Source organism: Papio anubis, chromosome 6 (genome assembly GCF_008728515.1).
Source record: "Papio anubis isolate 15944 chromosome 6, Panubis1.0, whole genome shotgun sequence".
Classification (NCBI taxonomy): domain Eukaryota; kingdom Metazoa; phylum Chordata; class Mammalia; order Primates; family Cercopithecidae; genus Papio; species Papio anubis.
In genome coordinates, this window is record NC_044981.1 from 84,289,883 (window position 1) to 85,127,976 (window position 838,094).

General features: G+C 42.8%; 11 protein-coding genes, 3 long non-coding RNA genes, 1 other non-coding gene and 5 pseudogenes across 50 annotated transcripts; 11 read left to right on the top strand and 9 right to left on the bottom strand.

Moving 5' to 3' along the window:
• Window positions 1-1,435: 1,435 nt before the first annotated feature.
• Window positions 1,436-21,128, bottom strand: SRSF12 (serine and arginine rich splicing factor 12). 3 transcript variants are annotated; one of them, XM_009205647.4, is made up of 5 exons: window positions 20,958-21,128; window positions 10,254-10,358; window positions 8,531-8,634; window positions 8,223-8,364; window positions 1,436-1,976 (listed from the first exon to the last, which is right to left on the bottom strand). In XM_009205647.4, the coding sequence occupies exons 1-5, from the start codon at window positions 21,020-21,022 to the stop codon at window positions 1,607-1,609; spliced, it is 786 nt and encodes a 261-aa protein (XP_009203911.1). In that variant the 5' UTR covers window positions 21,023-21,128; the 3' UTR covers window positions 1,436-1,606. The 3 variants fall into 3 exon arrangements, with proteins under 3 accessions (XP_009203911.1, XP_009203913.1, XP_009203912.1); XM_009205649.3 differs by lacking the exon at window positions 10,254-10,358 and adding an exon at window positions 9,787-9,897 and having other exon boundaries at window positions 8,531-8,642; window positions 20,958-21,029; XM_009205648.4 differs by lacking the exon at window positions 20,958-21,128 and adding an exon at window positions 20,512-20,648.
• An 87-nt stretch (window positions 21,129-21,215) lies between these two features.
• LOC103883849 lies at window positions 21,216-33,825 on the top strand. The gene is made up of 4 exons (XR_646218.2): window positions 21,216-21,307; window positions 24,395-24,579; window positions 31,245-31,451; window positions 33,432-33,825. It is a non-coding gene; the product is annotated as an uncharacterized LOC103883849 (long non-coding RNA).
• A 1,347-nt stretch (window positions 33,826-35,172) lies between these two features.
• Window positions 35,173-56,845, top strand: PM20D2 (peptidase M20 domain containing 2). Its single transcript, XM_003897892.4, has 7 exons — window positions 35,173-39,502; window positions 42,147-42,295; window positions 46,892-47,034; window positions 48,618-48,772; window positions 52,213-52,348; window positions 56,015-56,122; window positions 56,337-56,845. Exons 1-7 carry the CDS (start codon window positions 39,038-39,040, stop codon window positions 56,489-56,491), a joined length of 1,311 nt encoding a protein of 436 aa, XP_003897941.1. The 5' UTR covers window positions 35,173-39,037; the 3' UTR covers window positions 56,492-56,845.
• A 15,545-nt stretch (window positions 56,846-72,390) lies between these two features.
• On the bottom strand, window positions 72,391-113,703 carry GABRR1 (gamma-aminobutyric acid type A receptor rho1 subunit). The gene is made up of 10 exons (XM_031667311.1): window positions 112,164-113,703; window positions 97,761-97,811; window positions 95,787-95,893; window positions 94,071-94,138; window positions 92,760-92,983; window positions 84,665-84,747; window positions 80,224-80,364; window positions 76,815-76,967; window positions 75,201-75,397; window positions 72,391-73,974 (listed from the first exon to the last, which is right to left on the bottom strand). Exons 1-10 carry the CDS (start codon window positions 112,283-112,285, stop codon window positions 73,681-73,683), a joined length of 1,440 nt encoding a protein of 479 aa, XP_031523171.1. The 5' UTR covers window positions 112,286-113,703; the 3' UTR covers window positions 72,391-73,680.
• A 39,038-nt stretch (window positions 113,704-152,741) lies between these two features.
• GABRR2 (gamma-aminobutyric acid type A receptor rho2 subunit) lies at window positions 152,742-212,144 on the bottom strand. The gene is made up of 9 exons (XM_009205651.3): window positions 210,965-212,144; window positions 195,565-195,671; window positions 168,610-168,677; window positions 165,971-166,194; window positions 164,955-165,037; window positions 164,620-164,760; window positions 162,566-162,718; window positions 161,413-161,609; window positions 152,742-154,720 (listed from the first exon to the last, which is right to left on the bottom strand). The coding sequence occupies exons 1-9, from the start codon at window positions 211,150-211,152 to the stop codon at window positions 154,409-154,411; spliced, it is 1,473 nt and encodes a 490-aa protein (XP_009203915.3). The 5' UTR covers window positions 211,153-212,144; the 3' UTR covers window positions 152,742-154,408.
• LOC101005582 lies at window positions 197,337-199,268 on the top strand (annotated as a pseudogene).
• Window positions 212,145-232,519: 20,375 nt separating the features above from the next.
• UBE2J1 (ubiquitin conjugating enzyme E2 J1) lies at window positions 232,520-253,940 on the bottom strand. Of its 3 annotated transcripts, none has more exons than XM_003897902.3 (8): window positions 253,590-253,940; window positions 244,852-244,925; window positions 243,524-243,655; window positions 241,342-241,426; window positions 241,085-241,190; window positions 238,227-238,356; window positions 236,048-236,167; window positions 232,520-232,867 (listed from the first exon to the last, which is right to left on the bottom strand). In XM_003897902.3, the coding sequence occupies exons 1-8, from the start codon at window positions 253,618-253,620 to the stop codon at window positions 232,589-232,591; spliced, it is 957 nt and encodes a 318-aa protein (XP_003897951.1). In that variant the 5' UTR covers window positions 253,621-253,940; the 3' UTR covers window positions 232,520-232,588. The 3 variants fall into 3 exon arrangements, with proteins under 3 accessions (XP_003897951.1, XP_021793287.1, XP_021793288.1); XM_021937596.2 differs by lacking the exon at window positions 232,520-232,867 and adding an exon at window positions 232,874-234,577; XM_021937595.2 differs by lacking the exon at window positions 236,048-236,167.
• Window positions 253,941-266,073: 12,133 nt separating this feature from the next.
• Window positions 266,074-310,839, bottom strand: RRAGD (Ras related GTP binding D). 3 transcript variants are annotated; one of them, XM_003897901.4, is made up of 7 exons: window positions 310,210-310,839; window positions 290,318-290,613; window positions 282,385-282,584; window positions 281,461-281,575; window positions 279,871-280,013; window positions 273,753-273,901; window positions 266,074-269,265 (listed from the first exon to the last, which is right to left on the bottom strand). In XM_003897901.4, the coding sequence occupies exons 1-7, from the start codon at window positions 310,355-310,357 to the stop codon at window positions 269,114-269,116; spliced, it is 1,203 nt and encodes a 400-aa protein (XP_003897950.1). In that variant the 5' UTR covers window positions 310,358-310,839; the 3' UTR covers window positions 266,074-269,113. The 3 variants fall into 3 exon arrangements, with proteins under 3 accessions (XP_003897950.1, XP_009203916.2, XP_017813592.1); XM_009205652.4 differs by lacking the exon at window positions 310,210-310,839 and adding an exon at window positions 309,522-309,868; XM_017958103.3 differs by lacking the exons at window positions 273,753-273,901; window positions 310,210-310,839 and adding an exon at window positions 309,522-309,879.
• Window positions 310,840-331,444: 20,605 nt separating this feature from the next.
• On the top strand, window positions 331,445-535,616 carry ANKRD6 (ankyrin repeat domain 6). Of its 15 annotated transcripts, none has more exons than XM_009205657.4 (18): window positions 331,460-331,661; window positions 467,475-467,737; window positions 496,381-496,479; window positions 498,860-498,879; window positions 498,961-499,198; window positions 503,787-503,885; window positions 506,757-506,855; window positions 513,048-513,146; window positions 514,541-514,639; window positions 517,312-517,410; window positions 518,704-518,781; window positions 522,648-522,752; window positions 524,118-524,252; window positions 524,578-524,763; window positions 525,226-525,378; window positions 529,018-529,131; window positions 530,550-530,676; window positions 531,871-535,616. In XM_009205657.4, the coding sequence occupies exons 2-18, from the start codon at window positions 467,618-467,620 to the stop codon at window positions 532,440-532,442; spliced, it is 2,442 nt and encodes an 813-aa protein (XP_009203921.2). In that variant the 5' UTR covers window positions 331,460-331,661; window positions 467,475-467,617; the 3' UTR covers window positions 532,443-535,616. The 15 variants fall into 15 exon arrangements, with proteins under 15 accessions (XP_003897953.2, XP_009203921.2, XP_003897954.2 ...); XM_017958104.3 differs by lacking the exon at window positions 331,460-331,661 and adding an exon at window positions 417,985-419,909; XM_009205656.4 differs by lacking the exon at window positions 331,460-331,661 and adding an exon at window positions 421,587-423,868.
• LOC116275331 lies at window positions 410,463-412,108 on the bottom strand (annotated as a pseudogene). The gene has a single exon (XR_004184347.1). The product of XR_004184347.1 is annotated as a histone deacetylase 3 pseudogene (transcript).
• On the bottom strand, window positions 461,802-467,612 carry LOC103883850. Its single transcript, XR_646219.3, has 5 exons — window positions 467,531-467,612; window positions 465,876-465,988; window positions 464,372-464,455; window positions 462,110-462,152; window positions 461,802-461,881 (listed from the first exon to the last, which is right to left on the bottom strand). It is a non-coding gene; the product is annotated as an uncharacterized LOC103883850 (long non-coding RNA).
• A 4,101-nt stretch (window positions 535,617-539,717) lies between the features above and the next one.
• On the bottom strand, window positions 539,718-543,336 carry LYRM2 (LYR motif containing 2). Of its 2 annotated transcripts, none has more exons than XM_003897906.4 (3): window positions 541,305-543,336; window positions 540,380-540,520; window positions 539,718-540,011 (listed from the first exon to the last, which is right to left on the bottom strand). In XM_003897906.4, exons 1-3 carry the CDS (start codon window positions 541,347-541,349, stop codon window positions 539,931-539,933), a joined length of 267 nt encoding a protein of 88 aa, XP_003897955.1. In that variant the 5' UTR covers window positions 541,350-543,336; the 3' UTR covers window positions 539,718-539,930. The 2 variants fall into 2 exon arrangements, with proteins under 2 accessions (XP_003897955.1, XP_021793289.1); XM_021937597.2 differs by lacking the exon at window positions 541,305-543,336 and adding an exon at window positions 541,035-541,283.
• Window positions 543,337-545,417: 2,081 nt separating this feature from the next.
• MDN1 (midasin AAA ATPase 1) lies at window positions 545,418-729,918 on the bottom strand. Of its 2 annotated transcripts, none has more exons than XM_031667313.1 (102): window positions 729,577-729,918; window positions 714,041-714,267; window positions 704,290-704,514; window positions 703,825-703,932; window positions 703,480-703,672; window positions 699,898-700,140; window positions 699,519-699,650; window positions 693,858-693,961; window positions 690,678-690,792; window positions 686,404-686,597; window positions 685,228-685,309; window positions 681,279-681,374; window positions 679,302-679,414; window positions 677,274-677,422; window positions 676,281-676,341; window positions 666,035-666,246; window positions 665,354-665,457; window positions 662,268-662,412; window positions 661,693-661,789; window positions 660,016-660,129; window positions 657,879-658,026; window positions 657,308-657,418; window positions 654,940-655,091; window positions 653,545-653,723; window positions 652,742-652,950; window positions 652,425-652,571; window positions 650,576-650,717; window positions 648,818-648,952; window positions 648,599-648,737; window positions 646,925-647,063; window positions 646,499-646,629; window positions 643,693-643,837; window positions 641,768-641,897; window positions 635,790-636,008; window positions 633,930-634,127; window positions 631,988-632,196; window positions 630,587-630,709; window positions 627,989-628,186; window positions 626,320-626,427; window positions 625,771-625,959; window positions 622,647-622,736; window positions 622,278-622,541; window positions 621,872-622,133; window positions 620,159-620,318; window positions 619,174-619,290; window positions 618,056-618,264; window positions 616,971-617,119; window positions 616,404-616,615; window positions 615,865-616,085; window positions 614,522-614,635; window positions 612,352-612,484; window positions 611,219-611,334; window positions 609,930-610,063; window positions 605,440-605,597; window positions 605,094-605,214; window positions 603,861-604,071; window positions 603,275-603,506; window positions 602,836-602,962; window positions 602,108-602,278; window positions 599,607-599,821; window positions 598,851-599,238; window positions 597,215-597,324; window positions 595,573-596,278; window positions 593,780-593,941; window positions 592,976-593,249; window positions 591,664-591,899; window positions 591,170-591,265; window positions 590,435-590,529; window positions 589,993-590,114; window positions 588,940-589,086; window positions 588,008-588,117; window positions 586,977-587,050; window positions 586,286-586,484; window positions 583,748-583,910; window positions 581,749-581,895; window positions 580,750-580,876; window positions 579,267-579,372; window positions 578,631-578,746; window positions 577,270-577,755; window positions 576,433-576,659; window positions 575,738-575,902; window positions 575,394-575,554; window positions 574,121-574,282; window positions 571,236-571,373; window positions 567,749-567,890; window positions 566,044-566,219; window positions 565,338-565,490; window positions 564,693-564,840; window positions 561,897-562,213; window positions 561,496-561,660; window positions 559,674-559,775; window positions 558,764-558,968; window positions 557,576-557,746; window positions 556,133-556,296; window positions 555,348-555,437; window positions 553,332-553,447; window positions 552,617-552,791; window positions 550,868-550,941; window positions 550,644-550,758; window positions 549,153-549,216; window positions 547,645-547,787; window positions 545,418-546,825 (listed from the first exon to the last, which is right to left on the bottom strand). In XM_031667313.1, the coding sequence occupies exons 1-102, from the start codon at window positions 729,676-729,678 to the stop codon at window positions 546,637-546,639; spliced, it is 16,809 nt and encodes a 5,602-aa protein (XP_031523173.1). In that variant the 5' UTR covers window positions 729,679-729,918; the 3' UTR covers window positions 545,418-546,636. The 2 variants fall into 2 exon arrangements, with proteins under 2 accessions (XP_031523173.1, XP_031523172.1); XM_031667312.1 differs by having other exon boundaries at window positions 575,394-575,557; window positions 729,577-729,917.
• On the top strand, window positions 577,752-580,018 carry LOC116275332. Its single transcript, XR_004184350.1, has 2 exons — window positions 577,752-578,343; window positions 578,563-580,018. It is a non-coding gene; the product is annotated as an uncharacterized LOC116275332 (long non-coding RNA).
• On the top strand, window positions 724,640-725,727 carry LOC103883851 (annotated as a pseudogene).
• Window positions 729,919-733,541: 3,623 nt separating the features above from the next.
• On the top strand, window positions 733,542-733,645 carry LOC116275592. The gene has a single exon (XR_004184707.1). It is a non-coding gene; the product is annotated as a small nucleolar RNA U13 (small nucleolar RNA).
• A 7,803-nt stretch (window positions 733,646-741,448) lies between these two features.
• CASP8AP2 (caspase 8 associated protein 2) lies at window positions 741,449-788,175 on the top strand. Of its 13 annotated transcripts, none has more exons than XR_004184353.1 (12): window positions 741,514-741,614; window positions 758,964-759,046; window positions 764,652-764,717; window positions 765,460-765,528; window positions 767,116-767,216; window positions 767,759-767,833; window positions 769,351-769,466; window positions 774,272-776,520; window positions 777,831-780,966; window positions 782,985-783,084; window positions 785,086-785,406; window positions 787,544-788,175. XR_004184353.1 is itself a non-coding variant. In XM_021937610.2 (11 exons), the coding sequence occupies exons 2-11, from the start codon at window positions 758,992-758,994 to the stop codon at window positions 787,545-787,547; spliced, it is 5,958 nt and encodes a 1,985-aa protein (XP_021793302.2). In that variant the 5' UTR covers window positions 741,515-741,614; window positions 758,964-758,991; the 3' UTR covers window positions 787,548-788,175. The 13 variants fall into 13 exon arrangements, 5 of the variants coding, with proteins under 5 accessions (XP_021793292.2, XP_021793293.2, XP_021793302.2 ...); XR_004184352.1 differs by lacking the exon at window positions 741,514-741,614 and adding an exon at window positions 741,636-741,747; XR_004184354.1 differs by lacking the exon at window positions 741,514-741,614 and adding an exon at window positions 741,811-742,017.
• A 1,962-nt stretch (window positions 788,176-790,137) lies between these two features.
• On the top strand, window positions 790,138-791,329 carry LOC110743100 (annotated as a pseudogene).
• An 8,028-nt stretch (window positions 791,330-799,357) lies between these two features.
• On the top strand, window positions 799,358-800,467 carry LOC101011065 (annotated as a pseudogene).
• A 5,209-nt stretch (window positions 800,468-805,676) lies between these two features.
• On the top strand, window positions 805,677-809,963 carry GJA10 (gap junction protein alpha 10). Its single transcript, XM_021937612.2, has one exon. It carries the CDS (start codon window positions 806,897-806,899, stop codon window positions 808,526-808,528), a length of 1,632 nt encoding a protein of 543 aa, XP_021793304.2. The 5' UTR covers window positions 805,677-806,896; the 3' UTR covers window positions 808,529-809,963.
• Window positions 809,964-838,094: the final 28,131 nt, after the last annotated feature.

An 838,094-nucleotide genomic window follows, 5' to 3' on the forward strand; every position in this document is an offset into this window, starting at 1 on the left:
GTTGTGGTTTTGAAATAAATTTTGCTATGATTAGAGAAAATCTATTCAGAAAGTAAAATATACATTAATTTATGGCACTTGTCCAAATATTACCAGCATACAAATTATTGTGTAAAGTTGTTTCTTACATATGGGATCTAATAAGCAAAGAAAAATGGAATTTGTATTCAAAACAAATAGAAGCAACACTGGCTCCTATATACTAAAAATATAAGACAGATTTTTTTCTTAAATACTCTGGATACAAATACTAACTATATGTGTTGAGAACTTTTAAGTTTTCATAAGTCGCAAAGTATACAAGTAGAGTTCTATAAATATATCCCCTATAATAATCATATGCAAAATCATTCTATCACAAATACTACCAAAATCCTTTGAAAAACATAAACTACAACACATTTTCAAAGAAATTATTAGTTATAACAACTACAAAAGCAATAAATATCAACAAAGTTATTTGGCTGTCAGAAATGAAGGGCAGTATAATGTAAAATTCAAATAATACGAAATTGTTTTTTGAAGATGTAGTCTTGAGTTTCTTCTTCTTTTTTTTAAGTTTTAGAGACAGGGTTTCACCATGTTGCCCAGGCTGGTCTCAAACTCCTGGCCTCAAGCAGTCCGCCCGCCTCAACCTCCCAAAGTGCTGGGATTACAGGAGTGAACCACCACACTTGGCCAAGTTTCTTAACACAAGGTACTAAACACTCTTTCAAAAATAGTAAGACTTATTCTATATCATTTAAAGTTGAGCAAGAACTCTAAAAAGAAAAAATTAACAGCAGATGAAAAGTAGGTATGTGGAAATAATGGTATGAAATATGATTTTATACAAAATGTACCACTCTTCAAATGTGTAAGGCTTAAAATGAATATTTTTGGATTGTGAGTGTTGCTCAGCCTAATTTTTAAAGAATTAGTCTCAAACCATTCAAAATCCAGTATTTCTCAAAAGTTTTGATATTACTAATGTGGACATGGTACAGGATGCAATTTCATGTCAACTTACCTATACTGTTCTACCCAATAAAATTATAACCTTTGAGCTTAGGAGAGAATGTATCTTTTGAATGTTTGATCTCTATATAAATTCTACTTTTTGGAACGTCAGAATTTTGTAATATGAACTAATATCCACCAGGAATTGGCCCAAGTTTAAACAGAAGACACAAAAGAGACATAGGTGTCAAACAGCTTAAGTCTGCTCTATGCAATTATACAGTCATAGTTACTTTTTACATGAAAGTGCTTTAAAGTCAAAAATATTTGTGTAAAAGGTATTATTAATAGTACTAATCAATTCTATCCAAGTAGAAGTTTAAAAATTAGTTCGTTTACTCATTTCCCTTGAAAAGTACCCTTCTGCCACAATGTAAATAAAAAATGGTCCATAAAATGGTGACATTAGACAAATCATAATTTGTAGCACAGGCCCTTTAAATGGAGACCAAATTTTTATTAATCCAAAGCTAGAGATTTTATTTCTTCCATATGCCCAAAGTAATATCAACTCGCATTTTCTGTATGCCTTAAAGAATTTTTATTTAACATAATGAGAGTTTAATAACTTATATTAAAGACTGCGTGGTGCTCTTTCTGTTGCTGTTCACCAACTGTTTTTATGACGGTAACTTCGAGATCTGGAATGTGACCGAAAATGAGAATGCTTTGCTGTTTGTACTTTAGTTTCAGAATTGGTATACCCTTTGGGAGATTTACACGGGGATCTTGCTATTGAGTCAGAATGTCTTCCATGTGATCTTGATTTTGTTCCTGAGCTAGTCTGCTTTTGAGGTGAACTTGACTGTGATTTTCCTATTGACTTGGACCTTTTTTGTAAGGACTTGGACCTTGACCGTCCTCTAGAGCCAAAATTCCTTCTTGGAGTTCTTGACTGCCTTGCTGAGGTAGACCGCCTTGGTAATGATTTGGAACGAGATTTAGACTGGCTATAAGAAAATCGCCTGTGTCGAGACCTGCAAACATCCATAATGTTAGAGCATATATTTCACACAAAATAAGAGATCAGGAAAGAACACTTTGAGGAACTTACATACTTTACATAACATTAGTTATATTTTTACTAGATAAGCTAAAAAATTTCTCATTTTATTATGCATGCTTTTGGTTCAAACATAAGTAACAAGTTTGTAATATTTGTTATACTAGAATACATAGCCAAAAATTTTTACTTTGCTAGACGTATATTATAGGGATCAGTTCTGAAGAATGCACTGCATATTTAGTCTGGGTTATACAGCTCTTAAAAGGTACAAAAATCTGAAGAAAAAAAGATTAAAAAATCAATTACTTACAGTTCAAATAATGCTTATAAAAATAAAAATCTAGATGCAGGACTTTTGGGTCCTGCCATGACAGAACAGCTTGTATTAGACTAATCTTCCCGTATAAAACAGCCATATATATATAACATATATATATTTTTTTGAGACGGAGTTTCGCTTTTGTTGCCCAGGCTAGAGTGCAATGGCACGATCGCAGCTCACCACAACCTCCGCCTCCCAGGTTTGAGCAATTCTCTCTCAGCCTCTGGAGTAGCTGGGATTACAGGCATGTGCCACCACACCCAGCTAATTTTGTATTTTTAGTAGAGATGGGGGTCAGGCTGGTCTCGAACTCCTGACCTCAGGTGATCCCCCTGCCTCGGCCTCCTAAAGTGCTAGGATTACAGGTGTGAGCCACCATGCCTGGCCGAAAACAGCTATATTGAAAAGCTACACAACACTTATAAAACAACTGTTCAAAGGCACTGGAGGATAATCAATACAAGCAGGAAGAACCTGAGGGATTACAAGCCTTGGCTCTTATTACTAAGACAATTTTTCATTAGCCGGGCATGGTGGCGGGCACCTGTTGTCCCAGCTACTCGGGATGCTGAAGCAGGAGAATGGCAGAACCCAGGAGGCGGAGGTTGCAGTGAGCCGAGATCACACCACTGCACTCCAGCCTGGGTGACAGAGCGAGACTCCGTCTGATAAATAAATAAATAAATACATAAATAAATAAAACCATTTTTCAAATGACAGCATGCAGGAGTTGAGCCCAACCAGAAAATGGCTTTTTGACTAAGCTGAAGAGAGAAAAGTTAGAATTCAGGGCTACCAAAATGGGTGGGATATGAGAGGCAAAAACTCTAGAGATGAGTGAATTAGAGATCAAAAAGTACCTCTAAAATTTGCCTACAAATTCTCCTTAAATCACTGGCCATCTTCTAAGTTGTGTGTGTATGGGAAGAGATTCCAAGGGGCCAGCAAAAAACTGGAATTCAGAAATTCAAGAAATGAGCTGAAATTTTTTTCAGACACATGGTGCTGGGGAGAGAGATTAGAGTCCAAACTCCCAAAAGGTCAATGAGGAACATTAGGCAACAACCCAGAAGGGCTACATTCTAGAGGCAAGGGCCATGCCCTAGGAATAAATACAAAGCCAAAACGAGCAGCTTTAACAACGCCCAAAACCAAGCCTTAAGATCAAAGTGATCCGCCAGTACTCTGCCTGCTAGAAAAAAAAAACTATCTTTGGAGAATGATAATGTCATGCAGAGCCTCTACAATTTTTTGTCCATGTCCAACATGCTATTTTAAAAAATTATGAGGCATGTAAAAAAAAACAGGCAAGAATAACTAAAAACTAAGGAAAATGAAAGGCAAAAGAATCATTCCCAAAGTGATTTGGATATTGGCATCATCAAACAGGAATTTAAAAAATTACTATGAATAATATGTTCAAGAAAATAAGAGGAAAAGACAAAACAGATAAAAAGATAGTTTCAGTGGAAAACTAGAATCTATAAAAAGAAACAAATAGACATTTAAAACTAAAAATATATGATATCTGAAATTAAAATGTCATTAGATGGTCTTAACAGCAATCTGGATTGGATATAGCAGAAGAAATAATGAACTAGGCTGGGTTCAGTGGCTCACGCCTGTAATCTCACTTTGGGAGGCCAAGGCAAGTGGATCACCTGAGGTCAGGAGTTCAAGAGCAGCCTGACTAACACGGTGAAACCCCATCTCTACTAAAAATACAAAAATTAGCTGGCCGTGGTGGCGCATGCCTGTAATCCCAGCTACTTGGGAGGCTGAGGCAGGAGAATCACTTGAACCTGGGAGGCAGAAGTTGCAGTGAGCCGAGATCGCACCATTGCACTCCAACCTGGGCAACGAGAGAAAACCTCCAAGTCAAAGAAAAGAAAAGAAAAGAAATAGTTAACTAAAATATCATTAGAAAAACATCCTACTGAAATACAATGCAACAAAAGGAATTTTAAGAAATCCACAGAAGAACACAACAGATGTATAGCATACAGTCACACAGGCAAGAGGAAAGACTGAGTAAGGTAGAAGCAATATTTGAAGAGATAATGGCATAGAATTTTACAAAACTAACAAAAAGCATTAACTCACAATTTCAAAAAGCTCAATAAACCCACGTAGACAAAGAAAACTACACTAGGCACATCACAGTGAAACTGATGAAAACCAAAGTCAAAGAAAAATCTGAAAACTGGCGGGGTACAGTGGCTCATGCCTGTAATCCCAGCACTTTGGGAGACTGAGGCGGGCGGATCACCTGAGGTCAGGAGTTCCAGACCAGCCTGGCCAACATGCAGAAGCTCCGCCTCTACTAAAAATATAAAAATTAGCTGGGTGTGGTAGTGGGAGGCTGAGGCAGGAGAATCGCTTGAATCTGGGAGGCGGAGGTTGCAGTGAGGCAAGATTGTGCCACTGCACTCCAGCCCCGGTGACAGACTGACACTGTCTCAAAAAAAAAAAAAAAATCTGAAAACCTTGCCAGAGAATGAAAGACAAATTACCTTCAAAGGAGCAATCATAAGACTGACAACTGACTATGGATATCAGAAAAACAATGGAATGACATTTTTAAAGAGAAAAATAAAATCACTGCCAATACAGAATTCGATCCTCAACAAAAATATTTCTCACAAACGAGTATTAAAGATGTTTTCAGACAAAAGCTGAGAGAATTCACTATCAGCAGATGCATACTACAAGAAATACTAAATATTCACTGCCCTGGTACTTCCTGGTGAGCTGAAAGAGGAAAAAAAGAAATACTAAATATTTTTTAGACTGAAGAAAAATGATACTAGATAGTAACATTGAACTAGATGAAGAAATTTAAAAAGCTTTCTTTGGAAAATGATAACACCATGCAGAGCCTCTTTAATTTTTTGTTTTGTTTGTTTCTGAGACAGAGCCTTGCTCTGTCACTCAAGCTGGAGTGCAGTGGGGCAAGCATGGTTCACTGCAACCTCTGTCTCCCGGGTTCAAGCGATTCTCCTGCCTCAACCTCCCAAGTAGCTGGGATTACAGGCACATGCCACCATACCTGGCCAATTTTTGTACTTTTCGCAGAGACGGGGTTTCGCCATGTTGGCCAGGCTTGTCTGACCTCAAGCGATCCACCTGCCTCAGCCTCCCAAAGTGCTGCGATGACAGGCATGAGCCACTGCACCTGGCCTCTCTTGAATTTTTTATTATATATTTATACTGAAAATATACTGATGTAGAATATATTCTGGAATAAATTCACAGTCTTTTAGAAATTAAATTTCATTCATTTTGTAGACGGCTGTAGGAAGCAAAATGAAGAAAATGTCCTTGAAAAAAAATCCTAACATAGTAAAAGAAGGATGCTATAATATATTTGGACTAAAGAAAAGGGAGTTGAGGAGCAATTTTGACATTGTTAGGAACATTTAGAGTTCTAACATACACATTCCTTGATATAAAGTTAACAAAGATTTATGGAATACCTTTTTTTTACATTCATTCATTCATTCATTCATTCATTCATTTATTGTGAGACACAGTCTTCCTCTCTTGCCCAGGTTGGAGTGTGGTGATGCAATCATGGCTCACTGCAGCCTTGACCTACTGGGCTCAAGGAGTCCTCACACCTCAGTCCACCCTCTCTCTCCCTCCCTCCCAGTAGCTGGAACAGGTGTGTGCCACCATACCCGGCTAATTTTTTTTAGTTTGTTTTGTAGACATGGGGGTCTCATTATGTTGCCCAGGCTGGTCTCTTGAATTCCTGGACTGATCTTACCCTGGCCTCCCAGAGTGCTGGGATCACAGGTGTGAGCCACTGCAGCTGGCCATAATACAATTTTTAAAGTGAGAAAAACTGGGGTCAGGGAGGTTAAGCAATGGTCTTATAACAAGTACAAAGCAGAATAGCATTGTCCTGAAAGATGTGGTCCTTCTATCCCTGATACTCCATAATGACTTGAGACAGTCAAGTATTATACTTTACTTCTACTAGAAGGCAGAAAATGATGTGAATATTCACCTTATTTAAATCGAGCAAGAGAAAAAAAACTGGTTCACTAAGGCTGTAATGCATTTAGAAAAATCAATTTAAATTATTTATTTTTTATTTTTTTTTTTGAGACAGAGTCTTGCTTTGTCACCCAGGCTGGAGAGCAGTGGAGCAATCTCAGCTCACTGAAACCTCCGCCTCCCAGGTTCAAGCGATTCTCCTGCCTCAGCCTCCCAAGTAGCTGGGATTACAGGTGTGTGCCACCACACCTAACTAAGTTTTGTATTTTTAGTATACACAGGGTTTTGCCATGTTGGCCAAACTAGTCTCGAACTCCTGACCTCAGGTGATCTGCCTGCCGTGGCCTCCCAAAGTGCTGGGATTACAGGCATGAGCCACTGTGCCGACGCTGAATTTTTAGTAGAGAGAGGATTTCAACATATTGCTCAGGATGGTCTTGAACTCCTGACCTCAAGTAATCCACCCACCTTGGCCTCCCAAAGTGCTGGGATTCAGGCATGAGCCACCATGCCTGGTTCATATAATTAATTTCTGTTGTGATAAACTGGCTAGCAAAATAAATAACTTGAAAATACCTTTTCCCCTCCCCCCAAATTACTATTTAATATGTCTTCTTCAAAATATCTTTTCCCCTCCCCCAAAATTACTATTTAATATGTCTTCTTCAATACTTGGAATTTATTCTTGATAACTTATCTTTTATAAGTACATTGATTTACATTAACTTTAGTCAATCACCTTTCACAAGCGATTTTATTATATTTCTTTTTTTTTTTTGTAGAGATGGGGTCTCACCATGTTGGCCAGGCTAGTCTCAAACTCCTGGCCTCAAGTGATGCTCTCACCTCAGCCTCCCAAAGTGCTGAGAATACTGCACCTGTACGTTTTATTCTATTTCTTCCACATTTAAACATTTTTAAAGTTAAAGATAACAAACTGTTGGGCACATTTAGGAAAATTTTATTTATCTAAAACTTATCACCTTGTTTTTTTTTTTTTGAGACAGAGTCTCGCTCTGTTGCTCAGGCTGGAGTGCAGTGGTGTGATCTCGACTCACTGCAACCTCCGCCTCCCAGGTTCAAAAGATTCTCCTGCCTCAGCCTCCTGAGTAGCTGGGGTTATAGGCGTGTGGCTACCACACCCAGCTAATTTTTGTATTTTTAGTAGAGACAGGGTTTCATCATGTTGTTCGGTTTGGTCTTGAACTCCTGACTTCGTGATCTGCCTGCCTCACCCTCCCAAAGTGCTGGGATCACAAGTGTGAGCCACCGCACCCGGCTGAGTATGTATTTTTTTTTACTTTTTGTTTTCTGCTCACTATATATTATCTTCTCATGTAAAAAGATAAAGTTAAGTCTGTAACTTTAACATAAGAATTAATCCCATAAACCCAAGTTAAATAACAATATATGATAAATAGAGAAGAGTGTTATCTTTTAACAAAAATTGATTATGTTCATACATTAAGCAAAATGACTCAGCTGGACTGTTTATAAAAACTTTAAAATATTTCCCAGGCTGGGAACAGCGGCTCATACCTGTAATCCTAGCATTTTGGGAGGCTGAGGTGGAAGGATTACTTGAGCCAAGGAATTTAAGACCAGCCTGGGCAACATAGCGAGACCTGCGATCTCTACAAAAAATAAAAAAATTAGCCCGGTGTGGTGGTGCACACCTGCACCACAGCAGGTAGTACCTGCTACTTGGGGTGCTGGAACATAAAGAAAATTGCTTGAGTCTGGGAGGTCAAGGCTATAGTGGGCCATGATCGCGCACCACTGCACTCCGGCCTGGGAAACAGTAAGACCCTATCAAAAAACATATATATTTATATATATTTCCTAGAAAAAGTAGAAAATGAAGTTTTTGGTCCTCTTGTATTTTGTACTCACTCTTTAAGGCTGTCTGACCGCCTCCTATTTCTTCCCCATGAAGAACTTCTACTTCGAGTTCTTCTTTGGCTGGGGCTTCTTGATCTCCTGTGATCACTTGGAGAACAAGGATGACGTTCTTTTGATTTCATTTGGCCTGGTGCTGGAACATAAACAACAAGACTTATGACATAATTTGTTACCTAAACACCACAGTAACAAACACTCAACTAGTAATCATTTACTGAAAGAATTTTAAATTAGAAAATGAGTCATCACTGAAACTCATTCTGCTGAATAAATAAAATCTGGCATTCAGTCACACTTACTTTTGCGATCACCTTGTGCAAACTGTATTTCAATTTGACGGCCACATACCCACTTTCTATTGAGGTTATAAAGAGCGTCTTCAGCATCTCGAACATCTTCAAATATGACTAGCTGTTAAGGACACTTTGAACATGAGATATCAAGTAAACATATTTTAAAAATATTATTTACATATGAAATGAAATTAATATGAAAATCTAGTTCAAGTTATTAAGCTCACATCTTCAATATAATATGAATAATCAGAAAAAAAAAACTTTCACTTTTTCTCATGAAAACAAATGACCCATTATGATTTAGAGGAGTGAGTCTAAAAATAAAAAGAACAAAACAAATATGTAACTGTACTTTTAGTGTCTACAATAGTGTGGCTGCAGTATGTATGTATAATTTGAAAACAAGAAAACCAAAAAAAAAAGTCCAAATTTGGCTAGCATTATAAAATTACAAACTGTTTAGGACTCACTCCCTTCTTTCAGATAAAGGATCCATCAGGTTTTTCACTGAATATCAGCATGAAGAAGCCTTTATTCTGAAATTAAAATTACTCTTTCATTACTTTTAAATTCGACATTTAAGAGACATTACTTATAAACAAAATTGCACATATACAAGTGAGTTAAAACAAAAAACTGATTTAGTCCTTTCAAAATGGTATCTACTCTTGAACCTACCACTTCAAACATTTATTTTGTTTTTGTTTTTTGAGATGGAGTTTCCCTCATCACCCAGGCTGGAGTGCAATGGTGTGATCTCAGCTCACTGCAACCTCTGCCTCCCAGGTTCAAGAGATTCTCCTGCCTCAGCCTCCCAAGTAGCTGGGATTGCAGGTACCCACCACCACACCCTGCTAATTTTTGTATTTTTAATAGAGACGGGGTTTCGCCATGTTGGTCAGGCTGGTCTCAAACTCCTGACCTGAGGGGATCCACCCACCTCAGCCTCCCCAAATGCTGGGATTACAGGTGTGAGCCACCACACCCGGCCAAACATTTATGTTTTTACTACTTGGGATATAAATATAAAAGAAACATAAGAACAATCTGTAAATATCTGGAATTACATATACTGGTTTGTAATATCCCACTGAACTTCCTTACGTATATGAATTATATAATATTAAATCTAACTATAATGGAAATTAGCTATATAAAAATAAATAACTTTTTTTAGGAGGTTGTTCACTGGTTTAATTAAAAAAATAACAAACAGAAAAAGCTCAAGATACGCAATATAAAATGAGACTGGCAATTACCTCAATGTCACTTGATCTTGAACCTTGACCTTTACTCTTTAAGGCTTGCAAGATGGACTTTACAAGAGACGCAGAACCAACAAAATCAGACTTGGCTTTGACTCTGGAACTCTGAGTAAATGTAGGAAAGCCGAAGTCTCAACCTGGTGTTGGCTTTGTCTTTTGCTTGATAAAGACTTCCCCTCTTCCAGGTCTTTATATCTGTGTCCACCCTCCCTCTTTACTCCTTGATGCTTGAACTTTAGGTGCCTTTTGTCTCGCCTGCTGGGTTTATGCTTGGATTCTAGCTAACAAGTTGGTTCAAACTGGGGGGTGCTTGCCAGCTACTGTGGACTGCTTTAGATCTTCTGAGATAAAGAAATAAACACATTTAATTAGGCAATATTAATCTCGTAACATATGCTACTGAATACATATACGTATAAGCACGCATATACAGTATTTCACATGCACACAATAAAGGATATTGAACATAAGCAAATCCTCTTGGGCGGCGAGTGTAGAAGTCAAGTGGAATGTAAACGTCTACTATAGGGCCATATCGACCAAACTCACGGCGCAAGTCCTCAGGCCTGAAGTGTTTTAGAAATAAGGCAAAGAAATATGAATAGCTGGATTAAAATATTTTGCCTACAGAAATCCTCTTGAAACCTTCAAAAGAAAGAACATCATCTAGACCAGCATTACCTATAATTGTTTTTTGTAAGAATCATGCAGGTTTTGAAAGAAAGGGAAAAAAAGGAAAAAAAAATTCTCAGGCCAGGCGAAGTGGCTCACACCTGTAATCCCAGCACTTTGGGGGACCAAGGTATGTGGATCACTTGAACCCAGGAGTTCAAGACCAGCCTGGGCAACATGGTGAAATCCTATCTCTACAAAAAAATACAAAAATCAGCCAGGTGTGGTAGCATGTGCCTGTAGTCCCAGCTACTCGGGAGGCTGAGGTGGGAGAATCACCTGAGCGTGAGGAGGTTGAAGCTGCAGTGAGCCAAGATCACACCACTGCACTCCATCCATCCTGGGTGGCAGTGAGACCCTGTCTTTAAAAAAAAAAAAAAGAAAGAAAACACCAAAAAACCTCCCCAGATTCTCACACCTCTCTTAGAGGTTCTGATTCAGGAAGTCTGGATTAGAGGCTGGAAATCTGTATCTTTACAAGCACTCTAGGTGGTTGTTACACTTAATTTCCAGAAACACTGACCCAGGATATCCACCTCGGAAAGTTATTATAAGATCTAATAAGTAATTGTTGCACTAAGAACACATTCATTTTGCCTCACTTTAATTTCATGTTTATGTTAATCTTGTTTTCAGATAGCAAGCATTAGATTCTAAAGAAGTCCTAAAATTATTTATCAGGGTTTAAAGAAAAATGGATGTTTTAATATTAAACATAAAACAAAGTAACTACTGTATTCCCAAATTTGATAGGTATTTCGAGCCTGCTATATGCCTTCTAGTGTGATTAGGAACTTCAGAAGGGATACCAAAAAAAATTAAATAGCATGATATTCATCTTCATGGAGCTACAATTTAACTGAAGAGACAAAATATTTAGCAATAATAGCTAACAGTTACAGTGCATTTATATATTAGCCACTGTTCACCTTACAACCACTTAATTCTTACAACTTCCCTGTGGTTATTTACAGATGATATAGACAAATTACGGGTGATACAGACAGATTTCAGGTTATTTACAGGTGATACAGGCAGATTACAGGTGACACAGACAGATTAACCCTTCTAAGGTCACTGAGCCAGCAAGTGACAGAGCTAGAAATCAAATTTTCAGTCTCACACTGGTGCATCTTAACCACTATACCCTACTGCTTCATGGTGCTATCATAGGGATTCAGCATCAAGCTATGATCATACAATGTGGCTCGGGAGAAATAAAGATTCAAAGATGACTAAGAAGCTTTGAACTTGGACAAATGGAAAAAAGATGGTGTCAGTGACAAAAACTAGAAGAGAGCTAGATCAAAGAGGAAGAAAAGAGGCAAAAGCAACTTTCAGGTTTAGAAATGCAAAATTTGAGGTGATGGTAGAACATCGATAAGAGTTCTATAAGCAACAGAAAATTGTGATTATATGCATTATATTAATTAGTGTGTATTAACATAATTATTAGAAGCCAGTGATTAAGGCTAGAGATGGGGATCTAGAAATTATTACATATAAGACTCAACAAAAATTGACTAAGCATCTGCTATATGCCAGTAGCTCAGTCAATATTATGACATACTTTTATTTCATTTAATACTAATAGAACATGTTTGTTTTTACTATTAGTTTTTGAGGACAGTGACAACGTCTTTTTCTTTCACTTATTCAGAATTCAGCAAATACTTATTGAGCATCTACTATGTGCCAGGCTCTAGGAATATGAGAAACAAGAAAAACACAATTCCTGCTCCCACTGACCATGGAGTGGTATAAAGGGTCTCGACCTCTCCTGAGTCCTGTAATCATCTGTGAAGGGATGTTACAGACATAGGCACTCCAACCTGATGCATTAACTCTGGACCTAATTAGTATTTTCCTTAGTGAGGCCCAGTTATGTTTTATTTTTTCAGGATTTCATAGGCAATTCTGAGACTGAAGGTTGAGAATCACTGCTAAAGTAGGTGTCTTCACCAGCGTATCTCTGTACCTAATGTAGCTGCTGGGCACACGGTAGGTACTCAATACACATTTGCCTATCAATGAATAAAGAATACATTACTGTTACCATTTAAGAGTTAAGGAGACTGAAGGTGAGAGAAGTTACCTTGCCCAGCGATCTACACAGCCAGTAGCAGAGCTAGGATTCAAATGAAGGTCTTCTAAGACAACAAATCCCATCAACCAAATGTAGTGGCTAAGAGGAAACGGACCACAGATAATATAAAGGAGGAGGCTGGAGCACTGTGTGCCAAAGAGGTCTGGAGTCCTGGAAGCCAAGGGTGATGGGAGTTGGATGGAACAGGTCTTTTCAAAAGAGCCAATTCCCATTCACTGTCTTCACTCCCTCACCTGTTAGCTGTTGTTTTGTTTTCATTTATTTTTGTACTTTTGGTATGATCTACTTCAACATTCAAAAAAGTACAGAGAATAATAAACACCGATGTATCTACCAACAAGATTTATTTTCTGGCCGGGCCAGCTGCCTCACGCCTGTAATCCCAGCACTTTAGGAAGCCGAGGCGGGCGGGTCAGGAGACCGAGAACATCCTGGCTAACACGGTGAAACACCGTCTCTACTAAGAATACAAAAAATTAGCCGGGCGTGGTGGTGGGCACCTGTAGTCCCAGCTACTCGGGAGGCTGAGGCAGGAGAAAGGCGTGAACCCGGGAGGCGGAGCTTGCAGTGAGCTGAGATCGCGTCACTGCACTCCAGCCTGGGTGACAGAGCAAGGCTTTGTCTCAAAAAAAAAAAAAAAAAAAAAAAAAAAAAATTATTTTCTCAGTATTTGACATACTTGCCATGATTTTCAGTATTTTTTAAAGAAATATTACATCCTTCTGTTACCAATGGAGGGTCTTGACTATGAGTCCTCCAGGTTCTTGGCATTTTTAATGAAGAATTGGACAAAATGCACAAAGCAATGAAAAAATGAAGCAATGAAAGCCAGATATACTGAAATGAAAAGATACTCCACAGAGTAGGAGCAGGCTCAAGCAAGCGGCTCAAGTGCATCAGTTACAGAACTTTCTAGGGTTTAAATACCCTCTAAGGTTTTCCATTGGTTACTTGGTTACACCCTATGTAAATGAAGACTTGGCCCACCACCAGTCTGGTGGAGGGAGGCGACCAATCAGAGGCTGAAGCAAAGCTACAAAGTTACACATGAAGACTTGGCCTGGGACCAGTCTGATTGGTTGCAGGAGGGGACCAGTCAGAGGTACTTTCCATTTTTTATCTGTAATACAACGCAAAGGGAGTAGCCTCTGATCCTTTTGTTACTTGGGTGTAGAGAGGTGGAGTTCTCCTTTTGATTCCGTTCTAGGAAGTCAGTGTGAATCAGCCTTAGGTTCCCTGCCTCCAGACCCTATTCTCCTGTTTCAGTATCACTAGCAGAGAAATTGGTAGGCTGGAGGGTATGCCTATCTCAGCTTCACTACATGTTCTTCAGAGTGGCCCAACCAACTTACATTTCCAAAAACATGTGTTAGAATTCCCACTGTTGCCCAGGCATGGCGGCTGACACCTGCAATACCAGCAGTTTGGGAGGCCAAGGTGGGAGAACTGCTTGAGCACAGGCGTTCAAGATCAGCCTGAGCAACATAGTGAGACCCCATCTCTACAAAAAAATTTTAAAAAATTAGCTGGGCGTGGTGGCTATAATCCCAGCTACTCAGGAGGCTGAGGAAGAAGGATGACTTGAGCTCAGGAGTTTGAGACTGCAGTGAGCTATGATCATGCCACTGCACTCTGGTCTGGGAGACAGGGTGAGACCTGTTTTGTCTTTTTTTTTTTGGAGATGGAGTCTTGCTTTGTCACCCAGGCTGGAGTGCTGTGGCGCAATCTCGGCTCACTGCAGCCTCAACCTCCCAAGTAGCTGGGATTACAGGCATGTGCCACCACACCCAGTTCATTCTATTATTAGTAGAGATGGGATTTTGTTATGTTGGCTTTTAAAATTCCTCTTGAAAATATGTTGTAGTTTTTGGTGCACAGCGTTCTGCATGTTTTTTGTTAACTGTTTTCCTAAGTATGCCTTTTGATGCTATGGTAAATGCAATTTTTAAATTGTCATTGTTTTCAATTGTTTGCTGTTAATATACAGAAATAAAGGTTTTGTAAATTTACCTTATATCCTCATAACTTACTAAACTTACTAGTTCTAGCAGTTTTTTTGTTCATTCCCTAGTATTTTCTATGTAAACAAATACATCACCTAAGAATGGTTACTTATATCTTTCCAATTTTTGTATTTTATATCTTTTTCTTGCCTTGTTGCACTGGTTAGGACCTGCAATAAAATGTTGGAGGTTGTAAGAGTGGCATTCTTTTCTTGTTCCTGATTCTACAAGGAAAGCATTGTCTTTCATCATTAAGTATGATGTTAGCCATGTTTTCTATAGATGACATTCATTATGTTAAGAAGTTCTCTTCTATTCCTAGTTTGCTCACACTTTCTGTTTTTTTTGTTTTTGTTTTTGGAGACAGGGTCTCAGATCTCACTCTGTCACCTAGACTGGAGTTCCATTAATACACTATATTTGACATTAAAAAATTATTCCTTTATACACTACAAAAGCAAAGATATTATTTTTCCTAAGCCACATCTTGTTTCACCAGTGAAAAGAAACACAACACAAATTTTAAAACTTATGTATTTTGATACCAAGTCTCACTCTGTTGCCCAGGCTGGAGTGCAAGGGCGTGATCTTGGCTCATTGCAACCTCCTCCTCCCCGGTTCAAGAGATTCTCGTGACTCAGCCTGCCTGGGATCCTCAGGTGAACCGCCCACCTCGGCCTCCTAAAAGTCCTGGAATTACAGGCATGAGCCACCTCTCCCAGCCTAAAACTTATTTTTAAAATTTCTTCAGTTCTTGTGTTCAATTTCATTTCTGTCAAATTTTACACTAATTCACAAAGCCTTTTAGTGTCTTCTGCTTTTAATTTTCTAAAAATTGATTTTGTTTTAAAACATTCCTAGTAAATAAAATTTGAAAAATATTTGAAAAAAGAGGAAAATTAAGTCCTACTGTCCAAATGAATTTCTTTCTAGTCTCATTTTCTTTTCTTTCTTTCTTTTTTTTTAGAGACAGGGTCTTACTCTGTTGCCCAGGCTGCAGTGCAGTGGTGCAATCATAGCTTGCTCTAACCTTGAACTCCAGTACCTAGGACTACAGGTACACATCACCATGCCCGGCTAACTTTTTTTTTGTAGAGATGAGGTCTTGCTATGTTGCCCAGGCTGGCCTTGAACTCCTGTCCTGAAGGGATCCTCCTGCCTTGGCCTCCCAAAGCACTGGGATTACAAGCATAAGCCACTGAGCCTAGCCCTAGTCTCATTTTCCATATATAGTTTTTCCTTTTTTCATTTTTTAATATAGTTATGCACCACATAACAATGTTTCAGTCAATGATGAACCATATATATCATAGTGGCCCCATAATCTTATAACAAAGCTGTCCTAGACAGGTGTACCTTTTAAAAAATCTCATACACCATATTTTTAGTGTCTTTTCTATGTTTAGATACATGTAGGTAAATGTCTTACAATTGCCTACAGTATTCAGTATTGTAACATGCTATACAGGTATGTAGCCTAGAAGCAACAGGCCTTACCACATAGCCTAGGTGTGTAGCTGGCTTTACTATGTAGTAGGTTTGGGTTTGTACAACAACAGTATCACTAAATGGATTTGTCAAAACCTGTCTCTGTCCTTAACTGATGCATGACTGTAATTGAAATCATGCTGTGTATATAATTTTACATATGTTTTATTTAACATTTTACCCCAATGATTTTTTTTTTTTTTTTTTTGAGACACAATTTCACTTTGTCACCCAGGCTGGAGTGCACTGGCCAGTATTGGCTCACTGCAACCTCTGCCTCCCAGGTTCAAGCGATTCTTCTGCCTCAGCCTCCCTAGTAGCAGGGACTACAGGCAAGTGCCACCACGCCCAGCTAATTTTTGTATTTTTAGTAGACACAGGGTTTCACCATATTGGCCAGGCTGGTCTCGAACTCCTGACCTCGTGATCTGCCCACCTCGGCCTCCCAAAGTGCTGGGATTACAGGTGTGAGCCACCACGCCTGGCCCAATTTTTTCTATTAATAGTAGAGATGGCATTTCACTATGTTTGCCAGGCTCGTCTCGAACTCCTGACCTCAAGTGATCCAGGCGCCTCAGCCTCCCAAAGTGCTGGGATTATAGATGTGAGCCACTGTGCCAGGCCCCAAAGATTCTGTTTATAAGCATACTAAATGTTAAAGGCTATTTATTTAATTATTTTTGAGACAGAGTCTCACTCTCACCCTTGGAGTGCAGTAGTGCAATCTTGACTCACTGCAGCCTTGACCACCTGGGCTCAGGTGATCCTCCTATGTCAGCCTCTCAAGTAGTTTGACGACATGTGCGCACTACCACACCTGGCTAATTTTTTAATTTTTTGGTGAGACAGGGTTTTGCCATGTTTCCCTGGCTGGTTTCAAACTCCTGAGCTTAAGTGATCCACCCGCCTCAGCCTCCAAAAGTGCTGGGATTACAGGCATGAGCCACTGTGCCCTACCTTTAAAGCTAATTTAAAACGTGTTTACATGTCACATTGCTAACTTATACTGTATACCACTTTGTACTAAAAAGTTAATATGATTACATGTGATGATTCTAACTTCATATCATCACTCACCTGCTATTCGATCTTAGGCAAAATACTTAACCTAAACGTTGGTTTCTCATCTGTAAAATGGGGTTAATAAAGAACATATGGCCAGGCACAGTGGTTCACGCCTGTAATCCCAGCGCTATGGGAGGCCGAGGTGGGCAGATTATCTGACGTCGAGAGTTCGAGACAAGCCTGGCCAACATGATGAAATCCCGTCTCTACTAAAAATACAAAAATTAGCCAGGCATGGTGACACACGTCTATAATCCTGGCTACTCGGGAGGCTAGGGCAGGAGAATTGCTTGAGCCCAGGAGGTGGAGGTTGCAGTGAGCCGAGACTGTGCCACTGCACTCCAGCCTGGCTGACAGAGCAAAACTCTGTCTCAAAACAAAACAAAACAAAACAAAAAAAACACCATACATTATAGGGTTACTGCGAAAATTTAATATATGTAAGGTTTTTAGTATGGCACCTAGTACACAGTGAGTATTCAACAAATGTTACAGATTATTTCATTCATGCAATATAATCTTGTAGATTTTGATTGTATGCCAGTGGCAGAGCTAAAAAAAAAAAAAAAGTGAAAAAATGGAAAAGGAAATCTGTAAATCTCAACTATCAGTCTCAATCACTCATTGGTGAATGAAGTACATAGATCAGAGATCAGGTGTCACCTGCAGATGTGTTTTATTTGGCCCACACGACATTTAAACATTTAAAACAATGTGTATAAACATGAAATTGCCAATACTTTACTGCTTTTATTTTTTATTTTTAGTTTTTGAGACAGAGTCTTACCCAGGCTGGAGTGCAATGGTACGATCTCGGCTCACTGCAACCTCCACCTCCCAGGTTCAAGCGATTCTCCTGCCTCAGCCTCCAGTAGCTGGGATTGCAGGTGTGCACCACCACGCTCAGCGAATTTTTTGTATCTTTAGTAGAGCCTCAGTCTCCCGAGTAGCTGGGATTGCAGGCGTGCACCACCACGCTCAGCGAATTTTTTGTATCTTTAGTAGAGACGGGGTTTTACCATGTTGGCCAGACTGGTCTTGAACTCCTAAACTCGTGATCCACCCGCCTCAGCCTCCCAAAGTGCTGGGATTACAGTGTGAGCCACCGTGCCCGGCCACAGCTTTTATTTTTTTAAACTTTCTAAAGGTCTCTCTGCTCCAGGCTGGAGTGCAGTGGTGTGATCATAGTTCACTGTAACCTTGACCTCCCAGGCTCAAGTGAGCCTCTAACCTCAGCTTTCCCAGTAATTGGGATTACAGGTGTCATACACCAGGCTATATTTTACAGCTTTATTTATTTTTTCAGACGGAGTCTCACTCTGTTGCTCTGGCTGGAGTGCAGTGGCCTGATCTTGGCTCACTGCCAACCTCCACCTCTGGCGTTCAAGCAATTCTCGTGCCTCAGTCTCCTGAGTAGCTGGGATTACAGATGCCAGCCACCATGCCTGGCTAATTTTTGTATTTTAGCAGAGATGAGGTTTCACCAGGTAGGCCAGGCTGGTCTCGAACCCCTGGCTTCAAGTGATTCGCCCACCTCAGTCGCCTAAAGTGCTGGGATTACAGGTGTGAGCCATCGCGCCCAGCCTTATATTTTACAGCTTTCAAATCTACAAATGGGATTTTCTTTCTTTTTTTTTTTTTTTGAGACGGAGTCCTCGCTCTGTCTCCCAGGCTGGAGTGCAGCGGCGCAATCTCGGCTCACTGCAAGCTCCACCTCCCCGGTTCACACTTCTCCTGCCTCAGCCTTCCAAGCAGCTGGTAATACAGGCGCCCGCCACCACGCCTGGCTAATGTTTTGTATTTTTAGTACAGACAGGGTTTCACCGTGCTAACCAGGATGGTTTCCGTCTCCTGACCTCATGATCCCCCCGCCTCAGCCTCCCAAAGTGCTGGGATTACAGGCGTGAGCCACCGCACGCGGCCACGAATGGGATTTCCATATGATTCAACTTAATGCTAACATCTAAAGACTGAGTTTATACATACAAAATCCAGATTTCTGATTTCTCTTTAAAACTAGGAAGATATGTTAACAGTAAGTCCAGATGTCTACATGGCAGCTGTCAGCTGGAGCCGAGGCAGATGCTGCTCCTTTTAGATGGCATATTTCCTTTTCTATTTGCTATTCTATTTCTATTTGATAGTCCACACCATCCTACTGTGCCTTATAACCTGGCAGCCTCACTCGTTTATATTACCCTGGCTGGCCCCTGTGAACCATTAGAATTGGAAACCTCTGATTTTTCTATAGACACCCTGAAAAGGCTTGATGCTTATTCCGTTTTCAAGTTGTCTGTTCAACTGCGAAGTTTTTAAATTCTGCCCAAATCATGAATTTTGTTCGTGTTTTCTATGTAATATATTGATAAACAGGCTGAGAGAAGAAATGTAAACAAGGCACCTTTTAGATGTTAACTAAGATATATTAATCACAGCATATAGTTGTGATACGTGTACTTGAGGTGATCAAATAAAAAATACTTGGCCGGGCACAGTGGCTCACGCCTGTAATCTCAGCGCTTTGGGAGGCCGAGGTGTGCGGATCACTTGAGGTCAGGAGTTGGAGACCAGACTGGCCAACATGACGGAACCTCGTCACTACTAAAAATACAAAAATTAGCCGTGTGTGGTGGCATATGCCTGTAATCCCATCTACTTGGGAGGCTGAGGCAGGAGAATCGCTTGAACCCAGGAGGCAGAGGTTGCAGCGAACCAAGATGGGGCCATTGCACTCCAGCCTGGGGGACAAGAGCGAGACTTCGTCTAAAATAAAATAAAATAAAAAAATAACTAAAAAATAAAAAATACGTAACATTTATTTACTTCTCAAAGGTAAATTATAATACTTATCTCAGATGACTATGGAGTCAAGAGCTCCATATATCTGTACCTGTCTAGTCAGTCCCAGGTAAATCACTACAACGCTTAGCTTCCGCTCTCCCTTATATACAATAAAACAGTACTGCATAGGTAGAAAGGTTGAGGGAAGTAAATGAAGTAAGCCCAGTGAAATGAAAATGTCTATTAGCACAGTTCCCTCTCCCCTGCCCCCAATTTCTCCAGCTCCATTAAGGAAGGAAGTGCTATATGAAGAAGTCATTCCTTAATATGTGTTCAGACACTCTGTAGACAGAATTCTCCAAAGACGGGTAGGGCATCAGGATCAACCAGGTGAGTCTACCCTCAAGCCATTAAAAAGGGTGTTAATACTAGACTCAGAACTTTAAAAGAAAAACGCACCGATCTCATTCATTGAAGTTATTTTTTGTGTGCAGAATAAAATTGTGTGAATAAAATGCAAGCAGCACCGTCTGTAAGTAGACCACAACCGGGGGAAAGAAACTGTAAGGCCCGAGTACGCATTATGGTACACTACGTTCTCACCAGCTCCAATTCCTCTTCATCTAGGAGGGTTGGACGCGCGGTTTTATCAGGGCACGGCGACAAAGGGGCTGAAACGCGGGCACTCGCTGGAGCGCAAACCCTCCCGGCTCGAAGCGGGGAGAGATCGGGGCTCCGGAGAGGAGCGCCCCGTGCCCCACGGCCCGCCGGCTGCGGCGCTGAGGCGCGGAAAGCGGCGCGGGCCCGGCAAGCGATGTGCGCAGCGCCGGGGCTGAAAGCTGGCCGAGAGGGCGGAGGCGCGAGTCCCGCCCAGGCCGCGGAATAGTCCGCGGGCTCACACCTCCCCCGGGGAGGCGCCTCCGCCGGCAGCGCAGCCTAGGCCCGCGGGGAGGCTCCGCGCAGCCCCGCCGGGCCTCGGCCGGGCTCCGCGGCGCGGCCGTTACCCCGCCCCTCCTCCGAGCCCCCAACCTGCAGCCGCGGCCGTTCACCTGGTGGCATCCGCGACGTTCCTGATGAACAGGGAGGTGTTGGGGGGCCTCGTGTAGCGAGACATGACCGCTTCCTCCGTTCCCTCCGGGTGTGCCAGCGGCCGCTAGTCTCGCTCAGTCTCCCGCTACCGCCGCTGCCGCCACAGGAGCTCCGCCGGCCCCCGGCGCGACCCCCACCCCTCGGCCTCAGCCCCGCCAGCGCGCAGCCGCAGAGGCCGGCGCAGAGGGGGCGCAGCGCGGCGCCAGCCTGGACGCACGGGCCGGGGGCGGGGGCGGGGCCGGCGCGGCCCGGGGACCGCGGGAATCCCGAAGACAGGAGCGTGGCCGTTCCGAGGCCCTGTGGGATCCGGGTATGGAGGGTCCTGGAGTGCGACGGGATTTGGGGAGGGGGCGGCGGGGGCTAGTGTATGTCAGGAGGGCGGAAGCCAGAGGGGGCTTGGGGCCGCGGCGGGGACATCGGGGTTTAGAGGACCCAGAGGTGGTGGCGGGGCTGCGGCTGGGCGGAGGTGGGGGCGGTAAGAGCCGCGTTCAACCGCGCCCCCGCCCAACCCCCTGGGCTCTCAGCGCATCGTCCTCAGCCCAGGACTTTGGCAGTTGGTAGGCCTCCTGCCCCTTTGGTCTTGAGCTTTCAGCTTTCCAACTGTGAGGTCTCGGTTTTGTTCGGATTTGTTTTTTAATAGAGACGGGGTCTCGCTGTGTTGCCTAGGTGGTCTCGAACTCCTGGGCTCAAGCCTCTCCTGCCTTGGCCTCCCAAAGTGCTGGGATTACAGGTGTGAGCCACCGCGCCTGGCCTGTTGGATTTTTAAGTATTACATGATTCTTCATCCTTTATTCACTTGGGACATAACACTCAGCTGTGAGTACATTCATTCAAATGTTTATTGAGCGTCTACTATGTACCAGGCACTTAGCGTGGGATATAGCAATGAACAAACACGTCAAGCCCCGCCCTCAGAGCTTACTTTCTAGAGAGGTGGACAAACGAATGTACAAATGAATACATGATGTAGGAGACAGCAGTTAAAATGCGGGGACAATTAAGCAAAATTTAAATTACCCTCTCCCCATTCCCCCAAAATGTTGTAGCCCATTCCCTTCTAGTTAGACTCTTGTGTTCGCTTTGCTCCTGTGGCCTGCAGGCACAGCCTGTTACTCAGGGCTGGGACTGTAACCAGGCAACTCCTGAGTGTGAAGAGTACCCCTTTTCGCTCTCTGAAGTGGTAGGCTTTGAAGAATACATGTCACGGTCACCCTTCTAGCTCACAGCCCTCCCAGAGGCTGTGGAGGTTCCTCAGTCTGCAGCTGTACTGGAACGGTGGCTGTTCTTTCATTCAGAAGGGATTGCTTTGGCACTGCAGGCACAGGGCTAGACTGGCATCGTGCCTATTCCCCTGCAGCTTAGAATTCGGTAAGGAGGCAGAATCTAACAGTCACACTGGTAAAGATACAGACTATGATACAGGGCTATGAAAAGAATTATATGCTGCTGAGAGCGGGCATTGTGGGATGATGAGCAAGGCTAGAGGGTCACTTATGTTCCCTGAGCAAGTCTTGAAGAGATGGGTAAATAATGGAGAAGAGTAATTAGTGCAGTGGAACAGCACGTGCAAAGGCTTTGAGGCAATATAGTAAACGAGGCAAAACAGAAGCATGAAGCTGGAGAAGAGTTGGAAAATGAGGCTGGAGAGCAGGCTGGGTTCATAATACAAAAGCTTAGAATGCTCACCATGTATTAGTTTGCTAGGGCTGCCGTAACAAAGCACCACAAATTTGGTGGCCTGAAACCACAGAAATTTATTCTCTTGTACTTCAGGGGCCAGAAGTCTGAAATCCAGGTGTCTGCAGGGCCATAGTCTCTCTGAAGGCACTCGAGGGGAATCCTCTGTTTCTTCTAGTCCCTGGTGGCCACACGCATTTTTTGGCTGTGGATACATAGATCCAGTCTCCACCTCTGTCTTCACATGGTCTCCTCTCTCTCTCTCTTTCTCTGTCTCTATTTTAGATGGAGTCTATGTTGCCTAGGCTGATTTCAAACTCTTAGACTCAAGTGATCCTCCTGCCTTGGCCTCCCAAAGTTGAGATTACAGGTGTGAGCCACTGTATTAATCCGTTTTCACACTGCTGATAAAGACACACCTCAGACTGGGGAGACCTCACAATCATGGCATAGGGCAAAAGGCACATCTTACATGGCGGCAGACAAGAGAGAATGAGAGTCAAGTGAAAGGGGTTTGCCTTATGAAACCATCAGATCTCATGACACTTACTCACTACTGGGAGAACAGTATGGGGAACTGCCCCCACAATTCAGTTATCTCCCTCTAGGTCCCTCCCACAACATGTGGGAATTATGGGAGCTACAATTCAAGATGAAATTTGGGTGGGGACAGAGCCAAATAATACTAGCCATCTATCCTATGCTGTTCTATCTCTTATAAGGACATTTGTCATTGGATTTAGGGTCCACTTGGTTAATTCAGAATGATCTTATCTTGAAATCCTCACTTACACCTGCAAAGATTCTTTTTCCAGATAAGGATACATACCTGGTGATAGGATTTGGACATGTATTTTTGGGGGCCACCATTCAACCCACTACATTGACTTTGCAAATAAAAGAAACTTGACCAAAGAAAAGAAACTTGACCTGGCAGGTAGTCACAATTACTCATCCCTGACATATTGTTAAGTGGAGAAAAATCAATTCATGAGACATGTGAACGATTAACCTATTTAGTTAAAAATATATTGGCCAGGCATGGTGACTCATGCCTGTATCCTGGTGCTGTGGGAGGCCAAGTTGGGAAGATCGATCGAAGCTAGAAGTTTGTGACTAGCTGGGCAACATAAGAGAGTCTCCCCATCTCTATAGAAAATTAAAAAAAAAAAAAATTAGCCAACCATGGTGGCACATACCTGTAATCCTAGCTGCTCAGGTGGCTGAGGCAGGATGATTGCTTGAGCCCAGGAGTTGGAGGCTGCAGTGAGCTATGTTTGTGCCAGTGCACTGCATTCCAGCCTGAGTGACAGAGCAAGACCCTGTCTCTAAATAAATAAATAAATTTATCTGTGTGTTCATGTATAAATAGAATTTTTCCAGGTATAGGTATTATACTCAGATGCTTGCTTTCTTCTTACTTTTTAGTATTGTCAGATTTTTTAAAAATGCTTTTTATAAATATAGAAAAAAACCACAAAGCTCTTTACAGTTTGAAAAAAGCTTTTGTAGGAGTATCCAAAAATACTTAGCATGCATGTATGGATGGGGGGTGTTTTTTCTGTTCCCTTTTGATAGAAGTACCTGAGGAAAGGGTCTTCAACTGTGTAAGGAGTTTCTCTTAGCAACTTGAACTTAAAAAGTAGCTGAAATTGATATAAAATAAGTTGTGGAACCATAATTATTTATATTACATAAAAACGTATGTTCTTTTTTCCAGATATGATTTGAAACAGCTAGCGTAAAGCGCAAGAAAGCTGTTTTCTGGTTGGAAGGCCTAAGGAGAGAACACTGTCGGGCATGGCCAACTAAGGAATGTTACAGTCAGCTTGGCCAGTGTCTTGCCCTGGTCCTTAAACCAGTTGAGATGAGTAACTGATGAAGCTGTATTTTGTCTTCCCTTTGGTAGGTTAGGGTACTTGAAGAGGTAGGGGAAAGGCTTAGGTCAAAAGTAAACACCCTGCCTGTCCCTGGATTCACAAACATATTCATATTTACCCCATGTCCTAAAACTTAGGTGCCATTTAACAAAAGTATTGCTTTATTGAATCATTGCTTTAAGGCACCAAATGGTACCTTCCAGACGTAGGACAGTTAATGTTTTTCCTAAATTGCCAGAGGATTCCCAAGGAGTATACCACTGGCAAATCTGACAACTGTTCCTATGACAAAAGCCTCCTTTTTACATGAGAGTTTCACATATTGTTCTTCGAAGTAACTGTTACTTCCATTACTTTTTATTTAATACATTTAAAAAATTATGATCAATTTAATGCTTCTTAACTTTTCTTCTAAGAGAGACTTTGATTTGAAAATATTTTAGGAAAATCTGTGTCATTTCTCATTTAGATATCATAATCTGACTTTTCAAAAGTAAATACATTTTAAACTTTTTCATTGAAATCACAGTTTCATAAAGAGTATTGCAAGAAAAATTCAGAATCTTTTTTCAGTTTTACAAGTCTTTAAAATTAGTAGTCTGTGTTGTATTTAAAATAGAGTCATATGTGAATTTATTTATAATGTTTGGGTGTTTACTCCTGAATCCTGTCTGTGGGGAAATTGCTGATATGACAATAACTTACTGTCATTTAGAATCTAAACACTTAGGACTTTCCTCTTATCTCTATCTAAGTGCACACAGTCTGAGCTGGCTCTTACATTCTTTTTGTCTCTTAGAAGCATCTATTCTAAATGGTACAGGAGAAGCACAAAGCTCTCAATATCATCAGTAGATTTGTGGGAGAAGAGTTTGAATGTAGAAGATTACTGTTTCTGGATTATTAGTAAAGTTCACAATTCAAGGCTGTCGCTATTTCTTTCTAATTACCATGGATAAGCAAGAAGTTGAGGCAGGTTTACAAGGTTGAGCAATACATACGATATTTGTTATTCTAAAGCAATCTGATAGAGTATGTGGTTGAATAAGCTTTTCTTCCATTTCTTAAATGGCTCAGAATGGGCTAATTATCAGGTCTAATCAAGGAGTCAAATAGTAAAAGACTGATTAATATTTTAACAAGATTAAACAATAAATCTGATTAATATCTTAATCAGATTAACTAGTTTTGTTTATTACTGTCATAGTGGATAACTAGAACTAATTGAAAATTAAATTGTATTTAGGTAGGTATTATTGTCTTGAAATTTGTGTGATTAAAAAGTACATTGAAGAAACAGTGTCAGGATTAATGAAGTCAACAGAGAATATCATTTTATGTTGTGAACTCACTCTCCAACAGATGGTGCTAGCTTTCCTCTAGTGAGAGCTGCCATAGCCTATCCTTTCTTAAAACAAACCATGACAAGATGAAGAGTGATGTGGGGATTTGTATAGAACACATTGTAAATATTTTTCTATTATCTATGTACTTTGGTTTATAAGACATCATCATTCCACACAATCAGTTGGAGAATCTATGATTGTATCCTCTTATGAATTTGATCTCTTCTGCTATAGCCGTAAGAAATCATGTTTTTAAAAAGGTCATTTATAGGATAATAATGTAACTAGGAGGGATCAAGCTTTTTCAGAAAAATCAACTTAGAAGAAGGCCTGTCACTTTTCCTGTATATTCCCTAAAATGATATTGGGTATTGAAAATGCTGGGGGGGTGTTTTTTCCTAATTAATTTGCCATGTGTTTAGTCTTGATCTATTGTATGTGAAGCATGGTGCTAGGAACTGGGGATGAAAATAGAAGTTATGCTCTCTAATTCTCAAGGACCTAGTCCATTGTTTCCCAGACTTAAGTTGTTTTCATCCATCCTTTGAGATTTTTGCCATAATGATGTACTTCTTTACCGTAATATGTTTACTTTAAATTAGCTCACTTTTATTTAAAAAGAAAGCTGTATCACCAATACTAATTTTAAAAGTTTTATAGACAGAAGGAGAGCCAGGCATAGTTGCTCATGCCTGTAATCCCAGTGCTTTGGGAGGCCGAGACAGGAGGATTGCATAAGGGCAGGAGTTTGAGACTAGTCTGGGCAACATATGAAACCTCATCTCTAATAAAAATAAAAACAAATTAGCTGGGCATGGTGGTGTGTGCCTGTAGTCCCAGCTACTCAGGAGGCTGGAGCACAAGAATCTCATGAACCCAGGAGGTGGAGGTTGCAGTGAGCCGAGATCATGCCACTGCACTCCAGCCTAGGCAACAGCGAGACTGTCTCAAAAAAAAAAAAAAAAAAAATTTTTTTTTAGACAGAAGGAGAGCTGGGCACAGTGGCTCACACCTGTAATCCCAGTGCTTTGGGAGGCTGAGGCAGGATGATTGCTTGAGGCCAGGAGTTCAAGACTAGTCTGGGCAAGCATATAACTGGAGCGTGCCTGGAGTCCCAGCTACTCTGGAGGCTGAGGTGGGAGGATCACTTGAGCCCAGGAGGTTGAGACTGCAGTGAGCTGTGTTCGTGCCACCGCACTCTAGCCTGAGCAATAGAGCAAGATCCTGTCTCAAAATAATATTAATAATAATAATAATAATAAAACAGAAACCAAACAAAATCATGTTGGAAATTCCAGTCGATTACTTTTGTCTACACAGGCTCCAAGCCTGCTCTCTCTTAGAAAAGGAAAATTAATGACTCAATATAGAGATGTTGAAGACATACTGGCACAAAACTAAAACTTTCTCCCTAATGTAAATATGAAAAGGGCCTAGTCTGGGCCAGGCGCAGTGGCTCATGCCTGTAATCTCAGCACTTTGGGAGGCTGAGGTGGGCAGATCACCTGAGGTTAGGAGTTCAAGACCAGCCTGACCGATATGGAGAAACCCTGTCTCTACTAAAAATACAGTATTAGCCAGGTGTGGTGGCGCATGCCTGTAATCCCAGCTACTCGGGAGGGTGAGGCAGGAGATGCTTTTGAACCTGGGAGGTGGAGGTTGCAGTGAGCCAAGATCGCACCATTGCACTCCAGCCTGGGCGTGCCAAGAGCAAAACTCCGTCTCAAAAAAAAAGAAAAGGGCCTAGTCTGGGCAACATACGAAACGTCATCTCTAATAAAAATAAAAACAAATTATCTTGTGGTGTGTGCCTGTAGTTTTAACTCTCACAATATGCAATTCCACATTTAATGTCTCATCAGTGTAACATATAAAACTAAATAGTACCACCACTGGTGAGTATCTTTAACTTTTGAGAGACATTCTTGCTAGAGATAGACATGGATGTAAATAAGTCATTATAATATGGTTTCATTAGTGTCACATAAAGGTATTTCAGAGTAGTATGGAGGATATAATGGAAACAGATTAGTTCTCTGTGGGGCGGGGAGTACTAGAAGTTATTTTCGAGGAGATCAGTGTTTGAGCTATTTATTGAATTAAATTCACCCAGGAATAGAAAAAGCAAGTGAACTTGATGAGCAAAGGGACATTTGTGGTGAGAGTAGTGTAGTGTTGCTGAACTAGGAGAGAAGAAAGGAAGAATGCTAAAGAGATTGGAATGGAGATTTAGAGTGAAAGTTTTTGTTGTTGTTGTTTTTCAATCCAGGGTCTTGCTTTGTTGCCCAGTCTGGAGCGCAGTGGTGTAGTCATGGCTCACTGCAGCCCCAACCTCCTGGGCTCAAGCAATCCTCCCACTTCAGCTTCCCAAGTTGCTGGTACTACAAGTATGTACCACCATGCCCTGCTAATTTTTAAATTTTTTGTAGAGGTAGGTCTTGCTATGTTTCCAGGCTGGTCTCAAACTCCTGGCCTCAAGTGATCCTCCTGCCTCAGCCTTCCAAAATGCTGGGGTTACAGGTATGAGTCACTGTACCTGGCCCCATCAAGATTTTTTAAGCAGGAGGTTAAGATCAGATTTGTGTTTAATAAGTATATTCTGACAAAAATGTGGAGGATGAATTGGAACAGTAGAGACTGGTACAAGCAGATCAGTTAAAGAGGTCTTGCGTGTGATATATTTTCTCTTTTAAAAAGTATTTCTCAGCCGGGTGCAGTGGCTCATGCCTGTAATCTCAGAACTTTGGGAGGCTGAGGCGGGTGGATCATCTGAGGTCGAGAGTTCAAGACCAGCCTGATCAAAACGGTGAAACCCCGTCTCTCCTAAAAATACAAAAAATTAGCCAGGCGTGGTGGCGGGTGCCTGTAATCCCAGCTACTCGGGAGGCTGAGGCAGGAGAATCCCTTGAACCCAGGAGATGGACGTTGCAGTAAGCCAAGGTCACACCATTGCACTCTAACCTGGGCAGCAAGAGCAAAACTCTGTCTCAAAAAATATATATATATATTTCTCAACTGGGCATGGTGGCTCATGCCTGTATTCCCAGCATGTTGGGAGGCCCGGAAGGGAGGATCACTTGAGGTCAGGAGTTTGAGACCAGCCTGGCCAACAAGGCAAAACCCCATCTCTAGTAAAAATACAAAAATTAGTTGGGCATTGGGGTAGGTGCCTGTAGCCCCAGCTACTTGAGAGGCTGAGACAGGAGAATCACTTGAACCTGGGAGGTGGAGGTTGCAGTGAGCTGAGATCACGCCACTGCAATCCAGCCTGGGCGACAGGGTAAGACTCTGTCTCAAAAAAAAAAAAAAAAAAAAGTAAAGTATTTCTTGGCTGGGGCATGGTGTCTCATGCCTATAGTATCAGCACTTTCGGAGGCCAAGGCAGGAGGATGGCTTGAAAATTGGAGACCAACCTGGGCAACAAAGTGAGTCCCTGTCTCTACAAAAAATTAAAAAGTTAGCCAGGTGTGGTGACACGCATCTGTAGTCCCAACTACTGGGGAGGCAGAGGTGGGAGGATCACTTGAGCTTGTGAAGTTAAGACTGCAGTGAGCCATGGTTGTGCCATGGCATTCTAGGCTGAGGGACATAGAAAGACCGGTCTTAAAAAAAAAAAAGGTCGGGCGTGGTGGCTCATGCCTGTAATCCTAGCACTTTGGGAGACCGAGGCAGGTGGATCACGAGGTCAGGAGTTCAAGACCAGCCAAGATGGTGAAACCCCATCTCTACTAAAGATACAAAAATTAGCTGGGGATGGTGCCAGGCACCTGTAATCCCAGCTACTCCGGTGGCTGAGGCAGAGAATTGCTTGAACTTGGGAAGTGGAGGTTGCAGTGAGCCGAGATCGCGCCACTGCCCTCCAGCCTGGATGACAGAATGAGACTCCATCTTAAAAAAAAAAAAAAAAAAAGTAGTTCTTAGCGTTGTCCACTGAAAAGGCTTAGAAACAATGACCAGCCCAGTATCATCTGGCACCCCTTAGGGCCCAGACCATAATCCCTAAATATAATTTCGTCTTAAAATAGACAATGACTTTTTGAAAGTGTGGCTGATTCCATGTTTGAGGGAAAAATGTATAGGATGAGCCTAAAATACCTTGTTGTATCAGAAAAAAGTTATCAAAAGCTTCTGGGGTCATGTGAAAAGGATTCCAAAGACCATCCTGGCTAGAGATAAGACAATTTGAGTAGCAATAAGAACAATAACTGCAATGAATTAAAACATATCAAATATTTTTAAGTGCACAAGTTCATAATTATACTAAAAAACAACCTTAATTGGTCACCTTTGGATCCTAACTTTCCTGTATAAATTTATTCCTCAGGGTAACCCAAATGGTTGATGAATGAAGTTTTGTTTTACTTTGTTTTTCTAAAAGTATTCCAGACAATAAAATAAAGAAGAGATGATAGAATTATAATGTCACAATTTTGCAACCCCTAATGAAGTAATGGGTCTAGACAATGGCCATAAATGACTTCTAAATTAATACAAAGAGAAATATCCAGACATATTATGCTCTTCTGAAGGAAGTTCACATCAGTACCTGTGAAATCCTCTTTTTTTCTTTTTTTTTGAGACAGAGTCACTCTCTTGCGACTCTCTTGCCCAGGCTGGAGTGCAGTGGTGTGATCTCAGCTCACTGCAACCACTGCCTCCGGGTTCAAGCAATTCTCCTGCCTCAGCCTCCCAAGTAGCTTGGATTACAGGCATGTGCCACCAAGCCTGGATAATTTTGTATTTTTGGTAGAGATGGAGTTTTACCATGCTGCCCAGGCTGGTCTTGAACTCATGACCTCAGGCGATCCACCCGTCTCGGCCTCCTAAAGTGCTGGGATTACAGGCCTGAGCCACTGCACCTAGCTGAAATGCTCTTCCAAAAACACTGAGTTATTATTTTATTATTTTATTGCAGACTTAATTTTTAAAATAAATATTTAGACCAGACTACAGCAATGTAAAAATTTCACAGCTGCATACTGTTTCCTTATTCCCCCTCTTTTCTTTTCTCTTTCCTTCAGACACATTCATTGTTCATTTCCTTTGATAGTTTCTCTATTACTCTAAAATTAATTTATGTGGTATAGGTCTCTTCTAATGGTAAATATAAACCATTGGACATTCCAATTTTAAAACTAATTTTAGGCCTTTTATTCACACTTTCAATATAATTTTGGTTCACTTCCATTCAACAGCACACACTGTTGTACAATTAATTTTGTCTTGTACTAACCCTTGGTATTTAGTGCTATGGTCAAATCTGGCGTTTCAAGATTTTTTTTTTTTTTTAATTTTTGCATTTGTTGTAGAGACAAGGTCTCACTATATTTCCTATATTTCCCAGGCTGGTCTTAAACTCCTAAGCTCAAGCCATTCTCCTGCCTTGGCCTCCCTAAGTGTTGGGATTACAGGCGTGAGACACTGCACCCAGCATCAAACTTTCAAAGCAACATGATAGATCTATATTATATGTCTTCATGGTTGCAGACCTCTGCATGATCAAGTGTTTCTGGAGAAAGAAATTGGACCGCTTGCCAACACCACCACTCGGGTACAATTATAAGCTAATTTTAGACAAGAAAAGAAATGAGAGCATTAGTTGCTGCCACTTGGTATGAATTAGACAATGAAGAAAGTATTTATTTCTCTGAAATGGTAATAAAAATGGCATTCTAGGTTTTTAGAAATTTTCCAGGTGAGGTTTCTAAAAAACAAACAAACAAAAAGATTAAAACAAAACAAAACAAAACAAAAAATTGACCAGCTATCACATTTGCCTGAAAAAAATTGAATTAAATATCTCTATCAGGCCTGGCATGGTGGCTTACTTTGGGAGGCCAAAGTGCTAATCACAAAGGCGGGCAGATCACTTGAAGTCAAGAGGTCGAGGCCATCCTGGCCAAGATGGCGAAACCCGTCTCTAATAAAAATACACAAATTAGCTGGGTGTAGTGGTGCACTCCTGTAGTCCCAACTATTTGGGAGGCTGAGGTGGGAGAATTGCTGGAACCTGGGAGGCAAACGTTGCAGTGAGCAGAGATGGCACCACTGCACTCCAGCCTGAGTGACAGAGTGAGACCATGTCTTGGAAAAATAAATAAACATAAATAAATATCTCTATCATAGTTCATCTTGAACAAACTTTTCCCCTAAGCCAAATTAATTTATAACAAAGGAAGCTAATTTTAGTAAAGTCAGGTAGCCTACAATAATAGCAATGATGAAATTTTTGTTAGTTGACTTAGAAAACTTAATATTAGAGGAAATAGGACTGTAAAATGAAGCTTTTGAGAAACCTTTTAATCTTCGGTTTTTTAGAGACCGAGTCTCACTGTGTTGCCCAGGCTGGAGTGCAGTGGCACAATCATTGCTTACCAAACTCCTGGGCTCAGTTGATCCTCCCTAATAGATAGGACTACAGGCACATGCCACCATGACCAGCTAGTTTTAAATTTTTGTGTGTGAGAAGATAGGGTCTTGCTATGTTTCTCAGACTGGTCTCAAATTCCTGGCCTCAGGCGATCTTTCTGCCTAGGCCTCCAAAAGCGCCATGATTACAGCCCTGTGCCATCACACCCAGCTAATTTTTTATATTCTTTTGTAGAGGTAAAGTCTCATGTTGGCCAGGCTGGTCTGTGCACGAACTCCTAGGCTCAAGCCATTCTCCTGCCTCAGCCTCCTAAAGTGCTGGGATTATAGGTGAGAGCCACCCTTATGACCTTATTTCACTTTAATTACCTCCCTAAAGTCCTACTGCCAAATACAGTCACATTGGAGGTTAGCACTTGGACCTGTAGTTCCAGCTACTCTGGAGGCTGAGGTGGGAGGATTGCTTAAGCCTGGGAGGTTGAGTCAGCAATGACCTGTGATCACGCCCCTGCACTCTGGCCCACGTGGCAGAGCAACACCCTGACTCAAATAAATAAATAAGGTGATAAGGGTAGAGCCCCAGCTGGAGTGGCTGTTGGGTATACATAGGCAGGAAAGGAGATGAGTCAGTTGCCAGAGGGAGAGAGGTTTTGGGGAAAAAGAGAAATGCTTAAAGCATTTTAAGGAAAGTTTACAGTGCAAGGTATGATATAATGCTTTATTTCCCTTCAGAGCATTCAGTAAAATCTATAATAACCATCCGTGGTCTGGATTTGAATTTAATGCCTCAAGTCTGGCCTAAAGATAAAAATGGAGCAAACAGAGTATCTGCAAAAGGGCCCCAGCCATAAACAGATTACATTTGTTACACAAACCTGAGCATATGTACATGCAGAGACAGAGAGCTGGGACTACAGGCACACACCACCATACCCAGCTAATTTTTTTTTGTTAACTTTTTTGTAGAGACGGGGCGGGTGGTCTCACCATGTTGCTCAGGCTGGTCTTGAACCCCTGAGCTCAAGCAATCCTCTTGCCTTGGCCTCCTAATGTGCTGGGATTATAGGCATGAAGCACCAGTCCTGGCCTATTTACTAATTTTTGAACACACATATTTATTCATGACTTCTTATCACATTTTTAATAAAATTTATTCCCATAGAACACCTTGAGGATTGTAAACCTGTCACCATCTATACCTGCCATCCATTCCTGCTAGCATCTTTGAAATATGTAGCAACAAAATGACCAGGAAGTTTACGAAGTGAATCCTTAGTAAAGGTAATTATTAACCATGGTATGTACACGGTCAAAGTGAACACATTGCTTGAGGGATCAATGTAGGAATCTCTTCAAGGACTTTCAAAGCACTGCACTGGGCCCAAGCTGTAGATGTTGTATAGAGGACCAGGGGCAGTCAAAGTTCTCGACCCATTTTCCTAAGCCATAACGGTAGGAGAGAAATGTTCTTGTTTACCACAAGCTGGGTTACATCTTTGCAGTGTTGTTTTGTACACACTGGGGAATCAGGGCAAAGGAAAAGCCTGTCCTCTCAGAACCTCCCTGTCCTCATTTCCAGGAATAGCGATGGAGAACAGAGCAGCTAATCTCACTGCCAAGAGAAGGAAAGCCAAAGGGAGCCTCAAGTCATCAGGTACCAGGACATTCAGGGCTTTAAAGTTGCTGCCTTCACTTTGTGGGCCATTTGAAGAAATCTGTACAGAACTTGAAAACGAGTTGTAATAGAATCTTGCCCAGCAGAAGCAAGGGTCTGCCAGGCATTTTTGCTCATTCCCTTTTTGTTTTCCAGGGTTGCTTCCTCAGCTTACATTTTCCCCTTTCAACTCACTCCCTGGATGGTTTAATTCCCATCTGGGTATACCATTACTTATACTAGCTATGTAGAAATGCACTTTCCTTGGTGCTCTGCTGGTCTCCTCCTGGACAGCTGCATCCACCTCCTCTCCACGTGTCTAATGCACATCCATCAACTTGCCCCTCACTCTCTTACTGCCCCTATTTTGTTTCATGGCTTTACCATTCACTCAGCTGTTAAATTGAGAAACTTCAGTTCTCTTTCCCCCTTTCTCTGTAGCACCTTCTTCACCTAAACAAACATTCAGTGAGGCATTAAGTCTGGCCACTTCTGCCCATGGAATGTTTCTGGAATCCTTGGACTTTGCAAGAGACTTTTATTTATTTTTAATTTTTTAAATTATTTTTTAAAGACAGAGTCTCACTCTGTCACCCAGGCTGGAGTGCAGTGACACAATCTTGGCTCGCTGCAACCTCCACCTCCCAGGTTCAAGTGATTCTCCTGCCTTAGCCTACTGAGTAGCTGGGATTACAGGCGTCTGCCCCACGCCCAGCTAATTTGTGTGTTTTTAGTAGAGAAGGGGTTTTACCATTTTGGCCAGGCTGGTCTCAAACTCCTGACCTCAAGTGATCCGCCCACCTCGGCCTCCCAAAGTGCTGGGATTACAAGCGTGAGCCACCCCTTGTGGCCTGCAAAAGCTTTCAACTTATCTCAGACCTAGGTCTGTTTCCAATTCATCTTCCACATAGTCATCAATTATTCTTATAGAACAAATTTCTGATCTTATCTCTCTCCTGCTTAATAACATCCAATAGTTCACTCATCGTCTAAGTTGTATTTTATTTTACTTTGAGACAAGGTCTTACTGTGTTGCCCAGCCTGGAGTGCAGTGGTGTAATTATGCTCACTGCAGCTTTGACCTCCTGGGCTCAAGCGATCCTCCAACCTCAGCCTCCAGAGTAGCTGGGACCACAAGTGTGTGCCAGCATGCTTGGCTTATTTACTTTATTATTTTATTTTCTTTTGTTTTTTGTAGAGTCAGGGTCTCCCTATGTTGTCCAGGCTGGTTTTGAACCCCTGGGCTCAAGCTATCCTCCCACCTTGGCCTCTCAAAGTGCTGGGATTACAGGCATGAGCCACCAAAACCAGCATAAAGTTGTAATTCCTTAGCAATGTGTTGTACACTTCCTCTATGTCCCTTCATCCCCAATCAAATTCACCTTTCTGCTCACCTACTCTCTTAGTTGTCTGCTTTCTGCCATATGACAACCAGCTCTTCCAACACCTTAGCCCAGATTGATTTTACATGTGCTATCCAGTGCATGTTACGTGTTTATTTCAGCTAGAGAGGTTTCTGGAGTTAACCAAGTTTGCATGTGTGTCTGGGGATGCTTAGGAGAATGTTGTAGATGACCAGTATACTACAGTGACACTGTGATTTGCTTCTTCTCCATGCTGGTAGCAGCAGTCCCCAAATCGTGCAGTGGCCAGCATTTTATTCAGGAGAAAATTGCTGTAGTTCCAAGTATTGTTAAACTGAAAAGATGTAGGCTGGATTTACATGTACTTTTGGAAATATTGTATATTTTGAAGGTATTATAAGTTTGATTTTTTTTTTTTTTTTTTTGGTGAAATATCTGCACTCTCTCCATGGATCAAATCATTTTTGCACTTTTTATTCCTTACCCCCACAATTGGTTTGTTTGCTTTTCATTCCTGAAAGCCTGCACTGAAGGTCTCTGGTACTTGTATTTACTTTTTCTCTACCTTTAATTTTCTTCATTTTATTTTTCATTCCATTCCTTTTTCTATGTTTTCAAAAACATCTTTTTTTTTCTCATTTAGCTCATACTTTGCCATGAGCTTGTGCTTTGCTATGTTGGGGATTTTATTATTTCTATCTTAATTCAAAGAATATAAACCATACAAAAGCCTGCTGCCTTGTCAAAAGGAGTTCTGAATCTGAAGCCCAAAATAATATCCAGTATAGTCTTGTACAATTTGGCTGTATTTCAGACATGAATAATATTGCTTTTCCAGGGTAAAGGAAATTTTTGATCTACTCTTTCTACCAAAGCACTCATTTCTCATGAATGTCCTGTTCTCAAAGTTACTGAGTCAGTTGTGATGACAGCTGGTTTTCTAAGCAGCCAGGAAAGAAGAGGAATCTTTATATATTTTTTCGCCTTTTTTTCTCATCAGGAGCCAAGACAGGATATTTATATACTTTAAAACCAGTCCTCAAGAGAGAACTATCTCTACTCTCACCCCCCAAAAAAGGTTTTTTTTTTATATATATATACACACACACACACACATATATCTATACACACACACACACACACACACACATCTTAATAATAAATTCTAAATTCTGGATATTGTGTTGTTTCCTTAGATCCAGCACCAGCTAAAGGAAAGGAGCTTGTATAAATGTTTTTGTTTCTAATAAAAATATCCAGGTTCCTTACCAGTAGCACATAGATAGGGTAGACGGTTGTATGAATATTGTGGGTACAAATGAAAGTAATAGTAAGAATTTATGAGCTGACCAGATTCAAGAAGGCCACATGTCCAACTCCATCAGCTTCCAGAAGCAATTCTTCCTGCCCCCAGCTCCACATAAAGGACTGAGACGTCTAGGAAGAAGCTAACAATGTCTATTGGTAGTCAGTGTAGTTTAGTGGTTAATTGCTGCCATTACTCAATTAGTTTATTAGATTCAAGAAGAAGAATCAGCCAACAAATACTCATTAACATGGAGGAAACGCTGACCATAAGATGTTAGGTGCTGGGGAATGCAGTGGGAAAACAAAAGAGTTTAAAGGCTGGAGGGGAAGATAAACGGTCAGCAAGTTTTCAGAGTTTATCAGATAAATGAATTCAAGAGTGCGAAATACCATGGGCAAGAAATACAAGGTGTCAACAGTAGAAACTGCATACATACATGCCTGTGGGCATGTATACCCACCACCCACATATATACACAAGGAACAGAACTTGAAATGAATCTGTCTTTCCTCCACCTCAAGTGGCAGCTTTGTTAATTCCTGCAAAGCAATATAAATAGCAGCTTCTCTATGAAATTATATGCATCCGTTTTCTGTTGCTGTTTATTGATGCCTGAGGAGGGCAAACATGGGTTCTACTGATGTCAGCAGGCAGAGTTGCTGCAGTAAAATTTATTCAAAATGAGTGATTGTTGTGGGTTCTGATTTGAATAGATAAGCTGTAGATGCATTTATGAATTTGCATGTCTGTTTACATAAGCAATAGACCATGGTGGCTGAAAGTCCACCACTAGAGGCCGACTCTGGCTTCTGTTCTACAGTGGGTCCACTAGTTACTAGCTCTATAACCTTGGATATACATCTGTAAAGTGAAGATAAATAACCACATTAACAACCTCATAGTTTGCTATGAGGATTAAATGAGTTAACACATGCTAAGCCCTTGGAACAGTGCAGTGCCTGGCACAGAGTAATTGCTCTACAAATGTCATATTGCTTTTGCTCTCCAATCCCCCCGCCTTTTTTTTTAGCTAACTAACTGAGCAGGATAATATTGAATATCGTGGATACAGGGGAAATTTTAGTCAGCAGAATACCAGAGAAAGATTTATTAAGTATCACCAAGGGGGCCCAGGAATTTAATAACACATTTGTTGTTTTTAGAGCTGAGTTTTTGTTAGAGTGTTAACTGAGAAAGAAAGTGTTTTCAGACGCAAATGGAATGTGACATTTACTCTGGTATTATTAGCATATAGAGTAGTAAAAACAGTAGTTGATAGTCTTCCTGCATGTTAGCTTCCTTTAGACTTATTTTCAAAATATACATTTGGTTTATCACAACATATTGTGTCCCACTTAACATAGTTGAGACAAATTAAGGAAAGATGATAGGGTATGAAGAGCTGATATAAGTTTTTAATATGTGGAAAACCTCAGAATATAAACATCTACAGTGTTATTGATAGGCATATTGTCAACAACAGTTTTTCAGACTTTGTGCTTCACTCTGGAGAAAAACAAGAGCATCACATCTTGAATTTTTTTCATTGGGTAATTAAAAAACCCAGTTATAATGTAACACCAGCTGAACATATCATGTTAGTGGAGTTCAGCATCAATTAAAATTATTAACGAAACCCGTCATATGTTCCTTTTCAAAGCTGTTCAAGACAACTGTCCAAATCAACAAAACAGTATGAATATTTATTACCATAAATCTTTTAACTCTTTGGTTTTAACTCATTTCAAATTTTTAGTTCTACTCTATTCAAATAAATTATTATATAATAGCTAATACATACCAACAGCTTACTGCATAATCTAGCTGCTGTTCCAGACAGTAACTAATGAGAAAACTGTAGAGAGTAGCTGCAGCTTTTAGTAATACAACCTCAAGAAGAAAGTGGGGGCAGTACCGAAACTTACGTATAGTACCGTCCTTAGTACAGCATTGACACTGATGGCCTCCTTCAGGAAATACAAACCTGGTGAGGTTTTTAATTACTAATGCTAGAGAGTGGCGTTTTTCCGAGGACTGTGTTCCACTTGGTCTGTCTCTGATGGCTATTAACTAATAAAACCGTTCTCATTCTGCTGCTGTGGGAAGTAAGCAACAACGGAAAAGTAAGCGATAATCTTAGAGCATAACTCAGAAGGCCAGAGCAGCCAAGGAGGTGGTAGAGTCCCGAGCCCCGCCTTCTCCACAGCCCCCCCAAAACTCCACGGCGGGGCAGAGCGCCTGGCAGGGTGCCAGCGGCCGCCAGCGTTTCCCGCGGGGCGCCGGGGGCGGCCCCAGGACTGGAGGCGGCGCCTCGGGAGCTGTGTGGCGGGCGGGCGTGCTCCGCCGGGGTCTTGGAGGCCGCTGGGCGCGTGCGCGGGCGGTTGCTACCTGCAGCCGAGCGAGGGTGCGAGAGGGCACCGAGAGCAGCTGGCTCGAGCAGCATGAGGCCAGGAGTGGAGCGGTCCGTGGAAGGGGGCGCATGCGATGGCCGCTCCGAGCTGGAGCTAGTGAAGCTGCGCGCGGCGGAGTGCATCGACGAGGCGGCCGAGCGGCTGGGGGCCCTGAGTCGCGCGATCTGGAGCCAGCCCGAGCTGGCCTACGAGGAGCACCATGCCCACCGCGTGCTGACGCACTTCTTTGAGCGGGAGCCGCCAGCCGCCTCCTGGGCAGTGCAGCCGCATTACCAGCTGCCCACGGCCTTCCGCGCTGAGTGGGAGCCGCCGGAGGCCCGGGCGCCGAGCGCCGCGCCGCGCCCGCTGCACCTGGGCTTCCTCTGCGAGTACGACGCGCTGCCTGGCATCGGCCACGCCTGCGGCCACAACCTCATCGCCGAGGTCGGGGCGGCGGCCGCGCTGGGCGTGAGGGGGGCCCTGGAGGGCCTCCCCAGGCCGCCTCCACCCGTGAAGGTGAGGTGGGGCCCGGGTGCGGGACCCCATCCGACTGCCCGGGAAGAGCGGGACCCTGGTGCGTCCCGCGCGTCTCGGTGCCCTTCCGCCCGTGGCAGGTGTGTGCGGGACCGCGGTAAACCTGCGGGCCTCGCCTCTGCGCAGGAGCAGAGCTGAACCCCCAGTCAAAGTCGGTTCGCGTTGCCGACCTAGCAACATCTTGCAGATTATTGTTTCCTCCTCTCTAGTTGTAAACAGCTCTGCTGAGTTGTTCCCTTAGGAAAGAACTTACACCCAAGCCTGGTGTTTGTTACGGGTTATTTTTGGTAACTGAGAAGCCACCGCAATTTGCTGACAAGGTTGTGCCATCAATCCCAGGAGGAAATAACTTTTTGTAGGGAATCGTACGGCCCTTTTTTATTCGTCTCCAAATTTTTTGTTTGTGGCAGTCCTGGGAAATGTTGTGATCCAAGTCATTGGTATTTGGATAGGAATTTTCAGTCGCTAAACCACCAAACCCCTAGAAGTATACAAATAAAGGGGAAGTGAATGAGCATTATACATAGATGCTTAATACATCCTTAAGTCTTAATTTTTCTTTTGTCTTACGATTTTAAGAAATATCTCATCTTTTTAAACGGGGAAATGTCGTTTATGTTTTTCGTAGGGCAAGTTTAATCCTGTGTTACTCTGTTTTTCCAGATGGTATATTCTACACTGTGAGCTAAGATTCAGTCGTCATTCAGGTTAAGGGGAAAACAAATGTTTTATTTTCATACTCTTTAGCTCATTTTCCCCAGTGTCAGTAACCTTCCTCTTTTATCCTAACACTACATCTTTTGTGGCTTTTTCACTTTAGTTGCCTTCTCTTTTCTGTCTGTGGGGGCTCGTTTTTGTATTTGTTAGATTTTTGTTGGGGTTGGGGGGAGCATCCTTTGCCATGTCACAAAATACTGGAAAGATTTCACTTCAACCACGTTTCTGAAAGGTTCTGAGTAGTCAGCGAGAGGCATATCGTATTTAATGAGTTAAGGGTTAAGAATGAAGAGCTGTGGGCGGATCAGTTGAGGTCTGGAGTTCGAGACCCGCCTGGCCACCATGGTGAAACCCCTGTCTCTACTAAAATACAACAACAACAAATAACTGGGCGTGGTGGCTCACGCCTGTAATCCCAGCTACTCGGGAGGCTGAGGCAGGAGAATCGCTTGAACCCAGGAGGCAGAGGTTGCAGTGAGCCGATATCGCGCCACTGCAGTCCAGCCTCGGCGACAAAGCGAGACTCCTTCTAAAAAAAAAAAAAAAAAAAAAAAAGAGGAGCAGCTTCATGTCAGAGTTTGAGCACTGTGGAACCGCTAGAACCACCAAAAAAAGCTAGACTTTGGGAAATTGTAATACACTTTTTTTTTTTTTTTGGAGACAGTCTCATTCTGTCGTCCAGGCCAAGTGCAGTGGTGCTATCTCGGCTCACCACAACCTCTACCTCCCGGGTTCAAGCAATCCTCGTGCCTCAGCCTCCTGAGCTGGGATTACAGGTGCGTGCCACCACGCCCAGCTAATTTTTGCCTTTTTTAGTAGAGACTGGATTTAGCCATGTTGGCCAGGCTGGTATCGAACTCAGACCTCAGGTAATCCGCCCACCTTGGCCTCCCAAAGTGCTAGGATTACAGGCATGAGTCACCGCTCCCAGCCCACACTTCTAATTTCAAATGGTTGTTCTCAGTTTTAGCAAGGTTAAGTTTTTAATTATCTGAAAGTGGAATTTAAGTTGATTTCCTTTCCAAGCCAAGACTTTTTTCCAACTTGTTTCATTGTGTTCTTATACATGATCTTGAAAATATATTAGTTGTTTATTTTGATTTTTAAAATTGTTTGAAGAAGTTAAATATCAAAGTAAAATGTTTATTCTGTAAAGTTCTCTTTTGTTTAATTAGGTGTTTGGTGACCAATAAATCTGCCTGGTTGAACTGGTGGAATCGAATTAGTAAGTTTGTGTAATAGTTGGCTGTTTCTAACTATGGCATTAAGACTTGTTTAATGTTCTTCATAAAGGATTAATGAGTTAACAGTTTTAAAGTAGGTAGCCCAGTAAAGAATCAGAGTTGAGGCCAGAAGGTCAGGACATCTAATCCTAATTCTGCTTGAAGACTTGCTCTGTGACCTGGGGCAAGACACTTCACTCAATTCCTCAAAAACACCCCCTGTAAAATGATGATAGAGATCGCCCACCTACCTCACAGGGTTGTTGTGAGGATAAGTAGCGAGTTACCAGAAAGTTCCTGACCTATAAAGTACTTAAGAATAATTATATACATACACTAAAAGGCTTAGTCGAGAGGAAGCTTTATGAAACAAATCCTAACAAATTTGGAGGAACTAAACTTACAGTATTTTTTTTTATCTTTGCCGTCAGTTGACTTGTAAAATTGGGAAAAGCTTTTTATAGTGTCTTTAATACATACTTTGCACCAAGTTGGTATAACAGTGTACATTTTGTGATTAATTTAGCACCATTTTTTGATGCCCACTGCGTAAGCGTCATAGAACAAAACCTCTCAATAGGTTAAGGACTTTAATGTAGATTGTGAATACATATGCACGTGAACCTGTTTGATGTTTTCCTATGAGGATTTTGTTGTTTTTCCCTGACATGAGTATTTCTTTCTAGGTAATTGTCCTGGGAACCCCTGCAGAAGAAGATGGTGGTGGCAAAATTGATTTAATTGAAGCAGGGGCTTTTACAAATCTTGATGTTGTTTTTATGGCCCATCCATCACAAGAGAATGCTGCTTATCTACCAGATATGGCTGAACATGAGTAAGTAATCAAGTTGAAGATAAACTTCTTAGGGGAACACAGGCTATAGAATACTTTTATGTCTAAACCAGAGATGAAGACTCATTTGTACATTTAAGAAGTAAATTGAAAGACAATAACAAGATGTCTTGATCTATGGAGTGACATTTGGCAAGCCTCTTTTAATTGAGATTCATTATGGTGTTCATAATTGGAGTATTAAAGTAGTAGCACTTAGAAACCATAGGAATAACAAACATGTTGACAAGTTCTCTTTTGAACTGTCCATAGTCTGGTGTCTGGAAAACATCTGTCCTTTGATATAAAATTGTCTTTGCAACTGAATAGATTTGCAAGAGATCGTTCTATTAGATATGGGAAGAAAACACCCTTCTCCATTTTATTTACTTTAATTTGAGTTCTTTGCAAAGAGGATAAATTATGTCCTGAGAGAGAATATGGAACATGAGTAGCTGTGATTTTTGTGGAACTTCTCATTCTGTGCTTTTCTGATTTGTCTGGTACTGAATCCTTTTATTTGTCTGTCTTTATGTTGAAGAACTCACTTTTTAGTACCTAGGAGCATAGATCATTGAAGTGGTTTGGATTTTTTATACCAGAAATTTCAACCATAGTAGTAACCATAGTATATCGGGGGAAAATCCCACCCCCGATATTTATCATGGGTTCTTTTCTATTTCCTAGGCGTCTCAGATGGTTTGAGAAATAAAGGGAAAGAGCACAAGAGAGAGAAATTTAAAGCTGGGTGTCCACTCGGAGAGCCGTAAAACCAGCAAGTTTTTATTAGCGATTTTCAAAAGGGGAGGGATTGCATGAATAGGGTGTGGGTCACAGAGATCACATACTTCACAAGGTAATAAAATATCACAAAGCAAGAGGAGGCAGGGCGAGATCACAGGACCACAGGATGGGGCAAAATTAAACTTGCTAATGAAGTTTCGGGCACACATTGCCATTGATAACATCTTATCAGGAAACAGGGTTTGAGAGCAGACAACCTGTGTGACCAAAATTTATTAGGCGGGAGTCTCCTCATCCTAATAATCCTGGGAGCACTATAGGAGACCAGGGCTTATTTCATCCCTTTCTGCCACCTTAAGGGGGCCGTCTATAGGCCTACCCTCAGGGCGCATTCTCTTTCTCAGGGATGTTCCTTGCTGAGAAAAAGAATTCAGCGATATTTTTCCTATTTGCCTTTGAAAGAAGAGAAATATAGCTCTGTTCCGTCTGGCTCACCGGTGGCCAGAAGTCTTATCTCTCTTGTTACCTGAACATTGCTGTTACCCTGTTCTTTTTTCAAGATGCCCAGATTTCATATTGTTCAAACACACATGCTCTACAAACAATTTGTGCAGTTGATGCAATCATCACAGGGTCCTGAGGTGACATTCATCCTCCTCAGCTTACAAAGATGACAGGATTAAGAAATTAAAGACAGGCGTAGGAAATCACAAGGGTATTGATTGGGGAAGTGATGAGTGTCCATGAAATCTTCACAATTTATGTTCAGAGATTGCAGTAAAGACAGGTGTAAGAAATTATAAAAGTGTTAATTTGGGGAACTAATAAGTGTCCATGAAATCTTCACAATTTATGTTCTTCTATCACGGCTTCAGCCAGTCCCTCCGTTCTGGGTCCCTGACTTCCCGCAGCAATAGTAGTTAATGGTCCAGGCACAAGGAGCCACTGCTTAGCTGCTTCAGCAAAACCGTGTGTTTTCCTCAGAAGTAGCTGGTACCTAAGGATTGATGGCAGAACCATCACAGCAGTGCTTCTAGATTGTACCCAGGTATCCCACCTCTTAGCACCTTACCAGGCCCTGTTTTCAATCATTTTAACTATTAGGATATCTTCCTTCTTATCACTGGGAATTGGTACTGTGACAGTAGGAGGAATCTTTGAACTTTGGTTTCAAGGATAGTGGTAAACTAGTCCATCTCTAGAAAACAATGGGATTAGAAATTTCTGCCCTTGCCTTTCACTAGAAGGGGCCTGCATATGCAGGCAGGCTCTGCAGCTCATTACCCTTCTGGGACTTAGGGTTAGGCGTCGTGGTCTTGGTTCTGAAGTTAGCGCACTTGACCCCAGGCCTCCTTTTAGTGTCTGCCTTCTTAGCTTTCTCATTGATCATCTCTCTCTTTTTTTTTTTTTTTTTTTTTTTTGAGACTGAGTCTCATTCAGTTGCTCAGATTGGAGTGCGGTGGCGCGATCTTGGCTCACTGCAACCTCTGCATCCCAGGTTCAAGTGATTCTCCTTCCTCAGCCTCCTGAGTAGCTAGGATTACAGGCATGCACCATGGCGCCCAGCTGATTTTTATACTTTTAGTAGAGACGGGGTTTCACCATGTTGGCCAGGCTGGTCTTGAACTCCTAACCTCAAGTGATCCACCCACCTCAGCCACCCATAGTGCTGGGGTTACAGGCATGAGTCATCACACCTGGTCTTCTTTGGTCATCTTTTAAGATAGAAAAGAGAGGTGAGGCGCAATGGCTCACTCCTGAGGTTAGGAGTACGAGACTAGCCTGGCCAACTTGGCAAAACCCCATCTCTACTAAAAATACAGAAATTAGCTGGGCATGGTGGTGGGCGCCTGTAATCCCAGCTACTCGGGAGGCTGAGGCAGGAGAATTGCTTGAACCAGGGAGGCAGAGGTTGCAGTGAGCCGAGATTGCGCCGCTGCACTCCAGCCTGGCTGCCCGACAAGTGAAACTCCACCTCAAAAAAAAAGAACAAGATCAAGAATTCCTTTTTTTTTTTTTTTAATTACTAATCCGCTTTTCTTAAAAATTCTTTTTTTTTTTTTTTTTTCAAGAGAGTCTCGTTTTGTCACCCAGGCTGGAGTACAGTGGCACAATCTCAGCTCACTGCAACCTCTGCCACTGGGTTCAAGGGATTCTCCTGCCTCAGCCTCCCATGGAGCTGGGATTACAGGTGAGCACCACCATACCCAGCTAATTTTTGTATTTTTAGTAGAGACAGGGTCACTATGTTGGCCAGGCTGATCTTGAACTCCTGACCTCAAGTGAGCCACCCGCCATGGCCACCCAAAGTGTTGGAATTACAGGCATGAGCCACCATGCCCGACCAAAAATTTCTAATGAATAAGATAAAGCAATCCTGCTGACCACCTTTCCCAAATCCAGTCGTTTTTCTAGAGGTATGTATCCTTTTCAGAGTGTTTTTGGTGTACTTATGGGACATAAATAGAATCCTGTGTAAATTAAATTGTGAAAGAAGGTTTTCCTCAAGTATTCCACTCAATATATTGTTCTGGCTTTTTAAAATTAAATAGTATGCTTGAAAATAATTCCATATAATCCTTTTTGTTTTTGTAATGTTTATCACCAGTTGTGATAAAATTCCAGTTTTGCCAGGCCAGGTGGCTCACACCTGTAATCACAGCACTTAGGGAGGTCAAGGCAGGAGAGTCTCTTGAGCCCAGGAGTTCATGACCAGCCTGGGGAACATAGTGAGACCCTGTCTCTACAAAAAAATAAAAAATTAACTGGGCATGGAGCACTCCTGTGGTCTCAGCTATTCATCTGTGGGAGGCTGAGGCAGAGGAGGATTGCTTGAACTTGGGAGGTTGAGACTGCAGTGAGCTGTGATCGCGCCACTGCACTCCAGCCGGGGTGACAGCGCAAGATGAGTATCCAAAAAAAAATTCATTTCAAGGTCATGGTGATAAGATATATATCAAGGAAATAACAATGCAGTATCCTGAAATCTAATACATGTTTGATATTTTTACTTGATTTTTGTCCTGCTAATAAAATGTCTGGAATCAGTTAAGAAGTATCGTAAGCATTCTAAGGACTCCTGAATCTAACCCATTAAAATAAGTCCAGATTGGTTTTTTAATCATCTAAATGTGGGTACTATTAATCAGGCTTAAAAAGTGTTATCTAGGCAAGTCAATCACAGAGCTTTATAAGTAACTGTTCAACACGCAATCCTTTCTCTAATCTTGTTTTTTTTTTTTTATTGTATTAGAGCAGTTAGACTGGTGTGAGAACTATTTGTAAGTGGAGTAACAATTTATAAAAACGTAAAATATTAGTGATATAGGCATTTTGGAACATTAATAAAATATCAGATACTGCTTTAATACTAGGGTATCTTGTGAGAACATTGAATATAATCTGATTTTCAGAGGTTGTCTTAACCCACTTCAAATAGTAACTCCTTTCTGTCTTTCCTGACCTTCCACCTCTTCGGACAGAATTTCTGATTTTTTGCAGACTTTTGATACAGAATCATCACAATGCTGTGTACAAACATACAGGATCCATTTTTTTTTTATTTTGGTAATTTCAGCACCTGATACCATATTGCATGTTTGTTTGAATTAAATTGTGTATACATTTAATCTGTTCTCTTTTTCTCTCTTTTTTGGGAATGCTTTCTTTGTGTCAAGCACTATGTTACCTAATAATAAACTATATCTAACGTAAATAAATTGTAGTGTTATTACTACAAATAATTTGCACATCGAAAGTCCAGCAATGTGAATTAATTTTGAATAGTAGTTGGGTAATTCTGACTACTTTAGCAATAATAAGAAAAGTAATTTCAGATGATTTTTTATTTCCTAGTGTGACTGTGAAATACTATGGAAAAGCATCTCATTCTGCTGCTTATCCCTGGGAAGGATTAAATGCATTAGATGCTGCTGTCCTGGCCTATAACAATCTGTCTGTGTTCAGACAGCAAATGAAACCAACCTGGAGAGTTCATGGTATGAATGTCAAATACCTTCTATAATAGATGGTGCTTACTAGAGTTCAGTGCAGTATAATTATTTAATATTCAATTTTTAAAAGTTTGGAAATATTTTTGTACTTCATATGAATATTCTGATTTTTAAGCATATTTTCAGAAATTAATGTGACAGGATACTAAGATGTTTGTCTATATATGGGTAGAAAGACAGTTTCGATTATTGTACATAAATGGAATGTCATCTTTGTGTATCAAAGATAAAGGTTTTATGTAAGGAACTGTGTTCTTTCAGTGGGTGTTTGAAAATTGGATCTTGATTTTCCAGTTGTCCTCATTATTTCTTAATGATAACCAAATTTTATCACTTCCTCAATTAAAAAAATGTATAGTAACTGCTAGTTTTATTTAAGTGCTGTTAGTCCTGAGTAATATCTTTTTTTGAGTGTTTTTTTGTTTTTGAGACAGTCTTGCTCTATTGCCCAGGCTGGAGTGCAGTGGTGCAATCTCGGCTCACAGCAACTTCCACTTCCTGGGTTCAAGTGATCCTCCTGCTTCAGCCTCCCAGTTAGCTGGGATTACAGGCAGGCGAGCACCACCACACCCAGCTAATATTTGTATTTTTTGCAGAGATGGGGTCTTGCTATGTTGGCCAGGCTGGTCTCAAACTCCTGGCCTCAAGTGATCTGCCCACCTCAGCCTCCCAAAGTACTGGGATTATAGGTGTGAGCCACCAAGCCTGGTTCTGAATAGTGTCTTTTAAAATTATACATATGTCACCATAATATAAATGCAGTCATAAAGTACTGTCTTGGAGGCACACTTTTGTTTTTTAATTTATTTCCTTATGATTTAGGAAATTGTTATATTTTGATATCTATTCTTTACCTGATTTTGCCATAGCCTGAGGTCAATTTGTAATTGTACTTTTACCAGTTTTCCTGCCTTAGTTTCTTTAAAAGGAACAAACAGGAATGTGTAGAAATATTTTTTTAAAGTAGGTCATATGACATTGGATTTTTCGTATCTATTTTAGTTATGACTTCAAATGAATAAATCTTAATACTTTATAATTCTAAATAAATGCATTTGTTTTGACAGTTGATAATACTTAGTGATCTTTGACCTGCATTGGTTTTTTTCTTGGCATGAAAATTATTTTTCTAGAGCTAAATGCCATTTAAAATGTTCATGGGATTCCTGAGGTAGGAGGGTAATTATAGGACCTCATACCGTTGTGGAGGTATGGTAGAATCTTTTCCAGAAAGCTTAAGATGTTACTAAGTTTTTTTGTGTGTGTGTGGTTATGTAATTTTTAAGTTTCATTATAGTCTGTAACATAATTTTTTAACATTATATAAATTCCTTTGAATGAAGTACATATGGGTAATTATTTTTTTCTTATCAGTCAAAAAATATCACCCTATGTACAGAAATTTCAGTTGTACAACGTATCAAAATCTTTGATTGGTATATTGGTGGAGCTAGTAAGTTTAAATTATTTTTCTTTATGAATATATTGGCTGAAAAACTTAATGGGTGTATTTAAGCTTAAATAAATGGTCACCAAGCTTAATTCTAGTAATTTGGTTCTTTTTATAGGTATAATAAAAAATGGTGGTATAAAACCCAATATCATTCCCTCTTATTCTGAATTAATCTATTACTTCCGTGCACCTTCAATGAAAGAACTTCAAGTTTTGACCAAAAAGGCAGAAGATTGCTTCAGAGCTGCAGCTTTGGCTTCAGGGTGCACAGTAAGAACTTTTAAAACTTAATCTAAGTTACAATCAGAGGTATATATGTGGGCTAGCGCTGTTAGATTGAAACCTAACTTGACTCTCTTATTTGGTGACATGTTGAATATGCAGAATTTGTTGGCTGAATAGTTAATGTGAAAGTCTTTAATTTTTACATGTTTCACTCCTCAGTGCCTGCAACAGGGAAGATGACAGGTCATCTTACTTATATAGTAATTAGAATAATTCTGATACTTCTGTGCTAGAATCCCTGACTTTTTACAAGTTAATATTCTTCCTTGTTGGCAGTTATACTTTTAGAATTGCTCTATGTAGTTTCTATAAAGGAAACTTTGTGGCAAAATCAGCAAAAACTTTTTTTTTTTGGAGGGGGAGCAGGGTCTTGCTCTGTTGCCCAGGCTGGAGTGTGGTGGCACGATCTTGGCTCACTACAACCTCTGCCTTCCAGGCTCAAGCAATCCTCTCACCTCTGCCTCCCACCTCAGCCCGCTGAGTAGCTGGGACTACAAGCATGCACCACCACACCCGGCTCATTTTTGGTATCTTTTTGTGGAGACAGGGTCTCACCATGTTGCCCAGGCTGGTCTCAAACTCCTGAGCTCAAGCGATCCACCCACCTCAGCCTTCTAAAGTACTGGGATTATAGGCATGAAACACCTCGCCCAGCCAGTGAAAGCTATTTTTGAAGTTAGGATGTATATAGTAGTGATATAAATACTATGGCTTGCTGGAATGGAAGATAAAATAGACACGTAAGTTAGTTAAGAGGTTTTATTGATTTGTTTTGTTTGTTTGTTTTTGAGACAGAGTCTTGCTCTGTTGCCCAGGCTGGAGTGCAGTGGTGCGATTTTGGCTCAACGCAACCTCTGCCTCCTGGGTTCAAGCGATTCTCATGCCGCAGCCTCCCAAGTAGCTGGGACTATAGGCGAGTGCCACCATACCCAGCTAATTTTTTTTTTTTTTTTTTTTTTGAGATGGAGTCTCACCCCGGCCCAGGCTGGAGTGCAGTGGCGTGATCTCGGCTCACTGCAACCTCTGCCTTGCAGGTTCAAGCAATTCTCCTGCCTCAGCCTCTTGAGTAGCTGGGATTACAGGCACGTGCCTCCACACCCGGCTATTTTTTTGTATCTTTAGTAGAGACGAGGTTTCCCCATGTTGACCAGGCTGGTCTCGAACTCCTGACCTCGTGATCCACCCGCCTCAACCTCCCAAAGTGCTGGGATTACAGGTGTGAGCTACCACGCCAACTGATTTTGAACCATAAAGTTAGCAGTATTTAAATACCATTCATGTACTGCATAAAGTGGAGTGAGTTTTAGAATTATACAAGATAAGAATCTTGCCCTGGAGGGAGCCTGTTTAGGTCTAGTTGGAGAAACAGGATCTTGACCCATAACTCTCAGCCTAGCTGATTCTGTAACCTTTAGAAATGTTTAGTGTCTTTGGCCCTCCATTTTCTTGCTTGAAAAATGGAGATAATAACAGTCTATCTTAGGGTTCTTGTGAGAATTAAATGAGATAATGTTTCTGAAGGGTTTAGAGCCCAGCCTTCATTTGTATTACCTTATTTTTTTCCGTTCTTATTAGTCTAGAGATGTATGATTAATTCATGTAGTAGCAGTATCTCACAGTAGCAGTAATTCTCAGAAAGCATATGTTACGTGTCCTGAAAGTAGTATGGAATGCGTCATGAGGATCAGAGGTGGGAAAGAGTGGTCTGGGGCAGTTAACCTTGGAGCAAGGTTTTGTGGAAGACTGCAGACCTGAATTAAGTTTTGAAGGGTGAACGTACTTTCAGATATGCATGGGAAGGACAGAGACTGACAGTTCTTAGGGAATATAGTCAGCAAAGATAAGAATATAAAAGCTTACGTTGTGTTGTAGTGAATAGATAAACATGTGGACAGATGTAGGAACAAAGATGTATTCTCATTTGCGACTAGAGAAGATGGGTATAGATTTAGTGAATGAAAACTATGAAGTGTCCATAGCCTAGACAGTAAAAACTAAATATTTATTCCCTTATTTATTTATAATTATAAATATTTATTTGTGAAATACATATGCATGTGAACTATTATCATTAGGCAATATCTCAAGGCATACAGTATTCCCTTATGGTAAGGTTTGTTGTTACTGGATTTGAATCTATATTTAATTTAATTTAATTTATTTTTAAAGTTTTTTGTAGAGATAGGATCTCCCTATGTTGCCCAGACTGGTCTCAAAACTCCTGGGTTCAAGTGATCCCCCTGCCTCCCAAAGTTCTGGGATTGCAGGTGTGAGCCACCTTGCCTGGCCTGAATCTATATTTTAAATAATCTTTTAGTAGTTTCTTACATTTGGCTGACTTGTAAGGTCTGATTCAGTTGTCATAGTTTCTACCATAGATGTTGCTAAAAGAAATGTCATCTCTGCCATTTTATGATTGGCTTTTGCTAATATTGGTGTTATCTTTAGTTTGAGGGAATATTGCCAGTTTTCATTTAATCAAAACTGAATCTGTAAATCTACTTAACTGAGCACATAAAAGCTGCTTCTGTATCTTTATATACTGAAATTAATAAATGAGGACTGTTGTCAACCCTTCCTCATTGCAAATCTTCTACGTTTCCCTCAGAGTGCTTTTCTACCTCTCACACGAGGCAGTGATGTCAGTGTCAGTTTGCATATTGAATATTAGGAAAGCTTAATTTCTTTTTTTTGGAGACTGAATCCTAGAGCAGTGTTCCTCAGAGTGTGGTTTTTGGGTCACCTATGTCAGAATGTCTTGGAGGGTGCTGGTTAAAATAAAAATTAGGTTGGTCGCAGTGGCTCACGCCTGTAATCCCAGGACTTTGGGAGGCCGAGGCGGGCAGATCACCTGAAGTCAGGAGTTCGAGACCAGCCTGGCCAACATGGCGAAACCCCATCTCTACTAAAATACAAAAACAATTAACTGGGCTTGGTGGCTGGTGCCTGTAATCCCAGCTACTTGGGAGGCTAAGGCAGGAGAATCACTTGAACCTGGGAGGTGGAGATTGCAGTGAACTGAGATCACACCACTGCACTCCAGCCTGGGCAACAGAGTGAGACTCCATCTCAAAAATAAAATAAATAAAAATTAATAAAAATTTCTGGGCCCTCCTTACACCCTATCTAGGTGACTAAAGTTGACACTCGCTAGCTAGTACAGAGCTTGGTGACATTGTGGGGTTTAGTGTATATGTAATATAAAAGAGTTAGAGGCCTAGGAGCTCTCGTTATAGAAAATACATCTTCTTTTTTTTCTTTTCTTTTTTTCTTTTTTAAGGCAAGAGATTTGAGAGTGTTTATATCTGGAAGGGAAAGTATCTTATCTTAAAACCTCTTCTTATTAGAGAACAATCACTGGTTTGAAAATTAGATAGTGAATTTGAGTTTTTTATTTCAAAGTTTGTTTTGCAATTTTTTATTAGGTGGAAATTAAAAGTGGAGCACATGATTATTACAATGTCCTTCCCAATAAGAGCCTATGGAAAGCCTATATGGAAAATGGAAGAAAACTAGGAATAGAATTCATTTCAGAAGATACAATGTTGAATGGCCCTTCAGGTAATTAAGTTCTTTTTTTAATATATTGAGCTATTTGAGGAAGAGAAATACCGTCTTTGGTTAAATTGGTTTTATTTAATGGTTTGGGAGGTAGGGAGGTACTGCTGACATTTTTAATATTTTCACAAACTTTATGATTAGGAGAAAGAAACTAATGGACTCTTAAGTGAGTGTAGAATGTCAAACGAGCCAATTTGATTTTAGAAATAGTCAACCTACATTTTAGTCTATATTCTAAATATTTTCTAATGTTTAAGTTTCTTTAGTTTTAATTGTTAAGTAAGTGGCTAAGGTGGGATATAGAATTTTAATTCATTCTCAGTCATCACTATAAGCAAGTTACTAAGTACTTAGTTATCTGGGGCATTCTCAGTTTCTGAGGAGCAACAGACAACTAGAATTGAAATAAGCATATTTGGGGTTATGTTAGTTTTTTTTCCTTTTAAAAGCATATTATTACTAACACATTTGCAAGTTAGAGGTGTATCTTCTGTTTTAAAAATAGATGTTGATGAAGTAGGCCCAAAAGGACTTGGTGGTGAAATGGGGTGTCATTGTCTTTCATTAAGATAAGGAGTTCAAGAGAAAGAGCAGGTTAGGGTAAGAGGGGGTTGTTATAAACTAGTATGTTAAACTTGAGGTGCTTATAGTATTTCTAAGTGGAGCTGTTCAGTACCTGTTAAATTTAGAACCCAAAAAGATGTCTAGTTTGGAGATTTAGGAGTTGTCCATATATGAAAGGTAATAGAAGATGTTGACGAGGTTGCCCAAATACATAAAGGAAGAAGATTCCCAGAGATCAGACATTGGTAGTCAACAGTCAACAGAGTGAAAGCCAGACAATCAGGAGAGAGGAGAAGGAGAGTCATGGAAGCCAAGGGAGAACAAAACTTACCGAAGAGAAAGAGGTGTAAACATATTAGGTGCCATAGAGACTAAATAGGATGAGTATGGTCTAGTGTCCGCTGGATTCTAGTAATTAGAAATTCACAAATTGTCTGGAAGAAAATAGTACAAGACCAGTGGTACCAGATGCTGGGTCTCACTTCTCTACCCAGTGCATTGACTGGTGAGATAGTGGAAGTAGCAAAGGAAGACTATTCTTTTTCAAGAGAGTTAGCTTTCAAGAAAAATAGAGTGGATACAAGCCTGAGGGAAATATGGAAAATAAAATAGTTTTTGTTTTTTGTTTTTTTTTTTTTGAGACGGAGTCTCACTCTGTCGCCCAGGCTGGAGTGCAGTGGCGTGATCTCAGCTCACTACAAGCTTTGCCTCCCAGGTTCACGCCATTCTCCTGCCTCAGCCTCCCGAGTAGCTGGGACTACAGGCACCCGACACCACGCCTGGCTAGTTTTATTTTTTTTATTTTTAGTAGAGACGCGGTTTAACTGTGTTAGCCAGGATGGTCTCGATCTCCTGACCTCGTGATCTGCCCTCCTCGGCCTCCCAAAGTGCTGGGATTACAGGCGTGAGCCACTGTGCCTGGCCACGAAAATAGTTTTTAAGGGAAGATACTTGAGAAGTAGATGTACTGTTTAGGAAGAAGGTCAGGGAGTTCAGAGACTTTCCCTTTAGGAAGTAGCACACAGTGAGCATTGAGCTGGCAGGGCTGAGGGATTGAGAGAGAATTGCCACTGAGAGGAGTTGGCCAGGGACATCAGAGTTTCATGTTTTCTTTTGTTTCTGGACAGCATGAGAGCTCAGCTCAGCATTGAAGATCATGAATTTGTTGTTAAGGCAGTCTTCATGGTTCTCTTCTTTTACCCTAGCAGGTTTCTGCAGTCTAGCTAAAGAAGGGAAGACACACGGACAGCCCTACCCTGGGTTTGGGTTTTATATAATGGACAAATCAGTAGGATAAAGTGGCTGTGACTTTGGTATGATTTATAGGCTCTAGGGTCTAGCTCCACAAGTAAGATCTTAAAATAGGCAACAGGCTTTTTTTTGTCCATCCTATTTTGTTTTGTTTCGTTTTCACACTCAGACTGTTTAGACTCTTTAAACACCAGAGAGGCTTTTTCCGTCCTGTTCACTGATGTCCCATCACTGTGCATCCTCAGTGTCTGGAGCCGTTTCTGGCACAGTTAAGTGCTTAGTGAATATTTTCTGAAGCAGTACTTTTATAGAGGCTACTATGCCTCAAAGTCTGGCCTCAGTCTGCATTTGCCACATAACTAGCAGCTGTGAGACTATCAGCATGTTATTTAATACCCATAAGCCTTGGTTTCTTCATATTTAAAATGGAAACTGTTCTAAATGTTAATGAGAATACATACAAAGCACTGAGGATTGTGTTTGGAATGTAGTATTCCAGATAAATGTTAGCTACTCTTTGTTACATATTCCTTTATTCTCTTACCACTCACTGTGTAGTCTAACTTTGCCTGCATGGTGTTTGACATGTAATAAACATTCAGTAAATATCCATTGAGTGAACATAAGGCTTTGTTTTTACTGTGATTTCTTCAGCAAGAGTCTGTGTGTCAATCCTGTGAGAAGCTAGATGCACAGTCATTTCAAATACTATTTCTTGCTGTATACAGCCTCATAATCTAGTTTCTGAGATAAGCATGAACCAAATCATCCAATACATGGAAAATTAAAGAGTACTGTAAAGGACAGCAATACATCTCTGAGAGCCTGTCCTAGAGGAATTTCACTTTATGGGGAGGTGAAGTAAGTAAAGCTTTGCTGAGAAAATGATGCTTAAGTTGGAATTTGAAGGTTAAGTAAGAGTTACAGGGATGATGCAGGGATAGCATGTGACGGTCCTGTGACGGGGAGAGCATAGTGAGTGTCTAGAGTGGCTGGGGCATCAAGGGTAGTGGGAACGTGGTATGAGATCAGGTTGGAAAGGTAAATGAAGATTGAAAAAAAAAATCAGCAAATAGAGTAGATGCTGCTAGACCAATTAGGAAACTTTTAGTTCTGGCAAGAGATAATGATCGCATAGACTGGAGACAGGTGTTGGTGATGGTGATGCAAAGAGAGTTAGGATTCTGAGATATTTGGCAGATACTGTTGATAGGTGGGGTGGAGGTGGAAGAGGAGAAAGATCATGAGTTTAATTTTAGATATGTTAAGTTTGATCTACCTTGAAGACATCCAAGAGAAGATACCAGGCTGGCAACTGGATGTATGAGCATGGAATTTAGAAGAGACTGGGAAGAGATTTGAGTTGGTGATTATTTGAAGCAATACATATGGACAAAATCTTGAGAAAGAATATACAGTGAGAAGAGAAAGGGGCCTGGAATGGAGTCTCCTATAACTAATATTTCATCGTCAGGTAGAGGGGGCTGTATCCCCAAGAGAGACAGAAGAAGGGGCCATCAGAGAGGCAGAAGGGAAACCATGCAAGTGCTGTGTCACAGAAGAGAAGAAAGGGAGTAAGTGACAGTGTGGAGTGCTGCGTAAGAGGGCCGGTAAAAGCCTTGAGACCAGGCAAGGACAGGTTTGCAGTGACCTTCGTGAGAGATGTGACTGATGCAGGGGAGTGTGTGGCGGACTCAGTGGAAGGTGAGCCCATGAAAACACGAGCATATGGACAACTCTCCAAGAAGCTCACTTCTCTGGGTCTCTTCTAACAGGGACTGTGACTTCATAACTCAAGAATACTTAACCACATATACTTAAATAGACTTTTTTTCCTTTGTGTGTTCCAAGGATCTACGGATTTTGGAAATGTTACTTTTGTGGTTCCTGGAATTCATCCATATTTTCACATTGGATCTAATGCCTTGAATCACACTGAACAGTACACTGAAGCTGCTGGTAAGTGTTGTTGTATGTGACCTTTTTGGCACACGCACTCTTCTGTAGTAGCTGCCTTTCTGTTTAACCTACTGTTTCACTACATAACATCACCTCAGTGAATACTGCACTGTGGGGGGCAGTTGGAGAGCCAGTTGAGATACGGATAGCTAATCTGTGAAATTAAATACAGTTTAAATAAGTAAGAACGTATTTTATTTTCTCTACCTTTTAGGGTCACAGGAAGCTCAGTTCTACACTTTGCGGACGGCCAAAGCCCTGGCAATGACAGCACTGGATGTTATTTTTAAACCAGAGTTACTGGAAAGAATCAGAGAGGACTTTAAACTGAAACTTCAAGAAGAACAGTTTGTAAATGCAGTAGAATAGAAGGAAGACTTAGGGACCGCTTATAAATCAAGAAGATGTGATGATTTTTTTTCTTTTAATCTCTTTTAATGAAGGCATGCTTGTTTTTTAATCTTAAAGGAGTCAAATTCTTTTTACCTGATAAGTGAGGACAGGGTGTGGAGAAAACATATTACCTCATATCTGAAGTGAAAATTTTTGCAAATCTGTACTCGATGGGATTATGATATTACAGGAGCTGGTGTGTGATGCCATTTCTTTTCTTTCCCCCGCAACCACTCACCTTCACAGTAGTGATACCATTTCTTAAACTACCTGGAGGATACATGGCATCATTTTAATAAAATATTTTAATAAATCTTTTTATAAGCCTTACATGTTGTCTGTATTTTTAAAAGCTTAAGAGATTTCAAACCTTGTATTCAGAATTGACACCTATGAGAGTGTTTTGTGGTATAGGGTGGTAAACTTGTTCTCTAATCGTATATTATTCCTCTACCAGATTGTATATTTGAAGCCAGTATCTTTCTTTTTTTTTTTTTAAGACAGAGTCTCGCTCTGTTGCCTAGGCTGAAGTATAGTAACATGATCTCGCCTCACTGCAACCTCTGCCTCCCAGGTTCAAGTGATTGTCTTGCCTCAGCCTCCCGAGTAGCTGGGATTACAGGTGTGTGGCGCCATGCCCAGCTAATTTTTGTATTTTCAGTAGAGACGGCATTTCACCATGTTGGCCAGGCTAGTCTTGAACTCCTGACCTCAGGTGATGCACCCGCCTTGGCCTCCTGAAGTGCTGGGATTACAGGCATGAGCCACCACACCCGGCCTGCCAGTGTCTTTTTAATACACACGTGTGTTGGTATTTTTAAATTGTTACAGTGTCTAGCATATTGCTTACTCTGAATATTCAGTACTTTTTGAATAAGCAAATATTGCTTCCTTGCTTGGAATCATCAAAGTTTAAAGTAGCTTCGTGGATGGACCATGATCCTAAGATGAGTTTTAATTGTGATTATAGTCATCTCTTGTACAGCCTGGAGAAGAAAAGATATACTTACTACTTTGCTTTGGGTACACACAAGAAAACCTCTTTTTTTTTTCGAGACGGAGTCTCGCGCTGTGTCACCCAGGCTGGAGTGCAGTGGCGCGATCTCGGCTCACTGCAAGCTCCGCCTCCCAGGTTCATGCCATTCTCCTGCCTCAGCCTCCGAGTAGCTGGGACTACAGGCGCCCGCCACCACGCCCGGCTAGTTTTTTGTGTTTTTAGTAGAGACGGGGTTTCACCATGTTAGCCAGGATGGTCTCGATCTCCTGACCTCGTGATCCACCTGCCTCGGCCTCCCAAAGTGCTGGGATTACAGGCGTGAGCCACCGCGCCCGGCCTAAGAAAACCTCTTTTTAAAAAAACTTTTTATTTTTTTACATAATAGAGACAGGGGCTCACTATATCTTCCAGGCTGGTCTCAAACTCCTGGGCTCAAGCAATCCTCCTGTCTTGGCCTCCCAAAGTGTTGGGATTTCAGGTATGAGACACCACACCTGCCCATTTTTGTTTTGTTTTTTAATGGGCAGGTTCTTACTCTGTTTCCCAGGCTAGAGTGCAGTGGTGTAATCACAGCGCACTGCAGCCTCGAACTCCTGGAGTCAAGCAGTCCTCCCACCTCAACCTCTTAAAGCACTGGGATTACAGGCTTGAGGCACTGCACCTGGCCCTGACTCATTTTTTAAAAAGGTTAGGCTGACTTAGTGCAAAGTTTAAAATTATACGATTCTTAAAATGCGGAATTAGTTTCTAACCTAAACTAGAGGTATAGGTGGACCTGCTTAAGATATCTTTTGTTTTTATGGAACATTTTTATTACACGCCTTTACAGTTTTTCATTGTTCATGCCCTGTACTGAAACCTTTTTCTCAAATACCAACTCTTGGCTGTGTTGAATTTATAGACTTTAAAAGATATTATCTAAATTAATGGTTTAAATATACAAATTAAGAATATTTTCTTTTTAGTGGTAATTTTAAAAGCGGGCCTTAATATGGGACCTGCTTTTAAAATAAAATAATTATGTGGTACTATGAATTACTAAATTGCTATATACCATGTAATAGTGAGTATAGCTAATATTTAGTATGCCTTTTAAAAATTTTGGACTGCCTTTCAGTTTTAACAAATTCTCCACATTATGTGAACTACTCAAGAAATTTTCCCTTTTTAATTGTCTCTATAACACTCATAAGAGCTAGGGCATTAGGATAAACTAGAATATTTTATGTTTATGAATACTTGTATACACTTAAAAGTGTTTTGATCTCCACAATTTCCCAAAGGAATGTTTATTTATTAAGAGTTGTGTTGATATTTTAACTGTTACAATTTCAGCAGTTGAGTTCAGTGAACGTTGGTTGAGGAGTGCATATTTCTAAGCACTGGGTGTAAGAAGGAAAGACACTGCAAGAAGAAGAACTAAGATTAACATAATTTCTTTGGTTTTTCTATTGCTTGTTATGTAAAAACTGGGTGGCAGTTCAGAAGGAAGATTGTTGTAACAGAAGAGTGACAACCAAGAATTTTTTGATCATTAAATCAGATTTTGTAAACAGTGGCAGGAACATGGACTTAAAACAAGGCTTGCTTATTTGGTTTTGTCAAAATTTTATGAAAATATGTGATATATATTTATACTAAAACTATATAATCCTTAGATTTAGAAAAGCAATCAGTTAATGTCTTTAGCACACTAAAGCAGTATTAAACACAGGTACAAGTTGGAAATTGTAGAAAACTGAAAGAAAACAAAAGACAAAATGTGTGTGGTAGGGAATTAAAGAGTTTAAGATATTATGTAAAATTACGTGTATTTTCTTCTCTTTTACATAAATCATTTGTGAAAAGTGTGCTCAACTTTTTTACAAGAGTGATATTAATTAGGATTTGTTTTTCAATATAATTTGGAGACCCTTGGTTATCCAAATAAAAATGATGAGTCTCTGTGCCTGTTAAAAAAAAAAAAAAAAAAGAAAAGACACTGTGTGTGCCCCAGAAAGCTTGTGGTGGGTAGTAAGTTCTCACGAGATTTATTCATCTGAGCAACGCTGGGACTGAGGGAACATCTGAAAGCTACCATCTTGAAAATTTTTGAGGAAGTGTTTCTGAAATATTTAAAAATACTTCAGTCACTTTAGTCATTTTGAACAGCAGAAATTGATGCAAAAAGTTTTTTTTTTAAGGATGATTGTCTAATTTTGTAATATGTTCTTTTTTAAAAACCTGTCTGATGGTGTTTTATACATTTCTAACTTTTTACCTGAATTACCTCTTTAGTCTTTTGGAAAATATCCTACATAAGACTAACCTTTAAAACTATCAGATTTTTGTTGTAAGATAAATGTTATCTTTGTACTAGATAGCAACCCTTTATAAGGTTGTAAGGTATGATAAACTGCTTCTTTATTACATACTTCATAGCAAGCATTTTGCAGTCCAATTATATAGTTGAGGATGGTGTATTTTGGTATATATGAAAATATTTTCAAGTAAGCAGTCTACTACCATCAGATTATAAGCTTTTTTGTAATATTTTAATAGGTACATAAAATATGTATGAAAAATCTATAATAAACATGTTTATGTGATAGCAATTGTCTTGCTTTTTTAATGACATGAAGATATATATGAAGATAAAGCACAATTACCCAAATCCATTGTGATACACTATACTTTTTCTTATGCATCAGTATCATAGATGTTGACTTGCTTTTCTATTATGTGTCATATATTTTAAAAGAACAATTAAGTTCTTTTGTTGAAAAATGAATGTTTCACTAGTCTCAGAAGCTAAAAAATTGCAGTGCAAATTGTACATGACAGGAGGTAAATACAGAGTTATAGTATTGAGTCCTTTTTTAAAAAAAGTTTCCACCTTCAATACAGAGTAATTCCATGTAATAACACAAATGCAATGGAACAGGTTTTTAGATCCTGGTTAAAGTATAAGTGCCTCATATGAGAAAAGTCACAAATGTCCATGTTTCTTTGTTTAAACTGGTTTTTTATTTTTATTCTTACTTTTGGAGACAGTGTCTCGCTGTCAACCAGGCTGGAGTACAGTCAGTGTTGTGATCACGGCCCACTGCAGCCTCACCTTCTAGGCTCAAGCAATCCTCCTGCCTCAGCCTCCTGAGTAGCTGGAACTATAGGCATGTGCCCAGCTAATTTTTAAACTTTTTATACAGATGGGATCTCAAACTCCTGAGCTCAAGCGATCCTCCTGCTTTGGCCTCCCAAAAGACTAGGATTAGGGCATGAGCCACTGAACCCAGCCTTAGACTGGCTTTCAAAATAGAGCCCAAATCTGTTCTTTTTTTAAAAGAGATTAATATGTAAGATTAGCTTTTGTTAGTTCAATAGATCAAAGCACCTAACCACCTTATAAAAGAAACCTCAGAAATATAAAATAGAGATTATCAGGTCAGGGTCTTAAGTGGACAATAATCTTGTTGAGGTCAGAGACAGTAGACATTGCCTCCCTGGACGAACAGTCGCCTTTGGGAGTTTGAATTTTTTTTCTGTTTGTTGTGTTGTTGGTCACTGACAACATATTTAGCTCAAGAGAATGGAAAAGAGTTAAAAACCTGCATCTTTTCCATTTGCATTTATTTAAGATAAACCAAAGCTTCTAAATTGACTCACTGGTTATTGCCTGAAATGATAAGGATTCAGGATTAACAGTAGCCTCATGGCATGTCATCTGGTCTGACACTTTCCTTGAAGAAAGTGTTAGAGTACGGAACCTTAAAGAGTTTGATTAGAAGCTGAGTAAAAATCCTTGAGTATAAATAGTTAAGAGTTTGCTCATTGGGCCGGGCACGGTGGCTCACACCTGTAATCGGCACTTTGGGAGGCTGAGGTGGGTGGATCACCTGAGGTCAGGAGTTTGAGACCACCTGGCCAACATGGTGAAACCCCGTTTCTAGTAAAAAAATACACAAATTAGCTGGGTGTGGTGGTGGGCACCTGTAATCTCAGCTACTCGGGAGGCTGAGGCAGGAGAATTGCTGGAATCCAGGTGGCAGAGGTTGCAGTGAGCCGAGATCGCGCCATTGCACCCCTGCCCGGGCTGACAACAGCGAGACTCCGTCTCAATGAATGAATGAATGAATGAATGAATGAATGAAAGTTTGCTCATTGCCTGAGAGCACGATAGGATGCCAGGAAGAAGTGAACTCAGATGCAGTTGAAACCTAACGCTTTAAACTAATATCCGAGTCCCGTTATCTCTGAACGTTGTGTGGTGGTAAATGATTGTGGAGCCATGGCGTTCTTCAGATATGGAGCAGTAACTCACAGCAGCTATTTGCTGTGTTTGCCATAGTTTTTGAAGGCTTATAGGTGGGTTGTGTGTTCTTTAAGAAAAGGTCCCTTGTAAAAATATATAAGAATAGTTTATAGTAGAAAATCCGGGCTGGGCGCGGTGGCTCACGCCTGTAATCCCAGAACTTTGGGAGGCCAAGGTGGGCGGATCACCTTTGGTCAGGAGTTTGAGACCAGCTTGGCCAACAGGCTGAAGCCCTGTCTCTACTAAAAATACAAAAATTAGCCAGGCGTAGTGGTGCAGTAGTCCCAGCTACTTAGGAGGCTGAGGCAGGAGAATCTCTTAAACCTGGGAGACAGAGGTTGCAGTGAGCCGAGATTGTGCCACTGCACTCCAGCCTGGGTGACAGAGCAAGACTCCATCTCAAAAAGAAGAAATCCCAGGCAGAAAGAGATTACAACCATGATTAAGCATTTTCTCCAAGCAGATTTGAGTCTGTTTCCCAGCTTCTGATGTTGCCACTACCCCCCCGCCCCACCTATCCTCTGGTACTTTCCTTTTTTATAATGTTTCTTATTTTTTGTTTGTTTATTTTGAGAAAGGGTCTCACTAGGTCACCTGGGCTGGAGTGCTGTGGCATAAGCAGGGCTCAGTGCAGCTTCAACCTCCTGGGCTCGAGTGATCCTCCCACCTCAGCCTCTGGAGTAGCTGGGGCTCCAGGTGTGCACTACCACACCTGGCTAATTTTTAAACAAATTTTGTAGAGATAGGGATCTTACGATATTGCCCAGGCTGGTCTCGAACTCCTGGGCTCAAGCAGTCCTCCTGCCTCAGCCTCCCAAAGTGCTGGGATTTCAGATGTGAGCCACTGTGCCTGGCCCCCTCTGCATTTTCTAAATTCTCCCGGCCTGAAGTTCCACTGATGATGATGAGCCCTGGAATTTGAGGTCAATAATCCTGCAGCTGAATGTCAGAGGAGTCTAATGTTTTAACAGAATAATTTTAATAATATAATTACATCATTTAAATCAAGTAGCTGATAATGTAATCGCCCAATGGGTTCTCCTTGCCCACTGCCCAGATAGAGCTGATTCATCAAGATGGGAGTTGCAATAGAGAAATAGTTTAATTTACACAGAGCTAGACTAAACAGGTGAACAGAGATTTAATACTCACATTAGCCTCCCTACAAATCTGGAGACTGGGGTTTTTTAAGGCTGATTTGGCAGGTTGCGGGGGTCAGGGAAGTGAGTGCTGATTGGTCAGGTCGGAGATGCTATCACAGTGGGGCCCGAGTGGGTTCTTGCTGAATCCTGTTCCTGGGTGGGATCACAGAGCTGGTTGAGCCAGATTATGGGTCTGGGTGGCTCCGGCTGGTGCATCAGAGTGAGGCTCTGGAGAATACCTCAAGCACTGATCTTAGGTTTTGCTATAGTGATGTTATCCCTAGGAACAATTAGGGAGGTTCAGGATCTTGTGGCCTCTGGTTACAGTGACTCCTAAACCATAATTTCTAAACTTGTGGCTAATTGGTTAGTCTTAACAAAGGCAGCCTGGTCCTCAGGCAAGAAGGGGGTTTGTTTGGGAAAGGGTTGTTATCTTTGTTTCAAAGTTAAACTTATTTATTTTTTTTTTTTTTTGAGACAGAGTCTCGCTCTGTGGCCCAGGCTGGAGTGCAGTGGCCGGATCTCAGCTCACTGCAAGCTCCGCCTCCTGGGTTTACGCCATTCTCCCGCCTCAGCATCCCAAGTAGATGGGACTACAGGCGCCCGCTACCTCGCCCAGCTAGTTTTTTGTATTTTTTAAGTAGAGACGGGGTTTCACCGTGTTAGCCAGGCTGGTCTCGATCTGCTGACCTCGTGATCCGCCCTCCTTGGCCTCCCAAAGTGCTGGGATTACAGGCTTGAGCCACCGCGCCCGGCCCAAAGTTAAACTTTTAAGTTCCTCCCAAAGTTAGTCCGGCCTACACCCAGGAATGAACAAGGGCAGTTTGGAGGGTAGAAGCAAGATGAAGTCAGTTTGGTCAGATCTCTTTCACTGTCATAATTTTCTCACTTACAATTCTTGCAAAGATGATTTCAATAACACAATCCAGGGAAGTGGGACTTTGTTTTTTTTTTAGATTCAGGGGGTACATATGCTTGTTACACAGGTATTACAGGTAACATACATACATGTATACATGCGATACATACTACCTACAATGTCCAATGGACATTGTATCCAATAGGTAACTTTTCAACTGTCACCCTCCTCCCTCCCCACCCCACTTTTGGAGTTCCCAGAGTCTATTGTCTCATCTTTATGTCCATGTGTACCTTTTGTTTAGCTCCTACTTGTAAGTGAGAACACGAGATACTTATTTTCTGTTTATGTGTTCTGTTTCTGTGAGGATAATGGCCTCCAGCTCCATCCATGTTGCTGCAGAGGACATGATTTCATTCTTTTTTATGGCTGTGAGAAGTCCAATCTTACGAATAAAGCAATAGTCCAGCAAGAAGTAAAGAAAAGTAGTGTATTGCTTAGAAAGAGCAGCTGTCTGAAATCTTTCCAGTGAGCCCCAGCTGCACTTCATTTTATTTCCTGCCTGTGAGATTCCCCTGTATTCTATTTCTTTCTTAGGCTAGTTTGAGTGGGTTACTGTTCATAAAATCAAATGTCACTAAGGTATAGTTTCATACCCTTTCCTGATTTTTTTAAGTCTTAAAAAGCTAGGGACCTAGAGTTGTACTACCGTGATATAATAAAGAAAATTGATCTCAAATCAACCTCATTCTATATGCTCATTGTTAATGTGAGGAAATAGTCTGTGATAGGAATATAAGGAGTATTCATCACAATTTTATTTTTTCTTTCAATACTAGGGAAAAGATTCAATATCCATAGTGTGGAATTATTATAATGGCTGCAAAATGTGGAGAGTTTTTAGTAGAAAAATGATAATGCTATGTTTTGGAAAAGAAAAAATTCAATCTTTTCTGCCTTCTAAAACTTGATGAACTTTACAGGTTACCCCACTGCCAAAAAAAAGGAAAAAAAAAAAATCAACACTTAAATCCCAGGTAACTCAGATTCATACTCCATCAGAATTAAAAAAAAAAAAAAACTAACTGAGCTTTGTGGTACAGGAATATTTTAAAGAAATATTCCTGAACAAACATTCTTCCTATTTTGAAGAGGCAACTGTGTTCTTTAAAGCTGGGCTTCTGCCCGGCACAGTGGCTCACGCCTATAATCCCAGCACTTTGGGAGGCCAAGACAGGGGGATCATCTGAGGTCAGGAGTTTGAGACCAGCCTGGCCAACATAGTGAAACCCCATCTATACTAAAAAATACAAAAATTAGCTGGGCGTGGTAGCACGCACCTGTAATCTCAGCTACTCAGGGGCCTGAGACAGAAGAATCGCTTGAACCCAGAAGGTGGAGGTTGCAATGAGCCAAGATGGTACCACTGCACTACAACCTGGGTGACAGAACAAGACTCTGTCTCAAGAAAAATTAAAATTAAAAATTAAGAAGAAAAAAACCAGCACTTTGGGAGGCCGAGGCGGGCGGATCGTGAGGTCAGGAGATCGAGACCACAGTGAAACCCCGTCTCTACTAAAAATACAAAAAATTAGCCGGGCGTGGTGGCGGGCGCCTGTAGTCCCAGCTACTCGGGAGGCTGAGGCAGGAGAATGGCGTGAACCCGGGAGGCGGAGCTTGCAGTGAGCCAAGATCGCGCCACTATACTCCAGCCTGGGCGACAGAGCTAGACTCCGTCTCAAAAAAAAAAAAAAAGAAGACAAAAAAAAAAAAAGCTTGGCGTTTGAAGGTGCAGACCCTAGGGGGATAGTTTACCAATTTCTTTGAGATCAACAGATAAGCTATAGTTCTTAACACAGTGCTTAGCACATATAATAAATGCTCAGTGGCTGGGCGCGGTGGCTCACGCCTGTAATCCTAGCACTTTGGGAGGCCGAGGCAGGTGGATCACGAGGTCAAGAGATAGAGACCATCCTGGCTAACAGGGTGAAACCCCATCTCTACTAAATACAAAAAATCAGCCAGGCGTGGTGGTGGGCACCTGTAGTCCCCGCTACTTGGGAGGCTGAGGCAGGAGAATGTCGTGAACCCGGGAGGCGGAGCTTGCAGTGAGCTGAGATCACACCACTGCACTCCAGCCTGGGCTACAAAGTGAGACTCCGTCTCAAAAAAACAAAACCAAAAACAAAAACAAACAAAAAAATCACTCAGTATGGAATAATTTGTTGAATATACAGATGCAACATTCATCACTTTCTGTGAATGACAAAGGTGTATGGTTATGAGAATCTAGTTTACAGCTTTGCTAACTTGAATGTGTATATGACTTTACTGGGGATCTTGTTAAACTACAGGTTCTAACAGAGTAGGTCTGGGATGGGGCCTGAGAGTCTGATTCCCTGACATGTTCCAAGGTGATGCCAGTCTTGCTCTGGGGATACTATGAGTTACAAGAACCTAATTGTATTTATCTCAGTTAAAAATAGATGCATTGAGGCCGGGCGTGGTGGCTCGTGCCTGTAATCCCAGCACTTTGGGAGGCCGAGGCAGGTGGATCACTTGAGGTCAGGAGTTCAAGACCAGCCTGGCCAACATGGTGAAACCCCCATCTCTACTAAAAATAAAAAAATTAGCCAGGCATAATGGCAGGTGCCTATAATCCCAGCTACTTGGGAGGCTGAGGCAGGAGAATCACTTGAACCCAGGAGGCAGAGGATGCAGTAAGCCAAGATAATGCCATTGCACTCCAGCCTGGGTGACAGAGCAAGACTCCATCTCAAAAAAAAAAAGGTGCAGTAATTACCCAAAAGTGGAAATCCAACTTGAGGAATGCCATGGTAATTAAATTGTGTTATGGAAAAATATTACAAAATGGGAAAATAGTTCTAATGCTGTACCTTAAGTTTTTAGGTAAATCTACCCAATATATATGAGTATAATCATACCGTATATCATAACTAAAGACCATTTTGCAAAGACTGTTAACTATTTGGGATGGCAAAGCCAGCAACTTTATAGCTAGGTTCATATTAAGTTGTAATTACAGTGTTTTGGAGACAAGCCAGAACATTAAAATTGATTTTAAAATAAGGATAGTTATGTGCAGAGGCATAACATGAGAAACGGTACCAATTTCGGGTGAAGACTGAGAAATTTTCAAAGATTTTTTCTTCTCTCATCATGCTTGATCTGTTTCTCTGCACATGTCATTAACTGGGCAATATAAAGTTGATTGCTTTCCAATAGAAAGTCTAAGAGGGCCGGGCACAGTGGCTCACGCCTGTAATCCCAGCACTTTGGGAGGCCGAGGCAGGCAGACCACCTGAGGTCAGGAGTTCGAGACCAGCCTGGCCAACATGGTGAAACCCTGTCTCTACTTAAAAAAAACCCAAAAATTAGCTGAGTATGATGGCAGGGACCTGTAATCCCAGCTACTCAAGAGGCTGAGGCAGAAGAATCGCTTGAACTCGGGAGTAGGAGGTTTCAGTGAGCCGAGATCGCACCATTGTACTCCAGTCTGAGGGACAAGAGCGAGACTTTGTCTAAAAAAAAAAAAAAAGAAGAAGAAGACGAAAGTCTAAGAGAAAAAACCCACTGGAAAATTACAAATGGAATCCTGTTATAACATGCCGGAATGAGATTTAAAACTTGGCCTTTGAACAACAGAAATCTTGGCACTGCAGCCAGTAAAAATTCCTAAAGCAACTTCTACCTCTTTAATTCTCAAATAATTCCACTCACCTCTCACCCTGCAACTAATGTCTTTTTCTTTAGAATCTATCATTTTTAGGAACAGTGTTTTGGAATGACATTCATCTAGGTACATTGCAACAAAAAATTAAATTTGAGGTTATGTTTTTTATTTGTTGCTGGACTTTTTTTCTTGCTCCAGTGGATTTTCATCAGTGTTAGTGACCACTTTTAGAAATGCCAATTAAAATTTTAAGCCATGAAAATGGTGGGAATTTGAGAGGATTTACTTTTTGCACCTCTTTATGGCATGTGGTTCCCTGTCTTATGTTTGCTTATTTTTACTAATTGATTGATTGATTGATTTTGAGACAAGGACTTGCTTGTTGCCCAGGCTGGAGTGCAGTGGCGTCATCTCAGGTCACTGCAACCTCCACCTCCTGGGCTCAAGTGATTCTCCCACCAGTGCACCCCACCACACTCAGCTAATTTTTTTTTAAGTTTTTTTTTTTTTTTTTGGTGGAGATGAGGCTCACTATATTGCCCAGGCTGGTCTCAGACTCCCAGGCTCAAGCCATCCTTGCACCTCAGCCTCCCGACATGCTGGGATCACAGATATGAGCCACTGTGCCCAGCTGTCCTGTTTTATTTTTAGTTTTCAAAACAAATTAGATTTTTAAAACGTTTAAAGGACTTTTGTTTATTGGAGAATCACAAAGTTTAGATAGGTACATGAGGGTTCAGTCTACAAAATGCCAAAGCAATTATTCAACTCAGCATACCAGTCAAACTGTCTAACATTGTATAGACTTAAAACATATTGCCTAAATTTTTATCTGTCAGTCAGTGGGATTGTGTTTAACTCCATTTGGACTGAAATGGAAGTTTTTCACTTTTTGTTTTGTCCTGCTAACTAGATTTTAAATTTCCTATTTTAAAAAATTTCCTTAATTACTTTCACAATATTTTATTTATTTTTTTAGAGACAGGGTTTTGCTCTGTCGCCCTGCCTGGAGTGCAGTGGTGTGATCACGGCTCAATGCAGCCTTGACCTCCTGGGCTCAAGTAGTCCTCCTGCCTCAGTGTCCAAAGTAGCTGGGACTACAGGCATGTGCCCCCATGCCCGGCTGAAGCTAATTTTTTTATTCTTTGTAGAGACAGGGTCTCACAGTATTGTCCAGTCTGGTCTTGAACTCCTGGACTCAAGTGATCCTCCCACCTCCGCCTCCCAAAGTGCTGGGATTGCAGGTGGGAGCCACTGTGCCCGGCTAAAATTATACTGTTTTAAACAGAGTATTGAAGCTTGCAAATCAAGAAAAATGAAAAAAACACTTCCCTATTTTCCACTCCCCATTATAGATATAAGGTATAGTTGTGTGGTTGAACACTTCATATAAGTTAACCTCACTTAGCCATGGCTTTGATTCTCAAAGAGATTCCATTATCTTCATTCAGTTCTCATGGCCAAGGCCTCCCTGCCAGCCAAGTAGCCTACAAATGCCTGTATTTCATCACAATAGGCACCGAGTGTGTACAGAGCTATAAATGCTACTTGAAGAAACCCACTAAACTCACCAATAAGGATCTGTTCATTGTTTTTGAAGTAAACTAGAGGGCTTTCGTAAAATACTCTGGTCTCAAGAAAAGTAAGGATGTTTCCTTCTACACAAATACTAATACTTGAAATAATTGAAAGGAAATAGATTGAAATTAAATTTAGAATATGGAATTGAAAACACATCCACTTATTTTAAGAGTTGTGATAATACTGAAGTGAGCTAAATGGTTTTACTTTTAACATTGTTGACGTGTGCATTGGAGAATGTACTTTCTTATTACTGCAGGTACTGAAATTTCCCATACATAGCAAGCCCTGAAATTCAGTTGTAGCAATTTTCTTGATAACGTCAAAATGAAATTGTTCTTTCTATACATGGATTATTGTGATTGTTATTTTAGCCACACACGGTACTGGGCTCCATGGTTCTGAAGGAGGAGATGCAGGCACAGGACTGGGTTATGTCAGGGACTCTCCATGTTCAAAAAACTCATCATACAAATAGCTGATGGACTGACATTTTAAAAAATAAAACAAGCTGAACCTTCACCACAGATAGTTTGAGAAGCTCTGGTCTAAAATGTTTCCTACAATGTAATAGGTGCTCTGTATTACTTGACGAATATATGAATAAATGAATGAATTAATTAAAATATACCAATGATTAGTTAAAATATTTCCTTATAGCAATGTTTATGTATTGTGTATGACAGTTTGGTTGTCCAGTATTTATTATCTGTAATAAGGTGAATGAACGTTGAGTCAAGAGTCTTTCACTTAAGGCTGGGCACGATGACTCACGCCTGTGATCCCAGCACTTTGGGAGGCTGAAGCGGGCATATCACGTGAGGTCAGGAGTTCGAGACCAGCGTGGCCAACATGATGAAACCCCATGTCTACTAAAAATACAAAAAAAAAAAAAAATTAGCCAAGCATGGTGGCAGGCGCCTATAATCGCAGCTACTCAGGAGGCTGAGGCAGGAGAATTGCTTGAACCCGGGAGGCGGAGGTTGCAGTGAGCTGAGATTGTACCACTGCACTCCAGCCTGGGTGACAGAGCAACACTCTGTCTCAAAAAAAAAAAAAGTGTCTTTCACTTATTAACCATGTTATCTGCATGTTGTTCCATCAGCCTCTATTGGCTTTTAGAATTTCCTCATTCAGGTTCAAATGAAACAGAATGTGGAAGTATTTTTTGTAAAACTGGATTTACAAATGTGAGGTTTCATTGTCACTAAAATATAAGCCATTTTTTATTCTAAGATCTAGCATCACCACCCTTCCCTATAAAGTATGAATTATGAAGGCAACTAGAGAAGAGCGAAACTCCAGTTCTCTACTGCCTAACCCCTCTGCACATCTGGATGATGCCCACACTGTATCACAGCGATAAAAATCCTTCAGAATCCTACAGCGCCTTCTGAATACCAGGCAGAGAATACATTATGTTTGATATGGTTTTAGTCAAATATATTTTAACTCTTTAAAAATTAATTATTCAAGCCAGGCACAGTGGCTCATGCCTGTAATTCCAGCACTTTGGGAGGCCGAGGCAGAGAAAGATTGCTTGAGGTCAGGAATTTTACTTGAGACCAGACTGGGCAATATAGTGAGATTTTGTCTCTTCAAAAAATTTTAAAAATTAAAAAAATATATTCAATATAGCCACATGGTATCTGCCCATTAACCAGACAATATTATTAACCAAATCTTCCTATTCATGCCAGTAAAATGTATTAAGTACTATAGATGCTCAGATATATTATATGGTTTTCTCCAAACTTATCCTTCAAAAAAGAGGGAGTTGCTTTATATTTGGGTCCTTACTAAGTCATGCTACAGAGCTCTCTGTCAATTACATAACTTTGACAGAAAAAGTAATGCCTTAAAAAAACACATTAGCATGGAAATTATTCAATTAATGCTAGTTTTAGATACTCAAAGTGGTCACCGGGAATTGCTAGAAAAGATAGCAAAGACATTTAACATGAATTTAATCACTGATTCCTCACAATCACTGGTGTGACTATCAATGTAAATAAGTCTTTTAAATCTCACTTTAAAAAACAATGCTGTATGTGATTATGTCGTAAAAATCATCAAGAATAAACATCTAAAAGATGCATTATACTATTAAGCAAATTGACAGTTTCCATTGGCATCTGTTATTGAATGAACTGGGTCTCCCTATGGCCCCCAAATTCATATATTGAAGCCCTAACTCCCAACATAGCTGTATTTGAAGATAGGCCTTTACAAAGGTTTAATTACAAAGGTTTAACCTTTACAAAGGTTAAATCAGGTCATTAGCATGGGCTCTATTCCAATATGACCACTGTCTTTATAAGAAGAAGAAATTAGGACACACACATATACAGAGGAAAGGCCATGTGAAGACACAGTGAGAAAACAGTCATCTACAAGCCAGGGAGAGAGGCTTCCAGGGAAACCAAGCCTGCCAACACCTTGGTCTTGGACTTCAGCCTCCAAAACTATGAGAAAATAAATTTCTGTTGTTTAAGCCACCCAGTCTGTGGTACTTCGCTATGGCAACTTTAGCACACTGATAGAGTATCCCATAGGCTGCTTCAAATGGTGGAGTATCCCGTACAAACAGACGGAAGTTCAGATGGTGTGCCCTCGATACATTCCAGCTGACTCACAGTGGCCCTAGTGATCATGAGGAAGAAGACAGCAGCAAAGATGTCTGTAAAGAGTTTGATTGCAATTGTTCTATAAAATAATCATGGAAATAAGCAGTGTTTTTAAAATAATATTTTTAAATATCAAAAGTTAACATTTAGGGCTAGGTGCGATGGCTCACGCCTATAATCCCAGCACTTTGGGAAGCTGAGGTGGGAGGACTGATTGAGCTCAGGAGTTTGAGACCAGCCTGAGCGATATAATGAGACCTTGTCTTTACAAAAACTTTAAAAAATTAGCTGAGTGTGGTGGAACACGCCTGTAGCCCAGCTATGCAGGAGGCTGAGGTGGGAGAACCACTTGAGCCTGGGAGGTAGAGGTTGCAGTGAGCTGAGATGGCACCACTGCACTCCAGCCTGGGTGACAGAGTGAGACCCTGTCTCAAAAAAGTAAAATGAGAATACAATATTTAAAGAGTTAAAATTTAACTATTTTATCTAAATCCCTTTAAGTTTATTCAAGTTTGCCAAAAGCTTTCTTTTGGTGAGTTTTCATTGGAGATAATGGGAGATTACATTATAATTAGGGTTTAGGCAAACAGGCTTTTTCAAATTAGTATACAGTCCTGCAATGTAGAAATATAATATTTAGTACTGGTGATGAGTCAAATTAACTTTGAAATGAAAATGACATTATTGTGTATATAATTCACTTTATTAAAGTGAGTTTCAAATAAAACAAATGCTGTTTGGGTAAGTTTGGTGGGGGTTGATCTATATAGTAGATATATAATATAAATAACTGTTTTTCAATGATACATCAAATTAGAACCCTCTCCTTTACCCCATGCCCTGACATCAGTTGCCATTGGGCCATCCTTTTGCCTGGTATCTGGGCCATCCTTTTGCCATTGGGACATCCTTTTGCCTGGTGGTCTAGGTGATGGCAGTTTTCTGGTTCATAGAAAATGCTGGCATTTCGAGTATAAATGCAGATGTCCAGTGACGTCTTCCCATTTATTTTGCTTTCTGATGTTCTTTTTCTCTTAAGAAACCGTGTATTTCTCATTCTAATGAGTTACAAGTAGTCCCAAATAATGTATTTCCTTGAAATGTTTATGCAGAAGAAATCATTCTCTACCCAAGTTCCTCACTGAAGACATCATATCACTGAGAAAGGACTTCTCTTTGAACAAGGACATGCTCCAAGAAGAAGATACACAAAGTGGTGATTATATAAAAAGGGAACATTTAAACACAAATTTTCTAGCCTAGTTACCTCTATGACACAACAGACAAAATGCATGTGTGTACTCTTATCTTCAAAGTTTCCCTACCAGGGAAACTTTTACCAAAATCAGAAGCAATTGCACCAATCTAAAGAGTTTTTCTTGTGAGGGAGTAAAACTTGTGAACCACAGCATATAAAGAAAAATAATGTGAATATTATCATTGCCTTTTATTAAAATAAACATGCAGAGGCAGAGTTGCATACAAAATAGGTAATAGGTTATAAACTGAAGCATGAGTTTCTGTCAAAGTGAGGATTTAGGTGCGTGTGAATTTCATGCAAATGGCCTTTAGGTGCTTCCAAGTCCACCTAGCCTGAAGAATGTAATGACACTCGATGAAAATAAATTATTCATGTGAATAGCATCAAGGGTCTAATGGGTGGAACTAAATGTGCCCACAACACTGGTAGTGTGCTTTTCCAGGGGATCTGGGTAACAACTAACATCAATCACTACAGAGTCATAATCCTGCAGCACCTAATATAATGCTGTATATTCAATAGATGGTTAATAAGTACAAATTAAACCAGTAAGTGTCTTGTCAATGTAGCTTTGCAAAACTGCAGAAGGGATAGTGAAAACATGGGTGGGTCCTGGGACTTTTTTTTAACCATACCCTTAAATTCTTTTTCATTATACAGTTATTTCTGTAGTGCATGCCATGGAAATGTGAAATTTATAGAATTACAAACATCTAGGAGAAAATAGACCAGTATATTAAATTGAATAAAATGTATGCCGCTGGAAAGATGATCCTGGAGTATTTATCAATGGCGTGGGTGTCGATTCTCATGCTCACGTAGCTGCTTCTCTGACTTTTCCTCTGTGGGGAGCTCCTCTCTGAGGCCAGGGTCAGCTGCACCATCATCCTGTCAGGCTTCTCTCCATTCTCTGGCATGTAGTTGTCCAGGTCGTTCACCTCCCCGTCACTGTAGTTGCCATCCAGCATCACAGTGCGGGGCGGAGGTAATCCACTGGTGCAGGGAAGCTGCAAACACAGCAAACACACTGGGGTGTGAGCTCAGCATCACCTCTCAGAAGCCCTTCAAAAGGAACTGCATAGTGGAGGGTGTTACCTTTTTCTGGTTTCTGGTATTCCCAGTTTGGGAAGAGGGTAAGTATCTTTTTTTTTTTTTTTTTTTTTTTTTTTTTTTGAGACTTGAGTTTCGCTCTCATTGCCCAGGCTGGAGTGCAATGGCACAATCAATCTCAGCTCACTGCAACCTCTGCCTCCGGGGTTCAAGCGATTCTCCTGCCTCCGCCTCCCAAGTAGCTAGGATTACAGACACGCACCACCACGCCAGGCGGATTTTTTGTACTTTTAGTAGAGACGGGGTTTCATCATGTTGGCCAGGCTGGTCTCAAACTCCTGCTCTCAGGTGATCCACCCACCTCAGCCTCCCAAAGTGCTGGGATTACAGGCGTGAGTCACTGAGCCCAGCCTGGTATCCATTTTTGCTGATCTAAAATCTGCATACTGACTCTTAGGAAATATCACAATGCCATACCAAAGACCAAGAAGAATGCCATGATTCATAGATCACCCTGTTCTCCATGAGATCATAAGCTGTTATGAGCCCTTGATGAAAATGTTTACAGATCACATTATTACAAGTGTGTGCATGAACATGTGCATTTGCCATGGGGATGGGGATTGGCATTGTGGGGATAGATTACTGCAATATGGTTAGAGTTTGCTGGGGGAGATAACCCCTGAGCTGCACACTGCAGGAGGAAAGGAGAGTCAGGTGGGAGGGAAGATAACCTGGGGAAAGGTGGAGGATGCATGAGGTTACATATGAAAAAAGATTTCCTAGAATGAGAAAGTTCTTCCCTGGACAATTCTTTTATTACACCTTTATGTTCATAAATAATTTGTTCCACCATGTTAAATTGTCATTTATTTTTCTCCTGGGATTCCCTCACTAAACTATGAACAACACCAAGAAGTTCCCTAACGCTTAACTAAGACATGGTCCAAGTATGTGGTAAGCGCAAAATAAATGTTTCAATGAATGAAAGATGTCACCCAAAGTAAATTTCATAATGACTTGAAATACACCAATTTGTTTGCTCTTCACAACAACCCTGTGAAGTAGGCACAGGAGAGGGTTTCATGACCCTGCTTTACAGGGGAGGTCTGCCCTGCCTGAGGTTCCAGAACTAGATCAGGCTCCATCCTGACCAGACACTATAAGCGCATGGCAAAGTCACCTTCTCCCGCAGCTTCTGTTCCTTCCTCTCCTGCACGGTGGTCAGGTAGTTGACAGCCGCGTACTCCAGCACTGAGAGGAAAACGAACACAAAGCTGACCCAGAGGTAGATGTCCACGGCCTTGATGTAGGAGACACGTGGCATGGAGGCGTTCACACCCGTGATGATGGTGGACATTGTCAGCACCGTTGTGATACCTGCAAGCACAAGAATGAGAAACAAGTGTTTGCTTGCCTTTCAACAAACACGGGATGGTTTCATGCCTCTGCTCATTTGTCCCTGCTGCTCCCTCAACCTAGAATGTTGCCATCCCTGCTCCACTGTCTAGCAAACACCTACACATCTTTCAAGATTTAGCTTTTCATGAAGCTTTTCCTGTTCCTCTCCCCCTGCATCCCTACCCTTTCACCCCTCTGCGTACCCTGTGTATTCATCATAGCATCTGTGTCACTATTCTTCTGCAAAGAACCCTAGACATTTTGACATTAAAACATTTGTTTCAATTCAAGTTTTACAAAATAAGAGGTTGCATGTATGAACAGGTATATATGTTTCTTATAACTACTGCTCCATCAAGGGGAAAAAGCCCATAAGGTTTATTTTAATATCATGTCCTGGCTCTTGGTGTGCAGTCCTGTTGTCCCGGGCCTGTGTTGACAGCTGCCAGGGCACCCCCAGCAGCCACCACCATGCTGGACCTAGCTGCCCATTCAGCATTGTTCACTTGAGGATTCATGGGTCAATTTCACTAAGGATGACAATATTAACTTCATTTATAGGAAACAGATTTTAAAACTAGAGTGTTTATCTATTTAGCACAGTAACTGTTCAAGCTATGGAACAACTGTTAGAGGACAAGGCATCTGTCCATGGAAATTTGCCCAGGATTTCAAATTAAGCTCAGAACATTTGTTTGGCAAACATCAAATCACAGGGGATTGGGGTCATCTTAAGGGCCAGCTCCAATCCAGTTTCACTAAAACCTGGTGGGTCGCATTCTCCCCTGCAGCCCCTGAACTGTCTGAGCAATGGTGGTGTGTATAAATGGGTACAATACTTAAGGTGAGAAAAAGAGCTGATGGCAAATAGCCATAAGTGGAATGCTTATAGAGAAAGGATTCTCAGACTTGAGTGCATAGAATAATTACTGGGAAAACCTGTAAAAAATGCAGGTTCCTGATCCTCCCTCAGAGATTCTCATTCTATAGATGCAGATGAGACCCAGGACCCTTCGTTTTTAACAATTTCCCACAAAGATTCTATCACAAAGAGCCCTTGAGCTACCATTTGAGAAACACTGTTATAGGACATGATTCATTTTGTAGGTGAGCAAAGAAGGCACCTAAAGACCAGGCTCACCCACCCTGGAACATGGCTTTGACAAGACTAAAGGGGGTCTGTTTGGATGGGCACCTGCAGAGTCCTGGAAAGCATTTTGCTACATAGATTCCTAATTATGGGATTTTACCTATAAATAAATAACTCTTGAGTTTTTCCAAGTCATAACGCCAAAAGGGGTTCAGAATCAATTTGAAAAGAATGGTTTTATCTGGAAGGAATTGTTAATACCTATATTTGCAGATGCTTGGAATATGCACTTGAGATATTCCTTACCTAAGGGGACTCTGGCAGGCACAGCTCTGCGGTCGATCCAGAAGGACACCCAGGACAGCATGACCATTAGGGTGGCGGGGAAATAAGTTTGGAGCAAGAAGAAGAAGATATGGCGACGCAACGTGAAGTTAATGTACAGACGGTTGTACCAGCCTGGGGGACACAGGAATAAAAGACAGTACACATCATGGCTCCTTCATAAAACACATTTTATTCAGGAAATCGTAAGTGCCTTAGACACTCCAATGGACTCTTGGACCATGTCTTTATAAGGTGAAAGTGAGAGAAATCATGGAACAAAGTGATTATACAGCAACACATACCACCTGGGTGCATCTGTTTCGAGAAACCTTTGGCCCTTGTCCTATTTACAAAGGGAACCCCTTGAAAAGATCATTTAAATTTTTTTCTTTTTTTAAGACAGGGTCTCGCTCTGTCACCAGGCTGGAGTGCAGTGGTGCAATCTTGGCTCACAGCAGCCTCGAACTCCTGGGTGCAAGCAATCCTCCCACCTCAGCCTCCCAAGTAGCTGGTACCACTACACCGAATGAATTTTTAAATTTTTCTGGTAGAGACTGGGTCTTGCTATGTTCACCAGGCTGGTCTTGAACTCCCGGCTTCGAGTGATCCACCCACTTCAGCCTCCCAAAATGCTGACATTACAGGTATGAACCACCATCATGCCTGGGTCATTTAAACTCCTGTTACTCCCATTACCTGGTCTAGGGTTCAGCAACCTCACTATCACCTGGGAGCTTGTTATAAATGCAGATACCTGGGCCCCAACCCAAACCTACTTAATTGGACGTCCATTGAACAGTATTCTCGGCTAGGCGCGGTGGCTCATGCCTGTAATCCCAGCACTTTGGGAGGCCGAGGTGGGAGGATCACTTGAGCTCAGGAGTTCGAGTTTACAGTGAGCTATGATCGCCCCACTGCACTCCAGCTTGAGCCACAGAGTGAGACCCTGTCTCTATTAGGAAAAAAACAAATATGTATATGTGTATATATATATATGTATATGTATATTTATTATTTGTTCATAATTCATATGCACGTCAAAGTTTGAGAAGCACTGATTTAAACAATCTCTTTAGATTCCTTAAAGGGAGAAATGTGCTTTAAGTTAAAAAAGAAAGTTACATACAACATTGTATTTAGGAACACAGTGAACAATCACAGGTCCAGCTACATTTTAGCTCTTCTTTTGTATCCTTACAAGGAAAACATATGCATGGAGGAGTTGAAGAGAAAGGGAGGATGATGGGAAAAAAAAGGAAAAGGCCTTATATGCATGAGATGCCTAGGACTGAAAATAAAATGGATGGGGACTTGGCAATATGAACTTGGAAACTTGGCATCCCGGGTCATTATAATGCATGGGACACGCCTCTGGTTACCAGCAAGCTACTGCAGAGGGATTGGCAGAATGCTGAGGGTCAAAAGAACAGGGTTCCCCCAAGGAACCAATACTTTTGGGGTGATGGATACAGGAGATAATATGTGCTGGGTTGCAGTGCTATGTTGGTTCTCCCTCTTACAGATTAGAAAGACCATGGGGTATTTAAAAAGAATGTGTTTCCCTGTGCAGTCAGTTGCGCAAATTTTAGCCATAGAAACTGCATGAAGATTTGAGCAAAATCATCCTGAAAGGTGACTGGTCAAAAAAGAGGCAAGAAGCACAATTCACAGTTACAAAGATATGGAATCAACCTGAGTGTCCATCAACAGATGAATGGATAAAGAGAATATGGTATATACACACCATGGAATACCACTCTCCCATAAAAAAAAAGATGAAATAATGTCTTTTGCAGTAACTTAGATGGAACTGGAGGCCATTATTCTAGGTGAAATAACTCAGGAATTGAAAAGCAGATACCACATGTTCTTACTCATAAGTGGGAGGTAAGCTATGGGAACATAAAGGCATACAGAGTGGTATAGTGGACACTGGAGACTCAGAAGCGGGGAGGGTGGGAGGAGAGTGATGGATGAAAAACTACCTATTGGGTACAATGTACACCACTCAGGTGACAGATGTACTAAAATCCTAGACTTCAGCCGGGCACAGTGGTTCACACCTGTAATCCCAGCACTTTGGGAGGCCAAGGCGGGCAACTCATTTGAGGTCAAAAGTTCGAGACCAGCCTGGCCAACATGGTGAAACCCCATCCCTACTAAAAATATAAAAATTAGCCAGCCTTGATAGTGGGTGCCTGTAATCCCAGCTACTTGGGAGGCTGAGGCAGGAGAATTGCTTGAACCCGGGAGGCAGAGGTTGCAGTGAGTCCAGACCTGGCCATTGCACTCCAGCCCGGGCAACAGAGTGAGACTCCGTTTCAAAACAAAACAAAACAAAACAAAACAATCCTAGACTTCACCACTATACAATTCATTGATGTAATCAAAACCCACTAGTATTCCCATTAGTATCCCTAAAACTATTTAATTTTTTTTTTTTTTTAAAGGCAAGAAATGGAGCGAGTTAACCTCAGCTATTTAGTGCAGGCAAACTCCCAGTAGAGAGATCACAGAGCATGCCCTCAGGCAACAGGAGAGGGTGAGCCTGTCCCCACCCTTGATTCAAAAAGGAACAACTGGGTCCACAGGGGACTGCACTGAGACTTAGAAGGGAGTCACCAGGAGGGGCTGTGCAAGCAGCACAGCAAGAGCAGACTGGTCAAGAGTGGAGTGACCCCACGGGGCTGGCTGGAGCAGCGAGAACGTAAATTGAAAACAACAGACCTGAATTATACTTGTTTCTTGCTGTCAAGGAGGGGGCTCAGATCGGCATATCATGGCTGAGATGCCTACTAAGCTGGCAATGCGATTGTCTCAAATAAACCCGCTCGCGCGGCTTATGTTTTCAGTCCTTACTAATTTTTTAGGTTATTACTCTGATGCATTGGTGGTATCAAAAAAATCACTTCCACCCACTGCTTGCTACCTATTAGATTTCACTTAGGATTTCTGTCTTTAGTTTCTTTTCTTTTCTTTTCTTTTTTGAGACAGGGTCTCACTCTGTCGCCCAGGCTGGAGTGCAGTGGCGTGATCTCGGCTCACTGTACCCTCGAACTCCAGGGCTCAAGGGATCTCCCACCTTAGCCTTCTGGGTAGCTGGAACTACAGGTATGTGCCACCATGCTTGGCTAATTTTTGTATTTTTAGTAGAGACTGAGTTTCGCCATGTTGGCCAGGCTGGTCTTGAACTCCTAAGCTCAAGCGATGCATCCACCTTGGCCTCCCAAAGTGCTGGGACATGAGCCACTGCACCCTGCCTCTGTCTTTAGTTTCAAATATAAGTGACACTGCTCAATTGATGACCAATTCAAACCTTTCCTGTAATAGAGGGCGAACCTCTGAGACCAAGCTGAAGCCGCCCTCTCAGCCCCCACCCCACACTTACCTGTGCTGCTGTAGAAAGCCAGTTTGGTGGTAGTGTGGAATTCTTGAATGAGGAACTGGGAGAGTGAGATCCGTTCATCTGTCTTTAAGGAGTCGTTGCCTTTTTTCCAGTACAGCATGAGGTCATCTTCTGTATAGGCATCTGAAAAGACAGGGGCCAGCGTCAGACATAAGGTGGTGGCAAGACAGGATGGTCTGTGGGGCTACGTGGAAGCTGTGCCCTGACCTCCCACACTGATACTGGGATTGTGATATGATAGTTTGAAAAACAAACCACAGTCTAAATAAAGCAAAACAATATCCAAAAAGACAAATTTAATTATCTCCACTCTTCCAAAAGTCATCAGAGCAAAGTTCTCAAGCCCAAATGCTCATACTTCCTGCAAAAGGTTCACCCTACAATTCGGCCTGCCATTTATTAGGTTCAATCAAATGAAATTGCTATTTTTGTAAGTTAGAAATAGTTAAATATTGGCAAAATTTCACATGGCTCAGCCTTACAAACAGGGAGTAATTTAGCCTTTTCCTTTCTTCTTTCAAAGTGTGGCGACTCATCAATTGATGGCAAGTATCTGTAAACACTATCAGGTAATAAAGGCTGCATTTTAGCAAGAAAAGACCCACAAAGATATGGGAGTGGAACAAGTCCCTCCTCTGTAGGACTCCAGTTACTCCTACTCAGGGTAAAGTCGAAGTGACTCCATGATCATCACCCTTTCTGGTGCTACCATTTCCCCTTCCCTCACCTGCTTCCGGTGACCTCCAAGTGAACAAACCTACCTCCAGCCTGAGCATAACTGAGGAAAAGCCGCATGGCACTGCCAGTCCAGTCTGCTCAAGTGTAAACAATTCCTTCCAGGACTCCCTGGCACTATTTTATTCCTGTTTTCTAACACTTGACCTGTGTGATGGTCAGTTTCATGAGTCAACTCGGCTTGGCTGTGGTACCCAATTATGCAATCAAACAGTAATCTGTAACAGTGTTTTGCTGGTGTGACTAACATCTACAACCAGTGGACTTTAAAGGGGATTTTCCTGGATAATCTGGGTGGGCCTGATTCCATCAGGTGAAAGGCCTTAGGGGCAGAGCTGAGGCTTCCTGGAAGAAGAAATCCCACCTGTGGACTGTGGCATCCGCTCCTGCCCCAGAGCGCCCCTCCTGCACTCCCGATGGCCTGCCCCGCAGATGTGGGACTCTTAGCCAGCACCCACAATCCCGCTAGCCACTTCCGTGCAATAAATCTCTACTCTGTATATCCTACTGGTTCTGTTTATTTGGTGGAGCCATGACCGATACAACCTGAAAAAAGGCTACATTCCAGATGGAGGCAGAAGCTGCCCAGGCATAGTGGGGAAAACTAAGTTCTGGAGACAATGAACTCAGTATTTCAGTCTGGCTCTACCACCGAGCTCTGTCCCTCCTTTGTAAAATGATGACAACCTGCTCATCAGGCTCTTGTGAGGGTTGCATGACAAGGCAGAGGTAAAGCCATTGTGCAATAAGCAGCCACTCCCTTGGTCCTGGGTTTTATTACACCCTTTCCCCACATCCAATGCCCTAGGCAGCTGTCCCTTTGGCCCCAGTGGTGTGTGATGTCAACATCCCTGCACTCCTTGGTCCCAGGTGATTGGAGCCAGGGGACAAACACCTGATCCACTGCCACAAGCCCAGGCTGGCTTACAAAGTGCCCTGGACCAGTGAGAACCCTCACTCGGGCTTTGACACTGCCAGGGAGTGCCAGCGTTCAGGGGGAGTGTAGGAGTCACAAGGGTGTCCCCTGTGCTGTCAGAGAAAGTGTTTTGGCAGGGAGGAGAAAGGAGCGGACATGTAGAGGGACAGAGATGCATGTGGATATGGATCATTTTACACAGCTTCAGCCTGGCTCTTTCTGTGGCCTGGTTTCTGGGGTGTGTGTGTGTGTGTGTGTGTGTTGTGTTAAAATACACATAACATAAAATTTACCATCTTAACCTTTAGTGTAACTTCAGTGGTATTGCACTACATTCTTAGTGTTGTATTTATGATGCATGATAAATATAATGAAAATTATACTACATGAAAATTACTACATAAATACAACCATTCTTATGGTTGGACATACCATTTGCCAATGTATATTCTCCCATTCGTGGGTTGCATTTACTCTGTTGATAATGTTTTGATGCACAGCATTTTTAAATTTTCATGTAGTATTTATGTTGTACTACATTACCACATAAATACAACCATTATGATGGTCATACCACCATCCATCTCTAGAACTCTTTTCATCTTCCCAAACTGAAGCTCCATACCCATTTAACAATAACCCCTCATCCCTGTTTCCCCTCCCCCCAGCCTCTGGCAACCACCATTCTACTTTCTGTCTCTATAATTTTGACTCTGCTAAGTACCTCTTAAAAGTGAAATCATACAGTATTTGTCTTTTGCGATTGGCGGATTTCACTTAGCACACTGCCCTCAAGTTTCATTCGTGCTGTAGCATGTATCGGAAACCCTTGTGTTTTAAGGCTGAACACTCTTCCACTGTATGCAGATACCACATTCTGTGTATCCATTCATCCAGTGATGGACACTTGGGTTGTTTTCATGTTTTAGCAATTGTGAATAAAACTGCTATAAATATGAGTATACAAGTTCCTTTTCAAGACCCTGCTTTCAATTATTTTGGTTATATACCCAGAAATGGATTTGTTGGATCATATGTTCTTAATTTTTTTTTTTTTTTTTTGAGACAGGGCTCTTGCTTTCTCACCCAGGCTGGAGTGCAGTGGTACAATCATAGCTCACTGCAGGCTCAGGCTCTTGGGCTCCAGTGATTCTCCTGCTTCAGCCTCCCGAGTAGCTGGGACCACAGGTACCAGCCACCATGCCCGGCACATTTTTGTATTTTTTGTAGAGACAGAGTCTTACTATGTTCCCCGGGCTGGTCTTCAACTTCTGGACTCAAGTGATCCTCTAACCCCAGCCACCCACAGTGCTGGGATTACAGGTGTGAGCAACCGTGCCCAGCCATTGTTTTAATTTTTTGAGGAGCTGTTTTCCCCAGTGGCTGCACCATTATACATTACTACCCACAAAGCATAAGGGTTCTAATTTATTCACATCCTCCTCAGCATTGTTTTCTGTTTTGTTGACAGTATTCATCCCAGTAAATGTAACTCATTGTAGTTTTTGTTTGCATTTTCCTAATGATTAGCGATGTTGAACATCTTTTCATGTGCTTCTTGGCCATTTGTATACCTTCTTTGGAGAAATGTCTATTCAAGTCTTTTGTCCATTTTTTTAAAGCAGATTGTTTTGTTGTTGTTGTTGAGTTTTAGTTGTTCTCTTTATATTCCGGATATCAATCTTAATCAGATAGATGATTTATCAATATATTCTCCCATTTGTGGGTTGTCTTTTTACTCTGTTGATAATGTCGATGCTCAAAATTAACAATTTTCATGTAGTCCAATTTGCGTATTTTTTCTTTTGTCACCTGCGCCTATGGTGTCACAGGGCCTGGTTTCTAGCTTTTCCAGGATGTCTGTGTGTGTGCAAGCTTCCTGAAGTCGCTTGTTGTGCTTGAGAATCTCATCCACCACACGAACTCGCAGTGGCAGTTCCCTAGGGCAACTGTTGTCAAACTTGTTTTGGCCAGGAAATCCTTTCTTCAGCAGAAATTACATTCAGAAGAGCAATAAAACATATCAAAAATGAGCTCTCTGGATGAACTCGTGTGTGTGTGTGTCTGTGTGTGTGTGTGTGTCTGTGTGTGTGTGTGTGTCTGTGTGTGTGTGTGTGTGTGTGTGTGTGTGTTGGGCAAAGGGCCTGGAAGGAGACCCACATTCGCTTATCCCTCTCCTTCCCCTCCCCAAGCAGTTACCCTGACTCAATAGAACAAAGTTTAAAACCATTGCCACAGGGCATTAAAAAGGCCAGTTATGGCGATGAAGATTTTAGTTTCAAATTTGTTCCTGATATTTAAAATTACCCTAGACCTAGCTTCAATCTAACACATTACTTTAAAAGTATAGTCATGAAGGCTGGGCGCAGTGGCTCACGCCTGTAATCCCAGCACTTTGGGAGGCCAAGGCAGGTGGATCACAAGGTCAGCCATTCGAGACCAGCCTGGCCAATATAGTGAAACTCCGTCTCTACCAAAAATACAAAAAATTAGCCAGGTGTGGTGGCAGACACCTGTAATCCCAGCTCCTCGGGGGGCTGAGGCAGGAGAATCACTTGAACCTGGGAGGCAGAGGTTGCAGTGAGCAGAGAGACCACACCACTGCATTCCTGCCCAGGGGACAGTGTGAGACTCAGACTCAAAAAAAAAAAAAAAAAAAAAAAAAAAGTCTACTCATGAATAAGGAACACACACTGTTCCTGCAGCTGAGAGTTAGAGGTGTCGAGAATTATCAGGAGCTGTGTGCTGATGCCTGGGCACAAGTCTACTCACAGCTTTCAATTTCAAGAGAGCACGTTTGTGTGTCCAAGGGAAATCGGCTGAAGTCCATGTTGCACATTGCAGTTACTGTAACCCTAGGGCGAAAAAGACAAAATTGATTTATTCAGAGCCTGCAAAAGACAAGTGCAAAATGATAAAACAAACAGAAAAGCCTCTGCTTCCTTCCAATATCATAAATGCCTCTTCTCATACTTCATAAGCAATGTGTCAGGGTTTAGATAAGTAGCTTAAGAGAGATACCCTCACTGGAGTACTCTTTGGCATTTATGTTTAACCCAAGGGTCAGTGTGAGGCAAATAGAATGTCTCTGCTAACTCTTATCACATTCAAGCATTTTAAAGAAGCAATGGTCTCAATCAATATAATAATGTGAAATAAAAACTTACATGATGTGGTTTCTTAAAAGAAGCCCTAGGAGCATATGTTGTTCTCCCGTTTCAGATAAATTCCAGGTCTTTTGCTCTTTTATTGATTTTATTGATATTCAATATCGTATACAATACGGTGTACACTTACCCCAGTTGCCAAGCCTGGCACTTTTTCTTTAACAATGTTGATATTTTTATATTGATAATAGTATAGTGGACATATGTGTTGTTAGTGGATAATTCCTTGGAGATCAAAGTAATGGAAAAACACTGAAAGGTCTTATTGTGTTAACAGGCAAGCACTTGCTGACATTGAGTGATTTTATTTCAGAGTTTACGCTGGGAAAGAGGCTTCTGCATCAAAAGCCAAACACATACAGATCATTCTTCACAGGTGAAAAGGCTCCTATCCAGTGGGAAATTTCGCAGCAGGACACGATTAACTCTTCTTCGCTGGTGCCGAGTGGACTACTTTTCCTTCGACCACGCAATATTTGTTATGTAAAAGTTGTGGAAATTATATGAATAATTCATGGTCAAAAAGAAAAATCACTTTTAATTTAAATGGAAATTTCAAGGAAAAGAGCATTCTTGAAATGGAATTTTTCAAACATTTGCCTCATTTTTTCCCACTGCTTTGAGGATGGAATGGTTGTATTCTATCTATGAGGCATTTTTGATTGCCAGCAGCTGGGTGGTCTTATGTCTCCCGGAAATCCTGATAAACAGGGAATGTTAGAGTGCAGGGGTCGAGGTGGGGGTCAGGCTGGCAGCTGACTCAGATGTCTCATGGATGGGTTTCCATTTCTGTGGGTACATCATCGCATAACGATGCCCAATGGCATCATCAACATGAAATAAGCTAAGAACTAACTTCAGGGACACTTGGAGCTAACTTTAGGGACATAGAATGCCCAATGAAGGAAATGTTTTGCTACGAACAAGGGGACTGAATACTCCTTCTCTTTCTGTTAGTTGGTACAGGAATAGCTGTTTTCAGATTTACAGACATAATCAGAATGGGTCTTCCCACCCTGAGTTGATGCTTCTCTCCATATAACCTATACATAAAACAACTATTTGTGATGTAATCAAAGCCCATGTTTATTGTCATTTCCACAAATCCCTTTAAAGGATTCATTGGAGGGGCTCTTCCCTGCCCTGGATGGAAACTTGGCAGGTCCCGTGGCTCTTCTGTTCACTCTCATGTAATAGTCAAAACCCTCTTAAGTTACAAACAACACCTTAATTCAGAAATTAAGAGTTTTGGTTTGAGGTATTCATTAGCTTCAAAGTTCATTCAAATGAAGACTTCTGCTGTCCCTCCTCAGCTAAGATAAAAAGTTGGCATTTGACGGGTGTAGTGGCAGGTGCCTGTAGTCCCAGCTACTCAGGAGGCTGAGGCAGGAAAATTACTTGAACCTGGGAGGCAGTGGTTGCAGCGAGCCAAGATCGCACCACTGCACTCCAGCCTGGGCGACAGAGCGAGACTCCATCGAAAAAATAAAAAAATAAAAAAACAAGTTGGCATTTGAGCGATCAGTTTCTGCCCATCTCCGATCTCCTCCCGCACAGGTGGAAGTGCAAGGAGACAGGGAGGTGGGCGCAGGGTAGTTCTGTGGCTGGGCAGTTTCCTGCTCTCTGGGCCTGCTACCTGGTGGAAGCTGATACTTTTTTCCTGGCTTCCTCACTCCCACGACTGTGTGCCTCCACACTGCAGGCTTCTGTTCTCCAGCTCTTGGTTCACCCACCGTCCTCTCCACGTACACTCACAGATAAGTACAGGCTGATCCCACTGCAGCAAAAACTTCTGACTCTGCCCCCAGGGTGGTTAGACAGCTCTTCTCTCCCACCTAACTGCACAGTGTCCCAAACTGCAGGCACACACACACCAAACTTTCTGAGCGGTCCCAGTGAAGGCCCACTCACGGCAGGCCCACAGTGCTCTCCCGGGAAAATTTCATAAATCTTTCCTTTCTCCCGCTGTCATTGACTCCTCTTCTTCTTTTTTCGTTTTTCTTTCTTTCTTTCTTTTTTTTTTTTTTTACAGTGTCGCTCTGTCTCCCAGGCTGGAGTGCAGTGGTGTGATCTTAGCTCACTGCAACCTCCACCTCCCTGGTTCAAACAATTCTCCAGCCTCAGCCTCCAGAGTAGCTGGGACTACAGACATGTGCCACCATGCCTGGCTAATTTTTGTATTTTTAGTAGAGATGGGATCTCACCATGTTGGCCAGGCTGGTCTCAAACTCCTGACTTCAGATGATCCACCTGCCTCAGCCTTCCAAAGGGCTGGGATTACGGCCTGAGCCACCACGCCCGGCCTCACTGACTCTTTTATATCTTGAAGTTGACTAGGGATTCAAAAGTCATGGAACTGGTTTTTCAATATTACCTTAGTAATATTTACCAAGCATAACAGAGCATCTTACTTGTGGATTTCGGTTTTTATTGTATGCTGATGCCTAGGAAACTGTTCTCATCATCCTATTATCTGTGGCTCCCTGCTCCTCCTCCCACTGCACTGCTGCATTCCTCATTTGCGTACTAAGATTGGGTTCTGTGCCTGTCTCCTCCACTAGCCTGCAGTCCTGGGAAGGACAGTGACCTCTATTCCTGTCTTTATGTCCCCAGAGCTTGATCTAGAACCTGGCATGGCTTCATTCGTACAACTCCGCAGGCCACCGTGGCACCCAGGAGGCTGTTAATAAGAATCTGGTGGAGTAATCAATGAGTGAATGAAGTGAGGAGATGGTTAATTAGATGTATTTTAGGAGCTGGCCAGTGGCTGACAGAGCTGACATATTTTCCTTAAAATAAATTCCAAAGTGGTGGTCTTCAGTAACTCAGATCTCTTTTTTTTTTTTCATTTAAATTGAACAAACTCATAACTCTATTTGCAATGAGAAATTAACTCATCTGTTTTCAGGCACAGAGAGGGAAAGGAGGTGTTCTCCTGGTGGGTGAGGCTCACTGAGGATTTTTTATTCTGAACATACAAAAGATGTTCTACTCCCTTCTTGCACTCACATCCAGTGGTGCACCGGACTAGACTTCTATAGGCTTTCGGGAGCTGATTGCTAGATTTTTAGGAAGCTTGTGAGCCAGTTGTTAAACACAGTCACTATTAAACATTAAAATTAAATGTCACATTAAAAAACATAAATAATAGCTTCCAGTTCCAAAATCGTGGCATAGAGGCAAGCTGCTTCACTCCCCACCACCGAAAACCAAAAACAAATATATCACGCTAAGATTTTCACCAGCAACAACCCAGAGCTCAAGGATGAGGATGAGACAGTTCCCTGGGCCACAGAGAAGTAGAAAAACTGAGATGACAGTAGGAGAACTGGACTTACACATCCCTGATGCTCCTCTCTCCCATTCTACCTGCCACCAAATGCATGGAAAATCTCCCCCCAACTCATGACTTCTACACTGGAAAAAGTGAAATTGAGGTGATCAGTCAGATTCCCTACCTTCTTGGGTTCCCTGGCAGGAGATTTCTCCTTAGCTTAACCAACGGGAAGCATCATGATTGCCTGAAGGGTGAAATAGCCCTGAGAACAGGCAGAGACAAAGGGGAGGCAGGACTACCACCCTCATCCTGGAAATTATGCTCTGTAACCTGACCAAAGGAGTTGCCAAATCAGAGTGGTTGTTCAGTAGTACTGTAGGAAGAACATTCTGTAGGTCCCGTGGGCACGAACTCCTAGCCAGACTTCCCACACTGCTGGGATAATCCCCTCGGGACCTCCCCGATTTGGGACTGGTAGTGCACAGACAGACAGGTTACTGGAGTGAGGCGAACCTGGGCTTAAGGTGCCACCTAGAGCTGAAAAGGAGGCAGCAACCTAGTAACAGATTCACTAAACAAATATAGTCAATAAAAAACAAAACTAACTGGACAGAGAAAACTGGAATAAATAACTAATCCTTCAATGCAAAGACGTAGATGTATACCAACAAGAAACAACAGCAAACAGGGAATTAGGACCTCCCCCAAAGGGGATCCTAACAAGACCATGATTTGTAATCTCTCTGACCAAGAATCCAAAATAGCAATTTTAAGGAAATGCAGTGATATCCAAAATAACATAAAAAAGCAATTCAGAAATTTATCAGAGAAATTTAACAAAAAGATTGAAATAACAACAACAAAAATCGAACAGAAATGTGGGAACTGTGAAATACATTTGCTGAACTGACGAACTCTTTAGAGGCTCTCAACAGCAGAACGAACCAAGCAGAGGAAAGAATCTGTGAGCTAGAAGACTGGCTATTTGAAAATATAGTCAGAGGAGAAAAAATGAAGAAAGAATAAAAAATAACAAAGGCTGCCTATAAGATATGGAAAATTACCTCAAAGGACCAAATCTAAGAATTGTTGGTGTTCAAGACAGAGCTGAGCAAGAGCAAGGGGTGGAAAGCTTATTCAAAGGAATAATAACAGGAAACTTTCCAAAACTCAAGAAAGAGATAAATATACAGGTATAGGAAAGTCTGAGGACACCAAACAGAATCAATGCAAATAAGACTACCTCCAGGCATATAGTAATCCCTCTGAAAGGTCAAGAACAAAGAGAAGATCCTAAAAGCAGCAAGATAAATAAGGCAAATAACACATTAAAAAGCTCCAATTTAGGCCGGGCGCAGTGGCTCAAGCCTGTAATCCCAGCACTTTGGGAGGCCGAGATAGGAAGATCACGAGGTCAGGAGATCGAGACCATCCTGGCGAACACAGTGAAACCCTGTCTCTACTTAAAAAAATACAAAAAACTAGCCAGGCGAGGTGGCAGGTGCCTGTAGTCCCAGCTACTTGGGAGGCTGAGACATGAGAATGGCATAAACCTGGGAGGCAGAGCTTGCAGTGAGCTGAGATCCAGCCACAGCACTCCAGCCTGAGCGACAGAGCGAGACTCCGTCTCAACAAAAAAAAAAAAAAAAAAAAAAGCTCCAATTTGGGCCGGGCACAGTGGCTCATGCTTGTAATCCTAGCACTTTGGGAGGCTGAGGAGGGCAGGTTGCCTGAGCTCAGGAGTTTAAGACCAGCCTGGTCTTAAAACCTCGTCTCTACTAAAATACAAAAAAATTAGCTAGGGGTGGTGGTATGCACCTGTAGTCCCAGCTACTTGACAGGCTGAGGCAGGAGAATAACTTGAACCTGAGAGGTAGAGGTTGCAGTGAGACGAGATTGCACCACTGCACTCCAGCCCAGGGGACAGAGTGAGACTCCATCTCCAAAAAAAAAAAAAAAAAAAAAGAGCTCCCATTTGTCTGACAACAGGCTTCCCAGTGGAAATTATGCCGACCAGGAGGAAGTAGAACATTTTCAAAGTGCTCAAAGAAAAAACACTGTCATCCAAGAATATTATATCCAGCAAAATTATCCTTTGCATGTAAAGGAGAGATAGTCTTTTTCCAGACAAACAAAAGCTGAGAGAATTCACTATTACCAGATTTATCTTGTAAAAACAACAGTAAAAAATACTCATCACTTCCTAATTATTTAACTACATTTTATTATTATCTATATTCTTGAAGCCATTTACACTTATTGCATCTGTATGGTAGAAATACTGCATAATGGTGTGCTGCCATGAATTTCTTCCTAATTCTGCATTTAGCGACATCAGGTTGGGAGCCTGAAATCAGCCAGGATGGGAGTATTTACACTACAGAAATCAGCAAACACTATAAATCAGGGCTTGATTTATTGTTTTGCGGATTGTCTAGACTTAAGGCAGATTAAGCCTAAAAGGGTGTTATGCCTATTACCATTACATTGCGAGTAGTACAAAATATTGAGGACATATTTCAATATTTGAAAGCTATCATCCAATTCAGCAAAGAACTTGCTTTTTCTTTGATGAATGAGTAAAGTTCCTATATAGTTCTTCACTGTTTCACTTTTGTCTTATTAATGAAAAAGAAAATATCAACCAACATTCATCAGATCTATATTCATTTGTTGATGATAGAATTATAAAAAACTTACAGTGGTTTTTCCAAGAACTAGGAAATCATGCTTAAGTTATAAATACATAGAATTTATAATAAAGAGCATTATACATCCTTTATGTCAGTGATGTTTATAATAAACTTATATACACATAGATATGCATACTTTCCCCCCAGGTAACCAATTGTTAAACATTTACTGGCATACCAATGGTCACATATGTTATGGTCTAGTACTCTGTAGCCCTGGTGATGCCATTGAGTTGTGTTGTTGTGTTGGTAGTTTCTGACCCTTAAGATTCCTTGAAAACCTGTCTCAGTGTGCCAGGTGTGGTGGCTCTCACCTGTAATCCCAGCACTTTGGGAGGCCAATGTGGGAGGACAGCTTGAGCTCACGAGTTCAAGACTAGCCTGAGCCAATATAGGGACATTCTGTCTTTACAAAAATAACTTTTTAAAAAATTATCTGGGCATAGTGGCACATGCCTTTGGTCCCAGCCATTTGGGAGACTGAGGTCAGATTATTGCTTGGGCCTGAGAGGTTGAGGCTGCAGTAAGCCATGATTATGCCACCGCACTCCAGCCTGGGCAACAGAGCAAAACTCTGTAAATAAAAGAAGAAAAGAAAGAAAGAAAAGAATGAAAAAGAAAGAAAACCTGCTTCAGAAATGAGGACTTCAGGGAGAACCAGCTCAACATGGCTTGGGGAAGGGGTTGCACATCCTGCATCCGCCTGAGTACTTCTTATGGGAGGAAGCATTTTAAGCCTTAAAGATGAAAACCCCATAACCCCACTCTGTGTCAGGTACCTAATTACTTAGGTTCCAGGCCAGAATGAGTATGGAGGGATCATCATAAATATTCCTTTGGGGAATGGGGACAGAAAGTCAGCTTCAACATTGCAATCTCTGACTCTATAGATCTATAGGTCTACTGTGCAACTATCCATGAACCTTCTACTTATACACTGATGTGTGGATTCATCTTTACCATTCATCAACATGGAAGCCAAAGCAAAGTCCGTGAAACTGGAATGCACCATCCACACAGCAAAATAGGAGCAGACCACAGCAAGTGACCACATGCCTTCTCTGTGAAGGCCTGCTGCTCATCTCCACATGCCTAGAGTACCATGAGTTTCTAAAGCTCCTGTGCAGCCTGAAAACCACACTGTGGAGCTGGGTTTAAGGAAAGCTTCCTCAGGCCAGCGTTTAATGAGCAATTAAATGTTTTTAAAGTGTCTGAACTGGTAAGAAGATTTTATTTATTATATTTAAAACGTGATGTTCGGAATGGCACGTCAAGTCATAAAGTAGCCGGGGGTCCCCATAGTTTCTCAAGTAGGACACTGTGGAGAGAAAGGACAGAAAACATGCCTGTGGTGGCCAGATGAAGCAAAAGAACGTTTTTTAAACAAAAGTTCTAAAATGTTCCTGAAAAACGGGAATCAGAGAGATTGTAGGAGGTAAGTCCTTGAGAACACACTATCTATTTCTCTGACTCCTACTAGAGAAAAAAACTTGTTTGTTATTGAAAGATAACATATAGAATAGTATCAGCTTGAGAAATTGCCCCAAATGTATTTTCAAGACTAATTCTTTAAAAGTTCTACTCACATATAAAGTTAGTTTTCCTTGATGTTGAGAAGCTGGCAGCTACTGAAAGGTTAGAAAGTAGACATTCAGAGCCAAAAACCCAAACTGCTGTTGTGAAACCAATGCTTTTCTTGGTTAATATGAACAATCTGCTTTTCTTCCTACCTGAGACTGTAGAGCACTTTCCCGTCGGGCTGGACCCGCAACATGACGTTGTCTGTGGTGGTGTCATGGATGAAGGAGCGTTTGGAGTGCACGAAAAACATGTCAGGGACCCAGATCTTCTTGACCAGCCTGCCATCAAATGTCATGCTGAGGTTGTTGGTGCTTGGAAAAGACAGCCTCTCGTCCTTCCAGTAGTGCCTCAGGTAGAGTGTCATCGTAAAGTCCTGGGGCAGAGGGGCAGAGAGGGAACCCCAGACACACACAAACCCACTGAAGTGTGGATTCTGTAGCCCCTGTGGAGCCTCACTTAGCTGGGGAATGAAACCGAGCCAAGGGAGGTCTTGCTTCTAGTCCCCGGAGTTTGCTGCAGTAGGAGGAAAAGAATGCTGCAATGGCGGGGAACTCAGTGAGAAGCCTGGAGCAGACAGTGTGAGCGTGCCTGGCCCTGCCTCAAGCCACTGGCATTCGCTCTACACTTGAGGGGCTGCTACTGCCACCATGTGTGACTCAAGCCACAAGTGCCAGAAAGTTAATGTCTGCAAACAGCACTCAACCAGAGAGAAGGCGGTGGATAAATACCCCAGCTCCTGCACCCCTGAGTCAGGATAACCCTGAAGTGTGTTCTTCGCTGACTCCCAGAGTACTCCAGTGGCACTGAGTTCTGTGGTTCTATAACTGAGTTCTACACCAGTTCCAAAGTAACTGGTTTGATAGCACAGCCGTCTTTGCTTCCTTTTACTCCTCTCTTCCCCACTTTGTCCTGGTGTTTCCCAGGATCACCTCCCAAATAAACTGCTTATACTTATGCTTGTGACTGCTTGTCTCAGGTCTGCTTCTTGGGGGACCCAAACTAAGCTAGGTCCCTAAAACGTCCTGTAAGTCAAGGAGTTAGAGAATGTTGCACTTTTTATCTGAACCCACCAAAAAGTGGGGAGAAAAGGACACTCTTTTGCTTCTTTTGCATTTCCACAGCCATGTACAGAATCCACAGATATAAGATGTGTTTAACTACTTGGCAGCTGCAAACTTGGGCCCTGCTGCTCACATTTGAGAACATTTGTCCAGAAAATGCATCCCAGTGGCAAGAGCCTGACCACTGGAGTGGGAAAAGCCAAGCTTGTTATCTGGCTCTGTTTCATACCAATTGGGTGGCTTTGGGCAAATCTTCTTGAGCCATCTGTAAAAGGAGTGTGGGGATTCCCACCACCCAGGTCAGTTGTGAGACTAAGTGAATTCAGGTGCGTGGAGCTCCTGGCCCTGGACAGGCTTTGTGAATCCCCCTGCCACGGCCCTGGTCAGAGAAGCACTTACCATGTCAACCTCTGAGATGCTATCCAAACTCTCCACCTGCACATCCACACCAACAGGAATGGCAGGGCCTGGGGACAGAGCATGATAAGAGCATTCACTGTTTTTACTTGAAATTTTACTATGGAGGAAATAGGCAAAAGAAACATTTCCCCTGGAACCTCAACGTCATGTCAGATTTGGAGGTTTGGTCATGCCAACCTGAAGTCAAACCAGAGACAAAAGCATGGAACCATAGGCTGGCTTTCTGAAATATTCCAACAAAAGTTTGAAAGCATCCTTTCTTGGTTATATATGCTCATGTGAAGGTATGATGAAGACCTAGGTCAAAGGCTGGGTCTGATCTAAGAGTAACTGACTTCTTAGCATGAGGTCACCCACATTATTCCCTATATTTGCCTTCTAGTTTTGCACCTCTTTCACTCTCGAAGCCAGTGTCTCTTGTCTGGCCATGAGAAAGGCATTGTTTGGTAATAGGCACTCAGAACCAAAGTCATATTCAGGTCATTAGCCAAACCCACAGATCTGCATCTTTGCAACGTGATGAAGTGGCCTTAAAACATTAGATTTTTTGTTATTTCTGGGCCTTACGGACTCAATATTGATAAAGAGTAAGGAAGATAATGAAGGGAATCAATTCCTGCCCCCTTTCTTCCTTGCTCTCGGGATGAAGGGCAGGCATGGAGCACACTGAATCATTATAGAGTATTAAAAAGGTGGGTTTGAATTCAACAATGGTGGATTATGGACTGGATAGAGACTCTCTTCTACAGCCTATTTATTCTTTGGATAAAAGTGACCGGAAGAAATAAATGGCAAGATAATTATTTCTTTTTTTTGGAGACAGAGTCTCATTCTGTTGCCCAGGCTGGAGTGCAGTGGTGTGATCTCAGTTCACTGCAACCTCCGCCTCCTGGGGTCAAGCGATTCTCCTGCCTCAGCCTCTTGAATAGCTGGGACTACAGGTGCACGCCACCACAGCTCTGTATTTTTAGTAGAGACATGGTTTTACCATGTTGCCCAGGCTGGTCTCGAACTCCTGAGTTCAGGCAATCTGCCCGCCTCAGCCAGGGCAGATGAAATCCCAAAGTGTTAGGATTTCAGGTGTGTTCCACCATGCCCGGCTGAGAAAGATTTCTAAAATATTTTTTTTCAGGAAAATAAACCCATAAGGATGAAAACCTCTTGCCATTAAGAAGGCTGAAACCCAGCAGCTGCAGGCTAAGCTTCATAGGGCTTTGCTATTCTTCTGCACTAAATCATTATTCTCTCAAGCTATTTTCATTTAATTAAAATGAGCAGATCACATTCTGCCCTAAGATATGTACCCTGAACTCTATCTGCCAGCTCCCAGATGACAACAAATTTAGTCCAAGGTTGTTATTTCCAGGTATTTTTAGGAGGCTGTATTGGGCTGCAGCTGCCCTGTGTTCCCCTGCCCTTCCTACAGCCAGCTGCTGGCCTCCCTCGTTGTGAGCCATCCTAGAGGGGCAGCAGCCACCCAGCAGCAGATGCCTCCTCAGACTCTGTTCAGCAGAACCCAGGGCGGGGCAAGGCAGATGCTCAGAACGTACTGTGGGCTCGATGTCTTGTCCACCAAGCACAACCGAGGCAGACTGGGTCAGGGGAGAGCAAAGCTGTGCTGTACCTTAGCTGATTTCCTGCCCACAGACTGAGGACCAGAAGAAAGAGCGCACCCCGAGAGCACACATCCCATACCTCCGAAGCCAGGCCTCATGCTGAAATCATGGTCGTCTATCCTCAGAAGCTGTTCCGACTTTGTCAGAGGCGATTTGGTGATGTCAGGGCTTCGTCTCAGAATTGGGCTGCCAAGGGGGAAGAAACCAGTGAGATCATATATTCCAACCAAGACAAATAAAAAGTAACTCGCATTCTGACTTGATCTTGATAGGTGTGATGGGGTATGCTATTTCTTCTTTTAAGCTATCCCCTCTTCCTTTCTCCATCTTTCTGGATAAATGAACTGACCCAGAAGGTCCAAGACATTGACTTTGACCGTGACTGTGGAGCTTTAAAAATACTGATGCCCAGGCCCCACCTCAGAGATGCTGATTTGGACTGTCTGGAAATAGGGCCTGAAAAATTGGTCTTTTTAAAGTTTCCCAGATGATTTTAATGTGTAACCAACACATTAAATCGCTGGTTTAGTCTTGTTATTAATCGCTGGTTCTAGTCTTGTTATTAATAGCCCAAATTCCCTTAAAGTGTCTCAGCCTTTTGAGGGGTTTTGAGCTGGAGGGGAGAGCAAGTGAGTATGGTCCGAGCCTGGTCCCCTGATCTCTGTTGGCCCACTGTGGAGGGAGCAGGACCTTGCCCTGGAGGGAAATGCTGACCTTCCCGTCTGCATGGAAGGCGGCTACTCCTGCTGCTGCTTCTGAACTGCACCTGGGGTCATTTGTATTTATTTTCTCTTTTTCTCTATTGGTAACATACTTTTAGCATTTGAAAATTTTTTAGAAGAAATGTAGTGAAGACTCAGCCTCCCACTTCTGCCTCCACCCGCCCCAGCCCTCAGCCACAGGTGTTTCACTTTTTTTTTTTTTTTTTGAGACAGAGTCTCACTGTGTCACTCAGGCTGGAGTGCAGTGGTATGATCTCAGCTCACTGCAACCTCCACCTCCCAGGTTCAAGTGATTCTCATGCCTCAGTTTCCCAAGTGGCTGGGATTACAGGTGCTTGCCACCATGCGCAGCTAAGTTTTATATTTTTAGTAGAGACAGGGGATTTGCCATGTTGGACAGGTTGGTCTTGAATTCCTGGCCTCAAGTGATCCACCCACCTCAGCCTCCCAAAGTGTTGGAATTACAGGCATGAACCACCGCACCTGGCCAGGTGTTTCTCTTACTGGTTTCTTGTCTATCTGAGCAGAGTTTCTTGTATACAAGTATATACAGATATATATTCCTAGTTATTCCCTCTTTATTTTATATTTTTATTTACTTATTTATTTTTGGAGACAGGGTCTTGCTCTGTCACCCAAGCTGGAGTGCAGTGACCTATCATGAGCTCACTTCAGCCTCAAACTCCAGGGCTCGAGTGATCCTGGACTCAAGTGATCCTCCCATCTCAACCTCCCAAGTAGCTGGGACTACAGGTACATGCAACTGAGTCCAGTTAATTTTAAAATTTTCTGTAGAGACAGGGCTCCCACTATGCTGCCAGGCTAGCCTCAAAGCCCTGGCCTGCAGGCAATCCTCCCACCTAGACCTCCCAAAGTGCTGGGATTATAGGTGTGAGACACCACACCCAACCTGGAAGTACTTCTCAAACTAGAAAGTGGTACACAAATGGGAGGAGCCATTGCCATTTCTGAACCCACCAGGAAGTGTCCTTCTAAAGTGAGGAATTACCGTGCTGGCAGCAAAGGAGGTGGCCCAGGGAAAGAATTGGAACCAGCGAGCTGCTTACAAATATAAGAGAGGAAGCCGGGTTTGTCAAGAGAAGGAACACCAGCTCCCATTGCCACGGACATCCTCTCTCACCAGCTTGATCCAGGAGCCAGCCCCCCACCCCCTGCTGCCGTCTCCTTTCAGGCTCCGCTTCCTCTGGTCCCCATCCTCCAGTTTCTGATCCTTGGTGAGGGGTCGGGGAGGGGCTCTGCTGAAAATCACTGCGGTTGAGGTTCAGGGAAGAAACATCTGCAAAACAGTGTGCATGTGCTTATGGTCATACCTGATTTGCTTGTGGGCATCTTCATGTACTTCTCGTCTTTGTCTTTGAGGCCTACTATGAACAAAAAAAGTAAAGGCATTGTAGAGACAGTCTAGTTACTCAAATCAACCAAGCACCCCTCTCCCTCCAGATTTGCTTCAAATCTAACCAGAATAAAATGTGAAAGAAGGAGAAAAACTACAAAGCTTCAGTGCATTCATTTAGCCTCTTCTTGAGCATTTTCCAAGTACCTACAGAAGAAACTGGAGGATTCATTACTCAGAAGGTCTAATTTGAAGAGGTCCGACCTAAAATAATCTTCCCCACTGGTCTACCCAGGTCTGAAATGGACGCCATTCTCTTAGAAGGCTCTTAAGGATGTATACATTTTAACTTTGATCCACCATAAAACCATCATTATGGAGAGTAACACATTTGCTAAGTGAACTGCATCACTTGAGCATCCTCGTTCTTTGGCTCATGATTTCAGCCAAATGGGCACTGACAGGAGATGAGAGAGGAGGAGGAGGAAGAAAGAGGTCAGGGTATTTATTCCTCATTCTCTCCTGGCTTTGATGCCAGGGACTAGCAATGCCTGTGTTACTCTGTGATTGCAGATAATCACAGTATCTTCAATAAACTCCAATAATAATATTTCCCCTTCTAGTCAAGGGGTAGTCCTGGCTTCCTGCTATTCCTAGTCCTTGGGGGCATCAACACGCCTGACTGGATCCCTGAACTCTGCCCACATCTCTTTGAATTGTTCTTTTATTTAATTATCATGAGTTAAGCCCTTTTGAAGGCAATGCTGTTTTCTGCCAGGACTCAACTGATGCACAGGGACACATCAGGACAGATGCACAGGGATTATGTCATCTGTAGAAAATGGAGCAGAGACAGGTGTGCGCTCTGCAGGCGTGGGCAGAGTTAAGACCGGGGAGTGGCATGCGCTCCGGGCAATGGGCCATCACAGTTGATGGGCAGCATGAGGCCGAAGGACACCGGGGACAGAGTTCTCTTCGCATTCAGTCCCTTGCACGGTGCTGGACCCCGGTGGACCCTCAATACCTATTAGTTGAATGAAGGAAGGAATCAGCCCCTTAGATGGGCACTTAAGAAGGGAGACAGGAGGGAATGAAAGAGGAGGTTGGAATGGAAAAAAGCTTAGCCCAGCTCTTACTTTGGCTTTGGGCCAGCCTGAAATGGAACCAGACGCTGACGAAAGGAGTTTTGTCAAATTCTGAGATGCCACTGCCTTTGCTTTCCTGAAGCCTGGATTCTAGCCAAGAGAAGACGGATGAATAGGATATAGTTATGGTCTTTTTCATTATTGTTTAATATTATTAAATAACTTTTTTCCTGTTTACATGCCCATGTAAAAAAATTTAGAAAATAGATTAATCATAAAGGAGAAGATGAATATAACTCAGAAGTAACCTCTGCCATTCTGCATCTGTATCTCTTATAATTCTTGGAGAATTACACTGTTTGAAACTTTCTTTTAAACTCAAATTATAATAGATCATGGAATATTTTTTGCATCATTGGCATCTTTTCGCTATCTGAGGGTATGATTATTAGTATTGAAATGATGTATTACACAAAACAAGTAATAGGAAAATCTGACACTGCTTGAGCACTTCCTATGTGTGAGTTATATGCTAACTCCTATTACATGTGTTAACTCAGGTTATTCCTCAAAACAACCCTAGGAGGTAGGCCTCATCATTATCCCCATTTTATATGCAGGAAACTGAGACGCAAAGACTTTTAATAACTCGTAAAAGTGAAGGAGCCAGAAGTCAGAGCCAGGGGTTCTGGCTCCAGGGTTAAAAGTAAGACTGGTCATAGCATCACGTTGGAAGATTTGCCTCCCACTGCCAGGAAATTGGCTTAGATGTGGAAGGTCTGAGCTTATCGTCTCCTCATATACAAGTTAACATCGACCTTGCACAAAGTAGGTGCATGATAAATATTTATTGAATGAGCCCCAGGAGGTTATGAAGAAAGGATAGGCATGTACCAAGTTAAGATGATACAGGATGACATTAGAGACAGCTTTTTGAACTGAACATACGGTGTACATTTGTTGAACACCCATTTTTATTTTGGATAAAATGACAAAATTCCAACCTATGAGACTTCTTGATGTCTGCTTGTTCTAGTTCTTAGTCTGTGCGTGGATGTTTTCCCAAGAGGTGTCAGAACTTTCTCAGGGGTGAGTTGGAGCAGGGATGGGGGTTTGTGATGAGGGAGCTCTGCTGGAAGGCTCATTCAGCTAATGGCCGGGCATCTGATAAATTACACTTCACCTTGCTGACTGTTTCACCTGACAAGATAGAGAACTTAATTTTTATAAAGAAGCAGAAATCGGCTAATGAAAATGATCTTCCTTTCTCAGCATTTGTAAAAGCCAAGAAAAGAAGTCCTTGTATGTAGTGCAAAACACCCAGATGTTGTCCTTGGCACACCCCCACCCCGCACACCCCCCCAATCCCCACCCATCTCTCAATCCTCCTCCAGAGCCACTGAGAACAACAGGGTACATCCAGTTCTAGCTCCACTTCTTAGATATGTACCTGCTCATAGGGGTCCATTTTTCTGATGTGCATAAAGGCCCTGAAAGACCAACTGGGGCCTTGCCCACAGCAGTCAGGTGGCCAGTCCTGGCTGACTTCCTTCTCAACGTCCCCCACCCTGCCCCGGCTGTCTTGCCCTCTCCATGCCCACCCTGCTGCCTTCGGTGTCATTACTTAGCATATGGGAGGCAGCAGGCTTTCCTGCCTCTGGTCTTCTCCTTCTCTAATCCAACCATCCCACCAATACCATGGAATGAAAATCACAATTATGTCACTTCCCCTCTTAAAACCCTTCATCCTCAAAGTAAAATCTGTGGAAGTTGGGCATATAAGGCCCATAATAAGGCTCCTACTCACTTTCCCACTCTCAGCTCCCACTCTGCCCCCAACTTCTTGCTGTTGTCAATTACATCTCTATGCTTTGCTCCCGATGTCCCAACTGTCTGGAATGCCCTTCCCATTAGTCTTCACACCCTTTGTTATCCAGACAGCTCCATGCATTCCCAGATAAAATACCACCTCCTCCTGAAAGCATTCTTGAGTTTTTCTCCTTCCCACTGAATTCAGTGCTTCTCTCCTTTACATGCTTTCATCAGAATGTGCACACTGTGCTGTTGTGGTGATAGGCCTTCTGACCATCCCACTCATTTCACCGTGGGATCAATAGATGAGAGACTCTATTTTTTTTCTTTTCTTTTGAAACAAGATCTCTCTCTGTTGCCCAAGGCTGGAGTACAGTGGTGCAATTATAGCTCACTGCAGCCTCAACCTCCTAGGTTAAAGCAATTCTCCTGCCTTAGCCTCCCAAGTAGCTGGGACCACAGGTGTGTGACATCATGCCCAGCTAATTAAAAAAAAAAAGAAAATTGTAGTGAAGGGGTCTCACTATGTTGCCCAAGCTGGTCTCCACATCCTAGGTTCAAGGGATCCTCCTGCCTCAAACTCACACAGTGCTGGGATTATAGTTGTGAGCCACCATGCCTGGCCTCTATGTTACACATCTCTGTAAACCCTTAGCAGTGTGCAGAATTGACTTTACAAGGACAGGTACAAAATATGGAAGGAGAAGCACAAACTCAAGGGTGTATTCCACAGAATTGAAGGGACCCATAAAAATGAGTCAAGGGAGGCCAGAGTCTAAATGAGACACAAGAGACATGGTAAAGACAAGCAGAATTCTTTCCAGTTGCATCCTGAGCTAGGAGAGTCAGTAGAAGGAAGTATACCACTTGGAGAAGATGAAGCAAGATTTCATTTTGGTTTTTTTTTTTTTTTTTTTTTTGAAGACAGGGTCTCACTCTGTTGCCCAGGCTACCATGCAGTGGCACAAGCTCAGCTCACTGCAGCCTTGACCTCCTGAGCTCAAGCTATCCTCTCACCTCAGCCTCCTGAGTAACTGGGATTACAGGCATTTGCCACCACGCCAAGCTAAGTTTTGTATTTTTTGCGGAGTCGGGGTTTTGCCATGTTGCCCAGGCTGGTCTTGAACCCCCGAGCTCAAGTGATCTGCCCGCCTCAGCCTCCCAAATGCTGGGATTACAAGTGTGAGCCACCGCGCCTGGCAGAGATGAGGCAATGTTAATAAACAATTACAATAAGGCTGAGATTCTGCTAACAGAATCCAATTTTACTTTGCTATTCTCCATCAAAGAGAGTGGTCTTCAAATCGGGAAGAGAGAAAAGAATTATTTGCTACCAGAATAGTGGACATGTAGCACACAACCATCTAAGGCTCAGCCCTGATTACACATTGGAATCACCTGAGGAGCTTAAAAATCCCAGGCCACAGAGCAGACCAATTAAATCAGAACCTCTAAGAGTGGGAGCCAGTCATCGATAGTTTTCAAATCTCATGTGATTCCAATGTTCAACCAAAGTTGTGATTTCTAATTTTAAAAATGGAGCTCTTTTGCACAGCTCTCTGAGGCCGTGACCTGGTACAATAGGAGGACAGCAGGCAGTCAGGAAGCCAGCACACTGCCTTGAACCCGTTTTGCTTACTGGTGGGAGACGGCAAGTTGCTTCTCTCCGGGTCTGTTTCCTCAGCTGTGAAGTAAGGGTTTAGGCAATGAGATGGCTTCGAAACCTTTCAAGTTCATTCCAGAAGGCAGCAGGCTCCCTGAGATGTGAGAGGCGCTTCACTGCTCTAGTCCTGTTGGCTGAAGGCGATGCTAGAAAGGTAGGTCCCCTGCCAGAGCTGCACCAATAGGGGTCTGGGTTCCACACAGACCCACTAGCACTGGGGGTGTGTGTGTGTTTAACTTTCATTAATTTAATGAGCATGCACTCATCATGTTATTTATATTACATTTCTTGAATTGTTATAGGGGCTGTGCATTCTTCCACATAATGAGTTGACCATTTTGTATTTTTCCTTGGCTGTAAATATTAAATAGTTCATTTCCTTTGATTCCTTCCTAAGTGGGTTTTTGGTAACCACTACTGTGCTTTTCAAATCATGTTCTCTAAAATGTGTGAGGGTTAATTTTATGGGTCAACTTGGTTAGACCATGGTACTGGTTCTGGTCAAACATCAGTCTAAATGTTACTGTGACGATATTTTTAAAAGAGGTGATTAACAGTTAGATCAGCGGACTTTAAGTAAAGCAGATTACCCTCCATCATGTGGGGAGCCCCCATCCAGTCAGCTGCGGGCCTTCAGAGAAAAGACTAAGGTTTCTCGAAGAAGAAGGAATTTGCTTCCAGACTGCCTTCCTACTCAAGACAGCAACACGCCAGCTTCTGCCAGAACTTCCAGCCTGCGAGTCTGCCCTGCAGATCTCAGACTTGGCAGTCCCCACAAATGTGTGATCCAGACAGAGAAAGGCATAAGGATGTGGATGTGGACAGCCTATTGGTTCTCTTCCTCTGGAGATCCCTGACGGATAGAGTGTGAACACTCCTTGACCTCTCAGGCCTGCACATCTGAGGGAGATCTGAGCTGTTGCCTGCAGCCAAAGGGCCGCGAGGGCTGTCTGGGGTGGGGGTACCAACCCAGCTTTAACCTGTCAGCTTCTGTCCAGTCTCAGGGTATTTGATCAAGCTGTCTTGCCACCATTACTGACTTCTGTTCCCACCAACTTGGGCCCCTAACACACAGACAGCCCTGGCCTGCTACTGCCTTGCCACAGAGTAAAAAGAACACATCAAGAATATGTTTGTCTAACTGCTTCTTAGATAAGATCTCAGCCTATAGTCCAAGTTGTGGACTTCAATAAAAAAATCTCAGCCTAGATCATCCCTTTTCTCCCCTTGTACATATGTCTGAATTCCTATGCCTGGGAATACCATATGCCTTCTCACTTGAAGATGCCAGGTTACTTTATTTATTTATTTATTTATTTATTTATTTATTTTTAATTTAAAGCTCTGAATTTTGCCCACCTATTTTCTTTATTAGAATTCTCAGATTGTATTATTCCCATTTCTTATAGAATGTAGATTTCTAACTTGTAGATATCTATTTGACCCCAATGCCAACATTTTAGACTCTTGTTAATGCCTTTAGAGTGAAATCCCCATAGCCAATTAAATGTCTCAGTGCTTAAAAACAGAAACAAAACAAACAAAAACAAGTGTTTGTCAAGGGGACAGCCTGCAATGCATTTCAGAATGTGAAATTGTGGATGGAACATCTCTACCTCGCTTCACCTCCCGCCCTCTCGCCTGGGGAGTAGAGCAGAGACCAGGCCTTCAACAGAGGTTAGTCAAGACTCACGAAGTCTTCTCAATGCTATCACCGCAATCCCAAGAGCCACCACTGCTTGTTTGAGGTTAGATTTATTTGATGAGGCAGCTTACGGTATTGGAAGGAGTGCAGACTTGGCATCAGTCAGACTTCAGTGTGAATCCCAGGGGAGCCACAAACTAGCCGTTAACCTTGGGCAGTGACACCTTTGATCTTTCTGTGTCTCAGTTTCCTATAAAATGGGGGGAATAATACTAACTTTACTGGCATGCTGTAAGAATTAAGCAAGAAAATGTTAATTTGAACCACAGGAAATGGCTGACATTCAACTGTTTGTGACATACAAAAACATTTTTACTTGGTTCAACCTGAGTTTTATGTCCATCAATATAACTTTCTTTCGTTTTCTGATGGCGAGAGGAGAGCACCAGAGTAGAAACGTGGGGTCTGTGGGGTTTTGCGTGTATGTTATGTGACTATGGCACAAGTTTGTGTACCTTTTTGAGCCTTGCTTTTTTCTTCTTTAAAGTGAGGGGGTTTCTAAGGTCCTTGAAGGTCTGACATTCTGCAGATTTTTTTTTTTTTTTTTTTTTTTTTTGAGATAGGTCTTACTCTGTCACCCAGGCTGGAATGCAGTGTCACAATCTCAGCTCACAGAAGCCTCGACTTCCCAGGTTCAAGTGATCCTCCCACCTCAGCCTCCCGAGTAGCTAGGACCACAGGTGTGTGCCACCACACCTGGGTACTTTTGCTTGTTTTTATAGAAATGGGGCCTCACTATGTTCCCTAGGCTGGTCTCGAACTCCTGGGATCAAGCAATCCTCCTCACTTGGCCTCCCAAAGTGCTGGGATTACAGGTGTGAGCCATCATGCCCAGCCTTCTGCAAAATTTTTGATTTTTGTATTCACAAAAATGGTCTGACTAAGGTCTATCTCCCCCACTAGACTGTCAGCACCTCGAGGGGAGGAGCAGGTCTTTTCTGCTTCCCATTGCCTCCCAAGCCATGGGCACAGTGCCTGGAGTATAGTGCCCTCAATACATATTTGTTGAATGAATGAATGAAGTACAGGAAATAGCAAGGGTCAGGATTCACTCATTTATTCATGCCCAACATTTCATGAACATTCACCATTGTTCTTGATTGTGGGGAAACAAGGATAAATGCACCCTCAAGGGGCTCACGGTCTAGAAGCAGAGACAAATGAGATAAAAAAGGCAATGCTGAGTGATTAGTCCTTAGACAGAAGAGTGGTGGAGAGCTGCAGAAGCTCAGAAGTAAGCCACCTAATTGAGACTTGAGAGGCAGAGGGTGAGGGAGGGCCACGGAAGGCTTCTCAGAGGAGGTGACACCTCTGCTAAATATTGGAGGGAGAAAAAACGGGTCAGAGAAATAAGAAAGAGAATGGCGTTGTGAGCATGGGAGCAGAAGGTGCAGAGGCCTTAGGAGACTGCAAGGAGGAGGGGCAGGTCGTAATCAGCAGGGAGACAAGGACCAGGCAGCACAAAGTGGGGACTCAAAAGTTCAAGCAAACTTTCTGGGGAGCAGAGGGACAAGACAAAGAGAATGCTACTAGCTTCAGAGAAAATCAAATTTTAAGGCGTTTAGGGCAATCAGTCGCTAATCCCACAGCTTTCTGTTTGTCACGCATGACAGGGATTTGACAGCAACACCTCATGCCACATTGTTGCCACCCCTGGCCTGTCTTCATCCTTTGAAACCTCCAAAGTCCCTCCTACCCTAAAGCTCTCCTGTCTTCCTCTTTCACCTTCATCCCGTCTCAGTCTTTCAGTTCACACCAAGTTTCTTGTAAATACTGTCTATATTCACTCCATTTTCTCTTCTCCTCTCCTCAACCCACTGACATCTGTCTCTTTGTGGGATGACCATTAATGACATGTAGCTACCATATCTAGGGCTCACTTCTCAGTCCTCTAACTAGTTGATTTTGACCTTGGAGTGATCTGACGACTCCCTCCTTCTTAAAACCCTTGACACCTCGCCAGAACCCCTTCCTAGTCAGAAAGCCTCTGATGGCACAGTCTGCATCTCACTGAGTGATTGGTGAAGAGCTCACTGCCCAATGTAGTGCCTGCCCTGTAATAAGCACTTGGTAACTGTGGAAAAAATGTGCCTCTTAACATCCGCAACACCTCTGTGTTCCAGTTCTATACCCATTTCTCTGGTCACTCATTTCCAGTTTCCGTCGTTGAGTCCCCTTCCTTTATCTTCTCCTCAAATGCTGCTCTTCCCCAAGGTCTGTCCTTGATCCGGTCCTTATTTCATGCCACATGCTATCTCTGGCCACCTCATCCATTGCCACCTATGGGGACTCTCTTTAAATCTAATTCTCCAAGCCCAGTTTCCTTCTTGAGCTGCAGACTTACATCCCTTCCTGCTGACTGGACAGCTTTCTCTTGGTATCTTGCAAGCACATCTAGGTCCATATGTTCATACCAAACTCACCACCTTCATCCCCAAACCTACTCCTCTGCCTGCTCTCCTTCCTAGCACCACCATCTACTCAGTCGTACAATCCAAATACCTGCTGAACATTCACCCTAAACTTCTCTCTTATCCTGAAGCCAATCAGATTCTGACCATTCTAGCTCCTTGAAATCTCTCATATTCATTCCTCCCCCATCCCCATCCTGTTCTTTCCACTATGAATGAGCTTTGCACCAGCTCTTACCTGGCCTCAGACTCTGGTCATAGACTCTGGATTACTTTCTCTCTTTCCCCTCTAGCCCCCTTCCTGATGTTCCATCATGCTGCTGAGCAAGGAAGCATCCTCTCTCTGAAATGGAAATCTGCTGAGACCACTCAGCTCCTCTTTACCTTCAGAATAAATGTGAATTCTTTAGCACGACAAAGAATGCGTGATAATGTACTTCCAGCTTCTGGTAGGATCAGTTTGCCCTCCCACAGCCTGAGCTGGCATTGTCCAGGGGCCTGTAGTGTAGGCAGCTTATGTTTCCATTCTTCCAGGGAAGAGAGGAGGAGAGGACAGACAGTAAGTTTTGGGTTTTGTTTTGTTTTGTTTTGTTTTGTTTCCGAGACAGAGTCAGATGGGCCCAGGCTGGAGTGCAGTAGCATGATCACGGCTCACTGCAGCCTTGACATCCCAGTCTCAAGCCATTCTCCCACTTCAGCTTCTTGAGTAGCTGGGACTACAGGCACATCTCACCATGCCCAGCTACTTTTTTTGTACTTTTTATAGAAACGGGGTCTCACTTTGTTCCCCAGGCTGGTCTTGAACTTCTGGGCTCAAGTTATCCTCATGTCTCAGTCTTCCAAAGTGTTGGGATTACAGGCATGAACCACCATGCCCGACCTGAGACAGTAAGTTTTGATTTATTCTAGAAACATTGCCCAGTGCCCTGGCATTCTGATCTTGATTCTGCATGATTGGTGAAGATGGGTCCTATCTGGATATGCCTCCCATGGAGATTCTGGGAAAACATGAATTATTTGCTGGGGTGGAGACTATAGTGAGGTAGGTAAGGTGCATAGGGAGTAAAATGTTAAGAGCCAGTCACTCTCTGGGGCATGTAAGCACCTCCTTCAGTTTTGCACCCTAGGCACCTCACTAGACTCACCTTCTGGTGTGCCCATGTTTACCTAAGCTATTTTATTAGCATGACCATGTGAAGAAGCCTGGATACAAATTACCAGCAGGTTATGGATTTAGAGTCTGGATGAAATTCAGTAAGCCCTTTAAAAGTTTAGGCTACATAGAAATGAAGTTTAACCTGGCTGGTGGGGTATAAGTTGGGTCCACCTAATATTCTGGAAAGAAATTTGCCCACATGTATCTGGAGCGTTCAATGTTTTTGTTCCATTTGATCCATACCACTTCAAGGAGTCTATCCTAATTAAATAATTATGTATGTGAACAACTCTTCTTATATACAAAGACGTACAAACAGATTATTTGTAATAACAAAGAGGAAGCAACCAAATGTCTGTAAATAGAGAAAAACACTTAAATGGTAGCACACTGTGCATTAATTTACATATTTGCATTATTATGCAGCCAATCAAATGATAATTCTATTGACTTTTAAAATAAGTAAACATGCAGACAATATTATATTAAATACAATAAGGTTATAAAACTATATGTATAGCATAATTCCAAACTACTTAGTATTCAGTATATGCTTACCAAAAAAGACAAGAAGAAAATACACAAAAATGTTAACAAGGTTACTTCTGGGTTTGGAGATTACAGGCAATTCTTGGATGTTTTAAAATTTTTTTTCTCTTTTTTTTGGTAAATTTAAATAATAGTTATATGTGTCTTTCATAACTAAAGAAATGAAAGTTTTTAAAAGTAAAATTACAAAGAAATTTTATTTCACTCTCTAAGATCAGTAACAAGACTCACTCTCACCACTTCTATTCAACCATAGTACCAGAAGTCCTTGCCAAAGCAGTTAGACAAGAGAAAGAAAGAAAAGGCATAGAAATAGGAAAGAAAGAAGTGAAATTGTTGCTGTCTGCTGATGACATGATCTTATACATAGAAAACCCTAAAGACTTCACCAAGAAAACTGTCAGAACTAATGAACAAATACAAGAAAGTTGCAGATTCAATTCAACATGCAAAAATCAGAAGTGTTTCTATACACTAGCAACAAACTATCTAAAAAAAGAAATTTTAAAAATCCAATATACAGTGGTTACAAAAAAAAGACTAACTAATAAACTTAACTGAGGAAGTGAAAAATTTGTACAATGAAAACTGTAAAACACCAGTGAAAGAAATTAAAGGAGACACAAATAAATGGAAAGGTATGTTCATGGGTTGAAAGAATTGATATTGTTAAAATGTCCATACTCCCAAAGTGATCCGCAGATTCAATGCAATCCCTGTCAAAACTCCAAGTCATTTTTCATAAACATAAAAAAAACCCTGAAATTCATATGGTACCACAAAAGATCCCAAATAGCCAAAATGATCTTGAGCAAAAAAAACAAAGCTAGAGGCATCACACTACCTGATTTCAAGCTATATTACAAAGCTATAGTAATTAAAACATCATGTAACTGGAATATGGACGAACACATTAACCAGTGAAACAGAAGAGAGAGCCTAATAATAAACCCATACATTTACAATCAATTGATTTTCAACAAAGGTCCTAAAAACACACAATGGAAAAAAAAAGTCTCTCCAATAAATATGTTGAGAAAACTGGATAACCGCACGCAGAAGAATGAAATCGGACCTTCTATCTCACACCATATACAAGAATCAACTCAAAATGGATTAAAGACTTAAGTGTAAGACCTGAAACTGTAAAACTGATAGAGGAAAACATAGGAGAAAAGTTACACAATATTGGTCTAGGGAGTGACTTTTTTGCATTTGACTCCAAAAGCTTGGGCAACAAAAGCAAATAGACAAATGAGATTACATCAAACTAAAAAGTTTCTGCACAGCAGAATAAATAACTAATGCGGTGAAGAGACAATCTGTAGATTGGAAGAAAATATTTGTAAGGCATACACATCTGATAAGGGGTTCATATCTAAAATATAGAAGAAAAACAACTCAGTAGCAAGAAAACGAGTAACCTGATTAAAAATGGGCAAAGGACTTGAATAGACATTTTTCAAAACAAGGCATACAAGTGGCCAACAGATATATGAAAAAATGCTCAACATCATTAGTCATTAGGGAAATGCAAATCTGAACCACAATAAGATATCATCTCACACCAGTCAGAATAGCTATTATCAAAAAGATGGCCAGGCATGGTGGCTCATGCCTGTAATCCTGGCACTTTTGGAGGCCAAGGTGGGAGAATCACTTGAAGCCAGGAGCTTGAGACCAGCCTGGGCAACATAGTGAGACCCTGCCTATAGAAAAAAAATTTTTAAATTAGCCAGGTATTCATAAATTAATGAAACCATTATAATCCAGCCTAGGTAACAGGGCAAGACCCTGTCTCTAAAACAAACAAAAAACAAAACAAACTTAAAAATATGAACAATAACGAGAATTGGCGAAGATGTGGAGAAAAGAAAACTCTTGTAACACCGTTGGTGGAAATGTAAATTAGCACAGCCTTTATGGAAAACTAGACGGAGGTTCCCTAAAAACTAAAAACAGAATTACCATATGATCCAGCAATTCCATGTCCAGGTACATATCCAAAGGACTTAAAATCAGTTTGTTGAAGAGATATCTGCACTCTCATTTTCATTGCAACATTATTCACAATAGCCAAGTTATAGAAACAACCTAAGTGTCCATCAATGGATGAATGGATAAAGAGAATGTGGTATACAATGCAATACTATTCAACCTTAGAAAAAGAAATTCTGTCATTTGCAACAGCATGGATAAACCTGGAGGACATTAGGCTTAATGAAATAAGCCAAGCATCAAAGACAAATACCATATAATCTCATTTGTATGTGAAATCTAAAACAATAGAAATCATATTAACAGAGAGCAGAATGATGGTTACCAGAGGCTGGGAGATTGAGGGTATGAGATGTTGGCCAAGAGGTAGTTTCAGTTAGACAGGAGGAATAGTTTTTTGAGACATATTGCACAGCAGGGTGACCATAGTTAAAAATAGTGTATTGTATATTACAGAAGTGCTGAGTAAATTTCAAATGTTCTCACCACAAAAAAATAGTAAGTATTTGTGGTAATGGATACATTAATTAAACTTAATCATTCCACATTGCATGTATATATCCTTACATCATTTTGTATGTACCCCATTAATATATACAATCATAATTTGTCAATTAAAATATAAATGTTTAAAATAAATTATTTAAAAGAAAGTCTATTTCACTCTCTTAGACTTCTTAATCACCGATATTTGTGAATAGGTTGCCACTCTAACTCTGACTTGGGAAAAGTTTTTGATGAAGACCAACAGAGTTTGTTGTTGTTGTGGCTTTTAATCCCTATAAGCACATTTGGATCAAATAATCTCTATGGCTGTACCACTCCACAAGTTCCAGTGTTTGCCCAAGCACCTTCTGACTCTGATGGTAATAGGGCACAGTGGCCTCCCTTAGTATCCCAGGGCTCACCATGACCACTGGATATTTCAGCTCCTAGTTTTGCGATGTTGTTAAGAACAGCTTGAAACAATGCTGTGAGCTACAGCTGGCTGTCTGGGAGCCCATGTGAGGAGGGCTCCCTCCAGCCCCAGAGGGAGGACACTGAGGCGCTAGACACACAGCCCTCCTCCTAACCCCAAACTCCCAAAAGCTAGATTTCTTTTCATATTCACTGATCTCTCAGACTATTTATATTTACACTCAAAGAAAGGTGAAGTTCAATTTGAAGCTAAGGCTAATAAAGGACCAAGGATCAACAATGCCCTACTGTCTCCATTTCCTCATCAGTACAAAGAGAGCACTGGATTAGGTTGTCTCCAAGTCTCCTGTATTATTGACTGATGCGGGGCAAGCAGGTGTGCATCCCAGATAGACATTGCCAGTGCTGCCATCGGAATGGCCCAGGCTAGGCCGAGTGCTAACGGGCTGGTGGGGAACCTGGTTTCCTGTCTAAGCTCCCTCTGCAAGTGCTGGCAGACAGGGCAGCATGCACCTTTGGTGTTGACCACAGGCAAACACTTGCCTGCAGGCACCTCCGTCCATGGCCCTCCCAGTTTACAGGTAGTGGACCATCTAATAATGATCCTTCTAGTCATACAGCTTGGAGAAAGCTGTTTTCTTTTAAAATATTAAAAAGTGATTCACAAATCTAACAGAAATAATTACAGCAGAATCATTCCCATGAAATATAGGTCCCATTAGTAATTTGAAAATTCACAGATTTGTTCTAACCCTAGGACACAGACAGCAAATAATTGCCCTTGATTTTTTTTTTAATGTGCATATATTCTATTTTCCAGAACCTACCTTTCACCTGGGACAATTCATAAGGAATTTTAAAATATGCACTGATAAAATAATCTAATCTAGCATCATTTAAAAAGAAAACGTAATTCTAACCTTCTAAAAGCAGGGCAGCAGGAGAACAAAGGGAAAGGGAAGAAAAAGGCATCTACACAAAACACCATATGCTGGAAATGATGCTCAATTTCTAGAACAATACTGTAAGCTCACTTTGCGCACCCTCTTTTCCTAAATCCTCTATCCGTAAATGTCCACTCACCTGCCTTTCTTAGACATCTCGTGGACTTCTCTTCCAGGCCAGTGCACTCTGCTTTCAGTGGCCAAAACCCATCCCCACCACAAAAGAAAGATGCCAAATTTCATATTTGGGACAGTCAACATGGGTTTCCAAATTCAAACAGCTCTCTCCAGAAACAGCAAAAAGGAAAATGTTGTTCTTTTTCTCTCTTTAAGACATTATTGGTCTGTTCATTATTAGAAGGATGTTTACTCATGCAAAAAAAATCAACCCACAGGATGCAATCTGGAGAGCAGGAGAAAGCAATTTCCACTAAACCTATAAATCCTCCTACGTCAGATGTCAGGGATTTTCTGAACTGAGGTTGAATTCCTGTGTCCCAGTGGAACAATTATTTTGGCCAGTCTAAATTAGTTCATCATCAAATGTGGTAAAAATGTTGGTGAAAGTCTTACTTTCTGGTGCATTGAATAAAAGGAAAGTAAAAATGGACCAAAGCAGTTTCCAAAAGGAATAAGGCCAGAGGTGCAGAACTGCTTTCTATGTTCACATTAATGAGCTCCTCCCTGGATCTATTTTAAGCTTACAGCCATTATTATTTGCTTTAGCTGAGGGCTGGATTTGAACAGCTCCCTGCCCCCACTTCCTGTGGCTGAATGCCTGAAACCCCAGGGCCTGGTACCTGCGTGGGCTGTCTATATGGCTGAGATTGAGAGGGCAACTGGGGAAGAGGCTTTTTTGTCTTTGTTTGGCACAGAAATAAGTAAATTTCCTTGTCAGTTGCATTATTCTTATCATGAACCTCACTGCACTTTCCACATTTCAAAAATACCAGTAATAAATTAATTTTAGCCTCAAGTCTGTGTTATTTATAGATAGTTTTTCTTTTGCTTTGATGCTTACTTCAAGACTCTGCTATAATCTACAGGCCAGAGTTTGTGTCTTCATCAAAAGACAGTCTCAAAGCCTCGTGGAAGAGACTGTTCTAGGTACTCCAAACTATTATCTCTTCAAAGCTGAGCTGATATGGTTTTGATAACTTTCAGACTGTACCGGTAAACTGAGTCAGGATTCCCAGAACTCTATAGCTGAAAAGCAGTTTCACACAACTGCTAACCCAAGATACAACAGAATGAGAATTAATCACACAGGACTGAACGAATTGATGAGAGAAATTTTGTTGGGGTTATTTGAAATGTACTTGTTTTAAGGTTCTGTTTCCAGATCGTAAGAAGCTTTGTCTTTCTCTTCTTATGTTATCTGTAATTCACAATAAGTTTTTAAATTCTGCTTTGATAAACCAAAATGAAGTATTCTTGAATGATATATGATTCTCACTGACACGATTCTCCTTGTTTGAATTCAGAAACTTACCCAGTCTCTTAACATTTCTTGGCAATATAGTTGTTTGCATAGGTTTAGTAAGAATCTGTCCTCCCTTTTGCCAAAATACAACTGGAAGTGAGAGGTGACAACGTGCTAGCAGCCCTTGTTCTCGATGCCTCCTCGGCCTCAGCATCCACTCTGGGGGCGCTTGAGGAGCCCTTCAGCCTGCCACAGCACTGTGGGAGCCCCTCTCTGGGCTGGCTGAGGCTGGAGTCACCTCCCTCTGCTTGTGGGGAGGTGTGGAGGGAGAGGCGCGGGCAGGAACCCGGGCTGTGCCAGACGCTGGCGGGCCAGCGCAAGTTCCAGAGGGTGCGGTCGCGGGCTGGCTGGTGCCGCTGGCCCAGGGCAGTGAGGCACTTAGCACCCAGACCAGCAGCTGCAGAGAGTGCTGGCGGGCCAGTACTGCACTGGAGTTCTCGCCAGGCCTCAGCTGCCTCCCTGCAGGGCAGGGCTGGGGACCTGCAGCCCCCCATGTCCAAGTAACCCCCTCCCTGTGGTGGATTTCTGCACGGCCCAAGGCTCCCAGACGGGCGCTGCCCCCTGCTCCATGGCGCCCAGTCCCATCAACCACCCATGGGCTGAGGAGTGCAGGCAGGGCTCGGGACTGGCGGGCAGCTCTGCCTGCAGCCCCCCTGTGAGATTCACTAGGTGAAGCCAGCTGGGCTCCTGAGTCTAGTGGGGACTTGGAGAACTTTTATGTCTAGCTAAGGGATCGTAAACACACCAATCAGCACTCTGTTCCTAGCTCAGGGTTTGTAAATACACCAATCTGTACTCTGTGTCTAGCTCAAGGTTTGTAAATACACCAATTGGTACTCCGTATCTAGCTAACCTGGTGGGGACTTGGAGAACTTCTCCATCTAGCACTCTGCGTCTAGCTCAAGGATTGTAAACGCACCAATCAGCACTCTGTCAAAACGGACCAATCAGCTCTCTGTAAAATGGACCAATCAGCTCTCTGTAAAATGGACCAATCAGCAGGATGTGGGTAGGGTCAGATAAGGGAATAAAAGCAGGTTGCCCCAGCTATAAGTGGCAACCCACTGGGGTCCCCTTCCACGCTGGTGGAAGCTATGTTCTTTCACTCTTTGCAATAAATCTTGCTGCTGCTCACTCTTTGGGTCCACGTTGCCTTTAAAAGCTGTTAACACTCACCGTGAAGGTCTGCAGCTTCTCTCCTGTTAGCGAGACTACAAACCAACCAGAAGGAAGAAGCTCCAGACACAGCTAAATGTCTGAAGGAACAAACTCCGGACACACCATCTTTAAGAACTGTAACACTCACCGTGAGGGTCCGTGGCTTCATTCTTGAAGTCAGCAAGACCAAGAACCCACCCATTCCGGATACATTTTGGCGACCACAAAGGGACTATTGCCTATCCCCAAGTGCTGACACTTTCGCCTATTGTGGTGAGACTTTCACCTATCACCAAGCAGTGGGACATTGACTATCACCGAGTGGTGAGCACCAACGGACCCCTTTCGCTTGCTATTCTGGCCTATTTTTCCTTAGAATTTGTAGGCTAAATACCGGGTACTTGTTGGCCAGTTAAAAGCGACTAGCGCGGCCACCGGACTTAAGACAAGGGTGTCAGGCTTTTTGGGAAAGGGCTCTCTAACAACCCCCGACCCTTTGGAGTTGGGAGCGTTGGTTTGCCCAGAACCAGATTCCGCTTTTGCTGTACTTCTGGGCTGAGCTGAGGGTCGACTGAGAGGAAAGTCATGCAGCTCCAGGGTCCTGACAAGTTGATTGACCCTGCGGCCATGAGCAGAACTTTCAAAGGCATGTCACCCAAGTGAGACTCGCCCATCTATTCTATCTACTCTGACCCTTGCCCCTGGGTCCTAATGCCTGCCAGACAAACTTCCTCTTGCCTCTCTTCTCTGAGGTTAGTCCCGCTTCTAAAAATCGCTCCCTGGCTCTGGTGGTTTTCTAGTTTCTCCTGTAAGAATGACTTCTAATATGAACTCCAAGACTCTGTTACCTTCTTTAGGCACCCAGACTCACCAATCAGAAAGACAGTTTTTGCCCAAAGCCCTGTCATAGCAGGGACTACCTGGAATTTCAGGATCCCTGCTCAGACTAACAGGCCTAACAAAAGCTATTCCTGAAAGCTAGGATATGGGGAGCCTCAGCAATTGTATCCTTCCTGTTCATGTAAGTGAGGACAAAAGGTGTCACTATTCCAACCCTGGAAATCCCTTCCCTCCCTCAGGGTATGGCCCTCCACCTCAGTTTTGGGGTGTAACATCTTTATAGGACAGGGGTAAAGTCCTAATGCTAACAGAAGAATGCTTAGGACTCTAACAGGTTTTCAAGAATGCATCAATAAGGGCCACTAAATTCGATTTTTCTCAATCCGGTTCTCCATGTGGTCTGGGTGGACAGGCAAGGGTACAGGGTTTCGAGAATGCATTGGTAAGGGCCACTAAATCCGACCTTCCTTGGTCCTCCATGTGGTCTGGGGGAAAAACTAGTGTTTCTGCTGCTGTGTCGGTGAGTGCAACTATTCTGATCAGCAGAGTCCAGGGACCATTGCAGGTTCTTGAGCAGGGGTTGTTTCTGCTGCTGCATCCGTGAGCGCAACTATTCTGATCAGCAGGGTCCGGGGACCATTGCAGATTCTTGGGAAGGGGGAGAAACAAAACAAACTGAAATCGCAGGCGGTTTTGTCTTTCAGATGGCAAACACTCAGGCATCAACAGGCTCACCCTTGAAATGCATCCTAAGCCATTGGGACCAATTTGACCCACAAACCCTGAAAAAGAGGTGGCTCATTTTTTCTGCCCTATGGCTTGGCTGCAATATTCTCTCTCTGATGGGGAAAAATGGCCACCTGAGGGAAGTACAAATTATAATACTATCCTGAGGCTTGACCTTTTTTGTAAGTGGGAAGGCAAATGGAGTGAAATACCTTATGTCCAAGCTTTCTTTTCATTGAGGGAGAATACACAACTATGCAAAGCTTACAATTTACATCCCCCGGGAGGACCTCTCAGCTTACCCCCATATCCTAGCCTCTCTATAACTCCACTTCCTGTTAGTGATAATTCTCTTCTACTCTCCCCTGACCAGAAGGAAATAAGCAAAGAAATCTCCAAAGGACCACAAAAACCCCCAGGCTATTGGTTATGTCCCCTTCAAACCGTAGGGGGAGGGGAATTTGGCCCAACCTGGCTACCTGTCGCCTTCTCCCTCTCTGATTTAAAGCAGATCAAGGCGGACCTAGGGAAGTTTTCAGATGATCCTGATAGGTGTGTAGATGTCCTACAGGGTCTAGGGCAAACCTTGAACCTCACTTGGAGAGATGTCATGCTACTGTTAGATCAAACCCTGGCCTTTAATGAAAAGAATGCAGCTTTGGCTGCAGCCCGAGAGTTTGGAGATACCTGGTATCTCAGTCAAGTAAATGATAGAATGACAGCCGAAGAAAGGGACAAGTTCCCTACCGGTCAGCAAGCCATCCCCAGTATGGATCCCCACTGGGACCTTGACTCAGATCATGGAGACTGGAGTCATAAACATCTGTTGACCTGTGTTCTAGAAGGACTAAGGAGAATTAGGAAGAAGCCCATGAATTATTCAGTGATGTCCACCATAACCCAGGGAAAGGAAGAAAATCCTTCTGCCTTCCTCGAGCGGCTACGGGAGGCCTTAAGAAAATATACTCCCCTGTCACCTGAATCACTTGAGGGTCAATTGATTCTAAAAGATAAGTTTTATTACCCAGTCAGCCGCAGATATCAGGAGAAAGCTCCAAAAGCAAGCGCTGCGCCCTGAACAAAATTTGGGGCATTATTAAACCTGACAACCTCGGTGTTCTATAATAGGGACCAAGAGAAACAGGCCCAAAAGGAAAAGCGAGATCAGAGAAAGGCCACAGCCTTAGTCATGGCCCTCAGACAAACAAACCTTGGTGGTTCAGAGAGGATAGAAAATGGAGCAGGCCAATCACCCAGTAAGCTTTGTTATCAGTGTGGTTTACTAGGACACTTTAAAAAAGACTATCCAATGAGAAACAAACTGCCCCTCATCCATGTCCACTATGCTGAGGCAATCACTGGAAGGTGCACTGCCCCAGACGACAAAGGTTCTCTGGGTCAGAAACCCCCAACCAGATGATCCAACAACAGGACTGAGGGTGCCCGAGGCAAGCGCCAGCTCATGTCATCACCCTTACTGAGCCCCGGGTATGCTTAACCATTGAGGGCAAGGAAATTGACTTTCTCCTGGACACTGGTGCGGCCTTCTTAATGTTAATCTCCTGTCCTGGACGACTGTCCTCAAGGTCTGTTACCATCCGAGGAATCCTGGGACAGCCTGTAACCAGGTATTTCTCCCACCTCCTCAGTTGTAATTGGGAGACTTTGCTCTTTTCACATGCCCTTGTTATGCCTGAGAGTCCCACACCCTTATGGGGAGGGATATATTAGCCAAGGCTGGAACTATTATCTACATGAATATGGGGAACAAGTTACCCATTTGTTGTCCCCTACTTGAGGAGGGAATCAACCCTGAAGTGTAGGCATTGGAAGGATAATTTGGAAGGGCAAAAAATGCCCACCCAGTCCAAATCAGTTTAAAAGAACCCACCACTTTTCCTTATCAAAGGCAATATCCCTTAAGGCCTGAAGCTCATAAAGGATTACAGGATATTGTTAAACATTTAAAAGCTCAAGGTTTAGTAAGGAAATGCAGCAGTCCCTGCAACACCCCAATTCTAGAAGTACAAAAACCGAATGATCAGTGGACTAGTGCAAGATCTTAGACTCATCGATGAGCCAGTAATTCCTCTATATCCAGTTGTACCCAACACCTATACCTTGCTCTCTCAAATACCAGAGGCAGCAGAATGGTTCACTGTTCTGGACCTCAAAGATGTCTTTTTCTGTATTCCCCTGCACTCTGACTCTCAGTTTCTTTTTGCCTTTGAGGATCCCACAGAACACACGTCCCAACTTACATGGATGGTCTTGCCCCAAGGGTTTAGGGATAGCCCTCATCTGTTTGGTCATTCACCGGCCCAAGATCTAGGCCACTTCTCAATTCCAGGCACTCTGGTCCTTCAGTATGTGGATGATTTACTTTTGGCTACCAGTTCGGAAGCCTCATGCCAGCAGGCTACTCTAGATTTCTTGAACTTTCTAGCTAATCAAGGATACAAGGTGTCTAGGTCGAAGGCCCAGCTTTGCCTACAGCAGGTCAAATATCTAGGCCTAATCTTAGTCAGGGGGACCAGGGCCCTCAGCAAGGAACGAATACAGCCTATACTGACTTATCTTTGCCCTAAGACATTAAAACAGTTGTGAGGGTTCCTTGGAATTACCGGCTTTTGCCGACTATGGATCCCCAGATACAGCAATATAGCCAGGCCCCTCTATACTCTAATCAAGGAAACACAGAAGGCAAATACTCATCTAGTAGAATGGGAACCAGAGGCAGAAACAGCCTTCAAAACTTTAAAGCAAGCCCTAGTACAAGCTCCAGCTTTAAGCCTTCCCACAGGACAAAACTTTTCTCTGTATGTCACAGAGAGAGCAGGTATAGCTCTTGGAGTCCTTACTTAGACTCGTGGGACAACCCCACAACCAGTGGCATACCTAAGTAAGGAAATTGATGCAGTAGCAAAAGGCTGGCCTCACTGTTTACGGGTAGTTGTGGCAGTGGCTGTCTTAGTGTCAGAGGCTATCAAGATAATACAAGGAAAGGATCTCACTGTCTGGACTACTTATGATGTAAATGGCACACTAGGTGCCAAAGGAAGTTTATGGCTATCAGACAACCACCTGCTTAGATACCAGGCGCTACTCCTTGAGGGACCGGTGCTTCAAATGCGTACATACGTGGCCCTCAACCCTGCCACTTTTCTCCCAGAGGATGGGGAACCAATCGAGCATGACTGCCACCAAATTATAGTCCAGACTTATGCCACCCGCGATGATCTCTTAGAAGTCCCCTTAGCTAATCCTGACCTTAACCTATATACCGATGGAAGTTCATTTGTGAAGAATGGGATATGAAGGGCATGTTATGCCATAGTTAGTGATATAACTGTACTTGAAAGTAAGCCTCTTCCCCCAGGGACCAGTGCCAAGTTAGCAGAACTAGTGGCACTTACCTGAGCCTTGGAACTGGGAAAGGGAAAAAGAATAAATGTGTATACAGATAGCAAGTATGCTTATCTAATGCTACATGCCCATGCTGCAATATGGAAAGAAAGGGAGTTCCTAACCTCTGGGGGAACCCCCATTAAATACCACAAGAAAATTACAGAGTTATTGCACACAGTGCAAAAACCCAAGGAGGTGGCAGTCTTACACTGCCAAAGCCATCAAAATGGGAAGGAGAGGGGATAACAGCAGCATAAGCAGCTGGCAGAGGCAGGGAAAGACCAGCAAGAAGGAAACAGAGGAAGAGACAAAGAGTCAGAGAGAAAGAGAGACAAAGGAGAAGTCGAAGAGAAAGAAAGAGATATGGAAGTAGTAAAGAAAAAGCAATGTACCTTATTCCTTTAAAAGCCCCCAGGGTAAATTTCTAAATGTCTACCCAGCCAAGGCATGTTCTTCTTATGTGGAATGTCGGCCTGTATCTGCCTTCCCAGTAACTGGACTGGCACCTGCATCTTAGTCTTTCTAAGTCCCAATATTAATAGTGCCCAAGGAAATCAGAACTTATCAGTACCCCTCAAAGCTCAAGTCTGTGAACACAGAGCCATACAACTAATACCCCTACTTATAGGGTTAGGAATGGCTGCTGCTGCTACAGGAACTGGAATATCTGGTTTATCTACTTCATTATCCTACTGCCACACACTCTCAAAGGATTTCTCAGACAGTTTGCAAGAAATAACAAAATCTATCCTTACTTTACAATCCCAAATAGACTCTTTAGCAGCAGTGACTCTCCAAAACTGTCAAGGCCTAGACCTCCTCACTGCTGAGAAAGGAGGACTCTGCACCTTCTCAGGGGAAGAGTGTGGTTTTTACACTAACCAGTCAGGGATAGTATGAGACGCCGCTCGGCATTTACAGGAAAATGCTTCTGAAATCAGACAACACCTTTCAAACTCTTATACCAACCTCTGGAGTTGGGCAACATGGCTTCTCCCCTTTCTAGGCCCCATGGCAGCCATCTTGCTGTTACTCATCTTTGGGGTCTGTATCTTTAACTTTCTTGTCAAATGTGTTTCCTCTAGAATCAAGGCCATCAAGCTACAGATGGTCTTACAAATGGAACCCCAAACAAGCTCAACTAACAACTTCTACCAAGGACCACTGGACCAACCCACTGGCACTTTCACTGGCCTAGAGAACTCCCCTCTGGAGGACACCACAACTGCAGGGCCCCTTCATCACCCCATCCTGCAGAAAGTAACTAGAGCGGTCATCAGCCAAATTCCCAACAGCAGTTGGGGTGTCCTGTTTAGAGGGGGGATTGAGAGGTGACAACATGCTAGCAGCCCTCGTTCTCAGTGCCTCCTCGGCCTTGGCGTCCACTCTGGTGGTGCTTGAGGAGCCCTTCAGCCTGCCACAGCACTGTGGGAGCCCCTCTCTGGGCTGGCTGAGGCTGGAGCTGCCTCCCTCTGCTTGCAAGGAGGTGTGGAGGGAGAGGCACGGGTGGGAACCGGGGCTGCGCATGGTGCTAATGGGGCCAGCACGAGTTCTGGCAGGTGCGGGCGCTGGCGTGGGCTTGGCGGCCCCGCACACGGAGCGGCTGGCTGGTGCCGCTGGCCCAGGGCAGTGAGGGGCTTAGCACCCGGGCCAGCAGCTGCAGAGGGTGCCAGTGTGCCGGCACTGTGCTCGAGTTCTCACCAGGCCTCAGCTGCCTCCCCACAGGGCAGGCTCGGAGCCTGCAGCCTGCCACGTCCGAGCCCTCCATTTCAGTGGGCTCCCACAGGGCTCGAGCTGCCCCCTGTTCCATGGCGCCCGGTCCCATCGACTGCCGGAGGGCTGAGGAGTGCAGGCACAGCTCGGGACTGGCGGGCAACTCTGCCTGCAGCCCTGGTGCAGGATCCACTTGGCGAAGTCAGCTGGGTTCCTGAGTCTAGTGGGGACTTGGAGAACTTTTATGTCTAGCTAAGGATCATAAACACACCAATCAGCACTCTGTGTCTAGCTCAAGGTTTGTAAATACACCAATCAGTACTCTGTGTCTAGCTCAAGATTTGTAAATACACCAATCAGTACTCTGTGTCTAGCTCAAGGTTTGTAAATACACCAATTGGTACTCTGTATCTATCTAATCTGGTGGAGACTTGGAGAACTTCTCCATCTAGCACTCTGTGTCAAGCTCAAGGATTGTAAACATACCAATCAGCACTATGTCAAAACGGACCAATCAGCTTTCTGTAAAATGGACCAATCAGCTCTCTGTAAAATAGACCAATCAGCTGTCTGTAAAATGGACCAATCAGCAGGATGTGGGTGGAGTCAGATAAGGGAATAAAAGCAGGCTGCCCGGGCTTGCAGTGGCAACCCGCTGGGGTCCCCTTGCAAACTGGTGGAAGGTTTGTTCTTTCACTCTTTGCAATAAATCTTACTGCTGCTCACTCTTAGGGTCCACGCTGCCTGTAAGAGCTGTAACACTCACCGCAAAGGTCTGCAGCTTCACCCCTATCAGCGAGACCACAAACCCACCAGAAGGAAGAAGCTCCAGAAGCATCTGAATGTCTGAAGGAACAAACTCCGGACACACTATTTTTAAAAACTGTAACCCTAACCGCAAGTGTCCGCAGCTTCATTCTTGAAGTCAGCAAGACCAAGAACCCACCAATTCCGGACACAGAAGCATCAGTTATGCAACGAAAGCCTTGCCTTAAATGCCCTATTTGAGAATAATGTTAATTTAGTGAAGTGTGACAAGCCATTTTAAGGAATAAAGGTTGGCTGTACTTACAGAACCAATGCCTACAATGTCCTCTCAGGAAAACTGACGTAGGTCCAGTTTATAGTGTCCAGTCTTGCAGTTAGTAAGGAAAGTCACTTCCAGGCAAGTACTTAGGGGTATTTTTCTGAAACCTCTAGAAGAAAGGAATTCACTCAAATCTATAGGTACTGCAGGTAAAATTTGGTGGAGTTTCTTCGGCTTGGTCTCCTAATTTTAGCAGGATAGAAAATAATAGACATGGCCAGGCATGGTGGCTCACGCCTGTAATCCTAGCTCTTTGGGAGGCCAGGGTTGGAAGATCACCTGAGGTCAGGAGTTCGAGACCAGCCTGGCCAACATGATGAAACCCTGTCCCTACTAAAAATACAAAAATTAGCCAGATGGGGTGGCATATGCCTGTAATCCCAGCTACTCAGGAGGCTGACACAGGAGAATCGCTTGAACCTGGGAGGTGGAGGTTGCAGAGAGCCAAGATCGCACCACTGCACTCCAGTCTGGGCAACAAAGAGTGAAACTCCGTCCCCAAAAAAGAAAAGAATAGACACTTTTAGAAGTCCAATCTAAGATGCCTTATGATAACTTCTAGGCAGAAGCTAATTTGGAATCATTCAACACTGTATGACTCTAGGTTTTGTAAAGCAAACTTCAAAGGAGGCCTCTATGATGCATAACTCTCTTGATGCACTGTAGAAGTAGTTAGCCACACCTAAGGAGCCCAGCCTTTTTTTGTGATCAAGAATAATCTTTAGAATTATATATGATAACAAGGAGAGGGAAGATGGTCAGGAAAAATTGTCAAACTTTGAAATGAGCAAAATAGATTACTGGGTGTTCTTTCAATAGAATGCTGAGCCTTGTCCAGCGAGACCTCCAGGGATTGTCTGATCCTATAGGGATGTATGCCTTTGATTGTCTTTAGGCTATTTTACAATTCTCTAATAGTAGATGTTAACACGTAGAAAACTGATAGTAACGCATCTCTTTCCTGTCCATAACTATGCAAATTATTCCTTTTGTGCTGTGGAGAGTATAAATCTCTATAAATCAAGTCCTTATTTGAACCAGTTGTAACATCTTACTGGTCCCTTAACTAAATGAGTTAAATAAAATCTTCAATGTCTGTTCATTTAAAGTTAGGTGAGAGTCATGATTATATCCTCTTATATGAATCATCCTTTAATGTACTTTCAATTAATAGATGTCGAAAACATTCAACATATAGAAATAAAGGCAGAATATGTGATGTCTCCCGAGGTCAACGTAAGCTAAGCATGGTTAGATACTTAAGTTGTAGTGACTTGCTGATTTAAAGACCAAATTGTCTAAAGGGAGATATTCTGGGGCTGAGTATATCAAAATGAACAGTACAATAAGGCATTAAATTGGGGAGGTGGAAAGGACATGGCTCCGAATGCCTAGATTGGAAAATATATTTCTTTCTTGTTTAGAGGATCCTGGGCTAGCTCCAGGAGCCAGGATCCTGGGCATAACCAAAGAGAGCAAACCAGAAGGCCTCAAACACGCATTTCCTACCCTCTCTTAGCTAAGCAGAGAGCTGGTTCAGCAGGTCTCCAGTTAGCTTGATGGCAGGACAGGTGGTACCAGCTGCTGAGCATTTGCAACAAGGCCACTTCCTCCACCCGGAAGTTCCTATGGCAGAACCTTGAGGGGAGGGGCCCTGTCTTAGAGCCCTTTCTGCTTTGGGCTCGAGCCAACCATGCATCCCTCTTACTGCTATCATGAGAGCTCAGAAAGCCATGACATTTCGCTACTTTGCTGCTTGTAAATGTTCTTAATCAACGTTATTTCCCACTAACAACATGTGGCTCTAATGCGGAGAGTATCTGTGCTCTCTTTATAGGACAAGGATGTAGGAGGGATCTGTAAAGAGGCCTGAGAGAACCAGTTAGGGCTGGCATCAGAGCATATTAAGGATCCAGATTGACTTACTGAACTATAACACTTCCAGACCAATTTTTAAAAATACCTTTTTTTTTTGAGACAGAGTTTTGTTCTTGTTGCCCAGGCTGGAGTGCAATGGCACGATCTCAGCTTACCACAAACTCTTCCCCCCCAGGTTCAACCGATTCTCCTGCCTCAGCCTCCCAAGTAGCTGGGATTACAGGCATGCGCCACTAGGCCTGGCTAATTTTGTAATTTTAGTAGAGATGGGATTTCTCCGTGTTGGTCAGGCTGGTCTCCAACTCCCGACCTCAGGTGATCCGCCTGCCTCGGCCTCCCAAATTGCTGGAATTACAGGCGTGAGCCACCGCACCTGGCCAAAAACACTATTTTTTGACAAAACTCTTCTTTTCCTTTATTGAGTATACCAGCCTTCTCTCTCTTATCACTCTCCTTTTTATTCCTCAGCCATCATGGCCTTCCCTGCAGCAATGCAGGGTCTCCAGGGCAATAATTTCATCAGCAGAGGAAGGACCAGGCAGTACTTAACTCCAGCTTATATTCTTATGGCCATCCAATGTCCCCTTGCCCCAAGCCCTCAGAGCCAACCCAACACCACACACAAGGCACTCACTGACTGATGGGTGAACTGCAGGCAGCACACCGAGCTGCTCCAGACAGTGGCTGCAGGTGCTCATCAGCTGTTTGCACGTGCTCCCTGCAGCACATTTTCTAGCCACAGTCAACCCTCTGCATCCATGGGCTTTACATCTGTAGATTCAACCAAGTACAGATCAAAAATATCTGGGGATAGAAAAACAATTAAAGAACACAAATTCAAAAAACTAATATAGTATAACAACTAGTTCCTAGTATTTACATTGTATTAGATATTAGAAGTAATCTCGAGATTATTTCAGATATACAAGAGAATGTGCAAAGGTTATATGCAAATACTACCCCATTTTATGAAAGGACTTAAGCATCTATGGATTTTGGAATCCTTGGGGTCCTGGAACCAATCCCCTTGGTACTGAGGGATGACTGCACAAGTGCACCAATTTTGCTTCTGGCTCTGAGCTCAGTGCCTAAACACAATCTCCCAGCGTTGGACTGGTCCTTTCCAGGTGGGGGATAAGGGACAATTAAAAAGGCAAAGGAAAGGAATTTGATGAAACAATGACCCGAAGAGCCATTTTTCAGTTCCTGATGCAGCTGCTTCTTTACTCACTATATTGCCAAGCCTACAATTTAAGCTGCTTGTAATGGAACCATGGAAAGATCAATAAAAAGATAGAATAGCATTTCTTTGTCATGGAACAGCTTAGAGGTGAGTGGTCCAGGCTGATGGGAATCTCCTCCAGGACGAAGTGCCCTTTGTCTTGTTGCCCTTTCTCAGGGTGTGGTCTTTGTGTACCTGGTTAAAGTTGGGCTGCCGGTAGGCAGAGAAGACATGAAAGGCAAGCAATTTCTGTTTAGGCAAGTGACATAGGAGCTGCACTCATCACTTCAATTCACATTTCATTGGCAAGAAACTTGGCCTCGTAGTCACTCCTAACTGTGAGGAGTCCAAGAAATGTAGTCTCTCGATGAGTCATCTTGTACCTAGCTAAAATTATATCACGATGAAAACAAAGAATAAATTTGGGGGAACAGTCAGCAATGTGCTGAACTCTCCAATTTTTCTTCCCATCCCAAGAGTCAAGTAGCAGTGACTTGGATCCCAAATTCGATTCCTGTCAACCCACTTTGCGGGGCTCCTTTTCCCCTTGGCCCACTGCATATCTGGAGCCAAACACTCAGATTAGTCAGAACATCCAAATAAAACAAAGAGGGGACAAAACATTAGTCAGACCATTAATGTCAGTCCCGTCGGGAAGGCTGTGGTATTTATAGGGTGCTTCCAAAGGAACCACCCCCGTTCTGCATCTGCTCGTTTAATTCAGGTCAGATTCCTTGATCTCGACGTTTTTTAATGCCCATCTGTAATGTGCTCTTTTTGTCATTTCCCTGTCTCTCCTTCCCTGCTGAGTTACCAATGCCATAAACCAGCTGGTGCTGGTGTCACTCTGAAAGCACTTTACTTATTAATTACGATGATGACAATAGGCTTTTTGGAGACTGCCCACCATCTATACTGAAATTTTCATGATTGATGAGAAATCTAGATGGACAGGAAGCCTCAATTAGCTTTAGTTAAATTTTTTTTACACTCTAAGTTTTGTGGTCTGAACACACCCAGCCCAGCCTTCCACAATGGCTCCAACCACAACTGTGGTGCCAAGAATCAATAGACCATTAAACTATGACCTTTTGATAGCAGAGCCTTAATTTTATCCATATGTATTATTTTGTCATCACAAGCATCATCACAAACTTGATGTCTGACAGTGGGTAAAAATCAATGTCCTTGTCTAGATTTTTAAAAAATTGTTCATAGGTTTTTGGGGAACAGGTGGTATTTGGTTACATGAGTAAGTTCTTTAGTGGTAATTTGTGGGATTTCAGTGCACCCATCACCCAAACAATATACACTGAACCCAATTTGTAGTCTTTTTATCCCTCACCTCCCTCCCACCCTTTCCCCGAGTCCTCTAAGTCCATTGTGAAATTCTTATGTCTTTGCATCCTCATAGCTTAGCTCCCACTTATGAGCGAGAATATACAATGTTTGGTTTTCCATTCCTGAGTTACTTCACTTAGAATAATATTCTCCAGATCCATCCAGGTTGCTCTGAATGCCGTTAATTCATTCCTTTTTAGGGCTGAGTAGTATTCCATTGTATATATATATGCCACAGTTTCTTTATCCACTCACTGATTATTGGGCATTTGGGCTGGTTTCACATTTTTGCAACTGCTAATTGCGCTGCTATAAACATGTGTGCACAAGTGTCTTTTTCATTTAATGACTTCTTTTCCTCTGGATAGATATTCAGTAGCAGGATTGCTGGATCAAATGGTAGTTCTACTTTTAGTTCTCTAAGGAATCTCCACACTGTTTTCCATAGTGGTTGTACTAATTTACATTCCCACCAGCAGTGTAGAAGTGTTTCCTTTTCACTGCATCCACACCAATATCTATGAATTTTGTTTGTTGGTTTGTTTTGTTTTAATTTGTTTTTGTTTTTGTTTTTTTGTTTTTTTTTTTTTTTTTATGGCCATTCTTGCAGGAGTAAAGTGGTATTGCATTGTGGGGTTTTGGGGTTTTTTTGAGACAGAGGTCTTGCTCTGTCACCAGGCTGGAGTGCAATGGCGCCATCTTAGCTCACTGCAACCTCTGCCTCCTGGGTTCAAGCCATTCTCCTGCCTCAGCCTCTCGAGTAGCTGGGACTACAGGCATGTGCCACCATGCCCAGCAACGTTTTGTATGTTTAGTAGAGATGGGGTTTCACCATGTTGGCCAGATGGTCTTGATCTCTTGACCTCGTGATCTGCCTGCCTCGGCCTCCCAAAGTGCTGGGATTACAGGCATGAGCCACCACGCCTGGCCGCCAGGGTTTTTGTTTGTTTTGTTTTGTTTTTTGAGATGGAGTCTTGCTCTGTCATGCAGGCTGGAGTGCAGTGGCATGATCTTGGCTCACTGCAACCTCAGCCTCCTGAGTTCAAGCAATTCTCCTACCTTAGCCTCCCAAGTAGTAGCTGGGATTACAGGTATGCATTATCATGCCCAGCTAATTTTTGTATTTTTAGTAGAGACAGGGTTTCACCATGTTAGCCAGGCTGGTCTCAAACTCCTAACCTCAGGTGATCTGCCTGCCTTGGCCTCCCAAAGTGCTGGGATTACAGGTGTGAGCCACCATGCCCTGCCCACATTGTGGTTTTGATTTGCATTTCCCTGATCATTAGTGATGTTGAGCATTTTTTCATATGTTTGTTGGCCATTTGTATATCTTCTTTTGAGAATTGTCTATTTCTGTCTTTAGCCCACTGTTTGATGGAATTTTTTTTCTTGTAATTTGTTTGAGTTCGTTGTAGATTCTGGATATTAGTCCTTTGTCTGATGTATAGATTGTGAAGATTTTCTCCCACTCTGTGGGTTGTCTGTTTACTCTGCTGAGTGTTCCTTTTGCTGTGCAGAAGCTCTTTATTTTAAGTCCCACCTGTTTATCTTTGTTTTTGTCACATTTGCTTTTGGGTTCTTGGTCATGAAGTCTTTGCCTGAGCCAATATGTAGAAGAGTTTTTCCGATGTTTTCTTCTAGAATTTTTTTTTTCCCCAAGACAGAGTCTTGCTCTGTCACCCAGGCTGGAGTGCAGTGGCGTTATCTTGGCTTACTGCAACCTCCACCTCCCGAGTTCAAGCGATTCTCCTGCCTCAGCCTCCTGAGTAGCTGGGATTACAGACACCCAACACCACACCCAGCTAATTTTTGTATTTTTAGTACAGATGGAGTTTCACCATGTCGGCCAGGCTAGTCTTGAACTCCTGACCTCATGATCCACGGGCCTCAGCCTCCCAAAGTGTTGGGATTATAGGCGAGAGCCACCACGCCCAGCCATCTTCTAGAATTTTCAGTTTCAGGTCTTTAAGTCCCTGATACATTTTGAGTTGATTTTTGTGTAAGGTGAGAGATGAGGATCCAGTTTCATTCTCTTGCATGTGACTTGCCAATTATCCCAGCACCATTTGTTGGATAAGATGTCCTTTCCCCACTTTATGTTTTTGTTTGTTTTTCAAAGATCAGTTGGCTATAAGTATTTGGGTTTATTTCTGGGTTCTCTATTCTGTTTCATTGGTCTACGTGCCTATTTTTATACTAGGACCATGCTGTTTTGGTGACTATGGTCTTATAATAATGTAGTTTGAAGTCAGGTAATGTGATGCCTCCAGATATGTTCTTTTTGCTTGGTCTTGCTTTGCACATGTGGGCTCCTATTTGGTTCCATATGAATTTTAGGATTGGTTTTTCTAGTTCTGTGAAGAATGATGGTGGTATTTTGATGGGATTTGCATTGAATTTGTAGATTGCTTTTGGCAGTATGGTCATTTTCACAATATTGATTCTACCCATCAATCAGCATGGGTTGTATTTCCGTTTGTTTGTACTGTCTATGATTTCTTTCAGTAGTGTTTTGTAGTTTGCCTTGTAGAGGTCTTTCACCTCCTTGGTTAAGTATATTCCTAAGTATTTTATTTTATTTTACTTTATTTTATTTTATTTTATTTTATTTTATTTTATTTTATTTTATTGCAGCTATTGTAAAAGGGGTTGAGTTCTTGATTTGATTCTCAGCTTGGTCGCTGTTGGTGTATAGCAGAGCTACTGATTTGTGCACATTAATTTTGTATCCTGAAACTTTGCTGAATTCACTTACCAGTTTTAGGAGCCTTTGGAGGAGTCTTTAGGGTTTTCTAGGTATACGATCATATCATCAGCAAACAGTGACAGTTTGACTTCCTCTTTACCGATTTGGATACCCTTTATTTCTTTCTCTTGTCTGATTGCTCTGGCTAGGACTTCCAGTACTATGTTGAATAGAAGTGGTGAGAGTGGGTATCCTTGTCTTGTTCCAGTTCTCAGAGGAATGCTTTCAACTTTTCCCCCATTCAGTATTTTGTTAGCTGTGGGTTTGTCATATATGGCTTTTATTACATTGAGGTATGTCCCTTGTATGCTGATTTTGCTGAGGGTTTTAATCATAAAGCGATGCTAGATTTTGTCAAGTGCTTTTTCTGCATCTATTGAGATGATCTTGTGATTTTGTTTTTAATTCTATTTATGTGGTGTATGACATTTATTGAGTTGCATATGTTAAACCATCCCTGCATCCCTGGTATGATACCCACTTGTTTATGGTGGATTATCTTTTTGATATGCTGTTAGATTTGGTTAGCTAGTATTTTGTTAAGGATATTTGCATTTATGTTCATCAGGGACATTGGTGTGTAGTTTTCTTTTTTGTTATGTCCTTTCCTGGTTTTGATATTAGGGTGATACTAGCTTCATAGAATGATTTAGGGATTATTCCCTCTTTCTCTATCTTGTGGAGTAGTGTCAATAGGATTGGTACCAATTCTTCTTTGAATGTCTGGTAGAATTCAGCTGTGAATCCGTTTGGACCTGGACTTTTTTTTTTTGCTGGTATTTTTTTAAATTATCATTTCAATCCCCCTTCTTGTTATTGGTCTGTTCAGGGTTTCTAATTCTTCCAGATTTAAGCTAGGAGGGTTGTATCTTTCCAGGAATTTGTATGTCTCCTCTAGGTTTTCTAGTTTATGAATGTAAAGGTATTCATAGTAGCCTTGAATGATGTTTTGTGTTTCTGTGGTATCAGTTGTAATATCTCCCATTTCATTTCTAATTGAGCTTATTTGGATCTTCTCTCTTCTTTTCTTGGTTAATCTGGCTAATGGTCTATCAATTTTATTTATCTTGTCAAAGAATCAGCTTTTTGTTTCATTTATCTTTTGTATTTTTGTTTCCATTTCATTCAGTTCTGCTCTGATTTTGGTTATTTCTTTTCTTCTGCTGGGTTTGGGTTTGGTTTGTTCTTGTTTCTCTAATTCCTTGAGGGTGATTAAAGTGTCTATTTGTGCTCTTTCTGACTCTTTGATGTAGGCATTTAGGCTGTGAAGTTTCCTCTTACCACTGCCTTTGCTGTATCCCAGAGGTTTTAATAGGTTGTGTCACTATTATCATTCAGTTCAAAGAGTTTTAAATTTCCATTTTGATTTCCTTGTTGACCCAATGATCATTCAGGAGCAGGTTATTTAATTTCCATGTATTTGCATGGTTTTGAAGGTTCCTTTTGAAGTTGATTTCCAATTTTATTCCACTGTAGTCTGACAGAGTACTTGATATAATTTCAATTTTCTTAAATTTGTTGAAAGTTGCTTTGTGATCTCTCATATAGTCTATCTTGGAGAATGTTTCATGTGCTGATGAATAGAATGTATATTATGCAGTCGTTGGGTAGAATGTTCTGTAAATATCCATTAAGCCCATTTGTTCTAGGATATGGTTTAAATCTATTGTTTCTTTGTTGAAGTCCCCCACTATTATTGTGTTGCTGTCTATCTCATTTCTTAGGTCTAGTAGTAATTGTTCTATAAATTTGGGAGCTCCAGTGTTAGGTGCATATATATTTAGAATTGTGATATTTTCTTGTTGGACAAGGCTGTTTATCATTATGTGATGTCCCTCTTTGTCTTTTTTAACTGCTGTTGCTTTAAAGTTTGTTTTGTCTGATATAAGAATAGCTACTCCTGCTTGCTTTTGATGTGAATTTGCATGAAATATCTTTTTACACCCCTTTACCTTAAGTATATATGAGTCCTTATGTGTTAAGTGAGGCTTTTTTTTTTTTTTTTTTTTTTTTTTTTTGAGACGGAGTCTCACTCTGTCATCCAGGCTGTAGTGGAGTGCAGTAGCACGATCTCAGTTCACTGCAACATCTGCCTCCTGGGTTCAAGCGATTCTCCTGCCTCAGCCTCCTGAGTAGCTGGGATTACAGGTGCCTGCCACTACACTGGCTAATTTTTGTATTTTTAGAAGAGATGAGGTTTCACCATGTTGGTCAGACTGGTCTCAAACTCCTGGCCTGTGATCCACCCACCTCGGCCTCCAAAGTGTTGGGATTAAGGCATGAGCACGTGAGGCTCTTGTAGGCAGCAAATACTTGGTTGATGAAGTTTTATCCATTCTGCAATTCTGTATCTTTTAAATGGAGCCTTTAGGCCATTTATATTCAGTTAGTATTGACATGTGAGCTGCTATTTTATTCATTGTGCTATTTGTTGCCTGAATACCTTGGTTTATTTATTTTTATATTTATTGTATTTTTGTTTTACAAGTCCTGTGAGATTCATGCTTTAAAGAGGTTCTGTTTTGATGTGTTTCCAGGATTTGTTTCAATATTTAGAGCTCCTTTTAGCAGTTCTTATAGTGCTGGCTTGGTAGTGGTGAATTCTCTCAGCATTTGTTTGTCTGAAAAAGACTGTCTCTTTCCTTCATTTATGAAGCTTAGTTTCACTGGATACAAAAATTCTTGGCTGATAATTGTTTTGTTTAAGGAGGCTGAAGCTAGGGCCCCAATCCATTCTAGCTTGTAGAGTTTTTGCTGAGAAATCTTCTGTTAATCTGATAGGCTTTGCTTTATAGGTTACCTGGTGCTTCTGCCTCACAGCTCTTAAGATTCTTTCCCTCATCTTGACTTTAGACAATCTAATGACTGTGTGCCTCTGCAATGATCTTTCTGTGATGAATTTCCTAGGTGTTCTTGAACTTCTTGTATTTGGATGTCTAGATCTATAGCAAGGCCAGGGAAGTTCTCCTCAATTATTTCCCCAAATATGTTCTCAAAACTTTTAGATTTCTCTTTATCCTCAGGAATGTCAATTATTCTCAGATTTGGTCATTTAACATAATCCCAAGCTTCTTGGAGGCCTTTGTTCATTTTTAAACATTTTTTTTGCTTTGTCTTCATTGGATTGGGTTATTTCGAAAACATTGTCTTTGAGCTCTGACGTTCTTTCTTCTGCTTGTTCAATTCTATTGCTGAGGCTCTCCAGGGCATTTCTCTAAGTGTGTCCTTTATTTCCTGAAGTTGTGATTTTTTTTATTTGTGCTATCCACTTCACTGAAGATTTCTCCCCTCATATTTTGTATCATCCTTTTGATTTTCTTAAGTTGGACTTCACCTTTCTCTGGTGCCTCCTTGATTAGCTTAATAATCAACCTTCTGAATTCTTTTTCTGGCAATTCAGGGATTTCTTCTTGTTTTGGATCCTCCCCTATACTGCCATAGCTAATGCTCTCTTGAAAGTTCCACCTCCTGGCAGGAGGCCAACCAGCACAAAACTACAACTACAACTAAGGACTCTCAGAGTCCATTTCACTCCCCTGCCACCTTCAATGGAGCAGGTTCTGGTATCCATGGCTGAGAGACCTGGTGGGCTAGTGTGATTTTTTTTTAGGGGGGTGTTAAAGAACCTTGTTTTGTCATATTACCAGAATTGTTTTTCTGGTTCCTTCTTATTTTGGTAGCCTCTGTCAAAGGAAGATTTGAGGCTCAAGACTGCTGTTCAGATTCTTTTGTCCCACGGGGTGCTCCTTTGATGTAGCACTCTCCCCCTTTTCCTAGGGATGTGGCTTCCTGAGAGCAGAACTGTAGTGATTGTTATTCTCTTCTGAATCTATCCACCCAGCAGGGCTACCAGGCTCTGGGCTGGTACTGGGAGTGTCTGCACAGAGTCCTGTGATGCTTCAGGTCTCTCAGCCATGGATACCAGAACCTGCTCCATTGGAGGTGGCAGGGGAGTGAAATGGACTCTGAGAGTCCTTAGTTGTAGCTGTAGTTTTGTGCTGGTTGGCCTCCTGCCAGGAGGTGGAACTTTCAAGAGAGCATTAGCTATGGCAGTATAGGGGAGGATCAGGTGATGGGTGAGGCCCTGGAACTCCCGAGAGAATATAACCTTTGTCGTTGGCTTCCAGGGTGGGAGGGAAGGCCCATCGGGAAGGGTAGGGTTAGGCATGTCTGAGCTCAGACTCTCCTTGGATGTGGCTTGCTGTGGGAGATGGGGGTGTGGTTCCCAGGTCAATGGAGTTATGTTCTCAGGAGGATTATGGCTGCCTCTGCTGTGTCATGCAGGTTGTCAGGGAAGCAGGGGAAAGCCGGCAGTTATAGGCCTCACCCAGCTCCTGTGCAACCCAAAAGGCTGGTCTCACTCCCACCATGCCCCTACTCCAACAGCACCGAGTTTGTTTCTAGGAAATGGGTGAGCAGGGCTGAGAACTTGCCCCAGGGTACAAGTCTCCTGGCTGAGAAAGCAAACAGGGCTTTCATGCCTCCCTGCCTGTGGAGTCTGCACACCGGATTTATGCCCTCCCCCAAGTTCTGGCCAGGAAACTTCATGTTTGGTTGGAATTGTTATAAAGTTCAGCAGGAGTTTTCCTTCTCCCTGTGGTATTTTCCCAGTTCCTCTGGCAGTCCTCCCCAAGGACACCTGTGAGACAAGGCAGAAATGGCTTCCCTGGGACCCAGAGAGCCCACAGGGCTTTTCCTACTGCTTCCTCTAACCTTGTATTTTGCTTGGCTCCCTAAATTGTCTCAGCTCCAGATAAAGTCAAATCCTTCTTCTGTGATCTGGACCTTCAGGTTCCCCAGTGAGGTTGTGTGTTTGTGGGTGGACAATTCCCCTTTCCCATTTTCTCAGTATGGGCACTTGCCGTATTTGGGATCTCTCCTAGGTCTTGCAAGAGCAATCCACTTCCTTCAAAGGGTCCGTGGATTCTCTCAGCTTTACTGGTATATTCTTGCAGTAGATCTTGGAGCAAAATTTCACAGTGCAAGTCTCCACAGGCTGCTCTGTCTGTCCAAGTGAGAGCTGCAATGTGATCCTGCCTCCTATCCACCATTTTCTTCCAGATATCTTCCATGTCTAGATTTTTTTCTTTTCTTTTTTTTTTTTTTTTTTTTTTGCATGTGGCAGTCCACTTATTCCAGCACCATTTGTTGGAAAAAAGCCTATCCTTTCTCCACTGAATTGCCTTTGATCCTTTATCAAAGATCAGTTGAATATATTTGTGTCTATTTCTAGGTTCTCTATTTCCTTCTCCCTGTGGTATTTTCCCAGTTCCTTTGGCAGCCCTCCCCAAGGACCCCTGTGAGACAAGGCAGAAATGGCTATTGATCTATTGTCTACTCTTTCACCAATACTACACTGTCTTAATTCTTAATTACTGTATTTTTTTTTTTTTTTTAAGACAGAGTCTCGCTCTGTCACCCAGGCTGGAGTGCAGTGGCCGGATCTCGGCTCACTGCAAGCTCCGCCTCCCGGGTTCACGCCATTCTCCTGCCTCAGCCTCCCGAGTAGCTGGGACTACAGGCGCCCGCCACCTCGCCCGGCTAGTTTTTTGTATTTTTTAGTAGAGATGGGGTTTCACCGTGTTAGCCAGGATGGTCTCGATCTCCTGACCTCGTGATCCACCCGTCTCAGCCTCCCAAAGTGCTGGGATTACAGGCTTGAGCCACCACGCCCGGCCAATTACTGTATTTTTTAACAAGTCTTTAAGTTGAGTAGTGTATGTAGTCCAATTTTGTTCTTCTTCGTTGATATTGTATTGGCCATTCTATTTTTTTGTTTCTGTACAAATGTTAGAATCTGTCAATATTCACAAAGTAACTCACTGAGACTTTGATTGGAATTGCAATGAATCTATAGATAAAGTTGGGAAGAACTGACATCTTAAAAATATTGAGTCTTTCTATCCATAAAAATTCAACATCTCTCCATTTATTTAGACTTTTTTATTTATTTTGCTACACAAATAAGTGAATTAATAAATACTGCCACTAAGACTTCATGTTTGGAATTATTTGTGTAATGTTAAGAGCCTGAGTCACACCATAGAATTTTCATATTTTCAATATTCTCTTCTAATGAATAAAGATGCCAGCTTAACATTTTTGAGCACCTACCTCCAATAGATAACTTGAATAAGTCTACTTCTCCAACTATGTTGCCACCACTCTCATCCAACCCCCATCAACTGCTCCCCTTGACCACTGCAATAGCTTCCTAAAAGCTTCAACTCCAAGTCCACCCTTTTTTATTTATTTATTTTTATGTTTTGAGGCAGAGTCCAGGCTGGAGTGCAGTGGTGTGATCACCGCTCACTGCAGCCTCGATCTCCTGGGCTTAAGCAATTCTCCCACTTCAGCCTCCTGAGTAGCCGGGACTACAAGCATGCACCTTCATGCCCAGCTAATTTGTTATATTTTTTGTAGAAACAGGGTCTCCCTATGTTGCCCAAGTTGGTCTTGAATTCCTAGTCTCAAGCAATCCTCCCACTTTGACCTCTCAAAGTGCTAGGATTACAGACGTGAGCCACCGCACCTGGCCACCAAATCCACCCTTGATCCCAGCGCCAGTTATCCACTTATTTGCTCTTATCCTCAAGCCCAGCTTTCTTTGCCCTACTGTACAATACTTGAGCTGACTCTGTAAACCACATTTCTACTTTGCCAGTCAATACAATGCATTTTTTTTAAGTGGCAGGAAGGGGCACAGTGTGCAGCTATTTCCTGTGGTGTTCTTCAAAGCAGCTGAGGTCCTTATGGTTCCAGCAAGCAGCCCCCTGCAAATTTCTTCTTCCCCACAGTGGTGAATAGCGTGTTCCTGCAGGAGTCACACCTTCTCATCAGAGCATTGATCACAGACCTTGCAGGACCTCCTCTAGATTTCCAAGTTCCTTCCTTGTTCTTCTCTCAGCCCTAGAGGTGTTCTCTGCAGTTGCTCCCTCTTCTACACCTTTTAAAAGTTATCCACCTTGTGCATAGTTTACAACTCCTTCTATCAAGTGTTCCCTGTTGAAGTCACTCCATTGGTTTCTGCCTCTCCACTAGATCTTGACTAGGCTCCCTGTTTTATTCTCCCCAAAATGCACTCTTTATTTTACTCTCCAGAGAGTAGCCAGAGTAGATTATTTTTTAATTTGGGTCTCACTGATTAAGAGAATGAAAAATAGGCCCTAAGATGCATCAATCTCCATTCCCTGGTGATACATTTCTGTGGTTTCCCAATGCACTCGGAATAAAAGCTGAACTCTATCTTAGCCTCAAGGCCTCTACCCAACTTCCCAAATTTATCTGACTTTCTTTTCCTATCTCACAGTACTCCAGACACTGTGCTAGATGTGATGGTTTCCTGCTGGGATTGTTGGTTTAATGTGTCAACTTGGCTAGGTCATAGTACCCAGTTATTTAATCAAACACTAACCTAGATCTAGCTGTGAAGGTATTGTGTAGATGTGGTTAGCATCTACAATCAGTTGACTTTAGGTAGGAGGAGATTACCCTCAATTATGTGTGTGGGCCTTAGCCAATCAGTTCGAAAGCCTTAAACGCAACAAAACTGAGGTTTCCTGGGAGAGGAAATTCTGCCTTTAGACTACAACAACAACCCAAGAGTTGTAGCCTACTGGCCTGGACTGCAAATTTCACACTTGCCAGCCCCTATAATCACATAAGCAATTCCTTGAAATAAATAAGCAAATGAAGTAGGATATATAGTACATATAATGTATATGATTTTATATACATATATATGCATACAACCTACATATGATACTATACCTGGGCACCTCAAACTAGCCCTAGGGGCCTGCCTGGAGCTCTGCTCCCCACTTTGCTGGCCTGGCTTTGCTCATTCTTTAAATCTCAACCAAAGCTCTCCCTGACTGTTCTACCTAAGTAGATTTTACATCTGTTATTTGCTGTCACTTCAACTTGTTCTTTTCCTTTGAGGCATGTCTAAGTACTCTTTTATTGTTGATCTCCCCAATATTTTAATAATCAATGAGACATATTTATTTTACTCACCACTTAGAACCTTACCTGGCTTACAGTAGGTGTTCAATAAATATTTAATGAATGAATAAATTAACCTATCAAATGCCTAAAGCTTTTATTTCCTAAAAAGGAAATGCATAAATACATTTAATTTTTTTTCTGAATTTAATTCTGAAGTATTTTCAAAATATAGAAAACAATTTCAGATGTCCATATATTCATACATTTTAGGAAAAACTTCAACAAGGGTTGAAATAAAAAGTATTTCTGATTGTCATTGATTTAATTTTTAAAAACCCAATACCATAATTGCCCCAATTTTTCTCACCTTGAAAAGTTTATCTAAACCCAAACCGTTATGTGAAACTCATGTCCTCCATAAAATAACCTCTCCTGACCACAGTAGCTCACTGGGAGCTCTCTTTGTCCATGTACCAGTGGCATTTATTCTGTACCACATGACTTTAGGGTTTAATTATCTGCTGCCTAAAATGGTTGGCTACTGTTTCACATATACCTTGTTAGTCCTCTTTCTCAAAGGACAATCTAAATGGCATCACTGTATCTTATTCATCTTTTTATTACAGTCAGCATCCAGCATAACACTTTGTACACTATTGGATGAAAAATTACATTTCTTTTTGAGTTCTTATTTCTCACCATTTTTTGTTTTTGAGATGGAGTTTCGCTATTGTTACCCAGGCTGGAGTGCAATGGTACGATTTCGGCTTTCGGCTCACTGCAACCTCCATCTCCTGGGTTCAAGCGATTCTCTTGCCTCAGCCTCCCAAGTAGCTGGGATTACAGGTGCCCGCCACCACACTCGGCTAATTTTTTTGTATTTTTAGTAGAGACGGGGTTTCACCACGTTGGCCAGGCTAGTCTTGAACTCCTGACGTCGGGTGATATACCCTCCTTGGCCTCCCAAAGTGCTGGGATTACAGGCGTGAGCCACCGCACCGGGCCTATTTTTCATTGTTGATCAAATAATAAACGTCTTCTGCTTAAAGGCCTGGCTCAAAAAACCCACAAATAATAAATGTCTTACAACTACTCAGATCAATTATCTGGTAATTCTCTGAGCAATCCATTAAATACTTGACCAAAATCCTTCTTAGGAAGTTGGGCACTTTAGTCTCCTTCCAGTGAGGCAACCCTACTTCTTACTTTTGCTAGCTCTTTCCACCAGGAGCCATAAGTGGTTTTTAAAATGCAGTCTCCAGTTTAAATCAGAAAGAATATATAACATGCCTTGACTGCTGTTTCCAAATGCCCTGATGGCTCTTGTGATCAATAGACACAAACTCATTTTGGAAGCATAGCTGAATTTGTGATGGTCTTCAGCCATGTATTTTCTCCACAAAGGGACATTAAAATCATGACTACTCATGATTTGATGGAAAAAGGAAGGAAGGAAGGAAGGAAGGAAGGAAGGAAGGAAGGAAGGAAGAAGGCAGGCTGGCTGGCTCTTCATATTACAAACCTTTAAATTAAAATGCATATATCCTGTGGGAAAGTGCAGTCCTGTCTCCCTCTGCTGGAATCACAGTAAAATTGTTTAAGGCAACCTCTTCTTCATTTCCAAGCCTGCCTTTGATTGAAATCCATAGGCTTCTAGGCTCAAATACAGACTCACAAGAAGTCCCTAGGCTTCTTTTTGATCAAATTCGATCTGCTTGTCAGGTTTCAGGGAAGTCACTAGGGGCAGATGTGGTGGTGAAAAGAGGAAATGCCGTGAGATCAATTAGGCTTAAAGCTACGGTGGCAGTGAGGAACCCTTCATGGGGGCTGCTAGGATGGAAGAGGTATATGGAAATGGGGTCCCCTCAGCATGTTGTCTGAGGACTGAATACAAAATGCAAGGACTTCTTTTGTTTTTCCTCCCAGCAAATCCAGCTGCCTCGGAATAATAATAGTTTGCAATTGAATGGTGCTTTGGCATTTACAAAGCATTTTCACGTCGGTGATTTCATTTGGCCCCAAGAACAAGCCCTTGAAGTAGTCATAGCAGGTTACTACCTCCAGTTCCTTGAGGAAGCACCTGAGGCCCAGAATCATAAAGTCATTTGCCCCAGGACGCATGATTAATAGATAGGAAAACCTGTGCTTTTGATCCCAGGCCTGGGCTTTCTTGTGAGCTCTGTCCTCTCCTGCCCCTTCCTGAAATGGCTGATCTGTAAAATGATTTTATTTGTGACACATTCTTCTTATTTACCATATTGTCCAACAAGACATTTTGATGACAACTCAGATCTTTTAGTTAATTAATTCCAGATTCTTCCCTGCTAATTAGAGGAGCTTATTCACTGGAATGAAATAGAGGCTTGGGGGGATGACAAGAATAAATTCGTTAAACGAGAAGCCACATTAGGAACTGTCAACTCTTGAAGAAAAGAAAGAGTGTGATTTAATTTTAAGATAAAATACACAACACACTTAAATTGAACTCATGGGTAAAGATACAACAGGAAAGAACAACATAACACAACGTAAGTTGTGTGATTTAATGTATTACTATTTAACTTTTTCCAGCATGTGGTTGTCTTGACTCACAGAGTAACTTTGATGGCATGTAATTTCTTAAAATAAGTTAATATAAATTCCACTCTCTTTTAATCTATTGAAAAATGAAAACAAAACAATAAGCTTCAGAGTGTTTTCATTCATCTTCATTTTTTTTTTCAGATTATTTGGTTCTTTGCTTTAAGGGAAAGAGAAAACACAGGCTCTTTATGAACGAGTGGAACTAGTTTTTGTGGATTTCTGCCCTGTGAGGCTTAGGGCTAGGCTTTCCCTAGGTTACGCTTTCCCTAGGGGCATCTGAGTCACCGTGAATCTTCCTCCATAACCTGGGCCCAGGAGAACATCCAGGGCAGCTTGGATGTGAGTATAAATCACAGGTCTGCAGGGGCTGCAGCTGATCATTGGTGACATCAACTTACCCTAGGCATCTTTCAGAATCATGACTATTTCAGGTGGGAGAGATGTTGGGGCTCCCCTAAGTTAATCTACCTCATTTACCAACAGAAAACTCATTTGCATGGGTTATTCATCCAAATGTTGTTTGCTTTTCCCAAGTGGCTATAAAGTTGTAGGAGCTTCTTGTTTTTTATTAGTAGCATTTAGGTACAACTGGTAATTTCCTGTCCCTTTCAGTCAATGCTGGAGATGGAGCCAGCCGATCTCTAGTGATGTGATCTTTGGGGCTGTGACTTCTGCTTCTAATTGTTCTGTAGAAAATGCTAAAGTTGGCAATGCAGGTGGTTTTCTCAGTTGGTTCTTCTTGAGTTGAATATTCAGTAGTTTCCGGAGTTGCTGAGTGAAATTTCACCTAATTTAGAATTTCCACAGCTCATGCTCTGAAACCTCAGTAATCGGGACACGCAACTTTTAGAAAACCAAAATTATTTTGCTTAAAAAATGTTTTGCTTTCTGGTCAATTTACAGGTGTTAACTAGTGGTCCCTAGTTGTTTTAAAATAGAAAAGAAAGAAATAGTGCTCTCTCTATCCCCACGTGTCCCCACCCAGTCATGCAAGGTACCTCTCCAGCCTGGTTACCATAGCCTCTCAGGCAAAAGGAGGCAAAGCCTGAGGCACCAGAGAAGTCTATAAGGAGCAAGGCCAAACCGTCCAGGTGGTGAGGACGGAGATTGACCTTGGATGTGGGAATGCTTCCTTCTTAGCAATCAAAGCCAAAGGGCATTTCCCACCTCAGCTGGTCACCATGTTGCACGTCCTGGGAAAGACAGCCTCATACAGGAGCTCATGAGATCTGCTCTATCAGGTTGGTGGTTCTAGTTGTCCCATAAATACGAAGATTGTTATAGTGTGCACGAAGCATATGGCTTACCCAACCGTCTCATTACAAACCTCTAGAAGACCAAAATGGAAAATCATTAACATTTTAGGCAAAGTTTCAGCATCTTCTGTTATGTCTAATGGGTAACACTCCAAAGAATTTGAAGATAGCAACCCTCCCACGAGTAAGCAAAGGCTGTGGATGGAGAGAGTTACTATAACGTAGGGATGCTACTCAGAGGTATGACAACGTCTTCTTAGAAAGACAGACAGCACAATAGTAGCAGCTCAGACTCCAGCCAGTTCTGTGTTCAAATCCTAGCTTGACGATTTATAACTGTGTGGACTCTGGGAGGCAAACCTGTCCACGCCTCAAGTTCTTCATTGTGAAACTAGAATGATAGCAATAATACTTACTCCTTAAGGAGGTAAACAAGCTAATAAATGTAAAATGCTTAGAATCATGCATTATATGGGTAAAATGTTTGCAGTGGGCTGAATGTTTGTGTCTGCCCCCAACCAAATTCTAGGCTGAAACCCAAATTCTCAATGTAATGGTATTTGGAGGCAGGGCCCTTTGGGAGGTGATTACGTCACGAGGATGGAGTCCTCACAGGTGGGATTGATGTCCTTATAAGAAGAGACATGAGAGAGATGATCTATCTCCACTTGCCTCCAAGTGAGGATATTGCTAACCAAGAAGAGAGCTTTCACCATACACTGAATCAGCCAGGGCCTTGATTTTGGACTCTCCACCCTCCAGGACTATGAGAAACAAGTGTTCATTGTTTAAGCCACCCAGTTGATGGTATTCTGTTATAGCAGCCTGAACAGACTAAGATGAAGTTCTACAACAGTTGCTCAAGGGAAAACTGTGTGAATTTACCATAGACAACACCACCACTTTGCACTTATACAGGACTTTAAGCTGACCGGCGCATTCCCATGCATTCACTCATTTGCTTCTCACAACAACCCTGTGAGTTAGGCAAGGTAGGAGTCAGCACTTCCATTTTATACATAAGGAAACAGAGTCCAGGAATTTTCTCCACTTGCAAAATGCCAGAGGACACTGAACATTCACCTAGGAGCAACTGTTCAAACAAATCAGAAATGAATTCTCAAACCAAGCCTGGTTTCTTCAGCCTGGACTGCAACTGGTGGATAATTCCTGAGGATTATTCCGGTCGCCCAGGCTTGATGCAGCAGCTCGATCCCCAGCTCACTGCAAGCTCCCACCTCGGTTTACTATCTCTCCCTGCCTCATTCTGAGAAGTTGATCTGGCTTCGCTTGCACTGGCCTGGCTAGTTTTTTGTATTTTTCTTAGTAGAGACGGGTTTCCACCCGTGGTTAGCTGCTTGTGATGGTCTCCCCATCTCTCGACCTTGATCCTCACTTCCTGCCTCGGCCTCCCAAAGTGCTAAGTGATGGCTTGAGCTAACATACCGCCGTAGATAACTTTAAAAAACTGCATGAAGTTGTATTTTTTTGCTTCATCTTGGCAACTTCTTCCACAAATTCTTCACTCGAACCTCACAAAGGCTCTAGTTGTATATTCACCACCCCTGAGCTTCATTCACAAGTAACTATCTTTCATGAGCATGTTTCTGTGCTAAGACATGCACAACTCACATAACGCCTTCAGGATTTTATAAGATTAAATGTATGCCTGACTTAGGTATGACACCAAAAGCACAATCAACCAAAGAAACAGCAGATAAGCTGGACTTTACTGAAATTTAAAATTTTGCTGCTTCAACAGACACCATTAAGAAAGTGAAAAGACAACCAACTGACTCGGAGAAAATATTTACAAAACATATATCTGATAAATACCTGATAATTGTGTCTAGAATACATAAAGAACCCCTATAACCCAATAATTAAAGACAACCAAACTTAAAAATGGGCAATCCGAATAGACATTTCTCCAAAGAAAATATACAAACAGCCAATAAACTTATGAGAAGATGCTCAACATCATTAACAATCAGGGAAATGCAAATTGAAACCACAATGAGATACCACTTCACACCCATTAGGGTGGCTAAAATAAAAGACAGACAGTAGTAAGTGTTGATGAATATTCAGAGAAATTGGAAGCCTCATTAATTGCTTGTTGAAATGTAAAATGGTGCCCACACTTTAGCAAACAGTCTGTTTGTTCCTCAAGAAGTTAAATACAGAGTTACCATATAACCCAGCAATTCCACTCTTAGGTTTATTCCCAGGAGAAATGAAAAAATATGTCTGCACAAAAAACATGTACACAAATGTTCATGGCAGCATGATTCATAATAGCCAAAAATGAAAACAAACCAAATGTCATAAAAAACGTGGTATATTCATACAATGGAATATTATTTGGCAATTAAAAAGGAATAAGATATTGATACCTGCTACAACATGGATGAACCTTGAAAACTTACACAATGTAAAATAAATCAGTCACAAAAGACCATACATTGAATGATTCCATTTATATGAAGCGTACCAAATAGGCAAATTTATAGAAACAGAAAGTAATTTAATGGTTACTTAAGGCTAGGGGAGGGTAGGAATGTGGAAATTGGGGTGATGGTGAAAGGACAGGGGGTTTCTTTTTGGGGTGATGAAAATATCCTAAAATTGATTGCAGTAATGGTTACATGACTCTGTGAGTATATTAAAAATCATTGAATTGTACACTTTAGATAAGCAAATTGTATGGTATGTGAATTATATGTCAATAAAATGCTTTCTTAAAAAAAATTCACCAACCTAGTTAATACCTAATAATTCTGCTCCTACATACATACCAGGAGAAATGAGAGCATATGTTTACACAAACTCTTGTACACAAATATTTGTAGAAGCTTTATTTATAAATAAATTTATTATTTTAAAATCATTTTAAATAATTTATTATAAGAAGATTTATTTCTCCAAACTGGAAACAACCCAAATGTCCATCAACAGAAGAATGGATAAAGAAATTCTGCTTATTCATACAATGGAATACTGCTCAGCAGCAAATCGAAATGAGCTCCTGATACGTGCAACAACATGAATTAATCTAAAAAATGCTATGTGGAGTGAATACAAGCCAGACATGAAAGAGTACATACCTCATGATTCCATTTATATGAACTTTTAGAAATTATAAAACCAATGTAATGGTGATGGATCTCAGAACAGTAGTTGCAAAGTAAGGGAAGGTTATTATAAGGATTAATCTGGGGCATGGAAGACCTTCATGAGGTGCCAACAATGTTCTATCTCTGTAGATTGTGGGCCAATGGGTACACACATTTGTCAAAACGAATGGAAATATACACTTAAGATCATGCATTTTAATGCATGCGAATCATACCTCGATAAAAGTTGTCAGTTGTCGATAGTTATACAGTTATCTGGTAATAGTTTATGAAAAGGTAACTTTCCCAGAACACAGATATAACTACACATTCTTTAGATGCCCATATTCATGTGGCATGTGCACATGATGTGCAATAGACAGGGGCAGAATAGTATTGTGGAAAACGAAAGATGTCATTATTCGTGGACACTATGGTCTTAAGATAAGCAGTAACTTGAATCCCAGGTGTACAAATGGCCCAGATTACTGACTCATGTAGTCACACATTATTATTCACAATGTTGTTTTTAAATGCTGTCTTATTTCTTATATTATTTTATTATTAAGAAGGAACATCCAGAAAATTAAACTAGCTGTTTATCTCACTCGGAATTTTTTTTTTTTTTTTTTTTTTTGAGACAGAATCTCACTCTGTCACCCAGGCTAGAGTGCAGTGGCATGATCTTGGCTGATGGTAACCTCTGCCTCCCAGGTTCAAGCGATTCTCCAGCCTCAGCCTCCTGAGTAGCTGGGATTACAGGTGTGTGCCACCACGCCCAGCTAATTTTTTGTATTTTTAGTAGAGATAGGGTTTCACCATGTTGGTCAGACTGATCTGGAACTCCTGACCTCAGGTGATCCGCCTGCCTCTGCTTCCCAAAGTGCTGGGATTCCAGGCATGAGCCACCATGCCTGGCCCTCATCTGTTCTTTTGGTGAAAATGTCAAGGGTAAAATGCAAACTGAGTTTTCTTGGGAAGAATTTCATATATTCTGAAATCACACCTTCCCACAGTTTCAGTGTTCAAATTTTTGTTTTGGAAATGACAGTGGGCCAGTGGCTCATGCCTGTAATCCCAGCAATTTGGGAGGCCGAGGGGGGATGGATCACTTGAGGTCAGGAGTTTGAGACCATCTTGGCCAACATGGTGAAACCTCATTTCTACTAAAAATACAAAAATAAGCCAGGTGTGGTGGCTCATGCCTGTAATCCTGTAATCCCAGTTACTCGGGAGGCTGAGGCAGGAGAATTGCTTGAATTCGGGAGGCGGAGGTTGCAGTGAGTGGAGATCTTGCCACCGCACTCCAGCCTCGGTGACAGAGTGAGACTCCTTCTCAAAGAAAAAAATAAAATGGCAGTGATAATACATGGAAGCAATATTTTGGGTTTTGGATGGTTTTAAATATTTTCATTTGGCAAAGTTAAAACTTAGCAATGCTCTTCCCCTCTTGGGAACATGGCAACACTCTTCTCCTCCTTCCTCACTTTCCTCCCCTCTCCTCTCTTTCTTCTACTTCATTTTTCTTCAGGGGCCAGACACTGGGCTGAGTATTTTAGTTTTTGTTTTGTTTTGTTTTGTTTTGTTTTGTTTTTTAGAGATAGAATCTTTCTCTGTCACCCAAGCTGGAATGCAATGGTGTAATCACGGCTCACTGCAGCCTTCAACTTTTGGGCTCAAGCAATCCCCCCGCCTCAGCCTCCCAGACAGCTGGGACTACAGGTGCGTGACACCATGCCCAGCTAATTTTAAAATATTTTTTGTAGAGACAGGGTCTCACTATGTTGCTTGGGCTCAAGTGATCCTCCCTCCTTAGGCTCCCAAAGTGTTGGGATTACAGGCATGAGCCATTATACCCAGCCTGGTCTGAGTAGACACACTGGCTCACTCACTTCTCACATCCACTTTGAGAGGCCAGAATTATGTACACACACACACACACACATACACACACACACACATTTTTTTTTTTTCACCTAGAGAAACTAAAACTCAGAAAGAGTGAATGGCTCATGGCCACAGAGCTAGCAAAGTGCATCCTCTGAATCTCCAGGCTCCTGCCCCCACACTGAACATGAATGAGATACTTCAGTAGCTAACAATAAATGACACAATGTAAGTAAGCATCCAGCACAGTACCTAATGCCTCATGGGCGAGAAGAGTTCACTCATTTCTTCCATAAATATTTCCTGAGCATCTATCATGTGCCAAGCACTGTTGTGGAACCTAAATTACAGCAATTGAAGAAATGGACAAAAATCCTTGCTCTCGGGGAACTTACCTTCTAGGGCTTCTTATTACATCCATGGTTACATTCTCTGCGGGCAACCTCCCCTCCTGCACCCTTTCTGCTCACAGGAGGATGAGAAACGTCTGTGGCTAGGTGCCACTCTACAGCCTCTCCAATGCCATGACAGAGCAGACACCAGGAAAGAGTTGGAGATGTGGAGGCAGCAACTGCCAACTTCCTAGCGGAGGTGGAACAGGGGCGCTATCTTAGGGAAAGTAAAAGAAGAGGCAGGTGAAGGCTGGAGGCCAGAAGAGGGCTGGCAACCAGAGGCCCAGCATCCAGGGCTGGAAGCTTCTTCCAAGCAGCTCAGGCAAATCCAGCTCTGTGGGTGCTTGTCTGACCCTCCCACCCCTGATTCCCATTCCTGCAGCCAGGAGGTCAGATGCCTTCTGGAATGATCTGAAAGGACATTGGTAGAAGAAGACTAAAACCTCCCTTGGGCCATTTTTTTTTTCTGGAACTCCATAGCTTTCTTAAAGGAAACTGTGAAAAGTGAAAAGGACTTGAGGACAGAAGCCCCAGTTCCAGCCCTGGCCCTGGAACTCAGCCCCTTTACCTCTTCTCTCTCTGTAAACCCTTCTTCACTGGGTTCCTGGAAGAACTAAAGTACTGGGTTCCTGGAACAGCACCTGCTCATAGTAGGCTCTGTATTCTTTGTTGGGCTGGTTGACTGGCTCCCTCTCTTGCCCCCACGCACTGTGTTCCTTCTTATTCTTCTGTCTCCCACCCATTCCCCCAGAGTAGACCTTAAAGCCCCTCCAGAGAACCCCTTGTTCCCAGGAAACAGTTTAGAAACCACGTCCAGACAATACTCTCCCAGAGAAATTTATTTCAGACTTTAGTACCAGCCTTTATTTTTTTTAGACCCAGGGTCTCACTCTGTCACTCAGGCTGGGGTGCAGTGGCACAATCGTAGCTCTCAGCAGCGTCAACCTTCTGGGTCCAAGCAACCCTCCCACCCACTTCAGCCTCCTGAGTAGCTACGATTATGGGTGCGCGCCACCACACCCAACTAATTTTTAAATTGTTTTGTAGAGGAGTCTTGTTACATTGCTCAGGCTGGTCTCGAACTCCAGGGCTCAAGTGATCCCCGCTTAACAGCCTTTTAAAAATAGTGTCATTTAAAAAGAGAGAGAGTTGAGACCACAATAAAATCAGAATGGGGCTGGGCTTAGGCACTGATACTTTTTCAAAAGTTCCCCAGGTGACTCACATACAGCCAGCCTGGGAACCATTGTTCAAGTAGAATAATCACAGCATAAAGGAAGGCCTCAATGCACAAAATGCTTTGGGACCACAGATGAGATAATAATAAATTCTGCCTTGGGAGGGAAATGTGAGTCAGGATGCCACAGACAGGAGGTGACACATCTGAGTTTCACTTCAAATGATGAGAAGGGGCTCTGGGGCCTTGTTACTTAAACTGTGGTCCGCAGACCAGCAGCACCAACATCTCTTGGGTGCTTGTTAGAAATGCATAATCCAGGGTCCCCTCCCAAAACTACTGGATCAAAATCTGCATTTTATGAAGATATCCAAGTTATTCATATGCACATTAAAATTTGAGCCATACTGGGCTAAATGGACACGGTGGAGAAGAGCATCCACCACCATTAACCTGGTCAGTTTAGATTAAACAACGGTGTGCTACAGCCAAGGTTTTTTTTTCAATTTAGCTTTTAAAATAAATCTGAAACCTAATGTTATCGATGGCTGGCCCAAATGTCATTTTTTAAATGCCATCTGAAGGTCAGAGGGTCAGGACTGAGTGCTTGATCCAATCTGCTAATGGGGAATGTTCTTATGCTGCAGATGTGGGCAGGCTCCAGATGGCTCTGGAGGCTGGGCAGGCTGGGCCATGAGACCCTCCTAGCACAGAACTTAACTCTCCATGAGAACAGTCCAGCACACTTGTCCTCAGACACATGCAGGGCACACAGCCTTCTTTACTGGTACCATTTCCTAGTGATTGGTGGGAGTGGGAAGTCAGCTGCTTCCAAACCGGTGCTAATCCTCTAGGCCACAGCCGTCCATTCCTTTGCAATGGAATGAAAAAGGCAAGATGTTTCCAATGGTGGTGGTGGCGTGAGCTGTGGATTCTCCTTGTGCGCTAATTAAATGAATAGTGCCTTTTAACAGCGTCAGTGCTGGAAACCCATAATGCCTCTGCCCTGGCTGCCCTGAATATGTGCATGTCATGTCTCTCAAAGCCAGCTTCCGGCCTCAAGGAGCTAAACCAGGATGTCCTGGTATAACTCCAAGTTCTCACCTGAGTGTAGAGATAACCATGTAGATGTGTTTCAGCATAACCCAGATTTTCTGTCTGCTCTTTCTAACCACTTCTCTGCCCATCTAAGTGGGAAATGAATCACCTTTTTTCCTGAAAATACTATGAGAAATGGATTCTTTCATGCAAGGTCCACCTACCTAGACATGTTGAATACAGTTATGGAAGGCCCTACAGCTTAGCAGGTATGGAGTACGGGAAAGTCCTTCCTACCACAGCAGGGCTGATGTAAGAACTGAATTAGGAACCACACATCTGGCGTTTAGCATGGTGCTGAGCAGAGGATGCACTCTATACTTGGCCATTTACCTCATATGGCCACTTTAATGGCTATTCTCTTATCTTCTGTGACAACTAGATCTGATGATCCAGTTATAAATACTGTTCTTGTGCCACTCCCCCAAATTTCAGTGTAATAGTTCAGGGAACCAACCACTGAGAACACAGCTCTTATTCAGGCTGGGTATGCTATCATGTTATGTTTTAAGCCTTTAAAAATACAAGAATCTGTAATAGTCTTTCCATAATAAGTAACGTAATTCTCTGAACGTGTTTCCTTCTACCTTCCTAAATCACTGTGATTGAGACAACCAAGGATGGCTGTCTACCTGGTGTTTGTGGCCACCAAGCCTCCTGCCTACACCTTGCCACATCTGTTCAGTCTTTACCCTTCTCGTGTTTATGGTTATTATTTGCTCCCAGCCCCACCCTCCTCCTGTTGAGAAACTCCCTCCTCCCAGCTTCTACCACAATCTTCCTCCCACCTAAATATATACTCCTGAGCTCTTGTCCACAGACCTGCTGTCTACTGCTTCTTCTCCTTCAGGAGTTTTGTCCATTTTCATAGCTTCATTCAGCATATCTAGGATATGGTTCCAAATCTTTATCTCCCTCTCAGTCTTACACCAACATTTACTACTTTTTATTTCACATTTCTAGTTCCTTGTGAAACTCAAACTCCTCATCCTTCATGCATGCCAGCTCTTTCTCCTAGCTTTCCAGTCTCTGTGAACATCAGCACATAGACTGTGGCCCTCATACATTACTGAACTTAGCATGAACTTTCTCCACTATTCTTAATGTTATTTTCCTTCTTCACTGGTTTCCTCAAACTAAGCAGCCTTTTATTTTTCAAATTCATGGCCTCCCTTTAACAGATGCTTGCAAAAAGGTGGAACCAAATAAAAGTGTTTTTGAAGAGTTCTAGCTTTCTCAACTTACACACGTCACAGAACTCTGATCACCTTCAACATACATGGCCCAGCCCAGACCAGTCAAATTCATTCCCCAGGTTTATTCTAAGTGGAATAAACATAGAAAGACCCTTGACACTGGGTAATTGAACTAGAAAACTGTGGGCCTAAGACCATCAAGGCCCCTCCACCCACCCACCCACACCAGGTGGAGGAAACTTGTCTGCAGTGGGTGAGAATGAAGACAGACAGAGTGTTGGATGGAGACATGACCCTGAAGGGACATGCTGAAACCCAATTCCAGACCCTTAAGTCCCCAGAGCTTCCCTGCTTCCTTCAAATTCCCTGTTGTTCAATGAGCCCCTAGAGTATCCTTCCAATATATCTTCTTTTCGCTTGTACCATTTTTAGTTGAATTTCTGTCACTGGCAACTAAAATGGTTGAAAAATACACCAGTTTATATTCTGATGGCAAATTAATTGATTTTCCAAAAGATATAACTTCCCTGCCCAAAGCCCTTTTTGCCCCAACTTACTTTTCCTATCTTATGTCTTTTGTACATTCTGTAGAGTATCTATTCACTGACCCCTGAACATACCTGAGCTTTCCTTCTTCCACGTTATCATCCCTTCCTTCCCTTTTCTGGTACTCAAAGCTGTGTTTATTCATCACTCAATATTTATCAGAAAACACTCCTCAAATTCTGTGATCTTTCCCTCCTTTGAACCACACCCATTAGAGTGTAAGCTTCCTAATGACTGAAGAGTGTTCCCCATTCATTTCTTTACCGGTCACCACCATCTCTCACCTCAGCACAAGACCTTGAGGACAAATGCTAAATAAATATTGGCTCCTTGGTGTCAATGAAGTATGTCCAATCACCAGTTTTTGTATAAAACCCATTTCTTTTATTGTAACATTAACATTTTTTCAGTTTCATATTGGTGAAATCAGGATTCATATTATAATCATTGGCATTCCAGAATTTGATTATTAGTATTTTTTCTCAGTACATAAAATATGGGTGCATCTTACATTTCACGATGTCAGTGAAGTAAAGTATCATTCATGCATTCCTGATAACGATTGTGTCTGCTTCTCTGTCTTGCCTCCAGGGTGAATCATCCCCTGTTCTATTTCCATAGTTCCTGTTTTCTACTCCTACTGATGTTTTCTCCAGTTTACCTCTTTAAATTTCCTACTTTTCTCAAGTAGTGTCAGACTATTATACTGTAATAAGGCGATGCTAAATACAATGGTGTCATTGTATCATGGCCCCGCATGATAAAACACTGTTTATGATTCTAAATATGTCTGCTATAGAATTAACTCCAGTTTAACACAGAAGCTAGCAAAAATAAATGTTTATTTGTTTTAATTTGTGAACAGAGTCATAATCATGAAAACAATGCACTCAGAAGTGGAGTAGTGTTGGAATTAAATAAGTCTTACAACCAAAGCAATATGATATATTTAATGACAGTAAAATTATCATTCTTTGAGCAGCACTGTGGCTTGGGAGAGTCTGTAGAGATAAAAGGTTTCTGGCTGGGTGCAGTGGCTCATGCCTGTAATCCCAGCACTTTGGGAGGCTGAGAAAGGCGGATCACCTGAGGTCGAGAGTTCAAGACCAGCCTGACCAACATGGAGAAACCCCATCTCTACTAAAAAATAAAAAAATTAGCCAGGCATGGTGGCGCATGCCTGTAATCCTAGCTACTCAGGGGCTGAGGCAGGAGAATCGCTTGAACCCGGGAGGCAGAGGTTGCTGTAAGCCAAAATAAAGCCATTGCACTCCATCCTGGACAACAAGAGTGAAACTCTGTCTCAGAAAAAAAAAAAAAAAAAAGATTTCTAAACTAGTCCAGATGCCCTGTACCACCCAATTACCCATGTTTATGCACCTTTGTTCTTCATTGGTCCATGAGGCTAGTGGTCTTGGTCTAGTGGTCTAGTGGTCTTGGGTCCAGCAACTCCATAGTGGGGAAGCTGTCCTCATAAGCACCGGCATGGTGGGGACCTGCCTTGATCTCTAGTGCTGCGGAAAAAGCCAGTCTCTCACCTCCTCTTCCCACAGCCTAGGATCCTGCCAAAATGAATGACTTGCCCACAGACCCTATTCTCTGCAATGGCAAACCTTCCTGTTCTCCCATGCATCCGCTTAGGCTGGTCTCTTGGCTGGTAGGGCTTCCTGGTCTTTAGGTCTGCCCAGCCCAATGCAGCAGCTACTAGCAGCTGTGCTTACTGAGCCCACTTGAGTGTGGATGGTATAACCAAGGAACTGAGTTTTCAATTTTATTGAACTTCAACTAATCTAAATAATAATTGTTATTACTTTAGCGATAGGGTCTTGCTCGTTCACTCAGGCTGGACTGCAGTGGCTTGATCACAGCTCACGGTAGCCTGGAACTCCTGGGCTCAAGCGATTGTCCCGCCTTAGCCTCCTGTGTAGCTAGAACCCCAGGCACATACCACCACACCCAGTTAATATTTTTAACTAATTTAAATTTAAATAGGCATGTGGCTAGTGGCTACCATATTAGACAGCCCAGATCTAGGATGTATTCTGTCCCATTTCTTCTTCTTAAAATCCTGACCTTCAAGGGGCATCTCAGGGCTGCTTTCTCCATGAGGTCCGTCTTCCTGGTGGGACTGTTTTTCCTCCCTTGGAATTCCCATCTCACACTGAACTCTTACTGAGGCACTAAACACTCTTAACCTTATATTATAGATATTTGTGTGGCATTTCCTCTACTAGTTCCTTCTCTGAGAGCTTTGACTACTCTTATTCTTAATTTAGACCCCACTGTACCTAGTGCAGAGATACTTTAAAATGTTTTTGCCTGAATATATAACAGTAACACCGCAATTAACATTAACAATAAGGAATTGACAAGAGTTGCTGTGTAGTAAAGGACTAACCTTGCCCCAAAAAAGGTTTGAGCCTTGGTCCCAGCTCCTGGGAGGCAACCTCTGTGCCCTTGGAATGTCCTGTGAGATAGAAGGGTCTTTGTCTACTGGGGCCTTGGGCCACACCAGGTAATCTATGCCAACAATGTGATTTATGATAGGTGCCCTGGACCTCAAGGTACCGGCTCAACCTCTGGAGGGGCAAAAGACTAAAGTCAGCCATGTGGGCAATCAGCCATAAATCCATGACCGACCCCAGTAAAAAAAACTGTACACCGTGGTGAGCTTGGGTGAGTTTCCCTGGCTGGCAATACTCCATGCACATTGCTACGCATCATTGCTGGGCAAAATTAGCTCTATCTGTGTAACTTCACTGGAGGAGGACAGTTGAAAGTTCTGGACCTGGCGTCTCCCAGACCCTGCCTTATATGCTAAAGAGTAAAAGCAACAACAAACAGAATGGGTCTATGGCGTAAATGGGGTTGAAAGAGGGGAAAGAGCAGAAGTACATCATGCCACATGTAGAATGAGCACAGCTTAGAGAAGATCTCTAAGGAAAGAGACTCTATTTTTTCATTTCCACAGTACCTGATGCAGAGTGGGACCTCGATATTTAAAGAATGGTTGAATGGATGGCTAAATGAATAATCTCCTCTAATATTGCAAAATCCTGTGGGTTGCCATACTCCCACAGGCAAATCATTTCCTGTCTGGGATCTGAGCTCTTTTCCCTTCTAGGTAGGCACTTAATCCAGTTGTATAGGTTCATGGGGTTTTTTTGTTCCTAATTTCCTATCTCCTATCCAGAATGCCCCTAACCTTGCACTTCGGTTCTTCCTTTTCCCTCCACAGCTGAATCCTAGGCATCCTGAGGGTCTAAGAATGTCTAGGAGGCATTTGAGTCCTTATTTATAGGAGGGGAGTTCTTGTTAACTAGTTCACACACAAGAACAGAAGGTCCCAGAGAGACGTGAAGTGTGACATGAGACATAGCATGAACAAGGAGTAGCCCCACGAGGTCTGGGGTCAGGGTAGCTGGAGGGCTCCTGGGCTCCTCTGAGAGATGAGTGCTGCTCAGGGTGGTCCAGTAGCTGCTGCTCTGTCTGGTGAGGGGCGTGTGGTCAACAAGTCCACCTGTCAATGACTGGCCAGGCCCCCTTGATGTCTATGCCCTCTTCTAGGAACAGCCTTGGAACCCCTAGGAAAACACTGACCAATAAATTAAGTTGAAAAAAATGTAGGAGGCAGGGAATATCAACCTAGAGTATTTGTCAATGGCATGGGTGTTCTGGAAGATACGAAAACCCATCTGGCCCTTCAGAAGCCCCTTCTTTCTGGCAGCGTTGGCGTCACCACTCAGGCCCAGGTGGACCACTATTTTGTCTTGCCTTTCTTCTTCCGTTAGGATATGGCTTCTGGGATACCCAGCCAGGCTGTTGGCCTCAGACTCACTGTAGCTTCCATCCAGCATCATGGTTTTCGAATGAAGCATTCCACACATGCCCGGGAACTATGGGCAGCAAGCACAAAGAACATCATTAAGCCTTGTGAGGTGGGCAGAGGAGGGAGCCTGGCCCAAAAGCAAAGCCACATTGCTACTCAGAACCACAGAAAGACAGAACTAGAAAGATCTCCAGAGATTACTTAGTCCAACGATCCTCTACCCTGGTTGCATATTAGAATCATCTGCACAGCTCTTTAAACTGGCCGTGCCTGGGCTGTACTTTAGAGCAATTAATTTAAAATTCCCAGGTGATTCTACTGTGTAGCCAGAATCAAGAATCACTGATCTCGTCCAAATCCCTCAATTGTAGAGGCAAAACCTAAGACCTAGAGAGCTATACGATTCTGAGACCACACAGCTGGTGTCAGAGCAGGACTTGAAATCCACATAGTCTGATTCTAGCTGCAGGACTCCACCTTTCTGTGCATGAATCAAAAGATGACTAGGAGCCAGGCGCAGTGGCTCATGCCTACAATCTCAGTGCTTTGAGAGGTCAAGGCAGGAGGATTGCTTAAGGCCAGGATTTCAAGACCAGCCTGGGCAACATAGTGAGACTCCTCCTCTACAAAAAAAAAAAAAAAAAATTTTTTTTAATTAGCCAGGCATGGTGGCATCCACCTGTAGTCCTAGCCACTCAGGAGGCTGAGGCAGGAGGATCATTTGAGCTCAAGAGGTCAAGGCTTCAGTGAGCAGTGATCATGCCACTGCATTCCAGCCTGGGTGACAGAGCAAAACCCCGTCTCTTTTTTTAAAAAAGAAAGAAAAAGATGATGCGGTAGAAGAGTGTCCTTATCTTAAAAAGTTACATTTAAGAATCAAGGGTCATGGTATCTGCAATGTATTTTTAGACAGTTCAACTGCACCAACAGATACATGTTTATATGGAGAAAATGTACATTCATTCAGAAAATGAATGCATAATCCATTTTCTCCATATAAGCATGTATCTGTTGGTGCAGTTTTTGCCACACAAAAATGGAAAAATGTTAGCAATGTTGGATCTCGGTGCTGGGTACCTGAATGTACATGACCCTATTCTTTTAATAGTTTCTGCAAGTATGAAAGTGTTCATAAGACATTCTAAGTGGGAGGAAAGGAAATGGTTTCGCTTGACTTCTCCCCATAGTTTAGTCAGTAGAGAGTGGGCTTCCACTGGTGCCTGGATGCTTGGTGTTGACCAAGGGCAGGAGCCCCACTTGACACAGCCAATTGGCGTTGATTTGAGTATGTTCCTGACCTGGCTCTCAGCCCTTCAGTGCCTCTGGTTTTCCATCTAGGAAAGTGAAATAATGAAGTTTCACAACCTGCCTCTTATTGTTATGGATCTTGAAACTCTCAGATGAATATCATAAAACTTTAGAATGCAAAAATAGATGAATGATTTTATGCAGAATTAGAATTATTTGAAGTATTCTTATCCTTGAAGAAATTGTTTGTGGTTTGGGGGGCTATTTTTTTTCATCAGGCATGATTGTTTCATTATTATTTGCTGTGTCTTTGTTCCATCAGTAACAAATCTTTTTTTTTTTTTTTTTTTTTTTTTTTTTTTTTTTTTGAGACAGAGTCTCACTCTATCTCCCTGTCTGGAGTACAGTGGCTTGATCTCAGCTCACTGCAACTTCCACCTCCTGGGTTCAAGCGATTCTCCTGCCTCAGCCTCCTGAGTAGCTAGGATTACAGGTGCCTGCCACCATGCCTAGCTAATTTTTGTATTTTTAATAGAGACAGGCTTTCATCATGTTGGCCAGGCTGATCTCAAACTCCTGACTTCAAATGATCTGCCTGCCTTGGCCTCCCAAAGTGCTGGGATTACAGGCATTAGCCACTGCGCCCGGCCAACAATTCTTGAATAATTAACATAGACTCGTAGATATAAGGGAATTAGGGATAAAAGGTCAGTAAGAGGTCATCTCTCTCTCTTTTTTTTTTGTTTTTTAGATGGGGTCCTGCTTTATTATTACCCAGGCTGGAGTGCAGTAATGCCATCTCGGCTCACTGCAGCCTCCACCTCCTGGGCTCAAGGGATCCTCCCACCTTGACCTCCTGAGTAGCTGGGGCTACAGGCACTTGCCACCATACCCAGCTCATTTTTGTATTTTTTGTAAGATAGGGTTTTGCCAAGTTGCCCTGGCTGGTCTCAAACTCCTGGGTTCAAGGGATCCACCTGCCTTGGCCTCCCAAAGTGCTGGGATTATAGGCGTGCACCACCATGCCCAGCCCTATTCAGCTCTTTGTATTTAGGTATAATCACACCCAAACTGATAAAATTGTGTGATATTATCATGGGGGGTTATTTATTTATTTAAGGCACGGGTCTTTACTTCTCCTTGCTCTAAACTGAAAATCTTTCTGCTAAAATGAAATAGACTTTTCTCCTACGATTTTGAGTTCAAATCAGGAAATGCCAAAAATTCCGATAAATCCCTGTTTTCCAGATTGGCCCGTTTCTAAGAAAGAGGAAGTGGCTCCTGGCATGTCAGACAAGGTCTGGCTAATCAGCCAAAGTACTGGAGCAGCTGAGGGGAGGCAGGCCCTGGGCTCCCGCGTGCTCCCACCTGCACTTGTCTGCCATTCAAACCAGGGGTGGGCCTATTGGGTCCCAGGCAGCTTTTCCCCTTACAGAGTGGAAATCACACTTCAGTGAGCATCAGAAGCACCTGGGAGCTTGCTTAAAATGTTGATTCCAGGGTGCCATCCTCGGAGATTCTGAATCAGTAGACCTAGGGTGTGGTCTGCTGCAGGAAGTCAGGGACTCCGAACGGAGGGACCAGCTGGAGCCACGGCAAAGGAACATAAATTGTGAAGATTTCTTCTTCATATGGACATTTATCCATTCCCAAATAATACTTTTATAATTTCTTATGCCTGTCTTTAATCTCTTAATCCTGTTATCTTCGTAAGCTGAGGATGTACATCACCTCAGGACCACTATGATAATTGTGTTAACTGTATGAATTGATTGTAATTCAACCTACGTTGAAATGTTGGGGGTGGGTTCCGCCAGTAGTGGTCTCGGGAATCTGTTTTTTGAGAACCTGTCTCAAACCCGGGAATCTATTTTTAGCAGACTCAGGAGGTGATTCCAGGGCAGGTACTCCATGGCTTCCACTTAGGAACCTCAGCTCTATTGGGAACCATTTCAATGACCAGGAATATTAGTTTCTCTGTGAGGCAGCAGATGGTGCCTTCTCACCTCTGTCTGCTCTCCAGCAACTGTGCTTCTTGGTCTTAAACCCTACAGTTGACAACAGCAGAGTACGAGCTCTCACCTCCTGGATGTCTGTTCTCACACAGACAGAGGGGGAGACTTAGGGGCCCGAGGCCCTCTCCACAGATGACTTCCTCGTCTCTTTAAACAAAGTCATACAATGGCTGGCAAAGATCAGGACCTGATATGGAAACAGGGCAAGTTGTGCTAGTGAACTGTTAGTTTGTGAGCCCCTGTTTGTCAGATGAAGCCTTTGCTATTTTTTTCAACTGCTTTATACAGGAAAGTCTAATGATTTATAAATCAAAGTGTTTAAATATGGTCCAAAGGCCTGTGATAATGATCAGTGTACAAATTACCTAAGTTTAAACTTCAGAAAGTAAATTTTCTGAAGTAAACAAAGTTTGACTAGAGCTTTAAAAATAAGCAACCTAGTATAGTATATTTGGAGATGTAAACTAAAAATAAAGTTCTAAGCCCCCAGACTGACTGAACTGACCCCCGTCTTGGTCAAGGGGACCCCAGAGAAACCTTAAAAACTGAGTTCCCAGTCATGACAGGACAAGAGGCCAGACACACCTTGTTATTCCTCCTCCTTTTGGGGTTTAGATACAACTGACCAGCGTTAATGTTGACATAGAGATCATAAGACAGAACAGATTCTTTATGGCCCTAAGATACCAAATTACGAACAGTACCTAAGGCCGTTCTAGGACCACAGTGAAGTCACACACCCCTGCGCTTAGAGAATATACTGTGTGCTGCCACAAGGTTTTTCTTTTTCTCTTTCAACTACACAAGCACTGGTCTCGAGATAAATGACGCTAAAACAATGTGAGGCTGGCGCGGTGGTTCACGCCTGTAATCCCAGCACTCTGGGAGGCCAAGGGGGCAGACAGCTTTGACTCCAGAAGTTTGAAACCAGTCTCAGCAACATGGCAAAATCCCATCTCTTTTAGAAATATAAAAACTAGCTGGACGTGGTGGCGCATGCCTATGGTCCCAGTTACTTGGGAGGCTGAGGTGGGAGGACAGCATGAGCCCGGGAGATGGAGGGCAGTTAGCAACCACTGCATTCCAGCCTGGGTGACACAGCCAGACCCTGTCTTAAAAAAAAAAAAAAAAAAATTGCAGCTCACCGACCATCAGACACTGAGTAACCAACCCCTGGCCCCTATTCCACCAGCCATAACTATAGCTTTGACTGGACAAGAGAGTGATTTTAGTAACCTTCTCTTGATAAGACCATCAATTCTGGACCAGTCCTGGTCAGTTTACAGAGGCTGTTCACTTGAGTGCCTTTGTGTCCCTTTTGCATATAGAGTCTAACTGTAATACATTGAACTGTTAAGTCTCCACCCCAGGGTGAACATGGGTTGTATGTTACATGCACATTTGTTCAATAGGCATGTGTCAGGACTACCTTCAAAAATATTCACAAATCTTCCTATAGCCTATTGAATATGTATATTTAGCCATATTCAGCATAAAGCTCCTACTCCAACACCTCCTCCTTCAAAGTGCCTGTGTCCAGGTCTTTACAGGAAGTTGCACTCCCCAGCCTGCAGGATGGCCACCTTGCAGACTGGAATCCTTTGTGAGAAATAAAGTCTCCTTTTTCAAATTTATAAATTCTTGATTTTTTTAAGTGAACAGAAACAAAGTGGAAATACTTGACAGGTATAATGCAGGTGTTCAAAGATAATTTTTGAAAAGGCAACATACTCTCTTTTCCTGAAATGTAAAGGTCCCATTGACCAAAATGTCATTACATGGCAAAAATAAATTATTTTAATTCTAAAAGCTCCCTTATGCTAAAAGGCTAATGGCCACTCAGTTGTGCATAAATGTGAGATTTTCATGTCCCTTTATCTCCACAGCTTTTAGATGAACACCCATTTTGATTAGTGCAATGATTGACCATGATCAGGGAGCAAGTCAGCATTATTATTATTTACGATTAGGTTGGTGCAAAAGTCATTGCAGTTTATGTCATTCCTTTTGCACAGACCTAACACTAAAATGAACAGGAGTCTGACTATGAACGAAAGACTGCCTCCCTGTGCCAAAGGCTCATGAGCATGGCTTAGTGAAATCTCCCAGTTGTATTCTATCTCATAGTTTGCAGTTGACCCTTGAACAACATAGGTTTGAACTGTGGAGATTCACTTAGATTTTCTTCCACCTCTGCCACCCCAGACACAGTAAGACCAATCCCTCTCTTTCGTCCTCCTCCTCAGCCTACTCAGAGTGAAGATGACCAGGATGAAGCCCCTATGACCATCCACTTCCACTTCATGAATTATAAAAATATTTTCTCTTCCTTATGATTTTGATAACATTTTCTCTCTAGCTTACTTTATTGTAAGAATATAGTTTATAATACATATAACATACAAAATAGGTGTTAATCGACTATTTATCTTATCAGTAAGGCTTCCAGTCAACATGAGGCCATTAGTAGTTAAGTTTTGGAGGAGCCAAAAGTTATACTTGGATTTTCTACTGCACAAGGGGTCAGCCCCCCAACCCTGCCTTGTTCAAGGATCAACTGTAGTATAGTATAGTACAGTACAGTATAGATAGTATAGTATTTATTTTTTTATTTTGTTTTTTTGAGATGGAGTCTTGCTCTGTCACCCAGGCTGGACTGCAGTGGTGCAATTTCAGCTCATGGCAACCTCCACCTCCCTGGTTCAAGGGATTCTCCTGCCTCAGCCTCCCGAGTAGCTGGGATTACAGGTATGCACCACCATGCTCGGCTAATTTTTGTCTTTTTAGTAGAGACGGGGTTTCACCATGTTGGCCAGGCTGGTGTTGAACTCCTGACCTCAAGTGATCTGCCCACCTCGGCCTCCCAAAGTGCTGGGATTATAGGCGTGAGCCACCGTGCCAGGCCGATAATATAGTATTTCCAACTTCTTTCTGCATCCACACATAGAAGTTTTTTTCTTTTAAAGAAATATATATAAAATATTTAGCTTTAGTCCTTACTGTGGCTGAATTTTCACTGGGCACTGATAAATAAAGGTGGTTTTTTGTTCTAGAATTCTCCCTTCTCTGGTCATAAGACAGGGAGGCATTGTCCCTAGACATGTTCAGTAACAACAGTGAGAGTTTGTTTGTCTAGATCCTGACGTATGTGAAAGATCAAAACAACTTTCACATACATTATCTCATGTGACTCTTACAGTAGAGGTGAGGGTTCTGTAATTTCCCTTTGACAGATGAGAAAACTGAGGCTCAGCATAGGTGGCAAAGTTGAGTCTAAGACCCAAGCCTTCCTGTTCCTAGTCTTTGTCCAAAGAACTTCGTCTTTCTGGAATCCTTTGGGGTAGAAGCCAGAACCTATTCTAAAACAAGATCCTCCTCCTTTTGCACAAACATCTCCTTCTTCTACATGCAACCCCTGCCCCTGCCCCCTGCCCAGCCAACGTTCATTTTCACCCAGTAGCATGGACTTAGACAAGGGCGGAAGAAGCCCTCTCACCTTCTCCCGCAGCTTCCGTTCCTTGCGCTCCTGCACGGTGGTCAAGTAGTTGACGGCCGCGTACTCCAGCACCGAGAGGAACACGAACACAAAGCTGACCCAGAGGTAGATGTCCACGGCCTTGACGTAGGAAACACGCGGCATGGAGGCATTCACGCCCGTGATGATGGTGGTCATGGTCAGCACCGTCGTGATACCTGCAACACCTGGCCTTAGTTGGGCTGCTGACAGAGGTCTAGAACTGCCCCCACATCTCACTAAGTCACGATTACTCTGTATCTCTTAAACCACGTGAGAAAGTACCAGGTGTGTTTCTGCCTCGGAGAGGGGCAAGGATCTGCCCCACCAGCAGCCAGGCCTATTCTCCCCAGAGCCAACCCGCTGCTTGTCTCATTATCCTTCAGGCACCTGAAAGACTGCGTTTCTGTGATGTGGCCGACAAGGAGAGGACCTGTTCTCATGTGGAATTAAAGACAGCGACTAAAGGACACCTCTGTAGGAATGTTCCCAGACTTCAAGGAATAGGCACATTCTCCATCATCTAAAGTACCTGAAGACTGTGGAAATTCCCAGAGGCCCATCATGCAGGATTCTTCTTCACTCTCTCTTGCTGCTTAAACCCTCACCTTTCTCAAAGCCCCACCTAATGTTGTCTAAATTTACAATGACATGTTGTAAACTCTCTCTGGAATTCAGGGTCTGTAAAAGGCTAAACCACAGCTCCAGGGAACGTGGCCCTCCTTTTCCCAGAAATCTCATATTCTGTGCCCTGCTTCCAAGCCCTCAGTCTGTCTAAACAAGGCCAGCAAATGAAGTTTTTGTATTTACAGAAGGAATTGTTGGCATTTGCAGAATCATCTTATTTATCTAAATACTGAGCTCTGATACTACCAGTTGTCGACGTCTATACCCCAAATCTTTCTGAAGTGTTGCAGTCACAGTTGATGTTGTTTTAGCTCCCTCTGGCTCTCACAATGTGGAGGAAACTGAGGCCAGCATCTAGATGGTAAAGGCAAGAAGCAGGAGAAGTTGCTCCTTCTGACTCTAATAGCTCATCAGTTAAGAACTCTAAATAATGATTTTTACTTTTTGTAAACATAGTGATAAGTTGAAAAAAATAACCACCCTACCACATCTTATGAAATGCTTTTACCCAGTGAAACTCTGGCAGGCACAGCTCTGCGGTCGATCCAGAAGGACACCCAGGACAGCATGACCATCAGAGTGGCGGGGAAATATGTTTGGAGCAAGAAGAAGAAGATGTGGCGACGCAATGTGAAGTTGATGTACAGACGGTTGTACCAGCCTGGGGGACACAGGAAGAAGCCAGTGAGGTTCCATCTGAGAGGTAAAAGCAAACTGTATCCCTGGGAACCCGTCTTTCACTGACATGGCCCTCATCAGCAACAGAAAGTCGAAATTAATGATCAGTTGGCTTAACATAATACCTTTCTTTTCCAAAATCTAAGCACTTCCTCGTATATATAAATATCTTGCCAATATCTAGTACATTTACTATCTCAGTTGGTATTACCTAACTTCTCTTCACAGTATTTTGGGAAAGGGTAGAACTAAACAGAAGGGAAGTTTTAGTCATTTGGGTTTTTGTTTGTTTGTTTTTGAGACAGGGTCTTGCTCTGTAGCCCAGGCTGGAGTACAGTGGCACACTCACAGCTCACTGCAGCCTCAACCTCCCAAGCTCAAGCGATCCTCCCACCTCAGCTTTCTGAGTAGCTGGAACTACAGGTGCGTGCCACCATGCTCAGCTAATTTTTTTTTTTTTTTGTATTTTTTTGTAGAGACGGGTTTCGCCATGTTGCCTAGGCTATAGTTGTTTGTTCTGTATTTGTAATTTCCAAATTACAACCATATTTCTTGAGTGACTTGCTGCTCAAGAGCATGAGAGGTTGGAATAGTTCTATTTTGTTGAGGCCAGTACCACTGAGGCAGGAGCTGGGGGAGCTAGGCTCTGGTCACTGTCACCTTTGTTGTGAAATTGTCACCTTTATTGTAAGACCCTAACCCTTTACCATGCAAACTCCACATCTGTCACAGAAAGAAATAGGCTGTTCACATGATTCTAAAGTCTGACATTTGGGACATGAGGAAATGAGACTCTTAGAGGCTTTTCCAAAGCCTTAGCTAGAGTCAGTTGCACTTGTTTCAACGCAGGCCTCCAATGCCCAGGCTAGTGTACAGTTCACTGGCACTAAGTATATTATTCACAATATAGTACAACCATCACCACTATTCATTGCCAGAACTTGTTCATCATCCCACATAGAAACTCATCACCCATTAAACAATAACTCTCCATTCCCCCTCCCGTGAGTTCCTGGGAGCCTTTATTCTATTTCTCTCTCCTTATTTTTTTGAATAGAGACAGGGTCTTGCTCTATTGCCCAGGGTGGAGTGCAATGGCACAATCATAGCTCACTGCAGCCTCAAACTCCTGGGCTCAAGCAATCCTCCCTACTCAGCCTCCTGAGTAGCTAGAACCAGGGGCATGTGTCACCATGCCTGGCTAATTTTTTTTTTTTTTTTTTTTGAGACAGAGTATCACTCTGTCCCTGAGGTTGGAGTGCAGTGGCGTGATCTCAGCTCACTGCAACCTTCGCCTCCTGGATTCAAGCAATTCTCCTGTCTCAGCCTCCCAAGTAGCTGGGATTATAGGGGCGTGCCACCATGCTCAGCTAATTTTTGTATTTTTAGTAGAGATGGGGTTTTGCCATGTTGGCAAGGCTGGTCTCGAACTCGTGGTAGGCAGAAGCCAGAACGTATTCTAGGCTACATTATTTTAATAATCAAAATTTAGGCTGAGCATGATGGCGCATGCCTGCAGTCCCAGCACTTTGGGAGGCCGAGGTAGGAGGATTGCTTGAGTCCAGGAGTTCGAGACCAGCTTGGGCAACATAGTAAGACCTCATGTCTACAAAAAAAAAAAATTGGCTGGGCATGGTGGCACGTGCCTGTAGGCCCAGCTAATCAGGAGGCTGACGTGGGAGGATCACTTGAGCCTGGGAGGTTGAGGCTGCAGTGAACCATGATCTCGCCACTGCACTCCAGCTTGGGAGACAGAGTGAGACCTTGTCTCAAAACAAAAAACAAAACACACACAAAACATATTTTCCTTGGGGTTAAGGCTGAAGAAGAATTCAAATGTGCTTTCTTGCACATTTGAATCAGATTGTGGCAAAAGATAGCTACCAGTGCTACTGTAGAAGGCCAGTCTGGAAGTCGTGTGAAATTTCTGAATCAGAAACTGAGACAAGGAGATCTTCTCGTCTGTTTTTAGGGATTCATCCCCATTCTTCCAGTACAGCATCAGATCTTCATCTGTATAGGCATCTTTGGGAAGAGGAAAACAAGTTAATGTGACTCGTTTGCTTCTGATGCAGGGTGAAGTAACAGGGAAATCCCATGCCAGTCCAGAGGTAAATAGGTCTTAACGCTGGCAGGCAGGGCTCAGCCTCATGATTACTAAAATGGCACCAAGATCAGAGAGGAAAGAAGGCAAAGGAATTAGGAATGCTGATACTTACAGCTCTCCAGCTCCAAAGAACAGGTCTGGGAGTCCAGGGGAAAGTGGCTGAAGTCCATGTTGCACATGGCAGTGACCGTAATCCTAGACAACCCAGAGTCACATATTGGCTTGTGCAGTGAATTATTGGCTCCTACATATGCCCAGAGCAAGAAGGCACAGTACACCACCGAGCAGCTGCCTCCTCACATCTGCTGCAGAAGCTTGGAAACATAGTTATCTGAGTTATAGAACCTTAACTTCTAGAGTTTTGTCGTCTGTAGTAGAGGATTAGTGCTCTGCCAGATCCCTGTTACTGGGCTGGTGCGCCCCTTCCCCAGCCACTGGCGGTGCTGGCTGCTAATGGCTCTCTCCCGTGCCTCTCTCTGGGCTTTGCCCTCAGCCAGCAGGGCCACCTCCTCAGGAGACACCTGGGAGGCCCCCTACTCAACTTCCACCCAAGGCCAGAAGTGTCTAGTATCCGCATTGCATTCTGGTGAACTGTACAAGCAGACCAGGGGGATGTGGGACAACAAGCTTCATCAGTGACAAGTAGGAAAAAAGCATTTTTTTAAAAAGATGTGTAACATGACTGCTTACATGACTCCCCGTACTCCAGAAGCCAGTCTGCAATAGCCCTCAATACACAGTAGCTATTTTTTGAGGGGGGATGGGGGGACGCTTTTTTTTAATCTTTTTTTTTTTTTTTAAAGGCTATTTTTAAAAAAATCTTTATTACCAATCAACTAGAATGACATGCTCTCAGGGAACAGAAGGTACAGCATGTGGAAGGTCATTGTCTCATTCAGGCCAAAGTAGTCTTCTCACCCAAGCTTAAGACCCCCAGTGATGGGGAAGTCATCCCCTGCTGGGGTGGCCATGTCATGTTTAGATAGTTCTGACATCTAAGCATCAGAAGGCTCCTCCCATCCAGGAACCCACAGACCCAACCACAGTGACAGTCTTCAGGGCCAAAGGGCCTGACCACACATACTGGAATGGCATTGGACAAAGGAACAGTGGCTCCCGGACAGCTACCTCATGCTGTACAGCACGTGTCCATCCGGGAACACCCTCAGCATGATGTTGTCAGTGGTGGTGTCATGAGTGAACGACCTTTTGGAGTGAACAAAGAAGACATCAGGGACCCAGATCTTCTTCACCAGCCGGCCATCGAAGGTCATGCTCTTGTTGCTGGCGCTGGAGAAAGCTAGCCTCTCATCCTTCCAGTAATGCCGCAGGTACAGGGTCATCGTGAAGTCCTGTGGGAGCCGGGGTGAGACCAGACACAAATGGTTTAGAAAGTTTTCTTCCTTACAATCAACCCATCATCCACTACTGTGATGGACATCTCAGGCTCAGCCTCCAGGTTCAGAGGTGACAGTTCTGCAGCCCTGTGGTATGCTGGCACTGTGCAGCTGGAAAGAGAATGGCCCATTTTTATGCATCATGCACTTGGAGCCCAGGAGACTGAGCACCCAGCCCCTCAGGCTTTGCAAATGAAAACTGTGGCTGTGCTCGCAGCCTGGCCTGGCAGCCAGTGGGGAAGGATTTCTCCAAAGTTCTGCTCTCTCTCACTTAGACCTCTCCACACATGGTTCCTTACCCACTGGCTAACCATTCCATTTCAGCTTAGTGGCCACTTCCAGAAACCTGGATAGTCGAAGTCCCTCTTAGGAGGATTCTTGCCATTAGGCTTGTAAGATTCTTGAAGGAAAAATTGTGTCTTGCCCACCATTGCATCCCCATTCACTGTAGAATTTAGTGCCTGGGAAAGCACGTAGTAGACGCTTAATAAATATTTGCTGGTTGAAAGATCGGGGAGATAAATGGATGAGGGGCTGGGCAGCTGCATACCTACTATAATTTCTGCCTGAAATCTTATCCTGTTCAAAAATGTCTCCTTGCCTGCATGATTGATTCCTTAAGAGTTTGGTCCTCCCCATAGCCAGAGCTGACACAGGTGCAAATGGAAAAATAACTGCCCAGAAGATCCTCTTCTGGGTGGAGAAAGGCTGGAAAGAGTGCATGGTTGTGGTGGGCCCAGAGGGAGCCCCGGGAAGAGAGGAAAGAATGAGCGAGCACTGGGATAGTGCATGCATGAGAGTCTGTCCCTAGACTGATCCTGGCTCCCAGCGCATCAGTAGCCGCCAGGAACTCCCCTTCCACGCACAAGGAGAGCAGCCAATACATGAGTAGGAAGAAACCAGCCAAATACCCCTTCTGGTTATTTCCCTTCTAGGTCACAGAGCTGAAGAGCAGGCTCTGAGGGCCATCGCCCGGGGGAAGTGCAGATTCACAAACACCAGCTGTGTATGGCTACCTTGGATATTACCTACCTACTGCTGGAGTCCACCTGCCTTCCCACGGGTTTGTGGTTGCTCTGTGAGAGGCAGGTCATTCTAGATACCTCTCCCTGAGATCCTGAGCCACACAGGACAAAAGTCTTTGCACTCAGCACAGACATCTGGGTTGATTCAGTCTAGGGCAGCCAGGCTGTCCTAGACACAGCTGGTTCTGGAACTGGGCTCAGCTGTTGGATATCCAAAGAGGCTGGCAATGTACAATCTAGCATCTTGGAAACTGTCATACCTGCACCTTTCACACCTGGGCCCCATATTTTACCAGGTGCTGGAGCTATGGGGGGTGCACAACCTCAGTATCAATCATATCAGCTCTGCCGGGCTGGGTCGATTAGGAGCCAGGGGAGTTCCCACTCTTCAAGGGCAGATGACAGCATTGCAAGTGGGATGCAGTGCTGGAAAGTGGAGCCTCCCCGACTTTTATTTATTCCACACATTTTCAGGGCCCCCGGGGGGCCACACTGGACTAGACTTGGAGATATTGGGGTAAAGAAAAACACGAGTCCCTGCATTCATGGAGCTTATAGTCAAGCACGGAAGACAACCAATATGCAAGCAAAACCCCCAAATAAATATATAGCACAATTATAAATGATGATGTAGGCTATGAAGAAGAAACAGAAATTCTTTAGATCAGGAAGTCAGGAAAGCCTCTTTGATGAAGTCTCATTTTAGCTAAGGCCTGAAGGATAAGAAGGAGATAGCTGTGGGGAGGGCCAGAGCTGGAGCATGCTCAAGATTCCTGAGGCAGAAGAAAGAGAAGTTTGCAAACTGAAAGAGAGGCAGACAGAAGAAGGAAGAGAGGAGGCTGGGGCCCTGGGGCGGGGGGTGCACCCCTCCACTGGGAGCCCTGCAGGACACCCAGGCCTGTGGTGGTAGAATGGGGGTAGACGTGGAGTGGGGGGCACTGCCGCAGAGTGAGTTGGGGAACTGCACCTGCAGCAGGAACTGAACATCAGAAAGCTGCAAAATTTCAGCTTGAAACTGTCCACCTCCAGTACCCCTCCAGGTGTGGTTCGCCTGGTCACGTGCATTATTTGCAGCGTGTTGAAAATGCAAAGTCTCACTCCCAGAGATTCTGAATCAGGAAGTGTGAAATGGGGCCCAGGAACCCACATTTAACCAACTCCTCAGGTTATTTTTGCCCACGCAGCTTGAGAATGCCCGCTCTAGATTTTACCGCTCCAGGGCTGACTTCCAAGTGCCCATTTTATCACCTCCAGCTCCCGCTCTGCCCACACGGGCACAGCCGGCACCACCGAGGCCCATCACACTACAGACTCTCACGCTGTCTCACTGGAGGCCGCTGCATACCATGTCCACCTCGGAGATGCTGTCCAGGCTCTCCACCTGCACGTCCACGCCCACTGGGATGGCAGGGCCTGCAGAGGAGCAGAGACAGCTGGTTAAGGCACCTTCCTCTCTACCTCTGGGCTGGGAACAGCCCCCGTTGGCTTCCCCCGGGGAGCCAGGACTGGAGCAGGCTAGGGCAGAGGTTTAGAATTCTATGAGGATTTCTTGCTAGTTCCTGACGTGTTGGGTGTCTGAGCTCTCTCCACGAGGTCAGCAACTGTGCCTGCCTTACGTGCCATCCCTGGTCAGGCTGGATGTGTAATCCATGCTTATTGGATGAATCGATGAGCTGATCATTACTTTTTACATCCCAGGGCTGTCTCTGTAGGGTAGATGTAATAATGTTGCTCTAGTGCCTGACCGGAGACACTGGTCATTGGGCCTCCTGTGACGACTGAAAAAGAGAATGAGGCCTAAGAGCCTCCAACTCTGGGCTGGGCACCTGCATGCCCTGGTCTGGATTCATTCAGTCATTCAGGATCTACCTACGCAGACCCTGACATATAGCTGGGGTCCAGCCTTCTAGAGGCCTTCAACCCAGGGTGAGACAAGATCTTCTCTGTGCAATGTCACATCACAGCAAAGGACAATGAAACCTTGTCAGGCCATGTCAGATTAGAAGTATGAGAAAACCCAGCACAGAAACTAGCACTGAACTTCATCTGGCCTACGGCAAGATTTCCAAAACTGAGTTTGTCTGTGGGGTCCTGTCCTTTTCCTTGAGCTGGGTGGTGGTTACGTGGATAAGTTCACCTTAGGAGAATGTAGTGAGTGATACACTTATAATGGGTGCACTTATCTGTGTGTATGTTTTGCTTTAGTAAAATGTTTTTTGGATTTTAGTATTTTTTTAAACTTAGAAAGGGAAAAACCAACAGCCTGCATCTGTCAGTCATATTAATGAATGCCATTACGCTTGAAGTCAGGTGCAGCTGGGCTGGGCCTCAGGGGGAGTGGGCATTGTCCAGAGGCCAGCCTAGCTGTACATGGATCCTCTTGAGCCCTGACCAGGGAACACGGGACCAGGACGTTCTGATCCACTGTGGTCTGGGCGGGGAGAACCTTAGGGGGACTCGGTGAGTCTGAGTCCTGAGGCATGAGCAGAGTTGGAAGGGGCTGAGACTTTGGCCATGGGCAGGGAAGGAGGATCAGAGATTCTCACATGGCGTATGTAGGAACTAGAAAGCCCAATCCTCAGTTCTAGCCCAAATGCAGGGTAGAGGTCCTCTTGGAAGTAGTCCAGGGCAGGGGATGGCCTCACTGACTCCCCCACAGCTCCACATAGGCCTGCAAACACTTGAAATCCCACCGTTCAAGGTTTCCTGTTTTGGCTGAGCCTGACAGAATGGAAGTATTTTATTCATTACTGGTGAGGTTGGGTGACTATTTTCTGTTTCTTAAACGTGAAAGAAAGTAAGTGCAGTGCTTTAATTTTTCCCTCTCAGATAAATCAGGGTATAAGTTGAACGTTCTATTTTTCTATGTTCCTCAGATGATAGCTAAGATCAGGGCCCATGAGAAATCTTTGCTCTGACAGTCATCCGTATTCTCTTTTTTTTTTTTTTGAGACAGAGTCTCGCTCTATTGCCCAGGCTGGAGTGCAGTGGCACAATCTCGGCTCACTGCAACCTCTGCGTCCCAGGTTCAAGCAATTCACCTGCCTCAGCCTCCTGAGTGGCTGGAATTACAGGCGCCCACCACCACACCTGGCTAATTTTTTGTATTTTGAGTAGAGGCCAGGGTTTCACCATGTTGGCCAGGCTGGTCTCGAACTCCTGACCACAGGTGATCTGCCCGCCTCGGCCTCCCAAAGTGCTGGGATTATAGGCGTGAACCACCATACCCATCTGCATTCTCTTTTTATTCCAGGCTCCGGAAGTGCTTTGAGGGTGCCAGAAATGGGATGGCCCCTGTGGGAGGAAGCCCCTCCTCAGGGCTTACCAATTGCCTGTTTTTCTCCCCTGAGGGACTTGCAACCCGAGGGAGGGTGTGTGGGCAGCCTGGACAGAGCTGTCTCCTAGTACCTGGATCCCACTCCCTGCTAGAGGTTTCCAACACCGTTCATTCCCTCATCTTGGGGACCCTTCATTAGTCTGAGGTGTTCAAATGGCCCGGAGTGGCACTTTAAATTCCGGGGTAGCACAGCCTCCTGTGGAAGATGTACAGTAGTCTCCCCTGCTTTCTCTAAAGTGCCAGGTGACCTGCTGGATACAGCAGTCCCAAGAGCCGCAGGGAAGAAACAATATAGCAATGGCCCTCTTGGATTCATGTTCCAGTGGCCTGGTTTTCAGATAATGCGCACAGTGTTTGACCAGGAGCTACTTTTGGCTCAGGCATTTTCCAGATAAAATGTCAGCTGGCCTGGCATTAGTTACTGTGTCTGTTCTCAGGGCCTGGCTTGCTCTTCAGAGCTCCAGTGCGCTTTTAAGGAGAAATTTGGTAAAAACCGCAAGGGAGGCATCAGTGCTCTGGAGGTATTGCCCACGCGGAGTGCAGGTCAAGGTTTCAGGCGCCCCGGGTTGTTGGAGGAAAACAATCTGTCTATTCAGGAGGTCGCAAAGCCACATTCAGGGAAACTCGCACCTCAAGTTTGAGCAGAGACCAAAGGCTCTGCCCTCCTTGGTCTGAGCACTGCCTTTGACCTGCCCCACTGCCTGGCTCTCCAGATCTCCACTTTGTGGCCCTTCCTAACCTAGGTTTGGGAGAAATTCTTGCAGATTACTGGTCTTTCTCCTTCTTCCATGAACAATTTTATGTTTTGAGTGGGGCTGAGTCCTAACCAGTCCTATTTAAAAGGAAAGTAGTCTCCTTAAACTAACGAGGTTTGGCCCCTTAACACTGCTGTAGGGTTTTCTGCTTTAAGAGAGGGGCTGGGCTGGGTGCAGTGGCTCACACCTGTAATCCCAGCACTTTGGGAAGCCAAGGTGGGTGGATCATCTGAACCTAGGAGTTCAAGAGCAGCCTCAATAACACAGCAAAACCCCATCTCTACAGAAAATACAAAAATTAGTTGGGCATGGTAGCATGCATGCACCTGTAGTCCCAGCTACTCAGGAGACGGAGGTGGGAGAATTGCTTGAGCCACGGAGGTCCAGGCTTCAGTAAACTGTGAGCATGTGCCACTGCACTCCAGCATGGGCAACGGAGTGAGACCCTGTCTGTAAATAAATAATTAAAAAATAATAATAATGAGGGATCTGGTAACGCAAAGAGTCTTCTCTTTGGGATTTCTCTTCTCTGGTGAGATTTCAGGCAGTGTAGCCAGTTAGGTGACAAATTCAAGGCACCATTAGGGAAATACATGCTAGCCAAGGGCTCTTTTTGGTTCCTAACTTTCCGCCTTAATTTTTCTTTGCATGGTCGTGGAAAGCACACGTTAGGGATTTATCACATCCAGCAAAACATTGAAAAAGGTAATAAAACATGTCCAAATCAGGTTCACTCCAGGAATGCAAAACTGGTTTTAACACTAGAAAATCAATCAAGGAGTTCCAGTAATAGCAAGCTAAGTAATTCACACTAACATTTCTATTGAAAATTTAAAAATTGGACAAAAATATAAAAACTTACTTTGTTTTCTTTTCTTTTTTTTTTTTTTTTAAAGACTAATCTCGCTCTGTCACCCAGGCTGGAATGCAGGGGCATGATCTCGGCTCACTGCAACCTCCACCTCCTGGGTTCAAGTGATTCTCATGCCTCAGCCTCCCAAGTAGCTGGGATTACAGGTGTGCACCACCGCCCCCAGCTAATTCTTATAGTTTTAGTAGAGATGGAATTTCACTGTGTTGGCCAGGCTGGTCTCAAACTCCTGGCCTCAAGTGATCCGCTCGCCTCAGCCTCCCAAAGTGCTGGGATTATAGACGTGAACCAATGTGCCACAAGAAAAACTTACTTTTGAAGGCATCAAAGTTAACAAAACAGGCCAGGATTGGGGGTCTGGGGGAAGCAGAGTTCCAAAGGGATGGCCCAGTATTTGGATCTACTTCTCCTGAGGCGTTTGCCGACTCAGGAGGGGAATTGAGAGGCAGAGAGATGCTTTTGATGACTTCAAGGGGCTGTGGGACAGGATTAGGGTCCAAGTGCTCACTTAGTGGAGCTTTGTATTTCATACATTGTACATCCCAAAGACTGCATTCTAGAAATGAAGGTGGACCAGAGTAAATAAACCTTTGTAGGGTTTGCAGCTTAAATTATGTCAGTCACTGAACACGGATTAAAGCTCTCTGGCGTGGTAGTCCCCTCAACCTGCCACCAGGCACCTGGCAGTAATAAATATAAATTATAAATCATTATTTATATTATATAAATTGTAAATTATTATTTATATTATTATATAAATAAATTCGTAAGCAAAAATAAGCAGGTACATCAGAAAATAAGGCATACACAATAACCAGCAGGAAAATAAAGAATATAAACAGATCCATAGGGGTCTTTGGATACTGAAATAAGATAGACTTTAAAATATCGAAGTTTACTATGTACAAAGAGATTTTTAAACATTAAGATTGAGAGTTTCTGCATAAAACTAGAAAACTATAAAACAGAATCAATATAAATTTCCACATTAACAGACTACAAGAGAAAAATTCTTTACCTCAATAATTGCAGAAAAAGCACTTGTTAAAATCAGTACCTATTTATGATTTTTTAAAAAATGAATAGAAGGGAATTTTCTCAATGTGATGAAGGAGAGCTACCAAAAAATCTACATTAAATACCATCTTTAATAGTAAAATGTTGTAAGATTTCCTTTGAAATTGTAAATGAGACAAGAATGCCATTGAGGCCACTACCATTGTCCTGAAGGTTTTAGCCAGTTCTATAGGAAAAGAAAAAAAAAGTTATGACAATTGGAAAGTTATGACATTATTTGCATGTTGTATGATTGAGTATATAAACTTTAAAAATCAGCAGATAAACCATTAGACTGATGAAAGAGTTTAACAAGATTGTTAAATATAGAGTCAGTATATAAAAATCAATTACATTTCTCTATACCAGCAGAGTTTAAAAAATGATTTTTTTAAAGTATCTATCATTTGTGAAAGCATCAAAAGTACCTAGAAATAAGCACATAGAAATAAGTCTGTGAAACTATCTGATGTTCTCCATGTAGAAAACTATGAAACATTATTGAGAGAAATTAAAGCAGATCTAAATAAATGAAGAAATATATCATGTTCATGTATTGGAATATTCACTATTTGACATGATTAGGCTCTCTGTCCCCACCTAAATCTCATCTTTAATTGTAATCCTCATTATCCCCATCATCCCCACTTGTCAGACCAGGTGGAGGTAATTGAATCACGGGGGTGGTTTCCCCCACACTGTTCTCATGATAGTGAGTGAGTCTCTCAAGATCTGATGGTTTTATAAGGGGCTCTTCCCCACTTTGCTCAGCACTTCTCCTTCCTGCTGCCTTGTGAAGAAGGTGCCTTGCTTCTCCTTCACCTTCTGCCCTGACTGTAAGTTTCCTGAGGCTTCCCCAGCTGTGCTGTGAGTCAATTAAACCTCTTTCCTTTATAAATTTCCCAGTCTCAGGCAGTTCTTTGTAGCAGTGTGAGAATAGACTAATATACTATGTAATACAAATAACTGACAAAGAGCTAATATACAGAATATATAAATAACTCCTAAGAGTTCCGTTAAAAACAAGTCAAATAACCTAGTACAAAAACAAGCAAGATATTTGAATAGGCATTTCACAAAAGAGAAAATTAACAACAAACATATTTGGGTGATGGGTACACTAGAAGCCCAATGACCACCATTACATATATATTTATCAAACACACACATGTATCTGCTGAATCTAGAATCTAAAAAAAATAAGAAAATAATTACTACTACCACAACAACAAAAATGATAAACATCTGAAAAGGTGTTCAACCTCATTAGTAGCTCCATTAAAACCACAATAAGGTATTCTTACCATATACTAACAAAGGTGGCTCAAATGAAAGGGTGACTACCCCAAGTGTTGGCAAGGATATGGGGCAACATATCAAACACTGCCAATGGTGGGGGACAGGCGTGCAAATTGGTACCACTACCTTAGAATGCATTACCTAGCAAAATGGAAGCTATGTACACCCCATGACCCAGGGACTCCACTTCTAGAAATGTATGTGAATGTGCACGAGAAGACATACACAAAAATATTCACAAAGCATTCTTTGTAATAGCTAAAAGCTGGAAATCTTCCAAATGTCTGTCTCTAGTATAGGATACATTGTGGTATATTCATACAATGGAATTTCATAGTTACATGTAATAACATAAGAGATTTTCATCTTATGGATGAATATGTACTGTATGCTTTCATTTATATAAAATTCCAAAACATACAAAGCTAAATTATGGGGTTGAAGATTACATATGTTGGCGATGAAAGCCTAAAAAGTCAAGGAAGTGATGGCCAAAAGGTAACTGACTGGAAGGGCATATGGAGAGGTGATGGATTTCTGAGGAATAGAAATATTATTTTTCTTGATCTGAATGATGGTCACCGGGGTGTTTATTTTAAGGTATTTCACTGTACATTTGTTTAACGTCCTTTTCTCAATGTGTATTATAGCTCAAAGTTTAAAAAATAGTAAAGAAAAATAACACCTATTAATATTTTGAGAAACCGGTATTTGGAAACAGTAGCTTAAAAGCTCGTCTGAGAAGGTGAGGCTGAGGGGCTTGAGTCTCAAATCTAGGCAAACTGACTAGGGTCTCAACTTCAACTCCACGTTTCTTCTAGGGGGCTTTTCCTGAGCCCCTGGGTAAGGTCGTGGGGTCCCCACAGTGTCCCATTCTTCTCCTAGTATAACATTCACCTGCTTCCTACATCAACTTTCAGGGAGAGCAACTGTCTTTCTGCTTTGTCAGCCTCCAAAATCTGCACTCAAGGAAACACCAGAACCCCCCACTCCCACCCACCCCCACTAGTGTGGGGCAGGGAGGTTGGCATATTAATAGAGACCAAGATCTAAGGTCAAATGGCACAAAGTTCCTCTGAGGTGTGGGAGGAAGAAGAGGAAGGGTGGTGTTGATGGCTTTGTGGTCCCACAGGCAGGTCATTCACCAACCCGGACTCAGGAAACGGGCCCCTGAATTCCCTACTCCAGGCTTCCCCAACCAGCTCTCCAGTGGTTGAGGGGCCTCTGTTTGCTGTGGCCCACAGCATGGGCCAATACCAAGAATGACCAATACCAAGAAGTGGACGATAAGCCCGAGAAACCGCCATGCCCTGTGCATGGGCCGCAAGACAAAGCCGGCCTCGCGAGCAGAGTGGAGCCGTCTCTCTGTCCCTCGGATCCCTGGCCTGGCCCTGCATCCCCTCTCTGGCTGTCCTTCATGCCACCCACAGCCGCTCCTGACAGTCTGCTTGTGTTTGTGCTCTGTTGTCCACCATCATCCCCGCGTTGAGACTGTCTGTGTGAGGCAGGCGGGGGGGAGCCCTGTGTCCATGGAGTCCCTGAGGACCGGTGCAGGGATTCTGCGAACACCCTGAAACTGCATATAAAAGTGTGCATGCGTGTGTGTGTGTGTGCATGCATGCATGCATGCGGTGTGTGTGCATGCATGCAGGTGTGTGTGTGTGCATGCATGTGGGTATGTGCTCACGCTGGTGTATGTGTGAGAGGCAGATATTTTTAATTACTCTTTTGGGAAACAGACTTTCAAAGGACTGTGATTCAAAAAACTTTTTTTTTTTTTTGGTTTATTTTTAGAGACAAGGTCTTGTTCTGTCACCCGGGCGGAGTGCAGTGGCAAGATCATAACTCACTATAACCTGGAACTTCTGGCCTTAAGGGATGCTCCCTCCTCAGGCTCCCCAAACACTGGGATTACAGGTGTGAGCCACTATGCCAGCTGCAAAAAATTAAAAAAAAAAAAATCCCCACTGACACACTGCCTGTATCTGAATTTTGTCACCATCATTTCTTAGTAGTGTGACTTTGTACATACATAATTTCTCTTTCCCTCATTTTCCTCATCTCTAAAATAGGTATAATAATTATGCCAACTTCATATGGTAATCAGGCTATCATTAGGATTAAATGTGCTCATCCATGTAAAGCCCATGGAAAGGTTTGGCATATAAGATGTTCTCCATAAATAGTTACATTGTCTGGCCGTGGTGGCTCACGCCTGTAATCCCAGCACGTTGGGAGGCTGAGGCAGGTGGGGCACCTGAAGCCAAGAGTTCAAGACCAGGCTGGCCAACATGGCAAAATCCCATCTCTACTAAAAATAAAAGAATTAGCCAGGTGTGGGGGTGCATGTCTGTAATCTCAGCTACTTGGAGGCTGAGGTAGGAGAATCACTTGAACCCGGGAAGTGGAGGTTGCAGGGAGCCAAGATCGCGCCACTGTATTCCAGCCTGAATGACAGAGATATAGTCTAAAAAATAATATATATATACACACACACACACACACACATATACACACATAGTTATATTAACATTGTCATTATTATTATGGCCTATAAGTAAGAGCCTGAGGCTCTGACTCCTCATTATACTTCCCTTAGCACTCACAGAGCAGACAGTATGGTCTGAAGGGGGCTGAATACGCATTGGAGGAAGGAATGACTCTGCCAACCTCTTAGCACTGGTGTCTATGTCACTGAGGGCCACACTCTGCAAATCCGATTTCCTAAGGAGATCACAGGCACCAAAGATGGGCTGCCTGCCATGCCAGCATATTGCCCACTGTCTCTAGACTCCACAGGCCCTAACAAGGGTCCTGAACTGTCTCCCGGCCCTGGGCTCCAAAGCTGCTGTCATGGATGAATGCGGTTTTGCTCAGCTCCAGCAGAGTGGCGGAAATAAAGCATTCCAACCTGTGCCATGGAATAAAAGGTGGAAGCCAGCAGCAGAAAAACCTGTGAGCCACACTTGAAGAAAAGTTGGTTATTGTCAGCGATGCATGCTCCCAGTTATTACGGAGAATTTTTTGCAAACTTTTTCTAAAGTTCTGGATTGTCAGTCAAGGAGAACTTGCCACATTACAGTGAAACAAGAATACAGCAAGGATTTGCCCAAGGAAATGCTGTGGTCAGTAAATTCTTCAGGCTCTCTCACAAGGCTTCGCCCTAGGATGAAATTTTGTCAAACTTGTAAAATGAATTTAAGCAAAAATAAATAAATAATAAAGATTTTTCACTATTTCTCTGAATTTGATATTTTAAGTGTCACAATATTTAAAGAAATAGATCCATATCAGAGATGAATTTGAATAAGACCTTCCATGTGTCAGTGCTTCCTAGGGTCCACGTGCCTGCACTGACACTTGAGTGGTTCATACCTGTCCTGTCTGTGTCCACTAGACCAAGCCCTGAGCGGACCGCAATTCACAATATGGAGAGGCACAGGCCGCAGTTCCTTCCTCCAGGAGCTTAAAATCCATGGAGAGGGGCAACTGGCTGTGTTTCAGGACACATCACAGAAGTGAAAAAGAAGTATTCATAATATGATCCAGAGGAAGGATCAGTGAAGTCCAACAAAAGGCATTGGAGAACATTTCACACAAGAGACAGCTTTGCTGAATTTAGGCCACAGGAACTGGAGAAAGCATCACCAGCGGGGCTGCATTTGGGTTGGACTTTGAAGCGCTAGTTACTTCTAACAGGGAGCGGGAGGAAGAAGGGCACTTCGGGTTGTGTGATGAGCATAAGTGTAGTGCGGTAAGTAGATCATTCCCCCACACTTCTCAGATGTGCACGTTTTTTTAAAGGTAGTTTCTTTGATCCTTCTCACAAGCCCTTTTGCCTGTTAAGTGTGGAAAAGTTGTAATAAACAGCAGCTCAGTGTAGTCCAGGTTTGTTGTTCGTTTTTGTTTTCGTTTCTTTGAGACCGAGTCTCACTCTGTAGCCCAGGCTGGAGTGCAGTGGCGCGATCTCTGCTCACTGCAAGCTCCGCCTCCCGGGTTCACGCCATTCTCCTGCCTCAGCCTCCCAAGTAGCTGGGACTACAGGCGCCCGCCACCGTGCCCAGCTAATTTTTTGTATTTTTAGTAGCGACGGGGTTTCACTGTGGTCTCGATCTCCTGACCTCCTGATCCGCCCGCCTCGGCCTTCCAAAGTGCTGGGATTACAGGCGTGAGCTACCGCGCCCAGCCTAGTCCAGGTTTTAAAGTGTTTCAGATTTCCTCCCACCATAGATGACCTGTGGCACAGAGGAAAATGGGGGCCTTGAATCCTTGCTTGCTGGCTGGTCTCTGCCACTAAGTGCTCGTGTGGACTGGTGTCTGCTGAGGTACAATGAATCTCCTCTGTCTTTTGGCAAATCCATGGTCCTCTGGCCTCCAGCAGGGAAATCCTCTCACGCCAGGGCCTCTGGGTCCAGACCAAAGCCTATGTTGGTGTGCTGTCCATCTCAGAACCTGCCTCTGCTTACTGCACACTGAGCACTCATGGACTTCAGACGGCTGTCATGCCCCTCTCTGACCCGGTGGGGACAGTCATTCAGCTTCAACTCCTCTGTCCAGTCACCTGCCTCCATCACGACTGCATCACTACTCCTTCCTCCTACTCAGTGTAGCAGCAAACGCTTGCATATGTGCACACACACTCGCACATACATAGACACTCTCTCACACACACATGCGACCTCCCCATGCAAGGCCCAGGCAGTGAGCCACCAGCCCCCCTCCTCCACCACACCCACAGAGTTCTTGGGCTCTCTCACACACTGATCTTGCCCTCCAGGGGGAAACAAGGATACATGCATTTGACCTCTATGCATACCCATCTGTCTTCTCCTCCTGCAGCGCCCCCGGGTTGGGCTTGCCATGCCCTCTTCCTGTTCGTTAGGAATTCCTCTTCAGGCACCCAGGCATTCCATCTCACATTTCTGCGTTGATGGCAGAAGTGGTGTTTTATCTTCACAGTGAAAAAACCCAATGTACTAAGTTGACATGGCTCTTGCTATGAGAGTCCATTACTATTTAGACTAGAGGTTTCTGACAATGAAGACACATTGCTTCAATATCCACCATTATCCTTGTCACTATGAAATGACATGAAGGTGCGACTGTGTTTGGGGAGTTGGGAGCAAAATATATAGGAGTAGCATAGAGCATGTAAAAGTTTGTTGTTTGGGAGAAAGTGTGGCAAGGTAAACTGGGATGGGATCCTGGAAAGGCCTTCTATCCAACAGCAGCCCAAGCCCCCCACCAGGCCCACAGAGGCAGCCCAAAGTGGGGCTTCCCACAAGGTCAACCTGCCCAGCTCAGCAGGCTTCGCACTGAAGTGGAGGGTGGAGTTGTCTGCTAGCCAGTCTCCCCCTTCCAGATCCTCACTTCCCCAGCCCCTCCCAGAGTCCTCCCATTCCCACAATACTGCGCAGCTCCGTGTTCTTGACTTCAGGCAGACACCTGGAACTGGTGACTATGGTGCTGACCCCATCCTGTGTGCTGCACACATGGTCACACTCACTAGTGAGGACGGACTCCTCAAAGCCCAGAGACTTTCGTGATTCAACTTGTCATGATTCAGCTTTCTGAGGCTCACTTATCTGATGGGTGTAAAGTTCTTTCTCAGTGTTTTATTTCTCTAATTACCAATGAGTCTGATCATTTTTATGTTTCTGGTCCAGGATTTCGTCTTCTGTGAATTGCCCATTTCTATTCTTTGCACACTTTTCTACTGGATTTTAATTTTTTTTTGCTTGTTGTAAGGAGATTTTAGTTTGCCAAGGATTCTTGTCATCAATAGGTGTTCTTTATCAAGAGCCTTTTCCATGTCTATTTAGAGAATCTTTTGATTTTCAAAATTAGAGATGCACAAAATTTAAAACATGACATATTTACATATGACTTGTGATAGCAAAATAGTAGAAACAATTTAAATGTCCTTCAATAAGACATTTGGCAAATAAAGTATGATAGATCCATACAATGGAATAATAAGCAACCATTAAAAATATGAAGAAGTTGTTTATGAGCTGATAGATTCCCAAGATATAGTGCTAAGTAAAAAAAACAAAATGGACAGAAGGGTATGTATATTACAATAACAACAAGAGCATGTATAGCTATACAAGAGTACGTATAGCACAATTGTCTAGAAAGTGGGGTGGGAAGGATATATATGCATATTTCATATGCATAAAATAGCTTTGGAAGGACATGAAAAAGATTTTTGTAGGCATCTAGAAAAACAGAAGGGATGATTCCCCTGGCTCTGCATGAGCCAAGTACATCCAGGAGAACAGCGTTTGGAACCAAGAGCTGCCTGTGAATAGCACAGGCCCAGAGAGAAGTGTGCAGGGTGGGCACGTGCACGATCACACTATATTAGAGTCTATTGAAGGGCATGCATTATTGATGTTGTAAAAATTAAAAACTTTCGGAAAACAGTCTTCAGCTATTTGAAGGATAGTCATGTGGAAGAGAGACTTTTTCTGAATAGCACCATAATTACGGCTCTCAAGTTCGTGTACATAGAGCCTCAAAGAGACAGATTGGCCCTCAGAATGATGCAAACTCTCCGATGGTCCCACCACTCCAAAGATGGTTGGGGTTGTTTCAAGAGAGGGTCACATGCTGTATGATTTCATTTACATGAAGTTCAAGAGTAAGCAAAACTAATCCATGGAGACAGAGATCAGAAAAATGGTTACCCTTGGGAAGTACCAAGGGTACCTTGGGAGGGGCTGTGAGGGAGCCTTCTGGGAACTGGAAAGTTCTGTATCTCGATCTGCATAGTGTTTTCAAGGGTAACTGTTTACATATGTAAAAATTCAAGCTATACACTTAAGACTTGTGCACTTTACATATATATGTTGGTAGTAGGCAGAATAATGCCCCAGAGATTTGTACATACTCACCACCAGAACCTGGGGACGTGTGCGGTTGCAGGCAAAAGAGAACTAAGAACATGTGCAGATAATTAAGGTTGCGAATCAGCTGACCTTACAATGGGGAGAGCAGCCTGAAGTACCCAGGTGGGCCCAATGTAATCACAAGTATCCTTAAATGTGGAAGAGAGAGGCAGAAGGGGTCAGAGTGATGCCTTGTTTAAATAACTTAGCCCACTGTTGCTGGCTTTGACCACAGAGAAAGGGGAGCCAAGAGCCACAGAATGTGGACGGCCTCTAGAACCCACGAAGTGCAAGAGAATGGATGCTGCCTAGAACCTCCAGAAATGAACACGGCCCTGATGACGCCTTGCTTCTAACCCAGCGAGACCCATTCCGGACTTCTGAACCACAGAACTGTAAGGTAATACATCTGTGTTGTTTGTGTTGTCTCCACATTTGTGATACATTGTTCTAAAACTTAGAGGAAAGTAATACAATGTTGTACCTCCCAAAAATTTTTTAGGAGAGTGTCTGAGGTGGACTAGGGAGCGTGCTGGAACAGTTTACCCCTGCATAAACTATAAAGAATATGTTGATGGACTACCTCAGTGCAACACTCAGAGTTCCCTGTCCACAGCCGACTTCCCAGGCACACAGCCCTGTATCCCTCTCCTCTGTGAAAACAACAGGTTTGCCTGTGAGCAGCCTTGCCCTTTTCCACTGACTCTAGGCTTCATTGTGTGGGGAAACATTTCAGATATTCTTCATCCCTGAGACGGGGAGAGGGACTCTGGATGAAGGAGGTGCCTTCTGCCCTGCCTCTGTGAGGTTGGAAAACATCCAGTCCCCAGCAGCACCTAGGCTTCTCCCCATGGGATAGCCCGGGAGTGGCCAGACTGGGCCCAGCTGCCCTGGCATTGCTGGCGCAGGGGAATTGTTGTTACTGGGGGTTATATGGCTTGACTTTGCATTTCCTGCATGTTCCTTTCCTCGAGGGCTTCTTGCAAAGTTTGAGTTAATTTGAAATGTTGGCAATGACTCTTTTTCCCTTGGTGGGGGTAATCGAACGTTTCAGTTTAAAAATAGGCCTGACTTTTCTCATGGTGAGGGCTGGCTCCGAAACAGGTGATGAGCACCAGGTGTGAGCATGCGATTGAGGGCGGAGGTGGGCGAGGCTGCCCTCCATCTGTGGCTCCCCCCTCCAGAGCAGCACCACCATCACCCAAGCACTTAGAGATGCAAATTCTTCGGCCACCCCCAAGGCCTGATGAATCAGACACTGTGGGGATGTGTTCAGGGGTCTGGGTTTAAGGTAGCCTGGTGGGTGATGCTGATCCACACTCAAGTTGAGAACCCCTGAATGACTGACCTCGAAGGAGACATCCAGGAGTGAGAATACAATTTGCTGTGTCCTGGTGGCCGATTCCCTTTTGCTGTCGGACTTCCACCATCCCATCTGGACCAGCTGTGTGTATCTCCCACCGGTGTGCCTCCTCCTTCCCCACTGCACTTGCTGAGTGGCAGAGACTTTTCCTAGGCCTTGGCCTCTTTGACCTCTCTCCGTGGTGTGCCCTGCTGGAAACTCCCTCCCTCTGGGGTATCTGTGACACAGCTCTCCCCCCACTCCTCCTCTCCCTCCCAAGGGCCTTGGGCCCTTTCTCTTCTCTGCAGATACTCAGCTCCCTACCCGCCGCCCCAAACAACCAACTCTCACCCTAAAACCAATGACAGTCTTCCTCCTGGGCCTATCTCTGACTCAACTCCTATTGCCTAAATGTTTTGCAATGCCTACAAGAGATCTCCAGGGAATATCTGGCCAATTTCTTAAATTTGACCTATCTAAATATTGCATGATCACACTTAGACGTGGAATCTAAAATAGTCAAATTCACAGAAGCAGAGAGTAGAACAGTGGTTGCCAGGGACTGGAGGATGAAGAAAATGAGGAGATACTGATTAAAGTGTACAAGTTTCAGTTATGCAAGGTGAGCAAGTTCTGGTGATCCAATGTACAGCAATGTGACTGTAATTAACAACACTGTATTGAGTAGTTGGGATTTGCTAAGAGGGTAGACCTTAAGTATTCTCATCACAAAAGAAAATGGTAACTATGTGAGGTGATACATTTATTAGCATTTTTGTGGTGATGATTTTATAATATATATGCATATCAAGGCATCAAGTTGTGTACCTTAAATATATACAATTTTTACTTGTTAATTATACCTCAAAGCAGAAAACAAAATGAAAAAAAAACTATGACAGACCTGTCTAGTGGGACCCAGCCCTGCCCCACTGCCCAGCAGCCCTGTCCTTCAGAAGCATAGCAACCTCGATGGTCACCTCCACTGGGATGGGGTCATTAAGTACCAGGCAGAGGAAGGAGACTGCCACGAGGGTGGGTGGCTGCAGAGGAGGGGCTGTGTGGGACACAGGGCAGGGAGGGAAGTTTAATTTTAATGGAAGGAGCAAGTAGGAGCGCGTCATGGTGTCAGGTTAGGGCTTGTGTTCCAGAGGGAAGCTGGGGAAGGGTCAGAGGCGTCCCCTCCTTCAAGGGCAGAAGCCCCTGGGAAGAAGCCCGAGGGAGCCCCAGAAGGCCAGCTTCTCTCCAGCTCCTGTACCCCATCCCATTTCTCCTAAAATGTAGCAGTGAAACGCTAACCTCATCCAGGGTGGGGAAGGCGGGGAGGCAGAGCCAGGGAGTCCAAGAAGCAGCTCAGAAAGGAGGCTGCTGCCCCAAAGTGAGCCAGTGCCATTGCTCTGAGTCAGCTCCGTGAGCCTTGGTGGGGCCAGAGGAGCGGCAAGCGGGGCCCTGCTGACCAGGCTCCTATGACTTGGAAGTCCAGGGGTCAAACTTCCTCTAGGGAAGAGGCCACAGAATAAAGCACCAGGAGAGTCAAGGGAGTACGAGGGTCTCTGCTCACAATCTGGGCACTCCAAATGCAGCACACTTGGGTGCTAAAGTAGCCAGCGAGGTAGAAGTTGTGTGACAGAATGACCCTAGAAAGTTCCTTCAGAAGGCATCACATTGGAGACAGTCCGCTGGAGAAGCAACCAGGTGGAAACCTAAGAAGCAGTGCAAGTCTTTGCCCTAAGGTCCTCAGGGAGCCATGAGCTGTGTCAAGAAGGCACAGGCCACTGGCTCCTCAGGAGCAGGGCCCATGTCTTTGTCATGTTTTTGTCTGGAGCCTTTGCAGTGCTGCGTGCACCCCCATCCCCATCGCCGCCTCGCACACACTGGCTGCGCTGGCCGGGCTACAGTAAGTGCTTCCAGTGGACATCTGAGTCCATTCTCACAATGGCTGCTAAGGTGGGTGCGATATCACCCCCATTCCACACGTGACAATTTGAGGATTAGAAGGTGACTGAGTCCCCAGCTAGAGGGAGGCATAGCCATGAGCTGTCCCCAGTGGTCTATGTCCAGAGCCCTGCGCTTAATCACTGCCCTGTGTTATGCAGAACATTCTTAATAAATACAAATATTGTTTACTGAGAACTTCCTATATGCCATGTACTGTGCTAGAGATGTCACACACATTACTCACTTAACTCTTAGAACTCCCCTCTGCAGGAGGTACTATTATTATCCCTACTTTATGAGGCAATTAAGGAACAGAGAGGCTCAAGAATATGCCTGAGGCCACACAGTGAGAGACAGAGCTGAGATTTGGACTTTCCAGGGTAGTATTGCCTCCATGTGATGGTTTTCAAACATCTCTGCAAATTCTTTAACACTCCTAGCAAGAGAAGAGGTTTAGTTCCCCTCCCCTTGAACCTAGGTGGAACTTGGTAATCAATTTGATGAACAGAATTTAGCAGGAATGATGATGGCTGCAAACTTCCATATGCTGGTTTCTCTTCAGCTGCCATGGAGATCACAGAGAAACCAGAGAGGGGAGGACCAATGGGGAAAAGCACTGGGATGGGGGGCGGGGCAGAGACAAAAAAGGGAGGGTTAGAGGGGATCAGAGAAAGGGGAACCAGAGAATGGAAAAGGAGGAAACCAGTGAGAGAGAGCAGGGGGGATGATGCCAGGATGCCTGAGGAGTCCCAGCTTTGCGGTCTTCCCAGCCCAGGTAGCAGACGCAAGCATGAAACCACCTTCGAGAGGACCCCATCAGCTGCCACCATCTGACTACAACTGCATGACAGCCCCAGTAAGAATGGCACAGCTGAGCCCAGTCAATCCAATTTGTGAGCAAATAAATAAATGCCTGTTATTTTAAGTCACTGTCTTAGGGTGGCTTATTATGCAGGAGTAGATAACCAGAAACCCAGTGTCCATGTTTTTTTATTTTTATTTTCAGAGACAGCATCTTACTCTGTTGCCCAGGCTGGAGTACAGATAGCTCGCTGCAAGTCTTGAACTCCTGAGCTCAAGTGACCCTCCCACCTCAACCTCCCAAGTGGCTAGGACGGCAGGTGTGCACCACCAAGCTCAGCTAATTTTTAAAAATTATTTTTTTGTAAATAATACAGGTCTCACTGTGTTGCCCAGGCTGGTTTCAAATTCCAGCTTCAAGCGATCCTCCCGCCTCAGTCTCCCAAAGTGTTGGGATTACAGGTATAAGACACCGTGCCCAGCTAATGTTTTCAATCACACTATGAACAAACTAATTAATCAATAAGTGAATGAAAGAATGAATCAATGATGTCAAAGGAAAAAGTCATATACTGAGTTCAAAACAGCTGAGAGATGCTTCATGTAAGAGAAAAGAGATTAAGCTGGGCTGTAGGCATGGTGAGTCCATCAGAAGAAGCAAGACCATGCAGTGGGATGCTGTGAACAAATGCTCACAGGCAGAAGAAGCACAGATGTTCAGGGCCAGAGAGCATGCTAGGAGAGAAGAAGCCTTGTCTGGGAGGAGAGAGGAAGTGAGCAGAGGAGGCAGTGGGCCAGGCTGAGGAGAGGCGTTGCATCCTATAGAACAGGGGAAGCCCTGAAGCTTCAGAGGGAGCAGTGCTGAGGAAGGGGTGTTTGGAAAGTGAACCTGCCTAGGAGATATGGCAGAGCCAGAGGTGATGCTGGAAGATTAAGGCCATGGTGTTGGGGGATGGCAATATTTTCAACTTTATCATTATCATTCCCTAAAGAGAGAATTTAATTTGAATTTGAATTAATTACGATTTAAATTAAATACTAAGGATGAGATTTTGTCAGAGAGGGTGCAGCTAGGATTCCTTCACCCTCCAAGATCATGTGGAGAACATGGGTGTAAGGGATGGGGGCCACGCCAAAGCGGGGGAAGAAGGGGCAGATCTGAATTACAGTCTGACGGACGGATTGATATAACTTGATGGATCTGGAAGGGGAAGGGTGAGGAGGAGGGCAAAATCAACAAGGGCTTTGTCTTAGTTCATTCTGTGTTGCTATAAGAGAATACCTGAGGCTGAGTAATTTATAAAGAAGTACATTTAGCTTATGATTCTGGTGGCCAGAAAGTCCAAGAGCATGGCACCCACATCTGTTTGACTTCTGGTGAGGGCCTCGTGCCGCGTCACAACATAGCAGAGAAGCAGAAGGGGAAGTGGGTGTGTGCATGGACCAAGGCACAACCTTGCTTTATAACAACCTGCTCTTATGGGAACTCTTTCATTCGTGAGAGAAATAATCCAGTCTCTTGAGAGTGAGAACTCACTCGACTCATTACCAAGAGAAAAAACAGTGCCAAATGGAGCTCCATGGCCCAAACACCTCCCATGAGGCCCGTCAGCATTTTAGAGACCCTGTCTCTAAAAACAAACTGTAAAATGATGTATACCCCCATCCTGCTGTTTTGACAAATACACCTTCCTATCAGCTGAGAATGGCTCAGTCCAGCTTCAGAACTTGCAGACTCCACGGAATTACAGGCTGCTGTGTGGCAGCACAGGGAGACTGGGCCCAGTGCATGAGCTGTCTTTGTTCTTTTCCTGCCACAGCAGGTCCCTGCACAGGGAAGAACCTCTGTGCATGCATGTGGTCACCCTGTCCACGTATTTAAGCCATTCACACCCCTTGAAACAGCCATCCCCGGCCGCCTCTCAGGACCAGGGGTTGGCACAGGCAATGCAGCAGTGCCCTCAGGGGCTTGCCTGGAGGAGAGGCATACACAGGCCCTGGAGGCAGGCTCGGACTGTGTAGACAGTGATCCTGGGGCCCAGTGCCCAAGTGTGGCCGGCAAGGGCAGGAACAGCAGGTGGGCAATCTCCCCTGGGCCCCACAGACTCAACACTCTCAGCCGTGTGTGTGGCCCGAGCAGGGCCCCTCTTGCCTGGGTCTGAGGCTGCCACTGACAACAGGTCCTTGCCCTCCACCTCCTGCTTTGTTCTGCCAATGAAGATTCCAGTCAGTATCAGAAGGCAGGAGGTATTGGAAGGAAGGAGGAGGATGAGGGGAATGGCTTCTCCTGCATCACTGTTGGCCCAGCCATGGGCTGTGTCCTCCTTTTGAAGGCCACAGCTCCCATCGGGCAGCTTTTTCTGACAGCTACAGCTCTTTTCCAGGCTCAGGTAACTGCTTCCTCCTCTCACGCTCAGGCCCAGCCTGGCAATGGCTCCACAGTCTTCGCAGCCTCTTGAGTTTTGCCACAGCTGCTAGTTTCCCTTGACCCTGCCCATGCCTCTGTAAATGCACCTTCACTAGGCTCTCTTCAATGACCCCTTGGAGCATGCCGGCTGCTTCCTGTTACTATATCCTTTCACCATTGCTTTTCCTCAGTGTTCTATCTCGGTGAATGGCCTCACCCAGGTCACACACTCAGGAGGTGCCCCAGGTTCCTCTGATTCTGTGGGATACCAAGACCTGGCTCTCTTCCCTCCTTAGCATCTCTCAGGTCCCTCCACTTTTTTCTGTGGTCTTAGCTCAGCCCCTCATCAGCTGTAGCCTGGATCATCCCTGAAGGGCCCAGCCCGTGCCCTGCATCCATCCTCAGCCCCTCTAGCCTCCTCCATGCAGGCCCACAGTAAGCTTCCTAAAGCCCAAGACGCATCCTGTTGCTCCTCAGCTTAGGCTGTGCTGCCAAGAGTCTGAACTCAGCAAAGCCCTCCCAGAGCAGCGCTGCCCATTGCTCCAGCCTTCTCTTGGTACGCCCCCGCCCTGCACTCCCTCCTGTCTACACACGCATACACTAGACATAATCCAGCACGTGGACCTGTTCCTGCCCCCTGACACTGCACCGCTTCCTGCTCCGGGGTGTATCCTTCCTGTCTTCTTACCGCTGGTGCTCACCCACTGGGTGTCCTTCCAGACTCACTGCAAGTGTCACCGCCTGGATGCAAGCTTCTGTGGTCTCCTCTCTGGGCAGAACTGACCATTCCCTCCTTTCTCCTACTCCATCGGTAGAGACACCCAACATCACTTCTGTCATACTTGATAGCACTTCATCATTTATCTGTTTCCCCCCAGTAGACCATCAGCTTCTTGAGAACAATATTTCATTTTGTGCAAAGTAATTTAATGTAAAAACAGTTCCAATAGTACGAACTTCCCAGGCAAGGGCAGCTCTTCCCCAGGGCCGCCCTTCCCTTGTGCCCCTGATCAGAACCCGCTGCGCACCCCAACAGCTTCCCAGCCTTTTCTTCCCAGTGGTCCTCACAATTTGACATCTCCACATGAGGATTTCATTAAACTGGTCTTCCAACTAAAGCATAAACTCCAAGGACTGTGTCTGTCTTGCTCCCTACTGGGTCCATAGGGCAAGGACTGCCCAACACATAGGAGCAGCTCAAAAAATACATATGTGTCTTATGAACAAAACCATTTTGGTTGGAGAATCTGACCTTTGTTGTCTCCATTTTTTTCTGGCCATTTTGATGAGCTCCTTGGATATATTTCAAAAGATTCAATGATGACACTATATCCCTTCTGTACCTCCCATCTATGCAGTTTGAATTAAAAATCAGCATTGTGGTGGTGGAAGTGTAAAATGGTGCAGCCACTGTGGAAAACAGCATGGTGGCTTCTCAAAAAAACAAATATATATATGCTCATCTATTGCTATATGATCTAGCAATCCCACTTCTGGGTATGTTTCCAAAAGAATCAAAAGTAGAGCCTTGAACAGATATTTGCACATCCATGTTCATAGCAGCACTATTCACAATAGCCAAAAGGAAGAAACAACACAAACGTCAATCAACAGATAAATGGATACACAAAATGTGGTAGACATATCCAGTGGAATATTCAGCCTTTAAAAAAAGGAAATTCTGTCACATGCTACAACATGTACCTTGAAGACAGTATGCTAGATGAAGTATGCCAGTCATAAAAGCCACGCCAAAGTAGTATAATCCCTATATGAAGTAGTTAGAATAGTCAATTATGGAGACAGAAAGTTGAATGGTGGTTGCCAGGGGCTGGAGGGGTGAGAAAGAAATAGGGAATTCTCGTTTGATGAATATAGAGTTTCTGTTTGGAAAGATGAAAAACGTTCTGGAGATGGATGCTGGTGATAGTTTGTGTAACGATGTGAATATACTTAATGCCACTGAACTGTGCACTCAAAAATGGTCAGAAGGGTCAATTTTATATTATGTATTTCACCACAATTTTAAAAATGAAATTTAAAAGAAAATCAGGGCTGGGCACAGTGGCTCACGCTCATAAGGCAGGCAGATCACTTGAGCCCAGGAGTTCGAGACCAACCTGGGCAACATGGTGAAAACCTCTCTCTACACAAAATGTAAGAAATTAGCCAGGCATGTTGGTGCACGCCTGTAGCCCCAGCTACTCAGGAGGCTGAGGTGGAAGGATCGCCTGAGCCTGGACAGTTGAGGCTGCAGTAAGCTCTGATCCTGCCACTGCACTCCAGACTGGGCAACAGAGCGAGATCCTGTCCATATAAATAAAATAAAATAAAATCAGAATTGCAGCATTTCTCCTAACAAAAGGAGGAGAAACCCTGTGCCCCTGGAGGTTCTAACCAGGGCACACTACCTAATCAAACAGCTGGTTGCTTAGACAAGGTATTTTTGTTTCAACTGATCCATGGGATTATTAGGAAGCTGACAGATTTTTAATCTTTTCTCTTTCCATACTAAAAAGGTCACCCAAGGGGTATCTAGTCCTAAGCTGATTCTTCTCTATCAACTACTTTTAATTTTTAAACAAATATTTTGTTTAAAAACTTGGTGTTTGAGTCCCACCCCCGGAGATTCTGATTTAATTGGTCTGGGGTATAGACTGAGCATGACAACTTTTTGTTGTTGTTTTTGAGCCAGAGTCTCACTCAGTTGCCCAGGCTGGAGCAGTTGAGCCCAGTGGTGCAATCTTGGCTCACTGCAACCTCCACCTCCTGAGTTCAAGCAATTCTCATGCCTCAGCCACGCGAGTAGCTGGGACTACAGGCATGTGCCACCACACCAGGCTAATTTTTGTATTTTTAATAGAGATGGGTTTTCACCATTTTGGCCAGGTTGGTCTCAAACTCCTAGCCTCAAGTGATCCACCCACCTCAACCTCCCAAAGAGCTGGGATTACAGGTGTGAGCCACCACACCCAGCCTCTATTACCTACTTTTAAACACCATTCCACAGGAAGCCCCTCTTAGAGAAATAAGATGGGAATGAGGAGGTAGTCCACAACCGTATTGAGGCTATTGAGGGACATCATTGCTCAAATGACCTGCTTAGTGTGGTGCATGCTACTGGAAGGGGGTGTTAGGCTGGGCCCGCACTTTGGGTGGGTTGGGCAGTTTCTGCTTCTAACTAGAAGCCTGTCAGGGGCTGCTTCCAGGGAATGAGACACCTTCTATCACCTGCACAGAGTCACCTATGTGCTGTCTGTGCAGCCTCCTTTCTCACAGAGACCTGCCCATGAGGCGCTGAGTGAAATGAGGACACCCAGGAGCATCTGCAGGGAAGGTTTCTTGTCTCTAAGCCATCTTCAGATGCTCCCATAGGGTACAGGTTATAAAGATCATTGTTCCTGCAATCATCCCATCTTGCCTGACTGGCCAGAACTCTGGGTGTCATGGGCTCATGGAGGCAGGGAGCCCTGGTACCTCACTATGTGCTCTCCTCCTCCCATTTCATCCAAGTGACATCTGGGCATCCAGGAAAGCCCTGCAGGAGATCAGAAGGGCCCAGAGGACCAACTGCCATGGGGAGGAGGCTGGAAGGAAGGAGGAGTGGCCCCCACCTATGCTGTGTGGCTGAGATCTTGACTTCTATGGAAGGTGATGCCTCTTTCCTTAGCAGCTCCCCCAAAGTCAGAGCCCTGCCCAGGGTCAGAAGCTTACCCAGGCAGGGGCAGGGAGCAGTCCTGACCCTCCACACTCTGGAGGGCCCCACAGAAGGGCCCAGAAGATGCAGTGGTCAAACCGCAAGAAGTCCAGCAAAAGTCCGCTGGAACTGGCTTGAGGAAGGAGCAGCCTGATGGGGACTGTGGTGTGTTGCAGCATTTCTGCTCAGAGTCAGGGTTTCTGGGAACATGGCAGGATTTCATCTGCCATTCCTGAGAGCTAGCTCCTGGTGGGAGCATTTTCCTAAGGCTTTCGGTTTTGCAGCTGATGTCACAAAAGAAACCTAAGTTCTGCTTCTGGCTGTTCTGTGGCTGTCACCTAACTCCTGGGACCCCAGGCTCTTCTTCTACATACTGAAGGTACTGACCAGGTGATGGCCCAGGCTCCTGATAGCATCACCAGCCTTGGGTAAAAAGGTACAACATGTTGTTCGGAATAGCACCCACACCCAGTACACACCCACAAAAGACCACACTGAGGCACGGCCACTTTATGACTTTTGAGGACCCTGGGCACTTTTACTTCATGGGCCTCTTCCTCTATAAAAAAAAAAAATCAAAAAAACATATTTTACAATTGTGTTGGTTTAATGATGAATATATTAATAGTATATATTAAAACAACTTCTGCTTAAAAGTATGTTTTTCTTATTTTAAGATAAAGCAAAAACATTTTGTTGTGGGCCCTAGGCAGTGTGCTTATGCCACCTAATGGGTATGTCAGCTCTGCCTCGAGACATGCAAGTAGGAGACAAGAAAGGGACCCAGCTTGCGGGGGGCGGGGGGTCCAATCTCAGCTGACCTGGGACATTTACTTTACCTCTCTGCCTCAGTTTCCTCATCTGGGTACAATAATAGTATCTACTTCATAGAATTGATGAGAGGATTAAAATAAGATTATATATATGTGTAACTTGATTAGAATGGTGTCTGGCACACAAAAAAACTCACTATGAAAGTGGTAGTTGTGGCTGGGCATGGTGGCACATGCCTGTAATCCCAGCACTTTGTTTTTCTTATTTTAAGATAAAGCAAAAACATTTTGTTGTGGGCCCCAGGCACACAACTTCCTGGGTCCAGCTACTCAGGAGGCTGAGGTGGAAGGATCACCTGAGCCCGGACAGTTGAGGCTGCAGTAAGCTCTGATCCTGCCACTGCACTCCAGACTGGGCAACAGAGCGACACCCTGTCTCAAATAAATAAAATAAAATGAATAAAAATCAGAATTGCAGCATTTCTCCTAACAAAAGGAGGAGAAACCCTGTGCCCCTGGAGGTTCTAACCAGAGCACACTACCTAATCAGGACACAAAATAGCTCCTCTGTCATTTTTATAGAGGAATTGGCCCATGAAGGCAGAGGTGCCCAGGATCCTCAAAAATCCTAGCACGGCCCTGCCTCTGCACTATTTTGGCACGTGTGTGTGTGTCTGGGTGTGGGAGGCTGAGGTGGGTGGATCACTTGAGGTCAGGAGTTCAAGACCAGCCTGGCCAACATCGTGAAACCCTGTCTCTACTAAAAATACAAAAAAATTAGCCAGGCATGGTGGCACATGCCTGCAATCCCAGCTATTCAGGAGGCTGAGGGAGGAGAATCACTTGAACCTGAGAGGCAGAGGTTGCAGTGAGCTGAGATTGCGCCACTGCACTCCAACCTGGGCGACAAAGTAAAACTCTGTCTCCAAAAAAAAAAAAAAAAGTGGTAGTTGTCGTGCATGTTATTGTTGGTTATTGTGATTCCTAGCCACTGTACCCCTCTGTACTCTCAACTGTTGCTGTGCAAGAAAAGTGGAGCTTTCCGCTTTTGGGGACGGCTTGCTCAGACTTCCTGGAGCAGATGCAGCTATTTTAAAGCTGCTTATTAGTATAACTTTATTTTTGTAGAATTCCTTGGCAAGCTTGCCCATGACAAACCCCTGAGGAAACCCAAGAGCTACCAGAAATATGGTGGCCTCTTCTTGACCTTCCGTGGGCGTCAATCAGGTTGCGGTTGGGAGGGAGATGAGTCACAGGCCTGTAATCTGCCACCTGCTTTTCTCCTTCTGCTTAGCAGGTGTCAGAGCTCAGGGAATTTAGTGGGAGGCTTTGAGGCCTTTTAAAATGCACAGGCCTCTGGGATAAATTAATTTCTTAATCCCTTAACAGTCACACAAGAGGAAGATCTGACAGCTGGGTTTTTCAGAGGGGACAGGAACAAATGTCTGTCAGGGGCTTTACATACATTATCATGTTTAATCTGGACAAGAACCCCATATGTGGGGATTACTCTCCCCATTTTATAAACAAACAAATGGAGGCTCAAAGGATTGATGACCTGCTGGGGGTCACTGCCACTCCTTTTTTACTGCCCCAGAACGATGGGACCTACTAGAGGATCAAGGGCAGAGAAAAAGCAGAAAGGAAAGCCAGCCCGCCTGGGTTTGTCTTGGCAAAGGTTCATCAGCTGAAATTCTTGGGGCCTCAGTTTCCCCAAGAGGAGAGGAAAGTTGGCCCAGGGATCTCATACATTCTGCTACTCTTACCCCACTCTCTGCCTAGTCAGAGCAGATGACTAACTCCTTTCCCAGCTGCTACGGCCTGAATGTTTATGTCCCTGCCAAATGCGTATGTTCCTATCCTAACCCACAATGGGATGGTACTAGGAAGTGGGCCCTTTGGAAGGTGATGAGACCCTAGGGGTGGAGCCCTCACCAGTGGGATTAGTGCTGTTATAAAAAAGGCCCCAGGCTGGGCGCAGTGGCTCATGCCTATAATCCAGCACTTTGGGAGGTCGAGGCGGTTGGATCAGGAGATCGAGACCATCCTGGCTAACATGGTGAAACCCGTCTCTACTAAAAATACAAAAAAATTAGCCGGGCGTGGTGGTGGGTGCCTGTAGTCCCAGCTACTCGGGAGGCTGAGGCAGGAGAATGGCATGAACCCGGGAGGCGGAGCTTGCAGTGAGCGGAGGAGATGGCGCCACTGCACTCCAGCCTGGGTGACAAAGTGAGACTGTCTCAAAGAAAAAAAAAAGGCCCCAGAGAACTGCCTTGCCCCACCCACTATGTGAGGTTACAGTGAGAAGGCACCGTCTATGAACAGATGAACAGAAAGTGGGACCTCACCACACATGGAACCTGTCGGCACTTTGATCTTACTTCCGGCCTCTGGAACCATGAGAAATACGTTTCCATTGTCTATAAGCCGCCCAGCCTATGGCGTTTTGTGTGAAAGCCAGAACTAAGACATTTCCCCCCTTCTCCGTAGCATTTCTCTAGTTCCTGGGAAGGACAGTCACTGGCCATGCCTCCCCTCCCTGACCCCAAGAGTAGCAGAGCACCTTTGGGGGCAGTTGTGCGAGGAGTCTTTGTAATGAGTTGTTGCTGCTTTGGAAAACATGTGACTCCATCAAAACAGTAAACTCCCAGCTAGTCATGGCCACAAAGTTTCAATGCCTTGTTTGGAATTCCACCCACACCCAGACACACACACATGTGCCAAAATAGTGCAGAGGCAGGGCCATGCTAGGGCTTTTGAGGATCCTGGGCACCTCTGCCTTCATGGGCCTCTTCCTCTATAAAAATGACAGAGGAGCTATTTTGTGTCCTGATTCCCTTGCCTGCTCCTATTTTTGTAGGACAAAAAAGTTGGCAGCCACAGGGCCCATCTCCTTTGTGAATGTGAATGGCTTAGTCACTGGCCGGCCGTCTTTAGTCAACGGCCCTCTCCACCACTTCCTGCTCTTTTCTCCTTGGGAAAATTAGGGACTCAGGAAGTGGAGTCAGGTTTATCTGAGTGGGAAAATTGCAGCGTCTGAGGGAGGGCTGTGCCAGAGGGAGCCAGAGAGGGCAGCACCTCACATCCCTGGGGCAAACATCCCTCCTGGCACAAAGGATGGACATTCCTACCTCCGAAGGCGGGCCTCATGCTGAAGTCATGCTCGTCCACTCTGAGAAGTTGCTGAGGCTTTCCCTTCCGGATCTTGGTCACATCAAAGTTCTTCTTATATAAGTGACTGCGAAGACAAGCAAGAAACTATTTTCCATCGGCTCATCAATGCATTGAGTGAGATGATTTGGGCGATTACTCCCTGCAAGATCTACCTGTTAGGCACCTTTTCTCCATTCTCCTTCTTGGCCCAAGGGAGGAGGAAGGCTGAAGGACCCTCCACGCATACCCCAGATCCTCACAGGTAGACTGACCTGAGGATCAGGTTTTTCCAGAGCCTTCCGAAAGTGGTTGCCCTCCTGGGCAGGACAGCATTCTACCTTGGTAAAGCCTATAATTGGATGAAAATGGTTGGATTGGCTGCTAGCTAGATTAATAAAGAAGAAAACAGAGAACATCAAAATAAACACAGTTAAAAATGACAAAGGAAGCTGGGTGCAGAGGCTCACCCTGTAATCCCAGCACTTTGGGAAACTGAAGTGGGTGGATTGTTTGAGGTCAGGAGTTTGAGACCAGCCTAGCCAACATGGTGAAACCCCATCTCTACTAAAAATACAAAAATTAGCTGGGCATGGTGGCACGCACCTGTAGTCCCAGCTACTCGGAAGGCTAGGGCACAAGAATCACTTGAACCAAGGAGGTGGAGGTTGCAGTGAGTGGAGGTTGTGCCACCTGGGCAATAGAGTGAGGCTCTGTGGCAAAAAAAAAAAAAAAACGGGATGTTACCACTGACCCCACAGAAATACAAATAACCATCAGAGACTACCATGGACAACTCTATGTACACAAACTAGAAAACCTAGAAGAGATGGATAAATTCCTGAACACATACATATCCCACACCAGATATTGAACCAGGAAGAAATTGATTCCCTGAATAGACCAATAATGAGCTCCGAAGTTGAATCAATAATGAATAGCCTACCAACCAAAAAAAAAACAAAAAAAACAGGACCTGATGTATTCACAGCCAAATTCTACCAGATGTACAAAGAGGAGCTGGTACCATTCCTATTAAAACTGTTCCAAAAAATTGAGGAGGCAGGACTCCTCCCCAGTTCACTCTATGAGGCCAGCATCATCCTGATACCAAAACCTGGCAGAGACACACACACACAAAAGAAAGCTTTAGGCCACTATCATTGATGAACATTGAGGCAAACAATCCTCAACAAAGTATTTGCAAACCAAATCCAGCAGCCCATGAAAAAGTGAATCCACCACGATCAAGTAGGCTTCAAGCCCAGGATACAAGGTTGATTTAACATACGCAAATCAATAAATGTGATTCATCACATAAAACTAAAGACAAAGCCACATTATTATCTCAATGTATGCACAAAAGGCTTTCGATAAAGTTCAACACTCCTTCATATTAAAAACTCTCAATAAACTAGGTATTAAAGAAACATACTTCAAAATAGTAAGAGACATCTATGACAAACCCATGGCCAACATCATACTAGATGGGCAAATGCTGGAAACATTCCCCTTGAAAACCAGCGCAAGACAAGGGTGCCCTCTCTCACCACTCCTATTCAACATAGTATTGTAAGTCCTGACCAGGGCAATCAAGAAAGAGAACAAAATGAAGGACATCCAAATAGGAAGAGAGGAAGTCAAACAATCCTTATTTGCAGATGATGTGATTCTATATCTAGAAAACCCCACAGTTTTGGCCCAAAAACTCCATCAGCTGATAAACAACTTCAGCAAAGTTTTGGGATACAAAACCAATGTAAAAAATCACTAGCATTCCTACACACCAACAATGGTCAAGCCTAGAGCCAAATCAGGGGTGAAATCCCATTCATGATTGCCACAAAAAGAATAAAATGCCTAGGAATACAGCTAACCAGGGAGGTGAAAGATCTCTACAATGAGAATTGCAAAGCACCACTCAAAGAAATCAGAGATGTCAGCAGCCAGCCCAGCCCCCATGCCCGTCTGCAGCCACGTGCCAGACGCGCCCAGCATGAGGGAGATCGTGCACATTCAGGGCGGCCAGTGCGGCTACTAGATCGGGGCCAAGTTCTGGGAAGTCATCAGTGATGAGCATGGCATAGACCCCAGCAGCAACTACGTGGGGGACTTGGACTTGCAGCTGGAGCGGATCAGCATCTACTACAATGAGGCCTCTTCTCACAAGTATGTGCCTCAGGCCATTCTGGTCGACCTGGAGGCCGGGACCATGGACAATGTCCGCTCGGGGCCTTTTGGACATTTTTTCAGGCCTGATAATTTCATCTTTGGTCAGAGTGGGGCCGGCAACAACTGGGCCAGGGGTCACTACACGGAGGGTGCAGAGCTGGTGGATTCCGTCCTGGATGTGCGGAAGGAGTGTGAGAACTGCGACTGTCTGTAGGGTTTCCAGCTGACCCACTCGCTGGCTGAGGGCACAGCCTTGGGCATGGGCATGCTACTCATCAGCAAGGTGCATGAGGAGTATCCCGACCGCATCATGAACACCTTCAGCGTAGTTCCCTCGCCCAAGGTGTCAGACACGGTGGTGGAGCCCTACAACCCCACGCTGTCCATCCACCAGCTGGTGGAGAATACAGGTGAGACCTACCGCATAGACAAGGAGGTTCTCTACGACATCTGCGTCTGCACCCTCAGGCTGGCCACGCCCACCTATGGGGACCTCTGCCACCTAGTGTTGGCCACCATGAGCGGGATCACCACCTCCTTGCGCTTCCCGGGCCAGCTCAACAAGGACCTGCACAAGCGGGTGGTGAACATGGTGCCCTTCCCCCACCTGCACTTCTTCATGCCCAGCATGAAGCCCGGGCAGCCAGCAGTACCGGGCCCTGACCCTGTCCGAGCTCATCCAGCAGATGTTTAACACCGAGAACATGATGACTGCCTGCGACCAGTACCACGGCTGCTACCTGACAGTGGCCACCGTGTTCCGGGGCCGCATGTCCATGAAGGAGGTGGACGAGTAGATGCTATCCATCCAGAGCAAGAACAGCAGCTACTTTGTGAGTGGATCCCCAACAACATGAAGGTGGACGTGTGCGACATCCCGCCCCCCAGCCTCAAGATGTCCTCCACCCTCATCGGCAACAGCACAGGCATCCAGGAACTGCTCAGGCATCTCGGAGCAGTTCACGGCCATGTTCCGGGCAAGGCCTTCCTACACTGGTATATGAGCGAGGGCATGGATGAGATGGAGATCACCGAGGCCGAGAGCAACGTGAATGACCTGGTGTCCAAGTACCAGCAGTACCAGGACGCCACCGCCGAGGAGGAGGGTGAGATGTCTGAAGATGAAGAGGAGGAATTGGAGGCCCAGGGCCCCAAGTGAAGCTGTTTGCAGCTGGAGTGAGGGGCAGGTGGCAGCCAGAGCCAAGGCCAGCAGTGTCTGACCTCCAGAGCCATCTTGCTGTGGACAGTGTCCCCAGCTTTCCCCCACCAGCTTGTCACTCACCTAGGGCTCCCTTGCCACCCTCCTGCAGTATTTACACCCATCCTCCCCACCTAGGACACATGTGTGTTGCTCCTGTCTCTGTCTTATTGCAGCTCCAGGCCTGACATTTTATGGATTTGTTTTTTACTGATTTGTGTTTATATTTTCAGGGATACTTAATAAATCTATTGCTGTTAGAGAAAAAAAAAAAATCAGACATGACACAAAGAAATGAAAATACGTTTCATGCTCATGGATAGGAAGACTCAATATCATTAAAACGGCCATACTGCCTAAAACTATTTATAGATTCAATGCTATTTCTATCAAACTACCGATGATATTCTTCACAGAACTAGAAAAACAATTTAAAAATTAATACGGAATCAAAAAGCCTGAATAGCCAAAGTAATCTTAAGGGGAAAACAAACAAACAAACAAACAAACCAAAGCTGGAGGCATCACATTACCTGACTTCAAACTATACAACAAGGCTATGGTAACCCAAACAGCATGGTACTGGTACAAAAACAAGCACATAGACCAAAGGAACAGAATAGAGAGCCCACAAATAAGGCTACACACCACAGCCATCTGATCTTATGCAAAGCCAACAAAAATAAGCAATAAGGCGAGGACTCCTCATTCAATACATGGTGTTATGAGAACTGGCTAGCCATATGCAGAAGATTGAAATGGGACCTGGTTTTTACACCATATACAAAAATCAACTCAAGATGGATTAAATACTGAAGTATAAAACTCAAAACTATAAAAATGCTGGAAGACAACCTAGGCAATACCATTCTGGACATAGGAAGTGGGAAACATTTCATGATGAAGACACTAAAAGCAACTGCAGCAAAACCAAAAATTGACAAATGGGATCTTATTAAGAGCTTCTGCACAACAAAATAAAGTAACAACATAGTAAATAGACACCCTACAGAATGGGAGAAAATATTTACAAGCTATGCATCTGACAAAGATCTAATATCCAGCATCTATAAGGAACTTAAATTTACAAGAAAAAACAAACCCCATTAAAAAGTGGGCAAAAAGCAGGCACAGTGGCTCATGCCTATAATTCCAGCACTTTGAGAGCCTGAGGCAGGAGAATCACTTTGAGAGGATGAGGCAGGCGGATCACTTGATGTCAGGAGTTCAAGACCAGCCTGGCCAACATGGTGAAACCCCGTCTCTGCTAAACAAAAGTTAACTGGGTGTGGTGGTGTGTGCCTGTAATCCCAGCTATTTGGGATGCTGAAGCACAAGAATCACTTGAACCTGGGAGGCAGAGGTTGCAGTGAGCCAAGATCATGCCACTACACTCCAGCCTAGATGGGAGCGAGACTCCATCTCAAAAAAAGAAAAAAAGTGGGCAAAGGACATGAACAGATGCTTTTCAAAAGAAGACATATACACTCGGCCAAAAAGCATATGAAAAAATGCTCAATAACACTGATCATTAGAGAAGTGCAAATCAAAACCACAATGAGATACCATCTCACACCAGTCAGAATCACTATTATTAAAAAGTCAAAAAATAACAGATTCTGGTGAGGTTACAGAGAAAAGAGAATGTTTATACACTGTTGGTGGGAATATAAATTAGTTCAACCATTGTGGCAAGCAGTGTTGTGATTCCTCAAAAAGCTAAAAACAGAACTAGCATTCTACCCAGCAATCCCATTACTGGACATATAACTAAAGGGATATAAATTGTTTTCCCATAAAGACACATGCATGTTCATTGCAATACTATTCACAATAGCAAAGACATGGAATCAACCTAAATGCTCATCAGTGACAGATTAAATAGACAATGTGATATGGCCAGGCATGGTGGCTCACACCTGTAATCCCAGCACTTTGGGAGGTCAAGGCAGGTGGATCACAGGCGTTCAAGACTAGCCTGGCCAACATGGCAAAACCCTGTCTCTACTAAAACTACAGAAATTAACTGGACATGGTAGCGTACGTCTGTAATCCCAGCTCCTCTGGAGGCTGAGGCATAAGAATCGCTTGAACCTGAGAGGTGGAGGTTGCAGTGTGCTAAAATTGTGCCATTGCACTCCAGTCTGGGTGACAGAGTAAGACTCTGTCTCCAGAAAAAAAAAAAAAGAAAAAGAAAAAGAAAATGTAATACACATACACCATGAAATACTCTGCAGCCATAAAAAAGAATTTGATCTGCTGGGTGTGGTGGCTCACACCTGTAATCCCAGCACTTTGGGAGGCCAAGGCAGGCAGATCATTTGAGCCCAGGAGTTCAAGGCCAGACTGAGCAACATGGTGCCACACCCAGCTACTTGGGAGGCTGAGTTAGGAGAATCACTTGAGCCCAGGAGGGAGGTAAGGGCTGCAGTGAGCCATGATCATGCCACTGCTTTCCAGCCTAGGTGACAAAGACCCTGACACACACACACACACACACACAAAAGCATGAGATTATGTCCTTTAGCTGGAACATGGATGGAACTGGATGGAGGCCATTATTCTAAGCAAACTAACACAGGAACCGAAAATCAAATACCACATGTATTCTTACTTCTGAGTGGGAGCTAAGTGATGAAAACACATGGACACAAAGAGGGGAACCAAAGACACCGGGGCCTACTTGAGTGTGGAGGGTGGGAGGAGGGAAAGGGTCAGAAAAAATGTTGAGTACAGGGCTTAGTACCTGGGTGTCAAAATAATCTGTACAACAAACCCCTGTGACATGGGTTTACCTCTATACCAAGTCTGCGTATATACCCTGAGCCTAAAATAGAAGTTTAAAAAATGAGAATCTCACTCAGGATAAGTAAATAAATAAATAAATTTGTGATGAGAAAAAAAGAAAAAGAAAATGATTGTGTTGAGTAGTGGAAGATCATGATTTTTTTTTAATTTCTTAACCGAGTGCAGTGATTCACATCTGTATTCCTACCACTTTCGAAGGCCCAGGCAGGAGAATGGCTTGAGCCCAGGAATTTGAGACCAGCCTGGGCAACATAGCAAGACCACATCTCTTTAAAAAAAAACAAAAACAAAAACAAAAACCTATAATTAGCCAAGTGTGATGGCATACTCCTCTGGTCCCAGCAAATTGAGAGGCTTCGACAGAAGGATCACTTGAGCCTGGGAGATTGAGGTTGCAGTGAACATTCCAGCCTGAGTAACAGAGTGAGACCCTGTGTTTAAAAAAAAAAAAAAAAAATTCTCATGATGTTCTAAGAATGGTTTTGTGATAAATATACTTCTAAGACAAATATAGTCAAAAATTTTAAATGCTGGTTGTATCTTTGCTAAATTTGATGCTCCTTACTTCAGCCCAGGTCTACAGAACCCACCCTGGGACAAAGCCTCCGTCCTTAGAAAGACAATTCACAGCCAGTGGAGGACAGAGTTGCCCCAACCACCCAGCTAGGTGGTGCACCCAGAGCTGGAGTCCAGGACACAGGTCAGTCCTTCCTCTAAATCAGGCAATGGTGAAGGAGCGATTCTCTCTTCTTTTTTCACACTCACTCTTCCAGATGATTTTTTTTGTTTTTTGTTTTTTGTTTTTTTTACCACAACTACACACTAAAGCAGTCAGATCCAAAATGTTCTAAGGCAAATGTCTACTGACAGTTATTACTAAAAAAAAAAGAGAGAGAGAGAGAGAGAAAAGGAAAGAAGGAAGGAGCAAAAAAGAAAAAAGATGGAAAGAAGTAAAAAGGAGGAAGAGAAGGAACCTTCACACAGCCAGGCTAATCCACAGTACCTTACCCGTTCCTCTTATAGGCTTTTGGTTTGTGCCTGGCACTTAAGTTACTTTGTGTACGTGTCTCACTTAGCCTTTTAAGAGCGTTAGGCTAGGGTTTGTCTCTGTGTCCATTGTACTTAGTGCAATGCCTGGCATGTAGCAGGCACTCAATAAAAGGTAGCAACATGACCACACAACTTCTAGGAGAAATTTAAACCAATTCCATTCTAGTACATTTGGTCAACATCATCTGTAACCCAGATGCTTCTCAGCCTTAACCACACTTTAGAATCATCTCAAGGGGCTTTTAAAAACCCTGATGCCCAGGCTGTACCCCAGACCAGTAAAATTCACCTCTCTGGGGTGAATTCCCCAGCTATTCCCATGTAATCAAGGCTGAGAATCACGGTCACTCCAAACTTAGCATTTTTAGATCTTGCAATACCTTAATGATAATAAACTCTATGTGGTTTTGTGTTTTGTTGGCTAGACCTATGATTCTCAAACTTAGCTACAGATTGTAATCACCTGGGGAGATATTAAAACCAATGATGCCTAAATCCCACCCCTAGAGATTTGAATTTGACTGGTTGGGAGGGAGGTCTCAGCACTGGAAATTTGTTAAAGCTCCTGGGTGATTCCAAGGTAGAGCAACATTTGAGAACCACTGGGATAAGCCTTAATCCAATGCTTTTGGCGGCATCCCGAGAGCTGCCCAGGGCACCTGTCGGTGCTGACAACTTAGTAGTAGCAAGTAAGGAACTGCTAATTCACCCGCTGAAGAAACCAGAGCCCTCAGGGCCTATAACTCTGTTGTGTACAGCATATTGAAGGTTTTTAGAAATCAATGGAGATTTGGTTTTGAGTGTTTGTTGTTTATTTACATACACCTCTATTTTCCTCCCTGTTCTTGTCATACTTCACTTTTTTTTTTTTTTTTTTTTTTGAGATGGAGTCTTGCTCTGTCGGTAGACTGGAGTTCAATGGTGTGATCTCGGTTCACTGCAACCTTCGCCTCCTGGGTTCAAGTGATTCTCCTACCTCAGCCTTCTGAGTAGCTGGAATTACAGGCACCAGCCACCACACCCAGCTAATTTTTGTATTTTTAGTAGAGACGGGGCTTCACCATGTTGGTCAGGCTAGGCTCAAACTCCTGCCCTCAGGTGATCTACCTGCCTTGGCCTCCCAAAGTGCTGGGGTTACAGGCGTGAGCCACCACGCTTGGCCTTCATTCACTTTTGAGAGCAACAGGTGTGTTTCCTGTTTAAACTCCGTAAGAGGAAAGCGATGGTTTCCTTTCTTGAGGTTCTGATCTTGGAGGCATCCTCTTATGAAATCCTTAAGTTTCATTCCTCACCGGCTCTGCACAGATAGCATAATTCAATGGGAGGTCTAAAGCTGCACTGATCAATAAAGTAGCCACTAGACACATATGGCTGTTTCAATTAATGAAAGCTAAATAAATGACTATTTGGTTTTTCAGTTACATTAGCCAAACATATGTGTTCAATAACCCCATGCAGTTGGTTGTTACTGTACTGGACAGGGCAGCTATATAACCTTTCCATTACCTCAGTGTAGTGTGATAATAAAAAAATATTAAAGTAAATAAATAACATTTCCATAATCACCAAAAGTTTTATTATTTGGTGCTATTATAAAAGTTAGCCTGCCCACCCCAGATTCCCCTATAAGTCAGGATTTTCAGCCCTACTTTACAGCCGTACTCCTGACACTCACTGCCCCAGACCTCCCAGTCATTTCCCCACTCCCATGAGGGCTCAGGAACCACCTGCTTCTCCTTCTCTCCATTTAGTTCCTCCCATCTACCTTGAGGATGTCAACATCCACACAGACAGTTGTCCCACACCCTGGTCACACAGTTCCCCAATTCCTAGACTCAAATTGATTTGTGCAACATATTTTTATAGAGCACCTACTCTGTGCAGACACACGTTTCTATAGAGCACCTACTCTGTGCAGACACTGCCCAAGCCATGGGGAGGGCATATATTCACGGTCCTCACGGGGCTTCCGACCTAGTCGAGGAGGTGGATGATAAATCATGTGACACAGTAGGGTAAGGAATAGAGAGCTATGGGTTGGAATGGAGGGCTGTTTAGATGAGGTGACTGGTGATTCTTCTGAGTCCTGGAGGGAGGGAGGGAGTCATGAGAGGACCTGAAGGAAGTAATTCTGAGAAAACAGCAGAGCAAATGTCCTGAGGAGAGCCTGACTTGCATGAGGACAGCCTCCCATTTGGCAGCCATCTCACCCAGCCACTCACATCTGCTTTCCAAACTCACCCACCCTCTCGTCCTTCCACCCTGCTGCTGCCTTCCACGTTGTCCCGCCCTATTTGCACATCCTCCAGATGTGTAGGTGGTGAGGTAACGGAGGCTCAGCAGAAGTGCCTAATTCCCCTTCTCACAGAGCCCTTTGAACCCTGCCCTCATGTCCCCTCCCCACAGCTTCCTCAGCTTCTCCCCCTTTCATGGCTCATTCCCATCAGTATTCAAACTGGATTCTAGGTTCTTCCACCTGGAATTACAACTAAACAGAAAACCCATCTAAACTCCACATCTTCCTCTAACTCTCAATTCACGCAAACTGCATTGAAAGTGATGGCAATATACGTGTGTTGGTTATATTATTTAAACATTTCCTTTTTAAAAAAATGTTTAACACTTTTATTTTTTTAGAGCAATTTTAAGTTTGCAGCATAATTGAACAGAAGGTACAGAGTTTCCATATGCCCCCTGCCCCTAAACATGCATGGCCTCCCCACTGTCAGCTTTCCCCACGGGGCGGTGCATTTGTTACAACTGATAATCCTGCATTGACACAGCATTAGCATTAGCACCCATGCTGCCACTCCTGCTGCTGCTTCTTATTATCATCATCATTATTAGAGACAGGGTCTTGCTCTGTCACCCAGGCTGGAGTGCAGTGGTACAATTGTAGCTCACTGCAGCCTCAAACTCCTGGGCTCAAGTGATCCTCCCACCTCAGCCTCCTGAGCAGCTGGGATTAACAGGCACACGCCACCATGCCTGACTAATTTTTTTTTTTTTTTTTGTAGAGACAGGGTCTCACTATGTTACTCTTGGCCTCAAGAGATCTTCTTGCTGCAGCCTCCCAAACTGCTGGGATTACAGGCGTAAGGCACCACCCTCAGCCTAGTGTTGATATTCTCTGGGTTTGGACAAATGTATAAGGATATATATCCACCATTATGGTATCATATAGAATAGTTTCATTGCCCTAAAAATCCTCACTGTTCCACCTAAAAAAAAATTCTTTCCTCCCTCGGTAAATAATTAACTCTTCCAAATAGCCATCTTCCACAGGCTGCTGGTGCTGCCTCACTCCAAGCCCTTTTGCCTATTTATGCCCAACCCCTGATCCTGCAGGTGCTCTTGCTGAGGTCTGGCTTCTCCGCAGCTGCAGACATGAAGGTCCATGCTTCTGCCAGAAACTGTATTTCAGGACAAGGTACTCTGGTTTTCCTCCTACCTCTCTGACAGGCGCTTCTCCATGGCAGTGTGCCCCTATTCTTCAGCCCATCCCTTAAATGTCAGTGTCCCCAGGACCTTGTCCCAGCCATCTTCTCTCTCTACCCTCTCTTTGGCAGACCCACCTAAGCTGATGGCTTAAATTGTCATCAACATGCTGATATTCTTAAATCCCTACCCTCTACTCTCAACCTTTATATCTGACTGCCTAACTCAACATCCCTAATTGGCATCTGATCCTATAGGCATCTGAACTCAGATATAATTCAGATCCTATAGGCATCTGAACTCAATGCATGCATAGTTTGGTTTGGGCCGCACTCAGTTTGAAGTGGCATAGGTTGAAGAATGAATGAGCATTAGATGAGAAGCGGGATGGGGTGGGGGGTGTGGTGGGAATGAATGAAGAGAATGAAGCGGCAGGGACAAGCAGAGGCCAGACCGGGCAGAGCCTTGAGAGTCATGTTAAGAATTCTGTCTTTATCCAAAGGCAATGGGAAGACAGTAAAGGGTGTTAGGCAGATGGAAGAGGAAACTATGATAAGATTTGCTTTTAGACAAGCCCATTATAGCTTCACAGGTCAAAGAGGAAAGTCCAATTTAACTTCCTCCCTTATGGCTGAAATATGGGACCTCCGTCCAGCCCCCTTAAGCCATGTGTAGTCATGGTCGGGTGCTGCCAAGGAGCTTTCAGCACACTGATCTCTTCCTCAAGCCTTGCCTCCAGGAGTCAAGTGGGGCCAGGCCTGGGTCTCTGGGCAGTGTCTGTGTGAGGGGCCATGTACAGACGCCCCATGAAAGACGCTCCCGGAAGACAGATGAAGAGCTCAGCCCGAGGGCTTAGCAGATCATAGACATTAAACCGTAAGTGCAGTCGGCTCACTGCCCCTCTGACTCACAGGGAGTAAATCCCTCCTGGTCAGCACAGTTTCCACATCCATTTAGGGAAAGGCTTAGGGGAGCAGAAGTCCCAGAATGCCACCACCCCAACAAGAGAGAGATTTAAATCCCACTGCCATTGAGGGCCCAGAGTTTTTTTAAGAGATCAAGCCACTAAGATCTGAGCCTTGGGCAATTTGCGAGAGCCATATGTTCTCCATTCATCCTTTCACGGGAGATGGCCCACACAGTCTCGGCCCTCAGACCCTAGACTCCTTCCTGAGCCCCCATCCACCCATGGCAGGACAGCCAGGACCTTCATGGAACCTCAAACCCGGCCTTCGGGTGAGGGGTGAGGGAAGAAGAAAAATGGATCCAATATGCCTTTGGAAGCAGGGTTAGTGTCATCACGTTGTGATTTTTTGGCAATAACAGCAACCAGGATAACCAGGTGTTCGTGGATGCCCCTTCTCCCCGTGCAGGCCCTGAACTGCAGGACATTAGGCTGACCTCACCCCATCTTCACATACCCGTGGGGAAGGGCTCATCGCCCCGCTTTTCAGCTGGAGAAGCTGAGGTTCAGAGACAGCAGGAAACATGGCCACATGGCTAGACGGCGGCAGAACCAGGGTCTGAACCTGATTTTCCTGAATTCCCAACTCCTTTTCCTTTGCCCAGACCCGCAGCAGTAGATGAGGGTCACAGTGTGGCTGGAAAGCAAAGCTACTCCTGCATCCAGCGGAACAGAACCACAATGCAGACCCAGGAAGGATGGCCGAGGTAGAGGTACTGAGGAGGCAGCAGATGGGGAAGGAAGCTACAGAGCGGGCTCCAGGTTGAGACCTGCAGGGGCCTGACAGTGCTGTCCAGGGCACAGTCCAGAGTCTGGTTTATCCTTCAGCTCTCAAGGGAGAAGGGCCTCCCCTGGCAAGAAAGAATGGCAATCGTGTGGTCAGGAGGCCAACTTTGGCAGCAGGCCAGGAGGAGTAGGAATAAAGTTGGGAGGCTCAGAGCTGGGAGAGCAGAACAAAACCAACAACAGCCAAGAGGAAACAGACTCGCTCTGCAGCCATTTAGTGCATAGAGACACAAAGCAGCAGAAAACAGGGACTGGTCTTTGTAAAAGCAGCTGCTGGGCAGAATCATTGTTCTGTGTGCATGCCTTGGCCGGGGTGAAACAGGGAAGGCTTCCAGGTTCAAAGAGGTCTTCACAGTGTGCATGTGTGAGGGTGACCATATGCATAGTGTGTGCCCTTGAAGCCACACATGCGGTACGTGGTATGTGTGTGAGTGTGACTGTGTATGAGAGTTTGTATGTGAACAGAACTTCTAAGAAAAGTCGCTGTCCTAAAGAGATATAGCACTCTAAGACTGTAATCAGAAACAGTCAGGTCATTTTATTCTTATTTGTTGGTATAGCTTGACCCCTGCGTGTCAATAATGAAAGTAATTTGGAAAAATAAATTGTCAGAGGCTTGGCTGAAATGTTCACAGGGAGGCGTTGCCCCATTGACCGTCTGACCATGTGTGTACTCTCATGGATGCAGAAAGGCCCAGAACCACATCCCCTGTCCTTTTCCCCAGCCTCAGTTCAATAAATATTTTACTTCCTTGTAATGTATGTGTTCATCTTTTTCCACTTTAACACCTCATGGGCTGGATTTCAACAAAGTCTCCTCCCCGCTAAGAGTCAGAGCCAGCTGTGCCCAGGCTCATGCAGGGGTCTGGGAATGAGACTGTGGACTTCTGAGGAAAAGTGACAGAGGTGCCGCCACAGCCCAAGCTGCCGAGTGGGGTCCCTGGGTACCCCCAAGGAACTTGTGCTGAACCCCAGTTCTTACAGAATAGACAGTTCTGAACAGATTTTCCTCCAGTCTAAGTAAATGAGGAACCTACATTCTAGTGTTGGGAAGCCACTAGCAGGCCGTGTGACTTACTCATGCCCCTGAGCCGTTTCAGCATCTGTCAAATGAGTTGATTTGGGCAATTTCCCAGTGTGTCCATGGAGTAGGAATCCTACAAGACAGTCCAAAAAACTGGATTTTTTAGTTGTTTCTGAGAAGTGCTGCATACTTTATCCCTCTCTTCAAGATTCTCACAGTGCCTATTTGCATAACAAAAGTTCTAAAAGTTCTGCTGTAAAGACATCTGTTGAAAATGGTCTAAACCAGGGTTTTCCAAGTTTTGGTGACCCTGGAACCCCATTTCACTCAACAGCCGTTCACGTTTCCCAAAATTAGAGTTCAGGGCACTTGCTGGCCCAGAAGACATCTGAGGCTCCTTCCAGTTTAACAGCCTATGGTTCTGGTAACACAACCCACATGGGTTGTTCAGAGCAGGGCCTCTTTCGCATTGTTCTGGAGGGTTCTGATCTGTTTGCCTTCCACTGAGTAGGACTAGGCCCCAGAGAGAGTAATTATAGGCTGGGTGTGGTGGTTCATACCTGCAATCCTAGCACTTTGGGAGGCCAAGGTGGGTGGATCACTTGAGGTCAGGAGTTTGAGACCAACCTGGCCATCATGGCGAAACCCTGTCTCTACTAAAAATACAAAAATTAGCCAGGCATGGTGGTACACGCCTGTAATCCCAGCTACTCTGGAGGCTGAGGCAGGAGAACCACTTGAACCCGGGAGGTGCAGGTTGCAGTGAGCCAAGATTGTGCCACTGCACTCCAGCCTGGGTGACAGAGAGTCCATCTCAAAAAACAAACAAACACAAGAGAGTAATTACCTCTCCCAGAGCAGCAGTTGCCACTGGGATACTGGAAGTAGAGGCTGTAACTCTTATTTATATTCAGGGGTTTTTTTTTTTTTCCCTAAAAACAAGAAATCAATTAAACTTTAACATACATTTTTATAACAGCACATGTATATGATTTGTAAGTAAATATGCATGTATTAGAGATACAGTTTCAAAAACTTGTCATTGACAGCAGTGCATGATCAAAAATGTTTGGGGATCACTGACCTAGAAAATGTGCCTCAAGATATTAATTTATATTCAAAATCACTAGTTTATCTGATGCTTAGTAGAATGGAAAATAAATGTGTAACATGCCACACATGGTGTTTATATCTTAGCTGCTTGTTCTTTTCTTATCTCCATGTCTAACAGTCCTTATGTCTACTTCGTGCCTGGAGTATGATGCTTTGTATGTCAATTCAAAATAAACTTACAAAGGAACTTAGATTTGTAATGTAATGATTTTGAATGCAGATCCTGGGCCACTATTTCTTGGGAATGTCTCCATTACATCATGAAATTGCATTCACTGTGGTCCACACATATATTTCTGATAATTAAGCAAATTTCTGAACACCTCTTCTAAGATTCAAAACAGTAAAATGAAACCCAATATTATTATAAAGTTATTCTCTGGCAAATAATTTAAGGAAGATAACTCATATGCATTTTTTTCTTAATAGTTCAGGCTACGTTCCTATATACAGTTCTCCCCGAAATACATGAGTGTAATTATTTAGCAGGTCACCGGTTGTAACCCTGAGAAACAAAGCAGCACAATGTGATTTGTACAAAGAATGATTTTACCCACTATGTCTCCAACTATTTATATCTGCCTCAAATTAAAATACTTTGGCTGAACACAAGCATCCAAATGGAAGGCTCACCGCAGTCAAGTTCTGCTCTCAGTGCTGGTGACACATAGAGTATATGTGCCCAGTGAGAGGCTGCGTTCAGCGAAGTAGCTGGGTTCTCATAGGGTGATATCAAAATAGGACCTGTAGCCCCTGGGGAGCCGTCCCACTGTGCCACTGCTGCTGCTACTATGCAGGGTAACCTCCCTCCTTTCCCACCCACTTTACCTTGGCTTGGGCATTTCCACCTGCCCTGTCCATCGCTTCCTCTTGGGCTTTCTGCTCTCCACAAGAACCATCAGGCAAAACAAGAACAAAATGAGTCTTGTAAAATAAGGCATTTTGTGGATGTCTGTGAGGCAAAAAGCTGCTTTCCAGTAGCCTGTGGCAGAGCAAATCGCCCCCGGCTTGACCATTGATCCGTCTGCTGCCTCCTGACGGGTTGCTCAGAGGGGCTGTGAGGGCAAGGCTGGCCAGGCTGGTTGTCCCAATTTACTATTTGATACTGATGCCCCACTCACCCCCTCCACTCCAGGCTGTGACACAAGCACCAAGCTTTGCCCTCCCTGCTGATTAGTGATTGGCCATTAGTCAAGAAGTTTGTCCTGTCATGAAATTCTGCTTCCGCTGAATCCTAGAATAGCTTTGGCTAAAGCTGTTATATAAAAAAATAAATCTCTTGAACATGCCAGCTTTGTGCTGAGATTATTGGTCCATCTTCTGACTGCATAAAACCAGTCTGTCCCATCCACCAGAGGGTCAGCTCGGATTCCAAGTAGATTTGCAGAGAGGACTTGGTGGACGTTTAGATGGGTACATAAATGTGTTCAGGAAATGCTGAGTAAACATGAATGACCTGTTTCCTTAGGGTTGATTTATTTATGGAGCTAAGAGAATATGCTTTGCCTATGAGCACGGCTACTTCCTTTCTCACAAATACAGATCAACTTTTTCTAGTGAAAACATCAAAGCATAAAATACATTTTTAGTTTGAAGGATGGCATCAATCAAATAATTCATGATTATGTAAGCTTTTCTTCCTACTATGAGCATTAAATTGACTTTGGACTTTAACCCTAAAATGTATAAAATCAATCATAAATTAGGCTTGATTCCTATCCTGGGATATGGAATTAAGCACATTAGAATTGTAGAGATACATTGCTTGCTATGTCCTGGCAATGGAAAATTTCATGGTAAAAACATAGGGAGATGAGGATGGAGATCAGGAGGTGGGATAGCCGTAAGTGAAACAGAATTGGGATTTTAGTGTGTATAAAAGAATCAAAAGAAGCTCTTTGATTCCTGTAAGCAAAGTGAGATGGCATGATAACTTTATTTTATATATTTTTTTATTATACTTTAAGTTCTAGGGTACATGTGCACAACGTGCAGGTTTGTTACATATGTATACATGTGCCATATTGGTGTGCTGCACCCATTAACTTGTCATTTACATTAGGCATATCTCCTAATGCTATCCCTCCCCCTCCCCCACTCCCCACAATAGGACCCGGTGTGTGATGTTCCCCTTCCTGTGTCCAAGTGATCTCATAGTTCAGTTCCCACCTATGAGTGAGAACATGCGGTATTTGGTTTTCTGTTCTTGCAATAGTTTGCTCAGAATGATGGTTTCCAGCTGCATCCATGTCCCTACAAAGGACACGAACTCATCCTTTTTTATGGCTGCATAGTATTCCATGGTGTATATGTGCCACATTTTCTTAATCCAGTCTGTCACTGATGGACATTTGGGTTGATTCCAAGTGTTTGCTATTGTGAATAGTGCCACAACAAACATACGTGTGCATGTGTCTTTATAGCAGCATGACTTGTAATCCTTTGGGTATATCCCCAGTAATGGGATGACTGGGTCAAATGGTATTTCTAGCTCTAGATCCCTGAGGGATCGCCACACTGTTTTCCACAATGGTTGAACTAGTTTACAGTCCCACCAACAGGGTAAGAGTGTTCCTATTTCTCCACATCCTCTCCAGCACCTGTTGTTTCCTGATTTTTTAATGATTGCCATTGTAACTGGTGTGAGATGGTATCTCATTGTGGTTTTGATTTGCATTTCTCTGAAAGTGAGTGATGATGAGCATTTTTTCATGTGTCTGTTGGCTGTATGAATGTCTTCTTTTGAGAAGTATCTGTTCATATCCTTTGCCCACTTTTTGATGGGGTTGTTTGTTTTTTTCTTGTAAATTTGATTGAGTTATTTATAGGTTCTGGATATTAGCCCTTTGTCAGATGAGTAGATTGCAAAAACTTTCTCCCATTCTGTGGGTTGCCTGTTCACTCTTATGGTAGTTTCTTTTGCTGTGCAGAAGCTCTTTAGTTTAATTAGATCCCATTTGTCAATTTTGGCTTTTGTTGCCATTGCTTTTGGTGTTTTAGACATGAAGTCCTTGCCCATGCCTATGTCCTGAATGGTATTACCTAGGTTTTCTTCTAGGGTTTTTATGGTATTAGGTCTAACATTTAAGTCTCTAATCCATCTTGAATTAATTTTCGTATAAGGAGTAAGGAAAGGATCCAGTTTCAGCTTTCTACTTATGGCTAGCCAATTTTCCCAGCACCATTTATTAAATAGGGAATCCTTTCCCCATTTCTTGTTTTTCTCAGGTTTGTCAAAGATCAGATGGCTGTAGATGTGTGGTATTATTTCTGAGGGCTCTGTTCTGTTCCATTGGTCTATATCTCTGTTTTGGTACCAGTACCATGCTGTTTTTGTTACTATAGCCTTGTAGTATAGTTTGAAGTCAGGTAGCCTGATGCCTCCAGCTTTGTTCTTTTGGCTTTGTATTGTCTTGGCAATGTGGGATCTTTTTTGGTTCCATATGAACTTTAAAGCAGTTTTTTTCCAATTCTGTGAAGAAAGTCATTGGTAGCTTAATGGGAATGGCACTGAATCTATAAATTACCTTGGGCAGTATGGCCATTTTCACAATATTGATTCTTCCTATCCATGAGCATGGAATGTTCTTCCATTTGTTTGTGTCCTCTTTTATTTCACTGAGCAGTGGTTTGTAGTTCTCCTTGAAGAGGTCCTTTACATCCCTTGTAAGCTGGATTCCTAGGTATTTATTCTCTTTGAAGCTATTGTGAATGGGAGTTCATTCATGATTTGGCTGTCTGTCTGTTACTGGTGTATAAGAATGCTTGTGATTTTTGCACATTGATTTTGTATCCTGAGACTTTGCTGAAGTTACTTATCAGATTAAGGAGATTTGGGGCTGAGACAATGGGGTTTTCTAAATATACAATCATGTCACCTGCAAACAGGGACAATTTGACTTCTTCTTTTCCTAACTGAATACCCTTGATTTCTTTCTCTTGCCTGATTGCCCTAGCCAGAACTTCCAACACTATGTTGAATAGGAGTGGTGAGAGAGGGCATCCCTGTCTTGTGCCAGTTTTCAAAGAGAATGCTTCCAGTTTTTGCCCATTCAGTATGATATTGGCTGTGGGTTTGTCATAAATAGCTCTTATTATTTTGAGATACATTCCATCGATACTGAATTTATTGAGAGTTTTTAGCATGAAGGGCTGTTGAATTTTGTCAAACGCCTTTTCTGCATCTATTGAGATAATCATGTGGTTTTTGTCTTTGGTTCTGTTTATATGCTGGATTACATTTATTGATTTGCATATGTTGAACCAGCCTTGCATCCCAGGGATGAAACCCACTTGATCATGGTGGATAAGCTTTTTGCTGTGCTGCTGGATTTGGTTTGCCAATATTTTATTGAGGATTTTTGCGTCGATGTTCATCAGGGATATTGGTCTAAAATTCTCTTTTTTTGTTGTATCTCTGTCAGGCTTTGGTATCAGGATGATGCTGACTTGTAAAATGAGTTAGGGAGGATTCCCTCTTTTTCTATTGATTGGAATAATTTCAGAAGGAATGGTACCAGCTCCTCCTTGTACCTCTGTGAATTCGTCTGTGAATCCATCTAGTCCTGGACTTTTTTTGGTTGGTAGGCTATTAATTATTGCCTCAATTTCAGAGCCTGCTATTGGTCTATTCAGGGATTCAACTTCTTCCTGGTTTAGTCTTGGGAGAGTGTAAGTGTCCAGGAAATTATCCATTTCTTCTAGGTTTTCTAGTTTATTTGCATAGAGGTGTTTATAGTATTCTCTTATAGTAGTTTGTATTTCTGTGGGGTCGGTGGTGATATTCCCTTTATCATTTTTTATTGCGTCTATTTGATTCTTCTCTTGATTTTTCTCTCTTTTCTTCTTTATTAGTCTTGCTAGCAGTCTATCAATTTTGTTGATCTTTTCAAAAAACCAGCTCCTGGATTCATTGATTTTTTTGGAGGGTTTTTTGTGTTTCTATCTCCTTCAGTTCTGCTCTGATCTTAGTTATTTCTTGCCTTCTGCTAGCTTTTGAATGTGTTTGCTCTTGCTTCTGTAGTTCTTTTAATTGTGATGTTGGGGTGTCAATTTTAGATCTTTCCTGCTTTCTCTTGTGGGCATTTAGTGCTATAAATTTCCCTCTAGACACTGCTTTAAATATGTCCCAGAGATTCTGAACAAAGATATGTTGTATCTTTGTTCTCATTAGTTTCAAAGAACATCTTTATTTCTGCCTTCATTTCGTTATGTACCCAGTAGTCATTCAGGAGCAGGTTGTTCAGTTTCCATGTAGTTGAGCAGTTTTGATTGAATTTCTCAGTCCTGAGTTCTAGTTTGATTGCACTGTGGTCTGAGAGACAATTTGATATAATTTCTGTTCTTTTACATTTGCTGAGGAGTGCTTTACTTCCAACTATGTGGTCAATTTTGGAATAAGTGCAATGTGGTGCTGAGAAGAATGTATATTCTGTTGATTTGGGGTGGAGAGTTCTGTAGATGTCTATTAGGTCTGCTTGGTGTAGAGTTGAGTTCAATTCTTGGATATCCTTGTTAACTTTCTGTCTCGTTGATCTGTCTAATGTTGACAGTGTGGTGTTAAAGTCTCCCATTATTATTGTATGGGAGTCTAAGTCTCCTTGTAAGTCTCCAAGACTTGCTTTATGAATCTTATGAATCTGAGTGCTCCTGTATTGGGTGCATATATATTTAGGATAGTTAGCTCTTCCTGATGCATTGATCCCTTTACCATTATGTAATGGCCTTCTGTGTCTCTTTTGATCTTTGATGGTTTAAAGTCTGTTTTATCAGAGATTGGGATTGCAACCGCTGTTTTTTTCTTGTTTTCCATTTGCTTGGTAGATCTTCCTCCATCCCTTTATTTTGAGCCTATGTGTGTCTCTGCGTGTGAGATGGGTCTCCTGAATACAGAAAACTGATGGGTCTTGACTCTTTCTCAGATTTGCCAGTCTGTGTCTTTTAATTGGACCATTTAGTCCATTTATATTTAAGGTTAATATTGTTATGTGTGAACTTGATCCTGTCATTATGATATTAGCTGTTTATTTTGCTCGCTAGTTGATGCAGTTTCTTCCTAGCATCGATGGACTTTACATTTTGACATGTTTTTGCAGTGGCTGGTACCTGTTGTTCCTTTCCATGCTTAGTGCTTCCTTCAGGATCTCTTGTCGGGCAGGCCTGGTGGTGACAAAATCTCTAAGCATTTGCTTGTCTGTAAAGGATTTTATTTCTCCTTCACTTATGAAACTTAGTTTGGCTGGATATGAAATTCTGGGTTGAAAATTCTTCTCTTTAAGAATGTTGAATATTGGCCCCCACTCTCTTCTGGCTTGGAGAGTTTCTGCCGAGAGACCTGCTGTTCGTCTGATGGGCTTCCCTTTGTGGGTAACCCGACTTTTCTCTCTGGCTGCCCTTAACATTTTTTCCTTCATTTCAACTTTGGTGAATCTGACAATTATGTGTCTTGGAGTTGCTATTCTCGAGGAGTATCTTTGTGGCATTCTCTGTATTTCCTGAATTTGAATGTTGGCCTGCCTGGCTAGGTTGGGGAAGTTCTCCTGGATGATATCCCTGCAGAGTGTTTTCCAACTTGGTTCCATTTTCCCTGTCACTTTCAGGCACACCAATCAGACATAGATTTGGTCTTTTCACATAATCCCATATTTCTTGGAGGCTTTGTTCATTTCTTTTTCCAGTGAGTGTTGCTGTCTGATTCTTGCTCTGGAAGCTTCGTCTCAGAGGTGTACCCCACCGTGTGAGGTGTCGGTCTGCACCTAGTGGGGGATATCTCTCAGTTAGGCTACTCAGGGGTCAGGGACTCACTTGAGCAGGCAGTCTGTCCGTTCTCAGATCTCAACCTCCCTGCTGGAAGATCCATGGCTCTCTTCAAAGCTATCAGACAGGGGCATTTACCTCTGCTGAGGTTTCTGCTGCTTTTTGTTTAGCTATGCCCTGTCCCCAGAGGAGGAGTCTACAGAGGTAGGCCAGCCTCCTTGAGCTGTGGTGGACTCCACCCAACTGGAGCTTCCCAGCCGCTTTGTTTACCTACTTAAACCTCAGTGATGGCGGGCGCCCCTCCCCCAGCCTCGCTGACGCCTTGCAGTTAGATCTCAGACTGCTGTGCTAGCAATGAGGGAGGCTCCCTGGGCGTGGGACCCTCTGGGCCAGGTGTGGGATATAGTCTCCTGGTGTGCCATTTGCTAAGACTCTTGGTAAAACACTGTATTAGGGTGGGAGTTACCCGATTTTCCAGGTGTTGTGTGTCTCAATTTCATTTGGCTAGGAAAAGGAATTCCCTTCCCGCTTGCACTTCCCAGGTGAGGCAATGCCTCGCTCTGCTTCCACTCTCGCTGGTCGGGCTGCACCCACGGACCAGCGCCAACTGTCCGACATGCCCTAGTGAGATGAACCCCATACCTCAGTTGAAAATGCAGAAATTACCCGTCTTCTGTGTCGCTCACGCTGGGAGCTGGAGGCTGGAGCGGTTCCTATTCGGCCATCTTGGGCATGCCCCCAATCCACTTTATTTTTGAAAGGATTCCTAATTGGGATCAGTTGGATCAGGGAACTTATGATGACAAAAGAGGATAAGGTCCTGCTCTGAGGGAAGGGAAGAAGGGAGAAGAGAAAGGAAGACAGCAGAGTGAGATACTCAAGTTAGTTCTAAGGTAGCATACGTTTGGTGCCTGTGCAGATAGAGTAGAAGGTGAGAGAGAGAAAAGTCAACAATAATATCAAGAATTCTCTGGTGGCTCACACTTGTAATCCCAGCACTTTGGGAGGCCAAGGCAGGTAGATTACCTGAGGTCAGGAGTTCAAGACCAGCATGGCCAACGTGGTGAAACCCCATCTCTACTAAAAATACAAAAATTAACCAGGTGTGGTGGTATGTGCCTGTTAATCCCAGCTATTCAGGAGGCTGAGGCAGGAGAATCACTTGAATCTAGGAGGTGGAGGCTGCAGTTAGCTGAGATCATGCCACTGCACTCCAGCCTGGGTGACAGAGCAAGACTGTCTCCAAAAAAAAAAAAAAAAAAAAAAAAACGAAGCTAGAGCATGAGCCTGGAGTTCAGGAGACAGTCTAGCTAGTTCTATTTCTAGACTACATAAATAGATCTGGAGCCGTAGAGACCAAGTGAAAATTTTCCCTTTGCCCCATGAAGGATCACTGAAAAATCAACTGACAAAAGGAAGATTAATAGGAGAAAAGGCATACAGATTTATTAACATGCATGGGGGAAAATCACATTATGATTACCCAATTACCCAGCATGGTACAGACGTTTATATACCCTTTTTCATAAGGAAGAGATGGGGGATGTAGACAATTCTTTTGAGGGACAGTAAATCATTAGGGAGGATGAATGGACCCAGGAGGAAAGTGAGGGGTGGAACTGCACAGGAACGAAAGTTGTCTTATACAGCTAAAGTCCAACAGGTAATCTCTTAAAGCTGCCCTCAGAAGACTAAACGAAAAGTCTGTCTAGGTGCAGTGAAGACTCCCAGTCTCTTCTCTTCTCAGATGGTTGATCTTTCCTGGTTATTTTGTGAGATCCCTAGGGACGGGGTCTTAAGTGCATTTAAACGTTCTTAGATAGGGAAATTCCAGAGAGTCCCTTCCAATTCTTTGTGAAAGAAGAGCAGAGAGCCTGAACAATCAGTAGGTTAATAAAGAAATTAAGACAGAAATTTAAAATTTTTTTGAAATGAAAAAAAGTACAGCATACCAAAGCCTGTGGGATACAACAAAAGCAATGCTAAGAGAGAAGTTTATAGTATTCAATGCCCACAAAGTAGAAAGATCACAAATTAATAACCCCCTATGGCACCTCAAGGAACAGGAAAAATAAGAAGAACCCTGAGTTAGCAGGATAAAAGGAATAACATAGATCAGAGCAGAACTAAATGAAATAGAGACCAATAAAATGATACAAAGAATCAACAAAACTAAAAGTTGTTGTTTTGAAAACATAAAGAAAATTGACAAACCACTAGCTAGACCAGGAAAAGAAGAGAGAAGCTCCAGATAAACACAATCAAAAATGAAAAGGGAGACACTACAAGTGATACCACAGAAATACAAAAGATCATCAGAGTCTGTTATGAACAGCTTTATGCTCACAAACTAGAAAACCTAGAGGAAATGAATATATTTCTGGAAACACACAATCTCCTGAGATTGAACCAGGAAGAAATAGACCTCCTGAACAGACCAATATCAAGTAGCAAGATTGAATCAGTAATTAAAAAAAAAACTCCTAAAAACAAAAATAGCCCAGGACCAGATGGATTTGCAGACAAATTCTACCAAACATACAAAGAACTAAAACCAATCCTCCTGAAACTATTCCAAAAAATCAAGGAGGAGGGAATTCTTCCTAACTCATTCTATGGGACCAGTATCACCTGGATACCAAAACCAGACAAGGACACAACAACAACAACAAAAACTACAGACCAATATTCCTGATGAATATAGATGCAGAAAATCCTCAACAAAATACTAGCAAATTGAAAACAACAGCACATCAAAAAGTTTATACACCATAATGAAGTAGGATTTATCCCAAGGATTCAAGGATGGTTGAACATACACAAATCAATAAATATGATACATCACATAAACAGAATTAAGGAAAAAAACTATGTGGTCATCTCAATAGATGCAGAGAAAGTGTTTGATAAAATTCAGCATCCCTTCATGATAAAAATTCTCAACAAACTAGGCATAGAAGGAAGATACCTCAACATAATAAAGTGCATATATGACAAACCCACAGCCAACATCATACTTAATGGGGGAAAGTTGAAAACCTTCTAAGAAACTGGAAGAAGACAAGGATGCCCACTTTCACCACTCTTATTCAATATAGTGCTGGAAGTCCTCACCAGACCAATCAGGCAAGATAAAGAATTTAAAAAATTCTAAATTGGAAAAGAGAAAGTCAAATTATCCATGTTTGCCGATGATATGATCTTGTATCTGGAAAACCCTAAAAACTCCACAAAATCCAACCATGGAGGATGATGAAAAATTTAAAAAGACTCCACAAAAGCCTTCTTAGATTTGATAAATGAATTTTGTAAAGTTTCAGAATACAAAATTAATATACAGAAGTCAGTAGTGTTCATACACATCAGGAAAGATCTAGCCAAGGACCAAATCAAGAAGGTAATCTCATTTACAACAGCTAAAAAAAATAAAATAAAATACCTAGGAATATATTTAACCAAGGAGGTGAAAGATCTCTTTAAGAACTACGAAACACTGATGAAAGAAATCCTAGATGACACAAACAAAAATGAAAAAACATCCCATGCTCATGGATTGGCAGGATCAATATCGTTGAAATGGCCATGCTGCCCAAAGCAATCTACAGATTCAATGCATACCCTATCAAATTACTGAAATCATTTTTCACTGAATTAGAAAAAAAAATTCTAAAATTCACATGGAACCGAAAAGAGCTGGAATAGCCAAACCAATCCTAAGCAAAAAGAACAAAACTGGAGGTTTTACCTGACTTCAAATTATACTAAAAGCCTGTGGTAACCAAAGCAGCATAATACTGATATAAAAATCAACACATAGAACAATGGAACAGAATATACAATCCAGAAATAGAGCCACATACCTACAACCAACTGATCTTTGACCAAACCAACAAAAATATACACTAGGGAAATGACACTCTTTTCAATAAATGGTGCTGGGAAAACTGGATAGCCATATGCAGAAGAATGAAACTAGACACATACCTTGCAGTATACAAAAATTAACTCAAGATGGATTAAATACCTAAATATAAAACCTGAAACTATAAAAATCTAGAAGAAAACCTAGGAAAAACTCTTCTGGACATTGGCCTGGGCAAATAATTTATGCCCAAGTCCTCAAAAGCCAATGCAACAAAACCAAAAGTAGACAAACGGAGCCTAACTAAACTAAAACGCTGCCTGCACAGCAAAAGAAACAATCAACAGAGTAAAGAGATGACCTACAAAGTAAGAAAAAATATTTGCAAACTATGCATCAAAGGGCTAATATTCAGAATCTGCAAATAACAACCACAATAAAAACAAGTAACTCCATTAAAAAGTGAGCAAAGGACAAGAACATTTTTCAAATGAAGACACACAAGCAGCCAACAATCATGTAAAATGCTCAACATCACTAACCATCAGAGAAATGCAAATTAAAACCACAATGAGGTACTATTTTGCACTAGTCAGAATGGCTATTATTATAAAGTCTAAAAAAAAGATGTTCACAAGAATGCAGAGAAAAGGGAATACTTACACACTGTTGGTGGGAATGTGAATTAGTACAACCTCTATGGAAAACAGAATGGATAGTTCTCAAAGAACTAAAAATAGAACAACAATTCAGCCATCCTACTACTGGGTATATACCCAAAAGATATCAAAAAGATACCTGCACTCATATGTAACAGAACAGGAGCTTCACCATCTTGTACAAACACCACCATTTTAAGTTTCCCTTGATTAAAAAACAAAATAAAACAAAACTGCCTAAATCCAGCCCCAAAACATCAGCCTAATGGCTGTCAGAATAACCAGAAACATTCCAATCCCTAAGATAAACCCACTCCAACCAGAAACATGCCAACCCAGCGACAGCTTCCCCTCTAACCAGAGACATTACAACCCTGCAGTAACCTTTCCCTCACATAGAAACATTCTGAACCCACGATAAGCCCCCCTCTTCCTAAACCCTTAAATATCCTTAGTCTGTAAAAGAGAACACTCCTGACCAAAAATTGGCCAGAAGCCCCTCTCAGGTTTATTCTCCAAAACAAACCTGTCTTTGACTGTTGAGCCACTTTTCGTGTTTCTTTCCTTTTTCTTTAACTCTAATATGTTTTCACTGCACTATTTATGATAGCAAAGATAAGAGACTGATGTGCTGCCTCCTGCACTAAGGAGGCAACTTCCATAGCAAAGCTACAGAATCAACCTGTCCATCAACAAAGGATAGGATAAAAAATATATATATGGTATCTATGCCATGGGATGCTACTCAGACATGAAGAAAAATGAAATCACATCTTTTGCAGTGGCATGGATAGAACTGGAGGCCACGATCCTAAATGAAATAACTTAGAAACAGAAAGTTAAATACTGCATGTTGTATAAGTGGGAGCTAAACAATGGGTATACGTAGACATACCAAATAGAATAATAGACACTGGAGACTTCAAAAGGTGGAAGGGTGGAAGGGGGATGAGGGTTGAAAAATTACCTATTGGAGGTCAGGCATGGTGGCTCATGCCTGTAATCCAGCACTTTGGGAAGCCTAGGTGGGTGAATCACCTGAAGTCAGGAGTTTGAGACCAGCCTGGCCAATACGGTGAAATGCCATCACTATAATAAATATAAATAAATACAAATACAAAAAATTAGCCAGGCATGGTGGCATGCACCTGTAGTCCCAGCTACTTGGGAGGCTGAGGCAGGAGAATCCCTTGAGCCCAGGAGGCGGAGGTTGCAGTGAGCCGAGACTGCGCCATCGCACTCCAGCCTGGGCAACGAGAAACATTCTGTCTCAAAAACAAACGAAAAACAGAAAAATTACCTATTAGGTACAATGTTCACTATTTGGGTGATGGGTACACTGAAGTCCCAGATGTCACCACTAAGCAATACATAAGCATGTAAGAAATCTGCACTTGTACCCTCTAAATATATAAAGATAAAAGTGTTTTTAAAAAGAGGAGCAAACAGACAGGGATATAGGAGAAAGGTCAGAGAGACCTTGCTTTTGAGACTTATTTCTGAGGCCTTTCAATTTTCAAAGCACGCAACATGCTGAATCATTTTCTGCCTCCAACAGAGGCATTAGAGTATGGCATGTCAACTTAAAATCATGAGACTGATACATTTGGAAAGGAGAGATTTATTTCTTATAAAGAGTTGTAACCTGCAGGCTGGGAAACAAAGCCTCAGGCTGAGACAGAAAGTAGGCACTTCTAGGGAGGGAGTACGTTATGGGAATTTTATACTTGAAGATTGGCTAGGCATGCATATTTATCAGGATATGAGGAGCTATGAATATTTATGAGAGGACATCACAGGTGAATAGCAAATATGTATGTCACATATGTCCCATTTTCATGTTAAGGTGGAGACTTAATATTAAAATGCAGCAAAATTAGTCTCTATACCTCAAAACGTGAAACAGAAGACACAGAAGTACCTTGTGTGCAGCCTTCATGGACAGAACTGCAGAACCAGTCTGCAGTTAGTGGTCACTTATCAGGAAGGAATGCCTTGTCAGTTATCATGTGGAAACTGCAGGAGGGGAGGGAAGTTCCCCTGCAGCGTTAGGCAATTGGCTAAAGTCAGCAAAGGAGTGTCTTGTGTTCTTTGTCTTTCTAAGTCTGGTTTCTGTTTAACTCTTAGGAAAGTCTGGCGAGTGTTAGTGAGGAAGGGGGTTCAGTGAGGCATGACTGACCTTCCCATGGCTGGGAGATGTAGTTTTTAAAGTTTTTCTGGGGTCACCTTGGCCAAGAGGGGTTCATTCAATTGGGCACTTAGGATTTTTCTTTAATTTTATTTCAATAGCTTTGGGGGTACAAGTGGTTTTTTGTTACATGGATGAATTATATAGTGATAGATTCTGAGATTTTGGTGCACCTGTCACCTGAGTAGTTTTTTATCCCTAGTCCCCTTCCCAACCTTCCCTTTCTAAGTCTCTTCTAAGTCCATTATATCACTCTGTATGCCTTTGGGTACTCACAGTTTAGCTTCCACTTATAAATGAGAACATATAGTTTTATACACCAACAACAAGCAAGCTGAAAATCAAATCAAGAACTCAATCCTTTTTACAACAACTGCAAAAAATAAAATAAAATAAAATACCTAGGAATATACTTAACCAAGGTGGTGAAAGATCTCCACAAGGAGAACTAAAAAACACTGCTGCAAGAAATCATAGATGATACAAATGGCACACAACGCATGCTCATGGATTGGAAGAATCAATATTTAAGTCTTTGCACAGAATCTTGGAGAATCTTCACTCTTAAAGGATGGATGGAGCAGCCAGAACAAAAGCATAGAAATGTCAACCTAAAATAATGATGAGACTGCCAAAGCAATCTACAGATTCAATCCAATTCTCATCAAAATACCAACATCATTTTTCACAGAATTAGAAAAAGCTATCCTCAAATTCATATGAAACCCAAAAAGAGCCCAAATATCCAAAGCAATCTTAAGCAAAAGAAACAAATCTGGAGGCATCACATTACCGGACTTCAAGTTATACTACAAGGCTGTACTTACCGAAAAGCATGGTACTGGCATAAAATTAGGCATGCAGACTAACGGAACAAAATAGGGAACACAGAAATAAAGCCACATACATACAGCCAACTGGTCTTTGACAAAGCAAACAAAAACAAGTTGGGGAATGGACACCCTATTTAATAGATGGTGCTGGGAAAACTGGCAAGTCACATCTAGAAGAATGAAACTGGATCCTCATCTCTCACCTTATACAAAAATCAACTCAAGATGGATCAAAGACTTAAATCTAAGACCTGAAGCCATAAAAATTCTAGAAGGTAGCATTAGAAAAACTCTTATAGACATTGGCCTAGGCAAAGAATTCATGACTAAGACCCGAAAATGATTTTATTTTTATTTCACAGGTGGTAGTTTAGCTATAGGAAAGGATGAAATCTTCAGGGACGTAGAAGAGGTCAAAGTTCAAGCACAGAATCTTGGAGAATCTTCACTCTTAAAGGATGGATGGAGCAGCCAGAACAAAAGCATAGAAATGTCAATCTAAAATCATGAAAAAACTCAGGATCCAATTAGAGTTCATTCAAGTGCAAAGTGTGAGGATGGCCATCAGGGAAGCAGAGCTACACCCAAGAATGGTGATCAATTGCACAAAGTGTGGGAAAAAATGAGGATTGTTTATACAAATCAAAACAAAAGAAAACAAAACAAAATAGTGGTGCTGAATAGAATTATGTTTCCCATACAAAAGCTCACCTGTAATATTTGATTGGCTGCTATTGATTATACTCTGAGAGGGTTGCTTAACATTCTATTGCAAAGAGGTAACAATCACAAGAGTCTCCATTTCCAATGTCATTTAGCCTAGGTTTGAATGAAGAATGAGGTGTCTGGTTGGCATGTAACATTTCAACACAAAGGTCAGGAAATAATGGTCATGTACCAGAGAGGAAAAACAGCCATGTGCTGTGAGTCAGTTTCCAGGGCTTAACTTTTCCCCGTGGCTTAATAAATCTAGGAGGTCCTAACATTTTATTTTCTTCTTACAAAAGAACTAGAAAAGAAGTTGACTATGAAAACCAAAGAAGGAGCTTCAAAGAGGAAGGTGGTCAACATGCAGTGCTGTGAAGAGGTCAAGCAAGGTGAAGGCAGAAAATAGGTTACTGGATCTGGCAACCAACACATCATTCCTGGCTTCCGTAACTGCAGTTTCACTTGTGAAATGCGGCAGGAAGCCAAATTACAATGGGTTAAGTAGGTACTGGAGGCTGGGAGTAATTCATTACAGGGACTAATTCAGTGGTTCCCAAATCTGACCGTGCCTCAGAATTATCGAGGGAATTTGTTTAAAAGTCCTACTCCTCCTGAAGACTTAGTAGTGGGAGGCATGAGGCCTATTAAAGTTCTTTTCCATAGATTTTGTTCAAAGGATCTTTCTTTTCCTTACTTCCATTTGGAATAAGCTTATAAAGGACTGGCTGGAACCCTAGGATTGTGCCTGGATGTGTAATCACCCAAGTTCTCCTTGCGCACTGTCCAAACAGAGCCAATTTATCAAGACAGGGGAACTGGAATAAAGAGTTTAAATCATGCAAAGTTGGCTGTATGGAAGACTGGAGTTTTATTATTACTCAAATCAGTCTCCCGGAAAACTCATAAGGGATTGTGGCTTTTAAAGATAGTTTGGTGGATAGAGGGCTTGTTTTGGAAAAGGGCCATTACTGTCTTTGTTTCAAAGTTAAACTATAAACTAAGTTCCTCCCAAAGTTAGTTTAGCCTATGCCCAGGAATGAACAAGGGTAGCTGGGAGGTCAGAAGCAAGATAGAGTCAGGTCAGATCTCTTTCACTGTCATAATTTTTTCAGTTATAATTTTTGTAAAGGCAGCATAAGATGTTGGTTTTCAATAAACATTTGTTTTCTTGCATGTAGACAACTATAGGTCCTACCAATTTTTTACTTTAAAGCCCTTTTATCCGTAGTTTTATCAATAGTTCAATTGTTGTAATTATAGTCAGGAGAAAACCATTGTTGGATGGTATAATTTTTTTTTCTGAAATCACAACTTTATTGAAATATCATTCACATACCATAAACTCACCCCTTTAATGTGTGGCTTTTGGAATATTGGAATATTCAGTTATGCAGCTCCCCTAAAAGAAGACTCATACCCATTAGAAGTCATTACCCTTTCCCATTCCCTTCAGCCTCTGGCAACCAACACTAGTTTCTGTCTCTATGGATTTGTCAATTCTGGACATTTTATGTAAATGGAATGATATAATATGCAGCCTTTTGTAACTGATTTCACTCAGCATAATGTTGCCAGGGTTCATCAATGAAGCCTATATCATCATTTCATTCCTTTTTATGGCCATAATATTCCATTGTATAGATATAACATATTGTTTGTCCATCAGCTGGGCATTTGAGTTTCTGCTTTTGGGCTATCAAAAATAATGCCGCTATGAATATCTGTGTACAAGTTTGTGTGTAAATGTTTTCATTCCTTTTGGATATTATATGTGGCAGTGAAATTGCTGGGTCATATGGTCACTTTATGTTTAACTTTTTGAGGAACTGCCAAATTGTTTTTCAAACTGGCTGCACCATTTTACCTTCCCACCAGCAACGTATGCGAGTTTCAGTGTCTCCATATCCTCATCAACACTTGCTATCTGGCTTTTTTGTTCTGACCATCCTTGTGAGTGTAAACTGGAAACACTGTGGTTTTGATGTGCATTTCCCTAATGACTAAGGATGTTGAGCTTCCTTTCAGGTGCTTATTGGGCATTTGGATATCTTCTTTATAGAAATGTCTATTCAAATTATTTGCCATTTTAAAATCAGGTTATTTCCTTTTTATTACTGAATTGTAATTATTTAGATATTTCAGATACAAGTCCCTTATTAGATACGTGATCTGCAAATATCTTCTCCCATTCTGTGTTGTCTTTTCACCCTCTTAATGGTGTTGAGACACAAGAGTTTTTTATTTTGATGAAATATAATTTTTGGTTGCATGTGTGTGTTTTAAGAGATAGGATCTTTCTCTGTGGCCCAGGCTGGAGTTCAGTGGTGCTATCACAGCCCACTGTGACCTTGAACTCCTGGGTTCAAACAGTCCTCCCACCTCTACCTCCTGCATAGCTAGGGCTACAGGCTAATTAAAAAAAAAAATTTGTAGACACAGGGTCTTGCTATGTTGCTAAGGCTGGTTTCAAACTCCCAGCCTCAAGTGATCCTCCATCTCCCAAAATGCTGAGATTCTAGGCATGAGCCACCATGCCAGACCTGCTTGTGCTTTTGATATCATATTTAAGAAACCACTGCATATCCCATTGTCATGTTTACTAAGTTTCCAAGAACTTTATAGTTTTAACTCTTACATTTAAGCCTTCGATCCATTTTGAGTTAATTTTCTTATATGGTGTGAGGTAGTAGATGGTATAACTTTATTTGCTCATTTTTCTCAGGGCAGGGTATAGCCCCAGTGGATCAAGGTCAGAGCTGTGGGAAGGCCCCAGAGGCGTTTGCTGAGGTCTGATTATGCCAGAAACCTACATGGGACTCTAGTCACACACAGCCTTGTGCTTTATGTTAAGGGTTTGGCCCTATATAAGAGCAACAGGAGAGAAGGGATCAGGTCTGTATATTGAAAACTCTGGCTGCAATGTAAGGAATGGAGTGAGACTAGAGACCTGTTAGGAAGTTACTGCACCAATTTGGAGGAGTTAATAGCTAAATAGGGTAGTGCCTAGTTTGGGAAGTGGAGAGATGTGAGAGAAATATTCCAGGAGGTAGAATGGATGAGAGACAAGACTGGATGACGTAAAGAATACAACCTTTGGTCAAAAACAGGGTATGAGTAAAGTCACTGGTTTTATTGAGCAGCTCAAACTAGTTCTGAAGGCAACTGTTCAAAAGGTGTTCCCAACAGTTTTGAGCAATGCACAGCCTCCCATAAAACCTTAAAAAGTACATCTGTTAATGTGCACATTAGTCTTTGTTAGTCAAGTTCACTAAATGCATTAACCTTACATATACTTTCAATTAAAGAAAAACACAGAGGCTTTGAAGGGGTGGCCTACCCCTCCACACCTGTGGGCGTTTCTCATTAGGTGGAATGAGAGACTTGAGAAAAGAAATGAGACACAAAGTATGGAGAAAGAAAAAGTGGGCCCAGGGGACCGGCGCTCAGCATACAGAGGACCCACGCCGGCACCAGTCTCTGAGTTCCCTTAGTATTTACTGATAATTATCTTTACCATCTTAAAGAAAAGGAAGTGGCAGGATAATAGGATCATTATAGGGAGAAAGTCAGCAGTAAGACATATGAAGTTCTCTGTGACATGAATAAGTTTAAGGAAAAGTGCTGTGCCTTGATATGCATATGTAAACATCTCCATAAACCTTTTTAGTGCATAAAGAGCAGCATTGCGGCTAGCAAGTCCCACCTTTCACCCTAAGGCGGTTTTCTCCTTTCTCCGTAAACAGGACATACAATCAGGTTTTATACCGAGATGTTCCATTGCCCAGATGGACAGATGCTTTTCTCTATCTCAACTGCCAACAACCGCCAAGAGGCCTTCTTTCCTCTTGTACTAGTCCTCCTCAGCACAGACCCTTCACGGGTGTCAGGCTGGGGACAATCAGGTCTTTCCCTTCCCACAAGGCCATATTTCAGCCGATCACATGGGGAGAAACCTTGGACAATACCTAGCTTTCCTAGGCAGAGGTCCCTGCGACCTTTGGCAGTGTGCATGTCCTTGGGTACTTGAGATTAAGAGAATGGTGATGACTATTAACCAGCAAGCTGCCTTCAGGCACTTGTTTAACAAAGCACACCCTGCACAGCCCAAAATCCTTTAAACCTTGAGTCACCACAGCACATGTCTCTTGCAAGGACAAGGTTGGGGGTAGGGTCACAGATTAACAGCATCTCAAATACAGAACAAAATGGAGTCTCTTATGTCTACTTCTTTCCATATAGACACAGTAGCAGTCTGATCTTTCTTTCTTTTCCCCACAATGCTTTTCAGTATTTTGGCCTAGGTTTTTGTTCGAATGAGTCCAAATGCGCGAGGTTTACTTGTTTTCTGATTCTGATCTATAAAAATGGGTGGTCTCAAGAGACCAAAAAGTTTATTCATAGCCAAAAATGACAAAAGGAGTTCTTATTCTCCTGAAATAGGAAATTTTGTATTCCCATAGTCAAAACAGTAAACAATTTTTGAAATTAAAGTTGAGAATCTTGAAATTCATTTATTTCAGTAGAATAAAACAATAAGCAGCATGAAAACATAAAGTGCTACATAAAAGTCCCATATTACATAAATTTTGAAAAGTTCATTGGCTTAAACAGTTACAGGTGAAACAGATTACGTATTTTTTTTTCAAGCATGCTAGTTTAATTACCTTGATATCTCATCATGTGCTATGTTGGTCAAAGAAAATGTCATGAGTTATCTAGATCTGAGGATTAAAGTAAGGAGGAGCCCTCAGCCTTTACTTACCAGAATATACATCCAGTTTTAGCTGTATGCTGGAATTAAGGAGTTAAAGTAGGACTTTAAAGATAATAGTTTTATGAAGAGGCCTTTCAGTGGGGCTTGGACAAAAAGGGCCCCAAAGACCAATTTTGCTCATTAACCTCACGCTGGGGGTCAGATTGACAACTTAAGAGTTTTTAGGTAGCATATGTGAGGTAAAAGGGAAGAAGAAAATGGTGCCCCTTTCAGATGGTGCTTCAGGTGCTAAAAAATATCCCAACACAAACAAGCAGGTGGCTAGCTGACAGGTGAGGGAAGAGATGCAAGTCAGATAGCAAAGGATCTGCATGATGCAAAATCTTCTTGGCTTTTTATTTAACTTAGCAGTGAATGCAGCAGGATTGGCTTAAAGTATAGGTACACCCCATGGAAATGTGCAACAAGATCACATCGATCCAGAGGCTGGCTCAAGTTTGAGGGGAAATGGAGGGAAGACTGTTCCTAGCACACAATCTCAGCAGGGGTTGAGGTCGTGGGGATTTCTTTCTTCTCCTATGACGCTACCTGGTTTTCCCAGCTGGGTCGGTGACTTCTTGCTAGGAGACCACTGAGCACTGAACCAAGGTTTCTAATATGTTTCAAATCAAGACTTTAGAATGTATTTTCTTACGGCAATAAAGTTATAAAATGGTAACCTATGATTTTCCTCATATAATGAGATCTTCATAAAGTCCTTGAGCTTTTTAGACTTTAACAAATTCAGCTACAGATATAAAAAATAATATGTAAACACTTTTAAAATGAAAATTTATTAAAGTTTAAGACAATTCTGTATTATATAATAGTGTACAATATGTTCTTAGTTTAAATGTAGAAATAAAGGAAAGTTGTCTCTCAGATGAAAACAGAAATTGTGTCTGACAGTTAATAGAACGAAAGTTCCATAAACAGGAGTAAAAATTAAATTTGCCTTTAAAATGATTTTTAAAATTATTTCTCTTGTCCATAATTTCACTTAGTTAAAACCACATAAGGACTTTATGAATACCCTCCCCTATACTATTCAAGATATACATATGGGCTAACTTTCGTGGACTGATCTAGAACCTAAATACCATTTCCAATATTGTCTGACTTGTAAAAAACTTAACTTACAAATAACACTTTTGGAGCATAACCTATTTGAAAGCTTGGAACTACCTGTATTTAAAAATTAAGTCTTCATTAACAACACCCTCAAGAGTGCCCTCAGTGCTGCGAACTGAACATGCTGAAGGCAACGTTTTTCTGTGATTATATGGTCTCACCAGCCATTGTGATGATAATATTATCTACTTGTGGAGCTAGCTAGAACTAAGTTATATATTGATTTTTCCACTGAAAATTCCTTCCTGGGCTCTGACTAGGTGGACAATTCTAAGTAAAGGTTTTTCTAACTTCTATCAGTTACTTGGGCCCTGAGGTTTTCTATTAAAATAGTACACGAAATATTTCAATATTATGCATATTCCTGGAATAATTAAAATTTATACTGATTATAAAGCTAGGCATATAATACATCCCCAAAGACATACATTTCAAAGCAGAGCAAACATTCAAATCTTAAGATCCCCCCATTTAACTTCTGGAAGAAAATCAAGCATCTCCTGGCTTGGGCCCTTTCTTCCTTAAAACAAAAATCTATGGAAGACTGTTTTATTTCTTTTTAAACTTGTGGGTATGGCAGCAGGGGGCAGGGAGCAGTGATGATAACAGCATATCAAAGTGGTTACAAAGTACTCCCTCTTCAAGTAGCATCCAGTGACAAAGATGTGATCTCATTTCCTCATAAATGTTTGACTGAAATAAAATTATTTTCACTGAAGAATGTTTAGGACACAAAGTCACAGAATGAGCAATCCCTAAAAACATCTCCTATAAATGACTTTTTTTTTTTTTTTTTTTTTTTGAGGCGGAGTCTCGCTCTGTCGCCCAGGCTGGAGTGCAGTGGCCGGATCTCGGCTCACTGCAAGCTCCGCCTCCCGGATTTACGCCATTCTCCTGCCTCAGCCTCCTGAGTAGCTGGGACTACAGGCGCCCGCCACCTCGCCGGGCTAGTTTTTTGTATTTTTTAGTAGAGACGGGGTTTCACTGTGTTAGCCAGGATGGTCTCGATCTCCTGACCTCGTGATCCGCCCGTCTCGGCCTCCCAAAGTGCTGGGATTACAGGCTTGAGCCACCGCGCCCGGCCTATAAATGACATTTTAAGGAAGCTACTTGAGGAGTTTTGCTTTCCCTTTTTAACCCTTCTATCCCTATACATTCTACATACGTAGAAACAGTGTACTCAATAAGTGGTATTGAGTAACTAGTAATACTCACTGGAACTTAAAACATCATCTTTTATCCAAAAATTTCAAAGAGCTATATAGGAAAGTATTACAAATTTACATAAAAAGAAGGTGAAGCATGAGAAAAAACAAGTTATTTCCCTGCAAAGCAGATCAAATAGTGAGACAAGGAACTTTGACTTCCGGTCCCTTTAAGCAGGACATAACTGCTAGACATAGTATGAATGTCTAGATATATTTATACTAAACTTATAAGGATCAAAAAAGGAATGAAGGGTAAATACAAAATAACTTTTTTGTAAACAATTCTTAGATTATACCCAATGCAGAATGTTTAATGAAGCAGTTGAGTCACAGCTCTTAAGTCACAAAACAATATTATAACTCAAAGTCAAATATGTATTCATTGGCCAGATATATTCGTCGGAATATAAGAGCTGCCAATGCCAAAGTCAGGATGACAATCAGTACAGCTGATCCGCCATGATCAGTGTGGGTGTCTCTTGGCTGGCGGCCCTGGATTCCATCTGGTGAAGTAGAAGACCTTCTCTGACTCTGCTGCTGGGCCCGGCGCTGTCGAGGGCTCATGGAGGTATTCTTAGCTACAGGTTGGGTAGGTTGATGAAAGGATGCTGCCGAGGAATTCTGGACTCCATACTAGGAAATTTTAAGAAACTTTGTTTGAAACTGGCAAATAAGTTTGTAAATATACTTGTTATCTATCCAAGAATACACAGAATCTCAGAGGACAACATATGACTAAGGGCAACACTACCAAGAATGATTGTTACTAATAATATATCCCTTGGGGGGCATCTACATTTAGGTTCAAAAAAAAGTCATAACTTAGGACAGCTTTTTGACCTTTTAATAGTTTTATTAATATATTTAGAAAAACAATCTCTTAAAACATTGACTGTAGATGATATTTTAACACATACACTTAATGAAAATATTTATATACATATAATGTTTTAATTTAATTAAAAATGTCAGATGCCTTTTGTCTCTATTTTTTTTAATCTTTTTTTTTTTTTTTTTAAGAGATGGGATCTTGTTGCATTGCCCAGGCAGGTCTTGAACTCCTGGGATCAAGCGATCCTCCTGCCTTGGCCTCCCAAAGTGCTGGGATTATAGACGTGAACCAATGTGCCCAGCCTCAGATGCCTTTTGGATGGTATATCACTGACTAAAAATCAAGTGCCTTGATATTATAAAATTCTAAATTGTTTCCTATTTAAAACAATCATACAGCACTTAGGGAAGTTGAGGCAGGAGCCCAGGCATTTGAGACCAGTCTGGCCAACATAGTGAGACACTATCTCTACAGAAAAATTTTAAAACTTAGCCAGACGTGGTCATGCCCACCTGTGGTCCTAGTTACTTGGGAGGCTGAGGGAAGAGGATCACTTGAGCTCAGGAGGTTGAGGCTTCAGTGAGCTATGATCACATGCCTGCACTCCAGCCTGAGCAACAGAGCGAGACTCTCTCTTAAAAAAAAAAAAAAAAAAAATCACATTCTTAGTTGTCCCTAGTGATACATATTTTTATATATATAAATTTTTCTATAATAACCTAGAATAACCAGCATGTGTGAGGGAAGTTTTGCTTTTTAATATAAAAAGAAATGGCTTATTCAGAACCTTGATCCCTGCCCTGGGAAAAGGAAAAAACCTGACAGACTGCAAAAACAAAACTGCCATCAGTGTTTTTCCCATTTCTACATTTCCCATTGCTTTTTGATGCTAAAATATCTGCATCAAAAAGCAACAGATGGCCTGATATTATCTGCTGTATTTAGAGTTTTGGCAATCTCTTGCCTCTCCTCAAGGCTAACAACAACAACAAAAAATCATAGCTTATCCGGGATTTGATGTATAACATCTCAATTAATTTATATTACACTTAATGTAAAATAACCACCCTTAGCCAAACCAGGTTTCAGTTACTTTCATAGTGGTCAAATTATATAATCATACTCTGAGAGAGTTTATATGTATATAAAGTTTTAAATAATTAAAAACTTAACTTGCAATTATAGACAATTTATTGCTTGTTGGTATTTTAACCAAAAATGGTCTCAATTAATGACCTATGTCTATGAACAAGAATTCTAAGTTTTATGTATTAAATCAAAATGAGAAATACTACTATAATAACATCATTATTTGTACACTCTAATTTACTTAAACTTCTTGATTTACTTAATTGTATTCCTAGCATTTTTTAAAAGTACCAATCCTAAGATTCATTCATTCAGTCAACAAATAAACACTGACAATCTACTATATAGAAGGCACTAAGCCAGGCACTGGGGATACAGTGGAGAAGTTGAAAGAGACCCCTGATCTTCACAGAACTTGCATTCTGGGAAGAGAGACAGACAATAAATAATTACAAAGTAAATTACAACTGGAATAAGTATAACTGGAATATGTAACAAGGGAACATAACATAGATTGAAAATACACAAAAGATTTAAATACATCACAAACATTAGCAGGCTGTCCTAAAAGGTGAAAAAAGATTACCACCTTCCTTTTTGTAATAGACTGCTTCTATTTAAAAAAAAAAAAAAAAAAAAACCTATGAAATAAAAAGTAATTAGAAAGCTTTTTAAATATTTTGAACTAAAACATATTGACTTTAAAATTAATTCATTATTTTCCCCTGCGATTCATAAAATTACACTGGGATCACATAAAAACGATTTAAACTCATCCCGACACACTTTTTTCTCAGACCTCCATCTTCAGTCCCCCTAGACTACTACCCTGTTCTTCTTCAACCAACTTTTCTCTGCCCAGCTTATTCTCTGAACAGAAGAGAGTCACTCAAGTCTATTCAGTCCCACTTTATGTAAGTTATCTGCTGGGTAAAGGGCAAATCTATATTTGCCCAACTTCTATTTCAATTTTCCCTCACCCTTTAAAGTCTTCAATAAACTGGAGAAACAACAACAAAAAAGATGTGACTACTTAACCAAACAATCTGTTACCAAAAAGACTTCAAAAGACAGTTCATCTTTTAAATATAGGAAGGAAAATCATTTTTTCCCATAATCCTAATTCTTTGGCACCAATCCGGTCATATTTTTTAAATCACTCTCTGATCACCTAGGCCAACCGATTTCTTAGACAACAGGCACAACTAACAACACCCATAGCATTCATTCTCTTATTCAACAATTATTTACTGGACACTTACTATATATGAGGTAGCATTGTCCAACAGAATTTTGTGATGATAATAATGTTTATGTCTACACTGTCCAGTGTGGTACCCATTAGCCACATGTGGCTACGGAGCACTTGAAATGTGGTTAGTGTGACTGAGGAACTGAATTTTAAATTTTACTTGATTTTGATTCATTTAAATTTAAACGTAGACAGCTGCATGTGGCTGGTGGCTACTGTGTTGGACAGAGCAAGTCTAAAGCAAATTTTTGGCTCTAGGACTTTATTAAGTCAGTATCTTAATGCAGCTGAACAATCCTGCCAAAAATAGTGTCTATTCAGAAAGTGGCTAACATATGGATATTTTGTTTTATTCAGAGTCTAACACTATATTAAAATTAACTTTTCAGACAATCATAGAATTCTGGAGGGATAAGACAAAAATTATTTAATCCAGCCTCATTTAATAAAAAAAGAAAACTGAGGCCAGAAAGCATGAACTACTTGCTCAACATAATATAATTCATTAGAGCTGATGAGTTAGAATCCAGTTGTTAAGAGAACCAAATTTTTCAGATATTTGATCTAGTATCTTCTCCTCCTATTGCAAACAATGATAATGATAGAGACATACATATATATTGAAAGATAAGAGCCATACCGATGTACTGGCCGTAGCACCCTGGAATGTTGTAGGTATATCATCTTGTAAATCAGTTAGTGAAAAAGAGTGGTTTAAGTCTGACTCAGAAATAGTCTTTCCAGATGAATTGACTTCTGCCTATAAACAAGATAGGCCCAAGAGCAATGTTACAACAGGAAACATACACAATCTACAACCTGCTAAATCCCCTCTGTTGGATTTAATTGCTAGTTTAACATCTATTATCAGGCAGTTAAGCACTGAGCACTCTTGTGTCCAACACTGTACTAGGTATCATAGGAAGAAGCATGAACAACACCTGTTCTCAAGATGCCGTTACTTGATAAGGGACAAAACTAACACCCATGGTTCACAGTCCACAATGCTAAAAAGCTCTCAAAACTCAAGGTTTTCTTGGTAATTTTTAGGCAAAGCCTGATATGAGCTGATGTAAAGCTATGAATAGTCTTTATCCCACATTAGTGTAAACATTAATCCCACATTAATGTAATATTCTCAGATTTGCTGAGGAAATCCTAATGGATTTGATTATGAGGTGCTGCCCCAGATCACATGGCAGGTTAGTTAATATATGGTATACTAAGATCTTTTCTTAAGTCTGAAAAATTCTCATGTACAAAACACATTTGGTCCTGAGATTTTTCAGAAGCAATTTCAAGTGTAATAGGAATCCTCAAAAGGAAGAAAGTAAACATGTTCTGAGCTACTCCTCCTCCAGGCACTACAATAGAAGAGAAGGGAACTGGTCCTGGAAAGACAGACAGTCCATAGAGAAGTGGACAGGGTGGAGGAGAGAGCATGCTGCTTAATGCAGGTTGACATTTCTGTCTCTGAAGCTAATTAAATTCCAGGAGGATTAAATACTTAATACTTTATATATGTATGTATGTATGTATCTATATTTTTTTCAGACAGAGTCTCGCTCTGTCACCAGGTGGGAGTGCAGTGGCACCATCTTGGCTCACTGCAACCTCCGCCTCCTGGCTTCAAGCGATTCTCCTGCCTTAGCCTCCCAAGTAGCTGGGATTACCGTCATGCACCACCACACCCAGCTAATTTTTTGTATTTTTAGTAGAGACAGGGTTTCACTGTGTTAGCCTGGATGGTCTCAATCCCTGACCCTGTGATCTGCCTGCCTCGGCTTCCCAAAGTGCTGGGATTACAGGCGTGAGCCACCACACCCAGCCAATATTTTCAATAATTAAATATTTAATACTCAAAGTATTAAAATACTATATAATCCTATGGTTGGGTAAAACATATACAGAAAAAAGGGATATATGGGAGGGATGCCAAATTAACAGTAGCTATTTCTTGAGGGTGGGATTATGAATGTCATTTTCTTTTTCTTTTTCTTTTTTTGTTTTTTTGAGACGGAGTTTCACTCTTGTTGCCCAGGCTTGAGTGCAATGGCGCGATCTCGGCTCACTGCAACCTCTGCCTCCCAAGTTCAAGCAATTCTTCTGCCTCAGCCTCCCAAGTAGCTGGGATTACAGGCATGCACCATGACGTCCAGCTAATTTTGTATTTTTAGTAGAGATGGGGTTTCTCCATGTTGAGGCTGGTCTCGAACTCCTGTCCTCAGGTGATCCGCCCACCTCGGCCTCCCAAAGTGCTGGGATTACAGGGGTTAGCCACCATGCCCAGCCATCATTTTCTTCTTATCTATATTTTCTGTAATAATAGCTAGAATTTATTAAGCACCAGGGACAGTTCTGAATGCAACCCATGTATTACATATATTAATTCAATCCTCACAACAATCCTATGATATAGGTACCATTATTATTTATAGATAAGAAAAAGGCACAAAGTGAGTGGTTAATTAATACGTCTGACATCATACTACTACTAAGCAACAGAGCTGGGATTTGAACCCTGGCATTGTATACCAGAGTTCAAGTTTTACTCACTATGCTATAAAGCTTTCATGAATGTAGTTAGGAATTCTGTAATAAGAAAAAACTTCCATGCCAGTATTAAAACATTTCATGTACCCTATACATATATACACCTACTATGTAACCACAGAAATTAAAAATAAAAAAATATGAAAAAAGAAAAACATTTGCAAATGTTATATTGTAATAGAACTGCATTGCTTTCCTTTCTATGCAGAATACAGCAGTAAACAAAAGGGCTACAAGATTAGAATTTATTTAAGAATTTATAGTACCTTAAAACTGATTTGCCTAGCCAGTTCTTTGGCTTCTTGGTCAGCTTGGCTCAAATCGCTTCCAGATTTTAAAGGCAACAGGACATCCTTCATGGCAGAGCCACATCCTTCACAACAGAAATCTTGTGATCTGGTAGAAAACAATTTTTTAAATGAAAATAAATCAAATAGTTAAATGTTTAATTTCCTCTTACTGAGACACTCAAATGCTGAATCATTAAACTTAAAAGAAAGGAACACTGGAAAATTCCACATCACATTTATCCACATGCTATGAATTAGACAATTAATGTAATAATTATAGTCCTGAGACAAGTAAATCTTAGGCTGGCTTTAAAAAAATCCAGGGCTCAGATCCTATTTTTTCCAATAACTATCTAAAGAAAAATAAGTTTTACATCTATACAATGAGAAAATTGTCTATTATACAGTCCTTGAGATCACATATAACAAAACTATTTTAAGGCTGTGAAAAAAAGTCCTTTAACAAGATCAAATTATGTTAGCAGAAATACATATAAAGCAGTAAAGAAACTAATTAAACATAGAATTTACAGATATTTCTAGAAAAAAAAAAACCCTCACAAATAGAGTATAACTTGAAAGACTTGGGAGAACTTGCAGAAATTCCAAAGACTTAATTTATTACTGATTATATATTAAGTAGAGACTCAGGATATGTCTGTTAACTAGACTATTTTCTAAAATATATTTCTCTTTCCATTTTTCCCTTTGTATTCTAGATATAGTCAAAACTTCCTTGACGTTTACAAGAGTCATATGAGGATATGAATTACTGAAAGTAAACATGCATCATATATAAAAATATATATTGTTACATTGTTGAACTTCTTTTTAAAAAATTGTTTTTCATAGTACTTCTAGTTCTATTAATTAAAAAACCTTAGGTCTTAAAGAACATACTATTTAAAATTATGAAATATTATATAAACAAAATATATGTAAAAGTAGCAATAATTTAGTTTTTCTGTTTGTTTGTTTGTTTGAGACAGGGTCTCCTCGTTCTATCACCCAGGCTGGAGTGCAGTGGTGCAATCATGGCTTGCTGCAGCCTCAACCTCCCAGACTCCAATAATCCTCCCACCTCAGCCTCTTCAGCCTCCCAAATAGCTAGGAACACAGGTGTGTGCCACCACGCCCAGCTAATTTTTTTTTTTTGTAGAGACAGTGTCTCCCTATGTTGTACAGACTGGTCTGGAACTCCTAGGCTCAAGTGATCCTCCTGCCTCGACTTCCCAAAGTGCTGGGATTACAAACATGAGCCACTGTGCCCAGCCTAATTTAGTATTTATTGATGAGTATTTCTTGTTTTTCCAGAAGTGGCACTGTTGTCCACACGCCTTTGAGAATTGGTTATATGCAAATTATTTGCTTCAAAATGTATTCACTTTTAACTGAGTCAGATGAAACTTAAGGAGAGTGTTTATTTTGAATGTTTAGTTTATCTACAGTGGTAGCACACTACCTTGGTTGAATAAAAAATCTCTTTGTTTTTTTTTTGAGACAAGGTCTCAACTCTGTCCCCCAGGCTTGAGTGCAGTGGCATAATCATGGCTCACTGCAGTCTCAACCTCCCCAGGTCAAGCAGTCCTTCCACCTCAGTCTTCCAAGTAGCTGAGACTACTGGCACGCGCCACCACGCCCAGCTAATTTTTGTATTTTCTTGTAGAGATGGGGTTTCACCATGTTACCCAGGCTGGTCTCAAACTCCTGAACTCAAGCAATCCACCTGTCTTGGCCTCCCAAAGTGCTGGGATTACAAGTGTCAGCCACCATACCCAGCCCAAAACAATTTTTTAAAAGGTTTCTATTATAGACTGAGCATCTAGAATATATAGTGAGAAGCCTAGAAGAACAAGAACTCCAGTTTTGTTTTTTTTTTTTAATCTTGCACATGAAATCAAATGGATAAAAGCATCTAAATTGAATGAAAACAAATACTATGTATTCAAAGTACATAGTGTAATCTATCAAGAGTTGTACAAATAAAGTACATCCCCAGAGTTTGGAAATAAGATTTAAAAAGAAAAGTTGCTTATAAGACCAAGAAGTCTACCAAATCTTCCAGATGCTAAAATCTAACTATTTGATTTAGCGAATATCTGCGGAGGGCCTACTCTGGAGTGAGCTAGGGTAAAATATGCTATAATTTAATTAGCATAATATGTCTGAAGGGTGGTAGGCAGCAGACTCCAGAGCAGAAAAATTATCAACATCAAAAATTAGGTATCAGCGCTACTCAAAGAGGGGCTACTCTGAACGGAAGGACTGATCTTGGTTATATAGACAAAAATACACCTGCACCTGAAAAAAAACAGAGAAGGCATCACTTCTCTGTTTGTGATTGCCCCTGGGCAATCACAACTTGATAAAGAAAATCTCTTTTGCTTTATTCCAGATCACTTATTAAGCACCTGCTATGAGCTAGATGCAAAGATGGATAAAGTGGATTCCCTCCCGGCCCTCAAGGGGTTTGTAATCTTGTGGAAAGCTACAAATATTTGCTCTGGTTCTTTTCCATCTGTAATTCCATATGAGTGGAAACAAATTACTGGTATTGTTTTCCAGGAGAATATATCTCCCACTGTATTAAAAAAAATAGTGAAATAGTATCAACTACTTTTTAAGACTAGATAGCATTAAATAAATTACTTAGATTCTGGTCACTCCAAGGAAATTATTACAACTGAATTTCTAAAAGAGCAAAACTGAGATAAGATCCTGTAGCTACAGTCGCTCAGAAAGTAAGTCACATAGTAAGAGGCAGGCCCTACCTCCTAATAGCCATTACCATGAATACCATTCAGACCTCAACAAGAATGAAATGCAAAACTTACTTTTTGGCAAGTGCTCTTCTTTCCTCAGGAGTGTAATCTAGAGAACCTATGGCTCCCTCTCCTTTTGTTGGCATAAACCCAATGATGGCTAATAATGCTGTCCTTACTGAAATAAAAAAGTAAATATCAATCTAAATTGCTTTGTAAAAGCAACTGGGTTTATTCTGGAAAAAGAAAAAAAAGAGAGTATTATACTTCATAACTATGAATTGACTGAAGTTATAAGAGATTTATATTCACTATAAATTAACACTTACTACTCCACGAAGGCTGCCAAGTTTCAGGATGATGTCCTGAGATGCTCAAACAGATTTTCTTGCCCACTTCAAATCGTCCATTAGCCTGAGGAATAAACAATACATCTAGAAAATTAAATACATGTGTTTAATGTTTATACTTTCTAAGTAAAAATATACTATTTATATATAATAATTTTAGAAATTATCTTAAAAAGATTTTTTAAAAAAATGTAACCTCTAATGGGGCACAGATTTTTTTTGTCCTTATAGACTTCAAAAATACTTGTTGGATGCTGAATAATAAAAGCTGTTTTTAGAAGGTGTTTTACAGCACCTTTTGAAACTGAGTTGCACAACTGAAATCTAAATAATTAACACATAAAGTTTTACAGGCCAGCGAAGTGGCTCACGCTTGTAATCCCAGCACTCTGGGAGGCTGAGGCGGGAGGATCACTTCAGGCCAGGAGTTCAAGACCAGTTTGAGCAACCTAGTGAGACACTGTTTACAAAAAAAAGAAAAAAAAAAAAGAACGAAAATTAGCCAGGAGTGGTGGCGTGTGCCTCTAGTCCTACCTACTTGGGAGGCTAAGACAGGAAGACTCCTTGAGCCCAGGAGTTCAAGGCCACAGTGAACCATGACTGCATTGCTGCATGCCAGCCTAGGTGACAGTGTGAGACCCTGTCCCCAAGAAAAGAAAAGAAAAAAAAAAAAAAGAAGAAGAAGAGAGGAGTATCAGCTAATACTTGTTAAGCAGCTTCTATATGTCAGGTACTTTATGGTGTGATTACAATTACCAAACACAAAATTCATTTTGACTGATGAGAAAACTGAATTTTAAAGACATTATGTAACCCACCCATAGTGTAATGGAAAGAGCACCAGTCAGAATCTAGGCCTACTGGCTCTTAAACAAATGCTCTCTCTGTTATACAAAATGGAGGTAAAAGCAGCATTAATTTGGTATTTATTGACGAATACCTGTTGTTTCACCATTTGCTACTCCATGTGGGTCAGATGTTTAACTTAGATAGAACAGGATGAAGACTGAGAAGAAGCAGTGAGATTTCTCAAACTAATCTCTGAGACTGGTGTAGTTTCATGTTTCAACAGGGCACTATGTGTGGAAGGTGGACTGCAGCAGGCTACACTAGAGAAAGGATGCCTTGGAGGTTACCAAAGAGAAAAATAGGCACAGCTTAAAGTGGTAACAGATACAGGGAAAGGTTTTTGTGTTTGTTTTTGCTTCTTTCAAGGTTAGGGGATAATTAAACATAGTTAAAATTAAAGGAAATGAGAGAAGAAAAGCGTAACAATTAAAGAGGAATTAGATCAATAGTTTTCCTTGGCCGGGTATGATGGTGACTAGCACTTTGGGAGGCTGAGACGGGAGGATTGCCTGAGGCCAGTAGTTCAAGACCAATGAGACCATGTCTCTACCAAAAAGCTTTTTAATTAGCTGGGCACAGTGGCATGTGCCTATAGTCCCAGCTACTCAGGAGGCTGAGGTGGGAGGATTGCTTGAGCCCAGGAGTTTGAGGCTACAGTGAGCTACGATTGGGCCACTGCACTCCAGCCTGGGCAACAGAGCAAGACCGTGTCTCTAAAAAAAAAAAAAGTTTTCCTTCACATGAAGAAAAGACATGTAAAGTTGGAGAGAAAGAGAGAAATTCTGAGATATAAATAGTAATAATAGTGCTAACACTTATTGAATACTCTGTGTCAGACTCTATTCTAAGAGCTATACAATAAGATATTGATACTTTTCATCCCACATAAACTCAGTGAGGTAGGTATCATTATTCTCTTCGTAAAGATGAGAAAACTGAGGAAGAGAGTGTAAGAAAGGTGGGAAGTTGAAAGAGACAATGTGATTACAAGGCACAATAACATTAGCTAACCTTTAGTGAGTACTTATGAAGTGCCAGATGTGTATGCCCAGCGCTTTGCATATATTAATTCATTGAATCCTAACAACCATGATGTGACATTTATGCATTCAGTTGTATCATTTTTACTTCTCGGATGCATCAGCTTCCTAGGAATTATTTTGGAGGAAAAAAATTGTAGTCCCAGGGCCTGGACCCCAAAAGCAAAATTATACTGTTCTAATATTTCTTAATGAAAATGATTTGCTTACTATATTTTGCACCTACCAGGAAGAGTTAAGTCATGAGCATTCTAAAAATCCAAAATTCTTACCGTTAGGAGAATAATGCTTGGTGGTTTCATGGGATACTCTGGTGGCAGTACTATCCGCCCATGATAAACTCCTCCATCAAAATCGGAGTCTGGAGGCCCTCTAACCGTGAAGTGCCATTCAAAAAGGTTATCCTGAACAAAAACAATAATCCACAAGGAATTAATAATATTAAAAAGTTTGATCATTTTATCTGAGTATCAGAAATATTACCAAGCAAGAAAAACTAAATGCTTTATATTATTGCTAGTATAGTTTCTAATGTATGAGATGTCTTGAGAATGTAAGTGATAAATTAAATTTATAAGTGAAAGCTACTTAATCTAGCTTTCATGTTCCATTGAGCTAAAATCTTTTATAATAAACACATTAAAAATTTCTGAGTGTTATATATTCATAACTTACAGGTTTAAATTAGAAATTAATCCTTAAAAGAATAGCAAATTATTATAATTATATAATCAAAAAATTACCATGTTTGGGTTATTTTAACAAATCTTTAAAAATTAATCCTTATAGATACCTAAGAGCTTATTTATAAAATGGTAATATTAATATATTTAATGTCATCTTACAGTTAACATGTACTTTTCAGTATACAAAATACTTGCACTTAAGTTACATTTTTATTCCCACTGTTACCATGAAAACCTGCCTGAGTATATTTAAATGCCCTCCTTTTACAATGAGAAGACTGAGAGAGGTAGAGATGCTTGTACAAAAAGCCTTGAGTAGCTACGGAGACCCATCAAGAGGCTTGCAAACTGTAAAGTATCTGGGGTTCTTTCCACCTTCCCTCCCTCAGACTCAAGATCTAACCTCGGCTGGGTGCAGTGGCTCACACCTGTAATCCCAGCACTCTGGGAAGCCAAGGTGGGCAGATCACGAGGTCAGGAGTTCCAGACCAGCCTGATCAACATGGTGAAACCCCATCTCTACTAAAAACACAAAAATTACCCAAGCGTGGTGGCATGCGCCTGTAATCCCAGCTACTCAGGAGGCTGAGGCAGGAGAATTGCTTGAACCCGGAAGGCAGAGGTTGCAGTGGACCGAGGTCACGTCACTGCACTCCAGTCTGGGCAACAGAGCAAGACTCCATATCCAAAAAAAAAAAAGATCTAACCTCAACTTAGCATCTGAGACCCATTTTATAAAGACCACAAAATCTGTTTCTTCTAAAGTGGCTAATGAAATATTCAGGAAATACGGTGAATAAAATGTCAAACTACATCACACACATCTGTAATGACTCAAAGCAATGAAAAGCAATTTTAAAGGATTTGTTTTAAATATTAAAATCCATATGAAGAACATGGAGATAGAAACTAACCTCTAAAGGTTGCGCATGGTAATGATCTGTTGGATCTTTCAATTCTGCCGCTTCTTTCATTAAACGCTTAACAGCTAAAATAAAATTCATAAAATAGAGATATTTAAAATATACTTTTCTGAATGATTAACACAGACTTACAAGCCTAATGAAAAATGTGTAGAGAACTAGTGCAAATGAGCATATGGCAAAGGTTTAATTATAAGATGATGGGAATAAATAGAGGGGGAGAGGAAGGAAATAGTTGCTAGGCATTAACACTTTAAAGAGTTACATATTAAATATATAGTGAAGACACTATTTTTATTTAATAAGTACTTATACATGCTTCCTATACGGTGGTATTTGTTGAAGTGCTTTTACAGACATTAATAACTCATTTAACCCTTAATACAACATTACTAGATAGGTATTATTTTTATCCCTATTTTCCAGATGAAGAAGCCGAGACACGGAGAGATTATATAACTTGTTCAAGGTCACACAGTAATGACAGAGATGGGATTCCAACATAGGCAGTTTGGCTCTACCCTGTTACAATATCTTTATTAACAAAAAACGTATCATCTGGATCTCATGCTCGGTGAACAGGAAACACCCCTATATCCTCCACCTCTTGGGACTTTCCATCCACTATCTTGCATTAAATTAACGGACTCTCCCCTGAATTCACTGACTCTCCATAGCCCTGATGAAATTCCTTCTTGAAATGATTCTTCAGCTTCACTAAAACCTCCAGTCCACTGACCCCACAACTTTCTTCACCCCTCCTATACTTATATTCATTTTCCTCTTTATCCACACCCTTGGCTCTTAGGAGTCCCTCTTTCATGCTCCCTTAATAAAATCCAACCGTGCCTGACCCAACCCAACCATCTTATTTGGTGTCTACACCCAAACAGCTGAGCATTACTGAAAGGAGGAAAAAAAGTCAGAGAGGCTGGTGCAGTAATGCCATTACGAGTCATTACCAACAACCTCTACTGCGATACAATGCCACCTACTGTCCCCACATTTCTCTAGTAAGCCTTCAGCCTACTCTTTCCACCTAGCACTCCAAGATTATTTTCCTCTGTTTCAGTTAATGGCAGCCAGCTTTTTATCTCCCTGATGAATGACTGCTAGCAGGAGCTGCTCAGATGCCTATCACAATCTACAATCCTATCTGTATCTGCACCCTTTGTCCTCTATTGGCTCTCAAAATTAAATCCTTTGATATGCGCTCTGGATCCTAACCCCTCTCATCTCAAGCTTCTGGTGCTAAAACATGATACTTCAGTAGGATGGCTGAGCCAGGGAAAAGGCTTCTCAAAACTGTGTTTGCAACCACTGTTGCAGTTCAAAAGAGAGGTGTGCACCAGATGCTGGGAGGACAGGCTGGGCATCTAACTTTAGAGCAGATGGAAAAGAAAAGGAGTCAGGTACTGACACGTGGAAAAAAAAAAACAGTAGAAACTACCCAGATAGATACGAATAGGAAGAGGTAATAATAAAAGTAAAATGTGTAGAGGCACAGGTTGGAATGCTATGGGGAGAGAGATTAACCGAGAAGCAACCCCTACACGTATACAACCACAATGGTTTGGTATGTATCAGGACTTTTGCATAAAATTTCATTTGAGGCCAGGCGCAGTGGCTCACACCTGTAATCCTAGCACTTTGGGAGGCCAAGGCAAGTGGATCACCTCAGGTCAAGAGTTCGAGGATTGCTTGAGACCAGCCTGGCCAACATGGTGAAACCCTGTCTACACTAAAAATTAGCCAGGCATGGTGGCAGGCGCCTGTAATCCCAGCTACTCGGGAGGCTGAGGCAGGAGAATCGTTTGAACCCAGGAGGCGGAGGTTGCAGTGAGCCAAGATCGTGCCATTGCACTCCAGCCTGGGCTTCAGAGACAGACTCTATCTAAAAAATAAATAAATAAATAAATAAATAAGGCCAGGCACAGTGGCTCACGCCTGTAATCCCAGCACTTTGGGAGGCCGAGGCAGGTGGATCACCTGAGGTCAGGAGTTTGAAACCAGCCTGACCAACATGGTGAAACTCCATCTCTACTAAAAATACAAAATTAGCCGGGCGTGATGGCGCATGCCTGTAATCCCAGCCACTAGGGAGGCTGAGGCAGGGGAATCGCTTGAACCAGGGAGGTGGAGGTTGCAGTGAGCTGAGACTGTGCCACTAGATTCCAGCCTGAGCAACAAGAGCGAAATTCTGTCTCAAAAACAAAACAAAACAAAACCCTCCAGGCTGGAGGGCAGTGGTACGAACACGGCTCACTCACTGAAGCCTCAACCTCCCAAGCTCATGTGGTCCTCCCACCTTGCTCTCCCCAGTAGCTGAGGCCACAGGCATGCACCACCATGCCCGGCTAGAGCAGGGGTCCCACTGTCTTGCCCAGGCTGGTCTCAAGCAATCCTCCTACCTCAGCCTTCCAAAGTGCTGAGATTACAGGCGTGAATCACCATGCCTGGCCAAAAAAAAGTTAAGTTACTATCCTACCTCATAATTATTAATATTCTTTTCCATTTCTTACTCTGAACTAAGTCCCTATATGCAGAGACTTTGTTCACTGGAACATCAACTATTTATTGAGTTCCTACTAGGTACTAGATGCTACAGCTTCATGCATCAAGAAAATATGGCTTTGGTCACTAAAGACTTACGGCTGGGAGGTGCAGTCAAAACAAAACAGCATGATAAATGCTATATTTGAAACATGTACATACTGAGACACCCTCTCCCTCCAAGTCTAGAGACTGGGCTTTGGTCAATTCCTTGAACACACTTTACCTCCCCCCCACTCTTGGCCTTTCTATACAGCTTTCCTCAGGGCCCAGGCTGCTCCGGCCCCATCCTCCACCTCACCATCTAGTCTGGCTACCCTTGACCTTTAAGTAATTTATCAGGAACGTCTCTATGACACCTTCCCTTGTCGCCACCACCCCCACCCCACCGACAGTGCTTGGAGATTCCAATCTGGGCAGATCAAAATCCCTGAGGCGTCCTAGGGAGGGGTGGAGACTAGGAATGCTCTCTGAATTACTCTGATTAGATTTAGAAACCACTGCCCTAGAGACCAGGTTGAGTCTCCTTGCTCTATGCCATCATAACACTGTATTTTTCTTCTTATGAAGTTCATCTCACTTGTAATTACTTTTTTAATATCCGTTTTTCCTGCTAAGCAATAGTAATGACAGTGTAGCAGTACAGTCTCCTCAGAGCTTAGCACATGGTAAGCACTCAAATGTTAGTTGAATTATATTTTACTATCTTCTCTCAACATAGCTCTAAGAATCCAAGTGAAGGCAATGATTTTTCAACTTAATAAAACAAAATCCTTCATTCAAAGAAAGCTTAATGAGAACCCCAACAGGTGAAACAAAAACCCCAGGGCCGCTTTGGTTGCAGAGGCCAGTGGAAGGACCTGCAGGCTATCTACTCCCCATCCTTCCATTTCACTCCTGAAGGGATCCATGGAACAAGGATGGAAAACCCTGCTTTCAAGCCACATAAACCTATCATTCCTTTAAGTTAATATTATTAGATAGAAATACAATTACAGAAGCTGTTATGAAGTTAATTAGTTTGGAGATGCCAAAAAGATTGTTTTTCCTTCATTCCTCGTCAACTGGCTGAACTCAATGATGATTAAGCTGAAGTCAGATTTTATGTCATTCTATATCCTTATCACATTTTCTCTGCCTCTCCCCTACTCAGCTCACCTAAACAGGAAAGAAGAAGATAAACACTCAAAACTTGTACCTGGATATTATGAGAGATGTATAAAGGGTCAGAATTGTTATAAGAATGTATCTGTACCAATCCTGTAAAGGAACAATCATTAACGATCATTGGTTCAACAACTAAACAGCTGATTTTATTAGTTCCTAAGTCACCCAAGCACATATCATGTAAGAGCTAAGGGCATGTAGCCAAGAGGTGAGATTAGTCTCTTGTTTCCATAATCTATTTTTTCCAAAAATAACATATATTATGAATGCTTCAGTGAAAAGGAACAGGGACTCGATTTAGAGCTGCATTAAAATTCTGACTCTGACATTTTGTAGCTCTAAGTCCTTGAACAAGTCACTTGATCTGATTGTGGCTCGATGTTTAATCTGTCAATTAAGAGTCAATAATTTCTCCACAAAATTCTCCTTTCCTTTTCAGCCCTCTTTCTTGCCCAGGCCCTGACTCATTAAGGTTGAAAATGGACTGGCATATAAGGCCTTCTCAATGATTCTTCCTAACTCAAAACCATGCCTCAGCAGATGTCGCTGGCCTTATGGTATGGCTCCCTGGCTCCTGAGGAGAAATACCAGTGTTAGGAAACAGTCGCGGTTCAGAATGCTGCCTGGCAACCGGGCTACAGCATAGTCTGCCCCTCCTGATACTTCATCTCTCGCTTCTACACGGCTAGAGAGGAAACTTTTTTATTCCAGCTCCTCTCCTACCTCTTGGAAAGGTTGTTCCATGGAATCCTTTCTCTGTGGTGAGATAAGATGTGCCAGGAAATGAGGGGGTGGCCCCTGGATGCCTGCTCCTGTTCTTCCTTCTTTTAGAGGCCACATGGGCACTCTGGAGCTATGCTCTAGGTGCTGTGGGCCTAGGCATTAGCATTCTTCACACACTGGGGCTAGCTCACTAGGCTCACATTGGGGTTTGTATCCCGCTAACAATAAAGGGATCTTCTACAGGCCACTGCGTCCCATATATGGATTTCTCTTGAAAAGCAATTGATATTATCAATTCCCAAAGCATGAATGAAATTCAGGAGACACGTATATTAAGGAAGGCATGCTCCCTAACTGCCTCTTCCTGCTCCCATAATGAACGTACTTAAGTAAATGCCTACAGTGTGATGTTTCTGCCCAGGAGGACCCTGCAAAGGTATCAGTTCAACAAACATTTAAAGAATGTCCGAGTGTTGGAGATAAAAGAATGACCAAGACCTGCTTCTTGTCTTCCATAACACTGAGTAGAGAAAGACATGAAGATAATTACAACACAAGTGGTAATATTGACCAAGTATTTATGTACAAGTATATGTAGGAACTACTTTAGTCTGCCTAGGGGAGCTAGACAAGGCTGAACCTTAAAGCTTGAAGAACTATAGGAATTTCAGATGGATTTAAAGGAAGGCATTCTAAGCAGAGGTTCCAACGGGAACCAAAGCATGTAAGTGAGAAAAGCTACTCCAGCTGGAGAGTCATTCAGGCAAAATGGATAGGTAAAAACGCAGGCCTGGTGCAGTGGCTCTCACCTGTAATCTCACCACTTTGGGGAGCCAAGGTAGAGGGAACACTTGAGCTCAGGCGTTTGAGACCAGCCTGGGCAACATAGTGAAACCCTCCTCTCTACAAAAAATATAAAAATTAGCTGGGCGTGGTGGCACACACCTGTGGTCCCCATTACTCGGGAGGCAGAGGTGGGAGAATCGCTTGAGCCCAGGAGGTTGAGGCTGTAGTGAGCTGTGATGGCACCACTGCACTCCAGGCTGGGAGACCCTGTCTCAAAAAAAAAAAAAAGAAAATGCAAAAGAGCATAAGAATGTGGACAATGAGGCTGGTGAGGAAGGCCAGGGTCAATCATTAGGCCAAGCTAAGCAGTTTACTTTGAACTTTATCGACAGCTATCAGAAAGCTACTGAAAATTTTTCAATTTGAGGGGTAATCATTTTTTGTTTTAATTGATCTGGTGACAACGTGACTGATTAGACATATGTGTTTGTGTGTGTGTGTTGAGTTGTGTGTTTCAGGGCAGGGATGGAGCAAGGAAGCCGACCAAGAAATAAAAAATGACTCCCATAGGTGCCTGAGTGCTGTCTATCCATGGGATATGAAATATTAGGGTAAACTGCAAGTTTAGGGGAGGAGAGGAAAACTATGAGTTTCGTCTTTATACTTGTAAAGATTTTTTTGGCTTTATGGGAAATAAAGATGAAGATGTTGAGTCACCATAAGTTCTGTGTATCTATAGCTTAGGAGAAGGGTCTGAGTTGGACATGAAACCTTGAGTGGATTAGTGTGAAGGTGCAGTTGACACCAATGGCATGCACAGGTTACTCTTAGACTTCTGGTGGAGGCAGTGGGTACTTTTGCACCAGTCTCTTATACTCCCATCACCTGCTGCACATGTCAATGGCCCCCGATGAAGAAGCTGCCAAAAGAGGTGCTTTATACACATCTACTCACTTTGTACTATAAGACTCTACTTCCTTGGCCAGAGCGGACCCAAACACGGGTCAAGTAAATTGATCCATAGACAACTACTGACAGGTTAGTCAGAGGCTTTGAGGTGATCCTACACAACAGCTCTACCCACAATCACAAGTCCATTCCAAAAAACACCATAAAGGAAAAAGTTTCCCCACCTATGAAATGAACAAATTTACTATATCCACATGCTACTACACTGGCCCTTAACCAACTATCTGTATTGTCTTCACTTAATCTTTCCACTCATACATCAAAGGCAATCCCACATCAGATAAAGAGTAAAAGATTATGTCTCTCCCATTGTGTGGTTGTTTTTTGTTTGTCTGGTTGGTTGGTGTTTTACGTGTGTGTGCACCCTGCCGTACACAGGAAATTGGAGTTTTCAGTTGCTCCCCTTCACACAGGCATTACTCTAAAAATAACACAGGACTGAGAATAAAGCAAAGGAAGGAAGTATTTTCACGATGCCTCCCAGCATTTTCAGTAAGTCCCATATCTCACCTAATTCAACTTCTCCATGAACTCCAAATAATTCACACATTAACAAAAATAGATTTTTAAGAAGCACTGTTTTTTTTTTTTTTTTAGAACCGCAACACTATCTTTGAGGAAATGAAACCAAAAAAAGGAAGCAATTTATGACACATTTAGAAGCATGTCAACCAAAGCTCAACCAGCTGACAATAGTTGACATACTTTGGAAATGTACAAAATTCTGGAGAATTTTAAAAACATCATCATAGTATTAAGTCTAACCTATCGAAATTGAGCGATGTTTTCTGACAACAATCTCTTGGGTTCCACCAGTTCTCCATTCCAAACTGCACTACTACTCACATGTGCATTATTCTCTGGACCTTTCACTGAACACCTCTGCTGTCCTAAGGAACCATGTGACCAGGAAGCCATCATACATTTTTACCCAAACAGTTCTAGTTAAATTTACCACAATGTAAAGAATTCAATCATTTTACCATCTACCTTAAAAATTAAGCTTTTCTTTCCCTCTTTCTCTTTGGTCTTTTCTTCCTCCCTCCCCACCCCGGGGTTCTTTTTGTTTTTTGTTTTTGTTTTTGTTTTTTTAGATGGAGTCTCGCTCTGTTGCCCACACTGGAGTGCAGTGGCGCGATATTGGCTCACTGCAACCTCGGCCTCCACGGGTCAAGCCATCCTTCTGCCTCAGCCTCCCGAGTGGCTGGAACTACAGAAGTGCGCCACCACCATGCCCGGCTAATTTTTGTGTTTTTAGTAGAGACGGGCTTTCGCCATGTTGGCCAGGCTGCTCTCCACCTCCTGGGCTCAGGCCTCCCAAAGTGCTGGGATTACAGGCATGTGCCACCGTGCCAGGTCTTCATCAGATTTTTTTGAGGAGTCAGTGGCCCCTAAAATATTATGACCAATTCTACACACTTGGTCACCTAAGGACATTTCTGAGCTTGACAGCACTCAGGTTAACAAAGCTCCCTCCAATCAATATCCTCAGGCTTTTCTGGGGTTTTTGCATATTCTGAAACCATACAAAAAACCCAAAGATTCACAACGTCAACTCTTTCCATAAGGATGCTAGTCTTGCTAATTCCTACTGAGAAACAGCTTTTTTTGGAAGGAAATGTTAAGCAACGCAAAAGTTAGTGAAATCACTAATACCCTAGAGTTTATCATGCAGAGTTAACTGTAGAGTTTCTTCCCCCTGACAAAATGTATCAAGGTACAGATAGAAAAAATACCATTTAGAGGATCCAATGATTTATTTCAAGCCTGTTTCATTAAGCTGAGAAAGCTAGTTGCTTATCTTTATAATGCACCAGAAAGTAAAGGTTAGTATTGCTGGGACTGCTTGTGTAAATAAAGCAGGATCATTAAATGCAGGAAAGGAATCCTACGACTGAAGACAGATATGTTTCATATTAGCCAGTCTGGCAAAAATCAAGGTTAGCTCTCAAGAACAGGGCTCAACTAGGTGTTTTTTGTTGTTGTTGTTTTGTTTTTGTTTTGTTTTGCTTTAGCTCTACAGTTAACTGGTTTAGTTACAGAACATTTCCTTTATGTCTGTAATTGCATTCGCCCAAGTGCTGCAAATAGGATGTTTAAACGACCAACTCCTCAAATGTGAGTAAATCAGCCGGCTAATAGAAGTCCACTGACAGCGACGGGGAGGGAATTAACGACGGTGTTCAGGATGCAGGTACAGCGAGGGGGTTGTTGACTATCGCCCACCCACATCACCTTTACACCTGTTCTCAGGGATGAGTTTCTGACCCAGCTCTACGGGACCGGGCGAAGACGAGAAAAGGGGGAGGCTGGGTGCTGCGGGGCGCTGGCCGGCCGGGGGACTGGCAGCGGGCGTCCACCCGGCCACCCCGCCCTGCGGCCTGCACTTCCCGGGCAGGCGGCGGTCTCGCGTAGAGCGCGAAACCAGGAGCTGAGCCGCGAGTGGCGCCAGACGTGAGGGGACCGCGGCGACCGCCCCGGGGTCCAGGGTCACTCCGCCCTCCTAGCCCAGGGGCCCCAGCCCTGCTCACCCGGACTCTTCAGGTTGTAGCGGGTCTCCATGGCGGGTCGCTGGCCTGGCTCCGCCTCCCGGGCAGCTGCCACCTCCTCTCCACGCGGCCGCTGCCCAGGTCTCAGCGCGGCTCGGGCGGACGGGGCCTGGCCGAGGAGCCTTGGCAAATGCCGCCCAGTCCAGCCCGGACTGCGGGCGGGTGGCAAGGCTGAGTGCTGGCGAGGCGCTGGCTTCGCGATGGCGCCGCCTCCTCCGCTGCGCCCCCGCCTCCCTGAGTGCCTGGCAGGCACCGGCGCCGGCCGGGGCGTCGCTGAACCCGGCGCCCGGGCTGGAGGTCAGCCTCCTCCGGTAGCCGCAGGCCCAGCCCCGTCGCGGCCGCCCGGCTTGCGTCACCCGCCCTCGTCCGGGATTTGTGAAGTTGCCCTGACGTGGCAGTAGCTTCGTGGCGGTCGGTCCCTACCCAGCCGCCGCCGGCCCCGCGAAGCCGGCTTGGGGAGCTGCAGGAGCGAGCGGCGTCCTAGTCCTCTCGTCCCGGCCCCCGGAAACCGACCTTCGGCCGGACCCTCTGGGGTCCGTCCCCAGGCGCTGGCGGGTTTCACCGAGGAACCGCGCGGCGCGAAGCGGCTCCGGCCCTACCCGCTGTAGGCGAAGTCTGGGATCCCCGGGCCCTGGAGAGCTCAGAGAGGGCGCCGGGCTCCGGCTGCAAAGCTGTCCGCAGCCGGCTGCCCGCGCGCGGTCCCGCGGGGTCTGGGAAGGGCTTTGTTTTTAGATCCAGTCCCTGTTGCGGGGGGCGGGAGTTAAGTGAGGAGGGGGAAAGCCAGTGATAAGGGAATGGAATAGGAATTTTTTTTTTTTTTTTTTTTTTGAGACGGTGTCACCGCTCTGTCGCCCTGGCTAGGGTGCAGTGGCGCGATCTTGACTCACTGCAGCCTCTACCTCCCGGGCCCAAGCGATCCTCCCACCTCAGCCTCCAGCGTGGCTGGGACCGCAGGTGTGTGCCATCACGCCCGGTTAATTTTTTGTATTTTTGATAGAGACAGGGTTTCATCGTGTTGGCCAGGCTGGTCTCGAACTCCTGGACTCAAGTGATCCGCCCGCCTCGGCCTCCCAAAGTGCTGGGATTACAGGCGTGAGTCACGGCTCTGGCTGGAGTTGGATATTCATAATAGTTTTTTTTCTTGGGTAGTGTGTTAGGTGCAAGACACTGTTTTAGGCATTGCAGGAGTTTTGGGTTTTTTGGTTTGTTTAGATGTAAAAGCTGTCAAAAAAAAAAAAAGGAATTACATTGAATTTGAGGGAAAGCATACAAATATGAAAGGTTAAACTTCAAAGGACAGACTTCCTGCTTCATTGTCCAATGTGTGGGATCGAGAGAGAGGACTGAGTTCAAAAGACTTAAGGAGTAGGGACCTACCTTAGGAAAGGAAAGGAGGGAGGGATTGGGAAGGTGGGGCGGATAGAAAGGGTTAATCAGGTTGGGCAAGTTTTATTGTTATATAAAGATATAAAACTCTTAAATTTGATTTGTTTTCTATTGTTAATATAAATCTGAATTTCTTGGTGAAATTGGGAGGAAAAAAGTGAAGGGTATCTAAAATTAGATGGTATCTTTTAAACCGTTCCCTGAGGTTGTTTTCTGTATAGTAAACTGATAATCTGATTGGCTGAGACATGCAAACAAAACCAAACTCCAATGCTGTTTCATTCATTCATTGTGTTGAATCTTCAGATATATCTAACACTTGACACCCTCTCCTGCCACAGCTCTACAAAAACCCCTAATTTGTGCAATAGGCCCTACCACAGCAAGGCCTGCAAAGCAGGTGCTGTATATAATGCGCTCCTATTTGATAGCTGAGTACTAGAAGCCTTTTGCTATTCAGCCTCCAGGTCCATCAATCTCTGGGTGCAGTTGTCTTCTGGGGCTCTCCTTTAGCCACCACCACCTCCTCTGCTCCCTGGGGCTCTTCTCCCACTGGACTGGTTCAGAAGAAATAACAATCTCTCCTTCCTTGGTTAACAACAATAACAATTTATTGTGGACATGTGCCCATAACAATTTAATTATGGGCATATATCAAAGCTTAATTACAATCATGCTCCAAGATCAAAGCCAATTCCAAAATTTCTCTCAGCAGAGACATTTACAGAGAAAAGATAGTGGCCGGCCAGGTGCAGTGGCTCGTGCGTGTAATCCCAGCACTTTGGGAGGCCGAGGCGGTCAGGTCACCTGAGGTCAGGAGTTGGAGACCAGCCTGGCCAACATGGCGAAAACCCGTCTCTACTAAAAATACAAAAATTAGTTGGGTGTGGTGATGCGCGCATGTAATCCCGGCTACTTGGGAGGCTGAGGTAGGAGAATCCCTTGAACCCAGGAGGTGAAGGTTGCAGTGAGCCGAGATCAGCCTGGAAGACTGAATGAGACTCCATCTCAAAAAAAAAAAAAAAAGGCCGAGGTGGGTGGATCACTTGAGCTCAGGAACTGGAGATCAGCCTGAGCAACATGGTGAGACCCATCTCTACTAAAAATATACACACACTCAAAAATTAGCCGGGCATATGTACCTGTGGTCCCAGCTACTCTGGAGGCTGAGGAGGGAGGATCAGTTGAGCTCTGGGGGATGGGAGAGGAGGAGCAGGCTGCAGTGAGCCATGATCGTGCCACTGCATTGCAGCCTGGGTGATAGAGCATGTCTCAAAAAGACTCAAAGAGAAGAGTAATTTTATTTAAAGGTTACTAAATTCTTGACTGACAGTGGGTGGGAAGGGAGCTCATTTCCCCGGAAAATTTCTTATCCAAAAATTACTTATTTTTTTAATCTAGAACACTTACTTCTTCCAAGAAAAATTTACAAATTATATCAGGTAAAGGTTCAATCCCAGATCAAATTTGGGGTAATTTTTCTTTACTTTTGATGATCCTAAGGAAAACTCCTTTGTTTTTCATTTCAAGATTTTTTTTAATCCTTAAAGCCGACTTCGTAGCTAACAAAAATTACAAAACATGAGGTTTAAAATGTTTCAGAATCTTAGAAAACATCTTAGAACCACAATCCTTGACCTGTGTAATTCATCTTTTCCTTAGTTAGGAACCAGAAGTTGTTTGAAGTGCAAGCCCTTTCCCCACCACCATTTGCATCCTTGTGCAAGGTCTGGACTATAGTTTTTTAGCATCTATTGTGTATCAGGCACTTGACATAACATCAACTCATTTATTCTTCACAACAGCCCTGGAAGTGGTGGCACCAATTATTTATACCTATTTTACAGATGAAGATAATTGAGGTCTCAGAGAAATCAAGTATCTACTTCTCAGTTTTTTCAACTACAGATTATTATCTTTCTGGCATATGATTTTTTTTGTGTTAATGAGAGGAATTTTTCTAGTTTTCATCTATTTCTTGATTTGGTTTGAATACTTTGAAATATATTTTATAAAGGTTCTTAAAGCTTCAATGACTTATTCAAAAAAAGCTTCAGTGACTTATCTAGAAAATGAAAGAACCGTGATTCCAGTCCAGGTCTTCTGACTCTGAAACTTGGGTTTTTTTGCTACACTAAAAAGGAATCAGGCTGTTTTGCATCATTTGATTTTTCCACTATTTGAAAAAAGGATATGCTTCTTAGAACCTCCAAGCTATTCTTGGTTCACACACATATTCTTTAGCACTGGAAACATTTTTTTAAATGATTTTCTTCTTGATCATAAAAGTAATACAGTGGTTGTTCAATATGTGGAATATGAACAAAATCCAAATCTCTCATAATCCTCCTGCTTAGAAAAGGCCGTGATACAGATTTTGGTGTATTTACCTTGAGCTTTGGTTTATAAGGCATAGGTATTTTAAGAACTGATATCCCATTATACCATATATACTTTTCTATATTTAAAATATCTGCCATACTTGTTTTGCCAGTTGCAGTGCTATTATCACTTAAACTGATAGTGTGAATTGGCTTATTTTACATCAATGTCTTCCTAGAGTAAAATTTTAAAAAAGAAAAATAGAAAGCCATATATAGACTTTATTGCATTGCTTCTCAGTCTTTCAGCTAAGATCAAATGTAGACTTTATTGTAAACATTTTGTTAATTACCTTGAATATAATACTTTTTTTTTTCAGAAAAGAAAAAAAAAAACACACACACACACACACCTACTATAGTTGTTTCTCTTGTTTTACCCCCAGGATTCCCCCCTTGGGATTGGTTAATAAGAAACATGGAACATTTTCCCATGGGGATGTAGCTGGTATTAATGTAATGGAGATGTTAGTTATTACCAGGGACACAAGTTTAAACTCTGGTTACCTGAACAAAAAAGGCAGGAAGGAGCTCTTGGCACCTTACTGCATTGCAGGTCTAATAGTTACGCTTTTGCTTACCATCTGGCAGCCGGCTGGAAGATCTAGGAGAGAAAATGCTTCTGGTTTTTTTCTTCTCAGTTTCTGCTACGTTCAAGATATGTCTTGCTTGTTCATTCTATTTTAACACTTTTCTAATATATTTCAGGAGAAAATATTATGGAGGGATATCAAGCAAATATATTTGAAGTACAGTAGAGTGCTTAGAATACTAGTTTAGTAGGTTCCTTCACCAGATGACTTGTGTACCATTTCTCATTTTAAAAGGTTTTCCTATAAGTAAGCAAAGAAGTATTTTCTAAATAAAATAGTTGTTTGCAACATTATTAAAGTAATTTTTAGCGTAGCTTTCTTAATTTGTCTTTTCTTTGAGACCGAATTTGCTACCATAGCTTTGAATTATCTATCTCTCTCAAAATTTCAACTTTTGGTGTTAGGGATGAGGAAAAGGAAGCTGCTTAGTATTGTGGCTTTTGCTTTATTTGCATAGACTGCATCTTGTTTTTCTCAAAATGTAAAGGTGTTTTAAAAACTAGTAACAAAATTACAATACTTATTCCTTAGTTCTGATGAACTGATGAGTTTGAGTTATTTCATTTTCTTTTTTTCTTTTTTTTTTTTTGGTTTTTTTTTGGCGGGGGGAGGGGGGACGGAGTCTCGCTCTGTAGCCCAGGCTGGAGTGCAGTGGCTCCATCTAGGCTCACTGCAAGCTCCGCCTCCCGGGTTCACGCCATTCTCCTGCCTCAGCCTCCCAAGTAGCTGGGACTACAGGAGCCCGCCACCACGCCCGGCTAATTTTTTGTATTTTTAGTAGCGACGGGGTTTCATCGTGTTAGCCAGGGTGGTCTCGATCTCCTGACCTCATGACCCGCCCACCTCGGCCTCCCAAAGTGCTGGGATTACAGGCGTGAGCCACTGCGCCCGGCAAGTTATTTCATTTTCTAAGTTTAGCTCTAAAGGAAACACCTGCAACTAAAACTGTCCTTTCTGGGGGAGAAAATGGTGTGCACTGCGGTGTGCTGGTAGACAGCTGCCAACCGCTTGGAAAGTGTGTTCTTCCCTCCTTCTGAGTCCTCTCCTCATAGCTATTCAAAGCGCTGTCCTTCTGTCTGTACCTTTCTTCTTGTGTTGCATATCCTGTCATCCCAATTTGTCATTCCCTGGACCCCTTTTAGCCACTTGCTGATTGATGAAACTTGGTCACCAACAAACTAACCTGAACAGCTTAGAAGTCTGCTCTTCCTTGGGAGTAGTTTCAGCTTCAAAAGTCAAGAATTGTCTGAGTTCAATACTTTTAAACAAATTTGTATTTTATTCATGATTATGGCATCTACAAACTTCCAAAAAATAATGTCATAGATATGAGAAACATTCTTCAGTCTCCAGACAATGCTCAGCATATACATGATTTATGAAATTCTTAAAGTAATTCTGCAGCCACGGGGCATTTCGACAATATTATTAATGTCTTCAGAACCATCAGTACTACACTGCTTCCCATTAAAACCCAAGTTACAGTTGTAGGCATACTTTGAATGATAACCACATTCTCAAAAGAAGTCAACTTCTCAAAAGTAGTCCTGTACTTTTTTCAGCACTAAACAACCAGAAGGTATAGGTATGCCACAATCTGCCTTCAAGCATCTTGTGAGAAAATACTGGGGCCAGTTTAACTTCTCTGGGGAATTCAAGTTGGGTTTAGGTACAGATGCTGGCTGGGCGTGATGGCTCACACCTGTAATCCCAAAACTTTGGGAGGTGGAGGTGGGAGGATCGCTTGAGGCCAGAAATTCAAGACCAGCCTGGCTAACATGGTGAAACCCTGTCTCTATACAAAAAAAGTTGGGGGAGGGGTGGGTACAGATGCTCAGATGCTATTAAATAGTAATATATATCATATATGCAGAATGGAAAGCAAAATTTTTCCAAAAATATCATTTCTTAGAAAAGAGAGTCATCTTGTGTTTTTGTCTTTGTCCTTTTTGAACAAAATACTCTTCAGGAAAACAGTAAGTTTTCAAAGGGCCACAAGCAATAGAAGTTTTCTGTCTTACAAAGGTCACCTAGCAAAATCAGGGGGGAAAAGGCAAAGACAGATTTATTCATTATTCCTGAGGGTATGACCTCGGATAACAAGTATTGGAGATCATTAAGTGGGCTTTTAAATAATCATTGAACACAGAAATACAAGAAGTACTTATTTGTGGTGATGATGAATATGTAGGGAAAAAAAACTCTGATGTTTAACAAATGGTTCTTGAGATGTAGTAAAATCTCCACTGACAGCATTCTACTCAATTTAAGGCATGCTCTACCTTAGATAACTAGGAGGGAACTGTTAGAGGACTCAGAATGTTGTTTCAGTGATGATAAAGACCCAGTTGTAAACAATGCATGTGAAGTATTTGAATAAAATTTTTTGAGGAAAAAGCAGTTTTTCTAAATTAGTACCATTTGCATAATTTGGGATATTAGATGTAAATGAGTATTTAAATACTGAATCAATAAATGGTTTAAATAGGCTTAAAATTATTTACATTCATAAAAGTTTACATTTGAATTATAGGTTAAATAATGTAGACTTTTAAAGCTACATAATCAAGTTGGAAAAAATACTAACACTTGGGGTATTGATGTGTATGTAGGTATGGAGGATGCAAGAAAGCTCCCCTAGGTGATTGCAACCCTAATCCCCCACCATCTCCCCTCCCTATCCCTTTAAACAACTACAGAGAAAACCGTGTCTCCCAAATTATGAGAATTGTCTAGGGTCGTTATTTAAAAATACAGATTTCTGTATTTCTCCTTGGAGATTCTGATTCAAGGAGACCAGGATGGGGTTGGGAATCTGCATCCTTAAGCACTCTAGATGATTCATAAAATTAGATAACTTTGAAAATATGGGCCTAGAGCATTAAATGAAACAGTACTATGTGTATTGGTGGCACTGTTTATTGCATCTTATAAACCTAAGTGAATTCCTTCCTCTCCCACTGGAAGATACATAGGACTGGTCTCCCTTTACTGTACTGCTTCCCAGGGAAGAGAAGCAAAAGCCTAATTACCAAGGCCACTTTATAAGCGGTCTGGGTGAAGACCAGAACTAGTTCCAGGTTATTGGCTATCTAGGTGAGGAAAGTTGAATACTACAGGGCTTAGCTCTCTGCAAAGCCAGAGGAGAGAAAACTAAGTAGGAGCCTGAGGAACTTAGGTAATAATGAAAGCAGGAGGCAAACAAAAGCAGCTTATAGGAATGGAATTCTCCACATGGTGATGAGGGTTAGCATGGGACTGAGGTTTAATAGTTGGCCTTTCATGAGTGGGGGCTTGGTTTCATGACTCAGTTTTGGAAGAATAGAATACTGCTGGCCCCAGGAGCATATTAGTAAAGATTGAGGAAGCAAGATGGACAAGGTCTCAGGCAGCTGGACACCAGTTAATGCCCCCACCCTCCTGAGGATAGTCACTGGATCAGCTCCCTTTCAAAATAGCACAAAAGGGCAAACTCATGGATTCTTGATAATAGATAAGACCAATGTCATCTGAATTAACAAAGGACCCCTTAGGAGTCAGACATGAGCTCATGAGTCACTAAACTCCATGTAACGCTATCATATTATAGTTAAGGATAGAGCCTATAATAAAAATGATCCTCTCAGGCCTACAACCCCATCCACCCTTTACCCCTAATCAACCCAGCATACAAAAATACCCAAGATGGCAGTGAGAAGAAAAACCACTCTAGTAAACACTAGAAAGTCATGATCAAATGAAAGAAAAATTCAAGAACTTACTCAGAATTTCCCATTTGTTAAGATCTCTTAATTAACAGAGAAGGAAACTATTTTAGGTTGGAAAGAAAATCCTTAGATATTTCTGATCTGACCAATGGGTTCATTCTAACACTGCTTTACAAACCACAGGTTGTGACTCATTAGTGGATTGTGAGACCTTTTTAAAAAGCAAATGAAAGAGAAAATGCCAGAATGCATTGCATGTAGAAAGGATATAACTTGGTAAGTTTTTTTTTTTTCAGTAGTATTTGTATGAGTGTGTGATAGTTTGCAATGTGAACTGTATTTATTGTTGCTCACAATAACAAGTTTAAAATGGATTTCACAAAGGTGAACCACAGTTCTGTCCCAGGGCAATTTTACACAGCGTTCAAACGTGGCTTCAGGCATGGGTTCACATGGATGTTCTGCTTTTTAAAGATGGTTTAGTTTCTTAAGATTGAATATGAGAACCACACTTCATCTCAGCTTTAACTGCTAGATCATTTATTGAAACCATAAATGTAATATTCTACAAAGAAAAGACTGTTGACTTGTAAATATTTGTTGCACTGTTCTTACTGTTGTTTTGGATTTTTTTTTTTTTAAATCATGGAATTAAGTTGTTCCTTAGAATAATATGGTACTCCAAATTGGTATCTCAAAATCGTGAACGAGACTACTAGAGCTTATATTTTCACTTTCCCAGGACTATTGCAAAATACTGATGATACAACTGAAATAAAATCACTGCCTGAACTTAACTGTAATTTATGATAAAAGTAGGTCTTTTTAGGACCTCTAGGCCAAGTATAACACATTTTAAAATCACTCAGTCTTTCAAAATTCTAAATGATGTGAAAGAGTTCTGCATTTACCGTCAGATTGTTCTCACATATTCTACTGTTCCTGATGACATGTTAAGAGAATATAAACATTCTTAGGCAACACTCTTATTAATACTTCCCTGGTACAAACAGATTGAAAAGGGTAGAAAAGTAAAATAAACTTTTTTTTTTTTTTTTTTTGAGACGGAGTCTCGCACTGTTGCCTGGGCTGGAGTGCAATGGCGCAATATCAGCTCACTGCAACCTCCACCTCCTGGGTTCACGCGATTCTCCTGCTTCACCCTCCCAAGTAGCCGGGATTACAGGCACACACCACCACACCTGGCTAATTTTGTGTATTTTTAGTATACACGGGGTTTCACTATGTTAGCCAGGCTGGTCTCGAACTCCTGATCTCGTGATCTGCCCACCTTGGCCTCCCAAAGTGCTGGGATTACAGATGTGAGCCACCATGCCCGGCCAAATAAACTTTTTATTAAATCTAATTCTGGAAATGACATTGATGTCATAAATGTATTAAGCTGGAAAAGTATGAATATTAAAATAACATTTAAAAATTCCTACTTTTAAGATAATTCACCTCTAATTACAAGGAAAAGCACCACACGTCAATAAACATTTCCAATTTACAGTCTACTTCTATTTAGTCTTAAATTAATGGTAAATATAGCTATTGATCTATTGGTTGAACAACTCAATTTCTTGGATGTTAGCTATTATTATCCATGGTCTCTGCTGCACACAATGGTAAAGTCCTACAGAAGTGCAGTTCTAAAAACTGACATCTATAAGGGCCTATCAAAAATTAGTTTATTTTTCATTATTTTTAGATATTAAAATCCTTTTATCTCCAGTATCTGCCTTTTAGCCATTTCAGTAGCACAGAGTCTGGAATATAATTGGAACCCTATAAATATCTGTTGGATAAAAGAACATTGTTAATTTCTCTCAGAAAGTCACACCATCATAGGATATTTAGCAATAATTATTGACAAAATAATCAAAACTCATGGCTCCTTTTATTTACCCCACACTCTTTTGGGCATGCTTGTCCTCAACACATTGAGGGAGAATGAAACAAGTCCGGAGATGCAGCAAGGCCAGGGAGCAGGTCTTGTGAACTTTGCTAAGGAATTTGGGCTGATATCTAGAAGTCATGGAGAGCTTCAGACCTGGAGAGTATAAGCAAGGAAGCTTAAGAAGGTCAGGAAGCAAGGAAGGTCAGAATTGTGGTGGTTCAGAGAGGCCACTCGGGGTCTGTGTGAAGGATGGATGGATGGGTGGATGGGTGGATGGGTGGATGGGTGGATGAACGGATGGGATAGAGACACTTGTTAAACAGCTACTAAAGGGTCTGATGCAGTTGCTCATGTCTATAATCCAAGCACTCTGGGAGCCCAAGGTGGGAAGATCGCTTGAGCCCAGGAGTTTGAGACCAGCCTGGGCAACATAGCAACATTCCATCTCTACAAAAAAAAAAAAAAAATTAGCCAGGTGTGGTGGTGCATACCTGTAGTCCTAGCTACTCGGGAGGCTGACGCAGCAGAATCACTTGGGCCTAGGAGTTTGAGGTTATGGTTCGCTGGTATCGTGCCACTGTACTCCAGTGTGGGCAACAGAATGAGACTGTCTCTTAAAAAAAAAAAAAAAAAGCTACTAAAATCCAAGTAAAAGGAGATGGTGGTCTAAACCAAGACAGCAGCAGAGGAGATGGAGAGAATAGATTCAATAGACCTTTGTAAGGCTGAGCTGAAAGAACCGAGTGACTGACTGCAGGTGAACAGGAGGGGAGGGAAGAGTCAAGAATGAGGCCCAAGTGTCTGGCAGAACTACAGGGAGGAAAGTCACACCATCATAGGAGATTTAGCAGAAAGGAAGCCAATTTTAGACATGTTAGATTTGAGGCTCTTCACCTATAGAAGATTCTAGTAAAGGCATGCTAATTGCAATTTAAGATATAGATCTGAAGGTCAAAAAAGAATTAGGATGGAAACGTACCTTTTTGGATTTTATTCCAGATCAGTATTTTATTTTTTTACACATATTGAAATCTCAAGGTAAAAAGTTGAATACAGTTAAGACCAAAGGCTTACTCTCTCTTAATTTTCTGAGCTTGAAATATAACTATTGCCTATTAGAAAACCAAATGTCTGTAAAAGGTATTTACAGTTTCTTTAGATATTTAGACACTTAATACCATCTTCAGCATTAGTTATTTAATGGATTAGGAATAAAAATGCGTGATCTTTGACTTTCTTCTCTGGGTGAAGTACATTTGGAAGACTGCTCCTATTGGTTCTATAAATATGTCAGGGCAGCTCATGTAAGAATAGGTATTTCTTTCTCAATATGCCAGCATTCACGCCCATGTAGTAATGTAGTAATTTAGGTGGATAAACGCCAATGAATCTGGTGGGCTCTGATACACTCTCCTGAATACCGCCCTCCTTTTGCATCCTCAAATGGCACACCCCATAGTCTTAGTCCACCAGACAAATCCTCCAAGTGCCCCTCTTCATATTTGTGAAAGGAAGGTATTTTTTAAAAACATTTGGTGAAGCTGCTTACAGTTGTAGTTGGGAGAGTGGGCTTACTAGCTATATGATCTGGAGCAACTTATTATTTCATCTTTTTGACCTTGGTTGCCTCGTCTGAAAAACAGAAATGGTAACAGTACTTACCTCTTGGATTTATGAATTTTAGTAATGCAAAAGTACTTCAGAGCAGTGCCTGGGGCATACTGTGTACTCAATCAGTATGTAGTACTACTAAATACTTCTGTTGAAGACAAAATTTTCTTTCTCTTAAGCTCAACATCACTACTGATGTAAAATCTTGGAAATAATTATTTCAGATCAGGTTTTCCAATCAGAAACAGGATTTCATATTTGAGATATAACATCTAATGCTAGCCCCTCTCTGAGAACTCCTAGGGGATCTGAAAAAGGTCATTGTAGGATGGAATCTTACTAAGCAAAGTTAAGAATGATAAGGTAAACTGTTAGGAAAAGGATTTCCATATGACTAGGGGATTAGGGCCACAGCAGCAAGAATTAGTATCTGAAGTTTACTAAAGTAACAGTTCTACAGCCCTAACTGGCATGTACCCATCAAAAATGTGGAGATGTAAGAGAGTTTAAAAATAAAACCATAAATTAAAGTAGTGAGATTTATCATCATGTCTATAAAAGGAGAGCTGGTTAATCAGGACAAATAAATTTTACCAAATGGATGTAACAGGGCCAATGAAACAGTGACATACATGTAAGGTAAGCAACCTCAGAAACAGGAAAGGCTGTACTTCCTTGTCACCAAAGAGACCATTCTGCTCCCAGAAAGCTTGGTTATGAATACACTTGAAATGAGAGCTTTACCAAAGCATGAACCCAGGACACATGCTTTTAAACTGGCAGTTAACATTCCTGAAAGCCATGGCTTAACAATAGTTATAAGTGATGTACTGCTTAAAGTAAAACATGAGCTATACCGGATTACAAATTACATCCAGTCTGTACAAGTTGAATGCATACCATACTTTAATAACCAAGACAATTCGGCTGTTTTTCCAGAGTATATTTCAGAGTTGGCATATAACCCGTATGTAACAATATTGCTATGATTTTAGTCATATTTCAGGGTCCAATATATGTTCACAAAAGAACAGTTTGTGAATGTCAACCGGTTTTTGCTTTATATTCCTTCAAAAACATTCCACCCTGGTCATTCACACTAATCTAATCACTGAAAATAACCAAAATAATTCACAGTCTCACCTCTATGTAAAAGTTCTAATTGACTCAAAAGGCAAAGGACTGCCCCTGCTTTTGAGGAAGGAAACCTGCAAGGCAAGTTCTCAATCCCTAAAACCAAGCAAAACTGTTCCAGTGCAGTTGCTGTAGCCATGTATTTAGGCTTCGTATTTATAGAATTAAATTTGAGAATGAAACATGGCCATACACATTGCAATAAGCTGCCTCCCATATCAAAAATACAATGCCACATGACTTGAAGACATTTCCAATAACACATATTTGAAAAACTGAACGCTTAGAAATAACTCCTGCATCTTTCTTTAATTAGGAAGTCATTGCCACACTTACAAAGTTAGAGGCAGTAATCTATATTAGCGTGTGATTAATCAAAGAGTGCACTTACTACCATGAACTTGGGCCCTATGTCATAGAATTATTTTTGCCTTTCCCCCAAAGAATCATTTGCTCTTGAAGTAATAGGCTTTTTAAGGCACATTTTAACAAAAACCCATCATATACCCAGCTTAAACATGGAAGCTCCACCTGGTTATAGTAATAAATATACCTAAGTAATGTGTGATTTACCAAATAGGCTAGTGTCTCTAGCTTGAGAATAAAGTCATATTAGAAAACTGATTCTTCATTTGCTTATTCAAAGTGAAACAACATGTAAAAAATATTAGAGAATTAGATTTACAACAATAGCCCATAAGTGCCAGGTCTGTTGGCAAAGGTCCAACAGGATATAGCTCTGGAGATTAGGGAGCCCTGGGCTCCTAACCATCCAGGTTTCAGAGTAGGAATCATGAGGAAAGGAGTTAGGTCACCTTAATTATTTTTAGAAGTCTCCTTTCAAACTGCACAGACCCTTGGGAGGCTCAAACCTTAAACCCCAATCAGATATCATCTTAAATTCAGTTACCAGCTTCAAAGAAACAGGACTTGGGGAGAGGAAGGAGAGAGGTTGGAAAGAAGCCACAGAGAGAAGTGGGAAAGTTTAGGCTGGGCACAGTAGCTCAGGCCTGTAATCTCAGCATTCGGGGAGGCCAAGGCAGGAGGATTGCTTGGGGCCAGGAGTTTGAGACCATCTTGGGCAACACAGTGAGATCCTGTCTCTACAAAAACAAAATTTAAGAATTAGCCGGGCGTGATGGTGCACACCTGTAGTTCCAGCTACTAGGGAGGCTGAGATGAAAGGATCCCTTGAGCCCAAGAGGTAACAGTGAGCTATGATTGTACCAATGCACTCCAGCACAAGCAACAGAATGAGGCCCCCTCAAAAAAAAAAAAAAAGTTTCAAGTATAAGTTGCTTTAGGGACTTTATATATTTTGCTAGGACCAACTTTGATGTTCTTAGGAGGCTCTGCTTTAAAAAAAAAAAAAATCTCATTTTCTAATTCCCCACAAGCATGCCTTAGGGTGCTAACCCTGGAGATGCACATAAAATCATCTACTTGGAATGATTTAGCATAGGTGTAGATTTAGGACTCTTAATTTCCTGTTAGTCTAAAGTAAACGTAAGTGAAAGAATTTCACAGAAACAATTACACAGCTAATTGTAATGTCTCTCCAGCCATCCTTTTCCCATTGACCTTCAGGGGTTTTCAGGATGACTCTTCAGCCTTGCAGAGCATGCTGGTGGCAGGCTGAGCTGGGCTCATTCATAAGGTGAGAACAAGTGGAGTACACGAGGCACGTTATCACCAGTGAGAAGGAGATGTGGCGGTGACAGAAGTGACTGACAGGATGGAACTCCATGGTGGGGATCTGCAATTTGTTCTATTCACTATGGTCATGGAGCAATAAAGAACTGGTCCCGAATAAGCATTTTAAATGCAGCACACCAGACCATCGCACAGGGCCGAAAGTCCAGAATTGTATATATGTTTTTTAGTCTGCAGTTGCCCATCACATACTTTTGGGACAAGTTTGGGCCTCTGATGTTACTTTAGCCCTGGGTGGCAGGTACAGAAAAGCCTCCAGAAACCCTGCAATTCAGTGACATTCTTACTTCTCTCCAGTGATCGGCACCATTTTGGAAATCTGGTCCCAAAGTTTCAAAAGAATAGTAATGCAACAAAAAGAAATAACCTCTCTGTACAAAGTGATTATAGAGATGTGTGTTGAGGTAAAGAACTTCATAAAAACCGTTGAGCAGGGAAGCACAGCCACCACTATAGAAATTTTTAGGTAAGTCTGGTGCTAACATTATTCTACAAAACTGTTTACACCCATTATAAATAGGGGACAGTTCTTATTGCTCCTGGAGCTTGTAGCTCCAATCTGTTCCAGCTCCACTGAAAAATGATTTTTCTCAACAACTGGTAGCAAAGATTTCCAAATTTACAAAAAGTCATTACCAATGCATCACTTTTTGATTAATTTCTGATTGCCATATAGATGTGGACTACAGTATGCATGTCCTTGACACCAAGTACAGAAAAAAAGCTTAGAAAAGTTGTTTTATCAAAGTTCAATTCAATGAGAAACATGAAAAAGTGCAAAATATGTACAGTTCCTGGCAGTTCTTACATGGGATTTTTTTGAATACAGACCATAAAAGTTTACATTTGTGTAATGAAAGGACAATGGATTTCACATCACTGTTAATATACAAGTTTTTTGCTTCAAAGTGCTTACTTTATTTATAAAAGACAAGATCAAGAGGGTTGCAGGAATTTTTTTTTTTAAACAACAAATCCATGGTATGTGTCCCAATCTCCTTCTTCCTCTTCCTTTAGTGCAACATGGCGCAGCAGTCTCATGGATAAGGTCTGGTTTCAAAAGGCGTTCCTGAAACCTCACCTACAGCAGCACTCTAGGGGCCCCATTAGGGGTGGCTCCCTTTTTCTTCTGCAGCCGATTCTGAACCTTTCGGGATTTTACTACTTTCATTCTCACCTCAAAAACTTCATGAATGGCCTTCCGGAAGCAATGAAAATTATAGTCAATTAGCCCTGGAGAAGAGAACAAAAATACTTACAAATGTCACGTAGAAATAATCTCCATCTTTTCATGGGACCCATGGCCAGGACAAGCCAGTAGGGGGCAGTAGAGGATGGTCTTAGCGTAAGGACCCCAGATTTCCCTGGGATGTCTGCAGGTGGCTTTCAGAAATTGCTATAAACCTTTAGGAATTATAGGCAAAGTCTTGTGAAGGAAAATTTTTCCTGAGGCAAGGTTCCAGAGCATAGACCATGTTTTCAAAGGTTCCTAGGACCCTAAAAGATTTAAAGAACCACTGAACTGAACTTTTTTTTTTAACCTTTCATAATTAAAGATTTCTTACAATTAAGAGAAATCTGTAATGAAAAATGTGTCTCCCCAAAGGGCATTATTAGACTGACTCTGAGTAGAGGCAGACCCTGACTTGGAAACCCAAAGCTGTGTATCAATCAATATTTACTGAGTATCTATTATATTTAAACCATTCTCATAAGCCCGAGGGAAAGCGAAGCCCCTAATTTCAGAGTGTTAACAGTCATCTCACCAACTCCAGCAGAAATGCAACAACCAATGACACTCAGCTTTTCAGTACTAAGTATTTTAAGTGGAGAAATAGTAGGAGAGAATCTTCTTGTGTTTTCAGAAATATATCAGTGACACAAAAAATAGAATAAAAGATAATCCAAAGTCTTGAGGAGTGCATTTTTCATCATTACTAGTAATTTGTAAGTCCTGAGAGCAACGTTATGTTTACACCAATTAGGATAAGGTGGTCAGTTCTATTTACTATCTTTAAATTTATTAAAATAACTAGCCCAACAATTACTTCTATCTATCAGGGGATGCTTCTAGAGCCCCGTCCAAAGGAAGAATTAGGATTCCAGCCAAGGATTAAATTCTTCAAACTAGTTATACAACTAACTGCAAGAGGAGGGCACCATCTCGGTTTCCAGGAGCAGGAAAACCTCTGAGTAGTGCCCTCTGCTGCTTCTGCAGAGATAGGGAACCACTAGTGCAGTAAAACCAGCAGTCAATTTCCTCAAGGAAAGACCACTGACACAAGCAACGGGAAAAGTAATAAAAACAAGGGAGCAAATGAACGATTTTTAAATGGCAATTGGAATATGAGATGTGAGAGCCTCAAGATTCTCTGCTTTTATGTGCAACAAAGTGTCCTAAAAAGCTTAGCTAAAAGAACTTGGCTCAATGAGAAGGGTACAATGAAATACTCAACTTGGGAAATTTCAGACATATCCTATTGTTCTTATTTTTGAGGCAGGGTCTCACTCTGTCACCCAGGTGGGAGTGCAAGGCTCGGTCACAGCTCAGTGCAGTCTCAACCTCCTGGGCTCAAGCAATCCTTCCACCTCATATTTTAACTTTTTCTAGAGATGAGGTCTCACTATGGTGCCCAGGCTGGTCTTGAACCCCTAGGCTCAAGCAATCCTTCCACTTTGGCCTCCCAAAGTGCGGGCATTACAGGCATGAACCACTGGCACCCGCCCCTATTGTTCTTGACAAACCTTAACATATCTTTGCACATTTTAAAATGTAACAGTAATCTTGCTGTGTTTGGAGTTTTAAGAAGTAAAAGTTCACAACTGAGACTTTTTAAAGACAGTAAACATCCATAAACAGTGTTTGCTATTTCAACCCTCATGAAAAGCTTTTGAAAATACGTGAACAGAGACATAAACAAAATAAACACTCTCTTCACCCCACCTACAGTTCATAAGGCCCCACATCCTTCTCTGGTTCAGTTCTCAACCCTCGCTGCACAGTAAAATACCCAGGCACCAAGCACACCAGGAGGCCAGGCACAGCACAGTACTTTGGGAGGCCGAGCAGGGAGGATCACTTGAGGCCAGCAACCTATAGCCCTGACTGCCATAAAGTGGTGGTGTGATATTGAGAGAAAGTCATTTATATTTTCTAGGCCTGAGTAAAATCATCTGTGAAATGAGAGGGTGAAACAAGGTGTATTCCTGTCTATCTTTAAAATTCCATGATCTATTATATAATCTGTTCCTGTTTCTAGCAAGATGAAAATAAGAAGTAAAAGATGAACACCATTTAATTTAAAGTTTTGAGGCCAAAGGACACAAAAAGCAATTTGGTCAGTCATGGTACAAACAGGAAAAATACAGGACATCACTAAGCAGCAAGAAAATGTAAATTCACATAATATACCAGCTTTCAATTATCAACTTTAAAAAATACTAATACCCAATATTGATAAGAACACAGCAAAATAAGTATTCATAATCTCTTTGCAGCATAAAACCGGAAAATCTTTCTGAAGAACATTTTGGTGACACGCATTAGAAGCCCCCAAAATGGGCCTACCCTTTTGATCTAAGTAATTCCACTTGAAATTTTTCCTTAGGAAACAACCAAAGATGCACATAAATATTTAGTGCAAAGGAGGTCATAATGGTATTATTTATCACATCAAAATCTAGAAACAATATAGATGTCTGAAAATAGACGAATCTAATACAATCATTAAAATGATGTGGTTAAGCCGGGCACGGTGGCTCACGCCTGTAATCCCAGCACTTTGGGAGGCCGAGGCGGGCGGATCACAAGGTCAGGAGATTGAGACCACGGTGAAACCCCGTCTCTACTAAAAATACAAAAAATTAGCCGGGCGTGGTGGCGGGCGCCTGTAGTCCCAGCTACTCAGGAGGCTGAGGCAGGACAACGGCGTGAACCCGGGAGGCGGAGCTTGCAGTGAGCCAAGATCGCACCACTGCACTCCAGCCTGGGGGACAGAGCGAGACTCCATCTCAAAAAAAAAAAAAAAAAAAAAGATGTGGTTAAAAAAAGACAGTGAATTGGAAACATGTCTGTAATAATTTAAGTGAAGGTTATAAAGTAGAATTCATCATGCAATCTATCATAGTTCTTTTAGAAAATGCATATGCAAGAAAGGACTGGAAAAGTATATAGGAAATGTTACCTGAATGAGAAACACTGATAATTATTGTTTTTTTGCTAAATATTTCTAAATTTTCTAAAAGAATCTATTACTTTTCTGATAAAAAGAAACAATCGAAATTATGTTTTCATAGCCAATGAATTAGGAAAATGTCATTACATATATAAGTGAAATACATATAAAACTATAGTAGAATATAAAACTATATTAGACAATATGGCCCCAGTTTTGTTGGAAGGAAGGAAAAAAAGGAATGAAGGAAGGGAGAAAAGGAGCGAGGGTAGGAGGGAGAGGAAATAAGAGAGGAAGAGAGCCGGACGTGGTGGCTCACTCCTTTAATCCCAGCACTTTGGGATGTCGAGGTGGGAGGATCCCTTGAGCCGAGGAGTTTGAGACCAGCCTAGGTGAGAATTATGGTGAGACCCCAATCTCTACAAAAAAAAAAAAAAAAAAAAAAATTCCAGGTGTGTTGACATGTGCCTGTGGTCCTAGCTACATGGGAGGATGAGGTGGGAGGATCACCTGAGCCCAGGTGGTCGAAGCTGCAGAAAGCCGTGACTGTGCCACTGCACTCCAGCCTAAGTAACAGAGCGAGATCCTGCCTCAAAAAAAAAGAGAGAAAGGAAGAAACAAAATTCCAGAAATTTACATGGGTTTAGCTCTAGATGGTGAAATACGTGGTTTTATTCTATATACTTTCCTAAATTTTCAAAGCATTTTTAATTTAATGGATTTATATTGCTTATAATATAGGAGAAAAAGGCTATTTCAGGATATGTTACTATTACATATTCAGGATATGTAACTAATTATTTGTTGGAGATTTTTTTTTTAACCCAACAAATTAGTAAACCATACCCTGTTATTAACAAAAGTCCCTAGCCACATCAGTAAGCTAGGGACTTTTGTTAGTAACTTTTGTTTAGATATTATAGAAGGGGGAAATTAGTTTAATTGCTTTTGTTTCAAAATAAAACTGAATTTGATCCTAAAAAAATATTCGGTGTAGTTAAGTATATTCATGGTCTTCCCTTTTCGGAATCATGATGCCATCCCTGTGTTCTGAAGATTTAAGAAGTATTTTGAGGCTGAACAGAAGTCAAACCACCTGTTGTCCCCTCCTTTACGTGGGAAGAACAAAAGATCACACGGTTACCTAAGACCTTCTAGAGGTGTGGACCAAAGTGGAGACCTCCACCCTCAATATAGGCTGGGAGTCTGCTCCCTGGTAAAAGACTTCATTCACTGCCTGGCAACAATGCCCCAGCTAGCTTACCCCTAGCAGAGATGCCAAGGCCCCTGGGAGGATCATGGGGTTCCACTTCCACCTCGCTGCAATCGCAGATGCACCACTAGAGGGCAGGCCAGTTCACTGGCCCAGAAGCTGACACTGTGGGCAGGAGCCCGCCTAGCTCTGGCCTCCCAGCCAAGGGGGCCTGTGACTGGCATCTGGAAGTTTCGAGGGGCATGCTGTTGTCCCACATTCAACAAACAATACATGCAGTAGCAGTCTGATGCTTCTTTTAATGCTTCGTTTAAATCACACCAAAAAGTTACCTTTTCTTTCAAAGCTTTCCTCTCTGACAAAGCAAACGAGAGCCAGGAACTTTGTCACCTCTTTTAAATAAAGCACGGTTGTATTATTAAGCTTTATGATGGCTGTGGATTCCTTGTCATAGGGGGTTCCTGCTCCATCTTCTTTGAGACTAAATGGGGACAGAAACCAAAACATATGTGACCATTGAGAAAGAACTAGAAACTAAGCCAGTGACAGAGACTGGCTTTAAGTCACAAAAAGCGATAATTGTAAGTTGTTTACACTTGCAGTGCCTTTCAGCAAAAGATCTCAGAAACACACGGGCACAGAAACATACACAGTCCTCAACAGTCACTTCCCACTGACAATGAGTGGCTATCTGCAGCAGCTGGGCCACTCTCTAGGCACCTGAAGAAGCCAGTTGAAGGATGAGGTTAGCTCTCCCCACCTCCGTGGCCAAGGGCTTCTTGTTTTCTCATCTAGAATAGCCGGGCTGTTAAAAGCACGGTCTGATGAAAGACTAAGAAAGGCTGAAGATATGTTCCAAATTCAAGGAGTCTAAAGAGACCTGAAAGCCAAGTGCTAGACTGGATCCTGAATTGGGAAAAACTGCTATAAAAGATAGAATTGGGACCACTGGGAAAATCTGAATATGGTCTATATATTATTATTTATTTATTTATTTATTTATTTATTTATTTATTTATTTTTGAGACGGAGTCTTGCTCTGTCACCCGGGCTGGAGTGCAGTGGCCTGATCTCAGCTCACTGCAAGCTCCGCTCCCGGGTTTACGCCATTCTCCTGCCTCAGCCTCCGGAGTAGCTGGGACTACAGGCGCCCGCCACCTCGCCCGGCTAGTTTTTTGTATTTTTTTTTAGTAGAGACAGGGTTTCACCATGTTAGCCAGGATGGTCTCGATCTCCTGACCTCGTGATCCGCCCGTCTCAGCCTCCCAAAGTGCTGGGATTACAGGCTTGAGCCACGCGCCCGGCCTATATATTAGATAATAATGTAGCCATGCTAAATTTGCTGAACTGTGAACTGGTTCAACTTACTCTCAAATGGTTTACCGAAAAGAAATGGATACACAATATGTATTAGAAAAAGAGAGATGTAGCAAATACGGCAAATTGGTAAAAACTGATGAATCCCAATGAAGAGTTGTACAGGAGTTCATTTTACCACTCTTGTATATTTTCTGTAGGTTTGAACGTTTTTTCAAAATAAAGAGTTAAATAAGATATATAGGTCTATTTGGCCAGGCACAGTGGCTCACACCTGTAATCCTAACACTTGGGAGGCAGGTAGATCACAAGGTCAGGAGTTCAAGACCGGCCTGGCCAATATGGGTGAAACCCCGTCTCTACTAAAAATACAAGAATTAGCCAGGCACCACATGGTGGCGCACACCTGCAGTCCCAGCTGCTCGGGAGGCTGAGGCAGAAGAATCGCTTGAACCCAGGAGGCAGACATAGCCGAGATCCCACCATTGCACTCCAGCCTGGGTGACAGAGCAGGACTCCGTCTCAAAAAAAAAAAAAAGAAGATATATAGGTCTATTTAAGAAAAAGTGTGATCTGTAAACACAAATGACTTGAGTTTGAATCTCAATTCTTTTATTTGCTAGCTATGTGAGCTTGGACAAGTCGAATAACTTCTTTGAGCCTCAATTTCCTCATATGTACACTAACAGTAATTATTTCAAAGTTTTCTAATGAAGATTAAATGAAATAATGCATACATAGCACTACACATAATGCTGAGAACATAAAATACACACTATTACAGCTTTAATGACTGAAACTGCACCTTCTGAAGATACCTGTGTAATAAAAGAGTTATGAATCCTTTCCTCACAGGCAAAGGACACTTCCCTAAACCTTTTCCCCCTTACCTAAAACTGTACGTAAATTTTCTGATTTATTTTTACTCCCCAAATTTATGAATAACTGACCAGAAATTTGACTTAATTGGAATTGTGTTAAACCTTATCACATTCACTAAGAGCTAGCACTTATTAAATATTTACTATGTGATATGAACCAGTCTTAGTTCTCAAAATGCATTATCCTCTGTCTGCTATAAGAATCCTCTAAGTTTCTTTCTTTTTTGTTGTTGTTGTTGAGACAGGGTCTCGCTCTATTGCCCAGGCTGGAGTGCAGTGGCATGATCTCAGCTCACTGCAAACTCCGCCTCCCGGGTTCACACCATTCTCCTGCTTCAGCCTCCTGAGTAGCTGGGACTACAGGCGCCCGCCACCACGCCCAGCTAATTTTTTTGTATTTTTAGTAGAGACGGGGTTTCACCGTGTTCACCAGGATGGTCTCGATCTCCTCACCTTGTGATCCTCCTGCCTTGGCCTCCCAAAGTGCTGGGATTACAGGCGTGAGCCACTGCGCCCAGCCTAGAATCCTCTAAGTTTCTAAAGAAACTGAGGCTAGAGGAAAATAAGATAACTTGGTCAAAGTTGATGATAGGGGTAAAGCCAGGACCTCAAACCTAGATATGGCTAATTTTAAAGTTAACGCTTTAATCCTGTAAATACACAAGGGGGTAGAGTATCAAGCCAGATTTAATGAAAAGCCTGAATTGCACAAGAATATTTTTAGGAAATGTACGTTTTTAGTTTTGAGAGTATTTTAAACTGCCATATACATGGCCACTTAAAAGTAAATTGTGAGGCTGGGTGTGGTGGCTCATGCCTGTAATCCCAGCACTTTGGGAGGCTGAGGCGATCACCTGAGGTTGGGAGTTCGAGAACAACCTGACCCACATGGAGAAGCTCTGTCTCTACTAAAAATACAAAATTAGCTGGGCGTGGTGGTGCATGTCTGTAATCTCAGCTACTTGGGAGGCTGAGGGAGAATTGCTTGAACCCAGAAGGCGGAGGTTGCAGTGAGCCGAGATCACGCCATTGCACTACAGCTTGGGCAACAAGAGTGAAACTCCATCTCAAAAAAAAAAAAAAAAGTAAATTGTGGAAGTTCTTTTTTTTTTTTTTTTTTTTAAATGTTAAAGATGCTTTAACAAAATTCGTTAACTTCCATTGCACTGCTTTTAGCTACTATATTTTAAGGCTCAATCTCTCTTGCTTGTAAGTAATGTTCTGAGAACAAGAAACTGAAACATTTAACATGTTTTATCCAATGAAGAAAATGGCATTTAAAATTTCCAAGTAAATACAATACTATATAGATATTAAACACTGTGTTTATTAGCAGCATTTAATAATACAGGAAAATTCTTAGGTGATAATGTTAAATGAAAAAAGGATATAAAATTTTACATACAATGTGATTTCATTATCCTAAAAATTACGCATGGAAATAAGAACAACTATATAAATAATGTAAACACTGACTGTCTCTAGGTGGTGAGATTATGGGCTACTTTAATTTTATTCTTTAGACTTTTATGTATTTTCTGCAATGAGCATGCATTACTTTTACAATCAGAAAAAGGTAAACATTAAACAAATTAGAAAAACAAAAACTCCACCAAAAATTACAAGTAGATATTGATGAGGTCTGCAATTGCAAAAACTGTTTTACTACTCAAGTTTTTCATCTATAAGCAATGAAAACGCATGAAGATAGAACATATTTTAAAATGTGTGCGTGTGTGTGTGTGTGTGCGCGCACGTGTGTGTGCATGCGCGAGCACAGAGCTGCCAGCTGGGGCACAGCCTCAGCTGAGAAATTCCTGAGGCACCAGGTCACCTGATTCTAGGGCCTGCTGGTCTCCACTGGGCAGCTGGGGAGGGGCAGCAAGGCCTCCAGTTACAAGACCACCTGCTTCCTCATTGCCTAAGAGGGCCCCAGGCTCTGCACACAACCCTGCCTCCTGCTGGTTAACAGGACTGGCTTATTGCTGCTCTAGCAAACAATCTGAGGAAACCCCAGAGCCCACAAACCGTCTGTGACCCAGACTGGTTCTTACCGAATCCTGTGGGTTCTCAGAAAACTGTACTCTACCACAGAAAAACCAATCTGACAGCAAAGCCAGGCTGCCTCCTTCTAACCCCTCCCTACCCATGTTTGTTTTAGCTGGGTAAAAGTAACTCTGATTAACATCATTTACATGAACAACTTACCACTTACATCTAATGACCATATGGCACAATAATGATCATGCACATTGTTAAGCATGTGCCAGATTAATTGTGTTGTTCATTGTACTTGATTACCATGGCAGTCTGCACTGTAATCAGGGTGCATTCATCTTCCATGACTATTTCAAGGTCATCCACTTAAACGGTTTAAAAATAATAGAATGCTTCAGGGCAGTAATCTTGGGCAATAAGGTCTATTTCTAAAGCCAGATGTCAGCATTTAATAATAACAGTAATAATAAATTATGGCAGCTACATTTATCCAGGGTCTACCAGGTGAAGGCACGTTATGAGCCTAATGATAGTTCATCCTCACTACAAACCTGTAAGTATCATTTTCCGTATGTGTGTGTGTGTGTGTGTAACAGTTAACAGAGAGAATCTGAGCTGAGTGGGCAAAGGATTTTTAAGTAGTGGAAGAGAGAAATGGAGACTAGACTCTCACAAAAGCTGACGAAAGAGGCAGAGTGTCAAGCTGTGTAAGGCAGGTCACGGGAAGTGAGTAAAGAGGAAGATGAGCAGAAGTTTTACCTCATCAATTAGATGAGGATGTCAGACACAATACAGATAGCAACACCTTAACATCTTAATAAGATGAACAACTAGTTCACACCCACTCAGTCTGTACACCACCTGTTCAGCACATTTATAATTATGTAGAATTGTTTCTACATCAGGTAACATAATCAGTTTCCCCCACTCCTTGTTAATTTATATTAAGTGTATAGAAAGTTTCTGTTTTCTTTCTTTTTTTTTTTTTTGAGACGGAGTCTCGCTCTGTTGCCCAGGCTGGAGTGCAGTGGCCGGATCTCAGCTCACTACAAGCTCCGCCTCCCGGGTTCACGCCATTCTCCTGCCTCAGCCTCCCGAGTAGCTGGGACTACAGGCGCCCGCCACCTCGCCCGGCTAGTTTTTTGTATTTTTTAGTAGAGACAGGGTTTCACCATGTTAGCCAGGATGGTCTCGATCTCCTGACCTCGTGATCCACCCGTCTCAGCCTCCCAAAGTGCTGGGATTACAGCCTTGAGCCACCGCGCCCGGCCGAAAGTTCTGTTTTCTAAGAATGATAAGTTAACAAATTTTTTTCAGCAGAGGATCAGGAATCAGATCTGAATTCAAATTCTATTTCCAGTCCTTACTGATAGTGTGAGCAAGGGTAGGAAATGTAACCACTCTGAATCTCAGTTTTTTCATCTGTAAAGTGAATACAGTACAGTTGACCTTAAACAACACTGATGTGAACTTCCTAAATCCACTTATCCGTGGAATTACTTCAGCTTCTGCCACTCCTAAGACAGCAACATCAACCCCTTCTCTTCCTCCTCCTCAGCCTACTCAGTGTGAAGACAATGAGGATGAAGACCTTTATGATGACTCACTTTCATTTAATAAATAGTAAATATATTCTTCCTTATACTTTTCTTGATTTTCTTCTCTGTAGCTCACTTTATTGTTAAGAATACAGTACATAATACGTAACATACAAAATGTATGTTAATCAACGATTCATGTTATCAGTAAGGCTTCCAGTCAACAGTAGACTATTAGTATTAATAGCTAAATTTGTCGGGGGGGAAATATACACGGCTTTTTGACTGTTCAAAGGGTTGGTACCCCAACCCCTGTGTTGTTCAAGGGTCAAATGTAATTCTTGCCACATAGAATAGTTGAGAATTAAATGATAACCTGGGCACAGTGGCTCATACCTATAATCCCAGCTACTCGAGAGGTTGAGGTGGGAGGATCATTTGAGCCCAGGAGTGATCTATCCTGGACAACACAGGGACACCCTATTGCTAAAAAAATAAAATAAATAATACGAAGCATGCAATAAGATTATTAGCATAATGCCTGGCATTTGCTCAACAACTGTTATTATTGCATGCTAAATGGTATATTTATACATAGATTTCAGTCATTTAAGACAAAAATGTTAAACTCAAGTAAGTAAATGTAAATGCAAAATGCCTGAAAGGTCATGAAGGAAGGATGGCTTGATTGTGGCCTTAAAGAATGTTGTACTTACCCATAAATACAAGAGATGTCAATAACCACATCTATCATATCACAGCAGAGCTCATAGGTTTGCATATCCACTGGAGTACTATCAGTTGCAATATAAATTTTACTGACCACATCAAACAGAAATGCCTTTTCAATTCCAGAATTCTGAAATAAAAAAAAAAAAATGCTGCCTTAAAGCAACAGCCAACTTCAGACCATGTCATAACTACACAAAATTGAATGCCATTCTCAATGTAAAATACAAATGAGCAAAATTCAAGTTACAAAAATTTAAATTGTACCATTTTATTACAATTTAAACTTCACTGTCATAAACTTCTTTATACTGGACTTGCATAAGAATAAAAAGTAGAGGCTGGGCGCGGTGGCTCACGCCTGTAATCCCAGCACTTTTGGAGGCCGAGGCAGGCAGATCACCTGAGGTCAGGAGTTTGAAACCAGCCTGACCAACAGGGAGAAACCTGTTTCTCCTAAAAATACAAAATTAGCCAGGCATGGTGGTGCATGCCTGTAATCCTAGCTACTTGGGAGGCTGAGGCAAGAGTATTGCTTGAACCCGGGAGGCGGAGGTTGCAGTGAGCCAAGATGGCGCCCCTGCACTCCAGCCTGGGCGACAAGAGCGAAACTCTATCCCAAAAAAAAGAAAAGAAATAAAAGAATTTGAATTATCACAAATTATTTATTTTAGGTAATCAAATTGGGCAATATTTCCTAACAGAGATGTATACCTGCAGTTAGGAAAAGGCCAAGTAAAAATACTTTTACTGACTGTAAATTTTAAAATAAGCTTAGAAAGACTAAACAAACACACTCAAAATTGTGTAGTGATAGAGTAAACGTGAGTACAACCAACAGGTCTGCCTCAATTCAACTCAGCAGAGCCTACCTGGAGCTGGTAGTGTGTAGGGTTCATTCAGCACATCATTCACAGCGTGTTAAACTTATAAAAAGCTATTCAACCGTCTGCGTCTTACCAATAAAACCAAACTTTACATACCCTACCTCTGGTGGGGCTCTATTAATATTGAATGATTGCCTACAACTTGAATAAGCACTCCAGTTATACCACTGAAGTGCAGGAATGCATTTGAGTACATTTTATTTTTATTTTATTTATTTATTTTTTATTTTTAGAGACAAGTTCTCGCTCTGATGCCCAGGCTGGAGTGCAGTGGCATCATCATGGCTCACTTCAGCCTCAAACACCTGGGCTCAAGTACTCCTTCCACCACAGCCTTCCAAGTAGCTGGGACTACAGGCATGTGCTATCACACCTGGCTAGTTTTTACTTTTTTTTTTTTTTTTTTTTTTTTTTTGTAGAGACAGGATCTCACTATGTTACTTAGGCTGGTCCCAAACTCCTGGCCTCAAGCCATCGTACCGCCTCAACCTCCCAAAGTGGGGCGTGAGCCACCAAGCTGGGCCGGGAGTTAAATTTTAAAGGACCTAATACAACACGTAGGAGTAATCTTTAACACTCAAATGACCTTGAAATGCTATAGGAGCAGTTGGAAATAAGATCTTTTTCACTCTTGCAATGCTATTTTCAAATTCTACAAGTGACTCAAACAGGAGCATATTATTTACTTACTGAGATAAAGATGTTCAGCAAATTCTCCAGAGTTGGGAGTTGTGGAATCAGTTTCTGAACCACTTTGCTAAAAGCTTCAAATATTGAATGATCATATATGCTTGTCAGATAAAAGCTGAAAGAGGAAACGGTATTTCATCATGTTTTCCCTTTGAATGAGGAACAGGCTGCTTAGGCTATGTCAATACACCGGTCATCTGCCTTCTGTATCTATAGTCCTAACACATAAAGTCCAGCCCTCCTCAGAGTTTACAGTGACCTCGGTAAAAAGCAAGCCATTCCTCCCCACCTCCCAAAAAGCCCGAGCTGTGCCTATTCTCATCTGCCGACTGGCAAGCTTAAAACCGCAGCAATCTGTGTCCATCCCAGCTTCCTGACATTCTGCAGGACAATCCATGCCAGATCATCTTTACACGAGCCTCTTAGGTTGTCCCATTAGTAACTTCTATTCTTGATATTGAAGCAAATTTTTTTTCCATTTCCCAATTTACAAAATGAATGATGCATGTACTACCTCACAAAAAATGACAGAGACATTGTTTTCCTTTGTGAAGATTCCTATTTGGATTGTTTTCAGACTACTCCTTTACTTATAATTACAGATAATATCTTTATCGAGAACTGTAAACTTTAGCATCAACTAACTACTAGAATTATATTCATGGGTTTTCTATAATGTGTTTTTCATGTGAGGGGAGAACCTTAGCTTTGACCATTTGTTAAAAAACAAAAAAACACTGCTTTCACTAAAGATTAGCATTAGCACATGCAAAGCTCGTTTTCCCCAATCCTACCCGTCTACAGCGTGAAACAGGGTAAAGAAGGTAAATTACTGCCCATGCCAAGCCAATCATGGTGACTCCGAACCGCAAACTGGCTTTCTTTCATCCTTTATTGGGATCCTTAAGGGGTTTCTGTTCTCACCTGAGGTGAATTTTTTCTAATCCAGCATCTGCAAGGTCATCGTTTGCCCGCTGGTGAATATCTCTTTGGGTTTCAATTTTGTGGTCATCTGACAGACCATCCACTTTATGAATAAACACCTCGAAGTTGATGTCGGTATTCACTTTGTAGGCCCTGGTCACCGTGAGGTGGAGCCTGGCCAGGGCTTCCATGTAATCGTCCTAGGACCAAAGGCAACGCCTGTGAGAGAAGGCCACTTTGCTTCCTGACCCTCCCCCACACTGTTCACCTGGAAACTATGTGGCTGCGAACCCCTGAAATATGTTGCAACGGTTCCCCTCAACAAGCTGGCTTCTTAGAATTACAGTGTGAAAACTTAAGTTCTGTTAACAAAAAGAGGAAAAAGAAATGCTTAAAAAAATGCAGCTGATTTAGGCAGTTATGACTGAGGTTGATGACAGTCATAAAGATCAGAGTTGGCAGGGTACGGTGGTTCACGCTCCCAGAACTTTGGGAGGCCCAGGCGGCCAGATCATGAGGTCAGGAGATCAAGACCATCCTGGCTAACACGGTGAAACCCCTTCTCTACTAAAAAAAACAAAAAAAATAGCCGGGCGTGGTGGCGGGTGCCTGTAGTACCAGTTACTCGGGAGGCTGAGGCAGGAGAATCGCTTGAACCCGGGAGGCAGAGATTGCAGTGTGCCGAGATCACACCACTGCACTCCAGCCTGGATGACAGACTGAGACTCGGTCTCAAAAAAAAAAAAAAAAAAAAATTCAGAGTTGTGGTTTCAGGAAGAGAAACGGACCCAACTCCACATAAGACCTTCCCCAGAATACTGTTCATCCTAACTTTTCCAGTCTCTTGTGAACTGTGATGAACAATTAGAGATAGAGGCATGATACAGGCCACTGGGCAGATGGGGAAGGAGGTGGGGAGCAATTTTAAGAACCACTGGTTCAGTGCAGAAGTCAGCAGACCACAGTCTGCAGGCCCTGTGCCTGTTTCTTAAAAGTAAGTTGTATTGGAACGTGCTCAATTGCTTTCATATTATCTAAGGCTGCTTTTGTGCTACAGTGGCAGAGTTAAGTTTCCTCTAGAGAAACTCCTCAGAGACAGTACAGTCTACAAAGCGTAAGATGTTTGCCATCTGGCGTTTTACAGAAAAAGGCCCCTGGTCTAGAGTAATTGCCCCAAACAATACTAACTTTTTTCTTCTTCCCATGCCTATAAAATGAACACCTGTGTATTCATCTCTGTTTAAGAAATGAAACATTTACACCAAAGCCCTCTGTGTTTCTCCTCATCCTCCCAACCCATGCTATCCCCCTACCCCCTCATCCTCTAGAGACAACCACTATCCCAAGTTTAGTATTTATTCTCACTCATGTATACATTAATACAGACATCTATATCCCCAAACACACAGAATTCATTTACATTGTTTAAAAATGGAAAGAAATATTAAGTTGTGTGTATATTATAGTTTGCCTTTTTCATTCAACACTGTCAGTGAGATTCACCCACATTGAATGTTATGTAGTACATAACTACAGTACATTAGTTCCTTTTAGTGGCTCTATAAAACTTCCTTTTATGGATGATCTATAATTTATCATATATTTGCCTGCTGATGGACATTGTAAATATTTCCATGTATATGTGATTACAATGATATGTGTACAGTCTCATGTACATGTGGCTTACTCTGAAGGGTGACTTGTCGGGTCATAGGTAGGAGTGCCTTGACCGTACCTGGAAGTGTGTAAACAGCATCTGATGCTTCAGACCCTCACCAACAATTGGTGGTGTCAGATCTCTTATTTATTGCCAATTTGAAGGGTGCGAACAGGTCTTGTTTTCATAGCAAAAAAAAAAAAAAAAAAAGGAAAGAGATCTGTAGGACAGAATCTAAATGCCTTCCCCCACCGCACCTCACCCCCTGCACTTACGGCGTTCCAATACAACTTACTTTTAAGAAAGTAAGAAAACAGAAAGCCAATATAATTAGGGGTGTTTTCTGGCATTTTTCTATGCTTCAAACATCAGTAAAAATGTATCCCTAGTCTCTAAGTAAATCAAATATTAATTATACAAATAGGAAACTATGAAGAGGGAAAAACGCAAATGGAGTCCTTCCCATCCTTCACACTCTACAGAGTTGTTTAGAATAAAAGACAAAAGCCAGGAGCAGTGGCTTGCGCCTGTAATCCCACCTACTGGAGAGGACTGCTTGAGTTCAAGACCAGCCTGGACAACACAGTGAGACCCCTAGCTCTAAAAAAAAAAAAAAAAAAAAAAAAGTGTATGTATGTGTGTGTGTGTGTGTATATATATATGTGTGTGTGTGTATATATGTGTGTGTGTGTGTGTATATATGTGTATATATATATATTTAACCAGGCTTGGTGGTGCGCACCTGTAGTCCCAGCTACTCGGAGGCTGAGGCAGGAGAATTCCTTGAGCCCAGGAATTTGAGTTTACAATGAGCTATGATCCTATGATCATGCCACTGCATTCCATCCTAGGTAACAGAGTGACAGCCCGTCTGTAAAAATTAAATAAAATGAGGCCGGGCATGGTGGCTCACGCCTGTAATCCCAGCAGTTTGGGAGGCCGAGGCAGGCAGATCACAAGGTCAGGAGTTCCAGACCAGCCTGACCAACATGGTGAAACCCCGTCTCTACTAAAAAAAATACTAAAATTAGCCGGGCGTGGTGGCGCATGCCTATAATCCCAGCTACTCAGGAGACTGAGGCAGGATAATTGCTTAAACCTGGGAGGCAGAGGTTGCCGTCAGCCAAGATCGAGCCACTGCACTCCTTCCTGGGCAACAGAGCAAGACTCTGTCTCAAAAAAAAAAAAAAAATTAAATAAAATGAAAAGCAAATGTCGGATGCTGGGTCACCAGATTAAGCATTAAAAACTAAAGGTATTACTGTATGGTTCCACATAGATGAAATTCTAGAAAAAGCAAACTAAAGTGACAGCACTTCAGTGGTTGCCTGGGGCTCAGCGTTTCAGGGCACCACCTGAGAAAGGGCACAAGGGAAGCTTTGGGGTGGTGGAAATATTCTATATCTTGAAGGAGAGGTGGTTACATGGTGTACACATTTGTCAAACCTGTGGAACTGTACGCTTAAAATGAGTGCATTTTATTGCATGTAAATTACACCTCAAGAAAAGTGTTACTGCTGTCTTTAACTGAGGACGGGAGTTAAGGGAACATGTCTGTGAGCAAAACTACCCAATGTCAAGAGAGCATCACATCTCCAAAGATTGGAAATTGCTACTCTAACCTCCCTGCCAAGCATATAAAATGGTCTCATTACCAACTAACTGATAAAGAAGCATGTAGCTACAAGGACTAAAAAGAAGAAAATACTTGGTTGGTTAGAACAGAGGGATTGCAGGTGATTTTTCCCATTGTTTATTACTTTCTATGACAAATAAACATTGATGTGAAATACACTGCACAGTTTCTACTCTGAAATTAGATCTGGGGATTATGGGCAGGTCACAAACACCAGCACAGGTCAAGAAGAAACTCTCTTTTGGATCCACAGGCACATGTGCGAGGGCTTCAGGAGATATGGTGCATTCTGCAGGCTGGGGAGCAGGGCTGGGGTGTCACCACAGATCACGGGAACCACTCTTGCTTTCATTCTTTTTTATTTCATGACATTCTCTGAGGACACATTTTCTCCTTGGGGATATATTTATCTGGCAATCCTGTGACTGTAAGGAATTCATGAACAAAAAAATAAAAATATGAGGTGTGAGACCAAAATAGCACTGCTTAGAAATAAAGGAAAGGGGCTGGGTGTGGTGGCTCATGCCTGTAATCCCAGCACTTTGGGAGGCTGGGCAGGTGGATCATAAGGTGAAAAGAATGAGACCATCCTGGCCAACACTGTGAAACCCTGTCTCTACTAAAAATATAAAACTTAGCTGGGTATGGTGGCTACTCAGGAGGCTGAGGCAGGAGAATCACTTGAACCTAGTTAGCGGAGGTTGCAGTGAGCCGAGATCGTGCCACTGCACTCCAGCCTGGCGACAGAGTGAGACTTCATCCAAAAAAAAAAAAAAAAAAGAAAGAAAGAAAGAAAGGAAAGGACACTCAAGTGCTGTGGAGACACTTCCCTAAAGTTTTGATTTTCCTGTCAGTGCTTCTAATCACATCCAATAAAAGTTCCTGCAAACATGATTTTTACACACTGCTTCCAACAGAAAAGTATACTAGGTTTTGAAACTGCTTATTTGATTATTCCTTATTTTATTTTTATTTTTATTTTTATTTTTTTATTTTTTTTTTTTAATTTTTTTTTGAGACGGAGTCTCGCGCTGTGTCACCCAGGCTGGAGTGCAGTGGCGATCTCGGCTCACTGCAAGCTCCGCCTCCCAGGTTCACGCCATTCTCCTGCCTCAGCCTCCGAGTAGCTGGGACTACAGGCGCCCGCCACCACGCCCGGCTAGTTTTTTGTATTTTTAGTAGAGACGGGGTTTCACCATGTTAGCCAGGATGGTCTCGATCTCCTGACCTCGTGATCCGCCCGTCTCGGCCTCCCAAAGTGCTGGGATTACAGGCTTGAGCCACCGCGCCCGGCCTCCTTATTTTAAATAAATTACAGCATTCAACAATACTTTTCCCACTCTTTATTTTTATGTGTGTTTTTTTTCCTCTTTCTGAGACAGGGTCTTGCTCTGTCACCCAGGCTGGAGTGCAGTGGCACAATCATAGCTCACTGCAGCCTCAAACTTCTGGGCCTAAGTGGTTCTCCCACCTTGGCCTCCCAAAGTGTTCGGATTATAGACATGAGCCACTGTGCCCAGCCTCCTCTTTTTAAAAAGTATAACTTTAGGCCAGGCGCAGTGGCTCACACCTGTAATCCCAACACTTTGGGAAGCTGAGGTGGGTGGATCACAAGGTCAGGAGATTGAGACCATTCTGGCTAACACGGTGAATCCTCATCTCTACTAAAAATCAAAAAATTGGCCAGGCATGGTGGCAGGTGCCTGTAGTCCCAGCTAATCTGGAGGCTGAGGCAGGAAAATGGCAAGAACCCGGGAGGCAGAGCTTGCAGTGAGCTGAGATTACGCCACTGCACTCCAGCCTGGGCAACAGAGCAAGACTCCGTCTCAAAAAAAAAAAAAAAAGTATAACCTTAAAAAATGAACTTCTCAAACATTCCTATATCTTTCTCTGCCCCACAAAAAACACCCAAGAGAAGAGCCAAGCATAGTAGCATGCATCTGTAGTCCCAGCTACCTGGGAGGTTGAAATAGGAGGATCACTGGAGCCCAGGAGTTTGAGGCTGTAGTGGGTTATAATCACACTTGTGAATAACCACTGTGCTCCAGCCTGGGCAACATAGTGAGACCTCGTCTGCAGAAGAAAAAAAAAAAAAAAAAAAACTAAAGAAACACAATTAAAATAAAAAACACATTTACCAACCTAAATTGAAGGTCTGCCTTCAATTTAAAAATAGATGTACCTATTTTACCCATATTATAACCATATTAGAAACACCTAAAAGAGATTACACTGTACATTTAAATTCCCATAAATGCAAATTGCTATGTAAGCACAACATGGTAGTTAAGCAAGTACTTACTAACCCATTGTCTTGTAATGATGAGTCATCTGGTTGGAAATCTACTCACCCATGGGTAGGCCTACTACAGCTACCCAGTTCAACAACTACAGAAACAGCTGCTGCGTGACTTAGGGAGAAAAATGGAGCTTAGAAGAGAGAGATAAGCATGACATTCCTAGGGCCTCCCCTTCCCTACAGCAGCATGCACACACCCCATCCACTCCCCTCGAGCTCCAAGCTCCCTAATTTAAGGTGCTGGCAGACCTGAGACAGTAAGGCAGGGGATACTGCCAAGACCACAGATGGGCCAGAAAACAGGTCGGTACAAGTGGGACAGTCAGAAAAGCAGCTGCTGACAGCAGGCCCTGGATGTGGTGCAGGTAACACACGTGTTTCTGGGTAGACCCATGGGAAGAGAGGAAACTGCTGATCAAAGATGAGGCATTGGATTTGAAGTCTCCCTCCGCCACACCCCTACCAAAAAGGAAAGAAAGAACCCCTCTAACCATTGGCCATGCTCCCACAACCATACACGTACACAAATGCAGCCACTTGGAACTGAGAGGCTTAGTTGAAAATTTTGTTATTACTATTAAACAGGCACCTAGTTGCTGAATGAACTTACGATCCTCTCAGGCATGGGGAGTCTATTCAGAGGATGGTTCTCGAGCATGGGCTCAGAATAGTATTATCAGGAATAATCTTTGTAACACTTCAGCCCTAACAGCTCTGGTGCTCCTAGAAGGGCCGGGTGTGCTTAGTGGGGCAATGCACACCCGCAGCTGGCCAACCTGTCTCACTGTGGGTCCACAGTTCCAGGGAAAGGGTACAACCTGAACCTCAGAGTTGGTTCAGTGCATGCAGAGAAAGGCTGATGCCATTTATTTCCCCCCAGCTGCAAAAGGGAGCCCTTGGGGAGCCTTCAGGCTAGGCCACGGGTCATGGGCATTTTCTAAGAGCCCAGACATGGATAGTTTGGAAAGTACCAATGCCCCATCCTGCTGCACATCCCCTTCCTAAAATGTATCTGACTGACACGCACCTGTGGTCCTACTGTCTCCCTTTGCCTCCCCTTTACACCAACTCCAGCAGAAAAGCCCCAGGATATAAAAAACCCAGGGTGCCAAGGAGCCAATGAGGAATACTGGAAAAGAACCTGCTACAGGGATGACTCGCGACTGGGAATGGGGCTCTTCAAAGCATAGGGAACGGGTTCCCAATTCTTTGCTTCCAAAAAAGTGAAAGGAGAACCTACTCCGGAAGCCTGTTGATAAACTACTAAAAGTAATTTTTCACAATAGAAAACTGGGTGATTTAGGTGATATAACTTGGAAGGAATCTGAATAGCTAGACGAATGCTAGAATAAAACTCACCTCATATCCACCTACTTACTTACGTGAACAAAGTTTCTCAGTGCTTATAACTATATAAACAAAAAACAAAAATAGAACTGATGCCAAATATTGTCTTATTCAACCATGGATACATGAAGTGGAAAAAATATCAAACATCCATCTTCTTAAGAGGGATATTTATCTCAAATTTTACTTTTTATATTTAATAATCATCTATAAAATACATAATATAATTATATTGTCTTAAGCAATAATTATAATAATTTATTTCAGGGTCGGGCTCAGTGGCTCACGGCTGTAATCCCAGCACTTTGGGAGGCCGAGGCGGGTGGATCATGAGGCCAGGAGTTCAAGACCAGCCTGGACAACACAGTGAAACCCCGTCTCTACTAAAAATACAAAAATTAGCTGGGTGTGGTGGCACGCACCTGTAATCCCAGCTACTCGGGAGGCTGAGTCACGAGAATTGCTTGAACCCAGGAGGCAGAGGTTGCAGTGAGCTGAGATACCACACCACTGCACTCCAGCCTGGTGACAGAGTGAGACTCTATCTCAAAATAATAATAATAATAATAATAATAATAATTTGTTTCAGAAGAAAAATGTTCACCCCTAGAACTTTATCTTCATAGGAAATAATAAGCAGTTGAAAATGTAAATTGATATACATGTTTTTGTTGCAGAGAACCTGTGATCTTTTGTAGATGTTGACCAAGGGTACCAGAGTGGGGATGACATATTTGGCCTGAATGGGCCCCTCCATCAGTGAGGTTTCCTAGGTCTATGATTTGCTGAAGTGTCAATTGTTACCTAATGCTCAATGGGTTGATTGTTGGTCACGGATGGAGCGTTTTATCTTTGAAAAAGTCTGAGAGCCCTGACCAAAAAACACTCGTTTGGTAGAAAGGTCTATTCCAGAGTTTAAAAACCAAACCAAAAACATGGCATGGGGTGGAGGGGACCGGCCAGGCCATCATACCCCTGAGACTCTGAGCTTTACCTGTGAGTCAATGACAAATATCAGTGCTCCTGTTCCCCGGAAGATCATCTCATAGTCAAATGTAGGGTCAAAAAAGTCAATCTGTCCTGGGAAGTCCCAAATCTGAAAATTGACAAAGGAGCTGTTGGAAACATCTTCCCGGCATATCTTGTTAGTGCTCTCCAAGAACAGTGTTTCGTTGGGAGACATTTTGTGAAAGACAACTTTCTGAATAGATGACTTGCCGCTTCTCCTCAGGCCCATGAGCAGGATTCTCGGCTTCACCTCAGTGCTGAAGGGGTCGCTGAAGTCCAGAACTGGAGAAACCACAAAATGAGAATGAAGGTGAGACGCTTTCACAGCGGTTAATTAGAGGAGTTTCACTTCCACCTCAAATGTGATTTATGATTCACAGATGATGCCACTCTTCCAAAGAGAGTGCTAACGGCATCCCTCCACTTAAACCCCAAGTCTTGCTGACTTCAGAGCCTGAACACTTAACCACTGGTCTATACTTCCCACCAGGCAAAAGGGACAGCTTTTGCTAAGTGCAAAACACTCAACAATGCAGTCTCGCCACTTCTCACACCGTCCCAGGGGCCAGACACCAACATAATGCCACATCACAAGCAGGGACTCAGCAGCGCGAAGAGAGATTTATTTCCCGGAGCAGACTGTCTGTGGAAAGAATCCGGGTCTGAGCATTCAGGAGCCATATTGTTCTCTGAGAAGTCATCACTAAAGAGATGCTTGGTGATGTGAGTTATGCCTCTCTCAGTCACCCTCCTCTGGCTAGTACTCTCCCAAGCCACGGAGGCCTGGAAAGTGGGCTTTGGACTAGATGTCGCAGGTGTGGACTGTGTTACACAGCCGATGCAAAGTCTGTGAGAGGCAGACATCTCTCAGGCCCACCCTGGTTCGGGGGCCCCCATCCAGTAAGGTAGCTACTAGCCTAATACAGCTATTTAAATTAAAATTGATTAAAATTAGCAATTCAAATTCTCCTCCTATGAGGTTTCTAGAGAAGCCAAGTTCATAGACACAGAATGTTTTCAGGGCTCAGGGGAAAAGAGGAATGGGGAGTTCTATGTTTAATGGGTATGTAGCTTCAGGTGGGGGAATATAAGAACATTCTGGAGATAGATGGTGGTGAGGGGTGCATAACATTCACATTGTTATGTGCCCCTCACCACCAAAAATGGTTAAAACTGTAAATGTTATGATGTGATATATATTTTATCACAATAAAAATTTGGGGTTTCCTCAGTTTCATCATGGCTAGTACTCAACAGCCACATCCAGCAAGTGGCTAACATACGGGACAGCACAGACACAGAGCAGCAGTCCCCAGCCTTTTTGGCACCTGGGACCAGTTTCATGGAAAACAATTTTTCCAGGGACCAGTGGGGGTGGCGGGGTGGTTTCAGGATGATTCAAGCAGGTTACATTTATTATGTACTTTATTTCTATTATTATTGCATTGTCCTATATAATGAAATAACTCTCAAGTCACCATAATGTAGAATCAGTGGGAGCCCCGAACTTGTTTTCCTGCAACTAGACAGTCCCATGTGGGGGTGATGGGAGACGACGACAGATCATCAGGCATTGGATTCTCACAAGGAGCATGCAACCTAGATCCCTCACATGTGCAGTTCACAACAGGGTTTGCACTCCTATGAGAATCTAATGCCACTGCCGATCCCTTGAGCCCAGGAGGTCGAGGCTTGAGCCAAGGAGGTTGAGGCAGTAAATGGAGGAGGTTGGGCATGAGAAGGAAGTCAGTGCCCCCAGTGCTAGTGATGCCCAGAAGGACAAGGAAGTATCCCCACTACCGCCCTAAAAGTCCTCTCACCTCCCCTACCTCTCACTACAATGTGTGGAATAGAGCACTATCAGAGGTGGACACAGTACCATCTTCCCTCCAACATTTCCTTGAACATCAAATATTCGAGTAATGCCAAGATCATGGAAGACAATATAGACTCAACAAATGGAAGAATGTACACCTGAAGAAGCAGAGTTAATGATGGAATCAGAGCAAACTGTCAAGCTAAGTATACTTCAAATACTCAGAGATATGAGAAAATATGGCATTCATGAAACAAGAACAGACAGTTTCAGAGGAAGAGCAGTTATCAGACAGTTTCAGAGGAAGTGCAGTCATGAAAAAGGGGTATATAAATCTTGGCAATAAAAATGTATGCATTAAAAAGCAGAATAAACACAGATGAAGACGGAAATAGTGGACTGGCTAGTCAAGTCTCTCAAGATGCAGTACAAAAGATTAGAGCCCTGGAAAGTATGAAATCAAAGTTAAAGTGGCATCAGGAATAAGATTCAGAAGAACCATTATTCTACCAAAGAAGTTCCAAAAGGAGAGAATGCAGAATATGAGGAGTAAGCAACATTTGACTAAATAATAGATAATCCTTTCCTATATTAACAAAAGATAAAACTCAAAATGAACAAACTCACAAAATAAAATGGAGAAACTTACACAAAAACAAGCCCACACTTAAAAAAAAAATCATAGTGTAACTTCAAAATATCAAGGATATCTATAGGAACAAAAAGAGAAGTGAAAAAAATTAAAAAGCAAGGATAATAATAAAATCCTTAGAAGGGGGAAACAATTACCTATGAAAGAACCAGAAAGACATCAGATGCTTATCAACAACACAGATATGAGAAGACAACAGAATAGATCTTAAAAAGACAAAAGGAAAAAAAAATCTGTGAACTCATTAATATACCAATCATATCATTTTTCAAATGCACAGTGAAATAAAGACATTTTCAGATATTCAGGGACTCAGAAAGTTTATTGCCCACTTAATCCCTTTGAAAGAATTACTCAAGGATGTAACTCCTGAAAGAAAAATACACCCAAAATGCCATACAATGTAATCAGCAATGGAAAACAATGAATGGTAAAAGAGAGGTAAGTCAAAGAATGTTATGGTTGCTGCTAGAATAGCATAGTTAAGTATTTTTTTTTTAATTTAAGGATAACCATTTCAAATATAAATATGTACCAAAATGCATTTTAAAACAATCCAGAAGGATACACAGCAAATGGCAAAGTGTAGGTAGAAGGAGAATTTAGGGGGATCATGAAAGGGAATTTGGTTTTAATTTTAAAAATGAAATATATTCACATATACAATTAAAATTGGTTTTGAAAAGAAAAGAAAAACAATTTTTAATGTCTAGGGAGTCATGAGGGACACTGAAATGGGAAGGCGGCCAGGCCTGGTGGTGCACACTTGTAATCTCAGCACTTTGGGAGGCTGAGGTTGGAGGATCGCTTGAGCCCAAGAGTTTGAGACCAGCCTGGTCAACACAAAGAGACCCTGTCTCTACAAAAAATTTAAAAATTAGCCGGACATGGTGGTGGGCATCTGTAGTCACAGCTACTCGGAAGGCTGAGGTGGGAGGATCCTTTGAGCTCAAGAGATTGAGGCTGCAGTGAGCCATGATTGTGCCACTGCACTCCAGCCTGGGCAACAGTTAAGACCCTGTTTCAAAAAGAAAGAAAGAAACAATAATTTGTTGGACATGGTGACACATGCCTGTGGTCCCAGCTACTTGGGAGGCTGAGGCAGAAGGATTGCTTCAGCCCAGGGGTTTGAGATCAGCCTGTGTAATAGTAAGACCCCCAACTCTAAAAAACAGAAAGAAGGGAAAAGAAATAACAACTTAAATCTATAGAACTATAATCTGTCAATGAAAATAAGTAAATAAAACAAAATTTACAAAGTAAAAAGAGACAACAACTGACACACTGTTTTATGTTTTAATTTGCAAAGCTTGGACCTTTAAGTTTAATTCCAAAGAGGCACAAGTTCACTGAAAACCTTTCATATTCCCTTTCACTTTATTTGCCAAACACAAATGTTTCAAAACATAAAATACTCCTTAAATTGTGATCTCAACTCCACATTTTCTCTTTCAGCTGTGCTCTTAGAGTTTGTTTTATGCTTACAATAAATATGTGGGTTAATGGGCCCAAAGTAGTTGCTTGGTAAATGTTGGTTAGACAAAAAGATATGTAAAACATGGTTCCCATCTTAGAGAAACTTAGAAATTCAGTCCAAACTATGAGTGTTGGTGTAAAGACAGACAAATAGATCACTGGAACACACAGGGAAATAAACCCACACACACACAGACAACTGATTTTTCACCAATAGGTAAAGCCACTTCCATGAAGAAAGGACAGTCATTTTCACAAAATGACTGATGGACCAACTGTACATCCATATGCCAAAAAAAAAAAAAAAAAAATTTCAACTCATATCAACTCAAAATTGGTTGGCCTAACTGTCTAAGACCTAAAACTATGAAACTTCTGGGATAAAATATTTATGACTTTCCATTAGGGAAAATTTTCTTAGATATGACACCCTCCCCCAAAAATTGGTAAACTGGATTTTATTAAAATAAAACTTCAATACCCATGAAAACTAAAAAAATAAAATAAAAAGAAAGAAAAGCACAACAAATCCAAAAATGAAGAATCTGTTGGGACTTAAAAGAGAGCAGCAATTCTCAAAAAAGTAATAATCAAGTAAAAGAAAAACATCAAATGACATTGTTAAGTAATAAAGACAAGACAGAGGAGAAGAAAGTATCTGCAAATCATGTATCTGGGAAGGGACTTGTATGCAGAATATATGAAGAACTCTCAAAACTCATTAATAAGAAAACAAATGACCCAATTTTATTTTATTTATTTATCTATTTGCTGAGACAGTCTTACTCTGTTGCCCAGGCTGGAGTGCAGTGGCTCAATCAGAGCTCACTGCAACCTCCACCTCTCAGGCTCAAGCGATCCTCCTGCCTCAGCCTCCAGAGGAGCTGGGACTACAGGCACGCCCCATCACACTGAGCTAATTTTTTGTAGAGACGGGGTTTCGCCATGTCGCCCAGACTGGTCTTGAACTCCTGGGCTCAAGCAACCCATCCACCTCAGCCTCCCAAAGTGCTGGGATTACAGGCGTGAGCCGCTGCACTCAACCAATGACCTAATTTTTTGTTGTTGTTTGTTTTTTGTTTTTTTGAGACGGAGTCTCGCTCTGTCACCTAGGCTGGAGTGCAGTGGCACGATCTTGGCTCACTGCAACCTCCACCTCCGGATTCAAGTGATTCTCCTGCCTCAGCCTCCCAAGTAGCTGGGATTACAGGCACGCACCACCATGCCCGGCTAATTTTGTATTTTCAGTAGAGACGGGGTTTCACCATGTTGGCCAGGTTGGTCTCGAACTCCTGACTTCAAGTGATCCACCCACCTTGGCCTCCCAACGTGCTGGGATTATAGGCATGACCCACCACACCCGGCTGACCCAATTTTAAAAGTGAAACAAGCAAAAGATTTGAAGAGACAACTTGCCCAAGAAGATTTATGGAAGGTAAAAAAGCACAGGAAAAGATACTCAGTACATCATTAATCACTATAAAATGTAAATCAAAACTATAATGAGATACTATTACATACCCACTAACATGGCTAAAATTAGGAAGACACAGAGTAACAAGTGTTGGCAAGGATGTGGAGGTACCAGAACTCTCATGCACTGCTGGTAGAAATGTAAAATGATACTGTTTTGGAAAGCAGTTTGGTGGTTTCTTAAGAAGTTGAACACACACCTATCTTATTATCCCTTCCATTCCACTGCTGAGTTTTTACCTAAGGGAAATGAAAGTTTTTGTCCATATAAAACATGTACACAAAGATTCATAACAACTTTATCTGTAATAGTCAAAAACTGGAAACAACCCAAATGTCCACAGCAGGTGACTAGATACACAAATTGTGGTGCATCTCAGCAATAAAAAAAATAAACTATTGATACACATAACCTGGATGAATCTCTAATTATGCCAAATGAAAGAAACCATTACTCCTCTTTCATAAATTTCTTTTTAAAAATGTAAACTAATCTAATCCACAGTGGCAAATAGCATATCAGTGGTTACCTAAGAAATGGAAGAGGCAGGGCCGGGCACAGTGGCTTATACCTGTAATTCGAGCACTGTGGGAGGTCAAGGTGGGTGGATCACCTGAGGTCAGGAGTTCAAGACTAGCCTGGCCCACATGGCGAAACCCTGTCTCTACTAAATATATAAAAATTAGCTTGGCATGGTGGTGGGTGCCTGTAATCGCAGCTACTTGGGGGGCTGAGGCAGGAGAATCACTTGAACCCGGGAGGCGGAAGGTGCAGTCAGCTGAGATTGGTGACAAGAGCAAAACTCCATCTCAAAAATTAAAAAAGAAAAAAAGAAATGGAAGAGGCAGTAGGCAGTAAGGAAATGTCAGAGAGAGGAAGAGGTATGGGAAAATGTTTGGAAGTGATGGATGTGTTCTTTATCTTCATTGTGCTGATGGTTTCACAGGTGCATACATATGTGAAATATGTATCAAATATGTGTTATTTTATGTCAATTAATTGTTGTAATTGACAGTTACAGTTGTTATTAAAAAATGTAACCTCAGAGATAAGAACAGAAACCTTAACAGTTATAGTTGCTCTGCTATCACCTCCCAAACAGCAAGTGTTTAATCAATGCAAAGTAGAGGGAAATACTTGTGGGCCAAGGGAGAGACCCACTGGATCACACAGATTACGAATGCAGATTTAAAGTACTGCAGAATTTGGATGGGGTTGAGAGAAAGAGCGGGCAGGAGGTCCTCCAGAAGAGGGAAGTCCAAATGTGAGCAAAGGCACAATGCCTTGCATGGAACAGGAAAATATGCATGCAATGAGAACTCATGGCTATCATGTATGAAGGTGCCTACAATGTGCCAGCCACTACTTTAGGCATTCTACATGCTTCATCCCATTCATGCTCCTTCAAGAACAGATACTATTATCTCCATTTCACAGGTGAAGAAATTCTGGTTTTGGTGGAGTGTTCACCGAGAGCTCTCCCCACCAGAGCCTTCACCACCAATCAGAGCCTTTACCACCAATCAGTTCTCTATTTGTCACATTAAATACTAAACTCTACTTTAATTTGCATATCTTATGACTTAAAGTTTACAGGCTTAGAAAGGTCAAGTAACATTCAAACTGAGGACTGGCCCACTCACGGTCTATGCATTCTCTTTCTGCTGTGCAACACTGCACCCAATTAATGCAAGCAAAACTCCTCGTTAAATTATGTGCAAGTGCAAAAATATTCAAGTGTTTATAAATGCCTTTCTTCCCAATTTATACAGCTAGATATGGGCATAGATTTTAATGTTTCTCCAGCACGGTCTGTAAGTCTCTATGTGGTATGATCATCCACGCTGATGACCTGTAGAAGTTGAATCTCCTCCTCCTGGGAGGGTGGCGAAGTGACAGACACCACTGTGAAGCGGGGAAGGAGTATGCATGCATGTTTACATACACAGAAACGCTGGGGAACTAAATACACATACGGCTGCAACAACACATACAGCTGGAAGTATTTCCTTTTCCCTGCCTGCCAAATTCAAGCACGGGCCACCAACCATTAAACAGCTGAGAAAGGGTGGCCTGGATCAGCAAGAACACCATCAACTTTGCAGGGACTCCCTGGTTCCGAACAGATGCATTTTATTACATTCAGCTAGGGTGTATGGAAATACGCTGTGTAGGCTGGGTACAATGGCTCACGCCTATAATCCCAGCACTTTGAGAGGCCAAGGAGGGCAAATTTCTTGAACCCAGGAGTTTGAGAGCAGCCTAGACAACATGGCAAAACCCTCTCTCTACTAAAAATATATGTATATTTTTTAATTAGCAGGTTGTAGTGGCTCGTGCCTATAGTCCAGTTACTCAGGAGGCTGAGGTGGGAGGATCACCTGAGCCCAGAAGTCAAGGCTGCAGTAAACTGTGATAATGCCATTGCACTCTGTACCACCATGCCCAGCTTTTTTTTTTTTTTTTTCTTTTTGTAGAGACAAAGTCTCCCTATGTTGCCCAGGCAGGTCTGGAAGTCCTAGGCTCAAGTGATCCTCCCACTTCAGCCTCCCAAAGTGCTGGGATTACAGGCATGAGCCACTGTTCCCGGTCTGGGCTGGACATTTCTACAAACTTCACTGGCCCAGTGAGGGAGCATAAGTCTGTTCTACCCCTGAGGAATCTCGGGGAAGGAACCTGCCTAAGATCATATGACTGGTCATCTAAGTGCTCACCCAGAACCTTCACCACCATCTTTCTGTCTGTAACATTTAATACTAAACTGTAGTCTAATTTGCCTGTCTCATGAATTAAAATTTACCGGGGACCTTCTCCTTGAGGTGTTCTACAAAATGGCTTCATTCCAGCTGCTCTTCAAATATTTTATATCTGTGATTTCCAAACCTTAAGTCAGAACACATTAATCTTCATAAAATCAATTTGTGGGGATTAAACAGCAACAGCATTAAACAACGACAAAGACATTAAAAAAGAAAAAATCTAGAAAATATTGGAGCACATAGTATAGCATAAGAGTAAAAATACGGCTTAGTGAAACTTTCTTGGGTTTATTTACATGTATGTGGGTACTCGTTCAGAGTATAAATGTTTTTTACTGTGGGCCAGGGTAAAAAATGTTGTAGGCCACAACTTTACATCAGGAAAGGTTTCTTACATGTCAGAAATGGACTGCTGACAAAAATCTTCCCTCTAATCTCCTCCCACCCTCTCCTCAAGTATCTTCTCATAGAGCCCGGGTAGCTTAGCCCCAGTAAAGCGTTAATCTGAGGATCCAGGGTTCAACTACAGGCACTTAAAAAAAAAAAATTCCCTACAGTACAGCTCTGAGTTCCCCAAAGGGTCTCACTCTACAATAGGCGTGGTAGAGGCAGAGAGCTTATGCCAGTAAGGGAGGCACCTCAGCCTCTCAGCCTCCTGCAGAAGGCTGGGCTTTCTCCACCGACACCTCCCTAAGCATTAAGCTCTGTCTCAGGCTTCTAGGCAGGCAAAAGAGAATGAAAGATGACAGCCCCACTGAAAGGAGCAATCAGGGGACAAGTCTTTAAAAATCTGCTATGGGAGGGCTCCCCTTCAACCTACCCAGGAAGTTGCTGTAGTGAGATGAAATGTACAAGAGGGCAGTTTGTTCTCATTTCAGGAAGGTTCCCTGAACACTGGCCAAGCGTGAGGCAGGGCTGCAGATACAAAGAAAAACAATTCATCTCCCAGCAATCAGAGGGGAATACAGACATGAGAAACTGGCAATTACCATGCACAGCCAGCTAGGTGTTCTAGGCACTGAGAGAGGCTCCCTGGAGGAGTAGTATCTGAGTCTTAAAGAAGAGGAGGCATGGACCAGATGAATGAGGGAAAGGTTGTTCCAGGAAGAGATTTGCAAGTTCAGGAAACTGGAGGTTAGGGAATGCAGTTTGAAGGCAAGATGAGGCAACACTATCCAGGGGCTTCCCCACAGCATTTTTTTTTTTTTTTTTTTTGAGACACAGTCTTGCTCTATTGCCCAGGCTAGAGTGCTGTGGCATGATCTCAGCTCACTGCAACCTCTGCCTCCTGGGTTCAAGCGATTCTCCTGCCTCAGTCTTCCGAGTAGCTAGGATTACAGGCACCTGACACCACACTCAGCTAATTTTTATATTTTTAGTAGACAGGGTTTCACCATGTTAACCAGGCTGGTCTCGAACTCCTGACCTCGGGTAATCCATCTGCCCCAGCCTCCCAAAGTGCTGGGATAACAGGTGTGAACCACCTTGCCCAGCCCCCCACAGCATTTAGAATAAAATCCAAATGCCTTCTTCTCCCCCTCACCCATGCCTGGTTCATCTTCTCCACTTGTTCCCTCTCCTCCAGCAACACTGGCCTTCCAGAAGGTTCCTCACCTCAGGGTCTCACCTTGCTCTTCCCCCCACCTAAAAGAGCTCCTTCTCCAGTTCAGCCCAGCTGCAATGTCACCCCCACTGCTAAATCAGGCACTATCACTTCCTGGGCCATAACCCTGTGCCTTTTTAATAGTCCTTATTACTATTAATAGTCCATCTTTAGTAAGTTTGTCTTCCTGTTTGTTTACTTGTTTTTTGTTTGTCTCTCTCACATATGCACAGGCAAAATACAAGGTAGCACATGGCATGAGTTCAATACATATCTTTGAAGAAATTGGTTGATGGAGAGGTGACTGGCTAGCTCAGGAGTGTGATGCTGGGATGTTTGGATTTTACCCTAAAGCATTGAGGAAATCCTCAGAATTTTTTAGGGGGGAGTAGGGGGACAGAGTCTTGCTCTGTCGCCCAGGCTAGAGTGCAGTGGTGTAATCTCAGCTCACTGCAACCTCCACCTCCCAGGTTCAAGCAATTCTCCTGCCTCAGCCTCTCGAGTAGCTGGGATTACAGGCACACACCAGCACGCCTGGCTAATTTTTGTATTTTTAGTAGAGACGAGGTTTCACCATGTTGGCCAGGGTGGTCTTGAACTCCTGACCTCATGATCCGCCAGCCTCCGCCTCCCAAAGTGCTGGGATTACAGGCGTGAGCCACCAAGCCCGGCCTGGAAATCACTAAGGATTTTAAGGGGAGATTAATGTGATTTACATTTCATTAAATTCACTCCAGAAACACTCCCTTGCGGGAGCCAGGATGGAATTAGGAGGTTGTTCTAGAACATGAATGACAAAGAACTAAGGCACAGGCTGTGGAAACAGGCAGAAGAAATGGACTTGTGAGCTCAAATCCGTGTCACATTAGGCATGGGGGACAAAAGAGACAGAAGCCCTGGGTTCCTGACCTGGCAGCCCATTCACCAAGAAGGTTAGGGGGACGGAGCTGAAAAAGTATTTGAACTTGTTGAGTCTGAGGGGCTTGCTGGTCTGCAGCTTACATTGGGAAAGGACCCAGGGCCTCAGAAGGGAGGTAAGAATGTGACAGGCTTGAAGCAGGGAATGGAGGCTGCTGAGCTAGCCCATGCCTGATGGTCCTTTCCCCTGACTTCGTTGGGTGAAAGTGAGGGCATTATTTGAGGAGTTTTAGCCTTGGCCACAGCTCAAAAATTAACCCACTCCAACCTCTCATCAACCAGCGGTTGCCATTTACTGACTGCCTACATAGCACACAGTGTCATGTCTCAAGGTGGTAACACTCATCCTTTACAAATATCAATGACGCCTCCCATGCAGGTACTCATCAATGGCCATGATGTTTCAGTCAAGCAGGCTGAGTAAGCTCTAGAGATCTGATATACAACAGGGTACCTACAATAGCATATTGTATGCTTAAAAACTTAAGGCAGATCTCATGTTAGGTGCTTTTACCATAATGACATTTTAAAAAACTGTCAAGACATAAAGTACCAATTCAAAGGTACTTAGGGAACATCCAGGCATTAAGAACCTTTATGTCTGTGGAATATTATAAGGCAACAAAGTGGTCTTTACCTGGGGATATATACATTTTATATATATAGCTCTGTGTGTGTGTGTGTGTGTGTGTGTGTGTGTGTGTGTATGGCCATGGATGATAACAGACTTCCTGATTGGTTTTCTTTTTCTTTTTCTTTTTTTCTTTTTTTGCGAGAGAGGGTCTCACTCTGTCACTCGGGCTAGAATTCAGTGAGTGGCTCAATCACAGCTCACTGCAGCCTGAAACTCCTGGGCTCAAGTGATCCTCCTGCCTCAGCCTCCCAAGTAGCGAGGACACACCACCTCCACCACACCTGGCTAATTTTTTAATTTTTTAATTTTTTTCGGGGGGGGGGCGGTAGTTAGAAGCAGGGTCTCGCCATGTTGCCCAGGTTGGTCTTGAACACCTGGGCTCAAGCAATCCTCCCACCTTGGCATCCCAAAGTGTCGGGATTACAGGCATCAGCCACTGCGCCTGACAACTTCTTGATTTAAATCTTTATTCTCTATATTCAGAAAACATCAATGTGGCCTTTTGCCGTTTTTCCCATATGGGTTATTACACACATACTTGAAGAATAAAAAACAGTTGCCATTTGAAGGGGTATTAGGTATTGGTAAGCAACTTCTGCCTTTCTATAAAATTTTAATATTATATTCCAAAGGGGGCTGTATTCCTATTAGTCTAACATTTGGGCCCAATAGCCTGTGTAACACAAAGTACAGAAAAATATGAACACATGATTTTGCAGTTTGTAACTTAACAAAATTAAAATTGTTGTTAAAACAAACTGAGGCCGCAGTGCTTACCCACAGCAAACACTCAATAGATGTTTGTTGAGATGATTACGTGAAAGTGACTGAGCAGAATTTGAGGCTAAATTAACTGAAGCTTTAAAAAGAAACTTCATGTCTGACTTTGGCCCAGATCAGCACTTGGAACTGGGTATCAAGAGGATCAGCTTTATGCCTAGGTGAAGGTTTATTTACTGTGGTCAGGGACACCAAACAGACCTCATATCTCCTACACTCGGTGCTATCAATACCCAGATTGCCCAAAGATCCCAGCCTTCAAACTGGACTGCTGTAGACCCCAGGAAATTCAATCACCCAAGGAACAGCACTATGGGGAGGGGTCATCAAATTGGGCCATATCAATCTTTAATACCTGAAGGCTAATCACTTAATCCGGAATTATCCAGTAACCAGCAGAGCCCTGTCAAAAACCAACAGGCCTTAGTAAATAGAAAAAGAAGGGAGAAAAAGATGGATTAGTGCTTTGAGTACAACAGGGCTGCCTGGGGACCCCGCCTGACTGATCTGAGGGTGAGGAATGCTTACAACAAAGAAGAAACCAGAAATCAGGAAAATGGGAATTGAAAGCCAGTGTTCACCTCCTTACACAGCTCTTAAGGCTGGCCCTGCCATCCTAAGCTCAAGGGTCTCTCCGGGAAGAATGAGAGATCATATGAAACGCACTTCACAAATTCTAGTGCATTATACGATTGAGAACTATTATAATTAAGGAGAGTTCTCTGAGAGGTAACATGTTTGAACAGGCTCAAAACAGGAAAATAAACTATTTAATGCAAGAATTAAGATAACATAGTGGCGAAGTGATGGCAAGTGGAATGGCTGAAAAAGCACGGTGTTAGTGTCAGACTAGGGTTCAAGTCCCAGCTCTCCATCTACTAGCTATGTGACCCCATACATGTCCCCTTGCCCATGAGCCTTCATTTCCTCCTCTATCAGCATACACATGGACACGCACACAGACACACAAGGACACATACACAGGCACAGAAACACACACACTCACTCCCCTTCCTTTTTTCCCACTCCAAGCCTAGGCAACAAGAGGGTCTTCAGTGGAATGTGACTATAGTAAGAGGCTCATTCAACCTTAAGGGAAAATTAGAATTTCTTCGCTATTAGTATTCTGTGGGATCAACAAAGGCTTAAGCCTCTATGTGCTTTCGGTTTTAGGAAGAGGCCTCTGGTGTGTTTCTACTTGCTCCTTTAAATTTCTGGAGCTTATGTTGATCAATGGAACGACTTACACATTCAAGACCCAGGAGTTCAATAACAAATTCTAACCCAAGTGAGAATGAATCATATGAATAATAATACTACTACTAACAAGAGCTATGCAAAAATCATGAAGATTCACCGTTCATTTGATTAACTACTTAGCAGGGAAAATTAAATGCAAACAGAACACATATTTTTCAAAGGCATAAAGATTTTTGAAGGTGATTCTTTTATTTATGCATGAAAACTAAATCTTTATGAAATCCTCTCAAATCACACTGGCAGATAACTTAAAAACATGATAAATACCACATATGAATATTTCCTTAACATATGTATTCAGTAGCAGTCCTAATGATAAGGGGAGTGCTGGGAAGGGAAGGGTGTGGTCCCTTTAAATGATTTGGAAGGGAGAAGGGAAGTGCCAGGTAGAGAGGAGGGCGTGGTCCCTGGCTAGGGCTGCACCCCCACAGGCCTAGGTGAGGTCAGGCATTTCCAGCCCAAATGTTGCAAGACCACCCTGGCCTGCCACATCCCTGTCCTGTGCCTATAAAAACCCAAGAGCCTAGCAAGGCAGACACAGCAGCAGCTGGACATCGAGAGGAGCACATCAGTGGAGGAACACACAAGCGGCTGGAAATCAAGAGGAGCGGATGGGTGGAAGAAGATTCAAGCCGCTAGACGTCGAGAGGACGTTGGAAGCACACCAGGTTGGCCAGAGTAGTCAGAAAACAGGTGCCTGACTCCAGGGGAAAACCATCTCTCTTCTGGCTCCCCCATATGCTGAGAGCTACTTCTACTAAATAAAGTCTTGCACTCATTCTCCAAGCCCAGGTGTGATCCGATTCTTCCGGTACTCCACGGCAAAAACCCAGGATACAGAAAGCACTCTGTCCTTGTGACAAGGCAGAGGGTCTGACTGAGCTGGTTAACACAAGCCCATAGACAGCAAAACTAAAAGAGCACCCTGTAACACATGCCCACTGGGGCTTCAGGAGCTGTAAACATCCACCCCTAGACACTGCCGTGGAGTTGGAACCCCATAGTCTGCCCATCTGTGTGCTCCCCTAGAGGTCTGAGGAGGGGAACACTGAAGAATCACGCCAGACCCCCATCACACACCCTGCGAGGGGGACAAGGGAACTTTTCCCGTTTCACTAATATGTTCTGATTTACTAATGTGCCTTCTTACAAACTTTTTAACCATCACTTTGAGAGTGCACTAAGGTTGGCTTTATGCAGTCCTCTATTTTACACACTGAGAAACGGAGCCGAAGTCTTTCTCGGAGGACCACAAGAGGAGAAGGTCGACCAGCAAGCACCCTGGACCCTGTAGCCCAGAAGTGAAAAATCTTTTTGTCTTTTGAGTGTCACAGCAGAACTAGGAAAGGCCATTACAAGAGAGCTCTAAGGCTATGGCACAGGAGGGAGAACAAAAATATTTTTTAAAAAAATAAAAGAATACCAAAAGAATAAAGGAGGTAGAGAAGAAAGAAAGAAGAGGCCTGGTGCGGTGGCTCATGCCTGTAATCCCAGCACTTTGGGAGGCCAAGGCAGGCAGATCACTTGAGGTCAGGAGTTCAAGACCGGCCTGGCCAAGATGGTGAAACCTCATTTCTACTAAAAATACAAAAATTAGCTGGGTGTTGTGGTGGGCACCTGTAATCAATCCTACCTATTGGGGAGGCTGAGGCAGGAGAATCACATGTACCCAGAAGGTACAGGCTGCAGTGAGCTGAGATCACGCCACTGCACTCCAGTGTGGGCAACAGAGTGAGGCTCCATCTCAAAAGAAGGAAAGAAAGAAGAAAATGAGCAGGAACGAAGTGGCTATGCTAAAAGTGAAACTGTCACCAGCATTTGCTATGGGCTGGGGGAGGATTGAATAACACGGTGGTGAACTTGGGGCAGACTCGGTTATCTTTGAAAGACAAAAGATGATCTCTCAAACCCAAAGCCATCAGCTCTTATCCAGAACTTGTTGTTTGTTTATGCCTCCTGTTTCCATTAGACTACCCTCTATCTAGTATTAAAATGGAAGAGATCGCTAATAAAAGTAGAGAGTTAGTATTCTCTGATGCCCTGAATCACTGACACAGGTTTATAAAACGTCTGATATAAAAAGATACTCTCTAAATACAGGCATTCAAACAAGTATTTACCTAAAGTTTAACTTTGATCACATCATGTTAAACTATTCCATAGTTTCATCTGTTCCAACTCTTCTGTATTTCCAGGGCCAGAAGCAAATCCAAGAGAGAAGCTGTGTCCAAAGCTGTAGTCAACCCAGCTCTTTTCCGATAAGGCAGAATTAGAAGAAAAGGGGCTTACATTTCAACACACTTGATCCTCTTCTAAACTTCGCTCACTTCTAGCCCATGATAGGGCAGTAGAAAAGTCCCCTGGTATCTCTGAGCCATGATTTCAGTATCAGTATAACCATTATCTCTACTTCCAAGGAACAATGAAAAGGTGAAGTCACTAATAATCTTTAAATATTTTAGGAAAAAGCCATGCAGTCATGCATGCCTATAATCCTAGCTACTTGGGAGGCTGAAGCAGGAGGATTGCTTGAGCCCACAAGTCCGAGACCAGCGTAGGCAACATAGAGAGACCCAGTCCCTTCCCCACAAAAAGCTGACATTAATGGACCAATGATTAATATATATGAATTAGGCCGGGCGCGGTGGCTCAAGCCTGTAATCCCAGCACTTTGGGAGGCCGAGACGGGCGGATCACGAGGTCAGGAGATCGAGACCATCCTGGCTGACACGGTGAAACCCCGTCTCTACTAAAAAAAATACAAAAACTTAGCCGGGCGAAGTGGCGGGCGCCTGTAGTCCCAGCTACTCAGGAGGCTGAGGCAGGAGAATGGTGCAAACCCGGGAGGTGGAGCTTGCAGTGAGCTGAGATCCGGCCACTGCACTCCAGCCTGGGCGACAGAGCGAGACTCCGTCTCAAAAAAAAAAAAAAAAAAAATATATATATATATATATATATATATATATATATATGAATTGCTGGATTCACCCCATCTACATCCTTCAGGAAGGAAGACCCTGGATCTTTCATGCCTCCAGAAACCTACACACAGTCAGTTCTTCAGACCCTAACGGTGTGCACAGGCTGCTATGAAGACAAAGACTGAACTTCACCGGACTGTGGGTGAACAGCTACGTTAAGCCAAGTTTCTCCTAAAAAATGGGAGGGGTTTTGGGGGGAAAACAATTATACTTTCTGATTAAATATGATCTTGTAATTGCTTTCCTTGTTATTACAGTTTTTAAAGCACAGTGATTTATTAAAAGATTTAAAGTCCATGAATCTAAAAATAATCATTATTTTTGGTGCAATTTTTTTAACAGCCTAACCATTGCCTCCCCTCTGGGAGTTTTATCTGGAGTGTGGGGATTGAAGGTGAGACTCACCTTACCTGTAATTAACTACCATGAAAGCAAGGTTGAGAGGTGCCCAAATCTGCCCTAACAGAACTAATGTGCCTGAGAACACTTTTGTTATTCATGAATAAAATATGGAGTGGAAGCCAGAGAAGTGCAATTTAAGTCTCACCTTAGTTGCCCTATGTTTTCAAACTTAGTACAATGTGGTAAAACTTACAAGGCGCACTCGGTTTAAAAATAAGATCAGAGGTTCCTTTATAAGTCCCACAGACTGAGGGAAATGAAAACTGCTTTACATAGCCACCTTCAGTCCGCTTCTCTTGCACAGCTCCTGATAAATTGCTTTGCAACTTAACTGGCAAGACTAGTTGGTCCCACATCCCACCCTCAGCCTCCCACCTGCCAGGGTAGATTTCTGAACTTAGTGGGAAAAGCCCCAGGTCTCCACTAAGTGCAGGCACTAAACCAAGCTAGGAAGGGGAAAGAGGAGAGGGGTCCATTACAGAAATGCTTTGCTAGTGGTTCAAAGTATATCTTTTCTCAGAATAGGTCCTTTTTTTTTTTTCCTACATTCTACTTCTTAAGTTTGAGAGTAGGTAAATGTAAATTTTTTTTTTTTTTTTTTGAGATGGAGTCTTGCTTTGTTGCCCAGGCTGGAGTGCAATGGCGCAATCTTGGCTCACTGCAACCTCCGCCTGCCAGGTTCAAGCAATTCACCTGCCTCAGCCTCCTGAGTAGCTGGGATTACAGGCGCGCACCACCACGGCCGGCTAATTTTTTTTGTTTGTTTGTTTGTTTGTTTGTTTTTAGTAGAGATGGGGTTTCACCGGTAAATGTAAATTTTACCAAAAATAAAACAAGATTATAATGCAACACGTGAATCAGCCTTTTGAAGCGCACAGGAAGGGAAGTCACAAATCCCAACCTCCCCCTCCCAAACCTCACTCCCCAGACCATATCAGCTGCCCTGACAGCCATCAGGAACAGTCCTCGCTGGAATTGCTGACTGAGGAGCCTGTCTGCCACTAGAGAGCAAATGTTCTGACAGAGATTCTGCATCAAGGCCTAAACCCGAAAGTCAAAGCCAGGAAAATCTGGAAAGAACAGAGGTCAAAATATAATGGAGGAAATCTGAGCAGACCACCTATCCACAGCAGGCCCAGGTGGACAGAAACCAGGCTTAAGCAAAGTTTGCCGAGCAAACATGTTGCTTTTCTCACAATATAAATACATTTAATCCTTTTATAGCAAGATCCCAAGCTGATCCCAAGAGCTCATTCAGAAGGATTTTATTATGCAAGTCACCAAAAATCAGTTACAGGCAAGTTTGCCTTTAGGTTAACAGCTAAGGAGCCTGGAAGTCTGGGCTCTGGGAAAGCCCTTTGTTCCGGGAATCCCGTCCCTCAAGCAGGGCTTTAATTTCACTTCAATTTCAAGTCCCCAAATCAAATTTTAAAAGTGCCCACTTAAAGAACTGCAGAATAAACGAGGGGTCCAATACTTTTTCTGGACCCTCCAGGCCTCAGGACAGTATCAAATTACAGGGCTTTCCCTCCTGGATATGGCCCCTCCACCCCCCACTGTTTTTCTTTTTTAAAAAAGAGAATCCCACACACACCCTACTGTGTCCACCATTTCAAATACCTTGCTAATACATCCCTATTCTGCATCTCTCTGGAGTCTTCTAAGAATCTGGGAGGAGCTAACAACGGAATTTGAATAATAATGAGGCGACTGAACAATTTAATTACGGAAGGTAGCTCTAGAGACTCCAATAAAAGGGCTGAAAGGCTTTATCTACAAAAATGTGGCCTGGTGCTCAACGGTAAGACCAATTACCGGGAGTGCACAAGACAGAAAGCACAAAGGTGCACACATCAGTTTAAGCAAATGAGGAATCAGCACAAATCATCCAAGAGAGAAAACACTATGAAAAAGTGTTTTCATAGTGGGAAGGCTGCTTTCTCATCTACCAGGTGCAAGGCATAGTTAACTTTATTTCCTTTCTGATTCATTGAAAGTCGTGCCTGCCAGATGTAGAATACTGAAACTACCCTCGTGAGAAAAGCTTTGTATAGAGAATTTAAAATAAGTTCAGTGAATTCTCAATAAAAGTTCTTTAAAAATCAATAGTCACAAAGGTACTTGTATCTCTCACACGATTTCTTCAGTGTGAAACATTAAAGTTAGTTCCTTCTCTTGGATGCATACAAGTTTCACTAAGAATAACATCATGTTTAACAGCCGCTTTCTATTGACCTTTCCAAGTGACCTTACAATAAAGGAACTTTTGCTCACTTCTGAGGGAAACTAAAAAAAGTTTAACCTTTCTGGAATACCAAAAGGCTCTCAACTTCCTTAGACCTTAAGAAAACGCAGGAAGCCCCCACAAGCTGAACGATTGCTAAAACCCGCTTCTAGAACAGGAAAAAGAGTTTGCTTCAATGGCAAAGAATTACCCCGCCGCGCGCTCCCTCCCGGGCAGGCACTGCCATGTCCAGGTGGTGATACCGAGAGCAGATAAGGTGTCCTGACAACGGTGTTTGCGTGGATCCCGGGAAACCTGCGGCCACTCGGCGACTCCCAGAACAGCTTGGCGAGCATCCCCCCGCCGCCCCGCGGGTCTCCCCAGCCAACACCTGGGTGGACCCCTCCTGCGGCGACGCGGGGCGAGACTGACACCCGCAGCTGCCGACGACCCTGCCAGTCACGCTGCCGCCGGCTGCCTTTTTTTAGCCACGACATCTGACCCTGGCTTCAACAGCACCGTTAAGGGAGAGAGGTCCCAGGACGCGCCCGTGGTCCCCTCCCCTCCCCAACCGCCAGACGCTGCGGAGAACTTGGGGTGAGGGGCGCGGGAGGCACCGGCTCTGAAAGGGGCAGAAGCGCGCGCTCCTCCGGCCCAGACGCTTCCTCCCTCCTTCCCCTTTTCCACCGATCCTGGTTGCCCCTCCGCCACCAGCACCGCGCTCCCTCATTTGGCAGCTCGAGGTCATGCTTCTGGCGTCCCTCCCCACCCCAACCCCTCAACTCCGCTCCCCTGGACCCCCTCCAAGTCGGTGACCAGCGCACTGCCGGTCTGGGGGCGGGAAGATGCCAAGAGGAGGAAAGGGGCGCGAGCCGAGGACGCGGGGGCCGGGCGCTCACCTCCCTCCTCTGTGCCGCTGTCCGGATCCGCGTCCGAGGAGTCGGGCCCGTCTCCGTAGTCCGCTAGCCCCACCAGCTCATCCTCCTCCTCCTCCTCCTCCGCGTCGTCCTCGTCCTGCGGCTGCGGCTTCCCCAGCACCTGGCTCATCGCGCCCACCGGCCGGCCGGCCCGGGGACGGCGGGGGTCCCGGGGTGGGGGCCAAGCCTCCTAGCCGGCCGTCCGCAGCCTATTTCTGAAGCGGAGGTTTGTCTAGAGCTCGGCTGGGGCCGGCGGAAGCGGGGGCCGCGCGTCCCCCAGCGGGCGGCGCCCAGGTCCGGGTCCCGCGGTTCCCAGCGCGCCCGAAGCCCCCTCCCCCGCCCCGCCTGCCGGCGGAGGAGTCAGCCGGAGCGCGGCAGTTCCTCCCCGAGGAGAGAGAGAGAGAGACTGCGTGACCCGAGTCACCTGACACACACTGTCACACACTCACATACACACCCCGCACGGGCGCGCGCCCGCCCGGCCGCGGGCACCACTCGGCGGGGCGCTGGGCCGAGGACACACACGCACACGCACGAGGAGAGCAGGGAGGCGCGGGGCCCCTGCACCCTCCCAGACACTCACACGCAGACACACGCCCAGTACACGGGGCCCCCGAGACGCCGCGCCGTCACCCACCGCGGCTGCGCGCCAGGGGCCCCCACGCGCCGCTTCTTCACGTGGTCCCCGCACAGGCGGGGGAGGGGGCGCCGCACACCCTGAATGTCCCCCCGTCGTCCCACTCCCACACGCACACACATCCGCAGAGCCCAAACCGTGGGCGGATGCCTCCTGCTTACAGTCCCGAGCTAGGGTCCCAAGTGGGTGGCCTCCCAACACTGTGGCGCGCCCAGATCCCCCACCCCAGAGCAGCGTGCCCAGGACACCTTGTGGACGCTCAAGAGCCCCAGGCGGAGAACTCAGATAAATGCATAGTGGAGGCGCAGTCTCCATAGCAATTGTCTTTTAGTGTGCCTTTATGGTTCAAAGTGCTTCCCACCAAGAATATTCAAAAAGCAGGCCTACCCAGATGTAAATGTTTCTGAAGAAATCACATGACTCCTGGCTGCTTAGACTAAATAATTCCTCTGCAGCCTTTTGGAAAAGGTCTCAGTGTATAACATACTCAGGGGCTATTCATGGCCACCTCCTCATGTCTCATTGTTGCATAGACTGTAATCCCACATAAATAAAATATTTCAAGGCTTTTGTGGGAGTAGGGGAGTGGCGGTGGTGGGGGGGCAATTCTCAAATAGGAATAGCAGCAACGTGGAGTGAGACTCTAAAACCTGCATTCCTCCTTCACAAGCTTTTCACCACGGAACACACTGTACCCACCCTTTCTGGGTACTGCAAAAAATCACGTGGATGAACTTCCTTCTGTGGAGTACAATAAGAAAAAACCGGCTGGTCAGCATGATGATCCAGCTCCTACAGGTGCCAGCAGCTCAGCCGGTGGAGCAGTGCAGAACCGGCGGGAAGAAGCTCGGGCAGGAGACTTTCGGGGGCCCAAGGGTGCTAACCTCCATACGAAACATTTATTAACCACCTCCTATATGCCTGGGGCTGGGCTAAGTAGGGGGTCCAAGAATGCTCAGGGCCGTGTTCCTGCCCTGAAAGATCTCGCAGTCTACCAAATCATGGCTCATGTCCTGGATTTTTTTAATTTCTGAGTGTAGAAAGTGGATGCAGACACTTTCCAGAAGGTGGCTGCTTCTAATTGGAAAGGTCCTGAGATTTTCCAAGGGAGGCAGCCACTATAATTTGGTATGACTGTATCAGTTAAGGTCCTTCCCAGGATTAAATAGATGGTACGTGCAAACTGAAGCCTTCAAGTGAAGGAACAATTTACAGGGGTGTAGACAGAGTTCAGGGAATCAATGCTGGTATTAGCAATAGTGGGAAGAAAATACCACCCCTAAATTTACAGGAGTGAAGGAAGGGAGCTATAGTCCTGGAGAGGGGCCGCAAAACAGGAGCTGTAACTGATGAGGAAGCTGCTGCTGCCAGCATTGCCTCACATCAAGAAGAGAGCAAAGAAATACCCTGACCTCTCTCTCTCTCTCCATCCATCCTCCCTCCACTCTCCTGTGTCTCCCATTGGCCAAACCCATCTGGTAGCCAGAAGGCAAGGGAGACTGGAACCTAGTCCAGGACAGAGGTTGGTTAGGGAGGGCAGGGAGTGGGTCCCAGGGTGGGGTGAGGTGCAAGGAGCATCACCAACACAAGCAGGCACTACTTACTCCCATCAGAGGCAAGTTACTTAAGCCCTTCTGAACTTGATTGTTTATCAATAGAATATCACTCCTTGTAAGGATTATTAGGAAGATTAAATGAGGGGAAAAAAATCTCAGGTACTTACAAAGCTCATTTCCTAGGAGTAATTTTCCTAGCCTATTTTCATCCCTTCCATCAAAGGAAACCTCAGGGAGGAGGGCCTCCCAGAGTGTGGCTGAGGACTTTCAGCTATCCTATAGCTAGCCCACCAGCCTCAAGAGGCCTTTGAACTGGCCTGATTCAAACTGCAAATAACAATTTAGGAGATCCTAGAAGACTGTTCAAGGTCAACCCAGACTCAGATGTATAGGGCATTCCTGGGCAGGTTGCCAAGTGTGTATGCCCCATGGACCCAAGGGATCAGGAAAGGGCAGGTCATAATCCAACAGCCCCACTGTGCCTATGGACCAGAAAGGACAGAAATGTCTGATGATCCTCTAACTTCCCCAAGAAGAGAGATCTTAGGAGGAAACAGTAGATTGTGGCACACTCCAAGATACTTAAGAATTGGACCATTCTTTTTTTTTTCTTTATTTCTTTCTTTTAACATAGAGTCTCACTCTATCACCCTGGATGGAGTGCAGTGGCACGATCTCAGCTCACTACAACCCCTGCCTCCCGGGTTCAAGCGATTCTCCTGCCTCAGCCTCCCAAGTAGCTGGGACTACAGGCATGCACCACCACACCCAACTAATTTTTGTATTTTTAGTAGAGACAGGGTTTCACCGTGTTGGCCAGGCTGGTCTCGAACTCCTGACCTCAGGTGATTCACCCACCTCGACCTCCCAAAGTGCTGGGATTACAGGCATGAGCCACCACACCCGGCCTGGACCATTCTTAAGAATAGAATAAAACCCCACAAAAAAAATCAGTAGAAGTCAAATCCTCAATTATATTCTACCCCAAGCTAGATAAAAGAGTCACATACAGATTTAAGATATTCTAATTTACTACCATTTCAGAAATGTATAGTTGAACAGAACAGGAAAAGCTTTGATTGCTTTTTTCTTTTGCTGACATCATTTCAGTACTGTCAGCTTTCAAAGAAGAGATATGTTGAAAATATCCTAGAAATAGAAGTTCTTGAATTTAAAAAATCATGTGTGTAGAATCTTTCTGAATTTAAATAAAAACTGAAAAAAAACTACAAGAACCCCGAAAGCCTTTAAGACACTCAGCGTGGGATCTGCTCAGCGCATTGGCTGCTGCCTTGGCCGCTCTGGACTGGAGCTCAGCCTATGTCTAGGGATGTCTCCCCGGGAGAGTGCTCCGAAGAATGTGAGGATTTGTCTCTGGGCTACCCATGGTTCTTGCTGTTGTATGTAACCATGGCAAGTATGTAACCATGCCTTATACTTGACAGGTGCTTAATAAATGCTTATGGAAAGAAAGAGAGAGGGGAGAAAGAAAAGAAGGAGAGAAGGAAGGAAGGGAGGGAGGAAGGGAAGAAGAAAAGAAGGGTGGGAAGAAGAGAGGAAGATAGTATATGGTTCTTCACACAGATCTAGCCTATTTCTAAGAGAAACTTCAGGAAGAAATAGCAGCCAAGTTTTCTACTTGCTCCAAACCTTGAGAAATGCCACAGTGTGGGTAAATATGAAGTGTTAGCTATAAGACAGCAACTAGGAATGAGCTGACATGCAAAAAGAGCATAAGTCTTAGGCCTTCATCTGTCCAAGACTGCCTGAGATCTGAAGAGACTTCAATATCACGATGACTAAATGCTTATTTTATTTAAACTAACTTTTCCTTCTAAAAATAAAAAAACAAAAAAAAAAAACTCTTAACTTTTAGGCATTTTTAGCATCATGAAAGAAGAGCTTTGTCTATTACCCATTAAAATTTAGCTAGCTAAGGTTTACTGAGATTTTCTACAAATGAGGAGGCACTGTTCCAAGATAATATGAACTTTAAAATATTCCCTTTAAGAATGTGATATCATCCCCTCTACTTTATAGATAAGAAAATACAAGTTAAACAAGTCACCCAAGGTACTGCACAGAATGGATGGAGGAACTACTTTGGAACTCAGCCTGACGTGAAACCTTAGTCCAATCTTATACACCCCGTGGCCCACGATGGCTTTGAAAGCAGCCCAACACAAATCCATAAATTTTCTTAAAACATTATGAGATGTTTTTACTTTTTTTTTTTAGCTCATCAACTGTCATTAGTGTTAGTATATATATATATATATATATATTTTTTTTTTTTTTTTTGAGACTGAGTCTGGCTCTGTCGCCCAGGCTGGAGTGCAGTGGCCGGATCTCAGCTCACTGCAAGCTCCGCCTCCCGGGTTTACGCCATTCTCCTGCCTCAGCCTCCGGAGTAGCTGGGACCACAGGCGCCCGCCACCTCGCCCGGCTAGTTTTTTGTATTTTGTAGTAGAGACGGGGTTTCACCGTGTTAGCCAGGATGGTCTCGATCTCCTGACCTTGTGATCCGCCCGTCTCAGCCTCCCAAAGTGCTGGGATTACAGGCTTGAGCCACCGCGCCCGGCAGTGTTAGTATATTTTATATGTGGCTCAAGACAATGAACTCTTCTTCTTCTTCCAATGTGGCCCAGGGAAGTCAAAAGATTGGACACCCCTGCCTTAGTCCTATTTAATGGCCTAAGGCTAAACTCTACATAAAGCCATTGAACTGAAAAGGGTAGAAGGGAAGTGATGAGCTGCTCCCAATCTCCTAAGAAGCAAAGCTCATATAGACACTCAAAAAATGGATCTGTTGCCTCAGCCAGATTTAATTTGCAGGATACACTGAGAGGAAAGGGGGGAAAAAAAAAACTGGAAAACTTCCTAACCAACGAAAGAACGAAAACTTCTTGTTATAATACAATTGTGGATTGTCATCATTCCTTTTACTAGGAAGACAAATGGCAAGTGATTTAGTACCCTTTCTGGTTTATGTTATTTCTATACTGTATGCTAAGCCAATGTGTAAAATCCAAGTGTACTTTGGCTTGAAAATTTGAAATTCCTAATTTCAGCGAATTATTTTGCTGTTACCAGTTAGATGTCTTGTGATGACAAGGAATATGAGAGCTATTTAAAAGAAACCTGTACAATGTAGGCAGAGTAATTGCAGTTCTGAATAGGGCAAGCAATTAAATACAGCCTGCATCCTGCATCTTAGGGTATTTTGAGGCATCTCATGGCATTGTGCCTGGTTCCTGGGATTCACATGTTGAAAGCTTTTCACGCTTTCTTTTTAAATATGTATTTAAAGCTATTCATCCTCTCTTGAAGCAAGCAAAGGAAAGAGCCTTCTACAGAATCCTGCTGGACTCATTCTAACCCGGGGAAGCCAAACAAATTTCTAAGGTGGGTAGCTCACAGCCTCCAGTTCACCTAAGACGTTTGATGATCTAATGAAATCATTAAAAATTATTGAATAATTTTTGAGAGGCAATCCCTCATGAAAGAGATCTTATTAAAATGTTTTACAATTTAAAAAACATGCACATGGTAAAATCGTCCAACAACACAAAAGAATATCCAACGAAAAGCTAGTTTCTCTCTCTCTTGACCTACAGCCCCCCAGTTCTCTCTAGAGGGAAACACTTGGTCTTTAAATGTGCAGACATACTCATAACCATTACAGAGATTATATTTTATAACTTTGTCACTTTAACAGTTGATGAACATCTTTTAAAGAAAGAAAATGAAGAAGATGGAATTTTCAGATCTGTGCTTTGAAGGAATTTTCAGATCTGTGGTTTGAAGGAAAAAAACAGAGGGAGGTGAAAGAGTAGCTGAGGGTGAGGGAAGGAGGCTGATTTTGATGGGGTAGCCAGAGAAGACCTCTCTAAAAATGTGACATTTTAGCTGACCAGGAGAAGGAGAGAGCAAAATGAAAGTCAGGATGAAGAGTGTTTCCGAGGAACTGCTGTTTTCAGCAACTGAAAAAACCAAGAAGGGGCAGGGTTTGGTGTTGGAGGAAAAAAAGGGCCAATGTAATGAAAGAGCAGGAGGATGGCAGGCACAAGGGACAGGCAGTTTTTTCAGCCAGGATAGGGAGTTTGGATTGTATTCTAAGTGCCACTGAAAGCACTGAAGAAGTTTAAGAAGGGAGGTGGCTAGGCCCAGTGGCTTACATCTGTAATACTAGCACTTAGGGGGACCAAGACAGCATAATCTTTTTGAGCCCAAGAGTTCTTGACCAATCTGGGCAACACAGGACACCTTGTCTTTACCAAAAAATAGAAAAAATTAGCCAGGCATGGTGGCATGCAACTGTAATCCTAGCTACTCAGGAGGCTGAGGTGGGAGGATTACTTGAGGCAAAAGGTCGAGGCCGGAGTGAGCTGAAATTGTGCCACAGCACTCCAGCCTGGGTGACAGAGCAAGACCCCAAAAAAAAGGAAGGAAGGAAGGAAGGAAAGAAGGAAGGAAGGAAGGAAGGAAGGAAGGGGAAGGAAGGAAGGAAGGAGGGAGAGAAAGGGAAGGAGGGAAGGAGCGAGGTGGGTGAAATGTGTTGTATACTTTTTTTTTGAGACGGAGTCTGGCTCTGTTGCCCAGGCTGGGAGTGCAGTGGCCGATCTCAGCTCACTGCAAGCCCTGCCTCCTGGTTCACGCATTCTCCTGCCTCAGCCTCAGCCTCCTGAGTAGCTGACTACAGGCGCTCACCACCTCGCTTCCGGCTAATTTTTTGTATTTTAGTAGAGACGGGTTTCACCTGTTAGCCAGGATGGTCTCTGATCTCCTGAACTCGATCCATTTGCTCAGCCTCCCAAAGTGCTGGGATTACAGGCTTGAGCCACTGCGCCCGGCCTATACTTTTCTTAAAGCTCACTCTGGGCCAGGTATGGTGGCTCATGCCTATAGCCCCAACACTTTGGGGAGCAGAGGCAGGAAGATCACTTGAGGCCAGGAGGTCAAGACCAGCCTGGGCAGCAGAGCAAGACCCTGCCTCTATAAAAAAAAAAAAATTAAAAATTAGCTGGGCATGGTGGTGTAAGCCTGTAGTCCCAGCTACTCAGGAGGCTAAGGTGGGAAGATCACGTGAGCCCAGGAGTTTGAGGTTACGGTGAGCTACAGTAGTGCCACTGCATTCCAGTATGGGCAACAAGGCAAGACCTTGTTTCAAAAAATAAGAAATAAAATTAAAAACATAAATAAATACAAGCTCACTCTGTTAGATTGTTTCCAAGGTGGCCGCAACCATCCATCTCACCTCACATGCCTTTTTGCAAATGGGCCTTTGCCATTTCTCCCTCTGTTTCCACTTCTCCTGAATCTGGGCAGGCCCTGTGACTTGCTTTAACCAACAGAATGTGGTAGAAGTGACAGGGACATAGTGCAACTTCTGAGAATGGACTGTAAGAGGACTTGCTGCTTTCTTGGAGCCTTGAGTCATATGGAAAGAATACTGGGCCAGCCTGCTGGAGAGTCCCCATGGATAGTGAGGTCCTGGAGGATGCCAGAGCACGAGGCCCCAGCGTTCCAGCCATCCCTGCTGAGGGGCTAGACATGTGAGTGACACCACCTTGGGTTCTCCAGCCCAAACTTCAGTCATGTGAGAAAGTCCAACCCACACTACATGCAACACAGCCTTCCTATTCCAGTTGAACTTGCCCTGCTCAGCTAACCCGTATAATTGTGAGCAAATAAAATGACTGTTTCTTGTTTTTCTGTTTTGATTATTAAGTGGCCGGGCGCAGTGGCTCACGCCTGTAATCCCAACACTTTGGGAGGCCGAGGTGGGCAGATCACCTGAGGTCAGGAGTTCAAGACTAGCCTGGCCAAATGGTGAAACCCTGTCTCTACTAAAAGTACAAAAATTAGCCAGCCATGGTGGCTGGCACCTCTTGTCCCAGCTACTCAGGAGGCTGAGGCAGGAGAATCACTTGAACCCAGGAGGTGGAGGTTGCAGTGAGCTGAAATCGTGCCATTGTATTACAGCCTGGGTGACAAGAGTGAAACTCCATCTCAAAAAAAAAAAAAAAAAAAAAGATTTGGGGTGGGCTGGACAGAGTGGCTCACGTCCTAGCACTTTGTGAGGCCGAGGTGGGCGGATCACTTGCCAGGAGTTCAAGATCAGCCTGGCCACCATGGTAAAATCCCGTCTCTACTAAAAATACAGATAAACTACCTGGGCATGGTGGCGCGCATCTGTAGTCCCAACTACTTGGGAGGCTGAGGCACGAGAATCATTTGAGCCTGAGGGGTAGAAGTTACAGTGAGCCGAGATCACACCATTGTACTCCAGCCTGAGCAACAGAGAGACTCTGTCTAAAAAAAAAAAAAAAAAAAAAGGAAGATTTGAGGTCATTTGTTCTGCAGTGGTAGATAACTGATGAACTGAACATATTCTGGCTGATATGGGAAAAATGGATTGTAGGGGACTTACAGGTGGAGGCAGAAATAACAGGTAGGCCACTGGAGTTGTAAGAGAGAAATGAGTGAGAACAGTGGAAAGGGTGAGAAGTCAATAAACTTGAGATAAATTTTGGAGGTGGAACAGATAAGATGTATTGACAGATTTAATGTGGGTGGTCGGGGAAAGGATTGCTCCCAAGTATTTGGTTTGAGCAACCGGATGTAAGGTAATGCTGTTTATCAAAATAAGTAAGACCCAGATAGGAACAGAATTGGGAGGTGAGAAGTGAATCAGGGTCCTAGATTTCTAACATCCTAGTTACTGTGTATTGCTACAGAGCAATCTCTCTTAATCCTGCAATTTTGGCCATTTCTTAGATATCTATCATGTTGTCTTTGAAGTAAATAAATGAAGTTTTCTGACTGCAAGCCATGAATGAACTAAAGATGACTTTTGTGATTATCCAAAAAAATGTCTCAACCTAGTGAGATGGAATTGCTACATAGGAACTTTTATTAAAAATTAACTTTTAGGCAGGGTGCGGTGGCTCACGCCTGTAATCCAAGGACTTTGGAAGGCCAAAGCAGGGTGGATCACTTGAGGTCAGAAATTCAAGACCAGCCTGGCCAACATGGTGAAACCCCATCTCTAGTCTCTACTAAAAATACAAAAATTAGCCGGGCATGGTGGCGCCGTGCCTGTAATCCGAGCTACTCAGGAGGTTGAGGCAGGAGAATCACTTGAACCCGGGAGGCAGAAGTTGCAGTATGCCGAGATTGTGCCATCGCACTCAGGCCTGGGTGACAGAGCAAGACTCCATCTCAAAAATTAAATAAATAATTAAATAAAATAAAAATAAATTGGCCGGGCATGGTGGCTCACACCTGTAATCACAGCACTTTGGGAGGCTGAGGCAGGTGGATCATGAGGTCAAGAGTTTAAGACCAGCCTGGCCAAGATGGTGAAACCCCATCTCTACTAAAAATACAAAAAAATTAGCCAGGCGCAGTAGCAGGTGCCTGTAATCCCAGTTACTTGGGAGGCTGAGGCAAGAGAATCGCTTGAACTCAGGGGAAGGAGGTTGCAGTAAGCCAAGATCGTACCACTGTACTCCAGCCTGGGCAGCAGAGTGAGACTCTGTCTCAAAAACAACAACAAAATAAATAAATAAATAAATAAAAATTAACTTTCATCCGGGTTCAGTGGCAGGTTCCTGTAAGTCCCAGCTACTTAGGCGCCTGAGGTTGAAGGATCACTTAAGCTCAGGACTGCAAGGCCAGCGTGGGCAACATACCAAGATCCTGTCTCTAAAAAACAAATTTAACTTTTTATTCATATGGACTTTTAAGGACAAGCTTCTGATATAAATAGTGCTATCACATGAGAGCAGAAAGCTGTCTGTTGACAACAGAGTCAGCAGTACAGAGGTATTAAATGCTCCACATGTCTGTAGATTGGTTTGGACTTGGCAACCCCTGCTTTGGATGGGAGAGTTACATCAACTTATATATTCAATGATATAAGTAAGCAGATACTCCAAGAGAAACAACTTGATTAAAAATTCACTAGAATGAAGTCTCAGAACTGTCACTTACACATACTGTTTTACATTACCTAACAAAAATAGCAGGCACTGTCAGTCAGCTACCTCCAAGCCATTCCCAAACCTTCTTCAAGCCCACTTTCCAAATTGGAGAAGGGAAAATCAGATACTTTCCAAGACTCTTTCACATCTGTTCTTCCTGCTGTAAGGAGGAATCCTGCTGGGGAACTTCTAGGAAAGAGTTTGCTTCCTGATAAAAGAGGCTGACGAATCAGAAGAGTCCCCTGATACCACCATTTCCCAATTTGAACCCCATTTGTAAGAACATGGTACTTGGAGGTGGGGAGGCCATTTTGTAACCATGAAATGACCATGCAACCCTGAGGTTGAAGATAAAAGTCCATGATGGGAATAGCAGTGTAAAGAGAGGAAAGCTCCAGATGACCTTGCTGAGCAGGTGCACTCTAACTGGGAATGCCTACCGCAAACTTCTTTTTTTTTTTTCACCCAACGAGAAGAGCCATAACTTTATTAGTAATACAAACAGCACAAATTTCAAACCAAGCTGCAGTTACTCTTTTGAAACACACACAAAAAGTCCTCATCTTCAGATTACATTAATTCCATGATAGCATTTACAATATCAGCACTGTTGTGCTTCAGGACTCGGACTGCCTTTGCTCACACATTTGCTTGTGACAAGACCAATCCTATATCCTTAAGTTTCATACCTGTCTTCTTAAACTCCTCCTCTTCCCTCTCCTCTTGTACAGTTAAGTCTGTATGTTTTCTTGAATGTTTGAGACAATTTCACCTTGAACTTTGAACTTCTCAGCAGCTCTTAGCTGTGCTTGTTGAGATAAATCTTTGATCTTAGTTTCCCCCCATCAACTGTGTAGGTGTTTGAAGCTAGGCTCTTGTAGACATCTGGTTTTGTGATAACAAAGAGGATATTCTTAGATTTCAGGATAGCGACTCTAGTAACCCTCGTAGTCCCTTGTAGCCTTTCACAGACCCAGTTTGGATGTAGCCATAGCCTTCTGTGACTTCTGTTCTTTTCTTTCTTTCTGTCTTTTGAGATGGAGTTTCTCTCTGTCTCCCAGGCTGGAGTGCAGTGGCGCAATCTCAGCTCACTGCAACCTCTGCCTCCTGGGTTCAAGTGATTCTCCTGCCTCAGCCTCCTGAGTAGCTGGGATTACAGGCATGCGCCACCATACTCAGCTAATTTTTGTATTTTCAATAGAGACTAGAGATGGGATTTCACCATGTTGCCCAGGTTGGTCTCGAACTCCTGACCTCAAGTGATCCATCTGCCTCAGCCTCCCAAAGTGCTGGGATTACAGATGTGAGCCACCGTGCCTGGCCATATACCTACCCTTCACTCCAACTGTGTTTTGTTTTGACTGGTTCTTCATCGAATGCGGCTGCTGCTGCCACCTGGGCTTGTTGTGTGGAATTTTGTTCCTTGAGTTCTGATACTGATTCACTGTCAGATTCACTGTTCCTTGAGTTCTGACACTGATTCACTGTCAGATTAAATGCCAGATCTGTGCAGGGAATATAAAGATGGCAGCAGAAAGAGCCCACACTTCTTATTTCAGGGGAAAATTATAAGTCTATTCCTTAAGCTAGTGCTTCCCCACCTTGTCTGGTAATGGCACACATAGAAAATGATACTACTTGGGCCTAAGCGGTGGCTCACTCCTATAATTCCAGCACTTTGGAAGACTGAGGTGGGAGGACTGCTTGAAGCCAGGAGTTCAAGACCAACCTGGGCAATATAGCAAAACTCCCATTTCTACAAAGAAATTTAAAAATTGGCTGAGGCAGGAGGATCGCTTGAGCACAGGAGTTTGAGGCTACAGTGAGCTATGATCGCACCACTGCATTTCAGCCTGAGCAACAGAATAAGACCCCATCTCTTACAAGAAAAGAAGAAAGAAAGATACTATTTGTATGGTGCACTGGTGTGTAAATGGACAGGCTACTTACAGCCAGAGGTGACTGGCCCAAACACTTTAGTCACCCTCAGGCCTTTGCTAGCTGCCCTAAAGGCTGAGGGGATCAAAAACTTGACCATACCTATAAGCCATTTATGGCACACAAGTGATGGTGGCAAACTAGTTGGGAAGTTCAGCTTAAGCCATGTGGGTGGGGTGCTGTAAACTTTGCAGCAACTGACACAATAGATATCCTTTATGAGTGGAGGGAAGAAAGGATGGATGAAGCTTGATCATACACTTCGTGATGAAATTCAGGAGTCATCATATTCAGAGGATCCTGGTAAAGGTGTCTCTGGATATTACAGGAGACAATTAAGACTCCTCAAGAAAGTGACCATGGCTGGGTGCAGTGGCTCATCCCTATAATCCCAGCACTTTGTGAGGCCAAGGCAAGAGGATCACTTGAAGTCAGGAGTTCAAGACCAGCCTGAGCAACAAAGTAAGACTCCATCTCTACCAAAAATAAAGAATAAAATTACCTAGACACAGTGGCATGTGCCTGTAGTCCCAGCTACTTGGGAGGCAGAGGCAGAAGAACCACGTAAGCCCAGGAGTTTGAGGCTGCAGTAAGCTACGATGGCACCACTGCACTCTAGCCTAGGTGACAGAGAGTAAGACCCTGTCTCAAAAAACACTGGAGGGGGAACCTTGCTTTTACTTCTCTCTGCACTTTTTCCTTTGTTCTTCTCTCTGCATGAAAACTGGCTTTCTCTGCTTTTCCCACCAGAGGGCAGCAGACAGCTGCCCCACCTTCCTGGTCCCAGTGATAGTGGGCCCATCCTCTGGAACCAGGCTACCTGGGTTTAAATCCTAGTTCCATCCTAAGTAGCTGTGTGACCTATAGCAAGTTACTCAACCTCTCTGTGCCTCAATTTACTCATCTCTAAACTAGTGATAATGTAATATACCTCAGTAGGGTTGTGGGAAGGAATTAAATCCATTAAACTGTATAAAATAATTTAGGACCATGTATTACTCTGTTTCCATGCTGCTGATAAAGACATACCTGAGACTGGGCAATTTTACAAAAGAAAGAGGTTTAATTGGACTTACAGTTCCACTTGGCTGGGGAAGCCTCACAATCATGGTGAAAGGCAGGGAGGAGCAAGTCCTGTCTTACACGGATGGCAGCAGGCAAAGAGAGAATGAGGAAGATGCAAAAGTGGAAACCCCTGATAAAACTATCAGATCTTGTGAGACTTATTCACTACCAGGAGAACAGTACGGGGAAACCATCCCCATGATTCAATTATCTCCCACTGGGCCCCTCCCACAACACGTGGGAATTATGGGAGTACAATTCAAAATGAGATTTGGGTGGGGACACAAAGCCAAACCGTATTAGACAATAATCACTATGTAAGTGTTAGCTATTATTATCTTTAATTCCCAGGCAAGAAAATCTGATTGTCTGAGTTTGAGCCAGTGTTTCACTCCTGGCCTAATCCCCTAATCGTGCACTATATATCACTATGTACTAGTCCTCTAGAGCATTTATCTCAATTGCAATTTAAGATTTTAATGAGGACTGTATTCACCACTAGACTGTGGGACCATCTTCTTTTGTCCACCATTCTATTCTCAGTGCCTAGCACAGTAGCTATAATATGGATGAAATATAATTCTAGTGTATACCACTTACATTGTATTTTATGTGCAGCATAAACATATAATATAAATATAAACATAAATAGCTTGATGGTGGTCAAGTCCCAATAAATATGTGTTGATGACTGAATTGATATTCCCCTCCACTATGGCTGGAGATGCCGCTGTGTGGCTGCAGAGGTCTACCCTCAGGGATGGAGAGGTGGTTCCTAATAAAGCGGTGTAAGCCAAACAGAAACCTCCAAATATATCTGCCGTTGTCAGGCACAGGGAACACAAAGTCAAATAGATGTTGGGTAGATATTGTTGGCAGCATAACCAGTTCCTCCCTCTCACCCCCTTCATCCTTAGTTTGGTAACTTTATTTATTTATTTATTTACTTTTGAGATGGAGTCTTGCTCTGTCACCCAGGCTGGAGTGCAATGGCATGATCTCGGTTCACTGCAACCTCCACCTCCCAGGTTCAAGTGATTCTCCTGCCTCAGCCTCCTGAATAGCTGGGATTACAGGCACCCGCCACCACGCCCAGCTAATTTTTCTGTTTTTAGTAGAGATGGGGTTTCACCAGAGTGGCCAGGATGGCCTCTAACTCCTGACCTCAGGTGATCCACCCGCCTTGGGCTCCCAAAGTGGTGGGATTACAGGCGTAAGCCACTGTGCCCTGCCTAGTTTCGTAACTTTAAATGTTGGGTGTCAGCACATTCAGGGAAGGAACCCCAGACCCAGAAGTTGAATCATGGTTAGTCTACGGTAATTATGGTAACCACTCCCCTATCTTTGTCATCCAGTGGTAACCAATGACATGTGAAAGGATATATGTCTCGGGGGCATCTGATAAGAAGTTGTTCCCCAGCTGAAATGAATACAGTGGGAAAGCCTGCAACCTTTCTTGCCTGGATGTCATCAAAGACAAAAGCCAAAACTGAGGGTGGTACAGTAGAATGACAGAAAAAGCCCAAGGCCACATATGTTTATCATATAAATTACTACTTTTTTTTTGAGACAGGGTCTTACTCTGTCACCTAGGCTGGAGTGCAGTGACACAATCATGGCTGACTGCATTCTTGACCTCCTGAGCTCAAGCGATCCTCCTACCTCAGCCTCCTGAGTGGCTGGGACCACAGGTGCACACCACCACACCTGACTAATTTTTTTTATTTTTTGTAGTGATGGGGTCTCCCTATGTTGCCCAAGCTGGTCTCAAACTCCTGGGCTCAAGCAGTCCTTCCACCTTAGCTTCCCAAAGTGCTGGGATTACAGGTGTGAACCACCCTGCCCAGCCTACATGTTTTTGTTGTTGAAGCCACTCTAGGCAAGCACACTCTTGTAGCCAAACACAATGTAACTGATAACTATAGTCCCTTTACCTTAGGAACTGAAAATGAGGAAGGAAGACAGATTAGAAAACCAGAAGCTTGAAGTTAGGAACAGAGAGTGATGACCACTATCACCACTCCTATTCCACAATGTCCTTGACTGCGTAAGATTGGAAAATGAAACAAAAGAATTGTGACACTAGAACTGTGCCATTTATTTTATTTTATTCATAAGATAAAAAATTGATAAATTGGACTTTGTCAAGATTAAAAAACTTTTTTCTGCAAAGACTCTGTTAAGAGGATGCAAAGACAAGCTATGGACTAGGGTGGAATATTCGCTAACCAAATATCTGACAGAAGCCTCGTATCTAAAAAGTATAACGAATTCTCAAAACTTAGGGGAAAAAAATTCAATTAGAAAATAGGAAAAAATATTTCACTGACAAGGATATAGTAATGTCAAATAATGAGACACGAGAAGATATTCAACACCATTACATTAAGGAATGCAAATTATTGTTGTTGCTGCTATTATTATTATTATTATTATTATTATTAGAGAAGGGTCTCACTCTGTCACCCAGGCTAGAGTATAGTCATAGCTCACCGCTGCCCTGAATTTCTGGGCTCAAGCAATCCTCCTGTCTCAGCCTGCTGATTAGCTAGGACTACAGGCTCGTGCCACTATGCCCTGCTATTAAATTTTTTTTTTTTTTTTTTTTGTAGAGGCCGGGCGCGGTGGCTCAAGCCTGTAATCCCAGCACTTTGGGAGGCCGAAACGGGCGGATCACGAGGTCAGGAGATCGAGACCATCCTGGCTAACCCGGTGAAACCCCGTCTCTACTAAAAAATACAAAAAACCAGCTGGGTGAGGTGGCGGGCGCCTGTAGTCCCAGCTACTCGGGAGGCTGAGGCAGGAGAATGGCGTAAACCCGGGAGGCAGAGCTTGCAGTGAGCCGAGATCTGGCCACTGCACTCCAGCCTGGGCGACAGAGTGAGACTCTGTCTCAAAAAAAAAAAAATTTTTTTTTGTAGAGACAGGGTCTCACTATGTTGCTCAGGTTGGTCTTGAGCCCCTGACCTCAAGCAATCATCCCTCCTCAGCCTCCTGAAGTGTTGGAATCACAGGCATGAGCCACCACCCCCTGCCCAGAAATGCAGATTATTAAGACCACAGTGAGATACCACCACATAACTACCAAAATGACTGAAATTAAAAAATAGTGACAACACCAAATGCTGACAATGATACAGAAAACTCAGATATCTCACACATTGGTGGTGGGAAGTGTAAAATGGTATAACCACCCTGGAAAACAGTTTGGCAGTTTCTTATACACTAAACATGTGACTACAAAATGACCCAGCAATTGCCCTTCTGGTTACTTATCTCAGAAAAGTGAAAACTATGTCCACATAAAAACAAGTATACAAATGTTCATAGCAGCTTTATTCATAATAACCCAAACCCAGATGCTGTTCAATGGGTGAATGGCTAAACAAACTGTGGTATATCCACACTGAGGAATACTACTCGGCAATGGAAAGAATCAACAGTTGACACACACAACAACTTGGATGAATCTCAAGGGCATTATGCTGAGTGAAGAAAAAGGCAGCCTCAAAAGGTCACATACTGTATGATTTCATTTACATAATATTCTGGATTTTTTTGAGATGGAATCTTGCTCTGTTGCCTAGGCTGGAGTGCAGTGGTATGATCTCGGCTCACTGCTACCTCTGCCTCCTGGGTTCAAGCAATTCTTCTGCCTCAGCCTCTTGAGTAGCTGGGACTACAGGCACACCACCATGCCCAGCTAATTTTTGTTACTTTTGGTAGAGATGGAGTTTTGCTGTTTGGGCCAGGCTGGTCTCGAACTCCTGACCTCAAGTGATCTGGCCGCCTTGGCCTCCCAAAGTGCTGGGATTACAGGCATGAGCCACTGTGCCTGGCCTACGTAACATTCTTAAAATGACAAAATTAAAGAGATGGAGAACAGATTAGTGATTGTCAGAGATTAGGGATGGTGGCGGAGAGGGGGTTGGGTGTGACTATAATTAAGTAGCATGAGGATGATTCTTTGTGGTGATGGCATAGTTCTGTATTTTGATAGAATGGTGGTAATATGAAACTACATATGTGATAAAATTGCACAGAGCTACACACACACACACACACACACACACATTGTACCAATGACTCAATATCATAAAGATGCCAATTTTTTCCAAATAGCAGTAGTAGGAAACATTCTTGCTCCCATTACATGAAGGCTGCAGATTTTTTGTGGCCATATTGGACTCTGCACAATTCCATTTGTCTTTTCATTCTGGGATCCCCACTGAAGGTGCAGCCACTCTTTGGGGCATGATATTCTCATGACAAATGGCAGAAGTTCAAGGGAGGTAGGGGAAGCACTAAAGCATACAACATATTTTAAGCTTCTGTTCCAGTGTGGTGTAGGCCAAAGCAAGTCAACACAAGCCCAAAACTAATGGAGCAGACTGGGTTACCCCACCTATAAAAAAGCATGGCAAAGATGGGAAGGGTATGAATAATTGTGAATAAACAATGCAATCCACCACATATGTTTACTGAGATTTCAAATTAAAATCTCGAGTTTATCATAACAAATGAATTAGAAAATGTCTATGGAGGAGCAAAGAGCTAAGAATACTTGAGATCTTTATAAATAAAAAAGAGAAATAAGTCAGGGTAGGACTTGTATATTTGGAAATCAACACTTGAAATAAAATCACAGGCCAGGTGTGGTGGCTCACACCTGTAATCCCAGCACTTTGGGAGGCCAAGGTGGGTGGATCACTTGAGGTCAGGAGTTCAAGACCAGCCTGGTCAACATGGTGAAACCCTGTCTCTATTAAAAAATACAAAACAAAAAAATTAGCTGGGCATGGTGGTGTGCACCTGTAATCCCAGCTACTCAGGAGGCTGAGGCAGGAGAATTGCTTGAACGCAGAAGAGGTTGCAGTGAGCCAAGATCGTGTCACTATACGCTCTGTGTGGGCAACAGAGCGAGACTCTGTCAACAAAAACAAAAGAGAGAGAGAGAGAAAGAAAGAAAGAGAAAAGAAAGAAAGAAAAAAAGAAAGAAAGAAAAAAGAAAGAAAGAAAGAAAAAAAGAAAGAAAGAGAAAGAAAAGAAAGAAAAGAAAAGAAGGAAGGAAGGAAGGAAGGAAGGAAGAAAAAGAAAGAAAGAAAGAAAGAAAGAAAGAAAGAAAGAAAGAAAGAAAGAAAGAAAGAAAGAGAAAACCACAGATTTCAGACAGTATGATGCTAGCAGAGTGATTGGCAAATGGAACAAAATAGAGGACTGAAAACAAACCTATATGTGTATAAAAATCCATTGCAAGAGAGTCTGGCATTGCAAATGAAAGGAGAAATGAATTTCAGATGGAATGTGGACTTACACATGAAAGGCAAAATTGTAACACTTGAAAGAAAATATGGGAGAATATTTTTATATCTTTGGAGTCAGAAAGGACTTCTCAAAACACATGAAACAGGGCAGAAGACACCATCAATTAACAAAAGAGGAAACAGGACTAGCTATTAAACATTAAAGATGCTCAGATATACTGGTAATTGGGGAAATACAAACTACAACTATTATGAGATATCATTTAGATGAAAACAAGTGCTGGCAAAGATTGTGGGACATGGATGACTTTCATATACAGGTGTTGGAAATGAAAATTGATATGACCACTTTAGAAAACAATTTTAGAAAACGACCAGTTTAGACAGTTTAACATTACCTAGTAAGTTTGAACATGCACATACCTTAAGACCCGATGATTCCACTTCTAGGTTTATATCCTAAAAAACATTCTTACACACATGCATCGGGAGAAATATTTAAGAATGTTCACAGGCTGCACTGAAGCTAACAACAGGAAAGATAGCTAATGAAGTCAGCTCATTAAAGAGATGTTGTTGAAAATAGGAGCAGATTATGTTATCACAAAGCAGTGAAAATGATCATTTGCAGAGCAAACTTCTTTCTCACAAGGCAGAAGGAGGGTGTGCTAGGGTGGATATAAGAGGCTGGCTGTGATTGAGCTGAACGTAGGGGCAAGAACAGAGCTGCAACCTGGAAGCCTTTCTCATAAAGAGGGAGATTTAGGAGTCTTCTTCATTGGTTGCCCAAAACTGTCTGCCCACTTGGAGATGAGCAAGCAAGATCTACAGGCAGCTCAGCCACTGCCTGCTTTGGCTCTCATGAGGCCTCCTGCCAGGAATCCCCATTAATCAAAGTCTGGGAACAAAAGCAGACCAGTCAGTTCCCAGGAGCACTCACATGTCTTGCAGGCTGGCTTGGGCTTTCTGTTTCTTTCAGGGTCATTGCTGTGACTGCCCACAAATATAACTTAAAATCCCGTCTCAGTGTGACTTTACGGTGATGTTTTAAAAGTCTTTCAGGGAAACTGAACATTTGCATCTTTGGAAGTTTATTCAAGGGACTAGCTAGGAAAACTCAATGTGGAAAAGTACAAGAGAGAAATTATCACACTGAAAGGTCATGTGGACAGGTGCGGTGGCTCATGCCTGTAATCCCAGCACTTTGGGACGCTGAGGGCAGGTGGACCACGAGGTCAGCAGTTCTAGATCAGCCTGACCAACATGGTGAAACCCCATCTGTACAAATACAGATGTATTGTAAAAATACAAAAAAAAAAATTAGCTGGGCATGGTGGCGGGCGCCTGTAACCCCAGCTACTTGGGAGGCTGAGGAAGGAGAATCGCTTGAAACCAGAAGGTGGAGGTGTCAGTGAGCCGAGATTTCACCACTACACTCTAGCCTGGGCAATAAGAGCAAAACTCTATCTCAAAAAAAAAAAAAAAAAGAGAAAGGTCATGTGTACAAACCTTGACTTTGGGGGTTATCTGGGAACTCATTAGTAAACTGCCTGGAGAGGAAACTGGAGCTACAAGCCAGCAGAGAAAGGAAATGTATTCTTCTATCAGCTCCAGGTGGAGAGCAACAGGAATGGGGCACAAATCTGAAGAAGGGCTGGGCGCAGTGGCTCACATCTGTAATCCCAGCACTTTGGGAGGCCGAGGCGGGAGGATCACGAGGTCAGGAGTTCGAGACCAGCCTGAACAACATGGTGAAACCCCGTCTCTATTAAAAATACAAAAATTAGCCAGGGGTGGTGGTGGGCACCTGTAATCCCAGCTATTCAGGAGGCTGAGGCAGGAGAATTGCTTGAACTTGGGAGGTGGAGGTTGCAGTGAGCCGAAATCGCGCCACTGCACTCCAGCCTGGGTGACAAAGCGAGATTTCGTTTCAAAATAAAAAATTATAATAAAGAAAGAAAGAAAAAAAAAGAAAAGTCAGATTCATGATAAGCTTGTCCCAAAGCCTCAGGCACGATCGATAGTCCATTTTAGGGTGCTGCCTGACTCCTCTTCCATCTCTCCGCCTTTGGAGAGCAGATATCTGTCCATGCTTCTTCAAAGAGTGGAATGAGATCCCATCCATCTGTACATGTTTTCAACAGTAGCTTATGGAATGCTTCCTGCGTTCAGGGAGCTCTTCTAGGTACTGAGGAAGTGACTGTGAATGACAATAGACAAAACCAGACTGAGATAATGGTATGTAAAGTGTGATATGAATATGGGGGTCAGGCTCGCTCAATGCTTTTGCCGTTTCCATATGGGATGATTCCAACAAGCTACTTATAGTCAAGCTGTTAGAAATAAAGGCTTCCTTTTCCCTCTCCAGCTACCCCAAAAAATCTGGGTCATTCATCATTGTTGTTCAGTTTGCACTGAGCAGCCCCAGTTAAGTGAGCTATGGTTATACTGAAATATCCACTTGGCCACGAAATGAGTGAAGGTGGGAGGTTCCTCCTGCTAATTCTCCTCACCTTCCAATACACTTCCTGGCAACCCCCAAGCGGAAAACCTTACCCTACTGTAGGCCCCCCTCCTCCCACTCTTCAAACGGCGGCGGCCCCAGCCAGGAGCGGGCTGCAGACCAGGGCCAGCCCCAGGGCCTCCGGGGTACCCCCTCTCTCTCGCGAGGGTCCCTGCCGTGCCCCGACTCGCCGCTGGGGGGCGCTGCGGCCCCGGCGTAGGAGCCGCCGGCGGGGCGGGGCGGGGCCGGCGGGACTGGGTGGAGGGCCCTGCGGCGGCGGGCGCGGCGGGCTCGGCCACAGGTAACCCGCAGGAGCCGAGAGCGCTGCCTGGCGCGCGGGCGGCTGGAGGCACGGCGCTAGGCGGCGCCGAGGCCCTGGGGCCGCCGGAGCCAGCGGGAGCCCGTCCCCGTCGTCGCCCCTCGCCCCCACCCTGTCGCCGGCCTCGGTCCCTGCGGCGCGGACGTCCGGCGCGGGAGAGAAAGGTACCAGGCGACCTCGCCGGCTCTCTGGGACCCCCGCTTACACCGGGGTGGGCGACTGAGGTCGGGGAGGACGCTGTCGGGGGAAGGGGGCGCTGCTCCTTCGGCACCCCAGGATCGCCGACTGCCCGCGGGGGAGACCCGGACACTGCGTCTCGCCCCCTGGTCTGCGGCCTCCAAAAACGCCCAGCGCGAGGGGTTACCCCCCGGGGCGCCTCCTTCTTCTCCTGGCCTCAGTTGCCTCACTGGAATATGGAACTTCGGGCGAGGGAGGTGGAGAACTTTCTTCTGGGGCTCGTCCCCTGTTCTCCTGCTCGCTTGCAGTTTGAAGGGAGGGCGGTGGGGGCGGGGGTCCGAGTACCCCGCGGTCTGCGGCGCGGAGGAGGGTGGGTCCCGGGCCTGCGGCCGCCTCCAAGTGACCCCGTCCCTCCCCGCCCTGGACGACCGCACTGGGGTGCAGGCGCAGGAGGAGAGGGGCCGATACTCCTTAGGAGCCCCATTGGCGAAGCCTCAGCAAGTGGCATCTCCCGGGGTCCAGGGAGCCGGCGTGCTGTCTGGTTTGGGTCCAGACATCAGCTCACCCGAGCTTATCTTGGGCATTTAAGTGTGTTGCTTCCGGTAGATCTCGGGGACAGGAGGGGAAATGCAGCATTGTTTGTGACCCGAGAGGGACTCGAATGCCTCAAAGCTGGTCAAGAATGTTTCCCCCGCGAGGTAGCATGAGATGGGTCACGTGGTAGTAAAGAGCCACTTTGGGCCTGTGAGATGGAGTTCTGATTCCACCACTTGTTAGGTGTGTGACTTTGGAAAACCCACTACTTTAAACCTCAGTTTTTAGAACTCTAAACTGCAGGTATCGTACATAACCTTGTAGTATTGTGTTCATGCAGTGAAGTGATGCGAATGAAGTGCTTGGCATTGTACTCTTGTGTGTTGGACACCTTGTTTTGCAAACCTGTTGGATGTTGAATTCATTCATGCTTAGGTTCTGTTAGGCCAGTGTAAGTGGAAAGAACTTGGGCAATGAAGACAAACACAACTGGGTCCAAGGTGGTCCCATCCATGGTGTACTGATTGGGGATTTCTCATCCGCAAAACACCAATAGCAACCTTGGCAGGGTTTTTGTTGTTGTTTTGAGACAGTTTCCCTCTGTTGCCCAGGCTGTAAGCTTTGAACTCCTTAGCTCAAGCGATCCTCCCACCTCAGCCTGGGACTACCACACCTGGCTAATTTTGAATTTTTTTATTTTACTAGAGACAGAGTCTCACTGTGTTGCCCAAGCTGCTCTCGAACTCCTCCTGTCTCAGCCTCCCAAAGTGTTGGGATTACAGGTGTGAGCCACCATACTGGTCTGCAGCCTTGTTCTTGAGTGTGATAGGTGTGTCTATACCGATGCGTGTTACACTTTGTCATCTTTAGTATTTGTTTAGCATATGGTAACAAAAAATCTTTTAAAAATTAGGGATACAAATTAAAGCTGGGGAGCATTTTCTGCCCTCTAGGTCATACTGGAGATGGGGGAAGGGTAGAAGAGGGATGAAGAGGAATTAAAGAGACCAGAAAACAACTAGTCGCAGTGTTGGGAGGTATAAACCAATGGTAATTTTTTTAAATGCGAATTTGTTAACTCCTTGTTTTTTCATGGTGGCACCGAAAATTAATCTTAGTCTCCCACTTAAACTCATCAGTCTCCCCAAAGCCTTTCCAGATAAGCATATGCTCTGTGTAAAAGCAGACTGCCTGCGATCCAACTCAGCTTACAGACAAGGCACACTTCCAACTCCCAAGGCCTCTTTCTTGTATAGAGATACTGGTGCTGCCACTGTGAAATACATCATACACTCAGACAGTATAAACCTTAGAGTGCAATGTAAAGAATAACAATAGATCACACTGAAGTATGTGTCACCCGGCTGAAGAACTAGAACATCCCCAGGCCCCTGGAGCCCCTGAGTACCCCTCTCCATGGCCATCCACTCACTTCTCACCTCCCACCCAGGGAACCACTATTCTGGATGTTGTGTTAATTTTTTCCCTTGCTTATATGAAAAACCCTGAGGAAAGGAAGTTTCCCAACAAGCATTTCCACAATAACCTGGATCGTTCTTTTTTTTTTTTCTTTTTTCTCAACGAGCATTATTATTGAACTTAAAAGCAGGCTATTGAGGGTAAGATAGAAACGACAAAAAAGCCGAAAGTCTTAAAGTAGGGGGATCTTTGAGTCTCTGTCTTTTTCCAGGTTTCTCCTGTCTCCCTGGCACGGATCCCGAAGGTGTGTTCTGTCTGTGTAGGGGAGACCCAGTCTCTTCCAACATAGCTTGGAGGCTGTAATTTTAAAAGCTTTGCTTGAGTCCCTAAGAAGTGGGAAAACAGTAATTTGGGTGCATGTGTTTTAGAAGTTTTTTTAAAATGCAAATTATCCAGAAGGCATTGTGTGGGATTTGAAGGATTAAGCTAAGAGTGACCTTTAAAAATGGTTTTAACAACCCAAATTCCTCTTTTCCTGGTTGGTATGTTTGTGTTACGGTCTTTAAGTTATTTCTTCAAGGTCACATGGCTTTCCTTGGTGAATCTTACACTATTCTATTACTTCTTGGTTAAGGCAAAGATTCCGAAACTTGGTTTCATGGAGCCCTTAGTGTCTGAGTAATTTTTTCACGATTCCCCTAGGCTTCAGTAATTAGTAATTTTTTCATAATTCCCTTAGGCTTCAGTAGTTAGTAGTTAGGTTCAGACAACTGAGTATTTACTTAGAAGTTGTTTGAAAAAATAACATATATAAACTGAGAGAAAAAAATATTTTATGTCTTTTAAAGTCACAATTACTAACCGGATGTGTATGCCTGTACTACTTCTCAAACCTTGGGATCGTGTTGGACACTGCCACTCTCATTTCCTGTTTCACATTAATATTTCCGCTGCATTTGGCTTTTATCACAGCAACCACAGAAAACCCAGCTTTGCAAAGATGTATTGTCATGGATAGGAATGTAACATGATCTGCTGTTGAAACTGCAAACTACCTCCAGTTAGTAGGTTCAGCAATGTCCAGACATGTTCGGTATACTGTTTTCCATGGAAATTTTAGAATTTTCTGCATTGCCCGTTTGAATTTGCTATAGTTGCAAAACACCCAGTCAGGGGGTCCAAAATAGTAAACTTTGAAAACATTATGCTAGGTGAAATAAGTTAGTCACAGAAGGGACAATATTATATGATTCCGCTTATATTGGGTGCCTAGAGTAGTCATACACATGGAAACAGAAAGTAGTTCCATGGTGGTTACCAGGGGCTAGGGGGAGGACAGAATAGGGAATTCATGTACTATTTTTGCAACTTCTATGTGAGATTAATATTATTTCAAAATAAAGTTTTTAAAAGTTTTTTAAAAACAAGTTCTGTTGATAGTGCCCCACTGTGGGACTGTACCAAGGCACTGAGGTTAGGGACAGCAGCAGAGAAAAACTTAGGGGTGACATTACCTCTGTTTCCCAGCTCTTCCTCATCCCGTCAAGGGGGAAGAGATGGAAGAAATAGCTATGTTCTCTCTTTTTTATAGGGAAGTGTCTGCATTATTTACTAGTGGTTTCCTTTATAAACCTGAGGATCAGCTATTAAATTTCCCACTAAAACAAGAATTCTTAACCTGGGGTTCAGTGGTGGGCTACGGATACTCTAAGATCTCCCGAAATTATGTATAAGTATTTAAGTGAATGCTCTTATGTATGTTTGAGGGGGAAGAAGTTCCATAGCTTTCATCAGATTCTCAAATGGTTTCCTAAGTCAAAAAAGGTTAGTAAGCACTATAAGGAAATATTTACAGAGCCCTACCCACACCCACCCCATAAAAGGCCCCTTTATTTGGATGTCTTATCCCGTTTCAGTTCTCTCTTATATCTTTCCCCCACCAGTTACAAGAGGCTTTCTTTCTGCTCAGACCTCAGATAAGCCTGACCAGTTCTTTTTCCTCAGAGCCCCCAGATATTCATCTGGATCCTGAAAAGTCCAGGACCAATTCCTCAAGAGCCACAGGAAGGCCTAGAATGAACATCTTGGAGTTCTGTATAGGGCAGATGTGAAACTGAAGTCTCACAACTGCCACATCTCTCTCTGCCCTCGTTAGGGTCCAGAAAAATATGAAGTAAATGATAATACATGAGGTACACAGCTTTGGAAAAACTCATGAAGATGGTACTGAATGACTGAAGTCCAGTACATTCTGCCTTGGGGGAGGCAAATTTAATTTTAAGAGTATCTTCTGATTTACACTTTATGTTCCAAATGTCTTCTAAATATAGCATATAATACATCCTACCTTGTTTCATATGCTGTGATATAGGTGAGCTATAGCATTTACACAGTGTTAGAAAAGATGTTAAATGTCAGAATTTACTTAATAAATAGGTCTCTACTCATTCAGACTGGTTTCATTTTATTTTATTTTTGAGGCAAGGTCTCACTGTCACTCAGGCTAGAGTGCAGTGGTGGGATTTCGACTCACTTCTACCTCTGCCTCCTGGGTTCAAGCCATCGTCTCACCTCAGCCTCCTAAGTAGCTGGGACTACAGGCACATAACACCATGCCCTGCTAATTTTTGTATTTTTGGTAGAGACAGGGTTTCACCTTGTTGCCCAGGCTTACACTGGTTTTAAACTCAGATGAATGGGGTAGGTAAGTGGCAAAAATGATAACCTGCAAGCTCTTCTTACACATATGATTCCTCAGTATTTGCTTTTATCTTAGAAATACCTCAATAAATCATGATTTGAGTCTTTCACCAATACAGGTATATTCTGGTAAGGTAGGCTAACTGCTGTAACAAACATTTCCAAACCTCAGTGGTTTAATCTAGCTCACACAAGTCCAAATCAGTTATTCCTGTTGGGCAGCTCTCCTGGGTAGCTGTCCTTCAGGTGACTCAGGGATCAAGGTTCCTTCCTTCTTGTGATGCCACCATCTTCATGTGGTCTCCAGAGTCACTGCAAGTGGGAAAGGAGTATGGCAAAAGGAAATTGTGTTGACTGCCTTCACCAGCAAGTGAAACACATCACTTCTGCTTACCTTCTATTGGCAAAACCAGTCACATGGCCCCACCTAGATTCAAGGAAGCTAGGAAATACAGTCCCTGGCTGGGCAACTGTTTCTTAGCAAAAATAATTTACTTTGGGAAAGGAATAGAACTCTTTGGTGGATGAGTAGCCATTTTTTTGTACAATAAGGTGCTAGTCTTTTTACTGGTCAATTAAGTGTAACTGCCTTTATGTAATTTGTTTCTCACTTTTTTTTTTTTTTTTTTGGACGAAGTCTCACTCTGTTGCCTAGGCTGGATGGAGTGCAATGGTACGATCTCAGCTCACTGCAACCTCCACCACCCAGGTTCAAGTGGTTCTCCTGCCTCAGCCTCCTGAGTAGCTGGGGTTACAGGTGCCCACCACCGTGCCCGGCTAATTTTTGTATTTTTAGTAGAGTTGGGGTTTTGCCATGTTGACCAAGCTGGTTTCGAACTCCTGACCTCAAGTGATCCGCCCACCTCAGCCTCCTAAAGTGCTGGGTTTACAGGCGTGAGCCACTGCGCCTGGCCCTATTTCTCACTTTCTAAACATATATGTGTATGTGTATATATATGTATGTGTTTTTATATATATATATATACACACACACACTATATAAATAAAATGTTATGTCTTCATAGTGGAGGGTGTGGAGGCGACTTCCATACAGGAAACAAATGTATCATAATTGCCATGAGAGCAAATAAAAATGCCATTAAGCCATCTAGGTTCAGATATTTATTAGGGAATGAAGCATATTTAATTTACTCAGAATCATCCAACCATGTAGAGAATTGTACATTTGAGAAAGATGGAGCAGAGAAAGATTAGCAAAGGACAAGAATATGCATGTCTTAATGGCTTCGTTAATGTTATCATAAGAGTTTAAAACTACTTTAGGCTGCCGGCAATAGGCTAGGTATGAAACTTATTTCCCCTTCCAAAAAAAAAGTTTTTGCCATGGAATGTGTTACATAATCACAAAGCATATGTGCCACTTTTACTTATTTGCTCTTAAGGGAAAGTACAGTTGTAAAATTTGGATCTGTTTGTCTTATTTGTCTGAAGTAAATATGTGCCCAAGAGGGTGCACAGCATCAAATGGTAGACATTAAAGGATTGCAAGATCATGTGAAAGATCCCAAGACCCAGTTAGAGTCAGGGAGAAACTTCAGTAATGTGCACTAATTCTAGTAATGCTTCAGCGTCATTTATCCATTACTAGTTGACATTGGGCTGTTCTACCTAAGGAAAAGGCCCAAATAATTAAAATTTACCATCTTTTAAATCCTAATTTTCTTTTTTTTCTTTTTCCAAGACAGGGTCTCCTTCTGTCACCCAGGCGGGAGTACAGTACTGCAATATCGGCTCACTGCAAACTCCGCCTCCTGGGTTCAAGCGATTCTTGTGCCTCGGCCTCCTGAGTAGCTGGGGTTACAGGTGCGCCACCACACTTGGTTAATTTTTGTATTTTTAGTAGAGACGGGGTTTTACCATGTTAGCCAGGCTGGTCTTGAACTCCTGACCTCAAGTGATCTGCCCACCTTGACCTCCCAAAGTGCTGGGATTACAGGCCTAAGCCACCACAACTGGCCTTAAATCCTAATTTTAAAATAAAGTTTCCTGTTTCATGGTGCTCATATTGGTGTAGTGAAGGAAAAAATGTTTTTTCCTCTACTCTTGTGAGTTCTCAGCTGGGACCCCTGTAACAAAACATAGATTAACAAGAGAAAAACAAATGGAAGTTTATTAACATGTATATTTCATATATACATGGGAGAAAACTCTGGAAAGAGTAATTCTCAAAAAGATTTCTTACAACTCTGGCTTATATAGCATCTTCAACAAAGAACAGTGTACTTTTAGAGAAGTGACAAGACAAAGGAAAAATTCCTTGAGTCTTTAGTGATGGCGAGTTGTAGGAAGGCAAATACATGGGGAACTAATGGCAGATAAAGGCTAGTTAGTACAGTTTGTTATATAGATGCCTCTCGTGCCATCTCTAGGCTGATAAGGACCTAAAGCTGTCTTCTGTGATGAACCTTTATCCTTCCTGGTGGAAAGGGGAGAAGGGACACCTTTGTTAATTTATGTCCTGCTTTTAGGCAAAAGGGGAAGGCAAAGAGCTTTTCTTTTATCCACTTGTCAGTTGCCTTCAGCTCAAAGTAATCCTTATGCCAAAGTGGCATATTATGGGGTAGCATATCCTGATACTTTTCATTGGAATTAAAGATGCACTAGCTGGGTGTGGCAGTGAGCACCTGTAGTCCCAGCTATCTGGGAGAGGCTGAGGTGGGAGGATCGCTTGAGCCCAGGAGTTTGAGGTTGCAGTGCAATATGATCATGCCTGTGCATAGCCACTGCACTGCAGCCTAGGCAACATAGCAAGACCCCATCTCGGGAAAAAATATATATATATATATACACACACTAGACCAAATGTTGGCAAATTATAACCATGGCCAAATCCAGCTTGACGCCTGTTTCATTCCTTTGCATGGTGTCTATAGCTGCTTTCAACTGCAATGGCAGAGTTGAGTAGTTTCCACAGAGACTACCTGGCCCACAAAACCTGATGTATTTTACTATCTGTTTCTTTACAGAAAAACATTTGTTGAGGATGCCTTCACTAGATACAAAATTAGTATAACTCAGTTTGATAATAACTCTGTTCCTAGTTAGAACCTACTTAATCTCTGTGGCCCACTGTTATTTCACCTCTGTAGTGGGGATAAATGACCTTGAACAAGTGACTGAATTTATTTTCTCTTTTTCTTTCTCTCTTTTTTTTTTTTGAGACAGAGTCTCTCTGTGTCACCCAGGCTGGAGTGCAATGGCGTGATCTCAGCTCGCTGCAACCTCTGCCTCCCAGGTTCAGGTAATTATCCTGCCTCAGCCTTCTGCGTAGCTGCGATTACAGGCGCCCGCCACCACGCCTGGCTAATGTTTTTGTATTTTTAGTAGAGACAGGGTTTTGCCATGTTGTCCAGGCTTTTCTGGACCTCCTGATCTGCCCACCTTGGCCTCCCAAAGTGTTGAGATTACAGGCGTGAGCCACTGCACCCGGCCATATTTATCTTCTTGTTAGCTGTCTGTCTTCCAGTTAGCTTCCTTAGACCAATACTTCTCATACTTATCATGTATATATCAACAAAAAAAGCCAAACTCCTGTAAAGTATTTAAAGAGGTTTATTCTGAGCTAACTATGAGTGACCATGGCCTTGGTTCTCTTTTCTTTCCTTTTTTTTTTGAGACAGTTTCACTCTTATTGCGCAGGCTGGAGTGCAATGGCATGATCTTGGCTCCCTGTAACCTCTGCCTCCTGGGTTCCAGCGATTCTCCTGCCTCAGCCTCCAGAGTATCTGGGATTACAGGCATGTGCCACCACACCTGGCTAACTTTGTATTTTTAGTAGAGATGGGGTTTCACCATGTTGGTGAGGCTGGTCTCAAACTCCTGACCTCAGGTGATCTGCCCGTCTCGGCCTCCCAAAGTGTTGGGATTACAGGCGCACGCTCCCATGCCCAGTTAATTTTTGTATTTTTAGTAGAGACGGGGTTTCGCCATGTTCCCTAGGCTGGTCTCAAACTCCTGGGCTCAAGCAATCCACCTGCCTCGTCCTCCCAAAGTGCTGGGATTACAGGCCTGAGCCACTGTGCCCAGCCCATCAGCTTGGTTTTATACATTTGGGGAGACATAGATACCAATCAGGCTGAGTGAGGTGGCTTATGCCTATAGTCCCAGCACTTTGGGTGGCTAAGGTGGTCAGATTGCTTGAGCCCGGGACTTCACGACCAGCCTGTGCAACATGGTGAAAGCCCATCTATTTAAAAAAAAAAAAAAAAATTAGCCAGGCATGGTGGTGCATGTTTGTAGTCCCAGCTATTCAGGAGTCTGAGGTAAGAGGATCGCTTGAGCCTGGGAGCTCGAGACTTCAGTGAGCCAAGACTGGCACCACTGCACTCCAACAGAGTGTAAGACCCTGAGCAAAACCCTGTCTCAAAAAAAAAAAAAAAAAAAAAAAAAAGGCATCAATCAATACCTGTGAGGTGTATTGGTTTGGTTCAAAGTTTTTCTCATTGGCAATTGGTTGCAAAAGTTATTATCTAAAGACCTGGAATCGATGGAAGTCTCTGGATTAAGATAAGGGGTTGGGGAGGCCAAGGTTCTTCTTATGTAGGTGAAGTCTCACAGGCGGCCACCGTTAAGAGACCATAGATGGCCATTGTTTTCTGTTTAAGCCTTTAAAAGATGCTGGACTCTCAGTTGATCTCTTCAGGATGTGGAGGGACTAGAGGGGGTAAGATCTAGTTATGTTAATAGAGATTCTTTGCAGAAGCAATTTTTCCCCCACAAAAGATGGCTCTGTAGGGCCATTTCAAAATATGGCAAAGAAACATATTTTGGGATAAAATACTTTGATTTTCTTCTTTCTCTGTCATGTGATACTAGAGTCAGATTGGAAATTGGTACCTTATTGCTACAAAGAATCTGTTTGGCAGTCTTAAGATCTCTGTTTTAATGTTAATGCTGGTCAGTTGTGCATGAACTCCAAAAGGGAGAGGGTATAATGAAGCACATCTGCTTCCCCCACCCCCGCCTGTTTTTCAGGTTTCTTTGGAATCCCTTGGCTCAGGTGGGGCTGAGGGGGATCCATTCAGTTGGATGGGGGAGCTTAGAATTTTATTTTTGGTTTAAATGTAAGAATAATCTGGGGAATATATTAAAATTTGGGAATTCTCAGCCTTACTCCATAGATTCTAATTCACTAGGTCTGGGGAGGCACACATTTAACAATCACCTCAGATTCTGATGAGGTGACCTGTGGTCCACACTTTATTTTATTTTTTGAGACAGGGTCTCACTCTATGACCCAGGCTGGAATGCAGAGGTGTGATCATGGCTCTGTAGCCTCGACCTCTCAGGTTCCAGCGATCCTCCCACTTCAGCCTCCCATCTCAGCCACCCGAGCAGCTGGGACTACAGGCGCATGCCACTACGCCTGGCTAATTTTTGTATTTTTTGTAGAGATGAGATTTTGCCATGTTGCCGAGGCTGACACTCTTTAAATAATTTGAGTCCTTATGGCAACTTGTCTTTTGGTTCCTAAAAATAGTTTGTTTCATAGCTCTAGATAAAGTTCTTGTCTCAACCAGCATTGAAGCCTTGCCTATCTGCTAGGAGAGCTTGGAACCAAGAGGGGAATGCCCAGTGGCATTAATCATTAGCTTCTGGACAGAGCGGTAGGCTTGTCCTATAAGTCAGATCACTCACTGTCTGAGGTTACCTATAGAGATCTCTGCAGCTTCGCTTCCAAATAGAAATGATAGAAAAAGTTGGCACTGGGGCTTTAGTGAATGTGGATGGTTTATATCGGAGCTCGGTTTGCCTCTTGATGCTAAGACAGGACAAATTAAAGTTAAAATGAGCACTGTGGCCCTGGATTAGCCATCTTTTTAAAAAATCAAGGTAAAAGTTAATAAAAGAAAGAGCTTTGATAAGAGGAAGGACCTAAGTCCAGGCACTTTAAGAACAAACACTTGTTTGTTTATAATTTTTGAATCTCCAGAGTATACTGTCCTGAGTTACATAATATCTATTGAATGGCTTGCTCACTGAAGCCTTTGTTTTCCTCCATTTGCTGTTCAAAAACTTAGGAGAGAGCTGCAGATCGGTAATGAATAACAGCAAAACCCCCTGGCACCTGTTGGATTTTTATACAAAACCAAAAAAAAGTTAAAACTTGAAGGAAGAATGACAGAACCTCACATCTCCAGTACCTGATATGATTGAAGTTAGGTTGCTACTGTTTAGAAGCACTGTTTTAAAACTGAGGTTTGATGCCTTAAAACATTTTTCATCTTTGTTACCCTGCTGAAATAAAATCTAAAAGTTTCGTTGGGTGTAAGCCAGGGTATATTGTACTTTGAAATATAAACAAACATTTTATCATCCAATGACAGACTTATAACTAATTAGATATTTTCCTGTTGGGATATATCTGGGGAAATTGATTTCAAAAACTGTTAATAGGGACTTTAGAAATTCTACTTGAGGGCTCGGCACGGTCACTCATGCCTGTAATCCCAGCACTTTGCGAGGTTGAGGTGGGCGGATCACCTGATATCAGGAGTTTGAGACCAGCCTGGCCAACACGGTGAAAACCCATCTCTATTAAAAATAAAAAAATTAGGCAGGCATGGTGGCGCACACCTGTGGTCGCAGCCACTTGGGAGGCTGAGGCAGGAGAGTCGCTTGAACCTGGGAGGCAGAGGTTACAGTGAGCCAAGATCACACCATTGCACTCTAACATTAGTGAGAAGAGCAAAACTCCATGTCAAAAAAAAAAAAAAAAAATCTATGTAAGACTATCAAAGGATTCCTTTACATAATGAGCTCCCCTAGTCCCTAAATATTTAATATATAGGATAGCTGATTTTATTGTACTTTGCAGATATGTGTTTTTCACAAATTGAAGGCTTGTGGCAATTCTGTGTTGAGCATCTATCAATACCATTTTTCCAACAACATGTGCTCTCTTCGTGTCTCTATGTCGCGTTTTGGTAATTCTCACAATATTTCAGACTTTTTCATTATTATTATGAAAAATTGTTTTGGTGATCTGTGATTAGAGGTCTTTCTTTTTTTTTTTTTTTTTTTTTTTGAGATGGAGTCTTGCTCTGTTGCCCAGGCTGGAGTGCAGTGGCACGATCTCAGCTTACTGCAACCTCCGCCTCCCAGGTTCAAGTGACCTCCTGCCTCAGCCCCCTAGTAGCTGGGATTACAGGCACGCACCGCCATGCCCGGCTAACTTTTTTTTTTTTTTTTGGCATGGAGTCTTGCTCTGTCGCTAGGCTGGAGTGCAGTGATGCGATCTCTGCTCACTGCAACCTCTGCCTCCTGGGTTCAAGTGATTTGCCTCCCTCAGCCTCTTGAATAGCTGGGACTACAGGTGTGTACCACTATGCCCAGCTAATTTTTTATATTTTATTAGAGATGGGGTTTCACCATGCTGGTCAGGATGGTCTCGATCTCCTGACCTTGTGATCCGTCCGTCTCGGCCTCCTAAAGTGCTGGGATTACAGGCGTGAGCCACTGCACCCGGCTCAATTTTTGTGTATTTAGTAGAGACGGGATTTTTCTATGCTGGCCAGGCTGGTCTCAAACTCCTGACCTCAGGTGATCCTCCTGCCTTGGCCTCCCAAAGTGCTAGGCACAGGCGTGAGCCACCATGCCCGGCTGATCAGAAATCTTCGATGTTATTATTGTAATCATTTTGGGACAACATGAATCATGCCCATATAAGAAGGAGATCTTAATTAATTAATAAGTGGCTGTTCCACTGACCAGTTGTTACCCATCTCTCTCCCTCTCTTTGGGCATCCTATTCCCTAAGACACAGCAATATTAAAATTAGGTGAATTGGCCGGGTACAGTGGCTCATGCCTGTAATCCCAGCACTTTGGGAGGCTGAGGCAGGCGAATCACCTGAGGTTAGAAGTTTGAGACCAGCCTGACCAACATGGTGAAACTCCGTCTCTACTAAAAATACAAAGTTAGCTGGGCGTGGCGGTGCACGTCTGTAATCCCAGCTACTTGGGAGGCTGAGGCAGGAGAATCGCTTGAACCCGGGAGGCGGAGGTTGCAATGAGCTGAGATCGTGCCGTTGCACTCCACCTAGGCAACAAGAGTGAAACTTTCTCTCTAAATAAATAATAAAAATAAAATTAGGTGAATTAATAATCCCACAATGGCCTCTAAGCATTCAAGTGAAAGGAAGAGTCTCACAACTTTCACTTTAAGTCAAGAGTTAGAATTAGTGAGGAAAGATGTCCAAAACCAAGATAGGATGAAAGCTAGACCTCTTGTGCCAAAGGGCTAGCCAAGTTGTGAATGCAAAGGAAAAATTTTTGAAGGAAATTAAAAGTGCTACTCTGGGGCTGAGCACAGTGGCTTCCTCCTGTAATCCCAGCACGTTAGGAGGCTGAGGCAGGAGGATTGCTTTAGACCAGGAGTTCAAGATCAGCCTGGCCAACTGATATGGTTTGGCTGTGTCCCCACCCAAATCTCATCTTGAACTGTAGCTGCCATAATCCCCATGTGTCATGGAGGGGACCTGGTAGGAGGTAATTTAATCATGAGGGCAGTTACCCTCATGCTCCTCTTGTGATAGTGAGTTCTCATGAGATCTGATGGTTTTATAAGGGACTTTTTCCCCTTTTGATTGACTCTTCTCCTTGCTGCTGCCATGTGAAGAAGGAGGTGTTTGCTTCCCCTTCTGCCATGCTTGTAAGTTTCTGGAGGGCTCCCCAGCCCTGTGGAACTGTGAGGTAATTAAACGTCTTTCCTTTATAAACTACCCAGTCTTGGGTATTTCTTTATAGCAGCATGATAATTGACTAATATACCAACGTAGTGAAATCCTGTCTCTACAAAAAATTTAAAAATTAGCAGGGCATGGTGACATGCACCTGTAGTTCTAGCTACTCGGGAAGGCTGAGGTGGGAGGATCGCTTAAGTAAGCCTGGGAGGTTGAGGCTGCAGTGAGCTATGATTGTGCTACTGTATTTCTTTTTTTTTTTTTTTTTTTTTTGAGACGGAGTCTCGCTCTGTCGCCCAGGCTGGAGTACAGTGGCCGAATCTCAGCTCACTGCAAGCTCCACCTCCCGGGGTTACGCCATTCTCCTGCCTCAGCCTCCCGAGTAGGTGGGACTATAGGCGCCTGCCACCTCGGCCAGCTATTTTTTTGTATTTTTTTAGTAGAGACGGGGTTTCATCGTGTTAGCCAGGATGGTCTCGATCTCCTGACCTCGTGATCCGCCCGTCTCGGCCTCCCAAAGTGCTGGGATTACAGGCTTGAGCCACTGCGCCCGGCCGTGCTACTGTATTTCAGCCTAGGTGACAGAGTGAGACCCTGTCTCAAAAAAAAGGGAGGGGGGGTTATTCCACTCACTATACACATGAGTGACAAGAAAATGAAACAGCCTTGTTGCTATTGCTGATATGGAGAAAGTTTAAGTGGTCTGGATAGATTAAACCAGCCACAACATTCCCTAAAGTCAAAGCCTAACCCAGAACAAGGCTCTGACTCCTGTCAGTTGTGTAAAGGCTGAGAGAGGTGGGAAGCTGCAGAAAAAAAGTCTGAAGCTAGCAGAGGTTGGTTCATGAGGTTTAAGAAAAGAAGCCGTGTCTGTAACATAAAAGTGCGAGGTAAAGCAGCCAGTGCTGATGCTGAAGCTACAGCAAGTTATCCATAAGCTCTAGCTAAGATTGTTGATGAAGATGGCTATACTGAAGAATAGATTTTCAATGTGGATGAAACAACCTTGTACTGGAAGGAGAGTCCATTTAGGACTTTTTTTTTCTTTCTTTTTTCTTTGAGATGGCGTTTCACTCTTGTTGCCTAGGCTGGAGTGCAATGGCGTGATCTCGGCTCACTGCAACCCCTGCCTCCTGGTTCAAGCGATTCTCCTGCTTCAGCCTCCCGAGTAGCTGGGATTATAGGGATGTGCCACCACACCCAGCTAATTTTTTTGTTTGTTTGCTTCAGTAGAGATGGGGTTTCTCCATGTTGGTTAGGCTGGTCTGGAACTCCCGAACTCAAGTGATCCGCCCGCCTTGGCCTCCCAAAGTGCTGGGATTACAGGCATGAGCCACTGTGCCCAGCCCCATTTAGGCCTTTCATAGCTAGAAAAGACAAGACAATGCTTGGCTTTAAATTCCAAGGATAGACCAACTCTTGTTAGGGGCTAATGCAACTGATGACTTTAGTTGAAGCCAATTCTTATTTACCATTTGGAAAATCCTAGGACCTTTTAAGAATTATGCTACATTGGCCAGGTGTGGTGGCTCACACCTGTAATCCCAGCATTTTAGGAGACCAAGGCAGGAAAATTGCTTGAACCCAGGAGTTTGAGACTAGCCTGGGCAACATGATGAAACCCCATCTCTACAAAAAATAAAAAATTAGCCAGGTGTTGTGGTGTGTGCCTGTAGTCCCAGCTACTCAAGAGGCTGAGGTAGGAAGATCATCTGAGCCTGGAAGGTTGAGGCTACAGTGAGCCATGACTGTGCCACTGCACTGCAGCCTGGGTGACAGTGAGACCTTGTCAAAAAAAAAAAAAAAAAAAAAAAAAAGAATTATACTATGTCTATTCTGCCTGTGCCCTATGAATGGAACAGCAAAGCCCAGATGACAGTACATCTATTTACAGGGTGGTTTACTGAATATTTTAAGCCCACTGTTAAGACCTACCACTCAGAAAACAAGATTTCTTTCAAAATTATTGCTCATTGACAATGTACCTAGTCACCCAAGAGGTCTGATGGCATTGTACAAGGAGATTAATATTTTCATGCCTGCTAAACACAACATCCATTCCTCAGCCCATGGATCAAGGAGTTAATTTCTCTTTTCAAGTCTTACTTAAGAAATACATTTTGTAAGGCTATAGTTGCCAAAGAAAGTGATTCCTCTGATGGATCTGGGCAAAGTAAATAGAAAATCTTTTGGAAAGGATTCACCTTTGTAGATGCCATTAAGAACATTCATGATTCATGAGAGGAGGTCAACATTAACAGGGTTCCGAAGAGGCTGATTCCAACCCTTGGGTCACTTTGAGGGATTCACCACTTGATGGAGGAAGGAAATGCAGATGTGGTGGAAATAGTAAGATAACTAGAATTAGCAGTGGAGCCTGAAGATGCAACTGAATTGCTGCAATCTCATGATAAAACTTGAAAGACTGAGGAGTTGCTTTTTATGGATGAACAAAGAAAGTCATTTCTTGAGGTGGACTTGTGAAAGTTGCAGATACCAGATGAAATCACTTTTTGTCAGACCCAAACAAACTGGAGCCAGGAGAGCATGAAGGGGAAGGCTCATGTTTGCATAGCTGAGACAAAGGCTGTCTCAAGGACTTTCCGCAAATAATTCTTTCTTTAGAATTGCAGCAATTCAGACAAGATGCCCTCAAAAGGATACCTGCCCAGTAACGGCACTTTCACCAATGAACCTACACCATCTCTGAGTCCCTGAAACCAATGAGCTCTGTTTTCAAGCAGCTTATGTGAACCTCTCATTCCGCCAATAAAAGCTTCCCTTTACCCTCCCCTCTTCAGATGCATATGTGGCTTACCATTGTGCATCTCGGTTTATAATTCTTTTTTCTAACTCCTGAAGAAATTTAACATATTTGGAGATATGTTTTGGTTGAAAGAATCTATCCTGGGTGAAGATGCTGTAAATATTGTTGAAATGATGACAGAGAATTTAGAATATTACATAAAATTAGTTGATAAAACAACAACTGGGTTGGAGAGGATTGACTCTGATTTTGAAAGGAGTTCTGTGGATAAAATGCTGTCAAACAGCTGTTGCATGCGACAGTGAAATCTCAAAGGAAGAATCAGGCTGGGCGCGGTGGCTCACGCCTGTAATCTCCGCACTTTGGGAGGCCGAGGTGGGAGGATCACCTGGGGTCAGAGGATCCAAACCAGCCTGGCCAACATGGTGAAACCTCGTCTCTACTAAAAATACAAAAATTAGCCCGGTGTGGTGGCGAGCGCCTGTAATCCCAGCTACTCAGGAGGCTGAGGCAGGAGAATCACTTGAACCCAGAAGGTGGAGGTTGTGGTGAGCTGGGATCGCGCCACTGCACTCCAGCCTGGCAACAGAGTGAGACTCCGTCTCAAAAAAAAAAAAAAAAAGGAAAAATCAGTGGATTTAGAAACTTCATTGTTATCTTATTTTATGAAATTGCAACAGTCACCCCAACATTCAACAACGATCACCCTAGTCAGTCATTAGCCACCAGGCTTGAGACAAGACCCTCCACTAGCAAAAACATTATGACCTGCTGAAGGTTCAGATGATCATCAGCATTTTTAGCAATAAAGTATTTTTATTTTTGTTTATATATTTTTCAGATGGAGTCTCACTTTGTTGCCCAGGCTGGAGGCAGTGATGTGATCATAGCTCAGTGCCACCTTGAATTCCTGGGCTAAAACAATCCTCCTGCCTCAGCCTCCCAAGTACCTAGGACTACAAGTCTGCACCACTGCACCTGGCTAATTAAAAAAACAAAAAAATTTTTTTTTTTTATTTGTGTAGATGGGGTCTCACCAACTTGCCTAGGCTAGTCTCGATCTCCTGGGCTCCTGCTTTGGCCTCCCAGAGTGCTGGGGTTACAGGTGTGAGCCACTGCACCTGGCCAATAAGGTATTTTTAAATAAGGTATGCATGTTGTTTCTTTTAGACATAATACTATGGTGTACCGAATAGACTACAATATAATGTAAACATAATTGTTATATGTACTGGGAAACCAAAAATATTGTGTGACTCATTTTATTGTGATATTTGCTTTATTATGGTAGTCTGTAACCAGACCCACAATATCTCCAAGGTATGCCTGTATAATTCAAATTACTAAAATTCAGCCGGGTGCCGTGGCTCACGCCTATAATCCTAGCACTTTGGGAGGTCAAGGTAGGTGGATTACTTGAGCCCAGGAATTCAAGAGCAGCCTGGGCAACATGGTGAAACCCCATCTCTACAAAAAATTCAAAAAGTTAGTGGGGCATGGTGGCATGTGCCTGTGGTCCCAGCTACTCAGAAGGCTGAGATGGGAGGTTTACTTGAGTCTGGGAGGTGAAGATTGCAGTGAGCTGAGATCGCACCACTGCACTGCAGCCTGGGTGACAGAGTGAGACCCTGTCTCAAAAATAAAATGAAATAAAATTCAAAGTACATCCTCTTTTGAGGAGTTCATCCTTGTCAGGAAGGTAGGAATACCTTTGTGGACTGCATTCTCTAAAGTTTGCAAAATAAACAGCCATCTTCTATTATTAAAATGGTAGCTCTATATCATTTCTTTCTCCCCTCCAAAATGTGTAATAGGTCTAATTTCTCTCTAGAAAACATAATTTCTTTCCATTTTATTACTAAATCCTGGAGAAAAGGAGGCCATTTTGAAGAAAACAGAGCTTGCAGCTTTAAAAACTAATTGTTATTTTGATATACCAAAACCCAGTTTTGCCTTTATGCTCAGTGCATTTCTGTCATTGTACATCCTAAAATGACTAATTTATATTCTTCCCTTGATACTTAAAGAGTCGAAAACCCTAACTGTACTTATAATTGACTGGTTGTGTTAAAAGTGACCATGTTTTTGTGCATCTAAAAATAGAACATAAAATATTGTATCCGATTTTGCTCCAGGACTTCTGTGGTTTCTTATTACAACCCCCTCTGCTACTCTTTTGAAATTCCTTTAATGTCAGGGACATTTACTTTAAGAGTAAGATAATAAATCTTAAGAGACTTTTAGGCTGGGCACAGTGGCTTACACCTCTAATCCCAGCACTTTGGGAGGCCAAGGCAGGAGGAATGCAAGAGGCCAGGAGTTCAAAACCAGCCTGGGAAACAGCAAGACCCCAGTTCAGCACCACTAACAAAATTAGCCAAGTGTGGTATTCCCAGCTACTTGGGAAGATGAGGCAGGAGGATTACCTGAGCCCAGGAGTTGAGTCTGCAGTAAGCTATGATTGCATCACTGCACTCCAGCCTGGTCCACAGAGTGAGGCCCTGTCTGAAAACAAAACAGAAGACTTTTGGTATATGTTGTGAATTTACTAGCTAAGTAAATTGGATGGAGTTAATATCCCAGTTACTTAAAGTTATTCTTCTTATAGTGTTAATGAAAGATAGGTACAAGAGAAAACATTTTCCCCAAATTTAAGCAAATAGAAGCTGTGTAACTCGTGATGGATTTTGTATGAAAAAACAACATCAGAAGCTATTCAGATATTTAAGTGAGGGGGGAAATGTTATAATACTAAATCTAGAAGGGAAACCAAAGTATTGATTGTAACCTACTCAGATGTCATAAATCCACAGCAGAGCTGCCTGAGCCCCACAGAGTAAATGACATTTATTAAGACTGAATGTGTTGTTATACTAGGATCAGGGATGCAAACTGTTTTACTATTCTCTGCAAAGCCTGAACCCTCCACTTGAGAAATAATTTAAAAAAAATTTTTGAAGCCAGTGACTCTCTTTTGGCCTGACAATTTTTTTTTCTTTCTGATTAACAGTAAGTAATGTATCTTAAATCCCCAGGCCCCACACCCAGACCTGGCTGAATTACCTCACTTGGAAACGGACAATAAAGATGCCCTTTACGAGAAGTCTGTTTCATGAAAGACTGGCAGGCTTTAAAGAGAGGAGTGTAAACCTGGCGGCCCGGAAGGCCTGGGTTCTGATTTCATGTCTGACAGCAGCCTTTGTGCCCTCTGCCAAGTAATTTTCTGTGGCTTTTCTTTTCTTTTTACTTAGAAAGGTGACCGCTGGACTGATGGTTCAGACTGGTCCTCATGAACTAGTCTGCTGCTCCCATGGATTTAAGCCAGTGACATTATTTTAGCCTCACAAATTTTCATAAGGAAAATACCCTCATAAAACCATCTCTCTGGTCAGAAATAGAACTTTGCCAGTCACCCCAGAAGCTCCTCCTTGTTTTCCATCCCAATTATCATTCCCTTCCTCCAGAAGTAACTACAGGCAGTTCTTGCTTTGCACAGCATTGTGGTAGTGTAAAAATGATAGTTCATGCTGAAACACTGATAAGCTATCCTAATAATCAGTGGGAAAAATTGTGACTGTTCTGGAACCTTTAAAAATTTTTGTCAAAACATTAAAAGCCCTTTTACTCTCTGTTATAATTGTACAGGGAAGTGAAAACATAGTAAAGTGTTGTACCCTGTAATTTAAAACATTACCAACACTGAGAATAGAAGATTTTATTTCTTTGTAAAAACTTACCAAGAGTAGTTTGAATAGTGCTTGCCTTCTTTTTTCTCGTCATATAACGTATGATATACAACAGGCATCTTTTCTATGCCTTGATGAATTTTTATACTCCTTTTGAAGTTTGGATCAGCTTCCAAGTTTTATACTTTGTGCTTTCCACGTTGGGAAGTGCCTCCAAGAGTTCCTTTTTTTTGAGACGGAGTCTCACTCTGTTGCCTAGGCGGGAGCAGTAGCGCGGTGTTGGCTCACTGCAACCTCCGCCTCCCAGGTTCAAGCGATTCTCCTGCCTCAGCCTCCCGAGTAGCTGAGACTACAGGTGCACGCCACCATGCCCAGCTAATTTTTGTATTTTTATTACTTTTTTATTTTTATTTTTATTTTATTATTAATTAATTAATTAATTTATTTTGAGACAGAGTCTTGCTCCATCGCCCAGGCTGGAGTGCAGTGGCATGATCTCGGCTCACTGCAAGCTCCGCTTCCCGAGTTCAGGCCATTCTCCTATCTCAGCCTCTGGAGCAGCTGGGACTACAGGCTTCCACCACCACGCCTGGCTAATTTTTTGTATTTTTAGCAGAGACGGGGTTTCACCATATTAACCAGGATGGTCTCGATCTTCTGACCTCATGATCCGCCCGCCTCGGCTTCCCAAAGTGCTGGGATTACAGACGTGAGCCACCGTGCCTGGCCAGAGTTCCTTTAATGCGAAGTTTTTGCTGGTGTCATTTCTTCATTTTTTCATCTCAACCACTTTTCTCATGTATGTCAGTAACTTTTCTTTATGAAGGTCTTATAGGTGCACGTCTAGAGTCTTCGCGTGGTGGTGATGCCGACATTCCCATGGTCAGCTATTTCTATTATATGTAACTCTGTTTACATTATATTCATATTTTACTTCCAGTGTTAATCACTTTTCATTTCTTTGCTACACTTTCATCTTTGTTGGCCATTTTCTTCCTTCAATTTATTCATTTTGTAAAATGTTATATGGGTTTATCCCTGGGAGATCAGGAAGCAACACAGATACTTGGTTTGCTCTCTGTGCAATAACTGAGTAACAGATGCGGAGTGGCCAGTCATAGACTTGGAAAGGGGTGATGTAGTTGGTCACTGATCATGATGCACATCTGTTAATTACATAGTGATCTGTGGCCAGAAGAGCTATTCGTGAAGTTTGTGCTTCATGTTGTTTCTCAAAGTTAATTCAATGTGGTAAGTGAAATTTGAGGTATGTCATTGGGGCACTGCTGTAGTTTAACTAAACTGGAATTGAAATTGTACATATTGGAATCATGTAAAGTGAAGACTACCTGCATGATTCTTTGATAGCAACATTTCCTTGTTTTTTTGTTTTTTTTTTTTTTGAGACAGAGTCTTGCTCTGTTGCCCAGGCTGGAGTGTAGTGGCGCGATCTCGGTTCACTGCAAGCTCTACCTGGGTTCACGCCATTCTCCTGCCTCAGCCTCCAGAGTAGCTGGGACTACAGGCACCTGCCACCATGCCCAGCTAATTTTTTGTAGTTTGTTTAGTAGAGACGGGGTTTCACCGTGTTAGCTAGGACAGTCTAGATCTCCTGACCTTGTGATCCACCCGCCTCGGCCTCCCAGAGTGCTGGGATTACAGGCTTGAGCCACCGCGCCTGGCCTGTATTTTTTTTTAATAGTTCTACAATGTACATTTTTAGATAACATAGTATGGTGTTGTCCCTTTAACTGTTTTTGTTGTCTTCTGAGGTTGGTTTGTTTGTTTGAGAGGGAGTCTCACTCTGTCACCCAGGCTGATGAGCAGTGGCACGATCTCAGCTCACTGGAACCTCTGCTTCCTGGGTTCAAGTGATTCTTCTGCCTCATCCTCCCGAGTAGCTGGAATTACAGGTGTGTGCCATGATGTGCGGCTAATTTTTTGTGTGTTTTTAGTAGAGACGGGGTTTCGTCATGTTGGCCAGGCTGGTCTCGAACTTTTGGCCTCAAGTGATCTGCCCACCTTGGCCTCCCAAAGTGCTGGGATTACAGTTGTGAGTCACCACACCCTGTGTGTGTGTGTGTGTGTGTGTGTGTGTGTGTGTGTGTGTTTAATCTATGGGTTTACCCTCTGTATTAAGCCATTCTTGCATTGCTATACAGAAATACATGAGACTGGGTATTTTATAAAGAAAAGAGATTTAATTGGCTCACAGTTTGGCAGGCTGTACAGGAAGCATGGTGCTGGCATCTGCTTAGCTTCCGGGGAGGCCTCAAGGAGCTGTTACTCACGGTGGAAGGTGAAGGGGGAGCAGGTACTTCACATGGTGAGATGGGAGTGAGAGTCGGGGAGGTGCCATATACTTTTAAAGAACCAGATCTTATGAGAACTCACTCACTATTATGAGGACAGCACTAAGCCATTTGATTTGGTTTGGATCTGTATACCCCCCCACATCTCATGTGGAATTGTAATCCCCAGTGTTGGAGGTGGGGCCGGGTGGGAGGTGATTGGATCATGGGGGCAGAGTTCTCATGAGTGGTTTAGCACTGTCCCCTTGGTGCTGTTCTCATGATAGTAAGTGAGTTATCACAAGATCTTGTTGTTTTAAGAGCATGTAACACCTGCCCCCTCTCTCTTCCTCCTGCTCTGGCCATGTAAGATGTGCCTTTTCCCCCTTCACTTTCTGCTATAATTGTAAGTTTCCTGAGGCCTCCCCAGAAGCTGATGTTGCCATGCTTCCTGTACAGTCTGTAGAACCATGAGCCAATTAAACCTCTTTTCTTTATAAATTATGTGGTGTCAGGTATTTTTTCTCTCTCTCTCTCTCTTTTTTTTTTTTTTAATTGAGACGGAATCTTGCTCTGTTGCCCAGGCTATGCAGTGGTGCAATCTTGGCTGACTGCAGCCTCCACTTCCCAGGTTCAAGCAATTCTCCTGCCTCAGCCTCCTGAGTAACTGGGATTACAGGCACATGCCATCATGCTCGGCTAATTTTTTGTATTTTTAGTAGAGACAGGGTTTTGTCCTGTTGGCAAGGCTGGTCTTGAACTCCTGACCTCAAGTGATCCACCCACTTCGGCCTCCCAAAGTCAAGTATTTCTTTATAGCAGGACTAATACGCCATTGGTGAGGCATCTGCCCCACCCCTATGACCCAGTCACCTCCCAGCAGGCCTCACTTTTAACATTGTAGATTATATTTCAGCATGGGATTTGGGAGGTGACAAATATCCAACTCTGTCACCCTCTATCTTAGTCTGCCATAACAAAGTACTATGGACTGGGTGACATAAGCAACAGCAATTTATTTTCTCACAGTTTTGGAGACTGGAAGTCCAAAACCAAGATACTGGTGGAATTGGTGTCTTCTGAGGCCTCTCTCTTTGGCTTCAGATGGCCACCTTCTCTCTGTGTTCTCACTTGGTCTTGCCTCTGTGTATGCGCATCCTTAGTGTCTCCAGTCAGACTGGGTTAGGGCCTACCCTAGTGGCCTCATTTTAACTTAAGTACCTCTTTCAGGGCTCTGTCTCCAAATAGTCACATTCTGAGGTATTGGGAGAGCTTAAATATATGAATTTGTTCTGCCCATAACACCCTCCATGCCTTTCTTTTCTTTACTACTTGTCTATCAAAATAGCTGGGCTGTTTACCACTAGTCTCATAAAACATAAATTATGGCCACAGAAATTTTATATTAAAGCATTAGGATCATCCATGAAGTACAGCATTGAAGATTAGCCTGGTTTAAGTAGGGTAAAATTATGCTGCAGTTACTAAGGGTGTATAACAAGTTACCCTAAAACTTAGTAGCTTAAAACAGCAACAATGATTTATTGTATCTCACTGTCAGTCAGTTAGGAATTAATTAGAAAGTAACCTGACTGAGAGGTTCAGACCTTAGTCCATAAAGGCAATTACAGTCACAGGGGCTGCAGTCATCTGAAAGCTTGACTGTGGTGGGATGGTCCACTTCTAAGATGGTGCATTCGCCATCTTAGTTGGTGGTGGTTGCTGTGGGAGGCCGTATCTCCTTTCCACTGGCTACTTGAATTTCCTCATGGCATGACAGCTGGCTTCCCCCAGAGCAAGTGATTCAAGATGCTAAGACAGAAGCTGCAGTGCTTTTCATGCTAGCCTCAGAAGTCAGGTATTGCCACTTTTACCATGTTCAATTGGTCACACAGACTCAGCCTTGATCCACTGTGGAAGAAGCCTTCACAAGGGTGTAATTATAGGGGGTCAGGATTATTGGAAACTATCTTGGAGACAGACTACCATAAATTGGAGTGGTAAAAAGTGTCTTACTTTTGGGAAACCTGTTTGCATGTCTCCATCTTCAAATGCTCACTTACCTTGCATGCATGTCATCAAAATTAAATGTTACTAAATGCTGTCTTTCTACTTCTCACTTAATGAGGTAATATTTTTAAGAGTTTTCAGGATAAATTTTTATGCTTAATCTCTCTAACAAAAACCATTATACACATCCAAATACATATATTTATCTATTAATAGATTTATTTTCTACATTATCATTTATCTAAGATACTGGTCTTAAACCAAATGGTGGATCATGAACTCTAAAATATGGCAGTAGATTTTGGCTTATGTTGCTGGGAAATATTGTGACTCTCAGGCTACAGTAATAACTTTGCAGCTTGCTGAGTGAACCCTAATACGTTGATTGAGTTATATATTTTTTTCTCAGTTTGTTGGTCTGTTGTAAATGAAAAGAGAATTTCTCATTGTTACAGACTGAATGTTTGTGTCTCCCCCATGGATTTGTATATTGAAATTCTAACCTTCAATGTGATGGTACTAGGAGGCAGGGCCTTTGGGATGTAATAAAGTTGTGAGTTTGGAGCCTTCATGAATGGGATTACGTCCTTATAAAAGAGACCTCAGAGAGCTCTCTACGCCTTTTTCCACCATGTGAGGACACAGTGAGCAGATGGTGTCTATGAACCAGGAAATGGGCCCTCACCAGATTCCAAATCTTCTAGTTTCTTCATTTTAGACTTTCTAGTCTCCAGAACTGTGAGAGATAAATGTTTGTTGTTTAAGCCACTGAGTCTATGGTATTCTGTTACAGCGGCTAGAACTACTAAGACATGAATCATTTTTAATAGTGAAAATAATAAGTGGAAATTATGGGGAAAATTGGTAATAATTTTGGGCTGTAACTGTGGAAAAGTAGAATATATGTGTGCATTAGGGTTCTTTAGAGGGACAGAACTAATAGATGTAAAAGATGTAGATATGAAAGGGAGTTTATTAAGAAGAATTGGCTCACATGATCACAAGGTAAAGTCCCACAGTAGCCTGTCTGCAAGTTGAGGAGCAAGGAAGCCAGTGGTGGATCAGTCCAAATCCCAAAACCTCAAAAGTAGGGAAGTTGACAGTGCAGCCTTCAGTCTGTGGCCAAAGCCCGAGAGCCCCTGGCAAATCACTGGTTTAAGTCCAAGAGTCCAAAAACTGAAGAACTTGGAGTCTGATGTTTGAGGGCAGGAAGCATCCAGCACGGCAGAAAGATGAAGGCTGGAAGACTCAGCAAGTCTGCTCTTCCAACTTCTCCTGCCAGCTTTATTCTGGCTGAGCTGGCAGCTGATTAGATGGTGCCCACCCAGATTGAGGGTGGGTTTGCCTCTTCCACTGAATCACATGTTAATTTCCTCTGGCAACACACTCACAGACAAACCCAGGAACAATACTTTGCATCCTTCAATCCATAAGGTTGACACTCAGTATTAACCATCACAGTGTGAAATTCCACTGAGGAGTTGTATGTGGTCTTGGCTAGATCTTGGCCTATGCTGTGTCCTGGGGTTCAGCACCATGGGCAGCTACTCCTGCCATGCCCCGCCACCCCAACATTTGACATGCAAAAGGGGTAACAGACAACCTTGGGCAACGTGGAGGGGTGTGCACGTCTGTGGCGTAGGCGCTTTGCATCCTGTTGGTTCAGAGTTCACCTTTTTTCTAATTGTCTTCTTAAAATGAACATTTTTTGTTTGTTTGTTTTTTGTTTTTTGATTTTAATTGAGACAGAGTTTCACTCTTGTCCCCCAGGCTAGAGTGCAATGATGCTATCTCTGCTCACCGCAACCTTCGCCTCCCAGGTTCAAGCAATTCTCCTGCCTCAGCCTTCTGACTAGCTGGGATTACGGGCATATGCCACCATGATCAGCTAATTTTGTATTTTTAGTAGAGATGGGGTTTCTCCATGTTGGTCAGGTTGGTTTCGAACTCCCGATCTCAGGTCATCCACCTGCCTCAGCCTCCCAAAGTGCTGGAATTACAGGCATGAGCCACCACTCCTGGCTGAACATGTATTTAAATTCATCACCTCAATGTACATAAAACCAGCATAACTCAGAAGAGCCTCAGGTTAAAGCTTCTGTGCCAGAGGACTGAACTCTTCAGTGTCCATTCTTGGTTCAGTTGTCTAGCCGCTATTTCCACTGCCATCTAAGGATTTTACCAGCCTTGTAAGGGTTAAGGTTGTTTTACGCTCACTGCAGCCTCAGACTTCTGAGTAGCTAAGACTATACAGGTGTGTGCCACCATGCTGAGCTAGTTTAAAAAAATATTTTTAGAGATAGAGTCTTGCTATGTTGCACAAGTTGTTCTTGAACTCCTGGCCTCAAGCAATCCTCCTGCCTCAGCCTCCCGAGTAGCTGGAATTACAGGCACAAGCTGCCGTGTCCAGCTTAGGGTGGTTTTTATTTAAACATTATGACAGTTATACGGAGATGTATCAGGCTTTATCTTCTTTCTGTAAACATTTACTCTGCTTAATTATTATGAACAAAGAAAGCTGACAGTAGTGTTTCTAATGTTTCTAGAACTATGCTGCTACTGTATAAAATTGATTAAATATTATCCTTGAAATATATCCTGGAGAGCATACATTCTAAGAAATAAAGTATTGCTTTTTATTCAAATCATTCACTTTCTCTTTGTGGCAGTCTTTTAGAAATTGCCCTATTGGAGCTCTTCCTCATGTTTCCAAACTGAGTATCCAGACAGCCTTTTCCTATGGTGCACTAGATATGAGAAAAATGAGACCTGAAAGATCATGATCACAAAGACAGGAAACTTATCTGACATTGATGAATTTGGATAATAATGTAGTTATTATGGTATCAATTAATAACAAATTTTTTCTTTTTTTACTTTAAGTATTTAAATATAATTTTCCAATTCTCCCAGATCCTTTTTTCTTTTTAAGAGAAAGAATATAGACAATATTTATATGCCAAAGCAACTTAGATAAGTAACTATTAAAACTGGAGAACCTTCAAAAATACCTTATAGATTAGCAAGTTTCTTTTTTTTTTTTTTTTTGAGACAAAGCCTTGCTTGTCACCCAGGCTGGAGTGCAGTGGCGCGATCTCGTCTCACTGCAACCTCTGCCTACCAGGTTCAAGTGATTCTCCTGCCTCAGCCTCCAAGTAGCTGGGATTACAGGCGCCTGCCCCCATGCCCAGCTAATTTTTGTCTTTTTAGTAGAGATGGGGTTTCACCGTGTTGGCCAGGCTGGTCTCGAACTCCTGACCTTAGCGATCCACCCGCCTTGGCCTCCCAAAGTGCTGGGATTACAGGTGTGAGCCACCATGCCCGGCCAAATTTCTTTTTTTAAATGAGGTTTTTCTCTCAAGTTTTGTATTCAATTTGCTAGTTAGGATCATTTCAGAATGAGAGAGTGGAGAGGGAGAGAAAGAAATGAAATAATTATCTCAGAGTCACCATATCTACACTTGCTGGAAGGTACTAATATTATATTGGTGTTCTGGAATTCTTTTTTTTTTATTTTATTTTTTAAGACAGAGTCTCCTTCTGTCACCCAGGCTGGAGTGCGGTAACCTGATCACAGCTCACTGCAACCTCTGCCTCCCGGGTTCAAGTGATCCTCCTGCCTCAGCCTCCTGAATAACTGGGATTATAGACATGTGCCATCATGCCCGGCTAATGTTTGTATTTATTTATTCTTTTTTTTTTTGGTAGAGACAGGGTTTTGCCATATTGGCCAGGCTGGTCTCGAACTCCTGACCTCAGGTGATCCGTCCGTCTCTGCCTCCTAAAGTGCTGGGATTACAGGAGTGAGCCACCGCACCCAGCTTGGTGTTTGGAATTCAAAGGAGAATTTTGTTAATAGTTCCTTGAGATTTACATATAACTTGGAAGAAACTGAATTTTTTGAATTGGGATAAGCAGTTTCAGGTATCATATATGCCTTTCACATAAAGGCATAAAGGCCTTTCGCATAAAGGCATATATGATATAAGAGTACATTAGTTGATGGGAGAGAATAGAATTAGTGAGAGATGAGATTTCTTGGGTGCTGCAGTATTATGCGCTGTTTGTAGGAAGTTACGCGCGCCTTGACCTCCCAAAGTGCTAGGAATATAGGCATGAGCCACCATGCCTGGTCAAAAATCTTATTTTATAAAAAAAAGTAACTGACCTTCATTTTGGGACCGCTTCAATAAATCTTTCTCATTGAAGGAGCTCATCCTCATTAGTCTCCTTCCTTGGTAAGAATGTCTTTTGTTAGATTCATTCTTGTGAAACAAAAATATGATAATGTATATCTGTGTACTGGACATATGAATCAATCTCTAATTTATCAGGTGTAAAACCACAGCCCTTCAATAATAGAGTCTTGCCTTTAATAAGATCTGGAATAATAAAACAAAATAATCCTTTATGAACTCTAACTGGGGAGTACTGTTATTAGTCCCTGAAGTTAAAAAGCTGTCCTTGTTTCGTAAGAGGTTAATTGTAACACTAGTGGTGATATTTTATCTAGTAGTCTAAATTCCTGCCTCCACTGGCAGGCGCTTCACTTCTCTTTAACTTGATCAAATGTCCAATTTTAGAATAACAGAGAAAAAAGAGAAAATAAAAAAAAGAAAGAATAACAGATGGTTAGAGCTTGTTTTATACTGATTCTTAATATTTTTCCCTCTAGGATACAGAAAACGTTTCTTTAGTCCCTTCCAACTTAATCATCCTTGCCTCCATACAGAAATCCCAAGGTGCCCGAGGTGGTTCACAGTGTTAACTGCAAGCACTCGTATATCTGTCAGGCCTCTGTTTGGAGGCTAGAGCAGGAACATCACATGATACACAGGAAAAGATCCTGTGTTCTTGCCTGTTCACACGTGACCCACCAGTTTGTCAAGAGTCTTCTGTATTTTAATAACGCGTTTCCAAGAACTTACTTTGCTTTCATCTAAACTACCTTGTAACTTCCTTAAGGGAAAATTGTATGCATTTCTGTTTGGAAGTAAAATGGAAAAGACATTATTTTATCCTAGAATGTGAGTTACATTTTTATGTCTGCATAGAATTCTGAGGGGTTATTGATGGGACCTACCTTGGCCTTTGAAGCAGGAAAGGAATTCTCAGGGAATTGGGTGGGCCAGGACAGAGGCAGGGGAGTGCTGCCACATGCGGCATAAGATTTCAATAATGCTATTTGTTTGTGTCAGTGTTAAAGGGAGGGAGAACTGTGGTAGAGAAGGGAATAGGTGACTTTTAAGATAATCTGAGTAAAAACAAAAAGACAAAACCTGAAAGCAGAGGGAACGGTCGTTTTCCAGTCTGCCCTGAAATTCCTCCTCCCTATTTGCTCTGAAAATTCTGGCCCACATAGATCTTCTTTCTTTAATAATTTGTAGTGCATGTAATTACAGATTTTCAGACATATTGCTTTAATTTTTTTTTTTTTTTTTTTTTTTGAGATGGAGTCACGCTCTGTTGCCCAGGTTGGAGTGCAGTGGCGCGATCTTGGCTCACTGCAACCTCTGCCTCCCGGGTTCAAGCAATTCTCCTGCCTCAGCCTCCCAAGTAGCTGGGATTACAGGTGCTTGCCACCATGCCTGGCTAATTTTTTGTATTTTTAGTAGAGATGGGGTTTCACCATGCTGGCCAGGCTGGTCTCGAACTCCTGACCTCAAGTGATGTGCCCACCTCAGCCTCTCAAAGTGCAGGGATTACAGGCGTGAGCCACCACGCCAGGCCTAATTTTTTTTTAATGTGAATATTTGCAAAGTGATTAGGAGATCAGGCTCTGGAGGCAGGTCAGCTTTGGATGAATCTGGGCTCCATGACTGCGTGACGTTGGGCAAGCTGCTTAACCCTGGTGCCCCAGTTTCCTCTATTTAAAATGGGAATAGGCTAGGTGTGGTGGCTCACACCCATAATCCCTGTACTTTGGGAGGCCAAGGTGGGAGGTTTGCTTGAGGCCAAGAATCCAAGACCAGCCTGGGCAACATGTTGAGATCCCATCTCTACAAAAAATTTTTAAAAATTGGCCAGGTGTGGTGGCACATACCTGTGGTCCCAGTTGCTTAGGAGGCTGAGGTAGGAGGATCAGTTGAGCCTGGGAGATCAATGCTGCAGTGAGATGTGATCGTACCAGTGTGCTGTAGCCTGGGTGACAGAGTGAGACCCTATCTCAAAAATAAATAAATCAATTAAAAAATTTTTGTAAATGAGGATAATAATAGTACCTGCCTCATTAGGTTATTATGGATAAAGTACTTAGCCAGCAAAATTAATACATATTCATTGTAGAAAAGCAGATAATATAGGAAATGAGCAGAAAAGAAGATAATCCTCCCCAATCTTTCTACCCATAGGTAACCACTATTACTGTATTGGTACATACCCTTATATATTTTTTTGTATACACAATTGACATCATGCTCTTCATACTGTTTTATAATTTTGTCCCCTAATAGTATATCATGAGGGTTTTCCCATTCTACTCAATTTTCAAAATCATTATATTTAAAACACAGAGCTACACTGAGTAGATATGTATTTATTAAGCTGTTTCCATAGTGTTGAACCTTTAGGTGGTTTAAGTTTTTTACATGTAATGCTTAAACAAACATTTTTTGTACATTAATTTCACACTTGAGGTTACTTTACATGAAGAGAAATGGAATTACTGAGTCAAAAGATATTTATTTATAGTTTTTAGGCTTTTGACACATACTGCCTAATTGCCTCCTAGAAATTTTGCCAGCAATACACGAGAATTTGTTTTCTTGCCTTTTTGTCAGTATCGATTATTCTTGGTTTTTAAACTTTAAACTTGGTAGATAAAAACATTGTATCTTATTTTATTCTTCTTTGATGATAAAGAAGGCTGAATATTTTGTATGTTTTTAGCCTTTGTATTTTTGTTCTGTGTGTATGTGAAATGCCTGTGAATTTTTTTGCATATTTTTCTTTCAAAGTCTTCACCTTCCTGTAAATTGTGAATTTGTAAGAGTTTTTTTTTTTGTTTGTTTGTGTATTTGGTTTGTTTTTTTGAGACAAGGTCTCACTCTGTCACCTAGGCTACAGTGCTGTGGTGTGTTCATGACTCACTGCAGCCTCAACCTGCCAGGCTCAAGCAATCCTCTCACCTCAGCATCCCAAGAAGCTGAGATAACAGGCCCGTGCCACCACACCCAGCTAATTTTTAATTTTTTTGTAGAAATGGGGTCTCACCTTGTTTTCCAGGCTGGTCTTAAACTCCTGAGCTCAAGTTATTCTCCCATCTTGGCCCCCAAAGTGCTGGGATTACAGGTGTGAGCCACTGTGCCCAGCCAGAGATTTTTATATAGAAAAGCTGTCAGTTGACTTCACGAATTTTTTTCAAGCAAGCTGGATGCAGTGGCATGTGCCGTAGTCTAGCTGTTCAGGAAGCTGAGGCAGGAGTACTTGGCTCAGGAGTTCAAGTCTAGCCTGGGCAACACAGTGAGACCCTGTCTCCTAATTTAAAAAAAAAAAGACTTAGTTTCAACAACTTTGTTAAATTAAGGTTGGTCCGTTAAGTTTCATTCATGAGGTCTCTTAGAGGAAAACAACAAATCAGTGGATATTTATATTACAGTATATGTGGTATATTATTTATAGATATGCTGGGACATTTTTTTCTCTCTGAGTATACCAAGTACTTGTTGGTAAGTTGATTTAACTTTTAGAGTTTGCTTTGTTGGTGGAATACACTTCTTCATTCATCCTGATTGGGTGTTATGAATCCCATTTTGTGTGATGCTTATGACTATCTTGGTTGATTACTCAACTATTTACTAGAGGCTGTCTTAGTATTTTAACTCTAACAGTCAGCCACAGGGTTTACGCATTGTACTTTTCAGTAACTCCCTGTGTAGGTGAAAAGTGGAAGATGGAAGGCCCACAGATTTTGTGGTTTTAGAGCAGTGTTCTTAATGCTTAGTATCCCAGTGCTTTCTATGACTGGAAAGGTGGGATTCTTAGAAAGACCAGAGCAGTTGCAAAAGATTTATGCTTCACTGATTCTCTTTGGAGAGTTATCCCAAGAGCTCCCCGTGTGGGGCAGATAGATGATTGTTGCTCAGCCTTGTACACATATAACTCCTGAAGCTTCTTATGTTGGGGGAGGCATTCATCTGTGCAGCATTGTAGGGTTTGACCATGAAGCGTATATTTGGTGAAACATGGAGCTGAAGTGAATTCTCTTAGAGTATATTTGGAAAGTTTACTAGGACTTTAAACACTTTTGGAATTTCAAACAGCCATAAAAATTCTTGTTATACTGAAGGAGTTCTTGAGCCAGTGTGCCTCTCACTTCACCGCCTAAGGGCAAGTTGCCCATAGAGGTCCAAGGAGACACTGCTGATAGCAGAAAGTCTTCCAAAAAGAAATTTAGTGACCCACACCAAGCATGTATGGCTTTGAGTCTTACAGATGGCTTTTTAATAGTTTAGTCTCTTAACATAAGGAAGTTTCTGAAGTTCCAGTCAGAGAGTCTAAAAATTCACATTTTACCTAATAGATGATAATGAGGTTATTTATTTTATCTCTCTGGATTTTTTCACTCGACGTTTAATGAAATATTCCATATTACCTATAATTTTTATTTGAAGGTAAAAAGAGACTACAGAAAAATGTGTAAAATTTGTATCAATCAGCAGAGCACAAGTCAAGTTTCTACCAGTATTATCTATAAACATTTCGATCTTATTTAGGCATGGTTACGCTGTTTTTGATGGTTGAACTCAATTGAAGGTTTGTTGAGAATTAATTTTTTTATCTTAATTTTTCTATTTTTAAGTGTCTCAAGCATGGGTGTTCAACCTTTTGGCTTCCCTGGGCCCCACTGGAAGAAGAAGAATTGTCTTGGACCACACGTAAAATATGCTAATACTAATGATAGTTGATAAGCTAAAAAAAAAAAAATTCTGTGCATAATTTTCGTGATATCTGTCACCACAGATAAGCAAAAAAGTCCCTTCATTAAAAGAGTTGGACACCTGTGTGGATTGCCTTTTCTAGCTAACCTTTTGTATTTCCCTGGCCCCTAATCTGTATTTAGAATTTTTAGTAGTATTTCGAGAAATATAGATGCTTTCCTAAGGCGTATCATTTTGTAAAAATTGTATTGCAAACCTTTTCTCTTGATTTTCCCTTCCTTAACTTCTCCCTTCCTTTCTTCCCGCCCCTTACCTCCTCATCCCTCATTTATGGGTCTGTTTATTTTTCACCTCAAGAATAATGATTGTTACCTGGGACTTGTCTTATAAATTCAGCTCTTTCTAATGAGGCACTAAAGCTGTCTCCTGGCTTTTGGGTTTTCCTGAGAACTGTTAATTACTTTTGCACTTTCCTATACCCAGCTCAAAAGTAAATTGCAGAGGGAAGAGAGGAGGATGCACCTGTTTATAAATTGTGGTAGTTGAGCAAAATGCTTAATGCAAAATATTAACAGCATAACCTCATATAATCAGCTCAGTCTTGTCTAGAGTAGGTTTACTGCAGCTGTAGCTGTCAGATGTTTCATACTATATACAGACCCCTACCATGATGCCTTTCGTATCACTGTTTATTTGCTGCCACTGTTGTCATTCACAACCTTAGCTCAGATCTCTGCCACGTTAGCTTTTTCATTGGGCTTTTGCTGCCTCCATGTCAAATCCTTTCAATCTGTAAGTCCAACAAGCGGCTGCTGGGTTTTAATATGTCCAGAGCACTGTTAGGAGTGGGTCACTGCACATCCCTCCCAAAATTCCTCCTAAGTACAAAGTTCTTACCCACTTCCAGCCTCTTTACCATAAGCCCCAGCTTAATTTTCTAACCTCATCAATTGTCACCCCTGTTGATCTGTATAGTCTGCTTTTTTTTCAGCAGGCGGCACTTTTCTTACCACCTATCTCTGTGCAGAGAAATCTGACCCACCTGGGAAGCTGAGATGATGCCTCTCCTCCGGCATTCCTTTCCAGACCCTTCCAGCTCGCAGTGCTCCTGTGCCTTCTGTAGCTCCTGTGTCACTCGTCTGGAATTAGTTTTACATTTGTAGACCCTTATTACTCTTGCCTGAGGGTAGGAACCAACCCATCCATTTCTAGGTCCCCTCAGCATACTCAGACTGCATGGCCTACAGTCTGTGCTCCGTGTGACATTCTCTTCTGGTTCTTTTCCTTGTCAATACTCTCATCTCTCCTATTGTAAAACAACAGCTACCCCAAACTCTCTTTACCCCAAATTCTTCTCCTTCTACAGCCATTTCTCTACAGCCATCTCTCTCTCCTTTTCTCCATAAATGGTTGTTTTAATGAGTAGCTTTATTGATTTTCCTGATACACAAGCTCATTCAAGAAAAAAATGCAAATAATACAGGACTCGGTGAAGGTAAAAATCATTTAAAATGCCATCACCCAGAGATAAATTACTTTTCACTAAACATCCTGTCTCACTGCACACACATACACACACTCAACATTCATGACACACAATTTTGTATCAATGAAATCACACCTAAATGCTGTTCTATGACCTGCTTTAAAAAATTTCAACATTATATTGGGCACATCTTTATAAGCTAGTTCTTGTTAATCCTCAGGAAAACATTACTGAAAATGGCTGTGAATTATTCCATTATTCCAGTAAGTCAAAAATGATTAATAGGCCAAACACAGTGGCTCATGCCTATAATCCCACCATTTTAGTAGACCAAGGTGGGAGGATCACTTAAGCCCAAGAAGTTTGAGATCAGCCTGGGCAACATAGCGAGACTCTTGTCTCTACAAAAAATTTAAAAAGTTAGCCAGGCATGGTGGTGAGTGTCTATAGTCCCAGATACTTAGGAGGCTGAAGCAAGAGGATTGTTTGAGCCCCAGAAGTCAAGGTTGCAGTGAGCTGAGATCGTGCCACTGCAGCCTGGGTTACAAAGTGAGACCCTACCTCAATAATAATAATGATGATGATGTACTCCCCCTTTAAATGAGCATTTCTGTTTTCCTTTTTTTTTTTCCCCCCTCTTATAACCAGCACTATAGTGAACATCTTTTATAGCTATCTTTAGACTCTCTTTCCTCCCTGTTACCTTTTTAGGATAAATTCTTAGAAGTGAAATCGCTGGGTCAAAGTATATTTATTCTAGATGCTGTTAATGCCCAACTGCCCATCAGAAAGGTAATGTTGTACCTAGGTAAAGTTGTGAGTGGATGTTTCACTGCCCTCACCAATGTGGATGTTGTCCAATCACCCTAATCTTTACTAGTTTTATGGCTTTATATATATGTTTACATTTATATATAATGCATTTCTTTGAAGACTAACTTTGAATATCATTTTGTAAGTTAATGTCTGTGTGTGTGTGTGTGCACGTGCGCACACTCATGTGTTTTCCTTCCATTAGACTGCAGTCTTCTGGGGACCTGAACCTAAATAATTTCAGGTGGATCACTTGAGATCAGGAGTTCAAGACCACCCTGGCCAACATGGCAAAACCCTATCTCTACTAAAAATATAAAAAATTAGCTGGGCATGGTGGCAGGCGTCTGTGATCCCAGCTACTCGGGAGACTGAGGCAGGAGAATCGCTTGAACTTGGGAGGTGGAGGTTGCAGTGAGCCTAGATTGCACCACTGCACTCCAGCCTGGGTGATGGAGTGGGACTCTGTCTCAAAGAAAAAAGAAAAAAAAAGAAAAAGAAGAGATCTAGGCAGGAAGTTAATTGCTGGAGTTACTAGCACCTGGAAGGTATTGACGCCACGAGACTGGATGGGACCCCTAGAGAGTAAGTATACATAGATAGGAGGCCCAAGGACTGATCCCGTGGATTACCTAATGTTACAGCTGGGGAGAGGAGGAAAAGCCAGCAAAACAATGTGGGAAAGAGTGGCCAGAAAGTTAGGAAGGAAATAGGGGTGTGTGTGTGTGTGTGTTCGTGTGTATGTGGGTGCATGTGTGTTTTACTGAAAGCTGAGCAAACTCAAGGAGAAAGGATTCACATTTCAAATCCTGGATCAAGTTAGTCCAGGAGTGAGAACTGACATTTGAGCTTAGCAATGTGGAAAACACCAGGGACCTTGATAAGAGCAATTGTAGTGGGGTGGCCGAAGGAAAGCCTGACTGGATTGGCTTCAAGATAGAGAAGGAGGGAGGCTGAGGCAGGAGAATTGCTTGAACCCGGGAGGTGGAGTTTGCAGTGAGACGAGGTCACGCTATTGCACTCTAGTCTGGGCAACAAGAGAGAAACCCCGTCTCAAAAAAAAAAAGAGAGAGAAGGAGGAGAGAAAGTGGAATCATAAGTGTAGACCACTCCTTCTGAGGGAGAATCCACCCCACCTCCCTCCTAGCTTCTGGTGGTTGCTGGCAATCTTTGGTGTTCCTAGCTTGCAGATGCAGCACTCCAATCCCTGCTTTCATCTTCTTTTTTTTTTTTTTTTTTTTTTTTTGAGACAGAGTCTCGCTCTGTCGCCCGGGCTGGAGTGCAGTGGCCGGATCTCAGCTCACTGCAAGCTCCGCCTCCCGGGTTCACGCCATTCTCCGGCCTCAGCCTCCCGAGTAGCTGGGACTACAGATGCCCGCCACCTCGCCCGGCTAGTTTTTTTGTATTTCTTAATAGAGACGGGGTTTCACCATGTTAGCCAGGATGGTCTCGATCTCCTGACCTCGTGATCCGCCCGCCTCGGCCTCCCAAAGTGCAGGGATTACAGGCTTGAGCCACCGCGCCCGGCCTGCTTTCATCTTCTTAGGGTGGTCTCCCTGTGTACATGTCTCTGTGTCCAAATTTCCCCATTCTATAAGACACGAGTCACATTGGATTAGGACTCACACTAATGACCTCATCTTAATTTGATCATCTTCAAAGACCCTATTTCCAAATAAGTTCACTTTCTGAGGTAGTAGGGGTTAGAACTTCAGCTTATTCTTTTGCGGGGCACCCAATTCAATCCATAACAGCAACCCTTTAAGCTCCCTCATTGTTTCAAATAGCTTATTTGACTTTCTTGGATCTTTGGGATATATAATATATACATTGGAAATAATTTTGTTGGTTTTCTACTTTGTAAAGTCTGTAACTTGAATTTTGCTCCCTTGTCTAATTCTGTTTTACTTTAACCTCCTTGAAAGGTCTGACTACACTTATGATTTCTATTTCTTGACTCCTGGGTCTTTCCCACCCACTGAAACCACTATGTTCTGTATCATTAACCACCAGCCTGAGTTGTGGATGCTTATAGAAGTTCTTGCTGGCAGAGCTCTAATCTAAACTGAATAAGCACCTTACCTTACCTGTAGGGAATTAGGCTTAGAAGTTGAAAGACCACTCAGTCTCACTGGCCCATGTCGGAGTATATGCCTTGGCCCTGTGAGCTGGAATTAATCCCCTTCAGAGAAGGTTCTGCTGGTGCCCTGGTTACCTTGGCTCATACATGGCTAGGAAGAGCCCCAGAGAAAGGGTGGTCACTGCCTGCTCCCAGCCTCCCATCCACCCCCATGGTCACTGCCCTCGTGGTGACTGTCCTTGCTCTGTGTTTTTGTGGTGAACTACTTATACTTTTTATTTAATAGAGTTTGTTTAAATCAGAGATTATTAGATTTTTTTTTTCTCTAACTTCGCATCCCAAATATCAAATTCAGGCATACCATATAAGTTTTTCCTCCCTTGCCTATGCCTTTTAATCTTATATAACCTTTGATGTAGGTCTAGAGAATTTATTTAACAGCATATTGTTTCATATAAAAAAATTTGGCTAGGAGCAGTGGCTCATGCCTGTAATCCCAGCACTTTGGGAGGCCGAGGTGGGTAGATCACCTGAGGTCAGGAGTTTGAGATCAGCCTGGCCAACATGGTGAAACCCTGTCTCTACTAAAAATACAAAAATTAGCCAGGCATGGCAGTGTATGCCCGTAATCCCAGCTACTCAGGAGGCTGAGGCAGGAGAATCGCTTGAACCCGGTGGCGGAGTGAGCTGAGATCGCACCATTGCACTCCAGCCTGGACAACAGAGTGAGACTCTGTCTCAAAAAAAAAAAAGAAAGAAAAAATAATTTTTACTCTAAAGGTGTGACTTCTTCTTTACTTTTCCTTTTAAATCTCATCTTTATTCTCATCCTTTAAAGGTTATCTAAGTCTCACCAGAAAATTTCTGTGTACCAAAAGTATAGTGTTTACTAATCAAGTATAACAACATTATACTTTTGTAAAGTAATGTCTTATTGTTACCAATTTGGATGATTTTTCTAAGCATTGTTTTCAGGTACTGTTAGTCCAGTTAATGGTGAGAGTTTAGGCTTAAAAACTGTCAACTTATAGCTGGGTGTGGTGGCTCACACCTGTAATTCTAGCACTTTGGGTAGCCAAGGTGGGTGGATCACTTGAGGTCAGGAGTTTGAGACCAGCCTGGTCAACATGGTGAAACCTCGTCTCTACTTAAAATAATAATAATAATAATAATAATAATAATAATAATAAGCAGGATGTGGTGGCGCATGCCTGTAATCCCAGCTACTCGGGAGGCTGGGGCAGGAGAATCGCTTGAACCCAGGAAACAGCGGTGAGAGGTGAGCCAAGATCGTGCCACTGCACTCCAGCCTGGACAACAGAGTGAGACCCTGTCTCAAAACAAAATGAAACAAAACAAAAATTTTCAACTTGTAATGACATAGATGAAGGAGAAACAGGAGGCAATGTTTATGTGTCGAACTTCTCCAAATAGATGACTGTCTCGCCTTTTGAAACCCTGTCTCAAAAAAAAAAAAAAAAAAAAAAAAACCTGAAAACTTACTGGGTCTTGTACAGTGACGCCCTCAGGATAGCCTGTGCCTAAAGTGTGAACACACTGCCTATAGATTCTTCCAGAAAACCTCACAGTAAAGGATGCTAATGGACAAGGGATCTATGTGTGATGCTACACAGCTCACCCAACTTCCTTTTATCTTTTTTCCCACATCTCTGTAGCTGTCATTAGCTTGAAGTAGAGAAAAAATGTTCAGAATGTACAGTGGTCCCTAAACAAATTATTAAGAGTTCATAAAGGCATTTTCCATCTGAGGATATCTAACATGAATAACTTTTAGAACTTTTTCTTTTGTTTTGTTTTGTTTTGTTTTTTTTGAGACGGAGTCTCGCTCTGCCACCCAGGTTGGAGTCTAGTGGCGCGATCTCCGCTCACTGCAAGCTCTGCCTCTGGGATTCACGCCATTCTCCTGCCGCAGCCTCCCGACCAGCTGGGACTACAGGCGCCCGCCACCATGCCCAGCTAATTTTTTGTATTATTAGTAGAGACGGGGTTTCACCGTGTTAGGCAGGGTGGTCTCGATCTCCTCACTTTGTGATCCACCCGCCTTGGCCTCCCAAAGTGCTGGGATTACAGGCGTGAGCCACCGCGCCTGGCCTTTCTCATCTTTTTAAGTCTGAAAACTGCCCAGTCCAGTGTTGCTCTGGATGTAGTCCAGTGTGCGCATCCACCCACAGTGAAAGTGAAACCAACCATGAGTTGAATGAAGTACTATGGGAGTGTTTGTGGGAAGCCTGACAAACCTCAAGTTTGCCTGCCTTTTCTAATCCAGTAGTGGATTCTTGGTACGGCTATAAGCTGTTTCAGACCGTGTGAAACCTAGTGTTAACTTCAGTTTAATTTGAAATTATTTGTGTTTTTACTTTGGCTCCTTTACAGCCAGAGTAAAACTTATTTTATATTCTTGTATTCCAAGTTTAACTTATATTCCAAGTTTAACTTAACCTTTATTCTTGACCTGACCAGAATTTTTAGACTTTGGGTCAACCATAAAGAGGCTCAATATATAATGAGAAATTTATCTCACTTTAAGTTGTCAGAAAGCAACACCCAAAATGCTCTATGTAAAAAAACATGAATAGATGCATGAAAATGCAGCTCATTTAAGAAACAAACCCAAGGAGCCCAAACCTAAAATCTGGACATTTCTTACTTAAGCAAAAATATCAGTCATGCACATATGACTCTCATTCCATGACTATTTTCAAATTGACTCATCGCATGCCTATTTTCAAATTAAGTAGTTGCCATGCTCTAAATTGTGTTTATGAAGTTAGGAGCTAAACAGAAAACAATTCTAAAACCTGCTTATTTCAATTGATTCTGTATGTTAGCATATCAGTACTGGCATGAATATGATTGGAACATGCAGGGTTGTAGCACACCCTTGTTTCTGGTTGACTGCCAAAAATAAAGACATCAAAAAAAATAGAAAAACTGGGCAACAAATCATAACTGCATAGGTTTTTAAATTTAGTAGTTATTCTAGATCTCTCTCCACAGCTTTTCCAAATGATACTGTCCCTCTTACAGCCCCCAACCTCCCACTGTCCTAGATAGATGAGGTGATTGTTCTCATCACCTTTATATTTGTACATGTGTGGAATTGTTTTCATAGGACAGATTCCCAGATGTAGAAATGCTCAAATATTTGAGTGAACACTTAACAAATCCTGCCAGATTGTCCTCCAGAAAGGTTGTACCCATGTGCACATCCACCCACAGTGAAAGTGAAACCAACCATGAATTGAATGAAGTACTGTGGGAGTGTTTGTGGAAAGCCTGACAAACCTCAAGTTTGCCTGCCTTTTCTAGTCCAGTAGTGGATTCTTGGTATGGCTATAAGCTGTTTTAGACAGTGTGAAACAATTTACAGATATCTTTAGCAAAGAACATTTTCATAGGTACTTTTACATGAAAAAATTATAATATTAAAGAATCTTTTAAGATAATGCATAATCCCACTGGATACATTTTTATCTTTTGCAGATTACCATCTACATGTGAATATATTTTACCCCTTGTAATTAATGTGTGTCTGTGTGTGTGTGTCTGTGTGTGTGTGTGTGTGTGTGTAAGACGGATTCTTGGTTTGTCATCCAGGCTGGAGTGAAGTGGCGCAATCTTGGCTCACTGCAACCTCCGCCTCCTGGGTTCAAGCACTTCTCCTGTCTCAGCCTCCCAAGTAGCTGGGATTATAGGCGCCCACCACCAAGCCCAGCTAATTTCTGTATTTTTTTAGTAGAGACAGAGTTTCGCCATGTTGGCCAGGCAGGTCTCGAATTCCTGACCTCAGGTGATCCGCCCACTTTGACCTCCCAAAGTGCTGGGGTTACAGGCGTGAGCCACTGCACCCAGCCAATATGTGTGTATTTTTATCTTTGACTTTTTCCACAGAACTGTCTTATAAGCTGTTTCCTCTTTCTCCATATCTTTCATCATGGCTATTTAAAAGCTGTATCTTGTATTTTGTTATTATACCATACTTTGTTAATTCAGTTCTTGAATATTGAATATAAAACTAGATACTTAAACTGCATGTTCTTAAGTGATAAGGTTGATTGGTTTGATGTGGTTATAAAAGTAATACAGTGCTTATAGAAAAACTTGGAAGACACAAAAAAATAGGATGACACGCACAAATCATGCTGTAACTCCTGTTAATAAATTCTGTGAACATTAAGATGTATTTCCTTCCTGTCTTTTCTTAATATTTTATTTTCTTGTTTTACAGTCTGCAACCACGCTATTTGTGAACAACATTCATTTTTACATGTAACTCTTTTTCAAATATCATTTTTCCTTTTTTTAAAAAAGGTGAAAGGCTTTTTTTAATTATTTTTTTGAGACGGAGTCTCGCTCTGTCACCCAGGGTGGAGTGCAGTGGTGCAATCTCAGCTCACTGCAAGCTCCACCTCCCGGCTTCATGCCATTCTCCTGCCTCAGCCTCCCCAGTAGCTGGGACTACAGGCGCCCACCACCATGCCACCACGCCTGGCTAATTTTTTGTATCTTTAGTAGAGACGGAGTTTCACCGTGTTAGCCAGGATGGTCTGGATCTCCTGACCTCGTGATCCACCCGCCTCAGCCTCCCAAAGTGCTGGGATTACAGGCATGAGCCATCGGGCCTAGCAGGTGAAAGGTTTTTTTTTTTCCCCTGGTGAAAGTAATTTGAAATTGTTACTGAAAATTGAGAAATAATCCCAGTCATCTATAATTCCATCACCTAGAGGCAAACATCATTTATAATTTGGTTTATTACCTTCACATATTTTTCTCTAAAAAAAAATTGAGGCCAGGTGCGGTGGCTCAAGCCTGTAATCCCAGTGCTTTGGGAGGCCGAGACGGGCGGATCACGAGGTCAGGAGATCGAGACCATCCTGGCTAACATGGTGAAACCCCGTCTCTACTAAAAAATACAAAAAAGTAGCCGGGCGAGGCGGCTGGCGCCTGTAGTCCCAGCTACTCGGGAGGCTGAGGCAGGAGAATGGCGTAAACCCGGGAGGTGGAGCTTGCAGTGAGCTGAGATCCGGCCACTGCACTCCAGCCCGGGCAACAGAGCGAGACTCCGTCTAAAAAAAAAAAAAAAAAAAAAAAAAAAAATTTGAGATCGTACACCATCATTGTTTTTTAATTAGGGGGTGGTCACGGACCTTTTTAAAAATCTGAAAAAAATCCCAATTAAGAATTCTTTTTGTACCAAGTGGCCAGTTGAAAAAAAAAATTTTACTTAAAAAAAAAAAAGAAAAAATAGAATTATTAGTATATACATACATTCATACCCACCCTTTTTCCCTTAAAAACAAGATAAAGTAAGCATTTCTGTATAATTATGAACTCTTATAAATATGCACGTTTTCTGATCATTGTGCATTGAATTATCTATGTCCTCAAATTCATATGTTGAAGTTCTAATCCCCAGTACCTCAGATTGTGACCTTATTTACAGATGGGATCTCTACAGAGCTGATCAAGCTAAAATGCGGTCAGTAGAGTGAACCTTGATCCAATATGATTGGTGTCTTTATAAAAGGAGGAAATTCACCAGGCGCGGTGATACATGCCTGTAGTCCCAACTACTCAGGTGGCTGAGGTGTGAGGATGGCTTGAACCCAGGGGTTCTGGGCAGTAGTGTGCTATGGCGATTGGGTGTCTGCACCAGCATCAATATGGTGACCTCCCAGGAGTAGGGGCTATGAGGTTGCCTAAGGAGGGATGAAGTGACCCAGGTCAGAAACAGAGCAGGTCAAAACTCCCTTGCTGATCAGTAGTGGGATAGCACCTATGAATAGGCACTGCACTCCAGTTTGGGCAATATAATGAGACCCTGTCTCTAAAAAAACAAAATTTAACTGGCCGGGCACGGTGGTTCACGCCTGTAATCCCAGCACTTTGGGAGGCTGAGGCAGGCAGATCACCTGAAGTCAGGAGTTCAAGACCAGCCTGGCCAACATCTCTACTAAAAATACAAAAAATTAGCCAGGCGCGGTGGTGCACACCTGTAATCCCAGCTGGGGTGGGGATGTAGGGAGGGGGCGGGGCAGTGCTGAGACAGGAGAATTACTTGAACCTGGGGAGGCGGAGGTTGCGAGGAGCTGAGATTACGCCACTGCACTCCAGCCTGGGCGACAGAGTGAGACTCTGTCTCAAAAAAAAAAAGAGGGAAAAAAATTTAATTAAAAATTTATTTTAAAAAGGAGGAAATTTGTGAAGAGACATAGAGAAGATGGCCATTTACAAGCTAAGAAGAGAGGCCTGAACAGATGTTTCCCTCACAGCCCTCGGAAGTAGCCTACCCTGCTGACACCTTTATTTCAGATTTCTAGCCTCCAGAACTGTGAGACAGTAAGTGTCTGTTGTTTAAGCCTCCCAGTTTACATAATGCAGACATTTGGATGAATATTTACTTTGTGCTAGGCATTGCACTAGGTTTAGGAATACTAAGTCAAAGAAGTCAAGTTCTCTGTCTTGAAGGTACCTAGATTGGCATGTGCATAAAGAACCCTGGGGTTGTGCAATTTTGGGCAATGAACAGGGCATCATGGGAGCCTAGGTTAGGCAAGGGTCAGGGAAGACTTCCCAGGGAATGCATCACTTGAGCTGAGTTTTGAAGAACCACTAGGAGCTTACTTAACTATTTTTCTGTTGCTGGACACTAGGATGTTTCCAGTTATTCATTTTTGCAAACGAGAACTTTCCTGTGTTTTTGGATTATTTCTTTAGGATAGATTCTCAGCAGGTACCACTGCTGAGACAAGAATATGAAACTAGAAACATCATTTGAAGGGAGCATAATATTCTACCAGATGGAGTTTTCCTGGCTTATTGAATCATCCTCTTTTATTGGATAGCAGTCCCCCGATGTTCTGTTGCTAGTGTTTTGTTATTATAAATACTGCTGTAGTGTACATTTTTTGCATAAAGCCTTTTTCCATAATCAGAATTATTTCTTTAGTGGTTGAATCATAGAAATAGGAATTACGGTGTGAAAAAGGTCTACTTATTTTTCAAAAATACTGACATATTCTCACTAATAATCAAGTGAAATTTATTAACAGATTAATTTGATTTCTTATAGTCTTTTATATTGTTTGGGGTGTGTTAAAACAGTTTAATACTTCCCTCTTTTGAAAGCTGAAACTTTCCTAGAAAGTAAAGTTTGGTTTGTATCATGTGTGATGAAGAACCCCTTTTATTTAAGTTCCCCCTCCGCCTAAAAGAAACTTGCTTAACGGGCACAATACTGACACAAACTTGCCCACACAATTTCTGTGCTGGTTTCTCACCAGCTGGTGTGTATATTGCATTGGCCTCTGTTCATACTCTCCTAGATCGTTGTCTGTCTGAAAGGTAACTATCCCAGAAGATCAGCCTTCCAAGTGAGCTATTTCTATTCTATTTTGTGGGTCTTTCAAAATGACTCCTGCATTCTCCACCAGACTCAAAATCCCATTTATGTTGGCAACATATCTACTGTAATGGAGTAACAGAACTACAGTTGTGGTGACACATGGGAATAGGGGCACATGAAGGAGCCAGGTCAGGAATGACAGGGTGCTCTGTCTCAGTGAGGGGATGGTTTGCCAGCAAGGATTGTATTGTTTCCTTCATCTTAAAAGTGAGTATGAGTACATTTTGTTGACTCAACAAAATAATAAACATCAAGGGCTATTTGTATATTTTGTATATTTTTTGTATATTTTTGTATTTTTTTGTATATTTTGTATATACAGTTTTGTGTATTTTTTTAAAAGATATCCCACTCACTAATTACTTTTTAAAAATTTTACTTTTAAAAATCAGGAAAAGAAAAAAAAAAGCAAAGTTAGCCAGAAATAGTGGCTCACGCCTGTAATTCCCGGCACTTTGGGAGGCCAAGGCAGGAGGATCACTTGAGGCCAGGAGTTTGAGACCCGTCTGGGCAACATAGTGAGACCACATCTCTACATTTTTTTTTGTTTGTTTTTTTGCTGGGCATGGTGGTGCATGCCTGTAGTCTCAGCTACTTGAGAGGCTGAGGTGGGACGATCACTTGAGCCCAGGAGGTTGAGGCTGCAGTGAGCCATGATTGTGCCACTGTACTTCAGCCTGGGTGACAGGTAAGACCGTGTCTCAAAATAAATAAAAAAAAAGAAGAAGCAAAGTTATATGTATCTTAAATATTATAGGAGCACACAATGTAGAAAGTGTAAGTATCCCATAATCCTACCCCATAAAGAGAACCCACCATGATCTGCAGTTTAGGACCTATTTCTCTAAATTTTTTCCTTGCGTTTAAAACATACAGTGATGCTCAATTTCATTAACAAAAAATGAAATACAAAGTAAACAAAAAAGAGCATTCCCCCCTTTAGCTCCTAAAGATAAAACAAAAACATAAAAAGAGTAGTTATATCCACGTTGGTGGCCACATAGCAAGATGGATATTCTCATACAATGTTGGTAGGAATATAAATTGGTTCAAGTTGAACATCTCAAACCTGAAAATCTGAAATGCTCCAAAATCCAAAAATTTTTAAGTGCCAACATGATGCTCAAAGGAAATGCTTATTGGAGCATTGTAGATTTTGGATTTTGGGATTTGATACGCTCAAAGTATAATACAACTATTCCCAAACCCCCCGGAATTCAAAATCTGAAAACTTCTGATTCTAAGCATTTCAAATTAAAGGATACTCAACCCGTATAATCTACTTAGAGGGCAATTTGTCAGTAATAATCAAAATTTTATGTATGACACATGTCATGTGCATTTCCTCTGTTGACTTTAGAAAAAGAGGAATGTTGATAGCTGTTTTATGATAATGTTATTAGCAATAGTGATTGCGGTAGTGGCAGGAATACTGCTGGTTGTGCTGCTTTTGATAGTGGTACTGGTGGTATGGCTGGCAGTGCTGGTGGTACTGCTGCTGCTGGTGATGGTACTGCTGGTGGTGGTGGTACTACTGGCAGTGCTGACACTGTATCACTGATAGCACTGGTGCTGGTGGTACTGGTGGTGCTGGTGATTTGAGCATTTGCTGCCTTCTACTAGATGATGAAGCTTAACGAAATCACATCCAAGTCTGCTTTGTACCCAGAACAGTGCCAGGGGGCAGGGTGGGTCAAAGCACTTCTTTTGATTCTCTCATAACATAGGCAGAAAGATAAGCTTTCCAGGAGGAAAGATTTTTACCATTGCCCCTCATAAGGTGGAAATAGCTGGTGTCCATTCAAGCCCCTGCTCACACATTCAGAAGGCACTTCGTAGGAACTCCCTCCCCTCCTTTGCTTCTGAGTCCCAGACCAGCAGTGAGATTCTGCCCTTTGAAATATTTATAACATTCAATTCACCATAAAACACTTTGTAAATGTAAGTGCTGTAAGTGGCCCAAATTATATCAGCAGCTTTTTGAGAAATGGGGGAAAAGGAAAAGGAATTTAAGAGAATGGGATCCAGTGAGCCAACCTTGCTATTTTCAAACCATAATAAATGGCCGTAGATCTGCATTTTGTAATTTCAGAAATGACTAATGCTTGGACTATTTTTGAGTATTGTAAGAGTGGCTTCATCCCAGTATAAATCGTTCTTTCTACATTGCACAGATTATGTTGCTTTTTAAATCAATATTTTTATTTCATAGTAATTTTGTTTCCAGGTCTAAAAATCCTGAAATTCCTTTCTTAAGGGGGTTCCTTTGTATCAGCCACTAAGGAAGTCATTGACACCTAACTGGCTTCTCCCAGCACCCACTACGTAGGCTACCCTCTCCCCAGTCCTGCAGGAGAGGCCCCTTGCTCACAAATGCACAGAGGCCAGAATTTTTCATTGTTGGAAATTCTCCTCGCCTTGTGTAGATACTATCTCCATCCAATCATCACTCCTTTGTTCTGCTGTTTGGAGCCCCCAGAATAAATCTACTCTTTGTATCCTTCATGTATTGAGGATGGTCACGCCCCTACCCCCACCCTCAAATGATTTCTTCCTCATTGGACAGGATTCCTGGATGTCACCCTCCTGGTTCCCTACTCCACTAGGTAGACTAGTACACAGACCATCTATTCTCCTGAGTCTCCACCACCTTGTTCATAATACTGTATTTCCGATAATGAATCCTAAAATTAAGTTTGTTAATTTGTTTTTGGCACCCATATCACACCAGTGTCTCGTATTGATTTATAAACAAACCAAAACTCCAGACCAGTTGCTTTTTGAGCCTAAGTGCAAGATGTAACATGCTTCTCTGAAATGTTGTCTTTTTTCCTTTGGGCTCATTCTTTCCAGATCCAGATATCTTTTGGAATTCTGATTCTGTCCAGTGGGTCTTATCTAAAGCATTCATCTCTCCTAGCACGGTGTCCTTGGATGACTTGAAAAGCCTGCCTGGTAGATTGCTGATGTATTTACCTAGGCCCAGGACTCTGAAGAGGGTGACAAATCCCCCATAACGAGTTAGCCAAATGCATGCTGGCAGCCAACAGACTCAAGGCTCCTTAGGGAAGGCAGAAGAACAAAACCTAGGGTCTGGCTGTCAGAGGGTGCCACAGCTGCTGGGGTGGAGAATCTGCTGGGGTGGAGGATTGGAGGAGTTTTGATTTGACCATTGACATGTAAATGTCAGAGGGGCCTGAGGCTGTTCCCCAGTGGACCCTCCCGCTTTCCACACAAAGCCCTGGTTCTGTGAGGGCCACGGCTTTGCCTTTGTGAGGCCCAGGCTGTCCCAGCTGCAGAAGGAAGTCCCCGTAAGTATTCACTCTTGTAAAACTGTTCCATTTTACACTGTGGTTGTCGACAGCAAGGTTCTCCCAGCTGCATGGAGTGGGAGTGTTCTCTTTGTAATGCGCTCTTTTCTGGATATAGACATAGGTCCTTTAAAGGTTTTTGAAATGAAAATGAATACTACTAGGTGATTATTAATTTGAATCATGTAAGGAGAGAAAGAGTGATATATTTTTGCACATGTATATGCATTTACAAGAACAAGATTAGCTACGAGGTTCAAAGTACTTTTTGAATTTTACCTGATATTTCTGAAGGATAATGTTATTTTTGGCATTGTGTTTTCTATAGTCCTCCTCTCTCTCTCTCTCTCTCTCTCTCTCTCTCTCTCTCTCTCTCTCTAACCTATTTTGAGACAGAGTCTCACTCTGTTGCCCAGGCTAGAGTGCAGTGGTGCAATCTTGGCTCACTCCAACCTCTGTCAAACGCTTCTCATGCCTCAGCGTCCTGGGTATCTGGGATTACAGGTGTGCCCACCACCGTGCCCTGCTAATTTTTGTATTTTTAGTAGAGACGGGGTTTTACATGTTGGCCAGGCTGATCTTGAACTCCTGACCTCAGGTGATCCGTCCGCCTCGGCCTCCCAAAGTGCTGGGGTTACAGACGTGAACCACCGCGCCTGGCCAAGAATGAATATTTTGAAATGTTTTTTCTTTTTTCCTCTGAAACTTCAGTGTCCTAAATTCAATATGTGAATTGTGAAATATGTGATGCTCTTACCACAAGGTAGAGGATATATGTCTTTGTCATGCTGTGGGCTTATTTTTTTATAAGTCCTTTACTAACTGGCCAGCGATTATTTAAAATACAAATTTAGATTTCATGTTCAGAATTTGGAGTACTGGATTGAGTAAGAGGAAAATCTTGATCTTAAAAAATCTTGAGGTAAAAGGTTTTGTTTGGTAAAGTTTTCCCACATAGGACTCACTTCCTTCACTGCTTACAGAGATGGCGCTTTTAAAGAAAACATTTTCTTAATAAAATACAAATGTTTTCAGATCTCTGCCTCTTTGGTACAGATGCCTTTTGCAATATGAGTTCAGTCCACAGTGTGCATCTTTAAGCCTTGAATATTCAGATACGTTTTTGCTCTTTTAAAAGTAATTACAGTAATAGAATTTATGTTTACATACCAGAATATCCATAATGAGATTGGAAAAAAAAGTTCAAGCAATCAGTCTTCTGTCCAGAAGCCATAAAGTCTGTTATTGAATGTGAAATCTATTCTTAATTTTTAAGTGTCTCTTGCTCTAATGAACTGAATTAGTGGAGTTTGGTACAGTGGAAAGAATACCAAACAAAGTGTTTTGAGACCTGGGCTTTGTCTCTAGCTACCTAGGTGGCCTTAGGTGAATGACTTATGGACCTCAGTGATGGACTGTATCAGTGGTTCTCAACCCAGGGGCCCTTGGAAATGTTGAGTGGGAACATGTCAGGTTGCCACACTGTATGGGAGCACTAATGGTTTGGGGACCCTGGATGTTAGGCATCTTGAAATGCCCCAGGCTGTCTCACCCAGCCCTTTGAAGAATTGGCTCACTCCGAATATCAATGACACCCCCATGAGTAACACTGGACTGGATGATTACTTAAGTTTTTCCTGCTTTGTTACTGTCAAGTTCGTAAATGGAGTATTGGCAAGCATCTAAAATGATGTGATGCCAATACGCTCAGTGTCTGTCTCTCACATTTAGCATTGAACGCTATGTTTTCTGGGTTGAAGTCATATCCGGTAATGCTGGGTCAGGACACTCGGCTGTGGCAACTCAGATTCAGAGCTTTGTTGCTAGAAGAAATCTCTACTGTAAGCACAGAAAATACTGATATGGCTCAAAAGCAGGTGCAGAGCTGGGGCTGGGATTTTTGGTTGGCTTTGGATTTTCATTATATTCTTTCCTCAAAGGGAAGCAGTGGGTTTGTGGCCACGTGCTTGCCCCCAGGCCCTAGGCTTTTCTGCTGTAAACAAAGGGCAGCTGCCTCTTCACACTGTTCTGCTGCTGTCCCATCTGTTGAGAAAGGGGTTACTCCGGAGCCTCCGGTGCTGCCCTGCAAACCCAAATCCGGCTGCCTGTTGTCACGGGCCAGACTGCAGGAACCATCTAGACAACTCTGACAAGGCAGAAGGGGATTTGGTCTGGAAAAAAGATTCCCGGGGTGTCTAAATTTTTTGGTAGGTTGGCATGATTGAATTACTCCTTATTTGATGGTGAAGTGCTGTTAAATGAAAGTCCAACAGGAAATCTTCTCTCTGAATTGTCGTTTTGTAGAAAGCAAAGGTGAGTTATTACTAATCCTCACCAGAAATTTGCTGTGATGTTTGTGCATATATACAACTCTTAATAGCTACACTGTTCTATTACCTGAAGCATACATTTTAATTAATGTGTTATTTTCCCTATAAAAATAATTTATTTAAAGAAAGTTCAAATAAGAAAAATATCAGTAGTAACTACATTTGATATGTATCTTGCCAGTCTTTAAAACATTTTACAAAAATGGGGTCATAATGTATGACGTTTTACAACCTACTTTGTTGACTTTGTAATACATCATGTATTGTTTCTGAGATATATAGTCATGCGCCACATAACGACTTTTTGGCCAGTGACAGACCATCTAGACGAAGGTGGTCCCAAAAGATTACGATAGAGCTTATATAGAAACGTGATGTATGGCACTTGAGATTGGCATTGCAGATCAAGCAGCAGAAATGATTGATATTCAGTAATGCTGCTGGGACATTTGATTATATATATATGAAAAAATTATATAAATAAAAAAAAATATATGCCATCTAGGTTTGTGCAAGTACACTCTATGATGTTTTCACATGACAAAATCACCTAACAGTACATTTCTCAGAACGTATCCATGTTTGTAACATGATTGTATTACAGAATTTTATATGACTTCTGTCTTAGTTCAGGCTGCTGTAACAAAATATCATAGATGGGTGGCTTAAACAATCAGAAATTTATTTCTGACAGTTCTGAGAGCTGGGACATTCGAGATTAGGGTGTCAGCATGGATTAGTTCTTTTTAAAATTTTTAAAATATATTTTTAATTTTTTTTATTATACTTTAAGTTCTAGGGTACATATGCACAATGTACAGGTTTTTTACATATGTATACATGTGCCATGTTGGTGTGCTGCGCTCATTAACTCATCATTTACATTAAGTATATCTCCTAATGCTATCCCTCCCCACTCCCCCAACCCCACAATAGGCCCAGGTGTGTGATGTTCCCCTTCCTGTGTCCAAGTGTTCTCATTTTTCAATTCCCACCTATGAGTGAGAACATGTGGTGTTTGGTTTTCTGTTCTTGCAATAGTTTGCTCAGAATGATGGTTTCCAGCTGCATCCATGTCCCTACAAAGGACATGAACTCATCCTTTTTTATGGCTGCATAGTATTCCATGGTGTATATGTGCCACATTTTCTTAATCCAGTCTATCACTGATGGACATTTGGGTTGGTTCCAAGTCTTTGCTATTGTGAATAGTGCTGCAATAAACATATGTGTGGATGTATCTTTATAGCAGCATGATTTATAATCCTTTGGGTATATACCCAGTAATGGGATGGCTGGGTCAAATGGTATTTCTAGTTCTAGATCCTTGAGGAATCACCACACTGTCTTCCACAATGGTTGAACTAGTTTACAGTCCCACCAACAGGGTAAGAGTGTTCCTATTTCTCCACATCCTCTCCAGCACCTGTTGTTTCCTGATTTTTTAATGATTGCCATTGTAACTGGTGTGAGATGGTATCTCATTGTGGTTTTGATTTGCATTTCTCTGAAAGTGAGTGATGATGAGCATTTTTTCATGTGTCTGTTGGCTGTATGAATGTCATCTTTTGAGAAGTGTCTGTTCATATCCTTTGCCCACTTTTTGATGGGGTTGTTTGTTTTTTTCTTGTAAATTTGATTGAGTTATTTATAGGTTCTGGCTATTAGCCCTTTGTCAGATGAGTAGATTGCAAAAACTTTCTCCCATTCTGTGGGTTGCCTGTTCACTCTGATGGTAGTTTCTTTTGCTGTGCAGAAGCTCTTTAGTTTAATTAGATCCCATTTGTCAATTTTGGCTTTTGTTGCCATTGCTTTTGGTGTTTTAGACATGAAGTCCTTGCCCATGCCTATGTCCTGAATGGTATTACCTAGGTTTTCTTCTAGGGTTTTTATGGTTTTAGGTCTAACATTTAAGTCTCTAATCCATCTTGAATTAATTTTTGTATAAGGTGTAAGGAAGGGATCCAGTTTCAGCTTTCTACTTATGGCCAGCCAATTTTCCCAGCACCATTTATTAAATAGGGAATCCTTTCCCCATTTCTTGTTTTTCTCAGGTTTGTCAAAGATCAGATGGCTGTAGATGTGTGGTATTATTTCTGAGGGCTCTGTTCTGTTCCATTGGTCTATATCTCTGTTTTGGTACCAGTACCATGCTGTTTTTGTTACTATAGCCTTGTAGTATAGTTTGAAGTCAGGTAGCGTGATGCCTCCAGCTTTGTTCTTTTGGCTTTGTATTGTCTTGGCAATGTGGGATCTTTTTTGGTTCCATATGAACTTTAAAGCAGTTTTTTTCCAATTCTGTGAAGAAAGTCATTGGTGGCTTAATGGGAATGGCACTGAATCTATAAATTACCTTGGGCAGTATGGCCATTTTCACAATATTGATTCTTCCTATCCATGAGCATGGAATGTTCTTCCATTTGTTTGTGTCCTCTTTTATTTCACTGAGCAGTGGTTTGTAGCTCTCCTTGAAGAGGTCCTTTACATCCCTTGTAAGTTGGATTCCTAGGTATTTTATTCTCTTTGAAGCTATTGTGAATGGGAGTTCATTCATGATTTGGCTGTCTGTCTGTTACTGGTGTATAAGAATGCTTGTGATTTTTGCACATTGATTTTGTATCCTGAGACTTTGCTGAAGTTACTTATCAGATTAAGGAGATTTTGGGCTGAGACAATGGGGTTTTCTAAATATACAATCATGTCATCTGCAAAGAGGGACAATTTGACTTCTTCTTTTCCTAACTGAATACCCTTGATTTCTTTCTCTTGCCTGATTGCCCTAGCCAGAACTTCCAACACTATGTTGAATAGGAGTGGTGAGAGAGGGCCTCCCTGTCTTGTGCCAGTTTTCAAAGGGAATGCTTCCAGTTTTTGCCCATTCAGTATGATATTGGCTGTGGGTTTGTCATAAATAGCTCTTATTATTTTGAGATACATTCCATCGATACCGAATTTATTGAGAGTTTTTAGCATGAAGGGCTGTTGAATTTTGTCAAATGCCTTTTCTGCATCTATTGAGATAATCATGTGGCTTTTGTCTTTGGTTCTGTTTATATGCTGGATTACATTTATTGATTTGCGTATGTTGAACCAGCCTTGCTTCCCAGGGATGAAACCCACTTGATCATGGTGGATAAACTTTTTGATGTGCTGCTGGATTCAGTTTGCCAGTATTTTATTGAGGATTTTTGCATCAGTGTTCATCAGGGATATTGGTCTAAAATTCTCTTTTTTTGTTGTGTCTCTGCCAGGCTTTGGTATCAGGATGACGCTGACTTGTAAAATGAGTTAGGGAGAATTCCCTCTTTTTCTATTGATTGGAATAATTTCAGAAGGAATGGTACCAACTCCTCCTTGGACCTCTGTGAATTCGTCTGTGAATCCATCTCGTCCTGGACTTTTTTTGGTTGGTAGGCTATTAATTATTGCCTCAATTTCAGAGCCTGTTATTGGTCTATTCAGGGATTCAACTTCTTCCTAGTTTAGTCTTGGGAGAGTGTATGTGTCCAGGAATTTATCCATTTCTTCTAGGTTTTCTAGTTTATTTGAGTAGAGGTGTTTATAGTATTCTTTGATGGTAGTTTGTATTTCTGTGGGGTCAGTGGCAATATCCCCTTTATCATTTTTTATTGTGTCTATTTGATTCTTCTCTCTTTTATTCTTTATTAGTCTTGCTAGCGGTCTATCAATTTTGTTGATCTTTTCAAAAAACCAGCTCCTGGCTTCATTGATTTTTTTTCGAAGGGTTTTTTGTGTCTCTATCTCCTTCAGTTCTGCTCTGATCTTAGTTATTTCTTGCCTTCTGCTAGCTTTTGAATGTGTTTGCTCTTGCTTCTCTAGTTCTTTTAGTTGTGATGTTAGAGTGTCAATTTTAGAACTTTCCTGCTTTCTCTTGTGGGCATTTAGTGCTATAAATTTCCCTCTACGCACTGCTTTAAATGTGTCCCAGAGATTCTGGTATGTTGTGTCTTTGTTCTCATTGGTTTCAAAGAACATCTTTATTTCTGCCTTCATTTCGTTATGTACCCTATATTTTTAATTTTTTTGTAGAGATGGAGTCTTGCCATCTTGCCCAGGCTGGTCTCAAACTCCCAGGCTCAAGAGATTCTCTTTTCTTGCCCTCCCAAAGTGCTAGACGTGCGAGCCACCCTGATTCAGTTCTGTCAATGCCCCTCTTCCTGGTTTCCTTGCTGTATACTCACATTTGTAGAACAGAGAGAAAGGAAGCAAGCTCTCTTGTCTCTTCTTATAAGGGCACTAATCCCATTGTGAAGGCTCCACCCTCATGACCTAATTACCTCCCCAAAGTCCCATCTCCAAATCACATCACACTGGAGTTTAGGGTTTAAACATATGAATTTGGGATGGTGGGTGGACACAAGCATTCAGTCCATAGCAACTACTGGTAATCCACCAAGAGGATGGTGCCGAGGAGTGCAGGTCCTAGAGTTGGACCCTGTGGGTTCATACCTTAGCCCTGACACTTATTAACTGGGCAAATTATTGAATGGCTTTGTGTATCATTTACTCATCTGTAAAATGGGGAGAATGTTAATACCAGCCACATTGATGTGTTCTGAGAATTAAATGAGATAATAGATATTGGGTGCTCAGAATAGAGCCTTACATAAAGTAAGCACTTAATATCTGTTAAATATCATCTTATCAGCACCACCATCACCATGATTATATGACCATACATTCCACTAACGAATCCCCTGGCATTAGATTCTTGCAATTAAATTCTTTCTGACATCCAGAGTATTACTTTAGGATCATTTTTTAGATGTGGAATTTCTGAGCCAAAGAACAAACAGCAGTTTAAAGATACATATTGCTAGATTTATTTCCAGGAAGCTTGTCTTAGTATTCACTCCTACCAACTTTTCTCAGCATTAAAAAATTCAGCTTGTCTTCCTTCTAACATTCTGTGTGCTGTGGGACCTCCCCATTCCAATAATTTGGAATATAGATTCATTTCATATTGTTCTGGGGCAAGCATTATTATGAAAATGAATTAGCCACAAAACAAATCACATAAAACATTTCATCATCAAATGAAAAGAATAAGGCGGCTCACCTACGCTTGTTTTTTCACCTGTGCTTCACCTTCTCTCAGTGATCAAGGAATGTTTGTGTGTGAGAGGATGTGAATGTGTAGTCCTCAGACTCTCTTCCCTGCAACCCAGTTTAATGTCTAGACGTACTGCAAGGAAAAACATGATCTTTGGTAACATCATGGGAAAAGTACATGAAATTAGCTACATAAATTGTGAAATAGCAAGTCAGTCTTTTTATTCTGTGATGTGTAAAAATAACTTATTTCATTGTATTTACTTTTACTTTTCCACAAAGAAATTGCTGCGAGTTGATATGTACCGAGGTAAGATCCACAGTGTACCATTTGTTACTTGATACTAAGTCCTGTGGCCCAGATGCTTTTTCAGCCTGCAAGTGCTACCAAGTGCCTGGTGGTGACTCAGTTCTCCCACCTGTCATCTCTGTTTGGATGACTAAGAACCCTTTCTACAGCCTGTTGTGACCTAGCCAGCCTGGCCTTCACCTGTATCCAATGCAGTATTGCCAGAGGAAGCCTGCTTTCATTTTGTTCTCAGCAGTCCACCCGCCTGCATTTGATTATAAACACAAATGCAAACATGAGCATTTAATACACATGACATAATGAAGCCAGGTGTAGTGGCGCATGCTGCAGTCCCAGCTACCTAGGAGGCTGAGGCAGGAGGATTGCTTGAGCCCTAGAGTTTGAGGCTGCAGTGAGCTGTGATTGCACCACTGCACTCCAGACTGAGGGACAGAGTGAGACCCTGTCTCTAATGAGCAAATAAAAACAAACCACATGACAATGCAATTATGAGGGAGGCATCCAGATGATTTCAAATATGTTCAGTTTGTTAGATTCTCATTAAGAACATAGAATGTAAAAATTCTCATTGAGGATTCTCTGATTTCTGAAAATACATTTTAGGCCCCCAGAAGTATGCTTAGTAAAGGCCAATTTGGGTTTTAGACACTGTCCAAGGTACTTTGGATAATTATTGGCATTCCAAAAAAAATATAGGTTACATTTCTATTGTTTCTTTGGATTGAATATTTGACTCGTTTTTGATCAAGAACAGTGGGTTTTAAACTTTTAACTGTGACCCACTATAAGAACTATATTTTACATGGTGACCCAGTAGGTACACATGCATACATAAACACACACACAAATGAAACAAATGTTTCCCACCCAAAATATATCGATCTATTCTATTCTATTCTATTCTATTCTATTCCATTCCATTCCATTCTTTAAAATGCTGCTTGTGACCCATTAACTTATTTTCATGACCCACAAATGGGCCATGACCTCCCGTTTGGACATCCAATTCCAGAGGTGGTTTCTTAGGACTGTGGGTTGACTGATAACGTGTCTCATGCGTTGCACATTGCCTTCGTCTTGGTACTGGGTCCAGGGCAGGCTATACATGCCCAGGGCATTGCTCCTGGAGGGGTCTCAGTGCCACAGGACTGGGCAGGAAATCAAGGCAGAGCCCTTTGTGTTGGCTGCCTGGGGACTTGAACAGCTTTACTTTTGAGAACTTTGGTCCTTCCCTGAACCGGCTGCTGCAGCTGATAGCTCTGCCTGAGTGGGAAAGTTTAAACGAAGACAATAATTCAGTTTGAGTGCCCCTGAATCATGTCTTTGTCTCTGCTCTTGACAGAACAGAAGGAAGTTGTTCATTATTAAGGATGCCAGCTGCCCACAGATTGATATATCTGTAGCCAGGCTGGCTCACTCTCAAGTAGGTAGCGATCTGGCTCCCCAGTTGGTATATTTTGAAGAAGTCCAGAAAATATTTTCTTTAAATGTCTCTACTCAGACTCCTGTGCCTAAAATTTCAAGTTTAGAAGTTTGGTCTTTTGTATCTTCTAAGTTTTTGGTCTTCTGGAATTCCAGATCAACATAAAAACATCATGGGAAAAGAGACTACCTTAGGATTGTATCAGGTAATATATAATGGGGATTTGGACAGTGCTGAGAGCAAGGCATCCACATTTGGGTGGAGCAGGGGATACAGGAGCGAGGACCCACGGACTAGAGAATGGTGAGCAGGAGGAAATGGAGAGGAGGAGGCCGCAGGGCACGCTCGGCCTGGTGAAGCCTCTGTGTCTAACGGTAATTGGAAAGCTCCATAAACTGTGGAGCCATTTAAATATATTAATGAGAATTTTATGAAGACCATGTGACTTGGGGTGGACTTGAGCAAGGCTTAGAGATGAAGGAACCAACACTCAACAAGAGTGACCAGAACTCTTATGGCCACTTGGCTACTCAGGGATTCTGTGTCCTAGGTTGTCCACTGTGTTTTGTTTAACAAATTTATTCCCATGCAGACAGCATGACTAATTGTATGCTACCCAAGAGTCACCTTTTATTTTTCCCAATAGCATCTAAGCACCTTGCATTTATATGGGCATTTTTTCCTTAGTTTTCTGGTCATTCAGATTGGTCCAGATTAACTCAGTTCAATTGCGTGCCCATTTGCTTTTCTAGTTGTTGGTCGTCATAGGATTTAGTGCTGGAAAAGACCTTAGCAGTCACCTGAGTCAGTGATTTTCCAGCTGTGGTTTTCAACCCATTACTGGGTCTTCAAATCAGTTTTATGGGTGTAACTGACAGGGATTGTTGGGAGAATCCTGTAAATATTTATCTTCCCAGCAGGTGTTGTGTAGTACACAAATACGTGATAACTCATAATGAATAGCAAGGTACAAAACAGTGTGTTTTGTGTAAGTGATACAGATAGCTTCATTCTTTTATTTGACAAATATCAGATGTCACTGAAGCCCTTATTGTTCATTGGTACTGTGATGAGGTGCAGGCGATGCAAAGATGAGTAACATGGGCCCTGCCCTGGAGATGCTCGGATGATAGTGGGGAGACAGGTGCAAAAGGCTGTTGTGACACAGTGGTGACTGCAGAGGATACCTCGTTACATCCTCCTTGGCCTAATGAGCACCCGCTCTGGAGGTCCTGCTCTGGAAAAGCAGCAGGCTGGCTGATTCAGCTGGACCGAACACAGCTGTGAGAAACTGCACGGTGTGTCTGAGAGAAAACCCACCTCTGCGGTCTAGAAAATGAGAGCAGGGAAGGCTTCTGGGGAGAAGTGCCGTCTCCGCTTGGCCTGTGCAGTGGGTCACGTGGTGGCCCCCAGAAAGATAAGTCCATGTCCTAAGCCCCGGAGCCTGTGAATGCTCCCTGATTTTAAAAAAAGGTTTTGCAGGTGTGATTAAGGTGAGGCAGTCATCCTGGATCATTTGGGTGAGCCCTAAATCTAACAAGTGTTCTTTTAAGAGGCAGAGGGAGATCTGACATAGAACAGGATGAGGCCATGTGACGAGTGAGACTGAAATGATGAGGCCACAAGTCAAGGAATGTTGTTGCAGTCATCAGAAGCTGGTAGGGTCTCCCCAAGAGCTTCCAGAGGGATCATGGCTCCGCCGACAACTTCATTTTGGACTCCTGGCCTCCAGAACTGTGAGGGAGCACATTTCTGTTGTACCAAGCCACCACATTTGTGTTAATCTGTTATGACAGTCCTAGAAAATGAACACAGTCTGGATTTTCATAGGCCGAAATTACAAAAGGGACGGTGTTGGGGTAGAGGACACGTGACCCCAAAATATTTCAAGTTGAAGAAACTTGAGAAAACTGCAGATATAGGAGGGTTGCTCTTACTTCCCCCGCAACCCCTGCCCTTTTCCCCTGAAGCCGTCCTTACAATCTAGGAAGAATTGTCTGAACTTTCCCTGAAGCAGGTCCTGAGATCTTCGTACATGAGGTCCTCTCCTTATACCTGGAGGAAAAGAATGTAATTCTCCCTGAAGATGAAGAGTCACAGAGAAGAATCTGCACAAACAGGTCGTGCTGTGCTTCCTCCGGTTTATTACCATTAGATCCTGTTGCCTTTGTCCAATCATACTTCATTGCTCTCCACTTCTTCATCACACCCAGAGTTAAAAAAACACACGTTTCCCTATTGCTTTGGGTCTTCATTTCCTTATGAAGACTCCCATGTCACCTAAAACTTACACTGAATAAATGTGCATGCTTTTCTCTGGTTAATCTGTCTTTTGTAACGGGGCCTCAGCCACGAACCTAGCATGGGTAAGGAAAGATGCTTTTCCTCCCTATAAGGGCATTTCTGGACAGAGCACCGGGACTGGGAGACAGAGCCCTGTTTGGGAAGAGAGAAGTGAGTTGCCTGGCTGGAGCGCGGATTGTGTGAAAGGTATGGCAGGAGATACTGCTGGAAAGCATGTAACTGACCCGGTGCCTTTGTGGTGGTTTGAGTAGTTCCTTGTTTGTAGAGGATCATTTGATAGTTCATTGTGCTGCCTTTTAGGTAATGGCTGTTAACACCGGGTGACCCAGCAAAAAACATAGGGTGAGGTTTGTTTGTTACCCAAGTGGCTGCACTCGTGTGTGTTTGCAGGGAGAGTAATGCTCCCTGATGTGTAAATGCTCCTTGATTTTGCCTGCTGAAGACAACCACGCACACCCCACTAGAGGGTTGCCTTAAGCCACTTTCTGTGTTTTGTTCTTGAACCTGCACTTCTCACTGCTTTTTCCTAAACGAATATATTTTCATGGCATTTTATTTCCTTGAAATGATCAATTAATGTATACTCATTCCTGTGAGATGGAGTAAACATCTTTAAGCCAGGTGAAGAAGTTTGTAACATGAAACCAGTCCACGCCTCTTTCAGAGATTCACAACAGGCCCTCCCCATTCTAGAAGAACTTAACCATTTGGTACATTTTTTTCTTTAGTGAGCTAGAATTTAAGAATGAGTACATTTTGGGACCTAATTAAGTTTTATATCTACCAGTTGAGAAATAGCAGGTGAAAGTCTTGTATCTTTTCAGCTGTCTTCCTAACCTGCATGACACATTATTATATTTTTGCCTTTCCCCGTGCCCCAAATTCCACATATACTCATGGCTTATGACTTTTCATTATTAGTTTTTATAATAGAAATAATCCAAGTTTATTGTAAAAATGTCACATGATAGACGTGAATATATGGCTCCATAACCCTTCTTCAGCTGGCTGCAGACACGGACTCGCACTTCAGTCCTCACATTGGCTTCCTTTTGTAACAAATTACCACAAACTTGGTGGGTGTAAAGCAGCAGAAATGCATTCTCCCAGAGTTCTGGAGGCCAGAAGTCCAAAATCAAGGTGTTGCAGGGCCCTGCTCCCTCCAGAGTTTCTAGGGGAAATTCTGTTCCTTGCCTCTTGCAGTTTCTGGAGGTTGTATGTATTTCTTGGCTTGAGAAATATGGCTCCAATCTCTGCCTTCATCTTTACTTCCTCTTGTCTTCTGTGTGTCTCTGTGTGTCAACTCTATCTCTCTCTCTCCCTCTCCTTTTTACATTTTTTTTTTTTTTTTTTGAGACAGGGTCTTGCTCTGTCACCTAGTCTGGAATACGGTGGCATGATCTCAGCTCACTGCAGCCTTGACCTCCTGGGCTTAAGCAATCCTCCCACTTCAGCTTCCTGAGTAGCTGGGACTACAGGCATGTACCATTGTGCTCAGCTAATTTCTAAAAATCTTTTGTAGAGACAGGGCCTCACTGTGTTGCCCAGGCTGGTCTCGGACTCCTGGGCTCAAGCAGTCCTTCCACCTCTGCCTCCCAAAGTGCTGGAATTACAGGTGTGAGCCACCACGCCCAGCCTGTCTCTGTCTTATAAGGATACATGTGACTGCATTTAGGGCCCACTGTGATAATCCAGGATAAGCCCCTCCTCACAAAATCCTTAATTTAACCACATTTTGGGGGGGTTATATAAGGTAATATTCACTCTTTTGTCGTATAAGATAATACTGACAGATTTTAGGCATTAGGAAGTGGGCATAACTTTTTGGGGGCCACTGTTCAATCCACTACAATTGTTAAAGAAAAAGTTATTCTGATACTTGTTAAAATGTCAAGGGAGACTTTCTTCAAGATTATCCTGCTAGGTGTCAAGACAGTGGCACTAGGGGAGAGAGATTGGGTTCAACTCTGAATACAACACAAGTGAGTAGGAGGACCAGGTATGGTGGCAGGAGGATCACTTAAGACCAGGAGTTTGAGACCAGCCTGAGCAACACAGCAAGATCCCCTCTCTACCAAGAAAAAAAAAAAAAGAGTGGTGTTGTTAGCCAAGGAAAAGGCCATGGGGGTCTGTGGATGGAAGATTACTAAGAGAAGACATCAAGGGTTGGGTGATTCATACTAAACTAACAGGATTCCTGCTGAAGGCAGATAACTCTTGATCAGATGTCACCTGGAGGATGAAGAATTTGATTAGATAGTAATGGGATCAAATATCAGGGGTGGGAGGATTCTTTCTAAACTGACTTCGCAGGATTCTTGCTAACACTGGGCTGTGCAGGCCTGGCAAGGGTGGGGACTAATATTGAAGCCAAGTCAAGAAGAGGGCCCAGAAGAGTCCAACTCAAGTTTGGTCAAGGAGAAGTCTCTGTCACAATCCTTTAAGCAGTGTTTTGCAGACTCAGAAAGACCATTAATAGGAACCTGCTTTTCGTTGTGAAGCTATCAGCAATCAAGCTTCTCCTGGTGGGGGAACCTCAGCACTGCATGCAGCTGCTGCCTAATTACAGAAGTGGCTTTCTACTGCCTTCTCTTCTCCCCTGCAGCCAGTCTTTTCTTCCTATCCACACCATCCTTGCAGTGTGGACGGCCTGCCTTCATGAGGACAGCAGTTAAGAGGGCACTCTGCTTTCCAGTCCCCCAGTTATAAAGTGACACCTACTTCTGCTTGAAGATTATTGCTTGGATTCAACCTATAGGAAAAATAAAACACCCACGAGGACTGATGTTAGGAAACTCATCACCACATCAGAGAGAATTTTAAATCAGTCACTATGTGGGAAGAAGAAATTGATTGCTGGTTTGGGGCCTGGTCTTGGAACCTCTGGCGAGAGATAAGAAGCCAAGGCCGGGCCGGGTGGATCGCGAGGTCAGGAGATCGAGACCATCCTGGCTAACACGGTGAAACCCCGTCTCTACTAAAAATACAAAGCATTAGCTGGTCATGGTGGCGGGTGCCTGTAGTGCCAGCTACTCAGGAGGCTGAGGCAGGAGAATGGCATGAACCCAGAAGGAGGAGCTTGCAGTGAGCCAAGATTATGCCATTGCACTCCAGCCTGGGTGACAGAGTGAGACTCCGCCTCAAAAAAAAAAAAAAAGAAAAAGAAAAAAAGCTAAGTGGCTTTTCTAAGGTCATGATTTGGCATGAACCCCATGACTCGGGGAGCACTGGTCCAACTTCAGGACTGGACTTCTGGGAGAAGGGTGGGGGGGATCTCTTCCACAGCAGGGAAGGAATCTGTTTGCCCTCAGACCCCAAGTTGACCTAAACTCTAAATAGGACCAGGGCTGAGCCCAGTACAGCTCTTTTGCTGGGCTCACCTCTTTGCAGGTAGATGTTGGCTTGTATTGTGCCTGGGACTCTGACAGGTACTATATAAATGGAATCAACTCCACACTGCAAGTAGCTCCCGCTGGTGCTTCAGGCGTAGGGAAGCCCTACTTTCATAGTATTTTTCAGTACTCTTCTGTTGGCTCATTTTCCTACTACAGAATGAGAAAGTAGTGCTTTTTACTTATCAAACAAACTCCAGCATAGGGCTTTGTAGGAATTCAATACTGTAATTTAATTATATTCAGCTCACTATAATTTATTGCATTCAATAAATTGCGTTTATCAAACACCAGCCCTTTGCTGCATGCTGTCTAGGACACCTTTTCTTTATTTCGTTTTACCTTTACAACCACCTGCAAGTTATAGGTATTATCTTTATTTTTTTAGGTGAGGAAACTGAGGCTCAGAAAGTCTCAAACTTGCCCACATTCTCTTGTGTAGTAATTGTGGCATCAGGATTTGGAGTCCATGTTGTTGACCCCAGTGTACATGTTCATATGCAATTCCATGGGCCCCCGAGAAAGAGAAGGAATCCTGGAGCTAACTGGTGGCCACCTTCAGACTTTAGGACATCTTACTAAACCTGTCTTCCATCTACAAAATGAAGACTCTGGAGTTGTGCTTCTCCAGGTCTCGGAAACACTGACAATGGGGATTAACAAGCTTTTTTCCAACCCCTGCCCCCACTGTAATTAAAGTACTTAGGAGTTTCCTTTGGGAAGACAATATTTGAATGAATAACAGAACAGAATTCCACCTGTGAAGGGGTGTGAGGTCATCTAGGGTACGCCATAAGTGAGGTTCTGTTGGAGATTAATGGCAGAGGGCAGAGTAAATGACCAGCTGGGATCCTGTTGATAACAAGCTTGCAGGAAACTCAGTGAAGTCAATGTGGGCACACAGAAATGTGGGCAGAGATATGCTGGGTGGTACCATTGGGACCAGGCCCAGGAAGTCTGTCTTTTCTCCCTTTCCCCTTTCAGAGATGTGCCTTGGGGAAAGATAAAATTAATTAATTAATTATATTTATTTATTTTGAGATGGCGTCTCTCTCTGTCGTCCAGGCTGGAGTACAGTGGTGCGATCTCGGGTCACTGCAACCTCTGCCTCCCGGGTTTAAGCAACCCTCCTGCCTCAGCCTCCCAAATAGCTGGGATTACAGGCACCTGCCACCACACTCAGCTAAATTTTTGTATTTTTAGTAGAGACGGGGTTTTGCCATGTTGGCCAGGCTCGTCTCAAACTCCTGACCTCAGGTGATCCGGGAGAAAGGTAAAATTTAAATCCTGCTGTCTATTTTCAGGTGACAAAGAACAAACTTTTATTACGTTTCAGAATTTGGAAAACTTAGGTCTGCAAATAAGAAGTCTGTCATAACATCTAAGCCTAAACACTTGCCTTTATTGTTTAATAGAGCATCTGAGAATATTGATGAAAAATTATTCCACTTCTTACTTTGCAGCAGCTAAAGCTTCTACCCCAAACAGAATGTCCCCTGCTCTGGGTGAGTTTATAGCTTCTTTTCTGTTTCGTATAAATTCCAACTTGTCAGAGATGCTTTCTGTCAGAACTTTCAAATTAATTGTTTCCCTCCTTCCCAGGTAGGTTTGATCTGAGGTGATTATGAATAGATTAGATTCTCCCAAAAGTTTAAAAAACAAACAAACAATTACTTTGCAACAAAAACCAGGTTTCCATTCATGGTTTTCTGAATCTACAAAAATTACTTTGGTACAAGCTGATCATTTAGGATATTTAAAACTGAATTTGAAACTTTAAACTACTATTTCTTTATTCATCCATTCATTCACTCAGCATACCTGTCTTCTGCTTTGTGACTGTTACCCTCCTTGCCCTGGTAAGTTCCTGCCTCCTGGTGAGTTCTGCTGCGTAAAGTAGGGGCTGACTGCTTCAGCTGGACCAAAAACAGACCTCTGTTTCCTTTTTTTCTTTTTCTATTTCTAATTTTCAGCTTTGTAGGAAGACACAAGAAATGGTATATATATGACTAGATGCTGCTTTTCCACAATAATAGGGGATCTTCGAAATCCTAGGAAACTGTCCTGTTTTCTAAATTGTGTCTTTTAAACACTTTTCCTGCAAGTCTTATCTTCCTAAGTGTAGTATTAGCAAATAATAGTGGATGTATTTCTCTCTCTCTGTCTCTCTCTGTGTCTGTGTATCTTCAGAGCTTTCGAATTTTAAAATAGTTTTATTAAGGTATAATTTATATATCATAAAATGTACCCATTATAACTATGCAATTTGGTGATTTTTAAAGTAATTTTACACAGCATGCAGCCATCATCAGAATCTGGTTTGAGAGCATTTTCATCACTCCAAAAAGTTTCCTCATGCCATTTAGTGATCAGTCCCCACTACCACCCCTAGCTGCAGGCAACCATTGGTCCCCTTTCTGCCTCCATAAATTTGCCTTTTCTAGATACTACATATAAATAGAATCAGATAGTATATGGTTTTTTTGTTTCCAGCTACTTTCATTGCGCATAATGTTTTTGAGGTTCATCCATGAAGTATATGTTAGTATCAGTTCCAGAGGGATTTAAAACAAAAACAAAACTTTGAATTGTGGCAAATTTCACAATTAGACTAGTGTAATTCACCCACATGTACCTCACTCCCAGATTCAGTAATTATGAAACCATGGTCAGTCTTATTCCCTCTTCCACCCACTTTTCCCACTTCTCTGGGTGATTTTGAAGCCAGTGTTATTACTTTATTTGTAAATATTTTAGTATATGCATTTGTATTTATCTCATTCTTTTCTATAGCTAAGGAGCTAAATACTTTGAGAAAATGTGGCTACTTAGGTAATGGGGAAGGTAAGAGAACTAAACATTAAATGAACTAAGATATAAAAATCTTGCTATGTTTAAGATACCACATATGACAATCTGGGATATAATGATGTATAAATCTTACATATCTACCAGGTCTGCAATATATAATTATAGCACTTAATTCAAACGTCAGTATGTGCAGATAATAGATTTCCCTTTACATATATATATATATATTTATTTATTTTTTTACCTTGTTTACATTTTGCTTTTATTCTAAACACCAAGTTTTGTTTTAAGGATAGAGAGAGATGTGTTATAGGGAATGATGTGAAGTGTTACCTTGAAACCTGCTATGCAGAGAGGTGAACACAGATAATTTCAAATTTGCTAATCTGAAATTGTGACCAAGGTGAGAATACAATCTGGTCATTGTTTCTGTTGATTTGGGAGCCCAGTTTGCTATGGATTAGATGGTTTCTTTGAATTAGAATAAGCAAGGAGAAATAACCTCCTTAATAGCTTTGTGGACCATTCCTTAATGTTTTTATAATTATTGGGTATAGGATACATGCCAGCTTCTTTGCAGAATGTGAGCACAATTGGATAAAGATTCCTGCGGCAGATGCTTGAGGTTGGCTTTCTCAGGGCCCATTCCCAAACACTCTCTCCTGCCTTCCTCTACTGTTGAGACTAGAAATCTGAATGTTCAATTTTCCTAACCACCTTCCAGCCGGGAGTGGTCATGTGATACAGTTTGGCCAAGCACAAGCCTGCTGGGAAAGGTCTCCCTTCCTGAATAAAAAGACGTATCTAAGATAAAAAAGAAGACTTTGCCTTCTTCTTGTCTGGACGTGGAGGTAACACCCAGATGTAGAGCAGCCTTTTTGAAAACATGAGGTGACATAGGATAAAAGCCCTCACATTAAGGCTGGCAAAATTCAGAAATAAAAGGAGCCTAGGTTTCTGAGGGTAATGGTAAACTGTCACCCACTGTAGATTGCCTTCTCCAGGACTTATTCATATGGGAGAAAAAGAAGCCTCTATTTTGTAAAGCCTGGTGAGCCTGCTTTTTTGTTATTTGCAGCTGATTACATGCTTCATTGATACTTAAGCGTTTGTCACCTTTCTGCCACCTCAGAGCACTGTCACGCCTGATACCATTCTGGTCTAGTCATGGGTCTTGAGGAATTTTAGAGATGGGAAGTCCTAAACGTTATCTAGTTTAATGGTTCTCAACCAGTGGGTCGGGGTTGCAGTGCTGGGGGAAAGGTGCTACTGTTATTTAGCACCTGCAGGCCAGGGGTGCCAATAGCCTGTATTATGTGAGACAGTGCCATACCACAAATGTTCCTGTTCACAATACCAGTTCATAATGCATGGTAAGAAACACTAGTCTACTTCCCTGATTTAGTCCTAGACAGACAGCAAGCCACCCAGCCCCCCTGCTGCACTGACTTGGACAACCTAAACACCCTCACGGTCCCCTTTCCCTGCTCCTCAGTTTAGCCTGTCTTCCCATTCAACTCTGTTATGATGCCCACTTTGATTCCTCAGACTTCAGCATCAAAACGGCATTCCAAACAGAAGACAAATGCACTGCAAACCAAAGAGTAATGGAGACAAAAAGCATGAAATGCCCACTGAAATCCCTGAAGCCTCTATAAAATCGTACTCTGAAAAGTCTCCGAGGCATCTCGGCTTATAATTTGTTCACTGTCTCTCCAGATTCCATCACTCCCTGGTTTTATGAGGCCTGGGCTTAGATTGATATGAATGGTCACCTTTTCCACCTCTGGTGGCTCTTTCGTCTTGCTCCAGTTAATGGCCTTGATGCGTCTAGAGGAAGGAAGCAGAGGCTTCTGTCACCGAGACAGCTTCTGGTCCCTTGAGTAACACAGGGGCTAAGTTCTAGAGCTCCCAGCCCTGCCTCCCAGGAGAGAGCCACAGATCACTCACTCTCCTTTTCTTCTTCCCCTTTACTTGGAGGTGGAATTCCAAGCAGAGAAGCCAGAGGCTGCCTGCACTGTGATATTCAAGATAGAAATACTACCCTGGAGTTCCTGGCATCAAAAATATCACAGCACAGGCAGCCTCTGGAAAATGGAATGAATATACCATGCTTAGAAAAATGCATCAGGCTGCAAAATTTTCCCCAGGCATCATACTATTAATAATGTCGTATGATATATATTTTAAGTAATAAAACAATACATTAAAAAACGAATAGTAACTGGAATTGAAAAAGTCCCGGCTCTGTCACCAGATGTGTCTTCTTCAGTAAGCCACGAATTTCTGAGAGTTCTCAGAAATCCTGTACTGGGGGAAGAGCCTAATGCCCTCCTCCCAGGTCCCTAATCTCCCAGGAGATTAAAGGGGCTGTGGGATGGGAAAGCACTTTGGAAATCGTAAATAGCTACAACAAAGTTAATTGCTGTTCTCATTAGAGCAATGATGCTTTTAGTGGCTTTAGGCATTAGTAATAGATGAGCTAGCATCCAGGACTGTGGGCCATAGTTTTAAGTTTCTGTTGATTCTTGTATTTTGATTTATTAAGTCCAACTTAATCTATTTCAGGCCAAGGGAATGGATTGTGAGCTGAGTAAATAATAAAGATAATTGTGATGCACTTAACAAAGTCAGAAGAGACTAATTGTCCCCAATTAGTCTTTTTTTTTTTTTCCTAGCACAGAAAAAAGCACAGCTCTTAATGTGTCTGAAAGACACATTGGTAGGAATGTTCATCAAGACAGGGCTTGCACCCGAGGCCATTTCTTAGGAGTAGCTTTTGCCCACATCATAATTTCAGAACGTGTGATACTTGGGATGCTTTTAATCATTGAGGTTTACTTGTCTTTATATGGAACATAATTTATACCTGCAAAATTAAGACTTATGGGTAATTGTTTTCCCTTATGGAAGCCTAGGGCTTGTTTCTAAGTGTTTCCAGGGTTTTGTTCCTTAAGGAACACATGCTTATGAAAAAACACAAATACTTTCAGCAAAAAGTCTTCTGTGTCTCCCTTCTTCAAGTTGAGCTTGGAGTCAGTGGAGCTCTGATCTACATTTGCATTCGAGAGGGATGCCTTCTTGGCAAATCCAACATGCCAAATATGTCAGTATTGGGTTGCTTGGAACTCCTTAAGCTTACTTAAACATTCTTTAGAAACACATTCCTTTGAAGAGCTCAGCAGAGCTCCCAGCCACGAGAGTACCAGGCTTATTCACAGCATGGCTTTTACTCTCTGTAACTAATCCACAGGGCATCTCTCTGGAAGGAAGCAAAATATAGCAAATTGCCTGTTGATTGTGTATCATACAGCATTTTTGCATTGAAGGAAACGACTTATTTCAGACACCTGGGGAGGGGCTTTATGGATAACATCCATGTGGAGATGCTTGAAAATATTGTTTCTTATACCAAAGTGAATGGATGTTTTATGCTTGTGTGATGCGATAACTATGATTCTTCTTATTTCATTTATTTCTCATTTAGAAGGTATCATGGTGCTAAGTCTCTGATACAAGCAGTTATCTTAAAAAAAAAAAAAAAAAGGCAGTGATTTGAACTGAGTGGTGGGAATAACAGTATGTCCCACCTCATCACCACCCCACAGGATTTATGTGTTCTTTTAATGGGTCTGGTTTGTGGCTAGTTTCGCCTTCATTGGTTTCCAGCTGAAAGTGCTGGTGGGCAGCTGCTGCAGATGATTAATACTTTCACCTAGCCTCCCATATTCTTATTGTTAACATTAAATTACACTTGCCTTAAATTTTTATTCAGTTTCTTCATTGGTTGTCAGATGTTTGTAACTTTTTCCCCCAAGGTCCACCATGTTTCTTCACAGCAGCCGTGGTAATTATTAGGATAGTAGGCATATCTGGGGTTTAAGCTGCCTGTTTCCTTGAAAAAGATTTTTTCAGTTTCATGTCTGTAGTTACTTCAGATAGTGTAACATTGCCATACTTAACGTAACTATAATAAAAATAACCGCAATTATGCAGAATAATCATTTGAACATTTCAAAGGAGATATAAAGAGAAATAGACTGGGCATGGTGTCTCACACTTGTAATCCTAGCACTTTGGGAGGCTGAGGCAGGTGGATGGCTTGAGCCCAGGAGTTCGACACCAGCCTGGGCAAGGTGGCGAAACCATGGCGAAACTTTATTTTAAAAAATGGCGAAATTTTATTATTAAAAAAAAGAGAGATAAAGGGAAATAGGTCCAAATTCCTATCTACAAAAGCTTACAAAGCCTTGTCTTATTTATTTTTTAGAAGAGTCTGGGCCGATGAATACTTTTTAAAAAGTTGGCTTTTAAAGCATATGCAGATTTGATCCTTGCTTTCCTTACCCGATGGGACCCTTTTTGAGCTTTTGGCTATTGTCAAGAAAATATAGCAATTAAATCCCATTATAATAGTTACAGAAATGTAGTACTTACAGTGGCAGGTACTATTCTAAGTGTGTTATTTATGTTAATTGATTTAATTTAAAAATACAGAGATCTTCACTTAGGGTATGACAAAATAAATTTTATTCCACCAAGGGGAGTGGGCTGTGGAGGTGGGGGTTGGCTGGTTCTAACAGGATTTCCCCCATCCTTTGCTGCAGCTGCAACTATTTCTATATAACTCTGGGCTGTAACCCCTCCACCACACTCTCTGCAACCTCCTCACAGTGCTGTGGGAACCCTTCCAGTGTCCCTTTCATCCTGCAGGCAGCAGGGTTCTTGGCTTGGACTCACACAGTTCTTTCAGCCAGAATCAGAGGTAATCTGCAGAAGCTATAATATCTCACCGAGGTTAGTAATTGGACAAAACTATGGAACTCTCAGGCTGCGAGGTGTGTTTTGCATTAGACTAGTGGGTGGGTCTGATGCTTTTTGGCTGCTGGGGCGCTCAAGGAAGGATTGAAAGAGAAAGACAAGGAGAGTCCTCAGAAATGGGGTACCACTGCTTCTAAGGTTGTGCACGCTCTCTTAGGAAGTCGTGTAGATTAGGCCAGTGCCTGATGTCACCTCTCCTGGGCAGAGAGAGGACAGAAAGCCATTAGAGGACAGAAGGCCATTGGTTTGGGTGTTTATTTTATGTCTGCTGCATCTCATAAAGCCCCTGGGCTATGGAAGGAGAGTTTAGGTTGCTCTGGACAGAGTATGGGCTTCTGAGTCAGAGGGAACTTGAGTTTGGCCCCTTTTGCTGCTGCTTACTACCTGTGTAGATGTGGGCAAGTTACCTAATCCCCTACATTCTTCATCTTTTCATCAAATTCAATAAATATTAAGTGCCTGCTATATGTGGCTGATATAGGCTTAAAAAAAACAATTTCTATTCTCAAGGAAACAGAGAGGGTGACAAACAGTAAACAAAATGAATTAATACATTATGTAGATGGCAATAAGTGCTAAGACTGCAGTTTTAAATGGGGTAGTCAGAGAAGGCATCACTGATTAGGTAACATTTGTACAAACACCTGTAGGACCTAAGGGAGAAGGCTGTTTCACTAGCTAGTGATAAGAACATTCCTTGTAGAGGGACCCTAGTGCAGAGCCTTGAGGCAGGGGTGTACCTGGTGTGCTGGAGGAGAAGCAAGGAGGCTGGTGTGGCCAGAGCAGAATGAGCCAGGGGAGCAGGAGATGATGTAATCAGAGAGGTAAGTGGGGAGCAGATGCTGGAGGACTTTGGAGACCATTGTCCAGACCTGGGTGCTTATTCTGGGTAAAATGAGAAGCCACGGTGGTGGTGAGGGAGAGGGTGTTTGAGTAGAAAAGTGACATGGTCTGACCTGAGGTTTAAAGGATCACCTTGGTAGTTGTATTGAGATAGTGTGAGGAGGGGAAAGGAAGAACGGAAACAGAAAGACCAGGCACAGGGCTGTTCAGCATCCAGGTGAGAGGTGATGGAGGCCTGCATCAAGATGGGAGTGGTAAACCAGGGAGAATGGTCGTATCCATTTAATAATAACCAGCTGATGGGATTCTGAGGTTAAATGGGACGCGTAGGGAACATGGGCTTGTAGGTTCTCCACAGAGGGTAGCTGCTGCTCTTATTATTGAGACTCTTGTTATAGGACAGTCTCTCTCTTTTTTTTAAAACAGGGTCTCACTCTGTTGCCCAGGCTGGAGTGCAGTGGCATGATCATAGCTTGTTGCACCCTTGAACTCCTGGGCTCAAGAGATCCTCTGCCTCAACTTCTTAAGAAGCTGGGATACAGATATGTGCTACCCACCTAGTTAAATTTAAAAAAAAAATTATAGAGATGTGGCCTTGCTATATTGACCAGGCTGGTCTCGAACACCTGGACTCAAGCAATCCTCCTTTCTTGGCCTCCCAAAGTACTAGGATTATAAGTGTGAGCTACTGTGCCTGGCTGAAGGACGGTCTTGAAGTAAAGGAAACAAATTGGGGATTTGCCCGTCCAGTCTGCAGCAGCAGTGTGGGGAATAGAACTCAGACATGCTGGCTTTAAACCATATAGAAGGCTTCCTGCCTTTCGCTTTAATGAAAATTCTAAATCACCGTGCAACCACAGCCTGGAAATGCTCAAAGAAATCGCGCACACGTCACAGAGCTCCTGACATCACAGCTTCTTTTTTTGGCCCCACCTTATACCATGTGAGCTTTAACTGTAAAGCTTGGTTTCCATGAGTCACATGTGTCCACAGGTAAGTTTTGTGGCTGTTTGGCCGATTATGTCAATTTCAGATTAGCTTTTATGGTTTTAGTTTCCCTGTATGTCCTCCTCTCACACTTTCTTCTCTGCAGGCAGAGTTGGTCTAACCCTGACCACCCTGGGGCTCTGCTGGCTCTCCATTTCCTTACCAGGCATCTGTATTTCTGCCTTCTCCGGGGGCTGTCCTCCCGTATGCACCATCTGTGCAATTTCAGCACTTATCACCCATCCTGAAGTGCTTAGTGATTGAGTAGTTGGAAAATATACAGTGGAGAGATCATTATATTTTCATTTTTTATTGTTCTTAAAAGATATGGGATTTCTGTTGTGATTAAGTAAGGGATCAGTATAGGAAACAGCAACTCCTCTAGGCATTTTAAGCAGAAGGAGACAGAATTGAGTGCTCACAGAGTCACTGGCAGGGCTGGGCCCTCAGAGCAACTCCTAGAAGAGTGAAGATCTGGTCCTCTGGCAGGCCTGCCAACTCACAGGACATTAACTGGAGCTATAGGTTCTAGAACCCACTCTTTGCTGGTTCCAAAGTTCAGGAAGCCTGAATGGAGAAGGGTCTGCCACTACAGTGCCTCCTGGCACTCGAGAGTGGCCCTAGAATGTGGTTACAGAAAACCTACCCATTTTGTGCAGTCATTATGGAAAACCATATGGAGGTTCCTCAGAAAATTCAAAATAGAACTGCATTGTAATCCAGCAATCCCACCTCTGGGTATATATCCAAAGGAAATGAAATCACTGTCATGAAAAGATATCAGCACCCCACGTTTGTTGCAGCATTACTTAAAATAGCCAAGATGTGGAAATAACCTGTGTCCACTGAATAAAGAAAATGAACCCCAATGGTATATTATTCATCCTTAATAAAGGAGAGCCTGCCATTTGCAAAAACATGGATGAACCTGCAAGACATTATGCTAAATGAATAACCAAACACAGAAAGATAACTACTGCATGATTCCACTTATACGTGGAATCTTAAAAAGTCAAACTCACAGAGTAGGAAGGTAGTTGCGGGGGCTAGGGGAGGGCGGTGGAAGCAATGGGAAGATGTTAGTCAAAGGGTATAAATTTTCAGTTATAAGATGAGTAAGTTCTGGAGATCCAGTGTGCAGCATGGTGACTGCAGTTAGTGTATTGTACTTGAAAATTGCAAGGAGAGTAGATCTTAAGTATTCTCACCACATACAAAAGTAACTGAGGTGATGGATGTGTTAATTAGCCCGATTGTGGTAATCATTTAGGAATGTATGCATATATAAAAACATGTTTACCTTAAATTTACACAATTTTATTTATTTTTATTTTTTGAGATGGAGTCTGTCACCCAGGCTGGAGTGCAGTGGCACAAGCTCAGCTCACTGCAGCCTCCACCTCCCGGGTTCAAGCTATTCTCCTGCTTCAGCCTCCTTAGTAGCTGGGATTACAGGCATGTGTTACCATGCCTGGCTAATTTTTGTATTGTTAGTAGAGACGGGGTTTCACCATGTTGGCCAGGCTGCTCTCGAACTCCTGACCTCAAGCGATCCGCCTGCCTTGGCCTCCCAAAATGCTGGGATGACAGGCGTGAGCCACCACCCCCGGCGTAAATTTGTACAATTTTAATTTGTCAGTTATACCTCAATGAAGCTGGACAAAATGAAACAAAAGCCCACCTCCCATTCCATAGTTTGCTTGCCAGCCAAAAGCTGCCTAGAGAAGGCCTCTGCTTCACTTCCTCCTCCCTAATTTTGCACAGGTGACTTTAGTTGGTTCACATCCTGATCTCTAGCTGCAAAGTGTGGAGCCTGAAAAATGTAGTGTTTAACTTTCTGTCCTCTCCAACTAGGAGGCAGATGAGGTAAGATTAAACAAGCCAGTCCCTAGTCCACCTCACCTCGTGCTTGTCTGTGGTGAATACTGCAGGGGCCTCTCCTTCCGGGTGTGTTGGTATTGGCCAGTGTTGAGGATTCCATATGCAATGTAAATAAGACTCTCTGCTAAACACTGAATCCAACTGTCAGTATTTTCCAAGCTTATCTCCAGTACATTACTGTGTGCTTTGTAACAGGGTAACTTTTATTATCAGTCAACATTGTGATGACCACCTCTGATATCTGTAAAATAAACAAAGTGGGCTGCAATCACTGACAGGCAGATTTTGGTTTGTTTATATTTGAAGAAAATAATGAGTCTGTATTTCTATTGAATGCATAATTTTTTTATGGTTCATATCATTACATAAAAAGACTGGGCTAGTTGCATTATTTATGTAAAAATACATTCTCGATGTTGGATATGAACAGCAATTTTAGCATACTCTTCACTATAAAAATATGCAGGGGTGGATGTTAAGTATAGGTAAATAGCAAGGAAAGCACAAACCAGCATCAGCACTGGTTTTACCAGTCCGATTTCTCTGGAGTGCAGAATTACCCATTTGTTGCAGCTCTATGTTGAGCATGTTACTGTGAAAGTTAATCAGTTTCTTTAACCATTAGCTGATAAAGCAGCAGGGAATTAAGCTAGCCTAATTAGTTTGGGAACTAAATCAGGCAGAACAAACAGAGCACGGGGTAGCAAATGGATGTTTGGTGGCCTCATTGGAAGAAATAGGTTACCTTTGATATTATGGTAATTCCATTCCTGAGAAGTGCCCTTTCCTGATAAAAACTGAAATAGGCAGATCAGTGTCTATTTGAAAATTGGGAGTTGGGATAAAATAAAGTAGCACATACACATCTAATCCTACTTTATACATACATACATATACTATAAAATGTATGTAGTAAATGCTCCAAAGATATCTGCTTCCAAAAGACTATATTCCTTGGTACTTCTTTCAAATCATTTTATTTTATTATCCAGGAAACTTTCCTGTAGCTGTGTCCTAGACTGATCCAGCTGCCAGTTTTATATTATGCAGCCTACACTTCCCCCCCAAGTTTGATTATGAAAATGTTCATACATACAGCAAAGCTGACTTCTACAGTGAACACCTGTATACCTACCGTCTGCATAAATTCTATATTAAACTTGCTTTATCACCTGGATATCACCTGTATTCGTTATTTATTGCTGTATAACAAATTACCCCAAACTTAGTACTTTATTTAAAACAATAAACGTTTAGTATTCCGCACTGTTTCTGTGCATCAGGAATCCAGGAGTGGCTGGGTGGTTCTGGCTCAAGGTCCTGTGTGAGGTTGCAGTCTAAGACATTGGCTAGGGCTGCAGTCGTCTGTGCTTTGATTGAGCCTGGACAATCTGCCTCCAAGAGGTCTCGCCCACTTGGCTGTTGGCTTGAACCTTAAAGGATAGCCCAGGGCAGGGACAAATGGGTGTTGACAGTAAGTGACCTGGAAGTGATGAGAGTTGGGGAAATCAGGGAATTCCCAGGAGGTGGAATTTGCCATAGCGTCCCAGCCAGGGCACAGGTGGGAAAGAGAAAGAGAGCATGACTCAGAGATACACATGGAGGGCAAAAAGGATTTCCGACAGAAAAGATAGATTACACTGGGGAGGTGGCTTTAATGGCTCCTAAAGGGAGGATGCCTCAGCTACTGAGATTGAAATTGTTGGACATGGTCATCAACATTAGAAAAACAGCAGCACTGAGATTTATTTTCCTGGTTACCTATATTTTTTTCACATATTTAATGTGTTAAACTGAGGTTGAAATATTGTGAATGGCCCCCACTTTTTAAAGCTTTGCCTTACTGGGAGATTTTTTTTTAAAAATCTCATGGCACATCTTCCTAATTTTTAAATTCGTATTCCTGTTCCTGACCCCAGAATAGGGCCAAACTAGACAACAGATCTGTGGGAATGTTCGGCTCTCCATAAACCCCAAGGACTCCCCCAACACAGAGGTGCAGTACCCACCTGGGCCAAGGAGGGAAGGTACAGGTGAGGAGGGTGCTTCTAAAAGGTGTATGGAGCTGTTTGTTGAGGGCCATGAAGCTCTTGCACAGGGATGGGAGGAGACAACTCACCAGGGCTCTGGGTGGAGGCCAGCTGCCCTCCCTCTGGGCGACTCTGCACCCTCCCCACTCTCCCTGGGAGGCGGGCGCTTCCTTTGAAGTGCACCAGTGACCTGCCTCTCTCCTGGCTGCTTCCTGATGGCTTGCTCGCAGAAAGTGGGCTAGGGTCGGCTTGCCCAGAGGGGCGCATCCAGGTGAGGTTTGCCTTTTGGAACCAGCTAGGGAATGTCTTGGTGCTCCCTTGATTTGAAGGGGAGGACCATCCTTTATTGGCAAAGAACAGAGAGCAAACAATGAAAGGACCACAGTGGGCCAAGTCAATGACCCATGAATAAAGAATTCCAAGCTTTTAGTGCTGGAGAGCCTTCACTTAAAGATAAGAACGAAACATGAAGCCAAGGGACCGGACAACTAGTTCAAGGGCGGGCTAAGTAAGACGTGGAAGTCCTGGTTTTCTGTTACTAAGGGCTGCAGTTTATTTTATGCCTACTTTGTATGTGTTGGATTCTGTAGAGTGATACTTCACACAGTGCCAATTCATTATATTACACAGATAAAACAACATTGCCTTTATTTTTTTTTTCAAAATAATAAAGGTTATATGATACTTATGGCATTAGCACTTGCCAGGTTCTGTTCTCCATTCCTTACAGATAGAAATCCTCTTTAATCTTCTAACAGACCTATGAGGTGAATACCATTACTTTCCTCATTTTATGGATGAGGAAACTGAGGCCCAAAGAGGTCAAGTTAACTTCTCCCAAGTAATGTGGTGATGTCTAGATAGTGAGTGAGAGCATTGGGATTTAAGCCAAGTATGCTGACTTCCCAATCCACATTCTTAACCACACTATACCTTAATCGCCTGTGCAAACATTAGCACTGTTTACTGGCTTTTCAAAGCTTTCTGTTTTCCAGGCATGTGATGGGCTTGTGTTTCCTGGCCTCCTTGTGTTTTTGGAGCCATGTGACTACTTCTAGCCATGTTGAGAGAAGTATGCTATATCAATTTTGGGCTGAGTCGCTCAGTCACCAGTGTGTGACACTCCAGATCCCTCTTGCCCTCTGCTGTGGAGACTGGCAAAGCTCCAGATGGTGGTTGCTCTGTCAGTCTGGGCAAGTTGGAGAGGAAACAGCCTCAGCCAGCCCTAAGTGGATGTAGCATAAATGCAAAATCAACTTGTTATTTAGCTACTGAGATTTGGGGCTTGTTACCACAGCATAATTTAGCCTATCTTTAGTCACGTAATAATCTCTGATGTGCCTAACATTTTAAGGGGCACATTAGTAAATAGGTTGGGCACTTAAAAGTCTTTCTGAATAGTTTATTTTTTTTTAGCCTCATTGGGAAGCTTTCGTGTTCTTCCTTATATACAGAAAGCACCTGGTACTGTGGCAATAGCATAGAGCAGAGCTTGAGATGCAAAGTTCTGGTTTTTGGTCCTTATTATTTTTGTTAATTCGACAGCTTTATTGATATCTAGTTCACATACCATAAAATTTACTTAAAGTGTATAATTCTGTGGGTTTTGGTATATTCATAGAGTTGTGCAATAATCGTCACAATTAATTTTAGAAGACTTTCATCTCCTTCAGAAGAAACCTGTACTTATTAGCAGTGACTCCCATTTCCCCCCAGTCTCCCTGGCCCTAGTCTACTACTGATATAATTTGTGTCTCTATGTATTTGCCTTTTCTGGACATTTTATATAAATAGAATCATATGAAATGTAAGTTCCACGAAGGATCTTTGCTTTGCTCTATGCTGTGACTCTGGCACCCCTCACAGTACCTGCACATAGTAGGTACTCAGTGTTATATCTGTTGGGTAATTGAGTGGTTGCTGAAGGTTGGAGCGGAGAGCTAGATGGTGATGGCTGGTGTTGCTTAGCATTGCCCTGGACAGGTAATAAAGGGAGCGGTAGAATCACCTGCTGACATCTCCTCTTCATCCAGAGACTTCTGTGTCAGGGCTTATTATGAGGATACAATCATAGGCCCAGTGAAAGCAGCTGCCCTTGACATGGGGTTAGTCATCTATAAAACACCCCATTGCAAGGCTGAGGTCATGAAGGGGTACGAGTGGGCCCACCACAGCCCGATTCCTCTTCCTTCATAGACTCTTCCCAAGTACTCACTTTTCTCAGGACCTCACTAGATTCCTTCTCCTCTCTGGTTCCTGGCTACCTGGCCAGAGCTATGGGTTGTAGCCATTTCTTAGAGGCACACCCTGAGGCATAGGGAGATTCCTGCTACTGCTCTGAGTAGTGCTGCAGCCATTCCTGGCTTGCTGGTCTGGATTTTCTACCCCTACCTGCAGACCCAAGCCTGGGTACCCTGTTTGCTTTAAGTACTCATCTTGCATTATCATTATTATTATTATTATTGTTTTATTTTTACAAAAATTACTGACTTAGTTTTTGGATCAAAACAGTGGTAAAATGGACATAAAGCCAAAAGTGAGAACAGAACATTTTCATATCCTCCCCACACTTGAAAACATACTTCCCATCATCTGGGATTCAGGTGTTAGGGAGCCATAGCGCCTGCCAAATCCCTCTCTCTTCATCTTCCCTGGAAGCAAGGGGAGGAGGAAGTCAGAGACAATCTCAGTCCTTGTTTACCCATTCATCCCTCAAAATCTCTGGGTTGGAGTGAAGCAGAGAAGAAATAAGGGACAAGGGGGGCTAGGGACTGACCTCCAGGGCCCACTGACAATAATGTCCCATATAGCTATCCTTGTCCGTGTCTCATCCCTAATAGGTACCATTGTCAGGCCTTGGGAGAGAGAGGAAAAGGGGGTGGATGGTTCGAGAACCAAATGTGGTCTCCAGACTCTTTCCCAGAGTCAGCAAAAGCCCTGGGGTGACCACTCCAGGACTCTAGGAGCCACTCCTTTTCCCTCCAGTCCAACCAAGAGGTGAAAAGAAATTCCTTGGGACACAGCATCCCAAGCCACTCTTAAATCTCCACATCGCTTTCCTTGTCATTGTCATGGTCTCCATCACAGAACTCATTGGGTGCCTCTAGCCTGCTATAGTTCTCCTCAGGACCCCTGTCCTCCGCATTAGCCTCATCAGTCCTGTCATAGGTCAGGAGGTCTGCAGGCACGTCATGAATCTGGACACTAGGTGCATGGTTCAGCATCTTCAGGTTTTCAAAGATTGTCTGGCGGATCTGGTCCAGATACTGGCGTGAGTTCTGATTCTCGATGCGGGTGCTGACATCTGGATGAAGTGTGAAGTCTGGGGCAAAGTACTTGAAGCATTCACTATAGGGAAGCTCCTCACTAATGGCCTCTTCTACCAGCAGCGATGTCTCATATGTCCAGCAGCGGGCAACATTTCGGACAGTATAACCACCACCACCCAGCACCAGTAGAGGGATACTGAAGCTCTTGACATATTCGACACATTCCCCATGCCCGCGGATGCTGAGGTTAAAGCAGCCCAATCGATCACAGCCCAGAGAGTCAGCTCCACACTGGAGCACAATGCATGTGGGTTGGTAGAAGTCCACTACCTGGTTGATAACTGGCTGGAAAAGGTATTTGTAACTCTGGTCATCAATGCCATCCCGCAGGGGCACATTCAGACAGTAGTAGTGGCCACTCTCTGCCCCGACTTCATACATGTCACCTGTGCCAGGGAAGAAGTAATTTCCCTATTTGTGGAAGAACACCGTTATGACCTGGTCAGTGAGGTAGAAAGCTTCCTGAACCCCGTCACCATGGTGGATGTCAATATCAATGTAAAGCACCTGAGGGTGGTACCTCAAACTTCTTGGCATGGTGCAGACCACCAGCCCAGTTAATGGCAATATCACAGATCTTGTTGTTCAGCTGGGTTGCTCCTTGCAGAGATGTGCCCGTGTAACGTAAGCAGAACTCAAAGAGCCCGGAAAACACTGGGGATCATCTTATAGAGACCGTAATGCAGGACCAGGCTATGGGTCAATGCCAGGTGATGGGGCCTCATAGGGTGTCCAGCTCCGTAGTGGAAGTTGTGCACGTCAGGGTCGTAGAAATAGGCCACGGTCTTGGCCATGGCGCCAGCGGGAGCAGGCCCCGTGCCTCCAACGCCTGCTGCCAGCCCCTCCAATCTTGCATTATTTAAGACTATAAGGAGGCAAAGTAGTTGGTGGTTAAAGGCATAGTCTGTGGGGTCAGGCACTCTGAAGCTTCAGGGTCAGATCTGGCATTTATTAGCTGTGAACCTCTGGGTGAGTTACTGAACCTTTTTTAGCCTTTATTTCTAATCTGTAGAATGGGCATATGAATAGTAATATGAATAGATTCGTAAGGGTTACATAGAATAATGCATATAAAGTGCTTAGTGCAGTGCCTGGCCCAGGAAAATGTTTGCTATGGCTTTTGATATAATCTAATTTGGTCCTGATATTGTTGATGTCACTATTCCCTAGGGAACAAAAGAACTACATTTTTTCTGTTTTAGGATTGCCTTAATGATTTGCTAAATGATTTTGTGGCAAATAACTGAATTCCCGTGCTTGTCATCTTCTGAAAGGGAAGTCAAGGGAAATGAATAGAGAAATGTGGCCACAGCAGAGACCAAAGAACCTCAGAGTGTTTTTTTAATTTTTAAAAACATTAAATTTTTTTTTTTTTGTAGATGAAGTCTCACTCTGTTGCCCAGGCTGGTCTTGAACTCCTGGGCTTAGGCGATCCTCCCACCTCGGCCCCCCAAACTGCTGGGATTACAGACCTCAGCCTCACAGTTTGGTCTTAGGTATGGTCCTGATTGTGGGTTACCTTGACTGTTCTTTGAGTCCTGGAGAAGTCAAGATGAAAGCAGTTACAAGGTCATATGATAAGCCTGTATGGGCCATGTAGGTAGACTTCCATGCATAGATGGTATAGAAAAGTAAAAATGATCTTCTACTTTGACCATTGTTACTCCCAACATAAACTTACAGCAATAGTCTTAAATGCCAGTAAATTCTGTATTTGTAAAACATCCAGTAGAGAGGTTGGGTCTCCTAATGAACAAAGGAAAGTTTGCAGTGTTAAGTGTTATACAGATATGTCATCGCACTCTATTCTCTCCACTCCCACATGAACTACCATGGGACAAATCTAAGCCACCTCTTGGTTTTGGTCTCAGAACAAGTGTCATTCTCCAAGTTGAGGGGCAGAGTTCAGTCGTGGGTTTTTGGGATCCCATGCTGTCGTTGGGAGCCAGCTGTGCAGCCTGGAGTGTGGGGCTGTGGCCAGGGTGGGTACAGGGAGCAGCATCTGTGTTTACTGTTGGGGTGAACCTGTACTTTGACTGGAGGAGATATTTTCAGTGCTTTACCAGTATTAGTGAAGCATATAATTGAATTTCCTGAAAGTGTCAGAAATGCCAGTAAGCTTAGCAAATGGCTGTGCAGCATGTTGCACATTAATATCAATTTTAATAAAAAATACTGATTGGGATAGATTTCATAGCTAATCTAGAAAAGGTAATAATCCTTGTGGTCTGTCTTAGAAGAGTGAATGGTTTCCACTCAGAAAATTCAGATCTGGGGGCTCATAGTTCATAGCTGTTTTTTTCTTTTCTATTTCTCTCCTCTCTCTCTCCCTCCCTCCTTTCCTTCCTTCCTTCCACCCTCCCTCCCTCCCTCTCTTTCTCTCTCTCTCTCTTTTCTTTCTTCTCTTTCGTTTCTTTCTTTTCTTTCCTTTCCTTTCTCTTTCGTTCTTTCCTTTCTTTCTTTCCTCTGTTGCCCAGGCTGCAGTGCAGTGGTGGGATCATTACTCACTGCAGCCTTTAATTCCTGGGCTCAAGGGATCCTCCTGCCTCGTCTCCTCAGTAGCTGGGACTATAGGCATGTGCGACCATGCCTGGCTAAATTTTAAAAAATATTTTTTAGAGACAGAGTCTCACTATGTTGCCCAGGCTGGTCTCAAGCTCCTCAGTTTCCTGAGTAGCTGGGATTACAGGTATGAACCACTGTTCATGGCTGTCATGGCTGTTTTTTCTTTTTAATTTTCAATTAAAATATATACCAAATGAAAAGTGCACAAACCGTAAACATACAGATTGATGAATTTTCACAAAGGGAATGCACTCACATAACTACCACCCAAATCAGGAAGTTGAATACTGCCAAATTTCCAGTATCCCCCCTCCCAATCCCTACCTGCTTTCCCCTCCAAATCACTCTCTTGACTTACAATGCAATCGATGACTTCTGCCTGTTTCTGAATTCTATATAAGGAGAATCATATAGCGTATCCTTTTTGTATCTGGCCTCTTTTGCTTAGCAGGATATTTGCAAGATTTATCCACATGGGTATGAATAGTAATAGTTTATTGATTTACATTCTTATATAGTATGAATATATATCACGGTTTATCCCTTCTATTCATGGACGTTTTGGTTGTTTTACAGTTTTAAAAAATTATTTATATTTTAAATTTCATTTTCAACTTTTGTATACTGTTAAATTACCAAACAATAAACTACTTAAGAACATAACCTAAATATTTTGGTTAACTACATTCTGGAGCGGAAAGGCATTAGTGTTAGTCTTAGGTGGCAATGAGCTTCACAGAGACACACAGAGAAAGCAAAGTGAAGAACAAGGCAGTCTCTCCCTATTTATGGCATGGCAAAGCAATTCAGAATGCATTCGCTATTTCTATAGATAAATTTTCTAAAGTATAATGTGGGAAAATTTAATATTCCAATTTGTGAAAACAAGAATTATCAGACTGTCACATTTCAATGACTTAAGTAGCCAAACCATACATCAAGCTTGTCTAACCCATGGCTGGTGGCCACCATATGGCCCAGGATGGCTTTGCATGTGGCCCAACACAAAGTTGTCAACTTTCTTAAAACATTATGAAGGGCCAGGCGCGGTGGCTTACGCCTGTAATCCCTACACTTTGGGAGGCCGAGGTGGGTGGATCACCTGAAGTCAGGAGTTTGGAACTGCCCCAGCCAACATGGTGAAACCCCGTCTCTACCAAAAATACAAAAAGTTATCCAGGCATGGTGGCATGCACCTGTAATCGCAGCTACTCAGGAGGCTGAGGCAGGAGAATTGCTTGAACCTGGGAGGCAGAGGTTGCAGTGAGCTGAGATTGTGCCACTGCACTCCGGTTTGGGTGACAGAGCAACACTCCATCTCAAAAAAAAAAAAAAAAGATTTTTTGGAGTTTTTGTTTTGTTTTGTTTTAAGCTCATCAGCTATTGTTAGTGTTAGTGTATTTTATATGTGGCTCAAGACAATTCTGCTTCTTCCAATGTGGCCCAGGGAAGATTGGACACACCTGCCATAAATGGAATTACAATGTTGTGCATAAGATATCCTCAAAAGACTGTCATAATGTATTTTGTGGAAATAGTTCTCTTCATTTCTATGATTAGATGGATTACCAATAATTTATAGTTCATTATTATGAGTAATGCTGCAATGAACATTCCCCATACGTCCTTTGGTATACATGTTTGTATTTCTGTTGATTATATATCTAGAATTGGAATTGTTTGGGCATGGGATACATAGATGTTTGGCACTAACAAACAGTTTTCTAAAGTGCTTATACCAGTTTACATCCCCAGGCACAGGTGTTTAAAAAGTTAGCATTGCTCCAGATCTGTGTCAACCATGGTGTTTCCAGTCTTTTAAAATTTTAGCCCTTGTCTGGGCATAGTGGTTTTACTTCCTATTTCCTTGATGACTTTTGAAGTTGAGCACCTTTCCGTATGCTTACTGGCTGTCTGGATAACCCGTTTGGTGAAATTACCTTTTCAAACTCTGGAGCATTTTCCTATTAGATTATCTTTTTCTTATTGATTTTGAACACATTCCTTATGTCTTCTGGACATCAGACCTTAATTGGATACATGAACTACAAATCTCTCTGGTTTTTCTTTCATTTGAATTGATTCTGAGCTGGGCATCAGTCTTTATGAAGCTAGTGTCTTTCCGGTATGTCCTTATTGCTAGGATGATTAACCCTTTTCAGGGTCTCCAGCCGAAGTCTGGAGTGTGTATTTACCCAGTTTTTCTACCTTTGTGTTCCCTAAACTCTTCATAACTGCTTGCATATCAGCAAATGCCACAAAGGAAAACATGTCCCCAAACATTTGGCTCACGTCTTTGTACCACCCTTTCCTTCGTGATCTTGAATACCTAGGTTCTTGCAAGGACTTGGGTCTTTGGTCTTCAAACAGATTTTTTGTTTTGTTTTGTGTTTTGTTTAATGTTGTGTTTAATATTTAATGTTTTGAACTTTTCTGGTTGTTACTGGTGGTAGGGTTGGTATGGTTGCAGGTAAAATGTCCACCCTGCCAAAGATATATTCATTTCCTAACCTTCAGAACCTGTGCATATTACCTTAAATGATAAATGAGTGATACTACCTTATGTGGCCCCCCCAAAAATGTTAGTAAGTTAAGGATCTTGAGAGAAGGTTCCTCTCCTAGATTATATTGGCAGGATCTGAGAGAAGGTGCTTCTCCTGGATTATCTGGGTAGGATCTTGGGAGAAGGTCCTTCTCCTGGATTATCTGGATAGGATCTTGGGAGAAGGTGCCTCTCCTGGATTATCAGGGTAGGATCTGAAAAGAAGGTGCCTCTCCTGGATTATCTGGGTGGACCCTAAGTGCAATCACATATGTTCTTATAAGAAAGACGGAGGGAAATTAGACAGAGACACACAAAGAGAAGGTGAAGTGAAGACCTAGGCAGAGATTACAGTGTTGTGGCCTGAACCAAGGACCATCTGCAGCCACCAGAAGCTAAAAGGGACAAGGAACGATTTTCCCCTAGAGCCTCTGAAGGGAGTATAGCACTGCTAACATCTGGACTTCAGACTTCTGGCCTACAGAACTATAAGTGTGATGGTTAATTTTGTGTGTCAGTTTGACTGGGCCATGGGATACCCAGATATCTGGTTAAGCATTATTCCTGGGTGTGTCTGTGAGGGTGTTTCTGGAAGAGATGAGCCTGTGAAGGGGTGGACTGAGTAGAGCAGATGGCCCTCACCAATGTGGGTGGGCATCATTCAACCCCTCAGGTCCAGTCCCGATGGAAGAAAAAGGCAGAAGAAGGTTGACTTCTCCCTGCCTGAATCCATGAACTAAGACATCGATCTTCTGCCCTTTGACTAAGACACCATCAGGGCTCCTGGTTCTCAGGCTTTTAGACTCAGACTCAGATTGACACCACTGGTTTTCCTGGGTCTCCAGCTTGCAGGGGTCAGGTTGTGTGACTTAGCTTCCAAAATTGTGTGAGCCAATTTTGGATTTTTTTTTTAAGACAGTCTGGGTTGCTCAGGCTGGAGTGCAGTGTTGTGATCTCAGCTCACTGCAACCTCTGCCTCCTGGGTTCAAGCAGATTCTCCTGCTTCAGCCTCCTGCAAGTAACTGGGCTTACGGGCACCTGCCACCATTCCCAGCTAATTTTTGTATTTTTAGTAGAGATGGAGTTTTGCCATGTTGACCAGGCTGGTCTCAAACTCCTGGCCTCAAGTGATCCACCCATCTTGGCCTCCCAAAATGCTGGGATTACAGGTGTGAGCCACTGTGCCTGGCCTCATTCTAGATTTTCAATACGCATATCTATCTGTATATCTCCTTTTGTTCTGTTTCTCTGGAGGACCCTAATAACAGAATAAATTTATTTTTGGTTATTATTTTGCTTGTTTGTTTGTTTGTTTGTTTGTTTGTTTTTTGAGGCAGCACTTTACTCTGTCGCCCAGGCTGGAGTGCAGTGGCACAATCATAGCTTATTGCAGCTTTGATATCCCTGGCCCAAGCAATCCTCCCCGCTTAGCCTCCTGAGTAGCTGAGACTATAGGTGCATACCACCAAAACAAGCTAATTTTTCTGATTTTTAGTATAGATGGGGTCTCACTATGTTGCCCATGCTGGTCTCGAATTCCTGGGCTTGAGTTGTCCTCCCGCCTTGGACTCCCAAAGTGCTTGCGTTACAGGCATAAGCCACCACACCTGGCCAGATTTCTGTTTTAAGCCACAGTGTTTGTGTAATGTGTTACAGCAGCCACAGGAAACCTATACAGTTGGTCTGACATAAATTAATTTGTCTGTAACATTTTAAAATGAATAGTAGTTTAATAATTTTGTTGCATTGTTTCTAGATTTTAATTGTGATTTCAGAATGAATTGGTAGAATGCAGTTCTTTCTTTATAGAGGTGATAGGTGTGTAATTTTTAATACATTGTGAAAAGGCACATAATAGAATAGACTTCAGGCTCTTTTATTGTAATAATGAACTCAAGAAACTCATTTGATGTTATTCTGGTAAGTTGAAGTTTGTGCCCATTATTAGTTTTCCTTATTGTAGTATAGTCTTGTGTTTGTCAAAAGAAGTTGTTGAGATACTTGTTAAAAACATAAGAGTGGGGGAAAAGATATAATGGAACCATTATAGATGAAAAAATTGGATCTATAGTCCATATAGATTGTTTAATCAACATAATCATTATTATAATTTACAGGAAAAACTTGATAGTCATGTTTATTCTGACCACGTGTAACCTGTCACTGGGGATACTTTTTAAAAGAGAAAACTATCTTGTCCTTATGACAGTTAATTGCTAAACACAGTAGATGCACAGAAACCCAGCTCTTGTTTTCCTGAGGGGGGACTGTGATATTTAATGGGATGGGAGTAGCCATTGTCACATCAGCAGGTCATGGGATCTTACCAGTCATAGCCCCTGTAACAGTTGCTTGACTTTTTTGGATATACACTTCTCTGCAAGCCCTTGAGAGCAAAGTCTATGTCTTTATGTATTCACGGATTCATTCAATAGTTATTACTCCCTTACTTTGTAGCAGGTACTATGCCGGGTACTGAAGATACTTTAAACAGCAAAAACTGACATAGTTCCTGTTTTCATGGTGTCTAGTGGGAAACAAACAACCAAATAATCATAAAAATAAGTATCTTATGACAAACACAGATAAGTGATCTGAATGAAAGGAATGGACATGAGTCCTTGAGAACTTGGAACAACAGAGCTTGACCTAAACTGGGGGATTAGGAAAGCTTCCCTGAAGAAGAAATGATGAACTGATGAGTAGGCTTTGACTGGCAGGAGCAGTGGGGAGGGATTAAGCATTTCAGGCAGACAAATCAGCTCACACAGAGTCATATGATGCAAAAAAAAAAGCATAGCACTGATGAGGAATTGAAGAAAGGCCAAATGGGACCAATGCCCAGAGAGTTAAGAGATGTGTTGAGAGAGGTGACTCTAGGAGGGCAGCTCCATGCAGAACCTTTTCAGTCAAGCCAGGGGCTCTGATCTTTATCCAAGAGCAATGAAGATCTATATTAGTTTTCTAGGGCTGCCATTACAAAATGCCACAGACTGGATGGCTTAAACAACAAACAGAAATGTATTGTCTCACACTCCCAGAGGCTGAAAATCCAAGATCAATGTGTCCACAGGGTTGGTTTCTTCTGAGGCTTCTCTCCTCAGCTTACAGATGGCCACCTTCTTCCTGTGTTCTCATGTGGCTTTATCTCTGTGCACCTACATCTCTGGTGTTCTTCTAAGGATACCAGTCCTACTGGATTAGAGCCTCACCTTTATGACCTCATTTAACCTTAATTACCTCTTTAAAGACCCTCTCTCCAAGGATACTCACATTCTAGATACCGGGGGTTTGGGCTTTAACATGAATTTTGGAGGGAGACACAATTCAATCTATTAACAGAAGCTATTAAAGATTTTTAAGCAAGGGAGATACTGGCTGTAATTTACAGATTGAGAATATCATCCTAGTTGTACTGCAGAGAAAAGATCAGAAGGAGCCAAAGTCGACTCAGGATGGTTAGTTGGGAATCTACTGCAGAAGCCTAGGTAAGGCACAATACCAGTTGGGATTTTGGCATGGTAGTATAGATGGATGGGAGAGAGATTTAGGAAGCAAAATCAGCACGATGCAGTGATGGATTGAAGCATTCAATAGAAGGAATGGGAGAAAGGAGATTTCAAGATCGATTCCAAGTTTTTTGACTTGCACAGTTGCAATAAGGGACACTGGAGAAGACTAGGTTGGAGACAGATGAGTTTGGTCTTAGATCTGAGTCTTAGATCTAAGATGAGGTGCTGCTTTCAAGACATCCATATGGAAATAAGTAGGCAGTTGGCTATTTGAGTCAGGAGTTTGGAGGAGAGATTTGAAATATGGATATGAATTTGAGAGGCTTGGGCCTACAGATAGTAACAGCAGCTAGTGTACTTCCTGGCATATTTTAAATTCTTGATAAATGTCTTTTGAATTACAATTGTGGTCTACACTGTTTCTTTACATGAACTGGAGCAGAGTTTAAAGATAGTTCATAATCATCTCTTTAGAAATGCTGTCTGTTGAAGAACATAGTAGAATGCATCTCTAACTAAACAAATTATTCTTCAGATCATAGCATAGTGTGTAGGTAATTTTCTTTTCTAGTAAGAATTTTGGAAAGAGGTTGGAAAATGAACTCAAGTTATGAGACTCTGGAAATTTGGTACCTCTTTTCATTTTCTTTGCTTTTTTGAGACAGGATCTCTCTCTGTCCCTCAGGCTTGAGTGCAGTGGCACAATCACGGCTCACTTGCAGCCTTACCCTCCAGGCTCGATCCTCATACTTCAGCCTCCCACATACTTGGGACTACAGGCATGTACCACCATGCCTGGCTAATTTTTAAATTTTTTTATAAAGATGGGGTCTCACCATGTTGCCCAGACTGATCTTGAACTCCCGGACTCAAGTCATCCTCCCACCTTGGCCTCCCAAAGTGTTGGTATTACAGGCGTGAGCCACTGCACTCAGCAGCCTCTTTTTAGTTTTTGCAAAAGCCCTGCAGCCTGCAGCTGTCTAATCGGTTACGTAGCCTCCTATATCGTCAAGAAGTTACCTCCATGGGTGCCTGAACAGGAGTGTGCTGCAAATGTGTCAGCATCACAACAAACAGCAGAGACTCAAAAGATGTGTTAGCAATTACCACAGCTAAACTACAGAGAATGAGAAAGATAGGGGCCCATGGTCTTATCAAAATGGTCTTCTGTCAGTAGTTCACATCACTGTTTCCTGGATTATTAATGGCTTTGGCTGAGCCAGGTGGGATGCGGTGTTCAGATGGCCAGATAAGCTAAGAAGTATCCCTCGGACTTTGGATCCTGGGCTGCAGAGTGGAAGAAGTATGCAAACCCAGCCTTTCTTGTTTCATGTGAACAAAAAGGGTGCATGTTTTAAAAAGACAGCCAATAATATTGGCTTTAATTATGATAGTAGTTGCTGTTTGTTTTGTCCTAGCACAGAACAGTAGGCATGTAGGTACGGGAAAAAATGGCACAATAAATATCTGTCTTGGGCTGGGCATGGTGGCTCACACTTCTAATCCCAGCACATGCTCCTATAGTCCTAGCTCTCTGGGAGGCTGAGGTGGGAGGATCATTTGAGCCTGGGAGGCCCAGGCTGCAGTGATCCATGACTGTGCTACTGCATTCCAGCCTGGGTGACAGAGCAAGACCATGTCTAAAAAAGAAAAATAGTCTGTCTTCCCACATTCTCTTATTTTAAAATGGAATTTTAAAAGAATTGCAGGAAATAACATACTGAGAAATAGATTTAATGTTGCCCTGTTAGTCACAGCTTCATTTTAAAATAAGTATTAAAACTCAATACTGATTTGAGTATCCACCATGTGTCAACCTGAGGCTTCCGTGATCCTTGCCCTCACAGTGCCCACAGTCCAGCCTAGGAGATGCCCCTTAACCAGTGATTACAGGTCTGATCAGAGTAATGAAAAGAACCCTACAAGTTACCGAGTGGATTTACCTGGACTAGCATGCCAGGGAAGGCCTCTCTGGGGAGGTGTCATCTAGACTCAGGGTTCAGAGATGAGTGAGAATTAAAGAGATGGAGGAGCCAGCATGCTGACATGCCAGGACTCAGGAATGTGGCAAGCCCCCCCGACGTGAGGCTGGAGTGAAGGGACCAGCTGGCACCCAACCATGTTAAGAATTGTGAATTTTATCCTAAGGGCAACAAATGCTGGGAAACTTTCTAAGAATGGTAGTGACATAATCAGATTTATGTTTTTAAAAGAGAACTATGGCCTCAATGAGAAGAAGCCACAGAAGATGCCACAAGTCCAGTTGTGGTACTTACTAATGCAGGGGAGAGGTGAGAGGTGACATTTTAGATTAGGGCAGAGAATAGGGGCCTGGACTAGAGTGGTAGCAGTGGGCTGGAGAGAATTGGATAGATCAGGTCTGTTTTCCTTTGTAAAAATGTTTTTTTCCTTATTATATAAATAATATGTTTTATTATAGAAGACCTTGAGAAAATATGAGTCCAAATATAAGTCTCCAGTTCCATCTCCCAGGGAATAGCATTATTTATTTATGATGTAATCCTATTAGTCTCTCTTCTGTGCATTTATAATATTCATTTTAAAAACAGAATTTGAATATTGACAATTATATGTGCATTATTTTGTAATCTATACTTTGAATAACATCCTTTTAAGCTTCCAATGTAAATTCTTTGGCCTGTGTTGACAGTTGAAATGCCTTGGCGTCAACTTGTGGATCTCCCCAGGAAGAGCTCCTTGCCAGTGTATATACATAAACCTGAGGCCTGTTTTCAGTTTGCTCATTATGGTCCCATCATGGATGAGACTTATCAGGGGAGAATTCTCTAGCTAATTCTGAATCTAGTTAACTTCTGGCTGCAAGAATGTCTACATGATATGTTGGCATCCAAGCCATGGGAGAAGGGTCTCTGGCAGATGCTTTATTGAAGTCCTACTCCCCAACCCCTGCTGTAGGGCAGGGAACTGTTAGGGGCTTTTTGAGGCTGTTGCTGGGGCTTATGAGATGCTTAAGGAGCTCGACTGCATCTCTGAATGGTCAGAGTAAAAGAGTGTCATAGAATGAACTGCCAAATAGTTTTCTGTAGAGCTGAAATAGAAGTGCTTCCTCAAAACCTGCTAAAGGGGAGATTAAGAAATGAAATTTGATTGGGGGTGTCATCTTGAAACAGTGTGATGACCCTTCTTGACAGGCCAAAAAATAAACCACTACTCTTCTAAATTGGGAATTATGTGCCAGCCCTGTTTCGTTTGTCTAGTTCACTTTGACAGTGATTTAGTTAAGCTTTGCAAAATCCATGGGAGAGGTTTTAGCTTCCTGGGTCAGCAATTTACACCTGTGGCCTGGGAAGTTTTTTTAGGGCAGCCCCAGAAAATTTAGGGAATAACATCTCTTGATTTTAGAGAAATTTCCCATAGAATTTGTTTATTTTCTTCCAGAGTAGATGAGGAGGAAGAGTCTCATAGCCTTGTGCCCTACCCATTTGGATTTGCACTCTTCCTGGTCTCAAGCATCTGACCCCAATGACCAGAGCATAAAGAGAGAAGGGATTAAATCTAGCATCCCAAAGCCCTACCTCAATCCTCCTGAGACCCAGCCTTCAGTATGTCAGGGAAGCACAGGTGCAGGGACTGGTCACAGGTCACAGGTCACAATGCTCCAGGTCACAGGCATTCCTAGGTGTTGATGCGGAGATGATATTCTGTGCCCTGGGTCAGCCTACATGAGGTGGAGACAGCAGATTCCCTTCTGAGAGCTGGAGCAGCCTCTTCAGTCTGTTTTATTCTCACTTAACAAATCTGCAAAGGTGTTAATGTGTGCCAAAGTGTAATGGGTTGTAGGCCTCAGAAAAGGGTGTTTAAGGAACTATGGCACTATCAACTCTCAGTTTTGCATTAGACAAGATTAGCATCTTCCCTTTTTCGTTCTGAAGGCTGTTTGCTTCTTTGCATTGGTAAGTGGCTACCTTCATGGGAGAGGCCAGGGATAGATGGCCAGCTCTTAGTGAATGAAAGGAGAGAATTTGCCTTCAAAGACTGTCATGCAAAAGAACTAAAGATGTTGAAGAAGGCTTTTTCTGTTACTGGTCTAGCTTATGGTTGGAGGACCTTCTGGCTCTTTTGTTGGGGGCAGTGAACTTTTTCTAAGAATAGCTCAGAGGTACTGATCTGTGGCTAGAAGGGGACAATTCTTTATATGTTTATCCTATTGATAACTCGTTCTTCTCCTGCCTAGAGAAGAGCTTTATTTAGTGCCCTTCTGGATCTAGAATTCAGTTTTTACCATAAGTCCAGTATTTCCTTAGTTCTTTGCCCCAAGTACCCATGGTGATGCTGAGAAAGGTTTGCTATAGTAGAATTTGTGGCATGCCCAGGCTGCCAGCCTCATACTTCTCGGTGCTCAGTTTCTTTAGTAGGTGGAACATTTATTTATTCACAATCCCTTAGGACACTACTGTGTTACATGCTAAACCTGCAGAAATGGATCCATTGAAGCCACTACCCTCAAGGAGTTTATAGCATGAATAAATCTTTTTTGTCAGCATTTGTAGTCTAGTGTCAAAGAATAATCCTAACAGCAAATTCTCTACCACCATCTGATAACAGTGCAGTCCGTTTGGCTACCAAACATGTTTCTATAATAAGTTGAACTCATGCAATTGGCTAAAAGGTGAATGATATCAGTTCTTATATGGTTTTCACCCCAGGCCAGGAGAGCCAGACTAGCAGGAATAGAACGATAACCTTTGGCAGGAAAGGAAAGGGCCCTCAGCTCAGCCTTTGCAACCACAGGAGCTCTTTCTGCTGTTTTGTTTTTTTTCCTCTTGATAATTTTCTTTTTATTTTATTTCAGTAGCTTTTAGGGAACAGGTGGGTATTTGGTTACAAGGATAAGTTCTTTGGTGATTCCTGAGATTTTGATGTACCCGTCACCCAAGCAGTGTACACTGCACCCAATGTGTAGTCCTTTATCCCTCACCCCCCTTCACCTTTCCCCCAAGTCCCCAAAGTCCATTATATTATTCTTACATCTTTGTGTCCTTAGCTCCCACTTACAAGTGAGAACATAACGATACTTGCTTTTCTAATCCTGAGTTACTTTGCTTAGAATAATGGTTTCCTACTCTATCCAGATTGCTGAGAATGCCATTATTTCGTTTCTTACTCAGCCATAAAAGGGAACAAAATGGCCGGGCGCGGTGGCTCAAGCCTGTAATCCCAGCACTTTGGGAGGCCGAGACGGGTGGATCACGAGGTCAGGAGATCGAGACCATCCTGGCTAACACGGTGAAACCCCGTCTCTACTAAAAAATACAAAAAAGTAGCCGGGCGAGGTGGCGGGCGCCTGTAGTCCCAGCTACACAGGAGGCTGAGGCAGGAGAATGGTGTGAACCCAGGAGGCGGAGCTTGCAGTGAGCTGAGATCCGGCCACTGCACTCCAGCCTGGGCGACACAGCGAGACTCCGTCTCCAAAAAAAAAAAGGGGGGAACAAAATAATGGCATTCGCAGCAACTGGGATGGAGTTGTATTCAGTATTTTTGTGGCCGACTAATATTCAGTCATAAAAAGGAACGAAATAATGTGGCATATATACCACATTTTTTTTAATCCACATGTTGATTGATGGGCATTTAGGCTGGTTTCATATTTTTGCAATTGCGAATTGTGGGGCTATAAACATGCATATGCAAGCGTCTTTTTTGTATAATGACTTCTTTTTCTTTGGGCAGATATCCAGTAGTGGGATTGCTGGATCAAATAGTAGTTCAACTTTTATTTCTTGAAGGAATCTCCACACTCTCTTCCATAGTGGTTGTATTAGTTTACTTTCCACCAGTAGTGTAAAAGTGTTCCCTTTTCTTCACATCCATGCCAACATCAATTTCTTTTTAAATTTTTAAATTATGGCCATTCTTGCAGGAGTAAGGTGGTGTCTGATTATGGTTTTATTTTGCATTTCCCTGCTAATTAGTGATGTTGAGTCTGCTCTGTTTTAAGAAAATTAGGCTGGGTGCGGTGGCTCACGCCTGTAATCCCAGCATTTTGGGAGGCTGAGACTGGCAATCACTTGAGGTCAGGAGTTCAAGACCAGCCTGACCAATATGATGAAACCCTGTCTCTACTAAAAACACAAAAATTAGCTGGGTCTGGTGGCACACACCTGTAGTCCCAGCTACTAGGGAGACTGAGGCAGGAGAATCACTTGAACCTGGGAGGTGGAGGTTGCAGTGAGTTGAGATTGTGCCACTGTACTCCAGCCTGGGCGACAGAGCAAGATTGTATCCCAGAAAAAAAGAAAGAAAGAAAGAAAAGAAAATAAGTCCCTGTGCCCAGGCTCCCTCCCTAAAGACCTGCACCCCTGGCCTTGAGGGCTCTCAGATGACAGCAAGTTGCACTTTCTCCTGCTTGTTTCTCACTGGGAATCTAGCATTTCCACACTGTTGTTTTTGTGCATTTAAAATATATCCTGTGGCATCCTCTTGCTCCTGTTGTCCAGAAGACCACCAGGATGGCTAATTATGAAAGGATTATTGGCCATACTGTCAGTATGCCAACCAGGAAGAGATAGCCTCTGGCATGGACCAAAGGTGTTCTCTTTTTGCATAGGGAAGGGGCAGGTTGGGTTTTATGCTTCACTGGGCATGTATCACAGAATAGAGTCATACATATTAAGCAGGTTTGGGGAAAAAGCTATACATAGTTAAGGGAGTCCAGCACATGAACAATGAGTAAACATGTAACATACGTCCTATGTCCACTTTGGGGTGGGATTTTAACATTAAAGCAAAGTGGAATTTGGCTCTCTGTCTAAAGGTGAACTATAGGCCACAAAACATAGTCTCTGTAAGCTGGTCAAAACTGGCTTGAGGTCTGCAGTGGTTTATCAGGAAAGAATGTATGTAAGGCCTGTTCTCTGTCCAATCGGAGTTGTAGTGGTCTGGGTTGTAAATCAGAGTTAGGAAGACAATTGTCTGATAGCTCCTATTTTTAGGGAGTTTGGCAAGAGTGTGGTTTTTCTTGTAGCCATAGGAATTTAGGAATTCAGGGCTCTGCCCACCAAGCCCTGAACCCTCTACCTTCTGCCCATGGGTAACTTTTGTTTCCTTACCCTTAGCGTTTGTCTTAGTTGATAAAGAGACATCTATTTTGGTTTCTCAGATCACACTGCCATGAGCTGCTGGCTTGCTTGTGAGGTACCAATTATGTGTGTACACACCCTCTGGTTGCCAGGGGCTTTTAATGGTCCAGAGTGGTCTGAATGGTCTACCCCATCCAATTTCCCCATAATCTCTGGTGCTGACATTCAGGGAGCCACAACAATTGAACATTCATGAACCAAAGAGGTGGCAGTTTGAGCCTTCCATTCCTTCCTTCAGCCTTGCTGCTACACCTTTTCATCTACGAACTCTCAAGAAAGAGAGAGTAACAGCAGCTGTCAGCCCACAGTAGTCCTGTTGGCAGACTCTAAAATGTGGCTCCTCAAATTGCAGCCCTGGCCTGAGCTGGAGAGAGTACCTAGTGGAACTCTGCCCGTTTCACAGTGGTTCAGATCTGCAAGAAATGTATGTCCTGTTTACCATTTCCTGATGGGCATAGGGTGAGGACTCCTAAACTATGGTATTAGTCAGGGTTTTCTGAGAAACAGAATCGACAGGACATACAGATAGAAATTTGTTTTAAGGTAGTGGCTCACACAGTTATGGTAACTGAGAAGTCCCGTGATCTGCCATCTGCGTGCTGGAGACCCAGGAAAACCAGTGGTATAGATCTGAAGGCCTGAGGGCCAGGGAGCCTAGGGCGTAGCTTCCAATCCAAGTCTGAAGGCCTGAAAACCAGAAGAGCCAAGGGCAGGAGAAAATTCCCAGCTCAACTGCCAGGCAGACTTCAGCCTTCAAGTGACCCTCCCACCTTGGCCCTTTTGTTTTGTTCAGGCCCTCAACAGGTTGGATGATGCTCACCTACATTGGGGAGGGCAATCTGCTTTATTAAGTAAAACAAATCAAATGCTAGTATCTTCCAGAAACATCCTTACACACATACCCATATGTAATGTTTAACCAGATATCTGGGCATCCCTTACCCCAGTTGAGTTCACTCATAAAATTAACCATCACAGGCATAGGTATACGTTGGAAATACAGTAGGTTCAGTTTCAGACCACTGCATTAAGCAAATATTGCAATAGAACTAGTCACAGACATTTTTGGTTTCCCAGTGTATGTAAAAGTTATGTTTATATTATACTGTAGTCCATTAAGTAGGCAAAAGAATTTTGTCTAAAAGAACAGTGTGTATACCGTAATTTAAAAATACTTCTAGTCAGGCACAGTGGCTCACACGTGTAATCCCAGCACTTTGGGAGGTGAGGAGGGTGGATCACCTGATGTCAGGAGTTCGAGACCAGCCTGGCCAACATGGTGAAACCCTGTCTCTACTAAAAATACAAAAAGTAGCTGGGCATGTTGGTAGGTGCCTGTAACCCCATCTACTTGGGAGGCTGAAGCAGGAGAATCACTTGAACCCAGGAGGCGTAGGTTGCAGTAAGCTGAGATCGCTCCACTGCCCTCCAGCCTAGGTAACTGAGCAAGACAGCGAGACTCGTCTCAAAACAAAAACAAAATCAAACAAACCGAGAAAAAACCCCAAAACTTTTGCTGAAAATGCTGATGATCATTTAAGCCTTCAGTGAGCTGCAGTCTTTTTGCTGGTGGAGGGTCTGGCTCAGTGTTGATGACTGCTGGCTAATTGGAGTGGTGGTTACTAAAAAGGTTGGGTGTCTATGGCAATTTTTTTTGTTTTGTTTTGTTTTTTGACAGAGTCTTGCTGTGTCACTCAGGCTGGAGTATGATAGCGCAACCACAGCTCACTGTAACCTCTGACTCCCAGGCTCCAGTGCTCCTCCCACCTCAGCCTCCAAAATATCTGGGACTATGGGTACACACCACAATGCCTGGCTAATTTTTTAATTTTTTGGTGGCAACAAGGTCTCACTATGTTGCCCAAGCTACTCTTGAACTTCTGGGTTCAAGCAATCCTCCTGCCTCGGCCCTCGAAAGTGCTGGGATTATAGGCTCGAGCCCCCCGCACCCAGCCACAGTTTCTTTTTTTTTTTTTTGAGACGGAGTCTCGCTGTGTCCCCCAGGCTGGAGTGCAATGGCGCGATCTTGGCTCACTGCAAGCTCCGCCTCCCGGGATCCCGCCATTCTCCTGCCTCAGCCTCCTGAGTAGCTGGGACTACAGGCGCCCACCATCGCGCCCGGCTAATTTTTTTGTATTTTTAGTAGAGACGCGGTTTCACCGTGTTAGCCAGGATGGTCTCGATCTCCTGACCTTGTGATCCGCCCGCCTCGGCCTCCCAAAGTGCTGGGATTACAGGCGTGAGCCACCGCGCCCCGCCACAGTTTCTTAAAGTCAGGCGACGGTGAGTTTGCCAGATCGATTGACTCTTCTTTCACAAAAGATTTCTCTGTAGCATGTGATGCTGTTTGGTAGCACTTTACTCACAGTAGAACTTCTTTCAAAATTGGAGTCAGTCTTCTCAAATCCTGTTACTGCCTTATCAAATACATTTTGGTACTATTCTCAATTTTTTGTTGTCATTTCAACAATATTCACAGCATCTTCACCAGGAATAGATTTCATCTCAAGAAACCACTTTCTTTGCTCATCCGTAAGAAGGAACTCTTCATTCATTCAAGTTTCATCACGAGATTATAGCAAGTCAGTCACATCTTCAGGCTCCACTTCTAATTCTCTTGCTGTTTCTACCACAAAGTAAGTTATTTCTTCCACTGAAGTCTTGAACCTCTCAAAGTAATCCATGAGGGTTAGAATCAACTTCTTCCAAACTCCTGTTAATGTTATTTTGACCTTTTCCTGTGAATCACGAATGTTTCTAGTAGCATCTAGAATGTGAAGCCTTTCCAGAAGGTTTTTCCATTTACTTTCCCCAGATCCATCAGAGCAGTCACTTACTATGGCAGCTATGGCCTTACAAAATGTATTAAGACTTGAAAATAGAAATTAACTCCTTGATCCATGGGCTGCAGGATGGATGTTTTGTTTAGTAGGCATGAAAACAACACTAATCTTTTTGTACATCTCCATCAGAGCTCTTAGGTGACCAGGTGCATTATCAGTGAGCAGTAATATTTGGAAGGGAATCTTGTTCTCTGAGCAGTAGGTCTCAACAATGGACTTGAAATATTCAGTAAGCCGTGATGTAAACAGACGTGCTGTCATCTGGCCTTTGTTGTTCCATTTATGGAGTACAAGCAGAGTAGAATTAGCATAATTTGAAAGGGCCCTAGGATTGGCACATCAGCATTCACTTCAGTTAAAGTCGCCAGCTGCATTAGCCCCTAGCAAGAGAGTCATCCTGTCCTTTGAAGCTTTGAAGCCAGGTATTTACTTCCCTCTAGCTATGAAAGTCTTAGATGGAATCTTCTTCCAGTAGAAAGCTGATTCATCTACACTGAAAATCTGTTTTTAGTGTAGCCACTATCATCAATTATCTTAGCTAGGTTTTCTCTTCTTAGATAACTTGCTATAACTTCTACATCAGCACTTGCTGCTTCACCTCACACTTATAGTTATGGAAGATGATTCCTTTCCTTAAACCTCATGAACTAGCCTCTGCTAGCTTTAGACTTTTCTTCTGCAGCTTCCTCACCTCTCAGCCTTTGTAAAACTGAAGAGAGTTAGGGCTGTGCTCTGGATTAGGTTTGGTTTAACGGAATGTTGTGTCTGGTTTGATCTTCTATCCAGACCAAACATTCTCCATATCAGCAATAAGGCTGTTTCACTTTATTAGTCATGTGTTCACTGGAGCAGCACTTTTAATTTCCTTTAAGAACTTGTCCTTTGCATTCACAACTTGGCTAACTGGTGTTAGTGGCCTAGCTTTTGGCCTTTCTCAGCTTTGACCTGCCTTCCTCATTAAGCGTAATCATTTCTAGCTTTTGATTTAAAGTGAGAGACATAAGACTTGTCCTTTCACTTAGAGGCCATTGTACGGTTATCAATTGGCCTAATTTTGATTTTGTTGTGTCTCAGTGAATAGGGAGGCCCAAGGAGAGGGAGAGAGAAGGGGAACCATGGGTCGGTGGAGCAGTCAGAGCACACATAACATTTACCAATTAAGTTTGCCATTTTACATGGTGTGGTTCGAGGTACCCCAAAACAATTACAATAGTAACATAAAAGATCACAGAGCGCCATAGCAAATATAATAATAGCAAAACTGTTTGAGGGCTGAGCATGGTGGTTCATGTCTGTAATCCTAGCACTTGGGGAGGCCGAGGTGGGCGGATCACTTGAGCCTGGGAGTTCAAGACCAGCCTGGACAACGTGGTGAAATCCTGCCTATACAAAAAAGTACAAAAATTAGTTGGGCACGGTTGTGTGCACTGGTATTCCCAGCAACTTGAGAGGCTTACCTGGGAGGATCGCTTGAGCCCAGTAGGTTGAGGCTGCAGTGAGCTGAGTGCACCACTACACTCCAGCCTGGGCAACAGTGAGACCCTGTCTCAGAAAAAAAAAAAAAAAAAAAGTTTGAATATTGCAAGAATTAGCAAAATGTATGACATGGACATGAAGTGAGCACATGTCGTTGGAAAAAATGGTGCCGATACGACTTGCTCAAGGCAGGGTTGCCACAAACCTTCCATTTGTTTAAAAAAAAAAAAAATCTGTGAAGCACAACAGAGTGAAGTGCCATAAAATGAGACATGCCCAAATCTTATTATCAGTTAGGGAAGGGGAAGTAGATCACTGTTTTGGAAGCTTTTTTGTTTGGCCTCATTCTGTGGTGACCTTAAGTGAGTAAAAACACTCTTTCAGTGGCAACTGGGAGTTATGTAGCACAGTTTGCCAGTATCACTGGACCTTTGGGTGGCCCACACTACCACCTTGTCTCTCCTCACTCCTTGTATTAAGATTCTCCTACAAAAAAGGCCAATAGTTTGTGTGTATATAGGGAAAAATATTTAGTAGAAAGGAAAGAATTGGCTCATGCCATATGGAGACTGGTGAATCCAAAATCCGTAGGGTGGGTTGGCAAGCTGGAAACCCAGAAGAGTCAGTGGTGCGGTTTGAGTCCTAAGGACAGCAGGCTGGAGACCCAAGAGAGCTGATGCTGTGGTTCAAGACAGACTGTCTGTTGTAGAACCAAGCAGGAAGAGCCAATGTTGTGGATGAGGTCTGAAGTCAGTCTGCTGGAAAATTATCTCTTGCTTGGGAGAGGCTGGTCTTTTTGTGCTGTTCAGGCCCTCGACTGAATGGATGAGGCCTGCACACATTATGGAACCAATCTGCTTTATTCAGTCTATCAATTTAAATATTAATCTCATCCAAAAACACTCTCACAGAAATACCCAGAATCATGTTTAACCAAATAGCAGGGCACCCTGTGGCTCAGCCAAGTTGACGTTATTAATCATCACCTCCCTCTTTTGCTTTTTGTTGTCTGTTTATACTGGACCTCTCCTAGCTTTTCTAATATGTTACACTAGTTCTGAACTCCGGGATTTGTACATGCTGTTTATTCCATCTGGAGTGCTTTTTCATCTGGCTCATTCTAATTTACCTATCAGCTGAAATTCCCCTTTCTTACAGGGCACTTCCCAAATTGCCCTGGCTGTTTATTCCCTCTGATATATGTCACCAGAGCACACTACACTTTCCTTAATAACACATATCACAATTAGCGTTCCTTGTTCATTGTCAGCCTTCCCCACTAGACTTTAAGTTCCATGAGGGAAGGGAGCTTATCTGTTTTGTTGTTACATGCCTGGCACTTCCCAGCTGCTAAAGATCATTCACTGAATGAAAGAATGTATTGAAAGCTTACAAGATACTAGATTGATTTTTTTTTTTTTTTTTTTGAGATGGGATCTCACTCTGTCACCCAAGTTGGAGTGCAGTGGCATGATTTGGCTCACTTCAACCTTCACTTCCCAGGCCCAAGCCATCCTCCCACCTCAGCCTCCTGAGTAGCTAGGATCACAGGCATGTGCCACCATGTCCAGCTGATTTTTTTGTGGTTTTCCTTTTTTTTTTTTGAGATGGAGTCTTGCTCTGTTGCCCAGGCTGGAGCCAGTGGTGTGATCTTGGCTCACTACAACCTCCACCTCCCAGGTTCAAACGATTGTCCTGCCTCAGCCTCCTGAGTAGCTGGGATTACAGGCACGTGCTACCACGCTCGTCTAATTTTTTTTGTATTTTTAGTAGAGACGGGGTTTCACCATGTTGGTCAGGCTGTTCTCAAACTCCTGACCTTGTGATCTACCCCCCTCGGCCTCCCAAAGTGCTGGGATTACAGGCGTATGCCACTGCATCTGGCCGCTTTTTGTATTTTTTATAGAGACGGGATTTTGCCATGTTGCCCAGGCTAGTGAAGATACTAGACTCTTGACATACGTAAATACTGTGATCTTCATTTTTATAGACTGAGGCCCAGAGAGGTTAGGACTTGTCCAAGGTCATGTAGTCGTATAAAAGCTGGGCTTTAAATAAAATAATAATGAGTGTAACCATGGAGTCAGGCATTATCCTATTTATTTGACAACTTGCAGCAACCCAATGAGATAAGTAGCCTTTGGATGCCCCACAATAATCTCTGCCTCCTGGTAGTCACACCATAGGAGCCATTTCCATCTCTCAAGAGTCTTGTATCTGGACCTGGTACCTTCTTCACTCTGTAGTCTGGACCATCTTCAGTACTTTTTTCCTCTGCCCCAGTAAATGGGAGCAAGATAGCAAGGTTGCTGGCTAAGCAGATACCCAGTTGAGAAGCAGAATGCTGCTCTCCCCTTACTGAAGGTACTCCTGTTCTTTACAGGTGCCCCTTTGCCTGCAGCCACCACGAATGAGAGAGAGAGAGAGAGAGAGAGAGAGAGAGAGTGTGTGTGTGTGTATGTATGTATGTATGTATGAATGCTTCTCCATGACCATTGTACTCCCCTGAGAGCAACCGTCTCTTCCTGTCTTCCACTTATAGTGACTGAGTGGGAGCTGGTTGGGGAAGCTGGTTTCTTTGAGTTAACATCTCTTAGTGACTTGGGGAAGGGGGTGTCTGGCAGTATCTGGTCCAATAAAAACATTTGATTTTCTGAAATCCAGTATATACCTGTATGTTTTGAGGCTGCCTGTCTTCCCAAGGTGACTTGAGAATACGTCTACACACAGAGAATATTGGGATATTGTTTTCTAACTGCCTATTGCATTGTGTTAAATTACAAACTAATTCCCCAGATGATGGGATAAGTTTTTTTTTCTCTGCCAAGTCACAATATTAATAATGCAGCTAAATATAGCTCTGCTGTAAAACAGTTTAATTTTCAAAGACAATTGGACAATTTTATGGCTGACTTGCTGCATTTGTCTCTAACTACTCAGTTGATATCATGTTGCCACCCTAAAAGATTCTTGCTGATAGTCAAAGGAGAGATGAGTTGTGGGAAGTACAAAGCTTTTCAATTAATTTATGATCCTGTTAAGTATAAAGCCTATAATTACCCTGCGGTTGTTGCCTCTGCCAAAAAAGAAGAAAAGAATAAAGTAAACCCATCTTATGAAAAAGTTCTTTTCTGAACATAAAAGTGGCATGCGAAAAGAAAAAAAAGCTTGTGCCTCCCCTCCTAAGCATGGGAAGGAATTTTGATTTCTGACTTTCTCCTGGCCAGTGAGTTCATAAAGTGATTTTTTTGTGGATAGGGTGATCATTTAGAACTCTCTTCAGATTCTGTTTTTACTTTCTTGATTAGACATCTCATATCTACTCATCCATTCATCTGTCCATTCATGCAACAAATATTTATGAGTGCTACTGTGCCCAGGGACTATTCCAGGTGCAGGGGTTCAGTGGTGAGCATTAACAGGGTTCCTGCCCTCTTGGAGCTCTCATGGGGATGAGGGTGGGGGGAGACAAGATGCACAGAAGTCAGTTAGTCAACCAGGTAAGTTCAAGTGGTGTCGATTGTTGTGCAGAAAATATAGAACTCAGTAATATGATGGCCCGTGGAGTTCAGGGAGAGAGGCAGCTATTCCCTCTCAAACTGCCAGAAATGTTTTGGACTTAGGGAGCTAATGCCTGAGAAAGGCTCCTCATCCCCACCTTCCTATCTGAATTTGCAAGGCGGTGCTGTACACATTTCAAATAGAAATGGAAACCTCTGCAGAAACCTGGCAAACCATTAGCAGAACTCTTTGGACTCTCAGCTCAACTTAAGTAGAGCACATAGCTTCTTTGGTGGGGCGGGGAGGAGGGCATGGGGACGGGGGAAGGCATTCAAAGTCTTAAACAAGAGTAAGGTTCTCATTTGCCACTTTAATCAAGATCATTAAAAATGGAATGTATATTTAAAACTTCCTTATGATTAACTTAATGTAAGTAACTGTATCTGAATTCCTCCATGATGTCTGAAGGCATCCTGACTTAGGAGAGGGAGAGAAGTGTGCCCCCAGATGATATCAAACTTTGACTTTCATTAAATGTCTGCAAGTAGTAAACCTCAAAGGCCTGTAGTATAAAATGGGATAAAATTTCCAAGAATTAGCCATCCTGGGGAAAAAAAAATATTTGGTTTGAAACTCTACTACCATAGTCTGCATATTTCCTCAGCCATTGCATTTTGACAGCTGAAACAACAGACTAAAACTGTAGTTTAAAATACAAGCGCAAACACACACAGATCAGTGCAAAAATACTGTGCTTTTGGTTTCGCCAATAAATATAGAACGTGGGTTGTTTGGCTGAATTCTTGCCCTGTACCTGGCCATACATAAGACACTTCTCCACTGAGCGGACAGCTCTACAGAGAACTCCTGGCAGTAGTGACCAAGACTTTAGGGCTTTGCTCCATTGACCTCATGCAGGGCAAATTTAAGTCAAAATATGTTTCACCTGAAAGAATACCACAGCACTTGACCTGTCCTTGACCCAGTGTGGAACGTTGATTCCTTCTTGAAGCTAGGGAGGCAGTGTCACACGACAGTTCCAAGTAGTCGCTGTAGAATTAGACCACCTGGGCTCACATCCAGACCCCACCACTTACCAGTTGTGCAATCCCGAGTAAGTGGTCTCGTTCACTTTCCTCATCTGAAATGTGGGTATAATAGGGCCAATCCCTTGGGTTGTTGGAAGATTAAATGAAGACCTTATCACAGGCCAGGTGCGGTGGCTCACGCCTGTAATCACAGCACTTTGGGAGGCCGAGGCAGGTGGATTGCTTGAGGCCAGGCATTTGAGACCAGCCTGGCCAACATGGTGGAAACCCCATCTCTACTAAGATACAAAAATTAGCCGGGCATGGTGGCGCACGCCTGTAATCCCAGTTACTTGGGAGGCTGAGGCATGAAAATCCCTCGAACCCGGGAAACGGAGGTTGCAGTAAGCCGAGATTGTACCACTGCACTCCAGGCTGGGTGAAGTAGCAAGACTGTCTCAGAAAGAAAGAGGAAAAAATAAAATAAAAACCTTATCACAATGTGTGGCCCATAGCAAAAAGCTCAGTAAACATTAGCACTCTTGCTGGGTCCACACATACCTTTTCTGGGTTTCATCTGGTTTCCAGGTGGGCTGCCTCTGCGCCTTTGTTTTCCCAGCTGCCCTTTCTCGGTAAAGCGGCATGAAAGTATATGTTCAACAACTGAGGCACTATTGGGAAGAAAGTGTGTGCTGCCCTGAACTCAGCTCTGCATTGCTTTCAGGCTCAGAGTGGTGGAACATGCTCTCGGTGAAATGCAGTGTGACTGGCATCTGTGGCCCTGTGTGTGTAGAAGACATGTTTGGCAGTTTGTTAAGGAATGTAGCTGATTCAGTAGGAGTTGTCTCCAAAGGCTTCCCTGTCAGGCTAACTTGAATGTGTGTGTGTGTGTGTGTCTGCACATGCACCCTCATGAGCACATTGAGACATTGGAAGAGCAAACTGAATGCTCTTCATATTATCTAGGGAGAACCTTGCAAAGCAAGCCAGCAGGCTGGTGGGTCCTTTCTGTTCTGCTCTAAGACATACTGCAAGCCTGGGCAAGGCAGTTGCCTTCTTTTACCTTCATGTACTCATCTGGAAGTGATTATGATGGGTACAAAGAGACATCTGTTCATTACCACATTATTTGTAACAGAAATAAGCAATTGGAAACAACCTTTGGTTGTTTTGTAAACCTCCCGAGGGGTCCTGGGATTGCAGGTGTGAGCCATCATGCCCAGTCATAGCAGTGTCTTTTTTTTAAGCAATTGCGAATAATAGTTATGATATTTGTACTAAAATATACATGCATAGATGAGAGAGTTTGTGATTTGTGCTACTGTGTATGTGTGTGTGTGTGTGTGTGTGTGTATGGAAATAGTGTGGAAAGGATGACACCAAACTGGGAACATGGTTTCCTGTAAGAAGAGAATCAAGGTAAGAGGAGGCCTAGGGGAATTTTGCTTTATCTATTGTATTTGAATTTTATTTTACAATACAATTTATGGTATATTACTTTTGCAAGTATAATTAAAAAAATAATTAAAATGAGCATAAGGCTGACCTAGCAAGGAAAGCCCCATTGCAGAGTGTACAATGACATACTTGTGAAGGTAATAGTTTACATTCTTTCTGCAGGACCCCCACCCACACACCCCACAAGGTTTTAGAGCATTCATACTGGTATGTTTCAGATACTAATTGCCAGTGATTCTTCTTCAACCCAAATCCATGTTCAATTCAGATGCTAAATGAATTCCAGTAATGATGAAACAAAATGGACAAGTGTTTATGGTTAGATGTTGGTTTACAAAGGTGCTTAATATGCTCTGAGTGACTACCTAGACCACAAAAAGCTGGATTATTATATAACTATATTTTATGTTTTATAATAATTTTAAATACATATAAAAGTAGCAAGATGGCTCATGCCTGTAATCCCCGCACTTGGGGATGCCGAGGTGGGAGGATTGCTTGACCAGCCTGGGTAACAAAGCAAGACTGTCTCTACAAAAAAAAGAAAAAATTAGTCGGGTGTAATGGCATGCACCTGCAATTCCAGCTACTCAGGAGGCTGAGGCAGGAGGATGGCTTGAACCCAGGAGGTAGAGGTTACAGTGAGCTATGATTGTGCTAACAGAGTGAGACAATGTCTCAAAAAAAAAAAAAGAAAAGAAAAAAAAAGGTGGCAAGAATACTATTATATAATGGACTTTACATGCCAGTCCCTCCCAAATTACTCTGTGGCAAATCCCAGACAGCATGTCATTTCATCCTCAACTATAGCATTTTAGTTTGTATCTCTAAATTTACTCTTCTAAAAAAACATAACCACAGTATCTTTACCACATATTCAGAAAGTATCCTAAAATATTTAGTACTTATTTACATTTTTTTGATTGTCAAATAACATTTTAAGTTTTTTTAAATTGGGATCCAAAGGTCATAAATAGTCATTGGGTGATAAATCTCTTAAATCTTAATCTCTACGTTTCTTCTCCATCTCATTTTTCCCCTTGCAATTTTCTGTTTTTGTTGAAGCAATCAGGTCTTTTGTCTTTTACAGCAGAGCTTCTCAAAGTGTGATCTAATGCTGGTTTGTGACAAGTATAGAAATTGACAGTAAATGTTTAGAAACTATTACAGCAATTTGACATTGCTGCAACATCCAAGCACATGAGCATCATCAGCAAATGTGGTTTGGATTTAAATTGTGTGTATGAGGATATTCTAAGGTGCTGCTACAATACAGGAAAGCATTCTAGAGTAATTACAGAGCGGAGGAAGCATGCACCAGCATGTGAATCAACATACTGTTTCCTTCAAGAATATCTTACTATGAAAAAGTTTCAGCAGAATTAAACAGGCTTAGTAATGCGGTAAAATTTATTTAGATAAAAGCTAATCTGTTAACGTCGAGACTCTATCAAGTGTTAAGTGGAAGGTGATCATGAACAATAGTTACTGCATGTTGAAGTATGATGACTATCTAGGGGAAAATTCCATCAAATGTAGGAAATCGTAGAGTTCTTCAGGATAAGAAACCAGTTTGGTTCCAACTTTTTCTTTAAAAAAAAAAGTGAATTTGATCTCTTTGATATTTTAATGATCTTAATACTTTCATGCAAATAAGAAAAGCAACATGTTTTTCAATGACAGATAAGGTCAAAAGGCAAAAAAAAAAAAAAAAAAACTTGGAAGAACAGAGTTTCAACAGATTCTTATGACATATTCCATAATTTGATAACTAGTGAACAATATCTACATGTGATTATACCTAGGTACAACCTTTTGAATTTTATCAGTGTTTGATTTTAATTGTTCATTAAAAGAAGATCCACATATGGGAAATACATGGATTTAGGAATCTATTTCTTTCATTGAAAGATAATTTAAATTTAATGTTACAGGATAAATTAGTAGAATTGGCTGTTATAAATTGAAGGTGAATTATGAAAATGGAATGTCAGTTGTCTCATTTTAAATAAAAGTTAAAAAGTAAGTATCTTGGAATATCTATATCTTGGAGTTAAATATGGATTTAAAACTTACTTTAAAATCTGTTCTTTCATTTACGTAAGCATACCTCTGTGAGACTGTTTTTTTCTATGATTGTTATTAAACATTGAAACAGTTAATATAAATATCCCCAAGTAGTGTTGTCCTTAACCCAGTTTAGCATTAATAGGCTAGAAGGAAACTTATTTTCCATATTAAAAATTTTAGATAATGATATACATGGTGTTTAGGGAGTATGTATATAAGCATTTGTTATGAAGAATTGCTACCTCCTCTATAACTTTATTTTTAATTTTTTTTTCATTTTTGTGGGTATATAGTCTGTATATATATTTATGGGGTACATGAGATGTTTTGATACAGGCCTGCAGTGTGAAATACATCATGAAGAATGAGGTGTCCATCCCCTCAAACATTTTTTCATCGAGTTGCAAACTATCCAATCACATTCTTTGTTATTTTAAAATGTAGTTATTATGGACTGTAGTCACCCTGCTGTGCTATCAAATAGTAGGTCTTATTCTATTTTTTTTCATACCCATTAGCCGTCCTCACCTCCCTCCATCCAGTCCCCGATAACTCCCCAACCTCTGGTAACCATCCTTTTACTCTCTATGTCCATAAGTTCAGTCGATTTGATTTTTGGATCCCACAAATAAGTGATGTTTGCGATGTTTGTCTTTCTGTGCCTGGCTTATTTTACTTAACATGATGATCTCTAGTTCCATTCATGTTGTTGCTCATGACTGGATCTCATTTTTTGTGATTGAATAACCACGCTTTCATTATCCATTCATCTGTTGACGGACACTTAGGTTGCTTCCAAATCTTAGCTATTGTAAACAGTGCTGCAACAAACATAGAAGTGCAGATATTTTTTGATATACTAATTTCCTTTCTTTTGGGAATGTACCCAGCAGTGGGATTGCTGGATCATATGGTAGTTCAATTTTTAGTTTTTTGAGGGCCCTTCAAACTGTTCTCCATAGTAGTTGTACTAATTTACACTCCCACCAATAGTGTACAAGGGTTCACTTTTCTCCACATCCTCGCCAACGATTTGTTACTGCTTGTCTTTTGGATATTAAGCCATTTTAACTGGGGAGAGATGATATCTTGTAGTTTTGGTTTGCATTTCTCTGATCAGTGATGTTGAGCATCTTTTCATATGTCTGTCATTTGTATGTCTTCTTTTGAGAAATATCTACTCAGATCTTTTGCCCATCTTTTGTTTGGATTGTTAGATTTGTTTCCTGTGGAGTTGTTTGAGCTCCTTATATATTCTGGTTATTAATTCCTTGTCAGGTGGATAGTTTGCAAATATTTTCTCCCATTCTGTAGGTTGTCTCTTCACTTTGTTGACTGGTTCCTTTGCTGTGCAGAAGAAACTTGATGTGACCCATTTGTCCATTTCTTTGTGTTGGTTGCTTGTGCTTGTGGGGTATTGCTCAAGAAATTTTTACCCAGACCAATGTCCCAGAGATTTTCCCTAGTGTTTCCTTGTTGTAGTTTTGTGGTTGTGGTCTTAGATTTAAATATACGATTTTGATACTTTTTTTGTTTTTTTTGTTTTTTTTTTTTTTGAGACGGAGTCTCGCTCTGTCGCCCAGGCTGGAGTGCAGTGGCCGGATCTCAGCTCACTGCAAGCTCCGCCTCCCGGGTTCACGCCATTCTCCTGCCTCAGCCTCCCGAGTAGCTGGGACTATAGGCGCCTGCCACTTCGCCCGGCTACTTTTTTGTATTTTTTAGTAGAGACAGGGTTTCACCGTGTTAGCCAGGATGGTCTCGATCTCCTGACCTCGTGATCCACCCGTCTCGGCCTCCCAAAGTGCTGGGATTACAGGCTTGAGCCACCGCGCCTGGCCTGATACGTATCTTTAAATCTAAAGATACGTAAAGAAATCTAAACATATGTAAATCTATCTTTAAATCTATCTTTAATAGATTTACGTATCTTTAAATCTAAAGATACATTTTGATACGATTTTTGAATATGGCAAGAGATGGGGTCTAGTTTCATTCTGCGTATGGATATCCAGTTTTCCCAGCAACATTTATTGAAAACACGATCTTTCTCCAGGATGTGTTTTTGGCACCTTTGTCAAAAATGACTTCACTGTAGGTGTATGGATTTGTTTCTGGGTTCCCTATTCTGTTTCATTGGCCTGTGTGTCTATTTGTATGCCAGTACCTTGCTGTTTTGGTTACTACAGCTGTGTAGTATAATTTGAAGTCAGGTAATGTGATTCCTCCAGTTTTTTCTTTTTGCTTAAGGTAGCATTGGTTACTCTGGGTCTTTTGTGGTTCCATATAAATTTTAGGATTTTGTTTTCTATTTCTGTGAAGAACGTCATTGGTATTTTGATAAGGATTACATTGAGTCTGTAGATTGCTTTGGGTAGTATGGACATTTTAACAATATTGATCTTCCAATCGATGAACATGGAATATTTTTCCATTTTTTTGGTGTCCCCTTCAGTTTATTTTATCAATGTTTTATAGTTTTCATTATAGAGATATTTCACTTCTTTGGTTGTTTATTTCTAGGTATTTAATTTTATGTGTGGCTTTTTTTTTTTTTTTTTTTTGAGACAGAGTCTGTCACCCAGGCTGGAGTGCAATGGCGCTATCTCCGCTCACTGCAACCTCCATATCCCGGGTTCAAGCGATTCTCCTGCCTCAGCCTCCTGAGTAGCTGGGATTGCAGGCACCCGCCACCATGCCTGGCTAATTTTTTTTTTTTTGAGACAGTCTTGCTCTGTCGCCCAGGCTGGAGTGCAGTGGCGCGATCTCGGCTCACTGCAAGCTCCGCCTCCTGGGTTCACGCCATTCTCCTGCCTCAGCCTCCTGAGTAGCTGGGACTACAGGTGCCCACCACGACGCCTGGCTAATTTTTTGCATTTTTAGTAGAGATGGGGTTTCACTGTGTTAGCCAGGATGGTCTCAATCTCCTGACCTCGTGATCCGCCTGCCTCAGCCTCCCAGAGTGCTGGGATTACAGGCGTGAGCCACTGCACTCGGCTAATTTTTTGTATTTTTAGTAGAGATGGGATTTCACTATGTTGGCCAGGCTGGTCCTGAACTCCTGACCTCGTGATCCACCTGCCTTGGCTTCCCAGTATGTGTGGCTATTATAAATAGAATTACTTTTTAGATTTCTTTTTTACATTGTTCACTGTTGGCATATAGAAATGCTGTTGATTTTTGTATCCTGCATCGTTACTGTATTTATCAGTTCTTATGTATAGTTTATATATATATATAGTTTTAGATATATAGTTTTATATATACATAGTTTTTTATATATATCTTATATGTAGTTTTCTTATGGAGTCTCATAACTTTACTTAGTTATGACTGCAGAATAACAGAAAGTTGTGAGTATAATAGCAATTTTCTAATAATAGTCTGTATTTGCACTTTCAATGAATAATGTGTATAGCTTTCCTAATTTCTTTTTTCTTGTTTTTTTTTCTAATTAGAATGTACTATTATGTCTTTTGAATCTATGAATAAAAATGGGGATTATATTTTATTTTTAAAAATATTTTCTAATTTTTTAAAAATATTTATCAATACAATTTTTAAAATAGTGACAGGTTAGAACTAAAAAACCGAGTTAGAAACAAACATGCCTGTGGTGTCATTTAACATGCTCTTCTGTTTCTGTATTTCCTGTACATTGGTAGTTAGATCTCGTAAAAGGTTAGTCAGAGTCCGGCCCTTTTTCTGGGTGGAAGGGACAGGACTACTTCACAACCGATGTTATGTACTTTTAGCGGGAGGACACACTGTCTAGTTGCTGCTTGTCTCTTTCTGTGATGTTACCTGTTGATGATTATTGTCAAGAGCCATTAGTGTATTAGACAATGCACAGTGGTGATATTCTAATCCTGTTATTCCTCTTTCATTTATCTCTATGCTTATTTACATCTATGGGATACTTTTATAAAGGGAAACTTCATCTTGTCAACTCTTTGACCACCCCCCTGAGACATAGGAGGCATAGATAGTATAGGACACCAAGTCCTTTGACATTACTAAAAGTCCTTGTACCTGATTCCACTTTCTAGAGGTCTCTTGTCATGTAGAAATAGCTCTCACCTACTGGTTAATGAGTATCTACTCTTTGCAAAGCACTGTGAAGACAAGTCGGGGATAAAGTAGAGTAGGACATTGCCTTTTAACCTCAAGACTTTTGTCTCACTGTTTGGATCAGCTCTGACACCTGAAATTATTTAAGATCACCAGTATAAGTAATTCAGTGCTAAATCACTTCACTCCACAATCTACTCATATGAGGGCAAAACTTTACTGAAAGGTATTTTTAATTACAGCCTTCTAATTTCAATTTCAGAAACTGGTAGCATTTTTGTTCTTCCTGTTTATCTAACAAACTTCTGTTTCTGGTCATTAAACAGAATGTAACTTTGTGGGAAGGGTGGGGATTTTATTTATCCAAAGGAATGACCTTTATTCAGTTAAAAATTGCCGAATGTCTGTTTGTTCTTGGGTTTTTTTATGGTACTTAACATTCAGCCTACCTGAAAGCAGATAGGATTTAGGTTGCCAAATATGAAAATGCAAGGAATGTCAGACATGGTGAAAGCAAATGTGCGGAGATTCCTTGACGCCATCTTGTAAAGGAAAATATACTACTTTTTATAAGTGATGGCTGCCAACTATTATTCCAGGAACAACATACTATATTTTGCTTTATAGACTTAAGAAAAGGAAGACCTATAAATGTTATTTTTCTGTGGAGGGTGTTCTGACTCTTCCTCATCCAGGGAACCGTTATGAGGGTTTGCTAGTTTCTAAGTATATTTACCTCAATTATATACTTGGGGACAAGGTGCTTCTGTGGACCTACTAGACCCACTGTGAAACAGACATGGCCACCGCTCCACTTGTCCCCTGGACGCCATAAGCCCCCACTCTAATGAGAGAACCACCATTTTAGGTCCCGTGGTATCAGGGTCAGCTCAGACCCATATCTAACAGTCTTTGAAATATCTGGCATTCCCCTTTCCCCAGCACCTGCCTGTGGCCTGTGATCCTAGTAGGTGTTAGAAGGTTCTTTTGTAGAGGGATCAGTGAAATCTTTATCATATGAACTCTGTGTGTGGGTACTGCGGGCTCCTTCCTCAATGAGACCTGTCCTCTCCTCATACAGTAGACTCTGAGACTGAATTGCAGCATCTGATGTCAGCCTCTGCTTTTCAGCTCCCTCTCTTTTATACAAGTCAGATAACGCACATGTCAGTTTCCATCCATCTCGCCCATGCCAATCAGCCACAGATCCTTGTGGTCAAAGAACTCCGATTGCCACTCTGGCCTTGCTGTCCATTATGACATTTACATCCATCTAGCCTCTGGTTAATTGTTACCACCTGGCCTCTGCTATTTTGGAATCCTACCATTCCCCATTAATTCAAAAGCTCAGTACCATGGCAGCGTCTCTTACTGTCAACTCCAGCCAACAGAGGACAGAACCATTGAGCTTCTCAATGACACTGTGCCCCTCACAGATGGATGCACTTATCCCTTTAGTGAAGGAAGTGACCTCTCGGCCCTCCTGGGATCATGGTCAGATGGTTGGCTCTTCTAATCTCTCATAAGAGATCTACTCTACATGCCCACTCTTGAGTCTTTTGACCTCCTCGATATTCTGCCAAGGCAATTCCAGCATCTCCATTTAACTTACATGAGGCCATTGTTGTGCTCAGGCTGCAGGGAGCCATCCCAGTGTCCAAGGACCAGCTTTAGGTGTCTGTGCCAGAATACTAAACTGCAAGTCACAGCAGAGTGCTCCCATGCAGATAAAGCCTCAACAATCTAGGCTGACATTCACCTCATCACCATCCCCTTTCTGCCTGTCCCCCAAGTTCCCATCAGTGCATAACAGTGAGTCCTGGTGGGTGCAGTGGCTCACTCCTGTAATCCCAGCACTTTGGGAGGCTGAGGTGGGCGGATCACAAGGTCAGGAGATTGAGACCATCCTGGCTAACACAGTGAAACCCCATCTCTATTAATAATACAAAAAATTAGCTGGGTGTGGTGGCGGGCGCCTGTAGTCCCAGCTACTCAGGAAGCTGAGGCAGGAGAATTGCTTGAACCCAAGAGGCGGAGCTTGCAGTGAGCTGAGATTGCACCACTGCACTCCAGCCTGGGTGACAAAGCAAGACTCCGTCTCAAAAAAAAAAAAAAAAAAAAAAAAAAAAAGAGGGGGCTGTTTTTACTGGCCTACAAAGTTCAGGGGAATTTGGGAGTTCAAGATTCTGGGACTTGTCCACCAAATGTCCCTATCGCAAGTATCAGGGTGGTTCCATCTTGGTCAACTCTCCACATCTCTGGGTTGTGACAGTGGTTTCCTGTAGGGGTGGTCCCACTCTTTGGTGTCAGAGAAACTGTATCCCAGGTGAGGTGCTATGTAGCTCTACTGGTCATAGCAGCAGTAGCTAAGGTAGTGCAGCTGAGAAGATTATGAAGTAGTGCACAGGAGGTGTTTGTACAAGCCTTCTCTATGAGACTTTATTTCTGAGGTCAGGTAAGTACTTCATTGAAACCCATAATTCCTGTGTGATGGATACAGTCACAGGATTCTCAGGAGGCCAAGTGTTGCTCCTGAAGTTTCTCAGACCCCAAAAGATGAACTAAATCTTGAAGAAAACATTGAACTTGAATCAAACGTGGTTGTTATTATAACAATGATAATAGCAATAATAATCATGGCTACCATTTACTGACCATTATTAAAAGATGGCATCTGGACTAAATGTTCTGTGTATATTATTTTAATTTTTTGAGTTGGAGTCTCGCACTGTTGCCTGGGCTGGAGTGCAGTGGCATGATCTTGGCTCACTGCAAGCTCCTCCTTCCAGGTTCATACCATTCTCCTGCCTCAGCCTCCTGAGCAGCTGGGACCACAAGCGCCCGCCACCACACCCGACTAATTTTTTTGTATTTTTTTTAGTAGAGTTGGAGTTTCACTGTGTTAGCTAGGATAGTCTCGATCTCCTGACCTCATGATCTGCCCACCTCGGCCTCCCAAAGTGCCGGGATTACAGATGTGAGCCACTGCGCCCAGCCTTATTTTAATTTTTATAACCATCTATCAAAGAGATAGTATGCTCAGTTTATAAAAGAAACAGCTGACACTTTGAGAAGTTAAGCAGCTTCTCCACAGTAAAAACACCAGGAGGGGAGTGGGGCTTGAATTTGATCCTAAATTTATCTGACTCTAAAATGTTAACCATCTGGTTTATAACAGCTATTTTGCTTCTCCAACCAAGCCATGAAAACTTAAGAGAGAGATACATATACCGGTCAGAATTTCATATATATGTAATTTTTGAGAAAGGGACAGTGTAACCAGCTAATGATGTTCCAAAAGTTGCGGGGTGGGCAGGGGGATAGGAGAAGAGCTGAAAGCAGTGTGATGATTGATTGATTGATTGATTGATTGATTTTGAGATGGAGTCTCACTCTGTCACCCAGGCTGGAGTGCAGTGGTGTGCTCTCGGCTCACTGCAATCTCCACCTCCCAGGTTCAAGCGATTCTTGTGCCTCAGCCTCCTGAGTAGCTGGGGCCACAGGCATGTGCCACCATGCCTGGCTAATTTTGCATTTTTAGTAGAGACAGGGTTTCATCATATTGGCCAGGCTGGTCTCGAACTCCTGACCTCAAGTGATCTGCCCACCTTGACCTCCCAAAGTGCTGGGATTATAGGTATGAGCCTTGCCTATTATATATTTTTAACTGCAGTAAACCACATTTAAGAAAAAGAAAAGAAGGAAAAAATTGGGAGACATCCCTGTCTCCCAATAGGACTTTCTCACCGTGATTGGCGTTTACCAAGATGAGCAGCTGAAGGACTCTGAGGAGCGCCTACAGTCAGCCGCTCTCCAGTCCTCGGCACTTACAGGATACCTGTTGACCTGCTGTGAAATATCACTTTTAAGAAACTTCATTTTTTATTTTAATTTTTTTTGAGACAAGGTCTCGCTCTGTTGTCCAGCCTGGAGTGCAGTGACGTGATCACGGCTCATTGCAGCCACACCTGTGGGTTCAAATGATCCTCCCACCTTGGCCTCTCAAAGTGCTGGGATTACAGGTGCACATCATTGTGCCTGGCCTTAAGAAACTTTATGGGGCACTTTTGTGGGCCATTGCTAAGAACGGTAACTAGTTACAACTTGTTATTTGGGGGGTTACATATGTGATCTAGCAATGAGTTGAGGCAGATGTAGGGAGCAGTTGTTAATCTGGCAAGGGTTGGTCTTAGAGATGGGAAACCACCCTCGGCAGTCCTTTCTCCTGCTGTCTCCAATAAGACCAGCCTGGCTGAGTGGTTTCACTGGTGTGGTGTGGGACGTGCCCTTGCCATGGCCTGCAGACCTGATGTTGATGCTCTGGCCCATGCCTGAGGAGAGAGGGGCGGGGTGGAAAGCCATCATGTGTGGTGTCTTGTTCCCAGGCCTCTGGGGCTGTCACCTGCCTCTGGGTGGCAGCCTGCCCTGCTCAGCTAACTCATGTAGGGGCTCCCCAACAGCAGCTGCTTGGCAGTGCACCAGCGGGGCTTGGGAAACAACTCTTGGCATCCCCTCAGTATTAATTACTGTTTCTCTGCTTGTGGATATTCCTTGATGGCAGGATTTTCCTCTTTTGACTGAATAGCAAACCAGTTTAACTCCTTACATAATATTTTATAGAAAATTATATCCTTTATTGGGTCTGATAGAAATCATGGAGTATATCCCAGGAATGTCAAAAGGTAAGTTGTCTGAGAGCCAGCTCCTATCATTTCTGTCACTTTAATCGTTAATGGGCATTTCCTGTGTTCATCACTGTGGCAAACACTTTGTTTATTACCTTCTTTGGTTCTCACAGTAACCGTATCAATATTTTTTTTATCACCCTCATTTTACAGAGAAGGAAAATGAGGCTTACAGGGCTTAAATTACTTGCTCATAGCGTACAGTATGCAGTCAAATGGAATTAAATCCATATCTGATTTCAATGCTCCAACAGCTAACCAGAATTTTACAAATTGAGATATATTTTACATACTCTGAAAGTTTAAAAGTATACAATTCAGTGGTTTTCTTTTATATTCACAAAGATGTTAGTCATCACCACTAAATCCAGAACATTTACATCACCCTAAAAAGACATCCCATACCCATTAATAGTCATTCCCTATTCTTTCTCCTGGCAACCACTAATCTACTTTCCATCTCTATGGATTTGCCTATTTTGGACGTTTCATATAAATAGAAGCATACAATATGTGGTGTTTTGTATCTGGCTTCTTTTACATAGTTTGATGTTTTCAAGATACCTCTATGTGATAGCATGTATCAGTAGTTCATTCCTTTTTATGGCTGAATAATATTCATGGTGTGGCTGTACTACATATTGTTTATCAGTTCACCATTGATGGACATTTGAGTTGTTTCTACTTTTGGACTGAATAATGCTGAAGAGAACATTTATATACAAGTTTTGTGTGGTCATATGTGTTCTGTTCACTTAGATACAGAGCTAGGAGTGGAACTATTGAGTCATGTGGTAACTTTATGAATTAACTGGACTTTTACTTGAACTCCTGAGTCTTCTCAAAGTATGAAAATAAAATAGATAAGGCAATTTTTATAGCAGTGCTGTAGAAGGCTAGCATGTTATAGAGAGGAGAGTTCCTACTGCTATGAAAAAAGAGGCTTTTCCTTTGGAGCTTTGTTATTATTTTGATTAAATTATCCAGTGTTAGCAACTGAGGGTTACACAGTGTCTTAGTGTGTAGGCTGGAAAACACATAACTTACATAGTAATAGTTAGGTTTCCATTTCTGTTATCTCTGCTATCGTTTGAATGTTTGTCCCTTCCAAAACTCGTGTTGAAATTTAATTGAGGCTGGGCACGGTGGCTCACACCTGTAATGCCAACACTTCAGGAGGCAGAGGCAGGTGAGTTGCTTGAGCCCAGGATTTTGAGACCAACCTGGGCAACATGGCAACATGGCAAAACCCTGTCCTCAACAAAAAATACAAAAATTAATTGGGCATGGTGGTGGTGCATACCTGTAGTCCCAGATATTTGGGAGGCTGAGGTAGGAGTATTGCTTGAGCCTGGGAGGTTGAGGCTGCAGTGAGCCATGAGCGCACCACTGCATGCCAGCCTGGGTAGCAGAGTAAGACTCTGCCTCCAAAAAAAGAAAAAAGGAAAAAGTTTAGTTGCCATTGTAATAATATTAAGAGGTGAGATGTGGGACCGTTAAGAGGTGATTAGGCCATGAGAGCTCTGCACTTGTAAATGGATTAATGTTGTTATCACAGGAGTGGGTTCATTATAAAAGAGCAAGTTTGCCTCCCGACCCCCAACCCCCAATCACCCCCTGCCCTCCCTTGCCCTTCTGCCCATCGCCATGTGATGATACAACAAGAAGGCCCTTGCAAGATGCTAGCCTCACTGTCTTTGACTTCGCAGCCTCCAGAACTGTGAGAAATAGATCTCTGTTCATTATAAGTTGCCCAGTCTCAGGTATTCTGTTATAACAGCACAAAATGGACTGAGACAACCTCCCATGCGTTCAGGTATTTTTTAAGCCTGCTTTGATAAGAAATCAAAACAAAAACAACTTGGAGTTTATTCTTACATGACTTTCTTTTTTTTTATGTGACTTTTTGAAGTCATAGACTGCTTTTTAGAGTAGTGAGGAATAGACAGAAGCCCAGTGCCCTGCACTCCTGCCTCTGGGACACCCAATGCCTTATATGCTTCAAACAGACCGATGAGTGCATTTGAATGTGAGAAATATGCATAGAAACATCAGCTGTATCAAGGAGGGAGGATTGTTGAGGCCAGGAGTTCAAGACCAGCCTGAGCAACATAGTGAGACCTGTGTCTCTTTAAAAAATAAAAAAAATTAGCCAGACTTGGTGGCAGGCCCCTGTAGACCTAGCTACTCAGGAGGCTGAGGCAGGAGGATCACCTGGGCCCAGGAGTTTGAGGCTGTAGTAAGTTCTGATCATGTCACTGCACTTCAGCCTGAGCAAGGAGACTTAGTCTTTTTAAAAAAAAAAAAAAAAAGAGGCCAGGCGCAGTGGGTCACGCCTGTAACCCCAGCACTTTGGGAGGCCTAGGCGGGTGGATCACGAGGTCAGGAGATCGAGACCATCCTGGCTAAGATGGTGAAACCCCGTCTCTACTAAAAATACAAAAAATTAGCCGAGTGTGGTGGCGGGCGCCTGTAGTCCCAGCTACTCGGGAGGCTGAGGCAGGAGAATGGCATGAACCCGGGAGGCGGAGCTTGCAGTGAGCCGAGATCGTGCCGCTGCACTCCAGCCTGGGTGACAAAGCGAGACTCCGTCTCAAAAAGAAAAAGGAAAAGAAACCCAGCTACAGTTAAATATATGTATGCATACCTATGTCCTAGTAATTCTGCTGTTAGGTGTATATGGTGTATATATATATATATGTGTCTGTATATTCACCAAGAGATATGCATATAAGAATATTTATAACAGCACCACTATTTTTTTTTAATACACAGAATGTAAGATTACCCAAAATCTCTTCAACAGAAGAATGGATAAATGAGTTGTGATATATTCACATAATAGAACTCTATATAGCAGTGAGAATGAAAGAATTATAACAACATTGGATAAATTTCACAAATAAGACCTTGAGTGAAAGAAGCCAGATGGGAAAGAATGTATCCTATGTGGTTCTGGTCATATAAAGTTCAAATATGGGCAAAACTGACCTGCAATAGTAAGACCAGGACAGTGACTACTCTTGGGGGTAGTGATTGGAAGGGGTGTGGGAGGCTGCTGAATACTGGTTAGTCTTTTCTTGACTGAAGTGCTAGTTACACGGGTACATTCTGTTAGAAAGTTCTACATGCTGTAAGTGTACACTTTTCTGTATATTAGAATTTTTTAAAGAATGAGTAGACCAGATGCAGTGGCTCACACCTGTGATCCCACCAGTTTGGGAGGTGGAGGAGGGGGGGACCACTTAAGGTCAGGAGTTCGAGACCAACCCGGCCAACATGGTGAAACCCCATTTCTACTAAAAATTCAAAAATTAGCAGGGCATAGTGGCAGGCGCCTGTAGTCCCAGCTACTCGGGTGGCTGAGGCAGGAGAATCACTTGAACTTGGGAGGCAGAGGCTGCAGTGAGCAAAGATCTCACTACTGCACTCCAGCCTGGGCGACAGAGACAAAAAATAAAACAAAAAACAACAAAAATAAAAAGAATGACAGTATATGTATGCACACATACATATAAATAATTGGTTTCATGTTTTCCCTATCTCTAGTTCTAAAATAAATCTTAAACATGATACAGACTATGGAAATGTAATAAATTCAATCAGAGAGAATCCCTTTGTTAATTCAGCAAATATCTGAAGAACAGAGCCTGGGCTGGGAGGAAGTCTTCCTGTTAGGAAAGGGTTGGGATTTGAGAATGCCTCAGGGATGGGAGGGACTGAGTTAGAGCCCCCACCCGTCATCCGTAGCTGGGTCTTTTCCTCATGCTCACTGTCTTTTCATGTTGTCCTTCCTCCTTTGCTTGTCCTCTCCTACCCCCAGCTCTTCCTGCCTTTTTTCTGTCACCCTCTTCCCACCATGCTCTTTGTTTTGACATTGGACTAGATATAAATTATCATCAAAGAGGCGATCTGCCTGAGGTTGGGGAATGTGCAGGACTGTCCTTGCCCAGGGCTTTGGGAGATCCCCCAGGAAAAGGGTTGTCAGGACTGGAATGTCCTCCCAGGAGAAGGTCTGTGGATTTTCCCTGCAAAGTACTCCCCAAAGACTGGGTCCCAGGCGCCTGAGATCAGGGAAGAGGCAAGCCCAAGAGAGAAAGCTCCACCATCTACCATAGCAAATGCAGATTATGGAGAGAAGACCAAGCCTTTTGCTATGAGATCATAGGGGAAGGGGCACAGGGTTAACCTGGGACTATTCACAGAAGGATCTTAAGCTTTGTAATTTCTCAGGTTATTTTGGATCCTGCCTCCTGAAGACTGCTGAATCTCAGCTAATTATATTTTTGTTGTAGAAATAATTTGCCTATGATAATAATGAGACTATCCTGAGAGAGATGTTTATTTTAAGACTCTTTAAAACTCTCAGGAATAAATATCCTTGGGGCTGATTCTGGGCATTAAAAATACAATTCAAGGTGGGTTTCATTTCTGTTCCTGTGGCCTTCACATTAGGAACCTTTTCTTATAAAGATACGGCAGAATTTTGATTTTAAATAATTTATGATAATGGATACTGTTGACAATTTAGTGTGTTTGTCATGTGACATAATTATTGGTTAAAGAATGTAGTGGACCAAACTTGCTCATAGCTAATCTGTGGCTGAAACTTAAAATATGGACAATATCCAGTTTGGAAGAAAGCCTTACCTAGGAAATAATAGATATAACCAGAGTTAGGGAGATGCTGACTGAAGGTAAGTTGACTTCAGACAGGGTATTCTTGCAAAGCATGTCCTCCACCTAACTGGAGCATTACCTTCCTTGGGGGTCGGAGTCCACCAGGTCAGAGTGCCTCTTCTTGCTGTGGACTGTGCATGCACGTGGTTAATCATCATGTGTGATGACATGAGTATAGGAGAGGACCCTCGGGGCCTCCCTGATAGCCAGCTGTACCTGAAGTCCTCCTAGTCCCCCTAACCTGCAGGGACACTTGATCTCAGCAAAGCTCAGTGCTGAAGCCAAATACTGTGTCATGCGATGTGCTAAGTAAGGCCCAGAGACCAAATGAGGATTTGGGCAGCCCTTGGGAACTATGAAGAAGAGGTGAAGGTTTAAGAGACAGAAGAAGGAGTAGATGTTGGGAAGGTCTTGGAAATCTAATTGGAGAATTTAGCCTCTTGTCGACTTTACATAGGCATACATACACGCTAATATTTACTGAGTGCTTTTTCTGTGCCAAGTGCCGTGCTTATCTACTCCCTTGGGAGTAGCTCCCTAGCGTATCCTCCTAGCTGCCCTATGGAGTCAGCAGCTATCATTATTATCCCCATTTTTGTAGATGAGGACATTAAGGCCCAAGGAAGTTAGTCATATAACCTGCCTAGGGCCATGAAGCACATTCTATGGGTGGACTGTTTAAATAGAGCCTCTCCTTCCCTTGCTTCTCCCCACTCCTGCCTCAGCTAACCTTGGAAGAAAATTGAGAAGGGGACCTAGCAGAGTCTTTTGTGGATAGTGGTGTGGACAGTCCATGCAGTACAGGTGTTTCCAGATCATAATATCACCTCTCACAGGTGGTAGACATTATCAGCATACAATCACACCTAACCTGGACATGCGTGTTGATAGCTACAGAGAGCTGTGAAAGAAGGTCATGTGGGTTAGGGAGAGTGGGGGATGAGAGGGAAGAGCAGCATGTCATAGTGTCTGGAATTTCTAGCATCAGATGGATGTCCTTTCAAGAAATGCCTCAATGGCAGAATGATTGAATAAAATGGGACTCCTGGAATGAAAACCAGGCCCAGAAGAGTTAGAAACACCATTTCTGGAGGAGGATCACACAACTGACTGATAGCAGAAGCAAGTATGTGTTGCTGGGAGAGGTTGAGCATGTGCCTGAGGATTGTGGGCTCACTGACTTGCAGGTGTCCTCCAGCCCTGGGAGAAGGCCTCTGTCCTCTGTGGGACAGCATAGAAGAAATACTGTTGGAAACCAAATTAGAGTAGTAAATCACAGTTGGTGTTTACTTCTGAGTAGATATTCATGTTTATCCCAGGCTTCCCTTTGCCGTATTCGGGACTGTGTTTGCAGGATTAGAGTCAGACATTTAATTCCTTGCTAGCAGAGCAGCTTGCTGGTTTTTTCAAGCTTATGGTGAAGAATTGGAAAGTGGCAGGCTGACATGCTCATTTCAGTTCAGTGGTGTTTCCTGTGGGAGACTCCTGAGGACTCAACCTGCCTCAGCTGGCAGCTAGAGAGACCCCCGCCAGGGTGCCTCTCACCCTCATCAGCAGGACCCACTTCTGCTGGCATCATGCCCATATCAGGTGCTTCCCCAGCTTACTTTCTCCCTCACAAAGGAATGAGTGATGGATAATTAATATGTAGAAGTACATATAAAGTGTATGAAATTGTATGAAGGATATGTAGCCAGTAGGACTATTCTTAGCCCCTGGAACCTGACCATCCCTCAAACAGCAGCAAGGGACCATTAGGTTACAAAGTATTTACAGGTGTTGAAGTGACAAATTGGAGCTCTGATTCTTGGCCCTAAAGATGGGGGTGTATTAGTGACTTTAAAAAGGCAGCACAGCCTGTGATTTTCAGTGGCTGAGACAATTGGTGAAGAGTTACTGAGCATCCGTTATGTAGAAGGCATTCCTATTTCCTTTGACCACTGTAACAAACCACTACAAACGACATGGCTGGAAACAATAGACACTTATGCTCTCACAGTTCTGGAGGGCAGAGTCTGAAATCAAGCTGTTGGTGTTGGTGAGGTCACACTGCCTCTGGAGGAGACTCTTCCCTTGTATCCTCCATTCTCTGGTAGCTCCAGGGTTCCTTGGCTTGTGGCCATATCACTGCAGTCTCTGCCTCTGTGGTCACATGGCCTCTTTTTCTTCTGTCTCAAAACTCTGCCTCTCTTATGAAGGACACATGTGACTACCTACCCAGATAATCCAGGACATCCATGGATTAACTTAATCACATCTCTTTTTTTTGTCATATAAATTAATAAATTAATATAGATTCTGGGGACTAAGACATGGACATATCTTTTGGGGACCCACCATTCAGTTCACTATAGAATTCTATTAGTTTTCTATAGTGGAAACATGGAAAAATAAGAGAAGGTACTTGCTCTCTAAGAGTCTGTAATGCAGTTGGGTGAATATAGATGTGTTTATTTATCCAATAAGCATGTATTGTTTCCATGCCACGTGTTGTTCATGTGACAGGCTGTGTGATTGCAGTGAACTTACATAGTGGAATGAGACACAGCCCCTGTGCTGGAGAAGCTCAGAGTCTGAGAGGAAAGACATGGTACACAAGAGTAACCTGAGAGAATTTCAGTCTCTCATGGTCCAGTATTTGTAAGAAGATATTCAAAGAAGCACAATCCGAAGATCAAAATTAGCTTGTAAAAGAATTTTAATAATTTCTTGTTCTCAAAAGTAAAGGAAACCCAATATATAACCCCATAGTACAATGTTCATATCCTGGTTTTCTCTCCTAATTCTCTCACATTCCCCCATTCTGCATGGCACATTCATTTCTCCCTCTCCCCTTTCTCTCCATCCTCTCCTCCCTCCCCCTCTCTCCCCCTCTCCCCCGCCTCAGTGCTTTGTTATACAGATGGGCTTAGCCTCCCTTGACAAGTCCGCCTTCTTCTCTCTCATCTCTCCCACTTGTCCTCTAAGTCTACATCCTAAAGCCCAGGAACTTCTGTGGTTAGGACAGTCTCCTTAGAAGGAGAGGCACATGGGAAGCCTTTTTACTCAGAATGTAAGAAGAGAGGCCAGCAGTACTGACATCACACAATTGCAGTCCAGTTTGGTAAGTATTACAGTGAGATTTTAAAAATACATTATTTTGTGCTGGCCTCATTCAATTTTTGCAGCAACCCAGTGGGTAAAAACTGTAGTTATTCCTGTTTTATACATAAGGAAGTGGGCTTATAGTCATTAAGAAACTTGCTCAAAATCAGTAGCAGATCTGGGATTTGAAATCAGGGCAGGGGATTTCACCCTTGGGACTTTGGAGGTTGGAAGAGTATTAGGAGAATCTTTAAGAGGAGGACATCTTTGAATCAGGTATCTTTGAAGGCTAAGAAGGAGTTTAGACAAGCTCTAAAGAGAATTCTAAGCAAAAATGACATGGTTGGGCTTTCAAGGTACTCTAAATACCTTTTGGCCAAGTTAGGGTGCAGAATGCAGTGGGAGGAGGTATCAGAAGAAAAGGTGGTTGGAAACAGACTGGGATGAGACTATGCATGGATTTGTATATTGCTGGACTTTGTACTGGGGGAATGTGTGTCACTGAGGGTTACAGGCAGAGGAGAAACACAATCACATTTGTGTTGTGAAAAGAGCATTGTAACATCAGGGATCACATCAATCAAGGTGGGGGACGAGAGGGCAGGACTTGAGGCAGGGAGAGTAACATGGCAGAATGGCTTTTACATGCAAATTCAGCCCATAATTAGCAGTCCCACTAGCCCCCTGTATGGTCTGTTTACATAAAACACTGACAAGAAGCACAGAGGAAGAGCGGTCCATAGATAAAGGCACCATAGACCTAGCAACCACCGCCAGCAATCTGCTCCCTGGCAAGTGGGCATGGTGGCAGTGGCTCCTACTGCATTGCAGCTCAGCTGTCTGTTCTCAACCTTTGCCATCTTGAAATAAACTGAAGGGGAAGGGCTAGATTCTCATTATCCCTTTCTTCTAACACTGACACATCAGAAAGCAGGAACTTGCCTCTCATTGGCTCATTGCCCTCTAAGATCCAGAGAGAGCACAGAGAATTTAACCACCATGGGCTCAATGGTTCTGTCTTTCCTGGGAGTCAAGTTTAAGAAATCCCAAGAACTAGCTGACCAGGTTGTGCTGACTTGTTTAAAGTTATCTTTTATTGAGGACCTATTTTGAGACAAAGCAGACTGACTATCTGAATCCTGAATATTAGTCTGGCTTTGGCTTCTGTTTTTCCCTAAGTGAAAACCCATCTGCAGAAGCAGATTTCCATATATAAGCTGAAACCTGCTTTACCTCTTGTCCCAATTTCTAAGTTTAGATAATCACAAACAGAATTTCAAGAAACATTTCCAACATTCAGTTAGAGACCGTTGCAATAACCCAGGTAAGAAATGATGACAACTTAAGGCAGTGGCAGTACAACTAGAGAAGGTGGAACAGATCAAGGAACATCTAAACAGTAACCATGTAATCATGCTTATGTTATCTGAGCACTTTCTATGTGCCGGGCGTTGAATAAAATGTGCGTTATCTCATTCAATCTTTACAACAACTTAATGAGGTAGGAACTGTTATCCTTTCTGTTTTACACATGCAGAAACAGACTCAGAGTCATTAAGAAATTTGCCCAAAGTAAGTGGCAGAGCTGGGATTTGAGTCCAGGCAGTCTGACTTCAAAGCTTATATTTTTAGTCTCTATGCCTTACTGTCTCAAATCAGGATGATTTGGTGGTTTAGTGAATGAGGGGTGGGGGAAGGGGGAAGAAGAAAAATGGGAGGAATGTTCCAGATTAGGGAAATGGGTAGCTAGATCAAAGATGGAGCCCCTCATCAAGGTGAGGACACAGGAAAAGGAACAGGTTTGGGAGGAAGGATGGTGATTTGGTTGTGAATACATTGATAGGGGACATCCAAGGAAGATGTCTTGTAGGTGGTTGGGTGTTTAAATATAGAGCTTCAGAGAACGTGATTGAGGGTAAAGAAGTAGACTTGGAGGAATCTGTATCTAGGCAGCAGAGGAGCACGTGAGCAGCAGGGAGGGGGAGCATTAAGATCTAGAGAATAAAATGAGCAGAAAAGATGCCCAAAAACCTCAAGAACCTGCAACATATAGCATATCAGTGAAAGAAGCATTCAGTGGAAGAAAGGAATCATCCAAGTGATGGTTAGGAGAATGAGGAGAGAATGGCTCACAGGAACCAAGGAGGGGGAATTTTGAGGGAGGGGTGGTGGCAGGGCCCAATGCAACAGATAAATAATGTAAAGGAAAACAAAAGTTACTATCGCATTTGGCAGTTACGTCAATGTAAAACCAGCCAGTGGGAGTGCAACATGTTACAGACGTGTTAGAACAGGGGTCCCTAACCCCCAGACCACGGACCAGTACTGGTCCGTGGCCTGTTAGGAACCTTGCTGCACAGCAGGAGGTGAGCAGGAGGCAAGCTGGTGAAGCTTCATCTGTATTTACAGCTGCTCCGGATCACTTGCATTACTGCCTGAGCTCCACCTCCTGTCAGATCAGCGGCAGCGTTAGATTCTTATAGGAGTGTGAATCCTACTGTGAACTGCACATGCAAGGGATCTAGGTCACACACTCCTTATGAAAATCTAATGCCTGATGATCTGTCACTGTTTCCTATCACCCCCATATGGAACTATCTAGTTGCAGGAAAACAAGCTCAGGGCTCCCACTCATTCTACATTATGGTGAGTTATATAATTTCATCACATATTACAATGTAATAATAGAAATAAAGTGTACCATAAATGTAATGTACTTGGATCATCCTGAAACTATCCTTCCCCACTGCTGGTTTGTGGAAAAACTGTCTTCCATGAAACCGGTCTTTGGTGCCAAAAAGGTTGAGGACTGCTGTGTTAGAAGACAGTATAGACATTTCTTACAAAGCTAAATGCTGTGCTGCCATATTACCCAGCAATTGTACTCCTTGGTATTTATGCAAATGAGATAGAACTTATGTCCACACAAACCTGCACATGAATATTTATAGCATTTTTATTTGTAATTGCTGAAACTTGAAAGCAACCAAAGAAAGTGTCCTTCAATAGATGAATGGAAAAGCAAATTGTAGTACAATGGAATATTATGGTATACATGGAATATTATTCAGCACCAGAAAGAAATGAGCCATGAAAAGGCAAGGAGGAACCTTAAATGCATATTACTAGGGGAAATAAGCCATTCTGAAAAGGCTACACACTGTATGATTCCAGCCACATGGAATTACAGAAAAAGTAAAACTCTGGAGAGAGTAAAAAGATCGGTGGTTGCTGGGAGCTTTGGGGCAAGAGAGGGATGAATAGGCAGAGCACAGGGGAGTTTTAGGGCAGTGAAACTACTCTTTGTGGTACTTTAATGGCAGATGCATGGTATTTTGCATTTGTCAAAACCCATGGAACTGTAGAACACAGAATGAACCCTGATGCAAACCACAGACTCTAGTTAATAATACTGTATCAATATTGACTCATCAGTTGTAACAAATGTATCACACTGATACAAGATGTTATTAAAAGGGAAAGCTGTAGGGGTGGGGGTGGGCAAAGGGCTATATGAGAACTCTGAACTTTCTGCCCAATTTTTCTGTAAACTTAAAATTGCTCTAAAACATAGTCTATCAATGAAGATAAAAAGGAGAGGAAAGGATGGAATAGAAGAAATAAATGAAGGAGGAAACAGGGCAGGAAGAAAGAGAAAGCCATGCACATACAATCTTGAGAGTATAGCATAAAACCATAATTATAATTAATTCTGCATGCTTGTGTTACAAGTAGAGCAAAAATATGACTAGCCACTCTTCTTACCAACTCCTAGGGCTCTCCATCACAAGTGCAAGATAAGTTCAAGTAATTTGGCGTGATGTGAAAATTTTTCACTGCCTGACTGCCGCCTCATTTTCCAACACCATCGCTGGTCTTTGCTGTGTGTTACAAGCTCCAGCTGCAGTTGTCTCTTTGCCTTTCTTTGCTACTCATGACACATACTTTCAGACCACTCTGCCTTTTTGCTCTTGCTGTTTCCTCTGCCTGTGTCTTCTCCCCTTCTAACCTAACCAGATCCTACCTCCTCTAACACACTACCTTCTCTGTGAAAACTTTCCTGACCTCTTTTCACCCCAGCACAGCAAGCAAGAATGATCCCTCTCCCAGTTTCCACAGTTCCTTGTGTCTATTTCTTCAACATATGCTTGGTACACCACAAAATACATAACAAAAATGTTTCAGTGGAAAAACTGGGGACAGAAAAGCCAGATCAGAGCAGATTTAAGGAGTGGGTAGAAGTTGAGATTTGAGTACATAGAATTGGTTTTATTGTGATGCTGCGTTAATTATTTTGATTTGTCTTTAGCATTTGGGTCTTTACCTAACAGGGGTTGAGGGTGATGAGAAGAAATTCCCAGAGTGGCTGTGGTGCTGTCCAATGCTTTGGTGCTGACAGACCTGTGTCACTGAATAAGGGATGCCTCTAGAGTCGTAATTTATCTGGCCCCAGAAACTGTAGTCCTCTATTTTGAGGGGGAAGGGAGAGAGGAGAATGACCACATTCCCTCTCTGTTATCTCTTGGACAGTCTGGAGCCATAGCCTGCCTCATGTATTTGGAAAGGAAAATGATTAGTTGACTAGGTGAGTACCTCATATATTTCTTATGGGATCACAGGCTCCTGAAGACCAATTGATGACCAAAAATAAATTGGTTATTGGTTTTTCTGTCATTCATTAAATGAACATTAAAGGCCAACTGTGTTCCCAGCACCATGATAGGCTCTGGGTATACAAGATGACCAAAATGGAGTTCCTGCCACAAGGAGTTAATATAACCAGGGAGACCAACCTTGAGCCAATAACAGCAATTTTGCTGTGTCTTAGTCTGTTTGAGCTACCATAATAAAATACCACATACTGGGTGGATTAAACAACAGAAATTTATTTTCTTCCAATTCTACTTTCCAGTTCTTCTGGCTAGAAGTCCCAGATCAAAGTCCAACAGGGTTCAGTTTCTGGTGATGGCTGTCTTCTTGGCTTGCAGATGGGCTGTTTTGTCCTCACATGGCTGTTCTTCATTGTGTGCACACCAGAGTACATGCACAAGCATGAGTGCACTAATTCTATCAGATCAGGGTCCCACCTTTATGACCAAATTCACCTTAATTATCTCCTATTTCCAAATACAGTCACACTGGGGCTTTGGGCTTCCACATATGAACTGGGGGGACACAATTCAGTTCATAGCAGAAGCTTATAGAAAACTGTAGGTGCTGTCCAGGCACGGTGGTTCACGCCTGTAATCCCAGCACTTTGGGAGGCTGAGGCAGGCAGATCACCTGAGGTCAGGAGTTCGAGACCAGCCTGCCCAACATGGTGAAACCCCGTCTCTACTAAAAATGCAAAAATTAGCCAGGCATCATGGTAGTCGTCTGTAATCCCAGCTACTTGGGAAGCTGAGGCAGGAGAATCGCTTGAACCTGGGAGGCAGAGGTTGCAGTGAGCCGAGATCACACCATTGCACTCCAGGCTGGGGGAAAAGAGTGAGACTTTCTCAAAAAAAAAAAAAGAAAAAACTGTAGGTGCACACATGAGGGAATGATCATCTTGTCTAGGGAAAGGCAGGGACAGCAGAAGGCTTAGCAGAGATAACACTTGGTCTGAACTTTGAGCATGTGCGTGGTCATTTGCCAAGTGATGGGAGTGCCCACCCCTGACCTGGAGGCTCTGGTGGTCTAGCAGTGCTAGTCGGTCAGTAAGTTATTGATATATATAAAAAGGGGAGGTCTCTACCTCCCAAGCCTTCTGTCAGTCACATCTTTATTCAGTGATGTGTGCTTATTCCTCCTATGTGAGTTTTACATCTGTAAGCAGCTTTTCTTGATAGGGTATGTCACGGGTTTCCTGAATAATATTCAGATGTCACTCAGCTTTCACTGCAACAGCCCCTGTGCCTCCTGCAGAGGTGGTTATTTCAGAAGATTCAGTGACTGTCAGAGTTAGAAGAAGAGAGTTATTGTGCTTTAAATGGCTCAAGAAATAAACATACATGTTTCTTTGTGACAGTGGGGTGTATATAATGAGTCATGGGCTTGCTAAAGCAGAGCATATCCACCCTGTCATTTCCCTTCTTTTGCAAATTGTCCTGGTGGGCACCAGGTTCCGTGATCAGTCAGTGCTGAGTGTCCTCATGGGTAGTGCTGTATTAGGGGTCCTACCTGTGGGAGTAGATCTTCTCAGAAGGAGGAAGTGTCCTGGAAGCTGTAAGAAAATGAACCACTCTTTGCTTTATTCTTCCTTCCCACTCAGTTTACACTTACCTTCTGGCAACTGGGCTTTTGGGCCTGGATCATGGCTTTTCAGTAGTCAGATGATGAGTTTCTTTAACATAGGGATTGAGTCATATTCCTCTCTGTTGTAGCCTCACTTGTCCCTCAGTGATGATCACAGTAACCCAGTAGTGATTGCTTTTGGATAAACTAGTATGAGGGTTGTGTACTTTTTTTTTTTTAGCTTGTGTTATTCTGCTGGCAATTTGTTTCCCCAGTGGGATTCAGCCTCTTTGCAATGCACCTGCCAGAGTCTCCAGCTATTCTCCTGCCCTTGGTGTAAGCCAAATGACGACCAAAGCAGAATTGCAGTCCATTCCATTGCCCCATTACCCTTGGGGAAATAGGGCAAGGCTTTAGGACGACGGGTGGTAAGAGGGTTTGTGCTGACAGAGTAGAGTAATTTTCCCGTCTCTGAGACCAACAATTCTATCTTTAGAGACAGAGAGGAAAATGTGGGGATATTGGCTCAAATCAAAATGAAAGCCCTCTCCTTTCTATGATGTCTCCAGGTGGGTGTTGGATTTCTGTTGTTTCAACAAGTGGGCTGGAGCACACGATTGCGAGTTTAGGGCAGTCGACAGCACTCGGAACAGCTTCTGAAGGGGCTCTGCTCCCTATTTACTCCCTTCCCCCTTCCCTGCAGAAACTGTTCAGAGGAGCATTTGTGAGACAAACGTTGGGAACAGCTGCTCAGCCAGACCCTTGTCTCCTGTGCTGCCGCAGTCACTGTGCTGGAACTCTGCTGAGGAGGGTGGAGTGTCTGGGCTCTGCTGCTCCCACAAAGCAAACGTTTTCCTGTTTTCTTGGAGGCAGTTTGTTACAGATTTCAACCCTTTCTGCATCCCTCCCTCCCTTACAACACGAATGCTCATCTTTTCTTGCATTACTGCTGAAATAATGCAAACTTCGTTTCTCTGTCATCTGAGCATCATTCAGAAATGTTCCTCTGATCTGTGAATTGTTCCCTGACTTCAATCGGGGCAGTGTTACAGGTCCTCTGCTGGCAGGAGGGAGCAGTCCGTCAAAATCTGCAGACACAAGACTTTCAGAAGCTGTGACGAGCAGACTAGCAAGCCACAAAACATTGCAAGCTGAGTGGATGTCTTAATAAGCTTTTAGATGTGATTTGGCCAGCATCGGCAGAGGAGGCTAAAGGGAAAAGGCAGCGAGCATTATAACGTAAATCACTGCAGATTTGCTGGGAGTGACAGCCCTAGGAAGCTAATGATCTCTCCAGGAAAGAATTGACCACAGTTGTCCAGAAACTGAACACGATGTAGAACAGAGAGGACAGCCCCTCGGATGTGAGTACCATCTCTTCAACACAAGGTTTGGAGCAGTAGGAGCAAAGCTAGTTGTTATAGCTGATGGCGCTCCATAGCCACCGATTCCTGGGTGCCTGTGGGCCATCTCTGGGTGGGTTGTACATACTGCCTGACTGGGACTTTTATTTGCAGATCTCTTCTGGAATATTTTGCCTGTCGGGAGACAGATGTGTAGTGGCTTTAGGATATTGGCAAATTCTCCAAAGTGTAGAAGAATTTGTTGTAAAGCCCCAAGAAAACAGCAAAAGCAAACCTTATAGACCTTTTTCTGTAAAAAGAAAACTGATTGCATCACAGACAAGCAGCTGTGTGACCCTCTGGTATTTGTGATGACAGACAAAAGAATTAGCAAATTACAGAGCAACAAAAATGGGGCAGTGGGCTGGGAGGAAGGAGGGAAATCTTAGGAAGCTTAATCCCTATCTAGATTCAGGATATGCATTGCATACTTATGCTCATGTGTTTATTTCCTTTTGGCTTAAGGAATGGGCAGCATGTTTGCGTTTAAGGTTTTCCTTCAGAATGCTGTGAAAAATGAGCATTGTGACAAAGAGGGATGTAATTGATAGGCTTGGGGCAGAATACATTTCTCACTGCCAGCAGTGGGAAGTATCTTGAATGATAGCTGATCTACCTGTAAGAGGAGGCTCAGATACAAGGAGGGGATGAACTGCTACAGCCGAGGTAGCCAACAGGTTGGCATGAAGTTTAACTCATTGATTCCAGACTGGTTTCACCCCTCTATTCCCTTCCCCTCCCAGTTTACTGTCAGGGGTTCCCCCATCCCTTCTTAAACTGCTCCCCACCCCTGCAATACACACACCTCTGTCTGGTCCAGTTTGTCGGGTCAGAACATCAGATGAGAAGCAGAGTGTCTTCTCACTCGAAGGGATGGGGGATCATTGTTCTAGATGGGAGGTAAGGATATGGGGTTTAGGAACAGTGACCATGAGGGAGGGAGAGAGGTGGTGTCTCTGCTTGGCCTGCACTTGGTATCTCTGCTGAGCCTGCACCCACACCCAAGGCTGAAGGTGCAGGAAGAAGCAGAAATAGAAGACCCTCATTTGATACCCTCCCACCCACAAACTGTGTGTAAATGCCCCTGCAGGTAAAGGCTGGAGATCCTAGTAAGGAGGCGATTACTGGGCTTAAATTGAAAATGAGGTTGAGATGTCCAAGCACATAGGGATGGTGTTGGCAACAGACTAGGAATTGTAAAGCTGGGGTTCTGTTCCTGATCTTGCACGCAGTTTTCTGTATGACTCTGGTAGGGGGAGTATCCAAAATCCTGTGCGAGGGACCTGTTCTCGAGGCTGCTCTGCGGGTGCTTTGATTATGGTGGAGGGGATGGAGTGAGAGTGAGGAACATTCTTAAGTAGCTGTAACTGAAAAGCAAAAAATAGAAGGGTGTTTCTGCTTGGCCAATGTTTTCTTACCACTGTAGTATTTTTCTATCTTTAACCAAACAAAAAGGAAAATTAATGTGGGCTGTACTTGCAAAGGGCTGTTTACCGGTGGTAATTATCTAAACAAGGCTATCTCAGTAGCCTGCAGCTATGGCATAAGTGTACTTCAGTCTCAGTATCCAGGAGGCTGAATTCATTGCATGGGGCTGGAGGGTGGGAGGGGAGTGGCTATCAATTTACTATGGGCCAGCTGGACCCCTGCATCCATTGCTGAGGAGGCTGTACAGCACTGCTGGTATGGAGCTTGTGACCTCAGCTGATGGGCTGTACTGAGGTTGCAGCAAAAAAACCTCTACCCTTAGGGGCTAAGCCATGGAGCAGAATGAGTAGAATGAGTAGAATTTTAGCCATGATAATATTTGTATGAACTGGGCCGTTGTACTTGAGACATTCAAATACCCCTTGCAAGAAAGGTTCTGGAATGGAAGGGGGCCGTTGGGTCTAGGTCTAGAGATAACAAATGGGTCGATGAGGGGAAGGGTGTGATTGTGGAAGGGAGATCATTTCGTAAGTCATGGCTAATACTCTGTATTTTCTTGCCGTTTAGGCCTGGAGTGATTTTGCAATATTTGGGCAAACAGAGCAGAAGTTCAGTATAATTGGTTTGAATGAACCACAGATTACCTGAATGAAAAGAGGCAATGCAGCTATGTTTCTAAAAACAAACCACTTCCAAATAGTGTAACGGTCTGGGAAACATAAAGCCCAGACTGTAGCCATTCAGTGCGACCATGAGAATTTTCAAAGGCATTTCCAGTTCCATTTCTTTCAGTGTTTTGAGTCTCAACTTTATTCATTTTTTTTTTTTTTTTTTTTGGCTGTATTTCTGGCATATCCCAGGGATCTCAGACCATGACTCACCAAGCTGCTTTAGAGCAGACCCTTTGCCAGATTCGTTGTGCTTCTAATGACCCAGTGAGCAGGAGCAGGATGGGTTCGCGAGGGTTCCTCTCTCTTTCCCTGGTATTCTTTACCTACATTTTGAGCAACAGATGGAGAACGATGAGAAAGTTTGATAATTCACAAGAGTGGGGGTAAGAATTATTTCCGAAGTTGTAGTATTCACATCTGGACCATACTTTTGCATAATAAAATACCCTCTTTAATACCCGCCACAGTCCTAGGAGATAAATGTTCTCGTGTCTGTTTTATACGTGGGCATTTAACCCTAGCCTCACAGAGTGATTGGCCAAACAACCTGCCTGAATGCCACAGTGAACGAGTTCAAACAGGATGTGGTCCAGGGCTTTCCAGCCATATCATGGCCAATTCCTTAATCTTTAGAGACTGAAAGGATATTTGGGTGTGCTTGGGAACAAATGTAAGGGATGGCTGCGTCTTCCAGACTTTCAAAGTTAGGATGTGTGGTAGGGTTTGGGTTGAAGGGTGGTATCTCTGTTGTAGCATTCTCTTTCCATTTGTATATACTAGTATTTTTAATAAGTCTCTTTTAAAATACAAAGAAGCCCTCACTTCCTTGCTGTTCTAGCAGGACTGGATTAGACATTTAAGTATTTCTTCTTCTGCCCAAAGAACCCTTCACCCTTGAAATAATTACCAATGGCTTTGGTTGGGTCTAATGGCAGCCCAGGTATAGTGGGGGGAGTCCCAGTCTTTAAAATTCTATTCATTTTGCTATGTGGTAGGAAGAAATCAGTTTGCTACTAGTTCCTACCCTCCAGATCACTGCTCTGCGACAGGGCTTTAGTGTTCTGTAGGTGGGTTTGGTGCCACTTCTTTTCCTCCTGTTAGCAAGGAAGCAACATGACCAGCCCCCTGCATTGGCAGAGCCCCTGTTAGTGTTTAGCATCTGTGTTGTCCCTAAGGTGGATTGTTTCAGCCACTTGGAACCAGGAATCGGCCCGGGCCTGTGCCCAGCTCTCCATCTGTTCCAGAACTCGGGAACTATACTATTTACAGTGAGAAAAGGATGAAGGGAGAGAACTGCAGTAAATGCTAGGAGAAAGCCCCAAAGAGAGAACCCACTCAGCAAGGTCTCTGTGGGGTGTGTTCCACAGGCCGCTGACCCACTGGGGAAGCGGCACATTAGCCATGGTGGACGCACAAAACCCAGCCAGGGGCCCTTTGGTGATCACACACAGTACAGTTCCCTGCCAAAGGCGGTGTGTAAACCAGGTGGTGCTTAGGGGATTATACCAGGCCTCCACTCCCTGGGAGAAAAACAGAGCAAACCTTGCAATTCTGGCCATACTATTCCGGAGGATGTCCCTGATGGGGGAAGAAGGGAGGGAGGTTGGCACATTCTGCTGCCTTCCACTTGGAAGTTCTGTTCAGGGGCTTTGCTGTGGAGTGTGCTTCCTGTGTGTTGTGTCCTGCCTCCCACAGCTCCCCCCGCTGCAACCTGCAAGCAGCAGAATGCCTTAAAATCAGAGAGAAGAGGTGTGACCTGTCCTTGTGTGTCAAGTGGCCCTGATGGCAGCTTTGTTTTGTAACCCCTAGGTCCCGAAGATGGCATATTCATAAAGATACCTTCTGATGATTGTGAACATCTTTACCTGTGGGTGCCAGGCCGGGCCAGTGACTTCGTGTTGAGCTGAAGGAACTTGTCTACCGCTTCCCTGAAAACCTTTCTTTCCTAATTCATGAGCCAGCAAGATGCAGTCGCTGCACTTTCAGAGCGCCTTCTCATAGCTGCATACAAAGGCCAAACAGAGAATGTGGTTCAGCTCATCAACAAGGGCGCCAAGGTAGCGGTTACCAAGGTAACAAGAGAAAAATACGCTGTAGCCATTCCCTGGGAACTGGCCTACCTCTTAACCATTGTCTGAAAAACCGCTGTGTTTGGTTCGCAGCTTTCAAAGAACTGGCTTTTCTTCCAGTGATGGAGGTTTGGGGAGAATGAGGATTATTAAGAATGCTTTATTGCCATCTTTTAAGTGGAGGACTTGTAATTAGCATTTGACAGTCTTTAAAATCATGGTGGCTTTTCTCACCTATTTCTTTAGCCAAATGGAGAGGAGATCTCTTGGGAGAAGTTAGGACACAAAAGCTTACTGGACAGAGTGTATGATAATCATGTTAGATGGGCCTCCCGGGGAGGTGGACCAGCTTGTGCACAGCCCCTCCCCTGTGCAGAGTCTCTTTGTCCCCGTCTGTATGATGACGGCCTGGACCAGATGACTGCTACAACCTCTATAGGCTTTGATTTCATGTGGGTCAGTGAAGATGTGTGGTAAGCTTTGGAGGGCATTGCTTACCCAGCGCCAACAGAGAAGGCTATGAAAGATGAGAGACCATACTGCCCAAAGGCAGTTTTGTAGCAAAGCCAAGAAAAGGCAGGCTCTGCACAGCCAGATGGAGAGTTTAAATACGCTGGCGAAGTAACCGATAGCAAGCACTTATTGAGCCCTAGTATTGCTGTAAGCACTTTACAGCCCTCTAGAAGAGATTCTCTTCTCATTCTCATTTTGGAGGTGAGGAAACTTGCCCAGGGTCCCTCAGCCTCTGAGTGGTGGAAATGCAACTTGTACTCACAGAGTCTGGCTCCGAAGCCCACCCTCCAGACCTCCCCAGAAAGAGCTGTGAAGAGGGGCAAAGTTTAATTTTCACAGAGGGTCATCTGTTAACTTCTGACTTCCTGTGGCAGATTGATCAGCTCCTATTTTCATGTTTACTTATATGCAATCTTCACATTCTATGCCGGCCTCCAGAGAGGTCTTGAGCTACTTGTAGGTCCCCATGGAGGTGAACAGGGGTCTGCACATAAATGGTGATTGGATTGTTTGGAACTGAGGGTGAAGGGAGCCTTACCTCAGAGCTCATGTGATCTATTCATAGCACTTTCCAGGGCCCAGGCAATCACAAATGGGAGAAAGCGTGGAACTCTGTAGTTAGGGCACATGCTCACAGATTTTAACTCTGCTTTGTTTGCTAATTATGCAAGTTGCTTGATTTCTTTGAGCCTCAGTTTCTTATCTGTAAAAGAGGGATAATAATGTCAGCTTTTCAGAATTGTTACAATAACAATAACTTATTTAATGCACTTAGGGCATAGTCTGCAACTTTTCTTCTATAAATAGACTTAATTATTTGCTATTCTGTAAACAGCTTTATTAAGATATAATTTACGTACATTAAATTCACCTATTTTAATTGTACAGTTCAATAATTTCTAGTGTATTTACATCACCACTGCTATGCACTGAATTGTTTCTCCCCCAAATTCGTTTTTTTCAATCCTAATCCCTAATGGTATTTAGAGATAGGGCCTTTGGGAAGTAATTAGGTTTAAATGGGGTCATGAGAGTGGGGTCCTTGTGATGAAATTAATTTCTATGTAAGAAGAGGCACCAGGGTCTGCTGTCTGTCCCCCTCCCTGCTATGTGAGGACACAGTGAGAAGGTGGTCATCAGCAAGCTAGGAAAAGGGCCCCAACTAGAACCTGACCATGCGGGTACCCTGAACTCACGCATCCCAGCCTCCAGAACTGAGGAACAAATCTCTTGTTCTGGCAGCCTGAGAAGACTAATACAAGCACATTCAAATATTAGAACATTTCTGTCATCACAATTAAAAAATATATATATTTTGAGACAGTCTCTCCATCTGTTGCCCAGGCAGGAGTACAGTGGCACAAATCCTCAGCTCACTGCAACCTCCAACTCCCAGGTTCAAGTGATTCTTGTGCCTCACCCTCCCATGTAGCTGGGACTACAGGCACATACCACCACGCCTGCCTAATTTTTGTATTTCGAGTAGAGATCAGGTTTCACCATGTTGGGCCAGGCTGGTCTCGAACTCCTGATCTCAGGTGATCCACCCGCCTCGGCCTCCCAAAGCGCTGGGATTACAGGCATGAGCCACCGCACCTGGCTTCTAGTAAAAATCATCATACCCATTAGCTGTCACTCCCCATTCCCACCCCCAGCTCCTGGCAACTATGAATCTACTTTTTGTCTCTATAAACTTACCTTTTCTAGGCATTTGATATAAATAGAATCATATGGTATTTGGTCTTTTGTGTGTGACTTCTCTCACTTAGCATAAAGTTTTCAAGGTTCATCTCTGTTGTAGCATGTATCCAATAAGGACATACTATATTGTCCTTATTGCACTTAGCATGTTTTCAAGATTCACTCGTGTTGTAGCATGTACCAGAATTTCATTCCTTGTTAAGGCTGAATAATAATCCATTTTATGTATATGCCACATCTGGTTTATCCCTTCATCCACTGATGGGCACTTGGGTTGCTACTGCCTTTTGCCTGTTGTGAATAATGCTGTATGAACATGGGTGTACATGGGTGTTTGAGTCCTTGCTTTCACATCTTTTGGTTATATACCCAGAAGTGAAATATGGTAGTTCTACTTTTAAAGTTTTGGGTAACTTCCATACTGTTTTCCATGGCTGTTGCACCATTTTACAATGCTACCAACGGTGCACAAGGGTTCCCACTTTTTCACATCCTTGCCAATACTTATCTTCTGGTTTGTTTGTTTGTTTGAGACAGAGTCTCGCTCTGTTGCCCAGGCTGGAGTGCAGTCATGCGATCTTGGCTCACTGCAAGCTCCGCCTCCCAGGTTCACACCATTCTCCTGCCTCAGCCTCCTGAGTAGCTGGGATTACAGGCGCCCGCCACCATGCCCGGCTAATTTTTTTGTATTTTTAGTAGAGACGAGGTTTTACCGTGTTAGCCAGGATGGTCTCAATCTCCTGACCTCGTGATCCACCCTTCTTGGCCTCCCAAAATGCTACTGTTATTACTGACCTTCCTAATGGGTGTGAGGTGATATCTCGTTGTGGTTTTGATTTGCATGTCTCTGATTATTAGTGATGTTAAACGTCTTTTTATGTGCTTGTTTGCCATTTGTATATCATCTTTGGAGAAATGTCTATTCAAGTCCTTTGCCTATTGTTTAATCTGGTTATTTGATTTTTTTGGTGTTGAGTTGTTCTTAATATATTATTTTAATATATATATTAAGATATATATAATATATATCTTATATTCTAATTATATAATTAGAATAAAGGATTAATATCTAGAATATATTAAGAACTCATATTTATATCTTTTTTTTTTTTTTTTTTTTGAGGCGGAGTCTCGCTCTGTCGCCCAGGCTGGAGTGCAGTGGCGCGATCTCGGCTCACTGCAAGCTCCGCCTCCCGGGTTTACGCCATTCTCCTGCCTCAGCCTCCCGAGTAGCTGGGACTACAGGCGCCGCCACCACGCCCGGCTAATTTTTTGTATTTTTAGTAGAGACGAGGTTTCACTGTGTTAGCCAGGATGGTCTCCATCTCCTGACCTCGTGATCCGCCCGTCTCGGCCTCCCAAAGTGCTGGGATTACAGGCTTGAGCCACCGCGCCCGGCCAAGAACTCATATTTATATCTTAAAAGATATATATGTAAGATATAAATATGAGTTCTTAATATATTCTAGATATTAATCCTTTATCATATATTTGATTTGCAACATTTTTTCTCATTCTATGGTTACCTTTAGGAGTACTTTTTTAGAGCCGTTTCAGATTTACAACAAAATTTGAGAGGAAGGTCCAGAGATTTCCCAATATCTCCCGCCTCTAAACATGTTTATTTTATTTTATTTTATTTTATTTTAATTTTTTTTTTTTTGAGACGGAGTCTTGCTCTGTCGCCCAGGCTGGAGTGCAGTGGCCAGATCTCCGCTCACTGCAAGCTCCGCCTCCCAGGTTCGCGCAATTCTCCTGCCTCAGCCTCCCGAGCAGCTGGGACTACAGGCGCCCGCCACCTCGCCCGGCTTATTTTTTTGTATTTTTAGTAGAGACGGGGTTTCACCGTGTTAGCCAGGATGGTCTCAATCTCCTGACCTCGTGATCCGCCCGTCTCGGCCTCCCAAAGTGCTGGGATTACAGGCTTGAGCCACCGCGCCCGGCAAACATGTTTAACCTACCGGATTATCAACATCCCCCACCAGAGTGATACATTTGTTACAACTGATGAGCCTATACTGACACATCATTATCACCCAAAGTCCATAGTTCACATTACGGCTCATTCTTATACATTCTATGGATTTGGAAAAATGTATAATGGCATACATCCACAAGGATAGTATCATATAAATTATTTTTACTGCCCTAAAGATCCTCTGTGCTTCACCTGTTTATCCCCTTCCCTCCTCCCACCCCAATCCCTGGCAACCACTGGGTCTTCTTACTGTCTCCATAGTTTTACCTTTTTCAGAATGTCATATTGTTGGAATCATACAATATTTGGCCTTTTTATATTGGCTTCTTTCACTTAGTAATATGCGTTTAAGGTTCTTCCATGCCTTTTCATGGCTTGATAGTTCATTTCCTTTTAGGACTGAAAAATCTTCCGTTGTGTGGTTATACTACAGTTTTGGATGCATTCACCTACTGAAGAACATCTTGGTTGCTTCCAAATTTTGGTAATTATGAGTAAAGCTGCTATAAACATTCATGTGCAGTTTTTTGTGTGGACATACATTTTCAACTTTTTTCATTAGATACCAAGGAGTACAATTGCTGGATCGCATGGTAAGAGGGTTTTGTTTTGTAAGAAACTGCCAAACTGCTGCATTCCCATCAGCAATGAATGAGATTTCCTGTTGCTCCACATTCTCACCAGTATTTGGTGTTTCAGTGTTCCGGATTTTGACCGTTCTAATAGCTGTACGGGGGTATCTCATTGTTTGTAGCTTGTCTTTTTACTCTGCTGATTGTGTTCTTTGATGCACAAACGTTTTCAAGCTTGATGTCTCATTTGTCTATTTTTGCTTTTATTGTCATATGCAAGAAAACATTGCCAGATCCAACGTCATGAAGTTTTTCCCCTTGTAGAAGCTTTATAGCTTTGGATCTTATGTTTATGCTTTTATTCCATTTTGAGTTAATTTTTTATATAGTGTAAGGTAAGGGTCCATCTTCATTTGTTTGCATGTGGGCATCCGTCTTTCCCAGGACCACTTGTTGAGGAGACTATCCTTTTCCCATTGAGTGGTCTTGGCATCTTTGCTGAAGATCATTTGACCATATACATGAAGGTTTGTTTCTATGCTTTCTATTCTATTTCACAGGTTTATATGTCTTTATTCTAATACCAACTGTTTTGATTACTGTAGCTTTTAATGTGTTTTGAAGTCAGAAAGTGTGAGCTCTTCAACTTTGTTCTTCTCAAAATTGTTGTGACTGTATATCACAATTTTTTTGTTTTGACACAGAGCCTTACTTTGTCGCCTACGCTGGAGTACAGTGGCGCAAACATGGCTCACTGCAGCCTTAACCTCCTGGGCTCGAGCAGTCCTCCTACCTCAGCCTCCTGAGTAGCTGGTACTACAGGCATGTGTTCCACCATGCCTAGCTGATAATAATGAGCAACATCCTGGGCTTAATGCGATCCTACTGCCTCAGCCTCCCAAAATATCACAATTTAAAATCAGATGTATAATTATTGTGACTACGTAAATGCTGCTCACTGGTTAGCTGAGAATGATTACATTTTTAAAAATATGTATGATTACATTTTTAAAAATATATAGCTTATTATTTTTCCTGGAGTTGATAGTTACCCTAATTTTTTCACTTGTTTAATTTGATTTAAACTTACTGGTAAGTGTTTCATCTACTATCCAATAACTCTGTGAAACTGTTCTCAGTGCAATTCGCCGTGAGTAAACCTATTACATATTTATCAGCCCAAGTCTGTTCCTGGGGATATCCCCTCTGGAGTCATTTATCCTTCTTTCTGATTAATCTGGGTTGCTCTCTAGTTCTGCAATCATCCTGAGAAGTCCTTTCACCTCTCCCCTGTATTAGATCCCCTGTTTGCTGGAACCCATGTCATTCTAACTTTGATACTGCGCATTCTTTGTTATCTTCCTAAGAAAGGGAATATGGGCATAATTTTTTTGAGAGTCTGCATGTCTAAAAATCCTTATTCTACCCTTTTGCTTAAGTGACAATTTGGTATAGAAACTTAGAGAATTATTTTGCCTAAGAACTTCAAAGGCAGTGTCTCATCTTTGAGCTTACAGGGTTGCTGTTGGGAAACTCAGCTTATAGTGTTCCTTGCAACTGCCTTCTGAAAGGCATTTTGCATCCACTCTGCCCCTTGAAGGACCTACCCATTCAGGACTCAGCTCAGGAGCCACCACCAACATGAAGTCCACCCAGCGAATGGTACCCTGGATGGAATTTGCTCTCCTCCTAATTGATGTAACTTTGTTCTCTATGCACTCTGTCCTTCATACGGCTCTGTGGGTGCTCAGAACTCCCCACTGCATCATCACTGTGACCAGGGTCATAGTGTCTCTCTTACATTTATCTGTGTTTGACAGAGGAGAAAGGCACTGAATTTGGAAGCCAAAGACCTTGGTATAGGCACCTGTTCTGCTGCTTATTAACGGCTTATTAATGTAGACCAGGGTTGCTCATCCTCAGCAACGTCACTGACATTTTGGGCCAGATCATCCTCTGCTGCTGGGGCTGTGCTGTGCATTGTAGGGTATTTAGCAGCATCCGTGGCTTCTTGCTGTAGATGCCAGTAGTACTTCCTTCCCTTGGATTTTGACAACCAAAAATGTCTCTGGACATTGACAGACATCCCCTGAGCAACAAAATTGTCCCTACCTCAAAACCACACATTAGGCCAATCATGTCAGGAGTCTCAATTTCCTCACAAACCTTACAGAGTTTTCGTAAGCACTACATGTGATAGCACATGTTGCCATAGTTATAAAATCTAAGTGGGCCGGGCACAGTGGCTCACGCCTGTAATCCCAGCACTTTGGGAGGCCGAGACGGGCGGATCACGAGGTCAGGAGATCGAGACCATCCTGGCTAACATGGTGAAACCCCATCTCTACTAAAAAATACAAAAAATTTTCAGGGCGTGGTGGTGGGTGCCTGTTGTCCCAGCTACTTGGGAGGCTGAGGCAGGAGAATGGCGTGAACCCAGGAGGTGGAGCTCCCAGTGAGCCGAGATCGCACCACTGCACTCCAGCCTAGGCGACAGAAAAAAAAAAAATCTAAGTGGACATAAAATATTGATTATTTTTTAACTCTTCCAGTGCCTAGCAAGGTACTCACATAGTAGACCCATCTATGCTGAATGAGGGGAATAATGTTATTGACTGTAAATTTCTTACACTTTGATAGCAATTGCAAAGTATTAGGTACTCTTGTAAGAGCTGTACAACAATTAAATATTTTAAACCTCACCATGGCTATTATCCCCATTTTACAGATGAGGAAACTGAGGCAAGGAATGATCAGGTAACCTGCCCTGGGTTTCCCTTAGAAAGTGTCGAAACTGGTATTCAAACCCTGGCCATCTAGTTCGAGAGTGAGAGTCATTGCTCCCATAGGAGGCAAGGAGGAAAGTTCCCCTTGGCCCTTAAAGGCTCACTGAAAAATCAACATACAAACGGCAGATAAATTGTATTAGAGGCATAAAAATGTATTTAACATGTACACACAGGAGCCTTCAGAATGAGGACCCAAAAATTCAGGGGAAATTGTCCATTTTAATGCTTAGATTCAAAAGAGTGTGGACAGCCGTGTAGAAACATGATTAGACAAAAAGGGCATGATCTAATGCTGATTGCATGAGAAACCCAGCACAGCCTGTCTACGGTCTTTTTGGCCCTTCTGAGCTGAGCATTCCTGACTTCTGGGTATGAGGCAGGCCCCTCTCTGGAATCGAGTGTTAAGACCTACAGTCAACTAGGTCAGATAATTTCTTTATGGCCTGCTTTTACACAGAAAGGGGAGGAGGGGAAGGTTAGAGTAATATTTTTAAGTTTTATGGCTGGCTTTAGGGGTAGGAGGTTCTGGTTTCTACGACCTGCCTTGGGGGAAGAGGGATTCTAGTTTCTGTGGTTAGCCTCTGGGTAGGAGTTGAGGGGCCAGAGATAGGAGGGCAGGAAGAGGTCAGAAAAAAACTTTGTTCCTGAGGCCTTCCTTTTGGGGTATTGTTTTTTGAGCCCCAACACTGGTAACCATCATGTTTCCACTATGTGGTTTATAAGTTTAGATTGTGAACTTCCTGTGAGCTGCTGCTTATTAGAGCATACTCCTTGGCACCTGACACATCGTGGATATAATCTGCAAATGTTTTATTGACTGGGAGCTCAATCTGCTCAGGTACTTAAAAAAAAATAAGCGATATCCCAATAATGGGATTGTACTTGTATAAAACATTTCCAAATTATTTTCACATATATGTTGCTTGTCCCCAGAGCCTTGTAAGATATATATGGTTTCCCTTGAGAGGAAATGAAGTCACAGAAGGAAAGTGACTTGTTCAAATAGGGCATGCCAGAGCCCAGATGAGAACTGAAATTTCCTGGCTCCCATGGACATTTTCTCTGCCACAGAGAAGGGCATCTCTTCTGTCCTGGAGATTTTACTTCAGCTCGTAATGGATGGTTCCAGTATGTTAGTCACTAAGTAAGGGTGGGTTGTCATGCACAGGACATGTCTTCAGAGCAAGTGGGGTTGGGAGCTGGAAATTGATGTGGGAACTACATGTAAGAATTTAAAACTCATGTTTTAAGAGAAAGTCTCACTAAGAACTATGATTTTCCATTTGCACAACTTTCATATTTAGACCAGTAGTACTTCACCATGTTGACAAACACATTTTCAGCTGGAACAGGTAATCTGACAAAAGCACTGGATATGCTGAGAAGTCTGACATATCTCTGGGGCAAATTGTTAGAGACAATAATTCAGGCTCATGACCCTTCAGTTTTCTGCTACTCCTTTCACCCAAGTCACCTGTTCCTTCCCTCATTTAGGCAATATATTTTGAGCTTCAGCTGTGTACTGGTGAACAAGACAGGAAAAAACATCTTGGTCCTCACTGGAGCTTGCATTCTTGGTGAGACAGGCTAGAATTTGATACTGTTGCCTGCACTCCTATCCCTGAAGCTCCCCTTGGGTCTGTCAGCTCTCCCTCCTGGTTTTCCTCCCCAAGGTGCCTTCTCCATCTCCTTTTGCTCTTCCTGCCTCTAAAATTGGCTTTCCTCAGGCCCTCTGCACTCATCTGCTCTCCCTCTGTACACCCACTTGGCTATTCCAGCTCAAGACTGGTCACCATGTCTCCATCTCCGACTTGGCCCTGTCTCCTGATCCCCATGGCCAGCTGCCTTCATGGGCATTTTTAATTTCTTTTTTTCTTTCTTTTTTTTTTTTTTTTTGAGACAAGAGTCTCACTATATTGCCCAGGCTGGTCCTAAACTTCTGGACTCAAGTGATTCTCCTCCCAGGTAACAGGGACTACAGTCATGAGCCACCATGCCCAGCCTTCCTGGGCATCTTTATGTGCAGAATCCACAGGTTCAAATTGAAGTGCCCACGCTGGAAGCTGCAACCCCTCCTGAGGCCTGGTCCTCTTCCCAAGGTCCCTTTATCAGTACAAGGGAGCCCCATTTGTGCACACCTCAAGCAGAAGCCCAAAGCCATCCTTTTTTCTTTTGGGTCTTTGACATCCCTCTACTTATGCTTCCTGTCAGTGACCAAGTGAGGCTCATTATGCTTCCTAACTTCTCTCAACTCTGTGTCTTTCTAGTTGCCCCTGCAGGCACTGCTTGAGATATTTGATACTAAAATGAAAAAATGGGATATATTTTTTCTTTGCAAGAATGCTCTGGTTTTATAAATGAACATATTCTCTCCAGTTCCCTTGTGCTTTAGTCAGATACCTTCTGATACAGCTTAATTTTGTTACCTCAATACCAACAGGTGTTTTGTCATCTGGATAAACCCTCTGCATTGCTCCTTAGTGCCAAGCATTGGCCATAACATTAGAGTTGAGAGCCTCTAGGAGTCCCCAGGCAGAGTATCTTTTCCTAGAACTGTTAAGAAGCTGGTTAGCCTGGGCAACATAGTGAGACCCTGTCTCTACAGAAAATAAAAAATTAGCTGGGCATGGTGATGCACACCTGTAGTCCTAGCTACATAGGAGGCTGAGGTGGGAGGATTGCTTGAGCTCAGGAGGTTGAGGCTGCAGTGAGCCATGATTGTGCCACTGCACTCCAGCCTGGGCATCAGAGGGAAATCCTGTCTCAAAAAGCAAAACAACAAAAAAGCTGGTCCTTGGAATGTTTTACCAAAGTTTTTATCTCCTCCAAAAGGAAGTAGACAAAAGATTGTTTGATACAAGTTGGTTAAGAAGAAAATTCAGTTTCATTCATAAAATTCATCTCCATTTGATACCTACCACTCTCCCCAAGTAATGAAGTTGAAATTTAGATAATTAAGCACAAACCCCAGGGCCTAAAGAGCTTGTTTATAGAAGGTGAGCCCCCCAGAGTTCTCTGCAGAATGGCCAAGCAGAAAAATTCAGGAGGTGCAACAGGGCAGGTAGCATGGAGACCATATGGTGTGATATACTTCAGTTTAAAGAGGCAAGTCTACTTCTCTCTACAAATGTATGCCTGCATTTGTGTGAGCCAGGAGAACCACATGGGACACATGAGACTGTTAACTTTGGCTACCTAGCAAGGAAGATGATTAGCTTTTTTTTTTTCCCCTTTCCACCCCCCTCCCTTTTTTTTTTTTTTTTAAACAGAGTCTCGCTCTTTTGCTCAGGCTGGTGTGCAGTGGTGCAATCTCGGCTCACTGTAACCTCCACCTCCCGGGTTCAAGCGATTCTCCTGCCTCAGCCTCCTGAGTACCTGGGACTACAGGTGTGCACCACCACGCCCGGCTAATTTTTGTATTTTTGATAGAGATGGGGTTTTGTCATATTACCCAGGCTGATTTCAAACTCCTGGCCTCAAGTGATCTGCCCACCTTGGCCTCCCAAAGTGCTGGGATCACAGGCATGAGCCGCTGCATCCGGCCTGATTTTTTTCACTGTATTGTTTCAGTTATTAAAATAAGCATATATTAATTTTGTACTTTGTCAAATATAAAGTCAAGTTTAAAAATATGTGTTGAGTGCCTGTACCAGCAGTGGGCCAGGTGCTTGCCATATACTATCTGGTTGAAATCCTCAGCTCTGCCAAGCTGGTGCTCTTAGCTCTGAGATGCCAATAAGGAAAGGGAGGTGCCAGGCAGAAAGTAACTTGCCCATGACCAAAGCAGCAAGAGGTGCTAGCCCTGGGAAGGAGCCGGCTTTGTGTGGTCCTGAGGCCCACATGTAGGACACTCCTGACCCTTGTTTCCAGCGCCTCCATAGTCCCTGCCCTTCCACCACTATGCTGACCACCCCTCAGTGCAGACAGAGAAAGAGGCTGTCTGCAGGGCGGGCCAAAGGGACTTTTCTCCTCTGTCCTTGCCTCCTGCACGCCTTTCCCAGAGTTTTATCGCAAGTTCAGAAATTCCTGATGAAGGCGGTGTAGTGTAGAAGGTATGAGCGTGGGTGCAGGAGCCAGGTGCTCTGTTTCAAATGCCAACGATATTTACTAGCTCTATGGTCTTGAGGAAATTACTTTATCTCTGTGCATCATATCATCACCTCTAAAATGAGGATTAAATAATAGTAGCTACCTCATTAGGTTATTTAAGCACTAACTGAATCAATATATGCAAACTACTTAGAACAGTGCTCAGCACATAGTGTCAAATGTAGTAGGCACTGAGGGGATTCTGAGAATGCAACAATGCTAAGAGCTGTGGTCCAAGGCCATTCATTGTTCTCATCTGAAAAATGAGGATAATCTCGACTTCATGAGATTGCCATCAAGACTAAATGAAGGCTGGGTGCGGTGGCTCAAGTCTGTAATCCCAGCACTTTGGGAGGCCAAGGCTGGTGGATCTCTTGAGGCCAGGAATTCGAGACTAGTGAAACTCCATCTCTACTGAAAATACAAAAATTAGTCTGGTGTGGTGGTGCACACCTGTAATCCCAGCTACTTAGGAGCCTGAAGCAGGAGAATCGCTTAAACCCAGGAGGCGGAAGCTGCAGTAATCCAAGATAGTGCCACTGTACTCCAGCTTGGGCCACAGAGCAAGACCCTGTCTCAAAAAAAAAAAAAAGGCTAAATGAGATGACAAAGTGTTTAGCTCAATGTCCAACATTTAATAAAACTATCAGCTTTTTGGAGTAGAAGTTGAGAAGCTGATTCTAAAATTTATATGAAATGCAAGAGACCTAGAATAGCCAAAGCAACATTGAACAGCAAAGTTGAAGGACTTTTGCTACCTGATTTCCAGACATACTAGTATCTTCCAGGCTTACTAGAGGAGTCAAAATTATAGGGACAGAAAATAGATCAGTGATTGCTAGGGGCTGGAGATGGTGGGAAATGATTGACTGCAAAGGAGCAGGAGGGAATTTTGGGTGGGGGGATGAAAATCTTCCATATTTTGTTTGTGGGGTTGGCCGTATACATTTATCCAACCATATGAAAGTGCATACTTTAAAAAAATGAATTTTGTTGAATGTAAATTATACCTCAAGAAACTTGATTTTTTTTTTTAAAGATAACTCTCCTAAGTGTAATTGTTACAGATGAGGAAACAGAAGCTTCGGGAGGCTGAATAAGTCCTTTGTAGGTTGCTTGTGGTTCCTGTGGGGGTTTTGCATCGTGTTGTCTCCCCATGCTGGTAACTACTGTACTCCAATATAAACTTTCAACTTTTAAAAAGGGAAATGCAAAGAGTTCCACTGTAGTAAAGTAGTAACTTTCCCCAGCGTGAGCACCTGATGGTGTTTGCAGAAATGAAGAGGATGACTGGCTGGTAAATATTTTCTGGCAGCCACTTTCAAGGGAACGCTGCAAGTCAATAAATGGTATACATTCATGGCCTCAAGAAACACAGTGAAAACAGCCTCTGCACTGGGGGACTCTCCTGCTGCCACTTGCTGGGCTTCCTGCTCTGAAACCTGTTTCCAGTTTCGACAAAACCTCACTTCCACGCGGGGTTTGCGACACTGGTGTCCCAAGGCAGGAGAGCAGTGGAAAGGAAGGATCTTTCATGGTGGTCATTTGCTTTGTTTTTGATTTCCTGGTTTGTGTTTAATGTTAGGACTTACCAGAATGGTGTAGCCTGAACTCATGTTTGCCGGCCTGCTGGTTCCTAGTCATTTGCTTTAAGTTGTCACTCCCCAGGACGTGGGGGAAATTGACACTTACAAGGTGGTTGGTCAGGTAAAACTCTTCACTTGGGAGAATGTGTTGTATATAGCATGCTCCTGCCAGAGGACCCCATACACTTATTTTAGTTGGAGTAGGTAATGGTTCTACTACAGAAGGCACAAAGTTTGCCTAGTCCTCCTCCCGTGCTGCCCCCACCACTTAGTGTTTCCCTCCCTGAAGGCACCTGTTTTACCTGCTTCTTACATTGTTCCTGAGATACTTACGTACATACATGCAAGTAGATGTAGCTCTGTGTGTTTCCCCATTTTATACAAATTGTGGGATACTATACTCTCCTTCATTTTAATTGGCTTAACCAATCCCCTATTGATGAGCATTTAGATTATGTTAATCTCCTGCCCTTACAAAGCATGCTGCAGTGACTCTGTTCGGAGGTTTTATTGCACAGTACGATTATATTTGGGGGATAGATTTCTCTAAGTGGTACTTCTGAGTCAGAGCATGCATCCCCTTGCAATTTTGACAGCTAGAGCTAAATTGCTCTGCAAAGAGGTTGTGCCAGTCTACACTTCACCAGCAGTGTGTGAGGGGCCCGACGGGACTGACCTTTAAACACATGATGCCAGTGGTACCCTGGGCTCTGTCTGCTGCCTCTCCTGACCCTTCACCATCTGAGCTCATCTTACCTTTCTAGCCTTCTCTCCAGGAGCTCTCTGCTAAGGTGCATTTGGCCTGTGTGGCCTCGGTTCCTTTTCACTTCAGCATGCGTTTCGTAGAATTTTCTCTGGGTTGAGTCTGGGGCCAGCTGCCTGGGAATCAAAGGGAAAAGTGGGGGAGTGGCTGATGGGAGGGGAATAGAAGAGGGGATCTCCACACCTCTCCTCCCCTTCCCCATCCCCCATTCCCAAATGGAAAACGGAGTTCCCTCCCAAGACACCTGGGTCTTTTATTCTGACCCCAAGTACCCCAGTGTGTTCTCACATCCAGAGCAAGGGCAGGAGCCCATGCAGGGCTGCTGTAGTGCTTGGTTCTGCTCTGAGTTAGCACATCCACACACTGTGTGGAGCAGGTGTCTCTTCACTGAAACAAACAGGGCATTGAGGGTATATGGTTACATGGCAGGTCAAACAGAAAATCTGCTTGTGTTCTACAATAGCTAGAAGCATAACCCTGTGGGAAGAAAATCTCAACTGGGAAAACTTAGGCTTTTATAGTTTATCATAAAAAAATCTCTGGGGAAAATTGACATATGGTGCTAATTGTGAGAAAGTTATAAAATGAACATATGCTAACATTTTATTTAACTCATTAATTAAAGAGGAAACTAGTAAGATGTTACAACTGTTTTGAAGGAGAATTGTCAGGCCAGGCCCAGACAATTAAAAAAAAAATTTTTTTGTAGAGATGGTGGGGGTGGAGTCTTGCTATATTAATTGACCAAGCTGGTCTTGAACTCCTTGCCTCAAGAGATCCACCTCAGCCTGCCAAAGAGCTGGGTCCACAGGTATGCACCACCATGCCAGGCTAACTTTTTTTTTACTTTTTGTCGAAATGGGGTCTTGCCATGCTGCCCATGCTGTCTTGAACTCCTGGGCTCAAGCAGTCTTCCCACTTCAGCCTCCCAAAGTGCTGCGATTACAGGTATGAGCCACCGCGCCCAGCCCCGTTTTAATTATTTTCAACTGTTCAATCCAGTGGCAGTAATTGCATTCACACAGTTGTGTGATCATCACCACTATCCATTTCCAGATCTTTTTTCATCTTCCCAAACTGTAACTTTATACCCATTAAACACGAACTCCCCTTTTCTCCCTCCCACCCAGCCCCTGCCAGCCACCATTCCACTTTCTGTCTCTATGAATTTGTCATCCATTTTAAAGTCTCTCACAATTTTTCCTTACCAAGAGTAGAGGCAATGAATCACATTTACCATCTTTTCAACACTGCCCAAGTTATTAGCCTCCTTGAGCCTTCATTTCCTGTCTGTAAAATCAGCACAACAGCACTTACCTCAAGGATATGTGGTGAGGATTATATGAGGTAATCCATGCAAAGTGCTTAGAACAGTGTAATTAAGGATGTAGAAAGAGCTCAACGGATGGGAGTTGTTATTATCATGAAGACCATCTCCCCACCTGAGGCAGCTGTCCTCAGAGGCACAGAAGTCAACACTGGTTCTCAGTGTTGACTGCGCATGTGACCCCCTTTAGAGCCTTAAATACTGATGCCCAGGCCCACACCTAGAGGCTGTGGTTTAGTTGGTCTGGGGTATGGCCTGGGCTTGGGATTTTTCAGAGCAGCAAGACAGAGAACCTCTCACTGCTCTTGGTATTTCCCCCTGAGGTTTCAGAGCCTTCCATGCAGGGCAGGACAACACTGTCCATTGAGCACTGGGCCAAGACAGTGGTTAGACATCTGGAAGTTGTGCTGCTCTTTGTAGAATACCATGAAATATTGATATTCTAAATGCCATGATTCAAACTAGAGACAATTTTATCAGCAGGAAAGAAATGTCTCAAATATGGGAAGGCAAAGGTATGCTGTGAATTGTCGTGTGGCTTGTCTATGAGATGACACATGAAAAATTATTGGGTCAATAATATGAGTCTTAAGTGTTAACTTACTGTGATAAGGATGGTAATTAGGCATGCGCCACAGCGACTCATGTTTCTAGCAAAGGTAGGTAGGTGTCCCTAGGAGATGCTCTTTGGAGGAAAAGAGGCAACGCCTCAGATGAGAGGGATAATGGAAGATTGGTGTGGCAGGTCAGACACGCTGTAATTGAGGAGAACAAGCCTCAGAACTTTGGGGATGGGCCCCCAAAGCTAACTCAGTCATCTTAGGAGAGGCTTTTAGGCTGCTGTTAAAGAATCTAGGTAAGAGTTCGTCCTGAATCTCTTGGCTGCTCTGTCCTGCCCCTCACTGCCTATGCAGAAAGTACAATATCTTTTCCTCCTGCCCTCTGTAAAGGCCCACCTTATTTACAGTGGTTCTCAGTGGCAGTGAAGGCAGGCCCTGTTTGCTGCCTGCGTCTCTCCTCAACTCTAGGTAGGCTTGGTGGGAGTTTGGGCCCAGAGGCCCCGCCAACCCCTGAGTGTTCAATCAGCAAGCCATCCACCATCTGCCACCACCGTGATTTGTCCATATTGTATCCTGTTGCCTTAGCAGTCTGCACTTAAAAGTAAGTCTTAACTACACAGCTGAGTGCTTTATAACCCAGATTATGTGCTAGTAAAACTCCCTAAAAACATATATTTAGTAGGTCCTAACCACTCTAGACGAGACATTATAATATTGTGGCACAGCTGGGTGTCAGCGTTTAAAAATCCTCCCTAAATACCTGTATCTTTCTTGAATAAAATGCGTTGGAGGATTACTGGTTTCCAGGCCAGTAATCAGCATGTTGTGAGGCTTGCATGGGTGATTCTCCACATCCACACCCTGGTAGTGCTGTGAAAAGAAGAAGCCAAAGAGGAAAGGAGCTCTCAAAGCCACTGAGCTGCCCACTTGGGCCTCTGCTCAGTGCGTCCATTGGCGAATTCCCTGAGGCCCTCTCAGTAGTTGTCTTCTTTTTCTTTTCTTTCTTTTAAGTTATAATGACTTAGGTTTCAGAAAATAAATTAAGCCAGGAACTTGTCGGGACACTGAAAATTCTTTCTCAGCAGGCCAATCAGTTTGTTTCTAGTGAGAGTGGGCTGTTACATGTTTCCTTGTTCTAAGCCAATAATTTAGGGTACGTGGGTGAATAGGTAGCAGCTCTACCTAGTGTGCTTTTAGCCAATTGATTGAGCAATGTGTAAGAATTATAAACCATGATCAAGTGAAATTTATTCCAAGTATGCAAGACTGAGTCAACATCAGTGTAATCTACCATATCAACAAATGCCTTAGCTCAGGCTGCTATAACAAAATACCACATATTGAGTGGCTTAAACAACAGACACTTATTTTTCACAGTTTTTTAGGATGGGAAGTCTAAGATCAAGGTGCCTACAGATTCAGTTCCTGGTGAGTGCTCTCTTCCTGGTTTGTAGATGGCTGACTTCTCTGTGTGGCAGAGAGAGGGGTCTCTAGTCTCTCTTCCTCTCCTTATAGGGACACTAATCTTATCGGGGCCCTACCCTCATTTCCTTATCCAAACCTAATTACCTTCCAAAGGACCCCATCTCCAAATACCAACATATTGCAAGTTAGTGCTTCAACATACCAATTTTAGGGAGAAACAAGCATTTAGTCCATAACGAGCTAAACAAGAAAAATCATCTGATCATATTAACAGGTACAGAAAAAGAATTTGACAAAACCAAATATCCATTTGGGAAAAGAACTCTCAGAAAACCAGAAATTGAGGAAAACTTTCTCAACGTGATAAAGAACATCTAAAAAAAACCAAGAGCTAACATCATATTTGGTGGTGAGAGACTGAATGTTTTCCTGCTGTCATAAGGAACAAGACAGGGATGTCTGCTCATTCACTACAGTGCTGGAAGTTCTAGCCACCACAGTAAGGCAAGAAGAACGTGAGGAATTTAATCCCCAAAAAAGTCCTAGACATGGATGGTGGTGGTGGTTGCGCAACATCATGAATATACTTAATGCTGCTGAATTATACACTTAAAAGTTGTTAAAATGGTAGATTTTATGTATATGCATATTTGACCACAAATTTATAAATCACACACAAAAAAATGGACCCAAGAAGAAGCAGAAAACTTAGTCTAATTAGCATAGGAAATATTGGAAACACGATTAAAGATGCAACTTTTAGAAAGTACTAGGGCCGGCCAGGTGTGGTGGCTCACACCTGTAATCCCAGCACTGTGGGAGGCCAAGGCAGGTGGATCACTTGAGGCCAGGAGTTCGAGACCAGCCTGGCTAATATGGTGAAACCCCATCTGTAAAAAATTACAAAAAGTAACCGAACTTGGCAACGTGTGCCTGTAGTCCCAGCTACTCAGGAGGCTGAGGCAGAATTGCTTGAACCCGGGAGGCGGGGGTTGCAGTGAGCTGAGATCGCACCACTGCACTCCAGCCTGGGTGACAGAGAGTCCGTCTCAAAAAACAAAACAAAACAAAAACTAGGGCCAAATGGTTTCATGGTCCTGTTTTATATTTTATCAACAACAAAAAATCCAATGTTATTTAAATTATTGTAAAGCACAGAACAAAATAGAAAGCTGTACTTTTTCACATAGTCAGCACAATCTTAATGTCAAAAACAGATAAATAAGAACAAGAAACAGCAATCTCAATTATAAATATTGATTTTTAAAATTCTTTATAACATTACCTAATAGAATGCAGCATTTATGAGAAGAATAATACAGTGTGACCAGGTGGGTTCCAGGAATGCAAAGATGGTTCCATAATTCATTAAACCAACAAATTAAAAGAGAAGAACACATGATTATATTAACGGTTGCTGAAAAGGCAGTGATTCTTGTTTTCTGGTTTTTGTTAGAAACCAGAAGAGAAGCAAGAACAGTCCTTATATCCAACCATAGGTCATCGTGCATTGGCCTACCATGCTGTGCTCTGTCAGTGTCAACACATTGAAAAATGTAGTCTGGCCGGGCATAGTGGCTCACACCTGTAATCCCAGCACTTTGGGAGGCTGAGGTGGACGGATCACAAGGTCAAGAGTTCGAGACCAGCCTGGCCAACATGGTGACACCCCATCTCTACTAAGAATACAAAAGTTAGCTTGGCGTGGTGGCACATGCCTGTAATCCCAACTACTCGGGAGACTGAGGCAGGAGAATCATTTGAACCTGGGAGGTGGAGGTTGCAGTGAGCTGAGATTGTGCCACTGCACTCCAGCCTGGGCGACAGAGCAAGACTGTCTTGGGGGAAAAAAAATGTAGTCTGGGCCACCACCTGTGAGGAGTGTGTGGGCCATTAACTGATGCCTTACCACTCAACCACTCAGGGACAAGTATACTGTAGAAGCTGATGGAATCCTTAATAGCCAGTTTCATTGCCTGAAATATTTTGGTCCTTCTTGCTGGTGGATCTTTCTAGAAGTTACTGAGTTACCTCAAAAGGAATTCTTGTCTGGGCACAGTGGCTCATGCCTAAAATCTTAGCACTTTGGGAGGCTGAGGTGGGTGGATTACTTGAGGTCAGGAGTTGAAAACCAGCCTGGCCAACAGGTGAAACCCTGTCTCTACTAAAAATACAAAAAAATTAGCCGGGCATGGTGGCGGGCACCTGTAATCTCAGCTACTTGGGAGGCTGAGGCAGAAGAACCTCTTGTACCTGCGAGGCATAGGTTGCAGTGAGTTGAGATCATGCCACTGCACTCCAGCCTGGGCGACACAGTGAGACTCCGTCTCAAAAAAAAAGGCCAGTCACAGTGGCTCACGCCTGTAATCCCAACACTTCAGGAGGCTGAGGCAGGCAGATCACGAGGTCAAGAGATTGTGACCATCCTGGCCAACATGGTGAAACCCCGTCTCTACTAAACATACAAAAATTAGCCGGGCACAGTGGCACATGCCTATAGTCCTAGCTACTTGGGAGGCTGAGGCAGGAGAATCGCTTGAACCCGGGAGGTGGAGGTTGCAGAGAGCTGGGATCACACCAGTGTACTCCAGCCTGGTGACAGAGCAAGACTTCGTCCCAAAAAACAAAAAAGGAATTATCTTATCAATTAAACCCAATTGTTAGGAATAACTGATTCCTAACAATATACATTTCAAATCACCTCTCCATATAATTTATGATTATTATTATTTTACAGGACCATCCTAATACTTCCATCCTTGTGTGGTGGGACTGTTGGCCCCCAGTGCAGGAATTACCATCTGCCCCCATTACATTTTGTCTTTTTAAAATTGGCCTATTTCAATCTGAGATTGTTTTGGATCCTGATTTGTGTCAGCCAAGGAATTTATTCCCTTGCCATTTCTTGTCACCTATTGTCTGATTAAGATATGATGTATCACTCATGTAAGTAGACAAGTAGATAAAACACATTTGCAACAAGGAAAGAAAACTCTGAAAGCTTCTTAAACTATAAATTGTTTTTAAATGTAAAGTTTTATTTTCTTTGATCGATGGTACTTTTTCAGTTTTTTCCTTGAATGTGTTCCATGTTTTCTTGAATGTCTTCAAAACTCTGTCTTCATTGAATCATAAGCCTGAGAAGGACTTTGAACTTTTCTGACCAAAATTTACACCATTCCAGGCTGTTGAAGCTCGCAGGGAACACCATCTGTGATAAAAAGGACCCTTGAGACACTCAGAAAAGTTGGTGGGGTCTTCCACTATTTAAAATCTAAACGAGGAGCCAAGTGACCAGAATTCCAGCTATTGCAGTTCTGCCAAAAATAAGATTGGAGACATTGAGAATTCATTTCACCTCTTCAGCCAAATGAAACTCTCAAAGACTCTTCCCATTCTGAACATTATGTTTGTAAAATATGTGCCACTCTTATTTTAGTAGTGTTACAACTTTCTTGCCTCCTACTACTTCTCTCTTAATGCGACAGATAATATAGGCAGACTGACTCAAAAGACTTGACTCAAAAAAGACTGCATGACCCTGATCCAGTTTCTCATGGGTCTCCTGAAGAAGCTTTATGAAATGATTACACTAATTTAACCTATATTCTTCCCATTACACCATTTCTTCTTGTGTGGGTCACGTCATGCAGCTGCCCTCCTTGTTATAGTCCCTAGTTAAGATGGTTAAATTGTTTTATTGTTTGAGCCAATGAGTCTCAATTCCTTTATACGACCTTTCCCTACTCCCTTCGTTCAGAGTTTCTGCCCTTTTATTCCTTTGACTTCTGCCCCAGGTCTCCTTTTGACTCTGGTCGTATCTGGTCGTAAGAATATCATTGAGACCAAGCACGGTGGCTCACGCCTGTAATTCCAGCATTTTGGGAGGCTGAGGCGGGTGGATCACCTGAGGTCAGGAGTTCAAGACTAGCCTGGCCAACATGGTGAAACACCATCTCGACTAAAAATACAAAATTAGCTGGGTGTGGTGGTGCACACCTGTAGTCCCAGCTGCCTCCCAGCTAAGGCAGGAGAATTGCTTGAATCCAGGAGGCGGAGGCTACAGTGAGCTGAGATTGTGCCACTGCACTCCAGTCTGAGTAAGACAGAGCGAGACTCTGTCTCAAAAAAAAATGGTGTTCCAGGAATGGCTAAGCACCACAACTTTCCTTCTCACTTTTCAGGTGCATTCTATCGGGCCAGGCCTTGTCCAGGCCTACTCTGTTAGACCTGTCATTCCTGGGACAGGTACTATTGGTCTGAAAGTCCTGCCCTTTAGTAAGTAGGGTCCAAGATACTGAAGCAGGAGCGAGGAGCTGGGACCCAACCTGCCTCCTGGCTGGAGTGATGATGGACCAGGGTCATGGCCCTGGGCTCCCAGGCCCCATGCAGTCAGTGGCAGGGGCAGTTGACTGGCTTGTTTCTGTAGGTTGTAGTTCTCAAATGGCCCTGTTTCGCCTCCCTCCAAGAGTCCTGGCCCCTCCTGGGGAGGGATTTCTAACCTAACGCCTTGGTCTACCGGGAGAGTCCAGGAAGGAGGCTGAACGCCAGTCTGACACCTGCTGGGAACGAAAACACCTCCACTTCCTTTCAGGGTTTCTTTTAAGCCAATCACCTTTGGCTGGGCTCCCTTGTCATTCTCAGTGGTGGGAGATCATTATCTTAACGGGAATCCTCCTCCTGGAAGGTTCCCACTCCCAAGTGGGAGTTGGTCTCTTCAGAGTGAATAGCAGGGACCGTTTCATTCTGGGCATCATTGTGATCACTTGTTCCATGTAATTTATGGCTTACCTGCTGGAATCGGAGTCACTCTGATGTTCCCATGCAGCAGTTATGCTGGAGTTAGATCCACAGGGCTCAGCCTGCCTGAACAAATAACCATCCCGGGCCAGTGCCTCAGTGGTGTTGACAGTGGGGACACGTTTTTGTGGTTGTTGCTTCGCAACATCTCAAGACCCTTTGATTCGGTTCCCTGGAAGCGAGGCCCTGAGTCTGTGCCTCTTCCTGATTGGATCAGAGGGAGATGCAGGAAGTCGGAGTGGATACTGCCTCTTCTCCTCACCCCTGCCGGCCTCAGATGGCCCAGCCTGATACCAGGGCCCCTTGGAGGAACAGCACCTTTAAAGGGTTGAAGGCAGTGGTTCGTAACCTCCAACCACACCTGGAGACGCACTGAAAACGACTGGATAAAAATGATAATAGTTGTACTGGGTTGTGGAATTACAGAGGATATTCTTTTCCATATTTTTAGTAATGTCATTACATTGCTTATATACTCTGAAGATCTGGGAAGCTGTAGGTTGCGGCAAGGTAGTATTTTAGGTGTTTTATATTGATAGGCTGACAAGAGCATCAACAAGAATGTGAAAGAGGTATGGCCCTTGCTGGAGCAGGCCTGAAGGGCAGGTTTAGCCTAAGGACCTGCAGCTGTCCAGGGAGGGTTTATCCTGGCCCCTCCTCATCCCATCCTGTGGTTCTCAACCAGGTCACACATTAGAGTCACCTGGGGAGGCTGTATAAAAACTGCCTGGGGCCGGGCGCGGTGGCTCAAGCCTGTAATCCCAGCACTTTGGGAGGCCGAGACGGGCGGATCACGAGGTCAGGAGATCGAGACCATCCTGGCTAACATGGTGAAACCCCGTCTCTATTAAGAAATACAAAAAACTAGCCGGGCGAGGGGGCGGGCGCCTGTAGTCCCAGCTACTCGGGAGGCTGAGGCTGGAGAATGGCGTGAACCCGGGAGGCGGAGCTTGCAGTGAGCTGAGATCCAGCCACTGCACTCCAGCCTGGGCGACAGAGCGAGACTCCGTCTCAAAAAAAAAAAAAAAAAAAACAAAAAAACTGCCTGGGCCTCACCACAGCGAGTTGATCAGAGATTCTGGAGGGAGAGGCTTACACACCAATAGAGAGCGAGGACAACAGACCAACCTCCCCAGGAGAGCCATATGCAGAGAAAATAGAAAACATCTCTCATTGTCCTTGAGATTCTAAAAAAATCAGGTTATTTTTAAACAAACCCCAGAGGTTAGTGGCTGGGCTAAGGTAAAACACCCAAGAACTTGGGAGCTTCCTAGGGGTGAGACATGAAGCCCCTGCTCTGCCAGGGAAGAATTTTGCTCCTACCCTCACCCCCAACACAACCAGTGCAGCGCACAGAGTGGTGGGGAAAGCAGGCAGCTGGGCTCAGATGGCCTAAGGGGTGAATCCAGCCTCCATTTACCTGCTGTATAACTTAGAACAAGTGACAGAATCTCCCATGCCTCAGTTTCCTTATCTATGAAATGGGCTCGATAATAGTGTCCACCTCATAGGATAATTGGGAGGATAGAATTAGCGAACATGTGTAAAATTCTTAACGTAGTGCCTTCTACACAATAAATGGACCCAAGCGTTCAATAAATTCTGGCCGCTGCTGTCTCTTGCTCTGCTCGATTATTGGTCTCGCTGGGCTCACCAGGGCCTGGGTTGAGTTAAGCTGAACTGATCTTTGAGGATAACTGGGGTAGGACTCAGGGCAAATTGATGCTTTAAAAATTCTTCCCTTTTTTTTCTTTCTTTCTTTCTTTTTTTTTTTCCCCAGAGAGAGGGTCTTATTCTGTCGCCCAAACTGAAGTGCAATGGTGCAATCGCAGCTCACTGCAGTCTTGATTTCCCGGGCTCAATCCATCCACCTTCCTCAGCCTCCTGAGTAGCTGGGACCACAGGCACACAAAACAATGCTCAGCTAATTTTTGTATTTTTGGTAGAGATGGGGTTTTGCCATGTTGCCCAGGCTATAGAACTCCTGGGCTCAAGTGGTCCACCCTCCTTGGCCTCCCAAAGTGCTGGGATTACAGGCGTGAACAACCTTGCCTGGCCCAAACTTCTTGTCATTCATAATACATGGCCTTTTTTCCTGTTCCCATTTCTTCCAGCGGCCAGTCCTAGGGGCACGGAAATGGAAATGAGAGCAGTTGCATCCTTAAGTCTAAGTCATTCAAAGCTGCCTCTAAGGATCAATTTTTATTTGCTCCCTTACCCTTAGAGGGGTTCCAGCCTTTCCCATTAGTCAGACATGCCTGGGGGCATTCCTGTGTGCTGGATAGGGGCAACCTCTTCTCCAAAGGGCTCTATTTTTGTTGCTATTTACTACAGAATGTTCTGGAAAACCAAGTACATGTCTGCTGCTTTCTTGCTTTTCTCCTTTGGCAGGTGGCGTGTGTTTAAGAGGGTGGGTCTTGTGCTAGGATAGCCCCGGGGACCAAGGAAACAGCTTCAGCTTCTATAGGAAACCTATTACTGCCTTTGCTATTGCTGTACTTTAACCAGAGGCCAGAAAAGGAGCCAAGCATGAGCAGGGAACACAGCCCCTCCTCAGAAAAACTCCTGTGCCATTGTTGTAGCTCAGCTCCTGAAGCTCTCAGGATGTCACAGCACCTTGCTGACAGGAAGCCTGAGTGCTGTGGGAGGCCAGGAGCATTGCTGGAGAATCAGGGAAGTCACAGTTTGGAGAACGGTGTTCTCAGTGAAGAACGCCCTTCCAAGAAGAGACACAGAGACTGGGAACCACAGTTTACATTTCAAAAATGGAAGTGGACAAGCCGGCCAGGACTGGCTGATGGGAACCTGGACCCTCCAGCCATAGCCCTTCTGGTTGGAAGAGATCCAACTCTTCACCCAGATCCATTTGACTTTGGAAATATCTCACTGGTCTTTGCGAAGGCAAAGGTGTGGGGTGTCGAAGAGGAGAGGGAACGGTTGGGGTGTACTCTGGGTTGGGGGCTAAGGACAGCTGGAGGGAAGGGAAACCCATGCTGGATGGTGGATGTTACCTCGTCCTTATTTCAAGCCTGTGGAGTGGGCAGCGGAGGTTATTCCTGTTTTACAGATGAGAAAACAGGCTTAGTTTAGGGGATTAAGCACCAAATGACACAGGAGTTTTTGGTCAGAGCTGGGATTCAAACTAAGCTCTGATGCCTCTGGCCTTTTGTGTCTCCACTGGTGGTTCTTTGTTGACTTTGGATTAAAAAGGTGTCTCCAATCTAGGCTTATCCTGTTTGTAATTTAGAATTTCTAAAGTGCCCTCCCAGAAGTGATCTTCTTTGAACCTGTCTTCATCCTTTTGGGCTTCTCTAACAAGGTAACATAGAGTAAGTAGTTTAAACAACAGACATTTTCTCCTCATGGTTCTGGGAGCTGGGAATTCCATGGTCAGAGTACCAGGAGGTACTCGGGCATCTGAGATCCCAAGCACGGCAGGAGGATCTCTTGAGACACAAAAAAGAACCCCTTGCCAGGCACGTGGCTCACACCTGTAATCCCAGCACTTTGGGAGGCTGAGGCAGGAGGATCACTTGAGGTCAGGAGTTCAAGACCAGCCTGGCCAACATGGTGAAACCCGTCTCTACTAAAAATACAAAAATTAGCCGGGCGTGGGGCACGCACCTATAGTCCCAGCCACTTGGGAGGCTGAGGCGAGAGGATTGCTTGAACCTAGAAGGCGGAAGTTGCAGTGAGCCAAGATCATGCCACTGCACTCCAGCCTGGATAACAAAGCAAGAACACCATCTCAATTTTTAAAGTACTCCTGGGTCTGTTGGCCCCTTTCCAGCCTCCCCAGGCAGCTTTTCTTCATGCTGGTCTGTATTTTCCAGCTGCCCAGAAGCACTTGTGTCCCACCATGCTGTCACCTCTCTCATAGCACACACCTCTCTGTCCTCATGTGATGAACCCCCCTTTGTTTCAGAATGTCTTAGGAAACTTTGTGAAGGGCACTTTACTCAATGTCAGGAAGTCCTTGACAAGGATATGTGGTGACAGATGGAGCTGAGGACCAGGCCCAGCCAGTGGAACCTGGTCATGCCACTCTGTCTGATCAGTTATGATTTCATTGGAAGAATTGAGATGGGGAGCACACGGCTGAGCACAGTCACCACCAGAGAAAGGTCACTCTTCATCTCACATGCTGCCTTTTTACGAAGGCTTTTTATAGCCCACTTTTTTTGGGGTGTGATTAAAGTAAGCTCTGACCTCTTTCCTGAATCATTCTAGTGCTTTGGTCACATTTCATGGGGAGAAATTAAGATCCCTTATTGTTTGTTATCTCTGTTTTCCTCCATGGTTCATGGCCCATTACCCGTGGCAAACTAGTGCTTTCTTCAAATCATAAATGTGTATCCTGCTAGAGTATCAATAAAGGCCTTTGGGAAGACCTTAGGGGTGTGCTTCAGCATGGGTGGGGCCATGGTTCAATGATGTTTGAATGTTTCTTCACAGTAAAACTTGTAGGGGAAAGCAAAGGAAACATGTTTGCTTTAGAATTGGAAGAATTAGGAGTTTGGCAGGGCAGTTCTCTAGACAGAAGCTGATTCGCATCAAAAAGTGTTATTTCTTCTGGATGTCACCCTTGATGTGGCACCTTGGGAGCCGACATGCTTAGGGCAGTTGAAGCGAATGGTCTTCTCTATGACCCAGCAACAGGGCTAAGACGCCTACTCAGGTGCACATACTAATGTGTTCTGCAACCTCCTGGCAACAGCCTGGGTGCCCATCAGGAGGAGGATGAATAAATAATTAATAAGTGAAGCAGAACTACATGAACAACGTGAAAAAAAAATCTCAAAAATATAAGGTTAGACAAAAAAAAAAAAAAAATGCCAATTTATATCATGTAGTTGAAAACTAGGCCGGGCACAGTGGCTTCAATCTCAGTACTTCGGGAGGCCGAGGTGGGCAGATCACTTGAGCCCAGGAGTTCAAGACCAGCCTAAGCAACATGGCGAAACCCCATCTCTACAAAAAATAGAAAAAAATTGGCTGAGCATGGTGACGCATGCCTGTGGTCCCAGGTACTTGGGACACTGAGGTGGGAGGATCTCTTGAGCCAAGAGGCTGAAGCTGCTGTGAGCCATGATCATGCCACTACATTCCAGCCTGAGCAGCAGAGTGAGACCCTGTCTCAAAGAAAAAAAAAACCTATTTATGTAAGGTTTGAAACAAGCAGCACAATGTTTATATATATTGTCTGTGGCTACAAACATGTAGTAAAAAATATAATGAAAAGCAAAGGAATGATGAATACCAAATCTGAGAGAGTGGTTACCTCTGGGAATGGAAGAGAAATGAGACCTGGGAGTTGTTCACAAAGAATGTCAATGATTTATCTTTTTTCCTGAAATAGTTGGTGGCTATGTGAAGTTTAGAATATTACTTACACTTTTTAGTGGTTGAAATACTTCATAATTTTAGTTTAGTGTTTTTGTTTGTTTTTTAAGGCAGGGTCTTGCTCTGTTGCCCAGGCTGAAGTACAGTGGTACAGTCACAACTCACTGCAGCCTCAACCTCTTGGGCTCAGGTGATCCTCCCACCTCAGCCTCCTAGGTAGCCGGGACTATAAGCACATGCCACTATGCCCAGCTAATTTTAAAAAAAGAAAAATTTTTTATAGAGATGGAGTCTCACTGTGTTGCCCAGGTTGGTCTCAGACTCCTGGCATCAAGTGATCCTCCCACTTCAGCCTCCCAAAATGCTGGGATTACAGGTGTGAGCTACCACACCCAGAGTAGAATTTGTTTTTAAAAAGAGGAAGAACCGGCCAGTCATGGTGGCTCATGCCTGTAATCCCAGAACTTTGGGAGGCCAAAGCGGGTGGACCATTTGAGGTCAGGAGTTCAAGACCAGCCTGGCCAACATGGTGAAACCCTGTCTACTCGAAATATAAAAATTAGCGAGGTGATAGTGGCGTGTGCCTGTAATTCCAGCTACTTGGGAGGCTGAGGCAGGAAAAATCACTTGAGCCTGGGAAGCAGAGGTTGTGGTGAGCCGAGATGGTGTCACCGCACTGCAGTCTGGGCGAGAGTCAGACTGTGTCTCAAAAAAAAAAAAAAAAGAGGAAGAACCTTTCCTAATCAGTTCAATCAACAGTTTTAATTTTCAGGTGTTACTAACTGGACTCTTCTGGAGCTGATGACCATGACATCTTGCTGTTCTCCCGCCTCTTGCCCAGATTCATCATGGCCACTTCATCATTCCTCAGTATTAGCACCAGTGAGAAATTAAGAGAAGGCACAAAACCCCTCATTTTGCTACTTGATAGTCTGATGAGTAGAGAGTAGAAATAATGCACTAAAGGAAATCTTCACATTTTGAGCATATCGTGTTCATTGATTACAATGACAATAGCCAATGTTAACTGAGACAAACTTGAATTTTGGTTAACCCATAAGAATCTCCTGCCAATCCAAAGGGGCAGGAGGGAGTGGTCATCCAAAAGCCCCCATGCAAACCTTGCTTTAGGCCCTCTGTCTCCCAAGGGAGTAGCTTTGATGACTTGTTCTGAAATCATTGCTCGCTTTGCATTCACAGCATGGCCGGACTCCCCTGCATCTTGCTGCCAATAAGGGCCATCTTCCTGTGGTCCAGATCTTGCTGAAGGCTGGCTGCGACCTCGATGTCCAGGATGATGTGAGTAGAAACCATCATTCTATTGGGTTGAGTTGGCAGGGGAGCTTGTCTGGCTAGAAATCCACAAAGTATAAGCTGTGAGCTGGGAGGGCAGTAGATGCTCTCCCAGCACGTTTTAGCTGCATCTTGGTCTCTGTGGTGGTGAGAACTTCCTCTTGAAGACCTGCTCTGAGGCCCATTCTCAGTAGCAAGTTAGAGTTTGGGAGTGTGGGGTGGTTCTCCTATCATGGTTCACTTCCTGTCTATTATTCAAGTGATCACTTCCTGTCAATGTACAAAATGCCTCAAAGGGGATTTTTGCCTGTGTCCTGTCTCAGCATAAAGAGACGCACACACGTACATCAGTGAGTATGGGCAAGACCTGCTGGAAATGTGTGTCAATGACCAAATTTATTGAAGGAAAAATGGAGGTTAAAAAGTTAATTTTTTTCTCATCTTAATTTCTCTTGGTCAGTGAATATGACATGGAAAAATGATCTATTCACGATGGGGAGCTGGGGGAAAACACAGATCTCATAGAATCTAAGAAAAAGGAGGCCTCCAGAAAGAGTTTACTCTGGCACCATGCTATTATTGAGACATGGCCATCAGCCAACTCAGCTCTGAGTCTATTCATTCAGATTATCTAGAGATGGACTCTGATTGGCTCCTCTGACATCAAGTGGCCAATCCTGAGTGAGTCAGCGGTGGCTAGGATGGAGTCACACAGTAGAGTGGGCTGTCCTCTTGGGTCTTTTTTTTTTTTTTTTTTTTTTTTGAGACGGAGTCTCGCTCTGTAGCCCAGGCTGGAGTGCAGTGGCCGGATCTCAGCTCACTGCAAGCTCCGCCTCCCGGGTTCACGCCATTCTCCGGCCTCAGCCTCCCGAGTAGCTAGGACTACAGGCGCCCGCCATCTCGCCCGGCTATTTTTTGTATTTCTTAGTAGAGACGGGGTTTCACTGTGTTCACCAGGATGGTCTCGATCTCCTGACCTCGTGATCCGCCCATCTCGGCCTCCCAAAGTGCTGGGATTACAGGCTTGAGCCACCGCGCCCGGCCCTCTTGGGTCTTTGGAGAAGGCGGTTCTCTAAGAAAGGACCATATAAATTGTCCTCCAACAGCTATTAGGAAAAGGCCCTTTGATAATACAGTTGAAAACTATTTTTAGAAATGGTTGCAACACTAATTCATGTAGTAGAACTCTAAGAAATAAGAACTTTTGTGGGGAACACAGAATCTTGGAGTGTTTGCACTTATAACCTCTTCCAAATTCACCTTTAATAACTGTAGTTATAAGAGTGTGATTCAAATTTCAAACCTTCAGCTGTGCTACAGTGTGGTTTACTAAAGTGCTTCTAGTCTTCTTTGGGTCTATGTATAATGTCATAAAACTTGGCAAACACACAGTAAGAACAGTATTTGCAAAGAAATAACTAAATATGCATGAGCAGAAGGCCATCCAGTGTCTTTCATAAATCTCTGGTTATATCTGGAACTTGTTGGGTCATCAAGGATGTTATTTTCAAAAAATGCTGATTTAGCTTTAAGCTGTTGATTTCTACCTTGGGTCATAATACTTTTTTTATTTTCCTGCACTGTGGTCATCATAACATTCTCAACTATATCATACCTTAGATGACAGGAGCAAAAATACAAGGAGAGAGAAAAGATTTTGACCATAGAAAAGGTGGGGCACTGAGTTATTACTGGTGCAAACATGTTGGGATGCATTTGGTCTTATCTTCGCATAATTAAAGGCTTTTCTTGCCACAGTGGCAAGGCCAAAATGTCAGGCATGCTAACCCATTCCAACCTGATACCCCTGCCTCACATCGTGGTCTCTAAGTATCACTGTATTCTCATGCAGCAAAGCCCTTGCTGATTTCCTAGAACTGCTGCTGTTTATACCAGGCAAGGTAGGAAGTGAAACAGGCAATAATTTTTTTAGGTAGCCAAAGTGAGACATGTCAGCAGAAGAAAAGCCAGCTCTACTTTTAGACAGAAAGATCCCCTTTTATTTATTGAAGTTATTTTCTTGCATCTTTTCCTTGTCCTAGACAGACAATGCATATATTGCTTCTCCCAGATAAATTAAAACAAAAATACAACAACAAGAAACAGTTGGGAGTGGAGAAGGTAGAATTGACCTTCACTAGTTCTGAAGAAATGTATTTACCATCATATGATCCATGCCTGTTCTCTGTATATTTACCATGCTGTTGATGGCCAGCCTTGAAATACATGCAAGAACCCAAGGAAGAAAACTCTTGATGTGTGTCCTTTAAAGAATCTAGGAGATCAGTTATTTGAAAAAAATCTCAGAAGTTACCTGTCTTGGATGGTGGGTAGAAACAGAATGTTAATGATATGAAGAATTTACTCCTAACTTCATATTCTACAGATACCGATCTTTATGGCATGGTAAGGACTGAGAATTAGTTGAAGAATGACCTCCAGTGACCTGGAGTGGGATTATTATGAATTTCAACCTGTGGAAACCAGTTCTTTATATTATGCAACTCCAGGAGCAAATTCTCTCTTGCTTCCCGCCAATCCTGTCAACTCTCATTGGAGCGCTGATGCCATGTCTGATTGGTCAATGAGCAATCACATAGCCCCCGCCTCAGAAATAGTCCAGGATGCTGTGGCCGCAGTGAAAGCCATGAAAGAAGATAAAAATAAGAAAAACCACAGAGGGAAGGTTAGGAAGGACCCTAGAAGATCAGAAAGAGAAAAAGAGGTCAGCAACTTGCTTTACACACCTAACCTGTCTTGAGCTTCCTTGCAGTATGTCTGCATATGCCACATGGGGGTGATTCCTCCTGAAGAGGGGCACACTGCACCCTTGCATGATGAGAATTTCCTCCATAAGCATGGCCTTTGGAATATGCCAACACTACACTCACTCTTTTTCACCATGTAGGAAAGAAAAATAACACTATTTCAAAACAAGGATTTAGACCTTATAGGCACCAAAGCTCTTAAAATCCCAAAGTGAGAAACACTGTCTCAGAAAAACTGAGAGCTGGCAGTTCACATACTTTGCAAATAGGTCAACGTGTTCCAAATCAACGTGCCAAACTGCAAGGTTGCAGGCCCTTCAGGTTTCTAGCTACAGCGTCTTTCCTTCTGCTTCTTGTAGTTAATCATTCAACAAATGCTTTTGGGGCAGCTCTAGTGGCTATGCTTTACTTTATGAAAGAGGCAGTCCCAACCCCACAGATGCATCTGACCTTTTCTGGGGCTTGTCTTAAGGTTAATGACTTCACAGGATGGAAGCAGCTTGGGGTGAGTGCAAAGAGCCTCGACAATTTGATTTCTGGTCCAAGCATGCTATCCTAGGCTTATCAATAAAATGAGAGAATTAGACATCAATAAAATGAGAGAATTAGACTTGGCACACAGGAGGGAGTCAATAAATATTCAGGCCAGGCCTGGTGGCTCACACCTGTAATCCCAGTGCTTTGGGTGGCTATGGAGGAAGGATCGCTTGAACCCAGGAGTTGGAGACCAGCCTGGGCAACATGGCAAAACTCTATCTCTACCAAAAATAAAAAAATTAGCTGGGCATGGTGGCAAATGCCTGTGGTCCCAGCTGCTCAGGAGGCTGAAGTGGGAAGATTGATTGAGCCTGGGAGGTGGAGGTTGCAGTAAGCTGAGATCATGCCACTGCACTCTAGCATAGGTGACAGAGTGAGACCCTGTCTCAAAATGAATGAATGTTCACCGAATAGATAATTCAGTAAACACTGTTGAGAGTGCTCTACCTTTTCCCAGCATTTCAGAATTTCATGATTGACTTAGGTGTCATATACAAGTAAGAATTATGTCAAAGTAGCCACTTGTAAGTGTTGAGGCCACATCTTGTTCTTCTCTGTGCCATTTCAAGGAGGAAATGTTTCAGTGGTAAATTTTAATGTTATAGGAGGAAAGAGTCCATTTGTAGGTAACTGACCCTGTTTCCACTGAGGGCCTCAAGGTGCTAAATTGTTTGTGTTGTATTCTAAGGAAGACTAGATCCCAGACGATAACCTGAGGCAACCATTGTTTACATGTTTCATGTCCCTCACCTCAGAGCCTTTAATTCTCATCTTGGTGACTTGAGAAGGCCGGGTTTTTCAAAGCCTGAGAAAGCTATTGCTCAGTCCTCCAGAACCATTCCAGCTAGTGTCAGCACAGTAGCAGTCCGGCCAAGGACAGCCACTTTGGGTAGGAAGAGTCCGAGCCTGGCCTGACAGCGGTGTTTATCTGACCTGGGCTCTCAGTGAGGTCTCTGTCTGAGAGGACAGCGGGATGGGGAGCTATGGCCTGGAGACAGGCAAGACAGCCAAAAGGTCCCCCAGAGGAAGGGGTGTGCAGGACCTGTGCCAGCAGCTTAGTACAATTTGTGTTCTCTCCGCAACCTCACACAAGTCATTAGATCTCCTTGAGTCTTGCTAGTCTGGAAATTTCCTCCTAAGGTCTGAACTGAAAGTTAGATTGAGTTGCTTACATTGAGCTAGAGTTTCACAAAGGAAAATTTTCTCAAAGGCAGCAAATAGAGTAGATTGATGATGAAAGCAAGTAATAAATACTTCGGTGCCATTCTGGCTCCAAAGATGCCTCAACTCATAATTTAGAGGGCAGCTTGTGAAACATGATAAAAACATTTGACCTAAACCAAGGCTTAGGTTAGACTGTGCCCTATCATCCCGTGAAGGCCCTTCGTGAAGTAATTTGTACAGCAAGAGTGGCTAACATGACTCATATGCTCAGGGCTTATTGCTCACACTTTATAAAAAATACAGAGTGGTAAGTTTTGTCCTGGAAAAAGGTTGTTTGTATTGGTCCAAAGAGCACTAGAGTGTAGGTAGTTTGTGGTTATATTTAAAAGCCTGTAAGAAGTGGAAATCTAACCAAGTCAGTACTACCCTGAAAGCGTGAGCTGCAATCGCATGGTTCTTGCTAAGAAGCGCACCGTCTTTTTCAGCAGGTCAGTGATCATCAATCGCACCAGAGGCCTATTTTGGAAAACTCCATCACCATTCTGATAGGGAAATGGGAAGTCTTGGAAATCTTTTAAAAAGTTGAGACTTGGGGCCAGGCACAGTACAGTGGTTCACGCCTATAATCCCAACACTGGGAGGCCGAGGTGGGCAGATCACTTGAGGCCAGGAGTTCAAGTCCAGCCTGGCCAACATGGTGAAACCTCATCTCTACGAAAAATACAAAAAAAATTAGGCATGTGGCAAGTGTCTGTAATCCCAGCTACTCTGGAGGCTGAGGCAGAAGAATTGCTTGAACCTGGGAGGCAGAGATTGCAGTGAGCCAAGATGGCGCCACTGCACTCCAGCCTGGGCGACAGGGTAAGACTGTCTCAAAACAAAAACAACAAGTTGAGACTTGGGCAGTATCTCGTATGATTACTAGTTTCCTTGTCTAGAACTATTTGTAATAGGTCTCAGGTAGATAGCACAAATGGCACAGCCTACCTCCTGCAGCCACTGACCCAGCGGCCACGTTCTTCTTTTAACCACAGCAAGGGTTCTCTTTGAATAAAGGGCCTGGGAAGGTGGATGAGAAGAAGACCAGCCTGAGCCTAACTGATAACGGGAATAATAGTTTGGGATGCTGAAGGGTGAGGGTCGGTGGTGGCAGTGCTGAGGACTGTGACCTGTCCTCAGTGTCCTGACCCCCTCACTGCAGAAATTCCTTACCTTCCGCAAATGAACAGTGGGAAGAGTGTGTGACAGGGACAGTCCTGTTACTGGGGTATTGTTTCTGCTCAGACTTCTAATAAGTGGTGGTTTTTCCTGATGCTAAAAGTTATCTGTGTTAAATATAAAAAGCTGGAAAATATTGAAAAGTATAAAAAGAAAAGTTAAAAGAAAAATCCTCTCATGGATTTTTAAAGGGAGACTTTTTTAATTTTAAGAAAGCAATTTTGAGTTTTAACTAGGATTTTTTTATTGCAATAAAATATACATAGCATTAAATTTACCATCTGAACATATTTACGTATACGGTTCAGTGGCATTAATTACACTCACATTGTTGTGCAGCCATCACCACCGTCTATCTTTAGAACTTTGTTACAGATTACATGTTTTTAGTGTGCATTGTCGTTTGTTATAGATCCGGGGAGTTTAATAAGTAAAATCAGTATTTCGTTAAGGTTGTTAATAGGTAGCAGTGCATCCTTCTTTTTAAAAATCTGTTTTATCTTATGATGACCTCTGTCCTCTCTTGGGCCAAGCACCAGGGACGCCCCAGAATGTTTCCTTTGCCCCTCTGGTGCTCTGCCAGGAAACTTCACAAAACTCTGACCAACCAAATCATAGTATCCAAGAAGGGAACGGAGGGACCCTGGGGATCATCCAGGGTGACACACCTGAGGTCCAGCAGGGTGACAGGCTTCTAGCAAGCTGTGCACAGCCCAGGCCTACTGACCCCTTGTGTCGTGCTCATTGCTTTCCACCAGAGCATTTCCTCACTGCCCACCCATCCTCCCTTTCAAGGCTGGACCACAGGCTCAGCTTGGTTTACCTCAACTTAGCTTCCTGAGGACCTGTCAGAGATAAAGGGTGCTCTTAGAGACTTCAGAACTCTCCTGTTACAGTCTTGACCTACTTACCTCTGAGAGTGTTTCATCCTTCACTCAACTGCAATTAGGAAGAGTCAAGTTCCCTTTGGTGCCTAAAGGAGAACAACGGCCGGTAATCCCAGGAATCTGATCACAGAGAAAAGGGCTCAGAGTGCAGCATAAATCAGTGAGGATGTTGTCATGAAATCTCTGAAGAGGCTCCTTAGAAACATGCAGTGATAGCTGCAGGCCCTGGAGTCCTCAGATGAAATAGGGCAAACCCCTGCATTGCTCTTGACTAGTACAAGTCAATGAACAAATGACTCGCCTGTCATCAAATCATGAGTGCTGCTAACTGGCAGTGGTCCCCCTGCAAACTGGGAACTCGGCAAGCATTGCTGCTTTAATTACATAGCACACACCTGCCCTCACACCCACTCTTCACACCTGTGATAGTCACGTCCCCTGGATGGCAGGAGAGAGCCTGACCCTCATTCTGAGGTTGGCTTTGCGGCCGAGGGCTATTCTTGCTGTTGGCTTAAGGTCTCCCTCTTAGTTTATGAACCAGACTGCTCTGCCAGTATGCGTTGTCTACTAACAAGACCACAAAGCCCGCCTTGCCTGTGGTAACCAAGCCCTTCTGCGAATAACCACTCTGCTCTGTGTGGGGATGGGAGGGGCCCTTGTGTCCAAGTGTCAAGTGAGTAGTGCAAGCAGGGGGTGCAGGGGAGTTGACTGCTGTTCCTGCCTTTGTGTCATTTTGCAGGGGGACCAGACCGCCTTGCACCGGGCCACAGTGGTCGGGAACACAGAGATCATCGCGGCACTCATCCACGAGGGGTGTGCCCTGGACAGACAAGACAAGGTGAGTGGGCACTGAGCTTGCTTACTCCTCAAGGCGAGGGAAGCTAGTGGCTCGAGGGAGCTGGAGGAGCCCACTCTGGAAGCTTTTGAGTCCTCAAGATATTATATTTCCTGTCTTACCACTTATGATTTAACATGATTAAATCGGCCCAAAATTCCTTTGAAACAGTATCCCAGCCAATTGTAATTTTTTTTTTTTTTTTGAGAGAGAGTCTCACTCTGTTGCCCAGACTGGAGTGCAATGGCATGATCATAGCTCACTTCACCTGGAACTTCTGGGCTCAAGCGCTCCTCCCACCTCGTCCTCCCAAAGTGCTGGCATGAGCTACTGTGCCCAGCTGCCAATTGTATTTTTTTAAAATCTTTTTCCTTGTTCTATGGCATCAGTGACAACCACATAAATCTTAAATGGTAAAGAAAAAAATCTAGAAATAAGGACCTGTGTAGGCCTGGGAGGGGGTGGGGGCAAGGGATGTACCCCCAGACTTTCTCTTTACTTTCTTAAATAAGTGAGCAAGTTAATTTCTTTAAACTGTATTGCAGGAAAAAAAGTAAGCTCAATTGGGCCAAACGCAGTGGCTCATGGCTGTAATCCCAGCACTTTAGGAGGCTAAGGTGGGAGGATTGCTTGAGGCCAGGACTTCAAGACCAGCCTAGTCAACATAACCACTGTCTCCACAAATAATTTGAAAATTAAAAATATATATATATATTAGCAAGGCGTGGTAGTGCACACCTGTAGTCCCAGCTACTCAGGAAGCTGAGATGGGAGGATTGCTGAGCCCAGGAAGTTGAAACTGCAGTGAGCCATGATCACGTTACTGCATTCCAGCCTGGACGATAGAGTGAGACCTTGTCTCTAAATAAATAAATAAATAAATAAGAGAGATAGCAAAATTGGCCAGGCGCAGTGACTCACGCCTGTAATCCCAGCACTTTGGGAGGCCAAGGCAGGCAGATCACCTGAGGTCAGGAGTTTGAGAACAGCCTGGCTAACATGGTGAAACCCCGTTTCCACTAAAAATACAAAAAATTAGCCAGGTGTGGTGGCGCACACCTGTAAACCCAGCTAATTGGGAGGCTGAGGCAGGAGAACGAATCCAGGAGGCAGAGGTTGCAGTGAGCCAAGATCGCGCCATTGCACTCCAGCTTGGGCAACAAGAGGGAAACTCCGTCTCAAAAAAAAAAAAAAAAGCAAAATTGATTCTTTAAGGAATCCTGATGACTTCTTACATATTAACCTAATGTTTTTAAATTTTCCAACAATCTTAAAACACAAAACTTCACAATTAAGTGCAATTCAGCCTCTGCTTACCTTTTTTTTTTTTTTTTTTTTTTTTTAAAGAGGCCATGCTGGGAAGAACTCTGCTTTACTTTTTAAAAATAACTTTTCATTAAAGTATAATATACATACAGAAAAGTGGACAAATAAGTGTGCAGCTTGTTGAATTTCACTAGCAGAACACACCTGTGTGAGCACCCAGCTCACGAATCAACTCATTGCCAGCACCCAGAAACCCCATACCCTGTGCCCCCTGCCCCCTGCATCCCCCCTTTCCCCTGCGTCCCCCTTTCCTTTGGCTTCCTCCTTCTACAGTCAGTCACACTGCCAATCCAGTCAATCCACACATCGCCAATACAGTTCCCAGCAACCACCCCATCCCCTGGCCTTTGAGACCCTAGACGTTCCCTTGTGGATGTCACCTGTGTTAGGCTTTTATTTTTAGCTATTTCCAGGAGCATGGATGTGGTTGAGTTAAAGCTGAAGCCAGAGCCTGGATGTAATTGGAGAATGCACCTGCGCTGAGCCCTGCTGATTGCCCTGCACCTTTCCCTCTCCAGGCTCCTCCCTCCCTGGAATTCCTGCCTTCCCGCCCCCACCCCACTCAATTCATTGCACTTAATGATATTTGTTTAAAATAGTAAGCTAAGCAAATATGAGCTATGTCCATTAAATGATTTTTATGTAAAAGGCACACATTAGGCCAGGCGCAGTGGCTCACACCTGTAATCCCAGCACTGTGGGAAGCCAAGTGGGGTCAGGAGTTCAAGACCAGCCTAGCCAACATGGTAAAACCCTGTCTCTACTAGAAGATATAAAAATTAGCAAGGCTTAGTGGTGCATGCCTGTAATTCCAGCTACTTGGGAGGCTAAGGCAGGAGAATCACTTGAACTCCAGAGGCAGAGGTGGCAGTGAGCCGAGATCGCACCACTGCACTCCACTCTAGGTGACAGAACGAGACTGTCTCAAAAAATCAAAGCCACACATTGAGGATACTTGTTTATTTCCAAATCACTGTTTCCTCAGTCCCTGTGCATTATTTGTTTGGGGCCCTGAGGCTTTTGAATTAAGGTGGGTGAGATTAAGTTTCAGTGAAAAAAGATTGGGCAATCTATCAGGCCCCTGCATCTTATGAAGCTGAGCTCTTCCTTTGCCTGACCTTTGCAGGGTTCTCTCTGATGCCAGGAGCAGAGCAGACTCTAAGGGTGGTAGAGGTGGGAAGAAATAGATGGCATGCCATCCTGATGATGCTTTCTGTTAAACGAGAGCTATGGATGGGGCCTGGAGCCTTTCTCAACTAGGATTACTAGAGAGACTTAACCCCTAATGCTTTATAAACAATCATCCATGGTTTGTCATGGATTCATTTCTCTTCTGTGCATCTAGAATGGTTCTTATTATGTATCATTTCTGGGATAATGGAGAAACTGACCATTCAAATCATCATCTGTAGTCTGTGGCTCAGATGAAAAAGTCCAATTGAGAAAGGCCCTCTGGTGTTCCGTAAAAATCCACTGTGATGTATTGATCATAATGAGAAGAATTAGGTCTTGGGTAATGTGCCTTTCCCACCTGTGTGTCTTCCTTAGGATGGGAATACAGCCTTGCATGAAGCATCCTGGCATGGTTTCAGCCAGTCAGCCAAGCTGCTTGTTAAAGCAGGAGCCAACGTGCTTGCCAAGAACAAGGTGAGGCCTGGCAGGTGCTAGAATGCCTTATTCACAGGTGAGGATAGCTGTGGGTTTCTCCCCCTGTGAGAGCCTTCTTCCAGTGAGAAGAGTGAGAGCCCAAAGGGGCATGAGGAACCTGAAGGTCCATTCCACCCAGAAGTTTCATTTACAGAAAAGGCTAGAAGCTGATTGATATTCCAGGTCAGGAGCAAGCCCACCAACAGCACCAAAACCCTGCTCATGTGAGAGTCCCCTGACGGCTGCTGGGAATCTACATGCGATTACTGTCCCATATTTTTTTTGTATTCAAAAAATACAGCAGTGGTGTTGGCATTAAAAAATATCAGCAAAAGAACTTTAAAATGCTAATACTCAAAATTAGTAAAGTGGGCTCCCCTAGATGCTGCTTGGAAAGTGTGATATGAGCAGCCATCTTTGGGAGACAATTTGCCAAAACAAATCAGGAGCCTTAAAAATGGTCCTTTTTTGGCCGAGCATGGTGGTTCATGCCTGTAATCACAGCACTTTGAGTGGATCACCTGAGATCAAGAGTTTGAGACCAGCCTGGCCAACATAGTGAAACCCCATCTCTAATAAAAATACAACACTTATCCGGGAATGGTGGCTCATGTCTGTAGTCCCAGCCACTTGGGAGGCTGAGGCAGGAGAATCGCTTGAACCCAGGAGGTGGAGGTTACAGTGAGCCGAGATCGCACCACTGCACTACAGCCTGGGCACAGAGTGAGAGACTGTCGCAGGGAGGGTAGGGGCGGGGGGAGGTCCTTTTTTGGCCAGGTGCAGTGGCTTATACCTGTAATACCAAACTTTTAGGAGGCTGAGGCAGGCAGATCACTTGAGATCAGGCATTCAAGATCAGCCTGGCCAACGTGGTAAAACCCCGTTTCTATTAATAATACAAAAAATTAGCTGGGTGTGGTGGTACATGCCTGTCATCCCAGCTACTTGGGAGGCTGAGACACAAGAATCACTTGAACCTGGTAGGTGGAGGTTGCAGTGAGCTGAGATCGTGCCACTGTACTCCAGTTTGGGTGACAGAGTGAGACTCTGTCTCAAAAAAAAAAAAAGATCCTTTTTACTCGATACTTACCCTTCTTGGACTCCATCCTAAAAAGGTAATAAAACCTGCTATTGAAATGAAATATGGAAAATAAAAAGCAATAAAATCAGTAAAATTTTACCGACAAAGATGTTCATGATAGCAGTAGTTATATTTTTTAAATATGGGGAGGGAGACTTAGAATTGTAGTTCATTCATACAGTGGAATATAATTAATATTAAAATCATAGTTTTGAAGATAATGCTTTCCATTGTTAAAGAACATGACAAAGAGTTATAAGATCATATATAGTACATGTCCCAGTGCTTAATATAAATTTGTGGATTTAAAAATTTAAGCACAGAAGGATATCATCAGAATATTAACAGTGGTTGTCTCTGGGAATTGAGGCTAAGATTGATTTTAATTTTTGTTCCTTTCCCAAATTTTCCAAAATGAACCTATTATTTCTCTTACAATTGGGAGAAGAGACTTTTTCTTTCTTTTTTTTTGTTTTTGAGACAAAAATCTCACTCTGTCACCCAGGTTGGAGTGCAATGGCGCAGTCTCGGCTTATTGCAACCTCCGCTTCCTGAGCCTGAGTTCAAGTGATTCTCCTGCCTCAGCCTCTTGAGTAGCTGGGATTATAGGCATGTGTCACCACGCCCAGCTAATTTTTGTATTTTTAGTAGAGACAGGTTTTCACCACGTTGGCCAGGCTGGTCTCGAACTCCTGACCTCATGATCAGCTTGCCTCGGCCTCCCAAAGTGCTGGGATTACAGGCATGAGCCACCGTGCCCGTACCAAGAGATATATTTTATTTCAAAAATAAGCATTGTCAGTACTCTGGAGATATTTGCAGTTGAGGTAAGAAGGGTCATAAAAGGCGCTCTAGGGGAGAGGAGCCAGGTGGAGCTCCAGAGGTGGGCTGGGAGAGGCTTATAGACAGTTTCGGGCAGGAGCTTTATGGGAAGGTCGCTGAGCAGAGGAAGAGCTCTGGATGGCCAGGTTGGGTCTGTAGCAGGGGTTTAAAGGGGCCTGAGAATTTCCCAGAATACACTGCCACATCACAGGGTGGCCCCTTCAGCCAATAGTGGTGGGATAATGAATCAGGTGAGCTAGAATGGGGTTCTGGGTGGCAGTAGCCTGGGGACCATGGGCAGCAGTAAGTACCCTCCCTAATACACACACATACACACTATATATATGTGTGTGTGTGTGTATGTGTATATATATGTACACACATTATACACACACACAATTTCATGGTCAAGTCAAATCTGAAACCATAGTATCTCTAGTTTATGACACACACACATCTACATACAAGATCTTCAACAGCAATGCCAGGCAAATCAACCTATAGAAATATACCCCGTCAATGAAGTGACTTCTCCAGACCTTGCATGCTGCAGGAAATAGAAATGATAGCCTGAAACTCCTTTGTGAATATAATCTCTGTGGGAGCAAGAGAACCCACCTCAGTGGCTTTGCCCCCCGGTGAAATCTCCTGGCTCTCACTACCTTTCCGTTGGTTTATCAGAGAGCATAGTTAAGCAAGCCATGCCTTCCTCATTTTCATCCATCTCCCCTCTCCAGTCCCTCATCACATCTTAGGACATCTTCAAGTCTCACGCCTGTTCCTCTTTCCATGCTCATTCTTAAGCATTCCCTGGATCATTTCAGAAGCCTCAAGCAGATTGGCAGGTTCAAGTCTAGTCCCTCCTTTCATCCTGGTCTTCCTCTGCTCAGCGACCTTCCCATAAAGCTCCTGCCCGAAACTGTCTATAAGCCTCTCCCAGCCCACCTCTGGAGCTCCTCCTGGCTCCTTTCCCCTAGAGCGCCTCCTGTGCCCTCAGAGTGGGACTCCTTGGCCTGCTTCTCATTCCTGCCTGTAGACCTCCAACCTGGCCCCAGGCCCCCTCCCTCCCCGAAGACCCGCCGGGCTGCTTCTGCAGCTCTCCCTTGGCACCGCATGCAGCTTTTTGCTGTTGTTTCCTGGTTCATGTTTTTCATGGTTCCTTCATGGATCAAGAGCTTGAGGGAGAGCAGCAAGCTACGTACAGTAATATCGCCGGTAGTGCCTCGCTTACTGCTCAGGAGGTGGGTGGCTGCCCATTTCTTCAAAATGCACGTGGTCTGGAACAGGAGTTGATAGTGTGTAATCACCTTTTTTCTTTTCTTTTTTCTTTTTTTCTTTTCTTTTTTTTTTTTTTTTTTGAGACAAGAGTTTCACTTTTGTCACCCAGGCTGGAGGCTGGAGTGTAATGGCTCTATCTCGGCTCACTGCAACCTCCACCTCCCGGGTTCAAGCGATTCTCCTGCCTCAACCTCCCAAGTAGCTGGGATTACAGGCACCTGCCGTCATGCTCAGCTAATTTTTGTATTTTTAGTAGAGACAAGTTTTCACCATGTTGGCCAGACTGGTTTTGAAATCCTGACCTCAGGTGATCCACTCACCTCAGCCTCCCAAAGTGATAGGATTACAGGAGTGAGCCACCGATCCCAGCCTGTAATCATGTTTTTTGGTTTTTTTTGTTTTTTTTTTTTTGAGACAGTCTCGCTCTGTTGCCAAGCTGGAGTGCGATCTCAGCTCACTGCAGCCTCTGCCTCCCGGGTTCAAGCTATTCCCCTGCCTCAGCCTCCCGAGTAGCTGAGACTGCAGGCACGCACCACCATGCCCAGCTAATTTTTGTATTTTTAATAGAGACGAGGTTTCACCATCTTGGCCAGGATGGTCTTGATCTCTTGAACTCGTGATCCACACACCTCGGCCTTCCAAGGTAATGGATTACAGGCGTGAACCACTGCACCTGACCCGCAAATTCTTTCTGTGTAGATAAAATGGCTTCAGAAGGACAGGTCAGGAAACTCATGTGTCCCAGAGGGAGGGACATTTTGTACCAGCCGTAGCTTGTAGAAAGATCCTTCTTATTCAACAAATATAGCAACTCCTGTCTGGGAAATCAGTACCCACTACTCAGGGTGGGGAAAAACACCTACTACATAGGTATCTACCCTAGGTCACATTTTCTAATGTCAGGTTTTGACATATAGGTATGAAGTCATGCTGTTCTATGAGTTTTGACAAATGTACACAGTTGTATCACGACCACCATAACATATAGAATGCTTCCATTGCCCCAGAAAGTTCCTTTGCGCCCTCTGGTGGCAGGCCCCCAGTCACCCTCTCCCAGCCCCGGGCAACCACGGATCTGTTTTGCTTTTTCACAAAGGTCATATAAATGGAATCATACAGTATGCGGCCTTCTGTGTTTGGCTTCTTAAACTCAGCGTAATGTTTTTGAGATTCCTCCGTGTCACTACATGGAGGAATGGTTCACGCCTCTTTATTGCTGAGGAGTATTCCATTGTGTGGATCTACCACAATTTGTTTATCCAAACCTATGGTTTTTAATTTTCTTGATGCAAATATTTTTCCACATCATTAATATTTCCTTATTGGCAATGTAAGCTTTGGTATGATCTATTTCTAGAGGCCTCAGATTTCTTTCATTTTACTCATTTATTCAGCACGTATTTAATGGTTGCCATGAAGCCCATAACTTGCAGACAACTTGAGAGTAGGGTTTTTAAAACCTCGGCAGACCCCTTGTTGCTGAGAACTCAGCTAGCAGTGGTTCTCCACCTGGCTGCATGTTAGACCCTCCTGGGGAACTGTAAACAAACAAAAAAGAAAAAAAAACTCAAAACCCTGAAGACCAGTCCTGGGCTGACAGACTGTCCCAGTTTGCCCTGGGCTAAAGGGTTTCCCAGAATGTGGGACTTTAAGTACTAAAATGGGGATGCTGGACACCCACCCCCAAGGCCACGTATATCAGAGTCTCTAGAATGGTTGTGTCTGTGCACAGGGCTGGTTTGAAAGCTTCCCCAGGTGATTCTATTGTGCAGTCAAGGTTGAGAACCAGGGAGCCTGCTAGAACCTCAGGCCTATAATCCTCCCTGTGCCTGGAGGTAAAAGTCAGACAAAAGGTCCACCCAGGCTGGTTGGAGCTAAGGTAAAGAGAAGGGGGATAAGTAAACTGGCCGTATCCAGTATTCCTCTATTTTTTTTTTTTTTAACTCATTTCTCTTTTTAAAAGATCGGGAATCTAATATCCTGGAGTATCGGCGGCCAGTACTGTGAGATGCAGAGGGGAGTGAACTGGGTGAGGGAGAAGCAATGAGCAGGCAGTGTAATGCTCTGAGCCCATGTGCCTGCAAGCCTGACCCAGCACTTAAGCTCAGCGGAACCAACACAGAGCTTCTGTGTTTAACCTCCTGAGTGCTTGCAAGCTCTTGGATGACACAATGTCACCTGTCACACAGCCTTGTTTTCTTATTACTTTTCCAGGGATTATCAGCAGCCTCAGGTGCCTTACTCCCATAGGCTCAAAAGTTCTGTTCATGTCCTGCAATTTTTTCCTGCAGTATTGCTATGGACCTTATTCTGACCCTTGGTTGTCATTGTGATGTGGTGTGTTGAGGCTCTCAAAAACAAGAGGGACCCAAAAAGCAAGAGGGTCTCAATCTGTGTCCTAAGTGATAGATGCAACTGTACTGCCTGAAAGGCGGGGCCTGCTGTCCGTAGTTAAAATTTTGATGTTTCAAGAAAAAGACAAGAATGGGTGACTTGAAAAAGGCTTACAAGTTAAATCTCAGTTGTGTTAGCCTGCCCTTCCAGGAAGTGGCTAGTTTTACCTTTCTTAGCCCACCATTGGCAGGGAGTATAACCACAGCTATTTCTCGTGTGGGGCAGGAAGTCATCTGACAGGAATTGAGTGCTGTGCATGTTTCCAGCATTGCATGTTAAGAAAACGCCTTCCTAGACACTCTGAGTCAGTCCCCATAGTTTTAGGATGTGGGTCATGCTCCATTTCCCAGGAGGGATTTGAGCATTTGAAGAGACCGGCTTTTAACTAGTAAGTGGCAGAGCCAGGACTTGGAACCAAGGTTTTATGACAAATAGGACTCTTCTGCCCGTTTGGACTCCATATTAAATGTTCTTACCTCTGAAGCATCCCCACCGAAACCATCGGGCAAGAGGCAGAGAATGTGAGTGTTGTCTTTTCCCCCAAATAAGTACTGCCCCTCTGCAAAGCATGGAAGTGTGTTGCTAATATGTCCTCCCTCTCTCTGCCTCTCTCCAAGGCGGGGAACACGGCTCTGCACCTGGCCTGCCAGAACAGCCACTCCCAGAGCACGCGCGTCCTCCTGCTGGCCGGGTCCCGCGCTGACCTCAAAAATAATGTGGGTGAACAAAACCAGATTCTCTTTCTTGTGTCACTTCAGAAAATAACTTCATGAGCATACTTGAACCTTAACATCTAGAAATTAAAATGTAAAAAGTATTTGGGGACTATCTCTAAAGTGTTCTTTTTTTGGCAATTTTCTAAGGGGTCATTCAGGCACATGAGAGGAGGAATCAAAAGACTTGGAAATACTGCTTTTCTCCCATCCTTTTCCCTTCATGCCTCATCTTTGGTTTATCATTTCTTACAGCACGTGTCTGGCCAATTACAGACTAAGAAACCAGTTAATGTTTTAAGAACGTCTCTACCCACATAGAGTGTTGTACTATTATCAGCAAAGATGAGCTGGTGCCATTTACAGGGGAGGTCCTCTGATGCCCCATGCCCAGAATCTACAGTGAGCAGGTCCTATTGATTACCAAGGCGTCCTTGGGATGAGCTGACTGGAAGGGTCACATGGGTATCGCTTCTTCACAAAGAAGCTGTATTTCCTTTATAAATCCCCTGCCTTAGCCACGTTGGCTAAATAAATAAATAAATAAATAAATAAATAAATCTGAGGCTTCTTTCTAAAGTGTCCTCAGCTGAGGGTCTCCCTGTTTGGGGTAGACTCGTGTAATGCTCTGAACCTCAGCTTTGAGCTTGGTTCCGTCTTAATGCAGGGGAGAAAAGTATGCCGAGTGGCCAGCGTTCTCCAGACAGCTAGAATGGAAACGGCAAGAGAACACTGCAGGCAGCTTTGTGTCTCTAGTTCTTTGTCTTTCTGGAAACAGGGTTCTGCCTGTTGTGCTTACTGAGCATCCTGCCCCTGAGTTTTTCTTCATACCCTTTTTTTGCTCCCAGTGATTGCTTCCTTATCAACTCCCCTACTACATAGCTCCATATAGGATATTGGGGTCCAACTGAAGTGGGATACTCCTTGAACTTCAGGGGGCACATGTGATCTTAAGATTTGACAAACCCCTGCTGCCCTGTCCTTTCATCTGTGAGGGATCTGTGCTGGGAGGGGCTATTTGTCTTAAGTCAGTCTGCTACCGACCTTTTGGGTTGTAGGGAGTAGGGTCCCTGGATTCTCCTCAAGCACTGGGTAAGCAAAGCCTCCCTTAGCTCTTGCGAAGGTCTCATGGGGAGCAGATGTCTAGTTTCATAAACATGAAAGCAGTGATTCCGTGACCACGTGGTGGTTCTGCACAGGCAGAACAGGGGCGGGGCTGCCCATAGCAGCAAAGGACGGCGAGCCTTGGGATGGAGTGTCTGTTAGAAGAGCTGCTTATGATCCCCTAAAGAGCATATGACAGTCTGCCAGCTTTTAAATAGCGTTTTCTTTCTACTTGTCTCTATTTTGTTTTGTAACTGCTCAGATTGTGCTTAGAGTTTGATTTTTGTCCGCAGGCAGGAGACACCTGTTTGCACGTTGCTGCGCGCTATAATCACTTGTCCATCATTAGGCTCCTCCTCAGTGCTTTCTGTTCTGTCCATGAAAAGAACCAGGTCAGTGCATGTATCCTCTTCATGGCTGCCAGCACCCTTCCCACAAGGCTACCGGACAGGTGTGTTAGTGCAAACGGGAGCAGAGGCTGCTGGGAAGTGCTGCCATGTCACCTGTCTGGGACTCAGCCAGCAATGGGCTTTGCATGGGTGTCCCACTGAGTTCTAGTGGCCCTGGCTTATCTGGCCTCCTAGAGAAAGTGTGCCCTTATAATTCCTGTGCATATCACCACATTTGCATATTGAACATTTTCTGGAGATCCTGGGGCAGGCTTTGTTTTATAATATAATTTTAAAAAGAAAACCCACAAGAAAGAATGTGATTTAGTAAGGAAGCAAGGGAGGCCAGGTGCAGTGGCTCACATCCCAGTACTTTGGGAAGCCAAGGCAGGAGGATCACTTGAGGCTAGGAGTTCAAGACCAGCCTGGGCAACATAGCAAGACCCTGTCTCTACAAAAAAAATTTTTAAAAATGTGGCCAGCCATGGTAGCTCATGCCTGTAATCCCAGCACTTTGAGAGGCCAAGATGGGCAGATCACTTCGAGCTCAGGAGTTTAAGACTGGCCTGGCCAACATGGTGAAACCCTGTCTCTACCAAAAATACAAAAATTAGCCGGGCGTGGTGGTGTGCACCTGTAATCCCAGCTACTCAGGAAACTGAGGCAGGAGAATTACCTGAACCCAGGAAGCAGAGGTTGCAGTGAGCCAAGATCATGCCATTGTACTACAACCTGGGCAACAGAGCAAGACTCTGTCTCAAAACAAATAAATAATAAGTTAATTAATTTAAAAAATAAAAATTAGGCAGAGTGGCACGTGCCTGTAGTCCCAGCTACTCAGGAGGCTGAGGCGGGAGGATCGTTTGAGCCCAGGAGTTTGAAGCTGTGGTAAGCCATGATCTTGTCACTGCACACCAGTCTGGGCAACAGAAAGACCCCGTCTCTTTAAAGGAAAAAAAAAAAAAAAAAAAACCACCAAGCAAGCATAGGAATTAGAAGTCTTAGGACTCCCTGAGTTCTGTTCCTTGCACTGCCACTTACTTACACTTGAGCTGATAGTCTTTCATTTCCATAAAATTGGGCACATAATCTGTAGAGAGTGCCATGTTTTGAAATAAAGCTGTGAATATTATCGTCTTCCTTGGAAATGTGCACAATTTCCAGCAGTCATTGGATTTGAAAAATAGATTGTCTTGGTATTTATTGATACCTGTGGGTACGTTGTTTGGCTTTTCTTTGTTGGAGTGCATAAACCTGAACTAAAAAAAAAATTAGATTGTGGTATAGATTAAATATACCATGTAACAGTGGTTTCTGACCCCGGCTGCATATGAGACTCAACAGGGGAATTAAAAATACTATTCCTGGATCCCACCCCATTTGAAAGAGCCAGAACCTTTGGGGATGAAGTCCAGGCAATGGTATTTTTAAAAAGCTCTCTGTCTCAGTGTACAGCCAGGATTGAGAACCACTGACCTAATCAAGTAGCTAAGTCTGTCATTCCACAGCCTCCCTAGTGGGGTGCTAGGTCATCAGATGACCCTGCATAGCCCCAACCAACCAGTGCCTTTCAACCTTGGCAGCATGTCACAGCACCTGAGAGCTTTAAAAAGTCCCCCTGCCCAGCCCACATGGCAGACCAATGAATTCAGAATATCTGGGAGTGGGACCCAGACATCAGCATTTTTTAACGCTCTGAAGCTTATTCCAATATCCAGCCAAGGGTAAAGCACTGTGCAGAGCTTCCCTTCAATACGCACAGCTAAGTGACTCAGAAATGAAATAAAAATTTTCCTACCCCTCACAAAGATGGCTGAATTTTCATGCTACCCAGGAAAAAAGTATCAGGCGCTTTGCCTGATCACCTGATAGGAGAAAGAATGAATTGTTTCACTTTTCCTATATTTGTCTGGTTTATTTATATCATTGTGTTTGGAAATGACAGCATTTGCATTTGGAATTGGCCCACTAAGCTACAGTTGTCTTTATCCTCCTTTCATAGTTGATTTTGTGAAAGCATATTTCTTGTATAAAGATAATGTGAACATTTATTTATAGGCTGTCTATAAGATGAAGAAAACAGTTGGTCTTGAGTGAACACTGGTTCTTGGTGTTTCCACCCGCACAAAGCTATATCCTAGCCTGCAGATGGATTGAGTCCCAGTGACCCCTTCAGATCTTCCCGCTGTAGCTGCAGGCCGACCTGTCACCTCTCCAGTGCTTGCAGAAGTAGCTGTCTTCACAGCTTCTCCTGCTCAATCCGGCACTCGGACACCAAGCAGTTTTCTGACCTCTGACCTCCCTGGGTAAAGGAACAGGGTCAAAAGTGGAATGACTAGCCTGCCTGCCCCAGGCCTGTCCTCCTGTCTTTGTGAGGCTTCGGGTCCCATCATTCTTAACAACCCCAGGCCAGCATTCCTTTGCCCCTGCATTTAATCCTGCTGTGTGATTTCAGGTGTCCCCACTCAGAAATAAAGGTGATATTGGTGCCGAGGTCACTTAGTTCCAAGATCTCTTTGAGTAGAGCCTCATAACGCTTTAACAAAGGGCCCCATTTCAGTCTCAGGCAAATCTCAGTTTGACTTTGAAGAGCCACACCTAGGCCAGGTAATGAAAAGCTGGGGGCTGTAGGCCATGAGCAGATGAGGTTTAGCAGGCCTTCTAATCAATTCCAGGCTGGAGACACAGCACTTCACATTGCTGCTGCCCTAAATCACAAGAAGGTGGCCAAAATCTTACTGGAAGCCGGAGCAGATACGACCACTGTTAACAATGTAAGTTGAGTTGCAACACTGCTATCTAAAGTGGTTCCCACCCCTTTCCAGATTGGGATGTGTACTAAACCCCTGCAGACCCCCAGCCCAGCACACTCTGGAAGAGGGGGGATCTCTCCTGGAACCACAGCCCCTGGGGCCATTGGGGTGGACTTCAAGGGGACCCGGGCTCTGAACAGTCCCAGGAATTGACAAGCCTTGGGGCCTGCTTTTAGCTGCCTAACTGCAGTGAGCACCACCTGGCATGAAAAAGAACTCAGGGATGTTCAGGTAAACTGACAAGTGGATGTTACAAAGTGAATTCCAGGCTGTAAATGCATGTGATGCTCAGAAAAATGGCCACATGACCCTCAGGTTAATCAGCTTCAAAATTCTAAAGCAACTCCTTTCTCTTCCACTTTGCCTGACCTCACTGTTTCCCTTTGCCCCTCCCCCTCTCACTGTGTGTCCTGCAGATCCTAGAGCAGGCACCAGCTCAGATGTGCTTTCTTCTTCGAGGCTGCCCTGAGGTCTCTGTCCTTCCGAATGGTTCAGCAGGGCCTGGAGGGTGCAACAGCTGCTGTGTGGAGGTTTTTTTGAGGGGTGTGGTCTGGAACTGCTGAAGCTGGCACAAGGCTCTTCAGCTTGCTTGGCTCCTGTATCTAGCTCCCGTCTTCCTCCTGCCTTCTCATAGCTCTACCACCAGTACTGGGGGCACAGTTACCTCTTCCGTGATGCCTTGAATATCTTGTTTTGCTGTCAACTCCTGGGTTTTGGCTTCATCTCCTGAGAACCTACATTGTGGCCATAACTCGTAACTGCTTTTCATATTCCACTTCCTGAATCTCTCTGGCCAGCCCTGATCTGCCCCTCCGGTGTCTTCCCACTGTTTTCCAGGGGAGATTCATCACTGGGCTGGGCCTCAGATCCTCTGTGGTGTTTGCCTAACAGAAACGTTCCCCCGGATGCTCCCTGAGTGCTCCCTTCCCTCCCCTCTTTTCCGGGAAGCACTCCTTGGTGGGTGGTGCCCAGGCCTTGGCCTCCTAAAGCACTTCTTGCCCCCTCGGTCTTTCCTTGCCCTCTGGTGTCATATATTTTACTTAGTGTGTCCTCCCGTGTGACCCACCTCCCTCACTGGAGGGTCTGAGGCTGGTGACCAGGGCCACATCACATAGGTGGCCATGTTTTGCCACGTAGGTGCTGGGTGTCACTGGGCATGGAACTGCCTGCTCCTGGCCAGAGGTGTGCCAGCTGGGCAGTGTGCGTGCGGGATCAGCAGCCCTTTCTCACCTGTCCTACTCTGCCTCTCCTCAGGCAGGCCAGACTCCGCTGGAGACTGCCCGCTGCCACAATAACCCGGAAGTTGCTCTTCTCCTTACTAAAGCTCCCCAGGTAGGATTTACTGCCCTTTCCATGGTACTGATTATGTGGGGCTACAAAGTTGTTGGGACTCCTGGTTGCAATCTACTGAAGCCACTTCAAACAAACTTACATAGGGAATGTAACCCGGCAGTGGAGGTGTAGGCATCCATGGGGCCCAGGATGACGGGAGTCAAAGGCTTCAAGTCCAGCTCTTCACGCCTGGGCCGCCTCGTCTTCTCCCTGTGGCTGGATCATTGTCACAGCCAGCTGCCTGGGTCATAACTTCCCAGACACTCAGCCGAGGAAGAAGTTCCAGTGTAAGACATTGCAGGAGAGGGCCATGATTGCAGAGTTTAGGCCAAATGCCCATCCCTGAAGAAGTGGGACAGGGACTTTAAGAAGGGGCTTCCCCAAAGAAAGGCAGGAGGGAGGGGACCATTCTGGGCAGACAGTCGCCTGCCAGAGACAGTTAAGTACAGTCTAGTTTTCTTTCCTCTTTTACTGAATAATGTTATTTTGACCATCATTTAATTCTTTTTAAATGGTGGCTGATACTTTAGTTGATGTTGACATTATCTAAGTAACAATAAAGAAATTTAATAATAATTTATAAGCTATTCATAATTCTAGCCCCCTGAAACAACTGTTTTTGTTTCATCCACAAAATAGATGAAACAGACACATAATTGTTTTATAATTGTGCTTACAATGTATATACCCTTTTGTATTTCTTCCTTTTATCCTATTATAAAACAATGTTCTGCAGTCTTCATAATTATTCATTATAATGGAGGCATAATATTCTTTTTGTTGCTATTAATATTTTATTAAGCCATTTCCTTAATGATGGACATTTAGGTTGTTTCCAGATTGGCACTATTCTGTATTATATTATAGAAAACACTGATTGGCTTTCCATCTTATTCTGCAAGAAGAAGATGAAGTCTCAGGGAGTCAAAGGAAGATTTTGAACACTACCCTGCTGCAAAATAACCCAATACCAGGCCAGGGTTTGGGATGGCCTTTATTTCATCTAAGTTCTTAAAACATGCCTAATATAACTAGTAGTTTCTGGAAATGGTTAAGATTTGTATCTTTTGCAAAATTGATCACCCTCTTGTGCGTGGAGCTGGTCCTTCTCAGTGGTCTCTGAAAGGCCGCAGAGCTCCTGACAAAAGGAAGTCAGTAGGAAAAGCTGCGGGGTTTCCACGTCTAGCAGCTTTTATCGTAAGTGGAATCACATCCATGAATCCTGATAGAAAAATGCTAGTCTCTCATGGATCTAAAAGTATGAAGTGCTGTATAAACATCAGAACCCATCACATTTCTCTGGCAATTTCAGTATGTGGTAATTTAATGGACAGCCAGCCCCACCCTCAGCCATACAAAGATCAAGTCTTATGGGGCTGGAGGGTTCCCTAGGCATAGAAGGATTGACGGATCTTTAATCCACCTGTCATTTGTCTTCCAGAGCCCAAGGATCTTCACTTACAGGGAAAAGAGCCTTACCGTGGACCATTTCCCTGTGCAGTTCTTTTTTGTTTCCACTTAAAAAAAGACTTAAGCAAGTTTCTCCATGCTTACATCGAATAACAAATAAATTGGATGACATGCTATGAAAGTTTTTTTTATGCATAATTGTATATGCTGAGCCTTATTCTCAACACAAACAAGGAACTTTAGGCATAAGATGTTATGCATACTGTTCTCTTGATCTGTGGTTACAGAAATAGCATTAGTGTTTGCTTTGCCTGAAAAGAGAAATCCCCTTGCCTTAGGCCCATAGACGGACATGGATTTTAAATGGGCCACAGCAGTACTAAGAGGGTACTATTTATTTATTTATTTGAGACAGAGTCTTGCTATGTCACTCAGGCTGGAGTGCAGTGGTGCAATCTCAGCTCACTGCAACCTCCATCTCTGGGGTTCAAGTGATTCTCCTGTCTCAACCTCCTGAGTAGCTGGGATTACAGGCATGTGCCACCACACCCAGCTGATTTTTATATTTTTAGTAGAGACAGGGTTTCACCATGTTGGCCAGGCTGGTCTCGATCTCCTGAGCTCAGGTGATCCACCCACCTTGGCCTCCCAAAGTGCTGAGATTACAGGCATGAGCCACTGCACCCAGCTATAGGATACTACTATTGGAGACCTCACAGTCAATATTCCCTCATTTCTGTGGACTGGAAAAAATTAATGACATCCCATTTAGTAGATGGTCTGGTTTGCTAAGAAAGGCTGGAAGTCATGCAAAGTTATTTTCACTGACTAATAATGTGGTGAATGGAGGGAATTTTGCTGATTCTAATTTTGAGTTTGGGTGACCTCTGAGTGTCACTTGTCATTTTGATTGGTGTGGTTTACAAATGCTCTGAAAGTAAATTTTAGGCTGATTCTGGTGCTGTATTAAGAGTCCATACATCAGGTGAGCGATGGGTATAGTCACTTTCTTTCATCATACTTGATTTCCTGGTGAATCTGAATTTAGCTACAGAAATGACTTGGGGAAGTGGTTCTTGGACTTCTTGGTCTAAGGACTCTTTTACATTTTTAACTATTATGGACCAGAGATTGAAGGTTTCCATCAACTCAAAGATCTGTACTCTGTTAAACACCCTCTGCCAGTTAAGCCACCTGAAGGCAGGGAGGGAAGCACCTGACAGTGACTGACAGTCCACTGTGTGCCAGCTGTCTGTTTTTTCTTGGTGAATCCCAATGACTCCTCGTTTTTCTTTCTTTTTCTTTTTTAAAAATAAAGACGAGGCCGGGCGCGGTGGCTCACGCCTGTAGTCCCAGCACTTTGGGAGGCTGAGACAGGCAGATCATGAGGTCAGGAGATTGAGACCATCCTGGCTAACACGGTGAAACCCCATCTCTACTAAAAATACAAAATAAAATTAACCAGACGTGGTGGCAGGCGTCTGTAGTCCCAGCTACTCGGGAGGCCGAGGCAGGAGAATGGTGTGAACCCAGGAGGCGGAGCTTGCAGTGAGCCGAGATCACGCCACTGCACTCCAGCCTGGGAGACAGCGCAAGACTCTGTCTCAAAAAATGATAATAATAAAAATAAAGATGAGCTCTCGCTTTGTCTGCCAGGCTGGTCTTAAACTCCTCTCCTCAAGCAATCCTCCCACCTATGCCTCCCAGAGTGTTGGGCTTATAGGCGTGAGCCACTGCGCCTGACCCATTGTTACATTTGAGAAGACAGAGTGCAGACAGATCAAATCACTTGCCCAAAGACCCTACAGCCAGCGGCTACTGGCTTCAAACTGAGATCTGTTCTGACCCACAGACGTTTTCCTGTGTCCATTCTGTCACTCTGCACTATAAGAGGCAGAGTAAATGCTTCTTTTTGGGGAAGAGATCCCTGTCCTGTGGTTGGTACTATGGCTCATAGATACACCTTAATAATAGTTTGAATCAAATTGATGTGACTTGGACACAGTTTGGCCAAGGGAACATCTGGGCTAGCTCAGGTCCAGTGTACCAAGATGGAGAGTGAGGCTGTGCCTCGCACGGGGCTGCTCTGCTGCGTCTCACAACTCCAGGAGATGCCATCCATATCCTAGTTTATGTGAATGGCACTCCCTGGAGCACAGCCTCTGTGCGTGGATTGGCAGTCCCGGCCCGGCATCAGTGTCTATAGATATTAGCATCATAGACTCTGAGCTTCTTGAGGTCAGGGATAATATCCTACCTGTCTCCGCGTCCCTGTAGTGCCCAGGACAAGACCTAGGAAGTTGGTAGGTGGTCAGAGGTGCTTGCTTGATGTGCGCACCTGCTCTCACCCTCTAGGCTGTAAATTCTGTTAGGTCAGAGCCCCGGTCCAAGGAGAATTCTCTCACACGGATGCTGCGCACACCAGTGGTTGTAACAATGCCGTTTGCCTCCTTCAGGTCTTGCGCTTCAGTCGTGGGCGAAGCCTGAGGAAAAAGAGAGAGAGGCTCAAGGAAGAGAGGAGAGCCCAGTCTGTGCCAAGAGATGAGGTGGCCCAAAGCAAGGTGGGGGGCAGTCCTCCCGCCGTCCCCACATCCGCCTGTGCTCAGAGGGTGGGAAACTATCTCCTTGCTTCGGCCAGGTTTACCTGGTGGCTGCCAGGCCCTCTCTGCCTCTCCTCCTTGCTGGAGCTCTTCAAACTGTTGCCAGTCTTTTTCTCTTTGGCTTCACATCCTCCATTCCCCAAGGTTTCAGGCCATGTGCCTCCGTGTGCGCTGCCCATTACCCATCCAGTATGCATTGGGGGCACACTTACCAGCCCAGGTATCTGTGGCCTTTGCCCACGCCCTGTGGGCAGTACTGCTTCTCTAACACTGTGTCCAGATTGTGTAGGACAGTGGCTCTCAAAATGTGGTGTCCAGTGTGTCACCTGGGGCCTTATTAGAAATGATCATTCTTGGGCCTCACCTCAAACCCACGGGATCAGAAACTCGGGTGGGGCCCAGCAATCTGTGTTGGAACAAGCCCTCCAGGGCACTCTCATGTGGACTAACATTTGAGAGCCACTGGTATAGGCCACTTCCATTTAGGGAAAGGACCAAGGCTATGCTAGCCTGTATGGCTCCCTTATATGAATTAGAAAATATGCCCCCCAGGCAGACCCACTGTGCACAGGGCACGCATGGTAAGCAGAGCCTGAGCTGATTTCAACTCCTCTTGCCCCACACCGCCACCTCAGCTAGGTGCCCTTGTGCCTTGTAGCCCTGGAATAAACCATGCCTTTAAGTTCAATCAGGAGGAAGAAGCCTGGGATATAGAGACAGCTTTTGGCACAGAAAATGTTATCACCAAGTACTTGCTCTTCTATCTGCTATTTCAGAATCCTCTCATCAGTTTCCAGGGTTAAGGCATTGCAACTCTGATTAACTTCCTAGGTGTGAATTGTACATATTCAGTTGTGAACATTCTCACAAGGACCAGAAATATGATATTTTTTCATTTCAAAGGATTCTTACTCTTTGCCATGAATTTTGTTGGTGGGGTTGGAGGTGGTGGGTGGGGGGCGGCATCCAAGGTCAAAGAATGAGTGAGTTATGTTTTGTTGAAATGTAAACGACCAAAAATCTCGAATGTTGAGGTGTTTTGTGTCGGGTAGGTTCCTGGTGTTCTACAGCATCGAATTAGACCCAGGAATATATTTAGCTTAGGACCTAATAAATACAATAAAAGCCAAATTGTTCAACCAACCAGGAAAAGCATTCTATGTTAAGACCACCAAGCAGTGTTTCCTGTGTCTGAAATCTATGGCATCTGCAAAGGTTCCCGTGGGTCCCTTACTATATGGAATCTTGCAAAGAAAATTTGATCCTATTAGTGAAAAAGGCCAAGGCAGCAAACACAATAGGTCTCTGGGTTTTTTCCTACTGTAGGGCAGTGTCTCAGCAGGAGACACCCCCAGCAGTGAACAAGCTGTGGCCAGAAAAGAAGAAGCCAGAGAAGAGTTCCTGTCAGCCTCCCCAGAACCCAGAGCAAAGGACAACAGGAGGAGAAAGTCAAGGCCCAAGGTCAGGAGACAGAGAAAGCAGCCCAGGGGGTGGCTGGGAGGCAGGGTGGCACGGGTCCTGGCAGAGTGTCGTGCCCGTCAGCTAAAAAGTCCCCTCACTTGGCTGGCTGGTTTGGAGCCAGAGCACAGAAATTAAATCTGGCTAACATCAGACACAAGGTGAATGTGCTGATATATTTCTTTTGACATATGTGGCTTGGAGTAGAACACCATGAGGTGAAACAGTGGGGCTCTTTGCCCAAATGGGGTGACATGGGCGCCACTGACTGGTGTCAGTCTTGCAAAAGTCAAAGCATTCAGGGGTGTTGTCTCTTCCTCTCCCACAGGTATCAGCATTTTCTGACCCCACCCCACCAGCCGACCAACAGCCTGGACACCAGAAGAACCTGCATGCTCATAATCACCCTAAAAAGAGGAACAGGCATCGGTGTTCATCCCCGCCCCCACCCCATGAGTTCAGGGCATACCAGCTCTACACATTGTACCGGGGCAAGGATGGGAAAGTGATGCAGGTACCTGCTAAGCACTGTCAGGAGAAGGGAACATAGGCCTTCAGCAAGGGTTTTTGTTTAACGGCATTCCTGGGGGCTGATAGCCACTTTAGGCATTGACTTAGTTAAGCACAAGCTTTGAAGGTAAGCCAAATGGCCTTCCCACCTGCACGGTGCAGATCCACTCCTGCTGCTAAGGCCAAGGCAGACGGAGGTGTGTGGGTAGCTGCAGAGCTTGCTGCACCATCCTCAGGTGACTAGGTATCTTGAGGCCCCAGGGTATATAAAAGCACCTGAGGAGAGGGACCGTATCTTACCCTCTGAATCTTCTTCCCCAAAGCTTCGCCTATAAGATATTTCAAAGTTACGACAAGGATGAGCCTATCTCTTCCATCATCTCTATCCTCTGGTATACTGCCTGGCACACGGTGGGTGCTCAAAACATACTTGTTGAAGGAATGAACTTTTTTGTTTCTCTCTTAGGCACCAATAAATGGTTGTCGATGTGAACCTCTAATCAACAAGCTGGAGAATCAGTTGGAGGCTACTGTGGAGGAGATAAAAGCAGAGCTGGGATCGGTTCAGGACAAAATGAATACAAAGCTGGGGCAGATGGAGAATAAGACCCAGCACCAAGTATGTCCTAAGGCCCAGCTTCCTAACTGCAAGGTGTTCTGGCGGAACATGAACTCAGGAGCCGACTTTGACTTCAGCACACCCTTCTACCCTGGGATGTCCAATGGGCTGTCAGGGAAGAGGCCTGCTTCTGCTTATGTGATTTTGTTAAAGCACATTTAGTTCAACTTTTTAAAGAACATGTTTAAATTGCCTCTTATTATAAAAATAAGATAGCCCCATTACAGAGCATTTTTAGAAATATGAAAATTAGGAAAATAAGTCACCTATAAGCCCACTGTGCCGAAAAGCACTATTAATATTTGGGTTTAAGCTGGGAATGATGGCTCACATCTGTCATGCCAGCACTTTGGGAAGCTAATGTGGGCAGGTCACTTGAGGTCAGGAGTTCAAAACCAGGCTGGCAAAAAAAAAAAAAAAAAAAAGACAAAAAAAAAATAAGCGCAACTCCCCTTAAAGCATGGCCAGGCGCGATGGCTCAAGCCTGTAATCCCAGCACTTTGGGAGGCCGAGACGGGTGGATCACGAGGTCAGGAGATCAAGACCATCCTGGTTAACACTGTGAAACCCCATCTCTACTAAGAAATACAAAAAACTAGCCAGGTGAGGTGGCGGGTGCCTGTAGTCCCAGCTACTCCGGAGGCTGAGGCAGGAGAACGGCGTAAACCCGGGAGGCGGAGCTTGCAGTGAGCTGAGATCTGGCCACTGCACTCCAGCCTGGGCGACAGAGCCAGACTCCGCCTCAAAAAAAACAAAAAACAAAAACAACAACAAAAAAAACAAAAACAAAACAAAACAAAAAAAACAAAACCAGGCTGGCCAACATGGTGAAACCCTGCCTCTTCTAAAAATACAAAAATTGGCCTGCTGTGGTGGCTCACACCTGTAATCTCAGCTACTCGGGAGGCTGAGGCACAAGAATTGCTTGAACCTGGGAGGTGGAGGTTGCAGTGAGCAGAGATCGTGCCACTGCACCCCAATCCTGGGCGACAGAGTAAGACTCTGTCTAGAAAAAAAAAAAAAAAAATTGGGGTTTATCTTCTTTAAGTCTTTTTCTATGTCAGTCTTTCTATTTGTCAATTTTTGCTACACTCCTTTCCCACTACATATAAAATTAGAATAATTGTGTTTTTTTCTTTTCCCAACTTTTTATTTTAAAAGTTCTCAAACATACAGAAAAGTTCACAGAATAATGGAATGAATGCTTGCATATAATCCCTGCAGTCAGCCAGTTAATATGTTGCTATATTTGCCTTATCTCTCTGACACATATTTTTCTTAATTCTTGAACTATTTCAGATTTAGTTGCAGACTGTCCTGACGGGGCATCTCTAAATATTTCAGAATGTTTAGAATAAGAATAACACTTTCAACTTCATAACAATATTGCTTTCACACCTGAGAAAATGTTATCCAGTCCATATTCAGATTTTCTCGGTTTTCCTAAAATAGTATTTATTACAGCTTTTTTTTTTAATCTTTTTTGAGATGGGGTCTGCCTCCATCACCCAGGCTAGAGTGCAGTGTGGCAATCTCAGCTCACTACAGCCTCTACCTTATGGGTTCAAGTGATTCTACCACCTCAGCCTGCTGAGTAGCTGGGACTAAGGCGGACACCACCATGGCCACCTAATTTTTGTTATTTTCTTGGTAGAGACGGGGTTTCACCATGTTGGCTAGGCTGGTGTCAAACTCCTGGGCTCCAGCGACCCGCCTACCTCGGCCTCCCGAAGTGCTGGGATTTTAGGTGTGATCCACCATGCCCGCCTATTTTTTTTTTTTTTTTAAAGTTTTTGCTAAATTGATTAAGGACATCTTACTGTTTAAGTTTTATTTCCCTGTTTACTGGTAAGATTAAACATTTTTTTTTTTTTTTTTTTTTTTTTAGGCGGAGTCTGGCTCTCTTGCCTAGGCTGGAGTGCAGTGGCCAGATCTCAGCTCACTGCCAGCTCTGCCTCCTGGGTTTACGCCATTCTCCTGCCTCAGCCTCCCGAGTAGCTGGGACTACAGGCGCCCGCCACCTCGCCCAGCTAGTTTTTTGTATTTTTTAGTAGAGACGGGATTTCACCATGTTAGCCAGGATGGTCTGAATCTCCTGACCTCGTGATCCGCCCGTCTCGGCCTCCCAAAGTGCTGGGATTACAGGCTTGAGCCACCGCGCCCGGCCAAGATTAAACATTTTTAAGGCTTATTTGCTATTTGCATTTTATAGAAAGGCCATTTAAAAAATATTTTGTTAGGGCAATAATAGATTAGTGCAGACTGTGTATAAAAACCCTGCTTGGCCTAGCCTAAGCTGAAGGAGGAATGAGAGATGAAGGTTGGGAAACCTCAAGGGCCTCGCTTCAGTTCAAGGGAGTGACAGATTGGGGTATAGAATCTTCGTCCTCCTTCCAAATCGCTGAGAAAGGACCCTGGCCCCCTTGGGTCAGATGCTTATACCTGAGCCAGTCAGTGTGACCTGTGAACAAAGCCATGTATACCTACCTATGGCTGCTCTTGAGAACAGCCACCTGGAGGAAGCAGTGAAAGGAGTGGGGAGAATAGGCCAATCCTGGAGAGCAGGAGGAGCACAGTTCACAGGAAAACATGGACTGAAGAGGAAAACAGAAGGTGCTCACCACGTCTCCAGAACTGATGTTTCTTTCAATGTTTTGAACATCTGGGTGTGGAATGCCACACGTGTTCCTGACAGGAGGGGAGCTCACCAGTGGGCCTTCGCGGATTGGCTCTTCCTAAACATAGTTCCTTTCATTCTTTGGTGCTTGTCAAAGCAGTGAAAGTTTGGCCCTCCTAGGTGTGGGGGATCCCACAGGAAATGCCAAGATGAAGGGGACTTCAGAAGGAAATGTGATTAAAAAGTGACAACTGCTTGTTCTCTGAAGCAATCCTTTAAGTTCCTTCTACACTCTTCTTACATACTTTAGCTACTTCCAATGAAGCACCAAAAATATTTGCTCACTGGAAAAGCTGGGTAAAAGCTCCTTTTACTGCCTTGTAGGCAACCACTAACATTTTTTAAAGTGGGGGTTGGGGAAGAGAAAATCTCCATACTTTGAGTTGTAGTTTTTCCTTACAGTAGTCTGGGAAATAATGTTTTAAGGCCTACAAGGCCTGCATGGGCTCAGGTTGTGTATTTACTAGATATTCAGAGTTTCTTTTTTTTTTTTTTTTTTTTTCTGACTCACTGCAAACTCTGCCTTCCAGGTTCAAATGATTCTCCTGCCTCATCCTCCCAAGTAGCTGGGACTACAGGCATGTGCCACCACACCCAGCTAATTTTTGTATTTTTAGTAGAGACGGGGTTTCGCCATGTTGGCCAGGCTGGTCTCAAACTCCTGCCCTCAGGTGGTGGGAGTATGGCCCACCATGCCTGGCCTGTATATTCATAGTCCTTATACCTCTTAAACTTTAACAAATGAGATTTTTTTAAAAAAAAGAAACATTGGCCTCATAGAAGCATGCTCAAGAATTCTGAAAAAGTTCCATGGTCCTATATGCAAATGGAATCGGATAAGGGGTTGAAGTTTGCGTGCAGGGGCTCCTACTTGGTTCCCTGAGCCCCTCTGCAGGAGCTGAGAAACCAGGGCTCACTCTGAGATCATCTCAGTCTTGCACTCTGCTCCCCTTGACTCCTAGATGCGTGTTTTGGACAAGCTGATGGTTGAGCGACTCTCTGCAGAGAGGACAGAGTGCCTGAACCGCCTGCAACAGCACTCAGACGCGGAGAAGCATGAAGGGGAGAAACGGCAGGTAGGAACCAGCATCTGCCAGTCATTATGATTTACCACACAGGCCCACTGAGCTCAGACAGGCCTGCCACTGAAAATTCGGAGGCTGAGATTCCCTAAGAGCTTTTGCATTATGTAGTGTATCATTTTTTATAATACTGAAATGAGGTTAATAGAAAAGAACCCATAGTTCTGTTTATGTCCATGACTGAATATGCTGGCCACAGATGAAGACCGAACATGCTGGGGAAGATGCCATTTCTGTCCCGAACTCATTCCATGTATTGTGCATTTGTTAGGCCATTATAGTTTTAGAACAAGACAGTTTCTACCCTCAGGGAGTTTACTGTCTCACCAAGATAATAGACATGGAATGGGTACAGTGGGTGTGTGAGAACTCAGGCTTTGTAAGCAACCAGAAGTACTTGGTTTGGAAGATTTGGGTGGTTTTGGGTGGTTGAGTTTAAGGTGGCTCTAAGTCACTTAATGAAGATTGTAGACAGCTCTGCTTGGGTGCCTGCTGTGGCCTATAGGAGGGTGGCTTAGTCTGTCTGTGTTGCTATAAAGGAGTACCAGAGGCTGGGTAATATACAAAGAAGATAGTTCTGTGGCTGATGGTTCTGCAGGCTGTACAAGAAGCATGGTGCCAGCATCTGCATCTGGTGAGGGCCTCAGGAAGCTTCCACTCATGGTAGAAGGTAAAGGGGAGCTGGTGTGCACAGATCACCTAGCAAGACAAGAGGCAAGAGAGACACGAGGGAGGTGCCAGGCTCTTTTAAGCAACTAGCTCTTTCAAAAAGTAATAGAGTGGCCAGGTGCAGTGGCTCATGCCTGTAATCCCAGCACTTTGGGAAGCCAAGGTGGGCGGATCACGAGGTCAGGAGATTGAGACCACTCTGGCGAACACAGTGAAACCCCACCTCTACTAAAGATACAAAAAAACTAGCTGGGCGTGGTGGCAGGCGCCTGTAGTCCCAGCTACTTGGGAGGCTGAGGCAAGAGAATGGCGTGAACCCGGGAGGCAGAGCTTGCAGTGAGCCAAGATTCTGCCACTGCACTCCAGCCTGAGCGACAGAGCAAGACTCCGTCTCAAAAATATAAAAAATAAAAAAATAGAAAATAAACTAACAGAGCAAGAACTCACTAACTGTGAGGATGGTACCAAGCCAGTCATGAGGCATTCACCTTCTTGACCCAACCCCTCCCATGAGGCCCCACCTCCAGCACTGGGGATCAAATTTCAACGTGAGATTTGGAGGGCTCAAATATCCAAACCATAGCAGTGGGCAAGCCATAACTTTTGGGTTAGATGGTATCCTCAACTGTTATAACTGAAAAGTCCATCCTTGATGCTTTAATTCATAAACCATGTATCAAATTCACTTGATTCTTCTGTTACTTATTTGTGGGTTTTTTGTTTTTTGTTTGTTTGTTTTTTAGATCTCCTTGGTGGATGAATTAAAAACTTGGTGCATGTTAAAGATTCAGAATCTGGAGCAGAAGCTTTCTGGAGATTCTAGGGCCTGCAGAGCTAAATCCACACCATCTACTTGCGAGTCCTCTACAGGTAACCCACATACAGAGAGCCCTTTGGTCCAAAAGGAACACGACCAGCAGCTCCTGTTCTCTCCTGCACTGAAAGGCAGAGTCCGTAGGATGCAGCTGCGGGAAACACTGGATGGTCGAGCGCACCCTGTAGGGGCAAGGACTGTATTTGCTCATAACCGTATACTCAGTTGCTATATAGTAATGAAGCACTCATTTATGTGCTTAAACTTATTTGAATAAAGGAATTAAAGAATTGTTGATTGGTGATAACATTGCTTTGAGTACGGTGTTGATGGTATCAGAGTGGACCCCAAAGATGAGAGGTGATGAAGAGCCATCAGTCTCCTCAGCAGGGCTCTTCCTCCCTTGCCTTTTGTGCCTTTTACCTCTTTCTTCTCTTTGATCTACCTTTTACTTTTGTCCAACTATGCAAATCCTCATTAAACAGTAGTTCTTACATCGAACTTGCCCCGGTGCTAGATAGGAATTGCTGCAAGCAAACCATCTTTACATTAGCCACAGTGATTATACTCAATAATGACAATTTTGAGGACATGCAGAGCCTGGGTAACTAGGCCTCAGTGGGGGATTTTGATGTAAGTGTTTTGTGTTGCCACAGGCCATCTCTGGAACTGTGTTTTCATCTTTGTGCCAACAACATGGGGAAACATCCCAGGAAAATGTTTTATGCTAGGACTACTCTTGGAGCTTGTCCTGGAGCTCTGGGTGTGGAAAATGGGGCCTCCTTTCCTAATTGGAGCTTGGGTCAAGCAATTAGTACACTGGTAGGGAATAGGCCCAGACATTAGAGAATGGAAATACATATTCTCATAGATAAATGTCCAAATCTACTTTGCGATACTTGGTGAGCGGCATCATCCTTAGGCATCAGGAAACAGGACCAGAGCCTTCTCAGGTAGATTGAGGCAGGCTGAAGGAAAAGCTAGCAACTTTTTTGGCTTAAATGGTACCAGTGTGGCTAACACAGAATCCATGAAAGCTCTGACAAGCCAAAGTGATCATCAGAGGAGACAAAGTGGGAGGGAAGAACAGAAAGGTGAGAAAAGGCTCAGAGGAGACGTTACACATGGTGTGTGGTGATGGAGAAGACTGGTGATTTACAGCATCCTTAAGACTCTCACATACCGACCCGCAGCCATATGACTGTGTGAATGTGGATTTGCCCTCATGTTTGTTTTCCTTCTGAAACCAGGTGTGGATCAATCAGTGGTGACTGCAGGTCCAGCAGCAGCTTCTGACAGCTCCCCTCCAGTGGTTAGGCCCAAAGAAAAGGCCCTCAACTCCACTGCTACCCAGAGACTGCAACAGGAGCTGTCGTCTTCTGACTGTACAGGCTCCCGACTGAGGAACGTCAAGGTCCAGACAGCCTTGCTACCCATGAATGAGGCAGCCAGATCTGATCACCAGGCTGGGCCCTGCGTCAACAGAGGCACTCAAACTAAGAAGTCGGGGAAGAGTGGGCCAACAAGGCATCGTGCCCAGCAACCCACAGCCAGCAGCACCTGTGGGCAGCCGCCACCAGCAGCAGGCGGCGAGCAGACTGGCCCTCACATTCGGGACACCTCCCAAGCTCTGGAGCTTACCCAGTATTTTTTTGAGGCTGTTTCTACCCAGATGGAAAAGTGGTATGAAAGGAAGATTGAAGAAGCACGCAGCCAAGCCAATCAGAAAGCCCAGCAAGACAAGGCTACATTGAAGGAACACATTAAAAGTTTAGAAGAGGAACTTGCCAAACTAAGGACTAGGGTGCAGAAGGAAAATTAGCACCAATAAAGAGGAAACACGAAAGGATTCTTGAAGATTTCGTTTTGCAACTGCATAATAGCTATGCCCAAGGAGTCATCTATTGTATATATTGCAGATTGGCCTTTTTAAAGAAAAATCACTAATTCTACAATGTGCCAGGTACATGTTTCCTATGCCCGGAAGTTATGAAGACCTCAACAATTAAACTGAAACCAGGGGAAGCTTGCTTAGTTTTGGGTTTCATTATAAACTCTTAGCCTTAGTCCAGGTTAATCTGAAGTTTGAAAGCTCAGATTAAGCAAGCCATGCCAGGAAACTGGATGATGTGTAAGCCTAGACTCTAAAAATCAAGATGTGTGAAATAATGTAAGTCAAAAGCAAGAAAAACTTAATCCCGTCTGAACTCAAGTAGTCATTCATATAAATTTGAACACACCTGCTGTGCCTAGACAAGTGTCTTTCTGTAAGAGAGCTGTCACTCTGAGACGTGCCAAATAAACCCTGTTTCTCAAATGTGTAATTCTCCAACTGTTGACATTTTAATCCATGAAAAGTTACTAGATTTTTGAGGAGAAATATTTTCATGATGTCACAAGATCCAGTATATCTTATGATAAAATTTATTGAAAAGTCAGTTTATTTAAATAATGAATAATTGGCTAACAACTCTGGAAACAATGAGATCAAATGAGAAAGATTCAAATTGTTTGATATTTTCTGTATTTTCAGTCAAAAAATCAGTTATAGTGATTTTAAAGCAGATTAATGGAAAAAACATTCATGTAACAATTACCTGAAGATTTATAACCTATTCTTAAACCCAATTATATCAGAATACCTTTCTGAATTTGAGATTATTGCTCTACATTTTATAAAGTATAAGGCTATTTTTCGAAAGTATTTCATTTTGAATTGTCATTAAAGAACCTCAAAAGCTTTCTACTGCTTTGCAGTGACTATGTCAAGGCAAAATATTCAATAACTCAACTTAGGCCCCACTGTTCCCCAGCTTCATGGAGGCCTGAAGACTTTACTTTGCTCCATAATGAAATATAAACACAGAAACAAAGTTGTACAAGTAGCTTGGATATGTTGAAACTTTGGACAAGCTTCTTGTGCTTTGGAATATGGGATTTATATTCATCTCCTCAATATCCCATGTATGCATAGAAACTTCAATTCTATTTCTGTAGACACAGGAACCTAGTGACTATTGAATGTAATTGTGAATACAATGCTGCTCGTTGAGCCAAAGAGAAGAAATGACGTATTAACATGGGGACACCAAGAAAAACAAAGTATGCTTTTATTCCCTTTGTCGAGCTCACAGTTTTGGGTTTTGGTTTTTTTTTTATATAATGACAATCCATAGATACAGACATTCCTAAAAGAAAAAATATATAATTCAGTACATATATGTCACTGTTACAGACCTGAATATGGAATGAATTTGATGTTTTTGTTTGATTTTGTTGAGATAGGGTCTTCCTCTGTCACCCAGACTGGAGTGCAGTGGCATGATCACACCTCACTGCAGCCTTGGCCTCTCAGGCTCAAGTGATCCTCCTGCTTCAACCTCGCAAGTAGCTGGGACTACAGGCGTGTGCCACCAGTCCCGGTTAATTTTTTGTAGATATGGGGTCTCAATATATTGCCCAGGCTGAAGTTGATGTTATTTCAAGTTGATTTTCTTGTGTTTGAGAGCTTGTCTTGTTCTCAACTACTACGCAGGTAGACAGTCTTCCCCCAGAGACTCACTAGATTGCAATATAGAGGCACTCTCTCATTTCCCTATTGTTCCTAATACAGAATTGTAGAGCTGGAGAGTACCTTCAGTTTTCTAAATCTATTCTCAAACAGGGTATCACTAACCTCTTTAGAATCATTCCTCAGTATACATATCAATTTATTGAGAACTGCCTAATACTCAAAAGAAATGAAATCCCGAGTTCAGTAAGCTGTGTTCCAAGCCACAATTATTTTCACTTACCAAAATATCTCCTGTTACCTCAAGGTATCCTTGTTGAGGAATGCTGAAAACTAAATTTTAAGTATAAAGTCTAGACCATAGAGTGCTTTGGTGGGAGTATTTTGATTATATACCTCCTGCCTATCAGAAGCAGGCAGCTAATATTGTGAACTGAGTATTTTTGTCAAAAGTCACAGGGAAGAGACTACAGAAGAATGAGAAAGGTCAAATGGACCTAGTGTGGCTGACCACATGGATCTTGTCTCTTGGAGGTCTGTTGTAGAAGAGAAAACACATAGAGGTGAAGACACAGAACAGGCTCAGTCAGCATCCTTACCCAGAGATGGCAACATCTATTAAGACCAATGCAATACCTTTTCATCTTCAACAAATGTTGTTTCGTCTGTTTTTGATCCTTGGTATTGTCAAAAACTTAGCTGCAGGTCCAGTGTATATTTTTCCTTATTTTTCCCTTTTAGCTATCTGCTAAAATGAGTAAATGCCACAACTGTACTTTTCCAAAGAAACAGAACTATTGACAATTTATAGCCCGTCATGCAGGTCATGTTTCAAATCAAGGCTGAAATTTTCAACAGCTATGGGAAAAACTAATGTAAAACAGAAACATTGTACAATATTAGTGTTTTTTAAAAGAAACTGTTAGTGCATTATTGAGTATACTAAATATCTGTGAAAGATTAAATGTATTAGTTCTAATCTTACTTTTGATTTCGGAAGCCCAAAATAAAGGAAGTGTTATTTTCATGGTTATGCCTTGTTTGTGGAGTCAAGTGTTGATATACTTGAGGCATATTATGTCTTCTAATTAATATTTTTATCACCTTGAATTTGTGTCTCTTCCAAACATTAAACTTTAACATACTATGGATCTTAAATTCCATATTAAAAAAATGAAAGTGTGAATACTTTGTTTAGCTTACATTTTAATTTATTGTGGTTGACCACATTTTATGGCTCCTGAGTGCCTTCACCCAGCTACATGTTACCCTGTATCTATAAAAGTGTAAATTAGAGTAAATACATTGGCTGTAAAGTCACGATCAGTTGCTCTCCACCAAAAGCAAAACAAAACTGCTGAAATGTGGCAAGGTTTCTCAGTGCAAGCTTAAATGTTTAAACTGTTGACCATTTGGAAAATACTGGACAAAGGGGAAAGACAAAACATCATTTGCAATAAAGGTTATGCAAGGCAAGGCGTTATACTTTTTGACTAAGTTATTCTTAAAAGTTAAATGCAGTTCTTCTTTGAAGTCTGGATTATAAGTCAATCAAAGACAAAACCAGTTTGAAAAACGTTTTGTATTCTACAATACCTTTTATGAGTAAGAGTACAATATACATTTTTTATTTGTAATTTTATTTAAGGAGAAATACTCTTTCCCTTTGATATGACTACATTTTATAAACATCAAGGAATACGTTCTGCTGTCTGCAATTTTAGAAAGTCATTCCATTCTGGGTGACAGAATGAGGTAAGGCTGTCTCTTTAAAAACAAAAACTCACACCTGTAATCCTAGCACTTTGGGCACCCAGGCAGGTGGACTGCTTGAGCCCAGGAGTTTGACACTAGCCTGGCAACAAAGTGAGATTCCCCCTCCTCTCTATGAAAAGTAAAAAAATTAGCTGGTCATGGTGGCACATGCCTGTGGTCCCAGCTACATGAAAGTCTGAAGCAGGTGGATCTCTTGAGCCTGGGAGCTCAAGGTGGCAGTGAGCCATGTTCATGCCACTCTCCAGCTTGTGCAACAGAGACCGTCTCAAAAAAGTCATCTGTGTGTTTCTTGCAGGCACATTTATGACAATGTACCATGAATTTAAAATTTCTAACTTGATGGCACATTTTTACTTTTTTTTGAGACATAGTCTCACTCTGTCACCCAGGCTGGAGTGCAGTGGTGTGATCTCAGCTCACTGCAACCTCTGCCTCCCGGGTTCAAGATGAGGCAGCCCTCCTGAGTAGCTGGAATGACAGGCGTGTACCACCAGGCTAGGCTAGCTAGTGGCCTAGCTAGTCTTGAACGCCTGACCTCAAGTGATCCACCCACCTCAGCCTCCCAAATTGCTGGGATTACAGGCATAAGCCACCACGCCAGGCCCTGATGGCACATTTTAAAAGGGGGGAATGACATAGGGGCAATTAATATTTATATAATAAATAGCTTTAGCCACTTCTTATGCTACAAAGCTCTGTACTTAAATTTTTTTACTATAAAAGGATCAATTTATTGTGGTTCAGATACATAAACTGACATTCAAACATCTTAAACTTTAGGAACAAAAGTTTAACATTTAAACAAAGTACAGTTTTCAGGAAACATCCAGAAAGTAATTTGTCTAATCCAGAGTACTGACAAAGATTGCTTCATGATAAAGTGTGTTTCACCAGCATTTTTTTTTTTTCATTCCTCCATAAAAATCACTGGCAGTTTGATTCAGACCAACTTCATAATGATTGTGGCTCCGTACCTTAGAAAAAACTGCTAAATAAATACCTTAGGTTAACCAACAAGATTGGCCTATAATTCAGAGGGTATCAGCAAAGCATATAAGTGAGGAAATTAAATTGTTCTTTAGAGATGATGTAAAAGTGTGTCCATTGCAGTACTTTTCGCCTCTGACAGATTATTCAATTGTCAGTGTTTTACTTTTTTCTGGGGGCGGGGAGGGGAGGGAGGGTCTTGCTCTGTTCCCAGGCTGAAGTGCAGTGACGTATTCATGGCTCACTGCAGCCTCAACTTCCCGTGCTAGACGCGATCCTCCCGCCTCCGCCTCCTGAGTAGCTGGGATGACAGGCACCTGCCACCTTGCCAGCTCATTTTTTAATGTTTTGTAGAGGCAGGGTCCCACTATGTTGCCCAGGCTGTTCTCAAACACCTGGGCTCAAGAGATCCTCCTGCCTCAGCCTCCCAAAGTGTGGATTATTCGCGGAAGCCACCGTGCCCGGCCTTACCTGCTTTAGAAAACAAACAAACAAAAAAACTTAGGTTTTCTTCGAGTCTGTGCTAGTTGCATCTTGCAAATGCAAACCACATAGGCTCTTCAATGAAAACCTTTCCATGCACACCACTGTTAGGAAAAGCATCATTAAATCTGACTTCTATACCCATAAAAGGATGATTCTGAGTTTCAAGATTTTAGATTTACTAGAGATAGCCTGTATTTATCAATCATGTCACACAAAAATATTTCCAAAGTGTTCTCTGTTCAGAAATGTCACAAATGCTTCTGTCAGATCATTTTGCAACAGGTTAATACTTGTCTACATAAAAACCTGAAAATTGGCACAGGTAAGCACTTTGAATTAGTAGATTACCCCCATGCAACAGTATGCAGAATTATTTTGTCTCATGGGCTCTGAGGCTCTGGGGCTCTGGGAGGTAGAGGTGGACCCTGACAGTCCATGTCACCAACATCCACATTCAGTTGATGCCTCTCCTCAGGCACAGTCCAGTACTGGATACCATTTATCATTCTGCAAAATGCTGTCTACATCTTTCAGGTGCTGGTCATTCTTAGATTAGCTTCTTAGCTGTACTGTTCATGAACAGAAGACTTCAATTTTCAGGATGGATGATTCCAGCATCTTCCACAAGCTTTCACTTTCACATCTTTCACTAAATTGTTATAAATTTGTTCTCCTTCAAAAGTGCCCTGAAGTCAACTTTGGTTGTAATGTATTTGTCTCTGACGTATTCTTCAAATTCTTTTTTTCCTGTCATTGGAGGAGAACTGCACCCAGAATCTTATTTTTTCTACTTCTGCGTGAATGTGAAGGTACTCACAGAGGTTGCATCCAGAAGTCTCCCCTCTTCTTTCTGGTAAGTGCTTCAATGTGCTCATTAAGCTTCTCTTTCTCTTCTCTTTTGAACAAAGATCTAGATGCCCAGTGGTGATCTTTTTGATGAGTCCTCTACCAAACGATGACACATGTGAAGCACGTACCTGAACAACCCTCAGGGATAATGCAGGATTTTTCGGGAAAGTTCCAGGGTATCTCCTGGTGTCAGTATACTTTCAGTCCTACGCCTCAGAGTATTTTTTTTTTTAATAACAGCTTTATTGAGATACAACTCATACCTTACATTTAAAATGTACAATTCAGTGGATTTGAGTGTATTCAGAGTTGTGCAGCCTACACCACAAGCTAACTGTAGTATATTTTCATCACCCTGAAAAGGAACTCTACACCCATTAGCAGTTACTCCATTTCATCTACAGCAAGCCTAGGTAACCACTAATCTTCCTGCCTATTCTGGACATTTCGTATGAATGGAATCATCATGTGATCTTTTGTGACTGGCTTCTTTCACTTAACGTTTTCAAGGTTTATCCATGTTTAGCATAGTTTAGCATATATAAGTCATTTGTTTCTTTTTAGTGCCAAATAATAGCTATGGGCATAGGAGTAGAATGGCTAAATTATACAGCAGCTGTTTCATGTTTTGAGGAACTGACAGTCTGTTTTCTGAAGTGGCTACACCATTTTACATTCATTCCCACCAGCAATGTATGAGGGTTCTCTAATTTCTGTACATCTTCACCAACACTTACTATTATTTCTCTTTTTAATTACAGCCATTCTAGTGAATGTGAATCTCAGGGTTTTTTGTTTGTTTGTTTGTTTTGGAGAGTCTCACTCTGTCACCCAGGCTGAAGTGCAGTGGCACGATCTCAGCTCACTGCAACCTGCACTTCCTGGGTTCAAGTGATTCTCCTGCCTCAGCCTCCCAAGTAGCTGGGACTACAGACATGCACCACCACGCCAGGCTAATTGTTGTATTTTTAGTAGAGATGAGGTTTCACCATGTTGGCCAGGCTGGTCTTGAATTCCTGACCTCAAGTGATCCACCTACCTCGGCCTCCTAAAGTACTGGGATTATAAGCGTGAGCCACTGCACCCGGCCTCCTAGTAGTTTTGATTTATACTTCTCTAATGATTGTGTCCAGCATTTACTGGCCATTTGTTAGTGGTTTTTTCTTCTTCTTTTTTTTTTTTTTTTTTTTGAGACGGAGTCTCGCTCTGTCGCCCAGGCTGGAGTGCAGTGGCCAGATCTCAGCTCACTGCAAGCTCCGCCTCCCGGGTTCACGCCATTCTCCTGCCTCAGCCTCCCAAGTAGCTGGGACTACAGGCGCCCGCCACCTCGCCCGGCTAGTGTTTTGTATTTTTTTTTTAGTAGAGACGGGGTTTCACCAGGTTAGCCAGGATGGTCTCGATCTCCTGACCTTATGATCCGCCCATCTCGGCCTCCCAAAGTGCTGGGATTACAGGCTTGAGCCACCGTGCCCGGCTGGTTTTTTCTTCTTTTAAAAACTGCTGAGACATCCATAAACATTTTCAAAATGCAGGGTATGTTTTTCAGTGTTAAGGCAACTGTTTTGATGTGTTTTCCTTTGCTGTCTATCACCAAATACTGTACATACAAATAGAAAGACTGGGCTTTGTGTTGTCCATTGTTAATCCTAAATGCAACGAAACACATGGAGACTTAGAAAATCCTTCAGAATAATGCTATAGTTAAGATTTTGCTAAAGCAAGTGATTTTTCTAACTCCTTGAGCTGCATATTGCCTTGAGTAATCATCATCCGGATTGTATCCTGTAGAATAAAGTGAAATCTGGTTATTGTTTTACCTGGTTAAACAAGGTATAGCTATACCGTTTTATTTGTTAAAATCAACAACCAATACTACGTATTTGAACTGCTGTCTTTTAGAAAAGACAAAAGATTTCCACATCCATACATATAAAACGTACAACATAAAAGTCGTGATAATGCTGAAGAGTGTAGATACAGCAATATTAAATTTTAAAACATCATTTAAAATCGGTAACATTACAAGCAATGATCAAGATATACCAACTCAGTGGCACTATATTCCAAGAGGTCTGCTAAACTTAAAAAAAAAAAATTCACTGATCAATAAAAAGGGTTAGGATCTGTCCTCGCCATGATTTTGTTCTCACCTCTTCGGTGGCACTTTTGTTTCTTTTGAATTCTTCCCTTGCCCAATCCTTCAGGTATTTGCGATCAGAATCATTTGGAACTTGCCGAATTGTTTGCAAAATCCTTCTGTAGAGGAGAAGAACTTGTTGCCTTCTTATGAACTGTAAAAGGGAGGAGCAATAGCAATTACTTCTGCACAATCGCCAGCCTGAAAAGTTCTACTTCAGCAAACCGAGCTGCAACCAGAGTCCTCGTTGGTCAATTTTGAAAAAGGCAAAGAAAAACTTTTTTCTTTTTCCGCCAGGTGCAGTGGCTCAGGCCTGTAATCCCAGCAGTTTCGAGGCCGAGATGGGAGGATCACTTGAGCCTAGGAGGTCTAAGCTGAGGTAAGCCCTCATTGTGCCACTGCACTCAGCCTGCACGAGAGTGAGGCCCTGTCTCAAAAAGATGTTTTAAAGAAAGCATCACGAGGTTCATCTGATCTTTCTGCTTACTGCTCTGTCAAATCTAAGAACCATTAAAAAATCAGCTGACTACCGGGCTGAAAAGGGCTGCCAGTCTCCTAGAAGTTGTTATTACAACGACAGCACTTTTTCTAAATTAACAGTTGTTCAAATCTTTGGTAATCTCATTTGCCGTTTGCCACAGCTCAGTGCAATAGAGAGTAGTCTTTACCGTGGGCACTGAGCAGCTGATGCACCCGGACTCCGGGAAATCAAGCACCTGACGCGTCTCACGCGACCGCACCAAACCAAGCAAGCCGCCCGTGCCTCCCGTCAGGCCCCGCGAAGCGAAGCACCGCCCCGCAGGCATCGGGCCAATCTCAGAGGGCGCGCACGGCGCGTCAGGACCCCGGAACCCGCCCCGTTGGGTGGAGGGAGAGATGGAGAATCCAGAAGCTCAGACCCAGGTAAGCTGTTCGGGAAGGCAGAGAACCGCCGGTACCTGCTTTAACGTTAGCGTCGCTGGGGGTAAGCGGGAAGCAGCCATGTCAGCCAGAGGTCCGCCGGAGCCTCAGCGCGCAGAAACGGAAGTGGAGTCCGACCAAGGGGTGTGGCGAGCTCGGTTTCCTAGGAGACGGCCCGGGGTTGCGCTCTGACTGAGCGCGAGACTTCGGGACTGAGCCCTAGGGTTAGGAGCCGGTTATGGGGTGCGCTGGCCGGTTTTCTCGTCGGTAAAATAGGATAGCAGTGCACCATAGGGTCGTTGCGATAACGAAAGAAGAAAGGTAGGACACTTAGCACAGTTCTTGGTAAAGAGAGTTCAAATGAAAGTGAAGGAGGCCGCGCGGTGGCTCTTGCCTGCAGTCCCAAGACCTTTGAGAGGCCTGTAAGGTGCCTGTAATCCCAGCTCCCCGGGATGCTGAGGCGGGAGAATCGCTTGAACCCGGGAAGTGGAGGTTGCAGTGAGCCGAGATCGCACCACTGCACTCCAGCCTGGGCGAGAGCGAGACCCTGTCTCGGGGGAAAAAAAAAAAAAGTTAAGGTTTTTTTGGGGGAAAGAGGTGAAAACGTATTTGAATGTTCTTTCGAGCCTTTAAAAATGTGTATAGTTGAAAATACTAAAATTGAAAGTGTTGATTTCTTTTACAATTTGTGTTGGTTTTTTCTCTCTCGTTTTCGTCCTGTTCTTTTGTAGCGCAAGCGTTTTCCGGGAGCGGTGGTCTTCACGATCCTTTGAAACAAAGCTTCTGAATGGCTGCTCCACTGCAGTCTTAAGCACTTTCATCACTAATAACGAGGAGCCTAACATCCCTAAGCCTCAGGCTTTTGCTTTTATTTCCTCATAGCTGTTTTTTCTTTCCCACAGTACACACCACACACCTTCAGGTTAAATCACTAGAAGTGGAGTTAGCGAATCTTTGCTATATTAATTTTCCAAGTATTGTTGTGTCGAATTAAAATAAAACCAAAAATTTCATTCAATTTCTAGTTTACTGGGGACTTGCCTGCCTCGCCTGTTGGCATCCTGGGGCTCCCTATTCCTAGCTGTGTTCTGGCTATTTCCCCTCTCCTGGCCTGTTACCTCCCCTGTAAAATGAAATACAGCATCTACCTCAGTTGTGTATCTCTAATGTACTGAGAACAGGTCCTGGCACCTGTAAGAACTCTGATCATTGGTTCTTTTGAACTTTACCAGGCATTGTATGAATGATGCTAACTGCATGACCATCTTATCAATAATATATATATATCAAATTTTGTCTAATACATTAGCTGTAATAGTTAACTAACTTTTTAAAAGGAGTGAAGTTAAATACCCCTTGCCTTTTTAAATTATACTGATTTTGTGAATTGTTCATGACTTGGGTCCGTTTATGAGGAGGACTTTTCTTTTATATGGGCTCTATATTTTGTTTTTGTCATTTATACATACATACATAAACTTTATGCAATCATGTATTTTTGTGCCTTTTGAGGCTTTTCATTTCCCATTCAGACTTTTGTAATTCATTTAAAATCTTTCATTTTTTAAAAATATTGACTCTATCTAGAATTTACTTTGGTTTATAGCATCATGTGGATCTACGTTCTTTTCTAGATGTTAAGCTGTAGCAATACCATTTATTACATAACTTATTCCTTTTTCGGGGCTTTATGTAATGGATGCCTTTTTGACTCTGATAAATTTTTTAGTGTCTGAGTAATCTGTCCAGAATTGTTTCATCTTAGGGTTTTTAATTTTTGTTTTATATGTATGTTATTATTTGGCAGGACTTTAGTTTCTTGTAAAAAATTCATTAGTACTGTTCTCCATAACCTTTTGTATCATTTCCCTCCAAATCATCTTGTGATCTTGATTGGAATTTTGAAATAGTGTTGAATCTATTCATTAATATGTGAGAAGACACTTTTACATTATTTCTTCTTCCCATCAAGAAACACTCAGACCGGGCGTGGTGACTCACGCCTATAATCCCAACACTTTGGGATACCAAGGTGGGTGGATCACCTGAGGTCAAGAGTTCGAGACCAGCCTGACCAACATGGTGAAACCTTGTCTCTACTAAAATACAAAAAATTAGCCGGGACTGGTGGCTCACGCCTGTGGTCCCAGCTACTTGGGAGGCTGAGGCAGGAGAATCGCTTGAACCCGGGAGATGGGGGTTGCAATGAGCTGAGATTACACCATTGCACTCCAGCCTGGGCAACAAGAGCAAAGCTCTGTTTCAAAAAAAAAAAAAAAAAACTCACTCATGCTAGACACTGGTAATGTTATAAGTCATATACGCTCCTTGCTCAAAGACTCATGCTTTGGACAGAAAAACCTCTAAGTTCAATATAGTGCTAACAAATAATGTTGTGGTTCATACTGTGGGAAATTATTCTTCCTGGAGGGCTTGTCTGAGATAGGTATTTGGCAGAAACGCAGAATCACTAAGAGGATTCCAGACAATACATGGAAACACTAGCAGGGATGCTGGGAGAGAAGGGACAGGAGAGTCAAGCAAGAGCCTCATAGGTCACATGAAGCAGCTTGAATATTACCCTCTTCACAAGGGAGAGCTTTGAAGGGATTTTCAGCTAGAGAACTTTTAGAAAGATCTTGGATGTTGTGAATAGCAATGAAGTGAAGCAAGCAAAGAGAAGTTACTGGCCAGGATACCATTGAAGTAGTCCCTGCTAGAGATGAAAAGAGCCCCAGTCACAGTGGAGTGGTGGGAGGGGGAGGGATGGGATAGGATAGGATGTCCAGAAGCCTGACTGGACAAGATGATTAATTTGATTGGGGTATAGATAGGGATGGAGAAGGAAGCAAAGCAGATGTATAGGTTAAGTCCCAAGTTTGTAAACAGGGCAGCTGTTGGAGTGGTCATCCCAGATGGGGAATGTTGAAGGAATGGGTTTGGGATAGGTGAATTAGATAACAGAGTCACATTTTGAATGTAATGCATTTGAAGAGTCTGTTGCCTAAGTACAGCCCCAGCAGATGTCTGAATATAATTGAGAATACCAAAGAGTACACTTCCTGGACCCTTGAATGGAGAATTTTACAGTCCTTTTGCTTCAGTCTGGAGGCCACGGGAGTGGTCAAGTTGTCCAAAGTGAGATTTTATTGTTGTTGTTGTTGTCTTGCTCTGTTGCCCAGGCTGGAGTGCAGTGGCACAATCTCAGTTCACTGCAACCTCTGCCTCCTGGTTCAAGCAGTTCTCCTGCCTCAGCCTCCCTAGTAGCTTGGGATTACAGGTGCGCGTCACCATGCCCAGCTAATTTTTTGTATTTCTAGTAGAGATGGGGTTTCCACCATATTGGCCAGGCTGGTCTCAAACTCCTAACCTCAAATGATCCACCCACCTCGGCCTCCCAAAGTAGTGGGATTATAGGCATGAGCCACCGCACCCAGCCCCAAAGTGAGATTTTTAAGACAGCATGGAGGACTTTTGTGTTCTGCTGTCCATTGCTTAAATATCAGAAGTTACCTACTTGGCCAAGGCCAGGGGGATGGGCAGGATGGCACAAATGTCAACTATCAACATGGCAGATTAATGTATCACCACTCCTGCAAGCCCTGTTGGCAGCACAAGTTGAAAATGGCACTGTTGGGTTCCTGCTTCCTGGAATTCCTACTGTCCGTGATCTCATAAGCTAACCCAGGGCCAAGAGAATCACTCTGGCCACACCAGTTTGGGAGGTCTAAGATGGAGCTTCCAAAGGCAGATATAATAGATTGCAGCACTGTCATAATATTGGTGTCCTTCCCTCCCAGACTCAACCCTACTGGTGAGTAAACTGCCTGCCCTGTAGAGAGCTTTAGCCAATGAAATGTGAATGGATGCAACATCATTTATGGAGGAGAATTTTTAGAAGCCTCCTTACAAGGCTCCACCAACTCACCCTTTTCATTCTGCTGCAAAGCCAGTATATTATAGCTCAGCCTACCATGGACATAAATGCAAATGATAAATCAACCCTTGTAGTAAAAGCAACATTGAAGTTGGAAGGTCATGTTAGCACAGCATAAACTAGTAACAGCTGACTGATCCAGCAGAGAAGATCAGTCCCCTAGCGTACCTTTTACAATCCTGTCATCTTCCATTAAGAATAGTCACAAATTACATAAACAGTGGTATATGTTTTAATAGTTTTCAGAATATAAGCTGCATAGCTTTTTAGAATAAAAAATAATGATATAACTTCAGGTCCATGCTTTGGGACACTTGGTTAAACAACAGGGAATCTGTGTCTTTGATGACCACCTCAAAAGGGTGGCAGACTTCACAGTGTAACTTGGAAACAGACAAGGAGATAGATGATTACATCATGACATATTGCCTACAAAAGAACATTCTGACAGAACATTAAGTAGAACAGAGCACACAGTTTCAAGTATTCAAGCACTGCTTTCTGGCCAAGAAAAAACTGTCTAAAAATCAGTTTCTTCTGACTGGAGCTGCTGAGTTCTGGACACGGCATTTCTTTCCCAGAATGAGACTGGCTCAGTCCAGCTTGAAAGCAGTGTGAGGAATGACTCTTCCCCTTAATCATTAAGAAAAAAAAATGAACTAAACAAATAAATTACTACAACAACAGGGACCATGGCACTGAATGAAATAAAGGGGCAGTCACCTTCCCATCATTGCATAGTCTCCCGAAGCAGCAAGTGTGAAAGAGGATACTGAAAAGCCACTTCGTTTTTACACAGCCCAAGGATCGTTTTTATGGATGACTTGGGCTCCTATAATGTCCGGTTGCTTTATGAGAACACACACACACCACATTCTTCCTACCCTCTAAGAGAAAGTAATACCTTTCACAGTAAGAAAACACCACCTCATACTCTCCAGAAACTGCAGCTGTCTCGACCACTTGACAGCTTTTGGGTACACACTGTGGGCTTGGCAAGGCAGAGCTTAGAGCAGGGTCAAAAGGGCAGCTCCCTTTAGTCCTTTATACAAAGGACTGTCAGAGTCCCATGCTCCCGGCAGCATCTCCTCAAGGCACAGGTGCCCAGATCCCCTGCAAAAGAAAACAGGCAGCTGGGCTCCAACAGTGGGGTATGACCTCCATCCAGGTCAGGGCTTCTGAGGGAGGGAAGAAGGATAACTCTTCTCTAGTTACGAGTTCAGGCACCTGCTGCTGCTTCCAGGTTTGGTATAAAAACCTTAGCCCAGACAAAGCCAGGAGTCAGAGTGTGTTCTCTAGGCTGTAAGATCACGTTATATAAAATAAAAATATTACAATAAAATTTTTTTGTAGTTGTCCAAAAGGGAGCACCTGGGTAAGCAATGTGACCTTCTGAGCATGGTTAAGTCTCACTTTGGACTCCTCTTTCTGTTCTATGGGTGGTCAGAGGCTGTCACCAACTCAAACCACTGTCTGAGGGCATCGCTGAGTGTCTCAGGAAGTGCGTTTACATCTCGAAGAATGATATAGTATGGGAATGGGAACTCTTCCATGTAGGATCGGATTTCAGGCATCTCTCCAGGTCCTTTAAATATCGGTACTTTAATGTCCAAGATAGAATCCTGTCAACAAAAGACATCATGAAATGGGGAGGCAGCGATTAAACCAGCATCCTTAGCTAGCTCTTCTGTGATCTCTTTTGCTAACAACTTTTACATCTGCTGTGTCTTATTCCTGCATATGAACCTAGCTTTTATTACTAAGTAAAAGAATTTTCAGAACTCCACCAAGAAGGAGGTAGATGTCTTTCTGAGTACCCCTTCCAGGAGGATGGACACTGAAAAAAAGGAAAAGGGACAGATAGGAAAATCTACTTTCCCTACAGTGGTGTCTCCCCACCATCCACTTGGAATCATTCACACTAAATCTTTACCTTCCTATCAAGGCCTTAATGTGACTCGCAGAGACAGTGCTTCCCTGGAACAGAACTGCCCTGTAGGCATATTTCACTAAGACGACTGATGCTTCTTGCTGTGAGGAGGGCTGCTGAGACATAAGTCAGTGTGGAAACACCTGATCTCCCTTTCAAAGTGGTCAGTACCCATTATCAAAGCTGCAATACCTGCACTGACTGTGCATAGAGGGCAATGATGACCCACAGAGGATGGTCATTCTGAATCCTGGCTCTCCCACTCATTACCTATAACCACTATGTGTTTCAGTTCCTTCAGTGTAAAGTGGGAATAATGATCCCTACCTCACTGGCTTACTGCAAAGATTAACAGAGAAAATACAAGTGCCTACAATGGTACTTGACAGAATATCATGAATGCTGGGAGTTCTCAGTATGACTGAGTGATCCAGGCCATATTTCAGATTGAACAGGTTGAAGGGAATCCCCACTTTATCTCCAGAAAAGGTGGCTTTTAGTAGTCACTCACCCGTGAACTGGGATTGTCCAATACAACAAAGATGACAAAGATGTTCGCATTCCGGGCAGCCTGAACCGCTGCCAGGACTCTTTCTTTGCCCTCAAGGAAGAGGCCTCGCCCATCAGAGACTACCAGGAGGAGTTGTGCAATTTCTGTAGACCATATAAGAGGAAGCAAGGGAGTAAAATGATCAGCCATTTTTAATAACTCACAACTACCCAAAGTAGGACAAATTAATGTAGACTTAGTCTGTACTATTAAAGCTAAACAGACTTCTAAAGCTGATGAATTCTGGGTACAAACCTAAGGGACCTCTGATGAGATCTATCCCTTAGAATGCCTGAGTCAGAGACAAGGCATAATAAGGGATACTAAGTACACTTCTGTCAGTATAGCAGAATTTCTCAATAGTGTTTCAGGAAATGTTAAATTCTGCTCAACTTCAATTGTAGAGCAACATACTGTAGATGAGAATTAAAACACTATTTTTATGGCTATAAACTTTAAAAATGATAGTACTGAGTAGGGCATTAGAAGAAAGTAGCCAAATCAGAAATCTGGAACTGTGTCTTCCAAATTTCAGTCACCACATATAATCACCTTTAAACTTCTGTTAATTCCTTGTACCCAATTTCTGTATTTTTTTCGCCTTGAAATTTGACTTGTTTAAACAAAACCAAATAGAAAGGAACCATAAACACTGAATAAAATGTTTTAAAATTTTTGCTACACAGTGTTTCCAGCTAAAGATTATAGAGTACTTGAGTTGAGGGTGGGCTGTTTTCGCAAATGTTGAGGGGTGTGAATAACTTGCTTCCATCAAAATCTGAAGCTTCTGCATGATACACTGAGAACACTGAGAGATTTTTGGAAAGAACTAAAGAAATGGCATGTTTCAAGCCCCCACAGTAAATGTGGTTGGATTAGCTGGCTGTTAAATTATGTCCTTCTCTACTCTCCTCTGTCATTAAAATATTAGAGAATACAGTACTCGAAGGGGACTGGTTTCAGGACACACCCCTCACCCCCAGTATACCAGAATACACACATATTCAAGTCCAGAGATGGCCCTGGAGAACCCACCTACATGAAAAGTTGGCCCTCCATATACTCAGGTTTCACATCCCTCAAATGCTGAATTTTCAATCCACTTTTGGTTGGAAAAACTCCATGTGTAAAATAGACCTGAGCAGTACAGACAAACCTATGGTATTCAAGGGTCAACTGTAGTCTTTATATTTAATTCCACACACTTTGCTCCTTTCTCTCACAAATCTGAACTCTTATCAAATAGTTAGTGTCTAGATCCTGCATTGGTTATAAGCTTCATGAGTACAGGTTCAAAAAAAATTTCTGAATGAATAAATAAGTAAAAATCAGCTCCATCGATTTATGTCTTTTCCTGTGGAGCACACCTGTTAAAACACAGTGACGGGGCATTGAGCTGAAGCAAGCAGCTTGGGAATACAGAGTACAAGAAAGCGTTTTGTTTAGGAAGAGGAAGGCATGCAGCTCACCTGGACTGATGTTCTGTGAGAGCTGCTGAGCGGCTGCAAACATGCTGGCAACAGACTCTAGAAACTAAACCGGAACCAGAAATAGACAATTACAAAACTATGTAAATGCTCTTCCCATCGTCAGAGAGACTGATAGTACTTCTGACACTGAAGTGATTATCAGATAACCACCTCAGGTTTATAGACCATCAACTAACTGTCCCTTCTGGCCACATGTAGTTAAAAAAGGAGGATCCTTGGATACAGACATTCTGTTTTATTATTTTCTGAGAGAGGATCTGTGTCACCCAGGCTGAAGTGTAGTGGCACGATCTCACCTCACTGCAGCCTCAATTCCTGGGCTCTGCCTCAGCCTGCCACCAAGTAACTAGGATTACAGGTATGTGCCACCACACCCAGATAATTATTTTTATCTTTTGTAGAAATGAGATCTATGTTGACAAGGCTGGTTTTGAATCCCTGGCCTCAAGCAGTCCTCCCACCTCAGCCTCCCAAAGTGCTGGGATTACAAGTGTGAGCCACTATGCCTAGATGATACAGGCCTTCTCAAGCACAGGTGAGACTTTTCTCTAACATATAACCCACTAGAGTTCTGGAAGATACCCCAAAGTAAAAGAAGTGCTTCTCTGGGGCATAAGAAATCAGTAAGTTGCTCAAATAAACCAAACAGCGTCTTCTTTCAAGAACAGAAAACAACTGAGCAAAAGAGAAGGCAAGAAAATACAGAATGTCCAGGGCAGCCTAGAAAAAGCAAACTGAATCAGAGCAGGACCCAGGAGAAATATGATCTCATGCTCTGTTTTGAACTTGTGTTCTCCTGAGTAAGTCACTGGCTTTATTTCTTACCATTTCTTCTCTAAGCTTAATGAGGGAGAAAAATAGGTCTTGGCCCACCTGATAAGTGTATGGGAGATGGGTTTGTTTTTGCAGAATGTTCCAAACTACTCAGAAAAACAAGCAGGGAGCTAGAAAACCAATGATGCAAAGTCAAGTGATCTCTGAGGAAGTGAGAAAAAGAAGTCATACCTTGTTTTATAATGGATGCCAAGGAAGCTTCTATTCCAGTGGTACCCAGGCTGAGATTTAGGACTATCCCTGTCCTAATACTGCATGGGATGGAGGGGGGGTTCTCAGCCCAGCATGGTGGTAATCCCAACAATTCGGGAGGCCAAGAAGGGAGGATCACTTGAACACAGGAATTTTAGACCAGCCTGGGCAACAAAGTGAGACCGTGTCCATAAAAAAAAAAAAAAAATCAGCCAGACATGGTAGCATGTGCCTGTAGTCCTAGCTACTAGGTAGTCCTAGCTATAAGGCAAGAGGACTGCTTGAGCCCGGGAGTTCAAAGTTATAGTGAGCTATGATGGCGCCATTGTACTCTAATCTGGGTGACAGAACGAGACCCTGTCTCAAAAATAAAAATTGTTCTCCCTCCTACCTACACCAGTTTAAAAATAACTCTGCAGAAGACATTTTATTTCATCCTCTTACCTGAGCAATCTTGGTTTTCTTTTGTTGGAATTTGCAGAGACGTAGAATCTGGGACCCAGAGTAATCACTGAACTGCTCATGAAATGGGTGTAACAGCTTTACAGATTCTCCAAAACTTGGGGAAGGAAAACCAAATACAACAGGAGTTATTTTTTTGCTGTGTGATCAAAATAACCAAGCAGGTTATGAAAAGTTTTCACAATGAAATTACAAAGCAACCTTACCTACACACTGCAATCTGACCCACTTCCAGGAGGGTTAGAGCATTTCCAATCACAGCCAAAGATTCAAATGCAAGCTGTGAATTAAAAGTTAATGACATCAGGAATCAGAGTATCCTCTAAACCAGAGCCTCTCGACTATTTTTTGCATCAAGATTCCCAAAGAAAACATTATTTTTTTTGTTCGACAAGTAGAGGAATAACATGAATAAGGCTATTCTAGTCACAACAAACCCTGAGGCTTTGGTGGCCTGGTACCACAAATGTTGAAACCTAGAATCCATTACACTGATAGGAATGGTCTCCTGCAGACATCGAATAAAAAGTGACCTTGAGGGCCAGGCATGGTAGCTCACACCTGTAATCCCAGCACTTTGGGAGGCCAAGGAGGGAGGATCACTTGAAGTCCAGGAGTTCAAGAGCAGCCCAGGCAACACAGCAAGATCCCACATCTGTGGTCCCAGCTACTTGGAGGCTGAGGTAGAAGGATCACCTGAGCCCAGGAAAGTTGAGGCTACGGTGAGCCACCTGGGCCTGGGCAACAGAGTGAAATCCTGTCTTCAAAAAAAAAACAAAAACAAAAACAAAAAACATTTAGCCAGGCATGTTGACACACACGTATGGTCCCAGCTACTCAGGAGGCTGAAGTGGGTGGGAGGACTATACTGCTTAAGCCCAGAAGGTTGAGGCCACAGTGAGCTATGATCATGCCACTGCACTCCAGCCTAAGCAAGAGAGCAAGACCCTGTCTTTTTTTTTTTTTTTTTTAAAGACCTTGAGAAATATGGTCCATGAATTTTTCTTTCTTATTTTTTGGACCTACATAAAGAGTAACCTCTTGTAGGTAACAAATTTTAAAAACTAATTTAAAATCCATTTATATATATGTAGTCAGATCAGACTGTATAACCATATCAGAAAATTTCATTACCATTTGCAATATGACAAAAGAACAGCTGAGTATTCTACATCTATTATTTCATTTAATCTTCATAACAATTCTGCAAGTATGAGGTTATTACTGTTCTGTGTGTGCTTGTAAATATATATATATATATATATATATAACATATATGTAAATATATATATATATTCCTCACTTTTCAGAAGATGAAACCAATACATAAGAAATAAGTTGCCCAAAGTCACATGTTAATAAATGGAGCTGGGATACGAACCCAGGTTCAGAGGCTACACTAACTTTTTCCAGCAAAACATACAAATTTTAGGCTGCTCATTAGCCCATGCATCACTGCCCAAAACAAACACTCTTTGGCATCTGTAATGGTGGTATACGTTTTCTATTCAGGCTCCTAAACTTAATATTAGCACTGATAGAACAATAACTCAGGATAATTTCAGACATAAAAGAAATGTATCCTAGATACATACTTAAACTATTTAAGACTATGCAGTAATATCTGAAAACTGATTTTTTTTAACAGTACATTGTTGCATTTTCTGCAAAATAAGCACTATCAGGTTTACTTATTCTGCAACTAGACAGTTAAGAACAAACAGCAGGGTCAAGAAACAAAACAACTTAAAAGACCTACAACAGTAAGAAACTAACACATCTGAGACATCCTAAAATTGCCCTTTTGAACTCTTTAAATCTTAGGTCTTATCAAAGATGGTTATCACATTCTCAAAACAGGCCTAACAGGTATTTCAAAATCCATTTTGGCGGCCCAAGGAACATGGTTTGATGTTAATTTCCTATCAAACCGCCACTACATTTCTCTTCCTTACCTGCTTGGTATGGTTGTCTACCATACTAGAAGAGTCATCGATCGCCAAACAAATCTGATACTGGCGTTTACTGGGCTTGGTCCTTCGAAGCCAAATCTTGTCTTTCCGAAATTGACTAGCAATATATGGAATGACTTTCCGTATGTTCAGTCGTTTCCCAGTTCGATAGTCTCCTCTATTTATTCAAACAGGGGCAAAAATTAGTTAACAACTTTTAATTCCTGAGAATTTTTATTAAGGACAAAAATCACATTAATAATACCTTAAAACCAATACCAAGTAACTTGGAACCTGGTACATAGAGGTGTTTCCGTCAATTGAGGACTAAGTGCAGGATCTTCTTGACCTCTAGCCAGAAAAACTGGACTTGTATGTGGCAATAATAATTAGGTCCTTCCAGACACATTTTTAAAAATTAAGAAAAAATACACTAAATATGAATGATTTTGGACATCTTTGAAAAGATCTAGGTGAGTTAACACCTGTAGCAAGTGAATAATTCAACATGTAACAAGGTGATCAATGCAGACACCCAGAAACTTTTGTGCGAGATAATAATAGGAAAACAGGGTAAGGAACAGCATACTGGTGCCCGTACAGCAGAAGAGGCAACCTAGAAGCTGGCACTATGAATGGTTAGCTGCTGAGTTCAACAGAATCACGAAGCTGCCATCTTCTCAGAGCACTGTGAGGCCTTCCAGAGGGAAAGACTTACTTCAGCTTGGCTGCCTGGGTAGGCTCTAATATGAGACGAAGCTCTTCACATAACCGTTGTGAAAGAGGTGCTGTTAGGATCAGGTAACTCTGCCACATCTCAGCGGCAACCTTCTCCTGTGACAACAACAAAATGTAAGTTACCCTCAGAATGTCAGAGCCAACCAAGTCTTCTAGCAAGATGCAAGCCTTAAGCAAAGTGGTAGAAAATGACCTGCATGAACTTTCTCAACAGAAGCACTTTAAATCTTCTCCCAGCAAGCTACCATGTAATTTACTTGATTAAAAATGTCTCTCCTTCCAGCCGGAGGCGGTGGCTAATGGCTGTAATCCCAGCACTTTGGGAGGCCAAGGTGGGCGGATCACTTGAGGCCAGGAGTTCGAGACCAGCCTGGCCAACATGGTGAAACCTTGTCTCTACTAAAAATACAAAAAATTAGCTGGGCATGGGGGTGGGCACCTGTAATCTCAGCTACTTGGAAGGCTGAGGCAGGAGAATCACTTGAACCCAGGAGGCAGAGCTTGCAGTGGGTCAAGATCACGCCACAGCACTCCAGCCTGGGTGACAGAGTGAGACTCCGTCTCAAAAAAATTAAAACTTAAAAATTAAAAAAAAGAAAAAGAAAAAGAAGAAAAGTCTCTCCTTCAACCCACCCTTCTAAGTGAGAAAGAATGAAACAAGGCAGTTAATTATTGGAATTCATGACCAAATCAATGCCTTACTTATGTCACCTACAAAGAGTAAAACGTGCACCCTTCATATGGGGAGGGAGATGTGAATGGGTAATTTTGGCACCAGCAGATCCAGCTACTTATTGGTGGATTCTCAGTCATGTTTCAAAAGTAAAAGTGGGTGGGCTATGGTGGTTCACGCAGGTAATCTCAGCACTTTGGGAGACCAAGGCAGGTGATCACCTGAAGTTTGAGACCAGCCTGGCCAACATGGTGAAACCCCATCTCTACTAAAATACAAAAAAATTAGCCGGGCGTGGTAGCAAGTGCCTGTAACCCCAGCTACTGAGGAGGCCGAGGCACGAGAATTGCTTGAACCTGGGAGGCAGAGGTTGCAGTGAGCCAAGATCGCGCCATTGCACTCCAGCTGGGTGACAGAGCAATACTCCGTCTCACAGAAAAAAAAAAAAAAAAAAGTAAAAATGCTAAGTACAAATCCCTCCAGCAATACACTCAACACAAAGCCCCATGATTTTTCTACCAACTATGGCAGAGCACTCAATACATATAGGTGGTGGGAGTGATTATGACAATAGATATAAAAGTGAAATGTGTACATAATACAGTAAATTTAGGATGCAAAGTCATTTAAAATAAAACTGCAGGCCGGGGACGATGGCTCACACCTGTAACCCCAGCACTCTGGGAGGCCAAAACGGGCAGATCACGAGGTCAGAAGTTCAAGACCAGCCTGGCTAACATAGTGAAACCCCATCTCTACTAAAAAAATATAAAAATTAGCTGGACATGGTGGCATGCACCTGTAGTCCCAGCTACTTAGTAGGCTGAGGCAGGAGAATCACTTGAACTCAGGAGGTGGAGGTTGCAGTGAGCCGAGATCATATCACTGCACTCCAGCCTGGGTAACAGAGTGAGACTCCATCTCAAAAAATAATAATAAAATAAAAATAAATAAAAATAAAACTGCTGGTTAATCCACACTACCACGTTAAGTCAGCCAGCAATGATCTAGCTGGCCTCTTCTCAGGATGGCACAGCATAGACTCTTACACAGTTTTTCAACCTCTGTCACAACTATTACATCCATTACAGAGCCAGCAACAGAAATTAAAGGAATTAAGCACACCAATTTCTGTTTTAATTAAGCTATAGATCTAGCAGCAAAGCAGGCAGAAACTGATGGACAGATGTAGGCTTTAGGACTGTAATTATATTCTCCATATGCCTGGTCCTTTTTACTAAGGTAATTGCTAAGAACCTATTAAGTTTGCTATGAGTTAAACAAAAAAAGTCGAGATATTTTACGAAAAAAACAGTGACTTACTTCTTCTGGATTTTCAGATTCATGTGGCTGCCACATTTCCAGCTGTCTCTCCAGCTCCTGTCTTAGCTCACTGACATCTTTTAAAAAGGGCTAAGAAGAAAAAGCCATAGATAAGAGGTGGCCCAGGTTGGAATTGCCAACTTAGTATCACTGGCTGCCTTCCACCCTACAGTATGAACTCAAAGTACATAGTCAAATGCTCCTGAGATAATTCAGCAAATACAGTGGCACAATGAGAAGATGCCAGACAAGCATTCTACTTCCCTCTTAGAGAGACAATATGGATAAAGAAAACTTTTAACATTTATAAAGCCACTCTAGCAAAACAAAACCCAAACACCCTTAAGTCATTAATAATGAAAATGTTATCTGATTAATCAAATAAGTCAGACTCTTAGCTCAAGAACTTAATTAAATAGCTCTTCATAAATATAGGCACTAAGCCAAAGATTTTTTACTTAACCATCACAAACTTAATTGTCCTGAAGGTTCCTTACACAAGGATGGTTAGAAAAGTGGGATGTGAGTCCCAGAGGCCAAGGACCAGACCCACCATCACAGACAGGTCAGGGCACTGAGACCCTGTGATTAACTGTTGGAACAGTATCATGTGCTTGAAGAACACCTATCATACCAACAGTATTCCTAAAAATTTTGAATAAGAACATGAAACCCCTCAATAACCAGATGTTCCATAAAGTTCTAAAAACAAAGATTTAAAACTAATTTAAAATGTTATTTTGTTAATTTATTAACACAATGCAGTAATCTGTGAGTTTTACTACCTGGAAGATCGTGTCCATGAGGAATTGATGAGCTGTATGAATGGTAGACTCTCGGCTTCTTTCTGGTTTCTCATTTTCTGTCTCCTTATGGGCTCTGTCTGTTCTGGGGTCTTGGTCTTCCTCTGTTTTAACAGTTTGAATCTCCACTTCCATCTCATCAGAGCCTATTTTCATTTAAGGACATAATTTTACTTATCATAATACTAGCATGATGACTGACCAAGCCTTTGCTGTTGCCCGTTAATCCTGACAATTAATCAAACTTCATTCCTTCACTCTCCAACACATTTCCACATGTTGATTTCAGAGGTTTCTTTCTGAGACACTCATTGCCAATCCTTACTCTCTAAACTCCTCTCCTCCTCACCTGATATTGAAGGCAGCGTTCTGGGAAAGGGAATAGGGGAAATTTTGGGTTGTCCTAAGAAGCCTTTTAAAACTGTTTGATTCCTGAAACTATATCCATGTAAAACATTGATAGAAATAAAAACTAAAAGCCACAATTCCATTTTACAGATGAGGAAACTGAGGCAAAGAAAAGATGAATAATTTGCTTCAACTTGTGAGGTGAGAGGCAAAGCCTGGATTGTCACATAGGGCAGTCAAACGTTTTAACAGTTCTTTTTTTTTTTTTTTTTTGAGACGAGTCTGCGGCTCTGCTGCCCAGGCTGGAGTGCAGTGGGCGTGATCTTGGTGGCTCACTGCAAGCTCGCCTCCCGGGTTCATGCCATTCTCCTGCCTCCCAGCCTCGAGTAGCTGGGACTGTTTGAAGCCGCCACCTCGCCCGGCTAGTTTTTTGTATTTTTTAGTAGGGGCGGGGTTTCACCGTGTCAGCCAGGATCTCGATCTCCTGACCGCCGTGATCCGCGTCACCGGCCTCCCAAAGTGCTGGGATTACAAACGAACCACAGCGCCCGGCCGCGTTCTTTGATTCTAACACTCCTGAGAGGACAGGATTCGAATTTGGCAAGTTCTTTTGAATTTGCATTTATTCAATTGCTGATAAAGTTATTTTTTTGCCAAGTAATAGAACTTGATTAGCTATGAAAGGGAAACCCCTCATTCTTTTTCTTTTAATATTTTACTGTATTTTATGCTAATAGCATATACTTTTATATAATTGAAAATATCATTTCTCTAATAATATACCTTCTCATCATAGCTGTAGTAAGTATACTATTCTGGTTTCTTCTACATATTTTTTAAAAACTGATGAGATTTTGCCAGAAATTCAAGTTTCAGGGGACTCCTTGAAGGATGGTGTCCCGCAACACCCACCCTTGTCCATATTTTTGTTTTCTGGTCCCAAATAAAATATAGTGAAATTATTATAGGCAAATTATTCATCTAAGCCATGGAGTAGGACATGGAACTGAACACCAGACTACAGTGAGAGACAACTGACTACTACAAGGGAAGGATTTGCTCACTAGCAGGACTCACCCAAGGGTGCTGTGGTGCTCGACTTGATTTCCTCTGGCTTCAGCTGCTCCACGTCTGCTGCTTTGAGCTCCTCCTGCTCCTCTGTGTCCATGAAGGTGTCCTCTATCTCCTCCTCTTCCTGATCCCTGCCAGAGTCTTTTGCAGACTGTTGCTGTTCTTTGCTGGCCACATCTGTCAACAAAGCATGCACCCACACATAAAAATCCTAGTTATTTGCAGAACAAAATAATGATAAGTGGGTATGGTTTCTGTCATCCTAGCTTCCAAAATGCTACTGATGCAAGTCGTGCCACTGACCAGCTATGTGGCTTGGAGACTTGTCTGTGCCCAAGATTTCCTATTGACCTACTGACATAATGAACTGCCTGTTCCCTACCTCCTACAGAAATTATGAGGATATAGTGAAACTATACATGTGACCACAAAAATAGGGTGTTTAACTGGGCTACAGGGTGACTCTAACAATAATTTATTATATATTTTCAAATGACTAAAAGAACAGATCTGAATGTTCCCACACAAAGAAATGATAAATGTTTGAGGTGGTAGATGTTCTAATTATCTTGACTTGATCATTAAACATTGTATACATATAGCAAAACATCACACTGTACCCCACAAATATGTATCATTATTGTAGGTCAATTAAAAATAATAAAAAGTAGTAGAAAACAAGGCACAGGAAGACAAACATGGGAATAGGAATCCCAGCATTGTGATCTTGGATGAGTTCTTAAACCACTTGGCCTCAGTGTCCTTACCTATACAACAGAGATGCTCTGGCTCATAGGATTATTTGAGGAAGTTTGTGATCATGCAGCAAAGGCTCAGGAAAGTTTTTTGGCACCAAGCAAAAGCTCAATACATTGACTAAGAAGAAAGAAATGTCCAGTACTAAGAAACCCTGATATCAGGGTTTAGATGTGGCCAACTGTTATTTTTAACTATTATATTTAAGGATATTTAAAGGGTTTATACTAAACCAAGATATCTTAATCATCTTCACTTGGTTACAGATCCCTTTGTACCAAAAATAAACTGTATTTCTGCACATTTCTTATGTTTACAAAGCCATTTCCTTTCTCCCCTGATACAAATGTGTACTATTAGCTGCCAAGCACAGTCACACAGCACAAGCTCTTACAGAGAGCTCAGTGGACAAAGGCAGCAGTTTTCCCAGGACCATACCATAGGTCTGTGCATCGTATGCGTCGCTGCCTTGTTTAATGTGCTCAAATGCATCTGCATCCTCCACCTGGGCCTGGGGCTGCTGAGCTGGCCCCTGCTCGGCGTGGCTGTCCGTATCCACAGTCCTCAGCCTCTTGTGCACATGCTCATTGTGATCACCCATGGAACGTTCATTGTCAGCCTGCCCAGGTTTCCTCTTAAAACTCTGTGAGAAATACAAAGATACTCATCAGAGCCTTGCCTGTCATGACAAAAGGACTCAAAATAAACATAATATCCATCTATAGGGGACAGGATAAGTAAATCAGGTGTAGCCATACAAGAATGGAATTCAATACAGCTATTAAAAAGAATAGGAGCTCTATATACTTATATAGAACAATCTATGATATCTAAAATGAAGGCAAAGAAACACACTTTCACACATCCATATATGCAGAAAGTATCTCTGAAAGAAGAAAGAATTGGTAATACCAATTTGCTCTGAGGAGGGTCCCTTGGGAACAGGAATAGGATATAGGCTTTTTAGGGGATTGGTTTTTTACACTAATTTTGCATCATGTGAATAAATTATACCCTACTTAAAAAACTGACTCTTAAAAAAGCAAAAGCCTATGGACAATGAAAAGAGTGAGACGGTTGGTGCTGGACAGCAGCACAGAGCACTTGGCTCTTAAGACTTCATGGCCGGAATCAGGGGTCGGGGAGAGACACAGGCAGGGAAGAAGCCCTGTGACGGGATCCCACTGGGTAAACCCCATGGTCCTGGTCTGCTCACCAAGGCTGCTATAATATCTGATGGGATAGAAAAAGCAGGAGTATAGCTTTTTTTTTTTTTAAAGCACTACATTTGGAACATCTTTTTCTACATGCTGCCTTCACCTAAGTTTAGCTGAGGAGTGATAGAAACCTGTGTGTTTTTCCTGGTGTGCTTCTGGGAAGTCAACTGGGCAATGAAATTTGATTCATGGCCTTCTGCCTGGTTTGCATCTGCGGCTCCACTTCCGTGTTCCTAGGAAATCCAAGCCATAAAAGAATGAGGTGAAAGAAGCTATTACAAGTCCCTGGTTACTGTGCTGCATTGAATACAACTTCTCTCACTGCTATTCTTTATTCTCAGTCATATAATCACTCCTGCCTACCTGCCAGCTCTGGAACTCATCGTAACTAAGGCCTGGCCTACAGGCAGAAACAGGAGTGTCTAGGTACAGACCTTATGTTACCCTCTCAGGGGCCTTTGTAAGGCTGCTTAGTTCTTTGCAGGAGTATTATGTCTCACTCCAAAGGCAGGACAGACCTCAAATAGAAACCAGGCTTCATCATCAACCAGCTAGGTACACTTGAGGTTGTCATTTAACTTTACTGAGGTGTATTTTTCTCAAATATACAATGAAGAAAAGAGTACAATATCATCTATCTCATGGGGACATAGTGAGGACTTGCTGAAGTAATGAAAATGCTTAGCACCTAATGGGTGCTCAATGAATAACTGTGGTGGTGGCTGTGTGGTAGTCATAGGGTATAAGCAATATAAATGGTTGTTATTGTCAGTAAGAACTAGGACTCAAAGAGACTTAAGTTATCCAGAATCACCACTGTAACCAGCAGGTCCTGTGTTGACATTCCAGGTTCTTTCCATAGCACCCAGCAACCTGAACTGTGGCCATATCAGAACACATCACCACCAGATCCAAGAATGAAAAAGCTATTTGCTTTTTAAATTAAACATTTAGAAACCTGATGATAAGAAAGGAAAAGAAAAACACCGTTAAAGGTATACATTGCCTGAAGTCTAAATTCCATTTGCTTCCTGGAGAGCTTTCTGAAAAACACGAACCTGATTCTCCCATCTAGAGCTATCAGTCTAACAACTTTTTCTTATTATGCACACCACTTAAATACACCCGATATTCCAGGGTTTGTCCTGGGAGGCATATAAAAATAAGTATCAGTCATGCCCCCACACAACGTTTCAGTCGAGGAAAGACTGCATGTACACTGGTGGTCCCATAAGATAATAACACGCTTTCACTATATCTTTTCCATGTTTAGATTCACAAATACTTACATTGTGTTACAACTGCCTGCAGTATTCAGTACAGTAACACACTATACAGGTTTGCAGCCTAGGGACAATTGGCTTTACCATCGAGGTTTGTGTAAGTACACTCTAGGGTGTTTGCACAATGACAAAATTGCCGAATGAGGCATTTTTCAGAATGTATCTCTGTCTTTAAAAAAATAATTGTTCAGTCACACGTTGCTTAAAGAATGAGATGTGGGCCGGGCGCGGTGGCTCAAGCCTGTAATCCCAGCACTTTGGGAGGCCGAGATGGGCGAATCACAAGGTCAGGAGATCGAGACCATCCTGGCTAACACAGTGAAACCCTGTCTCTACTAAAAAATACAAAAAACTAGCCGGGCAAGGTGGCGGGTGCCTGTAGTCCCAGCTACTCAGGAGGCTGAGGCAGGAGAATGGCGTAAACCCGGGAGGTGGAGCTTGCAGTGAGCTGAGATCGCGCCACTGCACTCCAGCCTGGGCGACAGAGCGAGACTCCATCTCAAAAAAAAAAAAAAAAAGAATGAGATGTGATCTGTTAGATGTCAACAACAAAACAAACAACAAAATAACGACACATAAACCAACTAATGCTACACAGAATGTGATGTCAGACAGGGAGAAGAGACCCTACTAAGAGGCAGCTGGCGGCTGCAGTGAAACCATTGATCACCTCTTTCCCCTGCTCCTTCTCTGGTGCGGCCCCAGCCAGCTCCACGGCCTGTGTGCTTTGCATGTTCTCCACACCAGTCTGCCCACAGGAGGCGTGCTCCTTCCTCTCCAAAACCTCTGCCACCTGCTCCTCTGTATCAGAGTCCTCCCGTTCTTCTTCCTGCTTCTGCAGAGAAATCAAACACGGCATTAAATGCTCTAGGAGAACAGCATAAGATGGGAGACCCTGCAACAAGCAGGCTTCCCCACTCCTCAGCGAGGGTCTTAAAACAGAAACCTAGAACTCCTTGGAAGTGCCACATGTTGATGGAGGAGTATCCTAAAAGGGATTCTAAGGGGAATAAGGTGACTTCTCCTCCTCCTCATTATTTTTAATGAAAAAAGCCAGACATCCCATGATACCTGGGGCTGGAAACCTTGGTCAGCAGGGCCATTCTCTCCACCTTCTTCGTCGGCATCCTTGTCTTTTTCCTCGTCTTTTTCCTCCAGAGACTGCTGCTGCTCCTCGGAGTGTTCTTCAGGATGCTGAGCAGCATCCCCATCTTGATCATCAGCTCCTGTGTCCATTTCCTCCTCCCCTTTGGCCTTGTCATCTTCACTGGGGCCTTCCTCGGGCTCCTGTGGACTCTGACTTTCGTTCTGGTCAGTCTCAGTCTCTCTTTCCTCAGCTTCATGACCTGCTTCTTCTGGTTTTTCTTTTATCTCCAAAGGATTCTCTTCTGTATAGATACAACAAAAAGGAACGCAGAATTTTTTAAACTTACATGATTTCTTAAGCTGGGAGCTAGTTATGCAAGTTTTGTCTTATTACAATTCTATAAACCAGCGAGTGGCAAATTGTGACCCATAGGCCAAATCTGGCCTCCACATGTTTCTGTGAAGAAAGTTCTACTGGCTGGGCACAGTGGCACATGCCTAGAATCCCAACACTTTGGGAGGCTGAGACGGAAGGATCGCTTGAGTTCAAGACCAGCCTGGGCATGCATCATAGTGAGACCCCATCTTTTACAAAAAATAAAAAATTAGCCAAGCACGGCAGCATGCACCTATGGTCTTGGCTACTCAGGAGGCTGAGGCAGGAGGATCACTTGAGCCCAGGAGGTCAAGGCTGCAGTGAACTATGATCACGCCCCAGTACTCCAACCTGGGTGACAAGGCAAGACCCTGTCTCCAAAAAAAAAGGGTAAAGTTTTTACTGGAACACAGCAACATATATTGTGTTTACCCCATCCATTTTGTACTTCCTATGGCTGCTTTCACTCTACAACAGTAGAACTGAGTATTTGCAATTGAGAGCTTATGGTCTGCAAAGCCTAAAATATTTAATATCTGATGCTTTATAGAAAAAGTTTGCCTATCTTTGTTTTAAACCATATACATACAGTTGTTTTAATGGCACATTTCATTAAAAAATAATAGCTAATCTACCCCCAAAAAACCCCCATAAACAAAAAAAAAATAGGAAAATTTTAGGCCAACAATAGGAAATGACAGCTTAATGCTCAATTATTGTGAACAGCTGGTGGATGTCATGATCATATACAGAAAATACAACTCACACTGAAATAGAAACCATCTTATTTTGAAAAAGTTTTATCAAAAGAGCTTTTATATACTTTGGACACTTCAAAAATCAGTTATTAGCAAATTCTTAAAGTAACTCTATTTTTATTTTTATTTTTTTGAGACGGAGTCTCACTCTTGTTGCCCAGGCTGGCGTGCAGTGGCACAATCTCGGCTCACCGCAACCTCTGCCTCCGGGGTTCAAGCGATTCTCCTGCCTCAGCCTCCAGAGTAGCCAGGATTACAGGCATGCGCCACCACACCGGGCTAATTTTGTATTTTTAGTAGAGACGGTGTTGGTCCATGTTGGTCAGGCTAGTCTCGAACTCCCAACCTCAGGTGATCCGCCCGCCTCAGCCTCCCAAAGTGCTGGGATTACAGGCATGAACCACCACACCCGGCTTATTTTTTAATTTTTTAGAGACAGAGTCTCGTTCTGTCACCCAAGCTGGAGTGCAGTGGCAACATCATGGCCCACTGTAGCCTCAACCTCCTGGGCTCAAGCGATTCTCTCACCTCAGCCTCCTGAGTAGCTGGGACTACAGGTGTGTGCCACCATGCCCAACTATTTTTTTCTTTGATAGAGACAGGGTCTCACTATGTCGTTCAGGTTGGTCTCAAACCCTGAGCTCAAGTGATTCTCCCACCTTGGCTTCCCAAAGTGTTGAGAAGCCTTACAGGCATAAGCCTCTGCAACCAGCCTATTGGTTTTCTTTTTCCATTGTCTATTATTCAATTAGCAAATGATTTTAAATAATTGTTCCCTAGTTATAAAACGAGTCTGGCTATTTAAAAGCAGATAGCTTATTAACATTCTCAGTGGATTTTAATTTTCTTAATTTTATGCTTTCTTGGTTATTGACTTTGTTTGCAACTAGATTCCAAAATTAATTTTTACCTAAATGGCACCTCTTATTATTCCTTTGTAACTTGCTATCTTTGTTCTAATACAGCATTATAAAAATATACATATATATATTTTAAATGGATGTTATAACTATGTAACTGACTCATTTATCAGCAAGGCCAGCTCACATCTTTCTGTCTGATTAAGCAGCAGGAATGGGGCCCTGTTACAGGGGCACCGCCAACACAATGCTCTCAACTAATGCCAGCTGACACCCCTAAAGGACTCACTAGAGTTGAAAAATGGACGACAAAGGCACTAAATACTGTCATATGCCATGTGATTTCTCTTGGGATTAGTCTTGTTTCCCACTGCATGTGACAATCAATAACTAAAACCATCATTTCCCTAAAAAAGCTATAACCGGACTCCACGACAGCTTGGTATACCTAGACTGCACAGTGTTTACACCATCCCATGAGATGGGACACACAGTAATGGCTGTGAAGAGACAGTGTTGTGTATGAAGCACCACCAGGGCATAGCAGTGCCAAAAGTGATAATAGGACGTGATAGTAGTTTGAGAAACACCTACTGGTTGATGAGCTCTAGGGATAATCACATGAGAAATATTACAAAGGAAAGGCAAACCATTTTCTCAAACTGGGATTGAGCCAACCAAACATGATTTATCACCTGGCCATGATACTGAGCTAGCTCTCAAAAGAGAAATCAGTTACTGTTCAGTAGTGAGTTCTAACTGGTCTCTTTGTTTCTGAAAGACGCACCTTCTCCTTCTTCATTATCGGTGTCCTCACCACCATTCTTGTCTTCACTGTCGAGGTTCAAGTCATCCGGAAGGTCCAAGGCCTCGGGTTCTGGCAGCTTTTCCTGATTGCCATGGTAAGGGTCCACCTCATTTTCATCATATTCCCTCTTTGGGACAATGGAGACAACGGGGATAAAATAAAAATACCATTGTTTTTAAAAGTAGAATTCCCATAAAATCAGCTCTAAGTATTTACACTGTGAGAGAATACAGTATCTATTCCCTAAAATTATCTGCACACATTAGTATTTTATTTTTAGACCTTTCATGTTGGAATCTCAGATTTCACTTTCTGTGCGGTTCTCCAAGGACAAGTGGTGCTATGTTACTCAATCTCAAAGAAACTTACAAGAAGAAATAAGAAGGGATCACAGGTTTTAGCTTCTGATCTATAGCATAAGCCCGAACAACATGTGTACTACCCTGTCAGGAACCAACAGTTAGATATTTTATGTCCCGTTAAGAGCCTCTGTTGCATATTCTTTTATGAGGTAATGGGGGAGCAGTCAACAAATAGGGGAAAAAATGTCTCGAGACACCTCGAGAACTATACAGTTCAAAAGCCTTGAGTCAAGAGAGCAGATCAGTTTCAAATCTTCATTACCTCATCTATTTGTTCATTAATTTTGTCTTCACCTTCTCCACCATCATCAGCTTCTGATTCTTCCTTTTCTTCCTTCTTATCTTTCTGGCTTTTATCTTTGTTTGAATTGCCACTATCCAAGTTGTCATCTTTAGCAACAAGTTCAGAATCTTCCTAAATGTCAGAGGAAGAAAAAACAATCATCACACTCAATTCCAGAAACTGTTTCTGCATTAGTTGACTTTTAGACATGCATAATTTCTGCCTACTGGACCTGCCCCATGGATGGCTGATGAAGTGCCATCCATGACGTAGAGAAAACAATGCAGGTCTCCATGATGGCAGCAATATTATTAGGTGTGTGAATAGTGGGGTGAGTTGGATAATTCATTGTATCACCCTGGGCTGTTGCAGTGTTACACTCAGCCCTGTAGTTCTCCCAAGCTGTGAGCTGGAAAAATTCAGTGGCCTATAGGAGAATCAGCTTAGAACATCTACACAGGGTCTTGTTCATCCTCCTCCATAACACATGGGATGACTCAGGTCAAGCTACTCTTAGCTCTGAATGTAATCAATGAGATAGGATAGAAAAAAGAAAAAGAGGAATGGAAAAAAGAGAACAAAAACAAATACAGAAAAAGAAGAGAAGTAAATGACAGAGAATGCTAGGTGGTAGGCAGATTACCTCCTCTCAGTTTGTTTGGAAGGGGGGAAATCTTTTAATTACCTCATCCATTCCTGGTCCTGTTTCTTCAGTTTTATTGTCTTCTTCCTCCTCATCTTCCTCCTCATCGTCATCACCCCAAAGCCTCTCATCTAGTTTGTCAGCTTCCTCACCATTGAGATCGCCCATCTGTTTATCCAGGTCTCCGCCCTCACTATCTGATTTCTCATCATCCTCTTCTGAAAGGGAAGGCACTGAGCTTAGTTAGGCAGATCTCCAAACTGACCCAGTCATGTGTATGTAAGAGGGGTGTGGACCCGATTCCCTGGCAAGGGACCCACCAGGGATTGACTGCCTTTTTCTATAGAACACATCCTCCAGGTGGAGGCCTTTAGATCTACTGACACAGACATAGTCTTACTGTGTTTTGCCAAGTGGAGGCACAAGGAAGCCTATAATGTGTGAACAGATGGTAAAATGAGTAAGGAAATACCTACGAGGATGTCTAGTTTTGGTGCTGGGACATTATGGGACTCAGCAACCTAAGTTTTGTGTCTGAAATGATGGGGTTGGACTAGGTGGTTTCCATGGGTCCTCCCCATCTTCAATATACTGCTATGATATTTTCCAACATCTAAAATCAGGTCTCAATCAGAATTGTCGTCATTTGTCTTTGCACAGGGTCTACTTTGCAAAAGGTCATATCCTATGTGCCTTAGGCCAACTGCCACAAAGGTCAACTTTCATTTCTGCAAGATATTCATTTTAGAATAAGACACAGTATCTCAAATTGGACAGAAATTTGGGGCAAGGGCTGAATTATGGTACAAACATATGTGACAGATGACGATGTACTTTAAAAAAATCAAATTCTCAAATAATTTTTAATGACAGGGAGAATTTTCTTAAGATGTTAAATGAAAAAAGCAGGCCCAACGCGGTGGCTCATGCCTGTAATTCCAGCACTTTGGGAGGCTGAGGTGGGCAGATCACGAGGTCAGGAGATCGAGACCATCCTGGCTAACACGGTGAAACCCTGTCTTTACTAAAAACACAAACACACACACACAAAAATTAGCCGGGCGTGGTGGTGGGCACCTGCAGTCCCAGCTACTTAGGAGGCTGAGGCAGGAGAATGGCGTGAACCTAGGAGGCAGAGCTTGCAGTGAGCCGAGATTGTGCCACTGCACTCCAGCCTGCGGGACAGAGCGAGACTCCGTCTCAAAAAAAAAAAAAAAAGCAGACTACAGAACTGTATATGGTCTGTGTGTGTGTATACATGCAATAAATGGAAAGAAATATACCACAATTTACTAAGTGCTATGGGTGGTAGGCCTAAGGGGGGATCTATTTCTTTTCTACATTTTTGTTCCAAATCATCTACAACAAACATCTACTATTTTTCTGATTAGGAATAAAAGGTATTTTAAACACTACAGAACAATTTGCCTTTTGTTGAGAGCCCAGCTCCATTAGGGATCATCTCCTTTCAGGCTTCCCTGAAGGACACTACTGAGCCACTGCATCTAGCACATGAGGCAGCTAGAACATCAGTCAATGTGAGAAGAATCTATGAGAGACCAGGGACTTCTGCCTCAGTGGAGGTGGTGACAGCACATGCAGTTGCTGAGGTTTTCATTTGCAGTTAAGCACAGTAACCAACTTATTTCAAAAGATTATATTAGGTTCCTTATTAGAAACATGGAATTTCCTGGATAAAATATTTATGCTTTCAAAAACAAGAATGAAGTGACAGATAATCTGAAACCTTGTTCTTCAAGCTCCCCATCATGCATTTTCCCGTCAAAGTCTTCTGACATCTCAATGGCATTATCCTCGCCCTTAATATCAGATTTTGAATCAGGATCCTCTTTGTCTTTTTCTTGACCCTTCTGAAATGCATCTTCCACCTACATAAAAAAGTATTACAGTAAACATAATAAATGAAACTTTACCAATGTTTGCTTCAGCTCTGAGATATAAATGCCAACATTAATGGTGTAAAAATATATTTGGGAGAGGAAAAAAAAAGAGAAACAACAGAGACAGCCACATGGAATTTGTAAAATTTCTGGAGTTAGTTTCCACTTACTGTAATCAGAGAGTATAGAATTTTGTTCAGGTTTTCTTATTGGGAATTGTAAAAATAGTCCCAGAGACATTTGCAAGAATACATATTCTTTGTAGGATAAAAAGTTCATCAATCTTTTATTATCCAATTCTTTAATACTATTTTTGTCACTATGACTGCTGAAAGACAGTGGCCCAAGATAATCTTGTTCATTCTTCCTTGGTTTATATATTTCTTTTATAAAAAATTATTTTTTATGTTTTTAGACAGGGTCTCACTATGTTGCCCAGCCTGGAGTGCAGTGGTACAACCATGGCTAACTGCAGCCTCAACCTCCTGGGATCAAGCAATCCTCTGCCTCAGCCTCCCCAGTAGCTGGGACCACAGGGACATACAACCACACCTGGCTAACTTTTTATTTTCTGCTAGAGACGTGGCCTTGACATGTTGCCCAGGTTGGTCTCGACTCCTGGGCACAAGCAATTCTCCTGCCTTAGCCTCCCAAAGTGGTGGGATTACAGGTGTGAGCAACTGAGCCCAGCCTAATTTATATGTTTCTATATAATTGATGTGATATTTGGGGCAAAAAGTTTTGTGATTGTTACCTCTTTCATTATGGTTGATTTCTGAAAGTTCTTTTTAAGGCTGGGCACAGTAGCTCATGCCTGTAATCCCAGTACTTTGGGAGACCGAGGCGGGTGGATCACAAGGTCAGGAGTTCGAGACCAGTCTGGCCAAGATGGTGAAACAGTGTCTCTACTAAAAATACAAAAATGAGCAAGGCGTGGTGGTGGGGGCCTGTAATCCCAGCTACTGAGGAGGCTGAGGCAGGATAACTGCTTGAACCCAGGAGGTAGAGGTTGTGGCGAGCTGAGATCACTGCACTCTAGCCTGGGTGACAGAGCAAGACTCCGTTTCAAAAAAAAAAACGAAGTCCTTTTTAAAATGCAAAAGTCATGGCCAGGCATGGTGGCTCACGCCTATAATCCCAGCACTTTGGGAGGCTGAGGCAGGCAGATCACTTGAGGGGTCAGGAGTTTGAGAACAGCTTAGCCAACATGGCAAAACCCTGTCTCTACTAAAAATACAAAAACTACCCTGGCGTTGTGGCGTGCGCCTGTAATCCCAGCTACCTGGGAGACTGTGGCATGAGAATCGCTTGAACCCGGGAGCCGAGACTACGCCACTACGCTCCGTCCTGGGGGACAGAGCAAGACTCTGTCTCCAAAATAAAATAAAAACAAGTTTCCCCGTAACACCTCCATCCTCGAAGCCTCTCAAAGAATGACTACCAATAACATTCTAGTGAACCTTTGACTTTTTTCTATGAATACACCAACATATACTTAGTGATACAGGTGATAGCTATCAATACCTGCCTCCCAACATCTTTTTAAACAAAAAAGAGATCATGCTTTACAGACTGTTATGCAATCTGTTTTTTTCATTTTTATTTTTCTGAAACAAGCTCTTGCTCTATCATCCAGGCTGGAGTGCAATGGTGCGATCTTGGCCCACTGCAACCTCCACCTCCCAGGTTCAGGCGATTCTCCTGCATCGGCCTCCTGAGTAGCTGGGATTACAGGTGCATGTCACCACACCCACCTAATTTTTGTATTTTTAGTAGAGACAGAGTTTTGCCATGTTGGCCAGGCTGGGTTTTGTTTTGTTTTAATTTTATAGAGACAGTGTCTCCCTATGTTGCCCAGGCTGGTCTTGAACTCCTGGCCTCAAGGGATCCTCCTGCCTTGGACTCCCAAAGTACTAGGAATCCAGGCGTGAGCCACCACACCCAGACTGTAAAACACATCTTTTCTTAAAAACATCTCAGCCAGGTGTGGTGGCTCACGCCTGTCATCCTAACTACTCAAGAGGCTAATACAAGAGGACTCCTTGAGTCCAAGAGTTCATGGCTGCAGTGAGCTATGATTATAGAACTGTACTCCAGCCTGGGCAAGACAGCAAGACCTCATCTCTTAAAGAAATAAGATCCTTAGGTTATTTTCATGTTGATACATACAAAACCATCTCATTCTGCTTCATTCATACTTTTACCATTGTTCTGCATGGATGGTGCCATAATTCTTTTCTGATGAATATTTGGATTGTTTCACAATTTTCACCATATAAATAATGCTATAGTAAATATCCATGTGCAGACATATATACACACTCATATACCTATTTATCTTTGACACTAGCATTTCTATAAGAAAACATGGAATTTGGGGGCCAATGAATACACATAATTTAAAATTCAGCAGACACTACCAAATTGTTCTGGAAGCTTTGTAATCCACGTAACGTTTTTTGCATGAACTGTACTTTTCTATTAGGTTTGCATTTTTTTTTGACTTTTTTTTTCTATTAGAAAAGTAGTATACAGTGATTAAGTCAGACTTGAGAAATACAGAAAGGCCAAAATAACAAAGCCATTATCTAAGGATAATATAGGTCCAAAAAAAAAAGTTAGAGCTCCATAACATAAATACTAGCATTATTCTTTTGGCTTTTAATTTCTTTTCAGTTTTCTCTGCCAAGGAAGAGAGGGAATTTGAATTGGTTTTCTCCTTTATTTTTAATAACTATAAAATTACCTTAAATACAAGTTTCTGATCTGATTTAACTTAGAATGTAAGTGATACACCCAACACACACAAATCACTCCCAAATGAGACAGGCATTTTAAAAATCCATGCAGTGTAACAATCTTAGTCCACAACATCTGAATAGTTCAGAAGGTTGCTTGACTCCAACCAAAAACGATACAGATTTTTTAAAACTCTCTATGCCTAAAAGATATACAACAGCAAAACCTATTAACAGCAAATTTTGGCATTATTGTTTAATGCAATTATCACTTAAGATAGGCCTTTTATGCTTAAAAACACTATCAAAAATACTCTAGAAAATTTCAGCAAATATCTGCCCATTAAAAAAAAAAAAAAAAAGTAAAAATCATTTCCTCCCTAATTATAGCCACAACCAATGACGGAGTTGCCAGGTTCCTTCCTGTGGATTTTAGGCTTTTTATTTACACCCACAGCCCAAGCACCAATATATCTAGGGCTCTGTAGATCACACATTAAAAACAGCCTAGTAAAAACCATTTTTATGTGTAACTTACATATTGAAAAGAAAGAGAGTGATCTTCTGTCAACTGTATACCCATGTGAAAACGTACCTGTTCTTCATTTTCTATCTGGTCACTCACATCCTTCATGCCCTCGCCTTCTCCAATTCCACCTCCCTCATAGTCATGGAACTCAGTTGCTCCCTCTCCAGCTGAATCTTCCATAAATTCTTTGGGCAAGCAAAATCCCTTAGAAAAAAGAAAAAGGAAGTGAACAATTAGGCACAAAAGCAATTTTAAAAGGGGATTTTCATTCTTGCCACAGGAAAACAATTTAAACACATACTGAATTCTTTTTCTAGCTCATTATCTTAAATTTGCTGGAAGTACAGTAGACTTCTGACATTCTTTTCCTCTTTGGTGCTAACAGTTATGCAGTTTTACAGCTTGACATCAGATTTAACATAGGACTTGACTTTGTAGAAGCTACTGGCATGTGGTCATTTGTCACTTTGCCAAGACAAAAACCTAAATGAAGTATACTAGAAGGACAGTATTTAGGAAAAAGTCCTTGAGCAAGGGAAGAACAGGCTCTGGAGAGAACACAGTCAGACACAGAAATGTTGAAAAAAACTATTTTATACAGGAAAATAACCTGAGAAGAATACTAGCCCGCTGGGCAGAAGTAAAAAGAAAAAGTAGTGACTGTCAATCAGAAATTTTAGTTTTGTAAGAGAAAATATATACTATGAAGATATTTGTCAATCTGAGGATGAGAATGCACAAAAAAATAAGCTGCTAATTAGCAAGGAATTAAGATCCAAAAACACTAATTATGACTTGGTTACACAGAAACAGCTTCCTGTGGATCAAGAGCTTTAATTACAACCTATATCTATTATCTTAGTACTGTCTAACCTACTTTCAAGTTCCCTTGGAACTACTCAGAAGAGATATGAATACAATTTGCATACTTAGAAAAATTTTTAAAAAGGCAAACCCACTTTTAGGACATATATTCTCAGAATGTTGATTGGAAAATACAGTTTGGCTTACTTGCTTGATTTTCCCGTTGAACTACATTATTCAAATGAGAAACATTCAGAGACAGATGAATAAGACCACACAGGAGGGAGTTTCAGATGCCCTTACCAGAGTATATTACTGCAGTTGCTACGTCTGGGATAGCCACAGGGCTCCCAACATTCTACACATAGCAGAACCATTCCTACCCGCAAACAGACAAAGGTTTGAAAGGCCAAAGTCATTCTACAGCCTGTCAGACAAAAGCTACAGTGCAAATGGACAAATCTAGCTGAGCCAAATCTCAAGGCACCCGTGCCATACATTTTCCTGCCACTGTCTTTAGCATACAGTGTTTTCTCCAAGAAGCAATGGAATGTTAAGACTAGCTTGGTGCCCACCAGAGGGGGAGAAACCTGAGACTCATTCTTTTACTTATTATTACTACAGATAAACATTTTTATCCTCTTGATACAAGGCATTAGGCTTGGCTTCCACTTTTTAACTCTTTCCAGTATTTCAGAGACTCAGAACTAAGAACTCTTAATTGTTTATAAGAAATCTAGACCCCATCTTCAGTTTGTAAATTCATATCTTCCTCAAGTACATCTCATCTGTATTTAGCTTGAAGAAAATCTTAGAATGCTAAGGAAGAAGAAAAACAAAACTTATATACTCAAATGCAGGTGGTTCTCACAAAAATGCATACAAGTGTAGGCAGATCTCATTTTACAAATGAGGAAACTGAGGCTTGGTGAGGTTAAGAAACCGAGAGCTGGACACCTCTATGACTAGACCTACCCACACCATGTTGCTATTAGATTTTACTGTCTGCTGCCCCTGAGTTTCAAGGGGAGGGTCTACAATCTCTACAACCTCAGTGCTTTTCACAATACTGGGTACATGCCTGAAAGAACAAATTACTTCCCTGCTAAAGAAAAAAACTGGCCGGGCACGGTGGCTCACACCTGTAATCCCAGCATTTTGGGAGGCCAAGGTGGATGGATCACGAGGTCAGGAGATTGAGACCATCCTGGCCAATGTGGTGAAACCCCCCATCTCTACTAAAAATACAAAAATTAGCCAGGCGTGGTGGCACGTGCCTGTAATCACAATTACAATTTTGGAGACTCTGTCTCCAAAAACAACAAAAAAAACCAAAACAAACCAAAAACACCACATTTATTTATTTATTTATTTTATTTATTTACTTGAGATGGAGTTTTGCTCTTGTTGCCCAGGCTGGAGTGCAATGGCATGATTTTGGCTCACTGCAACCTCTGCTTCCCCGGGTTCAAGCAATTCTCCTGTCTCAGCCTCCCGAGTAGCTGGGATTACAGACACATGCCACCACGCCCGGCTAATTTTTGTATTTTTAGTAGAGATGGAGTTTCATTGTAATATTGGTCAGGCTGGTCTTGAACTCCTGACATCAGGTGATCCACCCGCCTCAGCCTCCCAAAGTGCTGGGATTACAGGCATGATTACAGTGCTGGGATTACAGGCATGATTACAGGCATTATTAGAGTGGGAAAAAAACTCTAATAATAGGTCCATTATCATTTAATCACAGTTACACCTACATGGTTAAAAGAAGACTTAATAGCCTTAAGGGTTTATCCTACAACTGTAGTTCAAGAGTTAGCTGAAGAGGGTTTAAATTGGGGATGGGAAGAGAAGGGTGGTAACAGAAAGCAGCAGCTTTTAGACAGCTCTGGAGTTTAGGAAACTCGTCAGTTTGGGGGATAGGGTAGGTTGGGGATAGGGGGTATCATCTGCAGGTTCCCAGACTTTAGTGGAAACAGCGTTAGCAAAAGGATGCCAGACAAAGCCCTAAATAGTCCACAGGGAGAGCAAATCACATCCTGCTATTTGTGGTGGTCCAAAATAAAACCCTATCACACCAAAGACCAATGATATGAAATTTACTTGGGTCCCTGCTGCTCATAGTGCACCACGTGAACGGTCCTTACCTTCTGGGCAAGCTCCGTAAAGACCTGGGCAAGCACAGAGAGCAGCTTTGCAGTACTACGGTGAGTTGCCAAAGACATGGTCAGGAAGAAGAGGACGAGGTCTGAGTAGCTGGAGAGGACCGGCACCAGGCGCACCAGCAAGGAACAGGATTGGCTGAAGAACTGAGATCAAAACAGAACAAAAGGCCTGCTCACACTGCTTGGCAGGTACCAGATTTCCGTTCTGGAACTAGACAGTGGTGGTAATTGCACAACATTGTGAATGTACTAAATAGTACTAATGGCAAGTTACATGTATGTGTTTGTAACCCCCATCCCACCCCAATGCACACAGCTCACTGAGATTTCTTCATTTACATATATCGTCACAAAAGTACAATCTCAAACCAATGTCTCATTTGGCTAACAATGTTGGTTTTTTAAAAATATAATGTTGGCCAGGCACAGTGGCTTATGTCTTTAATCCCAGCACTTTCGGAGGCCAAGGTGGGTAGACTGCTTGAGCCCAGGAGTTCAAGTTCATGTTGCGTGGGCAACATGGCAAAACCCCATTTCTACAAAAAATACCAAACAAAAAAAACAGATAGCCAGAACCCATCTCTATAAAACTTTAAAAATCAGCTGGGCACGGTGGTGCATGCCTATAGTGCCAGCTATTTGGGAGGCTGAGGTGGGAGGATCACCTGAGCCCAGGAGGTCAAGGCTGCAGTGAGCCATGGTCACGCCACCTCTCTCCAGCCTGGACAACAGAATGAGACCATGTCCCAAAATAAAATAAATAATAAAAATAAAATGTTTATAAATAAATTCTGCTGATTGAAAGTTAGCACTGGAGGCAATGCTACAGAATAACATACAATGTTCTGCAAAGTAAGTTGCTTCTCTGGACTTACTGCAAAGACTACAACTGCTTACTCTTCACTTATTGTAGTGGGAATGGTGTTTACATAGGGTGGCCGCTAAGCCTCCGTTGATAACGTCATCTATCAGTAACATCAAATATTTGGGAGTGTGTAAGATATGAAAGAATCCTAATAGATATTCTGAATGGTTAGCATTTCTGCACCTATGCATCTAACAATTAGCTCGCAAGCCCTAAGCTTTTCAAAGCTTGTCGATGACTTTGCACGTATAAATAAAGAGACCAAGTTCTTAGTGATTTTGGCACTGAGGCCTGCTCTGGGACTTATCCACGTGCAGGGAGGTGAAGCCCACTCTGCCTTTGCTCAGTGCATTCTGAAGAGGAAGAAGTTTGTAAAGAACAGTTAGTTACCAGGTGCTTTGCTGCTGTGCCATCCTCACCATACGATTTCAGCCTCTCCAACAGCTCGGAGATGGCAGAAATTATTTTCTGCACATGCAAAGTGCTCACATCGGCCCAGAAGTCATCCTCTAAGAGTTTTGTTAGATGTCCTGATTGCAGTCTCTCAAAGCCTGCTGCCTCATTCATTCAGAGAAAACAACATGATGAATAACAGAAAACAAATCCTTTCATCTCTATCCATGTAGTCATCTGTTTCTAACATCAATCCTTCACTATTTAGCCACAGAAATAAATCATCAAATACAAAAATTAAAACAGGCATGAAACTAATTTCTGCCTGATTTCAGACATACCGTACTCTTCTTGTGGGCTCGCTTGGTCAGTGTTCTCCTCTGTGTTCTCTGCTTTTTCATTCTTGCTTTCTTCTAAGTTCTGGATGGCACAGAGGATGGCTCGGATAGCAATTTCCATTTTCTCTGAAAAATCTTCCACAAATCCTTCGTCCAACATTTGATTTCCTAGCAAGTAACATGGTGTAAAACAAACATACAAACACCAATCATTTGCTTTAGTGCCTCTGGAAATCATTAAAAACACTCATTTCTTGATGAGCCACTGAGTCAAGCTGTGCCAGATACAAAGAAGAGACAAATTCCTTGCCTCGATAAACTTATAAGTTTATTACCTTGTATTAAAAACTTTTTACTAAAATAATGTAAAAAATATGAAAATAACAGTTAAGACAGTATGAATAAACACTAACTTAGTCCAAATATCAGTGCCAAGCTTTTTCAATCTAAGGGAAAACTAACAGACAGTGAGCTGATGCTGCCTTCCTATGTGTGTTACAAAGTATGTAACAGGCATCCAAACAAATGGGGCAAAAAAGTTAAGAGCTGTGGATTTCAACCGCACCTCCCTGCCTCAGAACCCTGGACAGGTACGTGTAGCCCAAAACATAATGTGTCTTTAGGACAATGAGACTTACATCTACAAGACATCATTTCTACAGTGGGCTTCCATTCCCTGACTGAACAATATTCCTTACCTCCTTGGCTACCTGAAGTAAGCAGATGTGTCTTCCAGGTAGTAAAGTCAGCCATGGCTTTACTAATTTCTCCTCTTACATATTCCAGACTTTCAACTAGTGCCATTTGTGAGTCTCTTTGCTCAACCTCCATCCCTGGAAGAATGAACAAGGACTCTAGGCCCTGCAAATGAACTGACACCTGGGACAAGCAACTCAGTGCAGAAGAGCAAACTTCAAAATCTTTCCTGCAACAGAAATGCCACAATGTTGAAAGGAATGCATTACAGTTCCCACAAACACACACCCCTCCCTGCAACCACTATAATATACACAAGGTAGAACTCACCATAGCTGAAGTTTATAGCTAAACACATGCCACAGAGTGCTGTGCAGGTCCACTGAGGAACAGAGGACTGAAGCACAATTATTTTCATAATTTGATTCTATTACTAAACACCTAGGTTTAGTAATGGAATAAATTTAGTAATTTATTCCAATTAATTTATTCCAATAAATGATAAATTTATTCCATTAATAATATTCCATTATCATTAGTCTTTGGTGTGATAGGCTTTTATTTTGGACCACCACAAATAGCAGGATGTGATTTGCTCTCTCTGTGGATTATTTAGGGCTTTGTCTGGCATCCTTTTGCTAACTAAAGTCTCAGAACCTGCAGATGACACTCCCTATCCCCACCCCACCCCATCCCCCAAACTGACAAGTTCCCCAGACTCCAGGACTGTCTAAAAGCTACTGCTTTCTGTTAACACCCTTCCCTTCCCACCCCCAATTTGGATAAGCACAGTAAGAACCTAAGCACACAGAGAAGTGTAAAGACATAGACACACTTACCAAGAATGAAAGAGAGTCTCACAAGACTGCTGCCTAATTTTGTCGATGTCAGCTTTCACTGTTTTAATGGTTTTTAGCATCTCTGTTACTCTCGTAGTTGACTGTTGCCAAAGCTGATCCTGTTTCCGCATCCGGCAACCAGAGGGCAGCTGACTTCCAGGTACTGGAGATGGGTAGCTCAGATTGGAGGGAATTAGGTCTGGTAATACTCCACAAAGTTGTCCCTTGCTAAGTTCTGGTCCTTCCAGGCAGGGGGCAGGAGGCTGCCCCAGTGCCTGGGCATTGCCATGGCCTGGAGCTGGCCCTACACTGGGACAGCACTGGAGGAGCCAGGAGAGCTGCTCGAGCAGGATCTGGCACTGCATGGCCAGGTGCTGCAGGCGCTCGGTCCACTGCTGCACGCCATCCTGAGGAGGGAAGGCCACGGGGTAGGCCAGGGGCCCCATCAGCCTGCTGTGAATCTCTTGCACACAGCTGAGGAGGTTCCTGTACAGAGAAACCCATGGGAAAAACACAATGAATGACACTTTAAACCATGTCACCACATTGTTTGAAAAGAAATTTGTGTTTCTGAACGAGCATGGGTTTTTTTATACAGTCAAGAAGGAAGAATCCCCCAGATAGGTAAAAAGTCTGTTAAAATGCCTCCCAAAGTACTTAAACCCATCCCTCAGTCTTTCAGGAGAAGTATCATGACACAATCACACCACTACAGTGACTTCAACTAGCATTATCTAGTGAATGTGCTGTACTTTGCTACATAAACCCTAATGAATGGAGGAGAAAATACCTGAAGCTAAAGTGAACAGTCTGGAAATACTGTCTCTCAGCCACGAATCCATTCAACAGGTGACAACTTTCCTAACTGTCCTCATGTCTTAATTATCTGTTTCCATTGAGGAGCCTCCATGTATGGCTCAGACTGCCATTTGGGGGATCCCCAAAGCCGAAGTAACAGAAGCTGACTCAAATCTCATCTGTGCCCAAGACTGTCCCACCCTAATACCATGAACACAAGCCTAACTATTGGCCCACATGGACTTTCGGCAATATATATCCTCATTCCAGATACAGGTATAGTTCAGCCATGACAATTTTCACTGCCTGACACAGCCCTGAAATCTCCACAGCTCCATATTCTCAGGAGGTTCAGTCAGAGCACAGAGGGAGAGGGACACTAGAAGCATATCACTGAAAGCAAGGGGCAGAGCTGGGAGAAATCCTACCTGCCTCTTTGGGCCTTAAATTCATTTCACAATTGAGAGCATGTCTTATTCCTCTCCCCATGTGCAGCAACTCTGAGCTGACTTGGATCTAATTCTTCTGAATTCATGCCACAAGCCCAACTCATCGGCTGATACCTGAGGATGATCCACTGCTCACTGAGCATGGTCAGGGAGCGCCGCTGTTGGACGAGCATCTTCATCAAATGTGCTGAGAACCCTCTGCACCGCTCCACGTTGCCCATGCCCATTTCCTGGCAGAAGAAGAAAAAACATGCTGAAGGGGCTGCTGGCAAACACTCACAGATGTGCCTCTAGAAAGTTGTTTCTACTATAAGCATCAGACATGCCACACTCTAGAGGTGACACATTCATTTTTTTGAGCAGTGTTTCTCCAATTATGCTTGCGCCGATCATTGATATTCCATAGACAGGAACTGGATTTAACTCCAAAATGCATTTATTAGTGGTCTTTTCTCAATTCACAAAGGGAAGAAAGATCTAAAGATGGCATTCTCCATTTTAAGTTTTTAATTTTTCTTAAACATTAAGAAAATTTGTCCTGCTGGCAAGTGTAACAGAATTTATTTAAGGTGTTCTCTGATTTTGCACAAAATTATATTGATATTTATTTTAAGTTTAAGGATGTACTGCAAAAAGCTCAGTTCCACTAACAGGCTGTTATCACTTAACAAGGTCTGAGAATGCGACCCTGGGATGAACAGAACAAGAGCTTTCCCTGAGCCCCTGCAAGACTCATGTTCTATCATTTACCTTGGCAGGAGTTGCTAGTGCTGCGTTAAGCCTGGCATGCCGTGCAAGAGAGCGATAAAAATACTTCTGGCATCCATCCCATGAAGACGAGATTTCTGTAAGCAGCCTGGAAAAGATATCAACATCATTTACTTAATTAAAACCACGCTCTCCCACCCCAGATCCTGAAAAACTCAGATACTGGTATATTTGGCCATAACCAAGAGTCAGCTGTCTGAGGTGGTTTACTTCTATTAGGACTCATTCGGTGAGGCACTCATTAGTCCTTTACTTAACTTAGCACTGGAAGTATCATGAGCTGTGGAGATTTCAGGGCTGTGTCAGGCAGTGAAAATTGTCATGGCTGAACTATATCTGTATGGTTTCTTCAATGAATTCTTCCTATCTTGGCAATGGAGGCTAGGGGATCATAAACTCTGATGCCTACAGGGGCCAGGCAAATAACGTAAGAGGACTGAGGACAGCCAAGCACAAAATGATGCATGGCAGTGACAGCTGACCTCAATGTGGGGAAGACACAGGGGTTGCTGAGGGTAAGCTGGAGAGCATGTGTCCTTTCAAAAGGAGGAAACTACTATTCAACTACAGCACTGCTGACCAAATGGGAATGCAAGCCTACTTGGCAAATTTTCCTGAAAACCTGAAAATCCAGAATGCTTATGTAAAATTTCCCTTCTACAATGTTCTGTTGAATTCAAATTTAAAGCCCTGGGAGGGCCAACTGAGCAAATAAAACACACACGTGTACTATACCCAGTTCATGCAAAGCATCATTCACAACATCCTCTGCTGTGCTGTAAATAGAGGTAGCTCTGCCTGTCTCAATAGTGTATAGACTTGCAAATTCAATAACATATTAGAACTTATGAGGAGTGTATGTATATAGAGCAACTAAAAATATACCATTTTCTAATAGATTTCCACATGTATGATCAAATGAAGTGAGTAGACCTCAGGAAAATCAAAAGACAAAAAAAAAAGAAGAAGAATGGAGAGGTGAATGCAAGGAAGAAAGAGAAAGAAAAGAAATTTTTTTTTTTTTTTTTTTGGAGACAGTCTTACTTTGCTATCCAGGCTGGAGTGCAGTGGTGTAATCTCAGCTCACTGCAACCTCTCCACCTCCTGGGTTCAAGCAATACTCCTGCCTCGGCCTCCTGAGTAGCTGGGATTACAGGCATGTGCCACCATACCTGGCTAATATTTTGTATTTTTAGTAGACACAGAGTTTTGCCATGTTGGTCAGGCTGGTCTTGAACTCCTGACCTCAAGTGATCTGCCCACCTCAGACTCCCAAAGTGCTGAGATTACAGGCATGAACCACCGCACCCAGCCTCACACTTTCATTTGAATGTCCATCAGGAGTCACCTCCTGAGCCAGGCACTTTTGGTAGCCACAGTGGTGTTGCTATCCCCACTTTTGCAAATGAGGACAAGTTTTAAATTACTTGTTCCATTTATAAGTAGGGAAAAAAACCAGACAAACCTAGAATCAGCCTCCTGAGTGCTGCTGACGATGGACAATGCGCTCCGGAGATCTAACGGGTGAAGATGAAGCATCTCTTGAGGATTTTTTGAACGGGCCCATGCAAGACCTTTGCGATATGACAAACCTAGGAAATAAACAGCCTTTGTTTAAGCAAAGATGCTTAGGGAGAATGGATGTGCCCCTCTTTCTCTTGCTACTCAAAGCAAAGTCTTCTAAACAGCATGAGAGCTTGTTAGAAATGCAGACTCTCAGGCTGCACCCACACCAACTGAAACAGGATCTGTAGCAGCACTTCCACAAGATTCCCCAGGTGATTCACATGCACGTTCAAGTTTGAGAAGCACTGCTCTCTATGCTATGCAGCAAACAATGGTACAGCATGCAGTGACAGAAATTTTAAAAGTACAGATTCTGCCAGGCGCAGTGCTCACGCCTGTAATCCCAGCACTTTGGGAGGCCGGGGCGGGCAGATCACAAGGTCAGGAGATTGAGACCATCCTGGCTAACACGGTGAAACCCCGTCTCTAGTAAAAATACAAAAATTAGCCAGGCATGGTGTAGACCCAGCTGCTTGGGAGGCTGAGGCAGAAGAATCGCTTGAACCCAGGAGGCAGAGGTTGCAGTGAGCCAAAATCACACCACTGCACTCCAGCCTGGGCAACAGAGTGAGACTCAATCTCAATAACGTAACATAACGTAACATAACGTAACACAACGTAACATAACATAACACAACGTAACATATAACATAACATAAATAAAAATATAGATTCTGAGAAACCTCATACAAAGCGGAAAGTATCTGGGAATCATAGGTGGCTGGTCATAGGATTTTCCTGCATGTGAGTGGAACTCTTAGACATCTGGAAACCTTGCCTGTACCTTCTGTTGTCCACTATCTCAACTGTCTATGGAATTTCCCCCAAATCAGACATGTCATTTCTCTTCCTAAAAGTTGGTGACTACATTTCATTGGGTTTCAAGCGAGAACCTTACCAATTTTTGCAAGGTGTTTAAAGAGGTCTGACAAAGCTCGTTGTTTTTGCATGAGAATGTGCTTGGCTTCTGACCGCTGCTTCTCCTTCTCTGCAGAGGGTTCCACCTTTAAGCTCTGCAGCTCACTCACAGAGGAAATCACTTCACCTGTAAGAGAAAACAAGGTGGGGAGGGGAGACAATAAGAAAATCCCAGGGGTCTGGTAATGTGTTTGTTACCCAACACCAGGGACCTTTTGCAGAACAAAGGCCAAGTATCATTCATCTTTATACCCTGGGTACTTAACATAGTCCCTAGCATTTGGTAAAATCTCATTAAGTGTTTTAACCAAACTGGTCAAGGTGCACGGAAATAGAAAAATAACATACAGGATTTCAAGTCTCTTGACAATAACAACCCAAACAGCAGCAGTCATTCTTTTGTATTTAGGGGTTTTATAATCCATCAAGCAAATGCACTTATTGAGCACCAACTATGTGCAGTGCATTATACTAGAACTTTATAATCACTTGAAGGAAATTTCAGATTAATGTGTGTTGAGTTTCCACTTATAGCTGGTACATGGTAAATTCTCTTTTCATGTGCACAACTTCAGAAGCACCTATTTGTAGCTCCATTTTACAGATTTCAAGAAAGGCTCAGTGAGGTCTAGTCACTATCTGAAGGCCATGTGGTTAATGAGTAGATGAGCCAGGACTTGAACACTGGCCCACCTTACTCCAAAGCCCAAGTTCTTTCTATACAGCACCAAGCTGCCTTCCTGAATACACATGGGTACCAATAACACAAGGGTGCCACCTCCCTGCTGCAGGCAGTGTTATAGGCTGGGTTGTGTCTTCCCTTACCCCTCAATTCACATGTTAAAAGTCCCAACCCCCAGAACTTCAGAATGTGACTATATCTGGAGACAGGGCCTTTAGAAAGGTAATGAAGGTGAAATGAGAATGGGCTCTAATCTAATCTGACTGAAGTCCTTAAAAGAAGAGATCAGGACACAGAACACACAGATGAAGAGTGACCACGGGAGGACACAGTGAGAAGGTGGCCATCTGCAAGCCAAGGAGAGAGGCTTCAGAAGTAATCAACCCGGCTGACACCTTGATCTTGGACTTTTAGCCTCACACTGAAGCCACCCAGTCTGTGGTACTGCATTAAGGCAGCACTACCAGCCAAACATAGGCAGTCACCAGTGAGTACAAGGACACCAAAGACATCAGACTGACAGTGTGGGAGAGTTAGAGGATAAGGGAGGTTTTACATCCCGCAGCACATCCCCTCTCCAGGAGATGCAAATGGATCTGTATTCCACTCACCCCCATCCCCAGGCTTGAGTCACCTTGAGCAACGCTGACAAGTTTTAAAAAAAGAAGAGCTCCCTGAGATTAGATGCAACCTCATTAAAAGAAAGCCAGCCTCACTGACAGCACACTCGCTGCGGGTGGGGGGTAGATGGGGTGAAGGAGGTAGTCAGAGGCTGCCAGGGGCCCAAACATTCTATAAAATTCTGGGCTCCCTTCCCAGCTATTGCTGTGTTACACTATGAGATCTTGGCTCTCACTTTCCCTGAGCAAAGACAGCCTGAGAAATGAAACTGCTGTGCCTCTCTGAAGTGAAGAAAGCAAGAAGATGGGGATGAATCCTCCTCAAATGAGACAACTTTTTGACAGTGGGGACAGCTTAGACACTGGGAAATCCACCTCTGTGCCCCTTTACCCGTACCGCCAACCAACAGGAACTAGTATAGACAAGGCTCTCATAAAAGATGGCACAGTGCCAGGTTACATGAGAGGACGATAATGTGAAAATTACGACTGTGTGTTCTCAGTAGGCTCCTGTTTCTGAGCTCTGTGGGTTTTTAAGCCCACTTGCTTATTCAATCAAATGTTCAGCACTACACAGGATACCAAAAAAGAACACAGGTGCCACATTCTCAGCCCTCCTGTGCCACTGGGGAAAACAGAGAGAAAGATCCACCCTTGACCTGGACGCTGGCACCCACCTGTGAACTGATCGAGGCCCTCCACAAGGCGAGGCAGGGGGCTCTCCTTCATGAACGTCAGACACATCTTCCTCATGCGTTTCCTGAGCTTTGGCAAGCGACGTAGAAGCTCCCCTTCGAAGCCGGAAGGAGCAGCGCCCTGACAGCACTCTGGAATTGTGGCCTGTGAGACAAAGGACAGGTTAGCCTCACTGCCAAGAATGGCAGGCATCATTTTAACCTGCACGGGAATTAAATTTAACTGTTGCACACACAAACACATCCCTAGTTCAGCAAATATTAAATTACCACCATGTCCGAAGTCTCATGAGAACAAATATAGCATCACTAAAATTAAAAGAGACATACTGCGGATATTTAGAAAACCATATTACTGCTCCATATGAGATCACTATAACAGAAGGATCCCCATGCCCCTACATCCAGCAATGCTTGCTATGATAGCCACAAGGAGCCTCCAGTTCTGAATTAAGAACAGAGTAGAATGAATAATGTCATTGATGTCCTCAAGGTGCTGAGCCACTTTGTGTTTCTCAGACACAGTAGCCAGGCGAAACTGGTCCTACTCCTATGACCATTTACCCCTAATTAACAGTTCAAATTTCAGGAATTCAGATTTCTTTCCTTTTTTTTTTTGAGACAGGGTCTGGCTTTGTCACCCAGGCTGAAGTGCAGTGACCTGATCTTGGCTCACTACAACTTCTGCCTCCCAAATAGCTGGGACTGCAGGCATGCATCACCACGCCCTGCTATTTTTTGTATTTTTAATTGAGACAGGGTTTTACCATGTTGGCCAGGCTGGTTTTGAACTCCTGGTCTCAAATGATCCGCCTGCCTTGGCTTCCCAAAGTGCTGGGATTACAGGCATGAGCCACCGCACCCCAGACACAGGAATTCAGATATCATATGAAGGGAAGAGCTTTCGTCCGTCAAGGGCATATTTTAGTTTTTTCCTGAACTTCCTATGTTGTCATTACTAGCAAATCAAAATTGTTGATCAGAATGACAGAAGCAGTGAGCTGACAAATACAGTCAAAAGAAAATAAATTTGGTAGCCATATCATATCTCTGCAGCCATCTTATGGCTATATGTTCAGTTTCTATTATGAGTTTTGAACAACTAAAATAACAAAAATAGCTTAAGGACGTTCATTACTCACTCTGTGAACCTCAGGTAGGAAATACAATAAGAAAACAAAACTAATTACTCTTTAAAAAGTAATTTTTTTCTGGAGAGACAGGGTCTCATGTGTTGCCTCGGCTGGTCTCAAACTCCTGGGCTCAAGTGATCCTCCTGCCTCAGCCTCCCAAGGTGCTGGGATTACAGCCGTGAGCCACTACGCCTACCCAGAAATTACTCTCCTGAAGAGTGCCTTCCAATCCTGGAGCTCCCCACACCCAAGGACATGAAGCAGGAACATCCATTCTATAACAGACCTGCTAACTCAAGATTTATCACTGTTAAATTTTCAGAAATTATGCAAGCCAAATCTTAACTGTTGGTTCTTGAAATTTTGCCATAATGGGAGTATTTACACCACAGTAATCAGCATCTGCTATAAACCAGCACATCATGGCACATATTCACACCCTGCGCAGTAGCTTCCTCATGTGGTAGCCCACAGACAGCTTCAATGGCATATTCTTAAACTGACGCTTCAAATCTTTGCTCATAGCAGATGAAATGTTCACAGGTAAAAGCACAATTATTTCTCACAGGCTGACATTAAATTTTAAGCAGCAAGGCCACGTGCGATGACTCACGCCCATAATCCCAGCTCTTTGGGAGGCAGAGGCAGGGAGGATCACTTAAGACTAAAAGTCCGGCCAGCACAGTGGCTCATACCTGTAACCCCAGCACTTTGGGAGGCCAAGGTGGGCGGATCAGGAGATTCAGATCTTCCTGGCTAACATGGTGAAACCCCATCTCTACTAAAAAATACAAAAAATTAGCCAGGCGTGGTGGCAGAAGCCTGAAGTCCCAGCTACTCGGGAGGCTGAGGCAGGAGAATGGCGTGAACCCAGGAGGCGGAGCTTGCAGTGAGCCAAGATCACGTCACTGCACTCCAGCCTGGGTGACAGAGCAAGACTCCGTCTCAAAAAAAACAAAAAGACTAAAAGTTTGAGACCAGCCTGGGCAACAAAGTGAGACCTCATCTCTACAAAAAATTTAAAAAAAAAATTAGCCGGGCATGGTGGCATGTGCCTGTGGTCCCAGCACTCAGGTGGTTGACGTGGAAGGATCATTTGAGCCCGGGAGGTTGAGACTGCAGTCAGCCATAATCATGCCTAGGCAACAGCGCGAGACTCTGTCTCAAAAAAAAGCAAAAAAAAAAAAAAAACCTTTTACCAACGAGATCAAGATTTTTTGCCTTATTTTGCAGGGAAGTCAGGCAAACAAATACATACTATATATGTCCAAAGAACAAGATTTCAAAGGCATTTTCTTGTCTAGTACTGAGGCATGCCTTGCACATAACACATAGATCCCACTTGACCAGCTTGGGAATAAGCCAGCACTGTCCCACAACCAAGTACCTGCCCAGCTGCTGGTCGAGCTAACAGGGTCTCCCTCAGTGCCCTGTTCAGATTCTGAATGGAAGACGCTTCAACTGCAGCTCCATCTGTTGGCCTGGGCAAAAAGTCAGGCTGTTCTTCCTTGTCGCTCTCCACCAGGGATGACCGGCAGGGTTCACTCAGGACTGCTTCAAATTTCTTCATGAATTTAAAGAGGGTCCTGTCCCCAGGTAATCACAGAGATAAGAAGAAAAAAACTGGATTAGCAAGTGAAGAAATATAAAAAATACATGATCATGCATGCATACATAATTTAATACCCTGTACCTTTTATATACAGTGATCTCCTTAAATATTAATAGTTGTTTTATTTTTAAGAGAAAAAGTATGGCAGTTATTGTTATCCTCCTTTTCTAGAAGAGAAACTAAAGCCAGAAAGAATGGGATTGCTTTGCTCAAAGTATACAGCTAGTGGGTGGCAGAAGACTTGAGACATAGCCTGCTTTGTCTCAAGGCACACCAATCCTTACTGCAGGTAGACTTTGCTCAGAGAAGAGGGTGGTGTTGAAAGCAACATCAAAACAATCAAAGTGTTATTTTTTGAGAAGTTTAACACACTTAATATTAAGTCAGGTTATGGTAACTATGTAGTCTTGCTCCCAACCACACAAAATTCTATTTTGGTTGTCCCCAGTTTTAAAAGACAGATTACCTGTGTGTCTTTTCTACAGATTGTTTAATGGACCAGAAGCTGACATCATTCCACCTGGAAATCTTAACAAATTCCTGTAAGATAAATGATGTTCAAGAAATGGCTTTATAAAGCTACTGTCATTTTGTTTCTTTCTAGATTTCTGTTCAGCAAAGACCAGAGCCCACTCTATCCCAAACACAGGACTGTGTGTCAGTGAACAAGTAAAACAAGTCTAAAAAAGAAACCATGGGCCAGGTGTGGTGGCTCACACCTGTAATTCCAGCACTTTGGGAGGCCACAGTGGGCAGATCACAAGGTCAGGAGATTGAGACCATCCTGGCCAACATGGTGAAACCCCGTCTCTACTAAAAATAGAAAAAACAGCCGGGCTTGGTGGCGTGCGCCTGTAATCCCAGCTACTCAGGAGGCTGAGGCAGAAGAATTGCTTGAACCCAGGAGTCAGAGGCTGCAGTGAGTTGAGATCGTGCCACTGCACTCCTGCCTAGGCAACAGAGTGAGACTCGGTCTCAAAAAACAAAAACAACACGTTTTGGTCTCAAAGTGATTAAAAAAAAAAAAGAGTGCTGCTACAGTCACTAAGTCACCTGACATATACTCCAGCTTAGGAACCGCCAAGTTAGTCATGTCCCTTGTACCATGGTTGGTTCCACAACCACTAGGAATATCAAAAAGAGAAGTCCCTCCTTCCTCCATGGTAATTCAATGGTGTGTGGACCAGCACGCCATGGCATAGCTCTGAGATGGGAGACAGGCCTGGGCAAGACCAGCGGAGCACAAACAGATTTCTGTGGCAGTTCTCTGAGGAGGCTCTGACTGGCCACTCCACCAATCCCTCACACACTCTGCAGGTGACAAAAAAAGTCAATGCCACCGATGTATATATTGCCATCCTCCCTAGCAGTCAGTGGCAATGCTTTCCTGTATTCCCCTAGGTCCCTGCCTCAGTGTTAAATGGACAACAGGGTTAACGAAAGAGAATTTGCTGATTTTGTCCTCCCAAGAGTGATCACAACAGCTGTTCATCTTACTTTAAGTTCTTTTTCTAGGGGGGAACGAAGTTCCACAATTTTGGCCTGGACCCGGTCAAAGAATTGCTTGTAATAATGGTACAAATTCCATAGAACACTGCAAAGTGAATCTGGAAGAAATGAAAAGGAAACAAAAACACCACACTTGCTGCATGTGCTACTGGTGCCAGCTGTGGCCTTCATATTTCAGTGATGATCCTTCCTCATTACTCTCTATGCCATGAGATTACACTGAGTTTCACAGGCATGTTATTTAGGGATCCTGTCTGAGTTTAGCATTTCCCAGAGATGCAGGCTGTCAATACTCCCCTATTTTTCACTTCTGCTTATAACAGATGTGTTTTTGCACTTTTTTTTCTTGAAGATGATGTACTCCTAGGTTCTTCTAAAATCACAATGTCAAATTCTTTCTGTGAATCTTATTGTAGAATCAGCAGAAACTGAGCTTTTTTTAAAAAGATGGCATATTAAGCAGTTCACCTCATATGCTCATTCATGTAGAATCTATACTCATCTTGTAGTGAGACTTTTATCCCAATTGCTGTGGTCAGGGATAGTACTTGACAGCGGGCAGCTTTATGTGCAGTTCCTTGATGGTTGGCAGTGCTTTCACTGGATGAAAGAAACTAATAATGGCCTGGATCAGGCAGCAGCTTAGCAGGACATTTATAGTGTCTAGACAGAGAGATGTGCTGCCTCAACATGCTAGGTCCTGAGATCTTCACCCGGCAATTTACTTCTGCCAGAGCTCACTAGTCATCTGCACCTCATTTTGAATGTTCTTCTCTATATCTAATGTGAATTGTATTAAACATAACTGTGTCTTATTTAAAACCTAGAGTGCAACGAGGCACCTGTCTCATGTAGAAAATTCAAAGCCTAACTCATTTTAGTAATGCAATGTCAAAGGAAAGGAAAAAAAAAATCCTCACCCTTTCCTTCAACCTGTGGCATCAGCAAGACGTGACAATGGAAAACCAGTAACATCTGAAGTCGCACATGGAACTCTCCCAGCGAGGATCCTTCAATAAATGCTTGTAACGTGCTGACCAACAACATCAAGGTCATCTGTTTGTCATCTTTAAAAATTCAAAGAGGAAAATATATATGTTCCTTCGACCATGACTCCCTATTCCTAACGTGCATGCAATCTATTTGGGATACTATGGATGGCCAAGAGGTAGACATCACAATGTGAAACTCTCAAGCAAGGACCATGGCTAAATTCTAAGCTGATTTAAAAGTAGCAGGCCAGGTGTGGTGGCTCATGCCTGTAATCCCAGCACTCTGGGAGGCCAAGGCAGGCAGATCATTTGAGGTAAGGAGTTCAAAACCAGCCTGGCCAACATGGTGAAACCTCGTCTCTACTAAAAATACAAAAATTAGCCAGGCATGGTGGTGGGCACCAGTAATCCCAGCTACTCAGGATGCTGAAGTAGGAGAGAATCGCTTGGGCCTGGGAGGCGGAGGTTGCAGTGAGATGAGATGGCATCACTGTACTCCAGCCTGGGCAACAGAGCAAGACAAAAATAAATAAATATAAACAAAAGTAGCAGCTGCACACAGGGCATATGTTAAATGCACTCACAGCAAAGTATGAAAATGAATTATAAGATGCTTGTCACAAGTATAAAAAAAAAAAGACTGTTCATTCAAGCATATTGGCTACTACCTACCAAAAGGTCAACTTTCAGTTTGACTTCTATCATGAACATAGAGAAGAAGGAAACCTTATCATATGACTGGTTCTCTAGACTTTTGGAGAAGACATTTAAACCTCTCAGACTTTTGTTACTATTCTCTCAGACAAGCACGATTTACAGTTTTCTTGGCTGACCTCTCAGAAATATCATGAAGTCAAATGGGAGGCATTCCCATGAAAGCAATGTAGCAGGAGAAGCGGGAGCAGGAAAATGTTACACTTTACAGCACTCCATTTAGCTGGGAAGCTCTAAGTGGGCAGGAAATGTATTGCCAGGCATTACCTTCCTGTTCTTCTGTTTGTTCCTGCATGTGCTTCTCAAGCATTTGATAGATGGAGAACCAGTGCTTGGTCGATTTCTCAGTGTGGCGCTTCATAGTATTGTCTAAACTCATGGACCAGCAGCTGAAACGAGAAGAAGCCAAGGAGGCATTTAGGGAAACCCATTTGAAATATCTGACACCAGAGATGCAGAGGCTACATGCTCACTATCCTCTCCTCCCAAATGGAGATGGAGGAGCCACCCAGTTTCCTCCCTCAAGAATATATGCTGTTGTCTGGACTGTATTCAGGTGATTTTAATGCCCTACTGTTAACGCTGTGATTAATAACTGAAAAGCACATTCTGTAGCTGTAATACTATATAAATCCTGAAGAAATTTAAACTAGCAAAAAACAAAAGCCCTTACAACCTAAGTTTAGGAGAGGGAAGGACAGTCACTTACTTCAGCTCCAGTTTACGCCACCGAATGATCATCTGACTGATCAAATCAAGATGTTTCCGCAAAGACAAAGTTCGACTTGCATTTTCCTCCCAATCCTAAAGAAACAAAGATAAAATTTACTATGGACATTATTCAATGCCATAATCACCTCCTCCCTCAAGAACATCTTGAACTTTGCTTGACTGAAGACTACTGGGCCGTTAAACAACTTGTACCAATTGCAGGAATGAATTTACAGTGTATCCAGCTTCAAGTTCTTTCTGTTCACATGACAGAACTCCATCAGAGCCAAGTTTAGAGGCTGGCAAAAAAGCACAGTGTTTACAGACTGGAGTCTGAATTTGTGCTGTTTGCTATCTGACCTAGAAGAAAGACATGTGGCCCTTTCCCGTCCAATGGGGAGGCAACAGCTAACTCAGAGGCCATGAGGGCACTGAAGGGGATAGTGTATGTGGGCACTCAGTTGGACTGAAGGCCCACCTGGAAGGCCGGAAGGAGTGCACCCTCATTACCGGTGGATACTGCATCCCACTGGATAAAAGGCAAGGCAGCTAACCCTCACCACAGGGGCAACGGCCTCACTGGCAATGATCTCACCCCATGCCAGAAAAACCAAGGATGTTTATCTTTTTCCAGCCCAAACTATAATTTTCTGTCTAACAACAAAGGTGCCACAAGATACATCTTTTGCCAACTGACCACTAACAAAAATGAGGAAGAGAGGGATTAGCTCACCTGTGCCTTTGCCAGAAGGATCTCTAAGCCATTCAGGAACTTTGAGATGGGACTGGAAAGTGGGAAACTACGAATTCTGTCCACTACAACCAGGAGCTGCAGAAATAAAGATTTGGGTATCTCAGTAGGAATACCAGTGATCCAAAGTCACAGGGTACTGAAGAGAGTCCTGACCAGACGTTTCCCCACAATTCTCTACTTTTAAAACACCTCTGAATAAACAGAGCAACATGGCAACATTTTATTATGTGGTCAGCAACTCCTAACCAACAAATAAAATTAACAGAATCCTCAAACATCATTTATAAAAGAGAAATACAAAACTGGTATGTTCATCCTACAGTTAGTAAGTAGCATCTCATTGAACTGCAGTTCTTTAAGCTTTTGTTTATATGTATGCATGTGCAAGTGGGTGCCCCCAGGGATAATGGTGAGGCTGCATCCTCCTTGCAGATTCAGTACTGTGAGCATTCCTTCCTCAACAGCTGCCCTACCTGTTCAAGCGCTGGGTGTTCTGGCCAGTCCCGCAGCAAGTGACTGACGGCCTCTGAGAAACCTTGAAGCACAGGTTGACACTGCCGGGCTTCTGGAACATTGGGATGCTGGTAGAAGTCATAAGGCCCATCAGGTTTCACCATCAGGTCTGAAGGTACCTCCCCAAAGAGTGTGTTATGGGAGAGGGTGCAGGCCAAAAGTTGGCTTCCCAAGAGTCGGTCATTCAGTTCAACTCCTGTGAAGTTAACATCACGGTAAAGTCAATGAACTCAGTAAGTTGATCCATCAGCATGTCAAAAAGATGTCAGCAACGTGGCCAGGCACAGTGGCTCATGTCTGTAATTCTAGCACTTTGGGAGGCCGAGACAGGTAGATTGCTTGAGGCCAGGAGTTTGAGACCATCCTGGCCAACATGGTGAAACCTCATTTCTACTGAAAATACAAACATTAACCAGACAGGCTTGTGCCTGTAATCCCAATTTCTTGGGAAGCTGAGGCACAAGAATTGCTTGAACCTGGGAGGCAGAGGTTGCAGTGAGCTGAGATTGTGCCACTGCACTCCAGCCTGAGCAACAGAGCAAGACTCTGTCTCAAAAAAATAAATAAATAAATAATCAGCAACAATGAACTAATTGGGGACTGATGAATGCTATTCTCCCCCAAAGCAATACCGGCCTAGAGAACTGTAATCCTAATACCATGGTAGCTACCTGAAGCTCTCAAGTTTCTAGAATACACAAAGGAAGTCAGAAACTGCCTAGGTATAAACAAAATGGTGTAGGGGTTAATTCACTGCATCCAAATTCCCAGTTTTTATACCTATTCTAGGGAAACAGAAAGGAAACTTAAAGCCTCCTTCCTACTTGTATGAAATAATGCCATGAAATCACGTAGGAAACTGCACTGAACCAACTATTAAACCATATTCCACGAGACTGGTTGCTCCCAGGTATATATTATTTCATTTGAAAAGCACTAACGCTATTTGACAGAAAGCAGAAATAATGCTAAGGAAAACACACACACACACACACACTCTCTTATCCTTATTAATCCCTTCCCCCAAAGGATTGAAACAATAAAAATCCATCTTTTTCTTGACCCATTTGTACACTCATGAAAATCCATCTTATTACAGAATCCTAAATCAATTTTCTTGAATCAGCTTAAGTTCTTTAAGCCAAGGAAACTCCAATAAGGAATTATGCGAAAACAGGAAATTCGTGAGTGTGATTGTTACAGAAGTAGCAACAGCATCTATTTGCATTTGCTTTGATTTCCCAACTGCATAACAAAAGTAAAGTACTATACCCATCAGGGGGTAGAAGTGTGTCACAAGTGATGCCCCAGTCTGATAGCAAGACAGAAACAGGCTGAGGTAATGCTTTGCTTCATGTGGCGGCAGAGTCTGTTGATACCAGAGGGATCGAGCAAAGTTGAGACATAACTGCTGGTGTATCAGCATTACCGCCTGCATTGAATTCTGGGAGAGGAGAGCTGGATTTGTGGCTGCTTCCTCTTCTTGCCCATCTGAAGTTCCTTTGTTCTCCTCTAACGTTGGCTGTACCAAAATATCTGCAAAGTCCTATAAATAGCATTAGAGCAATTGAACTTTTAAAAATCAGAATCTACTTCTAATCAGACTAAAAGGAAGAAAGAAAAAAACATAAGAATGATTGAGAAAATGACATAGGACTAATATATGTATTAAAATATATTTTAAAAGACTACAGGCTGGGCACAGTGGCTCACACCTGTAATCCCTGTGCTTTGGGAGGCCGAGGCGGGAGGATCACTTGAGGTCAGGAGTTTGAGACAGCCTGGGCGAAATACTGAGACCCTGTCTCTGTAAAAAATATAAAAACTGGCAGGGTGTGGTAGCATGCGCATGCAGTCATAGCTACTTGGGAGGATTGTTTGAGCCCAGGAGTTTCAGGCTGCAGTGAGCTATGATTGCACCACTGTACTCCAGCCTAGGAGACAGAGCAAGACCCAGTCTCTAAAATACATACATATAGAGAGACAGAAAGAGAGAGAGAGAGAAAGCCATCAGAGGGAATGTATATGGCATCAAGGGAATTCATTCCAAAACAAACCCTGCCACCACTGTCCTACCTTTTCATGCAGGGGGAACTGTTTTCTGAACTCCCGTTCTTCCTCCTCTTCTTCGCTCAGGGTTGTCCTAGAATTCCTGCTCCTGTATCTATATAGGCTGCTTTCCTGCTCAGCCTTCTCTTGGGCTATGCGTTCCTGCTCATCCCACTCATTGATGATTTCCTGAAAGTCACATAGACAGAAGCTGAGCTTTCCTTGCTGAGGCACTCACAAAGGGAAGATTTGCTATTAATTTCTTGTGAAAATGAAAGTATCATGACTCAAAAACAAATAAAAGCCAACATCCAAGAACTAAATTCCATGTAATAAAGAGCAAATGGGTTTTGTTTTCCAAGTGTGTAGCCTCAGCAACCAGTTTCCTAAATTCCCCCTGCTGTATCATTGTAATTTTGAAGGTGTAAAACTTGCCACAGTACAGCTAATGGGAACTTCCTGTCAAGAGATAAAGGTGCTTTGTAACAAGGACCGACTCAGGGTTGGCCATGAAAGGGCTGTGGTTCAGACAGCACTTGGGTGGCACCCCAAGGAGCTGGCCAAGGGGTTCAGAAAAGAAACACTTAGACTAGGGACTGGGTGGTCAAAGGGCACCAATCAGGCAAAACTGGAATGTGTCTTACCAGACACTTCTGAAATTCCCTACCACTTCTAAGATTTTAGATCTTTAAACTGGCAAAAACTGTAAATTAAAGAACCATCCAGTACTGCTGAGGTTGAGGAAATAAGCACCCACCATCTAGGAAGGTAATTTGCATGTAAAGCCTAAGAAGTGTGTTTAGTCTTTGTCCCAGCAATCCTGAGCTCTAAAATTTGTATCCAAATATATAGCTGTGAGACTATTTACTGTGGCATTGGGTTTTTTTTTTAATTTTGGGGGGGGGGGCGGGGCAAAATAGTAAAAAGTATTAAAAAGTATATACAAATGTAAATGTTCAATGATAGGAAAATAGTTAAATTACTTGTGGCATAAACATACAATAGAATACTTGGCAGTCACTAAATATGAAGCAGGTGAAGAATACAGAATAACAGAAAAATAATCACTATACATGAAGTTTTTTAAACCAAATAGAGTTATCAAATAGAATAAACTTTATTAGTGGTTTGTTGTACATTTTGTGGCAATTTAAGGACATGTCTCAGGGGCTCGGCGGGGGATTAGAATCTACCTCAACTGGAGCAACTCTTTTTTTCTGTCAATTATGCTAAGATTTGTATTTTTTAAAAGCTGCTGCTACTAAAAAAAAAAAATTTGTAAGCCACTGGAACAAATTTTTAAAAATTTAGAGTGTCATAGACATACAGCTACAGGTAAATATTAATATATATACACACACACAAGCAAGCCTGGAATGGGATACCTGATATGTTAGCACCATTTATACCGCTTTAAGTGGTAGGATCATGAGAAATTTTAGTATTCTCTTAATTGCATACAATGAGAACAAATTACTTTTATTAATAAGGGAACATCTTAATGCAAGTTGACGTAAGTATCTGGCAAAATTACCATCAACAAAATCAAAAGACAACTGACAAACTGGGAGAAAACATGTGTAGTGTATAAAAAAGGGTGCTCTCATTTTTTTTTTTTAATCTCTTAAAAATTGAGAGGCAAAGGTCCCCAAACACGATAGGTAAACAGAGAAAAAGAAGGAACAGAACACAGAATGCCCACGCCCCAACGACACTACCTGTGCATCTACTAGGCATGCTAATGTCCTGCAGGCTGCCCTGCTATGAACCTGACTCTCTGCAGGAGGGAGGGCAGGGCAGGCCTCCCAGAGATGGCTCACCTGACACACATGTCTGAAGAGCTGCAGGGCCCTCTGGTCCAACTCTCCTTTGCATAACACATGGGAGCGCAGGTAAAGGAGAGCATTCATCAGCAGCTGCTCCCGAGTGGGACAGGCTTTCTGGCCCTTGCCTTCCAGCTCCTTTCCTCCTGAGCACTTGATGATTAGCTTCCCAAGGCCTCGTAGAACCTCCTCAGATTTCACAGAGCACAAAGTGTCTGCATGAGCATAGTAAGTGGGGAAGGTGGGGCCCACCGATGGGAAAGCCAGCAAGGCTGTGGCCAGGGTCCCCAGCCTGTCTGCACCAACCATACTGCTGTAGAGTGAGGTGTGGAGCTCATAGGCCACCAGCCTCATGCCATGTTGTAACTGCAATATGGATGCCTGCAGTGGGCTCACGGCATCTGGATAGAAGGTATACTCCTCTGCCAGCCGCTTCCGGAACTGGTGGTGTGACTGCTGCCAAGAGGCCTCCTCCTTTAGAAGGCTGTGGGCTACTTGGGCAGACCGTGGCCCATCCAGGTGGAGGGCCTGCAGGAGCCGTGTGAGCAGATCCTGAACGGCAGGGGCCTTGGCGATACTAGTGACGTAGTGGTGGATCTCCTGCACCAGGGACTCGTAAGCAGGCAGCTGGGGTCTGAAGGCCTGTTTCTTCAACAGGTGACAGGTTAAATTATCCAGCCGATCCATCCTTTGGCGCAGCAGCCTAAAGTGAAATTAACACAATATGCAAATTATGTCAGAAGAAGAGCAGCAAATCTAGATTGGATCCTCAGCTAGGAAAACAGAAGGAAGAAATATCAGCTGCTGCTAAATAGTATTTGCAATATCATCTCAGTTGTGATAATAATACCGACAGTTAATGAAAATGGATAACATTTACATAGCAGTTACTGTGTCATGTATGTTGCTGGTGCTCAGATGCATATCTTACTGACGCCTCATCATGACTCACTGGAGTAGATAACTACAATTATTCTTCTTATGCTGATATGGGACACTGAGATGTAAGGCATTAAGTGATCTACCCAACGTCTAAAACCAAAGGTCAGGAGTAGGACTGGAACTCAGAACCTACTAGACTATACAGGCTGAGCATCCCAAATCCAAATATCCAAAATGCGCCCAACTTTTTGACTGCCAGTCAATATGACACTTAAAGAAAATGCTCATTAGAATATTTTGGATTCCAGATTTTCAGACCTGGCATGCTCAACTGGTATAAATATTCTAAAATCTGAAGAAAAAAACAAACCCCAAATCCAAAACACTTCTGGTCCTAGGCATTTTGGATAAGGAATCCCCAACCTGTATCGTATTTCCTAATAACAGACCTATAGCCAAGAATAGCAGAGAAATACAGTGCATACCATCACACCCCACTTCTTCTATGCTGAGACTAAGTTTTGGCTTCAAACATCTTAGTCCCATGCGAACACACGCCTTGAATAGCCCCCCTCCCCTCCTTTCACAAGGCATCTATTTTTCCTGACTATAAACAAGGCTTTGGGATCTAATTACTAATGTAGTTTAGAGGTGTGTATTATCACTTCTACTCACACCATAATTACATTGCAAAGGTCAACTCCATCAAAAGGACAGTCAATAATCCCCGAAACAAATAATCACTTTGCTGTGTTACCTGACGTGAGGATGAGAGTAGCTGACAACGACTTCATCTTCCAGGTCTCTTCCAGTCTGCAGCTGGGATGACAGGTTCCGGGTCTTCCATTCACACTGCAGTTGGTGTAACTAATGGAAAAGAGAGAAACTAGTCAACTGTGTCCCAGCTATGACCATGCACATGAGGACAATGTTCTGGGGACATGTAGAGGAACAAGATGGAAGGAATCTGGGTTCCTGAATGACCCAAGGAGAGGTGGCTCTGCTCCATTAATCTAGACCATTCACATCAGAGTTGTGAGGGGAAAGAAACAATCTTATTTACACCACTGAATTTTTCAGTCTCTCTGCTATAAGAGCTTAGCCTTCACTCCAACTAATATAATTTTCCTTCTTCAAAATATGTACTAACGTACCATTATCTTAATGTATTTAGTTCCTGAACTTGGTTCAAAACTTCAAATAGCAAGAGATACCACATTACCCAAATCAACTTGATTCTTTTTTAAGACAGGTTCTCAGCCTGTAGCCCAGATGGAGTGCAGTGGTGCAATCATGGCTCACCAAACCCTTGACCCCCCACCACCCAGGCTCAAGTGATCATCCTGCTTTAGCCTCGGGAGTAGCTGGTACTACAAACACATGCCACCACACCCAGCTTTTTTTGTTTTGCTTTTTTTGTAGACAGGGATCTTACTATGTTGTTGCCCAGTTAGTCTCGAACTCCTGGGCTCAAGTGCTCCTCCCACTTCAGCCCCTCAAAGTGCTGCGATTACAGGGTGAGGCCACCACATCTAGCCTCTACTTGATTCTTGAGTTTTGGATAGCAAGCACCAATAAGTTCAAAATTCCTAGGACACAGGGATACTATATTCTATCTAAAGAAATATCCAAATCCAGCTCCTTTCCTCCTGAGCACTTGATGATTAGCTTCCCAAGACCTCGTAGAACCTCCTCAGATTTCACAAGAGCACAAAGTGTCTCTCACAGAGCACAGGCATGGTGGCTCACGCCTGTAATCCCACCACTTTGGGAGGCCAAGGCGGGTGGATCACTTGAGGTCAGGAGTTCAAGACCAGCCTGGCCAAGATGGTGAAACCTCGTCCCTACTAAAAATACAAAAATTAGCCAGGCGTGGTGGCAGGTTCTTGTAATCCCAGCTACTCGGAAGGCTGAAGCAGAGAATTGCTTGAACCCAGGAGGCGAAGGTTACAGTGAGCCGAGATCGTGCCACTGCACTCCTGCCTGGACGACAAAGCCAGGCTCCGTTTCAAAAACAAACAAACAAACAAACCGAAACAAAAACCCAAATACCCAAAATGGAGCTCAGGTAGAGAGAGTCCAGAGACAGTGAGAGATGCCACTATTTCTGACAATGGCTCGGGTTTTCTACCTGCCTTCTGCCCATTGCACCTATTGGCACAGACCTCAGAACCTTAGGAAGGGCTCCTCCCAGAGCCTGAGTATAGTCAGGGGAACTCTCAAAGGGGAAAATACAGTCTCTCAAACAGACTCGTGGGAAGTCACAAGGCAGCTTATGCAATATCATGCTTCTGATGATCTGAGCACCCAAGAGGGAATAAAAGGAGTAATACAATAAGCAAACCCAGCACGTCAGTGAAGGAGCCCATGCTCCAAACTCTTGCCTTCCATACCTCTTCCTTGGCATAATTGAGCTTGTACTCCCTCTTCACCGCAGGGTCAAAGCGTGCCTGGGGAAGCCATGTCTGAATTTGGAGCAAGCCAAGGCTCACCCAGAGGCTCCCACGCTGGGCTGGCTCAGGCAGGCTCCTCTTACTCTCCCCTTCACCAAAAAGGTGGTGCAGGGAGGTGAGCAATTGGCAGATCAGTTCCTTGGGCAGCGCCTCCTGACCAGCCAGGTCCCCAAGTGTCTGGCCCACATGCTGGAAGGCCTGGCTGCTCCCAAGCAGCAGCTGCTCACAGTTCTGCATGTACTCCTGCCGCCGGGACTCTGGTAGCAGCTCTACTAGGCCTGCCAGGTGCCGGAACAGCACCTGCCCCTGGAGTTGGGAATCCGTGCGTCTGTGGGGACAATAAGAAAGCAGTGAAAGGTTTGCAATGTATCAAAAAGCATTCCTTTTCATACACCATAATTCTCTCAAGAAATGATAACCACAGAACGCAGCATCAATATGTGGAGGTGAATTTCTGTTCTCACATGGTCTTATTTGGTTTACTAAGTTCACCCTCTTGATCACAATACGCTTAAAACTGACAGACGAACCAGCCAGCTCATGGTAGCCTGAAAACATGCTGATTCAGGCAGAAAATACCCTCACTTCAAACACCAGAAATAGCCACTACAGAAGGAAGTTCTCACTGGGTCTTTGCTCCATGCTCTGGAGAAAAGACAGGAACTTTACAGTCTGCTTTCCAGGACGAGGGAATACCTGAATTCTGCTACTGAAGAGATAGCCATGTTAGTCCAAAGCATCGAACTGATGTCCTGGAGCTGCTGGGTTCTCTCAACCCACTCTCCTAGGGTCACGTGAGAGGAGGACAGGATGGGGAGGCCACTCACATCCCAGGGACTTGCTCTCCAGCTGCTGGTTAAGATTTCAAAGCAGCACTTAGAGAATATGGGTCTATTGAGATTGCCAGGGCCCTAAAGAACAAGAAAAGAGTCAATAACTTTTAGAAATTAACTAAGACAATTTCCAGAAGCAGCATTAGGGAACCTGAGAGGAAAGAAAGAGACAGTTCAGGTTGCTTGGAACAGGAAAGCATCACTCAGAGATTGGACTAGAAGGACAGAATGGGTTAGTATACCTTAAATGAAAGTGGACTCCATGCTTTAGGAAATAGGCAATGGATGCTTTAGCAATGCATGAGGAAAGCCTGCAAACCTGGGAATCAGGGAGAACATTCTTGCAGAAGGGAAAGAGACACACTGCAGGTGGATGAGAGCCAACTCAGGGTGCAAGGAAAGGAGTGAGAGACAAATTTAAGAGCCAGGGACAAAATGTCCTTAGACTGTCTGTGTCCTTAGACTGTTAAATGGGACACAGTAATAGTTGTCCACAGCAAAGGGTTGTCAAAGGGTGACAGCCAAATGTGTGTGATAGTCAACTCTCTATAATGCCATACAACCCTCAGGGATCCAAAGTTTATCACTAAAGGCTTTGAGAGGTGTTTTATAACAAATCCATTCTGATAGTGCAAAAGAATGGAATAGAGTTCAAGTAAATCCAAAAACATTTGGGGCAATAAGGCATTTCACATGAGAGTGGAAAGGATGAATTAGTGAAAATGGTGTTATCAAATCGCTTTTGGATCTGTTTGCATAAAAGAAAAAATTTGCATCCCTATATCATAAAATAACATATACAGATGAAATAGATTTTAACATAAAATAAAAATATAGGAGAAAATAATGGAAAATAGTTTTGAACTCTTGAGGTGATGAAGCAAGACATTTTTTAAAAGCATGACACTAAAGTCAGTAAGCAGAAGGGACTGGCATATTTGGAGGGAAAAAATTATAAAACTTGTGACATATAAGAAAACAAACTTGAGAGACGACAGAAAACTAGAAATATACTTCCAACCTATATTGGGCAAAGGCTTAATATCCATAATATATAAAAAGATCTTCAATAATAAACTAATGCTGAACAACCCTTTTTTTTTTTTTTTGAGACAGGGTCTCACTCTGTCACCCAGACTGGAGGGCAATGGCGCGATCTCGGCTCACTGCCACCTCCGCCTCCCAGGCCCAAGCAATTCTCCTGCCTCAGCCTCCCAAGTAGCTGGGATTCAGGCGCACACCACTACTGCCCAGCTAATTTTTGTTTTCAGTAGAGACAGGGTTTCACCATGTTGGCCAGGCTGGTCTTGAACTCCAACCTCAAATGATCCACCCGCCTCAGCCTCCCAAAGTGCTGGGATTACAGGTGTGAGCTACAGCGGCCGACAAACACAATTTTTTTTTTAAAAAAAAAGCACGAGTATTACTGGAAAATTCAGAGAAGAACTAAAGGGGATCAATAAACATGTGAAAATATGTTAAATTTTCACACTTAACAAAGAAGTGCAAATGAGTTCTTTTTAACTCTATGACAGAAACAACTGGAAATGTTTATAACACCTAGTGTGGCAAGCAGATGAAGAACAGGTCCTCATCTCTATGTTAAAGGAAACTTAACCTCACTGTGGTCATCTAGGACTTCAGGACTTCCCTTTTCACTGGCTCTTCACATATTTAAAAAAGTGAAAAGCAAAAACCACATCTCCAGTCTAATAATAACCATAATTGTGTTTTTAACGTGTAGACACTGTGACCAAGGATTCAATTCTAATTCTAATAACTTATGCACAGAAATGCTCCAACAAGTGAACAAAGACATATACTAGGAGTCAATGTGGCATGCTTATTATAGGAAGAGGGAGAAAATGCAAGAAACTTAACATTTTATCAATAAGTGATTAAAATAAATTCAAGCACATTGATACAATGGAATAACTTTTAAAAATAAGCTGGAATGACACGTTTCTATTACATATATGTGTACTTATTTTTGTTTACATATGTATTTAATATAAAAATATATATAAACAGAAGGATATAGAGCAGAGTGGATATTTCTAGTGAATTATATATTATATATACATATATCTGTACTGTTTAAATGTTTTTACAGAGGGAAAATGTTTTAATTTGAAAAAATACAGACTTTTTCAATAAAACCTTTTTTGACTTATCTCAGAATTTCACAAATTATTTAACACGGTATACTTTTACTGACAGTACACTTATTTAACATCCTGCAGAAAATAAAGTGTTGTAATCAACTATTTAGTTACTACTCTATGCTAGGAATAAATGTTTATTGATAGATCCATTCAGAAACTCTTTTGCCACTATCAAACATTTTTTATTAGACCAACAAACCTTCAATGTGGAGTCCAAAGCAGACTTGGGTGCCTCCCTCTGCTGCATACCAGGCAAAGGGTTCCACATTAGCCAGTACTCTGGATTTGTGGTCACAGTACTGTTCCAGAAAGACATAAACATGGAATTAAATAACTCGGACCACAAAGATGTAATTTCTTCAGAAGACACCTAGAAATAAAGGAATAATTAGGTGAGAGAGAATATTTGAGAAAGACTCCATAAATCAAGTTATTAGGTCCTCTTTCTTCTAAGACCCATCTAAAACTATCATAAGTTTAAAAATAATAATCCACATTTTCTGTTTCTCTGCCACCCCGGTCATCTTGGTCAAGGAATGTGACATGTTTACAGTTTTATTTAAAGCTGTACTAATGAAATTCTATTAACCAGAGTGTACCAGTATTCACATTCAATTTATTAGGGAGGAAGAGCAGAAAATACTCTCACAATATATTTTTGAGCAATTGGGAAATTTTAAGAAGCAAATATTTTCATCTCAGTTAAATGGAAACCAAATGAATACTCCTGTGGTAAGAGTTGTAATATACCCTCATAATTACTACGAAAGAATATTTAAAATTCTTCCCTTTAAGAGGCAATTCAAAAAAACCTGAGGTTTCCAACATGGAATTTTGAGAATAAATAAAATGTTGTGCAACCAGTTTGTCACAGAAAATCTAATCAACTCAGTGTAAAGGAGGCTTATGTCTCATTGTGATTTTTACCTTCTGATGATGCAGCAAGGACCACAGATCTCGAAGCTCTTGAGGTGCAACTGGTGTGTGATAAAGACAAAATGAGATGAGATGACTTATCTCCTCATTTATCTGGGGTTGTTGATTTTTGCTGCATCTGTTCCAAAAATAAAGAGGGAGAGGGTGGAGTATGGACTATGAATGAACTGCTGGAAAGCTGCTACATTAGGGAAAGTGTAACATAAAACTTACAGTACATTTATCTAAAAATGAACAACTCTACTGATAAACTTCCCAGTGACTTTTAAAGTAGAATCAAAACTAGTAAAAAACCTTCAATAAATTTTGGCTTTCCAAAATGGCAAATCACTTCCCTCTGCTTCAGCAACCGTCCCCATCAAGTCTGTAGTTTGTTTATGGGTATAGGATACACAGAATAATCAAGAAAAAAAGTTCCCGCATGGTTTACCTTCTGAGACAAGCTTGTGCCATAAAATCAGCTGTCACTTTGTACTGCCAAAGCATAGCCAGGTACTCCATTGCAGGCCACAATTGAACACTCCTGGTGAGGTGGATTACAGAGGTCAAGTCTGGATGGGACAGGGAGGAAGCTTCACCATGCTTTTTCTCCAGAAAACCAAGTGAGAGTCCTTTGGCTTTCAGTTCTAAACAGTGAGCATGCACAAAATTCTTCAACTCATCTGGACAAAGAGACAAATGTTGTATTACAGCACAGTGGTCAAGAGTACAGCCTCTAGATTCTCAACAACCTGCTAGGTGACTGCAAGCTTAACTTCAGCTAACCAGAGTTAAGTTCCTTAACCTGAGCTTTGAGATTCTCATCTGTGAAATGGTATTAATACCCACATGATTCTACTGATGGAATTAAAAATATATGTGAAGTGTAGCCCTATGCCTGACACTTATTTAAAGGTATATATACTTTACCCCTCACATTACCCAGAAAAGAAAAATCTAAGGGAAAACTTATTAGCTACCAGCAAGAGGATATTTTCAGAGCATCTGTCAGCTAGCCAAGTGCTAGAATATTTTACCTAGGTTGACATCTTCCAAAATATTAGCTCTGAGGATCAATCCCCAGGCTTGCAGGAGACTTTTCTTTAATGTCCATTGAGAAGCAACCACTTGGAGACGATTAAGGTCTTCCTGCCATCCATTCTCCCCAAGGGCAGGCATCTGCTCCCTGATGGCAAGGACTTTGTTAAGGACCTTCAGTTGTGAAAAACACTCCACCACCAGCTTGTCCTGAAACAACAAAACCCACAAGAGCATACTATAGAACACAAATGTGGTTTTCTTTAGTAGCCTATACAGGTCTCAGAATAAACTTATGATATATTCTTAATGTTTCCAGAAAACAAAGGACTTGTTTATTCCTGTTGCTGTCAAGAGATTTTACAGTAGTAATAAAGTTAACTGTCTACCCAGCCTTAAGGGTCTCAGGAATAAGTAAGATGATAATATGTAGCAAATTACTAAACAGGATTCATGGGATAGAGCCTGCCCTCTTGTTATCTGCAGGTTCCGCATCAATTCAACCAATCGTGGGTCAAAAATATTCAGGGGGAGGCGGGGTGCGGTGGTTCACGTCTGTAATCCCAGCACTCTGGGAGGCCAAGGTGCGCAGATCAGGAGGTCAGGAGATCAAGACCATCCTGACTACCATCTTGACTAACACGGTGAAACCCCATCTCTACTAAAAAAAAAAATACAAAAAATTAGCCAGTCGTGGTGGCGGGCGCCTGTGGTCCCAGCTACTCGGAAGGCTGAGGCAGGAGAGTGGCGTGAACCCGGGAGGCGGAGCATGCAGTGAGCCGAGATCGCGCCACTGCACTACAGCCTGGGCAGCAGAGCGAGACTCCGTCTCAAAAAAAAAAAAAACCTTCAGGGGGAAAAATGGATGGTTGCGTCTGTACTGAACACGTAAGGACTTTTTTATCTTGTCATTATTACCTAAGCAATCCAGTATAATCACTATTTACACAGCATTTACATTGTATGAGTTACTGTAATTCAGAGATAATATAAAGTGTACATAAGTTATATACACACGCAACGCCATTTTATATAAGAGTCTTGGGCTTTCCTGGATGTCTGTATCCAAGGAGAATCCTGGAACCAATCACCCCCAGATGCCAAGGGAAAACTGTAAGAGTTAGGCTTTGAAGACAAGGATTAATCTTATACAGGGTCAGTTCCCAAGTTCCAGAAGGACTTCAGAAGAAGTAGTCAATTTCTTTTTATTTACTAAATGCTTCCAGGTATACCTTAAAAGGAAACGGTCGTCCCAGGAACTTCTGCAACTTCTTTACACCAGCGAAGCCACCAGTCTGGCTCCCCAGACAATTCTGAATATGTTCTGAGACAGTCTGAACTTCTTTGTAGTATCTAAAGGAGAACAAGGGCAGAGGGGAAATAAAGAAAGGGGGAAATGCTAGACAGTAAGAGAAGCCATTAATATTTTCCTTCCTTTTTTTTTTAATTGTACATTTACCAATATGCCAAGGGAATAAACCAAAATAAAGCAAGAAGAAGCAGTTTTGGTTCCAAATCTTATCCTTAACATCATCTGTCTGTAATCATTGACATTATTACTCTAAATATGAATCTTACTTGTCTTCATAATTCATCAGAAGTTGGGGGATCTGGTGGACCAGATGTTTTAAAACCCAGTGCCAATGGAGTGCAAGAAGGGCCAGACCTGGGGCATCTACTTTTACTGTGTCGGCTACAGTCCAAAACCGGTCCCGCCACCGCAGAGAACCTAAGATCTAAAAACAAAGTCTCTTAGATAAGATGGCATGAGGAAAGACTAAAAAAAGAAGAAAATATAAAAACAAAGTGAACCAAGACTGCTCAGCAGCATCTCCTGGGAAAAGACACACAACACAGACTATAACTGCTAATCAATGCTCAACTTGCATAAACGAAAAGTCTAAGACTGGACTGGAATATATGTAGGAACATTAAGGCAGACAGAGGAGGCTAAAATCTTTTCTCTTAGTATTTATGCTTAGTTATAGCATAAGTTATTAGACAAAATGGAATTGTTGGGTCAAAGTATAGGTCATTTTACAAGAAACTACTAACTGTATTCCAAAGCAGCTGTACCATTTTGTACTCTGACCAGAAGTGCAGAAGAGTTTCAGTTGTTCCATTTCTTTGCCAATACTTGCTGTTAATGATTTTAACTTTAGTTTTAATTTTAATTATATTCTGGTGGATGGTACACCTCACTGTGGTTTCAAGTTACATTTCTTTGATAACTGATGACATTGCAATTTTTACACTTCTTACTGGTCATTCATATAACTTGCGAGAAGATGCTCTATTCAGATGTCTTGCTCATTTTAAAAACTGGGTTGTATTATAGCTAGTTTATGGAATTTATATGTTTTGTTAGCAGTTTTTCCCAGTATATTCATTTCCTCACAGTATGGTCATAAAGGTATCTATGAAGAATAGAAGTTTTAAATTTTGATGAAATCAATTTTACCAATTTTTTTTTCATTTAGAAAGAATCCTAAAAACTCTTTGCCTATACTTAGATTGTAAAGATCTTCTTCTATGTTTTCTTTTAGCCAGTTCATAGTGTCAGTTCTATTTTTAAAGGTTTCATCCATGTTGAGGTAACTACATATAATGTGAGGTAGGGGTAAATGCTTTTTTTTTTTGAGACTGCGTCTTGCTCCATTGCCCAGGCTGGAGCGCAGTGGCACAATCTCAGCTTACTGCAATCTCCGCCTCCCAGGTTCAAGTCATTCTCCTGCCTCAGTCACCCAAGTAGCTGGGATTACAGGTGCCTGCCACCATACCCAGCTAATTTTTTTGTATTTTTAGTAGAGACGGGGTTTCACCATGTTAGCCAGCCTGGTCTCGAACTCCTGACCTCAGGTGATCCACCCACCTTGGCCTCCCAAAGTACTTGGGATTACAGACATGAGCCGCCGTGCCCAACCAGGCTCATTTTACTTTATATGGACATCTAATTCTTCCGCCACCCTTTACTGAATAGACCATTTTTTGCCATTAAATTACCTTTGCATATTTAACAAAAAAACAAAACAAAAATAACTGATCATGTGTGGGAAGGGGGGTGGGGTCTATCTGTGAATCCTCTATTTTGTTTTATTGGTCTAAATGTCTATCCTTAGACAATACCATATGGTTTTGTTTAATACAGGGTTGCAATGCAAATCAGGTAATATGAGTCTCCAACATGGCTCTTTGAATAATGTAGTTTTACAGTAACATTGTTTCTAGATTAGTGATTTCCTACAGTGGTTCCATGAAGTCAAAACTATTTTCATAACATCATGCTATTTGTCATTTTCACTATGATGACATTTACACTAATGGTACAAAAAAAGAAGGACTGACTGACAGGCAAATTATGACTATCTGACAGACACTGCATTGAAAATCAATGATGTGAACCTGTCACTTCAAGAAAAACAATTGAGAGGCCAGGCGCGGTGGTTCACGCCTGTAATGCTAGCATTTTAGAAGGCTGAGGCAGGCCGATCATCTGAGGTAAGGAGATCCAGACTAGCCTGGTCAACATGGTGAAACCCTATCTCCACTAAAAATACAAAAAATTAGCTGAGTGTGGTGGCACGAGCCTGTAATCCCAGCTACTCAGGAGGCTGAAGCAGGCGAATCACTTGAAACCAGCAGGTAGAGGTCACAGTGAGTCAAGATAGCACCACTGCACTCCAGCCTGGGCAAGAGTGAAACTCCATCTCAAAAAAGCGATTGAGAATATGTGTTGCCATGATAAAATCTGAGCTTTTAAGCAAAACTTAGCATTCTGGAAAACTGGCCGGGAACAGTGGATCACGCCTATAATCCAAGCATTTACGGAGGCTGACGCAGGTGGATCACCTGAGGTCAGGAGTTCAAGACCAGCCTGATCAACATGGTGAAGCCCCGTCTTCACTAAAAATACAAAAACTACCCAGATGTGGTGGTGCGTGTCTGTAGTCCCAGCTACTCGGGAGGCTGAGGCAGGAGAATCGCTTGAACCTAAGAGGCAGAGGTGGGCAATGAGCTGAGATCATGCCATTGCATTCCAGCATGGGGGACAGAGCAAGACTCTGTCTCAAAAAAAAAAAAAAAAAAAAAATCTGGAAAACAGAGTTTGACGACTTCCTGGTAACGATTTTTCTGATGAGATTTGTGATTTTTCACAAGCATGACTTTTTATTTATTTATATTGAAGAATGAAATGTGCCAACTCAGTGAACAAATTTTCCAAGTTACCAATGCACACGCTATAAACTAATGCAGGGTCCAAGTCCATCCAAGGTGCAAACTAGGCCAATGATTTTTCTTTTTTTTTTTTAGACAGAGTATTGCTCTGTCCCCCAGGCTGGAGTGCAATGCACGATCTCGAGTCACTGCAACCTCTGCCTCCTGGGTTCAAGCAATTCTCCTGCCTCCCGAGTAGCTGGGACTACAGGTGCCCGCCACCATGCCTGGCTAATTTTTTGTATTTTTGGTAGAGACGGGGTTTCACCATGTTAGCCAGGATGGTCTCAATCTCCTTACCTCGTGATTTGCCTGCCTCAGCCTCCCAAAGTGCTGGGGTTACAGGTGTGAGCCACCACACCTGGCCGTGGACAGTGAATTTTAACACGAGAAGTTCACTGATTATTTGCTCAGATTCTCCATTGCTAATAACCCTTACAAAACTATTTGTCGTTTTTGGTGAGCCATCAAATAAAAATATTTGAAATTATATGAAATGGGCCGGGCGCGGTGGCTCAAGCCCGTAATCCCAGCACTTTGGGAGGCCGAGACGGGCGGATCACGAGGTCAGGAGATCGAGACCATCCTGGCTAACCCCGTGAAACCCCGTCTCTACTAAAAAATACAAAAAACTAGGCGGGCGAGGTGGCGGGCGCCTGCAGTCCCCAGCTACTCGGGAGGCTGAGGCAGGAGAATGGCGGGAACCCGGGAGGCGGAGCTTGCAGTGAGCTGAGATCCGGCCACTGCACTCCAGCCTGGGCGACAGAGCGAGACTCTGTCTCAAAAAAAAAAGAAAAAGAAATTATATGAAATGGTTACTAAAATACTCCTCCCCTTTCCAACCTCCTAACTATAGGAGGCCAGTTTTTCTTCATAAACTTTATCCCAAACAACATACTATAAGAATCCATCTTCTCACAAGCCAGACATACAGAGACTTGCAGGAATGTAAAACAGTTCCACGTTTCTCAATTTTTATTTTAGAAACTGCTATTTTTTATTGAAAATAAGTTATTCATATTAACATGAAATTCTTTGCTACTGTATTTTGAAGCAAATTTATGGGTTTTTAAATATTTTTTAGATTTAGTTCTTAATATGTAAAAACTGACAGATGTAACATCTTTGAGGTTTCTGAGAACCTTTAAGAGTACAGAGGCAGAGATCAAAAAGTTTAAGACTGGCTGCTCTACTTTACTAGACTTACTAAAATAATCTGGATTAAAAACTCCATGTAACCCACATGTAACAATAATGTCTAAGAGGACTTAAGTGGATTAAAAAATAACTGTTACAATCTAACACAGGTGAACAAATAAAAAACTGTAGTAGATCCATGCAATGGAATACTACTCAGCAATAAAGAGGAATGAACGACTGATACATGAAACCACATGGATGCATCTCCAAATCACAATGCTGTGTGAAAGAAGATAAACAAAAATGTATATATACTGCATAATTCCACCTATAGAAAATAAAACTGATCCACAGTAACAGAGAGCAGATCAACAGCTACCTGGTTGTGGGTGGGAGCAGGAAAGAAGAAAATACAAAAAGGGAATGAGGAAACTTTTTGGGGTAATGGATATGTTCATCATCTTGACTGTGATAATGGTTTCACAGGTGTATACATGTCAAAACTTACACATTTTAAATACATGCTGTTTATAATATGTAAATTATACCCTGATAGATTTTAAATATGTGTATAGGTATATTTAAAACTGTTAAGAATTTATTAAATAACATTGGGCATATATCAACACTGAACTTAGTCTTAGCCCTAAGAATCTTTATACCAAGAAACATAAATTTTGTTGTTTAAAATAAAACAAGGTGCAGTTCCTTACCTCATATACAATGGCATCAGACACCATTCCCTGGGAAGACTGTACCCAGAGCAGGACTAGTGCATCACAAAGTTCAAAAAAAGCAGCAAGATTGACCACAATTTCATGGGGCAGAGTGTGATAGCTCTCTGGATCTGAGAGTCAACATAAATGAGAACATTTCATCAGATTTAAAATAATCTCTAGACATTTTCCAAATAAATTGTAATCTACAACTTAAATGTTATTCCCAGTACAAAGGTCAATTTTGAAAGAGCAAAAGCAAATTCTTTGCCTACTACAGGTTGTGTGTCTCTTATTTGAAATGCTAAGAATCAGAAGTCTTTCAGGTTTTGAATTTTTTTTTTTTTTTTGATTTTGGAATCTTTGCATATACATAATGAGGTATCTTGGGGATATACATAGTCCAAACTTTCTATTTTACAATATTTTTAATAATTTTATGCATGAAACAAAGTTTGGACTGTATTTTGACCATGGCTCATCATATGAGGTCAGGTATAAAATTTTCCATTTGTGGCATCATGTCAGTGCTCAAAAAGTTCCCAATTTTGGAGCATTTCAGATTTCAAAATTTTCATATTAGGGATGTTCAATCTGTATTATTAAACTTGGCAAATGAGGCATGTATACCTACAGATGTAAATAATGTCTCACTGAAAAATGCATATTATAAAGAAAAAAATGTATATTTTATACAAGTATTTAAGTATAAAATGAAAACTAAGTACTTATGTTTAGATGGATAGTTAACACCAATAGATATGAGAAAATATAAATGAAACTATTACTAACACTAGCTGATGTAAAGATCAACTTTTTCAATTTTTATACTTTAATAGTTTGAATTTTTTCCAACAAGCACAACTATCTTTTCAATTAACAAAAAATAAAGATGGGAGAAATGCTCCCTTCTATAATAAATGCTTATGAATATGCACTTTTTCAGCCGACAGACCTAGTTTTCAAGTGGCTCTGTTACTTGCTAAAGATGTGACCTTGAGCATCTCCATGTCTCCCTGTCCTCACTAATAACATGGGGACGTATATCACAGGTGGCTATAAGAAGTAAATGAGATCAAGGACACATAAAAAGCATTTAGCTAAGCACCTGGCACAAAGTAAGTGCTGAGTAAATGTTAGCCATTACTATTGAGTAAGGGGACATGTTTAAAATCAGGTCAGCAGATTAAAAGGAACCAGTAAACAACAGCAGCTGCTGAATATGCCTCAACTTCAGCAACATTATGCAATAAGATACTTAATTAGAGAACACAAAAGGTTCTTACCTTGATGGAATTCAAAGGACATTCTCAAAACACTATCTCTTAGCTTTTTGCTACCAACAGAAACCAAATTTGCTTCAGTAAAAACCCGTTTTTCCCGATCAAGATATATGATTGTCCTAGAATGAGATTCAAAAAACATAACAAATAGTTATCGGTTAATAACATTTTCAATCATATCCTCTATTTGCTGGCACATCTGGAACATCAGGGTCCTTCATCCTGCCATTCCTCTCCTGCATCTGCAAATCTTGGACTAAAGAGATGGGAGATGAAAGTGGCAACTACTAAGGTGAAAGGAAAGAAAATCGATGGATGGAGAAAGTTGGGTCTAGGCAGACTGCCAGGCCTTGGTCTGCCACAATCTGACAAACTGCACTGTGAACTCTTCAAAGTGGCCATGGTAGAAATGGAGGAGTTGGGGGAGTAGCGGAGTAGGGGCTGGTAGCTTGCAAGGCAACCTCTGAGGTACACACTATACTTGTGGATTCACTTTGAAAATTACGTAAATTCATATGTGAGTGTGTACATAAGTATGGAGGTGTTATTATGTCTCCAACATTTGAGGACAGGAAATGATGTGGACAGAGAGATGGCTGAGGAAGAGACAAGTAAAAACAAGTAGGTGAAAATGGGAGGAGCTGCTAGGAATTAAACAAAAACCAGGCTGGGCACAGTGGCTCACACCTATAATCCCGGCACTTTGGGAGAATGAGGCAGGTGGATCACTTGAGCTCAGAAGACCAGTCTGGGCAACATGGCAAAACCTTGTCTCTACAAAAAAGTACAAAAATTAGCCAGGTGTGGTGGTGATGTGTACCTGTAGTCCCAGCTACTTGGGAGGCTGAGGTGGGAGGATGGCTTAAGCCCAGGAGGCAGAAGTTGCAGTGATCCAAGATTATGCCACTGCACTCCAGCCTCAGTGACAGAGCTAGACCCTATCTCAAAAGCAAAACAAAAACAGAAAACAGTAGAAATATGATTATCATACGATAAAGGCAATCATGTCCAACACCCCACAACTTCTCAGGTTCACAAAATTCAACACACATAAGCTATTTGACAGATTCTTAGGAAAGGTATAGTCTGAGAAGCCAGTGAGGCAAACAGTGCCCAGAGCAGCAGGTTTCACTTACTTGTTTGCAGCTGATTCTAAAAGGGCAAAGAGCTGGTCAGGCTGGTCCGTTTGTGGGTCAAAGTCCATCAAATTTCTAATCATGTCCAGAGCCTGCATATTCCATCGGGGGTCCAGAGGGATCACAAATTCATCTAGTTTAAAAACAGAACAAAACAAAAATCAGAAATATTGGAGGTAAATTCCTTGCCTGGGAAGTTTCAGTTGAATATTTTTATTGCTTTACTTTGAGCACATTGAATCCTGATGGGGAAGAGGTTGAACCAGTAAACACCATGAGTTTCATTCCATAATACTAGAACAGCAGGGTTTAATAGCTTTTACACTCTTTCTTTTCCAAATGCAAAGTATCTGTATGTACTGAAAGTTCATCCCAATGCAGGATATAAAGGTAATCCCTACTAGAACACAACATTCCAACCAATGAATTCACTTCCTGATATCACACTAATCCACGGGCTAAATTACACAGTGGTCACCATTAGCTTAAAAAAAAAATTACGTACATGGCAGAAAATGAATGAATACACCTATCTGTTTTCATTAAGAAAACAAGGCAATTTTTTTAAACTTAAAAACAATTTCTCTATAATCAGAGTGTGCCTGCTGCTGTGGCTGCTGCTGCCCCACAATCCTCTGGCTCACATCTGACACAACTTCTGTGAAGCAGCAGGAGGAGACTGACACTCTCCAGAAGTTGTGAAAACCCAAGGAAGGGAGGCAAGACACAAAAAGGGTAATATTAAGTTGAAGGTGGCTGTCAGGACGGTTCAGTGGAGCACTTTAAGTTTTAAAAGCATCCACCATATAGTAGACTACCCAGACTACCCAGAACATACTGTGAACAGCAGGTACATTAAGGAGGGCACCCATATTCCAACACTCAGTAAGATAAAAAGGTTACAAAACAGAAAAGGACAGTTAGAGTTAATGTGTTCCAACAGACAAGTGATGCCTGCTGAAAATGAAAGCTGCTACTGTAGAACTGTGTTTGTAAAAGTTACAATCCTCTCATAGTGGAAAGCCATGACTTAGTTCAGCCACAACTTGACTAGCAAAATATTTTTCTCTATTGTTTGATTTCTTCCCATTCACTCCATGATCTTTAGTGCACATAAAGGAATTATTTAACACAAAAGCATCATGTATATTTTTTTCTAAACCAAATGGCCAGTGGTATATTTTGATCATCATCAAATGAAGATGGAGGTAGAAAATTTTAAATCTGGTGTTGTGAAAATGCCCATTTTCCTAATTAATGCTTGTGTCAATCAAGTTAATATTACACTGTTCTAGGAAATGTTTATTCTCTCACTCCTTATTTTAAAAAAATAAATCTTGAATACTTCCTTTGATCAGATATCTTAGATGTCTATTTCTGTCATCACTATGGTTTTATAACTTTGTCATCAAAGCTTTCTCAGAGACACAGTCTGGCTCTGTTGCCCAGGCTAGAATGCAGTCAGTGGCACTATCACAGCTCACTGCAGCCTCAAACTCCTGGACTTAAGCAATCCTCCTATCTCAACTTCCCAAGTAGCTGGACCACAGGTACAAGCCACCGCATCTATCATTAAAGTTTTACATTTTCTTAAATTAAACGACCCTGTTTAACTTTCCTTTAAGTCAAATATCTCATGGTTTGAAACTCTTCCTACTAACAATACTGGTAGACAACACAAAGTTAAGGGTGGAAGGGACCTCAGAGAAATAGGAGCTTAATTCCCCTAGTTTCTAAACACAGGCAGAAACAGTAAATGATGAGCCAAAAATCTACCAAGCCAGTTTGTGGCAGAGTTGGTACCATGGCCCAGTGTTCCAACTCCTAGATTCTTTTCACTCCATGGCGTATCATCAGCCTCCTTCAGAAGCTGGAAGATAAATAGATAGTTTCAGGCCAGGCATGGTGGCTCAAGCCTCTAGTCCCAGCACTTTGGGAGGCCAAAGCAAGACGATCATTGGAGACCAGGGCAACTTAGTGAGACCCTGTCCCATTGGGCGGGGGGAGGGGGGGAAATGTAGTTTCAAAAAAAAAAAAAAAGAGGGAAAATTTGCTTCTGCATATCATGAGTCTTCTAAAAACTACTGTTATGTTGAGACCTCTTTTCCCCATAAACTCAAAAGATAAGTTTCCAAAACAGTGCTGAGAGCTAGAAATCAAAAGCGCATACCTGTTGTATTTGGTTGTAATATTTTGAAAACATTACTGACTGCACCTGAGAGGGAATGTGAGTAAAAATTCCTGAGAGATGCAGCACTGGCTTCCAAATGAATCTGTATGGACTCTGTGGAGGAAGGAGAAACCAGTGTTAGACTCTAAGTCAGTGCTATCCAACTGAACATTCTGCAGTGATGAAAATGTTCTACAGCTGCATAGAATAACCACTAGTTATATATGAGGACTTGAAATGTGGCCAGTGCAACTAAAGGACTGGATTTTGGATTTTTTTAAATCTACATTTACATTTTAGTCGCTCTCTGTGGCTGGCTAGTGGCTATGATATAGGACAACAGAGACAAAAATATTTATAAAAATTCTCTACACATATTTAGACAGATGACCACATGTGTTACAAAATATTATAAATATCCATTGGTTTATCGACAAATTCTCATGAAGTAGAAAGGCTCATGTAAACTCAATTACTTAATATCCACCAACAAATTCCATGTTCCGTACTTTACAATTCAAGCAATGTTGTTATTGTTGCTTTGTCCTCTCTTAAAATGAAAGAACTACAAAGAAAGTACAGGTAGCTCTCCATATCTGAGGGTTCCACATCTGTGGAATTCAACCAACTACAGATCAAAAATATTCAAAAATTAAAAAAATAAAAATACAACAAAAATAATATAAATTTTGAAACAACATACTACAACTATTTACATAGCATTTACATTGTATTAGGTATTATAAGTAATCCAGAGATGACTTAATGCATACAGGGGGATGTGTGTAGGGTATATGAAAATACTATCCCATTTCATATAGGGGGCCTTAGCGTCCACGTATGTTGGTGTCCCTGGGTGGGTGGGGGAGGGAGAGTCCTTGTATCAATCCCCCACAGATACCAAGGGACAACTCCAAGTGGGACAACATGGAGCACTGGAACTAAAATAAGATTAGAATCTTATATACTTTTAGAAGAAATGCATTTATCAAAACTAATACCTTTCCCAGATAGAATGGTTCTGCAGCAGCAGTACAGCACAAAAAGCAGATGTTCAAAACTAAAAAGTAAAATAATACAGTATGCTTTCCTTTTGAATTTGTTAGGAAGGTGAATATGTCCTGAAATGCTAAGGATAACATGGAAACAAAAGTTTATCTTGTGACACATCTATAGGCAGACTTGCTCCTCAACAGTAATGCTAGGCCACAAATTTCTTCCTAGGAGATCTCCCAACTGTAATTTTAACAGTGTAGTCACAGATTAACACAGCTGCTGAGGCACTTAAATAGCATCAATGTATATAAATCACATCACTGGACAAATTAAGCTGTTCTACTCACCAAGCCCCTGCGGTATATTCTTGGCTAAATGATAAAGCCATTTAACTCTGAGCATCCAATCCTGGTTGGTTGCTCTTTCTATGAGCAATTTAACAGCCATGGCCAAAACATCTGGTTCATCGATCCAGTAAGTATTCACTTCGACTGCATTGAATTTCAGGTTCTCAGGGCTGGAGGACTGCATAATTTTCTCTAAGTCTTGCAAGGTAAAAGGCTGACTCCTGAAATTCATTTAAATGAACAAACTCAGTACTAGAATAACCTTTTATTTCACATTCCAAATAACTGAGAAAACCCCTTTCACAAATATTGGATCAAAGGTAAGAGAGAAAAGGTGAGTCTCCCACAGAGGAAGACAGGTAAAACACACCTAATAAATAATAAATAGTGAGCGATATCACAATGAACAATAAAACTATGACAGCTGCATAATAAATGGTCACAGAATGCTCCAGTTAAATATATTGTGTCCTGACCATTTCCAGCAAAAACAAAAACCAGCCAAGAAACCAGAGACACAAGCTGAAGGCTCCACTGACCTTGTCCAGCTGCTGGTTTTCATGCTCATCCTGTTGAGACAATATGCTAAGATCTGTCCATCACTTCGGACTGTGGACAGGTGAGAATCTTCAGTAGCAAAGAGAGCTGAGGGCACAGAATCTGGCCACAGTCCCATGCCAAGAATGGAGTCTCCCCAGGTTTCATGTGCTCGCAGAGAAGAAACATGTTTCTCCAGTAAAGCCTGTACAAGCTGGCAGGAGACAAAAACACCACACAGTGGTACCAACATAAAAGTGATATTCGCCAAAAAACAGCTAAGTAATAATATTCCATGTGACTACCTCACAACAACCTGTAATACACTCTTCAATGAAAAACACAAGTTAAATTCTACTTTTCCTGATGACATGTAAGTTTCAAAAAAAAAAAAGGAATATTTATAGTCAAGCTATTTTCCAGAGAAGTACCTGGATACCAGATCTCTATTAAAGCAAACTGCGGTGGTCAACTCTCTCAGGTCACTGGGTTGCCACCTTTAAAATTTCCTTGTACTGAATAATGTACGGTATTACAACTTAGAAACATTCTGCAATACTTCATAGTACCTTCCGGTTTGCTGGTGAATGCTGGGAACAGACATATACTTCCCAGCATGCTTCAGAAAAGGCTCTGTCTAAGCTCAGCCCTCGCTGCAGGTACTGGACAATTAGTATGGCTGTCCGGATTAGAGTTGATACAGAAGATGTTGGAGAACCTATTAAAAAAAAATGCCATCTATAAACAATAGTCTTTAAAATCTCCAATGAAAATGGATAAATTCTGTCCTTCTATCAAACCTCCTTCCACTCAGCCCCACCCAAATACTTACTTTACAAAACCTTCTAATCTAAGTAGACTCTAGAGCCCCCCAGGGCACAATGGACCTGTAGGAACCTTTGTATTCCTATCTCCCCTGTTTCTCTCTGGCTGTCTGCAGTTTATTATGGAGGACTCATTTATAGATGTGATAAAGCCTGGTCACATATATCCTTAATCTAATGCTGACACACAATGAAGGTGGCAAGTTGAGTGTAACCTCATAAAAGACCATGGGATTTGAAATCCAACAGACCTATTTGCAAATTCCAGCTGTTATTATTAACTGATAAATTACCCAAACTCTGAGTCTTTTGTCGAAAATGAAAACATATGCCTTGCAGAACTAATGTAAAGATTAAATAAACAATCTGCATGGTACCTAACACAGAGTAGTTAACCAACAAGCAATACTCCATTTATTATCTCGCTCCTTTTTGTGTAATTGAATATTTAGAAAAAGTAACACCTGTCTGCTTTAAATAACTCAGTTTCCTCTTTATTCCAACTTCAAGAGGCTGTTGATGACCCTGGAGAAATGATGGGCAAACTTCATAAACCTCAGTGCGTAAAGCAGAATTACTCAAGGGTTAGCCTCTGCTTACTCGCATCAGAATGACATAGGAAGCGTCTTTCAGATACTGATTTCTGTGCCTCGCCCTGCCCTGCTAAACCCAACCTCTTGGGGTGTCTAGAAATCCACATTTTTAACAAGTTTTCCTGATAATTTCTATATACATTAAATGTAAGAAATCTTTGACTAGCAGTCCAATGGAATAACATAAATTTCTTGAAGACTAAAACTCTGCAAAGGCCCAAAAGTCAAGCACCTCACCTACAACAGTGCTCCGGGTCTGTGTGTGTAGAGCCAAGAGGATGTCACATACACTGTTCCCCACCAATCCAAGGCTGTGCAGCAGAACTTTCAAATCCAGGTTGTCTGGGGTGCTCACATCCCCTTCCCCTGAAATGTAGATTTCGAGTCCACGATTCCTCATAGCTCGGGATATATCTCCATGAACAGGATCCATCGAGAGGAAAAGTCTAGAAAAATAGCAATTCAAAGAAAAAAACTATTTTAAATCCCAGTGCAACCAAAGGTGTAGCTCAGCATAAGTCAGTGAGGGCAAATCCTACGTGGCTCATTGTCAAAGAATTCACATCAAGGATCTTTTATTTCCAGTATGCATCAATATAGCAAAAGATTTTCTCTAAAACTACTTTCCTAAGGAACTGTGTATGATATATATCCAGTGTACCTTTAGTATTGAGAACTCTAAAAATTTAACCTTCAGATATTCCCCAAAGTAGGCTGTACTAATTCATTATTTTAACTCAACCTACAGACGGCAGAACAGGAAGCAAGTGTAGTCTCCTGAAACAACTGGCTTCATATATTGAATGCCCATCAACATCTTCATCTAGTTATCTGACACTTCTCATTTATGTCTGAAAGTAAACAGCTGATTCCCTGTAGACCCTCCCCAAATTAAACCTGCTCCTTTATCAATGAATGGCAACCCTTTCTCAATGAATGTCAACCCCATTTACCCAGTTACTCAAGCCAAAAACATAGGTGTCATCCTTGATTCTTCTTTTCTCAACCCACATGTCCGTCAGCAAATCAACTCACCGGACCACCCTCATCTAAGCCACTGTGATGTGTTGCCTAAATTACTGCAAAAGGATTGTGACTGGTATCTCTGCTTCCCACCTTTGTCACCAATGCAAGGCAAGGACCTTGCTCCTCTTGTTTATGCTATGTTCCCACAGCCCAGCAGTGCCTGGCAAATAGTAAAGCCTCAGTAAGCATTTGTTAAGTGAATTAATAAATGGGTGAACTTCCCCATGATTCAGTTTATAAATAAAATACAGAAGCAAGTCCTACTGAACATCTACCTCTGCTACTGAGGCTATTAGATTCTGAGGCAGAAATATAAGAGATATAAATACCTGAAATTGGGATTTGGTGTTATCGTGGGAGTGGATCCATCTATCATTCCTCTCTCACTAATAGTGAGGACACCTCCAGGTTCAAGCAAAGCATTCAAACGATCCAACACTGATGGGCTGCAGAGACAGAATTCAGATGGTGGATAGGTTAACATGCTGCATTGACTCTTCTTTCCTTCTATGCACGGGGCTCCAAATGCTTTTGACTCACATTTCCTTTTGGCACAATCACTCACCCAGATACAATAGTGATCTCTCCAAAGTAGATTCCCCATTGATTTCCCTTCTCACTTCCCTAGGCACATACCCCAGGGCCTTATACACAGTAAAACATAAGATATTTTTGAATAAATGAAATTAAAGATAATGATAAGTTCCTTGCACTACAACCTTTTCACTTTTTCCTTTCCTGCCCCCCTTCCCTCCACATTATCAAATCCATTTAAGGTGGCTGGATTTCAATTTGTAACATTCAGATAAATGCTCCATGAAGAAATAGCCATCATCTAACTTGTAGTAGCTTCTATGTTAACTGTATATGTACAATAGTTTCACACTTGTCCTTTGCCTTACTGTAAGATCAAGAATGATACGTGGTTGAATCGCTGTGTCACTGATGGCCATTTAATAAATGCCTGCCCTATGTCAGACCCTGCATTAGAAAACACTGCACTGAAGAAACCCTAACAAAAGACTTCTGATATTAAAAGGCCTAACTCAAAGGACATTGCCAGAAGTAATCCAATTTTGTTAGCCTTTGGTTCAGCTCAAAATTATCATACAGAGCTGAAATCTTACAGCTATCTGATGACAAACTACAACTGTTCACCATAGGGAGAAGTCTACAGACTATGGCTGAGGGTGCCTACATAATTAAGAAAAATAGTAGCTTCAAAATACCAGCACTTCTATCTGGGTTTCTACTTTGACAAGCATATCCCAAATTTCAAGCTGGACCACTGATGATTAGGCGTAAGGTTCTTACTTGCAGAAGTTAACATTGTCCATCAGAAGCCAGTCTCCAGACTTTAGGGCCTGAACCAACATGCTGTCAACCCATTCAAATGTGCCATGGCTACGACCACTGGCTGACTGTGTAAGCTTCACACCAAAGCTTCGGAACTCTTCAACAAGTTTGGCAAACTCTGAAATATCACAGGGAAGAATCACCATCCACAGCACTTAACTTCAAACCAAGAATTAAGTTTATGAAAAGGAAGCTTGATACTTCTAGCCGAGGTTTTTAAGATTTCATAATAGAATAAATAGAAGAATGTTTTGCTTCTGTTTATACACAGATAAGAAAGTTAAGTTTAAGACAGAAAATACTTCTTAATGGTTCTCTGTATTAATAGCCAGTCAGGGTTGACTATAGGGTGATAGAGGTGGCAAATGATTTTTCTGTATTATGGTTTCTCAAATGGCAAAAGGAGGATGTTTCCCACCTATCAGTGCATTTATACTAAATGAAAGTGCTATAACTTCACACAGTGCAAACTGCGCTTCCTTTATAATGAGCATATCATATGATTATAGTAATAACTGGTAATTACTAGACAAATGCTTTATAGTTTATATAGCCCTTCCCTGGAAAAACTGTCAAATGATCTTTTTGGTTAGAAACTGTTTTATGACTATTTTTCATATCACAAGGTAATACACATTGGATTTCTACTTTGAAAAATGAGGGAGTAACAAGGTTTAGACTTAATATACCATAGCCCAACCACTTGCTAACTGTAAAACTGTAGGCAAGTAATTTCTACTTGCCTACACTCACATGAACACTCACATCCTCATCTATTAGATGTAGATAATCCTTCCTATAATGCAGTGTTGTCACAGTGATTAAAAGTACATATATTCAGTATAGTGTTTACAACAGAAATTCTTAACTCAATAATGAGTTTTACAATACCCATTTAAAAATACATGACACATGACTCCATCAGATATCTTTTATGATTAGAGTGAATGAGTAAAGGATTTCAAGTTCAAATGGCAGGCTTAAAGTGAGAAATGACGGATCAACAATGAAGGAAGTAAATGAGTGGCCCACCGCCACAGATAAACGTTTGCTGGCCTAGAAGTGGGATGTCTGATTTCTTCAGCCATAAGGAATCAACACTTTGTAATCAGTTACAAGCAGGCTTTGGAAATAAAGACAGACAAGCATAGTGACAGACACAACCTATGGGCCTTTAGGTTGAATCCTCCCTAAGAGCATGCTCACCACCACTCTGAAAGTGGCACCACAAAATCAGAGAAGTTTCCATGTTAATTGAATGGCATACAGAATGATGTATTTCCTCCATCTCCACACAAATGAATAAACACATCCTATGAATTCAGACTCCTATTCTTCAGTTTAAAATGCTCTATTTCCTGAGAAATTATGAGTAAAAAAATAGCCAATAACAATAAAAGTTTTACATGCTGTTTTATCATTATAGGTGATTACACACAAAATAAACCACAAAGCATGGTAACCAATTTTTTTTCCAATTTGATTTTTCATGATCAACTATTCTGAATACTTTACCTCAGCTTCATTTTACTTTCTGGGCCAAACTTTCCCACAAGTTCTGATCGTTAATAAGTATTAAATTAATACAAAACGTTTGTAAATCTGTTACGTGTAAATGGACACAATATAAGCAATGATAAGTGCCTGATACAGAGATCCAAATATACATACCTGCCTTCGAGTATGAGTTGATTTTATTGTTGAGTCGCTGCATAAGCAATAACACTGCTTCCAGTTTGTTGACAATCTCCATCGTGATAGCTTTACCACCTTCTCCAAGACACTTAGGCTTGTATGTCAGAAGGAAATGACTCCAGGCTCGCAGCACTACTTCTGCATCATCAGCACTGATAAGGAGGCTATCCCTTAACAGTGCCCTTACAGTAGCCTCCACCTTCTCTAGCAGCTGCCTCCAAGGTCGTATAAGATCAACCTGTAATTTCCAGAGGACACGAACTCATCATAGGGTCAGAGAATGCCCTATGGTCAGAGTTGGTCACCACCAACTCAGAACACCCTCAGTCAGATCACGGGGTTTATTACGCTTTGCCAAAAAATATGAAGGCAGACTGGTTACCTGCTCAAATCCACCCAGCAGCTCAGTAGTATCCATTGCACTGTTCATAGCCATGATCTTTAATGTGTGGCCAGTAAGGTGTGCCAGAAGCTGGACCAGGCTGGTCTTGCCCACAGAGGCTGGTCCGACCAGGATGACCATCCAGCTCATTTGCACACACTTCATGATTGACTCCAGGGGCTGGAAGGACTGGTGCAGGAGCAACAGGGGATGGCGGGACGGGTGAGGAACACAGCTCCCACGGGAAAGGACCGAGTAGCCCAACTGAAAAGACATGCCAGTGAGATTTCATAAGCGTGCCTGGTAGTGGGAGCAGAAGAAACCATTAAAAAAAAGTCAAAGGATAAAGGATTATTCTAGTCTCCTTACCTGAACATCATAGGGAGTGATACGAAATAGTCTGGTTCCCATGTATGGGTTGGAATTTGAACCAAACACATCCTTGAATACAGCAATGACCTAAAGGAAGAATACAATGCAATAAAAACACAAATCACTCCACCTAATTCTTAGGCAAACTTGCTAGAAAACAAGCACAGTGATAAGAGTCACCATTCTAAAAACACTGGCCACAATTCCCTTATCCTTTTGAATTTTCTCTTATAAAAAGGATCGAATGCATTTATTTAATTCTTTGGAATGAAAGTAAATTTGAGATTGAGAACATAGCAGTCATATTCCAAACTATCTGAGATTCCAGTGAGAATGCACCATAAATTAAACTGAAGCCATGGACGCTGTAATATCGAAATCTAGAGACAAAAAAGACCTGTTTGCTTTCATCATTGGAGATACTACCTAAAAAGAAGATAGAACGGTAATACAAAGATTATAAAGAAAAACGACCACTCAATAACCGTCTCCTATGTACCAAATACTGTATTAAGTACTTTGGTAGATTAGTTCTGATCTTTATACCCATGCAAAATAGTTATCATGTCCATTTTATATAGATAACAGCACTCACAAGAGTTATAGAATTTGCCCATGGTTAGTGACCAATTTTAAATCTAAGCTAGTCAGCCTCCAAAAACATGTTATACCTCCAAACATTTATGTAGATACGAAAACCAAATTTATTACTCTAACCAATTATTTACATTGTTATCCTTTCGTTAGCAGTAATGCTATTAGAAAATGTTCCGTTAACTCTCTTTGATTTTGGATCTCTAAAAAATCTAAGAGTAATGGTGGAGGGGGATAGAGGTATATAAAAAACCTTAATTTAGCCCATAAAAGTAGGGAAAATTAGAGCCAGAAAAAAAAAAGCATACAAAATAGTATTTCTAAAAAGCATCAATACTCATATAATTGAATACTGCAATGAAGTTAGAAAATAAAAATAATATAGATAAAATAATAATCAGTGTCAAACAATGGACTGTGAGACTAAAAGCAGCATAGGAAAGTGTTCCTGTCACCTACCTATGAGTCCAGGTGATATATGACCTCATGTTCCACACTAAAGCATATAACCTCCAACCCCTGATGTTCTACAAGAGGATTAAAATTACAAATATTGCTACTGGGGAGGCTGAAGTAGGAGAATCACTTGAATCGAGGTTACAGTGAGCCAAGATCACGCCATTGTACTCTAGCCTGGGTGACAGACCAAGACTCTGTCTCAAAAAAAATTCCCAATCTAGCTTTTCAGTTTAGCTTTATAAAATCAAAATTCAATTCAACTGGACTCTTCTAGCTTTTACAGACTTTATCCTTCTATGATATTATTTTTCTTGACCTTGTCTCCCCCGCTAGAAAACACCTATAAGGTCCATTACAATAACCGTGAATCAGAAGAGTGATGGAAAACTTCCACATACCACAGTGACCCAGCACCTGACGAATCATTCATTCAACAACTGGCACATGTTTTGGTCATAATATACTATAATAAGTGGATGAAGAAATTAAAATACTAGCTGATTATGTGAATTATATATCAATAAAGCTATTAAAAACTACTAAGACTTTCTCCTAATCGAATGATTGAAAGTCACCTACATATGATAAATGAGTTATGTGTAATTAGTTTCTGAATACCACACTAAAGAAGATCTGGGTGGCCGGGAACAGTGGCTCACTCCACTTGTAATCACAGCACTTTGGGAGACTGAGGCAGCAAGATTGCTTGAGCCCAGGAGTATGAGACCAGCCTGGATAACACGGCAAGACCACATCTCTATTAAAAGTAAAAACAAATTAGCCAGGCCATGGTGGCATGTGCCTATAGTCCCAGCTTATCAGTGGGCTGCGGTGGGAGGATCCCTTGAGCCTAGGAGGTCTAGGCTCCATTGAGCCAGCATTGTGCCACTGCATTCCAGCCTAGACAACAAAGTGAGACCCTGCCTCAAAAAAATAAGAACAAACAGAATGGGTAGCAGAATGAAAGGGCTGTGAAAGTCATGTGTGCTGTGGGCCAGCCACATCTTCACATTTCAACAAGGAGGTTACTGCTTCTAGTGCAGGCATCTATGTATCTATTCCTTTATTTTCAAACAGTGAAGTTTACTAGAAGGAAACAGCAGACAAACTGGAGAGGGCCTAAACTGGAAAGCTAGCTCTGCTACCTGTGACACTCCATAACTTTCAGCCTTGGATCTTCACCTGTAAGATGCCACGACAGCACCTCCTGCCTACAGCTATTGTGCGCATTCAGCGAGACAGAATTTTAAATACCATAAACTAAAATGCACACATTATTACAATTCCTTACAGTGGGAATTCTAGTTTTACAAACAGGTATTTTTATTTTCACTTAAACGCAGAATATTCTGCCTTCACATGATTACACTTTCTAGATAAAATGCTTTGTAATTTGACATTTATTTAAAAACAAAACAAAACAGAAAACCTTCCTCTTCTACTGAGTATCGCCTGTCTGCCTCCTCCTGCTTCTCACCTTGGTGCTTGTAAAGATGATGAAGACTTAGTTCTTTATTACTGGAGGGCAATATTGCTTTAAGGTTTGTGATCATGGGGATTTGGATAGATAAGCAAATTATGTTCTCTAAAGCAAGCTACTCTATATAGTGAGACTCCAAGGTAGGAGAACGTTTAGTCTGTTCTTTTAACTTTTAAATTTTGAAGCAGCTTTAACAGGCTTGCTAGCTGGGCGTGGCGGCTCACGCCGGTAATCCCAGCACTTTGGGAGGCTGAGGCGGGTGGATCACCTGAGTTCAGGAGTAGAGACCTGCCTGACCAACATGATGAAACCCGTTTCTACTAAATATAAAAAAATTAGCTGGACCTGGTGGCTCATGCCTGTAATCCCAGCTACTTGGGAGGCTAAGGCAGGAGGATCACTTGAACCTGGGAGGCAAAGTTGCAGCAAGCCAAGATTGCACCATTGCACTCCAGCCTGGGCAACAAGAGTGAAACTCAGTCTCAAAAAAAAAAAAAGGCTTGCTATTAGTGTGAGTATGTCCTTTCTCACCCACAGGAAATCAACTTTCAGATGGAAAGAAATACAAATACCAAGTGTGAAACTCACCTTTTTTTTGTCTTCTTCGGTTCTCATTCTTTCACCATAGACCAAAAACACATGCTGACCAGGATCATAACACCCAGGGGACTGGTCAACCAGCATCAACTGACACCAGCGGAAAAGATCCCGGAGGTTGAATTCCCAGGGTCCTCCTTTTTGCCCCCACTTCTTCTCAACAGTCACTTCATGATCAATCTAGAAAGAAAACATCCTGATTGGGAAACATGCCCTGCTTGCTACTAGGCACTGCATTAAGCACTAGGAATGTACTACAAAAGCATACATAATCTGAAACAAAAATTAACAGGCTTGATTCAGATGCCTCTTTCTCAAGACTTCCAAATGCCTGGCATATCCTCTAAGCATTAACACTGGTAGTCACAATACAGAAATGAATTACTGGACGCCTCCACTATGTAGTGTGCCTTCCACTAGAAACCTGTAGAATTCAAAGTAATTTTAGAGATCCTGATAATTTGGTAGAACCCTATGTTGAAAAAATGCTTGTTCAAATACAGTCAGAAACAAAAGAAACCAATACAGGTAGGTACTTACTTGGTTATTGAAAGCAACCATTTTCTTAACAATATTTTTCTCAATGGCTGGAAACAAAGTACTGGCAATGAACTCCATGTCAATTACTGTAAGAGGATCAACGAAGACCTAGAAATCCAAAAATAACATGAAGAAATACCTCTGTTTCTCTTTAACACTAGAAATAACTCCATGTCTTATTATGTAAAATCTTTAACACCGAGTAACAATACATGAGAAAGATAATTTTCAGTTATAGAAATTTCTTTTTTGTGTTTTGAGAATAAAGAATCACAAAATCTTCTAAATACAGCACAGTAGAGGTTTGCTATTCTAGTGAATTAAAGAAAAAAAGAGGCCCAGTGTGGTGGCTCACACTTGTAGTCCCAGCACTTTGGGAGGCCAAGGCGGGCGGATCATGAGGTCAAGAGATCGAGACCATCCCAACTAGAACAATGAAATCTTGTCTTCACTAAAAATACAAAAATTAGCTGGGCACAGTGGCATGCGCCTGTGGTCTCAGCTACTCAGGAGGCTGAGGCAGGAGAATAGCTTGTTCCTGGGAGGAGGAGACTGCAGCGAGCAGAGATCACACCACTGCACTCCAGCCTGGGAGACAGAGCAAGACTCCATCTCAAAAAAAAAAAAAGATAGATGTTATTAAAAATTTCCTGTGTATAATGTAAAATGCTTTTAAATCTGGGTGGTAGATATGAGTATTCACTATAAAAGTCATCAAACTTTTCCATATGTTTGAAAGTTTTCTCAATAAAACATTCTTCCTTTTTTGAGATGCAGTCTCGTTCTGTTGCCAAGGCTGGAGTACAACGGCACGATCTCAGCTCACTGCAACCTCCATCTCCCAGGTTCAAGTGATTCTGCTGCCTCAGCCTCCCGTGTAGCTAGGATTACAGGCACCTGCCACCACACCCCGCTAATTTTTGTATTTTGAATGGAGACGGGGTTTTGCTATATTGACCAGGCTGGTCTCGAACTCTTGACCTCAGGTGATCCACCTGCCTTGGCCTCCCAAAGTGCTGGGATTACAGGCATAAGCCACCACGCCCAGCCAATAAAACATTCCTAAAAGACACTCAGCCAATTCTTAATCATAAGGGACAGTGACACTAAAGAAATCTAGAGGCATTTCCAAACCTCTGGATTGGCCAAACTCTGAAAAACTTATGTTAAAACAAGTAAGCATACACATACACAGGTAACCCTCTGCAAGTAAGAATAAAGGCATAAGATACCAAAATGCTAATAATGACTGAATGGGGAATAGTGGATTTTTATTCTCCATGGTAGTTTTCTGTTCCTTCTTACTTTTCTTTAGTTAAAATGCATTATTTCAGTAAAAATTTTTCTTATATATTTCAATAGATCAGAGGCACAACTGAAAAGGTCCAAGATTGGACTTCATCCCAGAGTGCAGTAACAGAATCCTGAAGAGGCTGGGGACCTTACTTTCTTCCAGCTGATAACACATCCAGTCTTCCGGGGCAAAAGATGAAGGACAGAAGCAATGATGGGAATCAGTCACATTAATATTGATCATATAAGGCCAAGAAAGAGGATCGTTAAGCTGATCCTCTCTAATTCTCACAGTGAACATCCTTAAAGGCTTCATAATAGTAGTCTTATCCCCTCACAGTCTATATTTGGTCTCTATAGCAACAACAAATCTTACCTGAGTGAATCTGTTAAGGAAAGACCTGGGCAAGCCTTTTCTCCCACCTCCTTGTCTAAAGGGATTCTGACACCCAAAAATCTTCGTCTTTTCATGCTGCACTTGAAAGCTCATTCCTAACTCAGGTACATAGATTTCTCCTCGGTGGTCAAAACAAGCATTGAGTCCTTCCAATACAGACTGAGAAGCCAGGTTAAGCTATTTAAAGAAGAAAGTACATATATTTATCTCAAATATGTTGTACAACTGAAACAAAAAGCAGGGAAATGATATGAAGCAAAAAAAGCTAGAGTTATCTTCAGAAAGGGAATTTCAAACAATATTGATAACCTTCTATATTTTAGGCTGAGTTATGAGTTGGTTTGTCTTCATTCTATTATTTTGTTTTTGAGACAGGATTTCACTCTGTCACCCAGGTTGGAGTGCAGTGGCACAATCACAGCTCACTGCAACCTCCACCTCCAGGGCTCAAGAGATCCTCCACCTCTGCCCGCTGCATAGCTGTGGCCACAGGTGTGCACCACCACACCCAGTTAATTCTTTTTTTTTGGTAGAGCCAAGGTCACACTATGTTGTCCAGGATGGTCTCAAACTCCTGGGCTCAAGTAATTCTCCATCCTTTGTTTCCCAATGTTAGAATTACAGGCATGAGCCACTGTACCTGGTCCAATTCTATTATTCTTTATTTCCCATGTACGTTAAAGAGATTTTGGCTGGTATCTTACATAGATACACACACACACACACACACACACACACACACACACACATACACATATCAATAATGTTTAAACTGAATAAATGCTCAAATTAAATTTTAAAGTTAAAAATCTTCTCAAAAGTTAAACTGTATCAATTATACGTACCTATATTAACCTACTCTGTAAGTAATAACTTGCAGAAAACCTTGCAAATACACAGATATTTCATTTTCACAATCTGAGTTTTTAAGATGTGTAACAGAAATTAGCCAGGCATGGTGGCTCACGTTTGTAATCCCAGCACTTTAGAAGGCCAAGGCAGGTGGATCACTTAAGGCCAGGAGTTCAAGACCAGCTGGGCCAACATGGCAAAACCCTGTCTCTACTAAAAATACAAAACTTAGGCATTGTGGCGCATGCCTGTAATCCCAGTTACTCAAGTGGCTGAGGCAGGAGATTCACGATTCACGTGAACCTGGGAGGAGGTTACAGTGAGCCAAGAACCCACCACCGCACGCCAGCCTGAGCGGCAGACCGAGACTCTGCCTAAAAAAAAAAAGAAAAGAAAAGAAAAAGAAAAAGATGTGTAACACTAATTGTAGAGAACAGATAAGGTTTGCTAACTTTTTAAATACTTTCCCATCTCAAACACTGAACAAAATATCCAACGGGTTTCAAAGTCAGGATATAAAAGGAGTCAATACAGCTGATTGCCACCAATTTTGTAAACAAGAACAATTACAAGCGGCTCTTGGGCCAGGATGAAAAGAGCTGAATGTAGGTCTTCAGATGAGCAGTTCAGAGCTCAGGGATGGAAAGCATGTGTGGTTTGTTGGTAACACAGAAAAACGAGATTGGGAAAATACAAGTTAATAAAATGCAAATGGACAAAAATCAGAGCATACTATATTAGAATTTCAAGTGTCATGTTTGCATATGCACCACAAAGCACAAACAGCTCTGTATATTCCCAAACAGAAGGCCGCTGTTAAGTGTGTTTATAAATCTAGAATGTCTTGCAGTCCCTGAATGCAATTCCACTAAATACACAATTCCACTAAATACTAAGTATGGTCAGTAGCCTTCAGCTTTAAAACTAGGCTTTCTCTTTTCCTGGCTAATATATATTCTGTCAGACAACTTGTTTAAAAAAAAATCTGAAAAAAGGAAAAAAATTCCCCTTCCTTGTTATCCCAAGAATAAAAGGCAGAAAGCAGCTCAGCAGACAGAAGTCCTGCAGCACCCTCTCTGATGACTGGACCCAGGAATCTGAGCCTGGGGGACCTGTTGCAACCTGTGTCCAAAGTCTCACCTGTGACATGTACATCACTCTAATCATTTCAGCTCCCACAAATACTTCTAGCCTTTTCCTGAATATTGTATACCCCAAACTGACCCAGCTCCATATCTCTAGCTGTCAGAGATTCAGTATTTATCATGTCTCATGCTCTGCTCTTTCTTCTGATAATTTACCCAATATGCACATATAACTGATCGTTTCCTCATTTTGGTAGGTCATTTTGTATGTCTTTTCTTAGTTTCTCTGGTGCACTAATAAAACATGAAGTGGTTGACACTACTTGTAAAATGCCTCTAAAATAAATGCAAAAACAGCAAGCCTGTCAGAGACTAAACTAGTGACGATGCAGTTTTCCTCTGAAGGATAACTTTAACCAGTGGGAGAGTTTGTAGGTTTTATGTACAGGAGCCCCTTTTTGTGTATTCTGCCAACTGACCTTCCTTATTCTTAAAGGAAACTACAGAGGATCTTTTCATTAGAGAAAAGTCATCAGCAGGATCTTCCACTGAGAAATGGATTGTGAAATGGAGCTGTGAAAGGATGACTACTCCTTACACACATGATCACCATCTTGAGCATGACAAACAGGCTCCTCACCTCATCCAACACCACCCAATGGCCTGCCTTCAAAGCTGCCAGTAAGGGGCCATCACGCCAGGCAAACTCTCCTCCCTTGCCACCTTCAACAGGGAGATCTGCTCCAAACAGGTCTGTGATGTCCTTTGAAAGGGGAAGAAATGGAGAAAAGCCAATATTACTTTAAAAATCAACTAGATTCTAACCCCTAAATCTGAAATGATAAACACTTTGGGCTGGCATCACTACTCTTCCTTTCTACACCCAAGACAGAACTAACCAATCCCAGCCCTCTTTACCAGGAGCCCAAACATGCCCCAAGAACTTTCCCAACATGCTCCATATATTAATCAATTTGACCTGGTGCTCTAGATTAACAGTTCTCAACATTGGCTGTACTTGGAATTTAATTGACGGGCTTAAAAAGAAAAGAAAGCGGCCGGGCGCGGTGGCTCAAGCCTGTAATCCCAGCCCTTTGGGAGGCCGAGACGGGTGGATCACGAGGTCAGGAGATCGAGACCATCCTGGCTAACACGGTGAAACCCCATCTCTACTAAAAAATAGAAAAAACTAGCCGGGCGAGGTGGCGGGCGCCTGTAGTCCCAGCTACTCGGGAGGCTGAGGCAGGAGAATGGCGTAAACCCAGGAGGTGGAGCTTACAGTGAGCTGAGATCCGGCCATTGCACCCCAGCCTGGGCGACAGAGCAAGACTCCGTCTCAAAAAAAAAAAAAAAAAAAAAAAAAAAAAGAAAGCAAAACTCCATTCCAAAGGAGTCTCAATTTGTCATCTGTACCATATTTTCCTTAGATTGTTAAAAGTCATTTTATTTCTACTACTTTTTTAAAAAAATTTAAGCAAAAAATTAAGTGGGGTTATATTACAATAAATACCAAAGTGGATAATTCTCTCTCAAAAGAGAATTAGAATAAAGCATCCAGAGAGAATTAATATTATAGGTGTCAGCAATGAACAAATCCAAAGAAGATTTAGTTTGGAAGGTCATGTTGCTGTGGTTTTTACTATGATATGAAATATCTGAGGATACAGGCCGGGCGCCATGGCTTATGCCTGTAATCCCAACACTTTGGGAGGCCAAGGCAGGTGGATCATTTGACATAAGGAGTTTGGGACCAGCCTGGCCAACATGGTGAAACCCTGTCTCTACTAAAAATACAAAAATTAGCCAGGTGTGGTGGCGGACACCTGTAATCCCAGCGATTAGGGAGAGTGAGGCAGGAGAACTGCGCCACTGCACTCCAGCCTGGGCAACAGAACGAGATTCTGTCTCAAAAAAACAAAAAAAAGAAAAGAAATATTTGAGGATACTGATAATGTAACCATTTCTGATTAGGAAACTATAAATTGACACAGACATTACTATCTATAGCTATCTCCATCAGCTGTAGGATGACCGAGCTTACCGTTTGCTCTGACAAGTTGATTCTAACAAGGGTATTTCCTGAAGCCTTCGCTAATGCTCCCACCAAACTTGTCTTGCCAACACCAGGGGAACCCTCCAGGAGAATGGGTTTCTTCAGTTTGGTAGCTCTTAAGAGCCTCTGTGCATTCATAGCAGTGGTCCCTGCACTGAGTGCATAGTCTGCAGTATTATTCCTGTGTAGGACAGGTCCTTAAGTGGAGAAAAGCAAAGCCACTTATAAGCAGGACACCACCAAATCATATGTACACATCAACTCAAGATTTTAAAATTCTACCACATGGGCTATCAGTTAGTGAAGTACCATTTGCAGTGAAAATGTTCAATCCCTATTTCAATATTTCCCCACTTTTAGATCCATAAAATGCTTTAAAGGAACAGCCAATAGCATGTTTTCTTCAACTGTGCCTACTACACAGATCTCTCCATCTCCTATACACATACATGTACATAGGTACATAAGTCTAATTGCAAACGCACACCTCTCCTTTCACAACCTACACCCTGAATCTCTATATGTACTTGTACAATTTACCTTCATAGTTACTTTCCTAAAAACCAAGTGTAGGCCGGGCGCGGTGGCTCAAGCCTGTAATCCCAGCACTTTGGGAGGCCGAGACGGGCGGATCACGAGGTCAGGAGATCGAGACCATCCTGACTAATGCAGTGAAACCCCGTCTCTACTAAAAATACAAAAAAAAAAAACAAAAAAAAAAAACCCAAGTGTAAGCTAGGTGTATGGGCCACATGGTTCCACATAATCAATTTCATCCAATGTTTTTGGCCACCAAAACAATTCAGACTACGTCCTTAACTCATAAGTTAACTGATATGCAGGACTAATAATGGTCTTGCAAGAGTTAACATTTGTGCCACTTTCTCTTGGAAGAAATTTTTGTTTTGTTTTCGTCGTTGTTGTTGTTTTTGTACACCAGTTTAAAGAGAGTGAGGCTAGGAAAGCATTTATTACCTTACCCTTACCACCCCAGTTCTAGGCCACTAGCATATATCTCCTACACAGGAGCACTGAATCCTATGATGGCGGCTTAGAGAAGGGATTTGATGGTTAGATAATACAGCCCATTAGGGATGAAGAGGAAATACTGCTAAGGAGAGATGGAGCTCTGAAGAGAGGGGAAAGGGCAATGGAAACTGGACTGGTTATGTTCACCACTGAAACCCTAGTAAATTGCCACTGCAACTCCATATATTTCAGGCATTCATCAATTATTAATGTAGAGAGGACGGTGGGACAAGAAACAGAAGACCCTGCCATGGAAACAACATCCTGAAAAAATAGGAGCACCTTAGAAGTAGCTAATCTAACTGCCTCATTTAAATCTTTGGTAGAGGCAATCTAGATAGAGAGGAAGAATTAGAACACAAACCCACTATCTCCTAGACTACTGCATTTCCTATTTAATCATTCACTTATCCATCAGAAATTTTCTGAGTGCCTATGACTATGAGGCTAAATGTCAGATGCCAGGGACTGGATCAGGAATGACACATTACCAGCCTTCAAAGGTTCACAAAACCTGTTTCTGTAAAAGATGATGAGGTTCTACAGCTAAGATACATTATAGGCTAAATAGGTCTTTGCAAGCCACTTAAAAGTTTATTCTCAACCTTAGCAAAGTTTAGAGCTCTACTACAGGAAAGTTCCTAATGTGGGAACCAACTAATAAAAAAATAAGCACTGTATAAATCTATTTATAGATTGAAGTCTCTATTTCCCTCTATTTTTACATGCCAGTTATGTATTTTGAACCATTCCCACAATTATGGTTATTCCCAAGTCAGAATCTAACTCAGTTAGTGCAAACATAATCATGAGTATTACACATTAAAACTAAGTCACAATAAAAGCCAAGTATCTATGATCTATAGAAAAGGAAAATCGGTTTTTTAAAAATCATTCTTACCCCTTGGTATAAAAAATGGATGAATTCCCCAAAGGTTATCTATTCCAGTGAATTCTTTGGCCTTCATTCTGTCATAAATCTTCAATTCATTTTTCTGATATTCTGTAAGTCGTACAATCTTGGCAAGCCTCTTGATTAGAAATTTCAGACATTCTTTTCGTGCCAAAAGGGCTGTACCAAACCCAGAGGAAGTTACCCCTAAAAGACAGAGGATCACTCCATGAAGCAATAGGACAACACCAAGCTTCACCACCATTCAGCAGGAGGTCTGGCACAGGTTCCTGGAAAAAAGGGGCCTCAGCAAAACTGCAGCCTAAATGTGATTTCTAGTATAAGCAGTTCTAAGAAAGAAGTCTAACACCCATCCTCCACAATCTATGGATTATCAATTAAGCAGCAGATCATTCAGTAAAACACTCTAGACACTCAATGATAAATCAGCCTAGATACAGTACCTAATACGGCACTAGTAACCATTTTGATTTATATTTCAAATCTTCATGGCTGAAAAACCAGAACATAGTGATTTTTATGACATTAAAATAAACTTAAAATATTCAGGCCCATTATCAAAAAATGACTGCGCACGTTAAAAATTGGCCAGTGCTTCTATTCACAATAGCAAAGACTTGGAACCAATCCGAATGCCCATCAATGATAGACAGGATAAAGAAAATGTGGCATATATACAGCATGGAATACTACGCAGTCATAAAAAAGAATGGGTTCATGTCCTTTACAGGGTCATAAATGAGGCTGGAAACCGTCATCCTCAAAAAACTAACACAGGAACAGAAAATCAAACACCACATGTTCTCACTCATAAGTGGGAGTTGAACAATGAGAACACATGGACACAGGGAGGCGAACATCACACACCAGGGCCTGTCAGGGGATGGGGGGCAAGGGGAGGGAGAGCATTAGGACAAATACCTAATGCATGAGGAGCTTAAAACCTAGATGACATGTTGATATATATCAACTTATGTATACATATGTATCCTTATACTTATGTATACTTATGTAACAAACCGGCATATTCAGTTTCTCTTCAAATAATCTGATCTTTTATTCTTTAATTCATAGTAACCCCACCTTTTCCTTTTTCTCCTTTTTGCCTTTGTTAAAGGCCCAGGCACGCCACAATACCAGGCGTTATCAACACCAGTTCACATTCCTTTCCTAATTTAAAAAAAAAAACTAACTTTCTAACTCATTATAAACACCCCTTCCCCTTCCTCTCTACTTTGTTTTACATGCCCACCTTATCTAAAAAAATTCAAATGTCTAGCCAATCAAAATTAGTTTAAGTTATACAACCCAATCCCGGTCAATAAAAGAAAAATACAAAAACAAAACTTGCATCAAAAAAAAAAAAAGGCTCTCGTGCCCTTTGTTTAAGTGTACTCTCATGGCAACTGGCCAAAAAAATACCCCTCTGCACAAAAATAAAACTGCTTTGCTAAAAAGCCTTTGTTCAAGTGTTCAATGTCTTTAAAATTTTAAGCTTTATTCCTAACACTTAATTTTAAGCTTTATCCCAGAACTTAATAAAGTTTAAAAAAAAAAAAAAAAAAGCCAGTGCTTTAGAAGCAAAGACATTTCAACAGCCTTTACTCTACTCATAATCACCACTTCACGTTTGTTAAGTACCTGGTCTACCAGCTTTGAGAAATTGCAGCGTATCTTGTGTGCCAACCACTCTTCAAAGAGTACAAACAAAAGGAAAGCCATTCTGAGTTTTGGAAATGTTCTGCGAAGTGATTCGGTAAAATAGCTGGGTCAGAGGCCTGGGCGTGCTCCATTTCCTATGCCCCTCTATCCGAGCCCCTTGTCCCCACCAGCTACCAGACAACCTACCTGAACCTATTCCATCTATGTACACCAGGCATGCAGCATGGACAAAAGACGTCACAGTGGAGATGGTCTCTGGCCTTTTCGAAGCAGCTTCCTCCCCCATTTTGTTCATGAAGTTAACCCAGGACAGGATGTCTCTGATACTGACCACGCACTTTCTGCCAAACTCTTGGTGGGTCAGCCAGTCAATGAAATCCAGCATCACTTCAGGTATGTCAGACCCTAAACACAAGAAACAAAAAAGCATTTGCTGTTAGTGGGAGATCCTAGAACAACAGTTCATAACCTGGGGCACACAGGTGGCCTAAAAGGGGTCTTTGCTCCTTCTAAGCAAAGTTCTGTGAATGTACATGAATGCTTTTTCTAACAAAAGCAGTCTGCAGCTTTGATCAAATTCTGAAAGGATTCATCAATAGCAGTCCATCCCTATCCAAAGAACAAAACAAAACTTTGGGAGTTACAGTTTTAGACACTGACCTGAAAACCGCCCAAAGAAATATTCATTTGATTTGAGTTAGGACACAGTTTTGAACTTCCATCACAATTATTTTAGAAAATATGCAAATTTTATATCTTATAATTTTACTTGTATTTTAAATAAATGTATTTTTTTCCATTTAATGTAATAAAGAATGTCATCTTTTCAATGCCATTCATTCAAGGTTTTTTTTGTTGTTTTTTTTTTTATATCTATGCAGCAATCAGAATTCAGCAAATTAGGGGGGTTCACAAATTTTGTTTCATGAATCAAGTTGAATATTCTAATTATCACAATTTCCTATCAGATAATACTTGTCTCGAAATAAAGAAAATACTTTAGTACATATAGAGTCAAAGCAATCCCAATTAAATTGAGTGGAGTACTTTACAAAATGTCTTAAGTCAATAGTAGACATTTATCTATAAAGTATGAATACCAAAGAATATTTTAAAAAGAAAGAAAAGATTAGAAGGAAGCACTGCTATAATATAAAGCACAGCAATAGCCTCCAAAGCTACATATATTGTGAATTAGAAGAAATGTAATGGGTTGGAAGAATACTGGTAACAACAACAACAAAAAAAACTCTTTAAAAAGAGCTTAAGGCCAGGCACGGTGGCTCACGCCTGTAATCCCAGCACTTTGGGAGGCCGAGATGGGCAGATCACGAGGTTAGGAGATCAAGACCATCCTGGCAAACATAATAAAACCCTGTCTCTACTAAAAATACAAAAAAATTAGCCGGAGGTGGTGGCGGACACCTGTAGTCCCAGCTACTCAGGAGACTGAGGCAGGAGAACGCATGAATCTGGGAGGCGGAGCTTGTAGTGAGCCAAGATCGTGCCATTGCACTCCAGCCCGGGCGACATAGCGAGACTCCATCTCAAAAAATAAAAATAAAAAAAAAGCTTAAAATGACAAAGCAAGGGGGAAATTTCAATAACAATGAGGAAAGAAATTAAATGCTATTTCAACTAAACAGTAAATACCAGTACTTAGATTCACACTTCAGAGAAGAATAAATTCAAGGTAAATTTTTAAAAAAAAGAAAATGAAAAAATTAATCCATTAATAGAAATTAAATTATGATCATTTAAGAAATAAGATCATCAGAGATAAATAGGTTCACATATGTATTTTTAGTTCACATATGTATTTTTAGAACAAATATGAAAAGGTAACAGAATATTAAAACCTATGATAAATGTAATGAAGAGTATCACCCCAAAAGACATAATGAATACCAAATGCAAAATGATTCATTTATTAAAAATAAAGGCTGGGTACGGTGGCTCATGCCTGTAATACCAGCACTTTGAGAGGCCAAGGCGGGCAGATCATTGGAGGCCAGGAGTTCAAAACCACCCTGGCCAATATGGTGAAAACCCGTCTCTACTAAAAATACAAAAATTAGCTGGACATGGTGGCACGTGCCTGTAGTCTCAGCTACTTGGGTAGCTGAGGCACGAGAATTGCTTGAACCTGGGAGGCAGAGGTTGCAGTGAGCCGAGGTGGCACCACTACATTCCAGCCTGGGTGACAGAGTGAGACTGTGTCTCAAAAAAATAAAAATAAAACACAAACAATGTTCCACGTCACTAATAACAAAAGACAAAGAAATTTTAAACCTCCGCTAAACTAAAAAGGATAAAATAATGGATTTTACTGTATTTTTTAAAATGAGGCCAGGCACCATGGCTCATATCTATAATTCCAGTTCAAGACCAGCCTGGCCAATATGGCAAAACCCTGTCTCCACAAAATACACAAAAATTAGCTGGCCACGGAGGTGCACACCTGTAGTTCCAGCTACTTGGCAGGCTGAGGTGGGACGATGGTTTGAGCCTGGAAGGCAGAGCTTGCAGTGAGTCGATATTGTGCCACTGTACTGCAGCCTGGATGACACAGCCAGACCTTGTCTCAAAGGAAGAAGGGAAAAAAAAAAAAAAAGAGAGAGAGAGAGAGAAAACTCCCTGATGGAGGGACTGTGGCAAGCAGGCACATTCACTATGTTGCTGGCAGTGTTGTGAACGATACCATCTTTCTGGAGAGCAATCTGACCTTATCTAAGGAGAACTATACAGTTTCTTATCTCTACTTTTAGAATATAACACAAGGAAGTCATTATAAATGATAGTTGTTTTTTGGTTTTTTGTTTTGTTTTTTTTTTTGAGATGGAGTCCCACGCTATTGCCCAGGCTGGGGTGAAGTGGCATGATCTCGGCTCATAGCAACCTCCACCTCTCGGGTTCAAGCGATTCTCCTGCCTCAGCCTCCTGAGTAGCTGGGACTACAGGCACGTGCCACAACGCCCAGCTAATTTTTGTATTTTTAGTAGAGACAGGGTTTCACCATGTTGGCGAGGATAGTCTCGATCTCTTGACCTCGTGATCCACCCGCCTGGGCCTCCCAAAGTGCTGGGATTACAGGTGTGAGCCACCGTGCCCGGCCGATAGCTGTTTTAATGAAACAGAATGGTTCATTAAAGTATTGGTTAATGTACTAAATATTGGTACATTATACCAATGTAACACAGAAGTACTGTTTACAAAAGTTTGAGATTGTAAAAAGCAGTTTATGTGCCTTTCACAGATCAATTTTTTTTTAAACACATCAATTTCTCAGAATCTTTTTTTTTTTTTAAAGAGACGGGGTCTCACTCTGTTGCCAGGCTGGAGTGCAATGGTATAATCATGGTTCACTGTAATCTTAAACTCCTAGGCTCAAGGGATTCTCCCACCTTGGCTTCTTGAGTAGCTAAGATTATAGGCACGTACTATCATGCCTGGCTTTTAGAATCTTTTGTTTTGTTCATACTATGAATATATGGATAATACTATTACAGAGATTTGTGAACTAAAAATACTAGAGAAATTAAGTAGAAGAGTGGTATTTATATACTCTAAGATAATAAGTATAAGTACTACAATTAGGATCAGAATTCAATTTAGAAGGACACTGTTAGTTAAAATATTAAATTCGGCTGGGCACGGTGGCTCACGCCTATAATCCCAGCACTTTGGGAGCCAAAGGCGGGCAGATCACGAGGTCAAGAGATCGAGACCATCCTTGCCAACAAGGTGAAGCTCCGTCTCTACTAAAAATACAAAAATTAGCTGGGCATTGTGGCACACGCCTGTAGTCCCAGCTACTCGGGAGGCTGAGGCAAGAGAATCGCTTGAACCCGGGAAGCGGAGGTTGCAGTGAGCCAAGATTGCACCATTGCTCTCTGGCCTGGTGACAGAGCAAGACTGTGTCTCAAAAAAATAAATAAATTCATCAAATCTTAACTATCTTTAAAGAAAATCTAAAAACAAAAAGCTATGTCTAGTTTCCTGTTTTATATTTCACAATTTTTTAAAGAAGTTTTTATGTGTGCCTTCCTGATCTATTTCTAGAAAATACAACTGTGAATTATTAAGCCACTTCCCTTATTCACCATGCTCCCTTCAAGGTCTCTAATGCCTCCCTGGGAAGTCTGCTGCTGTGTAGCCTAGAAAGCCTGGAGTAAACAAGTTCCTTAAGGACAAGGTGTGGGGCTCAGAGGTAAGTCCTCAGGGCTCCCATGCTTGCATGGAGCACACTGGTGATGCAGCAAGCATGGTCATGACAGCAGTTCAACCCTCTGTCATTCTTATCACAATCCAAATAACAAAGGAATAAGCATAGCCCATAGGAGATGAAGAGGTAACTTCCTGAAGGAATCCAGCTCCAACACAGAGCCAAAAGATAAATCACGCTTGATTAACGATTTCTGTCTTCAGGCCTCCTCTGGCCTTCTGGCTCCTGCCTATAGTTTCCAGCACTTAGTGAGGGCAAAGCAGGCGGGTCACTTGAGCCCAGGAGTTCCAGACCAGCCTGAGCAACATGGTGAAACCCCATCTCTTAAGAAAACACAAAAATTAGCCTGTCTTGGTAGTGCATGCCTACAGTGCCACGTACTCAGGAGGCTGAGACAGGAGAATCACTTGGGCCCAGGAGGTCAAGACTGCTGTGAGCCGTGATTCCACCACTGCACTCCAGCCTGGGTGACAGAGACCTTGTCTTCCCCGAACCCCCCCCACAAAAAAGTTTGTATTATACTCCTTTTACTGGCATTCTCACAATAAATGTGCCACTGCAAACAGCACACAAGAGTTATGGGTTCTGAGTTCTGAGGCTCTGAGCCTGGACCTTGGACCAACATTAGTGGCATCACCTGAGGGGAGGCCTTGTTAGGCAAATTCTCTGACCCTGCTGATTGAGAAACACTGGGTGTGGGGCCCTGCAAGCTGCATTTCAACAAGCCCTTCAAATGAGTCTGACAACTAACTACAGGCTTAGTCAGTTCTTGTGCCACTGGGTGACTGTGATATTGGTAAAGACTGTAGAGAAAAAAGGAAGTTCAACAAGGCATGGGGAATTCTGGCCATTCAAGCAGCAGTGTGTATACTTATAAATGTGGCAGTTCACCGTGGGCCATTCTTAAAAAGAAGTCTTTGCTCAGATGACTAAAGAGTCAGTGGTCCCTAAAACACCACAGGTGAGAATGGGTTCCATGCAGATTAGATGCTCTCCACAGCTACTCTGCTCATTTTTGAAAATGTGCAGAAGGGCACCTTTAAAAAGCTGAACATAGCCACGAATTCCAATTTCAAAGAAGCAGATATCTTTTTTAAAATTCTTTAAGAATATAAAAAATGATCCAAAAAACTATGTATTTAGTCTTGGAACCAGATCTGGGTTCTAAATTTATTCCATTGAATGTCTAAGATAAATATGCAGACATCAAACCAATACAGGCTTCAAAAACAAAAAGAACCACATAGTAAGAGTGTTGACTCTTATTGGATATTTTAAATTGTTAATTCTAAGTTATGGATATTAATCTATTTTCCTCAGGCTTGAGATTTTTCATAACAAAAATTATTTATTTATTTTGAGATGGAGTCTGTCGCCCAGACTGGAGTGCAACGGTGCGATCTTGGCTCACTGCAACCTCCACTTCCTGGGTTCAAGCGATTCTCCTGCCTCAGCCTCCCAAGTAGCTGGGATTACAGGTACCCGCCACCACGCCCAGCTAATTTTTGTATTTTTAGTAGAGATGGGGTTTCACCATGTTGGCCAGGCTGGCCTCCAACTCCTGACCTCAGGTGATCCGCCCACCTTGGTCTCCCAAAGTGCTGGGATTACAGGTGTGAGCCACCATACCTCGACAAAAAAATTTTTAAATAAAGTGAAAGAATAACATACTCATATATGACAACTAAAGAAATGCAGCTGGAATTCTACAGCCATTGTGTCAAGTGGTAATGATGAAAATATGAAGATGGGACACTTTAACAGAAGATAACAGAAAAATACCATATTCTCCTTGTCTACTTTGTTTCATTTATTTATCTCCTTTCTTCTTACAACACGCCATACACATACAGGGCTAATGTCCTGTAAGAGATCCCTCAACTCCCAACACAAACCCTGCTGTGATCCAATACTACCATCACCACCTGCAAACTCTCACCTTTAGGATCTATTCTGCCCAGACACAATCCTGGACGAAGATTATGATTGATTATCTGAATTAAATCTTCACGGCTTGTGCTTTGAGGGCACCATATTTCTGTAAACCGGTTTCTTAAGGCAGGAGACAGCTATAAGAAACACAAAACTCCAACGTGAATTTTTAAAACTATAAGGAAAGCTGTAAAACAAGTCTTGAAAGAATGTTGTTAGCTGTTAAGTCCAGCAAATACTACACACTTTTTATTATTATTATTATTATTTCTACTATCAGATATAATTAATTGAAGACGTACTTTGTCTTGGCTCCTTACATTCCATGACACCTTCCAGTATCATCATCACTTTCTTAATAGACATGGTCCACAGGCCTTACAGACTAAGTAGTGGAAGCAGGATTCCAGCCAGTCCCAGTCAAATCTGAACTCTTCCCCTTAAGTAAAGATTCTTCCTTTTACTTTACCTTTACTTTGCATCAGGTACATAAATAATACTTCAGAGAAAATAAATACCTCTCTTCCCACAGAGAAGGGCAGTCTGATATAGGAGGAAGAAAGTTCTTTTATGTGGCTCAAAGGGAGTGTGATTTTAAAAAGTATATATTCTACCTCTTAAAGAACTAGAAATTGTTTAGCCACTCCAGTCTTAGGGCCTTAGCCCCTGTAGATTCCTTTTCCCTCCACAAGGTCAGTTAACACTATTCACAAATGTTTGCAAAGCCCCATAAGCATCATTACTGGTTTGTCTGACTACTTTGTTATTACTTTCCTTTTACTTGATGATCATCTATCTGAGAGATCATATCTCTGTCTACCACAGAGACCTGGGAATAAAGAATACGTGTGTGTACCTTATCAGTATCCTAGACAACCAGTACCTCTGGCGTCCAGCATCCTACCTTGCTCTGCTTGTTAGGCACGCAAAACTAAAAAGTAACTTTCCTTTGGGTAAAAGTCAGCAAGCATTTACTTAAGGAAAACAAGATAATCTGACAGCCAAGCTAATATACACAAACTTGAAATCAGACCTCTCTGTGGCATTTCTACTTGCCCAGAAGCCAGTTTTTGTATTTTGAATGTGATGTATTTTATTCCCTCTTTTCAGAGCATATCTTGAAGCACAGAGACAATCTTTCATCTTATGATACTGAGGAAACCTAGGCCCAAAATATCATTTCAGCTACTCACCAAATTACCAACACTCTAATTGCCCTATTTAAGATCAACCCCTCTGTTTCTTCTCATCATCCCTGACCTGTTACACCACTCTCTTCCTAACTTTAATAGATCAGGATCCAACACATAGTGTTGACTTCTCTACTGAAAGGTTTCTTGAGCCGGAAACCAACAAGGTTGTTGGTTCCCGAATATATCTGAACACAACCCTCTGAACATAGGAAGTACCCTCTGCCCTTTACTTTACCAGCAGTCCGAAAGTGACACACATAACCCTTACGAGAACAAATAAGCTCCATCTACAAACCAGAAGAGGTTCCTGGTTGTGACTTTTTTGTCACTTTAAAACCACTCATGAAAGCAGAGGTGTGTTTAAGAAAGTGGACTCTAAAAACAGAGGTTACATTTAAATTTCAGATCCAACTTTTCTCATCCATAAAACTACAATAATAACTTTCTTGCAGAGCTCCTGTGAGCTTTCTCAGGGTAACATATGTAAAGAGTTAGGTAAAGTGACTGTAACAATGACATTTCAGGCACATACACAAAGTGAGATATCAAATAAGGAGATATTTGTGTCAGAATTGTTTTCTAACCCAATAATTATTTTAAAATATTTTTGGGTTTTTAAACTTTTACCCAGTTTTTACCTAACATAAAATTCCAAATCCATTATTACATACTATATTTACAAGTACCAGTAAGCTGAGGTCAAAAACTAGAAAGAAAATGTGCATCAGAAAAGTTTTACCTCCTTTTTTCCAAAGTCACCCCCAGGGTTCATGGTTGCTAGAATACGAAATTTTTTCCCAGCAGTCAACAGCTCTACTTCACTATCCTTGTCCTCTGGACTGCCTTTTTCAGCTAATACCAGAGACTTTTCTACTTCAAGGACACTAAAAGAAAAATTGAAGAACAGTGAAAAGGGCTTATACAATCTTTCTATTTTACAGTCTTCAATGCTCTCTAAAAGAAAAAAAAAAAGTTATCACCTATCTAATGAATTTTTACTTTAGTTAACGGTTTCCTATCACAAATTTTAAAATGACTCAGTATCTCAATTCCTGTGTAATAATGGCTATTTCTGATCAGAAAAAAAAACTTTTCCACTTACAACCTATTAAGGCATTGGTCTTAAAAATGAATAACTTGCAAGAAAATAAACAAACTGCATGCCTTATCATAATAGCCAACAACTAGAAAGAACTCAAATATCATCGACTGGTGAATGGATAAACAAAATGTGGTATATCCAATACTATTCGGGATAAAAAGGAACAAATTAATAATACGTGCTGAAATAGGAATGAACCTCAAAACATTAACGCAAAGTAAGAGAAGAGACCTTTTAACTGAAATACCCAGAAAAGACAAATCTACAGAGACAAAAAAGAGATTAATCAGAAATTTAGTGTAATGAACACAAAGGATTCTACTGAATGATGGAAATGTTATAAAACTGGATTGTGGGCCAGGCACAGTGGCTCTCGCCTGTAATCCCAGCACTTTGGAAGGCTAAGGTGGGGAGATGACTTGAGGCCAGGAGTTGGAGACCAACCTGGCCAAGATGGTGAAAACCCATCTCTACTAAAAATACAAAAATTAGCAAAGTGTGTTGGCTCACGCCTGTAATCCCAGCTACTCAGGAGACTGAGGCACAAGAATCACTTGAACCCAAGAGGCAGAAGCTGCAATGAGCTGAGACTGTACCACTGCACTCCAGCCTGGGCAATACAGCAGGACACTGTCTCAAAACAAAACACAAAAACTAAATTGTGATGGTTGCAAAGCTTGAAATCACCTTTGCAAAAATTATGAGTGAGAAAAAAAATCTAACAAAAAGTTATGACAGTAAAAAAAAAACCCACAAAACCTGTCCTAACTGACTCCATCTTTCTTCTAGCCTCCAAGCTGCCCTTGTTCATTCCTGGGCGTAGGCCAAGTAAAGTACAGGAGAAATTTAGTTTATAGTTTAACTTTAAAACAAAAGTAAAACTAACCTTCCCAAAACTAACCCCTACCTTCATAAAACTAACTACAAGGTTAAAATTACGGCTCAGGACACAGCCAGAGGTCACAAGATTGAATAACCTTCCCAACTGCTCCTATAACATCTCTATTATAAAACCTAAGATTAGTGTTTAAGGTACTTTTCAGACCCTGATTCTGACAGAATGGCTAGCACCACCTAGAATAGAAACCCATACCAAGAAAGTTGCTCAACAGGTCTTACGATCCCATGAACTTATTCAGGGCAAAAAGACAACTCAACTTCCTGTGATTTCAACCCTGTCCCAACAGCATTCCCCATTCCCTAGGCCTCTGACCCTAGCCTCGGCCGGGCACAGTGGCTCACACCTGTAATCCCGGCACTTTGGGAGGCAGAGGCAGGAGGATCACTTGAGGTCCGGAGTTTGACACCAGCCTGGCCAACATGGCGAAACTCCATCTTTACTAAAAATACAAAAATTAGCTGGGAGTGGTGACACATGCCTGTAGTCCCAGCTACACAGGAGGCTGAATGAAAAGAATGGCTTGAACCCAGGAGACAGAGGTTGCAGTGGGCCAAGATGGCATCACTGCACTCCAGCATGGGTGACAGAGGTAGACTTCGTCTCAAAAAACAAACAAAAAAACCCTAGCCTCCAAGCAGGGCGCAGTGGCTCGCACCTATAATCCTAGCACTTTGGGAGGCCAAGGTGGGCAGATCACCTGAGGTGAGGAGTTCAAGACCAGCCTGGCCAACATGGCGAAACCCCATGTCTACTAAAAATGCAAAAATTAGCCAGGCATGGTGGCACACATGTGTAGTCCCAGCTACTCAAGAGGCTGACGCACAAGAATAAAACCTGGGAGGTTGAGGTTACAGTGAGCTGAAATCACACCACTGCACTCCGGCCTGGGAGAAAGGGCAAGACTCTGTCTAAAAAAACAAACCAACCAACCAACCTCTATCTTCTAAATTTTTAGGGAAGCTGATTTGAGTAATAAACTCCTGTCCTTCCACTTGGCTAACTCTGCAACTACTAAATTCTTTCTCTATTGCAATACCACTAACTCAGTGACTCAGTTCTATGCATATAGCTTGCAAGAAGAACCCATCATGGGATTATAAACTTACTAAAACTCACTAAATTATGCATGTAAACTATATCTCAAAAGAGAAAAAATGGGTGTTACTACATCAAGATTCATATTGGTCTGAGGTCTAATGACGGCTTACAGCCATGGGATAGGATTCTGACTACAGTTCTTTCAAAATATTAAGAGAGTAGGCCTATAATTCACCTTAAAAAATAGTTTTGACTTTGGCTCATGTTTTAGCCCTGCCATTCCACGATCCCATTGTTCTGGTTATTTGTATCAAAAAAAAAAACCTAGAAATTTAGGAAACATTGAATGCTAAAGCCAAAAGACATGGTAATACACCAATAATTTCAAGCATTTACTAAGGTGCACCTATGAGGAGTACTACTGTGCACAAGATTATCTATAAAAATCACATCAATCACCTGAGCAAAAATATCAAACAGAAGGCAAACCTCTCAGGCACATACCTGTTGAGTCTTTCCAAGACAGAGTCATCGGCCAATGAGATCTCATCTAAGAGGAAAAAGCCATCCTCCTTCATGGCCTGAACCAGAGGCCCATCATGCCACTCAAAGAGTCTTGATGTGTCAATTTCTTCCTACAATTTGAAAAAGTGGGGAAAATTAAAGGGCAGGTGGCTCCATAGACAATATACATGCAGCTGGCTGGTGTTTCCAGGGGTGAAGTAGGCATTCCGAGGAAAGTAAGAATCTGAGAACAGGAGACAGAACTTGCGCACCAGAATGCTTGTGAAGGCCCTTGTAGACTGGAGAAAATCTGCAGATATGCACATTTAACCAAACCAGAACCCAGCTCCAGAAACCCCACCACAGACTCATGCACAGCTAACTGCAGTTTTTTAAAATAACTGGAACACTTGCTGCTGGACAAACCTTGTCGTTTGGCTTTTGTCTCACTGGCCGCAGGCCACCCAGGAAGTCGGATGTCTCCATGTGTAAGTGGCAGCTGACAGAGTATAATTTCTGATTTGCCAAGGCTGCAAATACCTGACAGATAGTAGTTTTCCCACACCTGTTAGAGATATGCAACTGATTAACAAGGTATGTGTTTCAAATACACATCCACAAACACCCCCCTCAGCAAAAGAGAAGAACCACTGTAGGAGTCTCACTGCAGCAGCAAACAGTGCTGGCCAATGTGGAACCTCAACCCCAGGCTCACGGCACCCCTCTGCACGACTGCACTCTCCCATATTCCTTATCCAGAAGGTATGTACTGCACAAACTCCATCCTAGTTCTATCAACAACCACCGGCTGGGCGCAGTGGCTCACGCCTGCAACCCTAGCACTTTGGGAGGCTGAGGCAGGAGAATCACTTGAACCCGGGAGGCGGAGGTTGTGGAGTGCCGAGATTGCACCATTGCAGTCCAGCCTGGGCGACAAGAGCGAAATGCCGCCTAAAAAAAAAAAAAGCCACCACCAAGGGAGGGAAAAGAAATCTAATCCTTACAGACTTTATAGACTTTCAACAGACACTAGTTTATCTGCTCTTCTCTATACACGTAAAGAATGAATCTCACTGTTTAAAAGAACTAAACAGACAAAAACTGCCCTCAATGCGATGAAGCAAAAAATCATTCCTGCCAGGTACAGTGGCTCATGCCTGTAATCCCAACACTTTGGGAGGCCAAGGCAGGAGGATCACTTGGGCCCAGGAGTTTAAGACCAGTCTGGACAACACAGTGAGACTCCATCTTTTTTTTTAAGGCAGGGCTTCACTCCTGTTGCCCAGGCTGGAGTGCAATGGCATGATATCAGTTCAGTGCAATCTCTGACTCCCAGGCTCAAGCGATTCTTCTACCTCAGCCTCCTGAGTAGCTAGGACTGCAGGCAGACGCCAACACAACCAGCTAATTTTTGTATTTTTAGTAGAGACGGGGTTTTGCCATGTTGCCCAGGCTGGTCTCGAACTCCTCAGCTCAAGTGATCCACCTGCCTCAGCCTCCCAAAGTTCTGTGATTGCAGGCATGAACCACCACAACCAGCTGAGACTCTGACTTTACAAAAAAAATTAAAAATTAGCCAAGGGTGGTGGTGCATGCCTGTAGTCCCAGCTACTTGGGAGGCTGAGCCAGGAAGATCACTTGAGTCCAGAAAGTCAAGGCTGCAGTGAGGCATATCGCACCACTGCACTCCAGCGTGGACAACAGAGTGAGACCCCATCTCCGAAAATAGTAATAATAAAGTCATTCTTTTCCATAAACAAAGAACTAGTCTGAAGGTAGAGGAAACTAAACAGTAACAGATCTCTTAGTTTCTTCTGTTTTTTTTTTAGAGTACATGTGCAGAATGTGCAGGTTTGTTACATAGGTACACATTTGCCATGTTGGTTTGCTGCATCCATCAACTCATCATTTGCATTAGGTATTTCTCCTAATGCTATCCCTCCCCTAGCCCCCCACCTGCTCTTAGTTTCTTCCTTAAAAAGAGAAAAAAGAAGAAGGAAGAAAGGGGGGATTAATACTTTCATGAGTTTTTCAGCGATAACTCACGTAATCCCATGGAATTGAAATGAACCCTCATGAGTCACTGTCACAGATCTTTACCCAGTGTCTCCAACCAGCAGCACAGGTTCGCCAAATTCCAATGCCCTTCCCACCAGCATCGCGAGTCTCCGCATGCCCTCAGTCCACACGATGTGGCCAAAGTTAGACTCCAATGTGGATATCTGAGTAGACAATTTACCTATCCAAGAAAAAATAAATATTTAGATTCTAATGAGTACAACTCAAATCATACTCCTCTAGGGATTTTGGCCTACTCACCCAGCAATTTTACAACATTTTCTTTGGAGAAAAGAGATTGAGGACACAATTTTTTCTTGAAATGTTTCTCAAGGACTTCTTGAATCACATCGACTTCCTCCTGCTTCCTGACTCGACCTGCCAGAAGCATGTAACCTGGGAGAAGGAGGAGGAAGAGGAGGAAAGGAATCATCAAGTGTCTACTGGAAACACCAAGGGACATTGAGAATATGGAACAAGAGCAACTCTCATACGTTGCTGGTGAGGTAGAAATCTGAAAAACTACATGGGAAAACTAGGAGAGCCTATTACAACTAACCATATACCTGCCCTATGCCTCAGCAATAGGACTTCTAGTATCCTCAAACACAAATGAACATGTGTGTGTCAAAAGACACATACACGATGTTCAGAGAAGCTTTATTCATAACTAAAAAATTAAAATGATCCAGATGTCCATAACCAAGAGAATGGATAAAGAAACTGTGGCATCTTCATACAGTGGATTACCATATAAAAAGAAAAAGAAAAAAGAATGAAGTCCTGATACACATAACAGCATGACTGAATCTCACATCAGGTTTAGTGAAACACCCAGAACCCAAAGACTACATACTGCATGATGTCAGCTAGGTGAAACTCAAGGACAGGCAAAATTCTTTTCAATCAGATTAGTAGTGATAATCAGACAGGAGTCAGTTAGTAGTGACAGTAGTCAGGGTAGTGGTTACCTCCACTGGCAAGAGACCTACTGAGTTATTGGAAATATTCTAAATATTGGTCTAGGTGATGCTTTACATGGGAAAATGCTTTACTGTATGTTACACCGCAATAAAAAAGTTTTGCTGGGCACGGTGGCTAACTCTTGTAATCTCAGCACTTTGGGAGGCTGAGGTGGGCAGATCACAAGGTCAGGAGTTTAAGACCAGCCTGGCCAACATGGTGAAACCCCATCTCTATTAAAAATACAAAAATTAGCCAGGCATGGTGGTGCATGCCTATAATCCCAGCTACTCAGGAGGCTGAGGCAGGAGAACTGCTTGAACCAGGACCCGCAACCAGGAGGTGGAGATTACAGTGAGCTGAGATCACGCCACTGTACTCCAGCCTGGGCTACAGAGGGTGACTCTGTCTCAAAAAAAAAAAAAAAAAGTTTTTTAAAAAGTATTCCTCTATGTAAATATTCTTTACAAGTAGAGAAAAAATCTCTTCTACTAGTTTTATATACTCTTCTTACTTATTAACTAGCCCATTAATCAATCATCAGCACTTTTCAAATCAGAAGATTCCAAAACACTGTGTATCCTATCACGAACAGTAACACATTTTTCCCATGCATTAAAGGAAAACAACAAAATCTGAGTCTTGCGTTATATAAATTCTTTCTCTCAGAATGCCAATGTTTTCTGACAAATCAACTTTCTGTATGTCTGTAAGGCACTAGCCAGACCACCTATGGTGACACTGCAGAAAAATGGCCCACAAAGCTACCATCAACCATCTGCCTAAACTCCCAAAGAGGCTATGCCCATATCCTGACTCCCCCATGTGGCTACCTGAAGCAAAGAGTAAGAAAACCTTAGCAACCAGTCCTTATTAGCACGGAGGCCTGCAGGAATAAGATCACTTACAAAAGCTGTTAGAACTGGAGGGAAACAGGCTCTCTGGAATACCTAGTCAAATGTATGTATCAATCACAATGTGAGGCAAGATTTGTTTTAATAAAAAGTTTGACATTTAACATAACTATATATTGAGAGCATTTGACTGAAAACACACCATCATTGGCTAAATGCTGTAGCCAGTCATACTCCTTCTCAGTCGGCTCAGCCAATCTGTATCTTTCAGCCCATCTGAACAGATCACGAAGGGTGATGAAGCCCTGCTTTCCAGCAAACACTGAAGAACTTCTGCGATAGGACTGTCGAAGTATCAAAACAAATGAAAAGTGGCATTAGCTGCAATGCTTGGTAAGTTTGTAGTACAATGTATATAAAATTTGTAACAAATTTATGCTCCCATTAAAATAATTTCATTTCACTGAATAAGATTAATTTTTAATGCAAATAACTTGTAATATTCTGAAGAAAAGTGTTCAAATTCATTTTTAAATTAATAATATAAAATGGAATTCCACATTTCTTATGCCACATACAAAAAAGATGATTAATAGTAATGCAAATGAGCCAGGAGCAGTGGCTCACACCTGTAATCTCAGCACTTTGGGAGGCCAAGGTGGGCGGATCACGAGGTCAGGACATCGAGACCATCCTGGCCAATATAGTGAAATCCCCTCTCTACTAAAAATACAAAAATTAACCAAGCATGGTGGTACACGCCTGTAGTCCCAGCTACTCAGGAGGCTGAGGCAGGGGAATCGCTTGAACCCAGGAGGCAGAGGTTGCAGTGAGCCGAGATCACACCACTGCACTCCAGTCTGGCGACAAAGCAAGGCTCCATCTCAAAAAACAAACAAAAAGTAATGCAAATGGTGGCAAAGATGCAGGAAGATTAGTGAAACAACGTGGAACCATAATGATAGGAGTCTTCATTATGATTAGCTTTCTAAAAAGAAGTTTGACAATGTATACTTTCTGATAAAGAATACTTTTGCCGGGCAAGGAGGCTCATGCCTGTAATCCCAGCACTTTGGGAGGCCGAGGCGGGCGGATCACGAGGTGAGGAGATCGAGACCATCTTGGCTAACACGGTGAAACCCTATCTCTACTAAAAATACAAAAAATTAGCTGGGCGTAGTGGCGGGCACCTGTAGTCCCAGCTACGTGGGAGGCTGAGGCAGGAGAATGGCGTGAACCCAGGAGGTGGAGCTTGCAGTGAGCTGAGATCGCACCACTGCACTCCAGCCTGGGTGACAGAGTGAGGCTCCGTCTCAAAAAAAAAAAGAATAATTTAACTCCATAAGATAAATGGAATTTGTAAAGATCAGCTGTAGCTTTGCAGCTGACTAGGGCGAGCCATAAAGAATTGATCTCTTTAATTATGTCCATTCAAGGACTATATCCATTTAAAAACCAAAAACTGCAGTTTTCCCTAAGCCAAATTCCATTCTAAACAAAATGCTTCAATATTATGAACAAATACAAAATTATCATCATATGTAAATATCAGAAAAATTTTAATGATGTAAAGTTGTTGACTGATAAAAGAAAACTAACAATATATATTAGTGGGAAGCATTTAAAAGACCTCTACTTGAAGGCCAAGAACTGTGGTTCACACTTGTAATCCCAAAACTTTGGGAGACCAAGGTGGGTGGATCCCTTGAGCCCAGGAGTGCGAGACCAGCCTGGGCAACATGGCAAAACCTTGTCTCTACAAAAAAAAAAATGTAGCCTGGCATGGCGATGTACATCTGTGGTCCCAGCTACTAAGGAGTGAGTAGTCAGAGATGGGAGGATCACCTGAGCCCAGGAGGTCGAGGCTGCAACAAGCTATGATTGTGCCACTACGCTCCAGCCAGGACAGTAGAGTGAGACCGTGTCTTACAAAAAAAAAAAAAAAATCTCTAATTGGAAAAATACATCCACAGATTCTTTTTTCTAACAAAAGCAGCCATGAAATTTTGATCACCAACTATAATCAACACATTCCATTTGAAACTAAGTACCTGAAGATCCAACATGACTTTAACCAACTTGCTGCAGTAAGAGGGTGGCAAACTACACCGCTTGTGCAAGATTGTTTCCAACTCAGAGCTAGGTAACTCATCAAAGTGCAATTCCACAAACCGATTCCTGAAGGCTCTAGAAAGGACCTAGACAAAGCACAGAAAGAATACGGTAAAAGGTGCCTTTTAATTTCCAATATGGAGGCTCTGACATTCACCATAAAATATTAAAGGAGAGGTAAAAACATTTCATCCTTACTATGAAAAATCTACGATCTGATGTGGTAACAAATTGAAAGGAGACAAATGCTACACACCTTTCTGCCTCCATAAAGTCCTGGGGGATTTTGAGTGGCAAAAAGCATAAACCGAGGGTGTGCTTTAACAACTTCCTGTGTTTCTGTTACGAGCAATTCACGGTTGTCATCCAACAGCCTATTCAGTGCCTCTAACACATCAGTAGGGGCCAAATTTAACTCATCTAAAATAATCCAATAGCCTTTTCTCATAGCATCAATAAGAACACCTAGGAAGAAACAAACAGTGTATAAATCAGTCCAAAGTTTTAAAATGCGTTATGTACAATCAACAAATCCTAGGTTATCATTAAATTTCAAAGCAAATTAACTTCTGTAGCTAGTCTTGCCTCAAAACAAATTATGACACTGCACATCAAGGAGGAACAATTTTCAATTAAAATAGTCCCCTTTTTCCCCCACAGAAAAGAATCCAAGGCTGAAAATACCTCATGTTTCTTGTATAATCTTTCCCCTGCAGTCTAATTTCATTTAAGTCACCACATTCTGTTGTCTATTCCCAACTTCCTTTGGCTAACACCAACCCTATTCTCTGAATCCCTAGAAAATAAAGCAGCAGTTCAACTCCCGTCTTGAAAATTTGCCCCTAGTCCTGTATACAGCCAGCAAGGTTAGTAGAACCTAAAGAAAGCCAGCAACTTATGCATCACCCCTTAACTATCTTAGCTCAGGCATCAAGAAAAGCTGGTTGTTACAGCAAAGGTCCATGTGCCTCTCAATTGGAAAGGATGAAGAATATTACTTAAGGAAACGTGTGTGAAAGAATAAATACCTATGTTCATGGAATGGAATCTTAACCCTACCTTCTTTAAAGACAAGCTTCCCTGAGGAGTCAGATGTGTAACAACCAATGTACTCCTGGATATCCGTGTGTTCATGATTGTTAATACGCACACAGTGGTTGCCAGTAGCTGCAGCCAGCCACTGGATCAGGCTTGTTTTACCAACTGATGTCTCTCCCTGAATCAGCACTGGATAGGTTCTGTAAAAGATTAGCCAATTAAGCAACTTAAAACAAAAAATTACAAAGCTGAGAAACCACAACTGAGTATTGGTTTGTTTTGTTTGACACAGGGTTTCACTCTGTCGCCCAGGCTGGAGTGTGGTGGCGCAATCATAGCTCACTGCAGCCTCGACCTCCCAGGCTCAAGCGATCCTCCCACCTCAGCCTCTTGAGTAGCTGGGACTACAGACATGCACCACCAAGACCAGCTAAACTTTGTATTTTTTGCAGAGACAGAGTTTTGCCATGTTGCCCAGGCTGGTCTCAAAACCCTGGGCTCAAGTGATCCAACCGCCTTGGCCTCCCACAGTGCTGGGATTACAGGCATGAGCCACTGCACCTGGCCAAGTACTGTCTTTTGTTTGTTTGTTTGTTTTCTAAAGAATGACAACATCATTTAACAGCATCATTAAAAGAGCATTTTTTTCTTTTTTTTTCCTTTTTACATTTCTGGAAATTGCAAGAAGCAAAGAACATTTTTATTCCTATACACTGAGAAGTTTCTTTGTAAAAATTATTCCTCAAAACATACTAAGGAAAGCAATTCCAACTATGCTGGCAACATTTGTAAGAAACTGTAAGTAGAACTTTTACTCATTTACTGAATAATTTGTGGTATTTATCAGCAAAATAACAAAAGACAACTTTAAAGATAGATAAAATCATCCGCATCCATAGTGCTCCCTCCAAAACTGCACAACTAGAAACAATGTTTTCTACCAGGAAAAAGTTATAGTACTGACTTTTGTAAGTAACTGTTCAGTTGGCCAACGAATAAGAATAAAGCTCTCCGGGCCGGGCGCAGTGGCTCACGCCTGTAATCTCAGTACTTTGGGAGGCCGAGGTGCGCGGATCATGAGGTCAGGAGATCGAGACCTTCCTGGCTAACATGGTGAAACCCCATCTCTACTAAAAATACAAAAAAAAAATTAGCCGGGCGTCGTGGTGGGAGCCTGTAGTCCCAGCTACTCGGGAGGCTGAGGCAGGAGAGTAGCCTGAACCCGGGAGGCAGAGCTTGCAGTGAGCCAAGATCTCGCTACTGCACTCCAGTCTGGGCAACAGAGCGAGACTCAAGTCTCAAAAAAAAAAAAAAAAAAAGAATAAAGCCCTCTGAAAGTTAAGGGAGTTAGACCAAAATGTCATCAGTGCCTATGCCTGTATCAAGTTCAGGACAGCGAGAAAAAAACCCACACACCCTGCAGAGACAACTCGGACTATATCTCTCAGGTTCAGCTTCACAGAAGATGTGAGAATGTATGTCTCATCTATTGTAGGCTCCTTGTCTCCCACCGCAATCCAGTAACCTTCAACCTGGATAAGCCGACCTCCTTTTGGCTCTGGAATAGGCTGAAAGACACAGAAGTTCAAGGAATAACCCACAGTTGCACATTCTTTCAGAGAAGGGCATAAAGTAGGAAAAGAGCTACTTGTTGAACAAGCTGTCTTGTTCTGCATACTTTCAACATTAAAACTGGGTGAAATACGAACATAAAATTGTGAGGAATGACAACAAAATGGTGTTATATATTGGTTTTAAAAATGAAGTGGAGGCCGAGCGCGGTGGCTCAAGCCTGTAATCCCAGCACTTTGGGAGGCCAAGACAGGCGGATCACGAGGTCAGGAGATCGAGACCATCCTGGCTGACACGGTGAAACCTCGTCTCTACTAAAAAAATACAAAAAAACTAGCCGGGCGAGGTGGCGGGCGCCTGTAGTCCCAGCTACTCAGAAGGCTGAGGCAGGAGAATGGCATGAACCCGGGAGGCGGAGCTTGCAGTGAGCCAAGATCAGGCCACTGCACTCCAGCCTGGGCGGCAGAGCGAGACTCTGTCTCAAAAAAAAAAAAAAAAAAAATGAAGTGGAGTAGGTGGGTTTGGAAAAAAAACTGAATCAAAACAAATTCCCAGAAGGTTTATGTATCAGTTTTCTTCTCTCACATATCAAAATGCCCACTCCAAGTATTTTTAACAAAAACATGAATTTCATATAAACCACGTTCCCCGAAAAAGGGCCAGTGTTGTAGTAAGGAAGGAGGTTTTGCAGTATCACACTCTCGATTGCCTGGAAGACATTAAAAATAAAACTGACTTTTTAGAGCAACTAGACCATTAAGGATAATATTGTGGATAATGACATAACTTTGCTGAGATATGGTTTAAGTTACTAGGTTCGATTATATAAATTCCCATTTTTATAAGTAAAAGAATTGCTAAATGGTGGTCAAATCTGTAACTATGGAAAAGTACTCTTCTAGAGCATTTGGGCCCCAGATTTCAAGCTACACGTCTAGGCCCTGCTTTTAAGGCATCCTCAGTTGAGTTGAGAAGCAACAGGGGGAGGGGAGGAAGGATCTTTTTAAGTTTCTGTCACACCCTGAGGCACACACACAAAAAAAGACCAACTGGAAGAGACTGGTATTTGATTACAACAATGGTAAAAGCAAGCCTGAGCCTTTTCTCAATGTTTTCACAATTTACCAAAAGTATTTATGTATTTATGCATGTGTTACTTGTACAATTTTTTAAAAGGCTGAGTCCAAAGAAACCCCAAGTCCCAAGGGCTCTCTCTTCCTAATGAACAAGCAATCAACATGTAAACAAGCCAATTTACATGTTGATTGTGAGTCAGTTTCTCTCAGCCTCTTTCAGTCCCATGCTATTCTGTAATTTCCTGTCAAACCCAAAATGGCTATTGTTTATAATAGTGCCCCCACTAATGCCCCCTCAGAAAAGGCCCAACCATCAATCAGAAGGTATAGATTATACTTAACAGTGTAGTTAAACTATGCAGATAGTGAAACTATGGTGTACCCATCCAGTGAAATTATATGTGGCCCTTAGAAGGCAAGTCACAATAAATTCTGGTACAAAACCAAAAATATACCCAAGATTCAGTTAGTTTAAAAAGGAAAGCTACAGAATATTCTTATGGGCCAAGCACGGTGACTCATGCCTATAATCCCAGCATTTTGAGAGGCCGAGGCGGACAGATCACGAGGTCAGGAGTTTGAGATCAGCCTGGCCAACAAGGTGAAACCCAGTCGCTACTAAAATTACAAATATTAGCTGGGCATAGTGGCATGTGCTTGTAATCCCATCTACTCGGGAGGCTGAGACAGGAGAATCACTTCAGCCAGGGAGGGGGAGAATGCTGTGAGCCGAGATTACACCACTGCACTCCAGCCTGGGCGACACAGCAAGACTCTATCTCCAAAAAAAAGAATATTCTTATGAGACAGTCCCACTTACATTAAATGCATATTACAATTTACCTCAATAAATCAACACATACATACCAAAATTCGGATATGTAAGAAAATAAAATACATACATTATACAATTTATCTGGAAACATTATCCACAGTATTTAAATATCCAAAGAGCACGCTTACTGGAAACTTGCACCATCTAAACGTACGTTTCTGTAATGTTTAAACTTTTTGCAACAGATTACCTTTATAATTAAAAAGTTATGTGAAAAAAAAACAACAAAAAACCAAACAGCTAAAAATTTGGTGATTCAGCCTCTCAAGTATAACAAGTCAAAAATAACAAAAGAACATACCTGCTTCAGCAGACTCTTGACATTGCCAGAGACGATGTGTTGACAGATGAGCTTCTGAACTATTGGGTGTGATGCCCTGTCAAGCTGTGTTAAGAAACCCAAACAAAAACCCTAGAAAGAAAACACAAATATGCATAATGCTAAGTAACCTTCTGCAATACAACCAAACTTATTTCTAGAACAAAATTTAACCTCTTGGGTGATGCTGCTTCCCAACTTTTAAATATAGTAAGGTGGTAGATAAAGGGAAGGGTAGGCCAGGCACGGTGGTTCACGCCTGTAATCTCAGCACTTTGGGAGGCCAAGGCAGAAGGACAGCTTGAGCCCAGGAGTTTGAGACCAGAGTGGGAACACAGTGACACCCTGTTTTTATGTATAATTAAAAATAAAAATTTTAAAATAAAAAGTAAAATATTTAATTTAAAAGGACAGGGTAGATGTGGTATGAGGTATTCTGGGCTGATCTGACTAACTGGAAAGCACAGGCAATCTGGCATATGCATCCCTATTCCTTCCTTCCCATGAACCCATCCAGCAAGCTCATATCCTGTCAAAGAGACTTCAGAAAGACCTCATAGAGTGAACGCTGAATGTTGCCACATGGATTGGAGGCTGCAAATCGCAGGGCCCGGCACAGAGTTCGAAGGCTGTAGTGAGGTCTATGGCCAGTGCCATCCACCAATTTGGTCCCCGACTCTTTCCGCAAAGCTGTGTAGAAGCTACAAATAGAATAAAGGTCAGGCAATTTTATTTACTAATAAGTATCCATTATTATCGATTCTCTACAGAAAACCCAAAGGACATTTTTTAGATCACAAATCGTCATGCTTGCATACAACTTCCTAGGGCATGCATCAAAATATCTTAGTCTCTTTTAAATCTACTTTTCACGTACTCAGAGCTATCTTTCAAAATAAAAAAAAATGAACACCTATTTCCTTTAGGAAACTGGGAAGTACAATGTGCAATTCCTCTAGCAAAAAGGTACTGATAAAGAGAGGTGAGAAGTTTCTGTGTTCCACAGTCTGTTCAAGCTTAAGAGGCAAACAAAGTTCCTGTGCAATCTAAAATGGGGATGAATAAAGACATGGCAAACAATGCATGGTGTTTTGAAAGGCTACAAATATGGCTATAATCAGTACTGACAAAACGTTAAAAAGCAGGAGGATACGATTACCATTACTATTGTCACTATCACACTTTAGAAGTCCTAATGATGACAAGATGGGAAAAGCTTCAGACTGAAACATGAGTATCTTGCACTTTGTGAAATTCATGATCAATTAGCACCACAAGATCAAATGTAACCAAGTGTGCATGCATCACAGATGAAATCCAAGTTCCTGTCCAAATGCGCTTTGTCTTATCTCTTTGCTATCTAAAAAAATATTTTTTCTTTTGTAGAAAGAATCTATGTTTTGGAACTGGGTTTTTAATATATGGAATATATACTACTTGTACTCTCAGTATTTTATAAGTACCTCATTTTATCTCTTTATCTCTTTAGATAAAATGAGGTACTTATAAAAGTTTACCTTTAGCATCTGGAATCTTAACTATACATATTTACACTTTTGTCCAAATATTCTTGGCTAACAGAAAGTATTCCAATTTAGGGTGTGGTGTGGTAAACCGTTCTGAAGCATTCTAAACACACGCCTCGTTGACTAATCTATTTAATATAGGATTTCAAGACCAGGTGCTGTAGCTCATCCCTGTAATTCCAGCACTTTGGGAGGCTAAGGCTGGCAGATCACTTGAAGCCAGGGGTTCAAGACCAGCCTGCACAACAAAGCAAAGCTCCTGTATCCAAAAAAAAAAAAAAAAAAAAATAGAACTCCAAGTCTTCATTTCCTTACATCCTACTCAGTTTTATATGTAATTTTTTTCACTTATCACAACCTAAAATTATGGTACATGACTTCTCCAGAATTAAAGCTCAATGAGAAGAACCAGGATTTTGTCTGCCTTACTCATAGCTATATCCCTAGCACCAGGGCACTCAATAAGTATTTGTATTAAGGAAGAGAAAAAATACACAAATACGTAGTAAAACACTAACATCACCCTATTTCAATCCTTTTACATGTTGTATTTCTTTCTGGAGAACACACAGTTAAGTTAGTGGCCCAGAATGATACAATTAGTTTCTCATAGAACCAATACTAGAATTGAGGTTATCTGACACAAGAGATTACACATTGTCTATATGGCATACAAAAAAACAGGAATAAGTCTCAAATTAAAGCACCAAGCCACACAACTACTCTATTATTTATTAGGCTAAGCTTCCATTAATTCCAAACCTGACACAATTATATTAACCCTTTTCTCCTTATATCCCACGTAGCTACTACAAATATTGCAAATAGAAAAGTAATCTTCTTCAAGACAGGTCAAAATGCAAGCCATGTACATCTCCAAGAATTCAAACTCTCAGCTATGAATATACAGGTAATCAGGAGAGCATTATCTGATAGTTTATATCTTCTCATAAGTAGTGATTCATAGCTTTCTATGTAATTTCCTTAGAAAAACCTGAAGGAGTTCATACTAGGTTCCAACTTTACCAGAGAATCTAAATAATAATCCTGCTATCAGTTTTCTCAAGTTAGAAGTAAAAAAGAATGCATATTTGTGTGTGTGCACGAGTAGCACATTTTCATGTTCAGAGAAAGAGTTTATAAAGACATACCAAGGGAACCTACTTTATGATTCCTTGCACTGTATTCTTGTTCACACTCAATCCTTTCAGATAATCTACAATAAGAACCTGTAAGTCTTCTTTACTTTCCAATTCTTCTACATAAAGTTCTGTGAACCTGTAAAACAATACATAATAAACACTTTTTAGGAAGTTAATACAATTACGTTGACAATAGAAAAACATGAAACAGAAAAAGATATGTCAGCTCATTTTAACTGCTTATTATAAAATGTCTTTCAACCTGAGATAGAAACTGATCATAATTAAAGGACAATGTAACCATTACCAAAAATATACCATTATTGCTTCTTCTATGCAATAAGTCTTCTATGTATAGTCCTTACAAGAAGAAAAAGACACAAAAATAAGAATTAATTATCCTCATTTTCAGGTGTTTATCATAACCACATTTGTTTAAAAAAATAAGTGCAATAAAAAACAAGCCCCTCAACATCAGAAACAAAATGGTTGAAGAGAAAACAACTACTTTAATGTAGTTTCTAAAGCTTCCCTAAGAAGCTTTTATTACTTTATAATGAAGAGACAGGATCTAATAAAGTTACTATTTTAAAACTCAAAATGAAATAAACGGTTACCAATAATAAATCTGGTCATTTTTTTTCCCCAAATGTTACATACATAAAACACCAACAACTAAGTACTTTGTTCATGTCAGTGCTTATTGGTGAAAAATAAAAGAAACTTAAAATGCCTTTTCAAATCATTAGCCTCATCCAAAGAGGACTGTGTTCCTAAAATGTACGTATACTGGTATATGCTTTCCTGTTATATTGTGTTATGAAATTTTTCTAATCGCCAAAAGATTATCTGAGGAAGAAAAGATTTTTATTTTCAACAATATCCACTGACATACTAACACAGAGGGAAAAATTCTCCAGTGTTCTGAAGATTCCCATATGCCTACCACCTACAGAAAGTACAGGAATATGACAAATAAGGTAGTAAAGATTCCACTATCAGAGGCAATTTCAAGCATTGCTTTAAAGTTTGGTTACATTAATATTACTAATCTATAAATAAAGAGAATCTTAAAAGGAAGTCTTGGTAATCCCAGCACTGTGGGAAGTCGAGGCAGGCAAATCGCTTGAGCCCAGTTAGACATCAGCCTAGGCAACATGGTGAAATCCCATCTCTGCTAAAAATACAAAAAATTGAGGCTGGGCGCAGTGGCTCACACCTGTAATCCCAGCACTTTGGGAGGCTGAGGTGGGCGGATCACAAGGTCAGGAGTTCGAGACCAGCCTGGCCAACAGAGTGAAACCCCGTGTCTACTAAAAAAAAAAAAAAAAGAAAAAAATAGAGAAATTAGCCAGGCATGGTGGCGCATGCCTGTAGTCCCAGCTACTACGGAGGCTGAGGCAGGAGAATCACTTGAACCCAGGAGGTGGAAGTTGTGGTGAGCCAAAATTGCATCACTGCATTCCAGCCTGGGCAACAGAGTAAGACTCTGTCTCAGAAAAAAAGGAAAAAAAAAATAGCTGGGTGTGGTGGCATGTGCCCATAATCCTGGCTATTCAGGAGTCTGAGGTGGGAGGTGGGAGGACCACTTGAACCGGGGACTTGCAGTGAGCCAAGATCACACCACTGCACTCCAACCTAGGCAACAGAGCAAGAACCTGTTGCAAAAAAAGAAAGTCTCCAAGAACCAACCCCTCACCTGTTTCTTATTCCTGGTGGGAGATTTCTTTTGCCTACATCAGTTGCTGGATTCATGCAGGCAAATAAACGGAAGTCAGGATGCCGAACCAGTGGCTCTGTTAAGAGAAAATTATAAATTTTCAACAAAGGTATGATTATCTAATTCCACAGAACCCCCCAGGGCCAGCCAGCCTGATGCTGGCTACTCACACCATCCTTGTCTTTTCTGAAACTCCCCTGAAATAACTTTCCAGACCTATGTATTCAATCTAATCTTATACTGCAGTCTTTTGTGGTATGTTTATTCACTGTTACTTATCTTTTACCAACCATTTACCTGTTATTTTATAAGTGTGTCTATTATCCACAACTCAAATACCTTGTCAAATTATACTATTCTTCTTTGCATTCCCCATACCACCCAACAACAGCTCAAGGTACTTTGCAGAAAATTAATATCTAAAGAATGAACAAATTTCATTGGGAGGCCCACGTCATCCTTCTAACCAAAAAAAAAAAAAAAAAAAATCTCACTCTAAAGTGGCCCTAGGGCTGGACAGCAAGTCAAATCCCAAGGGACTCAAGTGCTACTACCTGTGTCTCCTCGATCCAGCAACACCAGGGATCCAGAGGATCCTTCAAGCAAACCACTCAGACATTCTAGTATTTCTGGAGCAGCCAAGTTAATCTCATCCAACAAGATCCACTCTCCTTTCTTTACAGCCTGAGCTAATGTACCCTAGAAAAAGATAAAATAAAATGTTAAGAATGTGTCAAATAAAGGCACACTTGCCAAGAATAGTTATGCAAGCAGGGTTAGAAACAGAGGCACAGGCCCATCAAGGTATAGGCCCATCAAGTAGGAAAGATTTGCTATACCTTAACTGCCCACTGGCTGACAGCAGATAGGTAGAGTTAAGGCCAAGTTAATTTTTTAAATGTCCAAAAGGGTCAAGGGAGTATCTCTGAGCCTAACACAGAGATGCAATAAACTAAATCCTCTCATTATGTGGATGGTCAGGTAAATAGCTTACATTGTAGTCAGGTGTTTAAAGGCACCCAAGTGGCTATTAAAACTCAAAATAAATACAGGGTCAGTCTATACCAAGATTAGACAAATATCTAAATCCCAGAGTGTTTAGTGATTCTCATACACAACCTTTCACACCTGCTGAAAATCAAAATGCATCATCCTTTGACTTTAGTACACTCGTGTTATCTCTTCAAATTCTATTTCCTAGAGCAATACAAACAAATCTAATAATCTACTCAGTTGACACATCAAAAACTATTTTACTATTAAGGCTGCTTTATGCTTTTGTTTTCATGCTAATCCTAACAAAGAATCTACTACAAATTTAACTGAAAAACATAAAACAGAACAAATATATTAACTCCAGTATATTACTAAGTCATAAAACATAAGCCTTGTTTTGAGAACACAACAATTTAATTGGTTTTAGAAATAATCCTATTAAAAATAATTCTGGGCTGGGCATGATGGCTCACGTCTGTAACCCCAGCACTTTGGGAGGCTGAGGCGGGCAGGTCACTGGAGGTCAGGAGTTCAACATCAGCCTGACCAACATAGTGAAACCCCATCTCTACTAAAAAATACAAAAATTAGCCAGGCGTGGTGGCACACACCCTTAATTCCAGCTACTCAGGAGGCTGAAGCAGGAGAAACGCTTGAACCTGGGAGGCGGAGGTTGCAGTGAGCCCAGACCATGCCATTGCACTCCAGCCTGGGTGACGAAAGCAAAACTCTGTCTCAGAAAAAAAAAAACAAAAAAAAAAACAAAAAAGGGAATAGTTCTGGGGCCAGGGTCAGTGGTTCATGCCTGTAATTCCAGCACTCTGGGAGGTCAAGGTGGGTGGATCACCTGAGGTCAGGAGTTCAAGATCAGCCTGGCCAACATGGCAAAACCCCATCTCTACTAAAAGTACAAAAATTAGCCGGGCGCGGTGGCACACACCTGTAATCCCAGCTACTCTGGAGGCTGAGGCAGGAGAATTGCTTCAACCCAGGAGGCAGAGGTTGCAGTGAGCCAAGATCGCGCCACTGCACTCCAGCCTGGGTGACAGAGTCAGACTCCGTCTAAAAAAAAAAAAAAAGAATTCTGATGACCAAATTTTCCACACCCATAACGTATGGTTGAGTAGACCTTCTTTGTTACTAAAACACTATCAAGTAAGACTCCTGCTTCCTCTAGGGCTTGATCTAAGGACTGTCACAGAAATGAATTTTTTTTAGATGCCAAAGTCACAAATATTTAACCAAGTTGATCCTTCCTACAGGGTTACAGGACAGCAAACAGTAGAGATGTCCATGCCTTGGGATTAAAATTGGGGCACTGAAGTGAACGGGTCCAAATCCCTCTCACATCCACACACTCTTTCCCTGGAGACACACATGACAAGAGAAAGAATCCAGAGTTCACTATCTGTCATCAATTGCATCTTTAAAAATAATAATAGATCCAGCAATCTCACTTCTGGGTATTCCCCCAAAAAATCTGAAAACCTTATGTCGAAGGGATGTCTGCAATCCCATGTTCATTGCACCACTATACACAACAGTCAAGATACAGAATCAACCTATGTTTCCAACAACAGATGAATAAAGAAAATGTTGTATATATACATATATATAAACAATAGAATCCTATGGAAACTTATTCAGCTTGAAAAAAGAAATAAATTTTGTCATTTGCTATGACATAAATAGAACCAGAGAATATTATGCTAAGTGAAACAAGCCAGGCACAGAAAGACAAGTATCGCACGTTCTCACTTATATGTGAAATCTAAAACAACAGAACTCAAAGAAGCAGCCAGCAGAATGGTAGTCAGCAGAGGCTGGAGAGTTAGGGAGTATAGAGTAACAAAAGTATAAAGCCTTGGCCGGGCGCAGTGGCTCACGCCTGTAATCCCAACACTTTGGGAGGCTGAGGCAGGCAGATTACGAGGTCAGGAGATCAAGACCATCCTGGCTAACATGGTGAAACCCTGTCTCTACTAAAAATACAAAAACAAAAAATTAGCCAGGCGTGGTGGCATGCACTTGTAGTCCCAGCTGCTCAGGAGGCTGAGCCAGGAGAATGGCGTGAACCTGGGAGGCGGAGCTTGCAGTGAGCCGAGATTGCGCCCCTGCACTCCAGCCTGGGGGACAGTGAGACTCCATCTCAAAAAAAAAAAAAAAAAAAGAAAGTACGAAGCCTTAAATTAGACAGAAAAAATAAGGTTTCTTCCCTGTGAGATATATATTGCACAGCATGGCAACCATGCCATAAATAGTAAATAATAATGTATTGTACATTTCAAAATTACTAAGGCAGTACATTTCAAATGTTCTCACCACAGAAATTGGTATGTGAGGTGATGAATATATTAATGAGCTTTAGTTATTTCACACCGTATTCATAAATCATAACACCATTTTGTACTCCATGAATATATACAATTATAATTTATCAATTTGTACTTTCAAATTTTTTATTTAAATAATGATGGTGCTCATTAAGACCTTATAATTGCCATAATTACCATGAAAGACATTTTTCAACATCTTCCCCCAAAATCATTGTTTCATTAAGACAATACACAATAGTAACCTGCCTGAAACTTTGTTTTGCATAAAATCACCATTACCATAAGCTAAATAACGAAAACAGAAATACCTCTACAAATGCAAACAATAAGGTATTTTCAGTCATTTTCATCTGTTGTTGGGCATGGTTGAGTCTAAGACCAAATGCTTCCCATTTCTCTTTTATGAGTAACCCTAAAAAAGAAGACAGACAAGAATTTAGTACACATTTTGAGTTGTAATATATACAACTTTTAAACATAAACAAATACAATTAACAAAACACACAAAAAGTAAGCATCTTCACAAAACACTAAGTCTAAAAACTTATATAATGCTAACTAAATGCCAGACATGACACTAACTAGCCCAGATATATGCATATACATGTATTAACTGCCTCATTTATCCCTCACAACAACCCTCTGGACTAGTTATTTTTATTCCTGCTTTACAGATAAGGAACCACACAGAAGTAACCTAAGCCGGCAAAAGCCTCTTGGCTATGGAATCTAGCTCCTTAGAAACAAGCTTTTTCTCAGGAAATGTGCCTTACTGACCACTAAATAGTACTTGCACATCAGCATTACCAGTCATCTGTTTTTGTGGAAATCATGTAAAGAATGGGGCACAATACTTCACAATTAGTCACTTCTGCCAAAGTCCCAGAATCTCCAATTTGTATTGCTTTACTCTTCGCCAAAACTCTTAACCTGTTAACTAAAGCCCAGCCCCATGCCCTCCCCCATGGCAGCCTGGGTCACATCCTTACCAGTTTCACTCTCTTTTCCATCCTTGTTAACAGCAGACTTGTGTACATGCTGCATTAGTCTCAGGAGATCATGCCACCGTTTCTGTCTGTAACAGGTCTGAATGTGCCCCAAGAACGTAAAGTTTTGTTTCTTGGAAAATGTCTGAGCAAAGAGTTCCTCAAATGCCTCCCGCAAGGGTAGCCAAATAAGCTTATGGTCCACCGGTTTATAACTGAAACAGACATAGGTAAATGTGACTCACAAACTTCTAAAGTTAACAAAAGTTAGAAAGCATGGCTCAGAAAATAGGAGTAGGTCTCAGATTTCATTTAATTAAAGTTAGAAACACTACCGAAATATTTAAAATCTACATTACAGTTTTAAATTGTAATCTGTTTACCTCATCTCAAGCATTTGAATGGCCTATAATGAAGGTAAAAACTATTATTAGATAAAAAGTGTTATGAAAAACTAGCCTAGCATGGCTGCTCACATTTATAACCCCAGCACTTTGGGACACTGAGGGGGTCGGATCACTTCAGCCCGGGAGTTCAAGCCCACCCTGGGCAACATGGCAAAATCCTGTCTCTACAAAAAAATACAAAAATTAGTCAGGCGCAGTAGCACACACCTGCAGTTCCAGCTACTTGGGAGGCTGAGGTGGGAGGCTTGAGCCCAGCAAGTGGAGGTTGCAGTGAGCCAAGAACACACCACTGCCACTCCAGCCTTGGCAACAGAGCCAGACCCTGTCTCAAAAAAATAAAAGTAAAAAAACCCTGAAAGTCCTACTTGAATAGTAAAATTCACATCATTTATTTTACCAACATGTCTACATAAATATGTATAGGGCATAATAACAAACCATCCATATTTCATTAAAGTTGACCAAAATCCAAGGAAAAATAAGTATCTGAAATTGATCTACACATGTAAATTAAACACAGCTCATACATTATCAGTTAGGAGAAGGAAGAGTAGGAGACAGCAACGATGATATTGCTTTCAATGGGATAAAAATTAGGGTAGGGCACGCAAAAAAAAAAACAACAAAAAAAACCTTAGCTATTGCAATGGTTTGTGGTACTCCAAAGCTCAACCTGTACTTCTTAGTATTTTGATCTTTGTTATTCCTTAGCATTAAATTCCTCTGGCTAATGAGCTAGGAAATTAACTTAAATTTGAATATTTGGGGGAGGTAAGAGATAACTTTTTACAAGGTTGAAAAACATTGCTCTAGCTTAAACATACGATGTCTAAGAGGCAATACTTATTCCTAGAAAATCTTAAGTATACAATTTTGTGTAGCATACCATTACAATTCAAGAAGAATGAGGTAAACTTTATTTCCATGAAAAATAAATTGTGAACTGAAAAGGTACCAAAAACATAATAAGGGAATTCATGGATTACTGCTGACTTACTGGCCTAGTGAGGGAGAAACAATGAGATGAGTAAAACCCAATGGCCTGATACAGAGCATCTGAATCTGAGAGTCCAGTTCCAAAGAGAAAAAGTTGAAGAGGAATGTCAAACTCACTTTCACTTACTCACAGCACTAACACATTAGTATATGCATTTCTTTAGTCCATTTATTTAACAAAAATGTATTGAGGCCAGGCACAGTGGCTCATGCCCGTAATCCCACCACTTTGGGAGGTCAAGGCGGGAGGATTCCCTGAAGCCAGGAGGTTAAGACCAGACTGGGTAACAAAGCCAAGACCTTGTCTCCATAAAAAATTTTAAAATGGCCAGGTGCAGTGGCTCAAGCCTGTAATCCTAGCACTTTGGGAGGCCGAGACGGGCGGATCACGAGGTCAGGAGATCGAGACCATCCTGGCTAACCCGGTGAAACCCCGTCTCTACTAAAAAGTACAAAAAACCAGCCGGGTGAGGTGGCGGGCGCCTGTAGTCCCAGCTACTCAGGAGGCAGAGGCAGGAGAATGGCGTAAACCCAGGAGGCAGAGCTTGCAGTGAGCTGAGATCCGGCCACTGCACTCCAGCCTGGGCGACAGAGCGAGACTCCGTCTCAAAAAAAAAAAAAAATTTTTTTTTAAATTAGCCAGGTGTGGTGGTCCCATCTGTAGTCTCGGCTACTTGGGAGGTTAAGAAAGAAGGATCACTTGAGCACAGGAGTGTGAGGCTACAGTGAGCTATGATAACACCACCATACTACAGTCTGGGCAACAGAGCAAGAACTCATCCCTTTATAAAAATTGTTTTGAGCACCTGCTATATGTGTTAGCCATTGAGTCAACAAGACCCACAAGGTCTTACTGCTGTGTAGCTTATAATCAAATGAAAGTGACAACAGGCCAGGGGCGGTGGCTCACGTCTATTAATCCCAGCACTTTGGGAGACTGAATAGGTGGATTTCTTGAGCTCCAGAGTTCGAGACCAACCTGGGCAACATGGTGAAACCTTGTCTCTACAAAAAAATACAAAAATTAGCCAAGTAGGCCAGTGTGTCCCTGTAGTCCCAGCTACTTGGGAAGCTGAGATGGGAGGTTTGTTCAAGCTCAGGAGGTCAAGTAGTAGCTTAACTGCTATAAACATAATGTAGGGTAAAAGCTGAATGGGTGATGTGAGTTTTGGTAATCTGAATATCACAGTCAGGAAAGGCTTTGTTGAGGAGGGGACATTTGAAGGATACCAAAGTCAAGGAAGGATGTGTGCTAAGCAGTTATCTGTGGGTGCAAGGAGGCCATACAAAAGGAATGGCAAGCATTTAGGTGCAAAGCAGAAGAAAGTGGTTGGAGCTCAGCAGCACAGGGGAAGGTGGGAGATGATGTCAGAGAAGTACCACTGTCAGATTATGAAGGGCTGTACAAATCAAACATTTTATTCTAAATCTTTGTATTTTATCCTAAATGGATTGAGAAGTTCAGTGGAGGAACCTGAGGAAGAGAGTGAGACCAGACTGGGTAACAAAGCAAGACCCTGTCTCCATAAAAAATTATACTTTATTGGACCGGGCGCGGTGGCTCACGCTTCTAATCTCGGCACTTTGGGCGGCAGACATGGGTGGATCACGAGGTCAGGAGACCAAGACCATCCTGGCTAACACGGTGAAACCCTATTTCTACTAAAAATACAAAAAAAATTAGCCAGGCATGGTGGCGGGCGACTATAGTCCCAGCTACTCGGGAGGCTAAGGCAGGAGAATGGCATGAACCCGGGAGCAGAGGTTGCAGTGAGCTGAGATCGTGCCACTGCACTCCAGCCTGGGAGACACAGCGAGAATTCGTCTCTAAATAAATAAATAAATAAATAAAACTTATACTTTATCTGATTATATTTTAAAGGATTATTGTAACTCCTAAACAAAAAAGACAATAAAGAGATTACGAGTAGAAGCAAAGATAAGAGATCAACGCAATGGACTAGACAATAAACTAGAACGACAACAGTGAAAATGGTGAGAAATTGAACAAAATATACGTGTCATTTAAATAAAATTGCTAGTCTTTTTATTTATTTTTTAACTTTTTATTGTAAAGACAAAGTCTCACTATGTTGCCCAAGTTGGTCTCGAAGACCTGGCCTCAAGCAACACTCCCACCTTTGCCTCCCAAAGTGCTGAGATTACATGCATGAGCCATTGCTCCTGGCCAAAACTGCTAGTCTTGAAAATAATAGTATAAATGGGATCCAAAGTTAACTGAAGAAGCAGAGTAATGGTTAAGAACACAGACACTCAAGACTGCTTAGGTTCAAATCCTGGATCTGCCATTTTCTTGAATAAGTGACTTATCTCTCTTTGCCTCAGTTCTCTCATGTTTAAAATATAGAGAATAACAGTCCGGTTTCTCACATGGTTTTAAGACCAGCCGAGTTAACACAAAAAAAGGACTCAAAACAGTGCCTGGCACATAATGACTGCCATAGAGAGTTAGTGGATAATTAATGTCTCTGTTATTATTGATCTATTGAATTTATGAAAAAGGCAGCTTAATATTTCAAAGTAGACTGAGTTTCTTAAAGAAAAGCTCATTCAGGCCAGGTGCTGTGGCTCATGCATGTCATCCCAGCACTTTGGGACGCTGAGGCAGGCAAACGACTTGAGGTCAGGAGTTTGAGACCAACCTGGTCAAAATGGCAAACCCCATCTCTACTAAAAATACAAAAATTAGCTGGGCCTGGTGGCGGGGCCCCTGTAATCCCAGGTACTCAGGAGGCTGAGGGAGAAGAATCGCTTGAGCCCGGGAGGCAGGGGTTACAGTGAGCTGAGATCATGCTGCTGCTCTCCAGCCTGGGCAACAGACTCCATCTCAAAAAAAAAAAAAAGGAAAGCTCCATTCATTTAAAGCTGAGCACAGTATTACCTAAAGCCCTTAAGTCAACACATATTTCAATACATGAAAAGATGAAAAAACATACATTTCAGAAAAGAATAAATAAAATCAACTGCAACTGCAACACAAATATTCAATGGGAACCAACCTGACACCTCAGAGAACTGAGGCTATAAACTACAAACAACTAAAGAGCAAGATTTTCAAACCGTCTTCTGCAGAAAGGCACCTTAGCAGCAGGTCCAGAACACCTGCCTTCATGAAAAGTAACTGTGCTTATACCTGTTACATACACTGGAACCACATGTAAGCATTCATGTGAGAATGGCTACACAAAATTATAACGGGAAAAAACAAAGTGTAAAAAGAACGTAAAATGTACATGCTGAGTAATTAGAATGATAAACCCTTTCTCTTCATGTCATGGGCAGCGTTCTGAGTTCGAATTGTATGCTCCTGCCATACCCTCTTCCGGGCATTTTCTTTTAAAGACTGTTCTATGGGTGGGTGGCAAGGAAGATGAGGATTGGCTGCTTTACTGCTATTTCTACAATATCTTTAATTTTCCTCTATTTTTTCCCTTCTTTCATTGCCAAGCTCTCCAGGGAAACTGGTCCTTCTCAATACGTATCTGTTTCTCCCTCAGAAGCTGCCCCTCTGAAGCCCATTCCCTATAGTAAGTGCTATGAACATGCGCTCTGTATTTTGCCCTTTAGTGCTAGACTTTCTCCTTCTGGAATGATTTTATCTGCCACATCTAAGTCTTCCATGCCCTCTACTCTTTTTCAAGGATTCTCTTGGGCTCTTCCCCACCTGCAACTCTTGGAATTTATGTCTCTACCTACAGGTAATGTGAAGGTCTACATGCTGCTTACCAGAAGCCCATGTTAAATAAAATGACAAAAATGAGTTTAAAATTAAATGAAGGAAAAAGACATATCATGCCAACACTAATCAAAAAGCAAGAAGCACAAAAGAATAAAAAGCAAGGAGGTAATGGACAATGGACACTAACAAACAGCAAAAGACAATTTGCCATAATGTAAATAATTTGATGGTCTCTAAGGCCCTTATTTTTATAAAGTATCTTTACCCATAATAATAATTGTTTCAAAAATCAATCTAGGGCAGAGCACAGTGCCTCACGCCTGTAATTCCAGGACTTTGGGAGGCTGAGGCGGGTGGATCACCTGAGGTCAGGAGTTTGAGACCAGCCTGACCAGCATGGTGAAACCCTGTCTCAATTAAAAATACAAAATTAGCCAACGTGGTGGTACATGCCTATAATCCCAGCTACTCGGGAGGCTGAGGCAGGAGAATTGCGTGAACCAAGGAGGCAGGCATTGTAGTGAGCCAAGATAGTGTCATTGCACTCCAGCTTGGGCAACAAGAGCAAAACTCTCTCAAAAAAATAAATGAATAAATAAAATCAATCTAGGCTGGGGCACGGTGGCTCACATCTGTAATCCCAGCACTTTGGGAGGTCAAGGTGGGAGGATCACTTTAGCTCAGGGGACCAGCCTGGGCAACATAGTGAGACCTCATCTCTACTAAAGTTCAAAAACAATTAGCTGAGTATGGTGGCACACGCCTGTAGTCCCAACTACTCAAGAGGGCCAAGGTGGGAGGATAGCTTGAGCCAGGGAGGTCAAGGCTGTAATAAGCCCTGATGGTGCCACTCCATTCCAGCCTGGGTGACAGAGTGAGACCCTGTCTCAAAAAAAAAACAAAAATAATTTTTAAAAGTTTTAAAAATTAATCTAAAAAGGCCAAATACAGTGGCTCATGCCTGTAATCTCAGCACTTTGGGAGGTTGAGTGGGGAGGACTACTTGATCTCAGGAGTTCAAGATTCATCCAGGGTGATATGGTTTGGCTGTGTCCCCACCCAAATCTCATCTTGAATTGTAGTTCCAATTCCCACGTGTTGTATGAGGGACAGGTGGAAGGTAATTGAATCATGGGGGTAGGTCTTTCCCGAGCTATTCTCATGACAGTGAATAAATCTCATGAGATTAGATGGTTTTATAAAGGGGAGTTCCCCTACACAAGCTCTCGACTGCCACCATGCATGTAAGACGTGACTTTGCTCCTCCTTGTCTTCCGCTATGATTGTGATGCCTCCCCAGACATGTGGAACTGTAAGTCAATTAAACCTCTTTTCTTTGTAAATTATCCAGTCTTGGGTATGTCTTTATCAGCAGCGTGAAACAAATGAATACAATGGGCAACAGAATGTGACCTCATCTCTACAAAAATAGAAAATAATTAGCTAAGCATGGGGGTGCATGTCTGTAGTCCCAGTTACTCGGGAGGCTGAGGCAAGAGGATGACATAAGCCTAGGACGCAGAGGCTGCAGTGAACTATGAGGGCACCATGGTACTCCAGGCTGGGCAACAGAGTGAGACTCTGTCCCCCCCCAAAAAAAAAGAGTTAAAATTAAATAAACAAATAAAATCCAAGACCAGCTACAGTGCCTGTAATCCTAGCACTTTGGAAGGCCCAGGCAGGAAGATTCCTTGAGTTCAGAAGTTCCAGACCAGTCTGGGCAACATAGTGAGACCTAATCTCTACTAAAAATAAAGCAGCTGCATGTGGTGGCTTGTGCTTGCAGTCCCAGCTGCTCAGGAGGCTGAGGTGGAAGGATCACTTGAGCCCAGAAAGTCATGTTTATGCCGCTGCACTCCAGCTTGGGTGACAAAGTGAGACCCTATCTTTAAAAAAAAAAACAAAAAAAACCCCCAAAGGATCCAGATTTGCAAACCAGGTTATTATTTAATAATGGACACATGCAAAACATATTTAACATAACTTATAAAACAGACAAAACCAGCAATACAGCCTGAGGATAGGAATATTTATCTTTTCCCTATCTCATCTTTTTGCCTACAGCTGAATTTTGTTCTCCATTCCTTTGCCTTTTTAAAAACTTTTTGGTATTCTCATCTTCTACAATGATTCTTAAACAAGGGAGTCACCTATTCATCTATAACATAATATATGCTAAAGATTTTATTTAAATCTCTTTGTAGTAAAACCACAATGAGATACCATCTCACACCAGTTAGAATGGTGATCACTACAAAGTCAGGAAACAACAAGTGCTGGAGAGGATGTGGAGAAACAGGAACACTTTTACACTGTTGGTGGGACTGTAAACTAGTTCGACCATTGTGGAAGACAGTATGGTGATTCCTCAAGGATCTAGAACTAGAAATACCATTTGAGCCACCCATCCCATTACTGGGTATATACCCAAAGGATTATAAATCATGCTGCTATAAAGACACACGCACACGTATGTTTATTGCGGCACTATTCACAATAGCAAAGACTTGGAACCAACCCAAATGCCCATCGATGATAGACTGGATTAAGAAAATGTGGCACATACACACCATGGAATACTATGCAGCCATAAAAAAGGATGAGTTCATGTCCTTTGTAGGGACATGCATAGAGCTGGAAACCATCATTCTGAGCAAATTATTGCAAGGACAGAAAACCAAACACTGCATGTTCTCTCTCACAGGTGGGAACTGAAAAATGAGAACACTTGGATACAGGAAGGGGAACATCATATACCAGGGCCTGTCGTGGGGTCGGGGGAGAGGGGAGGGATGGCATTAGGAGATATACCTAATGTAAATGACGAGTTAATGGGTGCAGCACACCAATATGGCACATGTATACATATGTAACAAACCTGCACGTTGCGCACAAGTACCCTATAACTTAAAGAATAATAATTAAAAATATATATATCTTTGTAGTAATGTAAGAGTACAGAAAACAAGGCATATTTCCAACTACACAAAAATTGAGAAAAGACTCAATGGCTCATGTCTGTAATTTCAACACTTTGGGAGGCTGAAGCAGGACTACTTGAGGCCAGGAGTTCAAGACCAGCCTAGGCAACAGAGCGAGATCCTGTTCAGGGTCTTGCTTTGTCATCCCAGCTAAAGTACAATGGCATGACCACAGTTCACTGCACCCTCAACTTCACAGGCTCAAGTGATCTTTTCAAATTGAAATGTAAGTTGCATTTTCTTTTAATAACTGATGCTGACCTACTAACAAGGAAAAACAGATATATTCTATTCACCAAGTTGGCACCAAAACAAAATTCTAATTAATCATATTTTGAGTACCACCTTTTTGTGTCATCAATTTGCATCACAAATGTACTGTTTACTCATTATATTTAAAACAACTTGCAATGGCTAACATAACACAACAAATTCACGATAGAAGAGAAGGACCCAGTCCGTGTTCAGTTAGTACAAGATCAATGCCATTTATGTTAGGACTATTTAATGGCATGAAATTCCTAAAGACATACAGATACAGAATAGAGAGAAATAGACCAGGCATGGTGGCTCATGCCTGTAGTCCTAGCTACTGGGTAGGTTGAGGCAGAAGGATTGCCTAAACCCAGGAGTTCAAGGCTGTGCTAAGCCATGATCACACCACTGCACTCCAGCCTTGGTGACAGAACAAGACCCTGCCTCCCACAAAACAAAAAAAAGAATTAAGAGGCCGGGTGCGGTGGCTCACACCTGTAATCCCAGCAATTTGGGAGGCCGAGGTGGGTGGATCACGAGAGATCGAGACCATCCTGGTCAACATGGCAAAACCCCATCTCTACTAAAAATACAAAAATTAGCTGGCTGTGGTGGTGTGCGCCTATAGTCCCAGCTACTCAGGAGACTGAGGCAGAACAATCACTTGAACCCGGGAGCCGGACGTTGCAGTGAGCAGAGATCGCGCCACTGCACTCCAGCCTGGTGACAGAGCAAGACTCCGTCTCAAAAAAAAAAAATAAAGATAAATATATACAGCAGTATAGACATGTCTGCTTAAATGAAAAATCACATATATTAATAAGAACAGATTGGCAAGTTCCTCAACCAACCAACCAAATATAAGTAAAATAAAACCAAGGTAGAAAGGCTGGAGCGCAGTGGCACAATCTTGGCTAACTCCAGCCTCTGCCTCCCGGATTCACCAATTCTCCCACCTCAGCCTCCCTACTAGCTGGGACTACAGGCGCACACCACCAAGCCCAACTAATTTTCGTATTTTTTGGTAGAGATAGGATTTCACCATGTCTGCCAGGCTGGTCTCGAACTCCTAACCTCAAGTGATTCACCCATCTAGGCCTCCCAAAGTGCTGGGATTACAGGTGTGAGCCACCACACCTGGCCCAGAACTTACACTTTAGATCAACTGTACTATATAGACAAACATTAATTGATTATATACTTGCCTGCTTTTTCTCCTTCTTCCAGCATATGACCTTTGAGAACAAGGGCCTCAAGTGTTCGTTAAAATGAAGAGAAACATCTACACACCCATGAGCTCCTCAATAAATTCAAATAAGTACTTTGCTGTGGTTGGGGGGTAAGGTGCAATCTTGCTCAAGGTGTCTTAGAGAGACTAAGATGAGCAATGTCCCACCATAAATCTTACTCAAAGCACCACACACACTGATGGTGGGACCCTGAGGAAACTAAAATAGGCAACTCACACCTTAAGTCTTACTCAAGGGAGTTTACCCTTTTTCCTGCACACACACAAGACCAGAAGAATGACTGATCCTTCGCCTTAGCTTCATTGCTATGCTAAAAATCACACCCATGCTAATGAGACATGGGACACATGAAGAAATATGTTATCAAACTGTTCAAGTGCCAGAAGTTTCCTGCCTCTACATGCTTAAATATCACTTCGTTCCCACTTTAGCCCCTTAAAATTACTTTCCTGACTGTCTTAGTTGGGCCAGCCATAGAATTCTCTCTTTCGTGCTACCTCCCTGGTACCCTGCCAAAAGCTCCAATAAAGCCTTATCTGAGGAAACTTTTTCTATTGCACAGAGCACCCTATAACCTGTGGTTGTAACACTAAGGAAACAGTATTTCTTACCTCAAGTAATAAACACAAAAATAAGAAAAACATTTTAAGCCACACTTACCCTCCAAGCAAGTCTGCAGTATCACTTTGCTGATTCATATTGACAACTCTCAAACGGTGGCCTTTTATAAAGAAAGTGCAAAAGTGTTATTCCAAAAATTTAAAGACCGATAATATCCAGTGTGCTCCTTAAGGCTGTGGGAATATGGCATGGGGCTTTATTTTTTGAGACAGACTCTTGTTCTGTCAACCAGGCTACAGTGCAGTGGCCCAATCATGGCTCACTGCAGCCTCAACTTCCTGGGCTCAAGTGATCCTTCTGTCTCAGCCTCTCAAGCACCTGGGACTACCAGCATATACCACCACACTTGGCCAATTTTTTTATTTTTTTGTGGAGACATGGTCTCATGATGTTGCCAGGCTGGTCTTGACTCCTGGGTTCAAGCAATCCTCCCACCTCAGGCTCCCAAAGTGCTAGGATTACAGGCATGAGACACTGCGCCCAGCAATAAGGTAAATTTTCAAATGTGCATTTGCTCTGAATCATGACAGCCCAGAAGTTGAAGACCAACCTGAGCAACACAGCGAGACCTCGTTTCTACAAGAAACTTTAAAAGTTAGCCAGACGCGGTGGCACAGGCCTGTAGTCTCAGCTATCTGGGAGGCTGAGGTAGGAAGATCACTTGAGCCTGGGAGGTCAAGGGTGCAGTGACCTGTGAGCTCGCCACTGCATTCCAGCCTAAGCAACAGTGCGACTGTCTCAAAAAGAATAAAAATTTTTTTAAAAATGAGGTATAATGCAACATGTAGAATATAATCCCGTATCTGTTTTGAAATAAAACAAAATCTATTCATATATGTATTTGCATAGGCAGAGATTAGATATAATTTAATAATAATCTATTTAAAGTAGTTAGTTCCAGGCAAAGAGATTATATGTGGGGTGCTGGCACTTTTTAAACTCTGTGGTCTTTGGATTTCATATTTTTAAAAAAGGAAAAAAAGTAGTCAGTGTGAAATGTCTGGGGGCAGATTTATTTCCTCTAGGGATTACCTGTAATGTGAGCCAAGTATTGGACAGTAGAAGTTTTGCCAGTTCCGGTCTCTCCCACCAGCAACACAGGCTCCCCTTTGCTGACACACACTGCAAGCTGCTCAATGAGAACAGAGGACGGCCGTGTAGCAGCAAAAGTGAACTTCTTCCTGGAAAGGAGAAAAAAAGAGTTTAAAAACCACGCTGCAAGCTTCTCCCAGTTTTGCTCTGGGAAACCAGATATTCCAGGTTCAACAAACAAGGATGAGAAAACAGCTCAGAGTAATTGTCTTCAAGTTATACCAGATAGTCTTACAACATACAAAAATTACAGAATTTAGTTTTTCTGCAAACACCGAATACTCACACATCTGATACCACGCTAGGCTCTGAAGATTAAAAAGATCAATAAGACAAGACTATCTGTACCAGTTAGCTCATCTTGGACAAATTACTTAATGTGTCTTAGCCTCAGTTTCCTCACCTGTAAGATGTGGGTAACAACAGTACCGAGTTGTAATAGGTTAATAATCTTCCCCAAATTCATGCCTACCCAGAGCCTATGAATGTGACCTTATTTCAAAATAGGGTCTTTGAAGAAATTTAATCAAATTAAGATAAGGTCATATTGCATTAGGGTGGGTCTTAAATCCAACGACTGGTGTCCTTATAAAAGGAAGATTTGGTGACACAGAAATAAACACACAAGGCAGGGCGCAGTGGCTCACGCCTGTAATCCCAGCACTTTGGGAGGCCGAGGCGGGCAGATCACAAGGTCAGGAGTTCAAGACCAGCCTGGCCAATATGGTGAAACCTCATTTCTACTAAAAATACAAAAATTAGCCGGGCGTGGTGGCAGACACCTGCAGTCCCAGCTACTCAGGAGGTTGAGGCAGGAGAATCGCTTGAACCCTGGAGGTGGAGGCTGTAGTGAGCTGAGAGTGCGCCACTACACTCCAGCCTGGGCGACAGAGCAAGACTCCATCTCAAAAAAAAGAAAAGAAAAAAAATACACACACAAGGAAGAAGGGCCACGTGATAAGAGAGACAGAACTTAACAGTGATACAAATACAAGCCAAGGAACACCAAGGACTGCTGGGAGCCAAAGAAACCAGGAAGAGGACAAGCACTGTGGCTCAGGCCTGTAATCCCAGCACTTTGGGAGGTCAAGGCAGGTGGATCACCTGAGGTCAGGAGTCGAAGACCAAACTGGCCAAGATGGTGAAACCCCGTCTCTACTAAAAATACAAAAATTAGCTGGGCGTGGTGGCACATGCCTGTAATCCCAGCTATTCGGGAGGCTGAGGTACGAGAATCACCTGAACCAGGGAGCCACAGGTTGCTGTGAACCAACATGTACCGCTGTACTCCAGCCTGGGCAACCCAGTGAGACTCTGTCTCAAAAACAAAAAAAGAAAAGAAAGAAAGAAATCAGGAAGAGGCAAGAAAGCATTCTGCCCTAGAGCCTTCAGAGGGGAGGAGCATGGCCCCATTGAAACCTTGATTTTACACTTCCAGCCTCCAGGACTGCGAAAGAATAATGTCTATTGTTTAAAACCACCAAGTTTATGGTAATTTGTTATGGCAGCCCTAGGACACTAATATATTAATTCACAGGATTATTACAACCACTACATGAGAAAATATGTAAAGCACTTAGTACACAGTCAGACATGTAATAAGTATTTAAAGTTACCTCGATCTCAGAATCTTATATAACCCCAGCCTTCCAGGAATTTAAAGACTGATGTTAGACATAAGCCTGACTTCCAACTGAGGCTTACTTCACTAAATACACTGCAGTGAATAAAATCAATAATTCATCTTTGGTAGTGCCAAGTCTTTAATGACTTTCATTGCCTCTTTCACCTATTAATATCTAATTTCACAGAACATACTTTGGGAAAACACTGCTCCTTCCTATATAGTATACTACAGATATCACAGTTCAGACATGTGTTTTGCACAAAGAGAAGAGGCTGAGCCAGACCTTCTATCAAGTTTCTGGAAACCCCACAGTTGGCAGCTTAGTTTAGAGCCCTACTTACCTCTGCATGTGAACAGCCTCACTTTGTTTCCGTAGAAGCCGCACTCGACCCACTTGCAAATCTAGCTCATTGATCACAATTTCTGGTTTATAAAGTTGACAGAAGAATTCAGCCTGTGGGAGATAAGATTTTACCTGAGTAAAAATCCACACGCTTTTTGAGTATTTCCTCATCCAGAGGCTTATTTTGGCCCTCAAATTAGCAGTCTACAAAGAATCATTCTCTACTTCCCAGACAGTTGAGTTGGCTTTTCATAAAGAAATTTCTTTTTTCATTTTCCAAACTTCTAATACTGTGTTTTCAAAACATTTATCATTCCCTAAAATGGTACTTTTCAGATAAGCCCTACCTATACATGGAGTGAACACACTGATATATCCGATAAAGTGAACAGTAAGTCTACACCTAAAAGGTAAGAAAAAAAAAATCAGACAAATCTTTCTCTCGCTATGCGCTCCTCTGCTTTAAATTTCTAACATAATGTAGGAAATCATGGTACATCTGACTACAGCCAAAGCAAAAAGAGCTGTGGCAGATGCTCCTGGATGTCTACCCAATAGCCATTCTTCTCTTCTCCAAAGAACACAGATTTTGTTCAGGTTTGGGGCAGGAGTAAAAGAAGCAAAGTGCTCTTGGAAAAGTGAGCCCTTCTACAACAAAAGATGATGAATATTGGTGGAATGAATATTCATGGTGTTTTCATTATTCTTCCTTATGATTAATATATGTATCATTTAAGTCCCTTTCAGTAGGACGTTTTATGACCTCCAGTCAAAACCATCCCAACTATTTCAGAAGCCTTATAAAAATCTCTACTATTGTAAAATTCCTGACATAAGATCTTTTAGAGTCACCATTCATATGAGAATGTCAGACATCTGCTTCAAGATGAGCTGAGACATTTTTTCCAGACACCAATGCCACTGCTGAAAGGATCCCTCCTCCCAAAATACGTATGACATAAAACAAGAATGGGAAAATATTAACAATGTCAACAATGAAACTAAGTAGTGAGTATCCAGGTATTCACTGGTACTACTCTTCAACATTTTTTGTTTGGTTGGTTGGTTTTCATTGGAGAAGGAGTCTGGATCTGTCGCCCAGGTTGGAGTGCAGTGGCACAATCTTGGCTCACTGCAACCTCTGCCTTCAGGGTTCAAGCGATTCTCCCGCTTCAGCCTCCCGAGTAGCTGGGAATACAGGCATGTGCCTCCACACCCAGATAATTCATTGTATTTTTTTTAGTAGACACAGGGTTTCACAATGTTGGCCAGGCTGGTCTCAAACTCCCAACCTCAGGTGATCCACCCACCTCCGCCTCCCAAAGTCCTGGGATTACAGGTGTGAGCCACCACACTCGGTCTCTTGCCAACTTTTCTAATAAGGGAAAATAATAAAAAAGATGGAAAAACTCTGTGCATTAAGTTATAGACAAAGGTATTACTAAAACATAGTTACAGTCCTGAGTCTATTACCTACAAAATAAAATAAATGCTCACTAAAACACTGAAGAAGATACAAGACATGAGGAAGCTCCCTTTAAGAATATGGAACATGGCCGGGCACAGTGGCTCACGCCTGTAATCCCAGCACTTCGGGAGGCAGAGGCTGGTTGGATCACCTGAGGTCACGAGTTCCAGACCAGCCTGACCATAATGGAGAAACCCCATCTCTACTAAAAATACAAAATTAGCTGGGTGTGGTGGCGCATGCCTGTAATCCCAGCTACTTGGGAGGCTGAGGCAGGAGAATCGCTTGAACCCAGGAGGTGGAGGTTGTGGTGAGCCAAGGTCGTGCCATTGCACTCACGTCATTTGGGAGTTGTATGCCCACAAGAGGCCGCAATAAAAGCGCCAACTTTTACAAAAGAGGCACCACTGCAAAAGCTGTTCCAAATAAGGACTAGAGACCAGCAAGCAAGCAAGCAAAAAATCCTAGCCTCCTTTCAACAGGAAAGTAAAAAAACAGCACACATACCTTTTTTCTAGAAATGTTCAATTTGCTTCCAATAACTTCCGCCATTTTCAGTTTGCTTGTATGCTCAGAAAGCATTGCTGTGAAACAGTCTAGAGCCTATCAAAATAACCAAGGTAAATGCTGACTAATTTTTAAAATAATACGTTAATCACAGAGCATCATTTTCCTGGCCACGAGAGGGAGAAGCACAAAATCCAGCAGGAATATTTCTCTAAAAATGAAGGCAGTGCAAATAAGGAACCAACCCAGGACTCAGGACCTGACCATAACGGCAAGATAGGACATGAACAAATATAAATAACCGACTACTGAAATACTCGCAAAATAATAAAAAGCACCCAACAAAACACCCCACTTTGCAAATCCTAGCTTCGGGCAAAGAAGAGCAATTAGTGTTGACCACTGGGTATGTGTTTCAAGGAGAACTGACTCATATAGTGCTGAGGTAACATCAAAAGACTGCTTTCTAACCGTAAGAGAAACATTAGGTGTGCAACACCTCATGGTCATTATCTTAACCTAGTACTCAATCTTAGCAACTACCAGTGAGCCAACCAGTTATGTCTTCCGATGTAATGAAACATAAAATACCACCAAAAATGGACTGTACCCCAAAAATGTTAAACTTGAATTCATCAAGCATTTTCTATTTACAGAAAATATGAGAGATAAAATAAGGTAAAGGACACCACGAGTGTGGAATTGAAACTATCTTTGCAAAGATTACTACAGCAATCTAACATGGCTGACTCCGTCTTACTTCTAAGCCTCACAGGCTGGCCATCTTCACTCATTCCTAGGCATAGGACAAGCTAACCATGGTAGGAATTTAGTTTATAGTTTAACTTGGAAGCAAGGATGATAATAGTCCCTCCCTAAAACTAACCCCCTCTTTGCTCAGGGACCAAATACTCGCAATGAAAGACCACAAGATTAGGATTAGGATTATGGGAGGGACCTTAATTCTGTTAAAATGTAGGTATAGTTTCTATAATCCCTTACTGCTCAGGAGTCATATGGCCAGAGGTCACAAGATTTGTGGCTTCCCCAACTGCTCCTATAGATAACAACACTATCACAAAAACTAAAATTGGCCTTTTGAGGTGATTTTCAGATTTTTGCATTCTGGCAACTAACCCCACCTGACTCAGTCACCCCTCCCAGAAGCAGACTCAGTATACAAGACCACTTTCCACATCCCTATGAGTTCATCCCCAACCAATCACAGCACCCATTCCCTAGTATCCTGCCCAGCAAATTATCCATAAAAACCCTAGCTTCTGAGTTATCAGGGAGATTGATTTGAGTAACAACTCCATTTCCTATATGGCTAGCCTAGCATTCATCAAGCTCTCTTGAAGACTGCTTTGAGTAATAATAAAACTGGTCTCCCATACAGTGGGTGCTGCGTGAATTACTCTATTGCAATTCCCGTCATGATAAATTTTCTCTGTCTAGGCAGCGGGCAAGGTGAACCCATTGAGCAGTTACAATCTGATCTATTTTCTTTTCTTCCTTTTTAAAAGTATTTTATATTTTTGTTCTGACAGTTGAAATACTCAGAATACAACACTTAATATACAGCATTGCCTCAACTGATAAAAAAGAGAAAATAGGCCCCAAATACTGCAAATGGCTTTTGTCTCAGAGGTAGAGTTAGTAGTTAAGTTTCTTCCATCATCTTTTCTATTGTTTTTTAACAAGAAGAATCTAGTCCTTTCAAAATTAAAATATATTTTAAAGCCGTAATTTTAAGTAAAGTCAGTTTACAAGACGCCAAAAGACTCAAATAATGGCAACCCTAACATTTAGTAAAAAGCAGGAAAACTTATACCCAGAAATCTAAAGTTATGAACATCAATATTAAAAATATAGGATTTACTATTATAATACAGTTGTCCCTACGTATTCCTGGGGGATTGGTTCCAGGACCTCTCACAGAAACCAAAATCTGAAGATGCTCAAATCGCTTATATAAAATGGTATAGGGTAACCGGGCGCGGCGGCTCACGCCTGTAATCCCAGCACTTTAGGAGGTCGAGGTGGGCAGATCACGAGGTCAGGAGATTGACATCATCCTGGCTAACACGATGAAACCCCATCTCTACTAAAAATACAAAAAAAAATCAGCCAGGCGTGGTGGTGGGCACCTGTAGTCCCAGCTACTGGGAAGGCTGAGGTAGGAGAATGGCAGGAACCCGGGAGGCGGAGCTTGCAGTGAGCCCAGATGTCGCCACTGCACTCCAGCCTGGGCGACAGAGCGAGACTCCGTCTCAAAAAACAAACAAAAAAAAGGCATAGGGCCCGTGTCAGTATGTAGAAAAATAAGCCAAAAAAAAAAAAAAATTTTTAAAGGCATAGAATCTGCATTTAACCTATTCACACCCTCTTTATTTTATTTAAATCTCTAGATTATTTTCAATATCTAATACAATGCAAATGCTATATAGTTATTACACTGTATTGTCCAGGGAATAATCCCAAGGAAAAAAGTCTGTACACGTTCAATACAATCATTTCTTTCCTGAAATATTTTATTTTATTTATTTATTTATTTATTTATTTACTTTTTACTGTCCACCTTAGGGACAGGAATGGAATATTTTGGATCCAAGTTTGATTGACTCCACAGATGCAGAGCTCACAGAAACGGAGGGCTAACAGTAGTCCCCAAAAGCAATCTTCCTCTGAACAAATTTGATTGTAAATATTTTGGAGGAAAAAAAAAGTTCTCAATGTCCTTAGAGAAATCACAACTTAGGTCTAATGTGAAAATATAGGTGGAGTTGTTAAATTAACTGTAACATAAATTATAGTAGAGCTGATATTTGATAAAGGTATTTGGTCTGGATGGAATAAGCAGGGAAAAGAGCTGGACAAAAACAATTTGCCAGTTCTCAAAAGAATATACACTACTGATTTGAAAAGGCTGGTCTCAAATTCAGTAGAAATATATTTTAGAGTAGAAGAGAACAATTATTCTGGTTACCGTATATACTATAGTTTAAAAGAGTTACTTCTAAAAGAACATCCAACTCCTTTTGTTCTTATTCCACCTTACCACTATGATTTGGTCTTCCGTAATAATATCCACTAGAATGGTTAAGTCCTGTGCACATACATGCTCCCATCAGAGATACTAACAATGGACCCCAGATGCATTAGTCAGAAGAGTCCACCACCCTCATTAGAAATCCATCCTGGATTTATGGTGTCTTACAAAGAGGTTCAGTCAAGCAACATCAAGCAGCCCTACTGAGAAAAAAGTAGAGGGATTGGACAGATACAAATTTATCAGACAGACTAAGAAATTACATATAGGAACAAATATTGCTTTATTATTACCTGGGAGTTTCTTTCATTTTACTTTAATTTCACTATCTGTTTTACTCTATATGAAACTATATTTCTTTTGAAATTAATAATAATTTGTTTCAAAAACCATAAAACATGTATTACATTCAATTAGCTTTAATGCCACTTTAGTTGAGTTTTAACTAGCTAAGAATAACAAACCAGGCCAGGCACAGTGGCTCACACCTGTAATCCCAGCACTTTGGGAGGCCGAGGCCGGTGGATCACCTGAGGTCAGGAGCTCAACACCAGCCTGGCCAACGTGGTGAAACCCCATCTCTACTAAAAATACAAAAATAAGCCAGGCGTGGTGGCAGGTGCCTGTAATCCCAGCTACTTGGGAGGCTGAGGCAGGAGAATCGCTGGAACTCAGGAGGCGGAGGTTGTAGTGAGCCGAGATCGTGCCATTGCACTCCAGCCTGGGGGACAAGAGCGAGACTTCGTCTCAAAAAAATAAAAATTAAAAAAAAAAACAAACAAACTCATACTTGGAAAAAAGAGAAAAGTCTGATGGCAATCAAAAGACAGAAAATAACAATGGAAGTCAACAGCCTTACAGAATCAAAAGAAAAAAGACTGGAAAACTATATCTTACCTCTTGAAAAATATTTAATGATGCTGATAAAGATGAACTGTCAAAGCTATGGGCAATCCTATTACACCAATTCAGCAGATCCCTTTAAAAAAAAGAAAAGAAAAAACGAAAAGACCACAGGCCAAAGACATCAGAGGCATCAGAATTTATTGACCCACTTAAGTCTGGGCTTACCTGACAACTCTCTTCTTTCTTCTGACAATGCTTAGATAAAAGGTATTTGAGCAACCAGTAATTAAGGGATCCCAATCCTTCCCCTCTTTGTATTTGTGTGTAAAATTTAAAAGCAAAACAAAGAGTTCTCAATCTTCACCCAATCCAGGAAGTGACCTATCAAATTATTACTCTGCCTTCCATGCCAGACAAGGTAGCAGGAAAGGAGGGGAGCAACCAAATCAGATCAGAATGCGGAGATTGTTGTTTTTTTTTTTTTTGAGACAGTCTTACTCTGTTGCCCAGGCTGGAGTACAGTGATGCAATCTTGGCTCACCGCAACCTCTGCCCAGGTTCGAGCAATTCTCTGTCTCAGCCTCCCGAGTAGCTGGGATTACAGGCGTCTGCCACCGCTCCCAGCTAATTTTTGTGTTTTTTTTTTTTTTTTTTTAGTAGAGACGGGGTTTCACCATGTTGGCCAGGATGGTCTTGAACTCCTCATCTCGTGATCTGCCCGCCTCGGCCTCCCAAAGTGTTGGGATTACAGGCATAAGCCACCACGCCCAGCCTGAGGAGATGCCCATTTCTAATTCTCACTTCTCAAAGGGAAAGTCAACCACTGAGAAGAGAGAACGGCACAGAAGTCATAGATAGCAAAATCCAAGACTTATTTAAGACTCCAAGTGTCAGAAAAGGGCATTTGGTGAAAGAATTATGTTAGGAGCCATTCACAAGTTTGTCTTTAAAAGTTATTTTTTAAAGTTAAAAACATTACCCTAATCAAGCCTTCCCAGTCGTTAATTATAAATCTGAAAAAGGGATCTGACACCATGAAGCAACCTATATTTTCAAAATCTGACCATTTCCTTCTAGCTGGTAAGAACTTTGAACCTAGGAGGCAGAGGTTGGAGCGAGCCGAGACTGCGCCACTGCACTCTAGCCTGGGTGACAGAGCGGGACTCTAGTCTCACAATAAAAAAAAAAAAAGAAAGAAAGAAAAGAAAAAATTGTTTAGTCCAGTACCTTAAAGATAATTCTCTTCCCTCAAGGGTTGGTCTTTTGTTTTCTCTTCTGGCTTCTGAAACTTCTTCAGGTGTCTGTTCACATCCAACAGAACTATCACTCCAAGAGTGATGTTTCTCTCCAGTAAGTTGGATATAAATGTCAAGCAGGTGATCAACCACTGCCAATAGACTAGGATATCTGCTCTGAAGAACCTGTCAGAGGGAAAAAAAAAAGAAAGAAAGAAAATTTAGCAGCCAGCATGGTAATTTTTAAAAGCACACAAACTACTGCCGAAACTAGTCAGCCAAAAAATGGATTTCTCTATGAAATTTGTTCACTGGGGACGGTAGCTCACACCTGTAATCCCAACACTTTGAGAAGCCAAGGCAGAAGAATTGTTTGAATTCAGGAGTTTGAGATCAACCTGGGCAACATGGTGAAACCTCGTCTCTACAAAAAATACAAACGTTAGCTGGGCATGGTAGCGTGTGCCTGTAGTCCCAGGTACTCAGGAGGCTGAGGACGGAGGATCATCTGAGACTGGGAGGTCAAAGCTACAGTGAGCAGTGATCATGCCTAGGTGACAGAGTAAGACCCTGTCTCAGAAAAAGTAAATGAATAAAAAATAAAAATAGGCCGGGCACGGTAGCTCACACCTGTAATCCCAGCACTTTGGGAGGCCAAGGCAGGCAGATCACGAGGTCAGGAGATCTAGACCATCCTGGCTAACATGGTGAAACCCCGTCTCTACTGAAAATACAAAAAAACACAAAAAATTAGCCAGGCATGGTGGCAGGCACCCAGCTACTTAGGAGGCTGAAGCAGGAGAATGGCGTGAACCCGGGAGGCAGAGCTTGCAGTGAGCCAAGATCACGCCACTGCACTCCAGCCTGTGTAACAGAGCGAGATTCCATCTCAAATGAATGAATGAATGAATGAATGAATGAATGAATGAATGAATGAAAGAAATGTGTCAACTTTACCAAAAATAAGAACTTCCCCTTACCCAGTCCCGCTCCCATCCATCTACCTCACTCAAACATCATGATTTTCTTCCTACCCAGAACTCAGTTATCTGGCAATCTCACCATCTATAACACAGTTTCAGGGGTAGAAGTCATGTTAAAAGGTTTTCCAAGTAACCAAAATATATGCAACCAACTCCAAGGAATTTATTCATTAAAGAATTCTTAAATTACTATTTAATTTCAAACACAGCTCTGGTAAGGTTCATTACGTAATTTCTCAATGAAAAGCATGTAAAAGGAGCAGGGTACAGTGGATCACACCTGTAATCCCAGCACTTCGGGAGGCTGATGTGGGCAGATTGCCTGAGTCCAAGAGTTGAGATAAGCCTGGGCAACATGGTGAAAACCCGTCTCTACAAAAAATTTGCTGGGTGGGGTGGCACACACCTGTAGTCAGTCCCAGCTACTTGGCAGGCTGAGGTGGGAAGATCACCTAAGCCTGAGAGGTTGAGGCTGCAGTAAGCTCAGCACCACTGCAGTGCATCACTGCACTCTAGCCTGGGTGATAGAGTAAGACCTTCTCTCAAAAAAATAGTAAGATATAAAATCAGTTAAGCTGGGTGTGGGGGCTCATGCCTGTAATCCCAGCACTTTAGGAGGCCGAGGTCAGTGGATCACGAGGTCAAGAGATCAAGACCATCCCAGTCAACATGGTGAAACCCTGTCTCTACTAAAAATACAAAAATTAGCTGGGCGTGGCAGCATGTTGCGGGAAGTCAGGGACCCTGAATGGAGGGACTGGCTGGAGCCACGGCAGAGGAACATAAATTGTGAAGATTTCATGGACATTTATCAGTTCCCAAATAATACTTTTATAATTTCTTATGCCTATCTTTAATCTGTTAATCCTGTTATCTTCGTAAGCTGAGGATGTACATCACCTCAGGACCACTGTCATAATTGTGTTAACTTTACAAATTGATTGTAAAATGTGTGTTTGAACAATATGATATCAGTGCACCTTGAAAAAGAACAGAATAACAGCGATTTTTAGGGAACAAGGATAGACAACCATAAGGTGTGACTGCCTGTGGGGTCGGGCAAAAAGAGCCATATTTTTCTCCTTGCAGAGAGCCTATAAATGGACGTACAAGTAGGGAAGATATCACTAAATTCTTTTCCTAGAAAGGAATATTAATATTAATACCCTGGGAAAGGAATGCATTCCTTGGGGGAGGTCTATAAACAGCTCTGGGAGTGTCTGTCCTATGCAGTTGAGATAAGGGTTGAGATATACCCTGGTCTCCTGCAGTATCCTCAGGCTTACTAGGGTGGGGAAAAAACTCCTCCCTGGTAAATTTGTGGTCGGACTGGTTCTCTGCTCTTGAACCCTGTTTTCTGTTAAGATGTTTATCAAGACAACACATGCACTGCTGAACATAGACCCTTATCAGTAGTTCTGCTTTTGCCCTTTGCCTTGTGATCTTTGTTGGACCCTTATTAGTAGTTCTGCTTTTTGCCCTTTGATGCATGTGATCTTTGTACCTACTCCCTGTTCTTACACCCCCTACCCTTTTGAAACCCTTAATAAAAAACTTGCTGGTTTAAGGCTCAGGTGGGCATCACGGTCCTACAGATATATGATGCCACCCCTGGCGGCCCAGCTGTAAAATTCCTCTCTTTGTACTCTTTCTCTTTATTGCTGAGTTGGCCGACCCTTATGGAAAATAGAAAGAACCTATGTTAAAATATTGGGGGCGGTTACCCCAGTAGCGGCACACGCCTATAGCCCCAGCTACTTGGGAGGCTGAGGCAGGAGAATCACTTGAATCTGGGAGGTGGAGGTTGCAGCAAGCCAAGATCATGCCACAGAGCACTGTTCTGGGAGACAGAGAAAGACTGTCTCAAAAAAAAAAAAAAAAAAAAAGGTAGGAAAATATTTGAAGTTTGTGGCCAGGCACAGTGGCTCACACCTATAATGCCAACACTTTAGGAGGCTGAGGCAGGCAGGTCACCTGAGGTCAGGTGTTTGAGACCAGCCTGGCCAGCATGGTGAAACCCCGTCTCTACTAAAAATACAAAAGAAAATAGCCAAGGGTGTGGTGGGCACCTCTAATCCCAGCTACTTGGGAGGCTGAGGCATGAGAATTGCCTGAACCCAGGAGGCGGAGGTTGCAGTGAGCCAAGGTCACGCCACTGCACTCCAGCCTCGGCAACAAGAGCAAAACTCAGTATTCAAAAAAAAAAAAAAAAAAAAGTAGTTTGTTTGGTAACACATATTTACCTATATACCTACATCAAGAAAGGGAAAAGCATCTCTTCCATGTCTGCATGACCACTGACAATGCTTTGTCTGCCACTCTCCTAGATAAAGCATTGAGGAAGGGAAATCTTCCAAGTGAGACGTACAAGGGAAGTAGGGCATGAGCACAGTCAAGTGTAGCATACTTCTTACTGATCTAGGATAACTACAATACTAGAAACGGAATCAATGTAGAAAACCTATAAAGTGATTTACCTCAATTCTCATTAATTCCTAGATCAAAATGTCCATTAAGTTAAGTGTGAAAGATATGACCTCAAATCAACTTAGTAAAATGATCCTGTGGAGACAACTAGGAAAATCTGAATATAATCTAAGAATTCAATGATACTGAGGAATTACTGTTCATTTTATTGTGTATAATAATGTTATTGTGGTTATATATAAAAATGCCGTTAAATTTTTAGAGATGTATGCTGGGAGTTTGCTTTCAAATATATTAGCACAGAAAAAAAAATAGATGAAGCATATACAGTAAAATACTAGCACACAGACTGTAAAATATAGGTTGATGAGTATTCTGGTGGTTTATTACACTATTTCCTATTTCATGCAAGTTTGGAACTTTTCATGTAAAAAAGAAAACCACTGACATCTTCTAAGGCAGTTTATTATACTATTTCCTGTTTTATGCAAGTTTGGAACTTTTCACGTAAAAAAGAAAAGCATTGATTTTTTTTTTTTTTTTTTTGAGATGGAGTCTCACTCTGTAGCCCAGGCTGGCATGCAGTGGCGCTATCTCGGCTCACTGCAAGCTCTGCCTCCTGGGTTCACGCCATTCTCCTGCCTCAGCCTCCCCAGTAGCTGGGACTACAGGCGCCCACCACCACACTCGGCTAATTTTTTGTATTTTTAGTACAGAGGGGGTTTCACCGTGTTAGCCAGGATGATCTCTATCTCCTGACCTTGTGATCTGCCCGCCTCGGCCTCCCAAAGTGCTGGGATTACAGGAGGGAGCCACCGTGCCCGGCCAGCATTGATACTTTGTAAGACCCACATACCTCATTCAGTTCTCGCTTATCCAGGTTATCCAGGTGAATTTTGGTCCAATATTTGTCTAGCAAAGTAGCATGACTGTTTAGCGGTCGATACCAATTTCCTCCACAGCTCAAGAGTCTATGTTTCAAAATAAAAAACACAGTCACACAAAATTCCAAATTTTAATCCTGAATTGTACCTCTGGATATTACTTGCCGTACACTGTCTCACATAGGAAAAAAATTCATAATCCCTTCTGTTTCCAGATACTACACTGTTGGGCTTACAGGGCAGATGACAAATGAAAGGCTGATAGTTAACCCATGTTTGGCTCTTCTCCTAAGAAGCAGTGATAGTGCTTTAATCAAGTATTTTCAAATCACTGCAAATAATTCTACAAGGTAAATGTTTTTATTTCAATGACAGGTTCCTCTTCCTTAAGACATAAATACCTTCAGAAAAGAGAAAGCATAATCTAAGGCTCATAGCATTAACATTAAGTTCACTACTTGTTACCAGAAGCTAGAGTACTTAAAACCATTAAAAATTTCCAGAAGAGAAAAAAGTAGAGAAGGAATATACATTAAACATACACTCTGGGGAAGGTACATGCTTATGCATAAGCCACTTAGTTCTCACAACTGTCCTGAGAGGAAGATGCCATTCTTTTCTTCTGACATAAATGGAAGAGAAGGAAAGAATAGCCCTTATACACTCAGCTGTAACTGAAAATGGCAGAACTGAAAATTGAATTCAAGTTTATCAGATCAAAAGTTTGTCTAACATCTTTCCACGATGTCCCAGGTCTTTCTGGGAAGTGTTTGAATCCACCAAGGAAGAACTTCACTGCCTCTATAAATAAAATTAAGGTCAGCCAAGCTCAGTGGCTCATGTCAGCAGTTCCAGAACTTTGGGAGGTCAAAGCAAGAAGATAGCTTGAGCCCAGGAGTTCGAGACCAGCCTGGGCAACAAATTAAGGCCTCATGTCTTTAAAAAAAAAAAAAAAAAAAAACCAAAACCATAAAATAAGATGGGCGTGGTGGCTCACACCTGTAATTCCAGCACTTTCAGAGGCTGAGGCAGATGGATTGCTTGAGGCCAGAAGTTTGAGACCAGCTTGGGCGACATGGCAAAAACCCCGCCTCTACTAGAAACACAACAATTAGGCATCGTGGCGTGCACCTGTAGTCCCAGCTACCTGGGAGACTAAGGCACGAGAATCGCTTGAATCCGGGAGGCAGAGGTTGCAGTGAGCCAAATCATGCCACTACACTACAGCCTGGGCGACAGAATGAGACTCGGTCTCAAAAAAAATTAATTAAATAAAATTAAAAATCAAGGTCTATCAAAACTAACAGTGCCAGGTACAGTGGCTCATGCCTGTCATAACAACACTTAGAAGGCCACAGTGGAAGGACTGCTTGAGTCCAGGAGTTCAACACCAGCCTGGGAAATGCAGCAAGATCCCATCTCTTAAAGAAAAAAAAAAAAGTTTTTAGCCAGGCATGGTGGTGCACACCTGTACTCCTAGCTACTCAAGAGGCTGAGGCAGGAGGATCACTTGAGCCCAGGAGTTTGTGGTTACAGTAAGATATGATTAAGCCACTGCATTCCAGCCTGGGTACAAAGCAAAACACTGTCTCTAAAAATGAAATAAATGTTTAAAACAAAGGTAACAGGATTGGGCTGGGCACGGTGGCTCACGCCTGTAATCCCAGCACCTTGGGAGGCCAAGGCAGCAGATCATGAAGTCAGGAGATCGAGACCAGCATGCAACATGGTGAAACCCCATCTCTACTAAAAATACAGAAATGAGCCGGGTGTGGTGGCAGGTGCCTGTAATCCCAACTACTTGGGAGGCTGAGGTAGAATTGCTTGAACCCAGGAGGCAGAGGTTGCAATGAGCCAAGATCACACCACTGCACTCCAGCCTGGGCGACAGAACAAGACTCCATCTCAAAAAAAAAAAAAAAAAAAAAAAGTAACAGGGTTAGCTGGGCACAGAGGCATGTGCCTGTAGTTTCAGCTACTTGTGAGGCTGTGCTGGGAAGACTACCTGAGCACTGAAGTTCAAGAACAGCTTGGGCAACACAGTGAGACCCCATTTCAAGAAAAAAAAAAGAGTAATTGGGTCTAGGAAAGTATTCCTTGAGTAATATCAGGTTAGCTCCACACTCCATATAGAAGTGAATGTTTAACTGAGGTAAACACTAATATAATCAATTAACTATAGAATGATGTTAGTTTCACTCATGGGCATTTAAAGACATTGAAGCCTGTAATCCCAGCACTTTGGGAGGCCGAGGTGGGCAGATCACGAGGTCAGGAGATTGAGACCATCCTGGCTAACACGGTGAAACCCCGTCTCTACTAAAAATACAAAAAATTAGCCGGGCATGGTGGCAAGCACCTGTAATCCCAGCCACTGGGAGGCTGCGGCAGGAGAATGGCATGAACCCAGGAGGCGGAGCTTGCAGTGAGCCCAGATCGCACCACTGCACTCCTGCCTGGGCAACAGGGCGAGACTCCATCTCAAAAAAAAATAAATAAATAAATAAAAATAAAGACATTGAAGAAGCTGTGCAGGTAGAGACTAGCAGTAAGAAATAAACTACTGCCTTAAGGTAATTTTAAAATGTAGGCAGGAATATATACTAAGCATGCTCGGTTTTCTTGCTTTTGTTCATGCTTATAGCCAATTAATTTTTCAATTGCCTGAAATCTACCTATCATTATCACCATCATGGCTAGCCATTAACTGGGCATTTAATGTGACAGGTCTTTAGTAGGAGTCATTTCACTTATTCTTTACAGCCACCATTTGAAGATGGCATTATTAACCCCATCATAACCAGACAAGGTATACATAGGTACTAAGTACCAGTGTCAGGACTCAAAACCTGGGCTATCTGACAATAACCTCACCTCTGATTATTTTTTAAAACATGAAATAAGGTGAAGTGTTTTAAAATGGTTACTTATTTTTAAGTGGCGGGGGGGAACCTCTTAGTTTACAAATTATCTTCATTAAAAATAATCAGGAATGAGAAGGTTAGACCTGTTACCACTTCCAACTAACCTTGCTCAAAGTAGACCCAAAGAACTCTATTACAGGACTTCTGGCTCAGCAGACTTCTGGCTCAGCATGCAGACTTATGAGTAAGTGGCTCCAGAGTGAAAACAGAAAGGTTACTAGTACATACCTCCTGGTTGCAAAAAACTGAAATCCAGGTGCCACTTTCAGACAGTCACCTTGGCCAGGAATCAAGAGATCTCCATTCTCCAAGAGAGGGATCAGCACAGAAACCTAAATCAGATAACCGCACTGATAAAGTAAAGCTATTAAGACAGAAGTAATCAAAACAAAACAACCCTCTCTCAAAATGACAGACAGACCCTTAGAGGAAACTTCAGCTCTCATAGTCCAAACTGGAGTCAATATGCAAGCGGGAACGTCTGACTCACCTACACTCCAGCACAATTTATACACTCGACATTCTCGAGTGCCTCCTGTGGATCACAGCCAAGGAAGACACAAGAAGACATAAGAATACAGACAGGACCAAGGCTTTAGAGCCTAGAGGCTGATGGGAGAGGGAAGGCATGCAAATTCCCACACAGCACAATCAGTGTACCCCAGGAGTATACAAAGTCATATATAAAGATAAGAGGGGGTTCTGAATCAGAACAGAATGATTTAGAAGCAGGGCAGTGAAGTCTTCCCAAAGGTAGTGACATTTGCTGAATCTTTAAAGAAGAATGAGCAGAAATTAACCAGGTTTGGTGAAAGAGAAATGGTACGTACACTGCAGGCAGGAGTATGCACGTGCATTTTTTAAAAATTGATAAGCCTAAAAGTCATGGCACAAGAATTCCGTTTTGTTTAGGGTAGAATGTGCATAAGAAGCAGCAGAAAGATGTAAGTCTTAGAGATAAATAATAAAAGACTTCCTGTGCTGAGCTAAGGGCTTTGAACTTTTGCGTAAGTGTTATCGAGAGGCTTTTAGGCTGAAAAGAAAAGAAATAATTTCATTTTTTATTTTAGAAAATCAACTGCGTAGCAATTTGGAAAGGAGCTAGCCTAGAGGAAAAACGGTCAAAAAAGACACTATTCAGATAACAAAGGCAAGACAAATAGGTAGTTAAAATAAGCCAGTACTAAGACAATGGGATAAGAACAAATAAAGAGGTAAGGAAAAGGCAATAAACGATACAGAGACCAACTGAACGAGAGAGGAGGAAGAGGTGTCTAGGGTTTAGAGTGGTAACTTGTGGAAGAAAAGGTGTTCCCTTCGTTTTCTTTTGCCCACTACAAAGTGGTGGTGTTTTTGTTTGTCTTGAGATGGAGTCTCACTCTGTGGCCCAGGCTGAATGATCTCAGCTCGCTGCAACCTCTGACTCTCGGGTTCAAGCAATCCTCCCACCTCAGCCTCCCAAGTAGCTGGGATTACAAGCATGTGCCACCATGCCTGGCGAATATTTGTATTTTTTTCTTTTTTTGGTAAAGACAAGGTTTCACCATGTTGACCAGGCTGGTCTCAAACTCCTGACCTCAAGTGATCCGCCCACCTCAGCCTTCCAAAGTGCTGGGATTACAGGCGTGAGCCACCGCGCCCAGCCAGCAAAGTGGGTTTTGACCCTAACAATTTATTTTTATTTTTTTGCCATAATAGGTTTTGTTTCTGGTTTCCTTTCTTTGTGCTTAAGAAAAGGCAATTCTAAAAAAAAAAAAAAAAAAAAAAGTCCAATTTGGACATCTTGAACTTGTGCTGGCAATGGACATGCAAGTAGAGATTTTTTTTAAGAATGTGGACTAGCCGGGCACAGTGGCTCACGCCTGTAATCCCAGCACTTTGGGAGGCTGAGGCGGGCAGATCACAAGGTCAGGAGATCGAGACCATCCTGGCTAACACGGTGAAACCCCGTCTCTACTAAAAATACAAAAAATTAGCCGGGTGTGGTGGCGGGCATCTGTGGTCCCAGCTACTCGGGAAGCTGAGGCAGGAGAATGGCGTGAACCCGGGAGGCGGAGCTTGCAGTGAGCCGAGATCGCGCCACTGCACTCCAGCCTGGGCAACAGAGCGAGACTCCGTCTCAAAAAAAAAAAAAAAAGAATGTGGACTAGCCTACTTTGCAGACACTGCCACCCCTGGACCCCCCCTGCCACTAGACATAGTCCACCCCACTATGTTCTTCAATATCACCATGAGGATGAGCCCTTGGGCCACATTTCCTTCGAGCTGTTTGCAGACAAGTTTTGAAAGACAGCAAGAACTTTCATGCTAAGCAATGGAGAGAAAGGATTTGGTTATAAGGGTTCCTGCTTTCACAGAATTATTCCAGGGTTTAAGTGTCAGGGTGGTGATGTCACACCCCATAATGGCACCTGCCCCAAGTCCATCTACAGGGAAAAATTTCATTATAAGAACTTCATCCTGAAGCATAAAGACCCTGGCATCTTGTGATTGGCAAATGCTGGAACCTACACAAATGGTTCCTAGTTTTTCATCTGTAGAGTTGAGACTGTGTGGTTGGATGGTAAGCATGTGGTCTTCAGCAAGGTGAAACAAGGCATGAATATTGTGGAGGCCTTCGAGCATTTTGGGTCCAGGAATAACAAGACCAACAAGAAGATCACCACTGCTGACTGGGACAACTAACAAATTTAACCTGTGGGGCCAGGTGCGGTGGCTCATGCCTGTAATGCCAGCACTTTGGGAGGCTGAGGTGGGCAGATCACCTGGGGTAAAGCATTCAAGACCAGCCTGGCCAACAGGTGAAACCCCATCTCTACTAAAAATACAAAAATTAACTGGGTGTGGCAGCACACACCTGTAGTCCCAGCTACTTGGGAGGCTGAAGCCTGAGCCCGGGAGGCAGAGGCTGTGGTGAGCTGAGATCGCGCCACTGCACTCCAACGAGATTCCATCTCAAAAAAAAAAAATTGTATCTTCTCTTAACCATTCCTTCTATAGCCTACAAGAGCACCCTCCACTCCATTTGCTTGCAGTAGGCTATAATTTTTGTGCTCTCACCGCAGTTCTCTGGGTTCCATATTTTCTTATTCCCCTCTACATCTCATTGGATAGCAGAGTCAGGTTTATGGTTAAGAAATAAAAACTAAATAACAACAACAAAAAAAAACAAAGTGTAGACTAGACATATGGATCCAGGAGTTGTGAGTTTATAGAAGTTTCAAAAGAAAAGAAAAAAAAGTGAGAAGAGCAGAGAGGCAAAGAAGAGGGTTCTAAAATATCAGACATAATTTTTTTAAGCATCATTATTTTATACATGGCTAGGACCTGAAAGAGAAGCCCAAAATAATATAAGAGCAACTCCAACATACTCCAAAACTTGAATCTAAAGAAAATTATCCTGAATGAGGTCTGTAAAAGCTACTTTAAAATGATAATGGGTCATCTATGAGCTGAGAAGTTCTGGAAAAAAAACAAAACAGTAAGAGCATCTGAAAAATCTGCACAATGTGCACAGACATCCATAAACCTACTGACAGCCTGACGCAGTAGCTCACGCCTGTAATCCCAGCACTCTGAGAGGCAGAGGCAGCAGATCACTTGAGGTCAGGAGATGGAAACCAGCCTGGCCAACACGGTGAAACCCCATCGCTACAAAAAAATACAAAAATTAGCCAGGCGTAATGGTGTGTGCCTGTAAACCCAGCTACTTGGGAGGCTGAGGCACGAGAATCACTTGAACCCAGGACACAGAGGTTGCAATGAGCCAAGGTCACACCACTGCATTCCAACCTGGGTGACAGAGGGAGACTCTGTCTCAAAAGACAAAAATAAAAATTGGCCGAGCATGGTGGCTCACGCCTGTAATCCTAGCACTTTAAGAGGCCAAGGCAGGCAGATCACTTGGGGTCAGGAATTTTGAGACCAGCCGGGACAACATGGTAAAACCTTGTCTCTACTAAAAGAAATACCGGGCATAGTGGCACATATTGTAATTCCAGCTACTGGGGAGGTTGAGGCGGGAGGATTGCTTGAAACCAAGAGGCAGAGGCTGCAGTGAGCCAAGATCGCACCACTGCACTACAGGCTGGGCGAGAAGAGCAAGACTCTGTCTCAAAAAGAATAATGATAATTAAAAGTAATAATAAAAAATAAAAATAAGTAAACCTAATGACTTCCCAGATAACCTGGTATCTGAAAAAAACTGCCCAAGATGAAGGGCACTAAAAAGGAAAAAAACTCAACAAATATTTTTCAACTGCCCTGTAGTTTACATCTCAGTTTTAATTATAAGTCTCATTGGCAGGAGTTAGCCTTGGCTCTGGGCTTCTTAAAACTGAGTTTCCAGCCCTGTAAAAGTGAACATTAAGACACCAGAACACAGTGATCAAACTGTGAGGCCCTATCTGGGCCAATATACCCAGAACATCTTTACCTCATTATACTCTAAAACACTGATATAACATACACACTTATTTTCAGCTATTCCTTCCTCTTCATCTCTCCCTAAACACACACACACACATACACACACACACACTCTCTCTCTCTCTCTCTCTCGTTCTCCCATATCCAAGACAGAAAAGTCCATACACAGTTAATTTGAGAGGGTTCACCTTAAAAGAAAATTAAAACCGGCCAGGCGCGGTGGCTCACACCTGTAATCCCAGCAGTTTGGGAGGCCGAGGCGGGCGGATTACCTGAAGTCAGGAGTTCATGACCAGCCTGGCCAACATGGTGAAACCCTGTCTCTACTAAAAATACAAAAATTAGCTGGCCATGGAGGAACATGCATGCAATCCCAGCTACCTGGGAGGCTGAGGAGGCAGGAGAATTGTTTGAGCCCGGAAGACGGAGGTTGCAGTGAGCCAAGATCGTGCTACTGCACTCCAGCCTGGCCGACAGAGCAAGTTTCTGTCTCACATAAAAAAGAAAAAGAAAAAAGAAAATTAAAACCGCCGGGTGCGGTGGCTCACACCTGTAATCCCAGCACTTTGGGAGGCCGAGACGGGTGGATCATGATGTCAGGAGATCGAGACCATCCTGGCTAACACGGTGAAACCCTGTCTCTACTAAAAATACAAAAATTAGCCGGGCGCAGTGGCAGGTGCCTGTAGTCCCAGCTACATGGGAAGCTGAGGCAGGAGAATGGCGTGAACCCGGGAGGCGGAGCTTGCAGTGAGTGGAGATCGCACCACTGCACTCCAGCCTGGGCAACAGAGCGAGACTCCGTCTCAGAAAAAAAAAAAGAAAAGAAAAGTAAAACCAATCTCAGGAAAAATCTGTCCAAAGGAAGAATATTTCATCCTGCAATACATTTTTTGTCACTTTTCAGAATACAAAGGCCTCATGGATTGTCTCAATGGCTAATTTCATACATGTAGAAGTGGTCTTTTTACAAACCAAAAAATACATCCAGCATATTTTTCTTAATGAAACAAAGGCAAGCACAGTCTTATTACATCATCTCATCCTTCACTTGTCCTCAGCCCACTGCTCTGCAGCTACTACAGCTAAGAAGCAGGATCTGAAAGTTCTCAATGTACCTGTAACATGGCTGAGATGTTCCAAACCAGACCTATTCTTGGAAAAAGTTGATCTCATATTCAATTAGAGGAGCAAAATGCAACTATGAAACTGGTCACATATTCAACTACTATAGGAAACAGCACAACCAAAATTTTATAGATTCTCTATCAAAAAAGAAACCAGTCAAGTAATTCAGGACCACAAATCAGATCAGGTAAGTAACCATGAAGTACCTGCAACACAGTATGTCTAATCAAATACATTTCTGTTTAAATCATCAACCAGAATCACTATTAACAAAATGCTTTTCCAAGACAGGAAAATACATTAAGGGACAATGAATTTCCTGAGACGACATACCACATCTAAGGGGGCATAGTCAATATCCTCCAGAAGGATCCAGTGGCCCATTGTGGCCGCCTGTGTCAGGGTGCCAGGCTGCCACACAAACTCTCCAGGAACATCTGTGCAACGATACATCCCCAAAAGCATCTGCAGAAAGAAGATAAAGTTATTACTGAAAAACCATACCTGTAGTGGCAATGCTACATCCTTTGATTAACTGTTAATCTTCTATATGTAGGTATAAGTAGGTAGGCACTTGAGGTTTACGTAGGTTGGCCCCAACAGTTATAAGCAAGACCAATAACTATTCTTATATTCCCTTAGTAAAAGCAATATTTTAATGCAAATATTTACAAGCATGACAAGCCACCAAAACTTAACATTTCCTTATTACCTTACTGTCAGTCTGATCTCCAAGCTGGACTTTGAGAAGCTGAGGAGGCTTCGTTCTACCTGTCATTGCAGCTAAATATTCAACTAAGGAAGTTTTGCCGCATCCTATTGGTCCTTCCAACAACACAGCATTCTGAGAAGCAACCGCCATAGCCAGGGTCTGAAGATTTTTGCAGACAGACTCAACCAGCACATAAGACCTAAGTGCCAGCTCCTGTTCACGTGAAGAACTCCTATTACCACCCTAAAGGGGCAAGACAAAAGCCATGTCAAGCAGAGTTCTTCCCCCAAGGAACACAAGTTAATTTCTACAGTAAGCCTTCTACTAACCTTACACAAACCTCTGTAAGCAAATTAGTAGTATCAAAACTATAATAACAACAGGTATGTCATCTAAAGATCTCTTCGGCATGGTGGCCCATGCCCAATCTCAGCTACTGAAGTGCTGAGGTGGCAGTATCATTTCATCTCAGGAGTTCAAGGATAGTAAGCCATGATCACACCACTGCACTCCAGCCTGGGTGACACAAAGAGACCCTGACTCTAAAAATAAACAAATTTTTATTTTTAAAAATAAAGCAAGGGGCCAGGTGTAGTAGCTCACGCCTATAATCCCAGTACTTTGTGAAGCCAAGGCAAGTGGATCACCTGAAGTCAGGAGTTTGAGATCAGCCTGGCCAACGTGATGAAACCCCGTCTCTACTAAAAATACAAAAACATTAGCTGGACGTGGTGGCATATGCCTGTAATCCCAGCTACTCAGGAAGCTGAGGCTGGAGAATCACTTGAACCCAGAAGGCAGAGGTTGCAGAGGGCCAAGATCGTGCCACTGCACTCCAGCTGGGCAACAAAAGCAAAACTCAGTCTCAAAAAAAAACAAAAAAATAAAAATAAAAATAAAGCAAGGATCTGATTTTTTTTTCCTTTCCATTTTATTGGGGGTAAGGGATGCCGTGGGAAGTAGGGAAGCAGAATTTGTTGGCAAATGTAAGAAAGTCTTCCAAAGTTTAAGTAGCCAAAAAAGCTGATGCACAAAGGTGGGGAAGTGCAAACTTCATCTATTACTGTTGGATTTTTCTTTTCTTTCTTTCTCCATATTCTAGGATTTCCCATCTGAGATCACAAATACACACAATACATTTAAGAGACAATCAGGGAAATATAGACCCTGAGAGGATATCTTATAATTTTTTTTTTTTTTAAGGTATAACAACAGTACCAGGGTTATTTTTTAAGTTTGTTTCCTTTAGAGAGAGATATATATATATCTATGTGTATACATATATCTATATATATATATTCAGTATATAACTGAAATATTTTCATATAAAATAGTATGATGCCTGGTATTTGCTTCTAAGTAACATAATGTGAGGAAGTCATGCAAAAATATAAATGAAAGGTAACTGATAATTATTGAATACCCAGGTCCATTGGGTCCGCGGGTATTCACTATACCATTCTTTCTACTTTGGAATATGTGTGACATTTTCTGTAACAAAAAGTAAAAAAGAATATTAAAATGCACCCAGTAAGTTTAATGAGAAAGAATTTCAGCTTTGCAAGATGAAAACATTCTCAGTCAGATGTGGTGGCTGGCTTACACCTGTAATTCCAGCACTTTGGGAGGCTGAGGAGGGAGGATGGCTTGAGACTAGGAGTTCAAGACTAGCCTGGACAACATAGTGAGACTCTGTCGCTACAAAAAATTTAAAAATTAGCCAGGCATGCTGGCACACACCTGTAGTCCCAGCTACTCAGGAGGCTGAGGTGGGAGGACCCCTTGAGCCTAGGAGTTTGAAGTTACAGTGAGCTACAATCACAGCACTGCATTCCAGCCTGGGCAACAGAGTAAGACCCCATCTCAAAAAACTAAAAAATTTTTCTAGAGACTGGTTAAATAACAATGTGAACTAATGTGTAAAGTTAAAAATGTTAACATGGTAAATGTCGTATCAAAATTTTTATACTTTTTAAATAATAACAATGCATCCAATATACATAGGGAGAAAAGGGGAATGATTTATAACTTTTAAGGGGAAGTTCTCAAATATAGCTGGTTACCTAAAAACACGTGAGGACTAAAAGAAATTCAGAGCTGGAAGCTCTTGAACTTTCCTCAGGGCTGTCCCTCTCAAAAATTTAGCAGGCAGGCGCAACTCTACCCTGCACTTCGGCCCCAGGGTCCCCAATGCTAACCAACAGCAGGGCCATTCTAACCAGAATCCTTCCCTATGTTAAAATCCTAATGCCCTAAACATAATCTAGGTTGGGATACTGGTTACAGGATACATGGGATACTGGTTACAGGAATAAAGAGGGAGTGGGGAAGGGGACAGGTCTTCACAACTAGAAAAAAACACAAAGAGCTTTGGAAGTACTGGGTGTTTGGTATTATTTATATGAAGTTTATGAATAATCACTGACTACACTTATGACAATGTGCATTTTCCTATATGTATATTACACTATTTTTTTTTAATACTACTGACCAGAACCCAACTGATGCTTCAAGAAATGACCCAGAACTTATTCCAAGAAGAAAAGTGGGTGGGCTGGGCGCAGTGGCTCACACCTGTAATCTCAGCACTTTGGCAGTCTGAGGCAGGTGGATCACCAGGTCAGGCGTTCGAGACCAGGCTGGCCAACAGAGTGAAATTCTGTCTCAACTAAAAATACAAAAAATTAGCCAGGCGTGGTGGGGGGCACCTGTAATCCCAGCTACTCGGGAGGCTGAGGCAGAAGAATCACTTGAACCTGGGAGGTGGAGGTTGCAGTGAGCCGAGGTTATGCCACTGCACTTGCACTCCAGACCATCAGACAAAGTGACAACTGACTGAAGACTGCTATGGAAAAAAGAGACTGGTTCCCAATAGTGCCAGATTTATGATCTATAAGCCTGTTCAAGTATGGTCTCTGGTCTCAAGCCATTCGTGGAAAGAAGTTTGTTGCATATGGCTAGTTCACTAGCTACTGGACTCTCACACAATGAGATAGTTCTGAAAGAAGAGGCTGCTGGGAGTTATCTCTAGACCTAGGCCTGTCTTTGCCACAGAGCAGTCCAAAGGTCTCCAGCAAGTAATTCTGCCTTTGAATTACATCAACATAGGATCCTAACGTGCTACAGAACTTCACAGTTTTTGCAGTAAGCAAACAAGAAAATATACGGATGAGCTCTGCTCAAGTTAAAGGCATCACATAGGCACCATTAGTTTCTAATGTCATATTAAACAGGGACAGGCTGAGTGCAGTGGCTCACGCCTGTAATCCCAACACTTTGGGAGGCTGAGGTGGCATGATCCCTTGAGGCCAGGGGTTCCAGACTGGCACAGACAACATAGTGAGACCCCGTCTCTATAATTTAAAAAATTAACAAAAAATAAAAACAGGAACAGTGGGAATATCAGGGGAAAAGCCCAAGATTAATTTCTTTTTAATTTCTCCCTGAATACTTCCAAAAATGGAGTAGCAATTTAACAAATTAATTTAGCTCACACCTGGTACATAGAGCCCAGCCAAAGACAGAGCACGCTCAGTGTTTAGTAGGAGGAAGGGGACATACCCCCTACTGATACCAACATACCAGCTCTCCAGGGGCTGGCGGCTGCCCAGGCAGTACCACACCACAAACAGCTGTCACCCTAGGGGAGAGGTCAGACGAAACAAGGTGTCCCTGTAAGTACTGCAGCTCCTTCTCCTTACACCAAAGGGAGGCTTCTGGATTGGCCAAAACCAAGGCCTTCTCCAAATCCTGCAACTGGGCCTCTTCTAACAACCTAAGAGAAAGGAGAGTCTCGTCAATTACCTTATCACTCAGAAGTGCAACAGCAAGACCTGCAGTCACCTCTGGCCTGTCGCCCCAAGAAAAAACAAAAAATAAAAAATAAAGAAATGCTATAGCAATACCTCCATGAAGGTTCCTGCTTACCTCAACCTGAAATGGATCAATTCATCACTATTAAATATCTTCTTAAGAAATGATAACTTGTGCTCTTCATTCATACAGGTGACCAAAGCAAGACAATTGGCTGTATACCTAGGGAAAAAGAAAGTATGTAAATTCAGTTTTTCTACAGTTAATTATAAAGAATAAAATTCACTAGCCAACTGAACACTAGAAAAGGAAATCTCCATTATTACAACACAATTAAGAAGAGAAAATACAAATCAGGCACAACGGATTTACTTGATGGAACATGAAAAAGGTGAGACTCCATTCATATCATCTCATTTTCTTCTGCAATGACACATGATTAAAGAAAGTAAAACCCCAAAAGCCACAAGAACAAAATTAACGAAGTTTAAATGGTTTCCTTTCCCTCGAGACACACACAACTCCACACATGCCCTGTACCATCCCCACACTAGAAGTGCAAAAAAAACAGCTACGCACCAGCGAACCAAGGTGTCATGGCTTCTGAGGAGAGGGACACACACACTCCAGTCCCAGAGCTCCCGGAACACAGACTGCTCCTGCTGCAGAAACTTGTAGGCTGCTTCCATTAGGTCCCGGAGCTTCATCCTCCTACGTCCATAGCGGACTGGATTAGCATCTGAACTCTCCAGGAATAGTCTTTGAAAGACTGGGGACGTGTCCTTGAAATACCTCAGGGCAAACCTTCAAACACAAAGAATACAGACATCCCCAACTTAACAATGGTTGGACTTAATTTTTCTGCTTTTTAATAGTTTATCAGAGTATTAAATGCATTTTCAACTTAAGCTATTTTCAACAAGGAGTATCTATATTTTCATTGATTGCTGGGAATATCATAGAACACATCTCTCTACTCTGACCAAACCACAGAACAGAACTCCCAAAGGTCTGAGAAAGCAGGGGAATGAATGCTGAAGCTACCTAGTCCTAAAATTGTATCCCTGTTCAATTTCAGGAACCAGGACAACAGCATGAGATAATTCTGACTAAGAGGATACAAAAATCTAAAGTAATTACCTACAAAAGTAGGGGGTACTTAAAGTGTTTACAACTGAAAAGGCACTCATTTCCAACAAACATTTATTCAGTTCTATGAGCCAAATACCGTGTTAACAACTGGGATTCAAAACCAAAGAGATACTTTTCTTGAGGAGTTTGCTGCCTAGTAAGGAAGACAGCCACTTTTAGAAACACTAAGAGACATACACACACAAGAGTCAACTGAATCTGGGGAGAATCAAGAAGAGATGCTTAAGTTACACCTTAATGAATGAAGAGGACAAGCCTGGGCAACATAGTGAGACCTCATTCCTACGAAAAATTAAAAAAAAATTAGCGGGGTATAGTGGAGCCTGAAGCCTATTCAGGAGCCTGAAGCTGGAAGATCATTTGCCAGGTTCAAGGTTACAATGAACTATGAAGGTGCCACTGCATTCCAGCCTGGATGACAGAGCAAGACCTTGCCTCAAAATAGGTAAATGAACTGCAAACCCTTTGCTAGATTAACTAAGATAAAAAAGATTCGAATGAACTAAAATCAGAAATAAAAGACGGGACTGGGTGTGGTGGCTCACACCTGTAATTCCAGCACTTTGGGAGGCTGAGGTGGGTGGATCACCTGAGGTCAGGAGTTCTAGACAGCTGGACCAATATGGTGAAACCCATCTATACTAAAAACACAGAATTAGCCGGGCGTGGTGGTGGCGCATGCCTGTAATTCCAGCTATTTGGGACGTTGAAGCAGGAGAATCGCCTGAACCCAGGAAAGGGAGGTTGCAGTGAGGTGAGATCACACCACTGCACTCAAGCCTGAAGGACACAAGAGGGGACATTATATTATATAACCAATGCCATGGAAATAAAAAATATTATTAAAACTTTGAACAAGGCCAGGCACAGTGGCTCACACCTGAAATCCCAGCACTTTGGGAGGCTGAGGTGGGAGGATCACTTTAGGTAAGGAGTTCAAGACCTGCCTGGCCAACATGGTAAAACTCCGTCTCTACTAAAAACACAAAATTAGCCGGGTGTGGTGGTGCATGCCTGTAATCCCAGCTACTCAGGAGGCTGAGGCAGGAGAATCACTTGAGCCTGAGACGGAGGTTACAGTGAGCCGAGATCATGCCATTGCACTCCAGCCTGGGCGACAAGAGTAAAACTCTGTCTCAAAAAAAACTTCGAACATTATAAAGAAATGGAAAATATGTACAGATCACTAAGTAACTAGTAAGCAGATTTAGTCAGTAATCAAAAACTTCCCATCAAAGAAAAGCCTAGACTGCACTAGAGAAAAGCTTGATGAGTACACTAGGGAATTCTACCAAACACTGAAAGAATAATTAACACTAATCCTAATGAACCTTAATGTAATCGGGTAGACTTCGAGTAGGCTCATCAATTGTAAAAAATGCACAAGTCTGATGGGAGATGCTGATAATGAGGAGGCTATGCATGTGTGTGTGGGTACAGTGTGTATATGGGAAATCTCTGTACCTTCCTCTCAATTTTGCTGTGAGCCTAAAATGGCTCTAAATTAAGTATTAAAAAATAAAAATAATTAGCATGCATTAAATGTTTGTTTTTAATTTTATAAAAATTTCTGGGCTGGGCGCAGTGGCTCACACCTGTAATCCCAGCACTTTGGGAGGCTAAGGCAGGTGGATCACCTGAGGTCAGGAGTTCGAGACCAGCCTGACCAACATGGAGAAACCCCATGTCTACTAAAAATACAAAATTAGCCAGGCGTGGTGACACAAGCCTGTAATCCCAGCTACTCAGGAGGCTGAGGCAGAAGAATTGCTTCGACCTGGGAGGCGAAGGTTTCGATGAACTGAGATGGCACCATTGCACTCCAGCATGGGCAATGAGAGTGAAATTCCATCTCAACAACAACAACAAAAATTTCTGGTCAGGCGAAGTGGCTCACGCCTGTAATCCCAGCACTTTGGGAGGCCAAGGCAGGCGGATCACAAGGTCAAGAGATCAAGACCATCCTGGCCAATGTGGTAAAACCCCGTCTCTACTAAAAATACAAAAATTAGCTGGGTGTGGTGGCACATGCCTGTAGTCCTAGCTAACTGGGAGGCTGAGGCAGGAGAATCGCTTGAACCCGGGAGGGAGGCAGAGGTTGCAGTGAGCCAAGATCACGCCACTACACTCCAGCCTGGCGACAGAGCGAGACTCCACCTTAAAAAAAAAAAAATTCTATCTTAAAAAATTGTGTACAAACGTTCAAAAATGGACTGTGGTCGGTGGCTGTGTTGTTCCCCGATAAAGGTACGTGGTTGTTGGCCGCAACCTCTGGGCTGGGATGATTCACATTCCTAGTGGAGGCAGGGGAACCCAGCTGGAGCTGTGGCCAGTACAGTAGTAGCAGTTGGACTGATTTGCTGCCATGGGATTCGTAGGCCATTATGTTTTGCAAGCCATGAAGCATATGGAACCTCAAGTAAAACCTCAAGTTTTTCAAAGTCTACCAAAATCTGCCTTCAGTGGTGGCTATTACAGAGGTGGGTTTGAATTAAAAATGACAAAACAGAAGGCAGCATCAATACTAGGTCTAAGGCCTACTGCCAATATGAGATGCTGATTAATGAATGATGCTCTTAATCCAAGTAAAAGAGGATCTCCCTACACACCACCCAAAAGCAGAGAAGCTAAAGATTTACTAGAAAGTCGGCCGGGCATGGTGGCTCATGCCTGTAATCCCAGCACTTTGGGAGGCTGAGGCAGGTGGATCATGAGGTCAGGAGATCGAGACCATCCTGGCTAACATAGTGAAACCCCGTCTCTACTAAAAATACAAAAAAAAAATTAGCTGGGTATGATGGCAGGTGCCTGTAGTCCCAGCTACTCGGGAGACTGAGGCAGGAGAATGACAAGAACCCAGGAGGCGGAGCTTGCAGTGAGCCAAGATAGCACCACTGCACTCCAGCCTGGGCGACAGAGAGAGACTCCATCTCAAAAAAAAAAAAAAAGGAAGATTTACTAGAAAGTCAAATTAAAAAGTGAAGTAGGCTGGGTGCAGCGGCTCATGCCTGTAATCCCAGCACTTTAAGAGGCCAAGACAGGTGGATCACCTGAGGTTGGGAGTTCGAGACCAGCCTGACCAACATGGAGAAACCCCACCTCTACTAAAAAAACAAAATTAGCCATGTGTGGTGGTGATCCCACCTACTTGGGAGGCTGAGGCAGGAGAATCACTTGAACCTGGGAGGCAGAGGTTGCGGTGAGCCTAGATGGCGCCATTACACTCCGGCCCAGGCAATAAGAGCGAAACTCCGTCTCAAAAAAAAAAAGTGAAGCAAATTTATAATTTTTTTTTTTTTTTTTTTTTTTTTTGAGATGGAGTCTTGCTCTGTTGCCCAGGCTGGAGTGCAGTGGCCGGATCTCGGAGCTCACTGCAAGCTCCGCCTCCCGGGTTTACGCCATTCTCCTGCCTCAGCCTCCCGAGTAGCTGGGACTACAGGTGCCCGCAACCTCACCCGGCTAGTTTTTTTTGTATTTTTTTAGTAGAGACGGGGTTTCACCGGGTTAGCCAGGATGGTCTCGATCTCCTGACCTTGTGATCTGCCCGTCTCGGCCTCCCAAAGTGCTGGGATTACAGGCTTGAGCCACCGCGCCCGGCCTGTATGATGAATTTTAAGTTCATATTAGTTTATGTATGAGTAGCAAGTTTTTTTTTTTTTTTTTTTGAGACGGAGTCTCGCGCTGTCGCCCAGGCTGGAGTGCAGTGGCCGGATCTCAGCTCATTGCAAGCTCCGCCTCCCGGGTTCACGCCATTCTCCTGCCTCAGCCTCCCGAGTAGCTGGGACTACAGGCGCTGCCACCTCGCCCGGCTATTTTTTGTATTTCTTAGTAGAGACGGGGTTTCACCGTGTTAGCCAGGATGGTCTCGATCTCCTGACCTCGTGATCCGCCCATCTCGGCCTCCCAAAGTGCTGGGATTACAGGCTTGAGCCACCGCGCCCGGCCAGAGTAGCAAGTTTTTATAACAAAATGCCTGAGTTAAAATTTTTGAAAATAATTTAGCACGAGCTAAAAATAAAAAATAAAAGCAATTGACTGTAGTGATGACTGCATATATTGATGAAAATACTAAAACCACTGAATTGTACTTTTATAATATAGAAACTATCTCAATAAAGCCATATTTAAAATGTGTGCATATTAATGTACTTGTGTGTATACTCTGATGTGTGCAAGAGTGAGGAAAGACAATGGGGAGAAAACATACCAAAATATTAATACCAGCTATCTTTGGAGGGTATGGTTTCAGGGTGGAGAAGACCTTTAGCTTCCTACCATTCTGTATTGTTGAATGTTATTTGAATATATCACTTCTGGAACTAAAAGAAGAAAAGGGGAAATAGGTATTATACTACTAGGGCATTATTTTCCTCACAGGGATACAGTGAGAATAAAGTAGTTCTTGGAGAGGAAGAAAAGTCTAAAAACAAACAAGATGTTACCTTTAAGCATTTCTAGATACAGTTTTTAACTAAAACGTGTAAGAGCAGAACTATTTTGGTCCCTCATTCTGCTGTATGACTGCATGACTGGTCACATAGATACAGTACCTTACACACGGACTATGTCTTTGAAAAGAAAGTGCATGCTCCAGCACAACAATCCATCTGCTATTCTTCATAAAGGCTGTGACTGGGCCCACCCACTATTGCTCTTACCAATCAAAAGACAGACAGCACTGATGTGGGACACGTGCCCAGCACAAACCAGCAGCAGATGCAAAACTGAAACCAAGAAATTAATCTAAAACGCAATCCAAATAAACTGTACACTTAAAAATAGTGAAGTTGGGCCGGGGGCAGTGGCTCACACCTGCAATCCCAACACTTTGGGAGGCCGATGCGGGTGGATCACCTAAGGTCAGGAGTTCAAGACCAGCCTGGCCAATATGGTGAAATCCCCACCTCTACTAAAAATACAAAATTAGCCAGGTGTGGTGGCACATGCCCATGATGCCAGCTACTTTGGAGGCTGAGGCAGGAGAATCACTTGAACCTGGAAGGTGGAAATTGCAGTGAGCCATTGCATTCCAGCCTGGACAACAAGAACGAAACTCCGTCTCCAAAAAAAAAAAAAATAGTAAAGGTGATAAATTTTATGCATTTTCCTACCACAACGGGAAAAAAGTGTATACACATTTTTAAGAATGAAACTTGGCCGGGCGCGGTGGCTCAAGCCTGTAATCCCAGCACTTTGGGAGGCCGAGACGGGCGGATCACGAGGTCAGGAGATCGAGACCATCCTGGCTGACACGGTGAAACCCCGTCTCTACTAAAAATACAAAAAACTAGCCGGGCTTGGTGGCTGGCGCCTGTAGTCCCAGCTACTCGGGAGGCTGAGGCAGGAGAATGGCGTAAACCCAGGAGGAGGAGCTTGCAATGAGCTGAGATCCGGCCACTGCACTCCAGCCTGGGCGACAGAGCGAGACTCCGTCTCAAAAAAAAAAAAAAGAATGAAACTTAAATTTTGTTAAAAACTTGAGCTTATTTGTGATATATGTTTAGTTTTCAATCTGGTTCCAGGACAGAGCTCCAGGAATTGTAATTGCCAATGCAGTAAGAGCTATTCTTTTGTTATTCAACCCCCTTTCAATCACACCTGAGTTTATGTTAATGAGGTGACAATGGGAAAGTCCCTAAGGAGCAGGGAGGGTGGGGGAGGGCCACAGGTTGGTTGCCAGGAGAACCAACCAAGTGATAATAGAGGTAAAACTTTCAGCCCAACTGCCAAAGAGAGAGGGGATGAAGGTTAAGATGATCTCCAATGGTCAAAGATATAATCAATGCCGGGCGCAGTGGCTCACGCCTGTAATCTCAGCACTTTGGGAGGCTGAGGCAGGTGGACTGCCTAAGGTCGGGAGTTTGAGACCAGCCTGGCCAACATGGTGAAATCTTGTTTCTAAAAAATACAAAATTAGCTGGGCCTGGTGGCATATGCCTGTAATCCCTGCTACTAGGGAGGCTGAGGCAGGAGAATTGCTTGAACTTGGGAGGCAGAGGTTGCGGTGAGCCGAGATCGTGCCATTGCACTCCAGCCTGGGCAACAAGAGTGAAACTCCGCCTCAAAAAAAAAAAAAAAAAAGATATAATTAATCATGCCTTCCTAATGAAATATCCATTAAAAAAAAAACAAAAAAACCCAAGTCGGGTGCAGTGGCTCACATCTGTAATCCCAGCACTTTAGAAGGCCTAGGTGGGCGGATCACCTGAGGTCGGGAGTTTGAAACCAGTCTGACCAACATGGAGAAACCCCGTTCTACTAAAACTACAAAATTAGCCAGGAATGGTGGCACATGCCTGTAATCCCAGCTACTCGGGAGGCTGAGGGAAGAGAATCACTTGAACCTGGGAGGCGGAGGTTGCGGTGACATGAGATCGCGCCACTGAAGTCCAGCCTGAGCAACAAGAGCGAAACTCCGTCTCAAAACAACAACAACAACAAAAATAAATGGGGTCCCGAGAGCTTTCAGGGTAGTAAACAAATGGAGGTGCTGAGAGGGTGCTGCAGCTGGCGGGGGGGCATAGATGCTTACTGTCCCCTTCCCCCATGCCTTGTCCTGTGCATCTAACTGGCTCTTCCTGAGTTGTATCCTTTTCTAATACACTTATAATCTGGTAAAGAAACTGTTTTCCTGAGTTCTGTGAGCCATTTTAGCAAATAATCAAACCTGAAGAGGTAGGTCAAGGAAGTCTCTGATTTATAGCCTTTTGGTCAGATGCATATATGATAACCTAGACTTGAGATTCTTGTCTAGAGAGGGGGTGTGCAGGGGAGGAATGGTGAGATACTCTTGTGGGACTGAATTCTTAACCTGTGGGGTCAGTACTAACTCCAGATAGATAATCTCAGAGTTGAATTGAATTGTAGGCTACCAAACCGGTGTCAGACAATTGATAGATACAGGTAAAAAGTCACACATCTGGTGTTAGAAGTGATGTGTTCTGCAAATGTAGAGGAAAAGGAACTGTATTTTCTTCTTTACTAGTCCAGGATACTTCTGTGTATTGCAGACACGATTCATAGCAGGTGCTGGTCAAGTCAGTATAGGTAAAATTTAGAAATAATGTTACACTCTGACATAACATTAAAGGAAAATAATTTCTGGGTGTGGTAGCTCACGCCTGTAATCCCAGCACTTTGGGAGGCTGAGGCAGGCAGATCACTTGAGGCTAGGAGTTCAAGACTGGCCTGGACAACATGGTGAAAACCCAAAAAAATACAAAAGTTAGGCCAGGCACAGTGGCTTACACCTATAATCCCAGCAATTTGGGAGGCCGAGGTAGGCGGATCGCGAGGTCAGGAGTTCAAGACCAGCCTGGCCAACATAGTGAAACCCCATCTCTACTAAAAATACAAATATTAGCCAGGTGCGGTGGCACGCACCTGTAGTCCCAGCTACTTGGAGTGGGGGTGAGGTGGGAGAATCGCTTAACCCGGGAGGCAGAGGTTGCAGTGAGCCAAGACCACACCACTGCACTCCAGCCTAGGTGACAGAGTGAGACTTGGTCTCAAAAAAACAAAACACAAGAAAACACAAAAATTAGCGGGGCGTGATGGTGGGACAATCACTTGAACCGGGAGGCGGAGGTTGCAATGAGCCAAGATTGTGCCACTGCACTCCAGACTGGGTGACAGAGTGAGACCCTGTCTCAGAAAAAAAAAAAATCAGCCAAGTATAGTGATGTGCATCTGTAGTCCCAGCTATTCAGGAGACTGAGGCATGAGAATCACTTGAACCCAGGAGGAGGAGGTTGCAGTGAGGCGAGATCGTGCCACTGCACTCCAGCCTGGGCGACAGAGTGAGACTGCTTCAAAAAGAAAAAAAAAGAAAATAATCAACACCTATTGTGTCATTCTAACCTTCTGAAACTGTCTCCAAAGCTATAGCTGAGGGAATTTGGGAGCACAAGTTTAATCAAGGTGAAAAGAAAGCAAGGAACAAATTGCATAATTTTTTATAAGACAGAACTTTGATACCTGACATATCAAAATAGAGAAAGCCAGGAATGTTCTCAGAGTCCTGATCTTTACTTGGCTGTATATTTTCTAGTTCCATTAAACCAGGTCCATTTTTTTCTCATCCCCTTTTAGAAAAACTCATACCAACAGTGTTCTCCCCCCAAGTCTTCATTTCTTATTTCCTCATTCAAGGACCAGATTAGATATCATACTTCCAAGAAAGCCAGTGTATTTATTATACTGATGAAGACTAATAAATAAAACATTGGATATAAGAAACGTCCTGTTGGCCGGGCACAGTAGCTCACGCCTGTAATCCCAGCACTTTGGGAGGCTGAGGCAGGCAGATCACGAGGTCAAGAGATTGAGACCATCCTGGCCAACATGGTGAAACCCCGTCTCTACTAAAAATACAAAAATCAGCTGGGCGTGGTGGCGTGCGCCTGTAGTCCTGGCTACTTAGGAGGCTGAGGCAGGATAATCAGCTGAACCCAGGAGGGAGGCGGAGGTTGCAGTGAGCAGAGGTCATGCCACTGCACTCCAGCCTGGTGATAGAGCGGGACTCCGTCTCAAAAAAAAAAAAAAAAAAAAAAAAAAGAAGAAAGAAATGTCCTATTAGTATACAGAATATTAATCATTTTTAGAGCGATAGCTTAAAAAATCTTCTCAATTTAAAAACCCCTGACACTCAGTTTTGCTGCCTCTTTTGACTACGCCTCACAAACCATATTTCACTATCACTTTAAAAGTTACATTAAAACCCAGCTCTAACACAGCTCTTAGTACACTAATTCAGATAAATTCATAGAATTTGGAAGGGATACTACAGCTCTTCTAATCCACTCCTTCAGCTGCTCTAATAAGCAAGGAATCTTTCCCATTAGAGGTGGATGCTATAAGAATCTCAGTTAAACCTCATCTACTCCGCTGTATATGCATGTCTTGCCACATGATAAAATCCTTGAGAGCATTGGGGACATATCCTGACCATCTTTCCAGGTCTGTTCTGATGGCCAAGATTTAAGAGAAAACTAGTAAATGCTCACTAAACTGAGCTGGATAAATGGATTCTGCTGTGACTCTTTTTATAAAACAATACTATTTATCTCTCTCCTTTCTGTATTTGTTTTCCCTTTTCAGCTCAGACTCCCTTACATCCCAGGAGACAGTAGGTTCTATCACCTGAAGGGGAAATGTGAATAATAAAATTGCTACTCACGGGAGGACATCAGGATGGTTACCGATGAGTTTGCTCATCGACACACAGAGCCGTTCATGCAGATCATGGTTGATTTGGCCTCCAGCTTTAATGGCTTCGGCATTCCTTTCCAGCAAATCCAAAAGGAGAGGGCGAAGCTGGCGACCAACCAGCACAGTACAGTCCTTATCCAAGAGCAACTGTGCTAAGGTACTCAGGACACACTGGCGATCTTGAGATGTCCACACCTGAAAAAGGCAAAACAAAACATCTTTCATTTTTTTTTTTGGAGACAGAGTCTTGCTCCATCTCCCAGGCTGGAGTGCAGTGGCACAATTTCGGCTCACTGCAACCTCCGCCTCCCAGGTTCAAGCGATTCTCAGGCCTTAGCCTCCCATGAGTAGCTGGGATTACAGGCACCTACCACATCAGGCTAAGTTTTGTATTTTTCTTTTTTTCTTTTTTTAGTAGAGATGGGGGTTTCACCATGTTGGCCAGGCTGGTCTCGAACTCCTGACCACAGGTGATCCAACTGCCTCGGCCTCGCAAAGTGCTGGGATTACAGGCATAAGTCACCATGCCTAGCCCAAAATATCTATATAAATAATACTCATCTGCACTGTTGTAGAAAAGCAGAGAAGAGTCCTGGGTTGGAACTAAAATGTCCAATTTCCAGACTTCATAAGTGAGATTCTATTATAAAATACTGTAGAAACTTTTTTCAGTAGAGGATTAGAGTTAATATAAAGGTTGTTACAAATAAGTTTCAGTACACTGGAGTTTGAGGTACAGGAACTAATACCCGGATTCCATTTAAAAGCTACACGACTTCTCTGAAAAAGAATCTATATGCTGGGGTTTCAACAATCTCCAGGGAATCCAAAACCCCAAACTTCCCCCAGCTCTTTTAACTCTTGAAGAAAAAAATGGAATTCTGCAGTTAGTAGACAAAACTTACAACTCCTGAGGAAAGGACAGAGGTAAAAAATTAACTCCTGGGAGTGAATGAGGATATCCCTATCAAGCTGATCAAGGCATCAGCCTCTAATAAACAAACAAAAAACAGATCCAAAGCAGACAGCAACACTTTGATATGGGAGATGAAATAGAATACAAAATTCTAGTGCCCGGGTTCAGAATGTAGGTAAGCATAGAAAGGAAAACTGAAAACTGTATAAAAGGCATTATATTGCTAGTGTATATACAGGTCCGCACAACCCTTTCTGCTCAGCAATGTAACAGCACTTTTAAAATGGGGACATGCCCTTTGACCTTACAAGTCTCAAGCTATGAGTTTCTCCTAAAAAGTTTCACCCCAGGCCATATGTGGTGGCTCATGCTTGTCATCTCAGCACTTTGGAAGGCTGAAGCGGACAGATCCCTTAAGCCGACGAGTTCAAGACCAGCCTGGACAACATGGTGAAACCCCATCGCTACAAAAAGTACAAAAATTAGCCAGGCTTGGTGGCACGCGCCTGTAGTCCCAGCTCCTCAGGCGGCTGAAGTGGGAGGACTGCTTGAGCCTGGGAGGTGGAGGTTGCAGTGAGCTGAGATCATGCCACTGCACTCCAGCCTGGGTGACACAGTTAAGGCCCTGTCTCCAAAAAAAAAAAAAAGAAAGAAAAAAGGAGGAGGAGGAGGCTCACCCTAGTCACCTATATAAGTGCACCTTGAACACAACCTAAATGTCATACAAAAAATGTAACGAGTTTTGCCAAAATTATCACCCAGAAAGTCACCTTAACCTGAGCTCTTACAAAGTCTTCCAATTATAGAGCATTCTCTCATGAAAACATTTGATTCTGATCAAAGCACTGATTAGGGAAAAATGTTACCTTGAAACAATTTCTGTCAGTCTTAGTTCTGTCCTTTATAGGAGGCTAACTGAAGGATTCCATAAAAATGGAGGAAAATAAATTTAACAGATTTGGTCATGATAGATAGGAGTAAAACCTCACATTTTCAACTGCTGCATTTCCGCATAAACAAGCCCTCTAAAGATACCTTTTTTTTTTTTTTTTGAGACAAGGTCTTGGTCTGTTGCCCGGACTGAAGTACAGTGGTAAAATCACAGCTCACTGCAGGCGCACTCTCCCAAGCTGAAGCAATCCTCCCAGTTGAGCCCCCTAAGTAGCTGGGATTACAGGTGTGCGCCACCACGCCCAGCTGGTATTTTTTAATTTTGTAGGGGGGGGGTCTCACTATGTTGCCCAGGCTAATCTCAAACTCCTGAGCTCAATCCTCCTGCCTTGCCCTCTCAAAGTGCTGCGATTACAGGTGTGAGCCACTGTGCTCGGCCCCATTTTTTAAATAATAAAGTAAGTTACATTGCAGAGGAAAGAAACATATCCAAAGAAAACTGGTCAGGCATGGTGGTACTTTGGGAGGCCAATGTGAGATGATCACTTGAGGCCAGGAGTTTGAGACCAACCTGGGCAATGTGGCAAGATGTCATCTCTTCAAAAAAAATATAAATAAATAAAAAATTAGCTGGTGTGACCAGGAGCGGTGGCTCACACCTGTAAACCTAGCACTTTAGGAGGCAGAGGAGGGTGGATCACTTGAGGTCAGGAGTTTGAGACCAGCCTGGCCAACACGGTGAAACTTTGTCTCTACTAAAAACACAAAAAATTAGCCAGGTGTGGTGGCAGGTGTCTATAATCCCAGCTACTTGGGAGGCTGGGGCAGGAAAATGGCTTGAACCCAGGAGGCAGAGGTTGCAGTGAACTGAGAATGCGCCACTACACTCCAGCCCTGGCAACAGATAGACCAAGACTCCATCTCAATAAAAAAAATTTTTTTTAATTAATTTTTTTTCTTAATCAGCTGGTGACGATGTGCATCTATAGTCCCAGCTACTCTAGAGAGTGAGGAGAGGATCACCTCAGCCTAGGAGTATGAGGCTGCAGTAAGCCATGATCGTGCCCACTGCACTGCAGCCTGGGTAACAGAATGAGACTCTGTCTCTAAAAATAAAATACATAAAATATAAATTTCATTCCCCAATAATTTTAAATATAAAAATATAACTCATTTTTATATATTGACCTGTGATCAATGAAATTCTTTATTTTGAAGATTCCTTAAGACTTTCTACATACAAAATCCTGTCTTAAGCAAACATTATTTTGTTTTATTTATTTTTATTTTTGGAGACAGGGTTTCCATCACCCAGGCTGCAGTATTTCGATATCAGCTCACTGCAGCCTCGACTTCCCAGACTCAAGTGATCCTCCCGCCTCAACTTCCCAAGTAGCTGGGTCTACAGGCATGCACAACCATGACTGGCTAATTTCTGTATTTTTAGTAGAGTCAGGGTTTCACCACATTGCCCAGGTTGGTCTTGAACTCCTGGGCTCAAGAGATCCACCTACCTCAGCCCCCAAAGTGCTGGGATTACAGGTATGCACCACCACACAAGGGGGTTTACAGTTTATCTCATCATTTGAAAGATGTTTCATTGTGTTGTTTGTTAAGAAACCAACAGTCACTTTTATCTTTGCTCCTCTACAAGTAAAGTGTCTTCTGGCAATTTTTAAGATGTTGTTTATTACTTGTTTCTTAGCAACTTGATTATGATGTGGCTTGGTGTGGTTTTAAGTTTATCAGATTTAAGATGACGAGTTTTTGGGATCTATGAATTATTTTTCATCAACTTTAGAAATTTTGAGATTATCTTTTTTTTTTTTTTTTTGAGACGGAGTCTCGCGCTGTGTCACCCAGGCTGGAGTGCAGTGGCGCGATCTCGGCTCACTGCAAGCTCCGCCTCCCAGGTTCAGGCCATTCTCCTGCCTCAGCCTCCGAGTAGCTGGGACTACAGGCGGCCGCCACCACGCCCGGCTAGTTTTTTGTATTTTTAGTAGAGACGGGGTTTCACCACGTTAGCCAGGATGGTCTCGATCTCCTGACCTCGTGATCCGCCCGCCTTGGCCTCCCAAAGTGCTGGGATTACAGGCTTGAGCCACCGCGCCCGGCATCTTTTTTATATTTCTACTGTTTCTCTTCTCTCCCTCCTCCTGTAACTCCAGTTCACATACAGTAGACTAGTTGATAATGCCTCACAGATCACTGAAGCATTTTTATTCCGGCTTTTTCCCAACCTGTCTGTTTAAGCCTAGATAATTTCTATTGCCGTATCTTGTAATTCAATGTTCTTTTCTTGTGAACTGTCTAATCTTCGACAAGGCCTATCCAGTAAAATATTCATTGCTAAGATTGTATTTTTTGGTTTCACTTGGTTTTTTTCATAGCTTAAATTTCTCTCATTATGTTTAACATTTCCCTTCAAGTCCCTGCACATACAATTACTTTTTTTTCATGTTTTTGAGAGTGATGGGGTCTCACTTTGTTGCCCAGGCTCAGACTGATCATAAACTCCTGGCCTGAAGTGGTTCCTCTTGGCCCAGCCTATAATCACTTTTTTCTTTTTTCTTTTTCCGAACATTCATATCATCATTGTATAATCACTTTTTTAAGTCCTTGTTTATTAATTTAAATATCTTTATTATTTTGGGGTCTGTTATAGTGACTGACTTTTCTCCTGGTAATGAGCCACCATTTTCCTTTTCCCATATCTAGTACTTTTTTAATCAGATGCTGAACGTTGTAGATATGTGTCTAGATTTTGCTCTCTTCCTTTGTTCTAGCAGGCAATTAATCAGCTTGTAGGTCAGCTTGATCCTTTCAAGACTTGTTTTTAAGTTTTCTTAGTATTGATCTAGTAAGGCCTTTGAGGGCTGATTTAGCTCTAGAATGTGGCCCTTCTGGGTTCCACGCCTAATTATGCCAGTATTCAACTTGGTCTTTCCACTCCAACTAGTAAGAATTGAACATCTCCTACACAGAAAAACTCCAGTAGTTATTCTTTGCATAGCTCACAAAATTTCCCTAAGAAAACACAGCTTTACATTCAGCCAGTACTCACCAGACCCCATATTTCTAGAGCTGTTCCCTGTACTATAATACCCTTCCCAGCATATTCCAACTACTGCCCCAACTCCGAGCTCTGTCTTCTCAGCTCAGTAGGACCACCACTGCTGAACTTCGTTCCTCCTCTGAGTCAGTCCTCCTGTAAGTGACTCCAGGTAGACAGCCGGAATCATTCTAGGGCTCACCTTGTTTCCCATTTTTAGGAATCCCAATCCTATGCTACCTTTCATCCAATGTTTTAAAGTTTTTCATATGGATTTTTTTCCTGTTTTTCTAGTTGTTTTGGCAACAGGGTTAATCCAGTACCAGTTACTCTATCACGAACAAAAGAAGTATGTATATTTTACTCTTTCCTGTTACAGCACTAAACTTCATATATATTTAAACCTTTGTATTTTATCTTCCTAGATTTATAAAGACTATATATACAAGACTGAACATAGTGGCTCACACCTGTAGCCTCAGCACTTTCGGAGGCCAAGGCAGGCAGATCACTTGAGCCCAGGAGTTTGATACCAGCCTAGGCAACATGGCAGAACCACATCTCTACAAAAAAATACAAAAGTTAGCCAGGCGTGGCTGGGTGCAGTGCCTCACTCCTAAAATCCCAGAATTTTGGGAGGCCAAGGAGGGTGGATCACTTGAGGTCAGGAGTTCAAGACCAGCCTGACCAACCTAGTGAAACACCATCTCTACTAAAGGAACAAAATTAGCTGGGCATTATGGCACATACCTGTAGTCCCAGCTACTCGGGAGGCTGAGGCAGGAGAATCACTTGAACCCAGGAAGCAGAGGGGGCAGTGAGTCAAGATCATAACACTGCACTCAAGCCTGGGTGCCAGAGCAAGACTCCCTCTCAAAAAAATAAAATTTAATTTAATTTAATTTAAAAATAAAATAAAATAAAATAAAAAATTAGCCAGGCTTGATGGTATGTACCTGTAGTCCCTGCTACTCATGAGACTAGAGTTGGGGGAAATCACCTGAACCTGGAAGGTAGAGGCTGCAGTGAGCCATGATCGTACCACTATATCCCAGCCTAGGCAACAGAGTGAAACTATTTAAAAAAAAAAAAAAATTTAAGTTTGGTAGATTATATATCAAAACATTAATATGGGCAGTCCCTGACCGAATGTTTTTCTTACATGTATTAGTTTCTTAGAGCTGTGATAACAAAATACCACAAACTGACTTAAAAAAAAAAAAAGGCCAGGTACAGTGGCTCACGCCTGTAATCCCAGCACTTTGGGAGGCTGAGGTGGGTGGGTCACCTGAGGTCAGGAGTTCGAGACCAGCCTGAGCAATATGGTGAAACTCCGTCTCTACTAAAAATACAAAAATTAGCCGGGCATGGTGGTGGGTGCCTGTAGTCCCAGCTACTAGGGAGGCTGAGACAGGAGAATCGCTTGAACCCAGGAGGCAGAGGGTGCAGTGAACCGAGATCATGCCACCGTACTCCAGCCTGGGCAACAGAGACTCACTTTGTCTCAAAACAAAACAAAACAAAAAACAAATTAAAAACATACAAATCTATTGTCTCACAATTCTAAAGTCTGGAAGTCCAAGATCAGGGTGTCAGCAAGGCCACATTCCTTTGAAACCTATAGGGGAGAATCCCTCCTTGCCTCTTCCTAGCTTCTGGTTGTCATCATCAATCCCTGCTGTTCCTTGTCTTGCAGCTTTATTACTCCAATATGTGTTTCTGTCATCACCATATGGCCATCTTCCCTTTATGTCTTTCTCTCCTCTTTTTATAAGAACAGTCATATTGGGCTGGACGTGGTGGCTCATGGCTGTAATTCCAGCACTCTAGGAGGCTGAGGTGGGTAGATCACTTGAGGTCGGGAGTTCGAGACCAGCCTGGCCAATATAGTGAAACCCCATCTCTACTAAAAATACAAAAATTAGCTGCGCATGGTGGCACACGCCTGTAATCCCAGCTGCTGAGGCAGGAGAATCACTAGAACCAAAGAGGCGGAGGATGCAATGAGCCACAATTGCACCACTGCACTCTAGCCTGGGCGAAAGAGAAACAGTCATATTGGATTAAGGCCCTAATCTAATTATCTCATCTTGACTTTATTACATCTGCAAAGACCTCATTTCCAAATAGGGTCATATTCAGGTATTACAGGCTAGGACTTCTACATATATTTTCAGCAGACACAATTTAACCCACAACACTGGTGGTGCTTTCCTGAATTTTCCAAGTATTCTGCATGAATACTACTAGTTAATGCAGTTTCAAAAAAATAATAAATGTTGTGCTAAAACCCGTGAAAGGGTAAATGCCAGGCCTGCAAGAAAAGGGACCAGCTAGGCTAGGATACCTGTGAGTATCTGGGGGATGGGTGGGGGTTATAGGAAAACTACATAATCAGCTTTCTCCTTCTGTAAGCCGAGGGGCCTTGCTAGTCAAAGCATCTGTGACCATGTCAGCTGGCTTGCTATTGTAGGAAATAAAAACAGAACAATGAATGCTAAAGGATTTACTTTTTTTTTTTTTTTTTTTGAGATAGAGTCTCACTCTGTAGCCAGGCTGGAGTGCAGTGGTACGATGTCGGTTCACTACAACCTCCGCCTCGCTCCCAGGTTCAACCGATTCTCCTACCTCAGTCTCCCAAGTAGCTTGGGCTACAGGAGTGTGCCACCACGCCCAGCTAATTTTTGTATTTTTAGTAGAGATGGGATTTCACCATGTTGGCCAGGATGGTCTCAGTATCTTGACCTCGTGATCCGCCCACTTCGGCCTCCTAAAGTGCTGCGATTATAGGTGTGAGCCACTGCAACCAGCCAGGATTTACTTCTTAAACCTGTGATTACTCCCGAAACATTCTTAGGAAATCCTGCCTTTCTCCTTGGGAGACTGGGACCCACTGGAAAAGGGAAAGGACTGCATTCCTTCTGGCTACACCTCTGTATTTTCTCACTTCTGTTAATATTCTGTGAAGCTTAAATTGGTTTTATTTAGGTGGCTGGGATATAAGCAAGTATGAGGAAAGCTGAAGAATACTGATTACTTAACAAATACAAGAAAATTTTTTTTTTTTCTGAGATGGAGTCTTACTCTGTTGCCTAGGCTGGAGTGCAGTGGCCTGATCTCAGCTCACTGCAACCTCCACCTCCCGGGTTCAAGCAATTCTCCTGCCTCAGCCTCCTGAGTAGCTGGGATTACAGGCATGCACCACCACGCCCAGCTAATTTTTGTATTTTCAGAGAGACGGGGTTTCACTATGTTGGCCAGGCTGGTCTCGAACTCCTGACCCCGTGACTCACCCACCGTGGCCTCTCAAAGTGCTGGGGTTACAGGCATGAGCCACCGTGCCCAGCCAAGAAAAAACATTTTTATCCATCGGGTGTGGTTACTTATGCCTGTAATCCTAGCACTTTGGGAGGCCGAGGCAGGTGGATTGTCTGAGCTCAGCCACCATGCCTGGCCAAGAAAAAACATTTTTAAGGTGGCTCAGCTCTTCTCTTCCCACCAAAAATACCAAACAATTTCATTCCTCAGATATAACAAAATTCATCAATTCCCCCAACAACTAGCCAACAAAAATAGAAGAGGAAAAAAGCACTCTTCATATTTGTATGTCTGTATGCTTAACTTATTGAGCTTTTTACTGTTTTATGAAACTACTATATTGTCATATTCAACTGCTAACTGATCAGTTAGCCCTTCTCAAAGCAGTTAATTAAAAGGATAAGGCAGGTTTTTCTACCTCAGTGTTATTATTTATAATTACATGTATCAGCTGAAATGTGTATTTTCAGCTAAAGAGAAACAATTCCTAAACTACTCTATAAAACCTAAGCAATTAGGCTGGGTGCGGTAGCTCACACCTGCAATCCCAACACTTTGGTAGGCCAAGGTGGGAGCATGGCTTGAGCCCAGGAGTTCAAGACCAGCCTGGGCAACATAGTGAGACTCCCCATCTCTACTAAAATTTTTTTTTTATTTGAGACGGAGTTTCGTTGTTGATGCCCAGGCTGGAGTGCAATGGCGCAATCTCGGCTCACCACAACCTCTGCCTCCTGGGTTCAAGAGATTCTCCTGCCTCAGCCACCCCAGTAGCTGGGATTACAGCATGCGCCACCATGCCTGGCTAATTTTGTATCTTTAGTAGAGAAGGGGTTTCTCCATGTTGGTCAGGCTGGTCTCGAACTACCAACCTCAGGTGACCTGCCCACCTTGGCCTCCCAAAGTCTGATACAGGTGTGAGCCACCGTGCCTGGCCACAAAATTTTTTTAGAAATTAGCCAGGCAAAGCTGGGCGCAGTGGCTCATGCCTGTAATCCCAGCACTTCGGGAGGCAGAGGCGGGAGGATCACATGAGGTCAGGAGTTCGAAAACAGCCTGGCCAACATGGCAAAACCCCATCTCTACTAAAAATACAAAAAATTAGCCGGACATGGTGGCAGGTGCCTGTAATCCCAGCTACTTGGGAGGCTGAGGCAGAAGAATTGCTTGAACCCAGGAGGCGGAGGTTGAAGTGAGCCAAGATCACACCATGGCACTCCAGCCTGGGTGACAGAGCAAGACTCTGTCTCAAAAAAAAAAAAAGGAAATTAGCCAGGCATGGTATTGTGCACCTGTTGTCCCAGCTACTCAGAAGGCTGAGGTGGGAAGACCATTTGAGCCCAGGAGGTCAAGGCTAAAGCGAGCTATGATTGCATCACCGTACTCTAGCCCGGGCCATAAAGGAAGACCCTGTCTCGGACAGGGGAAGCATTAAAGCATCACCACTGTCATCATTTGCTTAAAACACTGAAAGTTAAAGGTATGTTCTGCCAAAAATAAGTAAGTATGCCTGTAATCCCAGCATTTTGGGTGGCCAAGGTGAGAGGACTGCTTGAGCCTAGGAGTTTGAGAACAGCCTGGGCAACGCCTCAAGACTTTGTTTCTACCTAAGATTAAAAAAAAAAAAAAAATTAGCCAGACGCAGTGGCATGCTTATAGTTCCAGCTACTGGAGGGGATGGGGAAGGTCCTGAAGTAAGATGATCAGTTGAACCTAGGATGTCAAGGCCACTGCTCTCCAGACCCTGTCTTAAAAAATAAAAAAGAAAGTGTAAACCAAAAATAAAATTATAAGCCCCCCAACCAACTGAATGAAGGTGAATCCTTCTCCTCTCAGCCAAGAGCGTTCTAAAGTAAACCTGAAACACTAGTTCACACCACGCTGGGAATGGTCGGTCAGACACGCCTCATAATACTCTCTTCCTTTTGGAATTCTGGCACAGCTGACCAGCATTAACATTAAAACCGAGACCTTAGGACTGACAAAACAGACTTGTAGCAATTAAGATACCAATATGACAGAGAGCAAACCCTGAAAGAAGTATTTCAGGAGTATTTTAATTCTCCCTCCTTTTTTGGGGGGGGGGGGTAGAGACAGAGTCTCTCTGCTATGTTGCCCAAGCTGCTCTCAAACTCCTGGGTTCAAACAATTCTCCTCCCTCAGCCTCCAACAGTGCTGTGATAACAGGCATGAGCCACCATGTCTGGCCCAAAATATACAGCTTTGACATATTTTGAAATGGCCCTGAAAAGCTGTCTCTTTAAGTCTTACACGAAACATTTAACATTTACAGTACTCGGCTTCAGGCAGACATTGGGGGTGTTGAGGTCTAGTGGGCAGAGAAGACTCTTAGCCAGACAGATGGCTTCTCGTGGCAGGATGCAAGGGCCTCCATGCGCTGGAGAGCTCTCCAGCACCAGGGGCAGCTGCTGGCTGGCAAGGAGCTGCAGCCTATGGCCAGTCATCAGGAGATCTCCGCCAGGGCCCTGGGTTCTCTGTGCAGACAGTTCCAAAGGAAGCTGTCCCGAAGAGCTGTCAACCCCAACCTCCGGGCAGGCACCTCCTGGAAACCCCTAGAAACCAGAGTCAGGGCAGCAAGAGACTCCAGGCTGCAGCTCGCTCAGCTAAGAGCACCCAGCCATGTCACAGAGAATCCAGAAGTCCTGCCAAAGCAGCACCAAGTGGCTGGTGGAGACCCAGGTGAAGGCCAGGAGGAGGAAAAAAAGCTTAAAAAAGGGAGGGCAGTGGCTCCCCAACTTGCAGCCTGAGCCAGAAGAGTATTCGGCTGTCCAGAGCTGCCCCTGACCACTCAGCCACAGACCCCCTGTGCATCACCACCTCTCTACCTGGACAGGCTCACGTGCCCACCCTCTACGGCAGTGGAAGCAGGAGGCTGCCTTCCAGAGCCCCTGCTCCTCGACAGAGCTCCTCTGCTCTCCTAGCGAGTATGATAGTGACCTAGAGGCTATGGGGGGCAGGAATTCGGCATCTCCAGAAGCTGTCCCAAGAGCTGGATGAAGCCATTATGGCGGAAGAGAGTGGTGAAATGACACTCTCATTCATGACTGAGGAAGTGCCCTGCAGGAAACAAGCCCTGTCTGACCACCAAAGCTTCATACCCAAGAATGTCTGTGCTTCCCCATGAGCTTCCTGGTGGAAGCTCCCAGGAGTCATCAGTACCCCTGGGCCGCTGCTAAAAAAGACCTGAGTAGCAAGGGGCCCAGAGCCCCCCTGTTGCAGCCACATCTGGACCCATCAGTGACTGCCTGCCACAGCCTGAGAGTGTCTTGGGGAGACCTTGCAGAGGTGGGGAGTCCCCCAAGGGGACTCTTGGGCTTAGAAATTCATCGTATACTTGACCTTGAGCCTGGTATTTGCTTCATCTACAATGTGAAGAGCCGGCATCAGATGTTTGAGAGCTCTGAACTGTGTACCCATGTACTTGGTTTTTGGGGAGTCATCCATAAAGTTATTCGCCCACTGTGTTTCTGGTGCCAAGGCTCTTGGGAACACCACTCTCAGCCCTGCTTTCCCTACCAGGGCTCTGGAGGAAGGCACAGGAGATAGTTCCAGGCTTAAACTCTGGGCTCACAGGTACCTATTTATATGCTCAAGGCAGAGCACTGTGGGTGTGCCAGGAGGGGTAGCCCCGTTCAAGAGCAATTCCTGCCCTTTGTAAATTATTTAAGAAACCTGCTTTGTCATTTTATTAGAAAGAAACCAGAGAGCATTGCTTTCTTATAATAAAAACTAGATAACACTGCTTTCTCATAATAAAGACTGTTTTGTGGCTGGGCACAGTGGCTCACGCCCGTAATCCCAGCACTTTGGGAGGCCAAGGCGGGTGGATCATCTGAGGTCAGGAGTTCAAGACTAGCCTGGCTAACATGGTGAAACCCCGTCTCTACTAAAAATACAAAAATTAGTCAGGTGCAGTGGCAGGCACCTGTAATCCCAGCTACTCGGGAGGCTGAGGCAGGAGAACTGCTTGAACCCAGGAGGCAGAGGTTGCAGTGAGTCGCGATTGCGTCACTACAGTCCAGCCTAGGTGTCAGAGCAAGACTCCGTCTCCGTCTGGGGGTGGGGGGGAAGGAGACTACATTTCGGGGGAAAAAAAAAAACATTTACAGGCTAGGCTTATAATCCCAGCACTTTGGGAGGCTAAGGTAGGTGGATCACTTGAGCCCAGGAGTTCCAGACCAGCCTGGACAACAGAGTAAGATCCTATCACTTTAAAAAATAATAATAAAAAAATTTTAAAAGAAACATTTGCAATCTATTATCTCTGAAACCTGTTACCTGGAGGCTTCATTTGCATAATATGAACCTTGGTCTCCACACCTCTATCTTTTTTCCACCACCCCAGATAGTCTCACTCTGTTGCCCAAGCTGGAGTGCAGTGGTGCAATCTGGGCTCACTGCAAGCTCCACCTCCCAGGTTCCCGCCATTCTCCTGCCTCAGCCGCCGGAGTAGCTGGGACTACAGGCACCCACCACCACGCCCGGCTAATTTTTTATATTTTTAGTAGCGACAGGGTTTCACCATGTTAGCCAGGATGATCTCGATTTCCTGACCTTGTGACCCACCTGCCTCGGTCTTCCAAAGTGCTGGGATTACAGGTGTGAGCCACTGCGCCTGGCCTCCACACCCCTATCTTAACCCAGACACTCCATTCTATTGATTCCAGGGATTTAAATAAACTCTCAACCAATTGCCAGTCAGCAAATCTTTGAATCCACCTGTGACTTGGAAGACCGCCCCTCTCACCCTTCGAGTTGTCCCAGCTTTCCAGACCAAACCAATGTACGTCTTACTTGTACTGATTGATGTCTTAGGTCTCCCTAAAATGTATAAAACAAGGCGGTAGCCCAATCACCTTGGGCGTATGTTCTCGGGATCTCCTGGGGCTGCGTCATGAGCCATGGTCACTCACACTTAGCTCAGAATAAATCTCTTAAAATATTTTAGAGTTTGACACTTTCCATCGACAAAAGTATCACAGTTTGTGAGTACATTAATCTGTTCAATAAACATTTACTGCCTACTGCATATCAGACACTGTATTGGACACTACAGCTACACAGTCCCCTTCTCTGGACATACTCTCAACCAACTACTGATAATCAGTTAGTTGAAACAAAGGTTAAGAGGAAGAGGAGGCCGGGCGCGGTGGCTCAAGCCTGTAATCCCAGCACTTTGGGAGGCCGAGACGGGCGGATCACAAGGTCAGGAGATCGAGACCATCCTGGCTAACACAGTGAAACCCCGTCTCTACTAAAAATACAAAAACTTAGCCGGGCGAGGTGGCAGGCGCCTGTAGTCCCAGCTACTCGGGAGGCTGAGGCAGGAGAATGGCGTGAACCCGGGAGGTGGAGCTTGCAGTGAGCTGAGATCCGGCCACTGCACTCCAGCCTGGGTGACAGAGCGAGACTCCGTCTCAAAAAAAAAAAAAAAAAGAGGAAGAGGAAAGGGTAAAGTCAGAAAAGTCTTCCTGGGGAAAACCATTTCAAAAGAGGTCTTCCAGAACAAACAAGTTAACTGAGCAGGGCACAGAAGAGAGATGCAGCCTTCTAAGGAAAGGAAATGCAAAGTCAATGAGGCAAGTAATGGCAAGGAATGACCAAGACAATAAATAACAACAGAAGTTAACAATGGGAGGTGACTCCAGTCAACAACAGTAGAGGGTAACAACCTGCAGTCACTGCAGGCAGCTTAGTGTTGCTGAAATAGCAAGCCCTGAGCAGAGACTAAACAACCAGGCTGGGGCAGGATTTCTTTCTCAATTTTGCACCACTGCCATTTACCATGGATAACTCTGTTGTAGGGAGTTGTCCCATACATAACAGAATGCTTGGCGGCATCCCTGGCCTTGATGCACTAGATGCTAGTAGCGCCCCCATAATGAACAGTTGTGATAACCATAAAGGTCTCCAGATTTGTCCCTGGGAGCAAAATTGGCCCCACTCCCCAGAATAATTGGGCTGGAGATACATCAAAAAAATACTTCAGGGAAGGGCACCGCGGCTCGCGCCTGTAATCCCAGCACTTTGGGAGGCTGAGGCGGGTGGATCATCTGAGGTCAGGAGTTTGAGACCAGCCTGACCCACACAGTGAAACCCTATCTCTACTAAAAATGCAAAATATTAGCCAGGCACGGTGGCGCACGCTTGTAATCCCAGCTGCTCGGGAGGCTGAGACAGAAGAATCGCTTGAACCCGGGAGGTGGAGGTTGCAGTGAGCTGAGATGGTGGGCCATTGCACTCCAGTCAGGACGACAGAGCGGGACTCTGTCTCCAAAAAAAAAAAAAAAAAAATTAATTAGCTACACCTGGGACCCAAGTACCTGGGCCCACACACACCTGTTCTGTGGCTCACGCCTGTAATCCCAGCACTTTGGGAGGCCGAGGCGGGCGGATCACGAGGTCAAAAGATCGAGACCACCCTGGCCAACATGGTGAAACCCTGTCTCTACCGAAAATACAAAAATTAGCTGGGCGTGGTTCCGTGCGCCTGTAATCCCAGCTACTCTGGAGGCTGAGGCAGGAGAATCGCTTGAACCCGGGGGGCGGAGGGTGCAGTGAGCCGAGATCGCGCCACTGCACTCCAGCCTGGCAACAGAGCGAGACTCTGTCTCAAAAAAAAAAAAAAAAAAAAAAAAAAGTCTTCAACTCAGGTAGGAGTCAATGAGAAGGTTCTTAAAAGCCCGAAGACCCATTTCCCAGAAAACTCTAGTTAACCTCATAATTCGTACAGTTACAGTTAGTATTCGCTGTCTTGGTTTGTCCTTCAGCTGTTTTAAGTGTTTACGAACTGTCTCCAAAAATAGATGCAAATTTCCCTTATGGCAGACATCGTAACGAATTTATCCACTTTCTCACAGCGCCACACCGTTCCTTACGCACAGCAGGAATGCAATCAGTATTTGTCAGTGGTTCACCCAAACTAACAGGAGTGGCTGGACTACGCACACTTAGGTAATACGTACACTTGTCAAAACGGCAGAAACGCAACCTCAATTTCAGAAAAACAAACCACATTCCTTTCGGAAGGCCACCTCGGCCACAAGCAGCCAAAGCGCATGCATAGGGGTGAGAGGCGATGGGAAGAGTACTGGAAGGCTCTTCCAGATAAAAACAAGACTCCTTCCAATCGCCTCAAACACTCTCGGAAACCTCCACGACCTGCGCCAGCCCAGAGGTGGGAGCCAGCTTGACCGGAGGCCGCATCACTCTCCCCTTAAAGCGGCGAGTCTCGGCAGGGGAGCGCAGGAAGCTTACTAGTGGGGCGACCCAGTCGGTCTGGCGCTTTCCCTCTCCCTTCACGTCTTACCTGCTTGGCCAAGAACCTGCCCAACTCACTGCGGCTCTTCTCGTTCTTGGCTGCGATTAACCGCAGCGGCGCGGCTGCCACCTCCAGCAAGAAGTGCTCCATGACCCACGGCCCTCACCCGGAGAGGCCACCTGCGCTCCCTACTTCGCGGCCGGCGTCCCCAAGCCGCCGAGGTCCCAGTGCCCGAGCAGCCACCAACTACGCCCCCAGGAAAGGCGTCCTCCGCTCCAGCGCGGACACCGGGAAAGCTGCACCACACGTGGGTGAGCACACGGCGTTTGACGTCATCAGCTCGGGACGGCTACGCGGCGTCCTCCCCGCCTCGGCCTCTCAGCGGCGGAAACGCCGGTCTTCGGTGTCCCGCCTTTTCCGGGAGGGAAATGGAAGCAAAAATCTAGTCGGTTTGGATGCATGAGTGATGGGGGCTCGCGAACTCAGCACGTGGCGGGACAGAGAGAAGAGTGCGTTAGGCCCGGGAGGAAAGAGAGGGGGCGTGTGATTCTCAGCCCACCGTGCCTTCCTTCTGCCTGAACACACGGAAAGATCAGATGTGAGAGAAATGCTGATTCTCAGCCGGGCGCGGTGGCGCATGTCTTTATCCCAGCACTTTGGGAGGCCGAGGCGGGCAGATCATTTGAGGTTAGCAGTTCGAGACCAGCCTGGGCAACATGGTGAAACCCCCTTCTCTACTAAAAATACAAAAATTAGCCGGGCGTGGTGGCGCGCGCCTGTAGTCCCAGCTACTCGGGAGGCTGAGGCAGGAGAATCGCTTGAACCCGGGAGGCGGAGGTTACAGTAAGCCGAGATCGTGCAACTGCACTCCAGCCGCGCGACAGAGCAGACTTTTCTGTCCCGAAAAAAGAAAAGAAAAGCTGATTCTACCCTTCTTAGCGGTGGCAGTTACCCCGTGCATAGGTAGGGGACAGCAGTAACCGTAGTTCTTGCCTCCTCAGAAGAATTCCACGAAGGGCATGAGGCAGAATGAGAGACCTAGGCAAGTTTCAGAGTAGAAGTAAAAGTTTATCAAAAAGCTTTAGAACAGGACGGAAAGAAAAGGAGGAAAGTACAGGCCGGGCGCGGTGGCTCAAGCCTGTAATCCCAGCACTTTGGGAGGCCGAGACGGGCGGATCACGAGGTCAGGAGATCGAGACCATCCTGGCGAACACGGTGAAACCCCGTCTCTACTAAAAAAATACAAAAAACTAGCCGGGCGAGGCGGCGGGCGCCTGTAGTCCCAGCTACTCGGGAGGCTGAGGCAGGAGAATGGCGTAAACCCGAGAGGCGGAGCTTGCAGTGAGCTGAGATCCGGCCACTGCACTCCAGCCCGGGTGACAGAGCCAGACTCCGTCTCAAAAAAAAAAAAAAAAAAAAAAAGGAGGAAAGTACAACTTGGAAGACGGCCAAGCAGGCGCCTTGAGAAACCAAGTGCGCAGCTTGACCTCTTGACTTGAGGTTTTATATGTTGGCATACTTTCGGGAACTTGCACTGCTTCTCCCGACTCCTGAGATCTTATTGGGAAGCTACTGATCAGTTTCAGGTATTTTCTATTAGGAGACTGCCTTTCGCTGGCGCCGGTGAACGTTAGAGAAACAGTTAAGAACCGCCTGACCATCATTTGATTGTCGCCCAGTAGTCCTGGTGTATGTGGGGGTGGGGAGCGCTCTGCTGCTCTGCTCATACCTAACTAGTTAACATTCTGCCCCAGCAATTCCCCTTGTAGGACTCTAGCCTACAGAAATCCTCACATAAGTGTGACAAAGATACCCCTTGCAGAGTTCTTAATACAGATATTGGAAGAAAATGTTCAATTGGGAATATTAAACGATGGGGTCTAAGTTATAGAATATTCTGGAAGTCATAAAAAAATAGCGTCCATAACATTAAAAGTTCACTTGTGGGCTGGGCGCAGTGTCTCATGCCTGTAATCACAGCACTAGGCGAGGCAGGCAGATCACAAGATACGGAGTTGTAGATCAGCCTGACCAACATGGTGAAACCCCATCTCTACTAAAAACACAAAAATTAGGGCTGGGTGTCTTGGCTCATGCCTGTAATCCCAGCACTTTGGGAGGCCAAGGCAGGCAGATCACCTGAGATTAGTAGTTCGAGACCAACCTGACCAACATGGAGAAACCCGTCTCTACTAAAAATAGAAAATTAGCCGGGTGTGGTGGTGCATGCCTGTAATCCCAGCTACTCGGGAGGCTGAAGCAGGAGAATCACTGGAACCCGGGAGGCGGAGGTTATGGTGAGCCGAGATCGTGTCATTGCATTCCAGCCTAGGCAACAGGAGCAAAAGGCCATCTTAAAAAAAAAAAAAGGTGGGGGGTGGCCAGGCGCGGTGGCTCACACCTGTAATTCCAACACTTTGGGAGGCCAAGGCAGGCAGATCACCTGAGGTCGGGAGTCTGAGACCAGCCTGGCCAACATGGTGAAACCTCATCTGTACTAAAAATTAAAAAATTAGCCAGGCATGGTGGCGGGCATCTGTAATCCCAGCTACTCGGGAGGCTGAGGCAGGAGAATAGCTTGAACCTGGGAGGTGGAGGTTGCAGTGAATGGAAAATGTGCCAGTGCACTCCAGCCTGGGCAAACTCTGTCTCAAAAAGAAGAAAAAGACAAAAAGAAAAAGTAGTAATGTAGTGATAATGCACCCTGGCAACTATTCTCAGGAATGTGTTTAAAGAGGTGCCCCCTGAAAAAGGAGGGTAAAACCAAGAAAGAAGATGACACGGGATCCAGGAAATAAGAGATTTAGCACAGAAAGAAAAAGTAAAATAATCCTGTGGATCGTAATCTTAATCCACAGGATTATTTTACTTTTAAGTGTTTAAGGGAAATCCCAGAACTTTCATCTGGGCAGCAGCAGTAAGATGAACAGCTCTAGGATGGTTAAATTAATAGATCAGATTAGTGGTTGCCTGGGTTTGGGATTGGAAGAGAAGACAATGTAAACAGCCAGAAGGCAAAATTTGGGGGTAATAAAAATCTAAGACTGGGCCAGCCACAGTGGCTTACGCCTGTAATCCAGCACTTTGGGAGGCTGAGGTAGGTGGATCACAGGGTCAGGAGTTCGAGACCAGCCTGGCCAACATGGTGAAACTCCATCTCTACTAAAAATACAAAAATTAGCCAGGCATGGTGGCACATGCCTGTAGTCCCAGCTATTTGGGAGGTTGAGGTAGGAGAATCACTCCAACCCGGGAGACAGAGGTTGCAGTGAGCCGAGAACGTGCCACTGCACTCCCACCTGGGCAACAGAGTGAGACTCTGTCTCAAAAAACAAAACAAAACAAAAGTACAAAAATTACCCAGGCGTGGTGGCAAGCGCCTGTAATCCCAGCTACACGGGAGACTGAGGCAGAAGAATCACTTGAACCTGGGAGGTGGAGGTGGCAGTGAGTTGAGATCCCGCCATTATACTCCAGCCTGGGCAACAGAACGAGATTCTGTCTCAAAATAATAAAAGAAAAATAATGATAATAAGGAAGGAATAGAGCATGTGTAGTATAGATGAAATAAGGTTGACAGTGTATTAGTAATTATTGAAACCAGATATTGGGTAATAGGAGTTTATCGTACTCTTCTTTTTTTTTTTTTTTTTTTTTTTGAGATGGAGTCTTGCTTTGTCACCCACACTGGAGTGCAGTGACACAATCTCAGCTCACTGCAACCTCCACCTCCCAGGTTCAAGCTATTCTCCTGCCTCAACCTCCTGAGTAGCTGGGTCTACAGGCATGCACCACCACACCCAGCTAATTTTTTCTTTTGTATTTTCACTAGAGACAGGGTTTCACCATGTTGGCCAGGCTTGTCTCAAACTCCTGACCTCAGGTAATCCACCCCCCTCAACATCCCAAAGTACTGGGATTACAGAGGTAAGCCACCACGCCCGGCCTATTGTACTCTTCTTTCTACTTTTGTGTATGTTTGAAATTTTGCGCTAAAAAAAATAGTATCTTTGATCCTTTTGTAGTTCATCAGCATGATGATTGGGTTTTCACACACATGTGTAATATGTGCCTCCCTCAAACCATGTTATGACCTCAGTATATTACCTGTCTGATATAAAAATATGTATATATTTTAGAAACAGGGTCTTACTCTCTCACCCAGGCTAGAGCGTACTGGTGCAATCATAGCTCAATGTAACCTTGAACCCCTGGGCCCAAGCAATCTTCCTGAGTAGCTAGGACTACAGGAACCTGCTACCACACCCAAATGTTTTTTTTTGTTTGTTTTTTTTTTGAGATAGAGTCTCACTCTGTCACCCAGACTGGAGTGAAGTGGCGATCTTGGCTTACTGCAACCTCTGCCTCCTGGGTTCAAGCAATCCTCCTGCCTCATCCTCTGGAGTCTCTGGAGTAGCTGGGATTACAGGCATGCACCACCATACCTGGCTAATTTTTTGTATCTTTTAGTAGAGACAGGGTTTCACCATGTTGGCCAGGCTGGTCTTGAACTCCTGACTTCAAGTAATCCACCCACCTCGGCCTCCCAAAGTGCAGAGATCACAGGCATGCATCACCACGCCCAGCTCTTCTTTTTTTTTTTTTTTTTTTTTTAAATAGACAAGGTCTCCCTATGTTGCCCAGGCTGGTCTCCCACTCCTGGGCTCAAACAATCCTCCAGCCTTGGCCTCCCAAAGTGCTGGGATTATAGGCATGAGCCACCATGCTTGGTCTTTTTGATCACGAGGTCTGGCTGTGCTTCCAGGCTGGGTGCAGTGGGGCGTGATCTCGGCTCACTGCAAGCTCCGCCTCGGGTTCATGCATTCTCCGCCTCAGCCTCCCAAGTAGCTGAGACTACAGGCCCGCTCTGCGCCCGGCTAGTTTTTTTTGTATTTTTAGTACCAGGCGGGGGTTTCACCATGTTAGCCCAGGGGATAGTCACCGATCCTCCTGACCCCCTCCGTGATCCACCCGCCTCGGCCTCCCAAAGTGCTGGGATTACAGGCTTGAGCCACAGCGCCCGGCCCATGCCCAGTGTAAATGTCTTAAGCTCTATTAAGTCTTACGCTACTTTCTCTGCTGGCGGTGCCCACCCAACAGCCATTGGTGACCTCTGAAAATTAATATTTTTGAAAAAAAATTATGAGTGTCATGTAAAGAGAACTTGGAGGCCGGGCGCGGTGGCTCAAGCCTGTAATCCCAGCACTTTGGGAGGCTGAGACGGGCAGATCACGAGGTCAGGAGATGGAGACCATCCTGGCTAACACGGTGAAAACCCGTCTCTACTAAAAAGAATACAAAAAACTAGCCGGGCGAGGTGGCAGGCGCCTGTAGTCCCAGCTACTTGGGAGGCTGAGGCAGGAGAATGGCGTGAACCCGGGAGGTGGAGCTTGCAGTGAGCCCAGATCACACCACTGCACTCCAGCCTGGGCGACAGAGCGAGACTCCGTCTCAAAAAAAAAAAAAAAAAAAAAAGAGAACTTGGGTATCAACTTGTAGATGCTACCTTTGACCAAAGATGATACAATCTGAGCTTTAATAAAGATAACAATTATAATGAATCAAAACCTATTAGTTTAGTTCATGAATATATACTAATAATTTTAAAAATTTGTTGCCTTTGGAGAGTAATAAGTCAATCTTGAAAGCTGATAAAGGGAGAAATTTAAAAATGTATCCTGCCTCTCATATGTGAATTGCACCACTGGGTAACTAAATAGAAGATGATGACAAGTGTCTCTTCCTCAGAATAGTCCACCTAATTTTAAAAAGAATTGCCGGCATAGTGGCTCACGCCTGTAATCCCAGCACTTTGGGAGGCCGAGGCAGGCGGATCACAAGGTCAGGAGGTTGAGACCATCCTGGCTAACACAGTGAAACCCCGTCTCTACTAAAAATACAAAAAATTAGCCGGGCATGGTGGCAGGCGCCTGTAGTCCCTGCTGCTCAGGAGGCTGAGGCAGGAGAATAGTGTGAACCCGGGAGGCACAGCTTGCAGTGAGCAGAGATCATGCCACTGCACTCCAGCCTGGGGAACAAAGTGAGACACCGTCTCAAAAAAAAAAAAAAAAAGAATTGACAAAATTAGAATACCACTATTTTGCAATTCCCAAGTAATCCATTAATCTAAGCATTAAGTATCAATGGCTGCTAACATAGCAAAAAGGGCCAAAAAAACAGACTCTAGATGGCTCTTGATGAAAGAACATAATGCTACCTATAGTCTTACCAAAAGGGTCAAACCTCTCATCCAGCTGTCAATTTTTTTTTTTTTTTTTTTTTTTTTTTGAGATGGAGTCTTGCTCTGTCGCCTAGCCTGGAAGTACAGCAAATAGCTGGGATTACAGGCGTCCACCACCACACCTGGCTAATTTTTGTATTTTCAGTAGAGACAGGGTTTCACCATGTTGGACCAGGCTGGTCTTACACTCCTGGCCTCAAGTGATCTCCCAGCCTTGGCCTCCCAAAGTGCTAGGATTACAGGCGTGAGCCACTGTGCCTAACCCCAGCTGTCAATTTTTTAAAATGAAGAAGATAGAATAAGTTAAGCTGCACCATGAATTTATAATCAGAAAAACTCAGACTGTAGAAGATTCTACAGATCAAAAGCTCAGGTTTTTTTTTTTTTTTTTTTTTTTGAGATGGAGTCTTGCTGTGTCGCCCGGGCTGGAGTGCAGTGGCCGGATCTCAGCTCACTGCAAGCTCCGCCTCCTGGGTTTACGCCATTCTCCTGCCTCAGCCTCCCGAGTAGCTGGGACTACAGGCGCCCGCCACCTCGCCCGGCTAGTTTTTTGTATTTTTAGTAGAGACAGGGTTTCATCGTGTTAGCCAGGATGGTCTCGATCTCCTGACCTCGTGATCCGCCCGTCTCGGCCTCCCAAAGTGCTGGGATTACAGGCTTGAGCCACCGCGCCCGGCAAAAGCTCAGGTTTTTTAAGACACAAATTTAAGAAAAAAGTATGGGAGGGGAAACTGTGAATTATAAGAAATGGCAAAATGATTTAAATGTTTGTGTCCCTCCAAAATTCGTATGTTGAAGGCTTAACACCCCAGTGTGATGGTATTTGGAAGTGAGACCTTTTGGAGGTAATTAGATTTAGATGAGGTTTTGAGGACAGAGTCCTCATAATAGGATTACTGCTCTTATAATGGGAGGGGAAGATGAGAGTCCCTTCTCTCTCTGCCATGGGAGGATACACTAAGAAGGTGGCCATCTACTAAACCAGGAAGGGAGCCCTCACCAGACAATAAATCTGCTGGCTCCTTGATCTTGGATCTCCCAGCCTCCAGAACTATAAGAAATCTTTGCTTGTTGATTATGTTAAAGAGGTTCAGAACATGCAACCGTGAAACAGACCATTTTGACATATTGATTATTTTGAGGTAAAGAAAAATCAGAACCAGCCAACTCAGTAAAACCTCTTTACCTCCCCAATTGCCTAAAATAAAGTATAAACTTACCCTTTTGCAAAGGAAATTTACCCTCATAAAGGAAATTTCTGTTAGTAAAGCGATCTGTACCAGGAAGAGAGCTACTCCAAGACAACTTTTTTCACTTAACAGACTGTTATCTATGTCAATAAATCCACTGAGAAAGTTTATGTTTTTAAGAAAATAAAAAGAAACTTTAGTAAACAGTTTGCAAATTGCGGAGATGCAACCTTGGGTACAAAGCAAACATGTATTCCCAGAGAACAAAGAGAGGGGTTGTGGTTTGGGTGTTTTTTGTTTGTTTGTTTATTTTTGAAACGGAGTCTCGCCCTGTCGCCCAGGCTGGAGTGCAATGGCACGATGTCGGCTTGCTGCAACTTCCGCCTTCCGGGTTCAAGCGATTCTCCTGCCTCAGCCTTCCGAGTACCTGGGATTACAGGCATGCCTCACCATGCCTGGCCAATTTTGTATTTTTAGTAGAGACGGGGTTTCATCATGTTGTATTTTAGTCTCCACTAAAAATACAAAAATTAGCTGGGCGTAGTGGTGTGCGCCTGTAATCCTAGCTACTGAGGAGGCTGAGGCATGAGAATCACTCGCACCTGGGAGGCAGACATTGCAGTGAGCTGCGATCATGGTACTGCACTCCAGCCTGGGGAACAGAGCCAGACTCCATCTCAAAAAAAAAAAAAAAAATTAGTTTTATTCAGTCTATAGTCTTACTAACGACTATAGACTGAGGTCTACAGGCCATGGGCTGTCTGACTTCAGAGTTCAGTCAGACTGCTGCAGCACAGTATTTCAGTCCAGTGTTCATATACCTGTGGTGGAGGTTCGATATGTGCAAAATCACATGAAAGTTTCGGTGCAGGAGTACATCTAGTTATAGATTTCAGAGGCATAATCACCAACCCTATCAGACATTATCTCATGTGTAGGAAAAGGCACTATATTCCTCCTTTCCTTTTTTTTTTTTTTTTTTTGAGACGGAGTCTCGCTCTGTCGCCCAGGCTGGAGTGCAGTGGCGTGATCTCGGCTCACTGCAAGCTCCGCCTCCCGGGTTCACGCCATTCTCTTGCCTCAGCCTCCCCAGTAGCTGGGACTACAGGCGCCCGCCACCATGTCCGGCGATTTTATTTTATTTTATTTTTGTATTTTTAGTAGAGACGGGGTTTCACCGTGTTAGCCAGCATGGTCTCGATTTCCTGACCTCGTGATCCGCCCTCCTCGGCCTCCCAAAGTGCTGGGATTACAGGCATGAGCCACCGTGCCCGTCCATATTCCTCCTTTAAGGAATATAGTGACTCAGGCAAGAGATGTTGGGGGCCGTGTGCTCTATCCTGGTTTGCCTTCAAAGCATCTTTCCAGGGAGCTGCACTTCCTCACAGAGTCAGGGGCTTTGTGAAATTAGACGGCAAGCAGAAATGAGCAAAATGGCTTCTTACCCTTTTTACTTTGTCTCACAATAATTAGAGTACTATGTTTAAATGACACTTCAAGGAATTATTTTCTCTGTGGTTACATTTCTCTCTTTACAGTTTAACTTTTTCAAATAATTTTTCATTTTAGGATTTTTTTCTTTCTGATTTAATTCAGTCTTTGAATATGTGAAACAGTTACATGGTTCAAAAGTTGAAAGGTTATAAAAAGGCAAACTCAAAAATTCATTAATTTAGTTTTTCTTTTTCTCACCCTGTCTTACGGTGCTGAAAACTCAACACTTTAATTGGGGCCAGGCACAGTGGCTAATATCTGTAATTCCAGTACCTTGTGAGGCCCAAGCATTAGGATCTCTTGAGCCCAGGAGTTCAAGGTTACAGTGAACTACGATTGTGCTACTGCACTCCAGCCTGGGTGACAGTGGCAGACTGTGTATCTAATACCCTCCCACACCCAACTTATTCATTCACTTATGAGTGAATTATTAGTATGTAAATTAAATCCCAGTAAAGCTCTTATTAAAAAAATTAAAGCCAGCCAGATGCAGTGGCTCACGCCTGTAATCCCAGTACTTTGGGAGGCCGAGGCAGGCAGAATACCTGAGGTCAGGAATTCGAGACCAGCCTGGCCAACATGGTTAAACCCCCATCTCTACTAAAAATACAAAAAAATTAGCTAGGCGTGGTGGCAGGTGCCTGTAATCCCAGCTACTTGGGAGGCTGAGGCAGGAGAATCACTTGAACCTGGGAGGTGGAGGTTGCAGTGAGCCAAGACCACCCCATTGCACTCCAGTCTGAGCAACAAGAACGAAACTCCATCTCAAAAAAAAAAAAAAGTTAATTAATTTTTTTTTTTTTTTTTTTTTTTGACGGAGTCTCGCGCTGTGTCACCCAGGCTGGAGTGCAGTGGCGCGATCTCGGCTCACTGCAAGCTCCGCCTCCCAGGTTCACGCCATTCTCCTGCCTCAGCCTCCGAGTAGCTGGGACTACAGGCGCCCGCCACCACGCCCGGCTAGTTTTTTGTATTTTTAGTAGAGACGGAGTTTCACCATGTTAGCCAGGATGGTCTCGATCTCCTGACCTCGTGATCCACCCGCCTCGGCCTCCCAAAGTGCTGGGATTACAGGCTTGAGCCACCGCGCCCGGCCAATTAATTTTTTTAAAAAGCCATGCATATTTGCAAATAAAAATATGTAAGTTAGGTGGAGTGGCTCATACCTGTAATACCAGTACTTTGGAAGGCAGAGGTCAGAGGAGTGCTTGAGGTCAAGAGTTGGAGACCAGCCTAGGCAACAACATGGCCAGACCCTGTCTATATTAAAAAAAAAAAAAAAAAAGAACGAAAGAAAGAAATTGGCAGGTGTGGTGTTGTGTGCCTGTGGTCCCAGCTACCTGGGAGGCTGAGGTAGGAGGATTGCTTGAACCTAGGAGCTTGAGGATGCAGTGAGCTATGATCACACCACTGCACTCCAGCCGGGACAAGAAACTGAGACCTTGTCTCTAAAAAAATAAGAATAAAAATAAAGCCAGGCGCGGTGGCTCACACCTGTAATCCCAGCAGTTTGGGAGGCCGAGGCGGGCGGATTACCTGAGGTCAGGAGTTTAAGACCAGCCTGCCCAACATGGCAAAACCCCATCTCCACTAGAAATACAAAAAATTAGCCAGGCGTGGTGGCAGGCCCCTGTAATCCCAGCTATTTGGGAGGCTAAGGCAGGAAAATCGCATGAACCCGGGAGGTGGAGGTTGCAGTGAGCTGAGATCGTGCCACTTCACTCCAGCCTGGGCGACAAGAGCGAACCTCCGTCTCAAAAAAAACAATGAAAATGAATCGGTTGATATGGCAGTTAAGACTAAATGGCATCAGGCGCAGTGACTCACACCTGTAATCCCAGCGTTTTGGGAGACTGAGGCGGGAGGATTGTTTGAGCCCAGGAGTTTGTGACCAGTCTGGGCAACATAGCAAGACCCCATGTCTACAAAAAATTTTAAAAATTAGCCAGGGGTGGCCGGGCGTGGGTGGCTCACGCCTGTAATCCCAGCACTTTGGGAGGCCGAGCCGGGCGGATCACATGAGGACAGGAGTTCGAGACCAGCCTGGTCAACATGGCGAAACCCTGTCTCTACTAAAAATAAAAACATTAACTGGGCGTGGTAACACGTTCGTGCAGTCCCAGCCACTCGGGAGACTGAGGCAGGAGAATCACTTGAACCTGGGAGGAGGAGGTTGCAGTGAGCCGAGATCGCGCCATTGCACTCCAGCCTGGGCAACAAGAGTGAAACTCCATCTCAGAAAAAAACACAACCAAACAAAACAGCCAGGGGTGGTGGTCGCTTGCGTCTGTGGTCCCAGCTACTCTGGAGACAGAGGTGGGTGGATCTGTCGAACCTTGGAGGTGGAAGTTGCAAGGAGCCGAGATCGCGCCACTGCGCTCCAGCCTGAGCGACAAAGCGAAAAGAAAAAAAAAGCTAAGTGGACAACCAAGAGGAAATGGGTAGGGATTAATATAGGCAGACTATAAGTAGCGAGGAAGGTGGCCTCATTTTCGCACCTATCAATGTGCAGGCTGAGCTCCTGAGGCTAGACCTACCGGCACCCCCCATTACTACAGGTTCTGTAAGACAAGTCAGGTATTCCACCCTCTAACAAGCTCTTCTCTCTCCTGCCTCGCTAGACTAGTATCCCCTCCTTAAGGCTCCCAACATCTGAAGCTAAGTTGTTTGTCTGCCTATCATCCAGGAACGCGTCTGAGGGCAGGGAACAAATTTATTCATCGTAATCGAGCCCAGCACTTTGTCTAGCACGCAGCTGACAGCAGAATTTTAAGAGTAAAGGATTAAATAAATGACAGACTTCTCAAGGCTTCCTGTCTCTTTCACTAAAGAGCTTCTCTCAGGCCAGGCCCCTACTTCTACTCAGGTCAGTCCCTTCCGTATTGAAGCCCCGCCCCGTCGCCTTCCCCGCCACCTTACACCCCGCCTCTTTCTCTTAAAGCCCTAGGAAGATTACTGGAGTTTGGCGCCAACCGTGTTTTTTTTTTCCCTTCCAAAGGCGGGAACTAGTTGTGGGCGCTGCGACGTGCTTTGCGTCTGATATAATTGGCCGTAGGCACTCAGTCCCGCCTCCGTAGCCTGATTGCGCTCTGGTATTGGTGGAGATGCAAGGGAGACCTCGGTGGGCAGAAAGGAACCGGGTTGTCTTGGGCCGGGCAGGGCGGGTAAGTTGCCGTAGGGGCCCGGTCCGTGAGGGACTGCTAAGGAAGAGGCTGCATGGCGCGGTAGTCCCCCGAGTGGAGGTCGGCGGCCCCTGGGAAGCCAGAGAGTCGGAGGGAGTTCATCTGGAGCGGCCAAGTAGGTCGGGGAAGGGCCGCGCCTGACGTCTGGCTGCGCAGGTAGCCACGTTCCCTCCGCCCCCGGTGCAGCTTCAGGGCTTGCTCCCTGCGTCCCTCCGTCGTCCTTCGAGAGGGTCTGGAGCGGGGCTATGGGCGGGTGCGCCCAGGAATTGTCCCTTCGGCCGCTCGTCCTGCCCCTCCCCCACCGCCATCCAGTCTCTCTTTGGAATATACTCTTAAAAGCTTTCAGATGGAGTTCTTTGGAGAAATGGGTTTCCTGGAGTGTCAGGTGATCGTTGATGTTGATTGTTTCCGAAACGTTTATTTAGGCATCAAACCAACATCCCTCAATGAGTTTATTTTCATTTTTGCAGCGCCTATATTCATCCCTAGCACATAGTAGGCCCTAACTCAGATGTGAATGTAGAATTCGCAGGAGCTGAGCATTTTTACTTCAGGCATCAAGTTGTCTTTGACTCTTCGACTCTTCCTTGGTCTTTTTCCGTTCTCCACATCTCCACCAGCAAACATTTCGCCTATCCTCGAGGCCCTTCCTCCCATCTCCCTCAGCGCCTCTTTGATTGGAGGGGCAACAGAGGCTTTCATGGCAGGGATTCTCCCATCTGCCCTCCTATCCCCGCTATGCCCTCCAATTATCTTTTCCTGGCGTTCCGTTTACAAGAGATGGCCTTCTTTCCAAAAACATTTATATTGCATTGAATATTCTTGATTTTGGCCATCTTGCTTTACAGACAGACCTGGGGTCTAATTTCAGCTCTGCCACTTACCAGCTGGTTGCCTTGTGCAATTTCTTGATCGTCTGTGTTTTCCTCATCTGTAAAATGGGAAAAAGGATAATATGGACCTCATAGAACTCTGGGGAGGATTTAAACTAAGTGAATAATGTATTTAGACCATTTAGGTTAGTGCCTGGAACATAGTAAATGTGCCATATGTAATAGTTTTTGTTAGTATTTGCCCCTCACATTTTCTTCTGGGGTCTTGCTGTATTAGTATTAGCCTTTCCCATGAGTGTAAAAATACAGACTGTCTGTCTCCTCTGGCTTTTCCCTATTTTTCTCTACAAATGCTTGTGTGTTTTTCTCTAAATTTTATTTTTTATCTTTTAGCGTCTACATTAAGGACACATTCTCAGTTTTGTAGCGATTTTTTTTTTTTTTGAGACTATAGCCCAGGCTGGAGTGCAGTGGCAAGATCTCAGCTCACTACAGGTTTGACCTCCTGGGCTTCAGCAATCCTTACCTCAGCCTTCCAGGTAGCTGGAACTACAGGTGCGCACCAGCATGCCTGGCTAATCTTTGTATTTTTTGTAGAGACTAGGTTTTGCCATGTTTCCCAGGCTGGTCTCGAACTCCTGGGCTCAAGTGATCAGACTGCCTTCAGCCTCCCAAAGTACTGGGATTACAAGTGTGAGCAGCCACCACGCCCGGCCACATTCTCTCAATTTTGAAAAGAAAATTTTCTTCAGACTACTATGACAAAAGGCTACGTGATCCTTCTCCTGTCTACTTTGCTTTCACATCTGAATCTATTGGAATTGTTCCAGAAAAGATTATGTATGAATAAATCTGCTTACAAACATTTTGTTTTTAGACAGAATCTTACTCTGTCGCCCAGGCTGGAGTTGCAGTGGCATGATCCCAGATCACTGCAGCCTCCACCTCCCAGGTTCAAGCAATTCTCCTGTCTCAGCCTCCCCGGTAGCTGGGATTATAAGTGTGTGCCACCATGTCTAGCTAATTTTTGTATTTTTAGTACAGATAAGGTTTCACCATGTTGGCCAGGCTGGTCTTGAACTCCTGACCTCAGGTGATCCGCCTGCCTTGGCCTCCCAATACAAACTCTTTTTCAGCATAATGGTTCTCAACTTTGAAAATTTTGCCTCTACACTTTCACAGGTGCATCACTTCTATCGGTAGCAACTCTCATATATTGAGATCCTCAAATGGGAGAAGGTAAGGGAAAGTGAAAAAGACCCATTTCCCAAGAGATTCTGATACATTTTTCTTCCTCCTCCTCTTCCTCTCCCAGGAGAATCACTGGCCTATGTGATTTCAAGAGCGTAATCTCACCTATCACTAAGGTGCTAAAGAGTCCCAAATCATAATACTTACCGTGCCTTTTCTGTATGACATTTCCAGCTGTTAGACATCCCCCCTCCCCGCCGAGATGGAGTCTTGCTCTGTTGCCCAGGCTGGAGTGCAGTGGCACAATCTCAGCTCACTGCAACCTCTGCCTTCCAGGTTCAAGCGATTCTTCTGTATCTCTGGAGTAACCGGAATTATAGGCACACGCCACCACGCCCAGCCAATTTTTGTATTTTTAGTAGAGATTGGGGTTTCACCATGTTGGCCAGGCTGGTCTCGAACTCCTGACCTCAGGTGATCCGCCAGCCTCGGCCTCCCAAAGTGTTGGGATCACAGGCACGAGCCACCACACCCGGCTTTTTTTTTTCTTTTCTTTTCTTTTCTTTTCTTTTTGTGATGGAATCTTGCCCTGTCACCCAGGCTGGAGTGCAATGGTGTGATCTCGGCTCACTGCAACCTCCGCTTCCTGGGTTCAAGCAATTCTCCTGCCTCAGCCTCCCGAGTAGTGGGAATACAGGTGCGCACCACCACGCCCAGCTAATTTTTTTGTATTTTTAGTAGAGACGGGGTTTCACCGTGTTGGTCAGGCTGGTCTTGAACTCCTGACCTCGTGATCCGCCTGCCTCGGCCTCCCAAAGTGCTGGGATTACCACCCCCGGCCGCTGTTAGACATCTTTATCTGGATGTCCTACAGGTAACTCAACATGACTTCACTGGTTCTCCATTGCAGTTAAAGCCTGACTATCCTTGATAGCTAGAAACATGAAAATCATCTTTAACAAACTGGGAATTTCATTAATTCAACAGGTACTCTTTTATTACTTGCCATTCTGCTAGGCCTGCTGAGAGCGAGGGATACAGTGAGTGCTGGGGAACAGAACGGAGATGGTCCTAGTCTTTATGGAGAATCATTGGGTGGTCCATTGGGTGAGATGGACATTTCTCCAGGATTCCCACAAAAATGGAATCATGAACTTCAAGAAGAGGTCATGTAGGGAAAGGACACAATGGGGTAAGAGTATTTAACAGAAGGCCTGACTTAGTGGGAAGAGAAGGTGGACAGGGGAGACTCAAAATGACTTAAGGAAAATATCAAAGAAGAGCTAAGTGAAAGTAGAATATTGAGGAAAGAGTATTCCCTGCAGAAGCCCCGTGGTTCTTTTTGTTGTTGTTGTTTTCAATTTATAGTTTTTCTTGTTCACATTATGCAGAATTTCAACGTCATTTATCCACAACGTTAGTACAGTAACAGAAACAAAAAGGAGGGTGGGGGGAGGTTCATAGTGTGGCCTGACATAGTCTAAAGGCTCTCTCCTGTAGTATGCATCTCCTGCAGGCAAGTATTAATATCACTTCATTGTTTGAAGGAGAGTACACTGTCCAGGATTCATTTATTGTTCAGATGTCTTTTCCAAAGTATGAGAAAACAGGAGTAAATTCAATAATGAATATCTGCAATTCAAACCAATTTAACGACAGGTCAAGGATGTCTTTCTTATCTATTATCACAAGCATCCCAGTTGCCTCCATCTAAAAATTTGTTTTAAAAGTTAAGACACGATTAATTATACCTTATTAATTCACTCAAAAGCGAAAAAAAAAAATGTACCACCCAGCATACAAAAGTTACACATTGGAAGTATATATATAGGGCCAGGTGCGATAGCGCATACCTGTGATTCCAGCACTTTGGGAGGCTGAGGCAGGTGGATCATGAGGTCAGGAGTTCAAGACCAGCCTGACCAAGATGGTGAAACCCCATCTCTACTAAAACTACAAAAAATTACCTGGGCGCAGCGGCAGGCGCCTGTGATACCAGCTGCTCAGGAGGCTGAGGCAAGAGAATCGCTTGAACTCGGAGGGCAGAGCTTGCAGTGAGCAGAGATTGTGCCACTGCACTCCAGTCTGAGCGACACAGTGAGGCTCAAAAAAAAAAAAAAAAAAGCGTATATATTATATATTTCCTTTGTTTTTTGAGATGGAGTCTCTCTTTGTTGCCCAGGCTGGAGTTAAATGGCGTGATCTCGGCTCACTGCAACCTCCTCCTTTCAGGTTCAAGTGATTCTCCTGCCTCAGCCTCCCAAGTAGCTGGGATTACAGGTGTGAGCCACCATGTCTGGCCAATTTTTGTATTTTTAGTAGAGATGGTGTTTCACCATGTTGGCCAGGCTGGTCTTGAACTCCTGAACAAAGGTGATCTGCCTGCCTCGGCTTTCCAAAGTGCTGGGATTACAGACTTGAGCCACTGCGTCTGGCCTCAGAATTTGTTTTTTATCCTGAAATCAGCAGGAAGCACTGAAGGGGTTTTGTTTTGTTTTGTTTTTTTGAGACAAAGTGTCCTGTGCCCCAGACGAGTATAGTGGCACGATCTGTGCTAATTGCAGCCTCCCCCTCCCAGCTTCCAGAAATTCCCCTGCCTCAGCCTTCCAGGTAGCTGGGATTACAGGCATGCGCCGCTACGCCTGGCTAATTTTTGTATTTTTAGTAGAGATGACGTTTCACCATGTTAGCCAGGCTGATCTCAAACTCCTGACCTCAGGTGATCTCCTGACATCAGGTGATCGCCCGCCTCGGCCTCCCAAAGTGCTGGGATTACAGGCGTGAGCCACTGCACCCAGCCTAGGCACTGAAGGGTTTAAGCAGAGTTGGGAACACGATCATGTTTGCATTTCGAAAATAACTCATACTGAGGTTTGAAGAACAATTTGAAATGGGGGAAGACTGGCCATTTGAATACACTTTCCATTAAATCTTGTTGACTACCTCTCAGATCTGTTTTTAGTGTTTTGTGGGTTTTTTGGTTTTGTTTTGTTTTGAGACAGTCTCGCTCTTTGACCCAGGCTGGAGTGCAGCGGTGCAGTGACAGCGTACTGCAGCCTCCGGAAGCATGTGCCACCACACCCAGCTAAGTTTTCTGTTTTTTGTAGATACAGAGTCTCACTGTGTTGCCCAGGCTGGTCTTGAACTGTGCACAAGCAATCCTCCTGCCTCAGCCTCCCAAAATGTTGGAATTACAGGCATGAACCACCGTGCCCAGCCAAGATCTGTTTCTTATTTTTATTTCCACTACTAAGAACTTAGAGTGACACCTCTTTGTCTTCTGCCTTGTTTTGGTAGCCTTTTGTTTCTCCCTTCCCACTCATATTTTCCAGACTCTTGCCAGAGTTCAACTTCTAAGATGCAGATTTGATCATTATATTCCCCTGCTTTAAAAACCTTCACTGGTTCCCCCATTCCTTTCTAGATGGAATCCAAGTATCTTAATCACGTAATACATCCCCTGATGTTTTTTTTGTTTTGTTTTGTTTTTTTGAGAGAGTCTCACTGTCATCCAGGCTGGAGTGCGGTAGCACGATCTTGGCTCACTGCAACCTCCGAGCCTATGACTTTCTACACTTTATTCTCACATTCTGATCTTGCCTTCACATGTTCTGTTCTGTGGGTGTTCACACCCATACTTGATTGTGAACTTATAGATAGATGTCGTGAGGAACAGATGTGGGGAGATCGTGTCAAGAAGTGTTTGCAAACATGAGCCTAATTTAATTGAACCTTGGGATTTTGGAAACCTTGAGACAGTGAATAATGGAGCTAGAATGATAGGCGTCAGTCTATATCACAATAAGGAATTTTTTTTTTTTTTTTTGAAATGGAGTCTCACTCTGTGGCACGATCTCAGCTCACTGCGACCTCCTCCTCCTGGGTTCAAGCAATTCTCCTGCGTCAGCCCCCCAAGTAGCTGGGACTAGACATGCACCACCATGCCCAGCTAATTTTTTTTTGTATTTTTAATAGAGACGGGGTTTCACCATGTTGGCCAGGATGGTCTCGATCTCTTGACCTCATAATCCACTTGCCTAGGCCTCCCAGAGTGCTGGGATTATAGGCATGAGCCAGTGCGCCCAACCGGGATAAGGACTTTGTACTTTATTTATTAAAAATCGGGAAGTAAAGTTTTTGAGCAGGATTGCGGTAGAACTAACCCAGTAGTTGTGCGTAGCATGTATTTGGAGCGGGGAAATAATTAGGTAGCTATAGTGGGGCCTGAAACAAATTGAAATGGCGAGAATGGGGATAAATAGGAGAAACATTTCAGAGGTAGCATCAGTAGATCAGTAGTCTGTTAGGGAATGTTAGTACTGCTCCAAGAAATAGAGAAATCAGGAAGTGAGCAGTTATGGATGGAAAGATGATCTCTTGCTTTGGACTTGGTGAGTTTCTACCTACAGGAATGTGTTTATTAATGTTAGCATTTTTTTGTTTGTTTGTTTTGAGACAGGGTCTCATTCTATCACTCAGGCTGCAATGCATTGACTTGATCTTGGCTCACAGCAATCTCTGCTTCCTGGGGGTGCTTAAGCAATCCTCCCACCTCAGCCTTCTAAGTATGGTTGGGACCATAGGCGTGTGTCACCACGCCTGGCTAATTTTTGTATTTTTTCTAGAGATGAGATTTCGCCATGTTGCCCAGGCTGGTCTCAAACTCCTGGCCTGAAGTGATGCACCCACCTCGGCCTCCCCCCAAAGTGCTGGGATTACAGGTGTGAACCACTGTACCCTGGCATCCAGCCACTAATTTATTTATTTGTTTGTTTGTTTATTTATTTTTTGAGACAGTCTTGCTCTGTTGCCCAGGCTGGAGTGCAGTGGGACAATCTTGGCTCACTTCAACCTCTGCCTTCCCCACGCTCAAGCAATTCTTTTGTGCCTGAGCCTCCTAAATAGCTGGGATTACTGGTGCGTGTCAGCATACCTGGCTAATTTTTTTTATTTTTAGTAGAGAGAGGGTTTCACCATGTTAGCCAGCCTGGTCTTGAACTTCTGACCTCAGATCTGTCCACCTGCCTAGGCTTCCCAGAGTGCTGGGATTTAGGCATGAGCCACCACACTTGGTTGCTAATTGTTTCTTGTTTGTTTGTTTGTTTGTTTTGAGACAGAGTCTCGCTCTGTCACCCAGGCTGGAATGCAATGGCACAATCTCAGCTCACTGCAACCTCCGCTCCCGGCTTCACGCCATTTTCCCATCTCAGACTCCCAAGTAGCTGGGACTACAGGCGCCCACCACCGCGCCTGGCTAATTTTGTTTTTGTATTTTCAGTAGAGATGGGGTTTCACCATGTTAACCAGGATTGTCTCTATCTCCTGATCTCGTGATCCACGCGCCTCAGCCTCCCAAATTGCTGGGATTACAGGCGTGAACCATTGCACCCAGCCCACTAATTGGTTTTTTAATGTTAGACATCCTCACATTTTTGGGATACATCTCACTTGTCTGTAGTGCTTTTTTGTTTACTATCTTGCTGGATTCAGTTGGTTGATTTTTTTTTTTTTTTTTTTTTTTTTTTTTTTTTTTGCTACGGAGTCTCCCTCTGTTGCGCAGGCTGGAGAGTGGCGCAATCTTGGCTTGCTGCAACCTCTGCCTCCCAGGTTCAAGCTACTCTCCTGCCTCAGCCTCCTGAGTAGCTGGGATAACAGGTGTGCACTACCATGTCCTTCTAATTTTTGTGTTTTTAATAGAGACAGGACTTCACCATGTTAACAAAGTTGTTCTTGAATTCCTGACGTCAAGCAATCCACCCACCTTGGCCTCCCAAAGTGCTGGGATGACAGGCCAATTTTTTTTTTTTAAGGCTATTTCTGTTTATGTTTATAAGAAAGATTGGCTTGTAGTTGTCTGGCCTTGTAGTTTTTTTTGTTTTGCTCTATTCTTGACCAGTTTTGTTTTTGTTGTTGTTTTTGAGACGGAGTCTCGCTCTGTTGCCCAGGCTGGAGTACAGTGGCGTGATCTTGGCTCACTGCAACCTCGGCCTCCTGGGTTCACACTATTCTCCCGCCTCAGACTCCCAAGTAGCTGGGACTACAGGTGCCCGCCACCACGCCCGGCTAATTTTTTTGTATTTTTAGTAGAGACAGGGTTTCACCGTGTTAGCCAGGATGGCCTCGATCTCCTGACCTTGTGATCCGCCCACCTCGGCCTCCCAAAGTGCTGGGATTACAGGCTTGAGCCACCGCGCCCGGCCCCAACCAGTTTTGAAATTAAGGTTGTATTTGCCTCAAATAATTATTTGCTTATTCGCAAATAGTTTTTTCTGTTGTCTGGAACAGATTAACCTTTCATTATTATTATTATTACTTTTAGAGAGAGTCTCATTATGTTGCCTAGGCTGGTCTTGAACTGGCTCAAATGAACCTCCGCCTGAGCCTCCCAAAGTGCTGGGATTACAAGCACAAGCCACTGTGCCCGGCCTAATCGTTTTAAAATTTGTAGTGTTTTTGCTTTCTTTCTTTTTCCTGATTAGTTTTGCCATAGATATGCTTATTTCTCTTTTCACAGAACCAACTTGTATTTTTATTGATCTTTCTAGTGCTTGTTTGTTAGTTTTTGCTGGTTATATATTTTGTTTGTTTGTTTGTTTTTGAGACAGAGTCTTGCTCTGTCACTCAGGCTGGAATGCAATGGCACAATCTCAGCTCACTGCAACCTCCGCTTCCCGGGTTCACGCCATTCTCCTGCCTCAGCCTCCCAAGTAGCTGGGACTACAGGTGCCTACCACCATGTCCAGCTAATTTTGTTTTTGTATTTTTAGTAGAGATGGGGTTTCACCACGTTAGCCAGGATGGTCTTGATCTCCTGACCTCGTGATCTACCCGCCTTGGCCTCCCAAAGTGCTGGGATTACAGGCGTGAGCCACTGTGCCCGGCCTTGCTGGTTATATTTTTATTTCTTTGGGTTTACTTTGTTCTTTTTCTAACTTCTTGAGGTGATTGATGGCCTCATTAATGTTTTGTCCTTTCTTCCTATACATTTAGTACTGTAACTTTGCCTTTAAAAGTACTATTTTGGTTTTATCCCATAAATTTTCTGTGTTGTATTCATTGTTACTCAGTTCTGTACTTTTTCCCAGTTTCCATTAGTATTTGTTCTTTGACCTATGTTTATAAATTTCCAAATGACCTGGGAAATTTGAAAGTGCGTTGTTAACTTTGAATTTTATTGGGCTAGATGGAAGCATTTCTTTGATATTTGTGGAAACTTGCACTGCGGCTTGATACATAGACAATATTTATAAATGTGCTTAAAAGTAGTGTAAGTTCTCTTAATTGTGGTATGCAGGGTTATAAAATTATCAGATCAAACCTGTCAATTTTGTATTCAGAGCTATATGCTTAAATTTCTTTAACTGCTTGATCATTAGAGAAAATAATGTTAAAATCTCTATTGTAACAATTTGTTTTTTTGGCTTTTTGGTTTTGGGGGTTTTTTTTTAAGCAGAGAATCACTCTGTTGCCTAAGCTGGATGGAGTGCAGTGGTATGATCTTGGCTCACTGCAACCTCTGCCTCCTAGGTTCAAGTGCGTCTCCTGCCTCAGCCTCTAGAATAGCTGGCATTATAGACACCCACCACCACGCCCAGCTAATTTTTGTATTTTTAGTAGAGATGAGGTTTCACTGTGTTGGTCAGGCTGCTCTTGAACTCCTGACCTCAAGCAGTCCACCGCCTCCATCCATCCCAAAGTGCTGGGATTACAGGCATGAGCCACTGCACCAGCCCAATTGTGACTGAGTTATCTTTATCAGTCAGAGTTCAGTCAGTAGGCAAAAACCATATAGTAATTTGAAAGGGAAAGTTTAGTATAAAGAATTATTGGCCGGGTTCCGTGACTCACGCCTGTAATCCTAGCACTTTGGGAGTCCAAGGCGGGCGGATCACCTGAGGTCAGAAGTTTAAGATCAGCCTGGCCAACATGGTGAAACCCTGTCTCTACTAAAATACAAAAATTAGCCAGGCCTGATGGGAGGTGCCTGTAATCCCAGCTGCTCCGGAGGCTGAGACGAGAGAAACGGTGTTTGCAGTGAGCCGAGATCGCGCCACCGCACTCCAGCCTGGGCGGCTGAGCCAGACTCCGTATCACAAAGGAAAAGGCCAGGTGCAGTGGCTCACGCCTGTAATCCCAACACTTTGGGAGGCCGAGGCGGGCAGATCACGAGATCAGGAGATCGAGACCATCCTGGCTAACGCAGTGAAACCCCGTCTTTACACAAAAGATTAGCTGGGTGTGGTGGTGGGCGCCTGTAGTCCCACCTACTCGGGACGCTGAGGCAGGAGCGTGAACCCGGGAGGCGGAGCTTGTAGTGACCCGAGATCGCAACACTGCACTCCAGCCTGGGAGACAGAGCGAGACTCCGTCTCAAAAAAAAAAATATTGTTGACCGGATTGAAGTAACTAGTAATTGTCTAGTAATAGTTAAGGAATAACTGAAAAATACAGGAATATCAGATATAGGGAGCAGCTACGACCGCTGGGGTTTTGATCATCCAAAGAAGAGCTGTGTTCCCTCACTCTAAGGATGGGTTCCAGACCTCATGGAAAGAGCATTGCTGGGGTCAGCTGGACGGTGGAGACATTGCTAAGTGTTTTGCTCTGTTCTAAATCGGCCAGAGGAGTTGTATAGGGAAGCGCCTGGGTGCTAGAGGATCTATGAGTTGGAGAAGCTGCCCTCTCCGTGAACCTAGCAGGAGGAAGCCGTGTTCTGCAGGAGCCAATCATAATAGGAACCTGATTTACAGGAAGTGAGCCTGTGGAAAACCGCCCTGCAGGAACCGAATGCTGGGACAGCAGGCTTTGTAGGAGCCTTGCTAGCCAGATGCACCGAAACTAGGGAAAGAATCCCCCTTCCTCTTCCATTGTTCCTCCACCATTCTGATAAGGTTTAACCTTGTGCCAGTTAGCAAAGGAGAAATATCTACAAGGCCTAGCTCCTTTATCACAGAAGTATGGATTTGGAATTGAGAGGCATAACTGTCACAGTCCCTTTAACTACTTTTTTCCTTTTCCTACAGCCTAGGAAGCTAAGAACCTTTAACTTTTTCATGTGTACACAGTGAGAAGCCACACACATATAACTTCTTTTGATGACTTCTCTGTATTACTGTATATGTTCTCAGAAATTTTGAAGTACTATTAATGCATCATGTGATACAATTAAGAAATGAGCAGTTACTTCTTAATTTATAAATAATCTTTTGAAAAATACCTTTGGCGGCCGGACACGGTGGCTCACGCCTGTAATCCTAGCACTTTGGAAGGCCGAGGCAGGCGGATCATAAGGTCAGGAGATGGAGACCATCCTGGCTAACACGGTGAAACCCCGTCTCTACTAAAAATACAAAAAAATAAATAAATAAAATAGCCGGGCGTGGTGGCGGGCGCCTGTAGTCCCAGCTATCTGGCAGGCTGAGGCAGGAGAATGGCGTGAACCCGGGAGGCGGAGCTTGCAGTGAGCAGAGATGCACCTCTGCACTCCAGCATGGGCAACAGAGCGAGACTCCGTCTCAAAAAATAAAATAAAAAATAAAAAATACCTTTGGTGGTGGGGACCTAGAATTAAGATGTGGAGATAATGATCTGACAAAAAAATTTGGAGAAAAATTTAAGACAGATGGGGGCAAAAGATCCATTATTAGCTGGTCCCAAAGTAGTATTTTCTTTTTTTTTTTTTTTTTTTTTTTTTTTTTTTTGAGACGGAGTCTCGCGCTGTGTCACCCAGGCTGGAGTGCAGTGGCGCGATCTCGGCTCACTGCAAGCTCCGCCTCCCAGGTTCAGGCCATTCTCCTGCCTCAGCCTCCGAGTAGCTGGGACTACAGGCGCCCGCCACCACGCCCAGCTAGTTTTTTGTATTTTTAGTAGAGACGGGGTTTCACCATGTTAGCCAGGATGGTCTCGATCTCCTGACCTCGTGATCCGCCCGCCTCGGCCTCCCAAAGTGCTGGGATTACAGGCTTGAGCCACCGCGCCCGGCCCCAAAGTAGTATTTTCTCAGTTGGCTGTTCACAGTCAGTTACAGATCAAACTTCCCGTTCTATTCTTCCCCCCTTATTATTGCTCTTGACTAATTGTTAAAAAAGAGACCCAGGATTACCAAGTCTCTTAGATTTATATTTATTTCCAGGTTTAACTTACTAGGTCTAGTCTTCTTCTTTTTCTTCCTTTTTTTTAAATTATTATTTTTGAAACATGGTCTCTCACTCTGTTGCCCTGGCTGGAAGTACAGTGGCATGATCACAGCTCACTGTAGCCTCCACCTCACAGGCTCAGGAGATCCTCCCATCTCAGCTACTGAAGTAGATAGTACTATAGGTGTGAACCACCATGCCTGCCTACTTTTTAAAAAAATTTATTTTGTTAAATAAAGATGGGGTCTCCCTATGTTGCCCAGGCTGGTCTTGAACTACTGGGCTCAAGTGAACCTACCACCTTGACGTCCCAAAGTGCTAGGATTACAGTTGTGACGTTTTTTGTTTGTTTTTCAAGACAGAGTCTTGCTCAGTCACCCAGGCTGGAGTGCAGTGGCGCAATCTCAGTTCACTGCAACCTCCACCTCCCGGGTTCAAGCGATTTTCCTGCCTCAGCCTAGTTGGGATTACAGGCACGCCCCACCATGCCTGGCTAATTTTTGTATTCTTAGTAGAGACGGGGTTTCGCCATGTTGGCCAGGCTGGTCTCAAACTCTTGACCTTGTGATCCACCCACCTTGGCCTCCCAAAGTGCTGGGATTACAGGCATGAGCCACCGTGCCCAGCCCGTTTGTTTGTATTTTTTTTTTGTCTTGATGTGGTTTTGCCATGTTGCCCAAGCTGGTCCCAAACTCCTAGGATCAAGCAGTCCTTCCACCTTACTCCCAAAGTGCTGAAATTACAGGTGTGAGTTACCACACTTTTTTTTTTTTTTTTTTTGAGACAGAGTCTTGCTCTGTCGCCCAGGCTGGAGTGCAGTGGCCGGATCTCAGCTCACTGCAAGCTCCACCTCCCGGGTTCACGCCATTCTCCTGCCTCAGCCTCCCGAGTAGCTGGGACTACAGGCGCCCGCCACCTCGCCCGGCTAGTTTTTTGTATTTTTTAGTAGAGACGGGGTTTCACCGTGTTAACCAGGATGGTCTGGAACTCCTGACCTCGTGATCCGCCCGTCTCGGCCTCCCAAAGTGCTGGGATTACAGGCTTGAGCCACCGCGCCCGGCTACTTTTTTTTTTTTTAAGTAATACCTGCCATTAGTATAAACTAAAACTGTATGAAATAATAGTGCAGGGAAAGCTTTGATCTATTTGATCTCTTTAACCAAATCATTAGATTCTCCATTATTCTGAGAGGAAACCCCTTGACTAATGCTCCCCTCTCCATGTGACAGCTTACAGCTACTACTAGTAGATTTCTCATTAGGAAACCTCTGAGTATCTGATTTCACCAGTTGAATTTTGCTTTGCAGAGTCAGTTATGTTAGTTACCAGACGTGATTATATTATTTGTGCTTTTTGTAATTGTGCAGGCTATTTTATAACAGTTAATCAAATGAGCTAATTGAAATAAATGTTAGATTGAGGAATGTGAGGAATGGAGGAAAAAAGATAATACACCTTGATTTTATTTATCTCTTGTGGTAGAACCATGATCTTATCTTTGAATATGAATCCAATGATGAGAGTGTTGACATCTTTCTTGCATGAACTACACCCATAAGACATTGCCCATGATTTTCAGTTTTTGTTTTGTCCTTGCTTGAGCCCAGGGAGGTTGCAGTGAGCTGTTGTGCCACTGCACTGCAGCCTGAGTGACAGAGGGAGACTCTGTCTTTAAAAAAAAAAAAAACAAAAAAAAAACAAAAAAAAACTTAGATACTTTTTAATTGATCTGAGTATAGACTAGATTTTCTCCCCTAGTACTTTGGATCATTTTTTCTTCACTTGATTTGACATGCAGGGGTGTGTGTGTGTGTTTTGCTACCTATCTTTCCATAGCATTCTGCCTAGTTTTCAGTAGAAAATAACTCCCTTTGGTAATGTGATCTTTCATCATACTGTGATTTAGAAAATATGAAAATGGGCATAATTGGATTTGACAATAAATATACATTGGTAAGCTTTGAGAAAAACCCAGAATCGTATATAGAAAACCTTCCCCCAAACTAAGAGGGAGCTAGGAGACCAAAGAATGATTCAGACGAGTCCAGCTTGGCTAATAGATACATTTATTAGGACTAATAAGCTTATTTTTTACAAGGCACTCTGGATGGCAGCAGGACAACTTTAGAGATCCATGCTGCCCTTTTGTCTGTAAACTGTTTTTAAGCTAACTTTCTGGCTCATTGCCTACTGTATTTAAGCAATGAGACTGTTTTTCTTGGTAGGTTCTCAAATACTCTTCGGAATGTTTGGGTTCTCAGGGGCACTGGCTCTTCAGCCTGGCACCATGGTCTTGGCTCATCTCCTGTCCTTCAGGATTCAGGCAGCAGACGTACACCCTCCACTACATAAGCATATATCTCAATTGGTGGGAGTAGAAGTATGCAGGTGCAGGCTTGCTAATAATTTCATAGCCCCAAGTGGCCAGAGTGGCCATAGTTCAGTGGCCATAATCATTCATTGGGTTTTACTGGCAGATTAGAGGATGCCAGATAAGTTAGTGAAGAGAGGCTTTTTTGTTGTTGTTGTTGTTGGGACGGAGTTTCACTCTTGTTGCCCAGGCTGGAGTGCAGTGACACAATCTCGGCTCACTGCAGCCTCCGCCTTCTGGGTTCAAGTGATTCTCCTGCCTCAGCCTCCCAAGTAGCTGGGATTACAGGCACCTGCCACCATGCCCAGCTAATTTTTGTAGTGTTAGTAGAGACGAGGTTTCACCATGTTGGCCAGGCTGATCTCGAACTCCCAACCTCAGTTAATCTGCCATCTTCAGCCTCCCATAGTACTGGGTTATAGATGTGAGCCACTGCAATCTGGCCTGTTTTTGTTTTTTTACTGTTTTGGATTCTTATGTTGTTTCTAGTTTTACCATAAACAACACTGGTAACAGATTATTAGATGTGAAATTGTTAGGTCAGAGTATTGCACTTAAACATTTCATCAAATTTTTAATCAAATCAAAGCTGTTGCCAAATTGCTTTCACAGAGCTTTTACCAGAGTACACTTGAGAGAGCTGTGAGAGTACCTCTTTTCCCATACCTTTGTCAACCTAGTGTACTATCAAACTTTTTGTTATTTGCTTGTCTTACTATGTTATTGGTGAAAACATGTCAGGAGTCCCGAAGACCACCCCTAAGTTTGATGATTTTCCAGACTTATAGGATTCACTATGTAGTTGTACTCACAGCTATGATTTATTACAATGAAAGGATGCAAAGCACAATCACCAAAGGGAAAAAAGGTCCATGGGGTAAAGTCTAGAGGAAACCACGTTAAAGTTCCCAGGGTTTTGCTCCCAGTGGAGTCATGCCCTTAACTGTTTGTTCCCCCAGCAACTAGTGATAGCAGGTGTGAAATGTTGTCTACCTGGGAAGCATGTTGGAGACTCAGTGCCCAGGCTTTTTACTGGGGGCTGGTCACATAGGCCACCTCTGCCTATCATGTACTAAAATTTTAAGACTCCCAGAAGGATACAGGTGTTTATGATAAACCAAACTGTTTGTATGAACAGTTTAGGCACATCGAGCCACTTCTTATCGGTCTGGAAATTGTGGGAACCCTCCTGAAATTTGAGTTCTTAAACTCTAGCCAAGGGCCTTAGTAAGCAGCCTTTCTAATGATAAGTAGCCATGCCTGGCTATGCCAACACTTTCCTACTCAACATGGCATATCTCATTGTTTTAATTTGTGTTTAGTGAAGTCAAACATCTTTTAGTTCCAAAAGCTTTGCTTTTTTTTTTTTTTTTTTAATGATTTGTCTGTGTTTTTTGACCATTTTTCTATTTGGTCTAAGTGATTACCTTTTTTTGGTATCAGTATTTCTTGTTAGTACTAGTGTGTGTGTGTGTGTGTGTGTGTGTGTGTATGTGTGTGTGTGTGTGTGTGTTATAGTAGCGATGGTTCTTACTTTAGTGCAAAAGTTAATTTGGCCGGGCGCGGTGGCTCAGGCTTGTAATCCCAGCACTTTGGGAGGCTGAGGCCAGCGGATCACCTGAGGTCGGGAGTTCGAGACCAGTCTGACAAACATGGAGAAACCCCATCTCTACTAAAAATACAAAATTAGTTGGGCATGGTGGTGCATGCCTGTAATCCCAGCTACTTGGGAGGCTGAGGCAGGAGAATTGCTTGAACCCGGGAGGTGGAGGTTGCGGTGAGCCGAGGTTGCACCATTGCACTCTAGCCTGAGCAACAAGAGCGAAACTCTGTCTAAAGAAAAAAAAAAGTTAATTTGTATTTTGGTCTGTTTTATAAAATTAGCATCATTTACTTTGTACATAGCTTAAGTATATTAACAATTTTTTTTTTTTTTTCTTGAGACAGGGTCTCACTCTGTCACCCAGGCTGCAGTGCAATGGCACTATCTCGGCTCACTGCAACATTTGCCTGCCAGGCTCAAGTGATCCCACTGTTTCAGCCCCCAAGTAGCTGGGACTACAGGCACAGGCTACTACACTCGGCTAATTTTTGTGTTTTTTGTAGAGATGAGGTTTCACCATGTTGCCTAGGCTGGTCTCAAACTCCTGGGCTCAAGTGATCCACCTGACTTGACCTCCCAAAGTGCTGAGATTAGAGGCATGAGCCATCATGCCTGGCCATATTAACAAGTTTAAAATTTTTGCTTTATAGTTTTGACTTTTTACTAGAAAGTATTAGGCACTTTTTTTGATAACACAAATCTGCTTTTAATAATGGTAGAGAGAAAGGCCAGGCACGGGGGCTCACGCCTGTAATCCCAGCACTTTGGGATTCTGAGGTGGGTGGATTGCTTAAGGCCAGGAGTTCAAGACCAGCCTGGCCAACGTGGCAGACAGGCAAAACCCTGTTTCACTAAAATTACAAAAATTAGCCAGGTGTGGTGGTGCACTCCTGTAATCGCAGGTATGGTACACTCCTGTAATCCCAGCTACTCTGTAATCCCAGCTACTCGGGAGGCTGAGGCACGAGAATCACTTGAACCCAGAAGGCAGAGGTTGCAGTGAGCGGAGATCAAGCCACTGCACTCCAACTTGAGCGACAGAGTGAGACTTTGTCTCCAAAAACGAAGAATGATAGAGAGTGAGCTTTTTCAATGTGTCCAAATTTGAAAATTGCTTTTTGTTTTGAAGCTAGGTTTATTCTCTGAATTGTGAGGTTTATTTTAACAGTGGAAATTTAAAAATATTTAATACCGTAGGTGGTGACTTTCAAAAGGAAATAGGATCATGGCAGCAGATGATGACAATGGTGATGGAACAAGTTTATTTGATGTCTTTTCCGGTAAGAGCTACTTTTAATTGTCTTTCTAATTTACTTTTTTGTTTTTTTGGGTTTTTTTTAATGAGACAGGATCTCCCCCACTTGCCCAGGTGGAGTGCAGCAGCGCCATCAATAGCTCACTATGACTTCAGACTTCAGAGCTCAAGAGATCCTCTCGCCTCAGCCTCCTGAGTAGCTAGGACTACAGGCACATGCCAACACGGCCATCTAATCATTTTATTTTTTGTAGAGACAAGGTTTCACTATGTGGTCTAGGCTGGTCTCTAATTCTTGGACTCAAGCAACCCTCCCTTTTTGCCTCCCAAAGTGTTGGGATTACAGGTGTGAGCCCCTATTCCTTGCCTAACTTTACTTTTTAAATTACAAAATCATTTACCTATTCTCATTGGAAACATAGTCATTATCAGTCTTTTTTCTCTATACATAAATGAATTAATACAATAAAATGCCTGGTACATGGGAATGCTTAAAAGTGTGAACTTACTGTATGCTTTCAAGCTTCAGAATGTAGTCAAATTAGTGATTTTACTAATATGAATGATAATGATTTTTATTATTATATCTAAAAATATATAAGATAGGTTGTTGTTACTCTTGAAGTTAATATTTCCAGTAAATGCACTGATGGTTGTTTGTTGTTCAGGAAAAAATTGGGCCAGGTGCGGTGTCTCATGCCTATAATCTCAATACTTTGGGAGGCCGAGGCGGGCGGATCACAAGGTCAGGAGTTTGAGACCAGCGTGACCAACATGGTGAAACCCCATCTCTACTAAAAATACAAAAGTTAGCCAAGCGTGGTGGCATATGCCTGTAATTTCAGCCACTGCACTCTAGCCTGGATGACAGAGCGAGACTCTTGTCTCAAAAAAAAAAAAAAAAAAAAAATTGATAGTCACAATGGATAATTAGTTTGAAAAAGAAATAAATAACTGTCAATACCTGGTAGTAAAATAAGCTCATAAAATAGAATTTCTTTTCTTTTTTTTTTTTTTTTTGAGATAGAGTCTTGCTGTTGTTGGCCTGGGCTGGAGTGCAGTGTTGCAGTCTCAGCTCACTGTAACCTCCGTCTCCTGAGTTCCAGCAATTCTCCTGACTCAGCCTCCCGAGTAGCTGAGATTACAGGCGCCTGCCACCATGCCTGGCTAATTCTTGTATTTTTAGAAGAGACGAAGTTTCACCATGTTGGCCAGGCTCATCTCGAACTCCTGACCTCAGGTGATCCACCCACCTTGGCCTCCCGTAGTGCTGGAACTACAGGTGTGAGCCACCACGCCCGGCCCAAAATAGAAATATTTTAAATTATATGCAGAAGATAAACTTCCAGACACTGACATAACATTATTATCTCTTTCTTTTAATGATAATCATACTGTGACCTCATTGAATTTGTTGAGATATGGGCATATGTTTATTGACCAGAATAGTGATTCCTATGCCGTGGAGAGTAGGAGGGGCAGTTATAAAACATGTTTAGTAGAATTCCATTTTTGCCTAAAATAATGTTTTAAACAATTAGTATTCATAGATATGGAAGAGTTCACACCAACTATGGCCATTATAACCATTCTGGGTGGGGTTATTTGGTGTTTATTTTTGCTGATATAGTTTTTTTTTTTTTTTTTTTTTTTTTTTTTGAGACGGAGTCTTGCGCTGTCGCCCAGGCTGGAGTGCAGTGGCCGGATCTCAGCTCACCGCAAGCTCCGCCTCCCGGGTTCACGCCATTCTCCGGCCTCAGCCTCCCGAGTAGCTGGGACTACAGGCGCTGCCACCTCGCCCGGCTATTTTTTGTATTTCTTAGTAGAGACGGGGTTTCACCGTGTTAGCCAGGATGGTCTCGATCTCCTGACCTCGTGATCCGCCCATCTCGGCCTCCCAAAGTGCTGGGATTACAGGCTTGAGCCACCGCGCCCGGCCGCTGATATAGTTTCAAGTTGTTACACTGTAATTCTCTTTTATGTTTTTCCTTTGAAAAATTTTAAGCCAGGCCAGGTGCAATGGCTCTTGCCTGTAATTCTGGCACTTTGGGAGACCGAGGCGGGTGGAGCACCTGAGGTCAGGAGTTCAAGACCAGCCTGACCAACATGGTGAAACTCCGTCTCTACTAAAAATACAAAAATTAGCGGGGTGTGGTGGTGCACACCTGTAATCCCAGCTACTCGGGAGCCTGAGGCAGGAGAATCACTTGAACTGGGAGGTGGAGGTTGCAGTGAGCTGAGGTCGTGCCATTGCAGTCCAGCCTGGGGGAAGAACGAAATTCTATCTCGAAAAAAAAAAAATTTAAGCCAACAAATAGAAAAATTGGAAATATAATGTAATGAACAGCATTATTTGTCACCTAGATTCACAAGTGATTAAATTTTATCACATCTGCAACCATTAAAATTTGAAGGACAAAGCTACAATTTAATCTGATTTTCTGGATGCAGCTGTTTTTATTTCTATCTATCACTGTCAAGTCGCTGTCTATACACATACGTATATATATATATATGTTGTTTTTTGAGATGGAGTTTCACTCTTGTTGTCCAGGCTGGAGTGCAGTGGCGTGATCTAGGCTCACTGCAACCTCCGCCTCCCAGGTTCAAGCAATTCTCCTGTCTCAGCTTCCTGAGTAGCTGAGTTTACAGGTGTGCACCACCATGCCTGGCTAAGTTTTGGTATTTTTAGTGGAGACGGGGTTTCGCCGTATTGGCCAGGCTGGTATCGAACTCCTGACCTCAGGTGATCCACTCACCTTGGTCTCTCAAAGTGCTGGGATTATAGGCGTGAACCACCGCACCTGGCCAGGTTTTTTATTATTATTATTATTATTATTATTATTATTTTCTTTTGAAACGGAGTCTTGCTCTGTCGCCCAGGCTGGAGTACAGTGGCGCAGTCTCGGCTCACTGTAAGCTCTGCCTCCCGGGTTCACATCATTCTCCTGCCTCAGCCTCCTGAGTAACTGGGACTACAGGCGCCCGCCACCACGCCCAGCTAATTTTTTGTATTTTCAGTAGAGACGGGGTTTAACCGTGTTAGCCAGGATGGTCTCGATCTCCTGACCTCATGAGCCACCCTCCTCGGCCTACCAAAGTGCTAGGATTACATGCGTGAGCCACCGCGCCCGGCCTGTATATCTATTTTTTAGGCTAATCAAGTCAAGCAGTAGGAGAAGCATATACATTTTAAAACTAGTCACAGCTACAGTGTACTTTCTACTTTGTGTCTTGCCTTTTTTTTTTTTGGAGACGGAGTCTCGCTTTGTCACCCAGGCTGGAGTGCAGTGGTGCGAACTCGGCTTACTGCAACCTCTGCCTCCCAAGTTCAAGTGATTCTCCTACCTCAGCCTCCAGAGTAGCTGGGATTACAGGTGTGCGCCGCTATGCCTGGCTAATTTTTGTATTTTTAGCAGAGACGGGGTTTCACCATGTTGGCCAGGCTGTTTCTCTAACTCTTGACCTCAGGTGATCCGCCTACCTCAGCCTCCCAAAGTGTTGGGATTACAGGCGTGAGCCACCTCGCCCAGCCTAGACTCTCTCTTTGTAAACACACACACACATCTAGATGCACACCCGTTTTTTTTTCATGACCTATTTGAGAGTAAGTTACATACACTATGGCCCCTTACCCCTAAGTATTTCAGTATGTACTACATAAGAAAACGTTGGTTCTCTTATATACAGTGTAATTTCAGTTTCATTAGATTTAACACTGATAAAATACTTTTGTATTTGATTTGCTATTTTTATTCCAGTGAATAATGTTCTTTATTATTGTAGTTGGATTTAGGTCATTTTAATATTTGAGTTTAATTTGTCGCATCAGTTATTTTTTCTGATTTCTTTCAAATATTTGAATATATATTTACTTATTTAAAATTTTTTTCTCCCTTTAGCACTAGTGCTAACTGCTAGTAATGTTTGAGTATATTTTTGAATTGCATTTCATTTATGAGCTTTTTCACTGTACCTCTTTGTATTATTTTTAGTACTTGTTTGAGGAAGTGTGTAGATCTTTAACATTTTGTAGTCTGTTTACTAGTATTGTACCTTTTTACATGAAATATAGACCTTGTAATGTATAGTTGCATCTATCTGCTCCCTTGTCTTTTGAGACAGAGTCCTCTGCTGTCCAGGCTGGAGTGCAGTGGCGGATCTTGGTTTCATTTCCATAAGCTCCGGCCTTCCCTGTTGAGTGTTTCCCTCCTGCCTCAGCTCCTGGCTGGGACTACAGGCGCCTCGGCCACCTCGGCCTGCTAGTTTTTTTTTTTTTTTAGTAGAGACGTGGGTTTCACTGCACAACAGGATGGTCTCATCTCCCGACCTTGATCCTCACTGCCCCTCGGCCTCCCAAAGTGTTGGGATTACAGGCTTGGTCACGCCACCGCCTCCTTTGCCTTCTTTCAAGGGTTACAGAACCTACAATAAAATGTTGCTTACTGGCTGGTGGAAGTTCCCCCACGCCTGTAATCCCAGTGCACTTGGGGAGGCCTGACTGGTGGACTGCCTGAGCACACACAGGAGTTCAAGACTAACTCCAGCAACATGGTGAAACCCCTGTCTCTACTAAAATACAAAAAATTAGGCTGGCATGCAAGGTGTTCTCGTAGTCCCAGCTGTAGGCTGACGCAGGAGAATTGCTTGGACCTGGTAGGCAGAGGGCGGAGGTTGCAGCGAGCCGAGATCACACTGCTGCACTCCATTCTGGGCGACAAAGCAAGACTCTGTCTCAAAAAAAAAAAACAACTATAGTGTTTACTGTAACAGTTCTGTGGATCTTAAAGAAATTAAGAAGAAAAATTAGTCTTTTATGATTACTCATTTATTTATCATCTCCAGTCCTAGCATTCTTTGGTATCCTTCTAGTAGCAGTTTCTCCCCATTCTCTATTTGCTTCTGGACTCCAGATATACATTATGTAAGAACTTTTGATATTATCATGTAAGTCACTAAGACTCAGTTCTTTTTTAAGAAAGTCTCTCTCATCTACAGATTGGGTAATTTCTGTTGATCTGTCTTCAAGTTCAGTGGTTCTCCTGTCAAGCACATCCAGTAATTTTTTATATTACATATTGTAATCTTCAGTTATAGGTTTTTCCTTTGGTTCTTTTTCATTGTTTCTGAGATTTTCTGTGTAGTAAGTTTGTGCTTGTCTGTGTGGTTTTTTTGGAGACAAGTTCTTCCTCTGTCAGCCAGGTTGGAGTGTAGTCGCATGAACATGGCTCACTGCAGCCTTGACCTCCTAGGTTCAAGTCATCCTCCTGCCCCAATCTCCTGAGTAGCCAGGACTACAGGCATCTGCCACCATGCTCAAGCTAATTTTCATTTAATTTTTTCGTAGAGACAGAGTCTCACCATGTTACCTAGGCTGATCTCAAACTCATGGGCTCAACCAATCCTGTGGCCTTGGCCTCCCAAAGTGCTGGGAATACAGGTGTGAGTCACTGCACCTGGCCACCATGTAGTAACTTTGGATTGTATAGTCAACATTATAAATGAAATGTGAGACACTGGATGCTGTTAACATTCCTCTAAAGAGTTGTTTTTAATTTTAGCAGATACTTAACTTAGCTGAACTTGTGATTCGGTCCCTTCTGTAATAGCAACTGAAATCTCTGTTTTAGGTTTAGCTGGCTTTTTGGAGTTCTACCCTTTTTTGAGAGTCACCCAGAGATTTGGGCAGAATTTAGGTAATGCTCTTTGTGGATTTCTGTAATTCCCCTTTCGTGTACTAGTGACTGTTACGACAAATTCTTTTCTCCAGTTCTTCAAGCTACTAAAGGACTGGAGGTTTCTATCTTGAGTTGTCACTGCCCAGTATAGCTACAACTAGGGCCTGTCTTTCTACAAAAAGCAGTAATAAAAGGGGACAGGGAACTTGGGAGGTGCTATTTTCTTTCAGTTGTCACTACCCTTTCAGTTTTTGCCTGCTTTAGGGTGTACTCTAGCTCTTTAGATAGCTTCGAATATTTTATTTAGTGTTTACAGTAGTTATCTGCAGGAGGATTGGTTTTGTAGAAACTACTCCACTGTAACTGGTATTGGAACTCTTTCAGTAGAATATATATATGAGACAGGATCTCGCACTGTCACCCAGGCTGGAGTGCAGTGGCAGAGTCATGGCTCTCTGCAGCCTTGACCTTCTGGGGTCAGGCAGTCCACCTCAGCCTCCCATGTGCCACCACACCTGGCTAAATTTTTATTTTTGATATGCTGTGTTGTCCAGGCTGGTCTTGATCTCCTGAGCTTAAGCAATCCGCCTGACTCAGCCTCCCAAAGTGCCAAGTTTATAGGCGTGAGCCACCGTGCCTGGCTTATCTCTTTTTTAAAGCAAAACTATTAAGTCTCTTTCTTTTCCTGGTCCTTCAGTGTAGGAATGGAAAAATCGCAGTGCCTAAAGTCATTTTTAACTAGTCTTTGCCTTTCTTGCAGCTTCTCCTCTTAAGAACAATGATGAAGGCTCATTGGACATATACGCTGGGTTGGACAGTGCTGTTTCTGGTATGTGAATTCCATAAAATAGTTTCATTTTTTTGGTCAGTTCATTGTGTGTGTTTGTGGTTACCAAATCCTGGTATATCATAGCTCCTAAACAATTTGCCCATTCTTTGTAATTACACTGAGGTAATTCTTTTCTTTCTTTTTCCCCCACAATAACTTCCAGAACCCAATCTTAACCAAAGTTTGATCAGAAAAACAAATTAGCAAACAGGTTTATTCATCTCGGTCTCAGATTTGATTGAGCCTTGTGCAAAAACATTTTCTACTATTGAAGTGCAACTAGTGCTGGTGTCTGTTACTACTCACTTATACTCTTTTTTTTTTTTGAGACAGAGTCTCACTCTGTCGCCCAGGATTAAGTGCAGTGGCTTAATCTCGGCTCACTGCAACATCCGCCTGCCAGGTTCAAGTGGTTTTCCTGCCTCAGCCGCCCAAGTAGCTGGGACCACAGGCACGTGCCACCATGCCCAGCTAATTTTTTTGTATTTTTAGTAGAGACAAGGTTTCACCATGTTAGCCTGGATAGTCTCGATCTCCTGACCTCGTGATCTGCCCGCCTCTGCCTCCCAAAGTGCTGGGATTACAGGCATAAGTCACCACACCTGGCTGCACTCATACTCTTGTAGGTTATATGATATTAGAACATTTGAAAAGTGTAAGTTACTATAAGTATTTTTAAATGTATCAGTAAGAGTGATATGCTGAGAATCTAATGACCTATTCAAATTAGAAACCTTTTCCATAATCAGATTTCTTAAAGTTTTGAACAGTTATGATCTTCATACCTAATTTGGTTGACAACAACCATTTACGTAAATTGGTAGTCCATCTGTAAAATCAGTATAAATTTGGAATGTAGGAGAAGTGAAATGTAGGATGAAGTATAGGAGATGGAGAAATGTATAATCTTTGAAGTAGACAAAATATCAAAAAGTGTAACAAGGCTGGGCACTGTGGCTCACGCCTGTAATCCCAGCACTTTGCAAGGCTGAGGCAGGCGGATCACCTGAGGTCAGGAGTTCGAGACCAGCCTGGCCAACATGGCGAAACCTCGTTTCTACTAAAAATACGAAAAAAAAATTAGCTGGGTGTGGTGGCATGTGCCTATAGTCCCAACTACTCAGGGAGGCTGAGGCAGAAGAATCACTTGAACCCAGGAGGCGGAGGTTGCATTGAGCCAAGATCGCGTGACTGCGCTCCAACCTGGACGACAGAGGGAGACTCCATCTCAAAAAAAAAAGAAGGTGTAACAAATATTTTCACTTTGAGAGGCCAAGGCAGGTAGATTTCTTGAGGTCAAGAGTTCGAGACCAGCCTGGCCAACATGGTGAAACACCGTCTCACCATCTCTACTAAAAATACAAAAATTAGTGGGGCGTGGGGGTGTGCACCTGTAATCCCAGCTACTTGGGAGGCTGAGGCATGAAAATGGCTTGAACCTTGGAGGGTGATGCTACAGTAAGCCAAGATTTGCACCACTGCCACTGCACTCTAGCGTGGGTGACAGAGTGAGACTCAAAAAACAAAACAAAAAAGTATAACAAGTAATTTAATGGAAGGTTTTTTTGTTTGTTTGTTTGTTTTTAGACACTGCTTCCAAATCCTGTGTACCATCAAGAAATTGTTTGGACTTATATGAAGAGATCCTGACTGAAGAAGGAACTGCAAAGGAGGCAACATATAATGATGTATGGGTTGCTACAATTATTAAGGACAGTTATTTACTATTTTGTAGCTTCTGAAGAACAGTCAACTGCTTAGTTTTGAACAAATATTTTGTTTAGGAACTTAGCTCTTAGATTAATAAATATTTAAGTCAGTTTTTGTCTTCAGACCTGCTTTTTAAAGGAATGTTTTCTGAATACTTGTCTAAATTTAGTTACAATTTTGCTTCCCAATTTAAGCATCTGAGTATGAAACCTCAGCAGGCAAACAGTGTTATAACATTTTTTCTTTTCATAATATGTACAAAGTTAAATTATATGTTGCATAAAATGTCCTGAGACTTGTATTTCTTTCTACTATATTTGAATTTTAAGGTTTGGATGTTGAATGTGAAACTAAACAAAATAGATTATTTGTAGGCTTAACTTTAAAACTGGTGATCTTTCTGGTAGAAGTAGACCTCATCTGCCTTCTTAGTGAATTGATTTGCAAATTTTAAAATATTTTGAAATGCCAATTAAACTAAGAAAATAATTTTGAATGATAATCCTTTTATATTTTATAGTTGCAAGTAGAATATGGAAAATGTCAACTGCAAATGAAAGAGCTGATGAAAAAGTTTAAAGAAATACAGACACAGGTAGGGTATAAATGAAAACATAAAAAACAAATTACCAGGCACAGTGACTCACACCAGTAATTTTAGCACTTTGAGAGGCAGAGGTGGGAGGTTTGCTTGAGGCCAGGAGTTTGAGCCCAGCCTTGGCAAGGTAGCGAAACCTCATCTCTACAAAAAATTAAAACAATTAGCTGTGTATGGCCCCCCTAGCTACTTAGGAGGCTGAGGAGGGAGGACCCTTGAACTCAGGAGTTTGAAGTTACAGTGAGCTGTGATTGTGCCACTGCACTCCAGCCTGGGTGACAGAGGAAGACACTAGCACTTTAAAAAAAAAAAAAGTTATTATAAATAGAAATTAAAATGTTAAAGTGTTGACAGTTTATAAAAAAGCTTTCTTTTAGTATTAAATGAAATAGCAAATGTGGCAAGAATGCATTATTTCCTGAGTTGATGAAATTGAATGAAATAGCAAATATGGCAAATATGCATTATTTCCCGAGTTGATGAAACTGATAAAACAGCTTGATTTGTTAAATGACATTGATATAAAGGGTCTGTTAGACTTAGGTCAATTAATAGTTAATTAATAGAAAATTTGTGGAGATGATGACAACTGGTTTAAAACAATGGTTTTGAGGAACAAAGATATGAGTCTAAAATGGCTCTTGGGGGACACTGATGATGCCGTCACAGCTTTTGCCAGAATGACCCATTTTGTGACTGCACTGCAAAAATCAGGAATGTCATGTCCTGTTCTAGTTATCACTTTTTGGTAAAATTGTTTCTCTTCCTTCTCTTTCCCCTGAAAGAACCAGTGAACTATCAATTCTTTCTTAGTTTATCTTAGGGACTAATACATCTTTTTTTTTTTTTTTTTTTGACAGAGCCTTGCTCTGTTGCCACGCTGGAGTGCAGTGGCACAATCTTGGCTCACTGCCGTCTCCAGCTCACTGCAACCTCCACCTCCCACACTCAAGTGGTTCCCCTGCCTCAGCCTCCCAAGTAGCTGGGATTACAGGCACCCGCCATGACACCTGGCTAATGTTTGTATTTTTAGTAGAGACAGGGTTTCAGCATGTTGGCCAGGCTGGTCTTGAACTCCTGACCTTAGGTGATCCACCCACCTCGGCCTCCCAAAGTCCTGGGATTACAGGCATGAGTCACCGCACCCAGACCGGACTAATACATGTTTGCAAGTTTAACCAAAGCTGTTGAATATAACCTAATTCTTATCATTTTTATTTTCAATTTTCAAGATCATGGCCAGGCAGAACTTACTTTTTCTGCTGTTCATTGGTTTTTCATTTCAATCTCTGTTTTAAGTAGTTTCACTTTAAGTGGGACTATTTCTGGTGCCAGTTATCTTCTCATAGTCTCAGCTTCCCCACCTGTATAAGGGGGATAAGAGTACTCCTCATGGCTTATAAATGTGTGATGCCTGCATGTAGTTAACATTCGATAATTATCAGCTAATATATGTAGTAGTATTAGTAACCCTGTAGGTATGTACTTTATTAATATATTTTGTGGTGTTTTAGAATTTCAGCTTAATAAACGAAAACCAGTCTCTTAAGAAGAATATTTCAGCACTTATCAAAACTGCCAGGGTGGAAATAAACCGCAAGGATGAAGAAATAAGTAATCTTCACCAAAGGTATTACTGAGCGGTGTAGTTGTTATAAATTATGTGGGTATTGATATGTGGAATATTTTTAACTTTGAGAGGAAAGATGAAAATAATGTTTTTTGTTTTCTGTTTGTTTTTTTTTTTTTCCAGAGACAGGGTCTCATTTTGTCACCCAGGCTGGAATGCAGTGGTGTAATTATAAGTCAGTGCAACCTCCACCTCCTGGGCTCAAGGGATCCTCCTTCCTCAGCCTTCCAAGTAGCTGAGACAACAGTTGTACAACACCATGTCTGCCTGATTTTTTTATTTTTTATTTTTGGTGGAGACAGGGTCTCACTATGTAGCCCACACTGGTCTTGAACTCCTGGCCTCAAGTGATCCTACTGCCTCTACCTCCCAAAGTGTTAGGATTATAAGGGTGAGCCACCATGCCTGGCCCATATGTGATTATTAATAGAACATTGTGGCCAGGCTCAGTGGCTCGTACCTGTAATCCCAGCACTTTGGGAGGCTGAGGGGGACAGGTCACTCGAGCTCAAGAGTTGTAGACCAGCCTGGCCAACAGGGTGAAACCCTGTCTCTACTAAAAATACAAATATTTGGTTGGGCGCAGTGGCTCATGCCTGTAATCCTAGCATTTTGGGAGGCCAAGGCGGGCAGATCATGTGAGGTCAGGAGTTCGAGACCAGCCTGACCAACATGGTGAAACCCCATCTCTATTAAAAGAAAAATACAAAATTCGCTGGACATGGTGGTGCATACCCAGAATCACAGCTACTCGGGAGGCCGAGGCAGGAGAATCTCTTGAACCCAGGAGGCAGAGGTTGCCGAGATTGTGCCATTGCACTCGAGCCTGGGCAACAAGAGTGAGACTCCATCTCAAAAAAAAAAAATTAGCCAGGCGTGGTGGTAGACACCTATAATTCTACCTACTTGGGAGGCTGAGGCAAGAGAATCACTTGAAGCTGGGAGCAGAGGTTGCAGTGAGCTGAGGTCATACCACTGCATTCCATCCTTGGTGACAGCCTGACTCCATCTCTAAAGAAAAGGAAGCAAATAAAAATAGAACATTGCTACATATTTCTCTGAATATATTTAGTTTCCTAAAACACTGAGTTCTTGCTCTACTACTATTTGCCCTGATGAGATGATGGTGTATATGTCATGGGTTCTTCTAGGTCCCCACTAAATTACTAAAATATCAAGAGGGCATCTGTGCTCATGTACCCTATTAATCAACAGCCTTTATACTATCCCTCAATTGTATATTCTTTCCTCTCTCAAGGGGATTTTCTCCATTAATTTCTCTCTTTTATTGGTTGGAGGCAATATTTTGCTCCAGAGAGAAGTTCATATCTTCATAGCCAAACCTCTGAAAAAGTTGTCTAAACTTGTTTTCATTTTCTTTCTTTCTACTAACTCACTTTGTTTTTTTTTTTTTTTGAGATGGAGTCTCACTCTGTCGCCAGGCTGGAGTGCAGTGGCACGATCTTGGCTCACTGCAACCTCCCCGTCCTGGGTTCAAGTAGTTCTCCTGCCTCAGCCTCCTGAGTAGCTAGGACTACAGGCACGTGCCACCATGCCCAGCTAATTTTTATATTTTTAGTAGAGATGGGGTTTTACCATGTTGGCCAGGATGGTCTTGATCTCTTGACCTCATGATCCGCCCGCCTCAGCCTCCCAAAGTGCTGGGATTACAGGCATGAGCCATTGTGCCCAGCCTTTTTTTTTTTTCGAGACAGCCTCACTCTGTTGCCCAGGCTGGAGTGCGATGGTGCAGTCTCGGCTCACCACAACCTTTGCCTCTCAGGTTCAAGCAGCTCTGCCTCCCGAGTAGCCGGGATTACAGGCACTCGCCACCACACCCGGCTAATTAAAGAAAAATTTTGTTTTATATTTTGAGACAGAGTCTCGCTTTGTTGCCCAGCTGGAGTGCAGTGGCGTGATCTCAGCTTACTTCAACCTCCACCTCCTGGGTTCAAACATTATCCTGCCTCAGCCTCCTGAGTAACTGGGATTACAGGCACCCGCCACCACGCTGGTTAATTTTTGTATTTTTAGTAGAGACAGGGTTTCACCATATTGGTCAGGCTGGTCTCAAACTCCTGACCTCAGGTGACCCACCTGCCTCAGCCTACCAATGTTCTGGGATTACAGACATGAGCCACTGCACCCAGCCTACACCCAGCTAATATTTTTGTGTTTTTAGTAGACACGGACAGGGTTTCACTATGTTGGTCAGGCTGGTCTTGAACTCCTGACCTCAGGTGATCCACCCATCTTGACCTCCCAAAGTGCTGAGATTTCAGGCATGAGCCACCTGTGCCCAGCTTTTTTTTTTTTTTTTTTAAGGCAGAGTCTTGCTCTGTTGCCCAGTGCAGTGGCGTGATCTCAGCTCATTGCAACCTTTGCCTGCTGGGTTCAAGTGATCCTCCCACCTCAGCCTCCCCAGTAGCTGGGATTACAGGCATGCACCACCTGTAAAAAATTTAAGAAAAAAAAACAAAAAACAAAAAACAATGGTTTTTTGTATTTTTAGTAGACGGGGTTTCACGATTTTGTCCAGGCTGGCCTCGAACTCCTGACCTCAAGTGATCTGCCTGCCTTGGCCCTCCAAAGTGCTGGGATTACAGGCATGAGCCACTGCACCCAGCTTCAAGGGTGTTCCTTTTATGGTTAGTGCTTTTCGTGTTTACATTTCCCCAGTGATCTCAAAGGTATCTACCAACAGTTGGTCGGTTGAGTCAGTATCTATATTGGTTTCCTGGGTTAGTGTAACAAAACTACCAGAAATGGGTGGCCTAAACAACCAAAATTTGTCTCACAGTTCTGGAGGCTAGAAGTCCAAAATGAAAGTGTCAGCAAAGTTAGTTTATTTTGAGGGCTCTGAAGGAAGGATCTGATTCAGGCCTCTGCAGTTGTAGATGGTTGTCTACTTCCTGTGTCTCCTAGGACATCACTTTAACTTGATTACTTCTGTAAAGACCCTTTAAATAAGGTCATATTCTGAAGAACAATGAGTTAGAACTTCAAATTATGAATTTGGTCAGGAGAGGGGACACAATCAACTCATAACAGGGTTCATATGAGGTTTACATATTGTTTTAGGTTGTATGTTTTTCTAATCCTCTTATAACAATCGCCCTATATTTCTGATTTTTGTAAGTTTTGGGTTTTTCTACACATTTAATACTGATTAGAAATAGATATATGAAATTTCAAAGAAATTATAGAAGTTCAGGAAGATGAAGTTATTACCAGAAGCTAAAATGGGCCAGGCACGGTGGCTCACACCTGTAATTCCAGTACTTTGGGAAGCAAAGGCAAGAGAATTGCTTAAGTCCGGGAGTTTGAGACCAGCCTGCACAGCATAGTGAGATCCCATCTCTATGAAAAATTAAAAATTAGCTGGGCATGGTGGCGTGTGCCTATAGTCCCAGCTACTTGGGAGGTTGAAGTGAGAGGATTGCTTGAGCCTAGGATATCAAGGCTGCAGTGAGCCATGATCATGCCGCTGCACTCAGCCTGGGTGAAAGAGGGAGACCCTGTCTCAAAAAAAAAAAAAGCTAAATTGAGCTATCTGCATTTTATTGCTATGAAACCTACCAGTTTTTTTAAACACTAATATAAAACCTTAGGACTTAGATTTTTGTTTGTTTTAAACAGTAAATATATACCATTCTCCTAGGAAAGAATTACAACTCTTTATTCCTTTTTACTTTTGCATAGTATATAACGCCTTAAGATGGCCATTGGTGCTTTGGCTTGCTATGGGATTGTATGTGAAACAGAAAAACTACGATAGAGAATTATGTAGAGTTTTACTTTGATCATGTCTGTTGTTTAGCAAGATTTTACTTTTCCTTGTGTTTCAGTTGAGCCAGAATGAATAAGGCAAGAAAATAATGTCACTTGTTCTAAAAGAAGTGAACTTGTGGTTAGCTGGGGAGTTATGCACTGTGGTGAAGTAAGTCTGAGAGCCATTGGCAAGTATTGGGATAGATCCTCAGGTCCTCAAAACTTATTTGAGCAAAGCACGTGAAAGAGAATTTCATGTTTTAAAAACAGGCTAATTTAGTTGGAAGCTGGTAATTTCTTTTTCTTCTTTTTTTTAGGGACAGGGTCTCACTTCGTTCTGTCACCCAGGCTGGAGTGCAATAGCGCAGTCATGGCTCACTGCAGCCTCAACCTCCTGGTCTTAAGTGATCCTCCCACCTCAGCCTTCCAAGTAGCTAGGACCACAGGCATGTACCACTATGCCTGACTAATTAAAACAAAAAATTTTTTTAGAGACAGGATGTCACTATGTTGCCCAGGTTGATCTTGAACTCCTGGGCTCAAACAAGTGATCCTCCCGCCTTGGCCTCCTAAAATGCTGGTATTACAGGCATGAGCCACCACACCTGGCCAAAGCTGGTAATTTCTTTCTCAACCAGGAGGTTGAGGCTGAGACAGAGTCTTGCTCTGTCACCCAGGCTGGAGTACAGTGGCACAGTCTCAGCTCACTGCAACCTCTGCCTCCCAGGTTCAAGCAATTCTCCTGCCTCAGCCTCCCAAGTAGCTGGGATTACAGGTGCCTGCCACCACACCTGCCTAATTTTTTTGTATTTTTAGTAGAGACGGGGTTTCACCATGTTGGCCAGGCTGATCTCGAACTCCTGACCTCAAGTGATCCACCTGCCTTGGCCTCCCAAAGTGCTGGGATTACAGGCATGAGTCACCATGCCTGGCCAAAGCTGGTAATTCTTAATCATGAATTACTCATGTGAATAAAGTTTGGAATATTGCAAATATAATTTAACTTTTTTTTTTTTGTTTTTATTTCTCAATAGATTGTCTGAGTTTCCACATTTTCGAAATAATCATAAAACCGCAAGGACATTTGATACAGTTAAAACAAAAGATCTTAAATCTAGATCTCCACATTTGGATGATTGTTCAAAGACTGATCACAGAGCTAAAAGTGATGTTTCTAAAGATGTACATCATAGCACTTCACTGCCAAATCTGGAAAAGGAAGGAAAATCACATTCTGATAAAAGGAGTACTTCACATTTACCTATATCTGTCGAGAAACACTGCACTAATGGTGTTTGGTCGCGTTCTCATTATCAGGTTGGTGAGGGTAGCTCAAATGAGGATAGTAGAAGAGGAAGAAAAGATATTAGACATAGCCAGTTCAACAGAGGAACTGAAAGAGTACGAAAAGACTTAAGTCCTGGCTGTGGTGATGGTGAACCAAGGATACTGGAGGCTAGTCAAAGGCTACAAGGACATCCTGAGAAATATGGTAAAGGTGAACCAAAGACTGAAAGCAAAAGTTCAAAGTTTAAAAGTAACTCAGATTCTGACTATAAAGGTGAACGCATTAACTCTTCTTGGGAGAAAGAGACCCCTGGAGAAAGGTCACACAGTCGAGTAGACTCTCAAAGTGACAAAAAACTAGAAAGACAAAGTGAAAGATCACAAAATATAAATAGGAAAGAAGTTAAATCACAAGACAAAGAAGAAAGAAAAGTTGATCAAAAACCTAAGTCAGTAGTAAAGGACCAAGATCACTGGAGAAGATCTGAACGAGCATCACTTCCTCATTCCAAGAACGAAATAACAACATTTTCTCATAATTCAAGTAAATACCATGTAGAAGAGAGAAGAGGATGGGAAGATTGTAAAAGAGACAGGAGTGTAAACAGTCATAGTTTTCAAGATGGAAGATGTCCATCTTTTCTTTCAAACAGTAGAACTCACAAAAACATTGACTCTAAGGAAGTTGATGCTATGCACCAGTGGGAAAACACACCTTTAAAAGCAGAAAGACATAGAACCGAAGATAAGAGGAAAAGAGAACGAGAAAGCAAAGAAGATAATAAGCATATTAGAAATGAAAAAAGAGTACCTACAGAACATTTTCAGAAGGTTAATAAGGAAACTAAGAAAACCACTTCTGATTTAAAGAAACAGAATGAACCAAAGACTGATAAGGGAGAAGTCCCTGATAATGGAGTTTCTGAAGGAGCACATAATAAAGAGCTTGCAATGAAAGCTGAGAATGGTCCAAATGAAACAAAAAACAAAGACCTAAAATTGAGTTTTATGGAAAAATTGAACTTAACTCTTTCTCCTGCTAAAAAGCAACCTGTTTCTCAGGATAATCAGAATAAAACAACTGATGTTCCCAAGTCCAGTGGTGTATGTGATTCAGAGTGTTCAGTGCAAGCTAAAACAGTGGCATATGTTCCCTCCGTCAGTGAACATATCTTGGGGGAAGCCTCTGTCAGTGAACATACCATGGGGGAAACGAAGTCATCATTATTGGAACCAAAGGTTGCTCTTTTAGCAGTGACTGAACCCAGGATTGGTATCTCAGAAACCAAAATGGAAGAAGAAAATAGTTTGTTAGTTAGATCTGTTGACAATACTATGCATTGTGAAGTGCCCATTTGTGGTACAGAGACTTCCTTCCCATCTCCTATGGAAATACAACAGACAGAATCCTTGTTTCCATCAACAGGAATGAAACAAACCATTAATAATGGAAGGGCAGCAGCTCCTGTGGTAATGGATGTATTACAAACAGATGTGTCTCAAAACTTTGGATTGGAATTGGATACCAAAAGAAATGATAATTCAGATTCTTGTGGTATTTCTGAAGGTATGGAAATGAAGGTAGCACTTTCAACAACAGTGGGTGAAACCACTGAAAGCATTTTGCAGCCTTCAATTGAGGAAGCTGATATTTTGCCAATAATGCTTTCAGAAGATAATAACCCAAAATTTGAGCCTTCTGTTGTAGTTACACCACTTGTTGAGAGTAAGTCATGTCATTTGGAGCCTTGCTTACCTAAAGATACTCTAGATTCTTCACTTCAGCAGACTGAGTTAATGGACCACAGAATGGCAACTGGTGAAACAAACTCAGTATATCATGATGATGATAACTCGGTTTTGAGCATTGACCTTAATCACCTGAGACCTATTCCAGAAGCTATCAGCCCTCTGAATAGTCCAGTGAGACCTGTAGCAAAAGTTCTTAGAAATGAAAGCCCACCTCAAGTTCCAGTATATAATAACAGTCATAAAGGTAATAGTTTATATTCTATAACTTTGCTTTTTTTGAGAATGTAAAATACATAAGATAAATTGGTGATATTCTTTTTTGATAACATAAAAAGTAGGCCGGGCACAGTGGCTCACGCCTGTAATCCCAGCACTTTTGGGAGGCTGAGGCAGGCGGAACTACAGGCACGTGCCACCACTCCCAGCTAATTTTTTTTTTTTTTTTTTGAGACGGAGTCAAGCTCTGTCGACCAGGCTGGAGTGCAGTGGCCAGATCTCAGCTCACTGCAAGCTCTGCCTCCCGGGTTTACGCCATTCTCCTGGCTCAGCCTCCCGAGTAGCTGGGACTACAGGCGCCTGCCACCTCGCCCGGCTAGTTTTTTGTATTTTTTAGTAGAGACGGGGTTTCACCGTGTTAACCAGGATGGTCTCGATCTCCTGACCTTGTGATCTGCCCGTCTCGGCCTCCCAAAGTGCTGGGATTACAGGCTTGAGCCACCGCGCCCGGCCTCCCAGCTAATTTTTGTATTTTTTTTTTAGTAGAGATAGGGTTTGACCATATTGGCCAGGCTGGTCTCGAACTCCTGACCTTGTGATCTGCCCGTCTTGGCCTCCCAAAGTGCTGGGATTACAGGCGTGAGCCCCCACACCCAGCCAGAGTTGTTTTTTTGTTTTTGTTTTTTTTTTTCTGAGACAGAGTCTCACTGTGTCGCCAGGCTGCAGTGCAGTGGCGTGATCTCAGCTCACTGCAACTTCTGCCTCCCAGCCCAAGTGATTCTCCTGCCTCAGCCTCCCAAGTACCTGGGATTACAAGCACCCGCCACCATGCCCGGCCCTGAGCACTTTTTGAGACCAATAAAAACCAGAGATACAGGCCAGGCGTGGTGGCTCACACATGTAATCCTAGCAGTTTGGGAGGCTGAGGCAGGTAGATCATGAGGTCAGGAGTTCGAGACCAGCCTGGCCAACATGGTGAAACCCTGTCTCTACTAAAAATACAAAAATTAGCTGGGCATGGGGGCAGGCGCCTGTCGTCCCAGCTACTAGGGAGGCTGAGGCAGGAGAATTGGCTTGAACCCAGGAGGTAGAGGTTACAGTGAGCCAAGATTGCACCACTGCACTCCAGCCTGGGTAACACAGCAAGACTTCTCAAAACAAAATCAATGATGCAAGTATTAGGCATTAACATTCTGCTTCAAAAAGAACTAGTAAAATAGTGAATTGCCTCAGTATTTAATTTTTTGTTACATATAATATTTAATATGGACATGTCAAATGACTAAACTTTATTTTTATCTTCTATAAATGTATTTAATATATTTTTCTCTTCTACAGATGTGTTTTTACCAAATTCAGCTCATTCTACCTCTAAGAGTCAGTCTGATCTCAATAAGGAAAATCAAAAGCCAATTTACAAATCTGACAAATGTACAGAAGCAGACACATCTAAGAATTCACCATTAGATGAATTAGAAGAAGGGGAAATTAGAAGTGATAGTGAAACATCTAAACCACAAGAAAGTTTTGAAAAAAATTCCAAGCCTAGAGCGTCGGCTAATGTGCGGAAGTCAAAGACTATCCCACGACATGGGAAAAGTACTGTGGGTTTGGATAAAGACAGTAGGAAAACACATGTAAGAATCCATCAGACCAATAACAAATGGAATAAAAGACCTGATAAATCTAGCAGATCTTCAAAAACGGAGAAGAAAGATAAAGTGATGAGCACTTCCAGCTTGGAAAAAATAGTTCCAATTATTGCTGTACCCTCTTCTGAACAAGAGATCATGCACATGTTACGAATGATAAGAAAACATGTAAGGAAAAATTATATGAAATTCAAGGCAAAATTTTCATTAATACAATTTCATAGAATTATTGAGTCAGCAATTTTGAGTTTTACATCTCTAATTAAACATCTCAACTTACACAAAATCTGTAAGTCAGTGACTACCTTACAGAAGAATCTCTGTGATGTTATAGAGTCTAAACTTAAGCAAGTTAAAAAAAATGGCATAGTTGATCGTTTATTTGAACAGCAGCTACCAGATATGAAAAAAAAATTGTGGAAGTTTGTAGATGACCAACTTGATTATTTGTTTGCAAAGCTTAAGAAAATCTTAGTTCAGTTTTGTGATTCCAAAAACTTTGGAAGAGATAGTGATGAAGGCAAACCTGAAAAAACAAGTAAACAGAATGCACAGTATTCAGATTGTCAGAAAGGGAGTGGGTACAACTCCAACAAAGAATTGCTGAAAAAAAAATTATCAAAATCAGAAGACTGTGTTCATTATAAGTCTTTAGTGGGATGTAAAAAATCTGAGGAAAAATACCAAGACCAAAATAACTCCAGTATTAACACTGTAAAGCATGACAGTAAAAAAAATTTTAACAACTGCTTTGATAATACAAAGAACTCTCAATCCGAAGAGCGCTCCTTGGAACTACACTGTTCAAGCACCCCAAAGTCGGAAAAAAATGAAGGAAGCAGTATAGAGGATGCACAGACATCCCAGCATGCAACTTTGAAGCCAGAACGAAGTTTTGAGATTCTTACTGAACAGCAAGCATCTAGCCTTACTTTTAATTTAGTGAGTGATGCACAAATGGGTGAAATATTTAAAAGTTTGTTGCAAGGTTCTGATCTTTTAGATAGTAGTGTTAACTGTACTGAAAAAAGTGAGTGGGAGTTAAAGACTCCGGAGAAGCAGTTGCTAGAGACTCTTAAGTGCGAGTCTATACCAGCTTGTACAACAGAAGAGCTAGTTTCAGGGGTGGCTTCTCCATGTCCTAAAATGATTAGTGATGATAATTGGTCATTATTATCATCTGAGAAAGGTCCGTCTCTGTCTTCAGGGCTTTCATTGCCAGTTCATCCTGATGTGTTGGATGAAAGTTGTATGTTTGAAGTGTCTACTAACCTACCTTTAAGTAAAGATAATGTGTGTAGTGTAGAAAAGAGCAAGCCCTGCGTTTCTTCCATACTTTTTGAAGATCTAGCAGTCTCTTTAACAGTACCATCACCTCTGAAGTCAGATGGTCATCTCAGTTTTTTAAAGCCTGATGTTTCGTCTAGTTCAACTCCTGAAGAAGTCATTAGTGCTCATTTTAGTGAAGATGCATTACTTGAGGAAGAGGATGCATCTGAGCAAGATATTCATTTAGCTCTGGAGTCTGATAATTCAAGCAGTAAATCAAGTTGTTCTTCTTCCTGGACAAGCCGATCTGTTGCTCCAGGCTTTCAGTACCACCCTAATCTACCTATGCATGCCGTCATAATGGAAAAGTCCAATGATCATTTTATTGTGAAAATACGACGTGCAACACCATCTACCTCTTCTGGTCTTAAACAGAGTATGATGCCTGATGAATCATTGACATCTTTGCCCAGACATGGAAAGGAAGCTGATGAAAGAGCAGATAAGGAATATATTTCATGTCAGAACACAGTTTTTAAATCTGTGGAGGAATTGGAAAATTCCAACAAAAATGTTGATAACAGCAAGTCAACTCATGAAGAACAGAGCTCTATGATACAAACACAGGTTCCTGATATATATGAATTTCTTAAAGATGCTTCAGGTAAGATGGGTCATCGTGATGAAGTATCTGATGAATGTTTCAAATTGCATCAAGTATGGGAAACAAAAGTGCCTGAAAGCATTGAAGAATTGCCTTCAATGGAAGAAATCTCACACTCTGTCGGGGATCATCTTCCAAACACATATATAGATCTAACGAAAGATCCAGTCACTGAAACCAAAAACTTGGGGGAATTCATAGAAGTAACAGTTTTAAATATTGATCAGTTGGGATGTTCTGGAGGCACTTTAAATCAAAGTGCTCAAATATTAGACAATTCTTTGCAGGCTGATACTGTAGGTGCTTTTATTGATTTGACACAAGATGCTTCAAGTGAGACTAAAAATGAAGGTAATCATCCTGAATTAGCTGTTGAAGACTTGGGATGTGGGGTGATACAGGTAGATGAAGATAATTGTAAGGAAGAAAAGGCACAAATGGCAAACAGGCCTTTGGAGTGCATTGTTGAGGAAACCTATATCGACTTGACCACAGAATCTCCCAGTTCATGTGAAGTAAAAAAGGATGAATTAAAATCAGAGCTAGGATCAAATTGTGTTAACTCGGAGTTGCCTGGGACTTTGCATAATGCTCACAAAAAGAGAAGAAACCTTTCTGATCTAAATCATTCTCATAAAAAACAAAGAAAGGAAACAGATTTAACCAATAAGGAAAAGACCAAGAAACCTACCCAAGATTCTTGTGAGAATGCTGAAGCTCACCGAAAGAAAGCCAGTAAGAAGAGGGCCCCTCCTGTGAATAAAGATCCCTTATCATTAAAGGCAACCCCAGGGATTAAGGATTCATCAGCAGCACTTGCCACTTCTACGAGCCTTTCTGCAAAGAATGTTATTAAAAAGAAGGGAGAAATTATCATTTTATGGACAAGGTAAGAATCTTGTGAGGCATTTAAATCACCAGGAAATTTTGAGCTCAGAAATCTAATCTGTCTGGCTGGGCACGGTGGCTCATGCCTGTAATCCCAATACTTTGGGACGCTAAGGCAGGTGGAGCACTTGAGCCCAGGTCCCAAACCCAGGAGTTTGGGACCAGCTTGAGCAACAAGGCAAATTTATGTCTCTATAAAAAATACAAAAATTAGGGCTGGGGGCGGTGGCTCACGCTTGTAATCCCAGCACTTTGGGAGGCCGAGGCGGGCAGATCACGAGGTCAGGAGATCGAGACCATCCTGGCTAACATGGTGAAACCCCGTGTCTACTAAAAATACAAAAATTTAGCCAGGCGTGGTGGCACGCGCCTGTAGTCCCAGCTACTCAGGAGGCTGAGGCAGGAGAACGGCAGGATCCCGGGAGGCGGAGCTTGCAGTGAGCCGAGATAGCGCCACTGCATTCTAGCCTGGGCAACAGAGCAAGACTCCGTCTCAAAAAAAAGAAAAAAAAATAAAAAAATTAGCCAGGTGTTGTGGTGCAGGCCTGTGGTCCCAGCTACTTGGGAGGCTGAGGCAGGAGGATCACTTGAGCCTGGGAGCTGGGAGGCGATTGTACTCCAGCCTGGGTGACAGAGCAAAACCCTGTCTCAAAAAGAAAAAAAAAAAACCTAAAGATACCTAATCTGTCATGTCTTCATAACTTTATCCTAAAATAAAGAAAATGATGACTTCAAAAGTGGCCAAATTTAGTTGAAGATACATTCTAGAGTACAGTCCTGCTGTACTGTTGTACAGTCTAGAACAGTGGCTCTTAACCAGAGGTGTGCAGTAGCACCATGGATAGAAGTTTTCACTTTGAAAAGCTCTAGTGTGAAGTTAAAAAGAAAAAAGTGAAGTGAAAAAAAGTGAAAAAGTGTGTTTTAACTTCACTTTTTAAATTAAAAACAATTATTTCATTTGGAAGGAACTGGTGTAAGCACATCTTAGAGGGAATGACAAGTGATGAAACAGCCAAAAATGGGAGTGTTGGTACAAGTTGGTGCAAAACCACAATTACTTTTGCAGCAACCTAATAATTTGATTTTTCTTCCAAATTAGAAGTTTACAGTTTTGTAAACCATTTGTACTTTTGAGGGTTTTTGTTTGTTTTGAGACAAAGAGTTTCACTTTTGTTGCCCAGGCTGGAGTGCAGTGGTACCATCTTGGCTCACTGCAACCTCTGCCTCCTGAGTAGCTGGAATTACAGGGGCATGCCACCACGCCCAGCTAATTTTGTATTTTTAGTAGAGACGGGGTTTCTCCATGTTGGTCAGGCTGGTCTCGAACTCCTGACCTCAGGTGATCCGCCCACCTCCCGAAGTGCTGGATTATAGGCATGAGCCACCATGCCCGTACACTTATGAGTTTTATATGAACTGTTTAAGGAAATCAAGACCCCATTCAGATGTAAAAGTAACCACAGTTATGAATCATTGGACTAGAGGTAGATATACTTGACTAGAATGCTTAATGAGAGAAGCTTAATTTTGTGAAAACTGGTGATCAGTTTTGTTAATTCCACAGTCCTCAAATCCCCATTTCAGGTAACTTTGCAGATGGCAGTATAAAATCTCAGCAATTGTATTAATACACATTTGGTCAGAGTATGTAGTAAAAGCAGAGGTCTGGGAATTAGGAGATGTGGATTCTATTTTAGTTCTGGTTCTTCTGCTTAGTACGTCTGTGACCGTCTTTGGGCCCTAAGTTTTTTAGTGTATACATTAAAGGTAAAATTAGAAATACTTTAATTTTGTTATTGAGAAAATAAATCAGTACGTTTGTTATAGAATACATATGAACTCACAGAGCAAAATCATCTAAATCTTATTTCTCAGAGATACCCATTGTCCATATTTTGATATATACACTTTTTCCTATGGGTTTAAATTTCCCTGGTTGGTGGACTTTAAGGCAGTGGGATTTTTATTACCTTTCTACTACAGTGTACTAAGACTAAATACCATTTTTTTCCTCCTCAGAAATGATGACCGGGAAATTTTACTGGAGTGTCAGAAAAGAGGGCCATCATTTAAAACATTTGCATATTTAGCCGCCAAGTTGGATAAAAATCCAAATCAGGTAACTACCCAATTTTTACATCTCTATTGGTTCACAGATGTTATTACTCTAAATACTTAAAATTTAGGCCGGGTGTGGTGGCTCCCACCTATAATCCCAGCACAGCCAAGGCGAGAGGATCCCTTGAAGCCAGGAGTTCGAGACCATCCGGGCAACATGGTAAGACCTCTGCCTCTACAGAAAAATTTTTAAAAATTAGTGGGTGCTGTCGTGTGCACCTGTGGTCTCAGCTACTCGAGAGGCTGAGGAGGGAGGATCGCTTGAGCCCAGGAGTTCAAGGCCAACGTAGTGAGACCATGTCTCTACAAAAACCAAAAAAGTTAGTAGGGCATGGTGACATGCACCTGTAGTCCTAGCTACTCAGGAGGCTGAGGCAAATGGATCGCTTGAGCCCAGGAGGTTGAGGCTGCAGTGAGCTGTGATCATGCCACTGCACAGCAGCCTGAGACAGAGTGAGACCCTGTTTCAGACAGACAAAGTAAATAAATAAATGTTTAGATTGAATTTTTTTTTTAAATTAAAGTTAGTTTCACTCAGTTTTTTCTTGTTTGTTTTTTTGTTTTTGTTTTTTTTTGAGACAGTCTCACTTTGTTGACCCTGCTGGAATCCAATGGCGTGATCTTGACTCACTGCAACCACCACCTCCTGGGTTCAAGTGATTCTTGTGCTTCAGCCACCCAAGTAGCTGGGATTACAGGTGTGTGCCACTACACCCAGCTAATTTTTTGTATTTTTAGTAGATTACTGGAGAGACAGAGTTTTGCTGTGTTGGCCAGGCTGGTCTTGAACTCTGGGCCTCTTATGATCTGCTAACCTCAGCCTCCCAAAGTGCTGGGATTACTGGTGTGAAAAAAATGTTTTAAGAAATGGAGTCTCATTATGCTGCCCAGGCTAGATTTGAACTCTTGAGCTGGCTTACATTTACTTTTTGAGTGTTAGAATATGTAGATATTTATTAGCCAGCCTCTTTAAAAGTATGACTCAGTGTAGGATTGTTAAAAACTTGGTAACTGTGGAAGAAGTATGACTGGGACAATCCTGATTGTTTTGTAAACTGATGTTTGCTTAAGAAATATTAATGCTTGTAATCCCAGCACTTTGGGAGGCCGAACTGGGAGGATTGCTTGGGCCCAGGTTACAGTAAGCTATGCTCTTCACACTGTACACTCCAGCCTGGGTGACAGAGCTAGACTCTGTCTCTTAAAAAAAAAAAAAAAAAAAGACCGGGCGTGGTGGTTCACACCTGTAATCCCAGCACTTTGGGAGGCTGAGGCAGGTGGACCACCTGAGGTCGCGAGTTCAAGACCAGCCTGACCAACACGGAGAAACCCCATCTCTACTAAAAATACAAAAAAGTTAGCTGGGCGTGGTGGCATATGCCTGTAATCCCAGCTCCTCGGGAGGCTAAGGCAGGAGAATCACTTGAACCTGGGAGGCGGAGGTTGCAGTGAGCCAAGATCGCGCCATTGTCCAACCTGGGCAACAAGAGTGAAACTCCATCTCAAAAAAAAAAAAGTTCAGTATTGAAAAATTAACTAATAATCACCTTTAGTATGAAGATTTTTTTCTTTTTTGAAATGGAGTTTCGCTGTTGTTGCCCAGGCTGGAGTGCAATGGCGTGAACTTGGCTCACTGCAACCTCTGCCTCCTGGGTTCAAGCGATTCTTCTGCCTTAGCCTCCCGAGTAGCTGGGATTACAGGCATGCACCACCACGCCTGGCTAATTTTGTATTTTTAGTAGAGACGGGGTTTCTCCATGTTGGTCAGGCTGGTGTCAAACTCCTGACCTCAGATGATCCGCCTGCCTCGGCCTCCCAAAGTGCTGGGATTACAGGCATGAGCCACCGCACCCGGCCATGAAGATATTTTTCTAAACATTACTTTACCTCTTTGTTATTGAAGGTGACTTTTTCTGTCTTTAGCTGTCTTATGAAAGTATTCTTCAAAGATGAGAAAAGATTACGAGGTATTTATAATTAACACTCATTTTTAAATTTTCAGGTCTCAGAAAGATTCCAGCAGCTAATGAAGCTCTTTGAAAAGTCAAAATGCAGGTAGTTAATGGTTACACTACAGGAGACTACTAAAATAAATGTTTGACACTGTAGTTGTGCAGTTAATGGCCTGTTAGTCATTGAAGATGTGAATAGTGGGTGAGAGACATCCAGTTGAGTTCCTGCTTCAGTCACAGGTTGGAGGATGGTTGCTCGAGCAGGCATCTAAGGTGACCTCATCCACAGGGACGTGCTCAGAGTGAAGCCTGCTGCAGTTCAGATCAGCATGGCATCTCTCCTCAACCTTCTGATTGCTGATGAGCCTAAGGTGGGGGGAAATCCATTTGATTAATAATAAAGTTTTTATAGATAAATATAAAATCAAACGTTCTTGAATAGCAGTATGTGGTTCATAAGCAGTGAAGTCTGTGTAGTGATGGTAATTTAATATTTCTCACATTTTTAATTAGTGCTAATTAAAGTACAAAACATAAAGTCTATCGTCATCTAAATTGATGACATGATTTACCATATTAAATTGTTAATGTTCACAGACATGTTTCCTCAGTTTTTGTTTTTGTACTTGTCGTACAAGTCATTCTTGTACAATACAGGTTTATTAGAGCAATAATATTTAAATTAGCAGCAGAAGGCTGGGCGTGGTGGGACCCTCCTATAGTCCCAGCTACTCGAGAGGCTGAGGCAAGAGGATCGCTTGAGCCTAGAAATCTGAGGCTAGGATACTAGGATTGTGCCTGTGAATAACCAATACACTCCAACCTGGGCAATATAGTGAGACCCAGTCTCTAAAACCTAAGTAAGTAAATAAATTACCAGCAGGTTTTTTCTCTAAGATCTCAGCCAATTGCTTAAATATTTTGGATTTTTATGTAAGCAAAATTTTAAAGATATTTAATGTATCACAATATTTTTAATTGATTTGCTGTCCTAATTATTTGAATGCAAAACATGCAATTTTAAATGAAGTTTGAATTAAATCTGAATAGAAACTATATTTGGACATACAGAGCCAGGCACAGTGGCATGCCTGTAATCCCAGCACTTTGGGAGGCCGAGGTGGGCGGATCACTTGAGGCCAGGAGTTCTATACCAGCCTGGCCAACATGGTAAAACCCCGTCTCTACAAAAAATACAAAAATTAGCTAGGCATGGTGGCACCTTTCTGTAATCCCAGCTACTTGGGAGTCTGAGGCATGAGAATCGCTTGAACCTGGGAGGCAGAGGTTGCAGTGAGCCAAGATTGCACCACTACACTCCAGCCTGAAAGACAGAGTGAGACTCTGCCTTCACAGAAAGAAAAGAAAAAAGAAAAAAAAAAAAACTAGATTTGGACATGGAGCACAGTGCTAGTGAGATCTTCAAAATTGTGTAGTAGTTTACTATGATGTTAAATTTCTTTTTTTGTTTGTTTGTTTTGAGACAGTCTCACTCTGTTGCCCAGGCTGGAGTGCAGTGGCATGGTCGCAGCTCACTGCAACCTCTGCCTCTCGGGTTCAAGTGATTATAATGTTAAATTTCTCTTTGTATAATTCAGAATGTGGCCGGGTGCAGTGGCTCATGCCTGTAATCTGAGCACTTTGGGAGGCTAAGGTGGGTGGATCACCTGAGTTCAGGATTTCGAGACTAGCCCGGCCAACATGACGATACTTCTCTCTACCAAAATTACAAAAATTAGCTGGGCATGGTGGAACATGCCTGTAATCCCACCTACTGGGAGCCTGAGGCAAGAGAATCACTTGAACAAAACACGCACACAACAGAATGTAAGCTTAAATAATGGGGAATTTGGAGAAGAAGCTTATTCTAAAGAACGTTTTTTAAAAAAAGCTTATTCTAAAGAACTGGGCAACAGTGGCTTGATTATCTTTTAGATTAACTGTGCTTTTTAAGATTTTTGCTGCCTTTAAGAAATTAAATCAAGTTTCTTTTTTTTTACCTTAATGTTACGATTCTCTTGTGAAGAGAATGTAAATTCTTTTAAATAGAGATGGGGTTTCGCTGTGTTGCCCAGGCTGGTCTCGAACTCCTGGACTCAAGCGATCCATCTGCTTTGGCCTCCCAAAGTGCTGGGATTACAGGCATAAGCTACTGCATCTGGCCAAAAATCTTAAACCATTTAATGAATTTGATATTTGAGATTTTCTTTGCTTGCAGGATAGCACATATTGTGTGTTATTTTATTGGTAGCTTACCTCTTAACTGATTTTTTTCCCCACAAGTACTATAGTCTTATTAAATTTTTATCAATATCAAAGTATAATGATAGTTACCAAACTGATTGCAAAAGCTAGTTTTTTTTTAAATTTTGAGACCAATTGGAAGATGAGAAAGCTAGTTTATTGAACACCAATATTGTCTAAATGGAGCTCATTTAAGGTAACATATTATGACATAGTCCTATCAGAAAAATAGAATAATAACTTTAGCATTTTCTTACATTACAGATAAGTTGCTGAATTCCTGGGACTCTTAATTGATATTGCATACTACACAGAAGCTTCAAATTCCTCATGTTTTAAATGAGCACTAGAGGGAGGTTTATCACCTTTTTGATTACCAGATGATAATCTACATTTGTAATTACTCAGTGACTCTAATTTCACATCAGCATGTTCAGCTTGTTCTAGTCATCACTCTGATTTGCTTATCTGTTTTTGGTCAAAATATTTATTTTTAAACATATTAGAACTTATAAAAATGAAAGCAACAGTGATGTATTGAAATCTTAGTTTTGATATTTTAAAGAAATGACTTTGTAGATTAAAAAAATAGTTTTGTAGCATTTTAAACTTAGTGACTATTTAGTTCAAGTGTTCATCCATTTTTTATTTGCTTTTATAATTGCCTCTCCTTGTTTTGGTATATTGTAAAATAATTTAAATAATGTATTTATAAATATGTATAATGATGATGTAAAATACTGTGTGTATATGTATGTATGTGTGTTTCTGTGTATGCACACACATAAAATGGCTTTACCTAGCCAAGGATTTTTTTTATCTGTATAAAACTTTTTGTATAAAGTTTGCTTTCAATAACAGTTATGTATAATAAAACCATGTAAAGTTTTGTCGTATTTTGATTGCAATGTTTTACTTTTATTGTTTTTAGGTAATAATTTAAAAAATCAGAAAGGTAAAAGTCCCAGGGAACATAGGGAGCAATTTTGAAGTGGTTCCTGGTGGGGGTGTGGCTGGCTGAATGACTCTGAGTAGGTTATTTGAGAAAACTGATTGCTGTTGTCTGCCTTCTCACAGCAAGTACCGGAATGGTGAGCCGTATCTCTGCTGCAGTTGTCCTCACAGATAAAATCAGAGTAGCACAATAGCTTTTTGGGTGAAGATTTGGAGAAAACAGGTGTAAGGATTGATTAGCTTGGGCATTACTTCTTCACCCCTCTGCCTTCAGACTCACAGAAATTCTCAGTTAATAATCTAGGCCCTAGAATCTAGGAAGTGCCTCTCGTCATTGCCATTTTTCTCAGGGTGTTCAAAGGAAGAAGCCATGTCCTAAAGGATTACATATTGAAATAAATAGCAGTGATATTTTTGTGCTAGGGCTCTCCAGCATGGGGCTTGTCCCTTCCCTGTCTTTGAACCTTTAATACCGACTAGAGGGTTGGCCATCAGTCCTTCTCCAGTGCATACTCTCACACAGAAGATCTCATACCACCAGGTAAGTGAGTTCACAAACAGTATGACTGAAAGATACTACTGGATTACATAAGACTTTCAGAATCTAAAATGAAACTAATAAACATTAAAAGATGTTAGCAACGTGATACAAGAAATAATAAAACATTTAAAATAAATAACAATAAATGGAGTAAAAGTAGGATACAGGCCAGGCGCAGTGGCTCATGCCTGTAATCCCAGCACTTTGGGAGGCCGAAGCAGGTGGATCACGAGGTCTGGAGTTCAAGACCAGCCTGGCCAAGATGGTGTAACCGTTTCTCTACTAAAAATACCAAAATTAGCTGGGCATGGTGGTGGGTGCCTGTATTCCTAGCTACTCAGGAGGCTGAGGCAGAGAATTGCCTGAACCTGGGAGGTGGAGGTTGCAGTGAGCCGAGGTCACGCCACTGCACTCCAGCCTGGGAGACAGAGCAAGACTGTCTCAAAAATAAAATCAAATTAAAACTAAAATGAAAAATAGGATAGATACAGATGCAGAATAAATTAGTTGGAAAATCAGGCTGAGAAACCCCCAAAAGGAAGCAAAAATAATAATAATAACATAGGAAATACAAAAGTGGATTTAAGCAAGATGGAAGCCAGAAGCAGGTGTGCCAACATTCAGGTAAGAGGCCTAGAAGGAGGAAAAAAATATAGATTGAAAGGGCCATAGGGCGCCAAATGAGAGACACTGAAATTTAAAAGTATCAAGATAATGAGAAAAATCTAAGCTTTTAGAGTAAATGTATAAAGGAACAAGAATAAGATCAACTTCAGTCTTCTCAACAATACTGGGTGCAGGAAAGTAATGTATTTAAGGTACTGGACTTAAAGTTTTAATCTAAATTGTCATTCAAATGTGAGTATAATAAAAACATTAAGATTTACCAAAGATCTCTATCCAAAAGAAGTCACTGTATCAGAAAAACACCTACACACATTTATTGCAGCACAATTCACAGTTGTAAAGACAGAATAAACCTGAGTGTCCATCAATGAGTGGATAAAGAGAATGTGGTACACATATATCATGGAGTGCTACTCAGCCACACAAAAAGAATAAAATAATGTATTTTGCAGCAACTTGTATGGAACTGGAGGCTGTTGTTCTAAATGAAGTAACTCAGGAATTGAAAACCAGATAACATTCAGGTACAGTGGCTCACGCCTGTAATCCCAGCACTTTGGGAGGGTGAGGTGGGCAGATCACCTGAGGTCAGGAGTTTGAGACCAGCCTGGCCAACGTGGCAAAACCCTGTCTCTACTAAAAATGCAAAAATTAGCCGGGCATGGTGGCAGGCGCCTGTAATCCCAGCTACTCGGCGGCTGAGGCAGGGAGAATTACCTGAACCCGGGAGGCGCAGATTGCAGTGAGCCAAGATAGTGCCACTGCACTCTAGCCTGGGCAACAAAGTGAGACTCCATACCAAAAAACAAAAACAAAAAACCCAGATACCCCTTTTTGCTTCCACTGCCACCATGGCACTCATGAAAAAGCTTGTGGCAAACCAGAGCAGAAAAAAGAAAGAATCGGGTTCTGAAGTTTACTCTTTTTTTTTTTTTTTTGAGACGGAGTCTCGCTGTGTCGCCCAGGCTGGAGTGCAGTGGCACAATCTCGGCTCACTGCAAGCTCCGCCTCCCGGGTTCACGCCATTCTCCCGCTTCAGCCTCCGAGTAGCTGGGACTACAGGCGCCCACCACCACGCCCGGCTAGTTTTTTGTATTTTTAGTAGAGACGGGGTTTCACCATGTTAGCCAGGATGGTCTCGATCTCCTGACCTCGTGATCCACCCGCCTCGGCCTCCCAAAGTGCTGGGATTACAGGCTTGAGCCACTGCGCCCGGCCTGAAGTTTACTCTTAATTGCACCTGCTGTAGAAGATGGAAACATGGATGCTGCTAACTTTGAGCAGTTTTTGCAAGAGGCGATCAAAGTGAATGGAAAAGCTGGGAATCTAGGTGGAGGGGTTGTGACCATGGAACGGACCAAGAGCAAGATCACCATGACTTCTGAGGCGACTTTTTCCTAAAGGTATTTGAAATATCTCACAAAAAAATATATATATATTTGAAGAAGAATAATCTGTGTGATTGGTTGCATGTAGTTGCTAATAGCGAAGAAAGTTATGAATTATGTTACTTCCAAATTAGCCAGGACAAACAGGAGGAGGAAGATGAGGGATTAAAATTCGTTTATCTGGAATTTTTTGTATGAGTTCGTGAATAAAACTTGGGAACCAGAGGAAAAAAAAAAGCCAGATACCACATGTTCTTGCTTATAAATGGGTATGCAAAGGCATACAGAGTAGTATAATGGACATTGGAGACCCAGAAGGTGGAACAGGGAGGGGATGAAAAACTGCATATTGAATACAATGTTTGTGACTTGGGTGACTGGTGCACTAAAATCCTAGACTTCAGCACTATGCAGTTCATCCATGTAACTGAAAACCACTTGTACTTCAAAAGCTACTGGAAAATTTTTTTTAAAAATGAAAAAAGATTTGCCGGGCTACGTGCGGTGGCTCACGCCTGTAATCCCGGTACTTTGGGAGGCTGAGGCAGGCAGATCACTCGGTCAAGAGATCAAGACCAACCTGGCTGACATGGCGAAACCCTGTCTCTACTAAAAATACAAAAATTAACTGGGTGTGGTGGCGCACGCCTGTAATCCCAGCTACTCGGGAGGCTGAGGCAGGAGAATTGCTTGAACCCAGGAGGCAGAGGTTGCAGTGAGCCAAGATCGGGCCACTGCACTGCAGCCTGATGACAGAGTGAGACTCTATCTCAAGAAAAGAAAAAGATTTGCCAATGATTCACATTGAAAAAGTTTGGAAAAACATACTCAACAAAAAGTCCAGAAGATATTACAAAAGCTATGGGGATAACAGTGTTCAGATACCTTGGTAACATGTGTATAGGGGGAGAAAGAATTTTTTAGAAAGCAATAAACCAGAATTATAATTTTAGACAGTAACAACATAATGGCAAGTAGAGGAGATCAAGAAAGCATACAAGTGTTACAGTTCTTGCCTTGTTAGAAAGAAGGTATTGACATAAAAATGTCAAACTTAAAATTGAGGTATGGCATTCACATAGAAAAGTACATGAAAGAAATAGAGTTTTCACCAAGTGAACACTTGTGTAACAGCACCCGGAACAAGAATTAGAACATTACCAGCCCTTCAGAGTGCCCCCCATTCCTAGTAATAGTCCTTCCTTCTCCCTACGGACAAACATTATCAGAACACTATTTCTGATTTATATTATCATAGATTAGTTTTGCTTGTCTTTGAACTTCCAAATGAAATTATAACTGTAGATACTATTTGGCTTATTTCATTAATCAGTATGTGAGGTTCATGCCTGTGTTGAGTATAGCAATAGTAAATTCTTTCTCACTGCTGTATATATTTCAGTTGAACCACAATTTATCTATCCTACTGTCGTAGACATTTGTGTTCTAGTTCCGAACTGTTAGAAATAATGCCATTGGCCGGGCGCAGTGGCTCATGCCTGTAATTCCAGCACTTTGGGAGGCCAAGGCGGGCAGATCACGAGGTCAGGAGATCGAGACCATCCTGGCTAACACGGTGAAACCCTGTCTCTACTAAAAATACAAAAACGAAAAATTAGCTGGGCATGGTGGTGTGCGCCTGTAGTCCCAGCTACTCGGGAGGCTGAGGCAGGAGAATTGCTTGAGATGGACTTTCACTCTTGTGGCCCAGAATGGAGTACAATGGCGTGATCTCAGCTCACTGCAAACACCACCTCCTGGGTTCAACTGATTCTCCTGCCTCAGCCTCCCAAGTAGCTGGGATTACAGGCACCTGCCACCACACCTGGCTAATTTTTTTTGTATTTTTAGCAGAGACGGGGTTTCTCCATGTTGGCCAGGCTGGTCTCAAACTCCTGACCTCAGGTGATCCTCCCACCTCAGACTCCCAAAGTGCTGGGATTACAGGCATGAGCCACTGCACCCAGACTTTTTTTTGTATTTTTAGTAGAGACGGTGTTTCACCATGTTATCCAGGCTGGTCTCGAACTCCTGGCCTCAAGTGATCCACCCACCTTGGCCTCCCAAAGCACTGAGATTATAGGCATGAGCCACCATGTCTTCCCTATTTTATTTTATTATTTATTTATTTATTTACTTTCTTTTTTGAGACAAGGTCTCACTTTGTTGCCCAGGCTAGAGTGCAATGGTGCAGTCATTGGTCACTGCAGCCTCGACCTCTTGGGCTCAAGTGGTCCTTTCACCTCAGCCTCCCAAGTATCTGGGACTGCAGGCGCACACCACTATACCCAGCTAATTTTTGTATATTTTGTAGAGACAAGGTTTTGCGGTGTTGCCCAGGTTGGTCTCGAACTCCTGAGCTGAAGCAATCCCCCTCCTAGCCTCCCAAAGTGTTGGGATTACAGGTGTGAGCCACCGTGCCCAGCCTACCACTTTTTATTTAACCATTCAGTGGACTTTTGGGTTGTTTCCACGTTGAAGCTACTCTGGAGTATTATAAACACAGGTATTCATATTTGGGCACCTGCTTTCTTTCTTTTTTTTTTTTTTTTTTTTTGAGATCTAGAGTCTCTGTCTAGAAATCTGGCTGGAGTGCAGTGGCCGATCTCAGCTCACTGCAGCTCCGGCCCCGCTTATGCCCATTCTCCTGCCTCTAGCCTCTGAGTTGGACTACAGGCGCCCGCCACCTCGCCCGGCTAGTTTTTTTTTTTGTATTTTTAGTTGAGACGGGGTTTCACCGTGTTAGCCAGGATGGTCTCGATCTCCTGACCTCGTGATCCGCCCGTCTCGGCCTCCCAAAGTGCTGGGATTACAGGCTTGAGCCACCGCGCCCGGCCTCCTGCTTTCTTTTATTTACTCATTTATTTAATGTATTTTTCCTTTTTACCAGCTTCTACATCAAGAACACAAAGCTTGGCAGCGTGCACTGGCTCATGCCTGTAATCCCAGCACTTCGGGAGGCCAAGGCAGGATGATCGCTTGAACCCAGGAGTTCAAGACCAGCCTGGGCAACATAGTGGGAATCTGTCCTACAAAAAAAAAAAAAAAAAAATTAGCCAGACGTGGTGGTGCCAGTGTGTGGTGGCACACTCCTGTGGTCCCAGCTACTCAGGAGGTTGAAGTGGGAGGATTGTTTGGGCTTGGGAAGTCAAGGCTCCAGTGAGCCATGATTGTGCCAGTGCACTCCAGCCTGGGAGAGAGTGTGAGACCCTGTCTCAGAAAAAAAAAAAGGAAAAAATGTGTACTGTTTATCAGCTTACAAAAGTTTCTTTCTAGGCTGGGCGCGGTGGCTCACGCCTGTAATGCCAGCACTTTGGGAGGCCAAGGCAGATGCGTCACTTGAGGTCAGGAGTTCGAGACCAGCCTGACCAACATGGTGAAACCCTGTCTCTACTAAAAATACAAAAATTAGCTGGGCATGGTGGCACACACCTGTAATCCCAGCTCCTTGGGAGGCTGAGGCTGGAGAATCGCTTGAACCTGGGAGGCAGAGGTTGCAGTGAGCTGAAATTGTACCACTGTACTCTAGCTTGGGTGACAGAGTGAGATTCCATATCAAAAAAAAAGAAAAAAAAATTTCCTCCTTTATTTATTTTCTCCTTTATTAAGTGTGGTAAAATAAATCATCAAAAAAATTAAATCTTGCAGTTTCAGAATAAACTTAACTTTATTTTTATTTCATTTTTTCTTAAAACTCCTTGTCAACACAATAAACCCAACTTTAAAGTATTAATATATTATATCCTTTTTAAATATATTGTTGGATTTAGTTTACTATACTAATGTTTGTTTAGGATATTCTGTTGTTTTTTTGTGTGTGAGATTGGCTTATGTTTTTTTCTTTCTTAATGTCTTGTAAGGTTTTGGTATCCAAGTTATTATGCTAACTTCATAAAATGAATTGGAATGTGTTCCCTCTTTTTAAATTCTTGAAAAGTTACGTGAGCATAAGCCCATTGCTGAGGTTCTCCTGTGAAATCTGTTTCTTGAACAGAAAATGTATACAATGCCATAATGGTGAATAAGTATTCCGTTTGGCTGTGCTTGTGGTGCTGACAAAAGCATTAAGGTCAGGGAGGTAAATCCGTGCTGAAGAATATGTCTCTCCTAATGAGAACAAATTACATTCCCCTCCATGGATAAGGTCAGTCTGATGTAAGAAACCTGCTAGTAGGTAGGTGGCTAGTCCATATTGGGACTTAACTTTGACTTTGTTCTTGACATATTAAGCCCTCCACAATGGAGGCACCCAGGTCAGTTTTGGTGAGTCAAAGTCCATGTCGCTGAGCCCATCGCCTTCTTTCTCACCACCATGGTGATTTTGTATATGGGTCCATTGAGCAAACACTGGGTTTGCAAGGGAAAGACAAGACTGACATCCCCAGAATGTATTATGTTGTTCATCTCATTGAGATTCTCTTCTACAGTAGGTGTCTTTGGTGAACACTGACATAAAACACAAATGTCTTTACATTTTGTCTCTAATCCTAGAAGCCCCTTCACGATACCTTTTTCTTAGACCTTGTCACATTTTGTTTTTTCCAAGTCTTAAACCATCCAGCCAAACCTTTAACCACTTCCCTTGAATATACATCTTATGTCTGGCCCTCTCCCACTCCAGTTGAAGAAGACAATCATACATGCTGCTCAAAGTTTTACCCCCCAAGAGAATTTCCCTTCATCATTGTCTCCTGGTTAGCGTTGTAACATTGCAGCAGTCTATTTCTGGCCTTTGCTGGTACATCAGTCAGAAACATCTGGAAATAGGCCCAAATATTTTTTCTCCTCCTCAGTTAACTGGTCATAAGGAACTTCACCTGAGGCTCTAGGTGTTGACTGAGTGAGAAAAGAAGCAGGTACAGTATTGGGTATCAGAGCAGTCTGCTTATGTAACTAATACACCTTCCAGATCTGCTTCAGTCTGATGTTGTATATAACATTTACACTTATTGACGTATTGCTGCTGTGTGTGCCCAACCTTATGGTGGCATGGGTCAGATAATACCCACTTCATTCTGGATATCTCAGGTCACCTGGTCACTTTATGTACCATGGTCAGGCATTCAGTCTCTAACAGCGCATAGCTATGCTCCAGAACGCTGAAGCTCTGCACTGTGATTCTTTTATTGAGGCTTGCTAGAGCCTCCATGTGACATATTGTATTAGTCAGTTCTCATGCTGCTGATAAAGATATACCCAAGACTGGGTAATTTATAAAGAAAAAGAGGTTTAGTGGACTCACAGTTCCATATGACTGGGGAGGCCTCACAACCATGGTGGCAGGCAAGAGAGTTTGTGCAGGGGAACTCCCATTTATAACACCATTATATCTCATGAGACTTATTAAGTACCACGAGAACACTATGTGGGAAACCATCCCATGATTAAATTATCTCCACATGGCCCCACCCTTGACACCTGGGGATTATTACAATACAAGGTGAGATTTGTGTGGGGACACAGTCAAACCATATCACATATTTATTAGCTAAAGTTTCTTTGAGTTCATCGAATTTGCTGGGATTTTGCACACTCTTGCACTGCAGCCTGAACTTACTGCAGAGCTTTTTCTTTCTCTGTTTCTCAGTAAAACTCACAGCCTTACAGGTTACTCATTTAATGGACCAGAGTAGCATATCAAATGACCTCCATAATTCACAAAGGCTTATCAAGCCTTGCACCTTTTTTTTTTTTTGTATGGTGTTGGTGATAGTGGTAGTTGCAGTGCAAGGGATAGAAACTACTTTCACTTGGGGAGGACTGGATCTCTAGAAACTTTGCTGAAGTGGCAGGTCCCTTAATTTTTGTGGGGCTTGTATTCTACCCTGTGGCCTGCATTTGTCTTCTTACTAAAACATCTACGGTACTTTTCTCTTGCTCATCAGGTCTAATCAGCATTAGTTATCAATGTAGTAACCCAGTATGGTATTCCGGAAGATATCAAGATCATCTAGACCTCTGTGGTCTAGATTATGGCAGCGAACAGGAAAATTGATGTAGCCCTCAGGCAAGATGGTGAAAGATGTATTGTTGACCCTGCCAGATAAAAGCAAATTGTTGGAGGTTGGCAGCATACATTTTAACACTCGAGGGCCTTATAAAAATCAAGAAAGGAGCCATTCTCAGATGTCAGGCCTGCTCAGCTCATGGAAGCTTAGAATTAAAAAAAAAAACAAACATATATATATATTTCATAAAAATATGTATTTCTATAAACAACATACAGAATTATTTGAGAGTTTTAAACTTATGAGAGTATTCCAATGTATGTATTGTTCTGTGATTTCCTTTATTCACTCAGATTTTTTTTTTTTTCCAAATGGAGTTTTGCTCTTGTTGCCCAGGCTAGAGTGTGTGCGATCTGGGCTCACTGCAACCTCCACCTCCCAGGTTCAACCAATTCTCCTGCCTCAACCTCCCAAGTAGCTGGGATTACAGACATGTGCCACCACGCCTGGCTAATTTTTTAAAATTTTTAGTAGAGATGGGGGTTCACCATGTTGGTCAGGCTGGTCTTGAACTCCTGACCTCGGGCGATCCACCCGCCTTGGCCTCCCAAATTGCTGGGATTACAGGTGTGAGCTACTGTGCCCAGTCACTAAGAATATTTTTGAAATTTATGTTAAGACAGTTCATTCACTTTGTTCTTTTTTAAGGCAAATGACTTCTGTTAATATTTGCAAATCGATATAGAGAAAAAGTATTTGCCATGTGAATGGCTGCATACTGTGTAACAAGACTAATTAGATTTCTTCCATTAAAGATACCACATCTGGAGCAGTAACTGCAATTGGAGTCAGTGCATGATTAAGGTGATAATTTTCTAAGATCTATTATTCTTTTTCTGTACAAAGGATGAGATAGGTAGTACCATGCTGCACCTTTAGTGTCTTTTTTTTTTTGAGACAGGGTCTCACTCTGTTGCCCAGGCCCCAGGCTGGAGTGCAATGGTGTGACCTTGGCTCACTGCAACCTCTGCTTCCCAGGTTCAAGCAATTTTCGTGTCTCAGCCAACCCAAGTAGCTGGAATTATAGGCATGTGCCACCACACGTGGCTATGTTTTGTATTTTTAGTAGAGATGGGTTTCACCATGTTGCCCAGGCTCGTCTCGAACTCCTGGCCTTGAGTGATCCACCTGACTCAGCCTTCCAAAGTGCTGGCCCTTTGAAAGGGGCCACTGTGCTTGGCCCCTTTCAAGACTTTAATGGAGGCACTAATCTCTGCAATTGTCCTAAGGATGAAGTATTGTTTTTCTGTGGGGGAATTTAAATCTTCCATCCAACCCTTTCATCTATTATGTCCTACCTCCTCTGTGTTAATTCCTCTCCTCTTCTTTAATTTCTTTTAGGTTGACTACTTTTAATTCAATTTTACCTCTCTTAACTTTATTGCTCTCTGAGAGATTACACATGCATCCTTTGCTTATCAATGTTTAATATTCTGACTCTGATAAATGCATTCAAGATATTACATCTGTTACTTTTCAGGTGACTTTTTACCTAATACTGTACAAATACAGTTATTAATACAGCATATGTTTTTACCTCTAGTTAATTCTGACAGATAATTCGTACTTTGGGCTGATGTGCCAGGCTAGTGAAAGTTTAATGTCACCTGTCTACCTTTCATTATCATCCTTTTTTAAAAACTAAATGACCAAAAATAGAATAGGCAGATGATAACGATGAACTATCAGTAATTTTAAGCACTTCTACATTTTATATGGAAAAGAGCAAGCTTAGAAATGTGCCTCAGAGCCGTGATCTGAAACCCTCATTGGATTCTAGTGATGCCCTTGCAGTCAACACCTCTAAGATGGCAAGAAGATTATATGCTTGAGATGTGATTAGTGAAAGATGCTGCACACTGAGAGTTTGGAGACCTGGTCTATCAGCATTGGGCAAGTCGTTTGACCTCTCTGGAATTCTCATTCTTTCTCTAAAAAATCAGACCTAGGTTTCTAAGGTTACTATTGGCTTCCGGATTCTCTATTTAAAAAGAAAAATACCTTCTTGAGTCGTTTGTTTTGACCTAATAGAGTATTGCTACAACAAGAATGGTGACACACACCTGTAGTCCCAGCTACTCAGGAGGCTGAGGTAAGAGGATCAATTGAGCCCAGGAGTTGGAGTCCAGCTTGGGCAACAGAGCAAGACCCTATCTTTAAAATAATAATAATAATAATAATAATAATAGAGTATTGGCACAGAAATGGACGGCATGCTGTGGTGGGGCAGGTGCAAGATGCCGCTGATGGTTCAGGTGCTTAATTTGCAGTAGGGGCTCGGCGCGGTGGCTCATGGCTGTAATCCCAGCATTTTGGGAGGCTGAGGAGGGCACATCACTTGAGGCCAGGAGTTCGAGAGCAGTCTGGCCAACATGGTGAAACCCCGTCTCTGCTAAAAATACAAAAATTAGCCGGGCGTGGTGGCACATGCTTGTAATCCCAGCTACTCAGGAGGCTGAGGCAGGATAATCGCTTGAACCCGGGAGGCAGAGGTTGCAGTGAGCGCCACTGCACCCCAGCCTGAGTGACAGAGGAAGACTCCACTTCATTAAAAACACACACACACAATAAAATTTGTTGTAGGTGTGACCTCCTGCCCCGCACGACCAGGAACTTAATCTTGAGGGCCAGCTTGTCGTCCTGTACGCTGCTCTAAACAGGCGGCCGTGGTGCCCATGCAAGTCGACAAGGATCCCCCGGAGGACCTGCAGAATGCACCCGACGTCAACTACGTGGTGGACTCCACCCTGGAACTGGAGCAGTGCGTTGGCGGCTGCAGCTGCCGGATGCGCATCGAGCCGCTGCAGTTTATTGCTGGCTGACTACTGCCCCTTGCTGCGGGCGGAGGCCCTGAAGATGGCACTCTCCTTCCTGCAGATAATCTTTAACGTGGACCTGTACGAAGAGGTCCACCGGAAGCTCTTAGAGGCCACCAGGAATCTGCGGAACTCACCTGACGCCATCCCCGAAAGTGGCGTGGAGCCCCTGCCCCTGGACACGGCCTGGGTGGAGGCCACTCAGAAGGAGGCCCTGCTGAAGCTGGAGAAGCCAGACGCAGACCTGAAGAACTACAAGGGCAACTCCACCAAGGAGCGCAGCAGGCGTGGCCACGATGATTCAGCAATGCCCTCAAGTGTCACTCACGGCCTGAGGCTACTGCAGCAGCGCCAAGCACACCATCAACATGTCCTCAATGTCTTCAAGGTCAGCGTCTACTTGCAACATTGGCCTTACGTGCTGAGCCGCGTCTGCAAGGCCAAGTCCATCCTGCAGATTGCCGAGCAGCGAGGACAGCGGGGCAACCAACCAGGCGCAGGCGGTCCTCACCGAACTCCCATGCGCTGCAGGCTTGGCCAAGCTGGCCGCGAGGAAGCACAAGAAGGCTGCCAAATGCTCCCTGCTGGCTTGGTTTGATCACTGTGACGTCCCCGAGCTGCTGTCCCCCAGCAACGAGGCCGTCTTTGGGGGCCTGTGCGCCTTGGCCACCTTCGACCGGCAGGAGCTGCAGCGCCACCTCATCTCCAGCAGCTCCTTCAAGTTGTTCTTGGATCTGGAGCCGCAGGTTGGAGACATCGTCTTCAAATTCCACGAGTCCAAGTGTGCCTCGTGTCTGAAGATGCTGGACGATGTGGCCACCTTGAGTCTTGAGGCCAGAAGTTTGAGACCAGTTGGGACAACATGGCAAAATCCCGTCTCTACTAAAAAATACAAAAAGTAGCCGGTTGTGGTGGTGCCCGCCTGTAATCCCAGCTACTCGGGAGGCCGAGGCAAAATTGCCTGAGCCTGGGAGGCAGAGGTTGCAGTCAGCCGAGATCGCGCCGCTGCACTCCAGCCTGGGACACAAAGCGAGACTCTGTCTCCAAAAAAACAAAAAAGGAGGAAATGTAGAACAACCTGCTCTCGGACATGTGTACCTCCCCCACCCCCACTCCCCCACCGCCCCACCGTCAGGACCCTGTACGCCTAGATTCGCAACTGCGCCCTCAACACACACAGGATGGCCACGCCCTCAGCCCCACGGTGGCAGCGCGGGAGGGTGAGCTGAGGCAGCAAATCCGGGAGGATGTGGATCAGCGCAAGCATCACCTTCGAGAAGTCTCTGCGAATCGCGGGAGTTTCAGCACAGCGCCCAGGGCCGGATGGTGAGGGTCGCTGTGCTGCGCAACCAGATCCACGTGAAATCCCTCCCGGAGAAGGGAGCCGGGGGAGCGACTCCTGCTAACAGCCAGTCCCAAGGAACACCAGCTTCTGAGGGGCGGCCCTCAGCCTCCGGATGTCTGCATACCCTCCCGCCCCCACGGACCTGTTCACCTCGAGGCAGCTCGCGGCCCAGTGAAAGGCCTGGCTGCTGTGTGCCCTCGCATCCCCTGTGTCCTGTGCTGGGGCCTGGGAGGCAGGCGGCCGCTAGCCATCCTGGAAGGTGGGGCCTGTAGCGCTTGACCACGTGGGTGGCTGTACCTAGAGAGCAGGCTGTGCAGCGCTGAGGCGGCACCACCTCTCCGAAACCTCCTTTTCCAAAGAAGAGGAAGAGAAGGAGGGAGAGGGAGAGGGGGAGGGGAAGGGGGAAGAAAAGGAAGAGGAAGAGGAGGAGGAGGAGGAGGAAGAGGAGGAGGAGGAAGAAGAAGAAGAAGAAGAAGAAGAAGAAGAAGAAGAAGAAGAAGAAGAAGAAGAAGAAGAAGAAGAAGAAGAAGAGGAGGAGGAGGAGGAGGAGGAGAGGAGGTTTTTTTTTTTAGAAGAAGCAAGGAGAGAGGTTTATTTTTTCTTTTCTTTTCTTTTTCTTTTTTTTTGAGATCTGAGTCTGCCTTGTTGCCCAGGTTGAGTGCAGAACCTGATTCAGCTCACTGCAGCCTCCACCTCCTGGCCCAAGTGATCCTTCCACCCTCAGTTCTCCCGAGTAGCTGGAACTACAGGTGCACACCACCATGCCCAGCTAATTTTGTATTGTTTTGTAGAGATGGGGTTTTGCAATGTTGTTCAGGCTAGTCCCAAAGTGCTGGGATTACAGGCATGAGCCACTCTCAAGTGCTGGCCTTTTCTTTCTTTCTTCTTTTTCTTTTCTTTTTTTGAGATTAAGAGTCTTGTTCTGTCACCAAGGCTGGAATGGTGTAACTATAGCACTGCAGCCTCCTTTTGAACCTCTGTTAACGCTATCTTCCTCCCAGCCTCCTGAGTAGCTTAAGACTACAGGCATGCAATTCATAATACCTTGTTAATTTTTGGCAATGATGGGGTCTCTACTTGCTACTCAGGCTGGTCTCCCAACTCCTGGGCCTCAAGCAATCCTTCTGCCTTGGCCTCCCAAAGTGCTGATATTATAGGCGTGAACCATCACACCCGACCCTAAAAATGTTTATTCTCTTTTTGAGATGTTTCTTCCTTCAGCATGTCATGATTTGCTATAAGACTTTAGGTTTGATTGCCACTCCATTATTATTTGTCCGCATTTATGAGGCCAGACTCACCCCAGGCACTTGTTTATGAAATCGGACATGACTCATTGATCTACGAGCATCGATTCCTAGAACAATCAACAGACTGAAAGAAATGCACCCAAACATAAATCACTGTATGCATTCACCAACGCAAAAGGAAAATTCTCATTTGTTTCACGTTTCTTTTCCAAATATGATATACCAGGAGAGGTCCCAGCTTGATATCAATTAGAAAAAAATACTGTAAGAAAATTGCAAAGCACCAGAGGACATTTTGAACCTTGGGGGAGGACTAGGTTAAACTCCATTGATCAAAATAACTGTGCTCATTCTGGATTAGGGCCCCACAGCCACCTGATCAGAGCCTTTATATCTGCAACCAGCAGCAATTTTTCCACTAATGAGCCACACACGGTGCAACTTTAAGGTTCTGCAAACCCAATCGTGATTTTTTTGTTCACCCATAAGGTAAGTAGTAAATATGTGGAGTTTCTTGTTTATGAGAAATATATAGAAAATCCTTGTGGAGATAGAAAGACAAGATCTGAAATAATATGCAGAAAAGGGCCATCAGCTTTTTACATAGGATATGCTCGATTTGCATTTGATAATAAAAGAAAATTCAGTAATAGTTCTAAGACCCACATTCATTTAATGGTAAAAAGTAGTTATTTTTAGAAAACGGACTAGTTGTCTAAAGGACAAAATGTCTTGTATTCTAGTATGTAAGATTGTATTTTTGTTTTTGATGTAGGCTAAGCTCAGTTTTCCTTGCTATTTAAAAATAATAATTTCCACATTTTAAAGAGATAGTGGCAAAAAGCAGTATTATATAGTTTAGTACTGCCAAATAGGAGTAAGATTGATACGAGTTAGCTTTCCCATCTCAGGGTTTTTATATAAAATAGAAGCAATAGGTTTTTTTTAAGTGCTAAAGGAATCCTTTATTTTTTTTTTCCAGATCTCTACCTGCAGAGGAAATCTCTTTTTAAAATAAAGAATAATGACGAGAAAGTTTTAAGGGAGTAATTATGGGAAAAGACCAAAACTCTAAGACAGGATAGAATTTAGTAAGTTATTGCTTTTGGTTAATGAGGTCTGAGTCCTCATTTTAATATCTAACTTTTATTTGCAAGTAATATAAATGACTGCATTCTTGATTTTTGAATTTCAAACAATTCACAACTATATAGAGTAAATTATAAAAGTCTCATTAATTCCTCTTCCAAATTCTGAGAGGTATCTATCACTTTTTCAATTTCATTAAAAAATTCTTTATATATGTACATACAGGTAAAAATGTACATAAACCTACACTTTTGATAAAAATCACTCATGCTTTCTTAGAAGTCTTTTTTCCTTTCCTTTCTCTTTCTTGCCTCTCTTTTTTCCACCTTAACTTCCCAACCACTCTCATCACCTTCAACAGACCTCAGGTAACCTATATTAAATTCCTGGTGTGTATCCTTCTGCATATTTTTCTCCATGCTCAATAAAATCACATACATATATATCTCACATACACATGCGTACATATATATGTACATTTACAGAGTTTTATTTTACTGAGTGATTTGCAATTCCACACTGAATCTTTGGATTAATTTGGGGAGAATTGACATCTTTACCTATATTGCAATTTTCAATCCCTGAGTGTGGTATATTACCATTAAATTAAATTTATTTATATAGTGGTGTGTGTGTGTGTGTGTGTGTATGTGTGTGTGTATTTGGCATTGTCAACTATCCGCCTTCTTGAAACTCTGGCTTTGGGCTTTGGTTTCAGAGACAACACCCTCATGGTTTTCCTCCTCTCTCTCCTTGGCCATTTCTCATATTTATTTGTAGACTCTTTCTTCCCCTATGTTAGTCTCAGGGTTCTGTCATTGTCTCACTTTTTCTTTTTGTCTCTGGGTGATCCTCTCTACCTATTCAATGATAATTCATTAATGTTTATCTCCTGTTTGTACCATTTTTGTCGTTGTTGTTCTCTAGACCCAGATGCCTTCTGGACATCTCCACCTTTGCCATTCAGTTTTGTTGGTAGAATCTGTATCTTTTCTTTCTTTCTTTCTTTCTTTCTTTCTTTCTTTCTTTCTTTCTTTCCCTCCTTCCTTCCTTCCTTCCTTCCTTCCTTCCTTCCTTCCTTCCTTCTTTCCTTCCTTCCTTCCTTCCTTTCTAAGGGTCTCACTCTGTCACCCAGGCCAGAGTGCAGTAGTGCCATTATGGCTCACCGCAACTTCAAACCCCTGGGCTCAAGTGATCCTCCCATGTCAGCCTCCCTAGTAGCTAGGACTATAGGCACTCACCATCATGCCTGGCCAACTTTTTACATCTATTTTTTGTAGAGACAGGGGCCTCACTATATTTCCCAGCCTGGTCTGCAACTCCTAGGCTCAAGCAGTCCTCCCGCCTCTACCTCCCAAGGTTCTGGGATTACAGGAGTGAGCCACCATGCCCAGCTAGAATCTGTATTTTTTTCTAATTATAATTTCTGGCACTGATGTGCTTAAAAAGCCCTCTACTTCAAGATTAAACAACATATTCTTTTATAATTTATTTTAATACGTTTTTACAATTAATGCTTTGTTCCATCTGGAATCAATTGTTGTGTTTGGAGATAAGTTGGAAAAAAATCTAAGGATTCCAGGTTTTTCTCTCTTTTTTTTTGGTTGATATTCATTTTTGTATTATCAGTCTTGATTCATTTTATAGGTTAGTGGGAGTCCTTAGTGATCAAGTGCTGTGAGGTCTGGGACCAAATATAGCTTGTTATTGAATTCCTGGCATCTAGCACAATGCCTAGGCGATAGCAAGGTTTGATTTATTTTATTTTATTTTTATTTTTATTTATTTTTTTTTGAGATGGAGTCTTGCTCTATCACCCAGACTGGAGTACAGTGGCAGGATCTTGGCTCAGTGCAACCTCCGCCTCCCAGGTTCAAGCAATTCTGCTTCAGCCTCCTGAGTAGCTGGGATTATAGGTGCACAGCACCATGCCTGGCTAATTTTGGTACTTTTAGTAGAGACGGGGTTTCACTATGTTGACCAGGCTGGTTTTAATCTCCTGACCTTGTGATCTGCCCGCCTCAGCCTCCCAAAGTGTTGGGATTACAGGCGTGAGCCACTGTGCCCAGCCAATAGCAAGGTATTAGCAAATATTACTGAATGAATGAATTATGGAAGGGGAGAATTGTTTCATTATCTATTTTTTTTTTTTTAAATGGAGTTTCGTTCTTTCACCCAGGCTGGAGTGAAGTGGCATGATCTTGGCTCATGGCTCACTGCAATCTCTGCCCCCTGGGTTCAAATGATTCTCCTGCCTCAACCTCCCAAATAGCTGGGATTACAGGCACGTGCCACCACACCAGCTAATTTTTCTATTTTCAGTAAAGATGGGAGTTCACCATGTTGACCAGGCTGATCTCGAACTCCTGACCACCCACCTCGAACTCGTGATCCACCTACCTCAACCTCCCAAAGTGCTAGGATTATAGGCATGAGCCACCACATCCAGCCTCATTATCTATTTTAACTTAATAATGATTTCCTATTTTTCCTCTGTATCTTTCTTATCTGGAAGTCTTCCATATCTTAGAAAGCTTTAACCTTCTAAATATTTTAACCTCATTGAATCTTGAAAAACATTAGTTTTTCAGGATAAACCAAGTAACCTGTTCATGTCAGCTATACCTTGTTTCCCAGATCCTAAGCTTGCTAGATAAGCAGTTTATATTCACTTTTCTTCTAAGTTAGCAAAAATTCCATGAAAACATGATGTTCCAGATGTGGCTTAATGGATGTAATTATGTGTTATTACTGGTATTGTTTCTGTGTCTGCCTAATCTTTACTGCTACCCTGATATGAACCAGTTCCTGAGGGTTTACTTGACTGATTTGTATTTTCTTTACCTATACTTTGTCTTACAGTGAAAGCCCTGGATAACATATCATGAGGATCTACTTTATTTTGCCTGTTGATGGTTATTTTGGTGATAGGGTCAAGGAACATAATTTTAAAGTGAAAAGACAATTCCATTCACTATTATATATTGATGCCTTCTGTGTGCAATGACCAACATGCTTTAGAAAGAGTCTCTATCTGCAAGGGGTGTACCTTTCTAGGAAGGGGAACATAAGCCACAACCATCACAAAACTCATTTAGGCACAGTCCCAGGTGAATAATATTAATAATAGTGTTGTGAGGATTCAGGAAAGGGAAAAATAACTACAACTTGGGATGGGTAGGGAACACTTCCTGAGGAATTGAGACTCCTATGATCATGTCAGATGTATGGTAAGTAGAATATCTCATAAGGATAGAAAAATGAATACAATTGTGCAATTAGAATGAATTGCACAAATATGGAGACCTATTTGTATACTAGAATAACAAGCAGCTGTGTGGGGGAGAGTAAAAGAGAATAGGAAGAAGTAAACTGTGGTGAAATTGTGGGGGGGTCTTTAGTGTTTTTTTGAAAATTAATGTCTTTGGAAATATCCTATTTTAAGCATGGGCTATAAATATTAGGGCTGGAATATCCTTCATAGTTTTGCTGACATACAAAAGAACCTGCTGTATTTTTGAGCTTGTGTCTATATGTTACCACCATGGGTGCTATTAACCTCAGTGTTTTCTGTATATTTCAGACATTAGTCTTTAACCATGGGGGATTGGAACTTATTGGGTGGCATCCTAGAGGAAGTTCACTCCCACTCAACCATAGTGGGGAAAATCTGGCTGACCATCCTCTTCATCTTCCGAATGCTGGTACTTCGTGTGGCTGCTGAGGATGTCTGGGATGATGAACAGTCAGCATTTGACTGCAACACCCGGCAGCCAGGTTGCAACAATATCTGTTATGATGATGCATTCCCTATCTCTTTGATCAGGTTCTGGGTTTTACAGATCATCTTTGTGTCTTCTCCTTCTTTGGTCTATATGGGCCATGCACTTTATAGGCTGAGGGCCTTTGAGAAAGAGAGACAAAGGAAAAAGTCACACCTTAGAGCCCAGATGGAGAATCCAGAGCTTGACTTGGAGGAGCAGCAAAGAATAGATAGGGAACTGAGGAGGTTAGAGGAGCAGAAGAGGATCCATAAAGTCCCTCTGAAAGGATGTCTGCTGCGTACTTATGTCTTACACATCTTGACCAGATCTGTGCTGGAAGTAGGATTCATGATAGGCCAATATATTCTCTATGGATTTCAAATGCACCCCCTTTACAAATGCACTCAACCTCCTTGCCCCAATGCAGTGGATTGCTTTGTATCCAGGCCCACTGAGAAGACAATTTTCATGCTTTTTATGCACAGCATTGCAGCCATTTCCTTGTTACTCAATATACTGGAAATATTTCATCTGGGCATCAGAAAAATTATGAGGACACTTTATAAGAAATCCAGCGGTGAGGGCATTGAGGATGAAACAGGCCCTCCATTCCATTTGAAGAAATATTCAGTGGCCCAGCAGTGTATGATTTGCTCTTCCTTGCCTGAAACAATCTCTCCACTTCAAGCTAACAATCAACAGCAAGTCATTCGAGTTAATGTGCCAAAGTCTAAAACCATGTGGCAAATCCCACAGCCCAGGCAACTTGAAGTAGACCCTTCCAATGGGAAAAAAGACTGGTCTGAGCAGGATCAGCACATCGGACAGCTCCATGTTCACAGCCCATGTCCCTGGGCTGGCAGTGCTGGAAATCAGCACCTGGGACAGCAATCAGACCAGTCTTCATTTGGCCTGCAGAATACAATGTCTCAGTCCTGGCTAGGTACAACTACGGCTCCTAGAAACTGTCCATCCTATGCAATAGGAACCTGGGAGCAGTCCCAGGACCCAGAACCCTCAGGTGAGCCTCTGACAGATCTTCATAGTCACTGCAGAGACAGTGAAGGCAGCATGAGAGAGAGTGGGGTCTGGATAGAGAGATCTCGCCCGGGCAGTCGCAAGGCCAGCTTTCTGTCCAGATTGTTGTCTGAAAAGCGACATCTGCACAGTGACTCAGGAAGTTCTGGTTCTCGGAATAGCTCCTGCTTGGATTTTCCTCACTGGGAAAATAGCCCCTCACCTCTGCCTTCAGTCCCTGGGCACAGAACATCAATGGTAAGACAGACAGCCCTACCGATCATGGAACTATCCCAAAAACTGTTCCATCCTGGATGCTTTCTTTTTCCTTTCTTCCTTCCTGGGGTGTGTATGTATGTTTCTGTTGACAGAGAGGCAGATGGAGAGGGAGATTATTTATGGAGAGATAAAATTATTCATTCAATACATTCAGTTAAATTCAATTCATAAAATAGAAAAAACTTATACCAATTGCTTTTATAAGTGCTGGGCATATAAATGGATAAAATACAGTCTCTGACATCAAAGGACTCAGGATGTAGGAGGAAAATTTAGACAGGTAAACATGTAAATGTATCAAGTGTAAGGCATCATGTTAGTGGGAATGAGTGAGCAAAGGAGGGAGTGGTCATATGGATAGGTCAGGGAAAGGTTCATAGTTGAAGTTACCTTGAACTGAATCTTGAAAGATGTGACAAGTTTTTCCAAAACTGGGAGGACTGGGGCACGTGAAAGAAGCCATCCTGGTTGAGGGAGCAGCACAGATAAAGTCTAAGAGGTGAGACACAGCAGTGCTGTCTGAGGAACTGTGTGCGGCTAGAGCACAGGGTGGTAGGAGGGCTCAGAGGGAGGGAAGCCTGGAGAAGTGGGCATGGAGGCCCTGTAGGGAAGCCATGGAGAACTGACACAGGATGTGGAGCAGAGGAGGGACCAGATCAGAGTTGCAGTTTAGAAAGTCCTTCTGTCACAGTATAGAAAACGGTCCAGAGGAAGGATCATTTGTAACCTTGAGTTGCCTTCGTCTCACTAAAAAAGGAGGGTGTACTTCATTCTTTTAATATCTTTGACATTTCAAAGTCATATATCAATATTTGGTGATATATTTTACAAAGACAAGAATCAATATTGTATTGATTTTAATTTTGTTCTCTGAAAAACCACTGTGGGATAAACATTTCTTACCCATTATAAACATGAAATGGATATTTACTGTGGATTCTTCTCAATTCTGGAACAAAGGATGACACTTGCTTCCTCACTGCTCCCAATAGTCAATTGTTTCCATTAAAAAGAAAATTCCCCCAAGGTTGGTGGGGGAGCTTCTGAGTTGAGCTCACATACTTGTTTCTTCCTTTGTTCCATTTTTTTTGTGTGTGTGTTGATAATGACTGAATCCCTCTACCCTAGTTTTACATCTCGTATGGATTTTGATACTGATGTTACTGTACTACAGCCATACCATGAGTGCAAATCAACCTACTTGGATTTTTACTAAAATACTTCTCTCAAACTGATATTCATTTCTTGTCAGTGACCAGCCATTTATTCAGGAGACTGTGTTTAGGATCAATGTATGGGTGCTTAGAAACCTATGCCAAACTAGAGCAGGGTTCTTAACCCTTGCCATACATTACAGTCATCTGGGAGGCTTAAAAGCCGTCATGCCCAGGACCCAACCAATTCTAATTAAGCCAGAATTTCTGTGGGTGGGATGCATGCATCAATATTTTTAAAACTTCCATGGTAAGTGCAATGTGCAGCCAGGGTTAAGAACGACTATTTTAGAATAACTTGGGGCCAGGCGTGGTGGCTCATGCCTGTAATCTTAGTACTTTGGGAGGCCGAGGCAGGTGAATCACTTGAGCTCAAGACTTCAAGACCAGCCAGGGCAACATGATGAAACCCTGTTTCTTTAAAAAAAAAAAAAAAAAAAAAATACAGAGATCAGCCAGGTGTGGTGACACATGCCTCTAGTCCCAGCTACGTGGGAGGATCACTTGAGCTTGGAAGGTTGAGGCTGCAGTGAGCCATGATCATGCCACTACACTCCAGCTTGGGCGACAGAATGAGACCTTGTCTCTAAAAGATAAAAAAAATTAAATAGAATTATTTGGCGAGTGGCAGCTGCTTCTTTTTTTAAAATTTCCTTTCTTTCGGCCAGGTGCTGTGTTTCACGCCTATGATCTCAGCACTTTGGGAGGCCGAGGCGGGTGGATCACCTGAGGTCGGGAGTTCCAGACCAGCCTGACCAACATAGAGAAACCCAACTCTACTAAAAATACAAAATTAGGCAGGCGTAGTGGCGCATGCCTGTAATCTCAGCTACTGGGGAGGCTGAGGCAGGAGAATCACTTGAATCCGGGAGGCGGAGGTTGCGGTGAGCCCAGATTGCGCCATTGCACTCCAGCCTGGGCAACAAGAGTGAAACTCCGTCTCAAAAAAATTTTGTCTTCCTTCCTTCCTCCCACCCTCCTTCCCCCCTCCCTCCTTCCTTCCTTCTTCCTTCCTTCCTTCCTTCCTTCCTTCCTTCCTTCCTTCCTTCCTTTCTTTTTTTCTTTCTTTCTTTCTTTCTTTCTTTCTTTCTTTCTTTCTTTCTTTCTTTCTTTCTTTCTTTCTTTCTTTCTTTCTTCTTTCTTTCTTTCTTTCTCTTTTTCTCTTTCTTTCTTTCTTTCTTTCTTTCTTTTTCTTTCTTTCTCTTTCTTTCTGTTTCCCTCCCTTCCCTTCCCTTCCCTTCTTCCCTTCCCTTCCCTTCCCTTCCTTTTAAGTGCAGCGGTAAGAAGAGGGGAAAGAGTAGAACAAAGAGTTCAATCTGTGACTGTAAACAATCAGTTGGGATAACTCACTACATTCAGACCATCCACCACTTCTCATCTGAATTTACAAAGTCAACAATACAATTTTCATCATTTTCCTTTTCTTGTACCTTCCATGCAAGAGAAGCCTTTGTATTGGCGGACTGTTGAGGGAGATATGGAAGTTTTTAGGTGAGATAGATTTTCTTTTTTCTTTTTCTTTTTTTTCTCTTTTTAAGATGGAGTCTCGCTCTGTCGCCCGGGCTGGAGTGCAGTGGCGCGATCTCAGCTCACTGCAAGCTCCGCCTCCCGGGTTCACGCCATTCTCCTGCCTCAACCTCCTGAGTAGCTGGGACTATAGGCGTCCGCCACCGCGCCCGGCTAATTTTTTGTATTTTTCGTAGAGACGGCGTTTCACCGTGTTAGCCAGGATGGTCTCTATCTGCTGACCTCGTGATCCGCCCACCTCGGCCTCCCAAAGTGCTGGGATTACAGGCGTGAGCCACCGTGCCCGGCCGAGATAGATTTTCTAATCCTTCAGTTTATCCTTTGGGAGAGGCCAGCCAAGCTCAGAATCCTGGAGTGAAGATGATGAAGCTGATGGGCTCTCTCTTTTCTTTTCTGTATGGACTTTATTGTATTCATAAATATAAGTAGGAGTAAAAAATAATTTGCACTGAGGAAATGCATCACTAACTTTTTTTTTTTTTTTTTTTTGAGATGGAGTCTGGCTCTGTCGCCAGGCTGGAATGCAGTGGTGCGATCTCGGCTCACTGCAGCCTCCGCCTCCTGAGTTCAAGCAATTCTCCTGCCTCAGCCTTCCAAGTAGCTGGGACTACAGGCACTCACCACCATGCCCAGCTAACTTTTGTATTTTTAGTAGAGACGGAGTTTCGCCATATTGGCCAGGATGGTCTCGATCTCTTGACCTTGTGATCCATCCGCCTCGGTCTCCCAAAGTACTGGGATTACAGGCGTGAGCCACTGCGCCTGGCCACTAACCTTTTATAAATACAAGACATAAACGTCTAATCAGGCCTGTTTTACTCTTTGAATGTTAAAGCGTTTTGTTTTTTTCCAATTCAGTGTTTTTCCCTTTATTTTTCATACTTTAGGAACAATATAAACAAAAACCTCCACAATACACAACATCCAATCCTGTTGTCAAATTAGAGACAGAATGGGATTTGACACCCTTATTTCCTGACTGAGACACAAGGACAGGAGAGAAAAGGAAACAGTAGATAACAGCAGAGGGAGCCAGGTGGGATGGCACCACTCAAGGCTGCAGAGAGCCATGGAGTCACTGCACAGAGGGTTATCAACTTTATTTTTTAGAGCAGTTTTAGGTTCACAGTGAAGTTGAATGGAAAATACAGAGAGTGCTCATATACTCACTGTTCCCCTACATGTGCGAACCTCCCCAGCTATTGACCTCCTATTATCAGAGTGGTACATTTGTTACAACTGACGAACCTACACTGACATATCATTATCACCGAAAGCCCATATTTACATTAGGATTCACCCTTGGTATGGTACATTCTATGGGTTTGGACAAATGTATAATGACATGGATTTAACAGTATAGTATCATACAGAGGAGTTTCACTGTCTTAAAAACCCTCTGTGCTTCCTCTATTCATCCGTTCCTCCCCCAAGCCCTGGCAACCACTGATCTTTTACCTGAATCTAACGTATTGCATTTTCCAGAATGTCATGCAGTTGGATCATAAAATATGTAGTTTTTTTCAGATTGGCCTCTTATTCTTAGCAATATGCATTTAAGGTTCCTCCATGTCTTTTCATGGCTTGATAACCCATTTCTTTTTATCATTGAATAATATTCTTTTATCTAGATGTACCACAGTTTATTTATCCATTTACCTTCTGAAGGACATCTTAGTTGCTTCCAAGTTTTGGCAATTATGAATATAGCTGCTATAAACATCCATGTGCAGGATTTTATATGAATATAATTTTCAATTAATGTGGGTAAATACCAAAGAGCATACTTGCTGGATCATGTGGCAAGAGTAAGCTTTGTTTCATAAAAAACTGGCAAACTGTCTTCCAAAGTTGCTGTACCATCTTTTTATTCCCACCAGCAATGAATGAGAGTTCCTGTTGCTTCATACTCTTGCCGGTATTTACTATTGTCATTGTTTTGGATTTTGGCCTTTCTAATAGGTGTGTAGTGGCATCTTGTTTCAAACTCCTGACCTCAAGTGAACTGCCGACCTTGGCCTCCCAAACTGCTGGGATTACAGGTGTGAGCCACCGCACCCAGCCAGTATCTTGTTTTAATTTGTGATTCCCTAATTACCTATGATGTTGAGCATATTTCCTATGATTACTTTCCATCTATATCTTCCTTGGTGAGTTATCTTTGTAGGTCTTTTGCCCATTTTTGAATTGGGTTTTCTGTTTTCTTATTGTTGAGTTTTAAGTATTCTTTGTGTATGTGTGTGTGTATATATATAATATATACAAATATTATATTATATATATAATTTTTTTTGAGATGGAGTCTCGCTCTGTTGCCTCAGGCTGGAGTGCAATGGCACGATCTCAGCTCACTGCAATCTCTGCCTCCTGGGTTCAAGCAATTTTCCTGCCTCAGCTTCCTGAGTAGCTGGGATTACAGGCACTTGCCACCACGCTAGGCTAACGTTTGTATTTTTAGTAGAGTCAGGGTTTCACTATGCTGGTCAGTCTGGTCTTGAACTCCAGACCTCAGGCGATCCACCCGCCTCAAAGTGCTGGGATTACCGGCGTGAGCCACTGTGCCTGACTGGTGATATGTTTTTAATTTCACATTTACTTGTTCATTGCTGGTATATAGGAAAGTCATAGACTTTTGCACATTAACCTTATGTCATGAAATCCAGGATATAAATACTATAAATACTCCAGGAGTATTTTCTATCAACTTTTTCAGATTATTCTTTTCTTTCTTTTTTTCTTTGAGACGGAGTCTCGGTTTGTCACCCACGCTAGAGTACAGTGGGGCAATCTCGGCTCACCGCAACCTCTGGCTCCCAGGTTCTAAGCGATTCTCCAGCCTCAGCCTCCCGAGTAGCTGGGATTACAGGCATGTGCCATCAGGCCTGGTTAATTTTTGTATTTTTAGTAGAGACGGGGTTTGACCATGTTGGCCAGGCTGGTCTCAAACTCCTGACTTCAGGTGATCCACCAGTCTCGGCCTCCCAAAGTGATAGGACTACAGGCGTGAGTCACCGCACCAGGGCAGTTTTTTCAGATTTTTCTATGTAGACAACCGTAATTTCTGGAAACAAAGACAGTCATTTCTTCCTTCCCAATCCATATACCCTCTCTTTATTTTTTTGTCTTATCTCGTCTTGTCTGGTCTTAGTGCATTATCTAGGACTTCCAGTACAATGTTGAAAAGCAGTTGTAAGACAGTATATCCTCTTTGTTCCTGATTATAGAGAGAAAGATTCAAGTTTCTCACCAATACATATAATGTCAGCTATAGATTTTTTTGTAGACATTCTTTATCAAGTTGAGCAAGTTCCTCTTTTAGTTTTCTGAGAGTTTTTAATCACAATGGGTATTGGATTTTGTCAAGTGCTTTTTCTGCATCTACTGATATGGGATGTGATTTTTCTTTGGTAACCTGTTGATGTGATAGATTATATTAATTGATTTTGATTTTTTTTTTTTTTTTTTGAGATAGAGTCTCACTCTGCCACCCTGGATGGAGTGCAGAGGTGCAATCTTGGCTCACTGCAACCTCTGCCTCCTAGGCTCAAGCAATTCTTATGCCTCAGCCTCCCAGGTAGCTGGGATTACAGGCATGTGCCACCATGCCTAGCTAATTTTTGTATTTTTAGCAGAGATGGGGTTTCACCACGCTGGCCAGGCTGGTCTTGAACTCTTGACCTCAGGTGATCCACCCGCCTCTGCCTCCCAAAGTGCTGGGATTACAGACATGAGCCACCACACCCAGCCTGGTTTTTGAATGTTGAACCAGCATGGCATACCTGGGATAAATCCCACTTGGCCATGGTGTATAATTCTTTATTTTCATTTTTTATTTTTCTGGAGACAGGGTCTCACTCTGTTACCCAGGCTGGAGTGCAGTGGCATGATCTCAGGTCACTGCAGCCTCTGTCTCCTGGGCTCAAGTGGTCCTCCCACCTCCATCTCCTGAGTAGCTGTGGCTACAGGCGCACACCATCACACCCAACTAAGTTTTGCATTTTTTGGTAGAGACATGGTTTCACCATGTTGCCCAGGCTGGTCTCGAATTTCTTGGCTCAAGCGATCCACCTGCCTCAGCCTCTCAAAGTGCTGGGATTACAGATGTGAGCACCATACTTGGCCTATAATTCTTTTTATACATTGTTGGATTTGATTTGATAATTTTTTTGAGAATTTTTACATTTATATTCATGAGAGATATTGGTCTGTAGTTTTCTTTCCTTGCATGTCTTTGGTTTTGGTATTAGGATAATGCTGGTCTCATGGAATGAGTTGGGAAGTACTCTTTCTGCTTCTGTCTTTTGGAAGAGATGGTAGAGAATTGATACAATTTTTTTTTTCATAAGTGTCTGTTAGATTCACCATTGAACGCATTTGGGTCTAGTGTTTTGGAAGGCTGATAATTATTGATTCAGTTTCTTTAATAGATATAAACCTATTCATATGGTCTGTTTCTTCTTGTATGAGTTTTGGCAGATTGCGTCTTTTCTAGGAATTGTACATTCTAGGTTATCAAATCTGTGGGCATAGAGTTGTTCATAATATTCCTTTATTATTCTTTTAATGTTGGTGGGATCTGTACTGATGTTCTCTCTTTCATTTGTGATACTGGTAACTTGTTTCTTCTCTCTTTTTTTTTCTTGGTTAACCTATATATTAGGCTGTTTTTGGATTGCTATAAAGAAATACCTGAGACTGAGTAATTTGTAAAGAAAAGAGGTTTAATTGGCTCAACGTTCTGTAGGCATTATAGGAAGCATGGTGCTGGCATCTGCTTGGTTGCTAGAGAGGCCTCAGGAAGCTTAAAATCATGGCGGAAGGGAAGGGGGAGTAGACATGTCATATGGTGAAAGCAGGAGCGAGGGCGTGAGAGGGGAGTGCCACACGCTTTTAAACAACCAGATCTCATGGGAACTCAGAGTGAGAGCTCACTTATTACCAAGGAAATGGCCCAAGCCATTCATGAGGGCTCTGCCCTCGTGATCTAAATACCTCCCACCAGGCCCCACCTCCAATACTGGGGATTACAATTTGGGGAGGGACAAATATGCAAATGATATTAGCCTGGCTAGAGACTTACACACTTTACTGATGTCTTCAAAGAGGTAGATTTTGGTTTTGTTGATGTTCCCTATTAATTTCCTGTTTCAACTTCATTCATCTCTGCTTTAATTTTCATTATTGCTTTGTTTCTGCTTCCATTGGATTTAACTTTTTTTTAGTTTTCTAAAAGTAGATAATTGATTTTAGATCTTTCTTCTTTTCTTTTCTTTTTCTTTTTTTTGAGACAGAGTTTTGCTTTTTTTGCCCAGGCTGAAGTGCAATGGCACAATCTCGGCTCACTGCAAACTCTGCCTACTGGGTTCAAGTGATTCTTCTGTCTCAGCCTCCCTAATAGCTGGGATTACAGGTGCCCACCATCATGTCTAGCTAATTTTTGTATTTTTTAGTAGAGATGGTGTTTCACCATGTTGGCCAGGCTGGTCTCGAACTCCTGACCTCAGGTGATACGCCTGCCTCTGCCTCCCAAAGTGCTGGGATTACAGGCGTGAGCCACCGTGCCCAGCCTAGATCTTTCTTCTTTTCTAATTATACATTCAATGCTATAAATTTCTCCCTAAGCACTGCTTTTGCTGTATCTCACACATTTTGATAAGTTGTTATCATTTTTGTTTAGTTGAAAATATGTTTTTTTCCAAGATTTCCTCCTTGACATATGTGTTATTTATAAATGTATAGTTTAATCTCCAAGTATTTAGAAATTTCCAGCTATCTTTCTTTTTTCTTTTTTTTTAAGAGGCAGGCTCTCTCGCTTTGTCACCCAGGCTGATATGCATTGGCACTATATTAGCTCACTACAGCCTCAAACTTCTGGGCTCAAGTGATCCTCTTACCTCAGTAGCTGGGACTATGGGTGTGCACCATCATGCTTGGCTAATTTTTAAATTTTTTTGTAGAACTGGGATGTCACTTTGTAGCCCAGGCTAGTATTGAACTCCTGGCTTAAAGCAACCCTCCAGCCTTGGCCTCCCAAAGTGCCGGGATTACAGGTGTGAACCACTGTACCTGGCCCCAGCTGTTATTAATTTCTAGTTTAACTCCATTGTGATCTGAAAACAGACATTGTATGATTTCTATTTTTAAAATTTTAAAAGAGAAGACCACAACCTAGAATGTGGTCTATCGTGGTAAATGTTCCATGTGAGCTTGAGAAGAATGTGTATTCTGTTGTTACTAGATGAAGTAGCCAATAGATATTAATTTTTTTCTTTTTAAATTTTTTTCTTTTCTTTTTTTTTTTTTTTTTTTTGAGACGGAGTCTCACTCTGTCGCCCAGGCTGGAGTGCAGTGGCATGATGTCGGCTCACTGCAAGCTCTGCCTCTCGGGTTCACACCATTCTCCTGCCTCAGCCTCCCGAGTAGCTGGGACTACATGTACACACTGCCGTGCCCGGCTAATTTTTTTTAAATTTTTAGTAGAGATGGGGTTTCACCATGTTAGCCAGGATGGTCTCGGTCTCCCAACCCTGTGATCCGCCTGCCTTGGCCTCCCAAAGTGCTGGGATTACAGGCATGAGCCACCGAGCTCGGCCTTAATTTTTTAATAAATTATTTTACATTTTGTAGAGATGGGATCTCACTATGATGACCAAATTGGTCTTGAACTTTTGGCCTCAAGCAATCCTCCCATTAGCCTTAGATGTTAATTATATCCAGTTAATTGATGGTGCTGTTGAGTTCAACTATGTCCTTTTGGCTTTTCTGCCTGCTGCATCTGTCCATTTCTGATAGAATGAAGCTAGGGTCTCCAACTGTAATAGTGCATTCATTTATTTCTGCTTGCGGTTCTAGCAGTTTTTGCCTCACATAGTCTGGTCTTCTGTTGTTAGGTGCATACACATTAAGGATTGTTTTTTCTCAGAGTATTCACCCCTTTATCATTTGCATTGCCCCTCTTTATTCCTGATAACTTTCCTGAAGTCTTCTCTGTCTGAAATTAATATAGCTACTCCTGCCTTCTTTTGATTAGTGTGAGCATGATATATCTTTCTTCATTTCTTTACTTTTACTTTATACATACCTTTATATATAAAGTTGGTTTCTTATAGATAACATATAATGCATCTTGTTTTTATTTTTATTTTTTTAGACACAGGGTCTCACTCTGTTGCCTGGCTAGAGTGTAGTGGCATGATCATGGCTCATAACAGTTTTGACCTCCTGGGCTCAAGGGATCCTCCCACCCCAGCCTCTTTTTTTTTTTTTTTTTTTTTGAGACGGAGTCTCGCTCTGTCGCCCAGGCTGGAGTGCAGTGGCCGGATCTCAGCTCACTGCAAGCTCCGCCTCCCGGGTTTACGCCATTCTCCTGGCTCAGCCTCCCCAGTAGCTGGGACTACAGGCTGGGACTACAGGCGCCCGCCACCACGCCCGGCTAGTTTTTTGTATTTTTTTTTTTTTTTTTTTAGTAGAGACGGGGTTTCACCGTGTTAGCCAGGATGGTCTCGATCTCCTGACCTCGTGATCCGCCCGTCTCGGCCTCCCAAAGTGCTGGGATTACAGGCTTGAGCCACCGCGCCCGGCCCTCACCCCAGCCTCTTAAGTAGCTAGGACTACAGGTGCACATCACCACACTCAGCTAATTTTTTTGTTGTTGTTGTTGAGACAGAGTCTCACTCTTGTCACCCAGGCTGGAGTACAATGGCACGATCTTGGCTAACTGCAACCTCTGCATCTTGGTTCAAGCGATTCTCCTGCCTCAGCCTCCCGAGTAGCTGGGATTACAGGTGCCACCACATCCGGCTAATTTTTGTATTTTTGGTAGAGATGGGGTTTCACCATGTTGGCCAGACTGGTCTCGAACTCCTGACCTCAGGTGATCCATGCGCCTCTACCTCCCAAAGTGCTGAGATTATAGGCGTGAGCCACCGCTTCTGGCACAGCTAATTTTTAAATTTTTTGTAGAGATGGGTTCTCATTATGTTTCCCAGTCTAGTCTTGAACTCTTGGGCTCAAATGATCCTCCCTCCTTGGCCTTCCCAAAGTGCTGGGATTACATGTGAGAGCCATCATGCCCCATCTGTGTCTTGTTTTTTGACCCAGTCTGACAATCTCTGTACTTTGTGTATTTAGACGACTGGGGTGAAAAGTGATTATTGATATAATGGCATTAATATTTAGTATATTTATTACTAATTTCCATTTGTTGCCCTTGTTCTTTGCTCCTATTTTTGTCATGCACACCTTTTCTGCCTTTTGTGATTTTAATTGAGCACTCTATATGATTTCATTTTCTCTCCTTTTTTTTTTTTTTTGAGATGGAGTCTTGCTCTCTCACCCAGGCTGGAGTGCAGGTGCAATGGTGCAATCTCGGCTCACTACAACCTCCACCTCCCAGTTCAAGCCATTTGCCTGCCTCAGCCTCCCGAGTAACTGGGATTACTGACAATCGCCACCACGCCTGGCTAATTTTTGTATTTTTAGTAGAGACGGGGTTTCACCATGTTGGCCAGGCTGGTCTTGAACTCCTGACCTCAGGTGATCCACCTGCCTCAGCCTCCCAAAGTGCTGGGATTACAGGCATGAGCCACCGTGCCAGGCACCGTTTTCTCTCCTTTCTCTTTTTTTTTTTTTTTTTCAGACAGAGTCTCACTCTGTCCCCTAGGCTGAAGTGCAGTGGCACAATCTCGGCCCACTGCAATCTCTGCCTCCTGGGTTCAAGCGATTCTCCTGACTCAGCCTCCTGAGTATCTGGGATTACAGGCATGCACCACCAAACCCGGCTAATTTTTGTATTTTTAGTAGAGATGGGGTTTCACCATTTTGGTCAGGTTGGTCTCAAACTCCTGACCTCGTGATCCGCCCACCTCAGCCTCCCAAAGTGCTGGGATTACAGGTGCGAACCACTGCGCCCGGCCTTTCTCTCCTTTCTTAACATATTATACTTCCTTTAAAACTTTTTTGGTGGTTGTCCTAGAGTTTGCAATATGCATTTACAACTAATCCAAGTTCACTTTCAGATAACACTATACTACTTTATGGTGGTATAACTACCATTAATAAAAAAAAACCTAATGCCTCCCTCCTGTCTTTATACTATTGCTGTCATTCATTTCATGCATACATAAACATACAAACATATGTATGTGCGTCTGTACGTTATTCTTAAGAATACGAAAGATACAATTTTGCATTTTACCTTCCCTTTTTTCCTATCTAATGTTTTCCTTTTCTTTATGTAGCTCTGAGTTTCTGACCTATATTATTTTTTTTTCTCTTTGAAGGACTCTTTTTTTTTTTTTTGAGAGGGAGTCTCGCTCTGTCGCCTAAGCTGGAGTGCAGTGGCCGGATCTCAGCTCACTGCAAGCTCCGCCTCCTGGGTTTATGCCATTCTCCTGCCTCAGCCTCCCGAGTAGCTGGGACTACAGGCAGCCGCCACCTCGCCCGACTAGTTTTTTGTATTTTTTAGTAGAGACGGGGTTTCACCAGGTTAGCCAGGATGGTCTCAATCTCCTGACCTCGTGATCCGCCCGTCTCGGCCTCCCAAAGTGCTGGGATTACAGGTTTGAGCCACTACGCCCAGCCACATTCCTTCAATTCTTATTTGTCTAAGAAAGTCTTTACTTCTCCTTCACTTTTTTTGTTTGTTTGTTTGTTTTTTGAGACAGAGTCTCGCTCTGTTGCCTAGGCTGGAATGCAGTGGTGTGATCTCGGCTCATTGCAACCTCTACCTCTTGGGTTCAAGCGATACTCCTGCCTCAGCTTCCCAAGTAGCTGGGATCACAGGTGTGTACCACCATACCTGGCTAATTTTTGTATTTTTAATAGAGATGGGGTTTCACCAGGTTGGCCAGGTTGGTTTTGAACTCTTGACTTCAAGCGATTCGCCTGCCTTGGCCTCGCAAAGTGCTGGGATTACAGGCCACTGCACCTGGCCTTCTCCTTCACTTTGAAGGATAATTCTCAGGGTACAGAATTCTAGATTGGTGGTGTGGTGTTTTCCTCTCAATGCTTTAACGATTTCATTCTCCTGTCTTCTTGCTTGTATCATTTATGAGAAGTTAAATATAATTCTTATCTTTGCTCCTCTGTAGGGAAAGTGTTTTTTTCTCTCTGTCTTCTTTCAAGATTTTTTTTTTCTCTTTGATTTTCTAAAGTTTGAATGTGATAAGCCTAGAGGGAGTTTTTTTTTTTTTTTGGCATATATCCCATTTGGTGTTTTCTGGACTTCCTGCGTGTGTGGTTTGGTGTCTGACATCAGATTTGGGAGCTTATTAGTATTACAGCTTCAAATGTTTCTTGTCTTCCTTTCTCTGTTTCTTCTCCTTCTGGTTTATATGTATGTTATACCTGTTGTAATTGTCCCACAGTTCTTGAGTATTCTGTTCTATCTTGTTTTTGTTTGTTTTAGTCTTTTTTTTATCTTTGTTTTTCAGTCTGGAAGTTTCTATTTTTATATCTTCAAGCTCAGAGATTCTTTCCTCAGCCATGTCCAGTCTACTAATGAGCCCATCAAAGGCATTCTTTATTTCTGTTACAATGTTTTTGATCTCTAGCACTTTTTTGTGATTCTTTCTTAAGCTTTTCATCTCCTAACTTACATTATCTACCTGTTCTTATATATTGTCTACTTTTTCCATTAGAGCCCTTAGCATATTAATCATACTTTTAAATTCCTGATGTGATAATTCCAACATTTGTGCCCTGCCTGACTCTGATTCTGATGCTCGTTGGGTCTCTTCAAACTGTGTTTTTTGTCCTTTAGTATACTTTGTGCTGTTTTGTTGAAATGTGACTATTTTGTAGAGATGAAAAGAATGTGGGGCTGGGTGTGGTGGTTTACACCTGTAATGTCAGCACTTTGGGAGGCCAATGCAGGTGGATCCCTTGAGCTCAGGAGCTCGAGACCAGCTTGGGCAACATAGCAAAACCCTGTCTCTCTTTCTTTTTTTTCCCCTTGAGACAGGGTCTCACTCTGTCCCCCAGGCTGGAGTGCAGTGACACGAGTTGGCTTACTGCCACCTCAACCTCCCAGGCTCATGCAATCCTCCTACCTCAGCCTCCCAAGTAACCAGGACTATGCCACTGCACTCCAGCCTGGGGGACAGAGTGAGACCCTGTCTCAAGAAAGAGAAAAGAGAAAAAAGACTCTGGTAAATAGGCCTTTAGTGGTGTGGTGGTAAGGTATGTGAGGAGGGGAAACATTCTATATTCCTATGACTGGGTCTCAATCTTTTGCACCCTAGACTTTCTAATTTTGAAGGCAGTGGTTTGTTCAGTAACCTGTCTTCTCTAACAAATCTAAGAAGAATTGCTGATTTTTTAGTTTGTTCAGATTTCTACTTGTTGCTAGGGCACAGTGATTACTTCTAAGCTTCTTACGTGCCAGACTGGAGCCCTCTTTCTTATTTCATACTTTTTCTTTCTTCTTTGTTCTTTATGTTTCTAGGAATTATAAATAATGTCTTTGGCCACAGAGCTTTCCTAATTATGGTCACCTTTCCCAAGCTTTTTATAGAGATGACAGTCCACTTCACTCCCCAAATGATGGAAACACTTGGGAATTGAGGCCACAGCTCTGAACTCCACAGACCAGTGGCTGACACATGGTGCTTCTTGTAAACAGAGGGATCTTTCATTAGAAGTTAGTGTAAGGGGCTAGGTGCAGTGGCTCATGCCTGTAATCCCAGCACTTTGGGAGGCCAAGCTGGGAGGATGGCTTGAGGTCAGGAATTCAAGCCCAGCCTTGGCAATGCAGTGAGATCCTGTCTCTTTAAAAAAAAAAAAAAAAAAAAGGAAAAGAGAAAAAAAGAAATTAGTGTAGCAAACAAAGGATGATAATCCTCTACTTTCAATAAATGAACTGTAAACCGCCTGTTTTGTTGTATTAGGTTCGAGATGGCAGAATTTCTATGACTCAGCCAGATACATTCTGATTACAGCAGTTGACATTTCAGAGTGAAATGACTTCTGATAGAACCACAGCTGTTTGGCCGCTTATGCTATTACTTACAGAGAATTGTCCTATGAAAGGAATTCATTGTGTTTTAAAAGGTCAGAAAGCTGTCTGATAGAATCATGATTTTCTTTCCTTTTCTTTCCTCCCTCCCTCCCTCCTTTTTCTCTTTCTTTTTCTTTCTTCCCTTCCCTTCCCTTCCTTCTTTCCTTCCCTCCCTCCCTCTCTCCCGTCTTCTTTCCTTCCTTCTTTCTTCCTTTTTTGTAAGGCTCCCAGGTGATTCTAATTTGCAGCCAGAGTTCAGAACTGTGGCTGCAGAGGAAGGAGATTTTGGCATTAGGAAGAAAGTTGCCCTGTGAACTCTTCCAATCTTTTGGGATGTTAGGGAGATGAAGAATGTACTGAGAAGACTTGCTCCTAGAAAAACAGAGAAACACTTTCCCCTTCCTAATACCATATAATCTCTAGTAACTAGCCTACAGTTTTAAAAAAGAAACTTGTTTCCTTAATATTTATTTTGTGCAAATAAGTGTTTAAATTGTCAAAATTCAGGCAACACAGAAATATATAGGCCCAAAAGAGAAATTTTCTGTTTTATTTTTGTCTTCTAACCACCCCCAAATCTGTTCTTTCTTTTTTTTTTTTTTTTTTTTTTTGAGACGGAGTCTCGCTCTGTAGCCCGGGCTGGAGTGCAGTGGCCGGATCTCAGCTCACTGCAAGCTCCGCCTCCCAGGTTTACGCCATTCTCCTGCCTCAGCCTCCCGAGTAGCTGGGACTACAGGCACCCGCCACCTCGCCCGGCTAGTTTTTTGTATTTTTTTAGTAGAGACGGGGTTTCACGGTGTTCGCCAGGATGGTCTCGATCTCCTGACCTCGTGATCCGCCCGTCTCGGCCTCCCAAACTGCTGGGATTACAGGCTTGAGCCACCGCGCCCGGCCTGTTCTTTCTTAATTAATTAATTTTTTGTTTTTGTTTTTTTGAGACAGGGTCTTGCTCTGTCGCCCAGGCTGCAGGGCAGTGGCATGATCATGGCTCACTGTAGCTTTGAACTCCTGGACTCGGGTAATCCACCCACCTCGACCTCCCAGAGTGCTGGTATTACAGGTGTGAGCCTGGCCTATGAAGTGTTTTTTGAATGTTTACTAGGTACCAGGCACTGGATGCTGGGTGCTGGGATATAACAGCTCACAGGACAACACAGTCCCTTTTCTCACAGTAGAGAAAAATAAACAAATATTTAAAGCAACTTCACATAGCTTTAGGTGCTAGGAGAAAACAACACAGTGATGTGGACAAAGGGACCCTGGGAAGTAGATGGTATTACTTTAGATGAGATTGTCAGAGGTGGGCCCTTGAAAAGGTGCTGAAGTCCTGGGTAGATGGGGCCTCTCAGGCAGAGGGACTGGTGAGTGCCAAGGTCCTTGGCTCTCTGGAGCTACAGAAGGAGAGCACTGTTGTGACCATGACCAGGAAGGGGAGGGGTAGGGATGTGGTTGGAATGGGCAGGGGCCTGATGTGTAGGCCTTTGAGACCATGAATAGAAATTTGAGTTAGATGGCACAGGGATTGGCATGGGTTGATACATATGTTTAAAAAAATCACTGTTTTTGGAGAATCAATTGTAGGGGTAAGAGTAGAATTAGGGGCCGGGCGCAGTGGCTCAAGCCTGTAATCCCAGCACTTTGGGAGGCCGAGATGGGCGGATCACGAGGTCAGGAGATTGAGACCATCCTGGCTAACCCAGTGAAACCCCGTCTCACTGCACTCCAGCCTGGGTGATAGAGCGAGACTCCGTCTCAAAAAAAAAAAAAAAAAAAAAAAAAAAAGATTAGAATTAGGGAGATCAGGTAGGAGACTGTGCAGTGGTTCAGTGAGCTATGAGGGTGGCTCAGACAAGGGGTACCACTCTTACTGATTTGGAAGAGCAACAGTTTTTAAAAGAATTATTGTTTTTCAAATTAAAGTAATACATGCTAATTTAAAGAAATTCAAACAGTATAAAATAATGTAGAGTAAAATGTGAACCTGACCATGGGAAAGTTCATCTCCTCTTGTTCTCATCTGGACTCAAACCCTACTTTTTTCCCCCCAAGCCAACCTCTGTCCTCTGTGAACACCATAGGGTGTGTCACTGGTACCTTCCTCAGTGCCTTCATAATCAGTCCTTGGGGACAAATATATGTCCATGCACATTTATTGTTTGTTATTTTATTTTATTTTATTTATTTTATTTAAAGACAGTGTCTTACTCTGTCGCCCAGGCTGGAGTACAGTGGCCTAATTGCGGCTCACTGCAACCTCCACCTCCTGGTTTCAAGTGATTCTCCTGCCTTAGGCTCCTGAGTAGCTGGGATTACAGGCACCTGCCACCATGCCTGGCTAATTTTTGTATTTTTAGTAGAGATGGACTTTCACTGTGTTGTCCAGGCTGGTCTCAAACTCCTGGCCTCAAGTGATTTGGCCTCCTAAAGTTCTGGGATTACAGGCGTGAGCCACTGTGTCTGACATGTTTTTTATTTTTATTAAAAATATTTTTAATTGATACATAATATTTTACATATTCATGAGGTACATGTGATATTTTGTTGCATCATAGAATGTATAATGATCATTTCAGGGTATTAGGGTATCCATCACCTTGAATAGCTATCATTTCTATGTGTTGGGAATATTTCAGGTTGTCTCTTTTAGCTACTTGGAATTATATAATACATTGTATAGTCACCCTGCTCTGCTATCAGACATTAGAACTTTCTGTCTAACTGTATGTGTGTACCTGTTGACCAACCTGTCTTCACCCCGCTCCCACCCACATACCCTTTCCAGCCTCTGGTGACTGTCATTCCACTCTCTACCTCAATGACGTCAACGTTTATAGCTCTCACATGAGTGAGAACATGTGATATTTGCCTTTCTGTGCCTGCCTGATTTCACTTAACATAATGACCTCCAGTTCTACCCATGTTTCTGCAAATGACATGATTTTATTCTTTTTTATGGTCAGATAGTATTCCCTTGTGTACATATACCCCATTTTATTTATTCATTTGTCTGTTGATGGACAGGACACTTGGGTTGATTTCATATTGTGAATAGTGCTGTGATAAACATGGGAGTGCAGGTATCCTTTTGATTTCCTTTAGATAATTATCCAGTAGTGGGACTGCTGGATCATATGGTAGTTTTGCTTTAAGGTTTTTGAGAAACCTCCATACTGTTTTCCATAGTGGCCATACTAATTTACAATCCTACCAACAGTGTATAAAAGTTCCCTTTTTTCCACATCCTCACCAGCATCTATGTATTTGTTTTCTGTCTTTTTAATAATAGCCATTCTGATTGGGGTAAGATGATATCTCATTGTGGTTTTGATTTGCATGTCACTGATTATTATTAGTGGGTTTTTGTTTTGTTTTGTTTTGTTTTGTTTTGTTTTTAGAGAGAGTCTTGCTTTGTCATCCAGACTGTGGTGGTGTGATCATACCTCACTGTAAACTCGAATTCTGGGCTCAAGCAAACTTTCCATCTCAGCCTTCTGAGTAGCTGAGATTAAGGGTTGTGCCACAATGTCTGACTAATTTTATTAATTTATTGTAGAAATCCATCTACAATAGCAAGATCCATCTACATCTTGCTATGTTGACCAGATTGGTCTTGAACTGGTCTCAGGTGATCCTCTTACCTCAGCCCCCTAAAGTACTAGGATTACAGTAGTCTGCATGGCCCACTGCTCTGATGTTTATTATGTCTTTCCTTCTACTAATTTTGGGTTTCCTTTGTCCTTGCTTTTCCAGTTCCTTGAAGTGCATCATTAGGTTATTTAAAACCTTTCTACTTTTTAATGTAAGTGTTTATTGCTATAAACTTCCCTCTTAGCACTGCTTTTGTTGAATCCCAAAGGTTTTGGTATGCTGTGTTTCAATTTTCATTTGTTTCAAAAACTTTTTTTTTTGAGATGGAGTTTCACTCTTTTTGCCCAGGCTGGAGTGCAATGGCGCGATCTCGGCTCACCGCAACCTCCGCCTCCCAGGTTCAAACAATTCTCCTGCCTCAGCCTCCCGAGTAGCTGGGATTACAGGCATGCGCCACCACCCCGGCTAATTTTGTATTTTTAGTAGAGACAGGGTTTCTCCATGTTGGTCAGGCTGGCCTTGAACTCCCGACCTCAGGTGATCCACCTGCCTTGGCCTCCTGAAGTGTTGGGATTACAGGAGTGAGCCACCGCGCCTGGCCTTGTTTCAAAAACTTTTAAATTTTCTCCTTAATTTCTTCCTTGACCCTTTGGTCATTCAGGAGCATTTTGTTTAATTTGCATGTATTTATATAGTTTCCAAAGTTCCTCTTGTTATTATTAAATACTTTCTATTTTATTCCATTGTGGTCTGAGAAGATACTAGATATTTGAAGAATTTGTTGAGACTTATTTTGTGTTCTAAAATATTGGTTTATCCTGGAAAATATTCCATGTGCTGATAAGAAAAATGTGCATTCTGTAGCTGGTGGATGAAATGTCTGTTATGTAAATGTCTGTTAGGTCTATTTGGTCTAAAGTTAAGCTTAAATCCAATGTTTCTTTATTAATTTTCTGTCTAGATTATTTGTCTAATACTGAGAGTGGGATGTTGAATTCTCCAACTATTACTGTATTTCAGTCTATCTATCTCTCCTTTAAAATCTAGTAATATTTGATTTATGTACCTGGGTGCTCCTGTGTTGGATGCATATATATTTAGAATTGTTATATGCTCTTGCAGTTGATTCCTTTATCATTATATAATGACCTTCTTTGTCTCTTTTTACTGTTTTCACTTAAAGTCTATTTTATCAGCCATAAACATAGCTACTCCTGCTTACTTTTGGTTTCCATTTACATGGAATATCTTTTTTCATCCCTCTACTTTCAGTCTATGTGTATCATCTCAACTGTGACATGAGTTTCTTTTAGGCAGCATATAGTTGGGTCATGTTTTAAAAATACATTCAGGGCCGGGCGCGGTGGCTCAAGCCTGTAATCCCAGCACTTTGGGAGGCCGAGACGGGCGGATCATGAGGTCAGGAGATCGAGACCATCCTGGCTAACACGGTGAAACCCCGTCTCTATTAAGAAATAGAAAAAACTAGCCGGGCGAGGTGGCGGGCGCCTGTAGTCCCAGCTACTCGGGAGGCTGAGGCAGGAGAATGGCGTGAACCCGGGAGGCGGAGCTTGCAGTGAGCTGAGATCCGGCCACTGCACTCCAGCCTGGGTGACAGAGCGAGACTCCGTCTCAAAAAAAAAAAAAAAAAAAAAAAAAAAAAAAAAAATACATTCAGCCACTCTGTATCTTTTAAGTAGAAAGTTTAATCTGTTACACTCAAGGTTATGTGTGAGGGCTTATTCTTGCCATTTTATTAATTAAGTTCTGGTTGTTTTATATATCATTTGTTCCTTTCTTATTGTTTATCATTGTGGTTTGGCGGTATTCTGTAGTGGTAACATTTGAGTCTTTTATGTTCCTTATTTGTGTGCTTGCTTGACCAGTAGTATTTATATTTTTATGATTTTCATATTATTCTTTCACTTTTTGGTATAGGACTATCTTAAGTGGTTCTATAGGGAAAGTCTAGTAATGAATTCCCTCAGCTTTTGCTTGTCCAGGAGACTTTATTCCTCCTTCATTTATGAACAATAACTTTGCTGGGTATAGTATCTCTGCTTGACTTTTTGTTTTGTTTTGTTTTTGTTTTTTTTGAGACAAGGTCTGACTCTGTCACCCAGGCTGGAGTGCAGTGGTGCCATCTCGGCTCACTGCAACCTTTGCCTTACTGGGCTCAAACCATCCTCCCATCTCAGCCTCCTGAGTAGCCGGGACTACAGGCATCTGCCACCAGGCCTGGCTGATTTTTGCATTTATTTGTAGAGACGGGGTCTCCCCATGTTGCCCAGGCTGGTCTTAAACTTGTGAACTCAAGTAGTCCACCCACCTTGGCCTCCCAAAGTGCTTGGATTACAGGTGCAAGCCACCACACTTGGCCTGCTGGCAGTTTTTTAATTTCAGCACTTTGACTATATCATCCTGTTCTCTCCTTGCTTGTAAGGTTTCTGCTGAGAAATCTGCCATTAGTCTGATGGGGTTCCTTTATAAGTGCTAGATACTTTTCTTTTGCTGTTTTTAGAATTCTCTCTTTGCCTTTGACTTTTGACAGTTGACTATAGTGTGCCATGGAGGACACCTTCTTGAATTGTATCTATTTGGGGATCTCTGGGCTTCCTGAATCTGGATGTCTAAATCTCTTGCTAGACTTGGGAAGTTTTCATGTATTATTTTGTTAAATAGGTTTTCTAATGTTTTCCTTACCCCTTCACCTTCTGGGGACATTGAAAATTTGAATATTTGGTCACTTTATTGGTGTCCTATATATCACATGGACTTTGCTCATTTTTTAAAATCATTTTTTCTTTATTTTTGTCTGGCTGGGTTATTTCAAAAGACTTGCCTTCAAATTCTAAATTTCTTCTGCTTGGTCTAGTCTGTTGTTGAAGCTTTTGAATGTATTCTGTATTTCATTCAATGAGTTCTTCAGTTCAAGAATTTTTGTTTGGTTGTTTTTAATGATGTCTATATCTTTAGTAAACTTCTCATTTGTATCTTGCATTCTTTTTCTGATTTCTTTGTATTGGTTTTCAGTATTCTCTTATATTTCACTGAGCTTCTTAATGTCAATATTTTGAAATCTTTTTCTGAGACTTCATAAATTTCTTTTCTTTTTTTTTTTTTTTTTTGAGACGGAGTCTTGCTCTGTCGCCCAGACTGGAGTGCAGTGGCGTGATCTCCACTCACTGCAAGCTCCGCTTCCCGGGTTCACACCATTCTCCTGCCTCAGCCTCCCATGTAGCTGGGACTACAGGTGCCCACCACCGCGCCTGGCTAATTTTTTAAATGTATTTTTAGTAGAGACGGGGTTTCACCGTGTTAGCCAGGATGGTCTCGATCTCCTGACCTCGTGATCCACCCGTCTCGGCTTCCCAAAGTGCTGGGATTACAGGCGTGAGCCACCGTGCCCGGCCCATAAATTTCTTTTTGACTGGGATTTGTTACTGGAGAATTATTGTGTTCCTTTGGAGGTGTCATATTTATTTGCTTTTTCATGTTTTTTGTGTCCTTACATTGGTATCTGTGCATCTGTTGTAAAAGTTGCTTTTTGTAGTTTTTGAATTTGCTTTCATAGGGGAGACTTTTTCCTGAAGATGTATCTCTGGTTGTTTGGGTAGGGCACTTTGATTCTTGGTGCATGTACTGGAGTAGTCTCTGTATGATTTCTTCAGCTGTAAACAGTATCAGTGTTGCCTGTGATTTTCTTGGTGGCTCATGGTGTGATTATTAGTGGAGGCTATGTTGAAGTTTGGCTGAGGGCTAGGCCAGTAGGTGGGCCAGTCTTTAGGCCCCAGTGTTGACAGCAGTGGGCTGGGCATGCCTGTTCTTGCACCCCAGCATTGCTTATGCTGGCACAGGTATTAGTGTGTCCAATCAGGCCAATTATTGGGCCTCCAGGTGGCTTGCTTGGGTGGCAGGAATAGCAGCAATGGACTAGGTGGGTGGGCAGGTTCTTGAGCCCCTTAGCAGCAGGCCTGGTGTGGATGATGGCAATTGCAGTAGTGGGATAACTCTTAGGGATCCAGGCAGTCTGCACTGGTGTTGGTGGTGGCTGCAATGGTGTGGGAAGGCCAGTTCCTAGGCCTGCAGGTGATATATGTGGGTGGGTACCAGCTGTAGTGGCAGTGGGAGATTGGGTGGGCCTGACCAGAGACTATGGGAAGAATGCTTAGGTGTCAGTGGTAGTGGACCGGGCTGGGCAACTCCCACACCCTGAGATGGAATACTCAGGTACTGGGCTGAGGGTTAGAGCTGGGCTGGGTATAACTGCCCTCAGGCCGCCTGGTGATGTGTACAGGTGCTGGCTATGAATACTCAGGTACTGGGCTGAGGGTTAGAGCTGGGCTGGGTAGACCTGCCCTCAGGCCGCCTGGTGATGTGTACAGGTGCTGGCTATGATAGACAGGGGTGGGGTGATCCCCAGGCTGCCAGCAGAATGCTCAGGTGTGGCCCTGCTGCTGGGGAGGCCAGGATTACTTTCAGTGAGAGCAGCTGGGGCACGGCAACAGTTCACAGTGCTGCCATTGCAGGCATGGAATGTGTCCTCAGGGTATGTGAAAATGCCTGGTTGCCTCTCTGCTGGGGGTGCAGTTGGGTGGTTGTTGTCAGTGGCTCCTGCCTAGCCCCAGTGTGGAGGGGGCTGGGCTCTCAAAATGGTGCCATGCTGTTGCTGCTTAGGGCTTGGGGGTGTGTGGGACACAGCATGACCTCCCTCTCTGGAGCGGTGCTGCCGTTCAGTTTCCAGGCAGCTCCCTACCTTAGTCAGGGCCCTTGAGGGTTGAAGGTTGAGGGACTCTCCTACAGCTAAGAGTCTGTGGTGGGAATGTAGACTGCTGGGGGTCTCTCACTTACGCTTTCCCCACTTTACCGGACCTCTCCAGGCTCCCAGCCAATCCCGGATGAGCAGGCTGTCTTGCTTCCCTCTCCTTCCTTGCTTTTGGTGTTTCCCACTCCTCTGTGGAATTCCAGTGCTCTCTCTTAGATGATCTGTTTGAAGTGTGATTATCTACTTGCTGTTTTGGTTCCTTTTTATGGAAGAGGCGAATACCATATGCATGTAGTCAGCCTTCTTGAAGCCTCCCAGTCTATTGTTTGTTTTTTAAAATATAAACGTGACCATACTCTGGAAATGTCTCTGCAGTTTGCTCTTGCTCACTTAATGATCTATCTCAGGCACCTTTGTCAGTTCCTATAGAGCTGCCTTGGTGTTTATCTCAGCTCATACTTTTCCATGGTATGATGAACCATATATATCTGATGGCCATTTAGGCTGTTTCCTTTTTTCCTACTACAAACAATGTTGTATTTAATGTTTCCTGCATGTATCTTTGATAGGTACCAAGAAGTGGAGCTGTTGGTTTCAATGGACATGCACATTGTGTGTGTGTGTTTGTGTTTTGTGTGTGCATGTATTTTTGAGACAGAGTCTTATTCTCTCACCAAGGCTGGAGTGCAATGGCACGATCTTGGCTCAGTGCAACCTCTGCCTCATGGGTTGAAGCGATTCTTCTGCCTCAGCCTCCTGAGTAGCTGGGATTACAGGTGTGCACCACCATACCTGCCGATTTTGGTATTTTTAGTAGAGATGGGGTTTCTTCATGTTGGCCAGGCTGGTCTCAAACTCCTGACCTCAGTGATCCCCTCACCTTGGCCTCCCAAAGTGCTTGGATTACAGGCATGAGCCATTGTGCCCAGCTCGTTTTGGTTTTTTTTTTTTTTTAGAGGCATGGTCTTGCTCTGTTGCCCAATTTGGAGTACGGTGGTGCAATCATAGCTCACTGTAGTCTCGACTTCCTGGGCTCAAGCTGTCCTCCCACCTTGGTCTCCCAAAGCACTGGGAATACAGGCATGAGCTACGAGACCTGGCTACATTTCATTTTGATAGATGCTGCCAATTTTTGCACAGGAAGTGCTATTCCAACTAACCTCTCACCAGCATAGCACCCATTTCCTCATGCTCTTGCCAACAGCAGACATTATCTTACCCCCTTCCCCATCTGATGAACTAAAAATATTTCTCTTTGCTTTAATTTACATTTCTGTGATTACTACTCAGGTTGTTCATATGTTTATTGGCTATCTGTATTTCTACCATGAATTGTCGTTGTTTATTTTTCTGTTGGGATATTTGTTGTTCTTCTGAAGCTCTTGTATGGTATTATATTAACCTCTTGTCTATACAGGCATTGAAAGATTCTTTTCCCAATATGCTTGTCTTTTTTCCCTGTTTATGACATCTTTACACTTTTAGTTTTATATTTAGTATGAAAAATCTCTTTGCCTTCAAGGTTCTTTGTTTCGTTTGGGAAGGTATTTTTCAACTCAACATTATTATTTGTATTACTTTAATTTTTTTAGACACAGGATCTCACTCTGTCCCCCAGGCTGGAGTGCAGTGGCCTCATTCACTGCAGCCTTGAACTCCAGGGCTCAAATGATCCTCTTGCCTCGGCCTTCCAAAGTTCTGGGATTAGAGGCATGAGACACTGTGCCCAGCCCGACTCAACATTATTAACAAGGATTATGAGGTGGATATTTGGAGAGTGGATTGTTATAATTTATTGAACCTTTTGGCTGAGAAGTTTTACACAATTTAACAATTACCAAAGAATGTGAAGAAGATGAAGGACACCGCTTTATTGAGGGCTGGATCATCATCTGGACACGCTGTGGACTTCCTCTCTGTAGCCACGGGCTAATTTCCATTTTACAGATAAGGAAATAGGTGACTTGTGGCCGGGCACGATGGCTCATGCCTGTAATCCCTGCACTTTGAGAGGATGAAGCAGGCGGATCATGATGTCAAGAGATCAAGACCATCCTGGCCAACATGGTGAAACCCCATCTCTACTAAAAATACAAAAATTAGCTGGGCGTGGTGGTGCGTGCCTGTAGTACCAGCTACTCGGGAGGTCGAGGCAGGAGAATCTCTTGAACCCAGGAGGCGGAGGTTGCAGTGAGCCGAGATCACGCCACCATACTGCAGCCTAGCGACCGAGCGAGACTGTCTCCAAAAAAAAAAAAAAAAAAAAAAAAAAGAAAAGAAATAGGTGACTTGTCCTAAGTCACACAGTTAGGTTGTGTGAAACATAGTCCTTGGGACACAGCAGGGGATAAATTAATATTTATTGGATGAGCAAGTGAGCTGGAATTGGACCCTCAGCCTGTCTGACTCAACCCAAACTCCTGTTCCTACACCCATGGCTGGCCCTTGCTCTCCCGGCACATGGCCTCCTGAGTTTAGCATATTTTTAACATCAGAGATAGATTGTTCTAAAATAGACAATTCTGTATTTGAATTAGTTTTTCCTTTCCATATGATCTAAAGTCAAAAAATCTGGCTAATTGTAAGGGGATTAAGATGGAGCTTAGGAACAAATTGACTTTTTAGTTTTAGGCCTGAATCTTTGCACAAAACAACAAAAACCACAACAGGAGGAAGAGGCAGCAGGAAGGATCCAGAGTTTTCACTGTAATGCTATTGGGCACCACCTCTTACACGGATGTTCACCTGTGGGGAAACACAGGGACAGCTGCCGTCTGCAGCAGCTCTTTGATCCCCAGGATTTTTGACTTATATAGAATCCAAGGTGGGTGGGTAGGGCCTGACTCTTACAAGACCTTTGAGTCTGTTTTGTTTTTGGTTTCCTATCTCTTTCAGAACATGCTTCTAGAACTTTCATCTATTATGAAAAAATAATGCATCAGGAGCAGCTGGTACCTGCAGGAGGAGAGTTGTGCCTTTGTCAGCTCAAACTGCAGGAAGCGCTTTGGGACCCACGCCCTCTGCAGACACCCATCAGGCGAAGGGCCCTATTCAGGGTGCTCCCAGCCTGGGCTCACTTCCACAGGAGACCCTTCCCTTATGGGGGCTGGGGACAGATTCTCACCCTGCCTGGGCACACTGCTTGAGGGAGGTCTGATGCTCGGGCAGGGAGGAGCTGTACACCGTCAGAGGAGATCTAGGGACAAGAGCGGCTCTGCTTGAGGAGGAGGATTGGTATATGTCTCCTCTTCCCCAGTCCCAGCACAGCCTGCTGGGATATTTTGCAAGAGAGTTCCCCAGCTCTGTAGTGGCAGTAACAGTAGCAGTTGGCCCCTTAAATGTGAGTCCAGAGCAGGCCTGGAGCTTTGTGCTCAGCCGGAGGTCAGCTGTGCTTCCTGTCTATAAAGAAGAGGTTGACAAGAAACTTTTGAGGCTTTTCCTCTCACCAGTTCATTTCTTGGGGATGAATCAGTTGGATTTTTAATTCACTGATGGCATGGAAATAAAATATGGATTAAAACACTGGCAAACACTCGCCTGCTTTTTTTGTACCGTTCTGGGATCGTTCATGGGTAGCGGTGATGCCATGATTGTGCCCCCCAGGAGCTTCCTGGGAGTGGTAGAAGCCAGCACGTCTTCCTCACCCTGCCTGCCCTCCCAGTGGTCCTGAGCCATCCAGGAGAGTGTGTGCCGTGTGATGTGCACTGACTAGCCAACCCATGAGGCTGCTCGGCTGGTTGCTGCTTGGCTCATCTTGGCTCACTGCAACCTCCACCTCCTGGGTTCAAGCCATTCTCCTGCCTCAGCCTCCCAACTAGCTGGGACTACAGGTACCCATGACCAGGCCCGGCTAATTTTTGTATTTTAATATTTTTAGCTTCGTGTTAGTGAGGCTGGTCTTGAATTCCTGACCTCAGGTGCTCCCAAAGTGCTGGGATTACAGGTGTGAGCCACCGTGCCCAGCCCTGAGTTTTTAGAGCCATAAAGGTGGACTCAATTCCCATAGAAAGAGCCTTTTAGCTCCCCCGTCCTCTACCCCACAGCCAGAGTAGCCCCCAACCCTGGCCACGCACCTGGTAATAAAGGCTTCAAGTTATAAGAAGAATCAATTTGGTTGAAAGCCATAAGGCTTGGCATCATCTATGTCCTGTGAGATAACAGCCACAGGAAATTCAGGCACTGGCCCCTGCCTCTGACCTCATTTCCTGCCTCTCACTTGTAACCCAGCTGTGGCAGCTGTCCCGCTCCTGCCTGCTGTTGCCCACCCAGGAGTGTGCTGCTGGACAGTGTCCACCTATCCTGTGGCTGCCTTTTGGGGACTCATTATTTTCATGGAGGCAGTTTCACCATATCTTCTCAGTCACCCATTCACTCACCATGCCTTTCTTTGTGGCAGCCTTGTAATTATAGTAACGGTGGGGGGTAGATGATAGGGTGTTTTTTTTTTGTTTTTTTTTGAGACAGGTCTCGCTCTGTTGCCCAGGCTGGAGTGCAGTGGCATGATCTTGGCTCACTGCAACCTCCACCTCCCGGGTTCAAGTGATCCTCCCACCTCAGCCTTCCCAATAGGTGGTACTATAGAGATGCACCACCATTCCCAGCTAATTAAAAATTTTTTTTTTTTTGTAGAAATACTATATTCCACGTGCTCACATTATCTGTACCTTGTACAACTTGTCAAGTTGTTATTGTTCATTTTCATCTTATAGATCTGACAAGGCTCAAAGAGATTAACTTTCTCCACAGTTAAAGAGCACACAAGTTGAAGTGCCTGCTGGAATTCAAATCCATATCCAGCTGCTCTGAGGCCCGCAGTCCTTTCAGAAATCCTTGCTCTCCTTTCTGTAAAAGTCAGCAGCCCCTGGGCAATGATTTATTTGTACATCTCTCTGCCCAACTAGCCTGTGAAAGCTGTAAGGGTAAGGTATTTGACATCCTGGATGCTCAGCATGTAACACAGTGTTGGTTGAATGAATATGTATTTATGTATAAATGCCAAAGGCAATACCTTACCCATTGCTTCCAATTTTCCAGTCTTTATTTCTTATTCACTTTCTGTCATGTTGTGTCAATAGGTTTGTCAATAGGTTTCAGAGGCCTCTATGGCAACTTTTTTTGCAATTTCAATTTCTTTCACTCTGAAAAGTCTTTACAGGATTGTCAACACAGCACATATGGAGGTTTTAAAAAACAAGTTTGAGGCTGGGTGTGGTGGCTCATGCCTGTAATCCCAGAACTTTGGGAGGCCAAGGTGCGGGGGATCATGAGGTCAACAGATCGAGACCATCCTGGCCAACATGATGAAACCCCGTCTCTGCTAAAAATGCAAAAATTAGCTGGGCGTGGTGGCATGCGCCTGTAGTCCCAGCTACTTGGGAGGCTGAGGCAAGAGAATTGCTTGAACCTGGGAGGTGGAAGTTGCAGTGAGCCAAGATTGTGCCACTGTACTCCAGCCTGGTGACAAAGCACGTCTCAAAACACAACAACAACAACAAAAAACAAGTTTGAGCTGGGCCTGGAGGCCTGCCTATAGTCCCAGTTACTCAGGAGGCTGAGGCGAGAGGATTCTTGCGACTAGGAGTTCACAGCTGTGGGCGCACTACGATCATGCCTGTGAATGGCCATAGAACTCCAGCCTGGGCAGCATAGCAAGGCCTTGTCTCCAAAAAGAAGAAAAAACAAAGTCTGAAGGGCCCAGTGTAAAATGTAATGTTTCCAGTGACTGCTAGTGTGTCTTGGAAGGTTTCCGTTCACTGCTTCGGGATGAAGGGCACTGTCTCAGGGATGCACTTGTCTTCAAGAAGAAAGAGTAAGAACTAGCCATGGAGAATCAGCAATGTCTCTTTGTGGCTAAGCAGGCCAGTGACAGGTGTGTGTCAGGATCTGCAGGAACCAGGGACGGGTGTGGAGACAGGAGATGTCATGCTCTTGAGTGAAATGAAGGACACTTGTGTAATGGGATGTGTGGCTTTCTCCATCTCTCTGGGCCTTGATTTTTTGACACCAGGAAGTATTGTGTTCATTTGTATCAGGAAGGCATAGGTGCTCAGTGAGGAGAATTGGAAACCCATTTCTGCTCACGGCAACTTCACCAGCTGGTGTTAAACATTAAGTATAATCTTGCTAATGCATCCCAAGTGGTGGGGCAGAGTTGGGTGAGGTGGTGGGTTGGAGAAGAGGGAAAGATTCTAAAATGATTTTAAAGAACAGCTCAGTTATTTCCAAATACATTTAACAAAACTGCTGGCAGGGCCTTGTGTAGAGGCAACCTGTCCTCACTGCCCCAGAGGCAGATACAAATTTCCTATAAGAAGCACATGTAAAGTAGGAAAGAAAATGGCTGCTGTCCACCCGGGGCTGGACAGTGCTTAAAAGCTCTTTTGTAGCTGCGATTCCCAACCTTTTGGCACCGGGGACTGGTATTGTGGAAGACAATTTTTCCACGGACCAGAGGTAGCGGGGGTTGGGGGATGTTTTCGGGATGAAACTGTTCCACCTCAGCTCATCAGGCATTAGAGTCTCATAAGGAGCTGCAACCCAGATCCTGCACATGCACCGTTCCCAGTAGGGTTCGCGCTCCTATGGGAATCTAATGCCACCGCTGATGGCAGGAGGCGGAGCTCAGGCAGTAATGTTCACTCCCCA

Bases quoted from the DNA above. Each gene is read 5' to 3' on its own strand.
- GJA10 (XM_021937612.2), top strand. From the start codon at position 806,897: ATGGGGGATTGGAACTTATTGGGTGGCATCCTAGAGGAAGTTCACTCC.
- UBE2J1 (XM_003897902.3), bottom strand. From the start codon at position 253,620: ATGGAGACCCGCTACAACCTGAAGAGTCCGG. The intron at 236,168-238,226 runs GTACTATAAATT...TCTTGTTTATAG, and splicing joins CTAGGCAAATCAGTTTTAAG to GCAGAAGTCAATTCATCTGG. The intron at 232,868-236,047 runs GTATGGCTCTTA...AAAATTTCCTAG, and splicing joins GTGCTACGGCCAGTACATCG to TATGGAGTCCAGAATTCCTC.
- RRAGD (XM_009205652.4), bottom strand. From the start codon at position 309,807: ATGTCGTGGCTAAAAAAAGGCAGCCGGCGGCAGCGTGACTGGCAGGGT. The intron at 290,614-309,521 runs GTAATTCTTTGC...TGGTTTCTCCAG, and splicing joins GGGAGGGAGCGCGCGGCGGG to TTCTGGACTTCAGCGACCCC. The intron at 280,014-281,460 runs GTAAGTAAATAA...TTTTTATTTCAG, and splicing joins TGCTGAACATCTTTATCTCA to AATTCTGGAATTGAAAAGGC.
- CASP8AP2 (XM_021937600.2), top strand. From the start codon at position 741,555: ATGCAAGGGAGACCTCGGTGGGCAGAAAGGAACCGGGTTGTCTTGGGC. The intron at 767,217-767,758 runs GTATGGGTTGCT...TATATTTTATAG, and splicing joins AGGAGGCAACATATAATGAT to TTGCAAGTAGAATATGGAAA. The intron at 780,967-782,984 runs GTAAGAATCTTG...TTTCCTCCTCAG, and splicing joins ATTATCATTTTATGGACAAG to AAATGATGACCGGGAAATTT.
- MDN1 (XM_031667312.1), bottom strand. From the start codon at position 729,678: ATGGAGCACTTCTTGCTGGAGGTGGCAGCCGCGCCGCTGCGGTTAATC. The intron at 565,491-566,043 runs GTAATTAAAAGA...TCTGACATTTAG, and splicing joins CAGGACCAGGAATGGATGAG to GAAGATTCTGAACTTGTTGC. The intron at 558,969-559,673 runs GTTTCTATCACT...TATTTCTCACAG, and splicing joins ACACCAGGAAAAACACACAG to AGTTTTAAGAGGAAACCTGG.
- GABRR1 (XM_031667311.1), bottom strand. From the start codon at position 112,285: ATGTTGACTGTCCCAAATATGAAATTTGGCATCTTTCTTTTGTGGTGG. The intron at 97,812-112,163 runs GTGAGTGGACAT...TGTTCATAGTAG, and splicing joins GAGATGTCTAAGAAAGGCAG to GCCTCAAAGACAAAGACGAG. The intron at 94,139-95,786 runs GTATGGGATGTG...CTCTGTCCCCAG, and splicing joins CATGAGGCCTGGCTTCGGAG to GCCCTGCCATTCCTGTTGGT.
- PM20D2 (XM_003897892.4), top strand. From the start codon at position 39,038: ATGAGGCCAGGAGTGGAGCGGTCCGTGGAAGGGGGCGCATGCGATGGC. The intron at 42,296-46,891 runs GTAAGTAATCAA...TTTATTTCCTAG, and splicing joins CCAGATATGGCTGAACATGA to TGTGACTGTGAAATACTATG. The intron at 47,035-48,617 runs GTATGAATGTCA...TTCTTTTTATAG, and splicing joins ACCAACCTGGAGAGTTCATG to GTATAATAAAAAATGGTGGT.
- SRSF12 (XM_009205647.4), bottom strand. From the start codon at position 21,022: ATGTCTCGCTACACGAGGCCCCCCAACACCTCCCTGTTCATCAGGAAC. The intron at 10,359-20,957 runs GTGAACGGCCGC...AAAACACTTCAG, and splicing joins AACGTCGCGGATGCCACCAG to GCCTGAGGACTTGCGCCGTG. The intron at 1,977-8,222 runs GTGAGTACAAAA...GGATGTTTGCAG, and splicing joins CGGTCAGACAGCCTTAAAGA to GTCTCGACACAGGCGATTTT.
- ANKRD6 (XM_009205657.4), top strand. From the start codon at position 467,618: ATGAGCCAGCAAGATGCAGTCGCTGCACTTTCAGAGCGCCTTCTCATA. The intron at 524,253-524,577 runs GTCAGGAGACAG...CCTCTCCCACAG, and splicing joins GGAGAAAGTCAAGGCCCAAG to GTATCAGCATTTTCTGACCC. The intron at 530,677-531,870 runs GTAACCCACATA...TTCTGAAACCAG, and splicing joins TACTTGCGAGTCCTCTACAG to GTGTGGATCAATCAGTGGTG.
- LYRM2 (XM_021937597.2), bottom strand. From the start codon at position 541,172: ATGCCTGCGGGGCGGTGCTTCGCTTCGCGGGGCCTGACGGGAGGCACG. The intron at 540,521-541,034 runs GTAAAGACTACT...TCCCTTTTACAG, and splicing joins TCAGCTGCTCAGTGCCCACG to TTCATAAGAAGGCAACAAGT. The intron at 540,012-540,379 runs GTGAGAACAAAA...TTTATTCTACAG, and splicing joins ACAAAAGTGCCACCGAAGAG to GATACAATCCGGATGATGAT.
- GABRR2 (XM_009205651.3), bottom strand. From the start codon at position 211,152: ATGGTCAAGCCGGGGGCGATTTGCTCTGCCACAGGCTACTGGAAAGCA. The intron at 168,678-195,564 runs GTAGGAATGTCC...GCTCCTCTGCAG, and splicing joins CATGAGGCCCGCCTTCGGAG to GCCCTGCCATCCCAGTGGGC. The intron at 165,038-165,970 runs GTAGCTGTCCGG...TGGGTTGTCTAG, and splicing joins CACGTGCTGTACAGCATGAG to GATTACGGTCACTGCCATGT.